Raw genomic sequence first — 1,099,348 nt, 5'->3', positions numbered from 1 at the left:
GGTTTGTTTCAATCTAGCCCCCCCCCTTTTTTGTCTTTTTTTGTCTTTAGGGCTGTACCAGCGGCATGTGGAGGTTCACAGGCTAGGAGTTGAATCAGAGCTGTAGCTGCCGGCCTACACCACAGCTACAGCAACGCCAGATCCTTAACCCACTGAGCGAGGCCAGGGATCGAACCCATGTCCTCATAGATGCTAGTCGGGTTCATTAACCACTGAGCCACGACGGGAACTCCCAATCTAGCCACTTTATTGAGCATCAGATATGAGTCAGGCGTCGGGCTAGGGTCAAAGACAGGCTGGATGTGTTTTCTGCTCTTCACAGCAAGTGAAGTGGAAATAAGCCCTATGCGTACACAGCTAACAATGCAATTGTGCTCTGTCCTCTTTTTGACAGATGTAGAAAAGTTTTTAACATGCACTCATGAAACACCTACTATGTGCCAGACAGTGTTTAAAAGTGCTTTGCAGGAGTTCTCCTGTGGCACAGCCATGTTAAGGCTCCCGAATTGTCGCTGCAGTGGCTTGGGTCCCTGCTGAGGAGTGGGTTGGATCCCTGGCTCAGGAACTTCCATATGCTGAGGGAGCAGCCAAAAAAAAAGAGTGCTTTACAAATGTTAACTCCTTTTTTTTTTTTTTTTTTTTTTTTTTTTTCCATTTCTTGGGCTGCTCCCTCGGCATATGAAGATTCCCAGGCTAGGGGTCTAATCGGAGCTGTAGCCGCCAGCCTACGTCAGAGCCACAGCAACTCGGGATCTGAGCCTCATCTGCAACCTACACCACAGCTCATGGCAATGCCGGATCCTTAACCCACTGAGCAAGGCCAGGGATCAAACCTGTATCCTCATGGTTCCTAGTCGGATTTGTTAGCCACTGAGCCACGACGGGAACTCCAAATGTTAACTCCTTAATCCTCATATCCTTGTAACAATCTTATGAGGCCAGTACTATTGCTTCCCTGTTTACTGAAGAGGAAACTGAGGGACGAGGCAATTTGCCCAAGGTTACAGGAACCAGGATTCAAACCTAGGGTGGCTGGCTCCCAAGTCCATGCACACCTGACCTACTACTCTTTGGTGGCCTCCACATACTTGGTGCATTTTAGGCATTTGTCAACTTTGAAGAGTGGGAAGGATTTGAGAGGCAGAGAAAAGGCACCTTGGGAATGACATGAACCGAAACATAGAGGACTGGTGTGTGGCTATATTATCTACCATATGTGAAAGTTTAGCGGGTCAAGTGTTTTAATGTACTAATTTCATGTGATGTAGGTACTATTCATAGCTCCATTCGACAGATGAAGAAACTGAGACCCAGAGAAATAATTTGTGCAAAGTCATAGCTTGGGCAGAAGTGGAGAAGAAAGCAGGACTTGAACCCAGGCAGTCCAGTGCCCTATCGTGTTCTCTAACCACAGTGCCCCACTGCCCCCCTCCACTGCAGCTGGGCAGAGATGGAATTTAGTGACCAGAGCAGTGACTAGGATGAGGTCCAGCATGAAAAAACTGCTGCACTTGGAGCTTACAAACTCCTGGGGCTGCAAAGCAAGAACTGCCCTGGAAAGCCTCCTTGTTCAAGCTCCCACATGGGGGGCCTTGGAAGACTCCCCCTTTGGAAGTTACCCCTCTGGTCATTCCTTCTGCTTGGTCATCCCAATACTGATGCCCAGGCCCTCCCAGGGAGAGAGAGCTTTTCCAGCCTTAACCTTGGCTTTTCTCACTCTTCTTTTTTGTCCCTCTACCTGGGTCTTAATCCATGCTCCCAGTTCTGGCTGGTGCTGTGTCCCTTTGGTCACCCCCACCCCCACCCCCAGCTCTCTGCTTCTATCCAAGATTTCTGTTCTCTTGGCCAATCTGCATCTCACATTTCTGTAGTGAGTAGGAAGCGTAAGTAGGAAGAAACCTGCCTTGAGTATGTCCGTTTCTAGTTACCCGTGGGACCTAAAATGGGTCACTCAGCATCTCATCCTCACTTTCCCCATCTGTAAACTGAAAGAAGAATCATATCATATCCGCTTAAAGCGCTGTTGTGAGGAATAAATGAGACGATGCGTGGGAAGCACTTAGTGCTGTGTCTAGCAAAGAGTCACAAATGATAATATTTAACATATTAATAATAAATATCCCAGAAATGCGATCAGGAAGACAAAAACGACTTAATGAGGCACCAGTTCAGAGGGTGCCAATCTAGAGGATCAATGGAGAGATCTCCCTTCAAGGAGGATACCCGCTAGGGGGTGGCTTACCCCCTGGGATTGGAACTGAGCAGATAACTAGGATTCTTCGGGCAGGAGGCCAAAGGCATCTGTTCCACCAGCCTTGGGACAGAGTCCAGGAATCCTACTTTACTGCCTTCACCAATCCCTTCTGCCTCTGGAAGGAATGTCTCATCTCCTTGGAATTCTGAGAAACTGTGATAACTCATTTACAGTATATTAACTTTGATCATCAGAGGTTTGTTACGTATACATCAGATCCACTCAACTAGAAACTGCTTGAGGATGGGCACCGCATCTCCATTTTATTTTATTTTATTTTATTTTTTATTTTTTTGTCTTTTTGCCTGTTCTAGGGCCACTCCCACGGCATATGGAGATTCCCAGGCTAGGAGTTGAATCGGAGGCGTAGCCACTGGCCTACGCCAGAGCCACAGCAACATGGGATCCGAGCCACATTGTGACCTACACCACAGCTCACAGCAACGCCGGATCCTTAACCCACTGAGCAAGGCCAGGTATCAAACCCACAACCTCATGGTTCCTAGTCGGATTCGTTAACCACTGAGCCACGACAGGAACTCCTCTCTTTTATTTTTTTACTTTTTTTGCTTTTTAGGCCTGCATCTGCCGCATATAGAGGTTCCCAGGCTAGGGGTCAATCAGAGCTACAGCCGCCAGCCTCCGCCACGGCCATGGCAACGCGGGATCCGAGCCACATCTGCGACCTACACCACAGCTTATGGCAATGCCAGATCCTTAACCCACTGAGCGAGGCCAGGGACCAATCCTGCATCCTCATGGATCCTAGTTGGGTTCTTTAACCACTGAGCCACTGCAGCATCTCCATTTTATACACCCACACACAAGCTTTAAGCATGATGCCTTTGCCCTTGGTCAATGCCCTGAGTGTCAGAGTGGGAAAGACCTTTCTAATCCTCCACTGCAAATCCCTACCTCCGGCCACCTTCAATTCACACATCATTGGGGAGGAAAGTGAGGTAACATCTTCAAAAGAGCCGAGGATGAGCAGGGAACCGGGTTCATCAGTGAGAAGTGAGAGGTGAGCCACGAGGAAGGGCCCCAAAGTTGGGCCTTGCTGTGTCAGGGAAAGGCAGGAGCCCAGAGAGATCTGGAAAAGGAGGGGAGAGAGAGGATTATGCAAGGACTGTGAAGCCTTTGCTGCCAGAAGCCAGAATTCCTGGACAGAGATGGGGATTCATTCAGCATCTATCACAGCATCACAAATCTGGGGCAACGCTTAGAGCCTATCAAACCAAGATTTCTTAAATGACAGCAAAGGGTAAGGATAAAACCAGTGTGTGTTGCCCTCTACTTTTTTTTTTTTTTTTTTTTTTTTAATCTTAACTGTTATCTCTGCTGAACACAAGACACACAGACATTTGTCAGGGCCGATTCCTGGGCTCTCAAAAGAAGTGGGCGGAGGCAGGAGTGGATTCACACATCCTGGGAACCAAGCAGCGTGAGGGCTCTGATCACAGCAGAGGGCCAGCTTGGGAGGGCAGCCTGAAGGACCCAGGGCACAGCTTCCAGCCAGGTCACCTCCCTGTGAGGGCAAATAAGTCCCCGCTTCCTGCATGAGGGTTGGGGGTCTGTGTTCCAGAGCCTCCTTGGCTGTCATGTCCCAGTTCCTAAACATTCATCAACGACCTCCCTCGTCTCTTCCAAAGGCTGCCCTCACCAGCCTCTAACCCCTGAACTCGGGGCAGACACCTCCCTTCTCGTGCAGTGCTTTAATTCCTGAGTCTCAGGAAAATTCCGTAATCAGCAATCCCAACCCTGTTACCCTCACCGTCCCTTAAAATAACAAAGGCTTCTCTCAGCCTTCCCTTCCCATTAATTTTTTTCTGCAGAAGGGTAATTCCCTTATCAAGTACCAAACATTCAGTGAAGGACCCAATTTAGAATCGCAGTGGGGCGAACCATATTTCCTGCTGGGTGGAAGGTGGGGCAGGGCAGCTGCCACTCAGCCCACAGGACTCCCTGGCAGCACACCACGTCTTTATTTATTAAAACATCTTGCAAACTCATCGCCTGATGTTCAGATCGCCCCCAGGGCAGCTGGTGCCTATGAGGAGGGGGTTTCTGCCTGGGAGAAAGGAGCCCAGATGATCCATCGTGGCTGGTGCCTCAAGACTCTGAGAGTCTAAGAAAGGAAGCAGCGCTTCAGGAGGAATAAAACGCATGCTTCACAGCCTTCTACGGTTGCATCTGAAGATAAGCGGCACTGGAACTGGCTTCCTATGGCTCCCTGACAAAACCCTTCCTTCTCTGACCTCAGAGTCCAGCTTCAAAGTGCGTCCAGCCCACTCATGGTACAAATTCTTTCTCCCTAGATTATGGAACTCACTCTGAAAGGAAACCGCCAGAGGTGCCCCAGGCCCTGTGCCTCCTGGCCCCACTTGTGTTAACTATGATGAGAATGCTCAAGGCAGGGCAATAAGCCAAATGTCTATTCTACTTCCCTTCGCATCAAATTTTTCTTAGTCTCTATTTCTTTTTTTTTTTAGGGCCCCAATGCCCCCGCTCCACCACCACAATCCCCCCACCAGCCCCAGCATATGGAAGTTCCCAGGCTAGATGTTGAATGGAACCTGCAGCTGGCAGCCTACACCACAGCCACAGCAATGCCAGATCTGAGCCTCATCGATGACCTACACTGCAGCTTGCAGCAACGCCAGATCCTTAACCCACTGAGGGAGGCCAGGGATTGAACCCACATCCTCATGGATACTAGTTGGGTTCATTACCCCTGAGTCACAATGGGAACTCCCATAGTCTACATTTCTTCGAATCAAATTTTAAGTACAAAATAGGCGGACACTTTGTTATTTGGGAATAATTTGCATTAAGTTTAGTCAGTGTTTGGGAGATTAATCGTGTGTTAGTCTAGGAGTTCCCATCGTGGTGCAGTGATTAATGAATACAACTAGGAACCACGAGGTTGTGGGTTCAATCCCTGGCCTTGCTCAGTGGGTTAAGGATCTGGCGTTGCTGCAAGCTGCAGTGTAGGTCATCGATGAGGCTCAGATCTGGCATTGCTGTGGCTGTGGTGTAGGCTGGCAGCTGTAGCTCTGATTAGACCGCTAGCCTGGGAACCTCCATATGCTGTGGGAGCGGCCCTAGAAAAGGCAAAGAGACAAAAAAAAAAAAAAATAGTATGTTAGTCCAGGATCTCTGAGAAGCATTTGCCAAGACAGGCATCAAAGGGAAATGTATTAGGGGGAGAGGGTATAAGAGAAGGCTGGTAGAGTAGGTGTGACCCAAGTGAAGGAAGGCAGTATCTATTGATGAAAAACACGCAACCTAAAAGTTTTGAGTCATGGAGTTCCTGTTGTGGCACAGTGGAAATGAATCTGACTAGGAAACATAAGGTTGCAGGTTTGATCCCTAGCATTGCTCAGTGGGTTAAGGAGCCAGCATTGCCATGAGCTGTGGAGTAGGTCGCAGACACGGCTCGGATCTAGCATTGCTGTGGCTCTGGTGTAGGCTGGCAACTGTAACTCTTATTATACTCCTAGCCTGGGAACCTCCACATGCCGCAGGTGCGGCCCTAAAAGGACAAAAAAAACAAAAAACAAAACAAAACAAAATTTTTATGTTTTTAATTTTTTATTGGAGTATAGTTTTTTGTTTTTTTGTTTTGTTGTTGTTGTTGTTTTGTCTTTTTGCCTTTTCTAGGGCCGCTCCCATGGCATGTGGAGGTTCCCAGGTTAGGGGTCTAATCGGAGCTATAGCTACAGGCCTACGCCACAGCCACAGCAACGTGGGATCTGAGCCTCATCTGCAACCTATACCACAGCTCATGGCAACACCAGATCCTTGACCCATCAAGTGAGGCTAGGGATCGAACCTGCAATCTCATGGTTCCTAGTCGGATTCGTTAACCACTGCGCCACAACAGGAACTCCCTGGAGTATAGTTGATTTACAATGTTATGCCAATTTTTGCTAAACAGCTTAGTGACCCAGTCATACGTACATATACGTTCTTTTCTCATATTATCTTCCATCATGTTCTATTCCAGAGACTAGATATAGTTCCCTGTGCTGAACAGTACCGGGTGGAAATCTGACCTTTAATCTCAGTGTTTACTATCTTAATGCAGGCATCCAGAACATGTGCCTGATGTTGCAGAAACTCAAGATATTTATCAGACCCTTACCCTAAAACACTTGTGACAGCCTATCCTTTAAGAACAAACATGTTAATAGCAACAACAACAACAACAAAAGACAAAAGACGAAAAAAAAAAAAAAGGAGTTCCCGTCGTGGCGCAGTGGTTAACGATCCGACTAGGAACCATGAGGTTGAGGGTTCGGTCCCTGCCCTTGCTCAGTGGGTTAAGGATCCGGCGTTGCCGTGAGCTGTGGTGTAGGTCGCAGATGCGGCTCGGATCCCGCGTTGCTGTGGCTCTGGCGTAGGCCTGTGGCTACAGCTCCGATTCAACCCCTAGCCTGGGAACCTCCATATGCCGCAGGAGTGGCCCAAGAAATAGCAACAACAACAACAACAAAAGACAAAAGACAAAAAAAAAAAAAAAAAAGAACAAACATGTCTTTCTTGGGTCAGAGTGCAGCCTCCTGGCTTTTGCTTTTATAAGCCCCAGACTCCTGTCCCCTGTGTCTCCAAAATTACAATTCTCAAAAACAGAATTAACTGGATTCCCTTTGTGGTGCAGCAGAAATGAATCTGACTAGGAAACGTGAAGTTGCGGGTTCGATCCCTGGCCTCACTCAGTGGGTTAAGGATCTGGCATTGCTGTGGTGTGGCGTAGGCAGGCAGCTATACCGCTGATGAGACCCCTAGCCTGGGAACCTCCATATGCCGAGGGTGTGGCCCTAAAAACACACACCAAAAAACCCCCCAAATTAACTCTTTTCTTAATTGTAGCCCTCTATGTGGGTTGTTGTTGTTTGGTTGACAATAGTAAAACCTACTGCACAGATGGTTGTGAGGACTCAGTGGGATCCTTCATGTAAGGTTCTTCCAAATTTGCTATTAAAATCCAGATACCTGAAGTTGCCACTGTGGCTCAGCAGGTTAAGAACCCAACATAGGAGTTTCCATCCTATGGCTCAACAGTAATGAACCTGACTAGTGCTAGGCCAGGGATGCAGGTTAAATCCTGCTCAGTGGGTTAAGGATCTGGCACTGCAGCAAGCTGTGGCGTAGGTTGCAGATGTGGCTCGGATTTGGCATTGCTTGGCTGTGGTGCAGGCTTGCAGCTGTAGTTTCCATTTGACCCCTAGCCTAGGAACTTCTATATGCTGCCACTGTGGCTGTAAAAAAAAAATGGGGGTGGGAGGAGCTGACTTGGCTAGGAGGTATGATTTGGCTCTTCCTCCCTTCCTTTTTACTGACTCTGGGTCTTGGTCTGGATTGTGATGTGATGGCTGGGGCTCCTGCAGCCTATATTTGGAGCATGAGGTGACACTGAGGATAGAAGTCACACACCATGGAGGGTGGAACAGAAAATGAGGGGGCCCAATCTGTGGAGCCACCATACCAGCCTGGACTACACACCTGCCTCTTGATTTTCTACATATGAATGAATTGACCCTATGTGTTTAAGCCACTGTAACCATGTTCTCTGTTATAGCAACAGAAAATGATTCCTTACTGATAAAGAGGCCTTGGCAAAAATCAGGGGTTCAAAGGAGTAAGTGAGGAAAGATTTAATTTTAGAGGAAGGTTGAGTTTTGGGTAATCAGGATGTCAGGTAACAAGGGCGATCATGCTGTCTGTCCTTACCCAGATTCCCTTAGTCCAGCCATGGACATCTACCATCAGGTGGAAGCAAGAGTGGTCTCCACCTTGGAGAGCGTCCCCAATGGGTTTTTTTGTTTGTTTTTTGGTTTGGTTTGGTTTTCTGGGCCTCACCTGACACATATGGAAGTTCCCAGGCTAGGGGTCAAATCAGAGACAAGCCAGAGCCACCAGCCTACGTCACAGCCAGCAATGACAGATCTGAGCTGCATCTGTGACCAATGGCACAGCTTGCAGCACCAGAGCCCAACCTACTGAGTGAGGCCAGGGATCGAACCACATCCTCATGGATACTAGTCAAGTTCTTTTTTTTTTTTTTTTTTTTTTGTCTTTTTAGGGCCATATCTGCGGCATATGGAGGTTCCCAGGCTAGGGGTCTAATTGGAGCTGTAGCTGCTGGCTTATACCACAGCCACAGCAATGCCAGATCCAAGCTGTGTCTGGGACCTACACCCCAGCTCATGGCAACACTGGATCCTTAACCCACTGAGTGAGGCCAGGGATTGAACCCGCAACATCATGGTTCCTAGTCAGATTCATTTCCACTGTGCCACGACAGGAACTCCAAGTCAAGTTCTCAACCCACTGAGCCACAACAGAACTCCTGAGACAGTCCCTGCTTTGAGCAAGAGCCCATCTGTCTTGCCCAAATACCAGCCCTCTTAGCACCGGAAGGGGAAACACACTTCCTCTTTTGTACATCAGGCCACGTGCTCATTCCCCCCCGACTTGCTCTAAGAAGCAAACTCTTCTTCCTAAAAGCTCTTCTTAGCCAAATGGAATGTTGCTGGCCCAGAAGCCATGGACACTCGGCCTTCTGCCTCAGTGTTGTGCCAGGCACGGTGCTAAGCATCTGGCACGTGTGTGATCTCATTTCAGCTTCCTAACAGCAGTCCCATTTTCAGATGAGGAAACTGTGGCTTAGAAAGTTCAGCCGCCTGCCCCTGGTCACACCTAGGACGTGGCTCCAAAGACAAGCTTGCGTAAGACCAAAGCCTGGGCGTTAACAGAGCTCCAGCAGTTAGGAAAATGCTCTGGAGCGGTTGTAACTCCATTGCATGGGTCAGGATGGGCTGCCCAGGGCAACAAAGCCCTTCTGCCCTCAGAACTTGATCGAAACCATTGCTTCCTCTTTGTGTGGGGCCAGAAGCTAAGCCTCAAGGTCTCTTTCCTCCTGCCTAGTGTCAAAAGAGATTACGGCCCCACTGACCTAAAAGAGGCCTTCCTGCTGGCCCTGGGGTTGATTATGGAGAGACAGCAGTGAGTGATGGCTTGGAGAAAGATCTTAAATTCTCTGTTCAGGAATCAAACCTGGGCAGACAAGCTAGAGGCTGAAAGCAGAATTGCCCTGATTCTTGCCCCCTGTTGAAAGTAAGACTGTTTTAAGGAGGCAAAGATGGTAAAAATCGGTATAAAGTTTGTTGTTAGAAACACAGTACATGGAGTTCCCGTCGTGGCTCAGTGGTTAACGAATCCGACTAGGAACCATGAGGTTGCGGGTTCGATCCCTGGCCTTGCTCAGTGGGTTAAGGATCCAGTGTTGCCGTGAGCTGGAGTGTAGGTCCCAGACACAGCTTAGATCTGGCATTGCTGTGGCTGTGGTGTAGGCCAGCAGCTACAGCTCCAATTAGACCCCTAGCCTGGGAACCTCCATATGCTTGCAGGAGCGGGCAAAGAAATGGCAAAAAAAAAAGAAATACAGAGAATTAATCCATTAGTCCAAGGCAGAAGTAAAGCAGTAATACACACCAAAGAAGTGAGTGGGCAGGTGACCCCTCCGAGTGAGGAGTGTGCCAGAGAGGCGACTTAATTTACTTCCATAGGGCAGTTCTTCTGGGTCTTTGTCTTCCCTGGGCCAATTATCTTGTTTTATTTTCCTGCACCTGACCCGACCTGGGGCCCTCCCCTGATCTGCATGTGCATCTTTTGGCCAAGATGGATTTCAAAGCAGGGCATGGCGGGAAGGTTATCCACACTCAGTATGGCCTGGCACCCCCTCCCTTTCAGACCCAGAGGGGTCTCTCTGCGCATGTGAAGTTGGGGTCTCCCTGATCCTGGGCTGGGGGGAGTACGTGACCTCTTTGTTCTTCTGTCCAAGATGGGTTCAACTCCTCTTTTGATCCTGTCATCACCATTGTTTATCAAGTTCACAGAAGACAAGTACCAGTTATTTGCCTTGTGTCTGTTGTTATTTCTATCTTAAAGTATAGATAGGTGGCTGGTTGTAAATGTTTATGATGGAGCTCACCTATCTCCTCCCTTAGGAAGTGTAAATAAGAGGCTAGCTGCAAAGGTCTATCCTGGAGCCCATCTACCTCCTCTTGCCTCAGGGTCAGCCCTTTTTTTTTTTTTTTGCCACAGTCACAGCCACAGGAACACCGGATCCAAGTGGCGTCTGCAACCTACACCACAGCTCACAGCAATGCCGGATCCTTAAGCCACTGAGCAAGGCCAGGGATCAAACCTGAATCCTCAAAGTTATGAGTTGGTTTTGTTACCGCTGACCCACAACAGGAACTCCTGGGCTCAGCACTATGGATGCAAAGTCCTGTTCCTTCCACATGAGCCCCAAAGAGGGTTTTAAGAGCAGTGGCTACAGGAGTTCTCATCGTGGCGCAGTGGTTAACGAATCTGACCAGGAACCATGAGGTTTCGGGTTCGATCCCTGGCCTTGCTCAGTGGGTTAAGGATCTGGTGTTGCCGTGAGCTGTGGTGCAGGTTGCAGATGCGGCTTGGATCCCGAGTTGCTGTGGCTGTGGTGTAGGCCTGCGGCTGCAGCTCTAATTGGACCCCTAGCCTAGGAACCTCCATATGCTGCAGGAGCGGGCCAAGAAAAGGCAAAAAGACAAAAAAAAAAAAAAAAAAAAAAAAAAAAGAGCAGTGGCTACAGAGGAGTCTCCTGAGCAGAGAGTTCACTCTCCTGGCTTTTCCCCTTTGACCTGCCATGTGACCTCGGGGGTATCACTGCACTCCTTGGAGCCATGTTTCCCTGTCTGTCTGTGAAATGAGGACACGTGTGTCCTCCTCACTTAGATAGTAGGTGAGAAGCTGCTTTGGAACTCAAGAAGAGCTTTTTGGATAATAATAGCAATGAGCTCACACTTTCACTTTCTAACTATGTGCCAGACAGTGTTAAGCACTTTTACATATGTTATTTAGCTCTCATAAATCCTACAGGTAGGTATTCTTTTTTTTTTTTTTTTTGTCTTTTTCCCTTTTCTAGGGCCGCTTCTTGTGGCATATGGAGGTTTCCAGGCTAGGGGTCGAATCGGAGCTGCAGCCGCTGGCCTACACCAGAGCCACAGCAACTTGGGATCCGAGCCGAGTCTGCGACCTACACCACAGCTCACGGCAACGCCAGATTGTTAACCCGCTGAGCAAGGCCAGGGATCGAACCCGCAACCTCATGGTTCCTAGTGGGATTCGTTAACCACTGCACTACGACGGGAGCTCCAGGTAGGCATTCTTATCTCCATTTTACAGATGAAGAAAGCTGAGGCTCAGAGAGTAAGGTGATTTGCTCAAGGTCAGAAATCAAAAAAAAAAAAAGCTACAAAAAACTCACAGGACTTCCCATGGTGGCACAGAGGAAACGAATCTGACTAGGAACCATAAGGTTGCTGGTTCGATCTCTGGCCCCCATCAGTGGGTTAAGGATCTGGCACTGCTATGAGCTGTGGTGTAGGCCAGCAGCTGTAGCTCCGACTGGACTCCTAGCTTGGGAATCTCAAAAAGCCGCCGGTGTGCCTCTAAAAAGCTAAAAAAAACCAAAAACAAAAAACCACAGGAATCAAGCGGTAGTACTTGGATTCTAACCCTGCGGCTCTGACTGCAGAACCCATCCCGCAAAACTGAGTGATCCTTATTAGCCATATATATGTGGCTAGTCCAGGAGATGGCTAATGCTTCTGGGTGCAGGATGTTGCTGGAATTCACGGTCAAGGAGGTTGGTCTTTTACCAAAAAGGTAAACCTGGGGGGACAGGGTGGGAGAGAGTGTGCTCAGGCCACCTAGATGTCTCTTGTCGCCTCTCCTAGCACCACATGCTTTCTGAGCAGATGGCTCAGGATGGAGGGCCAGCAGGTAGCCTATGGCCTCTCCAATGCCCGTTCCAGACTGGTGCTTCTTCCAGGATGGGTATCCAGTTATGACACAGACTCAATTTGCAGGTCCTCAGTGTCTGTTGCCTAGGAAAAGGGTGCGAAAGCTGCCACCACTGGGGGCCTCTTCATCTCCGGATCTGATTTGCAAAATCCTAGTCAGCTCAGCCATTGTTGCTGTTTGTTGGCCTCTCTGCAGGGTTTTCGCTTTAACTGATAGTTTGCAGGGCTCCCTCTGGTGGCAAAAGTGTACCATGGCACCTCTCACCAGGTACCACCAACATTTTCGGAGTTGTGCATATTTTGACACACACACACACACACACACACACACACACACACATATTTTGTATTGAATTCTCAGAGTAGCCCAGTGGGTTCGTTGTTATTATAACCACTTTACAGAACACAAAATGGAGACTCAGAGAGGTTAAATTCTTGCTGCTTATTAAGTACAGATTCGAACCTGTTGCTGAAACTTGGTCTCTGTCCACTGGTGCCAAATAGAGAAACACAGAGACAGAGTTTTGGGTGAAGGAGAAAAGGATAGCTTTTATGGCTTTGCCAGGCAAAAGAGGCCACAGCAGGCTAATGCCTTAAAGACTGTTCCCCACATGGTGGTTTGATAGTTTGGGGAGCGGAAGATAGGGTCACAGACAAGGATCAGAGTAGAAGCCAGATTGCACTGTTAGTGGCCCCAGGAATGCTTCTTGTGGTCCTCCTTCTTCCTGGAGTGAAGAATGTTCCTTCAAGTAGTTAACATCTTCCATTTGTTGGGGATTTAATTCTGCGGAAGGGCTCAAAGATATTGTTAGGTATATTCCTTGAGGAGGAACCAGGAACTTATCCCAAGCCTTCACTATTGTCTTCCTCTCTCTCTCTCTTTTCTTTTTTTTTTTTTTTGCTTTTTAGGGGTGCAGTTTCAGCATATGGGAGTTCCCAGGTTAGGGGTTGCATTGGAGCTACAGCCACTGGCCACAGCCACAGCAATGCAGGATCCAAGCCACACCTGTGAACTAGCTCATGGCAACGCCAGACCCTTAACCCACTGAGCAAGGCCAGGGATTGAAACCGTGTCCTCATGGATACCAGTCAGGTTTGTTACCACTGAGCCACAACGGGAACTTCCATTCAACAGTAATTTGACGAATACCTTCTAAGTACCATGCAGTATTCCAGGTGCTAGAAATGGAAGTGACAGTGCTCGCTTCAGCAGCACACATACTAAAATTGGAATGACACAGAGAGATTAGCATGGCCCTGTGCAAGGATGATACGCAAATTCATGAAGCGTTCCATATTTTTAGATGCAGACTATTGCCTTTGGAATGTATTAGCACTGAGATCCTGCTGTGTAGCACAGGGAACTACGTCTAGTCACTTATGATGGAACATGATAATGTGAGAAAAAAGAAGGTATACATGTATGTGTGACTGGGTCACCATGCTGTACAGTAGAAGAAAAAATAATGTATTGAGAAAATAAAAAATAAATTTAAAAAATAGGAGTTCCCGTTGTGGCGCAGTGGTTAATGAATCCGACTAGGAACCGTGAGGTTGCGGGTTTGGTCCCTGCCCTTGCTCAGTGGGTTAACGATCTGGCCTTGCCATGAGCTGTGGTGTAGTTTGCAGACGCGGCTCGGATCCTGCGTTGCTGTGGCTCTGGTGTAGGCCAGTGGCTACAGTTCCGATTCGACCCCTGCCTGGGAATCTCCATGTGCCGCGGGAGCAGCCCAAAGAAATAGCAAAAAAATAAAAAATAAAGAAATGGAAATGGCAGAATGAAAACCCTGTCCTTATGGCATTTTTATTGTGGAAAGGATGCTAGGTGTCTGTGTTCTCCACAAGGTCCCCAAAGATCAGCTGCAATCATTTGTGGAAAGCTCTGTTCCAGAAGGATATGTAAGAACAAGGGCCACTTAGTCTGCTCAGGCTGCTATAATAAAATGCCAAAGGTTGTATAGCTTATCAACAACGGAAATTAATTTCTCGCAGTTCTGGAGACTGGAAGTTCAAGATCAGAGAGCCAGTGTGATCGGTGAGGGTCCACTTTCTAGTTCATAGCCAGTGCCTTCCTACTTTGTCTTCACATGGAGGAAAGGGATGGGCATCTCTTCGTACTCTCTTTTGCAAGACACCAATTCCATCCATGAGGGTCCACCTTCATGACTTAAACACCTCCCTAAAGCTCCACCTCCTACTACCGTTATCTTTGGGAGTTAGAATTTCAACATTTGAATTTGGGGGGACAGGGTCATTTCATAACAAGGGGAGAAAGTCACATTGTATTCAGTGAAAGAAGCAGGATTCAAATTTTAATCAGCTTCTGTTTCATTTAGAAGATTGACTCATTGAAGTGTTTTACTTAGTGGGAGCTAAAAACAATGTGTGTAAAACGAATGCGTGACCTGGAGTTTGCACGTGCCAGCCACCTCTACATGAATTAAATCACGAGCCCCTGCAGCTACATACCCGCAGCACTGCCTGAGTGGAGCCCAGCAGGGTGGAGACCAGGAGTGAGGCACCTGTGCTCTGGGAAAACTGGAAGAGGTCTTCAGATAGTTAGATATTTTTAGGAGAAGATCTTATGAGCCCAATTCTTTCTTTCTTGCTTGCTTGCTTGCTTGCTTGCTTTTAGGGCCAAACCTGCAGCATAAGGAGGTTCCCAGGCTAAGGGTTCAATTAGAGTCACAGCTGCCAGCCTACACCATAGCCACAGAAACTCGGGATCCGAACTGGGTCTGCGACCGACACCACAGTTTACGGCAACGCCGGATCCTTAACCCACTGAGTGAGGCCAGGGATCGAACCCGAAACCTCATGATTACTAATCGGATTCGTTTCTGCTGTGCCACCTGGGAACTCCTATGAGCCCAATTCTTGCCTCTCCTCATATCTAGAAAAACACTAAGATCCTTCATGATGACGAGATCAGCAGCAAAATGTCTGTAAATGCATGCTTGGCTGTGTCCACTTCCCCTTCCCCTTTATCACTTATACCTTGATATTTCCCCTTTCCTCTTTGGAGCACCAGAGCTGTCTGAAATACTGCCTCCTGGGCTATAGTGAAGTGGACAAAACAAAAGATGTCAAGGTCACCTCTGAGTGCAGCCACTCCCAAGGGTGAGCTGGTGAGCCCTGAGAGCACTCAGGAAAGAAACAAAGAAGACTGGCCCATAGCGGAGGTGCCTATCAAAGGAGTGATTTCAGTAAGCCCAGACCTTTACATCTTCCCAGAGAAACTGATTTTCTGTAAATATTTTCTGTAAATCTTTTGTTCCTACTACCTTCCCTTTGTTGCAAAAACTTGTATATATATCCCAGGTCCCCTCTCACCTCCTGGGAGCAGTTTTCTCAAGGCTACCTGAGATGCTGTCTGCCAGGCTTAAGTCCTAATTTTGCCCCAAATAAAACTTCAGGTTGTGCAATTTTTTCATCTTTATTTTTATTTTTTATTTTTTTCATTGTCAGCTGCCCCATGGCATATGGAGCTCCCGAGCCAGGGATCAGATCCGAGCCACAGTCTTGACCTAAGCCAAAGCTATGGCAATGCTGGATCCTTAACCCACTATGCTGGGCTGGGTATGGAACACTGGACCCATTGCTCCCAAGATGTCACAATCCCATTGTGCCACAGCGGGGATCCTGTGCAATTTTTTAAAGTTGACAGATATTTAGAACCTAATCAGCCAAAAGCTCCAGGATCAAATGTCTGACAAAATTAGATTTATTGATTTGAAATGAGGGAGGGAATTCCAGAGGAATCTTGAAATTCTGCCCTGCAAGAGAAGGGAGGGAAGGTCTTTTGTAAAGTTTGGCTCTAGATAAAGGATTTGTGGGAGGGAATCAGGAGAGTGGGAATCAGTTCTGGATTGGTTTCTGGTTTTGAAGTGGAATTAGAAGAGATTAATTTAGGGGGATTTGAGTGCTATCATAAGGCCAGGGGTGGTTTAGCAAGTGGATATCTCCATTATTAAATGAAAATAGCTAAGCTATTTTTTTCTTTTCTTTTTGGCCCCAACTGTGGCATGCAGCCACAGCAGCGGCAACCCCAGTTCCTTAACCCGCTGAGCCGCGAGGGAACTCCAGTTTGGAGCATCACTGGTTGCTTTTTCTTTTTTTTGGCCACGTCTTCCAGGCCAGGGATTGAACCCAAGCCACAGCAGCGACCTGAGCCACAGCAGTGACAATTGCAGGATCCTTAACCGCGAGGCCAGCAGGGACCTCCGATGTTTCTTTAACCTGCAAAGGAATTCCAGTTTTAGGACACTCCTCTGTAGCCAAGAACCGAAGCCTTGGACTAAGAGCCCTAGAGACTCGGCAGCACCAAAACTTCCTCCCTAGAAGCAGATCTCTCAGGAGCCCCTCCCTATCAGAACCTGGACGCTAGGTGAAACCGGATGTTGATGCTCTTGCCATGGTGACGGACGCGAATGCGGAAGTTACGCCAGAGGAAGAGGAAGTGAAGTGGGCTGCGGACCCACGTGGGTCCTGCGCGTGTTTCTAGGTCCCTGGAACTTAGTCCTTTAAAGTCACTCTCGGCTTAGTCGACATGGGTCGCTCGGGGAAGTTGCGCTCCGGCGTCTCGGCCAAGTTGAAGCGCTGGAAGAAAGGCCATAGCAGCGAAAGCAACCCTGCCATCTGCCGTCACCGCCAGGCCGCCCGCAGCCGCTTCTTCAGTCCGCCCTCAGGTAGCAGGGTGACAACCCAAGGCATTGCGGGCGGAGGGGTTCTGGGCGGGGCTGGATCCTGATGGATCTGAGCCTTCTGGAGGCTTTGGGGAGCAACCATCGGCCTTTCCTCTCTTAAAATGTTCAATCTGGAGCCTGCTGTAAAGGTCCACCTTCCCCATTTAACAGATGCAGAAACTGAGTCCACAGGAGGGAAATGACTTGGCTAGGGTACCAGGAGTATCATAGTCAGTACTCTCGGCTGGAATTAACCTTAGTGACTCTTTGCGAGTCGCTTTCATCTTAATCTCTCAACCAAGCCCCTCGCCGCAGCCCCTAGCTGACTCCTACCGGCGAAACTTTTACCTGGAGGGTTCCCTTTCTGAGTTAAGTTCTAGGTGTACAATGGGATAATGAGGCAGACCGCGTTCGGAATTTAGCCTCTCGGGTTGGGGGCCTGGACTCCACAGGTTTGTTTCCTAGGGTTCTTGTTCTCTTGGCCAAAAGGCGGCTTGGGTTAAAATAAGGGCCTTACCCTATGCCCCCGGTTCTCAGGAAAGAGCAACCTGACAGTTGATGCAGTGAAGTTGCATAATGAGATGCAGTCAGGGTCTCTGCGCCTGGGCAAAAGTGAAGCCCCTGAGACAGTCATGGAAGAAGAAGAGGTGGCCCCGGCTCTCACAGAGAAATCTTCAGGCACCTTCCTGAGTGGCCTCTCCGACTGCACAAATGTCACCTTCAGCAAAGTGCAGCGCTTCTGGGAGTCTAACTCGGCTGCCCACAAGGAGGTAAGGGGGAGGGTCAGGGCAGCAGGAGGCTAGTGAGGGGGGCCAGTTGGACTGTTGATTGGTGACAGCAGCTGGAATCTATGGATATTGTGTCCTGCCCTTTTTGTCCTCTACTCATTTCTTCTTCTGGGGCAGTTTCCACTACTTTTTTTTTTTTTTTTTCCCACCCGTCTTTTATCTTTTTAGGGCCGCACCAGTGGCATATGGAGGTTCCCAGGCTAGGGGTCCAACCAGGGCTGTAGCCGCCGGCCTACGCCACAGCCACAGCCACAGCCACAGCAATGCCAGATCCAAGCTGCCTCTGTGATCTACACCACAGCTCACAGCAGTGCTGGATCCATAACCCACTGAGCAGGACCAGGGATCGAACCCGAGTCCTCATGGATGCTAGTCGGGTTTGTTAACCATTGAGCCATGACAGGAACTCCCAGTTTCCACTACTTCTTTTTTTTTTTGTCTTTTTGCCATTTCTTGGGCCGCTCCTGCGGCATATGGAGGTTCCCAGGCTAGGGGTGGAATCGGAGCTGTAGCCACCGGCCTACGCCAGAGCCATAGCAACTCGGGATCCAAGCCGCGTCTGCACCCTACACCACAGCTCACGGCAACGCCTGATCGTTAACCCACTGAGCAAGGGCAGGGACCGAACCCGCAACCTCATGGTTCCTAGTCAGATTCGTTAACCACTGCGCCATGACAGGAACTCCTCCACTACTTCTAACAGCATCTCCTCAGCTCATGAGTAAAGTCCCTCAGGGTATTTTCCAGATATTTTTCTTTTCTTTCCTTTTTATGGCCACACCCCTGGTGTATGGAAGTTCTCAGGCCAGGGACTGAATCTGAGCCACAGCTGTGACAACAACCTGAGCCGCAGCTGTGGCAATGCTGGATCCTTTAACCCCCTGCACCAGGCCAGGGATCAGACCTGCACCTCTGCTGCCACCCAGGGTGGTGCACTCAGATTCTTAACCCACTGACATTTTTCAGATGTCCCCAAATGGGCAATGTCCTCATGTCTAAGAAATATTTTGCAAACGTTTATCTCTTCAACTGTACCTAACACAGGCCTTTTGTATATAGAATGTTTTCAGGAAACATTTGTCAGGTAAGTTAATCCCGAATAATTATTGGTGGTTTGAAAATGTTTTATCTAAATGAACTACATGTTATTTATTTTTCAGTAGTTTATATTTTTATTTATTTATTTATTTATCTTATTTTACTATTGCTCCTGCAGCATATGGAAGTTCCCAGGCCAAGGGTTGAATTGGGGCTGGAGCTGCTGGCCTACACCTTCAGCCGCAGCAGCGGGGGAACTTCTGTATGCTGTAGGTGTGGTCCTAAAATGAAACACACAAACAACCAAAAAGAGTACATTATTAATTCTCTGTTGACAGCTGCTTGGTTGTTCCAGTTGGTTGTTGCCATAAAGACATTTGTGCATGAACGTTTGTACATTCGTGCAGGTGTTTCTGTAAGAGGTGGAGCCCTGGAGGGAGCTTTTGAGCGCACGTGTGGGTCTTCCCACTTGCCAGGCCCCGAGGTGTATTCATTCCCCTGGCTCTGGACACTGCTCATCTTGTGTGCCCTGGGCTTTGTCAGGTTAACTTGTGAAGGAGCAAGGAAAAGAGGCTGGGATGGTGTTTGATCAGAAATAGATGTCATTGGCGCCTCCTCCCCCATGTGCAGATCTGTGCTGTCCTGGCTGCTGTCACTGAGGTGATTCGCTCCCAGGGCGGGAAGGAGACGGAGACGGAATACTTTGCTGCCCTGGTGAGTGGCTGTGACTTGGGGGTGGGCGTTAAGAGGAGCGGGTTATTCAGGCTGCAGAGTGAAGGCAGAGGCCCCCGGCATGGCAGGAAGAGCAGGACAGCTTTGAACAGGTGAAAGTGTTTCAGTGGCTTGATGAGCCTGATGGGGTTTGTTACACTATTCTTATAAAATGAAATCCGCGACTCTATTTTATTTTATTCCCATAATTGATGAAACTGAGTTGCACCCAGGGGATTCTCTATTAAAACTATTTTCTTTTTTTTTCTTTGGTCTTTTTGCCTTTTCTAGGGCTGCTCCTGCGGCACATGGAGGTTCCCAGGCTAGGTTTTTTTGTTGTTGTTGTTTTTTGCCATTTCTTGGGCCGTTCCCCCGGCATATGGAGGTTCCCAGGCTAGGGGTGGAATCAGAGCTGTAGCCGCCAGCCTACGCCAGAGCCACAGCAACGCGGGATCCAAGCCACGTCTGCAACCTGCACCACAGCTCACGGCAACGCCGGATCCTTAACCCACTGAGCAAGGGCAGCGATCGAACCCGCAACCTCATGGTTCCTAGTCGGATTCGTTAACCACTGCGCCACAACCGGAACTCCCAAATGCCTATTCTTATGTTGTGTGAAATTCTCAGTTTTAAGTTGTAATGTGGTAAATATCAACAGTTATAACTTTTGGAAACAAAACCTCTTTGGGGAATCTTCAATAGTTTTTTTAAGGGTGTAAAAGTTTGAAAACCACTGCTGTAGAAAAGGGGCTGGCCAGCTATGGCTCAAGGGGATAATCTTGACTGTGGTGTGTTTTTTTTTGTTTTTTTTTTTTGTTTGTTTTTTTTTTGTACAGCCTGAGAGTTAATGATTTTTACATCTTTACAAGATAGTTAAAACCCACAAAGGAGAATATGCAGCAGAGACCATATGAGGCCTGCAAAGTGTGAAATATTTATTATTTGACGTTTTACAGAAAACGCTGTCTAACCTCTGCTCTAGAATAATAAGCTAAATTACATAGTGATATATGATTTTCATCAAGTGTCAGGCAGTATTTTTTTTTTTTTGCTTTTTAGTGCCACACCTGCGGCATATGGAGGTCCCCCAGGCTAGGGATCTAATCGGATCTACAGTGCCAGCCTACACCACAGCCACAGCAACACCAGATCCGAGCCGAATCTGCAACCTACACCACAGCTCATGGCAATGCCGGAACCTTAACCCACTGAGCGAGGCCTGGGATCGAACCTCATGGTTCCCAGTCGGATTCATTTCTGCTGTGCCACGACAGGAATTCCCAGGCAGTATTCTCAGTTAAACCTCATAGCAGCTTATTATCTCTGGTTTGCAAATGAGGAAACCAAGTCCCAGAAGACTTCAGTTGCTAGTCCCGAGCTGGGATTTGAACCTCTGACATCAGGGGTCTCAGTCGTAACCATCCCGCTGGACGCACAGTGCCCGGGTGTCCCATGTGACACATTTCCCACTCACACCCCCCTGGTCTGGCCTCAGATGACAACCATGGAAGCAGTGGAGTCCACGGAGTCTCTGGCCGCTGTTGCTTACCTGCTGAACCTGGTCCTGAAGCGGTGAGGCCTGGCTCTTTGTGGGGCCAAGAAGGGAGTGTGGGTGAAGGGAGGAAGAGGGTCAGGGAATTATTAAAAAGATACTAAGTATCAGGTGGCATTCTACCCCCCTCAGACCCCAGGGTGGCTTGGGATGTTACAGGACAGAGCGAGTGCTGGGGAGGCAGTTCTGGTACAGTGAGTGGAGCAGGAGGCATGGGGTGGGATGTTGCTCTGATATCGGGGGACCTGAAGCTGGGGAGTGGGGGAGTTGGGGAGGTGGGAAAGGAATGGGGAAGTTTATAAGGGTCCATCTGGTGGGTAGTGGAGACGGGGAGGGTGGTGTGACTTCAGGTGCCGCTTCGCCGGGTTTCAGGAAGGGTGGGCTTGCTGAGTGACTGGGCCAGTACTGCCCACTTCTGTCCAGCTTCTCCTCCAGACCAGGGCTGGGGCTTCACTGGCTGCTCTCGGAGGCTCCTTCTGGCTTCTGACCTCTGTTCTGTCTCCACAGCGTGCCCAGTCCTGTGCTCATCAGAAAGTTCTCCGATACCTCCAAAGCTTTCATGGATATCATGTCAGCCCAGGCCAGCAGCGGCTCCACCTCTGCCCTCCGATGGGTCAGTGTTTGGGTCTCCGTGTCCCCTCTGCTGTCTTCCAGAGCCCATCCGACTTGGCTAAAGCTGGGAGGCTCCCCGGGAGGGGTATAAGCACTCCTTGAACCCCTAGAAATCCCTTTGGGAGTTTCTGGAATGGGCTAAAGTGGGTGGAGCTGAGACACTGCCTCTTCTCTGAAGGTCCTCTCCTGCCTGGCCACTCTGCTGCGGAAGCAGGACCTGGAGGCCTGGGGCTACCCCGTCACCCTGCAGGTGTACCAAGGGCTGCTGAGCTTCACGGTACACATCAAGCCCAAGGTGAGGCTCCGGGGCCCCCGGGATGGGGGAGGGGGGCCTGCCGCTCCTGTCAGCAGGCTGGGGCTGGCCTGCTGAGTGGACCAGGGAGGTCGCCCTGAGTGCTGGTCTCTTGTCCTGAGAGTCTGCTCCTGCCTGTGGCCCGATTTGCTAGCTCCTCTGATGGGAGGGAAGGTCACAGTCAGGCCCTTCAGAATCTCTGCTGCCTCATTGGTCAGTGACATGTTTAGTTATAGTGGCCGGATTGGGGTTTCGGGGTCACGAAAACCTGAGTTGAATACTGCTTGTGCTGTGATTTTGTTTGTTTGTTTGTTTGTTTTTTGTCTTTTCGTCTTTTTGTCTTTTTGCCATTTCTAGGGCCTCACCCGCGGCATATGGAGGTTCCCAGGCTTGGGGTCGAATCCGAGCTGTAGCCACCAGCCTACGCCAGAGCCACAGCAACTCGGCATCTGAGCCTCGTCTGCAACCTACACCACAGCTCACGGCAACGCCAGATCCTTAACCCACTGAATGAGGCCAGGGATCAAACCCGCAACCTCATGGTTCCTAGTTGGATTCGTTAACCACTGAGCCATGACGGGAACTCCTGAGTCTTGGTTTTTAAGCTGTAAAGTAGGGATGATAATACCAACTCAGCTGCAAGGTCCCAGTGACACTCTGGTGTTCCCACAGGCCTGCTGCAGGTCCTGGCGTGTAGCAGGTGCCCCGTAAGTGACTCTTGCCCCCTCTGCTTCCTCCTGAAGTGCAGGGCAGGGAGTGGGCAATCGTCATGATGGTCATAACAGTTCTCAGGGTGCTGAGCACTCTGATCCCAGGCAGGCTCACGCCCCTTTCCCTGTGTATCCGTGTGGTGGTTCCCTCACTTGTTTCTGCTGAAACATCACAGCACAGAAGTGACACTTCTCTGACCACCTTATAAAAGGAACAGCCCCTGTTTTATGGTCTGCCGAGTACTTTTGCCTTCTGGCGTCTGTGTCTTTATTTCTTGCCTCCCAGTGAGCTGTTTGTTCACTGCCGAAGGGCCAGCACCAGAGTGGTGCGGGGCTTGGCTGGACTCTGTGTTGCTGGATGAGTGAATGAATGAAGGAGTCCGTGTTGTAAAGACGAGAACCCGAGGCTTGGAGACCTAAGTAGTTTGGTTTGCCCGAGCTCAGTTGGCGAGTGAGTCAGAGAGCAGGAGTTGAAACTGAGTTTGTCTTACTCATCAGCCTGGGCATCTCTACACACGAAGCCCCGGGCACGGCCCAATAGGAGATGCGATCAGTGCTCGATGCTAGCGGGCATGACGACCACCCACGCTGCTGGTTGAATGCTGACCTGGTCCTGTCCCCGCCCCCTGGCCCTCAGGTCCGGAAGGCTGCCCAGCATGGAGTGTGCTCCGTCCTCAAGGGCAGTGAGATCATGTTTGGCGAAAAGGCCCCTGCGCATCATCCTGCTGCCATTCCCACCGCCAAGTTCTGCATCCAGGAGATTGAGAAGTCTGGAGGTGGGGCGTGTGCCTGGGAGGTGGGCAGGGGCAGGAGGTCAGGGCCAACTGCGGAGAGCCGGCTGGAGTCCCAGCCCCGCTTTGTCTGCCAGGCTCCAAGGAGGCTACCACCCTGCTGCACATGCTGACCCTGCTGAAGGACCTGCTGCCCTGCTTCCCAGAAGGCCTGGTGAAGAGCTGCAGTGAGACGCTCCTCCGAGTCATGACCTTGAACCACGTGGTGAGCTCAGGCCCCAGAGCCAGCGTGGAGGAGGGAGGGTGTAGCCTCAGACCCCAGGCCCCTGGTGCAGGCACTCGGGGAACTCACTGTTAAGGCCAGCAGCAGGGGTCTCCAGGCCCTGCCCCTGCTTTTTGCTCCATCCAAGGACACCGTCTCATCCCCTGTGTCAACACACCAGCCACCTTCAGCTAAGACAGGTCAGGGAGTGGGCGGAACCATGGTGGGGCTGGTAAAGCTTCAGTCCTCTCCCTGCCTCAAGCTCCCCTTCAGCCACAGTCACAGTTATTTCTCTCTCTCCTTTTTTTTGTTTTTTTTTACTTACTAACATCAATATGACTGCTTTTTTTTTTTTTTTTTTGGCTTTGTGTCTTTTCTAGGGCTGCTTCAGCGGCATATGGAGGTTCCCAGGCTAGGGGTCCAATCGGAGCTGTAGCCACCAGCCTATGCCAGAGCCACAGCAACTCGGCATCCGATCCTCATCTGCAACCTACACCACAGCTCATGGCAACGCCGGATCCTCAACCCACTGAGCAAGGGCAGGGATTGAACCTGCAACCTCATGGTTCCTAGTTGGATTCATTAACCACTGAGCCATGACAGGAACTCCCCATGACTACTTTAAAGATTCTTAAAACTGATTCCCTGCATTTCTGCTATCCTAGCATAATTCTATTCATCTTTATATATTCTCTCATAGTGTTTCTTTGCATATATATTTTAAAGCATTCATTATATACATAATAGGATTATTATTTATTTTTATTTTTATTTTTTTTTTGCTTTTTAGGGCCACACCTGAGGCATAGGGAGGTTCCCAGGCTAGGGTCAAATTGGAGTTACAGCTGCTGGCCTACGCCACAGCACCACAGGATCCGAGCCGCATCTGCAACCTGCACCACAGCTCACGGCAATACTGGATCCTTGACCCACTGAGCAAGGCCAGGGATTGAACCCACATCCTCATGGATACTAGTTGGGTTCATTTCTACTGTGCCACGAGGGGAACTCCAATATTTTCGTTGTTTAAAAGGAAAAAATTTCAAACTATATAAAGTGAAAAATAGGAGTTCTCTTGTGGTGCAGCAGGTTAAGGATCTGGTGCTGTCACTGCAGTGGCCCAGGTCAGTACTGTGGCGTGGGTTCAGTCCCTGACATGGGAACTTTTACGTGCTGTGGGCATAGCCAAAAACAAACAAAAAGAAGTCTCTTTTTTCCGGATTTCCCATTGTGGCGCAGTGGTTAACGAATCTGACTAGGAACCATGAGGTCGCGGGTTCGATCGCTGGCCTTGCTCAGTGGGTTGAGGATCTGGCATTGCCATGAACTGTGGTGTATGTTGCAGAGGTGGCTCAGATCCAGCGTTGCTGTGGCTCTGGCATAGGCCAGTGGCTACGGTTCTAATTAGACCCCTAGCCTGGGAACTTCCATATGCTGTGGGAGCGGCCTTAGAAAAGACAAAAAAAAAAGTCTCTTTTTTCCTTCAAGTCTCATTTCTAAAATAAATAGTACAGACAACTTCTGTGTATCCTTTCAGACATTTTCTTTTTAGATAAACAAACATGTAAAAACATGAAAATACAGCTATAATAGTATGCGAACCATTTGTAGCCTCCTTTTCTAGCCCATTATGTTAAAAACATTTTGTTTGTATTTCTCCACTGTTGTTTAAATCATTTAACATTTTTCAGTGGCTGCCAAGACTTACAGCAACAGTCCTCTGAGTGTTTAGATGTTGGGGGCATGTTCGAGGTTCCAGGGGCCCAGATCACCCCGAAGCTCACCAGCCGGCGTGGGGGGGTCGGGGAGCCCCGGGCCATTGTGGACTTTGTAGTTCCCCACTAAGCTGCCGTGTCCTCTCCAGCTGGTGTCAGCCTGTGCCATGCAGGCCTTTCACAGCCTCTTCCACGCCAAGCCCAGCCCGGGTACCCTGCCGGCAGAGCTCAACGCCCAGATCATCAAGGTGAGGCCTGACGGGGGCTCGGCGTGTGGCTGTGCTGGGGCAGCCCTGCTGCCTGTCTGCAGAGTGACACTGGATGGGCTGGGCTGCCCCAGTGCATGGGCGGGTAGACAGGCAGCCAGGAGACTGGCTGCTGAAGCCACATCAGCGTCCCCGGGAGCTGGGCCCCCTGGCCCTTGACTTCGTGGTTGTTGATAAACTATTCAGCCTGGTCTCATGGTATTTATTAGCAGGTGCTTGAACAAGGGCTCTCAGCGTTTGGGATCTCTGGGTGGATTTGGGGAGGGAGCACCACCTCCCCTCCCCTACTGCTGCCCCAGAGTATTTGCAAAAAGGTATGCGTGTGCTCACATGCATTTTTCTAGAGAAGGGTTCTGGCTTATGTCAGGTTCACAAAGGCTTGTGTGACCCAAGTTATTCTCGACTGCTCCTGCACACTTTCATCCCATAGAAGCGGAAGCGGAAGGGCTTCATGCAACAGGGAAAGGCACGCCAGGGCTCTGTGTTCAGCGTCACATGGGCAGGCCCTGGGACAGGACAGTCCCTGGACTATGTTTTTGCTTAGGAGTGGGAAGGGGTCCTGACCTTGGCCTCTACAGAACTAGCTTGGTTACCTGCTTTTTCCCGTCCCACCCCTAGGCCTTGTACGACTACGTTCCCAGCGAGAATGACTTACAACCTCTGCTAGCCTGGCTGAAGGTCATGGAGAAAGCCCATATCAACCTGGTCAGGTAGGGATGTGGTGCGGGGAGCCTGCAGTCAGAGGCCCTGCCCTGCGGTGCGGATGGGAGGACATGAGCCAGAAGGTGTCAGTGGCCTGGGGGTGGTGTCAGCTTTCTGGGATGGCAGCAGTTCTGCAACAAGCTTGTGTAGACCGGGGCAGGGCGGCACAGCCTGTACCTGGCTCTATACCTTTCCTGCCAGAGCCCTTGCCAATCAGCTGTGAGAAGCAGCAAGGCCTGCTGAGGGCACCTCCCCTGGGATGGGGCCTGCATGCCATCCTGACAATTGTCCCCCAGCTGTCACCCTGTGCAGTTGATCTCTCTCTCTTTTTTGCCACACTAATGGTACATGGAAGTTCCTGGGCTGGGGATCAAATCCAAGATACAGCTGCAGCCTACGCCACAGCTGCAGCAACACCAGATCCTCAACCGGCTTTGCCACAGCAGGAACTCCCAATTGGTTTCTTTCCAAGAGGATTTCATCCCCTTCTGTGGTTCCACCCCACTTCCCACCTGAGTTAATGGTCCCCTCCTCTAGGATTCTCAGGCCTGCCAACCCAGTTTCTGTTTTGTGTCTCTGTCATAAAATTTGCTCTTATAGTAGATAAGAGCAAATAATTCCACTAAATAATTCCACTTTTCTCGGAGTTCCCGCTGTAGTGCAGCAGAAGGGAATCTGACTAGTAACCATGAGGTTGCGGGTTCAATCCCTAGCCTCGCTCAGTGGGCCAGGGATCTGGCATTGCTGTGAGCTATGGTGTAGGTCACATATGTGGTTTGGATCCCACATTGCTGTGGCTGTGGCGTAGGCTGGTGTCTATAGCTCCAATTAGATCCTTAGCCTGTGTGCCTCCATATGCCATGGGTGCGGCCCTAAAAAGCAAATAAATAAATAAATAAATCCACTTTTCTATAGTAAAGCTGAGAATAAGCCTGGAGCTGGGGTCTTTGACGCCCCCGCACGGGTAGTCCTCCCCTCTGCTGAAGGCTTCCCATCGGCCTGCTCTCCCTAAGGCACCGAGCTGGGTGCTTTGCACCCAGGTTTCATCTCACTGATCATATCACCCCATGAGGAAGGTCTCAGCCCATTTCATGAAGCAGAAACAGAAGCACTCTGAGTTCGCTAGTCATGCAGCTGCAGATGAGCAAAGCCAGGTCTCCAGCCCATGTCTGCCAGGCCCCCGTCCTTTTCTTGCCCAAACTGCCTTTTACCTGGAGTGTCAGAAAATGGCAAAACCACCTCATTTCTCCAGGTCTCCGAGTTTATCCTCCAGTCGTGCCAGGGTGTACATCCCAGGATGTCTGTTGTAGCACTGCAGGTGATGGCAGAAACAGGAGCAGCCTGGATGTGCCCCAGGAGGGGACTGGTTAAATACGAACAGTGGGTACTGGGCAGCTGGTGGAAGTAGTTGAGGTAGATGTGCTTGTGCTGATGTGGATAGACCTCCAAGATCTATTGAGAAAAAACGAGTCACAGAACCCAGTGGATGGTGGCATTATTTGCAAACTACCAGGGTGTGAATCCTGATTGGGCCTCAGTTTCCTTATCTATAAAATGGAATTGTAATAGGATACAATCATAAGGGTTTTTTTGTTTGTTTTTGTTTTTTGCAAGGTTTAAAAGAATTAATGTTTGTGGACATGACACATGCTACATGGTAGCAATTTTTTTTGTTTGTTTGTTTTTTTGTCTTTTTGTCTTCTTGTCTTTTCTAGGGCCGCTTCCCATAGCATATGGAGGTTCCCAGGCTAGGGGTCCAATCGGAGGTACAGCTGCTGGCCTGTGCCACAGCCACAGCCACAGCAACACAGGATCCGAGCTGCGTCTGCGACCTACACCACAGCTCACGGCAACACTGGATCCTTAACCCACTGAGCAAGGCCAGGGATCGAACCCGCAACCTCATGGTTCCTAGTTGGATTCATTAACCACTGCACCACGACAGGAACTCCAGCAATTGTTATTATTTCAGATGTTTGTATGTGCATTAAAACTTCCGGAAGAGTATTTGAGAAACTTAACCTTGCTTTTCCTCTGGGAGGTGCATCTGGGAGAAAGGAGGGGAGATGGCACGTTGTTTACTTTATACCCTGAAGGCCTGGGTGTTTTGAACTTTTTACTCCGTGTCGCCATTACCGAAGGAAGAGCCCTTTTTACAGTTGCCGACCAGAAGGGTCTATAGCGCCCCTCAGTTCAGTGACTGTCGTCAGACCTGTGCCATCTGGGTCCCCAGGGCCCGGACCAGGCCCCACAGAAAAAGAAGCCTTTTGTCTCTACAGGCTTCATCAGAACCTGGGGCTGGGCCACCTCCCTCGTTTTTTTGGAACTGCAATGACCTGCCTCCTCTCCCCACACTCGCAGGTGGTGACAGTGGCTGCCCAGTGCCTGCAGGTAACACAGCCCTCCTCCGGCCCCCGCCGGCCCCAGCTCTAACCAGGGTCTCCTGCCACTCTGCCTCACCCAGAGTTCGCCCCAGGCCTCCAGCCCTGTCCCAGGGAGGAGGTTCTTGGGATGGGGATGGGCTTCCTAGAAGTTTCAGAAAGCAGTCACTGGGAGGGTGGGGCTGGGTGGCACCGGGGGGCTGCCTCGGGCGCAGACAGCTTCGGCCTCTTTTTGTAGGAGATCCTGAGAGAGTGTGTCGCCCCCCACATGGCTGACATCGGCTCTGTCACCTCCTCGGCCTCAGGCCCTGCCCAGTACATCGCCAAGATGTTCAGGTGAGAACACAGCCCCTGCATTGGGAGGGAATAAATTGTGGAGTTCCTTTCATGGTGCATTGGAAACGAATCAGGACTCGGATCCATGAAGATGCAGTTTCAATCCCCGGCCTCACCCAGTGGGTTGGGGATCTGGTGTGGCTGTGAGCTGTGGTGTAGGTCGCAGGCACGGCTCGGATCCAACAGTTGCTGAGGCTGTGGTGCAGGCTGGCAGCTGCAGCTCTGATTCGACCCCTAGCCTGGGAACCTCCGTATGTCATGGGTGTGGCCCTGGGGAAAAAAAAAAAAATTGTACCTTAGAAAGTTCCTCAATGACAGGCCCTCCTCTTGTCGCTCTGTGGGCCTGGTGCACAGCACCGGAGTGGCTGCTGTCAGTTGAGCACCGGCCACATTGCAGGTCCCGTAGTGCCAGGCTCCTAAGTAGGGATTTGGGGTCCATCCCCTGAGGGAAATTCCTCCACCTCTCAGGGTCGTCATCAGTCTAATGAGGTGAGGCTTGAATCAGGTCATGGATGTGATGTTCTCAGAGCAGTAGCTGGCGTGTAGTTGCGCTTCCAATACACAGAAACTACTGATAGTCCTTATAGTTCTAATAGAGAGGTACTGACCCCATTCTACAGATGGGAAAGCTGAGGTCACTCAACCCGCAAGTGGTGGCTTGCCCACAGAGCCCACTCTTTCTCCCTCGCTGTGCTGCCCTCCACACCTGTGAGAGAAGCCGCTCACAGACACGGCCACCAAGCGCCCTCACCCTTGCCCACCAGTGAGGAGCCTCCGAGCACCAAGGAGCTGGGATCCTTGCCTCTGGTCTCTGCTCAGCTCCAAAGTGTGGTGCTTTGGGTACTGTTCCTCATGAGGCCACAGGCCTGCTTCCTGTGGATATACCTGGGATGCAGCTTCTGGAAAACTGAAGAATAGAGCTGACTTACCCCCAGCTCATCCCTTTCCCTGCATTGACCCCATTGGATATTCTTTTTTTTTTTTTGTCTTTTTGCCATTTCTTGTGTCACTCCCTCTGCATATGGAGGTTCCCAGGCTAGGGGTCAAATCAGAGCTGTAGCCGCCAGCCTATACCACAGCCACAGCAATGAGGGATCCGAGCCGCATCTGTGACCTACACCACCGCTCGTGGCAGTGCAGGATCCTTAACCCACTGAGCAAGGCCCGGGATCGAACCCACAACCTCATGGTTCCTAGTTGGATTCGCTAACCACTGCGCCATGATGGGAACTCCGACCCCATTGGATATTCTTTTTTTTTTTTTTTTTTTGTCTTTTTGTCTTTTTGCTATTTCTTTGGGCCGCTCCCGCTGCATATGGAGGTTCCCAGGCTAGGGGTTGAATCGGAGCTGTAGCCACCGGCCTACGCCAGAGCCACAGCAACTCGGGATCCAAGCCGCATCTGCAACCCACACCACAGCTCACGGCAACGCCGGATCGTTAACCCACTGAGCAAGGGCAGGGACCGAACCTGCAACCTCGTGGTTCCTAGTTGGATTCGTTAACCACTGCGCCATGACGGGAACTCCCCCATTGGATATTCTTGCCTAAAGCATTCAGGGCTGGACTTTGAGAGATGAGCTGACCGCAGTGTGCATAGGCCGGAAGGGGCTGGCGGCTGGCCCAGCCCACCTCTGCGCCTCCAACCGCCCCCCCCGCCCTGCCCCAACCACCTGTTCCTGTCCTGTCCTCCCGCCTCTGGTCAGACCAAGAAGGCATGGGACAGTGACAGCATGGCCTTTGGAGGCCCACTTTGGCCACTAGCAGAGTGACATTGGCAGGTTGTTTAATCTCTCTGAGCCTCAGTCCCCCCGCCTCGAAGGTGGAACAAATAGCCCACCTCACAGCTTTTTCTTGAAGTGTGGTGAGGATTATATAAATTAAACTCTCAGCATAGGGGGCACTGCATAAACGCTCCTTCTCCCCCTTGGCCTTTCCTGGGGCCCTACCCTTGCTGTGGTCTGTGATGCCCAGTGCCATCCATGGGCTTCCTGGTTGAGCATGACCATGGCCCTGACAGCCCGCTCCCCTGGCAGGGCGGTGGAGGAGGGCCTGACGTACAAATTCCACGCGGCCTGGAGCTCCGTGCTGCAGCTGCTGTGTGTCTTCTTCGAGGCGTGTGGGAGGCAGGCCCATCCCGTGATGAGGAAGGTGAGTGGGGGAGCTGCTGGGCTGGGGCAAGAGGTGGCAGTGGGGCTGTTAGACGTGGGTTCCTGGCAGGGCACGTGTCTCCTGTTACCTGTGCGCTTTATAGCCTCCCCCTGCATGCACACCAGTGCCCACAGTGGGTGCCCAGTACTGCATCCAAAAGGGCCCTGTGACCTCTGCCTAGAGTGGAACCTTCGCCCATGCTTCTGACCTCCTCCTCCTGGAGACTTTGGCCCAGACTCAGTCCCCGGTGCCTGCCGTGCAAGCCCTCTTAATGTCCCATCCCTCGTCTCTTTGCTCCAGTGCCTCCAGTCCCTGTGTGACCTGCGTCTCTCCCCCCACTTCCCCCACACGGCCGCTCTGGACCATGCGGTGGGCGCGGCAGTGGCCACCATGGGCCCCCAGGTCGTGTTAGAGGCCGTGCCTTTGGAAATCGATGGCTCTGAGTAAGTACAGCCCTGCTTGGCTTCTAAACCAGCCCCAGGAGAGTCACGTGGCTTATCCTTCCCTGGGAGAGTGTCCCTAACGGAGCGGGTCAGCAGAAGAGGCCAAAGCAGAGCCCGAGTTGCTCCTCGGCTCAGCAGGGGATGTCCTGTGGGACGTGCTGCCCTCTAGGCTGTAACCTCTTCCTCACTGGCCCTTCCCTGCCTCTTCCCAGAGAGACTCTGGATTTTCCTCGGAGCTGGCTGCTGCCCGTCATCCGAGACCACGTCCGGGAAACACGACTTGGTTTCTTCACCACCTACTTCCTGCCTCTGGCTACCACCCTGAAGAACAAAGGTCTGGGGAGTTCCCGTTGGTGGCGCAGTGGTTAACGAATCCGACTAGGAACCATGAGGTTGTGGGTTCGATCCCTGGTCTTGCCCAGTGAGTCAAGGATCCGGCGTTGCCGTGAGCTGAGGTATAGGTTGCAGACGCAGCTCGGATCCCTCATTGCTGTGGCTCTGGCGTAGGCTGGCAGCTGCAGCTCCGATTCAACCCCTAGCCTGGGAACCTCCCTATGCCGTGGGAAGCGTCCCTAGAAAAGGCGAAAAGATAAAAAAAAAAGAGAACAAAGGTCTGCCCTCTCAGCAGGAAGGATCAGGAAGGGTCCCTGGTCCAGCACCCCAGCCTTAGAACGTTTGGCAGTCCCCGGGCCAAGCAGGTGATCAGCCAGTGCTTGAGTGCCCTCTTCAGTGGGGTCCAAGACATGGCCAGGCACCCCCGTTCCAGGACCCTTCCCTGAGGCCGGCAGGCTTGGGGGCTCTTCTCCCATCAAGGCAACAGTTAGATAAGGACACATTGATTTACACACGCAAAGATGTTCCTCGTGGAGTTCCCTGGTAGTGCAGTGGGTTAAGGATCTGGAGTTGTCATTGCTGTGGCTGGGTCACTACTGTGGCTCAAGTTCCATCCCTGGCCTGGGAGCTTAGGAATGCCACAGTGACTTAGCCTACACTTCCCTCAGTGCGGCTCCGGTGAGGTTAGTCGTGCTAAGGCGCCACCGTGGGATACAGAATACTCATTGGAAAGAAAGAGCCTTACGTGGGAGGGGGCAGCTTTTGTCTGTGGCGAGCTAAGCCGATTAGATCAAATCTCAGCTCAGCCCCTCTGCAGTTTGGGGACCTCAGGCAAGTTTATTCAGCTCCCTTGGGTCTCCTCCTCGTCTCTACACTGAGGACGGTAACTGCAGTGGTGTGAGGGTTAAATGGTATAATCAGTGCACGTTACACAGCCTGCCATGTAGAAATTGCTCAATAAATGTTACCAACTTTAAGTAGGATTATGCATGTATAGGACAGTCCTCCTCATGTTGTTTTTTTTAATTTTTTTTTTTTTTTTTTTTTTTTTAATTTTTGCTTTTCAGAGCTGCACCTGCGGCATATGGAGGTTCCCAAGCTAGGGGTCGAATCAGAGCTACAGCTGCTGGCCTATACCACAGCCACAGCAACACCAGATCCGAGCCTCGTCTGTGACCTACACCACAGCTCACGGCAACGCCAGATCTTTAACCCACTGAGCGAGGCCAAGGATCAAACCCGCGTTCTCATGGATGCTAGTCAGATTTCGTTTCTGTTGAAACTCCACCATTTTTTTTTAATCTGTGGAGCAGGGCAATCACTCAGATCCCTGTCCTCACCATTGGGCTTTTGGTTTGGGTAAAAATGAGGCCTGTAGGCCAGGAGTGTGCCCAGGGTCACACCATGTCCTTGTGTCACTCTAGCACTGGACCTGGCTCAGGCAGGCAGCACAGTGGAGTCCAAGATCTATGACACGCTCCAGTGGCAGGTAAGGGGGCTACTGGGGGGACGTGGGTAGGACGGGGGGCACAGGTTGCTGGATGTCACCCTCTCCCACCATCCCCTCCCACCCCAGATCTGGACCCTCCTGCCCGGGTTCTGCACGAAGCCCACGGACGTAGCCACCTCCTTCAAAGGCCTGGCGCGGACACTGGGCACGGCCATCAGCGAGCGCCCAGACCTGAGGGTCACTGTGTGCCAGGCCCTGCGCACCCTCATCACCAAGGGCTGCGAGGCGGGTACGTGTGGGCTCTGCGGTGGAGGCGGCAGGGGGTGGTTGTGACGGCGTGGGTGTCCCCTGACCCTCTTCGGTCAGCTCATCGCCTGAGCCACCACTCGTTCTTTGCAAGGACCGGAGTGTCTGCCGGGCACCCCAGGAACCAGTAGGACGCTGAAGGCCTCCCCTTTTCTCTCTTTATGCTCATTGTGCCGCAGCTGCCGGGAGTTGTCCAGCCCATGTTGAAGCCTTGACGTGGCGCTGGCCCTTGGCTGGCCCCATAGTCTGGGGTGGCACCTAGTTCTCTGTGCTCTGGTCTCTGCCTCTCCTGACCCAGAGAAGCCCCAAACCCCTGGTCCTGTCAGGGGTCCCCCAGAAGGATGTCTCTGGGCTTTAGCCCCAGTGAGGTGGGGTCATCTCCTGTCCCTTTTGTGCAATCTTTTGGTCCTCTCGCTAGAGGCTGACCGTGCTGAAGTGAGCCGCTTCGCAAAGAACTTTCTGCCAATCCTGTTCAACCTGTACGGGCAGCCTGTTGCAGCCGGGGACACCCCAGCCCCTCGCCGGGCCGTACTGGAAACCATCAAAACTTACCTCACTATTACAGAGGCTCAGGTGAGCTGGCAGAGGAGAGGGAGGAAGGCCTGGGTGGTGGGGTGTCAGTGGGTGTGGGAAAGGTCAGGAGCCTCCCTCTGGGGCTGCCATCACTCGGACCTCTGCCCCTGGAAGAGCAGGCCTGGGCTTGAGGCTTCTAAAAAGGGTGGACAGGAGGGGAAGAAGAGGGGGTGCGGTTCTCTGATCTGCTGCCGCTCTGTGTTTCTCTCTTCACCAACTCCCTCCTTCTCATCCCTTCCGGCCACCAGCTGGTGAATGGCTTCCTGGAAAAAGCCAGTGAGAAGGTGCTGGACCCCGCCAGCTCTGACTTCACCAGGTAAAGTGCCCCTCTTGAGCTAGGGCAGCCCAGGGAGCCAGGGGGTGTGTCTGGTAGAAACCCCATGGATGCTTTCTGGAATTGCTTAAGAAAATTCTTTTTTTTTTTTTTTTTTTTTTTTGTCTTTTCGAGGGCCACTCCCACGGCATGTGGAGGTTCCCAGGCTAGGGGTCGAATTGGAGCTGTAGCCACAGGCCTACGCCAGAGCCACAGCAATGCAGGATCCGAGCCGCCTCTGCAACCTACAACACACGCTGGATCCTTAACCCACTGAGCAAGGCCAGGGATCGAACCCGCAACCTCATGGTTCCTAGTTGGATTCGTTTACCACTGTGCCACGTTGGGAACTCCAGGAATTGCTTTGGAAAAGTCTTGAGATCTTGATTATCCTAGCTCCACTATGATGCCTGACCAGCTCCCTTCCTGGAGAGGCCTTGTGGTCTGCTAAGGAATTGTGAGGATCTGGAGATGCTCTACCGCTTGGAAGCTGTGACCTTGACACGTCACTTAGCTCCTCTGGGCCCTGATGTATGAAATGAGCATGATGATAGTACCTGCAGCAGGGTTGCTATGAGGGCTAAAAGGGTTACCACAGGTTAAGCACCAGGGACAGTGCTGCTGCCCCTCGAATGCCAGGGTAGGTACAGGCAGTGACAGTCATTGGTGGGCTCCTTCCAGGCCCCTTGTCCTCCTCACCCTGACTTCTCCCAGTTCCCCTGTACCCAGGAGATATGAGCACACGGACAGTCCGTGGCCTTCCCCAGTCTCCCGCTAAGCCTTGGCCTTGATCTTCTGTCCCTGAGCAGATTGTCCGTCCTGGACTTGGTCGTGGCCTTGGCTCCCCACGCTGATGAAGCCGCCATCAGCAAGCTGTACTCCACGATCCGGCCCTACCTAGAGGTGAGCCCCAGAGGCCAGGAGCCCCACACGGCCCCACCTGGGGAAGAGGGGCCTCCTTGGAGAGGTGGGGCCTGTCTCCTTGTCCCCATGCCTTGTGGCTGCCCAAGATCAGGTCTTCATCTCCTTCCTTGTGGCATGCCTGCCTTTTGTAGTCTCACCTCGTCTGTCATGTAAGTGTCAGCGTGATAGAAATGCACGGCGAAGCTCAGGCCTCACCTGCTAAGATGCCTCTTTGCAAAGACAAGGCCTGACCCACTGGGCCACCTCCCTGCCTGGGCTGATCACCCATGTTACCCAGCCTTGTCCCCAGGCTGCCACTCTGGCCTCATTAGGCTGCTTTTAAAGGTTCCAGATATAAGGGCCGCTCTGTGCCTTTGCACTTGCTGGGTCCCCTGCCTGACATGCTAGTCCCTGCCCACTGTGGCCAACCAGGTGGAAGCCAGGCCAGTGATGACCTCCTGAAAGCTGTCACCACTGCAGCCGTGTGATGAACAGTCACCCTGCAGCATGAGACGTGCTCTGGTGGAGCACGCAGGCAGGCACAGAGGTGGGGGTGGGGCTTCACTCCCCACAGCGTCCCCTGCTGGGCACGGAGGTAGCTTCTCCCAGTTTGTTCTTCCTGCCCTCCCGTCGGTGTCCTGAGCTCCAGAAGTCGGGAACAGCTCCCCTGAGGCCCCTCTGGGGCCAGGCCCAGCTCATGGGGCTGCCCTGTGGATGTCATTGGACTGAGTGGGAGTGGATGGACAGGTGGGGGCCCTCTCTGACATCCCCTCTCCACCGTGCGCCCTTCCAGAGCAAGTCCCATGGGATCCAGAAGAAGGCCTACCGCGTGCTGGAGGAAGTATGCGCCAGCCCCCAGGGCCCCGGGGCCCGCTTCGTGCAAAACCACCTGGACGAGCTGAAGAAGACACTGCTGGACTCGCTGCGGAGCACCTCCTCGCCTGCCAAGAGGGTGCGGACGCCGGGGCGGCCCCGCCCAGCCTGAGGGGGGTCAGGAGACCCCAGGGCAGGACCAGCATGAGACACTTAGGGGACTTCAGGGGTGGAGCTGGCATCGAGGGTCCTGACTTTTGTCCCCCTGTCCCGCAGCCACGTTTGAAGTGCCTGATACATATCGTGAAGAAGCTCTCAGCCGAGCACGAGGAGTTCATCAGTGCCCTGGTCCCTGAGGTAAGGGGTGCACACAGGGGGTGTCTGGGTGATTTGGGGTTCCTCGGAATGTGGCTCTTGGAGGCCTGTCAGGATCAGAGGGGCGGTATCCCGGGTGGGAGTGGGCTTGATTTGCCATCAGGGAGCGTGGGTGCCCTATCCCGCCCGCTTCAGGATGCCAGCTCCGGGGTGGTCGGCTCGGGGAGCCCACGCTAATGGGCTATCCTTGCAGGTGATCCTCTGCACCAAGGAGGTGTCGGTGGGCGCTCGGAAGAACGCTTTTGTGCTGCTGGTGGAGATGGGCCACGCTTTCCTTCGGTTTGGCCCGAGCCAGGAAGGTGAGGCCCGGGTGACGTGGGGCTGACGTGGACCCTCTGCTTCCGGCCGGGGTGAGGAGGCACCCCTCAAACCACTCGTTAACGAGAAAAAGCAGGGAAGGCTGTCTGGCTCTGGCCCTGGGCAGGCAGCTCCTCTCTGGCCGGAATCACCCTCCCTGGTGGGCCCACGATGCAGCGTGCACGGGGGTCACTGCCCCGGTGACGCCTCCTGCTCGCTGTCCTCCCCCAGAGGCCCTGCAGCGCTACCTCGTCCTGATCTACCCCGGCCTCGTGGGCGCCGTGACCATGGTCAGCTGCAGCATCCTGGCCCTGACCCACCTCCTTTTCGAGTTTAAAGGTAAACGCTGTTTCCTTGAAGGCCTGGGAGGCCCTTGGGGTAGGAAGATGCCCAGAAGGTCAGGACAGGGTGGCTGCCCAAGTGGGAAAGGTCCCCTGGATGGAGGACGAAAAGCCCAACTGCCTGCCCTCTCCTCTGCCACCACCCAGCTCGGCCTTCCTGCGTCCCCCTGCCCTGCGTCCCCCCTCGAGTGGGTGGGTTGGAGGAGGTGAGGTCCCCTGCCCAGATTTTTAGTCCTGGTTTTACCAGCCACGTGAGACCTTGAGCAAACTTAATGAACTTCTTGGAACCTCACTCTTTTATCTCTAAAGAGGGGAAGAGAACCTGCACCTGCCGGCGGGGTGGGTGCAGGACTGAAGGGGGTCCCTGGGAAAGTGACTAGACCTGGGCCGGGCACACGGACACCCCCTGGTGTCAGCTCACATTCTTGTGATCCGGCAGGGGTCTTGGGTCTGGGCAGGGTTCCTCGTGTCTCTGACAGTGGCCCTCTGGCCACCACAGGTCTGATGGGGACCAGCACGGTAGAGCAGCTGCTGGAGAACGTGTGCCTGCTTCTGGCCTCCCGCACCCGTGACGTGGTCAAATCGGCGCTGGGCTTCATCAAGGTGGCAGTGGTTGTCATGGATGTGGTACACCTGGCCAAGCACGTGCAGCTGGTGGTGAGTGCCCCCCTTCACCTTGGCAGGTGGCCACATGTCCAGGAGCTGCCAATAGAGTCCCAGGGAGCCTTGAGGCCAGCTAGCGTCAAACACTTGAGCTGCGTGCTGTCTTGTGCAACAGATGGTGGTGCCTGAGGCCTGGAGGGGACCAGAAGGGGAAGCCCCGCCTGGCAGAGATAGGCACAGTGCCCGAGCCGCCTTGTCATTCCCCACGGCCCCTCCAGAGCAGCTGGGGCTGTGCAGGGCAGAGGCCAGTGGGCAGGGCAACGCCTCCTTTTATGGATGGGGAAACTGAGCCAGAGATTTTGCCAGGTTGCAGTACTGGTGAGAGTAGCTCTGGGAATAGAGCCCCAAGCTCAGGGCTGCGACTCCAGGCTCTCCTTCAGCAGAGAGCACCTTTTATTTTCCTTCTTGCATTTTTTTGTTTGTTTGTTTGTTGTCTTTTTGCCATTTCTAGGGCTGCTCCCGCAGCATATGTAAGTTCCCAGGCTAGGGGTCGAATCGGAGCTGTAGCCACCGGCCTATACCACAGCCACAGCAACACAGGATCCGAGCCACGTCTGCAACCTATACCACAGCTCACAGCAATGCTGGATCCTTCACCCACTGAGCGAGGCCAGGGATCAAGCCTGCAACCTCTTGGTTCCTAGTCGGATTCGTTAACCACTGTGCCACAATGGGAACTCCTTTTCCCTCTTGCATTTTGACCTTCCTGGTTTGAGCAGGCTCCTCAGGACGCCCCTACTGGGCTGCAGAAGGGCCTGAAGGGCCCTCTGGTATTGGTTCCCTGGCATCCTCCTACTGGGCATGAGGCATGCAGCAAGCTGGGACTGTCCTCCGAGCTCCCTGTCCACTGCGTAAGAGCTCGAGGTCCCTCTCACCTGTCGCCTGTGCATCTGGCCTTGGGTTTAGGCGAGAAGGGTTAGGTGAAAGTCAGGATACCCTGCCGCCCAACTGGGGCCCATGATGGAGAGAACAGCCTGAGCAGTGACCCGAGCTGGACTGAGTCCTGATGAGGGACACTGCGGATGATAGCCACCAGCCACACGTTTCTCAGACCAGGCCGCATGCAGGCTTTAGAGTGGTCCAGCCAGAGAGCATCGCAGGGCGGTAGAAGGGACGTGTGGAACCTGGAGAAACCTGTGGTGTTGGGACAGGTGGGTGGGGAGCGTGTCCTCCCCCCTGATGCCCCGGCGCTTTGCCCTACAGATGGGGGCCATCGGGAAGCTGTCCGACGACATGCGGCGGCACTTCCGCATGAAGCTTCGGAACCTGTTCACCAAGTTCATCCGCAAGTTCGGGTCGGTCCCCTGAATAGGAGGGAGCAGGGGAGGGGTTGAGGGGTTCCCTGTCCCACCAGGGGCACCGCAGAGGAGAGGCCGGGCCGGGGGACTGGAAGCGCTCTGGCTGGACTCCTGGCTCTGGCTGGCATGCTCTGGCCTGGGCACCTCACTGGCCCATCTCTGCCCCCTCAGGTTTGAGCTGGTGAAGAAGCTGCTGCCTGAAGAGTACCACAAGGTGCTGGTGAACATCCGCAAAGCCGAGGCCCGGGCCAAGAAACACCGGGCCCTGAACCAGGCCGCCGTGGAAGAGGAGGAGGAGGAAGAGGAGCCTGTGCAGGGCAAAGGCGACAGGTGAGCGGGGTCGTGGGCACCCGGTCTTCCCTAGCCCAAGGCCTGTCCAGGCCGTGCCCAGCTGCCCAGCCTCTTCTGGGGGCGCCCTGACGTGGGGCTTCTTTGTCCTTAGCATCGAGGAGATTTTGGCCGACTCAGAGGATGAGGACGATGAGGAAGAGAGGGCTCGGAGCAAGGAGCAGAGGAGGCTGGCCCGCCAGAGGAGCCAGGCGTGGCTGAAGGAGGGTGGAGGGGACGAGCCCCTCAACTTCCTGGACCCCAAGGTGGCCCAGCGAGTCCTAGGTGAGCAAGACGCCGCTGGCCCGTGGGCACAGAGGATAGATTTGCTTTGGGCCAGGTTTGGGGGTTAGGATGGGCGCCCGCCCCTCTCACACACGCACATCCTTGTGCTGCAGGCACCCGTCTGGGGCACAGACCGGGGCTTGTTAGTTGTGATGAGGGTGCGAGCGGGTTAGCCCTGGCCTTCGGCCTCCTCACCGCCCAACTCTACCCGACCAGCTACACAGCCTGGGCCTGGCCGGGGCCAGAAGAAGGACCATGGCTTCAAGGTGAGCGCCGATGGCCGGCTGATCATCCGGGAGGAGGAGGACGACGACACCGCCAAGGCGGAGGAAGAGGAAGGTGCCAAAGGTGGGTCTGCCCGTGCTGAGTATACAGCTGCCTCTGGTCTGGGCCAAGGCTGCACTCATTTGTTCATTCATTCATTCATTTACTCATTGGTTTGTTCCGTTACTCAGTGACCGTTTTGGGGGGGAGGCATAGGTTAAAAACAGAAGGAGCTTCTATCTAAGGAAACTCTCTCAAACTTGCTGAGTTTCTCAAACTTTTTTGACCACGTTAAGAAATCTCTTTATGTTGTAACCCAGCCATTTATACAGTACTTCCATAATTCAGACAAAACTTTCAAAAGGCAGTACTTCCCCTTAGCATGTGTGATACACACTGTGGATTTCCTGTTCTATTCTCTTCATTTCCTTCTCCTCCTCCTCCCCACCCCCGCTTTTTTTTTTTTTTTTTTTTTCTTTTTTTTTTAGTTCAAATTGTAAACTTGGCTGAGGCCTGGAAGCACATTTAGAGGTGAAAGGAGCCAGACCCTCCCAATTTCCTGATGCCTTGTCTCCTGTGGTCCAGGGGACAGTCGGGTGTAACACAACCTCTCCAAGTCCTGTTCCATCGTTTCTGTTCCCTCTCTGCACATCAGTCTATATGTGTCATGTAAAATCACAAAAGCCTGGGTCTTCTGAAATGTGTCTGTCTTCCTCTTTTATTTCGATTCTCACCTCCTGCTTCCTGCAGCGCCTTAAGCAGCACTATCCCCGCTGCCCCTGCTCTCGACTTACCGGTCGTGTGACTGTGGACCATTGTGTAGCCTCTGTGTGCTCAGTTTCCTCACTCCAGAGCGAGTATAAGACCTGTACCTACTGGAGTGGGTTCTTGTGAAGGTGCACCGCTGACCTGAACAGCACACATCTGTGTATGTGCTGGGTGTGAGTGTGACAACATGACCCTGATGTGGCCTCGTCACTGCCCCCCTCTCACCCTTGATGCATCCTCTCTCCTTGCTTCCTTCTTGCCCATGGATTCCTGATGCTGAAAACACTCCTGCCCCCTCCCTTCCCAAACCCTCTCCTCTCTTTAAGATCCAGCTCAAGTCCTTCTCTATAGCCTTTCCGCGGCCCCTTGGCCTCAGCCTTATTCCCTTTGAACCCCCGGCAAGCCCGGGGACTGCCCAGGCAGCCACAGTTCGTCACGTGCTTCTTATGCCATTGTTTGGTTGTTGGTGGACTTCACTTGGGTTTGTCTTTGTCTTCCTTCCAGCTGATCAGTTTCAAACTTCTTGGTTTTTGTTTTGTTTTGTTTTGTTCTTGTTTGAATGTATCTGTGACATGGGAAAGTTCCCAGGCCAGGGATCGAGTCCACACCACTGCAGTGACCCAAGCTGCTGTAGTGACAAGGCCAGATCCTTAACGCACTGTGCCACAGGAAAACTTAACTCCTTTTTTTCTGTTTGTTTGTTTTTTAATATACTGGTAGCTCTTTTATTTTTTATTAAAAAAAAATTTTTTTTTTGTCCTTGTCTTTTGTCTTTTGAGGGCTGCATTGCAGCATGTGGACTTTCCCAGGCTAGGGGTCTAATCAGAGCTTGTAGCCACCGGCCTCCACCACAGCCACAGTGACTGCCAGACCCGAGCCGCATCTGCGACCTACACCACAGCTCAACACCAGATCCTTAACCCACTGAGTGAGGCCAAGGATCAAACCCAAATCCTCACGGGTGGTAGTCGGGTTCATTAACTGCTGAGCCACAACAGGAACTCCCTCTATTGTATATCTAGACCACATTTTGTTTGTCCATCATCCATCAGTGGACTTTTGGGTTGCTTCTACTTTTTCACTTTCTAACTATTGTGAATAGTGCTGCTGTGAACATAAATGTGCAAATATCTCTTAAGATCCTACTTTCAGGAGTTCCCGTCGTGGCGCAGTGGTTAACGAACCCGACTAGGAACCATGAGGTTGTGGGTTCGGTCCCTGCCCTTGCTCAGTGGGTTAAGGATCTGGCATTGCCGTGAGCTGTGATGTAGGCTGCAGACGCGGCTCGGATCCTGCGTTGCTGTGGCTCTGGTGTAGGCTGGCGGCTACAGCTCTGATTTGACCCCTAGCCTGGGAACCTCCATATGCCGCAGGAGCGGCCCAAAGAAATAGCAAAAAGACAAAAAAAAAAAAAAAAAAAAAGATCCTACTTTCAGTTCTTTGAGGTATAAACCCAGAGGTAGAACTTCTGGATCATATGGTAATTCTGTGTTTAATTTTTTGAGGAACTGCCACAATGTTTTCCATAGCGGCTGCACCATTTTACATTCCCCACCCATAGGACAAAAGGGTTTCAGTTTCTCCACATCCTCACCAAAGTTGTTTTTCCTGGTTGCTTTTTTGTTTGTTTGTTTTTGTTTTGTTTTGTTTGTTTTTTTAGGGTCGCACCCATGGCACATGGAAGTTCCCAGGCTAGGGGTCAGATCGGAACTGTAGGTGCTGAACTGCACCATAGCCTCAGCAATGCCCACCAGATCATCCGAGCCGTGCCTTCGACCTACACCACAGCTCACGGCAATGCCAGGGATTGAACCTCATGGATACTAGTCGGTTCGTTACCACTGAGCCACAACAGGAACCGTAGGGTGAAATTCTAACGGGTACCAGGGTAAAGGCACCCATGTCCTCATGGATACTGGTCAGGTTCGTTCCCGCTGAGCCTCAATGAGAACTCCTGTTTTGTGTTTTTTGATAGTAGCCATCCTAATATGTGTACAGTGGTAGTTCATGGTAGTTTGGCTTTTTCAGGTTTTTTTTGTTTGTTTTTTTTTTTGTTTTTTTTTGGTCTTTTTTAGGGCCACACCCTCGGCATAAGGAGGTTCCCAGGCTAGGGGTCCAATCAGAGCTGTAGCTGCCGGCCTACACCACAGCCACAGCAACGCTGGATCCTTAACCCACTGATCGAGGCCAGGGATCGAACCCTCAACCTCATGGTTCCTAGTCGGATTCGTTTCCATTGCGCCACAACAGGAAGGCCCATTTAGCATCTTTTCATGTTTGTTGTCCGTTCATCTTTTTGGAGAGATGTCTGCTCAAGTCCTTTGCCCAATTTTGAGTTGGGTTGTTTGGGTTTTTTTTGTTTGTTGGAGGTTATTTAATGACCTAAATTTATATTCCCTTTTAATGTTTACATTGTTTGGGGTTTTTTTTTAAATGATTTTTATTTTTTCCGTTATAGCTGATTGAGTTGTTTGTTTTTGTTATTGAGCTATAGGAGTTTTTTATATATTCTGGATATTAACCCTTTATCAGGTGTATGATTTGCAAATACTTTCCTCCATCCTGTAAGCTGTCTTTCAGCCTGTTTTGTTTTTTGTTTCACAAGATCGAAATATTTCTTTGTTCCTTTGCTCATGACACTGTTAAAACATTCCTACTACACCAGTACTGCTCTCTAGGAGCTTGCAATCTAAAACAGTCAACATTAATTTCAACCTGTTGATGTGTCATTAGACACACACAAATTTAAAATTTTTAATGGGGCTAATTTACTTGTCTTTGCTTTTGTTGGTTCACACTTTATATCCCCACACCGTGCCCAGCAGCATAGGGCCGGGGGTTGGGGGGGTGGGAAGGTCCTCAAGTGGGGAACTAGAGCGGTCCCCCTGGCAAAGTAGAGTACATATGGAGCTGGGGGGTGCCTGGCTCCCCAGGAAAACTGGGGCTTTCTTAGATTCTCAAAAAATCTGTATTGGAGTTCCCGTTGTGGCGCAGTGGTTAACGAATCTGACTGGGAACCATGAGGTTGTGGGTTCGATCCCTGGCCTTGTGCAGTGGGTCAACGATCCGGCGTTGCCGTGAGCTGTGGTGTAGGTTGCAGACATGGCTCGGATCCCGCATTGCTGTGGCTCTGGTGTAGACTGGTGACTACAGCTCCGATTAGACCCCTAGCCTGGGATCTCCATATGCCACGCAAGCGGCCCTAGGAAAGGTAAAAAGACCAAAAAAAAAAAAAAAAAATCCGTATTTACTTTAGAAATCAGGTCACTGCTTCCTCGAGGGGCCTCGAGGGTCATCCATGGGGCCCAGGATGGGAACGAGGAAGGGGCGGGTTCAGAGGTCTCGTCTTCCACGGGACGGGTCTTCCGGGCTGGAGTTGGCAGCTCCTGCAGCCCGGCGAGCCAGAGGCAGGCTGAAATTTGGGCGGGCTTTGGGAAGACAAAGGCTCCCTCAGTGCTGACAGGCCTTTCTTCCTTTTGGCTCCAGGGGAGGATGAAGAGATGGCTGACCTGATGGAGGACATGGGTGTCAGGAGGGTGAGTAGTTCCAGCTGCCGGACGGCCGGGGCCCTCAGACCTAAGCCTTGGGCCTGACAACCCCTTGCTGTCCGCCTGCTGCACACACACTCACACTCATACTCACACACACCTGACTGCTCGGTGCAGCCTCGAGGATGCGCACGGCAGGCATTCCGGGGGGTGCGGGGTCATGGCTGACCGCTCTGTGGGTGCCTGGGGCTTCCTTTGGTCTTGGCTACATTGTCTACCTGAAGGAAGAAAGATTCAGGATCCCTGTCTCTCCACCGAGGGCAGGTGCTGTGCAGGCAGCAGGGGCAACAGCCACCCACGTGCTCCATGTAGAGCGGGGGCACCCACCACTGAGGAATGCAGAGGGACACCCCCGTGTGACACCTCGCTAATCCTCCCAGGAGGTGGGCACCCTTTCATTCCCGTTTCCAGAAGAGCTTACAGAAGGGAAGCAGCCTGCCCAAGGTCACAGGGGTTGTTAAAAGTGGCATATGGAGGTTCCCAGGCTAGGGGTCCAGTCGGAGCTGTAGCCACCAGCCTGCGCCACAGCCACAGCAATGCCAGATCCGAGCTGAGTCTGCGACCTACACCACAGCTCACAGCAACGCTGGATCCTTAACCCACTGAGCGAGGCCAGGGATCGAACCCACAACCTCTTGTTTCCTAGTCGGATTTGTGGAAGGATGCCCCCCCACCCCAGTCAGCAGAGACAGTGGGACCCCTGTTTCATGGCAGCGAGTGGGAACCAGGTTGGCCACACTCCATGGTTGGCTCATGTCAGCCATCATCTGCCATTGGGATCCTGGGGGCTTTTTCTTTTTTTTCTTTTTTTTCTTTTTTTTTTTTGTCTTTTTGCCTTTTCTAGGGCCGCTCCCTCGGCATATGGAGGTTCCCAGGCTAGGGGTCAAATCGGAGCTGTAGCTGCCGGTCTACACCAGAGCCACAGCAACACAGGATCCAAGCAGCGTCTGTGACCTACACCATAGCTCATGGCAATGCTGGATCCTTCACCCACTGAGCAAGGCCAGGGATTGAACCCGCAACCCCATGGTTCCCAGTCGGATTCGATAACCACTGAGCCATGACGGGAACTCCTTTGGGGGCTTTTTCATGGGGCAGTCGCTAAGCCCCACTCATCTGCCCTCGCGTGTGGGAGCAGCACAAAATGCTGGGTGGAGATGACAGCTGCAGTTGCCAGTGGACAGAATTGTTGCCAGGTATCAGCGGAACCAGGAACAAGCTGAGCCATCACCTCCATGGTGCAGCCAAAGCCACTTTTCCAGCTGGTTTGTTTTCCCACAGGAGCCCCCTCTGTTGGGCCTCAGCTGACAGAACTGGGGATCCTGGTTCCTCAGACACACCTGTGTGCTCCAGCCTTGTTCCCTATACCTGGCTCACCTGCCCCTTTACCTGGCCCCTAAGCCAGTGAATGCTCCTCAGAGTGGGCCCTGAAGCTCCTCTGTCTTGGGATCCCTGGGCAGGGCCTGGATCCCCAGGAATCTGCAGTTTGAAGGGGCATCCCAGGTAGTGTGGGAGGGATGCTGCATGGCAGCCAGCGCTGGGAGCTCAGACTCCCCCTCTCCCTTGTCTGGTTGTCAGTTTCCAGGCTCAAATCTCCTGGCAGGCTGGGCTGCTGCAGGCTCTCCTGTGTCCCTCAGAGCACTTGACATGGTGCCCGGCGGGTAGTAAGTGCTGAGTCGCTTCCCGTTGAGTATCATTGGATGAGTTGATCTGTCCCCGTGCCTTGTGCTCACAACTCCTGAGACGGTAGCCTTGTTGAGCGACCGTGATGACTGACTTGAGCAGGGGTCTCCCACCTGCCTGTGAGCCCTGGAGCATGGGAATTGGGTCCTGTCCCTTTTGTCCCCAGGGCCTGGCACTAAGTCAAGGATCTGCGAGTTTGACTAATGGAGAGGGTGGCGTGGAGCAGCAATAAAGCTGTTTTCTCCATAGAGGCACCTCTTTAGGAAAGCTGGGGTAAGCTCAAGGTACCCAGCAGGACGGTCGTAGCCCTCTGGGGGGAGTTCAGTGTAGAGAGGCAAGGAGGAGAGCAGCCGAGATGATCTCTGCAGTGAGGGCCCCGGGCTGGAACCCCGTGTCTGCACGGCCTTGCTGTGTGACCTTGCCTGATGAGTTACCCTCTCTGAGCTTTAATGTCCTCATCTGTAAGTGGGGGATGGAGTGCTTAGCAGAGGACCTTTTCTCTGATGCGAATTATGAATGCTTCTACTGCGACCTTTAGTAAGGATGATCACATCTCCTTGCTCATGAACTTGGCCTGCCTTTTTATAGAAAAAGCACCAGAAGCTCAAGCAGCAAGAGGCTGACGACGAGGAGCTGGAGATGCCCCCCCAGTACCAAGGTGAGGCTGCCATGCTTCTCTCTTGGAGCACTGGATCCTGTCACCTGCAGTAGGCAGGGTGTGTTGCAGGCAAAGCCATGAGGTCGCGTGGCCATCGGCATCAGCCAAGATTGGCTGATGTGTCACCTGAGACTGGGCTGAGGACCTAGTGGGCCTAGGGGTTAGGAGATCTGTGCACCGAAGTGCCAGCCCTTCTGGGAGCCCCTGAGCGCCCCCGCTCCCGCCCGTCCCCAGGCTTTCCTGAAGCTTACAGCCTGTCCTCCCGAGAAGTGGCTGCCTCTTTTTCCCGGCCTTCAGTCAGGCCAGATTGTGTCTATGTTGAGGGTGGCAACATATTTATTTATTTCTGGGCTCCCAAGCTGTTCCTCTCCCCAGACTACCTGCTCGCGGTACCCAGGTGGCTGCCCAAAGCCAGAGGAGGACTTGGTTTCCTCACCTCTGCCTCCTTCCCCCCAGGGCAGTCCCTGAAGGGCCCCCACCCCCAGGCACACAGAGCCTTTGCTCTGTGTCTGGAGGTTCAGGGGCTCCTGTGGGATGTCCCTGATCCCTGCAGCTGGTGTGCCCACATTGCCCCCACAGCATCCTGACCCAGCTGAAAAGCCTCATAGCTCTTTCTCCTGTGGCCCCACAGGCCAGGACTCAGCTCCCTTCCTCTGCTCTGAGATGGTGCAGTGTAGAAGCAGTGGTACCATGCAGTGCAGCAGGAGGCCCAGGGTCAGGACTGCTTGCCCCATTGCTCTTAGCTGTGTGACCTTGGCCTGGTCACGCTGCCTCTCTGAGCTTCTAGTTTCTTACCTGTAAAGTGCGACTTTCAGAGAGTCTTCCTTAGTTGGCATTGCAGGCTTCTATCCATGACTGTGGAAGCCCAGGTTCGAAATGATGCTGACCTTGAAAGCGCTTCAGTCTCTCAAAGCCACAGTTTTCATGTTTACATGAAAGAGCGGGTAAGAGCGGTCCTCTCTCTCAGCGTTGCTGTCAAGCCTGAAGGAAGAGATCAGGCTTTAGTGCCTCATTTTACAGATGAGGTTAAGAGGCTCCAGAAAGTTAAGAGACTTGACTGAGGTTCCAGCTGGGCGTTGAATCCCCACTTGGTCTGTCTTCAAAGCCTTTGTTCTTTCTCCCAGAACAAAGGGAACAGATTTAGCTTTGGAGAGTATGGGGTACCTTATGTTAGTCAAGACTCTGTGTTCTCAGAGGTCACTGGTGGGTCTCTGTGGATCTGGATCCATCTGAGGAGTCCGGTGGTCTAATAATGGTCAAGTCACTGGACAGTCCCACCTCGAGGAAAGTCTTTGTCCCTGGTTGATAGGGGCAGAGCCAGTCCTGGCCACGATTCTGCTCCCTGGCAACTCTCCGAGGAGGAGGTGCCCTGGCCCTGCCTGACTCATGGCCTCTGCGTTCCCCCTCTAGCCGGAGGCTCAGGCATCCATCGCCCTGTGGCCAAGAAGACCACCCCCGGGGCCGAATACAAGGCCAAGGTAAGAGCTGCGGATGAGGAAGGAGTCCCCTGGCAGAGTCTCTGGGCAAGGGTGGGGCATTGTGCCCATTACCTCCCTGGAAAAGCGCCTCTGTGGAGCCAGCCTGAAGCTCACGAAGGGCACTGCAAGGTCTTGTCAGCATCTGAAGTCCGGTCCTTTTTGGGGGACCTCAGGTGCTGCGGGAGCTCTTTGGTGCCACCTGAGGCAAAGAATGAGGGGAAGGGAGGATACAGACCGTCAAGTCTGGGCAAAGGTAGGCAAGGGAACCCCACACTCCAGGCTGACTTATTTCTCCTGATGAGCAGAAAGCAAAGGGTGACGTGAAGAAGAAAGGGCGGCTCGACCCTTATGCGTACATCCCCCTCAACAGAACCAAGCTCAACCGCAGGTACAGCCCGGTTGGGGTCGGGGTGGGGCTGGGTGGTCACACTCTCCATCAATGGCTCAAGTCTCTTCCAGGTTTTTTTTTTTCTTCTTCGTTTTCTTTTTCAGGCTGCACCTGCAGTATATGGTTCCCAGGCTAGGGGTCTAATCGGAGCTACAGCTGCCGGCCCACGCCACAGCCACAGCCATAGCAATGCCAGATCCGAGCCAGATCTGCGACCTACACCACAGCTCACGGCAATGCCAGATCCTTAACCCACTGAGCAAGACCAGGGATCGAACCCACAACCTCATGGTTCCTAGTCAGATTCGTTTCCACTGTGCCACGATGGGAACTCCTCAGGTTTTTGCTTTTATTTTTTGGCCTTTTTACTGCCGCACTCCCAGCATATGGAGATTCCCAGGCTAGGGGTCAAATCAGAGCTGTAGCAGCTAGCTTATAATACAGCCACAGCAACGCCAGATCTGAGCCGAGTCTGCGACCTGTGCCACAGCTCATGGCAATGCTGGATCCTCGACCCACTGATCGCGGCCAGGGATTGAACCCCTCTCCTCATGGTTGCTAGGCGGATTCATTTCTGCTGTGCCACAATGGGAACTCCTCTTCCAGGTTTTTATTTTTCTTTTTTCTCATGCACCTTCAAGTAGCATTGACTTGAAATGTTCTTTTAAAAACAATGGGCACTGTCTACCCTGCTCACAGCTGCCCACCGCCTGGGGCTGTCCCTTCTCCCCTATTCCTGCTGGCACTGGGGGAGCCACCTTTTGACATTATGGGAAAGAGGCCACCTGTTCTCAACAAGATGGGACCCTTCCGTTCCTTGTCCCCGCAGGAAGAAAGTGAAGCTGCAAGGTCAGTTCAAAGGCCTGGTGAGAGCTGCGCAGCGAGGCTCCCAGGTGGGACACAAGCTCCGCAGAAAGGATCGGCGGTCCTGAGCCGCAGGGCCTCCCGGGCTGCTCTGAGGGCCAGCTGGAGGCCCCCCTTTCGGCCTCCAAGCCACCTTGACACCAGCGCCAGAGGCTCCGGTCAGCGGTAAAGCCTATGCTCAGAAGGACTTTGGGAGCCAGGCTCAGCTCCCAGAGGTGCCCTGGACTTTGGAAGCTCCACATGGGAGTCACCCTTTAGAGATGTTCCTGGGGCCTTAGAGATGGGATTATGGCCTCCATGCTTCCTGAGTGCTGGTGAGGAGGCTCCGTTTCTCCAGAATGTTCGTGTGCAACAGCATCGACCTTTCCTCCGGCTGCCTGTAGCACATGTGGCGCTTTCAGCCTGGCTCTTGTCTGGCCGTGTGACATTTGCTGTGACCAGACATAGAATAAAGATGCACCAGCGCGTGTTGTTCCTAGAAACACTATGCTTTATCACCTGCCTCCCCACCCCCAGCCAGGTACAAGAACAGTGTCTGGTCACTGGCAGCAGGGGCTTGACCCCTTCCGTCCAGTCCCAGCCTCCAGCCTGATCGCTGACCTCCCAGATCCTCACATTCCCTTTTTGCTCAGACAACTGGATCAAGTTATGGTACAAAGAGCACTGTGATTCCTCCTGTCCTGCTTTTCTGGGTCTGGCAGACCTCCCTTATGATCTCAAAATCTCCCCATGGGAAACAAAACCACACATGCACTCCTTAATAGTTTACATTCCAGTTTTTGTTGTTTGTTTGTTTGTTTGTTTTGTCTTTTTAGGGCCACACCCAAAGCATATGGAGGTTCCCAGGCTAGGGGTTGAATCAGGGCTGTAGCTGCCGCTGACCTGTGCCACAGTCACAACAACTCCAGGTCCAAGCCGTGTCTGCGACCTACACCACAGCTCACAGTGACTCAGGATCCTTAACCCGCTGAGCAAGGCCAGGGATTGAACCCATGTCCTCATGGATGCTAGTCAGATTCATTTCCTCTGAGCCATGACAGGGACTCCAGTTTACATTCCAGTTTAATGCCCTTGCCTCTAATAATACTCCCTGGAGACACTGTGCCCTGTTTCACTCAACCTTTTAACTTGATCCACGGCCCCTGAATGAGGGCGTTTCCTCCTGCCAATTTGAGGCTGAGGAGCTGAGAGAACCACACTCCACCCAGAGGTGGCGCTGTTGACATGCCTTGTTCTCAGAGTGGAATTTTTTTTTTTTTTTTTTTTTTTTGTCTTTTTGCCATTTCTTGGGCCGCTTCCACGACATATGGAGGTTCCCAGGCTAGGAGCTGTAGCTGCCAGCCTACACCAGATCTGAGCCGCGCAGCAACGCAGGATCTGAGCCGCGTCTGCAACCTACACCACAGCTCACGGCAACGCCGGATCCTTAACCCACTAAGCAAGGGCAGGGATCGAACCTGCAACCTCATGTTTCCTAGTCGGATTCGTTAACCACTGCGCCACGATGGGAACTCCTTAGAGTGGAATTTTGAGAGCATGCAAGAAAGGTCCAAAGAGGTGGCTCTTAGAGATTTGCGAAGGTGGTCTACCCATGACCCCAGTCCTTACACTTCTGGACCCAAGGTGGGTCGAATGAAGCCAGCTCAGCCCTTTCCTATTTCCTTTCTCAGGAAATGTAAGCACGTGTGGTAGAAGCTTCATGTAGAATAGGTATGGGAAGGTGCCAACTGCCCAGGATTGATGGCTTAAAACTTTGACGGAGGGTTTTGTTTCTTTCAAAAGTGGGAGTGGTGGGTGACCTAGAAAGGTTGGAGTTAATGGTGTGTTGAACTCTATGTCCTTTTGGAAGTAGGTTTCAAGTGCAAATCATCTTGATGGAGCGGCAGAGATTAATCTGCCCCAGAAAATTCAGGTGCTTGAAATGTCTGTTTGGAAAATCAGTCAGTGCTGCTTTTGTTTCTGCAGCAGGGGTGACGTGGAATTGAGTGTTTTCATCCACACCAGGCTCATTTGATTTCGGGGTGCCTGGCATGGTGGAGGGCCTCCACCAAGATATGAATTTACTACTTTAATTTCATTATGCTTTTGGCAGTGTTAGAATCTAAAACTTCAGGCTTTCTTTTCTGGGGCCCACATACTACTCAGAAATGGAAACCAAGGGAGTTCCTGTTGTGGTGCCGCAGAAACAAATCCAACTCGTATCCATGAGGAGGTGGGTTTGATCCCTGGCCTTGCTCAGTGGGTTAAGGATCTGGAGTTGCTGTGAACTTTGGTGTAGATCACAGATGCGGTTCGGATCCCACCTTACTGATTGATATGGCTGGGGCGCAGGCTGGCAGCTGTAGCTCTGATTCGACCCCCAGCCTGGGAACATCCATATGCAGAGGGTGTGACCCTAAAAAGAAAAAAAAAAAGTAAAGAAAAGAAAAATGGAAGTAGAAATTTACCCCCCCTCCCTACTGTCTACACCAGAACAGCAGCCCTTGTGTTGGCCAAGGATTTGGTGTTATGATGGGATATTTGCGAAGGCGGTCTGCTCATGTCTCCCACCAGTGCTTCTAAACGCAGGTGGGCAGGTTAAGCCAACCCTCCCATTTTTGGGGAAATATCACTTCTCAAGATGGTGGCAGCAAGCCTGGTGGTGACTCTCCCCATGGGTCACTCCAGTTCACTCCAGTCGGCTGTCTTACAGGGTCTTTGACTCAGTCCACAAGCCTGTCTCAGTCCACATGCTAGATCCTATGTTTTCTCTTGTTATTTTCAACAAGTGAGAAAATTAATATTGTGTCTGCTTTCATTCTTGGTTGCATATGTTTCTTCGAAAGGTAACTTGAGAAAATTGAAATGTGGAGTTCCTGTCGTGGCTCAGTGGTTAACGAATCTGATTAGGAACCACGAGGTTTTGGGTTTGATCTCTGACCTTGCTCAGTGGGTTAAGGATCCGGTGTTGCCATGAGCTGTGGTGTAGGTCGCAGACACAGCTCGGATCTCGAGTTGCTGTGGCTGTGGTGTAGGCCGGCATCTGGGGCTCCAAAAAAAAAGTAATCAAGATTCACAGGATGTTTGGCAAAAAAAAAAAAAAAGAAAAGTGAAAGACAGGCTAGAATCTTTCCACCAAGTTCTCACTGTTAATTAACCCTCATATGTTTTATCCCTTTTAACTTTTTTTTTTTAATCGTAAAAATTAAAAAAAAAAAAAAATCTGTGACCTACACCACAGCTCACAGCAACGCCAGATTCTTACTCACAGAGCAAGGCCAGGGATCAAATCCGTATCCAAATGGATCCCAGTCAGGTTCATTAACTGCTGAGCCACAAAGGGAACTCTCTCACCCACTTTTTCTTTTTTTTTTGTCTTCTTGCCTTTTCTAGGTCCGCTTCCCACGGCATATGGAGGTTCCCAGGCTAAGGGTCTAATCAGAGCTGTAGCCACCGGCCTGCGCCACAGCCACAGCTCACGGCAACGCCAGATCCTTAACCCACTGAGCGAGGCCAGGGATCGAACCCTCAACCTCATGGTTCCTAGTCGGATTCGTTAACCACTGTGCCACGATGGGAACTCCTCACCCACTTTCTTTTTCTTTTTTTTTTTTTTTTGCTATTTCTTGGGCCACTCCCGCAGCATATGGAGGTTCCCAGGCTAGGGGTCGAATCGGAGCCGTGGCCACCGGCCTACACCAAAGCCACAGCAACGCAGGATCCGAGCCACGTCTGCAACCTACACCACAGCTCACGGCAACGCCGGATCGTTAACCCACTGAGCAAGGGCAGGGACCGAACCCGCAACCTCATGGTTCCTAGTCGGATTCGTTAACCACGGCGCCACGACGGGAACTCCTCACCCACTTTCTTAATCAAGATTTACTGACTATCAGCCACAGCCACAAATGGAAGAAAAACTTCCGACATTGCAGCCCTGGGACTGGATGACTGCCAGCCTCTAACAACTTGATACATATTCCTAACGGTGGTAGCAACACTAAATGAGATTTCAGGTGATAGGGAGCCAGCTTATGTTGCCCCAGATCAGCGTTATTTTCTGGAGTACAGAATTTAGAATATAAACTTGTCTTTCAAAACTCTTATTTTTGTATCCAAAAAAGTCCTATGTAAAGAAAAAGGAAAAAGGGGAATTCCTGCTGTGGCTCAGCAGTTAACAAACCCCACTAGTATCCATGAGGATGCGGGTTCAATCCCTGGCCTTGCTCAGCGGGTTAAGAATCTGGCGTTGCCGTGAGCCGTGGTGTAGGTCGCAGATGTGGCTCGGATCTCGCGTGGCTCTGGCAGAGGCCGGCAGCTGTAGCTCCGCTTCAACCCCTAGCCTAGAAACTTCCATATTCCGCAGGTGCAGCCCTAAAAAGCAAGAAGAAAAAAAGACCTAGTCAAAATTGCCATTTATTAATTCTCAATGAGAAATATAACTGCCACAGAGCCCAGGACTTGGTGTCACCGTGACTACTCATACATCCTCTCCCCTGCAACGGAAGTCAGAACTGGAGGCTTAGTGAGCACGAAGAGGGCCAAGGGAATGGGGTGGTGGTCTTTGCATAGGACAGCTTTCCCAATGGGTCCTCTCTGTTCTGGTTAGTGCTGCAGAACTGGCCCGGATCTCTGTACCTTCTGAGCTCTCTGGAGCCACCTACCTGCTGTCCAGAAGCTTTTCTGAGATTTAACCTGATTCCAGCTTTGTTCACATGCTGGCACGCCTGGATTGAATCTCAAGCCCAGCTTTCACCAGAGAACCATCCTGTTCCCTACGGGGCCTTGTGCAGATGATGTATCCATCCTGTGTGAACTTGAAAGGTTTAGCTTCCAGAGGACAGCTTGATTGCCAGGTTCCAGGCATGTTACCCTGAGACCCCTAGGTGCTGTTACCGAAATTCAGCCTCTGTCTGCTGGTGCTGAATTGAAATGCAGAGACACAGTTCTGGGAGAAACAAATGGAAGGGCCACCACAGGCTAATGTCTTCAAGACTGGCCTTAAAGACTGCCTGGCTGAGAAGGGGTTAGGAGGTGGTTTTATAGTTTGGAGAGTGGAATAAGGATCAGGGCGGTAGATAAGAATCAGAGCAGAGGCAAGCTTGCATTGTTTCTCAAAGCTGGTGTTTAGTGGCCCCAGGACTGGTTCTGGGGGGGGTCCTCCTTCCTGGAATGAAGAAGGCTTTATTAAGTAGTTCTTCCATTTGTTGGGGGTTTGAGTTCTACAGAAAGACTCATATTGTTATGTATAGTCCTTGAGGAACCAGGACCCAGCCCCGAGGCTGCTCTGCTCCTCCCTGCCTCTGCATCCCCTCCCTTCCCTGATTAGCAGCTGCCCTTTGGAACTCAGGGAAGGTCATGGAGGCTGAGGCTTATTCCCTAAAAACAAGAAATGGGGGACACAGAAAGGCTTGTGTGCCTGGGAGCCCACAGGGCACTAGCTCGGTTACAGTGCCAGTTACAGAGCTGGTACAGCTTTAGGTCAGAATTTCAGAGAGGGTCTGAGGCACCACTGATGGGCAAATGGATTTATGAACCATGCCAGAAAGAGTCTGCACCATTCTCATGGCTCCTCTGTGGGTCTTGCAAGCTCTTCTTTTTTTTTTTTTTTTTTTTGCCTTTTCTAGGGCCACTTCCCGCGGCATATGGAGGTTCCCAGGCTAGGGGTCTAATCGGAGCTGTAGCCGCTGGCCTACACCAGAGCCACAGCAACTCGGGATCTGAGCCGTGTCTGCAAACGACACCACAGCTCACGGCAATGTCGGATCCTTAACCCACTGAGCAAGGCCAGGGATCGAACCCGCAACCTCGTGATTCCTAGTCGGATTTGTTTCCGCTTCGCCACAACTCTCTTTTTTTTTTTTTTTTTTTTTTTTTTTTTTGCTTTTTAGGGCTGTACCTATGGTATATAGAGGTTCCCAAGCTAGGGGTTGAATCGGAGCTGCAGCTGTTGGCTTTCACCATAGCCACAGCAATGTGGCATCCCAACCTCGTCTGCGACCTATACCACAGCTCATGGCAATGCCGGACCCCTAAGCCTCTTGGATACTAGTCGGGTTCATTACCACTGAGACACAGTGGGAACTCTGAGGTCTTGCAAGCCCTTGAAAAGTCTTACTTTGAACCAGAATGGTTGCTTTGCCATAGATCTTGGCCTTGAGGCAACTGGGCTTGAAGTACATCCACAACTGATAACCTGGGACCAGCTCTGTTGTAAATATGCTCATAAAAATGACGAGGTGCAGGTTATGCGAACAGATTTCACAGGATCATGTTTCTGAGTGTACTGATCGGATCGTTTTGTGATAATGCTTATCTAAACATGCCTTCCTTAATCATCACGTTTGGCTCCTTCCAAGGTGGAGTACACCTTCAAACAAACAGTAATCACCAAGCAAAGCTGACATCTAGTGTTTATCCTGAAAAAAAAAACCCTTTTTTGGGGGTTCCTGTCTCATCAGTAACAAACCCGACTAGTGTCCATGAGGACAAGGGTTCGATTCCTGCCTCACTGAGTGTGTTAAAGGACCCAATATTGCCCTGAGCTGTGGTGTAGGTCACAGACACGGCTCGGATCTGGCATTGCTGTGGCTGTGGAATAGGCCGGCAGCTACAGCTCTGATTAGACCCCTAGCCTGGGAACTTCCACAGGCCCTGGGTGCAGGTGCGGCCCTAAAAAGACAAACAAACAAACAAACAAAAACCTTCCCCACCCGCAGAGAGCATCACAGGGGTCACATGACTCCCCTCCCTCAGGACTTCTCACAGAAGCACAGTCACACCTGATGCCTAACCTGCCAGATTCAAATCCCAGAGCAGGTCCAGAGGTGATTACAACCCAAGCTGTACAGAGCCTCATTGCACTCTGCTGAGGGCCGTCATGGTCCCCACTTTATAGCTGAGACCCCAAAGGCAGGTGGCGCCCAGGCTTCCAGAGTTCAAGTCCACACTGCCTGCAGAGGTCAAGTTGGAGCTGCAGCTGGTTGCCCTGCAGCCACGGCAATGCAGGATCTGAGCCAAATCTGTGACCCACACCGCAGCTCAAACTCAGGATCCTTAACCCACTGAGCAAGGCCAGGGATCAAACCCAAATCCTCATGGATACTAGTCAGGTTCTTAACCTGCTGAGCCACAATAGGAACTCCAATCCATTCTATTTAAAAAAAATTTTTTTTTAAATTTTTATTGTTTGGCCATGCCTGTGGCATGTGAAAGTTTCTGGACTAGGGATCGCATTTGTGCCACAGCAATGACCTAAACCACTGCAGTGATAAAGTGGGATCCTTAATCCACTGCACCACAAGGGAACTCCCGTCCGTTCTGTTCATGATAATTTGCCTCTGCTAACCCCAGCCTCCAATTCATCCTTCCTCTCCTCCCTCTCCCTCTTGGCAACCATAAATCTGTTCTCTGTTGGACACATTGAGTTTGAGGCAGGTATTACATGCAGCACAGGACGTGGAAGAGCTAGAGCAACTGGATATATGAGTCTGGAACTCAGAGCAGAGCCCCAGGATAGGTGCATTCATTTGAGAGCTTGGGTCTGTGTGTGTTTCAAGCAAATAAGACTGGGATATCAGCAGCCGGCTGAATGTAGAAAGAGAAAATACATCGAAGCCGAGCTTGTGACACTCGAACGTTGAGAGCAGATAAGGAAGACTAGCCAGTGAGGTAGAGAAAACAAAACACAAAACTGAGAACACAGTATCCTGGACAGTAAGTGAAGATAGCGTTTCAAGGAAAAAGAGCTTATAAGCTGCATCAAATCTGCTGAAAGTTGAGGATTATTGGATTTAGTAATAAGAAGGTCATGGTGGGGAGGTCTGAGGCAATCTGGTCCAAAATTCTCTGAAGTTCAATTTTAAAAAAGTAGAATGCTCCGTATAAAATAAATGAACCGCAAGGACATAGTGAACAGCACAGAGGATATAGTCAATATTTTATAACTTAATTTTAAAGATATTTTGTTTTTTTAAGCTATTTTATTTTTATTATTGTTTTCAGTTTTTTTAGAGCCAAGCTCACAGCATGTGGAGGTTCCCAGGCTAGGGGTCAAATTAGAGCTGTAGCTGTCCGCCTACGCCGCAGCCACAGCAAACTCAGGATCCAAGCCCCATCTGCGACCTACACCACAGCTCAGGGCAAACACCGGATCCTTAACCCACTGATTGAGGCCAGGGGTTGAAACTGCATCCTCATGGATACTAGTCAGTTGTTTCCTCAGGGCCATGACGGGAACTCCTACAATAACTTTAAATGGAGTATCATCTATAAAAATTGTAAATTGCAAAACAAATTCCAAATAGCCCTATACCTATTTAAAAAGTTGAATTCCACAAAGAAAATTCCTGGTCTAAATAACCTCACCAGCAAATAAAACTACATCAACCTTGCATAAATTCCTTCATTCAGTAGGTAAAAGGGAACTTGCCAACCCATTTTATGAGGCTAATGTGATTAAAATCTGTCAAGGACAGAAACACCTTGAAGACATTTCTGGTTTTGGTTCTAGACCATCACAATAAACAAACACTATCATAATAAGGTGAATAACATGAATTTTTTTAGTTTCCCAGTGCATATAAAAATAACACTCTTCAGAGTTCCCGTCGTGGCGCAGTGGTTAACGAATCCGACTAGGAACCATGAGGTTGCGGGTTCGATCCCTGCCCTTGCTCAGTGGGTTAACGATCCGGCGTTGCCGTGAGCTGTGGTGTAGGTTGCAGACGCGGCTCGGATCCCGAGTTGCAGTGGCTCTGGTGTAGGCCGGTGGCTACAGCTCCGATTCAACCCCTAGCCTGGGAACCTCCATATACTGCAGGAGTGGGCCAAGAAATGGCAAAAAGACAAAAAAAAAAAACAAAAACAAAAAAAACATTTTTCACTGCTGTGGCATGGGTTCCATCCCTAGCCTAGGAACTTCCTCATGCCCAGCTTTGGCCAAAAAAAAAATATATCATTGTGTCTGAAAAGACAACATATATACTATAATTTTAAAATACTTTATTGGCGTTCCTGTCATGGCTCAGTGGTTAACGAACCTGACTAGCATCCATGAGGACTCGAGTTTGATCCCTGGCCTCTCTCAGTAGGTTAAGGATCCGGTGTTGCTGAGAGCTGTGGTGTAGGTTGCAGAAGCGGCTCGGATCCCCCCTTGCTGTGGCTATGGTGTAGGCCAGTGGCTGTAGCTCTGATTCTACCCCTAGCCTGAGAACCTCTATATGCCACAGGTTCGGCCCTAAAAAGACCAAAAAAACAAACAAACAAAAAAAACTTTGTTGCTGGGAGTTCCCGTCGTGGCTCAGTGAACCCGACTATGATCCATGAGGATGTAGGTTCCATCCCTGGCCTTGCTCAGTGGGTTAAGGATCTGGCACTATTGTGAGCTGTGGCATAGGCTGACAGCTACAGATCCAATTTGACCCCTAGCATGGGAACTTCCATATGCCTCAGGTGCAGCCCTAAAAGAGAGAAATAGATAGATAAATAAATAATAAATAAAAAGACAAACAGGAACTTCCTGCTGAGGCATGATGGGTAAAGACTCTGACTGCAGGGAGTTCCCATTGTGGCTTATCGGGTTAAGAACCTGACGCTGTCTCGGTGAGGATGCGGGTTCAATCCCTGGCTTCATTCAGTGCATTAAGGATCCAGCATTGCCACAAGCTGTGGTGTGTAGCTCGCAGATTTAGTTTGGATCTGGTGTGGCTGTGGCTGTGGCTGGCAGCTGTGGTTCCAATTTGACCCCTAGCTGGGAGTGTGGCCCCATTTAAAAAAAAAAAAAAAAGAAGAAGAATCTGACTACAGCAGCTCAGGTCACTGTGGAGGTGCAGGTTCAATCCCTGGCCAGCTCAGTGCATTAAAGGACCAGCATTGCTAGAGTTCCCTGGTGGCCTAGCAGTTAAGGATGTGGTGTTGTCACTGCTGTGGCAGGGGTTCGATCCCTGGCCAAGGAACTTCCACATGCCATAGGCACAGCTAAAAAAGAAAAAAGTAAATGGTGAAATTAATTTTTTTTTTTTTTTTTTTTTTGCTTTTTAGGGCCACACTCAAGGTATATGGAGGTTCCCAGGCTAGGGCTTGAATCAGAAGTACAGCTGCCGGCCTACACCACAGCCACATCAATGCCAGATCCGAGTCGCTTATGCAACCTACACCACAGCTCACGGCAATGCTGGAGTCTTAACCCACCAAGTGAGGCCAGGGATCAAGCCTGCAACCTCATGGTTACTAGTCGGATTTGTTTCTGCTGCTCCATAACTGGAACTCCCGAAATTAATTTTAATAATATATTTTATTTAACCAACTGTATCTCAAATATTATCATTTTAACATATATACTGCAAAATATTATTAATGAACAGCTTACTTTCTGTTACTCATGATAAGTCTATGAGATCCAGTGTGTATCTTATACTAAACAGCACATCTCATTTCAGACTAGCTACATTTCAACTGGTTTCTTTTTGTGGGTTTTTTTTTTTTTTTGGTTTTTAGGTCCACACCAGCGGCATATGGAAATTCCCAGGCTAGGGGTTCAATCGGGAAATACAGCTACCAGCCTACACCAGAACCACAGCAACCATGTCTGTGACCTACACCACAGCTCACAGCAACGCCGGATCCTTAACCCACTGAGCAAGGCCAGGGATCGAACCTGCAACCTCCTGGATACTAGTCTGATTTGTTTCTGCTGCACCACAACTGGAACTCCCTCAAGTGTTGAATAGCCCTGTGTGGCTGGAGATCACCAAAATGACACCATAGCTCTAGAGTTTTCCTTTATTGAACTAATAAATTCCCTTAAATCAATTTTAACTGCTTTATTGAGGTATAATTTACATGCCATAAAATCACCCACTGTAAATGTACAGTTTTATGATTTCATTTTCTTTTTTTTTTTTTGTCTTTTGTCTTTTTAAGGCCGCATCCACAGCATATAGAGGTTCCCAGGCTAGGAGTCTCATTGGAGCTATAGCCGCTGGCCTAGGCCACAGCCACAGCAACGCAGGATCTGAACCGTGTCTGTGACCTACACCACAGCTCACGGCAAACACCGGGTCCTCAACCCACTGAGTGAGGCCAGGGGTCAAACCCACAACCTCATGGTTTCGAGTCAGATTCCTTAACCATTGAGCCACGACGGGAACTCCCTGGTTCTAGGATTTCTTTTTTTTTTTGTCTTTTTTTGCTACTTCTTGGGCTGCTCCCAAGGCATATGGAGGTTCCCAGGCTAGGGGTCGAATCAGAGCCATAGCCACCAGCCTATGCCAGAGCCACAGCAACTCGGGATCCGAACCGTGTCTGTGACCTACACCACAGCGACCTACACCACAGCTCCCGGCTACGCCAGATCCTTAACCGACTGAGCAAGGGCAGGGACCGAACCCGCAACCTCATGGTTCCTAGTCGGATTCGTCAACCACTGCGCCACGCCACGATGGAAACTCCGGTTCTAGGATTTCTAATAGGATTTACAAGTTGTGCCAACACCACGAACCTCAAGTTTTAGAACATTCCTTTGTGCCCCTTTGTTGTCACTCTGCTACCATCCATGGCCCCATGCAATTACTGATCTGCTTTCTGTATGTAAATTTGCCTTTTCTGGATATTTTATATAAATGGAATCAAATAATATGTAGTGTTTTGCCTTGGCTTCTTTGACTTAACATAGTGTTTCTGAGGTTCCTCCATGTTTTAGTGTGTGTCAGTATTTCATTTCTTCTTATTGCTGAATACTGTTCCAGTGAATGGATATTCACACCTCATGTTTATTCATGGTTGATAGACATTTGGATTCTTTCCAACTTTGGGTTATTATGACTAATGCTTCTAGGAACAGTCATGTCCAAGTCTTTATGGATGTGTTTCCATTTCCCTTGATAGAGTCCAGGAATGGAATTCCTGGGTCATATGCTACGTTGATGTTTAACCTTTATTATTATTTTTTTAACCTTTAAAGAAATTGACCGACTGTTTTCTCGAGTAGCTACTTTTTTTTTTTTTTTTTTTTGTCTTTTTGCCTTTTCTAGGGCCACTTCCTGCGGCATATGGAGGTTCCCAGGCTAGGGGTCCAATCGGAGTTGTAGCCCGCTGGCCTACGCCAGAGCCACAGCAACTCGGGATCTGAGCCGTGTCTGCGACCTCCACCACAGCTCACAGCAACACCAGATCCTTAACCCACTGAGCGAGGCCAGGGATCAAACCTGAAACCTCATAGTTCCTAGTCGGATTCATTAACCACTGCACCCCAATGGGAACTCCTACTTTTTTTTTTTTAAGGGTGCACCTGAAGCACATGGAAGTTCCCAGGTCAGGGGTTGAATCAGATCTGCAGTTGCCAGCCTGTGCCACAGCCACAGGAATGCAGGATCTGGATCTGATCCGTGTCTGTGACCTACACCACAATTCAATGCAACGCTGGATCCCTAACCCACTGAGCAAGGCCAGGGATCAAACCCTCAACCTCGTGGGTCCATTAACCCCTGAGCCATGAAGGGAATTCCAAGTAGCTGACTATTTTACATTTCCATCAGCAAGGTAGGAGGGTTCTCATCTTTCCACATCCTTGCCAGCAGTTGGTATTGTGCACTTAAAAAAAATTTTTTGGGGGGAGTTCCTGTCATGGCTCAGTGGTTAGCAAACCTGACTAGCATCCATGAGGATGCTTCTTCCCTCAGTGAGTTAAGGATCCAGTGTTGCTGTGAGCTGTGGTTTGGGTCATAGATTCAGCTCAGATCCTGTATTGCTGTGGCTTTGGCACAGGCAGCGGCAGCTCTGACTGGACCCCTATCCTGGGAACTTCCATATGCCGCGGGTACGGCCCTAAAAAGACAAAAAATAAAAAAATAAATAAAAATGTTTGGGGAGTCCCCATCGTGGCTCAGTGGTTAACGAATCTGACTAGCATCCGTGAGGATGCAGGTTCAATCCGTGGCCTTGCTCAGTGGGTTAAGGATCCGGTGTTGCGGTAAGCAGTGGTATAGTTTGCAGACCCACCTTAGATCCTGCACTGCTGTGGCTGTGGCGTAGGCCAGCAGCTACAGCTCCAATTTTACCCCTAGCCTAGGAACCTCTCCATACACCTTGAGTGTGGCCCTAAAAAGCAAGCTGTGGCTTGCTGTGTGATCTCAGTTCCCAGACCAGGGGTTGAATCTGAATCCTAACCAGACCACGAAGGAACTTCCTTGTCTATTTTAATAGCATTCTTGTGGGTGTGTACTGGAATCTCATAACAAAGCAAATTTGATCCCTGGCCTCACTCAGTTTGGAGGAAAGCACCGAACATAGCCAGAGCAGCAGCAGCTCCGGGGAGTTACTCATTGATGTATCTCCTGCCTTGGCTCTTCCTCCACAGCCAGCCTTCTCCAGGCTGAAGGTTGCATGGGCTTGGGCAGGCTCAGAGCTCTCATTTAAGCCCTGGCTGAGCCAGAAAAGTCGGTTCTGGTTAAAAGGGTTTTATGTTATTTTTGTTTGTTCTTCGTGTTTTTTTTTTTTTTAAGGGCCACACCCATGGCATACGGAAATTCCCAGGCTAGGGGTTGAATTGGAACTACAGCTGCCGGCCTATACCACAGCTACAGCAATGCAGGATCCGAGCTACGTCTGTGACCTATACCACAGCTCATGGCAACGCCAGATCCTTAACCCACTGAGCAAGGCCGGGGATTGAACCCGCATCCTCATGGTTCCTAGTCAGATTCGATTCTGCTGCACTACAACAGGAACGCCTCGTGTTGGATTTTTTAACCTTTTTACAGCCACACCTGCGATACCACCATAATTAATATATGGTGTGTGGGTTTAGTTTGTTTTATTGCTTTGATGTCCAGTGTTGAGTTTCAGACCTGTATAGATGTGTGCGACCATCACCACAGTCAGGATACTGAATAGTTCCATCGAGCCCCCAAGTTCCCCTGTGCTTCCCCTGGTAGTTACAGCCTCCCTTCCACCACCTGACCCTCTAGCAATCCTTGATCTGTTACCTGAATCTACAGTTTTGTCTCAGATAATTTCAAATCATGATTATCTAGGTAGTTAGTAATTTTATTAAAAATAACCCCTTTCCTGGAGTTCCCTGGTGACTCAGTGGCGTGGATTCCATCCCTGGCCAGGGAACTTTCACATGCCAGAAACAAAACAAAAAACATTGTCTCTGCAGCAGCGTGGATCGCTGCTGAGGGGAGGGTTCAATCCCTGCCCCAAGGACTTCCCTATGCAGGTGCAGCCAAAAAAAGAATTTGGGAAAACTTTATCATATGACCTTGGGGATGACACTGGATTTAAGCTCTAAGAAGTAGACATAGTCTTAGTGATGTTTCAGCCTTAAAAAAAGGCAAATTCTTATGTAATAAAACGATTTTGTAAAGAAGCGATCACCCTTCATTTTCCAGATTCGGGATCTGAGGCACAGAAGGATGAAGTCGATGGATGCAAGTGGGATTCCAAACCTAGAGTTCATCTCTCCTCACCCTTGCTGGTGTCTCTGAGTGCAGGTTACTGAAAGCAAAGTCTACGTGGAAAGCAAACTTCAAGGCAGTCTAAACGATTGCCGACAATCCTTGAATTCTGTGTCCCTCCACGGGGGATGCCGAATACCCTCCACGTCTCTTTCCAGGCGGGCAGCCAGCATGCCAGGCACACAGCTCTCATTGCTTCCCTTTCTGATACCCTCTCATTACTTTTAATTGCTTCTGAGCCTCTCTAGCATCTTGTACTTTGATTCCTAATCCAGGGCATTTCTCTGCCTCCCACTGGTCCAGCACAGCACTTCCCCCTCTCAGTGCCCTCCAGAGAAGTGTCCCCAGAAAATGGAGTTGGTCTTCTGTAATGAATTCATCTCTATAATGAACAGTATAATATCCAAGTCCCGGCATATTTACAGAGCAATCTCCACACAAAAGCAACATTACAAAGGGAAGATTTTTTTTTTTTTTTTTTTTTAAAGAATGCCATCTCAAAGCTCCGTTTCCTATAGTACTAAGAACACGATGGGAATTACTCTGACAAGAAGACAAAAAACGACTTCCAGGGATGCAGGGTTAGAGACAATAGCTACACCAGCCCCATTAATGTTTAAAGTCAATGGAGCATAAAACTGCTTTTCTCTACTTACAGGCAGGCATCATCTTACAGAGAGGAGGGGAAAAAAATTACCATTTAACTCTGCTGAAATCCATAAGCCCTCCCCTAATTTTCATTCCCCTTGAAATTCTCCAGTAAGTACCATCAGAATGAAAATGAGAATCACTCTCTCTGGGGGTAATGGCTTCCAGTCCTCGTCAGCAAAGTGTGTGAAGAGCCCTCTACAGAGATGGAGGAGGAAGGCGGCCTCTAGGGAAAGGATCTGTCACCCAAACCTGCAGAACTAGTTGTGGGGGGGGTGGTCACACCTTGGGATGTGGGAGCCTTTGGGTTGACTTCAAGAAGGCCTTAAACAATCCCAGGTCAGGGCAGAATTCAGGGACCAGGCAAGTTCAAGGAAGGAATGCCTCGGGGGTACGTTTTACTCAGTGGGCTGCAAAGGGGAAACTTCATCATTAATATATTAGCTGTTTCCCTGAGGGAATCGCTGGAATTGAGCCAGGCCTCTGTTCGTAAACCCCTGGACCTAATCCCACATTACATTTGTGTAATGCCTGACAAAGCCTGTTCCCATTATCTCATTTGATCCTGAAAACAATCCTCAGAGGGAGGCAGGGCAGGGATTATTTTTTCCATTTTACAAGTGTCTTCACTTGTAAACTGATTTGCTAGGAGCCACACACCCAGACAGGGCAGGCATGAGACTTGAATCTCTTTAGGTCTTTGTACAACCTGTTCAGGGTTCTTCTGACTACGAACAACAGGCTGATCAAAATATTCCCAGCCCCACCCAGTCCTTACAACCGCCGGCTTAACAGCAGCTGGGATTTCATCAGGACGGAGCTGGGGTTTATAGGTCCCACACAGCTCTGCCCTAATGAAGATATACAGCCCTGTCTGACAAGCCCCGGGGGGGGGGGGGGAAGAAATCATACTGTCTCCCTGCACCAATGACCAAAATTAATCCAGATAGGTTTGGGAAAAAAATCAAGGCACTAGAAAAATCTAAAAAACTAGTACTAAATAGGAGTTCCCCTCGTGTGGCGCAGTGGAAACGAATCCAACTAGTATCCATGAGGATGGGGGTTCAATCCCTATCCTTGCTGGGTAGTTTGGGTGTCTGGTGTTGCGCTGACCTGTGGTGTGGGTCACAGCAGGCTCAGATCCTGCTTTGCTGTGGCTGTGGTGTAGGCTGGCTGCTGCAGCTGATTCAACCCCTAGCTTGGGAAACTCCAACCTTCAAGTGCCGAGGGTTTGGCCCTAAAAAGCCAAAAAAAAAAAATACTGCACAGGGCCAAGAAAATAACCACATTAAAATATGAAAGAAAAAAGTTAACTTCTGTTATGTAGAAGAGTCATGAAAATACATAAAAACGCAATAGGAAAAACTCAGAACTACTCACAAAAAAAGGAAGTACAGTTGGTTAACAAATATTTAAAAACTGCTCTAAGTCAAAAAATTAATGCTGAAAGGAGTTATCCATTTCATCTATGAAATTAGCCAAAAAAATAACTATAATATTCAAGAACTAGTGAAGATGTAATGAATAATGTAAGCTCACACATTGATGATGGGAGAGTAAATTTACCCAACTGTTGGAAAGCATTTTGGTACTTTTGTCAGAAACCTTAAAATATCCATATTTTTGACCTGAATTTCCATTCTGGGAATATGTTCTTAGGAAAGAATCAACATGGAAAAAGTTTTACACACAAAAATATTAGTCACACAGTTATTTGCAACGGCGACATTAGGTAAATAGCAAATGTGAAAAGAGAATTGTTCAATAACTTATGGGACAGCCACTTGACGGAAACCTTGGTAATCATTTTATATTCTCGAAGATGCATGCAATAACACCGTGTATGGCATATTTTAAGCGGAAAAGTCTATAACCAACGCACGGCTGTTTGTAAAACAATTTTATAGAAAAGGCCTGGAGAAGAAAAAATTTGTATCTGTGAACCATGTTGGAGTCCTATATTAGAGAGATTTTTTTCATCGCCCTATGTTTCTATTTGAATCTTTTTTTTTTTTTTTTAATGAACAAAGTCAACTCTTCTTTAACCATGCGGCGGCGTGTCCTTCTCCGCGCCGGGCCAGAGGGCTTGAGGACAGAGCAGAGCCAAGGCTCAGAGACCCCGTCTCGGCTTGATTCCGCCTTTCTCGGCGATGTTCGCTTCCCCACCCTTAGTTCCCCCAGCCCCACCCTTCCCAAGCCGCCCCTGACCCGGGGCTCGCCCCTCCCCTCCTCCTCCTCTCCGGGTCCCGACGACTGCGGGTGCGCGGAGGAGGAGCAGGGCGGGTTCAAGCCGTGCTGACACGTGGGGAGGGAGGAAACGTCGGAGGAGGAGGGGTTGGGTGTGTGGGTGGGTGTGTCTGCGAGTGGGAGAGTCCAATCCAGGCCACCTTAGAGTCTCCATTTTCTTGTGCTGCTGACTGGGCCGGGGAAGTAGGAAGATCTCCCCACTCCCAGGATCTCCTCCTAGGCAGACACCAAGTGTAGAAAAAAGAAAGCTTTGGCCGCGGCCCTGGGCTGCGGGCGAGGACTCTCGCGGAGCCGCCTCCTCGCGGGTCCCCCAGCCCGGGCAAGGTGGTAGAGCCCGGCGGCTACGTCACCCATTGTTTACAAATCAACTCCAGCCGGTAGGATTCCGGCTCCCCTCTGCTGCAGGCGCGCGCGGCGCGAGTCTCTCGCGGGCTCCGGCTTCCGCGTCCTCCCCGGCCCCGGCTTGGGCGGCCTCAGCCCCGCACCCGGCTCCGCAGCGGCCTTCCGAGCCCCGCGGGCGGCCGAGCTGCCAGAGACTCCGGCAGAGCTCCGGGTGCCGGCGAGGGGGGCCATGCCGTGCTGGAGGGAGGAGGAAGTGGAAGCCGGCGAGGAAGAGGAGGAGGAAGACAGCTTCCTCCTGCTGGAACAGTCGGTGACGCTGGGCGGCTCCGGCGAGGTGGACCGGCTGGTAGCCCAGATCGGCGAGACGCTGCAGTTGGACGCGGCACAGGACCGCCCTGTGTCCCCGTGCGCGCTCCCGGGACCGCCGCTGCAGCCCCCGCGGCCGCCGGCAGCAGTGCTAGCGGAAAAGGCCCGGGCCCCAGCTCTGCCGCTGCTTCTGCCGCCCGGGTCTGCGGAGGCTAGGGGTCCCGGGCCCCTAGGGGCTCTGCGCTGCCCCTTCGGGGATCGCGGCCGCGTGCGGAACCGGACTGCGCCCTACTTTGTGGCCGAGCTTGCCGCAGGCCCCAACGCCCTGCCTGGGCCGTGCCGGCGTGGATGGCTTCGGAGCGCTGTCGCCTCCCGCCGCCTGCAACAGCGCCCATGGCCCCCAGCTGGGGCGCGCGCCAACGACGACGACCCGCACCGACTCCTGCAGCAGTTGGTGCTTTCGGGGAACCTCATCAAGGAGGCCGTGCGGAGGCTCCAGCGAGCGGTCGCAGCGGTTGCAGCCACAGGCCCCACGGGCGGCCCCGGAGCTGGGAGCAGCTGTAGCAGACCGGACCCTGTCGCTCTGCAGCCCTCCGGCGCCTTGCACTGACCCAGGGCCCTTGGAGGAGGAAGACGAAGCCGGTTCGCAGACCCAACAGCGTCCTCCCTTCTTCACCAGCCCTGAGTTGCAGCCGCGGTTGCCGTTCTGCGAGCGACCGCCTAGGCTGCAGGGAGGCGTGTGGGGAGACACTTCAAGCCTAGAAGTTACCCGCCCCGGCAAAGCGGTCGGAGAGAAACTGGAGCGAGGAGAAATGCACCGGCCAGGGCGCGGCCGTGTCCGGTGAGAATTTCCCCGGCCACTTCGGAGACAGGACTTGGGATGAACTAGGAGAACTGTGGCAGCTATTTGCATCAACTTGTACCTGACTTAACCCTTGGGGAAGTCGTGTGCTTGGATTGTTTAAAAATACGGCTCCGAGAATCGTGGGGTCTTTATAACAATACTTGAAAACTGATGACACGAATACATTTTATTTTCTGGTGGAGGAGCTTAGTGAAAATGGTGCTACAATTGCTGTGCAAAGAAATTCCGGAGGGAAGAAGAATGTAAAAGCTTGGTGGTGGGTGGGTTGGCATCACCCCCCTGTTCTCCCAACTCATCCGTGGCTGGTGGAAGTGGGAGATGTGAATTCCACTTGTCGGGGTGGGGAGGTGAAGAACTTTGAAGGTGGGTGGAGTTGGTTGTGGACTTTTAAATGACTTGACCTTGCCACCTGTAATTCAAGGTCATAGTGTGCTGTAGGTGGAAGGCTGTGGGGTTCCTGGGAGAACTAACTCACCCTTGTGTTTTTGCTTTTGCTCGGAGAAGAGCCCTGTCTGTGCTTTGCTACCTCTTGGAGTCTCCCAAGGACACACAAGTGGAGAGGGAAGTGTGAGGAGAATGGATTTGTTTTTTTTCTGAGCTGTCTTTCTAACGCCTCCTCGCCCCGTGAGGCTAGTCTTGGCCATGCCATGAGCTTTCTCAGAAACAGGCATAAACAATCTTTGAGCCTCTCCTATACTCCCAGCTGGCTTTCTTATTCCACCCTTTCTGATGTCTGCTTGGGGCGAATGAGACCCTGGATGTTTTTCTGCTCTATTCTGGCCCTTTGGAGCCGTGGACCTGAGCCTCCATGAGTCTTCACCCCTCAGTTTCCTCCTGCCACCACCTCTTTGTGAGTGACTGAATTTTTTTTTTTTTTTTTTTAAATGTGACTCTCCAAGAGGAGAAACCGCTGGCTTTACCCAATGTAAAACTTGATGGCGCTCTACGTAAGGTGCCACCCCCAAACTTTAAGGGAGCTAAACTAATTTTTTAACAAGATTCAATGGCTTGTTCATCCTCCAGATGTAGCTGTTGATGAACACTTCGCACCGGAGTGTCTGAAATTGTGGTGGTCCTGATTTATAGGATTTCTTAATTCAAATGTCTGCGGAATAAATTTGGTTTTTGTTTTGGATCATGGTTTGGCTTCTTAGTGGAAAGGTGGGGGAAAGTAAAGTCACGATGAAGAGGGTCCTGGGGGGTCGAGGTGGGAGTCGGATACTGGTGGGGCTGTCGCACATGCGTGCTTCCAAATTCATGTTCCACACGATCAGAAAATTCAGCTCCAGGTTTCTAAAAACTTGCCGGGGGACTTTCACTTCCTTTGTGGAATAAGAACATATTCCGGAAACAACTTCTAGGCTGGCAGGCAGAGGCCAAGCAATTTGCTATGTTTGGAGGAGAGGATGGGGGGAGGTTTGAGTTTTCATCTGATTTTTTTTTTTTTTTCTTTTTTTTGCTTTTTAGGGTCACACCAGCAGCATGTGGAGGTTCCCAGGCTAGGGGTCCATCCTGAGCCACAGCTGCCAGCTTACACCACAGCCACAGCAACACAGGATTCAAGCCGCATCAGCAACCCACACCACAGCTCACGGCAACACTGGATCGTTAACCCACTGAGTGAGGCCAGGGATCGAACCTTCAACCTCATGGTTCCTAGTCGGATTTGTTTCCGAAGCGCCACAACAGGAACTCATCTGGATTTTTTGTGTTTGGAGAACGGAGAGGGTCCAGGCAGAGCCTGCTGATTTTCTCCTTTGAGACAGACCCAGTCTTGAGCTGTGGCCTAGGGGAAGGAAGATAGAATTGTGTTTGGTAGTTTTTTTTTTTTTTTTCATATGGAGGTTCCCAGGCTAGGGGTCTTCGGAGCTGTAGCCACCAGCCTACTCCAGAGCCACAGCAACGCGGGATCCGAGCCGCGTCTGCAACCTACACCACAGCTCACAGCAACTCCGGATCGTTAACCCACTGAGCAAGGGCAGGGACCAAACCTGCAACCTCATGGTTCCTAGTCGGATTCGTTAACCACTGCGCCACGACGGGAACTCCGTGTTTGGTAGTTTTAAAAAGGCATGATTTGAGCAGGCAGGGGCTTGGTGAACTGAAGTGACCCTCCTGGTTGTCCTGCCCTCATCCCATGGTCCCCAGGCATGGGGCATCTTCCCACAAGGAAGCTTTTCTGGGTACAGCCCAGCTCTGCTAACCAGCCCCCCGGGGGACCTGTTCTATCCAGCATCTTCCCACCCTGGGGCTACAGGGGAGGCTAGTGCTCAGTGACTCAGTTTGACTCAGCCCTGTGGCTCACCAGCTGTGTCATCCCAGGCAAGTCGCTGCTCTGCACTTTCCTCCTATTTATAAAACAGTAATACTTAATAGGGTCGTTGGAAGGGTTAAAAAAAAAAACGAGGATCTGAGGTATCTGGGACACTCAAGGGCTCAAAAATGATTGCTGATTTTTGGTACCACCACTGCCCCTCCCTCCTTCCGGGGCCCCTATCTGTCTCTTCTGTGTGCACTAGCACTTCGGCCACCCCTTCTTTTCCACTGTGAGCACAAGTCATTGCTGCCTCTTTTGCTGCTGTGTCCTACAAGTCTCTTTTCCCAGGCTTCTTCCAGAAGGCCACCTCCACACACCTTCTAAGGGGTCTGCCTCTGTTCTCATCATTCTGGGGTGGGGGGGCGGTGGTGGTGGCATTTACTGAGCACACATGTTGGCTACTTTCTGGGTGTTTTAAATAATTATGTCATGGCTTTATTTGTCATGATGTAGGTGCTCTTTTCTCCATTTCATAGATGAGGACAGAGAGGCCCAGGTGATCAAATGATTTGCCTGAAGTCACCACCTTCTGTTAATTCATTTTTAGGGCCACACCTGTGGCATATGGAGGTTCCCAGGCTAGGGGTCAAATCGGAGCCGCAGCTGCCAGCCTGCACCACAGCCACAGCAATGCAGGATCCGAGCTGCATCTGCGACCTGCACCAGAGCTCGTGGCAATGCCAGATCCTTAACCCACTGATCGAGGCCAGGAATTGAACTCCATCTTCGTGGATACTAGTCAGGTTTGTTAAGGCTGAGCCACAGTGGGAACTCCCAAAGTCACCCCATTTAAGTTGAGGAGCTGGGATTTGAACCAGTCCACCTGGCTCTAGGTTCTCCCGCTTTCCTCAACCATGGCTTCCAGTCATACGGTACCACCTCCCTGAAACTTTCTTGACCCGTTTTCTCCCATGTTGGGTATATTCACGTTCTTAAGAGCATGTCACAAAACTTAACCCAGTAAATGCCTCAACGTAATAGCATCACCATTCTCAAACTGTTATTTATTTATTTATTTTTTTTTGCTATTTCTTTTTCTTTGGGCTGCTCCCGCGGCGTATGGAGGTTCCCAGGCTAGGGGTCGAATTGGAGCTGTAGCCACCGGCCTACGCCAGAGCCACAGCAATGCAGGATCCGAGCCACGTCTTCAACCTACACCACAGCTCACGGCAACGCCGGATGGTTAACCCACTTAGCAAGGGCAGGGACCGAACCCGCAACCTCATGGTTCCTAGTCGGATTCGTTAACCACTGCGCCACGATGGGAACTCCTCAAACTGTTCTTGTATGCCAGACACATATGTGCAAGATGCTGGGGATCTGGAATGCTACAGGGTTTCAGACAGCCTGGAAGAAAGAACGCACAAGCAGGTTTGGGGCTGAGACCTTCACATACAGTAAGAAGAATTGTATAAGAGAGGCACAGATAACAAATGGTAAATGGCTGCTTTTTTCAGAGCCTCAGGTCTTCTGTAAGATGAGGACATAGGGCCAGGATGGTGAAGTCTTACCCAGTGCAGCTGCCTTGTTGGTCTGCAGCATGGCCAGGATGGCACTCAGGAATGAAGTTAGAGTGGTGTCTGTGGACCACCAGGATCTGAGAAGCAAGGTGGAGAGAGGGAAAGGGCCTGAGCCCTGTTAGGGCAGGAACTTTGCTAGGCACCTTTTACAAGATACCCCTTCACTCTCTCTCTCTCTCTCTCTCCTTTTTTTTTAGGGCTGCAGCTGCAGCATGTGGAACTTCCCCCAGGCTGGGACTCCAAGCAACACAGGATCTGAGCCACATCTGTGACCTATACTACAGCTCATGGCAACGCCGGATGGCTGACCCATTGAGTGAGGCCAGGGATCGAACCCACATCCTCGTGGAGACCAGTCAGATTCATTTCCTCTGTGCCACGATGGGAACTCCACCCCTTCACTCTTTATAATGGCGAGAGGTAGGAATTGGTGGTGGTAGAACAGGATCTGAGCTCACGTCTCTTAAGTCGAACCTCTTACCTCTGGTCTGAGCCTACTGACATATTTCCTCATGAACCTCAGGCCTGGCTACTGATCAGCCATTTGCCAAGGCTGTAGAGAGCCTAGAACTGGCCCTGGCCCTGGGGAAGTGTCTGTGCCAAGGAGGCAATGACCATTTCCAAGATGTTGCAGTTTGGGATAGCCACTTGCAGTGCTTGGCCCAGGAATAGTTGTGGCCGGGATAGCCCTAGTCCTTTGGAGTGGATAGGCATGGAACTGAGGATGTGGGCATGGGCAGAGTTGAGACAACTCCATCTTCTGCAGGGGCAGAGCCCTGGTTCCTGGTAACATTCTGCGAGTCCAGAAAGACGAGAGCAATAGGAAGTTGCAAGAAACTCGTGTGGAGTTCTGTTGGAGCCCAGGGGAAACGAATCCGATTAGGAACCATGAGGTTGCGGGTTCGATCCCTGGCCTCGCTCAGTGGATTAAAGATCTGGCATTGCTGTGAGCTGTGGTGTATGTTGCAGACGTGGCTCAGATCCCACGTTGCTGTGGCTCTGGCGTAGACTGGCAGCTACAGCTCCGATTAGACCTCTAGCCTGGGAACCTCCATATGCCGCGGGAGTGGCCCTTAAAAGACAAAAAAAAAAAAAAAAAAAAGAAACTTGTTGTGTGAATGCGTGGGGTGGGGAGGTGGGGGTGGAAAGGTGTTTCATGTGAGAACTTAGCACCAGGACAGCAGCCTGGTGCCTCATAAATGATTAGGCGTTTGAAGAACGATCAGGGCTGAAGATAAAGATTTGGCAGTTAGAGCTAAGAGAGATGGATGGAGCTTGGGAAATGCTGTCAGTTGGGAAGGCAGAACACTAGCCAATGCACATAGTGCCATTGCCAGGCTCTGTTCTAAGCACTTTACAGAGACCTAGAGTAGAACTGAGAGAAACCAGGGGAGGCTGAAGTGTGAATCCTAAGGGATGGTGGGTGTATGTGTCTACATACTCGCACAGGTGCACACACACAAACACGAATGCAGAGATTTGTCTGTGTGATCTCTACGGATCCCCTCTGTGGTCAGGTCCAGGGTACATGGAATCGGATCTTGCTCAGAGACCTTCACTATGGCTCTTAAATCCTGAATTGTTTCAGCTTCTCTGTTTTTAAAATTCATTTTTTCGTATTCTTTTCTAACATTGCTTTCGGCCTTGTCCCTGGCATGCAGAAGTTCCAGGCTAGGGACTGAACCCACAACACAGCTGGAACCAGAGCCACAGTGGTGACAACACCAGATCCTTAACCCACTGAGCCACCAGGGAACTCCTTCAGTTTCTCTCTCTCTTTTTTTAGGGTTGCACCCACAGCGTATGGAAGTTCCTAGGCTAGGGGGTTGTATAAGAGCTGTAGCTGCTGGCCTACCACACAGCCACAACAACACAGGATCCTTAACCCACTGCGTGAGGCCAGGGATCAACCCGCATTCTCATGGATACGAGTCGGGTTCACCAGGGAACGCCTCCTTCAGCTTCTTTTTATCAGCACCATTAAGTAGTGTGTTTTGAACATCTGCTCTGAGTTCTTGCCCCGTTTAATCCAGATGGAAAATAAAGTGCTATTTATGGTGCATTTAGAGGAAGGTGATTATGACTCTGGTGTCTGGGGAGACCTAGGGAAGACCTAGGAAACCAGATCCAATGTAGACAGTAAAAAAGAAACAAGCAAAAGGCAGGGCAAAGGTAGCAAGATGATAACCAGCTTGTGATTCTTTTTAACTCACCCAAATCAATAAGTCAAACAAACTGCTTGAATAGCCTATCCATTGGGGGGGTGGTGAATTTTACTTCCTGTGAGTCACTTCATTGATAAAGGGGAGCCGTTAATAAACACTTGGGTATCAGATTCAGTTTTGATTCTATTGAGAAAGAAGAAAAGGGAAGAAAAAGATTTGTTCCCACAAAAACAGCAGAAACATACCCAGTCATCTCAGGCATGAAGGGTTATACAAGGTTATTTCAACAGCCAACTGGTCCCGGCTTCGCTGTGGTCAGACAGTTTCTGACTTAGGGTGCTGTCACAGGGGACATCCACTCCTATGGTCCCCCTGAGCCCTGCCCTTCAAACCTGCCCAGGGCAAGCACCCCATTCCTTCTGTCTCCTCAAGGAACCCCGTCCTTTCGATTCCTCCCTTTGCTGCATCCTTCACCCACAATCGCTGGAGCACAGGTCTCTCCTGCCTGAGCAAACCTTCCCTGGGTTCTGTTCTCCCTTTTTATTGATTGATTGATTGATTGATTGACTGACTGTCTTTTGTCCTTTTAGTGCCACACCCGTGGCATATGGAGGTCCCAGGCTAGGGGTCTAATCAGAGCTGTTGCTGCCAGCCTATGCCAGAGCCACAGTCACACCAGATCCCAGCCGAGTCGGCGACCTACACCATAGCTCACGGCAACGCCAGATCTTTAACCACTGAGCGAGGCCAGGGATCGAACCCACAACCTCATGGTTCCTCGTCGGATTCGTTTCCCCTGCGCCACGAAGGGAACTCCTGTTCTCCCTTTTTAGTTGCTGTCCCTCCTTCACATCCTCTCCGAACCTCTAGGCACCACAATTCATCATCTGTGCCCCAAGCACTCTCTTAGCCTCCACAAGTCTGTTGAAATTGCCAGTTTGTTTGCTCTACAAATATTTACTAAATGCCAATACCCAGGCGTTGTTACTAAATGCAGCTATGTTCCAGGCAGTGGCCTAAGCATCCTTACTAGCATTAGCTCAATGAAGCCTCACAACCCCATGAGGCAGGGACTTTATTATTATCAGACTTGGCAGATGAGGACCATGAAGTGAGAGAAGTGAGGTGACCGGCCAAGGTCACGGGAAAGAGCCTTAAAGCAAAGAGCAAAGATTGTGACCCTGGCAGTTTGGCTCTAGAGCCTGCATTTTCACAGCTACCTGGTACTGTACTGAGGACTATGGGTTTTCGTTTCTAAATGTGTCCCTTTTGTCTTTTCCTCTCTCTTCCCGCCTAACCCCTTATCACCTGGTGCCTGGATGCTGTAACAGCCACCCAACCGACCTAAGCGCTCCCCCCACACTCAGTCCACCTGCTATACTGCGTGGCCTGATAATCTGCCTAAAAACGTCTTCTTCAACTTGTCACGCCTCTGCCATCAAAGAATAAATAATCTCTTTGGGGAAAGAAGACATTCACACATGAACCCCTGAGATAACCCTATAGTGACAGCAAATGAAGAGTGAGGACAAAATGAATTTGAAGTTCACCTCCTGCGAAGAAATGGCATGGTTTTCTCAGTACAAAATTATAGATGGGACTGCACAGGGCAGGCACGCAGAACTTCAGCTGAGCACGGAATTTGAATTAGAGGGGATTTCTTTTTTTTTCTTTTTTTTGCCTTTTCTTGGGCCACTCCCGCAGCATATGGAGGTTCCCAGGCTAGGGGTCTAATCAGAGCTGTAGCCACCGGCCTACACCACAGCCACAGCAACTCGGGATCCAAGCCACGTCTGTAACCCACAGCACACCTCACGGCAACGCCAGATCCTTTAACCCATTGAGCAAGGCCAGGGACAGAACCTGCAACCTCGTGGTTCCTAGTCGGATTCGTTAACCACTGCACTACGACGGGAACTCCTCTTTCTTTCTCTCCTCTTTCTTTCTCTCTCCTTTCTTTCTTTCTTTCTTTCTTTCTTCTTTCTTTCTTTCTTTCTTTCTTTCTCTCTTTCTTTCTTTCTTTCTCTCTTTCTCTCTCTCTTTCTCTCTCTTTCTTTCTTTCTTTCTTTCTTTCTTCCTTTCTTTCTTTCTTTCTCTCTTTCTCCTTCCTTCCTTCCTTTTACTTTTTAGGGCTGTACCCATGGCATATGGAGGTTCCTAGGCTGAGGGTCCAATCGGAGCCACAGCTGCTGTCCTATGCCACAGCCACAGCAATGTGGGATCCGAGCCACATCTGTGACCTACACCACAGCTCATGGCAACTTTGGATCCTTAACCCACTGAGCAAGGCCAGGGATTGAACCCTCAACCTCATGGTTTCTAGTCGGATTCATTTCCACTTTGCCATGATGGGAACTCTGAGGGGATGGATTTCTGATAGGAATGGGGGAGTTAAAAGCTGTGGCCTCAGGATGCCCTCCCCACAAACCCTCCCCTTTGTAATATTCCTTGCCGCCCCTACTCTACCATTCCCAGTTCTGAGCTGTTTTCAAGGTTTGCTTGAAGGGACCTCTGCCCTTTTCGAATAAACCTCTTCTAGACTGATTATTCCCTTCCTGGCCTGCGCTTTCTTGAGCACTTTATACAACAGGGGTGCATGCCTAAGAAATGTCTTATCTTCAGAGCAAACAGTTTTGTGCCTTTTAAGAAGCAGATAGAAGAAGTCAATAAGAGGCAGGATTTTCTACAAAAAGTTTAAAGCAGTGGCCTGAAGGCAGCAGCTTCCAGGAAAGATGTTTTGTTTTATTTGAGTGTTTATTTGCTATTTTGCTTCTCATACATGATTCAATTTCACCTTCACCTAATTCTTATCCCCATTCTGCAGATGAGTTAATTGAGATTTTTCAGATTAAGGAACCCATCCCAAATCACACAGCTAAGCAATGCAGGGCTGCCTGCAGAACCCACGCTCTTATCTATTACACCTCCTGGGAGACATTGTTATGGGCAGGTCATTTGTTCTCTCTTGGGTTATGGATGGAAAACCAGGAGGAAGCCCTGCATGGGAGAGTTTGTGCTGCTTTGCCTGTGCCAGGCTTCATGGTGCTCAAATGGAGTGTACCTTTGAGTGGAAACCTCTCTGTGCTTTCATCTCTAAATGAGGTGGTAGCACTAGACCACTGAAGGCTCAGCTCTCCCGGGGCTGACATTCTGTGATTACTGAGCATCGGTGGAAGAGGGGGGAGCTAATTGAGTGAGTTAGTAATTTGGTTGCCCTGGTAACTCTTTCCTGATTGGAAGGAAAGGATCACAGGGTTTGACACAGACTTTGCTGGATAGGAAAGTGGTGTCTGATCTACGCTCCATGTTTCTGCTTCTGAGCTGGAACAGGAAAGAGCAAAGAAGGGTAAAATTGAATTCAAATATTGTAGCACTGATGCCTAATTTAGAATGAAATCTTGGGGTTGCAGACTCTGGAGCACTCTTGTGAGGTGTGGTATTATTCGTTTCTCCAGATTATTTATTTGACAATTTCTGTGTTTATTTATTTTACTTTTTTGTTGTTGTTGCTGTTGTTGCACTTAGCACTTTGGTCTTTTCCCTTACCCAGGCCATTTTCTGTGGCCAGCTGTCTTCATAGGATGCTGAGCAGAAGAAAATGGTTACAGTGTACCTGGCTTTTCCTAGCTCAGCTTAGGGATCTGGGGCACGGTTTTCCAGGGTTCCAACTGTAGGGTCATCATGTTGGACAATTGCAGGGGTGTCATTCACATTGTAGTATTCTGTGTGGACTTGTGCAGACAGTATTGGATTATATATGATGGAATCGGACTATTGGAAAGAGGCCTGAACTGGATGCCCAGAGACCTGGGTTCTAGTCTGTTAGGCCTTTGACTTTGTAAATGACTTTGGTACGTCCCTCTACCCTGCCATAAAATGGTCTAAGGAGTTCCCTGGTGGCTCAGTGGGTTAAGGATCTGGCATTGACACTGCTGTGGCTCGGGTTGCTGCTGTGATGCAGGTTTGATCCCTGGCTCAAAACTTCATCTTTAAAAATTTTTTTTAAAAGTTTTATTGAAGTATAGTTGATTTACAAGGTTGTGACTGGAACTTCCACATGCCTCAGGCATGGCCAAAAAATGGCTTAATAACTTTTAAAAATTATTAATGTAAATCTTTATTCCAAAACAAAATCTTGGAGGGTGATGAGTAAGACCCTGCTGGATTTTGAAAGATAGATGGTTATAGGGTTATAGTGCATTTAAAATACCTCATAGTTGGGAGTTCCCTTCATGTCTTAGAGGTTAATGAACCCAACTAGGAACCATGAAGTTGTGGGTTCGAACTCTGGCCTCGCTCAGTGGGTTAAGGATCCAGCGTTGCTGTGAGCTGTGGTGTAGGTCACAGATGTGGCTTGGCTCCAGCATGGCTGTGGTGTAGATCAGCAGCTATAGTTCTGATTTGACCCCTTGCCTGGAAACTTCCATATGCTCTAAAAAGCAAAACAAAACAAAACAACAATCCCCCCCACCAAAAAAAACCTTACGGTAAGCATTAGTTTTCTCTTCTGCCTTTTTGAAGGAGGGGGTGGTACTACATGAACCCTAAGGTTGAGTCTAGCCTTAACCAGTCATTCTAAGAAGCCAGCCCAGTTGGAGCAGTGGCATCAAATCATGGCCTTGGTTTGGCCTTGGGGTGTTTCTAACCTTTTAACTTCCAGGAACTCCCACCCCAACAAAGAAGTGGGGCTGAGGACCTCAGGGTTCCTCCAGTGCCAGGGGAAGTCAGCACCTGACAGCTTTCCTCTGCTCAGTGCCCACAGGTGTAGCCCCCCTGCATTGTTGGAGGCCACCCTTCCTCAGTGGTAGAGCCTCCACAGTCACCAGTCCCTTGCTGGCTGGCACTGAACGGAGTCCCCCACAACCCTTCCTGGGCAGGTTGTGGGAAATGGCTGGCGAGATGTGTTCCAGAGACCACGAAGGACTGTGTGTGTATTTGGAGAGGGAATGGGGAGGCATAAACCACAGGCATTGAGACCAAAAGGGAGTTAGGAGATCAGGACTAAACCGTACAGCAGTCCATCCAGAAAGCACTTTCAGAATCACGGCATGCCCTTGTTTCATGAGAAACCGAGGACAGTTCCTGGAAGGAAGAGGAGGAATTAGACTCTTCATCTCTAGTGCGTGCCAGTCACAAGGAGCCCTTTTTGCCATCATCACACGTCCCATCTGTTGTAAAGATAAGGAAGCCAAAGCCCGCAGAGGTTGAGCAACTTGTCCAAGGTCCCCATTCAACACGGAGACTCGGACCCTGGATACCCTGTTGCCCAGTGTGGCTCCTTCCTGTGGGGGAGGGGGAGATCAGACTGAAGTAACTGAAAACAGGAGGGGCAGGGAACACAACTGCTTGGGGAGAGAATGAACATGCCAAGGGCAAAAAGAGGAGTCCTTTTATACCTCCAGGCCCCTTTCCCACCAGGTTTGCATCCTGAGCAGCCCCTAACCAAGAGCTGCCCCAGCCCAAAGGGCCACCTTGTGGGACAAGTGCACTTAATGACCACAGTAGAAAGAAAAAAAAGTGATAAGCCTCCCAGTCTGCAGGGACTAATCTGATGTCCTTTGCTAATACAGAGGCCGCTTCATAAAACATCTCCAGCACTGACAAGTAGTCTAGAAGGCTCTAAGGTTTTAGTGAATGGGATTGGTCCAAAACCTGACCTCGCTTTCATTTAATTTCATGCTAGCACCAATACACACCCAGCTGCGCAGACCCTGTCTAACTAGTGAGCTGTTCAGACACAAAGGCGCTCTAATTACCATCCACAAGCCAGGCTGACAAGGATTTCAAGTGTTTTCATGTTTATGGAGATCAGAGAAATGTGTTCTGTACATCTTTCACACGGAGGACAAGTATGAAAGAAAGCCAAACAAAAATCCAACACATTTATTAAAAACAGATATTTCAGTTAACTTAACATCCTATAATCAGGATAGCCACGATTCCAGACACTCCGGTGCGAAGTGTAGGTAGGTCAATAGCCACATCTGGATGATGAACACGCCATTGAATCTTAAACTAAAACACCAACAATATGGTCTTGGACCCTTCAGACTGAGGGAACAGTTATGTCCCAAGCACTTCCCCAGGTTCACAATGGCAAAGCCCGCAGCTTCTCCATTTGGAGGGTCACATTTTCTACTCGGTTTCCTTCGCTTACAAAGGCGAGCTGGCATGGCTGGGGGAGGGGCAGAGGAGGAAATCAACTCCATCTACCCAGGGAATTGCAGCTGTTATTGCAAACGGCCCCGAGAGCCCATTATAAGCTGCTGCGCTAGGCTGTGTGTCCCTGGAGTGCCCCGTCACGTGGCGTCTCCCCAGCCTCCAGCCTGGGCCCCCAGGAGCGCCAGCGCCACCAGCTTGAGTAGTACAGCAAGGCCGAGGGGAAGAGGAGGTACCCGAGGCCCTGTCTCCGGGCAGTTTCCGTGATAACTCGGGGCGCGGCCGCCCGCCGGAGGCACCAGAGCCCAGCGCGTCGCCGACTCCCTACACACGCGGTGGCAGCGGGTACGCGTGTCCTCAGGAGACTTCAGCACTTGCAAAACACCGCGCTCTACCCCGAGTACAGGCGGAACCAGGCAACTCTCTGCCCTGCTGGAGCCCCGCAATCTCACGTGCGCCCAGGAAACAGTGACCTTGAACCCAAGGAGGGGCGGTCGGGCTGCGAAAATACACTTTTGAGAGGACTGAGGGTTCACTCCGCGCCTCGCCCTCCCTTTTCCCCAGCACCGCTCGCCCCCACTTCACCTCAGCATCCCGGACGCAACCCCCTTTCCCCACCGCTCTGAGAACCGCTGCCGCTGCTAAGTGGGGGCGGAGAAAAGGTTACTCCTATTCAATTTCCGAAAGGGTCCTTTTCCCGGTGCCGCGTGTTTTAGATTAGGAACCAGCACCCCAAAACACACGAGATGAGTTTTAAGTGTCGTAAATGTTCAAGTCTGGCAGTTTGAGGTACTCTGAAATTATCTACTCGTGTTCCCCTTCCCCAAAGTGGATCAGGAACCAGCCCTAGAAAGGTAAATCAAGGAACTGAGGTCATCCCCCTTCGTTCAGGTGCTCGGCGACCCTGAGAATCGTGGGCTGTGGCGACATGGTCGCTGGGCCAGAGGACCCCGAGAGGCTGCGTGGAACTGCACGCCGTGCCACCAGGACTGGTCACGCCATATAAGGAGTCCTATTGACTGTGAGCTTGGAGTGGGCTCTGTAAATTGCCTTAAGTTGGACCAACTAAATCCTACTTTTCAACCATATCTGGCCCTTCGACCTCAGTTCCCCGCGAAAATATTCGCTATTTTTCGATTCCTCGTCTTCACGAGTTATCTCCCCGCTTTCAAAAGCGCGAGTTCGCCAGTCAGAGTAGGGATGCAGCCCTCAGGGGAACCCCTTGCCCTCCAGGCAAAGGCTGGCGCTGAGGCCACACCCGGGCTGTTAGCTGCCGGGGACTAGAACGCCGTCGCCAGTTCTGAGCTGTGTCCTCCTCCCGGACGCGCCAGGGTCGCTGCAGGCCGCGCGAGGGCTGCGGGGCGAAGGGGGCTCATGCACCGGGGCCGACAGAGGGCCAAGGAGCGGGCGTTGGGGAAGCTTTGCGTGTAACTGCAGCCGTCGCGAATGAAGCCTCCGCACCGCCTCCTTGATGAGATTCCCCGAGAGTACGAGCTGCTGCAGAAGCCGGTGCGGGTCATCATCGCCGGTGCGAGCTTGAGGCTGGGGCCCACGTCGCTGCTGCAGGCGGCGGGAGGCGGCGGCACCCCGCAGCCATCCTCGCCGGCGTGGGCCCGACAGCGGCTGCGGGGCACCCCGCTTGACCGCTCCTGAGGGTCCATCAAGGCTAAGCTGAGTGGGCAATGGGGACAGAGCGCTGGGGCCTGTGGCAAGCTCGGCCACAAAGTAGGGAGCAGTCCGGCCCCGCACGCGGCCGCGATCCCCGAGGGGGCAGCGCAGGGCCCCCGGGGGCGCCGGGCCCCCAGCCTCCGCCGACCCGGGCGGCAGAAGCGGCGGCAGAGCTGTGGCCAGGGCCTTCTCCGCTCTCACGGCTGCCAGGGGCCGCGGGGGCTGCAGCGGCGGTCCCGGGGGAGCGCCCGGGGAGGCAGGGCGGTCCTGTGCGGCGTCCAGCTGCAGCGTCTCGCCGATCTGGGCCACCAGCCGGTCCACCTCGCCCGAGCCGCCCAGCGTCACCGACTGTTCCAGTAGGAGGACGCTGTCCTCCTCCTCCTCCTCCTCCTCCTCTTCCTCGCCGGCTTCCTCTTCCTCCTCTCTCCGGCACGGCATGGTCCCCCGCGCGGGCACCCGGAGCTCTGCCGGCGTCGCTGGGGATTCGACTGCCAGTAGGGTTCGGTGGGCCGCGGCAGCGAGGGGAGCAGTGCTGCGATCGGAGCCGGGGCTGGGGAAGACGCTGAAGCTGGAGCCCGCTGGGTACTCTCGCCGCGCGCCTGCAGCCGCGGGAGCCGGAATCCTACCGGCTCCGGTTGATTTGTAAACAATGGGTGACGTAGCCGCCGGGCTCTACCACCGAGCAGCTGCGGGGGTGCGCCGTGCCAGTTGGGGGCGGAGCGCCCACTGGGCAGGGGCACAGGGGAAGCCTTGGTACCCCTGAGCTCCACAGCCCTGAATTCTGCCTGCGGCGGGCACTGGGGAGCAGGTCTTCGCTCTCTTAACCGGACGTGATTGGCATTGCCAGAAGATGGACACCAGCGTGGACTCCGTTGGTTTCTTCCACACACACTAGCACTAGCACATACACTTACACCCACACACCTACACACTTCTCTAGGCTCGTCGACTCTTCCAGTTTTGGCATTTGCGCCTTTGAGGTCCGAGATGCCAGCGTTTGGGAAGTGATGGCGAGGCAAGTGAGGCGAGTGGTGGCCAGGAGAGGCGTCAGGTTAGAGATCTGTCTGGAGATGAGGGAAAAGAGGCTGACGGAGAGGTCGAAGGACCCTGTGATACGATGGCGGTGGCGGATTGGGAATTGGCAGAGAAAGCCCCGTGATTCATGCTTTTTCCATCGGGAGCATGGGTATGTGGGGACCTGAACTGGAGCTGTCATTACTGAAGAGGAGGTTGCTCGTCTTGGGAGAAGCTGTGGGCTAGAAAGTTCTTTTAAGAAGAATGCCTCAGCCCAGTAGGGGAGTCTCCTTTCTGAGGGGGAGTAGGAGAGGAAACGGTCAGTTCTTTGGATGGAAATAGAGGTTACGGCCACCGTAACCCTTCAAGGTACCGTGGTTGGCTTAATGAGTAACCAAGATTTCATTTTTTAAAAGAAAGAGGGGTGGAAAATGATCCTTTACCGTCGTATTGCCTGGAGGTTTATGCAAAATCCCAAGTCCCTCAAGCCTAACTTGCACATTACACTTACATGTAGACCATTGGTGGACCAGCCTTTTACAGGAGAGGGATAGTGTCAAGGTGATGGAAATATTCTAAAACTGTGATGGTTGCACAACTTGGTAAATTTATTAAAAATTAAAATGAGGGAATTTTATGATGTAAGTTATATGTTAATAAAGCTGTTTTAACAGTTAGCCACAGGAATTCCCTTGTAGTGCAGTGGGGTAAGGATCCAGCCTCGTCACTGAAGCCACTTGGGTCACTGCTGTGGAACCAGTTAGATCCCTGGCTCCTGGGAACTTAGCCAGGGAATTTACGCATGCCTATTGCCAATTGTGGCCAAAAAAACAACAGAGCAAAACTATTAGCCAGAAAACACTGCACACACAAACACAGAAACCAGGCAGTAGAGAGCTACTTTAAAATATGGAGCAGGAAGAGTTCTCCTTGTGGTTCAGCAGGTTAAGAACCTGACTAATATCCTTGAGGATGTGGGTTTGATCCCTGCCTCACTCAGTGGGTTAAGAATCCTGTCTTGCTGCAGGCTGCTTTGTAGGCAGTAGGTGCCACTGGGATCCAAGTTGCTGTGACTGTGGTGTAGGCCAGCAGCTGCAGCTCCTATTCAACCCCTAGGCCCCCTAGCTTGAGAACTTCCATAAGCCCAGGTGTGGCCTTAAAAATAAAAAAATAAAAAAAAATATGGAGCAGGAGAGTAACATGATTTAGTAAGAGACTGGAGCCTAGAGATCCAGATAAATAGAAATAAGGGTCTTGTTGATCAGTTCCAAGCTGATATATGAGCAAGCTTTTAGAGAAGGATGGGATAGCGGGAAATTGTTAAAATGGATGTCTTATTTTATTCTAATTGCTCTGGTTAAAGCCTCTAGAACAACACCGAATAGCAGTGGTGAGGGCAGACATTCTTGTCTTTTTCCTGATCTTTTTGTTTGTTTGTTTGTTTTGTTGTTGTTGTCTTTTTGCCTTTTCTAGGGCCGTACCCGCAGCATATGGAGCTTCCTAGGCTAAGGGTCTAATTGGAGCTGTAGCCGCCGGCCTACGCCAGAGCCACAGCAACACGGGATCCGAGCCACGCCTGTGACCTACACCACAGCTCATAGCAACACCTGGTCCTTAACCCACTGAGCAGGGCCAGGAATCAAACCTGCAACCTCATGGTTCCTAGTCAGATTCTTTAACCACTCTGCCACTATGGGAACTTCATCTTTTCCCTGATCTTGAATAAAAGCAATTAGTTTTTCATTATTAAATATGATGTTTGCTCTGGGTTTTCACAGATGACATTTCTCAGATTTGGGATATTCCCTTCTTTGCCTGGTTTGTTGAGGCTTTGTTATTTTATTTTATTTTATTTTATTTTATTTTATTTTATTTTATTTTATTTTATTTTATTTTATTTTATATTTTGCTGTTTAGGGCCAAACTTACAGCATATGGAGGTTCCCAGGCTAGGGGTCTAATTGGAGCAGCAGCCTGTGGCCTATGCCACAGCCACAGCAACGCTAGATCCCAACTGTGTCTGTGACCTTCACAGCAGCTCACAGCAGCACCGGATCCTTAACCAACTGAGTGAGGCCAGGGATCAAACCTGCAACCTCATGGTTCCTAGTTGGATTCCTTAACCACTGAGCCACAACGGGAACTCCAAGGGGCAATTACTTTTGTGACTTCTTTGAAAACCTCCCAGGACCTGGGGGGCTCTGGGCTGACTCTGGGGAAGGAAGGGAGGAAGTGTACATGCACCCTGCTGACCTCTTGCCTAATGCCTGACAGGGCAGTTGCGCAGATTCATACTCCCGTGAAAAGCTGTAGACAGTCTGCTGTGGGCTGACTGAATTCTTGCCCACTGTGGAGGATTTCAAACTTTATGGCAGGGATGAGGCCTGCCACTGTTTTAGAGGCAAGCGGCATCCCTGAGCATGGGCCTCGGAATCGCAAAACAGACACAGGCTTGGCCCTTTACCACTCCCTCCATTGTCTCCCAGCTCCCAGGCAGGGAGGCTCTAGGAACTGGGTGGGTTGGGAAGGATGGATTTGGACTGAGAGAATTTAAGAGATTAGGGGATTCACAGTGAGATGCAGAGATGCTAATGAGTTATTAAATACCTCTCAGTAGAGTAGTAGCTGAGGAAGCTGGAAATACCACCATACCGCCTGGAAGGCAGACATTGAAAATGTCTTAGAGGAGCTCCCCTTGTGACTCAGGGGAAACGAATGGGACTAGCATCCATGAGGACACGGGTTCGATCCCTGGCCTTGCTCAGTAGGTTAAGGATCCTGCATTGCTGTGGCTGTGGCTGTGAGGTAGGCCGGCAACTGTAGCTCTGATTCAACCCCTAGCCTGGGAACTTCCATATGCTGCGGGTGTGGCCCTAAAAAGAAAATTTGTCCAAGATCACACTAACAGTCAGTGTCAGAGCCAGGATTCAAACTCAGTTTTGGTTGATGCCACAACCTGTCCTTCTCAAACCACCACCCAGATGTTGTTATTCTGGTTTTGCTATCTGCTCTTTTCACTTTGCCTGGTTCTTATTCCCCAAGGCCTGTTTCTTTCCTTCAGTGCCTCTGCCAGTTGTCATGCACTATTTCTGGTCCCGTTGCCCGGGCCCTTCATGTTTCCTTGACAGGACTCTGCAGCTTGTGTCTGGGCCCTGCCCCTTTCGCTTTAATCCACTCTTCTGGCAGATCAGCTTCCTAATGCCCAACCCTGCTCAGATACCCACCACCCCCACTCTGAATAGGTGCACATTACCTCCTGAGTAAAACTCTCAGCTTCTTTTGCTTTTTCTTTTTCTTTTTGGTGCACCCTCTTCATGTGGAAGTTCCCCGGCCAGGGATGAACCTGGGCCGGAGCAGCGACCCAAGCTGCTGAGTAACAACACCAGATTCTTTTTTTTTGTTTGTTTTTTTTTGCCATTTCTTGGGCTGTTCCCGCAGCATATGGAGGTTCCCAGGCTACGGGTCGAATCAGAGCCGTAGTCACTGGCCTACGCCAGAGCCACAGCAACACGGGATCCGAGCTGTGTCTGCGGTCTACACCACAGCTCACGGCAACGCCGGATCCTTAACCGACTGAGTGAGGCCAGGGATCGAACCGGCAACCTCATGGTTCCTAGTAGGATTTGTTAACCACTGAGCCACGACGGGAACTCCACAACACCAAATTCTTAACCTGCTGAGCCACAAGAGATCTCATTGTTTTCGTTTGCTTGTTTTTTTTTTTTTTTTTGGCTGTACCTGTGGAATATGGAAGTTCCCGGTTCCCGGATCAGGGATTGAATCCGTGGCGCAGCTGTGACCTGCGTCGCTGTTGCAGCAATGCCAGATCCTTAACCTGCTGTGCTGCAAGGGGACTTCCAACCCCCAGCTTCTTAACATAGTATCCGGAACTCAGAGACCTGGCCTTGGTTCACTCTTACAACCTTATTTATTTATTTATTTATTTATTTTGCTTTTTAGAGCTGCAGCATATGGAGGTTCCCAGGCTAGGGGTTGAATTGGAGCTGTTGCTGCCGGCCTACGCCACAGCCACAGCAACAGTAGATCCGACCTACACCACAGCTCATGGCAACGCCAGATTCTTAAACCAGTGAACAAGGCCAGGGATCGAACCTGCAACATCTTGGTTCCTAGTAGGATTTGTTTCCTCTGTGCCACGACGGGAACGCCTTCCAACCTTATCTTGATCCCCACAGAAGCCCTTTACTCCTGTCAGCAGTCCCTTGCCAGCTTCCATGTGCATCTAACATGTTCTGGTCTCGCAGGTTTGGTCCTGTCTTTGTGCAGACAATGCCATCCCCCCAGTCTCTACCCATCTAAATCTTCCTTGTTCCAGCTACAAACCTTCTCCAAGAGGCAGTGCGTCCTTCTGCCCTCTGCCCTCCCACCCCATTCAGTTCCCTTAATGGGGCTCTTACTTCCTTTCTGAACTTACTTGGACTGGTCTAAACTCTAAGATCCTCATCCAGAGGGCCCTCTGAGTGGCCAGAGTTATTTGCCCATCTCTAGAGCCAGAGGAAGTGTCAGTGCCACCCAGATCATACTGAGGATGAGGGAGCAGAAGACCCCTTAAAAAGATGCTGGGTGCAGCAAAAAAAAAAAAAAAAAAAAAAAACCCAAAATGAAAAAAACACAAAAACCCCTTGTCCAGTAAGTGGGATGTAGTTTTCCATATGGCCCAAAGAACTCCACTGTTTCACTTACTACTTCTTTGATTTACTTGATTCATTTTGTCGCTTTATTCATTCACTAAATAATTGAATAAGCAAGACCAAATATAGTCCTTAACCCATAGAACTTGTAGTCCAGTGGGAGAAGCCAAAACTAATCAGTCATATAAACAAATCCAGGAATGCAGCAAATGTAAAACAGTAATCTGAGACAGACTTATTGAGTCCCCAGAAGGTTTTCATGCTTCCTAATCCACACGATTGTGTAAATTATTTTAACTAGGCAACAGGCCTTTTATTTCACTATTAAATTGGTCCTTTAAATTTACATGTTCCAGAAGAGGTAGCTCTGGATTTAATTCACACTGAAGTGTGAATGAATGAGCAAGGCGGCCCTCTCTCTGTGTCCATGAGAGAAGATGGATCCTGTGACTGAGGATGACTGCAGAGGCCCATGGCGGGGTGCAGGGGCTAAAGTAAATTTCCTTTCCTCTCTTTCTTTCTTTCTTCCTTCTTTCCTTCCTTTTTTTTTTTTTTTTTTTGTATTTTGAGGGCTGTACCCATGCCATATGGAAGTTCCCAGGCTAGGGGTTGAATCAGTGCTGTAGTCGCTGGCCTATGCCATAGCCTCAGCAACTCAGGATCTGAACCATATCTGCGACCTACACCACAGCTCATGTCAATGCCGGATCCTTAAACCACTTAGTGAGGCCAGGGATCGAACCTGTGTCCTCATGGTTACTACTCAGATTTGTTTCCACTAAGCCACGATGGGAACTCCTATTTTCTTTTTTTTTTTGGCTTTTGTCTTTTTAGGGGCATACTCATGGCATATGTTTACTTTCTGATTTTGATTGGGAGTCTCTTTGAAGCTGACTATGGAGGCTCCTGTCTAGAGAGGAGAGGTGGGGGGAGACTTGAGGCCTTTTTCTGACCTTCACCCTGTAGCTATAGAGATTTTTATGTGCAGAATTTCTCTCTATACCCAAACAACCTCCATTAGAATGGCTTATAGTGGCAGAAAAAAAGATCCCTCCAGGCTTCGACTCACATGATGGTGGAAATAACACTCAGCACAGTGAGTTCAGGATGTACCGGCCCATTCCTGAACATCACATATGTCTTGCTGCTTTGAAACTTACCATCAGCACCTGGGGCTTCCCAGCCTGAGGTCTGAGGTGGTTTTTTGTTTTTGTTTTTGTTTTTGTTTTTTGGTTTTCAGGGCTGCACCTGTGGCATATGGAGGTTCCCAGGCTCGGGGCCAAATCAGAGCTACAGCTGTAGGTAGGCCTATGCCACAGCCACAGCAATACAGGATCCAAGCCACGTCTGCTCATGGCAACACCAGATCCTTAACCCATTGATTGAGACCAGGATTGAATTCATTTCCACTGCACCACGACAGGAGCTCCTGAGGTGTTTTTGATTAGAGGTCCAGAGAGATTCCAGTTCAAAATGATCTGGTTGGGGAGTTCCCGTTGTGGCACAGCGGAAACGAATCTGACTAGGAACCACGAGGTTGCAGTTTCGATTCCTGACCTCACTCAGTGGGTTAAGGATTCGGTGTTGCCGTGAGCTGTGGTATAGGTTGCAGACATGGCTTGGATGCTATGTTGCTGTGGCTGTGGTAGAGATTGGCAGCTGTAGCTCCAATTCGATCCCTAACCTAGGAACCTTCATATGGTGTGAGTGCGGCCCTAAAAAGCAACAAAACAAAACAAAAAAACAAAAAAACCAAAAAAAAACATTGATTTGGTCACATTGCAGGCCTTTCAACTCACTCCTGCCAGACTCAGAACCACAGCTGCTTCCGTCAGACCTGGCCCCTTGCCAGGCCTTGTACCTTCAAGCTTTCAGAAAGTTTGGTCCTTGCCTCTGCTGTGACCTAGACTGACTGGCCCCCTTGCCCTCCAGCTACAGTCTGAGCTTCCCGAGGGAAAGATTCATGGCTCATTCAAGTGCCAGCACTGAGCCCAGAGCTTGACAAATGGTGACTGCCAAGCCCAAACGCTGCGGGACTGCGCATGCTCCTTGCCAGCCTCTGGCCACTGACCTGGCTGTTTCCCAGCTTGTTCTCCTGGCTGGGGAAAATGACCTCCAGAACTTTTACTTCGGGGTTCCAGCCCTGAACTTGGTCATTTTTAGCCACGCAGAACTGGTCCCTCTTTCCTTCACCTCACTGAGTCCCATGTCCCTCCACCAATCGTGAATCCCGCAACACAACTGGACAGTTTTCTTCCTCCCTCCCTTTTTCTGGCCTCCCTTGTGGCATGTGGTTGGGGTTAGGGATCAAACCCGAGCCACAGTAGCAACTCAGGCTGCTGAAGTGACAACGCCAGATCCTTAACCTGCTGCGCCACAAGAGAGCTCCTGGACAGTTTTCTTTTCTTTTTTTTCTATCTTTTTAGGGCCACACCCCCGTCATATGGAGGTTCCCAGGCTAGGGGTTGAATATAGCTGCCAGCCTACGCCATAGCCACAGCAACACTGGATCCGAGCCCTGTCTGTGACCTACACCACAGCTCACGGCAACACCAGATCTGAACATCGTCTGCAAACTACACCCTAGCTCATGCAGCGCTGGATCCTTACTCCACTGAGCGAGGCCAGGGATCGAACCTGCATCCTCATGGATACTAGTCGGGATCGTTAACCACTGAGCCACACTGGGAACTCCGACAGTTTTTTTTTTTTTTCAGGCGTGTGGAATCTTAAGTGTGAAGTGAAGGGTTAAGCTTTGCCCCAGCCCAGAATGACTAGGTGCCCCAGGAAGAAAAAAAAAAAATGAGAATGATTTGTAGCACACATTTGTCCTTCGATTTGTTTCCATTTTTGCAGGGCATTCTCCACTGGGAGAGCTTTGTTGGGAGACAGAGCTGTCCCCTAGGTAGAAAGGTAGAAGAAAGTGACATCGGCCCAGCCAATCAGATGTTCTTCCCAACAACTCTGCCTCTCCTGGGGGTGGCAAGGAGACCGTAGGGTAGGTGAGAAATCAGCAGAGGGGTGACTGTGCTGAGAGTCACATGGCCCATTACCCTGGCTGGGTTTCCAGCTCTCTAGCCCCCTTTCTTTCTGCCAGTCCTTGAGCCGGGCATCCTTCCCAGCAAATCCAGTTTCTGCTATGTTAGCCAAAGTCAGTTTCCAGGGCTTGTAACCCAGATTGACATAAACCTAAATGTGTACCTGGCGGGGATAACTTATATATTTTTTTACTTCAATTTTTTTAGATCCGCACCCACAGCATATGGAGGTTCCCAGGCTAGGGATTGAATCAGAGCTGCAGCTGCCAGCCTACACCATAGCCACAGCAACACAGTATCTGAGCCACGTCTGCGATTTATACCACAGCTCACGGCAACACCAGATCTTTACCCCAATGGGCGAGGCCAGGGATCAAACCTGCACCCTCATGGATGCTAGTCAGATTTGTTTCCACTGAGCCAAGAGGAACTCCTGGAGGGGATAGTTTAAAAAAACCAGGGAACATCTATAATGTAGAATACTAGACAGCAGTTCAGAAGAGGAATGGCAAATCTAGGTGTCCTGACATGGAAAGTTCTCCAGGATGCATGTATAAAGGCAATATGGGGAGTTCCCCTCGTGACTCGGTGGGTTCAGAACTCGACTAGTATCCATGAGGAAGTGGGTTCGATCCCTGGCCTTGCTCAGTGGGTTAAGAATTTGGCATTGCGGTGTAGGTGCAGATGCTGTTCATATCCTGTGGTGTAGGCCAGCAGCTACCGCTTGGATTTGACCCCCTAGCTTGGGAACTTCCATAAGCCCCGGGTGAGGCCCTAAAAGGGGGTTGGGGGGGGGACACTATGTATAGCATTTTACCATTTATCTAAAAATTAAAATGATGTATTTATGTATGTATGTGTTACCATTTGAAGGAGAGGCCACAAGAAGAGGAGGTTTTATTGTGCCTGTATCTCTGTATCTCTAGGCCTACAATAGCGCTTGGCATATGGTGGGTGTTCAATAATTTTTTTTTTTTGCTTTGCGTACATGACTTTTTTTTGCTTTTTTTTTTTTTAGGGCCGAACCCTCGGCATATGAAGGTTCCCAGGCTAGGGGTCGACTCAGAGCTGTAGTTACAGGCCTACGCCACAGCCACAGCAATGCCGGTTCCAAGCCGCCTCTTGGACCTATGCCACAGCTCACAGCAACGTCGGATCCTTAAGCCACTGAGAGGGGCCAGGGATTGAACCTGCATCCTCAGGGATCCTAGTCAGATTCATTTCGGCTGCACCATGATGGGAACTCTGATATTTTTATATTTTGTTCTTGGCATCAAAATGTTCTGCTTTAATTCAAGCAAAGGGAATGGCAGGAACAAAACTGAAAACAGAAGACGCATCTGGGAACCTGGAGTCTCTTGGAGGGTGAGGTTCGAGGTGGGGGTGGAGAGGGTGACCCCAAGGTGGGGTCATGGGCACATTCTCCTTTTCTTTTTTTTCTTTTTTTTTTTTTGGCTTTTTGGTGTTTCTAGGGCCGCTCTCATGGCATATGGAGGTTCCCTAGGGGTCTAATCGGAGCTGCAGCTGCCGGCCTACGCCACAGCCACAGCAACACCAGATCCGAGCCGTGTCTGCAACTTACACCACAGCTCACAGCAACGCCAGATACTTAACCCACTAAGCAAGGCCAGGGATCAAACCCGCAACCTCATGGTTTCTAGTCGGATTCGTTAACCCCTGCGCCACGACAGGAACTACACATTCTCCTTTTCTTTCTCTTCCATCTTTTTCCTTCTACTTCCCTCCTAAATTTCCTCCTTTTTTTCCTCCTTCTGTTGAGGCTAGTGCCTTGAAACATAAAGATGATTAAAATACCATATTTGCCTCCAAAGCTCCAAGTCTATTGTGGTAAGTAGAAGGATTTGCACTCACATTTGTGGCCAACTCAAGTCCATGCCTCTGCACCTTTTTTTTTTTTTCTTTTTAGGGCCACACCTGTAGTATATGGAGGTTCCCAGGCCAGGGGTCAAATTAGAGCTGTAGCTGCTGGCCTATACCACAGCCACGGCAACGAGGGATCCGACCTGCATCTTGGACCTACACCACAGCTCACAGCAATGCCTGATCCTTAACCCACTGAGTGAGGCTAGGGATCGAACCTGTGTCCTCAAGAATACTAGTCGGGTACATTACCGCTGAGCCATGACAGGAACTCCAATGCCTCTGCTCTGAAACCATCCTTTAGAGCCCTGGCCTTCTTCCCTTCTCTGCACTTGTGAATTCCTGCGAGTCTGGTCTCTGCTTCGTTATTTAGTCCTCCATGATTCTAAGCTGTCTTCTGTTGTATGTGACTTATGTGTGTTCATTTTGTCTCCCTGAGTCTACTGTAAACTTCTTGAGGGCTGGGGCCACTTTTCTGTGACCTTTTGTTCAGCCAGGCTGTTGGAAACAGGACAACTTTCTGAACTTGCATGAATGCACGCTGTACAACCGTGCTTATCATTGCGCTAACAATGAATAACTAGATGGGGTAAAGATGATTTCAGAGGAGTCGTGACATCTTTGCAGAAACAGAGTGTGCAGGCTTGTCAGCTGGGGGGTCCTTTTACAGGACTCAGCAATGATACTTGCTTTTAATCAGAAGTCACAGCGCAACAGTTGAGTTTGAGGAGAAACACTCCCCTCTCCAGGGTAACTGATTAAATTGTAACTATAAGCCTAATGTATGGTTCTTATCACGCAGCAATGGAGATAGAAGTGTTATCTGAGACAGGAATTTAGCATTCTTAATATTTATCATCTCATCTTGAACATTTATCTAGTCTTAGTGTGTGCCAGGCACTGTGCTATGAAGCAGCTCTTCAGAAATTATCTCATTCAATCTTCATAATACCCCTCTGAAAACTATTATGAACCTCCCTTTACAGAAAAGGAAATAGAATCAGAAAGTTAAGTAACTTGTCCGGGGTCACACAGCTAGAAGTGAAGCAGCTGGGATTTGAACCTAGACTCACTAACTCCAGAGCCCATACTCTTTAACTATGGTGCTATAGCTCCTCAAACATTAAGGATTTTGTGTAAAAAAAATCATCAAAACAGGTGACCCAGAAATATAGTTGTCTGGTGTGGTTTCAGGTTGTAGTGGTAGTACTTTAAAGTTTTGAATATTTTTTTCTGTGTGAAATCATCAATTTAATTCAGTCAGTCAGTCATTTGATGTCCCGGGTGTCCTGGGGCCAGGAAAAAAAACTTGCTCACACTTTAGGGAAAGGGCAGAATTTGAGCCTTGGCTTCCCTGCTTTGTATATATGGCAATTATGCAACTTGAATTTTCTAAGGCTGTCTGGGTTTCAATGAAAAATTTCACTGATAGTATGTTTATTGAATTTTGCATTTCTTTTCGTGTATTTGCACAATAAAAACAGTTTTTTAAACATAAAACTAGAAGTTCCTGTTGTTGCTCAGCAGTAACGAACCTGACTAGTATCCACAAAGATGTAGGTTTGATCCCAGGCCCCCCATTCAGTGGGTTAAGGATCTGGCATCGACATGAGCTGTGGTTTAGGTTGCAGTTGTGGCTCCCATCTGGTGTTGCTGTGGTGTGGTGTAAGCCAGCAGCTGCAGTCTGATTTGACCCCTAGCCTGGGAACTTCCATATGTTACAGGTGTGGCCCTAAAAAAAACCCCAAAGAAACCAAAACGACATAAAACTAAATGCAATTTTATGTAGACACTTTGATCAAACTTTTTAATGTGAATTGATCAACTGAAATAATGTATTAGAACATGTGATTCAACTTTTTTTTTTTTCTTTTTAGGGCTGCACTTGTGTATGCATATGGAGGTTCCCAGGCTAAAGGTTGAATTGGAGCTACAGCTGCCAGCCTACACCACAGCCACAGCAACGCCAGATCTGAGGTGTGCCTGCAACCTACACCACAGCTCATGTCAATGCCAGATCCTTAACCCACTGAGTGAGGCCAGGGATCGAACCCACAACCTCATAGTTCCTAGTCAGATTCGTTCCCGTTGCGCCGCAATGAGAATTCTGTGATTCGACTTTTGATTTGGATGATATAGTCTAAGGACTTACTTGTTCATTTGTTCAAAAAATATTTATTCAGAGTCCACTGTGTGCCAGATTTCATGGGAAGCAAAATAGATGTAGCCTCTACTCACATGTGATAGGAAGTCTAGCTGGGAACCCTCACATGAAATGAATGGTAACATGAACTATATAATTATAAGCTGTGCTAAGAGCTATGAAGGGGGGTCCCCTGGTGGCTCCGTGGGTGAGGGATCTGCTGTTGTCACTGCTGTGGTGAGGGGTTCCATTTCTGGCCCCGGGGAATTTCCACATACTGCAGGTGTAGCCTAAATAAATAAATAAAATATGTGAAAAATAATAAGATAATAAAAGGGGCCATCCAGAAAAAGCAACAGAGCAAAGGCCCTGAGCCAGGGATGAGTTTGAGAAACTGAAATACATGTGGGTAGAGCTTAGTGAAAGCGGAGAGATTTAGGAGATCCTTAGATGAAACGATGTCAGAAAGAACACCAGGAAAAATACCCGGATCTAGAATCAACCCGCAGGGAAATATAGTACAGAGAAAAAAAATAATGCTTTAAGTTTACATTATTCTCGCATCTGTTGCCTTTGTTAATCCTCACCTGAAGCCCCTGAGGTAGGGAGGGCAAGCATAATTACAGTTATTTCTCCCACTGAGGATTAAAGCTAAATCAGGGACAAATTTTTTTTTTAATTTTTTTAAAAAATTTATTTATTTTTTGTCGTTTTGCCTTTTCTTGGGCGCTCCCGCGGCATATGGGAGGTTCCTAGGCTAGGGGTCTAATCGGAGCTGTAGCTGCCAGCCTACACCAGAGCCACAGCAACGCGGGATCCGAGCCACATCTGCGACCTACACCACAGCTCATGGCAACACCGGATCCTTAACCCATTGAGCAAGGGCAGGGATCGAACCCACAACCTCATGGTTCCTAGTTGGATTCGTTAACCACTGCGCCACGACGGGAACTCCAGGGACAAAATTATGCAGGTTTTGGGTCCATGATTCAGATCAGAAAAGTAAATTCTCTGGTTTCTCTGGGAAGCCCGAAGGGAGCGGGTGGAATGAAGAAGTGGCCCACCCTTATGCTCTCTGAAAAAAGCACGTTGTAACTAAATTTAATAAGTACCTCTTGGCTGTCACTCTGTACTTGACTCTTGTAGATAATTCTTTCTGTTATTTGGAAAGAAGGATCTTGATTTTTTTATTTTTTTTTTTTAGCGCTGCACCGGATATGGAGTTCCAGGCTAGGGTCGATCAGCTGTAGCTGCCCTACTCCAGACACGCCAGATCTAGACTTCTCCTTACTACGCTCATGCTATGCCGTATCTTAACGCATTGAGCAAGGCCAAGGATCCTAGTCGGATTTGTTTCCTCTGCATTTTAGAGAGTGATCTTTTTATTTGGGGTGGGGGAGCACACGTGCAGCAAATGGAAGATGGAAGTTCCCAGGCTAGGGATTGAATCCTGCCTCGCTTACGCCACAGCCACGCCGGATCCTAGTCTTATCCAACTGAGCAGGGCCAGGGATCGAACCTCATACTCATGGATGCTTGCCGGGTTTCCATGAGGAAACCGTGGGAACTACCTAGAAAGTGATTCTTTTTTTTTTTTTTTTTTTTTTTTTTTTTGTCTTTTTGCTATTTCTTTGGGCCGCTCCCGCGGCATATGGAGGTTCCCAGGCTAGGGGTCCAATTGGAGCTGTAGCCCCCAGCCTACGCCAGAGCCACAGCAACGCAGGATCCGAGCCACGTCTGCAACCTACACCACAGCTCAGGCAACGCCGGATCGTCAACCCACTGAACAAGGGCAGGGATCGAACCCTCAACCTCATGGTTCCTAGTCGGATTCGCTAACCACTGTGCCACGACGGGAACTCCGAAAGTGATTTTTTTTTTTTAATTAATTAATTTATTTATTTTTTTTATTTTCCCACTCTACAGCAAGGGGGTCAGGTTATCCTTACATGTATACATTACAATTACAGTTTTTCCCCCACCCTTTCTTCTGTTGCAACATGAGTATCTAGACATAGTTCTCAATGCTATTCAGCAGGATCTCCTTGTAAATCTATTCTAAGCGAAAGTGATTCTTAAAGTCTGTCAAATTCGACAGTTCTGTAATTCTGAAATCTGTACACTGGGTCAAAATTCAGCGTAGGCCGGGAATTTCTGCCTTGAACATAAAAGTCTGTGGACTCTCACGGGTTCATCAAAATGAAGAACTACAACTCCCGGCAGACCTCGCGGCCTGGCTCTCTTCTCCACCCTTTTCCTTTCCGCCATGACTGGGGTCGACCAATGACGGTTAACTATTTGAATAGACCAATAATATGAAACTGTGCAGGTTGAGGAGGGGCGGATAAGCCATCCAATCGTACAAGAGAAGGGGAAACGCCTTAGCCAGTCCAAAGGCATGGGGGCGGGGAAAGAAGTTTGCTGACTAAGATGGCGACCGAGGCGCAGAGTGAAGGGGAGGTGCCAGCCCGGGAATGCAGCCGGAGGTGAGCCGAGTTCTTGGTCCAGCTGCCTAGGAAACGAGGCCATGGGCCGGACTTACTGACGCCTTTCCCTTGGGTCACGATGACCCAGCGGGGCTGGGCTTTTTTCCTTTCTCCCGTGAGTTTCTCACCCTCGCGCCTCCGGGGCTGAGGCGCGTTGGTCTGGCCGCAGCGCTGGGCTCCAGCCGGGCGGGACTTGGTCCTGCTGAGGCTCGTTGGAGGTCCATCCGCGGCGTTATGACCAGTTGGTGACGGCGGCGCTGCCTGCCTTTGCGCTGAGGCTCATCTTGATGGTGAGGAAACTCAAGCCCAGAGCTGTTAAGCAAATTCCTCAACCTTGCACAGCACTGGGAGAGAACGCTGTCAGTACTTTTTAATCATTTCCGAAGCAGTTTATATAGTTAAGTTGGAGCACGGATTTGAGTGTCAGAAATGGGTTTGAGTCCCTGGGGCTATTAAACATTCTTTTATTTTATTGTGGTAAAAACACTTAACACTTCACATCTACCCTGCTGGTAAATTTTTTAACGGTACAATAAGTACTGTTGTCTCTGTACAATGTTGTACAGCAGATCTCAAGAGCTTACTCATCTTGCTCAACTGAAACTTTATGCCTATTAAACTTTATGCCCCATTCCTCCTCTCCTAACCCCTTGCAACCCCCATTCCACTCTTTAATTCTGTCAATTGGACTGTTTTTAGATACTTCATCTAAGTAGATACCCCATGTAAGTGGAATCATTTGTCTCTCTGAACTGGCTTATTTCACTTAGCAAAATGCCCTCAAGGTTAATCCATGTTGTCGCATATTGCAGAATTTTCTTCTTATTTAAAGGCAAGTAATATTCCATTCTGTGTATATATCACATTTTGCTAATCTGTTCATATGTCCATGGACATTTAGGTTGTTTCTACATCTTGGCTATTGTTACTCATGCCTAAGTGAATATGAGAGAGCTAGTAATTCTTTGAGATCCTGATTTCAATACTTTTGGATAAATACACAGAAGTGGGATTGCTGGATCATATAGTAGTTCTATTTTCAGGTTTTTTTTTTTTTTTTGAGGAGCCTCCATATTATTTGCTGTAGCACTGTGCTGTTTTGCTTCCTCACCAATCAGTTAGTCTGAAAGCTGGAACAAAGGTTCTAGTTTCTCCCTATCCTCACCAACACTTGTCTTTTGTTTCTGTTTGTTTATTTATTTATTTGTTTTTTTTAATAGCCATCCCGATAGGGGTGATCAGGAAACAAGGATGCCCATTCTTGCCACCTCTATTCACCATAGTATTGGAAGTCCTAGCTGGAGCAATTAGGCAAGAAAAAAATAAAAAGGCATCCAAATTGAAAAGGAAGAAGTAAAATTATCCCTGTTTGCAGACAACATGATTTTATATATAGAAAACCCTTAAGACTCTAACGAAAACACTGTTAGAACTAATAAACAAATTTAGTACAGTTGCAGGATCCAAAGTCAACATACAAAAATCAGTTGTGTTTCTGTACATTAAAAATGAACTACAAGAAGGAGTTCCCATTGTGGCAAATCAGAAATGAATCCAACTAGTATCCATGAGGGTGGGAGTTCTATCCCTGGCCTTGCTCGGTGGGTCAGCAATCTGGCGTTGCTGTGCTATGTGGTGTAGGTTGTGGCTATGGCTCAGATCCTGCATTGCTGTGGCTGTGGTGAAGGCCGATAGCTGCAGCTCCAATTCAACCCCTAGCCTGAGAACTTCCATATGCCTCTGGTGCAATCCTAAAAAAAAAAAAAGAAAGAAAGAAAGTGAAAGTAAAAGAAAAAAAAGAATGAACTACAGGAGTTCTGTGGAGCAGCATGTTAAGAATCCAGTGTTGTCACTGCAGTGACTTGGGTCGCAGTGTGGGTTTGATCCCTGGTCCTGCAACTTTCACATGCCACGGGTGTGGCCAAAAGAAAAAAAAAAAAAGAATGAACTATATGAAAATAAAATTAGGAAAATAATCCTATTTACAATTGCACCAAAAAAAAAACTTGAGCCAATTTTAATTTTTTAATTTATTTAAATTTTTTTATTATTTAATTTTTTTTGTTGTTTTTTTTAGTCTTTTTGCCTTTTCTAGGGCCGCTTCCTGCGGCACATGGAGGTTCCTAGGCTAGGGGTCTAATCGGAGCTGCACTTGCTGGCCAACACCACAGCTACAGCAACACCAGATTTCAGCTGCATCTACACCTCAGCTTTTAGCAACACCAGATCCTTAACTCATCGATCGAGGCCAGGGATGGAACTCGTGTCTTCTTGGATACTAGTCGGATTTGTTACCGCTGAGCCACAATGGGAACTCCTGAATGAGTACTTTTTTTCTGAAGATACTCTCTGACTACTTTGAGTGAACCTTTTAAATTACACTTTTTTTTTTTTTTTTTTTGTCTTTTTGCCATTTCTTGGGCCGCTCCAGTGGCATATGGAGGTTCCCAGGCTAGGGGTTGAATCGGAGCTATAGCCGCCAGCCTATGCCAGAGCCACAGCAATGCGGGATCAGAGCCACATCTGCGACCTACACCACAGCTCATGGCCAAACCAGATCGTTAACCCACTGAACAAGGGCAGGGATCGAACCTGCAACATCATGGTTCCTAGTCGGATTCGTTAACCACTGTGCCACGACGGGAACTCCTAAATTACACTTTATTAACCATCTTTTAGGATGGGTTGTTTCTAGAAATGCCAGAGCCTGCTGTGGGTAGATGTTTTGCTAGTTTTACCTGATATATTCAGTCAGGGTTCAATTACACAGAATCTGTACAGTAATTGGATAAAGAAAGTTTAATATAAAGAGGTATTGGAGGAATTCCCATCGTGGTGCAGTGGTTAATGAATCCGACTAGGAACCATGAGGTTTTGGGATTGATCCCTGGCCTTGCTCAGTGGGTTAAGGATCTGGCGTTGCCGTGAGCTGTGGTGTAGTTTGCAGACATGGCTTGGATCCTATGTTGCTGTGGCTGTGGTGTAGGCCGATGGCTACAGCTCCGATTAGACCCCTAGCCTGAGAACTCCATATGCTGAGGGTACAGCCCTAGAAAAGGCAAAAAGACAAAAAAAAAAAAAAGTTATTGGAGTTCCCATTGTGGCTCAGCAGTAACAACCCAACTAGTATCCATGAGGATGCGGGTTCGAACCCTGGTTTCGCTCAGTGGGGTAAGGATCTGGGGTTGCAGTGAGCTGTGGTGTAGGTCACAGACATGGCTTGGATCTGGTATTGCTATAGCTGTGGTGTAGGCTGGTGGCTACAGCTTCAATTTGACCCGTAGCCTGGGAACTTCCATATGTTGCGGGTGTGCCCTCCCCCGCCAAAAAAAAAGACCAAAAAAAAGAGTTATTGTCTATAATTTGGGATTGGAATTAACAAGGGATTGGGTAATAAGTAAAGACTTTTCTAAAGAATATACCAATAGCAGAAATCAGAATCAGCTATATAGTGCATATGTATATCAGGTTGTCATGTCGTATGATTTAAATATCATATATATATATATATATATATATATATATGCAGCATATGGAGGTTCCCAGGCTAGGGGTCCAATTGGAGCTACAGCTGCCGGCCAACACCACAGCCACACCAATTCAGGATCCCAGCTGCATCTGTGACCTACACCTTAGCTCATGGCAAAACCAGATCCATAACCTATTGAATGAGGCCATGGATCGAACTGGCAACCTCATGGTTCCTAGTTGGATTCTTTTCTGCCCTGCCACAATGAGAACTCCTAAATATAATTTTTATCTGCCAATTATACCTTGATAAAGCTGAAAAAAATAAGTAAAGAATCCACTATAATCCTTAGGGTTGAGATAGAATATGCTAAGAAGAGGTACCCTAGGACAGAGATCCCACCTTGTTAGAGAAAGAATGGCCAGATAAGTTACTGTGGTGGAACTTGTTGGAAATTAACCTTACAGAACCTAGCAGAAATCCACCCTTTAGGATAGTGGGGAAGGCTGTTCATAGGGAGATGCTTTGGGGGGAAGCAACTGGCTTGTGGGTGCTGCTTGTAGAGTGCAGGATTCTATTAGTGGAGAAGCTGAGCACGCTGCAGGAGCTTGCCTAGAGGAGCAGCCTGGAACCAGAAAGGGAAAGGTCCTGCCACCTGCCCTGTCTCTCCAGTGATCTTTGTAAATGATGCTTAATACTGTACCAGCTGGAAAAGGAAATACACTTAAAGGCTTCGGCTCCATTTTTGCAGCATTAGGTAATAATGGGTGAGAGGCAATAAGTTGATAACTAGTACATGTGGAGAATCATCTTATCTAAATTTTAAGCTTTCCTAGATGCAGCATTACGTACGTTAAGTCTATTCCATAGATAAGTGTGAGGTGGTATGTAGGCTCCAAATGAATGAAGGGGGGCAGAAACAAGTTAGGGGACAAGAAGGTGATTAGTATTTAAATTTGCTCTGACACTTATTTGCGTGTCATTCCAAATGGGAATGACATTTTTTTTTTTTGGAAGTAAGAGCCTGAAGCAAGACTGTTAAATTATATTTAACATAATAACTATTGTTTATCTATTTTATTTTATTTTATTTTTTGTCTTTTGTACTTTTTAGGGCTGAAACCCTGGCACATGGAGTTTCCCAGGCCAGGGGTCCAATCAGAGGTACAGCTGCCGGCCTACACCACAGCCAGAACAGCTCCAGATCCGAGCCTCATCTGCAACCTACACCACAGCTCATGGCAATGCTGGATCCTTATCCCACTGAGTGAGGCCAGGGATTGAACCTGCAACCTCATGGTTCCTAGTCGGATTTGTTTCTGTTGCACCACACCGGGAACTCCTATGCTGTAGTATTTATTAATCCTTAAACTTTTGAAAAATTAACATGTAATTAAAATATTGTTTATATTCACAAATATGAAAATTAGATGTTTCCTTTAAAGGTATATGAATTGAGGGGAGTTCTTGCAGTGGCACATCGGAAATGAACCTGACTAGTATCCATGAGGATTTGGATTAGATCCCTGGGCTCTTTCAGTGGGTTGGGGATGTGGCTTTGCCGTGAACTGTGGTAGGCCACAGACTTGGCTCAGATCCCATGTTGCTGTGGCTGTGACATAGGCTGGCGACTACAGCTCCAATTCGACCCCTAGCCTGGGAACTTTCATATGCTGCACATAGGGCCCTAAAAAGCAAAAAAAAAAAAAGAAAAAAGGTAAATGGATTAGGCATATAAGTTTAAATAAAAAGACAAAAAAAAAAAAAGAAAAATGATTCAGTTAATATTTGTCCAAGTTTTTTTTTTTTTTTTTTGTCTTTTCTAGGGCCGCTCCCACAGCATATGGAGGTTCCCAGGCTAGGGGTCGAATCGGAGCTGTAGCCGCTGGCCTACACCACAGCCACAGCAACGAGGGATCCGAACCGCATCTGCAGCCTACACCACAGCTCCCGGCAGCGCTGGATCCTTAACCCACTGAGCAAGGCCAGGGATCGAACCCACAACCTCATGGTTCCTAGTCAGATTCGTTAACCACTGCGCCACAACGGGAACTCCTTGTCCAAGTTTCTGAAATGTATTATAATAAGCAAACCATTATTTGACATGCTTTAAAATAATGTCACCCAATTAGAGGAAAAGGTGTGTGTCCATTGGATTCTATCAGTGCCAATGAAAGGAGAAAAATAATTCATAAATGAAATATAGAAACCACATAGTTCTTAATATTAAATTGGTAATTTCATGCCACTATGACAGCTACAATTGCTATATGTGTTTTAATTATAAATTTGGGGGGAGAGGGGACCTAATTAATTTAGAAACTAGCTAAAGAATGACATTGGGATTATGTAACAAAGAAGTTCCTCATTTGTTTTATTTTTATGCTGAACACAATTACAGAGATAAAACCAGAGTGTAAAAACAGTGAAACTAAAGAAAAACTCACCAAATAACAGGAAACTAAGAATCAGGGGAATATCAGAAACCAAGAAACTCTAGATAAAGAATGACATTGGGATTATGTAATAAAGAAATTCCTTAGGCTAGGGGTTGAATCAGAGCTCCCCTAAGGCCTATGCTGTAGCCATAGCAATGTGGGATACCAGCCACATCTGCAGCCTATGCCACAGCTTGGCGCAATGCTGATCCTTAACCCACTGATCCAGGCCAGGGATTGAACTCACATCCTCATGGATGCTATGTCGGGTTCTTAACCCGCTGAGCCACTGCAGGAACTCTGAAAGTATGACTTTAATGAGAGACCATTATATGCACTACATTAAGCCCTTTGAAATATGGTTAGCTTTTGTATGCCTAAGTCTATTTATCATTTAAAAATTTTCTGGGGGATTCCCATTGTGGCTCCGTGGTAACGAGCCCAACTAAGCATCCATGAGGATGCAGGTTTGATCCCTGGCCTTGCTCCATGGGTTAAGGATCTGGCGTTGCTGTGGCTGTGGTGTAGGCCAGCAGCTGCAACTTCGATTTGGCCCCTAGCCTGGGAACTTCCATATGGTGCAGGTGAGGCCCTAAAAGCAAAAACAAAGTTTTCTGACTTTTAGGATCCCTATAATTCCTCCACTTGTTGTAGTAACAGTTTCTTCACTTAAGTAACAAGGTCTACTTTATTTTTTTTGGTCAGGTCATTTGTGGCAGCTGTCCTCATGGCCAAGCTCTCCTCAATTAAATCTCTGTTCACTTTGCTCCATTTGTTAGGAGGTCTCTAGCAAGAAATCAGTCATTTTTCGACCTGTTTTTTTTTTTTTCATCAAATAAGCATGGCTTTTAAATATTAAAAATAAGTCTACCAATGTGAAACACACTTAAATCCTTGTGTTACATTTTCATTGAAAATTTGAATCCAGGTTATGTGTATTGAGCTTGTACAGAGGATAAAGCCTAAATTTTATTAAAGCGTAAATATTTTAACCAAAAGACTTTTTTTGGTATTAAGAAATAAAAGTGTTGAAAAGAAATTGGAATATTTAAATTTTTAGGAGTTCCTGTCGTGGCGCAGTGGTTAACGAATCCGACTAGGAACCATGAGGTTGCGGGTTCTGTCCCTGCCCTTGCTCAGTGGGTTAACGATCCGGTGTTGCTGTGGGCTCGGATCCCGCGTTGCTGTGGCTCTGGCGTAGGCCGGTGGCTACAGCTCCGATTCGACCCTAGCCTGGGAACCTCCACATGCCGCGGGAGCGGCCCAAAGAAATAGCAAAAAAAAAAAAAAAAAGGAAAAATTATTTGCAACCTGTTTCCACAGTCATCTCATGGGGCCTTCTGGCTGCTCATTTGTTAATTGCACCTGTGATCGACCACTTGTGTTTTTGAAGATAGAGACAGTGGAAAAAAATAGCATAATTTAGTGTTTAGTGAATTTTATATTTCCAGAGGCCAGAGACGTAGTCCAGTTTCTCGTTTCTGTACCTTATAATTTCTTAAAATTATAAAGCCCTCAGTAGATCATAGTTTGAATAAATAAATGAGCGATTTCAATTTCTTGTTTGGCTACCGTGTGCCTCAGAAAAGCATTTCACCTTCTTATGCTAGTTGATGAAGAGACTTATGATTAGGTTCATAGAATATTGACTAAGGGATAACAGCTCTTTTTTTGGGGGGGGGGTGCGCCTGCAGCATGCAGAAATTCCTGAGCCAGGGATCAAATCTGCGTCTCATCAGTGACCTGAGTGACTGGATCCTTAACCTTTTGCACCACAAGGGAATGCTGAAAACTTTTTTCTTAAGAATTTTCAATATGTAAAGTTGTGTAGATAGGAATAAGTTATTTGCCAGACCAGAAGCATTAGCTGTCTCTTGGATAGTATTACTCTGGACTTTGGAACAAGTGGATTTAGAAGTAGTCTTTTGGAATCTCATCTGATCATAGGTAGAAATACTTCATGTTTTAATTACCTGAAGCTCATCGCATTTAAGTCTGTAGGAAAAGAGTCTCCTGAAGCTTTGACTATACTTTTTTGAGGGGTAAACATCTTTTAGGTTATGATAAGAGAGACATGTGTTGTCAGCGAAGCATCCTTTAGAACTTTCTCAAATGAATAGGGAATTTTGATATTACTTTTCTAATATAAGTAAACTTTCTTCCAATTGTACACCAGCCTGGGAGAGAAAAAGCAAGGGAAGTGGCAGCAACAGAATTAATGGCAATTCTTATGACACCCAAAAGGATGAAAGTCGACAAGTTAAATATATGTTAATAAACCTGAGTTATTTGTACTCTGGAAGAATAATTAGCGTTCTTGACTGAGAACTTTCCATTGTCATTCCATAGGGCAAAATCTTAGGTTTCCAGAATGTTTAGGTTAAAAGGGTAAGGAATCAGAAATTCCTTCATCTGCCAGTGTAACTCAGATCTAGTTGCTCTAGAAGTCTGAAATCACTTCAAGTTGGGATCAAATATAGGGGTCAAATATATTTTTGCAGACTATTGGAGTCTATAAATTAGTGATAAGAGGTCCCTATTATAAAATCTTAGACAGCTACTCTTTTTTAAAATTTTATAATGATTTTTATTTTTTTCCATTATAGCTGGTTTACAGTGTTCTATCAATTTTCTACTGTACAGCAAGGTGACCCAGTTACACATACATGTATTCATTCCTTTTTCTCAGATTATCATGCTCCATCATAAGTGGCTAGATATAGTTCCCAGTTCTGTACAGCAGAATCTCATTGCTTAACCATTCCAAAGGCAATAGTTTGCTTCTATTAACCCCAAATTCCAATCCATTCCACTCCCTCCCTCTCCCCCTTGGTAACCACAAGTCTGTTCTCCATGTCCATGATTTTCTTTTTTGTAGAAAGGTTCATCTGTGCCATATATTAGATTCCAGATATAAGTGATATAATATGGTATTTGTCTTTCTCTTTCTGACTTACTTCACTTAGTATGAGAGTCTCTAGTTCCATCCATGTTGCTGCAAAGGGCATTATTGTGTCCTTTTTATGGTTGAGTAGTATTTCACTGTGTATATATATCACATCTTCTTCTTTATTTTTTTTTGTCTTTTTGCCTTTTCTAGGGCTGCTTCCCCCTGCATATGGGGGTTTCCAGCCTAGGGGTCTAATCAGAGCTGCAGCCGCTGGCCCACGCCACAGTCACAGCAATGCAAGATCCAAGCCGTGTCTGCAACCTACTCCACAGCTCACAGCAATGCTGGATCCTTAACCCACTGAGCGAGGCCAGGGATCGAACGCACAACCTCATGGTTCCTAGTCAGATTCGTTAACCACTGCGCCATGATGGGAACTCCGATATCACATCTTCTTAATCCATTCATCTTTTGATGGACATTTAGGTTGTTTCCATGTCTTGGCTATTGTGAATAGTGCTGCGATGAACATACAGGTGCATGCGTCTTTTTCAAGGAAAGTTTTGTCTGGATATATGCCCAAGAGTGGCATATGGGTCATATGGTAGGTCATATGGTAGTTCTATGTATAGTTTTCTAAGGTACCTCCATACTGTTTTCCATAGTGGTTGTACCAATTTACATTCTCACCAACAGTGCAGGAGGGTTCCCTTTTCTCCACATCCTCTTCAGCATTTGTTATTTGTGGACTTATTAATGATGGCCATTCTGACTGGTGTGAGGTGGTACCTCATAGTAGTTTTGATTTGCATTTCTCTAATAATCAGTGATGTTGAGCATTTTGTCATGTGCTTGTTGGCCATCAGTATATCTTCTTTGGAGAAATGTCTCTTCAAGGTCTTTTGCTCATTTTTCAATTGGGTTGTTGGCTTTATTGCTGTTGAGTTGTATAAATTGTATATTTTAGAGATGAAGCCCTTGTCAGTTGCATCATTTGAAACTGTTTTCTCCCATTCTGTAAGTTGTTTTTTTTTTTTTTTTTTATGGTTTCTTTTTCTGTGCAAAATCTTGTCAATTTGAATAGGTCCCATTGGTTTATTTTTGCTTTTATTTCTGTTGGTTTGGGAGACTGACCTGAGAAAACATTTGTAAGGCTGGTGTCAGAGAATGTTTTGCCTGTGTTCCCTTCTAGGAGTTTTATGGTGTCTTGTCTTACATTTAAGTCTTTAAGCCATTTTGAGTTTATTTTTGTGCATGGTGTGAGGGCGTGTTACAGTTTCATTGATTTACATGTGGCTGTCCAGTTTTCCCAGCACTGCTTGCTGAAAAGATTGTCTTTTTTTCTGTTTTATATTCTTGCCTCCTTTGTTGAAGATTAATTGATCATAGGTTCCTGGGTTTATTTCTGCATTCTCTATTCTGTTCTGTTGGTCTGTATGTCTGTTTTGGTACCAGTACCACACTGTCTTGATGACTGTGGCTTTGTAATAGTGCCTGAAGTCTAGGAGAGTTATGCTTCCTGCTTGGTTTTTGTTCCTCAGCATTGTTTTGGAAATTCTGGGTCTTTTGTGGTTTCATATAAATTTTCGGATTGTTTGTTCTAGTTCTGTGAAAAATGTCATGGGTAATTTGATAGGGATTGCATTGAATTTGTGGATTGCTTTGGGTAGTATGGCCATTTTTACAATATTAATTTTTCCAACCCAGGAGCATGGAATATCTTTCCATTTCTTTGAATCCTTTTTAATTTCCTTGATTAATGTTTTATACTTCTCAGCATATGTCTTTCACCTCCTTGGTCAGGTGTATTCCCAGGTATTTGATTTTTTTAGGGTGCAATTTTAAAAGGCTTTATATTTTTGTATTCCTTTTCTAATATTTCATTGTTAGTATACAGAAATGCGACCAATTTCTGAATGTTAATTTTATATCCTGCTACTTTGCTGAATTCGTTGATCAGTTCAAGTAGTTTTTGGGTTGAGTCCTTAGGGTTTTCTATATATAGTATAATGTCATCTGCATATAGTGTCAGTTTTACCTGTTCTCTTCCAATTTGGATATGTTTTATTTCTTTTGTTTGTCTGATTGCTGTGGCTAGGGCTTCCAATACTATGTTGAATAACAGTGACGATAGTGGGCATCCTTGTCTTGTTCCAGATTTAGTGGGAAGCCTTTCAGATTTTCTCCATTGAGTATTGTAGTTGCTGTGGGTTTGTCATAAATGGCTTTATGTTAAGGTATGTTCCCTCTATACCCACTTTGGTAAGCATTTTTATCATGAGTGGATATTGGACTTTGTCAAATGCTTTTTCTGCATCTTTTGAGATGATCATGTGGGTTTTGACTTTTCTTTTATTCATTATGTATGACGTTGATTTATTTATTTATTTATTTATTTATTTATGTCTTTTTGCTATTTCTTGGGCCGCTCCCACGGCATATGGAGGTTCCCAGGCTAGGGGTCTAATTGGAGCTGCAGCCACTGGCCTACGCCAGAGCCACAGCAACGCGGGATCCGAGCCGCGTCTGCAACCTACACCACAGCTCAGGGCAACGCGGGATCGTTAACCCACTGAGCAAGGGCAGGGACTGAACCCGCAACCTCATGGTTCCTAGTCGGATTCGTCAGCCACTGCGCCACGACGGGAACTCCAGACGTTGATTTATTTGTGTATGTCGAACCGTACTTGTGAACCTAAGATGAATCCCACTTGGTTGTGGTGTATGATCTTTTTTATATGTTGTTGGATTCGCTTGGCTAAAATTTTTTTTTTTTTTTAATTTTTTTTTTCTTTTTTTTTTTTTTTTGTCTTTTTGCTATTTAACCCACTGAGCAAGGGCAGGGACCGAACCCTCGACCTCATGGTTCCTAGTCGGATTCGTTAACCACTGCGCCATGACGGGAACTCCTTGGCTAAAATTTTGTTGAGAATTTTTGCATCTATATTCATCAAAGATAATTGGCCTATAGTTTTCTTTTTTGGGTGTATCTTCATCTGGTTTTGGTATTAGGGTGATGTGGACAGCTACTCTTACGGACAGAGCATTTCAAAACTTTTGTTAGAAATTGAATATTATTTCCTGAAAAACTGTGGTACAACTTAACTTTAAAACTGTTTCATGTATAAAAAACCTGCCAGCTTGGGCACATGGAGCCTGCTTTATTTTTTCTTTCTATGTACAGAATTCATAATACCAGTGTAACTTTGACTTGGAGAAAAAGTGAAGAATAACAGCCTCTTATTTATTACTTGTATGTATTAATATGCAATAGCTCTCCAATAAAGTGAAACGTTTTAAAGCCATGTTTCAGAGCCAGAAGGTTGAAAAGGCAGTAAGAGAGTGCATACTTCTCTCAGGGTGGTAAGTCAGGTTTAGACAACTTTAAATATAGCTCATATTTTGATAGATGTTGCCAAGATTGTGGTTCTTGGAGAACAAATCAAGTTAAGCAATTCACTAGGGAGGAAACATTTAGTTTTGTGGGTATGCAATTTTGATAGTAGTCAGCCAAAAGATACATCTGCAGGATATAGTTATTTTTTTCCCTACTGCCTTGAATTTTGCAGATTCATGGGTTCAGCATGCCTTAAAAGCACTTGCATTTCATTTTTATGTAATTGATTTTTCAGCTGTGGATTTTGTTTCCAGTCCTTTCACTAAGCATATCACCTTACATGTAGAGTTCCATCTAGTGGTAAAAGTAATCATTGCAGACTATAGTAATAAAAAATAATCCTTTTTGAGGGATACATTTTGCCTCTTATTACTCTTTGGGGTATTTGCCTAGCATATGCATTTAAATACTGGAGTCCTTGCTATCGCTAAGTGCCCATGTACCTAACTACTAATTCTCCTGGTTCTGGCCATCTGTGCAGAAACCTTTTTTTTTTTTTTCTCTCCCCCTCTTTTTCCCTTTTCTAGGGCTGCACCCATGGTATATGGAGGTTTCCAGGCTAGGGGTCTAATAGGAGCTGTAGCCACTGGCCTATGCCACAGCCTCAGCAGTGCTGAATCCAAGCTGCGTCTGCGACCTACACAACCATTTGTTAATCACTGAGCTGTGACAGGAACTCCTATGGAGAAAGCTTTATGATGAGGAAATTAATCTTTTGTATATACTTTACTTTGATTTTCTTTTCTTTTCTTTGCTACACCTGTGGCATATGGAAGTTCTCAGGCTAGGGGTTGAATTGGAGCTGCAGCTGCTGGCCTACACCACAGCCATAGCAAAACAGATCCAAGCCACCCCGTGACCTGCACTGCAGCTTGCGGCGATGCGGAATCCTTAACCTACTGAACACGGCCAGGGATCGAATCCCCATCCTCACAGAGACAATCTTGGGTCCTTAACCTGCTGAGCCACAACAACAGAAACTCCTACTTTGATTTTCTATGATATTTACATCAATTTGTAGCAAGATTTAAGTCAAAACTACTTGGTTTCTTAAAAAAACTTGTCGTGATGGAGTTCCCGTTGTGGTGCAGTGGTTATTGAATCCGACTAGGAATCATGAGGTTGTGGGTTCGCTCAATGGGTTAAGGATCCGGCATTGCCATGAGCTGTGGTGTAGGTCGCAGACACAGCTCGGATCCCAAGTTGCTGTGGCTGTGGTGCAGGCCGGTGGCTACAGCTCCAATTAGACCCCTAGCCTGGGAACCTCCATATGCTATGGATGCGGCCCTAGAAAAACAAAAAGACAAAAAAAAAAAAAAATTGTCATGAGAGATGTTGGTTATACATATAAGTATGTAGAATAATATAATCCATACTCTTTCATGCACCTTCTGCAAATCTTAACGTTTTCCATTTTTACTTCTAACGAATCACTCCCTTTTCCTCATAGCTTAATAGTTTATCATAAAACATTGCTTGTACCCTAGAAACTCCCCTTATGCCCTCTTGCCTCTTCATAATCACTAATTCCCAAGGGTTACCATTATCCCTAATGGTAAATACATCTCTGATTCTCTACCATTTTGCCACTTAAGCAAGTACAGCTATTCCTCGATTTACAATGGAATTGAAAATGCATTTAATACACCTAACACTGAACACCATAGGTTAGCCTAACCTATTTTAAACATGCTCAGACCACTTCCATTAGCATATAAAAATCATTTAGTCAAAACTGTTTAACTCAAATCCTAGTTTGTAATAAAGTGGTGAATATCTCATGTACTTTGTTGAATATGGTACTGAAAGTAAAAAAAAGAATGGTTGTCTGGGTACAGGATGGTTGTAAGTATATCGGTTTACCCTCATGACCTTGTGGCTGCCTGGGAGCTATGGCTCGTTATTGTTGCCCAGCATCATGACTGCGTCTTGGACTATATGTCACTAGCCTGGGAAAAGATCAAAATTCAAAAAAAATTTTTTTTTTCCATTTCTAGGGCCGCTCTCGCGGCATGTGGAGGTTCCCAGGCTAGGGGTTGAATCGGAGCTGTAGCCACCGGCCTACGCCAGAGCCACAGCAATGCAGGATCCGAGCCGCGTCTGCAACCTACACCACAGCTCACGGCAACGCCGGATCGTTAACCCACTGAGCAAGGGCAGGGATCGAACCCGCAACCTCATGGTTCCTAGTTGGATTCATTAACCACTGCGCCACGACGGGAACTCCAACGTTGAAAAATTTTAAATTGAACCATTGTAAGTTGGAGACTGTATCTCTAAACTGTTTTTGAAATTTGGTATAAATGGCATTATATAGTAAGTAGTTGCGCGTGTTTGTGTGAGAAAGACTTTTTTGTTGAACATTTTCTGTAGGATTCATTCATGATGGTGTATGTAACTGGAATTTGCCCATTTTCATTGTTGTAAAATCTGCCATTATATATGCCATGTTTTAAAAAACCATTCTGCTGGACATTTTGCTTCCAGTTTGTCTGTTTAGAAATTAAGGTAGGAGTTCCCTGTGGCCTAGCGGTTGAAGATTCGGTGTTGTCACTGCTATAGCTCATTGTCACTGCTGTGACTTGTGTTCCGTCCCTGGCCCATGAACTTCTGCATGCCATGGGCAAGCCCCACCCCAAAAAGAAATTAATGTATTAATGAACGTTCTTGTTTGGGATTTTTGATGCAATACATGGCTGCACTTGTTAGGCATGCTTTAGAATTGTTGGGTCATGGGGTACAACTTGTTCTACTTTAGTAGATAAGACCAAATAGTTTTTTAAAATAGTCATATATATATATTATATATATATATATGTATTTTTTTTTTTGCTTTTTTAGGGCTGCACCTGTGGCATATGGAGGTTCCCAGGCTAGGGGATGAATCAGAGCTGTAGCTGCCCGCCTACGCCACAGCCACATCAACGCAGCCTCTGAGCCGCATCTGTAACCTACACCACAGCTCACAGCAAAGCCAGATCCTTAACCCACTGAGTGAGGTCAGGGATTGAACCCAAATCCTCACGGATACTAGTCAGATTCATTTCCACTGAGCCACGATGGGAACTCCAAAATAGTCATATACATTTATAGCCCCACTATCTGTATAAAAGAGTTAGCTATTATTTTTTCTAATCTTTGATATTGTCAGTCTCTTTAATTTAGCCATTCTGTTGGATAATAGTATGTAATGGTTTTTTATTTTTATTTATTTATTTATTTATTTTTAAAAAATTTTTAAATTTATTTTTGTCTTTTTGCCATTTTCTTGGGCCACTCTCGCAGCATATGGAGGTTCCCAGGCTAGGGGTCGAATCGGAGCTGTTGCTGCTGGCCTACGCCAGAGCCACAGCAATGTGGGATCCGAGCTGCGTCTGCGACCTGCACCACAGCTCATGGCAACACCGGATCCTTAACCCACTGAGCAAGGCCAGGGATCGAACCTGCAAACTCATGGTTCCTAGTCAGATTTGCTAACCACTGCGCCACAACGGGAACTCCTTATTTTTTCTTATTGATTAGTACAAAAGCTTCATTTATTCAGAATATTAGCCTTTTTTTTTTTTTTTTTTGCCATATTGGGAAGATGTATGTTCCCACTCCATGCCTGTCTTTTTACTTTCTTAGTGGTATCTTTTTTTTTTTTTTTTACTATAATGATTTTTATTTTTTTCCATTATAGCTGGTTTATGGTGTTCTGTCAATTTTCCACTGTACAGCATGGTAACCCAGTTACACATACATGTATCTTAATGGTATCTTTTGATAAACACAAGTTCTTATTTTAATGAAGTCAAATATATTTATCTTTTCTTTTCTTTCTTTTACGGCCACACCTGTGGCATATGGAAGTTCCCGGCCTAGAGGTAGCATTGGAGCTGCAGCTGAGGCTTACGCTAGAGCCATGGTAATACCAGATCTGAGCTGCAGCTTGTGGCAATGCTGGATCCTTTTTTTAAAAAATTACACAATAAATTTTATTGCATTTGTAGTTTTATAATGGTCATCATAACCCAATTTTACAGCATTTCCATCCCAAACCCCCAGCCCATCCCCCACCCCCAACCTGTCTCATTTGGAAACCATAAGTTTTTCAAAGTCTGTGAGTCAGTATCTGTTCTGGAAAGAAGTTCATTGTGTCCTTTTTTTTAGATTCCACATATAAGTGATATCATATGATGTTGTTGTCTCACTGTCTGACTAACTTAACTTGTGATAATTTCTGGGTCCATCCATGTTGCTGCAAATGCTGTTATTTCTTTCCTTTTAATGGCTGAGTAATATACCGTTGTGTATCTGCGCCACATCTTCTTTATCCACTCCTCTGTTGATGGACATTTAGGTTGTTTCCATGTCTTGGCTGTTGTATAGAGTGCTGCAATGAACACTGGAGTACATGTATCTTTTTGAGTCATGGTTTTCTCTGGATAGATGCCTAAGAGTGGGATCAAATGGTAATTCTATTTTTAGTTTTCTAAGGAATCTCCATACTGTTTTCCACAGTGGTTGCACCAATTTACATTCCCACCAACAGTGTAATAGGGTTCCCTTTTCTCCACATCTTCTCCAGCATTTATTATTTGTAGACTTTTTGATGATGGCCATTCTGGTCAGTGTAAGGTGGTACCTCATAGTTTTGATTTGCATTTCTCTAATAATTGGTGATGTTGAACATCTTTTCATGTGCTTTTTTTGCCATCTGTATGTCTTTTTTGGAGAATTATCTGTTTAGATCTTCTGCCCATTTTTTGATGGGGTTGGTTCTTTTTTTTTTTTTTTTTGGTATTGAGCTGCAGGAGGTGTTTATAAATCTTGGAGATTAATCTCTTGTCAGTCACTTCATTTGCAAATATCTTCTCCCATTCTGTGGGTTGTCTTTTCATTTTATTTGCTGTGCGTAACTTTTTTTTTTTTAAGCTTGATCATTTGTTTACTTAAATTTTTTTTTTTTGTCTTTTCTAGGGCTGCTCCTGTGGCATGTGGAGGTTACCAGGCTAGGGGTCCAATCGGAGCTGTAGCTGCCGGCCGACACCAGAGCCACAGCAACTTGGGATCTGAGCCGTGTCTGCAACCTACACCACAGCACATGGCGATACCGGATCCCCAACCCACTGAGCAAGGCCAGGAATCGAACTGGCAACCTCATGGTTCCTAGTCGGACTCGTTAACCACTGAGCCACAATGGGGACTCCAGACTTTTAAGTTTAAGTCCCATTTGTTTATTTTTGTTCTTATTGTCATTATTGTAGGAGGTGGATCTGAGAAATTGCTGTGGTTTATGTCAGAGAGTGTTTGGCCTATGTTTTCCTCTAAGAGTTTTATAGTCTCTGGTCTTATATTTAGGTATTTCATCCATTTTGAGTTTATTTTTGTGTATGGTGTTAGGAAATGTTCAAATTTCATTTTTTACATGTGGCTGTCCAGTTTTCCCAGCACCACTTATTGAACAGGCTGTCTTTTCTCCATTGTATATTCTTGCCTCCTTTGTCATAGATTAGTTGACTGTAGGTGCGTGGGTTTAATTCTGGGCTTTCTATCCTGTTCCACTGATCTACATTTCTGTCTTTGTGCTAGTACCATACAATTTTGATGACTATAGCTTTGTAGTATAGTCTTAAGTCAGGGAGCCTGATTCCTCCAGCTCCATTTTTCTTTTTCATGATGTCTTTGGCTATTCTGGGTCTTTTATGCTTCCAAACAAACTTTAAGATACTTTGTTCTAGTTCTGTGAAAAATATCCTTGGTACTTTGATAGGGATCAATGCTGGATCCTTAACCCACTGATCGAGGCCAGCAATTGAACCTGCATCCTTGCAGAGACAACGTTGAGTTCTTAACCTTCTGAGCCACAACAGGAACTCCAATCTTTTCTTTATGATTAATATTTTAATGTTTTTTTTTTTCTTTTCTTTTTTTTTGGTCTTAGGGCTACACCCACAGCATGTGGAGGTTCCCCAGCTAGTGGTTGAATCAGAGCTGTGGCTGCCAGTCTACACCACAGCCACAGCAGCACTGGATCTCAGCCAAATCTGCCACCTACACCACAGCTCACAGCAACTCTGGATCCTCAACCCACTGTGCAAGGCCAGGGATTGAATCTGCATCCTCATGGATACCAGTCAGGTTTGCTAACTGCTGAGCCATGATGGGAATTCCAATATTTTAATGTTTTATTTAAAAAATTATTTCTGTATCCTGAGTTTGATAGTACATTTCTTTATATTACCTTCTAGGAAGCTTATTGTCTTGTTGTTCATCTTTAGATCTATAATTCACCTGGAACTGACCTTATATATAGCGTGAGATAGGTGTCAATTTTCATTTTTCCCCCCACAGATGTCTACATGTCCCAGCACCATTAATGAAAAAGTCATTCATTCCCTACTGATTTGCAGTGCCATCTTTATCCCAAATCTAGTAAAGCAGAAGAAAGGAAATAATAAAGATAAGAGCAGAGGCGTTCCCTTCGTAGCTCAGTGGAAACGAATCTGACTAGTATCCATGAGGACGCAGGTTCAATCCCTGGCCTCGCTCAGTGGGTTAAGGATCCGGCATTGCTGTGGCTGTGGTGTAGGCCAGTAGCTACAGCTCCGGTTAGACCCCCTAGCCTGGAAATTTCCATATGACATCAGTGCGGCCCTAAAAAAAAAAAAAGTTCCTAAGAGGATATATTACAATAAGTTTATGCCAGTAATGTGAAAATGTATGTGAAATAGATAAATCCTTCTAAGTATACAAATTCCAAAATTAATACAAGAAGAAATGGAAAATTGAAGAGTTCTATAACACATAATAATTTGAAAGTATGTAATTAAAAACCTTACAAAGGAAACTGTAGGTCCAGATGGCTTCATCAGTCTATTCCATCAAACATTTAAAGAAGAAACAACACTAATATCGCATAAACTTTTTCAGAAAATAGAAAACTAGGACACACTCCTCAATTCACTTTATAAGGCCAGCACCACCTTGAAACAAAACCTAACGAAGACAATATAAGAAAGGATAATCCCATGATAATCTCACTTATGAACATATATGGAGAATCCTAAATAAACTGTTAGCAAACTAAATTCAGCAATATATAAAAATGATACTACCTCAATACAATTTAGGTTTATTCTAGAAACGTGAAGTTACTTTAACATAATCAGTATCATTCACTATATAAACAACATAAAGGAGAAAAATCATGTGATTATCAATAGTGCACAAAAAATTTTTCATAAAGTTAAGCACAGGCTTGTGATAAAAAATAAACAACCCTGCAGTTCCTGTTGTGGCTCAGTGGAAACGGATCTGATTAGCATCCATGAGGATGCAGGTTCAATCCCTAACCTTGCTCCATGGGTTAAGGATCTGGCGTTGCTGTAGCTGTGGTGTAGACCAGCAGCCACAGATAGCTCCGATTTGATTCGACCCCTAGCCTGGGAACTTCCATATGCTGTTGATAATAAGATGTCACCTTTATATGATGGTTTATGCCAAAATGATAGATGGGAAAAGATACCATTTTTTAAAATTTGTTTTACCCTGATAACTTTTATTTATTTATTTATTTGTTGTCTTTTCTAGGGCTGTACCCGCAGCACATGGAGTTTCCCAGGCCAGGGGTCCAATCGGAGCTGTAGCAGCCAGCCTACACCACAGCCACAGCAACACCAGATCCAAGTCGAGTCCTACACCACCTACACCACAGCTCACGGCAATGCTGGATCCTCAACCCACTGAGTGAGGCCAGGGATCAAACCTCATGATTCCTAGTCGGATTCGTTAACCACTGAGCCATGTTGGGAACTCCCACCCTGAAAACTTTTAAAGTTGAGATTCTTTTCATGTTTGTCATTTAGGCCTCTCTGTGAATTACTTGGTCATATCCTTTGAGTAATTATCTTTGAGTGTTTTTCTTACAAGTTTTAGGCATATTGATAAATTCTGAGTCCTAATCCTTGTATATGCATGACAGATGTTTTTTCCAGTTTATGGTTTGTCTTTTATTATAACTTTTAAAGTTTTAAATTTATGTATTTATTATGAATGGGTAATATGTTCACATGAATCAAAAATCCAGAAAGTACAAAAAGAGCCTACAGTGAAAATTTCTCTCCCACTCCTGTTCTTTCACCCAGTTCTGTTCTTCAGAGGCACCATGACTTACTTCATTTTTAAGAACTTAATTTATAATGTCATTTGTTGAACAGAACAGTTAAAAAAATTTAAGGTAGTTAAATATGTCCGTCTTTACTTTGTGGATTATACTTTTTATGTCTTGTTTCAGAAATCTTCCCTCTGCTTCATGTATTTATTCTTCTGTACTGTGTTCCACGCAAAGTTTCGCTTTTCAGATTTAGATCTTTATTCTGTCTGGAATTTATTTTTTGTGAACGACATGAGGTCAGGATCACCCTTCCCTTCATACTGTAAACCTACTAGTCTTTATGCTTTTATATTAGGTGACAGTTTCATCTAATACAACTTTCAGTGTGATAGGAGACTGCCATTGAGCTTCATCTACATGTTGGCAAATATAATTAACTGGCCCCCGTGTTTTATTTGTTTTGTTCCTACTGCAGACTAGTGCTTAGAGTCCTAATAAGTACTGCCTTTCAGGCCCCATAATGTGCCCTTGTGTCCTCTAACATGTCTGGAATTTGTGTAGGCTGGGACGGGGCAGGGAAAGGAGGGTTTCTTTGTCACAACAAACAAGGAGAAAGCTTTTTTCCTGTCTCTTCGATTTACCAATGCCTCATCAGAAGCTTTCAGCACTTATGTAAGAAATTTATTTTTTCCTCGAACTTGCGCAAACTTAGAGTTTGTTTTAAAATTAGATAGTGCAGAGTAGGAAGTTGTTGTTGTTTAAAAATAGTATTTTTTTTGTTTTTTATTGTAGTCCTTCTCTTAAGTTCTTGACCGTGTTCCTTGATAGTCTCAGCTTTATATTGTGGTCCTGTGTGTAGTCCATGGAAAGAGATTAGCAGACTTTGTGGTATGGGGATAATTTAAAAACATAACCTACTTTATCTGTCGTTTCTGTCTCTGATCTTCCATTTTACTTCTTTAACCATTTCTCTCTCTTGATCTTGTGTTACTACATGCTCCACTCAGAAAAAGTGAGGAAGAGCGGGGAAGAAAAGAACTAGGTTGAAGAAATTAAAGTGAGACAAAATAAGGGTGAAGGATTATGGGAAGGAAGAGGAGGAAAAACGGAAGGGGAAAATAAACTGGGAGATTGCTGATTTGTTACCTGTGTGTTAGGACCTAAGGTATTTTTTCATGTATTCCTTGTGAATAGGTAGGAGCAGCCTTGAACTTATTTATTCTTCTACCGTGTCTACATATCCAGCAGGGAGCAGACCACAGGGAGAAATGATTTTGTTGAGAAACAGTGTGGTAGGGTTTCGTGATTCTAGCTCCTTTGTACTTTTGTATTTGATCCGGTTTAGGCTTGAGAGTCAACTGCGATGTAGGTTTTAGAATCTTAACTGAGTCTTACTCTGGATATTACTAAAATGAAGATCTGGAAGTTATATGTAGGTATGTGTTTCTACTTTAGGACTATAATGGATGCTATTCATGAACATTTATATGTTAGAATTAATCTGATCTGAATTCTGTTTTTCAGAATTAAACGGATGTGAGTACCATAAAACTCTAGCTTATATCTGATAAATTCTAAGACTCTTGTCAGTGCTACCCTGTCTCGTGATTTTCTGGTTCTCTCAGTAGAGTAGTAATTTCTCATTAGCAGTGATAATAAATAATAGTTGTCTATAGACTCTGATTTCTTGAATGAAATATGTTGTTAAAAAAAGAGGATTTTGGAGTTCCTGTTGTGGCACAGTGGAAATGAATCTGACTAGGAACCATGAGGTTGCAGGTTCGATCCCTGGTTTTGCTCAGTGGGTTAAGGATCTGGTGTTGCTGTGAGCTGTGGTATAGGTTGCAGATGCGGCTTGAATCTGCGTGGCTGTGGCGTAAGCCGGCAGCTGTAGCTCCAATTAGACCCCTAGCCTGGGAACCTCCGTATGCTGAGGGTACGGAAAAAAAAAAGAATTAGAACAAGCTAGTAGAGATAATTGATAATGGATACGAACAAATGGTGATGTCTGCTATAAGAGATGGAATAATACCGTTCTTAAACGTAACACATTAGAAGTAAAAAGGAGTATAGTAATTAGACATTAGGGAACAACAGGGAAGAATGTATTTCTGAGAGTCAAGGAAGTTTGCCAGAAGTATAGCCAAAATAATGTAGGAGTTGAAAACCAGCTAAGATTAGGGGCCAAAAGAACATATCTGGTGAGTGTTACTCAGTGATAGAAGAGTGAAATTAGAAGCAAAATACAGAATTGTTTCAGGTGCCTTAGAAAGAACCTGTTTGAGGAGTTCCCGTCGTGGCGCAGTGGTTAACGAATCTGACTAGGAACCATGAGGCTGTGGGTTCGATCCCTGGCCTTGCTCAGTGGGTTAAGGATCCACCGTTGCTGTGAGCTGTGGTGTAGGTCGAAGATGCGGCTCGGATCCTGCGTTGCTGTGGCTCTCGTGTAGGCTGGCGGCTACAGCTCCGATTCGACCCCTAGCCTGGGAACCTCCATATGCCGTGGGAGTGGCCCAAGAAATGGCAAAAAGATTAAAAAAAAAAAAAAAAAGAACCTGTTTGAGCAAAGGTTGCACTTAGATGATGAGTCAGACACATCTAGAATGAAGGATTTTAAAGTAAAACCTATGTTTTGAGCCTAGGCAAGGCTGAGTTAATATCTGCTATATGTACCTGTAAGTGCCTTCTGTTCTAGTGAAGGATTTTTGGTTATGAGGAACAGAATCCAAGAGTGGCTGGCTCAGTTGAAGGGGACTGATTATAAGGAAACACCTGCCTGGGTAGGGACCCAGGAGCCAAAGAACCCCAAAAGTCTTCAAGATGTCCACTATACTATTTAGATAGAGTTTTAGCTCTTCAGTAGTCGCATGCTCACTGTCACATGGTTTCTGTGGCATTTGTGGCTAGCCTGAATGTGGTATTGTTGCAGTTGATCACTGGGTGGGAAATACCACATAGTACTGGCTTTTCTGCAAAGAAGGCCTTAATTTAATGATTACTCATTGCTGTGTTAGAGCGAACAGCTGCAGGTCTAATGTTTTACAAATATTTAATAGTTTAGATTTAACTTTTTTTTTTTTTTAGGGCCGCTTGTGCAGCATATGGAAGTTCCCAGGCTGGGGGTCTAATCAGAACTCTAGCTGCCGGCCTATGCCAGAGCCACAGCAACATAGGAGCCAAGCCGTGTATGCGACCTACACCACAGCTCACAGCAACACTGAATCCTTAACCCACTGAGCAAAGCCAGGGATCGAACCTGCATCCTCATGGATTCTGGTTGGGTTTATTACCATTGAGCCACAACGGGAACTCCTGGGTTTAACATTTTAAGTAAGGAAATGTGGTTCATGTGACTGCTAATTCTTATATACTCTTAGACTCTGGAGTCTGTAGGATCTTATCTTCCTTCAGTGAATACCTAAAATTAAGAGGCAAATTCAAGTCACATCATAGAGGCCATTTGGTGTCTTTTTGTTAAACTAAATTTCTGAGTATCTCGGTGGGTATAACCTAAACAGCAACAAGCCCAAATTGTCTTCTTTTGTGCAGTCAGCAGATTAAGCATTAGATTTTCAAAAGGCCGATATGAGCTTAACCCACAGAAAGAATGAATCATTGTACGGTTGAGAGAGAACGAGAAACACATACAAAAATGATCTTCCCAAAGAGTCTTTGGCTCCGTTTTTTTTCAGTGATGCCATCTGCAATTTTGTTATCTGCAATGACTCTTCCCTTCGAAGTCAGCCCGTTATCTTCAATCCTGACTTTTTTGTGGAGAAACTCCGGCATGAGAAACCAGAGGTGTTCACCGAGTTAGTGGTCAGCAATATCACAAGGCTCATCGATTTACCTGGAACTGAGTTGGCTCAGCTGATGGGAGAAGTGGACCTTAAGTTGCCTGGCGGGGCCGGCCCGGCATCAGGATTCTTCCGGTCTCTAATGTCTCTCAAGCGAAAGGGTAAGAGATGTGTCTGTGAGGGGAAGCAGGTCTCAGCACGTTCAGGAAGGAGTTCCTATTATCATAAAGCACTTTGTGTCGTTTTTTTATTTACATGAGTAGTAAAACCTTAAGTAAAAGCAATAAAAATTCTGAAAACAATCTGGATAAACTAAAGCATATGTGTCAATCCCCAAGAGATGATATGATTAATTTAGATACTTATCAGGGGACCTTGATTTTCATGCCCTAATAATACTATACTAAAATAATATTTAAAAAAACCCAAAGTTACACAGATAGTACAGTAAAGAAAGTTTGAACTTTTTTTTTTTTTTTTTTTTTTTTTTTTTGTCTTTTTAGGGCCACACCCACAGCATACAGAGCTTCCCAGGCTAGGGGTCAAATCGGAGCTGTAGCTCCTGGCCTATACCACAGCCACAGCAGTGCTAGATCCGAGCATCTGTGACCTACACCACAGCTCACGGCAACATAAGATCCTTAACCCATTGAGTGAGGCCAGGGATTGAACCTGTGTCCTCATGGATACTTGTCAGATTCGTTTCTGCTGAGCCACAACAGGAACTACTGAACGTTTTTTATTGTTGTAGTTCTCCAATGTTGTCATTCCATGGAACACTCATTTTTTTAAAAAAATGTTTTGATAGTTGATTTACAGTGTTCTGTCAGTTTCTGCTGCACAGCAAAGTGACCCAGCCATGCATCCATATACATTCTTTTTTTCACATTATCCTCCATCATGTTCTACCACAAGTGATCAGATATAGTTCCCTGTGCTCTACAGCAGAATCTCAGAATCTTATTGCTTATCCACTACAAATGCAATAGTTTGCCTCTACTAACCCCAAACTCCCAATCCTTCCCTCTTGGCAATCACAGGTCTGTTCTCCATATCCATAAATTTGCTTCTTTTCTGTAGTTAGGTTCATTTGTGCCATATATTAGATTCCAGAATAAGATATGGTATTTGTCTTTCTCCTTCTGACTTAATTCATTTAGTATGAGTCTCTAGTTCCATCCATGTTGCTGCAAATGGCTTTTTGTTCTCCTTTATGGCTGAGCAGTATTCCATTGTGCATATGTACCATGGAACACTTCATAAGGCAGATAAATGCCTATGAATCACCCCCAAAAGCCTTCCCAGAAATAAGTTATTATTTATATATATAGTAAGTTATGATTGTTAGCACTGCTTTTGGTAAGATATTAAAGAGATACTCTTTTGTTTTATTAAATTATAAGGAAATCTGAGGGCAGTAAGAAAGTTTAAACATTATAACAGATCAGACCCTGTACCAACCCTAGTGGATAATCTGTCATGCCCTGACACTCATGGGTCTAATTCTTTTTTTTTTTTTTTTTTTTTGTCTTTTGAGGCCATACCCGTGGCATATGGACGTTCCCAGGCTAGGGGTCTAATCAGAGCTGTAGCTGCTGGCCACAGCCACAGCCACACAGGATCCAAGCCACGTCTGCAACCTACCCCACAGCTCATGGCAATGCCAGATCCTTAACCCACTGAGAGAGGCCAGGGGTTGAACCTGCATCCTTCATGGATACTAGTCAGATTTGTTTCCGCTGTGCCACGACGGGAACTCCTCATGGGTCTAATTCTATTTTTTGTTTTAAAATTAAATATGAACATTCTAGGTATTATTACTTAAATAAGGTGGTCTTTGCCTTCAAGGAACCTACCATCTAAAATTAAACTTGCAGGGAATTCCCGTCGTGGCGCAGTGGTTAACGAATCCGACTAGGAACCATGAGGTTGCGGTTCGGTCCCTGCCCTTGCTCAGTGGGTTAATGATCCGGCGTTGCCGTGAGCTGTGGTGTAGGTCGCAGACGCGGCTCGGATCCCACGTTGCTGTGGCTCTGGCGTAGGCTGGCGGCTACAGCTCCGATTAGAGCCCTAGCCTGGGAACCTCCCATATGCCGCAGGAGCGGCCCAAGAAATGGCAAAAAGACAAAAAAAAAAAAAAAAAAAAAAAAAAAAAAATTAAACTTGCAGGGAGTTTCCGTCGTGGCTCAGTGGAAATAAACCCAACTAGGATCCATGAGGATGTGGGCTCAATTCTTGGCCTTGCTTAGTGGGTTAAGGATCCGGCATTGCCGTGAGCTGTGGTGTAGGTCACAGATGCAGCTCGGATCCTGCATTGCTGTGACTGGTAGCGTAGGCCTGCAGCTACAGCTCTGATTGGACCCCTAGCTTGGGAACTTCCCATATGCTGCAGGCGCCACCCTAAAAAGACAAAATGAAAAAAAAAACAAAAAAACAACTTGCAGAGAATTAAGTTGTTTTATTGCATTTTCTAATACACTTCTAATTCTAAGGTTTTTGTTTATTGACTCCATGAAAATATTTGTTTAACTGTCAACATAGGATGCTTGAGGGGGTATGCTGGTTTTAAGTATGTTGGTTTTGTCCTATTTATGGAAAATATAGCCTTGTCCTATTATATCTTTTTGTGTTCTTTTTTTAGAAAAAGAAGTAATATTTGGATCCCCACTGACAGAAGAAGGCATTGCCCAGATATACCAACTGATTGAATATCTACACAAAAGTAAGACTAGAAATTTTGCCATTTACTGTTTCTGTTTGTTTGTTTGCTTTTTGTTAGTTTTGCTTTTCACAGCCACACCTGTAGCATATGGAAGTTCCCAGGGTAGGGGTTGAATCAGAGCTGCAGCTGCTGGCCTATACCACAGTCACAGCATCATGGGATCCAAGCTGCTTCTGCAACCTACACCACAGCTCATGGCAACGCCGGATCCTCAACCCACTGAGTGGGGCCAGGGATCAAACCAGAATCCTCATAGATACTGTTCGGGTTTGTAACGCACTGAACCACAATGGAAACTCCATTGCCATTCTTTGTTAATGAAGAATTGTCAGTTTTCAATTGGGAGCTCACATCCTTGAGTTACTAGGTACTGATTAACCATCAACAAAAACGCTAAATCTGTGATAATTTCAGGTGGCATATTTATAAAAATATTTCCTTTAATTTTTAAATTTTTTGTCTTTTGTCTTTTTAGGGCCGCACCCACGGCATATGGAGATTCCCAGGCTAGGGGTCAAATTGGAGCTATAGCTGCCAGCCTGTGTCACAGCCACAGCAACGTGGCATCCGAGCCGCTTCTGCAACCTACATACACCACAGCTCATGGCAACATCAGATCCTTAACCCATTGAGTGAGGCCGAGGATCAAACCCGCGTCCTCATGGATACTAGTCGGGTTTGTTAACCACTGAGCCATGACGGGAACTCCTATATTTCCTTTTAAATTACACCTCATATATTAATTTGTTTTATACTCTCAAAGATATATATACACTAGATAGTGTCTGTGAAATCACATTTTCCCCTTGACTGAGAGAGAGACTTCTTCTGGAAAAATACGTTGCTCCTAAAGGATCATAGCATTTACTCCAGGAATCACAGTTTATCACCAGAAACACTTTTTGTCTCTAGAATTATCTGATTAAAATACGTTCTTCACTTAATTCCTATTCATTTTTTTCGTAGTCATGCTGGTTATGTCATTGCTCTAAGTGCTTGGCACAGCTGAATATATATGAAATGTGTAGCTTTATGTGATGCTTTGGTAAATTCAACAGTAACACTTATTTATGGCTTATTCTCCAATCCAAGTACGAACCAGGCCCCTGCTTAGTGCCTGAGATCAGATAAGAGGCGAGTTTAGGGTAGAATGGCTGTAGGCAGGTTTTTTTTTTTTTTTTTTTTTTTTTTTTTTTGCCTTTTGTCCTTTTAGGGCTGCTCACGCAGCACACGGAGGTTCCCAGGCAGGCTAGGGGTCTAATGGGAGCTGTTGCTGCCGGCCTGCGCCAGAGGCTGTAGGCAGTTTTTTATGGCTTGTTCTATGTGGGACACTGTGCTAGGAGCTAGAGCAGAGGTTGCAAACTGATGGCCTAAAGGCTTAAGACATTGTTATTCATATCTTATTTGTTTGGCAAAGGATTAAATTAAAAATAAAATTAGTTATTAGTCTTTGAAAATGGGAAAAGTCTGGGTTTTCAACTTCTTTGGATGTTAGGAAGGTCTAGCATCCTTGGGCCCTGTTGCCAGTTGGACAGTCAGCTGGAGCACAGGTGGCTGGCTGATCTTCAGTTGTTAGGTTTCCTGTTCATCCAATTACTATTACCAGCCTGGAGCTGTAGGAATTTGAACTTGGACTCCTGAATTAGGGAACTGTACAAAGAAATATGTACCTAAGCTGAAAAGATGAATTCTCATGCTTTTTCTTTCTTTTCTTTTCTTTTTTTTTTTTGCCACACCCACAGCATGCAGAAGTTCCCCATTCAGGGGTGGAACCTGAGCCACACCAGTGACCTGAGCCACAGCAATGACAATGCCAAATCCTTAACTGCTAAGCCACCAGGAAACTCCTCAAACCAAAACAGTATGTCTTTATGTTCCCTGGTGGCTCAGTTGGTTGAGGATCTGGTGTTGTCACTGCCATGACATGGTTAGATCCCTGGCCGGAACGTCTGTATGCTGTGGGCACAGCCAAAAAAACCTCCCAATATGTACCATCTTTTTTATCCCCTTAGATTAGCTTAGAATCTAGTTGAGAGGGAAGAATAGTTTAGTTGGGATGACCCTGAGCTTCTGGGAATCTCTTAGACTAAAAGGTGATCTGACAGGTTAGAGTTCTAGTTCCTGGGGCAGCACAGAGACTCTAGATTCATTTTATTTTATTTTTATTTTTATTTATTTTTTTGTCTTTCTGTCTTTTTAGGGCTGTACCTGAGGCATATGGAGGATCCCAGGTTAGAAGGTCAAATCAGAGCTGTAGCCTCCGGCCTACGCCACAGCCACAGCAACGCCAGATCTAAGCCGAGTCTGTGATCTACACCACAGTTCACTGCAATGCCAGATCCTTAACCCACTGAGCAAGGCCAGGAATCGAACCCGAAACCTCATGGTTCCTAGTCAGATTTGTTTCCGCTGAGCCACGATGGGAACTCCTAGATTCATTTTAGGCTGAGAAGTGTTTGCAGGAGCAGTGAACCTCCACAGATGAACCCAGCCCTTCTGAACAGAGTCTGGGATGACCCAAGGGAAGGGGTCTTCAGGGAGATTTGGCTTTTCTTCCAGTTTAGTTTTCAAGCTCATTCTGACCATTAAGGATAAATTCAGTCTCCAGATGTGCCTCAGGGGGTTGAGTGACTCCTGGGTGGACCATCTCTCAGGCTGGGAGATCTGGTGCTCAGGGACATTCAGATATGTCCCTCAGGGGCCAATAGGTTTTAAACTACCCTGGGAAGAAAGGCAAAAACCTCCTTCAAGCTCTTTGTAAAGGGTCTTTCAAGTATAAAGTCGTCTTTTAGATGACTTATTTTAATCATAATTCCTCTTTTTGTTTCCTTTTTCATGTCCTTTGTTTTTCTTCCATGCTGAACAGACTTGCGAGTAGAGGGTTTGTTTAGAGTACCAGGGAATAGTGTCCGACAGCAGATTTTAAGGGATGCTCTCAATAATGGAACTGATATCGACTTGGAATCAGGGGAGTTTCACTCAAACGATGTTGCCACCTTGCTGAAGATGTTTCTAGGGGAGTTACCTGAGCCCCTGCTGACACATAAGCATTTCCATGTACACCTCAAAATTGCTGGTGAGTATAGGGGGTGAGAAGGAGATATAAATGCATATCTTTCAATTTAGTAAAGTCATCCGAAATATTCTGTCGTTTGTAACACACAGCAATGTTTCTGCTAATTTTGGTAAAGACTGATATTTCTGGGCTTCCTGAGTACTCATAAGCATTGGCTAGTTAAGTGTGATTGAATCAGTTTTTTGGGTAAAATAAACTTATTTATTTATTTGTTTAGTCTTTTTGTCTTTTCTAGGGCCGCTCCTGTGGTATATGGAGGTTCCCAGGCTAGGGGTCTAATCAGAGCTGTAGCCGCCGGCCTACGCCAGAGCCACAGCAGTGTGGGATTGGAGCTGTGTCTGCAGCAACGCCAGATCCTTAACCCACTGAGCAAGGCCAGGGACTGAACCCGCAACCTTAAGGTTCCTAGTTGGATTCGTTAACCACTGCGCCACGACGGGAACTCCGAGAATATTCCATTTTCAGCTCATAAATAGTTTCCTTGTTCTCCTTTGTGCCTGTGTGGTAGGGAATTCATCCTGAAATTGCACAGCTGCTCTGCTGCAGTCGGCTCAAAGTGCACAGGACATCAGTATCCATACTGCCTTTACTTAGTTTTCTACCCTCGAGCCTTCTTCTCTTGCTTCTAATTTTGTAGAAAATTAATAGAAACATTTTTTCTTTTGAATAATTTTTACTACTTAAAAAAAACTTTTTTTTTTTTTTTGGTCACACCTACAGCACATGGAGGTTCCCAGGCCAGGGTTTAAACCCACATTGCAGCCTATACCAGAGGTGCTGCAATGCCAGATAACTTAACCCGCTGCACCACCAGGGAACTTTCCCAAAAAACTGGTTTTGATATCTAAAATGTATTAAGATTAATTTTTTTTTTAGCACTTTCGGGAATAATTTAGATGATACAAATAAGGAAATACTACCAGAATGTTATATAACTTTACGATGATTTGGGGGAGAAATAAAGTTGTTGGGTCTTTGAAAAAGATATGGAAAATACTATATTCTTTTTATAAGGGTTAACATGAAGGATGCTTGTTTTGTTTGCTTTCCTGTTGAATTAATTTAGTACAGTGTCTGAAACCTCCCCTCCACCACCCCATGATTCACTGTTCTTTGAGATCATATTAAGGTGTGGCATGGGTGTAGCATACGATATGCCTTGCTGATTACTGGAAGGGATTTCTGTTTTCAATTCCATATTAACAGGAAACAACTTCTAGAAATATTACCTGCCTTTCCTAAACCTGTGGCGTTATTATTGAAGTTAAATAGCTTCAGCAACACACTGGAATCATTTTCAGGTCTATATGAATTATATACTCAAATGGTTTTCAGGGTCTTTTGAAATTCGGATTATCCAAGGGACTGTTTCTCAATTAAGATAACCTGTGTAGCCTGTTGGAGAGAAACAGTGGTTGTGACACTATTAGAGGAGTCCCTTATTCTCCTATTCCCCCCCCCCCTTTTTTTTTGTCTTTTTGCCATTTCTTGGGCTGCTCCCGCAGCATATGGAGGTTCCCAGGCTAGGGGTCGAATCAGAGCTATAGCCACTAGCCTATGCCAGAGCCACAGCGACATGGGATCTGAGCCATAGCAATGCTAGATCCAAGCCATGTCTGCAACCTACACCACAGCTCACAGCAACGCCGGATCCTTAACCCACTGAGCAAGGGCAGGGATTGAACCTGCAACCTCATGGTTCCTAGTTGGATTCATTAACCACTGAGCCACAGCGGGAATCCTTTTTTTTTTTAAAGCAGTGAACTCTCTTGGTGAGGAAACATGAAGGGCGTGGCATTATTAAAGATACGTGTGGACATGTTTTCATTTCTCTTGGGTATATACCTAGGAATGGAATTGCTAATCATATGGTAACTCTGTTTAACTTGTTGAGGAATTGCCAAACTGTTTTTTTTTTTTTTAAGGGCCGCACCTGAGGCATATGGAGGTTCCCAGGTTAGGGGTAGAATCCGAGCTATAGCCATTGGCCTAACGCTACAGCCACAGCAACAGGTAGATCTGAGCCGCGTCCGCGACCTACACCACAGCTCACGGCAATGCCAGATCTTTAGCCCACTGAGCAAGGCCAGGGATTGAACCTGTGTCCTCATGGTTGCTAGTCAGATTTGAAACGCTGAGCCACAATGGAACTCCTGCCAAACTGTTTTACAAAGTGGTCACACCATTTTACATTTCCACCGGCAATTTAGGAGGGTTTAATTTTCCCAACATTCTTTCCAACACTTGTTATTGTCAGTTTTTTTTGAGTATAGTCAAACCGCTTGTTATGAAGTAGTATCTCATAGTGGTTTTGATTTACATTTCACTGATGGCTAATGATGCTGAATATACACATGCTTATTGACCATTCGTATGTCTTCTTTGGAGGAATGTCTATTTAAGTCTTTTGCCCTTTTTTTTTTTTTTTTTTTTTTGTCTTTTTAGGACCATAGGTGGAGCATATGGAGGTTCCCAGGCTAGAGGTCAAACTGGAGTTGTAGCTGCTAGCCTGCGCTGCAGCCACAGCAATGCAGGATCCAAGCTGCATCTGTGACCTACACCACAGCTCATGGCAATGCCATATCCCTAACCCATTGAGCAAGGCCAGGTTTGAACCTGCATCCTCACAGATACTAGTCAGGTTTGTTACCGATGAGCCACAGCCAAACTCCATTTCGCCCAATTTTGATTGGGTGTTTGTCTTTTTTGGGGGGTTTTTCAGGGCTGAACCTGTTACATATGAAAGTTCCCAGACTAGGGGTGGAATCAGAGCTGCAGCTGTCAGCCCATACCATAGCCACAGCAACTTGGGACCTGAGCTGCGTCTGTGATCTATGCTGCAGCTTGTGGCAACACTGGATCCTTAACCCACTGATTGAGTCTGGGGATCTAACCCGAATCCTCATGGATCCTAGTTGGATTCCCACTGAACCACAGTGGGAACTCCGGGTTTTTGTCTTTTTATTGTGCTGACATTGGTATAATCTCTGTTTACACCTGATTCTTTTTTCCCCCTTTCTTTGATCATAGGATTATAAATAGTAGGAACATTGATTTTTTTTTCTTACTTATATTTTCTTCCTTCTCTGCAATCATCTCTTTTGTCCTCAAGATTTGATGCAGTTTGATGATAAAGGAAACAAGACCAACGTACCAGATAAGGAGCGGCAAATTGAGGCTCTTCAGTTGCTCTTCCTCATTCTCCCTCCACCCAATCGTAACTTGCTGAAGCTCTTGCTTGATCTCCTGTACCAGACAGCAAAGAAACAAGACAAGAATAAGATGTCTGCCTATAACCTTGCCCTTATGTTTGCGCCCCATGTTTTGTGGCCAAAAAATGTAAGTATCGAGGGGAAAGGAAAGCCTGCTTGGTTTTCTTGGGCTGGGCCTCATCCTGTGGCTGTACTTTGGTGAGGCTATCAAGGGTCCAAGGTCTAGTCTTTAGCTTTGCAAGATTAGGAACTTTATTAGTTCATTTAAGAGTTATCAGACCTGAGGGAGCCAATTCCTGTTAATCTTGCTTATAAATCAGTCTCTGATAAACCCGAATGGCTATTCATGAGTGGAAACTCTGAGTGGAAAATTATGGCTGCTAAATAAACTAGAATACTCATTTTGGCTGGTCAGTGTGAATTGCTTAGCATAAAAGCCTTTTGGGGGGAGTTCCCTGGTGGCCTAGTGGTTAAGGAGTCTTCATTGTCGCTACTGTGGTACAGGTTTTTTTTTTTTTTTTAGAGCTGCCCCTGTGGCATATGGAGGTTCCCAGGCTAGGGGTCCATTTGGAACTGTATCCGCCAGCCTACACCACAGCCACAGCAACGTGGGATCAAGTCGCATTTGCAACCTACACCACAGCTCACGGCAACACCGGATCGTTAACCCACTGAGCAAGGGCAGGGACCGAACCCGCAACCTCATGGTTCCTAGTCAGATTCGTTAACCACTGCGCCACGACGGGAACTCCTGAACTAATTCTTGACTTTAAGCACATAGCTTCATATTTGTGTCCATTCATAACATAGGTTTTACTGTGTGACGGAATTGGGAGTCAGGATACCTGAGTTGGAAGCTGCAAACCAGCTGTTACCTGAGTCCTTTACTTTCTATACTTAGGCTCCTCCTCTGTAAACTGGGGATAATAGTACCTTTCCCACTTACCTGACAAGGTTGTTGGGAAGATAACAGAAATAGTTTATGGTGATATATAAAGGATTTGGGGGATTATAGGAAATAAGGAAAGAAAGGGAAAGAAGAGAGGCTGTGGGAAACATTTTGCCTAACAAGTAACCAGGGAAAAAAATAAAAGCACCAACATCTGTCCATGTTAAGGAGATAAAGCCTCATAAGGGAAGAATCTTAGAGCAAAGCTAAGCAAGACTGTGACAAAGGAGTGAGTGATCTCTGACTATAAAGAGAAGTATTTAAGAGGTCTTGGTGCAAGCAAACGCTAAGTAACAATGATACGTATTGAGGATGAGGGCTTTGGGACAGCAGAGATGCTGAAGTGCTTAAAGAGGCAAGGGAAACAAGAGAAGGGACTCAGTGACCATTTGACTATGTTTTAAAGAAACATGTCACCTTTGGTATCAGTTAGTAATGACAGTTCTCTTTTGTTTTTAGAGAAACTCTAGTTTCTCTGGAGAGCAGTGTCCTTGGTGGTCAATACAGGGTCTGTTCTTCTTGCCCCTTTTCCCAGGATAGGTCTTGTTTCGCAACTCTGCCCGCGTGTCTAATTCTAAGGCAGAATTAGGAAATGAAGATTGGTTCTCGAGGATCTCCTGGTCACTTCAGGGACCCATGGTTCTCCCTAGATCATATTTCCAGTGGAAATTGGTTGAACCAAAAAGCCTTTCCAGAATTAAACATTGCATTAGGGTCCGCTTTCTTAGTGATAGAAACTATCATATGTTTGAAAGAGTTGGTTTATTGGTAAGTAAATGGGAGTATCTGCCTTCTACATCCACAGCTCTTTTTGTTTAATTTTTTATTATATATATATATTTTTTTTTTTATGGGAGTTTTTTTGTTTTTTGTTTTGTCTTTTTGCTATTTATTGGGCCGCTCCCGCGGCATATGGAGGTTCCCAGGCTAGGGGTCGAGTCGGAGCTGTAGCCCCCGGCCTCCACCAGAGCCACAGCAACGCAGGATTCGAGCCGAGTCTGGAACCTACACCACAGCTCACGGCAACGCCGGATCGTTAACCCACTGAGCAAGGGCAGGGACCGAACCTGCAACCTCATGGTTCCTGGTCGGATTCGTTAACCACTGCGCCGCGATGGGAACTCCTAATTTTTTTTTTTTTTAATTAGAGTTGATTTACATTGTTTGTAAACTTCCCAGCTCTTAATCTCCCTTTTTTGGTTTCTTTTGCTCCAAATAGGTCACTGCAAATGACCTTCAAGAGAATATCACCAAGTTAAACAACGGGATGGCTTTTATGATTAAACATTCCCAGAAACTTTTTAAGGTGGGTAATGTATGGGATTTGGGCAGTAATAGGATGAGGAGGATGGAGCCAAGTGGGATTCTTTTTTTTTGTTGTTTTTTTGGTCATTTTAGGGCCACACCCACGGCCTATGGAGGTTCCCAGGCTAGAGGTCAAATCGGAGGTGTAGCTGCCAGCCTACGCCACAGCCATAGCAATGCCAGATCCGAGCCTCATCTGTGAGGTACACACAGCTCACAGCAATGCCGGATCCTTAACCCACTGAGTGAGGCCAGGGATTGAACCTGCAACCTCATGGTTCCTAGTCGGATTCGTTAACCGCTGAACCACGACAGGAACTCCCCAGGTGGGATTCTGAGAGGGCTCTAAAGATGACTGGATAAGAAAGGGCTTGACTGGGACAGGAAGCCAGATTGGACAACAGCAAAACTCAGGGGGGAACAACCAAGATGGGGAAGGAAATAGGAAGATACCTGGAAGGTGAGTACCCCCTCCCTTGGTAATTGAGAGTAGTTTGCTATGGTGTTTTGGCTGCTGAGTGGCATATGGAGTTCCCAGGCCAGGAAGCAGATCCAAGCTGCAGTTTAGTGACTTAAGCTGCAGCTGTGCAATGCCAGATGCCTGTGCTGGGCCCTTGATGGAACCTGCATCCCAGTGCTCCCAAGACGCCGTTGATCCCATTGCACCACAGTGGGAACTCGGGAAGCAGAGTAGTTTTATCCTGCCTGCTTCCTGCCAGTAAAATTTTGATAGCCTCCTTTCATTGTCCTTTTCAGTACAACGTCATTTTCTCAATAACTTTGTGGGTCTCTGTGGATTTTAGTGGGATTCATTTAATTAGAAGATAAAATTGAAGAGATATCCTTCTCTTCCTTGGACTCCTGCTGAGAAAACTGAACAGTACCTTTAAGCTTCCCTCTCTGGAAAGCTTCGGATTAAGAGAATCTGGAAGAGCTTTATTCTCTTGAAAGAACCCTTAGTATGACAATATTCTGACCTTTTGATGTTTCTAAGATTTTAGCAAAAATGTTGCAGTCACATCCTTGGCCATTTCTTTAGAGAGCACTTTCCTGATGGTGAATTTCTTTTTTTTTTTTGGTTGTGTCCTTGGCATGTGGAAGTTCCAGGGCAAGGGATTGAACCATGCCCACAGGAGTGACCCGAGCCACAGTGTAACCATGCCAGATCCTTAACCTGTTGAGCTACCTGGCAACTCTGCAAATTCCAAATTTTAATAGCATTTATATATTTTATTTGCTTTTTCCTACGATATACAAAAATCAGTTGCAAAAAAATACAACTGTTACTACTAACAATAAACTCATGTAAACTTGCTGATGGAAGTTTAAGATTTCCTTAGAAGTTCCTGTCATGGCTCAGTGGGTTAAGAACACCACTAATACTCATGAGGCTGCTCCCCGGCATCCCTGGCCTCGCTCAGTGGGTTAAGGATCCGGTGTTGCCGGGAGCTGTGGTGTAGGTTGCAAATGTGGCTCAGATCCTGCGTTGCTGTGGCTGTGGTTCAGGCTGCAGCTACAGCTGCAGCTCTTATTTGATTCCTAGCCCGGGAACTTGCATAGGCCTTGGGTGCGGCTCTAAAAGAAAAAAAAAGATTTCCTTACAGTTTGTTTTTCCTTGAATATATCTTACTAAGGATGTATAGTCAGATATAGAATACAGTTTTCAAAAGTTAGGTGGAATAATTCCTCTCTCTGCTTATGTTATCAATTTGATATACAGATATGTTCATTTTTTTTGTTTGTGTCAGTTTTAGGGTTTGCCTTTTTATCCTTTGGATTTAATTTTATTTTTTTGAACTGGTGGTGTATTTACATGGTTCAAAAGTCAAAAGTGCCTAAAAAGTTATATTTAGAGAAATTTCAGTCCTTTCCCTAGCCATTTTCATTATTTTCTGGTTTATTCTATTAATGTTTCTCTTTGTGAAAACAAATTAATGTGTATATGTGTATATATTCTTATTTCCTCTTCTTTCTTACACAAGTACTTTATATACCTTTCCATAACTTTTCTCACTCAACAGTAAATTCTGGAAATCACTCACATCAGTTCATAAAGTGTTTCTTCCCTCCCTTCTCGCTCTCTTTTTTTTTTTTTTTTTTTTTTTTTTTTGGTCTTTTTAGGGCCACACCTGCGGCATACGGAGGTTCTCAGGCTAGTGGCCGAATTGGAGTTGTAGCCACTCGCCTATGCCGCAGCCACTGCAATGCCGGATCCTTAACCCACTGAGCGAGGCCAAGGCTTGAACCCGTATCCTCACGGATACTAGTGAGGTTTGTTAACCTCTGAGCCATGACAGGAACCCCTCTCGTTTTTTAATGACTGCATAGTACTGTGTTGTATGGATGTATAAAAGCTTATTCATTTAGTATCTTACCTGACAAGGCAACTTCTTTATAAGGCAAAACTTATACAACTGAATTAGTTGTTTTCTCATTTTGCAATCTAAGAAAAATGGGAATAAAGAAGATAGTATAAAAGAGAGAAAAGTTTATTCAGCTATTCTCCTATTATGGACATTTGGGTTGTATCTAATATTTTGATTAATCTTATCCAAGTGGGTGGGTATTTCTTTTCTTTTTTTTTTTTTTTTTTTTGTATTATAGCTTCAGCATAGATTTCCAGAAGTGAAATCTCTGGTTTAAAGGGTAAATGAAAATATAATTTTTAGATGTTGCCAAATTCTCTTCCATAGTGGTTGTATGATTTACATACCTACTAGATCTGTATCAGGGTACTTATCACAGGATTCTGGGCAATATACCAGTAAGCTAAATTCTTCCTTGTTTTTTTGTTGCCCCACAGTAATTCTCAATGTATTTTCTTTCTTTATTTATTGTCTTTTTTTTTTTTTTTTTTCTCTTTTCTAGGGCTGCTCCTGCAGCATATGGAGGTTCCCAGGCTAGGGGTCTAATCGGACCTGTAGCCACTGGCCTACACCACAGCTCATGGCAACGCTGGATCCTTAACTCACTGAGTGAGGCCAGGGATTGAACCTGCATCCTCATGGTTCCTAATTGGATTCGTTAACCACTGTACCACGATGGGAACTCCATCAGTGTATTTTCTTTAAAGTGATTCTAGAATGTGATTCAGAGACCACTTGTAATTTTTATAAGGATTTTGGGGTAGCTTTGTCAAGTGTAAACATCACTACAGTTCTATATTTTTGTTTCTGGCTCACTTGAAAAAATAATATACACACATGTACATATATATATATATGCCATATCTGACTTTTAAAAGCTACAGTTTTATCTTCTCACAGTTTTCCCGTCAGATTTGTTGAGTTATCGTTTTGGTGGCAAGAGAAAGAAACTATGAAGTAGGATATTTTGAGGATCTTTTGCTTTTCCAGAGTAATCTGGCAGTCAGATTATTTTGAGAACCACTGTCTTGGTGACCTGAAAGAATTTTAGATACAGCTAACCATTTGCTCTTGGTTTTCTTTTATATCCTGCCCAGGCTCCTGCTTACATTCGGGAATGTGCTCGATTGCACTATTTGGGTTCCAGAACTCAAGCATCAAAGGTAAGAAAAGGAAATTGCTCTTAGCTCAAACAAGGAAAGAGCTAAATAAGATTAGTGGAGTTTTAAAACAGAGTATGGAATCAAAGAAAAGACATAGGGAAATACAACGTGTTATAGCTCAGAATTTTCTAGTCATTTTGAGATAAGGATAAAGACTGAGAGGCAACTTATATGTTAAAATAAAAATACCCCACGTAGGAGTTCCCGTCGTGGCGCAGTGGTTAACGAATCCGACTAGGAACCATGAGGTTTCGGGTTCGATCCCTGGCCTTGCTCAGTGGGTTAAGGATCTGGCGTTGCCCTGCGCTCTGGTATAGGTCACAGACGAGGCTCGGATCTGGCGTGGCTATGGCTGTGGCTGTGGCCATGGCCGGCGGCTACAGCTCCAATTCGACCCCAACCTGGGAATCTCCATATGCCGCGGGAGCTGCCCTAGAAAAGGCAAAAAGGCAAAAAAAAAAAAAAAAAAAGAAAAATACTGCACGTACAGTCTTGTCTCCTTTCAGAGGTGTTCCACTGCTGGGTGGAATCCTCCATACGTGAGTGATGGCATAGACTGTTTAGTGTTTCTCATAAAGCTCATATGCATCCTTATAGCATATTATACAGACAGTATGTAAATGTATTAAATGTTTTTTAGTTATAAAAGTACACTTTTATATAATGCATTCTTTCAGGTTCGGAGGTAAGGTAGCACTGAAATGTCTAAAAGGCTTAGGCCCATATGAGCTTAGAAAGCATACGTGTGATGCTTATTGACACCATTCCATACGGTTATTGAACTGTAACAGCGAGAAGTTTAAAAAACTTCACAGGCACTTTTCAATGATTTCTATTTAGTCTATCTTGGTTAGAAACTTAAGCCGTCATCTTACTGTTTTTTCTCCTTCTGTTGGTTTCTACCTCTCATTCAGCAAGTATTTGGTGTGGCCGGGAAAACTGTTTGATTTCAACTCGTTTACCTGGAGCTTGGTTTTTCTTAGAAAGTTATTTTTGTTCCTTTCTCCCTGCTGTGTAGTTATCATGTCATATTCTCACATGGGGAAAGAGCACCTCCTTCGTCTGCGGGATGGCTGTGTCATTTTAGTGTCTAGATGACTTAACTAGACACTGAAAAAATGGGAGCTTAGCTTCAATTTTTTTCTTCTATCAAATGGCAGTAATACTTTCCCTGCTTACCATAGGCTAGCAGTAAGAATTACATGAGATTAAAAGATGCTTTGAAAACTAGACTATTATATAAATATAATTTTTGGTGGCAATATTCTGAATGAATTTAGGTTTTCTGGGGAGGTCATGGGAGTGGGCTGATGACAGAGTCTATAATTGTGGGTTTCTCTTTATCTTATGATAGTGTTTAGCATTTTCTTGTTCCTTTTTCTTTCTATTTTTTTATTTTTAAAATTTTTTTTTTAGGGCCTCACTTGCAGCATATGGAAGTTCCCAGGCTAGGGGTCGAATTGGAGCTGCAGCTGCTGGCCTAAGCCACAGCCACTACAATGGGAGATCCGAGCTGTGTCTGTGACCTACACTGCAGCTTATGGCAATGCTGGATCTTTAACCCACTGAACGGGACCAGGGATTGAACCCGTTTCCTCATGGATACTAGTCAGGGTTGTATCTGCTGAGCCACGATGGGAACTCCAGAATTTTCTTGTTCCTACATGTAAAAGTATACCATGTTTCCTACTTCTTCCCCCTTTTTTTGTTCCAGGCTTGTGGGAACCTGGAAACAAAGCTGGCAGGATATGTATTAATTCACTTTTCTCTTCAATTGTCCATAGGATGATCTTGATCTGACAGCTTCGTGTCATACCAGGTCCTTCCAACTAGCAAGATCTCAGAAACGAAACCGGGTAGATTCCTGCTCTCAACAGGAGGAGACCCAGCAGCGTACGGAAGAGGCTCTAAGAGAGTTGTTCCAGCACGTTCACAATATGCCGGAGTCAGCAAAGAAGAAACAGCTTATCAAACAGGTGCTGAAGGCAGGGAAACAGCAACGAGGCTTCAGGAATGTGATTTTGGGTTGTAGAATCGGTAGGGAGTATTATTAAGAATTTCATTGAATTTTTTCCCTTAGTGGCCCCAGCTTTGGTTTAACCAAGGGAGCAGACTTGTTTGTGGAACCTCAGTGGTGATCTCTGTATTCCTGCCCCACAAGGGAAACGGGCGGAGGCTCTTGCATTTATTACTAGAGTAAACAGAAGGATCCAGTGTGGTTAGAGTTTCTCTAAGTTGGTCATGTACAACATTTAAACCCTCCGTATTTTCTTGGCAAATAACTTAACCTTTCTGAATTTCAGGTTTATTGTTTGGCAAATGGTAATTGTAGTCCCCATGTTTTATGGTCGTAAAGATTAGAGAGAATCTCTGTAAAGCAGCTGGCGTAGCAGAGCAGAAGTGGTGGATCTTACTAGGGACTTGTTTGCAGTTAGAAAACACTAAGTCAAGGGTCTAGTGTGATACTAGAAATAGGAATTCTAGTGGCTCAGTTTGTTTATTTTGGAGCTAAGGGAGCAAAATTGGGTCTCATTTGCTATTTTGAGACTCAAAGTGTGGCTCGAGTAAATACTGATGACTAGGTTAGTTTCTTTCTCAAGAAATTTATGTTGTCTTGGTCCCTCTTGAATTTTAGCTAAATAGACAAGGTCAGCCTCTTGACTTCTTATTCCCTTCTTGAAGGATGAGGCTGCATTTTTATTTATTTTTTGAACTTGATCTCAAGCATGGGGCCAGACAGAAACACATACTCAGAAAATGTTGAACTGAGCTGTTCTTAACAACTGACAAATTTTCTGTCACTCTCTTTGAAGTTACTTTGAGATCTAGCAAATTGTGCTATGACTAGAATTTGAGAGAGTGTTGGCTGAGGAGTATTACAGATTTGAAATGGTGTAGTGGTTTAATTCTTGGTAGAAACTAAGCCACTAATTCAGGTGGGACAGGTATAAATGACTCATCACGAACACTGAGGGGAAAAGAGAATACAAAGGAAAAAAACTGACTTTTTTTTTTTTTTTTTTTGCTCTTTTTTTAAAGAATAGGAAATTATAGGGAAGGATTAAAAGAAAATAAATCACTCATGCCACCAGTGTTTACATTTTGGGTATTACTTTCAGTCTTTTTCCTATGGGGATATTTTGATGTTGGTATGATCATACAATATACTTTCTTTTATCTCTTCCCTTTCCTTTTTTTTTTCTTTTTTTTTTAGGGCCGCACCTGTGGCATATGGAAGTTCCCAGGCTAGGGGTCAAATCAGAGCTGTAGCTGCCGGCCTATGCTGTAGCTCACGGCAACACCAGATCCTTAACTCACACATCAAGGCTAGGGATCGAACCCGAGTCCTCACGCATACCAGCCAGTTTCATTACTGCTGAGCCACTGATGGGAACTCCTATCTCTTCCCTTTTCATTAAACATTATAGTATTTTCTCATGTATCCTTGCAAACTCCTTGTATACATTTAAAATATTGCCATTTATTTTTGAAGAAACTAATTTTATTACTTCCTAATTTTTTCTCCATGATTATGAAAATAGGCAATACTCACTATAGAAATATTGAAACTTCCAAAAGAATGTCAAGAAGAAAATAAAAAATGACTTGTAATCATCTAGGGGTAATCACTGATAACATTTTGGAGTATTTCCTTCTTGTGTTTCTTTCCATGAATATGTATTTCACATTTTTTCTTTTGCTTCATTGAGATCATCATTTATATGCAGCTTTTAAAATATCCTACCCTTTTATCTTTCTTCTTCTTCTTCTTCTTTTTTTTTTTTTTAAAACAGCCATACCTGCAGCATATGGAAGTTCCCAGGCTAGGGATTGAATCCATGCTGCAGCTGCAACCTATGCCATAGGTGTGGCAGCACCAGATCCTTTAACCCATTGTGTTGGGCTGGGGATCGAACTCGAATCTGCAGTGACCTGAGCTGCTACAATTGAGTTCTTAACCCACTGTGCTGCAGCAGGAACTCCTAAATTAATTAATTGATTATGGCCACACCATGTCACATGGGAACTCCTGGGACAGAGATTGAATCTGAGCTGCAGTTGCAGCCAACACAACAGCTGTGGCAACACTGGATTCTTTAACCCAGTGCACTGGGGCGGGGTTGAACCCATGCCTCTTTCAGTGACCAGGGCTGTTGCAGTTGGGTTCTTAACCTACCATGCCACAGGGGGAACTCCTCCTACCCTTTTCATATAACATGATATCAGAATATTTTTCATGTCATTAAAAGGCTGTAAACATTTTTAATCATTGCATAATATTTTATTGTATGCTACCTGATATATAGTTTTGTCTTCTAGACATTTTGGGGTTAGGTTATCTTTTAGTTTATATATTTTGTTCATAAATATTCTCATTGTAGATTATTTCCTAGAAATGGCATGACCAGAGGGTATTTTTTTTGGAGGGGGTTGGTGCAGCTACTAGGTTTTTTTCTTTTTTTTTTTCAATGTCTTTTAAGGGCCACACCCATGGCGTATGGAAGTTTCCAGGCTAGGGGTCAAATCAGAGCTGTAGCTGCCGGCCTACGCCACAGCTGCAGCAATGCCAGATCTGAGCCATGTCTGTGACCTACACCACAGCTCATGGCAATGCTGGATCTCTTACCCACAGAGTAAGGCCAGGGATTGAACCTGCCAACCTCATGGATACTAGTTTTTTTTTTTCCCCCCTGTGATTTTTATTTTATTGGTTTTTTTCAGGAAAAGGAAAAAATTTGTTATTACTTGCAGCAAGTAAGAACATGAGGAATCTTTCCCAAAGCAGCAAAAGCGGGGAAGTTTCTTTTTTTGTTTTGTTTTGTTTTGTTTTTTTGTCTTTTTGTCTTTTTAGGGCTGAACCCTGGGCATACGGAGGTTCCTAGGCTAGGGGTTGAATCGGAGCTGAAGCTGCCGGCCTACACCACAGCCACAACAATGTGGAGATCCGAGCCGAGTCTGACCACAGCCCACAGCAACGCTGGATCCTTAACCCACTAAATGAGGCCAGGGATCGAACCAGTGCTCTCATGGATGCCACTTGGGTTTGTCAACCGCTGAGCTCCGAGGGGAGCTCCAAAAGTGGGGAAGTTTTAAGCTAAGGGTATATGCCTATCCATGACATCTGTGATTTTTGAAATACATTAAAGTGAACTAAAAACAAGATATGTGCAGAGTTCCTGCTGTGGCACAGTGGGTTCAGGATCCAGCACTGCCACAGCTATGGCTCGGATTTGATCCCTGGCCCAGAAACTTCCATATGCCATGGGTGCAGCTGATAACGAAAAACAACAACAACAAAAAAACAAGATGTGGAGTTCCGGTCGTGGCTCAGCAGTCAACAAACCCAACTAGTATCCATGAGGACATGGGCTCAATCCCTGGCCTTGCTCAGTGGGCCAAGGGTCCGGTGTTGCCGGGCATAGGTTGGCATAGGTTGCAGAATTGGCTTGGATCTGACGTTGCTGTGGCTGTGGCGAAGGCCAGCAGCTGCAGCTCCTATTCAACCCCTTGCCTGGGCTAGTCAAGTTTGTTACTGCTGAGCCACAACGGGAACTCCACTACTAGGTTTCTTTTATTTTTTATTTTTTGGCTGTGACATGCAGTGGCCTGATGTGGGATCTCTGCTCCCAGAGCAGGGATTGAACCCAGGCCACAGCTGCAACAGTGCCAAGTCCTAACCGCTAGACCACCAGGGAACTCCTTAGGTTTCTTTTCATGTATAGGTCTTTCCTTCTCTCCCCATCTTTTTTTCTTCCTCAAAAGTTGCTGAAGATTGTTTGTTTGAACAAACTTTTAAATTTGAAATAATTTAGATTTGGAGAAAAATTGCAAAGATGGTATAGAATTCCCATATACCCTTCTTCTAGTTCCTTCTAATGTTAACACTGTCAAAACTAAGAAATTAGTACATTACTATTAATATTACAGACTTTATTCAGATTTTACCAGTTTTAACACTAATCTTTTTCTGCTCTAGGGTCCAATCCAGAGACCACATTGCATTTAAAAACACATACACACATCCTCTCTCTCTCTGCACTTTATTTGTGAAAGAAACCAGATTGTTCATTTCCCACAGTCTGGATTTTGCTGACTGCATCCCTGTGGTGTTATTTAAGATGTTCATTAGCCCTCTATATTTGCTGTAAACTGGTAGTTAGATCTAATTCTAGAAGCTTGATCTGATTCCAGTTTGATTGTTTTGAGGTATGTACTATTTAATTTACCCTCAGGCTGACCTAATAAATTTTGACTTCTTGGCGACCTCATTTCTGCCTTTGTGATTTGCTTGTCAAGTAAGTAATCCGTATATATACAGGTTCACTTATTTCTGGGCTTTGCCGGGTATTTACATGTAGCTGTTGGTTGTCACAGAATGCTGCCTCTTGATGGGAGACTACTATCAAAATACTCTCTCTGTTTTCTTCTAGTTTAATAAGCATTCTGGGACCCAAACACCAGGACGAGAGCCAGCTACTCCGCGAGTACAGAAGCGGGTCCGTTCACGGTCCTTCAGTGGCCTTATCAAGGTAGGTGTGCTGTGCTGGTGTTTTTAGTGTAATCAGTGAGAAGATTTAAGTCTGATTTTTCTCATGCAGAAACAGTTTTATTTTGTTCTTAGATCCTTTGAAGGGTTCCTTTGTAAGGGGAAAAGGGTATAGTTTGGAAAAGCTTTTATTTTTCAAAGCATTTTACTGTGTTTCAATCAGAGAAGTGGCTCTATGATTGGAGAAGTAAGGGTCCTTTCCTCTCTTCTGGGGCTGAGGACAGAGTCCTCATTCCTGAGCAAATGTAGGGAGCTTCTTTTGCTTCATGATCTGCTCTGTGCTACACATTTTATTGTGCAATTTGCTAAGGTTGGGAAGAAGTGAGAAAGTTGACAGAGAGTAGATATGGATTTGCTAATAGGCTAGTGAGTTTTAGATAACTCGAATTTTTTGTGAGCTTAGTTTTGATCAGTTGTTTTATTCTCTTCCTTTGTCTCAAATTCATTAAAAATATTGTTTTTAAAACAAGTACAATATATACTTTGTGTTGTTGCTACAATCACTGCAGATTGAATTTACTTGACTCTTCATGGGTGATCTGAACTTTGTAGTTAAAGGATAATGCCAGCAGGTGGCAGTAGACAGCTAATTATGAGGTTCAAATTTCCAGGCATGAACTAATGACAAGGTTCTAGTTAATTTAGAGAAATGAGCACTATTTTGTGTTCAGTGTTTTTCTTTTTAAAATTGTCTTAACATTGTTAAAATTTATAAATTTTAATCCAGCAACATTAAAGATATCTTTGCTTAAAAGTTGTGTTCTAAAAAAAAATACCTTGGAGTTCCCTGGTGGCTCAGGTTAAGGAACCGGCATTGTCACTGCTGTGGCTCGGCTCTCTGCTGTGGTGCAGGTTCGATCTCTGGCCCTGGAACTTATGCATGCCATGCCCCCACCCCCAATATCTTATAACAGACATATGTTTCTTTAAACTGTAGTTAGCAGTTTCATCTGACTCTAATTTTGGTTCTAGTTATTATCATTAATAGAACTTTTGGGTTTGTTTGTTTTTTTTTTGTTTTTTTGTTTTTGGCTATTCCTATGGCACCTGGAAGTTCCCGGGCCAGGGATTGAACCCATGCCACAGCAGTGACCCAAACTGCTGCAGTAACAAAGCTGGATTCTTAACCTACTGTGCCTTAAGGGAACTCCTCTTTAGTAGAAGTTTAGAATTCACTCTCAGTCCTGATTCACTGGGACCCATAGCCTTGGACATTAAATTTGCTTGGCATCAGAATTTCCTTTGCTATCAATAGATTGAAAAGGAAAACCCACAGAAGGGGAGGAAATATTTGTAAAACATGTACCTGATAAGAGGTTAATAGCCAGAATATAAAAAAGTACTCTTACAACAGCAAAGAAAATCAACCCATATTAAAAATGGGCAAAGGATTTAAACAGACATTTTTTTCCAAAGAAGATAAACAAATGGCCAATAAACATGTGAAAAGATACTCAATATCCTTTATCCTTAATGCAATGCAAATCAAAATCACAAAGAGATACCGGCTCACACCCACTAGGATGGTGATTATCTGCAAAGCAGGAAACAGCAAGTGTTGATGAGGCTGTGGAGAAGTTGGAACCCTTGTGCACCATTGATGGGAATGTGAAATGGTGTAACCCCTATGGAAATTAGTATGGCAGTTACTCAAAAAATTAAAAATAGAACTACAATGTGATCCAGCAATTCCACTTCTGGGCCTGTGTCCCCCAAAATTGAAAGCAGGGACATGAATAGATATTTGTATACCCATGTTTGTAGTGGCATTATTTACAATAGCCAAAAGTGGAAGCCACCCAAGTGTTTGTTGACAGATGGAAGGATGAACCAAATGTGGTGTATACCTAGCATGGAACATTACTCAGCCTTAAAAAGGAAGCCAGTTTTGGGAGTTCCCGTTCTGGTGCAGTGGAAACAAATCTGACTAGGATCCGTGAGGACACAGGTTTGATCCCTGGCCTTGCTCAGTGGGTTAAGGATCCAGCGTTGCCACGAGCTGTGGTATAGGTCACTGACGCGGCTCGGATCTGGCGTTGCTGTGGTTGTGGCTGTGGCTGGCAGTTGTAGCTCCAATTCCACCTAGCCTGAGAATTCCAGATGCAGCAGGTGCAGCCCTAAAAAGCAAAAAAAAAAAAAAAAAAAAAAAGAAGTTTTGACACATGCTGCACCATAGAGGAAACTTGAAAACATTTTGCTGAGTGAAATAAGCCAGTCACAAAAGAACAGATATTGTATTATTCTAGTTATATAAGGTACCTGTAGTATAGTTAAATCCATAGAAACCAAGTAGAATGGTGGTTGTCAGGGATTGAGGGTCTGGGGGAAGCTGTTATTGTTTAATGGGTACAGAGTTTCTCTTTGGGAAGATGAAAAATTCCTGGAGATGGATGGTGGTGATGGTTGCACAGTGTGACTATACTTTACACCGCTGAGCTGTACGCCTAAAAACAGTTAAAATGATAAATTTTATGATGTGTATATTTTACCCCAATTTAAAAAATTCCCTTTGTTTAGAACCTTAAAAGTGCATTCACCTGCTTAGACATGACTTGTAAAATGAGCATCCTTGGTTCACTTTACTTGGAAGCCTGTCATTCCCTCTGACCTCCCTGTCGTAGAGGTGATTCATAACAAGAGAATTTGGAGTTCCCGTGTGGCCCTGTGGTAATGAACCCAACTGATATCCATGAGGACTCAGGTTTGATCCCTGGCCTCGCTCAGTGGATTAAGGATCTGGAATTGCTATGAGTTGTGGTGTAGGTTGCAGATGGGGCTTGGATCTGGCATTGATGTGGCTGTGGTGTAGGTCAGCAGCTGCAGCTCTGATTGGACCCCTAGCCTGGGAACTTCTATATGCCATGGGTGCAGCCCTAAAAAGACAAAAAAAAAAAAAAAAAAAAAAAAAAAGACAGCAACGACAAAAAAGTTATAGTCAAATAAATGTTTCTCTAGCTGTTAGTCAGATTTTCTTTAACTGAAATTAGATGGCTGCAGTTTTCTCTTCATAGGGAGCTCTTTTTACGTTAGTTCTAGAAGTATTGCTAATTGTTGCTTGAAATGTAAAAATGTAGTATCTTCTTGAGAGAGAATTTAGAACTTTAGAGTTATTAAACACAGTGTTTACAAGTTTTATAGAACAGCAGGGTAAAGTGTTTTTATTATAAATAAAGAGATTTTCAAGCTAATAGTAGATATAGGTTTCTGCTCCATAGCAAGGGAGTAACGAAATGTCTGTGAAAAAATTCATTGGAGGGAGTTTCCTGGTGGCCTAGTGGGTTAAGGATCTGGTGTTGTCGCTGCTGTGGCATGGGTTCAATCCCTGGAGCAGAAACTTAGGTATTCTGCAGGCGTGGCCAAAAACAAAAAGAAATTCATCAGAAGCTTTATAGCTATCCCTGTGCCTTCTGACATCCCCAGTTCAGCTCACTCTGAGGCGATGTATGATTTCTGAAAGGAAGATGTACTGACCTTATTATTTGTCTAGCATTTTTATGTTTTAGCTAATTGATTTCTATCCTGCTTTGATCCCCCCCCCCTTTTTTTTGGGCTGCATTTTTTTCCTTCAAAATTCCTCTCATGTAAATGATTTATGACATCAGGATATTCCTGCTAATATTTATATTGTAGAGTTTAATGTTTTAGTTTTGCTATGTTCTTTGTTTGGAATTCAAATTTATTCTCTAAGGAGAGGAAAGAAAGATTTCTTCAAAGATGGTAGAAATGTCGCTGTCAGCTGTTACAGTAGGTTACATCAGCTTCTAAGCTGTTTAGAGATGAAAGCGCTTTTAGTCTTGCTCTGAATGTCAGTATAGTTGTATGACCCTTTTAAGAAGACCTGTTGGAGTTCCTGCCATGCCTCAGCGGAAACAAACCTCACTGTATCCATGAGGACGCAGGTTTGATCCCTGGCCTCTCTCAATGGGTTAAGGATCCAGCATTGCCATGAGCTGTGGTGTAGGTCACAGACATGGCTTGGATCTGGTGTTGCTGTGGCTGTGGTGTAGGCCGGCGGCTACAGCTCCGATTGGACCCCTTGCCCGGGAACCTCCATATGCCGAGGGTATGGCCCTAAAAAGGCAATAAATAAATAAATAAATAAATAAGACCTGTAACCTCTTGTGGCTAGATTAGAAACTCTTACAGAATGTCTCCAAATTTTCCAGTCCTGTAAGGACATGACAGGGAAGCAAAATCTTAGAGTGGACCCAGTGTAAGTGTCTTTTAGTGAGAGGGGAGGAGGAGACTCTTTAGCTGCCAGAGACAACATATCTTTAGGGAAGAAATTATACTAGTAGGTAACTGGTGTTTCTTTTATGATCTCAGAGGCACTGTAATTGGCCCATAGTTGGTTTAAATCACCTGTAAAGTTGCTTCTAACATTTCAGCCCTTTTAATATAGAGGAAACGTGATCATCTAAAGAAAGGCAATGATTTCAGGTTTTTTTTTTTTTTTTTTGCCATTTCTTGGGCCGCTCCCGTAGCATATTGGAGGTTCCCAGGCTAGGGGTCCAATAGGAGCTGTAGCCACCGGCCTACACCAGAGCCACAGCAACACGGGATTCGAGCCGCGTCTGCAACCTACACCACAGCTCACAGCAACGCCGGATCGTTAACCCACTGAGCAAGGGCAGGGACTGAACCCGCAACCTCATGGTTCCTAGTCGGATTCGTTAACCACTGCGCCACGACGGGAACTCCTGATTTCAGGTTTTTTAGTAACCTGCTTTGACCTTTATGTAAGATGTCTGGGGGAATTTATCAGAAAGCTGAGTTTTTTTGAACCTAAGAAACAGTAGATTTGAAGGCCAGTATAGATGTGGTATAGATATATCAGATGCTTATGAATCAAATATTTTCTCTCCCTAAATCAGCGGAAGGTCCTGGGAAATCAGATGATGTCAGAAAAGAAAAACGAGTGCCCTACTCCGGAGTCGGTAGCCTTTGGTGAATTGAAGAGGGCTAGCAAAGAAAATATGAACTTAGTAAGATGATGTTCTTCGCACTTTCTCTTTGTATGTGTTCATCTCTGGAAAGGAAGAGAATTAATATACCGTCATCTGTCTTACTGTGTTTCTTTGGGCCATTCGCCTATGCCTTTTCCTCAATTAATTTTTTCATTTATGCTGACTGTTTTCTTTCCATAGGGTTTCATTGATTTATTCGACAAACACATTTTGAGTTCAAGGAGGACATGGCCAGTCATAAGCAGAAATAACAAATGCAGTGAAATAGCTTCACCCACAAAGTGCTGGAGGGAGCAGTTCTTACTGAGAGATTCCATGGGGGGCGGGGGGGGGGTAACATTTGGGCCAGTCCTGCTTGGTATTGCATTTCCCATGGAGGAGTCCTTCAGGGTATCCCAGGAACGGCCACTTCATTAAGCCAGCAAGGAATTCCCATCATGGCTCAGTGGAAACGAATCTGAGTAGCAACCATGAGGACGCAGGTTCGATCCCTGGCCTCTCTCAGTGGGTTAAGGATCCAGCGTTGTCATGAGCTATGGTGTAGGTCAAAGATGGTGCTCGGATCTGGTGTTGCTTGGCTGTGGTGTAGGCCATCGGCTACAGCTCCAATTCAACCCCTAGACTGGGAACCTCCATATGCCTTGGGTGTGGCCCTAAAAAGACCAGAAAGAAAAAAAAAGAAAAAAAAAGAGATAATAGTTGGTAAAACTCTTCATATTGAAATTGAACAAGTAAGTAACTTCTCTGTTAGTAAAGTCTGTCTATAGGAATGACATTAGGACATTTAAGCCACTCTAAAATCTTCTTGTTACAGTTATTTTCTGGCTCTCCAGCTGTCATGGTGACACCAACAAGACTGAAATTGCCTGAGGGGAAGAAAGAGGGGAAAAAAGGTATTAATTGTATGTATTCTCTGTTCTTACTGAATATAGTTCTTTTCTGCATCCACTAGTAGCATTTTGGAATTCCCAGTGTGGTATGGTTGTAATCAGAGTGAAGTGAAAATTACAAGGCTGGGTCCTTGTCCTTGAGTTCATTTAGCGGATGGTTGTTGAGCATCTGCTCAGCGCTGTCCCAGGGGCTGAGGGACAGAGCTGTGAACACAGATGCGCGTGGTCCCTGCATTCTTGGACAGATGGGACACATGTGAAAACTATCTTAAGTATACTTATTAAGCAAATTAAAACCAAGCGTAAACTAATTTGTGAAACCAGACACAGGAGTACTGAGCAGCTGCTCAGTAAACATGGAATAGTTAATGTTCCTTTTCTTTCTTCTTCTTTTTTTTTTTTTTTTTCTTTTTCAGCTGCACCCATGGCATATGGAAGTTCCCTGGCCAGGGATCAAATCTGAGCTGGCGCTATGACCTGCGCCACAGCTGCAGCAACACTGGATCCTTAATCCACTGTGCCGGGCTGGGGATTGAACCAACATTTCCACAGAAGCTGGATCATGAACCCACTGTGTCACAGCAGTTATTCCATCATGTTCCTTTTCTGCATAGATTTTAGCTTTGTTTATTCAGTAAAGCTTTCCAGATAAGCTCCTGCTAAAGGACCCTGAAAGTCAAATCATACAGCCTGTTTTTGAGGATATTTAGGGTAAAAAGTGTTATTTAGTGCTGGGACCGCCGATTGCCCGAGGCTCCATGGGTTAAGGGCAGCGGCTGCTGTGCTTTCCCCAAGGAAGCCACGTGGCTCTCTGGAAAGGCAGCAGGGGATTCGTAGCCAGGCCTAATTTGAGTCATTATTCCTCTGGCCTGGGAAAACCATTCATTCTCAGCCCACTTCCTCCTCTGAAAATGAGGATAATAGTTACAGCCACTTCCCAGATTTCTTCTGAGGCTCGATTGAAATAATATTTGGAAGCACATTGTGATCGTTACAGCATTAACAGGTAGTAGTGCTTGTCACTAAAGAAAGCTGGGTGAGGCTTGGTCTTGTTTTATAAGGCTTGTGTGGCAGATGAAGTGATCTCTGGTTTGACATGCTCCTTTTACCACTGAAGTACAAGCATAATTACTCTTTGAGACATCAGCAATAGAAGAACAAAAGCTCAGCCCTTAGAGATACATCTTTATTCTTCTCCGGAAAAATTAGATTTCAGTATGGCCTTCTTACTTCTCTTTGAATGAATTATCTGAACTCTTTTTTTCTTTCCTCCTTGCTTCTGACTTCTAGGCTGGGCTGTCTGATTGAGGCAAGTTTGGTGGTCTGTATCTTCATAAGTCAAAACCAAGCATAAGTTGGAGTTCCCTGGTGGCTCTGTGGGTTAAGGATCTGGCAATGTTCTTTTCCATCCCTGTAGTGCTTTACTGTTGTCTGCCAACTCCCCCACCTCTTCATGTTTTTCAGTGCTCTGTCTTAAGTTCTCTGCTCATCTCTGCTCTTGCTTTCACCCCCGCTTAGCAGCTTGGTCTACTTCTGCCCCTCAGTCCTGCCCTCTGTGTGGTAGCCGCTCCCAAGCCTGCATCTCCAGGTCTGAACCCTGTTCAGTCTCCAAGCTGGCAGATCTAAGTGCCTGCCGTCTATTTTTGTTATTTTTTTTTTAATACAATGAATACAATCTTAGATTTTTTTTTTTTTGTCTTTTGTCTTGTTGTTGCTATTTCTTGGGCCGCTCCTGCGGCATATGGAGGTTCCCAGGCTAGGGGTTGAATCGGAGCTGTAGCCACCGGCCTACGCCAGAGCCACAGCAACGCGGGATCCGAGCCGCATCTGCAACCTACACCACAGCTCACGGCAATGCCAGATCGTTAATCCACTGAGCAAGGGCAGGGATCGAACCCGCAACCTCATGGTTCCTAGTTGGATTCGTTAACCACTGCACCACGACGGGAACTCCCCAATCTTAGATTTTTTTGATGGTGATTTTATAAAAGGAACGTATTTTTTTTAGGATGCTTGTGCAATTTTATTATCATCCTCAAGATGTACTCCAAAAGACATTTATTTTGTGCAGGGTTTCTCAACCTAGAGCTGTTGACATTTTAGGTCAGGTAAATTCTTTGTTGTGGGGAGCTGTCCTGTGCATTGTATGATGTTTAATAACATCCCTGACCCACTAGATGCCAGTAGCACCCTTGCCCCAGCTGTGACAACCAAAAATGCCTCCAGACATTGCAAAATGTCCCATGTGAGTGAGGGGCAGAACCACCCCCAGGTGAGAACTGCTGATTCAGCACCTACCTACCTGCGGGCATTTTTTCCGCAGTCAGAATCTTACTGTTCAAAACCCAGCCTAAACCCTACCTTCTCCTTTAAACCTTCTTTGACTGACTCAGCCAGATATACTTTTTCCTTTGCATTCTTATTGACACTGTTAAAACCTTGATGTTTTATGTGATTTATGGAGTTCCTGTTGTGGCTCAGTGGTAGCAACTCCGACTAGCATCCATGAGGATGTGGGTTCAATCCCTGGCCTCACTCAGTGGGTTAAGGATCCGGCGCGTTGCCGTGAGCTACGGTGTACCTTGTAAACGATGCTCGGATCCCGCATGGCTGTGGCTGTGGTGCAGACCGGTAGCTGTAGCTCCCATTCAACCCCTAGAACTTCCATGTACTTGGGTTGCAGCCCTAAAAAGCAAAAAATAAAATAAAAAATACTGTGATTTTTGATAGCTGTTGACTTCACAGGTATTGTCTCACCTCTGTAGCTAGTTATTTTTCTGGAAGACAGAGACCAGATTCACTAATACATCTGTGGGTCTTGCCTGCTTTTCCTCCTGGTAATGACAGTGCCTTGCATCTGGGAGCCGTTGAATAAACATTCTCTGGTGAGAGGTATGCTGGTGGTGAGAACATGAGCTTACCTTCAGGTAGGCTTGGGTTCAGTTCTCAGCCTTAGTAGCTATGTGTCTGAGGGTAAGTTCATTTCTGTAGGATCAGATTCTTCACCTGTCAAATGGCAAGAGCATTACCTCCCTCACAGCTTGTTATGAGGGTAAATGAGACAGTGTCTGTAAAGAACCCAAATAGGCATTTAATAAAGGAGGGAGCCGTTTTGCCATTAAGATGGTTTAATGAACTGAGTTTCGAGCAAGGGGACAAAGTGCTGTTTACTTGGTAGAGAGAAAAATTCTCCAACTCTTTATCCCTCAGTTTGTAGAAAATACAAAGTATAGATTTCTCTAGCTTCTAGGTGTGGGATATTTGCAAAAAAGAAGTGTTTATAAATGTGTTTGATGTTCCTTTTTCTCTTTCAGCCTAAGATGCCCCTCAAAGGATCCAGAGTGTTCCTGTGGTCCACCCAGAATGTTCTCTTTTGTGGGCCGGGTGCCCACAGAACAACTTGGACTTGCAGCTTGCTTGCTGCATTTTGAATTGTGAAAGCCAACTAATCCTGTGACTTGACTGATACCTCTAACCCACTCAGTGGGTGATGTGTGCAGACTCTGCCCGCTGAACCAGTGCTACCGACGCTTCTCTTTTAAAAAGATGTTATGGGGAGACCACTAACCTGCCAGACCCGCTTGCACAGCCCAGTAAATAAGTAGAACCAGGCAGACTCCAGTGCTCATTCCCTGTGTTTGATTAGGCAGATTCTATTTTTAAAAAATTTGAAATTTGTGCTTAATTGCCAGTGATTTAAAAAAAAAAAATACTGTCAATCCTAGTGGATTGATGTTCTGTTTAACTGATTGATTGGGCTTTTCTCTGGTGTGAGAGCCTTGGGGGATATTTTGGTTACTGTGTCTTGTTTTCTTGTTGTTTGTTTATTTTTTTAAAGGCCATTTTTTTTGGGGGGGGGGGTAGGTAATCGAAATGGGCTCTAAGCCAGATGTGTCTTTCCTCTCTTTCACCTTATGCTTTAGGAAAGCTCCTTATCTTACAAGACTGTATTCCTCGATACCTCTTTGTGCCCAAAGACACGAGTATGGCTTTCTGGGACACTTTTAATTATTTCTTGGGCCTGAGATTGCAGGGTATTTGGCCTGCAGTATTGAAAAAAGGAGGATTCAGAATGATACAACATTTTAACCAATAGCATTAAGCCGTGTCCCGCCTTCCCTCCATCCTCTCTCCCTGCTCCTCGTCCCTTTTCCTTGGCGAGGTCAGAGTAGTTGTGTGATTGCTGAGCTTGTTTCCCTCATGCAGTCGCCTCTCACCTAAAACATCTCTAGTGCCAGTGTGGGTACCCGTACTTCTGGGCCAAATCACTGTGCCTCATGGAACGTCACCAACAGCGAAGCAGAGGTTTGCGCAAGTACCCGTATGTATGTGGTGGAAGCTCTGGAGTGGGACGAGGGTGAGGCTGGCTTATGTCCAGGACGACTCCTGATGGCTGGGACTCCAGTGCATCCTTCTAAGGGATCAGGGGTGCCGGCTGGACCGTCTCCCGAGTGCAGGCTGGAGGAGAGGCTGGTAGCGAGCCTCCGCCTGAGTGGGGCTGGGAGATGAAAGGAGACAGCGTTCTCCTTCGGAAGCAGTGTGGCTTATCACCAGCGCTCGAGGGCGGTTGCTGCACCATCCCCTCTTCTTGTCACCGTGGGCACGGGGAGTAGCTGGAGACGGCTGGAGCCTTGACTGGGTTGGGGATGTTCACATGTGTTCGAGGTGAGCGACGGCATGGCTTTGATCCGGTGTGAGGCCTCACTGCCGGGAGCAGCAGGGGCGCGTGGGCACGCTGGTTGTGCCTGCTCTGTTGTGGGTGTGACCGGCTCACCCGGCTTGCCGGAGCCGAGTCAGGCCTCAGTGGGGAGGCAGTTGCCCAGCAAACACCGACTGGAGGCCCTAGTTCTGAACTGTCGAAATGCTGTGTTATTGCCGAAGCAAAAAACGGCTTCTGGGCGAGTCCAGGGTGGTTTTCCATCTGAGTGTCGGTCTCTCTTCCGTACTTTCTGTTTCTTCTGCTGCTGTAACAGTGGTAGTGGAGGAAAAACGTAAAATTTGGCTGTCCAGCTTGATAGGGTATGAACAATGGAGGGTCAGGAGTATAAAACTGCTTAGAAGCCCCTTTCTCTGGAGTGGTTTTATATCCTTCTTAAAATTACTTTTAGCAAGTTCCTTTGTCTAGGTTTCTATTAGACTTTTTTCCCTTATAGAATTCCTTATATCAGCTGTCAGTGAGTTCAAACAGAAACTCTTTTGGGTATGACCAGGCTAAAGCAGTGTTCTCCCTTAACTTGATGCTCACTTACTTTATTTGTCTGTCTCATCCTGGAGTGCTGTGGTCTATTGAACTTGGTCTGGCCTATGTGGAGAGGGCAGAGCAGTGGCCTGATACCGCCTTGTCATTGAGTTGGTTCTGTCGTTCTAGTTGAGGGTGGTGGCTGAGATTTTTGGAGCCATTCTTTGTTTGAATGCAATTGGTAATCCAGGCTAGTGTTCTGGGACTGGGGTGGTGAGAGGTGTTTGTCACGTGCTTTTATATATAGCTCGACCCCTTGGGGAGTACGTGTGTATTTGGGTATGTGTGTTTCCTTAAAGTATTTATTAAATATGCTTTCCCTTGCTGTAAGGGTATGATGGGTTCTTTTTTAAACAGAAGCTGTGATTCAGTTGGAATCCACATTTGAGAAATAAACAGTTTAACCTTCTGCCTTATAATACGTAACTGTTCTAATCCTGTGGAATCTTATGGAGAATGCAAAAACAACAACCTTTTAGTATTTGCCACAGAAGGGTGGTGTTGCCCTTCTGACTTGATGGGCAGGTCTTTTCGAGCCAGTATTTAACAATGTTTTTAATCTATAAGGTTTTTTTTTTTAATGTTTTGTTATGTTTATTTTTCATGTTGGAACAATCTCTTTGGAAATGCCTCTTGTGGCTCTTAAAATTAAAGCCTTTCTTTCCAGGGTCCATTGCAGTGGGTTTTGATGTGATGTTAATATGGGCAGTGTATTTGTGTCAGAGGCGCAAGCGTAAAAACCCACAGACCGCCTCTTTGATTCAGGTCTGCACCAGGTGAGCCGTACTGGCTGAATCGGTGAAAACCGTGGGCCTTGGAGTTTCTAACCTTCCACAGTGAATCTGGTTTGAACGACTCCGCAGTGAAAGGGGATCAAGTGATGCTGATTGTACCTAAGCGCCCACGTATATTAAGGGAGGTGGGACCTCCTGAATCATAACTGTCGCTCTGCAAGTTCGTTACCCTGAATGTCCTTCCAGAGTCAGTCGGGAGTGACAAGGGGTACCTTTGGGAAATGGAGTAGTGCAGGGTTAGCTGTGGTGACCAAGGGGTATTCCAGAGGTGGCTGTTTTATTGGCCAGTAAGGAAGCCAGTTGGTCCCAGAGTGTCAGAGCCAGGCCATTCTCTCCTCCGAACAGCAGTGATTCTGTTCAGCTTTCCTCACAGGAGCCGATGTTAGTGTGGTTTAAAACGCTGCCTTCTAGGAGAACCTGTGGTCCTTGGGACTGCACCCCACCATGACTCGCTGTGTGGCCATGCGTAGCTGGGGAAGCCCGCTGTGGGAATGGCTTGCACAGATGTTGGAAACCGACAGCTCCCATTCTGGGGACAGGATTTCTCTTTTTCTTTTTAGGGCCACACCTCATTCTGAAGTCTTCTCTAAGTGAACTCCTTTCCCTAGGAGAGGGCCTCATTCCTGCCCTCCTCCATCTGGAAGCCTTGGTACGGAAGACAGGACCTTGATCCAAACTTTGATACCAGCAATTGGCAGGATTGGGGGAAGAACTGGGCTTGTAAGATGCATAAGCTTTTCAGACCAGCAGTAATTAATGCAGTCTTAAACTCACTATAGCAGAGCTGGCTTTCCTAGGCAGTTGCTGATGCGGTCTTTCCACAGGTGGAGAGTGGCTGGGAGGGCTAGTGAGGAGGTAGAGTGCTTAATAGCCCACGTGCTTGGGTTACCATGGAAACGGGAGTGTTCGAGGCCCCAGCAGATGCTGAAGAGCCATTGAGCACTCCCCCTGATGTGTTTGGGGACCAGCAGAACGGGTTGGGAAAAACACTCCTGTCCCAGGGTCCTTTCTTCATAGCAAGGGTCGCCTTTGCACTATCCCTGAGCTTGCTCGACAAAAGAAACAGGTTTCTTAACTGTTCTACCATTCGTTATTTTTCATTCTTATTTGGCTGTATCTTATCTATATATATGTAACTGTAAAGAAACATTATATGCATTGTTTTCCTTTTATATTCATGTAATATTCTGAAATTAAATTTCTTTTGTTTCATATCTATAGGCTTTGACTGGTCTCTTAATTCACATTTGATTGATGGATTATTTCATTTATTTTTAGTTTAATGACTGCAGCCATGGCATATGGAAGTTCTCGGAAGCTGAGAACCACGCTGGATCCCACTGTACTGGGTCAGGATCGAACCTGAGCCACTGTAGTCAGATTTTTTTTTTTTTTTTTTTGTCTTTTTAAGGTTGCAACCATGGCGTATGGAAGTTCCTGGGCTAGAAGTTGAATCAGAGCTGCAGCTGCCGTTATTCACCATCACCACAGCAATGCCAAATCCAAGCCACATCTGGGACCTATACCACAGTTCATGGCAATGCTGGATTTTTAACCCACTCAGCCAGGCCAGGGATCGAACCTGCATCCTCCTGGTTACTAGTTGGGTTCTTAACCCACTGAGCCACGATGGGAACTCCTATAATCAGATTATTATTATTTTTTTTTTCCCTCTTTTGTCCTTTTAGGGACGTACTCGTGGCATATGGAGGTTCCCAGGCTAGGGGTCTAATTGGAGCTGTTGCTGCTGGCCTACACCACAGCCACAGCAATGCCAGATCCAAGCTGCATCTGCGACCTACACCACAGCTCACGGCAATGCCGGATCCTTAACCTGCTGCTCAAGGCCAGGAATCGAACCCGAAACCTCAAAGTTCCTTGTCCAATTCGTTTCCGCTGTTCCACTACAGGAACTCCTCAGATTCTTAACCTACTGTGCCACAGCAGGAACTCCTGATGGGTTATTTAAAAATTTTTCCCCCAAGTTTTTTTTTTTAATATTTTATTTATTTACTTATTTTATTTTTGCTTTTTAGGGCCACACCTGTGGCATATGAAGTTTCCCAGGTTAGGATCTAATTGGAGCTACAGCTGCTGGCCTACACCACAGCCATAGCAACACCAGATCCGAGCCACATCTGCAACCTACACCACAGCTCACGGCAACGCCAGATCCTTAACCCACTGAGTGAGACCAGGGATCAAACCCACAACCTCATGGTTCCTAGTCAGATTTGTTTCCACTGCACCACAGCAGGAACTCCTTTTCCCCCAAGTTTTATTGAGATATTATGACAGAGGTTAACTCTTATTCTGAGGAATGTGAAACTTAAGAAAAATACATCTTTAATCCTTCTGTATAGCACAGGGAACTATATCCAGTCACTTGTGATGGAACATGATGGAGGATGATATAAGAAAAAGAATATATATATATAAAAGAATAAAAAATAAAGAATAAAAGTGACTGGATCACTTTGCAGTACAGTAGAAATCGACAGAACATTAAATTATAATGGGAAAAATAAAAATCAAAAAAATAATAAAAAGCATAAAACTAAGAAAAAGAAAAATACGTCTTTGGCGTGTTTTCTAGCTGGACAGGCAGGCTCAGGGGGATCAGGGATTTTGGCTGATAGGAAATGAGATTGGAACTTCTGGGAGTCTTGTGCTTCCTGATTTCCCTTGGCTGAGTCTAGGATGCTTTGCACAGATTTCATTTTTTCACATAATCTTTATTTCCTCGTTTAAAAATAAGGAGTGATAGTTATAGTAACAGTAAAAACCAAGTGACATTTTCATCTTGGCCAGCAAGTTGTGTTTAGACAACTCTGGTTGAAATGTTGTTTCTGCCACTTATGTATATGAGCTTGGACATGTTCCCTCCTCTAAAGTGGGGACAATGATCTCATGGCAACGATGCCATGCTCTCAGAGGTAAGAGTTTAGCCCAAAAGGTTTTTATCTGCAGTCTGTGATTGTGCTTCAGGAATCTTTCCCCTGTAATATTATGTAAAATTTTGCGTATATTTGAATTTTTCTAAGGGAGAGATTTCAGCTTCCACCAGAATCTTAGAGGCGTCCTTGACCACTAGATGCTGAGAACAACTAGCCTCACACAGTGCCTGGCAGATGGCAAGTATTCATTAAATGTTCATTCTCTCTCTCTTTCTGCCAAGGATACATTTTATAATCAGCAGCTTATTGATGCTGACATAGTTTTTTTTTGATAACAAATTGGAATAGAAGTAAAAACTCTGCTGCTGTCCTTGCTGTGTTACCTGCCCACGTGCTCCTCTTGTGCTGTGTCAGCTGCTTAGGTGCCGCTCAGATGAATGTCCCCCCTTACCCCCCAAGGACCAGCTCGTATTATTTCCTGTAAAAAAGTTCTGTTCCTTAAAAGCGAAGCAGATACATAGTACACAGGAAACTGAGAACTGCCAAAGGAAAAGGTGCGGAGGGGCAGGAGTTATTTTGAAAAATAGGAAGAGGATCAAAATGCCTAGTGTTTATCCATGTGTGATCCATCAAGATATTTTTTAAGTTAATGAATTCACAATAGATAGTGAGTGTATGTCCTGCATTTTCTTTCTTTTCTTTCCTTTTTCTTTTCTTTTTTTTTTTTTTAGGGCCACATCCATGGCAGATAGAAATTCCCAGGCTAGGGGTTGAATCGGAGCTGTAACTGCCACAGCAACACCAGATTTGAGCCATGTCTGTGACCTACATCACAGCTCATGGCAACGTCAAATCCTTCACCCACTGAGCAAGGCCAGGGATCGAACCTTCATCCTCATGGATACTAGTCAGGTTCGTAACCTGATGAGTCACGATGGGAATTTCCTGCATTTTACATACGGATAAAAATGTAGCTATGAAGTGTGGAAAGTGAAGCTTGTGGGTGTCGAGAAGGCTCTTCCTGTTCCCAAAGCAGGGAACTGCTAAAAGCAGAAAGGGAAGCTGTGCTGGTCAGACAGAAAAGGAGAGAAAACCTTACAGCTGTCACCTCCCTCCTCCATGACCCACTGTCCTGGGCAGAAGGACCTGTTAGTCATTCTGTTCAGCTTGGAGGCCCAGGGCCAGCGCCTTCTGCCTCTCCCTGATGAAAAGCCCCTGGGATTTAGCGGAAGCCTAACGCTGCAGTGAGTGATGCAGGCTTTCTTAAGTCCTTGAACGTGGGCTGAAACTAACCATTATGAGGGGTCTTGTCTTGAACCCTCGCTATGTGTGTTTGTTGGATTGAACCAGGATGAGGAGGAGAGTGGGGAGGAGAGGCATGGCCCTCTTCCTGCTCTCTGCTTCCCTCTCCCAAGCCGCCTCTTCCAGAGCAGTCTAGAAGCCATCTGGTTTGGAGGAGAAGGGGATATATTTAGTCTGAAGCAGAGACAGACATAGAATCAGAGCCAGTTAGAGCAGTTTGGGACTTAGTGGTGACGACACCCCTCGGGGTCCTTGTGAGGCGGGGCAGGGGTCTGAGGACCCTCAGTTCCCCAGCCCACTTTGGCCAGGCTGCTTGCTTGTCTCTGGCTTAGAGTGAGATCTTGTTTAAATAGGGCCTGAAAATCATTGGACTCGTTCCCAAACGCTGTTTTCCAGACAGAAATGGGGCTTTGGAAAGATGGTCACTTGGGGCTGAGATGATCCTCCCGTGAGTGGCGGTGAGAGGCAGCGAGGGGACACTTTCCTGGGGCACAGGACAGATCATGGTACGTGTGACATAACTGCTCTGAGGAGGATGGAATGTATGCGGCCCCTGAAGTTGCTGTCATCACATAAATTTCTGTACGTAATAGGCTTGTTAAATGGCCCTAAGGGCCCACAAGGATCCACGCACATTTGTGATTTGAATCACGAATCAGGAAATGGCCTGATTTTCTCCAGCAGTGTTTTACTTCCTGGGAACGAGTGGATGGTTGGAGTGAAACATTTTGGGTTCTCCTGCAGACCTGAAGAAAGGCAGAGGTTGCAAGGAAGCACTTGGGGTTTGAGAGAACCTGGAAAATACCAAGTGTTGCAACACAGAGTGCAAGTGGCAGTCATACGTGGCTAGTGGCAGTGCTATACTGGTTCAACCACTTTGGGAGAAGCTGGCAGTGGCTGCTAAAGCTGACCACCTAGCCTATACCCAGCCATCCCACGGATGTGTTTATACCCGATAGAGACAGGCTCACCAGCACACTTGTACTGGAACGACCCAAAAGCCCATCAACAGTGCAGTGGATACAGGCCTGGCGGGTGTGGTAGGAAGAAAAAGGCCACCACACAGATGCTCACGTCCTGTGAATATGTTATCTTACACAGCAAGGGTGGCAGATGGATTAAGGGTTTAATCAGCTCACCTTCACGAGCTTCTCCTGGATGATCAGGATGAGCTAAATGTATCCTTGAATGTGGGAGAAGGAGGCAGAAGAGTCCAAGCTGGAGTCATGTGACAGGAGAGAGTCAAGCAGCCATTGCTGGCTTTGAAGTTGCAAGGGGCCAGGAGCCAAGGGATTTCCAGAAGCTGGAAAAGGCAAGGAAATAGATTCTTCCCTCCAGCCTTCAGAAGGAATGTAGCCCTGCTGACACCTTGAGTGTGGAGTTAGAGGCAAAGGAGAAATTGCGGCTCCTGGGGATGGAGGGGGGGTGGGGTGGGGGTGGGGTGGGGGGGGGTGGAGTGTGTTCTGAGAGGGCCAGGCCACACTTAAGGCCTTGTTTCCCCAAAATGACTCTTAGGTGGTGCTCTGGATGAGCTCTCCGAGTTTTAGTAGTGTTTATTTTATTATTATTTTAAAAATTTACTTATTTATTATTTTTTAAGGCTGCACCTGCAGCATACGGAAGTTCCTAGGGATTGAATCGGAGCTGCAGCTGCCGGCCTACACCACAGCTACAGCAACGCCGAATCCTTAACCCACTGAGCGACGCCAGGGATTGAACCCACGTCCTCATGGATACTACTCAGGTTTGTTTCTGCTGTGCCACAACGGAAACCCCAGTAGAGTTTTTCTTCATGTGCCACAGAAAAATACCACCTGTATATTGGCCGAATTTATAGATTCTTTAGGGCTGTCTAAAGTGTACATTTGAATTAGTGTCAAACTGAAAACTCTTGAGTAAGAAATAGGAAAGTGGCCAGTGTGTGTGACAAAAATATGGGGGTTTGCTATGACTGGGGTTTGGTGGACAAGACGGTGAAGGGGAAGAGAAGTCTCAGCCACTGACAGAATTTCTCCATAATAGAATAGGGAGATGGAGGCAGGGGAGAAGGTGAGACCTGGCTGTAGGAGCTGAGAGAACAGGCCTGGTGGCTTTTCAGGGTGGTGGCTCTGCACTTCCCCATCAGAGTCACCTGGAGGACGTGTTGCAGCAGAGCTGGGCCTTTCCCCTGGAGTTCCTGATTCACTTGTTCTGAGAACCAGGAATCTGCATTTCTAACTTCCTGGGTGATACCAATAACTGCTGGACAGGACAACACCGAACTGCTGATGGAGAGGTGGCAGTGGGTCGCAGGTCTGTGCCCAGCTGTGGCTGTGGAATACAGGGGCAGGAAAGGAGGGGCTGCTTGCTGCAGGAAGAGGAGGAACAGGTGTAGGGGCTGGGAGACACCCAGGCGGAGAGGCAGACTCGGCCCTGCCTGGCAGGGCGCAGAGTGAGCTGGTGCCTGGTGCTGGGTGCACAGTTGGTGCCAAGGGTGGTGTGGGGTGCCCAGGAGGGCCACAGCTAGAGCTGGCCCCCCACAATTAGGGACCTTGTTTACTCAGCTAAGCACCTGCAGCTTAGCAATAATGTGGGAAAAGGGAAGCAAACAAGAGCCTCTGACGGTGCCCCAGGGAGGCCGACTCCGCTGGTTTTCCTGGCGCTTTGATCAGCTCCGAAAGGAAGGAAACTCACTTCTACTGAGCACCTCCTGTGCCTAAGAGTTTCATATGCCTTATCACATCTAATCATCAAAATCCTGTGATAGTGGTATCATTCATTCATTTTAAGGAGGAGAAAATTAAGGCCCTCTGAAGGGAAGGGATATGCTCATTGTTGTCTGGACAGACCTGCGGTTGGCTTGTCTCATTAAAACTCTGTCCTGCTCTCCCCAGCTCCAATACCATCATTTCAACGTGCAATCCATTTTAAAAAATATATTTAATTGTTATAAAGAATTGCAAGATATTTTACTTTTTTTGCATTGTTTTAAGATGCAGTATGTAATTTATGCCTATAGCACACCTCAATTTGGATAAACTACATCTCAAGTTCTCTGTAGCCTCCACGACCCTGTTCTACCTGCTGCCTTCCAGGATGAGAACATCCAGGTACATGTGCCTGTAATCGCCATTTCTGCCACTAGGTGGTGCAGGTGATCTTTCCCATGTTAATGCATTAGGCATTAGAGCTTGGGTGAGGAGCTCTGTTCAATCTGTCTTTTTATTTGTTTAAATTTTAGCCAGAAGTAAGCTTAAAAGATTCCATTATAAACTGACTCACATGTAAAGAAACACATGTAACTGGGTCCATGTGCATCTGAGGCCAATTGAATAACTGGGAATTCTCCACTTTAGTATCTGCGTAAAATAGGAATAAGTAGTAAAGATGTGTGAATTTAAAGCTGCTCAGTAGAACAGTAGTAATGGCAGCAATTGTTTAGAACTTGGGCAAACAAAAGGCTTTTTTGGTGGGGATTATTCTTTCAATGACATTGTTTAGAATTGCAAGTATATGGTTTTAATAACTAGACAAACTATTAGTTGATTATTTAAAAAATTCTCCTTACAGGAGTTCCTGTTGTGGCGCAATGGTTAACGAATCCGACTAGGAACCATGAGGTTGCGGGTTCGATCCCTGCCTTGCTCAGTGGGTTAAGGATCCGGCGTTGCCGTGAGCTGTGGTGTAGGTTGCAGACGCGGCTCAGATCCTGCGTTGCTGTGGCTCTGGTGTAGGCCGGCAGCTACAGCTCCGATTGGAGCCCTAGCCTGGGAACCTCCACATGCCTCGAGAGTGGCCCTAGAAACGGCAAAAAGACAAAAAAAAAAAAAAAAATCTCCTTACAACATTGTAAATCATCTATAGTCCAATTAAAAAAAAATCTTCCATGGCAGCTGACTCCCTTGTTGCCCGCATGCGAGGGGAACTGGTCTGACCATCCCACCCGTGGTTCACTGTGGTACCTGCAATCCTGGGGCTTCTGTTCTCTTTCAAGGATGGGGAAACTGAGCCTAGCGAGGCAACTTGCCTCCTTTCCCATCACATGGGGTCCGATAGCCAATCTAGAACTAGAACTCCCCGTCCAGTGTGACTTTCTCTGTGCCATTCTGTTTGAAATGTGGTGGCAGTTGTAGCCACATCATTTGTTTTTGGCCATGGCCACAGCACATGGAAGTTCCTGGGGCCAGGGATTGAACCCGAGCCCCAGTGGTAACCCAAGTCACAACAGTGACAACACCAAGTCCTTAACCCCTAGCCACCAGGGAACTCCTGTTTATTTTATTTTTTTGTGGGGGGGGAGCCTCATCATTTCTCATGTCCCTGTGTATGAAAATCCAAAAGCCCAGCCCCTGCTGGGCCCAGGAGGCCTCAGAAAATTGTTGAGTGAAAGAGGAAAAGAAGGAAAGCAATGCTCTTCAGACATTTTAGAATCTTAGTGTTCCTGGAGGTGGGGGGACCAGTCAGCCAGCCATCTGGTGGCAGACTGATCACACTGGACCTCTTCCATCATGGCGGAGTATGGGTTTGGGCCTCACTGGAATAGACACTTCTTCTGGATGTGATTTGCCACCCCTTCCTGAAATACTTCTGCCAGTCTAACCATCTGTGTGCTCCCAGCGTAGCTCTCTCACGGTCCTGGTATTCTTTCCACATAATACTGCTTCTGGCCAGGGAACTCATTTCAGTGCAATGTAAGGGCAGCAATGGATTAGCACTCCCACAAATTCATGTAGTTCCACTACATGTCATACAGCCTAGAAGCAGCTGGCCCGACAGAACGATGGGATGGCCTCCTGAAGACTTCGTTATGCTGCCAGTTGGCCTGAAAGGTTGGGGTTCTGTCTTTTAGGAGGTACTATGTGATTTGAAGTTGTGATTCTCTTGAAGTAATCCAGGAGTGGAAATGGAGGGGGCGGGGTTCTCCTTTCACTGTTTTTAAAAAAAAAAATTTTTTTTTTTTTTTGGTCTTTTTAGGGCTGCACCCTCAGGATATGGAGGTTCTTAGGCTAGAGGTCAAATTGGAGTTGTAGCTGCCAGCCTACACCACAGCCACAGCAGTACGGGATCTGAGCCACGTCTGCAACCTACACCACAGCTCATGGCAACACCAGATCCTTTTTTTTTTTTTTTTTTGTCTTTTTGCTATTTCTTTGGGCCGCTCCCGCAGCATATGGAGGTTCCTAGGCTAGGGGTCGAATCGGAGCTGTAGCCACCAGCCTACTCCAGAGCCACAGCAATTCGGGATCCGAGCTGCGTCTGCAACCTACACCACAGCTCACGGCAACGCCAGATCGTTAACCCACTGAGCAAGGGCAGGGACCGAACCCGCAACCTCATGGTTCCTAGTCGGATTTGCTAACCACTGCGCCACGACGGGAACTCCGCAGCACCAGATCCTTAACCCACTGAGCGAGGTCAGGGATCAAACCTGCATCCTCATGGATGCTAGTTGGGTTTGTTAACTACTGAGCCATGATGGGAACTCCAAAAATTTTTTTAGTCTTTAAAATTTTTATTTATTTATTTGTTTTGCCTTTTAGGGCTGCTCGCATAGCATATGGAAGTTCCTAGGCTAGGGATTGAATTGAAGCTACAGCTGCCAGGCTATGCCACAGCCACAGCCACGTAGGATCTGAGCTGCATCTGTGACCTATACCACAGCTCAGGGCAATGTCAGATCCCTGACCCACTGAGTGAGACCAGGGATCGAACCTGCATCCTCATGGCAACTAGTCAGATTCGTTTCTGCTGCGCTGCCCCAGGAACTCCTCCCTTTCACCCTTCCATCTAATAACTTGCCTGCAGAATTGTTTCCCTCTGCCTGTATAACTTTGGGCTCTGCTGGTTTGAAGGCCTTAGTTCTTTGTAAGCAGAATGCTTTTTTCAGGGGATACCAGAGTGTGTCCATTGAACTGCCCCTGCCACTTGGCCCAGTTGGGCTCCTTGAACCAAAGGAAAATTGGGGTGCTGGTACACAATGGGGCAAAAGAACTACTTCTGCAACTTTGGGGCACCTCTTAGTACTTCCATGTAAGTAGTAAAAGCTAGTGGAAAACTATAGCCACCAACAGAAGTCAGGGCTACTGAGGATTCAGATCTTTCAATAATGAAAGTTTGGGTCACCCACCAGTAAAGGACCCCGACCAGCTGAGGTATTGGTGGAAGGCAAAGGGAACATGGAAGGAATGAGTAAAGGGAGAAGGAACTTAGGCATATCAGCTGTGGATTTGTGACCAGTCATAGCCTGGGGACTCTGGGTAGCAGCCACGTACACTTTACCCCTTGCTTGCTCTGTGTGTTGGTGTATTAACTCATTTCTTTTTTCCTCTTATTTTCTATATGGATATTGTTGTAAGTTAATTTTATAAACATATTCAAGTGGGCCTGGCACTGAATTTGAGGAGTCACAACCTGTCAGGGATGGATGCTGTGACTGTTGGCCAGACATGGAGGCGGTGACTCTTGGGACTTTGTCCATCTCCCTTTTTGGGAGAGTCAAGACCAACTGGGTACCAGAAGACAACTAACGGCATCTTGTGTTGTACTGGGTTGAATGGAAGTTTGATGATGCCTATAAAAGTGTGTATGGATGCTGTTAAGTGCTTATACATCAGACTTTGGAGAGTTAGCACAAAAAATAATGTTAAATATTTTACTAATATTTTTATTTTGGGTCCATGTTGAAATGATATTTTTAAGCTAAATAAAGTATATCACCACAATTTCACCAATTAATTTTTTAAAAATTTGGAATTCCCGTCATGGCGCAGTGGTTAACGAATCCGACTAGGAACCATGAGGTTTCGGGTTCGATCCCTGGCCTTGCTCAGTGGGTTAAGGATCTGGCATTGCCCTGAGCTCTGGTGTAGGTCACAGATGTGGCTCGGATCCCGCGTTGCTGTGGCTGTGGCCATGGCCGGCGGCTACAGCTCCGATTCGACCCCCTAGCCTGAGAAACTCCATATGCCGCGAGAGCGGCCCAAGAAATGGCAAAAAGACAAAAAAAAAAAAAAAAAAAAACCCAAACAAACAAATAAACAAACAAAAAATTTATTTCATTAGGAGTTCCCATCATGGCTTAGTGGTTAATGAACCAACTAGTATCCACGTGGATGCGGGTTTGATCCCTGGCCTCACTCAGTGGATTAAGGATCCGGTGTTGCTGCGAGCTGTGGTGTAGGCTGGTGGCTACAACTCCGATTCGACCCCTAGCCTGGGAACCTCCATATGCCATGGGTGCAGCCGTCAAAAGACAAAAAAATTTGTTTTATTGAAATATAGTTGATTTGCAATTTTGTGTTAGTTTCTGGTGTACAGCAAAATGATTCAGTTTATGCATATGTATGTGTACTTTTTATGTTCCTTTCCATTATGATCTGTCACAGGATATTGAACATAGTTCCCTGTCCTAAACAGTAGGACCTTGTGGTTTATCCACCCTATATATACTAGCTTGCACCTGCTAATCCCAAACTCCCAGTCCATCCCTCTCCCCCGACACCCATGGCAACCACAAGCCTGTTCACCATGTCTGTAATTTCGTCTGTTTCCTGTTACCTTCTTATTGTAGCAATCAGAACATTTTAAATTACCTATGTGACTCGCAGTGGATTTCCGTTGGATGGTGCTGGTCTAGATGGTTTATTTGCTTAAGTTGGGGGGGAGCCAAGCCAGCTGGTCCTTGGCATCTGGAGTGGACTAATGCTCCGCTTTCTCCTGGGGGAGTTACCTCTGCCCTACCATGTCAGGTCTTGGCTATAAATCAGGGTACTCTGACTTCTTTCCAAGCGTCAAGGAGTGGGCGCCAAGCCCAGGTTTGACCAACTAGATCCTCTCCCCCCAGGACGTTGAGCTTTGAAAATATGGCCAAGATGGGAGGGGGAGCAGAATATTTTCATCCTAGCAGTGGGTCCTGACAAAAGAACAGAGGTTCCTGCTTCCTGGACATGCCCAGCGCTGCCCTGGTCCAGGCATGGTCCTCCAGGTTTTTCCTTGATTCTGTGAGCTACCTACTGTCCTTCATTCCTTTTCTTGCTTAAAAAAAATTGAGTAATTTAAATTTTGATATATGCACATGATACCAGATTCAAAAGGCATAAAAGGATATTCAGACCGACAGAATGGGAGAAATTATTTGCAAATCATGTATCTGGTAAGCCACTCATATCTAGAATATACTTCTTGCAACTCAACAACAACAAAATAATCCAATTTAAAAAATGGACAAGGGGAGTTCCAATTGTGGCTCAGCAGGTTAAGAACCAGACATAGTGTCCGTGAGGATGTGGGTTCAATCCCTGGCCTTGCTTAAAGATCCAGCATTGTCACAAGCTGTGGCATAGGTCACAGATGCAGCTTGGATCTGGTGTTGCTATGGCTGTAGTAAAGGCTGCAGGTGCAGCTCTGATTCGACTCTCAGTCTGGGAACTTCCATATGCCACAAGTGTAACCATAAAAAGAAAAAAAAAAATGCGCAAGGGATCTGAATAGACATTTCTTCAAAGAAGAAATATAAATGGTCAATAATCACATGAAAAAATGCTCAACACCATTAGCCATCAGCAAAATGCAAATCAAAACCACAAGGAAATGTCAGTTTACACCCCTGGGATTTGTAGACAAAAAAGATAACAACAAACATTGGCAAGATCGTGGAGAAACTGGAACTCTGCTGCATTACTGATAGGATTGTGAAATACTGCCGTCACTTTGGAAAGAGTCTGGTAGTTTGTAGTCTGGTAGTTTGTAGAGTCTGGCAGTCATCGAGCTGCCATGTGAGCCAGTAGTTCTAATCCCAGGTATATGCCAATGGAATAAAAAACATGGTCCACACCAAAGCTTGTACTCGGTGGCTAGTGACAGCATTATTCGTTACAGCCTAGGGGTACATCATCTGATAAGCAAAATGTGGTACAGCCATGCAGTGGAATGCTGTTCAACCCTAAGAAGCAGTGACATACTCACACCTGCCACGGCATGGATGGACCTGGAAAACATGGTGAGTGGAAGAAGTCAGACACAAAGTCCACATGTTGTATGAATCAATTTCTATGAAATGTCTAGAAAAGGCAAATTTATAATCTAGAGAATCTACAGAAAGTAGATTAGTAGTTTCCTGGGGCTGGGGGCAGGGGAATGGGGGGAAACAGGGGGGCTGAGTGCGGATGAGTCAGGGGTTTCTTTTGGGGTGATGAAAATATTCTAAAACATATTGTGATGATGGTTGCAAAATCTTGCAGGTATACGAAAAGCCATTGAATCTTTAAATGGGTGGATTGTATGGTATGTAAATTATCCCTCAATAAAGCTGCTTTAAAAAAAATGATATTCAGAGGAAAATCTTCTCCTGCCCTTACTCCCCACTTCCCCCTTCCCTTCCTCAGCAGGACCCATTATCGTCAGTTTACTGTGTGTGCTGGAGATCACACACACACACACACACACACACACACACACATCATTTTTAATAGGTTGCTAGCATGCCATACAAACCACCCTGTATTTTCTTTTCTTGATTCTATGAGCTACTCACAATCCTTTGAATTCTTTGCTTTTCTCACTTAACGTTAAAGTTATTTAGGTGTTCTCTTGTGATGCAGTGAGTTAAGAATCCGGTGTTGTCACTGCTGTGGCTCAGGTGGCTACTGTGGTGCAGGTTTGATCCTTGGCCAGGGAAATTTCACATGGCCCCTGGTGCAGCCAAAAAAATTAAGAAGTTATTTAAGTTTTATATGTTTAAATGATATACATTCTATAAATTTTAAGTTTTTGATATACTTTGGAGTCCATTTCATGTTAGTACAGAGAGGTAGCTCATTATTTATTTATTTATTTATTTATTTGTCTTTTTGCCTTTTCTAGGGCCACTCCCGCGCGGCATATAGGTTCCCAGGCTAGGGGTCTAATCAGAGCTGTAGCCACCGGCCTACGCCAGAGCCACAGCAATGCGGGATCCGAGCCGCATCTGCAACCTACACCACAGCTCACTGCAACACCGGATCCTTAACCCACTGAGCAAGGCCAGGGATCGAACCCGCAACCTCATGGTTCCTAGTCGGATTCGTTAACCACTGAGCCATGATGGGAACTCCACCTCATTTTTATTTTTATTTATTTTTTTGCTTTTTAGGGCTGTACCTACGGCATATGGAAGTTCCCAGGCTAGGGGATGAATCAGAGCTACCTCTGCTGGCCTACGACACAGCAATGACAGATCCAAGACGAGTCTGCAACCTACACCACAGCTCATGGCAATGCTGGATCCTTAACCCACTGAGCGAGGCCAGGGACAGAACCCACAACCTCATGGTTCTTAGTCGGATTCGTTTCCGCTGCACCACGATGGGAACTCCCAAGATACCCCATTTTTATAATGTCTACATGATGTGTGAAATGCATTGTGTGAAATGCATCTGTAGTTGGCTGGATAATGGCCCCCGGGAAGATATCCACATCCTAATCCCTGGAACTTGGGTGCTATCTCTATGGCAAACTAGGACTTTGCAGATATGATTAAGCTAAGGCTCTTGAGATGGGGAGATTGTCCTAGATTATCCATGGGGCCCTAAAGGCAATCTGCGTCCTCATTAAGAGGGAGATGGGGAGTTCCCTCTGTGGCACAGTGGGTTAAGAATCCAACTGCAGGGGCTCGGGTCCCTGTAGAGGGTAAATTTGATCCCTGGCCCAGCGCGGTGGGTTAAAGGATCTGATGTTGCTGCAGCTGCGTTGCAGGTCATACCTGCAGCTCAGATTCAGCCCCTGGCCTGGGAACTTCATATTGCTGTAGGTGCGGCCATTAAAAGAGGAAGAAGAAAAAAAGAGGGACACGGAAGATTTCGCAGAGAAGAGAAGGCAGTGTGACCCTAGAGGCAGAGATTGGGCTGGTGTGGCCACAAAGGAAGGCGTACCAGCAGCCACTGCACCAGAACTGGAAGAAGTGGTAAATGTGAGCCTCTGGAGGCATCACGAGCTGCTAATGCAGTGATTTCAGACCAGTGGCTATGGTCTCAGACTTCTGGCCTCCAGAACTGTGGGAGAATAAATTTCTGTTGAGTTAAGCCAATAGTTTTGTTACAGGAGTCACAGGAAAGCAATCTTCATACTGATGGATGTTTCAATTTTTTCTCATCTTTTGCTTTGCAGACAGTGCTGTAGTGTTTGCTTGAACATATGTCATTTCACATGTGAGTAAATCCATCAGATAAATTGTAGAAGTGGAAATGCAGGATCAAAGAAATACAATGTTCTAGGTTTGTCATTTAGCTCTGTTGCTGGTGCCCAGAGTGTTGATTCACTTTGGACCCATGGGGCAATTTCCCCAACCTCAACTTTCCCCCAGGGTCATACAAGACCCAACTTAAAAGATAACACCCCTCAGAGTTACTGTCATGGCGCAGTGAAAATGAATCCGACTAGTGACCATGAGGTTGTGGGTTCGATCCCTGGCCTCACTCAGTGGGTCAGGGATCCAGTGTTGCCGTGAGCTATGTGTAGGTGGCAGATGTGGCTCAGATCTGGCATTGCTGTGGCTCTGGCGTAGGCCGGCAGCTGCAGCTCTGATTGGACCCCTAGCCTGGGAACCTCCGTATGCAACAGGTATGCCCCTTAAAAGCAAGGGAAAAAAAAAAAAAAAAAAAGTATGTCTCCCAAGAAGGCTTCCTCTCACAGACGGAGTTTTTGCTCCACGGGCTGAGTTCCCACTGCACCTTGAATGCCTCTCTCCTTCTGATCAAACCACACCGAGTTTGCGTGACTGTCTCTTGGCGTTGGTGATCGCCTTTCAAGCAGGCCTGGGAAAAATCACCTTTGCGTGGCTCAAGCCTGGCACAACGCCTGGGACACAGCAGGGCTCAGTAAACGGGTGGAGGGTGTGGAGGGAGGAAAGCTGCTGCTGCCAGGGGCTGAGGGTGGAAGGCTCTGTGAGGAAGCCCAAGCTGACTGATAAAGGCCGGGGCTGAGGGTGTAAGGCTCTGTGAGGAAGCCCAAGCTGACTGATAAAGGCCAGGGCTTGGGTCACCCAGGGAACCAGGCAGAGACTTCTGGAAGTGTGGACACTGCCATCTTGCTTCAGAAGATGGAACCACTGTCTGAATCTGGAAACCAGTCTGTGCAGTTTGTATATTTTGTGTATTTGAGTGAATGTGAGGCCAGTGATTCACTGTGAGAAGGGAGAACAGACAGGATGGGCAAGACAAGGAATCCCCAGGTTTTGGCTCAGACGGGAAACCCTCATGGGCCTAAGGGTGGAGGTGTTGGCAGGCAGATCTGACCATGGAAGGGGGCTCCCTAGGGTCCTTCCCCCTTGGTTTTCACTGGCTTGTTTCTGCAACCTCTTGCTTCTGATGAAGCCCTTTCTCCATCTGCCCCATTGGCTCAGAGCCACATGGGCAAATATGGGAGAGGAAGGCTGTGCCCGGGGCCAGCCCTGGAGAGCTAGCAGGGGCCATTGGGGCTCATCACCTCCTTTCCCTGGAACCTCTGGGTGCTGGCCACACATGGATATCAGCCGGGTGTGTGCATGAGATTTCCGCAGACCTGTTAATGCGGTTGCCTCCTTTCTTTAAATGAACCTGGAATTTAAGTTTTAGCTCTCAGGTTTTAGGATGAGCCAGTTGGGCAAATCTATTTCTTTCTTTCTTTTTTTGGTCTTTTTAGGGTCACACCCCCAGCACATGGAGGTTCCAGGCTAGGGGGTCTAATGAGAGCTGTAGCCACCGGCCTAGGCCACAAAGCAATGCCAGATCCGAGCTGTGCCTGCAATCTACACCACGGCTCACAGCAGCACCAGACCCTTAACCCACTGAGTGAGCCCAGGGATCCAACCTGTGTCCTCACGGATGCTAGTCAGATTCGTTGCCACAATGGGAACTCCTGGGGACATCAATTTCTTCTAAAACCAAGTGCTGGCAAAGTGCAGGGACATGGGGAAGATGACTCTTCTGAATGGTTGTTTGCCAATAATTATCAAGTCTTAAAGATTTCCCTTTGGGAGTTCCCTGGTGACCTAGCAGTTAAGGACTTGGCATTGCCACTGCTGTGGCTCAGGTTACTGCTGTGGCTCAGGTTTAATCCCTGGCCCAGGAACTTCCACAGATGGATCTGGTCAAAAAAAATTTCCCTTTGTATTATTATGAATTGTTTCAGTTGTGATTAAAATGGGATCCTGGAGTTCCTTTTGTGGCTCAGTGGAAATGAACCTGATTAGCATCCATGAGGATGCAGGTTCAATCCCTGGGCTCCCTCAGTGGGTTAAAGATCTGGTGTTGCTGTGGCTGTGGTGTAGGCTGGCAGCTCTAGCTCCATTTGGACCCCTAGCCTGAGAACTTTCATATGCCCCGGATGTGGCCCTAAAAAGCAAAATAAAATAAGATGGGGTCCTTTTGTTGTAGAGATACATATTGAAATATTTATGGGTGGACTATAGGGCATCTGGGATTTGCTTTAATATATCCAGTGGGGGTAAGCGCTGTGGGTGGGGTTGTGGCTAAAGCAAACTTGGTTCTGAGTGGATTGTTGAAGCTGCCAGATGAAGGATTCAGGACAGTTCGTTGTATTGTTATCTCTATATTTGTATATTTAAAATTTCCCCCATAATACAAAGTTCCCTTTGACCCAGCATTTCTGCTGTAGTGATCAGTCTAGCCCACATCATGTTTTCATTCTTACCCCTCCTGGTCCAGGGGGGCTCATGCCTTGTTTGAGTTCCCCAAAGCCCTGAGGGCTCTCTCCGGGGCCATCTTGGGTCAAGGACAATCTCCTGAGGTCACCGGCTGCTGTAACCGCGTCCTTTTCCAGGCCATCTCCGCACTCTCTGCGCACCTGCCACCCCCGCTCTCAGATCTCAGAGCCTGCAGGTGTCCTCTGGCCTCAGGACTTTATCTGGCAGCTCTTGCTTCCCCTAAGCCCTCGCCCACATGGCACTTACTTTTTATCCAACGTCAGATTGAGCATCATCTCAGGGACACCTCCTCGGACTCCCAGCAGAGTCACACTTCCTGTTAATCCCATCGTCCTACATGGTTCCTTCACAGCTCTCACTACTCTGGGTGATTATTAGAAACTCTTGGTTTTTCATTCATGTCTGCCTCCCTCACTAGACCGTGAACTTCTAGAGAGAGTGGCTGTGTAACTCACCATCGCATCCCAGAGCCAAGCACAGCGTCTGACACATAGTAGGCATTCATTATTATTATTATTATTTTTGCTTTTTAGGGCTGCACCTGCTGCACATGGAAGTTCCCAGGCTAAGGCTAGAACTGGAGCTGTAGCTGCTGGCCTACGCCCAGCCACAGCAGCTGGGATCTGAGCAGCGTCTGCAACCTACACCACAGCTCATGGCAACGCTGGATCCTAACCCACTGAGCAAGGCCGGGGATCAAAACTGCATCCTCATGGATTCTAGTAGGATTTGTTTCCGTTGCACCGCGACAGGAACTCCCCCAACATTCATGATTTAATGAATAAATGAATACATGAGGAGGGTGCGTATTGGGAGAGTCTTGGATGATAAAGTATAAGACGTTCAGGGCAAAACGTGCATGATACACTTGGTTGCTGCGAAGGCTCAGTTGGAAAAGTAAGTCAAGGGGTGGTGGGAGGGAGCACAGGGGGCCTGTCAGGGGGGACTGGTTCAGATCGTTCAGATGCAGGTGCCATCGGAGGCGGCAAATCGAGGACTGACGTGTGCTCCAGGCAGCCCCTTTGGCTGTCCTTGTGGGGGGGCCCACACAGTGGATGGGCTGGCAATGGGGTCCTGATTAGGGTCCTAAGGGCTTGAGTTGAGATCAGGGCAGTGGAGATGGGGGTGCGGGATGGAGTCAGCGATTGCAGCAATTAATCCAACCCTGAGGCTCTTGGCTCTTCTTCCTTGAAGAAACAGCACGTCTGCACCAGAGAGATGGGAAGGGAGCCCCAGAGGGCCGGGTGGGGACACAGCGTGTTCCGCAGACACACCTCGGATCACAAAGAGTTTTGCAAATGGTGCCTCCAGAGGCGGTCACCAGGAGACGATGATACAGCCCCGCGGCTTGGGGACAGCAGGGCCCTCGTCCCCCTGGCCAGGAGCTGCGGTGACAGCAGAACCTGGCCCTGGTGAGTGGAAAGTTGGCTGGTGACGCAGGAAATCTCTCTTCATTTAGGGCTTGACTCAGGGCCAGGGGAAGGAGCTTGAGAGACCCTGGGGCCCGAGAAGCCACTTGGGCCTCTGCTGGCCTCCTGGTTGGGGCCTCATCTGGGGCCAGAAGGGGCTGCCCCTCCGGGCGAGCAGAGATGGTGAGAGCTGGCGTGTGCGGCCCACCAGGAAGAGGCTGCCCTGGGACCTGCCACGCTTCTGCTGGCCCAGCAAGTGCATCACACTTTGTCTCCATCTCCTAGGGGGCTTGTAATTGGTCGCAGAGATGGAGAGCGTGGCCACCAAGTCACCAGCTCTTTTCCTTGTGGGAAGTTGCTGTGGGGAGGCCAGATGGTTGAGAAGATGTGGCACAAAAGCCTATAGATTGATAGTAGCTGTAGATTGAATCCTTCCTCCGGGCCATGCCCTGAGCCAGGCTCTGCACAGGTTCCTTGTTTAATCTGGGTCCCCTTTCTTCTCTCCCCAGAGGTCCATTCTCATCCTGTACAAGACTTAGCATCTTAATAGAGATATTCATTCATGCATTTATTTGTTTCCTGTCTGTCTTTACCGCTAGACTATCCGCTCCATAAGGGCAGGGATGGGTGTCTTTGTCTCCTATGGCTCCAGCACCTAACACACCGCCTGGCCTGGAGCTGGCACGAGTTAAGTCGTTTTTGGACGAATGAGTGATCCTCACAGCAGCCCCGTGAAGCAAGTACTGTTACTTTCCTCATTTCAGGATGGGCAAACTGAGGCATAGAGACGCTGGACCATCCAAGCCACAGAACCAGGAGGTTGGCATCCAGGATTCAGACCTAGGGAGCAGCTCAAGGGTGGGCACTTGGCCAATAAAGCTCAGGCTGGGGGAGAGGAGATTCTTGTCCTTTTAGGCCCTGGCTGTTGGGATGTGGGACCGAGGCTGCTGGTGGCTGTGATTCTAGCCTAATGGGACAGCAGTCTGAGGGCATGGAATCAGAGAGAAGCAAAGATGAGGGGGAGGGGAGAGGGAGGGAAAGAGGGAGCTAATACGTGTCCTCTGAAGCTTAGGCTTGCACTTTTTTTTTTTTGTCTTTTTAGGACCACGCTAGCGGCATATGGATGTTCCCAGGCTAGGGGTTGAATCAGAGCTGTAGCTGCTGGCCTACACCACAGCCATACCAACATGGGATCCGAGCCACAACTGTGACCTATACCACAGATCACAGCAACGCCGGATCTTTAACCCACTGAGCAAGTCCAGGAATTGAACCCAAGTCCTCATGGATGCAAGTCGGGTTCGTTAACCACTGAGCCACGACGGGAACTCCTGTACTTTTTTTTTTTAATGCTTAAATTGGCAAATTTTATGTGCATACATTTTACCACAGTCTTTAAAGATTAATAATGGAATATATAGGAGTTTCTGTCATGGTGCAGTGGAAACAAATCCAACTAGGAACCATGAGGTTTTAGGTTCGATCCCTGGCCTTGCTCAGTGGGTTAAGGATCCGATGTGAGCTGTGGTGCAGGTCTTGGATTTGGCTTGGATCTGATGTGGCTGTGGCTGTGGCAAGGCTGGCAGCTGTAGCTCTGGACCCCTAGCCTGGGAACCTCCATGTGCTGCTGGTGTGGCCCTAAAAAAAAAAGCCAAAAAAAAAAAAAAGGGATATATAAAAAAGCATCATACTCTACGCTTTAAATGGGTGTATTGTATGATATGTGAGTTACATCTTAGGAAGGCAGTTAAAAACCCCTTTTGTTTGTGATGGAGTGTTCCTATGAGCTTGGGGATCAGATCCACCCCACTGTCGGTGTAGTAGAAAGAAAGCCGAAGACCTGGTTCCAATCCCACCAGGCCCTCTGTGTGTGTTTCAACACTGAGGTCTCAGCTTTCTCAGCTGTAAAATGGGCAGAATCATTTCCAACTCTTAGGGTGGGAGTGGGGGTTACTGAGAGAGATTTAAGTTTTGAGATTTCAGTGCCTGATATCCAGCAATTGCTTAGGAAGTGTTAAGTTGCCTGCTTCACCCTTGTAAGTGGCTTCTGGCTGCATGTAACAGAAAACTCACCCAGGATCAACTTAAACCAGGAGGGCTTATGGTGCAGCCATGATGGAAAAGTGTGGAGTTTTCTCGGAAAGAATTAAGATAGTAATTCTGCAGTTCCCTGTTTGGAATGCATGTATTTATCCCATGTTCCTGGAATAATATTTCAGTTTATTAAGGCCCCATAACAACCCTATGAAATACTTAAAAATCTCACTTTCCTTTTGGGGAGACCGAGGCCCCCCGAGAGCCTAAGAAACTGTCACTGCACGTCAGGGGGCAGAGCCCAGATCGGAAGCCAGGCGGCCTGGACCGGAGCTGTCCTCTTAACCTAGGCCCCCCAGCTGCCTCCCTGCACGCTGCAGGACGTGCTTGTGTCAGGGACTGCGTGCTGGGACGCTTATTGCCATAGACTGACAGAAAGCTGCTGCGATCCTGACCCTGTGACAGCACATTATGGTGGCACAAGGATTTTAGCAGAATTCACATTAGAGAGTTTAGGAACCAGGAAATGAAATTTGACAGCTGACAACAAAGGCATCCGAGTCTTATTTTCTGCACTCATGTGGGTGAGACGCTGGCTTGTCACATTGCCGGGTCCTGTTTCCCTCTGTGACCCCAGGCAGAGCTCAGCTGTTGTGGCTCTGAGAGAACGTCCCTGTGGGTGGAGGCGGGCTGTGTGCAGGACCTGGGCTTCAAAGGCAGGGAGGAGATGAGGGGTTGCAAAAGTTCTCAGGAAGGGAGAGGTGAGGTAGGCCCAGCTTCTCTCCCCCTCAATGCTGAATTCTCTGGCAATTCATGAAAGGGTTGTTTGACCAGAATATGCTGACAGTCAGGATGGCAGCAGTTTGCTTTTCAGGGTTTTTGTCTTGCTTTTTTCTTTTTTTGGCCATGCCTGCCACCTACAGAAGTTTCCGGGGCCAGGGATTGAACCTGAGCCACAGCAGTGAAGCAGTGACAACATCAGATCCTTAACTTCTAGGCCACCATGGAACTCCCTGTCTCCCCCCCCCCCCTTTTTTTTTTTTTTTGCTTTTTAGGACCGAACCTGCAGCATATGGAGATTCCCAGGCTAGGGGTGGAGTTGGAGCCACTGATGCTGGCCTTCGCCACAGCCATAGCAACACCAGATCTGTAACCCATTGATCGAGGCCAGGGATTGAACCCGCAACCTCATGGTTCCTAGTCAGATTTGTTTCCACTGCACCACGATGGGAACTCTGTGTCTTCTTTTTAAGTTGTATTTGAAACGGAATCAAAAAACTGCCAGAGACAAATGTATATATAGCATGATGAATTTTAAGGTGACTCTGGTCAATTAGCACTTGGGTCAAGAAAGGGTGTTCCAGGAGTTCCCATTGTGGAGCAGTGGAAATGAATCCGACTAGGAACCTTGAGGTCGAGGGTTCAATCCCTGGCCTCGCTCAGTGGGTTAAGGATCCAGCGTTGCCGTGAGCTGTGGTGTAGGCCGCAGATGCCGCTCATATCCAGCGTTGCTGTGGCTGGGGTGTAGGCCAGCAGCTGTAGCTCCAATTAGACCCCTCGCCTGGGAACCTCCATATGCCTTGGGTGTGGCCCTAAAAAGAAAAAAAAAAAAAAAAAAAAAAAGGAAAGGGAGTTCCAGAAGCCTCTTCACACCCTGACCTAATATGCAGCTCCTCTCTTCTCCCCTCCCAGGAGCTCCCATCCCAACTTTTATGGTAATCACTTCTTTGCATTTCCATACAATGTTATCAACCAAGAGGCCCCCCCCCACTTTTTTTGTCCCATGGCATACGGAAGTTTCCAGACCAGGGATCAAATTAGAGCTATAGCCAGGCAACACCGCCAGATCTTTTAACCCTTGGTGCCAGGCTGGGGATTGAACTGGCAATGCTGCAGAGACAGCCCAGATCATTGACCCACTGCACCACAGCAGGAACTCCAAAGGGCACCTTCTTTTTTTTTTTTTTTTTTTTGTCTTTTTGCTATTTCTTGGGCCGATCCCGCGGCATATGGAGGTTCCCAGGCTAGGGGTCCAATCGGAGCCGCAGCCACCAGCCTACGCCAGAGCCACAGCAACGAGGGATCTGAGCCGAGTCTGCAACCTACACCACAGCTCACGGCAACACCGGATCGTTAACCCACTGAGCAAGGGCAGGGATCAAACCCGCAACCTCATGGTTCCTAGTCGGATTCGTTAACCACTGCGCCACGACGGGAACTCCAAAGGGCACCTTCTTAAATCTAGCATATTTACTCTTACCTACTTTTGAAAATTAAATTAAAAAAATGCAATTATAGTAAAAAATATAAAATTCGCCCTCGTAACCTTCTTTAGGTGCACAGTTCAGTAGTGCTGAGTATATTCACATTGTGGTGCAGCAAATTTCTAGAACTTTTTCACCTTGCAAATCTGAAACCCTGTGCCCACTAGACAAGTTCCTATTTCCCCCACCCCTGGTAACATCCACTCTACCTCTGTCTCTGAATTTGACTGCTCTGGGTACCTCCTATAAGAGGAATCATACCGGGTGTTTGCCCTTTTGTGTCTGGTTCATTTCATTGAATATAATGTCCTCAAGTTTCATCTATGTGATAGTGTGTGTCAGAATTTCCTTCCTTTTTTTTTTTTTTTTTTGCTTTTTTAGGGCCACACCCACGGCATATGGAAGTTCCCAGGCTAGGGGTCGAATCAGAGCTACAGCTACCTGCCTACACCACAGCCGCAGCAAGGCCAGATCCAAGCCTCATCTGCGACCTCCACCACAGCTCACAGCAACGCCGGATCCTTAACCCACCGAATGAGGTCAGGGATCGAACCTACATCCTTATAGATTCCAGTGGGATTCGTTTCCACTGCACCCCAATGGAAATTCCTCCTTCCTTTTTAAGGCTGAATAAAATTCCATTGTATGTCTATACCACGTTTTGTCAATCCGTTCATCTGTCGATGGACATTTGAGTGATTTCTACCTCTTGGCCGAGGTGAATGAATAGTGCTGCTATGGACACGGGTGTGCACGTACCCGCTTTCTCATTTGACATATCTGTTAAATCTCTTTTAATCCACAGATTCAGTTTTTTCCCTCTTTAAATTTAGATGCTATGGGACCCGGGGCATTTGAACCGTGGACCTTGCCCAGTCTGGATTTCGCAGACCACACACCGATGATGCGGTTCAGTGAGTCCTTCTGTCATTTGCATTCACTGTAAAGTGGTAGCTGGATCCAGAGGCTTGATCAATTCGTGTTTTGACTTTTTGGCAACTACAGTTGGTGGCACGTTCTTTCATCAGAAGTTGCACACAGTGTCTCATTATCATTTTCTCTGTGTGTGCGTGTGTATGGGATGATGTTGACAGCAGCTAATACTCCATGCCTAGATCCATTAATTAATTTATGGGTACAAAATGGTGTTGCTCTAATTTGATCATTCCTTTTCCATTAATTAGCTGCAGCAATTTTCCTAACAGTTAGTGAATGGTGAGAAACCATGTCACAACCAATGCAACATGTACTGCTTTTGTGTGTTTTAGATATTTGCCTCTTGCCTAAGATTTTTTTTTTGACAAAAGTGTCCATTGCGGGAGTTCCTGTTGTGGCGAAGTGGTTAAGGAATCTGATTAGGAACAATGAGGTTTGCGGGTTCAATCCCTGGCCTTGCTCAGTGGGTTAAGGATCTGGTGTTGCGGGTAAGCTGTGGCGTAGGTCACAGACGCAGCTGGATCTGGCATTGCTGTGGCTGTGGTGTAGGCCGGCAGCAACACCTCCAATTAGACCCCTAGCCTGGGAACCTCCATATGCCACGAGTGAGGCCCTAAAAGGACAAAAGAGGAAAAAAAAAAATCTGATTTCAGGAGCTCCCATTGTGGCTCAGTGAGTTAAGAACCCAACTAGTGACCACGGGAAGCAGCCCTAGAAAAGGCAAAAAAAAAAAAAAAAAAAAAAAGCATTCATTGCTTGTAGAAATGAATAAAAGAGCAGACAACTTCTGGCTAATGATAAGTGATTGAATCAATCTGCTTTATCTCTCTCAAAATCTTAATTGCCAGAAAAAAGGTTTTTTTTTTGGTTTGTTTGTTTTTGTTTTTGCCATTTCTTGGGCCGTTCCGCCACATATGGAGGTTCCCAGGCTAGGGGTCTAATTGGAGCTGTAGCTGCTGACCTACGCCACAGCCACAGCAACGCGGGATCTGAGCCGCGTCTGCAACCTACACCACAGCTCACAGCAACGCCGGATCCTTAACCCACTGAGCAAGGGCAGGGACCGAACCTGCAACCTCATGGTTCCTAGTTGGATTCGTTAACCACTGTGCCACGACAGGAACTCCTTGTTTCTTGTTTAAAGGAGCAAGACCTGTGAGGATAAGGAAAACGGAAGAGGGCTAACAGTAACAAATTAATGTTGGGCGAGTGGTAAAGATTTGGCATCCTCTAAGAGCTTCTTGGGAAAAGGTATATGGGAAGTCAATATTTTGAGACCTTTTAATATTTGATAATGTCTTTATTTTACCCTCCCATTTGATTGATAGTTTGGACAAATATAGAATTCTTTTTTTTTTATTACTCAAATGAATTTATCACATCTGTAGTTGTATAATGATCATAACAATCTAATTTCACAGGATTTCCATCCCACAGCCCAGGCACATCCCCCCACCCCCCAAAATGTCTCCTCCGGAGACCATAAGTTTTTCAATGTCTGTGAGTCAGCATCTGTTCTGCAAAGAAGTTCTGTCTGTCCTTTTTCAGATTCCACATGTCAGTGAAAGCATTGGATGTTGGTGTCTCATTGTATGGCTGACTTCACTTAGCATGATAGTTTCTAGGTCCTTCCGCTGGTATTTCATTCTTTTTAATGGCTGAGTAATATTCCATTGCGTATATGTACCACATCTTCTGGATCTGCTCCTCTGTTGATGGACATTTAGGTTGTTTCCATGTCTTGGCTATTGCAAATAGTGCTGCAATGAACATTGGAGTACATGTGTCTTTGTGAGTCGTGGTTTTCCAATATAGAATTCTAAGTTGAGGATCTTTCTCACTGAGAATTTTGAAAGTATCGTTTCACTGCCTTCTGTGCTCCAATGTTGCTTTTTTTTTCTTATTTTTTGGTCTTTTTAGGGCTGCGCCCATGGCATATGGAGGGTCCCAGGCTAGGGGTCCAATCGGAGGTACAGCTGCTGGCCTACAGCACAACCATTGCAACACCAGATCTGAGCCGCATCTGCGACCTACACCACAGCTCACGGCAACACCCGATCCTTAATCCACTGAGCAAAGCCAGGGATCAAACCCGAAACCTCATGGTTCCTTGTCGGATTCGTTAACCACTGAGCCACGACAGGAACTCCACAAATCGAAGTTGATAGCATCACACTGTCTCTCTTAATTAAGATACTTGTGTATACATGAAGGAACACTACTAGTTTTGTCTCAAAGCAAACTGGCTGGAGGCTGGATTGAAAATGGTTCTGATGCTGAGCTCAATGAGAAGGCGTGTGGAGGTTAATTAATATTATTGATGGGAAATTAATGGGCAAGGGAGGATGACAGTGGGAGCAAGCCCACCAGGTCCGTGTCATCTCTGATAGAAATGATATTTTTCTTTCTTTATTAGGGTATAGAGTATAACCTTCATAAAGAGCACCATTTTTAAAAAATTTGTCTTTTTAGGGCTGCACCCTTGGCATATGGAGGTTCCCAGGCTAGGGGTCTAATCGGAGCTGTAGCCGTCGGCCTACACCAGAGCCACAGCAATGCAGGATCCGGGCCACATTTGTAACCTACACCACAGCTCAGGGCAACGCCGGATCCTTAACCCACTGAGTGAGGCCAGGGATTGAATCTGGGTCTTCATGGATACCAGTTGGGTTTGTTAGCTCAGAGCCACGACGGGAACTCCAAGAGCACAATTTTAAATGTACAACTTGATGTATTTTTTAAAAAGAAGCTTTTATTTATTATTATTATCTGCTTTTTAGGGCTGCACCTGCAGCGTATGGAGGTTCCCAGGCTAGGGGTCGAATCAGAGCTGTAGCTGCTGGCCTACATCACAGCTCACAGCAATGCCAGATCCGAGCCTCGTCTGTGACCTACACCCCAGCTCATGGCAACGCCAGATCCTTAACCCACTGAGCAGGGCCAGGGATCGAACCTATAACCTCATGGTGCCTAGTCAGATTTCTTTCCACTGCACCACAACGGGAACTCCCAACTTGATGTATTTTTAAACACACACACACACACACACACACACACACACACACACCCCCCACCTAGATCAAAAGAGAATATTTCTAGAAGCCCTGAGGTTCCATTAAATGTCCCTGTTCAGTTACTGCTCTCTAAAATAAAACCCTTATTTTGATTTCTATCACCATAGATTCGTTTTGCTTGTGTTTTACTTCCTGTAAGTTGAACTAAACGTTATGTATTCTTGTATCTAGCATCGTTCCCTCAGCATAATGCCTGTATGATTCATTCATGTTGCCGTGTGGTTTGTTCTTCCTCTTTATTCCCTGGTTTGGATCCACCACAACGTATTTGTGTATTCTCTTGTTGAACATTTGAGTCATTTCCAAGCTTGGATTACTGTGAATGAGCCTCCTATAAATATTCTTTTTTTGTCTTTTTTAGCTATTTCTAGGGCTGCTCCTGTGGCACACGGAGCTTCTCAGGCTAGGGGTCGAATCGGAGCTGTAGCCACCAGCCTACGCCACAACCACAGCAACGTGGGATCCGAGCCGCATCTGCAACCTACACCACAGCTCACGGCAACGCCGGATCGTTAATCCACTGAGCAAGGGCAGGGATCGAACCTGCAACCTCATGGTTCCTAGTCGGATTTGTTAACCACTGCGCCACGACAGGAACTCCCTATAAATATTCTTAAACATATCATTTGTTGGGCTAACCCCCTCCTTTCTGTTGGATATTATTATTATTATTATTATTTTTTGGTCTTTTTTTGCTATTTCTTGGGCCGCTCCCGCAGCATATGGAGGTTCCCAGGCTAGGGGTCCAATCGGAGCCGTAGCCACCAGCCTACGCCACAACCACAGCAACGTGGGATCCGAGCCGCATCTGCAACCTACACCACAGCTCACGGCAACGCCGGATCGTTAATCCACTGAGCAAGGGCAGGGATCGAACCTGCAACCTCATGGTTCCTAGTCGGATTCGTTAACCACTGCGCCATGACGGGAACTCCCCTGGATATTATTTTTGACTGGATGTTTGTGTTCCCCCCATATTCGTATGTTGAAGACTTGAACCCGAAGGTAATGGTGTTAGGTGGAGGCTTGGAAGGGATTGGGTTCAGATGAGGTCATGAGGGTGGAGCCCCACGACTGGATTAGTGTCCTTGCAGAGGAGTCCCCTGGTTGTGGCTTAGCAGGTTAAGAACCTGAGATAATGTCTGTGAGGATATGGGTTCGATCCCTGGCCCTGCTCAGTGGGTTAAGGATCCGGCGTTGCCGTGAGCTGTGGTGTAGGTCACAGACATGGCTCGGATCCCGCGTTGCTGTGGCTCTGGCGTAGGCTGCCGGCTACGGCTCCGATTCGACCCCTCGCCTGGGAAACTCCATATGCTACGGGTTCGGCCCTAAAAAGAAAAAGAAGAGGAATAGACACTAGACCTTCCGCTATTTGCCAAGTGAGGATCGTGCAGGAAGGCAGCTGTCTGCAAGCCAGGAAGAGGGACCTGCCCTTCTGCCACTTGGCACTTTGATCTCTCAGCCTCCAAAACTATGAGAAAAAAATGTCTTGTTCAAGCCACCCAGTCTATCCAGTCTATGGTATTTTGTTAGAGCTGCCAAAGCTCAGAGAGTAATCTCTGTCTCTGTCTCTGTCTCTGTCTCCAGGAGAGAACTTGCTGGCTTGTAGGGTAGATGAATGTTTAGCTGGATTTCTACTCACAAAGCACTGAACTGCATCTACTATGAACAGAGTCTCCCACAAGGAACTGTCAAATCACAATCTGAGATATGATATCAACTTACAGCAAGACTTGAAGAAAAGAAAACCCCTATATAACCAGTCAGCTCATTCTCTAACCTTTTGCTATTTTCATATTTTTGCAGTATTTCCTAGTTTCACTTACTTAATTGAACTCAGGTTTTCTGTAGGCTTGAATAATTTCTGAATTCGAATTCTTTCCTGACTTTTCAGGGGCTTGTCTAGGCTTGTTTTGCCACGTGTCAAGTCGTGAGCTCCCTTTAGTTGTCCTAGAGCTGATCTTGTTTGTATCTGCTGGAAAAAGGCTTGGAGACTGCCCTTGTCCACTGATCATTTCTCTATGCCCAGAAACTGTTGTTTGTTTGTTTGTTTTTTAGGGCTGCACCCACAGCACATGGAGGTTCCCAGGCTAGGGGTCAAATTGGAGCTACAGCTCCTGCCTACACCACAGCCACAGCAACACAGGATCTGAACCATGTCTTCAGCCTACACCACAGCTCACGGCAACGCCGGATCCTTAGCCCACTGAGCAAGGCCAAGGATCAAATCTGCATCCCACAGATGCTAGTCAGATTCATTAACCACTCAGCCACGACAGAGAACTCCTATAAATTGTGTTTTTTTTTTTTTCCCATTCAGAAGTGAATGATTTCTCCAAAAAAAAAAAAAAAAAAAAAATAGAAAAACAGAAAAAAAAAAAGAGTCACATTTAAACCATAGCTCTTTGCTTTTTTGAAATAATAGCTGCTGTATGTATAATTTGTATGGAAAGCTTGTGTTTGCTCACTAAAGGCTTGCGGCTGTCAAAAACTCTTGACTTATAAACTTGCTTCTAATTTTAACAAGGACCACACTTCTTGTTGCAGTAACACAGGGCCTTCTTCATGGTGGATGCATGATGAATATGTATTGAATGAACTTAATGAAAATCATTTAAGGAAACATTACACAGACTGAAATAGAGGCTGTGGAAGTTTCCCTCCAACGCTAAGGTTTTCAAGCAGAGCCCTCAGGCAATCTCCTTACCCTAAGCCCCAGGGAGTGGGCAGGTGGAGGAGGGGTAAACAGCAGACATATTCACTTTGCACAAAGGAGTGGAGCTGCTGGGTGACCCTCTCCAGACGCCTGGGTTGGGTCTACTTATCCAGACTCTAGCTGCTCTGGCTGGGAACAACTGTTGAGTCTTCCTGCATTTCTTTTTCTTCTTTTTTTCTTTTTTTTTGGTCTTTTTGCTATTTCTTGGGCCGATCCCGTGGCATATGGAGGTTCCCAGGCTAGGGGTCCAATCGGAGCTGTAGCCACCGGCCTACGCCAGAGCCACAGCAAGGTAGGATCCGAGCCGCGTCTGCAACCTACACCACAGCTCGTTAACCCACTGAGCAAGGGCAGGGACCGAACCTGCAACCTCATGGTTCCTAGTTGGATTCGTTAACCACTGCGCCACGACGGGAACTCCTTCCTGCATTTCTAAATTTTGTCTTTCCTCAAAGATTGAGGACCTGAGTTTCCTACCCAGTTCATTTCCACTTCCTAAGTACTTATTGAGCGTTTACAAAGTTCCAGGTACCGGGGTGGGTGCTAGACTGTAAACATGAAAGGCCCAGAAGCCAGTTAGATACGTGGGAAGAGAGACACACAATCTCAGTGTACGAATCACGTGCGGCGGTGAGGAGAGGGCACTCTGCTCTGTCCCCATCAGTGGTGACACTGGGTCACCTACTTCTCCTCTAGGGGCTCTGCTTCCTTTTCTGTGAAATGAGGGCACTGCAATGCTTATCTCTGGGGAAGAGTTCAGCTGTGCAGTGCTGGGGCGCTATGCATCTGTCCCCACCGAGGGAAACGGAGGACAAGAGGGGCTTGTCTGCTAGACTTATTCACAGAGCTGGACCAACTCCGCGCTTGCCTGGGTGCAATCTGCCCTCAGCCCCACCTCAGTGGGCACCTGAAACCTCCCGGAGTGGCTCTGCGCTGCCCCCGCATTTGTCCCGAGGTGCTCTTTGGATGGATCCAACAAAAGCCTGTGGTTTCTGTTTGCTCCAGATGGCCCCAATGTGCCCTCATGCATCCCTGCCACCCTTGCCCTGCTCCTTCTCCTGGGAACCCAAGGCGGTGCCCCATTTGTGTTGCGCCAGAGCCCGAAAGGGACAAGTGTCTGCGAACCCTTCCAGGCTGTTGCCTGGGGCCAGCTCGTCCCAGGCCAGTTGATGACTGTTCACTGAAGACACTGAGAGACCCTCCAAGGACCCAAACTTGCTTGGCCGAAGCCCAACGCTGCCTAACAATCACTTTCAAAAATTCTCCTTGCTGGAGTTCCTGTCATGGCACAGTGGAAAGAAATCCGACTAGGAACCATGAGGTTGTGGGTTCCATCCCCAGCCTCACTCTGTGGCTGGATCTGGTGTGGCCGTGAGCTGTGGTGTAGGTCACAGATGTGCCTCGGATCCCAAGTTGCTGTGGCTGTGGCTGTGGCTGTGGCCATGGCTGTGGCTGTGGCCAGCAGCTGTAGCTCTGATTCTACCCTTAGCCTGGGAGCCTCCATATGCCATGGGTGTGGCCCTAAAAAGCAAAAAAAAAACACCAACTTCCTGCCTTCCCTGAAAACTCCTCCAAGCCTTTCTTGTGCTGCTTCCCCTGGTTGTTTGACTCAATTTAAATACTGCTCATATTAAATACTGGTTGTTTCCAACAGCAGTCAGTCCTTACCTTATAGTCTGGTCTTCGCAGACACTGGCCCTCCTGCCTGTCTGGGTCTGGGAATGAAGCTGCCCCCCTCCACTCCCCTGCTTGGCGGGATAACCCAGGAAGCAGCTCACTCTAAGGCTCAGATTCTGCCTGCACACAGGGGTAACAGCACCTCCATTGCAGGGTTACCTGCTGAGGGTTGCTGTCACGGAGGGGTGCAGTGAAGTGGCTAAGGTGTGACACCTGAAGTCCGATCGCCTGCGCCAGAGTCCAAGTCCCCTGTCCCTGACGGTGGTCCATGGTGAGCAAGTTATTTACTCTCGGGGTGGCAGTTCTTCTTGCTAGTGCTCACTGTTGTTTTCATCATTTATTGGGCTCATCCTGGGCAGCAATAGACAAAGACCATGGGGAGGACAGGGCATCCTGGACCATATCTTCTCCCTTAACTGAGCCAACACTTATTACTTTCGAATGTGTAAAGTATACATAAAAATTAAAAAAAAAATTTATAGCTGCACCCACAGCATACAGAAGTTCCCAGGCCAGGGATTTCCTGTACTGCAGCTGTGGCAATGCCGGATCCTTTAACCCACTGCACTGGGCTGGGGATTGAACCCGTGCCTCTGCAGCAACTTAAGCTGCTACAGTTGGACTCTTAACCCACTGTGCCACAGCAGGAATTCCTAAAATGCCATTTTAAACATTTTCTTTTTCTCTCTCTCTCTCTTTTTTTTTTTTTTTTTGTCTTTTTAACTATTTTTTAGGCCGCTCCCGCGGCATATGGAGGTTCCCAGGCTAGGGGTCCAATCGGAGCTGTAGCCACCGGCCTACACCACAGCCACAGCAACTCGGGATCCAAGCTGCGTCTGCAGCCTACACCACAGCTCACGGCAACGCCGGATGGTTAACCCACTGAGCAAGGGCAGGGACCGAACCTGCAACCTCATGTTTCCTAGTCGGATTCGTTAACCACTGCGCCACAATGGGAACTCCTCTCTCTTTTTTTTTATAGGGCCGCACCCATGGCATATGGAGGTTCCCAGGCTAGGGGTCCAATTGGAGCTACAGCTGCCAGCCTATGCCACAGCCACAGTAACGCAGGATCTGAGCCGCGTCTGCCACCCACACCACAGTTCACAGCAACGCCAGATCCTTAGTCCACTGAGCAAGGCCAGGGATCGGACCTGCAGCATCATGGTTCCTAGTTGGATTCTTTTCCGCTGTGCCACAGTGGGAACTCCTTTTTTCTTTTTTCTTTTTTTCTCATTTTAAACATCTTCTAAGCATACAATTCAGAGGCATTAATTACATTCACAGTGTGCACAACTGTCACCACTGTTTCCAAAACTTGTCATTACTCCAAGCAGAAATTCTACCCAGTAACCAGTACCTTCCGATCCCCTCTCATTCTGGCCCCTGGCAACCTGGTCTGCTCTCTGTTTCTATGAATTTGCCTGTTCTAGGTATTTCATACAAACCATCACTTATTTTTTAAGCACCCTCTGCAGATCTATAGTGTTCTGTCAGTGCAGGAAGGTGAAATGTGTTACTTAGCCTTTATTTGCTCATAAACTCATTAGATTTGGTATCTTAAATTTAATGGTAATTTCATTCAGGCAATAATTATAGATTTAGCAATTACATTTTTATTTCTAAAATAATGTTTACATTTGGGGGTTATAGCCTAGTTATTGTAGAAAATATGGGAAATAGAGAAGAATATAAAAAAGGCAATATAAAAATTACCTGTAATTCCAATGACATTACCATTTTGGTTTGTTGTTGTTGTTGTTGTTTTGTCTTTTTTGTCTTTTTAGGGCTGAACCCACGGCATATGGAAGTTCCCCGGCTAGGAGTCGAATCCCCACGCTAGATCTGAGCCATATCTGAAACCTACACCACAGCTCACAGCAACGCTGGATCCTTAACCCACTGAGCGAGGCTAGGGATCGAACCCACGTCCTCATGGATACTAGTCGGGTTCGTTGACCCCTGAGCCATGACGGGAACTCCTTGGTGTTTTTTTAAAAGAAGAAATTACATTTAGGTGAAATGCATTTAGTGTTTGAAGGCTATGAACTGCTCAACTTAGGTTTTTGGTCAGTTTGAGGATTGCTACATTTGAGAGTAGAAGACTCCACTCACGATCTGTGAGGGCAAGGAACACTTGAAGGATAGCTGGACTTTGTGTCTGTCACATTGCCAGGCACACCCAGAAAGCATCACCTGCAGAAGGAGCTGAGGAAAAAAAGAGAAAGCAGTCCTGTAAAATTAATCACAGTTTGTCAGAAGGCATTTTCTCTAGACAGAACTTTAACCTAAAACTCTTACCAGTTGGGGTGTTTTTGGAATGAACACACTTTCCACGTGCCAGGACAGCATAAGACACTTTCATGTGTACTTTCCACTCAATCCCACACCCTTCCCGGGAGATAGATCTTATCCCCATTTTACGTTGCACCTCTGCCATCCCTGTGCTGTGTGACCTTGGGTAAATGACTAAACCTCTCTGTGCTTTCGCCATCCTCATTTGTAAACATAGTACCTACCTCATACGTTTGTTGGATTTAGTACGCAATGCTCTTGACCTAGTATAACAATGTATAGGCACAATGGAAGTGATAGCTGCTAGGATTATTCTTTACGGATGAAGCCCCCAAGCCATGGGGGAGGGGGGATTAATGAGCTCCTGGATGCCAATTTTTGTCATTTTCTTGGATTCTGGAGAGCTTCAGCCTGGCTCTGATAGAGAAGGCTGCCTCTTCCTTCTTATGTGTGGGCTTTGGGTATATGACGTGCTTTTAAACAGGCCCTCTGCCGTATGCTGCAGGAGGCAGCAGAAGCCGAGTCAGAGGACGTGCAGAGGAGAGAAAAGTGATCATATCTCATGCCTCTGCTTAACCCTCCACCTGCCAGGTGGCTTCCAAGTCCCTTCAGGATTTAGCCCAAATCCTTGACAGATTTACTCAGCCCTTCAGGATCTGCCCCTCCCAGACTCATCTCGCTCTTGAAAAATCTGCTTCTGGTCATGCCAAAAGGCCCTGTGCCTATTCTTGCCTCTGAGCCTTCTCCTACTCTGTTCCCTCGGCCTGGAACACTTTTTCCTCACTTCTGCTTGCCTGGCTAATTCCTAATCATCCTTTAGGTCTTAGCTTATACTCACTACTGGATGTCTTCCTTGGTCTCTTAAGTTAACTGTCCCTGCTGTGGGCTCCCCTGGCTCCCCCTACTGCCCCATAAATGCTATTTGTGCAGGTGATATGGTGGATGCGGTGATACAGTGTCTGCATCTGCCTCCAGGAATGAAGGACTTATCCCCCAGCTGCTGGAGGAGTTGCCCGAGGACGGCCATCAGCTGTCAGCCCTCCCGGGGGTTGCCCTTAGCTGAAGAATATTGCCCTACCTAAGGTTCCACCCCCTTCCAGGGTCAGTGCCCATCACTCTTGCTACAACTGGGAAAAGCTCCAAAGGGTCATCTCGTCTTCAGAACTTCCTCTAAAGCTGCCACTGAAACCGTATCCCAGCTCAGCATCGCCCTCTGCCCAACCACGACCTTTCCCTTCCCTCCCCCGGCAGTGATCCTGAGGTCATTCCCCAATACATACTCCGCAAGCTCCTTTCCCACCCAGAAGCTCTTTCCAGGAGCCCAGCCGGGGCCCCCTGTGCTGACCATCCGGTGGCTCATGATCATCCCCAGGAAAACATCCCAGGGCCTCCGCCTGGCCTCCAGTCCCTCAGCGTCCTGCTCTCTCCCCACCCCCCCATCTCACAGTTCCCCAAGAAAATACTTTTTTTTTTTTGGCTTTTTGCTATTTCTTGGGCCACTCCCACGGCATATGGAGGTTCCCAGGCTAGGGGTCTAATCAGAGCTGTAGCCACCGGCCTACGCCAGAGCCACAGCAACATGGGATCCGAGCCGCGTCTGCAACCTACACCACAGCTCACGGCAACGCCGGATGGTTAACCCACTGAGCAAGGGCAGGGACCGAACCCGCAACCTCATGGTTCCTAGTCGGATTCGTTAACCACTGCGCCACGACGGGAACTCCAGGAAATACTTTTCTCTCTAGCCCAATGTGCCTCTTCACTGCTCTGAGTGGGACTGGGGGGCTTGCCTTTTCTGCACCTTTATTCGCAAGATCCCCCCTCTCCAGAATGACCTCCCTACACTAAAGTAAAAAATATTTAGTTTCCACCTGCCCGGCCCCGAACATGCAGGCACCAGGGGATGAGATCAATGAACCTGTGCTTCAGCCCGGGAGGAGAGACAGATAAGTAATTACAAAAGGCAATTTCCTGCTCTGAGCGGAGGTGCCAGGGAGCCAGGAGATCCCATGACAGGGTAGGTGGGTGACCTAACCGCATGGGACGGCTTCCCCGAGGAGGTGCCGTTTAGGATGAGGAGAACGAAGCCAAGCTGAGAACGACTGGAAGGGCATCCAGCATGGGCACCTTCATGCAGAGAGAGCAGGAGGTGCTTCTTCAACCGAGTCAAGCCCCTCGTGGCTGAGGCCACTTCCTCTCTGGCCAGTTCAGGGCTCTTGTCAGAATTATGTAATTGTCTGCTTCTCTCTCCATAGCTCACGGGGAGTGTTTAGAGGGTACAGAGGATCGCGAAAAATCTCTCACAAACTTCTCTTTCTGGCCAAGAGGGAGCAAAGGGCCAAATTTATCATCCTGCCATTAGTAAAAAGCCAGGAAAAAAAAAAAAGAAATGAAACCACTGGTTTGGGATAGTGGACCATTGATCACGTGGGATGGTGATTCCTTTAAGAGGGACAGCAAGGGTGATGAGCCCTGTAATTGCCCCCATCCCAGCTCATAGCCTGGAAAGAGTTTCCAGGCCACAGAGCAAGAGGAGCCCCCAGGTGGAACAGGGCCTGAAGCTGAGCTGCAGAGCCGAAGGGGCGAGTTCGGGAGGCCAAGGGGGCTGGAGTTCTCAGGGGAGACGGGAGAAGAAACTGCTGTACATGCAGAGGGCGAGGGGCCAGGGATTTCCAGAGGGTTCCTCCTTGCAGTGTTACACTCCCTGTGCAGAACCATCCTTGGAGCTCCCTCAGACTGGAGGAGAGCTGGTGTCTACACCAGCCAGAGTAGAAAGCCTCCAAATTCACAGGGCCCTGGGGAGAGGATTCGGAGGGTGATGGCTCGGTAGTAGGGCAATCACGCCTAGACTAAAGAGTCCTCTGGTCTTACCTTCAGAAGTGGCCAAGTGAGCCTCAAACGACCGGACTGTTTCCAAGTAACTTGACTCTGTTCTGGGAAAAAGCCCAAGATTATTATTTTTTTTAAATGTAAGACCTGGAGTTCCTGTTGTGGCTCAGTGGAAACGAACCTGACTAGTATCCATGAGGATGCAGGTTCAATCCCTGGCCTTGCTCAGTGGGTTAAGGATCCAGCGTTGCTGTGGCTGTGATGTAGGCCGGTAGCTGCAGCTCCAATATGATCCCTAGTTGGGGAACTTCCATATGCTGAGGATGTGGCCCTAAAAGGCAAGAAAGCAAGCAAGCAAGCAAGCAAGCAAGCAAGCATGACTATCCAGCACCGAACAAAGTAGAATCCCCAATGTCTGGCAGCCAATCCACAATTCTTGGGATACCCAGTAGTAGGAAAATATGTCCCATAATGAAAAGAAAAAGCAATTAATCAAAACTGACTTAGAAATGATACAGATGATAGAATTTGAGGTGTCGCTCTTACCACTGTATTCTACGTTTGAGAAGGTAGAGGGAAATGTGAGCTTGTTAAGAAGACACATGGATGATAAAAGAAAAACCCAGATAGATCTTCTAGAGATGACCACAATGTCGCAGAGAAAAATCGCATGGGCTAGGATTAACAGCAGATTAGTCAGTGCCAAAGAAAAGATAACGAACATGAGAACACAACAACGGAGACTCACCAAGATGAAACACGGAGAGAAAGGAGACTAAAAAAAAAAAAGAACATTGCATCAGTGAGCTATGGGACAACTTCAAGTGGCCTAATATGGGTGTAAGTAGGGTCCCCAAAGGAAAGGAAAGAGAAGAGGGGAATGTAAAAACTTTTGAAGAAACAATGGCTAGGAAGTTTTCACATTTGATGAAAACTGAGATGAGATGATACAAGAAGCCCAATGAACCCCAAGCAAAAATTGCTTATATTCCTGATGCAGGGCTCATAAGTGGCATGAAGTCAGTGATGGATGAATGAGCAAATTGCTGCCTGCACAGGCTCTCACTCTGCTCTCTCGCTTACATCGCCTCTCCCTTCTTCCCTTCCCTGCCTTGCTTCTCTCTTGCTCCCTGTGTTTCTTATCTGCAAGAGTTGTCCTAGATGCATATGGTAGCTTCTATAAAAGCCACTGATCTTCAGTTTAAGTGTGTCCCAGCTTCAGGTTTTGTCACTGACAGCCTCAAGTGGTCTACCTCCTTCAACTCTGAGTATATCAAGGGGATTAGAGCTTCAAACTAAAATATCCTGAGTTCTGCTGGCATGACCTTCTAGAGACTCCTGCTTCCTCAGTCCCTGTGGGGGTGGCAGGGTCAGGAGGAGTGCCTGGGATGGAGGAAAGCCTGGGTTCTACCCAGGTGTGGGTCCAGCCTCATTCATGGCTCACCTCTACAACGCCTTTGCCAGGTTAGGCTGGTTGCTTCACTTCTCTGGGCCACTAACTGGTCAGTGGTGTTTGGATTTGATCATTTATCAATCGCTTTCCAGCTCCGGCATTTTGTGATTGAAGCTATTATGACCAGTGTCACATGGCTCCTGTCCCCTCCCCTCCAGCCACCCCCCTCCAGTCCCCTGTGGCTGTCTTTCTCTTTAATGTCCCTCATCCGCATTGACAACGTGTGGAGACTGGAGCGAGGGAGGCAGGCAGGCCTCAGACCCTTTGTCCCTGCCAGGCCCCTTCCTTCAATGACTCCCCAGAGTTTTCAGGTCCAAGTTCAAACTCATTAACTCAGCACACTAGTGCTTGCTTCTTGGAGCACGGTCTCTGGCCACCTGCATCAGAATTGCATTGCCTCACCCTCCAGCTTGCTCACAGTGAAGATTCCGATTAAGAAGGTCTCAGGTGGGTCTTAGGAATAAGCATTTCTAACAAGCATCCCTGGAGATTTAAAAAAAAAAATGTACTGGTGGTAATGGGGGGGGGGGTTAGATCATACGACACACATAAACAAATCAAAATAGTAGGAAAGGCATTTCCACTGTGGCACAGCAGTAACGAACCCGACTGGTATTCATGAGGATGCAAGTTCAATCCCTGGCCTCACTCAGTGGGTTAAGGATCTGGGATTGCCATGAGCTGTGGTGTAGGTCGCATACAGGGCTTGGATCCTGTGTTGCTGTGGCTGTGGTGCAGGCCGGCAGCCGCAGCTCCGATTCACTCCTAGCCTGGGAACTTCCATATGCCATGGTGAGGCCCTAAAAAGATAAAACAAAACCAAAAATCCAAACCCAAACAAACAAAAAAATGTAGTAGGAAAAGCAACAACATAGGTTGAAACTGTCCCCTTGCTCAGTCCCCCCCACCACCACCCAGGAAGCTACTGTCATTGGTTTGAAGGATAGTGTGTTCTAAGTACGCACATGTATAGGTTTGTTCTTGGGCACAGAGACAGGCCAGGGGATTCTGAAAGCCCAATAAAGCCAGAGAACGGCTGCACCAGGGTCTCCTGGCTGTGTCCCCCAGCACCTCTCTGACCTCTGCCGGCACTCCCCACCTGGCCACCCACCAGCCACTGGGGATGCTGCTGCTGTCTGTGTGCCTTACCTTACATGCAGTTCTCTTGGGCCAGAAAGCCTTCCTTCCTCTTTTGCTGCCTGTCAATGTCTATTTATCCTTCAAAATGCAGCTCAAGTGCCTCCTCATCCAGGAAGCCTTCCAGGCTTCCTCTGTACCCCACATTCTGGTTTCTCTGCAATTCCACACTCCCTGTTACCAAACTTGTCATGCTGAGTGGGTTTTTCTTTCTGTTCCTCTGCTGGACTGCCGTCTCCCTGGGGGTCAGGGCTGTTCACATTCCTTGTTGAATTGCTGCGGCCCAGCACTAGGTATATAGCACATAGATAGTTGATAAACGGTGTTTAACGAATACCGAAATGGCAGGCATCCTGCCTTGTTCTTGCCTTTTGCAGTTTGGAAATCCGAGTCACAGCGAACCTCACCCAGGCTCTCCGCTTTCTTGTGTCCCAGAGGGGCTGGTGGTGCTGGAAGGAGGGTATTTTCTTCCTGAGTCACAGGCAGGAGGAGGCCCTCAATTCCTGAGTGTATGTCGCTGCAGGGATGCGGGGGAGGCTCGCACTACAGGGCTGGGGAGACCCCGCCTCAAGTTTCCCCTGGGGGGTTGCCCTGTTGGTGGCTGGTGGGCAGAAAGGGGCTTGCAGGAGCTTCCTAGCAGAAGCAGTGTGACCGGACTGCCCCCTCCCCACCCGTTGCAGAGGGAGCAGGTGGCCCGGCTGGAGGGAGTAGAGTGGGTAGGGAGATGCAGCAGAGGGAGGGGCTTGGGAGGGGAAGTTGAAAAAGCGAGGGGGCTTGGGTGAGGGGGTGGGGTGCGGCTGGCCAGGCGGTGGTTTAACGAGTAAATGTGCTGGGAACGTTAATGAGCTGAGTTCATTCATGGTGAGCTGCTTCCCCGATTGGGGAGCCGGCCAGGTTCTGGGGTGGAGGAACTGGGGATGGGAGCCAAGTTGGGGAGCTGCCCGGCTGCTGGGGCAGGGCCTCCCATGATGGGCTGGCAGGGGGAGTCTTTGTCCTGGGTCTGAGGGGCCCTCCTTCCTTCTCCCCTTTAAAGGAAAGGCCAGGCCTTGCCAGGCGGTGACACTTTGGCTCAGAGCCTGCTTGGGATTCACTGCTCAGGCTCGTCTGGAAGCTTCTAGGGCAGCGGCTGGCTCTCGGGGGAGCCACAGGCAGGGCTCCTCATGCAGCCCCCTGCCTGCTCCCACCCCTCTTCCCACTCCTCCGCCCTGCCACTCGGAAGCCCCCAGGGCATGCTGCCCATTAATCAACACTCTCCCTCCTCCCCACATGGGTTCCTGGCTTCCAAGGAGCCCTCCGAGGTCATGGGGCTGGGGAGGCACCACCGGCGCAGAAGGTCAGAGACTCAGACATCTTGGGCAGTCTGAGCACCGTCTGTGACGGGCCTACTAAGTGCCAGGTGCTGGGTTAAGTGCCCAAGTGAGGACATGAGGAAGCCTTGGGGTGGGGGCGGGGAGGCTTTGCCGCTGGAGGAGCATCAGGGAAGGAGCCACATGTGTAAACAGAGCTCCAGCTAAGAGGGGATAAACAAAGCAGCAGGCTCAGAGGAAGGAGGATTTTAACTCTGCCTGAGGCAGCTGGGGAGGGCTGGGGAGGGGAAGGGGGCTGAGCGCCCTGTGGAAGAGAAGGAATTCATGAAAGAGAGGGGAGAGAAGGCCCTTGCAGACAGTGCTCTGGCTTGACTTGTGGGGAGGTTTCCTAAGCTCACACCACACAGGGACCCCCGAGAAAGCCCCTTCTCCCTGAACTGTCATCAAATTGATGCTTCAGGCCCTAGGGCCTGGGTTGGAGGTCGTGGATAGGATGAGTGAAATTTTTCAAAAGAACTGTCAGAAGCCCATAAAATCAGCCACAGTAGTTGTGATATACTGGCTGCAGTTCTGTCTATAACAGTAGAGATATTGCAAATGTTTCAGTAAGATGGAAATGAAAAACAAAGAAAAACCCTGAGACTTTTGGTACCTGGTGGGTGATAAGAATTTAATCTTGGAGTTCCCCAGTGGCTCCATGGGTTAAGGACCTGGCGGTGGTGCAGGTTTGATGCTTGACTCAGGAACGTCCACGCATCATGGGCGGGGCAAAAAAAGAAAGGAATTTAATTTTGTTGAGTCTATCAATACCACACTATCCCCTCTGGCACGCTGTACTGTGCCGTGTCTGCTCTGGCACCTCCTGGACCAGTCACTTTTCTTTCTGGTTTCTTCCAAGGAGAAACCCAAGTAGCCAGCTCCTGCAGAGGGGAAGGGAAGTGCTTCTTGGCCTGCTCACCTGCTTCTTGCTGAGCTGTAGGCAGCCTTGAAGCTAGGGCCCCAACTGATGGACAAAGGATGCGGGTCCTACAGGGTACCAACAAACCACAGCTCTCTTTGATTTGGGGGAGGTCCTTATCTTTCCTGGGTTGAAGCTGATTCTCTCTCCACCTGGATTTTCTGTTCCCATCTGCAGCAGCCTTACAGTGAGAGTCATGCCTGCCCAGAGGACTGAGAAGGCTCAGGGCCTGATGCAGGCTGCCCAGCCCTTTTCTGGCCCTCTCTGCTGTTGATGATAGGACAGGATATTCATTTTCAGGTTTTCAGCTGTTTTCACCTGTCAGAAAGGGAGGTTACCTTGGTGTGAGCACAGTACCGGTATCTGCTGGATTTCCAACCCCCACTGGTATTCTGGGATTCCAGAATAGCCCAATGGGCAGAATTAACACCTCCCAGCTGTGCAAATATCCAAATCAGGGCCCTCTCATCCTAAGGGGAGTTAGCTTCCAGGCTCCCCTTGGAGAAGTGGGGTCGCTGCTGTCTTGTCAGAGAAAGTGTTGAGGAAGAGGAGACTTGCTTGGCCGAGGGCTTTTGTGCACAACTTTCCCCAACCCCCACACCCCCGGTGTCAGGCTAAGTGAGGTAGGTGGCCTGGAGAGGTCACCTGGGGTTCAGGACTTCCTCTCACCAAGCACTGAAAAAGCAAGGCTGGTGGGGTCTGGAGAGCCATTTCTGCCCTCTGGGAAAGGGTGTCTGTGGCCTGGGGGAAGGGGTCCAGGTGGCAAAATAAGACCCCCCCTCTCCCCACCTCTGAATAAGTGTGTGCATCCGGTGTGTGTGTGTGTGTGTGTGTGTAGAGCTGGTGAGGGTCGGGACCTGACAGGTTGGACTGTGGGCTGCCCTCCCCAGAGCCCCTGCCCGCGCCTCGGAGGTTCCACCTTTGAAACTGTACGCTGCTTTGGCGAGGCCGCCGAGTGGTCGTTGGGAGGCGGAGGCGGGGAGGGGGTGCGGGGGGAGGGCGGGGAGGAGTCTGGCTCTGGATGTGTGCTTTTCGATTGATGGATGACTGCCTGGTGGGAGCGAGCGTGCGGGTGTGAGCGTGTGTATGTGAGCGTGTGTGTGTGTGTGTGTGTGTGTGTGCGCGGGGTGCGTGCGCGCGCGGGGCCTGCCCATTTTCCTCCTCGCAGCAGTCAGTTGGGAGCTGGAGGGAGGGAGGGAGACGCAGCCAGCGAGAAACCGGAGAGGAGCCGAGCGCCCTCCGCCCGAGGCGCCCTCCCTCCGTCCGCGCACAGGCGCCGTCGCTTGGAGGAGCAAGGTGCCACCCGGCCCTCAAGGGCGCAGCGTACAAGCCCGCGGTCTCTTCGGCGGCTCTGCCCCGGTGCTGCACCTGGAGGCCACCCCAGACGGGGATGGTAAGCGGCTGCCGCCGTCTGGCACGCAAGAGGGACTCGGTGAGGGCACCATGGCGCTGACGCCCCGGAGGGGGCCCTCGGCGGGGCTCGTCCGGCCCGAGCTGTGGCTGCTGCTGTGGGCAGCCGCGTGGCGCCTGGGTGCCACGGCGTGCCCCGCCCTCTGCACCTGCACTGGCACCACGGTGGATTGCCACGGCACGGGGCTGCAGGCCATCCCCAAGAACATCCCACGGAACACCGAGCGCCTGTGAGTATGGCCCCATCCCCCGGCCGCGGGGAGCCCCGAGGTGGCCCTCCCACCCCGGCGCAATTCAGGGCTAAAGGTGGGGCAGGACGTTGGGGCCTGGGCTCTGCAGCCAATAGACGAGTCAGTGCCCGTCAGAGTCCCTCCCAAGCCAGGAGCCAGGAGCCGGGAGCGCCCCCGGTTCCCTTTCTTGGGATTCAAAGGGCCCTCTGAGGGGGCTGTCAGCTCCGGTCCTCACACCTGCACCCTGCACTGGGCAAGGCAGGCCCTTCCCACTGCGCCAGCACTTTATTCCTCCAGGGTGCCTGTGAATCGGAGCCAGAAAGCCTTCCTGACACCCAGGAGGGAAGCTCCTCACACTCGCCAGGCACCATGTCTCCTTTTGGGCGCGTGGGGCTTGGGCTGGGTGCTGAGCAGGAGGTGTGGATTTGGGCTCTGAGGGCTTGCTGCTGGGGATGGGCCGCAGGATGGGATGGAGCTGAAGTTTCTAGTCTCCCCCTTTCTCCCCATTGTTTGCCTCAGAACCTTAAAAATTCTTCTCTTGCAGGTGTGAGGCACTGGTTTCCCACTTGCGCATCCAGCCATCCCCAAGCAGACAATGGAACCCAAGGGATTTAGGTTGGGGGCTTGGGTTGTGTTACATTCAGCACCCAGACAGGGGTAGGTGTGACCTGGACCAGGGGACTCGTGAATAATGCCAAGAGGTCAGGAGCCTGGAGTGGGAGATAAAAGGTTTAAAGACATTGACCATGACAAGTCATAAAAACATCATTTCTCTTACCCTGTTGTCACGCACTTCTAAATTCTTGAGAAAACTCGGTCCTTTCCAAGGACCAAGCTTTGTAGTGTGTGTGTGGTGTGTGGTTAGCACATGTGTGTGTGTTTACAGACCTATGTAATTTGTTTGCCCAGATTCTCTTGCAGCTTGTGTGTCTTTGTGAATTCCTGGTGTCTGTGGTGTCACCTCAGGGTACAAGGCTGGGAGAGTTTCTCTACATGGGCCGTGGGTAGATTTTTGATCTCATGCAGGGCCTTTGTGCAGCTTGCAGAGGTGGCTGCCTCCGGAGATTTTTGAACTGGACTTTGGAGGCGGCTGCCGGCCCCTTTGAAACCTGCCTTCTCCTTCTTCTCACACTCCCGAGCCCCTGCTGTGGCTCTCAGGAAAGGCGTACATATTTCAAGAACTTTTGAGCACATGTTCATGACTCCCAGCTGGTCAGAGACAGAAATCTGACCCCGGAGAGAACTGTCTCCTGGATCAAACTCCGTGCCAAGGTCAGCAATTAGCACATTTGCCCCAAGACTCTTCTTGGCTGAGACTGAAAAATTCCCGTGGAGGTTTCAGAGAATTTGCAATCTACATGCAATCTGGATGGGAAATGGTGTGTGTGTGTGTGTGTGCGTGTGTTTTGCGATGCTGGGGAGATACACTGCATGGGGAGGGGATGGAATGAGCTGAGATTCTTCGGGGGAAGCCTATGCATTATCTTATGTGGTCCTGGAGGGGGGCAGAGGGTCAGAAATCTGTCTAGAGCACCCCTGAGGCTGCAGGGCCACCCTCCACACCTGTTCCCTCTAGACCTCCTCTCTGTTCCTTTGCCTTGTCCTCAGGGCATTTCTCCTGCAGCTGTTGCCCTGGTAGCAGCCTAGGTCTGAGATGTTTTAGCCCCTCTCCTTTGCTTTTGGATCTGAATCTTGAAGTCGTCTCATTCCTTGCTCTCTCTTCACCTTCGGTTTTGAGGACAGAGTCAGTTTCGACTTGGATGAACTCTTGAGCTCTTTTGCAATCAGGATGAGATGGAAGTGACATTTGCTTGTGTAGAGCAAAGTCAGTCATTTGCTGTGTGACCTTGGGCAGGTGACTTCACTTCTCGGAGCCTTAGTTGCTTTCTTATCAGGTCAATGGGGCTGCTGATACAGAAGGTCTCTGGTGCTTGTGAGGATTGAAGATAATGTACAGGAAGTGCTTGGTACATTATGATGCTTGCTCAGTGAGAGTCATTATGATAGGATCAGGAGAAGAGTTTCGTTACTTAATTCAGTGAATGTGTGTGGTACCCGTACCCGACCTGGGTGGTAAGGTTCCAGCTGGGAATGGGCAAGTCCCTGCCCTCAAAGATGTAGTTGAGAGGACTGGGCAGCGAACACCTAACTGTAAACTCCAGCATCGTGATGGGGCTGTGGGGGGAAGCTTTGGCATTAGAAGCACTTTTGGCGGACGAAGGAGCTTCTCAGAGGATGGACCATTTTATGAGGGTACTTTGGGACCCAACAGTGGTTGGGTCAGCATTTGCCAAGCAGAGAGGGCGGGCAGCTCCCGGGGAATGCTGGAGCAAAAGCCCTGCCAATGTGAGCGTGCCTTGCCTGCCAGGCGAATGGACCAGCTTTGTCCTGGGCCTGAAACGTGCTGTGTCCAGTGGGATGTGATGGGACTTGGGAAGGGTCAGGAAGGCTTTTCTCTGTCTAGATTTTTCCTTTGGGGACTTCAGTGTTGGGATCCAGGGGGCAGTTATCAGACCTGATCTTTGCTGTGTGCAAAACGTCTCAGATGGGGGAGGGCTGTAGAAAGCAGAGGGAGCCTGCCTTTTCAACAGGCAGGCCGCGAAAGAGTCATTTGAAGAGGAAGAGAACATCCTGGAAGGAGGCCTTGGGCAGACTCAAAATAACTGTGGCAAATGCACTCTCTAATCAATATGGGTGTCGTGCAGTATCAGAGCCTGAAACGGCAGCTTTTTCCGAGGCTGTGAAATTTTTATAGACTGCAGCTGTGCATTCGTTCGCCTTTTGTCCTCTGGGCAGTTTCTATGGCAGCCTGTGAAGCTCAGCAACTTTATGATCATATATTCCATAACTCCTGGTCCAGTCTGTCTCCCCAAGTGGGAAAAAATTGTCATTGGTTTGCTTTGGGGACTTTGGGGAAGAGGCCATGCAGGCTCCAGAGCTGTTGAGGAAATTGATTCAGCCAGAGGGGCAGTGGGGCTGGAGGGATGCTGAATAGTTCTCTGCAGTGGAACTGCTGAAATCCAGGGCAAGAGTTGGGGGTGTTGTGGAGGGGGCCTGGGGGTCTCTTTGTAGGGCCCAGACTCAGAGGGGCGCAGCCACGGCCGCTATTGCTTTATCTTCCACTCAAGGACCTTGACTTTTAGTTGGATTTTTTTTTTTTAATTAAAAAAATGTTTGGAGTTCCCATTGTGGCTCAGCAGGTAATGGACCTAACTAGCATCCATAAGGACGCAGGTTCGATCCCTGGCCTTGCTCATTGGGGTAAGGATCCGGCATTGCTGTGAGATGTGGTGTAGGCTGAAGACGCGGCTCGGATCCTGTGTTGCTGGCTGTGGTGTAAGCTGGCGGCTACGGCTCCGATTTGACCCCTAGCCTGGGAACTACCATATGCCATGGGTGCAGCCCTAAAAAGATGAAAAAAAAAAAATTGAAGACTGGAGTGTTTAGGAGAGTGTGATGAGAGTGCAGTACGTATGGGTACTGATTTTCCCCTCTGCCCTGGGTGCTCGTATTCTAGTCTTGTCACAAATGCCCTTTGTGGGGGTGGGATGCAGAGAGGAGAGAGGCGCAAGGATGGAGAGAGGGCCTGGGCGGGCCTGCTGGCTTCTGTTTGCCCCCAGGTCCAGCACTTTCTGCTGCTCTTTGGGCCATGGGGGCCTTTGCTCCTGCCTTCCTTGATATGTCCCCCTGCCTCCTGGCCAGTTTGTCCGCCACTCTAGCTCCAGCCTGCTGCCGAGGCTGGGAGCCCCATGCCTCTTCCTGGCTTAGCCCCCAGAGTCTGGAGGCTCCATTCAATGGCGTGGGTGGTCATGACCAAGGAACACTGCCCAGGGCATCCCCAGGCTGGCTGGCTGGGAGCCTTTTGAAATTCCAAATAACGATTTGGGAGTTCACGTCGTGGCTTAGTGGTAATGAACATGACTAGTATCCATGAGGACATGGATTCATTCCCTGGTCTCACTCAGTGGGTTAAGGATCTGGCATTGCCGTGAGGTATGGTATAGGTTACAGAAACGGCTCGGATCCCGCATTGCTGTGGCTGTGGTGCAGGCTTTCAACTGGGGCGCCGATTCAACCCCTAGCCCGGGAACTTCTATATGCTGTGGGTATGGCCCTAAAAAGACAAAAAAACAAAACAAAACAACAACAACAACAAAAACAAATAATGATCAGATGGCAGCTGCAGTGAGAGGGGTCGGGGGGCCAGATAGAAGCCATATCTACCCCTGGGGCCTGGCCTGGCTGGCGGGGGCTCTCTGAACAGGGCTCTGTGGTCTCCTGCATGGAGACTCATGCTGTGCAGGGGCAGTTGCCTCCTGGTAGCAGGTTGCTAGGCTGAGTGACTGGTGGGTAAGGCCCGGTGTTGCCACTCCATCTGCTCTGAGATCCAGTTTCTCCATCAGTAAAAGAGGATGATGGCTGCTGGTTGATGGTAAGGATTCAGTGAGCATATGCACGTAGAGGGCCAGCAGGCATGCTTGGCTCATGGTGGGTCTTCTGCCATCCTTCAGCCTCAGGGGAGAGTGACACCTACTGCCTCCTAGGGTTTTTGCCAGAATTCACTCATTCTATGGGTGTGAAAATGCTTTGTGATTTAAACATTAGGTGATGTTGTTGTTGTTATTATTATTATTGTTATTATTTTGCTTTTTAGGGCCACGCCCCCGGCACATGGAGGTTCCCAGGCTAGGGGTCTAATCAGAGCTGTAGCTGCTGGCCTACACCACAGCCATAGCAATGTGGGATCCGAGCTGGGTCTGTGACCTACACCGCAGCTCATAGCAATGCTGGCTCCTTAACCCACTGAGCGATGCCAGGGATCGAACCTGCAACCTCATGGTTCCTAGTCGGGTTTGTTAACTGCTGAGCCACGACGGGAAGTCCTATTTTTATTATTTGAGAAGCTCAGGCTAAAGATGTGAGAGTTGAGGTGGGGCAGGAGAGAGAATGGTGGGGGGAAAACATTTGAGTGGCGCCTGGGCTGCAAGCTGGGGTCTGACTCTCAGAGTGCTCCCTCTGGACCTCCCCCTGTCCCTTGGGATTTGGAGATGGGACACAGGGCAGTGTCATGTAGGGACTCTGCAGGGTGGACTCTGCAGCTTTGGAGCCAGACTGCTTGGTCTTTTAGCAACCCCCCTGCCCCCAACCCACTACTCAGCAGCTGGGGGGACCTTGGGCAAGTTGTGGGGTTCCATTCACTCATCCAACAGATAGCTGTCTTTTGAATGTCTGCATCCTGCCAAATGAATAGTCCTGGACAGAAACTGAAACCACCCATCTCTCCCGTTTGAGTCCAGCAGGGGAGATGGCGATGAATGACACAGTATGAGAAGAAACTCACAATTGCAAACTGGGATAAGTGCTCTGGAGGAACGTGTGACTTCTCAGACTCCCATTTCATTGCCCATAAAATGAGGATGATGACAGGAGCTGCTCCAGAGGGTGGTCCTGAGGATTCAATGTAGTGATGCTGGGAGAAGCCCTTTGCATGGTAGTATTATTATTGTTATTAAGGTGACAGAGATTTGCAGGGACGTGAAAGGAACTTGGGCACCACTCAAGACCGGATCCCGGCACAGCCCTGCTCTCTTCCCGCACCAGTCAGCCCTGGCCGCTCTGGATCCCCGGGGAAGCCTGGAGCACAGGAGTCCTGGCTGCCCCTTCTTCAGCGCCCCTTCTCTGAGGCAGGGGGCTGGCTGTGGTGGCCCAGGCTGCCAGAGGCTGCCAGCAGGGGTGGCTGTACTCTTTGGGGGCTGGGTGTGGGGCGGTGGGGACAGGCAGCTCCCGCTTTATTGGGAGCAGACGGGAGCTTGGCGGCGCTGCCGCCTCCAGTTCTGTGCCGGCATTAGCAGCTCGGCAGGGCTCTTGCTTAATGGGATTTTCTTCCCAAATGCTGTAATTATCGCCATACAAATACTTATTACCCAGAGCAGATGACGGCCGGGCCTTGGGCAGTAGCCAGGGAGCGGGGCTGTGCTCGGGGTGGAGAATTGGCTTCTCTTTTTGAGCTCACGACCCCCTCCTCTTCTTTCTGGATCCCAGCCTGCGGCGGACAAACAGCTGTTGGGCACCTGCCGTGTGCAAAGTGTCTGGAGAGGCCCAGGGTAGGGATGGGCTGGCTCCTCTGGGAGTTTGCAGCCTGGTGGGGAGAAGCGTCTGTCAGCAAAAGGACAGACGTGTAGGGATGCCCGTAGGGCCGCAGAGCGCAGCGGCTACCAGTGCAGTCTTTGCATCCTGGCTCCCTCAGTTACCACCTGAGAGATCTCAATTTCCTTATCTGTAAAATGGGAGCAACAGTAGCACTTACCTTGTAAGACTGTGAGTTCAGGAGTTCCCGTCGTGGCGCTGCGGAAACGAACCTGACTAGGAACCACGAAGTTGCGGGTTCGATCCCTGGCCTTGCTCAGTGGGTTAAGGATCCAGCGTTGCTGTGAGCTGTGGTGTAGGTCACAGATGCGGCTCAGATCTGGCGTTGCTGTGGCTGTGGTGTAGGCCGGCAGCTATAGCTCCTATTAGATCTCCAGTCTGGGAACCTTCATATGCCACAGGTGCGGCCCTAAAAAGACAAAAAGACCAAAAAAGACCGAAAAAAAAAAAAAAAAAAAGACTATGAGTTCAAATGAAATAGTCATGCAAAGTGGTTAGAATAACGTTGGCATGTAGGGAGAACTCCACTGGTGTTAAAGATGAAGAGAGGGGAGTGAGAGATGGAGGAGTTGGATCCCTGCAATGATGGGAGGGGGATTTGAACTGGGCCTTAAAGGTTGGGCAAGAGTTAGGAGAGTGAGCAGTGAAGCCAGGGTGAGGGAATCTGGGAGCATCCAGAGGTTTGTGTCGTGGGTTTGGGAAGGTGAGTGAGGAGCAGACCCAGCTGATGGGCGAACGTTTGTGTCGGTGAGTCAGAAAGAGGAGGTTAGTAATGGGTGAGCACAGGCCATGGGGTTGGGAAATGGGGAGCCTGCCGTCAGAGGATGTGTGTATAAAATTTCCTTTGTAACATTAAAAAAAGTTTGTTCTTTTTTTATTAACGTATAGTTGCTTTACAATGTTGTGCTAAAAGTGTTTTTATTAAAACTTTTTTTTATACTATAAATGATGTTTAGTAAACCTACAGAGTTGTGCTAACATCACCACAATTCAGTTCCAGAGTACTTTTTTTCTTTTTTGTCTTTTTGCCATTTCTAGGGCTGCTCCTGTGGCATATGGAGGTTCCTAGGCTAGGGGTCGAATCGGAGCTGTAGCCTCCAGCCTATGCCAGAGCCACAGCAATGCAGCATCCAAGCCGCGTCTGCAACCTTCACCACAGCTCATGGCAACGCCTGATCCTTACACCCACTGAGCAAGGCCAGGGATTGAACCCGCAACCTCATGGTTCCTAGTCGGATTCGTTAACCACTGAGCCATGACGGGAACTCCTAACCTCTTTCTTAATCACACATAGTATGATGAGCAAAACCAAGAAATTAACATTGGTCCAGTACTATCAGCTAAGCCACTCACTTTATTCTCATTTCACCAATTTCCCCACCTATGTCTTTTTTTCTATTCTGAGATTCAATCCAGGATTCCACGTTGCTTTTAGTTATCGTTTTTCCTTAGTCTCCTTCAATCCTCCATTCCTCTGTCCTTTGCTCTTTGTGAATTTGACGCTTGTGAGAAGTCCTGGTTATTTTGTGGACTGCTCTTCAGTTTGAGTTTGAGGTCTTTTCATGATTGGAATGCGGTCATGCTTTTTTGGCAAGGATGCCACAGAGGTGATGCGCCCTTCCCAGGGCATCCTGTCAAAGGTAGGTGACATTGCTATGTCTCGTTGTTGGTGATGATAACCTTAATCTCTCAGTAAAGGTGGTGCCTTCCGGGTTTCTCTGCTATAACGTTCCCTTTCCACTTGCAATTAATAAATATTTGGGTGAGGGGGGATACTTGAGAGTGTGTGATATCCTTTTTGTCCTCAAATCCTCACCGACTAATTTTAGCATCCATTAATGGATCTTGCCCGCAACCATTATTATCCAATTTTGCTTTTCTATTTCCCTCATTCCTTCTACATTTATTAATTGGAATTCTTCTGTAGGGAAGACAATCTTATTTCTTTTTAAGAAGGTGGGATGTTTGATGAGTACCTTGGGTTTTGAGTTTCCTGAGGGCAGGAACTATGTCTCATGTATCTTTGTATTTCCATTGCCTGGTGTATGGTAGGTGCTCAGAAAATGTGTGTTTAATGAGTTCTTCTTTTTTGTCTTTTTAGGGCAGCACCTTCAGCATATGGAGGTTCCCAGGCTAGGGGTTGAATCAGAGGCAGCTGCCGGCCACAGCCACAGCCACAGCCACAGCCACAGCCACGCCACATCCAAGCCACGTCTGTGATCTACACCACAGCTCACAGCAATGCCAGATCCTTAACCCAATGAGCAAGGCCAGGGATTGAACTTGTGTTCTCACGGATGCTAGTTGGTTTCTTTAACTGCTGAGCCAGGATGGGACTCTGAGTTCTTCTTTTTTTTTGTCTTTTTACTGTGGCATGTCCCAGGCTAGGGGTCGAATCAGATCTGTAGCTGCTGGCCTACTCCAGAGCCACGGCAACTCCAGATCCTTAACCCACTGAGCAAGGCCAGGGATCAAACCTGTGTCCTCATCGATACTACGTGAGTTTGTTAACTGCTGAGCCAAGACGGGAACTCCCTGGGAACCCTGAGTTCTTAAAAAAAAATATTTGGTAGGACATTTCTTGATTCTGATCTTTGCTTTAGAAGACAGGATCACTGTGATAAGCTGAAGAATGGTCCCCAAAGATGTCCACATTCTAATCCCTGGAACCTGTGACCTTACTTGGCAAAAGCACTTTGCAGATATGTTTAAGTTAAAGATCTTGAGATGGGAGACGATTTTGAATTTTCTGGGTGGGCCTAACATAATCACAGGTGTCCCTAAAGCGGGAGGCAGGAGGGTCAGAGTCAGTAGTAGGAGAGATAGGATGACAGAAGCAAGAGACTGGAGGGATGCACAGAAGGGGCCATGAGCCAAAGAATGCAGGCGGCCTCTAGACGAAAAAGGCAAGGGGATGGATTCTCCCGAGAGCCTCCGGAAAGGATTGTAGCCCTGGAACATCTTGATTTTTAACTCAGCCACACTGATTTTGTACTTCTGATCTCCAGAACTGTAATATAATCAATTTCTGTTGTTTTAAGCCACTAAGTGTGTGGGGGTTTGTTATCGCAGCAGTGGGCAACTACTGCAGTCCTCGTAGGGTTAGGAGGGTACTGCAGAGGCCAAAGCATGGGAACCAGCAGGCCTGGACCAAGGCAGAGGATGCAGAGGGCAAATGGGGATGGCGTGGGGACCCTACCACCTGAGCCTGGGAGGATGACCTTGCAAACAGAGTGAAGGTGGGGAGGGTGGCCGACCCCAGAGGAGAAGCTTTGAATTGGTTTCTGCCTGTTTTGTTTGAATTGCCAATAATATGTGAAACAAAATGACCCTAGAGGTAGGAATGAGAAATGATACTCTGTCAAGTGTTTAGGCTTGAGAGACGGTTGGGAGGGTCTAGTGGGGAAGCAGTGGGATCCACAAGGGCCGCGGGACAGAGACTTCAGTGGGAATTAAGAATCTCCCGGGAAGCAGGTAGACAATGTAGATACCCAGCCGGCCCCCCCAAGATGCTGAGTCAGCAGGATTTTGTCAAAGGCCTTTCCAGTGATTCAGCTGTTGGGGGGCTGCCCAGGACACAATTTGAGAAACACTGCTTGGTGCCGGGGTTTCCTGGAAGCACGTGTGTCCTTTGATGACACAGGAGGACTGCCTTTGGCTTCCACCCACTGTAAGTGGGCAGGAAGAAGGGATGGCCACCAGGGAGGAGCCAAGGAGGAGGCAGGAGGAGCCCCCGCCTGTCCTTGTGTTTAACCCAGGGGAGCCCTGGCTGAATGTTTGTGGATGCCCAGCGGGGTGATGCCGTTGCTGCCAAAGCCGAAGAAAGGAAGAAGGCGCGTTTGGAGATGCGGGGGAGGGTTGACCCTGTGGAGAGCAGCCAGCCTGTCTGAGGATGAGGGCCGGGGAAAGCTTCGGGAACCGTGACTGGGGGTCACTGGCAAAGCCGGGCAGAACGGTTTCCTGAGAGAAGAGGAAGGTGGAAGCAGATGGTCGGAGCGAGAGTAGGCGGTGAGGAAGTTTGTGAGAGGAGAGAACATGCACAGGAGCTCCAAGGGGAGGGGTTCCGAGAGCGGATTGTTTCCAGCGTAGGGGCTGGTGGACCCGAGTCCCGCTGGCGACAGAGGGGTGCGGCGGGGGCGACGGTGGAAAGGAGGGGCCGGAGCCCTGGGATGGGGGCTGGACCTGTGGAGGGGAGGACCCGTGACTGGTCAGAGGCAGAGAGCACAGAGGCGGGAGGGGTGACCGTGTTGGTGGTCACCATTCAGAGCCCTTACCTTGTGCCCAGGCTCTGAGCCAGATGCTTTACCCATGTCCCCTCTTTTACTCTTCATAACAGTCCTGGGAGGAAGGCATTGCAGTCGGCCCTCAGTGTGCCTGAGGGACTGGTTCCAGGACAGCCACCCACCCGCCACCGAACAAGGTACCAAAATCCTCGAGGCTCAAGTCTCTCATTTAAAATGATGTACTGGAGTTCCCGTTGTGGCGCAGGGGTTAACGAATCCGACTAGGAACCATGAGGTTGAGGGTTTGATCCCTGGCCTTGCTCAGTGGGTTAAGGATCTGACGTTGCTGTGAGCTGTGGTGTAGGTCTCAGACGAGGCTCGGATTCCCCGTTGCTGTGGCTCTGGCGTAGGCCTGTGGCTATAGCTCTGATTAGACCCCTAGCCTGGAACCTTCCTATGCAGCAGGAGCGGCCCTAGAAAAGGCAAAAAGACCAAATAAGTAAATAAATAAAATGATATACTGTTTACATTTAACCTACGCACATCCTCTCCTATACTTTATTTTTATTTTTTATTTTTTGCTTTTTAGGGCTGCTCCCCCAGCATATGGAGGTTCCCAGGCTAGGGGTCCAACTGGAGATACAGCCGCTGGCCTACACCAGAGCCACAGCAACACCAGATTTGAGCCGCATCTTCGACCTACACCACAGTTCACGGCAACACAGAGCCTTAACCCACTGAGCAAGGCCAGGGATCGAACCCGCAACCTTATGGTTCCTAGTCAGATTCGTTTCTGCTGCACCACAAAGGGAACTCCCTTCTTCTATACTTTAAATCATCTCTAGATTATTTACAATACCTAATACTAGGTAAATATTATGCAAATAATTGTAAATACAATGTAAATGCTATGCAAATAGTTGCCAGTGCAGTGCAAATTCAAGTTTTGTTTTTTGAAATTTTCTGAAATTTGGGGGGAGGGTGATAGCTTCCATCTGTGGTTGGTTGAATCTGTGGAGTTGGATCCCACTGATAAGGGGCATTAAGAGCCCACTGTAGTTACCATTGCTTTGTAGATGAGAAGGTTCAGAGAGGTGATGCCATCTGCTCCAGGTCAAACAGCTAGTTGCTAAGTGATGCTTTGAGTCCCTGAGTCTCTAGCCTCTGAGATGTGTTTATTTTTCATTTTTAAATTTGACGACTGCTCTGCACATCTTAATAAGGCCTGATTTCATTCATTCATTCAGCCCCTACAAAACTTCTGTCAGGACATAAAAGGGAACTGACCCAGATTGATTCCTGCCTGCACGTGTTTACAAGGTGGACCCAAGTTGCAGGCTGGCACAGGGAGTGGTGTCCAGCCTAGCCGTGGGGGATGGTGAGCAGGTTGGGGGGTGCAGGGAGGTGGTGTTGCTGGTGGAGGTCAGTGTCAAGACTTAGCTGGTGGGTGGCCTCTCAGGGCCTGGAGTGGGTAGTGAGTGGACAATGGCCTGGCAGGCACTGGACATGGATACTGGTGGCAGGGGCCTGGCTGTAGGATATGGCTTTGGGCCAGGCCCCAGAGCTGGGGATGCCACTGACAAGAGCAAAGCCAGGCCTTAGTAGTGGAGGAATTGGGGTGCACTTTGGGTCATAGAATATAATACACTGTGGGGTTGGGGTTAAGAGCTGGGCCTTGACCACCTCCCATCATAAAAGAATGGCTAATATAAAAACAAAAAAAATCAAAAAACAGGAAATGACAAGTGGTGGCGAGGATGTGGAGAAACTGGAAAACTTGTGTGTTGTTTCTGGGACTGTAAAATATTGCAGCTGCTGTGGAAAACTGTATGATGATTCCTCAAAAAATTAAACATAGAATTACCATATGATTCAGAAAGTTCATTTCTTTCTTTCTTTTTTTTTTTTTTTTTTTTTTTTTTTCATTTTTGGCTGCCCCATGGCATGTGGAGTTCCTGGGCCAGGGATCTGCGCTGTAGTCTTGACCCAAGCCTCAGCTGCAGCAACACTGGATCTTTAACCCACTGTGCCGGCTGGGCATCAAACCTGAGTCCCACTGCTCCCAAGACACTGCCAATCCCATTGTGCCACAGCAGGAACTCCAGCAAGTTCCAAAAGAATTGAAAACAAGATCTCAAAGATATTTGTACACCCATGTTTATAGCAGGGTTATTTACAGTAGCTAAAGGGTAGGAGCAACCCAAGTGTCCATGATGAATGGATAAATGAAATGTGGTGTAGACATACAATGGAATATTATTCACCTTTGAAAAGGAAAGACTGGAGTTCCTGTTGTGGCGCAGTGGTTAATGAATCTGACTAGGAACCATGAGGTTGTGGGTTCCATCCCTGGACTCGCTCAGTGGGTTAAGGATCCGGCGTTGCCGTGAGCTGTGGTGTAGGTCGCAGACGCGGCTCGGATCCCACGTTGCTGTGGCTCTGGTGTAGGCCAGCGGCTACAGCTCCGATTCGACTCCTAGCCTGGGAACCTCCATATGCTGCGGGAGCGGCCCAAGAAATGGCAAAAAGACAAAAAAAAAAAAAAAAAAAAAAGAAAAAAGAAAAGGAAAGACTTCTGATACATGCTATATCACAAATGAACCTTGAGGACATTGTGAAATAAGCCAGTCACAAAAAGACAAATACTGTATAACTCCTCTTATCCGAGGCACCCAGAATAGGTGAATTCATAGAGACAGAATAGTGGTTACCAGGGCCAGGGGAGGGGGAATGGGGGGATATTATTTAACAAGTACAGGGTTTCAGTTTCATAGGATGAAAAAGTTCTGGAGATCTGTTGTACAGCAATGTGAATGTACTTAACGCTACTGAACTGTGCATGTAAAAACAGTTAAAATGGTAGATTTCATGTGTATTTTACAGCAGTTAAAAATTAAAAAAAAAAAAAAAAAAAAAAAAGACCTGAGTCCTAGAGTCAGTCGTGCTAGGATTCAAGTTGTGACCTGCTTATCAGCTGGCTGACCTTGAACAAATTACTTAAATTTTTTTTTTTTTAGGGCCACACTCGTGGAAGTTCCCAGACTAGGGGTTGAATCAGAGCTGTAGCCACCAGCCTACGCTACAGCCACAGCAACACCAGATCCAAGCTGCATCTGTGACCTACACCACAGCTCACGGCAATGCCAGATCCTTAACCCACTGAGCAAGGCCAGGGATTGAACCTGTGTCCTCATGGATGCTGGTCGGGTTCATTACTGCTGAGCCACGATGGGAACTCCCCTTAAATTCTTTATGCCTCTGTTTCCTCATCAGATGGCTGTTGGCAAACCTTTGAGCCAAGCCACAGTAGCACCAGATCCAGGCAGCGTCTGTGACCTACACTGTAGCTCACGGCAACATGGGATCCTTGACCCACTGAATGAGGCCAGAGCTGGGATGAGGCTTAAGTGAGCTGGCTTGGTTGTGATCATACAGATGTTGCTAGTACTCAAGCCAAGGAAACAAGGTGCATGCCCAGGAATTGGGGCAGAGTGGGATCTGGAGCAAATCTGCCCTGGCCTGGGGCCCCTGACTGCTTGTCCCGGGGGCTACTGGCTTCATCACGCAGTAGAGGGCTGCCCCAGCCTTGGGTGGGTGCCAGGCCTGTGGGCTCTGCTGAGGGGGTAGAGAGCCTCTGGATCATGACCCTTTGAAGCTTGAGGATTGAGGGGAAGGCTCGGGGCTGATGGCAGTGTGCTCCAGGCCTTGGCTGCCATGTATTGGGCAGGATTGCTTGCTTAGCTTATATTTAGTGAGCACCTACTGGGTGCCAGGTGCCCTCCTCGGTACTGGCTTACAGACGCAGCCTCTACCCCTCACAGCCTGGTGGGGAGATTGGCTTTTAACACAGGAGCTCCTGATGGAAATCCCAGCTCTGAAGGAGGAGCTAAAGGCACACCTACAAGGAGGCTGGTTTAGAGGAGGGGACATTTCAGTTGAGGCCTGAAGATGTTAGGAGGGAGCCAGCCTTGGGTGTTGGTGGCAGGGAGGAGGAGAGGGCTGTTCTGGCTCGGGGGAGCAGCATGAGCAAAGGCCCTGAGGCAGAAGCGCTGCTGTGTTGAAAGACGTGGGGGAGCAGGGTGGCTGAAGCCCTGGGGCTGGTATTTTCCTAATGAGATCTGAGGAAAAATCAGTCTTTTAACCCATGGGCTATGGAATGGTTGTTGGTAAAACAGGAGTAAAACAACAGTGTGCTCTGTGTGTAAAGCTTTCCTTGGCTAATGTCCATTGGGGAGAACATTTCTTTTTCTTCGTTTTTTTTTGTTTGTTTGTTTGTTTTTGCTTTTTAGGGCCACACCCACAGCATATGGAGGTTCCCACGCTAGGGCTCGAATTGGAGCTATGCTATAGCCACAGCCACAGTAACAGGCAGAGTCTGTGACCTACCTACACTGCAGCTCACAGCAACACTGGATCCTTAACCCAGTGAGTGAGGCCAGGGATCGAACCCACATCCTCATGGATATTGTAACCCGCTGAGCCACAATGGGAACGCCAGAGAATATTTCTTATTTAGTGTATTATTATGATTATTTTTTGAGTCAGGGAGCAGGGAAACATGGAAATGCTATTTGGAATATGTTAGTTTGTATGCAAATTTATTAATGCATTCAGGAAATACTTACTGAAACATCTATCAGGTATCAGGCGCCGTGTACTGTGCCAGGTCCTGGAGATACAATAATGAGAAAACACTGACATCGTCCGTGTCCTCAAGGAGCTTAAGCTCTCATGACGGGTAAGAGACACCAAGGCAAGGAAGCCTCCAAATCTATATAAAATTGCTGCAGAGGAGAGGGATGGCGTGCTCCGTGGGTCTGTGATAAGGAGGTCGAACCAATTGGAAGGAAAAGTTGGAGGGAGGCAGGCAGGCAAAGAGGAAAGGAGGGCGCCGTCCTGACTGAGGGCGTGGCAAGTTCAAGGCCCTGCCACCAGAGGGCGCAAATCAGAACAGGGAGTGTGGGGCAGGCCACGCGGGTTTGTAGTCCAAGTTAAGGAGATTTTTGTCTTGATTCCAAGAGCAGTGGGGATTCATTGAAGGGCTTAAGTGGGCAGTGACATGATCAGATTTGCATCTTGAAAAGATCACTCTGGCTGCAGCCTGGAGAACAGACTGGAGGGGAGCCAGCGGAGATGCGGGGCGCCTGGTTAGGCGGCTCTGGGCGCCCCATGCAGCCGGCCCGCCTGCACGTTGGGGCAACGGCCCTTCTGTCGCCATCGCCGTCGGGGAGGCAGCTGCGTAGGGAAATTCTTCCTTCTCTTGATTCTCGCGTCTGACTCTGCACATACTCAGTGCTGTGGATTTGGCCAGGGTAAGATTTCAAAGGACAGCGCCCCGAGGAATACAGTTCCCCAGGCCAGAGTCCTGTCTCGTTCACAGGCAGAGTGTGCAGGTTTGTTTTTTGGAGATCTGGCAGGAAGGAAATTTAGAGGGTGGCCGAAGCCTCTCCATCATCACTGCAGCTTTGGGCCCTTAGGGAGGAACCAGCCCCAGGTGGGGCTGCCTCCTCCCCCAACCGTCAGAAATGCTTGTGAAGTGCGTGGATCCCTCCCAGAAGACACCCCAAGAGGGTCCCAGGGTGTTTATTCCTGCAGCTCTAGGAAATCCGAGGGTTTCTTTCTTTTTATCACAAACACCCAGATGCTAGGGAGCAGATTCTTATTTCCTGAGAGGATTCAAGAAATCCTGGTGTGTTTTTGTTTTTGTTTTCCTCGGTAATTCTGCTTCAGAGGATTTTCTCCAAAATCTTTTGCTACCGAGGTGTTTCTTTCAGGTTAGGACCAGTCAGGAACGGATGAAAATCAGGGCTGTTTGCCACTGGAGTGTACTTCCTCCTGGGGTGAAGGATGGGTGCAGACTCATCACTTTGGAAGAGAGAGGGTATCTTCCTTGGGCCTCAGCATCCTGGGGCTGGCAGGGCAGGAGTAGCTGGTTCTGCCCTGCTCGGCGTGGTCCTGCCAGCCTGGTACCAGCCTGAGCTGAGCCTGGGACACCACCCTTCTGGTGGAGCTCTGGTCCTTGTGGGAGACAACACCACCAACAACAGTTGTAATAAAAATAATCACAGCAGCTAATACTGATACAGATCACATTTAGTTTTTTTTTTTTCAGGGCCTCACCTGTGGCCTATGGAAGTTCCCAGGCGAGGGGTCCAATCAGAGCTGTAGCTGTCAGCCTGCACCACAGCCACAGCAACACCAGATCTGAGCCACATCTGTGACCTACACCATCACGGCAATGCCGGATCCTTAACCCACTGAGCACCTCAGGTTCCTCAATAGCAAGATGGAGAGACTGTGACTCACCTCATAGGCTCCTGTGCGGGGGAAGTGAGATGAAGCCTGCTTGGAGTTGGGCTCAGAGCCTGTACGTGGTAAGTGCCCAGTAAGGAGAAATGGTAGATGTGACCTCTGGTGGCAGGAACCTCAGGGTGGCTCCGGATCCTGGCTTCTTCCTGAGAAGTGAGGCTAGGAATCGCTCCAGAGGGCCCACTGCTTGGCTGCTCTGGCTTCAAGGGTCTGAAGGGCACAGCAGCGTCTCCAGTTTTCCCAGGCGGCTTGTTGAGGAGGGGTCTCCATGGCAACGCTCAAGGACCACCTGTTGGAGGAATCAGGCGCTGGGGAAGCATGACCTCCTCGCCTCATTCCAACAGCCTGTGCCGAGGGTTTGAGGGGAAGTGGCCGGGCCGGGTTGGAAACTCGATCCTGGTGCGCTGTCCAGCTGAGGGCAGAGGCTGGGGACAGTTGAGGCCATTCTCTCAGCCTAAGTGGCGATAATGACTCCTTAAGCAGCAACCCAGACCCGGGAACCGGATGAGAGCTGCCTCTGCTTCACAGGCTGCCTTCCTGAGGGCTCTCCCCTGAGAAGAGGCACTCGGCTTAGCTCCGGGTTAGACAGCAAGACTGATGGGGGGAGGCTGGGGGCTGGGGCCTCCATGGACACTCTTGCCTGGAAGCCACCACAGGGTCTCTCGAGGGAGGGGCTGTGTTTGCTCTGCCGTCTACACCATTGTCCTCCTCTCCCTGCCCGTCCCGGGTCTTTTCTTGAGTGGAGGTGGATCGGGGTGCAGGCAGTGAGGAGGAGGGGTTGGAATCCACTGATGGGCAAAGGGATGCGTCCCAGGGTCTTCCCAGTGGAGCCTGGTGCCAAAGGTGGGAGAGAGGCGGATAAATGAGAGCAGCATCAGAAGTCCCCGCCTCCTGCCCCTGCCGCCTTATCGAAATTCCATCCTCAGGGATTCCTGAGTTCTCTTTGGTCCCTGCCGTGTTCAGAGACGTCTTGACGCCTTGTTCATCTTTGCCTCAGTTTTGCTGTCTGTGAATTGAATAATTATTGTATCCAATTGCCTGAGGAACCATGGTTGCTATGGGAAGAAATGAATGAATGACTGTGAAATTCAACCCATTTCTCGTGACCTTTGACTAATTTCTAGGAACGTATTCCTCCCAAATGCCCACCAAGCTCTATGCGGTAGTGTTGATAATTGAACGATATCAAAACAGCCCAGATGTGCCAGTAACAGGGAATCAGGCCACACCCAGGATACATCCACAGAAGGGATCCTGAGTGTCCGTCAGAGTCGTAAGTGGAGCATGAGCGGGGAATGGCAGTGGAGGAGGGGTGGAACCCCACTTACGTCTCATTCATCTTCGTAGCTTTAGAACCTTGCAAAATGCTTTGCAAATAGCAAGTCTTCAATAAATATTTGTCAGATCATCTCCACTATGTAAAACTTGTATCCAAATGTAATAGGCTTGAGAGAGAATATTACAGAATATTAACAGGGGGGTTACTTCTGTGTGATGAGTTTATGTGTGATTTGATTTTTTTCTTTATTCTTCAGGAAATTGGAAAAATCTGACAATATGCATATATTACTCTTAGTTTTCAGTGCAATAACTTACCTATTTTTCCTTCCTTCCTTCCTTTCTTTGGTTCGTTCATTCTTTGTTTTTTTTTGTCTTTTTAGGGCTGAACCCGAAGTATATGGAGGTTCCCAGGCTAGGGGTCAAATCGGAGCTGCAGCTGCTGGTCTACACCACAGTCACAGCAACACCAGATCCAAGCCGTGTCTTTGACCTACACTTCAGCTCATGGCAGCACTGGGTCCTTAACCCACTGAGTGAGGCCAGGGATCAAAACCACGTCCTCATGGATAATAGTCAGGTTTGTTACTGCTGCACCACGATAAGAACTCCAATAACTTGCCTATTTTGTTGGCTTTAAATATAGGTGTCTCTTAAAAAATTCAAACAATGCAGAAAAGTATAAAACAGAAACTAAAGTCCCCTCGAGTCCCATGGCTCAGCAGTTACAGTCATTTATGTGCGGGGAACAGCCCCCAGCAGACTGATTCTGTGTGTGTACCTCTACTGATGTGAGTTTTTGCATAAGAGGGCTCAGAGCACACAAGCTGTCTTGACACCTTTTTCCCACAGGCTGCATCATGGACATCTTTCCTTGTCAATACAAACAGACTTCTACCATTTTCAATGGCTGCATGACTCAGTGTCACAGATGCACTAAAATTTAATTAAGCATTTCTCTCTTGATGTTCATTTAACTTTAATATTTTTGCTCTTCTGAGCCATGCTGGCATACCTTTATAATCAAAACTATAAAACCATCCCAAATTCTTTGTTTTGGGTTTGGGGATGAAAGTTTCGGGTTCGGGGATGAAAGTTTCAGCAGGATGGTCCAGAGGAAACCTCCTGCTTGTGGAGGGACCTAGGTTTCAGGGCTTTGAGATGACACTCTCCTTGTTTGAAGCACAGTCATATTGCAGGAGGAGCAGATTGGGTGCAGCAGAGAGAGGCTCAGAGGTGGCTGCTTCAGGGAAGAATGTTTAGTTCAACCAAAAGAGACCTTTTGGAGTTCCCGTGTGGCTCAGTACTATCCATGAGGACGGTTTGATCCTTAGCCTTGCTCAGTGGGTTAAGGAACCAGCGTTGCCATGAGCTGTGGTATAGGTTGCAGATGTGGCTTGGATCCCACGTTGCTGTAACTGTGGTGCAGGCTAGCAGCTGCAGCTCCGATTTGACCCCTAGCCTGGGAACTTCCATATGCCACAGGTGTGGCCCTAAAAAAAACAGGAAAAAAAAAGAGCTTTACATTGAAAAGAGCCCATCTCACATGGAGAAGACATCCTCCCAGCGTTTAGGGCGGGAAAGGGGTTCCGTCTGGGGCTCCCACCTATGGTACCGGTACCCTGGAGATGCCTCAAGCCCCTCTGAGAGATCCTGTTAGAAAAGAGATGAGGAGGTGTGTTCCCTGGTGGTAGTAGTTAAGGACTTGGCATTAATTACTGCTGTGGCTTGAGTTCAGTCCCTGGCCTGGGAACTTCTGCATGGTACAGACATGACCAAAAAAAAAAAAAAAAAAAAAAAAAAAGGAAGAGGAGAGAAGATGAGGATTGGGGAATGAGTTTATCCAGCTACTCTGAAGGATCAGGAGCCAGGCCCAGGGCGAAGGGCAGAGAGAGTGATGAGTTGAATGAATTATTGGCGTGACAACTTGGGGAGACAGCCTGGTCTGATGGAAGAAGCCTGGGCCCTAGGACTACACGGCCATGGGTCCAATACCTGCTCTGCATTTAGCAAGTGGTGACCTCAGGAAGGTGCCTCATCTCTTTGAGCCGCTCTTTCCTCATCTGCAAGATGGGTGCAGTAACGACCTTGCAGTGTCGTGAGGCTGTGTGCAAAGCCCAGCTCCCGGAGCGTATGGAAACCAATGGCATGTCGTTCTTAGTGGAAGAAACTCTAGAACATCATACTTGGGAGACACTTTTAGGAAAGGGAATTGGCTGTTTTTCAATGTAGCTTGGACTTGGGTTGGGATGGTGGCTGCATGTGGAACTTTTGATTAAAATTGGTAAGCGAGGAGACTGGGCTGCAGGTACTCTGTGTGTGTGTGTGTGTTTGCACGCAGTTAGGTTGTTGCTAAGCAAGCAGAGGACCGGGACGGTGGTGAGAAAGAGGTGGAGGCTGTGTGGCTGTGAATGTGGGGCTGCACTGGGGGACAGGTTAGATGTGGAGGCGACAGTTGGGTTTGGAGATGGGCCCGGAGGGGATTCTGTTGTGTGAGGCTCAGTGGAAGAACTTTCTGGGGCGTGGACTGCCTGACCCCTGGAGTGGCCTGTCTTTCCGAGGCTGCGCCAGCTCCCTGTGAAGGGGAGTGGCTGGCAGAGGCTGCGTGAGCTTTCCTGGGAGGCTGGGTGGAAGCGGGTGGTAGGTGAGGCTAGGTGGCCTCTGAGGTCAGGTCCCTGTCCAAGGTGCCCAGGGCATGATTGCGGGGGGGCCGAGGGAGGAGCGCATGGCCTTGGGTGGGAGGAAGAACAGGAGGCCATGGTGGTGAGAGGGGAGGAGCCACTGCAGTTGTGGGACAAGGGCTCAGCCTCCCTTCCTGGGCCCTGTCCCCGGTCCCTGCTGGAGGTCTGGCATTATGGCAGCTCCCACCTGGGCTCCTTGTCATTCCTCTGCTTGCTTACGACCCTCTCTGATCTGGATCCAGCTTCCCTTGGCCTGTCTCCTCCCCTGCCCCCCAGATACTCAGATACTCCGCTTTTCTCCTTCTCTGGAATATCTGCTCCATCCCTCCTGCTGTGCAGATCTGTCTTTTGGGCCTCAGTTCCAGTCCTACTTCCCCAGTCCTCTCCAAAGGCATGCTGCTCCCTGCTCTCTCCTACTTGGAGTATGGACAGCTTGTAGGCGTCAGTGCCACCAGCTGATGGCATCCATGTCCCCAAAGGGGCCCTTTCCAAGTGCAGGCCATGCTCTTTAGGTGTTCATGCCTCATGCTAACCCTATGAGGTAGACAGTTATTGCCCCTATTTTATTATTATTATTATTATTATTTGCTTTGTAGGGCCACACTTGCAACATATGGAGGTTCTCAGGCTAGGGGTCTAATCAGAGCTGTAGCCGCTGGCCTACACCACAGCCACAGCAATGTCAGATCTGAGCCGCATCTGTGACCTGCACCACGGCTCACGGCAATGCCAGATCCTTAACCCACTGAGCGAGGCCAGGGATCAAATGCAAGTCCCTATGGATGCTAGCTGGGTTTGTTACCACTGAGCCACGATGGGAGCTCCCATCGTCCCCATTTTACGGATGAGGAAACTGAGGCTGAGCGAGGATTCCACCTGAGTAGTCTCTCTAATTGGCTAGCTTCCAAATTCTTTCCTGTGTGAATGTGTTTTCTCTCCAACTAGACTGAGCTCTTTCAGGGCAAAATCCACGTTTTGGGGTGCATAGCACTCCCAGCAGTGAGCCCATGCCCTGTGCGTTCCTCTTGTTTGTTGATGTCCCAGCTAAGTAGGACGATGCAGACTTGGGGGTCCGGGGGCTTGGCTGGGAAGCACCCAGCCCTGATGGTGAGATGTGACCTGAACCACGTGGAGAGGGAGCCTGGAGCTGAGCCCCGGCCTGGGGGCCCAGCGCGAGCAGCTCACTGTCTCCTTCTCTCCCTTCCTCCACCAGGGAACTCAACGGCAACAACATCACTCGGATCCATAAGAATGACTTCGCGGGACTCAAGCAGCTGCGGGTGCTGTGAGTATGGGATGCTTCTGCCGCGTGTAACCTTTGTCCTGCCCCCCGTGGTGGTCTCAGGACCCGAGCCCTGGCTGTGGGTCCTAGGGCTATAGGCCAGTGGGCCCCTCTCTGTGGAGTCAGTCATGGGATGCGTGAGCAGGTGGATGGAGGTGAAGGTGGGTCCTAACCTGGAGTGGCCGCTGCCTCCCACACGGCTGAGAAAATTGGGCAGAGTGGGCGCCCGTGGTCCTTGCCTGGCGGGACCTGGGCCAGGGGCGCTGCCTTGTCCATCAGCTGTCTCCTGCGGTGAGGGAAGACCAGGTCTGCTCAGGCTGCCCTCACCAAAGCCCACAGACTGGGTGGCTTAAAGCACAGAAAATGATTTTCTCACAGTTCTGGTGGCTGGAAGTCTCAAATCAAGGTGCCAGCAGGGCTGATGTGTGGGAGGCCTGTTCTTCCTGGCCACCTTCTTGCTATGTCCTCGGGGGACTTCTCCTGTGTGGGTGCACAGGGAGCAATCTCTGGTGACTCTGTCTCTCTTTTTTTTTTTTCCTGTCTTTTCTTTTAGGGCCACACCCACAGCATATGGAAGTTCCCAGGCTAGGGGTCGAATTGGAACTACAGCTGCCAGCCTACACCATACCACAGCAACACCAGATCTGAATGGAGTTCTTCGGCCTTTACCATGGCTCCTGGCAATGCCAGATCCTTAATCCACTGAGAGAGGCCAGGGATTGAACCTGCGTCCTCATGAATACTAGTCGGGTTCATAACCGCTGAGCCACAAAGGGAACTCCTGGTGTCTTGTCTTCGTCTTCTAAGGATACCAGTCCCATCAGATTAGGGCCCCAAGCTTATGGCCTCATTTAGCCTTAATTACTTACCTAAAAGCCTTATCTCCAAACACAGTCATTGGGGGTAAGGGCTTCAGTGTATGAATTTGGGGGCAGGGTATGACCCAATTCAGTCTATAAGTCTCACTTCCCGGCAAGGGCACAGACACCCTGATTTGAAGAGGAGGTGACTGGGGGTAATTGAGGACCAAGGGGCCTCCCACCAGCTGCCTAACAGTGGCAGATATTGGAGGTGGCAGGCCTGGCTCTGCTGGGCTTGGCCACCAGCCAGCAATGGAGTCATTCATGGCACCTGCCTTGTCAGGCTGGGCAGGGGTGAGGAGTCGGTGGGGAGTGGATCCCTTCGTCCACTCCTGCTCTGCCCATCTGGGGGTACAGAGGCAGTCCCACCTGCGTGCCTTCTGATGTGGGGCTGTCTCAGCCCAGAAGCTCAGGTGTGCAGGGAAGAACTGCATTTCTTTCTTTTCTCTGCATCAACCCAGTTTTGACTCTGAGCCCCCACCCCACGGGCTGGCAGGAAATTCAATATCAGATAATCATGGGATCCCTCATTCCTCCCTCCCAGGCTCCTGGGGCCTCAGTTCTTTCAGAACTACTGGCGTTGCAGTTCAGAAGGTCTTTGGAGGAGCTGGGGATGCTGTGGTTGATCCTCTCTGGGATCACAGCTGTCAATCACTGGACAAGGCTTCTCTGCTTCTCTGGAACCACTGACCTCTGACCCCTCCCCAGGCTCCAGGAGTCTCTTCTGAGTCCGGGGAAGCCCTCCCTCCCTCCTGGGTTCCCCCACCCACACCGCCCCCGCCCCAATGGCCTCCAGCATAAGCTCCTCAGAAGCAGATTTATGAAAACAAAGCAGAGGAAGAGAAGTGTCTGGTGGCAGCTTCTGCTCCCTGTCCTGCCCAGACCTTATATGAGGCCTTTGCAGGAGCACATGAACCACCCACTCGGGAGCAGGGAGGGGAACACACAGGGAGAGAGACATACTTGATGAGTTCAAAAATTACCACGCGGCAAGTGATCGGTCGGTGAAAAATACTGGGTTTCAGGGTGCGTTGGTGGGAAGGAGGTTCAGAGTCTCCCAGAGCCAGGTGGTTCACTGGCAGCAGATGGGGCCAAGTGGAGCGGGGTTGCAGTCAGAGGGGGTGTCGCCTGCCATCCGCAGAGCGGTGTGCTTGGTGCATGTGTGGGCTCTGCCCTATTGGCACAAGCTTCTGTGCTACTGGCTGATCCCCCTGCTCTGCCTCCTGGATGCTTGCCCTTTGGCTGGAGCCGGGGGGGCGGGCACGTGCGTGAGCAGCCCGGAGCCAGCCCCTGCAGCCTGGTGAGGGCTTCCCCGTGGATGCCGTTGGAATGATGATCTGGTGCCCTGGTGCCCCGTGGCCGTCTGCCATGCAGGTGGCTTCAGGGGGCTGAAGCACATCTTGTTCTCGGAGCCTGTGTCGGGGATTGGCAAAGCAGAGGGGAAGTTTTGTTGGCTCAGGCCAGGGCTTGATGGGGCATGGCCCCAGTTTCACTCCCTCGTGCCAGCTGTTTCTAGGAGTCCTTGTCCACCATCCCCGAGCTGTCCTTGTCTCTTTGCTTCCCCAGGCAGCTGATGGAGAACCAGATTGGAGTGGTGGAACGGGGGGCATTCGACGACATGAAGGAGCTGGAGCGGCTGTGAGTATGCAGGGGTGAAGGTTCAGGAGGGTGGTGGGGGGACGCTGAGGGGATGCGAGCAGGCTGAGCCTAATGGCAAGGAGCAGATACTCGGGGACAGGGCTTCACGCCCAGCCTGCCTCCTGCCTGCTGATGGGGGCAGGGGCAGCTGCAGCTGTGGAAGGGATTGCAGCATCATTGTGAGATGATGGCAAAGAGAAAACTGGAGAGGTCCTCACCCCATATTCTTCCTTTCTTTTCTTTAAGGGTCGCACCTGTGGCATATGGAGGTTCCCAGGCTAGGGGTCCAACCGGAGCTGTAGCCGCCGGCCTACGCCACAGCCACAGCTATGCGGGATCCCAGCCGTGTCTGCAACCTACACCACAGCTCATGGCAACGCCGGATCCTTAACCCACTGAGCGAGGCCAGTGACTGAACCTGTGTTTTCATGAATACTAGTCGGGTTCCTTACTGCTGAGCCACAACGATAACTCCTCACCCCATATTCTAAATCAGCTATCTTTATTGTTTTTCCCTGAAAATACATCACGGCAAAAGAGCCACGCAGTCCAAAGGAAGTGAAATTCCTTTCTATCATCCTATACCCCAGGCATAACCACCGATCATTGATGTGTGTGGCCTTAAAGGAAGCATTGGTGTGTCCGGGGACCCACCGCAGGGAAGCCCCGGGAGCAGGGTCTTGGGTGCCTGGGGCCACATCACTGAACTGAAGGTGGTGTTTTCTGATGTGCATGCCTTGTTCCACAGGGGGCTTTTGAGTCTGAAAAGGAGTGTTGATCAATTTCTGCCTTTTAGATTGGCAGTAATGAAAAAAAAAAAAAAAAGAGTGTGGCATAAGTGAGGTGGCTGATGGGCTCATACATTCGTGGTGCTCCCTAGCCTCATTTTTCTGCTTTGGTTTGGTTGTAGGTGTCAAGAGTTTTAAAGTTCATGCCTTTTGAACCAGAAAGTCCATTTTAAGGAAATAATCAGAGCCATGGCTAAAAATGTATATATCAGGATAGTCATTACACGTTACTTAAATACAATAAAAAATGGAAACAGCTCTTCTGGTGGAGATATAAGATGTATAGTCACATTTTTGAAACACCATTAAGGCTGTGGGAATGTGTCCATAACATTAAGTGGAAAAGGAATACAGGAGGAGGAAAGTGATTAAGATTATTAACTCTCATTATGTTGAGTGATGGGATCACAGCTAACTTTAATTTTATTCTTCATGCTTTTCTTTTTAATGGATTTTTTAAACAATGAGTTTATAATGATAATTATAGCTGCTATGAATTGCATTATTCTATGCCAGGCACGAAGATAAGCTCTTTGTCCTCCAATATTTCGTTCAAATCCTTAAAACAACAGTGTGGTCAGTGGTCTATCAGAGATGAGAAACAGAGGGGCACAGAAGTTAAGGCACTTGCTTTATAAGATGATTATTAAGTGATTAAGTGCTGAAGAAGAGATTAGAACCAGGATCATTTTGCCTCCGAAGCTTGAGATCTTTTTTTTTTTTTTTTAAATCTTTTGTGTGTGTGTGTGTGTGTGTGTGTGTGTGTGTGTGTGTCTTTTTGCCTTTTTTTTTTTTTTTTTTTTCCTAGGCCACACTTGGGGCATATGGAGGTTCCTAGGCTAGGGGTCGAATTGGAGCTGTAGCTGCCAGCCTACGCCACAGCCACAGCAATGCCAGATCCAAGCCGCATCTGCGACCTACACCGCAGCTCACGGCAACACCAGATCCTTAACCCACTGAGCAAGGCCAGGGATCAAACCCGTGTCCTCATGGATGCTAATCGAGTTCATTCACCACTGAGCCACGAGGGGAACTCCCAAAGCCTGAGCTCTTAATGGCTATAAACTCCTACCTCACTTTTCCCTTTTACTTCACAGAAAATAAGGTATTAAATAAAGAAATGGAAAGAATATAGTTGTTTCATTGCCCTCCTGTAGCCTGGAGAAAAACCAAGGTGAATTGTTCCTTATCCAGGCCAAAAATGGAGTCCACGAGCCCAAAGCTAGACCAGATAATTAGTCTAGTGTTTGTTTTCTTCACCAGGCTCAGAACAAAATACACATTCCTGACCCGACTAGGAGGGGCTGATGTGGTCCTGACCTATTCTGGCTCTGGCGCCAGGGCTCCATGCCCTGGGCAAGGAGAACATGTGGGCAGGGGGTCTAGACAGGACCGGGGTGGCCCATGTCATGCTTGTTGTTGCCCCCAAGGCTGGGCAGGGCCCTCTTTTTTGAGTCATGCCATGTCACCACAGACTTTGTCCCTTCTATCTTTTTCCAGCTCCTTTCTTCCAGGGTGGGTCACCAGCCACTGCATAGTGGGCAGATATGGAGTGTGTGACTGTTCTGTCTCTGGGGGTGTCCAGGGCTGGCTGTGGATGGCCAGCACCATCTCCTCTGACTTGTTGGAGACCAGTTAATCATAAAAGTTGGATAGGAGTTCCCGTTGTGGCTCAGTGGTTAACAAACCCAACTAGTATCCATAAGGATGTAGGTTTGATCTCTGGCCTTGCTCAGTGGGTTAAGGATCTGGTGTTGGCCTGAGCTGTGGTGTAAGTCACAGACGGGGCTCGAAATCTAGCGTTGCTGTGGCTGCGGCTGTGGCTGTGGATGGCAGCTGCAGCTCCGACTCAACCCCTCGTCTGGGAACCTCCATATGCCGTGGGTGGGGCCCTAAAACAACAAAAGACACACACACACACACACAAATGTTGGATAAAGTGGGGAGTCATAAAAACCATATATACTCTAAATATTTCACTTTATGCTTTTTTATAATGATTTTTATTTTTCCATTATAGTTGGTTTACAGTGTTCTGTCGATTTTCTACTGTATAGTAAAGTGACTCAGTCACACATACATATATCCATTCTTTTTCTCACATTACCCTCCATCATGCCCCATCATAAATGACTGGATATAGTTCCCTGTGCTATACAGCAGGATCTCATTGCTTATCCTCTTCAAATGCAATAGTTTGCATCTGTTAACCCCAGACTCCCAGTCTATCCCACTCCCTCCCCCTCCCCTCTTGGCAACCACAAGTCTATTCTCCAAGTCCATGAGTTTCTTTTCTGTGGAAAGGTTCATCTGTGCTGTATATTACATATAAGTGATATCATATGGTATTTGTCTTTCTCTTCCTGGGTGGAACTAGGATGAGAGTCTCTAGTTCCACCCATGTTGCTGCAAATTATTCTCTTCTCAAGGAAAAGAAAAGCCTTGTCCAGATATATGTGGCTTCCTGGGTCATACGGTAGTTCTATATTTAGTTTTCCATACTGTTTTCCATAGTGGTTGGACTCACTTTATGTTAAAACATACAAATGTGCATTTATTGACCCTTTCCCTCCCCGCCCCTTCCCCCCGAGGTCTTACCTTTTAGCATGAGATGCTGAATTGGACTTCCATATTATTTTCATTGACTAAACCACACGCATACACCTTGCTATGATTTTTGGTTTGGATTTCTTTAAGCGGGGGAGGGACATTTTTAGAAGGCCCTTGGAAGCAATCTGGCTGGAAAATTCTGAATTTCTTTTATGACCTCCCTGTCCTCCTCCTCCCCCAGGTCTTTTACTTAATTCAACGACTCTTTAATTAGCAGTTTTTCTTTTATTGAGTCTTTCCAAGGCATTCAACCGGTTTGGGTAGAGATGAATCTCGCTTTTCACGCTAGTAGTTCATTCATTTACATAATTGTTAGTTCAATTATACGATTATCATGATAAGTACCTCTGGCAAAAACAAGTTTGGGAACAGACACGAAATGTTCTTGTAAGTTACAAACTTGAGCGCAGAAGCAGCAGTGTGCGGTCCTGCTGGCTGAGGACCGGTGTGTCTCAGGCATCATCAGGCTGTCTGACGTCGGAGGGAGCGGGGCACTTGGTCACCTCCAGCTGGCTGAGTTGGGGGACCTGTGTAACGAGGAAGCAGCTGGGATCGGAGCCGAGGAAAGGCAGACTTCAGAACTTACCTCTCCCACTCAGTGGTGACTTGGATGAGTCATTCATCTGGGCATCCCATTTCCCTCGGTATCAAAGAGACAGCTCAATGAAGTCTACGAATATATTATGAGAGCCTGAGAGCCCTAGTGGTGAGATGGTGGTGGATAACCCCCCCCCCGGCCCCCGCCGCCCCACCCAGGGCTTGTTGCAGGGAGGAGACAGAGGGTATATGCACGACTGTGATGCTTCCTACACAAGAGAAAGAAACTCTCCTTTTTATTTTGCTTTTCATTCTGTCTGGTGAGGTAATGCCTGTAAAACCTTTATCCGGGCGCCTGGCACAGAGTAACGCTAGTCAGGGCTGGCGGTCACGACCGCTGCAGGTGTTCTTAGCTTCCTGCAGGTCCCTCACCACGCTGGGGACCTCCTTTGGTGTCCTTTGATTTCCACGTTAAACTAGCCATCGAATCTCTTTTTCTCTTCAGTGCTTTTCAGAAATCAAAGTCAGAAAAATGAGGCTGTCTCGGGAGGAAAACAAACCAAAAGCAAACCCAGTGATGACCAGGCAGTGCAAATATAGGGTGACCTTACTCCACGAGGTTAAGGAAATTGGAACCATCTGATGTCTACTCCTGTCGCTTTGACGATTATATCGGTGGCCCCCTTTTTTTTCCAAGGCAATGATGTGTTTCCCTAGGAGCCCACCCTTTAGAGTAAACTTCTGACTGGTCTGAAATTGCAGCTCTAAGCGTACCATGCTAGAAGACGGTACCTTTCTCATGGGTCAGATGAAAGGTGACCTCAGACCAGTTCCTGCTGGCCATGATGAATTAGAGTTCTTCCTCCCTCCCAGCAGAAGAGAGCTTATGCCCGGTTGGTTGATTGCTGTCTAGAATTGTCACAGAGAGTGGTTATGGGACGTTCGCAGACTGTGGGAGGACAGGGGCTGCATTTCACACCAGCGCTTCTCCAACCTGGAGGAGCACACAGACCACTTGGGCATCTGGTTGCTGCAGATCCTGGGTCCACAGGTCTTGGGGTAGCCTGGGCTCTTGCAGCTCTTACCTACTCCCAGGTGATGTCCCTGCAGGGGGTCGCGGACACAGCGTGAGCACCAAGGTTCCATTCTTTGTAGGTGTCACCCTCCCCCGTTGAGCTGGAGTCCCACACACCAGTGTCAGAATTGGTTGCCTAAGATGGCAAGATGAGTCGGGTTCAACTTTGATGCCTTCCTAGGACAAGTCTGAGTCCTTTCCACTTTGTCTGGTCAGGCCCTGTTCCAGAACCAGACTTCCCACACCTGCCTGTGCCTATACAACTAAATGGTTGTCGATTCTACCAGTAGAGGAACTAAAAATGATGGACATGCTAACAATAAAATTATTAAAAATAAAGGAACCCTCATTCTTGGGGTTCTTGCTGTGGTGCAGTGGGATTGGGGGCATCTCTGCAGCGCCAGGATGCAGGTTTGATCCCTGGTCCTGCACAGTGGGTTAAAAGATCTGGCGTTGCTGCAGTTGCAGTGTAAGTCACAAGTGTGGCTGGGATCTGATCCATAGGCCAAAAAAGAAAAAAGAAAAAAAAATATAAAGGTGAGAGTGTCTGTTGTTTGGCCATATGCCAAGAAAAGAAAAAAGAAACAAAAAAATAAAGGTGCGAGTGTCTATTGTTTGGCATGTAAAGACATCTACAAATTGTTGAGTAGGAAAAAGGCAGGTGGCCGAATGCTTTTTCTTCTATTATTTAAGGCTTTTAAAAATTGTTACGCATGCCTTGTCATAAATAATTTAAAAATCAATAAAGGAATTTTCATTTTGAAAGAACATCTAAAGCAAACAGTAAGAACATCGAGTCACCACTGTGCCAAGAGTGGATGAGAGCAACAAAGAATCAGAGCTGCATGTCCAGTCCAGCCCCATAGGGTGTCTCTCACCTTTCACGTCATCAGGTATTCAGCTCACAAACTGAGACGTAAATTATACAGGGTCTCGCAAATGTGGAGTGATGATGACAATGGGCATGGGAGGAAATAACAGAAGGAAAGATGCTGTAGATACTGACGGCCCAGGACACGGCAGGTCCTTGGTGGAAGGGCTTCCAGAGATACCCTGTGCTTATCTCGCCACGTGTTGGATGGCAGAACTCCCACGTGAATAAAGACACTGAGGCCCCAAAGAAGGTGATCCCCTGGGGTACACAGTGACCTGTTAGGGTTTGAACCCTGGGCCCTCTGACTCTGAATCCAGTGCTTTCTGAAAAGTCCTTTAGACTTCCTGGACGGTTTGGCCATTTCCGACAGCTTCTTCTCTTCTCTTTTTAGACGACTCAACCGGAACCAGCTGCACACGTTACCAGAACTACTGTTCCAGAATAACCAGGCTCTGTCGAGGCTGTGAGTGGAAGAAAGCTCTCTCTGTGGTCTTATCACCCTGTTGGGGGCGGGGCTCAGGGTTGGGGGGCCTGGCCTTTCCCATGACCGTGACCTCCCCACGCTCCTCATCTGGCAGGCATCATTCAGGGCATCAAAGGCCAAGTCCTTTCTGTAGGAAGGTGAGGTGCAGAGCATTTTTCCATGGCAAGTACTTGACAGAATTAGCAGTCCATCCAGTTCTGTGTGCTGTCCCTGACAGTGTGGTGTGGGGATGTGCTTAGCGTGGGCATGCTTGTCAGCCGTGATGCCAGACTTTAGAGGGAGAACCAGCTCCAGCCCTGTTCACATTTGGAAGGGCCAACATCTTTTGCCACAGCCTCCACCAGCTCTTGGGGCTGAAGGGGAGAGGACAGCTCTGCGAGGGTCTCGCTCTCCCTCTAGCACTTGAGTCTGCCTTTCACTGGGGCATCAGCGCCCTGCATGTCCCTGGACCCTCTCCTGAGGGTGGTAACACTGTGTGGCCAATGTGGTTGCATTCTTGGCCTGTGTCTGGGGAACTTGGATCCCCCGTGGAATGGGGGGTAGCCTGGGGGAGTAGAAAATCAAGGGGCAGATAGTCCTGGGTGGAGCTTTTCTTACCTGTGCACTGTTGGGCTCTCCGGGGGTTGAACTGACATTGAATACAGACAGCATGCAGCCTGAACCCCCTGCAGGAGATGTGCCCTGTGTCCCTGACACATGGGTGAGTGAAGCGCCCTGCAGTGGACCTGGTCCTTCCGTGCACATGTCTCCATCTTCTGTGACCCTGCAAGGCAGGCAGTGTCTCTGGTTTTACTGCCGACCAAAGGCAAGGTTGGAGAGGTGAAAGAAATGACCTCCATAGGGTCAATCCTGAATGTCCCTTTGGATTCCCCACCCAATGCTCTTTGTGGAGATATATATATTGCTTTTTAGGGCTGTATCCATGGCATATGGAAGTTCCCAGGCTAGGGGTCAAATCAGAGCTACAGCTGCAACCCACACCAGAGCTCACGGCAATGCCGGATCCTTAACCCACTGAACGAGGCCAGGGATTGAACCCGCATCCTCATGGATACTAGTCGGGTTCGTTGTCACTGAGCCACCACGGGAGCACCCTCCTTTAACAACTATTACATACCTGGATTCTATAGCAAAGGTTGGCACCAGGAGCTCTATTCAAGGAGTGGAGGAGGCACTGACGAAGACAGGAGTCTGCCTGACCGCTGCTCCCCGATGCGCTCTGGGGCTGGGATCCGGGGCAGGCAGTAGCCTCCAGAAACATTGCATGTTCTCACCCAGGCAGCCCAGGGCTGGCTGCCTTGGGGACAGGGCCAGTTGGCAGTCACCAGAGGGACTTCCAGAGGGAGGGCTCTCCCGATGGAAGGCTTGGATGCCCTTTGGGTGGTATTTCCAGGCTCTAGAGTCAGAATCTTTCCATTGCACTTAGTGCCTTTTCTCCCCAGACATCTGATCCCTAACTCTTGCAGGGGTCATTCCAGACGGACCTGGGAGGAGGGAGACAACTTTCTTTAGCTCTCCTCTTGATAGTCCTTAAGCCCGCCTGTAAGCACAGGTGGGCCTTTGGGGAGGCCACCTATGCAGCTCTCTCTGCTTAGGTCAGCCTAGGGCTTGCGTTCATGGCCAGGGCCAGTGATCCCTGATGTCGCATGTGCCAATTTCTGCTGTATAGCAAAGTGACCCAGTTATACATACATACATACACATATATAGACATATTCTTTTTTCTCATGTTATCTTCCATCTTGTTCTATCCCAAGAGACTGGATATTGTTCACTGTGCTGTGCCGTAGACCTCATTGCTTATCCATTCTCACTGTAATAGTTTGCATTTCTGAATCCCAAACCATTTTATTGATCGCATTGTTTGTCCCTGGTGTCTGAATTTTTCACCTTGGCGATGGTTACAGGGAAGGACACAGGAACAAGCACTTGAAGATTTACTTGCTAGTATTTTTTGCTTTTCCTCCAGCCCCAGTCCTGAGCATCATCAGATGTTTCACAACATCTTTCTTTACTCTCCCAGTGGTTGGGCCCAGGAGCACTCAGGCACAGCAGACCCTGCAGCCTGATGGGATGGGGGTATCGTAGAGGCACAAGCAGCAGACTCATGGGCTCCAGGGACAGGAAGTGAGGCACAGCTGGGACTCTGTGTGTGTGTGTGTGTGTGTGTGTGTGATGTTTCTAGCTCTTTTGGAATATCTATCGTATTGTTCCACTCCTCCCTGCAAACCAGCGTCCTGGGTTTCTGGGCAGCATTTCAGCTCCACCAGGACTGTGTGGGCTACCGTGCTCCCTCCTCTCCTCCTTCCCGTGACCTTGGAGCTCAGAGATCCCCACGTGTCTCTGGTCTCAGGCCAGATTTCTGGGGAAAGAATCCGATTGGCCCATCACTGGTCAGGCATTCACCCCTGGGCTGTGCTGGGGGCTGTGGGACCTCCTGGCACAGTCGTACTCTGGGGCCCACCCTGGAGGGGGTGCAGGCTTGGCGTTTCTGGTCTCTCATCTGTGGATCTTCCCTTTGCTTTGAGGGATCCGTTACTAATCCTTTCCACCTGGAGCAACTCATGGATTTTTACTGAGGCCGTCATGCTAAATCGGCATGAAAATGGGTTTGAGAGACCACATGTGCAGGGCAAGGTGTGGTCGCAAAGCATGTCAGGTGCTGGGGCCCACGTCTCAGTTGATTTTGTCTGTGTATCTTCCAGGAGTTAAAATCCTGTCGCTGCTTTTTCCTCACCGATGTTTCTCCAGGTGTTGGGTTTGTCAGCCCATTTCTTTCTGGCGTGGGGTCTGCGGCGCAGAGATCTGTGGTTTGGCTTGGACCACAGAGCAGTTTTGGTGATGGTGTTGGAATTAGATACCAGGCCTCCCAGGGGCCATAAAAAGCCTGACAATGGCCTGAAACCTTGACTTGGAAATCTCACGTTTGGGGATTGACATGAAGGTCGATAAAATATGACCACAGACGTGTTCATTGTAGTATTATTTAGAAGGCTGAAATATAGAATCGTGGAAATCTAACCTTGGGGGAATGGTTAAGTGAATTAGGGTGTATCTACTTGACAGAATAGTTATATCTTCATCAAAAATGGCTTTTATGAAAGAGGTAAAGTAACACAGATAAATGTTCGTGAGGTCAAAGACAGGATGCAAAATTGTTCTGACGGTACGATTACTAAATAAATCACTCTAAAACATGCATAGGAAAATGATTGCAAGATGCCAATGGGGGTTATCTCTGGGTGACTTTTTCTTTTTTATGTTTCTGTAAGAAGCATGTATTCCTTTCACGATAGGAGACGTCCTAGGTTTTATGCAGTGGAAGGCCTCTGCTGTCTGAGAGTGAACGCTAGATAAGCGATGTCGGGGTACTTCCTTGAACCCCGTTGAGCCCCATTTGCTGTTCCATCAGATAACGATAATCATGTCCACCTTGCAAGCTGTCATTGGGATTGAAGACAGGTGTAAATTCCTCTCATGTCAGGTGCAAATGGGTAGCACATAGTAGGTGCTCAGGAAATGTTAGGTGAGTTTTCCCTTTTACAGATGGAGAAAGGCAAGCTCAGAGGCTTTGTGACCTGCCCAAGGGGCTGCGCTGCAATTGAACCTCAATCTGTCTGATGCTAAAGCTCATCCTTCCAGGAGTTCCTGTCGTGGCGCAGTGGTTAACGAATCCAACTAGGAACCATGAGGTTGCGGGTTCGATCCCTGCCCTTGCTCAGTGGGTTAAGGATTCAGCGTTGCTGTGAGCTGTGGTGTAGGTCGCAGACGTGGCTTGGATCCCGTGTTGCTGTGGCTCTGGCATAGGCTGGTGGCTACAGCTCCGATTCAACCCCTAGCCTGGGAACCTCCATATGCTGCAGGAGTGGCCCTAAAAAAGGCAAAAAGACAGAATAATAATAATAATAATAATAATAATAATAATAATAATAATAATAAAGCTCATCCTTCCATGTCACCCACCCACCCCCACTTCACCCATCCACCCTCTACCTGTCTCCTACCACTCATCTACCTACTCAGCTACCCAGCCACCTACCAGGACCCACTCCCATCCCCCTACCATCTACCCACCACCCACCCAGCCCCCGACTCACCTGCCCACTACTCCCACGTACCCATCTACCAACCTTCCAACCAGTCCACCCATTTCTCCAATTCCTACCTCTCCTCGCATCTAGCACCCTCCTACCCACCCATCCTTCTGCCTCCCCATCCAGTCTCACAGTCATTTACCCACCAAGCCCGCCCATTCACCCTCCATTTATGCGTCTACCAACATACCCATAAACCTATCATACACCTGTCTATCCTCCCCCACCTGACCCTCTGTCCCTTCTCTTCTCCCCTCGCCACATCCAACTTCCCCCGCACCTTCCATCTGCCTGCGCATCCACCCACCCACCCACTCATCCAAATTTCCCAAGGGCCTCCTACAGGCCAGGCACTGTTGTAGGTGCCAAGAACACTTGTGGTGACAGCTGTGACACAGATAGGTGGGGTCTGTCTCTGTAGAAGGTGAGGATTTATCACTAGGTTTGCATCTTCTGACCTACCAGCGGTTTGGAGAAGGGGGGTGAGCAGGTGTTTGGCTGGCTGGACCTGTGTCTCCTGCTGGGGGTGGTTATACCCTGGTGGCAGGTTACCTGGATTTAAGATCAGCTTCATGACCTGACAGCCACCCACGGGAGGATGTGGAGTTATTGTTTCATGGCTACACACGGGGTGAAGGCTAGGGTCAGAGGGACAGATTTGAACCTGCCCCCTTCTCTCTCAGTAGCAAAACTGAGTCTTCACCCATGTTGCGGGGGGGGGGGCACCATGAGTATCAGCCACCTGTGCCTCTGTCCTCCCAGATTTGGCGATGAGTCGTTCCCGCTGCCTTGCAGTTTCTCGTCTTCCTGGTTGCATCCCCTGCCTCATTTGAAACCGCTTCTGGAAACCCAGTTCCTCTGGGCTTCTCGTTAGCCTTGAAACCAATATGCGTCCCGACAAGACTGACCTTTTGTGTCTCTGCTGGGTCTGGAAGGGTGGGGGTGGGTGATGAAGGGCAGCCCAGGGCGTTAATTCCCCTTTTATTTATATCCCGGCTCTAAGGACCAGGATAACTCATTACCAGGGCCGTGGCGGCTGGAGAGGCGCCGATGTGATATTCTGCAGGAGCCCTGTTGAAGAATGCCTGACCCCTGCGGCCTCCTCTCGAGCTGGGTTTAATTAAACCGTCAGCACGGGTCAGAAGAACAAAGCCTCCCTTCCCATCCTGGTCCCCACCCCCATCGGAGGCAGGGGGCATTCTCTGCTGAAATGAAGAGCTGTTAAAAATGGATCTGTCTTGCCTCTGAGGGAGATTACCCAAAGCAGGAAGGTGACCTTGCTATTGTGACATGTCCACTCCAGGCCGCAGATCTGCGGAACTGAACCAGCCGAGTTCCCTGTGGTCGAGGCCCCTGAGCGTGCGGAATGGGGCTCCTTCCTGCTAGAACCCTGCCTTAAGATGCCCTCTCTCGGAGTTCCCGTTGTGGCGCAGTGGTTAACGAATCTGACTAGGAACCATGAGGTTGCGGGTTCGATCCCTGCCCTTGCTCAGTGGGTTAAGGATTCAGCGTTGCCATGAGCTGTGGCGTAGGTTGCAGATGTGGCTCGGATCCCGTGTTGCTGTGGCTCTGGCGTAGGCTGGCGGCTGCAGCTCCAATTTGACCCCTAGCCTGGGAACTTCCAGATGCCACGGGAGTGGCCCCAGAAAAGGCAAAAAGACAAAAAAAAAAAAAAAAAAATGCCCTCTCTCACTCCCTTGACTCCCTTTTTCCCAGAAAGGAATTTCACTGCTTTGTCTGCGAGATATTAAGTCTATGAGGTGTCAGGGGCATGAATGATAGAAAGAAGCTTTCTTGGTTAGAAGGTTTGGGGAAGTTCAGGGTCAAACAAGGTTCTCTGTGGAGTTCCTCTTGTGGTTCAGCTGAAATGAATCTGACTAGTATCCATGAGGACGCAGGTTCGATCCCTGGCCTCACTCAGTGGTTCTTGGATCCGGTGTTGCCGTGAGTGGTTGTGTAGGTCACAGACGAAGCTCGAATCCCGCATTGCTGTGGCTCTGGCGTAGGCCGGCAGCTGCAGCTCGGATTTGACTCGTAGCCTGGGAACCTCCATAGACCACGAATGCGGCCCTGAAAAGAAAAAAAAAAAAAAAAAAAAAAAAGACAAACAAGGTTCTCTGTGGATTAGTGAATTTCAGCCCCTTTAAACTACTCATTCGCACTATAGAGCCCTCAGGGGATGTGTAGGGTGTTGCCAAATTCATTTGACTGTGAAACTCTTGAAAAAACTTTTTAGCAGAATGTCTAGGTCTTGTGGGTTTAGTGTCCGATAATTTGCTGGGGCCTCAGACGAAAAGGATTGTATTTGAAACCTGAGCCCAGGTTCCCCTGACCCCAGACCCATGCACCTACCTCTGGTAAATCAAGAGTACTTAAATTAGTGTGGGAGTCATCTAGGGGATTTTATTAAGATGCAGATCCCCAGGGCGCTATCATCAGAGACCCTGAGTTAATAGGGGTGGAAGGGCCCGAGGATCTGCATTAGTATCAGGCCCCATCTGGTTCCCGGTTTGAGAAGCTTGCTCCCCAGCAGGCTTGCTGAGTCTTAGGGGGGACCTCTCTTCGGGCAGCGCCCCCGTCTGCCTCTGCCTGCCTTGGATCTGGTGTGAGAGCCACACGAACAGAGCCCCTCCCCAGGGCCGCCGCGTCCCCTCTTGCTGCGCGCAGAGAGCGATTTGGGGATTATGCGTTGGCAATTATGGAGCACTCTGGGCTCTCAAAGTGCTTTCCAATCATTAAATCAGTGCCTGCTGTCAAGCAAGGCTCGAGTGCAAATGCCCGCATCCCACTGGGCCGGCCGGGGAGCCTCTTCGGAAGAGGGAGCAGCGCGAGACGGATGTCCCTCCCGCGTACCAAGCGGCAGACTTCGCTCAGCAGAGGTGGAGCTCCAGGGCTCAGCCCGGTCCTCAGCTCTGCCCCTGGTGCCTCGCAGCCCCGCATTTGTGGGCTGTCCTAAACAAGGACAGCCAGGGAACCCAGGGCCTCGGGGAGGGCTGGGGGCTAGAGCGGCGGATGCAGCAGCCCTTGGGGAGTACTTCCTGCTGCGGACCTTTTACAGGGGCTCAAAGGAATGAAAAGCTGCCAGTTCTTTACTACAGCTTGATGAAATCGGTTGGGAATAAACAATTCATAGGCATTAAGAAGATTCCGAATAGGGAGGCTTGCACGCAGAAGGGGGCTGTTGTGAATAACGTCTAGGGGAGTGGGGCTTTTTAGAAAACCATCTCAAACATTATGTAAATAATTTTGCTGTGATACTGAACATTTGGAAAACGGATAAAAGAAGGAGAAGCGGTTTCTTTTTTCTTTTGTTTTTCAGTTAAATAAAGCATTTAAAAATGCTTGAGCCATCATTCCTTTTTTTTTTTTTTTTGGCATGTGGAAATTCCTGGCCCGGGATCGAACCTGTGCCATAGCGGCCACTGAAGCCACTGCAGTGATAACGCCAAGTCCTTAACCACAGGATCTCCTGTGCCACAGGAGAACTCCTCCAATATGTTTAAAAAAGAAAGTTCAATATCATTTATTTAGGCACTTATGTGCCGAACAATTTCTGTGCATTTTCTCATTTTAATTGTCATAGTCTTCAGCAATTATCCCACTTCACAGTTGGGAAAAGTGAGGCTTGGAGGGGTTGAGTACACTGATCACATAGCTAGTTGTTGGCAGATTTAAGCTTTGAACTCAGGGTAGAGAAACAGGAAGAAGAAAGAGCTTGCTCTGGAGTCTTCCAGGGAGGTAGGTTTGAAATCAAGTGTTGACAGGGTGGGAGACCCAGGTGGATGAAGAGGGGAAGAGGGTGCGGTTGCGCTGTGAGCAGGGGCCCACAATAGTAGAGTGTTAGATCTTGGCCTGGGGGGAGGCATGTGTGTGGGGAGTCTCTCTTCTAGAATGGGTGACAGGCAGAGAAGGTCACAGAGGGTTCTTGAAGAGCAGAGTGACTGGCAGAGGAAGTGTGAGTCCTCCAACTTTGTTCTTCTTTTTCAAAATTGTTTTGGCTATTTGGGTCCAGCGATGGGTTTTTTTTTTTGAAATCACAAGGGACCTGTCACAGCAGAAAAGCGGGTACATGGGAGCTTAGATTTTTGGATTCAAATGGGGCAAAAGTCATCTACTCCAGCCTCCACTTAAACACATGGGTGATGGAGAGCTCACTACTTCACAGGAGTCTTGTTGGTGAGTAGCTCTAATCATTAGGAATCCTTGTATTGACCTTGACCTCTTTCCCCAGCGATCTTGGTTGTGCTCCCTAGAGTTATACTCTGAGCAAGGATGTGGGCCAAGGGTCAGTCCTTTCACTGGCCAATTTCTTTGGCAGACTCTTCAAGGGAGCATTCGTGTTTCTAGGACAGATCTTGAGAATTGTTTGTAAGAGGGCTGAAGCTATCTGTATGTGACTGTCCCTTGTACAGATTCTTTCCAAGATTCAGAGCTGTCCCCAGAATCTCTGGAGTCCCCCAGTGCTATCCCTTTTGTCCCAGACATCTTTGTGAAGGAGTACCTGGGACCTCCTTACCCTTCCAACTTTGCTTGGCCTGGTCGGTTGGCTGGGCTACTCCAGAAGGGCCCTGGAGAAGCAGAGAGCTTTAGCTGCAGGAAGCTGGTGTATTTAATAAGGTTGGATCCTTCAGCCAGGGGGCATTTTCCCCATCTTCCTCCTAGGAATCCAGCCCTTACCAGACTTTCCTGTCTATAATCAGGACCTCTCGGGAAGGACCAGTAAGGAGGCAGGTGTGGTAGACAGGTGGAGAGGGGGCTGTCTGAGGGGTGCTGGGGACTTTTTGGCAGAGTGTGATAGAAAAGAGCCCTGGCCTGGGAGGGGTTCTGTCCCTATCTGGCTGTGACACCTTAGACAGGTCACTGGTATCTCTAGATCCTGCTCTGCCATTTTTATTAGTGAATTGGATAAGCGTGCAGAAGGGGTGCTCGACAGATGTGCAAGTGGCACAAAACTGCAAAGGGATGGACATTATACCCAAGAGGACAGATGTAAGATTGAAAAAAATCTCCATGAGCTTGGTGGGACTCGTTGAGGTGAAATGAAATGCTGATAAACATGAAGATGACTGCGAATGCCTCGAATGGGATGGGACTTGGTTTGGCAGCCCTTGTTAGGAAAAGGCTCTGTGACTTCAAGCTGAGGATGAGTCAAGAGTGTGGTAAGGTGGCTGAAAGAGTGAATGCGGTCCTTGGCTGAATTAATAGAGGCAAGGTGTCCTCGCCGCGGGAGGGGATAGGCCTGTTTGAATCTGTGCTGATTTAAGCACATCCAGAAAACAATGTTCTGTGTATGAGGGTTTGGGTTTTATTGTGGGAGGCTGTGCAGGGAACATTTTAACACGTTTTGGAGGAGGGTAGTTCACCTCGGGAGCCATCTGGAAAACGTTTCACATGAGGTACAGTCAAGGGGCCTGGGACTGTCTGGTGTGATAAAAACAATATAGAGGGACCCTGAGAGAAACTTTAAAATCTGTGTGAAAGGCTGTCATGAGGACAAGGGACTGGTTCATTCCAAAAGCATAGCTTCTAGAAGAGGGCAGAAGGTGTGGGGGAGTGGATTTTGTTCTGTGTCGGGCAGACTTCCCGAAGGCCTGGCCGCCTGGGCTGCTCTGCCTTGATGCTTTGTCCCTGGAAGAGCTTGAGAAGGGGCTGACTCTATGTCTGCCTGGCCTGCATGCCTGAGATGCTGCGGGAGCCTGGGTTTGATGGCAGGAGATGCTGGGGGAGCCTGGGTTTGATGGCCCTGGCTTTTAGATGCAGAATGATCCAACCAAGGAAGCACGGAGGACTTGTGAGCAGGGGAGAGGCCTTGTCCAGTGGTGTTTGGGTTGGTCAATCTGCTCACAGGCACATGAACTGGCAGATGGTGGGAGCTTGGGAGGCCCCTTGCCTGAGCCTCAGTGTTGGAAGCCAAGCTTTATAGCCAAGTGGGTCTGGCAAATTGTGTAACAAAACCTTGACCAGACCCCAGATTCTGGCCCACATTTTGGAATCAAATTTGGAACAATAAAAATCAAGGATTAGCTCTGGAAATGGGATTGGGTCTGTAAAAAGACACAGAAGGTTTGTCCTCAGGAAGAGTCTGGTTCTGGAGGAGCTCAGAGGAGCCCCTCTCTCAGGGCCCCACCCCACTGAGCAACAACTCATTTCCCCTTTGGAGTCCACGCCGTGTCTTTGGAGTCCCGGTGTTTGCACCCCTCTGCTCCTCCAACAAAGGCCCTTCTGTCGGCAGAGCTTAGAGGCCATGCAGGGAAGGGTCAGGAAAGCAAGGTATTGACTGAATACCAATAAGGAGAGGAAGTGTGTTCGTGGAAGACGAGGGGCGCCGGGCAACTTGGGGCCCCACTCGTGCTGTGCAAACAGAGCAGAGAATGCCTTTTGGCGGGTTTGTTTTACTAAAGGCTCTGGGGCCCAGGGGAGGCCGGCGAGGGGGGACAGGAGAGGGAGGAAATATTTCACAATGTGGAGTTTAAACTCAGCCCCTTGCTTGGGAAGGGGCCGGCTCTAGAGCTGCGGGCTAACAAAGAGACAGTGTGGGCTGGTGACAGTTAGGGGAAAGCCCATGGCAACTAATGGGGTAGTAATGGGTGGGGAGGTAACCTGGGAAAAGCTGGTACAAGGAAAGCTGGCACATAAATTCTGGTGGCGTGACATTCCCCTTGGCAGGGAGACGGCCGTCCCTCCATCACCCTCCCAAAACCAACGCCAGAGATGTTCCAGCTCCCAAGGATGAGCCGGGGTGAGGGATGGCTGCAAGGGAAAAGCCACATTGGGGTTCCCGTGCCCTGCAGGACCCCGCAAAGGACGGAGAGGAAGAGGAGAGCTGTCCTCTGCAGAAGCCAGAGCCCCAGGAGCGAGTGCAGAGGTTTCCATCACGGCAGCCCGCTCCATGCGTGGCCGGAGGACGTTGTGCCCGGTGCCGAGACCCATGGTTGGTACCTCGTGCCCTCTCCTATGAGAGGCTCTGCACCCAGGCTGACCTTCAGGTGTCCCTGGCCAGCCCGTGGGAGCGAAGGGCCCGATGCCCCGGAGCACGTGGGCACCAGCCCTGGAAACTCTGCCCACCATTTCTCTGAGACTCCTTCGGGCGGGTCAGCTCTCCAAGGAGACGGTGTTTGTCACCGGGGGCCTTTTGGAGGAAGTCATTAGCCGTTTGTATTTGGACTTTTAAGGTGTCCACGAGGTTCCCCACACCACCAGGGGCATCCTAGATTTGAGAACAGTGACTTGGGGGTGGAGGTTTTAGTTTTCTGTCACAGACCAACCATTTTTGTCCCCATCAGTACTCTTCGTAGAAAACAGAACGAAACAGCAAAATGACTTTTTATCTGCTTTTGTGTGGCTGGCCAGCTCTCTTCATAATCTCTAGGAAACATTTAGGAAAGAAGAGAAAGGGGGCGCATCTGCCCCGGTGTGGTGGGGGGGGGTGCCTAATGTTGGTAGAAGGTGCCAGGTCAGGTAGGGACACACTGGGAGCCCTTCTTCCCAGGCCGAGGGCGGGAATCCTTACTGGGATTTCTGGTTGATGTTTGCAAAGCAGCAGCTGGTCTTGGGCTCCTGGGGACTTGCAGTTTCCACGGGACGTGTCCCTCCGGAAGGACGGGGGAATTGTGGAGATGGCCCGTCGCCGTGCCGCCTGCTTCCAAGCGCACGCTCCCCAGCATGGCGGGCCTGGTTTCCCCCGCTGGGTGGATGGAAGAATTCTTTCCCCCAACCAACTTATGACAAGCCTGCCGTGCTGCCTGCAATGATTTGTTGGGCGTGGGGAAATATCAGATGAATTAGATACGGTCTAGGGCTTGGCTGGAGTGTGGACTGGTGGTTCTGTGGTTGCTGATTTCACACGTGGGTGACAGGTGTGAGAATTGGATGGCTGGAGTGTAGCTTGGCTTTTTCCCTCCTGCTGCCTGTGCCTGTGAAATGAAAAAAAAAAAAAAAACTGATATGAAAGAAAACTAATATAAGTGAAAAATCATACTTCACAGGAACAAATGCACATAGATTAATTGCAGAGCCGTTCAAACAGAAACTTCCCCATGCTTTGTTTCAGACATGTTAAAATGTGGTCAGTACACCTGGGCATCTGAATATCTTATTCTTCTAGCGGCAACTGGAAAAAAACAAACAAACAAAAAAAAAGCGTTTCCTATAAATCATCAACTCCATTGGTAGGAAACAGGACAAGAAATCATTTTTGGCAGGTGCTTAGCAGTAAGCTGTGTAAGCAAGGGCTGGGACTCATTTATCAAGGATTTTTAATAGCATCTTTTGCAGCCAGCTGGAGATGGCATGAGACCTCAGTTTTCCCCAAGGGAAAGCTGGGGACAACTGGTCGTTGAACACTGACCACAGAGTGTAAATGGCTCTGTCCCCTGGGCTCCCTGCTGGAGTGTGTCCCTTGCTGATAAGTGCCATCTGTTGGTGGCGGAGGTGCATGCAGGTGCCAACTGTGTATTTCTGAAGGTGCAGGTGTCCCCGAGGCCTTGACTTGGGGAAGCCATGGTGCACTTTCCATTTGGACTTTCTACCTCTTCTTTGGTGCTGCCAAGATAACCAGAGTTTGAGATGAGGCCTAACATGTAAATTAAAAGTTTAGACTCTAGAACCTAATAGCTCTGCCGCTTGCTACCTAGGTGACCCAGGTGAGTTGCTTAATTTTGCTTCGACTCAGTTTTCCCATCTGGATAAAGGCCATAATAAAGACCTAGACCAGACTGTCAAGCAGGGATTGAATAAAGTGATGCCAGTGATGGGACCCAGGATTTTGGCCTGATTTTGCATGTGGTAAACCATCAAGAAATGTTAAGCCTGCCTTTTTCTTTCTTTCTTTCTTTCTTTCTTTCTTTCTTTCTTTCTTTCTTTCTTTCTTTCTTTCTTTCTTTCTTTCTTTCTTTCTTTCCTTCCTTCCTTCCTTCCTTCCTTCTTTCTTTTTTTTTTGTCTTTTTGCCTTCTCTAGGGCTGCTCTCGTGGCATATGGAGGTTCCCAGGCTGGGGCCGAATTGGAGCTGTAGCCACCGGCCTGTGCAACTAGGGATCCGAGCCATGTCTGCAACCTACACCACAGCTCATGGCAACGCCGGATCCTCAACCCACTGAGCAAGGCCAAGGATCGAACCCGCAACCTCATGGGAGGTTCCTAGTTGGATTCATTAACCCATGCGTGCCACGACGGGAACTCCTAGCCTGCCTTTTTCTTGATAGAAAAAAATCCTAGTAGTTCTAGGAACCTGGCCTTGCTCAGTGGGTTAAGGATCCAGTGTTGCTGTGGCTCTGGCATAGGCTGGCAGCTACAGCTCCAATTAGAACCCTAGCCTGGAACCTCTATATGCCGCGGAGAAAGGCAAAAACAAAAAAGAAAAAAGAAAAAAAGAAAAAAATCCTAGTCGTTCTAACAGTGGGACATTCAGGGAACAAAAGAAATCAGTTACATTTCCATTAGTCATCAACCAGCCTCTTATCTTCATTTTATACTTAGACCACATTAGAGCAAAATTTTCCAAAGGTGTTTTTTGATGATTTGTAGTTTGAGTCTTTGTTTGTTTCCAAACAAAGCTAATCGGGCGACTAAATGTGGTTGAGATTCTGTCTGAGGTTCTGGAAATTCTCTTTCCAGCCAGAAAGAAACGAGTCATGGAGACAATGCCTCTCTCTAGAGTGCATCCACTCACACCTACTGTTGCCTGACGGACAGGTTCTGTGAAAAATTTCCTTTATTATTCAGGAAGAGGAAAACTTACTTTGAAAACAATGAAAACACAGGGTTTTTGGTGCTGACCAAGGGACTGGAGCTTAATCAGCAAAAATCTTCCTTTTTCTCTTATTTGACTTCGCTGGGCATCTACTTGGTCCAGATTAGAAGGATGCTCTTTTAACTCCGAGAGCATCCGTCTTGGTTGGGGTGTAGGCATTGGTAGTCATCAGTTTTGTCTCTAACAGGGAGGACTTGGTACTTCCTGCTCAATCTGTTCTGATCCCCTATTGTGAATGTCAGCTCATGCCCGGAAGGGAGGGGGGAAGGGAGAGGGCGAGACGCCTCCCTGTGAGGCAGCCACTGTCCCTAGGCATGTCACATCACGCCCCGAGGATGCTGTGTTCCCTCTCATACACCAACAGCATGCCTCCAGATTTTTCAAGCTCTCAGATTAGAGTTTTAATATGGGAGCCTCCCTCCTTTTTGCTCTTTTCAAAGCTCTGCCCTTCAGGGTGAGCAAATCATGCCTGCCAGCATCCTGGCGGAAATGGTTCTCATTTTCATTTAAGGAGAAGGCTTCTTTATCCAGAATATAGTTTTACTGGTGCGTCTGTGTTCTTTACCACCAATGCCAAGTGCAGATGCTGACACAGTAAGCTAGCCAGCCCTAGAGTCCTGGCCACTATTAAGTTCTATGATCCCTCAGAGAACCCCAGATATTCTGAAGCCCACCCAGGGGTCTGGAGGGCCTCATCGCATCCTTGCTTCCTGTCTTCTTGCCTCTCCCCAGGGCATGGTATGTGTCCGCTCATGGTTGTTTTTCTTAAGGGCAGGCAAAACAGGATTAATTCTTATGCTTAAGGGAAACATTTTTAGCTGAAGACCCACCCCCTAACCTGGTCCCCATCATTGCCATTTTCTAAAACAGAGGCAGGAAGCATCAGTCTTCCTGCTCGGTCTTGGATGGGCAGCTGCTCTGGGGAGAGAACCTGTCAGGGTGAGGCTTGGAGCGCAGTGTCCAGCAAGAGCTGCCAAGAGGCCAGAGGCCCCCTTGAGCTAAGGTACTAATTGCAACCTGCCTGGACGGAACCTCTGCTCAGGGTTCAGGTTTTGGGCCTTTGCCTCCCAAGCTTCACTGCTGCCCAGCAAGAAGCCACTGCCACCTGGGCATCCTCACGGTGCTCCAGTTCCTGAGGTATTAAGCTTCACCTCCATCCCTGCTGATTCCAGTTGGTCACGGGCTCTCTGCTTCTGCCTCCTCTTCCTACAGGAATCTGAGTGCTCTGAGGTTGTGAGAGAGGGTTTTGGGGTCAGGTGCGGTGGCTGCCACTTTAGCTACATGACTGGGGACCCATGGGGGTACCCCCTGAGCCTGTTTCCTCATCTGTGAATGGGGACGATCCTGGACCTCCGTGGCGGGATTGAAGCGCAGGCAGCGCGAAGGCACACTTGGCCGTGTTTGCGCCTCTGCCAATGTCAGCTCTGTTTAGCGGGGGCTATTCTGGTGCTTCAGGTTCACTGCTCTTCTAGGGAGGAGGATGGACTTGCATGGTCCCCTCCCCTGTGCATCTCTCCCAGGGAGAGGCTGATGGGGTGACACAGTGCGTGGCCATGGACCTCAGTATTTCGGAACCACATATTAATTGACTGACGTGCTTCCATCAGATGAAGACATAGCCGCACGCTTGGCTATGAAGGATGAGGACGGGGACAAAAATCCCGAGCAAGTTACGTGGACAACATGCTTTCCGAGGTTGCTTTGCCCACCTGGGCAGGTGCCATTCCTGAAGTTCATGCCTGTGAGTCTGCGAGCACAGGATTTTGCCTCAGGCTGGCTGTTAGCCTCTGGCTTTTCTTGGCTGGGCTTTTTAATCTTTCATTTGTAACATGCTTGACAAATATTTCCGTGCCTTCCAATTTCTAGGGGGTGCAGTGGTGAGGAAAAAAAGGTTGTGATCTCTGCTTTCGAGAGCTGGTAGGTCCTGCTGGGGATGGAAGGCCACATGAGTTAGAGTTTTGTTCAAGAGTTCAGGTGGCCGATGGTGCAGGACTTAACTGCATTGTGCAGCCACCAGTCCAGCCCTCTAATCAGTGATGAAGCAGTGGCACTGGGACGGAAGGGACACGGTCTCTGGGAACTCTAACAGAGGCGCTGGTACCCAGTGGGGCAGGGCCCCAGGGAGGTTCCAGAGGGAGCCCAGCCCCCTGCCGTCCTGCTCAATGGAGTCTCTCTGTCGGACTCTGCCTGTCCAGCCTCAGGATGTTAGACCAGTGACTCCTGAGATCGTGCCCTGCTTTCACCAGCAATTAGGTGGCCCGAGGCCCTCCCGTTTCACTACATTCTTGGTCTTGGTGTCTTCTGACTATAGCACATTCGTTGCCCCTCTTCTCCCTGTGTCTGTGCTTTGGAGGGAGGCTTGTCTTCTGGACCAGGCCCCCTCTGCCTCCTCTAACCTGAGCTTTGGCCTCTTGTCTCTGCTCCTGGCACAGAACGGCCAGTGACATGGCCCAGCTCTGTGTGCCTGGTTGCCTCCCAGTCCCAGCTGTGACATGACCCCTCAGTACTGCTGTGGCCTTGCGTCTCCTGTACGCCAGTATCCCATCTTTAAAACAAGAGTTGCAGCCTTCCTTCCTGTCTTAGGGAGGGGAAACTACACGGAGCCCCAAGAGCTAAAAAAAAAAAAAAAAAAGCCTGGAGAAAAAGAACGATTTCTTCAAAATTCATTTACTCAATGTTGCAGAAGCTACCTGTGGTTTCAGTCAGAAGGGAGTTTTTAGATGAGCAGGACTTGAGTAAGTAAAAAAAAGGGTGATACCTTTCCCTGGCATGTAGGCAAGAGTTATCTAGAATTCATTAGAGAGCTCCTGCTTTCAAGAGGAGGTTTCTGATGTCCTCCTGGGAGCCCACTGTGTCTGTGGGGAACCTGGGGGCTGTGATTCTGCACCCCAGAAGTTCAGCCCTCTTGAATGTTTGTGGTTTCAGGGGGCTCATGGTGAAGGGCGCAGGTTGGTCCAGGGACCCGCTCAGTCTTTTTCTGGTCAATGTGCTTCTCTGCTTCCCTGGGGCAATAGATGATGCTCCAGAACCCAGAACGTGGTCTTGAGAACCGCTGCTGTATATTGAGCACCTGCTGTGTACATGAGCTCCTACGCATCATGCCTACATCCTTTGATGGTACGCAGAAGGGAAAGAGAATGTCACTTCTGCAGGCAAAGGTGACACTGAGGGCCACCAGAACAGAAGTCTGAATGCCCTGAGTCAGCTCCAGGAGCATGGCTGCCGAGGGGAGAGGGGGGCAGCGAGTCTGCTCACAGGGGCTTTTGTCCCATTAAGAGGCAGCTCATAAAGCCCCAGGTGAGGGAACTCTGGGCACTGGGAGACTTCCTGCAGCTTAGGGTTAGGCTAGGGAGCGGGGTTCGGGAGGCCCCAGTGGCCTCAAGGCTTGAATATCCCTCCAGACTCTGCCCACAGTGGAGGAGAGCTCCCTGGATGTACCCAGGGGCGCAGAGAAAAAAGGCTGCCCTTTCCCAAAGTGTGTGTGCTTTTCCCAGGGGCCATTGTTCCTGGTTGCCAGGAAACCGAGGCCTTCAGGTGTCACCCGGGAAACTGGGGCCTGGGTATTTGGGTTTAGGTCAGGCACAATGACGCTTGCAGAATGAAATGGCATCCCCAGGACCTCCTCAGTCATTTGTCACGCAACTGTGGTTCCCAATGACAGTGGAGACATGGGGGCCTGGGGAGGAGGTGGGTGGGTTGGAGGGGGCTAGGGGCATGAGATGGAGAAGGCTAATGGTCCCCCCACCAGAGCAGAGCCAACATGTCCCTTTGGAGAGAGGAAGTGAGGCCGCCCCAGCCTCTCAGGGACTCCAGAAAGCCTGTGAAGGGTCTGCCCAGGGTTCAGGACTGCCTGCTGGGAGCTGGGGGCCTGCCAGGCTTGATGCAACTAGGATGCTCCAGGAAATCTCCGCAAGTTGGTAGGATGTCTGCTCCCAAGTCAGAGAGCCCAAGGGCACAGTCGGCGTGAAGAGACCGTCCAAATGGAACACAGCAAGGACACCAGGCTGTCCAAAAATGATGGCATATCAGAGTGACTCAGAGGACCCAGCAGTGGGAGGGGGTTGGGGATGGTGGCAGGAAACCTGAGGGCAGAGAGGGGGTGTCACTTTATAGCAGGTCCATGACTATCCAGATTTTTCCCTCCCCAACCCCTGAAGCGTAGATTCTCAGAAGTACTATGTAGAGCGAACAGAGACGAGCTAGATTATGTGTAATCTCCTTGCAAAATTGTCGTCTTCCACCTGTAATGTACTTTTTAGATTTTTAATTGTGGTACAATACACATAAGATAAACGTTACCATCTCAACCATTTTTAAGCATACAGTTCAATAGTCTTAAGTGTAGTCATATTATTTTACACCCTATCTTGAACTTTTTAAAATATTTATTTATTTATTTATTTATTTATTTATTTATTTATTTTGTCTTTTTGCCATTTCTTGGGCCACTCCCACGGCATATGGAGGTTCCCAGGCGAGGGGTCCAATCGGAACTGTAGCTGCCGGCCTACATCGCAGCCACAGCAACACGGGATCCGAACCGCGTCTGCGACCTACACCTCAGCTCCTGGCAACACCGGATCCTTAACCTACTTGGTGAGGCCAGGGATTGAACCTGCATCCTCATGGATGCTAGTCGGGTTCCTTACCACTGAGCCATGATGGGAACTATTTTTCTTGCTCTTTATCCAAACACTCCAGGCCTCCTAGAAGTGGGATTGTCTGTGATTCCTTTCACATCCCCCAAAGATTCTCATCTCTGGCTCTTTTCTGCTGCATTACAATGTGGCCATTCTCTCTCATGAAGAAGGTCTTAACTCAGGCAGGGAAGGGACCCAGGAGCACTGGCCCAGGAGCAATGCTGGGGATGTAGGCAGGTTGACAAGGCACAGCATCTCAGAGGCACAGGGCCCTCTATGTTCTGGCAGGTTCTGGAGAGCCCAGGGGTAGCTGGGCCACCATTAGGTAGGGGAATGCACAGTGAAAACTTGGGGTGTGTAACCCTTGGAAATACAGTGAGGGGGCATTTGTCATTTTAGGTTCTGTCCAATCATAGTTTGGAGTTTAAAGATAGGACGTGGAATTCGGACAGGGGAGGAGGCAATAGCCTAGTTGTATAGCCTGGGGCAGAGCCAAGGTGGAGTTCAGAAGGATGGAATTCAGGTCCAAGGTCCGGCTGTGGACCTGTGGCCCTGGCATTTGTTATATGGGGGCAGCTCTGGAGGTGGCCTCAGTCTCAGGGCACCAAGGGGACTTTCAGGGGCCTGGGCTGGACTCGGCATCCTGGGAAATGTGGGGTCAGCTTTGACACTGCTAGGAGGGCAGCCACATAGGCAAGCTACAATTCTAAATTCTCTCACTAGGATGGGGAAGGGAGCCTGAGGGGCACCTGAGGGGGACCCTAGACTGGCTTAGTCTGGCAACTAGGATTCCCTGAGCCGGCAGAGCGCAGGGTCTAGGAAGCCAGAAGAGGTCCATGTGGTTGGCAGAGGGGTTCCAGTGCCTAGAACCTGAGCCTGGAAGAGTTTGGGTGCTCTTGGGGCCAGGTCTGTGAGCAGGTCTGGGCCTGCAGCCACAAGGCTAAATGGAGCAGTTGTCCTGAAGCTTCAGTTTTACTTGAAACTTTTAGGAGGTGAGCAGTTAAGCATTTAAAAACAGTTTTGTATCCTGCATTTTTTTTGTTTGTTTGTTTGGCCTCACCCTTGGTATATTGAAATTTCTGAGCCAGGGCTTGAATCCGCATTGCAGCTTCGACCTATACCACAGCTGCAGCAACACTGGATCCTTAACCCATTGCCCCACAGTGGGAACTCCGCATATTACATTTAGATAGCAGTTACTGGAGAGCATTTGGGGGCCCAGGCTGGGTTTCCCATCCCAGCTCCGCCATTTATGGGATGTGTAACCTCGGGGCATGTGCTTAAACTCTCCTTGCCTCAGTTTGGGTCCTAATAGGACCTGCCTCATAGGCTCGTTACAGCAAATGAAGAGAGAAATATCAAGAGCTCAGAACAGTGCCTGAAACAAGGCCATTCTGTCTGTCTCTCTCTCTCTCTCTTTTTTTTTTTTTCTTTGCCATTTCTAGGGCCCCTCCCGCGGCATATGGAGGTGCCCAGGCTAGGGGTTGAATCAGAGCTGTAGCTGCCAAGCCTATACCACAGTTCATGGCAACACCGAATCCTTAACCCACTGGCCAGGGACTGAACCTGAAACCTCATGGTTCCTAGTCAGATTCGTTAACCACTGCACCACGACGGGAACTCCAACAAGGCCATTGTGAACATGTATTAGAGGCTGTCATTACCATGACTGTTGGGAAAACGAAAAATGGGACCTTAAGGAGAATGCAACATAGAACAGAATGTTTCAGATGAAACAAGAGATCTCCAAGAAGGTCAGTGCTTGTGCGGGCTGTCCTCTGCCTTTAGGATAAACTTTGGTGGAGCCCTTTGGAAAATGGTATTGGTGGGGGTCTCCAGGGCCGGGCCCCTGACGGGGTCACCATCAGAGCAGTGACAGTGTCCTTGGGGCTGGTGGGTGCAGCCCAGAGAGAGGCCCTGTATGGGCTTTCTCATCCACCAGAGGCGGCCTGCGCCCAGGCGGAATTTGTTTGAATTAGCTGCTTGAATGGGCCTGTTTGTGATGAGAGGGTGTGTGGTGAGAAAGGTTGGCAGGATTTGAAAAAGCCATTAGGAGGCGCCTCATGGGCCCTGGATGGACAATTGCACAGAAAGTGAAAGGCTGTCTCTGGCTGGGCGGCTCTTGAGGCAGAAGGAAGTGTCCAGCTTCCGTGCTGACTGATGGGGAAAGTCACGGCTGTCCACCATGCCCTCGTTCAGCCTGCTCTGTGTTGTGTCCTCACCCCCCAGGGTCTGCCGGGCTCCACAGGCTCCCACTCAACCTCCTGGCCACCCACAATTTAAGGGGTTCCTCCACTCTTGGCCCAAGTCCCACCCACTCAGGGATCTTGGGCTCCCTGGGGGTCTAGACCACAGGCATGTCCGCTGAGCAAGCAAGAAGGAAGGCAGACAGACAGACATGTCCTTAGACATCCTGACTCTGGATCGAATGGGCACCACACCACCTCACCATCAATCACAACAGCAGTGCTGAGGTGCTGTTTCCACGTGTCATGTTCCGCATGCCGGACTTGTATCTTGTATCAGCTTTTTTTGGGGGGGGTGGCACCCACGGCATATGGAGGTTCCCAGGCTAGGGGTCAAATCGGAGCTGTAGCTGCCACCTACGCCACAGCCACAGCAGTGCAGGATCCGAGCTGCGTCTGCAGCCTACACCACAGCTTGGCTAAGTAATACTGGATCCTTAACCCACAGAGCAAGGCTAGGGATCGAACCCATGTTCTCATAGATGCTTGTTTGTGCGTGTGTGTGTGTGAAGTAAATACATAGAACATAAGACTATTTTAACCGTTACATGTACAAATCAGTACATTCATGTTGTTGTACAGTTGTCTCCACCTTCCATCCCTAGAACTTTCTCCATCTTAAGAACAGAAGCTCTGTACCCATTAAATAACAACCCCTCATTTCCCCCCTCTCCCCCTAGCTCCTGGCAACCACCATTCTCTTATCTGTCTCCATGAATTTGACTCCTTCACATAAAGGGAATGATCCAGTATTGATCTTTTTATATCTGATTCCTCTCACTTACATCATGTCCTTGAGGTTCATCATCCTGCAGCCTGTGACAGGATTGCCTTCCTTTTTAAGGCTGAATGACAGACATTCCATTGTATGGATATGGCACATTCGGTTTGTCCATCTGTTGATGGACGTTTGGGCCATTTCCACCTTTTGGTCATTGTGAAGGCTGCTAGAACAAGAGCACAAACGTCGACTTGAGTCCCTGCTTTCAGTTATTTTGTATATATATACCCACAAGTAGGGTTGTTGGATCAAATGGTAAGTCTGTATTTAATTTGGGGGGGGAACACCATATTTTTACACAAATAAATCCATGGGTCAGAGCACATGCCTAATCTTGGATTTAGAAGCTTTGCCCATCCGCCCACTGGGGGCGCTGTCCAAACACCTCTGTCTCCCCGTGGCCCCTTTTTCCTGGGCCTGATTCCTGCCCTACTGCGAGAGTATGTTTTCCCTCTTCTTTTGCCCTCACCCTTTTGGGGATCTCAGGGCCATGCCAAGGCCAGGCATGGCATGTGGATTGGCTACACGGCCCAGGTGAGGAGAAGAGGTTTTGGGGTTTTGAGGAGGGAGGGCGCCTTAGTCCTAGACAAGGGTCTGGTTGGGGGACTGGAAGGGGCTGAATCTGTGTCTGGTGGGGAGCAGGGCTGTGTGGTGTTGCTCTCACGCCTCGCCCAGGGCTTGACACGGTGTCAGGCAGTGGAGGTACCCAGGACCTGTGTGCTGGATGGTCAATGAGGAGTGGAGTGGGCTGCAGTGACAGTGGCTCAGGGCTACCTTCCTGGAAGGCTGGTGGCATGGCTGCTGCCTCTTCCTGGGGAGGGGAGAGAAGGGACAGTGGAAAGGCATGGAAATGACCTTGTCTTCCCTCACTGATTTGAGGCAGTCACAGGACTCCCGGTTTGGACCATTCTGCAGCTCAAATCCCTGTATTAGAAAGAGGAGCTGGAGTTCCTGTCGTGGCTCAGTGGTTAACGAATCCGACTAGGAACCATGAGGTTGCAGGTACGATCCCTGGCCTTGCTGAGTGGGTTAAGGATCCGGCGTTGCCGTGAGCTGTGGTGTAGGCTGGTGGCTACAGCTCCGATTAGACCCCTAGCCTGGGAACCTCCATATGCCATGGGTGAGGCCCTAGAAAAAGACAAAAAGACAATAAATAAAAAGAAAAAAAAAAGGAAGGGGAGCCATGGATGATCTAGCTGTGATAGTCCACAGTTAGTAAATTGTGAACCTCTTTGGGTCCTACTGAGAATCAAGAGCTGTGCTAAGTACTTGACATGGGTTATTGACTTAACCCTCACATACATTATGAGACTCTTACATTAGCTCCGTTTTACTTCTGTGCAAACTGAGGCACTGAAGGGTTAAGCGATTTGTCCAAAGACATACAGCAGGGAAGCTAGGATTGAATGGAGACTGGCAGAGTCCACAGATTGAACTTGAACTATTCCTTTACAGCACTGCACCTTGTAGAATAGAAAGACTCACTTTTATCCTCTCCTATTTGGCTTAGTTTTCCAGGGTATATATTTAAGAAATGGGTCTTATAGCTTTTTTTTTTTTTTTTTTTTTCTTCCAAAAGGCTAGAGAGAACATCATTGGGTATAATCCTAAGTGAGATCTTTTTTCCCTTTGGCAGAATCTGCCGGAGGCTGAAATTCATCACCCTAAACACATCCTCTCCTTCCCCCTTCATCTTGCTCCTGCACAAACAAGAAACCTCCGTCACGATTCCAGCTGGGCATCCTCTGTCTCTTAGCAACCGCCATCAGCCCCGGGCTTTGGGCTCCGGGCTCCAGGCGTGCCTTTCTTTGCTGCAGTCCTTTCTGTGGCTCCTACATACACAGCACAGGTTGTGGGCCTTGGGGAGGAGGGGGCGTGCTAACCTCGAACTCCCCGAGTCAGAGAGAGGTGGGGATGGCCCATTCTAGGAAATGTGTGTGTGTGTTTGTGTGTGTGTGTGTGTGTGTGTGGTCACAGCGGGCCTAGGCTGCTTGAGGCAGGCATTGTGCCAGGTGAGAGAGAACACTCCTGGGTATCCTGCTGGGCCCATCTTTATGATTACACATATTTGTTCAAAAGGCTTGTTTCTCAAACGCAGGGAAGAGCCCTCAGGGACTCTGGCTCAGGCTTTGCGTGGAAGGGATAGGACGGAGCCCCGAGGCCGTAGAGCTCTGCTGAGAGAGGCTAGCATGGCCTGAAGATGGAGAGAAAGGCCAGGGCTGAGGCTGGCATTAGGATTTGAGGTGGTGGGACTGAGGGACAGTGGGTCTGGGGCGCTTGGCTTTTCCTCACATGTGGCAGGTTCCGGGGCATCTTTGTTTGGCTCGTTCAGGAGCCTGGTGTGGGAACTGGTCTGTGTGGGGCTGTTGCTTGTCAGTCCATTGAAAATCTTTGTTGTTGGGGTCTTTATACCTCTTATCCCCGAGGAATCATTGCTTTCGTCGTGTGTGAGCTGGAGAGAGGCTGAGAGAGGTGCTAAAATACATCCCTTCTTTACAGATGAGGAAACTGAAGCCCAGAGAGGTGGCAGGAGCTCCCCGCCCAGCCAGGTGGGAGTGGAGCCAAGAGCCCTGTTTCCCCTTCAGATCTTTGGTGTGGTTTTTTGTTTGTTTGTTTGTTTGTTTTGTCTTTTTGTCTCTTCTAGGCCGCTCCCACGGCATATGGAGGTTCCCAGGCTAGAGGTCGAATCGGAGCTGTAGCCACTGGCGTACACCAGAGCCACAGCAATGCGGGATCCGAGCCACATCTGTGACCTGCACCACAGCTCACGGCAATGCCAGATCCTTAACCCACTGAGCAAGGCCAGGGATCCAACCCACAACCTCATGGTTCCTAGTTGGATTCGTTAACCACTGAGCCACGACGGGAACTCCACCCCTTCAGATCTTTGTTAAGCGGAGCTTGTGTCAGAGAAGGAGCCCATAGCCTGTTGGGCTCATCTTTGCATCCAGAGGATGTGGTTTCTGCTGAGGCCCTCGCAGTCTTGCTTCTGTACATCTGGACCCCCCTGAAGAGAGACTTGGAGTCCCTCTTCTCAGGGAACAGTGAGCGGCACCCTCTTGGCATCTTGTAGGCACAGCATAGATATTGGTCTGATGACCGCACACCACGTGGCAGGAACAGGCCTTTCTTTTCCCTTTTTTAAAATTACAAGCCAGGAGTTCCCCTCATGACACTGCAGAACTGAATCTGACTAGGAACCATGAGGTTGCAGATTCGATCCCTGGCCTCACTCAGTGGGTTAAGGATCCAGCATTGCCGTGAGCTGTGGTGTAGGTCACAGACGCAGCTCGGATCTGGCGTTGCTGTGGCTGTGGTGTAGGCCGGCAGCTATAGCTCTGATTCAACCCCTAGCCTGGAAACTTCCATATGCCACAGGTATGGCCCTAATAAGACAAGAAGACAAGAAAATATAAAATAAATAAATAAATAAAATAAAGTTACAAGCCTGGGTTGATGGCTCTGATGAGTCGGGATATGTTACAAAAATGTTAGACTGGAGACCAACTTAAAAAATCTTCAAAGTCTGAGAATGATGTGGATGGACAGAGTGTCTAGCAGTCCCTGGATCCCAGAGCAGTGGGGCTTTGGTGCATGCTCGGTGCGGGGCCGGGCAGGAAGTCCCAGGTCTTGAGTTTGGGTCTGCCTCTGTCCCTTTCTGCCATGGGCCTTGGGCAAGCGCCATCTATGTGGGGGAGGGGGTGGGGCATGGGCTCAAAGGTTTCCAGGAAGCCTGGAAATGCCTTCCAGATCCGACAGCCTGCGAGCTCCTAGCAGGTTGCCTGTTCACGGCCACACATTTGCCCACTCTGCAGATATTTCCTGAGTGGGTCCTGCAGGCCCAGCACTGAGCTGGCTGTTAGGGAGACTGGGGAACAAGGCCTCCTCCAGCTGTCAGGTGGCACTTGTGGACCGCATCACTAGCATGGGTATTTGTCAGATGGCGTAGACAGAGTCCTCAGGAATCCCCCTTGGGCCTGCTCTTGCCTCTGGCCTTGAAGTGGGTTCATCAGATGAAACAGATTCATGAGGAGGCGTTTGTCCCCACCCCCACCCCACCCTGAACCTTAAAGTAAAGGCCAGTTTGGACCCTGTTGCTTTCTTTTTCTTTTCAGGGCTGCACCTGCAGCATTTGGAAGTTCCCAGGCTAAGGGGTGAATGAGAGCCACAGCTGCCAGCCTACATCACAGCTACAGAAATGCAGGATCTGAACCGCATCTGAGACCCACAGAGCAGCTTGCAGCAATGCCGGATCCTTAACCCACTGAGCCAGGCCAGGATACTAGTGGGGTTCTTAATCTGCTGAGCCACAGGGGGAACTCCTGGGACTCTATTCTTTTCAGTGACTCGGGAAGCACCTCTGGAGATGGGTGTGGTGTGATTGCCGGAAACGGTGAGCCTCCATCCCTATTCATTTGCTCCCCGAGACCTGCAAGCGGTTTTCTTCTTCTCTAAGAAACACCCACGCTGCCAGTGTGAATGCGCACTCCTGTGCAAACTAATAGCGCTTTGCATATGTGTGGTCTGCTGCAGTTTACTAAACGCTCTCACGTCGACTGCATTTGATTTTCACACAGACAGGATGTTCCCCATCTGAGCCAAACAAAACCCTCGTGTCTTGAAGTTATTGAAAATTTAATACCTGGTTTGAAAAATGAGTTAGGACAAAAGCATATAAAATGAAATCACTGTCCCACTCTGGATCGCCGGGTCCCCTTCCCAGATGCAGCTCCTAAAGCAGCTTCGTGTGGTCCAGACGTCCAGAAATACTCTCTGTGTATAAATCACAGTTGCACACCTCTCTGCTTCTCCTTCCTCCTCTGTCTCTCTCTCTCTCCCTCCAAATGGGAGCCTGGCTTGTTCTTTTACCTCCCTATCAGCACATTTAGAGCTGCCCATTCCTTTTCTCAGCCACAGGCTCTCAGTGTATGTTTCACTGAAGATCATTTCATTGTTTTTAGCCTTTTTTGCTCTTAAAAATATTGCTGCAAAGAAATATTCTCGTGCATCTGACTTTGCACTTATTTACTTTTTTTTTTTTTTGGCCGCACCTGTGGCATGTGGAAGTTCCCGGGGCAGGGATAGAACCCTCGCTGTGGTTGCAGGCAGCACCACAGCTGCGGCAACACTGGATCCTTAACCTGCTTCGCCACAAGAGAACTTCCATAACTCTTGCACTTACATCAGTAGACCTCTAGGATAAAATTCTAGAAGTGGAAGTGCTGAGTCGAAGTGCATTTTATGATGCTTTTGCCAAACTGCTGTCCAGGAAGGCTGTACCCTCTCCACAAGATATGAAAACCTATTTTTCACACCTTTTTTCAGTGTAGCTCAATGTTAACATTTTTCCTTTTTGCCAATTTGATAGGCGAAAAAAAGTGTCTTGTGATTTAACTTGTATTTCTTTTGTTTGCTTTTGTTTTTTTGCTTTTTAGGGCCACATTAGCAGCATGTAGGGGTTCCCAGGCTAGGGGTTGAATCAGAGCTACAGCTGCCAGCCTACACCACAGCCACAACCATAGCAATGCCAGATCCGAGCTGAGTCTGTGACCTACACCACAGCTCATGGCCACGCCGGATCCTTAACCCGCTGAGTGAGGCCAGGAATCGAACCCACAATCTCGTGGTTCCTAGTTGGATTCGTTTCCGCTGTGCCACAATGGGAACTCCTGTATTTCTTTTTGTAAATACTTCTTTCAAGTGCCTCTTCTTTTCCCCTCTAGTTTTACTGAGATATAACTGACGTACAGCACTGCATAAATTTAAAGGGTACAGCATAACGATCTGATTTACATAATCATGAAGTGAGCATCACAATAAGTTTTGTGAACGTCCGTCATCTCATATGGATACAAAAGAAAGAGAAAACTTTTCTTGTAGTGAGAACTCTTAGAATTTACTTTCTTAACAACTTTCCTATGTAACACATGGCAGTATTGATTGTATTTATCATGTTGTGTATTACACCCTTAGTACTTATTTATCTTATAACTGAATTTGTATATCTTGTCTGCCTTCATCCACTTCCTCTCTACCACCCCCACTCCCACCTCTGGTACACAAATTGACCTTTTTTTCCCACTGAGTTTGTTTGTTTTCGAAGTATAAATGGACTACACTTATAATTCTTTAGTTATGAATGTGCTTGAGCACTCCTTTTTAAAGTTTGTAAGGATGTTCGTGTTCCTTTTTTGTTAAACTGCCTGTTAGAGTCCTTTGCCCACGTTTTTATTCCATTTCCGTTTTATATAGGAGTATATTGAAGCTCAGAGAGATTAAGCCACTTACCTTAGGTCACACAGCAGGCATATGGCAGAGCTGCGACTAGTATCTACCTTTCTTTTTTTTAATTTTCTTTTTTTTTCTTTTTTGCATTTTAGGGCCACATCTGTGGCATATGGAGGTTCCCAGGCTAGGGGTAGAATCAGAGCTACAGCTGCCAGCCTATGCCACAGCCACAGCAATGCAGGATCCGAGCTGTATCTGCAACCGACACCACAGCTCATGGCAACACCAGATCCTTAATCCACTGATGGAGGCCAGGGATCAAACCCACAACCTCATGGTTCCTAGTTGGATTCGTTTCCTCTGCGCCATGATGGGAACTCCATATCTACCCTTCTGATTCCTGATCTAGTGGTCCTTCTAGTGCCCATGTCGCCTCCCTGAGTAAGGGCTGGACTGGCCATGCCTAGTGCTCCTGGGGGGTAAGTGGACATCTTGCTGGCTATTCCTGGGAATCCGACTGGCCCAGAAAGGAATATTGGGGGTTGGTGGCTTCGAGAGTGTTTCCAAAGCTAAGGGCTTTCAGGCTGGCACTTGATTGGGTGAATGTTTGCTTCTAGAGGGTTAGAGCTTTATCCCGCCCGCCTCCTCTGAGGCCCCTCCCCCACCCACAGAGGCTACCCAGATGGCATTATTGTTTGTACCCATGAATTATTGATAAGGCATGAAATGGCCTCAGCCTTGGAATAGCAGGGCTCAGGGCAGGCAGCACCATGTGAGGGACTGCAGGGCTGAGAGGCCCCCATCCCTGGGGCCCAACTTTCCCAAGGCCGGGGGTCTCTTCCGAATGTCACATGATGTCATTGACCTCCCTCCGCTGCCCTGCCAGGTCATAATTGGGCTTCTGAACAGGTGTCATTTCGGAAAATATGCAGGGACAAAGCTACCATGACCGTAATTCCATTTTTAGTCAGATTATTTTAAATTTTCTAAAGGTTGTACATATTTGTTAGACAAATTCAAATGTCCTGGAACTGTGTTTCGCAGCAAGTGAAGTCCCGTGTGGCCTCTCCCTGAGGCTTCCATTGCAGTAATGCTTTTAGGTGAGTTTGTTTTTTCCTCGTTCCCCTGAGTCTGTAGACCTGTGAGAGGCGTGCTGTTTGTTCAGGCGACAGTGTTTGATGGAGGATTCTGAGGACTTTTGGAGTAACGCATCCTGCGCTGTTTGCAGGTTGGCAAACCTCTGGCTGAGAACCCAGTTTCGGGGCTTGGCTTTGGCACTTACGTATGTCTTGCGTTTCCATTGCTAGCTGTTAACTCCTTGTGAACAGGGACCCAGCGGTGGATTTCCCCTCTGTTGCCACACGTGTTTGGAACTGGCCTGGCACATAGTGGGGCTTTCTTGGGATCGTGCAGGGACAATCCAGATATTCTAGAGAAATCTAAATGTCCAGTCTCCCCCTGAAATAGTGTGGAACTCTTAGATTCTTTGCCACACGAAGGGCAGTCTTTCCCCTTCCCCTCTGCTGATGGCTCACGCTTTAATATTCCAGGAACTTTTTTTTTAGGGCCACACCCATGGCATATGGAGGTTCCCAGGCTAGGGGTCGAATTGGAGCTGTAGTCACTGGCCTACGCCTGAGCCACAGCAACGCGGGATTCGAGCCATGTCTGCGACCTACACCACAGCTCATGGCAACGCTGAATCCTTAACCCACTGAGCAAGGCCAGGGATGGAACCTGCGTCCTCATGGATGCTAGTCAGATTCATTTCCGATGAGCCATGACGGGAACGCCGTATTTTCCAGGAACTTTCGAAGGAATCTGTTTTGCTGAAATGTGCCAGGTTTTTAGGGAGAAGCTGCTGGACATTTAGGGAGTTTTTAGGGAGAGCTGGTGAGCAGGTAAGACCCAGACCAGGTGACTGTCCAAGAAATCCAGAAAACAAGGCAGCTCATTTTGCCAGGGCTGATTTCCCAAGCTGGACCACACTTGCTAGCCCAGCAAACAGCTGCCAGACAAGGAAACCCAGGGAGCATCACTGGCCGACAGTAAACATTTGTTGAATGAATGATGCACCTGCTGCTTTCCAGGTGGTACCAGCCTCTCTCTGTTCCTCACATGTGCTGGGCTCACACACGCTGTTCTCTTTACCTAGAACACACCCCTCCCTGGAGAGGTGTGCATGCATGTGGACACACATGTGCGTGCACACACACGCACACACACGCACACACTCACGTACACATCATTGGGACCATTTCTATCATCCTCTGGGTCTCAGTGGGGACATTGCTTCCTCAGCAAATCCTCCTTCTCTTATCACGTTGTGGGCCGGATGTGTGTTCTTTGTCACGTGCTCCCTCAGTGCCCTTGACTTCACCTCTTTGTGGTACGTGTTGGGTCCCTGGACATTTAATCATCTGTTTGGGGTCTGTGACCCCTGGAGGATGGGGTGACCATCTCTTGTGTTCTCAGCATCCCCAGTACCTGATGTGGTCCTTGCAATCTGTCAGGTGTTCAGTAAATGTTTGTTGAATGAATGTTCTAAGTGTCATTTGCCCTACTGATTAATGTTTACTTGAAAATGGGGTTTTACTTGCCTAAAATGGAGTTGTGCGTGTCTGTCTTAGGACATGCTAGACCTGGCTTCCTTCTGGTGGGTGTCCTTATAGGGGTAGCAGTCTCTCAGACACACAGGTGGCGCTTTCCTTGTGAGGGAGGATGGTGTGATAGATCCTGGAGCTGGGTTCAAATCTTGGTTCTACAAGGTACCGAAGGGCCATAGCTTCATCTCTCTATACCCCGGTCTCCCTTCTGTACAGCGAGTATGATAACTCCTGTGGTTGCCTGCCTATAAGATTCTCGAGTGAGGTAATCCAGGCATTTAGCATTATCCTGTCATCAGTGCTCAAGCAATAGAATCCATTCTTCATATTTTTTTCACATGCATCGCCCTGTCAAGAATCTGGCATCTGGAGTTTCCGTCGTGGCTCAGGGGTTAACAAATCTGACTAGCATCCCTGAGGTCACGAGTTCAATCCCTGGTCTTTCTCAGTAGTTTAAGGATCTGGCGTTGCCGTGAGCTGTGGTGTAGGTTGAAGACAAGGCTCAGATCCTGCGTTGCTGTGGCTGGGGCGTAGGTTGGTGGCTACAGCTCTGATACAACCTCTAGCCTGGGAACCTCCATATGCTGTGGGTACGGCCCTTAAAAAGACAGAGAGAGAATCTGGCATCTGTTGAGCAATGGAACTGAGCTGGACCATAGCTAATCAGGTGGGAATGGGTGGACGAAATGGAGTCAGGAAGGGCTGCATGTCTAACAGGTCCTGTCTGTAGAAAGCAGGAGCGACATTGGATTTAGCAAAAAGGCAGCAGGTGGATTTGCAGGGTCATGCTAGAGGCAGCCTGAGGTTTTTCTGGTATGGATTTAGGACTTGGGTTCAAATCTTGGTTTGACTACTTGAAAATGATGCCTTATTTGGGGCGCCAGCAATATGAGCCTCCATGACCTCATCTGCAAATGGGTGAATGACAGTAACCTCAGAGAATTACTATTGGGGTACATAAGAGTTGGCATAAATAGCACCTAGGCATGAGATGGCATAAATAGCTGGCACGTAGCGTGGGTTCAGTAAACATTTAAGCAGGGAGAGATGCCAGGGGTTCTGCACGTGTTTGCAGGGAAGGCTGTTCCCAGAGCAGGGCGGACAGATCTGATTGTCCTGCCTGGGGAGAGATTGTGTATGTCTGGAGAAAGGCGGGGTGCGCTGAGTGTGTTCCGCGTGGCTTCGCAGGGTGACACCGCTTATTGTGTAATTATGGAACAACTTGCATAAAAATGAAAATACGGGTCCAGATGGTGGGCCTTCCATGCTGTTGAGAGGCAGAGCTAATGAACTTAACAAATCACTGATAATTAATTTTCAAAAGCCAAAGGAAACTGGGGAGCGATGACTAGGTCTACAGAAGGAGAGAATGCAGAGTAGTGCCAACTGTCAGCCGGGAGAAAGGTGTGAGATGCTGGCACTTCCAGGCAAGGAGACGGGTCTTGATGTCCTGTCATCACGGAGGAAAGGAGAGGAGGGAGAAGACTTCCAGGTAATATAATAGTCAGCACAAGTTTGGCCAACCTCAATGGAGCCCTTCTACAAGCCAGGGACTGTGTGAAGCATTTTGCCTGGATCGGCTCTCATTTCAGATGGGCAGCTTCCTCCATTGGGCGGGGATGCGAGGTGGGGAGGGAGGACCAGCGTCCAGTGGCTGATGGGAGCCTTATCCTAGCCTCGTGGAGCAGTGAAGCGAGATGGTGATAACAGTTCATATATGTTTTTAAACAGTTCCTATTTATGGAGCACTTGCTGTGCGCCAAGCGCTCTGTATATGTTGGCCCCTTAGAATCCCACATACCTCAGGCAGGAGGCACCTGCCCTGTGCTCGTAGCCGGGTACAAAGCCGGAGAAAATTCACTGCTAGGGAAGGACTGCACCTCCGTTCAGAGCTGCCCACTGGACCCGGTGTAAAGCGTGAGGGGTTGGGGTCAGGAACCGTGGGTTTTGGCTCCAGTCTTCAGAGATGCATCACTGCACCTGCCTGGGGTTTTGTTTCTTTAACCATGAAATGTAGGTGGTGGCTTTGAATCAGCAGGCTACAGATTTTACAGACAGCAGCTTGTTTATTCAAAATAAATCTCACAGGAAACTCTATGATATAGAACAGATATTGTGGGGAGGGAAGAGGGGCCCTGACCACTTGCTTATAGCCCCTCGGACTCGGGCCTGCCTCCAAAGTCACCAGGGGCTCGCTTGACCACTGGTGATCTCTAGGGCTTCCTCAGCCTTAATCCTCAGAGATGTTGTCACTCCAATGTTCCCTCCCTGCAAAAAGTCACCCTCATGGCTGTAGGGAGGGGGAAGAAGAAGGGGAGGGGGCAGAGAGCTCTATGTGCTCACAGGGGGCCCAGCGTACTGTCCTCGCCTGCCCAACCCTGGGCTGGAGTCTGGTGTTATACATGCTAGCTGGGCAATCTTTGGCGACTAGCTTAACCTCTCCGGGCCTCACTTTGCTCAACTGTAAATGGAGGTAAAGCTTCACCAGGTGGGCTAGGGATTAAGTGTCATAATGCAAAGCTGTTACGCCACGCCTAGTGCCTAGTAAGGGATCAGCTGATAAGTGATTGTTAAATGGATATGTACTTTTGTATATATATATATATATATATATATATATATTTCCCTTTTTTAAAAACTTTTTTTTGGATGTTTGATGTATTTATTAATTTATTTTATTACTCAATGCATTTATCACACTTATAGTTGTACAATGATCGCCACAATCCAGTTTTATAGGATTTCCAACCCACAACCCCAGCTCATCCCCCCACCCCCCAACTTTTCTTTTAAACTTTTAAGACTGTGTGAGGAAGGTTTGGAGCAGAGAAGATGAGGCTCTGAGCCAGGTGGGAGCACGCAGCTGATCTGGCTGATGGGGCTGAAATGTTTGGGTCCCTTTGTCTTTCTGGCCGGCTGGCTGCGGGCACAGCGCCGGCGTCAGCCATGCCCCTCCCAGCTGCCTCTGGGCCACCTCCTGCCTGTCCTCTGGGGGTCGGATGACAAAGCCAGGAAGGAGGGGTGAACCCAAGGCGCCGTCTCTGAGTCCTCCCGGACACTCCCGGTGACCCTGGTGCCGCCCGCCACGCACCACCTTCTGTTCACGGCCCGTCAGCCAGCTTTCTCCCTGACTGAGCTCGGATTTGAGCCTTTGTCAATTCATGTTTCCAGATTAATTAGCGAGGCCCCATGTCAGATGCTAACTGAAACCCAGATGTCGGCTTGGTTCCTCTCATCAAATCATTTTGTACCAGTAATTGAAGAACACAGAGGCAGTAGTCAGGTTGGCCGGAACGGCGCACGTCCCCCCGCCTCCCCTTTCCATTAAAAGATAAATAGACCCCCCTCCTGGCCTCAGAGGAGCACAGAAAGGGGATTTGCCTGCCTCTCGTGTAATAATAAAGATGGTGATGAGTTGATGCCCTGACCTTCACGTTCAAGGTGGGGTTCCCCAGACAAGTTTCCCCGGGGGCTTACAAGAAGGTGGGAGGGGCGGTGGGGAAGGGGAACCGTTTTGAATTTTAACTTGAGCCAGAAACGTTTTCCTGGCCCAGGAAACTGGCCCCCTAGGAGAAGCAATGTGAGTCTAACACGGTGCCTGCCCAGTGGTCCTCAGCGCTCTGGGTGATCCTGTGCCCATCTGGGTGAAATGGGCAGGTCAGGGCAGACAGTTCTTCCCATGTCTCTCTAAGCCATATGTTGTCAGCGTGTGTGAATGTTTTTTAAAAGCTATCGTTTATTGAGCACCTGCTATATCCCAGTCTTCATGGTAACACCTTACATGGATTATTGTGTTTAACTCTCACAGTAACCCTATGAGGTGAGAATTTTTTTTTCTTTTTTTTAGGGCTGCACATGTGGCATATGGAAGTTCCCAGGCTAGGGGTTGAATTGGAGTTGTAGCTGCTGGCCTACACCACAGCCACAATGACAGATCTGAGCCGCGTCTGTGACCTACACCACAGCTCACGGCAATGCTGGATCCTTAACCCACTGAGTGGGGCCAGGGATTGAATCTGTGTCCTCATGGGTGCTAGTCAGGTTCATTACTGCTGAGCCACAAAAGGAACTCCCCTTTTTTCTTTTCTTTCTTTCTTTCTTTCTTTTTTTTTTTTTTTTTGTCTTTTTAGGGCTGCACCAGAGGCATATGGAGGTTCCCAGGCTAGGGGTCAAATCGGAGCTATAGCTGCCGGCCTACACCACAGCCACAGCAACTCGGGATCCAAGCCACATCTGAGACCTACACCACAACTCATGGCAACACTGGATCCTTAACCCACTGAGCGAAGCCAGGGATCCAACTCATGTCCTCGTGGATAATGGTTGTGTTCGTTAACCCCTAAGCCACAACAGGAACTCTCCCCTTTTTTCTTTTTAACACAAAGGTAAATAGCTTTATTAAACTAGCTAAATGCAAACAAACATCAATCAAAATTGAAGTGGAAAGTATGTTTGGAGCAGATTTTATAAGTGAATAAATTATTAGAGGCAAGAAGCTGTCTTCCCTTATGATTTTTTAGTAGATGTTATCCCCAATCCTTTTGCTCCCAGTGTTTGATTCCTTCTACTACCTCCTTTTTTTTTTTTTTTTTTTTTTTTTTTTTTTGTCTTTTTGCTATTTCTTTGGGATGCTCCCATGGCATATGGAGGTTCCCAGGCTAGGGGTCGAATTGGAGCTGTAGCCACTGGCCTACACCAGAGCCACAGCAACGCGGGATCTGAGCCGCATCTGCAACCTATACCACAGTTCAAGGCAACGCCGGATCATTAACCCACTGAGCAAGGGCAGGGACCGAACCCGCAACCTCATGGTTCCTAGTCGGATTTGTTAACCACTGCATCACAACGGGAACTCCTACCTCCTTATTTTTTTTGCACACCCCATTCATGTGCTTTATTCTCAGACCTTCCAGGGTGGGGTTCCTCCGTGTCAGAATCTCTTTAACTTGTCTTCACATCAGGCCTATTTCTTTCAAGTCTGTCTCTCAGAAGCCCAGAGCTCAAATTGCTTTTATGTGTGTGTTTCTGATTCTGTCTTCTTCTCTGTCTGCCAAGCAAGGTATTGGCATGTTTCTGTTACCCACTCCAAACAGGGATGGGAAGGGGAGAGAGAAAACCAGCACGTTATTCGGTACTGACTGTGGACCAAGTTCCAAGCCATGTGCTGTCATGCTACCTTGTGACAGTGTGGGGCAGAGTGTATTGTCATTTTACAGACAGGTGATAAGCTGGGGGCCAGCCGTGAGCCCCGGGTCTTCTGGTTCCCACCATCCACTTGGAGGTCACAGAGGGGCCGTGGGCTGCCAGATGCTCCCCGCATCCCTTCGCTACCGAGAAAGCCCAGATGCCCTGGGGCGGGGCTTGGCCCTGGTGGCAGGTCCTTGGCAGGCACCCCGCCTCCCCGGCTCTTTGTAGCTCCTGGGCCCTCCCCCTGCCTGCACCAGAGAGGAGGCAGGAACACCTGGGCCCCTCTCCCTGGGGAGCCCGGCTGCCGCAGCAGCTGCTCCACTGGCATTCTTGAGAGTGTTAATTGGGCAGGGTGCCCAGCCCCCTGGCCCCACTGTCTCCAGAAATAAGCTAGGCTGGGGGGGCGGGCGGCGGGAGGGGGGAGGAGCGGGAAGACCTCACTGCCTCCACGCATAAAGGAGCACAGACAGGCTTTTGGTCAGCAGCATGGGGAGAGGGTCCAGGAGGCCAGGTCAGGCCTGTGGGTCACAGGCGCCCTATTGTCCCTGGTCTTTACTCACTCAGGCTCTTTAAGGTGGAACAGGATGCTCACTCCAAGCCTCGGGACCCCTCATTGGAAGGAGGAAGCTGAAAGCTGGTAGGGCGCTTCCAACCGTTTAGGTAGGTGGTCCTCTCTGGTGGGGGAGCCACAGGGGCATTAGGGCCAAGGGGGTGATAGGGTGTCCACCTCAGAGGCATCAACTCTGGGGGGCATGTCCAAGGGGGGCTTCCCAGCCTAAAGGGGGCGCAAGAAACAGAGAGAGTCATTACTGCACACTCCCAAATCTTCCCAATAAGGACACTGAAGGCCATGGGTGCACCATCCCTGGACCCTCGCTGTCATGCCTGTGGCCAGGAAGAGTCCCAAGGAGACTCGTCTTCCCAGCCTCCTCTGAGTCCTCAGCAGTTGTCGGTCTTCCCTAAACCTTTGACCACTCTGAGCCTGTTTTCTCCTTTATAAAATGGAAATGATGATTCCAAGCTCCTAAGGCTGTTGAGAGGATTTAAATAAGACAAGACTTATAAGCCCCTTAGCCCAAGGGAGGCACCTGATAAATGGCATCTCCTCCTGTTCAGAAGTTCTGCTGTTACATGTGAGATTCTTAGCCACATATGACGTGGGAGCAGGGATCAAGTCTATCTTGTCACCGTCAGAGCCTCGTCACAGAGTAGGTGCTCAGCAAACAGCAGCTCCATCCAGACTTCAGGCACCATTCGAGCCAGGAGGAGAGGGATGGATCCCAGAGTGTGGGGGCTGGCCCAGCTTAGGAGCCCCTTCCTGGCTTCCGTGTGAGGTTGGTTTAGGGGCTGCTTGAACCCAGGCTCTGCTTGAACACACCCAGGGCCAGGGCACTCCCTATTGCTGGCAGCCCAGCATCCACTCGCAGGATGTTTCATCTGTTTTTTTTTTTTTTTTTTTAAGATTTTCATTTTTTCTGTTACAGTTGATTTACAATGTTCTGTCAATTTCTGTTGTACAGCAAAGTGACCCAATCACACAGAGTTCCCTGTGCTGTACCTCACGTAGGGTCCCATTGCCCATCCATTCCAAATATAAGAGTTTGCATCCAAAAACCCCAAATTGCCTGTCCATCCCTCTCCCTCTCCCTTCCTCCCCCCGGGAACCACAAGTCTGCTCTCCTTGGCCATGATCTGTTTCTGTTTTGCAGATAGAATCATCTTTGCCATATTTTAGATTCCATGGATAAGTGATATCATATGGTATTTGTCTTTCTCTTTCTGACCTACTTCACACAGTATGAGAATCTCTGGTTGCATCCATGTTGCTGCAAAGGGCATTATTTTGTTCTTTTTTATGGCTAAGTAGTATTCCATTGTGTATATATACCACATCTTCTTAATCCATTCATCTGTGATGGACATTTAAGTTGTTTCCATGTCTTGGCTATTGTGAATAGAGCTGCCATGAACATAGGGGTGGCATGTATCTTTTTCAGTGACAGTTTTGTCTGGATATATGCTGAGGAGTGGGATTGCTGGGTCATATGGTAGTTCTATATTTAGTTTTCTGAGGAGCCTTCATACTGTTTAGAAGTGACCTAAGGCTTTGCTAGGAAGGTCCTGCTGAGAGGTGAGGGTGGCCTCGGGCAGCCGAGGCCTCCATGCTGGTTGGGGTGGGAGCTCCCACTCCTCTGTCTTGCCTGAGGGGTTAGTGAGACTCTTCATGTACCTGTGGGCAGATCTTTATACCAGGTCAAGACACCATTAGGCCCACCATTAAAGTCCTCAAAGGAAAAATTTCAGAAAAGCTGACTGAGATGGAAAATCCTTTGAAATGGCAACATTTAGTACAAAATCTAAAGTGTTGTCACTAGTGCATCTTTGCAAATGACTTAAAAATAAAATCTCAAAGGGACATAGAAATGACCACTATATGTTCTTATTGTTTCCTAAGAGGCTTTTCGGGCCCACTGCCCTCTCATTTCCAGATTCTGAGGGCACCCATATGTTAATTCAAAAAATCAAACCACAGATCATGGGCTTTGGGATCTGCCAGGCCCAGGTAACCGGCCATGTGATTTTGTTCAGTTTCCTCATCTGTGAAATGGGGATGGGAGTGCCTCACTGTGGTGACGAGGATTAAGTTGGAGGAGCTCAGCGCAGGCTGGCGCATGCACATTAGCGTAGGTGTCTGCCTGTTCCCCCCCCGCCCCCCGCAACCCCGACCATCCCCACACACAATTTTGTGTTATGTGGGCCTGGGACAGGAGGTGCAGGTGACAACATGCATTTATGTAGAGTGAGCTCTGAATTCATGTCTCCCTCGCCTACCAGGCTGCAGGTGCAGAAGGTGGAGTTCTGGGTCCTGGAGAAGCCAGACTAGAAAAGTGAACGGAGGAGTTCCCGTTGTGGCTCAGTAGTTAACGAATCCGACTAGGAACCATGAGGTTGCGGGTTTGATCCCTGGCCTTGCTCAGTGGGTTAAGGATCCAGCGTTTCTGTGATCTGGGGTGTAGGTTGCAGACGTGGCTGTGGCTCTGGTGTAGGCTGGTGGCTACAGCTCTGGTTCGACCCCTAGCCTGGGAACCTCCATATGCCGTGGAAGCAGCCCTAGAAAAAGCAAAAAGCCAAAAAAAAAAAAAAAAGTGAACAGAGAACTGGTGGGAGATGGATGCAGTTGATGGGGGGTGGTTTGTGGGGAGTGGTAGGAGCTCAGCAGAGAGGCTTGGCCAAGTTCCCTGGAGGAGGAGGCAGCCCTGCTGGGCCCAGAGCATCCAGTGGGCATGAGCCAGGCCAGAAGGGAGGTGTCAAAGGGATGGGAGAGGGCACAGCCTGTGCTGTCTTGTGAGCCTGTGCAAGGGCAGCCAGTGTGGGGGGAGCACAAGGCCTTCAAGAACCTGCCCTGGAGCCCAGCCTGCAGGTCAGCGTGTGGGGTGAGCTGTGCGTGGGCAGACGTGAGCTTGCAGACATTGGCCAGGACGTGTCATTCTGCCGAGGGCTTTGGATTTCATCCTGAAAGCAGTGGGGAGCCTCTGGCAGATTTGGGGCAGCAGAGAGGCACAAATTCCCTCACAAACACAGCATCCCGAGGTCCCTGAGCTCTGAGTCTTATTTTCACAGTGTGTTAAATTGATGACAATGAGGAACGGGGCGGTGGGCCATCTGGGTGTGGATGTGAACGCAGATGTAAGTGTGCGTTCATGGAAATAGGCGAACATTCCCAGGTGAGCTGCAGCCTGCTCCCGCGGAAAAAGCCCTGTTTGTCTGACGCCAGGCACTTCAGAGAATAGGCCTTATCAAAGCAAAACATTTGGTTATAAATATTTATAAATATGTGTTGGATTGAATTGCGCTTTGGTTCATTCACCGTTTATGTCTATAAATATTTGAGAGGCTGCTTGGCATCGTGGAAAGGCACAGTCTCTGCAGGCGCGGACAGACGGAGCCGCCTTTGGTTTCTCGCTCAGTAGCAGGACTGGCGGGGTGACCCTGGCCTTGTCACTTTGCCACTCAGAGCCACACTTTCCATGGCAATTATGACACCCATCTTGCACGGATGAGAATTAGAATAATCTACGTCTAGAATTGCTCATGTGCCGATGGCATCATGGGCACTTAGTAAAAGTGGCTTTAATTATTCTTTATTTGTCTCTGTGATTTTTAATAACCTGAACTCTTAGCTGGAGGGCGTTAGTGTCGTCTGGTTCAGCCTCAGGGTTCTGCAGACGTTCAGCCACTTTTTGCCTTTAGATGTCCCTACCAATGCTACTGCCAGCCCGCTTTCCGAAAATATTTTAAAGTGAATTTTGGATAATACAAAAAAATGTTTATAATGTGTTATAAATAATGTATGTTAGTGGAAAAGCATAATAATAAAAGGAGTATCCATGGAGTCACTGTTTTAATTTAAGCCGAAAGCATTACAGTGCTGTTCGAAGGCCTCCTGCCTCCTGCCTGACCCCCATACTCCAGCAACGGAGGGAACCAGTGCACAGATTTTTGTCTGTAATTTCCTTGATTTTTCTTTGCAGTATGGCCACACATACACACATATATGTATATGTGTGTGTGTGTATGTGTGTATATGCATATATATATAAGCACTAAGAGTCTCATGCTCTACAGACTAAGCTAGTTGAGCAGCCTATCTATGTAAGCATTAAAAATTTGCTTATTCTTTAACTTTTTATAAAAGGAACCAAACACTGCATTTTTTTTTTTTTTTTTTTTTTTGTCTTTTTAGGGCTGCACTTGCGGCACATGGAGGTTCCCAGGCTAGGGGTCCAATCGGAGCTGTAGCCACCAGCCTATGCCAGAGCCACAGCAATGCAGGATCTGAGCCGTGTCTGCGACCTACACCACAGCTCATGGCAGTGCCGGATTCTTAACCCACTGAGTGAGGCCAGGGATCAAACCCGCGTCCTCATGGATACTAGACAGATTCGTTGCTGCTGAGCCATGGTGGGAAGTCCTGCAATATATATATATATATATTTTAACTTAGCATTCTGTTTCTGAAATTCGCCCGTGATGGTGTGGGTGGCTGTGGCTCACACACTTTCACCACTGCATGGAATTCCCACAATGCATCCATTTTCTTACCCAGGTGCATTTGGGTTTTTCCTAGGTTTTTAGCTGCCAGTAGTGCTGCTCCTTCTGCACGCAGGTTCTGCTTTTGTGAGCATTTCTTAGGTAACTACCTGGGCACAGGACTGCTAGGTCATGGGCATGCGTGTTGTCACCTTCACTGGGTCTTAGCAAATGGGTTTACAAAATGGTGGTACTGGTTTCCCTGGCATCGTTCTCAAGGCTCTTGGGAGAATCTCTGTCCTCGTGACTGTTTGGACTGTGAGCTGAGCAAGGGGCTGGCTGGGAACCTTTGTGTGGCTCTGGGCCGGGAGGTGACCTCCATCTTCCACCCCCGAACCCCCGCCCAGGCGCGATTCCCTGACAAGCAGAGAAGGAGCCAGTGCACACTTCACAAGTAAAATCTAATTTCAGTGGCTGTTGGAAGAATGGTGGATAAATGGCAAGCGATGGGTGCTTTTCTTTGAGTCATCGGGGCCCTTCTGGGAGGTCGGTAGCTGTTTGACCTAATTGCTGCTTAAATGAGTATCTGAGTAAACCCGGCTGAATCCAGGGTCCCTCCCCTCAGACTCCGGCCCCCGCCCAGTCTGATGGAGATTTGCCAGTGGAGGGGAGTAGAAGGCTTCCTAGGAAGAGCGCAGGGCTGTTTGAATGCTGGCTCAGCAGGGCTGGGCCAGGTTGGTCGGTGATGTTTCTTTTCAGTGTGCCGCAGAAGGAAAATTTGAGATGTGTGACCAGGCACAGAAGCTGTAGGGATTACAGGTGCCTGACCCACTCCCCGCCCACCTCAGGGCTGGGGCTCCCACACACACCTGCCCCTCAGGAAGCTCCCTGAGCGGGAAAAGCTTCCAGCATCGACTTTGAAATGTTAATTCCCAGACTCCATCCTTTCATGCCTTCCTCTCTGTGTGACAAGGCTAACAGTGTGTGAGGGGGACGGGCAGAGTTGGAGAGATAAGAGATGCCAAGAGAAGCAGGGGTCCCCTGCTTCTCACTGGGAAGCTTCCCTACTAGGAGTTTCCAGAACCTTCTTCTGATCAAGGCCTTGCAAAGGAAGGCACTTCTCCCCCAGTGTGTCAGGGGCAGTCTTCCTTCTGTTCTGCTTTCTTCCTTGGAGAACCTCTTGAGAGAGTAGTTGCGGCTGCAGACGGCCTCATGGTAGTCACTGTTCCTTATGGTTGGTAATGCCAGCCTGGTTACCGTGAAAAATGACAGAACCCATTACATTTACCCAGATGTCCTGTGTGCCAGGGACTGTGCTAAGCTCTTTCGAAACATCCTTTCACTGTCTCCTGACAATAACCCCATGAGGTGGTCATTTATTTATTTATTTATTTATTTTTTTGTCTTTTTGCCTTTTCTAGGGCCAAACCTGTGGCATCTGGTAGTTCCCAGGCTAGGCGTCAAATCACAGCTACAGCTGCCGGCCTACACCACAGCCACAGCAACTCGGGATCCGAGCTGAGTCTGCAGCCTACACCACAGCTCACGGCAACACTAGATCCTTAACCCACTGAGCGAGGCCAGGGATCGAACCCACAACCTCATGGTTCCTAGTCAGATTCGTTAACCACTGAGCCATGACAGGACCTCCCGGAGGTTGTCATTTTTATCTTGGGCTTACAGAGAGGAAACTGAGACTCAGAGAAGTCTGGGTCTGACCTTAGTCACTGCACCTTGACCCTGGCTCCTCACTTGAGTCCGGAGCATGGCTCTCAGCCTTCCTCTGCATCCCCCACTCCATTTCAAACCTCCCATGACGACCCCGGGGGGGTGGGAGGTGGCTATGCTGCCACTGGGGAGGTGAATTTGGGTGTGTACTGGGGACCTGGACAGGGGTGACACAGAGCCTGGGCCCCTGAGAAGTTCTCCATTCCACGGTGAAAAAAGACAAAGTAAGAAACATGAGAATGTAGATTTATTGCATGAACCAGGTGCTGGGTGGGCCAGATACTTTCCAAGAACGGTTTTATTTAACCCTCGACACTATTCTGTCCATTTTGCAGATGAGGAAACTGAGGCACAAGGCAGTTAAGTAACAAGTAAGTGGCAGAGGTAGGAGGTAAAGCCAGGCAGCCAAGGAGACCCACCCTGTTAACCCCATGTCCGGGATTCTTGTCTTTCAGAAAGTTCTTCGTGTAGGTACCTACAGGGTACTGATGTAGCCCCAGGGGAGGGCATGCCCAGCTCTGTCTGTGGAGGGGCAGGTCCCAAAGGAGGAGTTCCCCTGGGCAGATGGGGAGGAGGACAGTGCCAGGAAACCACAAGGAGCCTCCTGCAAGATGGGGCTGGAAAGACCCGGTATGTGTGTGCCTTGGTTAGGATTCCTGCTTTCGCTGGGACTACAGCCTTCCTGTTTGTCTCCCTTCCTATAGTGGCCTCTGGCCCTAGGCACCTGCAAGCGACTTTCCTCCTCCTGGGGGAAATGGGCAGGGAGCAGGGGAAGAGGCACAAGTCCCCCTCTGCAGGGAGCTGGCCCCTCTCTGCTCCCAGGGGGCTCCCTGTCCTCCCCCAGCTCATCCTAGTCTTAGCTGGGATGTCTGCCTAGGGAGCAGGGCCGGGTCTTCCAGCCTTGGGGGCCAGGGCGGGGTGGCACGAGCTTTCCCAGCCCGATCTTGCCGGAGGCTCCTTGTGGTTTCCTTTGTTTTCTTCTTTAGTAGGTCTTGCAGTCTTTAAATATGCCTCTTTGGGTGGGGAAGGGTGATGCCTCGGAGGGCAGGAACTGGTGCATGGCCGCAAAGCAGGAGAATCCGATCTTTGGGGGCTTGCATGGTACATTTAGGGTGTGAGGCGCCCGAGAGAAGTAAGACCCAGGGAGCAGAGGTGGCGTCCTTGGCAAGCTGCCCTGCTCTCCCTGGGGAAAGCCTGGGGTTTAACAAAGGAGACTGCGTTTTCACAAGTCGGCCGAGAGGTAACCTACTGCCATGGCTTCCCCCTCCCCTTTTAGACACATTAGTGACCCTGGCGAGGTCGCACGGTTCGCCATTCAGCCTCAGGGCAGCTGTGCAAGCCGCTGGCAGGTGTGTAGGGCAGGTATGCACGTCTTCTGGACCAGTGGGATACTTTGTCTCCAACATGCTTTGTCTTTTGTTTCTGACACCTTCCTGATGGTGTCACCGCTTGGTGCCTTTTCTGGCTTTGGGCCCGTCCTTGGTGATCACCCCAGAGAACTCTCAGGGCTCCCTCTTGCATGATAACTGATGGCTCCAGAGTCGCTGCTGTTTAAAAAGTTTAGATTCTTGCCCATTCTGCACGGTTTCCCCCAGGCTGGCTGTGTGCACTGACATTTATCAGCTGTTCTTCTGCAGTTTTCTGCAGCCCTGAGAGACCTTTCTGAGGCATATCCCAGCAGATGTGGCATTTCTCTCCCCCCAAACATTATGCCTGTTAGTCCCTGGAGCGGCTGTTTCACTAGCAGCCCACCTCTGGCTCAGTTAAAATGTGAGCTCCCTCGGGGCTGCAGCCTTCTCTGAGCTCTGGCCTATTTGCCAGGAGTGGAGCCCAGACCACAAAGCCTTGGAGGGGGAAGGTGTCCCCTGGTTGTGGTTTTACTTCTTGTGAACTGGCTGACCTCAGCCCATTGAAAAAGCTCTTTACGAGTTTACTTGTTTACAGATAAAGATAAGGGGGTGATCAGTCCTACCTCACAGAGTTATTGTGGGTATTAAATGCAATAACCTTTACACCGTGCCCAGCAATAAACTCTCAATGCCTTTTAACTTCCTTCCCGCCTTTGGAGTCAGGGAGACCTAAGTTAGAATCAGATGAGGCCTGATTAGGGACTCAAATAATGATCCCAGGGGCCAAGTTCATTCATTCCCTCATTCGCTCTTTCTCCCTCCCTCCCATAATCTCTTTCACCTTGGCCCTGCTCTCAGCAGTTCTCCATTCATGTTCCAAGGTGGCTGCAGAAGCTCCAGCCTTTAGCTCCAAGTCCACTAGGAAAGAATGATAGCCTCTGTCCCCAAAGTCTCATACAATCTATCATATTGGCTTTGATGGGTTCTGTGGCCATCTCGAACCAGCCACCCTGGCCAGGGAAGGGATGGGGTGGCCCTGGAGTTGGGAGTGGTGTCATCTCCAACAGACCATGAGAGCAGAATGGGGGAGGGATGGATTCCCCAGACCAGAAAATGGGCTCATCGCCAGGAAGGGGGGTGAACCAGTGCTGCAGCCAAAACCAGAACAGAACAAAAACCATTGGGGATGCCATTTATGGGACCTGGGGTCTAACTGACTGTGCTCTTGGCAAAGGTCTTTTGATCAGATTCTGGGTGCTGATCATCCCTGGCTGTTTGTTGGGTTCCTGGCTCTGAGCAGGGACTAACCCCATGAGGTGGCTTGAGAGACGGGAGTGGGAGCCTCCCAGAGAGGCCCACGTACCAGCAGTTCATGCCTCCTGGCCCCATTTTCACCTTGAGTTCCTTAATTCAGACCCTCTGGAGGCTGCTCTGTAGTCCTGTGATTTATCAGTCTCTGGTTAGGCAGTCATCTAGAAGATTCTGACCCCTGTTTGATCTGGCATCTCTCCTGCCTGCACCAGCAAACCCCGTGGGACTTCAGGGCTCTTTCTCCTGAGTCTTCTGTAAAGACAGGGTCTGGAGTTAAGAGCCCCGCCCTCACACGCCATGGTCCCTGGAGGCTTCTGCCACGTGGCCAAAGCGCTCTGTCCACTGGCCTTGCAAGGACAGGGCAGGTTTCGGCCACCTCTGTTACCCCCTGCATGTGAAGGATGCCCTTTCTTCAGGAGCTGGAGCTTGAACGTGGCTGTGTAGCGATGCTAGGCTTTTTTTCGGGGATGTGGTGTTCGCCAGGGTTCTCGACCTCCTCCTCTTTCTCCTGCCTCCTGAACCTTGTGAAATACCTCCACTGATGGTCACAGCAGGGCCAAAGCTTTCAGGCTTAATTGGTGGACAGAATCGAGAATTGTCCATGGAATGGTTATGTGATAAGGAAGAGGAATGCCACCCCTCTCCCCCTCCATTTGTCATTACCCGGGTCCTTGGACAGGCTGGGAGAGGCCAGCCCTGCCCCTTCCCAGTGCGACTGAGTGTTGGCCATGTCTCTGTCAAGAAGATGAGGACACCTAGGGGCTGTGCGTTTGCTGTGTTATTCCACTGACTTTGTTTGTTTGTTTCTAGAAATCTTTTATTTTTTTTTTCCCCTGCAGACTTGTAAAGGAGTATTCAGCGCTTTGGCTAAGCCCTGCGGGGAGCTTGGGTGGTGTAACAGGGGCTGGAGGCGGGGTTTGGTAGCAGGATGAGAACAGCACCGAGGATGAGAAGGTCCATGAGTGGCTCAGCGTGCTTGGCTGATGGTGGACATATGACATCCACCTGGGGGTTCATGTGGGAAGGCTTCGTGGAGGAGGTGGCCTTCGGGATGGATTTGGCACTGAGGAGGATGTTGGGACAGGCTCAGAGGAGAGGGCCTTTGGGAGGAAGGAAATGACACGGAAAGGCCGAGGGAGAGTGAGTCTGCCGCTGGGCACGTGTGCTGGGGTGGTGGCTGGAATGTGCATTGGGCCTTCTAGAGGGGCTTGAGTCCCAGACAGAAAGATCTGGGACACTTCGGGAGGCAGAGGGGCATAACTGAAGGGCTTTGAGTGATATGTGTGTGTTTGCAGATGTGGGGTGACCAGGTAGAAGTGGAGGGGGTGGTGTATAACAGGAGCTCCTGTTCATTGAACACTCACTCTGTACCAGGTACTGTTGTTAGTGCCTTAAGTGCACTTTCATTTTTTTTAGGGCTGTACCTGCACCTTATGGAGGTTCCCAGGCTAGGGGTCTAATCAGAGCTACAGATGCTGGCCTACACCACAGCCACAGCAACACCAGATCCGAGCCGCGTCTGCAACCTACACCATAGTTCATGGCAACGCCAGATCCTTAACCCACTGAGTGAGGCCAGGGATGGAACCCGAATCCTCATGGATCCTAGTCAGATTAGTTTCTGCTGCGCCACAATAGGAACTCCCATGAAGTGCACTTCTAAATCTAAGTTGCTCTTCTGTCCAGAACCTTCCGATGGTTTCCTGCTTCCTTTCGCCTGACAGGCAAAGTCTTTACCCTCCTACCCTTTCCCACATCAGCCACCCTGACCGGCTTGCTTTTCCTTGAACACGACACATGCTCCTGCCTCAGGACCCTTGCACTGGCCGTTCTTTCTGCCTAGAGTACTCTTTGTTCCAGACTCACACATGGCTTGTTCCTTCCTTCCTTCAGCAGCCAGGTGTGGCTGAAGCCTGCCTTCACCCGCACCGTGCACACCCCCTTGTTGGTTATGACTGGGTGCCAGACTCTTAGGGGCTGTGTGAGGGTTTTTGGGGCTTTATTTTTAATGGTGTCTTTGTTGCAAGGAGCATCCTTCCTGGAGGGTTCGGTGATAGAGGGTGTTGCACTTTGTGAAGAAATTGCTGTCTGACTTGGTTTGGAGAGCACACCGTTCTGGTTAGATGCACTACAATGAATGTTTAGAGGAGGAAATAAGAGTATGATTGTTGTGGGAGTTCCCTGGTGGTTCAGGGGGTTCAGGATCCAATGCTGTCACTGCTGAGGCATGGTGCGATCTTTAGCCTGGGAACTTAGGCACGCTGCAGGCGCGGCCAAAAAAAAAAAAAAAAAAAAAAAAGTATGATTGTTGTAAAAATTAAGCAGTTTGTGGGGAGAGCTAGAAGCTTGTTAAAAGTATTACCCAGGGACCTTGGAAGCAGTTACCAAGGAGACCAGTGGCTTTCCTTTTTGGTTACCTGGTGGGACTTGCTTAAATGCTGTTGGGAAAAAAAGAGTGTTTGGGGCTATTGGCAGGTCTGTGGCGTCTGTCCATGCCTGTGCAGCTTTGTGCTTGTCTGTCCTGCTGCAAGGAGAGAGGGAGGGGGAGATCCCACTTGGATCTTGGGGAGGCTGGTGCTCCATGTAGAGCAGCAGAAGTGGGGAGAGGAAAGGACTTCATTTGCTGCCTCCTGTCTGCTTCCACCAATGCTGCGCTCCCTCCTGTACGCCCCACAGGCTCTGGCCCTTCCTGAGCATTTGCTATTGGGAAACTCACTGCCCTCAAATCTTCTCTATACTAATCCCAACCTGCTCTCCTGGGACTTGCAACCACTGCTCACCAACCCAGGTCTGTCCCCTTTGGCTATTTGGAGAGGCAGCCAGGCTCCCCACTCCCCCCAAATCCCATGGCTGTCACTACTCAAGAGCCCCTCTAAGGGACAGGCCAGTGTCAGCTTTTTCTTTTTTTTTTGTCTTTTTAGGGCCGCACTCGCAGCATATGGAAGTTCCCAGGCTAGGGTCCAATCAGAGCTGTAGCCGCCGGCCTACACCAGAGCCACAGCAATGCGGGATCTGAGCCGCGTCTGTGACCTACACCACAGCTCACGGCAATGCCGGATCCTTAACCCCCTGAGCAAGGGCAGGGATTGAACCCGCAACTTTGTGGTTCCTAGTTGGATCCGTTAACCACTGAGCCACGACGGGAACTCCGAGTGTCATCATTTTACATCTAGGATCTCCTCGCATCTTTATGTCACAGTGGAGATGTGGAGCCATCTCCTGGAGACCCTGACGGGCTGGAGGCAGGTCCCAGAACTGGTGAATGAAGAGTGGGCGTGCAGTCTCAGGTCTCCCTGGACACTGTGCAAAGCCCACTTCCTTACCTGGCAGCTGGCCGCATCAAGAGGTCCCATCTCATGCTGTGTTTGCCGTCCTCTGAAACTCAGAACCTCCCCCTCCTCCTCTGGGTGAGAGCCCTCAATGGCTGCACAGTGTCACACAGGCCCGGTGTCTGCGATGGTCTGTGAGGGTGTGCAGAGTGTTGGCCTTTTCCAAGGTCATCACCATCAGGTGTCCCCACTGAGCCCTAGACCAGTGCCCCCAGAGCTTTAATGCGGTCCCGAGTCACTTGAGGGTCTTGCGTCAATGCAGGTCTTGATCCAGCAGCTCCAGGAGGAGCTTTAGAATCGTGTGTCCAATGAGCTCCGCAGCAACAAGGACCTTCCTGGCCTGCAGACCACACTTTGAGAAGCAACGGTTGAACCACAGTAAATGAACAGTTGAACCCAATAGAACAGAGCGCCCTCTGGGGACAGGATCACGGCTGTGTCAGGTGTAGCTAATGCTGTCCAAGACCCTTGACGTTCCTGAATTTGATGGTGGTCCAGGCCAGTCCCACCTGTCATCACACTGCCTGCATCCCAGAGACATACTGGGTGTGTCTCAAAGGGTATCTTGACTCAAGCATCCCAGAAATGCAGTCACATCCGCCCCAAAGCAGAACTGGCACTGCCTGGTGCTGGGGCGTTGCTTCAGTTACTTCAGCCCCCAGTCCAGGCTGCTGTCTGGGGCCCAGAAGCACGTGTAGTATGTCCCACACAGCCAGAAGGGAAGAGCACACGATCTAGAGCTACGACTCGCCTGCTGCAAAGCCCCTGTGATCCCATAATGCTTCCCAGCCACACGGTGGGTCCAGGGATAGGAAAAGCATCAGCTAGTCAGCTGGGTGACGCTGGAAAAATCTCTTGACCTCTCTGGGCTTTTTACATCTGTCAGAAGAGAGAGTTGAGCTAGGTCAAGTTTAAATTCCCTTCCAGGTCTTATTCCTTTGAAAATGCACTTTCTGTCTGGAAAGTTTCATTGGAAAGAGATTGGAGATTCATTGGAAAGGGAAGCTTCCAGAAGGAGGAGAGGAAAGCACAGACTTTTGCTCCCTGAGAGGCTGTTTTGGGGACAAGGGAGAAGCAGTGTGTTGGTTGTCCCGGGAGGACCTGGGAAGCCTCCCTCTCTGTTATTTTCTCCAGATGCTCCCTCTGTGACCTACGCAGGACTGTCCATGACTCCTCTCCACCCCCCCCAAATCTGGTCTCCTTGTGGAGGCTTCTGTGTGTCCCTTTGGGGTTTACCCTTAAGGCATAGCTCTGCATGGCCCCTGTAGGCCACATAGGGACCCTAGTGACATGACAGCTCCAGCTGCCAGTGGGATGGGAGGCACCTTTGTAGGACCACGCAGACATCACCTCCCTTATAGTTTCTCAATCCTGCAGGGTGGGCAGACCCACCCCTGCGGCCCAAACTGGCCTTCGTCCATCCCTTTAAACATGCTTCAGGGAGTTCCCTTCGTGGCTCAGTGGTTACCGAATCTGACTAGGAACCATGAGGTTGCGGGTTCGATCCCTGGCCTTGCTCAGTGGGTTAAGGATCCGGTGTTGCCGTGAGCTGTGATGTAGGTGGCAGATGTGGCTCGGATCCCGCGTTGCTGTGGCTCTGGCGTAGGACGGCGGCTCCGGCTCCGATTAGTCCCCTAGTCTGGGAATCTCCATATGCCGTGGCAGCGGTCCAAGAAATGGCAAAAAGACAAATAATAATAATAAATAAATAAATAAATTTTGTCACTAACATTCTTTAGAATTGCCTTTGCATGGCAGTAATGAAAAAGAGACCGACTTTCATTATTACTTTGATTATTATTATCATTTAAAATATGTTATTATTGGAGTTCCCAGAGTGGCATGGCAGAAACGAATCCGACTAGGAACCATGAGGTTGCAGGTTCAATCCCTGGCCTCACTCAGCGGGTTAAGGATCTGGCATTGCTGTGGCTGTGGTGTAGGCCGGCAGCTGTAGTTCCGATTAAACCCCCAGCCTGGGAACCTCCCTATGCCGTGTGTGCGGCCCTATAAAGACAAAAGACAAAAAAAACCAAACCAAAACAAAACAAAAAACACTCGTTATTATTGGAGCTCCTGTTGTGGTGCCCTGGAAATGAATCCAGGAGGACACGGGTTTGATCCCTGGTCTTGCTCAGTGGGTTAAGGATCCCTCGTTGCCATGAGCTGTGGTGTAGGTCGCAGACGGGGTTCAGATCCCTGCATTGCCATGGCCGTGGCATAGGCCGGCAGCTGTAGTTCCCACTTGACCCCTGGTCTGGGAACCTCCATATGCCTCGGGTATGGCCCTAAAAAGCAACAAACAAATAAAAAACAACGTTATTATTTAAAATTTTAAAGTCTTGCTCTACAGACCACATACCCTTTTTGATTATACTCAGGTGAGCTGATCCCATTGCCCCCCGAGACCCCACTCCGCTGAGGGTCTCCTCCCACCCCTGCCCACCCATCCCAGCTTGGTGACTTGTGAAGGGACATATTCTTGTCAAGCTTGTTTCTGTGTCAGAGTCTCTGTGCTGCATCAATTCAAGAGCCTGGAGGAAGAGTCCCCGTGATGTGGGAACACTCCCAATATAAATTGAGTGCCATTATGTCATGTATCATCAATGGGGGAGATGCCTGGATTCAAATATTGTGTCTTGTAAGGTGATGGAAGTGAGAAAATTGGTTCTTTGGCCACACTCTAAGTATATATTGTCAGAGGAATTTAAATACTGATAAGACATTTAATTATTAAATGGCTTTTCAAAGGGAGGTTCCAACAGAGCTTTCTAATTAGCTGTCAGGTCTGTCAGAGCCATGACTGGGGTGCCCTCGGGCCACTCTTCTCCTGATTTTCATGTATAAATTCCATTTTATGGCAACCAGACTCTGCAGGGCCGCTGTCCACAGCCTATTACTTCCTCTAGGCAAGAGGCTGCCACAGTTCTGACTTCTTCTGGGACCACCTTTTCTTTTGTTGCTGTTGTTGTTGTTGTTGTTGTTGTTGCCATCTCCTGGGCCGCTCCCGCGGCACATGGAGGTTCCCAGGCTAGGGGTCGAATCGGAGCTGTAGCCACTGGCCTACGCCAGAGCCACAGCAACGCGGGATCCGAGCCGCGTCTGCAACCTACACCACAGCTCACGGCAACGCCGGATCGCCAACCCACTGAGCAAGGGCAGGGACCGAACCCGCAACCTCATGGTTCCTAGTCAGATTCGCTAACCACTGCGCCACGACAGGAACTCCCTGGGACCACCTTTTCTGATCCTCGGTCAGGGCAGTGGCCCAAAGACTGTTTTTTTGTTTTTGTCTTTTTAGGGCTGCACCCGCAGCATATGGAGGTTCCCAGGCTAGGGGTCAAATAGGAGCTGTAGCCACCAGCCTACACCACAGCCACAGCAACTGTGGGATCCAAGCCGCGTCTGCGACCTACACCACAGTTCACGGCAACGCTAGATCCGTAACCCACTGAGCGAGGCCAGGGATTGAACCTGCATTCTCATGGATACTAGTCAGATCTGTTTCCACTGTGCCATGATGGAAATCCCCAAAGACTTTAAAATTTTCTTGAAAAGGAAACGGGAAGACAAGGCTGGGGCCTGGGCTCCCATGACTTTGGCCTTTCCTTTCCCCCATAACCCCCAAATCAAGACTACTTATCTTGGAGTTCCCGTTGTGGCTCAGCGGTAATGAACCCATGAGAACTTGAGTTTGACACCTGGCCTCGCTCAGTGGATTAAGGATCCAGCGTTGCCATGAGCTGTGGTGTAGGTTGTAGACGTGGCTTGGATCCTGCATTGCTGTGATTGTGGTGTAGGTCGCAGAGGCAGCTTGGATCTGGTGTTGCTGTGGCTGTGGTGTAGGCTCGCAGCTACAGCTCTGATTCAAACACTAGCCTGGGAACTTCCATATGCCATGGGTGGGGCCACCCCCCAAAAAAAAGACTGCTCACCCTGACTCCTCTCCTTAGCCCCATCCCACATGCCCTACTGCCTGGTGGAGGGGGAGTCGAGACACCACTTGGGATCTCCCACCAGCCTCTGTGTTTCTATTAACATCCATTCTAACAGCTGATGGGCCAGTGGTGCCACAGGCCAGGTGTGGGCCTTGGCACTGCACACACACGAGCTTGTTGGGTCCTTCAGCAGCCCCACGTGGGGATCTAGCGTTAGGTGTCCCATTAGGATTCAGGATCCAGCATCCCTTGCACTGCCAAGGAAACTGAGGATACGGGGGCCAAGTGTCTTGCCCAGGGCTGCCCAGTGAGACCAGCTCCAGAGCTCATGCTCATAGCCATGTCGATCCGCCTCCTCAGACAGTTTTCACAAGGTCCTCCAAGGTGGGCTCCCCAGAGCTCGTGCTTTAAGGACTGTCGTGGCTCCCCAAGTGGTCCCACCTCTCTCTGCCCTTCTCCACCCCCAGCCATCCTTTGAGAGCACGCGGCATCACTTTCCTAAGGCTTCCCTCTGACCCGGTGGCCCTTGTTTCCAGAAATCTTCACTGGTCCTCCTGGCTGTTGACTTTTCTGCCTTCTTCACGCCCATGTTCAAGGGGCCTTGGCACCAGGCTTGCTTCCCCCTCACACACCACTCAGCCGGCCAGGCTTTCAGCTGTGTCCCCCGCACATGCTCAGCCTTGGCCTGAGCCTCATCCTCCACTTTTCTGAATCCTTGCTGTGCCCCGGGGGCCCTCATGTCACTCCCTGATTCCATCCCCGCTGCTCCCACCCAGGGGTTCTCCTCTGTGACTCTCCTCCAGTACCAGTTCCTTTGTGTAGCCTGGGGTGGGGTGGTGGTGGGGCTCAGTAGCCCTTAACTGCTTGTCCTCTATAGTGGGGGTCCTGTCTCTCTCCCCCAGGATTTGAATCGAAGTCAGGTTGCTGCTTTGGTTCCAGAGTAGGAAGCCCAGCCTCTGCCTTCTGGCAGCGGGCTTCATTCAGGTTACTGCCTCCGTCAGCCTCTCTTTCCCCAGCTCTGAACCAGGGATAGTCACGGCTCTAAGTCATAGTGCTCTTGTGAGGATGTATGGCACACAGTGAGCGATCGGGCAACTCTAGGATGGTACACAGCGAGTGATCGGGCAACCCTAGGTATCAGATCACACTGTTTTCCCGGTGCGGGGTGTGAGCTCCTTGAGGACAAGGCCAGGCCCACATGCGAGTTTGTACTCCTTACACAGTCGGGCCGCTGCTTTTGATGTGGAGGGCGCTCTGGGAACAGTGGTTCCAGCTGTGACAGTTGAGGGCTCCTGGTTTTGCCAGAGACTTGAGAGCTGGCAGCGTGATGAGAATTTTGCCAGTGGGACTATAAACCGGCTTCCTGATTCACTTGAAATGGTGGTGATATCAAAATGACAATTTAACAAAATCGTTAGGCTGGTGAGCACAGCTGTGTGTGTGTGGAAGTGGTTGGAAGGCGGTGCTTGGAACAAGCCAGACACAGCCTGCCACCTCTCTTCACAGGGAATGGTTGGGAAGGTCAAAGCAAGTGGCTGCCCGTGGACAGTGCATGGCCGGGGAAGGCCCTTCTCGAATGCTAGAAACAGTGAGAAAGTTAATGTTTTGCTTGTGGTGCAGGGGCTTGCAGACCACGCTGTGCAGCCAAGTGCTGCAAGATTGCAAATGATCAGAGTTGAGCGAATGAGGGAAGACGTCCTGGAGGGGGGCTCCTTGAGGTGGACAGAGCTTTGTGTTTAAGATCGCCACTCTCAAAACCTTTAGGTTGTTTGCTTTTGCATTAGTATCCATCTGGAAAAGGCAAGACATCATGAACAAATAAACAAAAAAGAAATCCAAATGTCATGTGTCCTTGTGGTGCTTTCAGTGGCGAATTTCTCCTCCCAGGAGAAGCATTGCCACGGTGATCCTGCTTCTCACCTCCTAACCCCGCCCCACCCCCACCACCTTAACGAACTGACCTTTCAGTGCATTGAGCTGGAAATGCTTTCTCTGTAAAAATTATCGCCTCTCCGACCCAGGAGTAAATTATTTAGTGGTGAGTCAGACGCATTCCCGTGAACTCTGACCTTGCGAAGGAGACATAAAACACAACCATGAATTTCTTCTGCGACATCAAGGCACTCCTCGCTGTCATGTCTCTTCTTTCTGAGGCTCAACAGTTCAGTAGCTTGAAGGGTGTGATGTGATCGTAGCATTTGATGTCCCATGTGTAGGGCGAGGGGGGGGTCCCTGGGGGAGGGACTGCAGAAGGTGGGTGCCGCTGTGGTGGAGCCTGGCTGCGGGCGCCACCTGCCTTTTTTCATTTATTGTCCCAGGAACCCTAAGAGTGGGAATGCTTATCCCTTTAGAGATGAGAAAACAGAGCTTTGGGGAGTTCCCGTCATGGCTCAGTGGTTAACGAATCTGACTAGGAACCATGAGGTTGTGGGTTCCATCCCTGGCCTCGCTCAGTGGGTTAAGGATCCGGCATTGCCGTGAGCTGTGGGGTAGGTCACAGATGCGGCTCAGATCTGGCATTGCGGTGGCTGTGGTGTAGGACAGCAGCTACAGCTCTGATTAGACCCCTAGCCTGGGAACCTCCATATGCCGCAGGTGCGGCCCTAGAAAAGAAAAAAAGACAAAAAAAAAAAAAAAAAAAAAAAAAAAAAAGAGAGAGAGAGAGAGAAGAAAAGAAAACAGAGCTTTGGGATTCCGGGACTCGGGAGTGGAGCTGAGAGGCTGGAAGTTCAGCAGAGCGATGGCTGGACAGCTTACATTTGTCAGAATGAGGATAAAAACCAACCAGCTTGTTGGTGGTGCTCATTTAAATACACAACCAAATGGGATTTAATGTTTCTGCCTCTATGCGTCTTTTCACTTCCGTGCATTTCTAAGTCATACCACGTGTCTCGATTCCTGGGAGAGAAAATATGGCCACAGAACCAGAGATGGCTGGGCGCCGGGCTCTGGGCTGGCATGAGGTGGGGTTTCGCTGCCTCCCCCGCCTCCTGGTCAAGCTGGGGAGGCTGGGCTGTGCTGCGGGCAGGTGGGTGGGGGGCAGCTCCGCAAGAAGTCACGGTGCCCAGCCGCTGACATTTCGTTCCTGGGCCCCTCCTGCTCCAGGCTCTGTGCGAAGCCTTTTTAGCTTGGCGGCTGGAAGCTTCGAGCTGATAATGATGAGGGCGTGTAAGTGTCAGCAGGATTCCAGCTTCAATTGGAGCTGTTAAAAATCAGCCTGGCAAGCCCACTCTGCCAGAGGTGAGCTCAGAGAGCGGTGGGGATGGTAGGAGGAGTTGGGGGCACCCTGTCAGCCCCGGGTGACATGCGGGGGCTGGGGGAAGATGACAGGAAGACATCAAGGCTCGTTTCTGGCAAGGGGAGAGTGGGCGTGGGAAGCAGAAATGGATATAGAGGAAATACTGGCTTTCTTTCTCAGCTGTTTTGTGATTTTAAAGAAAAAGTGACATCTCAAATTTTGTTTGGAAAGAGAAAACTAGAAGGCAGCTGGCTAGGTCCCAGGACTGTGTCTGCAACTGCCTGTGTTGTGTGCTGGGCTGAAATTCTTTTTCTTTTTAAATTTAGTTTTATTTAGTCATTTGTTTTTTTGTCTTTTTAGGGCAGTACCTGCAGCATGTGGAAGTTCCTAGGCCAGGGGTCGAATCAGAGCCACAGCCACAGCAATGACAGATCCGAGCTGCATCTGTGACCTACCCCACAGCTCATGGCAATGCCAGATCCTTAACCCACTGAGCAAGGCCAGGGATCGAACCTCATGGATACTGGTCAGGTTCCTTACCATTGAGCCACAGCGGGAACTCCTGAGCTGAAATTTGAACGGGTACCAGGGTAAAGGCAGGAGAGGGGCCAGCTGCCAGCCTCATTCTGGATGAGGGGTTCTTTCTCAGCTTGGCTGTTGGGAATGAGGCAAAGCACCAGGCCAGGTCTAGGAGAGAACCTCTGAATTTCTAAGAAACACAGCTGCCTGAGACCCACTGAGTCAGAATCCGCGTGTGAACAAGACGCTAGAGGACTGTGTGCACAGTTCCGCTTGAGAAGCACTGTCTAGAGATGTCAGGCAGGGCCCTCATTTTGAGGTCCAGTGTGGCAGAGGGACTCCCCCCAGGTCACATAGCTGATGTAGGACTTTGCATTAACAAAGGCCTCTGAATCAGGGTCCACAGCATTCTTGCCCATCCGTTTCATGTCCAGTAGAGTGCCTGGAACAAATGCAAGTTTAGCAAGTATGGCTGTGACTTCCCTTCCTGCCATTGTACGATGGCTTGCCTCAGCCCTGGGTACCATCGTCGGGAACTGATGGGCTCTGCTTAGGTGAACTCCACTTCTCATTAAGAATCGCAATGACCCTTGATTCAGTCCCACCTCTTCTTTCATCTGGGACATGCTTACTTCTCCCCTCTGGTCCCAGAGTTGGCATCAGAAGGTGTGAGATGATGCAAGGGGCCTAGGGAGCCCGAGCAGAGGGACCATCCTTGGGAAGTAGTGGTTGGTCTGTGACAATAGCATTAAGGTGTGATGACGTCAGCAGCTGAACTCTGGCTGGAAAGCACAGTTACAGTTTAATTAGGATTTTTTTTTCCCCTTTTGTTAGCAATTGGGACAGGGAATTAAGGTTAGAACAATTAATTTATTGAGATATACTCATTTGCATTTATCTATTTAAAATCTTTAGGGAGTTCCTGTTGTGGCTCAGCAGGTTATGAACCTGACTAGTATCCTTGAGGATTCGGGTTCGATCCCTGGCCTTGCTCAATAGGTTAAGGATCTGGCATTGCCATGAGCTGTGGTGTAGGTCAGAGACGTGGCTTGGATCTGGCACTGCTGTGGCTGTGGCGTAGGCCAGCAGCTATAGCTCCGATTTGACCCCCAGCCTGGGAACTTCCATATGCTGAAGGCGTGGCCCTAAAAATTAAGATAAACAAATAAATTTAACAAAATAAAATATTTCCACAAATTGTAAAAGTTCTTTCTTCCCTCCAAAGGAAAAAATAAATCAATAAAATGACACAAAGTAGCTTTAATTAATTATAGTAAAATTCAAAGATATTCATGACCCCATTCGTTTTATCATCCACTGATGCAGCCCACAAATTCTTGTTACACTGTGACTTCTGCTTAGCCAATGTCCTTGGTCCTTATCATAATCACAGACAAGAAATATGGTAACTTCTGTTCTTGGTGTAGCTGTTACCTGCTCCACACAGTTGCATTTTCCTTATGAATGACGTTTAATGCAGGTGCCCCAAACTCAACATTACATCTTTTTTTCTGGGTGAAAAATCTCTCTTGCCTTCTTAACCAGAGTCCACATGGCCTCACGTAATAATCCCTTAATAAAGCTGAGACATTCTTAGGAGCATAACATTCAGCTGATCGATACGGTGTGGTGGGACCAGATAGATTTGTATGTACAGTCATTGTGTACAGTTGTGCAGGCTGTGCACTGTCCAAGGGCATCATCTCTAAGAGATATATTTACACCTCAGACACAGATTTGTATGTTTATTTGGACAATTTCCAAGTAAATGAAAGTGTCTTGGAGAAGGAGCACCTCTGTTTAGTTCCCACAAGGGTCCCCTGTGGCCTGACAGTCATTCTGGAGGCTCTGACTCCAGCCCTAGTCATGGAACTTGATGCCAAAAGTATTCCCACAGATCAACATGTTTTGGGACCTTGGCCTATCTTTTAGCTGGGATTAAAAGGACCTTCTGGAGCTCCTCTGGGGCACTGCACCCCAGCTGCCTTCTGCAAAGTGACTGACAATCTCAGTGCTGGAACAGTCTTCTCTAGGTGTTTTTGTCACCTTCTGAAAATCCTCATCTTTGCAGTTGTCAGCTTCTCCAGCATTCACTGCCATTCTGTTTGTGTCCTCGCACCCTCCCTTGTTACCTGCCCCGAGAGAGTCTGAGGTGGGAAGGAGGCACCTCCTGCTCATTGCAGGACTCTGCTTCTCTGCTGTGCTCAGCTCTGCAGATCCTCCATCTGATGGTCCTGCAGGTGTTGTGCTGGGTGCTGCACACCTCCTCTGGTCTTCTCCTCAAAATGGATTTCTGTGCCAGGTGGGAGAATTGGGTTTAGCTCATTAGAATAGAAACCCTTTTTTAAAAGAAAAGAAAAAATTGGAGTTCCCGTCATGGCTCAGTGGTTAACGAATCTGACTAGGAACCATGAGGTTGCTGGCTCGATCCCTGGCCTCAATCAGTGGGTTAAGGAACCGGCGTTGCCGTGAGCTGTGGCGTAGGTTGCAGATGTGGCTCAGATCCTGCATTGCCGTGGCTCTTGCTTAGGCTGGTGGCTACAGCTCCGATTGGACCCCTAGCCTGGGAATCTCCATATGCCGTGGGAGCGGCCCAAGAAATGGCAAAAAGACAAGAAAGAAAGAAAGAAAGAGAAAGAAAAGAAAAGAAAAAATGGATTAAACCAGATCTAAGGGTTTTTCACATAAAAGTATCCAGCTCTGGAATCAGCTAGGAATCAGGGTCCTAGAATCCTTCTAGCCTTTGCTCTGGCATTCATGGGCTTTGTCTTCATTCTTATGCCCACCTCATGGTGCAAGATGGCTGCTGAAGCACCAGTCATCTCATAGGGATTCAAGGCAGGAAAAAGGAGGAGAGATTCTAGGCAGGAAAGGAGGGAAGAAGGATAAAAGGGCACCTCTATTAACTGAGTCAGCCTTGGTTTTCTGGAGGAAACTTTTTCATTCATCAACTTGTTTACCTCTTCTTATCCACTCCTGCCTGCAAAGGAGGCAGGAAATGTATGTTTTATCTTGGCACATTGATGCCCCCCCAATCAGCTTTAATAGGAAGAAAAGGGGGAGAATGGATTTTGGCTGGGGACAGTGGCAGCCTCTGCCACATCCTGCTGCTTCTCCCCTTTCCCTTTACGCCACTACCCTTCCAGGGTCTTCTAAACATTGTCCCAGCACAGCTTTGCAATATAGGTCCTGTCTTCTGACCTCTGCATTGTCCTCTCCTCATGCTACTTAATGGTTTTCTTTCTCTCTGCTCTGATTCTTTCCTCTGTCGCATCTCCCATGAATCCAGGAAGGGCAGTGTTTGTGTGTCGGTTAAGATCTAGATTAAGGCAGACCTGGTCCACATTGTGGGTTGGGCTCCCCGATTATGTGACCTTGGGCAAATCACTGAATCTCTTTGAACCTCACTTTCCTCATATGTGAAATGGAGCTCCCAGCAGGACAGCGACCCTGGGGAGTCTCTGTGAGGAATGAACACGAGGGGGCAGGTAAAGCTTTTACATAGCTCAGAGCCTGGCACACAGCAAAGTTGCTCTTTTTTAAAAAAAAAAAAACAAAAAAAAACAAATTTCTTCTTTTACACTGTACCAGTGGCATATGGAAATTCCCCGGCTAGGAGTCAAATGGGAGCTGCAGCTGCCGGCCTACGCTATGCTCACAGCCATGCCAGGTCCAAGCCGAGTCTGCAACCTACACCACAGCTCATGGCAACACTGGATCTTTAGGCCACTAAGCAAGGCCAGGGATCAAACCCTCATCCTCACAGACACTATGTCAGGCTCTTAACCTGCTGAACCACAATGAGAACTCCAGTTGCTCTTAATCTTATTATTCTTTGGGGGTCTTACAGTTAGCCTGGCTTTTATAGGTGTCATTGTCGGTGCCATGTCTGTTCCTCCTGGGCAGTTCTCACTCAGTCAGCAAGTATATACTGAGCATCTACGGTATACCAGGCTCTCTTCTAGATCCTAAGATAATTGGCCAGTGAAACAGACCAGACTCCCTACCTCCAGGAGCTGATGTCCCATTGTGCAGAGTGAGACCTCGGGCCATTGGCGGCTCTTGTGCCACCAGAAGTGGCATCCCTGTCTCTCTAGGTCTGAGCCTCTCACGGGCAATCTTAGAGATTCTGAGCCTTTCAGGTGCTTGACTGATGAAATGGCCCAATTCGAAGATGCCTTTTGAAGTGTACTGTTTTCGCAGCCACCGGGCTCATTTCAGCAGCTACCTGTGCACGTGCTTGGACGCTAGTGTGTTTTCCTTCTCAGGTAGCTCATTGGCTTCCAACAGGGGCCATCTACAGACAGTCTCCAGGCGGGGTGTGTCATCGTTTTGGAGTCCTGTCCCTTTGAGAATCTGATGCTCTGTGCACATAGGCGAAACTTGCCCACAATTCCAGGGATGCACAGACTTTGGCAGCCGCTCTTTGGTCCTCAGGACCTCCATGGACTGGGGTCAGAGCCCTGCCTGACACTCCGAGGAGTAACGCTGTGCTGGAGAGACCTCACTGGTCCCACAGGCAGGTGAGATTCCATCACGTGGCTGGCACTTTCTTGCTCCTTGTGAGTGGCCAGGATCGAGCAAATGGAAGAAGACAAGGCAGGAGTTAAAGGAGAAACATCTTTTCAGCCGAAGGTGTCCTTTGTCCTCACCACGGTGTGATTGCGAACAAGCCTCCCCTCTCCTCTTGGTCTCGGAGTTGCCTGTAAAATACAGGAGTTTGATCGGATCATTCGAATGCCTCGGTCAACTCAGATGACCTGTGGGACCTGCAGGGGCAATGAGACCGTGGGTTTTGGCACCAGACCGAGCGGCATCCAAATCCTGCCTCCACACCTGCTGGCTCTGTGCATCCAGCTCATTCCCTGGCGTCTCTTAGCCCCAGTGGTCTCATCTGCAAGATGGAGATAAAACTCCTGCCAAAGCACGATTGTGAAAAAGTTACAGACCTGATTCTCATACAAATATAAAGTGATTGTGCCTATTTAACTCATTAATGAGAAAACCAGCGGGATGGTAAAGCTGTTTCAAGCAGAATTTGAGGCGCCGAAGGCTTAGACTCAATGAAAGACAGAGGACATTGAAATACAAGCACCATGTTAGATATAAAGCTGGTAAATGCCCTACAGGGTAATAACTAACCCTTAAGATTATCTTTTCTAGCAGATAGGACTAATTTGCCACTCTGCCACGCAAAAATCTACCAGTTCCCGGGTAACTTCACAGCGTCCAGGCCCTAATCAGTAGTAGTGACACAAACCGAGGTAAATTCCCTAGGGAACCTGGCTATTTTCATAGAAAGACATCAGGAAAAGCTCCTTTCCAGGGAGAAGGTGGTAGAAATAACGCATGAGCTGTGTCTGAGCAGCCCCACACCGATGGGTTTTTTGATGCAGGTGTAAGGTTAATGTTAAGTAGAAAAAAATCAAAAGAAATGGTGCTTTGAATCCAGAGTGCTTGCCTTCTGCAGAAGACAGATGCTGAGTTCTGGGGATAACTGATAGAATTATATCAAACCAAAGTGAACATCTGGTGGGAGGAAAATTTGGTAGGACAGGCAGGTATTTTCCTGACTTAGGTTCGGTGATCTCAGGTTATATAGGTTTTCTGCCTCCAGCCCCATCTCTGACACCGAAGGACCCTCCTCCCATCACAGTGGGGAGTTTCCATCTGTGAAGTAGGCAGGTGTCCCAGGGTTGGAGCAGGACAGAGCCCTGCAGACGTGTTCAGAATCGGGACCCCACCTCAGGGGGCTTCTCCCAGCTCCCAGCTCCCAGGGCGTCCTCCGTGGTCAAGGGCATGGAGTCAGCCTGACCTGTGTACCGTCTGGGTGGCCTTGGGTTCCTAATGTCACCTCTTCTGTAAATGGTTGCAGTGATAGCACGAAGGCGCGGAGCCTGGGAGATGTAAGCACACGATAAATGGTAGCTGCTCTGGCTGCTCTCTGTACCCCTGTCCTGCTGCAGCATCTGTTTGAGGCTCCGTTTCCTCAGTATAAAAAACCTACCTCTGGGAGTTCCCGCTGTGGTGCAGTGGGTTAAGAATCGTACTACAGAGGCTCGGGTCTATACACACCTCCTCCCCCCACACAACACACACACACCCAGACACAGGTTTGACTCTGCAGGGAAGGGGCTGCAGTGGCCAGAAATCCATTCCCACCTCTGCCTGGTGATTAGTCACACAGGATGTGTCCCCACGGGCAGGTCACCTGCAGGCTTCACACTCATCATCTGAGCCTGACACCTCCAGCCGTGGGCAAATTATTCCCCTAGCCGCCGGCCTGCCCGAGAGGCCAGGGTGGCAGAGCCCAGTGCCCGCGCAGAGCCCAGCAGGCTCTCATGCTGAGATCTTTTCATTTGCACCTTAGCTGGTTGTCAGGCATAACCCGGACTTGGTGCCACCTCTCGCTGCTGTGAGGAGCACCCTGTCTCTGCCTCAGAGCCTCATCCCCAGTCATGGGGGTCTGGGCGTCTCTCTTCTTTGTCTTTTTCTCTTACCTAGCTTCTCTTCTTCCTTCTCTTCTTGCCCATTTCTCTTTGTTGAGCTCTGGTCTCTATCTCTGTCTCTGGCTCCCTTGCTTTTCTGCAGACGGCTTTGCTTTGTGACCTAAGCCTGGGAAGGAAACAGCTCGTTTCCTCCTTCCTTTCTTTTCTTTTTTCTTTCTTTCTTTCTTTCTTTTTTTTTTTTTTTTTTGTCTTTTTGTCTTTTGTCCTTTTAGGGCCACACCCACGGCATATGGAGGTTCCCAGGCTAGGGGTCAGATCAGAGCTTTTGCTGCCAGCCTATGCCACAGCCACAGCAATGCCAGATCTGAGCCGCATCTGCAACCTACACCACAGCTCATGGCAATTCTGGATCTTTAACCCATTGAGCGAGGCCAGGGATCAAACCCGCAACCTCATGGTTCCTAGTCGGATTTGTTTCTGCTGCGCCATGATGGGAACTTTCTCTCTCTCTCTCTCTCTTTTTTTTTTTTTTTTGGTCTTTTTAGGGCCGCACCCACAGCATATGGAAGTTTCCAAACTAGGGGTTGAATTGGAGCTACAGCTGCCAGTCTACGCCACAGGCACAACAATGTCAGATCCGAGCCGCATCTGTGACCTGCACCACAGCTCACAACAACACCGGACACCCGACCCACTGAGTGAGGCCAGGGATCGAACCTACATCCTCTTGGTTCCTAGTCGAATTCCTTTCCACTGTGCCACTACGGGACCTCCCTGCAGCTCCTCCTCCCTGCAGGATGGAGCGTGTGCAAGTCCAGCTTCTGGTCCGGCCTCCACTGCTCCTCTGTTAGATCTGCTTGGTGCGGCCTTTCCCTCCCTTAGTCTCTGAACCCTTCCCGTGGCCACCCACGAGCATGAGGGGAGCGTATTTGTGCAGGGACATTGAACCAGTGCCACCATGAAGGTGTGAGATGTGGCACTTGGTTCCTTTCACGGAGGTGGTCACCTCGGATCCTGCCACCCCTGGCGTTGCCCCCAGCACCTGCTCCTGGCTTCTAAGGTGCTCTCCTCCTCTCTCCCTTTTCCCTCTTTCTCCTTCCTACTGAAAATGTCCTGGGACAGCCCAGCATCAGCAGGAAACAGGAAGTAGGACACAGACAGACAAATGCACAGGTGTCTTTGTTCACCCATCCGAATTTAGTAGCAGACTTTCACCCATGCTATACATAGCTTTTTTCCGGAATGGTAAATTTGCCTAAATAGAAAAGGCTGATTTTTAGGGTGACCTGGAAGACCCTCACTCTGTGCAAAATGTTTCCTTTACTTTCCTCAAACTGATGTCACCAGTGATGAAGGCTGAGTCGGGGATCCTCTTTTTAAAAATGCACATACTTTGTGGAAATTGTTAATCATTCGCTATCTAGTATGAACCACTCTTCTAGACCCACTTTCCTTGATTAGCACCAGTCCTCCAGGGGGGTTGGAAATACTGAGAGAGAGGGTTGGAGAAGGAAGTAGCCCTTGACAGGGGCGGGGGGGTGGATGTCCTTGGGGTGGGGGCAGGACAAGGTGAGGTAGAGATGACAGTGTTAAAGAAAGGAGTCTTGGAGTTCCTGTTGTGGCTCAGTGGTTAGGGAACCCGACTGGTATCCATGAGGACTGGGGTTGCCCTGGTCTTGCTCAGTGGGTTAAGGATCTGCCGTTGCCAGGAGCTGTGGTGTAGGTCACAGATGTGGCTCGGATCTGGCATGGCTATGGCTGTGGTGTGGGCCGGCAGCTGTAGCTCTGATTCAACTCCTAGCCTGGGAACCTCAATATGCTGCGGGTTCGGCCCTAAAAAGACCAAAAAAAAAAAAAAAAAGAAAGAAAAAAAGAAGGAGTCTTCATCCTGGCTGCACATAGGAATCTCCTGTGGAGCTTTGAAAAAAGTCTCAGCCCCCAGCCTTCACCCGCAACTAATGAAATCAGAATGTCTGAGGTGGAGCCCAGGCATCAGTATTCTTTAAACCTCCTCCAGGTGGTTCCAGGGAGCAGGCATCTTTGGGAACCGCTGCTCTCTCCAGTGCTTTGCAACTTGAATGTGCAAGCAAACTGCCTTGTTAAATGTAGCTTCTGACTCTGCAGGTCTGAGATGGGCCTGATTCTCGTTCTGCGAGTCACTGCCAGTACTGCACCTCTTCTGGTCATGCTTTGAAAGGCAAGGCTCTAGTGTCTACTGCTCATTCTCCAAACTGGCTTTGTCTGCAAGCAACGAAAGATGAAAAATGGGAAATATTGGCCAAGTTGATCAACACATCATCTCCCCAGTGCAGACTTCAGTTAATCCTGAGTTGAAACACAAGGCTCCCCAAGCTGGAATCAGACTCAGAAGGTTCCTGCCTTCTGGCTGGGTTCTTGGCGTGGGAGCTGAAAGCAGTGAACAGTGACCTCAGGCAGGCGTGTGGGGAGCGAGGATGGGGGTGCATCTGTGTGCCTGCTCTCTTGTGGTGTGTCTTTGCCTACTCATAGATGGGCCTAGGTTATAGCCGGCCCCTTGTGCTAGTGAGCCTTCCTCTAGGAAGCAGGGAGAGGGCAGATGTAGCCTTCTCGACATCTATGCTGTTGTGTTATTATTATTATTTTATTTTATTTTATTTTATTTTATTTTATTTTATTTTATTTTTTTGTCCTTTTGCCATTTTCTTGGGCTGCTCCAGTGGCATATGGAGGTTCCCAGGCTAGGGGTCTAATTGGAGCCGTAGCCTCCAGCCTACGCCACAGCCACAGCAACGAGGGATCCGAGCTACGTCTGCAACCTACACCGCAGCTCATGGCAACGCCGGATCCTTAACCCACTGAGCGAGGCCAGGGGTCGAACCCGCAGCCTCATGGTTCCTAGTCGAATTCGTTAACCACTGAGCCACGATGGGAACTCCTCTGCTGTTGTAATTATTATCAAGAGGCGAGAGACTCGTCGACATGCAATGTGATGGATACAGCGGAGGGTGTTGGGAGATGCGGAGGGATGGGTCGACAGTGGGGCCGGTGGAACAGTGAGGTGGACCCAGAGCCTGGCGAGAGTGGGGTCTGGAGAGGCTGTTTAGCTGTCTTCCCAGAGTCTGTGCCCCTTTGCCTTCTGACACTGTCACGAAGGCCATCTCGATCCAGTTCAGAGCCTTTGACCTTTGCTGGACAACAGTCCCCTCAGAGGAACAGCAGCTAAGGGTGGGATCACAGCAGGAGACCTCATACCCTTATCCTGTCAGTCCTAGAGGGGAACTATTTTTAGTGTCAAAACATCAGAGGCCCCCTCCAAAATGCTAATTCGACCTTTTGAGTAGCCAAAATCATTGTCAGGTATTTATTGAATCTCTTTGCTAGACCTGCAGTAAACAGACAGGGCCCTTGCCTTGTGGAATATATAATTTAATTGAGGAGGTAAACATTAACCAAATAATACCATGAATAGTCTATTGATTAAAACTATGTTAACTGCAGAGTTCCCACCATGGCTCAGTGGTTAACAAATCCGACTAGGAACCATGAGGTTGTGGGTTCGATCCCTGGCCTTGCTCAGTGGGTTAAGGATCCGGCCTTGCCGTGAGCTGTGGTGTGGGTCACAGAGGTGGCTCAGATCCCTCATTGCTGTGGCTGTGGTGTAGACCAGTAGCTATAGCTCCGATTTGACCCCTAGCCTGGGAACTTCCACATGCCGCGGGAGAGGCCCAAGAAATGGCAAAAAGGCACAAAAAAAAAAAAAAAAAAAACCAAAAAACAAACAAAAAAACCTATGTTAATTGCTAAGAAGAAAAAAGTGTGGGTACATTTTATATTTTTGAAGAGGACCTTATGACTCCAGCAGTGTTTTTAATTGAATCTATATCTTATTTATCACAGCTAATGTGGGAGGAATAAAAAGCAGGGCAATGACAGGACTCCCATTTTGGAGCCTTAAACACACCACCCACCTGCTGATCTTCATGGCACTTCTCTGAGATGACAACTCTTACTGTCCCCATTTTACAGATGTGGAAAATAAGGCTCAGAGAGGCAGACCCCAAGGTCCTACATAACTCTTATTCGGTCTGATGGTAGGGGTGCGTGAAGATGCCCAGATGTCGCAACCACTATATGGCCCGTGAGGCTCTGTAGTCCTACAGGTGGGGACCCCTGGTCTGGGGTGTAGAGTGGATGCGGAAGGACGGCAGGAACCCTGACTGCACAGCTATTCCCTGGGGGAAGGCAGGGCTGCTGGAGCTGGCTTCCTACAAGTTGGAGAGTTTGCACCCCTCCTAGAGAACCGGGGGTTGGGTGGATGGGGATGAAAGCTCCTGAGTCTCAACATCCGTTTCTGGTGTTCACTCGGGTGGTCAGAGCCTCCCCACCCTCTGTCCGTCTCTCCCAGAAGCTGGCCACAGCCACCACACCAGGGCTGGGTGCCCTCTGTGTTCCAGGTTTTTCAGAATTAGCTTCATTTCCACACCTAGATGAAGAGTGGGGGTGGGAGCCCTGGTGATCACTCATTCTGTTGGGGGCCAGGGGTGGTGCCAGAGACCCTGTGAGAAGCCAGTGGCTGGTGGCCTTGGATTCTCCCTCCAGACTCCCCTGCACCGGAACCCTTCATTCTCAGAGGCCCGGGGGGATGCTGCCTGTTAGTACTGACATGTGATTGAAGCCCCTCACTGCAGGATTCCAAAGCTCGCCTCTTTTGTCTTTCAAACCTATGGGGGTTTGGAAGAAGCGACAGTTCCTGGGATACTTGTAGGAGTCCAGGTGCGAGAAGTCCCTGGGAAATTCTTATCCCAGCAGGGGCTGGCATTCTGCTCTCCCCGCAGCCTGGTTGCTCAGGGAAAGCATGCTAACCTTACATCATTTTTGATGAGACATATCTGAAATGTATTAGATGATTATCTAAGTTCTGAAACAGAGGGTCCTGAACATAGTTGAACCTTTTCTTGATGCCTCATTGTCAACATTTTGAATGTTCATCATCGTACTTTGCTTTCTATGCTTTCACCTCTTCCCTCCAAGTTCATCTATCAAACGTCACCACTGACATACGTAGCTTTCTAGAAGCCTCCCCACTCACCTGTCCATCACTTTGATGATTCTAGTGTGCTGTGCCTGTGTGGCATAGGGGGTTAGCTTGTGGGCTCTGTAGTTAGACAGCCTGGGAAAGTTACTGCACCTCAGTTATGCTGTCTGGAAAAGAGGCAGGGTGAGAGGTTTGGGATTTTTTTGTTTGTTTGTTTCTAAGTAGACCTCATTTTTAGAGCAGTTTTACGTTCAGAGCAAAACTGAGTGGAAGGCATGGAGTAGTCCAGTGTACTCTTGACTACCCTCCCATGCCCAAACTTCCCTCACTGTCGACATCCACTCCAGAGTGGTGGGAGTATTTATCTCAGAAACCTGTTTTAAGGTTAAATGAGATAATGTATATAAAGCATATAAAATACCTATCACAGTGCCAGGCTCCTAACAAATACTCAATGTATGTAGCTATCATCCTTAATAATAGTAATTGTGTACTATATAAGAGTCAGTGATGATCATTAAGTTTCTAAGGATTAAAAAGGAGTGGCTTTTTGTGCAGGGTTCTGGGGAACATTATTTGCAGCATGGCCACACGATGTCTGTGCTTTTCTCTATGTCCAGGCAGTGGGAGGTCCGACTTCTTCTGGGGAAGTGGGACAGGTTCACGCCTCACCTCTATCTAGACTGTGGCTTAATGATGTGGATTGTACTCAGCACGTGCCTCTCCTAAGAGTCTAAGAACGGGTCCCTTGATGCTTATAAAGGTGCTTTCCTGACCTCTCTGCGTGTGATATGAGCCATACTCCCTGTGACTTAGGAAAAAAAGCTATATATATAAGGTTTGGTCTGTCCACCATTTGGGCAAGGTGGAAAGTGGCTAGAATCCAAGGTTTGTCTTTAGACTTGACCGCAAGGGCTGCTGAGAGAGTTCAGCACCACGGACAGCTCCTCCGCAGCTGCTTCTCTGGGCTTTCTTGCTGCTGTTACTACCTGCGGAACACCCTCCGCCAACTAGACACCTTCCTTGCCCCATAACATGGCAAACCTCTGTCTTTCTGCCTTCTGGGGAGATAGTTAAGGGTCTTATGCCCTTTTGCATCCCTGTGACTGTATGTGGAGGGTATGTGAAGGGCTGCAAATATTCTGGGGTGGCTGACCTTATGCCATTCCAGTCTCCCAAGCTCCCCCTTTCTTTTGAGAAACTCTTGAGGCCAAGACTCAGACAAGGCCTAGACCGCCCTGAAGGGGATGTGGAGAGAGCGGGCAAGGTCTTTGGTAAAAGAAATAGGTCCCATTTTCCCTTTGGGGGCCAGGGAAGGTAGGACTGGGAATACCCCAGGGGCTCTGTTGGCCTCCTTGGTGGACCACTCCTGCCATGGGCCTCAATTAGACCTCTCTCCTGGCATTAGCTGCCCTGCTGCATTGGCCATGGCCCCCAGGTTCTTCCTAAGAAAGCTCAGACAGCCAACTTGGTCAGTTGTCCTGAGCAGAGCCCCCACCTCCAGCACAGCTTGGATTCTACTTGCCCAGCTCTGTTGCCCCTGCCCTCTCTTTCCAAACCACGGTGAATCCTGCCCATCCCACTCCCAGCTCCTTATTAGGGCCAACCCAAAGAGTCTGCCCTCAGAGTCTAGGAAAAAAAAAAGAAAAAGATGGCCTCCATGTATGCATCCCTCCAAATATTCTAAAATCCATGCTGGTTCAAGGCAGGCCAGGGGAGAGCAGTGCATGCTGTGGGGTTGACCCATCTGCAGAATGTCTTCTGAGCTCTGGTCACAGGCCATGAGCCTGGACTCAGTAGTGTATACATAATTGCCCATGAAACGCGTTGCTATGTCAGAAGCAGAGCAATTTACCAAATGTCATTTTGCTAAAAGCCAATTTGCTTAAAGTCAATTCACTGAATGACCAATTTGTCAAATGACCACTTCATCAAATTGACTAAACTTTCTTCAACTACTTGGTGTGCGTTGACTGATGTGCATTTTGTCTTTATGATAGCATTTTAAGGACTGTTCCATTTGTCTCTGGCCCTGCTCTTAATGTCTGAACCACGGGGAACCCATCCCAGTCTCTTCCTGTGACTGCAGGGAGCTGGGGCAGGGAAAATCCAGCAACCCCTAAAAGGACTCTGTGAGGACAAATGGGAAGCAATCCAACTGAAACCAAATTGGTAAAAGAAACAAAGAAATTTAGCAAATTGGCCCTGTGGAGAACTGGCTGATCTTCCACTTGACTTCTGGAGAAGTGGCTCAGAAGCAGGCCACACATCCTTGTGTCTCCTTTGGTAAAACCTCACTTTTTTTTTTTTTTTTTTTTTTTTTGTCTTTTTGCCATTTCTTGGGCTGCTCCCGTGGCATAGGGAGGTTCCCAGGCTAGGGGTCTAATCGGAGCTGTAGCCACCGGCCTATGCCAGAGCCACAGCAACGCAGGATCTGAGCCGCGTCTGCAAACCTCACCACAGCTCACGGCAAGGCTGGATCCTTAACCCATTGAGCAAGGCCAGGGATCGAACCCGCAACCCCATGGTTCCCAGTCGGATTTGTTAACCACTGCGCCACAACGGGAACTCCAAAAGCTCACTTTTGATTCTATAGCTGCCTCTTTATGGGCCTGGGGGAGGCCTCCATGCTTAGTTTTAGAACCAGGAAAGGCCACGCCTCTCCCAAGCTCATTTTCATTTATGGACTTGCTGAATAGTATACACAGCTGACTCCACATCCTCCTAGGCTGGAAGAAGCCCAGGCTCACGTGTAGCAGATGTGAAGTCTTTTGCAGGGTGTGCTTCTTTCTCTTCTTTGATATTTATACTCATTTCTGCCTTTTTTTTTTTTTTTAACTTTTCCTCTGGTTTCCTGTTGTCTTACTCCATATTATAATGCATTCCTAAAACTGCCTTAATTCTTTCCTAAAACAAGGCAAAGAAGGAATCCAGATCTCTTCTGGGGCTCTTCTGTTGGCCAGTTCCCCCCGAGCCTTCCCTGGGCTCCCCCAGGTCCTCCTCCAGTGCCAGCATCTCAGCCCACCCCATGCACCCTGAGGTCTCATCCTGAGGCAGGGCACTGTCCCTGCTCTTGGGGGAGATGTGGAAGCAGACAAGTGCTGGAGACAGACGCTGTCCTGCCCTGGGAGACAGCGTGTCACCCGGCCCTGACAAAACGCCCACATGTCCCCAGTGCCTATTTTCCCGCCTCCTTGTCTGTTTGGTGTTGGTCCCCAGTCCCTCGCCACTCTGGCTGGGGATTGTTTCCAGCACTCTGTCCTCTGTGCAGTGTCCCCTCAGCTTGGGAATTTGCCCACTCTTTGGGCATCGGTCACCTCGAAGATTTTTCTCCCTGTTTGTCTCCTCCGGAGGAGGATCAGGGAGCAGGACGTTGGTGTTTGTTGATTGCATGCAAAGCACCACACGCTGGCATGAGTGCTTTCCGTGCTATTACCAAAACTTTTCATTGATGTATAATACGTATATAGACAAGTGCAAATTTCTGTACATGTGTTAGTTATTTTTAAGCAAATAACTTGCTGAATTTTCACAAAGTGAACACACCCACAAAACCAGCACAGATTGAGAAGGAAAACATCACGAGTACCCAGACCCCTCTTGTACCTCCCTCCACTCATTAACCTCCTGACACGGGTAACCACGATCCTGACTCCTAACAGCATAGACTCATTTTGCCTATTTTTGTGCCTTATATAAATGGCATAGGGGTTTTTTAATCCTCATTATAATCCAGCAAGAGGGAGCTGTGGTGAATTCTCCTTTACACATAAACAACAGATTCAGAGAGGTTGAGTAACTTCCCCAAAGTGACACAGGCATTAAACAGTGGTATTAATGGAATCAAACACAGGGTGGTCTGACTCCAAAGCTCATGTTCTTTCCTCTCTCTCTTGATTCTTTCTCCTGGTGAACTTCCACCCTGCTTCCACCACTGAGGACCTGGGCTTGGAATCTCTGAAGTTACTGGGGTCCTAACAACTCAGAAGTTTCTGGGAAAAGAGCCTTGTCTCCCCCAGTGCATCCCAGCTCAGGATGCTTGGGAGCTTCCTGGGAGCTCAGTGCGTGGTGGGTGAGGACGGGGGCAGCCTTGCCTGGCGCTCGAATTAAGAGGGACCTGCATTCCCATTGCCTTCTTCATTTGCCCAGTTGGCGTTACTGTGTTCTTGCCATAGTGGCTGCGACCTGTGCCTGCTGGTCCCGTTCCTGTTTGTCCCCAAGCCACTCACTCCTGAATGGGCCGCTAGCTTCTGAGCAGCTTTTCCTTGGCAGGGCTCTGTGGTTGCTTTGTCGGGTGTGCACATCTCCTCTGATATCTCTATTGTGGGAATTGATTGCAGCGATGCTCGGTAGCTGCATAACAAACAGCCCGGTTCGTGGACATGTTACTCAGGCTGGTTTTATGCCTCTGTGATCCAGGGCTGCTTAAAGTCTCTTCCTAATGAGGTTTCTGCAACATTAACTCCCAGGGGCTGGAGGGAGGGGGGCTGGCCAAGGAGGAGGTGTGGCTTCCGGGTGGTGTGGTGGCCAAGAGAGGGAGGGCGTCTCTCCTTCCAGCAGTGCAGGGCTGCGCTGGTAGCTCAGAGCAACCCATTTTTCGTACAGAGCTCCCATCCCACTATTCCTGGTGTCAGCCACCAAAACCGCCTCAGGAGTTCCCTGGGAAAGTGTTGGGTGTTCAACATTTTTAAAAATTGCAAGGCCTCACAAGCATGTGTTGGCTGTAATTCCATGAATGTTGTAACCACCTCAGGAGGAGGAAAGGTGGTGGAGGATTCTGTCTCCAGGCCTGGGCCTGGGGCGCGGAGCTGGAGCGGTAGCTCCTGACTCCTTAAACGGGCCGATCACCTCCTCCATGCTCTGCCCTCTGGGCCGTGTGCCCCTGCCCCAGCCCCTGCAGGAATTTGGGGAGGGCACGGTATTAATGGAGTGAACATCTCTCCCACTGCTGGTGAGCAGCTCCTCTGTTCCCTGTTCTGCTCCCGGTGAAGGGGGGCAGGGGCATGACACAGGTGACAGATCAGAGGCTGCTTTTCCTTCTCTCTGCCCGGCATTGCGGGTGTGTGTGTGTGTGTGTGTGTGTGTGTGTGTGTGTGTCTGTGCCTAGCTCTCCTCCCAACCCCCCAAAGAATAGAAGTTGTTGGCTCTGCCCATGACTCAAAATGCTGGCCGGTACAAGGGGCTACAACCCCTTTGCTTTAGTCCCAGCTGGGCATGGGAACAGATTTGGTTTTTTTGGTCTCTTTAGGGCTGCACCTGAGGTATATGGAAGTTCCCAGGCTAGGGGTCCAATCAGAGCTGTAGTCGCTGGCCATAGCCATAGCCATGGCCGCAGCAACTCAGGATCTGATCCTAGTCTGTGACCTACAGCTCATGACAATGCCAGATCCTTAACCCACTGAGCAAGGCCAGGGATCGAACCCGCAACCTCATGGATACTAGTCAGGTTCGTTAACCACTGAGCCACTATGAGAACTGCCATAGGGATAGTTTTAAACTTCCTCAGATGCAGCACTTTTCAGACTTTAAAATGCATATGAATTCCCCCCCCGGGGGGGGGTCTTACTAAAATGCAGATTCTGACTCAGTAGGTGGGGCTAGAAAGCCCACCTTTCTAACATTCTCAGGTGGCTCCGCTGTTGCTGGTCCAGGTGCCAGAGACATGGGTGCTGAGCCACCGCTAAGGGTTCCGGGGCCACACTCACCAGCAGCAGCAGCAGCAGCGTGAGGGAGGAGGCTGCCCTGAGTTGAGCCCCCCTGGGTGTGAGTGACTCCTCCCCACCTCGCCAGGAGGTATGTGCTGTTGAAGGCGGAGACCCAGATGCTGGGAACGAACTGCAGGTTCAGCCCGAGGTCATGTGGTGGCCTGGTGGCAGAGCCGGCGGTAGTGCCCGCCCCCCCATTTCCAGACCTGGAGTTTTCAATCCTCCCTCCAGCCCCAAAGCTCATAAAGACAATTAGCCCTGGCTGAGAGCACCACACACAGCCTCCGTTAAGCCCTACGATCCATGATTATTCCCACTTTACAGAGCAGGAGATGGGGCTCCAGAGGTTAGGAAACTGGCACAAGGTGCCTCAGCAGATAAATAAGAGGCTTCCTCTGCTCCAGAGCCCCAAGTCCTTACCCTGACAAGGAAGCCTTGGGTGAAGTAGCCCAGAACAGTTGGGCCACCCTGGCTCCCTCCTGGCCGTATTGGGCAAGTTCAGGGTACACAGTCAGGCAAGGGGACAGGCCAGGGTGCCCAGAGCCTCTGTGTGGCTTGAGAGGCAGACAGAGCAAGGCTTGAGTTGTGCAGTGGGGCCGGCAGGCAGGCGGCAGGAGTCTGGCTTTGGCTGGTGCCCAGCATCCCTGGCTGGGCCCCTGCTGATCCCCTTAGAGGCCTGTCTGCCAGCAGAACCCAATCTGGTTAGAGCGTGAAGGGGGATTAGCGGTGAAAACATGGGGTCCTGACCTCAGCATCCCAGCCCCTGCCTCCGCAGTCCTGGCAGAGGCTGGAGGGATTGGCAGCGTGTGCGGGAGGAGGGGCGGCAGGAGCGAGGAGGTGGGGGAGGGGGGCCGGGATGATGCCCAAGCCAGGGTGTGGGCATCCTGCCCCCTCCTCTTCAGGGAAAAGGACCCAGCTGGGGTCACTGCAGTGGCCCAGATCTGGGGGCCACTATTGCAGCAGCTTGCCTCTCACAGCTCATGATCTTGGGTTGTGGGGTCCAGGCAGAGGAGATCTTAACCTGCAAGACCCTTACGTGGAGCCTCCCCGCCACCCACCAGGGACTCCAGGGGCTCCAGCTCCCTCTCCTCCTGTGGGTCCCAGGATAGTCATTCACCTTCCTCAGAGGCTCCCCAACCTCTTTTTTTTTGTTTGTTTGTTTTTTGTTTTTTAGGGCCACACCCATGGCATATAGAGGTTCCCAGGCTATGGGTCCAATCAGAGCTACAGCTGTCGGCTTATGCCACAGCCAGAGCAATGCGGGGTCTGAGCTGTGTCTGAGACCCACACCACAGGTCATGGCTACACCGGATCCTTAACCCGCCGAGCAAGACCAGGGATTGAACCCGCAACCTCATGGTTCCTAGTCGGATTCGTTAACCACTGAGCCACGACGGGAACTCCATAACTCATTGTTTTAGTCAGCAAAAGGCAGACGGATTGGAGCCCAAGAATCATGGAAAGATCCATGATGGTTCAGCTAAAAATGACTTAGTCCCTGCAATGCACCAGGTCTAGGGATTTAAGGGTCTGGAGGCAGAGATGGATGTTAACCAAAAATCAGTATTTTATGACATTCGGTACACATATATTTCATTATAAACTTGGATTAGTGCTGAGAAGGAAAAGCACGGGGACCCTGGGAGCCTGAGGCAGAGGAAGGTTTCTGTAGCCTGAGAGCTTAAGGAGAATAGAAGTTACCGGGTGAAGAGTGGAGGGAGAACAGTCTAGGCAGAGGGAACAGAAGTGCAAAGGTCCTGTGGCAGGAGGGATTTGAGCAAATGAAGGAAAGGTAGCATATGTGCAGTCAGGCAGGGGTGACAGCACCAATTGCCTGTTACATCAGATCCTCCAAGGTAGGTGCCAGTTCTCACCCCCATTTTGCAGATGAAGAAAGGGCCACACCTAAGGCCACATAATTCAAGTGGGTGAGACAGGGCTCCTGGAACCCCTGTCTCCAGTGTGACACTCAGCTGTGGGCTTTCTCCTCTATGCTTCGGCCTCTCAGCGTGTGCTTCCTGGACCAGCAGCATCTATATCCCCTGGGAGCTTGACAGAAATCTTGGGCTTCATCTTTTCCCATAGAATCTGTCCCCAGGCCTGTTTATCTCCAACCTCCTGTCCCTTGTCTGGCTACTGCATCCTTGCTCTGGGTGTCCACCTGGGACTTCCTTCTGAGCCACTGTCCGCCCCACGGCTCTGGGCCCTGCGCTTCCCTCTGGCCAGGATCAGGCCATCATCTCCAGAGCCCTCTGCCTTCCAGGATGGCCTCTTGTCAGTATGTGCCATTCTGCCCTGACACATCTCACCGTGGAGCCCCTGACAAGGTCACCAAAAGAGGAGGATGGGGCAACAACGACCAAGTTTCGGGGAGAAAAAAAAAGGCTCAGGAAACTTGTAGGTGGTACTTTTGAGGTTTGCATACCAAGTGGTGATAATGGAGATGAGAGATTTTATTTCAAAGAGGTTTGGGAAAGACAATTGTTGACCAAGTAGAGGATCAACTAGGGCCAAAAAAAAAAAAAAAAAAAAAAAAAAGGAATAGAGCTTTGTTTGGGTTTTGATGTTTGGCTGAGCGAGCATCCAAGTCCAGGGAAGGCATCTGGCGCCCCCTAGTGGGAATACTGGAAAAAAACAGTCAGAACGTTAGTGAAGGGATAGGTTCATCATCTCCAAAGCCCTGTGTGGTAGATATTTTAATTCCCGTTTTACAAATAGGGAAACTGCAGCTCTCAGGTGTTAGGCTTAAAGCCAAACAAAAGCCAGCATTTCTTTTTCTTTCTTTCTTTCTTTCTTTCTTTCTTTCTTTCTTTCTTTCTTTCTTTCTTTCTTCCTTCCTTCCTTCCTTCCTTCCTTCCTTCCTTTCTTTCTGTCTCTTTTGCCTTTTCTAGGACCGTTTCCACGGCATATGGAGGTTCCCAGGCTAGGGGTCTAACTGGAGCTGTAGCCGCCAGCCTGCACCACAGCCACAGCAACTCGGGATCCAAGCTGCATCTGCTACCTACACCCCAGCTCACGGCAACGCTGGATCCCTAACCCACTGAGCAAGGCCAGGGATCAAACCCCCAACCTCATGGTTCCTAGTCAGATTCATTAACCACTATGCCGCAACAGGAACTCCCAAGCCAGCATTTCTTAAATATTGTCAAATGGAGGTACTAGAAACAGAAGTGTAAATACATAAACTCACTTCATCATCTCCAAAGCCCTGTGTGGTAGATATTTTAATTCCCGTTTTACAAATAGGGAAACTGCAGCTCTCAGGTGTATAATTTCCAGGGCCCATTGGTTGTAAGTGGCAGAAGGGGAATTGCTTCTAGATCCTTCCATTGTTGAGTTCACGCTCTCTCCACCACCCTCTCTGTGCCAGCATTCTGCACTCTCCTTGGTCTTCCAAGGCTCACCTGTTTCCCTCTGATCTAGAGGCTCGCCTCTTCTGGCGTCTCAAATTCAGGTTCCTTTACTCATTTTAACAGTGTGAACGGCTCCCTGCTGTGGGCCGGCCCTGGCTGGACCCACACCCACCCCTGGACCCTCACCTCATCAACTGACTCATGGTGTCTGTGGCCTGTCTGGGTGCAGCATCTTTCCTCTGTAAGCTTGGGTGCTCCCAGAGCCATGTCTAAAAGGCCATCAGATCACACCCCTCTCTGGTCTAACCTGTCACCTTCTCTGGTCTGCAAGGCTTTTTCCTGCCGACCCCCTCTTGCCAGCAGCTCCTGCTCCCACTATTCCCAGATCAGGCCAGGCTCGATGCCTCCCGCCCTTCCCTTCCCCACTTAGCTCCTGGTGAGCATCCTTATAGCATTGTTCTGCCCGAATCCTACATTGATGCGATGCTATTATAAGAACACTTGAAACCCATTTATTATAAGGATCTAGTGTTATTGATTAGGACACAGAGTCATTTTTTATGAAGACCCCTGGAGAGATTCTTGTCTCATCTTAGTGCCCAGAACAGCTATCCTCCTGAGACACTGGTTCTTTTGAGTTTATACATATACTGGGGATGCCATGAACAGACCAGTTTTCTCTTTTCACATCGGCTCCCAGAAAGCTTAGAGCCCACCCTCTGCCTGGACCTGGCAGGTGTGTGGGTCACATAGTGCTTCATGCTTGGTGTCCACCATTGATTGTCTTCTCTTTGCTCTATTTTTCGCTCGTGCTGTTTCGTTGTTTCATAAATCCCTATAAGCCACCTTAAAGCTTTTCTGGAACAAGGTTGGCCTAAATCAATAAACTAATCGATACAAATGAAAAACCTCCCTTGCAGGGTTGTAGCGAGGATTAAATGGAATAATGGATGGCAGTTATTGGCCCAGAGCTCCCCCCACCCCAGGCTTGGCTGAAGGGTGAACTTCTGGCTTGGGGCCGAGATGAGGGTGCTACAAGGGGTCCCCACCCCGTACATCCTCCATCCTCCTGAAATCTTGGAGGTGGGAAGGAGAAGCTGCTGACACACTAAAGAACAGAAACAGGCTGGCTGCGGTGAAGCCAGGCACAGCTGGAATGCAGTTTTGGAGGGGAGAGAGGAGTCTGTCATAGGCTTGAGATGCCTTCCTTCAAGGAGAAAGAGAGGGGGGAGCAGGGGGTGTGATGGTGGCACAGCCCCTTCAGACCACAGGTGCCCGGGGCTGGTTAGGTGGCTGCGGGACAGGAAGGGCTGGATTTTGGAGGGGAGGGAGCTCACAGATGTGGGCTCCCACTCTGCGCGGGGATCAGGGTTTGTCGGGGGGAACTGGGAGGCAGGCCTTGCAAGGCTTGTGTTCCCCCACTTTGCACACAAGGAGATGGGGGCTCAGGAGAGACAAGGGTTGACCCACAGATGCACAGCTGGGAGGTGGGGAGCCCGGATTCGAACTGGCTTTTCTTTTCTTTTTTTTTTTGTTTTTTTTTTTTGCTTGTTTTTTGTCTTTTTAGGGCCGCACTTAATGGCACATGGAGGTTCCCAAGCTAGGGGTCTAATTGGAGCTGTAGCCACCAGCCTATGCCACAGCTACAGCCACGGCAACGCCAGATCGTTAACCCACTGAGCAAGGCCAGGGATCTAACCCGCAACCTCATGTTTCCTAGTTAGATTCATTTCCACTGCGCCACGGCGGGAACTCCCAGAACTGGCCTTTCTGAGGTCAGGGCCCAGTGCATTCTGCTGTGATGCTTCTGCTTTGTTGTCTTAGCAGCAGAACCCAGGCAGAAGGGAGCTCAGGGGACGGTGTACTAGGAGGCCCTGTGGGCCATATTCTTGGGGCTTGAGGTGAACCCTGAGGCCCGGTGGGAGGAAAGACTGCCGGGAAGGAGATGATCAAAGCCCCATGGGCCTGCCCAGAGGAAGGGCTGGGGTCTACACAACTGCTCCGCATGGGGTCCCATACGAACAGGCAGCACAGGCAGCAAAGCCCGTTGGACATTACAGTTCCTGCCCCCAGGGCTGCTGTACCAGGGGAGGCTCTGGCACCTGACTGCTGGGTTCAAATTCTGGCACCTCCACCCACCAGTTGTGTTCCCTCAAAGAAGCTGCTTAAGTTCTCTGAGCCTCCCTTTCCTCCTTCGTGATGTGGGGACCGTGATAGCATTTGTCTCACAGCATGAGAGTCGGGTGCGTGAACACTTGTGAAGGGCTGCGTGGTGCGGCCAGGGTGGGGTGGAGCAGGGCAGTTGTCACCACCATTGTGGGACACTGGGGACATTTGTAAAAGTCCGTGCGAGGCCTGAGGGAGGGAGAGAGTGGCAGGTAGACAGTGACCGAGGCCCAATCTGCTGAGCAGAAGCTGTTTTGCTGGGTCCCTGCAGTGCCCGGCCCCCCTCACTCCAGGATGCTGGATGGGGGGATGCCCTCTAAGCCCCAGGGGAGGGAGGCAGCCGCAGCAGCCCCTAGGCCAGTGGGCTCCGTCCCAGTGTGGGCCCAGGCTCAGTGGTGGCCCTGCTCCCTGCAGTCCCTGACAGCCCAGGATCCAGAGTCGGACCCAGCCTGCAGTTCACAACCTGGGTTGGCCACCTCTGGGCTGTTACCTGGGGTCCACCTGTGCCTTCTTCCAGAGCCTCCGTTCCTGATCAGTAAAACACAGGGCTCTCCACAGGGCTACTGTGGGCTCCTTGAGAAGAAGCCCCTCCTTGGCAGCCCTGGACGATGCCTGGGGGCTGGGCTGACCCCTGTGGGTCTGGCGGGCAGGGCTGGGGGAGGGCAGGGGGAGGGCAGGGCTGATCATCCCTGCCCCAGGCTGCGCCCTCCAGCTGTAACCCCTCTGCCCAGAGAAGGGGAGGTGGCTGGGGACCAAGCTCCAGCTCATTCATTTATTCATTGGACAGATGTTTATCCAGGGACCTTTGTGCGTCAAGCACTGTCCCAGGTGCTGGGATGCAGCTGTGCCTGGTCTGGGCACTGTCTGGCCCGCTTGACCTCTCTGCCTCATCAGGGCATGCTGGAGAAATCTTTTCTGACAGTGTTTTTTCTCCCCTGGCTTTGTCCTCGCAGGGACCTGAGTGAGAACACCATCCAGGCCATCCCCAGAAAGGCTTTCCGTGGAGCTACAGACCTCAAAAATTTGTGAGTAGAGCCCTGGGAGGAAGAGGGACTTGGGGGATGCAGGGCCACCTGGCAGCATCCTTGTGGGTCCCCCTGAGTCCTGTGGTCCGGGCAGTCAAGGAGTTGGTCTGAGTTCTGAGATGGCTCGTGCCAGTATGGTCTTCTGAAAAAATCTGGAGTTGGAGGAAACAGGCAGCCTTTGAGGATCAAGCTGAAGGGAGTATGATGAATTGTGGGGTGCTTGGGCAATGTTCTTGTCCCATTTAAATGGACAGCTTCTTGCTCTTCCCCTCCAGTGGGTGGGGAGAGCTGGTTTTGAATGTTCTCTTGCAGGTCCATATTGTGCAAGCTGCTGCTGCAAGTCAGTTAATGTCACTGAGCCTCAGTATATTGGTCTGCAAAATGGGGACATCATATTTCCCTCACAAGCTTGCTCTGATGTTTAAATGAGATGGGGAGATAAATACACTTTGTGGAATGCTGTTTAAGTGTTAGGGTTTATTTTTATTATTCACATTTCTGCTGGTCCAGGCCTACACCCCAATTCTACCCCAGGTCTGACTGTCACAGTGATGGCAAATGCCTGGCAAGCTTATCCCTCCCCTCCTGACCCTTCCCACCCCCCCAGTGCCTGTAGCAGACATCGATAATCGATCACTGCATTCTTTCCCAAGGGTCCCAATCACAGTGTCAGTTTATTCTGAACACAACACCCCAGGTAGGCACCATGAGTCGGTCCCACTTGGCATTCAGGCTGAAATCTCTTTGCCAGCTTTGGCTGCCACAGATCCTGTGATAAACTCTCATTTAATAGCTGCCAGCACCCTCTAGGGGTATCCAAGGAGGGGGTGGGGCCTGCTCCCCAGGAGATATGCAAGGTTGGGCAGAGAAGTATAACTCTTATTTATGCTTACTGTTTTTGTTTTTGTTTTTGTTTTTGTCTTTTTGTCTTTTCAGGGCTGCACCCGTGCCATATGGAGGTTCCCAGGCTAGGGGTCGAATTGGAGCTGTAGCCACCAGCCTACACCACAGCCACAGCAACATGGGATCTGAGCCATGTCTGCGAACTACACCACAGCTCACAGCAACACCGGATCCTTAACCCACTGAGCAAGGCCAGGGATGGAACCTGCAACCTCATGGTTCCTATCAGATTCACTTCCCCTGCGCCATGACAGGAACTCCTATGCTTACTTTTTTAACTAAAAATAAGGAAGACCTGATGCTTTTATTAACATCTGCTATTTGGATCGACATATATGTACTGGACTAAGGATTGGGGTCAGGCCTCTTTTTTTTTTTTTTTTTTAAACTGATGGCGTGCTTGATGAAAATGTTTGGCCATCCCTGCTGTAGGCCACATGCCATCCTCTACACCACTTTCCTTTGCTTCACAGACAGCTGGACAAGAACCAGATCAGCTGTATTGAGGAAGGAGCTTTCCGGGCTCTGCGGGGGCTGGAGGTGCTGTAAGTACAACTCGGCAAGGGAAGCAGAGGCAGGAGAGCCCGGCTGCCTTGAGGGCCCAGGCCCAGGCAGCTGGCATCAGGGCCTGGGAGCCGCACAGGAGGCGGGAGTCCTGGGAGGCGGGTTCCAGGCCCAGGGCAGAGGCCGTGCTCTCGGCCCGCTTTAACTTGTCGCCAAGGACGGAGGGGCATGTGCTGTGGGGTCGCGCCGGCAGTGGGGGCACCCAGACTTGGCCTGCTCACGATGAAGTCCAGGGCGAGTGGCTGTGTCTCCAGGGAGTTTCAAACACACGAGGCTTCCTCCCTATGCCTAAACCCCACGCTTTCTTCCAAGCCAGCCGGAGCCTGCACCCAGCCTCACCTCTGGCTCCACCACCCCTGTCTTACCCGACTCGGAGTCGGTGGTGCAGCTGCCTCTGCATCGTTGTCCCGGCTCAGGGCTGGCTCTTTAGCGTAGCCCCCGTAGCCCCGTGGTCCGTGGGTGGACGTGGGTGGACCATCCACCCACGGTCCTTGAGGGTGGACCGTGAACAGCAGCGTCCGGGAGAACCCTCGCCCCACGCAGCTTCCTGCCAGGCAGACGCTGAACGACTCTGGTCTCCCCCGTGTAGGACCCTGAACAACAACAATATCAGCACCATCCCCGTGTCCAGCTTCAACCACATGCCCAAGCTCCGGACCTTGTGAGTTGGCCCAGGGGGGTCCCCGAGAGCACAGTGGCCAAGCAGGGGAGGGGCCAGGGCCGGGGGAAGGGGGGGGAGCTTGGCCTCCTTTGCACACCGCCCCCCCCCAGACTTGGGGGTCGGGGCTGAGCAGAGTTGGGGGTGGGGGGAGGTGATCGAAAAGGGAAGGATGCCGAGTGTCATTTATTTATTTATTTTTTCTGTCTTAAATGGGTCTTTTTATTTATTTATTTTTCATTATTCAATGAATTGATCACCTCTGTAGTTGTATAATGATCCTCACCATCCAGTGTCACAGGATTTCCATCCCACAACCCAAGCACATCCCCCCACCCCCCCAAACGGTCTCCTCTGGAGACCAAAAGTTTTTCAGTGTCTGTGAGTCAGCATCTGTTCTGCAAAGCAGTTCAGTCTGTCCTTTTTTCACATTCCTGTCGGGGAAAGCATTTGACGTTGGTGTCTCATTGTATGGGTGATTTCACTTAGCATGATAATTTCTAGGTCCATCCATGTTGCTAAAAATGCCAGTGTTTCGTTCCTTTTAATGGCTGAGTAATATTCCATTGTGTATATGTACCACATCTTCTTGATCCACTCTTCTGTCGATGAACATTTAGGTCGTTTCCATGTCTTGGCTATTGAACCAAGTGTCATTTAGCTTTGATGTTTTCCTGGGATGGTTTTGGGGCGGGTCTGTGTGAGCTCGGTGGGTGAATCCTCGCTGGGTACCCTCCAGCCAAGGGGTGCCCCCCAACCCTGAGGTGTGCTGGGAGGGAAGTTTCCTGCTGCCACAGGTAATCCCGGATTGGGGCTGAGCAGTGCAGCTGACTGGGCATAGACTGTGCCAGACCGAGGGGAGCACCAGGGGCCCGGGGCCCCCCACCTGGGGTGGAGGGGCTCCCACAGCTCAGCAGGGGCTGGAGGCCCAGATGGGTTGTGAGCCCCCCTGTCCCTCCACAGCCGCCTGCACTCCAACCACCTGTTCTGCGACTGCCACCTGGCCTGGCTCTCCCAGTGGCTGAGGCAGCGGCCAACCATTGGGCTCTTCACCCAGTGCTCGGGCCCTGCCAGCCTTCGGGGCCTCAATGTGGCCGAGGTCCAGAAGAGTGAGTTCAGCTGCTCAGGTGAGTACAGCCCCCAGCCCCACCCCCGGGGGCTCTCTGCTGCCCACCGCCTGCCTCTGTTCCACCTCCCGTCCCCTCCCATCCCCTCCTGTCACCCTGCATTAATGCCTGGCCCACCCATGACCGCCTGTCCTTATCCATGGACACCTCTTGGACCACCCACCCTCTCCTCTCCTCCCCCCGTTCTCTTCCATCCCTACTTATCACCTCCGGTCCCCGCCCATCTCCCCTCCCGCTCCATCCATCATCTCCTCTTCTCTACACAGTACCTCTGCCCTCCACTCTGTTCCCCCACCTGCCCCTACGCATCATTTCCATGTCCCCTACCCATTGTCCCCTTTGTCCCACCTCCTCCCTCTTTCTGCTTCTCCCGGATGCCTCCTTCCATTTCCTGCCATCTCATACCTCCTGCCACTCACTCACCCCACTCCGTGCCCCCTCCTCCTACCGCCTCTCCCCTCCCCCATTGCTACCATGAAAGATCATTGAATTGGACTTTCCAGCCTCAGTTCAAAGTAAGCTGGACCCCAGGGTCTGTGCCTCTGTCTTCCACCTTGGGTCCTGTGAGAGCCTCCTGCCCTGTCACCCACTTCCTTTCTGGCTCCTCCACTCTCCAGACTGCAGCCAGTAAGACCTAAAGGGACCCATGAGTCTGGGCTGGTCACTGCTGCTTCGTCCTCACCCAGCCGCCCAGCGCTCCTGGGAGACTCCATACTGCCCTCCAGCTCTGCCTCCCCTGCCTGGCGGCCTCCTCACTCATGTGTCCCACCGTGCTCACCTCTGCCCCTCCCGGGAGCAGGTGCCTGCCACCCCAGCATCTTTGCAGACTATCTCCCTGCTGAGCACACCCTCCCCGCCTTGCTGTCCCTGGCTCCTCCTCACCCTGCAGAGCCCAGGGAGCCTTCTCTGGCCCCAGCAGGGGTTCCCCATAGACTGCAGGCTCCGCAAGCGCATGGGTACCTGTGCCGTGTTCTCTGCCTGTATCTCAGCACTTTGCTCGTGCTCGATACAGAGACACAGATGCTCAAGCAATGTTCACTGGCTGAACGGCTGCTTCTCAGATTCCTGACAAATCAGGGGCTGCCCCTTTCTCCCAAGCCTGTGAACCAGAGCCCTCCAGCCACACGGAGCTCAGCCTCCTCTCCTCGGTGTGAGGCGCATGGCTGGGGTGGGGTGGCTGTCCCGACCTCCTCAGCCCCCGCAGTGCCCAAGAACACCGCTGTGCTTAGGGATGCTGTGTGTGTGAGCATGTGTGAGCTTGTGTGTGTGTGTGTGTGAGAGTGAGTGTGAGCTTGCGTGTGAGAGAGTGAGTGTGTATTAGGTGCATCTGTGCATGTGTGAGTCTGTGACAGTGTGTGTGTGTGTGTGAGACAGTGTGTGATAGAGTGTGGGCATGTGTGAGTATAACATGTGTGTGAGTGTGTGAGAGAGTGTGTGAGTGGGAGAGCAGAGTGCACGCATGGGTGTGTACTCGTTTGTACGGAGAGCCTGGGCCGAGGCAGCACCTCTGAGTAATTGCAGCTGCCTAGGGTTTTAGAAATAGATAAATTCATGTGGACAATTTAATTTGGGAATGAAACGTTTTCCTTTGCATTTGGAATACCTTGGTTTTTCTGTTCAGGCATTTTTTCTTTTCTCCTCTGGGGTCTCTTCACCCCGGTGACCCCTGTCCTGAGAAGGACACAATTTCACAATCTGCCAGGAGTTCTGGCTTTGTTCCCTCTGACCTTGGCACCCACCCTTCCTAGCCAAGGAAAGGATTGGAGGTTAAAATGCTGATGGGGGTGCAAATCGGCCTGGCCACTCTGCAGACTGTTTAGCAGAATCGACTAAATTTGCACATGTATCTACCCCCTGACTCTGCCGTGCCACTGCTAGGAAGGTGCATATTTTGCAAAACACATGGCCAAGAATATCCAAGCAATTGTGTTTTCTTTGCATAATATCCCAAAGCTAGAGGCAGCCCAAAAGGCCACCAATAAAAGAATGGATTAGCTCATGATGTCAGAGCCATACCATAGAGCACGACTCAGCAATGAAAAAGAAAAAAATACAAATTCACCCAACATGGGCAAATTGCAAAGATTTTATTTATTTATTTATTTATATTTTTTAATTTTTAAATTTTAAAATAGTGTAGTTATTGCTTTTTTTTTTTTTTTCAGGGCTGAACCCACGGCATATGGAGGTTCCCAGGCTAGGGGATGAATCGGAGCTATAGCTGCCGGCCTAGGCCACAGCCACAGCCACAGCAATGCCAGATCCGTAACCCACTGATCAAGGCCAGGGATCGAACCCTTAAGCTCATGGTTCCTAGTTGGATTCATTTCCACTGTGCCGTGATGGGAACTCCTTGAAGATTTTATATTGAATGGAAGAAGCCAGATGCAAGCGAGCTGGATGCAGTAGTCTGGTTTTGTTTATGTGAAGTCCACAAACAAGCAGCACAAATCTTTGGTGCTAGATCTCAGAATATCAGCTACCTTGGGGAAGGAGCATGAGGGCAGCTTCTTGGGTGACAGATATAGTCCATGTTGAGGGGGCAGTTCGGTGGCTGCATCCACATGCAGAAATTCAGCCAGCTGTACACTCAAGGTCACGCACCTGATTGAAGTGACACCTTGGTCTGAGAAAGGGTGGGCCCTTACCTCAGACACTGAGTTTCACCCTGATTCCATCACTTGTTAGCTGTGCGAATTTCCACAAATTAACACTGAGGACTTGGTTTTCTCACCTGTCACGTGGCCACAATGACATCATGTTCTTTACGGGACTGTGCATCAGGATTCAATGAGTTACTGCAGGTACAACCTTTCTCTTAGCATGTGGCACAAAGTAGGTGCTCGATAAACACGGTCCCTGTCATACTTGGGCTCAGACGGGTTGAATAACTTGGACTAGGACCCAGAGCTTCAGAACTGAGGCTGGGATTTCCTAGCATGTGAATCACACTCTCGTGCAGCACAGTGAAGCTCAGATGCAAGTTCAGCAAACATCTCACCAGTACCCTTTCTGCGCCAGGCACTCACAGAATTACATCACGGTCCTTGGGCATCTCCTCTGGCTCATCCCCATCCACAGACACACCCTGTCCCCACCCGTCCGCCCAAGTCTAGGGAGGGAGGACACCCTGAGGTCACAGGCCGCTGTTTCCGCAGGCCAGGGGGAGGCAGGGCGCGTGCCCTCCTGCACCCTCTCCTCCGGCTCCTGCCCTGCTATGTGCGCCTGTAGCAACGGCATCGTCGACTGTCGTGGCAAAGGCCTCACCGCCATCCCTGCCAATCTGCCCGAGACCATGACGGAGATGTGAGTACAGGCAGGGCAGGGGGCGGGATGCTCCCTGTGGGCTGGGCCAGGCTCTGGTGGTCCAGGGACAGGCCAGAACAGGTGCTGCCCCAAGGCTTGCCTGGAGGCCCCCTCTGTAGAAACAGGGAAGACACACTTTGCCACTTCTGGGCCAAGCTCTCTGCGCAAACTGGCGACTGTAGAGGGGTGGGGAGGCGAGTCCCTCTGTGATCCATCAGTCCAGCCCCGCTGGGTGAGTCTGCTGGAATTGGCCTCTTACTATTAGCATCATGTGTGAGCCTGCATTTCCGCCACCGCAGCCTGGGATAAGGTGGACGGGAGCTTGAAAGCTGTCCCTTTTCTCTGCCTGTGCCAGTCCCCCTACTCCAGACAGAACAGGGGCCAGCAGGCAAAGCGCCTTGTTCGGGCAGCAAGTGTGTGGGGTGACCTGACCTTGTCCTTCCTCTGTGTTCTCTCTCCGCAGCCGCCTGGAGCTCAATGGGATCAAGTCCATCCCCCCGGGAGCCTTCTCTCCCTACAGAAAGCTGCGGAGGATGTGAGTGCCTCCTGCTGTTCCCTGGGGGTCAGCAGGGGGTGGAGCTTGGGCCAGGCACACCACAGCTGGGGGGGTCCTGCCTCTGCCCCCTAGAGCCAAGCAACCTCGGGTGGGTGAAGCTATCATTTGGCCTTCTTGCCAGGCTCCTCTGTGATGTGGGGATGGCGGTGATGTGACCTCCTCGGAGGGTTGTCTGGAAGCCTAAAGAGGATGCTGAGTCTGAGGCTGGGACAGGACCAGAGCTGACTGTCATCCTCCCATTTCAGCCTGAGTCCCCCTGGGAGCAGTAGAGGCTGGGAGGGGGTGTAGGGATGCCTGGGGTGCCTGCCTGTGCATGATTGCTCAGGGATATAGTGGCCAGTTGTGGGCTTTTTGGATGGACAAGGGAACTGGCTCTTCTCTTTCCTAATATCAAAGAAAGCCCTGGCCTCCTATGGTATCTAGGAGGTAGAAGGGATAGGCAGGGCTTGGTGGCTGCTGAGGGATTCCACCACCCTCTCTCCTCTGCTCACTTTGCAGAGACTTGAGCAACAACCAGATCTCGGAGATTGCACCCGACGCTTTCCAGGGCCTCCGCTCCCTGAACTCACTGTGAGTAGCAGCACCAAAGCTCTGCAGTGGTCCAGGGCATCCCCCAAGAAGGCCAGCAGAGCCCAGAGCCCCTCCATTGGGTGCTAGAGGAGAGCACAGCCCCTCCCACCTAGCCTCAGTGGGTCTCCCTCTGGCTACAATGTCCAGGGCTGCTGTACCCAGCTTCCCCTTCCTCTTTGTGGACCCTCTGTAGCTGGGCGGGGGAGGAGGGAATCAAGGGCTGAGGGCGTGGAGAAGCGAGGCTGAGCTGTTGCCCGTGACAACTGTGATGCTCTCCTTTCCTCGGTGGGGATCTTCCCAGCATTCTTTGTGGCCGTCATCTGACTCAGCCCAGCCTTCACGTTGGTACCAGCTCTCCACAGATGCCCAGCCCTCCGTGCTCCTAAGCCTTCCCCAGGTCACCTATAAGGGCCATAACCACCAGCTCCAGTTGTGAAATCTGCCACACCTTGTATCTTTCATCGCAAACACACTCTGATCCCATGTCGTAGTGGCTGATGCAAAAACAGTGTTTCCTGCTTACCCCACTTCCCAGCCCTGTCCAGTCTTTCCCTTCACTCAGTGGTTTATTGGGGACCCATCAATCTACAAAACATCATGAAGCATGGAAAATTCATCTCAGAAATGTTACTTCATCTCTTTTCCAAGAACCGTTACTCACACCCCTGGGTTCCGCAAGCCTCTCACTCACTGAGGTCCCATAGTATTTTGTCTATACAGAGAGTGAACCCAGGGTGCCCTGTAGTCAGGCAAGTTTCTAGTTGATGGGGGCCATTCGTTACCATTAAGAATGAGTATTTTCACCTGTCCCTCGGCAGCACTGGGCACATGCTCGGCATAGATTAGGGGCCTGGGAGGCCGAACAGAATGGAACTCCCCCTGGGGCAGTGCAGGAGGCTGTGCACCCTCCTGTCTTAGAGTAGAGTTCAAGATAGCACGTGGCCCATTGTGGATGGCACCCCTAAAATTGTGCAGTGTGCAACCCACACAGCTGTACATAACAGCCTGGTGATAGGTCAGTATCTTCAACTGAGGAGATCAGATTGATTTGGTGGCTGCCAAAATGCAGGGTCTTCCTCTGAAAAGTGAATGCATCTCCTCTTCAACTGGAACTTGACCATAACCCATCTAAGTGGGTTCCTGTTGCTCATGACTCCCTGGTTACAGCCGCCTCCTCACGAGATAGGAACTTTCAAGCTGAGGTCATGCAAAAAGATCCTTAGACAGGGTCCACCTTGGGCAGACCCTGGCCTGGTCTTCCTGCCCTTGGGATTTTCTTCTCTTTGAACCATCTCCTTTTGGCTCCCAAACCAGGTTAATTTCCCATGAGGTTCCCGGAAGGCCCCCTTGCAGGCTTCTGTGGGAGCCGTGTGTGAGGGCAGGGATTAAGTGGGGTGTTCCTGCAGTTATGAGGGTGGCATCTGCCACTAGCGCATAGGGGACCTTCGTGCAGGTAGAAACCCCTTCCAGCACTCTTTACTGCCACCTGCTGGCCCCTCTTACAACAAGCCTACACCACTAGGACCTGCAGTGTGAAAGGCTGAGGTGAGGGGCACCATTGTGTGGCCAGGACTTGCAGAGCTGTGGCCGGCCTGCTGGCTGTCCGCTAATGCTCCCTTTCTGCTGCCTTTTCTCCAGGGTCCTCTATGGGAACAAGATCACAGACCTCCCCCGGGGAGTATTTGGAGGCCTGTTCACCCTCCAGCTCCTGTAAGGACCCCAATGTGTGTGATGTTGGGTGGGCCCAGGGAGGGCAGAGGTGTTCCTGCGGCCTCTCAGTCTGGGGTGTGGAATTCACGAAGGCAAGAAGCTTGGAGGCATGCAGACCTGGTGGGGCTGTGAGAGGCCAGGGGGCTCACGGGGCCAAAGAGGGAGAGAGAGGTGATTCACAGCTGATTGTGGATGCCTGAGCTGACAGGCTCCTGAGACGTGGCCTACGTTCCTGGGGACCTTGGCATCGCTGGGGACAGAGTTGTCCGCTGCAGTGGGACCCCCAGGCCCAGTTCAGCCTGCTTGAACCTTGAGCATTCAGGCAAGGATTTTCTCTCTGGACCTGAGATGCACAGAAGCCAGATGCTCCGTCTCAGCCGCCTGGGAAACCCAGCAGAACCCTGGGGACGAGGAGGACCCCCCACAAGGCCTTTGCGGGGGGCTTTGCCTCTGTGACCTCCACTGTCCCAGATCCCATGGGGGCACCTCCAGCTGTTCCTGGACAGAGAGGAGCTGGGTGATTAAACGGTCCCCATGCATGGAGATGGCAGCTGGAGTTCCCGGCTCCTCTGTTTGGAGTGGACGAGGGCCAGAGGCCTGCGCCTGGGGACTCCGCCCTGAGATAACACTTGATGGGGGCCTGGGAGGGTGCCCAGGATGTGCTGAGTCCACCTCTGTGCCTCTCCCCTCCCCACTGGCCCTGGCTCTGCCCACAGGCTCCTGAATGCCAACAAGATCAACTGTGTCCGGCCCGACGCCTTCCAGGACCTGCAGAATCTCTCCCTGCTCTCCCTGTACGACAACAAGATCCAGGGTCTCGCCAAGGGCACCTTCACCTCCCTGCGGGCCATCCAGACCCTGTGAGTGCCTCCCTGCCCTTGTTCCTCCCCCCGACCCCTGCCCCAGCAGGTGGACCTGGGGGAAGTAACAGCCTCCAGGTACAGGCAGCTGTCTTACCCTGTGCCTTTTACTCACTGGGAATGGCCTCTTGTAGAGGACAGATTCTGGGTTAAACAGTCCTGGGTTCGGATCCCAGCTATGCCTCTTATTGGCTGTGTGACCCTGGGCAGTTAATTAGCTTCTCTGGAGCTGAGTTTACTCATTCATAAAACGAGATCATCTTCTTCATAAGGTCGTTGTGAAATGAAAAGGGATGTTTATATAGAGCTTAGTTCATTGCAAATGATTCGTAACATGCTGGCTACAGTTAATATTCATATATTATTATTACCCATTGATTCTAGGACATGCATTGTTTCCACATTAACAGCTGTGAAATTGGGATGCCTATTACAATGGATGGCCTATCATTTAATTGGCAACATTTTGTTATTTCTTGTAATGCATAAAATAATAGTGCATCTTGTATATGATTATGCTTCAAACAATGAAATAGTGATAGCAATGATGATTATAAATTAAAAATTAGAGCACAACAATTCTAGGAGTTTGTTTTAATCTTTTATTATAGAAAATTACAAGCATATTAAAAGTAGCATTGCTAACCTCTCAGTGCTCATCACCCAGCTTTAACTGATGGCCAGTCTTTTTTCATCTATACTTCCTTCTTCCATGCCTCCCAAACTAATTTTTTTGTGTTTTGTGTTTCTAGGGTCACACCCAAGGCATATGGAGGTTCCCAGGCTAGGGGTCGAATGGGAATTGTAGCCGCTGGCCTATACCACAGCCACAGCAGCAGCAACTTGGGATCCTAGCTGCATCTGCGACCTACACCACAGCCCACAGCAATGCTGGATCCTTAACCCACTGAGCAAGGCCAGGGATCAAACTGCATCCTCATGGGTGCTAGTCCGTTTCCACTGAGCCATGACGGGAACTCTCAGACTACGTTGAAGTAAATCTCAGACATCATTTATCATCCACACAGACTTCATACCTATTCATGAAAGGCAAGGACTCTTTAAAAACATACAACACTAGGAGCTCCTGTCCAGTGCAGTGGTTAACGAATCTGACAAAGAACCTTGAGGTTGTGGGTTCGGTCCCTGGCCTTGCTCAGTGGGTTAAGGATGCAGCGTTGCCGTGAGCTGTGGTGTAGGTCGCAGACGCAGCTCTGATCCAGCTTTGCTGCGGCTCTGGTGTAGGCCAGTGCCTACAGCTCCGATTAGACCCCTAGCCTGGGAACCTCCATATGCCACGGAGTGGCTCAAGAAAAGGCAAAAAGACAAAATAAATAAATAAATAAAATACAACTCTATTATTATATCTAAAAATGTAATAAGAGTTCCTGTTGTGGCTCAACAGGTGAAGCACCACACCTTATCCATGAGAATGCGGGTTTGATCTCTGGCCTCACTCAGTGGGTTAAGGATCCAGCTTCAGCAGAGGTCATAGATGCAGCCTGGATCTGGTGTTGTGGCTGTTGTATAGGTTGGCAGCTGCAGCTCTGATTCGTCCCCTGGTCCCTGAACTTCCATATGCTACAGGTGTGGCTGAAAAAAAGAAAAAGAAAAAAGAAAAAAAGTAACAAATCTTTAATATCATCAAATATCTAACTAGTATTCAAATTTCCAAATGTCTCCTACATGTCATACAACTTAAAAAACAATTTGTAGGAGTACCCTGGTGGCTTCAGTGTTGTCACTGCTGTGGCTCAGGTTTGATCCCTGGCCTGGGGACTTTTTTGGTGAGCTCCCAAAAACAAAAAAGGAAAGTATTTGAATCAGGACTTAAATAAGGCCTTATGCATATACTGTTGGTAGGAATGTAAATTGGTGCAGCCATTGCAGAAAATGGTATGGAGTTTTCTCAAGAAACTAAAAATAGAACTACCATAGGACCCAGCAATTCCATTCCTGGGTATATATCTGGAAAAAAAAAATCCTAATTTGAAATGTCATCTACACTTCAAAGTTCATAGCAGCATTATTTATAATTGCTAAGATATGGAAGCAACCTAAGTGTCCATCAACAGATGAATGGATAAAGAAGATGTGGTATATCTATATATAATGGAATACTATTCAGCCGTAAAAAAGAATGAAATCTTGCCATTTGTAGCAACATGGATGGCCCTGGAGGGCTTTATAATAATTATATAAGTCAGAGAAATGTAAATATTGTATCATATCACTTATATGTGGAATCTAAAAAATACAACAAACTAGACTCACAGATATAGAGAACAAACTCATGGTTGCCAGTAAGAGGTAGGAGGGGGAATGGAGGAGTGGGAGGCACAAACTATTGGTAGTGAGATTGGCTCAAGGATGTATTGTACAACACAGGGAATATAGTCAATATTTTTTCATAACTGTAAATGGAAAGTAACCTTCAAAAATTAACTTTAGGAGTTCCAGTTCTGGCTCAGCAGGTTAAGAACAAGACATCGTATCTGTGAGGATATCAGTTCGATTCCTGGCCTCACGCAGTGGGTTAAGGATCCAGCATTGCTGCAAGCTGCAATATAGGTTGCAAATGCAGCTCAGATCTGGCATTGCTGTGGTTGTGGCTAGGCCAGCAGCCGCAGCTCCAATTCGACCCCTAGCCTGGCATCTTACACAGGTGTGGCCATAAAAAAATTAATTTAAGAAAATTTAAAGAGCATTTTAAAATTCCCTATCCCATAAATAAATAAGCCCTGTGTAATACAACTGGCTGACACTGGTTGATGTATCGCTGAAGTTGTTTTTATTCAATAGGAGTCCATCTCCCTTTTTTTTGCATCTTATTTGTTGAAGACACTGCTTCGCTCATCCGGAGAGGTCCCCATAGTTTTGATTTGCTGATTGCATCCCCCCTCTGGTATAGTTTCACGTGTTCCTCTGTTCTATGTACTGCAGAAAATTTCATCGGGGAGCTTGGGTCAGGTTCAGATGTTTTTTTTTCTCCTGGCAAGAGGACTTCGTAGTTGGCATTGTGCACTTTCATCAGGAAGCTCATGATATCTGGTTGCAAGGCCAGTGATTGCAAGGCCTCAACCCCCTCATTCATTAGGGAGCCTGAAATGGATCCTTCTTCATTTGCTCATGCGGTTGTAGTTACGTTTTGAAAAAGAGGTCTCGAATTTCAGCTGGAACGCTTCTGTATGGGGGGCAAAACTCTTCTACTGTTTGGTTAAACTCAGGCACCACATTCCATCTCTTTAATTCTGAGCCTGCACTTTGACTTGAGGTGCTGTCCTGCGGGGCCTGCCACGGGAGCTTGATAGGCATTTCTTAGTAACATTATCATGGCCATAGTTGTTGCTATCCCTGCCACTGTTTGCCTGCTGGGCAGCGCTCTCTGCCAGATAGGATCTGCACGGAGTACTGGGATGGGTGCAGATGGAGCGCTGGGATGGGTGCAGAACAGGTTGAGTAGAAGGTGCAGCTCCTGCTCCCTGGGGACCGGGCATGTCAGCAGGGATGTCAGCTATGAGGACAAACTCATTAAAGCCCACAAGCTCTTGGGCAGCCCACTCCTGCTAATTAATTTGCTTATGACCAGGGAGAGGGCGCTCCACGGGAAAGCCTCACCAAGGATGTGAAATTAGAGGTCGCAGGGAGACACTGGCAAGGTGGATTATTTTGTGCGTGGCAGAACATCCGAGAGAAGTGCACTAAGGAGATCTCAGGGCTGGGGACACACACAGGAAAGCCGGGGGTGGGGCATAGGGCTGAGGGTCTCATGTAAGGAGCTGTCTCCCATTCAAGGTGAAAAGAGAGTGAATACATGGAACGGATTGTGTGCACACAGGGTGGCCTCGGTCTGTATCAATTTCCCTGGCTGGATTTCAGGAGTGCTTCTATCCCCCTAGACACTGTACCTGAGACCTTGGCCACTGCCACCAAGGTCATAGTAGGGCACAAAGCTGGACAGAATGTTAGTCCAGGAAGGTTTCCCATGGGAGAGATGGCAATAGTAGCAATTCTGATGATAACAGTAGTAGTCACCGCTGTTTATTACCGGGGGCCAGGGCACTGTCCTTTGCATGTATTATCTTTTTTTTTTTTTCTTTTTACGGCTGCACCTGCAACATATGCAAGTTCCCAGGCTAGAGATCGAATTGGAGCTGCAAATGCCAGCCTATACCACAGCCATAGCAACACCAGATCTGAGCTGCATCTGCGACCTATGCCGAAGCTTGCAGCAACACCAGATCCTTCATCTACAGAGTGAGGCTAGGGATCGAACCTGCATCCTCATAGGCACCCTGTCAGGTCCTTAACCCACTAAGCTACAATGGGAACTCTGTGTGTTATTATCTTACTTAATACTTACAATGACCTAAGGAGGTAGATCTTCCAAATTACTTATGAGGAAACCGAGGCAAAGGGACATTATGTGATTTGACTCCCCCAAGGTCACCTAACAACCAGTGGAGCAAGGATTTGATTTCTGGCATCGCTTCCCTACCACTGAGAAATTAGTTAACTTGCCCCTCAATTGTTCTTTTTCCCTAAGAATAGACCTCGTTATTTAAGGCTATAAAACAAAACTGAACAACTATTATATATTATATTATATAATACATATTATATATACTATATATAATACATATCATATATTAACAACTAAAGTACAGTTTGGAAAAAGAATAAAATAACTGCAAACCAAGACAATCAGATATTCTTATTACAGGCTCGGATAGTTAAACCCCTCCCTGAGTCTTATGTTTGACCTGAGTGGATTTAAACTCAACCAATCTTGCTTGATTTGTTCATAGCTTCAAGATCTGGGGCTAAGTTCTGTCGTTTTACTTGCCCCAAGAGATTTTTTTTTTTTAACTTTTAAGCTTGAATGGGGTATAACTTATATACCATAAAATTCACCTGTTCTGAGTGTAAAATTCAATGATTTTTAGTAAATTTACAGTTGCTCAACTATCACCGCAATTCAGCTTTAGAACATTCATTACCCAAAAAAATCCTTGGATCCATTTGCAATTTCCTATTTCCAGCCCATTCCCAGGCAAGCACTCATCTAATTTCTGTCTCTATAGATTTGCCTTTTCTGGGTATTTCATAAAAATGAAATCGTATATCGTCTTTTGTGACTGGCTTCTTCCACTGAGAGTAACGTTTTTGAGGCTCCTTTGTACTACAGTATGTATCAGTACATTGTTCTTTTTTATTGTCAAATAATTTTCCATGACATGCACCTTTTGTTTATCCTTCCTAATTGATGGGCATTTGGGGTCATTCCTGCTTTGGGGTCATTATGAATATTGCTGCTGTGAATATTTGCTTATGCATCTTCATGTAATGTTTTCATCTCTCTCGGAATTTCTGGGTCACATGGGAAATATAACTTTTAAAGAAACTGCCACCTTTTCCAAGGTGGCTGTACATTTTTCAGCAACGTTATGAAGGTTCCAATTTCTCTAAATCCTTGTTCTCACTTGGTATTGATTTTTTTTTTTATCATAGCCATCCTAGTGGATATGACGTGGTAGCGTGGGTTTACTTTGACCAATGGTGTTGAGTGTCTTCCCCAAAAGATTTTGAGTTATGATTTCTTAATGCATATCATAAGAAAGAGACTAGGGAGTTCCCTGGTGGCTTAGTGGGTTAAGGATATGATGTTGTCACTGCTGTGGCTCTGGTTACTGCTGCAGCGAAGGTTCAGTCCCTGGCCTGGGAACTTCTACATGCCACGGGTGTGGCCACAAATTTTCTTTAAAAAAAAAAGAAAGAAAGGGACTGGGAATACGTTTTCCCTTCTACCTTCCGCTGTCAGAAGTGTCCATGGAGGGAGTTCCCACTGTGGCTCAGTGGTAACAAATCCGACTGGTATCCATGAGGACGTGGGTTTGATCTCTGGCCGGGTTAAGGATCCGGCATTGCTGTGGCTGTGGTGTAGGCTGGCAGCTGCAGCTCCGATTTGATCCCTAGCCTGGAAACTTCCATAGGCTGCTGGTGCAGTCCTGGAAAGACAAAGAAAGAAAGAAGGAAAGAAAGAAAGAAGGAAAGAAAGAAAGAAAGAAAGAAAGAAAGAAAGAAAGAAAGAAAGAAAGAAAGAAAGAGAGGAAGGAAGAAAGAAAGAAAGAAAGAAAGAAAGAAAGAAAGAAAGAAAGAAAGAAAGAAAGAAAGAAAGAAAGAAAGAAAGAAAAAGAAAAAGAAAGGGGAAGGAAGGAAGGAAGGAAGGAAGGAAGGAAGGAAGGAAGGAAGGAAAGAAAGGTCCATGAAGATAACTACCTGGCCGCAAGAGCAGCCTATTTTGGGGTGTGCCTTTAACATGATTCTCTTTTCCCCAATATATATATTTTTTCTTCCTGAGCATTTTCTCTCCCCAGTTCCCTACTCTTTACAACTACTAAAATGTCTACTTTAAGTCAAATACTTAAGTTTCTACAGAAGCCACTTGCCTCAGTGGGTGGTTCAAGTTTTATAGATTGCTTTTGACACAAATAGCCTTTTAGAGGAAGTATTCTACTCTGCACCCCTCGGGCATTTTAAGACATTCCTGAACAACATAATTGAGTTGATTTTAAACAGGGTTTTCTGCCAAGATTGTGATACAGGGAAGCAATTCATTCAGGAAGAGGCTGGGTACGAAGGCACAGACAGATGTGGATGAGCAGCTGGAAGGAGCCCCGAGCAATTCCTGAATCCTGGGGTATTTTACATTAGTTACACACTCTGCCCTGGGGAGTGAGCAAACACATCCCGTCTGTGCAAATTGGCACTTTAAGTCGGGAAACAAACATTGAACTGGATGCGGAAGGGGTGAGAGGGGCCTGGTCCACCTGATGGAGCTAAGAGGAGCCAGAACTCAGGCAGAGAAGTGGGGGGCCCTGCAAAGGGGTGTGGAGAGGACAGCCAGGCAGGGAAGGCAGTCACCAGACATCCCAACCAGCAGCCAGAGAGCGGCGCTTAGGAGGATGGAGAGAGAGTGGCCAAGGTCTGAGCTGAGCTGGGCACAGACTCTGGGCAGGGTAGATGATCGGAACTGATGGCATTTAGATGGAGAAGAAGTGCCCCTGACATGGCGAGTCCTCTGAGCCGGCCCCATGCAGAAGTGCTGTCCCTTGGGTACGGTAGGCAGGACAGGGCAGGGATTCTTTGTCCTGGCTGTCTCCATGTGGAAAGCAGGGCACAGGATGCTGCGGTGGGCACGCCAGCTGCTGGGTGGTTCAGATGTGGCTGGTCTGAGCCTGCAAGGCGGTCAGGGCCAATGGGAAAGGCACTCCTGTGGTTGCTTACAGTGACCCGGGTTCCCTTAGCTGATGTCACCTGTCAGCTGCCCCCTCACCACATTTATCCTACCCGTAAACAGGGAGCCAGCAAGAAAAGGTCAGTGGCTCCCAAGAAGTAGCTACCTAGTAATGCCTTCTGCTTGTCCCTGTGTCAAGAGACAGCCTGTAAAATGTTCAAGGAGAGGCAGCCCCTACGGCCTCGGGTGGGAGGCCATGTCAAGCTGAGGGGCCGCCCAGGCACTGAAACCTCCCACCCCAGTGGCAGGTCCAGCCTGCTACCTGAGCCTCATTCCCTGCCTGACAGAGGCTGTAGGAGGGGGGGCTGCAGCTGCCCGAGGTCACAGGGAGGGGATGTCCAAGACTCACTGGGCAGTCCAAAGGCCTCTGGGCACTGACAGTTTTCAGTTCTAATGCCCATTCTGTCACCTCGCGTTTGGAAGAATAGGGTTGCCCTGGCTGGTCTCTGGGATGTTCGTGCATCATTCATATTTGTCTCGTGGCAAGGGAGGGACGGGTGAGTAGAAGGAGAGGGGACAGAGGGACAGCTGGAAGCTCTGCGCTGTCGAGGTCCACCCCCCTACGAGGCTCTGGCAAGACTTCTCTGTAGGTGGTGGGCGCCCCCAGGTGGTGTCCTCGGGTGGTGCATTTCTCTCCAGGGCCCGGCCTGGCTCTGGGCCGTGAAATATCATGCAGGTGGCTGTCAGCACACGTGTGCAGCCTTGACTTTGATCCCTGACCTATCTCCTGTGGACAGGCATCTGGCCCAGAACCCTTTCATCTGTGACTGTAACCTCAAGTGGCTGGCGGACTTCCTGCGCACCAATCCCATTGAGACGAGCGGGGCCCGCTGCGCCAGCCCCCGGCGCCTCGCCAACAAGCGCATCGGGCAGATCAAGAGCAAGAAGTTCCGGTGCTCAGGTAGCTGCCCGCCCATCCGCAGGCCCGCCCGCCCTCCCGCCTTTGGTCTGTTCAGGGACCTCGTGAAGTTTCCTGGAGGCTTCCGATGAGGGTTCCCTGGTCCACTGGGACCCACGTTGGGGGTCCAGGTCCCCCATTGAAGTCTTGGATTACAATTTCCTGCCCCTCGTTTGACTGAGTTCCGGGTCGGAGGTAGAGCTTGTCGAAGGTCCCCAGGGAGCAACCAACAGGGACCCAGGTCCCTCTACTCCCATGATAGTTCTTTCAGGCTGCTGCCCTCAAGCCTTTTAAGATACTCAGGAGGCCTGGGAACCCTCCTCTGAGAGACGATGGCCTCCTTCAGGCTCTGGGGCGGCTGAAGCGGCAACTGGCAGGGGACAGTGTGGGTCAGCTTCTGAGTCCGGATCCTGATCCATCCTCACCTGGGCCATTGCACGTGAACGTTCCCGTGTTTTTTTGTTTTGTTTTGTTTTTTGTCTTTTTAGGGCCGCACTGGCGGCATACGGAGGTTCCCAGGCTGGGGGTCAAATCAGAGCTGTAGCTGCCGGCCTACACCACAGCCATAGCAATGTGGGATCTGAGCCGCACCTGCGACCTACACCACAGCTCACGGCAACACCGGATCCTTAACCCACTGAGAGAGGCCAGGGATCAAACCTGTGTCCTCATAGATGCTAGTTGGGTTCATTAACTGCTGAGCCACAACAGGAACTCCCCTTCCCATGGTTTGATGCTCCCTGGAAGAGGTTTACTTGGGTGTGGTGCTGCCCCCATGGGCCTGGGCTAGGAGCATCTGTGCTCCATAGCAAGACTTTCTCACTGGCTGGGTGGATGAGCTCTGGGGCCCTGGCCTCGCTCCTGGGGTGGCTTCTGCTGGCAGCAGGGCTGGGGCCTGGACTGTCCCTACATGTCCTGGAAGCCCCCAGCTATTGTGGTGTTTCTGCTTCTCTCCCCAGCCAAAGAACAGTACTTCATTCCAGGTAGGAGGGGGGACCAAGGCCAACCTGGGTAGGACAGTGGAAGTGGGTGGGCAGGGGGCTGGGGTGGCAGGTTGGGGGCTCCAGCAGAACCTGGCTGGGCAGTGCTGCTGGGAGCCCCTCAACCCCCGGCCCCAACCTCGCACCACAGGCACCGAGGATTACCAGCTGAACAGCGAGTGCAACAGCGACGTGGTCTGTCCCCACAAGTGCCGCTGTGAGGCCAGCGTGGTGGAATGCTCCAGCCTGAAGCTCTCCAAGATCCCTGAGCGCATCCCCCAGGCCACGGCCGAGCTGTGAGGGCCCCTGCCGCCAAACACCCAAACCTCCCCTCAGCTGCCTCTGACTCTCCTGGGCCTCCTCCCCCTTTTCCTCTATGCACCTCTATTTGGGGATCTCTGGAGACCCCACCCCAGGAGCGTGCCAGCTGCTGGCTCCTGCGCTAAACCTCCCCTCTGCTTCTCACTCCCAGCCCCACGCGTCACCCGCCCCCAAGCAGTCTCTGGCCCCGAGGGCCGGTCACCAGCCTCAACCAGGGTGACTTCTCTCAATCATGCTTTTGCTTTCTTTATGGGCACCTGCTTCCATGATCTCAAGTTGGAACCTAAGCCATTCTTTTAAAATTTTCTTTCTCTAAAACTATACATTTATGCATGTGTATATGCATCTGCTTAGATACCTACACACACCTGTCATTTATGTGTATGTAAATTTCATGGCAGTTTTCCTGTTAAAAACATCCCCATTAGCGACCACCGCCCCCCCACCCCCTGCCCCGGCCCAGCCTTCCTTAGAAATAGCATCAGTTCGCCTTGCCAGAGAAATTCTTCTGGGAGTTCCCTTTGTTTGTGTCTCTCATAGTCTCAGTTTGGAAGATACTTAAATGCCTGTCATTTATGGGCGTGTAAGTTCCCTTCTTTGCCTCTTACAGACGATTAAACAACAATGAGATTTCCATCCTGGAGGCCACTGGGATGTTTAAAAAACTCACCCATCTGAAGAAAATGTGAGTTACCCATTGGCGGGAAGCTGCAATCAGGACAATGCTGGTCAAAATGGGGAAGGGAAATGCTGGTAGCTCCCGTGGGGAGCAGGCGCCCAGACATGGGGTTGGGTACAGGAAGCGGGGATGGTTCCTGAGCTCTCTCATCCTCTCCCAGCAATCTGAGCAACAACAAGGTGTCAGAAATTGAAGACGGAGCCTTTGAGGGCGCAGCCTCAGTGAGCGAGCTGCACCTGACCGCCAACCAGCTGGAGTCCATCCGGAGCGGCATGTTCCGGGGCCTGGATGGCCTAAGGACGCTGTGAGTGCAGGGCGGGGAGCAGAGCAGATGGACTGCAGGGGGCTGGGGGTGGGGGTAGGAAGAAGCCAAGCCAGAGCATGGGGGCCTGCCTTAAAGAAAGGGAAGAAGGAGGTAGGAGACTCCTTCCCCAGCCCCAGCTTGTAGGAGTTGGGGAGGGGGTGGCCGAGGACCCTGGCTACAGGGTGCCAAGTAATCAGATGTGGGTAACTGTGGTGGGGCCTGCTTCCTTGTTCCCTGGGGTGTGGGGTCGATGGCGGGTGAAGACATGGGGGGAGATGGGCCCATCTGGAGGTGCCCTCTCGTCTTCCTGTGGTCAGGCTGCAAGAGCACAGCCCCTGTGTTCAGTTCAGGGGTGGCTGGTGCTGCAGTGGTGAGAAAATTGCAGAAGTGACTCAAGTGGGTGTCAATGGGGGAGCAGGGATGTCCCACTATCCCTGGGATTCTGGGACTCCTGATTCAGAATCCAAGAAGAGCTTTCTAGACATGGGGACTGAGTGGGTCCTGGGATCACCCCCCACTCCGTTGAATGCCTCAGGGAGCCCCTCTCTGTCCAGGCAGCACTAGCTCTTCAGCTGGTTGTGTAGACCTTTAGAGCATCGGGTAGCCAATGCTGTCCCATTGAGACTCGCCATAGTGACAGACGTCCCACCTCTGTACTTTCCAATCCAGTAGCCACATGTGTCACTGGAGCCCTTGAAATGTACTTTTGAATTTCATTTCATTTTATTAATTTAAATGTACATAGCCACACGTGGCCAACACTTCTAGAAGCCACCTGCCTGGATTTAAATCCCAGCTCTCAATAGGGCTATAGATTTGTTTTCCGAGCATCTGCCACAGAATTTGTGCAAGGCACATGGACGCATGAAGGGATTCTCTGTGGATTTTGTCAGCCTGTTTTACAAAAGGGGATTTATCATGCAGTGTATTTTTTAGCTTGCTTTTTTCACTTGTGAATATAGGGTGGCAGGTTCTTACAGATGGCTGCCTCACTCTTTGGTATACATGCCTAGTATTCCTAGAAAGAGGGCGTCATGGGCTCTTTGACCAGTCACTTGGATTCTTTCTGAGGAAGCCTGGGAGTGGACGGGGGAGAGAGGAAGGCCTGGTGCTGGGATAGATCCTACAAGAGCGCATGACGGATGGGTGCAGGCACAGGGAGGGGAACACCTGTAACCCCTCGGCTGTGCAGACCTGACCACGGTTCATTGTTGATACAGACAACTATCCTTCCAGTCACACACACACACACACACACACACACACACACACACACACACACGTGTATGCAAACTTAAATATATATTTTAATGAAACCCTAGAATACAGTCTAGTAATCTTTTTTTCCTTAAACATAATGTGAGCGTCTCTATATATCCTTAGAGTTTCTTTTACAACATCATTTTGAATCATCGCATATCACATAATGATTAGAGATTTAGGCTATTTCTAATTTTGTTACAAGCAATGCTATGATCAATATCTTTGTCATGAAATTCTGTGCCTACCCAGGGTTATTCTCTTTTATTTATTTTTATTTTTTTGTCTTTTTAGGGCCACACCCACAGCACATGGATGTTCCCAGGCTAGGGGTCAAATTGGAGCGACAGCTAGTGGCCTACACCACAGTCGCCGCAACATGGGATCCAAGCCGCATCTGTGACCTACACCACAGCTCACGGCAACGCCAGATCCTTACCCCACTGAGCAAGGACAGGGATCGAACCTGCCTCCTCATGGATGCTAGTCAGATTCGTTTCCCCTGAGCCATGACGGGAACTCCTGGGGTTACTCCCTTTTAGAGAAATCCCTAAAGGTAGGCCTGCTGGGTGAAGGTCGTTCTCCCACCAGCCATGCGTGCTTGAAAGGGCCCATCCTCCCACCCTCTTGCCAACCCTGGCCATTCCTATTACTGTGACATTTTAATTACGTTGCAATTTGGCAGCCAGAGATTCAGTTTCGATTAAATGTCCTCGATGACTAGTAAGTTTGAACATTTTCAGTGAATGTTCATAAACGATGTCTTTCTGTACATTTCATGCTCGTGACTCATTTATTTTGTAACTGGAGGTATGTACCTTTTAATCTCCCTTATCTAGCTCTCTCGTTTAAACTGTTTCAATTTCTTTTATGAATTGCCTCTTGGTTTTTGTTTTTTCTTGGGCAAGGGACTTGAGCCAGGTGTTTGGGGATGAACAGAGACTTTTGCAGCTGTCAGTGGGGAAGAAGGTCAGTGCAGGCCTGAAAGACGGCAGAGTCAAGGGTGTGTCCAGCCCCAGGGAAGTGGGCAGGTGCAGGTCCGGGGCTGGGTTGAAGAGGCTCTCACGGGTCACAGTGAAGCGTCTAAACATGATTCTGTGGACAGTTCAGAGGCCACTGTGGAGAGCAACTAGGCTGGGTTTAAGTTTTGGGAAGGTCCAGGTGCCGATGTGGAACGCAGCCTGGAGGACGGAGAAGCTCTGTGCATCAGGGAGTGAGGGGAGGGTTATCTGTATGGGGACCATGCGGGTAGGATGGAGAGGCAGGCATCTCAGAGGCAGGGTGGGGCCAGGAGGGAAGCACAGGCGGGCAGAGTCCTGGTGCTGGGGCTCCCCTCTGTGGCTCAGGGCCCTGGGAGGAGAACTTGTGAACTGGGCACTGGGGGCCAAAACATGGGGAGGGCGGATGGCCGCAGGCACAGCACGGCTCTCCCCCGCTCCCCCACTCCAGGATGCTTCGAAACAACCGTATCAGCTGCATCCACAACGACAGCTTCACGGGCCTGCGCAACGTCCGCCTCCTCTCGCTCTACGACAACCAGATCGCCACCATCTCCCCCGGAGCCTTCGACACCCTCCAGGCCCTCTCCACGCTGTAAGTGCAGCTTGGAGGGCAGGTGGGCGGGGCTCAGGCACCAGGAATCCGGAACCCGGGCCCTCCCACCTGCTGTTCCCAGGACACAGTCTCCTCCAGCGGTTACTTTAAAGGATGCTTGGGGAGTTCCCATTGTGGTTCAGCACCTTGAGAACCCAACACGGTCTCTCTGAGGATGTGCGTTTGATCCCTGGCCTCACTCAGTCGGTAAAGGATCTAGCATTGTCACCATTTGGGGCTTAGGTCACAGATGAGGCTCAGGTCTGGCATTCCTATGGCCATGGCCGTGGCCGGCAGCTGCAGCTGACTCGACTCCTAGCCTGGGAACTTCCATATGCCACCTGCGGCCCTAAAAAGAAAAAAAAAAAAAAAAAAAAAGGATGCTTGGTCTCATATGTTAGAATGCCACCTCTTGGCAGCTATGGGCTGCCTGGGAGAGTGTTGGGTGGCTGTGTGGCCAGCACGGGCGGGCCAGGAGATGGCTTTGCCAAGACAGTCAAGACGGGCGGCTGCCTTCGTGGTCACACAGCGTGCCTCTTGCAGAAACCTTCTGGCCAACCCTTTCAACTGCAACTGCCAGCTGGCTTGGCTGGGCGATTGGCTGCGTAAGAGGAAGATTGTGACCGGGAACCCGCGATGCCAGAACCCAGACTTCTTGCGGCAGATCCCCCTGCAGGACGTGGCCTTCCCCGACTTCAGGTGTGAGGAAGGTAACTCGTGGGCCCCTGGGTGGCAGGGGAGATTGGGAGTGGGCATGCCCCCAGGAGATGGGTCCCATGGGGAGGGGGGCTCTGGATGGGGAGGGGCGAGGAGCAGGGAGACCCACCCAGTCCTGTGCCTGCTTCTGCCTGGTGGGGTCTTCTGCCCGGTTGGAGATTATAAGAGACATCATGTCTTTATTGTTTAAAGATATAGGAAAATATGGATTTAAAAGGGGAGTACATGGATTGGCCCATCACTCAGAGACAATCAGAATTAGCATTTTAGTGTATTCTCTTTTTTTAAGTACCTTTAACCCAGAAACCTACCTCCTGGCTATTCCTGAGAGCACCGGATAATGGACTCAGCAAAGGGACACTCTGGGGCCCCGTCCTCCACATGGGTGTCACGTCTCATGCCAGAGTCCTCTTTTCCCTGCATCCTCAACCTCTCTCCTGTGGCCACTTCCTTCTTTCCTACACTTGCAGAATCTAGCCTTTCCCTCCATCTCCACCCTCCTCCAGGGCATCAGGCCCACAAGGCAGCTGTTGGAAACAGATTTTTACCAAAGGAGACTGACCAAGACTGCGTCTTGGCGCAGCCGTCCCTGTTTGAGCCCTGCCACAGGGAATTTCTTTGCCTGCCCTCAGCTTCAGCCCCCTGCCTGCGGCACCCACACCTCCTGTACCGCCCACCCCCGCCCCGCCTTCCTTTCTCAGCCCCTCTAGTCCTCTCGCCAGGCTGCTTGCAGGGGGGCAGTTCAGCTCTCAGGCCGGCCCATCCAGGCCAGGGAGGGAGATGCTGAGTGGGGAGCCTCAGCTTTCACCCCAAGAATGACAGGGTATTTTTCGAAAATAAAATAAATGGATTCTCTGAGAGCAGTTTGGCCTCCAGCTTAAAAAAAAAAGCCTCCATGCAACTCACATATATTTTCGATATCATTTTATAATGGCTTGCTAGTTTTTTTTGTTTTTTTTGTTTTTTGTTTTTTTAAACTGAATAATGTATTGGGGGCATTTTCTGATGCCATTAAGTAGTCTTTTGTTTTTATCTTTTTAGGGCCGCACTCGCAGCACATGGAGGTTCCCAGGCTAGGGGTTGAATCACAGCTACAGCTGCTGACCTACACCGCAGCTCACGGCCACGCCGGAGCCTTAACCCACTGAGCGAGGCTAGGGATCGAACCTTCATCCTCATGGATCCTAGTCGGGTTCGTTAACCCCTGAGCCATGACGGGAACTCCCGCCGTGAAGTAGTTTCCAAAGGCATTATTTTCCCAAGAAACGGGTTTTTTTTTCTTCTTATTGCAAAGCAAGTCACACTCATTTCCTTAGAAACAAGGAGACAATCCAGAAAAGGAAGAAAAAGAGCGTTGATGAGTCCCTCCTACGGGCACACGCAGGGTCTCAAGGTGCCGCCTGTGCATGTTCTCAACCCGAAGGTCCCTTGTCCAGAGGAGCCACAATCTGTTTAACTGCCCGCCCCCCCCCCGACCCTGCTGCTTGGCATCTCTGTGCTTCCACCGTTGTGCTATTCCGCCCTCGCACTACCAGGACCATCCTGGTAGATAGCTCTCCGTACGGTCGTTCCCCTGAGAATAACTTCCTAGACGTGCAAGGATGTGACTAAGTTGGGGACGTTGCTGCCAAGAGGCAGTAGGACATAATGGTCAGGAGGGCGGGTTCTGGAGGCAGCGGCTTGGATTCCAGTCCTGGGACCCCCCTCTTCCCGGCTGGGGGACCTTGGGCCAGGGACGTTGTCACTTGGTCCTTCGTTTCTTCATCTCTAAAATGGGCTGATAGTGGCACACTCATCAGAGAGATGCTTCGAGGATCCAGTGCATTCATCCCTCTCATGCGGTGCCTGCACACTCGCTGATACTGTCACCTGCTTCCTAGCACCCTTAGCACCTCTGAGCATGGGGTCCTTACTACACCCAATCAGAAGGAAGGAAGGCATCCAGAGGGCACTCACTAATATTTATGGAATAAACCAGTGAGTCTGTGGAGGGTGGCGGGAGGGAAGGCGCTCAGGTTCTGGGCCAGCCCGTCCCGGGTATAGACCCTGAGTTGCTGCTGACTGGCCTCCCGACATGAGCAAGCTCTTTAACTTCTCCAGAGCTCAGGAGGATAGAAATTCCTTCCTTCTTTCCTTCAATGGATCTATTTGGAGGGCTGCTGTGTGCCAGGCCCAGCTCTTGGCGCTGGACTCCTTTGGTGACAAAGAAGAAAAGGACACAAAAATCTCTGTCCCCAGAGTGCTCGAATCCTAGCCCCCCCCGCTTACTGCATGTTCAGATTATGTTCAATACAGTGTCCAGCCCGTAGCATGTGTTTAAGAAGTGGTGTGGCTGCCACTCTCCTTCTCTCCTGTGCCCAAGTCCACCTCAGATCTGAGGTGGAGAAATGGACCCAAGACCTATTCCGACCTCAAAAGAGGTCCAAGGGGCTTTGCCCATGATGGGAAGGGATGCAGCCAAGAGGTGACTTCCTGTGCATGAGGTGCTGGCAGTGAGGGGCTTCTGTTCAGGGTGATACCCTGGCTGCCAGAGGCCCTGAGGAAGCCCATTCCCTCATTGATGTGGCTCCGCGCCTTCCTCCGCAGGCCAGGAGGAGGGGGGCTGCCTGCCCCGGCCGCAGTGCCCCCAGGAGTGCGCCTGCCTGGACACCGTGGTTCGGTGCAGCAACAAGCACCTCCAGGCCCTGCCCAAGGGCATCCCCAAGAACGTCACAGAGCTGTGAGTAACACCCGTCTGGTGGCCAAGAGTAGAGAGTAGCCAACTGGGAGCTTGGAGTTGGGGTTTTGCAGGAGACACTGGTTCCAAGGAGCTTTGAGCTCCTGTGACCCTCCTGCCCCACCCCTACAGTCACCTGCAGGCAGGGGGCCCCCACGGCAAGTGCTTCATCCCTTTAAACTCGGCTCTGCCTTCAAAATAAGAAATTACATGACTTTTCCCACTTCACATTATCTCATGAGCATTCCCCTCATGAGAACTCTCAGAAAAGCCATTTTCTTGGCTGTATAATATTCCACCACAGGAATCTATTTTGATCTATATATCAAATACCCCTTTGTTGGATTTTTTTTCTTTTATCTTTTTATGGCCTCACCTGCAGTGGCCTATGGAAGTTTCTGGGCTAGGGGGTTGAAGCGGAGCCACAGCTGCCGCCTATGCCCCAGCCACAGCAACATTGGATCTGAGTTACATCTGTGACCAATGCTGCAGCTTGCGGCAATGCTGGATCCTTAACCCACTGAGCGAGGCCAGGGATTGAACCCCCTCCTCAGAGAGACAGCATCCGGTTCTTAACCAGCTGAAGCATTGCGGGAACTCCCCTTTGCTGGATATTTAAGCTTCCAATTTTTCACTCTCATAAATAGTGCTGAGGTGACATCTGCTATTCAGAGAACATTGCCTTGTTGGGACTCTTGCTGCTTTTTTGCCTGATGACCATCTGGAAAAGCTGTTTTCTCTGCACTCTTACCAGCCGTGTGCAGAAAGAGGCTTCATGCTCCTCTTCGCCTCCATCCCCTGTTGACACTGAGTGTGTAGTGCTAAATCTTTGTGGACTTGGATCTTTTGTCAAGGCCCTTGCAGGGGTGTGGATGTAAATGTGTGTGACAGACAGAGATGGAGAGCCAGGCTTCTCCAACAGCCCCTCCAAAGCAAAGGCCTTGGTCAGGTGCCCTACTCTTCCTACCCTGGGATTGGTCCCTTGAGGCCGCAGAGCCGAGCTTTCCTTTTCCCTGTGAGGTTTTCACTTGCATTTCTGTCATTACCTGCAAAGCTGGTATTTCTTTCTTTCTTTCTTTTTTCTTTTTCTTTTTCTTTTTCTTTTTTTTTTTTTTTTTTAGGTCTTCTTATCTTTCCTAGGGCTGTACTCACAGCATATGGAGTTTCCCAGGCCAGGCATCTAATCGGAGCTACAGCTGTCAGCCTACACCACAGCCACAGCAACTCGGGATCGGAGCTGTGTCTGCTCTGGCTCACAGCAACTCCAGATCCTTAACCCACTGAGTGAGACCAGGAATCAAACCCGCAACCCCGTGGTTCCTAGTCGGATTCATTAACCACTGAGCCATGACAGGACCTCCAAGGCTGGTATTTCTTTCACAGGCACACCAACCACTGCAGACCTTGTCCTGTGACTCGCCTGCTGTGTCTCCCACCCCGTTTTCTGTAAACCTCACATTTCCCATTCTCTCCTTAGTGAGAAAATTATTCTGGGAATGACGGGGCAGGCAGGACAGCCTGGCTCCCAGGACTGAGGATGCTGACGTTCAGAGACTTTAAGCCTCAGTTTCCCCCATGGAAAGTGGGGTGTGTTGACCAGGGTGGCTGAGAGGATCAGAGGAGATGGGTGGGGAGTCACTCTGTAGGATGCCGGTGATGGGTCGGGGCAGTGAGGTGCTGATTCACGCTCTCTGGACCTTTGGGGGGTGGGCGAGGCGTCCTTAGGGCTGCTGCTGGGGTGGAGGCGGTGCTGTGCAGGCAGCTCAGCTGCGGCTGTGGCTCCTGGTATTTGGGTCAGCTTAGCAAGGATGGCTGGTGATGGTGGGGGATTCACGGTGTCCTGAATTCCAAGCTCTACCCTATGGATGCAGGGCATCCTGAGAAGCTTGAGCAGGCGTTTTGGTGGGCTGGGCTTTCAGGACAGTGACTGGGCGGCCACGTGGGTGGTGAGGACCAGTGGGGAGGCCAAGGTGAGGAGAACGGAAGGAGTTGGCCACAGGAGCTCAGGCATGGGGGCTGGAGTGCAGCTGGGGCCGGGGTTGGGGGGGCGGGATGTGAGAAGGGAGCAGAAGCCAGTGATGAGAGACCACCAGGCAGAAAAAGCCAATGGGCAGTCTTGGGACTGACTACAGAGGGAGTTGGAGATTCATACCAGGGTCCCGAGCCTGGATGATCAGGAATGTGGAGTGTGGTGCTGATGGAGTCAGGGGAACCCCACCCCAAAACACCGAGCTCAGGTTTGGGAACGTTTGGGTCTAGGAACAGCCTCAGGCACCTTGCCAGCAGGTAGCGAGGGGGCCCTGGGTGCTGCTGGGGGCCTGGCAGGTGGGCGTTCATGTGCCGACCAGATCCGTTTGCCCAGGAAGATTGCAGAGCAGAGAGGGAAGGGCGGGGGGTCCAGGATTGAGCCCTGGGTGGTGCCCAGAGACAGGGAGGACTCTGAGAAGGGAGGGGGCCGGTGAGGTGAGGTGGGAAGGAAGCCTTGAGAGGCTTCTTGTCTCAGTAGCTCTTACTACCCAAATGGTCTGAGGAATTCCCATATTTTCCCTCCCATTAGCGGTGCAGGGCTGATGGGGTAGTACACGTAGGAGAAGAAATGAGTGAGAAGGCCCTGGCTGCCTGCACTGATTGCTGTATTCTCTTCTCCAGCTACTTGGATGGGAATCAGTTCATGTTGGTTCCGGGCCAGCTGTCCACCTTCAAGTACCTGCAGCTCGTGTGAGTATCCAGGCCACTTGAAGATCCGGGCCTATTTCAGAGGACAGAGTGGCCATTGGCTTCTAGCCATTGTGGCTCCAGCTTTCCTGAAATTCCTTGCAGACCGTTCTTCTGGCCCATCCAATTTTTGTTTGTTTTATTTTGATTTTATTGAAGTATAGTTGAGATATAATATTATGTAAGTTACAGGTGTACAATATTGTGATTCACAACGTTTGAAGGTTATCGTCCATGTACAGCTATTATAAAACAGTGGCTGTGTTCCCTGTGTGGTGCTGATCCTTTTGAAAATGTCACCCCAGCCCTTTGGGAACATCTGTGTATAGAACTGTTTTGCCACCTAGTGGCCATTCTTGGGAATTGGATGATTCCAGCCTTTCTAAGGTTGGACTCCATCGACTTTCTGCCCACACAATCTCTCCAAGCCTCCCTCTAGGCTGATGATTATTATTAGTGTGGGTTAGCCTTGCAAAGGAAGGAGCCAGAGCAGAAGTAGAGAGTGGTAGAAAACTTCTTGATTCAACCTTGACCTCCAAACAAAATATGAAATATGGCAGCCTCAAATGCATATCTATAACTTTTTCTCGATGGCTAACATCTGTTAGATGTGATATCTCCACGTCTGACCATTCTATTTCATGAAAATATACAAAGTAAGCCTCAGAATAAGTTCAGCTGCTCTTAGCCTTCCAGCTTAACACCTTACCTCAATTGTTTTTATTTACCCATTGTCTGGATTTCACCAAAAATAGTCTGAGAACATTTCATCTTAGACTGCCTTGAAGCATTGCTATTCAAAGTGTGGTCTATGAATCAATGGCAGTCTGAGAACTGATCATAATGAGTCTGCAATTAGATAAGGAACTCACACCAGAATTTTTTATCAACATATTATGTCTCCCTTCACTGGGAAAGTATTGCTCTGAAAAATGTTAGCTAAACTAAGTTGTGTGTTTAGTGTCATGGGTGATTGCATTTTGACACAAGTCCCTGGTTTGGGGACATTGAGTTTGAGGACTGGCTACTTTGAGTAGCACTGCTTACAGACTTTTGAAACTTCAGTTTCTCTGTCTTTGCTAATGACCAAGCCAATGTGTTTTGGCTGACTATTCCAATGATAAGTGTGAGGGGAGGTGGTAGAGTGACTTTTGGCTGGTGCCAAAGAGAGAGACACTCTTTTTCGGTTTCATTTAAGGCAGCTGCTCCAGTGGTGCATATATGTTTGAGGAGGAAGAGAGGGAAAGGGAACTAGTCAGGGCAGTTTGTACTATGAAGCTGCCTTTCAGGGCTGAAATACCAGCACCTCCTCATCATGGGAAAGGACTGCAAAGTATACTCAGTGTTCAGTGACATACTTAAATGTGTCTCTAGGAACAATGGAATGATTTTGGATGAGATTAATTAGAGGAACACTTGCTAAAAAGAAGTGAAGGCAGGGCATATGCTTTCATTTTATGAATATTTGCTGAGTTAAGAACTGCCTGAAGTGAGCAGATCTGAAGACCCCTAAGTCGTGGGCCCTCCCCTCAAAGGTCACAGTCTATGGGTCTTGCAAGAAAGAAAAAAGGGAGCACCTAAGTCATGTGGGGTGACAAGTGTTCCAACAGAGGTAAATGCACATTAGGGCTATGGCTCAAAAAAAGGAGTGATGGGCTCAGGGTGGGGGCTGGGAGAGGTCAGAGTTCACCAGGTACAGAGGGAACAGGATATCCAGGTGCAAGAGAATTTCCAGAAGAGTAGCAAATATATGCAAGGCATGCCTAAAGGGTGGGTGAAAAAGAAGCATTTGTCAGGAGATGGAGAAGGTGCAGCCAGAGAGGTGGTGGTGGGGGGTGAGGGACGGGAAGGCAGGGCCTGCGGAGAAAGTTTTGAGAAAAGGGCAGTCCTTTGGGCCAATGATGTAAGGTCCCTCTGAGGGCACATTGCAGTGACCTGGGACTTGGGGGCCCACAGGCTGGGGTTTGACTCTGGCTATACCTCCTCCCAGCTGTGGGACCCAGGGTGGGTCACTTTATCACTCTGAGAACCTGCACCTTCTTTTATAAAATGGCTTTACTATCTCCCTCATGGGATTATAGGGAGGGTGAGTAAATAAACCATGTAAAGTGCTAGCAAGAGAGAAAGGAGAGGTAGCCCCCTAGTTCTGGCAGTTGGGAGGCAGCCAATGCCCAGTGTGTCGATGGGGAATGGGGGCAGGAACCAGGATGTATTTGCATGGGGTCAGGCATGAGGAAATGGTGACGGGAAACCCTGAGGACATAGAGGGTGTTCAGGGAGCACAGCGGAGGGTTGGAGCTAATTGTGAACCCAGTACCCCTCTCCACCTCCTCCCCACATCCCCGACTCCCCCCTAGAGCGCCAATCAGAGCCACTTGCCTGCCTGGCTGGGGAATGGCCGTGGCTAGAGTGGCGGAGGGGAGGACTCCCTTTTCTTTCTAAACAGTGATGCTTTTGTCTTTTCCAGGGACCTGAGTAACAACAAGATCAGCTCCTTAAGCAATTCCTCCTTCACCAACATGAGCCAGCTGACCACTCTGTGAGTCCCATGGGGGGACGGGAGGGACGGGTGCCCTGGCCACTGAGACTTTCCTCAAGCCTCCCTCACCCACTGGGGAGGATGTCAGGGCCTGCCAGCCAAAAAAGGCTTTTAAGAAGTTCCTTTCATGGCTCGGCGGTTAACGAACCCGACTAGGATCCATGAGGATGCAGGTTCGATCCCTGGCCTCGCTCAGTGGGTTAAGGATTCGGTGTTGCCGTGAGCTGTGGTGTAGGTCGCAGATGAGGCTCAGATCTGGCGTTGCTGTGGCCGAGGTGTAGGCAGGCAGCCTCAGCTCTGATTCGACCCCTAGCCTGGGAATCTCCATATGCTGCAGGTGCAGGCCTTAAAAAAAAAAAAAAAAGGCTTTTAAGAAACATTTTTTACTGTGAAATGCAACATATATATGGAAAAGTGCAGAAAGCGTAAATGTCCAATTTAACAAATAATTGTAAAGCTAGCACATGAGTAAATACTTAAGGAAAAAGAACACAGCTAGCACCCCAAAAGTCCCCTCATCCCTTCCCGATGATTCTTCCTCTCTGCCCCCTCTCCTGCTCCCGAGGCCATCCCTGCCCTGACCCTGACAGTGATCACCTCTTTGGGCTTCGTGGTGCCATCTGCAAATGCATTTCTACACAATAAGTTTCATTTTGCCCATTTTTGACCCTTCTATAAATTGACTCATACGGGATATAGTCTTTTATGGCTAGCTGTTCTAAATTTACTATTATGTTTGTGGGAAGCAGTGAAGCTTCTTTTCACTGCTATTTAGTATTCCTTTGTAGGAATATGTGTACTTTTTTAATCTGTTCTACTATCGATGGATATTTGGGTTGTTTCCAGTTTGCACTATTGTGAACAGTGACTCTCTGAACACTTTTGTGCTCACACCCCAAGATATTTTAATGCTTGCTTTGATTATAGCCCAAACAAGTGATTAGAAAGTATTAACAAGCATTGCTTATATTTGCCTGGAGCTTAAGAATGTATTTTGTTCCGCTTCTCAATATCTCACTTTACAGATGATGTGCTAAGAACTTGAGAACTTTCCCCCAGGTTTCTCTGTGGGCAAATAGTAGAGCCAGAACTCCCCCTCCCCCCCTGCCCCCAAAGACAGGATTCTGATCCAGTCAGGTCCCCAGGAGCATAAAGTGGGCCTGAGGCCACTAAGTGCTGCCCTCATCCGCCCTGGGTCTACTAGTCAGCTGGCTTCCATGTCAAAGTCTTCTTGAACCTGTGACCTGAAAGAAAAATCTACAGCCTAAAAGTTGGGAATTAGGAGTCTCATGGCTCAGCAGGTTAAGGATGTGGCATTGTGACTGCTGTGGCTCTGGTAGTAGCTGTGGCTTGGGTTCCATCCCTGGCCCAGGATTTCCCATATGCTGCGGGTGTGGCCAAAAAAAAAGAGTTGTGAGTTGTTTTATTTGGGGAGCCGCCTGAGGACTGTAGCCTGGGAGACAGCATCCCAGACAGCTCTGAGGAACCCCTCCCAGGAGGTAAGGGAGAGCTGGGATATTAGGAGTTTGTTGGAAAAAAAAAAAACCTCAGAGTTCCTGTTGTGGTGTAGCAGAAATGAATCTGACTAGCATCCATGAGGACGCAGGTTCCATCCCTGGCCTTGCTCAGTGGGTTGAGGATCCAGTGTTGCTGTGAGCTGTGGTGTAGGTTGCAGACGTGGCTCAGATCCCACGTTGCTGTGGCTCTGACGTAGGCCGGCAGCTGTAGCTCTGGTTGGACCCCTAACCTGGGAACCTCCATATGACATGGGTGCGGCCCTGAAAAAAGACAAAAAAAAAAAAAAAACACGAAAAGAAAAAAAAAAGAACCCAAAAAGTCCCCATGTCAAACATCAAATGATTACTGGAATCACCAAAAACAGACCTCTCAAGATAATGATTTTAGTGCTTTCCTGTGTATGGAAAGATGCAAGAGTCTGGCGTCGTTTGAAATGGTTCCTTAGATGAACATCTTAAATATCTAAAGGCCGGTACCTTCAAAGCACAGAATGTTCCCTATCTTTTTCCATCCCGAATTCCCCTCAGGGCACATGGTCAGTAATGGCTTGATCCTTGCAGAACTGGAATAGCAGGCCAGACTTTTTCCTTTACAAGCCTCTGTGTGAGTGGCCACGGTCTAGGGCAGTGGTTCTCCAATGGGGGCCATCCTGCCCTCTGGGGAATATTTGGCAATGTTTGAAACTTTTTGGGGTGTTGGCAGCTGGAGGAGGTCAAGGGGGGCTACTGGAATCTCGTGGGCAGAGGCCAAGGATGAGGCTCAGCATCCCAAAACTCACAGGACTGCCTTCCCCCCAACAAGGAGTTGTCAAGGGGGCAGAGGCTAAGAAGTCCTGGGCCCAGTGAGCCTGTCAGCCCTAATGGGGAAACAGCCCTTTCTTGTGATTAAAAAAAAAAAAGTCTCATTTCTCTTGTTTTTATTGAAAACATAGGTTTACTGAGGTATAATTAATATATAATAAGCTGCATATACGTAAAATGTGTAATTTGCTACATTTCCATATATGTTCATGCCCACCCTTGAGATAGTCATTGCCTTGGAGTTCCCGGCATGGCGCTGGGGGTTAAGAATCCGACTGCAGCAGCTCAGGGCACTGTGGAGGCATGGGTTCAGTCCCCAGCCTGGCACAGTGGGTTAAAGGATCCGGTGGATTCAGTCTGTGGCCTGGGAACTTCCATATGCCACAGTGTGGCCATAAAAAAGACAAAATAAAGATGGTGACAGCCTCCATCGCACTAGATGTGGGGGACCCCTCCCTAATCCTCCCCGCTCCCTCTCTTCCTGCAGGATCCTCAGCTACAACGCCCTGCAATGCATTCCTCCTCTGGCCTTCCAGGGGCTCCGCTCCCTGCGCCTGCTGTGAGTCTTCCCACCTTCACCCCTCCAGGGAAATCTGCCCCACCAAGGGTCCTCCTCCCCAACCTGGGGGGCAGAAATGTCCCCATGTCTGGGACCCAGCAAGGTTAACTGTGTCCAAAGTGGGAGGCCAGGCTCTCTCAAGCTCCTAACCCAGGCCAAGAATGAATGGGGAACCATCCGAGAAACGGGGGCTACTGTCTGACCCACGTTGCTTGCAGTGTGTGTGGCGGGGCCGTTCTGGGGGCATCCAAGAAAGGGTAGCCCCTTATCTGCATGCGGGTCTCCTGTCAAATGGTGACCTGTTGACCCTTCTTGAAGAATTCCTGCTGTGAGGTTTGGCCTGTGCTCACAGCCCTCTGCTCTGCCTGTTGTATCACCTTGGGAATAACCCTGCACCGAGTCCTCTGGCAGCCCGCCTGGGGCAATTGGGTGTTCTTCACCCCCAGCCTAGGACTCACCTCGTAACTTCCTTACCAAGGAGAAGATGCCCCCTTAGGCTCCTAGCCAAGTTAGAGGGGGCACACGCTGCACACCTGCACTTATCTGTGTGTCCTGTGAACAGAAATGGTGTGTGAGTCCTTCCTGGCGGCACCAGAAGGGTCCTCCAGAAGGGCTGAGGGGCAGGGTGGTCTGTGATAATTAGGGACCCCCTCTCCATTGCCTGTGGTGAGCAGGGCAGGGTCTCTGGGATGGAGACCCTCTCCCTCGCACACGCCCCTCTTAGCAGAGGGCTGCTTCCATTGGTTTCTGAGTCTTTGTCTTAGCACGAGGCCCCGACAGCTTCTTCTCGCTTCAGGTCCCTGCACGGCAATGACATCTCCACCCTCCAAGAGGGCATCTTCGCTGACGTGACCTCCTTGTCTCACCTGTAAGTAACTCTGGCCCAATTCTCAGTGCCTCTGTGGGTTTAAACAGAACTTGGATTCCCAGAAAGACCTCCTCCTCCTGACACTGTTTGTTGCTTTTACCCTGAAACTAGCTTGTGAACTTCAAATGCTCCGCATCTCAGACCCTCACACATTGGGTGCATTGTTGCAGTGCATTAGTCGCAACAATGGAATTTGAGAACAATTCTTTACAAGCAGTAATACAAGTCATACTGACCATGTATTGACTGCCAAGCACTGCACCTGCATCTGCTAATTTCATCCCCACAGCACTCCTGCAGCATAGCTCCTGTGTTCCCATTTTACACAGGAGGAAACAGGCCCAGAAAATGTGACTGAAGTCTTTGGTCTCAAAAGCCTGTGCTCTGAAGCACGATGCCAGTGTCATGTCTCTGACTTCACACGGTGGGGGATAAAGCTCTGAAAATTTACTACCCGTGAGAAGTACAGTTGGTATAATTCGATGTAGAATTGCTTCCCAAACCATTTTGGTGGCAGCGCCAAGAGAATTCCTAAAAAGCAGTGCATTCTACCCCTCCAAAGACTAAATGTAGAATTCCCATATGACCCAGAAATTCTACTGCTAAGTATATCCTGCAGAAAGCAGGGACTCTAATAGATACTTGTACCCCCATGTTCATCACAGCATTATTGACACAATAGCTATAAAGCAGAAACAACCCAAGTGTCCATTGACAGATGAATGGATAAACAAAGTATGGTACAGCGAGATATTATTCAGCCGTAAAAAGGAAGGACGTTCGATGGATGCTACACCACAGATGAACCTTTAAAACACGCTACATGAAAAAACCCAGACCTAAAACGTACAAATGTCATGTGATTCCTCAGATATGAGGTACCCAGAATATTTAAATTTGTAGCTACAGAAAAAATGGTGGTTGCCAGGTGCTGGGAGCAGGAGGAAAGGGGGGTTTTTGTTTAATAAGTACGGAGCCTCTGTTTAGGGTGATAAAAAGAGTTTGGGGGAGTTCCCCTTGTGGTGCAGTGAAAATAAATCTGATTAGCAACCATGAGGTTACAGGTTAGATCCCTGGCCTCACTCAGTGGATTAAGGATCCGGTGTTGCCGTGAGCTGTGGTGTAGGTTGCAGACGCAGCTCGGATCTGGCATTGCTGTGGCTGTGGTGTAGGCCGGCAGTTGTAGCTCTGATTCGACCCCTAGCCTGGGAACCTCCATATGCTGTGGGAGCGGCCCTAGAAAAGGCAAAAAGACGAAAAAAAAAAGTTTCGGAATGGGTATTGGTGATGGTTGTATAACATTGTGAATGTAATTGATGCCGCTGAGTTGTACACTTAAAATGGTCAAAATGGAAAATTCTGTTGTATATATTTTATCACAATTTTTAAAAAATGAAGAAATATAAAAACAGTGCGCCGAGGCAGGGCCATCCAAATTCTGGAGGTAGGGCCAGGCACATTCTCTCGTAGCTACAGGCCAAGATCATGTTCAGGCCAGACAGACAGCAGCTGGGTCCCTGCATCTCACCATGTCCCTCTGTTCTCTGCCCCACAGCCAAGTGCCTGGGACCTGGGTGGGCAGGCGACGCCCAGATCACAGAGCCTTTTGGGGTCCCCAGCTTCTCTACTTGAAGTTTACTCACTCAACACCCTCACTGGATTTTCTCAGCTCCAAGACTCATGTTTTCCACATTTCAGTTTCCGTAATCAGAATATATCTTACAGATGATCTGTATGTACTTAATACAGCAATATTTCTCCATCCCTCCCACAGAATGCTAAATTTATAGTCTTATTAGCGTCTAATCTAATCTTAGATTTGAGGAAATAAAATAGTAATAAGTGCCACTCATTGAGAGTTTGCTCAGGACAAATACTTTACTGCCTGTGGTGTCTCATTCACTCCATGGTCAAAATGAGAAGTAACTTTTGTGCTATGCATCAGCTTCACAAATAAGACTCCCTTGAGCTCAAGGGACTGCCTTGAGCCCACCCTGAAGATTCCAGGTCTGTGCTGGACTCAGTGGTCAGAGTGCAGTGATTGATTAGTGATGTCTGCCACAGGAGTGGAAGGGGTAGGATCTCTGTCCTAGGTGGCAGGATTTATTATTTCCCTTTTACAGTTCCAGGTTCCGAAGTAAAGCAGATTCCCTAAGTCATAAAACTAGGAAATGACAGAGACAGGATTTGAACTTAGGTGTGTCTGATTCCAAAGCTCTTTACTGCCTCAATAAATGTGTCCTGCGTAACCGCAGTGAGTCAAGGCTGAAGAATTTACTAACGTAGCTCTTATGCCTTCTGTGACCCCTGGGATATTAGAAAACAAATTGAAAGACAGCAGTTTGGGGAACTGCTAACTCTGGGGAAGTCTGAGGACCCTGAGAGAGGAGGTGCCATTTATGTGGCCACAGGAAAGGCACTAGGAGTTTGCCATTTGCAGAAGACGGGGAAGGATGTTTCAGGAATAGGGAATAGCATGTGCAAAGGCGTGGAGGCAAGAAAGTGAATGCCATCTTCAGAGAAGCTCTGCTGTCCAACATAGGATAGAGGGGATGTGGTTAGGTGAGGGGTGTGGGTTGAGAAGAGAGGCATCTGGAAAGGGGCATTGGAATTCTGTTGTGAAGAGCCTTTTGTGCCACACTAAGGAGTTTGGGCTTTTTCCTGCAGATAAAAGGGCATCATGGAAGAATTAAGTTGTGAAAAGCCCTGGAAAGTAATGGTGACATGTGGAGGCTGGATGGGACAGAATGAGGCGGGGGCACCTGGCTGGAGATGGTGGCTGTGGTCGAAGGTCAGGCAGGGCCATTGTTGTTCGTTGTTCTTAATGACTCCCATTCACAGGGGCTTGTTTCTATCTGTGTTCAGTAATTTTTGGTGGTGAGCTCATTGTTTGCTGATGTCAGGAATTCTGGGGACCAAAATTGGAGGTGCTTCTCTCCAGAGAGCTTTTGTGCTTGTTTTTGCTGGGGCCAGGTCTGCTGCTGCTCTGGGCCAAACACTGTTCCTTTGCTTACCCCTGGGCTGTGCCAACTCTCCTCCTTGCCAGGCAAGGCCTTTTCAAGAGTCTGGTCCACCTTTCCCTCTTTGGCTCTGCCCTTTGTGTATCTCTTATGCTTTGGGCTTTTACCTTTTCTCCTTCCCCATGAAGCCTGAGTGATACCCAAGGATAGTCTGATCTTGTCCCTCGCTCCAAATCTAGAGGCTTTGCTTTTCAAACGGGAAGTGAACAAACAACATATATTTTGTATGAACAAGAACCCAAAGCTGCAAAAACAGATTTTGAGCCCATACGTATCTATACAATCAGACTTTCTTTAGGAAAACAGTACCATCAAGTCAGAAGCCAGATCCAATTTGTAAGGAAAAAAAAAAAAAAATGGGTGGAGCAGTTCCCGGCGTGGCTCAGCAGAAACCAATCTGACTAGAATCCATGAGGACGCAGGTTCGATCCCTGGCCTTGCTCAGCAGGTTAAGGATCTGGTGTTGCCGTGAGCTGTGGTGTAAGTCACACACGTGGCTCAGACCTGGCATTGCTGTGGCTGTGGTATAGGCCGGCAGCTACATCTGTGATTCGATCCAGAGCCTGGGAACCTCCATATGCCACAGGTGCAACCCTGAAAAGACCAAAAAAAAAAAAAAAAAAAGAGTCGAGATCAGATAAGCAGTAATTGCAAAACAGGGCATCAGCATTACTGATTAGATGTACTTGTTAATTACATCTAAACCCCATTTCTCTATAAAGCAGCAGCTATATGAAAGAAATCTTCCAATATTCTGAAGCAACCTCGTGAATAAATTCTGCTCTTTATACCAAGAGTTTCAAGTGGAACTAGGCAGCAGCCTGGGGAAACGTGTGTTTTTGTATTCAGCTGTGTGCCCAGGTAGTACTGATAGAATATATGTGTGTGTGCACACACGCAGCCACTTTTTCCTCTGCGTGAAGAGCTGCAACTATTCCATAAGGATTCCTTGAGTACTTACAGGGAATCGAGGCATGGGAAAAGGATATGACAGACTCATCGCATTCACTCTGGGCTTCACAAAGATCCACCTGCAGTCGAAGGGAAGGAGGCACCCATGGCTCTGTAACAAGTCAGGGTTGCCCAGAAGTTAGTGTGCAGTGTTCCTGGCTCCCAGAAGTGCCCTCTGTTCCTCCTGTGACCCTGGCCTGGGCCTCTCCTCTTCACTGGCCTCTCTTCTTCACTTTGCCTGTCATCTTCACAAGCAGGATGGGTGGGCGGGCTGAGGGTGTGTGTGTGGGTGTGAGGTCCACCGTACTGAAACCCCTTTAACTTTAGACTAGGAATCAGGACTAGACTAAGTCTTTGCTCTGCCATCAATTTGCAGTGGGATCTCAGGATGGTTCATTCATCTCTTTAGGTTCTTTCCTCGCCTGTACAAAGATTATTTTGAAGGTCCGCTGTAGTTCTAATACCGTAATGGCTATGAGCGCTCACCCACTGCCCTGGGCTTCAGTACCCTGCACACCTCTCTGCTGCTGTTTGCTTGATATTTACGTTATAGTTAGCTCATCTTTCATCCACTTGTCTATCTGTCCATCTGTCCATCCACCCATTCATCCATCCATCAGCAAATATTTCCTATGTTCCAGGTCCTGTGCCAGGGTTCCCCAGTGTCATTCTTTTTTATTTTTTTGGTCTCTTAGGGTCGCACCCATAGCATATGGAGGTTCCCAGGCCAGGGGTGGAATTGGAACTGTAGCCGCCAGTCTGTGCCACAGTCACAGCAACACCAGATCTGAGCCTCATCTGTGACCTACATCACAGCTCACGGCAATGCCGGATCCTAAATCCACTGAGTGAGGCCAGGGATCTAACCTGCCTCCCCACGGACACGTCAGATTCATTTCCACTGAGCCATGACGGGAACTTCCCCCAGTGTCATCCTTCATGTCTATAATCTGGCATTTTATTGCCTCTGATCTGCTGCCTGTTGGAAAATTGGATTTCTGAAGTCATTAAGAACTCAGTGAGGAGTTCCTGTTGTGGCTTAGTGGGTTAAGAAGATGACTAGTATCCATGAGGATGTAGGTTTGATCCCTGGCCTCCATCAGTGGGTTAAGGATCTTGCAGTCACAGGCTGGAGCATAGGTCTGCAGCTGCAGCTCTGATTCAACCTCTAGCCTGGGAACCTCCATATGCTGCAGGTGGGGCCCTAAAAACAAAAAGAAAGGAAAAGGAAAAAAAGGAAAGGAAAGAGAAGAAAAGAAAGAAAGAGAAGTAAAGAAAAGAAAAAAAGAACTTGGCGTGAAAAGTAAATATGGAGTGATTAGGTCAATCACGGTGTGCCTATATGACAGAACAGCAAGTAGTGAATTAGAATAGTTATGATACCATAATTTATTATTTGATGAAAATGGAGAATAAAGACGATGGTATACTCTGATTTCAGGGATATATAGATAGGAACACAGGAACCTGAAGGGAATAAATAAAAATTAAGTTAGTTACATTTATGGGATGATGGATGATTCTTTTCTTTTTGATGTTCTTTTGCCTTCGTCCTGAGGACTGTGCATTTCTCCTGCTTTCAGGCAGGGGCTCATTCATGCTGGTGTCGGGCGGTGGGGGATTTATGATTCCTGCTCTCAAGAAGCTTCAGTTCAGCAGGAGACAGTGATGTACCCAAATCAATTGCCTGAGGAGGATGGGCAGAGAAGGACTAGCTCAGGCCAAGGAGATTTTAATGTTTCAGTTTCTGCTAAACTCTATAGCTGGCACCTCTGAAACAGCCACTCAAGCTCTATTTCTGTCCTGGTTACATTAATAGGAGAAGCCCAGCCGGGCCTTGGCACGAACAGACCTAATATCTCCCGTTTCAGCTGTTTCCAAGTTATATCCAAAGATCCACAACACAGGCTTATTTATAGTTTTGTTGGGTATGACCTTGACTCCATCGTCCTTTTGGATCGACCAGCAGCCTGGCTGCTGTCCCCTCCACTGCGTCTTGGCAGGGCCCTCGGCTCTCCACTCCCCACTGAGTTCACAGCAGTACTTGTTGGAGCAAGTGGGCCCCAGCTGAAAATGAACCTCCTGTGCTAAAGAAGTAGTCACAGAAACCCAGCTTTGGATAAATTCAAGCTTGAAATATTGAATTCAGTTGTGGCTCACCACCTGCGCTGAATAGCAACAAGCATGTGCTGGTCGAGCCAGAACACGTAGTTCCGAATAGCTTTGTATGTTACTTTGGTAGCTTTTACTATTCTTTTTCCTTTTTTTTTTTTTTTTTTTTTTGCTTTATAGGGCCTCACCCGAAGGATGTTCCCAGACTAGGGGTCGAATCAGAGCTGCAGCTGCAGCCACAGCAACACCAGATTTGAGTCCTGTCTGCAACCTACACCACAGCTCACGGCAATGCCAGATCTTTAACCCACAGATCAAGGCCAGGGATCGAACCCACATCCTCATGATTACTGGTCGGGTTCATTACCGCCGAGCTATTATTCTTTACTATTATTTTTATATTAAGAGTCAGAAAGGGACACTTACATTTGTGGTGAACTGTGTTGCCATTTATGGGGGAAGTTTATGTAGGAATTTGGTATTGTGACATCGTAAGCTGTGTCCAGGGCCTCCACATTCACAAGGGCATCAGATTTAGACTTTTTGGCATTTTCTCCAAACGAGCTATAGGACTGAGAGAAGAAACCCTTCGCACGAAACTCTCCATTCATGGCTCATTAGCAGGCCACACTCGTGCAGTGTACAAAAAATACTTTAAAACTGGAGTTCCCTTGTGGCCCAGCGGGTTAAGGAACTGGTCGCTGCTGTGGCATGGGTTCAATCCCTGGTCTGGGAATTTCTACATGCTTGGGTGAGGCCCCCCCCAAAGTACTTTAAATTCTGTATTTATCTTTGGAATAACATAATTACATTACCTGGTACTTTTCACATTAAAAATATTAGCCTAATGAATGTAGATATTTTAAATGTAGCACCGTTTTTGTATCCCTATTTTTTTTTAAAGTCTGTGGGTTTTTTTGGTTTTTTTGTTGTTGTCTTTTTCCAGGGCCGCACTTGTGGCATGTGGAGGTTCCCAGGCTTGGGGTCAAATTGGAGCTGTAGCCGCCGGCCTACACCAGAGCCACAGCAACTTGGGATCAGAGCCGCATATGTGACCTACACCACAGTCACGGCAACACCTGATCCTTCACCCACTGAGCGAGGCCAGGGATCAAACCCGAAACCTCATGGTTCCTAGTCGGATTCGTTACCACTGAGCCACGACGGGAACTCCATGAACTGGCTTCCTTTCCCCAGTTGTATTATTCCCTTGGTACCCATTTCAGGTTATATGTGCTTGTCTTTCTCTCCCCTCCAGATTGCAGGCTCTTTCTCAGATCATAAAGTGAGCCACTCAAGGTCACCCGGGCAGTGAGCAGCTGCACGGGGCCGGAGTCCAAGATTGTTGGGCCTGCTTTAGAAGTTGTGCTATTGGGGGAATTCTGGCTCAGAGTCATTGCTGCTTTCATCAGACCGAACAATCTCAGGGGGAACCACTTTCTCTGTGCTGCCCAGACACAGGCAGAAAACAGCAGCGCGTCCATTTGGGACTTAATAAATGTGCCCCTGCTCGTGAATATTAGTACATCTTTTTGTTTTCACAATGATATTGGTATAAATGAACTTCCTGATTTTTCTTTTCTTTTTTTTAATTTTTTTAATTAAAAATTTTTTTTTGTCTTTTTGCCTTTTCTAGGGCCACTCCTGCAGCATTGGAGGTTCCCAGGCTAGGGGTCAAATCGGAGCTGTAGTCGCCGGCCTGCGCCACAGCCACAGCAACATGGGATCTGAGCCGCGTCTGTGACCTACCCCATAGCTCACAGCAACACCAGATCCTTAACCCACTGAGCAAGGCCAGGGACCGAACCCACAACCTCATGGTTCTGAGTCAGATTCGTTAACCACTGTGCCACGACGGGAACTCCGAGGCTCTGATTTTTCTATTTGTTGGCTTAAAGACCTCTGGCCCCTTCATTCGCCCCAATCCATGTCTCCTGTTCACCCTAAGTCTCTCGCTGTGGCTTAGTGAGAAGATTATGAGCTTGCCCACCTGATGGGTCAAAGTGGAAGAGGCTGGCCGCGCACAGTGTCGGGCTGGGGAGCAGGCTTGGCCTCGCACTGCGGGCGAGTGTAAGTGGAGGCAACCTTTTTTGGAGGGCGGCTGTTAGCATTTTACATGCACTTCCTCTGTGACTTGAATCTGCTAGAGAAATGCTCACTCCTCGCAAAGAGGCATGGACAGCAGTGTTCCCTGCCTTTGGAAATAACCAGAATGTCTGGCAGCAAAAGCTAGGAGGCATCCATTCCTTGGGATGCTATGAAGCAGTTTGATATCTGGGTGGATCCGTAGAGATGACCTGGAAAGGTCTCCAAGACATGCTAGTTAGTTACAAGAAGCCGACGGCTCAGTAACAATGTAGTGTGGACGGATATGATTTCTTCCTCACAAAGATCCATGTGTGTAAATATGGGAAAGGACTGGAGGGCTACTCGCCTGAGTGTGGTGACCATGTGCCCCTGGGTCCTGTGGTTGGCAGGGATCGAGGTGTATACTGGTAATGTGGATATAGGGTAGTTTACTTAACCACCCCCCATGGGTGAACACTGGAGGTCTCCAGTCTTTCTATCACAAACAAGGCTGCGGTCAATATCATTGCACAGATGCCTTTACACGCTTGTGCAGGCACATCTGTGAGATAAACACCCAGGAACAGAATTGCTGGGTCAAAAGGCAACTGCATTGCTGACCAGATACATATCACAACCCCAACCACCCCCCCTCCGCCCCCGGGACTGACACCATCTTGCATTCCCATCAGTAACATAGGAATCTGCCTTTAAAAAAAAAAAATCAAAGTGAAACTCACAGAATATAAAACTAACCTTTTTTTTTTTTTTTTTTTTTGGTCTTTTTGCCTTTTGCCTTTTCTAGGGCCGCTCCTGAGGCATATGGAGGTTCCCAGGTTAGGGGTCTAATTGGAGCCATAGCTGCGGGCCTAACACCACAGCCACAGCAACGTGGGATCCGAGCCGCATCTATGACCTACACCACAGCTCATGGCAACACCAGATCATTAACCCACTGAGCAAGGCCAGGGATCGAACCTGCAACCTTATGGTTCCTAGCTGGATTCATTAACCACTGCGCCACAAATGGAACTCCCCAAACTAACCATTTTTTAATGTGTACAATTCAGTGGCATTTAGACATTCACAATGTTGTGTGAGGTGGAGACTGTGCAGTGTGTGAAAGCAGTTTACAGTGAGAATGCATTCATGTGCTTCTTATTTAATTAAAAGTGAAAAGAGGAGTTTTCATTGTGGCTCAGCCATAACGAAGCCAACTAGTATCCATGAAGATGCAAGTTCGATCCCTGGCCTCGTTCGGTGGGTTAAGGATCCGGCGCTGCATGAGCTGTGGTGTAGGTCGCAGATGATGTTCCGATCTGGTGTTACTGTGGCTGTGGTGTAGGCCAGCGGCTGCAGCTCCATTTCAACCTGGGAACTTCCATATGCTGCGGGTGCTGCCCTAAAAAGACAAAAAAAAAAAAAAAAAAAAAAGAAAGAAAGAAAGATTAAAGAGTATCAGCTTCCGCCCCAGATAGCTCTAGGTCTGGATCTGGGGCTGCCTTTCTTTGATTGTGTGACCCCAGGAAAATTCCCGATTCCACGTGAGGCTCAGTTCCCATGTCTCTGAGTTGAAGAAGAGCAAACACAGGCTGTTTTCTCTGGGCTGATGCGGGGATTAGATGCTCTAACATGGGAGAAACAGCTCGTTCATCCCAGCCCTAAATGTTGATTCCTTTCTCCCCTATGCGCTCTGGAGGCCATGCATGCAGAGGCTCTGGCCTCACAGCACGGAGTTCAAATCTCACCTCCCCACTCTCTCTGTGTATCTTGGGCAAGCCTCCACCCTTTGAACCTCAGTTGCAACTCATAAAAGGGGGATGAGTAGGATGTGGCGAGGGCTAGGCGAGGTAACAGATGGGAAGGGCTTAAACAGTGCTGGCTACACAGTAAATGCTCACGTCATGAGGCATGTTAGGATTGTGCCAGCTTCTGGAGTAATGGCTGGCTCCCTGGGGGCCCAGTGGGTGAAGCACCCCATGAAGCTATGATGCCTACGTCTCTCTGCTCTCTGACCCAGGGCCATTGGTGCCAACCCCCTGTACTGTGACTGCCACCTCCGCTGGTTGTCAGGCTGGGTGAAGACAGGCTACAAGGAACCAGGTATTGCCCGCTGTGCTGGGCCCCCGGACATGGAGGGCAAGCTTCTTCTCACCACGCCTGCCAAGAAGTTCGAATGCCAAGGTGAGCCCAGGAGCATGAGATGGGATGTGGGTACCGGGTGGCTTCCCCCACCCCACCTTCTGCTTCCCCCACCAACCCTGGCAGGGCCTTCTAGACACTCCCGTGTCCCTGCAGTGACCACCTGCGTGGAGGACAGGTGACATTGCTGCTTGTTAGCATGACTCCCCTCTCCTCCTGACATACAATGAACAACAACAAAAAAGCCAGGCGGAAAATCTCAGGCTGTAAGAGCTCTATTCCCTCCCAGGGGTTATGTAAGGAAAATAAAAATAGCAGCAGTGTTTCTGGAAGCTCCAAGCCTCTCAGCAGTGCAAGCACTCAGGCCTCCCTTTGGTAGGAATTGTGCTCAGCAATTAGCTTAAATCCCTGAGCCACCAGACCCAGCTGCCACTCTCCTGACATTTGCAGAAATCCAGGGCCTGAGTGTGATTGGAGGCGCCTCACCCTGGGCATCTGTAAATACTCATTCAGGGATTGATTGACTGATTGACTGACGGCCCAAGCCCTGGGAGCCCTGCCGAGCAGAGGGAGACGGCCGAGTGGCTGCCCTGGCCCAGCTTTGTGTGCAGGGGGACAGCTATGGGAGGGCTCCAGAGGCTGTGGGTCATGGCTCCTGCCCTTTGCAAGCTCACAGGCCGTCAGCGGAAGTGAAATTGACAGCCATGGGTTAATGAGGAGGCCCCGGCCACCCTGTGTGCAGGATGCTGTCACAGAAGTAACAGTTCCAAGGGGCCCGATTTGTGGCTTGGCTGTTGGGAGCAGGCCAATTTATGTTGAAACTTTTGCTCAGTGTTTATTTAACCGGGTGGGATTGGTACTGGATTGTGTGTGTGTGTGTGTGTGTGTGTGTGTGTGTGTGTGTGTGTGTTTTAAAACACTTTGTTGGAATATGACATGCATAACAGAAAAGTACAGGGAATTCCCTGGTGGCTCAGAGAGTTCAGGATCCAGTGCTGTCACTTCAGTGGCTCGAGTTCAACCCCTGGCCTGGGAACTTCCTCCTGTTACAGGTGTGGCCAAAAAAAAAAAAAGAAAGAAAGAAAAAAGTACTCAGCTCGTTAGTGAATGGTGGAATGGCTCGCTGAATTTTCACAAATTGAACCCACCCAGATAACCAGCCCCAGATCAAGAAACAGAGCCCCCCACCTGTACCCCAAGAGTGCCTTCCTGCTCCCCTCCAGTTATTACTAGAAAGTCTTCTCTTTCTTGTCCTACTCATGCCTTTTTAGTGGAACTGATATTTCTCTACTTCTAGAAGGAGTGCTAAGTGGAACCCCAAGTGAACTGGCTGTCTTACTTTTTTACTCTTACAAGGTCCCAAGTCTCCTCATTGCGGCACCCCAGGCAGCCTCCACCTCCGGGTTCAGGGAAGGGCCACCTGTGAGTCCTGGAGGGGCTGGAGAAGGTCATGCCTGTAGCCATGCCTGTAGCCTTTCTCGTCCAGCCTTGGAGAGATACAAGGTCAAAACCATGGACCTTCTCCTCCTAAGTGTGACTCCTCTCAGAATCTCTTGGCTGGGTTGGCTGCCTTTGCTGTCCTGACCAGTGGGTGACAGGGCTGGGGGTGATTGCTTCTGAAGAGTGTGAGGGATAGAGAGAAGGTCAGCCAACTTTATTTTTATTTTATTTTATCTTTTTTTTTTTTTTTTTTTTTTTTTTTGGTCTTTTTGCCTTTTCTAGGGCCGCTCCTGCAGCATATGGAGGTTCCCAGGCTAGGGGTCTAATCAGAGCTGTTGCTGCTGGCCTATGCCAGAGCCACAGCAACACGGGATCCTAGCCACGTCTGTGACCCACACCCTAGCTCACGGCAACACCGGATCCTTAACCCACTGAGCAAGGCCAGGGATTGAACCGCAACCTTGTGGTTCTTAGTCGGATTCATTTCCACTGTGCCATGATGGGAACTCCTCAGCCAACTTTATTAATAGTGACCATGATGCTCTCACTCCGATGGCCCTGCCCTGACCATTGTGTGGTGACTCCTTAGTGTCCAGCACCCACGTGTAAAGCACTTTGGGGGATGATCTTGTTTAGTCCTTACAGCCCCCTGAGGCAGGGGCTGTTCTTAACCTCATTTTACAGCGGAGGGTCCAGAGGCTGCAGAGGTGGACTGTGAAAGGAGGGTGAGCACAACACAGAGGAAATACAGGGAGGGGTAACTGTCTCCTTGGGGAGAGGGCTTCCACCGCCCTCCCCTGCAGCGCAGGGAAGCCGGGGCTGGGGGCTCTGTGCCCAGCCCGATCCTCCTCCTGTTCCGGAACTAATGCCCTCCCCTTGCCTCAGGCCCCCCGACCCTGGCTGTCCAGGCCAAGTGTGATCCCTGCTTGTCCAGCCCGTGTCAGAACCAGGGTACCTGCCGTAACGACCCCCTTGAGGTGTACAGGTGTGCCTGCCCCAGCGGCTATAAGGTGAGTGGAGGCTGAGGTGGAGGTGGGGGGCTGCTCGAGGGCTCGGGAGGACAGGGATGAGCTGTCTTGTTGGCCACTCAGCCCACAGGGCCCAGGGCAGTGCCTGGCTCAGAGCAGGAGCCCAAGTGAATGCTCCATCAATGACCTAACATGTGGATGATGGACAGGCAGGCCGAGCTGCTGAGGGAGCTGGCTGTCCCCGTTGGCTCACTAACCCTCCGTCTCCCTGAGGTCCCTGTCACCGATTTTCTCCCCAGGGCCGAGACTGCGAGGTATCCCTGGACAGCTGTTCCAGTAGCCCCTGTGGAAACGGTGGGACCTGCCACTCACAGCAGGGCGAGGATGCTGGCTTCACGTGAGTTGTGGGGAGGGAGCAGGGAGAGGCTGAACCCTGGTGGGTGAGGTGCTGATGGGGTTGGGCACCCAAGCCTTGGAGCCCTCCTCCTCCAAATGGGGTGATCCAGGACTCTTGTGATCTGGGAGATGGGGGAGCGGCTCAAGGGGAGCAGGCACTCCCTCCAAATTATAGCCAGAGGCCTCTCCCTGTGGCACAGGGAGATTAGGGACTGTCCGGGTCACACAGCAGGCAGGGTGGGACCGGGGGGCTTGGAGCTCCTGCTCTTGCCGATGCCAGGAGGTTTTTTTGTTTTGTTTTGTTTTGTTTTATTTTAGGGCTGCACTCACAGCACATGAAAGTTCCCAGGCTAGGGGTCCAATCAGAGCTGTAGCCGCCGGCCTACACCACAGCCATGGCAATGGCTAGGTCCAAGCCTCTGCTGTGACCTGCACCACAGCTCACAGCAACTCAGGATCCTTAACCCACTGAGCGAACCCAGGGATCGAACCTGCATCCTCATGTTCATTACTGCTGAGCCAAGACAGGAACTCCCAGCAGGTCATTTGAGGGCACTAGGAATGCATAGCTTAGGGCATATGCAGTGGCAGTGCCAAGAGTAAGTTTGGGGCATCTTAAAACACCTACTTGTTGGGCCAGTGTTGCCTGAAGGCAGAGTCCTTAGCCAGCTCCTCGGGATCAAGCAGCCACCCCAAGCCCCTGGGGCAGGGGTGGGGAGGCCTGCCCAGAGGTAGGAGCAAGTCCATGTCACCCCTTGGGGGTCTCTCTCACCAGCTCATGGATCATTCTGGTCACACCATGGGCAGCCCGTTCCCTGCTGCTCAGTGAAGGGCTGGACCTCACAACTCATCTTGCAAGTCCTCCCAGTGCTGGGGTCGCCATGCAAGCCCCCTTGCTCCCCCAGAACCTCTCAGTGAGCCCCCTACCTTCCCAGGGCTCTCCCGGATCCAGAGCTTTTTCTGAGGAATACATAGCATTTAGTTCCTGAAAATAAATTGCCAGCTGAGCAAAGTGGCTCTTCAGAAAACCATGTTGAATCTACTGGCAGAAATGGCTGAACCTGTCTCTGCAAACCCAAATTACTGGATGTAAAAAAGAAAACCTTAAATGGCCTCTCCAGGGTGTTGCCTTGGAAACGGCGTCTTTACAGTAGGCTCATCCTCCTCTCAGCTTTGGCAGCAGCTCCATCAAAGCTCCCTCATTGGCCAGACTCTGTGGAGAGTGGGGGGCTTAGAGGACACCCCCAGAAACGGCCCCTGCTAGGCAGAGAGCAGGTGCAGGTAGAAGTAGCCCCCTCATATCTGGCACCCTTACAGATCGGGTGAGGGGGCTTTGGAAAGGGCCCTCTTGGTGGAAAGGGTGCCTCCCTGAGTTACCCCTCAACCCTGAGGTTCACAAGGGTCTCCTCAATTATCTGCCCCCAAGCCACCGGAGGGGACTTTCTGAAACACAAAGCTGGGATCCTCTCAGCTGGCTTGAAACCTGTCTGTTGTTTCCCCCAGCCTTGCAGGGAGAATTAAACTCCAGGATACACCACACCACAGTAGGCTTCCAACCTTTTTGTTCAAGTCCTACTCCCCAAGCACATTTTTGTTTTATTTTTTTTTTAATTTTTTTTTTTTTGTCTTTTTGCCTTTTCTAGGGCCGCTCCCGCAGCATATGGAGGTTCCCGGGCTAGGGGTCGAATCAGAGCTGTAGCCACCAACCTACGCCAGAGCCACAGCAAAGCGGGATCCAAGCCGCATCTGCAACCTACACCACAGCTCACGGCAACGCCGGATCCTTAACCCACTGAGTAGGCCAGAGATCGAACCCGCAAGGTTGTGCTTGGGGAGTAGGACTTGAACAAAAAGTTGGAAGCCTACTGTGGTGCGGTGTATCCTGGAGTTTAATTCTCCCTGCAAGTTTAATTCTCCCCCTTCCTAGTCGGATTTATTAACCACTGAGCCACGACGGGAACTCCCCCCAAGCACATTTTTAAAACCACAAACTACCTATACATTCTTAAGGCACAGATAAAATATTTCATGGTAAGTTTAATTTTGCGTTGGAAAAGAGGTAATTTCCAGAATACTGTACTGTCTGTATTTTTTAACCATTTAAAAATAAAAACAAAACCGATCCACTGGGAGTTCCCCTGGAGTGGCCCTCAGCGGGTTAAGGACCCTGCGTTGTCACTGCTGTGCTGCAGGTTTGGTCCCTGCCCTGTGGAATTCCCGCATGCCGTGGACCTGGCCAAAAATAAATAAACAAAATGATCACTCCTTAAACCATCCTTTTATCACTCTCCAAATGAAAAATCATTTTAAAATCACACGAAGGGGCTCTTGTTTAACAGCTTCAATGTTTTGCGTCACTCTCATTTCTCCTGAAGCTAGTATTTCTTTTTTTTTTGTTTTTGTTTTTGTCTTTTGTCTTTTTAGGCCCACACCCAAGGCATATGGAGGTTCCCAGGCCAGGGGTCCAATCAGAGCTACAGCTGCCAGCCTACACCACAGCCACAGCAAAGCCAGATCCGAGCCGTGTCTGCGACCTACACCACAGCTCACAGCAACGCTGGATTCTTAACCCACTGAGCAAGGCCAAGGCCGGGTATCGAACCTGCAACCTCATGGTTCCTAGTCAGATTCGTTTCTCTGCACCACCACGGGAACTCCATGAAACTAGTATTTCTATTTTACTCCCCTCACCACCCCCATTTTTCCTCTAATGTTATCTGTTTTTAGGCTAAGATGTTTTCCTTGAGCACCTTGCCGTATTTTTCTGCCACCAACATGGTGTATACATTTAAAGTTTTTTTTCTTACTTCTTGTCACCATAAACCTCTGATTGAAAGTTTCTTTTACATTGGGTTATCGTGACAGTTATCAATAATATACAGTTGATCACAACAACATAACTGTATTCCAAAATTTGATTGATGATTTTTACACATAAAAGTAAATTTTATTCGACTGTATCTCTTGAGATAGATGGAGCTTGTGTGTGTGTATCTTCTTCCAATTGGTTTGTGTGTCCAGAGGTGAATATTATACAATGTGAGAGGGCTTAGCAGTCAATTTATTCCTTTAAAAAAGTACATACATAGCTGTAAGTGCTGCGAAAGTTTGTTCACATAAATACAGCAATGGGATTAGCAGTTTTATTATAACCATATCACGTAGTTACTTGAAACCCTTTCAAGTTTATGTGCCAAAAACGCCAGAGTGATCTGTCATCAACAGTGATTCTTAGGAGTTCCCTGGTGGCCTAGCAGTTAAGGATCCAGGATTGTCACTGCTGTGGCTCGGTTGGATCCTTGGCCCAGGAACTTCCTCATGCCGAGAAGGTAGCCAAAAAAAAAAAAAAAAAAAAAAAAAGATTTTTAATGCTCTGTGAGTTGACAGCTCCATGAGGTCTTCCTTCAGTTCCTTTTAATGCACCAAGCCGGAAACCTCTTGACTTGCAAAAGCATCTGTTAGTTCACTTTGGAAACATCAATATTCCTAATTGTCCCTTTATATGGCACCCATGGAGCTTAGGTCCCAGGCACGGCCCACCCTGGCTTGGCTGGGAAAGGTGCCCACGCACCTTTCCAGAGCTCTGGGCAGGTCAGTTAAGGGAGGAGTTCCTGCAGAACTGGAAGATGTGGAAATGGATCTCTCAGACCTCTCTGACCCACGTGCCCCTTGGAAAACCACAGGTGCCCCAGGGGGACGTGTACCCCGGTCTGAAGATCACTGATCTCCAGGGCTCTCTATGACCTGACTCCTGTTTACCCCCAGCCCTGGTCTCACCCTCACCCCCACCCCTGAATTATATGCTCCCGAACTATTTATTTAGCACGTACCCTGCCTGCTGACTGGCTGAAGGCTCTCTCTCCTCCAGGCTTTTGCCCCCCGCACCCCCCAACCCGCCACCTTCCCTCCCCTTCCTGTTCTCCCCTGTCCTAGTCCCTTGGCCAACCTGTCACCTCCTCCAGAAAGCCCGCCCTGACCTCTCCCCCCAGAGAGGAGCTAGGTGTCCTCTGCCCTTTGTCCACCCTCCCCAGCCTCAGTTTCGCACCGTTCTATACTCACCAGCTCTCTTCTGGTCACCAGTCTCTTCGTCATCTCCCCCACTAGACTGTGAGTGATCTGAGCACAGGGCTGGTCTTGTTCACATCTAACCCCCAGCACCTAACGAGGGGCTGACCCAGACTAGGGATGATGAAACTGACCATTGGCTACAGGCTTCCAGCAGTGCCTCAGGAAGGCTGCCCCCAGCCATGGGCCTACCCACCTCTCTCCCTCTGTCTGCCCCCTGCAGGTGCTCCTGCCCCACCGGCTTTGAAGGACCGATCTGTGGGGAAAACACAGACGACTGTGTGGAGCACTCATGTGCCAACGGGGGCATCTGTGTGGACGGCGTGGGCAACTACACCTGCCAGTGCCCCCCGCAGTACTCCGGTAAGCACAGCGGGGTTTGAGCACCTGCTGGGAGGTGGGGGGTGCATGTGCCCGAAGCCCGGTTCCCATGCATGGAAGGGCTGGGGCCGTGCCTCAGTGTCTGCAGGACGTTCTGCTGGGCCGGCCACCAGGCGGGGCGCAGGGGGCAGCTTCCCTCCTGCCTCTTCCCCATTCTTCCCCCAGGAAGGGCCTGTGAGCAGCTGGTGGACTTCTGCTCCCCGGATTTGAACCCGTGTCAGAATGAGGCCCAGTGTGTGGGCACCCCGGATGGACCCAGGTCAGTGTTGCCCATTTCCAGGGTCAGGGAAGGGCCACTGCCTCACCTTTCCTCTCCCTCCCGACCTGTTTCCTCACCTGTCAGGTGCGTTTGGTCTCTGCTGTACAGGGTTCCTGCTGGTCAGTACCAGGAGCAGAGGGGTGGCGGTTCTGGTCAGGGTCATGAGGTGAACAGAGTGGGCCTCTGTTTTCTCATCTGCAAACTGGGTGCACCCGTAGCTTCCTCCTAGGGTGGTTGTAAGGATTTGATAAGCAAATCGTGGAAAGCACTTACCTCCATGTCTGACATTTGAAAAATACTCCATAAATAGCATTCCAGGTCCACAGTTTCTCATGGCCCATTACAAAATGCACAAAACCAAAAGCCCATTTGATAGTAAAATCTGATCTGATTAGTGCATTTGGTATTAAAAACTGATCTGCCCTGATAAGAGGTTACTTACAGTCAGTGTTCATCCCTGTGGTGTGAATATATGCAGAGTTTGCCCCAGAGTGTGAACATATTTAATCAAGAGGCTGCCCCAGATCCAAATGTCATGTTACATAATATGCAGTTTTAGGCATTGTGTTGCCTTTCTAAAATCCAAAACGTTCTGAATTTCCAAACTATCTGGTCTCAGGAGAGTTGGATAAAGGGCCGTTGACTGTTGTCGCCATTGTTGTGACTGGCAGATGCAGGAGTGCTTTGTCACCAGAAGATTGTGATGTGAAGGTCGTATTTTGTTTTTTGTTTTTTGTTTTTGTTTTTGTTTTGCCTTTTAGGGCTGCACTCATGGCATATGGAGGTCCCAGGCTAGGGGTCTAATTGGCGCTGCAGCTGCCAGCCTACACCACAGCCACAGCCACAGCCATGCAGGATCTCAGCCGCATCTTTGACCTACGCCACAGCTCATGGCAACACCAGATCCTTAACCCACTGAGTGAGGCCAGGGATCGAACCGGCAACCTCATGGTTCCTAGTCAGATTCATTTCTTCTGTGCCATGATGGGAACTCCAAGGTCATGGGTTTTTAGGTTGCTCCCATCTGCAGTTTTGCAAACACGGTCTCAAACCCTGTTCCATCAGTCAGAGCAGCCCAGCGGCAGGGCTTCTTCAGATCTGTAGCTGAGGGACCCAACCCCAGCCACTTGGGCCAGGACGGAGGGTAGAGTACCCCTCCGCACACACACACCCAGGGACTCAGTCCAGCAGGAGCTGCCAAAGCCCCCTGGGCAGGAAGCAAGAGCCGGGGGAACATTGAATCCCAGATCCTAGATTGGGGGCTGCTTGGGAGCGTCCCTCTGAATGGTGGACAGCGGGTGCATTCCTGGCTGAGCTGCCGGTGGGGTTGGCACGGCAGACCACAGAGCAGTGGCTAAGCAAGTGCATGCCCACTCCTCAGAGGGGCAGGACCTCGGAGAGTGGACTAAAACAGGACTGCACTTTGTCCAGTTGGATACCGCTGGGATAGGCCCTCCCACCACAGAGGAGTACTCAGTGGAGCAGGTTCACTCCACTTCCTGTCTTAGAGGAAGGACGGAACCAGCAGATGCTCAGCTGGAACCCAGCAAGTATTCAGCACACATTCAGGGAATGAATGGAAGTGAATGACTGGGTGGGTGCTTAGCCACTGTCACAATTTTCAGACTGCAACTCAAGACCCAGTAGTAGATGGGGGTCAGTTGGGTAGATTGATATTAACATTAAAATAAAAAAAAAAAGGAGTTCCCATCGTGGCTCAGCGCAAACAAATCCAATTAGTATCCAAGAGGATAAGGGTTCAATCCCTGGCCTCGCTCAGTGGGTTAAGGATCTGGCGTTGCCAGGAGCTGTGGTGTAAGTTGCAGACGTGGCTTGGAGCTGGCGTTGCTGTGGCTGTGGCCAGCAGCTACAGCTCTGATTCGAACCCCAGCCTGGGAACCTCCATATGCCACAGGTGTGGCCCTAAAAAGACCAAAATAAAATAAAATAAAATAAATAAAAATTAAAAAAATTAAAAACCCAGAAAATATCAGAGAGCGTCATGCCCTTTTATATAGTAAGAATAAGTATTTGTGGCATGAAACTGGTTTCAGAGGTATGTCTGAGTGTGTGCGTGTGTGTGTGCACTGGGTACATGCACTGGGTACAAAGCTATTTGTAGAGCTTGAAAAACACTGGGAATAGGTAGGAGCATCTACCTGCCAGGTTGTTTGGTTGAGCCATGGAGTTTATAGTTTGGAGTTTGGAAGGGTTTCAGGTAAGGGGTGTTCGCTGGAGGCTTCCTGGAGGATGTGAGGTACTGGCTTGGCTGGAGACTCTGGGAGAGAGAAGAGGGTATAGAATCAGTAGATGTGAAGACAGAGGCATCTGGGGGTTGGGGGTTGCTGCCCGTGGACACAGGTCTGCCCACCAGAGGGGAGAGCAGGACAGGGAGCATCTGGAGGGCACTGACTGAACAGGGCTGGAGGAGTGTGCTCCTTATGTGATGGGCAGAAATGGACTGACCCGGGTGAGTGGTGAGCCACAGTGGGAGCTGGCAAGCTGGGGCCTGGCCTGGAGTCAGGAGCTTGTGGAGAGGCAGGCTCTGACATCTGAGCCCCGGGAGGCTGGACCCGTGCAGCTGGGAGGCTGGGGAAGGCGGATGGATGAGCTCCCACAGGACTCAAGGCCATGCACTGGGGCTGCGGGGGCAGGTGGGTGGGCTGAAAAGGGGCTGAAGCTTGACCTTGGATGTGATGTTTATGTTGAGGGTGGGTCCTCCGCCGCAAGGGTCCATCTCCTCCAGCTGCTGGGTGTCCAGCCCTCCAGTCCCCCCTCCCCCCACCGCCGGCAGCCCACACAAGCTCTCTTCCTGGAGCAGAAAAGGGTCCCAGGACAGGTGAGGGCGTCTTGACAGCTAGGGCTCTGTGTGATCTCCTGGGGGACCCCACAGACCCATGGGGCCATGAGGTTCTCTGTCATACACACAGCCCCAGGGCCCCACAGACTCCTGGCTGAGCTCTGTGCTGCGTGTGGGGCTGATGGCCCACCACCCCTGCCCACCCCTAGGTGTGAGTGTGCACCAGGTTACACAGGTGACAACTGCAGTGAGAACCAGGATGACTGCAGGGACCACCGCTGCCAGAATGGGGCCCAGTGCGTGGACGAAGTCAACGGCTATACCTGTGTCTGTGCTGAGGGCTTCAGGTGAGCAGTCCCTGGATCCATCACGAGCCACTGACTCCTCTTAGCCATCAGCCTCTGGGGCTGGCAGGAGCCCCCGGGTGTGGCTAGCAAGAGGGAGTAAGGGTCAGAGCCTGGGCGCTGGGTCCCGGGGCTTTAAGCTTGGCTGGGGTAGTCACGATCTGTGTGGTCTGGGGAAAGTTTCTTAGCAGCTCAGAGCAAAGGCAAAGGGCCCCTGACCTGTTTGCTGGGCAGAGTGGGAGGTGAGTACAGATTACTGGGCAATGCCCCATCCTTTAGCTGCCCAGTGAACCCCTGAAGACATGTCCTGCATTAAAGGTCATTTACCTTTGCATCTTGGCCTCTCTGGTAGGCTGGGAGGGGAGGGCACCTGCCCACCTTCTGGCCACCCACCTCCCATGCTCTGCTTGTGTCTTTTTTTAAAAAGCAGTTTTATTGAGATATAATTCATATGCCATACAGTTTACCCAGTTACAGTGTACAATTCATTGGCTTTCGTAGTTTCCCAGAATTGTGCAGCCATTGCCACAATCAATTTTAAAATATTTTCATTACCCCAAAGAAACTCCACACTCTTATCTGTCATCACAGCCCCTCTCCATCCCAGCTCTAGAAACCACTAATCGGTAACATCTGTGTCTATAGATTTATTTATTCTGAACATTTTGTATAAATGGAATCATACAATCTGTGGTCCATTGTGGCTGGCTTTCACTTAGCATCATGTTTTAGAGGTTCATACACATGGTAGCATGTCACAGAACTTCATTCCTATTTATGGCTGAATAATATTCCGTCGTATGGGTCCATTCATCACTGATAGACATTTGGGTTGTTTCTTCTTTTTGGCTGTTGTGATTATTTGATGCTATAGAGTCCTCTCTCTTTCGCTTGTGTCTTAAGTCGCAGCTTTCTTTTCTATAAAATGGGTATAGTCAAACTTGCTAGCAGAGTTTGTTGACACGAGCAGTGAGTGCTTCTTAAACTAAGGTGCACACAGGTCACCTGGGATCTTATTAAAGGTCAGATTCAAGGAGTTCCCATCATGGCTCAGTGGTTAACAAATCCGACTAGGACCATGAGGTTGTGGGTTCGATCCCTGGCCTTGCTCAGTGGGTTAGGGATCCGGCGTTGCCGTGAGCTGTGGTGTAGGTTGCAGATGCAGCTTGGATATGGTGTTGCTGTGGCTGTGGCGTAGGCCGAGGCTACAGCTCTGATCCACCCCTAGCCTGGGAACCTCCATATGCCACGGGAGCGGCCCCAGAAAAGGCAAAAAGACCAAAAAAAAAAAAAAAAAAGCCAGATTCAAGAGCCCATTTCTGACAAGTGCCCAGGCAATGTTATTGCCACTGGTCCAGGGACCACACTTGTTTCTCAGCATCCTTCTGGCTCTTAGTTCTCTCTGGGAAAGTGTTTATTAGGAGCATCATCTGATGCTTTAAAGGCACAGTGTTCCAAGATGTTTAGTGAGTTTCTCTCCAGGACTGTGGGAGAGAGATGATGACTCCTTGCTCCCCGGCCCTGTCCCCTCTGACCTGTGTCCTTTCCCTCTCAGTGGGCAGCTCTGTGAGACCCCTCCCCACCGGCCTACCCCCAGGAGCCCCTGTGAGGGGACTGAGTGCCAGAATGGGGCCAACTGTGTGGACCAGGGCAACCGGCCCGTGTGCCAGTGCCTCCCGGGCTTTGGCGGCCCCGAGTGTGAGAAGTTGCTCAGTGTCAACTTCGTGGATCGCGACACGTACCTGCAGTTCACCGACCTGCAGAACTGGCCGCGGGCCAACATCACGCTGCAGGTGCGTGCCCAGGGCGCCCGGCCGCAGAAGGTGGTCAGGCAGCAGGGGCTCCTGGCCTCAGGTCAGAGCATCAAGATGCATCCCTCCCAGGATGGCTGGGAGGATCCTGAGCTGGTCCAGACTTCTTGGATGTGGGTATCAGGATCTCAGCTTGAACTTGTTTGAGCTCAGCTGGAAAGGTTATTGGGTCACAAAATCAGTCTCAGAGAAGGGCATGGGTGACTGGACCCAGAAAACCAAACTTCCGGGGTCCTCTCCCACCAAACTCTTGTCTCAACAACTCCTCAAAGCCTCAATTTGAGCCTCCCGAGCTGCAGACATGCTTCTCTATGTGGCAGGAACACAGCCACAGCTAGCCCTGGCTTCTATGTCTATGTACATGTCCCAAATGTCCCTGGGATCCCTTATTTTGCCATTCCATGTCCTGAATCCCATCTCAGAGCATCATTATGAGGGAAATAGAAGCAAGTCTCACTTCAACAGCAGTGTTATGTTAGCCAAGTATTTCTTGGCACAGGAGAGTAGTTTGCCCTGGACATGACACGATACAAAATTTTAAACTCCTCTTTAGTCATCTGTCTCTTTTCCCCAAATTCCATCCCAAATGCGCATCCTTCTTCTCTCCTTTCTTTTGTCCTCTTCTCCTTTTTTTCTCAGAACCCTTCCACCTCTCAGACATACTCACTCTGCTGTCCTACCCTTGATCCCCTCTCCAAAATCCTCTCCACTTATATGGTCTACACAGCGAGACCACCGCTAGCCTCACTGCTCCACAAAATAAAACTCACCAAGACCCTGCCCAGCCATTGCCTCAGGCACATCCTTGGAGATGCTCAGTTTATCCCACCCTCCCCATCACTGGGCTCTTCCCACCAGCTCTAGTTGGACAGCAGGCAACAACCGCAGGGAAGATCTCTGGTGGGCCTGCCTTAGGTCACATGCCCATCCCCGACCCACCACTGAGTCCAGGGAGATAGGATGCTATGATTGGTCCAGATGGGGCCATGTGCCAGCTCTACAGACCAGGGGGCCAGGGTCTTGACCCAAAAGGGACAAGGCAGAAAAAAAGACCATGGCTCCTACAGCATCGCAGAGGGTTCTCCCTCCTAAGGTACAGCTCCAGCTTTTGCTTGCATGGCTCAAGGGACAGGTGCTACCTCCTGAGTGGCCCCTTCCAGGTTTGGATGGCTCTGGCTGTTAGAGAGTCTTTCTGAATTTGTCCTCTCTGTAAGGTCCCATCCTGGCCCCAAGGCAGCTCCCTGAGGCCCACAGAATAGGATACCCCACGTCCAGTCCAACTGTCCTCTCTGGGCAGGTGGTCCCAAGCTATTTTATCTCTTGGCTCAGTTTCCAGGCCTCAGTTGGCCCATCTGCCTTTCCCTGCCTGGCCCTGGCCAGAGTGGCAGTGGGTGGAATTTGAACGGGGTTGCTGCCAGCCTCGGTCAGCGACCCCTGGAGGATGTGTCACTTGGGCAGGCAGGGGGGGACACTTTTGCACACATCTCTCTTTTCATCGAGGGTCCTCCATCTGCCGCACCCACCAGCCTGTGCCGCTGCTGCGTGGGGTGGGGTGGGAGAGAAAGTGCCATTGCCATAGGTCTCCACGGCAGAGGACAATGGGATCCTGCTATACAACGGGGACAACGACCACATTGCAGTGGAGCTGTACCAGGGCCATGTACGTGTCAGCTACGACCCAGGCAGCTACCCCAGCTCTGCCATCTACAGGTAGGGCTTCCTCATGCCCACCAGCTAACCTTAAGGGCTGGGACACTGCCAGGGAGGGGTCTCCTGGGCCAAGAGCAGGATCACCAGAGACTGGGGCTGCCCCAGTGTCAAGGGCACACACATCACCTCTGAGGCTCTCTGGGGCCTGAGCAGTGGTGCCATCCTGCCCCATCCCCCACCACCACCTCACGGGGGCTCCTTCTTGGGGAGGGGAAACTGCTTAATAAACTTCTCAGCTTCCCCGAGAGAGTCTTCAGAAGGGGAGCAGTGGGGACCAGGGGGCTACCAAGTCCCACAGTCCCCTTTCTTAGAGATTTGGTTTCCTGGGAAGCAGCTGCTGGACCCATGGCTTTTCCGGGGCAGTGCCCAGGTAGGGATGCGTCACACTGAAAGCCGTTCCCTGGGGTGGGGGCGTCTCATCTTCTTCCAGTGCCGAGACGATCAATGATGGACAGTTCCACACCGTTGAGCTGGTCACCTTTGATCAGATGGTGAATCTCTCCATCGATGGCGGCAGCCCCATGACCATGGACAACTTCGGCAAACACTACACGCTCAACAGTGAGGCTCCCCTCTATGTGGGAGGTGAGGACCTGGCCCTGGTGGAGCTGCAGCTGGCCCTCCCAGGCCCCTCCATCAGGTGATGGTGACAGCCATTCCGCGTGGGGCCTCTTGCTCTCTGGCCTGAGGCCTGTGGGGAGAACAGGGCACTGCACTGCCCTATGGGGGACATTCCAAGGAGGAGGTGGGAGAGGGTCCTAGTGACTGAACAAGCTGCCGGTGGATTGTCCTCCCTGCCTGGAGCCCATGCTGCTCCCTGCCTGGCCCAGGATGGGTGCATGGGTTGGGCCTGAGGCCTGGCCTGCGAGAGACATGGACTTTCCCAGCTGTCTTGCATGGTAGGCACCTTTCCTCTTGGTTTTGGGGCAGAGGGGGCTTGTCAGTTGTTCAGGGCCCATTCTCAGGGCCTTCAGAGGCCCGGGTAGGGACTCCCTGCATCAGCTGGGGACCCCGCAAACTGGGCTTACAGGCATTGTGGCTAAATGACCCCATCCAGCACTTGAGAACATTTCTAGGTCCAGACAAGGCAGGTTTCTGGATGCAGTGGGGCCGTCTCAGTGCTGCAGACGGCCTTGCTGAGACTTCCGGCCTGTGCGAGGGACAGAACCCTGGATTCTAATCCCAGCTCTGCTGTGTACTAGCTGTGCAACTTTGGACAAGTCACTGAGCACTGAAATCAAAGGGTTTTCAGCAACTCGGATGTGAAAGGGTTGCTGTGAAGTGATGACCACACAAGTGGGTAACAACAGGCCATACGTATAAGCTCTGGGCCCAATTCCTTAGCTGCTTTGGGGGCCTCTGGGAGGCAAAAGCTGGTGTTCTGAGCAGGAGCCTTGGATGCGGGCAGCCAGACTCAGGCACCCAGAGCATGATTTGTCAGCTGACTGCTGCCAGGCCTGCCCCACCCACCACGGGGCTTTGATCACACAGGAAGCAGCTTCACTATTTCTTCTGGGAAAGGAGTCTGGACCCTCCAATGTGGGCAAAAGACACTGGCCCAGGGTTGCAGAGACTGAAGGACAGAGTCCCAGGGCAAGAGGGACACTGTCGAGATGCTCAGTGGACCTCAGAGGCAAGTGCCAGGCATGGTCTGAGCTCAACTCAGCCCAGCTCTGCCCCCTCCCCTCTGCCCCAGGGATGCCCGTGGACGTGAATTCAGCCGCCTTCCGCCTGTGGCAGATCCTCAATGGCTCCAGCTTCCACGGTTGCATCCGAAACCTGTACATCAATAATGAGTTGCAGGACTTCACCAAGACTCGGATGAAGCCAGGCGTGGTGCCAGGCTGTGAGCCCTGCCGGAAGCTCTACTGCCTGCATGGCATCTGCCAGCCCAACGCCACCCCGGGGCCCGTGTGTCACTGTGAGGCCGGCTGGCGGGGCCTGAACTGCGACCAGCCAGCTGATGGCCCCTGCCATGGTCACAAGTGAGCCTGGGCTGCGCTCAGGGAGCCCTCCCCGCCACCCCGCCCATCTGCAGGTTCCCTTCCCTTCCCTCTGCAAGTTCCACTTCCCCATGGGGAGCAAAGACTATTTTTAAAACCCCAAATTAGAACATGTGGCCTAACATAGGGTTTTATTAATTTTTTCTGGTTTTCAGTTTTTATTAACAGGAAAAGGACCCTAGGGGAGTTCCCTTCGTGGCTCAGCGGTTAACAAACCTAACTAGGATCCATGAGGATGCGGGTTCGATCCCTGGCCTTTCTCAGTGGGTTAGGGATCCGGTGTTGCCATGAGCTGTGGTGTAGGTCGCAGACGCGGCTTGGATCCCACGTTGCTGTGGCTGTGGCGTAGGCCAGTGGCTACAGCTCCGATTAGACCCCTAGCCTGGGAACCTCCATATGCCGTGGGTGTGGCCCTAAAAAGCAAAAGGAAAAAGAAAAAAGAAAGGGACCCTAGGGACAAACACAGGATCACAATTTGCTCCCTTTGTTTCAGTTTTGGGAATAGCACAATAACATCCTGTGAAGCCAAGGCTGGGGATGTGAGGTCCCCTCGGGTGGGCTTGGATTGGCTCAGACCTGTCCTCACAGTGCCTTTTCTCTGTCCCCTCCAGGTGTGTCCACGGGAAATGTGTGCCTCTAGATGCTCTTTCCTACAGCTGCCAGTGCCAGGATGGGTACTCGGGGGCCCTGTGCAACCAGGCCGGGACACCTGCAGACCCCTGTGGGGGCCTGCGGTGTCTGCACGGCCACTGCCAGGCCTCAGCCACCAAAGGGGCACACTGCGTGTGTGACCCCGGCTTTTCGGGCGAGCTGTGTGAGCAAGGTCAGGGGCCCCCCTCCTGACACGCCCTCTCCAGGGTCCCTCCCCACAGCTTGCTTTAGTGACTTTTCTTTTTCCAACCTTGGCAACCCCTCTGTGCCCCCTCACCCCTCCTTACCTTGGGCTGCTATGGGGCTGTAGTGCCCCAACCCTCTGAGGCCACCCCCAGACAGATGCTTCATCTCTCCCTGTCCCAGCTTGCCCTGCAGCCCCTTTCCTGGGGTTAAGAGTCCCTTGTGGCTGGGGTCTCTCCTTGCAGAGAGACCACCAGGGTAACAGCTCCTGCCCAAACCTCTGCATTGTGGCGGCATCTCTTAGGACCAGGAGGGAGTCGGGGAAGTCTGAGGCCTGGGGATGCCTTCCCAGGCCCTCCCTGGTCCATGTGACCAAGATGGTCTAGGGACTCCTGCTGAAAGGGGCAGGGAGGAGCCAGAGAAATCCAGAACTCAGGCATCCTCAGGGTCCCCTAGGCCACACCTCCCGCTGGAATTCCTTCTCTGACGTCATTGTCTCCCAGGCGTCCAGCCACCTCTTGCACTCCTGCTGAACTCACCTTGCCCGGGCTGCCTAATCTGCCCCGGAGGGACTTGGCCGCTAGAAAGACCTCACTGTGGGCCCAGGATGAAGCGTGTGCATGTGCATGTTGGGCGGAGAGGGTGCAGGGATGAAAATGAGGTCTAAGAGCTGGAGGACGGGGTCCAAGGATGCTGCCCCACCCTCTGGTCCTCCTCCTCCGCTTGCCTCCCCCCCGGGGGCAGCGCTGGCCCATGGGTGTGCCCTGAGGCTTTCTCTTGGTGTCTGTCCCATCCAGAGTCCGAGTGCCGGGGGGACCCTGTCCGGGACTTTCACCAGGTCCAGAGGGGCTATGCCATCTGCCAGACCACGCGTCCCCTGTCGTGGGTGGAGTGCCGGGGTTCATGCCCAGGCCAGGGCTGCTGCCAGGGCCTGCGGCTGAAGCGGAGGAAGTTCACCTTTGAGTGCAGCGACGGGACCTCTTTTGCCGAGGAGGTGGAGAAGCCCACCAAGTGTGGCTGTGCCCTCTGCGCGTAGCGCCTGCCGTGGACGGGGAGGGGAGAGGGCGGGCGAGGGGGCGCGGCCTCGGCGGAGACCGAGCGGCCGGCAGCTGGGCTGGGGTGCGGGCCATCACCAGGGCGGCGCCTGGGCAAGCGGCCCTTCCGTGGAGGGTAGGTCCAGAACCACGTTTCTAAAGCCCGAGGCGCCGCAGCTGGGGGCGGGGCGGGTGGGCGTGGCCTGGGCTTAAGCCCGCCCTCTTCGGAAGTGCCTTGCACAAATAGGCGCTTAATAAATATTTGTTGAATGAATGTGTGCGTGAGGTCAGGCCAAGAAGTGCAGAATGGTGACGTCTCCTTGCCTGCTGCCTGGGTCTGAAGAAGGGACTGCCTCTTCCCAAACAGCCTCTCCCTCTCGCCTGTGGCCCGTGCAGGCCCCAGAAGCCCTTTGCCCTCTGCAGATAACCTTGAAGTACTCTCACCCTCCCCTGGGGCCGCTGCCCCGGCGGCTCTCACCTTTCGCTGCTGCAGCGTCTGTTGGCAAGTTGGCCCGGGTGCGGAGGGGAAGGGCCCCTCCTGCTGGCCAGGAAGGGACGGACCCCTGCCCCCTGGGCTGACTGGCAGTGTGGTGCAGCCACTGCTTGCTTGGGAACGGGCCTGGGGGTGGAGGTGGGTCTTAGGACCAGACATCTGAATCCTGCAGTTATGGGATGAGCATTATAACTTCAAGGAGGTTTCTCATGTGGAGGAAGTGATGGCTGGGACCTTCCCCGGGTGGGGTCCCTGCAAAGAGGGCAGGGGTTTTCCTAGTTTCAGCTGAATAAACATCACCACCTCCAGACGCTAGCCATCAAGGAGGCATTAGCCTTGGGCTTCCCCAGCCACTAACCAGCTGTGAGCTGCTGGCTAGCCACTGGCAGGGGGTTTGCGGGTGTAGGGCACTTGGGCTAGGCTGCTTGGCTAGGATGGGTTCAGATCGCCTCACACTGCAGACCAGTAGGGGGCAGTGGTCCAGGCATCAAGAAACCTCTGCTGGCTCTGCTACTCTGAGCAGACTTCTTCCAAATGGGCCCTGTCTCCTCAGCTATCAAATGGGGAGGGGGGAGGACTGAGAGAGCCATGTAGACCCTCCCACTGTGGCTCCAGGAGGGTAGCTGGAGGACTTAGACGATTTGTCTTCGTTAATCAAGTCAACAAGTATTTATGTGCCTAATCAGGGCTGGGGACTGTGGGTGTTTTGCCCTTGTGGACAGATGCGAACTGATCACAGAGCATCACAGGAGCAGCCAGGATACCTGGACAGAGAGCTGAGCCGAGTGAGGGCTCCAACCACAGACACCGGTTCAGGGCAGAGCTGCTCACTCGAGGTGTTGGAAGGAAGGACTTAGTGTCTGAAGAGTTATCTCGGATGCATGGCTGTGCAGCTACAAATGCTTCTCTTCCATGCAGAACAGAAACGCAGAAAGATGATCTTTGCGCCTGAATAGCGAGCTGGCTGTAAGGTCATGCTCTCCTGTCCTGGTGTCTCCCCAAAAACATGTGCACCTGGGGTTCCTGATGGGCAAAGAGGGTGACATGTGCCTCTCCTGGCTTTGTCCATCTGTAAACAAAGGCAGGGTCAGGGGAGTGTGTTGTGATGGAGTTGAGGTGGCATCGTGCCTGTGGGCAGTGGGCAGAGTCCTTGACACTGAATATCCCAGAGTCCTTGATAGGACTGAGATAGCCTGGCCTGTTCCACTACCCTGGGGCTCAGACCAGTGAGTTTGAATCTGGGACTCTGTAATGGGAAGAGGACCCTGCCCTGCCCATTAGGGAGGTGTCCTTATGGCTGGCTTTGCCCCTCACCAGGGGTCGTGCTCTATTTTCTCATAGCTCTGAGCAAGGCCGCAGTGCCCCTCACACCCATGAGCAGCATACTGAGCCTCCGGGGGCTTCTCCTAGGGCTGCACAGCATCCCTTTCTCCTTTAGACTTTCTAGGCCACTGCAGGACCCTGGAGAGCAGCCAGCACCAGCCTGGATAGGCAGGAAAGCTCCAGTGTAACCAGCTTTCCCCTTCCATGGAAAAGAGGGTTCTGGAACCCACCATCCCTCAGGCACATACCTTCCCCTGGCCACCACCGTTCCCCACTGCCCTTCAGCTGATCCCCAGGCTTGAGGGGCACTGACTGCCAGGGACGTCTCACTCTACGGAAAGTGGAAAGAGCATCTGCAAACAGGCAATGGCTGCCGGAGTCCTGCCCTGCCAGTGCCATGGGGTTGGGGGCAGAGGATGGAGTGTTTGCAGGGTGCACCCTCTGAGCTGATTGCTGTCCCTATCCAACCTCCACAATGTCCCACGTCTCAGCCCAGCTCCACACTCTCCCTCGGTTGAGCTGGAAGTTGGGATCTACCACAAGTGGCCGAGAGACCCAAGTGCCCAGGGATCAATGTCTCCTCAACCGAACCACCAACCTGAAAGTGACTAAGTGACTGGATCACTGCACACCTTGCCTGTTCATGTCTGGGCTCTCTGAGTCCCAGAAGAAGATGATCGCGAGATATCTGAGAAATTGTTTCCACGCCTTGCACCTCTTCGATAAAGACCTCCAGTTCACTTTGATGTTGCCATTGACTGTTGCCACGGAAGAGACACAAGCAGGGCAAGTGCCGAGGTTGCTGCTGCTTTGGCAGCCTGCGGGCGACAGTGGCCTGGGCTCCCTGTGCACGTGTCAGGAAATGGAAAAGGCTGGACTTTGTCTCCCCTTTGCCTGCTGTTAGCCTAACCATGAAAGTATCTCTTTATACAGAATACTTAACAGATTCTAATATATATTTGTATTTCATTTTGTTATAGTATTTTTATATGTTAAAGTCAACATCCAGTGTCTTGTTTTGATTTTCAGATGCTCTGTAGTTGTGACATTTTGTTTGGGGGGTTTCTGTAGTCTTGTTTGGATCACTCTTTTAAAAGACTGGTATAGAACAAGCCCTTGAAAAAGCCACACTTGCCCTTTCCCGAGAAGTGCTGTTTTAGAACATGTTGGATATTGTCTGTTGTCTTCATGCGAACATGACATTGATTCACTCTGGTTCTGCCTTGTTGTCTCTTTTTCTGCATCAAGGATGAACCCCGGGGTTGCTGACATGCACCCTTGCAAATGTGAGAGTTCCTGGGCTGCCCGTACATCAGCCACGTCTAGGGATGGAGCCCAAGTGCAGTGTATATGGGGTATCTGCCTTTGGGACTCTCTAGTCTTCCTGAAGTGGCAGAGGAGGTCTGTTCCTCCTGAAGAAGGAAGGGGAGGTCGGGGGGCAGGGGGCTTGGTCGTAGCTCCCTCCCTGGGGATGTCAGCGTGAGAACAGGGCAGAGCACAGTGTGAGAATAGAGCACAGATCTGGGGAGGCCGACCACCCTCACTTCCCTTCAAGTGTCTGCTGCCACACCCACACTTTGTAAGTTCGTAAGTGAGCAGAACCACCCCCATATTTAATGTGGCTCTGAAGTTTCAGAGCATCAGGGCAACAGATTAGAAAGCCGTGTGGCTTCTCAAACTGTCTGGTAAGATGGATGTGCCAGCAGCCAGAACAGTGGTTCTTAGAGATCCCTGGAGAAAGGAGGCTAACATACTTCTGCAGTGGTTCTACTACGGTTTCAGTCTGAAAAAGGCACTCAGGAGTTTTGTAGGATGGGTGATCTGAGTGTCTAGGTGAGGCCAGGCTCTGGCAATCAGGCTGAACAAGGCCCCTGACACCAAAGGGGACCCAGCTGCCCCTCCTTTGATGCAGGACTGTGAACCACAGATTTCCCATTTGTGGTGATGGTCACACAAACCACACCTTAATAGTGCATTGTCACCTTGAAAGGGGGCAGTGATGGTAACTGCGGCGTCTTCAAAGCAATTAGGGATTTGGGAGGAGATGTAATGAATGGGTATAGGGAGAAAATGGGTTCAATTAGGGAAGATGTAAGCTCAAGAGTCTGGAGCGGCCAGTAGTTTCCCACGTGAGTCCAGTGGGCTCACGCCCTCCAGCTGACCACTGGTACTGCCACTTCTGAAAAAGCCACAGGGACAGAGACCTAGTTCCCTAGATAAGGAACAAAGGACGAAGAGTAACTGAGGGAGACTGCGATGAGCTGAAGGCACACTTTCCAATCTCCTGAGCTTCAGCTGAGTCTTGCCACGCATTCATTTTGTCAGATCTTCATTATTCTTTTTTTTTTTTCTCAAAGAGAAACCAGAAATCAATTTTTATGTAAACCCTCAGTTTTTCAATATATTTTTTAAAAATACTGGGCTGAGTAAAATACAACCGTCAGCCACCAGTTTACAGCCTCTGAGTTAAAGTAAGTGGCAGATTTCACAGTTGCAAGGAATGGGCACAGCAGGGCTTGGGTGGAGGGTGGAAGCAAGAGAAAAAAGGCCCAGGCTTCTAACTCAAGTTGCCAAGCTTTTCGGCTACTGGTGATAATACATCTCTATCATGCCTATACCCCGAGCCCTCAGAGAGTTAATTTTAGAGCTGTCCCTTCGCCCCAAGCCAGTCTGCACCTGAGAGGTCAGAGTCTAGTTATTCTACCAGAGGATGAGTCCTGGAGGAAAAGAGGCCTATTTTGACAATGAAAAGTCATAATTTGGAACGAGATGATTCTCCAAATTGAAATTAAAAGGGCGGCCTGACTGGCAGTGGTGGGGTCATTTGCACTGGGTGTAGTTCTGCATACATCGCTTGTCCCTGCCAGATGGGCGTGCCAATGAAAATGTGGTTGGAGTTTCCATTGTGGTACAGTGGTTAATGAATCCGACCAGGAACCATGAGGTTGCGGGTTCAATCCCTGGCCTTGCTCAGTGGGTTAAGGATCTGGTGTTGCTGTGAGCTCTGGTGTAGACTGGTGGCTGCGGCTCTGATTCGACCCCTAGCCTGGGAACCTCCATATGCCGCAGGTTCAGCCTTAGAAAAGACAAAAAAAAAAAAAAAAAAAAAAAAAAGAAAGAAAATATGGTTGATTCCACAGGAATCTCTGGCCCACTGGACCCTCAAATAGACCCATCTCCGGGGGAGTTGAAAGACTGTAATGAAACGGGTCATGAGGCTAGCAAGTGGAAGGATTTCCTGTCAGCTTTCTGCCATCCCCCAACATGGGCTCAGAGAGCGGGGGCAGCCCTCCCGGTGGCTGTGCCCATGGCCCCTTCATTCAACAGTGGAGTCCCTGAGGTCAGGAGCAGGGATTCGACTGCTCCTTGCACCTCAGGACGAAGCACTGGCACCTTCCCAACTCTGACCTAGGAATTCCCAAGGGTCACCCATTGTGTTTCCTTTTCTTCAACGTTAGGCATAACTCACAAAAATGGCCTTGCATCTGGCAAACAGTGTTCCCTGAAGGCCTAACACTGGCGGCCGAGGCAGAAGCAGGAAGCGGTATTGCTTTTTGGTTCCTTCTGGCCACATACCCACTTTGCCGTGGGCTCCAAGCTGAAGGCATTCTGTACCCCCTCCAGTAACGACACAGACACAGTTTAATATCAAAGAAGTTTAATACGCTGCGATAAAATAAGCGCCTAGAAAAAGCTCATGGAATAGATGTCAATGTTAGAGAAATCCCTCCCGCACATCCTCTAGCTCCATACCCCATTCCTCAGAACCAAACAAGAAAATCTGAAACAACAAAGGAAATCCTTCCAAGCTTGGATTTCAGCGAGGGCCCCTTTACCAATAACAAGAACACAGTCTCCTACATGGCCTAACAGGAAAGTAAAACACAGAAGCACAAAAAGTCCACAAGATTTCAATATTTAAGAGACTTGGTACATATTCAAAGTTAAAATAACTCCAACTTTTATAGCTGTACATATGGTTTTAAAGCAACTTAATATATTTTAAATTTCATATATACACTCTCAAAGGTTCTTCAGGTGAGGTATGTAAACATTGTCTAATGAAAAATTTTCAATGTTTCAAACCAACAAATTCACAGCATACATTGAATTTTCATCCATAAAAGACACAGTATTTCCCTACACGCACTAACAGAGTGGAAATCCAGGCCCAAGGGATACGCGCAGATCGTCCGGATCACCATTTGCAGAACTTCTCGCTTTGCTGCTTTTGACAAGACCACGTTCACACAGGTCAGGAGCACACGCTCGGTACCGGGAAGGAGCGAGGCCCTCTGGAGACTCTCTCCTTGGGCACCTGGATCACTGGCTAAGACTCACAAGACAGCAAAAAGGAGCACATCTGAACAACTACGAGATTGACCTCAGCCATGACAACACGGGGAAGAACCAGAAAGACCTTTAAAGGAACGGTAGAGATTCATCTTAGAGCTCCCTGGATCCACAGCTGGATCAGCAGCCCTGCCCTAAACTCATTCTGAAGGTTGTGGCCTAAAAAGAAGAAACACCCAACACGGCACCTGAGCTTCAGTTAAATTGCATGGGCCTCCGCTGGCCCCTGGCTCTCAAAGGCATTAACTCTAGCCTAAAGTAGGACCCTGGGCTGTGCTTTTCATACAGGTTGGGGTTGAATTTCTTAATATCATAATGCATATGGGAAAATAATGCCATGAGTTCACAAAGATGACCAATGCCTGCACACGGGCACTGGCCAAAGACCTTGGAGGAGCTCAATTTTGAAAACTACTTGTTCCCTGAGGGTAAACAGCAGGCTTCTATTGAGATTGAGGCTAATAAAGGGGTTATTTATAACAAGGTAATAAGACTTGGGGAGCCTCAGGTCAGAATTCTATTTTACCCCCACATAATCTACAATGCCCCCTCCCCACCCTCCCACCACCACAAGAAGTAGTCACCTTCTCAATGACACAACATAGGTCAGTTTCTTTCCTCTTGCTTGCTGTCAGGCTCAGCAATGGAAAGTTTTAGCCTAATGCACCCACTTCAATCTAAAAAAACACTAGTGAAAAAATTCCAAACACCATCATAAATACAAAAGAGAAGACATATTCCAAAAGCCTAAAAAACTACATTATTCTATTAATGGTGATTTGGGTGGGGAGTATGTTTTCATAACGTTCGGGACGGTCACAAGGAGAGGCCGCTAAACAGCTTAGAAACCTGTCAGACTGGACACGCTGGGACACTTGGAGGAGCAACTGCCCTCTCTGCACAAACCTAAATGGTTTAACCCCAGACACAAAGGAGGATTCAGACATTTCTAACCCAGGCATAGAGGAGGGTTAGAGGAAGTGGGCCAGCTCTTAAAGCTAGGTCAGATAGTCAAAGGACTTTTTATGGACTGTTCAAAATTTTCATGTGAAAAGGTCTTACGTTGATGCTACAACTCAATGAGCTTTGCCTCGACTAGATTCTGTAAACCCTACAAATTCATGGAAGGTTGATCATTTTTCTGTCTGTGTGCCCAATTCTTGATGTGTCTGGTGCTGGCAGATTTCTCATCCATCTCGAGGGTTATATCATGTGAAGAAGCGTGCAGACAAACAGAAGCAAAAATTCAAGTACGGCAACCTCTCCAGCAAAGGCAAGAGGTCTTAGCAAGAGCTGTTCTACCCCCACCCTATCCTCTGAGACAAGGGCTACCTCGGAGCCCAGAATAAATGTTATTACCTAGAATCTTATTGCTTACGGGCAACACACCAGAAAGAACACCTGGAAATCTGCTCTGCAGATCTGGGGACTGACCACCGACCAGTTTACTATATATATATATATATAGTATATATATATATGGCATAACCAGATAAGAAGAGGGGGCAATTAAAGCTTGGACTTGATGTAACATTACAGATCAAATTCCCCAAACAGCTCTCAACCTGCTGGTTTTTGTTCTTTCTCCGTGTATGAACTGTTATGAAAGGAAGTCCACTGCTCAAAATATATTCTTCTACAATACTACAATGCAAACCAACGTCACTCAAAACATGAATCTGTATACAGCACATGTAATAAATATTTTTAAAAAACTATTTACAACATTATTTTTTGTGAACACTTAGATGAGAGCAAAGTTTATTTCTTCCTGCAAAGGTTAAAAAAGTTTTTTGACTGTCTAGTTCAGTGCTAAATTCCCTGGCACCTAGTTACCCATTCACATTTCACCTTAAAATCAGGTTTGCTTACAAATAGTATCTTAGAAAAAACATTCTCCAGCATTACTGTTCAAGTGTCCTCCTCATTTGTTTAGAAAAGACAAAGGGAGGCCATAAGTCAATATGCAAACTATGGTTCAACGGATGACACAAATCCCTGTGTGTCCAGTCCCAAGCTCTCCACAGTCCTGGAGCTGCAGTTCTCAGTCCAGCCAGCCGGGCAGGATGAGATCACGACTCTGACAGGGGTGCCCAGGAATGAGACACAGGGCAAGAACATGACGGGAAAGCATCAGTTACATTACATCTAGGGGTGCTCTGAATTGCAGACCAGGACTCCTGAGAAAGCAAGCTGCACATCTTAGAGCAGATGGCCTCACTCTGTACCATCGACTATAGGTGGGGCTGGTCCACATCTGCACAGATACCTGCCGGGACAGGGAGGGGGAGGGGGAGGGGGAGGGGGAGGAGGAGGAGGGGAGCTGAGGTGCTCGGGAGTAGTCAAGGTGCAGAGGAAACATGCGTATCTCCCACGGTTAATGAGAGTGCAAACAGGTGTCTTTCACAAAGGTGAGAAAGACTAAAATACATCTTAATGCTTTCTTTAGGCAACCAGTGGTTTCTCCATATCGCACAGGTATAGGTTAGGATTTCCTTGGGGTTACAGCTAAGGCTTATCTCCCTGCACAGGCTGTGGAAATATACAGCTGAATGTACCAACTGTGTAGGCAAAAAGTGGGCTGCTGGAGGCAAGCCTGGATGCCATGCCTGGCACAGCCATACCAATGTGGGAGGTCCATTTTGTTCTGGGATGGGTGACTGTGGGGGAATGTGCTCAGGTTCCTGATCAGTTGCATCTGGCCAAATACAGGGAGGGTGTCAAGGCCCCACCCTTCTGCCTCCACTACGTTGTTTGGGGGTTCAGTGGCTGAGCATCGTAGCTGGGGAGGATAGGTTCTCTAGAAAGAACACTTTTTTTGGAAAGCCCTTTTGACAGTTAATTTTTTCGTCTGTTTGTTAAAATAAATACTTTCTATAGGAGCATTTGAACAGAAAATACCACTATTTACACAGTGAAATAAACTTCACAGTGGTCTGTATAAATATGTATTATATATGTATTGAGATCATAGTCATACAGTCTCCTAGAGCTATCAAGAATGCACAAATCACTGGGGAAACTCATAACCTTAAGCTATAGTGGCTCTAAAACTAGTCCCTACCTGTGGTATAAATATACAAATTTATGCAAATCTTATTTGTACAGCATCTTTTCCCACAAACTGGCTCCCAAATACTATAGCTTTAGATACAAGACAAGATGAAGTGTAGAGTATAGAAAACAATTTGAGTGAGAAAGCTGGTAAGCTGAAACAGCATTTGGACCCCATGGCTAAATACTAGAAGAAAAACAGTTATAAAAAGAAAGGCTTCTAATATGACACACCCGTGTTCAGTGATGCGCTTGCAAGGTAGACATCCCGGAGAAGATGCCTCCTGGAAGGGGGCTGGGGGCATAAGCAGAAGGGGGAAGAGGCAAGGTGCCAACGGTGGGGTCTCACAATGAGGTGAGTTAGGCCTGACTGGGGGTGGGCTTCACCGGTCAGGCCAGAGAGCTCTGAACTTCAGTCTAGAGCTGCTGGTGTGCCGATAAGGTGCCACTGACCTGCTGGTATTGTTAAGGGAGCTGAGAATGGGTGATCTGGATTGGAGGTTCAAACAGGCAAAGACCAGCCATTGATGTTTATAAGTAGTAAGCAAAGCTTGAGGAGTGATAAACTTGCAAATATACTGTACACAGAAAGAAAAGGGGAATTCTGGGGTGCGGGGTGACACTAACACGCACTGTGCCTGCCTGAGAGAGGCACTGTTCTAGCTTTTAAGTTCATGAGTAAATCTGTTTGTGTTGAGCACTGCCATAGAGGAATGTCTCTCCATGAGAGTCAAGTTCACCCTGACTCATAAACACGAAGCCAACTGCAATGCTTTTAGTTTAAAAGACATTGTACTTTCAGTTTTAACTAGTTACCCTAGTAGATCAGATTGCATGTCCATGACTCAACAAATATTCAATCAACGAAGGGAGATACATATTTTTCTTTAATGCATGAGCATTACTCAGGAATAACGTGCGCTAAGATGAACAGGCAAGATATCCTAAAATCTAAAAGAAATGTTGCAATGCTGGACTACATGAAAAAAATAAGTTTGCATCTAACTGGCCACACAACTTGATCTTGAGTAACATATTGCAAGGGTTAGTAGACCTTTTCTATAAAGGGTCAGGTAGTAAATATTTTATAACTTAGGCTGTGTGGGCCATATGGGGTCTCTTCACCTTTTTTTTTTTTCCCCTTAACATAATCCTTAAAAAAAAACCAAGGTACAATGGATTTGTCTAATCTTTGGCAGCATTCCTCCAATAACACCATGGGCAACTGGTTCTTTTTCAATGAGCAGTCTACTTCCACGTGCCTTGTCTAATGAGTACCTTCCTTATGTTAGATGGAATGATCCCAGGAAGGTGAGAAAGCCTGTGTGTCACTGTGCCCGCAGGTGAGCATAACTGCACAACTGCCCCGTTGAGCGTAAATCACCAGGGCTCTGTGAAAAGGATCGGACAAAGGAGAGGTGATGGAAGGAACTTGCCAGCTCAGTTGATGTGGCTCAATTCCAAGGGAAAAGCATGAGCAAGGATTCTCACAAAGTGCCCCAGGTGGTTCCCTGGGTCCCCAGTACAGTGGGGCGAGGCCTGAGCCAGGAGCAGCATCTGAGAGCTCTGGGTTTCTGTCCGAGCATGACTTAATAACTTTAAAGGAAAGAGATCAGACAGACCTTCAAGTCTTCTAATCTGTCCATTGTTAGAATACAGCAGTTCGTTCTGGCGTTTCAAGGGATGAACTATATTGAAGGCTGTCTCAAAAGGCTTCCCATAATTCTGCTTGTTTTAAATGAAATAATCTTTTTCTTTTCTTTTCTCTTCTCTCCCCCCGCCTCCCCCAAAAAGGACTTGGGAACAAGCATAGGGGAGAGTACTTACTGCTGGGATGTGAGGACTGCCTTGCTGAACAGAGACATGATTTCATACTCAGAACGATTCCCAGTATTTCGGTGGATATTAAGCCATAAGAAAAGTCCATAGTTAAGAATTCAAAATGATAATTATCTGTTTCAAAACAAATGAAATAGTCACTGTTTTAGAGTCCTGCTAAAATTTTCTTTCGCGGCTCTTTCATTTGGAAAAACAGCATAGAGACTTATTCTTGAGTTTTAGGGGGAGAGGACGACAGCATCGCGGTGCTGACTGGATCTGATCTAAAGATTTCATCCATAACTTCTCAGTCATGCCCAGGTTATAATAAGCTCCATTTTTCTATTTTTCTTTCTAAAGCATTTCAAATCTCTATATTTCAGTTGTAGTTTACATTTAATAAAAGTATTTTGAAAGAAGGGTATGTGACAAAAAAAAATCAGTGCCAATACATACTAATTTTCCTAGGAGCTGGTCAAAAATATTATGTAATAAACAATGCTTTGGGTTTGTGATTGGACTTTGTTTCCCCTCTGTGAAAAGACTTTTTCCATATCTAAATGTAAGCTTCCAAAAGTAAACATCCAACTAAAGTCTCAACCAGTTTAGAAAGAAACAATCTTGGCTTACTTTAGTAATAAATGGGAAATGAAGCCAGAGTTGGGTCTATGGCAAAAGCTAAGTGAAAGAGAGGCCCAGGCCACGTAATTTTAGAACTTTGACTTTCCTATTTGCTCATGGATTCTGCCTCCAGGGGCTAAAGATGGCCTCATTTTGGCCACTGTGATGGGTGATTCTAACAGGACGTGAGGCTAAAGCAGCTTAGGTTTCAAGAGATGGTGTCCGATATGCTGTGGATGTGACATGTCTCTTTTGCAGCAAGAAAAAATAAAGACATAAAGAGAACAAAGTTCAGGTATGACAAGGAGGAAGGAGAAAAAGAGGAGGAAAAAGAGGAAAGGAGGCAGGAAAACGATAAACGAGAAAGGAAGGTTTTTTTTTTTTTTCCTGAAAAATTATTCTTTTCTCAAGCAGGAGTCAGCAAACTTTTTCTTAAAGGTCCAACAGTAAATATTTTAGGCTTTGTGGGCCATGTGGTCTCTGCTGCAGATACTCAACTCTGCTGGAAAGCAGCCACAGACAAGACAGAAATAAACGAGTGTGGCTGTGTTCCAATAAACTTTTACTTACAAAACGATGACCAGCCCACTGTTTGTAGACCCTTGAAAAATCATCTGTAGGCCAGATGAGAGCCTGAATAGGCTGACCTAAAACCAAAAGGAGCGGGTGTGGTGTCCTGGGCCAGCGCCTTGGGAAATTCCAGCCAGTCCCAGGGGCAGTGACAAGACACCAGACTTGCTCATGGTGACACTGTAGCATTTCCAGCTTGCCTCACATAATATGTTGCCCTTTCCTACTTGGCTCTTAGGCCCACTAGTCAATAGACATGCTGCCCATAAATGACAGTGACAGCTTCAGTCTTCACTACAGAATTCATCACAAAGGAGATAAGAGCCCAAACTTCAATTCAAATGGACCATCTTGAAGTGATGTGTTTTACTGACGACCTATCTGAACAGTGAGAAATTCACCTGCACAGCATGTGATGTGTAGAGGATCCCATCAGAAGCACCACATTTGTGGAGGGATGACTAACTACACCTCTTCTATCCACTCTGCTGTAGGAACAATGAGGCATGAAACCCAGTCTAGGGTTACTTTTTAAAAAAGGCTTGTGCAGAAGTCTTTAATGAGGTACAGACACAACAGAACTGGCCAAACTAAGAGATCCAAGGGACTAGCAATTTAGGTTAAAAGACATTAACAACATTCATATATAAGAAGCCTCAAGAACAGACCAAAAGTTCATGGCCTTCCTGCTATGCTGCAAGATGGCTACAGGTCTGAGGACGTGCCTGGGGGGAGGCTCTGGACCCTGATTGAAGGAGCAGTCTCCATGTTGTCCTCCCAAAGCCAGGGAGCCTCAGGGGATAGAAAATGGGTCTCTTGAAGAGGGCCCAGCTCTTGGGAGCTAAGGTAGAGCTTCAGTGATTGCTTCCCAGGCATCTTCCAGCTAGAAGCTCAGAGGAAATACCAATGTTCTCTGGTCACCACATCAGCTCTGACAAGTCACTCACCGAGCACAGGCCCAGGAGAAGAATTCCTTTCTAATTTGAATCTAGAATGTGGGACAGACTACCTTTGCATCCAGTGGCAAGCCATACTGTGACAATGGCTACAGGGAGGAGGTCTTGGCAATAGAGGGAAAACGAGGGGAGACTTGAGTCAAAACCAAGCCTAGGCTTGGAGGTATCTGGGAGACCGGTGTCTGCTGTTAAGTGTCAAAGGACCTTCCAGAGTCGGCCCTCAAGTTTGTTTTTTCCTTCAGCAAAGTTAACTGAGTCAGCAAAAATGAGATTCAACAAATATATCTTTTAAATGTCCTAATTATGTAGAATCCATCTATGTAAATGTAGTCACTACTGTAAAGTATAAGTTGATTTTAAAGGAGACCTAATGCATCGTTAGGTGTATAAAATAAATACACATTGATACCTTTTCTCAAATGCTGCCTAGAGTGAGAGAGAAGGCTATCATCTTGATGGAAGCTTTTAAAAATGAAAAGGAACTTAGAAAAGTAATGGAATGAATTATAAATCTGCAATTGGAAAAGCTCCACCCACTTAGAGCCTCACATCTCTCCCGAACCAAATCTAAGCACCCTTACAAGGTAGTCTATATGCAGCTAAGGGGGCACCTTGAATGTCCGTACAGGGATCAGCACATGTGACATGGGCAAACCGCCACCGTTTCAGTCACCACAAAAACAATATCCAGTGACGACTATATGAAAAGATTTTTTTTAAAAACTTTAAAACAACTTTTATAGATTAAATGAGCCTACTTAAAACATGTTAATGCTTCTGTGCAACTTAATGCTGAGAAAAGGTTGCCAACATACACACTCAGCAGTTTCATTAATATAGGTAGCTCTTGAATAGCCAAAGTCAAAGATATTAAAAAAAAAAAAAAAGACTCATGGGATAGAGGAGACATTAGAAAAAAACAACAACAAACCAAAGCTTCATTGAAGACAGTAAGCTTCACTATCTATAAAATTCAACACAATTCTCAATTTCCCATGAATCAAATGCTTTTCTCCAGTCCTATCCAATTATCAGAAGTTTTCATTATAAAACAGCAAAACTTTAACAGAATGGGTAGAAAACCTGTTTTATCATGGTTTGAATGAACTAATGCATGAAAAGAAGGTACATCTGGGTTTATCTAAAAAGACCTGAAGCAATATGAATGGAACGACTTTTTAACAAAAAGGACAGAGTAGCAGCTGTCCATCCCAGCCTATTTTGGTGACAGAGCATGTTAGTGAAGCTGGGTGAAGCTTTAACAACCAAGCCTTATTTATTGGTAGAGTGGCCCAATGGAGATGTCGAGTGCACACTATGTTATGATGGAGCAATGTTACAGGCACCAAGGTAAAGCCAATGCACCCATGCTAGGCCTCAAACAACATCAGTCACAAATACTGCAGCTCTCATTTCTGGACCATGGAACAAAGCCTGACTTGATACAGGCAGGTGGGGTAACTACCAGCATTAACTACTAGTACGGTGCTCACCAATCAGAAAAAGCACCTACTCTAAACATGTAGATTTCACATTGGGACGTTAGCTCCTCGTATAGGAGTGTGTTGGCCCACTGTGAGATCTTGGAGCCTCTTTCTCCACCTGCAAGGTTGTTCTGACCTCTATAGAATTCTGTGTTGTTTAGACCTTTCTGAGTCTGGTGCCAAGGTGATTGGGGGGATGCTCATAGAGACCCTGGGCTACATTTAAGCCATCTGGCCTATGCTAATTACCCAGCCCATGAACACCCTATCACACTGGAAAGAGAAGAAAGAATTTTACTGTAAAACTGGGATTGGGAGATATTTGTGGCTAATAAACACATGCAAATGCACCTAAATGCACATGCATACACACACATTCTTAAACTTTTCTATTGCTGAAATGACATTTTGGCTTTCTCTGAACATGGAAGTACTCAGGGCAAGAAAAAAAAATTAGAATTCCTCTTATCCTAATTGTCAAATTACAGCTACAAGATGGAAAAAAAGATTTCTTTTTTCCCCCTCAAAGTAGGATAAAAACATTGTTAGTGTGCTAGCAAGCTTGCAAGGCCAAAAATGAAAAGGATGGCAAGAATCAGTACTGCACATAATCTGGGGGATGTGAATAATTTTTAGAGGTCATAAATCACTATTAACACCTTGTGACACGCCTTCTGTTCCATGGGCACGTAATTGAGAATGCACTTCTTCAAATGACAGAAGATCAGAGATGAGTGACCAACAATGAATCTGAATTTTTAAAAAGGGATAACAGAAATATTAATCTTTTATAATAATTATAAATTCCCTCTGTATTCTCCACATACCATAAAAATGATTTGGTTTAGCTTTCAAATATCATTTAAACGAACAAACAAGACAGAGGGAAGTTCGCTGCTGGGGTTTGCAAAGAGGAGCATCTGCTCATGTACAGACACTGCAGGTGGCTGCTGAAAAGCTACTTTTATGTGCATGATGGTGATCTTCTCGGCTACAGTACAAGTGCTTGTGCATCAAGTATAAAATACAAGCCTTTAATCACATAGATCAGCTTTTTAGCTTTTGTAAATTTAAAAACAAAAAGGATAAATAAGGCACTGTACTTTTAAAAACTAAAACTGCTTGGTTCCAAGTTTAAAACCCAAGGAACAATCAGAATATAATATATAACTTCCCTTACTCAGCCTCAGAGAAAGACTCTGCAAGTTCCCTTCTCCATCTGAGACGCATTTTCTGACATCTTAAATTGTGGTGTTCTCTATTAACTGCAGGTTTGAAAGGCTTGATAAGCTTATAAAAGCAGATTTAGTTAATGCAAAATAAAGGGTTACTTCTATAGAACAGTTTTAACTCTGGGCTACCACCCTTCCAATCATTTTGCATCCAACCGCCTCCGTTTGCTGTGGGAAGAGTCCAGCTTTGCCTTCAGCTTTCGCTTTCTCTGGGCTGCACTGTTCTCTGGGGTTTTCGTCGAGGGTCTGGCCCGAGTCTTTCCACTGCTCTGCTTCCTGTTTGTGGCTTTCTGTGGCCTTGAAGAGGATTCACCTGCCCCTTTTTGCTTCGCCGGTTTTGTCACCACCTCCGAGGTGGAGGGCTGGGAAGGTCTTTTGTTGGTATTTTCTTTTTCCTTCCTGGAGGGAGGGCAGCTCTTCCCAGGGGACTTTTTAGGGATCTTCACTTTATTCTCTTTCTTCTTGGGCGGTTGGCTGATTCTGTCCCTTGCAGCTGGCTTCTTGGCAGCAGGGGTTTTGGTGGATCCATCAACATGCTTTTCTTTGCTGGCCTTCATCCCAGGTCCCTTGTCCTTCCTGTCCTGAGTGCTGCCGCCTTCTGTCCTCTTGCGTTTATTCTGAACTTCTGCTTTCGGCAAGACTTCAGACACCTGCTTCCCTTTCCTTCCCTTCGTTCCATCGGTACTCTTGGGCTTAACAGGAAACCCATCTGCACCTACTTGCAGGGCAAGCTTGGGAGACATCAGAGGGTTGATGCACACACTCTTACAACTCTGTTTGCTTTCCACAGCCGGACCAAATGGGCTTTCCATTTTCTCATTCTTGATCAAACGCTGCTGTGCTCTGAGCTTTCCTCGAATGTTGGAGTATTTTCTAAGGATCCGGGTACTGGCAGGGGTAGGCGAGTTTGTGGGAGGATGGCTATTTCTACCTTCCTTGACTTCCTCTGTGCGATCTTCAGGGCTGGGGCTGGGGCTAACGTCACTGCCATCCTCCAGCTCCACTTGGTCAGGATTCTCTCGAAACTTAGCCCAGAGCTTCTGTGTTTTCCAATTGTTCCTAGCAGGAGTCGCTCCGGGAAATTTCTTCAAGTGTTTTTTCAAGCGTTCGGCCTGCAGTGAACTGGGATACAGGCTGGAAGGAGAGTACTTCTGAAGAGGATGCTTGACAGGTGGGATGTCTCCTGGAAGACGAGTATTGAGCTTCTTCACGATTACCAGAGACCGGGTTTCCGTGGTCTCCAAGAACCATTTACAAACATTAGATAATTTAAAGTTTGTCATAAACAGCATCTGCACAGGAGAAAACTTTTGAACCTCCAGGGCACCCCGACATTTCCGCGACCTCTTCTTGCTTTTCCAAATCTCCTTCAGCTTATCCGATTTATTCCTGGCTCTTGGTGTTGGCTGGGCTTCTTTCTCCAGCTGGATCCAGCCCTTCTGCACTTTCATGTACTGGGCGTTGAAGTTGGCGATGAGCTCTTGGTTCTCCTCCTCAGCGCACCACTCCACAAACTTTGGCTGGTCATCTGCTACTGTGTCCACATCATCCTCATCTAAGGGATCCTCGCTCTCCGAAGCTTCATTTTCCTTGGGGGCTGGGTTTCCTGGTGCTGCTTCCTTTTCTGAAGTCACTTTTACAGTGTCCAAGGAGTCCAGAGAATGAGTGTGTCTTAGGTAGTAGGTTGAAGAGGTCAGTCTTGTAGGCCTCGGTACCCATTTGGGGGGCCCAGCAGCGTCATTACTTCCACCACTTGACAATCCAGGTGTGCTAGATGGCATGTCACCATCCTCACCTTTAGGCTGGCTGTCTGCACTATCTGCCTCATTTGCAACCTCCTCCATCTCTCGTGAGGGAATTGGTCCTGGCTTCTCTTTTGATTGTTCTGGGAAAGTACAAGGAATACTTCCAGAGGGGTCTTGAGGACTGTTCTCACCTAACTTAGACTGAACGTAGATTTCCAGTTTCTCTCCAGGCAGGGGCTGGCCAACTGTGGCTAAGGGATCACTGCTGGGGAAAATTCCACCTTCTTCCCCCTTGGCTTCTTTTGCCAGCATGTTTCTAAAAGTCTGCCTGGTGATGATCCCACCTCCTTTGCCCTCCTGCTCAGCATCTTTCTCAGAGGGATTTTCATGGGCCTTTGGGTGTTCGGTGTCCTCCAGGGCTTTAGCGTGGACACCTTCAATCAGGAAGCTCTCGGGTGTTGCCCTCCCTGGGTACCCTTCTTTTTTAGAACGTTTTACACCAGGGTTTTTAGAAACTTTGAGCTCAACACAAGCAGAGGAAGAATCTGAACTTTGATGTCTCAGGCATCTATCGGCAGAGGAAGAATCTGAGAGTTGACTTCTTAGGCACCTATCAGAGGCCTCAGGGAGTTTTTTACCTTTTTTCTTCTTGTCCACACTCTCTTCAGGTGAGTCAATGTTTTGATCGCTTATATCTTTTTCCGAAGGCTGCTGTCCATCACCGTTCTCTCCCTCGAATGTTGCTGCACCACTTGCTGCCTCACTTTCCTCAATTTCACTTGGGTTTTCATGAGTAAAAGTGCTGCTTTCCTTCAAGAGCGGGTCAGTATCTAGCTGCTGCGTGCCTTCAGTCTCAGCCTCAGTACCGATACTTTGGTCTTCCTCAGCCTTTCCCAGGCTCAGGGGAGGCTCTGAGCCCACTGGGGGACTTTGATTTTCTGGGCACAGAGGACTTTCCTCTCTACTTACTGTTTGAGGAGAAGAATGCGGTCTAGGAACAACCTCTTCGCTGCCTCCCTCAGAAATGCTCTCTGTGGAGGGAAGCAGGGGACAGTCTTGGGGTCCACCCATATCCTTTGTATCCAGGAGTTCGACTGGCTGTTGGTCGCATTCAGGGGAAGAGAGCCCACTTTCTGTGGGAGCTGAGACTACGGAGCTGCCTTCTGGCAGGTCCTCTTCAGGAGAGCGAGCAGGGAGGGGCCACACCAGGCTGGGGGCTGCTGTTTCCCTTGGGCTGGGGGGGCTGCTTGGGTTTACGTTATTCACCATCGGGCACACCTCGGGCTCTTGAGATTCCTTTTCAGAGGATGCATCTTTGTCTCCTTCCTTGAGACAGGCTACTTCATTACTAGGTTCCTCAGGGTTGTCTTCTCGGGGATGCTGCACATCGACTGCAGGCTGAGGTGCTGAAATGATAAGGGCCTGTTTGGGAGTGACTACTGCCTCTGATGCCAGGGTTGAGCAGCTCGCTTTTTCCTGGGAGTGTAAATTTCGGGCCAGTGTGCGGACGGTTGGCAGCTCGCAACAATCACCATTGAAAAAGTAACCTCGTGTACTCTTCCTGGCTGTTTTCCGAGAAGATAATATCGATCTCTGATTTTCAAAGTGGCATTCTGTTATTGGCTGGCTGATATAAACAACATCACACTGGTTATCATAATCATTGATCCTCAACCCTGATGCCCTCTTACTTTTCCGAGCTGTCTTAATAGAGGGGGATATCACCTTGGTTCGTGAATGTCCATTAGATGCTTTGTGTACAGGTGGCACGGGGCTGGGGGCTAACCAACCGTCTTTGGAATGATCAAACTGGCCCTTGTTACTGGGATGTAAATGGTAACCCACTTTCTCTCTTCCTAGTGGGTGAAGATGGTTCTCTTGCTTTGGCCTTGAATCTTGCTCGCTTGCCTCTAGGTCCTGGCGTAGAGGTGTTTTTGAGCTACACTGTAAAGCATTCTCTTTGTCAGCAGTTCTAGGTGAATTCCCCATAAATCCTGAGTCCCAAGCCTCTTCTGATAAAGCTTTGAACGAATTTTTTTGAGACACAATACAGCTGTTGCTCTCCTCACCACGCTCAGCCGCCGCTTTTACTGCAATTAGAGTTTCGACTAAAGCTGAACTCTGCACACGGTCTTTACCATCCTCGCCTGTTTTCACATTTGGGTCCTGCTCCTGTCCAGTGGTTTGCCCCTCCGAGCTCTTAGAGGTGTGGTGGATGGTTAATGAGGAAGAATTAGATGCAGTGAGGTATCCCAGAGTGGAACTATCCACTGAACTCTCAGAATTAGGTTTAGTGGTTGGAAGTTCAGAGGAATCTTTCTGGACAACAGTCAAAGGATTCTCTCTTCCATCTACAGAGTTTGTCTCGGGAGGAGGTTCCTTTAGGGCCTGTTCTGTCGCGTGCTGAGGGCTGTGAGAGCCTGATGAGTCAATGACCAAATCTACAGAAGGAGGAGACTTCATGTTGAGACACACAGTATCCTTTTCCTTATGTTTGGTGCTTAGCTGGGCACAGCCAGCATTGCAGGTGGAGGCATCCATTGCTCCAGGATCAGAAGGTCTCAGGTCCTCAGGGCCTGGCTGAGATTCAGTGTACAGATCGTTCAGAACACGAATGAACTGCTTCTGATGATGAGTGCACAGTTTGACCATAAACTTCTCCAGTGGGGACTTCGACTGATTGTTAGAATCTACTGCTACTGCCTCTGCTGCTTTCTCTCTAGACAGACAAAGAGAAAGAAGAAATTAGTATGGTCATTGCCCCAAAGAACCATTTTTACATTAAAAAATTCACCTGTGTTACTCATGTTGTAAAGAGAAAGGATACTGGCCAAAATTACTTCTAGGTGCCCATATACATTTTAGTCAATAAATGAGGAGCATTTACTTAATTCAAATATAAGGCCAGCTTTTTTTTTTGTCTCAACTTTTAGTGACAATACCCTTCATACTTTTTAAGTGATTATTCACAAATACTTTCTATCTTATAGAGAGGAAACATCATTGAAAAAAATTCTCCTTCAAAAAATAAAATTTTGGCCACATTATTAACTTCAGTTAGTCAACATACACCTTTTTTTAGGCCTGGGTATTCCTATTAAATAATCACTGGTTCATAAGTCCATAATGCTGACAAAAATTCAGACACACTGTTTTACAAGTCTTTAGAAATACTTAAGAGAAATTAGAGTTTTTTTTTTTTTTTTTCTTTAAGTTCCCAGGCTAGGGGTTGAATCAGAGCTGCAGCTGCTGGCCTACACCACAGCAATGCCAGATCCGAGCTGCATCTGTGACCTACACCTACACCACAGCTCACGGCAACGCCAGATCCTTAAACCACTGAGTGAGGCCAGGGATCAAACCCACATCCTCATGGACACTAGTTGGATTCATTTCTGCTGAGCCACAACAGGAACAAGAAATTACAGTGTTAACATGGTTTCTTAGCTTGGTCACCTGGCTGGACTTTATAATTCTGCAAACAGTGATGCAGGAATCCTTCTACCGCTTTGGGGTATAGAGGAATAGCGATCAATAGTTTCACATTTCAGATATGCTGAAAGATAGAATAACAAGCAATTCCTAATTCCTAGCCTCTAAATGAGGAGATGGAGATGAAATTACTCTATAAACCATAATGTCTGTCAGTGCAAGGTCGTGCTATTACGTATGTGAAGCCCCACCTGTTACATTCTCCTAGACCTTCAATAAATATTTTACAATAGTCCACAGGAAGCCAATTCTATGCTCAGGAACCCTTTTCAAGCATTTCCATAAATTATCTAGGACAGCTCTCAGAGTTTAACCTGGATAGTGGGAGTGGCAGGAAAGAATGATACTAGATTGAGGACAAGCTAAAGGCAATTTCTTCTTAGACAGCCAAGAGTTTTCACGAGCTGCTCTGTGTGTCTGGATGTCGGGATTTTTACTAAGTCTATTTGGTTGATGTATTCCAATTTTTTGGATCTTTATACAACTTTTCAATCTTTCTCTCTCTCTCCTGATTCCTTAGGAGACTATTATCTGACTCCTTATCTAGCACAGCAGAGCACTGAGGGCAGCTTAATAAATGTGTGTTGAACAGATATTGTTGGAACAGACATCAGCAAAGGGTCATTTCTATGTGTTTTTCCTGGTAAAAAGAATCAGGGACAATGTATTGGCGAACCACAGGTCACTAGAGCAAGCAGCGGGGTGCCCTCTATCAGTTACATCCTTGGCCACCTCGAAACTATCTCCACCTGGACTGCCTGTATCCTTTCCTGAAATCCTAAGTTAGACTGGTTTGTAAGGTTCTTAATTTTTATCTTTTACTGACTTAATTTGTTTTTGTCTTAGCTTTCCAAGTAGATGTAAGCTACCTGAGTACAGATAGGGACCACATTTCATGTCTTTCTGTTTCCTCTTAGTAAAAAAGACGGGAAGGAAAGGGAGCATCAAGGATGCTTTCTGGGTTTGCTTCCTGGGTAGCACTATTTACTGAGATAGGAACATAGGCAATGAAGCTGATGATTGTTGGTATATACGTGTCTGAAGCGTTCTGCTCTGTATACATTGAGTTATTTCTAAGATTCTGCATCTGAGACATCTAGTAGGAAGCTGGACACACAGGTATGAGCCCACCAGTAGCTTCACTTGAATCTGAGGACCTTCACATTAATACTAACCTTTGTCCAGATGTCATTAAATGGGCCCTGTTATAACAGCTAACTTTATAACTATAGTAATGACTGTGCTTCTAAATTATCCAGCTTCTGACCTTTCTTGATTTTCTCTGGAAATTATTCCAATAGGACCTAGGTTTAGATGCATTTTAATTTCATATCATTTAACAATTTAATTTTAAAAATTAACACCACTTTCTGAAGCTTAATTCTATTACTTTTCTCCATATTAAAAAAAAAAAAGGGTGCTAGCAAGTTTTGTCTGAATACTAAACAGCTGGTCTTTACCTTTGTTTCTAGTTGTTCAATTCTTCCCATAGTCTTAGGCCTTTAATAGACCCTACATACAGCATTTACCCTGATTTGCTCTCAGACAGTAAGTAGGGAAACCAGAGAGGGATGAGTTTCTGTCCTGCAGACCATGCACTCAACTTGGCCTAAGAAGCATTATGTTTTAGTTCAGGGATTATCGCTGGCATCATGGTATGTCCTTCACTTCTGACTATATAAGATTTTTACAAGAATGATAATTCATCACAGATTTTGAAATCACTTGATTTCATGTTTATTCTGCTCACGAGCAGGACACTAATAATTAAGTAAATTATTTATCAGTCATAAATACTTCACCACCACCACCACCTAAGAGCAGTAAGTCCTGGGGACTAGTAAATGAAGAAAACTTCTTTTGGGAAACTACCTGGATTAGTTTTGAGTTTCTCTGCTTGGCGAGACATGGCCTGCATGACCTTGACCACTCTGTCTTTCTCTTCCCAGTTCAGTGCCTAATTCTTAAGGGTGTGGTAAAAGGATAAGATAATATTCATAAAAAGTTTGAAAGGCACAGTTTAAGAATGATGTGTTGTTTCACAACCCTATCTTTAATGATTGACTCAATGATGTTTTTCCAGATCAGAGGTTAGACACAGCCGAACTCGCCTACTTTGTCAATACCGCAATACTTAAATTTCCAAAGGAAAGCATTCCTGTGGTTAATATAAATGGTGGATGGTCAGGGCGCATGTTATCTTGGGGTAAAAGATCAAATAGAGAAGAGATGTGGCAGAGAGCTGAAGTGAGAATTTTAAGAGTCTAGGACGTGGACTGATGGATTCAGGTGGTCTCTCAGTATCTGCTCTGTCGCTACCAATAAAACTGCTTGAAGGCAAATGCAACATCACTGATGACCTAAATATATGTTTTTGACAGAAAAAAGATGAAGAGAGAGAGTGAATGATGTTTGGATGAGCGCTGATCTTACATGTAGAAAAAGGTAATTCCAGGAAAACAGAAGGGGAGAGAAAGTTTGAAACAATACTTTAGATAGAGTGGACCAAATGGTTAAGGACTGTAAATTAAGTTGGCTTGATTCTTCTCTCTAAATACAAGAAAATGTAAAAATGCACTGTTAGCCCCGCTTAAAGGCAATAAGAGTTATAATTTGTAATTTTTGCCAGATAATAATCTGAAACTATGTTCCCTAATTCCTTACTTCTGGTCCTTTAAGCACAGAAAATGTAGTATGTTCAAGGGTCTGGATAAGTCTGCTGACAAGTCCTCACCTTCACTTGGAAATGAGTCTACTGTTGGCTACTTTACGTCTGCGTATCTTTCCTGCCCGGATACAGGAATACTTCAAAGGCTTTGTCAAAATTGTGTGTGTGTGTGTGTGTGTGTGTGTGTGTGTGTGGGGAGGGTGATCAGGTACTCGGTTGTTTGTGTGTGTGTGTGTGTGTGTGTGTGTGTAGTGGAGGACAGGGTGAGCGTGGGTTGTGGAGGTCTCTCTTCACTATTTAAAAGCCACGTATAGTTGCATGAGTAAACTACTAAGCAATCAGTGTTCTTTCCCTGGAACTGAACTAGGAGAAACAGTAAAAGGGTAGGCAAAGGTGACATAGAAAAGTGAGGAATTAAGTTCTTAAGATTATAGAAGAGAAAGTGGCCTCTTAAACTCAGGCAGCTTAATACCTGATTTCCAGATGGCTGAAATCCTAATTATCTAAATTTGGATTTAGACAGAATGTAGACAGATTTAAACCAAAAAAAGTAACTTTCAAAATTGGGATTAAGGAGAGATCAGAATCATGGGGGATGGTGAGTGCGTGGGGGGGTGTCCAATCCAAGAAGTATCTGTACCTCTTCGCCCTGTAAGAGTCTTCAGTAAGCCATTCCTCCTGATGGCAACAAGGCAATCTTGCTCAGGAGTGGAGTGGAAGAATAGCTAAGAACTACTGATCTGACACAAAAGACATGCAATTCTTTTGTCACAGCTTTCTAAGTTTGCTGTGTTCTTAATCAAGTTCACGAAAAATAGGGCAGAACAAGGTTCAAACAATTATGAATTAGGAATGTAAATTGGGGGAAAGGAGAGGTGTGTCAGAGGGTGCTTACTGGACATGAAGCCATAGTTTGCTATCTTTTCTTTATCTCAGGGTTTAATAATATCTCAGGGTCTACCAGAGTAGATCTAAGTATGACAGCAACAGTTTAAGGCTTGTATATTATATCTTCCGTTTCTCTTAAATTTAGAGAGTGTCAAATTTATTCTAAGAAAAAATATCAAGGAGATCCTCACGTTCACTATTTAACATATTTTCACCCTGTAAGCAAATGACCTAGGAAGCCAAAATAAAATCATAAAGTTACTTGGTGAATCAGAAGTCAGAGCAAGGGGTCATCATGCATCATGGTCTAATGGCTCCCTCTCCTCTCCAGGGACGTGGGCGGCTGACGAGACAGACATTTCTGTCAAACTATTTACTTCTGAAAAATCCACTCCCCCATCAGACTTTTGTTTCTATCATCCCAGGCAAATACATTATATTTGATAAAAAGGAGAGAGGGTTCAGAGACTATGAGAGACAGGGCATTTTGGATAGGGTGGCATAAATTTTAAAAATGATAGGTCCTGGGAGTAAGGGAAGAAATATCCCTAAAAGATATGAACTAAATACTTATCTGGCAAGAACACAAACCTAAATGATTAATCTAATGCGTATTATAACTAAGAATTCTTACAAAACACTTTAAAATGGACTTTAGAAAATAATACAGTAATTCCAGACAAAAAGGGCAGACCTCTGCCCAGGGCTGGTGTAAACTGACAAAGTGTCTGTCCCTAGACTTACTGAGTTACTGAAACCAACTGAAAGAGAGATGTGACGTTAAAGGCATAGCTGACATTTTAGATCAGGATTACACGAGAGCTAATGGTAAGTCAGCGAGTCTGGTCTGCTTTTTTGCTTTTGTACCTGGCAGGTTGGGGATACATATCTATGTTGTTCTTTGGGGAAAACTGCTCTTCAATTCCCTTTAAATGACCAGGGCAATGACAAGATTAAAAAAATACCACTGCTTAGGCAGAATACAGAGGCGTTCATTCCCCAAGTGAGAGGAAACATCATGCCACACCATGCCATATCTGTCAAGGCCCAATAGTGGTCAAGGTCTGTGCACAGGTTTCCTGGAGTGGAACTGAGAGGAGTCAGTCCAGACAAGATTTCTATTACAATTGGAATATATTTCTTTTGTAATAATAATGACAAGAACAATAAGGATAACCTCAAATAAAACCCCATACTACCACCTTACAGGGCAGTGTGTATGCAGAGGAGGACCTAAAGGAGGCATGGGGAGCTGACACCAACAAAGAGAACATTTAGTAGTTCACATGACAGATGGCTGCAACACAAATTTTTTTCCTCTCAAGAAACAAAGTGATGGTTTTTTTAAAACAAATATTCCTGGTTTCTTTTGGTACAAGAGGGAGACTAGCAGACTACGTATCTAAATAAGCAATTATCTGATAGTGTCCTGAGTTTTTTTGTGATTTTCATGGGACCTTCTATATCCTAAATTTTCCCATGTTCTTTTGAGGTTATTAATCTCTATTTCTGAAACCATACAAATCTATGGCATAATCCTTAAACATGGCAATTTCTACTTTTGTGCCATGTAATAAAATCACTTAAAATCGACACGATGGCAATCCCAAGTATTAACTCTAATTATTTAAAGGACCTAGGCCGCTTTGTAAAATGTAAATCACTGAAAAAGTTTCCTGAGGTACTCGATACAAGAGTTAATGTTACTTCTCACTTGCTCACTTTATGAATGTTAGAGGAAGTATATGTATTTTAAAATCTAAAGTATAGTTTAAAAAAAAAGTATTTTTATGTCTGCCATTCTGTCTGGGGTGCCTTTGGAATTAAAGAGTCCTTTATAACAATCTCCTACCCCGCCTCTCTCTAGAAACACTCAAGGCTACAGCTGGAGATGTATCTGGGTGATGAGTCCTAAGCGGAATCAACTGAATGTTCAAGTTTTTATTCAGGAATATCGGAAGACAAAATATTACTAAGTGTATAAGTACACGCATGCACACGTACTCAGCTCAGGTACCTTGCCTCTAGCCTTATCCCTAGTCCCATCACACTTCTTGCTTCCAATACACTATCCTGTTCACCTATACTGAATCGACTTTCCTTGGAGAACACGACATTCAAAGCTCCCTGCCACTAGTTTCTCATTTTAGAGTTTGTATCCAGAACTGCCATCTTCCTAAAGCCCAAATCTGATCTTGTCACTTTTTGGAAGACAATTTCAGTGATCTCCCCTCTGCTCACACTCCACCCTCCTTTAGCACCTTTTCCCCATGGGCCGTGTTACTTCTCACTCTACTCTTATGGTCTGTGTCTTTTATTAAAAAGCACTTAGGCTACCTGCTAACAGTGGACACGGCTACCTCCTACCTCCTGCATTGGATTGTCAACCTTTCTATAGGTCCAGGACTTCGGTCTTCTTAATGTGGTAGTTTCATTGCCTAAAACTTGGCACTTAGTTCACCTTAGGCATAAGTGATGTTTAAACTAACCAAATAAATTACTGTGTAGTGAAAATAATTTTCCTAAGACATTTTTCAAGGGGACTGAAAAGGGCAGAGGAAACATTCTGGCATATAATCAGAAGGGAAAAGAAAAAGCTTTCAGAGAAAATGAATTCAAATCAACAAGGCAAGGCAAGGAAGATGGGAATTCTGGAGATCAGTTAAGAGTGTAGGCTCCTAACTGTAAACCCACGGAAGGTTGCCAGTATCACAAAAACAGGGATGAAAAGGTATGGTTTACATAATGTCTTTCAGAACCCATCCCAGTCTGTATGTATATGACACATAAGTTTCCATAAACAGTATTTATCTGTATTATCTGCTATGTACTTTGATTCTCTGTGTTCTTTTTAAAATGTTGCTTAGGACCCACTGAACTGACCTTAGAATTAACTAGTAAGTTGTAACTGATCTACACAAACTAACAGATTTCTAGCACTTCCTAAGAGTCTGCTATCCTGGTTATTTTCTTCTTAGTCCATCTTCTACCTAGCTAAAATTACACTATTAAGTTTTCTGGGAAAAACATCTCAAGTCATTTTAATAGACAACTGAAGCGAATACCTCTGAACTGTGCTAGCTATGATTTATCTGTTTGAAATGCAGAGAACTCCCACGTGATAACAGTGTAGTGAGAATTTCATTTACTAGGCAGTAGAGTCCCCAAAATCTTTCACTGGAAAACTAACAGTTTGATGATTAAACACATATGCACATCCACATCCTCACAACCCCATCCAGCCCTTACATCTTGTTATTCAAACTGTACCACTACATAAAAAGAAAAATCTTCAAAGGATATAAAATTTCAACTGTGAAAATACCAAAACTATACACAATGGAAAGGATGATAAATTCTATGTAAATTTACACTTTTTAATCTGAAACATCTTCCACTTTCCAAACAACTTATTCCACTTAATCCTTGAAAAGAAAGATGAACAATTAGATAATATTCCTCTGAAATAGGACCAAGAAATCAGAAAAGCAGCATTCCAGGTTTCAATCATAGTTCCAACATTTCTACGTCTGACTTTAGAGTTAAAACAAAATTGATTGGCTGCCCAGTGTCCCAGTCTTAATATAAACCCACTGGCCTCACTTTCAAAGTTCTAATCAATATAAACAGCTTTCTCCACAACTTTCAACCTGATTTTCTCACTTTCTCCATCCCTCTCACATTAAATTGACTCCAGTCAGGTGCTTTCACTCCGGGCTTTCATTTACTGAGCACTAACAAAGAGCGTGTGGCATAGGGCTAATAAATATTTTATACAGTCTCACTGAAGCCTCACAGCAAATCCCCAAGGTAAGTTGTGTAAACTTCTTTTCCACATTAAAAAACTGAGGCTCAGAAAAGTTCAATAACTTGTTCAAGACTGTGTAGTAAGAAATTTCTAGAAGGGTTGGGATTTTAAACCAGGCCCATCAAATTGTCTCTCAAAAAACTTGGGATATTCTCTATTCTTCTTTCTATGCTCTACCTACTCTTTAAAATTCATCTCCCCCAGCACTGAGTCAACAATGCTGACTTCTATTTAACAATGAAGTTACACATGCCTCAAATGAAATTTCCTTACTGGCAATTTCATAATACGGATTTAACTCTTTTTCGAAAGAGCAATGCAAGTTTATTCACGAGTGAAATTAATAGTTGAGATTTAAGCAGTTAAAAGTGAGTTTAAAAGAAAATTAGATTAAACCCATCGCTCTAGTTCTAGGTTGAGTTTAAGAGTGCCACAGTGGTCTAGAGGTAAGTATAATGGCTTGGAATCTTGAGTATCAAGGGCAACTCATTATGTGAGGAGGGCAAGTGTCTTAAAGACCCCAAGTTCCATGTTTTTCATTTTAAAAATGAAAGATTAGAATAGGACCAACAGTGTTTAATCAGTAGGTTAATAAAACACCTATGGTCACAACAATGAATATATTTAACACTTAAACCGTGTACATACACTTAAAAATGGTTAAGAATATACATTTTGTGTCTTTGGACACAATTAGAAAAAAGAGCTTCTGAATAAATGAACTTTAAAAATCAAAGCCAAAAAAAAAGCTGTTACAATTTGAAAATAAATCATGTGTTCAAGCCTCACTCTTATAAATTGACTCAGACAACTGTATTGCTAAAAGGTTGATTTTGATTGAGACTGATTATATCCAATGATTCCCCAGAACCCTTTGTGCTCTAACATTCAAGCAGAGTTCGCTTGCACACAAAAGAAACAGAAACTATGAACACACTTTAATAATAATTAGAATAAAAAGCAACTGCTCAAACTAATTTTTGCAAAACCATCGTCACATTCATACAGTTCATAATGAAAACAAAATAGACTTGTTTTAAATAAAAGGCACCACAGAACTATTTTTTTTCCTTTATAAAATGCTGCAACGCAAAGACAAGACTTAAGGTTTACCAGGCCTTATTATTCAATAAAGGGTTGCTACAGTATTTCTCAATGCTTGAACATATACAATTGGTGTACTGGCCTCACATTTAATAGAAAATTGCATTTTTAAATAGATGCAGAGTCAAAACAAGGGCATTCAAGAGAACACTCTCCCTTCACAGATGAAAAAAACAAGTCATCTCTTTAGTATACCAAGTCGCAAGATATTTATATGGCCAAATAACCCCTTATCACTCCACATTGCTAATTATTTAAATTAAGTTGGCAAGAACAGTACAATTAACATTTTAAAACTACCAGTCAACAAACAAGAATATTCTTATATGCTTTAGGCTCAAGCTTTCAAACTTAAGAATTTTACCTATTTTGCTGACTCTCCAAGCTAAACTCTAATCAATTCATGACTTAAACTATTCATTATATACGCATCAATCTTTTAAAAGTGTTTTGAGAACATTTCTTTTCCACTAACCTCTGGAAACAAGCCTGTCTACTCCAGCTGCCAATGCAGTCTGATACCGACACCACCTCCCTCCAGAGAGCAAAAAAGTCCAACAGCTTGTTAGTTGAATAGGATGACTAAAATTATTAAAATGATTACCGTCTGGAGGCAAATGATAAAGTGGATACTCTGAGTACAAGAAGTTACCTCATGTTACTTAATAAATATTTTCTGTTAAAGAAAGGCTTTTCACTCAGCTACAAAATCTAACATCATATGACTTGGGTATATTTTTACATGTGAATACAAGTGTCTGGTGAGAGAAATTCACAGTCCTTAGGGAAAAAATAACTGCACAACTCAGGAAATGGCAGAAAGCAATACCGTTTTCCATTTTTCCCACCCCATTTCCCTTATGCAATTTCCCTGATTCCTATAAATTCCTGAATTAATTCCAAAGTATCAGTAGACTCAGGGAAGAAACTTTTGGATTAGAAGAAATAAGTCTTTAAAAAAAAAAAAAATCAGGTCATAATTAAAGTGCTAAGTATCAACCTGAAGCTAAAATCACTAAAATAAGCTCATTTATGAGATGCTAGATCATAATCCTACTACACTGACCTGGCCACCAGTTTAAAATGGATAATGACAAGAAACATAGTTATAGCTTTGAAATGTACAAAGAAATAATATTAGGTTTCTAGAAAAATGTTCTATAGACATTAGGCATAGCCAACTAAGAGGAACGAATGAAGAAAATGAACAAGCCTGTAGTACCAGCAAAAATTTCCAACTTTATAAACATAACGTCAAAAGATAGAAATAGCTAGCTAGACAGCTAAAGAAATAAGGCCAAAAAAAAAAAAATTAACTAAAACATAGTCTAGACCAAGTACCAATAATAGCATCACTTAAAAAAGTAAAATGTCAATAGAAATTCAGAAATTACTTTAGCCAGTCTATATTAGTTACATGAATAACATGAGCTTGAAAAAAGTAGCTACAACAACATTTTGCTTATTGTTTCTGACCTTTATAATTCAGCTGTTCCCCCCCACCCCCCACTTTACAATAGGAATCACTTTTTTTTTTTTGTCTTTTGAGGGCTGCACTTGCGGCACTCCCAGACTAGGGGTCCAACCGGAGCTGCAGCTGCCAGCCTACGCCATAGCCTCAGCAATGCCAGATCTAAGCCGTGTCATGACCTACACCACAGCTCACAGCAACACCAGATCCCCAACCCCCTGAGTGAAGCCAGGGATTGAACCCGAGACCTCATGGTTCCTAGTCGGATTTGTTTTTGCTGCACCACGACGGGAACTCCAGGAATCACTTTGTAATACAAAACTTTTTAAAACATCAGTTACCAAAAACCACAATATAAATGCTGAACAACATCTATGCTGTTATTTGTCTTGGTAAAAGGAAATACCAACAACTTGCCAAGAATCAAAGTTAGCATAAAACTTTGATTGACAGTGTTGCTTTCACACTTATGACTCAGGAAAAGAACAAACAAAAATGAGTAAATCATTATTCTTCTTAGTAAGTAATCCCAGAATAAAGTTTTCCTCTAAGAAAATTATGAAAAATCAGAAATCCAGCAAGTAGGTATTAGGTAAACTTCAATATATTCCTGTTTAGCTGAAATATTTAAAGTGAACTATCCAATGAAGAAAATTGAGGTAGAAGAGTATCAAGTTAGTAAAGGCAGTGTTACAAGGCAGTACCGAACCCAAATACTGAAGCACAATTTTGAAAGAGTAACTACTAGATCAAGAGAGTTCATCTGGAAATAATTTATCGTAAAAAAAAAAAATCACAAACTTTGAGTACCATGTGCGTTTATAGTACACCTCAAAATCTTAGCCCTTTTCTGGATTTTTAAAAAGGCATTATAACCTCAAGAAATAGAAACCAAACTTTTTAAACAGTTTTCACAACAAAATTTATTAGAAGAATAGTGGTTTTGAAAAGTCTAGCATCCAGTGAGAACTACCATACACAACATTACAGCTGGGAATGTTTCTCCAAAATGTCATGGTCAAATAATACAATGGAACCATTAAATCTTACACATGCACGAAAGAACTAGCGCATTTGACATACAATGCAAAAAAAAGGGGACCACATGGATTAAAATTTTAAGTACTCATCACATACATTAAGACACAGCTTATTTTAGTCCAGTCAAAAATCAGAACTGCATTAAAAAATTTCATGTAGTGCAATCAAACCAAAAAACTTAATCTGTGATCATAAGTGCTCTACTACATAAACATTGATCATAGCAAGGAACAAAAAAGTTCAAATCACACAGTACAAAAAAAAATCTGTAAATAAATATAAACTACAGTACAAGAGAAATATTAAATTATACAATTCCGTCAAACTGTAAACAGTATATTGAAATGAGGTCCATAAGAGTAAAGGGGGTTCCTGTTTTGTTGCATGACACTTGAACTTCTAGAAATCTGAAAGATGCCATTTTCCATATCTTCAAAGGCTATGGGTTTTTATATAGGGAGAATTCCTTTTAGATGTAAGATATCAAATATTAAAGCAGAGGAATCATCTATTTTGTTAACCACAGACAGTACTGCAGAAAACAAAAGATGTTTTAAAGAATGAAGACCTCTAGCAGACAAGTCTTAACATTAAAGATGCAAAGGGCTAAAACACTGGATTTAGAACTTCACATCAGAAGAACTTGTCACTGAGGACTTCCAGGCTATAAAACACACTGACAAAATTGTTTGCTGATACGTAATCCTAGGCCTCTGCTAACTTTTTGACATTTACATACTTATGTTACAACACCAACTTTGGCAGAATCACTACTAATAAACTCAGAGCACTCCTGGCCCAATGGTTCCATCACAGTGGCCAGTGCACAGAATTCTCTAAAGACATTGCATAAACTAGAATGTAGAGGTCAGACACCCAAGGACCAGTGCTTGAATTTAGTAGTAGTATGGTGAAGAAGCAAGAGCCACATTGAGGAAGAACTGCATCTGTTATAGTTAACAGAAACAGTAAGGAATGTTGTTTAATTGTGCTGGCTATTAGTGGCATAAAAATATATAGTTTACCTGTGTGTGTGTATATGTATGCACTGCATGTGCTGGCTATACATTTATGCACATTTTGTCCTTTTAAATACACTGTTAACAGGAACCCCCATATTATCTGCTCAGTAGTAATAACTGAATATATAGAATGCCACTATAAGAGTGTGAGGCACCGTGTGCTGGAGAGTTATATGCAGCTTTAAAATCGGTTTGGCTGAGTTATACCTGGATACCTGAACTGAGTTTTTAAGTTGACATTCATCAAGGATGTGCTACCAGCACGTCAAAATAAAAGCAAAACAGAAAAATACAAGTCACTGTTAGGTTTAAGAATAGCATCAAAGTACCTGAATTGAGTGAGAATAGTGTGTAAACTGTCCCTGAGGGTTTTTAAACAGTGTGTACAGGTTGGATTCCTAAGAACATTAGCTTTATTTAACAGTGTGGACTGATAAAATACCAATGTCTGACAGTTTAAAGTGGAGGTTATAAAGAATTATACGCAAACACTCCAAATGTATAGTTTATACATTTCTTCTCAAAGCAGCAATAAGCTGCTGTAAAGTATACATCCCATCAGAACAAGCAACATGTGGGAGTCAGATAAAGGTTTCTATCTTAGTCTGGTTTTCTGACAGCACAGCATATCAATATCCAATGACTATATTTTTCCTAGATCAGAATGTAACTAATTTTGACTATCAATATAGGATTAGACTTTTAATCAAACACTTTGCTATTACATACTAAAATTCCTTAAACTTACTAATGCTGGTATACTAACCTAATTATCCCCCCCCTCGTTTTAGAAATATACCCTTCCACAACTTAAAAACATTAAGATCCATTTTCAGTTCTCTGATGTAAAAAGCATGTCAGTGAATTAGTATTAAAAATTTACACAGTAAAAAGGCTTGAATTTCAGCCAAAGATTCTAAATACTGCTCATTCCCTGAAGACTTAAAGGGAGAGAGAATCCCTACCCATTTCCTAGTGATTTATTTTTCTAAAATGGTCTGACACAATTTTTTATTTTAGGAAATTTCCCCCTCACCTCATCTCAAATTCCAAATTCTTAGCCTGAAATGCTTAATGAAATGGGGAAAATGAGGCAATTACTTGGAATTGCTTGAAAGGTACAAAATGTTATTGTCTTTTTAAAAAATAAGACTAGAATTATTTATATAAATGTGGTCTGACCCTAATTATGTAGTATGTTTTATATTTTTAAATAATCACCCTAAAACTTACAGTACCTAAGACTCCAAAGATAAATTAAGACTTTAGTGTTGTAACAGAAAAAGTGCTGAATTATCCCTTTTCTAGTACTTTAAACATTTCAGACAAGTGCTTTCCTAGTGACGGTAAAGTTTACTATATACCCTTCCACCAAGTAGGAAAAAAAGTCACCTGGATGAAAGAAAAAACTTTTAGGAGTGTAGCACCTGGTATTTACCAAATAACAGATGTTGTTCAACTCATTCTGAGGGGGTAAAAATATTCTAGATTGAAATCTATTTGGCTATTGTATGTTAAAAATCCCTGCTCTACTGTGTCAGTGTCCTGTGTTTAATCCCCCCACCCCTCCCCCAGTCCCCTTACACACTATCCACTGAGAATCTAATCTCTAAAGAGATTATTTTAAAATTTATGTTTTCAGGACATACCTGAGAAAGGGTGCAATTATGCAGAACAAGGAACCCAAGACTGCACTAATACTGGTTATAGGTTCATAAATTCTTTCCCAAGACAAATCTAAAAAGTCTAAGAGGTATGGATCTTCAAATATGTCTTACTGCTTTAGATTTTTTTGGTATGTGTGTAGGGTCATTTCCAGTGTTGAAAAGATCATCTTGAGCCTGTTCAATGACAGTTCAAGATGGGGTCAAGAGTTTATTTCCATATTCAAACAATACAGATTAAATATTATGATTATAATATTTGCTACATCCAATAAATCTATGATTAACTAAAAGTGCTTGCTTTTCGGCTTTTATTGATACAGCTCTAAATGAACTGGAAACCTTAAAATTACCCCCTAAATAGTTGCAGAATTAACTCATATTTTATTGTCAAGCCAACATTAATTAGCCTTGATTCTCACTTTTCACACAATCTAAAAGATTTTTCTAACTAACAGATGAAGATGGCCCAATTTTACCATGTTATCTATCCTGCGACTCATTTTTAGTATTATAGGGCAGAATCTTTAGCCTTTTCTCAAGTTTACAAAACTTTCCCTGTCCTACTTCCCGCCCCCCTCCCCCAATCTCGTTTATAACACTTAGGGCACACAGCTACAGGGCTAATGTCTGCTTCTCTAAAAGGCAACTGCGAGTTTATTTGGGAATAAGAGACAGAGAATATGCAAAGAATTTCCTCTATTTTCCCTTCTTCAGTCACCATGTTCACAAATCCTACTCAAGTCTCAAGGACAGAACGTATCCAAAAAAAAAAAAAAAAAAAAAACAACCTAAGACTTTGGAGGTCTGCATTCCTTGTACCATGATTATACTTTTTTCCTTTTCAGTAGAGCTTGAAAGCAACTAGATTAAAAAAAAGAAAAAAAAAAATCCCTAGATAGCTTAATAAAGTCTCCAAATGGGCTGTTTGGTTAAAGTTGTCAATAACACTGGCCTGACCGTGGTGTTAAAGATCTAATTATAATGGAAAGGTAACAAGGAAAACAATCTTTGATATCTTAATAAAGGTAAAAATTTAACCTATAACTTTCAATGTCTAAGAAAGATTAAGTGAAGCAATTCAGTCTATTGCCATATTCCATCACCAATGACAGCAACCTGAACATATAGAAAAGGATGGTTCACATGGAAACCTCTGGCATTTAAAGAAAGAATAATTACAAAAGCAAAAATATTGAGTTTCAAAATTAAATCTACAGGGATAATAGCTGTTAAAGAAAATGACACCGAGGTGTCACATATCTGCTGTTAATGTCTCAAAGTAATTTCAGGTTCTGACATTAGGCTGACTCATTATTTGTTTTATAAAAATAACTGAATCCAAACTTCACCATTATGGGTCAATGAAATGTAAGAGAATCACAAAGGCTTAGAACCAAGCCTCGCACCATGTGCTTACATGAGGCTGGGGGAAAACACACAGCTTACTAGCAGCTCCAAGGTTGCTACATACTGCCTAATGACAGAAGGTAGTAATGGTATGGGCTTTTGCAGGTAGTCATTTTTAGACTAATTTAGAGTTCTCTCCAGAAAATTGGGAACTAAACTTCTCATTGTGCCTTACTGTTTTACTGTCTGATCCCATATAGCTCATCTTATATATATAGCTCGGGTAAAATGTTGGGGAATGGAAATGCCAATTAGTTGAGGTAATGGTTTATATAAGATAACCAGAGTTCTAAAAGCACTTCGATATTGTAAAGTAAAAGTGTACCAAATAAAGCTAATACACACTTCACACTTGAGCTTGCTCACCAGAACTGAACAGTAATTAACTTCACATAAGGACCCCTATTATCACACAAAGCCTTACTCATATCCATGATCTGCTGCAGCAAAGGTTTATCAAGCAACATCTAAACTTCAGAATAACAAACTTAATATTAAAAAGTATTATACATAAATATAAATTATTTTTCCTGAAAGAGAGACCTTGTCCTTCATGGTATTTGGGGAACAGAAAAAAGTGTACAGCTCATCACAAACAGTTCAGAGTCACTTGTAAGCCTACTAAACAAAGTAATGCAATACATTACTGTCAAGCCTGATGACTCTGGTTCAGAAGTGAGAAAGCTAATGATAAAAATACCAACTAGATATCCTTTCAGACAATTAGTGTTTTTGATTTTATAGTGACATAGCTTATCTATGGTATATCTATGTTCTCTCATTTTAAAAAAATGCAGGAAATGATTTTAAATACATTATCTCTTAACATTAATTTGGGTTATATCATATAGTTTGAGTAATATCACCATCCACCTACTGGAAAATGAAAGGAGAAAGGCTTTTGTGACAAAGATAGTTGTGAACTATACCTTCCCATACCATAAAAATGGTCAACTGTTGTCTGGGTCATGCAAAACTCTGATTAGCAGAAATTAAGCATGCGAATAGACCAATCTCTATTACTCATTTATGAGGACGTCCCCAAACTAGAATATCTACACTGAAAGTGCCAATACAGAATAGTGGCAAATCAAGAGAGAAATCAAATCACTGCGGCACCAAGACTGACAGCCAGTCATGTGATGAGCCACGTCCAAGAAACACATGGTATAATGGAACTCTGAACACAAAATTTAACATTAAAAGTGCACCTGAATATTACAAACTAACTTTACAAAACCTACAATAAGGTAAAATATATATCTTTTGAAATATTCAGCAGCTTTCTGTATTTTTTAAAGTTTTTTTTTTTGAGAGGCTCATGAAATTTAAAAGGGACCACTATCTAATTTCAACCATGCTTCACAAAACAATAATGGCTATTTTATATTGCAGTTACCAATGTAATGCAATTAGTGCTTTAAAATAATCTACACTCAAAAAAGAAAAAAAGAGAGAGACCGACCGACCTTTGGAGGAAGTATGCTTATTCAAAAGCTTCTTGGAAAAGAAAATTTACCTGAATATCAAGTCACGACTGATCTCAAGTGTAATGTTTAAAAGCTTCACAGACATGATTATTACAATCTTCAGGTCTCAGGACTTTTAATCTGAGAAAGTTTAGAGTTTGGTTTGTTTTTTAAATTCACTTTCTAACCAAAACAAATAATAGAAGTACTCAAATTTTCACTATTTACAACTCTCAGCCTACAATCTGAAATGACACAATACAAGTTCTCTTATTTAAACTGCAGCATTAAAGGGTAGGCACACCATTCTTCTGCTGCTCGATTGTCATCCACTGAAACACACATAGAAAATATTTATGTTAGTAAAACGATCACTCCATGTACACTACAGTGACAAAATTTACATAACTCAACTCATACATCACTTTATAGACTACCACATAGGATTAAAACCTCTCTGAACAGTAAAACTCTACAAAAATTGAACTTTTAGGGCCAGATTCTAAAATGGGCCTTTAATGATGCCTTTCTGAGGGGATAAAAACAAGCACAAATTAATTGCTCAAAGGACCTTTTTGCAGCAATCTTGGGCTATCAAATACCCCCAAACATCATGCAAAAAGGCACTATGGCTGCAATTAATTGTGTGTGACAAATTACCGAGTGTGGGACAAAGGAGGTGTTTCTTCATAAGCTTAGCCCTTTGCTTTCAGCAAAATTTCTACAACTTCCTTCAACTGCAGATGAAAACCATACATTTCATAAAGCATTTTTATTGCAACTTCCAGCTAGGCTAGAAAATACTGCAGAGTCATATACTGCTCTGAACTCAAACTGCCTTTCCTGTTGAGAAGACTAGAAACTAAGAGGAAACAGGCTCAGTCATCCACTGATTAAACTGCTACACAAAAAACCAAACCAAAAGAGGAACCCAAGCCCAGGCTATGTCAAGAATGTGTGTATCTGAATAACAGCAATGGTGTGCCTAACCTTTGAACACATAGGTTGCCGAGGGAAAACTATCCTTAACCTAATTAAGTGTTCCACAGTTTCCAGGCAAGAATTTATGACTTGGGAATACCTGGATCTATTTCTCTTCAAAATGTTAGTATCCATCAGAAATTATCAGCCTCAATTTAACCAATGCTCCAAGTTTGATTTTATCTTACACAAAAACTCCAATGATCTTTTGTTTGTTTTTGGTTAAGCATTTAGAAGGGCCTGACCACCTTTCTCAGTGGATCAGAATATAGGGTTTTGTGGGGTAGATTTTGTTTTGCACAAAAAGTAATTTTAATTTGGTCACAATGTAAAATTAAATTTCATGGGCTTTATCTGTTATTCTTAAAAAAAAAAAACTATGGAAAATAAACATTCCCAACCTTATCACTGTAATTTTAAAAGCCCATCTCAAAAGAAAAAAAAAAAAAAAAAAAGCTTAGATTTTTTTTAAGGAGTGCTTATACAAACATGATTTGAAAGGTCTTGAACTGTGTGCTAAACAACCATAAAAATCAGGTAAATATCAGAAAAAGTTACGAAGGGGATATTATGTAGGATGCCAAAAAAGGAAAAAAAAGTTCAAAGCGACAAATTAAATTAAAAGCTAAACAAACCGGCCCCCCTTTGTACTAGTATCTTGATTAGTCAATAAAAAAGAATCATAAGGAGCTTGATTTCTGACTGAATCATTGTTAGGACTGAAATGCAACCTAAATCATACTAGGTTACCTTGGGGTTGTGTTTCTTCTCTCACTACCAAACAGATTCTTAAGTGGATATTTGAGCAGACTACTGAGACTGTAAAATCTAGATATCACTTTTTCCATATTATGAGTACTTAAACACATTCCCCCCATCTCTCCCATCCCTCAATAAACAGATCTTGAATATTTTAAAACAGTTGCTGTCAATGACATTCAGTTGTTAGTTATTAGCACATGATCAAATCTGTAAAAGGATTTAAGAATAAAGAAACTTAGTTTGCTAAAATGAGGCATCCTCTACTGTTTTACTGTAATGTACCCTGACTGCTCCTGAGTAAGAACGGAGCTCGTCCTCCATGAGATAAGGCTATATCCTCACTTGTTGGTGAGACCAAATTCTACCCTTAAAAATCCCAAATGAAATTACAGCAAAGGTAGTGTTACAAATTAACTGAAGCATTTCTGAAGGTAGTGTGTGTACATTTTCACCTCCTTCCCCTCTGGGTGAGCACTAAACAGATTGCTAATTTGTTAAGTAAACTTAATAGAAGAAAATCATAAAATGTTAACTGACCCAAATAATTATCACTGAAAAGTCAAATTACTTAAATTCAAAGGTTCATTGTTCTTAGTTTTAGTTCAATCCTTCAATTAGTTGAATCTCAGAAGAAAAAAATGTGAGTAATTTTATAAGATGGCTTTCCAATTTGCAATGATAAAGCTCCCAATATGACAGAGGTGGAATGTAAAAGGGGCTTTTTTTCCTTTAAAAAAAAAAAAAAAAAGGCAAATATAACTTAAGGGTAAAAAAAGAAAGAAAGCAAGCATGTAGGCTCTACAGGCAAGGAGTCCACTTCCATGTATCTGTTCTCTGTGAGGTAACTCAATTCTCTTTTGTAGAGAAACATGCAAAAGGCCAAACAATATCCCGAGCCATACTGCACATGAAAATTTCAAAATATGCAACATTCAGAATGCACCTTTCACTTCTGTATACACAGGTCAATGCAAAATCTGCAAAGAAACAAGTGTCACAGTAAATGAAGTTAGGTGCAAGCAATGACAGCTGAACAACGCAGTAGTGCTCACCCAGTTTGTACAGTAATTGGCACTCTACAGTATCCTACTCATTTTTTGATTCATTTGCACTTTGTGCTGCCTCTCCCTGGGGATCTAATTCAATCTTTACAGAAACATCTGGCCCCTCCGACCTCATTAACTTCATCTTTTTCTTTGGAGGGTTTTTCAAAGTGCCCAGCCTCTCCTTTACTTTGTACTCCAGTGTACTGTGGGGAATCCCATAAATACTCTGAGCTTTGGAAACACTCATTTTTCCACTCATAACCACTGAGATTGCTTCCTCCAGTATCTCACTGTTGTACTGTCTGTAACGCCCTCTTTTCTTCCGAGGCTGCTTGGAGCCAGGATCTCCTTCTTGATCCGATGTGGGATATGGCTGTCCAGAGGTAGACTGCTCAGCATCTGAGCCCCAAGAATCGGGTCCAGCGTCTAACATGCTTTTTCTATTTTGTTTTGGAAGAATAGCCCTTAATTTTTTACTAAGCGCGCTCTCCGTTTGTGAACCCATTACCAAAGAGCTATAGCTGTACTGATCGCCAGTGCGAGATTCCCAAGAAAGATCCATTCCTCGAACTTGTGGTATCTTTAAATCTACAGGAGATGAATGGCTCGCATCCTTTTTCCCATCTTGTTTTGCTTGAAGTGCCATTTTTGGAAAGGCAGAGTTTTCTGCAAGAAAAGGAAGGTCACTGATGTTGTTGAGTGCACCATTTCCCCTGAACTTCATACGGCTGAGGTTGAACTCATAATGTGGTTTTGCCCAAGAGGCTTCCCTGGATAATATTAAGTGCTGTCCATGATTCTGTAATCCAGATGGCCCAAGGCTGGCAGCTGTAGACAATTGGTTTCTGCTCAGTAGTTCTTCACTAATCTGCAGGGATCGAGCCAGTGGAACTTTGAGTGATGTGGAGTGTCCAAAACCTTCCCTGGTTCCATCCTGTAAGCTTCTTGGAGGTACCCCATCACCACTCCGAAGTCCGTCTGGGCGGTACTGGCTGGGTCTCCCAGGTCGCCTAATTGGATGGAAGGAAACTGATGTGAGCAGGACTTGCACAGGTAGGGAGGGATGGGTGAGGGGACCACTCCTTTATTAGAAGGCCTTGCTTGGGTAACATCACTTTGTGTTATTTATTTATTTTTCTCTAAAATTTAAAAAAAAATGGTCTCAGCAGTTAGTTTTAAACTTGTTCACAAAAAAACAAAACAAAAAAAAACACCCCAAAAAACAAAAAAACAAAAAAACAAAAAGAAAAAAAAAAAAAGAAAAAGAAAAAAACCAGGAGCTTTTGGGCAAAGAAAAATTAAACCTGTCAGCTGGTCTCTGGTTGGGTTCACAAATTTTCGGAGAAAAAGTTTCGCGCAACTGTCTGAAAATAGCACCTTAATTATTAATTACAAAGTAATCATCAAGTCTCCGTAGATCTACAAAGAATTGTGTTACCAATGTGACGTTACCACTAAACAAGCACAGTAATAAAAGAGTAAGCCAAATTATTTATTCTAATGCAGCATATTCAACATTCATGACAACCAGCTATAAAACTGGAACAATTTACATTGGTGGAAACCATAGATAATTGTTCATTTATATCACAAACAAGTTGATGCTCATTATCAAAAATCAAACCACTCCAAATGACATTTCTTATTTTGCTTGGGGGAAAAAATATGGCTTCCAGCCCCAAAGGGGTAAAAAACTCCAAATCAAAATAAACCAAAATACCCAGTGAATTATAACTTACCACACTTCTTCATTTTAAAACACTATTAGTTGCAGATACATGAGTACCACTAATTCCCCATTTGAAACCATCCAAGCTTTAAAGAAACTGCTCTTTACTTTCCCCAAAACTTGTTCTATTCAAATTATTGTCAGAAGCATACAATTTTTAGCAGTTTTCTTTAGTTTAAAAAACGCTTCTTCTTAAAATATCAAACGTCAATTTTGAAATTTTAAGTGGATACCTTTCAAGTAGTGTTTAAAAAAAGTAAACTACTTACACAAAGGTAATTCATAAGGTTTTCATTTTTACAACAGAGAAAGATTATCAATGATAAAACTGGCAACTGGAAAAAGCATGCCCAAGGGGAATAGTTACATTAACTAGGCGCAAAAGTGGAACTTTGCAGAAATAAAAATAAACCATGTTCTCTAAAAGACTATAGGGACTCTGCTGTTATCAATAAACAACATAATATGGATAACAACTCAACTAAAAGATGGGCAGTACTGCTGGTGCTTTTGTCTACCAGAACACATTACTACAATGAAAATATTTACTTTCCATTCAGAGGGAAAAACAGAGCAATTTCAACCATAAATACATGGAACCTGATTGCCAAGTTTCAAGTGAATCTTAAGCAAGGGATGCATTTATGCAAAGAGCACTTAGGTCTTTTCTACATGTGTTCTTAATTACACAACTCAAGTTTTTTGATACAACCTGATTTGGGACCATAATGATTTAACATATCTAGTATAAACTACAGTGAAGGGAAAAAAAAAAAAAAGGGCTTGAGAAAAAAAGATCAGTAAACCATGCATACTGAATTAAATTAATAAGTTATTTTTACGCTGAATAAAGGAGGAGAGAAAAAGGAAGATGATGGAATTTTAGAGAAAATAAAGGGAGCATTTGAGAAGTGAGCAAAGGAATCCTTCAATTGGAAAGTAATTAAGAATAACTCGAAAAAGGTTAGTGTCTATTTACTCCTTTGATATCAACAACTCCCCATGATGATATTCTAAAAGTTAAATAAACCTAAATATTAACTAAAAGTTATTTTTCATATCTAGATGAAGCTGATTTTTGTTCATAACAGTTTTATGGAAATGCCTTCCAATATGGCATCTAAGCATCTTCATTAATACCTGACTTTTAAAAACAGTTACTATGTACACACAGAGGGAGAAATTAAGACAATTCTTACACTATAAAATTAGGTGGTCAGAAAAATTCACTTAGTCTGCTAAGATTTATCAAAACTGAGCACGTAATAAAGTGTTGGCAGCATAAGATGGTTTTCTATCAACATCTACAACCAGTCTTATTTAATTAAAAACAAAAATACACAGTTATTTTCTGAACTGCTATACAGAGTTAAAACTGCAGTTCAAATCAACAAACAAAGCCAAACCAACAAACGAGAAAAAAACAAACAGCCCCCATACTTCATTAGAAATAACAAGTTAAATACTGGAGCCCAATTTTCATTCAACAACCTCAGCACACATAATACTGCCTTTACATCTGAACTCTGGAATTATTTAGCTTGAGTTTCACCTTCCCAAACATTCAACAACAAAAAGTCCAAAGACATTCTTGTCAGTTTAGAATCATTAGTAAGGAATAATTACTAATAATCATTCCTGATTATTTACTATTTGTACTAAATTGGCAAAACTACTTATACTTGCCAATTCTAGATTTCACAGATTGTGCTTTCACTTGACTGACAGACTAAAAGTAATTTTACTAAAGGCCCACCTGTAAGAGTGTTACTCTGAAGGATTAAGTTTTAAAACATATGAGGGAGACTGACATTGATCTTTGATAAATTGTCCCCTATAAAACTGTGGAAGGCCACAAATATTTCCCCTTACCCGTTCCCTTGAGTACTGGAGCAGCCTGGAGAATGGCTCAGGGAAGTGCTGCCAGCACATGGACTTTTCTTAGTGGATAGATCAAGTACACCGTCTGTAGAGACACAAAGAAACACCTGAGGATATTAAAAACTTGGAGCAAATATGAACTGAATAGTTGAAAAATGTCAAAGCAGTAGGCTTAGTCATCTAAACAGATAAAATTAACCAAATATTTTGAGTTACAAAACCAATTCATTAATAGAACCAAGATGTTTTTCCTTCTAAAGTAACATAAATCTAACAAAGTCCATTATATCTAGTATCTCCAAGGGCAGAAGAAAATTATTATTAATAGGGCAAAAGAATAGGTAAAGCCTAACACTACAGACATTAAGCTATAGCGAGATATTAGAAATAGCAGTTTACACAATATGAAGTTCTACAATGGAACTACAAGATGAAAATCAGGGAAAACAGCAGAGATTCAAAATTTACTTGCTCATATTTATAAAGGCAAGGCTTTTTGATTAATAAGCTATTCTAAATTGATGGGCAAAGTTTAAGGAAAGAAAGAATGAAACCATCTTGATACTAATGGGAGCCTTGGGGGGAGGTGGGGTTGACCATTCTTTTTTTTTTGTACTGATACTAGACCAAATCACTAATTCATGTCACTAGAACATTAAATTAGAAGACTTTCTTCTCCTCAAAAGACTTTTTTTTTTCCCTTTAGACATATCTAGAAAAGAAAATTCAGAATCTGGGTAACTTTTAAGGCTGTCATTTGATCCAAAGAGAAGATAATATTCAATGCCTCTGATTTTCAGTTGGCCAGAAGAGAGCCTGCTATCTAGTTATACTAAAAACCACCCCAATACAGACCTTACTTGGGACTTCTATCTGAGAACACTCTAACTCCTCATTTCAGGCAGTTAGAAATAAATACAAAACTGAGTTTATGAACCAAAAAAAGTCTACAACTCATATATACAACAAGTGTTGTCCTTTGGAGCCACTAATAGTTCTAAAAAACATAATTGTAATCTTACAGAACTTAGACATCTAACCCAATTAGATATCTAACAAGCAAATGCACTGTTAAAGTATATCCAACCAAAGATAGTATTATTTTGGAAATCTGTCTAATCAAACAGGTGAGATGTTTTAAACCTACTACCAAAAACATTGTGATTTAAGCTGAAAACAGTAAAATTCATTAGGGAATAGAATTTTAAAAATATTGCTTCATTTGAAGTTTATACACTATAATCCTATCATCTAGTTCCAATTCTCTTGGTAAGAGCATACTGTCAATACAACGTACTTCTCAAGCACAACACTAGGTGTAAGAAGTTAAATTAGATGAACTTGTATCTTTGTATGTTAACCTCCATTATTAACACTTTAGATATAAACTCACTCTCCTTTTGTAAACCTGAAGCTTGTAATGTGATATTTAGGGCAAACAGATTTTTAATGAAAGCTACCAATCTATGTTAAAGAAAGCAATCCTCAATAAAGTAGAGAACAACTTTACAAACATGGTAACCAAAGATACACTAATCAATGTGAACACAGGACAACTAGAAGGTTTTCTCTTGCTAGGAAATCTCTCAGAACCGAGAGATTTTGACTGCTGTTCACTACATAGAAACAGGAAAAAGGCAAAGGGAAATTATTTTTTTTTAAATCCCTGAATAAGCAACTAAAGTCAGTCCATTAGGTGTCAGTCCTTCATAAACAACTTATAATAAACAAAATAAAGTTCTTACAAAGAGGTTCTTCTAAGAATTAAATTTACTTTGCAGAATGAACATGTATTTCTCACCAATTAAGTCCACATTCTTATGAGATCTCAATGGAAGTAAAAAATCTCATTAGTACCAATCTCGTATCACCAATTTACAATTTGTAGTGGTTCCAGTGGCAGAGTTGAAATGCTCACTTTATCTTTGTGAAATTAAAGGTAAAATGAGATCACAAAACAGCAGAAGTATTCCATCTACTTGAGAGTAACTTTACAAAGACTCAAGAAATCTGCTATGCAAAATTGATACCCTCTTAAGTTCTTCACTTAATTAGAATCCTCACCAACAGATTACCTGTTGAAAATACTTTATTATTTTGTCTCCATATGGCACTCACAGCATATGGAGGCTCCCAGGCTAGGGGTCTAATCTGAGCTGTAGCCGCTGGCCTACACCAGAGCCACAGCACCACCAGATCCGAGCCGTGTCTGCGACCTATACCACAGCTCACGGCAACACCGGATCCTTAACCCACTGAGCAAGGCTAGGGATCGAACCCGCAACCTCATGGTTCCTAGTCGGATTCGTTAACCACTGAGCCATGAAGGGAACTCCTGAAAATACTTTTAATTAGTTCATAATACAGTGCATGTAGGTGTGTGTTTGTGTATTTAGAAAATACCACTTATAGTTAACATGAGGTGTGTCTGTCTTATTTCTAACCCCATTAATTCCTTTTTTAAAGTGCAAATAATACATATTTTTGCCTTATGATCTCATTTGCAGAGTATAATTTCTTCTAATAAAGCATATTTATTTCTCAGGTGCTAATCCTAAACACTGATGGATAAGGGGGGGAAAGTTAATTTTTCAAAGGGGTTTTAAAAAACAAGTATGGCGATGCTTTGGAAAGTGAAAAATGCTTATATAAATATCAAGTAAGAACTATAACCATCTAACTTTCCTGAGTGGTACATCAATCATGACTATGAACTACTGCTAAGGTAGCCACCACTTTATACTTCTTCTCTATCACTGCACAGTCAGGAATAATTTAAGAATCACATTAGTTTTTATCCTATTATTGCTACTGGTGCCCTACTTGCCAATATTTTTTTTTCTCCCCAAATTAAAAGTATTCTAATTGGACAGAGGAGATCTTGACATCAAACCATACCTTGTTCGCTAGGTTCTGACTGAGACTTTCTGACAGTAAGGTCCAGAGGTGAGTCTTGGTCAGCCATGAGAAGTTTGCTGAGCACAGGGTTCTGAGTAGTTGCAGCCGTGGGAGAGGTGGTGACTGGAGATGCTTTCGGCAGGCTTTGGTTCTTTGTGCTATTGGGCTGGCTGGGGTCCTGAGTAGAGCTATTTTTTGAGGTATATTCAGCAGCAAATTGTTGGATCATTCGCTGCATGATCTCACGGGCCACTAGGGGAATATTGGGGTCGGAGACCCAGGGACTGTCTGTAAACAAAGATTTATTTACTTTTAAAGTGGGACAATGTACTAAAAAGAGACAGCTTTCAAGCAAACAAAATTTCATTTTAATTTTTCTCCTTAAAATGCAATATCCTAAAAATAGTATTCCCTCAGCGTTATATTTTTCATCTCTAGGCTTAAAAAGTTGCAGATTTTAAAAAAAAGAATTTTAATAAAATTATTTCTAAACAACAACCCCCGCCCCCGATTATTATGAAGTCAAATAAAGGGATAACAAATAGTATATCTTAATGGGCAAGAATCACTTACCTGATACAGAAATCCCAAAACCCATTTTCAATGAAATAATTACACCCTTGTTCACCACCTATAGATTACATTTAGTTTCCCACAGACTCCTCAGCCATCTTTTCCTTTATTACTGAAGAATGGAATGCTCAGTTCATGAGGCTTCATTTACTTTTTGTTAAAAGACTGAAGGCATACCAAGGTTCTAAAAGGAGACAGTATTAAGATCCATGATAGGCTAGGGCAATAGTTGTCACATTTTCCACTTTGAGGGCTTATAAAAACAGATTGTTGGGTTCTATCTCCAGAGCTCCTGATTCAGCAGTTGTAGGGTGAGCTCAAGAACTAGCATTTCTAACAAGTTTCTAGACGCTGCTAGACACGGGGAACCACACTTAGAACCTCTGGGCTAGGAGTTTAAATGTTAAATCTCAAAACCTTAAGACCACATATTTTCCACCAGTTCTTTACACTTGACCTACACTGAGCAGGATAGGGAAGAAAAAAAAAAATCCAAGTTATTAATTTCTAATCAGTGTTAATTTTAAAATACAGACTGTATGAAGTCATTAACTCAGAATTTTCAGCACTGGAAGGGCCCTTGAAAGTAAAATAAAAGGTAAAATGCTTCATTTAAGTATTTTACCATAACATCTTTGTCACTAATACTATCGGGGAAACCAAAAGCTTTTTGAGAGCAGAGATTGTTTGGTTTACCGCTGTATACTCAGCTCCTAATCTTGGTGTAAAGTATACCATCAGATAAGCTGAGTAATAAATGAATTAATCAATAAATAGTTCTTACAAAAAATAAGATGATCTAAAAAGTAAGTGGCCTCTTTAAATTTGTATAGATGGTTAATGGTAGATCTTGATTAAAACTTTCCCCAGATCTTAATGTTCCACCCATGACCTTTGTACTTCCCTCTCACGACTTCTGAGACTTTTAATTAAAGTTTCCTTGGTCTTTTAAAGATTAACCATAGAAGGGCAATTACTTTTCCCATAATATTTTGGAGCTATAAGGAACTCTGACTTATAAATTTAGAGAAAAACTAAATACTATAAATATCTAAAATTACCACAAAAAACAAACATTAAAATCACACAGGACTCCCAAGAATAATCTTTTTCCTTAAGGACAAATATTCAATACCAGAGATGATCATAACGTAAGAATATTTATTTAATTCTCTGGAGTTTAACGATGCTTGCTCTACCAATAACATTTCTGTTTTTGACTAAGAAGCATTTTTAATCTTAAAAAGTTTGCTCTCCATAAATAGAGATTATGAGCATGCTAGGTGGTTTAAAAATAAAGGTATTCAATTAGGTAAGGTTCAGAAGTCACCACAGTCACTAATAATGGTTCTTTAAATGTTTTAATAAATATTTTAGCCACATATTGTTTTTTTTTTCAATTTCTTTACCCACTGGGATTTTTTTTATTACTAGTCATTTAACTCTCTATTTATGATCCGTTTTTTCTTACATCGCATACAATCCCCCAAGTGAAAGACTGTATATAACTTCAAGTTTCAAGATACATTACTATATCTTTTTATCCCTTGAAAAGTGGGAGAATATGTAATATGTAAAGAAAGCTTCCAAACAGGAAGCAGAATGAAGTAATTTATGAGATGTCTCTGTGTTTAACAAGATTAATAAATATTAAAGAGACAAAAAAAGTCAAAAATTTTGGATAAAGACCACAAATTGCTCCCTTTGAGCTTTAAAGCCTGCAGCATATTTTGCCTCTTTGTTAAATAACTAATAAACAGGAAACAACTCCTGTTTCTGAATCGATGACATCTGCCATTTGAATTTTTACATCTTTTAAAAATTTCTTGAACACGTTTCATTCTTTCATTTACTTAGAACACAACATCTATAAACTTAGCCATAATTATGCACAACTGAGTCAAGTAAAAACAAATCAGGTCAAAATTAAAATTACAGAAAAACACATGAATGCTACATCACAGCCACCTGTATGTTTAAAAATGCAAACCTAATTTAAAAAGTATCAAATTTTCTGAGACAAGTCACAAAGCAAGCTGAAAAGAAATGACTAAAACAGGTGTAGAAAGTATACTGTTCAAATGGAAATTATGGGTCCATACTAAAAAGCCTACTTTTATTGGATCTATGTTTTTATTTAGCTACATGTAACCTGATCATTCTCAATTATTTAGAACATACAATACTTGGAAAACAAAGAACTAAATCCAAATATTTCCTTTATTAAATACAAAATATTCTCTTCAGATTAAATTGCCTGTCATATCTCTGGATACTGAACATTTGTGATATTACTTTGAAGACAACTAATGCCCATCTGAGACATTTCCAAGTGGATTAATAAAATAACTAAAAGTAACATAAATACATAAAGGGGGAACTTCCAACTACAAAGCAATAGTTCTTTTTCTGAGCATCATATACCAGAATACAAATACATAAACTTCACTTTACAATTTCAGGGGATTCTCATCTCTCAAAGTCTACCCTATGACTGACTGAAAGAATTCCTTTCCTAAAGGGTGTATGTCCCCAAATTTAATTTCTAAGTAAGAAAACTTATAAGAACTTTAAGTTATTCCTACATGACAAAGGGGTAGGACCAGTAGAGAAGGCTAGAATTCTCTTCAGAAATCTGTGATTAACCTAATTAACTCCCCTTAAGCAAAGAGTAGATGAAAAGTGGTTTTTCCATGTAAATTAGGAAGAGGATTTTGTCTTTTCAGAAAAGGCAAGTTTCCTGAAGCATTAGACCTATGACTCAGTACAAATCCTGAAGGAGAGCAGCAGCAGAGGAGTTGGAAAAATATTTCACTTAGTTAATAAACTGAAAGAACTGATCTACTGCTCATTTATACTTTAAATATTAGTTACTTTAATAAAACAATCAAATGTTGATAAAACTATGTGGAATGCAATTTTGGAATCAGGGTACTTTATGGAAATGATATGTATGTGAGCATGGAAGCCTCAGTTGGGAGCTTTAGGTCAGAGAGTACTAGAGGATATTAAGAGAGAAGTGAGGGTGTACTCAAAGATTTCCTTTTACCTGGGGATCTGATGGAAGAAAAAGTGCCTCTGGAAACAAAAACCTTACGCATTCCTTAATTTTATATAAAACTTCACCTCATATTCCTTTTTGAAAATACTGATCACATTAAGTAGAAGCTCAGCTGGTCTCCAAGTGTAACCAACCCAGCAGAATTTGTACTTATTAGGCCTTTAACTAGTGTACAAATCAGCCTTCAAACTCTGCAAAGAAGGGAATTTCCAAAGGAATGAGAGGCATAAACTAGAACATATGAAGAAATATTAAAGTGGAATCACTGATTCTGCTGAAGACTAAAATAAGGATATTCAGTATTATCAGAAGTTTGTAAACAAACAAACAAAACAAACTTTAGAGCCCATTATAGTAACCTCCACCTTGGAACTAGAAGAATGGCATAACTAAGGAATATGAATTCATTCAGAAAACATTTCTTGAAGACTCTTCTTCACTACAATGGATCATGAAGGGAAGCATCCTGAAGGTCTTGACTAATGGCAGTTACACTTTGTGGGTAGAGAAAGGAAATGTAAAACCTACAAAAATTATAAGGAGATAGGTAAGTTGAAAAATAAACAAGGTGAGCTATTAAATGAGCCACCTCACATTTATGAGGTAAAGTTTTATTATATGATAATGAATTGTTCTCTAATTTTAATTATTAAAAAATTTTACTAAAACAAGGCCATATCAAGGAGGAAAAATAAAGTATGCAAATCTACTTTTAAGGTGTAACTAAACTACATTTTTCCTCCAAATTAAATTTCAGTGAGGAATTACTAAAAATTCACACAGTTGGTTTTATGGTTATCAGTGATTAAAACAGTGACTACTTATGTGAGAAAATTTGTCTAACAAAATATAGAACTAATGAGACTTTACAATTTTCAGACTTTCATAATAATCTTAAAATTTATTTAACTAAATCTTACTTGGTAGTACCATCAATGCAGAGCAAAAAAGAGGGAGAGGGGTTACCTCACCCTACTCCAAATTTAACTTGACCAAAGAAATATAGAGAATTATAAAGTATACTATCAATAAAAAAAAAAAATTTAAAAAAGTATTTCTTTTTAAAAATGACATTGAGGAGTTCATGCTGTGGCAGAGAGGGTTAAGGATCCAGCGTTGTCTCTGAGGTGGCTTGGGTTTGATCCCCGGCCTGGTGCAGTGGGTTAAGGATCCAGCATTGCAGCAGCTGTGGCGTAGGTTGCAGCTGTGGTTCAGATTTGATCCTGGCCTGGGAACTTCCATATGCTGTGGGTGTGGCTGGAAAAAAAAAGAAAAAGAAAAATGACATTGAAATTAAAGAGACTACAATATAAGACAAGCAGATGCTAAATGTCATTCTTCACTGGAACCAACCTTTTCTATAAAAGACTGCATTGAGGAACTCTTCTGCTTGTCTCTCGAATCGAATGATTTTTGCTTGCTCTTGTTTAAGCAGAGCTTCTTGCCCAGCTCCCGAAGCTGGTTCATCCAGACCGACTAAGTGTCCCTGCAAAAATATTTGGTGAAATATTTGCACAAAAATGTTTCCCCATTAATTATCAAAAGCACAGATCCAAAATAAAAAAATAAGTGTTAATAACAGATAAGACACATCAATTTAATTCAATTAATATATCTTAAAACTTCAAGTCAGGATAATATTTATTTCCACAAAAGTGTAAAGGCAAAATGAATACAAAAATATGCTTTAGGTGTTTTTTTTAATGATGTTTTTTGATTATGAGTTTTGTTTATAGGTTAACTCCAATTAAACTATAATTACCACGGGAAAATTTCTTTGAGCATTCAAATATATCAGTTATTACACCATAACAACAGTTCACAGACAATTCAACTCAGACAAAAAGATACCTTAAACACAATCTCATCTGAGAATCATGTTTGCCCTCCAAGCATGAGATCTGTTATCTCCAGACACAAAACAAACATTTGTGTTCAGGGGCCCATTAGGAGGGAAACTCAAAAATAATGTATTAAAATTCCTAATTCTGTCCCTAGAGCACTATTTTACAAATGGTAGCTTTTAAATCTTTAGTGGGTTGTGAAATTATAAAGTCAATACTAGCACTAGAAGAAAAAATTGAAAAATAGAGTGCATTGCATGTTATGAGGATTAAACAATACAGTATCTTAAAGGGTAAACATTTCAGTATGGCATATTCATGTTTGCAATAATGAAAATGTGGGTCCCAATCAAAAAGTTTCAAACTGTTGTACTAGACTCATCCCAGAGACATCTAGATTACGCTCTCAGACTGCAGGAACACTGGACTAGGTTGACAATGCTTTGCACTTACTTCCATTTTTGCAGCTAATAATAAAATGGTAATAGAAAATAGAGTATAAAGAAAAACAAAGTACATCTTTTAAGAGTTCTTTAAGTTCAAGTGCATATAGTTTACTTCATATCTCCGTAATATATCAACACATGCATTTACTTATATCATGAAAAATCAAAAGTCCTCTAAATAAGAATAGGGGGCTACTTTGGCACAATGAAAAGGAAGTAAACAAGACACTGAAAGCATGTTACAATCCACAAATGAATGATTCCTCAAAAATTTTAAATAGGCAAATGTTATTTGCAATCACTTTTCTATGATTTCCCCATACCCAAATTGTGTCAATAGCACAACTAAAATATGTACTTTACAAAAACACATTTAGCATCAATTATATATTGTAAACTAATAGTTCAATATGAGGAACTCCCTTTCATACTTGAATTAAAACAATCCCTTAACATTTCCATGTAAGACATATTAAGTTTGCTTCATGAGTCTTGCAGCAAATGAATATGAGTCTTTTTAGAAAAACCTCTATTTTAGTTATATTTGCCATCATTCTCCTCCATGGATTAAAGAAATCAGTAAGAAAGTATCTCTAAGAAATGAATTACAAATAATTTTGATACAGGTTTAACATTTAAAATGTATCAGGAACAGGTATTAATTAAAGAGCTCAATAAAATCCTCATTTGAGTTATACTTTAATGCCATTTCATTGTTTACTGACTTTTAAAAATCACACATTACATGGCATAACTATACTTAAGTTCATAGTCCTACATTCAGTCAGTTCAGTCGGGCTTTGAACAGAATATTTACACTAAACTATGTTTAATGTAGCATCCAGGCTACTTTCTAATCTAAATCAACACTGAGCATTTAATCTGGCATCAGATGAGTCTGGGTGCATTTAGGGTGGTAGGGCTATAGACTAACCTAGCATTCAGTAATGCTAGGTTCTTTCTTGAATCAAACAATTACCATTTTTATCAACCTGTACTCTGATACACACAGCTTACTTTTAGTTGGTTCATATTAATTACAGTCACACCTCTTTGCTTTTAAGGTTTTACTGAGATATAATACACACCATACAATTTACCCATTTAAAATATAAAATGCAATGCTTTTTAGTATATTCACAGAGGTGTGGAACCATCACCATAGTCTAACTTTAGAACATTTTTGTACTCCAAAAGAAAACCCTGTATCCATTAACAGTCACTCCCCACTCTCCCAACTCTAGGCAACCACTATATTACTTTCCGTCTCTATAAGATTTATCTATTCTGGAAATTTCACATAAATGGAAACACACAATACTTGGTTTTTTAGTGACTGACTTCTTTCTCCCATAATAACGTTTTCAAGGTTTATACAAGTTGTAGCATGTATCAATACTTTCTTTGACTGCCAAATAATATTCCATTGTAATGATATACAACATTTTATCCATTCATCAGTTAATGAGCTTTTGGGTTGTTCCTTTTTTTGGTCTATGATATGAATAATGGTGCTTTTAATATTTGTGTACCAGTTTTTGTGTAGATGCATATTTCATTTCTCTTGGATATATACTTAGGAGTGGGATTTCTGGGTAATAGTTAACTATGTTCACCATTTTGAGGAAGTGCCAAATCATTTTTCAAAGTAGCCTGTATTTTCTATTCCCAACAGATTCCAGTTTCTCCACACATTCATGAACACTCATTATTTTTTTTTTTATACCTATCCTAATATACAAGAAGTGTTATCTCATGATTTAGGTTTGCATTTCCCTAATGACTCATGATTTCGAGTGTCTTTTTGTGTGCTTATTAGCCAAATATCTCTCACAGAGAAAAATGTATACTCATATGGTTTGCCCAGTTTTTAATTGGGCTACTTATATTCTTGAGCTGTAAAAATTCTCTATATATTCTGGACACACTTCCATTATCAGGTAATTCGCAAATACTTTTTCTCATCCACCTGTGAGCTTTCTTAACACTTCACTGATGCTCCTGTATATTAGCAGTACAAAAGTTTTTAATTTTAATGAATCCCAACTTGCTTGTCTTTCGTCATTTGCGCTTTTGGCGTTGTAAAAAAAAACTAATGTTTAACCCAATGTCATGAAGATTTACTCCTGTGTTTTCTTCTAAAAGTTTTACTGTTTTACAACTTACTTTTGGGTCTATGATGCATTTCAACTAAGTTTCTGTGTATGGTATGGAGAAGAGCCCAACTTTCTTTGGGGAGCGGGGGGACAAAAACACTGGCCATAATTTTACTTCAATTATATCCCACTGATCTATATTTATATATCCTCATGCTGGTAACACACTGTGTTGATCATTATAGTTTTATAGTAAGTTTTGAAATTATTTTATAAGACTGTTTTGGCTATTCACGTTCCCTTGAATTTTCATATTTTGGATCATCTTGTCAATTTCTGTAAAGAAATCAGCTACAGTCTTGACAGGGAACATGCAGATCTTTTGGGGGATTAATCCCATTTTCATAATACTGAGACTTCCAATCCATGAACATGGGATGTCTTTCATTTAGATCTTTAATTTCTTTCAATGATGTTTTGTAATTTACATTGCATAAGTCTTACACTTTTTGTTAAACTTATTCCTAATATTTTATTCTTTTTGATGCTATTATAAATGGAATTTTCTTAATTTCATGTTGGAGAGTTCATCGCTAGTTCTTATTATTTTCCATTTTTAAAAGTTTTAATTTTTAATTCTTTAAAGGTTTTATTAAATTGTAGTTGATTTACAATGTAGTAATTTCTGCTATAAAACAAAATCATTCTGTTATACATATATACACATCCACTCTTTGTCAGATTTTTCCCCCCCATTTAGATTATCATAGAACACTGGCAGAGTTTCCTGTGCTACACACACAGCAGGTCTCTGTTGGCCAGTCATTCTGTATACCACAATGTGCATATGCCCATCCCAAACCCCCAGTCTGTCCCTCCCCCTTTGGTAACAACTATTTTTTAACAAAATGCTATATTCTGCAACCCTGCTGAACTTGCTTATTAAATCTAACAGTGTTTTGTAGATTCCTTAGGATTTTCTATATACATCATCATGTCCTCTGCAAACAGATACTTTTACTTCTTTTACAATCTGGATAATTTTGGTTTCTTTTTATTGCCTAATTATCAAGGCTAGAATCTCTTGTACAACTCCAAATAGACATGGTGAGAGTAGACATTTTGTCCTGTTCCTGATTTTAGGGTGAAATTTTTCAATCTTTTACCATTTAGTATGATACTAGCTATGTATTTTTGTAGGTCAGGTTGAGGATGCTACCTGCTATTCCAGTTTGTTGGGTGTTTTTATGGTGAAAAGGTGTTGGATTTCACCAAATGCTTTTTTTGGGAGGCATCTATTGAGAAGATGATGTCGTTCCTGCCACTTATTCTTATCAATACATTGTATTCTGTTAACTTATTTTGGGGTATTAAACCAATCTTGCATTCCTGAGATAAATCTCACTTGGTAATGGCATATAACAGTTTTCATATACTGCTGGATTTGGCTTGGTAATATTTTGTTGAGAGTTTTTTTCGGTGATATTGGTGCATATGGTTGCAGAGTAGTGCTGGTCTGTGGTTTTCTCGTGATGTCTTTGGCTTTGATTTTTAAATAATACTCATCTCATAGAATGAGGAAATCTTTATATTTCAGACAAGTTTATGAAAAATTGGTATTAATTCTTTAAAAAATATCTGGTAGACATCACCAGTAAAGACATCTAGTCATAGGCTTTTCTTTGCTGAAAGTTTTCAAATTTCTAATGCACTCTCTACTTGTTCTAGGTCATATTAGGTTCCTAGGACTACCATAATTATCACCACAAACTGGGGGGTTTAAAACAGCAGAAATTTACTCTCTTGAAGCTCTGGAGTTTAAATTGTGACATCAAAGTGTCACCAGGGCTTGCTCCTTCTGAAAGTTCTAGGAAAGAGTCCTTCCTTGCCTCTTCCTAGCTTCTGCCAGTTTCCAGCAATTCTTGATTTTCTTGGTTTATGACAGCATAACATCAATTTCTTCCTTCATCTTTACATAGACTTCTTTCCCTGTGATGTATCTGTGTTCTCCAACTCTCCTTAAAAAGATAGCAATCATTGGAATTAGGGCCCACTTGAATCCATTATAACTTTATTTTGACTGGATTACATCTGCAAAGACTTCATTTCCAAATAAGGTCATATTCAAGATACCAGGAGTTAGAACTTCAATATTGTCTTTTTTGGGAGGTACACAATTCAGGTAGGTCTGTTTAGATTTTTTCTCTTTCCTGATGCCAGTTTTGGTAGTTTGCATCCTTTCAGGCATTTATCTATTTCATTTATCTTTTTGCATACATGCTATTAACAGTATTTTCCTTATAATCCTTTTTATTGCCATAAGGTCAATACTGATCTCCTCTACATTGCTTGTGATTTCATAATCTGAACTTTCTCTCTTTTTATCTTGACCAGCATTGGATAAAGGTTGATTAATCTTACTGATCTTTTTGTAGGCCAACTTTTGGTTTTCAAGATTTTCTCTATTTCTATATTTTACTACTTTACTTCTGCTCCAATCACTTCCTTATTTCTGTTTACCTATGGTTTAGTTTGTTCTTCTTTTTTTTTTTTTTCTTTCAGTCCCAATATAGACAGTAGGGTACTGAATTGAGATCTTTTTCATTTAATGTAGGCATTTGCAGTTACAAATTATCTTCTAGGCTGTAAGCTGTACTTTGTAAGTTTTGGTATGTTTTGGTTTTGTTTCAATTAATTCTCAAACTATTTTCTAATTTCCTTCAAGATCTCTTCTTTGATCCATTGATTTTTTTTTTTTTAGAAATGCTTTAATTTCCACATATTTGTGAATTCCTCACACTTCCATTGTAACTGATTTCTAATTTCATTCTACTGTGGTTGGAAAACATATTTTGTATAACTGTAATTCTTTAATGGCCTAGCATATGGTCTCTCCTGAAGAATGTTTCATGTGCACTTGAGAAAAATGAGTACTTTGCTCTTGTTGAGTGGAGTGTTCTCTATAAATGTCTGCTGGGTTTAGTTGATTCACAGTGTTGTTCAAGTTTTCCATCTCTGTTGAACTTCTGCCTAGATGCTCTATCCATTATTGAAAGTGGGCTACTGATAAGTCCAACCCAATTATTGCTGAATTGTTTCTTTCCCCCTTCAACTCTGTCACATTTTGCTTCATGCATTTGGGGGCTCTGTTGTTAGGACAGAATATGGTTACAGTTGCAGACTGACCCTTTTTACGATTGATGCCTGTTTATCTCTAGTTCCCCAGCAGTGTGCAGTGTCTGATAGCACTTCTCAGAGGATGTTGTCAGCTGGGCTCTCTAGAAGTTTTTCCCTCGGGTCTTCCCTTTATAAGCTTCCAGTGTATCTGCTGCAGTGGTATCATATAACCAGCTGTTAGTCTCTAAACTGTTCTACTGTTTTGCCATACCTTGGGGCGTAAATTGAACCTCAGTCTGATCCAATAAAAGTGGAGCCTTTCGTCAGGGTCAGGGTCTTCCAGGCTTGCTGCGACCCCAGGAAGGCATTTCCTTGCTATCCTTTCAGGTTTTTTAAACTTCTAACTTGTCTGTTACTTTTTGCTACTGGTGTCAAGGAGCTACCAGCCTCCTTATAGTTGTTTACCACAAAGATCTTGATGATCTTCAACACTGTTTCACAAGCTCTGTTCCAAATAAAGTCAGTCCTCTTGGGAGAGCTATCAAAATTCTCTGTTCCTTTAAGGCCTGCCTTAGGAAGAACCTTTGTGTACAGGAACTGGGGGCTGGGACAGCGACCCACTTCTCTCAGAGTAACCTCTGTGCTCTATGAGTGGGGGTGCCAGATGACTTGCCCTCTTGGCATAGAACTTCAGCCTTATGAATGAGGCCTAGCCCAGGGCAACTGAGGCCTAGTACGCACAGCCTGTTGTGCCTAGAGCAGACTTTAGTTCAGAGTAAAGGTTAGGTGAAGGAAGGGAGCCCTATGCCTTTAACCTCACCTGCCTGGATGAAAGCTTTTGCATTAAGAAGCTAGAAGGTATAAAAGATGCCCAGTCTGCCCCTCCTGCTGAGAGGAGAGTTTCCCTCAAACACGGCTCAGGGAAATGGATGAGAATGGATCATGGCTCAAATGCTACAGACTCTTGTTGCTCTTATTGAGATTTAGTAGATTTTTTTTTTTTTAAACAAATGATTCTCCATTTTCTGTATGCCCTTAAGATAATCATTTCCCAAGTTTAAATAAATGCTTTGAAATAATTTTTACCAGTTAAACAGTTGTTTTGATTGTTTTAATCCAGAATAATAACCAAATATGAAAAATACAGCACAAAATCATGTACTTTTTTCAGGTGCATCTGGTCACCAAGTTAAAAATTTATAGCAATGATATATAAACAAAATATCCTCTCTCACTGTACATAAGTATACCAAAATTAATGAACAAGAACAAAAAACAAAACCCTCCTACAACATAGGGCTAAAAAAGCTAATCAATAGTCAGGAGATAGGAAGTTAAATAAAACAATTCATGTTATTTCCTCTCCTCCATATATAAATTCTAAAAGGAATCATCATGCATGGTGTGGCAAAAAAATAACAAAATGATGTGACATACTCTTCTGTAAATAAAAAAAACACTGTTCTTTGCATTTATCATCCCTATTTATGAAAGAGCAAGTTTCTGGCCCAGAGCTAAAGAGGAAATAAAGCTGGAGATTAGAATTCTAATTTGTGTCACCTATAAGTTCCTTCCTTCAGCATTCAGGAACTAATCTACCTAGACTGGTTGGTTCATAGCCAGAGGTGATTCTGACATATTAGAATCTACTGTGAGCTTCTTAAAAGTATTCATGCCTAGAACATAACTCCCAGACCTTTTGATTCTGTAGCTCTCAGGTAGGGAGTTGTCATTATGTTTTTTAAAAGCTCTCTCTGTAATAAGGAGCTGAAAAAAACCCATCAGTATCATATTTTAAAAATTATTACATATTTGGGGAGTTCCTGGCATGGCACAGTGGAAACAAATCCAACTAGGAATCATGAGGTTGCGGATTCAGTCTTTGGCCTCGTTCAGTGGGTTAAGGATCTGGTGTTGCCGTGAGCTGTGGTTGTACGTCGCAGAAGCGGCTCAGATCTGGCGTTGCTGTGGCTGTGGTGTAGGCCAATGGCTACAGCTCCAATTAGACGCCTAGCCTGGGAACCTCCCATATGCCACAGGTGCAGCCCTAAAAAGACAAAAAAAAAAAAAAAAAAATTACATATTTATAAATCTTTGTACTTGAGACAGTCACCCCTCTTGTCATTTATATTTTCCCAAATGTTCTGGCAATTCTAGCTTTATTCTTTTAGATTGTATTTAAAATCCACTAGTCAATTCTGTTCCCACCAAAATCAGTCCTGCAAAGATGTGTATTTTGATCTGAATGGTGTTATACTTAGAAATTCAGGAAGAAGTAACATACTTTAAAATATTTAGTTTTCTCTTTTAAGGGACTGCTTTATACTTATCCAAATGGCTTAATGGATGGATCTCAATTACAATTCTGGTTTTTTTTTTTTTTTTTTGTCTTTTTGCCTTTTTCTAGGGCTGCTCCTGCAGCACATGGAGGGTTCCCAGGCCAGGGGTCCAATTGGAGCTGTAGCCACTGGCCTACGCCAGAGCCACAGCAACACTAGATCCGAGCCACATCTGTGACCTACACCACAGCTTATGGCAATGCCGGATCCTTAACCCACACTGAGCAAGGCCAGGGATCGAACCCGCAATCTCATGGTTCCTAGTCGGATTTGTTAACCACTGCGCCATGACAGGAACTCCTACAATTCTGTTGTTTATTCATATAGTTCCCACATATTTATTATTTTATATTTTTACTGTCATTATGAAAAGAATGTTTCCTTTATTTTTTAACTGCTAGCACTGGCAAAATAGTGAGGGAAGAAGGGAGGGAGGGAAAGGGAGAGAGGAGAAACTTAAAGCTTAATTCTATATACAGCTTTCAAGGGAAAATATAGGTCATCTATCTTCAGCCGCTGTGTTCTCTTGGTTGTCTCACTAGTTTGTGTCAATTTTCCAACATTCTTTTAAGGAAATTTCTTTTAAGGCAGCTGTGAGTGTGGTAGGGAGAGGTAGAGGAAAAGGGAGCTGCAGCAAGTCATCAACACTTTGTGGTCTAATGACCCATCACCCAAAATAGTAAAAAAGATATAATACTGAATGGGTCGCAATTAACAGAAAAGACCGCAAATTCTTTATTAAACTTTTGGTTATTTCAAACTACATAATCCATACAATATATTCATTTATCGTTTTTTACTATTTTTTTGAGAATGACAAAGTAACAGCCAAAAGATGTTCTCAGATAAATTTCTAAATTTTCTCTACAAGTATTGTTTCTCTGTACTGCTAGAAATGCTAAAATGAAATTCTTCAGGCTGAAGGGAAATGACACAACAAAACACTAAAAGAAATTAAAGATGATGTGAATAAAGATGAGATAAACCATGATCACAAACTGGAAAACTCCACATTGTTAATTTGGCAATTCTCTCCAAATTATCTACAGATGCAAAGTAATCCTAATCAAAATTATAAAGGGCTTTTTGAAGAACAAAAAAGTTAATTTTAGAATTTATATAGAAAAGTCAAGGACCTAGATTAATAAAGCAATTCTGAAAAAGAAAAAACAAAGAGTATTCATACTACTTGATTTCAAGACACAAAGATAAAACAATCAAGACACAGGTATTAGTGTAAGGACAGACATATAGTTCAATGTCACAGGACAGAGTTCAGAAATACACTTATATGTGTTTGGTGGAGGGAGTGTCTTTACATCAAATGGTGCTGGAACTTGATTATTTTACAGTATATAATAAACCTCAACACTTAACTCACATACCATATACAAAAATTAACTAGAAATAGACCATAAGCCAAAATGTTGAGTCAATATCACTAAACTTCTAGAAGAAAATAAATTTTTTTGTGTGTTTGACACTGGATTAGGACAAGATTTTTTGAATAGGACATAAAAACATGAATTTTAAGAGAAAAAACTGGTAAGAGATTTTATATAGAATATAGAAAGAAGTATTACAACTTAGTTTCTTTAAATGGCAAAAATTTGATACAGTGTTTCACATAGCTCTGTACAGAGAAAGTTGCTCAATATCACTAGTCATCAGGGAAAATGAAAATTAAAATCACAATGGGATATCACTACAGACCCACTAGAATGACTAAAATTAAAAAGACCAACAATATCCAATGTTGGCAAAATGTGGAACATTGGAACTCCCATATACTGCTAACGGAAATGCAAAATAGTTCAGTCACTTTGGTGAAACGTGACAGTATTTTATAAGGTTAAATATGCAATTAAAATACTACTGAGTAATTCCAATTCTAGGCATTTATCCCAGAGAAATGAAAATATATGCCCAAAGACTTAGATGTGAATAAGCCTAACAGCCAACATTTGGAAACAATTCAAAGTCTATAAAAAAAGAAAAATAAATGGATAAACAAATAGTGCAATATTCATGCTCTAGAGACCTATTCAGCAATAAAAGGAAAAGTCACATACAACATCAAGAATGAATATTAAAAATTATGCTAAGTGGGGAGTTCCCGCCATGGCTCAGAGGAAACAAATCTGACTAGTATCCATGAGGATGCAGGTTCGATCCCTGGCCTGGCTCAGCTGGGTTAAGGATCCGGCACTGCTGTGAGCTGTGGTACAGGTTGCAAACGCGGCTTGGATCTGGTGTTGCTGTTGCCATAGGCCAGTAGCTACAACTCCCATTCGACTCCTAGCCTGGGAACCCCATATGCCACGGCTGCAGCCCTAAAAAGTCAAAAAAAAAAAAGCTAGGTGAAAGCAGTCACAAACAGAAGACTATATACCTAATGAGTCCTATAACATAAAATTCTAGAAAAGATAAAACTACAGTGATTGCCTGGGTTTGTAGATACAATGCAGGGACTGACTAAAAAGGAGCACAAGAAAACTTTTACAGGTGAGGGAACTGTCCTATATCTTGACTGTGCTGGCTGTTATCAACTGCACACATTTTCCAAAATCTATTAATCTGTACTCTAAAATGGATGTATTTTATTGTGTAAGTATTACCTCAATAAAAATCATTACAAACAGATTCAGGGTTTTAAAGACGCTAGATACTGAATGTAGTAGCACTGAATTCTGACTCTTGAACTAGTCACTTGAAATCAAAGAAATGATCTCTTACATTTTCAGAGTCACAAAGAAATGTGACACATTTTCAAAAACTCATGTGACTTTCTTTCTCCTCAAGCAAGCAACTTTTAGGTTAAAAAACAGTATCATTTACTTGCCATCCACTTCTTTGCACAGTATACTGAACCGATGCCAGTGGCCATGAATTTTGATCTTTTTTTCATTGACATTTAATGAAGGTAAATAGGCTGATTATTGCCCAACATTTGGTCTTTGTTACTGAAGCTGTAAGTAGACTGGACCAAAAAAGGGGGTTTTTATATTAACAATTCCTCACCAAAGGAATCAGATTCCTCCTCGAAAAATGGAATCCAGTATTGGAACACAGAAAAGACAAAATAAACCTAGAATACTCTGTACCAGAAAGTAAGACAGGGCTCAAAAAATGATGAGGACATGTCAAAAGGACATAGGAGGGGTTCCCACTAGCTAAATATGGGGCACTATATGATAACCTATTGACTAGAATAAGAATCTCGATTCCCAATTGATAGAGAAAAAAGAAAGCTCTTTCTCAACAGGGTAAAGTCAACTAAAAAATACCGAAGAAATGATGGAGTTAGATCACTGTTTTCAAATCATGAGAGAAATGACTTATTCTAGCAATAAATTATCATCAATATTAAAACTGAAATGGTGAAAGTTTGATAAAGAAAATACATTTATCATGATCTCAAAGTATCTGTCTATAAATTACTTAATAATCACAAGGAGAAAAATAGTAATATTTCAGTGGAGAAACCTAGTGGGCATCAACCTTGCCAAAGTCAACATCACCTACTAAAGTGACACTGTGTGCATTTCATGATGTGATGCACTGGCAAGGACATATTGCTTATTTAATATTCCCATAAAAGATAATGACTTGAATTTAACCATGAAGAAACAATTAGAAAACCTAAATCGAGAGACATTCTACAAAATGAATGACCTGTACTCTTCAAAAAATATCAACATCATTAAAAATAAAAGGCTGGAACCATTCTAGATCAAAGGAGACTAAAGAGTAGTGAAAATTAAATTCAGTGAGTGATCTTAAATTGGATTTTGGATTAAATGAGGGGGTAAAAAACTATATTCACTGGAACAATTGGAAAATTTTAAATGAAATTCAAAGATTAGATAATATATCAAAATTAACTTTACTGATTTTTGGTAATGTACTGTGTAGTTAAGCAAGTGAATATACTTATTCTTAGGAAATAGGAAATAAACACAAAATACTTAGGAGTAAAGAGTTACGAGGGGTAGGATGTCTGTAACTTACCTCACACGGTTCAGAAAAACTGTATGTAGTGTTATATGTAATATCTATGAGAAATAATGAGAATGAATTAAGGCAAATGTGGCAAAATGTTAAATGATGAGTCTAGGTGAACTGCACATAGAAGTTTCTGTGCTATTTTTTAAACTTTTTTATAAAGATAAAATGATTTGAAAGTAAAAAGTTTAAAAAGGTAAGGGTGGACGAATGCTGAACCCTACTTTTCTTCCACAAGTCAAATATCCCTTTCCTCTTCCATATAATCCCAGCTGTCTTGCCATTAAATTATACTTGCTTGTGTTGCTGCTTTGGTGCACAGTTAGAGGAAGAAAAACAAATAATATTAAGAAGGATGTGGAACGTAACATCTTTCAGCATTCTCTTAGTCTCAACAATCTGATAAAGATACTCAAAACAGAATAAAACCTTTTCCTGTCAAGGTCCAGATAGCAACTATTTTAGGCTTTGCAGGCTACATACAGTCCTATAACATTTCTCCTTTTCCCCCCAATCACCTCTTTATGCTTGTAGGCATTACAAAAATAGACTGTGGGCTGGATTTGGAGACAGGTCATAGTTTGCTGACCCCTGACAGAATTATTAAATTTCTCTAAGAACTACAAGTATCTCTATTGGTCCCCGAAAATAGCAAGGACATTACTGAATAAATAAAGCAGCAAAAATTTTATCAGCGTGGTAGTCAGTTCTTAGGGCAGTAAACAGTTAATAAAGTTAAACTTTAAACAAACAAACAAAAGAAGAACATTTCTTAAAGTTTCTTCTGTAACTCTAAAGTTGTCACATTTGGGTTTGGGGTTTTTTTGAGGGGTAAGAATGGGGCAAGGGGGTCACTTACATAAAGTTGCTGATTTTCTTTTTGAGACAGAGCACCTCAGGAAAGAGAACGAAGAAAAAACAAGTTCCACTTGGGAAAAGTAAGACGGCCTAGATTTTAGAACTGCGATATAAAACTGAAGGGGTGACATTTTAGAGCCGTTCCTGTCTTAATTCATATCATTCCCACTCCGTACCCGGATTCTCCAAATTTAAATGGTATTTTTAAAAAATAGTATAGAAAATCTAGGAATTAGAAGTATATGCCTACACATAGGCTTTGTAATAATTATGTGAGCAAGGCCTACCCAAGTAGAACATGGGCCTTTGGTAACAGCCATGGGCCTTTAGCTATCGATGGCTTACTGACATTTCAAGCAATGAACTAAAAAGAGCTGACAAGACGCAATGCATTGATTTAAATGCCACTCTCCTAGGTCTTATTATTTTAAATGCCAGCAAGTCTTAGGGAAAATGGATCCACCATTTTAAATGTTTATACTCTCTAAGATCAGTCATCTAAAAAGAAACCTTCTTACTTCAGGTAAGTTACTGCTTTTTACATTAACCAAATACGCATTGTTGTGCTTACAATGCTTACTGTATGTCATTATGTTACCTTCAATTTTGTCAAGCAGGTTAAAGAATTGGAAAACAAAGTTTGAAACCTGAATACCTATCAAGGGTTAAAGTATTAGAGATATACAACAAACTTAACTATGAATGACTCCTGTCAGTGTATCTAATTGTTGTTACTGTACATGGAAATTAAGCTTAAAGTACAAGTGGCAAATGACTATTATTACCATATATGTAACTCACCAGTATTTATAATCAGAATTTCTTGCCATAATTTTTCTTCTATGACACTCGTATAGTTATTAAAACATTGAAAGACAAATGTAAGCCATCCCAGTCAATACCAAGGGTTTCTTATATCCTTCCACTAGTTGGAAAAGTTTATACTATCCCAATTCTCAGCCACAATCCAGGCTCAATTAAAAGACTTACTGAATTTTTCTTTTGTGTGCATATGCATGTCTTTTGTCTTTTTAGGGCCGCACCTGAGACATATGGAGGTTCCCAGGCTAGGGATCTAATTGGAGCTGTTGCTGCCGGCCTACATCAGAACCACAGCAACACCAGATTCAAGCCACGTTTGCGACCTACACCACAGCTTGGGGCAACGCCAGATCCTTAACCTACTGAGCAAGGCCAGGCATTGAATCCGCAACCTACATGGTTCCTAGTCAGATTCGTTTCCGCTGCGCCAAGACGGGAACTCCAAGACTTACTGAATTTCTAATCTGCTCTCAGTAATGACTATGGATTTCTCCAGATACTCAAGATCACTATAAACACTTGAAGAGCCAATTGCACACTGGAGGTAACAGTATTACAAAGTCAGCTGCTGAGGGTAATCTTGCCTTTTTCTAAACCCCTGTAGTGATTTACATATGCTGCTCTGACAGCACTACTTTTATAACCTGTACCATATTTATTTATGTATAAATATTTCTTACCTCTTCCACTAGACAACAAATTTCTTGAAAATAGCATCAGTAGCTAAAACTTTTTAAATATTTACAGTACCTTTATTTCAACTGCAGTGGCCGGTACTTTCTGACATAATAAGGGTGAAATAAATAGTTCATTTTAAATTTAGAAATGAGGAACTTGGAGTTCCTGTCATGGCTCAGCGGTTAATGAATCCGACTAGGAACCATGAGGTTATGGGTTCAATCCCTGGCCTTGCTCAGTGGGTTAAGGACCTGGCATTGTTGTGAGCTGTGGTGAAGGTCGCAGACGTGGCTTGGATCTGGCGGTGCTATGGCTCCGGTGGAGGCTGGCGGCTATAGCTCCAATTGGACCCCTAGCCTGGGAACCTCCATATGCAGTGGGAGCAGCCCTAGAAAAGGCAAAAAACACACACACACAAAAAGAAATGAGGAACTTAATAAAGCTTTTAAAAGAAAAACGTAAAAAATACAAGGGCTAAGATTTAACACTGTTAAGATGTCAATGCTACCACAAATCATCCACATAGTTAATGTAACCTCGATCAAAATCTTAAAGGTGTTTTTTTTTTTTTTTTTTTTAAGGGCCACACCCACAGCATATGGAGGATCCCAGGCTGGGGGTCGAATTGGAGCTGTAGCTATTGGTCCACAGCCACAGCAGCACTGGATCCAAGCCACGTCTGTGATCTACACTACAGTTCAGAGCAATGCCAGATCCTTAGCCCACTGAAGGAGGCCAGGGATCAAACCCACGTCCTCATGGATACTAATCGGGTTTGTTAACCTCTGAGCCATGATGGGAACTCCCCTAATGGAGTATTTTGCAGAAATACAAAAATTTATGCTAATATTCATATAGAATTGGAAGAGACTCCAAACAGCCAAAACAATCTTGGAAAAGAGAAAAAAATTTGGAGGTATCACACTTTCTTTTTTTTGTCCTTTTTAGGGCTGCACCCATGGCACGTGGAGTTTCCCAGGCTAGAGGTCTAATTGGAACTACAGCTGCTGGCCTACGCCATAGAAATAGCCATGCCAGATCCAAGCCACGTCTGCAACCTACACCATAGCTCACAGCAACACCGGATCCTTAATCCACTGAGCAAGGCCAGGGATTGAACCTGCAATCTCATGGTTCCTAGTTGGATTCATTTCCACTATGCCACAACGGGAACTCTGAGGTATCACACTTCCTAATTTCAAAACTTATTACAAAGCTACAGTAATCAAAACAATACAGTACTTAGGTTGTTATCATATCTGGATAATTGTAAATAATGCTGCCATGAACACAGAGGTGCATGTACCTTTTCCAATTAGTGTTTCTGAATTCTTTGGATAAACACCCAGAAGTGGTGTATCATATGGTATATCATTTTATTCTTAATTTTTTGAAGAATCTACACACTGTTTTCTATAGTGGCTGTACCAATTTACATTCCCATTGACTGTATGAGAGTTCCCTTTTCTCTACATCAATAAATGGATAGAGAAGATACAGTGTATATATACACACACAATTATATATATTACATATAATCGAATACTACTCAGACATAAAAAGGTGAAACCTTGCCATGTGCAACAACATGGATGAAAGTTGAGGGTCTTAATGCTAAGTAAAGTAAGTCAGATGGAGAAAGACAATTCCATGTGATTTCACTCATACATGGAATATAACAAACAAAACCAAAAAAAAAAACCAGAATAAATGAACAAATAAATCAAACATGTAGATACCAAGAACAAAGGGGGAAGGAGGAGGAGGAGCTAGATAAAGGTATCAACTGTATGGTGATAGACGAAAACTGAATTTTTGGTGATGAGCATGCTGTAGTGTATACATTAAGTAGAAATACAATCTGCACACATAAAACTTACATAATGTTACCTACCAGTTACTGCAATTTAAAAAAATATGGTACTGGCATAGAAAGACACATAGAATAATGGAATGGAATAGAGTCCAGAAATAAACCCTCACATGTATGGCCAAATAATTTTTGACAGGGGTGCCAAGACCATTCAATGACTCTTTAACAAATGGTGTTGGGAAAACTGGATATCCACATGTAAATAAAAAGCATCAAGTTGCATCCTTATATTATACACAAAAATAAACTCAAAATGGATCAAAGACTTAAAATTATAAAACCCTGTGAAGAAAACACAGGGTGGAAGGATTCAATAATAGTGGATTTGACAATGATTTTTTGGATATAACACCAAAAGAACAGGCAACAAAAGTATAAATAGATAAACATCAAAATTTTAAAAACTTCCATTTATCAAATGACATAATCAACTGAGTGAAAAGGTAACCTATAAACTGGGAGAAAATCTTTGCAAATAATAGATTTCGTAAGAGGTTAATATTCACAAAGAATTTGTACAACTAAACAACAACAACAAAACTTGATTTAAAAATGGGCAAGGTACTTGATAAAATAATAAACACATGAAAAGATGTTCAACACCAAAATTATTAGGGAATGACAATCAAAATGACAATAAAAACAAAAAATAAATGGAAGACAACAAATGCTGGGATGATGTGGATAAACTGAGGTTCTTATGCATTACTGCTGGGAATGTAATATCGTGCAACTCACGTGGAAAAAAGATTTGACCATCCCTCAAAAAAAACCAGAACTATCATATGATCCAGCAATTCCACTTCTGGATATTTATCCAAAGGAAACAAAAACAACTCAAAAAGATACAGGCATCCTCATGTTCACTGCAGCATTAATTATGACAGCCAAGATACAGAAGCAACCTAAGTGTGCACAGATGTATGAATGGATAAAGAAAATGTGGTTGGTCCAATTACCTACCTAAACATATACACACAATGGTATAATACTAAGCTTTTTACAGAAGCCTTGCCATTTGTGATAATATGGTTGCTACCTTGAGGACATTATGCTAAATAAAATAAGTCAGAGAAAGACAAATATCGTATGACCTCACTTATATGTGGGTTCTAAAAATGAAACACTCCACTCACAGATACAGAAAACAGGTGGCAGAAGGGTGTCAAATTGGTGAGGGTGGTAAAAGGTACAAACTTCTAGTTACAAAATCAATTAAGTTTTGGGGATGTAATGTATAGCATGGTGACTACAGTTAATAATACTGTATTATATGCTTGAAAATTGCCAAGTATGAATATTAAAAATTCTCATCACAAGAAAAAAATTGTATCTATGTGGTGATGAATATTAACTAAACTTATTGTGGTGATCATTTTGCAATATACACAGATATTAACCGTTACATGTTGTATACCTGATACTAAAAAGTTATATGTCAATTATATCTCAATTAGAGAAAACAAACAAACAAACAACAAAAAACAGAAAAAAATAACCAAAAAATGTTTTTAAAAAAGCATTGCTGGATGAAGCAATCTTTCTGATTTTCTTGAAACTATCTTTTTTGTTGCTGAAATAACTAGAAAACACCAAACAGCAATTCAAGTGAGAGGAGTAAAGTTACCATATTCCCCCTTGCTATTTTTCAAAACAGTGCCTTCACGGCTCAGAGTTCCTCACTGTTCTTTCTCAGCGTGAGCAAGTCAGTGTAACCAGGATTCTTATACTTAGGCATTCTTGCCTCCTTTTAATTCCAGCCGTTAAATCCTATAGTTACATGACTGTATTCTAATTTCAGTAAGAATCTCTCATAGCTGATTAGAAACCATTTCTTTTCTTTTCTTTTGTTTTTTTTTAAGGGCTGCACCCACGGCACATGGATGGATGCTCCCAGATTGGGGGCGAATCGGAGCTGCTGGCCTACACTTCATCCATAGCAATGCCATATCTGAGCCGTGTCTGCAAGGTACACCACAACTCACGGCAATGCTGGATCCTTAACCCAGTGAGCGAGGCCAGGAATCGAACCTGAAACCTCATGGTTACTAGTCGGATTTGTTCCCACTGCGCCACAATGGGAACTCCTGATCAGAAACTAATTTCTTGCTGGTTCTCGCCTTCTTCATCTGTTTCCCTACCCGCTTTTTCTTTTCAGGGCCACACCCACATCGAAGTTCCCAGGCTAGGGGTTCAATCAGAGCTGCAGCTGCTGGCCACAGCTGGCAGCCACAGCAACGCCAGATCTGAGCCTCTACAACCTATGTCACAAGTCATGGCAACAATGAATTCTTAACCCATTGAGCAAGGCCAGGAATGGAACCTGTGTTCTTATGAATACTAGCTAGGTTTGTTACCCCTGAGCCATGACAGGAACTCCTGTTCCCTCCTTTTAATAACTAATTTCCTCCTTTCCTCCGGTTTCTTTTCTTCCCTAAGTATAAATATTATGCTCCCCCCAAAATATCTTTACTTAAACCAACTGTCCATTATTTCTATGGTCCTGTTTTCTTCATCATTTCAGACACTAAGAATTTTTCAAACCAATAGATTACATCCATTTCTTAACTCTCACGATACCCACTTATTCATTAACCCTGACAGACTTATAGTCTACCTCCCACAATCAGTATTCTTGAGAAGCTCTTCTCTCAAAGCCCACCAGAGTTATATGTTGGGGGTACCTGCTCAACCCATTTAGGATCTATCTGGGGAAAAGGCAATGAAGACTGCATTAGAGCAATAAACATGACAATCCATCTGTCTACTAATCATACAGAATGGGGTCAGAAAAATGCCAGATTCAAGATGGACAACTCATTTATTCTATGATTCTATCTTCCTTCCAATCTGATTCTTCTTCCTACTTCCTAAAATGAAGGTCTTGTTCAGTTCTCAGTATTTTGTGCTTTACCCCTTATCAAAAATTCATCTGCTCAAATAAGCCAATCCCATATCTAGTTAGGAACACTCCAAAAATGTATTCAGCTCAGACCTCTTATTTCAACTCAATTTCCACAATCCTGTCTACTGGACTAAATGTTTACTTTCATCAAAAATTGCTTCCAGCTAATACCCTCATTATCCTTACCATAAAAATTGGCCACTATACCTTCCCCCTTTCTCCTCTGTCAACCTCTACTAACTTACCATGCTAAGTCATCTTGGCTTAGAAAGACTAACATCAGTATTACTTCACTCTCTCTTATTTATATATACATGTAATCCCTGAGGTTTAGACAATTTTTTTTTTTAACTTCTTGCTTTTTTTTTTAGGGCCACATCCATGGCATATGGAAGTTTCCAGGCTAGGGGTCAAACTGGAGCTGCAGCTGCTGGCCTACAACACAGACACAGCAACATGGGATCCAAGCCACGTCTGTGGTCTACACCACAACTCACACCAATGCTGGATCCTTGACTCCCTGTGCAAGTCCAGGGATCGAACTAGCATCCTCATGGATACTAGTTGGATTTGTTTCCGCTGTGCCACAAATGGGTACTCCTTGACAATTCTTTATCCCAGATTATTTACATACATTATTTCCTTATGCATCTGCACAGTCAAGACCCTAGTTCAGGCTCATTTTCTGGATAATTACAAGAACCTCCTCTAATTTTCTCTCCATTACATCCTAAACATAACTACCAAATTAAGTGCCTTAAAACACAGGTCCTTTTGAGGTTCAGGTTGAACTCCAGGTCCTTGATTAGGCAGTTCCAGTGCCATCTACTGCACCTCTCAACTGCTAGAGTACATATATTTTCTTGTATCATCTACTGCCTTTTAAAATACTATATATGAGAATCAAGGAGGGACATTTTACTTTCAGTATTTCCTACCTATGTCAGAGCTTTGGACCTGGGCATGCAGGATGAAGGATTTAACTCTCCCTCATTTAAACCTCCTTTAATTGCATTTGCCACAAAATTTCATGAGCAAGGAGGGATCCATTTCTAACTTCTTCAGTTTAACTTCTTCTCTGGTTCACCACAGAACCAGGCATTTAATAAATCTGTCATATGACTAATATACTGGTTACCTCTGACCATATAAAATTACACACAGTAGAGTTACTCTCCAATTAATGGTTTCTCCAAGTCTGTATGCTTTTTTTTTGGGGGGGGGACACATATATTGGGAATATATATTTAAAAACTATGACCCCCCAACACGAGTAAAAATCAAATCCCAAATCTCTTTGATACTTAATCTTGGTTAAGCACTGATTCACTGTGTCAAGTGGTTTTCCTTAATTTTTTGAAACAATCTATATGAAAGCCCCTGGAAAAATAACAAAGTCAAGTCTGGCAACTTAGATTTATACAATGAACTGATAAAGTAATCATGTGCTAATCTGTGGTATCCATTTAATTCTACCCTGTATCTATTTAAGTCTCATAAATAAATAACCCTTAAACTTCTCACATTTGTTTCTTCTTTCTCCTTCCTAATAGACACTATATTGATACATTTTTCTTCCACAGTTCCTTTTATATCATAGGTACTGTGAACACTTCACTGAGTTGTAGTACTCTAGGATAAGATAACAGACAAGTCACATTAAACAGTGATAAGATATACCCAAACTAATATATTTGACATAAATATATGTTGTAGAATACAATGAGAACTAGATTTAGCATCTGCTCTTACTATAGATTTTCAACATATTAGAACAGATAAAAATTAAAATGGAAAAGGATATATTTGAACTTCTAATTAAAGTATACTCATGAAACAGGAAATTATGAAATGTCTGGAGTAAATACAACACGATAGACTAGTGATAAATATAAAAAGGATATGGTTACTCGCTTCCTGAGAGTAGATGAGCAATGAAAGAGATCTATAATCTAATTCTGGTCTTATTGCTGGTTACTTACAAAAATAAATGCTCTGCTCCACCCAGGATGTGCCCCACTGGTCTCTGCCTATCCAGACCTATATATATATATATATCCTCCAAAAATAGAGGTTAAACCCTAACTTCTTAAAACACTCTTCTAACATGCCAGTCACTCTCTAACAATCTTACAATAAACCCAAGAGCATGGCTACTTTTATATTCTTTATATTCTGGTACAACATCCTATCTTGCACTATCTTTAGTTACTAAAACATCTATGCTATTTACAATGGCTATCTCTAACTCAGCCATACATAAGAATAGCCATCACCATAGATTGATTCATCACATAGAATTAGTCCATCTTTAGGAATATAAACTAGTAATTTTTATTATTATTATTATTTTTGTCTTTTTGCCATTTCTTGGGCCGCTCCCGCGGCATATGGAGGTTCCCAGGCTAGGGGTCTAATCCAAGCTGCAGCTGCCAGCCTACGCCAGAGCCACAGCAACGCGGGATCTGAGCTGCGTCTGTGACCTACACCACAGCTCACGGCAACGCGGGATCGTTAACCCACTGAGCAAGGCCAGGGATTGAACCCACAACCTCATGGTTCCTAGCTGGATTCGTTAACCACTACGCCATGACGGGAACTCCCACTAGTAATTTTTAAAAAAATTATGGTTGGTTTACAACGCTGTGCTAATTTCTGCTGTACAGCAAAATGACTCAGCCATATATATGGGTATGTGTGTGTGTGTGTGTGTGTATACACACACACATTCTTTTTTAAATATTATTTTCCATCATGGTCTTTCCCAGGAGACTGAATATAGTTCCCTGTACTATACAGTAAGCCTTTGTTTGAAAGTAATTTTTAATTCTTCCCACCTCTCCAATACTCTCACTACAACTGGATCAGCTCTTCATACTACCAACACAATCATACAGTTATAAAAGCCTCACAAGGATAACAGATACTGAAAAAAATACAGAATGTATTATGTATGTATATTTAAGTACACATATATTTCCTCAGCTCAGACAACTGAGGAGGCCTAAAAGCAATGACATTCTAGAAGCAATTACACCTAGCATCTTGCTTTCTTATACAATTTTGCAAGTAAAAGAGATTAGATTCCTTGGAGAAATCGGGTTGGAAAAGGAAAAACAAAGATAAGGACAGAACATTTTATGGTGCCAAAAAAGTAAAGAAGTGATAGGAACACGTAAAGAAAAAAACCCAAAAACCCAAATAGAAGGAGCCAATGGGGAGGGCTTTTTCCAATGGCCAAGTCTAGGACAATTTAAACTACAAAATAAACAGTGATTACAATACATTATAATCCACAGGAAAAAAAAACAATACATGAGTCCACAATGGTAAACAAACAGAAACAGAGAGAAGGTAAACTTCTTCCTTACAGTAGGATTCCACCTAATAGAGGTCAAAGAAATAACAGAAATAGAAAATCAACATCTGATAAACACCACAGTGGTAATTTTTTAAAGCAAGACACATCAATGAATGCTAAAATTAATGTATGAGAGACTTCAATGTATGAAGAAAAAGATATTTACAAAATCTCAAAGTATGTCTCTACAAGATACCTATCACATACAAAAGGGAAAAAAAGAAATCTTACAGCAGAGAAAACTTGCAGACATGATCTAACCAAGTGATCAACATCACCATGTGCTTCCCAAGATGGTGCAAGGATGACACAACATCGACTATGTGGAATTCTTGCCCTAAATGCATAACCTGAATTCAATCATGAGAAAGCATCACACAGACCTAAACTGCATTCTACAAATCAGTTTGCCAGTATTCTTCAAAAGTGTCAATGTTATGAAAGGCAAAGAAAAGCAGAACTATTCCAGACTAAAAGAAATTAAGGAGACATGACAACTATAATACAAAGTGTGATCCTAGATTGGTTCCTGGACCAGCAAAATGACATTACTGGGGTAACTGGTGAATTCTGAAAGGTTTGCTGACTACAGCATTGCATCAATGTTAATTTTCTGATTTTTATTAACTGTACTGTGGTTACATAAGATATTAAGATTTGGGGAACCAGGGTAAAGGGTATAGAAGAATTCTTTTTTATAATTTTTGCAACTGTTTCATAAGACTAAAATTATTTCAAAAAGAAGAAAAAGTATAAAATCCTCATGAATGAATAATACAGAGAATTTGTATATATGCTTCACACACATAAGCACTCAAAACAGTTAGCTATTAACATTATAATACTTCGACTTTATTAAGTATACTGACTTCTTCTTACTGATTTAAGTAATTATTTTAGAGTGCCTACCACATGCCCAACAATTAGAAAAGAAAGGAAAAAGCAAGCAAGGCAGGCAGGCAGGCAGGCACTCATTAACAGACTCCTAGCACAGCTGGGGATCAGCTTGAGGCATTGCAGGATCCTTAACCCCTGAGCAAGGCCAGGGATTGAACCTGAATCCTTGAGGATATGTTGGGTTCTTAACCAGCTGAGCCACAAAGGGAACCCAAGTGCTACTTAATTCTTGCTCTACCACTTTCCATGTTCATGTTTCTAGTTTTAGTATCAAAATGCATGGCTTCTAAAAACATGAATCAAATGCAAGGTATGTGGCTTTGCCCATAATTTAGTCTCTCTGACCCTTTCCATTTATTTGTAAAACTGGAATGTCTTTAACCAACTTTATACAGTTGTTGTGAAGATTAAATGGGAACAAATAAAAGTAACTGGCACATAGTAGATGCTCAAAAAAACATCAGTCTGGGAGTTTGTGCTGTGGCACAGCAGGTTAAAGACCTGGCATTGTCTCTGTGGCATCATGGATTTTTGACCTTGGCCTGGTGCAGTGTGTTAAAAGGATGTGGTGTAGGTCAAGGCTGCAGCTCAGATTCAATCTCTGGCCCAGGAATTTCCATATGCTGTGAGTGCAACCAAAACAAAAACAAACAAACTGAAAAACAGTTCTTTCCCTTACAAATTATTTTTTCTAACCACACAAGTGAAGATAAGCAATTGCTTTACTAATCTCTAGGTGAGAATTCCTGTTCTGTTTTCCAAAGAGGCTACTTATTTTTACCTAGATATTTTTAGAAGTAAATATAAAAAATGTATTTATACATTCTAACAGCCTGTATCCAATGAAAATCCAATTAACTAAAAAATGCACATAACCTCCATCTCCTTCATAAATATCAGTTGAATGTTTCTAACAACTTTTCCAAACATTATCTAGATACCTGCCTCACCATGCCGACCTCAAGATTCCAACACTGTGCTCTATGCTGCCACCTATTGGCTGTTACCATACTCCCCACATATTCTTTTTTTGGAATCTTAAATCAGCCTTAAACTGCAAGCTTTCAACCTAGTGGATGCATTTAATTTTCAGGTTCTAGTCCTTCTCAGATGAGATGTTCCAAGTGCCTGCAGAGTTGCAACACATTCATTTTAAATCTAACACAACTAATGCTACATACCTGATAAGTTATATTTTCTAGGCTTTCTTTTCCTATTTTCCATAGATATTACGGCTATCCCCAAAAGACATAAATTTCAAAAACATTTAGTGAAATGTCTAAAGGAGAAAAACAGCCTTCCCACATTTCTCTAGGTTTTCAAATGGAAATATTCTTCCTAATTAGAATACCACTAAAAATTATAGAACTACAAACAATAAAAAATAGCTACTCCAAGGTTTCATGCCTTGCTATTTCTGTATTTTCTTCTGAAAAATTCATGTAATATTTTATCCTCACATAGCAATAGAAAACTCAATCATATTAGAAGAATATATTATATGCAACTACTGAACACAGAAGGGCTTTCCTCCCAATCCTATTCTGAAAAAAAGGTAATTAATCATTGGCTTCTTCTCTGCTACCAAAACGCCTATTTAATAATTTGTTCAATAGTAACAACATGGGTGCGCACACACAGACTCAGTTTAAAATGATAAGCTTTAATTTCATTGGTCATTGCTTAATTTTCTGATTTTTTCAAACCACAATCAATCTCTAAACATTTTCTTTATTAAGTCAATGAAAACAGACCATCTTGGATAGTCACAGCAACAACTGTTTCATGTACCGAGCAAAAAAGATGCCATCAAAGAACATTAAGAAGCTCTTAAACTGGCTTTCAATTTTAAAGCAACTTGCCAACAACGGTAGAGTAGCTACATGCAGGGGTACAAAGAAGCATACATCATGGTTCAGTCTTCAGAGGCTGACAATGTAGTCAGGAACACAAGATTCAAACAGAAAAGGATGAACAAAATAAGGCAGAATATTAATAGATAAATAAGGATATAATTTTTACTACAATAGTGTGAAGGACTGAAACAGCAATAAGAGCAGAGGTATACCATTTATACGAAGGGGGGGTGCTTAAGCTAAGAATAAGAGCAAGGGAATTTCAAACTATAAAGAACAGTGGTTATGCAAATGTCATAGTCCAAATGGTAAAAGTATGTTGTTTAATACAAATGATGATGTGAGTTTAGCTGATAGAAAGGGTATAGAAAGAAGACTAGTGGGGTATCATTTGAAAGAGAAGTGTTCTGAACTGTGTGGAGGGTACTGAGGCACTGAGCAGTAGGCTAATGAATCCCAAAGATAATTGTAAAGTCACTGGAGACTAAGTTCAAGGTAACATTTCCACACTGTTTGAGGGGTGAGGATCAGGGGGAGGTAGGGAGGAGAGGAGTTTAACAGGATTTAACACACTGAGGGAAACTAAGAAAGACCATTCATGCTATTTCAGTAGTCCAAAAATGATGTTTATGGTCTGAACTATTGTGATGACTGTGGAAAGAAATAAATTCGAGGAGTTCCCTTTGTGGCTCAACGGTTAACGAACCCAACTAGGACACATGAGGATGCGGGTTTGACCCCTGCCTTTGCTCAGTGGGTTAAGGATCTGGCGTTGCGGTGAGCTGTGCTGTAGGTCGAAGATGTGGCTCAAATCTGGTGTTGCTGTACTTGTGGTATAGGCCAGTGGTTACAGCTCCACTTTGACCCCTAGCTTGGGCACCTCCATATGGCATGAATGTGGCCCTAAAACAGCAACAACAACAAAAAAGAAATTCAATGAGGAAGAACTGATAGAACCTGGTCAACGATCTGAAGTTATAAGTGTATAAGGGAGAGGAAGGAATTCAAAATGTTTCCAAAGCTTTAAAACAGAAATACCATGAAAAGAAACATAAGATACTAAACCCATTATTAATAAGTTTTCCAATAACTGAAATGTTTCTAAACCAAAATTCTATGTTCAAACACAAAGCAATAAAACAGAAGCCCAAAGGTACAGCCAATTTCTACAACTGAAATACAAACAGCATCTATGCTCAAATATTATGAAGAAACATCTTTTACCTAAAGCATAAACCAGAGTCCACCAAAAACTACATGAATTAATAACTACTTGATACAGATCCATGTTGCTGTTCTTCCTGTACAAATGAGTCCTGTTATGTGATTTACCATATATTTCATATTTAAAATAAACAGAGCAGTGTGAGACTTAGTTAATTATTCTGCCTAGTGAACTATGTAAACAGAGCAATGCATGTTGGGATATAGCTTGCTCAACAGGCTAATCAACAGATGAGAAACAATCTACATTACAACACTGAGTTACTATCAAATCCTTTCTAAGTAAATATGGACTCCACACCTTCCTTCTCCTACAAGTCCTCCAACAAAGTAACCAAAATTTTAGAAAAATAAAAACTGTAAAATACCATAGTAGACAAATTTCACAAGTTTCTTGGTTACCTTTACTTTATCTCTTCTCAAACAACAGAACAGACAATTTTCATCAAAAGTCCAATCAGAAATGCTTTCAGGTTCACAGTCTGCAAAAACAGTAGGAATAACAAGTTAATAGTCACAAAAGAGCATTTTCCAGGAAATAAATGAGAACTAACTTCTAAAATATTTATTTTAACAACAAAAACACCCCTCACTATGTAGTAGATAGGTTCCTTATTTGCAATAATTGCTAATTAGTTAAAACATCTTATTCATAAATATGTTTGCACTATTAACTACACAGAAAAGGATGCTTACATAGATACACATTCAACCCACACAAAACTGTGAATAAGAGGAAGGAGACTGGGGCTTAAGTCACCACGGCACCATTTATGTCACCAGGAAAAATTTGAAATATCAAAAAAAGCTTTTGAATACCTTTAAATAAACTGAGATCTTTTAATAATGCAGGTCCAAACAGCCCTTCAAGAATACTTTCAAACCCTGAAAGGATGAAAAAAATATCATTACAATAATATTCCCTATAGTAAATAACTATTAATCTTGTTGCATGAAAAAAATGATGGTGTTTTCTTCCAGTTTTCAAGGATCTTCAAATTGTTTTGAAGGGATGCTGAGGAAAGAGTGCTAATGACCAAAAAGGAGGCTTTGTATTTCTATCAATGACTAACATTAAATACAGACTCAGAGCACATTCACGGACAATAAAAGTAACAGCAGAAATAACCAATGAAGAAATGTAAACTAATGAGCTCTCTTATCATCTTACAAAATTCCAAATACCTCTTTACATTAACTTTCAAACTCCATTTTCAAACCTTCCCCAATGAAAGAGTCAAAATGTTTCAAAATTTCCAAAATATTCTGGTTAACCTAAATAGTATGTTTCTGAATATGAACCAAGATAATAGATTCTCCAATCTAACAGTTTTTGGAAGAAGGAAAATCCTCACTGAAAACAATATCTGTATTAGTTTTTTAAAGCTATTTTAATATTATAAAAAGACCTGTGTTAATTAGTTCATACTGCCACAGTAACTATTCATTGATTCCTTTATGAAGGTAGAATCCACTGATTACACATACAAAGAGATTCAAATATACCTGTACATAAATGTTTAAACTATTATCATTTTCTACCAGTATAAAGTAGAAAATGAAAACAAAAAACTTGAATGTATTACCTCGAATACTATTTAACTGAATGAAAAACAATTTAAAAACATCTTTGCCATCTTAGAATTTTCTATGGATTATTAAGAGCAAGGAGGAAAATGTGAAAGAGAATCAGATTGTACCTTTATATAACAGAAATAATGGATTAGTTCAAGCAGTTCCCAAACCATGTCATCATGGACCTCATTTAGTTACAAGAGGTCCATGCAACCATGTCCTTTAAGCATTTAGAAAGAATATGTCTTGTGCAGTGTATACACTGTTTTTCAAATGCAGAGAAATTTTACCATAATTAAGAAAATACAGAAACTGTTACTGAGTTCCTAGGAGTCTGGGACACTATGTATCTTGTCACATAATCTACTGTCACCTAAGAATTTATACTTTTTTTAATTGTTAAAAACTCTTATGTTCAAAAGTGAGAGAATTACTAATTTAAAATACTACAGCCAGGTGGATACATGAGGTCCACAAACACAAACATCTCCTAAGTACAACACAATCACCATAAAGAGTCTGGAAGATAAGGGAGTAGAACAGATGGTCCCTAGAAACAGAAGAATAACGTTGTAATGTATGGGATTTCTTTGTTTTTAGTATTAAACCATCATTTTCAATAGAGTACCTCTAGAGTTTGTAACATCTATATTGTACGCAGTTAATTTTTCTATAGTATTTTCTAGATTTCTAGATTTTTCGTTTATTATTAAGGATCAACTGTTTTTCTCAACTTCCTTTGCTCTTCCCATCAAAATTATTCCAAAAGCATGAGCAAAACCAAATTACCCATTCAAGCAAATGGTAGGTATCTATGCCTATTTATTATTTACCTACTATGATTAAAACACTGTCAACTAAATTACTATAGCCTCTTTTCCCTACACTAGGGAGGAGAAAGTGTTGGGCTGAGGGATGTTTTTAAGGCTGCACCTGTAGCATATGGAAGCTCTGGGGCTAGGGGTTGAATCAGAGCTGCAGCTGGGTCTACGCCACAGCCACACCACCACCAGACTCCAGCTGCACCTGAGACCTATGCTGTAACTTGCAGCAATGCTGGATCCTTAGCCCATTAAGTGAGGCCAGGGATTGAATTTGCATCCTCAGAGACAATATTGGGTCCTTAATTCATTGAACCACAGCAGGAACTTGAGGATAAGGGTTTTGAGGGCGGGGGGGGGGGGTAGAGGAGAGGAAATGAGAAGGAATCGCTAGATACTGTCTATCTTGGGCTTGCAAACTAGATATTTTCAACACTCGTTTTTCCTTTATCCCCCCCTTCCAATCTAACTAACACTAGCACTAGCTTTAAAAACAAACAAACCCATAGCCCACCTCAACTCTTTAAAGTCCTCTTACCCCCCAAATGGATTTTTGACTTCACAAATACTAATGAAAACATTTCAATATCTTGCAAATAACTAAAGGGGATTATAGGAGGCTCTTATCCTGAAGAACAAATTCAATATACTTTCACCTGAGTTTATACGAAATTATAACAAATTACAAATGCGCATGCTTGACATAAATTCCTGAAAGGGAAAGATCTAAGTACAGCAAAAAACACTCTAGAAAAGAAAAAAAGCAAATAAAAGCTTTGAGAGGGAAAATTTTTTTTAATTACAAAAGATAATAGAATCTCAAAGAATAAGAAAATCAATTAAGAACTTCACCAATAACATACAAAAAGTATCAAAAACTGAATCACTATCAAAAAGCAGTGAAACAGAAAGACCAAAAAGAATCAAACAAGAAAAAATCTGGTCATAAATGCAAAGATTTAACTATAATTTTCATCAGAACAGTAACTATAAACAAGTCACATCTCTTTTGCTCATATCTGTAATACATTAAAACAGTACAAATACTGATCAGACACTGTAAAATTATATTTTGCTAGCCTCTGTTAACTGAATTTAATGCCACTCAGTTTTATTAATATTAAATATTGAATCTAACAGTTGCATAGCAACAAGGAATGTCTCATGTGCTATGCCTGACATTAACAAAAGGCAAACAAGAACGAATGCATTCAAAATTTATACTATGATTTTACAGAAAAACCATGAAGATCAGTAACAAAATTCCATGGAAAATTCAATAAATTCTGCAAAAGACAACATCATTATGTTCAATCACCAGGGCTTAAAAAGCACATGTATATAATATATCACATATAAAGAAATATTAATAATTTTATTGGGCATGACTACTGGCCAAAGAATTCCTATCCAACACTGCAACTGGAATCAAAGCTGGTCTCCAGTCTCTTCCTCACTGAAACCTGAAGACAATCACAGTGTCTTTAGACTGTACTCCTAAAATACTACTTTGACAATGTGACCGTCTGTTCAGAAAAAAAACCCACCTTGTTTAAAAAGCAAATCCCAAATTCCTCAATCCAGCAATGGAAACTATTTATAATTTGACCACAACCTACCAATGACAGCCTTATTTCTCAGAACATTCCAGCTCATTCACACAGTTCCAGCCAGGTTGGTATTCTAATGTGTTCGGTAATCCATCATTTCTACTTCTTAATATTTTCTCAAGCCTTTTCGTTTCATTTCTGCCCAAGTAAATTATCTCCTTCAAGACACTCTTCAGTTTGTTCAAGAAATATATTCGCTTATCCAGCACACATTAACTGAAAGCCTACCACCTATCAGGGACAGTGGCAGGTACAAAGTAGGCAGGCAATAGTGAACAGACATGGTGCCTGCCCACATAGAGCTTGGGTTTCTAGTTTTCTTATACTTGAAATTCACATACCACTCCCCACTTTGAAATAAATGTCAACTGCCTTATGTTTTCTCCTTTTTGTTACATGCAAAGTACTGTCTATGTAAGTATTCTGTAATATAAAATTTGTCATAGGCTTTCTTGCTTTTGTTTTTCTTCTGTTCATCTCAAGGAGATTTAATGCTCCAAGAAGGTTAGGAAAGAAGGTCTTCCTGTTTCCCACAATGTTCTACATTAGGGGTCTATATGCCTGGTTTTTAGCTTCTGATCTTAATAATCTAGCTCTCAAATACAAAAGACATGATTAACATTCTCCCCACATTACCCTCATCAATCTTAATCATAACCTCTACTCTATTTCTAAATCAAAATGGGAGAAGCAGGTTATGAAAAGTAATAAGACAGGAATATATCAAATATATAGCCAACTAATGTGAGAGCCTGGACTTCTGAAATAAAGAAAATATTACGGATGGAATGAAAAAAATAGTTCGTTGGTTTTGGGAACCTATCCTCTGAAGTTACAATACAGAGATTTTCAGTCTGAGACACAAAGAGGTGCTGAGCATATCAGAAAATGAGCAATTTTCACATCAAGGTCCCTTGGGTATCCTGCAAAACTTGGTGCTAGTATAAAAGAGCTCAATCTTTAATAGAGTATTATTATTTTATGAAATTTCAGTTCAAAGGTGCTTGCTGGTAACAATCATCAACTAGTATCTTAAAAACAAAGAAGGGACTGATAGTATCTGGAGTTCTTTGCTTAAAACTCAGTTTTAACTAGCCAATGCCATACTTAACTTCATTACAAGAAAGCACTAAAATGAATAATTAAAATGCACCAGGTTACATAATCTTTTATATTCAATCCAAGGGAATATAAACGAATTAATCCCCTTTCATTGATGTTCCAACTATTTCAGTGTGTCATACAACCAAAGATGTCTGAATGACCTTCTATATGTAATGAGAAAAAACCAGGTTCCTCTTCTCATTACTCTAGGCAATCCACCTCTGCTGGACAAATACACTCATTAAGAGTTCTTCTCTCCCTAAGCATCTGTTCCCTGTCCATGCTCTGTGAGGAGCTAATCTGCTGGCTCCCTTATCATCCTGAGAATGTCCAGTACAAGATCTAATGAAAAAAATCTGACCAGACATACTGAAGACAAACAAAAATCTAGTCAAAATTACTAGCCCAAATGGAAAGAGAATTAATGAAGGAAAAACACTAGAAGGTGGAGACAAATTATTAATAGTATCTCTATTCAAACTAGGGTGAAACAGCATTTTTTAAAAAAGAGCAAGCTGCTCCGGAAAAAGAGTGGAGAATATGTGTTTGAGGAGAGAAGAAAAAGAAAAAGACTGCCAAAATAACCAAACAGAGGTATTAAGTAGAAAAATATACATCAAATTAGTGATTTAAAAATCCAACTTAAGAAATGCCCTCATAATGCACAGTAAATCTGAAGACACAGAAACCATGCCAAAAAAAAAATATATATCAGAGATGAGGAAGTGGCCAGGACATTCAATATCTGTGAAACAGGATGGCTAGAACAAGAAAGAGCAAAGAATATAACTTAAAAAATGGAGGTGGGGGGTGGGAGAGAAAGAGAAGAAAAAGAAAACTTCCTTATGTTGAATACTGTCTTGAATCTTACACATAGAACTCTCCTGGAAAAAAGATCTAATTTACAAGAATAAAAGTTTAAAATCTCCAAATAAGGAGAAAATTTTACTTAATTTTACATAAAAGAGGAAAGAGATTTTAGATTGCCAGTCATTTCATCAGTAAAAATAAATGCCAAAAGCTAATGGAGCAATGTTTACAAAATTCTGAGGGTTTAAACAAAACAAAACACCCAACAAAACCAAAACCCAAATCCCCTTTTCAGTCAATCTATTATTCACAGATATGAGTAAAATAAATTACTAGATATGCTCTGATTTGGAAAGTAAGACTGCCACTTGGAAACTTGGATACCAGTTACTTAAAAGTAATTTAGCCATGGAAAAGAATGAAATTAGAACACTCCCTAACACCATACACAAAAATAAACTCCAAATGGATTAAAGACCTAGATATAAGACCAGACACTATCAAGCTCCTAGAGAAAAACATAGGCCAAACACTCTCTGACATAAACGACAGCAACATCTTTTCAGATCCACCTATCAGAGTACTGACAACAAAAACAAACAAATGGGACCTACTCAAACTTCAAAGTTTCTGCACAGCAAAGGAAACCCTAAACACAAAAAAACAACCCTTAGAATGGGAGAAAATCTTTGCAAGTGAATCGACTGACAAGGGATTAACCTCCAAAATTTATAAACACCTTCTGCAGCTCCATACCAAAAAACAAACAAGCCTATCAAAAAATGGGCAGAAGATCTAAACAGACAGTTCTCCAAAGAAGACATACAGATGGCCGAGAAACACATGAAAGGATGTTCAACATCACTCATTGTTAGAGAGATGCAAATCAAAACCACTCTGAGGTACCACCTTACACCAGCCAGAATGGCCATCATCCAAAAGTCTACCAACAATAAGTGCTGGAGAGGGTGTGGAGAAAAAGGAACCCTCATACACTGTTGGTGGGATTGTAAATTGGTGCAACCACTGTGGAAAGCAGTATGGAGATTCCTCAGAAAACTAAACATAGAACTACCATTTGATCCAGCAATCCCACTCCTGGGCATCTATCCAGAGAAAACCACGACTTGCAAAGACACATGTACTCCAGTGTTCATTGCAGCACTATTTGCAATAGCCAAGACATGGAAACAACCTAAATGTCCATTGACAGAGGAGTGGATCAAGAAGACGTGGTACATATACACAATGGAATATTACTCAGCCATTAAAAGGAATGAAATACCAGCATTTTTTGCAACATGTATGGACCTAGAAACTATCATGCTAAGTCAAGTCAGCCGTACAATGAGACACCAACATCCAATGCTTTCACTGACATGTGGAATCTGAAAAAAGGACAGACTGAACTTCTTTGCAGAACAGATGCTGACTCACAGACATTGAAAAACTTATGGTCTCCGGAGGAGACATTTTGGGGGGTGGGGGAATGTGCTTGGGCTGTGGGATGGAAATCCTGTGAAATCAGATTATGATCATTATACAACTACAGATGTGATAAATTCATTTGAGTAATAAAAAAATTTAAAAAAATAAAAAATAAAAGACATTTATAAAGTAAAAAAAGGTAATTTAGCCAAAAAAAAAAAAAAAAAAAGAAGGAAAGAGAAAAAAAAAAGATATGGAACAAAAGACCTTCTAAAAATGGAAAATATTGTTTATATAAAAAATAATGGTGGAGTTACTGTTGTGGCTCAGCGGTGAGAACCCAAGCAGGACTTATGAGGACGAAGACGTGAGTTCGATCCCTGGCCTCATTCAGTGGGTTAAGGATCCAACATTGCCATAAGCTGAAGCTGTGGCTGGCAGCTACAGCTCTGATTTGCCCCTAGCCTGGAAACTTCCATATGTCGTGGATGTGGCCATAAAAAAAAGGCAAGTAGGGAGTTCCTGTCGTGGCGCAGTGGCTAATATATCCAACTAGGAACCATGAGGTGGTGGGTTCAATCCCTGCCCTTGCTCAGTGGGTTAAAGATCCAGCGTTGCCATGAGCTGTGGTGTAGGTTGTAGACACGGCTCGGATCCCGCGTTGCTGTGGCTCTGGCGTAGGCTGGCAGCTACAGCTCCGATTAGACCCTTAGCCTGGGAACCTCCGTATGCCATGGGAGCAGCCCAAGAAATGGCAAAACGACAAAAAGACAAAAAAAAAAAAAAAAAAAAAAAAAAAAAAAAAAAAAAAAAGGCAAGCAATATACCAGGAAAGCTAATAGTTAAGTATAAATAGTTGGGCATTCGAGTTAATATAACAGATAAGGATTTTTTTTTTTTTTTTTGGTCTTTTTGCCATTTCTAGGGCTGCTCCCGCTGCATATGGAGGTTCCCAGGCTAGGGGTCGAATCAGAGCTGCAGCCGCTGGCCTATGCCACAGCCACAGCAACGGGGGATCCAAGCCGCATCTGCAACCTACACCACAGCTCACTGCAAGGCAGGATCAAGAAGGATTTTTTAAAATAAATGAACACAAGATAATTTTTTTAAATTAATGATTTAGGAATAACATCCCAAACTATTAAAACAAAATCTTAGGTGAAGAAGTAAGAGTAAAACAGGAATTAAGTAAAATATGTAAAGTCAAGTGTGTCTGTAGAGTGAGGGAACAATCTGTTAACAGTCATTAATCTCTGATGTTGATAAGAAAATGTAGGTTTAAAATGAACATACTTATATGGACAAGTTGAAGAATCTCCAAATTACTAGAGGAAATACAGAACAAAAAAGATCAATTATAAAAGTAAATATAATTAAAACTAAACAAAAAGTGAGTGTGCTAAACAAGAAACACAAAAGATAATTTTGGGAATAATATCAAACATGTATATGTTGCAATGTTAATCAACTGAATTAACTAAGTAAAAGAAAAAAGTGTCAGGTAGGGCACAGCAATGTGTAGCTCATAACAGACTCTAAGTGACACAGGTATGTTGAAACTAAAGAGGCATACAGAGATATGAGAAAAATGTAAAAAAGACAAGAAACAAGAAAGCAATAAAGTAAGTGGCAATAACTATCAGAAAAGAATTATTCAATGATAAAAGTCTACAACAAAATTATGAAGAATCTTTCTATTACTGAAGGTCTAATCTATTTTATGAGTGAAACTCATCTATAAGTTTTTTTTCTTATAATTTATCTGTTTGGGTTTGGCAACTGGCCTCCTAAAAAGAACTGAGATATATTTCTTTTTTCCCTATTTTCTGGAAGAGGTGACCAAAAATTGGGAAGCCCTCTTCCTTAAAAGTTGGGATGAACCCGCATGTAAAGTATACTGGGGTTATTCTCTTTGATAGAAGAATTTCAACTACTTAATGTACTTAATAGTCATAGAGTCATTCAAGCTTTTTATTTCTTCTTGAGACAGTTTTTGGCAAGTTACATTTTTCTTTAATTTCAAAATTATTAGCATGGTTGATAGTATTTTCTTTTTTTAAAAACTGAGGTAAAATATACATAGTATGAAATCCACCATTTCAATCATTTTTAAGTTTACCACTAATTACATTTACATTGTTTGCACCATCATCCAGCTCCAGAACTTTTTTCATCTTGCAAAACTGAGGTTCCACACCCATTAAACAGTAATGTCCTATTTCCTCCTACTCCCAGTCCTGCGAACCACCGTATTTCTTTGTATGAATGTGACTACTCCAAGTACCTCTTAAAGAATAATGGAGTATGTATGTCATTTAGTGACTACCTTACTTCATTTAGCACAATATACACATGATTCATCCATTCTGCAGCATGTGACAGGATTTCATTCCCTTTTAAGGTTGAATAACATTCCACTGATGTGTAGGTCATATTTTGTTTACCCATTCACACACTGATGGACACTTAGGTTGCTTCTACATTTTGGCTATTATAAATACTGCTGCTATAAATCCCTTGTCTTTTAAATCTGTTTCATCTATAATCTTCATTTTCATAATATTATTTGTGTCTTTTATTCATTGATCAGTCTGATCAGGTTTGTTTTCTTAGCCTCCCCACCATTAACTTTTGACTCTTCTTGATATTCCTAACATATCTTTGCTTTCTGATTCATTAGTTTTTCACTCTTAAATTTCATTATCTTTCTATTTTCTATGGGTTTATTCTGCTGTTCTTTTTCTAACTTACAACAGATGCTTAATTCATTTATTTCCAAGTATTTCTTTTCTTTTATTTAGGGCCACATCCACAGCATATGGAGGTCCCTGGGCTAGCAGCTGAATTGGAGCTATAGCTGCTGGCCTATGCCACAGCCAAGCCAGATCTGAGCCGCATCTGCAACCTACACCACAGCTCAAGGCAATGCTGGATCCTTAACCCACTGAGTGAGGCCAGGGATTGAATGTGCATCCTCAGAGATACTAGTCAGATTTGTTTCCACTGAGCCACAACGGGAACTCCCCCCCACTTTTTTTTTTTTTTGACAAAGTATAGGAATGATTTTAGAGAACTAAATCTTAACTGCTTTGTAGAAGAATATAGAATAAAATGTATATCCATATAATGGAATATTATTACAATAAAGATGAATGAACTTCAAACATTATGCTAGTGAAAAAGGCCAGAAAATAAAAAGATCACACACTGTATGATTCCATTAACATGAAATGTCCAGAAAAGACAAATATTTGGAGACAGAAAGATTTCTTAGGAATGGGAGTGAAATGGGAATGGCTGAAATGGATACATTTCTTTTTGAGGTAAATATATTTATTCTAACATTAGATTTTGGTGATGGCTGCACAACTCTGTAAACACAGTAAAAATCACTGAATTGTATACTTAAAAATGAGTGAATTGTAAAGCATATAATTATATGTCAAAAAGTTGCTAACAAAATTATGCATATTTGTTAAATATTTGTAATGGTTTAAGAAAATCTGCTTTGTTCACCAGCCTTATAATTTTAATCTAAAATGCAGAACTGGGGAGTTTCTGTCATGGCTCAGCAGAAACAAATCCAACTAAGTATCCATGAGGATGCGGGTTCAATCCCTGACCTCGCTCAGTGGGTTAAGGACTGGGTGTTGCCGTGAGCTGTGGTGTAGGTCACAGATGCAGCCTGGATTTGGTGTTGCTGTGGCTGTGGCTGTGGCACAGGCCAGCAGCAACAGCTCCGATCTGACCCCTAGCCTAGGAACCTCCAATATGGTGTGGGTTCGGTCCTCAAAAGACAGAAGATATAAATTTTTAAATTTATAGTTATAGATTAAAATGTTTTTAAGTTAACTAAAATATTTATCACAAATTTGTTGACATTAGTTTGGAGTAAGATCTGCATTTTAGAAGGACTAGGTTTTAAATTTATAAATTTAAATAAAGAACATTTAAATAAAATCAAAATAACTATACAATATCTTTTTTACATACAAAGCCACCCTAAACCTCACATTTAATAACAACAAACAAGTATTTATACAGAACACAGCAGTGTGGAGATACAAGGGAAATGTTTAAAATAAATACTCTGCCATTAAGATTTACAAACATTTCTGCTACCATGCATATGCTAACAACTCTCCAAACTCTAATCTCTGGCTCTAGATCTTATTTCTAATTGCATGCTTCATTTCATCACCAACATATCCCAAATAACTCCAAAATTTCAAATTGAAATCACTCTACTCCTTTTCCCTCATCTCAACCAGTGATGACTCCTGTATTCCTCATCAGGAAAATGGTATTACTAATGCTTTCCACCCAAGTCATTCAGATTACAAATCTCTGCCGGTCGTGATTCCATTCCTTCCCTAAATCAGTCAGTCCTATCCATTCTAATTAGGAAAGATCCACCCAAATCTATTCTCTTTCTCCCATCCATAAATTCAGGCCTTCACCTTTTCTTACCTTAATAATTATAGCACATGTCACTCATGTTGATAGTAATTAGATAATAATTGAGCCCTTAGCTAATATCAGGCAAGCAATGTATCTAGTACTTCAAACCCAATGATAATAAAATCTCCAGGAGAACATCATAAAACAGGTATTATTACTACCTAATACATATAAGAAAACAAAAAAGTCTAAATACAACTACAAAGAGGCTGAGCCTAGGTTTAAAATCAGGGCAGTGATCCTAAAGCCTAGGCTCTCTTCTTCACATCAGCTACTAATAACAACTCTTAATGACTGTTTAAAACATCCTCTTATACCACCAAATACACCAGGATCCGTCCTTCACACCACTGCCAAAGTGCTTTCATTATTTCTTGGTTAAAAATCTATGACTGGAGGAGTTCCCTTTGTGGCTCAGTGGTGAACGAATCTGACTAGGAGCAATGAAGTTGCAGGTTTGATCCCTGGCCTTGCTCAGTGGGTTAAGGATCCGGCGTTGCCGTGAGCTGTGGTGTAGGTTGCAGACGCAGCTTGGATCTGCCATTGCTGTGGCTGTGGCGTAGGCCAGTGTCTACAGCTCTGATTAGACCCCTAGCCTGAGAACCTCCATATGCTAAAAGTGCGGCCCTAGAAAAGGCAAAAAGACAAAAATAAATAAATAAATAAAAAATCTCTGACTGGAATTCCTGTTGTGGCACAGCAGAAATGAATCCGATTAGTAACTATGAGGATGCAGGTTCGATCCCTGGCCTTGCTCAGTGGGTTAAAGGATCTGGCGTTGCCATGAGCTGTGGTGTAGGTCAAAGATGTGACTGGGATCTGGTGTTGCTGTGGCTGTGGCATAGGTCAGCAGCTGTAGCTCCAATCTGACCCTGAGCCTGGGAACCTCCATGTGCCATGGGTGTGTTGAAAAAAAAAAAAAATCTCTGACAGCTTTCCACTGACAATACTGAAGACCTCAAATTCCTGGCTGACATGCAGGATCACTGAGGGTCTGTCTAGTCCCAAACTACCTTTTCAGTTTTTCCCTGCCATTTTTAAATCTACATATGCTGTGTATGCTCTGGCCAGAATGATTTCAGTCATTACATACATGCCAATACTTCAATATCTTTTAAGCACAGTAAGTACTCTGCCCAGAATGTTCTACAACCCTTGATCTAGTTAATTCTAAGGCATCCCTTACCTCAGCCCATAAGACCCAGGCAGTTAGGAACATCTTCATCAATGCTTAAGTTGTACTACTTGTAAACTGTACTTTATTTGCCATTTTACCTACTAAATATTGACCAAAGAAATGGCGCCTATTCATCTTTTTCTTAACATCAGGCTGTTCCTTAAGTGTAGTCAGTATATATTTGTTGGATGAATACAAACAAACCCTTCCTAATTCCTACATCCTATTTACCTAGCCTTTTGAGGTTTTTAATGACTCTACTTTTTGTATCTGGCACGTCAAAGGCTCAAAGAAAAAGAAATAAATGAAACAGAGGGGCAACTGATATTTAATAGAAAAAGGTCCCTGTTCCTTTCTTTCTTATTGGCTGCATCCACACCATGTGGAAGATTCTGATGCAGTGACACCACTGGATCCTAAACCCGTTAAGCCACATGGGAACTCCAAAAGGTCCCTGTTTCTATGGACTAAAACCAGAACATAATTAATGGCTTGCTTTGCTGGCCCAAGAACAGAGATGACAGGATACTTTTTTTGTGCAAAGCTTTAGTAAACAGCAAAGACAGAAATAAATTGAGAAAGATGGAGTCCTAAAAAACTGGTAATAATACATTAAAGGAGGAAAAGGAATACACATTGAATAGCTGGAGCATTACCAAAATAATTTCATATAATTATATTTACATACATTATGCACAAATGTAAATTCCAAGATGTTAAGTAACCAAGATCACAAAGATAGTAAGTAGCTAGGTCAGATGAATTTAATTCTTCAGAAATCGAAACGCAGTTTTGGTTCATTTTTTCTGTTATATCAGTCTTCAGTAATTATGTTAAAAAGAAGCCATTTAAATGCAAATCTGAAGATGATTAGGAATGAGTCAATTACACCAGGAGTTCACAATTTGTGGGCCACAATTCCTTAGAGGAACTCAGTCATGACAAGGTCAGTACATCCACATGAGCACTGTTTGTAAATAAAATAAATATGAGCTTCCAAGTACAGCCACTACTTTTCCAAAAACTTTTTTTTTCTTTGCTGTGAACACTGTATTTCTTTAAGAAGCCTCAATGAATTCTTAACAGCCTTTTGTCATTGCATATTTTCTCAAAGATATGAAAATCTAAGAGATATCAGCAATTTGCTGTTTTAAAAAGTTCTACTCTTTCTAAGCCTCTTGTCCTTGGTGGATTACAGCTATTTACTTTATATTTATTGAGTGTCTACTATGAGTCAGTCACTAGAGATGAAACTGTGAACAACACAGACAAAAGCCACTCTCTTGAAAATTTAATTCTAGTAGGGAGACAGATGATATAAATATGGCAAGACTAAGTAAAAGAAGAATCAGTCCAAGAAAAAAATAGCAGTCTTGGAGGAGGGGGCCAGGGATGGAGTTCGTGTAGCAACAAATAAGCCCTGAAAAACCCTGATTGATAACAGTGAGGAATGCTGAGGACAGACTGAGTAAGGAGAGTTTTTAGAAAGATCAGGAAGACTCTAGGAGGCTAAATTCTTAAGCACTGAAAGGAGTGAGCAAGCCATGTAGGTATTCAAGACAAAGGAATGTTCCAGGTAGAGGCAACAGCACTGAAGCAGTAAATGGCATGAAGTACGGTATATCTGAGAAGCAGCAAGAAAGCTGGTATGGTCTAAGTAAAGTGAGTAAGGTAGAAAGTAGGAGATGAGGTCAGAGATTTAAAGGCAAGATCATAGAGGCCATCGTGAGAAGACTGGGGTTTGAATTTAATAGAAATCCACTAGTTTTACATTTGGGTAGTCATGGAGGTAACACAATCAGATTCATATTAAGTTTAAGATGTGGTTGTGCACATAACTGATTATGAGAAAAGCATTATTAAGAAACTATTATTACAATAGCCTTGGCAAGAGATAATGGTGACTTAATAAACTGGAGATAGAAAGTAGTGGACGGATATAGAACATATTTTGAAGATTAAACCAACTTGCATTGATGATGCACTAGATGTAAAATGACAGAATGGAGTTGAGAAAGACACTTAGGTTTTTTTGGTCGGAGAACTGGGTGACTGGTAATATAACTTTCTAAGACAGAGAAGAGTGAAGAAGAAACAGGTTGGACAGAAAGAAATCTAGTTCAGTTTTGCACATGTTAAATCTGACTAGTCTCTTGGAAATCAAAGTGGATATATACTGCGGACAATTGGATAGGTGAGTTTAAAGGAGGAGACAGTGGGATCAGGAACATAAAATTGGAAATCGTCAAAATACAGACAGAATGTAAAGCCCCAGAACTAGATGAGATATCTACTCAATGAGGACAGATAAAAAAGGAAAAGAAAGCCAACGAAAAAAATGGCAGAAGACCTAAATAGACATTTCTCTAAAGAAGACATACAGATGGCCAATAAGCACATATAAAGATGCTCAACACCACTAATTATTAGAGATATGGAAATCAAAACTATAATAACTTACCAGCTCCTATCAATCAGAATAGCCGTCATCAAAAAGTCTACAAATAATAAATGCTGGACTGGGTGTGGAGAAAAGGGAACCTCCTACATTGTTGGCACAATGTAAATGGATGCATCCACTATGGAAAATGGTAGTATGGAGGTTCCTCAAAAAACTGGAAATAGAGTTGCCATATGATCCAGCAATCCCACTCCTGGGCACATACACAGACAAAACTATAGTTCAAAAAGATAGCGGCACTATTTGCAATAGCCAAGACATGAAAACAACCTAAATGTCCAATGAGAGAGGGAATGGATAAAGATGCGGTATACACATATAATGAAATATCATTCAGCCATTAAAAAGAATGAAATAACGCCACTGACAACAACACAGATGGGTCTAGAGATGATCATACTAAACAAAGTCAGTCAGAAAGAGAAAGACAAATACCATATGGTACCACTTATATGTGGAATCTAAAACACAACACAAATATCAAACAAAACAGACTCACAGATAAAGACCAGAAACTTGGTTGCCAAGAGAGGCGTGGGGAGGGAAGGACTGAGAGTTTGGGATTAGCAGAAGCAAACTATTATACACAGGATAAACAACAAGATCTTACTGTATAGCACAGGGAACTACATTCACTATCCTATGATAAACCACAATGGAAAAGAATACATAGATGCAAAACTGAGCCACTTTGCTATACAGCAGAAATCAACACAAAACTGTGAATTAGCTAGATACTTCAATAAAATTAAAAATGAACTTAAAAAATAAATACAACTGAACTTATTTACAATACACCAGATGCACATGCATAGAAAACAAATTTATGATTATCAAAGGGGAAAAAGGGTGAGGAAGGGATGAATTAGGAGTTTTGGATTAGCAGAGACAAACTATTGCATACAAATCAGAAAAACAAGATATACTGTATAGCATAAAGGACTATAATTGATACCTATAATAAACTGTAATAGAAAAGGATATGAAAAAAAAGGAAGAGAAAGGACTACTATAGCATTCCAATGTTTATCAATTAGGGAGAAAAATAGACTGCAAATATGACCAGGTCTCATTTATGGTTATACTTCAGGCACCTTGGTTTTGTAAGGACTCAAAAAAAAATACTAGCCGATCTGAACTAATGTAAACGGCATGTAATTAACTACATATTATACCGCCCCACCTCTTATACAAGAGATGATTTTGAAAGGAAGCACAACCTTTTAGATACAATCAATCGAACACATTTCCATAAATAGATCTAATTTGCATTCTTTAAGTGCCACACCCATGGCATATGGAAGCTCCCAGGCTAGGGTCAAATAGGAGCTACATCTGCCAGCCTATGCCACAGCCACAGCAACGCCAGATCCAAGCCACATCTGTGACCTACACCACAACTCACAGCAACATCAGATCCTTAATCCACTGTGCAAGGCCAGGTTCGAAACTGGGTCCTCAGGGATGCTAGTCAGATTCATTTCCATTGAGCCATGATGGGAACTCCTAATTTGCATATTTTGAGTCATTACTTTAAAACACATTGCCAACATATCTTAATATCTTAATACATGGCAGTACAAAAGATCAAACTTCAATCTGGCCCCCACTGGCATAAGCTTCACCATGTTTTAGAAATTTTAAATTACAGTAAAGTTTGAGAGAGTCTTCAGATTTATATACGTATTTACACATAAAGTAAATGCTTAATAGTTTCTCTCTGCTCAAAAATGTTCAGCGATTACCTAATGTCTGTAAATTCCAAACTATGAAATCTAGTTTTTAAATCCTTCCTAAAGCCAACATTTTCAACACCCTGTCCCAATTTCCTTCAAGCACACTCAAGTCATTTCATCCCAAATGACTCTCAGTATTCTTCATTTTATCTATCCTAATTTTCAACATGAATGCATGTTTTATATACCCAACTGGATATACTAGTATCATTCAAAATAAATGTTAAGATAAAACTACTTTCAACAAAGAACAGTATATATGATAAAAGTCAATCTATCAAGATTTAACAATAACTATAAACTTTAAAAACTGTCTCACTATGTTGCACACCTTAAACTCATGTAATAGTGTACTTCAGCTACAGCATAATAAAAAGATTTAACAATTAAAAACACATATGCACCTTACCTAATGAGCCCCAAAATACATAAAACAAAATTGACAGAGTGGAGGGAGAAGGAACTCAATGATAATAGTTGTAGACATCAACACCCCACTTTCAATAATAGATGAAACAGGAGAGATGAGATGGCAGAGTATAAGGACTCAAGCTCACCTCACTGCACAAAAACACCAAAATCACAACTTATTGCTGAAGGACTATCAACAAAATAGACTTGAAACTACCAAAAAAGATACCCTATACAAAAAGAAAAAGAAGAAGCCATATCAAGATGGTAGGAGGGGTGCTTTTGCAATATAAGCAATCCCATACCCACCGGGAAGGCAACACACAAACTGGAAAAGAACTATACTGCAGGGGCTCTCCCACAGGAGTGGGAGTTCTGAACCCATGTCAAGTTCCAGACCTGGGGGCTTGTGCACAGAAGCACCACAGGACTGGGGGAAACAGAGACACCACTCTTGGAGGGTGCACACAGGATTTCATGTGCACTGAGTCCCAGGACAAAGCAGGGACTCCATAGGAATCTGGGTCAGATCTACCAGTGGGTCTGAGAGGGTCTCCTGGGAAAGCTTAGGAGGCGGCTGTGGCTCACTGTGGGGGCAGGATATTGGAGATGGAAGTCCCAGGGAATAATCACTGGTGTGAGCTCCCTTGGAAGTTACCATTTTGGAACAATCTGGGCGCACCCATCAGGGCTGAGAAGCCCCAGGCCAAACAACAAACAGGGTGGAAACACAGCCCCACCCATCAGCAAACAGGCTACCTAAAGTTCTCCTAGGCACACAGCTGCCTCAATTCACACCCAGAGACAGACAAAGCTCCACCCACCAGAATAATAATACTCAGCTCTACCTACCAATGGGCTGGCACTAGTCCCTCCCATCAGGAAGCCTGCCATAAGCCCCTCTATCAACACCCATAAGGGGCAGACACCAGAAGTGAGAGGCTACAACCCTGTAGCCTGCAAATAAGAGACCACGTACAAAAAAGCTATACAAGATGAAAAGGCAAAGAAATATAATCCAGATGAAGGAACAGGGCAAAACCCAAGAAAAACAGCTACCTGAAGTGGAGATAAGCAAGCTACATAAAAAAGCCTTTGAGTAATGATAGTAAAGATGATCCAAGATTTTGGGAAAAAACTGGAGGCAAAGATCAGTAAATTACAAGAAATGTTTAACAAAGAAAAAGAAGATTTAATAATTAAATAAGCAGAGATGAAAACAATAACCAAAGTAAAAAATTCCCTAGAAGGAAGTGATAACGGAATACAGGAGGTAGAAGAACGAATAAGCAAGGGAGAAAACAGAGTGCTGGGAATCACTGATGTGTAACAGAAAAAAGAAATGAAAAGAAATGAGGACAGTCTGAAAGAACTCTGGAACAACCTTAAACACACCGATATTCACATTACAGGGGTGCCAGAAGACGAAGAGGGAGAGAGAAAGGGCTGGAGAAAATATCTGAAGAGACAATAGCTTAAAACTTCCCTAACACAGGAAAGGAATCACTCACTCAAATCCAGTAAGCAAAACAAATACCATATAGAATAAACCCAAGGAGAAACACCGCAAAACACATACTAATCAAACTGACCAAAATTAAAGAGAGAAAATACTGAAAGCAGCTAGAGAAAAGCAACCAATAACATATAAGATACCCCCAATAAAGTTATCAGATGATTTTTCAACAGCAACTCTGTAGGCCAGAAGGGAGTGGCACTACACACTTAAAAGTGTAAGAGGAAAAAAACCTACAACCAAGAATTCTCTACCCAGTGAGGTTCTCATTCAGATTGAAGGAGAAATCAAAAGCTTTACGGATAAGCAAAAGCTAAGAGAATTCAGCACCACCAAACCAGCTTTAGAACAAATACTAAAGAAACTTCTCTAGTGGAAAAGAAAAAGCCACAACTAGAAACAAGAGTATTACAAATAAGAAGGCTCACTGGTAATGGCAAACAATCTTGCGTGTGTGTGTGTGTGTGTGTGTGTGTGTGCGCGCGCGCACGTATACACATATACAGACTCCTATATCAAAAACTTCATGGTAACTGCAAACCAAAAATCTACAATACATACATACAGAAATAAGAAAAAGCAACATAAACACAACACTAAAGATAGTCATCAAACCATGAGAAGATAAAAGAAGAAAAAAGACAAAAAAACCCCCAAATTCAAAAAAATTAACAATAAGAACATACATGATTACCTTAAATGTAAATGGACTAAATGCTCCAACCAAAAGACACAGATGGGATGAATGGATAAAAAAAAACAAGACCCATGTATATACTGTCTTCAAGAGACCCATTTCACTTCTAGGGACACATACAAACTGAAAGTGAGAGTATGGGAGAAAATACTCCATGCAAACAGAAATCAAAGGAAAGCTGGAATAGTGATACTCATATCAGACAAAATAAACTATAAAATAATGATGGTTACAAGAAACAAAAAAAGACATCACTAAAGATCAAAGGATCAATCCAAGAAGAAGATGCAACAATTTTAAATATATATGCACACAACATAGGAGCACCCCAAAACACAACGCAACTGTTAACAGCCTTAAATGGAGAAACAGACAATAACATAATAATGAGTTCTCATTGTGGTGCAGTGGAAACGAATCTGACTAGGAACCATGAGGTTGCGGGTTCGATCCCTGGCCTCGTTCAGTGGGTTGAAGATCTGGCATTGCTGTGAGCTGTGGTGTAGGTCTCAGATGTGGCTCGGATCTGGCACTGCTGTGGCTGTGGCATAGGCTAGCAGCTACAACTCCCGATTGTACCCCTAGCCTGGGAACTTCCATATGCCACAGGCATGGCCCTAAAAATACAAAAGACCAAAAAGCAAACAAACAAAAAAACACCACAATAATAGTGGGGGCCTTTACACCCCACTTACAGCAATGGACAGATCAGACAGAAAATCAACAAGGAAACACAGGTCTTGAAGGATGCATTAGACCAGATGGACTTACTAGATATTTATAGAATATTCCATCCAAAAGCAGCAGAAGACACATGCTTCTCAAGTGTACATGGAACATTCTCTAGGATAAATAATATTCTGGGCCACAAATCAAGTCTCAGTAAATTTAAGAAAGTTGAAATTGTATCAAGCATCTTTTACAACCACAATATTATAAAACCAGAAATCAACAAGGAAAAAACTACAAAAAACACAAACACGTGGAGACCAAACAACATGCTACCAAATGATCAATGGATTACTGAAGAAACCAATGAGGAAATCAAAAAATACCTAGAGACAAATGACAATGAAAACACAATATCCAAAACCTATGGGATGCAGCAAAAGCAGTTCAGTTCTAAGAGGGAAGTTTATAGCAATACAAGTCTATGTCAAGAAACAAGAAAAAGCTCAAATAAACAACCTAACCTTATACCTAAAGCAACCAGAGAAAGAACAACAACAAAACAACCCAAAGTTAGTAGAAGGAAAGCAATCATAAAGATCAGAGCAGAAATAAATGAAACAGAAATGAAGAAAACAACGGTAAAGATCAACAAAAGAAAAAGCTGGTTCTTTGAAAAGATCAACAAATGTAATAAACCCTTAGCCAGACTCAACAAGAAAAAAAGGGTGAGGACTCAAATCAATAAAATTAAAAATGAAAAAGAAGTTACAAAGGACCTCGCAGAAATACAAAGGATCATAGGAGACTACTACAAGCAACTATATGCCAATAAAATGGACAACCTAGAAGAAAGAAATGGACAAATTCTTGAAAGGTGCAGTCTTTCAAGGCTGAACCAGGGAGAAATAGAAAAGATTTAATGGACCAATCACAACCACCTGAAGTTGAAACTGTGGCTAAAAACCTTCCAATTAACGAAAGCCCAGTTTTGGATGGCTTCACAGGTGAATTCTATGAAACATTTAGAGAAGAGTTAACATCTATCCTTCTGAAACTACTTCAAAAAACTGAAAAGGAACACTCCCAAACTCATTCTATGAGGCCACCATCACCTCGGCCAACAAGTGTTGGCTAGGATGTGGAAGAAATAGGGACCTCATGTGTTGCTGATGAGAATGCAAAATGGTGCAGCATGGAGATGCTGTGGAAAACTGTGATGTTTCCTCAAAAGGCTAAATATAGAACTACCATGTGACACAGCAACTCTCATATACCTGAAAGAAATGAAAAAGGCGTTCAAACAAAAACTTGTACAGGAATGCTCACTGAAGAAACCAATGAGGAAATCAAAAAATACCTAAAGACAAATGACAAAACACAATGAAATATTCATAGTAGTCAAAAAGTAGAAACACCCAAATGTCCATCAACTGATGGATAAACAAAATGGGGCTCAAGCATACCAGTACTAACACTGAGCCATAAAAAGGAATTGTTATGGACTGAGTGAGTGTTTGTAGTCCCCTCACTCCTATGTTGAAGCCCTAACCTCCAATGTAACTTTATTTTAATTAAGGTTAAATAAGGTCAGAGGGGAATAGGAGCTGATCTGACAGAATTAGTAGTATCCTTATAAGAAGAGATACCAATTACCATACTAAGTGAAGTAAGTTAGACAAAGACAAATATATGATATCACTTACATGTGGAATCTAAAGAAATGATCTATTTACAAAACACAGACTGACATAGGAAAACAAAATTATGGTTACTAAAAGGGTAAGGGGAGTAGAGGGATCAATTTGGAATCTGAGATTAACAGATACACACTACTACATATAAAACAAATAAACAACGACCTATAAATAAACTGTATAGCACAGGGAACTATAGTCAATGTTTCATAATAACCTATAATCAAAAAGAATCTGAAAAAGAACACATATTTATATATATATAACTGAATCACTTTCCTATACATCTGAAACAATGTAAATCAATTATACTTCATTTAAAAAAAAGAACAGGTACCAGAGAGGGCACCCCCCACTTCAACTTAAGCACAGAGGAAAAGCCATGTGAGACAGTAAGAAGGTGGGCATCTATCTACAAACCAGGAAGAGTGCCCACAAGAAATCAACTATGCTGGACCTTGATCTCTAATGAGAAAAAATAAACATCTGCTATTTAAGCCTCCAACATTTTATTATAGCAGCCTGACTGTAAAACTGATATGTATTATTATACAGATTAACCATGAAAATAATATGCTAAATGAAAGAAGCCAGACACAAAAGGCCACATATTGTATGATTCTGTTCATACAGAATGTCCAGAATAGGCAAATTCATAGAAAGGATATTGGTGATTATCAGGAACTGAGAGAGGTGAAGTAGGGAGTAACTATAATGGGTATGGGATATCTTTTTGGGGTAATGAAATAGTATAAAATTTGATAGTGGTCATACTAGTACAACACTGTGAGTGTAGTAAATGCTACAGAATTATACACTTTATTAATGATTAAAATAGTGCACTTTAATTGCTTTAAAAAACAAATAGTGATGCAACACAGCTAACTTTCAAATGCACTATGTTAATTAAATGAAGCCAGTTTCAAATGGTTATATTCTATATAGATTCCATTTATAAGATATTCTCAAAAAGACAAAACTATAGTAATGAAGAACAGATGAGAGGTTGCCAGAGGTTTGGGAAGGGTAATTACAAAAGAAGAGCACAAAGGAGTTATCTGAGGTAAAAGAATTATTCTCTATCTTGACTGTGGTGGTGACCACACATATTTATACATACAGTAAAATTCCTAGAACTGTACACAATAATGGTCAAATTTTCTTTGTGTTAATTAGGAGGTCCCCTTGTGGTGCAGTGGGTTAAGGATCTGGCATTGCTGCAGTGGCACAGGTCAACTGCAGAGCGGGCTCCATCCCCAGCCTGGGGAACTTCCACATGTCACAGGTGTGGCAAAAAAAAAACAAGAAACAAACAAAAATTCACTGGCCTATTTTGCACGAGGAAAGGACACACAACCAATGCTTACTTTGTTACTTCTGGTACTAGCCATTTGGAAAGTAACAGTTCACTGAGTTGTGTGCTTTTCCAATGTTGACATTTTTCATTGTACCATATATCCTACCAAAAAGAAAAAAAAAATCACATTTGTTAATATCACCACTAATTTCATCAGAAGTTTTTTTTTTAGGGGGGTCACACCCGAAGCATATACACGGAGGTTCCCAGGCTAGGGGTTGAATCCCAGCTACAGCTGTTGGCCTACGCCACAGCCGTAGCAATGCTAGATCCAAACCTGTCTGCGACCTACATCACAGCTCACAGCAATGCTGGATCCTTAACCTACTAAGAAAGGCCAGGGATAGAACCTGCATCCTCATGGATCCCAGTCGGGTTCATTACCACTGAGCCACGATGGGAACTTCCGAAAAGTTTTTCAAGGGGAGTCATCACACTCACAGTAATGGGCAATACATTTTCCAGTCTTCTAATTTTTTCTTTTAGGTTGGAATTTTATCATTGGCAAACAAATACTATTATTTCCTCCCTCCCTACCCTGTTTGATAGGCTCACTTTATTCATTATTGAGAATATGTCTGTCAAATACTAAAGTCTGAACAATCACAGTTTGTCAGGCATTCTTCCAAGTAAATGGTGTTCCATGAAAAAGGATCTATAGGATGGAAATGCTATAAAATTTGGCTGCAATGACTGTTGTACAATTATAAATGTAATAAAATTGAGTAATTAAAAAAGGCATCTAGTTTAGCTCAACTAGAGCTAAATCATGTAAATACTTTATGCATACTTCCCATTTCATCACATATAATATTAAGATGTGTACTCAAGGGTCGAGATTTAGTAAAAGTAGTACTGTTTCATCAAGGGCTTCTTAAGTGAAACTGGCTTTTTTTTTTTTTTTTTTTTACTGTGAGTGTGTGGCAGTGAAAGACTACAACAGAATAGTTTGATGCTATTGCCCTGACTTATGAAACAGTAGTTTTAACCACTACATTCTTGAAAAATAAACACAAATGTCAACATAGGGCAAAGAAAAAAATGACACCTTAATATCATCGTGAAAATAGTTCTAACGCTGCAAATTCCCGAACCGGTCTTGGGAAGGAACCACGGGGGGCGGGGGGGGTGGGGGTGGTCTGTGTACCACACTGAGAACTGCAACAATCAAATCAATCAACCTTTGTTACAATTTTCTTACTATGTTTATTATTATAGATGGAATTACTGCATTTTTAGAATACTGTAGCATTTCTTTAGTTCTCAGTTTGCTGAGGAACAGAATATAAGGTTACATGGAGAGTACTGGTTTAAAGCTAGGGAGAAAGTAGGTACTTTTTGGCTACAAGTGTAAGCAGTAGGAGACTTCAGTGTTTAGTCTTAATTATTACAAGCACTCAGAAGAGATGCAGAAAAGAATAGCAGATAAACAGCCAAGTAAAATCTCTGAAGGTTGTGGAGAACAGAGACTAGTACATCTGTGTAAGTACAAGTACAGTTAAGAGAAAAAACTCAAATTATATTTATACAGTGACTGACCCTAAGTAATCAGTAAGTACTAGATGTTACTGTATCATTTCCTCTGAATCTATGATTACTAAAAAGTGTGTTATAACAGCAAAGAGAGAACACAGGAATTGCTGAGTATCTTTGGGAAGAGTACTATATACTAAATAATAACCCTACCATATAGTGATGAACTGATCTTTGAAATTCTGTGTGTAATTTAAGAACAAATATAAAGAACTTGAATATACATGACACAGTCATTTAATTAAGAGGACCATATCATGAAACACTACAGCAAGGCATTCCTTTTGACAAGAATGTAGAGCAAATTTTAAAATACCCCAAGTTACAAATTTAAGTAGAACCTAGCCAACTCAAATTCTCAAAATAAAAAAACCCTGAGAATACTAAATGTTGGTAAGGATGTGAAGGAACAGGAATTATCATTCACTGCTGAGAGGAATGCAAAACGGTACAGCCATCTTGGGAGACAATTTAGCAGTTTTTTTAATAAACTAAATGTACTCCTACCACATACTTCAAAAACTGCACTCCTTGGTATTTACTCAAATGATGTGAAAATTTATTAAAAACACAGATATTTATAGCACCCCATCCATAACTGCCAAAATCTGGAAGATACCAAGATGTCCTTCATGGGGTCAGTGGGTAAATTAACTGCAGTATTTCCAGACATGGAATATTATTCAGTGCTAAAAAGAAATGAGCTATCCAGGCATTAAAAGTCATGGAGGAAACGTAAGTGCATACTGCTAAGTGAAACAGGCCAATCTTAAAAGGCTATATACTATATTCTAAACATTCCGAAAAAGGCAAAACTATGGAAATGGTAAAAAGATCAGTGGTTGCCAGGACTGGGGAAAGTGAGGGATAACAGGCAGAGCACAGAGGATTTTTAGGGCAGTGAAACTATTTGTATGATACTACTATGGTGGGTACATGTGTCAAATCCTATAGAATGTGGTTCACTTACAACACCACGAGTGAACGCTAATATAAACTATGGACTTTGGGTAATTATGATGGATCAATGCAGGTTCATTATTTGTGACAAAAGTACTATTATGGTTCCAGACATGGACAGTGGGGAGTTTAATGTCTGTGGGAACTCTTAGTACTTTCTGCTCAATTTGCTGTGAACCTAAAACTGCTCTAAAATATATATATATATATACTGTTTATTAATTAAAAAAAGAAAAAGGAAAAGAAACACTGCTCATGAAGTTTTGGCATCCTATCTGAGAAAAACACCCATACTTATTTGAAAGTTTATTAAAGTATTTCTCCCTTTTCCAACATTTCTATATGAGACTAGATTTTCTTCTAATACTTCAACCAAATTAACACATGGAATAGCTGAATGAAAAAGTGGATGTAAGGATCCAGCTATCTTCTAAAATAGACTTTAAAGGCATTTGCAAAATGTAAAGACAATGCCCCCTTTCCCACTTAAGTTGTTCTGGAAAACAATGATTTTCATTAAAATGTTAACATGTAATGGGTTGATTACTGCTATTTTCAAATACACTATTAATAAAATAGCTTTTCAGAGAGCTCAATAATTTTTAAGGGTTTCAAGACCAAAAAGGTTGGAGAATTATTTCTCTACGTCATCAAAACTCAAGTGATAAGAGGACACTCTCATTTAAAAAAAAAAAAATTAGTACTATCTAAAGAAGAAATACTCGAGAAATACTGAATTTCAGAGACACCAAAACGTAATAATATTTAATGGGTAAGAGACTGAATTGTTTTTAAGAGGACATTCTCACTGTATGAGTCTATAAAATAATCACGGCACCAAAAATACTGGCTAATATTCTCAATTTACCATTGCTTTACATCACAACAGAGAAACAGACCTGATATTTGCTATGTACCATATTTATAAGCAACATATATAAACATCATTATCATTTTATATTACATATTACAAAATTATAACAGCTGACATTCCTTAAAGCTGTATTCTGAAACTTGACATTAATTTTTTTACATAAGCTTCCCAACAATTCTGAGACAGGTATTCCTCACTTAGAGAGTCAAATACTGGGTCAAACAGCTACAAAAAGAAGTTAGGATTCAAATTTGAGCTGGACAAATCTTTTCTGTAAAAGGCCTTATAGTAAATATTTTAGGTGTTGGAGGCCATATATAGTCTCTGTTCCTGCCTTTTTTTTTTTTTTTAAATAACCCTTTACAAAAAAACATTCTTAGCGCCTGAGCCTTACAAAGTCAGACCAGATCAGCCCTTCTCAACCAGGTTCTCTGAGAAAAATAAGCACCAAATGCCCTAAGGCATTCAGTATATAATGAAGTTACTTCTCTGCCTCTAGAATGGTGGTGTTTATCCATGATCTTTGGGAGAAGTGAGAGTCACTTAAATAATCATCTGTGTGCAGTGGTTTATAAACATTCATACAAAAAACATACCTAGTATTCCATCTAATCTGGATAAATAAGGATTGGTATGTTTTTTGTTTTGTTTCGTTTTCTCAGAAACTGTACTGATGGCTAATGCCAAAAAAGAGAAGCAGAATTAAATCATATACCGTTCTTTTACACTTATTATGTGGTCCTTAATAAGAATATTCACCTAAAAAGGCCAGCCACCACCATCATCACCTTGTAAATACTAACTATACACTCAAGGAAAAAAAATAATATAAAACACTTTGTGAAATTCTATCATTTAAAACTGACAGGTGTAAAGGTCATCAAGATTATTAAAGAGGAATACGAACTAAAAAGCTACGCTGCCTTTTTGGGGCAGTCAAAGTTTAAGCCTGATGGAGTAAAACCAATACCTGAATGCAAAGAAGCCAGTCAGCTCCCTAAGAGTTTTCAACATTATCAGTCAAGCAACTGAAACAATTTTAAATAGGTGAATATATGGAACAGTCGGAATAATATCAGTCCACAAATCCCAAGCCAATACTTCTTGCACCATGCCAGACATGTAAAGAGAATGATAAAGATACAGTATTCTTTTTCTTTCTTTTTAAAAATTAAGTATAGTTGGTGTATAACATTACATAAGTTCAGGTATACAAAAGAGTGATCCATAACTTTTTAAAGGTTATGTTTTACTTGTAGTTTTTATAAAATATTGGCTATATTCCTTGTGTTGTACTATACATCCTTGCAGCTTATTTTATACATAGGAATTTGTTCCTCTTGCCCCTATTCTGTCCCTCCCTTCCTCTCCCTACTGGTAACCAGTAGTTAGTTGTCTGTATCTGTTTCTTTTTTCTTATATTCATTAAAGTCCATATATAAGTGATATCATACAGTATTTGTCTTTCTCTGATTTTATTTATTAGGATAATACCTTTCAGGTCCATCTATGTTGCCACAAATGGCAAAATTTCAATGTTTTTTCTGGCTGAGTAGTCTTCCATTGTGTACATGTACACACAACCCTTCTTTATCCATTCATCTGTTGACAGACACTTAGCTTGCTTCCATACCTTGGCAACTGTAAATAATGCTGCTATTGAACATTGGGATGAGTGTATCTTTTTGAATTAGCATTTTCATTTTTTTTTTTCCAGATAAAATACCCAGGAATGGAATTGCTGGGTCATATGGTAGCTCTATTTTTTTTTTTTTTGGGAAATTTCCATACTGTTTTCCATAGTCACTGCAACAATTTTTCTTCCCACCAACAGTGTACAAGTGTTCCCTTTGTTCCACATCCTCACAAAATTTACTTGTAGTCTTTTTGATGACAGCCATCTGAGATGCATAAGGCAAGATATCTTCACAGTGGTTTTGATTTACATTCCTCTCATGATTAACAATGTTGAGCATCTTTTCATGTCCCTGTTAGCCATCTGTATGTCTTCTTTGGAAAAATGTCTATTCAGGTTTTCTGCTCATTTTTAAATTGAGGTTTTTTTGATGTTGAGTTGTATGAGTTACTTATAATTTTTGGATAGTAACCTTATCAGTTATATCCTTTGCAAATATTTTCTCCTATTCTATAAGTTATCTTTTTGTTTTGTTAATGGTTTCCTTTGAGTGTAGAAGCTTTAAAGTTTAATTAGGTCCCATTTATTTTTGCTTTTGCTTCCTTTGCTTTAGGAGAAAGGTCCAAAAAAATACTGCTAAGATCTATGTTAAAGAATGTTCTGCCTATGATTTCCTCTCAGAGTTACTTACATCTAGTCTTTAATCCATTTAGGGCTTATTTTTGTATATGGTGTTAGAGAATATTCTAATTTCACTCTTTCACATGTAGCTGTGCAGTTTCTCTAGCACCACTTACTGAAGACACTGTCCTTCCTCCACTGTATATATATTCTTGCCTCATTTGTCATAGATGAGTCGACCTTAAGTGCATGGGTTTATTTCTAGCCTATTCTGTTCTGTATTTCAACATGTCTGTTTTTAATGCTAGTGCCATACTGTTTTGATTACTGTAGCTTTGTAGTTTAGTCTGGAGTTAGGGAGTGTGAGTCCTCCAGTTCTGTTCTTCTTTCTAAAGACTGTTTCATCTATTTGAGTTTTTTTGTTTCCACACAAATTTTAAAATTATTTGCTCTAGTTCCATGAAAAATGCCTTTGGTATTTTGATAAAGATTGCACTGCATGTGTAGATTGCCTTGGGTACTATGATCATTTTAACAATATTAATTCTTCTAGTCTATTAACATGGTCTATCATTCTGTTTGTGTTGTCTTCAATTTCTTTATCAGTATCATAGTTTTTCAAGTACAGGTCTTTTTACCTCTTAAGGTAGGTTTATTCCTAGGTATTTCATTCTTTTTGATGTGATGGTAAATGGAATTGTTTCCTTAATTTCTCTTTCTGATAGTTCACTGTTACTGTATAGAAATGCAACAGATTTCTATGTATTAATTTTTATCCTACAACTTTATCAAATTCACAGATGACCCCTGGAGTTTTTTTGGTGGTGTCTTTAGGCTTTTCCATGTATAGTATCATGTCATCTGCAAACAGTGACAGTTTTACTTCTTTCTTTCCTATTTGGATTACTTTAATTTCTCCTTCTTATCTTATTGTTGTGGCTAGGACTTCCAACACTATGTTGAATAAAAGTGGCTGGAGTTGGGAACTATTGTCTTGTTCCTGATGTTAGAGGAAATGCTTTTGGCTTTTGACCAGATAGTACGATGTTAACTGTGGGGTTGTCATATATGGCTTTTATTATGTTGAGGGATGGGTAAAATGAAATACTGACGGATACTTTCTTTTTTTGAGAAAGTAGTAAAGATTTTTATTGTCAAAACAAGAGATACAAGCATAAAGAAGACACAAATAAATTAATTGTTCTGATCATTTCAGACTCCAGGTCTCTGTGGAAGGTCAGCTCAACTCCTAGTCTAGATACAACACTGTCCAAAGCAAAAGACCACTGGAATTTGAGACAGTTTTCAAGACAGTGCCTGAACAAGTACACACTGAGAAGTGAAAAGGTGGTTTCCCTAGTTCCTTTCTTCAGTAAGGTACATTTTTATAAAAGGTATGAGGTTGTTTGGGGGGGAGGGGGGGATTAGTTCTTCCACCTCCCAGGGAAAAAAAAAAAAAAAAATTCAGGCTCTGGCCTAAACAAGAAAATCAAAATAGGGCAACACAAGTTTCACATGAACCTCAAGACTATCCTCCAACTGCAGGTGCCACCTTCTTTAAGAAAGTTTAACACTCATTTATCTATTACCAAACCAGGAGACTCAAATTTTCTCCCTTAAGAAGTTTTCAACCAAATGGGAGTTAAATTAATCTCACTTTTTTCCTTTTTTTTTTTTTTTTGTCTTTTTGCTATTTCTTGGGCCGCTCCCGCGGCATATGGAGGTTCCCAGGCTAGGGGTCGAATCGGAGCTGTAGCCATCGGTCTACGCCAGAGCCACAGCAACGTGGGATCCGAGCCGCATCTGCAACCTACACCACAGCTCACAGCAACGCCTGATCGTTAACCCACTGAGCAAGGGCAGGGACCGAACCCGCAACCTCATGGTTCCTAGTCGGATTCGTTAACCACTGCTCCACGATGGGAACTCCTAATCTCACTTTAAAGTGCAAAAAAGGATACAGAACTAGTGTTTGCTCTGTGACACACAAAAGAGAAGCATCCCTCCAATGGCAATGGCCCAAGAGCTACTGCAGTAAATACTGGCCACAGAACCACATGATCCACGTCTTCCCAAAAGCACAGACTGTAATTTTAGCACAGAAAAGAGGATCCTGGTCAAGTCTGGCTCTTAAGTGTACCCAGACCTCAAGAGATCTTGGGTCCCCCTAATAAATGAGGCTGGAGCACAAAGCGCCAGGACAGCCAGGAAGACCAATGCCATCCACACTAGTCAGTGAAGGCCTCCATGTGTCCATGCTCACGTGGAGAGTGGCAAAGGAACCAAGAAGCCTTGGTTTTGGAATAACACAAACATCATTTGTTCCCATGTAGATAAATGACACCCAAATAGGGAATGAGCTTCCCATACATCCTTTTTTTTTTTTTTTTTTTTTTTGGTCTTTTTAGGGCTGCACCCATGGCATATGGAAGTTTCCAGGTTAAGGGTCAAATTGGAGCTGTAAGCTGCCATCCTATGCCATAGCCACAGCAACACCCAGATCTGAACTGCATCTGCAACTTATAGCACATCTCACGGCAATGTTGGATCCTTAACCCACTGAGTGACACCAGGGATCAAACCCACGTCCTCATGGATACCAGTTGGGTTCGTTACTGCTGAGCCATGACAGGAACTCCCCATACATGTGCTGACATTATTTAGTCCACACTAAAGCAAAAAAGATGGCTTCTTCCACACAAGGACAAGCTTTGCAAAATGTTTTTCAAAAACCAATTATTGTCCAGCTCCAGCCTCAGTTTGAAAGATTTTTTAGAAGTACAAAACAAAACCTTTCCTACATCAGAGTCAAGATAAAAGGGAGCTAGGCACAAGACATGTTCTATCCAGAGTCCCTGGAACAGACAGGGCTCTAGAAGCCAGTGGATGTAAGAACATTCAAGTCCTAGGGTTTGAGATTGTGGGTCTGCAGTAGCTGTTTTTTTCCCCTCTATCACTGAGATGTCCATCTTTGACGGCTTGAACGTTGCTGGGTCCTTGGCCATTTGGGTGGCCTGTATGTGAATCAGTTCCATTGGAGAAGGCTTCTGGGCTCCTCTGTACACCTGAGTGGCAAAACCTCCTGAATCAGACCTCTGGAGGAATCTTGGTGCAAAGAGACCACACTTATCTGCTGAGCTTGTCTTTATCCCTGCTTCCAGAATCCATGGCGCTAAGATTAGGACCAGGTAAAGCTATGGAAGAACCACAAGCAAACCAACCTCGGGGCTTCTGCTTAGGGGAAGAGTGCAGGCTGCTGCTCAGGGTGGACTGGGTAGAGACCGGCTGCTTCTCCTCTCTTGTTATGTCTATACTCTCTGCAGCTTGAGTTTGTGGAGTGCTTCTACCTCTCCAAGGTACTTGGTCTCCTTGACAGTAAGGCCCCTGTGGGTGTGTAGCCAGCATCTCTCAGCCCTGCCTGTTGCTCAAAATGCTGAATTCTCTCTTGGGTCTGTTTTGTGATCAGAGAACTCATGATGACATGGGCAGCTTTAGCTTCACCAGGGGACCCTGTATGCACTGTCAGTGGCTGGTGGCAGGGGTACAGCAGGGTGTTGGCAAGGTGTTGATTCTTGGGCTTTGGAATCACTGGCTTCCAGGAGATGCTGCCCATGTCCGAAGGAGGAGTAGTCATAGGTGCAGGGTCCTCGAGGGCACCAACGGTACATCCCAATGGGCAGGGACATCTTGCCTAGCTGCTGGCTTAAGAGCAGGCACTTTTGGTTGTCCTGAAGCCATCATAAGACTGGGATCCAAGAACTTTTCTATACAGAATTCAGAGATGTGAGTTCCTGCCACCAGAGCGAAATGATGTGATGGTTATGCTGACAGACAGATATTAAAGAGGAACACTGTCCAGTTGCTGCACATTAGCCAAGCTGCTCGGGAAGAGTCCATCCATTCCAGAGGTTCTGTTCTGCCACTGCGGCAGAGCTGCCTGCATCCTGAGCTCCAGTACTAAAGATGTTCCAAGGACCCACATCTCTTGAGAGGAAGTGGCACAGTCGAGACACAAACCATAGTGTGAGCAGCACTATGCCTGTGGCGACAGAGAAGGCCCCAGGCACCAAGCAGGTAGGGAACACAGGCTGTGGAACCAGCCTGCAGCCTGACGAAGCCTCCAGATATTTTCCTACTTAGATAACCATTATATTCAAGAAGGTCTCACACAAAAACCTACATAAGATCACCTTGAGATATTATTTCTAGGGCTTTTTAAAATCAGTACTCAGCCTCATAGGTTCAATGAATTTTACTCACTTTTATTCTGGAACCAAATTGTATGGGTATGAGTCCCAACTCCACCTTTTCTAGCTGTGTGACCTTTAGGCAAGTTCTTAAATTTTTCAGAGCCTCATATATAAAACAGGGAATATACTTACCTCACAAGGTATTTATGAGGATTAAATAAATTCCAATTTTAAAAATTAGAGAGAATGGTACCTGGCACAAAGTACTATATGCACAAATCTTAAATGGAAAAACAAAACAAAGCAATACACAACACAGAAACAACACTAAGCACATGAAGTGAGATTTCACAGTTAAGGAACAATGTGAAAACTGACAATGAAAGGGCTTTTCATGGCAGCTATCTCACATCCTTGGTTCTTAATGTTCAGCAGTATTACATTCACAATGAATACCTACTATGTGGGAGATACTCGAAACTGAATTCTTTATCTTCTGTTCCAAACCCGTTCCACCCCATGGTCTCTCCCAACTTGACTGAAGGCAAACCTGCACTTTGAACTGCCTAAACCAAAAACCTTTAAAAACTTCCCTATATCCTTTTTCTTACTCCCCCACATTAATCCAATCAGAAATGATTCTGCCTCTACCAATCCTAACCAATCTTTTGCCAATTTAATATATTTGCAGCCCTAATCACTTCTCCCTTCTTCTACCAATATCCAGTACACAAAACCTTCACCTATCACCCGGACTACTGTAAAATCTCCCAATTTGGTATCTGTGCTAATACTCCTGCTTTCCCTACTCCCAGCCTGTTCTCAACATAGTAGTTAGGCAGTTTGTTAAAACTCAGTTCATCATGTCACTCAAAAACCTAGAATGCTTCTGATTTTGCTCACAGTAAAAGCCAAAGTTCCATCTTACCCTCATTTTTGCTGTGAACCTTAAACTGCTTTTTTTTTTAAAAAAGTCTTATTTTAAAAAAGGAAGTAAAATAAGGTTTAACAGTCTAAAATGCAGCTGAGATTTACTCAAAGGATTAAGTATGAGGGAAATAGGACAATAGAGACATATCTGACAGTCAGACCATAGAGCCAAAGTCCTCACATCAACAGCCTAATTAATATATCTACATGACCTATCTGTCCTGTTACTTTTATGATTCTAAGTGATCAGTGAATTCAGGATAGTAACTTGATTCCATTACTATAAAGTTACCCACTACTATAAAGATCTATTATTGTATTATGGGCACAAAATGGTGACTTCCCTAATACTTTCATTCCTTCCTCATTTATTAACTGGAATTCTCTTTTCTTTTCTTCGTTTTTTAGGGCCACACTTGTAGCATAAGAAGTTTCCAGACTAGGGGTTGAATTGGAGCTGCAGCTGCCAGCCTATGCCACAGCCACAGCAACCAGGGATCCAAGCCACGAGACACGTTTGTGACCTACACCACAGCTCACAGCAACGCCTTAACCCACTGAGGGAGGCCAGGGATTGAACCCGTGTCCTCATGGATACTAGTCAGATTCATTTCTGCTGCCCTACAACAGGAACTCCTGGAATTCTTCAATACAGAAAAGCCTTCAGCTATCAACTATTTGGTTATTTTATATACATTTTGCAACAAAATACATTCTAAGCACTAAATTTCAGAATAATGAATTGACACCCCTGAAATCTCCAAAGGTGATCCAATAGTTATTTTTGTTTTGTATTTTTAAAATATCATTATGGACACCTAGATTTTTTACTTATTTGATATAGTTCAATCCACTGCAGTCTTTACTTTTTTTATATTCAATTTTTTCATGTTAGGCCAGCAGGAGTACCTTTGAGATGACTTCATGGACTTTCAATACTTCAATTTTAACTTGCAGTTTAAATCAGCAATTCCTCAACTGTAATTGTGAACATTTTTCATGTTTATTGAGCTCTCTGAATTCTTTGTGAATTGCCTATTCATTTTCTTTATACACTTTAAAAAATCATTCCAATGTATCATCTTTCTTTTTTCCACTATAGCTGGTTTACAGTGTTTTGTCTTACCCATTTTTCTAGTGGACTAATGTTAGTCCTTTCTGCTTTCTGAATTTTGAGTTAATTTTAATATATGCCAGAGACTGTGTATTAATAGAAGCTGCAATCTTATTCCTCTGTTATTTGATTTTATGGCTTTTTTGTCATATAAAAGAGTTAATTTTAAATAAAACAATCATTTCTTTTATAATTCCTGGTATAGATCTAAGAACTTTCTGAATTCAATACGATAGGAAAAAATTATGCTTCTTCTAATTATTTCATAGTTCTTTTTCTTCTTTTAATGTTTAAATCTCTGACCTAGCTAAATATAATTAGCTGTTTGTAAGTCTATTCTCACTAGAATTTAGGATCTTCAAAGGCAAGGACTATCTTACTTACTTTATTACCAGACTAAGAATTTTGCCTCTGGACCCAAGTGTTATCAAACAGAGGGTTTGGGAAGATGATAGTGATGATGAATAATCATAAATACTATTCTCTGTGGCTTTAAACGAGGGCAACTCAGTCCCACCAAACCGAGCTTGCTAAGAAGAACATGTAGCATAAGGATATTATACATGCATTGCCCTGACATTTCACAACAATTTTAAGAAGTGAGAGGTGGGGATAGGGGTGTGTGTGCAGAAAACGAGTCTGGGAATTTAGCTTCCAAGAAGTGATATCTGAATGGAATTTAAAAGAACAAGCAGGTATTATTAAAGAGATGAAGAGATGGATAAAGAGTACTCCAGAGTACAGACTAAGCAAAAAGCATGAAATGGGAGTATATAATCTATTTGCAGAATTGCAGGCAGTTTATTATGACTGCCCAGGCCAATGTTTGGCAAAGCTAAGTACTACAATAAATGTTAGCTATTATCATGCTGATTATTGGGACATGGAGATAAACTAGGTAAAATCATAACCAACAGTCTAAGATGCTTCTGGAAAGCCATGTTCAAGTCTGGATTTTATCCTGAAGATGATGGGAAGCTACTGAAGGATTTCTGGCAGGATAATGGCCTATTTTTGAAAAATTACACTAACAGTGTGAATCAAAGATTAGATGGAATTCAGAAGGCAAGAATAAAGAATCTTCAATGACGTACTATACAGAATTGATAAGAACTTTTATAAAGTAAGGAAAATGTGCAAGCCTCTTCTTCTAAGACCTAAAGATGTCTGCATACCAATCTCTACTAAAAGGCACCAGATGTTTACAATAGTTTTGTTGCATGTGAGGTATATATGCTTAAAAATAAATATTCCTAGAATACCTGTAACACTTTCCATTTTAATAAAGACTCACACCCTGTGAAGTAATTCACTTTTTTTTTTTTTTTTTTTTTTTTTTTTGTCTTTTTGCTATTTCTTTGGGCCGCTCCCGCGGCATATGGAGGTTCCCAAGCTAGGGGTCCAATCGGAGCTGTAGCCACCGGCCTGCGCCAAAGCCAGAGCAACGCGGGATCCGAGCTGCGTCTGCAACCTACACCACAGCTCACAGCAACGCTGGATCATTAACCCACTGAGCAAGGCCAGGGACTGAACCCACAACCTCATGGTTCCTAGTTGATTCGTTAACCACTGCGCCACAACGGGAACTCCGTAATTCACTTTTGACAAAATTCCTTCAGGGCAGTGAAATGCCCCATGCTCTCTTTTCCATAAGCAAGAGAGGTTGGTTAAAGCTCATGCATTTCTCCCAGTGGACCAAAAGGCTGTTTTTCTAAAGGCTTTATGATGTAACAGAAGCTAAATTATTTCTGCTGATGCTGATAGTACCCTGGCCCACCCTGAAATTTCTGCAGGCTTAATTTTTTTTTTTTTTTTTTTTAACTGACACTGAGGTTATGGTGTAAGCCACCTGTGCCCTAACAACAGAGTTCACACCTCATTCCAGCACTATGGACTATCAGACACAGAATGTGAATTAGCTATTATGGACTGTGAGACAACTTCTGGAGGGCAAAACTATTAAGCTAGTTTAGGGCAGTTTTCATTTCAGGTGTCTTACTAGTCAGAAGGACTTGATGCTACATGGCATATATTACTTGGGTCCATTTGGGACTCTACTAAAAGTGACAAGACTTCCTAAGGAGGAGATGAGTTGGTTATGATTCTATTTTGAACTCTAAGAAATGGCAAGTGCTCTGACTTTTGAAAGTTGCTTAATTTGTTTGTTGTTGCTCTTATTTTACAAGTTACACCTCCTAAAAGCAGTTGTTTCTTCCCCACCTGCAGGGAAGCATTTCATGGTTCAACAACGAACCAATTACTTCAGCAAACTCCTTACAAAAGGTCTAAATAAAGTGAACTTTTCCTAGTCTGATTCTTTTTAAAAGTATTTTGGAAACTGAAAAATGCCATGTAACAGTAGCTTCCCACAGGTATCTCTTTCTACCTGTACCCTTTTTCAAGAGCAAATGTCAATAATATAAATGAAACAATAAAACACCATTTCACAACAACTACAATGGTCAAAATAGTAAGGACTGACAAACACCATTTATTTGTGAGGATGTGGAGTAAATGATCTCTATATACATTGTTGGCAGAATGCAAAATGGAGATTTAACTTCTTTGGGGAGCTGTTCGGCAGTTTCTTATGAAGTTAAACATACATCTCTATCCCATTACCCAGCAATTCCATTCCTAGGTATTTACCCAAGAGAAACAAAAAAGGACTTGTACAAAAATGTGGAGCTCCTCCTGTGGGGCAAAGGGTCTCTGTAGCACCAGAATGCAGGTTTGATCCCCAGCTTGGCACAGTGGGTTAAAGGATATGGCAATGCTGCAGCTGTGGCATAGTTCACAACTGTAGCTCAGATCTGATCCCTGGCCTGGGAACTCCATATGGCCATGGAGCAGCCAAAAGAAATAAAGTTTGCAAGGTAGTATTATTTACAACAACCCCAAATTGGAAACAACCCAAACATCCATCAGCAATGAAACAGATTGTGATATGTGCATACAATGGACTACAGCTCAGCAATAAAAAAAGAATGAACTAATAATGCTTCGGACAGGCAAATCTATAGAGATAAGTAAGTGACTATGACTGGCGGTGGAGGGGGGGTGAATAGAAAGATAGGGGACAAGAGAAGGAGTGACTGCTAAATGGGTTGGGTTCGCATCTGTAAACTGAATATAACGATACTCACTGGGGTAATAAAAATATTCTAAAATCTGATTGCCGTAACGGTTGCCAACTCTATGAATATAAGTAAAAATCATTGACTTGTACTTATAAAATGGGTAAATTACTTGCTATATGAATTTTATCTCAAAAAATCCACTTCACAAAAACAAATGAACCACCACTCCTGGGCATCTACCCAGAGAAAACCATGACTCACAAAGACACATGTATTCCAATGTTCACTGCAGCACTATTTGTAATAGCCAAAACATGGAAACAACCTAAATGTCCATCGACAGAGGAGTGGATTAAGAAGATGTGGTACATGTACAGAATGGAATGTCACTCAGCCATTAAAAAAAACGAAATACTGGCATTTTTAGCAACATGGATGGACCTAGAAACTATCATGCTAAGTGAAGCCACCCATACAATGAGACACCAACATCAAATGCTTTCACTGACATGTGGAATCTGAAAAAAGGACAGACGGAACTTCTTTGCAGAACAGACGCAGCCTCACAGACACTGAAAAACTTATGGTCTCTGGAGGAGACAGTTTGGGGGGTGGGGGGATGTGCTTGGGCTGTGGGATGGAAATCCTGTGAAGTCAGATTGTTATGATCATTATATAACTACAGATGTGATAAATTCATTTGAGTAATAAAAATTAAAAAAATTAAAATAAATGAATGAACCACTAATATAACAACATACACAAACATCTGTTTAATAAGCAAAAGAAGCCTAATGCAAAAGAGTACATACTGTATGATTCTTTTATATGAAATCTAGGCTATAGGGAAAACTAATTTACAGTGACAGAAATCAATTATTGTGGTGGTGAGCAATTGGCTGGAAAAGGACAGGGTAACCTTTCTAGGAGGTTCTATATCTTGTTTTGGGCAGAGGTCACAGGGATATACAAAATTGTCAAAACTTAGGAGCTATGCATTTTAATTATATCTCAATAAAAAAGTGGTTTAAAAAATCACTCATATTTGAACTTGTAAAGAAAGAGTAAGAACTAAGAGTGCCTGTCAAAGAATGCCTTCATGCTTCCCCAATGGAAGTGACTGTACGGCTGTCCATTTACAGAAATATCCAGTGCCTGAGTACAATGTCTTTTCTTCCCACAATATTTTAATAAACTCATCCAGTGCTCCCCCCCATTTCACATATATCAGCTTCCCTAATTAACTGAGCCTAGGTAAAGCATATTTAAGTGCCACCAAGTGGTAAAAAGGGAATATATATATTTATATAAATCAGAATCCTAAGAGGAAACCACAGTCTAATTTTCCTTTTCTGTCTTCCGAAAATATCCTCTGATATCCTGTCTCAAAGAATCTTCTCCACCTACCAACTCATCTTCTTTTCCTTTCCCTGATTAGTAATTCCTATCCACTTTTCACCCTTAAAACAAAAATTTCTTAGAAATACTTTTGAATTTCTATTACCCCAATTTGTCCTCCTCCACAATGTAATGACACACACAGAACAATGTCCTCTTTCAGAGCTCTTATCTCATTGTGCAGTGAGCTACAGGTTCCTTGTGTGATTAATGGCCCTATTTCTCCCCTTAGATTCTAAGTGCCATGTGAACAGGAACAGTCTGCTAAGCACATCACTATATCCCTGCATCTAGCATAGTGCTTAATAGTTAGCACAAATGGTCACAGAACATTTGGCTCAATGACTACGTTAAAATGCAATTCAACCAAACTATCTAAACAAAGACTGTTCCCAAAGCAAAGAAATCATCCTTGCTTGAGACATACATTATATGTCAATATACCTTTATTTACAGAGAATATTTTGGATCAGTATGAGTCACTGAGTATTTACTTCCTTGTCAACTTGGTTCTCAGAATATGGGATTGTCTTCTGAGTCATTAGTTTCTACCCTTATTCTGCCTGTTGTTCCCTTCTTAACTGGGTATGTTTATTCTTATTATCTTTAATCTCTGTTGTATATTCTACTATAAGCTCCTCCTATAGTTTCAAAGATTGGATTTTAAGAAACTGAACAATAATGTTCATAAACTAATGCCAAGACAATATTTTATGGTATTAATAGCTGCAGAAACAGAACTGCTTAGGGAAGAGTTTCAGTTCAGAATGTAAACAAAGTGACATTACTACCGAAAAGTTCAAAACAGCTCTTACAATATTCAGGAAATAGAATGTTGACTAACAAAGAATAAAGTGCCAAAAAAGACCAGATAAAATAGGCAGGTTGGACACAAATGGCACCATGAAAGGAGGCATCTATCATTTTGCAGAACTCACTAAATGAAAGCAAAAACATTTATAAAAACCAACTTACACCAACTAGGTAAAGAGTCTACTTCAGCAAATACCTATGGTGAATACAAGACCAGGCCTTTGGGTAAAATTTGAACAATTTTCTACAATCCAGTTCAGTTTAAAAGAGCCTGCATGGGAAAAAAGGTGTGTGGGGGGAGATAAAAAGACTGCATAACAACAATCCACGCATTCTTGAAAGGGTACAAAAGGCATGCTCAGGCTGGATGGCTATGCTGTGCCAATCACACACTGCAGGCCTCCTAAAGCAGTAACAAAGCAACTGAACTTTTCTGAATTATGTGAAAATTCATGAGTTGAAGGGAGAGGATGTAGAAGTCTTTTTTTCCTAATAACAATCATCTACTCCCTTTCCTCCCCTATTTAATATTATTACTTTCACAACTGGCAACATATCACAATCATCATTGCAGGAAGTCAATTCAAGATTAAATGGAAATAGAAATGTCCTTAAAAATAACAGGCTTAACCTCACTGATAAAGGGAAGACTAATGAAAACCACACTGAGAATATTTTTTACCTATGAAATTTGCAAAAATCCACAAGTCAGACACAATACTACACTGGTGAGGCTGGGGGGATATAGTCTCCTGAAGGTACTCTCCTACAATGATGGAGAGAATACAAAATTATATTGACGTAGAGGGAAATTTGGCAATATCTAGCAAAATTACAAATACATTTACCCTTAACTCAGCAATACCATTGCATCCTACAGACACAACACATATAAAATAACTAATGTACACTATTCACTGCAGCAGAGTTAGTGTTAAGTAAAAAGAAAAAACAACTCAGATGTTCAACTTTCTCTTAGTTTAATATACTGCACTACACATCCACACAATGGAATATAAGGTAGCTATGAAGAAGAATGAGAATGCTCTTTAAATACAGATATGGAAAGATAGCTAAGATACATTACGTGAAAAAAAGAGAAGACGACATTTTGTATGTATCATTATATGTAAAACGAGGGAAAAGTGAGAAAAATACTAACATCTGCTTTCATTTTTACAAAGAAACACTGACAGAATACATACTAAAAATGGCTACAGGAAGAAAGTAAAACTAGAGTAGATAGGGAACAGGTGGAAGCAAAACTTCTCACTGCATACACTTAAAATAATATTTTAAGTTTTAAATTGAGAAAATACTACTTAACTTTAAAAGAAGTACCACTGTCAAAATACTTATAATGAAAATTGTACTGTGTTTACCATTATTAATGTAAGATGTGATGATTTCTTTACTTATTGTTTATATTTCATTTTAGTGAATATGAGGAGAGTATATATACTTAAAAGTGTTTGCATGGGTTCTTCAAACTATTTTTCCAATAAATTAAGTTCCTTAAAAATCTATTTTCATTCCATAAAGGTTCTGGGTAAGAATTACGGTACCTAGGGAGTTCCCACTGTGGCACAATGGAAACGAATCCTGCTAGTATCCATGAGGATTCAGATTCAATCCCTGACAATGCCCAGTGAGTTGGGGATCCAGCATTGCGGTGAGTGTGGTGTTGGTCACAGATGTGGCTCAGATCCTGTGTTGCTGTGGCATAGGTTGGCAGCTGCAACTCTGATTCAACCCCCAGCTTGAAAACTTACATATGCTAAGGGTGTAGCCCTAAAAAGCAAAAAAAAAAAAAAAAAAAAAAAGATTTACAGCACTTAAAGAAAATATCCACTTTCTTAAATTACAAGACTGAAAACCAAATCTTGACTGTATTATCCAACTTTCAATTTGCAGAAAATGAACAAGAGCCAAAAATACTGCTCAAGTACTTGCTTAAGGCTCTCACTTCGATAGTAAGCTGCCCAACATACACTCTTACTTATTTAGGCTACTGGAATATACATATATAAGAACATGGTTTCTCACTTTATTTCCGCTTCTGGTTCTCATCTGGCACTGTGCTATTTGGGAGTCAAGCATATTGACAGACAATACTTAGATGTTCATCAACAAGGACCATGGCTTCAACTAAAATGTAACTAGAGATTTGTAAAATGCAGAGTTCAATAAATACAATCAATCACAAACTATCATGTCACATTATTAACATATATTTTTAAATGACAAACCCATAAATTCCAAAGACATCCCCAATCACCATAAAGTTCATTTAAATGTAAAAGGCATTTATTGGGAAGACATTATAATCAGCATTTTATTTTAGGAATTCCCATTGTGGCTCAGTGGAAACGAATCTGACTGGTATCAATGAGTTCAAAGGTTCGATCCTTGGCCTCGCCCAGTAGGTTAAGGATCCAGAGTTGCTGTCAGCTGTGCTGCAAGCTGAAGACGCAGCTCGGATCCTGCACTGCTGTGGCGTAGGCTGGGGTCTACAGCTCCAATTCGACCCCTAGCCTTGGGAACCTCCATGTGCCATAAGTGTGGCCCTCAAAAAAAAAAGAAGTATTTTATTTTAAAGGCATGGACTAAACAGAAAAAGAAATTTTCAGAGTTCTCCTGTGATGCAGCAAGTTAAGGATCTGGCACTGTCACTACAGTGGCTTGGGTTGTTGCTGTGGCACAGGTTTGACCCTGACTGGGCAACTTCTGCATGCTACAAGTGCAGCCAAAAATAAATAAGCAAGCAAATTTTCTATGTAGCAAATATAGTCTATATTAGTTTCCTAGAGCTGCTATAACATACTACCACAAATAAGGTGACTGAAATAGCTGAAACATATTTTCTCATAGTTCTGGAGAGTAGAAGGTGTTGGCAGGTCTATGCTCCCTCTAAAGGCTGTAAGGAAGAAAACTTCCTTGCCTCTGTAGCATCTGGTGGTTGTCAGCAATCCCTTGGTATAGTATAACCCCAATCTCTGCTACTGTCTTCACATGGCCGACTTCCCTATCTGTATCCAAATTTCCCTTTTCCTACAAGAACACCAGATATTGGATTAGGGCCCAGCCTAATCTAATATGACTTCATCTTAACTTAGTTACAACTGCAAAGACCCTATTTCCAAATACACTCACATTCACAGATACTGGAAGAGTTAGGACTTCAATTTATCTTTCTGGGGGACACAATTCAACTCACAACATGGTCCAAATTAGTCAATTACTTCAAAAGTAGATCACCTAGATTCAAACATTAAAGACCTAACAGATTCTGCCTAACCAGCATCCACTTCCCTTTCTTAGGTAACAGCATCTAATTTTCTTTGGAAGAATTAAATCTGCTCCTCTTTCAAGCCATAAGGGAGCTAAACTTAAGCCTGTTTCCAAAGCTAGGTCCCTGTTACTGGTTGGGTCAGAGAATCATACTCCCACAGGTCTTAGTGACTGATTTGGGGACAGGCCACACGACCCATACATGCCTCATGAGTCCTTCCACCCTCCCAATTTGGCTGATACTATACAGAAAGAGGCACATGTGGACTTCAAAAAACTAAGTCTAGAGCTGCCATTGATCATCTGTTCCATCATACTTGCCCCAAAGGGAAACCAAAAGGAGGGAATGCTTAGAGAGGGACATAAGAAGACATTCCTAATGACGTAACTAAAACTTCTGGATCCAGTCATATCGGAATCTAGCTTCAGCTTTACTCTGTAAACTTTCCAGTTTATAAACCTACAAAACGACCTTTTTGACTTAATTTGAATTGAGTTTCTGAACTTGCAGTAGTTGAGTTCCGGTAGATACTGGCGGGATACTGCTGTATGACTGAAAATGGCCTCCCTTTTTTTCAGTCATTTTCTCAAACTCCTCAAAGAGACCAGAAGAGTCAGTAGCAAAAGAACAGTTTGTATCCATGTCCATCCTGTCTACCACACCATCTGCCATGAAGGGTTTTAGAATCTAAAAGCTACAAATTCACTAGGCTTGTTAAAGTATGGAATTGCGAGCTCCTGAGAGATAAAATATGAACAATATAAGGAACTCTCTCTCAGAGTTATAAAAACCTAAGTATCAATATCTCAAAATAAAGCATTCATAAAAGCTTTCCCATGCCATTCCACATTTTCACCATTCCTAAAGCATCAACATCACTACATGGTAGCTAGAGTGCTAAAAGTCATAGGAAATCTCTTATTGCCCTATCACCACTTTGAAAACATTCATGACAGTTTTGCCCTTTATTATAGCCATCACTATTCCTGGTTCATTTGTTTCTATCTCAAGCAAACTGTGTCACATACACAGTATGTCAATAAATGTCCCTAGACTTCTGATGTCCCTAGACATCAGTATTTTTTACTCTTACACAATCAAAACATTCTTCCTCTTCTACCTGCTATCCACCTCCAACTTTAACTAACTGGTCTCTGGAAAATGCCCAGCCCTTTCCTATTCCTTTTGCTGAAAACTCAAATACACACATTTGGAACTAAAAGGAAAAGATCACATTTTAAAGTGAAACAAGGCAGAATAAAGAAATATGTTTCACCTGTTAAAAGTCGGGTTTTACTTGTGTTGCCCCATAATGCACTCGCACAGAAAACCAGTTCTTAGAATCTAGCTCTCAAAGGGGAAATTCCACCTACCCAACCACCCTAAAAATTATGTTAAAGCCAATAAAGGTACAAAAGATTGTGTCCAAAATATCTGCACTCTTTTCCATGTTAATTTTGTTTTTCCTTAAATAACTTGAGTCACTATAAACAGAATACTATGTTCTACTCAATTTCAGTCATTTATGTAGTTTTTAATATTTCAAAGTACTGTTTTCTACCTTTCTACAAATATTTACTGAGAATCCACTGTGCTCCAGTTACTTTGCCAATTACTTAAAATACAAAGAAAAACATGATATGGTTGCTGACTTTAAGGATCCTGCAAATTTAAAAAGGTAGAACTGGAGAAAGAAAGGTTTTAAGAAATTAAATAAAGTAGTACAATAATGCTTGTACACTAAAAAAAAAAAAAAAAAGTGACCTGTACTTTGTGGTCTTGAGGAATTAAGAGTAGGGACTGGGCAACATATACAGAAGGAGTTTTAGTAGTCTGGCATATCTTGGAGGGTCTCACATGCTCCTTAAAGTAACTTTATTCTAAATGCCTGTGGTTCTCAAACTTCAGTGTAGATTCTGATGCCAAATCTAAGAAGATTTGAATTCAGCAAACCTGAGATAGGACCCCAAATCTTCAATTTTTCCAGATATCTCAGTGGTTCTATTCATGTGGCCAGTACATTGAAACAATGCTTTAAGTAGGTATTTTTCTCAAGCTTCCAAGTAATCCTAAGGGTGAGGAGAATGTTGGGGGAATATTTACTTTCATAGCCTCAATTTTCATTGTTCTGTAGGTGACAGAATTATTAGCTGAGTGAGAAGTAGGAATGCATAGGGGCTAAGGAGAGCCACGGTGGTTAAACTGCAGAAAGCGACCAAAAATACATTAAAGAATTCCCAGCTGAGTCTGGACACCATAAATCTGTAGTAGCATCAATCCACATAGTTGTTTTTCCATCTACAAAATTAAAATAATAGTCACCTAATACAGTTATTATGAAGATTAAATTACATGTGATAATAGATGAAAAACATGTAGGGATAGTGGTATATTGGAATTCAAGATTTCAACATTTCCAAATAAAAAGGTACAGGTGGTAGCACTGGAAACAGATGTCTATTCTTTTTATTTCAAGAATACGTAAGCCCTTCAGTTTACTTAAATCGTGTTCGTGGGCTGACCTGGTATCATAACCAACAATTATAACACTGTTTATGAGTGCAGAATGTCTCATAAAGTAAATAACCTAAAAAATAAAATACAACAACCTCTTTAACACCTCAGTGGGCACAATATATTAATACTGTACTTGGTACTCAAGAAGGTGACTAAGAACTCACTAAGAAAGAATGAAAGAGAATGCCTTGAAATTGTCTATTTTCTCAACTTACTAAATCCTCACCATGATGTACCCTGCTATGTTCCTTTCTGGTACAATATCATCCTAGTCAAATCATCCCTCCTCACTTCAGTAAGGCCAGAGAATTTGTTTTTTACACGTTAACCTATAGTGAGCTATTCATTTTCTGTTCCCATTAAGAAAAAATCGTCTTTCTAGAACTCAAAAAAGGTATTAGCAAAGGCTTTTGGTTACAAGTGATAAAAGCCCAGACTAAACAGGCCTGAGCAAAAAAAGATAGTCACTGGCTCAATTGGGCTTTTTAGAGGTCCCTTCATGAATGGTTGGATCCAACCACACAGTAATAGTTCTCTCCCATCCATCACTATATCTGTCTTACAGAGAGGCAGACAACTTCACTCAGGCAGGCTCTCCCACATGGTAGTTGCTTCCTGCTCACAGGCTTATTAGCTTAGCTACCTGAGAAAAAAAGATATCTCTCCCAAGAACTCCACACGCAGTCTTCAAGGCTGATCCCCAAAGCTGTGACCAGTGGCCAGGCATAAGTTGCAGGAGTGTGTCAGCCTTATCAAACTGAAGACTGTTAGGAAAAGTAGCTCCTTAAAGGAAAGCAAAGGTACTACTACTAAAAGAGAAGGGAAAAGATTCTGGGAGAGAAAAAACAACACAGGCAACATAGAATTCCTAATAAAAAACACACATCCTTATTCCTTAAAATAAGGGAGAAAAAACTCAGGAGGAAAACTAAAAACTTAATTTACATAATTATAATCAAGTAAAAATCTATAGGCTCTGAGGTCAGGAAGTCCTAATTCAAACCACTAGTTCCATCGCATTTATGATTTAATCATTCTAGTTTTTAAAAAAGTTATCATACTCTTTACAAATTGTATCAATTAGATGAGAAATGTTAGGCACATTCTGTGTGCCTGATGAATATCTGCTGTCTTGAGAACTTACACAAAGAAATGAAACTAACATTTTCTAAGGTAGATTGCAAATGGTCCCAATTCCTTATCCCTCCAACATACCCAGGCCCTCTGCCATGTAACTTTCTAACACCCTACCCTCCAAGACCCCAGACTCAATCATGTGATTTGCTTTACCCAATGAGATTCTAATAGACATCGCACAACCAGAGGCTTGAAAAAGTACTTCCTTATTTCTACTTGCTTTGTATATATACCTGCCATACCATAACAGACCCAAGGTATCCCACTAAAGGGTGAGAAAGGTGGAACAGAGGCTAGTTACTGCATTCATCCCAACTTATGTCAACCTATAATACTCTACCAGCAAAGCTATCATTCAGAAGTAAAGGAGAGATGAAGAGCTTTACAGACAAGGAAACGCTAAATTTTTCATCACCACTAAACTGGTCTTACAAGAAATGTTAAAGAGACTTCTTTAGAATGAAAACAAACAGCACTAATTAGTAACAAGAATGCACATGAAAGAACAAATCTCAGTGAAAAGATAAATATAGAGAAGTGGTAGTGGATTAATCACTTACATAACTATTATGAAGGTGAAGACCAAAATAGTAAACACTAAGATTACAATAATTAGCTGCAAAAGTAGTTCTAACAGGAAAGTTCATGGCAGTAAATACCTACCTCAACCGAAAGTCTCATGTCTTACCTGACATGCAAGGTACTAGAAAAAGAACAAAGCCCAAAGTTAGCAGAAAGAAGGAACAAAGATTATAGCAGAAATAAATGAAACATAGACTAAAAAGGCAATAGAGGAGTTCCCCAATGGTCAAGCAGTTAAGGACTCAGTGTTGTCACTGCTATGGCTTGAGTCACTGCTGTGACACAGGTTTGATCCCTGGCATAGGAATTTCCACATGCCATGGATGAGCACAGACAAAAAATAATAATGAAAATCTTAAAAATAAAAAGACAATAGAAAAAAAAAAATGAAACCAGTAGTTGGATCTTTGAAATGGTAAAATTGACAAACCTTTAGCTAGAAACACAAAGAGAAAAAAAGAGGATTCAACTAAAATCAGATATGAAAGAGGAGATATTACAACCAATTATCACAGAAATACAAAGGATCATAAGAGAAGAGACTAGTATGAACAGTTATAAGCCAATGAATTGGACAACCTATAAAAAATGCATAGCTCTTAAGAGATATGTAACCTAGCAAGATTGAAATCATGATGAAAAATAAAATCTGCAGACCCATTACTGTAAGGGAACCGAATAAACAAAAACAAAAACAAAAAAACCCTCCCAACATGAAGTCCTTAAAATTCACTAATGAATTCTATCAACCAATCAAGGAATAACAATCCTTCTCAAATTTTTCATTAAAACAGGAAGGAATTCTTTGAAACTCATTTTATAAGGCCAGCATTATTCTGATACCAAAACCAGACAAGGATGCCACAAGAAAAGAAATGACCCCTGATGAACAAAGATGCAAAAATTCTCAATAAAATAATAGCATGAATTCAACAATATGTTAAAAGATATAAAAATACTTATGCCATGATCAAGTGGGATTTATTCCAGAGATACAAAAATGGTTCATCATCTGCCAATCAATGTGATATACCACATTAACAAAATGAAGGATAAAATTCATATGATCATCTCAAAAAATGCAAAAAAAAAGCATTTATAATAAAAACCCAACAAAGCAGATATAGAGGGAATGTATCTCAACATAATAGGGCCATAGATGACAAACCCACAGGTAACATCATAACAGTGAAAAGGTTAAAGATTTTCCTCTAAGATCAGAACAAGACAAGGATGCCCACTCTCACCACTTTTATTCAACATAGTCTTGAAGTCCTGGTCAGAGCAATTAGGCAAGAAAAAGAACTGAAAAGGCATCCAAACTGGGAAGGAAGAAGTAAATCTGTCACTACTTGCAGATAACATATTACCCGCTGAAAAGCCTAAAGGAGTTCTCTTGTGGCACAGTGGGTTAAGGATCTGGCACTGTAGCTGCAGTGGCTTGGGCTGCTGCTATAAAATGGGTTCAATCCCTGGTCTGGGAATTTCCATATGCCACAGGTAAGGCCAAAAAAAAAAAAAAAAGAAAACTCTAAAGACTCCATCAAAAGACTGTTAGAACAAATAAATTCAGTAAGGTTGCAAAATACAAATCAATACACAAAATGTGTCATGGAATCCCCATGGTTAAAGATCAATGGCCAAAAAAAAAGTTGTGTCTCTGTACACTAATGATAAACTCTAAGGAAGAGAAATTAGGAGTTCCACTAATGGCTTAGCAGGTTATGAATCTTACTAGTATCCCTGAGGATGTGGGTTTGATCCCTGGCCTCACTCAGTGGGTTAAGGATCCAGTGTTACTGTGAGCTGTGGTATAGGTTGCAGACGTGGCTTGAATCCTGCATTACTGTGGCAGAGGCCAGCAGCTGCAGCTCCAAATGGACTTGGTCCTCTAGCCTGGGAACTTCCATATGCTGCAGGTGGGGCCACCCCCCCCCAAAAAAAAGAGAAATTAGCAATGTAAACATTCAATGTAATCCCTTAAAAATCCCAATAGCATTTTTCACAGAAATAGAATAGACAATCGTAAAATTTGTATGGAACCATAAAAGACCCCAAATAGCCAAAGCAACCTTGAGAAAAAACAAAGTTGGAGGTATCACATTTCCTGATTTCAAATTATATGACAAAGCTACAGCAATTAAAATAGTACGGTACTGGCATAAAAACAGACACACAGATCAATGGAAGAGAATATAGAGCCTAGAAATAAACAAACCCACACATATATGGTCAATTAACTTATGACAAAGGAGCCTAGAATATACAAATGCGGAAAGGATAGTCTCTTCAGTAAATGGCACTGGAAAAATTGGAGATCCACATTCAACAGAATAAAACTAGACCAGTACTTTATATCACTTAAAAAAATTGACTCAAAATAGATATAGGACCTGAAACCATAAAACTCCTAAAGAAAACACTGGTAGTAAATAAGCTCTATAACATAGTTCTTACTGAAAATTTTTTGAATCTGACAACCTAAAATAAAAGGCTCAAAAGCAAAAATAAACCAGTGGGACTACATCAAACTAAAAAGTTTCTTTACAACAAAGGAAACCTACCTCAACAAAACGGAAAAGGCAACACTGAATGGAAAAAAATATCTGCAAATCATATATTTGATAAGAGACTAATGGCCAACATATATAAGGGACTCATATAACTCCAGCAAAAAATAAACAAGAAAAAACCCAAATCAAATCTCAGCTTGATTAAAGGGTGGGCAGAAGATCTGAATAGACATTTTTCCAAACAAGATGCCAGCAGGACATGAAAAGATGTTCTACATCATTAATCATCACAGAAATGCAAATCCAAATCACAAAAAGATTATCACCTCACATCTGCTAGAGAGACTATTAGCAAGAAGACAAGAAATAACAAGTATCAGCAAGGATGTTAAAAAAAAAAAAAAAAAGGAACCCTTTTGCACTGTTTGTGAGAATGTAAATTGGTACAGCCACTTTGGAAAACAGTATGAAGATTCCTCAAAAAATTAAAAAAGAACAACCATATGATCCAGAAATCCCACTTCTGGGTATTTTCTTAAAAAAAAAAAAGGAAGAAAATACTAATCCAAAAAGATGTATGCACCCCCATTCACTGCAGCATTATTTACAATACCTAAGACACAGAAAGACTCTAAGTGTACAATGATGTTTGAATGGATTAAAAAATTTTATATGTATAGACACACACAGGAATATTATTTAACCACAAAAAAGAATGAAATCTTGCCATTTGTGAAAATGTGGATGGACTTTGATGATATTATGCTAAGTGAAACAAGACAAAGACTAATACCACATGATCTCAGCTACACGTGGAATAAATAAATAAACAGACCAACCAACCAACCAAGCTCATAGATATAGAAAACAGATTGGTGGCTACCCAAAGTGGGTAGGAGAAATGAGTCAATGTTTTAAAAAATAAATCAACAAAAAGAATATGCATTTACATCATTTTATATGAAATGCAGATATAACTATTATCAGCTAAATGAGGCTAAGTTTCTCTCACCTTGTGAATACACAGCTAACATTCTTAGCGAGAAAAGTTAGTTATGTATTTTCCATGAGTTTGAAGGGCTGTGGCCCATTCTTTGCACATCCTGTTTTGTTCTTAAAGATGAACAGTCTTTATTCTCATGAACATTTTATAAGACATTTTCGAGCACATTATTGAGTTTATCTCTCTTACCCTGTCATACACAATATGAATATTCTATTTCCCAATGGACTGCATGTCGACTGTCCCCAAACTATTCAACAGTGAAAATCAACACAATAATTTTTCTCAAAATACTGCAATTAGAAGGCTCTTTAAGATCTTTTCACTTTACAGATGAGGAAACCAAAATGCAGAGATATTAAGTGATGTCTTTGCTAAAAATCATACAGTTGTAGTCACAGTTAATACCAGAACCCAGTGCCACCTTGAAGTTTTCTTCACTCCACTGTCTAAGATGAAAATATTTTGTACCTAAAACAAAACAAAACAAAACAAAACAAAAACTACTTTTTTACTTAAGAAAGAACATGCAGAGAGTTTCTGTCGTGGCTCAGCAGAAACGAATCTGACTAGTATCTATGAGGATGCAGGTTTGATCCCCGGCCTTGCTCAGTGGGTCATGGATCTGGCAATGCTGTGAACTGTGGCATAGGCCAGTGGCTATAGCTCTGATTCGATCCCTAATCTGGGAACTTCCATGTGCCAAGGGTGCGGCCCTAAAAAAAAGCAAAAAAAGAAAAAGAAAAAAGAAAAAACATGCAGTAGTTCTCTTAGTTGGAAAACAAAAAACAAAAAAACTGAGCATTTTTTGCTACTCTATCCTGTAGAATATACCAATAAATACAATAAAATTAATAATTTATAAATGTCATCACCCAAACCATTCCAGAGAAGTTGCAAATACATAAAAAGTTTTGGACAGACCAAACACAGTGCAACTTAAATTCCAAAGAGAACTATCATTGTTCCATATTTCAAAAACATTTTAAAGAAACTAAATTGTATTATTTTAGGAATATATCCAAAGAGCAAATCCTATGGATCAGCTTCAACAGATTTTTTTAAGTGTTATTTTTTAAGTAGAAGTTATTTTATTTGCCATTGTCTCAATTCTCACAATCCTCCTACAGTATTTACTATAAGAATACACTGAAATTAGTTCTCTCTACATCCCATAGCTGGTAAAGTGTGAAGATAAAATTTATACACATGTCTGCCTGATTCAAAGCCACCTTTTACTATTGTTTAAATATGCAACAGTTGCCAAAATGGGCCTCTGAATGTGGTTAACAGTTGAAGAACTGATGAGAAGAATTAAACTTCTGAATGCAGAGTACTTCTAACCACCTCTTCCATCCTATTAAGATACAACCTTTAAAGGGTTAGCTAGGCATATGAATATCTGAAAAGCATTTAAATTCATGTCTAAAGTTATTTTTGTAAATTAATGTGTTTTCTCTATAAGTTCCAATATTCTTCATAAAATCTGGTGTAAATAATAAAAACGTCTACCAACAGATAAATGGATAAAGATGACGTGGTATATTTTATCTACAACAGAATACTACTACTCGGCCATAAAAAAGAATGAAATTTTGCCATCTGCAGCAGTATCGATGGACTTGGAGGGCATTATGTCAAGTGAAATAAGTCTGAGAAAGAAAATACCATTATAATATCACTTATATGTGGGATCTTAAAAATACAACAAAATAGTGAATAAAACAAAAAAGAAGCAGACTCATAAGTACAGAGAACAAACTAGGTGATTATCAGTGGTGAGAGGGAAGGGGCAATACAGGAGCAGGGAAAGAAAAAGGTTATTATGGGGTTATAAGAAAACATATGTGCAACTTGAAAATTCTAAAGCACTACAGAACTTGAAAGAATCTTTCATCCAATTCAAGTTCTCATTGTGGCACGGCAGAAATGAATCCAACCAGTATCTGGGAGGATGCAGCTTTGATCTCTGGCTTTGCTCAGTGAGTCAGGGATCTGGTGTTGCCATGAGCTGTGTGGTGTGGGTCCCAGATGAGGCTCAGATCCCACACTGCTGTGGCTGTGGTGCAGGTCTGCAGCTGTAGCTCCGATTCGACTCCTAGCCTGGGAATTTCCATATACAGCGGATGCAAACTTAAAGAGCAAAAAAATAAATAAAATAATAAATTATTTTTAAAAATGGAAGAACTAATGCTTAACTTCAAGTAAGGCTGCACCCCTTAAGTTTTCAAAAATTCACAAATAGACAAAAGCCAGAAGAGAGACAACTATTTGCATTGTATCAAAATGGTTTTATGGACTTAACAGTGATGCAGATAGAGCCAAAAATAGTCACTAAAAAAAAAAAGTTCACGGAATATGTTTCATCACTGATCTGTCTAGTCAATTTCATTCTCTTAACTACGAGTACCATTTTCCTACTTCTAAAGTCATTCTTATCTCCATGGGCTTCTGTTTCCCCAGACTAAAACACACACATTTATTTTTTAATTAATTCAGTTTACTTCTCATTTGACTTATGTTACATGCACAAAAAGAAAAAGAAATGTATATAAAGAAAAAAATGGAGATACACAGAATAGGGAGCAAAGATGAATGAAAAGCTGTATCACACAAAAGCAAGTTACTCATTCCTAAAAGAATATTCTTCGTAGAATCTCAGGCCACATTATTGTACCAATCATGTGACGATCCTGCATATTCTGTCATTTGGGAGCAAGCATCCTTTCAGCATCAAGTTTTAATGTGTGCTTCTTGTTTCATAACCCAGTTATATATAATGGCAACTATATCATTACTATCACTGCTTATACTTCTGTTCTTTATTCACAGAAACCAGACTTTAGCAGCAACATGATTTGGCAACAGACTGTGTTTTTTAACATAGCTTTTATTCTTTATCTTCTTTTCTACTTTTAACTGGATAACTCATGTTCCTCCAATCAGTTGATTTCTTTTGGATTACTTGCTAGAAAATATATGACAGAAACAGATAGGCTGGGAGTTCCCATTATGGCGCAGTGGAAACAAAATCCAACTAGTATCCATGAGGATGTGGGTTTAATCCCTGGCCTCACTGAGTGGGTTGGGATCCAGCATTGCAGTGAGCTGTGTAGGCTGCAGGTGCGGCTCAGGTCGGGCATTGTTGGGGCTCTGGTGTAGGCCAGCAGCTGTAGCTACAATTCGACCCCTAGCCTGGGAACCTCCATATACCAAGGGTGAGGCCATAAAGAGCAAAAAAAAAAAAGTCATGGACAGGCTGACTTAGGTACAGCAATTGCTAAAGGTATTTTACCTAAACATTGTCATAGATTTAAGAAACAGGAGTTCCCGTTGTGGCTCAGTGGGTTAAGAACCCAACTAATGTCCATGAGGATGTGGGTTCAATCCCTAGCCTTGCTCAGTGGGTTAAGGATCCAGTGCTGCCACAAGCTGCAGTATAGCTTGCAGGTGAGGCCTGAATCTGCTGTGGCTGTAGTGTAGGCTGGCAGCTGCAGCTCCGATTGGACCCCCAGCCTGGGGACTTCCATAATGCCACAGCTGCAGCCCTAAAAAGAAAAAAAAAAAGTTCCTATAAAGTAGTATCTGTGGGTAATACATAAGTATTTATTAATCACTTAACAAGAACAAAACTTCCATTTTTTCCAAAATAAACTTTTAAGTCCTCAGAAAAAGGAAAAAAAGGCAAAACTGTCTGGGTCCTCAATATCTCTGGTTCCTTATCTCTGCTACAATGTCAGCTTATTTTTTACGAAGTAATTATATTAGAATACTCTCATCCATGAATTTGTATTCTCTTGCTTTTAAAAGATTAACATCTGTGGATAATTCAATCTTCTTAATAGTTTAACAGTCTTGATCAAAACAACTCATTCGGGTTGAACTGTCACCTACTTATTTTTTAGAAAAATTAGTAAGTCCCACACAGCTTTATAGCTTCTGATAATTCCTGCCTAAAGTCTTCTTGCCCACTGTGGAAAATTAAAATCTCATTTCTGTTCTTTATTTTTACCCTATTTATGAATTTACCCTTGCTTTTCACCAACAAAATTTAACAATCTTGGATTTGGATATGTAATATAAAATTAAACAGAAGTTTTTGCCTAAGGAGAAAGGGACCCAAGGGAACATTATCTTTCAGATAAGACTGTACACTGATAGCCATAAGACATGGGTCCTAAGAAAGTTATCAAGAAACTTATGTGGATGTGACTCTTTGTAAATGTCTATATATTTCAACATTACACCATAGTATAAAATTTTCCTATGGTATAAATACACCATAGTAAAAACCAATACACAGAAAAGTATATGTATACACAAATAACTACTGGTTATATCAGTGTCATATGAAAAATAGCTTGATCACTTTAATCATACCTGTTTTTCTTTTAACAAGTCAATAATAGCAAAATTCCAGTACCTCTCAAAAAATTGTTGGAAATTAATCCATGTTATTTTATTATTTTTATCCTGATGCACTTTCTAGAACAAAAATCAGATCTATATAAGGTATCTAAAATATTAAGCATCATAAAAATACTGCTAAATACAATTGTTAGGTTTCATTAGGTAAACAATAAACACAATACTGATCACTGAATATAGGAGATATATTAAATCATTTAAATGATTTTATTTTAAAAATAATTTTAAAGCTGTATTAATTATATTAAACACAGAAAAACGACCAGCTTAAAGATTTTTTTTCAATGACTATTCCCGAAGATTCGGATTCTTAGCCCATTCGTGATTAAAGTATCATTTTATTGTTATCAGTTAAATCAATGCCCTTTTATACAAGATAAACATTGTTAGCTTCCTTACTAGCCGAATGAAAATTCATATAACCTAACACATATGACAAGATTAGTATTTATACCACTAATCATGCAATGAAAAAGCTGCATTTCCACAAAGACACATATTCACGATCATTTATGTTTCTCTCACTTTTTATTCTTAATGAAAGAAAGCAGCTTCCCATTTTACTTTGATGGGAATTTCTCCCAATGATCACATCTTCCTGTACCAAGTGATGAAGCATTAGTCTAAGACCAGTGATGCTTGAATTCCCAAAATAGTGTATCCTTTTCTAAATTTGACAAATTCATCCTTCCCCTTTTTAGCAATTATACACTATTCAGCAATTTCCCTTTCCATAACACATTTTGAAAGATTTACTGTCAAGCACCAAATCTAAGTCACAGAAACTTAGAACCAGGAGTTTCCATTATGGCTCAGCAGTAACAAACCTGACTAGCATCCATGAGGACGTGGGTTTGATCCCTGGCCCTGCTCAGTGGGTTAAGGATCCAGCATTGCCATGAGTTGTGGTGTAGGTTGCAGATGTGGCTCAGACCCTGTGTTGCTGTGGCTGTCGCAAAGGTCGGCCCCTAGCCTGGGAACTTCCATATGCCACAGGTGCAACCCTAAAAAGACAAGAAAGAGGAAGGAAGGAAGCAAAATCGCACTTGGCTAAAATCCAGAAATTCTGCATCTTGATCTTAATCTACTTTGCCCTATTTATCCCTCCATTCACACCTGAGATCTCTGGGAAGAATATGAATAAAAGAAAAGGCCAGGCACCTACACAATGTTACTATAAGGCATTTGTTAAAAACTTCAAAGTACCCATGAATCAGGCTGGTCCAAGTGGAAGGCTCACCAGGCTGAAGGTACAGAATTATTTGCCTATGCTCCACTATCTTTCCTCTTCTAGGCCTAGGCTCATCTCAGCCAATGGTAAAGCAAGGCCAGTCTAGCAATATATAAAGGAAAACTAAGCCAGTGGAAGCATTCAACTCAAACCTACTTAGCTCTCACAAAACTAAAAATTTGAGAAGAAAAAAGGAAAGACAAACTGGATCATAACCATGATGAGAAGGGGGCAAGGTATTCTAGGTGAGGGAATTCAAAGAATTGTATTACCATTTATGGTAAGACTATAAGTTAAAAAATCAGAATTCCTTAAATGTAATATAAACTGAGTAAGCCATCAGTGGTTAGAAACAAAGAAAAAGAGGGCAACTTGGTAGAAATAAATAGGAAAATCTAAAAGGAGGGAGAATGCTTTAAATGCTTTATAGCACAGGCTTCTGACCCCACCCTACACCTACCACTCTTTAGCTGAGGGACCATAAATGAAATCCCTAATCTTTCCAAATCTGTTTCTCCACCTGAAAAACAGATAGTAACATCAAAAGGCAGGGAGTTCCCCTGTGGCACACCAGATTAAGGATCTGGTGTTGTCACTGCAATGGCTCAGGTTGCTGCTGCAGTGCTGGGTTTGATCCCTGGCCCAGGAACTTCCATATGCTGTGGGTGCAGTCAAAAAAACAAACAAAAAAAATCAAAGGGCGCTTGTCTGGCACATAGTGAATTCTCAACATATGGTTGCTCTTAAGTAACATTAATAAAACAAAAACCTGTCTTCTCCATATTTAGATACTATCTTATTTCTTTAAATTTATGAACCACTCGATGAGATGCAAGGTGGGAAGAAGGAGATGATCTACAAGAAAGTTAAAGAAAGATTCAATACTAAATATGACGTCTGGGATTTGCTTCAAAATAAGCTAGTGGGAATGAACAATGGCCATTAATTGACATGGCTGGTGGTTTACTATGCTATTCTTTCCACTTCTATGTATACTTGAAGTTTTCCAAAATGAGAGATTTTTTAAAAAATCCCTTTTCCCTTTAATTAACATGGTTGGACAAGAAAACAAGCTCTAGCATCCCTTCTACCTTGGATAAATCATGTATCTAAAAGATGGAAAGGCAGGTAAAGGAGAACAGCAGAATATTCCTATGGGTAGGTATAGAGGAAATTACCTACAAATGACCTAGAAAATATGGCTATATTAATTGGAAGGGGAGCATTCAGGTAAAAGCCCACAAATAAAACCCATGCTATGGAATAATTAAAAGAATTACGTGAAAAACAAAAGAGCAAACTGAACATAACCGTGTCTCAATTTTACAAATTCAACGATTCCTTCCTCTACACACATGGTACATCTATTTCTGAAACCTGTCTAAACCAATAATAATAAATGTATCAATAGAGGAGTTCCTGTTGTGGCTCGGCGGGTTAAAAACCCAACTAGTATCCATGATGCAGGCTGGATCCCTGGCCTAACTCAGTGGGATAAAGGGATCTGGCATTCCCACGACCTGCAGTGCATGCAGAAGACTTGGCTCGGATCTGGCGGTGCTGTGGCTGTCATGTAGGCCTCAGGTCCATCTCAGATTCAACCTCTAGCCTGGGAACTTCCATATGCCACAGGTGTGGCCCTAAAAAGGAAAAAAATAATAAAGAAAAAAAATAAATGTACAAATGGAGCATGTTTCTTACATTAAATCAGAGATGTATTTTGTTTTAACATGAAATATCTTTTTTGTAGTAAATTCACCTTTTCACATATGGGATTTTCTTTTACCAAGCAAGATACTACCTGTAGATTCTTTAAAAATTAGTTTTTTCTTCCCTTTATATTGGGAGTTTAGGAGAGGGAAATATACATGGCTTTACCCTCTGGAAATCTCTAAGAAGTGAACTAATAAGAGAAAAATACACAATAATCATTTAATAATGATGCTAATATAGTTCAGATTTTATGAAAAATAACCTAATCATAAGAATGAATGACAATTACAGACTACCTAGTATTACCAATGAGGATGAAAATGCTCATCATACAACAGTTTTTACAATAATAATAATTCTCATGGAAAATAATACTGGTGTTCATAACTTCTAATCCCAAAAGTCAATCGTGATGTGTATATCATTAACAGAAGTAGAAAACTACTACGTAGTTTCATACAGCAATTGGAGCAAATTAAAAAGTCTGCTTCTGGAAAAGTTCAATTCTGTGTTTCGTTAAAATATAAAATTATTTCTGTGGATAAGAAGGACGCATTTAGGCTGAGGGAAATCCCCTTATTACTTTAAAAAAGTTTTATTACTTGGTGTTTCCAAACTGACCAACTGTTTTTAAATACCCATCTTTATCTTTCTACATTTCTAAAATAAAGACAATAAAATAATTTGCAAGTTTCCTAAAAAAAAAATAAAACGTGCTATGCAGATGCAAGATGATTAACACCAAGAACACTAGAAACAGAACAGACTCAGACCAACTGTCCATATAGAGAAAAGACACCTTCACCCAAACCTTTGTTACATACTATCCAAAACTCCAGGATAGAAGAGATTTGAATAAAATGTTTTACCACATTATGTGAACTTGAAATATGAACCCTCACCACAATAAAGAACTCAGATTTGGACAGTACATGCAAAGCATATCTGTGTTATTATAAAACTCTTCATCAAATAACAATTTTAATAATTCATAGAAAAGGATGTTTAAGGAAGACTTTACTGAGATAATTCTGGTTCATTCTGATCACTCCATTACTATATCCACTATTCCCTTCACAAGGTATGCTGCAGATATCTTCTGATCTGTAATTATTCTCAAATTGAGGGTATGATGAGGAAAAAAAACTTTGCCAATCACATATTGATATGGTCTAATATCCAGAATCTTAACAACTCAGTATTCTACAACTCAACAATAAAAAGACAAATAACTTAAAAATGGGCTAGGGATCTGAACAGACATTTCTCTGAAGATATACAAATGGCCAAAACAAGCACAGGAAAAGATGTGCAACACCAGTGGTCATTAGGGAAATGCAAATCGAAACCACAATGAGATACTACTTCATACCTACCCACTAGGATGCCAATAACCTGAAAGACAGACAGTAACAAGTGTTGACAAGGGTGTGGAGAAAATGAAATCCTCAGACACTGCTGGTAGGAATGTAAAATACTGCAGTCACTTTGGAAAACAGTTTGGCAGTTCCTCAAACTTAAAACAGTTACTATATGACCCAGCAAGTTCACTCTTAAGTAAATGCCCAAAAGAAGTGAAAATAAACGGCCACACAAATAATGCTACTAATGTTCACAGCAGCTTATCCATAATAGGAAAAAGTGTAAACTCAACCATCTCGACAACTGATAAATGAGTATGCAAAATGCAGCATGTCCATACAATGCAGTATTATTTAGCCATAAAAAGCAATAAAGTGCTGATACACGCTACTACATGGATGAAACCTGAAAACCACTACGAAGCCAGACACAAAAGACTACACAACATAATATTACATTTATATGAATTATCCAGCATAGGCAAAGCCACAGAAACAGAAAGTAGATTAGGGGTTGCCAAGGACTGGGTCATAAGAGGAATAAGAAATGAGGATAGGGTTTCTTTTATGAGCATAAAAGTGTTCAAGAATTAGTGATGTTTGCACAACCTTGTAAATAAACTAAAAACCACTGAATTGTATACAATCAAACAGTGAGTTTTATGGTATGTAAATTATATCTCAACTAAAAAAAGAAAAAAAACTCAGGGTATGGACCACTGGACTTGGGATACTCCTTGCATACAAGAAACTGTCAATAAAGTTAGCTAGTAGTTCACAATGGAATTATCCCAAAAGCCATGGGTAAGTGTAAGAAAGAGTAAAAAGACTGTTTTAAATATTTGCAAACAGAGTAAAGATCATTTGGAGGTTAGTGATGCAAAGTCTTGAACTTGAAACTACAAAAACTAACAGGCTTTGTTTATTCACATCTACCTAATATCCAGATGCCATTCAGCAGATGGGTAGACATAAATGAAACAAGAATCAAGAAGTTGTTCAGGGGCACATCAAAACAAATCAAGCCCCTTTGATGAGCTTTCAGAGCCAATTTTCAAAGCAAGAAAGAAAATAAATCTCATTATTTTATATATACCTTTATTTGCTGTAGAAAATACTTAACTGTTTCTAAATGCCAAGTCCAACCTCTAAGGATGAAAATGTGCCAACATTAAGGGTACTCAAAAAATGAATATGCCACTGATTTTAGGCAATTCCGAAAACAAGTTCTGAGCAATGAATAACCCACATCCTCCAAACGAGCTTACTTGGAAGAGACACTATTGTGGTAACAATACTGTCTCTGCCAAGGTGATTTAAAAAACAACCTACGTCGTTATTGTAGAGTTTTACAATGGGAAGCTTTAAGCGACATGAAGGAACCATTCCTCCCCTGAGCTAAGGAGAGATGTGTTTTGCAAAGCCCAAGTTGCTTAACAAAGAGCCTGTACTTTTTAACCTGCATTTAAAAATCCAACAATCTATCTCTGCAAACCTATCACATATACATCCTCTACACGAATCAGGGACTGCAGTTTAAATAGACAACTCGTTCTTGTCTTTTTGCACTTTTGCTTACTTGTTTCACATGACAGGAATGCCTTTTCTATTTATCAACATGAAGCAAAAATCCAGCACCCGTCTTCATGAAGCCTTCCTTCATCACCTCAACTTAGCTGATTTCTCTCACTTCTAAACACCCCCAGCATTTGCACCATCATATGGCACATTCTGCCTTGTACTGAATATACCATATTTTCTCTAAGGACGAAAAGTTCCTGAAGGGTAGGGGAGCTTCCCCAATACCTTTGTTTGCCCATAGTGCTGATACAAGGCAGATGCTTAATAAATATTTAAATAAAGTATATACTTAGACCTAACTGCCTTTTGCTCCTAAAACAGCACCTATACAAGTAACTAAGTGAGGAGGCAGGTATTCAGAAGCGGCCTAATTCTTACTTTGCAAGAAATTCCATGCCATCCTGCCTATATAACCCCATGAAGCTAAAAAAATTAAGGCATTATTGAAATGCTTCCTAGAACTGCTCCAACTATAAGCACATTTGAGGGAATTAGGGCAATTTTAAATAACTCTAAGCCAGAGACACAGCCTACTATTCTTTTTCAGCCAAGCTAGAGCTAAGGTGAAATCATCACAACTTTCCCTAGTTGGGAAGAGCTTTCTGAGAATATAGCAAAGATGAGGAGCAGTCAAGCAGTAAGTTACATCATATTAGGCAGCAGAGAACCTCGATCTTCCTGGAATGGAAGATGATCCTGGCCCCAGAGGACACCTCAATAATCACCTGGTTACCAAATATCCATCTTGATCATAATCATTGTCTGAACCTGCTAACTTCAATTCAATGAAAACCTAGTAATAGAAACACCAACACCTCCACAGTCCTGACTCTCACCCCACTCCAAAAAAACAAAAAAAAAAGGGAGAAAGAGAAGGGAGAATTAGATTTTGGAAATGAGTTAGATTCACTTTTAATCCAAAGCCTGCTATAAATTAAATACATTTAGAAACCAAATTACCCTAAAGTCAAGATAATCAGTCAAGAGAATCAAATAGAAGGTTAATTGTTCAGAACAAAACCCATTAAAATAAAAGAGGAATTATTACATCTGCTAGTGACAAACAGTTGCCTTTTGGAGTGTATATAAATGAGGATCTTCTATATAGAAAGTTAATGCTACAAATGATTTACTTAGAACTCTCAAAGAGCAAAATTACATACCATAAAAAAGAAAATACAAGACCCAACCTATTTTAGTCAGGAGACTATCAAGTGTATATTACCTCAGATTAAAATACTGATCTTCAGTCTGAACTGTAAATAATGTCTTTAACTTTACTACCTCGAAAGTGGAAATTTGCAGTTAAAAGCATGTTTTTAGAAAACTGATCACCAGATTAAAATCCTTCCTTTAAAAAAAAGAATCTAAAAATTGACACTCGACTCAGATATTTACAGAGGAATTTTATTAGTTTAAAAAAAAAAAAACCCCAAAACACCTTGTCAAGCAGCAGTAACTCACTACTAACACTAAACACTGACTGATTAAAAAGGAGGCCTGAGGAAAAAGGAAAGGATTCAAAGCAAACAAAATTAGAATATAACCATCTAAACTAAAGCAATAGTAACTTAGAAATTTATAGGGTTACAGCTGTCAATTTCAAAATCTTTTAAAAACTAAAAAGCCCCACTGGGGGAAAAAATCATTAAAAAAATGAAACAAATACAAGAACTAAAAATTCCTCAAAATAATTTTAGGATTTTATATTAATTCACAAATCTGAAAACTCATTATTAATCTCATGCCTCTCAAAACCTTCTACATGCCTTTATAAAGTCTCTTATATGATGGCTACAAATAGTACATAATTCAAAAAGTGCAAATGCTTATGTAACATTTCAGCAAACGTATGATGGGTTTCAAAGAATAAAACAAGCAAAGATAGAGCAAATGATAACTAATAACCAAAAGGCTGGTTCCTGGAGGGCAGAGCTAAGCTTGGATTGGCAGGAGGGTAATTTTAAAATATGTCCACAAGACAAATTATAGCAAAAAATGGACTCCAGCCTTTATTATTTACACAAGTGTATCTTTTAAAATGCACTTTTAACCTTTTTAACCTTTGGACAACCAAAATGATATCAGATACCTTAAAGCATTGTTGCCTATATTAATTTTGATAATTACAATCCAATTCTTAACAAAATTCAGACATTTTCATAATGAAGACCCCGCAGAAATGGAAAGGCTTACATTCTCAAACTAAAGGTTACCTTATTTTTCACTTGTTTAAAGTTTCAGTTTTGTTTTTTAACCTATTACAGAAAACATCCCTTGTGGGACACTGGAAAGGGCATACCCTCCTGTCAAGCCAGAAAGCTCAAACACAAAGACACTGAGCCAACCAAGTGCTGTAATTCTTCCAAAGTGAGCTTCTCCACACCCCCTCCACCCTTCCCCCCAACAGATATGTCTATTAAATCAGTGTCTGTTCTCCCCCTCGCACAACAAAGAGAACTTCTCACCGCATGAAATTGCCGCTGAATGGACACCAGAAAGCAGGATTTGCATAATTCCTTCCAACGAAACCCTGTCGGGAAGGAGGGGATGAGGGGCCCAAGCGAACGGATAGAATCTCCTAGATTCTGTTGGTAAGACCAAGATTATTCCCCACGGTGGGGTGGGGGGTGGGAATTCTGGACCTCCCCGAGGACTGGGCGTGGGAGACGGAGGACGACGAGCGAGCATTTCCCCACACATCAGCAGCACCGAAGCAAAGATGGGGAAATAACAATGCTGGAGAACAGGAGAGTCAGACACAGGACGGACTGGGGCTAGGGGGCGGCGGGCGGAGCGGAGACACCAAACGGGCCACTTACTTTTTGGAGGGGGGTTAAATATATGAGTTAAGCCCTTATGGTCCCGCCGGCCGCCGCACAGAGGGAAACGGGACCTTGGGAGAGAAAAACAGACAAAACACATAGTGTGAGAGGCGCTGCTCGGCCGCCCGGCCCCTCCCGGAGCGCCCCGGTCCACACTCCCTCCTGCCCGCGGGGGAAAAAGCCACTCGAGGCGCCCCGAGGTCCGGGAGGCGAGGGGGGGGGGCGGGGCGGACGAGGCTCTTCGTGCGGCGACGGCTCCGGAAAATCCCCCAGAAGAGCACAAGAGCGACCCCAGCTCCGGCTTCCCGGTCGGACCGGTCCCACCCCCCCCTTCCTCCCGCCGTGCACACACTGAACACAAATACACACACACCGACCCGAGCGTCGAGGATTAACTCCCCGGCCGCTGCCGCCGCCGCCGCCCGCAGAGGAAGTGCAGCCGCTGCCCCCCGCGGCCATGACACCCCACTTGGCTCGGTCAGGCGGACCCGGGGCCTGTGACAGCTCCGGCTCCCTCCGCCCCCATCTCCACCTCACGCCTCGCACACGCCCGAGCGCCCGCCGCCCGTGCACGCGAGGCGAGGGGCGCGCGCTGCCGCCGTGCGTGGGGGGAGGGGCAGCGCGGGACGCGGAAGGCGCCGGCCGCAGCGGAGGAGGGGACCAAGCTGCGGCCCAGCACGCGCCCCCGCCCCGGGCACCACGGGACTGGCAGCGGCGTCCCCCGTCAAGCGGCAACGCTGCGGGACGAGTCTCCACAAAAAGCCAGCGGCGGCGCCGGGCCGCCGGGCAGGGAGGGAGGGCAGAGAGAGGGAGGGGAGGGGAGGGGCACGCGCTCCCGCCCAAGAGCCCTCCCCGGGGAGGGCGCGCAAAGAGGAGGGGCCGGCGCGCGCGCTCGGGCCCGAGTGGGGAAAGCCCGCCCGGAGGTCGCGCGCGCCCGCGCTCCGGGGGGTGGGGGAGGGGGACGCCCAAGCCAAAGAGGGCGGGCGGGCCGGAGCGGCAATTGCTGTCCCGGCTCCCTCCCTCGTCCGGGGCGGCCGGCGGCGGGGCAGCCCGAGGTCCGGAAGCGGCTGGGGAAGAGTCTCACCTACACAGTGAATGAGCTTGTGGCGCCACGAGTCCAGTTCTTGCCGAAAGCCGCGTCTCTCAACGGAGCATTGCTGCCGCCTACACACCCTCGCCATCTTCTGCCGCCCGCCCGGCCCTGCCTCCGCCGCGGCCCCGCGCACGCCCAGCCGCGTCGCCCGGGGCCGCGCACGCACCCGCGGCCTGGGCGACGCGCCTCCCGCCGGGGGCGGTGCGGGGGCAGAGCCGGCCTCACCTCGCTTGGCCCCGGCGTGGCCCGGGGGGCATCCTGGGCGCGCGCCTGCCCCACACACGGCGCGGCGCTCCTCGCTTAGCTTGCGGTCCCCGCGGTGCTGAGCCGCGGCCGCCGCCTCTGGTCGCCCAGGAAGGAGCCTTCCCACGGCAGGAGCTTGGCCCCGCCGGCCCGGCGCCGCCGCCGCGCTGTCCCCCAAGGCCACGGCGGTCCCTTCTTTCCCTTCCCGGGGCTTTTTGTTTCTTAAACCAGCCTCATTTATCACTTCCAGCCTGCCTTTCGCCCGATACCAACTGTTGCAAGTTCTGTGGTAACTGCTTCTCTGAACTTCTGGGTCGAAACTGCTCCTCCCAGGAGCCTGTTTAAGAAGCAGAATAAGAATAAATGCCTGGATGCCAGTAGAAGCACTGAGCCCTAAAGTTTTTCAAGGTGAGAAAGATACATTTTATTAAGTCACTGAAAGGCAGTCGGCATTCGGGAACCCAGTTTAAAAAAAAAAAAAAAATCAAACGTTTTAAATGTGAAAAACTAGATTTCTACTAGCAAGGCAAAATTCTAAAGTCGGCATATTTAGAACCCCTCCTGTGTGTGTGGAAAGGGGTTTAAGAAAATTGTGCTAAAGTGCGAATGATATTTCAAAGAAGTACTTAATTAATGATAATTAAAGCAGAGTGTTGCAAAGTGGCTTAATATTTCAGGAAAGGACTCGAAGAGAAATATTTCCGATGACAAAGGGGATTTTTCAGTTGAAAACCTGGAATTATCAAATCACCCTGCGCAGGGCACTAACTGTTCCGTTTAAACATGATCCTGATCTTAATTATTTGACTTATTTGGGAGAAAAAGAGAAAAGAGAGGGAAAAGGTGAAACTAAAAGAGAGAGAAAATGCAGCGGGTTTGGTTGAGATGGGGTGGGAGCGGGGGCAGAATGCAAAACCAAAAGAAAAACCGGTATAGATCCCTCTTCACCAGTAGGCCCAGTACCCTAGGATTCTGATCTCTTCCCCACCTTTGGGGTTTAAAATTAAGGATGGTGTATTCCTGCTTTTAGATATTTAAATTTAAATTTGAAGGCTTAATTTTAATTACTATAGTAGGTAATACAAAGTCATTAGACATGGTTGACATCAAGGATCCCATTGGTGTATTGATTTTTGTCCTTTCAAAGGCTGTGGCCTTGGTTCTCTGAACCAGGTACTTGTGGAATCGCCTGTCCATCCATAAGGAGATGGATTGGGTGGGTCTCTTGGGTAGGAGGGATTTGAGAGGTATGGATAGAAAGGCACCTTTAGCCCCCTAAATCTTAAAAGCAGTCATGTTTCCATTCTCAGAAGTCCACAATATTTCATTGGTTAAGAGTATGTCAAATAAACATGAACAAGCTATTAAGTCAGGAAGTATTGAATTTCTTTGTACATGAAACTATCCTGAGTGGTGAGGGGATAGAACAAAAACAAGATAAAAGATTGCTGTGGACAGCCATCCTGCACGTAGGATGGCGAGATGTCGCCAACCTGAAACTTTCTTCACCGCTAGGTGGTGCGTTTGAGTCTTTTGTAGCTTTTAACCAAGTCTATGGTTTTTGGAAGTATGTTTCATAAAGTTTGAAATAAATGAACAACATACAGCTCTAAAATGAGTTAACAATGAGTGTATTTTCCAATTATCCCACCTAAGTTGTTTAAAAAAAATCATCAAACCGGAGTTCCCGATGTGGCGCAGCAGAAACAAATCCTACTAGGAACCACGAGGTAGCAGATTCGATCCCTGGCCTCACTCATTGGGTTAAGGATCCGGCATTGCTGTGGCTGTGGCGTAGGCCGGCAGCTATAGCTCCTATTTGACCCCTAGCCTGGGAATCTCCATATGCTGTGAAGGCAGCCTAAAAAGCAAATAATAATTATAATAATAAATAAAAATTTTAAAAATCATCAAAACCAAGGGTATTATTTCCTCAAAACAATCTCTTTAAGAGTCTCAGACATATAGATTAAGAGGATCCTAGTGACTTCAAAGATCAACTTTAACATGAGATATATATTCTCTAATTTTTTTTCTTTTTTAAAGATGTTGAATATAGTTCCCTGTGCCATTTGGTAGGTCTTTGTTGTTTATCTATTTTATATATAATGGTGTATGTATGTTAATCCCAAACTCCTAATTTATCCCTTCCACCTTTCTCCTTTGGTAACCACAAGTCTGTTCTCTATGACTGTGAGTCTGTTTCTGTTGTGTAGATAGGTTTACTTGTACCATATTTTATTTTATTTATTTATTTGGTCTTTTTAGGGCCACAACCATGGCATATGGAAGTTCTCAGGCTAGGGGTCGAATTGGAGCTACAGCCGCCAGCCTATATACCACAGCTACAGCAACACCAGATCCGAGCTGCATTTGTGAACTACACTGCAGCTCATGGCAACACTGGATCCTTTAACCCACTGAGCAAAGCCAGGGATCGAACCCACATCCTCATGGATACTAGTTGGATTCTCAACCTGCTGAGCCACAATGGGAACTCCTGTTCTCTAATTTAAGGTAGGGAATTGGAAGCCCTAACAGGTGACTTGAGCAAGGTTATGTAGGTGCTAGGTAGAAGGAGGGCAACAAAAGCCAGAAGATAGGTTTCCCAATTCCCAATTCAATCTGTATTCTACTTTGAATTTTAATTAGTGTTCACTGATTTTAAATTGGGAACCAACAGATAGCTGACCTCTTACAAGGTCTATTTGGAAAAAAGGATAAGGGGACGCGTAATAATATTTATTAAGTAACTACTGTATGTTTAGCATTGCAAGTTTATTCTGTGGGAATAAAAATGCCATAAAGTAGGTATTATTTTCTACCTACTTTTTACATTTTCCAGATTAGAGATTGGAGATTTAGAGGGGTTAAATGCCTTTGTACAAGGTCACAAAGCTACCAAATTGCAGAACCAGAATTCTAATTAAGAAGTCTCTGACTCCAAAATAATCTGAAGTGTACTGAAAGTAGAAACAGGACTCTGAATGCAGAGGATATATTCATTCTGTATTAAGAATTGATGTTCTGTTACACAGGTGATTAGTTTGACAAACATTTTGAGCTATTATATGTCAGGCAGTGTCCTAAGCAGGTGAGGACACATAAATATCTAAGGCATATTTTCTTAGACCTCTAATGCTTTGGCTACCCTGGAATAGGGCCTGAGCTGCAAGTTCTTTCCCACTCTGGGGAGAGTCAGGCAATATAACACAATGGTTAAAAGAATAGAATCTGAAGACAGCTTGTCTCTATTCTGATTCTATCCATGAGTAGCTATGCAGTTTTAACATACTTTTCTGGTTATCACGTTCCTCATGTGTAAAACAAGAATGGGGTTTGTGTGAAGATGAAATGAAATTTTAGTCATGTACAGCAGCTAACATATCAGTGGCATGAAATGAGTGTCAGTTCTTGTGATTAGACCTTCCTAAGCTCCTATCTGTTTGTCCAGACTGCAGGGTGACAGGAAACCAAGGTGCTTGTGCAGTTTGGAGTCAATCTGTGACAATATGACAGAAGACCAGCAATGACTGGCCTTTGAAAACAACATTCTTTGAGTCATATTCTACAGTTCTCACAATGGGTAGATGATAGGGAGGAACAGAATACAGAAAGGACCATGGAAGGTGGGGTGTAGACTTTATGAACCATAGGACTCGTTGGTCAGTATTACATCAAGCTTGTGTCTGATTAGTTGGAGGTAGCATGTAATAGGATGAAATGGATTGGGGCCGCTAAGAAAGAAAAGACAACCTCATGGGAAACTTTTAAAAAATATAGAGAGTCAATCATTGACAGATACTTTTTTGTTTCTTTTTCTTTTTTTGTTAACAGCCACACCTGTGGCATATGGAAGTTCCCTAGCTAGGGGTCAAATGGGAGCTGCACCTACAGGCCTACACTGAAACCACAGCAATGCCAGATCTGAGCCGCATCTGTGACCTATGCTGTAGCTTGTGGCAATGCCAGATCCATAACCCACTGAGTGAGGCCAGGGATCAAAGCCGCATCCTCACAGACAATATATTGGGTTCTTAACCCACCGAGCCACAATGAGAACTCTGACAGATACTTTTTAAAACACTTTTCATTGGATTAAGTCATTATTTCTCACAATAACCCAGTCAGTTATCCCCATTTTTGTAACAGAGCAGAGAGAGATTAATTTGTCCAAAAAGTCACACAGGTCATAATAGATTTGGATTCAAATTCAGGCAATCTGATTGCAGAATCAGCTCTTTAACCTTTACACTATTTTGCCTCCAATTCTATTCAGGGAAATGGGACTTAGAATGAGAGATAAGACCCAGACAGACAGAAGGGAAGCCCTGTCCCTTGGTGGAACTACTCATGTTGGGGCTCTTCTTGCTTAGTGAAAGATTTTCAGAGTTCCTCTCTTCTCTCTTTGTCTGCCTGTGGCCTAGAAAATCATATGACTTCATTGTGTATGTGTGAAATTTATTTTTCTTTTGAAGTTTTATTGAGATACATCTCATGTACTATTTACCCACTTAAAGTGTATACTTAGTGGTTTTTAGTATATTCCCAAAATTGTGCAACCATCACCACAGTCACTTTGAGAGCTTTTTAATCAACCCAAAAGAAACTTAGTAGAATATTTCATTGTATAGATATACAATGTTTTATCTATCCATTCCAGTTGGTGGATATTTTGATTATTTACACTTTGGGGGCTATTATAAATAATGCTGTTATGAATATGTGTGCATACATTTTAGTGTGGGCATATGTTTTATGTTTATTTTAAACATGAATATATATCTACTTTGAAATAATTTCAGATTACAGACAAGTTGCAAGAACTTCCGTATCTCCCCACTTACGTTCCCTAATTATTAATATCCTACCACATCTGCATTCACTCTCTGTATGTATCTACATATATGGTTTTGTTGGTTTCGTTTGTTTGTTTGTTTTTGTCTTTTTGCCATTTCCTGGGCTGTTCTCTCGACATATGAAGGTTCCCAGGCTAGGGGTCCAATAGGAGTTGTAGCCACCGGCCTACACCAGAGCCACAGCAATGTGGGATCCCAGCCGTGTCTGCGACCTACACCACAGCTCACAGCAACGCTGGGTCCTTAATCACTGAGCAAGGCCAGGGATCGAACCTGCAACCTCATGGTTCCTAGTCCGATTCGCTAACCACTGAGCCACAATGGGAACTCCCTGGTTTTGTTGTTTTGATTGAGTCTTTTTTTGAACAATCTTACAGAAATCTGTAGACTTGATACCCTATCAGTCCTACACATCCAGTGCATATATTCACAAAACAAACACTCTCCTTTGTAACCATTATATAACCTTCCAAGTCAGGGAATCAACATTGATATAACACAAACGCCATTAAAATTTCACTTTCTGTCTTAACAATGTCTCTTTTCCTTTTCTGATCCAAAATCCTATCTAGGAACTTAAACTGAATTTAATTGTCATGTATTTTCAGTCCCCTTGAATCTGGAACAATTCCTGCCTTTCCTCCTTTTTTATGACCTTGACAGTTTTAAAGAGAACAGGGCTTTCATTCCATTGGATGATCCCCAAGTGAGTCCATCTACTACTGTTCCTCATGACTAGACTTGGACGATACATTTCAAGAAAACCATAAAAATGAGGCTAGGCTCTTTGCATCTCCCTGGGTCTCATGGTGTTAACTCTTTACACCACTGTGATGAGAACTCTTCATCTGGTCTTCTCCACCATAAAATCACATCATTTCCTTTGTACTTGATAAATGCTTTTAGGGACATATTCTGAGATTGTGCCAACCTTCATGTCACTCACCAGCTCTAACATCCATTTATTCTTGCTTGAATTACTCATCACAATGGTAATGATCAAACAGTGATTTTCTTTATCATTTCTTCTCTATTTACCAGTTAACATTCTATTATAAACAAGAGTTTTCCCTTTTACTTCTTTGCTTGTTTATTTTCTTATTTCAATATGGACTCATGGACTCCTGTCTCATTCAGTGGGTTGTAGTTTTTTACTGTAGTTACTTATTTTCATGCTCAAATTGTCCCAGATTTGACCAGTGGGAGTCCCTTCAAGATGACTTCTGTTCTGTTGGCATATCCCTGTTATTCTGTAAACATTTCCTTACTTTCTGGGACAAATAGTTGTTCTGGGATAATTTCTCTGCCTCAGCTCTGAAATCAGAAACAAGATCTGGGAATTCCCTGATGGCTCAGCTGGTTAAGGATCCCATGTTGTTGCTGCTAAGGTGTGAGTTTGATCCCTGGCTTTGGAACTTACAAATGCCGTGGTTGAGGCCAAAAACAAAAATCAAGATCTGGACTTGCAGCGTGTTTACTGCTACTGAGGTATCATGGTGCCTCAGTTCTATCAGCTGTCAAAGTGAGGAAATATATATAATTATACATATATATATATATATATACACATACATGCATATATTTATATCTATTTCTAAATCTGTCACTAAATATTTTAAAAACCCTGAGTTTACATTGATGCAGTCAATTCCAGTCCAACACCTCTAAGTACTTGTGAGCCTTTCCTGCTCTGTATTTGTAAATCTCCCTTTGACAGTGAGAAACCAGGCTCCCATATTTTTTTCATATTGATACGCGCGCGCACACACACACACACACACACACACACACACACTTACTTGCTTGACGCCCTCTGTATTAACAATCTCCTGACCACACTGGGTGCCTCACTGGTCTGCTACCTCTGCAGCTCCTTTTCCAGAGCATCGTCTATTTGACCACCACCTAAATGTCATCTACTTGGCACACCACTACCCTGTGGATGTCAATTCTCCCCACATTGAGTGACATACATTCTGTGCCATTCCAACCAGTATTCCAAAAGGAACACCAAAAAAAACCTTCCAAAATTTATAAAGAAAAGTAAAGACCTAGGAATAATTATGACATCAATTTTAAAAAAAGAAGAGTATGTTAGACATGGAGATGTGCAGCCTAGATCCTCCTTTGTGCAAGAACATACTGCATAGCTGTGGGGAGGGCAGCCACTAAGCAGCTTCCAGCTCTCAGCAGCTTCCAGCTCTCAGCTGCTGGGAACTCTCTTGCCCAAGGTTACCTCCTTCCAGGGCTGCCAGGATATGGTGACTAAGAGCAGATGTGCTGTAAAATCTGGCCATTTCAGCTTGATGCAGCACACTCTGGTGATTAATGCTGCTTGTTCCAAAATGCTTCACTGGGTTGGCTGATCAACCTGCATCTTAGTTCAATTACTTTCTCTGCCCGGTTCTGCTTCCCTCCCTTCCCTGTCACAGGTGCTAATCTTTAATAAACCTTCTGCATCCCGAAGTCCACCTCTGCTTCTGTTTCCAGATAATCTAACATGTGGCAAGGAAGGATTCACTCTGCTAGAGTGGTACCATCATTACTGTAGTACTAGCGTAGGAAGAGGGTCATGGAGAATAATATCTTTGTGGCTTTGGTATGGGAATAAGTTGTAAACCAGACCCCCCCCCAAATATTTTACATATATATATATTTATAGAGAGAGAGAGTGAGTATTTATTTTTTTGGCTGTGACCATGGCATGTGGAAGTTCCCTGGGCCGGTGATCAAACCCATGCCACAGCAGCGGCCTGAGCCACAGCAGTAACAATGCCAGGTCCTTAACTCATGGAGCCACCAGGGAAGTTCTATAGTATATTTTAACATCAAAATCAATGGTCTGTAAAGGACACTATACACACAGATTTATATCAAGAATTTAACAGATACTTGATATACTGGAAGAAGATATCTGTAACATCTAAAACCAATAAGAAATTTAATATCTAAAATATACAGAGAAATATTTCAAATCAGGAAAAATATAAGTAGCCTAATGGAAAAATGGAAAAGACCCTAATTGGGAAATTTAAAGGTATAAACACCATATGGCCCATAGGTGTATGAAGAAATACTAGGTTTCACTAGTAATCACAGGAACACAAAATAAAACTATGAGATGAATCTAAAAGTTGTCAAGTTTATTGAGAAGTAGGAACCCTTACATGAGAGCATTAGTGGGTGCAGCTGCCCTGAGAGCAAACTGGCCAGACACAGCTGTGCAGATCCCGTGATCCAGGGTCTTGGGGCTGGAGTCAAGAATTTATTTTTTTATATTTTTTATTATTTTTTGGCTTTTTAGGTGCCAAGCCAGCGGCATATGGAGGTTCCCAGGCTAGGGGTCAAATTGGAGCTGTAGCTGCGGGCCTGCACCACAGACACAGCAATGTGGGATTTCAAGCTGTGTCTGCGACCTACACCACAGCTCACAGCAACGCCGGATCCTTAACCTACTGAGCAAGGCTAGGGATGTGAACCTGCATCCTCATGGATACTAGTTACCGCTGAGCCACAACAGGAACTCCTGAAGGCAAGAATTTAAATTTGAATAGTCTATTACAGAGATGATTCCAGGAAACATCAGTAAGGAGTGGGAAGTGAGACAGAAGAGAAGAAAACCAATTAAGGATGCATTCTTGAACAAATTACTGGTATGGGCAACTGGAGTTAATCTCTCTGGGGAAGTCTGAGACATAGTGCCTCAGATAAACCCACCTGAAGAATGAAGGGACTGGAGTATTTATACATGAATCCCTTTAATCATTGGTTAAGAGCTACTCTGAATGCAAGGGAAAGATTAATTTCCCAGACTTCTGCCTGCCTTGTTCATGGGCAGAGCAGGCTCCAGGAGCCAGAGAAAGCCCTCAGCTACAGAGATGCAGGTGCTGGTAAATGGTAGTCTTGAGCAGCTGTATAACAAAAACGGTAAGGTCCAAGGGCATAGGAGTAGGGTATTAAAACAGTATTTGCTGCACCCCGTAATCCTGCTCCATTCTGGCTATTAGAATGTGGGTATGAGTGGTGATGCATGTCACTAATATTAAGTGGAATTTTAAGATTATGGGGTATTTTCCAGATGACAATAGAATTAATCAACTAAGGTATAAGTGGTTTCAGGAGGATGTAGGGATAAACCTTAAATATCTTTAGCATTATTTTTTATTTCTTTTATGGAGTGAGTGAGCCTCTTTTCCATAAGCCCTCAGAATCTTGTCCTATGCTGATCAGTAGTTCCCTAAATATTTTGTTCATCTGCTTTTCAGGAAAAAACAAACAGTTCATTATTTTCTTTGTTAGGTGATTGTAAGAAAAAAAGAACCACCAGAAAGAAGTTGTTTATAACTTGGTGGCAAACAAAGGTTGTTTTCATGGAAAACTTGTTACAATTTTTAAAGCCTGAAAAGGTATAAAATGCAACTGAGTCAGGCAAAATGAAAGTACACAGAAGCAAATGAAGTTCTCAAAGTTTTAATTTAAATAAGAAATATGAAGTTTGGCGTTCCCATTGTGACTCAAGTAACAAACCCAACTAGTGTCCTTGAGGATGTGGGTTTGATCCATGGCCTCACTCAGTGGGTTAAAGGATCTGGCGTTGCTGTGAGCTCTGCTGTAGGTCACACGTGGCTCAGATCAGGCATTACTGTGGCTGTGGTGTAGTTTGATTAGACCCCCAGTCTGGGAACTTCCGTATGCCATGAGCGCAGCCCTAAAAAAAAAAAACAAAATAAATAAGTAAATAAGAAATATAAAGTTTGATAAAATCACTAAAAAGTACTTAAATATCCTTACTGAACTTTAGCAAAACGCTCATTTTAAAATTTATATTTAATAATTTTCCCATCTAATGAAACAGGTCCTCATTCCTGATAGACCTTCTAATTTGTTTATATTTAATCTTTTAAAAGATTGGTTGTTCAAAGCCAGTGTGCCAGCTACCCAAACAAATAGGTGACCTCTTCTAGTTAATGAACTAATTGTGAACAGAAATGCGTGGGGGGAGCGTCTTAAGATGCAGGTGCAGAGTCGTTAGAAGTTTAGACCAACTTCAAGGATGGATGCAGAATAGATAGAGCTGGGCATAGAATTCACACCTGTTTGCTCCTTTATACAGTGGTCTTTTAACGCAGGCCTATGGGAGTATGCTATGTTATGCTATGCTGTGAGATAATATAATAGGATACTAGGTTATCATAAAGAGTGGTTTGATCATTGTGGGTGAATCTTATGTTCCTTGCAAGGAATACAGTAATTATTACTGCAAAAAGACAATACAGACATCAGTTTAGGTTAAAAAAAAATCGGAGTAACTTATGTGAATTTCTGGAATAATAATAGGAGCTTTATTATCACTAATAATGATAGAAGGACTAATAGTCCTCACTACTTATTGGGTGAGGACTCTAACCTAAGTCCTGAGCTAAACACCTTTTTCATGTAATACTTAAAATAATTCTACAAGTTAGGTACTATTTTAAAATCTCATTTTAGAAGTAAGGGAAATAAAACATGGAATTGTATTCTCTACTCAAATTCACACAACAGGTAGATGAAGGAATTTGAATTCAAGAGGTTTCAACAATTTGGTTTTTATCTTTTTTACTGTAGTGCATCACATATCAAGGTAAATTCTAGCTTGGCTTTGTATGTGTTGAAATATAGCTGTCAAACTTCCCGTCAAACTTTCCTTTTATTTAATTAAACATTGTGCTATTGACATTTAACAAATACTTATCCACTAAGTCTTTGAAGTTTTACATCATTTTATTAGGATTTTTGTATTTTCAGAACGTGAAAGCTCTTGGGTTGACTAATAACTGATATTTTGAAAGATGATAAAAGCATTAGAATATATTTAATAATTCCATTAACCAATTCACACTCTTTTCCAAAAATAAATTCCTGTTACTATTCTTTTATTTGGGATTTCTCCCTGAAATGCGTTTTCAAAAGTTCGAGCACTGTCATTTGCCACTAAAACTGTACTATGCTCAATGACTTATGTGGTTACATATGCTATGACTCTTATTATTTTACCTAAAGCACTGTCTATAATTTCTTCTCAAGTATTGTCTTATTGATCCAATAACAGCTGTTCCCAAATCAACTGAAATGCAAAAGCAGCAAATTCTGAGGCACACACTGTGGAAGATTTGAAGTATATAGATACAGTACAACATAAAACAAAGGACAGTTCATCTATTCTTGGAATGGGTGACATTTCATATTCAGAAGAAAGAGAATAAGAACACTAAAGTGATGAATGACATCTTGATCTTTCTCTCACAGTCTCTTAAAAAAAAGAAAACAATTTCCAGAAGTTGCTTGCAATTGATGTCACCTCAGTATAAAAAAATTCCCTTTACACCTCTTCTCAAAAATTACTCTGTACATCTCTCTGAATGCTTTTATTCTCTCAATCAGATTCTTCTTGACAGATGCTCTCCTAGAAATAGTGTTAATGATGCCAGTACGCTTTAGGTGTTCCAAACAGATAGATATTGCTACACAAATGCTTTTTCATATTATCTGACACAATTGATTCTGGAAAACTCTATTGGTCAGTTCTTTGATCCCTTTCAGAAATTTGAGGATCATAGTCATCATTATATCTTTGAAATTTGATGGATATCTCTTTTGGGAGTCAATTTTCTTTATTACCTTCAACAAATCACTGAATTCTCTGGCCCTGGTTTTCTACTTCTATAAAAGGAGGTTGGATTGGCTAGTTTTTTTAAAGAGCTTGAGTTGCCTAAGTTATTAGGATTCATCAATGTCAAGTACCTGAAAATTTCAAATAAATATTTTGTATTTGCAGATTTTAACAAAATACCACAATATGTTACATAGAACTGCAAAATCATAGTAACACATACTATGGTAATATTAAAATAAGTAAACTGAGCTTTGTATGAATCCATTTCATTTTAATTTGCTGTAATATTATAGTAATTGATATTTGGTTTTCATTGGGTAGTATAACATATCTAGAGTTTAAAGCGTTAGAAGTTTTCTAGGAGGAAGATTGTATATGTAGGAAAATTACGCCTATCTCTTGGCCAAAGCCATCTAAATTTAGTAACACCAAGAGGGAAACCCAAAACAACTAATAGCAACAAAACCTAACAAAATAAGTTTCAAAACAAAAGGATTGTAAAATAAATTTTATGTATCCAGTTACCAGGTGTTGTACCAAAATAGAGAAATCCTTTTTTTTAACACACACAAACATACACGTACACACATACATTTATATAAAACATTTATATACATATTTTTAACATTTATATATATAAATGTATATTTTAATTTTCATTAAAATATAGTTGGTTTACAATGTTGTTAGTTTCAGGTGTATAGCAAAGTGATTTAGTTATACATATATAAAATATATATTCTCTTTTTACATTATCTTCCATTATAGGTTATTATGAGATATGAGATATTGAATGTAGTCCCCTATGCTGTAAAGTAGGTCCTTGTTGGTTGGAAAAACCTTTTGCAGGATCTTCACAAAGTGCTCAAAATGGCAGAAATTCAAGCCCATGTGAAGACTCTTAAGGCAGTGGACAATAAGAACAAAGTTTTAATAAACTGTTAATGGAAAAAGCAGAACCAAATTAATGTTCAACAAAGGGAATTGGGAGTTCCCATCGTGGCACAGTGGAAGCAAATCTGTCTAGGAACCATGAGGTTGTGGGTTCGATCCCTGGCCTCACTCAGTGAGTTAAGGATTTGGCATTGCCAAGAGCTGTGGTGTAGGTTGCAGATGCAGTTCGGATCTCTTGCTGTGTCTGTGTCTTAGGCTGACAGCTGTAGCTCCAATTAGACCCCTGCTGGAAATCTCCATATGCCACGGCCCTAAAAAGCAAACAAACAAACAAAAAAACAAAAAACAAAGGGAAGTGATTATGTATGTAGTGAGACTGCCTTTCCCAGATTACCATATATATAGCTACTAGAAAGTATGTTCTAGAAGAATATTGGTTGACAATATGGCACAGTATGTTCACCACATGTTTCTAGTTCTCTCCACTTCTGGACATGATGGCATTTAATGTCTGGTCCCTTGTGACTGAGTGGACCATGTGACCCATTCTAGTCAATGAACCAATTATGAGCAGAAGTGATATGTATGACTGCAGGTTGGGTTATCTGAGTGTTGATGTAACAGCCTCCTGACACTTTTTTCTCTGTGGAATGGCAACCAGAAACATTCTAGGTGGTAGCTACTCTGTCAGCTTGGGTCCAGAGTGATTCTGGTGAGCTAAACCATTCTGCTAACGTTCAGTGAATATATACTGTGAGCAGATGTCCTTAAAATACTGACATTCTGGGGAGTTCCCTGTTGGCTTAGCCAGTTAATGATCTGACATTGTCATAGCTGTGGTGTGGGTTTGATTCCTGGCCCAGGAACTTCCACATGCTGTGGGCACCGCAAAAAAAAAAGGAAAAGAGTTGAAATTCTGAGATTATTTCTCACCTTAGTAGAAGTGCATAGTGTGTTGATATCACAAACTGAACACAGCTGTTCACAAACTGAATATCTAGGTCAAGCTTGGGCCCAGTCCTTGCGTATCCCTTCCTGTAAGGGAAACTATTATCCTGACTTCTAACAGCATAGATTCGTTTTACTGAAATTCTACAGTATGTACTTTTGGAAGGGCTTCTTTTGCTGAATATTGCACCTATGAGATCCATCTATATTGCTTCCTTGGTTTGTGGTCCATTTTTTCTCATTGACCAATATTGCTCATGGTATGAATGTATTAAATTTTATGTTTTAATATTGTTACACATTTGCATAGTTTCTGTTATTTCACTATTACAGTGTTCCAGTGAATATTCTGGCACGTATATTTTCATGAATATCTGTTTGCATTTCTGGGCATATACCTATGAGTGGAATTGCCCAGAAATGCAATGCGCTTGTAAAGTTAGTAAGTATTGCCAACTAGTTTTCCAAAAATAGTTTCATCAGTTCATACTCTCGCCATCAGCAGAGAAGTGTTTTGGATGCTCCAATATCTGGCATTTTTTTACTTTTTTATTTTGGCCATTCTGGAGATAACTAATGACACTGAGTACCTTTTCACATATTTATTGGCTATTTCAGTACTTTTTTTTTTTTTTTTTTGCCACACCTGTAGCATATGAAAGTTCCCGGGCCAGGGATCAAATCCAAGTTGCAGCTGTGAACCACGCCACAGCTATGGCAAAGCTGGATCCTTAACCCACCGTGCTGGGTCAGGGATCGATCCCCCACCACCACAGAGACAGTGCCAGACATTAACCCACTGCACCACAGTGAGAACTCCAGCTATTTCAGTCTTTTTTTTTTTTTTTGGTAAGCTATCTAGTCATCTTCTGCCTGTTTTTCTATTAGGTTGTCTTTATATTTCTTTATATGTCCCTTATTTATTTGTTTAAATTGTTTATTTATTTTTAGGGCTGCACACGCAGCATATGAAAGTTCCCAGGCTAGGAATCGGAGTTGCAGCTGCCAGCCTCTGCCACAGCCGCAGCAAAGCTGGATTTGAAAAGTGTCTACAACTTACACCACAGCTCACAGAAATGCTGGATTCTTAACCTACTGAATGAAGCCAGGAATCGAACCCACATCCTTATGGATACTAGTTGGTTTCCTCCTACTGACCCACAATGGGAACTTGTTTATATCTCTTATTTATCAAGTTATTTTTACATATAAGTTCTTTGTATATTCTAGATATGAGTCTTTTGTAGAGTATATATATTGTGAATATCTCTTCCCATTCTTTGCATTGGTTTTTCATTCTCATAATAGCATTTTCTTTTTGAACAGAAGTTCTTAATTTTAATATAGTCCAATATATCAAAATTTTTTTTTGGTTAGTGCTTTTGTGTCTTTGTTTTTAAAAGTTTTGCCTACTCCATGGTGAAGATGTCCTAAAAATTTTATTGTTTTATTTTTCACATGTAGATCTGCAGTATATTTGGAATTAATTTTTGTGTGTAGAATGAAGTAATGATCAAGATATATGTTTTCTATGTTGTTAGCCAATTGCCTAAACACTATTTACTAAAATATTGTTTTTCCCATGGTAGTGTTATCTTTTATCATAAATCAGATGACCATATATGTTTGGGTGTGTTTCTGGCCTCTCAGTTACATTCCACTGATCAATTTGTCTTTCTTTGCACACTGTGTTAATTACTCTGCCTTTATAATAGGTCTTAAAGTCAGGTAGTATAAGTCATCTGGTGCTATTTTTGTTCTTCAAAATTGCCTTGGCTATTCTTGGCCCTTTGAAATCAATCCGAATTTTAGAATAAGCTTGTTGATTTACACACACACACACACACACACACACAAAGTCCCTGCTGGGGTTCTGATTAGGATTGCATTGAACTGTCAGATTAATTTGATATTTATTTGGTATTGATATTTTATTTATTTATGACAATATTGAGTCTTCCAATCCATGAACATGATCTATCCTTCTATTTATTTGAGTATTTAAAAATTGATCTCTGTAATATTGTGTAGTTTTCAAGGTAGAAGTTTCACATATCTTTCATTAAATTTATTCTTAAGTGTTTCTTTTTTTTATGATATTCCAAGTGGGGCCTTATTTGTTTAATGCTATTACATATATCTTATTTTTAAATAGACTTTTTGTTTTGGAATAATTTTAGATTTACATAAAAGTTGCAAAGATCATACTCTCCATCCAGTTTACCTTAATGTTAATATGACCATGGTACATTTGTCAAGGCTAAGAAATTAATATCAGTTAATAGTTAATAGTATTCTATTAACTAAAATACAGACTTTGTTTAGATTCAGTAGTTTTTCCATTAATGTCCTTTTTCTGTTCCAGGCTCCAGTTAAGAATGTCACAGTGCAATTTGTCATTATGTCTTCTCTAGTCTGTGACAGTTCATCAGTCTTTCCTTGCTCCTCCTGACCTTGACACTCTTGAAGAGTGCTGGTCAGGTATTTGTAGACAATCCCTTATTTCGTGTTTGCCCGATGTGTTCTCATTGTTAGATTGGGCTTATGGGACCTGGAGAGGAAATCCACAGAAATGAGGTGCTCTTTTTAGTGCATCATATCAAGTGTACATGATACCAATATGACTTATCATGGGAAGATGCTAGTCTTGATCACTTTAAGATGACATTTGTCAAATTTGTTTATTCATTTATGTATTGACAGATATGTAGGGACAGTCAGTTAATGGGGCTTGTGTTAGTTTGCTAGGGCTGCCATAACAAAATACCACAAGATTGAGTGGCTTAAACAACAGAAATTTATTATCTCACAGTTCCCACCAAGACTGGTACATTTATCTTCATTTTGATTAAGTTCAAAGTGACTTCTAATTTCTCTTTTGATTTCTTCATTGACCCGTGGGTTATTTTGAAACATGTTTTTTGTTTGTTTTATTTTTTATTTTGTTTGGCCAGGCCCATGGCATGTGGAAAGTCCCGGACCAGGCATCAAACCTGTGCCCCAGTAGTGACTCTAGCCATTGTAGTGACAACACTGGATCTTTAACCCACTCTGCCGCAAGAGAACTCCCAGAAGCCTGTTATTTTGTTTCTAAAAATTACAATTTTTCTATAGATCTTTCTGTTATTGATTTCTAATTTAATTCCATAGTAACCAGAGAACATATTGTGTGATTTGAATTGTTTAAATTTATTGAGACATTTTTTTACGGTCCAGAATATAGTCAGTCTTGGTAAATGTTCAATGGGCTCCTGAGAAAAATGTATATTCTGGTGTTGGGATGGGTGGAATCCAGTAGTATCAGAGTGCTGCTGAAGTCTGCTATATTTTTGCTCATTTTCTGTCTATTTAATTAGTCGATCTACTCAATTATTGAATTAAGAATGAGATACTCTAGATACCTTGGTGACTCAGCAAGTTAAGGATCTAGGGTTTTTGTTGCTGTGGGGCAGATTTGATACCTGCTGGCCTGGGAACTTCTGTATGATGCAGGCACAGCCAAAAAATAAATACATAAAAAGAATGAGATGCTCCAAAGAGTACTGAAGCCTTTAATTATTATCATGGATTTGTCTATTTGTATTATGGTTTTGGTCTTCTCATGACCAGAAATTGCTGCCAGATATTGTGTATAAAGAACCATGACCATATTATGCTCCAGTGATATTATCTTTTCATTTTTTGGGCTGAGGAAGAGGGCTTATCATCTCATTTCAGTCTGGGGGTGAGTGTTGAGCGTAGGGCGGATACAGTGAAAACGGGTTACAGTTTTGTTTAGACTCAGCCTATCTCTGATTTATTCTCTTTCCTAGGGAAAGAACTTCCAGAGCTTTTAATTGAGATACAGAGGTTTGTTTTCTCTGAGGTTTTCCACAGATTTTCTGTAGAGTCTGCCTTCAAACGTACTGTATGTGTATTTAGTCTCCCACTCCAAGCAGCTTCAAAATTTGGCATATATCTTAAAGGGATATGGAGACTGGATATCTCCATTTCCCCCTGAAATATCCAATTTGTCTTCTTCGGCCCCACATACATACCAAAATCTAATTTCCCTGTTCCTTGCCCCCAGGGCCAACCCTAGATTCTCAGCCTTCAACTATAATTAGTTAGGTGTCTCTAGGGCAAAAAATATAGATCCTCAGTGTCATTCGGCACCCCCTTTACCTTAACCTATTTTACCTATTTTACTTTTGGACCCTGTTACTGGTAGATACTGTGTTAATGCTTTCTGTTTTCAAATTTATATCTAAATCTTTACTCAGATGTACGCTTTACCTTGTTTACCGTGATTTCACTGTTTTTAGAATATAATATAAATCAGTTTTCAAATGCATATTTTACCTTCTGACCCTGAAATGCACATGAATCATTAAAAAAAGAAGAAAAAAAAAGGAAAAAAGAAGCAGTTTTCCAGGACTTTGAATTCTGTCAACATGGGAGATTTGATATTATTTTTATATTGTACCCTGCTACTCTGAAACAAGGGGATTTTGGAAGAGGTTAATTTTTTTTTTAATACATCACAGGATTTACAATAAAAAAAGAAAATCTTTAAGCAATCTCTAATAAAAAGTAAGGTGAAACCAGGATGGGAGTGTGTGAAACAAGGAGCCAGGAGGTTGAAGTTGCCTTGTGGCACAACAGGTTAAGGATCTGGTGTTGTCATCGCAGCAGCTTGAGTCCCTGTTGGGAACTTCCATATGCCAGGGGTGCAGCCAAAAAAAAAGGAGCCAGGAGGTTGATATTGCCCTAAGAGTAAATGTAGATATATCAGTATGTCAATTGATCGGTGACCAAGTCATGGACTAGTTCCAAATAGGTTTCTTGAAAATGACATTCCTAAATAAAGAAAGATATGTTTAAAAAAGTTAAAGTACCGTCCTAGGATAGTAGGAGCTATTAGATCCCGTTAGAAGCATCAAAAAAAAAAAAAAAAATCCCAGTTTAGGCCTGTGGGATCCCCAAAGATAAATAAATATGATCTGATAATCAGAGATTAGCAAACATGGGAGAAAATAAGTCACTATGACTATGAGTCAGAACAGCAAACAATAGATTTAGACCTCATGATATTCAGATATTGGAATTATTAAAAAATATATAAAATAACTTTTTATAAAACACTGGAAGAAATTTTAAAAATGGTATTACAAAACATCAAAAAACAAGAGACAATCACAGCGGTCTGGGAATTTATGAAACAGAGGTAAATAGTATGCTTGAAAATTAAAAACTTAATTGTTGACACTATAAAACTTCATAAAGCCATAGATTAAATAGCAGATTAGACATGGATGAAGAAAATATAATGGAAGCTGGATCTAAATAAATTTCCCAGAATGTAATATTGGAAAATAAGAAAATGGAAATTATGAAAGTGGGATTGAGAGACATGGAAAATAAAATAATAAATCTAATTTATAGATTTCTAGGGAATAAATTAATGAGACTAGAGAAGAAATAGTTGATGAGTTAATGGATGATAAATTTTTCAATTCTGATGAAAGCTATAAATCCATAAATAAACTGTGATTTATAGCAAGCTTGATAAGTAAAGATAAATCTAGACCTAGATACTTTTAGTAAAACTCCAGAACACAAAGGTTAAAATATTTTAAAAGCAGCTTAAGAGAAAAAATTTTCTATAAATGAATGACAGTTTGACTGACTGCAGATTTCACAGCTCAATTTAGAAAATATATTGATTGATACTATCTTCAAAGCGCTGAAAGAACATATCTGTCAACTTGAAATTAGAGAATACTTGTTCACCCCTCCTACATTGTTGGTGGGAATGAACACTGGTGCAGCCACTGTGGAACACAGTATGGAAGTTCCTTAAAAATGAACAAAATGGTTACAATCTCACTCCTGAGCATATAACCAGACAAAACTATAATTTGAGAAGCTACATGCACCTCCTATGTTCATAGAAGCACTATTTATAATAGCCAAGACATGGAAACAACCTAAATACCTATCAACAGATGAACAGATAAAGAAGAGCTGGTGTATATATATGTATATAACTATTATCACTGTTACTCATCCATAAAAAGAATGAAATATTGCTATTTGTGGCAAACATGGTAGAACCTAGAAATTATCACACTAAGTGAAATAAATCAGAAAGAAAGACAAATAGCATCTAAAATATGGCAAAAATGAACATATCTATGAAACAGACTCACAGATATAGAGAACAGACTTGTGGTTGCTAAAGGGGAGGGGAAGTGACAGAGGGAAGGATTGAGAGTTTGGGATTAGCAGAGGCAAACTATTTAGGATGGATAAACAACAAGGTCCTACTGTACAGCACAGGGAAATAACTGTATTCAGTGTTCTGTGATAAACTATAAGGGAAAATAATATGAAAAAGTATATATATAAAACTGAATCACTTTGCTGTATAGCAGAAATTAACACGCTGTAAATCAACTACAATAGAAATCTTAAAATTTTTTTAAAAAGAAAATAATCATTCACTTTAAGTTATATTCCACAAAACAAACTACAGGCCAGAATAGAGTCACTTGTGTTAAACCCCAAGACCTAGTATCTGACCCAAATGTAGTTTTAGCCTCACCCGGCCATAGAATTTTAAACCAAGAAGTATGGAATTCCCTGGTCAGCCCTAGTGAGGTAACTGCCTCCCGCTAAGGGAAGATAACATTGCCTGAAATAATCCACTCTTTCCTGGTCCCACCTCTTTCTGAATGTGAAAACTTTCCATTTTGTGTAACTCCTAGCAATGCCTTTCTATGTGCTATGGGATGCTGCCCAATTTATGAATCATATAATAAAACCAATTAGATCTTTAAATTTACTCAGTCAAATTTTTGTTTTTTTTAACAGTCCCTAGTGAAATTATCATTCTAGAATGAGGGCAGAATAAAACTATCCTAAGATTGATATCTAAGGGAATCTGCCACAGCAGACCTTCACCAAAAGAACTTCTAAAAAACTACTACAGGAATAAGAAAAATTATCTCAGTACAAAGACCTGAGATCCAAAGGGTAATAGTGAGCAAAGGTAAACCTGTAGTTAACATTAAATAAGCTTTATCAATAGGAAGTAAAATTGTCATAATGTATAATTTGTGTGTTTTTTAAAGGACTAAGTGAAAATAGTGGAAAGCAATTTATGAATTAGGAATGGAGGATTTAGAAGTTTTCTAAAGACCTTGTACTGTTCAGCAGAGGAGCAGTATGAACTATAGAATTGTTGATGTAAGTAGGTAGGCATGTTAAACTTTTTAAGAATAACTAGGAAAAGAATGGAATTAGAAGGTGGGCATTAAAATTTTGTAGAGCGGTAAAATGAAATAAGGAAACAAACAGGAGTTCCTGCTCTAGCGTAATGGCATCGGCAGTGTCTTGGGAGCGCTGGGACTATTTCAGTCCTTCGCCTGGCAGAATGGGTTAGGGATCCCATGTTGCCCCAGCTGCAGCTGTGGCTCATATCTGATCCCTGGCCCAGGCCAAACTCTGTATGCCACAAGGTGGCCAGAAAAAGGAAAAAAAAAAGAGCAAGCAAAAACTAATGACTTTCAAAGGAAAAATGAGGAAAGAAAATAATTGAAAAAGCAAAACATATGCAGCAAAAATTTAGACAGTAGAAACAAATTTAGATATATCAATAATCACAATAAATGGAATTAACTAAAATTCCAGTTAAAACTTGTGGTCAAATTATAAAAAAAAGAATGTCTAAGTTTTCCATGTCTGACTGTAATGGAGTGATGGGTGTTAGACTTACTCTCCCACCACATACAACTGTAAAATTGGCAAAATGCACGAAGCAACTGTTTTTAGGTACTGAACAACAAATAATACTTATCTGTGATTTTTGAGAAAATGGAAAGCAGGAAAGTGGAACACAAGCAGAGCACAGAGATCTTGCAAAGCTGAGGAGGCAGAAAACGGAGTTCTAGACTATTGTAGCAGCTGTAATTTGTGAGGCCAGGTAGAAGAGAGGAGGGATCTGCCTTAAGAAAGTAGCTCAAAAATAGGAGTTCCCGTTGTGGCGTAGTGGAAATGAATCCGACTAGGAACCATGAAGTTGTAGTTTCAATCCCTGGCCTCGATCAGTGGGTTAAGGATCCAGGGTTGTGGTGAGCTGTGGTGTAGGTCACAGCTGGGACATGGCGTTGCTGTGGCTCTGGTGTAGGCCAGCGGCTACAGCTCTGATTGGACCCCTGGACTGGGACCTCCATATGCCACAAGTGTGGCCCTAAAAGAGACAAAAAGACAAAAAGAAAAAAAAAAAGTAGCTCAAAAATATACAATGGGATTCCCCTTAATGGAAACCCAGTCTTCTGCTGAATGCTAAGTTGCATATACACAGAAAAATATCCACAAGGCCTGGGAGGACAGAGCTGCCAGTGGGTTGTAAGAACAGAGATCCTTGGAGTCACAGAGTGCTGGGAGACATTAGCATTCTGACCAAAGTAGAGAGACTTTGACTTGAACTCTGGGCCCTGAGTTTGGATCCCCAAACTTACATGCCTTAGGAAAAGGGTATGTTAGCTATAGAATAAAAGAACTGTGGACCAGACCTAAAAAAGTGAAAAAACAAAGCTGTGACTAAATCAAGCTAATCCAAAGCAAATTAACTTAGTTCCAGGAAAAGACAATGATCATCTTAACAGTTTTGAAAGGAAAACCCCAAAATCCAGCTGCACTACAATGTAGCATCCACAATGTACAACATTCAATAAACATCACGGAGGAGAATGTGATAAAATCCCCAAGGTGGGGAGAGACAAAAGGAAAAAAAAAAAATCCAGGGATAGCAGAGATTTTGTCAGGGACCCCAAAATAGCCATTGTAATTATATGAACTCCTTGAGGGTGAAACCATGCCTTCTCCCAAGGAGGTAGTAAAGGGTAAGGCTAAGAGTATAGGCTGCTGTTAAGTGTATGCCTGGGTTCAAGTCTCAGATCTGACATTTGTTAACTATATAAAATTTGTAAAGATATTTAAGTTGTCTAAATTCTAGTTTAATCTTTTTTTAAAAAAATTCAATGAATTTTACTTTATTTATGTACAGTGAGCATCACAACCTAATTTTAGAACATTTCCATCCCAAACCACCAGTCCATCCCTCCCCCACAACCTGCTGCCTTTGGTAACCATAAGTTTTTCAAAGTCTGTGAGTATGTTTCTGTTCTGCGCATAAGTTCATTTGTATCCTTTTTTTTAGATTCCACATATAAGTGATAGCATATGATGTTTGTGTCTCACTGTGTGATTTAACATCACTTAGCATGATAATTTCTAGGTCTATCTGTGTTGCTGCAAATGATATTATTTTATTCTTTTTTATAAAAGGCTGAATTGTATCCGTTGTATTCCGTTGTATATACATACCACATCTTTGTTATCCACTCCTCTGTCGATGGGCATTCCATGTCTTGGCTATTGTATATAGTGCAGTAGTGAACATTGGGGTCCATGTATCTTTTCAAGTCAGGATTTTCTCTGGATAGATGCCCAGGAGTGGGATTGCTGGATCATATAGTAACTCTATTTTTAGTTTTTTGAAGAATCTCCATACTCTTTTCCATAGTGGTTGCACCAATTTACATTCCCACCAAAAGTGTAAGAGGTTTCTCTTTCATTTTTTCCCCCCTCTTATTAGGGTCATACCCAAAATGTATGGAAGTTCCCAGGCTAGCGGTCAAATTGGAGCTGTAGCTCTCAGCTAAACTACAGCCACAGCAATGCAGGATCCTAGTTGCACCTGCAACCTATACCACAGCTCATGGCAGTACTGGATCCTTAACCCACTGAGTGAAGCCAGGGATCAAACCCACATCCTCATGCACACGAGTCGGATTTGTTACTGCTGAGTCATGACAGGAACTTAGGAGTGTTCCCTTTTCTTTAAACCCTCTCCAGCATTTATAATTTGTAGATTTTTTGAGGATAGCCCTTCTGGTAGTGTAAGGTGGTACCTCACAGTAGTTTTGATTTGCATTTCGCTAGTAATTAGTGATGTTGAACATCTTTTCATGTGTTTTTTTGGCCATTTGTATGTTTTCTTTTAAGGATTGTCTGTTTAGATCTTCTGCCCATTTTTAAAAAAATTTTTAAATTTTATTTTATTTTTTATGTGAGTTGCAATTTCAGATTCTCTTTCCCTCTTTTCTTGTTTGACATACCCAGAGCACATGGAAGTTCCTGGGCCAGGGATTGAACCTGTGCCACAGCAGTGACCAAAACCACAGTGGTGAAAACGCAGGAGCCTTAACCCACTAGGCCATCAGAGAACTCCCTATTCTGCCCATTTTTGATTGCATTGTTCATTTTCTTGACACTGAGCTGCAGGAGGTGTTTATATATTTTGGGGATTAATTACTTGTCAGTTGCTTTATTTGCAAATATTTTCTCCTCTTTCTGTGGGTTGTTGTTTTATTCTGTTTAAGGTTTCCTTTGCAGTGCAAAACTTAAGTTTAATTAGGTCCATTTGTTTGTTTTTATTGTCATTACTCTAGGAGGTGGATCTGAGAAGATATTGCTGCAGTTTATGTCAGAATGTTCCTATGTTTTCCTCTAAGAGTTTTATACTATCCAGTCTTGTATTTAGATCTTTAATACATTTTGAGTTAATTTTTATGTATGGTGTTAGAGAGTGTTCTAATTTCATTCTTTTACATGTAGCTGTCAGTTTTCTCAGCATCACTCATTGAAGGGACTGTCTTTTCTCCATTGTATATTCTTGCCTCTTTATCATAGATTTGTTGACCATAAGTGTGTAGGTTTATCTCTGGGCTTTCTGTCCTATTCCATCTATCTATGTTTCTGGCTTTGTGCCAGTATCATCCTGTTTTGATGACTGTAGCTTTGTAGTATAGTCTGAAGTCAGGGAGCCTGATTCCTCCAGTTCCATTTTTCTTACTCAAGATGGCTTTGGCAATTTGGGGTCTTTTGTATTTCCAAACAAATATAAAAATATTTTGTTTTAGTTCTGTGAAAAATGTTCCTTGGTAATTTGTTAGGGATTGCATTGAATCTGTGGACTGCCTTGGGTAGTATAGTCATTTTGACAATACTGATTCTTCCAATCCAAGATCATGGTATGTCTTTCCATCTGTTTGTATTATCTTCAATTTCTTTCATCAGTGTCTTATAGTTTTCAGAATACAAGCCTTTTGTCTATTTAGGTAGGTTTATTCCTAAGGATTTTATTCTTTTTGAAGCAATGGTAAATGGGATTTTTTCCTAATTTCTCTTTCTGATCTTTCATTGTTAGTATATAGAAATGCAGTTGATTTCTGTGTATTAATTTTGTATCCTGTGACATTGCCAAATTCATTGATGAACTCTTAACAGTTTTTTGGTAGTGTCTTGAGGATTTTCTAGGTACAGTATCTTGATATCTGCAAACAGTGATAGTTTTACTTCTTCCTTTCCAATTTGGATTCCTTTTATTTCTTTTTCTTCTCTGATTGCCATGGCTAGGACTTCCAAAGGTATGTTAAGTAGTAGTGGTGAGAGCAGATGTCCTTGTCTTATTCTTGATCTTAGTAGGAATTCTTTCATCTTTTCACCATTGAGAATGATGTTAGCTGTGGGTTGGTTTGCTGAGGTAGTTTCCTTTATTATGTTGCGGTAGTTTCTCTCTGTGCCCACTTTCTGGAGGGTTTTTATCAGAAGTGGGTGTTGGATTTTGTCAAAGGCTTTTCTGCATCTATTGAGAGGATCATATGGTTTTGACTCTTCAATTTGTTAATGTGGTGTATCACACTGATTGATTTGCAGGTATTGAAAAATCCTTGCACCTCTGGGATAAATCCCACTTGATCATGATGCACAGTCCTTTTAATGTATTGTTGCATTTGGTTTCCTAGTATTTTGTTGAGGATTTTTGCATCAATGTTCATCAGTGATACTGACCTTTAATTTTCTTTTTTGTGGTATCTATATCTGGTTTTAGTTATCAGGGTGATGGTGGTCTCATAGAATGAGTTTGGGAGTGTTCCTCCCTCTGCAATTTTTTGGAATATTTTCAGCAGTGTAGGTGTTAGCTCTTCTGTAAATGTTTGATAGATTTCTCCTGTGAAGCCGTCTGGTCTTGGGCTTTTGTTTGTTGGAAGTTTTAAAATCACAGTTTCAATTTCAGTGCTTGTGATTGGTGCGTTCATCTTCATCTTTTCTATTTCTTCTTGGCTTCATCTTGTAAGATTGTACCTTTCTAAGAATTTGTCCATTTCTTGTAGGTTGTCCATTTTTTTGGCAGATAGTTGCTTGTAGTAGTCTCATATGATCTTTTTTTTTTTTTTTTGTCTTTTTAGTTATTTCTTGGGCCGCTCCCACGGCATATGGAGGTTCCCAGGCTAGGGGTCAAATCGGAGCTGTAGCCACCGGCCTACACCAGAGCCACAGCAACTCGGGATCCGAGCCGCATCTGCAACCTACACCACAGCTCACGGCAACGCCAGATCGTTAACCCACTGAGCAAGGGCAGGGACCGAACCCACGACCTCATGGTTCCTAGTCAGATTTGTTAACCACTGCGCCACGACAGGAACTCCTCATATGATCCTTTGTATTTCTGTGATGTTGATTATAACTTCTCCCTTTTCATGTTTAATTTTATTGATTTGAGTCTTCACCCTTTTTTTCTTGATGAGTCTGGCTAAGGGTTTATCAATTTTGTTGATCTTCCCAAAGAATCAGCTTTTAGTTTCATTGATATTTTCTATGGTTTTCTTCATTTCTATTTAATCTATTTCTTCTCTGATCTTTATGATTTCTTTCCTTCTATTAACTTTTTTTGTTGTTGTTCTTCTCTCTCTAGTTGCTTCAGGTGTAAGGTTTAGTTGTTTATTTGAGCTTTTTCTTTTTTTTTTGTTTTCTGGCATAGGCTTGTGTTGCCGTCAACTTCCCTCTTAGAACTGCTTTTGCTGCATCCCGTAAGTTTTGGATCCTTCTATTTTCATTGTTATTTGTCTTTAGATATTTTTTTATTTCCTCTTTGGTCCCTTCAGTGATCCATTGGTTGTTTAGTAGCATGTTGTTTGGTCTCCACGTGTTTGTGTTTTTTGCAGTTTTTCCTTGTTGTTGACTTCTGGTCTTATAATATTGTGATTGGAAAAGATCCTTGATATGATTTCAACTTTCTTAAATTTACTGAGGCTTGATTTGTGGCCCAGAATGTGATCTATCCTAGAGAATGTTCCATGTAAGCTTGAGAAGCATGTTATTCTGCTGCTTTTCAATGGAATGTTCTATAAATGTCTATTAAGTCCATCTGGTCTAATGGATCACTTAGGGCCTGTGTTTCCTTGTTGATTTTGTGTGGATGATCTGTCCTTTGCTGTAAGTGAGGTGTTAAAGCCCCCTGCTATTATTGTGTTATCATTAACTTCTCCTTATGAGGTTGTTAGCAGTTGCCTTATGTATTGAAGTGATCCCATGTTGGGTGCATATATATTTACAATTATTATATCTTCTTCTTGGATTGATCCTTTGATCTTTAGTTAATGTCCTTTATTTTTTGTCTCTTGTAACCATCTTCATTTTACAGTCTATTTTGTCTGGTATGAGTATTGCGATTCTACCTTTCCTTTGATTTCTGTTTTCATGGAGTATTTTCTTCCTTCCTCTCATTTTCAGTTTTATGTGTCCCTAGAAGTGAAATGGGTCTCTTGAAGATAGCATATACATGGGTCTTGTTTTTGTATCCATTCAGCCAGTCTGTGTCTTTTGGTTAGAGCATTTAGTCCATTTACATTCAAGGTAATTATTGATATGTATGTTCTTATTGCCATTTTGTTGATTATTTTGAATTTGTTTTTGTTGGTCTTTTTTCTTCCCTTCTTTTCCTGTTTGCTTCTCTTGTGGTTTGATGGCTATCTTTAGTGTTGCATTTGTATTGCTTTTTCCTATTTCTGTGTGTATCTATTGTAGATTTTTGATTTGCAGTTACCATGAAGTTTTGATATAGGAGCATATATATATGATTGTTTTATACATACAAGATTGTTGTATTGTTGTTTTATATATACAGAAGATTGTTTTAAGTCGCTGGTCTCTTAATTGCAAATGCATTTCCAGTATCCTGCATTTGTACTCTCCTCTTCTCACAATTTCTGTTTTTTTTAGCATATTTGTGTGTGGATGATTTCCTACTTTTATCATATGTATGCTTTTACTAGTGAGACTTGTCATTTGTAATTTTCTTGTTTCTAGTTGTGGCCTTTTCTTTTCCACCTAGAGAAGTTCCTTTAGAATTTGTTGTAAAGCAGGATTAGTGGTGCTGAATTCTTTTAGCTTTTGCTTGTTATGTAAAGCTTTTGATTTCTCCCTCAATTATGAATGAGAGCCTTGCTAGGTAGAGTAATCTTGGTTAGAGGTTTTTTTCCTTTCATCATTTTAAGTATATCATGCCACTACCTTCTACCCTGCCAAGTTTCTGCTGCAAAATCAGTCAATAACCTTATTAAGGTTCCATTATATGTTATTTGTTTCTTTTCCCTAGCTGTTTTAAAATTTCTCTTTGTCTTTAATTTTGGTCAGTTTGATTAATATGTGTCTCTGGGTGTTCCTCCTTGAGTTTATTGTGTATGTATTTGTGCTTCCTGGATTTGAGTGAGTGATTCATTTGCCATGTTAGGGAAGTTTTTGGCTATTATCTCTTCAAATATTTTCTCTGGCGCTTTCTCTCTCTCTTCTCCTTCTGGCACCCCTACAATGCAGATGTTGGTGCATTTAAAGTTGTCCCAGAGTTCTCTTAGTCTGTGTCATTTCTTTTCAGTCTTTTTCTCTTTTCTGCTCACATTAGTGATTTCTACCACTCTGTCTCCCACTTAGTTTATTCATTCTTGCCTTCTATATTCTGCTGTGAATTCTTTATTTCAGTTATTGTATTTTGCATCTCTGCTTGCTTAATCTTTAAATCTTATATTTCTTTGTTCAGTGTTTCTTGTAGTTTATCAGTCTTTTCCTCAAGTTTATTTCCAAGATCTTGAATCATCTTTACTATCATTAGTCTAAAGTCTTTTTCATGCAGGTTGTTAATCTCCAAGTTGTTTTTTTGAGTTTTTTTTTTTTAACTTTTTCCTTTATCTGGGTCATACTTATCTGCCTTTTCATTTTGTATAGATTTTTTGCATTGTCCTCTTTTTGTGCGGTCAATAGGGAATAGGGTTGTAGCCTCTCTTGCTTATGATGAGTTCCCCCTAGAGGCTGAAGTTGGTACAAGGGCTTGCTGCAGGCCTCCTGATTGGAAGGAGTGGTGCCTGTCCACTGGTACATGGAGCTGATTCTCATCCCTCTGATGGGTGGGACTTTGTCTCTGGGTGTGATTAGAGATAGCTCTGTGCCTAGGAGGACTTTAGGCAGCCTGTTTGCTGATGGGTGGGGCTGTGTTTCCTCCCTGTTTGTTGTTTGGCTTGGAGTTTCTCAGAGCTGATGGGTGGGGCCAGATTTTTCCAAAATGGCCACCTCCAGGGCAGTTCATATGGATGACTATTCCTGAGACCTCTGCCTTCAGTGTCCCTCACCAACAATGAGCCACAGCCACCCCAGTTTCCCAGGAGATCCTCCAAGATCCTCAGAAGGGTCTTACCCAGATTTTTCTGGAGTCTCTGCTTTGACCTGGGACCCAGTGCACATGGAATCTTATGTGCACCCGCCCCTAGAGTTTAGTCTGTTTCCCCAAGTCCTGTGGAACTCCTACACATAAGCTCTGCTGGCCTTCAACTTCAAATGCTCCATGGCTGCTCCTCCCAATGCCTGACCTCCAGGCATGGGAACCTGACATGGGGCTCAGAACTCTCACTTCCGTGGGTGAGCCTCTGCCGTATAATTATTTTCCATTCTGTGGATTGCCTACCCAGTGGGTATGGGATTGCTTATATCATGCAAGTGCCCCTCCTACCATCTCGATGTGGTTTCTTCTTTGTCTCTTGGTGTAGGATATCTTTTTTTGGTAATTTCCAATCTATTCTGTTGATCATTATTCAGCAGTTTGTTGTAATTTTGTTGTTTTTGTGAGAGAAGGTGAGCACCATTCCCTCTACTCTGCCATCTTAATTCTGTCTGACTACTTAATCTTAAAATAGGAGAAAGGAGGGAGGGATCAAGATGCAGAAGAGTAAGATGTTGCACTTACCTTCTCCCACAAACACATCAAAAAAACACATCTACATGTAGGATGATTCACACAGAACATATACTTAATGCTGGCAGAAGAACTTAAACCTCCAAAAAGGGCAAGAAACCCTCCACATTACTTGGCAGAACAAAAGAGAAAAAGAGAGAGAGAAAAGGAATCAGGATGAGACTAGCATTCCTGAGATGGAGCTGTGAAAGAGAAAATGAACCCACACCTTTGGAAGCCATCTAACTGATGGGGAGACCAGCCAAGACGGAGGGACCTCAAAGTCACCAAGAAAAGCACAGCAGCTGGACTGAGGAGGGCAAAGCAGAGTGAGAGCCAGACAGATCATCTGCACCACCTCCCTGGACACCACAGCCTGAGACACTCAGGCAGGGGCTGAGCGCTGAGACTCAGGCTCTGGAGGTCAGCTCCAAGGTGAGGACTAGGGTTGGCTGTGTGGAGACAGCCTGAGGGGCTAGGGAGCAGTGTGCCATGGGCTGGGGAGTGGAACGCCACAGCTGAGGGAACCCGGGAGGAGGTCTGGGCCTGCAGGAGAAGCAAGGAGACATTGTTGGGGAGGAGGAGAGGTGGACCACTGTAGGAATCTCTTTCTCTGCACACCCACGAACTCTTGAAGGGCGGGGCAGCTCTGGTGTGGCTACAGGTGGCAAAAGGCCACTTGCTTGGGCTACAGGAGACCAGGTGCTACTTGTGTGGGCTACAGGCGGCCAGGCACCTCTTGTGTGGGCTAAGGGCAGCAGGGGGAGGGGGCGCTAAGTGTGATGAAGTGCCTCTTGTGTGATCTACAGGTGGCAGAGACAAGCCACCTGTAGTTTGCCATCTCAGAAACCAGAGGGAGGAATGGCCTGCCACCACTAGGGGTCTTTGAACAGGCTCCACCTGCAGCCCCAGTCACCGCAGAGGTCAGCAAAAAAGAGGGCACTGCAGCCGAGTACCACCTGCTATTGCTCTTTCTCCTCTGGGAACACACCTGCCCTGCTGCTGCTGCTGCCACTGCCAAACACTTCAGGCAGTGCCTCCATATGCTTGATCACTCTTACGTCCCAGGGCTCTGTAACTAGGAGCAGCCTGTGCAGCATCTCCTGTGTGGGCTAAGTGGGACGGGGTGCTTCTTTAGTGGTCTCTAGGTGGCAGGGGCAAACCACCACAGTTATCTCTGACTCCAGAGGTAGGCATGGCTTGCCACCACTAGGGGTCTGTGAACAGACACCACTTGCAGCCCCAATCACCTCAGCGGGCACCCCAGAGGAAGGCATTGTGACCAAACACCACCTGTTATTTCTCTCATTCCCCTGGGAACTTACACCCTTCCACTGCCACTGCCAAATGCTCCAGGCACCACATAAATCTACCTGATGCTCATTACTACTTCCCAGGGCCTTGCAACTAGGAGTAGCCTATGCCAACTTCCTGCAGGTCCTTGCTACTGTCAAGAGCCCAGCAACCAGGCACTGACTACTAGCCCTGCCCATTGCCTCCTTCTCCCTGGAAACACACTCAGCACCCTGGGGATAATAGCCTGCTCACAATGAAGAAAGAGACAGCAAATATCTAAACTCTCATGCCAAAAATAAATAGTAACCTCCCACAAAATACAAAGGGGTGCTCTTGCATATAAATAGCCCTACAAGACTGCAGTTTGGTTTCCCTAAATTCACAGAAAAATAAAAATATAAGCAAAATGAAGAAGCTTAGGAACCATTCCCAGTTAAAGAAACAGGAGAATTCACCTGAATCAGCAAACATGAAACAGCATGTTTGAAAGGGAGATAGTGAAAATACTGAAGGAATTAAGGGTGAAAATGAATTAAGAGTGGATATAAACAGTAATCCAGATTACTTTAGAAAGGAACTAGAAAATATAAGGAGGAACCAAGAAAAATTTGAAAATTCATTTGCAGAGACACAAACTGAGCTAAAGACACTAAGAGCAGAGTGAATAATGCAGAGGAGTGAATTAGTTTACTTGAAAGACAGAATAATGGACATTAGCCAATCAGGACAGCAGACAGAAAACTAAATGAAAAAACATGAAAGCAATATAAGAGATAATATGGGATAATATAGTGTGCCAATCTATGTATAATAGGAATCCCAGAAGAAGAAAAAGAAAAGGGGATGGAAAATATATTTGAAGAAATTATATCTGAAAACTTTCCAAATCTAAAGGAAACTGATATCAAGATACAGGAAGCACAGAGGGCCCCAAACAAGTTGAACCCAAACAGGCCCACACCAAGACATATTATAATAAAAATGGCAAAAGTTAAAGAGAGGATTCTAAAGGCAGCAAGAGATACACAAAGTGTTAGTTATAAGAAAACCCCCATAAGGCCATCAGCTGATTTCTCTACAGAAACACTGCAGGCCAGAAGAGAGTGGCAAGATATATTCAAAGTTCTAAAAGGGAAAAATTTGCAGCTTTGAATGTTCTACTCAGCAAGAATATCATTTAGAATAGATAGAGAAATAAAGAATTTCTCCAACGAACAAAAGCTAAAAGAGTGCAGCAATGCTAAACCTATCCTAAAAAAAATACTAAAAGGACTTCTCTAAATAAAAAAGTAAGAAGAAATAGGATGGAGGATATCACAGTTGGAAAGCAATCACTTAAATAAGCCTGCATACAGATCTAAAAGGAAAAAAAAAAAACCCTACTGTAAAAGGAACGATAAACACAAGGAACAGCAAAAGGACAAATATGAAGATATTTTAAAAGGAGCTCAAAATCATAGAATGTGGGGAAGGAAAGTAAGAAAACCTAGACTTTTTTTTAATAATGTATTTGAGCCTACATGACTTTCAGGCTAAAGGAAACAGATATAGGAAGGGGTTAACATACTTAAAAAACAGGGCAACCACAAATCAAAACCAAACATTACATTCACAAAAATTAAAAAGTACACAAGCATAAAATAAATGGAAATCACTCAACCAAAATAAGAAAGGAACAAAGGAGAAAAACTTTCCTTGAAAAAGACACATGCACCTGTATGTTCATTGCGGCACTGTTCACAATAGCCAAGATATGGAAACAACCTAAATATCCATTGACCGATGAATGGATTAAGAAGATGTATATATACACAATGGAATACTACTCAGCCATAAAATGAACAAAATGATGCCATTTGCAGCAACATGGATGGAACTAGAGTCTCACACTAAGTGAAGTCAGTCAAAAAGAGAAATGAATACCATATGATATCACGCACTTGGAATCTAATATACAGCACAAATGAACATTTTCAGAGAAAAGAAACTGCTGGACTTGTAAAACAGACTTGTGGTTGACAAGGGGGAGGGGGAGGGGAAGGGAGTGGGATGGACTGGGAATCCGTGGTTAATAGATGTAGACTATTGCCTTTGGAATGGATAAGCAATGAGATCCTGCTGTATAGCACAGGGAAATATATCTGTAGTCACTTGTGGTGGACTATGATGGAGGATAATGAGGGAAAAAGAATGTATATACATGTGTGCATGTGACTGGATCACTTATTTGTACAGTAGAAAATTGACAACACTGTAAACCAACTGTAATGGAAAAAATAAAAATCACTAAAAAAAAATAAAATAGGAGAAAGAATATCTTCCTCAAAAAAAAAAAAAAAAAAAAAGAATATCTTCCTCACAGGATTAATGGATAATGTACAAGGAATGACTAACACATAAATAAGAGCTCTGTAAATATTATTATTACTCATGACATAGCACAGACTGGCTTATTTTAGTTGTTTGTGCCACAGCAGCAACCTGATCTGCTGCTATGACAATGCTGGATCCTTAATCTGCTGTGCCACAGTGGGAACTCCCGGATGTCCAGTATTTTTTCTTTATTTTTTCTTTTGTCTTTTTAGGACCACATCCATGGCATATGGAGGTTTCCAGGCTAGGGGTCAAATCGGAGCTGCAGGCCCTGGCCTACACCACAGCCACAGCAATGCCAGATCCAAGCCACATCTGCGACCTACACCACAGCTCATGGCAATGCCGGATCCCTAACCCACTGAGTGAGGCCAGGGATAGAACCTGTATCCTCATGGATACTAGTCAGATTCATTTCTCCTGAGCCATGACGGGAACTCCTGTCCAGTATTTCGAGTGAGAAAAAAATGAATGAATCCAGGGGCTATTAGCAATCCCAGTGGCACTCACTCGGGTAGGATTAATGAGCATTAGTTGTCAAAGCCACTCACAGCATCACACAGTTGGCCGAGTGGAGGAGAGACAGACACCTGTAATCTAGCCACTTGGGATGATAAGACAGCCAAGAGCACAATAAGTTGAATCAAGTACTCTTATTTCACAGGCCACTTTAGGAAGAATTAAGTACCAAACTGTGCCAGGCCCAGCTGAAAGCACTTTGTTTATCTGCCACTCTGTTACTGATTAAACAGTAGGCACCCCTTTAGCCACACCCTTTTGCTCAAACACAATTAAATTTTAAAATAACATGGCTTTAGGAAGAACTGTACAAAGTGCAGGTAGTTGGTCTATGAGAGAGTTGGCTGGGTGTAGTCAGTAGCGATAGTCAGGAATCAGAAAACACTTTGTACCTGTTTGCTTTGACAAAGAATCAGATCCAAGATCTTTCTCTGGAGTGGAGGAAGACAGGGAGGCTTCAGAGCTGGGTTTTGAAATCTGTTTAAAACGTCAAATATAGGATCCCACATGAAATCTGAACATGTGTTGCAAATTTTGACCCTCATGGAACCTCTTTGGCCATGTCCAGGAAATGTCTGAAACTCAGGCTCAGAGGATTTTGAGAGGAGCACTAGAGGGATGTAGGGGCCTTTGGTTTTAATTTAGGCTGTTCATGTTTTCTGATCTTCTGGACCTCAGAGATATACCAACTGGATCATAATTTCCCAAAGTGTTTCCTCCCTAGGATGTTAACAAGTGATCAGGAGTTCCCATCGTGGCTCAGCAGATATGAATCTAACTAGTATCCAAGAGGACACAGGTTCAATCCCTGGCCTCGCTCAGTGGGCTAAGGATCTGGCGTTGCCTTGAGCTGTGGTGTAGGTTGCAGACATGGCTGGGATCTGGCGTTGCTGTGGCTGTGGTGTAGGCCAGTGGCTACAGCTCTAATTTGACCCATACCCTGGTTTGGCCCTAAAAAACTGCTGGTTTGGCCCTAAAAAAAGACCAAAAAAAAAAAACAAAACAAAACAAAAAACAAGTGATCAGGAAAAAAAGGCTTTCTACCATCTGAGGACACAGCAAGCCATCTATGAATCGGGAAGCAGACCCTCATCAGACACCAAATCAACAGCCCTTAAGAGCCTCCAGCCCACAGCTGCTGTCAGGTTTGCTGCAAACAGCACCTGGATTCTTAAACTTTCCTCCACCCTCCCCCAGGGCATCTCCTGAAACCTGGTCCCACTTTATCCTTTCTTGGATTCTTCCCTTCTTTTGTGGGGGGTGGGATACTTCCCCCCATAACTTCCTGAGAAAGGGCCATAGGAGATGTTGGAGTAGAAGGGCTGGAGCTCACCTCTCACAAAAAAAAAAAAAAAAAAAGGGTAGGCGGTTTCTATTAACCAGTATTTCCCACACTGTCTGATGTTTACTACTGGTTTTGAGTTGATTTTAGGAGGTTCTTGGTTGAAATGAACATTTTTTTCATTCTAATCAATTTTGGATAATGGTTATAATTTTTCATTTATAGTCATGATATTAAAAGTCTTTATAATATTCCTTTTAAAAGATGAGTGAATTTAAAGAAAAATATTAAGTCAGTAATAGTACAGACTGTCTGCAGATATGGAAAAAATCGTGAAGGTGGTACTCAAATGACTGAAATTTGAAAAAGTTCAGTTAAATCAAGTTAAACTGACTTATTTGTTGAAAGACTTCTCAGAGATTTTATCATATTGATAAATATTTTGCCTCTTCAAGAAAGGATTTGGGGAGTTCCCGTTGTGGCTCAGCGGAAACAAATCTGACTAGTATCTGTGAGGATGCAGGTTCGATCCCTGGCCTCACTCTGGCTTAAGGATCCGGCATTGCCATGAGCTGTGGTGTACGTCACAGACGCAGATCGGATCTGGTGTTTCTGGGGCTGTGGCACAGGCCTGCATCTACAGCTCTGATTTGACCCTAGACTGGAAACCTCCGTATGCTGTGGGTATGGCCCTAAAAAAGACCGGAAAAAAAAAAAAAAAAAAAAAAAAGGATTTGTGAATTCCTATCGTGACTCAGCAGTAATGAACCTGACTAGTATCCATGAGGACTCGGGTTCGATCCCTGGCTTTGCTCAGTGGGTTAAGGATTTGCCATGAGCTGTGGTATAGGTTGCAGATTTGGCTCGGATCCTGCATTGCTGTGGCTGTGGTGTAGGCTGGCAGCTTCAGCTCCAATTGGACCTCTAGCCTGGGAACTTCCATATGCTGCAAGTGCAGCCCTAAAAAAAAAAAAAGAAGAAAAAAGAAAGGATTTTGCATCTAGCACTTCTTTAACTCATTTAACTATAGAAACCCTCTTTTCTTTAAAATACAGATCCTCTTGTTACACTTTTCCTCAGGAAATTTCACTTCAGGAAATGCTGAGGAGAAATGCTAGATGGCTTTAGAGCTGTCTTAGGATTTTGGTTCCTTTTCCTCCCCTCTGTTTGATGGAAAGTCTTAGGAGAAAGTACAAGGGCGGAACTAGAAATGGTCATTTAAGAAGGTTTATACATAGTTAAAAGCATATTAGCCCCTAAATGCAATGTGGTATCCTGGATTAGATGCTGAAACAGAAAAAGGACATTAGAAAAGACTAGTGAAATTTAATTGGGAGTTCAGTTTATACTAGTTAAAACTAGTGACATAGTCTGAAGTTTAGTTAATAGTAATGTAACAAGGTTGGTGTCTTAATTTTGACAGTATACCATGCTAAAGTAAGATGTTAATAATAGGGGAAACTAGGTGCTGGGGTTAGGAGCTCTGTCAGCAAGCAGTGGATGGAGCTATGAGTTCCACTAGGCAAATCCACCAAGCCTGGTAATATTCCCTACTCACTCCGTTGCCTGGTCTCGCACTGCTCAGCATGAAAGTACAAGGGCTAAGCTGAGAGAGCAAGAGGCATCACATTCCCTCACTAAACTCTTGGTGAGGTCCCTCCATGTACCTTTGCTGGTATCGAATTTGACCCAGGAAGGGACACCAGGTCACAGTGAAGGGAGGGACATTTTTCACCTTCTTCTTCCACATTCTGATCTGGTTACTCACCTCTCCCAGTCTTAGCCCAGCCCCTACATTTTTCATCTTCAAATTAAATTCAGGTCCAAAGTCCCTATGGGGCCAGAGAGGATAAATTTCTCCAGACCAAGGACCTGAGTGTGCTTACCAGTGATGGCTGAGAGCTGCGGGCAGTCAGATGGTAGCCATAAAATCCTCAGCAGTTTTTGGTGGATAAGGCAGATAGATTGGGGGAGGATTGTTCTAACTGAGAGAGGCTATGGGTCTATAACTCTGCTAACCCTCTGAGGAGCCTTTGTCTAGGTGATAAATGGGTGGAGACTAGAGGAGTAACCACTCACTTCCATGTGCAGACAGACACTGCATTTATTGCAGTCTTATCATAGAAGTCTACAAGTTATTATATTTCATAACAAACAGTTATTGGAAGGATGGAAGGAAAGCAAGACCTAAGGGAAACTGAAAGAGAGAGAGATAAACCTTAACAAAAACATTGTATGAAGGGCCTCTCTTAAGCAGTCTTAGAGAATCCTGATCCACCTGCATTGTTAACCCAGAATTTTCAAGATAAAATTTATTCTCATTGATACTGATGAACACAAATATATGGAATGCATGAGATTGTCCTCAAGGTAGCATCAATATGGTAGGAAGGAAAGATAAGGACCATGGGGGGATCTGGTTTGGACAAGGCACTTGACTGGGAGGTAAAGGGTATTCAGCATCACATGTAGGCAAAATTTCACTATCTTTTCCAACTGGTTAGAGAAATGCTGTTGCTTCCTTATATATATTAATTTCTTTCTAGCTATTTAACCAGGTGCATTTATTAATTTCAATACTCTTAACCAGTTCTTTTTAGTTTTCTGGTACTGAAACTGCATCATCTACAAATAATGATTTTTGTTTCTTCCCTTTGATGTTTATGCCTCATTTCTATTTCATGTCTTACTGCATTAGGAAGAATTTTCAAAGCAGTGGATAATAATAATATTTATAGTGGGTATTATTATTTTGAAAATCAGAGTGCCTCTCATGTTTCTCTTTTAATTGTATTTGGTTTAGATTAATTACTCTTTATCATATACCTTTTTTTCCTCACATACTGACTTTTCTCTGCCAATTAACTCCTACCCATTCTACAAAGATCATATGAAATTCTATTACTCTCATAACGTGTATGCATACAAAATCATGTGTAAATAAACACGCTGCTAATCTTAACGGTAGTTTTTTACATTCACAAAGGACTTTCATATACAGATTCTCATTTGATGTTCTTTACAGACAATGGAGTAGGTATTGTTAGGACTTTTATTTTGGATATAAAAAAATTCAATCTTTTTGTGGCTGAGCAGCCAGCCCTAAGACAATAGTTAAATTGACTACAGTTTTGAGTTTCCCCTCTTCAGCACCACCATGCCCTATTGCTGAAGAACCTTCTCCAACATCCCCTTTAGTCTCTGTACATAATTGTGTCCCCTTTCCACCCCTCCCAACTGCCATGTAAGTTCTGTAACTGGATTTATTCTCTTTTCTGAGGGGGTTGCTCTAGACATGCATAAATGTGTATTCCTCTCCCACCTGTTAGTCCTAGTGGTCCCAAGCTGAAACAGCCAATAAAGACTGAATTAGGGGGAAAAATATGTTTTACATCTCAAAAAATTGTAAAAGTCAACTCAGTTCAAAATACCACAAACAATTTGAAAAATAAGGTATTGAAAAGCATCTTTCAGGTTCAGTAAAAGTCAACAGGCTCAGCCCAAATTTCTACAGACTCACCAAATAAGGAAGTTTGGGGTAAAATTAGCAGCAGAAAATAAACTTCTTAGGTATTGCTTCTCATAGTTTCATCCATTCATTCTTGGTCAGAAACATAAAGATCTGAAAAAAATTATTTCACCAACCATTTGTAAAGTAGTTCAAGTCACTTCATGAATATGCATATATCCTTAGCTTAAAACTTCCCCAATTTTGCTGTTTGGTGAAACATTGCTTTGAGAAAGATCTCCCTCGTTCTCCCTATTTGCTGCTAGTTATAAATCTTTCCTTCTCCAGAACTTGAGCTAAGGTTGTGTCTTTTGATAGTGAACCCAGTTTTCTGGCAATGCCACTGTAATTTTAAGAATAATTTCTTTCTTTCTCTTTCTTTCTTTCTTTCTTTTCTTGCTTTTTTAGGGCCACACCCTCGGCATATGGAGGTTCCCAGGCTATGGGTCAAATCAGAGCTACGGCTGCCAGCCACAGCCACAGCAACGCCAGATCCAAGCCGCATCTGTGGACCTACACCACAGCTCACGGCAACACCAGATCCTTAACCCACTGAGCGACACTAGGGATTGAACCTGCAACCTCATGGTTCCTAGTCGGATTCATTTCCACTGCACCATGACGGGAACTCTCTTAAGAATAATTTCTAATTGGCCCTGAGACTTTGCAAGCATTCTCTCAAAAGTCAATATTCCAGGCTGAACATAAAACTGGCTACACTAAGTCATACTACATACTCTTAACTGCTTGAGGTTAGGGAAAGGGGCCATTTAGCAAAGTTTAAAGGATGGCATGTGAAAATGCTTTTAAAAAGGGTAAAACACATGCATTGGGGGTTCTCCATTCTGGCCGTACAGTAAGATCAAACAGGGTTGGGAGATAGAAATCTTGATTTTGAATATAGCAGATCCTTAAAGTCATTGAAATCCAAGTATTATTGTGCTAGAGGAACACCTGGCACTTCTCTATATTCAAAAAGTTGGGGGAAGTTAGGGAAACTCTTTCCCTTTTATTGTTCCTGAGACAAGGTGAGAGTGTTTTGAAGAAGAATATACACTATGTAAGTAATGCAAACAACAACATAATCTCATAAATCCTAAGAAGGAAATTATCTTACAATGCCAATTTGTCTAATAGTAAATCAATTAAAGTCTAGTTATATGTAGATGAAAATGATCACCATGACTTAAGAACAGTACATCTGCCTAAGATTCCCTAATTTTTATCACTTATCTCTACTTTGTTTTCCTTTCCTGGTTATTTGCCCACCACATATCCTTGGAGTCTAATAGGAATTGCTGTCCCTTGAGGAAGACTTGTTCCTGATAGGAACACTGAGCCAAAGAGATGAGAAAGCAGTTCCCGTATAGGACCACCTATGCCCCCAGGTGCCCTCTGAACACTGGCCTCCCAGAATCTTACTGTTGTAGATGTTGCCAAGACTGATGGAACCTCTTTGTAAAGACACTGCAAGTTCAAGATGAGTTTCTAAGGTGGGCTCTACTGACCAATATACCTAGGGTCTATTTTTAGCATTTTTAATAGAACATTACAAGTGTATAAGACTTACTGTTCTAGTGGATATGAACATGAGACCAAATCATAAAGGTAAAAACAGAACGAGAACTGTCAAAAATTCAGAAGTAGTGAAATTAAAACCACCAGGTCTGTAAAATAGGATTTAATAAGAGTTCATGGCACATACTGCAACAAGGGTTTGCAAACCAAGAACTTTGAAATACAAAACTGATAGGAGGTTCAGAGGCATGACCTTACAGGATGGCTTATAAAGTGAAAATGAGGAAGTTGCTTAATCTTTACAGTGATTGGTTACTACACTGTTGGGGCCTTTCCAGATGGTAGGGGATTGGTTAAAAGTATCTTTTTTTTTTTTTTTTTTTTTTTTTTTACCATTTTTAGGAAGATGACTTAAGTTTCTATTATGATTATCAAAGACATTTACAAGAAATAACTAGATTTAGTTTTGCTTACATGGTTCAGGGAAATTTCAAGTTCGATCTCCATTTTGTATTGTTCTTTAACAGAACAAAAGGAGTAGGATGTTCTTTTAGAAGTATTTCTCTTAATCTTAGTATAGGAGACAGATAAACTGTCCATTCAACTCAAAAAAATTTTTTTTTTTACTGAAATGTTTAGGACCAACCATCTCAAATCAGTGTATTTTTTCCTCTTAGGATTACTGAGAAAACACTGGCAAATCACTTACGTCTAGATCTTTTCCTCACTATTTGTGCAGACCAAAATCTCCCTTTACCAAATCTCATCCCTACTATTAATTCATGTAACATTTAATTTTTTTTTAAAAATCAACTTATTTTCCTTTCAGACCTCGACTGTGATTTCTATAACGAATTTCAAAATGTTTTGATTCCTCAGAAATATTTACAGCTGGAAGTTCCCAGTGTGGTTGAGTGAGTTAGGAATCTGGCCCTTTGTGGCACAGCGGAAACGAATCCAACTAGAATCCATGAGGATTCGTGTTTGATTCCTGTCCTTGATCAGTGGTCGGGGATCTGGCGTTTCTGTGAGCTGTGGTGTAGGTTGCAGACATGGCTCGGATGTTGCAGTTGCTGTGGCTGTGGCATAGGCCTGCAGTTGCAGCTCCAGTTCAATCCCTAGCCTGGGAAATTCCATACGCCATAGGTGCGGCCCTAAAAAGGAAAAGAAAAAAAAAAAAAAAAGAAAAAAAGAAAATCTGATGGCAGCATAGGTTGAAGCTGCAGCTGGGGCTCAATCCCTGGTCTGGGAACTTCCATATATCTGGGGCATAGCCATAAAATTTAAAAAAAAAAATTAAATTTTTTTAATTTAATTTTTTTTTTTTTTTTTTTTGTCTTTTTGCCATTTCTTGGGCCGCTCCCGCAGCATATGGAGGTTCCCAGGCTAGGGGTCTAATCGGAGCTGTAGCCGCCAGCCTACGCCAGAGCCACAGCAACTCGGGATCCGAGCCGCGTCTGCGACCTACACCACAGCTTACAGCAATGCCAGATCCTTAACCCACTGAGCAAGGCCAGGGACTGAACCCGCAACCTCATGGTTCCTAGTCGGATTCGCTAACCACTGCACCACAACGGGAACTCCTAAATTTGTTTAGAGGAAGATTGCTTTGGGAGAGTATTTCCACAGGTAGCTAATCCCAGACATTAACTATGTTCTTGCAGTTATGTAAAAAATTTGGAAAAGATGGAAAAGATTAAGAAAGAAACTAAACCACTAAATGTACCATTAAGAAAAAACCCACACTTAAATTTAATATTATTTGGGGTATATTTTCTCTGTTTTCCCCCCTTAATTGAGACAATGCTATATGTTCAATTTTATATTCTGATCATTTCAACTGTCAGTAAAAGTTGTAAAAGACTTTGACATGGTGGGGGTGATAACAAAAGAAAAAGTTACTTTTCATCACTTTGTGTCCTGTTTATAAGTCTCTGTTGACTCGTAGCAATCCAAATGACTCTGAGCCATAGATATGCAAATGATTTCTGTTGGGTAAGAGGGACAAATGACTTCAAAATTCTCAAGTAGATACAGTCAGTATTGTATCTATTTGTAAATTCATTAAAGTATTCCTGATTGACCTGTTCCTGTGGGATTCTTTGAATACTCTTGAACTGGTTATGATACCCAACTGGTCCCCCTCCCCTTTTTTTTTTCTCTTTAGGACCACACCTGCCGTATATGGAAGTTCCCTAGCGAGGGGTCCAATTGGAGCTATAGCTGCCAGCCTACACCACAGCCACAGCAACATCAGCTCCAAGCTGCTTCTGTGACCTATGCCAGGTCCTTAACCCACTGATCCAGGCCAGAGATGGAACCCACAACCTCGTGTTTCCTAGTCGGATTCGTTTCCATTTGGCCACATCGGGAACGACTGGTTCCCTCCTTAATTAATGCATTAATTAATGTGTTAAATCTTTGATGGATGTTCACTTTATTTAGTTATAGAGGTAGAGTTGCTGCATTTTATATTTGTGTGAGGATCATGATTTTCTTTTTAAAAAATTATACTTTAGCACAATTAACATTATATCATAAACATTTCTCCTTTAAAAATTTAATTCATGAATTAACAGCTCTATGATATACCATCATGATGTTTTATTCACTCATTTTCTAATGTTCTAATGTTCTTATATGTACCATTCTCCATGTGTTCAATATTTACATTGTTTGCAATTTTTACTTTAAAAAAAATGTGAGGGAGTTCCCGTCGTGGTGCAGTGGTTGACGAATCTGACTAGGAACCATGAGGTTGCGGGTTCGGTCCCTGGCCTTGCTCAGTGGGTTAAGGATCTGGCGTTGCTGTGAGCTGTGGTGTAGGTGGCAGATGCGGCTCGGATCCCGAGTTGCTGTGGCTCTGGTGTAGGCCGGAGACTACAGCTCCGATTAGACGCCTAGCCTGGGAACCTCCATATGTCGCGGGAGCGGCCCAAGAAATGGCAAAAAGACAAAAAAGAAAAAAAAAAAGAAAAAAAAAAATGTGAGAACATCTTTGTGCCTAAATCCTTGTCCACATTTAAAATTTTTTCCTTGGGATAGATTTCTATGAATAGAACTACTGAATTGCAGGGTATTAATATTTAAAATCTCTCGAAAGATGCTGCCAAACTGCTTTCTGTTAAGAGATGATTCTACTGGCAATAGTGAGACTACTCTTCTCATTAAACTCTCACCAACATTTAGCATTATCATTTAAAAGCTTTGGGAGTTTAATGACAAAATGGTATATTGCTTTGGTTTAAAACAAAACCATTTCTATATTTATTTTTAATTGTGGGAAAAAACACATAACATAAAAAGTACTTTCTTAATCGTTTTTATGTGCGGTTCAGTAGTGTTAAGTATATTCACATTGTTGTGCAACAGAGCTCCTGAACTTTTTCATCTTGCAAAACTGACACTCTGTACCTACCTACCGGAACAGCAACTCTTTATCTCCCCCTCCTCCTCAGCCCCTGGCAAGCACCATTCTACTTTCTGTTTCTATGAGTTTGACTGTTTATTTATGCTTTTTAGGGCTGCACCCATGAAATATGGAAGTTCCAAGGCTAGGGGTTAAATTAGAGCTTCAGCTGCTGGCCTATGCCACAGCAAAATGGGATCTGAGCTGCATCTGCCACCTACACCACAGCTCATGGCAACGCCAGATCCCTGACCCAGACCCACTGAGTGAAGCCAGGGATGGAACCCACGTCCTCATGGATATTAGTCAAGATTCATTTCCACTGCACCATGATGGCAACTCTGATTTGACTACTTTAGATATCTCGTAAAAGTGGAATCGTAGTTATTTGTCCTTTTGTGACTGACTTATTTCTCTTAGCATAATGTCCTAAAGGGTCTTCCATGTTGTAGCATGTGCCAAGACTTCCTTCCTTTTTAAGCCTGAACAGTGTTCTATTGCATATATATACCACAGTTTGTTTATCCATTCATCTATCAGTGAGTATTTAGGTTGCTTCTACCGCTTGACTATTGTGAATAATTCTGCTGTGAACGAGTGTACTTTCAGTTCTTTTGGGTATACACCCAGAAGAGGGATTGCTGGATCAAATGGTAGCTCTTTTTAAAAATTTTTTGAGAAACCACTACATTGTTTTCCATAGTGGCTGTACAATTTTATAATCCCATCAACAGTGCACGAAAAATTCAGTTTCTTCACATCCCTGACAGCACTTGTTAATTTGGTTTTGGATTTTTTTTGTTTGGTTGTTTATTTGTTTGTTTTAATAGTAGCCATCCTAATGGGTGTGATTTTGATTTGCACTTCTCTAATGATTAGTGATGTTGAGCATTTTTCATATACTTGTTAACCATTTATATCCCATCTTTGGAAAAATGTCTTTTCAAGTCTTTTGCCTTGTAAAAACTGGGGTTTTTTTTGATGTTGCTCTTGTTGAGTTATAAGAGTTCTATTCAAATTCTGAATACTAACACCTTATCAGATATATGATTTGCAGATATTTTTTCCCCAATCTGTAGGTTGCCTTTTTACTCCGTTGACTGTATCAGTTGAGGCACAGAAATTTTAAGTTTGATCTAGTTCCATTTAGACAAATGGCATCTTGCTTTATCCCTACTTATTTCTCCAGTGAGGTTGAATTATTTAAAGTTTACACTGGAGTCACATTTCTCCCAAATGTTGTGTTCCAAAAGTTAACTGCTAGGAGTTCCCCTTGAGGCTTAGCTGTAACGCACCCGACTAGTATCCATGAGGACACAAGTTTGATCCGTGGCCTCACTCAATGGGTTAAGGATCCGGCATTGCCATGAGCAGTGGTGTAGATCGCAAGCATGGCTTGGATCTCACGTTGCTGTGGCTGTGGGCTAGGCCGGCAGCTGTAGATTTGATTCCTAGCCTGGTATCTTCCATATGCTGCAGATGCGGCCCTAAAAAGCAAAATAAATAAATAAAAAATAAAAGTTAACTGTTAAGGCAAAAAGACAGTATTCTGTTCTATTCTATACCATTCAGTTTTTTAAAATGCTGATTACCCTGTAAATTGATCTCACAATCAACTAATATATTATAACCCATAATTTGAAAACACTATCATAACTCATCCATAAAATATTAATAATATCTTCCATAGCTGATATTATCAGTTCCTCTAAATCTTTATCAGTGTTTCTCTCTGGGTCATAATTAATTCTGCAATTTGTTTCTTGAAGACAAAGCAATTCTAACCCACTTTATAAGACCATCTGAATAATGGTGTGTTTTGCCTGTGAAATACACTCATTGTGGGAAATTACAGAATTGAATCACATTCCTTTCTTTTTTCTTGAGCCCTTGCAATCAGATTTGCACAAATCAAATTTACCTATGATTTGAATCTACTGAATCAGTTACTTCTAATTCCAAAACTGGAAATTGTATGTTTATATATTTTGACCACTTAATCTGTTGAGGACTTCTACATTTTTCTTATCCCTTTTGTATCAGCTTCACATTTTATACACCTTAGCTACTGAGAGACCGAATATAAAAACAGACAATAGCTAGATCATGTATGACAACAGAATTATATCCAGCAACCTCTGCTGCAGCCAGTCCAGGCCACCAAAACAGAACCTCTGTAGAAATTGGCCTAGAATCCTTAGGACTTGGTCAGTGATGGTCAGTTTTCCTTGTTTTTGTTTTTGTTCTCTCTTCCCAATTTCCAACTCAGGACCAAGCAGAGAAAGCCAAATATGCTCCTCAAACTAATGTCATAAGATGCCCTGCTTCTATTTAGTCTGCCTCTAGCTTCTCTGCCAAACAACTCCAATCAAAGCACACCTTAGGCCTTCTAGTTTTTTCACCATTAAGGCTTTCCCATTCCTCCTACAGGCTTTGAAAAGCATGTACTGATGACTCTCTTTTTCAGTAAACTCTGAATCCTCGTTTGTGTAGGTCTTAATTTCCATACTACATTTGTTGCAAATTCTCTTCCCATTTGGTTGTTTAAATTTTTTAATGATGTTATGATTTTGTTTATGATCCTTTTAACGTATATGATTAAAATTTTTATGTAATCAAATCTATTCAACTCTTCGGTGGTGAGACTTTTCCGTCACTTTTGCTTGGCAAATCCTTCCCAAGGACATATAATATCCAGGCAGGGGAGGGACCCTCTGGTTCCCTGGCTTCTTGTGTAACCTGCAGTCTACTAGCAGTGGGGGTGAAGGCAATCAGGGTCCCAGGATTCTTAGCTTGGTCCCCTGAGGTAGAGCTTCTGCCCTGTGAGTAGGCGCTGGGTCTAAGAAGAGAATCCTCAACCCCTTGTCCAACCCCTGGCCATCTGCCCAGAGTTTGTCCTTTGTAGCACATTGCTGGGAAGGATAAGAAATGCTAATGACCTGCCCTTCTTGGGGAAATGCTCTAGTTGTTGCCTGGGAGCTGGAGGGGAGAGGAGCTTCCATCCCACTGAGCTCATTGGGAGGAGTAAGTTGTGGCTCAAGTGCCACACTCACCTATTGATCTTAGCAACATTTAGTAGATGTTCTTGGATAAATGTATCTTCATTTGCTGTATGCTCTTAGGGCTATTTTCAGAGTATTTAAATGTGCTTGTTTTTGTTAATTTTCTCCAGTTAGAATTATTTTGCCAGGTGGTTGGTCCTTAGAGCTCCTCATGCCACCATTTTAACAGTGTTTCTCAATAAACGTTTCTTTGCATTTTGCTTGTTTCATTTAATGATATATCCTGGAAATCACTTCCTATCAGTTCTTCCTCTTTCATTTTACAATGGCAAAATCATCACCATGTGGATGTATCATAGTTTATTCAAACATTCTCTTATGAAGGGAAATTTAGGTTGTTTCCAATCTCTTGCAATTACAAACAATACTGCAGTGAACAACCATATCCACGTGTGTTTTCATATTGGTGGAGGCATGCATTCAGAGTAGATTCCTAGAGTAGTATTGTTGGGACAAAATGTTTAAGTACATATATACTTTATCAGATATCAGCAAATTCCCCTCCAAAAGAGTTATACCAATTTCCCAGTTTTTACCAGCAAAATATGAGAGTACCAGTTTCCCCACAGCCTTACCAACAGAATGTGCTGCCATTTCCCCCGCCACCGCCAATTTTTCCAAGTCTAGTAGGTAAAAAATGGCTTATCAGTTTAGCTTCAATGTGTATTTCTCTAATTATAAGTGAGTTGAACATTTTTATGTACTTTAAAGACCATTTTTATATCTTTTTGTGAACTCCTTGTTCCTATCTTTTTCCCTTCATTTTTTTCTATTGAGTTTTTGGTCCTTTATTCCTCAAATAAATTTTAGAGTTTTAAAAAATATTGGTGATATCAGTCCTTTATGTGTAATGTATGTTGCAAACATTTTCTCCCAGTTCATCAGTTATCTTTTTACTTTGTTTATGATACATATTTTTGCCATTCAAAAGTTTATTTTCAGGAGTTCGAGTTGTGGCTCAAACATTAGCAAACCCGACTAGCATTGATGAGGATGCGGGTTTAATCCCTGGCCTCGCTCAGTGGGTTCAGGATCTGGCATTGCTGTGAGCTGTGGTGTAGGTCGCAGATGCGGCTCGGATCCCGTGTTGCTGTGGCTCTGGTGTAGGCCAGCGGCTACAGCTCTGAATGGACCACTGGCCTGGGAACCTCCATATGCCCCTGGTGCTGCCCTAAAAGACAAAAAGCCAAAAAAAAAAAAAAAAAAAAAAAAAGTTTATTTTTGGAAGTTCCTGTTGTAGCTCAGCAGAAATAAGCCTGACTAGTTAGTATTCATGAGGATGTGGTTCGATCCCTGGCCTCTCTCAGTGGCTTAAGGATCCGGGGTTGCCATGAGCTGTGCTGTGGGTCACATAGGTGGCTCGGATCCCGCGTTGCTGTGGCTGTGGTGTAGGCTGGCAGCTGAAGCTCTGATTTGACCCCTAGCTTGGGAACTTCCATATGCTGCAGGGTGTGGCTCCAAAAAGTTAAAAAAAAAAAAAAGTTATTTTTATGTCGTCAAATTTATCAATCTTTCCTTTTATTACTCTTGGATCAAGTCACAGTTTGAAAGCTTTTCCCTGTATTCAGGTTAAAAAGGAATTTAAACATCTTTTTTTGGTTTCTTTTTCTTTTCTTTTTTTTCATTTAGATCTCTGATCAGGTTTGAGTTTCTTCCTGTGCATGAAATGAGGTATGAATGTAATTGTATCTTTTTCCAAAAGGGTCCTGGTTTGCCTCAGTGTCATTTATGTATTCCAGTGATTTCCGATGCCACTTTTGTTGTATACAAGTTTCCATGTCTACTAGGGTCTCTTTCTGGAATTTCTTTTGAATTCTGCTGGCCAGTCTATTTAAGCATCAGTACCAATTGCTTTAATTTTAGAGGCGCTATTGCATGTTTTAATGTCTAGTAGTTTGTCTTTCTTTTTTAGTTTTTTTTGGGGGGTGCTTTTTTGCATTTTGTTTTTCTGTAAGAGTTTTAGTATCAACTGCTGGTATTTTTATTAGGATTATCTTAACTTTACAAGTTAACTTAAGCAGAACTGATATCTTTATGATGAATTGTCTTATCCAAAAATGAATGTCTTCATTTGATTGAGTCTATTTTGTGTCTTTTACAAATATTTTGCTGTTTTACTCACGTGTTTTTTTTACATTTTTTGTTAAATTTACCTCTACTTACTTAATTTTATTTTTTTGCTATTGTCAGTGGGATTTTCTTTATCATTATATCCTCTAACTGGTTATTAATGCATATGAAGGCTATTGATTTCTGAGTATTAACTTTATATCTTGCTATCTTTTAGAATTCTTCTATTGTTTGCAGTAGTTTTATAATTGATTCTGAAAGGCTTACCCATAAACTGTTGTATCATCCATATATACATACATGTACCTCTTCTTTACCAATTCTCAGTTTATGTCTCTAAAATCAATTTTGTATTTCCCTAGAAATATGTACATTTAAATCTTTATTTCCCTAGGAAAATATACATCTAATCTATGTTTTTAAACATTTGCATAATGTGCAATTTAATCTCATGATTTTTAAAATTTATTCTGTTTCCATGGTTGTGTTTCTCTTCTCATTTTTTATTTTGTATATTTGTGCTTTCTCCTTTCTTTTATGATCAAGTTATTGAGTGCTTTGTCTATTTTGTTAATCCTTATTAATTAGATTTTCTGCTTTTGTATTCCTTTCTCCATTATTGTTCTACATATCTTTAATAGTTCCCACCTTGGGCTTTTTTTTGGCTTGCTTTGTTGTTCTTTTCCTATTTTTTCCCCTAGTTTTTTGGGTTAGGAATTTATTTTCATTCTTTTGTTTTTAATTGATAAAAGTGTTTAGTATTATGAATTTTTCTTTGATTTTTGTTTTAATATATTCCATTGATTCTGACATGTAGTGTTTTCATTAATCATAGTTTTAGAAATTCTGTGATTTAAGTTTGCATTGTATTAGTTTTAAGTATGTAGCATAATGATTTGATACATGTTTGTGAAATGATCAGTGTAACAAGTGCAGTTAACATCCATCACCACCTAAAGATAAAAAAAAAAATTTTTTTCTTGTTGCATTTCTTAAGAAACTGAAAATTGTTTAATATAAAATTTTAAAATTTCGGGATATAAGGATCTGTTATTTATTTATTTATTTATTTTTGCTTTTTAGGGCCACACCCATGGGATATGGAAGTTCCCAGGCCAGGGGTCCAATTGGAGCTGTAGCTGCAGCCACGCGGGATCTGAGCTGAGTCTGTGACCTACACCACAGCTCACAGCAATGCCAGATCCCTGACCCACTGAGCAAGGCCAGGGATCAAACCTGTGTCCTCGTGGATACTAGTCAGATTTGTTTCCACTGAGCCACGACGAGAACTCTAAAATCATTCTTTTACTAACATTTTCCACGTCATCTCTTGGTTGGATAAAACTTTATATCTAAGAGATTCCTTTAGAAAGGTGCTAAATTCATATAAGCTGAAAAATGTTTTTCCTGATACTTGAAAAATAATTCGGCTGTTTTGGATCACAGGTTTTTTTCATTCATTTTCTAGAAAATGCTGCTCCATTTTTGTTTTGCTTGGTATGTTGCTTTTGAGAAGCCTGATGCTAATCTCATTCTTATGCTCTTGTAAATTATAATCCTTTTTTGCCTGGAGGGTTTGAGGACTTTTTTTTTTTTCTTTTTTTTCTTTTTAGGGCTGCATCCACAGCATGTGGAAGTTCCCAAGCTAGGGCCCAGTTCCCAGCCTACATCAAAGCCACAGCAACTCAGGATCCAAGCCACATCTGTAGCCTACACCACAACTCGAAGCAGTGCTGCACTCTTAACCCACTGTGAAAGGCCAGAGATTGAACCCACATCCTCATGGATACTACGCTGAGCCACAGCAGGAACTCCAGGACTTTTTTTCTTACTTTTTAAAATCTAATAGTTTTGCCAAGATGTGTCTCAGAGTTAGGGTTAATTTTCTCAGGTACTTGGTACTTTTCAACATGTAGATTGAGTTCTTTGTTTCTGAAGATTTTTCTTGGATTATGGTTTTAAATGTTAGTTCTGTTTCATTGCTTTGTTTTCTTTTCTGGGTCTACAATTAAATAAATGACTGTCTTTTGCATTTCTTCTATTTCTACTCCTTCCCCCTTTTCTTCTTTATCTTATTTTCATTTTCACAGTTGTTTTCTTTCCTTTTTTTTTTTTTTTGTCTTTTTAGGGCTGCACCCTTGGCATATGGAAGTTCACAGGCTATGGGTCAAGTCAGAGCTGTAGCTGCTGGCCTACACCACAGCCACAGCAACATGGTATCCAAACCACATCTGTGATTTACACCACAGCTCGTGGCAACACCAGATCCTTAACCCACTGAGCAAGGCCAGGGATTGAATCTCATCCTCATGGATACTAATCAGGTTCGTTACCTCTGAGCCACCACGGGAACTCCTTCATAGTTGTTTTCTTGCCTTCCTTTCCAGCAGGGCTCTCATCTCAGGTGTTTACTTTTCTTTCCTTCTTTTCTGAAGTGTAGTACTTGACGACCTTTATACACATGCACCCATGTAACCATCACCGAGGTCATGTTCCAGCAGCCCAGACAGTCTATTAGCACTCTCCCTTCAAACAGAACCACTTTTCTGACCTCTATCCTTATTAATTTTTCCCTTTCTTAGTATTCATTTGTATGATATCATAGAGTATGTGATCTTTTATATCTGGCCTCTTTCACTCAATATCAGGTATATGAAATTCAATTTATATAGACCATATATAAAAAATGTTTTATTGTTGACTGCAAACATTCCCAGAGTACCTACTGTGTGCTGGGCTTTACAACAATAATAATAATCTTGAACAATGATGGCTCTGGCTAATTTTGTGTTCTTTCTGATGCCCAGCGTCAGTGGCATGCTACACACACACACAAAACAGACAATGAATATGCTTTTAAACATCATTCCCACAGGCTAGACAGCCTCTAGAATGGTATCTGAGATGGGGGTGAGACTGCCTTTAATTATACATCATGTTAGGCAGTGTTTCAAAACTTTTGTATCAGAATCACCTGAAAGGCTTATTAAAACAGATTTTGGGGGGCCCCAATTCCAGGAGTTTCTCATTCAGCCGGCTTTGAGTAGGGCCTGACAATCTGCATTTCTAACAACTTCCTAGGGGATGCTAATGTTGAAGGTCTAGGGATTACATTTTGGAAAACCTTGCTTCAAGGTTCCAGGTTTACAGAACTTGATGTGGTTCTCTCACTAGACCCCTCACACCACCATCTCCATCTGTGGCAGCCACTGACTCCCGCATCTCCTCTGAGAACCTGAGGCCAGCTCAGCTAACTTCTGCCTGATCCCCATACCTATGCCCAAGATCTCTCATCAGATGTCTCTGGGTGCTAAACTGGTACAGAAGAAGTGAGGCTCAGGAGTACAATGTAGTTGTCCATGCTGCTTTTTCATATTCTCAACCACACTGTCATCTTCGAAGTTGTTAAGGTTGGACATTTGGCCCAGGTCAAGGTTTAGCTTCCATAAGCCCTTGGTGACTACAAGTAGATGGAGGTCTGCAATGACCTGGGGTGAGGCTGTGGTGGTCTCTGCTGTTAGGTGGCGAACAGCAGAACTTTCCAGTGGCTTTACATTCTGGAATTTTTCAGACAGGTTGGGCAATAGGCTGCTAAAGGACGTGCCAGAGAATCGGTGACTTCAGAGACACAGGAGTGTGTGCCAAGGGATAGGATACTCTCTGGGGTATCCAGTGAAGCTTGCCTTCTCCACCAGGTCCTGGATCCTGCTCCTACCCAAAGAACCTCCTTTCTAAGAGGTAATTCTCCCAGCAAATAGCTTCCTCAGGGTGGTTTCCAGGTCATGGGACCCAAGTGTATCAGTGGTTCTTGTCTTATAATTCTGGTCTTCCTCTCCCAGATGGGAAGACTTGTTTTCAGGATGCTACCATTGTCAGTGACAATGTTGCTGTGGCCACTCCATGGACGCTGGGTGGGAGGTGATGGTGCTGATGATTAGTTAGACATGACAATTCCCAGCTGAGGGCTACTTGGAATCTGGGAGGTTCAGGATGAAGGGGTCAGGGCCTGCTGCTTGATGATTTAGTTGATGTTTCTTACAGTCTCAAAGACATAACTCTGGGAGTTCCCGTTGTGGCGCAGCGGGAATGAATCTGACTAGAAACCATGAGGTTGCGGGTTTGATCCCGGGCCTCACTCAGTGGGTTAAGGATCTGGCGTTGCTGTGAGCTGTGGGATAGGTCACAGACACAGCTCGGATTTGGGATTGCTTTGGCTCTGGCGTAGGCCGGTGGCTACAGCTTCAATTGGACCCCTAGCCTGGGAACCTCCATATGCTGTGTGTGCGGCCCTAAAAAAAATGGACAAAAGACAAACAAAACAAAACAAAACAAAACAACTTACCTCTGGAGGTTCTGCTTCTTTCTACTTGCTTCACTGCCAAGTTGGTCCTGAGAAACAAGTTCAACAAAGGCTGAGGTGTTGGCTGTGGTTTGTTCCAGAGGCTTTCATTTTGTCTTGGGTCTCTTGAAGCACTTCCATGCACTATACACTGTCCATACTTGTTCTGCAGCTGCAGTTCATAGCTTACCTGTCACGGGCACCTTGAAAATCCCTAGAGGCTGGCCTAGCTTTACAAATTAGCAAAGGACTATTTCCAAAAAATATCCACATTACAAATGGAAATTATTTCTTTTCTGATAAAAATGAGATAGTTCTTAAAATTGGCTGAGTTTATAGATTTTGAAGAAAAATTATGATGTAGCCGGCCTGAGAAAGACCTGTCCACAGAAGCCATCTGGAGCTGGCCTGAGGATATTTTACTGGGAAAACTAGCCCAGCGTGCACAGTGCCACCTAGTGGTCAGTCTCCACCAGAAGGGTCTTCTGCAGGATGTGTAACCACAGGGAAGGGGTGGATCACAAGAGAGTAGAAACCCCTTTGGAATGATCCACAACAAAGTTCAGCCGCAACTGCTACACATCTACATCTTCTGTGTTTTTTGAGGTCTCGCCTCCTTTAGCTTACACTGTCCTCTTCTGTACAATAAGGGCAACCAGGTGAACGTGACCATGTTCTTTATGTGGCTCAAAATCCTCTCCCAAAGCTTCCCCTCCTACCTCCTCTTTCTCTACTTTCAAGTAAAGAGGAAAATAAAATAGAAGCTTTTATTTTGAAATGAGAATTTAATTCTTAATTCACGCTATTGGAGAATGCTTGGATATAAGATGCATTTGGCAAAAGTGAGATGCGTACAGACTGCATAATGAGGTTACACAAAAGCATATTTGGGAAAAAATGCGAGAACATTAATTTTTTCTTGCTAATTTTTTTCCTTGAATTGTGAAATCCACATTAGAAATGTGCAAAGTGGAAGAAGAAGCTTCACTTCTATCACTCAGTGCTGTGAACAGGCTTCCACGTGCTACAGCTTTTGATTCATGTTGTTTCACACTTCATTCAGTTGTTACCTTTGGCAGCTGGTGATACAATACCATTTGCTTGGAAATACAATCAATCAAGCAAGAAAAAAAAAAAGAAAAAAAGGAAGGTGTGAAAGTGCAATTGCTTAATTGATTACTTAAAATGGTTTCTTTGTCAGAGTGACCAAGAGTGCCTATTACTCAACAGCATTAGATATTAGCAATATTTTTCCATTTTGCCTATCTTATAGGCAATAATGACAACTAGTGTTTGAGCGTGCATTTCTTTTTTAAAAAAATCTTATTGAGGTATAGTTGATTGATAATGTGTTAATTTATGCTGTACAACAAAGTGATTAAGTCATACATATATATGCATTTTTCATATTTTTTCTTATTTTTTCCATTATGTTTTATCACAGAATATTGCTCTATAGTAAGACCTTGTAGTTTTTCTGAGTGTGCATTTCTTTTTCTTTTCTTTTTTTTTTTTTGTCTCTTTTTTTGTCTTTTTGCCTTTTCTAGGGCTGCTCCCGCGGCATATGGAGGCCAGGGGTCCAATTGGAGCTGTAGCTGCCAGCCTACGCCAGAGCCACAGCAATGCGGAATCCAAGCCGAGTCTGCAAGCTACACCACAGCTCATGGCAACGCTGGATCCCCAACCCACTGAGCAAGGCCAGGGATTGAATCCTGTAACCTCATGGTTCTCAGTTGGATTCCTTAACCACTGAGCCACAATGGGAACTCCAGAGTGTGCATTTCTTGTACTGTCTCTAAGGATGAACATTTTATAAGCTAACAATTAATGGTTCTCTGTAAATTTTTGTTCCTATTCTTTGCCCATTTTTCAATTACCTTGTTTGCATATTTTGTTATTTGTTTGAAGGAGTTACTTATGTTGCTGTATAACGAAGTGACCCAGTTATACATACTATTTTTCTCATCATTTTCTGTCACAGGTGATTGGATATAGTTCTCTATGCTATAGAACAGGACCTCATTGCTCATCCATTTTAAATGTAATAATTTGCATCTACTAATCCCAAACTCCCAGTTCATCCCATTCCTTCCCCACTCCCCCTTGGCAACCACAAATCTGCTCTCCATGTCTGTGAGTCCATTTCTGTTTTGTAGGTAGGTTCATCTGTGTCATATTTTAGATTCCACGTGAGTGATATTATATAGTATTTGTCTTTCTCTTTCTGACTTACATCACTTAGTATGAGACTCTCTAGTTGAATCCATGTTGCTGCAAACAGCATTATTTTGGGTTTTTTTATGGCTGAGTAGTATTCCGTTGTGTATATGTACCATACCTTCTTAATCCAGTCATCTGTCGATGGATATTCAGATTGTTCCCATGTCTTGGCTACTGTGAATAGTGCTGGAGTGAACATGAGGGTGCATGTATCTTTTTGAATGCAAGTTTTATCTGGGTATATGCCCAGGAGTGGGATTGCTGGTCAAATAGTACTTCTATATTTAGTTTTCTGAAGTACCTCCATACTGTTTTCCACAGTGGTTTTAACAACTTGCATTCGCACCAACAGTGTAGGAAGGTTCCCCTTTTTCCACACCTACTCCAGCATTTTAATTTGCTGTTGAATTGTATGAGTTGTTTGTATATTTTTGAGATTAAGCCCTTGTCAGTTGCATAATTTGCAACTATTTTCTTCCATTCTGTAGGTTTTTTTTTTAATGGTTTCCTTTGCTGTGCAAAAGCTTGTAAATTTGATTAGGTCTCATTGGTTTATTTTTGTTTTTATTTCTATTGCCTTGAGAGACTGACCTAAGAAAACATTTGTACAGTTGATGTCAGAGGATGTTTTGCCTATGTTCTCTTCTAGGAGTTTTATGGTGTCATGTCTTATGTTTAAGCCTTTAAGCCATTTGAGTTTATTTTTGTGCATGGTGTGAGGGTATGTTCTAGTTTCATTGATTTACATATGGCTGTCCAGTTTTCCTAGCACCAGTTGCTGAAAAGACTCTCTTTTTCCCCATTTTATATTCTTGCCTCCTTTGTTGAAGATTAATTGACCATAGATGTTGGGTTTATTTCTGGGCTCTCTATTCTATTCCATTGGGCTGTATGTCTGTTTTAGTACCAGTACCACACTGTCTTGATTACTGTAGCTCTGTAATATTGGGCCTGAAGTCTGGGGGAGTTATGCCTCCTGCTTGGTTTTTGTTTTTTTCCCTTTCAGGATTGCTTTGGCTATTCTGAGTCTTTTATGGTTCCATATAAATTTTTGGATTTGTTTGTTGTATTTCTGTGTAAAATATCATGGGTAATTTGATAGGGATTGCATTAAATCTGTAGATTGCTTTGGGTAATATGGCCATTTTAATGATATTAATTCTTCCAATCAGAAGCATGGGATATCTTTCCATTTCTTTGAATCCTCTTTAATTTCCTTGATTAATATTTTATAATTCTCAGCATATAAATCTTTCACTTCCTTGGTCAGATTTAATCCTAGGTATTTAATTTTGGGTGGAGCAATTTTAAAAGGTATTGTTTTTTATATTCCTTTTCTAATATTTTGTTGTTAGTACACAGAAATGTAACTATTTCTGAGTGTTAATCTTGTGTCCTGCTTCATTGCTGAATTAGTTGAACAGTTTGAGTAGCTTTTGTGTGGAGTCTTTGGGGTTTTCTATGGATGGTATCGTGTCATCTGCACAAAGTGACAATTTTACCTCTTCTCTTCCAATTTGGATACCTTTTATTTCCTTTGTTTATCTGATTGCTATGGCTAGGACTTCCAATCCTATGTTGAATAAAAGTGGTGAGAGTGGGCATCCTTGTCTTGTTTCAGATTCTAGCGGGAATGCTTTCAGCTTTTTGCTGTTGAGTATTACATCGGCTGTGGGTTTGTCATAAATGGCTTTTGTTATGTTGAGATGTGTTCCTCTATACCCACTTTATCATGAATGAATGTTAGATTTTGTCAAATGATTTTCCTGCATCTATTGAGATGATCATGTGGTTTTGACTTTTCTTTTGTTAATGTGGTATAGGATGTTGATTGATTTGTGTATGTTGAACCATCCTTGTGAACTTAGGATGAATCCCAATTGGTCGTGGTGTATGATTTTTTTTTTTTATGTGTTGTTGGATTGGGTTGACTAAATTTTTTTTTAGAATTTTTTGCATCTACATTCATCAAAGATATTGGCCTATAATTTTCTTTTTCAGTATCTTTGTCTGGTTTTGGTATTGGGGTGATAGGACTTCATAGAATGGAATTGTTCCTTCTTCAATCTTTTGGAAAAGTTTGAAAAGGATGGGTGTAAGTTCTTTGTATGTTTAGCAGAATTCACCTGTGAAGCCATCTGTTCCTGGCCCTTTGTTTGTGGGAGGTTTTTTAAAAAAATTACATATTTAATTTCATTTCTAGTGATCAGTCTGTTCTAATTATTTATTCTTGATTTATGGAAAGAGTTCTTAAAAATCAATAATTTAAAGAGTGACTTAAAGAGTTCTTAAAAATAAATAATTTAAATGAATAACTCAATTGCAAAATGAGCAAAACCCATGAACAGGTAAATCACATTAATAAATATTAATTTTAACTGATATAAGAAGATGGTCAGCCTTATTCATAATGAAAGGAATGCATTCATAATGGCATACCACTTTTCACTCAATAAGATTAACAACAAAAAGTTTTATTAATACCAAGTGGTTTTTTTTTTTTTCTTTTTAGGGCCACACCCAAGGCACATGGAAGTTCCCAGGCTAGGGGTCGAATTGGAGCTGTAGCTGCCATCCTAGGCCAGAGGCATAGCACTGCCAAATCCAAGCTGCCTCTGCGACCTACACCACAGCTCATGGCAACACCAGATCCTTAACCCACTGAGCGAGGTCATGGATCGAACCTGTGTTCTCATGGATCCTAGTTGGGTTCATTACCACTGAGCCATGATGGGAACTCCCACTAAGTGGTTTTTGTTCTGTTTTGTTTTTGGTTGTGATGTGCAGAAGTTTGATGTGGAATCTCAGTTCCCAGACCAGGTATTGAACCTGGGCCACAGTGGTGAAAGTGCTGAGTCCTAACCACTAGACCGCTGGAGACCTCCCTATTAATACCAAGTATGTATTGTCAAAGCCATAGACAAATAAACAATCTCACACAATATAGGTGGAAGTGTAAATTAGTTCAATGTTTTGGAGGATTATTTTATAGTATTGTAACTTTTAAATGCACATGCCCTTTCATCCAATATTTAAAATTCAAGGAATTGATCATATAACTTTATACATTTATGAGGGTATTTACATGTGTAAAGATATGTGATAGTCATAATAGCTTCTATTTATTAGTTCCTTACTATGAGCCAGGTACTGTGCCAAGCAATTTGTTTTGATCATATTACTTAAATTTCTCAGTAGCCCTAGAGGCTGGTACTATTAACATCTCCATTTTATAGAAGAGAAAACCAAGGCGCAAACAAGTAATTAGCCTAAAATTACACAGGAGAGACCCAGGATTTGAACCCAAAGGGTTTATCTTCAGAACTTTCGCTTCTAATAATTCACTATTCAATTACAAATGATTAAAATAAAGCTGAAATAAATATATTTATAAATATGTATGCACATATGTAAATTTGTTCACATACGTTTGCATATATTCATATAGACAAGTGAATTATATGTACATATTCACATGCACCATTCATACATATACACAAGATGTGTACTGCACCTTGTTGGTAATGGGAAAATCCTGAAGAACCTAAATGTTACAAATAGAGGAACAGCGAAATAAATTATGGTGCCTCCATATAATGGCATTTCAGGTAACTATTAAATGAGATCACCTTATGGAAGCCATGATACAGAAGATATTCAAGACACTCTAAATTTTATTTAATTAATTAATTAATTTATTTTTTTGGTCTTTTTTCCAGACACACCTGCATCATATGAAAGTTCCTGGGCTAGGGGTCCAAACGGAGCTGCAGCTGCTGGTCTAGCCACAGCCACAGCAATGCCAGATCCAAGTCACATCTGTGACCTATGCCACAGCCCCTGGTGACACCAAATCCTTAATCCACTGGATGAGGCCATGGATCAAACCTGCATCCTCATGGGCACTATGTTGGGTTCTTAACCTGCTGAACCACAACGGAAAGTCCCACACTAAATTTTAAAAGGGAGATTGTGGAGTTCCTTCATGGCTCAGGGGTAACGAACCCAACTAGTATCCATGGGGATGCAGGTTCGATCCCCAGCCCTACTCAGGTGGGTTAAGGATCCATCATTGCCTGAGCTGTGGTGTAGGTCAGATCCCAAGTTGCTGTGCTGCAGATATGGCCCTAAAAAGCAAATGAAATGAAATGGAATGAAATAAAGTGAAAAGAAATAAAATAGTTGAAAAAGTGTGTGTTTTCTATGATGCCATTTTGGGATGTGTGTGTGTATGATTGTTTATTTTCTGGAATGATACAAAAGAAACTGCTAATAATGGTTATCTCTGAGAATAAGTTTTTGGTTTGAAGAAGCAGTGACTTTCTGCTTCTGTACTGTTTAATTTTCTATCATTAACATGTTTTAATTTTGTAATAAAAACTCAGTAAAAATACAAATTTGTATCATTTTCTTTTCAAAAAATTAAGTATAGTTGATATACAGTATTATATTAGCTTCAGGTGTACAGCAAAGTGATTCAGTTATATATACATATATTTTCAGATTATTTTCCATTATAAGTTATTACAAGGTATTGAATATCATTCCCTGTGTTACAGAGTAAATCCTTGTTGCTTATATGTACAGTAGTTTGTGTCTGTTAATCCCATATTCCTAATTTATCCTTCTCCTACTCCCTTTCCCTTTTGGTAACTATAAGTTTATGTTCCTGTTTTGGACATATATTCATATGTATTATTTTTTGGATTCTCCATATAAGTGGGATCATATAATATTTGTCACTACTATAGTATTCTCTAGGTCAATCCATAATGCTGCAAATGGAAAAGTTTCATTCTTTTTTATGGCTGTAGGATTTTGTTGTGTATATATACCACATCTTCTTAAGCCAGTCATCTGTTGATGGACACTTGGGTTGTGTTCATGTCTTGGCTGTTTTAAATAGCGCTGCTGTGAACATTGGGGTGCGTATTTCTTTTCAAATTAGAGTTTTCATTTTTTTCCGGATATATGCCCAGGAGCGAGATTGTCAGATTATGTGGTAATTCTATTTTTCAGTTTTTCAAAGAACCTCCATATTATTTTCCATAGTGGCTGCACTAATTTGCATTACCACCACCAATATAGGAGGGTTCCCTTTTCTCCACACCCTCTCCATCATTTAATATTTGTAGGGATCAAACTTTTTGACTTTTTGTAGACTTTTTTTAAAAAACTCAATTAATTTTATTACATTTATAGTTGTACAATGATCACCACAACCCAATTTTGTAGAATTTCCATCCCAAGCCCCAGCTCATCCTCCCAGCCCACAACATGCCTCCTTTGGAAACCATACATTTTTCAAAGTTTGTTAGTCAGTATTTGTTGTGCAAAGAAGTTCATTGTGTCCTTTTTTTTTAGATTCCACATGTAAGTGATGGCGTATGACATTGGTGTCTCACTATTTGACTAACTTCACTTAGCATGACAATTTCTAGTATATCCATGATGCTGCAAATGCCATTATTTCTTTCCTTTTAATGGCTGAGTAATATTCCATTGTGTATATGTACCACATCTTCTTTATCCACTCCTTTGTCAATGGATATTTAGGTTGTTTCCATGTCTTGGCTATTGTATATAGTGCTGGAATGAACATTGGAGTACACGTATTTTTTGAGTCATTGCTTTCTTTGGAAAGATGCCCAAGAGTGGGATTGCTGGATCATATAGTTTTTTGAGGAATCTCCATACTGTTTTCCACAGTGATTGCACCAATTTACATTCCCCAACAGTGTAATAGGGTTCCTTTTTCTCCACACCCTCTCCAGCATTTATTGTTGGTAGACATTTTGATGATAGCCATTCTGGCTAGTGTAAAGTGGTACCTCACAGTAGTTTGATTTGCATTTCTCTAATAATGAGTGATGTTGAACATTTTTTCATGTGTCTTTTGGACATCTGTATGTTTTCTTTCAAGAATTGTGTTTAGATCTTCTAACCGTTTTTTGATGGGGTTGATTTTTTCATATTGAGCTGCAGGAGGTGTTTATAAATTTTGTAAATTAATCCCTTGTCAGTTGCTTCATTTGCAGATATTTTCTCCCATTCTGTGGGTTGTCTTTTGTTTTGTTTAGGGTTTCCCTTACTGTGCAGAAACATTTTAGGCCCCATTTGTTTATTTTTGTTTTTATCATCATTACTCTAGGAGGTGGATTTGAGAAGATGTTGCTGTGGTTTATGTCAGAGAGTGTTCCTATGTTTTCCTTTAAGAGTTTTATAGTGTCCAGTTTTATATTTAGGTCTTTAATCAATTTTGAGTTTATTTTTATGTGTGGTATTAGGAAGTGTTCTAATTTCATTCTTTTACATGTAGCTGTCAGTTTTCCCAGCACCACTTATTGAAGGGACTCTCTTTTCTACATTGTATATTCTTGCCTCCTTTGTCATAGATTAATTTACTGTAGGTGTGTGGGTTTAATTCTGGGCTTTCTATACTGTTCTACTGATCTATATTTCTGTGTTTGTGCCAGTAACATATGGTTTTGATGACTGTAGCTGTGTAGTATAGTCTGAAGTCAGGGAGCCTGATTCCTCCAGTTCCATTTTTCTTACTCAGGATGGCTTCTGGGTCTTTTGTGCTTCCAAACAAACTTTAAAACATTCTGTTCATGTTCTGTGAAAAATGTTCTTGGTAATTTGATAGGGATTGCATTGAATCTGTAGGTTGCCTTGGGTAGTATAATCATTTTGATAATATTGATTCTTCCAATCCAAGAGTGTGGTATGTCTTTCCATCTGTTTATGTCATCTTTGATTTCTTTCATCAGTGTCTTATAGTTTTCAGAATATGGGTCTTTTGTCTATTTAGGTAGGTTTATTCCTAAGGATTTTATTCTTTTTGATGCAATGGTAAATGGGATTTTCCCCTAATTTCTCTTTCTGATCTTTCATTGTTAGTATATAGAAATGCAGTTAATTTCTGTGTATTAATTTTGTATCCTGTGACATTGCCAAATTCATTGATGAACTCTTAACAGTTTTTTGGTAGTGTCTTGAGGATTTTCTAGGTACAGTATCTTGATATCTGCCAACAGTGATAGTTTTACTTCTTCCTTTCCAATTTGGATTCCTTTTATTTCTTTTTCTTCTCTGATTGCCATGGCTAGGACTTCCAAAGGTATGTTGAGTAGTAGTAGCAAGAGCAGATGTCCTTGTCTTATTCCTGCTCTTAGTGGGAATTCTTTTATCTTTTCACCATTGAGAATGATGTCAGCTGTGTGTTTGTCATATAGGGCCTTTATTATGTTGCGGTAGTTTCTCTCTATGCCCACTTTCTGGAGGGTTTTTATCAGAAGTGGGTGTTGGATTTTGTCAAAGGCTTTTCTGCATCTATTGAGAGGATCATATGGTTTTGACTCTTCAATTTGTTAATGTGGTGTATCACACTGATTGATTTGCAGGTTTGAAAAATCCTTGCACCTCTGGGATAAATCCCACTTGATCATGATGTACAGTCCTTTTAATGTATTGTTGCATTTGGTTTCCTAGTATTTTGTTGAGGATTTTTGCATCAATGTTCATCAGTGATACTGACCTTTAATTTTCTTTTTTTGTGGTATCTATATCTGGTTTTAGTTATCAGGGTGATGGTGGTCTCATAGAATGAATTTGGGAGTGTTCCTCCCTCTGCAATTTTTTGGAATATTTTCAGCAGTGTAGGTGTTAGCTCTTCTGTAAATGTTTGATAGATTTCTCCTGTGAAGCCGTCTGGTCTTGGACTTTTGTTTGTTGGAAGTTTTAAAATCACAGTTTCAATTTCAGTGCTTGTGATTGGTGCGTTCATCTTCATCTTTTCTATTTCTTCTTGGCTTCATCTTGTAAGATTGTACCTTTCTAAGAATTTGTCCATTTCTTGTAGGTTGTCCATTTTTTTGGCAGATAGTTGCTTGTAGTAGTCTCATATGATCCTTTGTATTTCTGTGATGTTGATTGTAACTTCTCCCTTTTCATGTTTAATTTTATTGATTTGAGTCTTCACCCTTTTTTTCTTGATGAGTCTGGCTAAGGGTTTATCAATTTTGTTGATCTTCCCAAAGAATCAGCTTTTAGTTTCATTGATATTTTCTATGGTTTTCTTCATTTTTATTTCATTTATTCTTGCTCTGTTCTTTACGATTTTTTCCCCTCTGCTAACTTTAGGTCTTGTCTGTTTTCTCTCTAGTTGCTTCAGGTGTAAGGTTTAGTTGTTTATTTGAGCTTTTTCTTGTTTTCCGGGATAGGCTTGTATTGCTATAAACTTCTCTCTTAGAACTGCTTTTGCTGCATCCCATAGGTTTTGGATTGTTGTATCTTTGTTGTTGTTTGCTTCTAGACATTTTTAAATTTCCTCAGTGATCCATTGGTTGTTTAGTAGCATGTTGTTTGGTCTCTACATGTTTGTGTTTTTTGAAGTTTTTCCTTGTTGTTGACTTCTGGTCTTATAATGTTGTGGTTGGAAAAGATCCTTGATATGATTTCAACTTTCTTAAATTTATTGAGACTTGATTTGTGGCCCAGAATGTGATCTATCCTAGAGAATGTTCCATGTAAGCTTGAGAAGCATGTTATTCTACTGCTTTTCAATGGAATGTTCTATAAATGTCTGTTAAGTCCATCTGGTCTAATGCATCATTTAGGGCCTGTATTTCCTTGTTGATTTTCTGTCTGGATGATCTGTCCTTTGCTGTAAGTGAGGTGTTAAAGCCCCCTGCTATTATTGTGTTATCATTAACTTCTCCTTATGAGGTTGTTAGCAGTTGCCTTATGTATTGAGGTGATCCTATGTTGAGTGCATGTATATTTACAGTTGTTATATATTTTTCTTGGATTGATCCTTTGATCATTATGTAATGTCCTTCTTTGTTTCTTATAATCTTTATTTTAAGGTCTATTTTATCTGACATGAGACAGCTCCACACTACTCCAGCTTTCTTTTGATTCCCATTTGCATGGAATATTTTCTTCCCTCCTCTCACTTTCATTTTGTATGTGTTCCTAGAACTGAAGTGTGTCTCTTGAAGACAGCATATATACGGGTCTTGCTTTTGTATTCATTCAGCCAGTCTATGTCTTTTGGTTGGAGCATTTAGTCCATTTACATTTAAGGTAATTATTGATATGTGTGTTTTCATTGCCATTTTATTAAATGTTTTGGATTTGTTTTTTTGGTCTTTGTTCTTCCCTTCTTCTCTTATTCTCTTCTCTGTGGTTTGATGACTATCTTTAATGTTGTATTTGAGTTACTTTTTTTATTTGTATCTATTGTAGATTTTTGGTTTGCAGTTACCATGAAGTTTTGATATAGGAGTCTCTATATATACAAGATTGTTTTAAATTGTTGATCTCTTAATTGTAAGAGCATCTCCAATGTCCTGCATTTGTATACTCCTCTTTTCATGATTTCTGGTTTTGTGTGGATAGCATATTTGTGTGTGGATGATTTCCTACCTTTGCTATATGTATGCCTTTACTGGTGAGCCATGTCATTTGTAATATTTTTGTTTCTGATTGTGGCCTTTTCTTTTTCACCTAGAGAAGTTCCTTTATTATTTTGTTGTAAAGATGGTTTAGTGGTACTGAATTCTCATAGCTTTTGCTTGTATGTAAAGTTGGTGATTTCTCCTTGAAATCTGAATGAGAGGCTTGCAGGATAGGATAATCTTGGTTAGAGGTTTTTTCCTTTCATCACTTGAAGTATATTGTGCCATTACCTTCTGGCCTACAGAGTTTCTGCTGAAAAATCTGCTGATAACCTTATTGTGGTTCCTGTGTATGTTATTTGTTTCTTTTCCCTAGTTTCTTTTAATGTTTTCTCTTTGTGTTTAATTTTCATCAGTTTGCTTAATATGTGTCTCCAAGTATTCTTCCTTGAGTTTATTGTATATGGTATTAATTGTGCTTCCTTTTATGGTATTAATTATATGGTATTAATTATGGTATTAATTGAGTGAGTGATTCCTTTGCCATGTTAGGGAAGTTTTTGGCTATTATCTCTTCAAATATTTTTTCTGGACCCTTCTCTCTCTCTTCTCCTTCCAGCACCCCTATAATACAGATGTTGGTGTGTTTAATGTTTCCCAGAATTCTCTCAGACTGTCTTCATTTCTTTTCCATCTTTTTTCTTTTTTCTATTCCACATCAGTGATATCCACTTGTGTACCTCCACCCTGCTTATTCATCTTCTGCCTCCTATGTTCTGTGTTGGTTACTTCTAATGAATTTTTTTTATCATTTATTTATGTGTATATTTTTTTCTACTGTGCAGCATGCATATATACATTCCCAGTTACACATGCATATATACATTCTTTTTTCTCACATTACATGTTCCATCATAAGTGACTAGACAGAGTTCCCAGTGCTACACAGCAGGATCCTATTGCTTATACATCCTGAGGACAACATTCTGCATCTGTTTGCTGCAAGCTCCCAGTCCCTCCCACTCCCTCCTTTCCCCCTTGGCAACCACAGTATATTCTCCAATTCCATGATTTTCTTTTCTGTGGAAAGTGTCTTTTGTGCCATGTGTTATATTCCAGATATAAGTGATATCATATGGTATTTGTCTTTCTCATTCTGACTTACTTCACTCAAGATGAGAGTCTTCAGTTTCATCCATGTTGCTGCAAATGGCATTATGTTGTTCTTTTTATGGCTGAGTAGTATTCCATTGTGTATGTATACCACATCTTCCTGATCCAATCATCTATCAGTGGACATTTGTGTTGATTCCATGTCTTGGCTATTGTGAATAGTGCTGCAATGAACATGTGGGTGCATGTGTCTTTTTTAAGTAGAGTTTTGTCTGGATATATGCCCAAGAGTGGGATTGCTGGATCATATGGCAGTTCTATGTTTAGTTTTCTAAGATACCTCCATACTGTTCTCCATAGTGGTTGTACCAGCTTACATTTCCACCAACAGTGTAGGAGGGTTCCCTTTTCTCCACACCCCCTCCAGCATTTGTTATTTGTGGACTTATTAATGATGGCCATTCTGACTGGTGTGAGGTGGTATATCATGGTAGTTTTGATTTGCATTTCTCTAATAATCAGTGATGTTGAGCATTGTTTCGAGTGCTTGTTGGCCATCTGTATATCTTTTTTGGAGAAATGTCTATTCAGGTCCTTTGCCCATTTTTCAGGTGGGTTGTTGGCTTTTTTGCTGTTGAGTTGTATAAGTTGTTTGTGTATTTCAGAGATTAGGCCCTTGTCAGTTGCATCATTTGAAACTATTTTCAACACTCTGTAAGTTGTCTTTTTGTTTTCTTTTTGGTTTCCTTTGCTGTTCAAAAGCTTGTCAGTTTGATTAGATCCCATTGGTTTATTTTTGCTTCTATTTCTGTTGCTTTGGGAGACTGACCTGAAAAAACATTTGTAATGTTGATGTCAGAGAATGTTTTGCCTGTGTTATGTTCTAGGAGTTTGATGGTGTCCTGTTGTATATTTAAGTCTTTCAGCCATTTTGAGTTTATTTTTGTGCATGATGTGAGGGTGTGTTCTAGTTTCATTGCTTTGCATGCAGCTGTCCAGGTTTCCCAGTGATGCTTGCTGAAAATACTGTCTTTTTCCCATTTTATATTCTTGCCTTCTTTGTCAAAGATTAATTGACCAAGGTGTCTGGGTTTATTTCTGTGTTCTCTATTCTGTTCCATTGGTCTGTCTGTCTGTTTTGGTACCAGTACCACACTGTTTTGATGACTGTGGCTTTGTAATATTGCCTGGAGGCTGGGAGAGAGATGCCTCTTGCTTGATTTTTGTTCTTCAGAATTGTTTTGGCAATTCTGGATCTTTTGTGGTTCCATATAAAGTTTTGGATTGTTTGTTCTAGTTCTGTGAAAAATGTCATGGGTAATTTGATAGGGATTGCATTGAATCTGTAGATTGCTTTGGGTAGTATGGCCATTTTTACAATATCAACTTTTCCAACCCAGGAGCATGGAATATCTTTCCATTTCTTTACATCTTCTTTAATTTCCTTGATTAATGTTTTATAGTTCTTAGCATATAAGTCCTTTACCTCCTTGGTCAGGTGTATTCCCAGGTATTTGAGTTTTTGGGGTCAAGTTTAAAGGTATTGTATTTCTGTATTCCTTTTCTAATATTTCATTGTGAGTATACAGAATTGCGACTGATTTCTGAATGTTAATCTTATATCCTGCTACTTTGCTGAATTTGTTGATCAGTTCAAGTAGTCTTTGGGTTGAGTCCTTATGGTTTTCTATATATAGTATCCTGTCATCAGCATACAGTGACAGTTTTACCTCATCTCTTCCTATTTGGAAGCCTTTAATTTCTTTTGTTTGTCTAATTGCTGTGGCTAGGACTTCCAATCCTATGTTGAATAACAGTGGTGAGAGTGGGCATCCTTGTCTTGTTCCAGATTTTAGTGGGAAGGCTTTCAGCTTTTCTCCATTGAGTATTGTATTTGCTATGGGTTTGTCATAAATGGCTTTGATTATGTTAAGGAATGTTCTCTCTCTACTCACTTTGGTAAGAGTTTTTATCATGAAGGGATGTTGGACTTTGTCAAATGCTTTTTCTGCATCTATTGAGATGATCATGTGGTTTTTGACTTTTCTTTTGTTAATGTGGTGTATGATGTTGATTGATTTACGTGTTTTGAACCATCCTTGTGACCTAGGATGAATCCCACCTGGTCATGGTATATGATCTTTTTGATATGTTGTTGGATTCCGGTGGCTAAAATTTTGTTGAGAATTTTGCGTCTAAATTCATCAAAATTATTGGTCAGTAGTTTTCTTTTTTGGTGGTATCTTTGTCTGGTTTTGGAATTAGGGTGATGGTGGTGTCATAGAATGTCTTTGGGAGTGTTTCTTCTTCTTCAACCTTTTGAAAAAGTTTAAGGAGGATGGGTATAAGTTCCTCTTTGTTTGTTTGGTAGAATTCTCCTGTGAAGCCATCTGGTCCTGAACTTTTATTTGTAGGGAGTGTTTTCATGATGTATTCAATTTCATTTCTAGTGATCGGTCTGTTCAGTTGATCTATTTCTTCTTGATTCAGTTTTGGCAGGCTGTAGGTCTCTAGAAAGATGTCCATTTCTTCTAGGTTGTTGAATTTGTTGGCATATAATTGTTGATAGTATTCTCTTATGTTTTTTGTATTTCTGTAGTATCCGTTGTGATTTCTCCTTTGTCATTTTTTATTTTGTTTATTTGGGGTTTTTTCTCTCCTCTTCTTGGTGAGTCTAGCCAGAGGTTTATCTATTTTGTTTACCTTTTCAAAGAACCAGCTCTTGGTTTGATTGATTTTGTCTATTGTTTTTTTGAATCTCTGTTTTACTGATTTCCTCTTTGATCTTTAAGTTTTCCTTCCTTCTGTTGACTTTAGGTTTTGCTTGTTCTTCTTTTTCTAATTCATTTAGGTGGTGGGTTAAGTTATCGATTTGAGATTTTTCTTCTTTTGTGAGGAAGGCCTGTATTGCTATGAACTTTCCTCTGAGCACTGCTTTTGCAGCATCCCATAGATTTTGTGTGGTTGTGTCTTCATTATCATTTGTCTTGAGGTATTTTTTAATTTCCTTCTTGATTTCCTCATTGATTTTTTTATTTCAGTTATTGTATTTTGCATCTCTGCTTGCTTAATTCTTAAATCTTGAATTTCTTTGTTCAGTGTTTCTTGTAATTTATCAATCTTTGCCTCCAGTTCATTTCCAGTGTCTTAAATCATCTTCACTCTCATCAGTCTAAAGTCTTTTTCATGGAAGTTGATAATCTCTGGATCACTTAGCCGTTTTTCTGTTTTTTTGTGTGTGTGTTTTTGTTTTTTCCTTGCTCCCTTATCTGAGTCATAGAGTTGTAGCCTCTGTTGCTTCTGATGTCCACCCCCCTTGTGGCCGAAGTTGGTAGTGGGCTTGCTGTAGGCTTCCTCATGGAAGGGACTGATGTCTGCCCACTGGTAGGTGGAGTTGATTCTTATCCCTCTGGTTGGTAGGACTTGGTCTCTGGGTGAGATTAGAGGTGGCTGTGTGCCTCAGGGTGGGGGTGTCTTTAGGCAGCCTGTTTGCTGATGAGTGAGCCTGTGATTCCACTTGGGTTATAGTTTGGCCTAGGGCTTCTCAGCACTACTGGGTGGGGCCAGATTTTTCCACAATGGAAGAGTAACACACACTGATGATTATTCCAGAGACATTTGCCTCCAGTGTCCTTTCCCCACTATAAGCCACAGTCGCCCCGTTTTCCCAGGATATCCTCCAAGAACTGCAGTTAGGTCTGACCCAGATTCCCATGGAGTCTCAGCTTTGCCCTGGGACCCATTGCACATGAAAGCCTATGTGCCCCTTTCAGGAATGGGGTCTCCATTTCCCCCAGTCCTGTGGAGCTCCTGTGCACAAGCCCCACTGGTCTTCATTGCTAAATGCTCTGGGGGCTCCTACCAATGCCAATCCCCAGGCATGGGGACCTGAGGTGGGGCTCAGAACTCTTAACTCCCGTAGGTGAGTCTCTGTGATAGTTATTTTCCAGTCTGTAGGCCGCCTACCTGGCATGTATGGGGTTGCTTATATCATGTAATCACCCCTCCTACTGTCTTGATGTGGCCTCCTCTTTGTCTTCTGGAGTAGGATATCTTTTTTGATAGTTTGCAGTCTATTTGGTTAAAGTTTGTTCAGCAGTTGGTTGTAATTTTGTTGCTTTTGTGAGAGAAGGTGAGCTCCAGTCCTTCTACTCTGCCATCTTAATTCTGTCTCTAGACTTTTTGATGATAGCCCCTCTGACTACTGTGAGGTGATACCTCACTGCAGATTTGATTTGCACTTCTCTAATAATTAGTGAAGTTTAACATCTTTTCATGTGCCTGTTGGCCATCGTATCATCATTTCCTCCTCCTCTTTTCTTTTTAATGGCTGCACCCTCAGCATATGGAAGTTCCCATGCCAGGGATTGAATCCAATGCCAGATCCTTTAATGCACTGTGCGGCAGGGAATCAAACCCACCATCTCCGCAGTGACCTAAGTTACTCAAGTTGAATTTTTAACCCACCGCACTACAGTGGGAATGCCATCATTTCCTCCTTTTTAACCTCAGCAAATTTCCTATAAATAATGCTCTCTGTAACTTTATAACACTGTGGAGAGCACTGAATTCAGAACATAAGGCCTTTCTCTGATGGCCATGTTTTACCTTTCTTTTTTTAATGTTACAAATTACTTCCATACCACCCAAATTCAAGTCTCTTTAAATTGCAGCAATATCAGTAAATTTTAAAGCAAAAATTTAAAACATTCAAAGATAGAAAAATTAATAAATATGTGAATACTTTTGCTCTATGTGTATGATAATTTTGTTGCCTGAGTAACACATAGATCCACCTGATTTTAGACTATCAAGTCCTTTCTTAGGATAGTGCAACTTTCATGTGTTCGTTACTTTGGGCTTGGCCCTGTGCCAGGACATTTACAAGTAGTATCTAATTTTCATTCCTATTGAAAAAACTAAAGTTTATGGACATCAAAAAATGTCACCAGACTCCCAAAGATAAGTAGAAGAACATGCGGTTTGAATTATACCTGATGTCAAAATCCTGTTCTAGGACTTCTGCTTCTGCCCAGGTTAAAGTAACAGGGACCAGATTTGCCATCTTTTCTGAAACATACAAAAAACAGAAAGATAGGAAAAAACAGTTTTCAAGACATCAGGCAATGAAGGACAGTGATTCCTGAAAAACAGGAAACAAGTGAGTTGAGCCCCAGAAGTGTTCCAGGTTATAGCTTTGAGAAAGTTTCCATATTGAGCATGGTAAAGGCAAACTATCTGAGCTGAGGAGATGAGATTGAGAGTCTGGGGAGATCAAGGCAACTAGAGTCCTCTGAACAGAATACTGGGCAGAAAGAGCTGGAAGCAGAGAGGGCTCTGAGCACATGCAGACTCTGGGCCCTTTTAATATTAGTTTATACTGATTAGCGCATACAGCCAAGGAAACTACCTCCCTATCTGAGGCAGGAAAAGAATCGCCTGAAAGGACTAGAGGTGTGAGTGCCTGGTGATCACACAGGCCAGGAATAGTGCTTGTTCCTATCAGCCAGGCTAGAAAATGTTAAGATTTACAGGGCCTTGGGTAGTGTACATAGAAGTCTTGTTTCAGTAGTTAGGACACTACAGTGTTCTAGACTGAGCACTGTTCCAGACATGCCTTAAAAATCTTAAAAGCAAAATCTGAAAGGACTGAAGTATTTCTAGGTCACTCAGGTTTGCCTCAAAACAAAACTCAAGATAGCTTATAGGAATACAAAAAATATTCAGCCCTCAGCAAAGTAAAATATACAATGTATAGCATCCAGAAATGTTGCCACACATGCAAAAAACATGGAAACTACAATTTAGAATGAGGAGATAAACTGACTCAAATTGGAACAGATGTTAGAATTAATAGAAAGGACAGTAGGGTTGTTATAACTATATTATATTATATTATATGGCGTCTGCATGGCCAGGGATCGAACCTGCAACCTCGTGGTTCCTAGTCGGATTTGTTTCCACTGTGCCAAGATGGGAACTCCACAGATGTTTCAGTTTCGACTATGTTCAGTTTATATTTTTTCCTTTGGTTATTTATGCTTTTTGTATCATGTCTAAGAAATCATCAACTGGATTTCCCATTGTGACTCAGCCAAAATGAATCTGACTAGTATCCATGAGGACATGGGTTTGATCCCTGGCCTCATTCAGTGGGTTAAGGATCCAGCGTTGCCATGAGCTGTGATGTAGGTCCCAGACACAGCTCAGATCTGGCATTGCTGTGGCTGTGGCATAGGCTGGCAGCTGCAGCTCCGATTCTACCCCTAGCCTGGGAACTTCCATATGCCATAGGTGTGGCCCTAAAAAGCAAAAAATTTAAAAAAAATTAGAAAGAAATTATCACTTAATCCAAAGTCATGAAAATTTACACATATATTTTCTTCTAAGAGTTTTATAACTTTACATTTACACCTTTGATCCACTTGAGTCATTTTTTAAATATAAGGCTATGAGGTAGGAATTAAACTGCATTATTTTGCAGATGGATGTCCAGTTGTCTCAGCACTATTTGTCAGTATTCTTTCCTCAGTTAATGGTTTTGGCACCCTTGTTGAAAATCAGTTGTTCATAGGTTTGAAGGTTCTTCTTCTGGATGCCCAACTTTATTCCGTTTATTTTCCTCATGCCTGTACCACACTGTCTTGATTTTTGTAGCTTTGTAGTAAGTTTGAAATCAGAAAGTATAAATCCTCCCAAGTTGTTTTTATCTTTTCCTTTCCCCCCAGGATTGAAAAAACAATGGGGGGACTCTTGAAATTTCATATGGATTTTAGGATTAATTTTGTTAATTTCTGGAAAGAAGCCAGGGAATTGGACAAGGATATCATTACATCTACAGATCAATTTGGAGATTTTTTTCTTTTTTTTTTTGGTCTTTTTAGGGCTGCACCTGTGGCATATGGAGGTTCCTAGGCTAGAGGTTAAATCAGAGCTGCAGCTGCCAGCCTACACCACAGCCACAGCAACATCAGATCTGAGCAGCATCTGCAACCTACACCACAGCTCATGGCAATGCCGGACCCTTAACCCACTGAGCAAGGCCATAGATCGAACTTGCGTCCTCATGGATGCTAGTTAGATTTGTTTCCATTGAGCCACAATGGGAACTCCCAATTTGGAGATTTTTATTGACATCTTCACAATATTAAGTATTCTAAATAATCTGTGAACATGAGATCCCTTTCTGTTTATTTAGGTCTTTAACTTCTTTCAGCAATGTTTTGTAGTTTTCAAACTAAGTTTTATATGTCTTTTGTTAAAAATTTCACAAAGTATTATTTTTCTACAGTTTATTTTTCCATTCAAATTTTTAATTTAAATAGTCATAAGTATTTTTGTGGACTTTGAATTTCCTGCCTTATTTAAGTCAATTTCACCCTACTCCAAGGATATACAAATGGTCTCCTAAATTTTCTTAAAATATATTTTTTATAACTTTTACTTTTTTGATACATTAGGAATTTTTGTACAAAGCATGAAGTAAGGAGTCCAGCTTTGTTTTCATCCAGATGAAGAGCCAATTATGCCAGCCATGTAAACCATACTTTCTCTACTGAATAAAATACCAGTTTTTCATTCAGTTTAGAATATATACGTGTATATACATGTTTCTCATGTTGCTGTATCATTCATTCCTTTCTTTGGGGGAATATACTAGAGGGAACAAGATTAAATCATTTCAAAGTCTGTGTGTAAGAAACAAAGTCTGAGAAATCAGAAAATTGCCAAGAAATTCATGGGGGAAAAAAAAAGAATTTCAAGTAGAGATATACTAGATGCTAAAAATTTCAATGATATTGTCCTAGGAATGGATGACTAAATAGATACATCTTGAATTTGAAAGTTGTCTTTAGTCATGTTCCACTCTCTATTGTAGCTATTTTCATTTCGTTATCTTCCAGTCTTTACCTGTTTAACACAAAAATCAGCCTTCTGAAAGTTCCAAATTTACCAGTTTTCTGGACACACTTTTTTCCCTTTCCTGTCTTTCCCTGGCTCCCTCCTGCACTTTTGCCTCATGGTTGTTCCTAGAACATTTTAATGGGTCCTGAAATCTCTACTCTCCCTTCCATTTGTCCATCTTTCTATCTCTGATCTCAGTCTTCATCTGCCAACTTTTCTCCACTCCTTTCCTTCCCCTTTCACTTGTCCTAGGGAATTAAAAATTCATCTTTCTTTGTTTTGAAGAGATATACTGTGTTATTTATCTCTGCAACCTACACCACAGCTCACAGCAGTGCTGGCTCCTTAACCCACTGAGAAAGGCCAGGGATTGAACCTGCAACCTCGTGGTTCCTAGTCAGATTTGTTTCTGCTGTGCCACGACAGGAACTCCTCAATCACTTCTTGATATTACTCTTCTTTTTTTTTTTTTTTTTTGGTTGGGTAAAAACTAAATAAAACTATTTTTCTTTCCAATTTTTTAAAAATTTTTTTTAAAAAATTATTTTTTTCCATTATAGTTGGTTTACCAGTGTTCTGTCAACTTTATACTGTACAGCAAAGTGACCCAGTCACGCACACACACACACACATATATATATATATATATATATATATACATTCTTTTTCTCACATTATCCTCCATCATGCTCCATCATAAGTGACTAGATATAGTTCCCTGTGCTATACAGCAGGTTCTCACTGCTTATCCATTCCAAAGGCAATAGTTCACATCTGTTAACCCCAGATTCCCAGTCCATCCCACTCCCTCCCCTCCCCCTTGGCAACCACAAGTCTATTCTCCAAGTCCGTGAGTTTCTTTTCTGTGGAAAGGTCTGTTTGTGTTGTATGTTAGATTTCAGATATAAGTGCTATCATATGGTATTTGTTTTTCTCTTTCTGACTTACTTTACTTAGTATGAAAGTCTCTAGTTCCATCCATGTTGTGGCAAATGGCATTATTTCTTTCTTTTTATGGCTGAGTAGTATTCCATTGTGTATGTATACCACATCTTAATCCATTCATCTATTGATGGACATTTGGGTTGTTTCCATGTCTTGGCTATTGTGAATAGTGCCGCAATGAACATACAGATGCATGTGCCTTTTTCAAGGAAAATTTTGTCTGTTTATATGCCCAAGAGTGGGATTGCTTGGTCATATGGTAGTTCTATATTTAGTTTCCTGAGGTACCTCCATACTGTTTTCCATAGTGGTTGTACCAGTGTACATTTCCACCAACAGTGTAGGAGGGTTCCCTTTTCACCACACCCTCTCCAGTATTTGTTATTTGTGGACTTATTAATGATGGCCATTCTGACAGGTGTGAGGTGGTATCTCATAGTAGTTTTGATTTGCATTTCTCTAATAATCATTGACATTAAATATTTTTTTCACATGCTTGTTGGTGGTCTGTATATCTTTGGAGAAATGTCTATACAGGTTTTTGCCCATTTTTCAATTGTGTTGTTGGCTTTTTTGCTGTTGTATAAGTTGTTTGTATATTTTAGAGATTGAGCCCTAATCAGTGGCATCATTTGAAACTATTTTCTCCCATTCTGTAAGTTGCGGTTTTTTTTGTGTGTGTGTGGTTTCCTTTTCTGTGCAAAATCTTGTCAGTTTGATTAGGTCCCATTGGTTTATTTTTGCTTTAATTTCTGTTGCCTTGAGGGTCTGACCTAAGAAAACATTTGTTAGGTTGATGTCAGAGGAAGTTTTGTCTATGTTCTCTTCTAGGAGTTTGATGGTGTCTTGTCTTATTACATTTAAGTCTCTAAGCCATTTTGAGTTTATTTTTGTGCATGGTGTGAGGGTGTGTTCCAGTTTCATTGGTTTACATGCAGATGTCCAGTTTTCCCAGCACCACTTGCTGAAGAGATGTCATTTTCATATTTTATATTCTTGCCTCCTTTGTTGATGATTAATTGAAAAAAATATGGAACACTGGCCCACTTAGTGCAGTAAGGATTTGGCGTTGTTGTGAGCTGTGGTGTAGGTTGCAGATGTGGCTTGGATCTGGCATTGCTGTGGCTGTGGCATAGGCCAGTGGCTACAGCTCTGATTCGACCCCTAGCCTGGGAACCTCCATATGCCACAAATGTGGCCCTAAAAAGAAAAAAAAAAAAAAAGTAAATATATAAACAAACTATGACATATTTATCCGATGGAATACTTCTTAGTAATAAAAAAGAATGGACATACATTTTGGAGATGGGATTAAGATGGCAGAATAGAAGGACTGGAGCTCAACTTCTCTCCTAAAAACAACAAAATTCACAACTAAAGGCTGAGCAATCTCCACTCAAATGGACTGGAAACCTTAAAAAAGATACCCTACTCCAGAAGAAAAAGAGGAGGCCACATCAAGAGGTAGGAGGGGCGATTTCACGATAAAAACAACCCCATACCTCCCGCGTGGGAAGCTCCACAGATTAAAAACTAACTGGTTCACAGAGACTCACCTACAGGAGTGAGAGTTCTGAGCCACACATCAAACTCTCATGTGTGGGGATCTGGCACTGGGAGAAAGAGCCCCTAGAGCATCTGGCATTGAAGGCCAGTGGGGCTTGTGTGCAAGAGCTCCATGGGACTGTGGGAAAGGAGACCCCATACTTAAAAGGCACACATGGACTTTCACGTGCACTGGATCCCAGGGCAGAGCGAGGTCTCCATAGGAATCTGGGTCAAACTTGACCGCAGTTCTTGGAGGACATCCTGGGAAAACAGGGGTGAATGTGGCTTGCTGTGAGGGAAGGACATTGAAAGCAAAGCTCTCAGGAATATTCAGCAGTTTGCCTGTCTCTAGGAGGTGGCCATTTTGGGAAAATCTGGCCCCACCCATCAGTCAGTGCTGAGAAGCCCCAGGGCAAACAACAACCCAGGTGGAATCACAGCCCCACCCCTCAGTAAACAGGCTCCCTAAAGACCCCTGAGGCACACAGCTGCCCCTAACCCCATCCAGAGACTAAGCCCCACCCACCAGAGGGATTAGAATCAGCTCCACCTACCAGTGGGCAGGCATCACCCCCTCTCATCAGGAAGCCTATAGCAAGCCCCCATACCAACTTCAGCCACAAGGGGGGCAGACACCAGAAGTACAAGAGGCTACAACTCTATTATCTGTCAAAAGGTCACCACACCAAAAACCTATAAAAATGAAAGGACAGAGAACTATAACTCAGAAGAGGGAGAAAGGAAAAACCCCAGAAAAACAGCTACGCCATGAGGAGATTCTCAGCCTCCAGGAAAAAGACTTTAGACTGTTAATGCTGAAGATGATGCAAGGCATTGGAAATAAACTGGAGGCAAAGATGGATAACTTACAGGAAACACTGACCAAAGAGATACAAGATATCAAACTTAAACAAGAAGAGATGCAAAATACAGTAACTGAAATAAAAAATTCACTAGAAGCAGCTAACAGCAGAATACAGGAGGCAGAAGAACGAATAAGCGAGGTGGAGGACAGATTAGTGGAAATGACGGATGCAGAACAGAAGAGAGAAAAAAGATTGAAAACAAATGCAGAGAGTCTCAGAGAACTCTGGGACAGCGTGAAACGCACCAACATCCGTATTATAGGGGTGCCAGAAGGAGAAGAGAGAGAGAAGGGGACAGAAAAAATATTCTAAGAGAAAATAGCCGAAAACTTCCCTCACATGGGAAAGGAACCACTCACTCAAATCCAGGAAGCACAATGAGTACCATATAAAATAAACCCAAGGAGGAACACACTGAGACACATATTAATGAAACTGACCAAAATTAAAGAGAAAGTCTTGAAAGCAGCTAGGGAAAAGAAACAAGTAACATACAAGGGAACCAGATAAGGTTATCAGCAGATTTTTTTCAACAGAAACTCTGCAGGCCAGAGGGAGTGGCATGATATACTCAACGTGATGAAAGGAAAAATCCTCCAACCAAGATTACTTTATCCAGCAAGGCTCTCATTCAGATTTGAAGGAGAAAGCAAAACCTTCACAGATAAGCAAAAGTTGAGAGAATTCAGCAACACTAAACCAGCCTTACAACAAATACTAAAGGAACTTCTATGTGCAGAAAAGAACAAGAGAAGAAGGAAAGGGAAAAGAGCACAAAAACAAATCCAAAGAAATTAATAAAATTGCAATAAGAACATACATATCAATAGTTACCTTAATTGTGAATGGACTAAATGCCTCAGCCAAAAGACGTAGACTGGCTGAATGGATACAAAAACAAGACCCATATATATGCTGTCTTCAAGAGACCCACTTCACTTCTAGGGACACATACAAATTGAAAGTGAGAGGATGGAAGAAAATATTTCATCCAAATGGGGATAAAAGAAAGCTTGAGTAGCAATACTCATATCAGACAAAATAGACTTTAAAATGAAGAATATTTTAAGGGACAAAGAAGGACATTACATAATAATCAAAGGATCAATCCAAGAAGATGATATAACAATTTTAAATATCTACACACCCAACAAAGGTTCACCACCATATATAAGGCAACTTCTAACAATCTTAAAAGGAGAAATCGACAATAACACAATCATAGTGGGGGATTTTAACACCCCACTTACAGCAATGGACAGATCAACCAGACAGAAAATCAATAAGGAAACACAGGCCCTGAATGAAGCATTAAACCAGATGTACTTAATTGATATTTATAGGACATTTCATCCAAAAGCAACAAAGCACACATTCTTCTCAAGTGCACATGGAACATTCTCTAGGATTGATCATATCCTGGGCTACAAATCCAACCTCAGTAACTTTAAGAAAATTGATATCATATCAAGCATCTTTCTAACCACAACGTTATACGACTGGAAATCAACAACAAGAAAAAACTGCAAAAAACACTAACACGTGGAGACTCAACAACATGCTACTAAACAACCAATGGATCACTGAAGAAATCAAAGAGGAAAGTAAAAAATACCTAGCAGCAAATGACAATGAAGATGCGACACTCCAAAACCTATGGGATGCAGCAAAAGCCGTTCTAAGAGGAAAGTTTATAGCAATACAAGCCCACCTCAGGAAACAAGAAAAAGCCCAAATAAACAAGATAACTTTACATCTAAAGCAGCTTGAGAGAGAAGAACAGACAAGACCTAAAGTTAGTAGAAGGAAAGAAATCATAAAGATCAGAGCAGAAATCAATGAAATAGAAACAAAGAAAACCATAGAAAAGATCAATGAAACGAAAAGCTGGTTCTTTGAAAATATCAACAAAGTTGATAAAGTCTTAGCCAGACTCATCAAGAAAAAAAGAGAGAGGACTCAAATCAATACAATTAGAAATGAAAAAGGAGAAGTAACAACGGACATCACAGAAATACAAAGGATCATAAGAGACTACTATATGCAACTATATGCCAATAAAATGGAAAACCTAGAAGAAATGGAAAAATTCTTAGAAAAGTACAATCTTCCAAGACTAAACCAAGATGAAATAGAAAAGATGAATGGACCCATCACAAGAATTGAAATTGAAACTGTGATTAAAAAACTTCCAACAAACAAAAGTCCAGGACCAGATGGCTTCACAGGCGAATTCTATAAAACATTTAGAGAAGAGCTAACACCTCTCCTTCTGAAACTATTTCAAAAAATTGCAGAGGAAGGGATACTCCCAAACTCATTCTATGAGGCCACCATCACCCTGGTACCAAAACCAGACAAAGATTCCACAAAAAAAAAGAAAACTATAGGCCAATTTCACTGATGAACATCGATGCAAAAATCATCAACAAAATACTAGCAAACTGCATCCAACAAATACATTAAAAGGATTGTACATCATGATCAAGTGGGATTTATCCCAGGGATGCAAGGGTTCTTCAATATCTGCAAATCCATCAGTGTGATACACCACATTAACAAACTGAAAAATAAAAACCACATGATCCTCTCAATAGATGCAGAAAAAGCCTTTGACAAAAATCCAACACCCATTTCTGATAAAAACCCTTCAGAAAGTGGGCATAATGGGAACCTACCTCAACATGATAAAGGCCATATACGACAAACCCACAGCAAACATCATTCTCAATGGTGAAAAGCTGAAAGAATTCCTGCTGAGATCAGGAACAAGAGAAGGATGTCTGCTATCACCACTACTCTTCAACATAGTTCTGGAAGTCCTAGCCACAGCAATCAGAGAAGTAAAAGAAGTAAAAGGAATCCAAATTGGAAAGGAAGAAGTAAAACTATCACTATTTGCAGATGACATGATACTAGACCTAGAGAATCCTAAAGACTCTACCAGAGAATTGTTAGAGCTAATCCACAAATTTGGCAAAGTCACAGGATATAAAATCAATACACAGAAATTGACACCATTTCTATATTCTAACAATGAAAAAGCAGAAAAGGAAATTAGGGAAGCAATCTCATTTACCATCGCATCCAAAAGAATAAAATACCTAGGAGTGAACCTACCTAAAGAAACAAAAGACCTGTACTCTGAAAACTACAAGCCACTGATGAAAGAAATCAAATATGACACAAATAGATGGGAAGATATACCATGCTCGTGGATTGGAAGAGTTAATACTATCAAAATGACTATACTACCTAAGGTAATCTACAGATTCAATGCAATCCCTATCAAATTACCAAGGACATTTTTCACAGAACTCGAACAAAATATTTTAAAGTTTGTTTGGGAGCACAAAAGACCCAGAATAGCCAAAGACATCCTGAAAAAGAAAAATGGAGCTGGAGGAATCAGGCTCCCGGACTTCAGACTATACTACAAAGCAACAGTCGTCAAAACCACATGGTACTGGCACAAAGACAGAAATATAGATCAGTGGAACAGGATAGAAAGCCCAAAATTAAACCCTTGCACCTACAGCCAACTAATCTATGACAAAGGAGGCAAGAATATACAATGGAGAAAAGACAGCCTGTTCACTAAGTGGTGCTGGGAAAACTGGACAGCCGCATGGAAAAGAACGAAATTAGAATACTCCCTAACACCATACACAAAAATAAACTCCAAATGGATTAAAGACCTAGATATAAGACCAGACACTATCAAGCTCCTAGAGAAAAACATAGGCCAAACACTCTCTGACATAAACGACAGCAGCATCTTTTCAGATCCACCTATCAGAGTATTGACAACAAAAACAAAAATAAACAAATGGGACCTACTCAAACTTCAAAGTTTCTGCACAGCAAAGGAAACCCTAAACACAAAAAGACAACCCAGAGAATGGGAGAAAATCTTTGCAAGTGAATCAACTGACAAGGGATTAATTTATAAACACCAAAATTTATAAACACCATCTGCAACTCCATACCAAAAAACAAACAAGCCTATCAAAAAATGGGCAGAATGGAGTTCCCGTCGTGGCGCAGTGGTTAACGAATCCGACTAGGAACCATGAGGTTGCGGGTTCGGTCCCTGCCCTTGCTCAGTGGGTTAACGATCCGGCGTTGCCGTGAGCTGTGGTGTAGGTTGCAGACGTGGCTCGGATCCCGCGTTGCTGTGGCTCTGGCGTAGGCCGGTGGCTACAGCTCCGATTCAACCCCTAGCCTGGGAACCTCCATATGCCGCAGGAGCGGCCCAAGAAATAGCAACAACAACAACAACAACAAAAAGACAAAAGACAAAAAAAATGCGCAGAAGATCTAAACAGACAGTTCTCCAAAGAAGACATACAGATGGCCAATAAACACATGGAAAGATGTTCAACATCACTCATTATTAGAGAGATGCAAATCAAAACCACTCTGAGGTACCACCTTACACCAGCCAGAATGGCCATCATCCAAAAGTCTACAAACAATAAGTGCTGGAGAGGGTGTGGAGAAAAAGGAGCACTAGTACACTGTTGGTGGGATTGTAAATTGGTGCAACCACTGTGGAAAGCAGTATGGAGATTCCTCAGAAAACTAAACATAGAACTACCATTTGATCCAGCAATCCCACTCCTGGGCATCTATCCAGAGAAAACCATGACTTGCAAAGACACATGTACTCCAGTGTTCATTGCAGCACTATTTGCAATAGCCAAGACATGGAAACAACCTAAATGTCCATTGACAGAGGAGTGGATCAAGAAGACGTGGTACATATACACAATGGAATATTACTCAGCCATTAAAAGGAATGAAATACCAGCATTTTTTGCAACATGTATGGACCTAGAAACTATCATGCTAGGTCAATTCAGCCATACAATGAGACGCCAACATCAAATGCTTTCACTGACATGTGGAATCTGAAAAAAGGACAGACTGAACTTCTTTGCAGAACAGATGCTGACTCACAGACATTGAAAAACTTATGGTCTCCGGAGGAGACAGTTTGGGGGTTGGGGGGATGTGCCTGGGCTGTGGGATGGAAATCCTGTGAAATCAGATTGTTATGATCATTATACAACTACAGATGTGATAAATTTATTTGAGTAATAAAAAAAATGGAAGAAAAAATAAAAAAGGATGAATGATTAAGATATGCTATAACTGGTAGGTTCCCAGGAGGATGGAGACAGACCTTCCCACCCCCCAAATGTGGTTGTCCACTTTGGAGACCTGCTGTGGACACCATCTTTAGGAATGTGGATGCTCAAGCAGGACAGCAAGAAACAATGGCCTGTGGAAAACAACTGCCTGCTTAAATTAACTTCCTAGGGGGATCAACTGCCCTCTGCCATGGGACTTGACCCCATACGCTCTCTTGACCTTCCGCTCCTCCTTCATTGTTCCTGCCATGAACTTCAGCCAAAGATTCCTGCCTCAGATCCTTTAGAAGTCTAGCACCTCCTCACAGTCAGGGCTGGTGCCATCTTGAGCTCAGTCCATCCCTGTCTGATGCCGTAATAAATTTCTCTTGCTTTACCCATTTGGCCTTGCATGTTCCTCCCTTGGCAAACCTAAAAATAACATGATGAATCTCCAAAATAATTATGCCGACTGAGAGAATGTAGACACACAAAAAAAGAGTACGTAATTTAATTTATATAAAGTTGTAGGAAATGCATACTAATTGTAACAGAAAGCTAGCCAGTGGTTGCATGGGGATTGGAATGGGTTCATAACTGGAGGGACAGGATGGAAGAGTACACAGGGAACAAAGAAATTCTTAGGGGTGATAATTATGTTCTTATCTTGATTGTGGTGATGATTTCATGGGTGTATCAGTATGTCAAAATTTATCAAACCTTGTAGTTAATTGGTTTGTTTTCCAGTCTAGAACTAAATTTGAGCCACTTTTGTTCCTAGATAAAATAGAGTTAACCTTTATTTTATAGTTAGCCTAATATCCAGTATTTTCACATCTCTGCAATACAGTCAGAGTGTGGTGCCCCAAAGTGTGCCCTGCATTCCAGGTGAGAAATGAATGTTCCCATATCCCATCCTAGACCAACTGAATCTGAAACTCTGAGGATAGGGCCCATCACTGTGGTTTCATGACTCTTTCAGGTGATTCTGAGGAAGGCTAAAGTTTAAGAACCACCGTTATCATATGAACTGTTAAGTACGGCACAGCAAATGTCAACTTACTAGTTAGCGGCAAATTAAATAGCTTTTAACTGATGACCCTTTCCAGAAACATGTCCAAAAATATTTTCTAGAATGCAAGAAGGTTGAGTTGTATGTAAATTCTACCTCCGAAGTGGGTTATGGAACATATGTGACATCTAATTTTGCCATTGGATCATGCAAGCTCTTGGGGAGTTACTTTGACTTTTACTATAGTGGACTGCCCTGTGGACAATCTAAGCAGTAATTTAGAAAATAGAATCCTATTCTTAGGAATCTGAAAAATTCAAAAAAGCCTGCAGAGTCAACTTCCTTATTACTAGGAGACTGGAATTGCAGATTTTTTAAAAATGCAAATTTGCACAATACAGTACAAAGGGGCTGTGGTATGAAAACAAATAAGACAGGTATCATGCTAATTAAAGCTAAGCACCAGTTTCCAAGTTCAGTGGTGCTTCTTTCAACTGGTTTTTTTTTTAATTTATTTTTTAAATTTACCTAGGGCACCATTTGTTAATTTACCAAATAGAGTAGGCCAGACGTAAGAATGTAACTTCCATTTGGAATCATCTGCTTGACTTTGATAGAAGGAGCCAAGTTTTTCAGGGTCTGCCCAAATGTCTGAACAGAAGTGGCTCCTCTGTTCTGAGGGCTGAATCCACAAACAGGGATGGACTTTTCACAGCTTAAATCCTCAATTGTGCTTCAGGATTCGGTAAAACTCTCTGTGGAGTAAACACTAGCTTTATGTGTCTCCCTCCTTGTCACATTGAAGATGAGTGCTAAGAGCACGGACCTGATTTTGTCTTTGAGTTAGTTCTCTGCGTTCCTTGTATCCTAAAATCCAGGTCATTTATTCTCAGACTTCGGGATTTCGCAGAACAATCAATTAAAAGAAACACATATTTTTAAAAATAAGAAACTGTCATAAATGTAGTCATTTCACATCTGCCAGGAAGGGTCAATAAGAAATCAACCTTTACTATCACGATCACTTTATTTTAAAAGGACTTTTTAACAACAACTGGAAAAAGTATAAAGGATATAGCTTAGAATAATGGGCTGTCCTTTCAAAGAAAGACCCTGGAGTAGCCTAACACCAACAAAATCTCTTTGAGAGGCAGCTGGGACACAATAGATAAAGAAGCAGCTTCTCGGTTCACTGCTGCCTGGGTTGGAATTCTTCTTCGACTACCTATCAGCTGTGCTGTGCTATCCTGGGCAAATCACTTTCTCTCTCTGAACCTTAGTTTCCTCAACTGTAAAACAGATTTAACAATAGTTCATAGTGGGTTTTTCAAAATTGTTATTGCTGTTAATCCAATGTGTATTATCATTCTCAGTGTGACATTTGGTCTAATACAAGCTGATATATGGCTAGAAGCAGAAGTTCCTTCTTTTTTCCAAGCTTTATAACTGACATAAACATTGTGTAAGTTTAAGGTGTACGACGCAGTGATTTTATAGTTGTATATGTCGCAAAATGATTACCATAACAAGGTTAATTAACACATCTATCACCTCACATAGTTACTTTTTTTTAAGTTCGTAGTTTTGTGTAAGGATTCTATTAGTGATGTGCAAAGATCTCTTGGTGAGGTATCTGGTACTCAGTTTTAAAATGTTAGTTATCACTATAAATGTTGCCAAAACTTGGTCTCTGTCGGCTGTTGCAGAATAGAAACTAGGAGACAGAGTTTTCGGTGAAGGAGAAAGAGATAGCTTTATTGCTTTGCCAGGCAAAGGGGCCACAGCAAGCTAATGGCTTAAAGACTCTGCCCGCCTTGAAAGAGTTTAGGATGTGGTTTTATAGTTTGGGGAGTAGAAAATAGGGCCGTAGATAAGGATCAGAGTAGTAGCAAGCTTGCATTGTTTCTCGAAGCTGGTGTTTAGTGGCCACAGGACCGGTTCTGGTGGTCCTCCTTCTTCTGGAATGAATGCTTCATCAAGTAGTTCCTCTATTTGGGGGGGGGGGTTAGTTCTGCGGAAAGGCTCAAAGATATTGTTATGTATATTCCACAAAGAGAAACCAGGACTCTGCCCCAGAGCTGCACTGTTGTCTCTTGACTGCTCCTCCCTGGTCTCTGCATTCCCTCCCTCATTAGCAGCTGCCCTTTGGAACTCAGGGAAGGTCATGGAGGCTGAAGCTTATTCCCTGAAAATAAGAAATGGAACAGAAAAGCAGGAGTCGCAACACTCATATCAGACAAAATAGACTTTAAAACAAAAGACATAAAGAAAGACAAAGAAGGACACTACTTAATGATTAAGGGATCCATCTAAGGAGAGGATGTTACTATCATCAACATATATGCCCCAAATATAGGAGCACCCAGATACACACAACAAATATTAACAGACATAAAGGGAGATATTGATGAGAATACAATCATAGTAGGAGACCTTAATACGCCCCTCACATCAATGGACAGATCCTCTAGACAGAAAACCAATAAAGCAACAGAGATCCTAAAGGAAACAATAGAAAAGTTAGACTTAATTGATATCTTCAGGACACTACATCCAAAAAAATCAGAATACACATTCTTCTCAAATGCTCATGGAACATTCTCAAAAATCGACCACATATTGGGACACAAAGCTAACCTCAATAAATTTAGGAGCATAGAAATTATCTCAAGTATCTTCTCTGACCACAATGCCATGAAATTAGAAATCAACCATGGGAAAAGGAAAGAGAAAAAACCTACTCCATGGAGACTAAACAACATGCTACTAAAAAACCAATGGGTCAATGAGGAAATCAAGAAGGAAATTAAAAACTACCTTGAAACAAATGATAATGAAGACACAACCTCTCAAAATCTATGGGATGCTGCCAAAGCAGTGCTCAGAGGGAAATTTATAGCAATACAGGCCTTTCTCAAAAAAGAAGAAAGATCCCAAATTGACAACTTAACCCTCCACCTAAATGAATTAGAAAAAGAAGAACAAAAAAGACCTAAAGTCAGCAGAAGGAAGGAAATTATAAAGATCAAATAAGAAATCAATAAAATAGAGACTCAAAAAGCAATAGAGAAAATTAATAAAACCAAGAGCTGGTTCTTTGAAAAGGTGAACAAAATTGACAAACCCCTAGCAGACTCACTAAAAAGAGGAGAGAAAGAACTCAAATAACCAAAAGTATAAATGAAAAAGGAGAAATCACAACAGATACAGCAGAAATACAAAAAACCGTAAGAGAATACTATGAACAACTATATGGCAACAAGTTTGACAATCTGGAAGAAATGGACAATTTTCTAGAATCTTACAGCCTACCAAAACTGAATCAAGTAGAAACAGACCAACTGAACAGACTGATCACTAGAAATGAAATTGAAGAGGTCATAAAATCACTCCCTACAAATAAAAGTCCAGGACCAGATGGCTTCACAGGTGAATCCTATCAAACATATAAAGAGGAATTGGTGCCCATCCTCCTTAAACTCTTTCAAAAGGTTGAAGAAGAAGGAATACTCCCAAAGACATTCTATGAGGCCACCATCACCCTCATTCCAAAACCAGACAGAGATACCACCAAAAAAGAAAACTATCGCCCAATATCATTGATGAATATAGATGCAAAAATTCTCAACAAAATCTTAGCCAACCGAATCCAACAACATATCAAAAAAATTATACACCATGACCAGGTTGGGTTCATCCCAGGTTCACAAGGATGGTTCAACATATGCAAATCAATCAGCATCATACACCACAATAACAAAAAAAAGTCAAAAATCATATATGATCATCTCAATAGACGCAGAGAAAGCATTTGACAAAGTCCAACATCCATTCATGATCAAGACCCTCGCCAAAGTGGGTATAGAGGGAACATTCCTGAATATAATCAAAGCCATTTATGATAAACCCACAGCAAATATAATACTCAATGGGGAAAAACTGAAAGCCTTCTCACTCAAATCTGGAACAAGACAGGGATGCCCACTCTCACCACTGCTCTTCAACATAGTTTTGGAAGTCCTAGCCACAGCAATTAGACAAACAAAAGAAATAAAAGGCATCCATATAGGAAGAGAAGAGATAAAACTGTCACTGTATGCAGATGACATGATACTATACCTAGAAAACCCTAAGGACTCAACCCCAAAACTCCTTGAACTGATTAATAAATTCAGCAAAGTAGCAGGATATAAGATTAACATTCAGAAGTCAGTTGCATTTCTGTATACCAGCAATGAAATATTAGAAAAGGAATACAAAAATATGATACCTTTTAAAATTGCACCTCACAAAATCAAATACCTTGGAATACACCTGACCAAGGAGGTAAAGGACCTATAAAACATTAATCAAAGAACTATAAAACATTAATCAAAGAAATCAAAGAAGATGTAAAGAAATGGAAAGATATTCCATGTTCCTGGATTGGGAAAATCAATATTGTAAAAATGGCCATACCACCCAAAGCAATCTACAGATTCAATGCAATCCCTATCAAATAACCCATGACATTGTTCACAGAACTAGAACAAACAATCCAAACATTTATATGGAACCACAAGACCCAGAATTGCCAAAGCAATCCTGAGGAACAAAAACCAAGCAGGAGGCATAACTCTCCCAGACTTCAAGAAATACTACAAAGCCACAGTCATCAAAACAGTGTGGTACTGGTATCAAAACAGACAGACAGACCAATGGAACAGAATAGAGAATCCGGAAATAAACCCTGACACCTATGGTCAATTAATCTTTGACAAGGGAGGCAAGAACATAAAATGAGAAAAAGAAAATCTATTCAGCAAGCATTGCTGGGAAACCTGGACAGCTGCATGCAAAGCAATGAAACTAGAACACACCCTCACACCATGCAGAAAAATAAACTCCAAATGGCTGAAAGACTTAAATATACGACAGGACACCATCAAACTCCTAGAAGAAAACATAGGCAAAACACTCTCTGACATCCACATCATGAATATTTTCTCAGGTCAGTCTCCCAAAGCAATAGAAATTAGAGCAAAAATAAACCCATGGGACCTCATCAAACTGAAAAGCTTTTGCACAGCAAAGGAAACCAAAAAGAAAACAAAAAGACAACTTACAGAATGGGAGAAAATAGTTTCAGATGATGCAACCAACAAGGGCTTAATCTCTAGAATATATAAGCAACTTATACAACCCAACAGCAAAAAAGCCAATCAACCAATAGAAAAATGGGCAAAAGATCTGAATAGACATTTCTCCAAAAAAGATATACAGATGGCCAACAAACACATGAAAAAATGCTCAACATCGCTGATTATAAGAGAAATGCAAATCAAAACTACCATGAGATACCACCTCACACCAGTCAGAATGGCCATCATTAATAAATTCACAAATAACAAGTGGTGGAGGGGGTGTGGAGAAAAGGGAACCCTCCTGCACTGTTGGTGGGAATGTAAACTGGTACAGCCACTATGGAGAACAGTTTGGAGATACCTTAGAAATCTATACATAGAACTTCCATATGACCCTGCAATCCCACTCTTGGGCATCTATCCAGACAAAACTCTACTTAAAAGAGACACATACACCCGCATGTTCATTGCAGCACTATTCACAATAGCCGGGACATGGAAACAACCCAAATGTCCATCAACAGATGATCGGATTCGGAAGATGTGGTATATATACACAATGGAATACTACTCAGCCATAAAAAAGAATGACATAAAGCCATTTGCAGCAACATGGATGGAACTAGAGAATCTCATCCTGAGTGAAATGAGCCAGAAAGACAAAGACAAATACCATATGATATCACTTATAACTGGAATCTAATATCCAGCACAAATGAACATCTCCTCAGAAAAGAAAATCATGGACTTGGAGAAAAGACTTGTGGCTGCCTGATGGAAGGGGGAGGGAGTGGGAGAGATCGGGAGCTTGGGCTTATCAGACACAACTTAGAATAGATTTACAAGGAGATCCTGCTGAATAGCATTGAGAACTTCTTCTAGATACTCATGTTGCAACAGAACAAAGGGTGGGGGAAAAAATGTAATTGTAATGTATACATGTAAGGATAACTTGATCCCCTTGCTGTACAGTGGGAAAATAAAAAAAAAAAAGAAAAGAAAAGAAAAGTAAAGAAAATGAAGAAATTCCAGGTTGTAAATCCAAAGAAAAAAAAAAGAAAGAAATGGAGGACACAGAAACGCTTGTGTGCCTAGGGGCCCCAAAGGGCACTTAGTTACATAAATATTAGTTAAAAATAATTTCTGCCACATCTCTTTTTTTTTCCCCTGCTAATAAAGCTAGGCAAACAGATATTTTGCACTTAATTTCACTGGTTCAAATGTCTTAATTCAGGGGTGAATCCATTTGCATCTCTTTAGTGTTCTTCCTCTGAAGCTTGTTAACCTGATCAAAACTGGCAATATTCAGCTGCTGATTCTGAGTCCTCCAAGTTCTAGAATGCTTCCCTCCAGGCAGTGCCCAGAACCGTAGTACACTCAGAAGGTCACAGGTTTAGCTTCTGTGGCATCAGACCTTGTTTGGACTGATTCCTGAATTATTGCTCCTTTCCCTTAGATAAGTGAGGGTGTTGTTTTCTGATAAGTAACTACACAGGTGTTGTCTACTGGCTGACAGTCACATGACCAAATTCAGAAATGGTAAACTGCCTATGGTTGCTCTAGAAGTTTCCTCTGGGTAGCATGTGAGAATGGCTCCCTGCTTTTTTTTTTTTTTTTCCCCACACACATTTGAGCCTTAAAGCAAGAACTCATTTTGAAGTCCAGATTCTTATTGCATTTTGGCTGGATGAACAATTTGTCTTGCATATTTTCTTTGCATCTCTCTGCAATAGTTGCTTGACCCAACATCTTTCTTTCTGTACTACACAATGAAAACATAAAATAAGTAAAAATGGAAAAAATAAAGCATTCAATTGTACAAATTACAAGTCTGTTCTAAAATATGCTTACTTTAAATAAAATATGCATTTTACTAAGAGATATACAATAAATGATTCTATGCATTTTGGGAAACCACAAGAGCTAGGCAGGGCCAATGTTTGAGGAAGTTTCCTTAGTTTTTAGTGGGTTTCTTATGGTTGATCTGTGAGTTGCATTGAACAGCATTAACATCACTTGTGTAAGGAACTGATTTTGTTTGGGGAAAAAATAAGGAAGCTCTAGCTTTAGTTTTGAGTTCAATAAAACTTTTCAAGAATTTTGGGAGTTCCTGTCATGGCTCAGCAGGTTAAGAACCGTATTAGTATCCATGAGGATGTGGGTTTGATCTCTGGCCTCTTTCAGTGGGTTAAAGGATCCAGCGTTGCCATGAGCTATGGTGTAGGTTACAGACATGGCTCAGATCTGGTCTTGCTGTGGCTGCGGTGTAGGCCAGCAGCTACGGCTCCGATTTGACCCCTAGCCTGGGAACTTCCATATGCCACGGGTGTGGCCCTAAAAAGAAAAAAAAAAAAAAAAGAAAGAAAGAAAGAAAGAAAAGCTTTTAAAGAATTTCATCTATAGCCTATACAGTATAGTTTCAAAAAAGTAAATATGACAAGGTGAGTAGACAATTCTTGAGAACCCCAAACACATTTCTTGCTGTATTGTGTTGAATTCACCATCTACAATGGGCTTTCATGAGTGTGTCCTTCGTCAGGACAACATGATCCCAGGACTCATACATTCCAGTGGGACTGAGAAGGAGCATGAGGACTGGGGTGAGGAGAGGCTCCCTCTTGATGTTTCATGTTAGAGAGACATTAATAACACACAGTCCATGATCCTACAATCTTCTCTTTCTGTTACCTGTCATAATGCTTAATGCAGGCTTCAGCTTTATTCTGGAAGCCCTTACTGTCCTGTGAATATGTTCTATAGCATTAATATTCAGTAAACCATCACAGTTCAATAGATCAGTAAAGAAAGAGTTTAACCCTCCCCAAACAATATCCTTGAGTGTTCTGGTGGGAGTCCAGCCAGTACCATCAGTCAAAAGTTTTCTTTGTAAACTTGGTAAACTTAGACATACTCACCTGTCTTGAATATGTTGGAGTGCCAGATCCTGGTCAGGCACTCATGTTGGGTGGGAGGTACCATGTTGTACACACTGGGAACTGAAGTTTCAAACTGAAAATTTCTACCCTAGCAGCAACCCTCATCTGGGGATACAGTTATCTAAAAGCAATGAAGCATGTTTGGATCAGGAAAATGTCCTCTACATGTACAAGGTAAATTATCTGCAAGTTCTGCAACTTCTTCAACAAGCAGCTTGTCTCTCATGGAAATCCTGAGTGGAATCAAGCTGTCGTCTGGGACCCTTGGAGACCATCATTCCACTTCATGTTGGTTACCAGTATTAGCCTTCTTGCTACCTTTATCCCAGAGAAAGGCGAGGTGGGCCCAGTGACCAAAACCATGCCAGTCCTGGCAAGAGATCTGGTACCTCATATTGGCATCAAAATCTCATAAGCTCTTTTTATCAGCCTTTCCCTCCTTCCCTCTGCCTTGCCCGAAGAGAGGCTGGAGACTTTCCCATCTTATATTACTGAATATAATACAGTACCTGTTTCAAGGTTGGAGAAGAATTCAAGAGGGTGTGTGTGTGTGTGTGTGTGTGTGCATGCGTGTGTGTGTGTGCATGCGTGTGTGTGTGTGTGTTTTAGAGGCAGGACCTTCACCTCACCTATGTCTTTGGCAGGGCTTGGCAAGTTCCCAGAATTAAGCTGGATCATCCCAGAGTGGGGAGGAGGTAAAGCCCCTCTTTATGTGGATTCTCAGACACTGGTAGGTCAGAGGGGAGTGTCTGAATCTTGGGAGGGGGCTGTGGTAAAACGTTAAAGTGGTTCCCAGTGGATCACACTCTGTATGGCCACAACTTTTGGCAGTTAACTTTGCTGCTCCTCCCTTCAAAAAGTTGAGTCTATTTTTCTGAGCCATGAAATCTAGACTGGGCTGATGACTTACTTTGACAATAGAATATAGCAGAAATGTTCCAGAACTTCTGGGCACAGGCCTTAAGAGGCGTCATAGCTTTTGGTTTTTCTCAGAGACCTCAGCCACCTTGTAAAGAGGTCTAGGCCGGAGTTCTCATTGTGGTACGGTGGTAACAAATCCGACTAGTATCCATGAGGATGCAGGTTTGATCCTTGGCCTTGCTCAGTGGGTTAAGGATCCAACATTGCCACGAGCTGTGGTGTAGGTCACAGACGTGGGTTGGATCTGGTGTTGCTGTGGCTTTGGCATAGGCCAGCACCTGCAGCTCCAATTCTACCCCTAGCCTGGGAACTTCCATATGCCTCGGGTGTGGCCCTGAAAAAAAAAAAAAAAAAAAAAGAGGTCTAGGCCATCCTACTAGGGAAGAGAGAGACCTTGTGGAAAGAAAGAATCAAGATATCTTAACTGACATGGGTGAGAGACCTTGGAACTTCAAGCTTGGCTCAACCACAAGCTGACTGTAGCCATAGGAGTGAGCCCAGAGTTTACCATAGGGGATAGAGATGATCTGGACTCACTTAACTCTGCCCCAGTTCCTGGCCCACAAGAATGTGAGCAATACAATGGTTGCCCTAAGCCATTACTTCTGGGGGTAGTTTGTTATACAACAATAGATAGTTGACATAGTAGCCATGTGGTTGCCTGGGCACCCCAGCTTTGGGGACTACAGTTAGTTTATCTGGGAGGAAGTGGACATCGCTTGTGGAAGAGGCTAATTATTGAATAGAACACAGTTGTCTGGACTGGGATTCATGATACAGACAGGGAAGTATCTTGGGTGGTGCCCATAAGCCTGCTGGGTGAGGCCTCCAAAAATGATGGAGGGTGAGTTTCAGTCAACTACAGGAAGGCTGGAAGGATTGAGTTAGGTTTAATTTGATTTAAAAAAAATAAAGGTATATGATATTTTTGCACCTAAGTATTGTGGAGAAAGCCCAACAGACTTGCATAAACCTGTTTGTATATGCAAGGTTTACTATATTAAACATTCTGTTTAATTTTTTCTTTTTGCTACAAAACTTGGAAAAGAGTATATTTTTTAAGCAGTACTAGCTCACAAAATAAACCTATTCAGTCTTCACTTTTGTGGCAGAAATGTCACAGTTTCTTCATCTCTTTCTTTGCTATATAAAGGGTATTTTTATTGATTGGTTGCATCCAGTAATATATATATATATATGTATATATATATATATATATTCCATATATATATGGAAATGGAAACATGAATAGCAAAACAGGTCAGGAAGGAAGAGGAGGAGATATTGGAGGGAAATGTGTTGCTTTCCTTTCCTATCCCCTATTCATTGTGCTGCTGAACTCTGAACTCTGACTCCTGGAGAGTAGGCTGGTCATTCAGCAGGAGCTCATGATGAATTTGCCAATCTTTTAGATTCACTCAATATTCTAACAATGTATCCAGTGTTTGTAATGCCTACTTGCCTTGAAAATTTTCACAGTAAATCAAACCATATACTGCTCTGCTCAGAACCCTCCAATAACTTCCTACTCAGAGTAAAAGTCAAAGTCCTTTTTATGGTGTGGTCATCAGAATAAGAGCCTCCCAAAAATGTCCACATCTGCAGAACCTGTGAGTATGTTACTTTACATGGCATGGGACTTTTCAGATGTGATAAAGTGAGGGATCTTGAGATGGGAAGATGATCCTAGATTATCAGGTGGGGCCAGTGTAATCACAAGGGTCCTTAGAAGAGGAAGAAAGAGGCAGGAGAGTCAGAAAAGGAAATGTTATTAGAAGCAGAGATGCAGGGGAGGTTGGGGGCGAGGTGGAGATCAAAGATTAAGAAAGATTTAAGGATGCTATGATGCTGGCTTTATTTTATTTTATTTGCTTTTGGGGGCTGCACCTGGGGCATATGGAAGTTCCTAGGCTAGGGGTCAAATCGGAGCTGCAGCTGCCAGCCTATATTACAGGCACAGTGATGTGGAGCTGCAGCTGCCAGCCTACATCACAGGCACAGTGATGTGGGATCCGAGCTGTGTCTGTGACCTACACCACAGCTCACGGCAATACCAGATCCTTAACCCACCGAGCAAAGCCAGGGATTGAACCCACATCCTCTTGGATACTAGGCAGGTTTGTAACCCACTGAGCCACAACGGGAGCTCTCCTGGCGCTGGCTTTACAGATAGAGGAAGAGATGGTGAGTTAAGGAATGTAGGCAACCTTTAGAAATGGAAAAGGAAATAGATTCTCCCCCAGAGCCTCCAGAAGGAATGCAGCCCTGCCAACACCGTGGTCTTAGCCTAGTAAAACCTATTTCAGATTTCTCAACTCCAGAACTGTAAGATGACAAATTTGTGTTGTTTTGAGCCACTAAGTCTGTGGTTGTTTGTTACAGCATCAACAAGAAACTAATACATATGGTCTATAAGACTGTATGCAATCCGTTTCCCTGGCCTGTCCACCACATCTCTGACTTTATTTCCATCAGTTTCTACTTCCTCTCCTAACTGTACCCCTACTCCCTCTGCACCCTGATTTCTCAAACATCTCAAGCACATGACCTCCTCAGAGTCTTTGCATTTACTCTTTCTCTGCTTCCAAAAGCTTTTCCCTAAGCTATCCATGAGGTTCATACCTTCATTTCCTTCAGATTTGCTATTCACGAGTCACTTTATCAGGGAGAGATTTCCTGAACTCTCCAGATGAAATAGCACACACACACACCCCCATCAGTCTCTCTCCACTTAACATTTTGCTTGTTCATTTTTCCCCCACTGAAGGCAGATACTGTGTCTTCTTTGTTCACCACTGTACCAATAACTTCTAGAACAGTCTTGACTTATACTAGGTACATGAGGATTACTTACTGAGTGAATAAACATTTCAGGAGTAGTCTGGAATAGTAGGAAGAACACACACTTGGAGCTGATTGGCCTGTGTTGAATCTTGGCTTTTGGGTGTGTGGTCATGGGCAAGTTACTTGATTTGAATATCCATCCTGTAAGTGGGAGTTACAGCTCCTACCTCTTAGATTTGGCAGTGGGGTGGGTGGGAGGTAGATTAAGTGAAACAATGTCTACAGGTGCCTCTCTCAAAGCTGGCATCCCTTTTCCTTTGAGTGAGCACTTAACTCCAGCTCATATTGTCTTCATAAAAGGGGAAATACCAGAAGAGGCCCTGTAAAAGCAGTGCTAAAGACTACAGCATAATTCAGTATCACTCGATGCGATAATTTCTGTTTCTTTATGCTTTATTCTGGGAAATTTCTTCTGACTCACCCTCCATTCACAGTTTGATATAGCTCCATCTCATAAACTGTTAAACTCATCCAGTGAATTTTAAATTTTTGTTATTATACTTTTTTATTGTGGTAAAATATCTGTAACATGGAATTTGCCATTTTAACCATTTTTAAGTGTACGGTTCAGTGACATTAAGTACATTCACATTGTTGTGCAGACATCACCACCAGCCATCTCCAGAACACTTCATCTTCTCATATGGAGATTTTTGTACCCATTAAACACTAATTCCCCATTCCCTGCTCCCCCCAGCCCCTGCCAGCCACCATTCTACTTTCTGTCTCTATGGGTGTGACCACTCTAGGTCCTTCATATAAGTGAAATCATCATACAATGTTTGTCTCTTTGTATCTGGCTTCCTTCATTTAGCATAATAGCTTCAGGTTTCATCCATGTTGCATCATGTGTCAGAATTTACTTCTTTTTTATTTTAATAATTATTATTTTTTTCATTTTGCGGCAGCACCTGCAGCATATGGAAGTTCCCAGGCCAGGGGCTGAATTGGAGCTGCAGCTGGGGTCTACACCACAGCCATGGCAACACCAGATCTAAGTGGCATCTGCAACCTATGCCACAGCTTAGCACCAATGCCAGAGCCTTAACACACTAAGCAAGACCAGGGATTGAATCTGTATCCTCACGGACACAACATCGTGTCCTTAATCTGATGAGCCACAATGGGAACTCCTACTTCCTTTAAAAAGCTGAATAATATATCATTGTATGTACATATAGCACTTTGTTATCTATTCATCTGTCAGTGGACACCTGAGTTGTTTCTACCTTTTGGCTGTTGTAATTAATTCTTCTATGAACACTGGTATACAAGCATCTTTTTGGATCTCTGTGTTCAGTTGTAATGTATATACCCAGAAGTGGAATTGCTAGATTAAATGGAAATTCTGCTTAGTTTTTTTGAGCAATCTCTGTAGTATTTTCCACAGTGGCTACACCATTTTATATGCCCACCGGCGATGGAAAAAGGGTCAAATTGCTTTATATCCTTGCCAAAACTTATTTTTTTAAATGTTTTTGATCATGGCCATCCTAGTGGATGTGAAATAGTATCTCGTTTTAGCTGTTTTTATACTTTTGTGATACAGATTTTCCATTAGTTCTTTCTTTGTAGTTTATAGTGTTCGGCCAAAATTATGAGTATGTTTACTTATCTCTTTAACTATATTTGGCATATTAACCATGTTAAACATATTTAACCACATTAACCACATTCATAAATAGCTGAATCTGTTGACACCATTATCTGGATCCTCTGCGGATCCATTTCTTTCTTTATTATTTTTTTCTTTCCTTTTTAGGGCTGCACCCGCGGCATATGGAGGTTCCCAGGCTAGAGGTCTGTAGCTGCTGGCCTACACCACAACCACAGCAATGCCAGATCCAAGCTGCATCTGTGACCTACACCACAGCTCATGGCAACGCTGGTTCCTTAACCCTCTGAGCAAGGCCAGGGATCAAACCTGCATCCTCAAGGATGCTAGTCAGGTTCATTAACCGCTGAGCCACAATGGGAACTCCATGTAGGTCCATTTCTATGTATGATTTTTATTTTGGAGTTTATGTTGTCTTGTCAGCTCAATGTTTGGTTATTTTATATTGAATATTGGGCCTTATACTTGAAATAATATGGAAACATTTCGAAGCTTGAGATAATGTTGTTTCGGAAGGGCATGACCAATCCAAAATTGCCCTAATCCAATTTCAGTAACTGAAATGATTCAAAGCCGGGCTTCTTTTCCTTCAAGGACTGTTCTATTTTTAACTAGTTCTTATTCCTAGGTAACATTTTGGGGCCCCAACCCCAACCCAAGGGAGGAAGTTACCAGGGTGCCCTGATCTGTGCAGGCCTTTGAGTCCAATTTTCATCACCCAAATTCCAATTACTATCCAAAAGTAAAGCTTCATGTTTCAGTCTCTTAAGACACATTTATTCTGTTTGTTCTTTTAAGACTTCTTTTTTAAAAAGTGAAGTATAATTGACATATAGCATTATATTAGTTTCAGGTGTACAGCATAATGATTCAGTATTTGTATATATTTCAAAATGATCACCACAGTAACATAGTTAACATCTGTCACTACACATAGTTACAATTTCTTTCCTGTGATGAGACCTCTTAAGGAGTTCCCTTTGTGGCTCAGCTGTAACAAACCCAACTTGGATCCATGAGGATGCGGATTCGATCCCTGGCCTTGCTCAGTGGATTAAGGATCTGGCATTGCCTTGAGCTGTGGTGTAGGTCACAGACCTAGCTTGGATCCCACATTGCTGTGACTGTGGTGTAGGCCGGCAGCTGCAGTTCTGATTTGACCTCTAGCCTGGGAACTTCCATAGCTGCAGGTGCGGCCCTAAAAAGACAAAACAAAAACAAAAACAAAACCCTCTAAGATTTACTCTCTTAACAACTTTTAAATATACAGTAGAATGTTACTAACTATAGTTGCCATGCTGTACATTACATCACTATGACTTGTTTATTTTAAAACTGTTGTCGTAAGTTTTAATCCCCTTCACCCATTTCAGCTTCCCCTCACCCTCTGGCAACCACCAGTCTCTTCCTTGTATCTATGACCTTGGCTTTTTGCTTTTTTGTTTTAGATTCCACATGTAAGTGAGATCACATGGTATTTGTCTTTCTATAAGACACTACCTTCCTCTTTTTTCCATTGTGGTTCATTACAAGATATTGAATACAGTTTCTTGTGCTGTACAGTAGGACTTTGTTGTTTATTTTACATGTAGTAGTTTGTATCTACTAATCCCAAACTCCTAATTTATTCCTCCCTACCCCCTTTTCCACTTTGGTAACCTAAGTTTGTTTTCTATGTCTGTGAGTCTATTTCTGTTTTGTAAATAAGCTCATTTGTATCATAGTTTAGATTACACATGTAAGTAATATCATATGGTGTTTGTCTTTCTCTGTCTGACTTCACTTAGTGTGATAATCTCTAGGTCCATCCATGTTGCTTCAAATGGCATTATTTCATTCTTTTTTTATAGCTAATAGTACACTATATATTTGTACTACATCTTCTTTATCCAGTATCTGTCTACAGACATTTAGCTTACTTCCATGTCTTGGTCATTGCACATAGCGCTGCTGTGAACACTGGGGTGCATGTATTTTTTTGAATTAGAGTTTTCATCTTTTCCAGATATATGCCCAGGAATGGGATTGCTGGATCATATGGAAATGCTATTTTTAGTTTTTTAGAGAATCTTCATTCTGTTCTCCATAGTGGCTGCACCAATTTACATTCCCACCAACAGTGTAGGAGTTTTTCTTTTTCTCTACACCCTCTCCAGCATTTATTATTTGTAGACTTCTGCCTGCTTTTTGATTGGGTTTTTGTTATTGTGCTGTATGAGCTGTTTGTACATTTCAGAAGTTAATCCCTTGCCAGTTGCATTGTTTCCAAATATTTTCGCCCAGTCTGTAGGTTGTCTTTTCGTTTTGTTTATAGTTTCCTTTGCTGTGCAAAAGCTGATATGTTTGATTAGGTCTCATTTGTTTACTTTTGCTTTTATTTCTATTGCCTTGGGAGACTGACGTAGGAAAACACTGCTATGGTTTATGATGGAGAATGTTTTGCCTATGTTTTTTCTAGTTTTATGATGTCATGTCTTATATTTAAGCCTTTATTTTTTTATTTTTTTATTTAAACCTTTAAACCATTTTGAATTTATTTTTGAGTATGGTGTGAGGGAATGTTCTAACTTCATTGATTTATATGTGTCTGTATAGCTTTCCCAATACCACATGCTGAAGAGACTGTCTTTTCTCCTTTGTGTATTTTTGCCTCCTTTGTCAAAGATTAATTTACTCTAGGTGTGTGGGTTTATTTCCATTGATCCATATGTCTGCTTTTGTGCCAATACCACACTGTCTTTGTCACTATAGCTTTGTAGCATAAGACATTACCTTCTTAATTGATAGTTTCCTCCTGGGGAAAAATTATTCTTTTTTTTTCTCTGGATTTCTCTGTTCTCTCAGATGTTGGCTTCATAATTTTTAATTTCCTTGATACATTTCTTATTACTTTTATTTTTTGATTATTTTTTTTTTTTTACAGAATAAAACACATATATTTAAACACAGTAACATTCACACAGATTATTATATCATGGATCTTAAGAAACATATTAAGTGACTCCCTCCGGAGCAGTGGAATAGAAAATATGCTGAGACAAATAGGAAATTTATTCTATACTTTATCCCATTTTGTATGGCTTCCATCTTAACTATTTAGTATTATCTATTACATTTCAATTTTTCTTTAAATATATTAAAATTGTATATATTGTGCAACTAAAATTTATAAAGAAGAAAGCCTTATATACCATTAAATATTTTATATAGCATAATAAAAAGAATAACTTAACTGGTAAGAATAACAAACATAACACACCCTCTGAAAATAAGTAAAATATAAAATGCATAAATTGGTTAAAAAACAGTGTAACTATATAAATATGTCCTCACAATTTGTTACATCTTGTTGATTCTTCAATATGGGCATTACGCCATTCTAGGTTATGTGATAAACAAGACATTATAGACCTTACATTGAACCATGGAGTGAAATGGTTATTAATAATACAATTGTAGGACTGTATTATTTAATGTACAGTTGTGTTATTTAATTATAATTATCATAAATTCTTTGACGGAGAAGAAATCAGGATCAGATCTAAGAAGATTTCAGCATTCCAAGAATGATGTCAAATGACCCCCTTCATGGTGGATTATGCACTTATTTACTAAGAGATACATTTCTTCTCCAGAGATTCCTTGTTTGTGTATCAATTGTAGATTTTTGGCCTGCAGTTATTCTGAAGTTTTGATATAAGAGTCTGTATGCATATGAGATTGTTTTAAGTTGTTGTTCTCTTAATTGCAAGTTCATCTCCAGTGTCCTGCATTTGTACCCACCTCTTCTCATGATTTCTGATTTTGGTGGTATAATCCTACGTGGATGATTTCGTATCTTTACTGCATATATATCTTTACTGGTGAGCCTTGTCATTTGTCGAATTTTTGTTTCCTGCTGCTGTGTTTTCTTTTATGCCTAGAGAGTTCCTTTAGTATTTGTTGTAAGGCTGGTTTAGTGTTGCTGAATTCTCTCAACTTTTGCTTATCTGTGAAGGTTTTGCTTTCTCCTTCAAATCTGAATGAGAGCCTTGCTGGATAAAGTAATCTTGGTTGGAGGATTTTTCCTTTCATCACGTTGAGTATATCATGCCACTCCCTCTGGCCTGCAGAGTTTCTGTTGAAAAAAATCTGCTGATAACCTTATCTGGTTCCCTTGTATGTTACTTGTTTCTTTTCCCTAGCTGCTTTCAAGACTTTCTCTTTAATTTTGGTCAGTTTCATTAATATGTGTCTCAGTGTGTTCCTCCTTGGGTTTATTTTATATGGTACTCATTGTGCTTCCTGGATTTGAGTGAGTGGTTCCTTTCCCATGTGAGGGAAGTTTTCGGCTATTTTCTCTTAGAATATTTTTTCTGTCCCCTTCTCTCTCTCTTCTCCTTCTGGCACCCCTATAATACGGATGTTGGTGCGTTTCACGCTGTCCCAGAGTTCTCTGAGACTCTCTGCATTTGTTTTCAATCTTTTTTCTCTCTTCTGTTCTGCATCCGTCATTTCCACTAATCTGTCCTCCACCTCGCTTATTCGTTCTTCTGCCTCCTGTATTCTGCTGTTAGCTGCTTCTAGTGAATTTTTTATTTCAGTTACTGTATTTTGCATCTCTTCTTGTTTAAGTTTGATATCTTGTATCTCTTTGGTCAGTGTTTCCTGTAAGTTATCCATCTTTGCCTCCAGTTTATTTCCAATGCCTTGCATCATCTTCAGCATTAACAGTCTAAAGTCTTTTTCCTGGAGGCTGAGAATCTCCTCATGGCGTAGCTGTTTTTCTGGGGTTTTTCCTTTCTCCCTCTTCTGAGTTATAGTTCTCTGTCCTTTCATTTTTATAGGTTTTTGGTGTGGTGACCTTTTGACAGATAATAGAGTTGTAGCCTCTTGTACTTCTGGTGTCTGCCCCCTTGTGGCTGAAGTTGGTATGGGGGCTTGCTATAGGCTTCCTGATGAGAGGGGGTGATGCCTGCCCACTGGTAGGTGGAGCTGATTCTAATCCCTCTGGTGGGTGGGGCTTAGTCTCTGGATGGGGTTAGGGGCAGCTGTGTGCCTCAGGGGTCTTTAGGGAGCCTGTTTACTGAGGGGTGGGGCTGTGATTCCACCTGGGTTGTTGTTTGCCCTGGGGCTTCTCAGCACTGACTGATGGGTGGGGCCAGATTTTCCCAAAATGGCCACCTCCTAGAGACAGGCAAACTGCTGAATATTCCTGAGAGCTTTGCTTTCAATGTCCTTCCCTCACAACAAGCCACATTCACCCCTGTTTTCCCAGGATGTCCTCCAAGAACTGTGGTCAAGTTTGACCCAGATTCCTATGGAGACCTCGCTCTGCCCTGGGATCCAGTGCACGTGAAAGTCCATGTGTGCCTTTTAAGTATGGGGTCTCCTTTCCCACAGTCCCATGGAGCTCTTGCACACAAGCCCCACTGGCCTTCAATGCCAGATGCTCTAGGGGCTCTTTCTCCCAGTGCCAGATCCCCACACATGAGAGTTTGATGTGTGGCTCAGAACTCTCACTCCTGTAGGTGAGTCTCTGTGAACCAGTTAGTTTTTAATCTGTGGAGCTTCCCACGCGGGAGGTATGGGGTTGTTTTTATCGTGAAATCGCCCCTCCTACCTCTTGATGTGGCCTCCTCTTTTTCTTCTGGAGTAGGGTATCTTTTTTAAGGTTTCCAGTCCATTTGAGTGGAGATTGCTCAGCCTTTAGTTGTGAATTTTGTTGTTTTTAGGAGAGAAGTTGAGCTCCAGTCCTTCTATTCTGCCATCTTAATCCACTCTTGTCACTTCTTATTACTTTTAATATTTTATGCAACTTTTTCTGGTTATCTTTAGTTGATATCTAGTCCAAATTACCTAGTGCTCTACCTTTGCCTTTAGAAATATTCCCCAGTTCATTGGAGTGATGCATATAAGCCAGAGTTAAAAAGAACATAGGGACTTTTTTTGCGGGGGGTGGGGAGGGGAGCACACAAGGCATATGGGAGTTCCCAGGCTAGGGGTCAAATTGGAGCGGCTCCCAGCCTATACCACAGCCACAGCAATGCCAGATCCGAGCCACGTCTGATACTTACACCATAACTCACAGCAATGCTGGATCCTTAACCCACTGAGCAGGACCAGGGATGACACCCACATCCTCATGGGTACTAGTTGTTTGTTACCAGTGAGCCACAATGGGAACTCCAGAAATAGGGATTTCTGGAGCATTGGGATGGAACATTGGGTTTCCATTGCACTAGGCTTCTGAGGAGCCCTACAGAATATGCCTCAAACTGACTAGTCAAGGGATAAAAGGGAGAACTGTTTATAAGTCTTCATCCATCAGCTTCCACCCAGCATTGGCAGAGGGTTGCCACAAAGTTTTGTATTGCCCTTGCCCCCTGGGTTGCACATGAGTGAGTGCCAAGTGTACTTGTACAAGCATCCCACAGCACTGCATCAGAGGGCCCTGTGGTGGTCATGGGGAGATAAGCAGTGCATGCTTAGGCTGAGGCAGGGCCATAAGAGGCAGCTGAAGCCCATGTGGAATTGTGTTCATGAACAATGGCCAGTGTTGAAGGTACAACCAAGAAGATGTGAGGCTGTGCACACTGGGGCCCACCACCTTGCATTCCTGAAAAACCTTGTGTTCTGCAAAATTGAGCAGTACAAATAATAGGGCTTATAGGTAAAAATAGGGTTAGAGGCCAATCACTCCAAATCTTTAACTAGAAGGCCAATAAAAATAGTAGTCTGCACATAGGAGATAACTTGGTTGCCTAGACAGGCATCTCGATGAGGCCAGAGGCTGTTTCAATGGCTGTTTCAAATGCACAATATGATAGATTGAAAAAATGCTGGCAGTACTTTAACTAGAGCTGGCCAGGCAGCTGCCGATACAGTACAGATGGCAGTGGGCTCTGAATGCTGTTCAGGTGGGTCCAGGAAGCAGTGCAACCTGGCCTGGAGCTGGGGAAAAGGGCTCTGAGTGTGAGTACTCATTTCTAATTGTCCTAAAATATTAGCTGAAAGTAGTGTAGCAGCTGACCTATTCCTGATGATGGTTGTGATTTTCTTCCTGCAATAAGCTGATTCCCTTACAGAAATGTGCATTCTAGCAGAACGGATGTGTTTTAGTGTGTCACTGTGTGGCCACTGTGGTGCATGCTGGCTAACTACTGGCCCATTTCACTGTGCCTGTGGGTTTCAGCTCACTCTGTGTTGATGCTGCACTTCCTCATTTTGTCCTTCAGATGCTGAGCTACTGTCCATTTAGGTTTACAGATGCATTACCATTTGTGGCTCCTCACCTGCCGATTTGGCTCCTATTTATTAGCAGATGCTAATTTGGACAACCTATTTATTAACTAACCTCTCTGGCAGCTTAAGGGATGAGCCCTCTACTCCCCTGGGAATGTTTCCCATGCCCCCATGATTGCCCCCATTAGAATCCCTGATGGATGTGTCCTGGGGCTTGGATTCCATCTCACTCTGTTGCTTCAGACTCACCCATTATACATACATTAAGTAGGCTACATATTATTGAGATAAAAACGAAACTAATAAAAAATGAGTAGATCATTTATCACAACTATGATAAAGCAACAATGTTTCTAATTATTGAAGGAATAAAAGAATGATAATAACAGTGATAAACTACTTTTATCAATTGCTTTGCACCAGATACTTTTTTTTGCCTTATCTCAATTATCTCATTTAATCCTCAGACTCTGTGAACTCCATGCCTTTGCCAGCGATAATAGGTCCTTAGCAATAGGAAGAGGACTTTGAAGGGATAAATAATCTGTTCAGTTACTCAGAGTGGCAGAGCAAGAATAGGAATGGTGGAATTTTTTTTCTTTGTCTTTTTTGTCCTTTTCTAGGGCCATACCAAGGGCATATGGAGGTTCCCAGGATAGGGGTCCAATCGGAGCTATAGCTGCTGGCCTATGCCACAGCCACCGCAACACGAGATCCGAGCCACGTCAGCGAACTACACCACAGCTCATGGCAACACCGGATCCTTAACCCACTGAGTGAGGCCAGGGATCAAACCCCCAACCTCATGATTCCTAGTTGGATTCGTTTCTGCTTCGTCATGACGGGAACTCCAGGAATGGTAGAATTTGAATTCATACATTAACTATCTTTTTCTACCTTCTAATATAAATCGATAGATAATAAGGAAAAGGAAACTACTAGTAAACAGTAAAGCTTAAGAATACATACACACAAAATCTATAAGGAAGGAAAAAAAGAGATTGGAGGAAGTAGTTACAACAGATATAAAGTATTAACATCTGTCCTCTATGAAGGGTGTGAATAAGAGCATCAAGGAATCAATTACAATGAGACAAGGACACAGACAATATACAAAGAGAAAATACATACTTTAAATAAGGAGTAAACTTTTCAACAGTGCTGGTAATCATGGACATGAAAATAGAAATAATAATTAAGTGTAATTTACATCTATAAACTTGAAACACTTTTTTTTTTTTTTTTTTTTTTGGCTGCACCCATGGCATGTGGAAGTTCCCGAGCAAGGGAGCAAATCAGAGCCATAGCTATGGCAATGCCAGATCCTTAACCCACTGTGCTGGTCTGGGAATCAAAACCTTGCCTCAGCAGTGACCCGAGCTATTGCAGATACAATGCTGGATCCTTAACCTGCTGTGCCACAGTGGGAACTCCTTGGAACACTTTTCTGAAAACACAAAATCCAACATAAATGAGGCTATAGAGAAATTTTTACTACTGTTATTGTAGATTGGTAGAATTGTATTGTGTAAACTTTAACAATTATATATTGAGGGTAATAAAAATGTAAACTCCTCTTTCCATATTCCACATATTCCTATGGGTTTATTTTCAGAAAATAATAGAGAGCTTTAATTGTTTTAAAATATTTTATGACCAATTTTCCCCCAGCAAAAAAGTGGAAATGTATACAGAAATAGAGAAATGAGTGTCAATTATGTCTTCTCTACATGATGGAATTATACTGTTTTTAAAGATAAGTCTCATAATGAGAAAACTACATATGAAACAACCTCAATGAAAAGTAATATCAAATGTATATACATATATACAAATTTATATGTATATGTATTTGATAAAATAACATCAAACAAAAATAGAACACAAAGTTGTATGGACATAAACTGTGATTATGACTCCATGCATATGGAACAGGAAGAAAAAGTTGTTTTTTAAAAAGCTGGAGAGAAGGAAGTTCCCGTCATGGCTCAGTGGCTAATGAACCCAGCTAGTATCCATGAGGACATGGGTTCCATTCCTGGCCTTGCTAAGTGGGCTAAAGATCCGGTGTTGCCATGAGCTGTGGTATAGGTCACAGACCCGGCTCGGATTATGCGTTGCTGTGGCTGTGGCGTAAGCTGGCCACTACAGCTCCAATTTGACCCCTAGCCTGGGAACCTCCATATGCCAAGGGTGCAGCCCTAAAAAAAATGCTAGAGACAGGGAGTTCCCTTTGTGGCTCAGCAGTTAATGAACCCATGAGGATCCATGAGGATGTGGATTCAATCCCTGGCCTCACTTAGTGGGTTGATCTGGTGCTGCTGTGAGATTGTGGTGTAGGTAGACTCAGCTCGGGTCTGGCTTTGCTGTGGCTGTGGTGTAAGCTGGCAGCTGTAGCTGATTCGACTCCTAGCCTGGGAACTTCCATATGCTGTGGGTGAGGCCCTAAAACGCCAAAAAAAAAAAAAAAAAAAAAAAGCTAGAGACAGAGATCCTCAGAATGTGCGCTATCTTTGCTTTACCAAATACTCATGGTTGTAGCCATCTAGAACTTAGGGGTGGCCTGAGTTAAAGTGAGATAAGTAATATGACATTGCTGTTCAAGATAAAGAAAGATGAATTTTCAATTTCCTGGAGCAAGTGAAGGGGAAAGGGGAAGAATAGGGAGAAGCTGGTGGAGATGAAGACTGAGATCAGAGAAAGAAGGATGAACAAAAGGACGGGAGGATGGAGATTTCAGGAGAAGAAATGGGCCATGAAAATGTTCTAGGAAAAACCACGATGCAGGAGTGCAAGAGGGAGCTAGGAAGAGGCAAAAACCAAACCAAACAAACAAGAATACTGTCCCCAGAAAGCAGATTAATTTGAGATAGTCAGGAGGCTAATCTTTGGGTTACACAGATGAAGGGTGAAAGATAATATAAAGAACTAAAACTGGCTACTATATTAGAGTAGTAGACTGTAACTGTAAGTCTTCAAACTGTTGAATCGGAGTTTATTTAGAGATACACATTCCATAGGCAGAAGCGATCTTTCTCAGAAGGTGAGAGTGGCCAATACCATACTCTTTTGAAAAGAACAGTGTTATAGAAATTTTCAGCATCTAGTATGTCAAATCTACTCAAAAAATTTATTTCACGATTTCTTAGCTATCCTCTCACTTCATAGACCTTGATTCTTCCGTATATGTTTTTAAATGCTTTTATCCCTCACTCTCCAGCAAACTACCCACTCAAACCAGTGAAGGAGTGTACAGCAAGCTCAGAAATGAATTTAAAGTACATATTTGAAGCTTATATGACAAAGTTGTTATTTTATATCAGTGGAGAAAATATGATTATTGCTAACATAACTGGCTCTTCATCTAAAAAAAAGCAAAGCTAGACTCTCCACTTCGTGCTCTATACAAAAATAAATTCAAAGGAACCAAAGATGCAAAAGTGAAAAAAAGAAAACTTTTGAAGAGAATGTAGGAAACGATTTATCAAATCTTAGAGGTGAAGGTGGAGATTGTCTTAACGCAAAGTAGAATCCAAAACCATAAAAATTATTTATACAAAAAAATAAACTGTAGACAAGAGTCAATAGATGGTGATGGACTGGGGAAATCATTTACACACGTGCTATATAAAGGGATCTCTGTCCCTAGTGTTTGACAAATTATCAATTGATAGAGGAAAAGACACACTCAGTAGAAAAGAGGGTAAAGGACACTGTGCTGGTTTTTCTGTTTGGTCCTCACTTCTGCTCTCCACCCTCTGCTTTCCTCTGTGCCGTGGGAATCTTGCTGGCTGGCTTGACCATTAGGTTCAGCCAATGGGCAGAACCAGCAGGAGATTTAAGGGCCGAAGGAGAGAGAAGATGGGATGTTTCTCTTTTCTGGTGATATGTTTCTGGCAGAAGCTAAGGGCTTCCACCTCCGCTCCCACAGGACAGCTTTTTCTCCATGGTTCAGTGCTTACTGGGCTGACTAGGTACCACTAGTTCCCTGTCTTGTCTTTTCAGCTTTGGGAGGCATCAGTAGCATCCCACTGTTTTGTTTCTGGGTGCCTCACCAGCGCTTTGTCTTTTATCTACTCACTTAGTCCTGCCCCCAGCTCTGTAACTAGTGCCTTTATTGCAGCCCCTTCATTTGAACCATCTGGGGTGAATTCTTTTTCCTGCTGGGAGCCTAACAGACACAGATATAAACCAGCAATACACAGAGTAGGAAATGAAAATCGTCAATAAAGATATGACAATGCCCTCAGCCTCACTTGCTACTCAGAGAAATTCAAATTTAAGTAACATGGGCAAAAAATAAGATCACTGATGATAACATGAGGGAATGAGGACTCTCATTGCCAATAAATGTGTAACCTTTGTGGGGAGTAATTTGGCAATATATATATATATATATAAATCTCACATATCCTTTGGCTCATTTGAGGCAATATATCCAAGAGAAACAAAAGCTGTAGGAAGCAAGAATCTATGGGCAAGTATGTTTATTGAAGATACTTTATGGGTACAAAAAATGGACTTAAGTTGAAGGCCCATCAATATAGGAGTAGTTGAAGATGGTACTATACAATGAGATATTAAATTGGGAGCAGTTAGAGCAAATTGGCTCCATATTTATTGACTCAAAGGGACATTATGAAATAAGTTGTAGACCACTGTCTATAGCTTATGTGGCAGAGATTGCCAAATGTTCCCCAAAATCCCTTTCCCACTTCCTTTTCCTTTGGTAACAGAATCTCTAAATTTTAACCAGGCACGTGTCTGACAAGCTAAAAACTCTATTTCTGAGCCTCCTTTGCAGTTAGTTGTGTGCATGGTTTTAAATTATGGCCAAGGGGAAATGATTAGAGGCGATTACTGCACCTTCGAGAATCTGTTCTTAAAGGAAAGGAACACCCTCTCTGACCCCACTCTTGCCCCTTCCTTTTGCCTAGAATATAAACATGGTGTGAATCACCATGGAAAATGTGGTTGAGGCACCCCCTAAGGATGGTGAAGCTGCAAGACAGTAGAAGCTTGGATTTCAATATGACTCCAGAGAATAGAACCACCTGGCCAGTTTTAGATCTCCCACCGGACTGTTATTCGACAGAGAAGTAAATTTCCATCTTGTTTAAGCCACAGAAATGTTGGTCTATTATAGGAGCAGAATCTGAATCCTAACTCAGAACTATTTAATTTTTGTAAAAGAAGTAATAAAACCCTTACATATATGTATATATGGAGCTTAGAGAACAATGTGGAAAGATGCATAACAACTCGTTACCTTAGTAACCCAGGGATTAGGTTGGAATGGAGTTGGGGATAATGAGCTTTGTGTCTGTAGGAGGACATGATATTCTTTCAGCTGTGTTCTAGGGGAGCTTCTTACTTTGCAAGGAGACTCATGCAAGTCAAATGAAGGGGGTTTTAAAGTAAAGATGACAGAGAGGTCCAATAGAATCTAAAATCAGGAACTTAAGTACAGCTGGGTTCATGGGAACTGGAAGGTAGTCAGGAACCACGGCTCGTCTCTGCTTCCCTTTGTGGTCTTCTCCATCCTTCTCCCTTTTGCACATCTGTCTGTTCAGAAATAGCTCCACCTTGGCGATGTGCAGCCAAGAACCATCAGTAGTTCTCAAAAGTGTGGTCCTGGGACCAGCAGCATCAGAATCACCTGGAGCTTGTTAGAAATGAAAAGTCAGAGTTCCCATCGTGGCTCAGTGGTTAACGAATCCAACTAGGAACCATGAGGTTTTTGGTTCGATACCTGGCCTCACTTAGTGAGTTAAGGATCCAGCGTTGCAATGAGCTGTGGTGTAGGTGGCAGATGTGGCTCAGATCCCCCGTTGCTGTGGCTGTGGCATAGGCCAGTGGTCATAGCTCCAATTAGACCCCTAGCCTGGGAACCTCCATATGCCACAGGTGCGGCCCTAGAAAAGACAAAAAAAAAAAAAAAGGAAATGAAAAGTCTGGGGCCCCTCTCCAGACCTACCCAATCAGAAGCTCTGCAGTCTGTATTTTAACAAACACTTTGGGTGATTCTCTTGCACATTAAAGTTAGAGACCACTGGTCTAGATGATATTTCAGCTCTAATAGCTACATTCAATGGGCAATAGGCGAAAGACTAATAGGCTTAGTTTATCTCTCTCTTTTTTTTTTTTTTTTTTTTTTTTTGCTTTTTAGTCCCACACCTGAGGCATGTGGAAGTCCCAAGCTAGGGGTTGATTCTGAGCTATAGCTGCCACCACGACTCAGCCACAGCAACGAGGGATCTGAGTCAAGTCAGCGACCTACGCCACAGCTCATGGTAGCACCAGAGCCTTAACTCACTGAGCGAGGCCAGGGATTGAACCTGCATCTTCATGGATACTTTTTTTTTTTTTTAACCACAACACACAAATGATAGGTCACTGGCTGATGGATTGTGTCAGGTGTCTGTCCTTATTCCAGTCTTTGAAAGGAGGCAGGCTCATAATTTAACTCTTATCCTGTTGCTGCACATTGTAAGCAGCTTTTGTTTTTTTGCTGCTGTAAATATTACTATAGTGAATGTCTTCACACACACACATTCACAGAATCAAAAGCGTGCATTTATGGCTTTGTATCACTCTCTACTTCCATTAGTGGCATGAGATTGTAACAGAGCACTAGCATCAAATATTATAATTAAATTATTTTTTCTTTTTGGTTAATTTAACAGCATCATTAGAAAACAAAACAGTGAATACCTTTTTAATATATATATTAATATATATGTGTATATGTGTGTGTGTATGTATATATGAGGGGGTATGTGCAGTGGATCAAATGAAAGCTTGAGAGGTCCATTTCAGAGAGGTACCACTCACGTTTTGAGAGGGAAATTTGTGGGAAGCACACAACTGAAAGAGAAAAGGATGTTGAGCAGGGGCAGGGGTTTTGGAAAGAATGCAAGGCAAGTGTTGGGAGCTACCCAAGAGAACTGCTAAAACAGGTCTGAAGGGATCACAAGACATCTAGTAGCTCATAGGTTAACAATTTCATTATATGCTTTATAGATTTATAACTTGCTGACTTAAAAGGAAGGAGAAGAATAAGGAGAAGAGGAAGAAAGGGAAGCGGGGAGGCGAAGGAAAAGGAGAGGAGACAGAGGAGGAGGAGAATTGGAGGCAGAGTGTTTTTGTACATGTTCAATAATGTTGTTTTCCAGAAAAAATATGGGGCACAAAGATAGGGGAAAAAAAGAAAAAATTAGAAATAAATTTAACCTGTATAGACAATGAGGTTTTGTATTTGAGCACCAATTTAGCTTTGTGAAAATGAGAGAAGGAGAAAACAGGTCTAGCAAGTAAGGGTCCAGAATCCAAGGCAACCGCTGGGTTGGTACAATAGTGCCAGCATTCAGAATGCAGTTGTTTTAATTTGCATTTCTTTGATGGCTAGCAATTATGAGCCTTGTTTTATATATCTGTTTACTATTAATTCCCCTAGTGCAAATCATCTCATTTCCTTTGTCTATTTACCAACTGAGTTCTTTTTTCTTTTCTTTAAATAGCTAGAGTGAGACCTTTCTATTAATTCCTTATCATATTTGTAACAAACATTTTTAAATTTATATAAATGTATAAATAAATCTAATGGCTTTTTAATCTTAATCTTGTTTTACTGTCAAAGTTTAAAAATGAAAAAAATTGTATTTGGCTATCTGGCTTTAGTGATACTTTTCTATTGTGTTTAAAGTTGAGAAAGTTTACAATCCTCTACAGATCTAATGAATACTCCATTCTAGTTTCTCTTTTTATTCAATATGATTTTTATATTTGACACTTCAATTGATATGGAGTATCTTTTTGGAATATGTTGTAAGATATGGATCTAATTTAATTTACTCTTCAAATTGCTAATTACTCCAACATCATTCATTAAAGAAAGGCTCCTCACTCCAGACTAAAAAGCTTACAGTATCATATAATGGTTTCATATTTAGCTGAGTTTATTTCGGATTCTCCATTTTGTTCACTACTATATGTTGATTTTCTTTCTTTTTGCCAGTACTGCATTGTATTCCATCTCACTTTTGTTAGATAACCTACCCATTTTATAAAAGCAATTATCCAGGAGTTCCCATTGTGGATCATCGGATTAAGAACTTGACTAGTATCCATGAGGATGCAGTTCTATCCCTGGCCTCACTCAGTGGGTTAAGGATCCGGCGTTGCTGCAAGCTGCGGTGAAGGTCACAGATGCAGCTTGGATCTGGCATCTGTGTTGTAGGCTGGCGACTGCTGCAACTCGGATTTGATCCCTGGCTCTGGGAACTTCTATATGCTCTGGGTGCAGCCCTGGAAAAAAAAAAAAAAAGGCAAAAAAAATCCATTATCCAGGGAACTCAAGGCAGAGTCCTATTATAATATTTTGGATGTTTTGGGCATGAATCTTTGATATATAACACACCTATATGATAATAGTACATAACAGAAAAAAATCCCTAATGTTTTATTAGCATAAAATAGTCCATCTTCTTTGTAAAGTTTTTATTAAAAGTTTGTTCAGATGTAGTTCATATAGCATACATTAATTAATTTACTTACTTAAGTATATTCACAGATGTGTGCGTCCATCACCACAATCAGTTCTAGAACATTTTCATTATCCCCAAGAAACACCTCATGTCCCTAAGCTGTCATTTCTCACCCACCCTCATTTCACCCAGCCTGGGCAGCCACTAGCCTACTTTCTGTCATTTTCTGAACTTTTCATGTAAATGGAATCTTGTGTGACTGGTCTCTCTCATTTAGCATAATGTTTTCAAAGATCATCTGTGTTGAAACACATATCAATATTTCATTTATTTATTTATTTAATTGTATTGTTTTTGTCTTTGTGGGGCCTCACCCGTGGCGAATGGATGTTCCTAGGCTAGGGGTCTAATGGGAGCTGCAGCTGGTGGCCTGTGCCACAGCCACAGCAGTGTCAGATCTGAGCCACGTCTGTAACCTACACCACAGCTCACAGGAACACGGGATCCTTAACCCACTCAGCAAGGCCAGGGATCAAATCTGTGTCCTCATGGATGCTAGTCAAAATTCGTTTTCGTTGAGCCATGACGGGAACTCCTAATTCATTTATTTTTCTTGACTAATAGTATTCCATCGTATGGGGTATAACACATTTTATTTATTCACTCATCAGTTGATGTACATTTGGTTTACTTCTACTTTTTGGTGATTATAAATAATGCTACTACAATAATGCTACGGAGTTCCTCCTATGGTGCCACGGGATCATCAGCACCTTGGGAGCACTGGGATGCAGGTTTGGTCCCTGGCCCAGCACAGTGCATTAAGGCTCTGGCATTGCCACAGCTGCAGCTTAGGTCACAACTGTGGCTAGGAGCTGATCCCTGGCTTGGGAATTCCATATCACAGGATGGCCAAAAATAAGTACGTAAATTAATTAATTAAAATAATACTACTATGAACATTTGTAGATTTGAGAGTGTGTGTGTGTGTGTGTGTGTGGACATACGTTTTCATTTGTCTTGGGAAGATACCTTAGAGTTGCTGGATCATATTGTACAGTTTTTGTAATAAAGAATTGTATAAAGTGAAAGCCATCTGTAGTGTCCCCCAGCCTCCTCTGCCCATCAAGTGAACCAAGTAATTTAAATTTGGTACCTATCCTTCTTTTTTCTAAGCATATATACCCCTTTTTCTTCTTTCTGTTAAAATTCTTCTTTTACTTTATTTTCCTTCTTTCTTTAAAATTTTCTTTCTTCTTTCCTTTCCCTCCCCTTCCTTTTATTTGACAGGAAAGGGAAAGGACTCAACAAAGGAATACCACTTTGGGCCAAGGGTAAGACTCTCCCTGCAGGCCATCGGTTATTGTGGGCTAATCCCCTTCTACTGAGAGCAGGGAACAGAGGGGAGCGGGGGAGAGGGAGAATGTGACCCTCGCTCTCCCCCACTCACTGGTTCTTTGTACCTCCAGAGGAATTAACCACCACTTGGGTCGAAATCATTATATGTAGTAGAAGAGAGACATTCATGGGCAATGCTTAGTTAGCCCCACCTTCCACCCAATTCCTGCTAGTAGAGGGTAGGGTGGGGAGTGACGCTTGCAAAGCAAAGTTGATAATTATCAAGAAAAACCAAAAACCATTGCCTGTTTCTATATCACTGTAATCAGACCCATTACAGTTATCTGATAATAGCTACCAAGGTAATCTCTCTGAGCAGTGCTAATGGTTTTAGTTGACTCTTCTGAGTTTTCTAAGAATACAATTATATCTCTGACAAACAGCCTCTATTTTTCTTTTCCTATATTTCTGCCCAGTTACTTTGCTTGTTGCATTAGAACAATGATATGCAATTCCATCATAACTTATAACAAAAATTATGTAACAGTATCTTTACTAATCTGAAATGAAATTCTAGGTAATGTAAAGTATTTAATCTCATGATTTCTAAGTATCAGTATCATGCTGTAGTGTAAGGAGACATAAAGGAAAAGCATTTTATAATGAAGCAGTATTATTTCAATATGTAAATGTTTGGCAACAAGCACATCAACAGTCATAATGAAATTGCAGATGCTTCTATCTATGAACATTATCAGTGGGAATAAATTTAGACTAATACAGGTGTGTTGTATTCAAATACCTACAGTGGTGCTACATATGACAAGATTTTTCTAAATGATCAACAACTCTTGGTAAAATTTGGAAAAAGCTTAGTAAAATACACCATCAAATCATGTCATGGTTTCATTCCTAGAAAATTTTCATTGTATATTAAATTCTTGCAAAAAAATGCCTTGAAGTAACATCTATTTAAAACAAAGCAGGATATTACAAAGTTGTGTGGAACTAGAATTCTTTAATCTATAGAATTGTCCCTTACATTGTAAATATCTGGTATCTTTGGCCACTACCTAATGTTTGCCATTGTTGTATACCCCTGATCATTACATTAACCAAATAGCTTTCACATCCTTCCAGTACATTTCCTAGGATGTATGTCTATATGGATCTCCTGAGATGCATGTACCTTTTTGGTTGAGTCCCAGTGATGACTTTAGAGTGAGCCTCAATACAATACAACTTGTATTGAAATACTTGCTTCACCATTACATCTTAGTTCCGGATGAATGATCTTTGTCAAGTCAAGGATGTTTTTTATTACTAGTTTTTACTCTTTTTTTTTTTTGGTTCTGGAATGTAAGTCTAAATTTTTATTGAATACTTTCTGATCACCTACTGAAAAGATCTCAGGGGTGTAATCCTTTATGAATAGAACGATTTATATTAACAACTTTTAAGATATTTATCACATGGTTTTAATGTAAATTACAATATGTTTAGGGAGTTCCCATCATGGCTCAGTGGAATGAACTTGACTAGGATCCATGAGGATGGAGGTTTGATCCCTGGCCCCACTCAGTGGGTTAGGGATCCAGTAGGTCACAGAGTGGCTTGGTTCCAGCATTGCTGTGGCTATGGTGTAGGCCGGGAGCTGTAGCTCCAATTTGACTCCTAGTCTGGGAACCTCCATATGCTGCAGTTGCGGCCCTAAAAAGACAAAAAAAAAAAAAAAATTACAATATGTTTAAATAGTTGGAAAGTCTAAACTCCCTGGTTTCTTTACTTTTTATATTTTTTGTTAAAATACTTGTGTACCTATTTTGGTTTTTAATCAACTTTTTGAAGAATAATTTGCACATAATGAAATCCATTTATTTAAAGTATACATTTCAGGAGTTCCCCTGTGGTGTGGTGGGTTAAGACTCAGCTTGGCACAGTGGGCTAAAGGATCTGGCAATCCTGCAGCTGTGGCATAGGTCACAGCTGTGGCTGGGATTCAATCCCTGGGCTGGGAACTTCCACATGCTGTGGGTGCAGTCATAAAAAAAAATAAAAAATAAAGTATACATTTCACTGAGTTTTGACAAACATATACCCACATAATCACTACCATAGTTTAGATATAGAATTTTCCATCATTCCCCTTATGTCCTTTTATAGGCAATTTCCCTCTACCTTTAGCCCCAGGCTGCTAGGGATCTACTTTCTGTCAGTATAGGTTAAATTGATTTCTTAGGGTTTCATATAAATGGAATCATACAATATGTTACCCCTATGTCTGACTTCTTTCATTCAGCATGTTATTGAAGTTTGTCCATGTTTTGTGTACATCAATAGTTTATTCCTTTTTACTGATAACTAGTATTCCACTGTAAGAGTTTATCAATTTTTTTATCTGATGGACATTTGGGTTGTCTCCAGCTCAAGCTATTATGAATAAAGCTGCCATAAACATTTGTGTACAAATCACAGCATGAATATGGGTTTTCATTTATCTAGGACTGAAATGGCTGGCTCCTGTGGTGTTTAACTTTTTTGTGGGTTTTTTTTTTTTTTCTCAGGGTCACACCTGGGGCATATGGAAGTCCCTGGCTAGGGTTGAATCAGAGCTAGAGCTGCCAGCCTATGCCAAGCCATAGCAATGAGGGATCTGAGCTGGGTCTGCGACCACAAGTCACAGCAACACCAGATCCTCAAGCCACTGATCGAGGCCAGGGGTCAAACATGCATCCTCGTGGTTACTATTTGGGCTCATTACCACTGAGCCACAGTGGGAACCTCCTGTGGTGTTAAACTTTATAAGAAACTGCCAAACTGTTTTTCAAAATGATTTGAAGTGGTACATTCCCACCAGTAACATTAATTAAAGCCTAATTCTTGCTTTCAAGCAGGTTTCCATACCCAGGATGGAGCCGAGTCTAGCCTCTCCCAATCTTTGCCTTTCTGTGAATAGTGGATGCTTAAATATGCAACAGGAAGGAGGAGGGACGGGAAGTCATGGGGCCACCACTTGGATATGCCAGTTTACACAACAGCCCCCTTTGTAGACATAGCCTGGGCATCTATCTCCTCAAACCATGGGACAATGGCCCCAAATTCTCACCTTGGGACTTGATTCAGCAAGTGATGAACAAAGGTAAATACTAAAAGGACACAGAAAGGGGAAATCAATAGAAAGGGCTGACTGTCATGTATGTGAATGACCTCTGTGCTTGTCTTTTATAGAATGGAAATCCTCAGCCACTTTCTTTTTCATTATTTGTCAGAAAAATGTGCCTTGAGACTTAATTGCATCCCCTCCCCCAGCCATTCACCATACATCCCAGCCAAAGAGGAACCAGAAGTTCTGCTGTCAAAAGGGGAAGACACGGTGAGGTGACTATCCTCAGACAGTAAAAACTCACATAAAACTAATTTCAGGTTATCATAGCCCCATGCAGCTGCAGTCACTGGGTCTACAGGATATGGGTCTTCAGCTGTTAGACAAGCAGGCCAGAGCAGTTGGATACCATTATTTCATCAGAGTTTTCCTCTGGCGTTGTGGGCAGTTGTGGCTCTGTCTTGCTAAGTCATCTCAGTGGTACAGAAGTGGACACCAGGAAGTAGTGGCAGAGCACCCTTCGGAAGGCTTTGTCCAGCTGCAGGGAGTGCTGTCAGCTCCCTTCAGCTATCATTCCCTTCGCAGGGGGCCTCAGTTGTAGAGAGCTGCCTTGTCCAAGGGCATGTCCTTTCCAGGCTGGCCCACTGATAGTGACGGGGGGATGGAGGCTGAAGCCCTGGCCTTTGGGACCAACAATTCTGATGGTCTAGTTAATTCTGGAGCTCCAGTGGGGTTGACTGAGGGTGTCCAAGATTTTGACTTCTCCTTCTGTCCACTCTTGCTCCTGCCCTCCCTTTCACAGATGTTACTTCCAAGAGCACTTCCTCGTTTGCATTCTGCACACTCAAGTCTGTCCCAAAGTCTGCTTCCTGGAGAACACATGGGTGACAATGATTTAGAAAAAGTAAGCCATGAACTTGTATAAATTTGTGTAATGGGTGTTCCCATCACTGCTCAGTGGAACCGAATCTGACTAGTACCCATGAGGACTCAGGTTCGATCCCTGGCCTCGCTCAGTGGGTTAACAATCCCGTGTTGCCATGAGTTGTGGTGTAGGTCACAGACGCAGCTCGGATCCCGAGTTGCTGCGGCTGGGGCGTAGGTCAGTGGCTACAGCTCCGATTCAAGCCCTAGTCTGGGTACCTCCATATGCAGCAGGTGGAACCCTAAAAAGACAAAAAAAAAAATTCTGTAATGAATGAATATGTACTTCCAAATGTATAGAAAATTTGTGGAACTATACTAAAGACACTGTTAACAATAGCTACCACTAGGGACCAGGACTGGGGTCTTTGGGGAGTAGGATGTGTTACTTTATGCTCTCCACTATGAGCATGAATTTCCTTTCTTTTCTTTCTTTTTTTTTTTTTTTTTTTGGTCGCACCCATGGCATGTGGAAGTTCCCAGGCCAGAGATCAAACCCGTGCTGCAGTTGCTGCCTGTGCCACAGCAGCAGCAATGCTGAATCCTTAACCTACTGCGTCACAAGGGAATTTCTTGCTTTTTCTTTATTAATAAAAAGACCTCTAATTTTAAAGAGATGTTGGATTGCAATAAACAGAATTGTCATAACTACCATTTGGGGAACACCTTCATACCTTTAGTATGTACTTTAGCATACATTCTCTAATCCTCACAACAATGCAGAGAGGTGGGTGTCATTATACAGATGAGGAAGCTGAGCTTCAAAGATGCCAAATGACTGGTCCAGGAGCATCTGTCACAAAGCAGTGGAAACAGAATAGACTTGGGCTCCACCCCCAAAGTTCATGCTCTTTCTGAGCTCAGTCAGGGTGTGTGTGTTTCTGTCAGTTCAAATGAAGCTTGGTCAATTGAGACCAAGTTTCTGGTCTTACTGCTATCATTAGTGACCTCTGAGTCATTTGTTGTCTCTGTGCTGCACTTATCTATAAAAATCTGAAAGGCAGTTTGATATAGAGACAAGATCTAAGGGATGTTGAGTTTGACTGAGCTGAGTTACTATGTGATTTTTAACAAGTTACTTAACCTCTCTGAGCCTCGGTTTTCTATTCTGTATAGCAGAGAAAATGGACTTTAGGACTCAAGGTTGTTATGAAAATTAAATGAGGTAATACAAAAGCACTTAATATACTGTAGACACTCAGAAAGTAACTTCCTCCTCCTTGGGATGTAACCTTTGGTCCTTGGGGTTTTAGCATAAGTAACAACACTTAATTTGCTAAAGAAAATATATTTAATGTATGTGAAAGGACTGGTTTGGGATTCTTTCGTGAATCAGAAGAAGAAAGGAACAATTTTCCTTATGACCATGGTTTAACCCACATTAGGTCTACATGAATGGAAGATCTCCGAGGGGGCTGGGCTACCTTGGATAGGAACTGTCAGAGCAAGAGATCCCACCTAGAAAGTGTGAAGGGGGAAAAAAATCAATCCCTAGGTTTGGGAAGAGTGGTGCTATAGTGGATTCAGCAGTGGCCCTCAAAAAGTTATGTCTGTCTTGGCTCCTAGAACCTGTGGATGTGACATAATATAGAAAAAGGGTCTTTGCAGCTGTAACATCAAGATGATTATCATCCTGGATTATTCTATGGATCCTATATCCAATCTCAAGTGTCCTCACAAGAGACATGGAAGGGAGACATAGGGACAAAAAGCCCATATGAAGAAGGAGAAGAAGCTCTGGGTTATGCAGCCAACATGCAACTCCTGGAACGGCCAGGAGAGGGAAGAAGTAAGGATTCTCCCCCAGCCCTTCAGGGGGGAACAGCTCTGCAGAAACCTAGATTTCAGACACTGCCCACACTTTGATTTGGGACTTTTGGCCTTCCAAACTATAAGAATAAATTTCTGTTATTTTAAGCCTCCCAGTTTGAGGTGATTTATCACATCAGCCACAGGAAACAAATTCAAATGCATGAGACAGCTTTAGTGCCAACTCTGGGAAAAAAATAAAGATTAAATGATATATAGAAAGGACCCACTTGACTAAATTTTAGCATTAGGCAATAGTAATACAGATCTCATGTAGATGACATGCTGACCTTCTAAAACAAAGTCACAAGAAAGGGAAGTAGGTTGGCAGAACTGCCAGGAGTTAAGGGCAGGAAACAGAAGAGGCCTTGTTTTGTGAAATGAGAGATGCACCATTTCAGATCCTGTCCCCATATTGGCAGAATGGATTTCCCTAACACCAGGAAACTGGACAGTGCATACAGAGATGGATCATGGTTCTGTTAGAATAACAAAATGGGAGTTCCCATCGTGGTGCAGCGGAAACAAATCTGACTAGGAACTATGAGGTTGCGGGTTCAATCCCTGGCCTTGCTCAGGAGGGTTAAAGATCCGACGTTGCCATGAGCTGTGGTGTAGGTTGCAGACATGGCTCGGATCTGATATGGCTGTGGCTGTGGCCAGCAGCTACAATTCTGATTCGACCCCTAGACTGGGAACCTCCATCTGCCGAGGATGTGGCCCTGAAAAACAAAACAAAACAGAATAACAAAACATAAAAAACAAAATAGGAGATAGTCTAGATGCAGGAAGGGCTTCCTTTCAAGGAGCCACTGGGTACTGGCAAGTGCCTTCCTCAAAGTCAGAGGTTTGAGAAGAACAACTGAATGGTTTCTAGTGAAGAATCTCATGGAGAAATGACAGCAGTCATGCAACAGGATATAATGCACTCACTAAAGATAAGGCTATAGATTAATATTCACTGAAATGAAAGATGTTCAGTACATATTAAGTGCAAGCAATAAAACAGTAGGTACAATATAATCCCTTTTTTCATGTGTAACATGGAGATGAAGATAATAGTACCCACCTTGTGGGGGTGTTATAAGAATTTAATTAATTAATATTGCAAAGTGTTCAGCAGCACCTGGAGCTTGTGGATGATAGACAGCATGATGGTTATTGTTATCCTCACTTTTAAGTATTCAGGTTCATAATTCTGACCCCTGGAGTGTTTTGGAATTCAGATTTTTTTCAGATTTTAAAAAGGTGCCCAATTAAGGAACATGCTCAGTGTGTCTGAACCAGCAACTTAAAACCAAACCCACTAAAATTTCTGCAGTGAAACATGACTATTCACACTAAGTGGGATAATTGAAGACTATAAATAGCATCACATCAGCTTGGATCAGCTTGTGCAGCTAAATAACTTTGCTGCAAACTTAGAAAACAAAAGCAAAATTAAAACAGGCTTGTGTTTCCTGAGGTTCTTACTTTCTGGAATTGTGGATGCGGTCTATGGGTCTATGTTCTATGTAGGCATCAGGAAAGCCTGAAAGCACTGCATTGTGATAGTACTATTGCTGGCTTAGGGGTTTGCAGCCTACTTTTATTTTTCCCTTTTGACTTTATGTTTTACTTTTTCTGCAAAGAGTGTTTATGATGATGATGATTACTATTATTATTATTATTTTGCCTATAGTTTCTTGAGTTTTGACCTATTCAGATAAATTTAACACAGGAAGAATAATGCGTTGCTCCGTGGACCTCCAAAGGATCCTAAGCACTGATTCACAACTCTCACTTTTGTCCTTAAGAAAATGTTTTTCTTGTGAAAGTGAAACAATTAAGGAGATGGAGTGAACTTTCCAAATCCTTTTCTTGGGTCTTTAAGCCAGTACCAGGCAACAGTCAATGGCCAGAAATTTCATCTCCCTCCCCACCCTCACCCCCCACAAGAACCTTAACTTAACTAGGGTTTACCTCTTATCTCCTGATAACTGTGTACTTGTTTTATATTAAAAAGTAAAACAACATTAACAGCCACAGTAAAAACAGACTGGAAAAGAAACGGTGAGAATATGAAAGGAAGCAGGGAAAGTGTCCGTGGTCAGTGTTGAGGGAGCAAAGGAAAAAGGAACCGGTCAGGCAGAGTTCCTGTCCCTGACTGGTGAGGAGGGGAGTGGGAGGAGATTTAGGGGAGCAAAGAAAGCGGTAGAGGGACAGCAAGTGAGAAGCAGAGAAAAGTGAACTGTGTCAAGAGCCAGGAAGGAGATGTCCGTCATTGAGCAAAGCTGTGGTCAAGCCAAGTGAGGCGAGGCAGCTGCTGGAGGTTGAGTTTGCAGCTCAGGAGAGGGCAGGGCCCCAAGGGGAAGTGTCCATGTCAAAAGGTCCGTGGAGGCCCTGCCGAGTCCTACAGGCAGCAGAACCAGGGAGGGCCCTTTTCTGCTCAGCTCCTTGGGCACTTGAACAATTTGAGGAGGGAAGTTGCAAATTCAGGAGGAAATTTCAATGGATGTATGTAGAGTTTTCTAATGGTGGACAACTTCTTACAATGAAAAACTAGGGAGATGAAAAAAGATATATGTAGGAGTTCCCGTCATGGCTCAGCAGAATGGAATCTGACTAGGATCCTGGAGCTTTCTCCGGAGGAAGGGTCTTCTTCCTCTGAGATGGATACTCCTCCAGCTCCCTCACCAGCAGTTGGACTTGGGTCTGGAGAGCATAGCTTGGGGCCGTTAGTTTTGTGGATACATGATGTCCTCTTCAGCTGGCACTTTCTACCTTTCAAAGGTTTGGAAGTCCACACATGACTTGCCTGATCAAGAACTCCATTTCTGGAGTACCAGGTGTGGCTCAGCGGAAACAAATCCAGCTATTATACATGAGGATAAGGGTTTAATCCCTGGTCTCGTTCAGTGGGCTAAGGATCTGGCATTGCCGTGAGCTGTGGTGTAGGTCACAGAATCGGCTTGACTGTGGCCTGCAGCTGTAGCTCCAATTAGACCCCTATCCTGGGAAACTCCATATGCCACGAGTGCAGCTCTAAAAAGAAAAAAAAAAATCCATTTCTATTTAGATTTTCTGCAAGTCTTTCCCATTCCTCTTCTTTTGTAATTTCCATTGACATAGGACCACGTTCTTCTACAAGTCTGGCCAAATTTGCTCGACAACCATCAATCCAATATTACCATACAATATTATGTATTATATATTTTATAGAAGTAATATGTATTATTTAAAATCATATACATATATATTTTTCTTTTTTTTTTTTTTTTTTGGTTTTTAGTCTTTTTTTTTTAGGGCTGCACCCATAGCATATGAAGGTTCCCAGGATAGGGGTCTAATTGGAGCTACAGCTGCAGGCCACAGTCAAGCCGATTCTGTGACCTACACCACAGCTCATGGCAATGCCAGATCCTTAGCCCACTGAACGAGACCAGGGATTAAACCCTTATCCTCATGTATAATAGCTGGATTTGTTTCCGCTGAGCCACACCAGGTACTCCAGAAATGGAGTTCTTGATCAGGCAAGTCATGTGTGGACTTCCAAACCTTTGAAAGGTAGAAAGTGCCAGCTGAAGAGGACATCATGTATCCACAAAACTAACGGCCCCAAGCTATGCTCTCCAGACCCAAGTCCAACTGCTGGTGAGGGAGCTGGAGGAGTATCCATCTCAGAGGAAGAAGACCCTTCCTCCGGAGAAAGCTCCAGGAGGCCACAGCCCCTTCACAACTCACAGAGGACCTCCACCCCAACTCTACCAGCAAAGTCTGCAGGCTTCCCAGGATGCAGGATGGCCAGCGCCTTGAGGCTTTGCAGTGCCTGAGCAGCAAGGCTGAGTAAGGAAGGTGGGAGCAGAAGTGGTTCTTCTTCTTCTCTTTTTTTTTTTGTCTTTTTTTAGGGCCACACCCATAGCATATAGAAGTTCCCAGGCTAGGGGTTGAATGGGACATGCAGCCACTGGCCTACAATACAGACACTGCAACACGGGATCCAAGCTGCATTTGCGACCTATACCACAGCTCACAGCAATGCCGGATCCTTAACACACTGAGCAAGGTCAGGGATCGAACCTGTGTCCTCATGGATACTAGTTGGGTTTGTTACCGTTGAGCCACAATGGGAACTCCAGAAGTGGTTTTAAACTAGGCCATGAGGAACCCTGGGCCAAAGTGGTCTACAGCTCAAACAGAAGTCTTCCGCATTTTTGGATTGAATGAGTTCTCTTTTTAAAAAATACTATTTATTTCTCATGAAAAAATTAATATTTTTTGTCAGAAAAATTAAAATAAGAAAAGTAATTCATAATCTCATCTCTACATATTTAGGTATACTTCCTTCCAGGCTCTTTTTCTGTGGATAGATCAATAATATATTTATAATAATAACAGTTATCATTCATAATAATTTAATTATACAATAAATATAATATTCTATTAATAATAGTTGACAATAGTTAATTATTATTATTGTTTAATTAGTATTTATTGAATGCTTACCAGAGCCTACCACAGTTCTAAACACTTTATAGCTATTAAAGCGTACAATTTTCATAATGACATTTTGAGACAGAAATTTTACTAACCCTATTTAACAGTTGAAGAAACTGAGGAACAGAGAGGTAAGGAAATTTGCCTAAGGCCATATAGTAATAAGTAAGGATCTGGGATTCAAACAAACCCATATCGGAGAGTGGAGCCTATATTTTCAGCTAAGGTGTACACTATATCGTATACAGTTTTGGGTCAAGGTTTTTCATTAACTGTCTTATTGCATGTTTCCCACATCATAAAAAGTATTTACCTAATGTTAAGTTTTTCCTTATAGTTTTTTTGTTTGTTTTTTGCCTCCGTGGCATATGGAGGTTCCCAGGCTAGGGGTCCAATCGGAGCTACAGCTGCCGGCCTACACCACAGCCACAGCAATATGGGATCTGAGCCTTGTCTGCGACTTACACCAACTCACAGCAGGGCTGGATCCTTAACCCACTGAGTGATGCCAGGGATCAAACCCACAACCTCATGGTTACTAGTTGGATTCGTTTCCGCTGCACCACAAGGGAACTCCTGGGTTTTTTTTGTTTGTTTGTTTTTTTGTTTTAATAATTTCTTGGTCCTTACCATCATTTGTTTATCCAGAATCAAGTAGAAGGAAATACCTGATTTAGTTTAAACCTACATGTTTATTTAATATGGCTGTATATAAACTATGTATTTATTTAATATATCAATATTTCAGAGTGTTAAAAAAGAGTTTGTGCTGCCCAGGAGCTTTACCCCATGACTAAAAGCTAACAAAACTCCTGTCATTTTCTCAAATTCTGCCTCTTCTGTTCCTCTGTTCCCGACCTCAGGCATCTCTTCACTTATTTGGTTAACGTTTTCTGAGTACCTATTATGTACCCGGTAGTGAGGGTCCAGTGGTCCATAAGGCATAGTCTGTGCCCCCAGGAGCTCTTTGTTGCATGGAAGAGACAGTGATAGAATCCACCAAGCTGGAGTAGCAAGGGGTGGAGGAGGGGAAATGGGAGGGAGCTAAGCTGGGAAAGCAACCCAGAGAGAGGCACTCTAACTGAGTCTCCAGGAAGGGCAGGAGGGAGGGCAGTCCCAGCATAGGGAGCAAAAGGTGCAGAAGCCAGCAAGCTCAGTGAAAAAGCAAGGCCCATTCATGTGACTATAAATATGTTTCCAGCAGAGGGTGCTTGTTTGGGGGGTGGGGAGGAGCAGAGAAGGTGGTGAGGAAGGGCAGGAAAATAGCACAAGATAGTTAGGGATTAAAACCTACTATGAAGATTCGTGGAGGGGGTTCAACAGGCAAAGGACATGCTGATTTGGGTTTGGAAAGACCATTCTGTGGAGAGTAGATTGGAGGGACAAATACTCCAAACAGGAAAACCAGTTAGGCAGTAGATCCAGGGATCCAGAGGAGAGATGATGGGGGTTTGACTTAGGACACAGGGCAATGGGGATGGAGAGAAGCAGCAAAGAAAGTCATACCTATTGGACATGGGAACTGGATCTGGTTGGTGAAGGAGAGGGAGGAAGAGGGGATGACCTAGGCTTTTGGCTTAGGCCATTGGGTGGATGGTGGGTAGGTGGTAGTGACCTACACCAAGATGGGGACTATCAGAGCCACTTTTGAGTTTTGGTTTTGGGAACTTTGAGTTTTAAGTATTTAGCCAGCAGTTGGAGATATGTCTCTGGACCATGTGAGAGAAAACTAGACTAGGATGATAGATTTTGGAGCCACTAGGATTTGGGTGGTAGATTGAGAAAGAAGCAGGCCTGAGACCCTGGGAAACACCCATGTATACATGGAGCAAGTGGAGGAAAATTGTCTACAGAGGAGACAGAATGAGAGATCAGAGAGATTGAAGGAGAACCAAGGGAGATGGGACCCAGAAGCCAGAGGGGAGAGAGACACAAGAAGCAAATCCATCAATAGAGTCAATGTGACTGAGCTGTGAAGTGAAAGAGAGAGATGGGTGGATACTTGAGCATGTTCAAATAATAATGAGACAGAGTGTCCAGAGAGGAAGAATTTGAAGATGGAGGAGACACAAAGACCCACAACTGTCTTCTTTGATGATGATAGTGATGATGGTGATGGCTCACTGAAATGGCTTATCCCTTATTATGTCAGAAACTTTGTCATCATTTTTAAATATTTTTTAAAACCTTTTTATTATGGAAATTTTCACATATGCACAGACCTAACAAATATCAACATCATGCCAGTCTTGTTTCATCTTAAAATGATTAAAAATAAACTGGACAAAGGGATTAGAGAATTTATATAAAAAGTCTCTGCCATAAATACATTAAAAAATAAATTAATTAATTGTCTTTTTAGGGCTGCATCTGCAGCATACATAAATTCCCAGGATAGGGGTCAAATCGGACTTGTAGCCCCTGGCCTACACCACAGTAACAGTAATGCCTGATCCAAGCTGCGTCTGTGACCTATACCACAGCTCATGGCAACACTGGATCCTTAACCCACTGAGTGAGGCCAGGGAATGAACCCATGTCCTCATGAATACTAGTTGGGTTCATTACCTCTAAGCCATAAGGAAACTCCAATACCATGACATCTTGATTCCTATAGATTTACAGTAAGTTTTGTCAATCCTCCAACTTTATTCTTTTTCAGCAGTGAGTTGGCTATTCTCAGCCTTTTGCCTTTCTCTATAAACTTTAAAATAAGTTTGTTGACACACACACACACACACACACACACACACACACACACACTCACACGTACACAAAACTTGTTGATTGGGATTGAATAGAATCCACAGATCAAGTTGGGAAGAATTGATATCTTAATAATTCTGAGTCTTCAGGAGTTCCCATTATGGCTCAGTGGTAAGGAACCCGACTCATATCCAAGAAGATGCGAGTTTGATCCCTGGCCTTGCTCAGTGGGTTAAGGATCCGGTGTTGCTGTCAGCTGTGCTGTAGATCGAAGGCAGGGATCAGATCCTGTGTTGCTGTGGCTGTGGTGTAGGCCGGCAGCTGTAGTTCTGATTCGACCCCTAGGCTGGGACCTTCTATGTGCCGTGGGTGTGACCCTCCCCCCAAAAATGTATATATATAAAACACAAAAAGTCTCTTAAAACTCAACAGTAAGAAAACAGACAACCTGATTGAAAAAAATGGGAAGATCTGAACAGACACTTCACCAAAGAAGATATACAGATGGCAAATAAGCATATGAAGATATACTCAACATCATGTGTCATTAGGGAACTGCAGGTTAAAACAACAATGAAATACCATCACAAAATTACGAGAATGGCTAGAATCCAAAACAATGACAGTACCAAATGCCAGAGCAGATGCAGGGCAACAAGTACTCTCATTCTTAGCTGGTAGGAAGGCAAAATGATACAGCCATGTTGGAAGATAGTTTGTCAGTTTCTCACAAAGCTAAGCATAATCTTGCCATATAATCCAGCAGTAATTGTGTTCCTAGGTATTTATTCAATTGAGTTGAGATTATGCCCACATAAAAACCTGCACACAAACCTTTATAGCAGCTTTAATCATAACTACTCAAGATGGGAAGCAACCAAGATGTCCTTCAATAAGTGAATGGAAAAACAAACGTGGTATATTCAAATAATATAATATAGTATTTTTGGTGATAAAAAGAAATGAGCTCTCAACCACAAAAAGACATGATGGAAAAAGTTAAATGCATATTGCTAATTTAAAAAGCCAGTCTAAAGAGGTTACATATGACATTTGGGAAAAGGCAAACTATAGAGGCTATAAAAAGATAAGTGATTGCCAGGAGTTCAGGGATGTTGGGAGAGGGATAAATACGTGGGGCACAGTGGATTTTTAGTGTGGTGAAATGATTCGGTGCGATAGTGTAAAGGTGGATGCATGGCATTATGTATTTGCCAAAACTCATAGAAATGTACAATTTTCTTTTTTTAAAAGATTATGGGAACAAGGAGGGCTGAGACTAACTAGATTCACACTCTATGTCCAGCTACTAAAAGACTTCATTTCTATGCTCCCCTTTCAGATAGGGATGTAGATAAATTTGTTAGGTGGGACTTCCAGAAAATATCCTAAAAAGGAGTTTGAACAGCTGGCATGTGCTCTTTTTGGCCCTTCCCCACTCAGCTTGCTTCCTAATTGGAATAAGGGATTTATGGTTGGGGCTGCAGCAGCCATATTGGAGTATGAGGAAATCCTGAGGTAAAAGCCATTGCTAATGATGGCTGAGCAGAATTATAAAAGAAGCCTGGATTCGTGATGAACATAGTGCTATCACGCCAAACATAGCCTAATATACCAGGCTTCTTTTACATGAAAGAGAGACCCTTATTTCTTGTTTAAGCTTTTGTTATTTGTATCTACATTACTAGCTAAACACAATTCCTACCTTAAATACAAAATAATAAAACTATTGTAATGCTATTATAATAAAACTGTGTGTGTGTGTGTGTGTGTGTGTGTGTGTATAGTAAAGGAATAAATAATACAAATGGAACCTCATACAGAGTCCAGAAACAAATTCGAATGGGGACTTAATATAAATAAAGATGATATTTCATTTAGAGAGGGAAATATGGTTTACTTAATACGTGGTGCTGGCAGAACTGACTTTCCATCTGGAAGAAAACATGGTTACACTTCTAACCCACATCATATGCAGAAATAAACTCCAGATGGATTAAAATTCTAAATGTGAAAAATAAAAATATTAGATACAAATGTAAGGAATTATTTATAAGGTCATAAAGTAAAGAAGAGCCTCTGAAGAAAAAGGTGAAATCCAGAAACCCTAAGGGTCACCACCTGAAAATAACACTCATACACCACCTCTTAAAAATGAACATATTTTTGTATAGCAAAAAAAACTATAAACAAAATCAAAAGACAAATAATAGACAAAATACTTAAAATATAGATGACAAAGGACACATGTTGCAAAGGTACCTTAGCTCTTACAAAACAGTTGAAAGAAGACAATTCAATTAAAATTTGACAAAGCACTCAACAGGAAATCCCAGGAAAAAAAGTGTAAATCATCAGCGATATGAAAAGATTCTCAACCTTGATGGTGTTCTAGGAAACTCCAATTAGTACATAAAGAATACAGTGTTTTGATCCATTAGATTGGCAAAAATAAAAAAGATTGGAGAAACCGTCAATATGTATGTGGAATACTAATTTCAACCTCTCTAGAAAGTATTGTAACAATATATATTTTAAAATGCATATATCTCTTAACCTAGCAATCCTATTTTTTGCAATCTATGTTACAAAAAGAGTGACACCCGTACATAAAGAAATGTGTTCAAGGAAATTAATTCATGTAAAAACATGAAATGTTTCATGAATTTCTATGTTATTCATGTGCAGGGGTCCTGCTAATCTTCTCTGTATTGGCCCAATTTTAGTATATGTGCTGCCAGAGCTAGCACTCGAAGAAATTTTTTGTAGGTCTGGCTTTGCAGAGTCAAAAAGATGCACCTTGCAGAAAGAAAAATAAGAACTTAACATGAACTTCATCAGTAGAGGAGGGTTGATACGTTATGGTACTATGGATTATTATGCAATTTTTTTTGTCTTTTTAGGGCCACACCTGTGGCATATGGAGGTTCCCAGGCTAGGGGTCGAATTGGAGCTGTAGTCACTGGTCTATGCCACAGCCACAGCTATGCCAGATTGTAGCCATGTCTGTGACCTACACCACAGCTCATGGCAATGCCAGATCTTTAACCCACTGAGTGAGGCCAGGGATCAAGCCCACAATCTCATGGTTCCTAGTCAGATTCATTAACCACTGAGCCATGACAGGAACTCCCTAAAGTTTATTATAGTTGATTTACAATGTTCTGTCAATTTCTGCTGCACAGCAAAGTGGCTCAGATATATATATATATATATTTTTTTTCTTTTTCTTATGTTATTTTCTGTCATATTCCACTACAAGTGATTGGGTATAGTTCCTTGTGCTATACAGCAGGACCTCATTGCCTATCCTCTCCAAATGCAATAGTTTGCATCTACTAACCCCAAACTCCCAGTCCATCCCACTTCCTTCCCCTCCCCCTTGGAAACCACAAGTCTACAAGTCTGTTTCTTTTCTATAGACAGGTTCATCTGTACCATATTTTAGATTCCACATATAAGTGATATCATATGGTATTTGTCTTTCTCTTTCTGACTTACTTTACTTAGTATGAAAATCTCTAGTTCCAGCCATGCTGCTGCAAATGGCATTGTTTTGTTCTTTTTTACGGCTGAGTAGCATTCCATTGTGTATATATACCCCATATTCTTAATCCATTCATCTGTCAATGGACATTTAGGTTGTTTCCATGTTTTGGCAATTGTGAATAGTGCTGCAGTGAACATAAGGGTCCATGTATCTTTCTGAATGAATGTTTTGTCCAAATATATGCCCAGGAGTGGGATTGCTGGTCAAATGGTAGTTCTATATTTAGTTTCCTGAGGTACCTCCATACTGTTTTCCATAGTGGCTGTACCAATTCACATTCCCACCAGCAGTGTAAGAGGGTTCACTTTTCTCCACACCCTTTCTAGTATTTGTTATTTGTAGACTTATTAATGATGGCCATTTTGACCTGCGTGAAATTATACCTCATTGTAGTTTTGATTTGCATTTCTCTAATAATTAGTGATGTTGAGCATTTTTTCATGTGCTTCTTCGCCATTGGTGTGTCTTCTTTGGAGAAATGTCTATTCAGGTCTTCTATCAATTTTTCAGCTGGGTTATTATTATTATTTTTGCTGTTGAGTTATATGAGTTGTTTATCTATTTTGGAGATTAAACCCTTGTCAGTTGCATCATTTGCAACTCTTTTCTCCCATTCCATAGGTTGTCTTTTTTTTTTTTATGGTTTCCTTTGCTGTGCAAAAGTTTGTCAGTTTGATTAGGTCCCATTGGTTTATTTTTGCTTTAATTTCTTTTTTTTTTAATTTCCCCAATACATTATTATTTTTTTCTACCATACAGCATGGTGACCCAGTTACACATACATGTATAGATTCTTTTTTCTGACATTATCATGCTCCATCATAAGTGACTAGACATAGTTCCTAGTGCTACATAGCAGAATCCCATTGCTAATCCATTCCAAAGGCAATAGGCTGCACCTCTTAACCCCAAGCTCCCACTCTATCCCACTCCCTCCCCCTCCCCCTTGGCAACCACAAGTCTGTTCTCCAAGTCTATGATTTTCTTTTCTGTGGAAAGTTTCATTTGTGCCATATTTGTTTTTATTTCTATTGCCTTGGGAGACTGACCTAAGAAAACATTTGTACAGTTGATGTCAGAGGATGTTTTGCCTATGTTCTCTTCTGGGAGTTTTATGGTGTAATGTCTTAGGTTTAAGTCATTAAGCCATTTTGAGTTTATTTTTGTGCATGGTGTGAGGGTGTGTTCCAGTTTCATTGATTTACATGAGACTGTCCAGTTTTCCCAGCACCACTTGCTGAAGACACTCTCTTTTTCCCATTTTTTATTCTTGCACCTTTTGTTGAAAATTAATTGATCATAGGTGTTGGGTTTATTTCTGGGTTCTCTCTTCTGTTCTATTGGTCTGTATGTCTGTTTTGGTACCAGTACCACACTGTCTTGATTACTGTAGCTTTGTAATATTGTCTGAAGTCTGGAAAAGTTATACGTCCTGCTTGTTTTTTTTCTCCCCCTCAGGATTGCTTTGGCAATTCTGGGTCTTTTATGGCACCATATACATTTTTGGATTGTTTGTTGTAGTTCTGTGTAAAATGTCATGGGTAATTTGATAGGGATTGCATTAAACCTGTAGATTGCTTTGGGTAGTACGGCCGATGATATTAATTCTTGCAATCCAGGATCATGGGATATCTTTCCATTTCTTTGAATCCTCTTTAATTCCTTGATTAATGTTTTCTAGTTCTCAGCATATAAGTCTTTCACCTCCTTGGTCAGGTTTATTCCTAGATATTTAATTTTCTGTGGTGTGATTTTTTAAAAGGTATTGTATTTTTATATTCCTTTTCTAATATTTCATTATGAGTATACAGAAATGCAACTGATTTCTGAATGTTAATTTTGTATCCTGCTACTTTGCTGAATTAATTGATCAGTTCGAGTAGTTTTTGTGTGGAGTCTTTAGGGCTTTCTCTACATAGTATCATGTCATCTGCATAAAGCGACAATTTTACCTCTTCTCTTCCAATTTGGATACCTTTTATTTCTTTTGTTTGTCTGATTACTGTGACTAGGACTTCCAGTCCTATGTTAAATAAAAGTGGTAAGAGTGGGCATCCTTTTCTTGTTCCAGATTTTAGTGGGACGGATTTCAACTTATTTCTTTTTTCTTTCCTTTTTCAATTTTTTAAAACTGAAGTATAGTTAACTTACAATGTTGTGTTAGTTTTGGAGTTCCTGCTGTGATGCAGGGGAAACGAATCAGACTAAGGGCCATGAGATTGCCAGTTTGATCCCTGGCCTCAGTGGGTTAAAGATCCGCTGTTGCCCTGACCTGTGGTGTAGGTCACAGACACGGCTCGGATGCTGCATTGCTGTGGCTGTGGCTGTGTTGTAGGCTGGAGCCTGGAAACCTCCATGTGCCTGGGTGCGGCCCTAAAGAGCAAAATAAATAAATAAGACAAAACAAAAACAAAATTAAAAAAATAAAAAAAACAATGTTGTGTTAAGTTTCAGGTGTACAGCAAAGCATTTCAGATATATGGTTGTATGAATTACGGATTCTTTTCCAGTATATGTTATTACAAGATACTGAGTTAAGTTCCCTGTGCTGTACAGTAGGTCCTTGCTGTTTACCTATTTTATATAATTTGTATATGTTAAGCCCAAACTCCTAGTTTCTCTCCCCCCTCCACCCCCCCATCCCCTTTAGTAACCATAGGTTTGTTTTCTATGTCCGTGAGTCTGTTTCTATTTTGTGAATAAGTTCATTTATGTAATTTTTTAAGATTCCACATATAAAGGATATCGTATGATATTTATCTTTCTCTTACTTACCTCACTTAATGTGATAATCTCTATCATCCATGTTGCTGCAAATGGCATTTTTTCATTCTTTTACCATATTTATGATTTATTCCTGTGATGTTTGATCATTCCTTACAGAGTAACACCTCAGACAACTGTCCAGCTGATCTGTTTCTTTATTAGGCCAAGATGCTAGTGATTTTAGATTCCAACAATAGAGGAGGAGCCCTATTGGACCAGTCCTCCCACATGTAGCACAATAAATTCTGGACAAAACAAATAGAAACAAGTACCTAGATGCTCTAGGGAGTAACAGGAAGCAGGCAGATATTGAGAAGACTCAACATTTAGAAGGCAACAGCACTGGGTTTCTCAGTTTTGTGGTTTTTTGCCAGAGGGCCAGCCACAGTTTGTGCCCAATGAGGCAGGTAAAATTCATGTAGATCATAAACAGTTGAATTATTTTTTCAAATGAAATACATAAACTTTATTTTATTTATTTATTTATTTATATATTTGTCTTTTTGCTATTTCTTGGGCCGCTCCCGCGGCATATGGAGGTTCCCAGGCTAGGGGTCTAATCGGAGCTGTAGCCACCGGCCTACACCAGAGCCACAGCAACGCGGGATCCGAGCAGCTTCTGCAACCTACACCACAGCTAATGGCAACACCGGATCGTTAACCCACTGAGCAAGGGCAGGGACCGAACCCGCAACCTCAGGGTTCCTAGTCGGATTCGTTAACCACTGCGCCACGACGGGAACTCCTGAAATACATAAACTTTAAAAAAAATTATAATAGATATGGTTACAAGAAAGCTTAGATAAGTTTATTTTTTTAGCTATGTTTAATTTAATTGGCATATGATTGTTTAATTTTAATTTTCCCCCACATCAATAAGCTCAGCTAGTATGTTTGCAGCATTTCACTCCTGCTCTGTATCCACAAGTTTGTTTCATCTATTAGCTTCTTTTTGGTGGATGCAAGCATACATTGATTTATCTGTTATGCAGCAGTTGTTTATGAGAAGCCCTTGTAGGAGCCATGAGTAGTTATGGACTTTATTATTAGAAGCATCAAATAAATAGCAAATATTTTCTATCTGCCACTGATCAAGAATAAAAAAATCAGGAGTTCTCGTTGAGGCTCAGTGGGTTATGAACCCAATTAGTATCCAAAGGATGCAGGTTTGATCCCTGGCCTTACTCAGTGGGTTGAGGATCGGACATTGCCGTGAGCTGTGGTGTAGGTCGCAGACATGGCTCAGATCCCACGTTGCTGTGGCAGTGGAGTAGGCCTGTGGCTGTAGCTCCAATTCCATCCCTAGCCTGGGAACTTCTATATGCCTTGGGTGTGGCCCTAAAAAAGGAAAAAATTTAAAATAAATAAGTAAATAAAGAATCAGGGTGCAGAAGTGTCATGACATAATTTCAGATGGAATATTAAATATGAAACTTTGGAAAATGGTATCAAAAATAGAGCTTTAATATTCAAGGAGAGAGTCACAAATTATTCATTATGTGAAATGGATCAAACTACTGGCAGGTTGCTATTAAAAAAGAGCTCAAATTCTTACATTAATAAGTACAGTATATACCAATGGTTTAAATTGTCTATTAATAAACGATATTCACATAATAGAGCTCATTGATATTTGGTAGTAGAGGTACAGTCAAACTATTTTGAAGACTCAAAGGATACAGCAGCTAGAAAGGGAGTGGGGTTATCTCAGAAAGGAGAAGGGAAGAGAGGGCAGCTCCATACTTGCCCAAACCTCTGCTGACTCTTTTTTTTTAAAATATAGCTAATGTTCTTAATTACTAGTGATAACACCTCTGATTCTATGGCCTATCTACCAAGACAGTATTAGCCGTCTTGAGATGATTATGGGTGGTACATGGACATGGCATTACATGACGCTTAATTACATAATGAGAATGTCCTTGAAGTTAAATCAAATAGAAAGACTTGTTCTGGTGCTGGTGTGACTTGAACACCAGAATCTGCTAATTTCTCTTTTCAAGAGAATGTTGGCTGCAGGCTAAGGGCCTTCCGGCATTTGTGTTCTCTTAATTTTTTGGCAAAGGATGCTGTTTTTATACTTATGGTTATTCATATAAGGCTTTCATTTTAAAATAAACAGGAGTTCCTGTTGTGGCTCAGTGGTTGACGAATCCGACTAGGAACCATGAGGTTGCGGGTTCGATCCCTGGCCTCGCTCAGTGGGTTAAGAATCTGGTGTTGCCGTGAGCTGTGGTGTAGGTTGCCGACGCGGCTCGGATCCTGCGTTGCTGTGGCTGTGGCGTAGGCCTACGGCTACAGCTCCAATTAGACTCCTAGCTTGGGAACCTCCATGTGCCACGGGTGTGTCTCTAGAAAAAACAACAACAAAAAATTTTTTAAATAAAAAATAAATAAAATAAACTTAAACAAATGACTCAAAGCATTAAAAAGAAATAACACAGGTAAAGTGCAGCCATGACAATATTTGTGATGGTGTTTTCACATGATTGAAGTTTGGGAAACACTGTGCTGACTCTTATATCTTGAAACTTACTTTAAGGCCATGGTTTTGGCAAACATTGAGATCCTTTGTGCTCTTATCACAAAAATTCTCAACTTCCTTCCTTGTTTGGGGACTCATCTGGAATGGAGTTTTCACAAAGTCATATAGAAGGGAGAAAAATAATATAATGTGCTGAATTTTTAATACCATATATATTCAGTTTAAAATATTTCTCTTTTTCTGAAATCATATTACTTCTACTTTTTTGGTGTTAAACTCTCTTTCCTTTCTTGTGAAACAATAGTAATAACATTAATAGATTTTGGGTTGTTTTTTAAATGTCCTTACTTGGCAAATTAAAACATTGGAAATAAAACAATTGTACTGATCCAGAAAACACAAAATGTGGGTTCATTTCTCAGTCACTTTCTATTCATGGTATGATTCTTCTCAGTCACCCAGCCGTCATGAGTACTTCAGGAAGGGCGATATGGTCTGCTAACTCTTGAGCTATACCTATAAATGGCACACTCTGGGTAGCCCAGCTAAGGCTAAAAGAATTGGACAGAAAGTTCTGCTGCTGCCCGCCACAGTGAAGAAGACAGAGTTGGCAGTTTGAGTCCAGCCAAAATAACTACCTGCTTTAGAGAAACACTTTTCAGAGGCAGAGTAGAACTCAGAGTCTCTACAAGTATCATTTACAATGTCTAGGGTACACACCAGTGTTACTATACTAGGTGCATGAAATCTGAAAACGAGACCCACGTGAAGAGAAAAGGCAATCAGTGAAGACCGATCCCAAATGTACCACATGTTGGACCTAACAAACAAGAGTTTAAAAACAGCTGTTATAATTATGTTCAAGGATGTAAAGAAAGGTACACTCAAAGTGAATGAACAAATAGAAACTATCAGCAGAGAAATGGAAATTTTCATAAAAAACCAAATGGAAATTCTAGAACTGAAAAATTCATTGGTTGGGCTTAAAAGCATTTTAGAGATGACAGCAGAAAGAGTCAGTGAACTGATTATAGATCAATAGGAATTATTCAGTCTGAAGAACAGAGAGAAAAAAAGAGTTTAAAAATTCTAGATCAATAGGAATTATTCAATCTGAAGAACAGAGAGAAAAAAAGTTAAAAAATGAATAGAGGCTTAAGTATCTGTGGGATAATATCAACAGATCTACAACATGTTAATGGGATTATAGAAGAGAAGAAAAAGAGAAAAATGCAGAAAAAATATTTAAAGAAATAATGGCTGAAATTCCCCCCAATTTGGTGAGGGACATAAAATTACAGACTCAGAAAGCTTAGTTGACCTCAAGCAGAATAAATACAAAGAAAACTACATCTGAGGTTATTATAATCAAGCTGCTGAAAACCAAAGATAAAGAGAAAATACTGCAAGCAGTCAGAGAAAAGTGATACGTTACATACAAGAGAACAATGATTTCAATGTCCACTGACCATCAAAAAAATGGAGGCCAGAGTTAGTGGAATAATATCATTAAATTTCTGTGAAAAAAAAATCAACCTAACCTAGATTTCTATATTCACTAGAAACACTCTTTAAGAATGAAAGTTAAATAAAAGATATTTTCAGTTAAACGAACCCTTAGAGGATTCATTGCCAGCCAAACACACTATAAGAGATACTAAAGGAAGGTCATTGAATTGAAAAGAAATAATATCATATTAGAACTGTCTGCAGAAAGGAAAAACAGCACCAGAAATGAAAATATATCTAAGTATAGAAAACTTTTTCCCTTTTTAATTTCTTTAAAATAATATGTAGTAAGGTAATGTTCAATGAAAAATTAGAACAGTATCTTGTGTACATTCATAGTATAAAATGTAGATGTTACCTATATGACAACTATAGCATAAAGCAAGGGGCTGAAGGCAGAGTAAATGGTTCTAAATAATGAACCATCTTCTTAAATTTTATGAAAAGCAGTAAGACATTAGCTCTGAGTGGCCTATAAAAAATTGAAGATGCACAGTATCTTTTCACCCCTAGATCAGCCACTGATACATACATACATAACTCAAAAATGTATGTGTAATACACAGTAAATAAAGTGGAATTCTTAAGTATAGTCACTAAATGCAAGTAATCAGGAAAGGAAGAAGAGAAGAGCAAAATACAGAGGAGACAAATAGCAAATAAATAGTAAAATGGTAGCCCTAAATCTGTCCATATTAATAATTACATTAAATGTATATAGACTAAATACTCCAATCAAAAAGCAGAAGTTGTTGTAATTGATAAAAAGAAAGATCTAACTATGTGCTATCAACTTTGGTGGATAAGTGAAGTATCAAGATGCAGCTAGGATCAAAGTAAATGGATGGAAAATTATGCTATGAAACAGTAAGCATAAGAATGAGAAAATGGGAGTTCCCGTCATGGCTCAGTGGTTAACAAATCCGACTAGGAACCATGAGGTTGCAGGTTCGATCCCTGGCCTTGCTCAGTGGGTTGAGGATCCGGCGTTGCTGTGAGCTGTGGTGTAGGTTGCAGACGCGGCTCAGCTCGGGTCCCCACGTTGCTGTGGCTCTGGTGTAGGCCGGCGGCTGCAGCTTTGATTCGACCTCTAGCCTGGGAACCTCCACATGCTGTAGGAGCGGCCTAAGAAATGGCAAAAAGACAAAAAAAAAAAAAAAAAAAAAAAAAAAAAAGAATGAGAAAATGGCTGTGTTAGCATCAGATAAAGTAGATGCCAAGACAATGATAACTGTCATAAATAAAAAGATGAAAGTATTTGCAGAGTCTTTATCAGATGAGAGACTCAATTCATCAGAAAAACATAACATTCCAACTGTGTATATGCCTAATAAGATTCTAAAACATGAAAGAAAATTTAACAGAATTAAAGAGAAAATTAGAAAATTCCACAATCACAGTTGGAGATTTGAACATGCATCTCTCTGCAATTGACAGGACTAGACAAAATTTAAAAATCAGAATAATACTATTACTCATCTTGAGCTATTTGACAATATACCAAACAACTGCAGAGTACATATTGTTTTCAAATTACCCATTCATCAAGATAGATGATAAACTTGGGCCATAAGACAGATTTCAATAAATTTAAATAATGAGGACATACAGAGTCTTCTTTATGACCACAAGGGAAGAACAACAATAAGATACTTATTAAAAACTCAAATATTTGGAGAACTCACTTTTAAATTATCCATGACTCAAAGAAAAAATTACAAGGGACATTAGAACTAAATTTTAATGAAAATGGAACATCTGAAAATTTGAGAGATGCAGCTAAAGCACTGAATTGGAGGCGATTTATAGCTTTAAATATCTATATTATAAAAGATGAATGGAATAAAAATGGCCAAACGTTCAGCCTTAGGAAGCCAGATAAGAGCAAGATGAACCCAAAGTAAACAGGAAGGAGAAAATAATAAAGAGTCCAAACTAATTAAGTAGAAAACAAACAATAAATAAATTAACAAAACCAAAAGCTGTTTCTTTGGAAACATCAATAAAATTGATAAACATCTACCTAGACTGATAGAGACTGAGAGAGCAAAATTGAAGGATTGAGAGAGATAAAGAGAGATGACACAAATTACCAATTTCAGAAATAAAAGGGGGAGTTCTCATCCTGGCGGAGAGCAAATGAATCCTACTAGGAACCATGAGGTTGCAGGTTCAATCCCTGGCCTCATCTACTTAAGGATTAAGAATCCAGCATTGCCATGAGCTGTGGTAGGTCGCAGACTCGGCTCAGATCTGGTGTTGCTGTGGCTGTGGTGTAGGCCAGTGGCTGTAGCTATGATTTGACCCCTAGCCTGGGAACCTCCATATGCCATGCACATGTGGCCCTAAAAAAAAAAAAAAAAAAAAAAGAAGAAAAAAGAAAGAAGAGGGGCTATCATTACATATTCTACAGATATTAAAAGGATAATAATGAAGTATTATGACTGACTTCATATCAATAAATTTTTATTTTTATATTATTTTATTTTATTTTTTGTCTTTTTAGGGCTGTACACATGGAATATGGAAGTTCCCAGGCTAAAGGTTGAATTGGAGCTGTATCTGCCAGCCTACTCTGCAGCCACGGCAACGTGGATCAGAGCCACATCTGTGACCTACTGAAGCTCATGGCAACCCCGGATTCTTAACCCACTGATCTAGGCTAGGGATCAAACCTGTGTCCTCATGGATGCTAGTCGGTTTCCTTACCACTGAGGCACAATGGGAACTCCCTCAATAAAAATTTTAAAATGTAGATTAAATGGGTAAATTCCTTGAAAAATACAACTTACCAATACTGGCGCAAGACGAAATATAAAACTTACATAGCCCTATGTCTACTGAGGAAATTGAACTGGCTAGCAAAATTTCACAGAAAAAAAATTAGGCTTGAATAATTTTAGTGGTTAACTCTATTAAACATTTAAGGAAGAAATAATTGCCAGTTGTTCTGAAAATACAAGAGAAAGGAATTCTTTCAAACTTGTTTTATGAGGCCAGATTAACCCTGATGCCGAAAACTAATAAAAAAAATTACAAAAAAAAGGAAATTATAGTCCAACTTCCCCCTTGAACACAGATGTAAAAATCCTTAACAAAATATTAATAAATTGGCAACATATAAAAAGGACAATATGTCATGACCAAGTGAGTCTTATTCAGGGTTGGTTTAATCCTCCAGGAGCTTGTGGTAGATTTATGGGAAAGAACTACAAAGTTTAAGCATCAGATTAAGGAAGGAATTTTCTACAGTTGCTCTCTAATAGGGGAAAAAAATAAATGGTCAGATATAGCTGAAAAACACCAGTCAAGAACTCAAGAATAAGATTATAGTCCTGATTCTGCCTCCAACTTAATGTATGATATTAGAAAGGTTTCCTGCTGTATAGCATTGGGAACTATATCTGATCATTTGTGATGGAGCATGATGGAGGATAATGTGAGAAAAAGAATGTGTGTGTATATATTTATATATGTATAGCCATACATGTATATATGGCTGGGTCACTTTGCTGTACAGTAGAAAATTGACAGAGCACAGTAAACCAGCTATAATGGAAAAAATAAAAATCATTAATAAAATTTTTTTAAAAAGAAAGGTTACTTAGACTCTCTTGGCCTTAATTTCTACATGTGTCCAATAATGCCCTCTTAAAATAATTTCTAGCTTAAATATTCTCAGAGTATATAAGGCCCATCTTAAACATTTTATCACAGCTGCCTAAAATTTCTGCTTCAGCACCTCAGAAGGAAGAAGTAGAAAACGTGCAAGATATGCTTTCATGCACAAGTGAAGGCACCATCTGCATGAGACTTGAAATTGCCAAGGATTCAAGAGGGACCCTACACTTGAGAGCACCCATGTGTCCTCAGGAAGTAGTTTTAATTTACCCTCTGAAGTCATCCAGTATGTCATTGTGCTATGGAAAGACCATGGACTTTGAGTTGAGACTGAATTGCGTTTGAATCTCATTCTACTACCTACTGAATGACCCTGGAACAATTATCTAACATCCCTGAATTTTAGTTTCTTCACCTTCACAGTGGCGATAATACCTATAATTCAGTATTATTGGGAGGATTAACTGAAATAGTATAAGAAAGTTCATGAATTATATAGAAAAATAAAACCAATTATAAATCAATTATAATAATTTTTTTAAAAAAATAAAAATTAACAAAACCAAAAGCTCTTTCTTTTTTCTTTCTTTCTTTCTTTCTTTTTTTTTTTTTTTTTTTTTTGTCTTTTTGCCATTTCTTGGGCCACTCCCGTGGCATATGGAGGTTCCCAGGCTAGGAGTCTAACTGGAGCTGTAGCCACCAGCCTACACCAGAGCCACAGCAATGCCAGATCTGAGCCGCGTCTGTGACCTATACTACAGCTCACGGCAGTGCTGGATCCTTAACCCACTGAGCAAGGCCAAGGATCGAACCTGCAACCTAATGGTTCCTAGTCAGATTCATTAACACTGAGCCATGACGGGAACTCCCCAAAAGCTGTTTCTTTGGAAAGATCAAGAAAATTGATGAACATCTACCTAGACTGATAGAGATTGAGAGGGCAAGACTGAGAGCTTGAAAGAACCCATCCATAGCTGTCCAGGGCTAGAAGGACTGACTGCAAATTCTGCCCCAGGAGACAGTGCATAGGGGCTGAGCAGGGACCTTAGTAGGGGCAGCCGTCCTTCCCTGCAAGTTTTGCAAAAACCGTCAAATGGAGATGTGGAAACAGACACCACTTTGCCCAACTCTGCCCTAACTGTTCTACAAAGAAAGCAGGTGGAATTGCCAGCCTTAGGGACTAGTACTCTTGTCTCACCAAGGGAACGTTGGCCTCTGAGTGACCAAACTGGCCAGATTCCAGAGGTCAGTGATGCACAGCAGTGGGGACGTTCACAGTTTGGATAACTGACCCAGCAGCCAAAATCTGACCCACAACTGGCAGATGTTCTCTGGCAGTTACAAGAAATATAGAAGTGTCCTTTTGTTTCAAAGTTGTCCAGATTCTCTTGGTTCGGAAGCAGGAAAAGGCCTCCACTCCCTAAAATCTGAAACTGGAAAGAAGACCATACATTTGGATAGTAAGGGAGCAGGGATCAGGGGACCTGACTTCAAATGAATGACTATCCCTTCAACAGAAATTTCTTCAGGTGTTCTCATCATGGCTCAGCAGGTCAAGGACCTCACGCAGTCTCCATGAGGATGCAGGTTCAATCCCTGGCCTAACTCAGTGGGTTAAGGATGTTGCTGCAAGATATCGTGTAGGTTGCAGATGCCACTTGGATCTGGTGTTGTCATGGCTGTGGCAGAGGCCTCAGCTATAGCTCCAATTTGACCCTTAGCCCAGGAACTTCCATATGCCTCATGTGCAGCTGTAAAACACCAAACGCCAAACCAAAACAAACAAACAACAGAAAAGAAATAACGCCAACAAGGAATATAGACCAGCCAGGTCCACAGGCATGTGAGGAGTGAGGGAGGGTGCAGGAGAAGTAGAGTCTCAAAGACCAGCGTTCAAACAAATTTCTCCAGAGTATTCCACAGAGCCCTAGCATTTTCTGAACTGGAATGCCCTCATTACACATGAGGAAACAGAGGACTTTGGGAGTCTAGGCCCTGCGGTGGGTTTGGAGAGAATGTGGAGAGCTGAGACAAGAATCCAGGGCTCTGTTTTTCAGCTCAGATACCTCTTCCCTCTTACAAGTTGCCTTTCTCACCACCCACTCCCTTTCCTGGTCTTCCAGCAGTCCAGAATCCAATGTTCCAGGCTGGACTCTTGGAAGTTACTGGGGATCTCACTGCCCAGTTGTTTTTATATCAGCTCTCATTCTCCCAGACCCCTCACAGTGATCCACTCTACTGACAACCTTCTCCTCAAAAGCCTCTTTTCTTGTCCTCCAGATTATTTTATCTTCCCTCTTACTTTGACTCTCTGATTGACCCAGTCTCCTTTGTAGACCTTCCTTCTCCCTAAGCATGATCCTTCCCTGTGGCTCTGCCCTTGAGGCCAGGCGCTTGCTCTCTTGTCCCTCTCCCCCATCCACTCACATAGCTTCAACTCAAGGGTGACATCCCAGCCAGGTCCTAAGCTCCTGTCTCTCTCTCCTGCCACAATAGAGCCCCTAGGACATCCCATGGACACCTCAAGTTCAACACTTCCAAACTTCAGCTCACCATTTTCCTTATTTTTATGCTTTTATTATGTACAATCTATTTTGACATCTTATATTCACCTCTTTCAAACCTGGAGTTCAAAGATTTTCAGTGCCTGAAAAGTCCCTTCTGTTCTTCTGTCCCAAATGTAAGGACTTCTGGGTCATATTCATTCACTTATTCATGCAAACACTTTCTGAGCCCATTCTCTATACCAGAATTGGTAGCAAGTGCTGGAGATTCCATGGTGAAAAAGACAAACATGGATTCTGCCTTGAAGGAACTTATAGTTGACTGGAGGAGACAAAAATTAAAATAAGTCATTGCAGAAATCTATCTATATAATTTCTACTGAAGAACAATACTGGACTCTGACAGCGCATGATGAGGGGCCAGGGCTGGGGGGACATATGGCTAACCTGGTGTGGGAGGCCAGAGAACTCCTGAGCATGGGGAATAGGTATAAGGTACAGCAGGTAGTAAGCTCATCTCCCCTTTCAGAATTTCAGGTCTGTAGTAAGCAGAGCAATGTCCCCGCCCCCAATTTGTCCCCATCTCAACCCCTAGAGCTTGTGAACATGTTACATGGCAAAGAAGAATTCGGGTTGTAGATGATATTAAGGGTGCTGGTTAGTTGACCTTAAAATAGGGAGGTTTTCCTGGATTATCTGTGTGGGATCAAAGTAATCACTAAACTCTTCAGTGGAAGACAGGGGAGACAGACAGAGATGTGATGATGGAAGCAGGATCAGAGAGATGCTATGTCGCTGGCTTTGAAGATGGAGGTGGGGGGGGCATAAGTCAAGAAATGTGTGTAGTTTTCTCTAGCAGCTGAAAAAAGGCAAGGAACTGGATTCTTTACTAGAGCTTCCAGAAAGAGGCCCAATCCTGCCGACACCTGGATTTTAGCCCTGTGTGTCTCATGTTGGACTTCTGAAATAAGGAACTGTAAGATAATAAATTTGTGTTATTTTAGGTCACTGGATGTGTAGTAATTTGTTTTGGCAGCAGTAGAAAATTAATTCTTGGTCTGAACCCTGATATTTCCATTTTGTAAATCCATTTCATTTCTTTCCACCTGCACTGGAACCCTATCTTTCTGTCATCTCTGCTCTCTGGCCCATCCCTGGGACCCTGCATCTTTGAGGACTCCAAGAGCACAGTGTTATTCAGACCCATCACTGGGGCCGCGAAGGGAGGAGCACTAGAAGCAGGGAGGCGAGAGCGAGGGTTAATGGAGAGCTCTAGCCCTGGACTCAGGCAGACCCAGTATGGAACGTCAGGTAGCATTTACTTCCTGTGGGAGTCTGAGCCCAGGGATTCGGCGTGTTTCTTCAGCGCTAACTTGAAGACAGTGAGAGCCACTACCTCAAAGGCATGAAAGACAATGATAACTATATCATGTATTTATCATATGTGATTATCATTAGTGTTCATGTGCCATCAGGAGACCAGGTCCAAGGAATTACAGGAAGGTCACTGGAGGGTAATCAAGGGCAACACCAAGCACTCAGGGCCAGGTGCCAGGGAAGGTGCCCCTCTTCCCCTTCCTAGTCCCCTCCCCTTCCTGCCAGGGCAGCGGCTCAGGGAGAAAGCCCCAGGGACTGGGGAGAGGGCTGGCCCAGGTGTGTTCATATACAGCCCCTGCCCCAAGTCACAGAGGCCGGGCAGCTCACCCTTCTCCCTCGTTATTCTCTCCACGCCCCTTTCAAGTCTGGGTGCCCTTGGGTAGCCGATCCGGCGGGTTTCACGGGAGTGGAGGGCGCATGAAGCCCCCTACCTCCTGCCCTACCCTGAGGGAGCTATGGTGGGGAGCGAGGGGGCGCGCGGGGAGCTGGCCGCCGGCCGGCCAAGGGGGGGTTCTCACTTCCCCTCCCCAACGGCCGCGGGTGCAGGTGCCGCGGGCAGAGCCCCACCGGCGGGGCGGGCCCTGTGGACACGCCCTCGCGGCGAGTCCTCGCTGTCCGTCCGGAGGAAGCGCCAGAACTGCGGCCGGTGCTGCGCTGAGCCGGGCGCCCTCCCGTCCCGCGCCAGGGACCCAGCCGGGCCCGCTCCGGCCCCGGGCCCAGCGCGCAGGGAGCGGGCACGGAGGACAGCAGCCGGCGGCATGGCAGCCTCAGGTGGGTAGGCCAGGCGCCGGTCCCTCTCCCCGCCTCCCATCCGCGCGCCCTCTCGCCCGCCGCCGCCCGCCGGGCGCTGTCCCCTTCTCGATTCCGGCTGCGTCCTTGGCGCGGGTTCTCTGTTCTTTCTGTTCTTTTCTCTGTTCCTTGTCGCAAACTTCTCACTCCAACTTTCCCAGGTTTCCGGTCCCAGCCCGTTGCGCGATTCTCTTCAGCCCCTGCCCAACCCCTCTCCTGTCCCCCTTCTCAGCCTCCTTTTCTCCCTCCAGCACTGGCCCTTGAGCTTCTGAGGATCATTCTCCCTGTTCTACTATGTCTGTGAGCCGAGAGTCTAGTTTAAAGAAGGTGGAGAGCCCACTTGTCTCTGCCGGCGAAACGCTTCTCTTGGTGCCCCATCGGGCCAATAGGGGGCGCCCAGACAGTCCAAGGTTGGAGACGGGCCCTGGGGCCACCTTCCTAAACCAGCTTCCTCTACCCTCATAGGCTTTGTTTTTCCTCTAGAATTTCTGTAGGAGTCTAGGAACATCATTCCTTTACTTTACTTTTCCTATGTCCTTTGCAGAACTTTGGGGACCTTGGGGAGAGGTGGAAGAAACCAGGTAATCATCAAAAGGTGTCAGGAGTCAGTTGTGATCAGCCTTGGGTTCTTTTCTTGTTCACGGGCACATACTCTTGGCAAGGCACTTGCTGAAATCTAAGACAAACATAGTGACGATGATGTAAATAGAGACAACTAATGAGCAGTGACTCCACAGTTTAATGGATATTGTGCACCTAAATGTGTCCTCAGTTGTGACTAGGTAACCCTAATCTCTGCTTCAAGTTTACAGTCTGTGAAGGCATGCAATAAGTAAACAGAGAATTACTAGATGAGTAGTTTAGAGGTACCATGTTTGTAAAGGGGCTTACTTGTATTTTCCCAGCCCATCTTAGGATGTTTTATTAGAGAAAACATGTGGAAACAGAATGTTAAAATCTTCTTGAAAAATAAAATCTAGTTGGGCTGGGAGAAGGAGCTGTTCTTGGAGAGAATGTGGGCTGATGCTAGAATGAAGGGCCAGCTCTTTCCAGACCTCCTGAGGTGTAGCCTTCTAATAGTACTTTGGAAGAAAAGGCCAATGGTGACAGTTCTGTTAGATTTGGTGATACAGGCTCATTTTTTAAGGAGAGTGGGAAGATAGCTAACCTTAGCCTCTTGGCTCTTTAGCTCAGCTCTGGAGGTTAGAAGAAGCTGTACTGTGAATAAGGTAATAGTAGGTTCATAGTCCCCACATTCCATTCTAAAGCCAGTGTGATGTTATCTAGAGGGAATCAGTTCATTCAACAAATATTTACTGTAGGCAGTGTTCTAGGTGTCAGGTGTATATTCAGTAAATAAAACAGACATAAGCTATGACTCCATGGAGTTTATGGAGCAGTGGAGGAAGGCAGGCAGTACACTTAATGAGGAAAGTACATGGTATGATAGGTGCAGTGGAAAAAACAGTAGAGGGGTAAAGGCAGTTGGTGTTTAAAGGAGGCAGCCAGGTTAGGCCTCATGGAGCAAAGACTTGGAGGAAGGTGGGGGAGGAGGCGTGTAGGAGAAGAGTGCTTTAGGCAAAGGAACAATCAAGGTGTATGTAATGTATTTACCGAACAGGGCCAGAGTGGGTAGGTGATTTAGGAGAAGTAGGAGATAAAATCAGTGAAGCTCCCTGCTCCTTACATTGCTGGGAGTAGGCGGTTGGCCATTAAGTCCAAGAAACAGCAAACTTTGGGCAGAGGAGGCAGAGAAAACCACTCTCACCCAGTGTCCTGTGTGCATTGCTTCAGTGTCCTGTGTGCATTCCTAGCCCCTCTGGCATGGCCAGGAGGGTATGCTCCTCTTCAGAGGGGGACTCAAGCCTGGTAGCCAAACCTGGGGCTATTTATGGGCTCTGTAGTGGCTTCCACAGACATCTGTAATGGGTACAGCTATCAAACCTTCTTGCCATCAGCATCCTCTATGGTGAGATACCACTCCAGGTGCTGCAAGTGCAAATTGGGCCTCTGGGGTCCCCAGGACTCCCCGAGGTCTGGAAGTACCAGGACCCATGATGGCAGGTCCCAGTGGTGAGAGTGGTGAAAGCATCTCTTGGCAAAATGCTGTAGGCGCTGGAGTCATGTGGGCCACTCTTCCATGTGGTCTTCCTTTTTTTCTCCTCTTCCTTTGCCTCTTCTTCTACCTCCTCCCCCTTCTTCTCTTCCTCCATCTTCTTTTAAATAGTTTTATTGAGATATATTTAATGTAACATACAATTCACTCATTCAAGTGTACAATTCAATAGTTTTCAGTATCTTCATAGATATGTGCAACCATCACCTCCACAGTCAATTTTAGAGCATTTTCATCACCTTGGTAGACACTCCATACACTTTAGCCATTGTTCCTTGTTTCTACCTCCTCTCTACCCCTAAGTTCTGCTTTGCCTCCTATAGATTTCACTACTCTGGACTTTCATATAAATGGGGTCAGTATGAGGTCTTTTGTGACTGATTTCTTTCATGTAGCATAACGTTTTCAAGGCTCATCCAAGTTGTAGCTTGCATCAGTACTTCATTCTGTCTTATGGCCAAATTGTTTGGTCTTCAGTTTTCTTCCACTGAAGGGTAAGCATTAGTCTTTTATTTTTTTTAAAGGCACATGTGCTTGTTGAAATCAAGGAGAATCTTGACTCCCGGTCTTTGGAAGAACTTGGGAAGCAAGGGAAAACAAAAGGGAATCAGCCTGTTCTGGAATATTCTCTGGGCCCCTGAAGGCATCGCTTGTACCTACAAAAGAGAGAGAGGAGAGAGAAGCCATAACTAACTTTCCCAAGTGGCCAAATCCGGTTGAGTGAAAACTAGAATCCTTTCCTCCAAGTGATAGCCTCTAGGTATTTGTAGAAAGCACTCTTACCTCTTCCTGCCCCCTTTCTCCAGGGCTTCTCTTATCTCCAAATCCTTTGACCATCCCTGGACTTACAGAACAAAAGGGCTTGAAGGGACCTTTAATTTTTTTGTCGTCTTAACTTCCATCTAATCCTTGAGGTCCCTCAATACCCCTGCCAAGTCTCTAAATTTGAAACCTTCGGGTCTGGAATCTCCTCATGTGAAACATTTCTAGACCTCTCCCTATCCTGGTCACTTTCCCTGTCTCAGAGTTCTCTTCAATATGGTGCTCAGATTCAAACACAGGGCTCCAGCACAGACGAACGGGGTGCCAGAGGCACCTACAGATTAAAGAAATGATCTGGGCTAGGTAGCTTGAGAAGCTCTCAAGCACTTCTCTGTTCTCTTCTTGGGTGGATTCTGAATCTCTCAAAGGAACCCCTCTTTCAGTCACTGTGTTTCTTACCACCACCATCACTCCTATTGCCAGCTGCCTCTATTGACTGCCATTCCTTTCTCCTTCTATAGCCAAACCTTGTCTTTAAGCTCCACAAGAATGAAGACCTTCCTTATTTCTGTCTAGGATTTATGGACTCCTCGTTGGTTCATGTATTTCATTTCTCTAAATAAACAAGCAAGCAAAAATTGGAGAGTTGGAGGATTGATTTGGCACATGTGACGAAATGATTTATTGTTAAGTGAAAGGAAGTATCGTTGCAGAAAGGGGTGTCCCCGCATATAAAAGAGTCCCCAACAAAGTGTTTAGTCCTATGTTGTTACCCAGCAGGTTGTGGAGAGACTTTAACTTCCACCTTGGACGTTTCCACAACTTCCCCAGCTTGCAGTTTCAGCAGCAGAGCAAAGTTTAGGAAGGTGATAGATTTCGTTGTCCTCATTTACACTGAGGCAAAATTTGCTTAGATATAGTATATTGGTCTGAAGTCACACCACGAGTTGGTGACCAAGTAGGTTGTGATATTAACTAGTCTGAGGTACTAACCACTTCCTTCTCCAGCAGAGGCATACCTCATTTTATTGCACTTTGGTGAAGATACTGTGTTTCTTTTTTTTTTTTTTCTTTTTTTTTTTTTTTACAAATTGAAGGTTTGTGGCAACCCTTCTTTGAGCAAGCCTATTGACGCCATTTTCTGAACAGCATTTGCTCACTTCCTGTCTGTGTCACATTTTGGTAATTCTCGAAATTTTTTTAATTTTTGTTATCAGTGATCTTTGATGTTACTATAGCAAAAGGGTTACAAATTGTTGCAGCTCAGATGGTGGTTAGTGTTTTTTTAGACATAAAGTGTTTTTTAATTAAGGTATATAAATTGTTTTTTAGATGTAATGCCCACACAGTTACTGGACTACAGTATAGTGTAAATATAACTTTTATTTATTTATTTATTTAGCTTTTTAGGGCCGTACCCGCGGCATCTGGAGGTTCCCAGGCTAGGGGTCTAATAGGAGCTACAGCTGCTGCAACCTACACCAGAGCTCAATGGCAACAATGGATCCTTAACCCACTGATCGAGGCCAGGGCTAGAACCCACAACCTCATGGTTCCTAGTCAGATTCATTTCCTCTGCGCCATGACGGGAACTCCTAAGTATAACTTTTACATGCACTGGGAAACTCAGACATTTGTGCGACTTGCTTTACGGCAATATTTGCTTTATTTTGATAGTCTGGAACCTAACCTGCAATATCTCTGAGGTATGCCTGTAATTTTGCAGTGTAATTTTCCAGTGTAATTTAACACTGGAACCTCAGGAGTGAGACTTTTTAAATAGGTTTTCCATTTAGAAGAGGCTAACCCCTTAAGCGCTTTTTATTTAAATTATATTTTTAAATTTTTATTTTAGAAGTTATATATTTAAAGAAAACTTGGGAAGATAGTACAGAGAATTCCCATATATGGCAGCTGGTTTCTGCTATTATTAACATTTAAACTTTCCTTGATGACTAGAGGTCTTTTTTTTTTTTTTTTTTTTTGTCTTTTCTAGGGCCGCTCCCGCAGCATATGGAGGTTCACGGGCTAGGGGTCAAATCAGAGCTGTGGCCGCCGGCCAATGCCAGAGCCACAGCAACTCAGGATCTGAGCTGCATCTGCAACCTACACCACAGCTCATGGCAACGCCGGATCCTTAACCCACTGAGCAAGGCTGGGGATCGAACCCACAACCTCATGGTTCCTAGTCAGATTCGTTAAGCACTGAGCCACAACGGGAACTCCTGACTAGAGGTCTTTAATGAGCAGCAGGTACTGTGACATGCTGTTAACAGAGGAACAGGAAGTGGTGAGGCAGGATCCAGGGTGAACCCAGTACTCCTTCCTTCAGTGGACCCAGAACTTGTCTTCTTAAAACTGTTGTTTTGCTTTTGGGGCACTGTCCTCACAAAAGTGGCATAATTCGCTCGTGGCTACACAGTCAAGCAGCGCAGCATGGCTGCTTGCTTCCCTGCTAGGTCACTCAGTGCTCTGAGACCCAGGTTGCCTTCTTAAGGGTATGTCTTACATACCTTTGAGGGTGCTCTAAGACGTTCTCTTCCATTTTCCTCACTTCTTTGCTATCACTTGTCAACCCTATTGAAGACATTACCAGTGGCTTCGCCATCATGAATGTACGGGACCACAGCCAGCCTTTTCTGAGATCTTATTCTGCTTCTAATTCATGTACACAAACTGTTGACATGCTGTTTCCTAGTATACTTGCCTCTGTGTGTGTGTGTTGGGGGCCGGGGGCGGGGAATGTGGCTACAGCTTCTCACTTTTGCACTTTTAACTAATCCTGGGCACAGCATCAGGAACTTTGCTTTCTTAATATTGTAATGAAATGTCAAGTCTTGTACATCACCTCCCTGATGGATGATACTTATGCATATTCATATGCAATAATCTTTACATTTAGAAGAACATTTGCCTTTGAGTATAAACCTGCCACCTAGGAAAGAAGGAAGGTAAATATGTTCTGATGCCTCAACTCTGCTTTTATCAGTGTGAACTCCACAGTTATGGAGCTTTGCCAATTTTATTTCTTCTTGAGTCCTGAAATTATTTTTTTCGTAGAGGTACAAAGAAACATTCTACACAGACAAAAAAAAAAAAAAAAAATCCAGTCAGCAAAGATTTGTTTTATGGAAGGCTGTAGTGGTGGTGCATTTAAATTTTGTCCTTGATCTGCTTAAACTTTGGGGCCAGAGTAAGCATTCCTAAAAAAGGATCGTTTTATTCACCACTGAGAAAAGAGACCGTGCTCAGGACTGAGTTCTCTACAGAGCTACAAATGTTCATAGTTTTCCAGAATTGCTGACTTTTTTCTCAGTCACAAATCGCCTTCTTTGGAAATTTGCCCACCTTCCCTTCACAGGCTGATCCACTGGCTCCTACTGGAAGCCTATTGGTTTTGTTTTGTTTTGTTTTTTTAATTTGTACTTAACTAGGGGTTCCAAAAAGAGAGAAATGCCAATTTTTTGTTCCATTTACTGTTTTAAAAGTTTTAGCACTATCATCCCAGGTGGCTAACAGAACTGTGTTGGGTTTATATTTTATGTGTCATTGTTTTTACTTTGAATATGGTGGTGGGTGGGGGCAGGAAAGGGAATTCCTTCCATGATGTTTTCAGAGCTTAGAGCCTCAAATCTTTCCCTAGTCCTGCCTCTGACCTTTTTGCCAGGAACCATTCAGTTGAATGTGGTCCAGGGTTGGCATTTAATTGTGCCAGTCCATAGCTTAGATGATTCCCAAGTTTCACAAAATTCTCCCCTTCCTGCTCTAAGTGGGAGGATGGAAACCTATTACATTGTAGATGTATGGGTCCTTCTCTGTGCTCATTCTTTCCAAATCCCTTAGAATAGTTCACTGAATTAGTGGGAGATGAGGACCCACAATACTGGTAACAGGTTAAGAACCAAGCTTCTTTGAACTTTGATAATGGGAAGAGAAGATTTATTGCTTGTAAGATTCTTGACAGAATTCCTGTTGGGAAGCAGCAGGTGGATTGGCAAGAGGACTGGGTAGGGTACAAGGGACAACTTGAGTTTCCCTCTTGGCTCTGAAACTAATTTGCTGAGTGTGAGTTTAAGCAAGTTCCTTTATCTTCACAGATGAAGTATTTCTTTTTACTGTAAATGAGGAGTTTGGGCCAACTTGATCTGCCAAAGACCTTTTTAACACAACGCTTCTCTGAGGCTTTGGACTCTGTTTCTGGCATTTGGGCTTTTTTAGAGGAAGAAGAAAACCTATGTCGCAGATCATGTGTGGTGAGGGACACCTCATAAATGGTATTGTGCAGGTCAATGTGTTAATTCAATCATGGTAACTTTTACATTAATGCATTATTTATGTTAATGTAAAAAATATCAATCAGCTATGAGCTACCAGTCATTGAGGATTTACTACATGCCATGCCCTATGTTTAGCACTGTACATGAAATATTTAATTCTCACAAAACACTGATAAATATTGCCATTACATTTCTATTTACAGATATGTAAATGAGGTTTAGAAACTTTAATAAGCAACATGCCCAAATTTGCACAGCTAATACTTCGGAGAGCCAAGATGCTAAATCTGGCTGCTCAATTCCAGACCTGTTCTTGTAACCACTATTTTTGGTAAAGAGCTAGCTTCTGGGATCAAACTGCCTGAACTCAAATTCTGACTCTGCTAGTATGGCTCTTGGGTAAACTACTTAACCTGCCATACCTCACTTTTCTTATCTTTAAAATCAGGCTAATAGTAATTGCTGATTACTTAAAAGGTTGCTGTGATGATAAAATGAGTTTATGAGGCAGTAAGCTTAGATGAGCGTCTGGAACATTGTAAGCTCTATATAAGTGCTTGCCGTTGCTATCGTCATCATCATTATCATCATCATTATCGTCTACTGCATCAGCTCTGGGGGGAAGAGTATGCCAGTAGAAGCAATAGCTTATGCAAAGATCTGAAATGGCAGGGTAGGTTTGGGCAAAAGCAGGGAGTCTGGAGTGGTTGGAGCACAGACCATAGGTGAGAAAGGAGTCAGACAGGTACACTGGAGGCCGACCGTGAAAGATTGTGGGTACCACGCTCCTCGTCTGGATCTTGCAGATCATGGGAAGCCCTAGTAGGAGCAGGCGTGTTAACATGCTTCCATCCCTCCTTCTTTGCTCAGGGCTTGGAGGATGCGACATCCTCATCATTTACAGTTTGGACGCCGAGGAATGGTGCCAGTACCTCCAGAACCTTTTCCTGTCCAGTCGGCAGGTCCGTAACCAGAAGACGCTGACATACAGGCTGGGCCCCAAGACCTGCTTCTCGGCCGAGGACCTGAGCTTCTTTCTCCACACACGTTGCATCATAGTGCTGCTGTCTGCGGAGCTGGTGCAGTGCTTCTGCCAGCCGACCCTGCTGCCCTTGCTGCAGAGAGCCTTCTACCCTCCACACCGTGTGGTGAGGCTGCTCTGCGGGGTGCAGGACAGCGAGGAGTTCCTGGACTTCTTTCCGGATTGGGCGCACTGGAAGGAGCTCACCTGTGATGATGAGCCTGAGACTTACGTGGCAGCTGTGAAGAAGGCCATTTCTGAAGGTAAGGGTCTCTTCTGAAGTACAGCTATGCAGTCTCTGGAAAAATGACCAACGCAGGCCCCAGCGTTTCAGGTGAGATATTGTCACCTTTAGACTAGTCATTCCTATCACAAACTGAACCTGAACCTCACTGTGCCAAGAGTCCCAGTCATATTTACTGGTTTAAAGCAGCCTATTTCTGGGATGAGAAAAGGATAGGGTAGGTCTCCTGAATCGCAGCAAAGGAAGATGACACTTTCTCTTGTGTTCTGTGCTAGGACAAAAGCCGTCCTTCTAGAATCTTCTACACCGTGGACGACATAGGACTCAGGTTCCAACCTAGAGGGCAGTGCGGTTGGGAGGCTGAGACTTAGCTTGGTGAGGGGGAGAGGAACGCGACTGCTAGCCTTTCTGCTTGCATGCTGCTTCCATTTTATCATTAGGTGACCTTAAGATTTTGATTGAAAAGGTGTCACTTTTGGACAACATGTTTATTGAGAAACACTTCCCTTCTCTATTTCCTGCCAGCCTAGTTTCTGTCTTTTGCCCTGTTTCTCCTTTTAAAGTGGGAAAATTCCGATCCTCTCTGCCAGGGCTAATGAGTTCAGTGGCCCCAGGAAGTGTGACATATGCTCTGATTAACAGTAACGGAAGATGTGCTCTGGGATGGATGCATGTCACGCTTTTCTTCCTCTTTTTGTTTTCTATTTTTGCCTCCCTGTGGGCTGCAAGCAGGCTATGTGTTTATCTTCTGTTCTCTTGCCATTTGAGCTCTTCTATACCTGATGCCAGCAAAGAAGCCTGGAAAATTATGGAGCGATGTAACTATGTTCACTTACCCCCGGTGTGACTTGGGCATTAATTCGGCTCCTCTACCCTTGTCTCATTTAATGACTTGAATTAAGAATTCACAGATTCTTCATGACCTTAAAAAAACTAATCAAGCTTCCTAGATGCTCTTATCCTAGGACTGGGCTACTCTAAACCAATAAATGTGACCAGGTCACCTAACATAGTAGGATCCCAGATCATTTTGTAATAGAAATGACTAGTGGGAACATAGATGATGTCTCACTTGAAACGCCTGGGACCTGGATTGGTCATTTTTCCAGGGTTTGCTTATTTTTACTTCAGAAGGACAAAGGGCAGAAAAAGCACATAATTTATGCTTGCATGATTGCACTTCATTGCTTTGAGTGATCTGCTGAAACTTTAAGAGAAATGAGATGCAACTGGTTGTTTCTGAGGATGAGTTTCTCTCACTACTTAGGATGAGTTTATGATCTGGTGGGCAGGCTGCTGTGACTCACCAACCAATCATTCAGAACACCATGGAAGTATTGTCACTGTACTGGCATCTCATGCTGTATGCTCTCACAGATTGTTCTATTACTAATACTATTTAAGGGATTTTCCATTGTGGCCAGCTGGTTAAGAACTTGACACAGTGTCCATGAGGATGTGGGTTAGATCCCTAGCCTGGCTCAGTGGGTTATGGATCCGGCCTTGTAGTAAGCTGCAGCATAAGTCACAGATGCCACTCAGATCCGGTGTTGCTGTGGCTGTGGCGTAGGCCGGCAGTCGCTCCATTTTGAGCCCTAGCCTGGGAACTTCCTTATGCTGCAGGTGCAACTGTAAAAAAACAAAAAAACAAAACAAAACAAACAATTTCAAAATAGATGAGAAAAGGGATTCTTGGAATATCTTTTGGTTGCATCTAATTTCAGATGCCTAGATAAACTGATCACTTATGATATTTTACTTTTCACTAATGACTCTGGCACAGGTTGCTATGAGCCTATACTTCAAGTGTTTCAGAAAGAATGAAGTGTTTCACAGTGGTGTTTCTGTTCTGAGAGCAAATAACCTCTCATCAGAAAGAGATTATTTTCATGGGAGATTAAAATAAGCTTCTCAGTGGAACATGTCTGTAATTTAGAATCAATGGATATTTAGGGAAAATATCATTGTAGGAAAGAGTAGGAGGAAGGATGGCTTATGCCTCCAAGATAACTTTCTTACCTGGTATTAGACTTGTGAATTTGGGGATTTGAGGTGCTGTGTGTGCCAGGATGGTTTGGGTTTGCTTTGAGGTATTCATAGCTATTGCCCATGGTCAGCCCAGTGAGGTAGTGCTCTATCTCTGATTTTTGTACTGGACAAGCTTACTTAACAAACCCAAGACTCAAAGTCTGGCATTGTAGCAAAAACGAGAAGTGACACTATTACTTGGCTTGCAGCTAACTGGACGCCCAGTACCGGGCAGATTACATAGCGTCTTGGGTTTCCATTTCCTTCTCTGTAAGAGGCAGGATTCAACTTGATCTATGATACTTCCCAGGACTGATATCCAAGACTCCTGTAGGCTAGAGACTCTCAAAAATTTTTGAAGCACCACCTTATCTTCTGCTTTGACTCCCAGGAAATTTAGGGCTAAAACAGTGTTTAAAGACAGTATTATCCCTACATTAAGTTTCTGATGTGGTTATGTTCTTCATTACAGTCTCTAAAACTTGTGATAATTTATTTTAATATCCCTCTGTACACATGAGGTTTTCTTAAGGCACTTCAAAGTAAAAGCAAAAAATAAAATTTTCATACACCCCACTACTATAAGCTGTCCCCACCCCATGAAAAATAAATACATGAAATTTGTTTCTTTGACTTTCTCTATTTAAAAAAAAAATCCCAGCAGGAAATGTAATAGACAGTTGATAATGGAGATGAGCTAGTGGTAGAGATAATAATTGTGGGATTACTCATTGTAGGGCAATTGAAAGGTATAGGGAGACAAATTTCAGGACATCTTTCTAACAATTAGAGCATGCAAAGATGGGATGGGTAGCCTTCCAGGGTGGTGAGTTCCACATCACTGAGAGTGTACGACAGAGAGCGCATGTGTGATGTAAAAGGAATTCGGCTTTGGAGTCATGGTTGAAGCATGGACCCTTCAAAACCTTTTGATCATAAAATTCTTGTACATGAAATTTCTCTCTCTCTTTTCTTCTTCTTTCTTTCTTTATAGGGCCATACCTCAGCATATGGAAGTTCCCAGGCTAGGGGTTGAATCGGAGCTACACCTGCCAGCCTATACCACAGCCACAGCAGTGCTGAGCTGCATCTGCCGCCTACACCACAGCTCACGGCAACACCAGATCCTTAACCCACTGAGTGAGGCCAGGGATTGAAACTGCATCCTCATGAATGCTAGTCAGCTTCTTAACTCACTGAGCCACAATTGGAACTCCCAAGTTTCTCTTTTTTCATTAGGAACATATTTTCTTTTTCTTTTCTTTTCTTTTTCTTTCTTCCTTTTTTTTTTTTTTTTTTTTTTTTTTTTTTTGGCCACACACGTGGCATGCGAAAGTTCCTCAGCCAGGGATCAAACCGGAACCTCATCAGTGGCCCAAGCCACTGCAGTGACAATGCTGGATCCTTAACCTGCTGAGCCATAAGGGAACTCTTAGGGACATGTTTCTGTGCTGAATTCAATCTTCCCTGGGGTTTCTAATATTGGTCTTCTTCCTGCTATGACCCCAGCTGAAAATAGCAGGGAAAAAGGCCTCAATTCATAATCTTCATAACTCTTGAAAATAGTAAAGCTCATATATATATATTTTTTCCTTGTCTTTAATATAGTTCATGAGAAAAAATTTTATATAAATATATACATATTTTTTCCTTATCTTTAATATACTTTGTGATATGATGAAATACAACTTATATTTAAAGGCGGGACAGGAAACAATTAGACGTAAAATTCTCCTGTATTTTTCTGGGCCTCCTTCCCTCAGAGCAGTGTGCATCTGCATTACACTTTAACCAGAGCTCCTCAAAAATGGGAGTGCCTGCTCAACCATAAAGATCCGTGTTTGTTTTTTTTTTTCTTTCTTCTGATGCTAGCGGTGTAACTTCTTTTAAAAAAAAAGCCTTCTTCATCCAGCATAGCAAGAAAGCCCACTGAGATCCACCTCTTCCCCTCTAGCCCATTCTCAGAACCCTGGATGGGGATGGACTCTATACCCTTCCCAATAAACCTTACAAAGTCCAAAAAAAAGAAAAGCCTTCTTTCCCAGTGCTGTAGGGGGTCCTGGTGACTTGATGCTGGCTTTGTACAAGCCTACCCGAACCGTGTATCCTTGGTGAATTTTACGTAAAATATCAGTATGTCATTTTTATGTACAATCCTTTGTCTCAGAAATGTATTCAACTGTGCCTTTGTCTTCCAACATGTGGAACAGTTCTCAGAGCCTTCTGAGAATTTGCTTCCCTGATTATAATCCTCAGTTTGGCTGGAATAAAATTCTCTTTTTTTCCTTCTTGATAGTTGACTGAATTTTCATGAACAAACATCACCATTTAATAATATATTCATTGAGACTATTTAAAATTTAGTCTAAATTTTTTTTTTTGATGTGGGTTTGGGGGATGGAGGTAGGTCCATAGCATGCAGAAGTTCCTGGGGCAGAGCTCAAACCCACACAGCAGCGACCCGAGCTACTGCAGTGACAATGCTGGATCCTTAACCCACTGAGCCACAAGATAATTCCCTAGGCTAAATTTTTTTAAATGATGTTTATTTTTTCCATTATAGTTGATTTACAGTGCTCTGTCAATTTCTACTGTACAGCACAGTGACCCAGTCATATATATATATATTCATACATATATATATATATTCTTTTTCTCACATTATCCTCCATCATGGTCCATCACAAGTGACTGGATATAGTTCCCTGTGTTATACAGCAGGATCTCATTGCTTATCCTCTCCAAATGCGATAGTTTGCATCTGTTAACCCCAGACTCCCAGTCTATCCCACGCCCTCCCCCTCCCCCCTTGGCAACCACAAGTCTATTCTCCAAGTCCATGAGTTTCTTTTCTGTGGAAAGGTTCATTTCTGCCATATATTAGATTCCAGACATAAGTGATTTCATATGATATTTGCCTTTCTCCTTCTGACTTACTTCACTTAGTATGAGAGTCTCTAGTTCCATCCATGTTGCTGCAAATGGCATCATTTTGTTCTTTTTATGGCTGAGTAGTATTCCATTGTGTATATATACCACTTGTTCTTAATCTATTCATTTGTCAATGGACATTTAGGTTGTTTCCATGTCTTGCCTATTGTGAATAGTGCTGCAATGAATATATGGGTGCATGTATCTTTTTCAGTGAAAGTTTTATACAGATGTATGCCCAGGAGTGGGGTTGCTGGGTCATGTGGTAGTTCTATATTTAGTTTTCTAAGGTACCTTCATACTGTTTTCCATAGTGGTTGTACCAATGTATATTCCCACCAACAGTATAGGAGGATACCCTTTTCTCCACACCCTCTCCAGCACTTGTTGTTTGTTGACTTGTTAATGATGTCCATTCTATCAGGTGTGAGGTACCTCATAGTAGTTTTGATTTGCATTTCTCTAATAATCAGTGAGGTTGAGCATTTCTTCATGTGTTTCTTGGCCATCTGTATATCTTCTTGAAGAAATGTCCATTCAGGTCTTTTGCCCATTTTTCAGTTGGGTTGTTGGTTGGTTTATTTTTTTGCTGTTGGGTTGTATAAGTTGTTTGTATATTTTAGAAATTAAACCCTTGTCAATTGCATCATTTGCAACTATTTTCTCCCATTCCATAGCGTTGTCTTTTTTTTTATGGTTTCCTTTGTTGTGCAAAACTTGTCAGTTTGATTAGGTCCCATTGGTTTATTTTTATTTCTGTTGCCTTGGGAAACTGACCTAAGAAAACATTTGTATGGCTGATGTCAGAGAATGTTTTGCCAAATTCTCTTCTAGGAGTTTTATGGTGTCTTGTCTTACATTTAAGTCATTAAGCCATTTTGAGTTTATTTTTGTGCATGGCGTGAGGGTGTGTTCCAGTTTCATTGATTTATATGTGGCTGTCTAGTTTTCCCAGCACTACTTGCTGAAGAGACTGTCTTTTTTCCATTTTATATTCTTGCATCCTTTGTCGAAGATTAATTAACCATATGTGTCTAGGTTTATTTCTGGGTTCTCTCTTCTGTTCCATTGGTCTGTATGTTTGTTTGACACTGTCTTGATTACTGTAGCTTTGTAATATTGTCTGAAGTCTGGGAAAGTTATGCCTCCTGCCTGGATTTTTTTTCCCCCTCAGGATGGCTTTGGCAATTCTGGGTCTTTTATGGCACCATATACTTTTTTTTTTTTTTTTTTTTTTTTTTGCTATTTCTTGGGCCGCTCCCGTGGCATATGGAGGTTCCCAGGCTAGGGGTTGAATCAGAGCTGCAGCCACCAGCCTACACCAGAGCCACAGCAACGCTGGATCCGAGCCGCGTCTGCAACCTACACCACAGCTCATGCAACGCCGGATCGCCGGATCGTTAACCCACTGAACAAGGGCAGGGACCGAACCCGCAACCTCATGGTTCCTAGTCGGATTCGTTAACCACTGAGCCATGATGGGAACTCCAACATTTTTGGATTGTTTGTTCTAGTTCTGTGAAAAATGTCATGGGTAATTTGATAGGGATTGCATTAAACCTGTAGATTGCTTTGGGTAGTACAGCCGACGATATTAATTCTTGCAATCCAGGATCATGGGATGTCTTTCCATTTCTTTGAATCCTCTTTAATCTCCTTGATTAATGTTTTCTAGCTCTCAGCATATAAGTCTTTCACCTCCTTGGTCAGGTTTATTCCTAGATATTTAAATTTTTGTGGTGTGATTTTTAAAAGGTATTGTATTTTTATATTCCTTTCCTAATATTTCATTATGAGTATGCAGAAATGCAACTGATTTCTGAATGTTAATTTTGTATCCTGCTACTTTGCTGAACTCATTGATGAGTTAGAGTAGTTTTTGTGTGGACCTAGGCTAAATTTTAGACTATTTAAAATTTAAAATAGGAATTCTCATTGTGGTTCAGGGGTTAATGAACCCAACTAGTATCCATGAGGATGCGGGTTTGATCCCTGACCTCGATCAGTGGGTTAAAGATCCAGCCTTGCTCTGAGCTGTGGTGTAGGTCACAGATGTGGCTCGTATCCCACATTGCTGTGGCTGTGGTGTAGGCCGGCTGCTAAGGCTCCAATTAGACCCCTAGCCTGGGAACCTCCATGGGTGCAGCCCTAAAAAACAAATTAAAAAATAAAAAATAAAAAAAAATAAAAAAATTTAAAATAAGGCTTAAAGAGGAAAAGCTTTAGCGAGTAGAGCTGGTAATGGAGGTAATTATTCCAGAAACTTGGATTGAATGTGGTTACAGGTAGTTAGTTACACTTTCTCTTGCTGCTATGACATCTAAATAAGTACTTCTCAAACTTTAATGTTGCTAGAGGCCCTGGGGTTCTTGTTAATATGCAGATGCTGACTCCTTTGGTCTGGATGGGACCGAAGATTCTGCATTCTAACAAGCAACCAGTGATGCTGCTGCTGCTGGTCAGGGTCCACTGAGTAGTGAGCTAAGGTTTAAGCCATCCTTCCTTTGTCAGGTCAGTGGTCATGTACCTCTGCTATGCATGGACCATTTTCTCAAATCTTTACTTTTCTGGAGAGGAAGGCACCATCACATAAGAGTGACTCCTGGACATCCATCAGTTTAGGTATAAAATTGGACCAGTGTTTCACCAGTAGACTTCAGGGTAGGGCTCCTAGTTCTCTTCCTCATCCCCAACCCACAGATCTAATGTGTTAGCTCCTTTAGCTTTCAAGCTCTCGGTTTTCCAGATGTAAGAGGTCCTGATATTGGAGTGGGGTATGTGTCTATCACAATCCTTGCTTCTTATTTATTGAATAGGCCCGTTGATCATAATTACTATTCCACGAAAAACTGTTTTGGAGGTTTTTTACTTTATTCTTCACCCCCCTCTGTCCAAATTTGTCAGACACCTTAAAATTGAGCAGATGTTTTAATTTGAGTCTTCAGTGTGTTCCAGCAGCCAATTTGTTCCCCAAGATCTTCATCTGTAAAATGATGGGGTTGGGGCAGATGCTTCAGAAGGTTTCTTCCAGCCTCCCAGCACTGTAATATATCATTATAAGTTTTTAAGTAGATGACAAATTACCCAGAAGATGTCAACTCATTCAGTTTAGTTCCAAAATGTCTATAAGGATATGTACCCAGTTGTAGAACACTGTGCTATTGTTCTGAATTTTTTTGGACTTGTTAGGTGATTATTTTAAAATAAGGAAGTGAGAAAAACCCAGGTACAGCACAGAAATTATTTCCTCATTTTACTGGTGCTCTATTCTTTGCTGCAAATCTCACTGGGATATAAAAATAGATTCTGTTAGTCTGTGTGGGAGAAGACTTGGCGGGTAATATTGAGTTTTATTTCAAAAGTTTTCATCATAATTTTGTGTGTCCACACATGTGTGTACATTTCTGCATGTTAAGGGGGATGAGAAGCACTAAACCCAGTTCTTCAAGTATTATTCAGTATTATACTGGAGCTCTTGTCTGCTTCTTTATATGCATTTTCTCTTTGCTTCCCCCATCCTTCCTCATGCCCTTTGTGTTGATGGTACCCACAGTTATAATGTATTTTGCCTCTTGTTCACATGGGGAAAATTTAAAGGACTCTGTCCACGTCTGGTCTTCCTTTGTTGAAATTAATGTTGATCTGAACATTCTAATCTGAATGTTCAGCTTGAGTTTAAAAGGAAAACAATTGGGATCTTTAAAAATGCTTTTAGCTAATCAAATGGATTCCAAATCTTTTCCCAGATTTAAAAAGGAACTTTATTTCTGAAGCGAAATACAGTTGACCCTTGAACAACGTATGGGTTAGGGGCACTGACTTTCCCACCCCTACTGGCACAGGAATGATCTTCCATTTGTCCCCTGGAATTGGCAGGGGATTGGTGCTAGGACCCACAGAGGATACCCAAATCCTCCAGTGCTCAAGTCCCACACGGGCCCTCGGTATTAGCGGTTCTGCGTTTGCCGATCCAACCAACCGCGGATCATGTAGCTGAACATTTTTAATGAAAAAAAAATCCGTGTATAACTTGTCTGCACAGTGAAACCTGTGTTGTTCAAAGGTCAGCTGTAATATGTGTTCATCATAATGTAAAAAAGAAAACAAAAAAATACCAATAGTTCATTTCCAATTTTAAAAAATTTGCAACAACTCTTCAGGCAGCTTTGTGCCTAAATCTTTTTGACTCTGTGTTGATTTCTTCCCAGCTAAGTCTCTGTAGAGCCTTATGTCTGCTCTGGGCATTTCCCTCCCCTCCCCATGTAACCTGAATCCATAGCCCCTTAAGGTGTTTTTTTGTTGGTGCAGTTTATTTTTCTTTCCCTTCCTGCCTAAGTCAATTATTTACATTTGCAGTTTCTCTTGCAAAGATAGTCACATGGAGAACTACCCTGTACCCCTTCTTCCCCTCATGGAAAGAGCTAATACTAAGGTGAATATTTATGACAGTCACTATGTTAAACGCACCGGGCACTTTGGGGGTTTTTTCCTACCCTGAGTGGGTAGATGGTTTTACCTCTAGTCCACAGATGCGAAATCTAAGGTTCGGAGAGGTTAAATGACTTGCATAAGGACTGGGAGCCACTCTCATTGGAACGTAGGGCCTTCAGACTCATTCTCTGCTTTGCCTTGCTTACCACTAAGCCTCCTGCTTCCACTCTTCTCTTCCATGTGGGAACAAGAAGCCTGAAGAAAGCCTGTGAAAGAGAAAGGGTTAAGAACAATGAAGCTTTCCTGAGTTTTCTAGACCACAGGTTCCCAAGCCAGGTCGGCCATTGGCATTGCCTCTGCACTTGGTGTAAAATGAAGGTGCCTTGGCCCCACCCCAGACCTACTGAACCAGAGTCTAGGGGGTTGGTCTCAGGAATATGAATTTCAAAAACCTCCACAGTGGCTTCTGCTGTGCAGCCATGTTCTAGAGGCTGCAATGCCTGCTGCCTTTTCCCTTGGTTTTCTGGTTGGAGCTGCTGGCAGCAGCTCAGGCCCTGTGGGCTGTCACAGGGCAGGTCACGGGACAGTATTCCCAGAGGCTCAGAGCTTGGCCATGTCATGGCTCACTTCCACGTCACAAGCAGCAGCTCTTAGAGAGGGGAAGAGAGTCAGACCTTCCCAGCAAAGGGGAAGTCGCTGTGCCTGCCTCGCTCTCCTTGGTGTAGTGGCTTCGCTCACGGTAAGTCATTGATGGCTTCTGGGGCTTCTGTGGTGCCTTGCAGAACCTGAGGGGAGAATCTGACCTTGGGCGTCTTAAAATTGACTCTTTATTCGGCTGTCCTCCTGCCTGACGGCTGTGAGGTTGCTGGGTCTGTTCTTTCTCTTCTGTGGGTCTGTCCACACGTAAGGCTCCCTCCTTAAATGCCCTCTGCAAAAATACTTTCTTCCCTTTTGAAATAATCTTGATTTGGGGAAGAAGATGCCTAGCTGGGATGGTGAAATCTTGCTGGTGTCACCAAAAATCTACAGCATGTCCAGGGGTCCTTTGGATTTCCCTTGCCAGGCACCTTGACTTGTAGAATAAGGTACTTTCTCCTGGCTGCACCTGGAACAATTAATGAGGGCGAATGCCCATGGAAGATTTTTGTGCCCATGGAACTTTCCCCCTGAGACCTCGGGGTCCCCTGGGATTATGAGTTTTCTACAAAGCTGTGAGCCCAAGCGGTGTATTGGAATTAGCCACCCTGCTGCTTTGTTAGCCACCCAGAAATAGTCCTTTGCATTGTTAGACTTTCTGTGGTTCCTCAAGGAAAATATCTGCAAATCATTTGTCAACTGTGGTTGAGAGATGCAGTGAAAAGAGAGTGATGAATGCTGAAGTTTCCACTAGTGTGAGAATCTCAAGTTTGCACCTGTCTTTGTCTAAATTCTCTAACTCGGGCCGAATGGAAATATCAGATACAGGAATTTTATCGGTTAGTTTCTTACCCTGTTGTTTCCGTAGTCTTTGCATCTCACTTCTCCTGGGACTATTGCTAGAGGAGACTACTAGAACTTAGGAGGGACCTGACATCTGTTTTAGTCCTTCAAAGCCCTTTTATAAACATTATCTCGTTTGCTCCATGCAGTTTTCCTATAAGGCAGACATTATTATTACCATCACCATTTTAAAGATGAGGAAAACAAGGCCTGGGCAGGTTCAAAGAATTGAAGGTCAGGTTCAAAACTTGAAGTCACAAGCTGCTTTTCCATTAGAGCCAGGACCAGGGCAAGAGCCTCTTCCTTGTAGCCAAGGTCTGCTTATTGCCTTGTCTTGATATCACAGCGAGCCTTCCATCTGGTGCATATTTACTGAGTATTTATTATTCTCAAGGCCTTGTGCTTGATGCCGGAATAGAGCAAGGAAGACAGATCTAGTCGCTGCTATAATGGTATCTACCTTCTAGACCAGCGCTATCCAAAAAATATATAATGTGAGCCACATGTGACATTCAAAGTTTTCTGGTAGCTGCAGTAAAAATAAATAAGTGAAAAGATACAAGTGAATTTATTTTAACAATTCAGTTTACTTAACCCAGTAGATCTAAAATAGTCTCATTTTGGAGTTCCCATTGTGGCGCAGTGGAAACGAATCTGACTAGGAACCATGTGGTTGCGTGTTCGATCCCTATGGGTCAAGGATCTGGCGTTGCCATGAGCTGTGGTGTAGGTTGCAGAATCAGCTTGGATGTGGCATTGCTGTGGCTGTGGCATAGGCCGGAGGCTACAGCTCCAATTCGACCCCTAGCCTGGGAACTCCATGTACTTCGGGTGAGGCCCTAAAGAAAGACAAAAATAAATAAATAAATAAAATAAAATAGTCTTATTTCAACATATAATCAATGTAAAATTAGTAATGAAATATTTTTAAAATCCTTTTTCTCATACTAAGTCTTTGAAATCTGGCATGTATTTTACACTTAGAGCACACATTTTAAATATTCAATCACCACATATGGCCAGTGGCTACCGTATTGTACAGTGTAGACTAAGAAGGATGCTTACTTCTCAGAAAATTGGGGCCATATCTGCTAATATTTTAATACATTAAATGTCATGTGTGTTTTTAAAAAGATGCCTGGGAGAATACCCATTGTGGCTCAGTGGTAATGAACCCAACTAGTATCCATAAGGATGCAGGTTTGATCCCTGCCCTTGCTCAGTCTCTTAAAGATCCTGCATTGCAGTGAGCTGCGGTGTAAGTCATAAACTCGGCTTGGATCCTGCGTTGCTGTGGCTGTGGCGTAGGCCAGCAGCTGTAACTCCAGTAACTCCAGTTCAGCCCCTAGCCTGGGAACTTCCATATGCCACCGGTGAGGCCCTAAAAAGCAAAAAAAAAAGATACCTGTCCTGTTTTCTTTATTCCTTCATTCGTTTATTCAACTAGTCGTTCAGAAAGTACTGAATCAGTTTCTGGTGCTGGTTGGTAGGAAACACCTCTTCATTTATCTCTTTTTTGCGTTTCTTCCTCATTCCACCCCTTTCTTTGTCTCTTTCTATATTTTATCAGCTGTTTAGCTATGTTCCCAGGCTCCAGAGATACAGTGTTAGTTAAGACAAAATTAGTTTTGATTAACAACAGGGTTTCTTTCCTTGGAATGACCAGTTTATCTTCTGAACTGTGACACTGAGCTCCTGGCAACCTTTGTGAGGGCAAAATCAAACCAGGGAACTTCTATCCTATCTATCTATCTATCTATCTATCTATCTATCTATCATCTATCATATATAAAAGTATGTATATAGCAGCATTTATATGTATTTATTTACATTTATGTTTATACTGTATATATGCATATATATTTAAAAAATTTTTTTTACTAGTTTACGAATTTTTTTTCCTAGAGGGCTACATAAGAAATTATTGATAGTGGTTGCCTTTAGGTGGATGGAAGACATTTTGAACCTTTGTTTTAGACATTTTCCCAGTGTTTTAATTTTTCTACGTTGTTAATTTTTACTCAGGAATTTTGAAAAAGAAAACTTACGGGGTTGCCAGGATTTTATGGATCTAGAGGAAGGAGTTGGGCTTACACCCAGCTAATCCAAGTAGGTTGCACTTCAGGTTAAATTCCTTTGTGCAAATTCCTTGGCCTTTTTCTTAGCTTCATTAGACTGATCTTCTGGATGAAGGAAAGTGGCATGGTATTGGTTTGAGTTGTTACTGTAATGTCTGTATTATCACTCACTCAGTGTGGGCTATGCCTGAAAAGAGGGAATGGTTACTTATCATTGAGTCCTATTTTTAATCTTGCCAAATGGAATTAGACACTTGTAAAATGTAGATTGATGTCTTCTTAGATTATTACAAACTTTATGATAAGTAAGAGAATGTGGGTGTATATTTCACAGACTCTGATACTAACTGGTTGTGCCACTTTGGGCAAGTCAGCTGGCCACCCTGAACCTATTCTTATCTTCATTAAAATGCCGGGAGGAGCACAAGTTGACATCTCAGAACTTTATGGCCATGAAATCCCATGATTCCAACCATGTGTGGTTTTAAAGGTCTTGCATTTCATTGCTGGTTCTCAATCTGATATTTTTCAAAATCCCATCCAAATATAGTGTATTATTTCAGCTAACAGAATTTTAAACAAAACCTTAAGTGACAAAATAATAGCTTTCTGTTTATGGACATTATCCCACGTTCAGATGAGAACCTAATAATATGTCAATATCTGTGTGGGAATGAAAGAAGGCATGTATTTAACATTGTATATATACTGTTTATTATGGTCTAGATGTAGATTTATGAATATGGATTCATAGGAAGATAATAGGGCAGAGGAAATGAGGGCAGATACGCATGACAGAATGAGTCTGTTAATTTCCCTATTTTTGCAGGATGTTTTGACAGCTTTTCTATTTAGTTTCCACCACCATTCACATGACTGAGAATGTGTCTGAGGTGGCTGAGGATGATTTATGCTGCAAATGACTCTTTATCTGCCCATTGGAGAAATTACTGAAACCATGGTAGGTGTGTAACATGGGTAGAAAACATCCTAATTTAGCCAGTTTGACCAAATTTAAACAGTGGTTAGTTGGTTTTCCAAGACAGAAAAATGAAAAAAATATGGAATTGATAAAATTCCCCTTTTTTGTAGGGGAAAAAGCATTTGGAGATGATTTTCACTGTGTTTATGTTTTTAAAGAAAATACTGGGACTTCCCCTCTTGGCCCAGCGGTATTGAACCCGACTAGTATTCATGAGGATGCAGGTTTGATCCCTGGCCTCGGTCAGTGGGTTGGGGATCTGGCATTGCTGTGAGCTGTGGTGTAGGCTGGCAGCTGTAGCTCCAACCCCTAGCCTGGGAACTTCCATATGTTGCGGGTGCAGTCCTAAAAAGCAAAAAAAAAAAAAAAAAAGAAGAAGAAGAAGAAGAAAGAAAGAAAAGAAAATACTGGCCTCCAGTGACAAGTGTTTTATGTGTAATATATGCCCAGTAAATGGTGGACGAATGGATGACTGGACGGGTAGGTGGCTCCATGGATTGTTATTCATTTTCCTTACTCTTGAATGTCCTAGTTGGAGAAAAAAATACCCTTCCATGATCATCCTTCTTAGGGAGCTTGTGCTGCTGGTGCCATTTGGATCATCAGCTGTTTCCATGGGACGGGTTTGTCTGTGGTCATAGTCAGGATGTGTCTAAAAAGAAACTCTTCTCACTGATTTACAGCAAGACAGTCAATCGGGTGCATCTGTTTTTCTATGTCCACACTTAAAAATGTACCAGATACAACAGTCCATCTCCCAAAAGAACCAGGTTTGCCATCATAGAGGCTAGTAAACAATTTAAAAGGTTCTCTCCACGGGACGGGGTTGTATGTGGGTCATCAGTAGCAGAGATTAAATTGGGTGTGTCCTTTTGAAGAAGAGCATTAAAGTAAAGAAATCTGAAGAGTTCAGTAGAGACCCCCTAGAACTGGCTTACTGGTTTTGGGAATTCCTTGTACATTTTTTTTTCCCCTTGGGTTTGTGCCTTCTGCATATGTGTATCTTCCTTACCACTCTAACAAAGTTAGACCCACACTAGCCTTTTATTTAAAGGAATGCTGGTTGAATGTGCATATTTTGTCTGCTAACTTGCCAGTTTCACAGATTACTGGCTCTCTCTCTAACATCTGATAACACAGGAAATAGAGGGGAGGCTGATAATGAAATGAAAATGTTCTACTTTTAAACTGGACTAAAATAAGATTTTTTGTTGTTGTTGTTCTGTTTATGTTTTACACACACAGCTAATGTTTGAGGCTGTAGCTATGGGATGGTTAAAACTTGGTGGGTGTCAAGCCAAAAGACACAACCTAGCCAAAGATCAGGAGAATGATTTATTTTACTTGCAGCAAGTAAAGAGAACACGGGAACTTTCCCAAAGCAGTGTCTCCTTCAACTACAAAATTAGGGAAGTTTTAAGCTAAGGATATATGCATATTCATGAGGGGGCTGGAGCATAGAACTGGCACAAAGTTTGACAAGGTCCAAGCTTTAGCTGATTGAAGTCAGGAGGGTCTGGAGGGTTGACATCATCATTCCATCCTCCATCTGGATGGGGACCTTAGTTCCTGTGGAACTCAAAGAGATATTACTATGTATATCCCTTGAGGAAGAACTAGGACTCTGCTTTATCACTATTGTTTGACTGCCTTTTTTCTGTTCCTGTATTCCTTTGTTCCCTTAAGATCATAGATTACTGAGACCTGTTCAAGGGCAAGCACTGCAGCTGGCTTGCATCACAAAATGGGCTTAGGCCAAAAATGGCTTCTCTTAAGAAAGCCATTCCTGGAGTTTCCGTCGTGGCGCAGTGGTTAACGAATCCGACTAGGAACCATGAGGTTGCGGCTTTGATCCCTGGCCTTTGCTCAGTGGGTTAAGGATCCGGCATTGCCGTGAGCTGTGGTGTAGGTCGCAGACGCGGCTCAGATCCCGTGTTGCTGTGGCTCTGGCGTAGGCTGGCAGCTACAGCTCCGATTATACCCCTAGCCTGGGAACCTCCATATGCCACAGGAGCGGCCCAAGAAATGGCAAAAAGACAAAAAAAAAAAAAAAAAAAAAAGGAAAGAAAGAAAGAAAGCCATTCCTAGTTCTCTTTCTGATTAGGGACCTCCTATTTTATCTGCTTGCAGAATCAACTTGTTAATTATTTTGAAACAGATTCCCCCCCCCTTTCATTTTCCAAAACCTCTTTATTTTTTTTTTTTTTTTTTTTGCTTTTTAAGGCTATACAGGCAGCACATGGAGGCTCTCAGGCTAGGGGTCGAATTGGAGCTGCAGCTGCCAGCTATGCCACAGCCACAGCAATGTAGGATCTGAGCTGTGTCTGCAACCTACACCACAGCTCACAGATCACTGAGGGAGGCCAGGGATCAAACCCACATCCTCATGGATACTAGTTGGGTTTGTTATTGCTCAGTCACAGTGGGAACGCCCCCAAAACTTTCTGAATATCATCTCTCAAAGCCTTGCTTTATTGCTAGAGAAGATCTCTGACCGTGATTATAAAGCATTTCCATATTAGAAGTTTTTCAGGAAAAATGTAATGCTGAAATAATCACACAGTAATTGGGCAGCCTAAATGTTTGTTTTTATTTTGTAGTCACTTTGAATTCAGAGTCCCATAGGTTATAGAAATCTTTTGGCACTGTTTCAGTCCAATCCCTTCCATGACCCATAGTGTTCCTGTAATTAAAACTTGCCCATACTCTGGAAAGAATCTAGCTTTAGAGTCTCTAATGGGAAAACAGAGACAAGGAGCCACTGAGTCAACAAGATGAAAATATAGAATGTTAACATTAGAAAAGGAAACTTTGGGATCATCCAGCCCAATCTCTCTAGCTTAAGATGAACAAAGTAGGACTCAGAGGGGTAGAAGAATTGCCCAGTGTTACACATTTAGTGGCAGAGATGAGATTGTTGATCTATGTTTATATTCAACAAATATTTATTGAGCTTATGGTGCCTGCCATGGGGGTGACACTCTGCAAGGCCCTGGGAAGACCTGATGGAAAAGTCATACTCAGTTTCTGCTTTTGTAGAATTTGTGCGTCCTGAAGGTAGAGGGCCGCTAAACAGCCAGTTATCCTGTTAATTCCTTAATGCCAGGAGTGTCCACCATTATGCAGCAGAAGTCAGGGAGCTCCCTGTGAATAATAAAGGGGACCTGAGGTATCCTGAGAGCCCCTTTGGTAGTTCCTTACTATCATCCAATAAGGAAAGAATGACATGCTTGAGCATCCATCTTGGAAGAAAGAAGAAAAGGCTGGTAGTTAGGGCAAATGTTATGCTCCTTTTTGTCTCATGGTACTGTAGAGCCCAAGTTCCCATGGCTTTCAGGCAGGGCTGTCATTTTCTCAGAGAAATGATTAGGACTGTCTAAAATTTTACAGTAGCTTTATTCAAGCACTCAGTTTAAAAAAGAGCATTTTGATTGTTTCCTTAAGTTTGTAGATAGCAGTGATGCTGAGGTGTATTTATTACTCTCCACAGTTTGAACGTTTCACCCTCTAGTTCACATAAGTGTGAGTTGGTTAGAAGGATGGGCTAAAGATAAGTTGAAAATTAATAAAAATCAATATAAAATCCTGTCTGACGTTCAAGAAAATAATTGAATGGTGTTCCTGTTGTGGCTCAGTGGTAAGGAACCCAGCTAGAATCCATGATGATGCAGGTTTGATCCCTGGGCTTGATCAGTGCGTCAAGGATCTGCTGTAGGCTGTGGTGTACATCAAGAGGAGGCTTGGATCTGGAGTTGCTGTGGCTGTGACAGAGGCTGTCAGCTATGGCTCCAATTAGACCCCTAGCCTGTGAACCTCCATATGCTGCAAGTTCGGCCCTAAAAAGCAAAAAAGAAAAAAGAAAAACAAAAACAAAAACAAAAAAAAAACAGAGAGAGAAGGAAAATAATTGAACAGTTTTCTTAGAGCAGGATAAAGGGATATATATTTTAAGAGTAGCAAGTAGTAAGATCTGGTAGTTTTAGTTGAAGGCAAGCTAAGCATTGTCAGCAAAGCATTGTCACCTCCAAAAAAGTGAATGCACATGAAGGTTTATGAACAGAAGTATTGGTGTCAGAGAAGAGGCTCCTCCACCTGCACTGGTCAGCTTACCTAGAGAAGTGTTCACTATTTCAATGGGAGGTCCATCCAGCCGGCCATTTGTCCACTCATCCATCCATTCAATCATTTCCTCTTTTGTATTCTCAATAGAATATAAGCCTTGGGAAAGTGGGGATTTTGTTTATTATTATATCTCTAGTGCCTAGGACAGTGCTTCACAGATAGTAGGCCATCCATAAATTGCTGAATGACTGAATAGAGTGAATGGGGTAATTTCAAATTCTGTCAAATGATAAATAGTTGAAGGAAATAAGCCTGTCGTAAAGAAAAGAAGTTTCACTGGAACCACTGAAAATGTCTTCAGAGTTTTGAAGGCCTCCTCTCAAGCATTCTGTAGTCCTATCATTTGCTTTTGATGACTGGGCAGCATTTCTGTGGACTTTCTCCTGTCCAGTTGGCAACGTTTTCAATGGACAGTGACTTTACTTGTGATTCAGACAGTTTTCCAATATCACTTTCATCAACTTTATAAAATGATGCATCTTTTGAAAAATCTAGATTTACCCTGTGTAACCAAATTACATTGCATTTATAATTTATTGTGAAGAAATTCTAAATCTAGGAGAGAACAAGCAATAAAAATATGACTTGATGGATGACACTATAGACCAAGATTAAGCAAGCAAAGATATTTAAGTGAGGACCAAGTTTTGTAAATGACCATTTTGTTAGTAAGTGCTTTTTTGTTATGAGAAATTTAACTTTCCTGTGTTACCGTAACTATGGAGAGTTGAAATAGTATTACTCAGAAAATGACAAGGCTGCCAGTGTTAGAACCACCAACGTGGGTTCACTGCCCCAAGCTTTGTTCCGCCAGGCAGACAACTGAGGGAATGAATATCCTGAAACATCTGTAACCCATCCTATTTCGCAGACCATTTGGGAAGCTTTGCTATGAATGTTGGAATCTTGAGTGAAAACTATCTTGACAGGCAGGAACACCGGCCCCAGTCCAATATATACCTTTTAACAAGGCTAAGTGTTTATTTGCAGTTAAGTCTCAAACTTCATTCCCTTCTTCCCATTCCCCACCCAAACACAACAAACTGAACTATAGATTTGTAGCATGGCAGAGGGAAAGTCCTGGCTTTCATGGTTTACATGAAAAAGAGGTAGGGGTTTGGAGTGTCCACATGCTCGATAGGAATCAGCAAGGTGTCACCACTACTCTAAGATGCAGTTTTGAGCTGCCTTTCTGAATAATAACCAGCCTGGAAGAAGCAGTGGCCCCTCTTGTGGTATAAACAGACTGTAGCTGCCCATCTGGAGTAGCTGTTGGCAGAAGGTGGGGGAGGGGAAAGTTAGGTTAGGGGGATGGGGAGACGGATAAGCCAGAGCTGTCTCTTTTTGAGTCCTGCTTATAAAGATGAGTGCATTACTCTGGACTTGTTTGCTCTTAAGGAGAAAACCCCAACCTGGGACAAAGAGGAATTAATCAAACTATGGGAGGGGCTAGAGTGTGCAGTTGGTTCTGAGAAATAATGTGGATCCAAGGACTTGAACTCCACAGGGTTACCTCTCCACCTTTCCTTCTGTGCCTCTCAGCAAATTGGCATCATTCTCTGGCGAGTCATCTCCAGAAAGGAGAATTACAGCCTCTAGGAGCTGCCACACCTCACTCCTTCCAGTTCTAAATCTAGAGAGGAATTGATATTTGTTCTCTCTGTTTCAACATTTAAAAATCCCAGGGTAGGTCTAACTAGTTGAACTTGGGTCAGTTGCCTGATTCTGGGCCAAGGGAACTGGAGGACTGTGAATGGCCCATATTGACAACCTGGGGTGTGGGATTCTAAAAACTTCACCACTTCCACTCAAACCTCTTGGTGGGAGTGGAGGGATTAAGAATTTTCCCAGAGGGTCTGATATTCTGTTCTCCTCAAGCAGTGCAAAAGACAACTGCCACAATGAGAGATCTGCAAATGTGCCTGTGCCTAAGGAATAGAGGAAGTAACCAAGGCGTGTTTATTCAAAGTGTTATCGAATTTGGAGCTAGAGTGAAACCGAGGCTCAGCATTGTCAGAGGACTTGCCTGAGGATACCCAGCTGGGTAGTGTCAAAAGCCTAGGCCTCTAACTCTGAGCTCAGCATCTCATCCACTACACTTTATTGTCTTCCTAAAGAAGAACATATCAAGGAGAGTCAAGAAATTTACCTTCAACCATTTGAAGGGCTGTTATGTGAAAATAAGAATGGTGTGGTTTGATGAGGCTTTAAAGGGACGATTAGGATTGATGGGCAGTGGTAATGGACAAGCACACTTCTACTAGACTTAAGCAAGAATGTCAACACCTGGAATGGCTTAGCAATGGAGCAGGCTGCCTCAGGAGGTGGTGGCCAAAAGCCCCACCATCAGGAGCCTTCAGGCTAAAGACTGCATCTTAGCATAGTCATGCTATCTTGGGCTGACTATCTTGAGCGCATGGTCTCAAGTCCCCAGGGTAAAGATGTTTATTCACACATCTGCGAATAATACTGAAGGAGGAATCCCTCAAGTCCCTCCAATCTAGAGATACTGTAGATTAGAAACTTAGATTATGTTCCTTTTCACTCTTTTCCTATAGCTTCCACCAGTTTTACAGTATTTACAGTGCTAAGTGCTTTGCTGACCGTTTTACAATGATGATCTTACTGAATCTTAACCTGTAAGCTAGACATCCATTTCCCAGATGAGGCACAGAAACATGAAGCTACTTTCCCAATGGCACATGGGATCTTCAGATTTGTTCCCAAGCCTCTAGACTTAACTTCCACACTCAGTGGCCTCTCAAAAACTATTTGTTTCCAGTTCCATTTTTACAGTGTCTCTATCAAGTATTCTGAAAGTGTGATCCTCAGAATACCTGCATCAGAACCATACATTTTTGGTTTTGATACAGAACCAAATATTTTGAACCTCATATTTTTGTAAACATTCATGTTCTCCATATGTTTGAACCCCAAGTTTTTGGTGAATCTTTATGTTCCTGGGCCCTGTCTGTTACCTATGGAAGCAGAATGTCTGTGTGGAATGAACTTGGAATATGTAATTTTTTTTTTACAAGTACCTAGTGTGATTCTGATGGGCACTAAAGTTTGAGAACCACGGTCTACAGCTTTCTAAGGAAGGCTGGAAGGGATACTAAATCCTGAAAAGCCACGTATTTCTCTAAACAGCTTCGACTTTGCTCTGAAAGCCATGGGCAAACATTTTCTCCCCATGAGATGATTGAGAAACAGGTCTGACATGATCAGGATTGATTTTCAGTAAGTTCATTCCGGTGGCCACGTGGGCAGGCTGGAGGCATGAGAGGTTCTTGTTTCCTTCGGGGGAGAGATGATATGGACTGAGCTGAAAAGCAGCAGTGGGACCCCGATAGGTTTTTTTTGTTGTTGTTGTTCGTTTGTTTTTGTTTTGGCCACACACACAGCAAATGGGAATTCCTGGGCCGGGGATTGAACCCTTGCCACAGCAACGACCCCAACCACTGCAGTGATGATATCGGATCCTTAACCCACTGTGCCTCAGGGGAGCTCCCCATGGGCCCTATTTTTTAAGACAGCCCTTTCTCTAGTGTCAGTTGGGTGTAGAGCTAAACCTATATAGATCCTACTTAAAAGAAAAATGGAACCCATGTTACACCCAGATTTTCTGGTGAGATATTATAGTCAATTTCCATTGCTCATGTAAGTATTTTATTGAGATAACATCAAGTGCTAAGTTCCTCTGACATCTTCGTCTTGCCCTTTGATTCTTATCACCAGCCCCCCTTTACTATCAGTGATATGCACCCTGGAGATCTCAGGCAGTATGTTTGTGCAAGGCCTCATCTTCGGTGTGGGTGGGGAGTGATGGGTGGCTGGAAGGACCACCAGTGTTGCTTATTGAACAACTAGGGGAAGTACCATGGTGTCTAGGGTGGGATGGGGTTGTTGGTTCCTAAATCTGCACGTAAACATGAAAGAGGGTGGTCAGGGCATTACATAGTGATGGCCAGGCAGCCACACAGTGCTGGAGGATGCAGAATGTGAGCGCTATGGTTGCTTTTACAGATACTATGAAATGCCATTATGCTCCTAAGAGTCTGGGGCAGATGTCCTATCTTTAGTCTCTCTCCTTTACCCCATGGCCCACGTACGTCCCTCTTCTTTAGATTCTGATATCCACAGTCTCTCCTCTCTCTGGACTCCCATGGAACTCATTTGCAGGACATCCACAGGTAACGCTTTTTTATCTAATCATTTTCTGAATTTCAGTTGTGTTCCTTAGCTAGAGTTTAAATTCTTTAGGAGTAGAGCCCATGTCTTATTCCATGAGATTCCCCACCATGCCCAGCACGGGACGGGCACACAGAGATCTCAGTGAATGCTATTGGGTTGGTTAGCTGTTGGGTAGAAGTCTTGGATTACAGATATTATAGTTTGCAGCTGAAGCAGCTTTATGACAGAGTGATTAAATTACTCTCTCAGTAGGGTTATACTTATTATCTGTCACAAATGTACATTGACTGCCTACATCCTGAATTGTTGAGTGAATGATCTAAATAAGGAATCACATGTAGTTTCATATTTGCTTCAGGTGATCCTGCCACCCTCCCATTAATATGTATTTATTAAACACCCACTCAGTGAATTTAGTGAGGACTTGGTCCTATATTAGCTGCTGCACAGGCAGTGCAGATTCTGTAGCAAACATAGTCCCTTGGCTCAAGAATCCTCAGGAGCTAAGCTGGCGTGTGAGCATTTGCCTGTTAATGGCCAGTGTCAGTGTCCAGGACTTGCTACCCAACAGGGGGGATGGGAGCACGTTTCAGCCTTTCCAGTCTCCCCAGGTCAGAACTAGCTCCCTACTTCCCTACTGTTGCACCAGATCAGAACCTGAGCATGTAAAGAGAGCCATGGATAGGAGGGAAATTGGTTGGCTGAGGCAGTTAAGTCTCAGATTTGGAGTCAGGGTCCTGGCTGTGGTAACCAGTTCTGGGACTGGGGGCAGAATTCTGCAAGACTCCGTTTTGTTATCTGTAAAATGAGGTGAGATACTTGCCTTACAGGGCTATCAGGAAAAGTAACTGTGAAGATGAATGGAAACTCATCACCCCCCTGCTCCCCACAGCTACCTGCTTCCCCCAGGCCCATGTCTGCTTTTTTTTTGTCTTTTGCCATTTCTTGAGCCGCTCCTGTGGCATATGGAGGTTCCCAGGCTAGGGGTCTAATCGGAGCTAGAGCCACAGCAATGCAGGATCCGAGCCATGTCTGCAACCTACACCACAGCTCACAGCAACGCTGGATCATTAACCCACTGAGCAAGGGCAGGGACCGAACCCGCAACCTCATGGTTCCTAGTCGGATTCGTTAACCACTGCGCCACGACGGGAACTCCCCCATGTCTGCTCTTTGATCAGCATCTGTCTGGTAGGTTTGTTCCCCACTTTCTGTCCTCATGACTACTGGTTTGGTTTAAATCCTGGTCATTTCTTGTCACAGAAACTGTATCTTTTATTTTATGGTAGTCTTTTATTTTTCTAATTTTAGAAATCTCTTTAAAATCATAAAGATAATATATGCTTATTATAAAATTTTTTCTAACCATCAGAAGTCTGTAGAGGAAAAACTGAAAATATTTATTTCCCCAATCCTCATTCTCTTCTGTAGAAGTAACTCCTATAAACGGTTTAGTATGTCTTTCCAGACTATCTCTATAAATTTATAAAATATACATGGACATCTTTTTCTCTAAAATAGAATCATTGTATACATATTATTCTGCAACTTGATTTTTTTTGCAATTGATTGATCCATTTGTGAATTTATAGCATATACCCACGGACTTTTTTTTTTTTTTTGTAAAGTAGAATATTAAATACATTTCATTTTGCAGCTTGTTTTTTATCTGAGCTTATAGACAACTACCTTTTCTTTCTTTTTTTTTTTAGGGCCACCCCCATGGCATATGGAGATTCCCAGGCTAGGAGTCCAATCGGAACTGTAGCCACTGGCCTACCTGGCCTATACCATAGCAATGACAGATCCAAGCCACATCTGTGACCTATACCACATCTCACGGCAACACGAGATCCTTAACCCACTGAGCAAGGCCAGGGAGTGAAATTGCGTCCTCATGGATGCTAGTCAGATTCATTTCTGCTGAGCCATGACGGGAACTCCTAGACCACTACTTTTTATTGGTCTTCTTGTTTTAATCTCATAACTCTCCAGCCCATCCTCCACCAAACTGCTAGAACAATTTTCCTAAAATCCAAATCGTGAACCATTGACCATAAGATAAAGTCCAGACTTCTTAATATGACAATTCAAAACTCTCTACTGTCTGGCCCCTGCTGACTTCTGCAGTTTTTAAATATTTTTTTTCTCAAATGATTTTTATTTTTTCCATTATAGCTGGTTTACAGTGTTCTGTCAATTTTCTACTGTACAGTAAAGTGACCCAATCACACGTACACATATACATTCTTTTTCTCACATTATCCTCCATCATGCTCTATCATCAGTGACTAGATATAGCTCCCAGTGCTATACAGCAGATCTCATTGCTTATCCACTCCAAATGCCATAGTTGGCATCTATTTGCAATTTTTTTTTTTTTTTTTTTTTTGGCCGCCCAGCATCTTGTGGATTTCCCAGGATCAGATATGAGCCACAGTTGTGGCTGGGAATTGAATCTGCATCCTGGCATTGCAGAAATTCCGGCGATCCCATTGTGCCACAGCAGGAACTCTGACTTCTGCAATTTTATTGGAGTATTTCTTAGTTTTTGTTGTTGTTGTTGTTAGCAGCAGAAACCTTTTGTCCTCTGTACAAAATCTATATATACTCCAAGTGTATTAAACAGGTACAACATAGAGCTCTTGGGGTTAATGTGTACATAGGTGGGGCCTCTAGACCCACGTGTGCTCAGGCACCCTTCCCTGTACCCTAAGCCCCGTTCCCTATCCTGCTCCATGTTTTATTTTAGGGAAGGTTGGTCCTTTTTGAGATCAGCCTCAAAAGATCAGAGTTTTATACACACTTTCCCAGTTTCGCTTTAATCATTGTGAGCCTGCAGCCCAATACTTAAAAAATAAACAAACACACACAAGAAACAAACCCTTGGAAGCTTTTTGTTAACCTTCTTTCCTGGAGGAAATGAATTTTGTGTTTATGGACTTTTTGATGACGTGTCCTGAATGACTCCTCTCAGATTCTAGGATGCCCTCCCTTAGGGAGATTTAGAGGGCCAGTTTGGGAGACTCTTGTTGCTTTTCTACCTTTTTCATGGTGAGCCTATTATGTGTTTGCCTATTGTTGACTTTTCTCTTTGCTCTGGAGTTACTATTATGTTTAGATCTCTATGACCCAAAGACTGTGAGGTCCTTTAGAACTGAAGCAAGGGGGAGTTCCTGTCGTGGCGCAGTGGTTAATGAACCTGACTAGGAACCATGAGGTTGCGGGTTCGATCCCTGGCCTTGCTCAGTAGGTTAAGGATCTGGCGTTGCCGTGAGCTGTGGTGTAGGTTGCAGACGTGGCTCAGATCTTGAGTTGCTGTGGCTCTGGCATAGGCCGGCGGCTACAGCTCCGGTTGGACCCCCTAGCCTGGGAACCTCCATATGCCGCAGGAAGCAGCCCTAGGAAAGGCAAAAAGACAAAAAAAAAAAAAAAAAAAAAAAGAACTGAAGCAAGGGGACTAATTAGGGGACAGCCATCCATGAGCTAAGATAGTAAAGCAAGGTGCTGCATGGTCCCAATATCTGGCTTAGTACCTGGCATGCAGTAAATGCTCAGTAAACTTTTCATCCTCTGGAATTCATGTCAGGTATGATAGTTCCCTCTGTGACAAGGGTGAGGAGAAGATGCAGTTATTCCCATGGTGAGGATGTAAGGCCCATCCTTTGCTGTCCACATAGCTTTGAACATAGCCCCCGCGGCTATTGGCAGGTGAGCATGGTCAGCATCCCTTCTTGCTGAACCACAACCTGGCTGCCTCTGCTTCTCCTTGCTGCACAGACCTGATCAGAATGGGGGAGGTTTGGGAGTTCCTCTCTTTGCTTAATTCACACCAGTGATAGGTTTGTGCCTTTCGAGTTCGCTGACCAAAGAATGACCACTCAAAAACCGTGCTGGGACTGTTTTAGAATCAACACTGGTCATAAGAAACTCTGAAAAAAAAATCAAGCCATAAATAACTCACAAGCTGAATTTTGTGGCTTTTGTGGATCTATTTATTTGTATTTTTCAAAAGCAGCAAGTCTACAGCCTTAAGATACTCAAAATGACATTCTTTGCTTCCTTTGACCACAAAAGCCACACATCTACTTCATTACCAGGAGGCTGTGTTGGGGGAGATTGCAACCTTCCTACTGATCTTTTAAAAAAGCAAAAAGTAAACGAGAAGCCAAGAACTGTGTTGGTTGCAATGCATGTATTGGTTAGACTCAACTTTTTGCCAAGGATTGAAACTTTATCTTCAGCTTGACTTGTTAATTGGCAACTTGGCATATCTATCAGAGGCTGTCACCTCAGATGTTCTGGTCTGTGATTTCTGTGATCATAGTTGGTTTTCCATTTTTTTACCCTTTTTGGTGCATATTTTTTTTCTAATATGGACTGTGTCTGATTGACAATTTGGAAGGTACCCATTTTGTCTTAAATTCTCCCAGTCGTGCCTCAAAGATTTTCTTAAGATTGCTGACCCAGGAGTTCCCGTCGTGGCGCAGTGGTTAACGAATCCGACTAGGAACCATGAGGTTGCGGGTTCGGTCCCTGCCCTTGCTCAGTGGGTTAACGATCCGGCATTGCCGTGAGCTGTGGTGTAGGTTGCAGACGCGGCTCGGATCCCGCGTTGCTGTGGCTCTGGCGTAGGCCAGTGGCTACAGCTCCGATTCGACCCCTAGCCTGGGAACCTCCATATGCCGCGGGAGCGGCCCAAAGAAATAGCAAAAAGACAAAAAAAAAAAAAAAAAAAAAAAAAAAGATTGCTGACCCAGGTTCCTTGATCTTTGAATGCACTAGGGTCTTCTTTTTGATTGTTTCTGTAAACTCTCCCAGGTAACTCAGTGGCATGTATCGCCCCACTCCTCCTTCCCCACAGCCCAGGCTCCCCCTGCTGTGGTCTTGTGTAGTGGGACGTATTTTACAGTGCCGTCTGTCTGCTCCCAGTTCAAACTTCATTAATGGATCAAGCCATCTTTTGTCTCTGATCTGGGATTGGCCTCAGCATTGGTCTCTCTCAGGTCTCTCTCTCTCTGCTGGAGCTGGCACTTGAGATAAAACCAGTATCCCATTTCTGGTCTTGGATTTTTCTCCGCATATATTATCTAACTTATTATGTAAGATTTGTCAATTCTGAACATATATTTCAGCAACTATTTGGAAATACCTCCCATCTCCTGCTCATGATACCGAACTAGCTATGCCAGTGTTCTTAAATGGAAAAGAATGGCTGAGAACTTTGAAGACTGCCTTGCTTTTCAGAACACCTGCTTGTTAGGAGCATTTGGGGGAGTCCTCTTATCATTTGGAGTAGAACTCAGCCCTGTTTCCTGAATGGCAGAGTTGCATTGGGAGCAAGTCAGGACATTTTCAGAAATCTCAAAATGAATGTCCTTCAGTGAGCTCTACTAGGTCTTAGTAATAAAAGTGAGCCATTGGCTTAGTTTCTAGTGTCCAGACTGAGGCCATGGGCACAGCCATGGGAACATCTCCTATATACAGATCCAGTGTTTATTCCGATTGTTTGTTCAGAGAAAATGCATTACTATTTCTCTGACATTTTGGTATAGAACATCTGCCATATGATGAAATTAGAAAAGGAAAGCTCTTGAGGTCTTGGATGAAGTCTCATGCATCTTTATAAGATGGAGCTCTCGGCATATGGTAGCATGTAGTGCTCAAAAAATATTTGATAAGTGAATAAATGAATGATTGGAGTATCACCACATTATAATTTGGCTTTAATTAAACAATTTAAAACAAGATCAAATTACTTGGCTTATGAAAAATGACAATCTCATTGTCTCAATTTTTAGTATAACCGAGTTGCCAGTTTCTGGGACTATAGGTAGCAAGGAAATAAGTTGCATAGGAATAATGAGATAGGTGCACATTAATTTGTTAGTGGGGTTAGGGTCATAAGTAGATTTTTTTTTTTTGGTTTTAGTAAAATTTAGAAAGGTATCTTTTCTTATCTTTTTTTCTAAATCTAAAATATAGTTCCCACATCTGCAAATATTCAGGGCTCTTGTGGCTTTGTATTATAGAATAAGAAGAAAATTAGACCTCTTGGGTGGGGATATGCTATCCTTTTATCTCTGTCTTACTCTCCATTACCTTTGCACATTCCCAGATGATCTTGAGCCACTCTCGAAAGTGAATGTCTTCTCTTCAGTCAACAGTCAAATCCTGAACATTTCAGTTTTGCCAATTGCACACTGCATGATCAAACTGAACCTTATTTTATTTTTTAAAACATAGTACAGATCCTTTTTGGAATTAGTACAATTTTCTGCCCTTGCTCAGGGTCATTGTCTTGGGGCTCCTTTCAACGGATGGTTGTCACAGTTATGAGTGAAGCCATGTTTTGCTTTTAATAATTTCCAGTGCAGAGCTGAATTTTCGAGACTTCAGGAACGTATGGCCACGAGTTGAGGGAAATGGTGTATGGTGCTAACTGTGTAGAAACCACTTCAAATGCCTGTTTTTAGAACGTTGTTAGAGTCTGTTTAAATGTAGGTTTTCAAAATAGATTTTTAATGGTTATCTTATGAATAGCTTGGATTTGCAACTGAAAAGAAAAGCAGCTCTTAAAAAAAAGAAGTAGATGATATCAGAGGGGGGAAAGTTGTATTTAATTCTGTGTGATGGTTGCTATGGTGATGGTTGAATGTAAATTTCACTTTATGTGAAAGCCTGCTATGGGTTTGATTAGAGACCAGAGGCAAGGCTTGGTGTCAGTTGGTGAAGTGGCTAAAAAGCACGTGCTAATGGGGCAAAAGAAAAGAAAGAATGGAGTCTCCCCACCCAGGTATCATGTCAGTGCATACATACTAGTCTTGTAATGGTGACCAAGGAAGTACAAATTAGAGCAGGGAACCAAAAATGGTGCTTCTCTTCTCCCTTGACAGTTTCTTCCTTGAGTAAACTAAAGGCCAAGAGAGCTTCCTTAGAGAGGAGGCAGCTCTTGCAAAGATGAACTCCCCTGTGCCAGTTTTATTGGTTTGAGGTAGGCATTTGGTTGTGGGACAGGAGATTCAAGCATCAGATGTAGGAGCTGGGCTGAGTGTCGTTTGCAGATCTTCTAGCTGCTATTCCCCATCTTTTCAGTCCTTGCTCAAATGAACAAGAACAAACAAACAAAAACCTGGCCAGAGGGGTTAATAACATCCTGTTGCCCTAAAACTTCAGGCACTAGAATTGTAAATCCACCTGGAGTGCAGGCTTTTGTCTCTTAAATTTGGCAATTTAATCTAAGAAAGAACAGCTAAGGATCAGTGAGTAATTTAGCTAATTACAAACAGGTGTTTGTTTATCTAACGCTTCCTCTTCAGTGCTACCTGCTTAATTCTTTAGTGTTTATGTGTAGATGCTCCCAAATACTTAAGTATTATTTATGTTTGTATGTATCTGTTTTTTAAAGAGGATAAGAGTGAGAAAGCATAGCGATTGCTCTCCATTCATCACTTTCGGTCAAGCCCCCGGGGAAAGTGCCAAGACCTCACTGCCCACCTGGCTAATTGCAATGCTGAGCAATGAAGACAAGTGCGGTCAGTCTGCTCTGGGCACTCAGGGTAGTTGTCATTGTTTCAATTTCAGTTGCCGCTACCCATGTCCTAGGTAAAATTGGAAAGTGATTGAATTTGCCTTTTGCTAACCTTCCAGCTCTTTCCCTTCTCCATTACGACTCGGCACCCTCTGCTTCCACACCTTCATGTCCAGTCTCTCACTCTGATTGTGGAAACTCCCCAGTAGAGCCTTTTTTTTTACTCAACTAGAAATGCCCCAGTTTCTAGAATGATCTTTCTCTTTAGCACTCTCCCAAACTTAGTCAGAATCCCCTCTCAAAAGTGGCTAACCTCAGCAAAACATGAGAAGGTAATTGGATTAATGGTTATTCTTTAATGGTCATCCTTGAAGGATTACCTAGTGGAGTGCAAGAGTCTGGTCTTAGATTTCCTTTCTAATTTCTTTCTGACTTTGAGGCATACACACAAGTCAGATATCAAATTTGTTAGGGGCTGAATTGTGCTTCCCTCCTCCAAATTTTTATGTTGAAATCATAACCCCTAGTACCTCAAAATATGAATGTATTTGGAGGCAAGATATTATGAGGTAATTAAGATTCAAGTGACATTATTAGAATGGGTCCTAACCCAATATGACTGGTGTCCAGTTAAGAGGAAATCAGGACCAATATGACTGGTGTCCCGTTAAAATGAGATTAGGACACCTAGAGGTGTGAGTACACAGAGGAAAAATCATTTGAGAGCTCAGGGAGAAGGTGGCTGTCTGCAAGCTAAGGAGAGAGGCCTCAGAAGAAACCAAACCTGCTGGTATCTTGATCTTGAATTTAGTCTCCAGAACTGTGAGAAAAATAGATGTCTGTCGTTTAGGCCACCCAGTTCTGTGTTATTTTGTTATAGCAGCCCTAGCAAACTAATACAGATTTATATATATATATTTTTTTTTTTTCTTGTCTTTTTGTCTTTTCTAGGGCTGCTGCCATGGCATATGGAGGTTCCCAGGCTAGGGGTCGAATCGGAGCTGTAGCTGCAGGCCTATACCAGAGCCACAGCAACTCAGGATCTGAGCCACATCTGCAACCTCCACCACAGCTCATGGGAACACAGGATCCTTAGCCCACTAAGCAAGGCCAGGGATCGAACCCGCAATCTCATGGTTCCTAGTCGGATTCATTGACCACTGAGCCACGGGAACTCCTAATACAGATTTATAGATGGATAACATTTATAAGTGGCTGAGTAGTTATTACATTGAGTGGCAGAAGCATTATTTAAAATTATCTTGATCTTGTTCAATAGGGATAAACCTTAGTTCTGCTCTGAGGTTCATAAAAGCAACTCAATTAGTGCAGCAAGGTGGAAATCCAGCATGGCACTAACTTGTGAAGATGAGCTGCAGGTTCAGGTTGACCATTTGATTGGTAAGGAATCACCAGTATGATGTTGCCACTGCAACCTATTATAAAATTAAGCTATGTGAATAAAAATATAGCCCACCACTCATGGACTATTACAGTTTCGCTATATTCTGCCAAGAACAATGTTTCATTTTTAGGAGGAAACTGACAAACTAGATTATGTCCAGAGAAGGACAACCAGGGAGTTTGGAAACATGTTATATGAGCCATCATTTGGTGGAAAGAGTTGTGGCTGTGTTCTGAGTGGTGGGGGAAGGGAGAACTCTATTTGAGGTAGACATTTCTGCAAGGCTGGAGTGGTGGACATTACGGTGGAAGTTCCAACATTCTTCCACCATGGATGATTAGGGGACTCAGTGAGTGCTTGGCACTCCCCTGGTGACAGTTATCGTGCATGTGACATAAGTTGAAACAGAGTGAAGGGACGTGTTTATATTCCATGCTCGGGGGAACATTTTTCTCTTTTTTCTTATGGTCCTTGTTGCTCGGATGTGAACCTGCACCTGCCACAGCCATCTTGCTACCAACCTGAGAATGACATTCACACTGAAGATGATAGAGAAATGAAAGGACCTGGGGCCTTGATGGTGTTACTGAAGCCCTATGCCAGCCACCCCCAAACCCCCCAACTCCTGGACTTTCTATTCTGAGAGATAAAATGCCTTTATTTTTTAAGGCATCTTGAGATGGAATTTCCTTTACGTGCACAGAACTATGTTAGATTCTAGAGGGCGGAGCTGAAGATAAGGATGAACTTTCACAGATAATTCCAAATCCTCATCAGTGGAATAGACACTTTCAAGAATGGAGATTTTGTTACTGTGAAGTATTCAAATAGGGATTGACTCTGATTTAAAAAAAATCCTTATTGAGTGAAATTTTATGCTAAATGATTCTTGTGTCTTTTAAACCCTGATGATCTAAGATTCAAAAAATAATTCTTACTATGATGTGAGTGACCATGAAGCTGAACTTTTCCCCAGGGCATTTGCATTATCTCCAGCATAACTCAGATGAAGCTTTTATTAGTAGCATGTGGAGGTGGGGGAGGTTTTCTGTGCATGAGAGCCTTCCAGGTGTCCCTTGCCCACTTCATATGAGTCACTCTCCTCTTTGGCTACAGGGGTCTGTGTCTAGGGTCCCCACTTTTGGAAGGTTGCTGAACCCTAACCAAAAGGGAAATAAACCATATTGTGACTGTTGGATTTGCAAAACACAACATACAAAGGGCCTGCCATACCACGTAGAGGAAAAGGAGCAAGAGGAAGTTTTGTGGACTGTGGGCTCTCAGTGGGAGGGGCTCAAAGGCTGAGGGGAGGGGCAGACAGGTAGACAAAAGGATACAGGATTACAGGGAAGCACTTTCCATCTGTGTTAACCCATGCTCCCTTTTGACAAACGTCCCCCTTCCGAGGTTCGTATTATAAAAATTATAGTTGAAAAAATGTAAAAACGTAATAGAACATTGACTATCCTTTAAAAGCTACACTGTTTCTCCATTTTTATTCATCGCTGGCAGGACATTTGCAAGCATGCCTGCCTTGGCTCTGGGGAGATGTGAATCACTGGGATAGATTTTTCTTGATACTGGTTCCAATGTTGATCAGGTTCCTTGTGGTTCCTATAATTAAATATAAAAAATGGTGAAAACTATATTTTGTCCTCATGCTCTTGAATTTGAATCAAAAAGTGTGATCCGACACTGCATCTTGTGTGACATAACCAGGCTGGGCTTGCCGTTGGGGAGAAACGTTCACAGAAGGTGAGAATGTAGTTGGCAGGGCTGGTGCGGTGGCACTCACAGGGTGTCAGGGCTGGACAGCATATGCTTGTGTTGTCCACTCTATTGTAACACAGAGGATGACATCTGTGAGCAGGGAAATGACTCACCAGGGGGCCCAGTGGTTAATGAATCACTGACCTGAGAGTAGGAATGTGAGAATGCCCAGGTTTCACTCCAGAGCATCATTTTTTAAGAATTTGGATTTGCAAGGAAATCAAAACTGATTGATTTTTCAGTCAGTGAGAGGGATCAGTGCAAACAAGGGGCCAAGGTGGTATGAAGAGGCTTGTAAATATTTTCATATTATAATGGCCCAGCTAGTGTTTCTCCCCAGTGATGGGAATTCTCTGTCCTGGGTCCTGGGCACGTCTCATGTCAAGGTGGACCTGCACTTTCTTACCTCTGGCTGGGGAACCAGAGGAGAAAAAGAAGCCAAGTTTGGAGATGCGCTCATTGCTCATGAAGGAAGAAGCCAAACAAACCAGCAGCCAGCCTGTTCACTGCTTTGAGGCTTTACCTCCTTTTCAGAGAGTGACCTTATCTTCTCTCAGACGGGAATGCCTAGTCAGCTTGGTTAAGGGGCATTCAACCAGTTTCTTTACTTCCTGCCCTTGGCTTTCCAACCTCAGGCTGAAACAAGGCAGGTCATGTGTTAGATTCCAGCTCCCACACAGGAACTTAAAATTCCCTGGAAAAGTCCCTGTAAAATGGACAGTATCATTCTGGAAGTTTCAGTTTGATCAGCTTGGCTAAGACATTAATTATTAAACAAAATCAATATTGTTAGCTTGATTTTGACCTTTTTCAGTTAAAAAAAAAAACAAAACCCTGAAGGACATTCCTTCAAAGATTAAAAAAAAAAAATAATACCCACCACCTCACCCCCAAGGCAGAAATCCCAGCATGTGTTTTTGGTGAGCCTCTGGGAACTGCAGGTGGGGGAAAATGCCTCTGAGGTGGTGGTGAAAGAAGTGTGGGTATGGTTTCCAGTCTGTGGGCTCCTTTTTTTTTTTTTTTTTTTTTTTTGAGTTCTTAGTTGTGACTGCCACCAAGGGACAAGTGTCAGCAAGGTTGGGAGAGGCCCAAGCTGGCTCAACTGGGGCCATGGAAACTGTCATTGCCTCGGGACCTAGCCAGCCCAATGAGGGGATGCTGTGGCTCCAGTCAGATGGAGTGGCCAGAAGCTAGCAGCAGTCAGCAATGATCACCACCAGAAAGTTGGCCAAGGTTTTAAAGAAACAATTAAGATCGCAAAGACAACCAAGGAGTCCCAAACCGGTGCTCAGCACACATACGCCACAGAAGAATCATGTCTCTGGGAGCCTCTTTTTGGGGGAAGATGTGCTGACTATGCTTCCCTTCAAAGGCAGACAGCTGGCAGGGGACAGGCTAAGGACACTGCAGGTGAAGTACAGCAAGTGCGAGAGAGCACAGGGGGTTGTGGCCATAGATGGATTCTGGCACCGTACAGCCCACCTTAGCCTCCCCTCCAGGAAACAGGAAAACTAAGAAAGTCCCCATGACCTTTTATTTGTAGACAAACTGGTTTGGTTGTTTGAATTGTAATACTGCCAAACCTTGGTTCTAAGCCTTTATGCCAGGTCCCTATGGTAGATTCATACAACTCAAATCTAACTGTTGCAACAATGGGGGCTGTTCTCCTGTCCTAACTGCTAATGGAATACCGTATTATTAATAATAATGGTCAGGAAATGGCAGCTGCCTTTTTAATTGAGTACTTAACTATGTGTCAGGCACAGTGTTCAACAGTAACAATCCTGAGAGGTTGATATTATAATTTCCATCTTACAAGTAAGGAAAATGAGGCATTGTGAGGTTAAGAAAATCACCTAAGGTTACCAGCTAGTAAGAGCCAGGATTCACCTTAGATTGTCTGGACCCCAAATCCCATCTCTTAAGGACTTCCACAAATGTGGCAGCCATTAGCATGCACTGGCAGACCTCCAGCTGCCAGGAGTACAACAGGCCAAGGGCCCCAGGCCTGCCCTCTGAATCCATCACAGCATTTGACCAAGCTCTGCTTCCCATGGGCTGCTCCCAGATAAAGACAGTGTGGCGGGGCAGCTACAATAGGCTGGTGCCTGGAAGACACAGGACTCCTCCAATGGCCAACTTCAGCTTTTGGAACTTTCCTTAGATCACTCCATGGTCTAGGATGCTTCTACTCATCCTTCTTTCTTGCTGTTCTTCACTTGGACTCAGGTCCTCTGATGGTTTTCCTAGGTCATCCCCCCATTTTCTGTTGGAGGCACTTTCCCTCATAGAATCCCTGCATGTTTAATCCCATTTTAGTATTACTCCTCAGAAGACCTGGACTAGCACAGTGTACCACACCACATTTCAGGGCAGTCTGATTCAGCCTGCTAGCATAAATCGGGGATTGGCTATCTCTTTATTTTTTTTAACTGTTTCTCTGTAGATTACACACTGAAAGGTTCAAAGCACAAGACCTTGCAGTGGTCCTCCCTGTGTTGTATTTTGCCCCCCTGCTGGTAACCTAGGTGGTTGGTCTTATCTCATTCATTGATTTATCCATTCACACAAGAAACATTTATTGATTTCTCACTGTGATTTCTAGGCCCTGGGGATCCAAAGATGAATGTCAGGGAATCTGCCCTCAAAGAAATCACAGTCTAGTGGAAGAACAATTTGGTTGACAGATAAACAACTATAATTGCTAATGACTCTTCAGTGCTTACTCTTTGTCAGGTACCTCTTTTAAGCATTTTATATGAATCAGCTCATTCTATACTTACACCTACTGAATGGAATAGGTGGTATTATTATCTCCTTTTGCACACAGGGAAACTGAGACACAAAGAGAAGTGGCAGATAGGAAGTGGCAGCGTTAGGATTTGGATGCTCACAGAATGCTCTCATGGTCTGCTGTGCTGCACTGCCCCTTGCCCCATGCTGCCTCTTCTAAGGGAGCGTGACTATGCCTGGGGAATGCAGGCTTCCACTGCAACAGAAACCCTGAGGCCAGAGCAACTTGGTTCCCACTTTAGAAATTCCTAGCTGCTGTAGTGATCTGTTGGGCTCTCTGAAGGGTGCAGATGCTTGCTTGTTATGGATAATCAAGGCTTTCTGCTCCTGCCTGCTTGGAGGGAGCAGGATCTTTGCTGGTGTCTGTCTCCATGGCTACACGGAGCACCCTTGGGTTGCCTGACACGCACCTCCTGGATCCCATTTGACTGGCTAGCTCTAGACTACTCTATGCAAAGGTATGCTCCTGCCCATTTCCACATGGAGAATCATTTCATAGGAACTCTCATTCACTAAATGAATAATAACAAAAAAAGCACAACTTTGTCTAGCACTTTTCAGTGGGAATAAGCCTGTGTGGCAGGCCAGGCAGGTGTGAATATTCTTATTAAAATATATATATATATATTTTAATTAAAGTATAGTTGATTTGCAATGTTGTGTCAATTTCTGCTTACAGCAAAGTGACTCAGTCATTCATATATATGTATAGATATATATATATATATATATATACACACACACACATACATATATATATATATAAAATCTTTTCTATGTTTTTTCAATCATGGTCTATCCAAGAAGATTGGATACAGCTCCCTGTGCTATACAGTAGGACCTTGTTTTTCATCTAGTGAATATTCTCATTTTATTTTTTTTGTTTTTTGTTTTCGGTTTTGGTTTTTTTGTTTGTTTGTTTTTATTTTTTGTCTTTTCTGGGGCTGCACCCTCAGCATATGGAGGTTCCTAGGCTAGGGGTCCATTCGGAGCTGTAGCCGCCAACCTACACCACAGCCACAGCAACACCAGATCCTTAACCCACTGAGTGAGGCCAGGGATCGAACCTGCAACCTCATGGTTCCTAGTTGGATTCGTTAACCACTGAGCCACAATGGGAACTCCAATATTCTCATTTTAAAGGAGAGGAAATTGATTGAAAAGACATGATGCCCAGTGACTTGGGACATGGGACTTGAATCCAGGCCTTCTGTGGCCTCATAGACTGTCTTCTTCCAGAACCCCTGATAGCTGCATTTATGTTGTTAGGAAAGATTATAGCCTTGGCCTTGGTAGCCAAGATTTTACTTATTGGGAACAATCAGCAGCTCCTGGGTTAAAGGAATTTTTATTTTGACTCACAATTGTTTAAGTGGAATTTGTATGCCGTCTTACTATTCTGTATGTTTTTGAAGCCCGTCACTGAGGAGTATCACACCCCCATCCCAACTTGACCATTCTTGGAAGCCAAATACAGCATTTCAGGGTGAGGAGTGAGAGAAAGTTACCCATCCGAAAAAAGGAAAGTGAAACTGACCAGTCCAGTTTCATAGTTTCAGCTGCTTAGAGTGCTAAAGGTCAGCAGAAGTGGGGGCACACAAACACCCTCATGGCCTTTACTGGAAGTGTGATAACTGAGTAGTAGAGAGACAGAAGGGAGGTAGTTTTCTTTATAATTTCTTAAGCTTGGTCCTACCAAGAGTTGCCTTCAGCCTCTCTGTTCTTGGCAGGGTGAAAAGAAACTGCATTTTTGTGGCCTGTCCCTAACAAAAGCCCATTTGTCTGGCCTCACACCAGTAAATCCAGATATCAGTGTCTGCTTAGATTAGAATTGATTCCTGAACCAGGAAACCAAGGAGAAGCTGTTTAAAGACTAGTTATTAATGACCTCATTACAAGCCTGTGTCATGCCATTTGAACGAAATTTACATAGAGAGAGGAAGCACATTTATAAGTGTCGGAAAGAGATGAAAAAAAAAAAAAGAGGAAGCCTTCGTGGGGGGCTGCGGTAGCCCCTGCTTTGTTAGCAACACTGGAATTTCCAGAAGGATGCAACTGGGGCTTGTGGACCTTCAATCCTGAGAGCCCTGATGGGGAACTTTCTCCCCAGTGGTGGCCTTTGGAATGTAGGTACGGACAGTGCATCTTAAGGCTCTTGGTAAACTTGGCGGGTGAGGCTGTGCTTGGTTGGAGCAGCCCCAGAGATGATGGGGCCAGGAAGAAATGGGTTTCTGTAAACCTGGCTCCCATGGTGGGGTAGCAGGTTTTCCCCCGACTCTTCCCAGATTTATCCCAGAGGCTGGTTGAGGAAACTTCAGTCCCATGGCCAGGAAGCAGCTCACACATGGGAATTATTTGCCCACCGGGGTCATGTTTCTCAAGAGCAGCTGTTACCTTTGGTCAGGGAACTGGATGGGAGGTGGAAAACTTAAGTTCTTAACGTGGTTCTACCATTAAACCAACAGCTAATAGCCTAGGGCCAGCCAGTTCACATCCCTGTGTCCCCAGTTCTCCATCTGCAAAATGGAGATAGTCACATCTGTCACGTGTGTCTGGGGACACTGAAAGGAACAATGAGAACACATTAAACATTTCTGAGGCACAGCATGGTGCAAGAGCTCCAAATATTCCTTGGCTTCTCTGATGCAGATGGAGCAATGAGGCTCTAGTACCCATGAAAGTTTCCTGAAGGTTGAACTTGGGAGAGGGCTGGAGGGCCCCATCCCCATCTGGGCAAGTGGCAGCGCTGCAGGCAGATTTTGTCGTTGGTGGACCAGGGTGAGCCCACACTCTCATTGGTTGTCATGGCAGCCTCAGCTGTGGGGCTATTTTTATTTCAAGCTGAAGAACAAGTAGGGTGAGTTGGGGAGGGGACGGGAAGAACCATCATCCTTTGCTTTAAAACAAAACAAAACTAAACTGACACTTTGAATAGCTCATTTAGAGCAACTAGGTGGGGGCTGGATAAAGGTCTTAGAGGTCTGAGCTCCTCTCCTCCTGTCCCATCCCCTTATCCTGAACTTTGAGTTCCTTGAGGAGGGCAAGGGAAATTACCTGGTGAATGAAGGAAAAACGACTCTTTGTCTACGTGAGCTGGAAAAGACTGGGGTTGATGTACAGTAGATTCGTGATCCAGAGTCTCTACCAGTGCTGCACATCCACCCATGTGTAGTGAAACCAGGCAGCCCCAGAAATCTGCAGCTGGCACAGCACATCTGGATGACAGAGCAGGTCGGATGTGACAGGTGAGCCAGTCTGTGTCGGGAAAGTCAACGGCACTGACTGCCTCAGGAAGTCAGTGTGGACTTGTGGGAGGAGCGGATCCATCCTTCCTCCTCCTTTCTATTCCTTTCTCCGTATTTCCTCCATGGGTTTATTTAAAGTCTGAATTGGGGATGTGTCCACAGGGCTCTGCCTTACCTTTTTGAGGATGGTGCTGATGAAGGCGACAAAGACAATGATTGCTGTCACTGTGATGAACTCACACTAACACCACTAGATAATCATCACCGCCTCCCTCCCCTGACTTTAGTGCCTGTAAGACATGTGGTGGGTAAGAGCCTGGCATTCCTCTGACCCTCTTAACGTCGTTCCGATTGATGACCATATATGATATGACTTCGGAAGTTAGCTGGTGACTTGCAGGTTGGGTGCACTTGTCACTGTTTTGGGAGCTTTTGAAATGAAATGGGTTTGCTAGACGGGAAATTCAATACCCATTAACCAAGGTGGGTGAAAAGGGGGGAAGAAAGACCCAGGCGTGATGACTAAAATGAAAAAGCAGCCTTGATGTTTGCCAGGAAGCTGGGGGGAGGTGGGGCTGTTGCAACTCAAGGTCTGAGTCCCATCATTGCCAGTCTCTCACCTCCCCCTTCGAACCCACATGCTTTCACAGTGAAGCAGAAGCTCCTTCTTTGGGATCCACACACTTGGAATCTGGGGATAAGGCCAGGACAGAGGTCTCCCTTTGTGCTTTCTAAGGATATAACAATAGTCATGTCACTGATTTTCTAAGCTTATAGCTAGTGTAAATAAGATATACAGTAGGAGAAATGTTTTGTCTATTTCAGAACCATTTTTCTAAACATTTTGTGAACCATGCTTGTGGTATGCTTTCAGACATGGGGTTAATTATAGCATCTTATTTGCTCACGAAAGCAGATAGAGCAGGATGTTGGCTTGGTAACACCTTGTTAGCACCAGTTCATGTCATTTTACGGATTTGTGGGCACTGCTTGCTCAGAGTGTAATGGGTGGTCAGCCTTTCCCCTTCTCAATTCTGACCAAAGAACTCGCTCATTCAGCTTGTGTATCTGGAATCACTTCAAAAACAAGCAAAGAAAAAATTTCAACTTTCAGAAAAGTAAAACTACGGGTTTAATCCGTATCTTACAGAATTTCCTTTATCCTGAAGAGTGTTTGCTGCCAGGTCTTCAGTGTACAGGCCAAACTCCTAGAATGGCTTTTGGGGTTCTCTCTGGCACCCAGCCTCCCTTTCCCCTCTCCCCTCACCCTCCCTCCCCACTTCATGTAGAAGGTGCCCCCCTTGCTTCCTGCAGCCCACGCACATCACTGGCTCTCATGCCTTGTATCCCTAACCGTGCCACGTCCTTAACCATACCTCGACCTTGCAAGTCCTTCCAACTCGGTGCCCACATTCTCTGTGCCTTTCAAGGCCTTACTTGTCACATCTTTGGGAATGTCCTTCCTTCTTTGATGCTCTAGTGGCCATAAACTACAATAGTGTTTAATAAGTCCCTGCTTATTTATCGAAATGTTTTGTTTTGAAGCTATTCCTATTCTCATTTGTCCTGGAAGTTTCTCTCCCATGTGGTCCCCCAACTCTCATTGAGGACAAACATGTTCTCACCCTAGCACTTCTTGGGGGGAACTCAGATAGGCATTGAATATTTGTTATTCATTGATAGGCAGTGGATGTTTGTTGAAGGACTAAAGGAATGAATTACTAATTACTAATTCAGACATTCACAGAAGGGTAATCTCAGCACCTAGATATGATTTGCCTTAATGGAAGTAAATTAGCTTGTCTTCTTCATCCTTCAGGAAGCTTTTCTCAACTTCTCTAAACTTCTGTTATATTTTTCATGTGCCAGCACTTTTATAGATACTTAGAAACATAACTCTATTTAGTTATAGTTATGGTCTCATATTGCTTGCTGATAAGGTCTCACATAGTCCTCTCAGTTGTTTCACATGGAGCCTCATCTCCTGTTCGGTTAGAAGCTCCTTAAGGCCAGTGCCATAGAGGACACACTCTTGGGAACCCCCGTGGTGTTCTCATCGTGTGTGTTCAGTAGATACCTGCTAGGTGATCTGGAAACTCCGGTTTCAGAACATTTTATATTGGGTTTTGAGAAATAGTTGTTTGATGATTTTACTGCTGTGGCTTAGATAGGATGGATGAGCATCAATAATAGCTAAGAAATTTCATCCTGAGTGGAAAAGCCTCCAGATGTTTCTCCAGACCTCAAGCAGCTCTCTGTATTTCTGCTCCATCTGTGTGATGGTTAAATTTCTGTCCAGACTGAGATGCAAATGCAGAAGGAACTTAGCCCCTTTCTTTTGTGGACCACACTGAATAGGTTGTTTGGCTATTCGTTTCTGCATTCTTCTAAAAAATCTTGGAATCTCCTTCACTCTTGGCTTTTGTCTTTTTGTCATTTGTTGTTGTTGTTGCTATTTCTTGGGCCGCTCCCACGGCATATGGAGGTTCCCAGGCTAGGGGTTGAATCGGAGCTGTAGCCACCGGCCTACGCCAGAGGCACAGCAACGCAGGATCCGAGCCGCGTCTGCAACCTACACCACAGCTCACGGCAACGCCGGATCGTTAACCCACTGAGCAAGGGCAGGGACCAAACCCGCAACCTCATGGTTCCTAGTCGGATTTGTTAACCACTGCGCCACGACGGGAACTCCTCCTTCACTCTTTCTTTTATCAGCCACACTGGAAGTCTTAGATGCAAATCGATAATGTCTTCCAACTTCATATCAACTCAGAGACACATGGACCCCAGACAGCCCCAGTGACCATTTCTATTTCATCCCGTTTTTGACTAGATTGGTGGAAAACTCTTAATGCTCAGTTGAAATTCATCTCCTTAATTTCCTTCTGTGTTCACTTTCTCTTTCTCTGTCATCCAAAATTCAAAGAAAATAATTCATTTTTTCTGCTGCAGGCCTTCTTCCTGCCGTTCCACCTTTGCTTTACCTTATTTTAAAAATCATGAATAAATTTACCTTGACAAAACCAAAGCAGCAGAGCATAATTCAGCTTTTGCCAAACTTCAGTTGTTTGAGGATCATCAACATGGCTTTTGGTTTATCTTTTTTAACAGCTTTATTGAGATATAACTTATATGCCTTACAGTTTGCCCATTTAGAGTTGCCCAATGGTTTGGGAGATAAATTAAATTATCAATTTTTTAAAATTACGCAAGATACATATAATATTTGGGCATTTTAACCAACTCAAAGTATACAGTTTAGTGGCATTAATTATATTCCCAATGTTGTGCAATCTTCGCCACTATTTCCAAAACTTTCCATTGTACTCTTAATATTTTCTTCAGGGTAGTTCCCCCCCCCTTTTTTTTTTTCATTTCTAAAAGGAAACTTTGCCACTACAATTGAAAAACCAGTATTTCCTGACATATACAGGTACCTATAAAAATAAAGACAATAAAAACCAAACAGCGGTAATAAATTCTGCAGGACCGTCATGGCTACAGAAGCCTGTGAGCTTAGGGCCTTGTACCCTCTGTGATACAGAGGGAGATGAGCATGTTAAGGAGAGATTAAAGACGTCGTCTTACCTAACGGAGCCTTTCTTCTTGATATAAGTGGACTGAAAGAATTGGAAGGGGGCTGCTTTCTTACGATGTAGCTCGGTGTCACTGCCTGTTTGCTGTACCCTTTGGGATCGTCTCCAGTATACCAGGTACATGGTTCCCAGCGTGGGAGATGCTATCAGAGTGCATGACAGCATGCATGTGAGGGTCAGTTTTCTATACAGTGTGCACTGTGTGATTCGAACAATTTATTTAAATTTCAGTACCCTAGTTTTCTCATCTGGGAACTGGGCAGAATCATTCCAATTTCTTAGTTGTGATAAAATAGAATCATTTTATATTAAGGGTTTTGCTTATTTCTCGGCCTAGAGTAAATGCTCAACAATAGCAATTACGGTCATTTTGAAAAAAACGATATCTGTTTATAGTACTTTCCCCAAAGCTTAGTATTACTTTACAAGAGAAGTTAGCTGGTGTACCCTGGATAAAAACACTTCAAGATCATTCTCTGGCCCTCCTTACAGTACCCCTTCCTCAGACTATCAGAAAACAGTCCCAGCTGAGTGCCAGGCAAGGCACAGGAAAGAGGCTGTAAGCACTGTGATCTGAACACTTAATTGGAAAGTGAGACAGTGCAGCTTTGGGGCAGAGGCCCTTGAAGCACAGGGGCACTGGCTGTTTTGGTTGGAGTGCAGTGTCTTTTGAGTTAAGCCCCATCCTTGGAATATACCTGTTGGCCATGGTGGCAGGTCATGGCTTCTCTAACTAGGGCAGCATCACTCAGAACAAGGCAGGACCACCAGGTGGTGGTGAGTAGAAGCCCATGTCATGCCTCACGAGCTGCACTCACAACCCCAGACTAGGAATAGCAAGTGACTACTTCCTGCCCCGGTCCACTTCTACAAAGGAGGCAGGGCATAGACACCTGGAGGTGAATTCCCACTCTGCCCCTGGCTTACCTGCTGTATGACGTGGCCTGGGCCACTTTAATCCTTCAGGCTTGGTGTTTCCATCTCTAAAGTGGGAATAGGATCTTGATTTCTATCTCACAGGTTGATGAGAATTAAATGAGATTAAGACTATTAAAGTAGTCACTATAATAGTCAATAAATTGTAACTTTTATTGTTATCATTGTTAGTAAGATGAGTCTGTCACCAACCCTCTTACCACAATATTTAATAAATGGCCACTTTTATCATTATCATTATTAGTAATAGTAAGGAGTCTGTCACCAGCCCTCTTACCTACTATGACCTGGTCCTTGTGGTTTGGTGTGGGTCCAAGTGCATGTGTATACTCAGTTCACTTAAAATTCAGTTTCTTTGCATCCAAATAATGTTAAGCATTTTTTTAGATTCCCTTGTGAAGGAAAAAAATTATGAAGCTTTAGTGTTGACAGATTATTATGCTGTTGTTGAAATATGTATAAATATGTTCAACTCCTGATGCCTATCATTCTTTCCTAACTCCAAAAGCAAAACAAATGAACCAGATCCAAATACAGGCATAAAATAAATAAAAGGCAAACTGACTACATTTGTTTTGTCATAAATGATGGTGGTCTGCTGAAGTAGCATCATGAACATGGCACGAGGCTCTGGTGCCCGCTGAGTCTGTCAAAGGGGCTTGCCACAACCCCCCTGTGGGAGAGCCAAGAAAGTGCCCGCCTTTCTCTATGTGAAGCTGTGTGTGGGGAAACCTTCATGTGTTCACTGGGCACAAATGCCTCATGTGCATGTCATCCTGCTCCCCTGTCTTCTTTCCTCATTAGCCCTTGACATTCAGCTTCGCATGGCCTAGGTGCAAAACAATTACACACACACACACATGCACACGCACACACGCGCACACACACAGAGGCACCACAGCCCTGTGGCTGGAGCCACTTATGATGGGGTCATCCCAATAACCTGGAATGTCTTTGTATCCCATGTTAAAGGCATTGTCATCTTAATGAAAAGCCCAAGCACTGACTCCCATAAAGACTGTATCTGAGGATTTGGGGCAGATACCATTTTTGAGAACATGGATTCACATCCTGCCCAGACCCCCAAGGGTTTGAAGCAGCCTCCAAAATTAAACACAGCATACAAAAAGAAATAGGCAAGACCAAGACCTGGATGAAAGTGTTAACATCGGATAAGAACTAAAGTTGAAACCGAGCTACCTGGCAGCAAGGGCAGAAGGGGAAACACCTTGTTGGCTTGTTCTTATTGTCTAATAAGAGAAAGCAGGCAAGTTCTCTGGAGAGACAAATTTTCCTGCCACTGAATTCAAGGAGCTTTTGCCGCATGGGTCCTTTATAGATGAGCAGGTTGCACAAAGAAAGTCTTTTCCTATATTAGTCTCCCCAGAGTTTCTCCAGGCCTCATAAGAGCTGAGAGGATATTGTTAAATTTTAAAGCAGTAAGGATACTGTTGGTGTCTTAATAATACTTTAACTGGGGGAGGATCCTGGGGGTTGGCAGAGTGTCTTCGCTCCAACATTTATTTTAGTCTTGGGGCAGCACAGATGGTGTTATTTTCAAGGTGGGGAGGGGGTGAGAGGAATCCCATATTCAAGTGGGAAACTTTGGGGCCATCTCACTCTGGCAGGTGGGTTTCAGTGGTGCTTGTATCTAGGCTATTTCCTTCAAAAGAAACTGAATCTGCTGAAGTGGTTGGACCCTGGTCCAGTCCATGGTGTGCTGTGGAAGAGGCTGATGTGGCTGAAGGAACGTTAAGCAATGGTGCGATCCATCAGCGCCACCAGAATCGCCCTGCAGAGTGAACGCATCCTGCCTGACTTCTTGAAATGAATTCGTTGCCAGTAGGTAATTCATTTCAGGTGACTAAATGAATAGACCTCTGGGAAGAAACTGTCTATAGCGCCCATCTGAACACTGAAGGGCTGTTCCATGAGGACCAATCTCATCATAAATGATGCCAAACTGGGGACATGATGAGTCAAAAGATTCAGCTGCTATTTTTCTCTTCACTCCGCCCCCATTATCAAAGTACTTTCTCATTGTGGAAAATATAAAAACACATGAAAGATTGAAAGATAGGAAGGAAGAAAAGAGGGAGGGAAAGAAGTATCAGGCACAATCTAACCATACATTTTCTTTTGACCTTTTAAAATGCATTATCCTTTATATAATTGGTGTCTTATACTGTAAGATATATGATTTTACATTCTGCTTCCTTGATTAACACAATGTCATAAGCTTTTACTTAAAACTCTTTGAAAATAATATTTTTAATATCCTCTTGTCAGACAGGTTGCTTTTCATTTTTTTCCAATGCAAGCAGTGACTTAGCAGATATCTGGTCTACATTTTGAACATTTATTTTCCTCCTTAAGAGAGATTTCTATGGAGTTCCCACTGTGGCACACTGGGATCAGCGGCATCTTGGGAGCACTGGGACGCAGGTTCAATCCCTGGCCTGGCACAGTGGGTTAAGGATCCGGCGTTGCCGCAGCTGCGGCTTAGTCTGCAGCTGCAGCTTGGATTTGATCACTGGCCCGGGAACTCCATATGCTGAGGGCAGCCTAAAAAGGAAGAAAAAAAAAAGAGAGAGAGAGAGAGATTTCTAGAAGTAGAATTATGTGTCCAAAGGTATAAACATTTTAAAGACTTGCTCTTTCTCTGTCTATGGACACATGGCTTTCCAGAAAGGTTGCACCATTTTATTTTTAATTCAGCTACAAACGAAAGTAACTACCTCACCTTCAAATATTACTAATTTCAAAAGGTGAAATACCAGCATGTTATTTTTATTTGCATTTCCATGATAGTGATAATGAATGATATTTAATTTTTTAGAGGGGAAAGTAGATTTTATTTTCTTCCTTTGTGAGTTATCAGGCTTCAGACATTTTTAAAGAGATTTCAGTGAACTCTTCACATGTTAAGGAGATTAGCCCTTTGGCATATTTATTTCAAATTTTTAACTATTGCCGTTGAATTTTTCGGTAACAATTTAATGAGATATAATTCAGGTAACATACAGTTTATCCATTTAAGGTATACAATTCAGTGATTTTTTTTTTTTTGTATATTCACAGACTTGTGCAACTATCTCTGCAGTCAATTCTAGAATATTTTCATCACCTCAAAAAAAACTTAACACCCTTATCTATCATCTCCCAGCCTTGCCCCCTCAAGACCTCCAGCACTAAGCAACTACTAATCTACTTTAATTTTTTTTGTCTTTTGTTATTTAGGGCCACACCCGCAGCATATGGAGGTTCCCAGGCTAGGGGTCCAATCAGAACTACAACTGCCAGCCTACACCACAGCCACAGCAACTAGGGATCAGAGCTGCGTCTGTGACCTACACCACAGCTCACAGCAACGCCGGATCCTTAACCCACTGAGCAAGACCGGGGATCGAACCCCAGTCCTCATGGATGCTAGTCAGGTTCGTTAATCACTGAATCACAATGGGAACTCCACTAATCTACTTTCTATTTCTATAGATTTACCTATTCTAGACATATGGTGTATTTGGAATCATGTTATATGTGGTCCTTTGTGGCTGGCTACCTTCACTCAGCATAATGTTTTCAATGTTCATCTATGTTGTGGTATATATTGGTATTTTATTCCTTTTTACAACGAAAAAAATTGTTTATCCATTCATCAAAGAATAGACAATTGGGTTGTTTCCACCTTTGGCTATTATGACTAATGGTGCCAAAGCATTACAATTTAGTTTTTAGGTTTTTATAAATTTGTTTACTAAAGTTTTAAATTCATGTCATCAACTCTATTGCTTGTTTGGATTGTATTTCTTCAATTATTTAAGGTAAACAGATATTTTCCCAAAACAATGAGATTTTCACCCATATTTTTATCTTTTTAATTTTTAAAATTTGTTTTATTGTTCATTTTTATCTTCAACCCACCTAAGTTTTACTTTGGTGTGTATAAGAATTAGGAAGACTCTAAGTAGTCTGTCTGTCCCTCCATCCCCCACCCCAAATAACTAAATTTTTCAGCATCATCTGCTGAGTCATCCTTCTTACCAACCATTTCTTTATTTTGTACTGATTTTTAATGCCTTCTTTATCATGTGTTAAGTTTTTATGAGAATGAAGCTTGTGTTTGGGGTTATCTACTGTATTTAATTGCTGTTTAATTTTTAAAATAAATTTAATGTAAAATAAAACTATCCTTTATCATTTTTTAAACTTTAGTAGAAGACAGAAGACCTACATAAATGGAATTTTCCTAGATAGGAAAATTGGATGTTATAAAGAAGAACATCATGGAAACTACAATTTAAAATTCAGGAGTTCCTGTTATGGCTCAGTAGTTAACGAATCCAATTACAAACCATGAGGTTGCGGGTTCGATCCCTGACCTCGCTCAGTGGGTTAAGGATCTGGCGTTGCCAATGGCTGTGTTGTAGGTCGCAGACATGGCTCGGATCTGGCTTTGCTGTGGCTGTGGTGAAGGCCGGCAGCTGTAGCTCAGATTAGACCCCTAGCCTGGGAACCTCCATATGCCACAGGTACAGCCCTAGAAAATACAAAAAAATTTAAAAAAATTAAAAAAATAAAATTCAATGCAAGGAGGGGTGTGTGACTTGTACTATACGTTTTATTTGAAAAGTGAGAAAGTTTTTCGCTTCGATTATTGTTTTATTTAGATTTTCTACTTATTTTGAGATAATGTTGGTAATTTATATTTTTCTATAAACATGGTATTGAAATTTTAAAAACCCTCTCAGCATACAGTTTTCACATCAGTATGTTTCTAAAATTAGGAGTTCCCGTCGTGGCTCAGTGGTTAACGAATCCGACTAGGAACCATGAGGTTGCGGGTTCGGTCCCTGCCCTTGCTCAGTGGGTTAACGATCCGGCATTGCCGTGAGCTGTGGTGTAGGTTGCAGACGCGGCTGGGATCCCACGTTGCTGTGGCTCTGGCATAGGCCGGTGGCTATGGCTCCGATTCGACCCCTAGCCTGGGAATCTCCATATGCCACGGGAGCAGCTTAAGAAATAGCAAAAAGACAAAATAAATAAATTAATTAATTAAAAAAAAAACTAAAATTATTCTCCATGTCTGCTGTGATCATCTCTTTCTTATTTGGTTTATTTCGATTTCCATATTCTTTCCTTGATTATATTTACTAGGGTTTTAACTCTTTGGTCAGCTGACTAATGGGTCAGTAATTTGAGAGAGAAGAAGAGATTTCTTTTTTGAAGCAATAGACTGTACTCCGAGTCTATCCCAAGGAGATTCTACCTGTACAATAAATTAAGATAGGTAATTGGCAATAGTTGGTACCCACCACTCCAGCCACTCAAAATAGTGTCAAAACAACTCTAGAGTAATACGTGGTTCCAGGAAGCTTCTAGTGGTTTTAAGTAACTGACTGAATGTTTTAAGTCAATGGGGTTATTTTCTCATTCAGGAAAAACCTGAGAAATGGCATGGTCTAGGCATCTAATAATGCAAAATTAAAGCTTCATATGGTGTTATGTAATTATCAAGACAAATAATATTAATTATCCCTGATTTTTTGGCTCTTTCTTTCCCAGGTTCCCATGGTGGGTGGGAGTTGCTTGGGTGGCATGTACAGCTCTGTCCATGGGTAGGACCTGGTCATTTTCTTTTTTTTTTTTTTTTTTTTTTTGACTTTTCTAGGGCCGCACCCATGACATATGGAGGTTCCCAGGCTAGGGGTCTAATTGGAGCTGTAGCCACCAGCCTACACCACAGCCACAGCAATATGGGATCCTTAACCTACTGAGCAAGGCCAGGGATTGAACCCACAACCTCATGGTCCCTAGTCGAATTTGTTAACCACTGAGCCATGAAGGGAACTCCAGTCCTGGTCGTTTTAGAAGTAACTGGTAAAGGAGGAACGGGTGTCGGGAAGGGCAGATTCAGTGGAGAAAAAGGTAGCCTTCAGTTAATTTGGTTTGGACAGCCGAGAAGCGGGGAAGACTACTGCAGTTAGCCTTTGCAGGAGGGTAATTAACACTGAGTGAGAGGGGAGGTCAGTGGGACTGAAGAGAAAGGAGGGGTAGAGGAGCCTGATGCTCCAACGCCAAGCGATAAACAGCATCACCTTCCTCGGACCCTTCAAGGACCTTTGCTCCCTCTCAGCACTAAGTTCTGCCTGGATTCCTGTTGTGCAAACAAGGTCAGAGACCAGGCTGCACTCAGCCTGACCTTCTGGAGGAGTGTGTCTTGGGAGAAATCACAGAGGGGAAGAGGAGCAGGAGTACATTCCTCGCTGTCCATCACACTCTGGGGCTGTGTGTAGACATCTGTCGGCACACATGTCAGACTCGAAGACAAGACTCCTGTTGTAGCTGGGAAGCCTCAGCCCCTCTCCTGGCCTGAGCAGGTCCCAGAGGCCCTTGCTTCACTGTTATAGCTGTAGGACACGGTGGTCCTTGGTTCCCCAGCTCTGCTCTGCCTCCTCAGCCTTTGTGGTCCTAGGAGCACAGCCTCTCCCTGGCATGACCTGGGATCTAAGGTGCAAGCCTGTGTTACAGCTTTCTGTGGGGCCATAAGAGTGGCTCGATCTGCTGTCCCAGCTTTCTCCTAGGACGGATTACACTCCTTCATGGGAGGGCAGCCTGCAGGAATCAGCCAAGTTAACCCATTTAGACTGGGGGCTTTCTGAAGGCAGCATGGATGTCTGATCCACCCTCATGTCCTCTCAGTGCCTAACACGTCTGGCTGGCTGTGTAAGTGGCTTAGAAATGGAGAAGAGTAAGCCCAAGGAAGGGACTAGATGAGCCTTCCCCCTCTCCTTGTAACCATTCTTAACCATTTTGCTCCTTTTTGTTTCTCTTGAGGATCTGGTCAAGCTTAAGATTATCTCCAGAGAAATTTAGGCAAACACACAGATGCATGAGCACTTCCTCATGCGTGCGTGCATGCACACACACACACGATCTTGCACACAGATACAAGTACCCTATCAATTGATCAACTCTAGTTAAGAGCCCCTGCATTAGAGCTCTGGTAGGTTCCACTGACCCCATCTCAGCACCAACTCATTCTGTGCCACCCCCCATGCATCTGCACACCCCTGCTTGCCTGCTGTGAATCTGTGCACACTCTGATCTTTCCACAGCAGAGATGTTGGCTGTGGCTATGATTTGGAACCCAGGTTACACTCTAGGATTTGTTGAAAGCCATTGCTTTTTCTGTTGCTCCAGAGGGAGTATATAGGCTAGTTGTGACCTTGAGGAATAATGGCCTCCTGGAAAGCACAGGTTTTACTGGATGGTCAAAAGATGACCTTCAAGTGGACAGCCCATTCTTGACCCCATCTTTCCCCACAGTCACCATAGCCAGCCCTGCAAGAAGTGCAGAGGTAAAGCTTCCAGAAGTCTGTTGTTTGAGACTAGACCTGCCAGCCTCAGACAGCAGCCTGTGTCAGATTTTTTGGCTTTTCCCTCCATCATCATCCTCTTGCTGTCACCCCAGCCTTGTGGCCTCATGGTGGTTGACTTTTTCCTATGAGGTCCTCTTTCATGATTCCTGAGTCACTCTCTTCAGCTTGTATTTGTTTGGAGCCATTTCCTGTTTGGTAACATTTGGGGTTTAAATGGGGTGAAACATGCCCAGCACTTCTTCCTTCTCTCCATTCAGCGGTGTTCTCTGTGCCGTAGATTCTGGCTGTGACTCAGTCACTGACACTGAGACCGAGGACGAGAAGGTCCTTCCCTACTCAAAGCAGCAGTGCCTGCCACTGGAGACGTCGCCTGGGAACCTGATGGTGGTGCAGCCGGACCGCATTCGCTGTGGGGTAGGCACTCCTGGGCCTGGGGAGGTGGATGTCTCTCGGAGCATGGACTTTGGGGCTTTCCAGTGGATGTGTTCATTGTGGGAAAGGGAGCAGGGCTCTCCTGTTGCAGCTCAGAGTAATCCCAGCCTTCCTGTGGGGTTTCCTGTTGATCAGCTACCCTGGGAACCCCAGTGCCTGGGCCCTGAGCACACCTTACACCTTTAAATCAAAGGGAGAGGAGCCCAGGAATGCATGAATGTGTTATCAATCCAAGACATTAAGTTCATGGATCAAAAACTTAGAAGATGTTGGAGACCAGCAGATGTGAACATTACAAGACACTGACATGCCGGCCCTGGAGTTAGAGGCCTGGGTCTGTTCCTGCCAGCCTAGCGCAGGGAGGAAGGAGAGGTAGGGAATTTGAGAGCTTGCTTCTCAGTCAACTGGCCCCTTTCATGGCCCAAATGAGTGCCTCGGAGCTTGACAGCTGAAACTTCCTGGTCAGCATTGCTTGTAAAGGGTTAAGATTGATGCTGGAGTGTAATGTGATTAACATTTTCAGGGGTGGTGCCTTGAAGGTGATGGTCGACTGATAGGCCACTATCATTTGAATCCTAGAATAGTATTGATAGCTTTTCATTAGCTTTCCTTTCCTGATGAGAAATGTGTGATATTGCTTCAGAGCAGTGAAACACTTTCTTGTGGGTTGGAGCCCCGTGCTGTTTGCCACTGTGGGTTCCTGGAGATGAGCGGCTGTGAGAGCCATGGCAACGGGAAGTCCTAGCCTCCCTGCGCTTGGGAGTGGTTTTCCGCGCAGCCTGAGGCCTTGAGGTGTTGGGCAAGGGCTCTCTCCATGGGGGTTGTGAACTGCTGCTTTGGGCTGGATTGAACTCAGGCATGCTTGGTTTAGGCTGCACAGTGTGTTAAAAATTGGACATGAAATTCTATATCCAGCTTCCTTTGAATCAGATTCTGGTGACACCAGGTCTGAGATGAGCAGCTGGACTGAGCAACCTTTTAGATGGGACTGTGGCCAGGCTTTTGCAGGCATTTCAGTGTTCAGTCCCCTCATACTCCTTCCTGCCTCCCCCACACCCTTCCCATTCTGAGATCGGGCTGGTGGATGCCTTTAGGGGAGGAAACCAAAAGATGAAGCCCCTCCCCTCACATACCTCCCTGGTTTTCCAGGCTCTGGCTCCTTTTCCCCCGCTGGCTCCCGCTGACCCAGGATTCTCACTCTGCCTGCTCCAGGTCTCTGGGTCCTGGGGCACCTGGGCTGGAGTTGGGTCATGACTGTCAATAGGGAAGACTCACTCTTTCTCTCTGGCTCCTTGGGAGAAGGAGCAGGTGCAACAGGGCTGAGCCTGTAGGGAGAGTCAGGCCAACCGCAAACACACATCCACCTTCAGCAGAGGCTCTGTGAGCCGGGACCACATGCCCTCCACCTACTCTGGAATTATGACCCTTGTCATGAAGGCCTACTATAAGGGCTTGATAGCAGAACTTTGCAGTGAACATTTGTGGATAACCTATGGCCAGAAATGTCTCCTTTCCCCCTGATTTTTGGAGGCCCTGTCCTTCAAAGTCTCAAGAGCTTAACCAGCGTAACCAGCACAGTAAAACAAATAATTCCGTTTGGCAGGTTCAGGTGAAAGATCTCAAAGCAAGGTGAAATAGCTATTTGGGTGGCTCAATGCCTTGGGAAAATCAATCCTCCAATAAGTTATTTTTGTCCATCTAAGAACAGCATAATTACAGAACCCAAGAGGGCTTCCCAGGCTGATGCCTCTCACTTTGTAAGGTGCATGAATCACCCAGGAGTCTTGGTCAAATGCAGACTCTGGGTTGGTGGGTCCAGGAGGAGACTGAGATTTTGCACCTCCTTAGCCTCACTTTGAGTAGCCAAGCTGGTCTAGAGTAGTGCTTCTCAAACTGTCTGTGGCAAAGAACTGTTTCCTAATTTTTTTTTTTAATTTCCAATTCTGCCCTGGACTAATACTTTTATAATATACAACAAAAAAGAAATGCTATAAAAATTAAATACTAAGACATATAAAATGCAAGCCTCAAGTTTAAAATTATTAGATTCAACAGACATAAAATTACTCCATTAAATTGCTATAAAGGTTTATAAATATTCACCCTTGGTTTTTGTCATTTGTCTTGTTGAGACTCATGCCATGCAGTCAATGCCTGGCACTGGACTGCAGACCCCACCCCCACTCTGGAACAACCTCGTTAGGTAGAGCTAGGGCTTTGGGAGCTGGGGAGACCCTCTGGCTCAGCACCCAATATAGGACCCAGGAGGGAGAGGGGACAATGACTGGTCTCCCATTCCAGGCAGAAACTACTGTCTACGTCATTGTGAGATGTAAGTTGGATGAGAGAGTGACAACGGAAGCTGAATTTACTCCTGAGGATTCTCCCTCAATAAGGGTGGAAGCCAAGCTGGAGAATGAATACACTGTTTCCGTGAAAGCTCCCAGTAAGTATCCCCATTTACTTCCAGAAATTAGACATCATGTTAAGGAAGAGGCCCCACTTGCTTTCTTTTACTAATCCTGTCTCTATTCAGCCTCTAAGAAAAGTGAGCCAAGATTTGGATTCGGTTGCCATGTTCTAAAGGAAGAGGAAGTTGAAGAAATGTACATGTATGATGGGGGGGTGGAATGGATATATGAAAATGTTTATAAAGGTAATTATTAGCATTCTTTGAAATTAGAGAAAAGTAGGAAAAAATTTATCTGACACACTACCACCCAGTCTTTTCTGCTTTTGTTCATAATTTTTAGAAACATAAGAGTTCCAGCAGTATCTATTACTCTATGTTCTGGTTTTCCTTACATAATCTTAATTTATTCATCCTTTTACTCCTGTGCTATTACATGGACTTTGTACCTTTCCATTTTATAACAATTTTTTTCTGTTACAAAAGTAATGTCAGTTCAATGCAGAAAACTCGAAGAATGCAATAACCATAAAAGAAAGTAGATAGAAAATTACTCACATGTCCCCCCAAAGGAAATCACTGGTTTCTGTATTTTCCCACATCTGCACACATAGCTTCATACTGTCTTATAACTGACTTTCGATACCTAGAAATACACAATGAGTATTTTTCCATGTTAATAAATATTCTTTTATAACATGATACTTAAATAGTTACAAGGTAATCCATTGTATAGATGTACCATAATTTATATAACCAGTCCCTTGTGTTGGACCTCTATCTTAAAACCATAATATTTAAAACTGTATAATAATTGAATAGAAGTGTCATCTTTTAATTTTTCATTTCCTCGTTGTTGCATATTTAACTTCTGATTTCTTATTGTCTTATTTTAAATGATGATGTAATGAGCATCTTTATGCTTGAAGGGTTTTTTTCCTTTCGTATTTAGGATTATTTCCTCAAGATTATTAATTCCTGAAACCATGGGAATTTTGAAAGGGCCTGAAAGATGGTGCTTAATCGCCTTCTTAAATATTACCACTCTCAAGTTTATTTGTTATATCATCACCAACATTAGGCATTGTCACTTTGGATACTTTTAATAATTTTGTATGTTTTTTAAAAGTAGTCCATTCTTTCAGTTTGCGTCTCTTTGATTATTAGGTTAAATATTTTTCCATGTTCTTTGCTTGTTGCATTTCCTCTTTTGTGAATCGAATCTTTGTGGTTGGTATATTTTTAATTTTTTCTTTCCCCCTCAAAACCCCTTCCTGTGGTGTAGAAGAGAGAGAGTACCCAGGGAGGCACATAGTAATGACGGCAGCAGAGCTAGTGAATCAATTCTACTGGTCCAGGGAAGTTGGGGGTGGGGGATGGGGGGCAGAAGTACAGGATCCCCCCCACCCCGCTGCTCCCCGCCCAACCCCAGGATCCCTCCCACCTTCTGGCGACCACTGGCTGTTGTATAGAATTCTTGAAATCCAACTCTTCTTCTGTCTATTGCACCGCTGCGCCTATAGTAATGAGCAAAACAGATGAAAATCTTCCGAAAGTTAAATCGAAGACCCAGTGAGGCTAATTCCTCTGACTCAGAGCCCTCCAGTGTGTTAATCTGTTCACTGCTACTTCTACTCTTTCCCTTACTTTGCTATCCTGCAGTTTACCTCCAAGATCTTTCTTCCGGCCCCCAATTGGTTCACGGTTAGAGTAAACCCAAGATCACTTTTCCCTATACCCTTGTTCTATCTTTTAAAAAAGGGAACAATTTTATAGTATCTTTTTTTCTGTTCAGATCTTTCATCTGGGAATGTTTCTCTGAAGATATATTCCGGGGACTTAGTGGCATGCGAAACTGTTATCAGCTATTATACTGACATGGAGGAAATTGGGAATTTATTGTCCAATGCTGCGAATCCCGTGGAGTTCATGTGTCAGGTAAGGGTGGTGAAAGGAAACCAGAGTTTTCTGGAGGTGGCGTTTCTGCTCATGGTTCATCAGCTTCATATCTGCTAGATGAGAGATAGCTGGATTTAAAATTTGACTGTCTTCACTTTTGTATTTAGGCCTTTAAAATTGTGCCCTACAACACAGAGACCCTTGATAAACTACTCACGGAGTCCCTGAAGAACAACATCCCTGCGAGTGGGCTGCACCTCTTTGGAATCAACCAGCTGGAAGAAGAAGATATGATGACAAGTAAGTCAGCAGTCAAACATCAGGACACCAGCCATGTGTGGATTCCTGTCTGTTGATTTTGGTGTGCAGTCAGCCTGCGCTTAGGCTTTCTGCTGGTTCCTGCTCTGTAGTTCATCCTTTGAGAAGCAGTCATTCTTCACTGGCTAGCCAGAGATTCTTCCAAATCGTAAATCCGAATATCTTACCCCCTTGCTAAAAAAACCCTTTGTGGTTCCCTTGCCTTCTAGATAAAGTCCAAGCTCCTTAACCTGTTACAAGCCCTTAGCAACAGGCTCCTGCTGTGTGCCTCTGCTCTCATCTCTCTCCGTTCTCTCCCTTGGCTTCTGTGCCCTACTCTAGGGAAGGTATGAACTGCTTTTCCCTAATGAAAATCCCACCCTGCCTCTTGCCACCTGCACCCACGGGAGTACAGTTTCCTCCTCTGCTCTTCCTGTGCAGCTGAGGAAGCCCTTCCTCAGGTAGGTTCCATCTACATGCCGCAGGCTCCCCGAGCATGTTGGGAACTAGTGCTCTTCAGCTGTGTCTGTCTTCTTTGCTAGGCTGTCAGCTGGGCGAGGACAGGGACTGTGCTGTGTGGCTCATTGTAGGCTCAAAAGAAATACTTGCTTGATGGGGGAGGAGCAGTCTCATGGGCATGTGTGACATGCTGGGAGCTGGGAGAACCGCTTGCATGGGGACTGTGCCCTGTGTGCTGGACGAGAGCCTGTTATGGTGCTTCTATGGACACTATTTTTCCTTTATGCCACGACTGCACTGCACATTGGGATCCCAGTCCCTGCTACCCATGCCTGCATTCTGTCCTTCCTCAGAACCATCAAGTCCTTCTCCCATTGCCTCTCCCCATTTTCCTACTGCGGAATGTTGTCACATCACTTCCAGCAGGCACTGACATTCTCTGTTCTTAAACAGGAGCGAGTATTTCATAGCCTGACAATCACGGGGAATCCTAGGGACATTTTTGGACCCTTTATTCTAAGGATCATATCCTGGTTAATAGAAGCTGAGTTTGTCTTATTTAAAAAGCATATAGGGAGTTCCTGTTGTGGCTCAGTGGTAACAACCCTGACTAGTATCCATGAGGATCTGGGTTCGATCCCTGGCCTCACTCAGTGGGTTAAGGATCCAGCATTGGCATGAGCTGTGGTGCAGGATTCGGCTTGGATCTCACGTTGATGTGGCTGTGGCATAGACTAGCAGCTTTATCTCCAGTTTGACTCCTAGCCTGGGAACTTTCTTATGCAACAGGTACAGCCCTAAGAAAAAAAAAAAAAAAGGCCAAAAAAATTTATATATATATGTGTGTGTGTGTATGTATATGTACATAAAAATATATGTATGTATATATATCTATGTGTTTACCTACTTATCACTATTGGGCTTAGAAATTAACTTTTATGAAGAGAAAAGATTTGTCCCTCAATTGCACAACACAAACCTGTCTGCTTCCTTGGTTGAGTTTATCCCACAGTGTCCAGATATTAGTAGGTGGAGAGGTCATGGGAATCCAAGAACTCTCAGGATTACTTTGCTTCCCACCAATGAGAGGGTTAAATGACATCCTGCATTAATGCTTCGTCCAAAACCTGCCCTGGAGTTCCCGTCATGGCTCAGCGGTAACGAATCTGACTAGTATTCATGAGGACGCGGGTTTGATCCCTGGCCCCGATCATTGAATTAAGCATCCAGCATTGCCATGAGCTGTGGTGTAGGTCGAAGATGTGGCTCAGATACTGCATTGCTGTGGCTGTGGTGTAGGCCAGTGGCTACAGCTCTGATTCGACCCCTAGCCTGGGGACTTCCATATGCTGCAGGTGTAACCCTAAAAAGCCAAAAAACAAAACAAAACAAAACAAAAAACTGTGCTAAACAAAGAGCTCCCTGAAAACCATCGTATTAATCCTCCCATGTCTCTTTGAGATAGTCCATAAATATTTTCTAGTTCAAAACTAAGGGCCGTGGAATGCTGAATAACATGCCCAGGATTACTTGGCACACTTTATGAACTTGGAAATAAGAGCTAGGAAGATGGACTTCCTTCTTTTAATCAGCATAAAGCAATTGTTTTAAAGTGCTCTGAAATTTGCAGAGAAGGTTAAAACATGGCCCCCGTTGTACTTTGTGGCTTCTATTTAAGCCTTTAGAACATCAGCAGATTTTTGAACTGGTATTATTTCTCAGGATTCTCTGATCCTTTTAGAGAAAGAAGGTAGGATGTTGATTTTTAGATTTGCTAATTAATTGACATATCATTTCTTCTGTTATCTGAGGACATAATCTTCGGTGGTGCTGCAGAGGAAGCTGTGAGATGTTGGGCAATCAACCAAGAAGTAGGGATTGAATGCCTGCTGGGTGCCACACTAGGCTTGTCAGCTTCATCTCTATGAACAAGGTGCCCTGTGCCTTCCTTTTTATCTGTTCATTGTTTTCCTTGATAACTTTTCAGATCAGAGAGAGGAAGAGCTGCCTACTTTGTTGCACTTTGCTGCCAAGTATGGGCTGAAGAACCTCACTGCCTTGTTGCTCACCTGCCCGGGAGCCCTGCAGGCCTACAGTGTGGCCAACAAGCACGGCCACTACCCCAACACCATCGCCGAGAAGCATGGCTTCCGGGACCTGCGGCAGTTCATTGACGAGTATGTGGTAAGTTCAAGGCGGGAGAGGCCTCAGCACTGGAAGTACACCCTGTGGTCCCAGGGATGCTTTCTCACCAAAGACCTGGGTGGACTTCATCTCTCGCATGTCCTCATGTGCCTCTTCTGGCAGAGCCAGTACAAGTGAGCTTAAGGGATGAGCCCTGGAGTCACATGGATCTGGGGCCAAATTCCTGTACCAACACTTGTCAGCCGACTTTGGGCAAATCTTCTCTCTGTCCTCTCTCAGTTTCCTAACATGCAGGAGGAGGATAATGATAGGTCTACTCCTAGGGGTGTTTTGAGAGTGAAAGGAAGTAATGTGTATAAAGCACTGAGACCCACCCTTAAAGAATTTACAGACATTTATGGGGTAAATCTGCTAAAGGCTGATGCTCATCCCTTTTTCCCAGTCACCTCCCCACCTACCTCCAAGGTACCTTGGCAGGATGCTTCCAGCTGCCATGCCCACCATCAAGCCCAGGTGAACTGTGTTAGGCTTGGTTCCTTCCTTAGGATAGACCATAGTAGGAAATCCCATTGTTGCTCAGGGGTAATGAACCCCTCTAGTATCCATGTGGGCCTGAGTTTGACCCCTGGCCTTGCTCAGTGGGTTAAGGATCCGGCGTTGGCAGATCTCATCCAATGCCCAGGCCTTGTTCCATGCCCTAATATTGCTTCCATTGTTTTGGGGGCAGCTGCCCTTCGAGGCTCCTTTTCTGGTTTTCTTCATTTTCACTCTTCATGGCAGTGATGCGGGAAGAGCTCAGCCTCTCACATGGGTCTGTGGCCTCAACAGGAACAGTAAACACAATCCAGTCTTGCTCTTTAGGAGCAAGACTGACACCTCAGGAGCAAGACTCACCACAGGAGTGAGCCTGACACCTCCCCCAGACACTTACCTCTCTGCTCCATACTTGACAATTGCAAGGCAGTGACTCACTGAGATGTACAGAGAGGGCTCCCCCACATTTGAGGGGGTGATAAAGCGTATTAAATGAATAGAACAGCATGAGTGCCTGTTTTGGTATCATTGATATAAATGAAGCTAAAAGGTACTCACAGTCCAGGAGTATTTACTTGGCCTTACTTTGAAGCCACACAGGTATAAAATGTGGTGTTTCATTTCCCTGAAAATAGATGTTTTTAAGGACATAATGTGATTATAGTCATGACTGCTATTTATTGAATTTATTTGATAGGCAAACGCTTTATTTCCTTTAATCTCACCATAGTCTTTCAAAGTTGACAGTATTGTTATCTCTCTTCAACAAAGGAGAAAAAGGGCTTAGAAAGGCAGAGGGCCCCACACTAGTAAGAGTGGAGATGGGATTTGAACCTAGTTGATGCTGAAGCTGGGGCTTGTTTTCCTACTCTATGTCACAGGGATCTGGAAAGATTCACTGACAGTTTGCATTGAAGTTAATCTGGGTCACATTTCTCACATCATCTTTGTTCTCTGACTAGAATCACTTCAACCAGTGCATCCTCAGCATTGCCCCCAAAGGGTTGCTCTCCCATGTTGCTGATGACCTCGAAGCACTGCCCATTTCCCCTTTCCACTACATCAAAACCAAATGCCAGACATCGAGCCTCCAACCCTCCACAACTCTCACCTGGTTCACTCCTTGGGGCTCCTCCGGAAATCAGCACAGAGTGTCAATAGCATATTAGCTCTCTTGGGGTGGCGATGATGAAAATGAGGATTTTTGTGGGTTGTTGCTGAAATAAGGATTGTGAAACACCAAGGTTTCTTATCGGGAAAAGTTGTGCAGGGCTTCAGAGAAGCCAGCTCTTTGGCCTCACAACTACCTGGAGACAGAATAGCAGAGGGGGGCCTCTCTGATTTAAGGGCATTTCATCTAAGACTATCTCTGCTCTTGGGCACAGGATATAAAACTGAGTGGAGTAGGGGGAGACTTTGGAACAGCCTGCTGGGAGCAACGGGGACTAGTGAACTCAGTTCTTGAGGGACTTCTGACCACACACAACTGTATGAACACCTTAGCTGCAGCCCTGTTTCTCCCATTTGAATTTCCATCTGGCTAATCAGCAAGGGTTACACCTTGGTCTGCCATGTGCTCCCTTTTGAGGAACCAGTAGGGTGTAGCAGAAAAGTCAGAACCCAGGATTGCAGACCCTGAGGAAGGCGCTAGATTTTCTGAGCTTTGGCTTTCTCTTCTGTGAACCAGGGAACAGGATACTTCTGTAAGTAGCAGTGGAAAGGATGTCATGAGATGATGTATAGGCACATCCTCTGCATTGTCCCTGGCGCATAGTAGGTGCTCATGAGAGAGTTTTTATTTTGTATCCTCTGGGAATCGCATGTTTAACATGTATCTCCTATAAATGCATGACTCCGTGCTTAGTGTCAGAAGACAATACGAAGATTAAAACATAAAACAAAGGAAAAAACTGGAAGCCTGGCCTCAAGGAGCTTTCAGTCTAGTGGGAAACACAGACTTGCACATAGTTGTAATTCTGACGCATGGGAGCCTTTCCTTTGCTGTCACAAGCCTGACTCTACCCAGAAAGCCCGGCTGTGTCAGCGAGCCGTGGGTCCCACGTTCTCTTTCAGGAAACCGTGGACATGCTGAAGAGTCACATTAAAGAGGAACTGATGCAAGGGGAGGAATCTGACTCTGTGTATGAGTCCATGGCCCACCTTTCCACAGACCTGCTCATGAAGTGCTCCCTCAACCCCGGCTGCGACGAGGAGCTGTACGAGTCCATGGCAGCCTTCGTCCCAGCGGCCACCGAGGACCTCTGTAAGTAGCCCGGCTTAGTTCTGCTTCCATCTTTCTGCTGACCAGTGGTTTCTTCCTTCTGGTGGGGGGTGGGGGGGGAAGTCCCTGCTTAACCCCACCCCACCCTGGAGAGGTGAAGATCCTATTTACACAGAGTTAGACTGGTTGTCATGTGCTGTGGCAAGCAGAATCCTCCTTCAGACTTCCCCTGCTGTGACTGCTGTGTTACCGGAAAGTTTAAGTAAGGGCCCGGGACTCGGAGCTGATGAAGGCTGCCTTGTGAGCTAACATCAGTAATTTCGAACTCTGGCAGTTCCAGTGGGCCCTTTTCCAAGCAAACATTTTGTAATGCCCCCTTACTCCCTTGACCTGAGATTCATATAATACTACCTGCCTCCATATGAAATTCTAGAAATCAAGCATATGTCCTAAGTGAAACATAAAAGCACAGTAAAAGGAGAGGAAATCCTCATATGTAACTACACATGAGGACATAATGAAATAAGGGTTGCGAAACACCAAGGTTTCTTGGATGCAGTCACCCACACTCAGAATCACTGCCAATGTCATGGCCTCCAACACGAGCCGACACGTTTATTGTGTCGGTGACTTGGATACTGCTGGCAGTGTTGGCATCAGCGCCTGGATCTTCCTAAATGGCCAGCGATTCCTCACACTCCTTTCCATTTTCATAGCAGTTGAATTCCTGAAAAATTCAGTGTAAATCAAAACCATGCAAAAATGTAAGTTGTATGTGTAAACGAAGCAGCTTAGTGTCTAGACTAAGAAAATTATAAACAAGGCTTTTTAATAAGCTAATTTTATTGGATTAATATATAATAAAATTATTGCCAAAATACCATATCTCCAGGACATGATTTTTTTAGTAAATTGCTTACCAAATTTTTCCCATTTTTGGTGATCTTAATCATTTTTTTTCAATAGCAAAAGTAATACATTCTTACAAAAATTTGAAACAAAATAAAACTGTATAACCGAGTTATTAAAAGTCCACTCAACCAACCAGTATAACATACATAATAGTTTGGTGGGTATTTTTGCCCATATTTTTCCTGATACTTGCTGATTTAAATTTTAAAAATTTATATACACATGCATATGCATATAAACAGATAAGTACAAATATATATGTACAAATACATATAATAAGCAGTTTTTTAATCTATATGTGTGTCTAGTGAAATATTTAAAAGTCAAGAGGGACATAAAACGGGGCTATCCCCCACAAAGAAGGATGTCTAACATCTTTCTCCCTTCTGCTCATTGCAAGTAGCCTCCCTACATCAAGGTGACAGCCCAAAATACCCTACTAGGTTTTTCCCAAATGCCCTCTAGAGGGCAGTGCCGCTCCCCCTGAGAACCACTGGTTTAAACATTGGATTACAATGCACGGGTCAGAACTGAAGTAGGAGGACTACGCGACGGGCCCTCTAAGAGCCTTCTTTATATGTTACCACCATTTACCGTCAGATGCTAAGAGCTCTGAAACATTGCCTACAGCTTTGCTCTCCTTCCTTCTGGTCTAATTAATCAAGTCAAGAAAGACAAGACAAATAACCATCAACGCATCCATCACCTTTATTGATGGAGGACTTTCTGGAATGGGCTAGATTGGGTATTGCCAACTTTCAGCCTGAGAAGAAGACTGTGGGGAGGTGGGCCTGATTTTCCCATCCATGAATAGAAAAGCGGGCGTCAAGAGAATGCTTTGGAGCAAGAGATGCAGGCAGGTCGGGGGACCAGAGGTGAACCCTGACACCAGCAGGGCCTTTGATACTGCCACCCCAGCACTTAGAAGCTATGGTCCAGTGTTTGCGAGGTGCTTGCCAGTCAGATTGGCTGCTTCTCTTGGGGAGGGAGGGAAAGGGGGAAAGAGCAGTGGAAGCTCTTGCCCAGCACCTAACTGGGAGGACTGGAAGTGCTGGTGGGAGCTCCTCCTCAGTGAGCAGTGACCCGGCAGGGAGGTGAGGAAAGAAGGCATCACCCCTACCATCCACATCCTCCATGTCACTGAATCCTCAGAGGGACCGTACAAGGATGCTTTTCTTAGCCTGCACTTTACAAATGAGGAAAGTGAGGCACAGAGAGGTTAAGCAACTTTCCCAAAGTCTCACGGTTAATAAGGGATAGAGCCCAGTTTTGAACCCGGGTCTCTCTGTCTCTAGGACCATAGTCTTCATTCTGGGCCTGAAATTTCCCTCTAACACTACAAATTTTAGTCCTGGTTTCTTTCAGAAAAACCATCTAGCAGCTACAGCCATGCTTCCTCTTTCTGTGGCCCAGATGTTAGCTCACAAAGCAGCCTCTGGCGCCCCCTGCCCTTACGCATCCATCCATCTCTCCGTGTACCCAATAAGCGTTCTGGAACAGCTGTGTTTCAGCTACTTGCCTCTCCCGGGAGTTGGTGAGACAGGGGGAGGAGAGGGGAAGAAATGGTCCTTTTCAGTGTGGAACAGAGAGGCATTCACAAAAGAACATTTGGAGAACAACTGGTACCCATTTGGGAAGTCAGGGACCAAGCTTTATCATTTCTGCCCTTTGGCCCTATTATGGGCAGTTGGACAATGAAAGAATCTCTCACTTTACTGGCAGTTTAGTGTTGACAGAGAGCCTTAACACTTGTTATTCCCCAGGATGCTCCCGCTCATGAAATGCCACCCCCTCCCCAGTGCACAGCGGTGGGGAATGCTAACAGCTGCCAGTCCCATCACTCCTGTCTGCCGAGCCCCTCACAGCGGGAGCAGTGAACCTCTCCAGCCCTTCCCAAGTCAGGGGAGGGCTACGGAGCTTGCCTGCTTTGTGACCAGTTGGCATGCAGTTGGGGGGATTCTGGTGGCTGTGGAGCTAGAAGGAGGCCACTGACAGGCAGGCTGGAGAACTGGGCTGTTTAGGGGATGGGGAAAGGAAACCCACTGCATTTTTCATTTGCCAGGTCATATAAACTCTGAATTCCCTCATCCTGACTATTATTTGACTTGTGTTTCTCTCTCTGGGGCTTAATCTTGAGAATGACCATTTGCATACTGTCCCAGAAGAAGCAGCAACTTGTACTTGGGGAGGAACCGTTTATTATACTACCAGTGACTCTCTGGGGGAGAAGGCAGTTTAGGTCATAAATAAGTAGGGCAAACTGGTATACCTAAGATACATATTTGTAGCACCGTCCAGCAGAGTAATTGCTGGGAACATCTGCCGCCCCTTCCTGGTCAGCAGACTGCTTTCATCTCTGTGATCTCATCCGATCATCCTGAGGCTTGGTGCCTAGAGTTATCTTCATTTTAGAAAGGAGATCGCTAAGGTTCCAAGATTTAGTAACTTATTTGAGTCCTGTCAAGAGAGAACTGGATCAGGAATCCGAGTTGGAAGATTCCCAGGGGTCAAATCTGTCCACTGCCCACAGAGATAGAGGATCTTCCTGGACAGCCCTGGGATGGATACTTACAGGGGGGCTATTTCTATATCTGAATATCCGAGGTTATCAGTGCCCCACTTTTGTGGTACCATTCAACCCTAGAGGCTGAAAGTAAACATATTAAGGAAACTAAGCTATGTTTGTTCACTCACCAACTTCCTCGCTCGCTCATTCCTTCGTTTGCTCACCGGACAAACATTACACAGTACAAACTCTAGGCCAGCCCCTCAGCATTGCTTTGGAGGTCATCTAACTGTGTTGGGGCAAATCTGCCTCCTTCTGACTTGAGTTTTTAAAAAGGGACAATACTGAGATTCCCTTCTCCAAAGGGAACCCAAACAATCAGTTAGTAGGAGGTTGTCAGGGGAACTCTCTGGATTGAATGAAGGGGGCTGGGGGCAGCATTGGGTTCTGACCCTGAGAATTTATGGTCCTTCCCTTGAACTTCACACACACACACACACACACACACACACACATGCACTTCTCACACTCACAATCTTTGGTTTAGATATGCTGCCACCAGGTGGTAAGTACATGTCTTTGTAATCAGACTTTCAACTTTGCTCCCAATTCTCTTGAGAATTTTTTGTTCCAGACCCCTACAGATTTAAACCATCATTTTCTGCTATATAGGAAATAAATGTTATTAAGGATAAGCTTATACAAACACTAAATGAAAATCATGGCACACTTTTCTTTGGGTGTTTTCACTCTCCTGGTCTTTTTATCATTTCCTTCTTTTGCTTCAATCCTGGCCTTCGGAGAATGATACGGTGGGCCTGGTGGGCCTTTGATTTAGGTAATACATTTTGTGTGTAGAACCTCACCAGTGATTGGTCACTTCCTGAGGCTCTGAGTACTCAGGTCTTGGGAGTCATTTCTGGGTGTCCCTGGTCCAGCTGTTTCCAAGGTGATCCTCTTGTGGATTTAGCGCTGCTTCAGTATCTCAGCGGCTCGTCTTTCTCTATCAGGAGAGAGGAGTACAAGGAGAAAGGTATGAGGACTCACTACTAGAAACTAAACTCACACCTATCGCTCTAATCCATCCCACCTCCTCAAGCTGAACGTGCCCCTGCTCCTTCCACCCAGTTCCGCGGCTCAAGTTTGTGTACAGTGGAGAGCCCACTTAGCCCCAGCTAACTCGATGGCTTCCCTTAGCAACCTCCTTGGTAACTGGCATCTTTGTAACAGATCACCTCCCGCAGTGCTTTCTTTACCTGAGCTCTCTGGTTACAGCCCCTCTCTGCAAGCTCGTTCACCCCTGAGCTGGGAGCATAGCTGGGCACACACGGGAAAGGGCCTCACAGCCCAGCCACGTAAGGTCTGAGTTCACCTGAGGGACCATTTGTAAGCAAAATTGTCATGTTACTGATTTGCTTCTGGAACATGCTGCCTTCCCCATCTGCAAGCTCTTCTCTCATGAGTCTTTCTTCCTGCACAGCCTCTGAGGCTGTGCCATCCTCCTGCTGTCCATCTTGGGGGCCAAAAAGTGCCTTATGGGCTGGGTGCAAGGCACAAGGTCTTATAGCAAGGAACTCACTCTGAGGCAGGGCTGTTCCTCTCTTGTCTTGGGCTGAAACTGACCCAGTGAAGCAAAAGGAGTCTCAAGGCACTTCTTGATTTTTGTAGCTTTTCCCTCCTCCAGATGCAAAGAACTGTGTTATGGACATTGGCACTTAGTGAAAGCATGCTGGATTGAATATTCTCAAGTTAGTAAGATCAAATCCTCACCACCAGCAAAGACCTTGCTCCCTTCTGCACCTGCGTAGCTGCAGGTCATGCCTTTCTCAGGGCTCTGCACGCACATCATCACTTTGCACTCCGGCTGTGCACCTGCTTCTCTGGTTACCTGCTCCTACTTCAGTTAGGAAGTATGTATCATCCACAGGCTGGACAGCAGGTGCTCCATTATTTCTTGAACTTGAGTGTTACCAGAAGATAAGAAGTCATCCCAGGAGTCCCCGTCGTGGTGCAGCGGAAACGAATCCGACTAGGAACCATGAAGTTGGGGGTTCGATCCCTGGCCTCACTCAGTGGGTTAAGGATCGTGGTTGCCATGAGCTGTGGTGTAGGTCGCAGACGCAGCTCGGATCTGGCATTGCTGTGGCTTTGCTGTAGGCCAGCAGCAACAGCTCTGATTAGACCCCTAGCCTGGGAACCTCCATATGCCACGGGTGCAGCCCTAAAAAGACAGAAAAGACAAAAAAAAAAAAAAGTCATCCTAGATGTGTGGTATGGAATCATTTGTTGACATTCCAAGGCAAAGACTTTACTTCCCCGATAGGTGATAGACCTGTTAGATGTCCCTGAGGGTGGGACATCATTGGCCCCTTCTCACTGCCTTGTCTTTGTGTCCACACTTTCGCTCATGCTGTTCCTGCCTCCTGAATTGCTCTTCTCTTTTCTCAGCTGGGGAAATGCCCAGATTCTTTAACAAAGCCCAAAGACCTCCATATCCATGTGATCATTTACTTATTCCTCATTGGTTTGTTCATTCACACACTCACTCATTCATTCAGCAACATTTATTGACTCCCTCGAGCGTTTAAGTCACTGTGTCAGGTGACAAGGAGTCAGTACGTAAGCTGGCATGATCTCTGCCTTCCAGAGCTTCCCTTCTAGTGGGACAGCTGGAGAGTAAACAAAGATACTGCAAAACTGAGTATATAACCACAAACTGTGACAGTGCAGTGGAGGAAAAGGATGTAGTGCTCTCAAGAGGGCAGCTAGTGGAGAATGGTTTGGGGGTGTGTGTGACTTAACAAGTCCTGGTACCCACTGCACCCTACCAGGAACTCATCCCATGGACTGATTCCTGCAAGGCAGACGGTCTGTGTGCTTACCAGGAGCACCGCATTGAGGCAATGCTAAGAAATTCACAAACCTTAACATGCTGCTTCTCCTAACCCTTCCATGCTTAGACTCTCTTTTCCAATGCCAGTCCCTCCTTGGCCCCTCTAATTTCAGATGCCACTCTCCTCTCTCTATTTCCATGGCTCTGTCTCTCCCCTCTTCCAACTCCCTCTGTCTTTCTCTCTCATTCTCTCTCTCCTTCTTCCCCCTTCTCCCTCCCCCCACAACCTCTGTATGTGTGTGACTTTCTCTATGTCTCTGTCTCTGCCTCTCTGTCTCTATGTGTCTCTCTCCTTCTCATCACCTCTCCATGAGGATATGCGAAGGGTGGACTTTCTTATTGACATGCTCAATCAAAGCACTCCATTCCACCTGCATGCAAATGGAACCAATCAGGTTTCAGCTTTTCTTCAAATGTTTTACCCTCCTGCTCCTTGCTCTAAGGCTCTTTTTTTTGGCCACAAAAGCACTTGCTGAAAAAAATTCTTTTGGGTTGCTTTCAAGCTTTGAGAGCCTTTCCAGAATAGTCTTTCAGTATCTGACATTTTACTGTATTATGTACTCAGATTAGGTTTTCTATTAAATTAACAACACATAATCTGGATGGAGATTCCCCTGTGATCTCAATTCATGTCCCATAGGGAGTATCATATGAGCTTCTTTGAAAATTCATTATAGCTCTTGACTCCTTCCTTTAATTAAGTGCCTGCCTGCCTTCTCTCATCTGTTCAGGCTTCTTTCTTCCCAGGAATGGTTTCATTTGGATTGACTCCATTAAAAAGCACCATGTAACTCTGCAGCTGGCTTTTCCCAGAAGGAGACTTTGGCCTCAGAGTCTCCTTGTTATTATTTTGTTCTGTTTTTTTTTTTTTCCAATGAAATGAAAGAACTTTTCAGTATTTCCTTAGACCAACAGGTTTCAGCACATTTCAATTTATTTTTAACTGACGAGGTGAAGGTTAAGTGCTTAGAATCTGAGGTACAAACCCTGAGCATCCAGGGATACAGGGACCTGTTGTTCTGCTTTCCTTTACAAAATATTCTTTGTCCGAAACTGATTCTACCTCCCGAATTTTCTATGTATTTCAGTCACTCATAGGTTACTCCCACTATGCCTGGATTTTGTGTACACATGGGTTATCAAATGTAGTTTGATGGTTTTATCTCTCATTAACTCCAAACAACCTAGGTACACCTTCTTTTCTCTTCTTTATTATTACAATAGTAATATCTGCTACTATTAGGACTTAATAATATACCAATGGCACCCAGTGTTTTAAAAATAATTTCACGTGCCAGTGTCAGTCAGCTGGTAATTGTGTGCCTGGAGAGCTGTGTTGAGAAGGATTCTGAGGCCACAAAGAATGCCATGATTGACTGGTGATGTTTGCCTTGAATATGAATAGGGACATAGAGGCCAATGTATGTATCTACTGCTCCTGGTCTAATTCAAAGATATTTATGTTCAATTCAGTATAAAAATAATCATTTTATTTAAAATATAAATGGAAAGAAAAAATTTTTTTCATTTAAGGCCGTGCACATCTAGAGACTCAATAGAGGCCTGAGCCTACATCAGGCCAGGGCTGCTGAATCCATGTGTGGAATGATATGATGGATTCACTTGAGTGCACCCTGACCCTTGTGCCCTACTCCCCTTGCCAGACCCATATGGGAAGGAAATTCATGGCAGTCTGACTGTGCTGACCTTTAGTTTTATCTGCTTTAGGCAGACCAATGCTCCTGAGCCTGTGAATATCCTAGATTACATGGCAAAGGGGAAATAAATTTGCCAGTGTAATTAAGGTTGCTAATCAGTTGGCCTTAAAGTCATGGGAATATCCTGGCTTATCGGGGTGGGTCCAATACAATCACAAAGGTCTTAAAAGTAGAAGAAGGAGTCAGAAGATAGACCAGAGATGGCATCATGAGAAGGACTCCGTTCAGCTAAGCTTTCTGCCTTACGTTGCTGGCTTTGAAGATGGAAGAAGAGGGCCTCATGCCAAGGAGTGCAGGTGGTCCCTAGAAGCTAGAAAGGGAGAGGAGACAGAACCTCCCTCCATTAGAGCTCCTGGAAAGGAGTTCAGTCCTGCTGTAACCTTGATTTTAGCCTAGTGGGACCCAAATCAGACTTCTGAACTATAGAACCGTAAAATAATAAGTTTATGTTGCTTTAAGTCACTAAGTTTGTGGTAATTTGTTACAACAGCAGTAGAAAACTAATATTCTATCTAAGTTGCCCCAATATAATGATAATGATCATCACTGATATTTAGTACCTGGCACTGTTACTAGACATTTTTTTCTTGTTTTTAAAATTTTTTTGAAATGTAGTTGATTTACAATGTTGTGTTTGTTTCAGGTGTACAGCAAAGTGGTTCAGTTATGTGTGTGTATGAATATATGTTCTTTTTAATATTCTTTTCCATTGTAGGTTATTGAAAGATATTGAAATAGTTCCTTGTTGCCAAACATTTATAAGCATTAATTATCTCAGTTGGTTTATATAGTCTTCCTCTAAGGTAGGTACTGTTATCTAGACCCATTTTACAGATGGAGGTATGGAAGCTTAGTGATAGCAAGTAACTTGCCCAAGGACACAGAACCACTAAGAATCAGAGCCACGGCTTGAACCCAGGTCTCTATACTAAAGTACGTGTTAGTAACCATCATGCTCAGCAGCCGGTACCCTAGCTGTTATCCTAGATCTGTATTGCTTACCTAGTCTCAGTTGACATGTTTCTCTGACTTAAGTTTGTCACTTGAATGCATACCATTCACTTGGCTCCAGCCCTTGTCAGGGCCTTTACCACTGACTTCCAGGCTTTCTCCTGTGTCTACAGGCCCCCCTTCCCTTCCCAGTCCCCCTGCCCCCATCATGCTCTTCCAGCCAAGCCTCAGCTCCGCTGGCTTTAGGCTGTGTCCCTGCAGTCAGCCTCTACCTATGATCCCGATGGTACCAGGTGGGGGAAGAAGGGATTGAGGGCTTCTAGAATTTCCCCTTGGTGCTCATTGCTGAGCCCTCTAATAAAGAATGTGATGGGCCTCAGGTAAGCACAAAGTAACAGGCATGAGACCTCCAGGTCAGGTCTGGACTGCATCAGCAGACCTTGTCCGAGGAAGAAAGAAGCCTGCAGCTCTGTCCAGCTAGCACTTGGTGTTCAGGAGCCATGACCAAGAAATTGTCTGGCAAACCTTGTTTGTAAGTCAGATTTCCACACATAATTCTATGGTAAAGAATTAGTATTTATATCTTAAGATCCCCCGGCCCTGTGCTTTAAGTATATTCAAATATAAGAATATTGATTTGGTGTAATTCTTTATTAGGAAATGTAATACATATGTTATTTGAAAATATGTGTAGGTATCCAGCTATTAGAATTAACCCATAGGCATTTATTACTCTGAAGAGGAGATTTGAATTCAAACAAATAAAGTTACTGCTAAAAAAGTATACTTGGGGTCCTCTTTGTAAAGATGTTCTTGGAGTTCCTGTCGTGGCTCAGTTGTTAGCGAATGCAACTAGGAACCATGAGGTTGTGGGTTTGATCCCTGGCCTTGCTCAGTGGGTTAAGGATCTGGTGTTGCCGTGAACTGTGGTGTAGGTCGCAGACGTGGCTTGGATCTGGCATTGCTGTGGCTGTGGTGCAGGCTGGTGGCTACAGCTCTGATTGGACCCCTAGCCTGGGAACCTCCATATGCCATGGGTGCAGCCCTAGGAAAAACTAAAGGACAAAAGTAATAATAATAATAAATAAAATTGTTCTTAGAGTTCCCATCATGGCTCAGTGGAAACAAATCTGACTAGTATCTAAGAGGATGTAGGTTCAATCGCGGGCCTCACTCAGTGAGCTATGGTGTAGGTTGCAGACATGGCTTGGATCCCATGTTGCTGTTGTGGCGTAGGTCGGCAGCTGTAGCTCCAATTCACTTCCAAAACTACCTGGCAATTTCCACATGCCCCAAGTGTGGCCCTAAAAAAAAAAAAAAAAAAAAAAAAAAAAAAAAAAAAAAAAATTTCCTCTGATTTAGACATTAGGCTGGGTATATAATTTAATAATAAAGTTAATAGGGATAACAATAATAGTAATAGTAGCAGCTAACATTCATTAGCACTTCCTATGTGCTAGCTGCTGTGCTTCTCATTCAATACTCAGGAGAAACCCATGCAATACATACTGTTATTATCACCATTTTACAGACAGGAAAACAGAAGCTGAGTGGATGTAAACAACTTGGCCCAAGATAAACTATGGGCAAAGAGTTAATATAACAGCCATCATTTCCCCTTTCTGCAGGAGAATTTGACCTTTGTTGACTTCCTCTCTGTTACCCTGGTTACCTGATAAGAGCCATAGTCAACTATGTCTCTAGGCAACATTGCCTATGATAAAAATGGCTCTTAATTGGTTGCTAAATTGCATCTGAAACTGGGAGGAGCTGTATATAAACTACAAATACCTGAAAGGGACACCATACTGTGGCTTCCCTGAGGGCAATAACTCTGGATGCCTCTTACGGGGACCCTGGAATCTATGCCTCAGGAGTTGCAAATAGAACTCTAGAGTTGAGAAGTGCTGCTCCTGTGAGGCACCAAGGCAGCGCCTCCACCTGCATGATATGGAGCTGATCTCCTTGCATGAGAGCTGCAGGACTGCATGCAGACTGCCCTAGGTGAGGAAGGCCGCTTGGCACTGTCCTTTTGGCCTGTATTCTCCATCCTTCTGAGTAGACCATCATGGCCCATAGTCATCTTGCAAGGCTGAATGATCAATTGGATCTAAAAAACTGGATCTGAAAATCAGTTGGGGCATTCCTGCTGTGGCACAGCAGGTTAAGGATCTGAAAAAAAAAAAAAAAAAAAAAAAAAAAAAGCTGGTTGGACAGGTGAGTGTGGCAGTCCTACAGTCAGAAGGAGAAGAATCATAATTGGAACCTATGCATTTTGACCCTAGTGCCCAAGCCTCCCACTATCCTTCTAGGGTGCCTCAAGGAGGAAAAGAAATTCTACAAAGGTCACAGGACTGACATTTAGCAGATCCTAGTTTGTTCATTTCCAAAATCATGCATTTCGACACCAGTTAAGGTGTGACTATAGAGTCAAAGGAGCTGTTTGTCGCAGGTGTCTCAGTTGCCCTGTCTTCATCATCATACATGGCGCATGGCTCACTAGTGTCACTTGAAGGTGACTCGATAGCGTAGGTGGACAGGAAAGGCTCAGCATTAAGTCATTCCCAGGGTTATGCTTCTTTCGTTTTGCTGTTGCTGTTCTTCCTCTCCTTTTCTTATCTCCTTCCCTTCCTTCCCCTTCTTCATCTTAAACAAGAAAAATGAAACAAAAGAAAAAAAAAAAAAAAACCACCACCATCACCACCAAAACCTTTTGAACTATTTTTAGACTTAGAGAAAAGTTGCAAAAATGCTAACCTTTCTGTATACCTTTCACCCAGGTTCCAGTTATCTTACATAACCATGATACAAATACTAAAGCCGAGAAATAAACATTGGTGCAGTCCCACTAACTGACCTCCAGACTTTGTTCAGATTCACTAGTTTCCCCCCTAAGGTTCTTTTTCTGTTTGTAGATAGGAGACTAGATACTGATCCCAGACGGGATGAGGAGGGTCCTGCTCCCAGCAGGGCACCCCTGTAGCATACATCTTTCTCCTCAGTTTTCTAGCTCCAGGGGCAAAATGTTCCATAAAACCACAATTAAGCAATCTAAATAGAAAATTTCAAATAAGTGGAATTTTTCTGGTCTAGAATTCTTAAGGAATGAATTAAGTGTGAATTCTTACCAGAAATTTATTTTTAAAAGTGAAACACCTCTAGGTATGTTTCAAGGTCAGTAAATCACGCAAATCTCCGAAGTTTACAGACTTCAGTGTTGATAAGAGAGGTTCACTGAATCAATAGTTTCATCATTTGAAATCAGAGGGCTTTGGACCAGGGGGGATCAGGGTATGTTATATTCAATGCAAAGTCTCCACTATTTCAAGAAACATTAAACTGAACAGGTAGAAAAAAGAAATTGTTTTTTCTTTCTTTTTTTGGGGGGGTGGATAATAGTTAAGGTGACACAAACATGATCATAGCCCTGGATTTCTTTCCATTATTTTTTCAATAGGCTAAAAAATTGAAATATAAAGAGACAAACAGTGAAAAAAACCTTTCTCCAGTCCTTGTCCAGCATCTTTCTAGCTCCTTGGAAACCACTGATCTTAATTTCGTATATCTCCTTCGAGTTTCTTTTTACACGGTATAAGAATACAAAAAATATAATCTTATTTTTCTCTCTTCGAGGACAAAGATAGCACATTAATTTTTGAAAGTATATTTCTTGTAGATTATGATTCAAAAAGAATGTTTCCTTTTTATTTTGCTTCATATCTTTTTTTTTTTAATAACATGTCATAGCCTCCTGTGAATCCCCTCTGGAATCTAATTATCCTCCCTCCCTCCCCAGAGCTAACCACAACCATGAATTCAACATTTACTCTTCCCAGTATATTAGCATGTTTTCATATGTTTACTATGTATTTATGAATTTATAAACAAAATGTAGTATGATTTTCTAGGCCTTAAAACTCATATAAACTATTTCATACTGCAAACACCAGTGGGCAACTTTCATAAACAACATTATGTATTTTTTTAATGGTCACGAAATTTATATTTTGATTATCAAAGGATTATCAAAGTTTGAAACAAAGTCCAGTAAGAGCTAGCCTGTGTAATAAGTAATATCTGGTCACTGGAAAGTTTAAAAATCAGAATTTTTTATAATTAAAAAACTCAATCAATCTGGTCATGACAGGTGAGCATAAACATAAACCCATGGAGACCAAAACTCTGTGTGAAAACCATTTAATAACCACAGCAGTAACAATCACTTTGTAGTAACCTGAAATTATTTTTGCTTTTGGAGTCTAATTGTACATATTCTTGATCATAATTACTTAGGCCTTAAAAAAATGTCAGTAGGGTTTTTTTCATATATGAATGCAACACAAGCCACTGTAGATGATTTGGAAGACAAAAGTAGAAAATAGAAAATAAAATGTCTATGATGATCTGAAATGTCTACAATCTATCTGTATGGCTTCAGAAATAGTGACTATATGCATTTTGTTGTATTTCTTTCCAGATCTTTTTTTCTATGTACACACAAATAGTTTGTTTCAAAATTAGGATTATATCATGTGAACTTCATTAACATAACTTTATGACCATGACCTCTTTTCAACCGATATTCTTGAGAAGTGAGGTATAAACATTAACTCTGCAGACGAATTCACCAGATTCTATTTAACTGGTCCCCAAAGATCAAAGTAGTAAGGAAATAGTATATCTGTGTATACTGATTAAATGCAAATGATTTTTCCCCCAAAGTATACTATTTGACTTCAAACTACATATTTGGCCGAAGCAAACAAGTCCCCAGTAATTACATGATATGACTCACTGAATGCTACCTCTTGATAATATTGAAGCTGTTCTTTTAACACAAGACTGAAATTTTGCTCCCAAAGTGCTTCAGAGCCATAAAGTAATAGTCACTGTTGGTTACTCAGGTTTGAATAGAATCTGCTGTGGTGATTAAATGGTTTTCACACAGTTTTGGTCTCCATGGGTTTATGCTTATTAGTGAAAACCAGGTCTGTGTGCTTCTTCCTTGTAAATGACCAATTACATGGATGACCTAAAAATGGAGTTCTAGTTGTTATGTTTTTTGAGATGGTGCTATGTTGATAGAGTAGCTTCAATGCATTCTTTTTATCTGTTGCAAAATTGCTCATGGTTTAAATAAATTACAGCTTATTCTTTTTTGTTCCTGTTTCCAATTATTTTTTTTCTTTTTGCTGATATGAAGAAGGCTGGGAGTTCCCGTCGTGGCGCAGTGGTTGATGAATCCGACTAGGAACCATGAGGTTTCGGGTTCGATCCCTGCCCTTGCTCAGTGGGTTAACAATCCGGTGTTGCCATGAGCTGTGGTGTAGGTCGCAGACGCGGCTCGGATCCTGCGTTGCTGTGGCTCTGGTGTAGGCCGGTGGCTACAACTCCGATTCAACCTCTAGCCTGGGAACCTCCATATGCTGTGGGAGTGGCCCAGGAAACGGCAAAAAAAAAAAAAAAGACCAAAAAAAAAATTAAGCCCTATCTTTCAAACGCAGATAAGCACATCTGTACCTTTCGAGTCTTGTGGTCCAGGAAAGAGACCGAAGGTTGTGAATGTTGCTCTCCTTTATACCACACGCTTACTGAGTGTCCTTATTGAGCAGATAGCTAATTGGATGGGTGGACACGTGGATCTATGGATGCATGGATAGTTAGATGTGTGGATGAGTAGATGGATGGTTTTGATGAATTTTTGAATCTCTTGATTCAAGATCTCTTGATTTGTCAAACCTTGTATCTCCATCTGTAAAATATCCTTGCCTGTGTACAAGAACGACACACACACTCTTAGTCTCCTTTTCCTTCTAGATGTTGAAATGCTTCAGGCCAGTACATCTAATCCAATGGCTGGAGACAGTTACTCTCGGACCACTAAGGACTCTATGATCCGCAAGTTTTTAGAAGGTAAGTTGTAGCAGTGGGCAGAGAAACAGAGAAGAGGGGAAACAAATGTAAGACATTGCCTGGTTCCTTATAAGGGTTGCTCCCTCTGCATACATGGCAAATGGCGTGATTGAAGGTATTCTATTCCCATGAGCCCCTCCATCAGACTATTACAAGTGGGCCAGAAGTTCCCACCCTTGGAGCCACTCCTTTGGGTAAACAAGTTGCCTTCAGCAAGATCCCGTTTTAAATACACCTGTTTATTTTTATTTGATCAAATTTTAATGAGTACCTCCTATGAGCCAAGCACTATTTTGGATGTCGGGCTGGGGGACACAAAGGAAAATAAGATATAATCAGTACCCTAAAGCGACTTTCCTTTCTGGCAAAGGAAGATAAAATGTGGGAGCAGGCGGCATACACAGGTATTATTAAGTTGAGGCTGTATTACATAGTGATTAAGAACGCAGACTCTGGTAAGTACCCAGTTCCCACTTCAGTTCCCTGGAAGACCTCGGACAAGTCACTCAAGTCATTCCTCTGGGTCTTAGTTGCCTCAGTTGTAAGATGAGATGAATATTGTGAGAATCATGTGATTTCTTGTACATTAGGCATCAGAACAGGACCAGGTATGTAACAAGATATAAACGTTCCTTACTGTTATTGTTATTATCAATGAAGCTTTCACAGGTAGAGAGTGTTAAATTGTATGGGTAATTCCTTAACTCTGTCCAGTCATTTACACTTTATGGGCGGGGCCTGTTGGTAAAGCAGGGTGACAAGAGGATGGGAAAAGTAGTTTTGACGGTAAAGAGGAAAGTTCTCAGCAGTGATAGGTAACAACAGCCTGGCCAGCTGACTGTTTTTGTAGATAAACTTTTATTGCAACACATTGTGCCTGTTCCTTTCACATTGCCTATGGCTGCTTTCATACTTGAAGGGCAGAATTCAGTACTTTTGTGCATGTGAGACAGGAGGTGCCGGGATCCCCGTCATCCTGTAGGGTAGCCAGCATTCCCAGGACACTTCGTTTTGTTAATGTCAGAAATGCCTTGCCAGAATTTCTTCATGCCCTGTACAGGATGTTCAAAGATGGACATAGTGGGGCTTTCCTACAAAATGGAAACTTCTTTGGGGGCAGAGCCTTGGAACTCAGAGCCCTTTGATGAGTTGGGACCCCCTTGGTCAGTCATCTCAACCCAGGACACAGGGAAGCCAAGAGCATTCTTTTTACAGCTCAGAAAAGATGCAATGAAAAAACTCCCAATAAACTATTGGTTTGGAAATCTCATAGAAAGAAGGCCCAAGCTTTCTTCATTCCTGTGTCTTAAATAGTCGTTTAATAAAGATTCGTTGACTGCCTGGTGCTAAAGAGAAGAAGGGGGCAGAGGAAAGCACCTACTATTTGCAGGCACTGAACTATTCCTCTATTATTTCATTTTGTCCTCACAGTACTCCTGTGAGTAGCTCTCAGAAGGAAATCAGATTCAGAGAGGTTATATAACATACCCAAGGTCACACAGCTTTTGTGTATGTGTGTGTGCACGCGTGTGTGTATGCATGTGTGTGTTTGTGTGTATGTGTGTGTACAACGGCAGGTCTTGAAGCCACAGGGATAGTGTGGTCAGGTCCCAGGACAGAGCATTGCAGCCTGTAACCAGGAAGGAGGCAGTGCAGATCTGAGGGCTGTGGGACTCTAGGGATAGAGGGTGGGAGACAAGCTTCTGTCCTAAATCTTTTTGGTCAGCAGGGAGCAGAATGGGTCAAAAGTTGCAAAAGAAGCAGTAGAGCATGGAAGCAAAGAGCACAGGCGCTGGAGCCAGCTTCCCCCGTCTGGCTCTAAGTGACTTTGGGCAAGTTACTTAAATGTGCAAGCCCCTGGTTTCTTCATCTGCAAAATGAGATTAATGATTGTAGTTACTCCACTGCGTTATACGATCAAAGGAAATGATGCGGATAATACACTTGGAAGAGCACTTGGCAAATCCCTCAGGGAGGATTTGCTATAGTCATTTTGATGCTGAGGATGAGGGTGAGGAGTCGTTGCGGGTGAGGGTTCCAGTCCACTCTCACCCTGTAGCCCAGGCACCAGAGGGTGGCGCCAAGCATCCTTTGGCTTTGGGGACTGAGCTGTCTTTTCCCTACTTCTAGTGGGAAGAACAACTGAATCCCAACTGTAAAACTGAGATGATAGAGCCTAGTGCTCACTTTCTTTTCCTGCACCAATGGGTGGCAAATGAAGGTGACATCAATGTTTTCTCAGTTGCTTTGCATGGAGTTCTCAGGAGATGGTACAGAAGAAAAGGGAAAAGCCCTTTGCCAAAAGGCAGGACTATGCAAATAAGGTGTGGTCACCCTCTCTGCTTGATGATTGGCAATAACCCAGTTCATTTGACCACTGCTTTCTTTAAAAAAAAAAAAAAAAAAAAAAAAACAAAAAAAAACTTTTGTCAGTTTTATTGAGGTAAACTTAACAAAAATTGTATATATTTAAGGAATACAATGTGATGGCTTCATATGACTATACATTGTAAAAGGATCACCACAGTCAAGCTAATTAGCATTTATTACCTCACATAGTTACCTTTATTCCTCTTTTTATCCCCTACCCATCTCCCCTCTGACAACCACCCGTTTGTTCTCTGTATCTATGAGTGTGTTTCTGTTTTGTTATGTTTGTTCATTTGTTTTGTTTTTTAGATTCCACATGTAAGTGAAATCATACAGTATTTGTCTTTATCTGACTTATTTCACTTAGCATAATACTTTCTAGGTGCATCCATGTTATCACAAAGAGTAAGATTTCATTCTTTTTTATGACTTGGTAATATTCCATTGTATGTATATGCCACATCTTCTTTATCTTTTCACCCACTGATGGACATTTAAGTTGCTTCCATATCTTGGCTATTGTTTATAGTACTGCAGTGAATATTGGAGTGCATGTATGTTTCTGAATTAGTATTTTGGGTTTTTTTTTCTGATAAATACCCAAAAGTGAAACTGCTGGATCATATGGTAGTTCTATTTTTAATTTTTTAAGGCGCCTCCATACTCTTTTCCAAAGTAACTGCACTCATTTCATTCCCACTAACAGTGCTAAAGTTTTCATTTTCTCCACATCCTTGACAACACTTGTTTTTTATTGCCTTTTTGATGACTAGTTGCTTTTCCCTTGCTACTTTTAATATTCTCTCTATATCTTTAATTTTTACCCTTTTAACTACAATGCGTCTTGGTGTGGACCTCTTTGTGTTGGTCTTGTTTGGGATTCTATGCTTCCTAGGCCTGGATATTTGCTTCCTTTCCCAGGTGAAGGAACTTTTCAACTATTAATTCTTCAAATATGTTCTCTGTCCCTTTGTTCCTTTTTCACCTTCTTGGACCCCAATAATGTGAACATTAGTCTGCTCGTTGTTGTCTCAGAGATCTCCTAAACTGTCCTTACTTTTTTTTTTTTTTTTTTTTTTTTTGGTCTTTTTGCCATTTCTTGGGCCGCTTCCGCAGCATATGGAAGTTCCCAGGCTAGGGGTCTAATTGGAGCTGAAGCCGCTGGCCTACACCAGGGCCACAGCAACGCTGGATCCAAGCCACATCTGCAACCTACACCACAGCTCATGGCAACGCCGGATCATTAACCCACTGAGCAAGGGCAGGGATCAAACCTGCAACCTCATGGTCCCTAGTCGGATTCGTTAACCACTGCGCCACGACAGGAACTCCCAACTGTCCTTAGTTTTTAAAATTCTTTTTTTTTTTTCTTTGTCTTCTGGTTCATTGATCTGTTTATCTGTTATCATCTCGTCTACTGTTGATTCCTTCGAGTGGGCGTTAACCTTTCAGTTATTATATTCTTCGAATCTACTTCTTTCTTCTTTCTATTTTTTAACTCATTGTTAAACCTCTTGCCGTGTCCATCTGTTCTCCTGAGTTCCCTGAGCATCTTCATGATCATTACCTTGAACTCTATCAGGTAGATTGCGTATGTCCACTTTACTCAGTTCTTCTGGAGTTTTTCTTGTTCCTTTGTTTGAAATAGATTTCTCTCTCTCTTTCATTTTGCCTAATTCTCTGTTTCACTTTCTGTGTGTTTGGTAGCTTTGTTATATCTCCCAGTCTTGGAGAAGTGGCCTTATGTAGGAGATGTCCTGTGGGCCCAGTAGCATATTCCCCTCTGGCTACCGGAGCTAGAGTGGTGCCCCCTACATGGGGGTACATGGGCCTTTCTGTTGTGCAGGGCTGATGACCGTGAGTGTGGTAGTAGGTGGGGCTGACCCCTAGCTGGTTGACTGACGGGCCCTGTCGGATGTGGAGTCTGCCAGCTTGCTGATGGATAGGACTGGATCCCAGGGAGGTGGGCCATAGGGCTCAGGTGTCCCAGGGTTTGACACTTGCTTTCAATTGCCCTTCTCTGTGTTTCTAGGCAACAGCATGGGAATGGCCAGTATGGAGAGGGATGCGCACCATCTTGGCCAGGAAGAAGATGTTTATCACACAGTGGATGATGATGAGGCCTTTTCTGTGGACCTAGCCAGCAGGCCCCCTGTCCCAGTGCCAAGGCCAGAGGCCAGTGCTTCCAGCACTCACCAGGTTTCTGACAATGAACCATACATTTCTAAAGGCAAGTGTGGCAGGGAATGATGCCCAGGGGGGTCTTCAGAGCCTCTCAGCAGGAATTCCCTGGATCCTTTAGCTTCTGAACCATTGCTTGGATGCTATCCCCTTCAGAAAGGTCTCCAGCCAGCCCCAGGAGATGGAGTCAGAGCTTGGGGCAGATCCTGGAGCTAGACTGTAGAGTATAAGAATTACCAGATTTGTGCACCTGACCTCCATTCCAATTTTAATAGCATAAGCAGGTTGTAGAAAGTATGGCAAAAAGTTGTAATCTGAGGAACATAGCCCTCAACCAGAGCCGCAGGCAATTGGGCTGGGGTTGTCAAATAAAGTAGTGCACGCCTAGTTAAGTATGAATTTCAGATAAATAGTGAATAATTTTTTAGCGTAAATTGTCCCCACATGTTGTACTCTCTTTTCAGTTTTGGTTTTGGCTTGTTACATCTGAAAACCCTAAAGTTGGGTAGAAATACAGTGGAGGGATATTACATATCGCCAAATGCCCTCAGTGCTCAGGGGTTTGCCATCCCTTTGGCATGTGTAGCAGACACTATTGGTGCCGTGTTCACATCCCCCAGCTCTTTATATTTCTGTGCCCACTGGACAAACCCTGTGTTTCTTAGCCTGGTAGCTTTCCCTGGCATGTCAGGCTGGAAGAGTTGGAAGATCATATCACCCCTGGATGCAGCCCTCAGCCACTGACTGAGTCGGGTTGGTGACTAAGAACCTAAATTGCTTGCGTCTCTACCGGGAGAACTCTGAGGTGCATGTTCTATGTTGCTTTCCAGAGCTCCCTGGCTTGCTCATCGTGGTGGCTTACTGGATAACCCACCGCTTATTGCTTTATCCACTTCCCTGTCTTGCCTCCATCACCTCTCACGGAGACCACTTGTCTTTCCATCCTTGTCCCAAGGTCTGCTTCTAAGGGGACCCAAATGTAGAAGCATGCAAATGTCTATTAATAATGCCTAACTGGCAGGGGCAGGGAGAGGGTGTTGTTGGCCTGGCTCATTATGGGGGTGGCAGTTGGGACAGGGACACAGGTGATTCCTAAAGAGCCCTGATGGACTTGTTAGGAAACTCTAGGGAAGCAAATAAAAGGAGAGAGTCAGGAGATGACAAAAGGGGCAGTGGTTTGGAGACCAAAACACTCTGGGTTCAATTCCCAGCTCTTGCATTCTTCACCCGTATAGTATGGTACATTGGGTAAATCATTTGCCCCTCTGTAGCTTTGGTTACCTCATCTGTAAAACGGGTATCATAATAATAAATGTATACATTGATGCATAATAATACTCTGGGAGATCCTTATTGTGAGGGTCAGATGAAATAATACATGGGGAACTACTTTATAAACTATAAAGTAGTGCATACACATTCCTTGTATTAACTATCTTGCCAAGGTATTGCTGTCCTATTGGCATCAGTCTCAAGGTGTAGATTGAATAATGACAATAAAAGCTAACATGAGGGCTTACATGTGCTAGGCTCCGTTCTAAGCACTTCCCATGTACTAACTAACGTAATCACCACAACAACCCAACGAGGAGAAGGTACAGTTATCATCCTCATTCTACAGATCAGAAAACTGAGGCAAGAAGTCAAGTCTCTCATCCTAGATCATGTGGCTTATAAATAGCAGAGCCAGGACTTGAACCCAGGGAGTCTGTGCAGAGCCCAGAGAACTGTAACCACTATACCGTCCTACCACTGAGAGAACATGTGTCACTTCCCACTTTTCTCTGTGAGCCTTTATGGGTTTGATGCACATCTAAGTCCCTTTGAAGGCTTGCACGCATTTTAACCTTTCCACTGCCCTATCTGTCTTATGGCACTTGTTGAAACGGTAAGTGACACTTCTTTTACTCTGAAACATCAAAATGTTCAATGGCTCGCTTCAGATGTTCAAGGATCCAGCACACGGATCTTTGTGCACATTACCCTTTTTTTTTTTTTTTTTTTTTTTTTTTTTTTTTTTTGTCTTTGTCTTTTTAGGGCTGCACCAATGGCATATGGAGGTTCCCAGGCTAGGGGTCTAATCAGAGCTGTAGCCGCCGGCCTATACCAGAGCCACTGCAACACAGGATCCGAACTGTGTCTGTGACCTACACTACAGCTCATGGCAAGGCTGGATCCTTAACCCACTGAGCAAGGGCAGGGACCGAACCCGCAACCTCATGTTTACTAGTCGGGTTTGTTAACCACTGAGCCATGACGGGAACTCCGTTTTTTTGTTTGTTTGTTTTTTACATTACCCTTCTCTTTAATGATCTCATAAATGCCAAGCACATCCTCTGGCTGGCTTTGTCTTTCCAGTTTGAGACTTTGTCTGTTTGGTCTCTCTTCATGTCATAATCTCTACAGCTTCTGCTTATTAGTCAATTCCTAACTAGAGTTTTGATTTATAGAACTGTATACGGTGGCCCAAGATGTGATCCATTTTTTTTGTACATTTTTTTTTTTGGTAAATGTGTCAAATATTACAAAGCCTTTTAAAATGAGATCTGATTTGGCTTTACTTAGAATAATTTTTATCTCACAGTTTTTGCAGAAAAAAGTCAAGAGCGGCCTGGGAATCTCTATGTTTCCTCAGAGAGCATCAGGAAAGGTAAGCCAAATGTCCTCAGCTTCCTTTTGTATGACCTGAACTTCCAGGTAGTAGAAGTGTTGGTATTTCAGTGATTTCCAGGTGTATCAGCTCCTTAGCATTGAAAAACATAGGTCCAAGGGATGCCCCGGAGCTGTACTGTTAGTAAGGGAGACTGGAGGTTGGAGTGCCTTCAAACATTGTACAAATTGATCACACCAACAGCATTAATACACCAAAAGGTGTCTGCAACAGCACACAAAAGCCCAATTTAAACATTGAGACTGATGCCAACAGGATGAAAGTAGGCAGCCCAGCACCCCGTCTTTACCTAATGATATAACCCCACTGTGCTATTTACCTACCCTATCTGTATTAACTAAAGTATGCTTTAATTCACCTTGTATTTGAGTGACAGTTTGCTAGCCAATAGGTAACACTTTTCTTCCTTTTTTTTTTTTTTTTGAAAGACCATTTAAGGAAGTTTGAGGAAATAAGTGCCCTTTTGTTCTTGATTAATTTCCTTGTGCTAAACAGAGGCATTCAGTATTATTCCACTGATGATTCGTTTGAAAAGGAGCCATGACACCATCTAAACATTCAAAAGCAGCCCTAAGGACTTTGGTAGTAGGAGATTGAAACTGGTTGGCTTGTGCATTTGCCCCGCATACCCTATCTCCCAGTACAAGTAAAGACAGCCTTGAAGAGGGCAAACCTGGGAGAAAAGTATGTGAGTGTATGTAGTCCAATGGTTGATAAGAATGATAGGTAAGCTTCTCTGAAGCTTTTTCATTACCCACTGGTGAAATTGTCTCTTTTTTTCCTTCATGCCATCTCCCTGAATGGGAGATGCCCAAGTGGAGTCCTGCTGGAAGAATTTTGAATCAAAGATAGCCCTACAGGAAATGATCAGTAAAATGTCAGGTCATTTTCACATGCTCCAGTGGCCCCATCACCTCTGCAAGTAGCTCGTTCCCCACAGAACTTAGTGGAGTCACAGCCTGGAGAGAGAGACGGGTTGGCTTCATATTTCCCTAGAATCTCCAAAGCAGAGAGCTATAAATTTTTAATGTGGAGGAGGGTCTGGCACAGGAACAACCCAAGGAGAGCCAGTTGGGACCCAGCACCTAATTTATGCCTGGTGACACTGGGTCTAGGTCACGATTCCATTAGCATGTCAACCTTCTTGGGGATTTCATGCCCTTGGGTCCATAGCCATTGTCCCCTATGCTGCCTGGAGGCAGGAGGATGGCAAGGGCTAGAAGTGGTGCTGGGAGAAGCATCCTGGTTAGACTTCCCTGTGTGTTCTCTTTTGGGAGTGGATTTTAGTCTGAATCGGTAGTTCTCAGTTGGAGGTGATTTCTCCTCCCCGCCTCCATTCCTACCAGAGGACACTTGGCAATGTCTGGGGCACTTTTTGTTGTCACAGCTGAGGAAGGAGGTATTATTAGCATCAAATGGGTAGAGGCCAAGGATAAGGCCTCATCTTACAGCGCACAAGACAGCCCCTCCCCCAAGCACAAAGAATCCTGCAGTCCAAGATGTCAATAGTGCCACGGATGAGAAAGGCCGGTCTGAAGACTTCTCAGTAATTGAGGCTTAGAGGATTCTATGGGCCCACCCAGGGGATGCCATATCTTTCTAAAATGTTGTGGCCTTGTCTACTTTAGTGTAACAGGCATTGAAATTATTAACTGCAGCTCTCTTTCTGATTCCATGTCACACCTCCCCTTTCTTGGTTCCACACACCCTCTTGAGCCCACCACCAACCTCCTTAACCCTACTCATCCAGTCAGCAATCCTCCCGGTGTGAGGGGCTGTCAAGCTAAGTCACCGTCCTTTCCAGAGCCACCTGTCAGACCGTGGAGGGACAGGCCTCAGTCGAGCATATACGACCCTTTTGCTGGGATGAAGACGCCAGGCCAGCGGCAGCTTATTACCCTCCAGGAGCAGGTGAAGCTGGGCATCGTCAACGTGGATGAGGCCGTGCTCCACTTCAAAGAGTGGCAGCTCAACCAGAAGAAGCGGTCTGAATCTTTTCGCTTCCAGCAGGTAACAGACTCTGGATGGAATTTGTCTCCTGTCTGTTTCTCTGCCAGACAGTAGAGAGAGCTGGGTCCACAGCTGGCTTACATGTCGTTGTAACCACACACCTGTGGCTGGGCCTGAGCACATTTGTTTGCGTGTCATGGTGAGTCAGCGCACATGTGTACCTGTCACCTGTAGTTTGTAACCACATGGCTCCCCGGCTGAGAGCTGGATGGCTTTTCTTGTTGTCATGAAGCTAGAGATCAAGGACTGAGACTCAACAGTAAACCCTAATAATGCGTCTGCCACTTCTCTCTGCATGCGGCCCTATATACATCTGCTTTCCAGCGTTTTCCTCTATCTACACTTCATGTCAAGACTCCCACAGAACTATCACACTTTAGAACTAAAGAGAACTTGGACAGTTCCCAAGAATGATGATTAAATTAACCAAACCAGTCACAGACATAAAACTACTCAAGTTAAAACACATGAATGGAGTTCCCACTGTGGCTCAGCTTGTTACAGATGACTAGTAACCCTGAGTATGCAGGTTCAGTTCCTGTCCTCACTCACTGGGTTAAGGATCCGGTATTGCCATGAGCTGTGGTGTAGGTCACAGATCTGGCTCAGATATCGTGTTGCTATGGCTGTGGTGTAGGCCGGCAGCTGAAGCTCCACTTTGACCCCTGGCCTGCAAACTTCCATATGCCGCAAGTATGGCCCCAAAAAGCAAAAAAACAGAAACAAAAACCAAAAAAGACCCCACACTCACATACATACACACCCACTCACACTCCACACACACACACACACACACACACACACACACACACACACACACACACACACACACACACAGTCTCCATAGGTCTGCATGCAAATACAAAGACAAAGACCTGCAAAGACACCTACCCCAGCAGTTACCACTCAGAAGGAGACTGACTGGAGGGCTGGGCTGTTAGAGGAGACTTGCTATTTACCTGACGATGTAGAACTCCACACAGTGAGAAGTGGGGACACAAAAGCAGCACTTGTCCAGCTCTGACAACAGTCTGGGGCACTGTGCTATGTTGAATGGGCCTGATGTCTTCCACCCCTCGCGGCGTACATGTGAAATCAGTGTCATTGCTCTCATTTTATAGACCAGGAAGGCAAAGAGGTGAGGAGGCAGAAACCGGATTCAAACGAGCCCTTTCTTACTCTGGAGCTTGTGCTTCCTTCATTCTTACCTTCTGCCTGCTGAGTCCCTAAAGCAGGGTCACCCGCTATGCCAGCCTGCCTCCCTCTCTCTGGGGGTCCAAATGCAGAAAGCCAGGGCCTTCCTCCCTCAGGAGACCCAGAGAGGCTGAAGTGCTGCTGGGAACAGGCTGATCCTGGCCAAACACTGATTTTCTTTCCCTGTGCCAAGTTGGCGCCATGTAGCAGAATAGTTAGGAGAAGCCAGGGCTCCAGAGCCAGGCAGCCTGAGTTCAGCCTTATCCTGCCTCTTCAGGCTAAATGACCTTGGCCTCTTTGTAACTCTGCTTTCCCATCTCTGAAATGTGACAGCAGAGGGTTAGACGATGTAAACCTTATAAAGCCTTAGCATGCCTGGCACATAGTAAATGTATAACAAACATCAGCTCTCTTTGTAGATCTACCTTTCCCTTGAACTTGCCCAAAGTCTTGGGTGGAGCAGACAACGGGGATTCATGTTCAACATGCCAGAGAATCCCAGTCCAGGGGAGTTGAGACTGCTCTGTCTTCTGACAGCCTCCTGGTACTCCAGAGCACCCCCATCCAAGGACTGCAGGCTGTGAGGACATTCCTAGGCTGCCCTTTCATCTTTTCCCTCCACCCCTCTGTCCACTCCACAGTCTCTTTCACTTCCCCTCCCATGAGGAGGAACTTCCCAAGTTCCCTTCAGCTCCTTCTCTGTGCAGGTGACTCTTGAATCTATGTCTCCAGGAACACCTTTCCAGCCACTGTCTGGCCATGTCTCCCAAGCTGCCCAAGACCTGTAGCACATCCAACAACAAACCATCCTCCAGTCTGCTCCCCTTGCCTGACTCTCTGTGTCTGTTCTCTGCAGTGTTATCTTCCAGACACTGAGCTTCAGGCTTGAGAGTCTCTTGGGCTCTCCTTCCACTCTCCCCCACATCCAGCCAGCTGCGTATCTATCTTGCTTGGCCTTGCTCCATCACGTTCTTCCTCTTGCCTCTGCTCCTTTCTTTGCATTCCCCCAGCCACCTCCCAGTGCTGGGTTCTATCACCTACATCTGTCCTATCACATCATCTCCAGTGGGTCTCCCTGCCTCCAACTCCTTCGCCTCCTCTCTGCCAGACCTTAAAGCCCACAACTTTCAGTGTTTTCCTGATGCTTCCTAGACCAAGCTCAGTCTCCCAGCTGCTGTTGCAACCCAACCAACCTTTTAGTCCCGCCTCCACGGCTCCCTCACAGGAACCTTCTGCTCCAGCCAGGGTCTGGATGTTAGTCCCTGGGGCATTTCCCTAGAATGCTCAGACACTCAATTTGGAGATGGTTGTTGTTTATAGGCCTAAAATAGCAATAAACTTTGACCCTCACATGTCTGTTTAACATTTATTGAATGACGTGATAGACCTGACTGCAGGATTACAGGAAAGTACAAGACCTGGTTTCTTGCTCTTTGAGAGCTTACAGTACCTCTGAGGTGACAACACCACACACACACACACACACACACACACACACACACACACACACACACACACAGTACAAGACAGCGTAGCCCAGTGCCAGATGGCATGGCCAGCACTAAAGACTGAAGCAGCTAGGGTGGGGAGCAGCTTAGAAGGTGGGCCTTGACCCAGGCGTGGAACTTTATCATGGAATCAGTGTCCCTCAAGGTCAAGGGAATGGTGTGAGAACACAGTCTCAGAGGTAGGAATGTGGGTGGAAAGTTTGAGCACATAGGAGACTGGCTTGGCTAAGAGGCATCAGGGAGGGTTGTGGGTTATAAGGCTGGGAACCAGAGAGAAGGGGAGACATTTTCTTGTGGACCAGATGTCTTCTCTTCAGGCACAATTTCTAAAAGATCTTGGATTTCTCTGGGGGCCGATGGCAAATGCACTCAGCCTCATTTGCATGTTAGACATGTTATTGCAATGTGATATATATTTTACAATAGCTTAAAATCAGAAAGAAACTCTAATGCCCAGAGGATGTAATTCTGATATATACTTTAAAAATAAAATAAATTTTTTCCAGGAAAATCTTAAACGGCTAAGAGAAAGCATCACCCGCAGACAGAGAGAGAAGCAAAAATCAGGAAAGCAGACAGGTATGTGGCTTCCTGGGAGTGCCGCATGGTGGGGGACTTTGCTGTGGTCTCTTGTCCTTGACTCTCCTTTCTGCTAGGGACTGAGTGGGTAGACTGCGTGCTCAACACCTGTCACCCTGTTTACAGATGTGGGTCTCCCACTAGGCTATAAGGCGGGTAAAACGGCTCCTTTTGGGCATCAGCTTTGTCGTGTCAATTTTGTATATCTAGCACCTGGAACATAGGGCATGTCATCCAACGAATGAATGAATGGCTTGAACTCTGCATCCTTCCATCCTCCACCAAAGAGGATGACAATGCTTTCACCTGACTCTCTCCTTGGCATTTAGGAAGACACATGGTTTTTGTTTTTTTTTTTTTCTTTTGAGCAGAGAGAGGAGACTCTCCCCTTCTCATAGTGTGTGTTTCTGATTCAAGCAGGGAACTGTGTCACTGGTGTCCACACCACACCCTGCTTTGGGAGCCCAGGTCTCAGGTGCAGCAGGGCTCCTGCCATGTGCAGCAGCAGTCCAATAGCAGGGCCATGGATTCCAGTTGTGCACACTGAGGACCAGGCCCCTCTACTCCCCTTGACTGTCCTCCCCAGCTGCTTCCCATGTGGCACTGCCATCCCTGAGCGAGGAGTGGGCATTTGCCTACACTGCACATCCCTGCTGAGAGCCTCTGGCATGGTGGGTCTCTAGGATTTACACTGGCCAGCCTTATACCAAGAACTGCTGGCAAGAAAAGGGTTTCAGAGACACTCAGATCTTGAATGGAGCTCCATTACATAAAGAACTAAGTTAGTACATAACTTCTGTGGTCTGTCTCCAGTTGCCCTCAACAGCCCGAACTTCCCATGAGCTTGGTCAGGCTAGTAATACCGTAGTCTTCAAACTGGACATTTTTCTGCCACAGGCCCCTTGCTCATGCCTCTTCCTCCTCATTTATGTGAGACTATCAGACTGCAGGACCCAGTCCTGGCAGCCCCTTCTCAGTGAAGCCTTCCTAGACCCCTCCTGGCCATTGTACTTCTTCCCCATTGGAGCATCTGTAGAACCTACTATCCTGTCCATTCATCTGGCACTTCTCTTTTGCTGCCTCTGATTGTTATTACTTCATTCCTTTAAACCATCAGCAATTCCCAGAAGTTCTGTCTCCAAAGTGCGTGTTATCATTTCTGACCACCTTCCACGGGACAACTGCATCCAAGCCACCATCATCTCTTCCTGGATTAATGCAGGAGCCACTTCAATTGTCTCCCTATATCCATTCTTATTCTCCTACAGTTAATCCTACAATCTAGAACCAACAGTCTTTCAAAAATAAAAATCAGATGATGCTATTCCCTTGCTCAAAACTCTCAGGGGCTCTTGTCCCACCCAGAGTAAAAATCACACTCCTCACTGTGGCCTTACGAAGCTCTCCATGATCTGACCCCTGAGCTCATTCTCCACTTTCCCCCACACCTTGTGTCCTGGTTGCAACGGACTACTTGTTGCTCTGTCAAGCCAAGAGCATTTTCCCCAGGGCCTTTGCACTTGCTGTCCCCCTTCCACTTCTCTCCCCACATCTTTCCCTGTTGGCTCTTTTTCATCCTTCAGAGATAGGCTGTAAGCTTTTCTGCTCAGAAAGATCTTCTCTGCCATTCTTTCAGAGTAGCCCTCCACAACTCACTCCCTGTGCCATTGCTCACCCTCCTCACAAATCACAGCTGGCCTTACTCTTTGTTTCTATTCTCATGGTTATTTTCCACTCCCTTTCTACTTTCATCCCTGTCACCACCATCTATGTAAGCTCCGTGAGGGCAAGAACTTGTCTGTCTTGTGTTCTGCTGAATCCCCAGTGTGTAGCACAGTGCATTGGTGGAGCTCGAGAAATCTCTGTTGGCATGGTTGATTTGAGTAAAATATTTGGTGACACCATTTATTCATTCCACAAATACTTACTGAGCCACCAAGCACCCAGCTGACAACAGAGACCTACAGGACATGATCTTCACCATCTGGTAGCTTACGAGCTAGTCTTTTATTTATGTAGGTCTGGTTCTCCCAGCTAGAGCCTGTCCCACAATGCATAGCACTGTATTTTGCATACAATTATGAGCCTAATGAATAGTAACGATTTTGACTACTTGGAAGAAGAGGGGTAAAGAGGCTGTCATCACGGCAGAAGGTCTGAGAAGTCTTCCTCAGACAAATGCTTAAGGACTAAGTTCTAAATGTATGCTGCCACTAGCCACACTCTTACTTGTCTGCCTTCTGGCTGAGAGGAGGAGAAAGGTGAGAAGGCAGAAAATCTTTTTCAAGAACTGCAGGCATCCTAGAGTCAGACAATAGGGCTCTAGGTGGTAAAAGGGCTGAGGTGCTTTTTAAAGCTAGAGCACATAAACCCAAAGATAGAAGCCTTGTTTAAATGAAGCATTTCAAGCTTTTAAATATAGGCAGAATGGGTTCCCATCGTGGCTCAATGGAAGCGAATCTAACTAGCATCCAGGAGGATGTGGGTTTAATCCCTGGCCTCTCGTTGCTGTGAGCTGTGGTGTAGGTCACAGACACAGCTTGGATCCTATGTTGCTGTGGCTGTGGTGTTGGCTGGCGGCTACAGTTCCAAATCAACCCCTAGCCTGGGAAATTCCATGTGCTGTGGGTATGGCCCTAAAAAGACTAAATAAATAAATAAAGGCAGAATGAGGAAAGCTGTGATTTGATGCTACATGCGGTGTCTGAAGGCTGGTGAGTCATAGTTGGAGTCACATGTGCTCGGCAGCCTGGCTCCAGAACCAAGCTACCTGTGCCATCACACCTGTACCACACACCACAGCTCCCCCCCTGGAGCCCCTGGAGATATTGAAGCAAGACAGACACACTTGCCAAGGAGTAGAGGGGTACAGGCCTGGGCCCTGGGGCCAGCAAGGTTGAGGTCATTTCTGCTCACTGTTCACCCCTCACTAGCTGGGAGCCATGGCCAAGACACTTCACCTGCCTGAGCCTCAGTCCTTGTCTGCAAAATGGCACAAATAAAAGTGCCCACCCAGGAAATTTGCCGCAAGGATTCAGTGAAATAGGGTGTAACTGGGGTCTAGACCAGTGTGCGGCCCGTGGCAGCAGGGAGGCACTCTCAAAACCACCTGCACGCCAGCTGGTGGCATCTCAGCCAGGGATTCCCAGGAAGAGTGCCTTGGGCTGGGACTCACCATCCAGGGGCCAGGCCAGTTTCATGGCTTTTGACACAGTATACAAGTTCCCCCATGGCTAATCAGGCTCCAAATAAATGATACCCACCAGTGGCTCTAGTCTAAATTAAAATGTCAATGTCTAAATTTTTTCCAAAGAAACATGGTTTAGATGCTCTTCTGTCTCCACCCCCATACTCCTTGTGAGGCAGACCCCCTGATTAGGATTTTTTTTTTTTTTTGAGAAGTGGAAGGGTTAAGTACTTTTACTTTTTACATCAAGGGCCTTAATTGATGCCCTAACTATAAAAAGATTAAACTATGTATAATCTGACTCTGAGCAAGAGTGGCTGGGGACCACAAACAGTTCTCATGGGGAGAATGTTCTACCATCAGCACCAAGAGTCTCCGTTTTTGTTTTTTCCTGTGGTAAAATACACATAACATAAAATATATTATTTGGAGTTAAATGTACAATTCAGTGGCATTAAGTACATTCAAAGCATTGAGCAGCCATGAACACTATCCATCTCTCGAGCCTTTTCTTCCCTGACAATGATTTGAGTGCAAGTGGCTGATGTGGGAGGTGATCCGGGCAGCATAGGGCTGGAGGAAGTGAGAGGAAGGAAAGGCATGGCTGCATGCAGCTCGCATCGTGGAGACTGGAGCTTCATCTTCCTGGAGCTGCTGGGAGTCAGTGGGGAGCACTCTGGAAAAGTTATCCCTCTCGAGGGGCATTTAAACACCAGCTCCTGGAGTTCCCGTCATGGCGCAGTGGTTAACAAATCCGACTAGGAACCATGAGGTTGCGGGTTCAATCCCTGGCCTCGCTCAGTGGGTTAAGGATCCGGTGTTGCCGTGAACTGTAGTGTAGGTCGAAGATGCGGCTTGGATCCCATGTTGCTGTGGCTGTGGTGTAAGCCAGAGGCTACAGCTCCGATTAGACCCTAGCCTGGGAACTTCCATATGCCACAGGAGCGGCCCTAGAAAAGGCAAAAAGACAAAAAAAAAAAAAAAAAGAATCTGTTCATGATAACTCGCCAGTCTCCCTTCAGCCCCAGGGAGCTGTTTTTCTCTCACCGGGAGAGTGCAGAGCGCGGATGGTGTGGGAAATCAGAGGAGGGCTGGCCTGACCTGTGCTTTGCTGATCACCCCAGCTGCACGGAGAAGAGTATCAATGTTTATATTCTGGGTGTGTCTGTGGCCAGTGCAGGGCAGGACCAGGAGGAGCAGACTGGGTCCCGGGAAACCTGGGCTCTGATTCCTGCTTTGTCACTGAGTCACTTCATGGTCCAGGACTTTTCCTTTTAACCACTTTGTGTCTCAGATTCCTCATCTGTGGCTACACCTGGCTTATCTACTTAATGGAGTAGCGAAGTTCAAAGGAGGAATAATAACATATGTGAACACACTTTGTGAAAAGTAGTACGCAGTATAATGATGATAATTATTTTTCCTGGCAGTGTTCCTCTATTCAAAGAATATCGGGATTTTTTAGACATTTAGACTGGCTCTACTTGACGTTTTGAACTTTTGACTCTCAACTTTTTTCCCTGTATATTTTACTTTCCTTCCTCCTAGAACTGGTCGAGAGTTGAAAATTGTCTCATTGAAGTGAATTAAGCAGATAGGAACCTCCCTTTAAAAGACTGTTGTTAAAAAGCTTGGTCAGGAGTTCCCGTCGTGGCGCAGTGGTTAACGAACCCGACCATGAGGTTGCGGGTTCGATCCCTGCCCTTGCTCAGCAGGTTAAGGATCCGGCGTTGCTGTGAGTTGTGGTGTAGGTTGCAGATGTGGCTCGGATCCCGCGTTGGTATGGCTCTGGCGTAGGCTGGTGGCTACAGCTCCGATTAGACCCCTAGCCTGGGAACCTCCATATGCCGTGGGAGCGGCCCAAGAAATGGCAAAAAAGACAAAAAAAAAAAAAAAAAAAGCTCGGTCAAAGCCGAGGGGGTGGGTAGGTGTCACCTGTTTGGGCTCTGAGACACCAAAGGCTCACACCCACATGAGATATACCCACTGGACTCTGCCCACGTGCTTCCAAGCTTGGGCAGATGCTTCCACCACTCTGTTGTAACCAAGAGAGCCCTAGGACCTGAGAAAGATCTGTGTTACACAGAGACCTGGAAAGCTGGGTTACTACTAGGACCAGGCACTACACTTGGCACCAGAGTCTCTAGAAAGAGGAAAACGTGAGCCCATGCAAACCAGCAGTTCCCCCCACCTTTTTAATATTCTCTCTGCAGAATGTTTCCCACACACTTGGTCTACCCTGCCCTGGCACCGGCTCTTTCACGCTCTGCAAGTTTACCCGTTTACCCATCTTGGCGGACCTCAGGCTTTGGTAAACAGAGCCACCTCTGCCACTGCACTCCCTCCACTTCCTGCCACACCTGTCCCCTGAAAGAGGACAGGCAGAGGAGGAAGTGGTTCCTTGAAAATAAGAGCACACATCCCCAAAAGTCCAGCCTTCCCAAGCTTACACCACTTCCCAGAGGCCTTGCCCTGGGGCTGTGGGGTGTCCAGGGCCTCAAGGGGTCACTTTCATGCTTCCCTGGGGAGTAAGCTGGTCGGACACCCACAGATATTTTGTCCCATTTGTCAGCTGGAGTTGTTTTCTGCTCAGAGCACCCAAGGCGTGAAATCTAGGAAGGAAGAAAGACTAACAACTGGGCAGGTCTAAGCCAGTAAAGAGATCAGGTTAAAGCCTTGCTGGGCAAAGGAATAATCTGTCTTTCTGATTCTGTAGGGTATAAACCACTGATCAGCTTTGCAAGTTACGAAATCTTTCACAAGCCTGGTGGACATCATTTCATGAACTCTCTGGACTGTTATTGTCAGTCATGGACCACCCGCCCATCCTCTATCATTTATTAAGGGATTTAGGGGCAGTCTGCATAGCGATTAAGAAGCTAAATTTTGGAATCTGGGTTCAAATTCCAGCTGTCCCTGCTTACCAGCTGTGTAACTGGGAAATGGGACATGCTACTTCATTTCTCCGTACCTTAGTTTCTGTTGGGAACAATGACAATACTATTTATTTCCTGGGTGTTGGGAGGATTCAAGGAGCTAAAAATATGGAAGCTCTTAGAACTCTGCATGATGCACAGAATAACCTATTATTACAATCAGTGGTGTCTGTAACCCCTCTTCAGAAAGGGAAGTAATTCAGAGGGCTCCACAGCTGTGACTGGCAGATCTGGGGCCCCAAACCTCTCCCTAATCACATGTTCTTTCTACTACCTGATGTGAAAAAGGGCATTTCTCTGCATCTCTCACATTTCTCCATCTCAATCTTCTGTCAGCGATTGCCACACAGGATTCTGTGGTGTTTCAGTGGCAGGATTGGCAAGATGCTCACCTCCTCCCCCTTGCACCGCCCCTTCTGCTTCTCCCCCCCACCCCCACCCCCACAAGTGAAGGATGCAGGTGGAGAGGGAGCAGCCCAGCAGTTTGGTAAATGGCATGCTGGAGCCTTAAAACTTATCCCTCTTTCCTCTAATTCCAGACTTGGAGATCACGGTCCCAATTCGGCACTCACAGCACCTGCCCGGGAAAGTGGAGATTGGAGTCTATGAGAGTGGCCCCAGGAAAAGCGTCTTCCCCCCCAGGACAGAGCTTAGACGAGGAGACTGGAAAACAGACAGTACCTCCAGCACAGCAAGTAAGCAGATGACCCCAGTGCCTTCACAGCCTGACTCCAGCAGGAGCATTTGGGCTTTGGGAACTTGCTCTATTGTGAACCTAGAAGACTTTTTTTTTTTTTTTTTTTTTTTTGGCAGGGGGGCTGTGCCCATGGCTTGCAGATAAAACCTGAGCTACAGCACAGCCGTGACACTGCCAAATCCCTAACCACTAGGCCACTAGGGAACTCCATTTTTTTCCATTCTTTTTTTTTTTTTCCCCAGAAGATCTTAACTAGAGCCTGATTTAGGCTTAGAAAATATAAGAAGTGGAAGACATTTAGCCTGTGAGGGTGCCTTTTTCAGGGGGGCCAAGATCCTGTCCTCAAGCATCCCCAGAGGTCAGATTGCATGACAATTATTACTCTATCACTTTTATAAATGAAAAAAAATCTAATCATAGTATAAGTTAACATTTATTGAGCATTTACTGTGTGCTCAGCTTCTTCCACAGATTCTCTGATTTAATTCTCATAATCACTCTGCAGGATAGGTCCTATCACCTCTATTTACCCTTCCTCTAGGTTAAATAGCTAATAAGTGGTGGTGCTCGGATCTGAATTCAGGCAGACTGGATCCAGGGCCAAAACTCTGCTTCAGCTGTGGTCAGGGGAAGGGAAGGGCACAAAGTCGGAAACATTAGGCAACAGAGGACTCAGATTTGCGAATTCCAACTGTACAGGCAAGTTGAGGTTCTAATTTGCAAATGTCTTCCTTTTGGCTTGAAAGCTTGAATAGGGATCTGATTGCAACAGACAATACACACTGATGTGCAGGCAGGAGCTGGGGCTTTGTTTTCCGATCCAAGGCGGTGTTAGCTGACTTCAGACACACCAGCTTCACCAGCCAAATAAATCGAGTGTCCCTTCTTTCATACATTTTAGTCTTATCAAAACAGCTAGGCGAGAAATAAAGGAGCAAGAGACAAGCTGAATTTTAGGGCTCACATCTCCTTAAATGTCAGATGGAGCACCCCCAAATGGTTGTAGGAACAGAAAGGTCAAACTTTTCTGTATCACAAATCCATTTGAAAATCTGATATGCTCTGGATGTGCTTCCTATAAAAATGCATGTGTGTATGAATGCACACACACACACACACACACACACACACACACACACACACACACACACAATTTTGCCCAACCATGGACTCAGCTCAAGAACCTCCTTACTTTGTTTTGTTTTTATTTTTCTTTTTAGGGTCATACCTGCAGCATATGGAGGTTCCCAGGCTAGGGGTCAAATGGGAGCCACAGCAACTCTGCATCCAAGCCGAGTCTGCACCCTGCACCACAGCTCACAGAAATGCCAGATCCTTAACCCATCGAGTGGAGCCAGGGATCAAACCTGTATCGTTGTGGGTTCTAGTCAGGTTCAAAACCGCTGAGCCACAATGGGAACTCCAAGAACCTCCTTACTTTATTAATGGAGTGTTTGTAACCCAGAAAGGGAAAGTGTTTTCCCCAAAGTGCAGTAGCCTGTCAGTAGCAAAGTGGGAGTAGAACCCAACCCCTCTCTCTGCCACTCTCACCTGTTGAAACAGATCTAAAGCGTATCACATAACCACTTGGGAAGTCTGGACTAGACAGAGAAGAAAACCTCCCTTACACATTGGGGGATCATGTATATCCAACTCCCCCATCCTGAGACAATTTAGGGACTTTTGACAAGTTCAGAAACAGGAGAGGTTCTCCCAGTGATCACAGGTGGCAGAGGAAGCCGGGGCAGGTGGCCCATCTCTCAGATGTGTCGTGGAGGAGAGAAGCGGTATAGACACTCTTGGGGTGAGGGCAGGGCTTTCTGGGAGGAGGGGGAATTTAGCAAAATAAATGCAGAGTACTCATTTCGGGTTCAGATTAATTTAAACCATCTTATGCATAGGTTTTACTTTGAGTTAGCTTGGAATGAGAATAGAATGAGAATGACTTTAAGAAGCTTAAAGTCAGCTTCTTGGAGTTCCCTGTGGCATAGTATGTTAAAGATCCACCACTGTTACTGCAGGTTCGATCCCTGGCCCGGGAATTTCCACATGCCATGGGTGTGGCAAAAAACAAAAACAAAAACAAAGCATGCTTTCTTACCTTGTATGGTGGTTTACTGCCCAGGTATGGCTGGCTCATTGGGTTAGAAAATGTTATTAAATGCTTTACTCCAGTCTCTGTTATACAGTCATCTATTGCTATGTCACAAACTACCCCACAATGCAGTGGCTTGAAATAGAGTCATTTATTTATGCCTGATTCTGGACTTGTCCAGGACTCAGGATGGTTCACCTCCACCCCCTGTGGTCAAGCGGGGTCACTCATACAACGGTATTCAGTTGCGAGAGGCCCCAAAGAGCCTCTCGCTCTTCAGGGCCTCTCTACTTGTGGCCTCTAATTCAATAGCCTGAACTTCTTGTGATGACAACCAGATCCATAAAGAGGACATTGCAGGATGAGCTCCAGTGTGCAAAGTACTTATCAAGCCTTGACTTGCATCAACTCACTAAGGTCATATTGGCCATGGTAAGTCACATGGCTGAACCAAGAGGGAGGTGAGGAGGAGGCTGTACAAAGGTGTGTACACTGGAGGTGAGGGTCCTTGAGCCACTGATGAGTAATCTACCATCTTGAAACTTAGGAGAAGGAGGATGATGATAGCTGCTATAATTAATTAAATGCTTACTCTTGCAAGCCCTGTGCCAAGCATATCACCATATGATCTCATTCTATACAACAGTGCCATGAGATAAGGAAAAGGAGACTGAGGGACATTAAGCATCTTGCTCTGGGTCACTTGGCAATTAGGCAGAAGTTCTGGCATTCACATCCAGATCGTTCTGCGTGCTCAACCATGGGAACATACTGCAGTCCAAAAAGAAACAGTTCCCAGGGCAAGGAGAGACAGAGAGGATGACCCAGGCTCTGATCCACCAACAGCCCCTCAACTCCTACAGTCAAACCCTAAAAACAGCATTATTTTATTATTATGGCACAGCTGTCATCTCCTGGGAACTACAGGAAAACTGTTGCCAGTTACATCTGATTGTGAGTAAAATTATAAGCACAAAATATCAGTGTTATGTTTAAGAGAACAAAAGTTTCATTACAGAAGACCATCGACCTTCTTGGTTGTTTGGTTCAGGTTTCTTAAGGGTGATATATTTGGTCATTTTTTTTTTCTCATTGCTCCTTAAACTATTAAGGACAACATTGTGAACTAGACTGAATACTAGAGACAAAAAGGTGACAGAGAAACAGAGCCTGTCCTCAGGAAGCTTGTAATGGAGGAAAGAAGACATAAAAATAGTACATGTTAGATGCTTATCTGAGCCTTCTTCCCTGGTGACAGAAGCTTGGCAAGGAATGGGCACTGCCCTCTTCCCCCAGCAGCAGTGATGGGGGGCTAGGGCCAGAGCAGAGGAGTTGTAGCCAAGCAGGTCATCAGCCTGAAAAGTGGAAAGGGCCAGGGCAGATCAACCAGGGGCAAAAGTTCAAAGTCAAAAGCTGGGGGGTAAAAAATCAAGAGCATGAAGGGTTGGGAAAATGGTAGCTGGTGGGTGTGAATTTCTAGAATCCTGGAGCCAGTGCCTGGACAACTTTTTGCTCCCTCCTAACAGATAACCTTCAGAAGGAGTCTAGTTTGTCAAAGGAATGGGATGAACAGTGAATGATGTGGGAAGCTTGGCCCCACAGGGATGAGAGCCCATGGATGGGAGAGGTTACTTCCATTGGGGGAACCTGAAGAGGTTTTCATAGCATTTGTCCTAAGCATTGGAAACTGAGGAGGAGGTTTTAGACTTGTAGACAGAAGTGGGCTGCGGGAAATCGGGAGAAAAATGATATTCTAGCTGAGCAAACAGTGTTATCTGTGGGTAACTGAATAGAAAGGGACAGCATCACATTCTCCTTAATAAACAAACTCTGAATCCCCTGGTTTCTGGAAATATTTTGACACATTATTTTAAGTTTAAAACTCTGCCCCAGAGAAGTGATCCAAAATTATATTCTTAATCTGCCCTCTTCAAACTAACATCTAATTAGGTCCAATCTGACCTAATTAACTGGTCAAAGTTGATACCATAATGAAGTCAAAACTAAGACAATTTACCCATAAACCAATATGATGAAGAGCTATTTTAAGTGAAAATTTGGCAAACCTAAGATCTGGCAACACTGTTGATGGCACTATTGGTAAATCAAACTCAAGAGTGTTAGTTGACTGACTGCTATTCTTCCTTCTTCTTCTTCTCCCCCCCCAATCCCCCGCCTTCTTCTTTCAGCATGTTCTAGAGCTTGTTCTAATGTCACACTGTCCAATATGGTAGCCCCTCGCCCACACATGGCTATTTAATTTTAAGTTCATCACAACTAAATAAAATTTAACATTTAGTTCCTCAGTTGCACTAACCATGCGTCACACTAGCTACCAAATTGGATAGCGTATAACAGAACATTTCTAGAAAGTTCTATTGGATAATGCCATTTTGATGATACAGGTGATAAATCCCCAGCTACATCCTTGAGCACCTAAACCCACATAGTCATGCCTACCATGCCTGTAAATCATACTTTTGAATCTGTGTTCAGTGTTTTGTTTTGTGTCACACGGCCCCTTTTTAGAAGTTATGTATACATGTGTGATATTTGCACTGCTTGCTGTAATCCCTAAATAAGTTAAAAGCTTCAGCAACAAAATTTGTTTGCAGGTTTTAGAAATCCCACTGAACATGTGAGAAAGAGAATCTCTGCTTCCTTGTCTGTCAAATTGGAGCACTGACATCGGATGGGATTTTTATAGGGATTAAAAATATAGGGCCGTCAGGTTCTTAAAGCACATGGCAGGGGAGAAGCCTTCAGTAAGGGGTAGCTATAAAGCAAAACATGGTAATAAAAAGATGAGCCATTTCATTTTATGCTGAAAGAAAAATTGAACTCTAATGACATGTTAGGAGATGGCAGCGTTTTGAAGAATTCCGCATTCACTGTTTACATATTGCTTCTATTAGTAAAAGTGAGTTAAGAGGGAATCCACAGTCCGGCTGATTTTGTTTGCACCCTTCAGGCAGCACGAGTAACCGATCCAGCACCCGGAGCCTCCTCAGCGTGAGCAGCGGGATGGAGGGAGATAATGAGGTGAGAGCCAGGGCCCCCACGCCCATATCTCATCCTGGGGGTCACTTCACTGCAGGAAGTAGAAATCCAGGTGAAAGAAGCCAGACACAAAAGGTCACCTGTTGTAGGTGTATCCCACATATATGAAACATCCAGAATAGGTTGATCCATGCAGACAGAACGCAGGTCAGTAGTTGCCAGGGTTGGGGATGGGGAGCAATGAGAAACTGCTTAGTGGGTACAGTGCTTCCTTTGTGGGGGGGTCACGAAAATGTTTGGTGACTAGATAGAGATGGCAGTTGCACAATATTGCAAATGTACTAAATGCCACTGAATTTAAAATGGTTAAATTTATGTGATGGGAATTTCATGTCAATATAAAGAGAGGGAGGAGGAAAAGAAAGAGGGCAGGAAGGGAGGAAGAGAGGGAGAGAGGAAGGGTTGAGCTAAAAGGGGAATCTGTGAGCAGACCTGGCTGAGTGTCGGGGCCGGGGTCACCTTCGGGACCTCTGGGTTGGGAGCAGCGAGGCCTGTGGAGCCAAGTGTTTGTTTATCCCTTGAGGCCACACACTCTTTTGTCTCTTCTTCCCTATCCGCATCTGCCTTGTTCTCTCCCTGTGCTCTGGCCTCTTCTGCTTCTCCACATGCATAGTGGCAAAGAGTCCCTGAGAAGCACAAGGCCTCGGAGCACAAAGTTGCTGCCTTAGGCTGAGGCCCGATTTAGGTCGGGATGTGTATCCTGACCATTGACCAGTGGCTGGGACGGGTGGGAGAGGTCACACGGGTAGTGACCAACTCACAGGCCTCCTTGAGGTAGGGTCCTGGGGTGGGCCACCCTTCCAGCCCACAGCTTGTATTACTCTGTAACTCACTCTTCCATGGTCCCCCAAAAGGACTTGTGTTCAAAAGTAAAATTTCTTCAGCTCTTTCTGGTTATACAGAGCAATGCTTCTCAAACTTTATTTATTTTTTTTTTTAGGGCTGCACCCACTGCATATGGAGGTTCCTATGCTAGGGGTCTAATCAGAGCTACAGCTGCAGGCCTACATCACAGCCACAGCAACGCCAGATCCAAGCTGCGTCTACGACCTACACCACAGCTCAGTGCAATGCCGGATCCTTAACCCACTGAGCAAGGCCAGGGATCAAATCCTTATCCTCATGGATCCTAGTTGGGTTCATTAACCACTGAGCCACGAAGGGAACTCCAGCTTCTCAAACTTTAAGAGACATAAGGGTTGCCCTGGGTAATATGCAGGTCTGATGGGGCAGGTGTGAGGAGGTGCCTGGGACCCTGAAGTTCTCACAAACCCCCAGGGATGCTGATCCTGATCTTGACGGCCCACATCCCAGTTTGAGTAGCAAGGAACCAGCATTCAGATCATTCATGATAATTTGGGTCTAGCTGTCTCCTCTGGGACTCTGGGAATCAAAGTCAGAGGAAAACTACCTTGGCGTTGCTGGGTTGACTATCAGCGACCAGCCTTCAGCCGAAGCCTGAGGAGGGTAAGGAGCTTGTGGGCTGCCGTGTCCAACTGTGCTGTGCCTTAATGTAATTTTCATCCTTCTGTCTCACCTTTTTTGCTGTAGGATAATGAAGTGCCCGAGGTTACCAGAAGTCGGAGTCCAGGCCCCCTGCAAGTGGACAGCATGCCCACCATGCCCCTTGAGAGGCCCCCCAGGGTGCCTCCCCGAGCAGCCTCACAGAGGTAACATGGAAGCTGACAGGAAATTTCTTCCTCAGTCTCTGAGTCCCAGGGCAGAGTGGGATCTGGGGAATCTAAGATGACCTAAGAATGAGCACAGGGCTAAACTCACTGAAATGCAAACTTTGGACACATTTCAATATGGGCTCTTTCTTAATGGAAGTGATGCTTTATTCAGTTGCACGTACTCTAATGAACAAATGCAGTATTTTGTCCATGAAATACATTAGTAAATGTCAACATTTTGCATACTTTTTATCTGTTTGGTTAGTGTTCCGCCAGTAACTAATTCCATTGGCTGTCCTGTGGGGACAGTGCCTTTTTTTTGGCACCGGGAGATAAGAAGGAATTGGGAATGAAAACAAAGATGATCAGAGGCAAGCATGACGTGCTGGTGGGGAGCTATCTGGGGACACATTACCTGGGGTCACGTTTCCGGCAGCCACTGTGAACTTGGATGAATTATTTGGCTTTCGTGTCCGTAAAATGGGGATAATAATGGAACTTCCTCACAGAGTTGTAAGGATTGTGTTTCTGGCCATAGTAAGAGCTCAACAGTCCGAGTGATTTTTTTTTTTTTTATGCAGAAGAATGAACCTATGGAACTTTGGAGATGGGCATTAGACAAAAGCGTGCGACTGATTTACAGGGCTGATGTATGTCTTTGTCTGTAACAGGGCTTGGGCCTCTGGCAGGAAGCTTTTTAAGGTCCTGGGGAGCCACAGTAAAAGTGGTCAGAACTAGCCTGTGTGTCTGCCAATGCAGAAAAGTCTTTGGGAATAAAAGCCTAGGCTTGTCTTAGGAGTCTAAATCTTTGATGTCTTTAAAATACAGTGTCAGGAGTGGAGGGTGGGGAGTGACTCAGAGGACAAAGATTTTTTTTTCCCCAACCGGGATTTTTTTTTTTTTTTTTCCATCTTGAAACTTTTAACTCACATGAACCTCATCAGTAGAATTTGTTGAGAAAATGCAACAAGGAGACTTTTCTTCTGCTTTTCGGGAAAGAGCAGCTGCCTCTGCACTAAGGATCTTTCTCTTTCTCCCTTTGCTATTTACCACTTTTCCTTGTGCTCCCAGCAATGTTCACGTGCTGACACTCGCTTATACACAAACTTCCCATGGGCCCGAGCTGTATCACATTCACCAGGCATGTTTCCCTGGTGGAGACCAGAGGTCACACAGTAGAACATTAGCCCTGGAAAGAGCCTTAGTGATAATCTAGCCCAGTATCCTGAAGTTGCATAATGTTCTATTGCTTGAAAATGATATGTAGTTAGTGATTGGAGGGGTATTTATGAAGAGCAATCATGATAACGAATGCTAATATTTATCGGGCACATACTATATGCCAGATATTCTGTTAAACACACTAAATGCATTAACTCATTTAATTCTCTTCACAACTCTAAGTGGCAGAAATAGAGTGTTATCTCATTTTGCAGATGTAGAAACTGAGGCTTGAGACTGGATGGAGATTTGCTGTGTGGCAAATCTAGGTGTGCCTGACTCCAGGGTGCAGTCTTTTCATCATTTTGTGACGCCTGTCCGAGGAGGTCTAGGTGTCATGGGAGGAGATCCAAGATCTCAGACCTTTTATTCCTGAAGGTAAAGGCTTTGGAGGCAGTTACCTAATCATCTCAAGATTTAAAAGAATGCCAGTCTAGAGCTACAAAGACTCTGGAATTTTGTCAACAGGAAAGAGAACAACCAGGAAAACAGGTTCCAGAAATTAAAGACTAGAACCTGGGATTCATGTAATGTGTAAAGGGAGATGGCAGATGAATTGTTTGGAGGAGACTGGAAGCATGTTGTGATAAAGGTGGGGAGAGAGGAGTTACCTGGTGGCTCAGCAGGTTAAAGATCTGGCATTGTCCCTGCTGTGGCTCTGGTTGCTGCTCTTGTGCAGGTTCAACCCCTGGCCCAGGGAACTTCTACATGCCATGGGTGCAGCCAAAAAAACAGATGGCCAGAGAAGAGGAGGAAAACATATTTTGCTAAAGAAGAGGTGTTTGCAAAGAGGTCTGTAATGGATAGAATCTGGGGTTTGGGTGCATTTTTGGTGTGATGATTGGCAAATATGCAACTGTTTTGTAAGTGTGCATGTAATTTTCATAATAAAATGCAGAGATGATTGAGCGAAGAATAAAATGGGCCTCTTTCCTGAATGCTTGACCCACTGACAGAGAGAAGGGGAGGCTGACCTGGGTGATCTCCATTCCACCTCCAAGTCTGGGTATCAGCAGCTCTTCCCCAGTCGTGTTCTCCTGAACAGCGTGTCCCCGCCCCAATCAGCAATAGTGGGCGCAGTCTCCATCCGCTCATCACTCTCTCCAGTTCTGGTCCCTTCCTCTCCTCACTCTGTGTGCTGTCCCCAGGGCTTGAATTGCCAGAAAGACTCCAGATCTCCAGCTCCATCTCTCCCCTGGCTTTCCATTTCCTACTGTTCACGGGGGACTTACCAGATGTCCCTGGGAGATCTCAAGACACAGCCTGTGCAACACTGAACTCATCTTCCCACCTGCCATCCTCTGCCCCACGCTTCCTTCTCATGATTTCCCAGCCTGAGACCTGGCACCTGTTCTCTGTCTTCCCCAAGCCCCTCACCCAGAAGTCACCCTCCATCCCTGCCTCCCTTGTGGCTCCGCAGGCTCTGTTCATTCTGTTGCCCTTTCAGCTCTCAGAGCCTCCCCCTCCTCTCCATCTGCCAGTGCCTAAGTTCATCACGTAGGCCCCGTTTACCTCCCTGCCTCCACTCAGTCCCTCCTCCACACTGAAACCAGAGTGACTTTCTAGAACAGAAATAGCTGATGATGTCACTTCTGGCATAAAAGTCTTAAGTATAGTTTTGTATTTTTTAGCGTGCTGTGGCCCCTGGGCCCCACCCCGCTCCTGAGTGTGCTGATGTCTCCCCCCTTGGCATTTCCAGTGAGCCATGCCATTGCGTGCCCTCTTTACTCAGTCTGCTCCTTTGGCCTGGAGCTCCTTGGCTCCTTTGGCTGACTTCCTCCTCCCTTGCAAATTCCTAGGCATCCTTTAGGACTCAGTCCAAACACCACCTCTTCTGTGAAGCCTTCCCTGATATTCCTTCTTGTGGTTCCCCACATACCTCTCTTATAACTCACTGCACATTATGGCTCTTTGCATATATATCTGTCTCCTCAAGTAGATGGTGAACCTCATAAGAATAGAGATTTTTTTATGGCCGCACCCATACCATGTGGAAGTTCCCAGGTCAAGGATCGAACCTGCGCCACAGGAGTGACAACACCAGATCCTTAACCACTGGACCACCAGGGAACTCTCAGAATAGAGATTGTTTTTGATTTAAAATTTTTTTTCTCTACTCTCTGCGGCACAGTGTGGAGTTAACTTAGTAATTGGCTCATACTAGGAACTTGGCAAATATTTATCATTCAAGTGAATGAGTGGGTGGATAGATAGATTGGGTTGACAGCTAACCATCAGGTCACATACCACAGGGCAGGTAGGTTACAGATTAGTGGAAAGAAGCTTCACAATCGTAGCTGTTGTAAGTTCCCAATATTCTTCAAAGTTAGGGAAGGCAGATGGTAACAAGAACCGGAGATGCTTTACATTTTTCTACGGCCTTTCCCTTGCAGGGCATCAGTCCCTATAGAGTGAGCAGCTGACCATGTCATACTCTTCACAAGTAAAGTCCTGCCAGTAGAGAAAAAAAGCCAAAATCTCGCTGAGACATCGCCCCGGTGTTTTTTGTATATATTTTGCCATTTACTGGTGATTTGCCAATCATAAACAATCTATGCACTCCCTTTAAGGCATAGCCTAGGGACTGCCAAATCAGAACACACTTCTGAAGGCCTCCTGGAGGACCAAGGGTCAATCCCTTAGATGCTGACTTGTAGAGAGATTTATGGAGTCCCTAGGAGGGGCCAGAGCCATCAGAGAGCAAGGGAACTTGGGCCTGAGGCTATTTACTAATAGGGAAACTCAAAAATATTCTGACCATACAATAGCATACCATCTAAATAAATAACAGACCTGTTTTAAGAGAATGTTAACCAACCTTAGGATTGCTGGGTTCTTGAACGCAGCTTATCATCAGTAAGACCTCATCCTCAACAGGAGGGGAAAGTGGCCAAAGGCCAGTTGTCTCTGAACTGGACAATCCTGCCTCCACCTCCAGGTTCCCAGTGTCCTAGAGAGACTGTGTCTCCACCAATCACCCTTGATTCTGATTTAATACCTTTATTTCCATGGTTCTGATATGTCTATAATCACAAATCCATTTTCCTGAGGTGAGGCTTTCAATCCTTAGCTGGGTTGTTCATCAGAATGAAATGTGGGGATAGTTTGCCTGTAGACCCACCCCATCTGCAGAGGAGGGCAGCAGAGGAAGAGGGGCCAGGAGGGAGCCATGACTCTCTTTGTGATGGAAGAGGCTCATAGCACATGCAGGGGAAAGGATCTGAGAATAGATCTTTGCCCATATTAATAAAATGATTAGCTTTTCCTCCTGAGTGCCTACTCCCAGCCAGGAACCCTGCTCTTCACTTTCCAACTCTCATCTCCAAGCCTTGCACAACAGTCCAGTGTAGGTGTCTTTTCCTGGGCTTGGCAGATGAGAACCAGGTTCTGAACTTGTCTTTGTGGTGTGCCTTGGCTGCGTGTTCTCATAGGCTCTGAATGTCCCCTGCAGTGCAGGGTCCTGATTTTCCCTATCGTCTGTCTCATCCATCACATTCTCACCACCTGAGGGTGGGATCCACACCCATTTTACTTGCTGTTATACCCCACACCCAGGAGTAGATGCATAGTAGATAAACGTTTGTTGAGAGGAAGGAAGGAAGCCTAAGCTTAATCAGGTGGTAAGCGGTAACACCCGACTTTCTCCTTTAAGCCCAAGGTTCATGGCAGGTCGGGGAGACGAAAGGAGACTGTCCATTAGTTTTCTCTGGATAAAGAGACAACTGCACAACCATCTACTCCCAGGGACCACAGCAGGACCTCCTGAGGATGTCTCTTGTTATTTTTCTCGACTTCCGTCTCCCTCTCCGGTTCCTAGGATAGCCTGTCTTTTCCTAGCTCTTTTGTCATTTCCTTGATCTACACAAAACTTGCATTCAAGAGATACTTAGTAAATATTTACTCATTGATTCATTCAATCCTCAAGCATGCAATTCCAGGGTAGCACAGTTCAATTACAGCATCTGACAAAGCTCTCTTTCTTGACTTATTGACTTGCTTCCAAGGGAATTAAATATTGGTTTTACAGCACACACGTGGAAATACCATCTGCAATCATTGGACCTTTCTGTAAATACATTCACCCAAGTCTACCTGGAGTGTCATTTAGGACTGTTCAAAAACCGTCAAAACTAGGGAACTTCTAGGAAAGCAGACGTGGAGTTGGGACAAGGCACTTAGTGATCCCAGGTGGAAGTAGCTGTAAGAAGCAAACTGCAGAAATTCTTAAGTCCTCTTTCAAGGGATCTCTCTACAACACTGTTTCTCCTGCCTGGCTGCATATTTAAAACACGAGAGTTTTAAAATACGGGTTTTATTATTATTTAGGTATGGCAAGGTCAACACATCAGGAGATGGCTGCCATTGCACAGAGAGTTTGTTATACTCATAGATCCCAAGTTGAGGGTGGCCCATTTATGCTGGGATGGGGCACACAGAGAAGCACCAGGTTGAGTCAGGAGAAAGGGCAGGGAGGGAAGAAACACAGGCAAGAGCCTTTGGTGTTGTTCCTGCAGGAAGGGACAAGTGAGGCAGGCCAGGCAGATTTAGGATTGGCTCGTTTGAATAATTTCAGCAGGCTCTGGGGAAGGGGGCTGTCTTTAGTTGTCTGGCACCTGGTCCTGGGGTGATGAGGGCAGGTGGATAGTGGCCCCTGGATGTGAAAACCCTAAGGGAGGTGGTTGGAGAATGGCCTCTGGATTGGCTAGTTTGTATATGAAAGGTGTGCTCACCACAGGGTGTTTGACATCTCTAGGAATTCGCTTACCTCCTGGGATCAGCGAGGACCCAGATATCAAAGCCTCAGAAAATAAAAGACATGATTAATACAGCCGGTTGAAGGGGGGACATTCTTTAAAAGTTGTGATGTTTGAGCCCCTTCCTCCAGAGATTATGATGGAATAGGTCTGGGATGGAGCCTGGAAATTGGTATTTTTCAGAGCTCCACTGGTGATTTTCATGTGCAGCTAGGATTGCAAGCCACAGCCTAGCACATATGCTGCTGAGGGGACTGAAGCACATGTCCTTCGCATAGTATACCAGGTGTGCAACAAATCATGGATGCCTTATAACTAGTTACTCAAATTTGCCTTAAAATAATTGCTTTATCTTTCATTTCAGGCCTCCAGTCAGGGAAACCTTCCATCCTCCTCCACCTGTTCCACCCAGAGGTCGCTGATTCCACCTCTGAAAACCTGCCTACTTCAGGACTTGGAGACGTGCGGTTTTTAGCCTGTTCATGATGTCTTGGTGTTGAGCGTTATGGCATGACTGCTGACCTTAAGACCCACTCTGACTGCTGATGTTGTTGTGGCCCTGCTGGTTTGGGCTTTCCTTGAAGAAGATATTATTAAGGCACAAAGAAGTGAAAACCTAGAGACTTCATTCACCATCATCAAGTAAACTGCCCTATTCTTGTTTGCCAAGAGGATGAAGACTTACTTGGAATACCTAACTCTAATTTGGCATGTCAGAAACCTGAAAAGATTGGTCAGAAATGTACTTTCCAAGTGATTTTACTGAAATGCACTTGTATTAGGCCATACTTATATGCTAGTCTAGAAGTGGTTGTGACTTAAGACTTAACAGTATTCAAGTAAGATATGTCCTAATTTTTAAATGATTCTTCAGCTTTTCTGTAGATTCAGGAGGGTGTTTAAAAATGCCTGGGCTGGTCACATACAGCAAACTCAAAAAGACTTTAGAGAGGGACTAGTCCTAACTCCTCTTATATAGAAGGCAAATCCAAGGCTTCACAAGTCTGGTACCGAGCACTCAGTTTGTTACAGGAAGAGGTGTGTCTAGAATTAGGACCTGTCAAGTCACCACACTTTCTGTCTCCAAATAGCCAAGCTCTCTCCCTCAAGAAATGCCCAGATGTAGAAGTTTGGTCAGTGACTGAGTCCTGGCCTTCCAAAAGTTTCCTTCTTCCATGGCTCCCAGGTATGAGACTGTCAAGTATATGGGGCATGGATAATTCAGTGTGCCTTCAAAACAGTGGTGCTGCCAAGGAACATCTGAAAAATGGTTGAGAACCAGAAGCTTGGGGTACCAAGGAGCCCACTTACTGCTCTCCAGATGTTATAGATCTTCATTCTGGCCACAGGAGAGAGGAGAACCCTTGGCTTTTCCTCTGCTGAATGGTCAGAAGAAGGAAGAACCTGAAATAGAAGTAGTTATCTATTGCCTTGTACACCTGATATTACTCCTGACTTGGGAAATCCGTGCAGAGAATGGGAAGATTAAATATATCATTCATTTTGAGTCCCTAGCACATAAATCTACTTTCAAAGCACAGGTCCTTAATTTGATGCTTAAACATACAATAAAATTAGTATCAGACCTATTTTTAAAAAATGATTAGAAATCTGGTGATTCTCCATGCAATTATTCTCCATCCCACACAAATATAGAAAAGCCATACTATCGAAGATCCATTTAAGTACAGTTTTATTAGGTCCTTTTCTAATGATTAATGGTTCTTTTTCCACTTGCATCTCTCAGCCCAGCAAATAGGGACTTAGTGAAGTTAATAGCTTCTGGGGTCTTGGGGGTTTGTTTTTCTGTGTTTTTGTTCGTTTGTTTGTTGTTGTTTGTTTGACATAAAATACACTATTGGCCATGGCCATTAAGAGAGTATTTATGCAAATTATGTGGCACATCATAGCCATTTTGCTCTGGTTCCTTTACTCTTCCTGTCACCTATTTGGGAGAAATAGGTTAATGTGAGAGAAAAGGAGAAATATGCGATTTGTATGATTATCTTTCCTGTTACTTATAGACAGTCTCTATGTTAAGCACATGTGATTTTGATAAGAAGCTATACTTAAAAAATATTCAATACCTCTAAACCTCTTTTTGGATGCCAAATTTAGATCCTTTTTAAAACATTCTTTGATTAACAAGCATTTATCAATAACATGACAAAATCTACTACTAGTCAATGGTGTTACCTCTTTGTATACATGTCACCATTTGTGCAATATTGGAATATTTTATTGCATTTTTATTCTTATATGAAAATAAGTGGAAAATATCAAATTGAAAGTACTCATGAGATACTTGGGTTTCATAAATATGACACATTTGAGACACGGATGGAAATGATCAGGAGGGCCAAGTCAAAAATGGCAAGTCTTGGAGTTCCTGTCATTGTGGCTCAGTGGAAATGAATCTGACTAGCATCCATGAGGACACAGGTTCGATCCCTGGCCTTGCTCAGTGGGTTGTATCCAGTGTTGCCATGAGCTGTGGTGTAGGTTGCAGACTCGGCTCAGATCTGGCATTGCTGTGGCTGTGGTGTAGGCTGGCGGCTACAGCTCCAATTTGCCCCCGAGCCTGGGAACCTCCATATGCCGCAGGTGTGGCCCTAAAAGACCAAAAAAAAAAAAAAAAAAAAATAGCGAGTCTTAAATCCTCACCCAATATTCATTGAACATCCAAAATGACTGGTTGCGTATAAAAGTAAAGGAAAAAGATGAAAAATGTGGATGAAACACTGTGATCATGTTATCAAAGAATATCTCTAATGATGGGCGGAAATTTTTCATTCTCTAGAAATAGAACCACCCATTATAATGTAAATTTATTCAACTTTTATATACATTTTAAGGAATACATTATGTAACAAAACCACAGATTTCAATACAATGAGAATCAGAAACTAAATTGTGGCTAGGCGTCCAAAGAGACTGTTAAAAAGTTCTTTATATGATGCCTCAGGAGACAGCTCTGCCTCCATCAACCTTCCCTGAGGTTTTACAAACTGGCTCAATAGACAATGAAGTTATTGGTCATATTAATTGCCATTGTCTTTGCCTCTAACTCTACAAGCTCCACTGTCTTCCAGCTCCTAGGCCAGCACTCTTCCTTCATCTTATATTAACACCTATGAGCAGATAACTCAACTATATGAGCAAGAAAGTACAAATGCTGAGAGACTATAAGCAGGTTTGTGTTGCAATCAAATAATTTAACTTGACATATTTAATGATGTGACTAATCCCTAATGCTTTGCCATAATTAGGCAAAGTAATAGTATGTAAATGACTTCAATGAATATTTTTACAAGTCAAGCTAAGTTACCCTCTCCCCCCCACCTTTGTCTTGCTTTGTTATTGAAAAAAGAGAGATCCTTGTCCATCCAATAGCACCTCAATGGCAGGGATTTTTAGATCCCTCTCCCACGTGCCCCAGGAAGTAAGTTGGTTTTCTGTGCTTGTCTTTCAAAGAATAGTGCGTGGTTTTGCTGCTGGTTGGCTGAGAAAGCATTAGTAACAGATTTATTTCTAACAAAGACACGTAGCTAATTTGGGCAACCAGAAGATTTGTCCTAAAAATCAATCCTCAGTTTTGAGGAATCTGCCTGTATAAATATTCGCTTTGGTTTAATAAATAAATGGTGTTCTATTAATTTCCAAGTGAGTTATTAAGAATATAAAATGCCCTTCCTCATTCATTCCTGATGGCCGGCCCGATATTATGTCCCCAGAACAGTGAGAGGGTGAGTAGGAGGTTGAAAGATGTGTTCTGAATTCTGAGGCACAACTTAGAATTCATTTTCTCATAGAAACTGTAATAAATAGTAGGTTCCCAGGCTAGCCCACCAAAACCCATTTAACCCACAACATAAGAGAAAACATCTTACTAGCTATGCAGTAAGAGTTAGCACAATGTAGGAAGAGAACATTGGCTTAGAAGTCAGGAAACCCGATTTTATTTTGGTCTGCTACTGACTTGCTGAGTTCACCTAACTTGACTGTTCATCATCTGTGAAGTGAAGTGTTTTGTGTTTAGTAATAACCCAGACCCTTTCAACTCTAAGTTTGGGGCTAAGGCAAGGGGTGGGGAATCCCTCAATCTGAAGAAGGAGGGAGACAACCTTACTGGAGTTCCTAATTGGCAAGGGATCTTATTATGTTCCTTGCTCTGTATCATTGTTAGATCAGTTTAAAAAAAAAAAAAAAGTGTGAGAATGAGAACTGTACAAAAAAATTAATAGCTTTAGTTGCTCTTCAGTCTAAGAAGCAGAAGTTTTAAGTGACTGGTTCCTAAAGAAAGAATGCAGAACAATTATAAAATTCTTCACTATCTAGAACACTTCAGCTAGACAGAGAAGCAGGAGGTAGGTGGTAAATAGCAATAGAAGGGCTGCCCATTCCAGCAAGACACACATAACAAAGTAGAAAGAATAGAATTTCAAAGAAAAGGTAGCAGAGGATGGAAATCAGAAGATATGTTGTCATCTATAGATGAAGACTTTTGATGATCATGTTTATCAAGAATAAGAATAAAAGATTTAAGAGTTCCCGTTGTGGTGCAGCAGAAATGAACCTTACTAGGAACCATGAGGTTGTGGGTTTGATCCCTAGCCTTGCTCAGTGGCCTAAGGACCTCGCGTGGCTGTGAGCTGTGGTGTAGGTCGAAGATTCTGCTTGGGTCTGGCGTTGCTGTGGCTGAGGTGTAGGCCGACAGCTGTAGTTCTGACTAGACCCCTAGCCTGGGAACCTCCATATGCCGTGGCTGCGGCCCTAAAAAGACAAAAGACACACACACAAAAAACAGAGTAAGAATAAAAGATTTAAATTTATTTTTCTGGATCAGTTACTGGTTATAAACTCTTTAACCAATTGAGTTTTTTATTGGAACTACTATGAAAAAGAAGATATAACAGCCATTTGGGAGGGTTTTCCTTTCACTGGCATTTTCCCCCTCAACCTTGTTGGTGTCAGGAAATAAGGTCATTAACCTACACGAAGAAATGGATGAAATAAGATATATCAATGTTTTTCGCTCCACAGTCTGGCAGAACAACCCTGATTTTGATGGTACCCCCGAGTCCTGTTCTTCAGCCTGGGGTCATCAGGCTCTAAGAATATTTGAAACCACATTCCTTTTCCTCTAATCAGTTACTTTATCTCCTATTCTAACCCTACTGTTATCGGACTTTTATCATCTAAAGCCCTTTAACATCATTTCTTAGTAACTACTGGATTCCCTGGCACATAGTAGATGCTCATTAGGCCCTACATGCTCTTCCCTCCATTAAACTTTCCCAAATACTCCATCAAAAGAGGGTCTGCTCTTCTCTTCTTGCGCATGGCTCTTATTGCTGTCAAACATTTTGCACAGTTGGTAGCTCCTTTTTTGTACAGTTATGCCTGTTCTCTGTCTTGTGTATAAAGTTTTCTTGTTTTAAGTCTACACTCCTCAAACGAATACTTTACACTTTTTCTTATGTCCTCCCCACCTCCAAGCAATCGCCAACCTAGTGCTCCTGATATCACCTAGCAAATGCTTACTGCCTCAAATCTGTGGAGGCTGGTGTTGGATGTCTAAGCAAAAAACTACTCCATCCATCTTAATTCAGCACTTACACTGCTTGTTCTTCAATTGCCCATCATCACTTGATTCAAAAACTGTGATTGTTCATTCACAGAGCATTTACTGAGCTTCCACTATGAGCAAGTCAGTTTGCTAGGGCTCTGGGGAATATACAAAGATGTATGAGATGCGCCTCCTCTGATTTCTCTTGCACTTACTGGTGTATGATTCATTCAGCAATTAATTATGGACTGCCTCATGATGTCTTTGAGACTATCCAGAAAGTGTTCTTTAAATCCTTCTATGCTATTTGACTTTTCACTTATGAATGTCTTAATTCAGCAAATAGTTATCGAACGTCTATGATGTGACAAGCAATATCCCAGCATCTGGGACACATATACACAAATGATAGGGCTTGCCATCAAAAAAGTTCAGAATGTAGTACAGAAGAGGAAATGGGACTACGGTAATTACGGCATAAATGCAACTGGAATCCTGAAGAAGGGATGTTCAGCTTCCTAAGGGTGTCATGAAAGGTTTCACTGAAGAAATTGCAATTCATTTAGGCCTGGAAAACAAGTAAATAAAGATTGTCCATTCATTTCCATTCCGGACAAAGAGAACATCAAGAACAGGCACATGGGAGTTCCCATCGTGGCTCATTGGAAACGAATCTGACTAGTATCCATGAAGCCACAGGTTCCATCCCTGGCCTTGCTCAGTGGGTTAAGGATCCAGCGTTGCCATTAGCTGTGGTGGAGGTCGCAGACGCGGCTCAGATCTGGCATTGCTGGGCTGTCATAGACCAGCGGCTACAGCTCTGATTCAACCGCCAGCCTGGGAACCTCTATATGCTGAGAGTGCAGCCCTAAAAGACAAAAAAAAAAAAAAAAAAAAAAAAAAGGCACAGAGGCATAAAAGAACCCAGTGGAGACATAGGGATGTAGCCTGAGCATAGAGGTGAGAAGTGAAGTTGAGGAGATAAACTGGGATCTGATTTTGCAGCTGCATGCTAACTGCAAAGTAGCAAGGAACTTTTTTTTTTCTGATTACACATGTAGCACATTTTCATTGTTAAAAAAAAAAAAGTCCAAATATTTGCTATTAATGATTTGAATCCTAATCTTTTGGCTTGTTTTCTATGGGAAACTAATGTCACTGAAAATGGAATTATACTCTATATTTTCCAGTTTTTTTTTTTCACTTAAAATTGTATCTTGGCTACCATTCCATACCAGTAGGTACAAGTCTATTTTATTTCTTAAAATGACTGAATGGATGGTAGCCCGTTAGTAGAAAGAAAGACTGATTCTGGAACCAGATGCTTGGACCAGATCCTTCAGTAACCCCTTAATCCCTCTGTGCTTCAGTTATCATATCTGTGAAATGAACATACTCATGGTGCCTGTTGTATTAAGGATTGAGTCAATACATATAAAGTGCTCAGTTCCTGGGCCAGGATTCCCTTTGTGGTTCAAACCTGACTAGTATCCATGAGGATGGGGGTTCCATCCCTGGCCTCGCTCACCGGGTTAAGGATCCTGCATTGCCTTGAGCTACGGTGTAGGTCGAAGCCGTGTGAGGATCTGGTGTGGCTGTGGTGTATGCCAGTGGTGGATTTGATCCCTAGCTTCTTGATGCTGGTGCAGCCCTTAAAAAAAAAAAAAAAAAAAAGAATAGTGCCCGGCGAAGGAAAATCTTAGATGTGAATGTGATTCCTTGGGTGTCTTTAAACAATATTCAAGGAGTGTTTTAAATAAGAGAGTGATATAATCAGGTTTCTTTTTAGAAAGATCACTCTGGCACCTGTGAGGAGGATAAACAGGGAAGGAAGTTTGGTGGCAGGGATTCTGTTAGGCGTCTGCTCCAACACATAAGTGAGGAGTAGAAGATCGGCTGTTATTGGCAGAGGAGTGAGAGGAAAAATACATTCTTGAGACATTTCTAACATAACAAATGCTAGAACTTGTTGACTGCTGATGGCTGAGAGATAGAGACAATCTGACTACAAGTTTCAGATTTTTGGCTTACAGAACTGTGTATATGGTGGTGCCATATTCAAGTATTTATTTGACAGATAGCTTTTGAGTTCCCACTATGGGCTTGGCACTGTTCTAGGCACAGTGAACAGGATCTCTTCTTAGGAGAGATGCTTAGTTCTAGGAGGTATTTCTATTTATGGAGGGGAAACCCAAAAACAATAAACAAATAAATCAACAAGAATTTCAAAACCTAATAGTAGGGGTTCAATAAATATTCGATGACTTTAAGACACTCTCCAACCTGATACCAGTTTAAAAATCTCCCTTCTTGGAGTTCCCGTCGTGGCGCAGTGGTTAACGAATCCAACTAGGAACCATGAGGTTGAGGGTTCGATCCCTGGTCTTGCTCCGGCCTTGGATCCGGCTGTGAGCTGTGGGGTAGGTTGCAGACACGGCTCGGATCCCGCGTTGCTGTGGCTCTGGCGTAGGCCGGCGGCCACAGCTCTGATTAGACCCCTAGCCTGGGAACCTCCATATGCCGCGGGAGCGGCCCTGGAAAAAGCAGAAAGACAAAACAACTCCCTTCCTGATGATTACAGAGCTGGTGATCCATTCTCAGCGGGAGCCGAGCGCCTGTAAGGGTTATGTGATCTGACGCCGAAGCGAGAGGCAGTAGATCGGCCCATTACCCCACTTCGCGGCCGAGGAAAAACGAGGACAGGAAGAGTTAAGCGTTTTGACCGAGGTCGCCCAACTCCGAAGGAAGCGGCTTCGGCTCTACGAGACGGGCCAGGCCCCCGCTAACGGGGCCAGGCCAGGGCGAGAGTGCGCGTCGCGGCTACCGAGCCGGAGGATGGGGGGGAACGGGCGGGCGAGCCACTCGGACCTTCACTCGGACCCTCACGCGGCCCTCGGCGACCGAAGGCTCACGCCTCCCGGGCGGGGCGGCCGGCGGCGGTTGCAGCCCGGCGTCGCGAGGCACTTCCGGCGTGTGCCGGGGTGGCGGGATGACGTGGCTGAGTCAGAGGAAGAGGCAGGGAGGCGCCAGGGGGCGGGGGAGGCTCCGGAGCGGGCGGTGACGGCGGCGGCGCGGAGGAGCCAGCGGCTGGGCCCGGGCCCCGTGTGTCTGTCCGCGCCCCGTGGATGCGAATCGGCCGCGGCGGAGGCGGCGGCGGCGGCGGCGGCGGAGGAGGAGTCGGTGGGCCGGCGCCGGGCCGGTGGGAGTGCGGAGGATGAGGCCGCTGCCGGGCGCTCCCGGCGTGGCGGCGGCCGCCGCGCTGTTGCTGCTGCTGCTGCCCAGGGCCCGGGCGGACGAGCACGAGCACACGGTGAGAAGCGCCCCCGGCCGGCGCGGCAGCCTCCGCCTGCACCGCCGCCCCGGCAGGCTCGGCGCGGCCTGGAGTCCCCGGCGGCCGGGCCGAGCCCCGAGGCCTCCCGGGGGCGCCTTCCGGTTGGGCCTGGCGGAGCAGGAACCCCGGGAGCTGGGAGGAGGCATTTCCGTGAGCTCCCGGGACGGGACTCTGCTCCCTGAGCGCCTGGGCCTCCTTCCCCGACCCGGACCTAAATGGCGCCGCACCCCTGTGTCTGAGGTTCCTGGGAGCCGGGAAAGATGCGGGGTCTGAGGGTCGGTGCTCACCGGGCCGCAGGCAGCCAGGCTCGGGGCTGGTGGAGCTGCGCTCGGGCTGCTGGGGGCTACGACGCGGCGGAAGATGGATGCACCACGTATTACCCGTCATACACTAACCAGGAAATATCCACTTTATGGTCCTCACCGCCTTTATTTTCCCTTCCTCCCCAAGCCGGATTAAAACCTTGGCGTGGGATCAGCCTTGATAAACTTGGGGTGAAGAACACTACACGCGTACAGGCACTCAACCACACGTACCCGCCTGCGAGGCCTTTTCTTGTGACTTTTTCTTCACCCTCTTCTGGCCCCTAGGCCAGGCTCCCATCCCAGTGGTCTCTAATCAGGCGGCTTCTGAGTGACGGGGTCTTGAGTTTCCCGGTGTTCTGGTCTGGCTAGGAGCAGCCCGTTTTGCATTTGGCCTAAAATTGCTTGGCTGTTTATTTAATTGGCATTTTCCACGTCAACGCTTAGATGTTAATGACTCTTCTAGTGCCTTTCACTTAGGGATGTAACTCAGTGGTTATCTGAATGGTAGCGCCGAGCAGGGCAGTAAAATCGTGTAACTTAGAGATTGCTTGTGAGTAGTTGTGTGTTTTAGACCTTAACTCATTAATGATATTATTTTGCATAAGAGGTTGTGTAGTACTAAATCTGAAAGTCTTCTGTCATTCCTGACAAGTGAGGAAATGAAACAATCAGACTTCTCTAGTTCCTAGGTTAGCGAAGCTCATATTTTAGCTAATAAAAGTTCTAAACGTTTGGCTGTTGTGACCTTCAATCACAGCCAGAAACTTCGCACCTGTACGTTTTTTAAAGGAGCACAATCCCGAGTCGGTGACATGTTTTCGTGCTGTATTTGTGACTTTTCACCTGAAGATAATTTTGTTCACAGGTTAAACAGTTTAAAAATACTTTCCTATTGTTTCTTCCTTCGGGTAACTTGTCTCAGATTTTAAGAAGTGTTCATTTCCGATGAGCATCCTTTTAATCAGTGATTCCTAATATTTTTCCAAATTTTTGAACACTCAGGGAAAGTTACCCGGTAAAACTCAGTACTGTCTTGAGAGACAGTATGGTTCCACCATACAGTCATATAAGCTGAAGAGTTGTGTTTTACTTTTTTATCATGTGTTTTATATAAACGGTTATAAATAGGGAAAAGTACACAATTAAAATTTCACAAATTGGAGGTGAATAAAAAGGTCTTAGATTAATTTACAGATTTAAATTATAAACACCAATTTCATTGAAATTTTGTTGCCAGGAACATTTAAATGTCTAAAGCCAGAAATTGAATATAAACGATTTGATAAAAGGTTTTTGAGGCATATGGTCTATAGGATGAAACTGCTGGACAAAAAAAAATTTAGAATCCGTTTTATTTTGTTCATGTTTACATTTGAATTGCTCTCACTTGGTTACTGTTATTAACACCTATTTTAAAAAATAGGAAGAATAGCGTTAAGATATAACTAAAAAATTTTAAATGGCATGCATATATTTTTTGGCTATTAGCCAAAATATTTTACTTAAGCTTCTTGAAAACGAGGATTCACCTCAAGCAGATGATAATAGTGCAATGGCTATAGTCAAGTGAGTTTTTTTTCCACCAAGAAGAAACAGTGATACTGAAGGCAGGGAAAAATTGCTGAGGGAAGGTTGCTGAGTGTTTGATAAATACTCATGGAACTGGATTATTAATTAGAGAACCATCTTCAGAAGTTAAAGTTGCTCTTTAGTTTACTTTCTGTGGGGACAGTTTTCAGATAGACATAATAATTAATAGGGCTTTTATAGCGATATGTGGTAGGCACTCTTCTAAGTACTTTATGTGTATTTTATTTTAAACATATATTGATAATCTTGTGATGTGGGTGATATTAGGTCCTTTTAATAGTTGAGGAAACGGATGCCAAAGAAGTTACTTGCCTGAGGCCACACAACCGGTACAGGTAGAGGTAGGATTTGAACTCAGGCCAACTGAATTAATACCCTTCTGTACTCATAGAATATGCCTTTTCTCCCAAAATGGCCAGTAAAACATTTGGTATTTAATTAATTCTCTGTATTGATAGTATTTTTAAGTGCTTAAAAGAAATGTTTTAGTAAGTCTAGCTCCATAGTGGGTTGTTGCTGAGAATGTGTTTGCGTTGGTATTAAAGAGGGACAAGGCTGACTTAAGGGGCCTGTGACCCATGCAGTCACTTAATGGGTGCAGGCACGTAGAGACTGTGCATGGTTTAATCCTCTGCTGTCACCGTCCTGAAATTCTTAATACTTTTTGAACAAGGAGTCCTACTTTTTTTTTATTTTGTGCTGGGCCCCGCAAATTATGTAGCTGGTCCTAAGAAAGGGCAATTAACTACTTTATGCAGTTCCACAAAGCCCTGATTTCTCTTACTTTACCTACTGAATTAGGGTTCAGCTGACCATTTGACTCATGCAGCATTTTTTTATATGCTTATTTATCCAAAGCAGAAGAATAATAAGGAAATGTGTTGCTGACTTCGAGAGTAGATGCACTCGTAGAATATATACAGATGAGTTCCTTGTAGTTTTTAAAAGTTGATTCATGTATGAATTATAGAACATACTCTTTTAAAGAAAACTTAAAGAATACTTTCTTGAGGAGTGCCCACTGTGGCGCAGTGGAAACGAATCCCCCTAGCAACTGTGAGGATGCAGGTTCGATCCCTGGCCTCAATCAGTGGGTTAAAGATCCAGCATTGCCCTGAGCTATTGTAGGTCACAGATGAGGCTTGGATCCCGAGTTGCTGTGACTGTGGCTGTGGCTGAGGCTGGTAGCTGTAGCTCCGATTTGACCCCTAGCCTGGGAACTTCCATAAGCTATGTGTTTGGCCCTAAAAAGCAAAACAAAACAAAACTCACTTTCATGAAAGACAGTTTCTTAATAAGTGATTTGAGAGTGAGTGATATTTATAGGGTATGGCTTATGCTTATTTTGTTTTCTGAAACTCAGAGCTCTTGGAAATATCTAGAGTTAGATTATCATGTCTTCTGAAATTCCAAAGGGCTCCATTAAAAAGATTGCAAATTGAGAATCATAGAATTTTAAAATGGAAACGCTTGAGACCTTTGAGTTCAACACATTCATTTTCCGAAACGCCTGAAAGGCCCAGCGACTGGTCTAGGGCCACAAAAGGAATCTGAGCTACTTGATTTCCAGTCCTTGTTTTTCTGCCTGTCTTGTATATATAATTTCCACAGTAATACTATGTAAAAATGTCAGCACCAAAAAAAAATGAGTAATCAAGAGCACAGAAATCTTAATAGCATTTTATGGTTTGCACCAGAGCCTTGAATTCTTCTGCGTTGTGTCTTCAAGATCACAAAGTCAATTTTTTTTTTCTGGGTCTGTTCCATGCTAGGCTCTGTGCTTGGCACACGTGTTATTTTATCAGTACTTGAGTGACTTGAGTAATTAGGAAGCTACCAGGAATAAGACTGTGCAGTGTTGGAAGCATGAAACTCTATTGCTTAAAGCAGTGAACACACCCAGACCATGTTCATTTAAGATGCAGTCTTGGGGGTGCCTGTTGTGACTTAGGGACCTCCTAGGTTAAAATCCCATTTCTTTGTGGCCCATTGTACCTCTGGTAGGTAATGTTGGAATGACCCTATCTGTGCCTAGGAGAGCCTGCTCTCAGCCTCTCCCGTAAGCATTATCACACTACTGGGTGATTGCAGAAATGTTTTAGGCAAATGCTTTGTCTCTGTTGGAAGTTATAGGAACTCTTAAAAACATATTTGAAGATTTATGAAGAGAATAAACTGTTTACTCCAAGTGAATCTGTGAGTGCTTTAATATAGATCTAGTTTTAGGAAGTGCCATAATTCATTGTCCTATTTTCAGCTGTACTCTATCCGTGGTAGACTAAAAGTTTATTTAGGTACAATGCTATTTTGAGAGAGGAGTTATCTCAGGAGACTATCCAGAAAATACACTTCCAATTCATTTGTATTAGAGTTTTGATGTGTATGTTTTAAATAATTAAAAGGCATTGAAATGATGATTTCTGAAACATTTTCAGAACTGGATTTTGCTTTCTCAGATTTGCATTTTAAAGTAAATACATATCTTTTCCCTCATCCCATAAAAATGATGGCATTTGGGTGCTTATTCTGAGCTTCAGTCCCTTGCCTGTCTATATAAATTCTGATTTCTTTATTCAGATTGTACATGACTACATCAGTGACATTATAGCTTGCAGTGTCCCTCCTGAGAAAAAATAGCTTATGGTCTCTATCAAGGAGGGAAACTTCTGTACCTATACTTTCCCAGCATGTAAACAGTATTTAAATGAGAGACTCGGAGTTCCCGTCGTGGTGCAGTGGTTAACGAATCCGACTAGGAACCATGAGGTTGCTAGGAACCATGAGGTTGCGGGTTTGATCCCTGGCCTTGCTCAGTGGGTTAAGGATCCGGCGTTGCCGTGAGCTGTGGTGTAGGTTGCAGACGCGGCTCGGATCCCGTGTTACTGTGGCTCTGGTGTAGGCCGGCAGCTACAGCTCAAATTAGACCCCCTAGCCTGGGAACCTCCATATGCCGTGAGTGCGGCCCTAGAAAAAGACAAAAAATAAAAAATAAAAATAAATGAGAGACTCAACATTGGTGACTTGAGAATAAAGTTCATTCCTTTTGAGATTAAACACAGGTGGCTTCTTAGGAAGGGTTTTTTCATAGGACAGATTAAAGGCTCAAATGGAAAAGTCGTTCAGTATTCAGCACTTGCTTAGGTGCCTTGTGCAACTGTACTTTTCCTGTATTTTCTTCGCTTAGCTTTTGCTCTTCGGTTAATGAAGCTGACTAGGGATTAGCAAAAGCGTAGTCCTAAACTTGTAAACATGATAGTAATTAGCTAGAAAAATCTTGGGCAGATTAACATCTCTTTTTAGTTTGTTTGAATCTGTAAAATGGGGAAAATAATAGGATTTAGAAAGTTTTGAGAGATTAAATGTTTATGTGGAGACCTTAAGGGCTATGCTCGGCACATGGTATGTGCTTATGTTAAGTGCTAGCTGATAATACGATCACAAAAGATGGGCAGCATGTGCCTTTTAGGGGTTGGGTTGGTCAGTTAAAGCTTTACCTGAGGATTGGGGGGTTCGAGAGAAGAGGATTCGGGCAGGTCTGAAGATAAGTAGAAATTGACTAGGTGGGTACAGGGAGGGCATTATAGACCTGGGGGTGTGATGAAAGGAACAAGGCGAAGCAGGAGAGGAAAGGAGGACAACATTCGCGGCCATTTTGGCTATAGGGTGGCCAGCACAGAAGTTGAATATAACAGTAAAACTTCTGAGAGCGGGACAATGAAAGGAACGGTGAGGTGAAGACTGCAGGTGATCTGAATTGGCCTCCTATCCTTTCGTTGCTGCCCAGGGAGGCCTCATGGAAGGTGTGGCCCCCGTGCCTAGGGGTCCCTTGAGCCACTGCTGTTCTTGACTCTCTCCCCTTCTGATTACTCTCTGCAGTGAGTTAATGAAAACTCCATCTTTTGTCATTGGCAACTTAAGAGTTTTTCCGAGGAAAGTATTTAAAAAGAGCTTGCTAGGCCGTCCTGGAATGTTTTTGAAAGCAAATTAGATTAGCCTTTTGGCCAAGGGTGGAGGAAAGAGCCTAACCTGTTGCTGTTTTCACATAGAGTTGAAAGCCCAGGGCCTCTCCCCGCAGCTAAAGGAAAGAGCCTAACCTGTTGCTGTTTTCACATAGAGTTGAAAGCCCAGGGCCTCTCCCCGCAGCTAAAGGAAAGGAAAGATTTTCCTCTTTAAAAAGTTGTGCAAGGTCTTCCTTTTAGTGTTTTCTAATTTCGGGATATTTTAAGACACATTTTCTTTCTTGAAAAAAAAAAAAAAACCTCTTGACTTTGTCTTGGGAACACTTATTCTCAGGGATAGTCAAGAACAATAATGATTAAAAAAAAAGGGACAATAATGAAAAGTAAACATTTTAAGTTCATGAAATCTGACTGTGGTCTGCATAAGGAGCAACGTTAAAAAAAAGAAACATTTTCACCTTAATAGTCACCCTAACCACTGTCTGTGTGTGTGTGTTTGTGCGCATGTGAATGTTTGTGTATATATTGCATATCTATATATATATTTTTTTTCCTAGTTACTATTTCAGTCCTCTTTCCAGGAGGAATCCTAGGATTCTTACCATTCCTACAGAATGGTACACGTTTTGTTGTAGTACAGTTTGCATCATGTCATCACAACTCTACCACCTCATTTAGGTTTCATGAATGAATAAAATGAGAGACTTCAGAATGTGTCCCTTAAATTATTTTAGTCCTGTGTTTCAGTTTACATAAAATAAACAAATGCTCTGTTTTAACAAGTATTTATGTTCAAGTTTTTGGTCTAATTTTTTTTTGTTTTTGTTTTTTTATGGCCACACCTGCAGCATAGGGAGGTTTCCTGGTTAGGGTTCGAATCTGTGACCTACGCTGCAGCTTGCGGCAACACTGGATCCTTAACCCACTGAGCGAGGCCAGGGATACAGCCTGAATCCTCAGACCCTATACCGGTTCTTAACCCAGTGAGGCACAATGGGAGCTCCTGGTCTGTATTTTTAAAGGATTATGAATATTAGGGTTTACAGAGAAAGTATTTATTTTCATTTATAAGTTACATTTATAAAATTTCTGTAGACTCTCATCAAGATTAATGACAAGAATAGGTCTTCTCTCTCCTGTTCTAATCCTAAATGAATACATTTGGTTACCTCCTCTTATTTCTCTAAAAGAATGTTATTGTAGTCAATGCATGAATTTCAAAATTCTTTTACTAAATTGCTAATGAGTCTTACATTTCAGCATTTCTTCAGTGTTTTTTCATCATATTTATTAAGTACTTTTTGTGTACAGGATCCTATGCAGAGAGCTTTCTACTCTGTGAACAGATGTCAGTTCTAATACCAGCTCTGTTCAGTGGATAGTGATTGGTTTAGAGAACTGTTTTGAGAACTCTTACGCTATATCTCTATCTATATCTATACTGATGCAGAAAGAGATTCCTTGATTGATTAGTGTGGTGTGATCTTGAGCATTGGCTAGAAGCATGGTGGCCTACATATATTTGTTAACCCCCTAAAATGACAAGAGCAGTTATGAATGGGGAATCTATGGACACATTCAGACCTTTTATTGGCTTTTTCATATATGAAGATTATCTATGCTTTCCCTGGATTCACTTTAAACAGCTGATGATTTTCTGTATCGTTATTCTTCCTGACCCTTCTCTACCAAACCAGAATTAATCATTATTTTATTCTTGCTGCAATAGCCCTTTATTACCTTAAATGTAACACTTATTTCTTCATTTTTAATCATTTACTTGTCTGGTTCCACCATGAGTTGTGAACTACTTACAAGAAAGGACCGTATTTTATGTATTTGTATAGCCTTGACACCTAATATCCTTGGTTACATGTCTCACGTATTCAAAACATCAGGCAGTTTCTTCTTTCCTTGGTGAGGTACTTGGATGATGTCTTATGAAGAGTGAAACGTTTATTATGTTTGAAGGTGAGGTGAAATCTAAGTCCTAGGATGGAGGTGGCATGAATCAAAGGAGGCAGATGCTTTGGGTAAGAGACAAGTCATGGTTTTTTGGAATGCAGAGGGACTTGGGGTTTGAATCTCCATGTCTGAGAGTTTAGTGCCATTAGAAAAACAAAGTTTGGGGGGTGGGTTGGGTGGGGTGAGTTTGGATTTGGAAATGTTGGATTTTGTTTTTGTTTTTGTTTTTGTTTTTGTTTTTGTTTTTGTTTGCAGCACCCATGGCATATGGAAGTTCTGGGGCTTGTGCTTTGGTAGCAACCCAAGCTGCAATTCCCATTGCATCATAAGGGAATTCCTGGAGATGTTGGATTTTGGTTGAAAATGTTTATTAGTTTTAGATGGAGGGTTGGAGGTCATGTTTGGAGTTGGGCCAGGTGGATAGCTTCCTTTGTTATATGCTCCATAGCACCCTGCTTTATTGTAATTGCTTGTTCAGTGTCCATCTTTCCCTTTAGACTCTGAGCTCTGTAGGCAGGGAATGTGTCTTGTTCAAAGGTGCATCCTCAGTTACAAACGTAATTATTGGCACAGGGTAGGCACTCCATAAATAATCGTTTAGTGATTTGCCTTCTCTTATCAGTTGACTTAAGCTGCATCCTACATTGTCTTCAGTTTATGTTGCTAATTAAGATTGCTATTTTTTAAAATTACTCAGGTAGTTGCTTTTCATAGAATCATTGGAATTTTAAACTTGAGATCTTAGAAATTATAGGACTTTAGCAGGTCCTATAATTGGACCCTGGAAAGATGCAGTCACCTACCCAAAGTCATTGGACCACTCTCCAGATTTAGCTACATATAGTATTCACTGATGGGTAAAGCCCAAACTTTTTATTCAAAGAAATTTGTATACAGTACCTGTCTTTCAGGCTGATAGAGGGAAAGATCGAATGATGACTTGAATAGCCTGTAGAGATTTCATAGTATGACTTTCTCTTCCTCTTATTTAGTCATTTATCTCTTCTCTAGTGCTTCCATCAATGGCTGTGGAAAAGAGGAGAGATGAAATTTTGTTTGTGCTTGCTGGCAACATTAGATTTTTGGACTTTTTCGTGATTAACATCAGGTTCTGGATGAGCTGTTGACTCTGATTCCTCCTGCCCTGTCCATGTTAGTATGGTGAATCATGTTGGTTCTAGGTTTACCATTTGATAGTGTAAATATTAATTATAAACATACTCTTATGGATTATTGGATTTTGTTTAAACAGTATCTTTTGTAAAACATAGTTTGGAACAGGTGAATCTACTACCTGAGACTATAATCAGAAGACATAATTTTAAAATCCACTGAATTTCATTTTTGATGTGTGGACATCAATCATCTTTTTTTTTTTTTTTTTTTTTTTAAGGGCCGAACCTACGGCGTATGGAAGTTCCCAGGCTGGGGGTCGAATTAGAGCTGCAACTGCTGGTCTCTGCCACAACCACAGCAACGCCAGATCTGAGCTAAGTCTGCAACCTACACCATAGCTCATGGCAGCACCGGGTCCTTAACCCACTGAGCGAGGCCAGGGATCCAACCCGCATCCTCATGGATACTAGTCAGGTTCTTAACCCACTGAGCCATGGCAGAACTCCTGACCATCATTTTGGAACACGTTTTCAGTATTTTCTTTTAAAGCTTCCCAAACTGAGACAGTACATTTTTGTTTAGAATAAATAACAAATATTCCCTTAATTTGGATTAGATTTCTTTTAAAAAGACATATTCTTACTTGCTTTTCTGTTTGTTTGTTTCAGTATCAAGATAAAGAGGAAGTTGTCTTATGGATGAATACTGTTGGTCCCTACCATAATCGCCAAGAGACATATAAGTACTTTTCACTTCCATTCTGTGTAGGGTCAAAAAAAAGTATCAGTCATTACCATGAAACTCTGGGAGAAGCGCTTCAAGGAGTTGAATTGGAATTTAGTGGTCTGGATATTAAATTCAAAGGTATGTAAACCTTAATATTCTTTATGATAAAAGTTAGATACAGGCTAGGGTTTTTCAGCTTTCATACTGTTGACATTGGGGCCACATAATTCTTTTCGGGGAGGGGGGCGTCCTTTCCATGGTGGGATGTTCAGCAGAGTCTCTGACCTCTATCCACTAGATGCCAGTAGCATTCTCTAGTTTCACAACCAAAGAATTCTTCAAACATTGCTGATCATCCTTGGTTGAGGACTGCTGCTCTAGACTCCAAGCTAGACTCTAATCTCTAAGCCACATGTATTACATTTAGAAAAGTATATTAGAAACTGACAAAGATTTATTTTGCATATTTATAAAATAATAAAATAATTGTAAATTAAATTATATTTCCTTAACAAATTTATTTCTGAAAAGTGTTTTCTAGTAAACCCTTTGGACATAATGTGGTCAGGGAAAGCCTTGATAGATTTCTAATGAAGTAATTTCTGGAGGTGCGGAGATGTAATATGGTATATAGATACATTTTAAAATTTTGTGTAAAGTCTCAAATTCAAGCTTGTACCATTGGCTCAGTGTATTTATCATTGTTGTGTGGATTTATCGTCTCAATACTTGTAGGATGGTGTGGTTTAAAATTTTAAGTCAGAGACTTGTTAAAACTGGGGGGAGGGGAATCCTCTTATCTGTTTATTATGCAGGTATTGTTTTATCAGTTTCTATGAATATGTTTATACTTTTTATTTTTCTCTGTAAAATTTGTAAGAGAGTGTATCTCCTGCTTAGACATTTTTAACCTGGAGAGCAACAGCTTGACTAACTGAATTTTTGCAGGATGTTTTTTTAGGTGTCTTGATTTTTTTTAATAGAGGAAGGATCTTGTAATCGGAAGCTTTAAATTTTAATCTTATTTCTTTTACTGTATTGATTTTAGTAGTTTTTACTCCAATTTTGACTTCATTGTCTACATGTATAAAATAAACAATAACTGACTTCTGATACTTTTAGCCTTTTGGGAGGCGAGTATGAAATGAAATATTTCAAAGATAATATTTTGTTGAAGATAATGTTTAATTTTAATTTGCTAAATTTTATTCTTGTTTTAGGATTTTTTTTCTTACTGTTGTTGAAAGTAGCTATACATTTTTATATTCTTTTTTCCCCCTATATTATTCCTTGGGGCTTAATTTTAAAATTAAGTTCTAGGAGTTCCCATTGTGGCTCAGTGGTTAACAAATCCGACTAGGAACCATGAGGTTGCAGGTTTGATCCCTGGCCTGGCTCAGTGGGTTAAGGATCCGGCGTTGCCGTGAGCTGTGGTGTAGGTTGCAGATGTGGCTCGAATCCCGAGTTGCTGTGGCTCTGGTGTAGGCTGGCGGCTACAGCTCAAATTAGACCCCTAGCCTGGGAACCTCCATATGCCACAGGAAGCGGCCCTAGAAAAGGCAAAAAGCCAAAAAAAAAAAAAAAATTAAGTTCTAAATTTAAACCACAGTGGCATGGTCTATAACTTTATGAATTATTATAAAACATGCCCTGAGGCTTGTTTTACTTTAATGAGGTAATTTAAATATTTAATCACAAATAAGGAGAAAACCGACTAGAACATGTGATCTTTGAGAACCTCAGAACTACAGTTTATTCACACTCTCCTTCTCTGTATTTAGTACACATGGCTGGTTTATTAAAAAGGAACCAGAGGGAGAGAATCGACAAAAGTCCTACCTTGCTTCTGTGGACCGATTTCATCACTTTTTGAACTCCTCACTCTTATTTGCTAGAGAAGAGTACTCATTCAGCTGCCTTAACCTCTCTTCTTTTATAAGTTTCTTGAGACTCAGATGGAAAGATAATTTAGATAGGAAGGAATGGTTTTCATGGGCCATAAAAGTGGGATTTATTTTCCTTTCAGATTAAACACCTTTAGTTGAAAAGAATCAGAACTGGCCAGGTGTTACTCCTAAGAATTAGTGGTTCCTTGGAGTCTTGTTAGCTCTGCGCTCCAGCATGGCTATGCTGCTAAAGGAGCTGCCACATTAAGCGGTCCAGATGAAACAGTAAATGCTGAGTAGCTTTTGCTTTCTGTCATAGCCCCTTGCTTGCCTTGTTCAGAGATAGTTGATCATGGTTTGAAAAAGTGTTTTATGAGGTCTCCTGGTTATCATATCATAGAATTTTAAAGGTAGGATTTTGTCAGATGACCTCAGAGATTGTGTCATCTGATTTCCTCTTAGGGAGGCTCAAAGGTGTATCACAGATATTAATACTGTCATGGAAACTTGAACCTTCTGCCCCTACATAAACTGTAGAGATACTTACATTTATATCTTTTATCCTGTAAGTATTTGACTTTTAAAGCTTCTTCTGAAGGCATCTTCAAATAAAAAAAGTAAAATTTCGGAAATATTGCGAAACTAGAAAAAAAAACTGTGTATATACACATACACATTTATATGTGCATACACAGAAATGCACAATTTTTTTTTTTTTTTTTTACCCTAGTTTATTCTCTCAGGCTAAAGTGAAGTTCATGAAATAAACTAGGGAACTAATGATAGTTTTTAAGGCTAATGTAAGTTGCTCTCTTTTCAGATTTTATGCATAACTTTTTTCCCCCTTCATAATAGCCTTTATACTACTACTAGACCAAATCCTATATTGAGAACATTTAGAGAAAGTTAAAAGGAGGGCAGACTTAGGTATCTTTGAACCAGACCTGAATTCATTACCCTGTAACTTTTCGGAGTCTTGCCATTATAGAGTAGAAAGAACATGTGATTAAGAGTCAGAGAGACTTGATACCTCTCAGCTCTGCCTCTGCCTCCCTGTGTAGTCAGGGACAAATTATTCATCGTCTTTGATCTCATTTTCCATTTCCATCTATGAAATCGGGAAATAATATCCACTAGACAAAATCGCTGTCAGATTTAAATGAGATAACGCATGTAGATCACTTACATTCAAGAGATAGTCATTATTATGATTACAGACAACACATAGTGTATGTCTGTACTTCCAACTTGATTTTGTATTAGCAATTATGAACCATTAAATTAGTTTATTGACTATAGGATTTGATTTATCTTCAAGCTGCTGTACTAGCTGGGTAGTTTAGTTAATTCCACTGAGGCAAAGACAGTTGCATTCTTGTTCCCTGTTGCATCTTTAGCTATTAAGGCATATTGAGCTCTTAATAAATTGTCTAGCACCTGGTTTGTGCCTCCTTGTTCTTTATGACAGTTGTTTCATTATGATCATTAGATGATCTGTAATAGTAATTCCTAAGCAGGAGGGGTCACTACCCACTCTCTTCCCTCTCATTTGAGAATTCTTACAATATAATGAAGGAGATTAATTGTTGACAAGTTGACGACTTCTAGAGGATTCCTTCCTCTCATTTATTTTATTGAATTCCCTTGAATTTTCTCTTCCTCGAATATTGCAACTTAACAGAGGGATGCAATTATTTTATCAGTATTTCTTCTACTTCTCTAGAGTCAAGTGGCAAGTTGAGAGTACTGCAGATATGGGGAGATGCCAAGGGCTGCTGAGAGCCTTACATGTTTCTGGCTCAATGCTTTTCAATCTTGCCTGTTTTATTTTCTGAATAAGTTTATGAAGTATATTATACCTGTCTTTCAAATGAGGAAGTTAGGGCCCAGAGGCTAATTAATTATTCAGGATTCACAGATGGAAAGTGGCGGAGTGAGGATTTTTGAATCCAGGCGGCCCAGTGCTAGAGTTGAGCTTTTAACCACCATGTAGTACTTCCCTCTAGGTGGTAAAGCCTGATTGCCAGTGGGTGGGGAAAGGGCTTGGGGAGTGGCAGTTCCTTTCATTCAGCCTGAAGATTTTTGCTTAAGGTAACCCTGACCCTGTTTCCAGTCCCTGGATTCTACTGTTTTGCTCTTCCTGATTCTGGAGGCTCTCTGCTGAAGTTCTCTAAGGGAAAGTGCGTCTGGTCTGCTGCAGGAGGGAAGGTGAGGGTATCTGTCTCGCCGCGTGATGGGCGCAGGAGGGGGCTGGGCCTCCAGCCCCTCTATAAACATATTTGTATGCAGTTTCCCTATGTGTTCAGCCTCACATCTACCTGTCCTCTACCTTTCGACGTCTGTGGTGCCTCCAAGTCCCAAGTGTCTCCTGTGTTTTGTGACAACAGTCCTGTCTTTTCTGTTAGGGCTTTCTCCCTCTTATTAGTCATTTCCCATCTTCCATTTGTTTTCCATTTCCCCAAAATTTGTTGAAATGTTTTTCTTACTGTCTTCTCCTCTTTTGTCCTTGTGCGCCTTCATCCTTTTTATTCCTTTATTGACATCTTAATGGAGTTTCAGGAAGTAAAACACACTTGTGGTTAGTCTGCCTCGTTTAATTGGATAGTCTGGGAACTTGATGCAATATTTTGTCCTATTGGTTTCTACCAAAGCATTTTAGCCAGGCCAAGTAATTTAAATCATGTGCTGAATTTCAACTCTAGATACTTTGAGTTCTTGGTATTAGCAATTCCTTAAACTTTGTGCTAACAGCAACTTTGATAAGCATGGTCTTTCTGTAAATTCTTATTCAAACCATTGATAACATTGTTCTCCTCAGATTAACATCTGTCTTATTTTGTTTTCAAAGGAATTTGAAACACAGAAACCACAGAGAAATGTAAAGAATATAAAAATCACCTGCATAGGAGTTCCCGTCAGTGGCGCAGCGGAAATGAATCCATCTAGGAACCGTGAGGTTGCGGGTTCGATCCCTGGCCTCGCTCAGTGGGTTAAGGATCCAGCGTTGCCGTGAGCTGTGGTGTAGGTTGCAGACGCGGCTTGGATCCCGTGTGGCTGTGGCTGTGGCTGTGGCGTAGGCCGGCAGCTGTAGCTCCGATTGGACCCCTAGCCTGGGAACCTCCATATGCCACGAGTGCAGCCCTATAAAGACAAAAAAAAAAAAAAAAAATCACCTGCATATAAATACCCGTAACATTGCCTCCATCTTTTCTTTCTGACCATCTTTACATTCATCCCTATAATTTAAAAATTTTTTAAATTGGGTTCATGTTATATATACGACTTTTTGAATGTATTTAGTGAACAATTATATAGTGTTTATTATGTTCCAGATACTGTTCTAAGCACTTGCTAGTTCATTTAATAAGTTATGTGTAAATTAGTTTTTGCTCTTCTTTTTTCTTAACATCCTTTAGACTTGAGCTCATATTGTTACTCTGTTTAAAATGTGTTTATATAGTATTCTATTACTTGATATTATAATTTCCACCCATTTCTCAATTACAAGATACTCATTTTCTTTCCTTCTTTCCTCCCTTACTTCCTTGCTTTTGCTTTTTTTTTTTTCTGTTAGAAATAGTACTGCATTTGACTGCCCTAGTACCTAAATATTTTAATGCATCTCTGAATCTTTCATTAGCTTAAATTCGTAGAGGTGGAATTACTGAATCAAGGGGCATAAATATTTTTAAGGCAATTCTTGATACATGTTGCCAAATAGCCATCTAAAAAAATTGTATAGTTTATACTGCCAGTCAGGTTAGTCAGTAATCAATACTGTGTATATAAAAGGGTGATTAATTAACAGTGAATATACCGGTTTTTCTCCTTTTTTAAAAAGTTCAGTTTCTGGGCCCTTACTGTATTCCAGAGCCCTGTGGTAGGCTCTAGGTACGCAGAGTTGAGCCAGAAGCTCTGGCTTCAGGGGTCTGTGAACCCTCTGGAATTGTATATTTAATTTTGAGTGAATGTGCATTTTGAGGGGGCAAGGGAGAAAGTGGGAATCCTCTTTCATTGGATTCTTGAAGGGATGTGTGGTCCAAGAAAACTTAACACTGTCTGAGAATATATACTTTTCGTCCTTAAAACAATTCTGAGAGGGAGATAGCATGGATGTTTTCTGTTTTACAGGTAAGGGATCTGAGGTTCACAGAGGTTAAGTGACTTGCTTTTATTCACAAAGCTAGTAAGTAGTGGAACCCAGACTAAAACCCAAATTTGTGCCCATTTTTCTATCAGTTTGTCTATAGTGACTTCATGAGAAACTTTGCTAAGTGCTGCTGAATTTGAAGTAGAGTACTTCTGATTTTCCAGTTTAGCAATGCTATCCGAAGAGAAGGTAAACAAAGTAGGAGTTCCCGTCGTGGCTCAGTGGTTAACGAATCCGACTAGGAACCATGGGGTTGCGGGTTCCATCCCTGGCCTTGCTCAGCGGGTTAAGGATCTGGTGTTGCCGTGAGCTGTGGTGTAGGTCACAGACGTGTCTGGGATCCTGCGTTGCTGTGGCTCTGGTGCAGGCTGGCAGCTACATCTCTGATTAGACCCCTAGCCTGGGAATCTCCATATGCCATGGGAAGCGGCCCTAGAAAAGGCAAAAAGACCAAAAAAAAAAGTAAGGCATGAGATGTTTGTAGAGAGCTCATGAATAATTGTCACGTTCTTTTTTCATTGTTTTCACTGTCTATTCATTTATTGGTCTGGAGTGTTGTTGAGAATTGATGATAGACTTATTAGTATGTAGTTTCGAGAATCTCTTTGCTTTCTGTTTGAAAAATCAGTATTGACATTTGCCACTTGGGTTTCTTCTTTTTCCACCATAAAAAGTATTTGCATTGGTAAGATCTTAATTGCCTCCTCTTCCAGGATTCATAGGTGTGTATTTCATATGAAAAGTATACTCTGTTTATTTTAAAGGAGTGATTTGTGGTGATAAGATTTTTCAGATTGTTTTCCAGCCGCGTAGAGTGCTGAATAGTGATCTGGCGTATTCAGGCACATTACATTTGTTATCTTCAAAACGGCTCCCTCCTGAGAGAAGTGCTGTTTGAATGGAGCAACCAGGCTCTTCAGTAATTTGTGATGTTTGTATTTGCTTACATGCCTGCAAGAGGAATTTCATTAAAATATGACCACCCTGGGCCCTTAATATAGCCTGCCATAAGGATGTTTTCTCTCTTACCACAATATGTCTTTCCTAGATTTTATATCAGTGAAAGATACTCTTCAAGATTTTTTTTTTGTCAGTCCTTCTGAGATACTCTGCTCAAATATTTCATTTGTTTCTATTTGGCATTTTCTCCTCACACTTATACACACACATCCTTTTCACTCACAGATGCAAGTACACGTGTATACTCTAATATACTTTGCCAAATATCATGCCCTTAAAATTTGTTAGGAGTTCCCGTTGTGGCTCAGTAGTAATGAACCCGACTAGTATCCATGAGGACTCAGGTTTGATCCCTGGCCTCCTTCAGTGGGTTAAGGATCTGGCATTGGTGTGAGCTGTGGTGTACATTGCAGACGAGGCTCGGATCTGGCGTTGCTGTGAGCTGTGATGTAGGCCAGCAGCTACAGCTCCGATTCATCCCCTAGCTTGGGAACTTCCATATGCTTTGGGTGCGGCCCTAAAAAGACCAAAAAAAATTGTTAGGATTTTTTGTTTGTTTAGTGCCTGCTCTGTGCAGGGTACTGAAACAGGTCCAGCTGGAGCTAAAAAGGTTATAATCAGTTACAGACATAGCTCTCCAGACCTGATGGTCTTTTCAAGGCATTAAGATACTGGTATGAGGTATTATAAGAGGTGTAGGCCTAGGTGCCATAGGAAGGATGGAGGGAAAGCCATGGTTCTTCAGGCTGTGGGATTTGAGAAGTGCGATAGTTGGGGAATCAGGGATTCCTCTGTGGGGAACAGGGTAGAGGAATGAGATTTTTTTAGGTTGGACGTGTAAGATGGAGTTTACCACACAAACAAAAAGAATCCAGAGGCCAAGACAGCACATGGTGTGTGAGAACTGTGGGCGGTTGAGTTCAGCTAGAGTATAGGGAGAGAGAATGGCAGATAGTTGTAAAGAGAGAGTTCAGACTGTGGGGAGTCTTATTGGGTATCTCAGAACCTTATACGGGAACAGATGTCTGATTATAACAGCAAGGGACTCGGTGGCTTTGCAGCAGTGGAGCCACAGGGCCGCTGCAGCTGTTTGTTGCTTCTCATCCTGGACCTTGCTTTGGTTCTCGATCTCCCCTCTGTGGTTGCAGTTGCCTGCTGCCCTTGGCGCATTCGCACAATCCATGGATATCCCACTTGGGGACCTCTGCCAGTTCCCCTAGCTCCTGCTCTGGGAACCCTTTGTGGTAATCCCGTCCTAACTCTCCCTTCCTTCTCTCCTCAGCCTCAGTTTCGCCATTGTGAAGATCCTAAATTACTTTCTGCCTAAAAAGGGCCTGAGTAGAAGGAATATCTGTGTGGGAGCAATTGTTGTTGGATGCAAAGCAGTTTTCTTCTCCCACTTTGGGAACAAGAGTATTTCCCTGCCCCTCTTTCATGGGACTTCAGTGGTTACTGCCAAATTTGGTATTCCAGTTTGGGGGTACCTACTCCATGAGCTATAATAAGGGGAAGCTAATTCTCACTGTTGAGGATTGGGGAGGCTCGTCTCTGGTATCTGGAGTTACAACTCAGATTGTTATTTCTTATAGAAATATATATAAACTTATACATATTATAAACTTAAATAACATAGAAATATATTATAAACTTATATAAATAACATAGGTTATTAATTATGGTTTGGCTGCAATTTAGGTCTAATTTACATTTAAGAAATTTAATGTCGTTTCTTGCGGGAAGTTGTATTTCATGTTTTAAAAAACCAGTGTTATAGTACAGGAGAACTTAAAATCAAACAGCTCTGCTTTTTGTTTTGTTAAGATTGATTTCTCTTTTCTCTGATTGCTTAAGTAATATGTAAAAACATTGCATCCTTTTGACAGACATCTGGGGCATTTACAGGTTTTTGGGGTTTGGTTTGGTTTTGTTTAGAAACTAATGATCCTTAAGCACATTTCTGCAAGATTTATAAGTTAGAGTCCATCTGAACAGTATTTTCAGGTAGCAGTATATTTAAAAGCAGTCAAGAGTGGAAATGATTCATCTCCAGGGAACTTTTGGGTAATTTATAAACAGTGGCGCCTGCTAAATAGAGGCTTGCTTTTAATCTTACAAAGTATGAAGAGTCACTGGGATTCCTCATAGAATCTGTGCCTCTAGTGACTTGCATTTCCAAGAATGTTCAAAATGAATATTTATCACAGAGATCTTGTAGCTAGAAATTGTTAGTTCTACCTAGTATCATATTATTGCGTTTTTTTATAAAGTGGACACTTTCCTATGTGTTTTAAGCTTTTCCATTTTTGTTTTTAAATCACTTTATTCATTTTAAAGTCATTTTGTAAATGTTCTTGTATAATTTTCTTTATATAAGGGATGTGTTCTTCACTTAGTAAGAAATCTTTGAAAATAAAGATATTAAAATTCTTTTATTGTGAAAAATCTTAAACATACACAAAAAAAGAAAGACTTGTATATTGAATCCCCATGTATTTATCACCCAGATTCAGCGATTACAAGTGGAAATTTTAACTTCAGGAAATGTTGCCTTTTTTTGTATGTTATTTTTTCTGTAACTGTTTTGCAAACCAGTGTACTAATTTGCAATTTTTATTTTATGCAGATGACGTGATGCCAGCAACTTACTGTGAAATTGACTTAGATAAAGAAAAGAGAGATGCTTTTGTGTATGCTATCAAAAATCACTACTGGTACCAGATGTACATAGATGACTTACCAATATGGGGTAAGCATTGTATGTTATATTTAAAGTTTGGGGAATGTTTTTGCATAATAAGCAAGATTTATGTAATGACTCTGTTAGGGTGACTGTGCATTGAGTCAATAAATGTGCGTACCCTATTTTCCACAGAGTGATTTCAACACAGATTTTATTGTTGCCTATTACTTGAAGGATTTTGATGTTGTCAATCCTTACATGAAAATCCCTCAAAATATAACTTTTTAGATTTAAAAGATTAAAAGGTGCTTTGAGCAATCTGAAATATCCCCCTCCACCCATTTTGCTCATATCTTTTTTGACTTATTTTGTAAATACAATCAAAGGGACTGAATAGGATTTTTAAATTTTATTTTGGCTATCTCTCATGTGGAACTGTGGTAGTATGGTTTTTAGATATAACAGTCTCCTGAATGACTTGTTTTGCTAGTGCCTATGTTATTTTCCCAAACTCTATTATATTTAAGATTTTTTTTAAAAAATTATGTTTTATTTTTTATGCTCTTGTTCATTTGTATTAATGGAGAAGAACTGTGAAATAGTTAATACCAACTTATGCATAATCCAAACATTGTTTGTGCTGGACTTGATTAAATTATTTAATGTGTAGTGCATGGCCAGCTTTCATAGCCAGCATATTTGATCACGTTTTTCTCTTGGTGGCTTTTTGTTGTTGTTTGGGTTTTTTTTTTTGGTCTTGGATGTTTGTTCTTATATATAATTAATATTCTAATCTTTGAAATTATTAGCAGACTACTCTATTCATGAGCAGCAAACTGAAAGACTGGCCATATCAGCTCAGAGTTTAATGTGGTCTTCAGGTGGAATTTATAAGAAAGTTAATCTCAAGATATAATTGTATGCATCATCATTACTCTGTTGCATGTTAAGTATAAATAGTAAGCATTTCATATGAATTACTGTAATTAGTATAATAGACATTTCTGTGATCAGTTCTGAGGGTAGCAGGAAGATATGCTGAATATTTCTAAGCCTGTAGTTCAGGAGAACTCATTACTCTGGGTTTCCTCTTTTTTTTGGTGAGAGAGCAGGTTCCTCTCCTGTTCTTTTGTATTTGCTTATGGGTTTCTTGTCTGACCTAGCAGCATGGCAGCTGTGCTTTCCTGTCTTAACGTGAATCGTTTTTAGCTCTGGGTTTCTGCCATGTTTAGGGCAGATGCTTTTGGGTATCCTAGAATGTCTGAACCATGGGAAATCTTGTCAGAAAAAAATCCTTATCTGGCTTTTCTTGGGTTAAAGCTTTCAGAGTCTTTTAAAATTCCCTTAGAGAATACCATCCTATTTGGTTCAATTGTGTTTCCACGCTCAGAGATTTAGAGTAGATAGGTAAAAAAACTTCAGCGAAATTATTTATTAGAAGGAGTTTATTATCCCTCTACAACCTCAAACAAAATGAAACTGTGTTCCTTGCGCTTGTACCAATTTGAACAGCTTTGGTTAATAAGCAAATAATTCTTAATAAGAAATGATCATTTCCCCCCCTAATGCTTTAATCAGTTGCATTGACTGTAGAAGGAAGGCCCAAGGGGGAACTTGTAGCATCTAAGGCTCTAGAGAACATAGAGGCTTGGGTAGGGAACATTGGATAAATAGCTGACAGAATGAGGGCACAAGGGACAGATCCTCTACTACTACTATTCCCCTGTTTGGGTCTTCTGCCAGTATCCCAAATTATGATCAAAATGATCATTTAAACTGTTGCCTCATCACCATTTATCTTCAACATTCTTTTGTTTTGTTGACTTCCTAGGGGTAAGTCCAATAAAGGTATAAAGAAGAAGCATTTTAAATTTTGATACCCCCTACACACATATGTGCAGCTTATTAGGAATGGATTGATCATAGATTATTGGAGAAAGTACTGCACTGGGCTTCTGGAGAACTTGCTTTTAATTTTAGTTTGACCACTAAGCTGAGGACCTTGCCAGATAGTGATATAGCACTTCCCTGAGATTTTAAGATATTAGGGAACATAAACCTATATGGCCGTGATTATTATAGTGAAGGTTATAATAAATACAAAGCATGAACTTTGAGGATCAAATTAGTGATAGGTTATGCTAAACTGTTCATCACTTGTTTTTATCATGGTATGAAAATGGTTTGTGTTTGCCAAGTAGTTAACAAAGCATAGAAGTCCAGCCTGCACCTTTTCCTTGTTCTAACCATGAAGAATATTGGTAATACTGCTTTTTTTTAAAAACATTTTATTTTATTTTTTAGGGCTGCACCCACGACACATGGAGATTCCCAGGCTAGGGGTCAAATCAGAGCTACAGCTGGCGGCCTACACCACAGTCATAGCAACATAGGATCTGAGCCACGTCTGCGACCTACACCACAGCTCACGGCAACACTGGATCCTTAACCCACTGAGCAAGGCCGGGGATCGAACCCGCAACCTCATGGTTCCTAGTCAGATTAGTTTCTGCTGTGCCACAATGGGAACTCTGTAAAAACATTTTAAATGAGCTTTTAGCTTCTAATTATTTTAAATATTAAGTGATATTACATACATTGTCTGAAGTGTTATTTGTTTTGTAGGTATTGTTGGTGAAGCAGATGAAAATGGAGAAGATTACTATCTTTGGACCTATAAAAAACTTGAAATAGGTTTTAATGGAAATCGAATTGTTGATGTTAATCTAACTAGTGAAGGAAAGGTGAAACTAGTTCCCAATACTAAAATCCAGATGTCATATTCAGTAAGTATTAAAGTAATTGTATACAGGAAGACGTGTTTGTGGCCTGATATCAACAATTAAATATGTTTTACAACTTTAGTAAATGAAAATGTATCTTGAGATGGGATGCAACAGAATATTATTAGAATGTATTTCCTCAGTGTATGTTAGTAAGCCTCCTGAAAGCAGGGGATGTACTTCAGGTCTATAATATTAGATACCTGTTATGCATTTGCAGGGCCTACCATTTGCTTCAGCAAAGTTTACCATTATAACTGGGCAGTTAGTTAGTTAACCCAGCCATGTGTTTTCATGGTTACTTTTTATTTATTTTTTTATGATTGTTATTTTTTCTATTATAGTTGATTTATAGTGTTCTGTCAATTTCTACTGTACAGCAAGGTTGGCCCATACATTTAAGTATATTCTTTTTCTCACATTATCCTCCATCTTGTTCCATCAGAAGTGACTAAATATAGTTTCCTGTGCTCTACAGCAGGATCTCATTGCTTACCCACTCCAGATGCAATAGTTTACATCTATTAGCCCCAAACTTCCAGTCCATCCCACTCCCTCCCCTCCCCCTTGGCAACCACAGTCTGTTCTCCAAGTCCAATTTCATGGTTACTTTTTAGATTGTAGTACTTCTTCTTTCTCTTTCCTCATTACTATTGCAGATTAAGAATTGGTGCTACATTGAAAATTGCGGAAAGAGTGTAGTTTACCGTATTTTGCTTTATCAGTTGGAATAAGATACTGCCGAGCAAGAGCTTGTCAAAGCCCCTTGCAACTATCAAGTTAATTCTGTTCTGTTAGGATTAAAAATAGAGGAAAGAAGAGAAATCCAATGTAGGTAGCCTCTCTCTTTGCCAGTTTTTTTCCTGGTAACTGGAATGAGTCCATTGCTGGTAGCCAGTTGTGTAAGTTTTTCAAGATTTGTGCATATGTACCCAGTGCAAATAATATTGCATAAAGTAAAGAACATGATCATTGTAATAAAACTAATGCAATCCAAAGACAAAAATATACAGACTCTTATTTTAATTAGTTTAATTCATTGAGTTCTTATCCCATTTATCAGGTCAGAGTATATATAAGTCAGTAACAGTTAATAGTCCTTGAAAACTGAAATGATCCCGTTAAGTTTTGTTAACACACTGAGAGGAAAGTTGGTTAGTTTTTTATCATGTATTTCAGCTTTTCAAATTGGTCGTAACTTTCTACCATTTCTCTAGTTTCTTATTCTAAGTGGGTAAATCTTTTCAAATTTCGCTCAGAGTTTTCATATCAGATTATTTACTGTCCTTGGTTTTCAAATGAAAAAATTTTTTTCAGGTAAAATGGAAAAAGTCAGATGTAAAATTTGAAGATCGATTCGACAAATATCTTGATCCATCCTTTTTTCAACACAGGGTAGGTAAATGGTGTATTTTAAGAATTCAGTATGTGCTCCAGTTAGTTAAACAATGACTGTATGCCATGTGTGAGGCACTGTGCTAGAGCGATGGCATTCAAAGATTTAACCATCTAATGGTGGTTTCAGAGTGAGCTCAGGGTCATAAGAGTGACAGAATTTTAGAGGAGCATCAAAAGCTCCCCTCATCGTACCTGATTTAAACCAGTGAAGTGATACACAAGGAAGAACACAACATATGGAAGCCAGGATACCATCTTCATTACTGATAAGGATTTTTTCTATGGGCAAGCAAGCTTCTTAATACCGAAACTCAGAATTGGACAAACTGAACACACTCAGACAGTGCTGGGCTATTTCGCTATTTCAAGTTTTCTTACTGAGGCGCCTGTGCTTGTAAACATTTTTGGTGTGGAGAAACAGAGCAGAATGTATGCATTCTCCAGGAAGGAATGAATATAAGAGTGGAGTAAGACCAGGAGTTTGTTTGTTTGTTTTGGCTACACCCATGGCATATAGAAGTTCCCCAGCAGGGATCAAACCTGCACCATAGCAGTGACCCGAGCCACAGCAGTGACAGTGCTGGGCTGTTAACTGCCAGGCCACTAGGAAACTCTGAGCCCAGGAGTTTTTGCTAGGGGAAACCCTTCCACCTACAAGGAAACACCAAAAATGGGAAAAATGCATCCCACCCACTTCCAAGAGATACACATTGATCTCACATCCTAAGTCCAGTGTCTTTGCTGCTGGGTTTTTTTATTTTCCTTTCTTGTTTTTCTGGCCACACCTGTGGCATATGGAAGTTCCCAGGCTAGGGGTCGAATTGGAGCTGCAACTACTGGCCTATGCCACAGCCACAGCCACACCGAATCTGAGCTGGATCTGCTCGACCTATACCACAGCTTGTGGCATCGCCAGATCCTCAACCCCCTGAGTGAGGCCGGAGATTGAACCTGCATCATGATGGAGACTGTTTTGAGTTCTTAACCCACTGTGCCTCAACGGGAACTCCAGTTACTACTTCTAATCTTTCACTGGATCCTAGGAGAAAAAAAATCTTTGCGGAGGGGTCTTTGAGGTTTAGTCCTTACTGAAGGATTTAGTGTGCTACTTGTCTCCTGGAGCTGAAATTTCCTCCCCTACGTCTACTCCCCCACCCTCAGCGTGTTTTCCTTGGATTTAGTGCTCAGACAGTCCCAAACATGGTACTCTAGCTAGAGGTATAGGCACAGATATCTTCAACTTTAAATAATATTTAAGAATATGAGGGCTCTCAACTGACATTCCCTACCAGGAGACCTAGGTCTGCTTTGTTTCTAGTCTCATGGGGTATTGACAGCTTGGAGGAAAGGCTACGTTTTGACATTTTTATTAGTAGAACAGTATACCATCTATATATTTTTTGATGCGGTTTTTATTTTTTCTGTTATAGTTGATATAATGTCCTGTCAATTTCTGCTGTACAGCAAAGTGACCCAGTCATACATATGTATATACATTCTTTTTCTCACATTATCCTCCATCATGTTCCATCACAAGTGTATATTTTTTAAACAAATACTAACTAAGCACCTGCTATGTGTCAAGCACTGTAGTCAGTAAGTGGAATGCATTAGAGAATGAAAGGCAGAGATCCATGTCCTCTTGCAGCTTACATTCTAGTGGGGAGACATGCAATAAACATAATCACTAAAATGTATAGTATGTTCAAAAATACATCAAAAAAGAAAAGAGCAGTGGGGCAAGAGTGTCACGGATGGGGCAAGTTGTAGTTCTGAACACAGAGGTCCTGGCAAGCCTCTGAGGTGGACTTTTGAGCAAAAGCCTGAAGGAATTGAAGGAACTAAGGAATGCAGGTATCTGGGGGCAAAGAGTTTTCCAGGCAGAAGCAAGACTGTGGAAAGGCCTATTAGGTGGGAACGTGCTCGGAGTTAATAGCAAGGAGGCAGGGTGGCTGGAGCAGAGCAAGGGGATGCGTGGTAGGAGATGGAGTCCAAGAGGTAGCAGGGTTCGGGTCATCGATGGCTGCTGAGGACTTTGAATGCATAGAGGGGCATGAGAGGGTAGTGACAATCTGGTTTCTGTTTAAAAGGGATCTTTCAGGTTATTATGTCGAAAATAGGTTGTGCAGGACAAGGGGAAAAGCAGGGATACCATTAGAGAGGCTACAGCAGCAGTCCGGAGAATAAAGGTGGCTCAAACCAAGGCATAGCAGTGAAGGTGGTGAGAAGATGCCAGATTTTGTGAATATATTTTGAAGGTGGAGCCATCAAGATTTCCTGATAGAAGGATAAAGAAGGTTTGAGAAACACTCCCAGAGTTTTTGCCCTGAGCACCTGTTAGAATGGGGCAGTAGGGTGGGAAAGCGGTATTAGAGATTTGGAGGGGAGATCAGAGTACAGTGTGGGACCTCTTAGTTTTAAAGTGTCTGTGGGACATCCAAACAGAGATCCTGATCAGCTGGTTGGATATATCAGTCTGGAGTGCAGGAGAGAGGCCTGGGCTAGAGGTATAAATTTTGTTGCCGTTGGCATATAGATAGTATTTAAAGCTATGAGACTGGATACAGTTACCAAGGAAGAATATGTAGAAATAGAAGAGGACTAAGGACTGAGTTCTGGGAGCAGTAGTGTAAGTTTAGGGAGAAAAGGAGAAACTAGCTAAGGGCTCTCAGGCAATACTGGTAAGGAATGGGGGGGGGGGGGGAAAGAATGGTATTCTGGAAGCCAGGAGAAGAATGTCTGTTGTGGAGGATGGAAAGATTAGTTCTGAATTGTTGGTGATGGGACAGGTAAGATCAGTACTCAAAGAGACTGTTGATTCATCTGGAATCATCTTGATGACTTGACAAAGAGCAGGTGTGGTGTGTGGGGCAAAATCTCAGCAGAGCTGCTGTAAGGGAGACTGGAAGGAGAGGAATTGGAGGCAGCAAGCTTGGCTACTAAAGGGAGCACAGAAATCGTGTAGTAGCTGGTAGGAAAGACGGAATTAGGAAGAGGTTGGGGTTTTTTGTTCTTGGGGTTTTTTTTTGAGATATAAGTAAAACATGTTTATATGTTAATGGGGTTCAGTAGAGAGCACAAAACTGACAATGCAGGGGATGGAGGTAGACGTACTGAAGCATTTTTTTTTTTTAAGTAGGCAGGAGGGGGCAAGATCTACTGTAAAAGTGTTGGGATTATTTCTAATACAGTGACAATAAGCACAGACCTTGGAGCTCCAGCCAGATACAGACTCTGTCTCTGCCACTTACAGTAACCTTGGTCAGATGACTAGTTCTTTAGCTTCTTTTCAGTAGTGAAACAAGGTTTATATTCCCTCTCAGAGTTGCTGTGGAATAACATTTGACAGTGTATGTAAAGCGCCTGGTCCAGTGATTCCATAGCAGGTGCTCAGGAAAAGGCGGCACTGGTGGTATAGTTGGTTATCTCCAATGTTCTAAAATTGCTAAGAAACCTGGGGTGCTACTTTAGGATTAGAAACACTAGGGGGTGCTGGAGTCAGCAGTTCGTAGGGTTAGTAACCTCTCTGTGACATCTCATGTCTTTATTGTTTTAAAGAAATATGTCCCTGGTTAATAATTTCAGAATCATAGCATTTTTAATTTTGGGGATAAAGGGATGTTATGTCAGATTATTATTATTACAGGTATTAGTTTAAAGTTTATCTTAGGCTAGAAAAATAGAGAGCTTGGCTAAAAATTTTAGCACTTTGGGTTCATCTTTCTTATTACTAAGTAGTAACTATAAAACTTTTTCTCTTCGTGGCGTTCCCATTGTGCCACAGCAGAAGCGAATCCAGCTAGGAACCATGAGGTTGTGGGTTCGATCCCTGGCCTTGCTCAGTGGGTTAAAGATCCGGTGTTGCCGAGAGCTGTGGTGTAGGTCATAGTTGCTGTGGCTGTGGTGTAGGCTGGTGGCTGTAGCTCTGATTAGACCCCTAGCCTGGGAACCTCCATATGCCGTGGGTGCTGCCCTAAAAAGCAAAATAAACAAAATAAAACTTTTTCTCAAAAAAAAAAAAAGAAAAAAAAATTTGATAAATGGACTGAAAAAAAGATAGCGATATATGTGCATGTATAATTTCTTCTCTCTTGTCCTTTTTGGTCATTGATTTGCCAGAGTGGAAACAAAATCAAATCTTTGTAAAAGCCTATTATTATAGGCTGCTTTTATAAATCTTAAATGATACTTTTGTGATAAATTTACATAATGTACAACCTTTTTGGTAAATATTTCAAAATATAATGCTTTCATTATTTCCTTTATAATTTCAGTAGGTATTCAGCAAATAAATTGTTGAGTGAAGGAAGAAATGATCTTATGAAGAGGCAGAGGCAATCGACTGCCGTCTGTTTTTCAGAGAAAGCTGTAGTTGTATTGCTTTCCTGTAGGCTCAAAGTGGGGAACAGAGCCAGGACTGCTTTTTACTCTAGTTCACCTCAACAAGTTAGCCTGAGTTAGAATCTGTCTTAATTGTATAAGACAGCACATCCTGCGTGTTATAAATATTCTGGGTATGTATCTGTGGAAGTTTAGAGCAGGAGTGTACCTGTGAACAACCAGAATATGTGTATGAGAGGTCTGTGGAACCACGAGAGGGGTTTTAAATCATAGAATTTACAAAGGTGGATAGAAGTGATTCCATGTGAGAAGAAATTACGAGAAGGATATGGAGGTGGAAGTAAGCTGTACTTTTGGGTCACTGAGGAAGGATAGGCCTGCTTGTATATAATATACAGTGGAAAGAGGTTGGCTAGATAAGGTGAGGTGGCCATCTTCAGGAGGTACAGAATATTAGGGAAAATCGTTTCTTTTTGATATGTGAGAAAATAGAGACTGTCACTATTTCAGAAGAGAGAAGTGATATATGAACATGATGTTTAAAAAGTTTTGCTGGATTGGAGTTCCCTTGGTGGTGCGGTGGTTAACAAATCCGACTAGCAACCATGAGGTGGTGAGTTCGATCCCTGGCCTCCATCAGTGGGTTAAGGATCCGGTGTCGCCATGAGCTGTGGTTTAGGTCGCAGATGCGGCTCGGATCCCGTGTTGCTGTGGCTCTGGCGTAGACCGGCGGCCACAGCTCCGATTTGACCCCTAACCTGGGAACCTCCATATGCCGCGGAAGCGGTCCCAGAAAAGGCAAAAAGACCAAAAAAAAAAAGTTTTGGTGGATCAGGTTTTATAGGGTAGGCTGAAAGGAAGAGGAGGGACCAAACATAAAGCTTGTCAACTAGGAGATCAGGTATGAGATGATGGCATAGGAATAGAGAGGAAGCGATAAATACAAGAGACAGTTGGAAGGAAAATAAAAGCTTAATAATTACTACCTAGGAAGGATTAAGGAGATGGAAGAGCCAGAGATGATTCTAAATTTTCAAAGCTAAATATTTGTACCATTAACAGGGAGTTCCCATTGTGGTGCAGTGGAAACGAATTGACCAGGAACCATGAGGTTGCGGGTTCGATCCCTGGCCTCGCTCAGTGGGTTAAGGATCCAGCGTTGCCGTGAGCTGTGGTGTAGGTCGCAGATGCAGGCTCGGATCTGGTGTTGCTGTGGCTCTGGCATAGGCCAGCAGCTACAGCTCCAATTTGACCCCCTAGCCTGGGAACTTCCATATGCTGCGGGTACAGCCCTAAAAAGACAAAAAGACCAAAAAAAATATTTGTACCATTAACAGAAGTTAGAAATCAGAAGCATCATATGTGAGGCAGAAGATTATTAGTTTATTTTAGGGCAGCCTAGGTCTGGAATTCCAGAAAGATACTCACGTGGAAATGACCATTCTTAGCAAAAGTCTGAAACATGAATGAGAGAGCGGCCTAGGGACTTGGGGTGGGGTTGGGAGGCAGGCACAAGGTGTTACCATCAGCATTGGTGCTAGGTAAACGTTCTGAGAACCTGAAGATGTCACAGCGAGTACGGTATTGGAGCTTCTGGAGAAATTCACAGAGTTTGGGGAAGAGCAGGTATCAAAGATGAAAGAGGGAAACAGCAGCAGTGAAGTTGGATGGTGTCGTGTCAGCAGAGGTCAGACGTGGGATAGCGAAGAGAGGGTCACAGAATTGACTCCTGAGTTAGTTAAGTTCATCGCAGGTCTTGGAGAGAAATTTTGTGGGGCAAACAGATTGTATTGTTTAGGGATAAGTAGGGAAGAAGTAGAACGTGAAGTCTCCTTGTTTGAAAAGTATCAGCATTGAGAGGAGAGAGGTAAAGAAAAAAAAGGATAGTGAGGGAACAAAAGTTCAGGCAAACACTTCAAAAGTCAATGATGATGACAACTTTAAAAATTTTTTAGTGTTTTATTATGTGCCAGACATTATGCAGTATGCTTTATATTTATTATCTTGTTTAAAATCACATAAACCTGGGGAGTAGATAACCATTTTATTTATTTATTTATTTATTTATTTTTTTTTAAGTTTTTTTTGTTTTTTTTTTTGGTCTTTTTGCTATTTCTTTGGGCTACTCCGCAGCATATGGAGGTTCCCAGGCTAGGGGTCCAATCAGAGCTGTAGCCACCGGCCTACGCCAGAGCCACAGCAACTCGGGATCCGAACCGTGTCTGCAACCTACACCACAGCTCACGGCAACGCTGGATCGTTAACCCACTGAGCAAGGGCAGGGACCGAACCCGCAACCTCATGGTTCCTAGTCAGATTCGTTAACCACTGTGCCACGACGGGAACTCCCCCCAGTGCATCTTAATTATGGATTTTCATGTAAAAGTTTTAGAAGACTTGGGTTTTTTTGTTTTGTTTTTTTGCCTTAGCACCCCATTGTCATCATGACATCTGTGAATTTTGTGGGACTTTTTTCATGTAGGTAATATTTTATTTTCTGCTATTTTAGATTCACTGGTTTTCAATTTTCAACTCCTTCATGATGGTTATCTTCTTGGTGGGCTTAGTTTCAATGATTTTAATGAGGACTTTAAGAAAAGATTATGCCCGGTACAGTAAAGAAGAAGAAATGGATGACATGGTAAGCAAACATTTTTACATTGTATTTAATAAAACAATTTAACTCACTGTTATTTTGAATGTTGGAAGTGGATCCATAATCTTGAGGTCAGATGAGTTTTAGAATTCAGAATTTCCAGGTTTTAGAAAGGTATAAGTCTCCCTAAGGGTCTCTAATCAAATATTTTAATGTTTTTACATGCCCTGATTACATATTCTGTAATCAAATATATTAATTTTTTTTAGCAAAACATGTGAATGTTCACCCTAAGTGGGGTAAATAAACGGTATAAATAACCTCTTGTTAGTTCACTCTAAGATTTGCCACCAAATAAAGATATGTCAAACTTGTGAAAGAGACTCACTTTTCAGAGCTTTTGATTTCAGAATTGCAGCTAGTAGGTTGTAGCCCTGTACTGGTATTTTTCTAATGCTGTTAAATATTGCATAAAATTAAGAGTGTGTGAAAGGACTGATTTCATTTAGTTAGGGGAGGTTTGTTTTCTAACTTCTTTTACTAAATTATAGAATAATGTTGTAAATGAGCAAAAGTGTTTTGTAGCATGTTAATGGCTATTCTTTGTTGTTTCCTTTTTTAAAAAATTAAAGTAATTAATTTACAGTGTTGTGTTAGTTCCAATTGTACCGCAAAGTAATTCAGTTGTTAATGGCTATTCTATGTTGATCTATTCCATCATTAAATAAGTTTGGAAACAGTTAAATTAAAATTGTAATATGTTCATGTGTATTGTGAAATATCAGGGGACAGATGAACTATCTGGTGCCTCTTAAACGTGGCTGACCAGAACTGCACCACCCTGCCCCCCAAAAAAGATTATCTTGAGGGACTGATAGTTCTTAAGAAACATATTTTAGATACTTGCTTACTCAGATTGAAAAGGCAAAATTGAATCCTTTTTTTAAAAATGCTGTGGCAGTTAAATAATATTTAACTGTTTGCTATATTTCTCATATATTTTCTTAGGTTCCAAGCCGTTAGGGACATTTCTATTCATAGGGCATCTAGTACTGGTTTTAATCTTTTTTGCTCTCCATTTTGCCTCTGGTCATATATGAGCCATAGTCATGATGTAAATGGCTAGAGTCGTGTCTGAAAGTAGCGTCCGGAGAGCCAGCGTGCTCTTCTCCCAATCTGACCATTTCTTTGGGTGCCTAGACCTTTTCTTTTTCCATTCTTTGAGATTCTCTGAGTACAACCAGGAGCCACCTTCTTGAGCCTTAGTAAAATCACAATATTTTAACATTATACATTATTATGGCAGAGGTTATTTTAAATTTGAAATTTCTTTTCTTGATATTTTGAAACCCTTGAAATAGTTATAAGTCTGAAGGGAGGGAATGTGTAACTGTGGTTGTAATGTTTTACCTATTTTATGTATTTTAATTTCATTCTGAATTCTTTTCTCTCTACATATGTATGTATATAGGATAGAGACCTAGGAGATGAGTATGGATGGAAGCAGGTGCATGGAGATGTATTTAGACCATCAAGTCACCCACTGATATTTTCCTCCCTCATTGGTTCTGGTTGTCAGATATTCGCTGTGTCTCTCATTGTTATTATTGTTGCAATGATAGAAGATTTGTATACGGAGTAAGTTTGTGTGCTTAACTTTATTATTACTTTTTTGTTATTCTTGAGTAGTTTTAATCATCGGAACCTTTTAAGTCAATCATAATTAAACGTTTGCTGATTTCAATTGTCGTAGAATTTAAATAGCATAAATGTCTTTATTGCAAACACATGAATGAACAGTATTCTTTAGCTATAAGTAGATTTTTCTGTTATATCTTAAAATTGCTAGCCTTGGTGAACATTTTGGTTTGTTAAAAAGATTATATTCCATTAGAGGTATGAGCAGAGTTACTTACAGTTTAGAGCTGTTTGACAGAGTGAATAGGCACTTTTTTGAAAGCTGAAGATCCAATTAGATCTGCATAAGAAGCACAAGGAGAACACATTTACTGAATTAGTATTTCACATTTGCCTCCAGAAGAAAGCATTGTAAATAACAGGGAAAAGAGTGGTGGAAAAGGCATGTAAGTTTAGAAAAATAATTGGATGACTTATTATCCTATCTTTACAAGGCTTCTGGTATGTTTTTTCTTTGAAGACCGAAACCAGTTACAAGAAATTCTTTTTTTTTTTTTTTTTTTTTTTTTTTTGTCTTTTTGTCTTTTTTGTTGTTGCTATTTCTTGGGCCGCTCCCTCGGCCAATCGGAGCTGTAGCCACCGGCCTACGCCAGAGCCACAGCAACTCGGGATCCGAGCCGCGTCTGCAACCTACACCACAGCTCACGGCAATGCCGGATCGTTAACCCACTGAGCAAGGGCAGGGACCGAACCCGAAACCTCATGGTTCCTAGTCGGATTCGTTAACCACTGCGCCACGACGGGAACTCCCACAAGAAATTCTTGATGTGAGGCCACTGAATTATAAGAAAAAGTTGTACATTCACCAAGATCTCAAGTCCCTGTTGAGTAGCCCTAAAACCTGGTGCTCACAGAATTATGACCTCAACAAAGCCAACACTCTCTGAGCTGAGGTGTAGATGCCACCCCATAAAGTCCTCAGTTAGAATGACACTTGTCTTGGGTTACATTTCATACCTGTATTTCAGTTTATGATGCATTCTTGCTTAGGTATGCCTGGCATTTGGTAGTCAAGCAGTAAATTGTTGCTGAAAGAACAGCTCTTTAAGTTGTATATTAAATATTTAACTGTATTAAGTTGCTGTTTCTTCCACTGGTCAGTAAGCTTGAGAGCAAGGACTGGGTCTTAATCCGTGAATTCTCAAAGTACCTAAAGAACTTTGTGTGTGGAAGGTACTCAGTCAGTGCTTGTTGCACTGACGTGATCAACAAAGTTATTTCTCTGTAGTTGCTGTTGTTTTTCTTTAATATAACCTTTGTAATTTACTTACCATATAAGCTATAAAATACTTGACCAAAACCCAGACTTCAGTGTTCCGTTGGGGAGTTCTTATTTTGGGATATATTTCAGATGAGCTAAATAACAAATTCAAGAAAAGCATTTCAAACCTTCCAAGAAGTCATGCTTTACGTTAAACACGGGATTAAATTCATCACTATGGAATTTTCAGACTGTATAGACACAGTCTTTTGAGTTCATAGTGGGTAACCTCCCCCGGAATCCAAGTTTTTGCTTTGTTCCTTCTCAGATGTTAGTGATTCATTTTTTAATGCCAACCTTGTCTGCCTATAGACTGTCAGCTTTTAGAAATAAGAAGCCTCATCTAATAGATGGTATTAGCAGGCAAGTCATGCATTGTTATTTCAGTCTGTCGTTATTATCGATGATTGTTCTATGTTGTGCTTGTTTGAAGTAAACATACTTAATCACTTACATGATAAGTACTACAGCTATGAGTATTATTAGGATATCAAAGTGACTAACATTATTGCGTTTCCATGTTAGGAGCTTTATGCTCATTAGCTCATTTAATCCTCGCATCAGCCCTGTGAAGGGACTATTATTATCTCCACCCCACAGATGAGAAAGTAAAGCTCAAGAAGGTTAAATAATTTGAGTAAGATCACACAGCTTATAGTAAGAAGTATTAGTAAGCTGGGATTTGAACCTAGGCACTCTTACCCCAGAACTTGTGTCTTAATTTTCTAGGCTATGGAAATGAATATAGAGATAATAAAAATGCAAAGTGTTGAAACAGTGAAGGCCTTACACATAAAATCCATTAAGACTCACTCTAGGGAGTTCCCGTCGTGGCGCAGTGGTTAACGAATCCGACTAGGAACCATGAGGTTGCGGGTTTGGTCCCTGCCCCTTGCTCAGTGGGTTAACGATCCGGCGTTGCCGTGAGCTGTGGTGTAGGTTGCAGACGCGGCTTGGATCTCGCGTTGCTGTGGCTCTGGCGTAGGCCGGTGGCTACAGCTCCGATTCAACCCCTAGCCTGGGAACCTCCATATGCTGCGGGAGCGGCCTAAGAAATAGCAACAACAACAACAACAACAACAACAAAAGACAAAAGACAAAAAAAAAAAAAAAAAAAAAAAAAAAGACTCACTCTAGAGTAGGGATCTAAAGGATTCTAGAAGAGAAAAGGCACATAATGTAATATGTGAAAATTACTTTGCCTCAATGATGATCATAGCAATCAGGGAAGAAAAAATATTTAGGTAGGTAGAGGATCAGCATCAGTGTGGATTGCCAGTTACTGTGTTTAACCCTTGAGAAGCCATGATTCTCCCTGCCTCCCGCCCTTTTTGCTTTTATTTGGAGAAGGCGTGGTGTTTGAGAAGGGATGGGTAAATCTGGTAAAATAACAGCTGCTGCACTGATGCTTGCGAGGGTCAAATGGCAAGTGTAGGTGATGCAGCTGCTTAGATAACCACCCCACCCCACAGTCTTGGAGAGCTGAACAAAGGAGGACAGTCGCTACTCCGCAGATTTTTCAATGTAGATGAAAATGATTTATTTGGGGTGGAAAATGTCCATAAAGTGTTCGTGAACAGAGATGCAAGGGTATGTCTGATTTTTAGAACTGTAACTTAAGCTCATACTTGCGTCTGGTCGAATCAGAGCTACAGCTACCAGCCTACACTACAGCCACAGCGATTCAGATCTGATGCCTCATCTTTGACCTATACTGCAGCTTGTGGCAATGCCGGATCCTTAACCCACTGAGCAGAGCCAGGGATCAAACCTGCGTCCTCACAGATACTAGTCGGGTTCATTACCACTGAGCCACAGTGGGAACTCCCCGTGGCAGTTCTTGTCAGTACTATTTGGCAAGGCCAAGGATTGAATCCACATCCTTATGAATACGAGTCCGGTTCATTTCCACTGAGCCACAGCAGAAACTCCAATCTGAGTTAATGTTGGTTTGTGGACCTATAGCTTTTTAAAAACATTTTTAACAGCATAAGGAACTAACTAGGAAAAGTCTCAGTATTATACCATTTAAAGTAATAGCACTAATACGGGTTATAGTACCTACATTTTATTTGTATCAGCAGGCAAGAATTTTAAGCAGCTAAATTGAATTATGAAGGGGAATATTCTAATTTTCTTAACAGATGAATGTCTTTTTCCATATGATGTGATTGGTTCACAGGGTTGCAAAACAATTTCAGTGCCAGCTTCTAATATGTTTGCCAAGGAAATGTGAAATATTCGTTTAGAGCATATTATGAAATTTAACTTCATATTTAAAAAAAATTAGGATCAGCCTGTTACTTAAGTGCGGTTTTAACTAGAAATTCATTCGCTAGGCAGCCTTTTGAGGTCCTTTGCAGTACAGGAAGATATTTTTGTGTTTCTGTTAAATTTATCTTTGAAATTAAACTAATGTCAATGTGATATACTGTATGATATTTTCTTTAAATTGTTGGTTTTAGTTTATCATGTGTGTTGTTTTGCCTTTTTAGGAGGGGGTCAATGCTCAGTACAGCCATATTTGTCTATGCTGCTACATCTCCAGTGAATGGTTATTTTGGAGGAAGTCTGTATGCTAGACAAGGAGGTAACTTCTGAGTTATTACTTTGCCTTTTTAATTGTAGATGTTAATACTTCACTGTGAGGTACATGGGATTTAAAACGGGCAGTACAGCCATTGTACAATCCTTTGTGGTCCCTCTTAACATGATCTCTACCAAACCTGTTATGTTTTCTAACTTGTTTTTATGGGATTCTTGCATTGTATGTATTTCCTGAAATTACGAATCATTAATAGATTATCTCCATTGTCCACTGTGAAGTTAGCCCTGAGGAACATACGGGAGAAAATATATTTAAGTTAATGATTTGTTTTGCTTTGAGGTGCCTAGTTCCCTAGTAATGCTCCACGGAGGCTTCCACGTGGAGTGCCTAGCTTATAGCTGAGTATGAAGGCGTGTTTCATGGTTTATGGATAAATGTCTGGGCAGTGGAAGGAGAATAGGAAAGAAAGCTGTTTATTTCTGTTGGCTCTTAAATACTTGTCAGAGGACCCTGTGCAAAGATTATCTCTCAATCTTTTGCTGATAAGAGAGCTTCATCTTAAATACCCGCTTTCTTCTTTACTGTTGTGAGCTGGAAATGATGGCGTATACGTGGATAGTACTGCTCCTTGGTGATTCTGTGATGGCATTCAGAGTCTTTAAGTTCCTTTGTTTTTCCTGTAATTGTTTGGGGTCAGAAAAGTGCTAAAAGTAATAGATTTGCAGGTTTGCACATTTCAGTTTATACGTGAAGGTTTGTTGAAAGACCTTAAAATTATATGCCCAGGGATAGAGATTTCCTAATGTCAGCATTAGGGGATCCTGCCTTCTTTTAGTAGACCAGACATGTAGGCTGTAGGAGCTCAGAGCATAGGATCATTTAAAATTCCCCCAGGGAGTTCCCACTGTGGCACAGTGGAAACGAATATAACTAGGAACCATGAGGTTGCAGGTTTGATCCCTGGCCTCCATCAGTGGGTTAAGGATCCAGCGTTGCTGTGAGCTGTGGTGTAGGTCACAGACGCGGCTCAGATCCCGTGTTGCTGTGGCTCTGGTGTAGGCCGGCTGCTACAGCTTTGATTCCACCCCTAGCTTGGGAACCTCCATATACTGCGGGTGCGGCCCTGAAAAGCAAAAAAATAAAAAATAAAAATAAATGAAAAATAAATAAATAAAATTCCCCCAGGATATCCTGGTTTACCATGGCTTTTTTTTATTGGTCCTACCAGACTTAATGTGCTCTGTACCTTCAGCAGCGGTCATTCTTTACATTGCCTGAGGGAGTATCATTGTGATTTCCTGACTATTTTTATTTTTATTTTTATTTATTTATTTATTTTGTCTTTTTAGGGCAGCGCATGGAAGTTCCCAGGCTAAGGGTTCAATCAGAGCTGCACCTGCCATCCTACACAGCAACGCCAGATCCTTAACCCACTGAGAGGCCAGGGATTGAACCTGCGTCCTCATGGATGCTAGTCAGATTCATTTACGCTGAGCCATGACGGGAACTCAGGATTTCTGACTATTTTAGTTAGCTCTTCAGTGTCTCTATTCTACCCCTAGATGAGGGAAATGAGTCTTAGCATGCAGGTCTTCCATCCTGAGGAAATAAGGATGCCTAAGGCGACTCCTACATTGAATTTGACCTGAAAACTAGTTAGGCTAAGAATTGTACAGTTTATGGTCTCCAGAAAAGTCTCCACAGCAGAAAAAGAATATTCAAAACAGATTTATTCATACTTGGACATAAATTTGCTTTTAGTCTGATTACATGTTAAGAACCCCCAAACAAACTTAACTTTACTTATCCTTGAGAGTAGACAGAGTTTAGATGTAAGCCTAAGAGTATCAGAATTTACCAAATATAATCTAAGGATTATTTTCTGATTTGATAGTTCACTGAGTAGGTCAGTCATATCCTAGTGTTTTGTCTGAGTGATCCCTAAAAACAAGGTGAATATAGGTCAACCCAGAGAATCAAGAATTTTTCACAGTTATCTCAGGATTTGAACCATGGTGAAACCCAGGGACTTCACTCTGTCCTCAGGGCACCGCGAATGCTCTAGACCCAATTAAAGACCAGAGTCTCCAGGGTGTGGAGGAACAGTAGGAAGCCTACAATGCACATGCCTGGGCTACTAATAGTATCCAGTGGAGTGTGCGTGGGATTCTTTTTTACTGTTGGATGGAAAGGGAAAAAGAGAAAATTGAATTGAATACACGATTTATTAACATGTGTCTGAATCTGAGAGGACAGTGCAAAGTGCAAGAAAAGAGAATGGAGTCGAAATTTAATAGCAGAAATAATAACTTTAATAATAAGTTCTTCTTGTGGTTTTGTTCACCTGCTGAGTATTAGTTTAGAAAGGAGGTGTTCTTGAAACTTACCTGAGAGAGAAATTAAATCGAAGAAAAGTTCAGAACCAAGTTGTTTTTCTGGAGGAATATCAAGACATGGGGTAGTAATTCTGAGTCAAATGTTTAAAAAGAGCTTTATATAAAAGAAAACAAAAGTTAGGTTATTGCATATTTTTCTTATAGCACTTTCTATTTGGGTCCCTACCATTTATGGTTGTGAGGCTGAATTTTGACAGTGATCCCATGTTAAGTCTGTGCCTTCTGTTCCTAAGCAGTGTGGAGGTGCTTCTTTGGAGGCATGCTGGCTTGTGTCCTCTGCTGTGTTAGAAAAGATAGCTCCGTGCTCGCTTCGGCAGCACATATACTAAAATTGGAACGATACAGAAAAGATAGCTCCTTGTTGTGCTCCCGGTCCTTAGGAACATGATTTAAAATTTTGATTACGTAATTTAAAATTTTCTTCCTTGGATTAGATAAATAATAGCTCCTCACTGTATAGAATTTTGGCAATACAAAGAGGATCTAAGAGGGAATTCCCGTTGTGGCTCAGTGATAACAAACCTGATTAACAAACCCATGAGGATGTGGGTTCAATCCCTGGCCCTGCTCAGTGGGTTAAGGATCTGGCGTTGCCATGAGCCGCAGTGTAGGTCATAGACGCTGCTTGGATCTGGTGTTGCTGTGATGTAGGCCAACAGCTGCAGCTCTGATTGTACTCCTAGCCTGGGAACTTACATATGCCGCAGGTGTGGCCCTAAAAAGAAGCCGCAAAAAAAATTTTCAAAAAAGGGGGTTCAAAGAAGTAGTAAAACTTAATCTTTAGTTCTACTTGCTGAGAGAAAACTTATGAAACAAATTTTGTCTTTCTTTTTGAAACAGAAATGAGTTTAAATGTATGTTTATAATTATGTTTTAGAGAGCTAAGAGTAAATTTAGGGAATGTTAAACCCAAAGTTTTTGTTTGTTTTTGTTTTTTTACTTTTTTTGTTCTTTCGTTTAAAGCAGTGTAACCCTCTTTCCAAATGAGCACACATGTAATGACAGTGTGTAAAACTGTTGAAAATGGACTTGTTGTAGTTGAATAGGGCCAGGGGACCAGGGCCCTTCCTTCACCAGTGACTTCATGGGCATCTTCTAGAAGCTCCAGAACTCCAAGTAATAGTTTGAAAACACCTCTCTGGGTCAGCTTGTAGCCCAGAAAGATTGAGGGGGTTACCAATGTTTAGTGGTTCAGTGGCCAATAAGGACAAAACACCAGCGTATTTTACCACAGTTCATCGTTCTTTTTCAGTGCAGACACTTCAAAAGCTGTTTCCATTTATATGGAGTAGCTAGACTGGTCTCCATTAACCTGTTGTTTAAGGCAGTTATTAGGATGTTAAGATTTAAGATCTTAACATTAAATTTTTAAACAATTTGGTACAAATAACCTCCTTGAAACATTGATATATGTCTTCCTGTCTACCTGTCTCTGACTGTCGCAGTTTCCCTTTCCTTTTAGGAAGGAGATGGATAAAGCAGATGTTCATTGGCGCGTTCCTCATCCCAGCTATGGTGTGTGGCACTGCCTTCTTCATCAATTTTATAGCCATTTATTACCATGCTTCAAGAGCCATTCCCTTTGGAACAATGGTAAGTTGCTTGAATCTTACTTTTAAACTGCAAGAGTATAGGCGTTCTAATAAGAGGCCTGCTCTCTCTCTCTCAAGTACCTCTCAACTAGGAGTTTTGGTATTTGCAGCCCGTCCCCCTCAGTCCTGGCAAGTTAGGCAAAGCAATTTTTTTCTTGATTCTGTCAACCAGTAAAGTGAAAACCAACTTTTAAAGTCAGCAAAAGAGAATATTGTGCTTTTTTATTAAGGATGGGAGAAACTGGTAAGTATATTTGAAAGGAAGAATGATGACATACAAGACACATGGGTGTTTTAAGGTGATGGGTGAGTGCAGTGATGGGAAGCAGAGATTCTCTGTAACTTTTTTTGGGCAACAGTGTACTATTTTTAGAACCTTATTAAAACATATTAATATCAATAATACGTGTTGCTATAGATATTAAAATTCTATCTCACATCTTACCTGTTACCACTGACTTTGAAATGTTTTATATTATTTAAATATATTAAAACTAAAACCCAGAAATACTGCTGCTTTACAGAGTTAACCCACAGTCTCTAAATTCTTCCTGTTGTTACCTTTTTACTAGAAATAGAAGTTTAGGCCTGGAGTAGACTTCAGTCATAATGTACACTTCTGCAAACGTGCACACACATGTACACACATATTCAAGTTGCAAGGTGGTTACTGCTTTTCAGAAAGACGATACACCTTGGTTAAGGTCACATGGATAGTTAATGGCAGAACTATAGCTTAAACTCATATATCTCCACCTGGATTTTTTTTTTTTTTTTTTTTGTCTTTTGTTGTTGTTGTTGCTATTTCTTGGGCCGCTCCTGCGGCATATGGAGGTTCCCAGGCTAGGGGTTGAATCGGAGCTGTAGCCACCGGCCTACGCCAGAGCCACAGCAACGCGGGATCCGAGCCGCGTCTGCAACCTACACCACAGCTCACGGCAACGCCAGATCGTTAACCCACTGAGCAAGGGCAGGGACCAAACCCGCAACCTCATGGTTCCTAGTCGGATTCGTTAACCACTGCGCCACGCCAATATCTATAGCACTCCTCCATCTGGATTTTAATCTTTTTGTTTGTTTGTTTTTTGTCTGTTTGCCCTTTTAGGGCCGAATTCACGGCATATGGAGGTTCCCAGGCTAGGGGTCCAGTCGGAGCTGTAGCTGCCGGCCTACGCCACAGCCACAGCAACTCGGGACCCGGGCCACATCTGTGACCTACACCACAGCTCACGGCCACCCCGGATCCTTAAGCCACTGAGCGAGGCCAGCGATCAAACCCACAACCTCATGGTTCCTAGTCGGATTCGTTTCCGCTGCACCATGACGGGAACCCCTGAATTTTAATCTTATTTTAGCTTTCTTCTCTCGCATGGGAGTAATTGAATGGTTTCACAGAAATTCCACATGATTGGTTGTTTTTCAGTCCAGGTTTTTCAAAGACATCTTGCATATACATTTTTACTAAGTCTTTAATGCTTTTTCTTCAGGAATATTTTGAAAATTGCTTCAAATTGAAAGTTGGTTTTTTGCCTTTTTTTTTTCCTACAAGCCAAAGTAACTGAAATGGTTAGGAAAGGGTAAAGTAATTAATTACATTCAGGACTGGATAAGAAATTGCCTCATAGTAGTTCCCGGCCATCAGAAAATATATAGAGGGAGTTAAATTACTTCTTAAAGAGGATCTGCTGAATTAATTATTTTCATAGTGCTTTAAAAATTAAAATTCTGATTCTGTTATAATTTTCATTATAAAGTTTTGAATTTGATGTGGTGAAAATTATATTACAGGGTTGTTTTATTTCACTAAAATTTTAAATTTTACCGCTTTGTAAATGCAGTGTTTTTTTTGTTTTTTGGGTTTTTTTGTCTTTTTACCATTTCTAGGGCCACTCCCGAGGTATATGGAGGTTCCCAGGCTAGGGGTCCAGTTGGAGTTGTAGCTGCCAGCCGACGCCACAGCCACAGCAACTTGGGATCCGAGCCACGTCTGCGACCTCCGCCACAGCTCACGGCAACACCGGATTCTTAACCCACTGAGTGAGGCCAGGGATCGATGGTTCCTTGTTGGATTCGTTAACCGCTGAGCCACGACGGAACTCCTGTAAATGCAGTTTTAAATGTTAAATATTCACTGTGCTTTGCCTTTAGATAATTTAATAATTACTAATTATTTGAATATAGTATCAAACTCTGTGCTGAGCCAGAGATGGTTTATAATATTGATTTTTGGTGTATAAAAGACTGGCTCTTGGTGCTTAGCAGCCTCCTACAATATCATGGTCTTAATTTGCATTCTAACTTGTATACTGAGTGAAGGGCATTTCACTGCCCTCAAGCTTTAATCAGGTGTGTGGTCTGACATTTTTTTGTTTCTTGTTTCAATAATATCAGAACTTCTTTAGAACATGAAATGTGAGAACTTGAAATAAATATTTGACCTGGTTCTCTGTTAAGTGTTTTAACTACCTAAATTTGTATTTAAAATTATTTGACTTGTTGATATTATGAAATGGTTATATAGTCTCAAACTCCATGGTTCTCAGCCTTGGATGCACATTAGAATCACTTGGGAATTTTAAAAATTGCAATGCTCAGAGCTTCATCCTGTGCCTATTTATCTGTCTTGTTTTAAGAAAGGAAAGGGAAAAAACAAACAAACAAAAAAAAACTGAAACAAATCACCACTATCAGCAACAAAGAAAATGTGACTTTTTTAAGCGAAATCCTATGAGTCCTAGTTTTTTGCTTGGTAAAATGAGGATACTGCATACCACGGTCTCTATCTTTTTGGGTTCTTCTGAAAACCAGATGAGATAGAGGTATGAAAGTGCTTTATAAACTTCAGAATGGTATGCAAAGGTACCTGTCCTTATTGTAATTCATCATTTTAGACTGGCACATCATTTCAGTCAGTTGAGATCGTTTTAGATGCTGTCTTAATCATTCCACATTACCAGTCTCTGCTCTGGTTTCATGCACTTATTCAATTTAATCATCAGATCACTATGTCTTTATATAAGTCATTCATGGTTTTAGCTCTTAAATATAGGTCTATGATCCATTTTTAGTTAATTTTATATGTCATGTGACTTAAGGGTCGAGGAGTTTTGTTTTGTTTTGCTTGTGGCTGCTTATTCTAGCACTGTCTGTTGAAAATACTACCCATTCTCCACTAAATTGCCTTATAACTTTTATTAATAATCAGTTGACTATATATATATATATGGACTTTTTCTGTGGCATCGATTGATTTGTGTGGTTATTTTATGCCAGTATCACACTGTTTTGATTACTGTAGCTTTATAATAAGTCTGGAAATCAGTTATTTGTTAAAGTTGTTTTGGATTTTTTAGGTGTTTTTGCATTTCCATGTGAAATTTAGAATTGGCTTGTCAGTTTCTACAAAAAAAAAAAAAATCCCTGGGATTTTGATTAGAATTGCATTAAATCTATGGATCAATTTGGGAAGAATTCACATCTTAACAATATTGAGTCTTTTAGTAATAAGCACAGTATATCTCTTGCCTTATGTAGGTATCTTTACCTTTGTAATGTTTTATAGATTTTAGTGTTTAGGTTTTGTATAGTTTTTATTGGAATTACCCCTAAGTATTTCATAAAGTTCATGCTATTTATAAATGGTATTCTTAGATTAATAAGTTTGATTTTTTTGGTCGCTAGTGTATGGAAGAACTATTTTTGCATGTTGGCTTTGCATCCTGCAACTTTTACTCACTTATTGTAATTTCTTATTTTGAAGATTCCTGAAGATTTTTTACGTAGATTATCATATTGTCTGAGAATAAAGATGGTTTTACTTCTACCTTTCTGATCTATATGCTTTTATTTCTTTTTCTTGCCTTATTGCACTGGCTAGAACCTCCATACAGTGTTGAATAGAAGAGGTGAGAGCAGACTTCTTGTCTTGTTTCCAGTCTTAGGGGGAAAGTATTCAGTCTTGTGCCATCAAGAAATGTTACCTATAGTTTTTTGTAGATGCCCTTCATCATGTTAATGACATTTCCCTCTGTTCCAGTTTGTTGAATTGTTTTTTTGTTTGTTTTTTGTGAAGGGAAGTTGAATCTTGCAATAACTTTTTCTGCATCTTTCGAGATCTATGATTTTTCTTTTTTTAGTCTGATAATATCATGAATTGCACTGATTGATTTTTGAGTCTTAAACCAGTCTTACATTTCTTTGATAAACCTCAATTTCCTATGATGTATTATTTTATATGTTGCTAGATTCCATTTGCTGAAATTTGTTGTTGTGTGTCTATATTTATAAGAAATATTGGTTTGTAATTTTCTTATGTCTTTTTTCTGGTTTTGATACCAGGATAATGCTAGCTTTATAGCATAAGTTTTTAACTTCAAATTTAGTGTTGCTTCTGTTATCAGTGTTGCTTCTGTTACAGTATTGAAATTGCCCAAGAAACAGAATGAGGAGTTATTTATTAGCATGTTGAAAATATTTGTAAAATAAATAGGCTTCTTTTAAGCGTTTGTGTTTGAGTTGGCAGTGTCCTGATTTTTGGATTGATTATTGTCAAAATGCTTAAATTGAAACTAAATAATTTTTATATAGACATAAAGGCACAATCTATGAGGTAGAAAAGGAATGATAAAAATTGTCTACTCTGAGCAAGTGTCAAGAAAATGCCTAAACATAATGGCTGACAAGATGATATATTTTCTGAGATTCACCTTACCTGTAAGCAATTATACTATCACCTTCAGTAAAATGTATATCCTTTAGCATTCCAAAAATAGCTCATCCTAAGCTACCTTTTCCCTTTTGATTCTGCTTTACCACAAATTTCCTTAAAAGGCTAGCCTGGAAACAAAGATAGCATAATAGTCGCATTCTTGGTTGTGACTGAGATTGAGACTAGTTGACCAATCGGTACATCTTTAGGGTATTAAGCAGTGAGCACTTGTGTCTAATTTGTTCTTTTGGTACCTAGGGGAGACCCTCAACCTGGAGTGAGATATTCCTTCTCCTGTCTATGTTTTCACTCTATATTGGTTCATGAACTACAGCTAGGAGACTCCTGGGGGAGGGCCCTTGATTATTTTGAGTTCTGGGGTTTTCTTCAGTGTATTAGACTAATGGGTTTTTAACACTTAGTTGCTAAATTTCATTTTGAATGAAAGCTTAATGCAGAAGCCCAAGAAAGAAAACAGATATAAGCATGACTGTTAGTATAAATAAATTTTGCAAATTCAGTATTTCAGCATTCTAAATTTAATGAGACCAATAAAGTTGAGGTGAATGCAGATCTAATATCAAGGGGTATGGATAACATTCTTCAGAAACCAGTTTATTTGGTAGAAGATCAGTATTGAGAAAAATCCTAACCTCACGGATGATTTAGTTCCATGTGACTTTTTGTTTTGTTTTGTTTTGTTTTGTTTTGTTTTGAACAGCTTACCTTGCAGTCTCAGAGTATTCTTCAAGTAAACTCATCCAGAACTTGGACATAAAAGGAGTAGGAAATTGGTTTCACAGTTCCGTCACTAACAGTTGCTAACAAACAGCACACATTTTTTATCATGTATAAAAAAAAAAGAAAAGGGGAAAAAAATTAAACACATGCTAAACAGTTGATAAGGTCTTGATGAGACTGCTTATAACTTCCTTTATTATTTTTTATGCTCTGAATGAGCACATAAGACAAGGTATTCCCTCCCTTCACCTGCCACTTAATTGTTTGGGACACGCATGTGCTGTAGTGCATTTGCGCGTAAAGCTTTTAGTGAGCAAGCATGTGCAGGCTAAGACTGGGTCGGTGTGGGTGTGGGGCGGAGGACAAAAAACAGTGTGGCATTACCAGCCTTCCTAATCAGTGATGCATTTACAAGAGTCCAAATGTATATACAGAGATAGTAGGAGAAACTTTATTCTGAGGTTTGTATGAAAGTGAGTTAACCTGATTATGGTATCTCCAGTTATTAATATTTGGCATTGAACTAACTTGAGTCTGTATATTTGTAAAAGGATAATTCATATCAAAAACTTGTGAAATTCCTGAAACTCTTCAGCAAATATGAGGGGTCTTTGGAACAGTTTGAAAACCACCTTGCTAGACCGTGTTATTCCACTTCTCTTCAATTCTTATTTGAAATCAGAGTTTCGGTAAATTAAGGAGAAAATACATATGTCTCTATTATAGTATGTTGATATTTATGAGTTTTATATGCTTAGTGATAGCAAAATAATAATTAAGAAAGCAATCAGTAATAACAAAAATTGAGAGAATTCAACCCCCCCCAGATATGAGGCATGTATAAATCACAGTATATTCTAGTATTTAAAATATCTTTTTTTCCCTACAGTTTTTTTTTTTTTTTTTTTTTTTTCCTTTTTACGGCCGTACCTGCAGCATGGGGGTCAAATCAGAGCTGCAGCTGCTGGCCTACACCACAGCCATAGCAACACAAGATCCTTAACCCATTTGAGTGAGGCCAGGGATCCACCCTCATCCTCATGGATACTAGTCTAGTTCTTAACCTGCTGAGCCACACGGGAACTCCTAAAATACCTTTAAAACATTTTTTTATGTTTCACATATTCTTGTTAAATATTTCTCACATAAAATGAGCAAAAAGTCATATTACTAACAGGTCTGAAGTGAGACAGCAATGACTTGTGTTCCTAAGTCCGAGCTTTAAAATGGAATTCCCGAACTCTCTTAACTCTAATACATTTGTATAAGTTTTATCTGAAAGGAAGATGATAATACTCTTTGGCTTGTTTAAACACACACAAGCACACATAAAGATATAACGAAGATGAAGAGTTTTCACTAATGTTGCTTCAAAATAGATTCTTTCTTTTTCATGTAATTACTGTGGATTTTCTACCCAACACCTCTTCATTTCTCTGTTTCTTCACAATTTTCATTCCGCTTTTCTCTCACTTTTACTTTTGATTTAGTAGAACCCCAAAATGTATAATTGAAACAGATCATAGAGGTGATTCAATCCTATTCTAGTTTTAGAAGTTCAGAGTGAAATAATCCTAGCCAGATGCTGGCTGGAAAAGAGCTTGAGTGTGTCATTTTGAATATGCAGATTTCCATAAAGAAAAAAAAAATCACAAAAATAAATACTTTCTTATAACCACTTTGTTTCTAGAATCTCTGTATGGTCTTCCCTGTGACTTTAGACTTTGAATTTTTTTTTTTTGCTTTTTTAGGGCTGCACTCACAGCATATGGACGTTGCCAGGCTGGGGTCCAATCAGAGCTACAGCTGCCAGCCTACACCACAGCACAGCAACACCAGATCCGAGCTGCATCTGCGACCTATACCATAGCTCACAGCAGTGTTGGATTCTTAACCCACTGAGCAAGGCCAGGGATCGAACCCACAACCTCATGGTTCCTAGTCGGAGTAGTTTCTGCTATGCCACCATGGGAACTCCTAGACTTTGAATTATTAATTGATGGGAAAGTACCCATATTATTTTAGTAATAACGCATGTATACATATATGGTGATATTCTATTTTTAAGATCCTAGGGCAGGAGTTCCCGTCGTGGCGCAGTGGTTAACAAATCCGACTAGGAACCATGACGTTGCGGGTTCGGTCCCTGCCCTTGCTCAGTGGGTTAACGATCCGGCGTTGCCGTGAGCTGTGGTGTAGGTTGCAGACACAGCTCGGATCCCGCGTTGCTGTGGCTCTGGCGTAGGCCGGTGGCTACAGCTCCGATTCAACCCCTAGCCTGGGAACCTCCATATGCTGCAGGAGCGGCCCAAGAAATAGCAACAACAACAACAAAAAGACAAAAAACAAACAAACAAAAAAAAAAATATCCTAGGGCAGTGTAGACTAGAAATGAGCAGACAGATCTGAGACAGGCAAATCTGAATTAAAATCTTAGTTTGGCAACCTACTAACCGTGTGATCATAGAAGTTTACTTAACCTAAGTCTCATTTTCTTCATCTGTAAAGTAGAGAAATAACATATGTAAAGGTCCTTGTGCCTATTAGGAGCTCAGTGAAGGGTAGTCAAGTAAAGGAGGTAGTTATAATGATAAAAGATAAAGGATGTGTTAAAAGCATGACAGCTGAAAGTGAAAGGAGAGGAAAAAGAATTATACCAAGGACGGTGTGAAAAACTAGGAAAAATTGGGAGCTACAACAAATAAGAAACAGTTCAACTGGTATTTAGTTCAATTCTAATATTTTAAAGCCCATTCGTTTCCTATTTCCATTAGTATATATTCTGCACAATTTTAACCCATATTGAACTTAAACATTTTCTTCTGTGGTCCAACTGTGTTTAAATTTTTAAGTGTCCTTTTTAAATGGTATTGTTCTTTGAGTAATTACAAACATTTTAATTTAAATTACAGGTGGCCGTTTGTTGCATCTGTTTTTTTGTTATCCTTCCTCTAAATCTTGTTGGTACAATACTCGGCCGAAATCTGTCAGGTCAACCCAACTTTCCTTGTCGTGTCAATGCTGTGCCTCGTCCCATCCCGGAGAAAAAATGGTAAAGAGAATGCTAAATTTTATGTGATTGCTTCTCACAGTATGTAAGTTCTTCAGGCTACTATGTGTACCTAACTTCTAGAATCAGCATGTATTTGTTGTAAAGAGTGACTCTCTTAAGTTTCAACTTAAGAATTTGTCTTTTTTACTTTTTCCTTCAACTTACTTTGTTAGGAGTAGTAAAAGTGATGTTCTCATTTCACCTTTTGAATATTGTGCCATTTTACAAAGAATTCAGTGCTCTGGTAAATATACTAGTGCAGAGAGGTAGGTGGGAGCTGAGACTGCAGCCGTTGTGTTTCTGCAGCCTACAAGCCAGGTTTGACCTGCTGCTTGTTTTTATAAAGTTTTGTTGGAACATAGCCATGCCTGTTCACGTATCTTCTGTGACTGTTATACTACGGCATCAGAGTTGAGTAGTTAGGACAGAGACCGTATAACCTACAAAACTGAAGTATTTACTGTCTGAACCTTTACAGAAAAAGGTTGCCAACCCCTGGCTCATAATTTCACTCTCCTTTCCAGATAGTCTGTTATTTGAAACAGTAATGACACACACTTATAGCCATGTATTTCATACCAATTGAGAGATGAATTAGAATTGAGACCAATTATAATTTACTGACTGTGTTCTTTAGCTTCACATCTGGGATAGTATAGAATCTCTCAAATACATTTTGTCACACTTCATGCACAGAAGATCTCCCACAATGCGGGATTAATCCGGACAAAGGATGGCAGGTATTTCTGTTTAACAACCAAAGCAATTCATCTGTTGCAATGGTGTAAACATGGTTTGCATTTCATTTGACCAATCAACTTTGAAACAGTGATCCTTGATGGATTTTTAACTTGAGGTGATTCGTATTTTTTCAAATTTTGGACATAAAATCAGATGTCACTGATGTGTTTCTGATTTATTCTAATTTGACCAAAATGTGAAATTGTATATATGGTTTGCCTTTTAAAATTAGTAAATTGACTATTTTAGTGCTGATTTATGCTATTCTGCATTCTGTATTTTCCTAATTCTTAGTAGCAGACAAAAATAGAGCAGTCTTACTGTACATTTATTATATTCCCCATTTCATAAAAAGAGCTGTATGATAGACTACATATTCATAATAAGGGATATATATCGAAAAGCCTCTGTTCCTGGATATTTTGCCATATTGTAAATATAACTTATCTTCAGATACTTATGCTGGCTTTTGTAGACATGGAGGTATGTAGATATTTGCAGAAATGGAGGCTGAATAAAATAGCCCCATGGTTTAAAGGAGAGTGATCTGTTTCTGCTCTTAGGAGTTGTCCATGTTCTTTTTTTCTTAGATTGATGCTTATGAGAACTTCTATAGTCTGTTTTTTAAATCAACTATCTTTTTCAAGTCAAGACTAGGCTGTTAAGGCCCAGTGATATCCTGACGTTCTTTCAGCCATTATTGGAGAGGATAAGGTTAAAGAAAAAGCATAGTCAGAAATCACAAAAGGGAACCCTCTGAGTCGCTAGGGCTGGTGAAGGGAGAGGAAGAAGCAACATGTGACCTTGCTGACATTTAGGTACAGGAAGGCTCGTGTGTCTCTCCATTTTCTTTATATAGTTACTTGGAAACCAAAATCTGCATACTAGATCTGGCTCTCATTGATTGTCTCTCTTTTGGGCAGATCCTTTTTAACCTCTGTGGATCTTTTCTTTTTTAGCTCTCAAACTCTTTCTTCTCAGTTTTTTTTTTTTTTTTTTTTTTTTTTTTGTCTTTTGTCTCTTGTTGTTGTTGCTATTTCTTGGGCCGCTCCCGCGGCATATGGAGGTTCCCAGGCTAGGGGTTGAATCGGAGCTGTAGCCACCGGCCTACGCCAGAGCCACAGCAACGCGGGATCCAAGCCGCGTCTACAACCTACACCACAGCTCACGGCAACGCCGGATCGTTAACCCACTGAGCAAGGGGCAGGGACCGAACCCGCAACATCATGGTTCTAGTCGGATTCGTTAACCACTGCGCCACGACGGGAACTCCTCTTCTCAGTTTTATAGTTTGTTAATTCCAGAAACAGCAGTTTGCTATCTTTCATGTGCCATATACTGTGCTGGGCACAAGGAATACCTAGATGAAAAGCTTCTGCCTGCCAGGGTCTATAAATCTGGTGAGGTAGGATATGTATGTCATTAGACAGTACAGTATAGTGTGGTAAGTGCTGCCACACAGTTACGTCCTGCAAGTGGCAGAACTCCCTTCTTCGGGGGAGACACAGGGAAGGCTTTACTGGGAGAACCCTTGAGCCACTGCTTTCGGGAGAGAACTGTGAGGTGAGGAAAGGCATTACCAGTCGCAGTCAGTAAATGTTTGTTGAGTGAATGAATGAGGTTTGAATTTTATTTTTTATTCATTTTTTTCACTCCATTATTACTCAGAACTTGTACTACCTTAATTGTATAATTCATAGGTAAAAGGAATGACTGAACCAAGGGAAGCATGAGCAAAGAGATGGCAAGGCCACACATTATTTCGGAGAGGGAAGTCTCAATAGTTTTACTTTCTTATTCTATGGCTTTCTGTAAGTAAAGGATGATAAGATTTTTAGAAGTTGTTGAGTAGTGTAGAACAGGAGCAGACACTCAGAATCTTTCTTGAGTTCGATCAGTAGCAAGAATTTGTGTTCCCCAAATTCTTATCTCAGCCTTTAAGGCCAAAAAGAATTTTGAGTATAACTGGTATTCTATGGCTTTCTGTAAGTAAAGGATGATAAGATTTTTAGAAGTTGTTGAGTAGTGTAGAACAGGAGCAGACACTCAGAATCTTTCTTGAGTTCGATCAGTAGCAAGAATTTGTGTTCCCCAAATTCTTATCTCAGCCTTTAAGGCCAAAAAGAATTTTGAGTATAACTGGTGGCTAATTTGGAGTCCTTAATGTTGTGCCTCTTTGAATTTTTGTTTTTCTTCTCACTGGTTTGTTTCTGTCCTTTACATTATTTTTAAGTACAAAAGCATCTGATTTCTGTTATCAAGATTTATGTAATACAATGTGAAAATCATACTAAAAGTTTACTGTTAATTTTAATGTTTTCCAGGTTCATGGAGCCTGCAGTCATTGTTTGCCTGGGAGGAATTTTGCCTTTTGGCTCAATCTTTATTGAAATGTAAGTTTTAACAGTGTATTTGAGAGATTTAATAAAGTGTAGGAGTTAGGAGAGGTATAGAATCCCAGATGAAAGGCATCTAGGAGTGAGTCAATTAAGTCTGTGCTTCTGGAAGGGAGTCTATATAGTCAATCTAATGGTAGTTTTCAGTTTTGTTCTCAGATATTCAGGTGACGTTCATACTGCTTTTGGATTATGTTTTAGACTTGTCTCACCAAATAGGAGTGCTTAGAAATCAAAGCATGCATGCTAGAGAATGCCAGATCAGCCTTTAATCACCTGCATGATGCAAGCTATTACTGATTTTTATTTTTAATATAATTTCTAAGGGTCCAGGGAACTCAGTAAACCATTACCTACCAGTCAGTCTAGACTCTGACATCTTTGGATGCACAGTCATTCCTAGTCTTCTTCCATAGAGGCAGGAGTGCTGGGGGTGTGTATGAGTTTGGCGATGGGAGGTATGCCACCTTGTTCCCAGCTACCATGCTTCATATCAGCATCATTGGTCCCCACCTTTCTTTTCTCAGCCTCTGTTCCAGTGTTCTTTGAAGGGAATGCTCTGACATTTTAGGCAAGACAGTTCTTTGTATGGGACTTTCTCCTTTTTCTTTTTCTTTTTTTTAGGACTGTACCTGTGGCCTATGGAAGTTCCCAGGCTAGGGGTCAAATTGGAGCTGCAACTGCTGGCCTGCGCCACAGCCACAGCAACAAGGGATCTGAGCCGCATCTGCAGCCTATATTGCAGCTCATGGCAACACCAGATACTTCAACCCATTGAGCGAGGCCAGAGATCGAACCCGCATCCTCATGGATACTAATCACTTTCATTACCACTGAGCTGAACGGAACTTTTTCAAGAACTGCAATCATATACCTCTGGCTCCTGCTCATGAAATGCCAGTCATTGTGATTACTCAAAATTCCTTTACACATTTCCAGATGCCTCACTGCTGATTCTCTCCTGTACAGTGGATGCCTCTGTAACAGATGTGATTGAATCTGATAATAGGTTAATTGAAAAAGTTGGCTCTTGTAAGGGAATTATTTTTAAAAGACATATACCTAACATTTTATTTTAACTTAAAACAACTAAAGACACATCATTCAAAGATTTTTTTAAAATATAGAGCCAAGATCTTTTCTTCTTACCTAGTTGACATTTACATCATTTTTCTCTTGACATTTATAACCTTTTCTATTTTCTAACCTTTCTAAGTGGAGCAAGAATATAAAGTCCTGTCTAAAGTATTCTAAGTACAGAATCCTTTTAGATTTGTATATTTGTCCCCCAGCCTTTTATAGTTGTCTCACTTACACCTAATTTTATAACTTTTTTTAGTGGCTCACCTTATTGAATTTTTCCAAAGCAGTCAACATAGTTTTCATAGATATCATACATTTGGAGTTCCTGTCTTGGCTCAGTGGAAACGAACTGACTGGCATCCACGAGGACACAGGTTCGATCCCTGGCCTTGCTCAGTGGCTTAAGGACCTGGTGTTGCCATGAGCTGTGGTATAGGTCACAGACACAGCTTGGATCCCCTGTTGCTGTGGCTTTGGTTGTGGCATAGGCCAGCAGCTGCAGCTCTGATTCAACCCCTAGCCTGGGAACCTCCATATGCCTCTGGTGCAGCCCTAAAAAGACAAAGGAAAAAAAAAAAAAAAGAAATCATACATTCTTTTAGTTCTCATGTCTCTTGGTTTATGTAACAATTAAATTGTCTGATTCCACTAACGGGACAGCTAACATACATCTAGGCCTCTCCTGGTGGTCACCTGCCAGCTGTGGATATTAGTGGGCACCTAAGAGGGACTGGAGAACATGTCACTCTAGTTCATGGTTTAGTAAAGCCAGTTCAGGAAATTCTTTTGTACTGACGTGTGTCTTCACTCTGACTTGACGTGCAGCTATTTTTTCCTTCATACCCCATCCATACTACCTTCTGGATCACATCTCTTCCTGCTTTCTTGAGTGCTCTGTTCCATTAGATAGCCTCTCCATTGTATCTTTAGCTTCTCTGTTTTGATCACTCTCACACCCATTCTTCTCTTGGTAACCACAGTGATCTTTCTAAGGTATCAGTCTAAGCATGTTACTTATTTGCCAAAGACTTCTCATTTTCATTGACATAATAAGGTCCAGACACAGTCAGTAAAGACCATAACATAGAATCTGGCTCTCTTCTCTTCTCTAACCTCATCACTTATCTCTCACTCTTCATTTGAAGTTCTAGCCATACTGAATTACTTCGAGTTTTTCTGAATACAGTAAACTCCCTTATTTGTGAGACTTTGCCTCTTCTGTTCTTTTTTCTTTTTGTCTTTTTTTGCCTTTTCTAGGGCCGCTCCCATGGCATATGGAGGTTCCCAGGCTAGGAGTCTAACTGGAGCTGTAGCCGCCGGCCTATGCCAGAGCCACAGCAACGCAGGATCTGAGCCGAGTCTGTGACCTCCACCACAGCTCACGGCAACGCCGGATCCTTAACCCGCTGAGCAAGGCCAGGGATCCAACCCGCAACTTCATGGTTCCTAGTTGGATTTGTTAACCACTGAGCCACAACGGGAACTTCTGCCTCTGCTGTTCTGCTGCCTGGAGCATTCTTCTAGTTCCCTACTCACCATGCCTTACCTGCTTCTTCTCACTGCCCCTCCCTGCCCCCAGGGCCCCACCCAGCCAAACCAGTAAGATGCCCCTCTTAGGCACACTGGCGAAGCACCTGTCACATTGTGGCATGAATTGCCCCTTTACTGCTGTTTCCCACTGAACTAATCTCCTTGAGAGCAGAGACTTTGTCTTCAGTTCTGTTCACACAGTGCTTCTCCAGTATATGCAGGGCCTCTCTGTAAATACCTGTTGAAAAAGGGGTGATGAATAAGGTAACTAACAAGCAGAAGGGAAAAAGAAAAAGAGGTTAAAAAACCCTATTCCGGAGTTCCCAGTGTGGTGCCTTGGGTTAATGATCTGTCTTGTTTCTGGAGGCGCTGGTTCAATCCCCGTCCTGCTGCCGTAGATTAAGGGTCTAGTCTTGCTGCAACTGTGGCGTAGGTTGCAGCTCCTGCTTGGATTCGATCCCTGGCTCAGGAACTTCCATATGCTACAGGTGTGGCCAAAAAGAAAAAAAAAAAAAAAAAAAACCCTTTTGTGTTTTAATGATGGCTTGAGTAATGGAACTAGAGTAAAGGGTCTTTTTTTGGGGGAGAGGGTAGAATCTTAATGCCTTTTCTCTCTTGGTCCTATGAAAGTGGCATGAAGCTTCCTTAGGTTTTCTTTTCCTGATTATTTTTATTTTCCTAATTTTATACATTATTACTATATCAAACCTGTTTTTTATTTAATAGGGTGTTTTATAAAATATAAAATACGTTGCCTTGTATAGTGTTATATCTAGAAAAAAAATGAAAGAATAAGGGAATTGACTGTTTTAAAAATGTGAATATTTAGCTATTTTCATTTTTCTTTTCTAGAGTTTACTCCTTAGGCTTCTAGTGTATTCAGGTTCGCTTAGAGATGAATACCCTACCCCGCTAATGGATCTGTTCTTGAAAGATTGCTAAGAAACTATTTTTGAAAGAATTTTCAAGGATTTAATGATAGATGAAAGGGTTGGTAAGGGAAACTTTTGTAAGTTACTTGAAAGAAAAATACCGAGATTTAAATGAGAAAAAAGTAAGAACCAAGATGTAAGGGAGATTTAGCAACAACAGGAGGAGCTATAAGAATAAAGACCCGAAAACCATGTCTTCGTTGCACTTTATTTAGGTATTTCATCTTCACATCTTTCTGGGCGTATAAGATCTATTATGTCTATGGCTTCATGATGCTGGTGCTGGTCATCCTGTGCATTGTGACCGTCTGTGTGACCATCGTGTGCACATACTTTCTACTAAATGCAGAGGATTATAGGTGGTGAGTACTTATTTCTGGGAGGAACCTCTGAGGACCATAGTATATTAAAATAAATTTCCCTTTGAAGTGTGTCAAATGGAGTAAAAGGTCTGTATAGAAATTTTCTTCCTTCAGATAGGGTGGGAATTTTTTTTCAATTATAAAAATACTAAAGATTTTAGAGGAGAAACAATATCAGTCAAAAAAAATTTTTGTGTTAATGAGGGTCACTGTTTTTTAAACACAGCGAGACACCTGAGAAAGGAAGTGGTTTATTTAGGATCACTTAGAATAGGAAATCCACAAAATTTAGGATCTCTCCTTCCAGTTCTTAGGCTTTCTCCTTATTGATATATTTAAATGCCATTGTGATGCATTTATTTTTAAATATAGAGAATTTTAAAGGGCGTTTTCATAAAATTCTTGGCTTAAAATCTTTCAGTGCCATTCATTCAAAAGCGTTACTTTTTTTTCTTCAGGCAATGGACAAGTTTTCTCTCTGCTGCATCAACTGCAATTTATGTTTACATGTATTCCTTTTACTACTATTTTTTCAAAACAAAGTAAGTGGAGACATTTTCTCATTTTGTATTTTAGGAACTAAGTTTGTCATTTAAATTCTAGAATTTAGGCCTTATGTTGAAAGTAAAAATGGATAAACTATATAATTTTTAAATTTTATTTCAGGATGTATGGCTTATTTCAAACATCATTTTACTTTGGATATATGGCGGTATTTAGCACAGCCTTGGGGATAATGTGTGGTAAGTTCTGAACTTCTTGGAATATCATAAGTAAGTCTTTGAGTGTTTCTGAATCAGAAAATACAGTAATTGGAAATTAAGAAATTACATTCTGTTTGATCAGGAACATCAAAATAAACTCAAGTGTTTGATTTCAGTCCTTTTGACTATTCCTCAAAACCTAGTTTATTGCTTCATTGATTTCTTTTTTTTTTTTTTTTTTTTTTTTTTTTGTCTTTTTGCCATTTCTTGGGCCACTCCCGTGGCATATGGACGTTCCCAGGCTAGGGGTCGAATCGGAGCTGGAGCTGCTGGCCTACGCCAGAGCCACAGCAACGCGGGATCCGAGCCGCGTCTGCAATCTACACCACAGCTCACGGCAACGCCGGATCGTTAACCCACTGAGCAAGGGCAGGGATCGAACCCGCAACGTCATGGTTCCTAGTCGGATTCGTTAACCACTGCACCACGACGGAACTCCCTGCTTCATTGATTTCTTTTTTAATTTCCTGTTTCTAATAATTCTATATAGCACTCTTTCCCGCACCACAATTAGTCTTCTCATTCATGTTGAGAATTGACTTTTTTTTTTAATAGCTTAAATTAGTTGGAAAACATTATTATGTGAACAGGTTAAGGTTTTGGCTGAATAAGTTTTGCTTGGAAGTTTCAGTTCCACTGTTCATGTAGGTAGCAGTGTCAGGAGGCAGCACAATGGACTAGTTGCATTGGGCGTCTGCACACTGGGCTTGAGTTCTGGCTGTGCTGCCTGTGCTTCTATATCTTGATCTAGTTCCTCAAGCCCTCCAAGCCTCTGTAAAATGGGGATGATACCAATGTTTCCTGGGTTTATCACAGTTTTCCATTAAATGAACGAGGTAATAGTTATCAGCATATAGCAGAGTCTCTAGTATGTGTGAAATTGCTAGAAAATAAAGAAAGAACTTCTGGAAGCAGCACAATAGGTGGAAAAGACGTGGACTCAAGAGCCCAAGAGACCTAGATTAAATCTCCATGCTGCTACTCACCTTTTTTGTTGGCATGGGAGGGCATATTAACCTTTCTAAATTCTCATTTTCTAATCTGTAAAAGGGGCGTATCTTTCAGAGTAGTTACTTGTCATAGATCCGTGTGTAAAGCACCAAGTTAATGCAGGTCTGTGAGTAGTGGTAAGAGGTAGCCAGTTACATGGGAGATTGGTGGGGAATTTCTGGGATGAGCTGGACTTTGAGGGCCAGTCAGTCCTGATGGTGAATCACGGTGCCCCTGCTTAATAGCCACCTTACTCCCATCAAATTATTTTGCCTTTCTTCCTCAGCATTCTCATTACAGAAGTAATACCTGCCTCGCAGGGTTGTGATGAGGGGTCATTGATTCATTGTGGGTTAACATCAGGTGGACGACAGTTGCTCAGTGAGTGCTGGCTGCTGCTGTTACTGGGCTGACGAGGGCCAAGAGTCTTGGGCTGTCCTACTCTTCTGGGGTTGTGTCTTTGTTTCTGTAATTTCTTTGGGTGTCTACACGTTGTGTTTTCACCTCAGAGCAATTTCATGACAGAGTCCCAGCCAGAGGTACCTTAAGGAAAACATGTACAGTAATTTACTTCTTTTCTGGTTCAGGTTTTTAACCAGTAAATGAGGCTAATTCCCTAGTTACCTAATAGAAATGAAGTCAAATTTAAGGACTAATCACTATGGAAACATTTCCAGATGGTGTATAATTCAGACCCTCTCTTCTCTGCCTGCCATTCTTTTTTTTTTTTTTTTTCTTTTTAGGGCCACACCTGAGGCATATGGAGATTCCCAGGCTAGGGGTGGAATCAGAGCTGTAGCCACTTGCATGCGCCACAGTCACAGCAACATGGGATCTGAGCTGCAACTGCAACCTACTGCACAGCTCACAGCAATGCTGGGTCCTTAACCCGCCTATCAAGGCCAGGGATCGAACCTGTAACCTCGTGGTTACCAGTTGGATCAGTTTCTGCTGCACCACAATGGGAAGTCCAACTTTTTTTTTTTCTTTTTTTTAAATATATTTTTGCCTTTAGCTACAGGGTGGGCAATAGAATAAGGAAGACAGAATAATCTTGTTAAAAGCTAGGTCCTGGTGTGACATTTGTGGACCTCCTTAGGGTACCAACACTGTTTTTTCCCCCATCAAAAGAATCTGTTCCACAGATTGGTGGTTGCCAGAGGTCGAGTTGGTCAAAAGGTACAAACTCCCAATTATAAGATGAGTAAGTTCTGGAGATGTGATGTACAGTATGGTGATTAGGTTAAATAAGACCATATTGCATATTTGAAAGTTGTTGAGTGATTAGATGTTAAAAGTTCTTATCACAAGAAAAAAAAAAAAGCCTGGTAACTATGTGAGGTGATAGTTGTTATTAACAAAATTTATTGTTGTGATTATTTCACAATCTATACATATATCAAGTCATTATGGTATACACCTTAAACTAACAGTGTTATCTGTCAGGTTAAAAAAAGAGTCTGTTGTATTCATGTCTACCATGTGTACCACCATCGTGCACACACACATACAAATGACACTGACAGGAGTTCCCATCGTGGCGCAGTGGAAATGAATCCTACTAGGAACCATGAGGTTGCAGGTTCGATCCCTGGCCTTGCTCAGTGCGTTAAGGATCCAGCCTTGCCATGAGCTGTGGTGTAGGTCGCAGATGCGGCTCGGACCTGGTGTTGCTGTGGCTCTGGTGTAGGCTGGTGGCTACAGCTCCGATTAGACCTCTAGCTTGGGAACCTCCATGTGCCACTGGTGTGGCCCTAAAAAAGACAAAAGACCCCCCCCCACTGATGGTAAAATAGTAAAACTAATTCCACCAGCTCTAAGGGAAGACAGTTTTCTGTATTATAGTTACATGTTTTATTTATAGCTGCTGTGATAACTGTTACCTCAGATAATTAATTAATTGAGGGAAAGATGGATAGGAGCTGAAGGTTAAAACTAGGTATGTGTTATGTAGGAATAACCTATCCCTGGGCAGTGAGAATTTTCTCTTAGTATTATAGTATTATTGGCCAGCTTTCCTTCAGAATATTGCTGCTCAGATTCCTCTTTGTTGAATCTGAGATCTTTCTTGATTATCATCAGCAATCAATGAGACACGGAGTCCTGGGATTGTGCAGAAGGTTACTTTTTTTTTCTTCTTGAATGTCTCTATAATGTGATCTTAGCAAGACCAGAAGAGGTAATATCTTGACATTTACAAAGAAAATGGAGAGTATTTAGCTGAATTTTTTGAGTGCTTTTCCTGTTGAAATTTCATCTTGCTGCCTGACAGTCTTGGCACATTTATAGTTCCCTGCTGTTCTGGCAGCGTCCCAACATTTAGTCTCTAATAGGTTTATATGCCTTCAGTGCTAATCTATTTTTAGGGGGAAGGGGAAACAGTCACACTGGAAATGATTAAAATGTCATCATAATACAAAAATATACATACTCACTAGGATATGTTGCTAAAATCCTTTTTCAGGCAGTAATTGAAAGAAAAATATTTGTTTTTTTTTATGCAGAAAAAAGATAATTATGTTAAGGTGGGAAACGATTTTTATAGTTTTTAGATTTTAAACATAGCATTTTAGTTTTAAGGAAATTAAGTTTAAAAAAAAATTATTTCCAGAGTTCTCATTGTGGCCCAGTTGGTTAAGGACCTGACATGGTCTCTGTGAGGTTGTGAGTTCTATCCCTGGCCTCACTCAGCGGGTTAAGGATCTGGCATTGCCACAAGCTGCAGCATAGGTCACAGATGTGGCTCAGATCTGGTTTTCCCTGGTTGTGGCATAGGCCCCACCTGCAGCTCCAATTCAACCCCTAGACTGGAACCTCCACATGCTGCAGGTGCAGCCATAAAAAGAAAAAAAAGTATATCATTTCCAAGACATTTACTTTTCCTAGAGAGCGTGTTTGGTGTCTTCCTTTTATAAAGTTGTATTTTTATAAGCTTATTATTGAGATACTCATATAAGATTAGGAATAGTGATTCTCTCAGTTTACATTGTTTTGCTTTTAAGCATATTTCTGCTCAAAAGGGAACAATGTTTTATAAGTCTGAAAAATTGGATTTGGTTATTGGACTAGTGTTATATTAGACCAGTTAAATTTTTGACTCTAGTTAATATAGATATTTTTATGTTATAAGAATTCAGGTTTATTTTTATAAAATTGAATGTTGTTTTCTCTTACCTTGTAAGGCTTGCATGTAACTATTTCAAAATGAATTGTCACTATTTTCAAGTGTAATGTAAATACTTCGTATTATAAAATATCTAGTATTGCAGAAATAATTAAAAATAGGTTTGCTTTGAGTGGGCTTTTGAAATATTTTCAATATTTAGTTACAGGTGTTTTCCTGTGGTGCAGCTGGTAAAGGATCTGGCCTTGTCACTGTAGCGGCTTGGGTTGCTCTGTCATGCATGTTCAATCCCTGGCCCAGGGAACTTTCACATGATGTGGCATGCCCCCCACCAAAAAATAACCCAAATATTTAATTCTAGGAAATTTTCAAATATATACAAAAAGAGAAACAATACTACCTATATAGGTAGTGAGTCCCCATGTACCTAACACACCTTAACATAAGTTTTTCAACTTGTAGCCAATTTTGTCTTAATTGTATACCCGCCTCACCTCCCTTTTTTCTGACATGACTGACCTCATGTCATTTTAACCATAAATATTTCAGGGTGTGTGTATGTGTGTGTACAACGTGCAATGCTTATATGCTATAAGTATACAACTGTAATATATAACTATATTATATACTGTATATTTTTGTATATACATATATAATTTCTGGGGTTTTTTTGGTGTGTGTGTCTTTTTGTCTTTTTAGGGCCACACCCGCAGCATATGGAGGTTCCTTAGGCTAGGGGTCCAGTCAGAGCTGTAGCTGCCAGCCTACGCCACAGCCACAGCAATGCCAGATCCGAGCCACATCTGCAACCTACACCACAGCTTATGGCAACGCCAGGTCCTTAACCCACTGAGCAAGGCCAGGAATTGAACCCACATCCTCATGGATACTAGTCAGGTTTGTTTCCGCTAAGGGGGCCACAGTGGGAACTCCAATGCCAGATCCTTTAATCCACTGTGCTGGGCCAGAGATCAGACCCACGCCTCTGCAGTGACTCAAACCACCACAGTCAGGTTCTTAATCTAGTGCACCACAGCAGGAAATCCATTATACTTTCTTAATATACTCAAATACTCAGTATTCAAATTTAACCTGCATATCCTTATTTCTCTTTAATACTGTTTGTTCACATCAGGATTCGGTTAAGGTCCATGATTGCTTGCTTAAGCTGTCTTTTAAGGATCTTTTAATCTATTGATGTTTGCTGTCTTTTCCTTTGCATTTATTTAGGAACCTTGGGTTTTGGTTGGTTTGTTCATTTTAATTCCTGTAGGGTTTTTCACACTCTGGATTTTCCTGATTATAACCCTGAGATGTTGTTTAATGTTTCTCCAGGTGCTTCCCTCCATATTTCCTATAAAGTAGTATTTAGATATATAGGCTTGATCATACACCAGTATACTTGTCCAGTAATACTTAACAGGTGGCTTGTAAATTTTCATCAGGCAGCATTTATTTATTATTTATGTATGTATGTATGTATGTATTTATTTATTTTTGTCTTTTTGCCATTTCTTGAGCTGCTCCCACGGCATATGGAAGCTACAGCTCCGATTGGACCCTTAGCCACCGGCCTATGCCAGAGCCACAGCAACGCGGGATCCGAGCCGTGTCTGCCACCTACACCACAGCTCACAGCAACGCCGGATCCTTACCCCACTGAGCATGCCAGGGATCGAACCCTCAACCTCATGGTTCCTAGTCGGATTCGTTAACCACTGAGCCTCGACAGGAACTCCCAGGCAGCGTTTAATATCTGGTTGTCTCTGTGAGGTTAACAGCCATTGATAATTATTGCCTAGCTCAAATAACTCATTACTGATTCTAATGTTCTAATTCTGTTGTTCCTTTTGTATTTATTAGCTAAGCAGCTAATAAATATAGTTTCTAAGGAGAAATTTCATCTCATCAACTATTTGGTTACCTTGAAGTACAGTTCATATACCTATAGGAAAGGAAAAAGAAACTTGCTTTTTGTCTTGCATACTCCAGTTGGGTGAAGATGGCCAATTAGGGTTGTGTGTGTGTATCATTAATACTTTTAGACTTTGAATAATGGGTTTAGATGGTACATTCCTAAATCCAATGGAGAATCTTTTCTATGACATGAATGACCAGCTATCTTGTTCTAAAGGTCCCTTAGTATTTGCACTAAAGAACTATCAGTTCATTCATTCATTCAACAAACATTAAGTAGTCAATACTCAAACACTCTTTTATGCATAGGAGACAATTTTTTTTTTTTTTTCTTTTTGTCTTTTTGCCATTTTCTTGGGCCACTCCCACGGCATATGGAGTTCCCAGGCTAGGGGTCGAATCAGAGCTGTAGCCACCAGCCTACGCCAGAGCCACAGCAACTCGGTATCCGAGCCACATCTGCGACCTACACCACAGCTCACAGCAACGCCAGATCCTTAACCCACTGAGCAAGGCCAGGGGTCGAACCCTCAACCTCATGGTTCCTGGTCAGATTCATTAACCACTGAGCCGCTAGGGAACTCCAGGAGACACTTAATTTAACAAAACAGGCAAAAATACTCTTGACCTACTTACCTGTCTCAACCATTCCCTTAAATACCTCCCTTTCTACCAACCATAGAACTTCTACAATTTAAATATGAAAAAAAAGTAGCCGTCAGAAATGCCTCCTCTTTAGAGCTTCCAGTGACATTTGGTTCTCAGTCCTTCCCTAAAAGAATCCCCAGTTCCTTCTTACTTACTTATCCATAAGGTATAATGTATTCAGGGAACATGTTAATACTGTTTTAATGACCTAGAATAATCTGTGCTCAAATTTTAAAAAGACATTTTTTCATTTAACTAACTTTTGTCATTCTCAAATTATTCTTTATAAGAGATTATTTTAATTCATGTAGTTCATAATTCATGTAACGATTGATACTTAATTCTAAAAATATTACATCAGGTCAAACTTGGTGTATAATAGTAGGTGATTTGCAAAACAGATGACTTAGTTTTAATAAGTTCGGAGAGGATACTAACGTAAAGATGTTATCTTGGAAAAATAACAACTTTCCAGAGCAGAGATCATTTATTGTTCGTAAATGATGGATACTGCTCTTTATGTGTATGTTTCAAAACTTCTTATTTTATCTTTACAGGAGCAATTGGTTACATGGGAACAAGTGCCTTTGTCCGAAAAATCTATACTAATGTGAAAATTGACTAAAGACCCACGAAAACCTGGAACTTCGGATCAATTTCTCTTTCACAGGGATGGAACTTGCACAGCAAAAAGAGCGCAAGAAGAGATTTGGGCTTTAACACTGGGTACTTTGTGGGTCTCTCTTTCATGGATGGCTTAAAGTAACATCTATTTCCATTGATCCTAGGTTCTTACTGACTGCTTTCTCCAACTGTTCACAGCAAATGCTTGGATTTTATGCAGTAGGCATTGCTACAGTACATGGCTAATCTTCCCAAAAACTAGCTCATTAAAGATGAAATAGACCAGCTCTCTTCAGTGAAGAGGACAAATAGTTTATTTAAAGCATTTGTTCCAATAAAATAAATAGAGGGAAACTTGGATGCTAAAATTACACGAGTAGAAATCTTCCTGGCGCTAGTGTTTCTATGTTATTGAAAAATGATGTTCCAGAAAGATTACTTTTTTCTCTTATTTTTACTGCCATCATCAACCTTTTGTGGGACATTTTTATATACTGAACCTGGGTTCTTTTTTGACCTACCTTTTTTTTTTTTTTTTTTTCCCCAATTCAGTTGCATCCTTTTTTTTTTAAAGAGAGAATTTAAAAATATTAAATCCTGCATGTAATATATCTGCTGTCATCTTAGTTGGACCAACTTCCCATTTATTTATCGTAAAACTATCCAGTTACATCTTAATTCCATCCAAAGAAGATACAGTCTGAAGATAGAGGTGTACTCTCTACAATGCAGTTTACTGTACAGTTAGAAAGCAAAGTGTTAAATGGAGAAGATATTTGTTTTTATTAAACATTTTGAGATTTAGATAAACTACATTTTAACTGAATGTCTAAAGTGATTATCTACCCCCTCCCCCCAAGTTAGTCTTACATCTTTTTTTGGGGTTTGAATGAAGGTTTTACATAAGAAATTATTAAAAACAGGGGGTGGGTGATAAATGTATATAACATTAAATAATGTAACGTAGGTGTAGATTCCCAAATGCATTTGGATGTACAGATTGATTACGGAATACTTTTTTCTGATGATGATGGGTGTAGAAACGTGTGAATTTGGGTGGCTTTTTACATCTTGCCTACCACTGCATGAAACATTGGGGTTTCTTCAAAATGTGTGTGTCATGCTTCTTTTGGGAGGGGGGATTGTTTTCTTCTGTTTTTTTTTTTGTTGTTGTTTGTTTTTTTGTTTTTGGTTTTTTTCCTGAGACTCCTGCAGGAGCTAAATTTGTAATTTAGAAACATTTAATTTTGTTAATCCTGTCTGGGGCACTTAAGTAACATCTAAAGCATTACTGCTTTAGAATGTTAAAATAAAATTTCCTGACCAAGTCGTTTTGTGAAAATACATGTGTTTGCAATTTGAAGATATCTTTTCAAAAGGCAATATTACTGAATGCAATTTTTAAGACTATACCGTAAACCATGCTTTTCTAATACAGGGGACCTGCACTTTAAAATCCCCGAACTTGCTTACATCAAGATTATCCAGTATAGTCACAAAGTGAGTGACAAGTCCTTTGAATGAAATTGTGGCACAAAATCTATATAGGTTGGTGTACCATGGAAAGTGGGGCTGGGTAGAAGTAGTTAGCTTAGTATGGGATGAGCAAATAAAGGTTACAGTTTTCTAAGAGAAGTAATTTTAATTTTTAATACATTTTTCTGGAACTGCCCATAATGTGAAATTTTCCTAGAACCATTGAGTTTCTAGTTTAATAGTTTGCTATGCAAATGACCACCTAAAACAATACTGTATATTGGTATTTTTAGAAAGACTCAAAACAGCTGTAGTTAAACCTTAATGTGAAACTCATACCATTCATAATTACATAAGGTATTTTCATTACAAAATAGGTTTCTATAAATTAATAGGCTCTGTATCCTATCTTGTAGCATGCAAGGAATGTGTAGGGTGAAAAGTTGAATTTCTTATTACTTATGTATGACTGATATGAACAAACAGGAGTTTGATCAGAAGCTGTAGGTAAATCCTCTTCTTCAAGCCAAAATGTCATATGAAGTGTAATCTACTGGATCTCCCATTTTCTCTTCCTTCTCACGCCTGCTTTTAAGATCTTATAAGAAAAGGAAAAGTCAGTACTTAATGACTTATGGGACTTTTAAACTACATGAAAGTACTTATAAGAACATAAAGTCTCTCTGATAGAGTGTAAATTGCATGGCAGGCTTCTAAATAAAATGAAATTTGGTTTTCATGAATCTTACAGGTAAGATGTAGGGCTTTAAAAGAATGAATAGTTTAGCTGCTTTCAGGTACACCAATTCTTTTACTAAATTGATCTCTTATTTGATGTCTTTTGGAATCTTCAGTGAAAAACAATTTTCTAATTTCTAAATACATTAAGAGCTCCATTAAAATGAGTATAAATCACCCTGAAAAGTCCTTTAGAAAATATGTATTGTTTTATGGCTTCATAGAGGGGCTGAGAGAGAGAGAGCGAGAGAGAGAGTGTGTGTGTGTGTCTGAAGAAGATGTAATCCGCAAGTAGTTTAGCTCCCTAGCTCTCAGTCATAGAAGAGTAAAATATAATGTTATTTAAGTTAATTAGAGGGTAGGGTTTTCCCATATAAATGCCTTTTGTCTTTCATTTGTTAATATTTGCTCAACTTATCAGCGGATGCTTTGAACACTATCAAAACCTGAGGATAAACGTTCCCCTTGTATCTATAAGCACGCTTCTCCTGAAGTGTAGCTACATTAGTAATTGACACCGTTAATGCATATACCCTGGTACGAGAGTAGGATAAGGATAATGTAATGTCTGGAAGGATGGTAATGCATTCTTTAGTATATCATGTTGGACTCCCAGATTGTACTGCATTTGCACATAAATCAAGCCCCATACCCTTAGAATTTGTTATACTGTGGTGATATCGGAACCTAGTGAGTGGTACACTTGGGTGTTTTCCATGGAGAGTGGATGGACCTCTTTATAAAGGTGGTTGCTGCAAATTCCAGTTCTTCCAGAAGCCACTTTATTTAGGGTTTATCCACAAATTGTATTAATTTTAATAAAGCTTTTGTTTCCTAAATGTTTACTGACCACCTTATGCCAAATATCTTGCAAATAAATATTTTAAGATTTCCTGAATTTTTACAAATGTAAAAAAGAAAAATGTATTAATGTAATTTGTTCAGGAAAAGCTACATTCTGAAGGGCTTCTATATATGAATTCTGGGAAAGAAAAGCCTTTTTGTAATCTATACTCTGTAGTTCCATCTGGATTTTAAGTTTAGATTTCATCATGTCTTGGTGCCTCACTCTGTTGATTTATTGGCACTCATAATAAATAGGAGTAGTGACGTATGAAAACACAAGTATTCATTAATGTTTCATATCTTCATAAAATTGCATAGTTGTGAAGCTATATTTTATCTAAGACGTCAAAGAGATCAGAGAAGTGAAAATTTATAAAGACTGTTTGGAAGTGTGTACAGAAATAGAGTAGACTAGATGTAGAGGTAGGGTAGATCAGAAAGTTGATATTTTATAAGATTTAAATTCAGTATGCGGAAAACCTTTTTCTCCTATGAGCATTTTCTAAAAGCCATCTGATTTGACATTCTTATTAGAGCTGTAGGCAGAATTGTGCAAAGACAAACGTAAAAATTAAGTTTTTATTTCCCTGTATTAGGAAGTTGAAATAAACTGTTATGAAAAGTGTTTACTTTGAAGTATTGGTGACCAAGGCTTGCCAATAACTGACGGATAAAGCAGCATTCTGTGTGTTTACCCTAAGTCATCAGTTTAGGTCATTTGAAAGTTATCAACGTTATAAGTAAGAACTTGAGGAAGTAGCAGGACAAGCTGTTTGAAGGACAACAGAGTATCCTTGGAAAAGCAGCCCCACTTGGGCTTTTCAGCTGTGTCAAACATGAATCTAAATCCCCACAGAGTACGGACAATTGGTGACAGAGTTGGAAGGAAACAGTTACTGCTCAATGATTTCTTCCATTTTTGTACTCACCCTTGATTTGTGTAGGCCGTATTCCAGCTGGCTTTTTAGTGCTAGAAATTGAATACAGTAAATAATGTATCACATTTGAGGTTCTAACCTAGTCTGTTAATCTAACCGAAGTTGGATTTTTAAAAAGTAATAAAAAGTCAAATGTACTTCCCTTGGATGCTTTATTTCTTTACTTTTTGAAACAGGTAAACCAAGCATAAGGGATAACCTATTATTATTGGCACACATATGAAGAGATTACTAATAGCTTTCCACAATTAAATAAAGCAGGGGTCAGCAAACTTTCTGTAAAGAGCCCGATAGGAAATATTTGAGGCTCTGAGAGCGGTCCAGTCTCTGTCACAAATGCTCTCTCCTTGTAGCCCAACAGCCACAGGAGGCAGTACATCAACTAATGAGCAGGGCCGTGTTCCAATAAAACAACAAAAACAACCAGTGGGCGGGAGCCTGCTGACCCCTGAAACAAAGGCTTTAAAGTTGGAGATTTGGTTTTCCCAACTTTATAGTTTGAGAAAAAAATTAAATGTACAGAAAGTCAAAAGAGTGGTAAATGAAGATGGTTTGTCTTTTTAAGAAGTGATTTTTGATTATCACTCATTTGACTTTTTTTAATATACACGCTCTGACTCCCTGCATTCACACCCCACTAGCCTTGTGCCTGTCATTCTCCTAATTGATCCTACATCACATTTATCTAGTGCTTAACCACTGTTTCACAGCATTTTCGAGTATGGTTTCTCAAAAGTATCCTGTGAAGCTCGTAAGAAACATTTTATAGTTAAGAAAATAGAGCACCTACAGAGTCTCTTTATTTCTAGCCAGAAGTTATCAAAATCAGTTGACTGCTCTAACTGTAAAATGGGAATATCGCCTCTCCAGCCAATGGAGCAGATAATAAACACAGCAATCACACTGGAAATGAGTGTTCCATACCAACGGAAGGAATTATTTTTATTGTACTATGTGAAAATTAATGGTTAATTTCTCCAGGTCGTCTTTTCTTTTTTAAAATCTCCAGTTTTAACTAGTTAATTAAATTCTTGGTCAGCCTCCTTGGTTCTTCCTCGGATTTTATTACCAGCCTCAGTTGTCACCTATACTTGGCAGTTCTTGTTAGCCAAATAGTTTCAGTTGGTGTGAATTTGTGTTCCTTTTGATCGCTTTAGTGAACACTTGTTTGGTTGGAAAGCTAGGAGTGTTAGGGAACCTGTTACATAACCAGATTCAGGATTTCAAAGTGAGAACTATTTTATTAAGGAGCTGATTGACAGCTGAACATTAGAAAAAGGGGAGGGAATAAGTTTGCGTTGGGACGCGTGGAGTTGATAGTAATATGCTCTACAAATGTATTTCAAGGTATTTTCAAAGTCTGGCATGCTTAGGATGACAGAGTTTCACATTTTAAAAATGTGTGCTTGTTGGGAGAATTGGGTATAAGTCATTTGAACTGGCCACTGTCGCCGTTATTTTTAGTGGCTCAGTCTAAACCACTAAGATTATGGACTTAACCTTGGAGGTCCCTGAAGGGAAGAGAGAGTCTAGGGAGTAAGACATGGAAGGTGGTTTCCAAGTTGGAATGGGGTCTGACAGGTCTGCTGCAGGTTAGAGACCCAGAAGTGTAGGATAGATGTAGATAGGTAAGCGTCATAGGTGTGGTAGCTGCCGTAACGTTGGCATGAACATGCAGCCTGTGTGATTATGAAGTTGTCCCCGGCACGGACATGGAGGTGTGAGGCAGCAAGGCCCTGCTGGGATGGCTGCAAGGTGTTTAATGCAGCAAGAATGGAGAGATGGGGGTGGCAAGAGCTGGACTCCATGTGAAAGGATAGCCTGAGGGTGGATGGAGGGCCTGGTGTGCTACCCTCAGGGGCGCTGTGCAGAGGTTTCAGAGAGCCTTAGAAGGTTTTAAACAGCTTCTGAAAATTGTAACAGTATTAGGTATCTTAAAAACACAAAGGACCTTAGTGGTCAGTTAATATAAACAAAGAAATGAACCAGCAGATGAGAGTGCCCGGTTCATCCTGCGTTGGAGATGGTGGATAGTGGCACCAGGAGCAGAAAGCGGCCTCTCTGGAGTAGTTACCAAAGATAAGACATGGTGGACGCAGAGGCGCTTGTGAGCTACTGCAAGCGAGCTGCGTGAGTCTGGGCACAAGGCTATAGCTGGAATGAGTTGGATGGAGGACAGATATCGGACTAAAAAAAGGGGAAAGCTTGTACCCACTTGGAGGTTTTCCGCAAGACCGAGCTATGGGAAAGAAACCCAGGAATGTGATGATCAAACAAAGCTGAACAACTTGAGATTACTTTTATTCTAAGTCCATCTCTAGTTTTTTCATGAGATCCAAAGAAAAATGCCTTTTAGAAGTTCTTTGAACCCTGGTTAGCATTTAATATCTATATAAGTGGTAGGTGAATCAGAAACCATAGAACCGAGAAAAAATTTTAATCATCCCTTTTGATTATTCCGATATAAATTTTCTGTACTGTGACCCAAATATTTTGTTGATATTTGTTGTTTGATAGCCTTTTAAATACTGTTTAAACAGGGATTCTGACATAAAACTGTGCAGTTTGCTCATCCCGGAGCATGGCTACCTTCAAAATATTTGGGCAAAGATTGTTGGTGAGAAGCCTGGCAGCTACTCACCAGGTGGGGATTAGAGGCAATAAAAGCTTGTGCTTGCACAAGAGGTAGCCTGTAATGTCTGTTTTCCTGAGGAATTATCTGCTAATGAGGAGGCCAGTTGGCTGTTTGCCTAGTGCCATCTGGAGACCTGGAAGTGTCACAGAAGTTTGTTAGGCCTTTGAGATGATGACTCTGTGGACTTGTCCACCCACAGGTGATGCCCTTCACTGGGTTGAATGCAGAGACCTGTGGTGTTGGGTTTGGCTCCTTCTTCGTTCAGGCAGAAATGACATTCAACCCCTTCCCACACCTATTGCCTGTTTGATGGCCACTCCATCTTCCTTGCCATTTGGTGGCATCCGTTCCCCCAAGTTCCCTCCTCCCATCTGATAGTTCCTAACCAGATATTTTTGCCCAATTTGGCTCTATCCTGTATGTGCCCATTTGATGAAAACTCAGCCTGAAGCAAGGCCAACTTGTATCTCTAAGGGCCAAGACAAAATATCCAGTAGCACACTTCCAGTGTTTAACTTTTAAACCTTTACAGGTTTGAAGGACTTGCTACCTTACTTACTAGATGAGGAGACAGGATCTTAATGCAAGAATTTGGAATCCTGGGTAAAGCCCAGCCCTGGACTCTCTGTAGGTTATTGGTGGCTTCGAAACTATGTGAAAATCCAAAAGGGAAGCTAGGTCCATTTCTCTGCTTGCAGTTTAAATGAAAAAAAAAAAAAAAAAAAAAAGATTCGATTGGGTGTGATGCCGAAAATCTGTACACATTGGTGTATTTTATTTCTTGATTGGGGCAATTTTGCTTGCATAGAAAAGTCTTTGAAAAGCCTCTTGGTAATGGTACTTTTTTTTTGGTCTATAAATCAAAATGGCTCAGTTTAACAATTTTTACGTTTAAGGTACAGCATAGGAGGGAGTTTCAAATATCTCTTGATTATCTTCTTAATTTATTTGGGCATATGTTTTTAATTGGCAAAAAAATAACCAAGCTTCAGAAATTGGTCATTTTTATTTCAAGTTAATGGCAAGTGGCTTATTTATAAAAAACATTTGTCTGTAATTTAACACAAATGGCACGTACAGCCATTTGTTCACTTGTCAATCTTTTTGTCTATATGGAAGCATTTTAGATTTACTAAAGGATGGGGCCATGTAAGGGGAAATTCGTCATTTAAAATCATTCTGCCCTAAGCCACTCATGTCATCAGCCACACGTTAGGTTAGGTGGGTGCTGCAGCAAGTGCCCTTCACGGCTGGACAAGGGAATCTTGAGAAAGTGGAATCATAGTCCTCGATTTTTTTTTTTTTTTTCCCTGCGCCGAAAGCAACCAGAGAGAAGATTGACTACATCCCTAAGAAATTATTGTCCGGAAAGCACATATTGGGTTGGTAATGGAATCATTCGCATGGGTTCCTGGTCCTGCGCTCGGAGCTCCAGCCGCTGCTGCCTGCCTTCACCCACGTGTGCACTGGGGAGTTGTAAAGTGAGTTTTGAGAATATAACAAGGCAGGAATTCCAGCCTTGATCTTCAGGAGCAGCGTTCTGGGTGGCCGGAGGCACGTTGGCTCCCGGAGAAGGGCGCCGTCGGCTCGGTGGGAGCCCGGCGGACCTCGGGTCCTTGCTCACAGCATCTTCACCTCGCTCCCCTTCCTCCGAAGTTGCGGAGGTGCCGGGAAGAGGAGGGGCCTTGCCTCGGGCGCCCGAGTGATTGGCTGCCCAGGGTCCCTGGCGAGGGCTGTGTGGTCCAGCCCGGGTGGAGAGGGGCGGAGCGGCCACTGCTCCAACCACAGCCACCACGGCCACAGTCGCAGCCGCCGCAGCCTCGGCCGCCGGCAAGTAGCTCCGAGTCGCTGCTTCCTGGGCGCGCCGACGCGGACCCGGGCGTCGCGCTCTGCCCGTTCCGCGCCCGAGCCATGCCCCGCAGCCACGCTTAATCGCCTCGCCAGGGCCAAAGCCGACCCGACCCTGTGCACCGTTCCTCGCCCGAACCCAGCTTTCAGTGCACTTAACTCCCTCGGTCTTCGCCTGCCCCTCTCGACCATGACCCGGGTGAGTGCGCTCGGGGCCCTTGTGCCACTGCTGCTGCCTCTCCTGCTACTGTTGCTGCCGCTGCCCCGCGACGCCGGGGGGCTCGGGGAGCGCTCGGAAGCCGCCTGGGACTACTCGGCGCTGGAAGGCGAGGAGGGCGCAGAGCAGCAGCTGGAGCATTACCATGACCCGTGCAAAGCCGGTAGGTGCCGCGGGGGAAGTCCGGCAGAAGTTTGCCTTTGAAATGCAAATGAGATGGTGGGCAAGCCCGCGCCGCAGTCTGTGGGGCGGGTCCCCCCTCCCCTCCCCGAGATCCCCCGGGCTCCCTGGGAAAACAATGCTCCAGAGGGACTGCTTAAATACCTCTCGGGCTGGGACGTCCCAGCCCCAGCTTTGCGGCGCGCACAGGGTGGCGGCCGCGGGAGCATTCCCAAAGCGAACGACGGCGGGTGACCGGGGCGGAGAGGGCGCCCAGTGGCTGGGGCGGGCGTCGGGGTTGCCTGACAGCCAGGTGGTCAGCACGGGCCACCGCCGGACGCGCTGGGCTGGAGCAGACGAGTAGGAGCTGGGCTGAGCGCGGCGTTTCCAGACTTAGATGGAGTTGCTGGCTCCGATTTCACGGCATTTGTAAGTTTCACGCAAAGTTTCCCCACATCTCGTGGTTACTCTTGGGAAGAGAATTTAAAAACCGAAAAGCTTCACTGCAGGCAAAAGGAAAGCGGTAGCCGAGGGGAAAATATACATGACTCGAGTAGTCGCAAACTTCCTTGTAGCCCCCGCAGCGTAGTCGCGGCCTGGGGGTCGTTGTGGGCCAGAGGAGATGGAAGCCGTCAGGTGCTCTAATCCCGCCAGGAAGCCGCGCCCCAGGACGCGCGGATCTTTCTGGTGCAAATCGCTGCCGAACACTGCAGCTCCAGCTTCCCTCGGGCCACCAACCGGAACAGTTGAGGCGTCAGCCCCAGAAGGGCCCAGGCGCATGTTCCAAAGAGTGCCCATGGGTCTGGGGGTAGTTCCCAGCTGGGAGAGCGGATGGTCTCAAAAGCCCGCTGAGCCGCTTCTGGCTGCTGGCCAGGGGCGCGGGTAATGGTGTTTATCTCCAGGCAGGATCTGGCTGTTTCACTGGGCGCCCTCAGAGATGAGGGGACGGAGGAGGGCAGGGTGCTTTTCTTCCAGTAGATGAGAGAAGTGCCATGGGCCATCGTGGCCCGTTTCTTCATTCCCTGGAGACTTCTAGTAGCTTCAATTTCCTCCTCTGAACTGGGGACCAGACCTGTAGGTGGACTCAGATAATTTCTGGGAAAACTCTCTGAATGATGGTGATGACACTGATTTGTGTTGTTACTGCAGTGACTGAGGGCTAGGCTGGGGGTTGGGCAGGTCAGAACTGGGTGAAGTCCAGGGGCAGGTTCCTGGAGGTCAGAGGACTTAGGAGGGTGTGAAAGCTTGAGAATCTTGTGAAGGTTGAAGTTCACACCAGGCTTGAGGGGCCTGGTTTTACCAGGCCCCAAGATTCCTCCAGAACAGCCACCTATTACTGTACCTTCTGAGTTAGGAAGGTGGGCAGGGGGGGTGATTCCTGGGTAATTTGAGAGACCATCAGCAGGTAGCCTATCTCATTTCCTCACTGGACCTAGGTTCTGACCAGATTGAAAAGTCTCTGGAGCACTGAAAGGTAGCGTTGCCCTGAAAAGAGGGGGCATGGAGGCTGCAAAAATGGGATGGGGGCTGAGTGGGGTAGATCAGCCATCACCTGCACTTACTGGGTCCTGGACTCAACTGGATGCAAACTGAGGCCTCTGGGATGCAGTGTGAGCAGCTGGGACCTGGACTGGGGCAGCCGTCTGTGTGTTCAGGAATGTACTAAGCATCTCTGGGATGCTGGGTGCTGATCGGGACCCTGCGAATCTGGGTGAAAGAGGTATAGGTCCCCAGCTCCCGGTCTCAGCCCTGTGGAATAACCCTGAAGCAGGTTTGCCTGTTGGGACCTCATTTTTTCTCCAGAAATTCTGGAGAACATGCTGGATAGCCAGGACCTGCCTGTTCAGTGACTCTTGACAGACAGGATGGGATGGGCAGGCAGGGCGGGGAAATAGGTATATGGTTTCCGCCAGCTCCTTGCATCCTCTGCAGCCGCCCTTCTTACTCCCAAACCTCTCCATCTGGCCCTCCTTCATGCTGATGCTAAGAGTGGCCAGAAGAGGGCGATGGCAAGGAGGACCTGGGGGAAAGGTTACATCAGGAGGCTCATGCTTCTGGAAATTCCCTGAGCAAGGCAACAGGCTTCTGGAAGGGCAATAAGCAGTTCACCAAAGAACAGGCGTCTCAGTGAAAGGATATGCCCCTCACCTCATGGGGAACACGGCTTTTCCCGATTCTGTATTCAAACCAAACCTTAAGGGGCAGCCTTTCCTCTGATCCCAGTCGCAGGCTAACTCCCTGACTCCTCAGTCAGAAGCCCCTCTACCCAGGAGGTCCCTCAGGGCTTCGAAACCTAAACCCCCTCCCACCTGGCCCTTCTGGGGTAGGGGGGGCGCTGGGGGGAGGGGGGGCGGTGTTTCCATTCTGCTGTGGATGCAGAGTGCAGACAGAGTCTGGGATCTATTCCTGGTCTCGAAGGAGCTGTGTTCCCTGGCAGGTCCCCTCCTCTCTGGGCCTCAGTTCCTCATCCATAGCCTGAAGCTTTTGGACTAGTTAGGGTGGCAAACTGACAGGTCCAGGGAGCTGGCTCCCTTAGTCCGTATCAGCCATCTCGCCCTCTGCCCTCTTTATATCTTGTCTGCACTTGAGGTTGGACCCCTGGCCCCTCCTTCTATGACCTTGGCTTCCAGCCCACAAACTGGTAAGTGTCCTGTCATTTGCAGTTTTACCATTTACACGTTTTACTGTTGACTCTGCCATTTACAAACTGTGTGACCTTGGGCAAGTCACTTCATTTCTCTGTGCCTCAGTTTCTTCATGTATAAATGAAGATGATTCCTAATAGATGAATGTGCCTAGGACAGGACCCGACATACCGTTAGGTATTTTGTAAACAAATTTCCTAGAAACTTGTCACAAGAACATCTTCCCACTGACCTTCGAAGCAAGTTTTAAACGGTAAAATTGAAATGTACTGATGAACAACCTATTTGATGCTGTAAAAAGGGATACTTTTAAAATCAGATGATTTTAAAAAAGGGGATACTTTTAAAATCAGATGATCACAGAATAGGAGAGGGTCTGGAGTTCCTGTCGGTAAAATTGAAATGTACTGATGAACAACCTATTTGATGCTGTAAAAAGGGATACTTTTAAAATCAGATGATTTTAAAAAAGGGATACTTTTAAAATCAGATGATCACAGAATAGGAGAGGGTCTGGAGTTCCTGTCGTGGCTCAGGGGTTATTCCTGACTAGAAACCCCTGACTAGGGGTTCCTAGTCAGGAATCTGACTAGGAACCATGAGGTTGCAGGTTCGATCCCTAGCCTTGCTCAGTGGGTTAAGGATCCGGCATTGCCATGAGCTGTGGTGTGGGTCGCAGACGCAGCTCGGATCCCGCGTTGCTGTGGCTCTGGCGTAGGCTTGGCAGCTACAGCTCTGATTAGACCCCTAGCCTGGGAACCTCCATATGCTGCGGGTGCGGCCCTAGAAAGGGCAAAAAGACAAAAGAAAAAAAAAGAATGGGAGAGGCCTGGAAAGCTCCCCTGGCCTGGGGCTGGGAAGAGGCGAGGGGCTTCCAGGGCGTGGTCTCCTGCGGGTGGTCTAGGCTCTGCAGTTTGTTTTTCATCTGATACTGTAAGTGAGGTCAATAGTTCAATTGACTGTCAATTACAAGGCATTCTTCCAACCACTGAGAGAAACTTTTACAAAGCATCTGAGGGCTTCTCCTGCTTGCTTGCCCTCACCCATAATTCCTTAGCTGTATTCAGAGCCAGAGGACTGGGTCCTTATCCTGACTTTTCTTCTTACCCTTGAGCAAGGGTATGGCCTTGAGCAGGTCCTTCACCTCTCCGTGCCTCAGTCGTCTTATCTGCAAAATGGGATTGAGATCAGAACTGTGTGCCTTGGAGGGCAGACATAAGGCTAGTTGTAGCTGTATTCCTAAGTCGTAGAGTCTTAGACAGGCCTTCTGTGTCGATAGATGGGGAGGTGAGCCTGAGAAGCACGGTGAGCATGTCAGGGAAAGAACTCCAGTAAAAGGAGTGGAACCCAGGTAGCTCATCAGCAGATGGGGCCATGTCCCCACATGGTTCTTCCATAAGGCCTCCCAGAATTATCCACCCTGGGAATAGGAGGCTGATGTATTTATCCAAAGGCTGCTGTCCTTCAGTGTAAGCTCCTTTTTCCAGTTTCTATTCCTGTGTAAAAACCTACCCAAACTCCGTGGTGTAGAACAACCACATTTTATTTTGTTGCTGATTTTGGTGGTGAGTTTATTTGTTGGTTGTCAGGCGTTTGGAAAGTGCGTGGCAGTCTTCCTCTGCTCTGCAGTATCTGAGCCTCTGCTGGGAGGGCTTGCAGGCGGGGGTGACGTGACACCTGTGGCTGGAATCTTCTGGTGGCTTGCTTGTTCTCTCCCTTCTGGCAGTTGAGGCTGGCTGTGGCCTGAGCTCTCAGTTGGACTGTTGGCCAGAACAACTTCAAGTAGCCTCTGTGTGGTCTCTCCATGTGGGCTGGTTAGGCTTCCTCACGGCATGGCAGCTGGATGCTAAGTGCACGCATCCCAAGGGAACCAGCTGGCAGCTGGATTGCCTTTTCTGACCTTGCCTGGGAGTTCCCGTTGTGGCACAGTGTTTAATGAATCCAACTAGGAACCATGAGGTTGCGGGTTCGATCCCTGGCCTCACTCAGTGGGTTAAGGATCCAGCGTTGCCATGAGCTGTGGTGTAGGTGACAGACACAGCTTGGATCCTACATTGCTGTGGCTGTGGCGTAGGCTGGCAGCTGTAGCTCTGGCTAGACCCCTAGCCTTGGGAACCTCCATATGCTGCAGGTGCGGCCCTAAAACGCAAAAAAAAAGAAAGAAAGAAAAAAAAGAAGCTGCAAGGGCAACAGATGATGGGACTGCCTGGAGCTGAGCTGAGGATGTGGGATTCAGGTCCCAGCATTGCCTACCTGAGGCTCAAAGGATATGCCAGGGCTTGGTCAACTGTCGAGTGCTGTGTAGCCTTTTGGGTTTATTATTAAGCCCAAGGGAACTGGCTGACAGCCGGCTTTACTTCTCAGTTGGTGGTGGCTTAATATATGCCAGGGCCTTCCCATGATTAAACACATATATTCTTTCATTAATAAATACCGACAGCAGTCCCGGACCGCTTATGGCTCAGGAGCCAGGAGTGAGGCTGCTGGCCTGGGCACAGCCCTTTCCTTGTGAGGAAGTTTGTGGTCCTTTCTCACACTCTTAGACTTTACTTCTGCCTGGAATTTGGGGCCTTCCTCCATCCTGTCCTTCTCTCCCAGATACAGTGACCTTATCAATCAAGTCCTTATCTGGAGTCACCCAGAGCCCTCTAGGACAGCACTCTCTGGGGCAGGTCCTGCCAGCAGCCCTCATGTTACTGATGCGAGGCTGGAATGTTAAACCGGGTGAGGTCAGGGGTTTTTGTCCACGCTGGTCACTGCTATAAGCCTAGTGCCCAGTGGCACATTGTGGGTACTTGTCGATATTTGCTGAGTGAGGGGAAAAGGATTGGGTCCATGGCTGAAGGATGCTCCCAGCTCACTGTCAGCCTGGAAAGGGAAGCAGAGCCCGCCTGGTGGGTTGTAGCCCTGCTGAGAGTGCTCCAGTTGGGGCGGAGGAGGTGGGGTCCTGGGCAGCCCTTCCACAATTTCCACCCTTCGTGGCAGGGGCAGGCGCCCTGGTTTTTAAAGCACAGATGTGAGGCTCCCATGGTGCCTCCTGGAAGCCTGTCTCTGTGGCACAGCCTGTCCCCAGAGTGGGAACTGCCATGTCCCCAGAGTGGGAACTGCTATCTCTCCCTGTGGGCCACACCCAGGTGAGGGCGGCTGGCAGGGTTACAACTTTATTTTTATCCCTACTTGTCACCGTATCTTTGCTGATTCGGGCAGGTGCTGATTTGATGGAGTCAAAATATTTCAGGGCTGTATGGCAATGAAGTGTTGATCTTTCTCACATCTCCAGGCAGGAGCAGCATCTAAGCCACCTCTGTCTCCAATTTTTCACCCCAAAGTGCACTGGGCCAGGGCATGAGGGGGTTAAGAGCATGGGCTTTGGCTTTTGACAGACCTGGGTCCAGAATCTGCTGCCCATGCCAGGCTTGGTGGCCTTGAGAAAGTTACTTCACCTCTCTGAGCCTCAGTTGCCTCCAGAAGAACTATTAATATTCACTTCTCAGGGTTTCTGCAAGGATTCAATGATACCATGTCAGTCACATGCTCAGCACAATTTCTGGCACGAGGCAAGAGATCAGCAATGGATATGTACACTTATTCATGGGTATGTGCATTATTCATGAATATGTACAATATTTGAGCACAAAGCAGGTGCTCACAAGTGCTCAGCACAGTTTCTGGCACAAGGCAGGAGATCAGCGATGGCTCTGTACCCTTATTCATGGATCTGCACAGTATTCATGCATCTGCACATTATTCGAGCACAAAGTAGGTGCTCACCCGTACTTCCTGACCTCTCCCTGAAATGTCATACAGGTTGGTAAACAGGGTCTCAGAAGAAGTGAAGGGTGAGGATGGGCCAGGGCAGACAGAGCTGGGGGAGGAAACATACCGTCTTGGCTCCTGAGAAACTGTCTTGGCTGCTGAGTGACGGAGCGGTTCAAGCTGAGAATTCCAGCTCAACCAAATAGGCAGAGAACATGTGGCCATCAAATGCCACACGGAGCTCAGAGGTCCCAGCTGGGGCCAGGACTCACACTGGGGTGAGCAGCATCTGGGGTGGGGAGGCCGGAAGGGAACACATCAGCCCCTTTTTGGGCAAGAACACTCCCAGAGCTGAATGATACCAAACACACCACTCTGTTGACCTTCCACCGTCCTCTCCAAAAGCTTGCCCAGTCCTCCATGCTCTGCAGATGTAAAACCACTGGGGAGACTCACTAAAAGCAGTTTGACTAGTACAGAAGAGGCTTTTCCTGAGCATGTACAACTAGATCTGCAGACCGCCTTCAAGCGCAAAACCACACTGCATGACACTAATACAGCGACAATGCATTCATATTGTTTTCATTAGTCGTCAACTTGCACAAAACACCAGAAAAAAGGACCGTCCCCCAGAGGAGACATGCAGCTGGGGTGGCCCACTTCTGCATCTGGAGACAGCCTCAGACTTCAGCCCCCTGCCTCACCCACATGCTCCTTTGACTTCTTTTTTTTTTTTTTTTTTTTTGTCTTTTTGCCCATTTTTCTTGGGCCACTCCCGCGGCATATGGAGGTTCCCAGGCTAGGGGTCCAATCGGAGCTGTAGCCACTGGCCTACGCGAGAGCCACAGCAACACGGGATCCGAGCTGCGTCTGCAACCTACACCACAGCTCACGGCAACGCTGGATCATTAACCCACTGAGCAAGGCCAGGGACTGAACCCGCAACCTCATGGTTCCTAGTCGGATTCGTTAACCACTGCGCCACGACGGGAACTCCCTCCTTTGACTTCTGATGCAGTCCGTGTGGGGACAGCGTTCAGCTTCTGCAAACAGAAAAGTCCACAAGTGGGTGCCCAAGTCTGATGTTAGTGGAACCTGATTTTCCATCTTTCTCCAGCCCAGCTGTGCAGCCGTCAGCATCTTGCACCCCTTTCTGGGGGCGGTGTGTGTGTGCACATGCGCGCATGTGTGCGTGCGTGCGTGCGTGTGTGTGTGCGCGTGCCGAGTAGTGTCCTTTAATCTTTTGTCCACTCTGGTGAGAGGAGGGGTGGGGCTGTCACAACAGCCCCAGATCTGCAGGGTGCCTGGCACATGCAGGGCCACACCCTGGGTGCTGAGCTGCTAAGTGTCAATCAGACCTCAGCCCTGTCCTCAGGAGCTCAGGGGCATGGCCCTCTCAGCAGGAAGAAGCTCCTGAGGGAATTGGGATGCAGACAGGGCAGCCAGCCCCCTCATCCCTGGACCTTCCCCTCACCACTGTTTCTCCGGCCACTTGCAGGGCCCTCCCCGGCTTGTTTGAGCACCAGGCTCCTCCTCAGCCCATTGGTTTAGTACCCAAGCTTTGGAGTCAGGCTGACGTGGATTTTCCTTCTGAGCTCTGTCATTTAATTAGCCATGAAACCTTGAGCAAATCCTGCAGCATTTAAAGCCTCAGTTTCCTCATCGACAAAAAGCAGTGAATAGAAACTTCTATTTTACCATCTGTTGTATGAAAGACACTTGATCCTGTGCTCAGCCAGTAGCAAATAGAAGCACTCATAAATGTGAAATGTTGCTAGCATTTCATGGCCTCTGAAGAACCTGTCGTGCACGTTAAATTGAATTTCATGAACAGCATCACTTTCTATTCCCACAAGAGCACCAAGAAGCTAAGTGAGCCAACTCTAGGGGCAAATTGCCGAGTTCCGATCCTGGCTTTCCCACTGAATGGCCGTGGGGCCCTGAGCCAGCTGCTTAGGCTTTCTGCATCTCAGCCTCCTCCTCTGTGCAGCATGGATGCTAACATTTACCACAGAGGGTTATTATAGGGTTAGGTGAGCTAATATAGACACTTAGAATAGTGCCTGGAAGACGATAAACATTGAGTCAATATTATTGTTTTTTTATTATCATCCCACGGAAATCCCACAATGTTTCCAAGGGCAGGAAACCAAGTGTCTGAGCAACTGGGGCAGGTAATTTCAGAGTTTTATGTTTCCTAGTAATGCTGCTGCTGATGGCTCCTCTACATCCAGAGACCTTGCTCTAAAAACAAATCCACTGGATGGAGTTCCCATTGTGGCTCAGCAGTAACGAGCCTGACTAGTATCTCTGAAGATGTGGGTTCGATCCCTGGCCCCGCTCCATGGGTTAAGGATCCAGCATTACTGTGGCTACGGTGTAGGCCAGCAGCTACATCTCCGATTCGACTCCTAGCCTGGGAGCTTCTTTGTGCCATCGGTGCAGCCCTAAAAAATAACACAAAATAATATAAACAAATCTGCTGGAATTCCCTGGTGGTGCAGTGGATTAAGAATCTGGCATCGGGAGTTCCCGTCGTGGCGCAGTGGTTAACGAATCCGACTAGGAACCATGAGGTTGCAGGTTTGATCCCTGGCCTTGCTCAGTGGGTTAACGATCCGGCGTTGCCGTGAGCTGTGGTGTAGATTGCAGACGCGGCTCGGATCCTGCGTTGCTGTGGCTCTGGCGTAGGCTGGCGGCCACAGCTCCGATTAGACCCCTAGCCTGGGAACCTCCATATGCCGCAGGAGCGGCCCAAGAAATAGCAAAAAGACCAAAAAAAAAAAAAAAAGAATCTGGCATCGTCACTGCTGTGGCTCAGGTTGCTGCTGTGGCACAGGTTCGATCCCTGGCCCGGGAACTTCCACGTGCCATGGGTGCCACACACACCCATGAATCTCACTGGCTTCCTTGATGCTATAGGCAGGGGTGTTCCATGTGCTGCAACCAACCAGATGTCCACGCTCCACCCAAGAAGCCAGCCCCTAACCAGAGATATGTGAATGAGCTTCCGTTCAGCCAACAGTTCCTTCCAGCTACCCCTCTTTCCAAAAGCATTCCTGAGGGTCCAGATAGCTGAGGTGCAAGCAGGATTTGGGACGATATCACATTCGATGGCAGTGCACATCCTTCTGTCATAGATAGTCAAGCAGTCTGGAACAGAGGCTGTAACTTCATTGGCTTCCAAACCTTTGCCTTTTTACCCATCATCATGTTTTTTAAGAGGATGAATAATGGTATTAACCCTTCACATTGCTTACAGCACTGCCTTAGAGCCTCGGGCCACACCTATCTTTTACAAAGCTCTTTTCCTTCTGTTCTCTCCACTGGTCTCTCAATGAGCCAGGAGATGGCCCAGGCACTCGCGGGAAATGGTCCGGGCACTCGCGGGAGATGTTCTGGGATCTGATGATCTTGTCGACATTGCAGGATGAGGGTAGAGGCTTGGCTGGCATCTGCGCAGGACAATGAACTTATAAGCGATTGGGACAAACCTCAAACCTGATCCCCCCTCAAAGCACATGGCCTCTCCAACCCTGGAATGGCTTCCCTTCTCCTGGCTCCCACCTCCTCCCCACCCCCAAGTCAACCAGCATCTCCCTCCTGTTCAGTCTGAAGGTCATGTTTGTACACTTGTTCCCCAGGGCACCGTAGCCAACCACCTTCTCCCTACCTTTTTCTCTATCCTTAGCTAGGAATCCAACAAGGATAAGACAGTCTGGCCTTCAGAGCACTCTTAGTCCCAAAGCATAGGGAAGAATCAATGAATAATACAGGTGTTGAAATGCATCTGCCCCTGCCCTTCCCCCATCCCCTTCTTAGGAGGCCATGGGCAGTGCCTGGGTGTCAGGTCAATCAAGGTGGATGGGTCCAGCCCCTCTCCCCACGCAGAGGGAGAGGATGTAGATATCCCCTGTTTCCTAAGAAGGCTCTGAGTCAGTGGCAGCCTTGGTGACAGAGCAGAGCAGTGAGACATACTGTTTCAGAGACCACTTTTGGCATCAGGCAGCCCTCAGCTTGAAGCCTGCCTCTGTCCTCACTGCCTGTGTGATTTTGACTTGGTTTCTTAACCTCTCTGAGCCTCCCGTTTTCTCATTTGGAAAATGGGAATGATATAAAAACCCATCAACCCGGTTTGTTTGCGGATTGAATGGGGCCGTGAACGTGAAGCATTTAGAGAGCGGTCATTAATTGTTCGCTCTTCTCCTTGCTGTTATGATTACTCTTGTAATTGTTCCCCTTTTAAGAATTTCCCTGTAAGTGACAATCTCTCAGCAGCCCATGTAGGCTTCTCTCTCCCTCTGCAGAGAGTTCTCTTGGGATCCAGAGCGTGCGGCAAGTGATAATTTATTGCTCCACAGCACGCTCGCTCTCATCCATGAAGCAGGGAGCGAATGACAGATAAACCAAATGCATAGAAGCCGGTTTCTCACGGTATCCTCTCAGCCCGCTCCTGATCCAGTTCTGCCTGGATGCAAACCTAGCAACAGGAAGCAAGCTTTCCTGCTGATTGGTTACAGACCTATCCGTGATCATGCCACCCTCTAACCACTTCTGTCAATTACCAATAAATATTCTCAAGCTCGCCCGCACGAGCACTTGAGTGTTGATGTTCAGCCCGGAGTCTTTGCCCGCTCCGCCAGCTGGGCCACTTATCTCCCAGCTCATCCTGCAATTTGCACCCAGCCTCCCCCTTCCTCCCACCTGGGTTACTGGCCTTGAGTTGATATGAGTCCTGCGTGAGCCAGTTCCCCACAGGAGAGGCTACCTTCTGCCCTCACTCTTTTTCCTGGGTCAGTGTCTCCTCCCCACAGAGCTGGCACTGGCTCCGCATCCTCTCCCCTGGGCTCAGGGTCTGCTGTGGCTCGCTGAGGCCTGAGCCCCAGGGTGGCAGGTACCAGGTGGCACCCAGTGGTGGTGCCAGGGGCTTCAACCAGAAACCAAGCGCCGTCCTGGATACGGGTCTCTCCCTCCCCGTCTCACACAGTCCAACCTGAGTCCTGCCAATTCTGTTTCCGAACTTCAGCCCATCCACTTCTCTCCATCTTCACTGGCACTGCTTGGTCTAAACCCCACTGGCTCCCACGTGGGCTACTTGGATGGTACCTGAGGCCATCTCCCTGATGCCCCCTTGTCCCCCTTAATCTGTTTTCCAAGTTGCAGGCAGAATGATCTTTTGGAAATGCGTGTTTGATCATATTTCAAAATCAACCCATGTAGGACCCTCAGTTTGCATGCCGCCCTTCCGGCCCCTGCCGCAACAAAGCCTTCCCAGGCCTGATCTCAGTCGGGTCCCTTCTCTTAAATCTCTCATCACCTTTGTTTCCCTGCGCGGCACTTTTTCCTGTCAGTAACTGGGTAGAGTCATTGTTGCAACTATTGATTTGTTCGTCTGACTGTCTCCATATCAGACAATGAACTCCAAAGGGTAGAAACTAGATTCATTCATTTGGTTTCCCAGTCACCAGCACGGTGCCTGGCACATGGTGGGTTTTCAACCAATATTTGCCAAATGAAAAACTGAGCAGATGAGATACCATAGAGATTTGGGAAAGGTGGCAATTCCTGTAAGACAATCAAGGAAGGCTTCCTGGTAAGCCCTGATTTTGGCCTGGAAGGATGGATAGGATCTGAAGAAACTAGGAGCCAGGGGAAGGCATTTCAGGCAGAATAACTGGCTGAGCCAAGGCAAGGCCGCAGGAAGGCTGTGGATGTGTTGGAGCGGTGGGATTACCTGGTTCACTTTGCAGAATAGTAGTGACAAGACAGAAAGAGGCTCGGTACAGAGAACATCAAGCTGAGACTTGCCTCGCCACCCTGCTTCACCTGGGATCAAACCCCAGGCACAGCAGGGACAAAGCCACATCCTTAACCACTGGGCTCCCAGGGAACTCTGAGACATTTAAAATACCCTGCTTAAGAAAAAGGGAGCTACTGACAATTTTTGAGCAGAGGACCATTGTAATGAAGATCTATGGTGTTTAGGATCCGTAGAACCAGGAAAGAGAGGGACCACCTATCTCTAGGCCTGGGAGCATGACTCCCAGACTTGGGCTTAGGAAGGGAAGCGAAAGGAAAGTGGGGGAGAGATCGTGGCTCTGTGTGTGTGGAGAGGTCCCAGGCTGAGCTCCACCTGCAGGTCATAGTGACACAAATGAGTTCATCCAGAGATGCTCAGCAAGCGTTGGGGTGCCCTTGACATGGGCAGGAAAGGAGATTCTTTTTAAACATAAAACGGCTTTCTTAATTACACAGCTAATACACATCCACTGGAGAACATTTTGAAAATATAGAAAGCAAGCAGGAGTAAAAATTTCCAGTAATTCCATGACCTAGGAATAACTGTTGTTAACACTTTGTTGTGTATTCTTCCAAAATTTTTCTATGCGTGGTTGTACTTTTTTAATGCTGTGATATTGTTTTGAACTTGCTTATATTTCACTTTCACTTAGTACCATGAACCTCCTTCCATGACAATAAAAATGCTTATATAGTAAATATACTTGTATAGCATCGATTTAAGTTGTTCTGTATAGATGCATTATAATTTAATCGATCCCTTGTTGGGCATACAGATTTTTTTTTTTTCCAGTCTCTTCTTTTGCTTTTTTTTTTTTTGTCGTTTTGCCATTTCTTGGGCCGCTCCCACGGCATATGGAGGTTCCCAGGCCAGGGGCTGAATCGGAGCTGTAGCCACTGGCCCAGGCCAAAGCCACAGCAATGTGGGATCCAAGCTGTGTCTGCAACCTACACCCCAGCTCACGGCAACACCGGATCCTTAACCCACTGAGCAAGGCCAGGGACTGAACCCGCAACCTTATGGTTCCTAGTCAGATTCGTTAACCACTGCGCCACGACAGGAACTCCTCTTCTTTTTTTGTAGGGCCACACCCATGGCATATGGAGGTTCCCAGGTATAGGGTCGAATCGGAGCTGTGGCCACTGGCCTACACCACAGCTACAGCCACATTAGATCTGAGCCACTTCTGCCACCTACACCACAGCCCATGGCAATGCCAGATCCTTAACCCACTGAGCAAGGCCAAGGATAGAACCTGCATCCTCATGGATGCTAGTCAGATTCGTTTCTGCTGAGCCATGACGGGAATTCCTGGAGTCATCCTTGTTGCTAGATTTGTAAGTACATTTTAAATTATCTTTTTAGAAAAAAATTCTACCCATAAAATTGCTGGGTCAAGAGTATAAATGCTTTTAGAGGTTTTGATTTTTCTTTTCAAATTGCCCTTCAATTTTTTTTTACTCCTTTGTACTCTTATTAAAATGAACATTTTGTATTCTAGTTTTTAAAATCTTTGTTGGTTTGATAAGAGAAAATAATTTATAGTTTCTTCAATTTCCATTTGTATTATAATTGTATTTCTTTTTCAAATGATTTTGAAACTTTTAAAAATATATTTTGGAGTTCCTGTTGTGACACAGCAGAAATGAATCCGACTAGTAACCATGAGGTTTGGGGTTCAATCCCTGACCTCGCTCAGTGGATTAAGGATCTGGCATTACCGTGAGCTGTGGTGTAGGTCAAAGATTCGGTTTGGAGCCTTTGTTGCAGTGGCTGTGGTGTAGGCTGGCAACTGCAGTTCCAATTCAACCCCTATCCTGGGAACTTCCAGATGCTGCAGGTGTGGCCCTAAAAAACAAACAAAAAAGGGATTTTGATGATTTCTAGTTCTTCTGCTATGCATGTGCAGTTCCTATTTATGGACCTTTTTTCTTCCTGTTTATGGACTTTTTTCTTCCTATTTATGGACTTTTTTCCTTTCTGTTTATGCTTATTTTTCTAATTATATGGTTATTTTAAAAACATTTTGTAGAACTGTTAAAGGTTAGAACTTCAACCTTTATCTGTTGTGTTTGTCACAAATAATTTTTGGAGAAAAGATTTTTAAAAAGCAGAAAGCTTATCCTGTACTGTATCCTTTTTTTTTTTTTCTTCTTTCCCATGGAGATGATTGCATGGCTCTATCAGTTAAGATTAGGGTAAATTGCTAGTAATGAGCCCATGTTAATTGGCTGTGGCCTTCAGGGTCCAGCTGGGAGACAGAAACCACATCAGTAATTTCAGAAGTAATTCAAAAATTTAATATAAAGGATTATTAGCTAGAAAAAGGGGATTGGCTACTAAAGGAAGTAGAGCACACTTTAAAAAAAAAAAAACAGGAAAAGCAGATACAGGGAGCAGCTGTTAGGGAAGGAATATATTTGGAAGGGGTCACCTCCCTCCACCCCAACCCCTCCAGGCTGCAACTTCATAGGAGAAGATGTGGATGTGGCCCACTGACAGTTGGAGAGGTTTGTTGAGATGCAGCAGAAGAGGCTGACAAGTGGGCAACTGCCCATTGGAGTCTGGGCAAAACTCTGAAGGTTAGGAGTTCCCATTGTGGCGTACCAGAAACAAATCCAACTAGTACCCAATGAGGATGTGGGTTCGACCCCTGGCCTTGTTTAGTGGGTTAAGGATCCAGCGTTGCCTTGAGCCATGGTGTAGGTCACAGACCCTTGCTGTGACTGTGGCATGGGCGGGGAGCTGTAGCTCCAGTTCGAGCCTGGGAACTTCCATATGCCTCAGGTGCGGCCCTAAAAAGCAAAGAAAACGAAACAAAACAAAAAAAACCTCTAGAGTCTGGGCACCAATGGGTCTCCCAAACACTGCTGGTGGACACTCCACAGGAGCAAGAAAGATGAGGGCACCGGAACCAGGAAGAGAAGTCCCTTCCTCCTGCCATGTCCCTCTAGTGCCCTCTACTGACAAAGCCTAACATTGTGCCAGCTGATGAAAGAGAAAGGTTTCCGGGGTCCCGCTCCAATAGCACAAAGCACGACAAAGAAGGATGGGTTGATGGAGTTCCTGTCGTGGAGCAGCAGAAATAAATCTGACTAGGAATTATGAGGTTGTGGGTTCGATCCCTGGCCTCGCTCAGTGGGTTAAGGATCCAGTGTTGCCATGAGCTGTGGTGTAGGTTGCAGACATGGCTTGGATCCCGAGTGGCTATGGCTGTGGTGAAGGCCGGCAGCTGTAGCTCTGATTGGACCCCTAGCCTGGGAACTCCCATATGCTGCAGGTGTGGCCCTCAAAAGACAAAAAACAACAAAAAAAAGAAGGGTGGGTTGAGAGCTGAGAGGCAATATATTGATAGCTGGAACATTGGTCTAAACAAGCTAGAAACTTCTTTCTTTCTCACATCAAAGTCTAGAAGTCTGCAGTCCATGGCCTTACAGCAGTTCAGCTCCAAGAATTTGTCCAGGGTCCCACCTCCTTCTAGCCTAGGCTGAGGCCCTGGTCTTCCTGGTCAAAGATGGTAGCCGGGGCTTGAACCGTCACAAACACAGTCTGGAGATGGAAGGCAAGCGAGGGGAGGACAAGGACAAAGCGTTTGAGAGAAGGTTCACAGGAGATGCCGGTTGCCAGTTCTGCTTTTCTCTCATTGGCTGGAAGTTAGTCACATGACCACGGATGCTCTGTGGGATTCTGGAAAATATTTCTTCTAGAAGACCTGGAACTAAACTTCAGAAGTTCTGTTATTAGGGAAGAAGGGAGGAAAGGTATTGGCAGACAATAAGCCACCTCTGCGACAAGGAACTACATTTGGCTGAACTTTTATGAAGAAAATTTAGTCCACGTGATGATAGGACCATAACTGTTACGGAGCATGAACCAGATACACAGATAAGACCTTGGAGTAAAATCTTTTCAAATGTCAGAGCTGTAAATTACTCTTGGGATTATTTATTCTGTTTTTCATGTTTCCTCTGAGAACCCTGAGGACCTGGAGGGGCAGTAACACATCCGAGGTCTCCTTTACTCTCCATCTAGTATGTCTTTCACTCTCTGCACTCCTTGGGGTCTCCAGTGGGCCTTTGTCTTCAGAATGAGTCTTGCATAATTACACTGGTGACTTAATGTTCTACAAGCGATCATTCCACGGTGGAGATATTTGGGATTATGAGATAAGCTTGGCCCTGGAGTCCGGCATGTACGATGCAAAAATTAGAGCCCAGGAAACTTCTGCCCTGTAGGACCTAAACTGCACCCTTCTCTTCCTTGCTGAGTGGAGGCCATGTGAGCTTAGGCTATGGGAACACAGCAGGTGTGAGATAGCAAGAGTCAGATGCTGCTGGAATTAAGCCGTAAAAAGTGTTCTCTTAGGCCAGAGTAGCCTTTCACTTTACCCGTCCCAACGCCAGCTTCCTATCTAGCTACAGAAATAACGGAAGGATTTTCTTAGAATAGCAATATAAACCAGGGTGCCAGCAGGAAACAGACTTTACCCAGGTTTTTCAAAGGAAAGAGAGCTTCATGTAGCGACCCCTTACAGAGGCAGGGTTAAGGGGACAAAGAAGAGCAGGAGGCACTCAGAGATTGTGGCTTGAAGGCACCGTGGAGGGAGCAGGGCTGCAGGAGCTGGAAGTGTGGGCGAGAGGGAGGCTGAGGGATACAGCACCAAAGCAGGGACAAAGCAGGGAAGAAATGCTTGCTGCTCTCTCCCCTCTTCCTTCTCATCTGCCAGGGTCTCCTCCTGGTTGAATGCAACCAGGAGCCAGAGAGCAAGAGCCACTCACAGGGCAGGGCGGAGAGGGTGGAAAGTAAAGATTAAAAAGAATAACTTGAATCATAGCTCAGGGAGTTCCTGTCATGGCACATCAGAAACGAATCTGTCTAGGAATCATGAGGATGCAGGTTCAATCCCTGGCCTCGCTCATTGGGTTAAAGATCCAGCATTGCTGTGAGCTGTGGTGTAGGTCGAAGACTCGGCTTGGATGTGGTGTTGCTTCGGCTGTGGTGTAGGTCAGCAGCTGTAGCTCCGATTCCACCCCTGGCCTGGGAACCTCCATACACCGTGGGTGTGGCCCTGAAAAGCAAAACAAACAAACAAAAGACCAAACCAAAACAAACAAAAAAAACATAAAAAGTCATAGCTCAGGCCTTACTGCAGATATCCCTTTACCCTTCCCCCAGGTGGGTGGCAGACACGGCTAAGTGATCGTGGCTCCTTTTCCCACGGGTCCAAGAAGTCACCTCACAGCACTCAAAGAAAGCACCACCAATTGAGTGCGGTTGGCATCTGAGAGGGAATGTATTTGGAGCTATAAAACGTAACTAGTTCTGCACATGTGACCTACCTGCTCATGCCAATCTGGTAGAGAATTTTTTTTTTTTTCCTGAGAAATTAGCTGAGCAGGTATTTCATAAGCCAAGTAAAGCCTGCATGGAAAGCCAAGCTATAGCATGGCTCTGAAAAGCACTGATGTAACCCTATGGTAATATAGCGAAAAAGGCAAAGCCGGAGGCCAAATCTGCTTTGAGTAAGGTGGCCACCAGTCCAGGCACCACCTGATGCTCTTGGCTCCTCTGTAAAGTAGGATGATGCCAGCCGAGGCAGAAGGCAAAACTGGGCATTCTCGTGAGATGGAATCAGCTTTCAGAGCCAAGTTACTCTGTAATGTCCAACTGTGTGTGGTGCTCTCCTAGGTCCTGATGGACCTTTAAAAAAAATTCTTTTTAGTTAAAGTGTAGTTGATTTAGGTTATTGTCTTAGTTTCAGTTTACAGCATAGTGATTCAGGGGTATTTTTTTGCAGATTATATTGCATTATAATCTGGAATATAATCCATTCCATTATGGGTTATTACAAGATAATGGGTATAATTCCCTGTGTTGTGCAGTATATCCTTGTTTCCTATTTTACATATAGGAGTTTGTAGCTGTTAATCCTATATCCCTAATTTGTCCCTCCTCTCTTCCATCTCCCTTTTGATAACCACAAACTTATTTTCTGTATCTGTGAGTCTGTTTCTTTTTTACACATACATTCATTTGTACTATTTTTTAGATTCTACATATAAGTAATATCATATGTGTCTTTCTCTGTCTGACTTATTTCACCAAGCATAATATTATTTACTTGGTTTTTTTTTGTGTGTGTGTGTGTGTTTTTTGTTTTGTCTTTTTGTCTTTTTGCCTTTACTTGAGCCGCTCCCACGGCAAGTGGAGGTTCCCAGGCTAGGGGTCGAATCGGAGCTGTAGTCGCCGGCCTACACCACAGTCACAGCGACGAGGGATCTGAGCCAAGTCTGACCTACACCACAGCTCATAGCAACACCGAATCCTTAACCCACTGAGCAAGGCCAGGGATCCAACCCGCAACCTCCTGGTTCCTAGTCAGATTCGTTAACCACTGAGCCACGACGGAACTCCCAGGTGTGGCTTCTAAATGTGATATTTTGAGCAAGTCATTTAACCTTCCTGGCCCTCAGTTTCCTGATATGGAAAACCAGGATGTTGCTTAGGTGATTTTTAAACTCTCTCCATCTTAGAAATTCCATGATTCAAACTAGCTTTTTTTTTTTTTTTTTGAAGTCTTCAGTGTATAACTTGCAGCAAATCTGTTTGATCCAATTAAACTAGCTCCAGCTCCCCCACCTCTCTGCCATATGCCTGAATAACTAAGCCCTCCATGCCTCGTGAAGGCCATTTCCCCAGGCTGGAGCAGCTGGAGACCTTGGAAACGGAGCCTCCCACACTAAACAAATCCTCCTCTTTAATCTCAACCAAAGGGTCCAGGAGGCGTGAGTGAGTCACATCTCGCCCTGGTTCCTCTCCTCCGTCCTCCGAGAGCCTAAACCTCTCCCCTCCTGCTCTGCAAACGCGCCTGAATGCACAGTCCTGAAATTGAGGTTCATGGTTTCAAAGTTCATGGTCCTGAGAATAAACAAAAAAACTATTGTGGTTGCATAGAGCCGTGGACCCCATTAACACCGCCCCATGAATATTTATAGCGTGGAACTACAAAAGAACATAGAGGCCATATTGTGTTTCCTAGAACTTTCTTTCCATGGGGTCCTTTCTCCGTGGGCCGCTTTAATGTAAGCTTTGCTTATTTAGTTGCACACTTTAAGCCGATTAACTTTTTACTGAAAAAAAAAAAAAAAACCCTCCCTGTTTGTTTGTACATACACTCCCTTGACAAAGATGCACAGAAAACTGCTTGAAACCTGTTCAAATCCCTCTGCTGGAAACGCGAAATGAACTAAATGTGGCTCTGGGTAGGATTTCCCTGTTACTCTCCCCGCCTCTGGGCCTCCACCCCACCCGCAGCCTGTTTCCTGAGAGGAATTCCAATGGTTCCAAGGCTCCCGACTGAGTTCCTCCCGTTATCTCAGCTTCTCGCTAGGTGACTGTCTTGGGGGACATTAGCAAGGTCCTTCCTGAGTGGCTTGTCATGGGGATGGACCAACAGCAGGCCCCGGGGGATGCCCTGTGCTCCTCTAATAGAAATTGTAGTGAAATCAAATATTAGAGCTAACGGGACCTTGAGACCTCAACTCTACTGGTCTCCAAACTTTAGTGACCATGAGGCACCTGTCGGGGTGGGGGTGGGGAACGAACTTAACATGCATATTCCTGGGCCCTGTCCCCAGAGATTCTAATTCCACAGATGTGGGTGGGGCCTGGGGATCTGCCTAGCAACACTGTCCTTAGACAGTTCTAACAAAGTGGGCTGTGGCCCTGCCTTGAGAGTCTCTGAGCCGGTTCAGCCATCTCATTGTATGGGTGAAGAAAATGCCACCAGAGGGAAGAGCGGCCTGCCTAATGTCACACACAGCATCCAAGCTTCCTCTTCCCAGTGTAGACTATGCCAGTGGTTCCATACTGCTTTACCTTGGGCCTTTCAAGTCCCGAGACACAGCTCTACTGCAGAGCATTTGTGATTAGGGCCGTAAGTGGGAAGCTGATTGAAACCTATGCAGCTGAAACAAATCTGACTAGGAAGCATGAGGTTGCAGGTTCCATCCCTGGCCTCGCTCAGTGGGTAAAGGATCCAGCCTTGCTGTGAGCTATGGTGTAGGTTGCAGATGCAGCTCGGATCTGGTGTTGCTGTAGCTGTGATGTAGGCTGGCAGCTGTAGCTCTGTTTGGACCCCTAGCCTGGGAACCTCCATATGCAGAGGGTGCGCCCCTAAAAAAAAAAAAAAAAAAAAAAGCAAACCAAAGAATGGCCTGGTTGGCGCAGGTGACGTAACCTGAGGTCAGGTGAGAATCTGCTGGAAGTCACTCCTGCGGGATAAGAGTGAGCCCTGGGGCGGGGCAGGGCCTGTGGCCAGGATGGACGGGAGGGTTGCTGGGGGAGCTTTCCTCCAGCTGTGCCAGCCCTCCCTGGGCCTTCCACTCTCAAGGAACAGTCTTGGCAAGGATGTAGTTGGTGACAGAAGGTGACAGCAGTTGAAGGGGCCTCCCTCTGACTGGCTGGGCTGCTGCCTGGCTCACAGACTCCCCAGCTCTGCAGGCCCCAAGCCAGGGGCCATTGGATGTCCTCAGGAGCACCCCAAGAGACACTTATGATCTCAGGTGGGAAGGGTTGTAAAGGACCTCTCGTCAGCCCCTCCTGCTCTTTGTCCCCTCCACTAGGCTGGCTGTCTTGGCCAGGCCAGTGGCTTATCTGGGGATAGGGCTCTTTCCATGACCTTGAGCTCAAGCCCCACCTTGAATCCCAATTCTAGAAGCTGGGTCCTGTGTGAGGCAGTGAACCAGACTCCAAAAAAGCTCAAGCCCCACCTCCTCCTCATGGGCTGTAAATTTGGGATAGCTGTGAACTTCCCTAAGCCTGGCTTTCCCCCATGAAGTGGGGCTGGTGGCTTTTGCCCTGCCTTCCCTTAGAGCTTCAGCGAGAAGCATTCGTTCGCTCACCAATGAGCATTCGTTCATTTCCCAAAACAGAAGGTCCCAGAACTGCAGGTCCTTGCCAGATCCTAAGGAGGGTGCTGGGGGGTGTGGATAAAGGAGAGTGTGTGTGTGCAAGAGACGCAGACTGTGAAGCGCTGCACCAGAGTGAGGGACCCCTTGTGACTAGCTCCACCTTGGGTGCTCTCTTAGCCCTAGGGCCTGTTCCCCATGTCTCAGCCTGCCCCTCCCAACCTCTTGGTTCTGGCAGCCTTGCATCCTGCTTCACTATCGTCCGCGGTCCCCCAGTCCACATGACTGAGTCCCCACTTCAGCCAGGCCCCCTCCACCAGGTCCCTTCTGCTCCTGCCCTACAGTGCCTTGCTGCTTCTCCCCTCAGGGCCTTTGCACGTGCTGTTTCTTTGGCCAGGATGCCCTTTTCTTGTTAACTACTAGCCAAACTTCTGCTCACACATCACCATCCTATTTAAATGTCACCCCTCTGCGAGGCCTTTCCTGATCCCACACCCAAGGCTGAGTTAGTCCCTCCGCTCCATGCTTCCATCCCTGTCTGAGCAGCGGGGGTCACTTCGAGGTAAAGCTGCATGGCCTTTGGGAGTTAGAATTGAGAGGTGGCCTAGAGCGAGTTGCCTAATCTCTTTACTTTCCTCATCCAAAAAACAAAACAAAACAAAACACGTAATGATGCTTCTTGCACAGAGTTGCAATCATGAGGGTTAGAAGAGTGTGGAGAGCCTGGCATGTGGCTGATGCTCAAGAATTACCAGCCCCTTCCTTTTCAGTGCCTTGATCCCGAGAGAAGAATTAAAACCCCAGATTTGCAAGAAACAGAGAGAGCTGCTCCAAGATCAAGGGAGATGCATTGGAAGGGTGTGAGAAGAGGCCACTCAGCCACGGTGGGTTGGACCCAGAGACCAGGAGGGCCCCTTCTAGTCCTAGGTGTCTGTAATTCCTGGAGGACTGCTGAAGACTGCAGTGATCTCCAAAAGGTTGTTCCTGAGGATAGAAGATTCAGTGAAAAGAAATTCCAGGGCAATCTCATTGGGAAAGGCTGCATTGTCTTTCTTTTGGAGAGTTGTGACACTTGTTAGGATTGTAAAGGCACTGAGAAGTCCTGCAGGAAAGAAAGCGATTCATTTTATGTTATATATTGAGATATAGCTGACTTACAATATTATGTTTCAGATGTACAGCACAGTGATTCACAATTTGTAAAGCTCATACTCCATTTACAGTTGCTATAAACTATTGGCTGTATTCCCTGTGCTGGAAAGTAGGTCTTTGTAGTTTATTTACTTATTTATTTATTTACTTATTTATTTATTTACTTACTTGCTTGCTTGCTTATTTTGGCCATGCCCACAGCATGAGGAAGTTCTTGGGCCAGGGATTGAACCCGTGCCACAGCAGCGACCCAAGCCACAGCAGTCACAATGTCAGATCCTTACCCTGTTGAGCCACCAGAGAACTCTCCTGCAGTTTATTTTGTACTTAGTAGTTTGTACCTTTTCGTCCCCTACCCCTAACTTGCCCCTGCCCCATTCCCTCGCCCCACTGGTAACCACTAGTTTGTTTTCTGTATCTATGAGTCTGTTTCTGTTTTGTTGTATTAACTAGTAAAGAAAGCAGTTGAAATAGCATTTCTTAACTCCTTAGAATGTGAGACTTTGGGCTTGGTTGAGGAGGGCTGTGATTTGGCAATCAAGGAAGCCTCTTTTGACCAAAAACACCCATGAAGCATCATCCTATGTACATGACCTTGACCAGTTCCTACCTCTTCTCTGGGCCTCCCTTTGAAGTTAATGTATAGGAGACATTTAGCCTGGTCCCTGGGATAGAGGGCTGTTTTTCTTCACCTGTAGATAAAGGGTAAAAAGGGCAAAATGCTGTGCCGTGGGGACTCAGATAAGAGCTGCAGGGATGGGGCCTTTCCCTGCAAGGATTAGGTCATGGTCGTCTCTCACAGCCTTTAGGGTCAGGCTTATGGAATCATACGGGGAACATGACATAACTTTAGAAACCGAGAGACTTTGCATTTACTGTTATTACAGGTGTGTTCTGGAGCTGGCTCTTACTGCTCTTACTGCTTGGGAGAGCCAATTGTGCACACATCCTCCATCCCCATGTTCTGTGACCTTGAAGTCAGCCACGGTGGGAGTATTTACACCAGGGAAATGAGCAAACGCTACAAATTAAGGCTCTCCCCTCCCTCAGCCAGTTGTTAAATATCAGCACGCCTTTGGTTATATATCGTTAGAAACTATTTTGTTAAAAATAGTCTTTTATGTTTTCAAATTTATTATATACTAGCTTTAAAATTTTGACTATAAAGGTTTCTATTTTTTATTTCTTCCTTTTTTTTTTTTTTTTTGCTTTTTTTTCAGGGCCGCACCCATGGCATATGGAAGTTCTCAGGCTAGGGGGCAAATCAGATCTACAGCTGCCAACCTACGCCACAACCACAGCAATGCCAGATCCTTAACCCAATGAGCGAGGCCAGGGATTGAACCTTCATTCTCATGGATACTAGTCGAATTTGTTTCCACTGAGCCACGGTGGGAACTCCCATTCTATTTTTGATTTCTGAAAAGCAGTTTTCCTGACAGTTAACTATCCAGAGCTTTATAACAAAACACTACCACCTGGTGACAGCTCCCTAAATTGCAGGTTAAAGGTCCAGTGGGGTCAGCCAAGACTGGAGCAGATGACATTTTCATTGATGGGTATTTTAGGTGCTTCCTATGGCCTATCCATTCAAATTCTACATTTCTGTGAAGAATTAACCTGCCTGACCTTTTTGTGACAGCCATGTCAGGCATAGAGAGGTGCAAGGAAGCTCATGTGACCTCCTGGCAGCCAGGAGAGGCAGCCTCGGATCTGTACACCGTCCTTGTCACCTCCATCTGCCCTGGTTCATATTGGGAGGTGGAGGGTCTGTCGGCCCCTGGGTACCAGGGCCCTGGTGGTACTTACTGTGGGGTGTCTGCTCATCTCTAGCATTTCAGCATGAGGTGCTTGTCCCTGCAGATGAAGCCTGTGCTCCTGACCCTATGGCTCTGGCTAGAATTCCTCCTCGGTGACCTTTTGCCCTGACCGCAGGTCTCAGCTGGCCCACTGGCCCCCTCTACACCTCTGCATCTTCCTTAGGCATGTGGAAGCATCTGGAGCCCCAGACACCAGGAGCGGAGGGCCAGGTCTGGGAGCACCCTCCAGACCAGGTCTCTGTACACCCCTCCACTCACCCATCCCATCGCCCCTATGTGTGGCGGGTGGGCAGCTTCTCCTAGACTTGCAACCTCACTGGGCTGTGCCCCAAGAAGTCAGCTAAGAGCCTTATGTGCCCAGGCTCCCTCCCACCACATGTCCCACTCCTGCCCCCTGACCAGAGGGCTTCCTCCTACTTCCCCTTCTGCTGATGGTGACTCTCCCAGATCATATCTGACTCCTTCCTTGAAGTGGCTTTCACTCTTCTTCCCTCACTGGGGCCATCATGGCAGAATGGATGCAGGAAGCAAGACTCGCTTATGTATTGAAAATTCACTAGTCTTTTTATGCCCAGATATTCCCATCATTTCAAAAAGAAGGAGAGGAGTTCTCTTCCCCGCTCAGCAGTTAACGAACCCAACTAGAATCCATGAGGACGCAGGTTTGATCCCTGGCCTTGTTCAGTGGGTTAAGGATCCAGCATTGCCATGAGCTGTGCTATAGGTCGTAGACACAGCTCTGATCTGTCGTTGTGCTGTGGCTGTGGTGTAGGCCAGCAGCTGTAGCTCCGATTCAACTCCTAGCCTGGGAACCTCCATATACTGCAGGTGCGGCCCTGAAATAGCACGCGCGCGCGCGCACACACACACACACACACACACACACACACACACACACACACACACACACACAAAAGGCTGGAAAAGGAAGGAGATATGGTTATTTCCCAGACAGGTGGCTGGGAAGTAATTTGACCTTGCTTTGGGCGTTGAATTTACATAAACAGAAGTTGAAACACGTTCTTTTTATTAATTTATCAGTAAGTATTTTCTGAGTATATTCTGGATACCAGACATCGTTCTGGGCATTCTTGAAACTGTAGCGAAAAAACAAAATAGAGGCAAAAATCTTTGCCCACTTTAACAGACCTTCTAGTGGTATCTTGGGTCCTGGTTTTGTAGTGGCTTCCCAGCCCGGGCAGTCATTCAACCTGATTTTTGTGGGTAATTTGTTTTTGCTTTTGTCCTGAGAGTGGCTTGGTGACTCTCTCCTGTGGGATTTAGAGCTGATGGCCTGTCCTCATTTCCTGACATGACCTTGGCCTGTTGGACTGAGACACAGTGACCATCCCTACAGGAGAATATGCACTTCCTTCTATTTCAGGTGAAAACAACCCTTAATGAAGAGCCGAGAAGCTCTGCTGGGTCTCGGATCCCATCTTAGGTGGGGAGACTCAGGGCAGAGACAGTCCTCTGAAGTATCCGCAAGGCATTCGTTCAACAAGTATTTCCTGCCCCCCGACTGTGTACCATGTGCTGCGCTGTAGGGCAGGCAGACACGGTCCTTGCCTTTGCGAAACTGCAAAGACAGAAGTTAATTAACTTCTTTCCGTTGGGATGAGGTCACAGAGGAGAAATTGGAGTAGAATGGCTGTTTTTTTAAGAGTGTAGCCTCATGACTCAGGATGGCTCTATTCAGGTGTGGCAGAGCTTCCAGTGACTCTTCTGGAACAACAGGAGCCTTCAGGTCATTTGGGAGAGGCCAGCAAGAACTATCTTGGAGAAAGCAGGAGACCTATGGGAATTCCCGTCGTGGCTCAGCAGAAACGAATCTGACTAGCATCCCTGAGGACGCAGGTTCCAACCCTGACTTCCCCTCGCTCAGTGGATTAAGGATCCGGTGAGCTGTGGTGTAGGTTGCAGATGCAGCTCGGATCTCGTGGCTGTGGCTGTGGTGCTGGCAGCTGTAGCTCTGATTCAACCCCTAGCCTTGGAACCTCCATATGCCTTGGGTATGGCCCTAAAAAGAAAGGAAAAAAAAAAGCAGGAGACCTAGGCTTTCTGTGGTTGAGAGGGTAGACTGGTGCAGAAATGGGCTCCCCCAGAGCAACACAATGCAGGCTTCAAAGTCCCTGCCATGAAGATGGAGCCCACCCTCCCAGGGTGTGAGCCTGGCTGGAAGCTCTGGGGGCATCTGTGCCATCTCTTAGGCTGTGTGCTTAGCTCAGTACATCCTTCCTTCCTGCCTCCCTTCCTTGGTCTGCTATTGACCTTGACTCTTTCCAGGAGGAAGAGCCATGAAGCCACAACTTCATGTTAACTTCATGTGTTAACATGAAGTTGTGAATTCCCCAGAGTGACACCACTTGCCTCCAAGCGGGCTCCTGAGCTTCCTCGTGTTCTCCTGCAATCCACTGGTTGAGATATTTGAGGAACTGTGGTAGGAACAGCATGTTAGGTAGGAGTTTGGGGTGCTGGTTCCCCACTGTTGCCTCAGGCTAATTTACAATGTCCAAAGCCAATTTCTTCCTCCTGTGGGTGGGGGTTTCCACCCTGGCTGCCAGATGCATGTGGACAGATTCTACTCTGCAAGTTCAGAGCATAATAAGAAGTATCCTGGAGAGTTCCTGTCGTGGCGCAGTGGTTAATGAATCCGACTAGGAACTGTAGGGTTGTGGGTTCGATCCCTGGCCTTGCTCAGTGGGTTAAGGATCTGGTGTTGCCGTGAGCTGTGGTGGAGGTTGCAGATGTGGCTCAGATCCCGAGTTGCTGTGGCTCTGGCCTAGGCTGGTGGCTACAGCTCCGATTTGATCCCTAGCCTGGGAACTTCCATATGCCACAGGAATGGCTCAAGAAAAGGCAAAAAGACCCCCCCCCCCCAAAAAAAAAAAGTTTCCTGGACCTGAGTCTTGGCTCTGCCACATTACATGTTAAGTGACCTTGAAGCAATCACTCAGCCTCCCTGCACAACGAGGTCCTGTCAATGGAATAGGGTCCGGGTGGGACTGATTCTGGTCCTCTGGTCCAGGGTACCCGTCACTCTGGTTTGAAGCCTGTCCCTCTAGCCTGATGCTGGGGAGCTTCCAGAGCCCAGAGCAGCACTGGCAAATCGTTCTAGGGATGCATCCTTTCCAGGTGATGGGCAGGTAGCCTTTCATGCTGTGTCTAGAGGGATACCCACAGGAACTGCCTTTTGGATCCTGAGACAGGATCTGTGGCACAGAGGGGCAGTGTGTGGGATCTAGACACGGTGTCGGGGAGCCTCCAGGACCCCAGGAGAGGAGACCAGGCTGGGTGTGGGAGGGGGCTCTCTGGGTCCTGAGATGGATGGCGTCCCGTGGCAGACCATGTGGTCTTCCCAGTGTGTGCTCCAGAGGCGGGCTGGGCCAGGCTCCTCTGTGGATGCTTTGGGCCAGGGCTACCTTGGGCTGTGTGCTAGCAGTAAGTCAGTGACCCCCAGGGGGTCATACCTGCTAGAAATCTCTTGGCCTCGTTGTACCTCACCATTAATGTGAGCCGTCGCTGCGGATCCTGATGTCTGGAGGGTGCACATCAGCCAACCAGCTCATATTTATCCAATGGTGGCAGGTGCCAGCCTTCCTCATAGGATCTCACGTGATGCTTGTAACAACCCCGTAAGGAAGATATTTTTATTGTTAATTCCCATTTGAAAGGCGAGGGAACTGAGACTCAGAGAGGTTACTTGCTCAAGGTTACACAGGCACACCTTAGACAGTTTATCAGATCCACTACCTTCACTCTTAGCCACAGCATCTCAGATGATGACTTTTCTGTGTGTGTGTAAAGGGGGGTTTGCTATGGGAACTATGTGTGAGCACCACTAGAGCCTGTCCTTAAGGCGTTTAGAAACTGGCAGAACTTGGGAAGCTGAGCAGAGGCGAGGAGCCGAGGAGGGCAGGTTGGGGACTGGGAAGAGCCCAAGTCTGGGGTTCTGGCTCTGCCACTTCCTGGCTGCGGAACCCTGAGCAAGTCATTTTCTTCTCTGAGCCCTATTTTCTTCCTCTATAAAATGGGAACAAGAATGATAAAGAAGGGATGCGTGTGGGAAATCCAAGATTAATTGTAAAGCACTATAGGAATATTATTTCCTCCCCATACCCCAGCTTCACCTCCTCCACCTCCCCCCCACCTTGCATGCATGGGCTCCGTAAATATTTCTTAGGCAGCTAGATGGGCAAAATTTAGCCCCCATAGTCTGGTTGATATGGTCTGGTTGACACTGTTTGTCCTCAAGGAATGCAGAGAGGGGAGGACATGCTTCAGGGGTGGGAGGGAGACTGTCATACAGGAGACGTGATGATGGGAGCTGAGTTGAGCATCAATAGTGACACCACTCTTCCCCGAATGCTTACTGAGGGCTAGGCCCTGTACTGAGTGCTTCAATTAAAATACTTCTTTCATTTGATTCTTGCCAACTCTAGTTTTCTATGTCTTTCTTCATCTCTCTCTCTTTCTTTTTTTTTTTTTTTTTTGCTTTTTAGGGCTGCACTTGGGGCATATAGAGGTTCCCCAGGCTAGGGGTCAAATTGGAGCTATAGCTGCCTGCCTATGCCACAGCGACAGCAACTGCCAGATCCAAGCAGCATCTTCAACCTACACCGCAGCTCATGGCAACAGCAGATCCTTAACCCACTGAGCAAGGCCAGGGATTGAACCTGGGTCCTCATGGATCCTTGTAGGGTTTGTTACCCCTGAGCTACAACAGGAACTCCCTAGGTCATTCTATTTTAAGATAGAGGAAACTGAGGCTCAGAGCAGTCAAGTGATTTGCCCAAGGTCACACAGCTATTATATGGCAGTAATGAACTTTGAACCTAGGATCCCTTTGGCTTAAAAGCACATAATTTGGAGTTCCCGTTGTGGCACAGTGGTTAACGAATCTGACTAGGAACCATGAGGTTGCAGTTCGATCCCTGGCCTTGCTCAGTGGGTTAAGGATACGGCGTTGCTGTGACCTGTGGTATAGGTTGCAGACGCGGCTTGGATCCCGCGTTGCTGTGGCTCTGGCGCAGGCCGGTGGCTATAGCTCCGATTCAACCCCTAGCCTGGGAACCTCCATATGCCTCAGGAGCAGCCCAAGAAATAGCAAAAAAAAGACAAAAGAAAAAAAATTTTTTTAAAAAGCACATAATTTTATTTATTTATTTAACTTTATTGGAGTATAGTTGACTTACAATGTTGTTAGTTTTGGGTGTACAACAAAGAGAATAAATTATACAGATATATACATAGACTTTTATTTATTTATTATCTTTTTAAGGCCACACCCGAGGCATATGGAAGTTCCTAGGCTAGGGGTCAAATCGGAGCTCTAGCTGCCAGTCTTCACCACAGGCACAGCAGTGCGGTATCTGAGCTGTGTCTGTGACCTACACCACAGCTCACAGCTCACAGCGATGCCGGATCTTTAAGCCACTGAGTGAGGCCAGGGATCGAACCTGTATCCTCATGGATAGATACTAGTTGGGTTCCTTACTGCTGAGCCACAACGGAAAGTCCACACACAGACTCTTCATCAGCGTGCCTCCCCAGGTGAACAGTACAAAGCTTGCAGGCGCAAGTGCCTTCATGGAGAACTCCCTGTGGGGGAATCAGCCTGGGGCTCCTGCCCTTTGAGGTCCGAGGGATCCTGAATGCTGGGCGTTGAAGGGCTCGAGAGCAGGGGGAGACCAAGGTGAGCTAAGCAAGCACTGGGGACAGTGCAGAGGCATTTCTCAGCAGCCCTTTGACTTGGGAAGTGGTTGCCAAAGAGCATCCCTGTGCAGCCTTGCCCTGACCTCTGTCACTCTCTGGTTTGCAAACTGGTATGTTCAGGGGCACTGGCAATTTAGCAAGTGATGCACTAGACAGAGAGTTTAAGGGAATGAATATCCAGATTTTAAAGCTGCCATATAAGATTCTGTATTCAAACTATTGGAGGAGGCCCTGGTCATGGTGATCCTTTCCCTACTTTACAGAAGAGAGGCTCACCTGAATCCCACTGCGAGCATCAGCTGGGTACCAAAACCTCCCCTCCCTAAAGGGAAAATGAGAAACAACTAATTATAGAACAGCCTTCTTTGATGATGAGTCCATGCATTGTACACCTGGTATTCTCCTGCCTTTTTCTTACCCATATGAATTTCTGTTAAGGGGGATACTTGGTGCTCAGTGGAATGTTTTGAATTCAGAACAACTGAAGGAGAGTAAGTTAATGACAGTGATGCTTTTGAGTATAACTGAAATGTGTTCTGGACTTCTAATATTTCAAAATATATGGATAAAACCCAAGGTGAATATTTCTTTGTCTTCTTTCGGATGCAGCGTATTATTCAAGAAGGTAGCTAAATCTATTTTACCAAATCACATCATGAAACATTTATTTCAGTTATAGGCCATCCTCATCTTATAAAATGTTTACTAACTTTTTTACTTCTGATGAACAAAATGAAAAATGGACTTCAACTCATGGTGAAAAATCATAAATGTCAGGCTGACGAGATACATAAGGATATGTGGTTTTTCACCATCAACAATCTAAAGTCTTTTTCCTGGAAGCTGAGAATCTCCTCATCACTTAGCTGATTTTCTGGGGTTTTTCCTTTCTCCCTCATCCGAGTTATAGTTCTCTGTCTTTTTCTTTTTTGTCATTTTACTTTCTCTAGGGCCACTCCCACAGCATATGAAGGTTCCCAGGCTAGGGGTCGAATCAGAGCTGTAGCCTCTGGTCTACACCAGAGCCACAGCAACGCAGGATCTGAGCCGCGTCTGCAACCTACCTACACCACAGCTCACGGCAACGCTGGAACCCTTACCCACTGAGCAAGGCCAGGGATCGAACCTGCAACCTCATGGTTCCTAGTCGGATTCGTTAACCACTGCGCCACTACGGGAACTCCTGTCTTTTCATTTTTATAGGTTTTTGGTGTGGTGACCATTTTACAGATGGTAGCGTTGTAGCCTCTTACTTCTGGTGTCTGCCCCCCCTTGTGGCTGAAGTTGGTACAGGGGGCTTGCTGTAGGCTTCCTGATGGGAGGGGCTGATGCCTGCCCGCTGGTAGGTGGGGCTGATTCTAATCCCTCTGGTGGGTGGGGCTTAGTCTCTGGATGGGATTAGAGGCAGCTGTGTGCCTCAGGGGTCTTTAGGCAGCCTGTTTACTGAGAGGTGGGCCTGTGATCCCACCTGGGTTGTTGTTTGCCCTGGGGCTTCTCGGCTGCAGACTGATGGGTGGGGCCAGATTTTCCCAAAATGGCCACCTCCGGAGAAAGGCATGGGCTGCTGAATATCCCCGAGAGCTTGGCTTTCAATGTCCTTCCCTCACCGCAAGCCACATTCACCCCTGTTTTCCGAGGAGGTCCTCCAAGAACTGCAGTCAGGTTTGACCCAGATTCCTATGGAGACTTTGCTTGGCCCTGGGACCCAGTGCACGTGAAAGGCTGTGTGCACCTTTTAAGAATGCATCTCCCCCAGGCCCGTGGAGCTCCTGCACACAAGCCCTGGGCTTCAATGCCAGATGCTTTAGGGGCTCTTTCTCCCAGTGCCAGATCCGCACATGTGAGGGTTTGATGTGGGGCTCAGAACTCTCACTCCTGTAGGTGTGTCTCTGTGAACCAGTTAATTTCCAGTCTGTGGGGCTTCCCACCCGGGAGGTATGGGGTTGTTTATATCACATAATCACCCCTCCTACCTCTTGATGTCTTCTGGAGTAAGGTATCTTTTTTAAGGTTTCCGTTCCATTTGGGTGAAGATTGCTCAGGCTTTAGTTGTGAATTTTGTTGTTTTTAGGAGAGAAGCTGGCCTCCAGTCCTTCTATTCTGCCATCTTAATCCCATCTCAAGGATATGTGCTTTTTAAACATTATTGCAGGAATACACGAGCACAAAAGTTTGAGGACGGTTGTGCTACTTCCTTGGCTTCTTGGCGGCTTCCCAGGTGCTGTTCCTCTACTTCCTTCTCCTTCCGTCCTCTCGCTACTCTTTCTGCTCTCAGATTTCGAGAAGTGCTCTTGATTGCACGCCTCTGTGAATACCATCATTGACACAGGACATTTTTTCTTTGAGGAAAAGATGACACTGCATTGTGGACTCACTTGTGCTAAGTCTTCAGGAAAGTGGGAAGGGCTCAGGATGGGCACTTGGAAACCATCTTTGGCCAAGGCTACTTTATCACACATTTCAACAAAGGAAAACAAGTGTACATTTCAGTGATTTAAGCAAGTTCATAGTTGTGCAACCATCACCACCATCCAGTTTTAGAACATTTCTACCACCTGGAAAAATATAAAGACCACGTTTATAGTCAAGTCTCATTCCCACCCCTAGCTGTAGGTAATCACTAATTTTCGTAGTGCTCTAAAGTTGCCTTTCTAGACATTCCATATAAACAGAATCATATAATAACGCAGTCTTCTGCATCTAGCTTTTCTCACTTAGCATGACGTTTCTGAGATTCATACGGGTTGTAGCATATATCAATAGTTTCTTTTAAATTTCGTGATGGTTTTCCATCCTATAGAGAGATCACATTTTGTTTATCCATTCAGCAGTTGACAAACATTTAGATGATGTTCAGATTTGGGGCAATTATTAATACGGCTGCCATAAACATTTGATTACATGTCTTTGTGTAGAACGATGTTTTCATTTCTTTTGGGGAGATCTCTAGAAGGGGAATTGCTGGATCTTATGAGAAGTTTAACTTTTTAGGAAAATGCCCCAAAGTTTTCCATAAGGGGTTACCACTTTACATCCCCGCCAGCAGTCGATGAGTGTTCCCAATTCACCACACCATAAAGCTGAGTTTTAATCAGTCTTTATTACTCAAAGCCCTCCCCAGTTTTCTTTTACTGTTAAGTGATGAGAATAGCTTGGCTCTTCCAGCTCTCCAGACCCCTGAATTTCTGGATTCTCTCGGTTCCTTTTCATTCCCACTATAAACTGCCCACTTCTTCTTCTTCTTCTTCTTTTTTTAAAAATTTGATTCTTTAAACAACAAAACCAAGAGGGTTCACCAATTTCTCCCACCCGTCTCACTCCCTGCCTCTGGCAATGACTAATCTCTCTTCTCTGTGTGTATGAGCATATATATGTATGTATGTGTGTAAGTGTGTGTGTGTGTGTGTGTGTGAGATCACGTGATATTTATCTTTCTCTGTCTAACATATTCACTTAATGCCCCCAAATTCCATTCCTATAGTCACAAATGGCAAGATTTTGTTCTTTTTTAATGGCTGAATAATATGAACACTTAGGCTGTTTACATATCTTGGCAATTGTAAATAAAGCTGCAATGAACAAGGGGATACAGATATTGTTTCAAACTTGTGTTTTCATTTTCTTTCACTAAATACCCAGATGTGGAACTGCTGGATCATATGGTAGTCCTATTTTTAATTTTTTGAGAAACCTCCATACCACTCTCTGTAGTAGCTACACCAATTCACATTCTCACCAACAGTGCATGAGGGCTTCTTTTTCTCAACATAATTGCCAGCACTTGCTTTTCTAATCTTTTTGATAATAGCCATTTTAATAGATGGGAGGCAATATTTCATTGTGTTTTTGATTTTTACTTTTGTTGCTTTTGCTTTTCTGCTTTTCATATTAAAAAAAAAATCATGGTCAAGACCTATGTCAAGGAGCTTATTGGCAATGTTTTCTTCTAGGCGTTTTATGGTTTCACGTCTTATGTCCAAGTGTTTAATTGATTTGGGATTAATTTTTGTGTATGGTGTAACATAATGTTCCAGTTTTATTCTTCGGTATGTGGCTATCTAGTTTTCTCAACACAATTTATTGAAGAGACTGTCTTTTCTCCATTGTGCATTCTTGGCTTCTCTGTCATAAATTAATTGACCGTATATGCATGGGTCATATATGCATGAAATCAGGGAGCATGATGCCTCCATGCCCAGTTCTTTTTATATTCCTTGTAGTATCTTGGCAAACACAGCTAATGGCAACTAAGGCATGCTATTAACATTCTGATTCCCAGTCTCTTAAAGCCATAAGCTCATTCAGTTCATCATCTGCTTTCCAAGTTAATGCAGGCAGTCATTTTACCAAATACTTCATCACTGTGTAACATAGATCACCTCCTTCCAGGCTTCAGTAATAATTTCCAGTGCCTGGCCCAAAGACAGTATTACAGTAGATCACTACTTCTAGAGTTCCTTTCATGGTGCAGAGGAAAGAAATATGACTAGGAATCATGAAGTTGCAGGTTTGATCCCTGGCCTCACTCGGTGGGTTGGGGATCCAGCCCAGTGAGCTATGGTGTAGGTTGCAGATGCGGCTCAGATCCCAAGTTGCTGTGGCTGTGGTGTAGGACAGTGGCTATAGCTTTGATGGGACCTCTAGCCTGGGAACCTCCATGTGCCACGGATGTGGCCCCCCCCCAAAAAAAAGAATACTACTTCTAATAGCAGTTTCTATAGTAGTCAGGATAAAGAGGTTGTGCTCCAGTAACAAATAGCCCCAAATTTCCAAGACATAAAGTAATGGTTTTCATTTTCCTTGTTCGTGTTGCATAGCCATCCTGATCAGCCATCCCTCTGCTCCACATCGTTTTTACCTTAGAACTTAAGGTGACAGAGTCACTCACCCCTATCTGGGACTTGCTTGTCCTCTGAGAAAGAAGGGGACATGGTGAATCGTGCACTAAGTTCTTGATGCTTCTTTTGCTTTTTTTTTTTTTTTTGGCTCTACCCACAGCACTTGGAAGTTCCCAGGCTAGGGATCAAACCCATGCCACAGCAATGACAATGAGCCACAGCAGTGACAACGCTGAATCCTTAACTGCCAGGCCACTAGGGAACGCTCCTTCTCACATTTAATTAGTTAGAACAAGTTAAGTGACCAATGCTGACATCAGTGGGGCAGAGAAATAGAATCTTTTCCCAGGGAAGGGTGGCAAAGATTGTGAACAATAGTATCATTTATTATATTATGCGTTTTCTTTCATATCCTAAGAACTCTGAAGAGGAGAGAAACAGCTGTCTTCATGTGATCATTTTGCCCAGAGCTGCCTACAGCCACAGTTGGGCAGGGTGACCTTTCAAAATGCCTTACAGACCTAGGTCTTTGGTCTTCATTTCCGTTGCCTTCCTAGCCTTCACCTTGGGGTGAATCATAACTGGACTGGTCGCCTGCGTTCTCCTCACCTCCCTTCCCCTGTGGCTTTGGTGCACACAGTTTTTATCTGTCATTCTTTTTTCTCTACCAGCCTTTTCTCTTAGGTTCAGGGAGAAATTTGATTGGATGGATTGTCATTTCTAGAGTTTACAATTCAGTTTCCAATACCCTCTGGTGCAGCAGTAAATTCATTTCTTGATCTCCAGCTTAAATGGATCCGTTTATGTTTTTTCTTCACAGCTGTCTTTTGGGGAGACATTGCCTTAGATGAAGAGGACCTGAAGTTATTTCACGTCGATAAGGCCCATGACTGGATCAGGCAGTCAGGCGAGGAAGTGGGACATGGCACAGGTAAGAGCTGCGCCCCCTCCAGCCCTGCCCTGGAGGGAAGGGTCAGGGATTCCAGCAGGGGTAGATGTGGACCACAGGTCATCGGTATTGGATCTGTAGTCCCATGTCCATCGCCAGTGGAACTCCGGAGGGGTCACTCCTCCTTCTCCATTTCAGGCTGTAGAGCTGGAGCCTCCAGGTTTGCTTACGCTTCTAAGAAAATCTTCGTGTGCCTCTTTATCCTAAGGTTCAACCTTGAGTTGAGACTTGAACTTCACAAAGGTTCTCACGACTCTGGCTTCAGGGTCTAGCATTTCCCAACTGGAGAGAATTTCTGGATGGGCTCCATTTAGGGCATGTCTTATGGTGATGCTGGTAGCGATTAGCAGAGGCTTGCCCAGGGGATATCGTGCACTCGCTTGGCCAATATCCCAGGCTAAAATCCCCTGAGGCCGGGAAACACTGATGGGGCTTCAGACCTCGATTACTCTTCTCCCGCCCTCCTTCCTAGCCTTCACCTTGGGGTGATTCATAATTGGACTGGTCTCCTGTGTTCTCCTCACCTCCCTTCCCACTGGGCTCAGACCCCTCCCCTCTGTGGAATATCCATTTGGAGAAGCAGCCTGGGAGGCTGAGCTGTAGGGGCTGATGGGCTATGTGGCTGATGGTGGCTTATTATTTGGTGACCAAGGCTCATGTGTACCTGATGCTACACTGTCTCTGCTCCTGTCACCCAGCCTCCCTTCCTTTCTCTTGAGGCTTTAAAAAATGTGTTAAGAACACTTAACATGAGATGAACCATCTTAATGAAATTTAAGCGTATAATACAGTATTATAAACTATAAAGCACGAGGTGGTCCAGTAGGTCCCTAGAACATTTGTCTTGCATAACTGAAGTTTATACCCCTTTTTAAAACAACTACCATGGGTCTAATGCGCTAGTGCTGATGAGAGAAAGAGGAATAAGTTGTGACCTCTGTCTTCCAGGAGCCCTTTCCTGCCAGGCAGATGGGTTTAGACCTGGACATGCTCGTTAGCATCTCCAAAGTTCAGCTTTCCTATCTGTAAAATAAGGATGAAACCAGCACTCACTCCACAGGGGGTTGGGAGGATGGACTCTGAAAGTATGGGGCTAACCTGATGCCTGGCACATGGCATGTTCTCAGGCAATGGCAGATCCTATCACTGAGGTGCCCCCAGTCCAGGGGAGTGAGGCAGAAATGTCAATAGATAAACTGTAATTCTTCATGGCAAGTACGACAATGCATCAAGAGCAGTGGGAAGAGGGAAGAGAGAGTAGAGAAGCCAACCCAAGTGGGACCAGAAGGGCATCATCGGAAGGGGCATTCTTGCCTTGTGTCTTGAAGGATGAGTAGGAGTTCTTTGGTGAAGAATCAAGAAAAGACATTTCCTATGTGAGAATTCAGTCTGGGACATGCCCAACAATTTGGAAGTGCTGTGTTCTTGGCCATGTATTCCTTTTTGTGAATGCCCAACCTTAGGCTGTGACCTTACATGGCCTTAATATACACTCAGAGAGTAACAGGTATCTGTCTCAGCACACTGATCAACATCAAATCTAAATAATTCAGTATCCCGTGAAAAACCATCATGGAAAAGAATATGAAAAAGAATGTTTTCATATTAATAATATGTGTAACTGAATCACTTTGCTGTACAGCAGAAATTAACACAACATCGTAAATCAACTGTACTTCAAAAAATAAATTTAAAAAGAGACATTTTAGGCAGAGGAGAAGTTATGTGCAAAGGCAAGGCATAGGAGAGGGGCTGTCTTGATTTGAGGAACAGAGGAAAGGTGTGGTCACTGCAGGGTGGCTCTTTGCAGGGCTGTAGGAGAGCAATGTCCCAGGAGAAGCGGCCTGGGGTGGATGATGGAGGTGCTCTTGGCGGGGTGGGTAGGAATCTGCCTGCGATGGGAGGCCACTCCCGCAAAGCACTGTTGCCTGTTGCGCTAGGGGGCTGGGGCTCTCCCCCTGTGGGCCCTAGGGGTCCTGCCCAAGGTTTCTGAACAGGCATGTGACTTGCTCTTCGTTGACTTGGGGGAGCCTTGGTGGAGGGTAGAGTCCTCTCCCACTGTTCTCTGCAGCCCGTCAGCTGCTCTGAGGTCTCTGGCTTCCTGGATGGATGCGTGGGCAGCATCACTGTGCTGCTTGCTGGTGGTAATGGTGGGAGAGAGTTGTCAGGCAGCCCCTTCCCCTCTGCTGATGGACTCGGCGGCATCCAAGAACACCCCCGAAGCCCCCCACCCACAAGGTGTCTCACAAGGCTCCAAGATTCCACTAGAATGAATTCACCAATTCTTCATTTTAGCATTGCCTGGCATGAAAGACCCTGGGGTGGTCTGTATCCACTTGGGAAGGAAGGAGAAAAATATATTGTATTCCTGCTTCTGGGTGTGGTCCCAATTCATTCATTCATTCACTCATTTAGTCGTTGAAGACTCCACTGAGTGTTCCCTATGTGCCAGGTCTCGTGCCAAATTCCGAGTAGCTATAAACTGAGTCTTTTTCTTCTTAAGGACCCACCAGCTAGTGGAGGAGTTAGATGCAGACACCAAAGAGTGAAGAATTAGAGGTGGGGTCCCAGGAAGGACAGTGGGAGTGGGGGTAGGGCACCAAGAAGAACTGGGGCCATTGTTAGGGGATAGACAGGAAGGCTTCCAAGAGGAGGGGTCCTGGGGAGGTGGAGGGGTTTGCCAGGTTAGGGAAGAAGGAGTCAGAGGCTAAGAGGAGGGCGTTCCAGACAGATGGAGGGGTCCTTCTTGGGGTGAGAGAGGGACCCGAGAAAGGGGATGGCAGCTGAGGAAGTTACACGCTTTCTTCCTGTCCAATGGTTGGCTCCCTCTTTCTCTGCGGGGGCTGTGGGACTGTGCCCACAGTGGCTCATGGGGAGCATGAATAGCTGCAAGAACCAGACCAAGTCCTGGGCTCCAAGCTCCACACAGGATATAAGGATGAGGGGAAGGCCAGAGGGCAAAGGTTGTCAGGAGGTCAGGGGTCCCCATTGCCAGTGGCTGGGAGGAAGGAGGGGCAATCAGGCACTTTAGAGCTTCTTTTTGGTGTCTGGCTCCATGACTACTGCTTCTTCAGATTTGGAGGAGCCTCTCGAGTATGACAGGAAAAGCCTATTTGAATTTTATTTATTTTTTAATTTTTAGTTTGAGTTTTTAGGTCCACACCCGCTGCATATGGGGGTTCCCAGGCTAGGGGTCAAATTGGAGCTGTAGCTGCTGGCCTATGCCAGAGCCACAGTGATGCCAGATCCGAGCCGCGTCTGTGACCTACACCACAGCTCACAGCAACGCCAGATCCTTAACCCACTGACCAAGGCCAGGGATCAAGCCTGCGTCCTCATGGATACTAGTCAGATTTGTTTCCACTGAGCCACGATGGGAACGCCCCTATTTGAATTTTTAAATGGAATTTTAGAATCCAAATTATTTTTCACACCATTAATTGAACTCTTAGCAAAAGCAAGTACCTCGGAGTTCTCTTCATGGCTCAGCAGTAATGAACCCGACTAGTATCCATGAGGACATGGGTGCAATCCCTGCCCTCGCTCAGTGGGTTAAGGATCTGGTGTTGCCGAGAGCTGTGGTGTGGATCGCAGATGCAGCTTGGATCTGGCATTGGTATGGCTGTGGTGTAGACCAGCAGTTGCAGCTCTGATTTCAGCCCTAGCCTGGGAACATCCACATGCAGTGGCCTTAAAAAACAAACAAACAAAAAAAGACACACACACACAAAACCAAAAAACCCCCCAAAAAAGAAACCCCTCTTCATAATTCCATCACTCCAACTAGCCATCCCTTTCCTCAGCCAAATTCTTACCTGAAGGCCTAGAGAAGTTGACCTGATTGTAATCTCGGTGTGATTAAATTTTTTAACTTTCTTTTTCGCAATATTACTTCACTACTTAAAACTAGCGAGCCTCGCATATCTCAGACGTAGAGTATTGTGCTTTTACATGTGTCCGCATCACCCTAGGCACCACCCAGCCCAAGGTGTGAACATTTCCAGAACCCCGGAGACTCCCTGAGGCCCCCTCCCAGCCAGCGCCTGCCCCGAAGCAGCCACAAGTCTGACCTCTCTCTGCACAATTCATTTTACCTGCGTGAGTGCAGTTGTCCGGTGTGTGGTGTCTGTGTCTCTCCCTTCACTCAGCTTTGTCACTGTGAAACTCCCCCACGTTGCTGTGTGAAGCGCCGGTTTGTTCTGTTTTCTTGTTGCGCTGAGTTCTCCTATGTGCTTGGATTCTAGTTTATGCGTTCTTCTGTTGACTGACATTTGGGTGGTTTCTAGTTTTTGACCATGAAACTAAAGCTGCTGTTGACATTCTGGTTTGTATCCTTCGGGGGATGCGAACACTCATCTCCTTAGGGCATGGATGTGCCCAGGAGTGGAATGGCAGGGTCTTAGGGAAAGCAGAAGTTGTTAGAAGATGCAGGAGTCCTCGTCGTGGCTCAGTGGTTAACCAATCCTACTAGGAATCGTGAGGTTGCAGGTTCGATCCTTGGCCTTGCTCAGTGGGTTAAGGATCCAGCGTTGCCATGAGCTGGGTGTAGGTCTCAGATGCTGCTCGGATCCCATGTTGCTATGGCTGTGGTGTAGGTCGGTGACTACAGCTCCGATTAGACCCCTAGCCTGGGAACCTCCATGTGCCGTGCGCGTGGCCCTAAAAAAGACAAAAAAAAAAAAAAAAAGATGCAGTCAAGTTTTCCCAGGTGGTCATAAAAGTTTCACTCTGCACAGGTACAAATTGCTCTGGAAAGCAAGAGGGATGACCCTGCAGGATCCAAGGAGTCCTTTGGATCTTGGTCTCTCCAGTTGGGGCGCTCACACCCTCTAGACCTGCACAGCAGTCTCTTGATGCCCAGACACCCCGACATATGCTCAGGTTGTTCCTACCAGCCATCCTCCTGCTACCCTTGGGGACCTGCCATGGCCCAGCATGGGGACCCAGTCTTGGCAAATGTGAGTGAGAGACCCCAGAGAGAGGCTGGGCCTTGGGCCGCCACCATACTAGCTGTATGCCCAGCTGCTGGGGAGGGGCCTGCCCAGAAGGTTGCCTTGAGGATGCTGCAGCGGAGGGAAGCCTAGCAGCGCTGCCTTCACCTCCCTCATGGCGCTCCCCAAGGCCGCCACGGTCATCCTCATAGCCCAAGGACCCTAGTACCTGTTTTCGCTGTCCTTCTCCCCTGTGAGCTGAGAAAGGGCAGAGAATATATTTGACTTTGGATCCCCCCAGAGGTGGCCTGGCACTTTGTATCTTGAAGGCACTGGCCAACATGGTTACAGAGGCGAGAAGGAAGAGGGGGCCTGGGCATGAGGCCTCTGAAACCTGTACCTTCCTGGTATTTCCATCTTCCCAAGCTTGAGATATTTTTTTCCAGTGTATTTTTATGGCAGGGTGATTTTTATCCTGATTACTCTTCTCTGAGGGCCAATAGTACTTTGCATCTATCTAAAATAGATATTTTATTTTCAGAATGGGAATATTTTAAATTGTTTTTGCTGATTAAACTAATAGTGCTGGTTGTTTAAAAAAAAAAAAGAAAGAGTCCAATAGCTTACAATCGTGGAAAGCAGAGAGTGAAAATCCCCTTTTATCCGCCCCAGTGGTCCCCTGTCAAGATCTGTTTGCTGAATCCCTTCCAGCCTTACTGTGCTCAGGCCATATGCATACAGATATTTTTTTAATGTAAAAAGAATTTTTGTTAATACCCTCTTGTATCACCTGCGTCTTTAGCACCACATCATGGGTATCTTTTCATGCAGTACTTTGTGGTCTATCACATTTAATGTACAGCTCTGCCACCGTTTATCGAACCGATCTGTACAGATGGGCGTAAAGGTGGTTCCCTTCCCCTTTCTTTTCCCCCTGAAATGTTTTTTTCTGTTAGAAAGATTGCTGCTGTGAACAACATCTTGCATAGGTCTTTAAACAGTTGCTTTGATTGAAAAAAATAAAAAGGAACCACACCTTTATCCGCTTTTTGTGCTTCCAAATGTGTGAAAAGATGTATTCTTAGATATTGGTTGTCTCATTTCCAAGCTTTTGTAATTGCCACTGCTTTTTTTTTTTTTTTTTTTTTTTTTTGGTGGGGGGTGCGGTGGGAAGAGGGCTAAATGCCTGGAGGGGGATGGGCTGTCATGCAGCCCCAGAAACCTCCTTTCCCTGGTGTATCCTGTGAACTTGGAGCTGCTTTCCTGGTTGCTGAATGAAACGATGTCCCTGCCCTGGAAGGAACTTCATTGGCCTCATTTCCTAGATGTGCCCAATGTCCCCAATTCAGGCAGCAGCAGAACCAGGACTAGAACTTGGGTTTCCCATCTCCCAGGCTGTGTCCTGCATTGTCCCGTCCCCCGCCCCCGGCCCCTGCCCCGCTTCCACCGTGTTGCCACTTGAATGGAGAACAGCAGAGGTGCATTAGTCATTCCTTTGCTGGAAATGGGAACGTAGGCTGGAGTCTTTCTGGATGAGAAAGTGAACAAAGATCTGGTGCTGAGGTTGGTTTGAGAGCCCACTCAGGGTGCTATGCTGGCTGAAAGATAGCCACTGAGGGCTCTGGGACCCCCAGTCAGGAGCACCCTGGCTGCTCACTTAGGGCCCCAGGCTTGTGATGATTCGTTCCAGTCGGCCTCCCTACCCCTAGTCTCTGCTTCCCCATCCTGCTCCGGGGTCTGACCTTGCAAGCATTGTGCTGGGTTGAATAGGGTGCCCCCTACCCCCAAAAATTTATGTCTACCTGGAACCTCAGAATAGGACCTCATTTGGAAATAGAGTCTTTGCAGATCTAATTGTTAAGGCTCTTGAGATCATCTTGGACCCCAGATCCAATGACTGGAATCCTTATAAGAAGAGGAGAGGACATAGAGAGACACAGAGAAGGCACCTGAAGAGGGAGGCAGAGACTGGAGAGATGCAGCTACAAGCCAAGGAATGCCAGGGATTGCTTGGAGCTGCCACGAGCTCAGAAGAGGCGAGGAAGGATTCTTCCCTGGAGCCTGCAGAGGGAGCACGGCCCTGCCAACACCTGGACTTCAGACTTCGGGACTTCAGAACTGGGAGAATAGGTTTCTGCCGTTTGTGGAAACTTGTTATGGCAGGCCTGGGAAACTAATACAGCTCTGCTCCCTAAAGCCTTTCCATCGCTCCCTACCAGCTATCAGGAACTTTTCTTTCTGCCCCCCAAGGCCTGCCACACTTTCCCCCCAACCTACATACCCGGCTTCCTTCCCTCTCCCCATCCTGCAGCCAAACACAATGCCGTTGTGTCATTGTGTCCGTACAGACCCCGAGTGCCCTTCCTTCCGGCCTTCTGTTCCAGTTCTGCCCTCCGCTCCAAGACCCCAATCTATAGAAAAAGAGGTCAGGGTCCAGGGACACCCAGAGACTCGCCCAGGGCCCTATGGCTGGTGGGCTTCATGGCACCTCTTTACTCAGCACAGCTGCCAGCTTGGGAGGCCACCTGGGTTGGACTAACCTTATTTCGTACTTGGGACCGGGAGAGCGCTATGCCCCCCATTCCCCAGCCGTGAGAGCTGCCAGAGGAAGTGGCAGCAGCCTTTGAGATGTGTGTAGGGGCTAGGAGGCAAGAGCCCATTCTTCAGGGAGAGACAGTCCTTCTGTGTGCATTTTATTTGCAGTGAGAAGAATGGGAGTCGTGGGCAGGCATGGGCCAAGCTGTTCTGTGAATGGGGCCCTTGAATTAACATTGCAGAGTTTCCTAAAGCTGCTAATCGGATTAGCTGTGTAGTGAAGGAAGTACTTAGCGGGACACACACACTCTCGATCCTCCTGCATCCTCTCCAATGTGAAGGTGCCGAACCTGACAGCCCCATTTCCAAGTTCAGGGAAACCCCATCTCCTAACCACACAAGATGTGGAGGAAAGGCCTATAGAGTTTGATGTTTGGGATTTTTTTTTTCTCTGTGCTGTGTTGTATCACAGTTCCCAGACCAGGGATGAACCCAGACTGCAGAGGTAAAAATGCTCAGTCCTGACTACTAGATCACTAGGAAACTCCCTGTTTGGACTTTTTGTTTGTTTGTTTTCTTCCCTAAAGGGTCTAGCAAGCCATGTTGAACATTCATTCTTATCTTTGCAAACGTCTGGAAACATGGATAGGAAATCTCATCTTGCAGTTATCTCCATCCGGGTAATGGATCCGATTTCTTGCTCTCTGTAATGAAGACTCTGAAAGGGGAAATGGTTTTAATTACTTACTGGCTCTGATGGAAGCTGGTGTTTCCCGCCTTGTCTATTCTGAGCCACTGGGCTATTTAAGAAACCAAAAACAAAAAAAAAAAAAACAGAGCACAGCAGAAACAAATCAGACTAGCAACCATGAGGTTGTGGGTTTGATCCCTGACCTCGCTCAGTGGGTTAAGGATCCCGAGTTGCTGTGGCTGTGGCATAGGCCGGCGGTTACAGCTCTGATTAGACCCCTAGCCTGGGAACCTCCACATGCTGCGGGTGTGGCCCTATAAAGACAAAGGACAAAAAAATAAATAAAAACAAAAATAAAAAATAAGAAAATAAAAATCAAAAATCAAATAAACCATACTTGCCCTAAATTCTCAGCTCCTGAACTCCTGCTGTCTGTGTAGAGGGTAAGCCTAACAGTTTGGGCATTTGAGTTCAAAATAATAAAATGAGTGAGAGAGATCCAAAGACATAAGATTGGATCTCTTGCCTCCTCTCCCTGGGCCTCACCACTCAGAGGTGGATCCCACAGAGCCTTCAACCCCTTACTTCCTTTCCTATTCTCTCTGAGACTTGGAGGGGCATGTGCCAAGGGGCTAATTTTAGGCGTAAAAGGTTAATGCATACCCATGAGAGATGCACATGTACTGCATGGGTTCCTGGGTTCCACCTTCCAAAGCTGGAGGGTCTAAAAGAGACCCAGCATATCTCTGTCCCCATTATTCTCAGCTTTGAAGCCTTCGAGAGAACTTATGGGTGGGGCTGTTCGTCGACAGGCAATGGTTTTTCTGGCTCTGCTCCCGTGGAGACATTCCCCAAGCTTTGTAGACATGGCTTCCCCTTTTCATTAATTGTCTTTATTGGCGATGGGAGTCCTGCTGACTGACCACTGTCTGGGAATGACGTGGGGCTAGTGAGGGCTCCCTGTGACATCTTGTAGAAGAGACTGTGTCCTGATCTTACGGAGGAGCACCGGCTTAGACTTGCTGGGGAAGCTCATTGGGCTCAAGGCTGTCCTCTCTCACATCGTGCAATGCTGAGTACCACCTCGGTGAGATGTGGTGGCCTCTGCTGCTGGGGCCACTGGCTCAGAGAGCAAGAGAGGGACCAGGAGCTGTCAGGGAGCATCCTCACTCATCCTTTCCACTGTCTCCTCAAGAGCTTTGGAATAAGGTCCCGGGAACTTCTCTTCTCTATGTATATTGTACTTGACATTTTGTGGTTCCCAGAGAGACCCCACTGAGAGTCTGAGGAATCTTTTTAGCACTTCTCTGAGGAAAAGGTACCTTCACAATTTTGCTTGCAATTTCAAGAAGTTTACTCCAGGGATCCCAAGTTATGAAACTCTGGTCCGTGGTCCCCCTTTTCTGTCTCTTTCTTCCCTGTTGGAAGTGTTCTTCTCATCCTGGTCCTGTAGAGCTGCAGGGCAGAAAGGCACGGATGTTGGGGTCAGGCGGGCCTCTCTGGCTCTTTATGGATTAACTTCGAGAGTTCGGATGAATCCTTCCTTATTTGTGAAGTGGGATATTAACATCTCTCTTGCAGGGGGCATTGGGAAGTGTGATAGGTACAGCACTTATCCCAGAGTCTGACACGTGCTAGGTGCTCAGCAAAGAGTAGCCACATGGCTGCTGGCCACTGCCTTCTTGTCTTGACGCCCCATCTCTATGCCCCTGACTTCACACTCAGTCCTCTGCCTACACCCTCTGGGGTCTCTGGCACTGGGCCTGCACCAGTGCGATCTGATTGGATCCTTGGATTTAGGTCCCAACAGCACAGGGAGAATCTCTATCCAACCCCAACAGAAAGCTTTCCCTAGTCTTCCTGAGTCCCATCCCTGGGTCATGAAGTTGGCCAGAGATCTGAGAATCGATTAGGTGCTGGTTCTTCATCGATGTAACAACAAAAAGAATAATAACAACTACCATTTGTTGTGTGTTAATTATGTCCTTTCTTTTTTCCTTTTCGGCTGCCCCACGGCATATGGAGTTCCTGGGCCAGGGATCAGATCCGAGCAACACTAGATCCTTAACCCACTGTGCCGGGCCAGGGATCAAACCTGCACCCTAGTGCTCCAGAGACTCCAGAGATCCCATTGCACCACAGCAGGAACTCCTAATTCTGTCCTAAGTGATCTCATTTAATTTTCACACAATAGCTCTATGTCGCAAGTCCTGTTAATATCTATAGATGTGAAAGCTAATGTTCAGAAATTTGTGTGATCTGTCTTTGATCACATAACTAATTATTGGAAGAACTAAAATAGGGCTTAACTCTGAATAATATCAAAGGCTGTTTTAGCCTCCATACTCCATTGCTGCTAGAAAGAGCTGTGGGCATCACCACGTACCCCTTCTCCCTGAGCTGTGAAGACTTGGTCTCCCTACCACTGCCTTTGAGAGAGGATCAAAAAAGATGAGAACTCATTCCTCAGGCTTATGGGGCCACACCGCAACCTCCTCTCTGTTATCTCTGGTTGCCATTCAGGGTGCGCCTTGCTGCATCCACCAGACTGACAATAGCTGTGGCTTGTCTGGTCTCAGCCCTCTCTCTTTAGTTCCAGCATCAGTCTGGGCACTAGGATGGTGCCAGACAAACCAACCCCCTGTGAGTTACGGATGGGGCCACGAACCTCAAGAGGCATGATGGTCTCCTTGCTTCTCTGCTTCCCCAGGCCCATTTGCATCAGGACTGTTTGAATGCGTGATGCCCAGAGTGGGAGCCAGCGATGAAAGAAGGGCTCATGCTCAGAGGTGGTGCCCTCGGGGGCTGGGTCAGCCCAGATCACCTTGCAGGAAGTGTCTGAAAAGGGCATCCTTTGGCCACATGGTCAATGGTTTCTTTACTGAGCCCTTCGTACCTATCCCCAGCTGTGGCCCTTAGGTCTTTTCCAAGCCAGAGAGGGGATCACCAGCCTCCCTGCTCACTCCTCCAGGCCCCTCTCAGCCCTTTTCTTTGAAGACCTGTGTCCACCCCCTCCCCCAGCTAATGGCTCTGTCTCACCCCTGCCCCTCCCTTGAGAATTCGCCTGGGCTCCCATGGTCTAGAACTTGGTCTTTATGACTGCGCTTCCACTTTGGCATGCCCTACACTTCCCTTATGTCTGCCTCGCAGCTCTGCTGACCCTCTCACACCATCTGCTGGATCAGAACCCCTTTCCCCCTCTCGTCCTCCTCTCTCTCTTTCCTCCCTTCAAGGAACAGATGCTATTTGGGGACCTCTTCTGTGCTGATCACCAAGGATGCAGCAGTACCCACTCTCTCCTCTGCCCTCAAGGAGGTGGAGTTTTTTTTTTTTAATTTAATTTTTTTTTTCCTGCTGTACAGCATGGGGATCAAGTTACTCTCACATGTATACATTTTTTTCCCCACCCTTTGTTCCATTGCAACATGAGTATCTAGAAGAAGTTCTCAATGCTACTCAGCAGGATCTCCTTGTAAATCTATTCTAAGTTGTAACTGATAACCCCAAGCTCCCGATCCCTCCCACTCCCTCCCTCTCCCATCAGGCAGCCACAAGTCTATTCTCCAAGTTCATGACTTTCTTTTCTGTGGAGATGTTCATTTGTGCTGTATATTAGATTCCTGTTATAAGTGATATCATATGGTATTTGTCTTTCTCTTTCTGACTCATTTCACTCAGTATGAGAGTCTCTAGTTCCATCCATGTTGCTGCAAATGGCATTATTTCGTTTCTTTTTATGGCTGAGTAGTATTCCATTGTGTATATATACCGCATCTTCCTAATCCAGTCATCTGTCGATGGACATTTGGGTTGTTTCTATGTCTTGGCTATTGTGAATAGTGCTGCAATGAACATGCGGGTACATGTGTCTCTTTTAAGTAGAGTTTTGTCCGGATAGATGCCCAAGAGTGGGATTGCGGGGTCATATGGAAGTTCTATGTATCGATTTCTAAGGTATCTCCAAACTGTTCTCCAGGAGGTGGAGTTTTAATGATGGAGTGATTATGGTCAGACTTGGAGGAATGAGACAAGCTGTGGTGGGGGAGGACCTGGGGCCAAAAGACCCCCGCGGGGCACCACCAACCTCCCAGAGGAAGTGTGGTCCCTTGGATGGCACTCATGCCTGGAGCTAAGACCCCAGGGGACCCCAGGCAGGCCTTAGGGTTGGCATCCAGCCTGGGGCATAGGACCTGATGGGAAGCAAAGCAGGGCCACGGAAGCAGGAATGTTCATGTGAGGGCAGAGACCCAGGCAAGCAGCATCTGAGAGGCCTTAATAGAACCCACAGAAAGTTCCAGTGCTATGCTGGGGGCTCAGAAGATCAAGGCAAGGAGCCCTTGAGAACAACAAGGTAGAAACTTGGCCTGAGAGAATAAAACGGGGACAAGGGGCAGAAGTTAAGCAGAATCCCACAGATCAAAATCGGGGCCAAAGGTAATGTGCTGCTGAGACCTTCGAGTACTGAGTCCAAACTCTTTAAATCCCCCCCAGCCACAACCAGCACAGGCTTGGTGCACAGACAGCAGTCAGCAGCTGGGAGAAGAGGGCTGGGGTGCAGGAACCAGGCAAGGCCTGGCAGTTATTCCACCCGTAAAGTTTTCAGTTTAGTAAGATAAGTTGAGATGATAAAGAGGCATCTGATAAAGGCACATCTGCTCTTTGGGAAGAAAAAAAGAATGCAACATAAGGATTCTATCATCTCCTTCCCCGGGGCCTCATTCAGAGACTGACTTATACCTTGGATTGAAGCCAGAGTTCACTGCGGACTTGAAGTGTTGGGAAAAGTTAATTCACCTTTAGGTTGATTTTTATGATGACTGCGTTTGTCAGAATTTGGAGAAACTGGGCTGGGAGTCCACTTGGAATCACAACGAACAAAATGCAGAGCCAGGTGGGGGAGGGGGCACCCTTGGGCACCCATCCAGGGAGCCGTCCTCCCAGGACCCCTCATGGCCCGGAATCTGGGAGCCTGAGTCAAAATTGGGAGATTAGCTAGAAAAACCAGGATGAATGAGAATTTGGCCTCTGACATTCTAGGCAAGGTTCTTTCAGGTTCTTTCAGTCTTTTTGTGTATGTGTGTCTTTTTAAGGCCACACCTGTGGCATATGGAGGTTCCCAGGCTAGAGGTACAATCAGAGCTGTAGCCACAGGCCTACGCCACAGCCACAGCAATGCCAGATCTGAGCCTCATCTGCAACCTACACCACAGCTCACAGCAACACTGGATTCTTAACCCACTGAGCGAGGCCATGGATCGAACCCGAGTCCTCAGGGGTACCAGTCAGATTCATTTGCATTGAGCCACAACAGGAACTCCAAGGTTCTTTCAGTTTTGAGATATAGACTCCCACTCAAGATAGCTCAATACAAGAATTTATTTAAGAATATATTCTCAGAGCTCCTGTTGTGGCTCAGTGGTAACGAACCTAACTAACATCCGTGAGGACACAGGTTCGATCCCTGGCCCCGCTCAGTGGGTTAAGGATCCGGTGTTGCCATGAGCTGGTAGGTCACAGACACAGCTAGGATCTGGCATTGCTGTGGCTTGCAATTAGACCCCTAGCCTAAGAACTTCCGTATGCCGCAAATGTGGTCCAAAAAAAAAAAAAAAGACAGAAGCAGAAGAGCTGACCTTTGGGGGACTTGACTAGAAATTGGAGAGAAAAGAACAGGCTGGCTTCTAGTTTCAGGGGCCACAGAGTGTCTTATTTGTGCTTTTTCCCCTCATGCACCTGACCCATCATGGCCACCGTGCCAGAGTCTGCATCGTGATGATCCCTCTGGATGCTTATGGTTCCCACCTCTGTAGGAGTACTGGGGACGCTCTAAGAGTGGAAGACATCTCCAGGGGAAGGAGTATAAAGCGAGCTGCTCAGTGCCCCGGGAAGGTGGGAGGAAGAAACAAAGTAGTGAAGGAAGTGGGTGGCACGTCTGTGTCTGTGGCTCAAGAGAGGAATGAAGGATGGACTTTGCGGGGATGATGGAGGAGCAAAACGACCCCCAGGTGTGGAGATGTGGAGGCAGCTCCCTTTGGAGTTAACGTGGTCTCGGGGCCAAGCCTGGTGACCTCACACTGACGTTGGCCATTTATGTTATTTTCATGGGAAAATATTTTAGGAGTTCCCATCTGCCATCTTAATATGTGGAATTTGGGGACACGGCCTCCTGGGGGCTATGGATGGCTTGTCTCAGGTGAGAACCAAACCCTTGCCTCTCAGTGCTGGCCGACAGAATGATCCCTCACCTCCCCCACCTCACGCTTTGGTTCTTCTTAATCTGAGTCTGTTTTCATGGTCTGCTAATTGTGTATGTTTTTGTATTTATCGAATGGAATTCTCTGTTTTCTGTTCTTAATTTAAAGAGGGGTTGATCTCCAAGGCAGAAGGAAATGAAATAAGTCAGGGTGTGGAAGATTGTTTACATCGAAGCCACTGACACTAGATCCATCAACTGGAGGGCAGCACAAAAAAAAGGGCTTTAGGTATGGTTTAAGAGCACCCTGTGGCTGAATCCTTTTTTGAGAAAATAAAGGATGTTTTTATCCAGTAAGTTATTACCCCCTAAACTTTTTTAACAAAGCATTTTTGGTTTCCTTACACCTTTGCTCTTGTTTTTCTTGGCCTCTTTTGGATGTGTGCATTTTGGATGTCTGACCTTTGCTTCCAATGCATTACTACTCAAGCATTTTTTTTTTTTTTTTTTACTGGGCACGATAATGAAATAAATTGTTTTCAAACAAAACCTGTGCCCCAACCTTTCAGTTACCCACTGCAGGTGTGTCAGTTCACCTCGGGGGACCTCCTTACCTATAGAACAGAGAGGGTTGGACTTTAAGCTTCCTAAGGGCCGGGAATGAGGTTTCAGTTATTTTGCCAAAGATAATCAATGTGTAGAGTCTGCCCTCTGCGTGGCTGATTAGACAGTCTTGTCTTCAGCTCCCCCTTCATGGGATGCCTCGTGGACCTTTTGAACAGTCTGCTTAAATTGCATCTAAACTGAGACCCGCCAGTCAGCTCCCACAGGTGTTGGCAGCAATGTGGCTGTAGCCTCCCTTTGTCCCATCTTTGAAAACAACAATGGGCTGGAGAGAAAAGGTTGAGAAAGGTCAGATTGCCTCCCACCACCAGAGCCACATGAAGGATGGAGACACTGGGTACCGGTAACAAGGGGGCTAGACTGGGAGAGCCGGAGATGCAGCTTGAGGGATGGCAGGTGGCACTGCGGTGCAAGTTTGGGATGAAGGTTGTCCCCATCACGCTAACCTGTGGCTGAAATACAGAATGGCCCAGACAAAGTCACATTACTTCTGGGACTCTGTACACTGAGGTCTGCAGGTCATTATTTCTGTGGTTTTCAAGGAAGCCCAGAGAGAGGAGGTGATGATGGTGGTGGAGTGGCCAGTGGAATCTCATCCTGCGTTCTGGTCATCTTCTTTCTCTTTGGGGTCTTTTAATGAGACTGTTTGCCCACAAACAGAGTGAGAAAAGCCCCAGCTGGCCTTGCCGCTGAGCCTTTGAACTTTATCCAGCCCATATCTTGCTCCTGCTGCTCCTTGCTTCTGCTTCCCAGGCTCTCCATGAGCCTGCATCCCTGGATCTGGCTGCCTTCACCCGAGGAACTCCTGTCTTCCCTGACCTGGGCACCCCCTAGAGGCACGGCTTTCCCATTGACTCTGCAGCCCAGAGGTCCTAAGTGGCCAGCCCACTAGCCAAATCTGGTCTGCAGATGTGTTTTGTTTGTTTTGTAGTGCTTAAAACATTTTTTTTCATTTACTGCCAAAATTTAAAAATCAGATTTCTCATAAAAACTCAGAACTCTGGCTTCTCCGGAAAAGTTGGAAGATCTGTCTACGCTGGTCCAGCAATCCCACATGGCAGCAATCAACAGAGTTGTGCAATGACGGGTTGGACTCTGGAGGAGCAGGTGCTCTGCGGTTTACCACAGACCCCACTACTCCCTATGCGTCTTTCACACTGACCTCTTTCACACAGATTATTGCCTGCCTGGGGCCCCAATGCTAGGCATTGGTGGGTGCATATTGCACCAGTGGGTAAGGGACAACATCCTTGGGCCCTAATGCAGGCCCCACGACCTTGCCCAGAACTGCTTCTCTCTTCTCCATCAAGGGAGGAAGGTCCTAAGCTTCAACGACTGCCTGGTAGTCTGGAAGATCCTTCTCTTGGATCCTCTTTAATTCTTTTCTTTGTGCTTTCCATCTCTGCCCCTTTTGCAACACAGCATGGCCTATCCCAGACTCTGGGTGACACTGAGCAGGAAATGCAAAACAGGCCAACAAGACAGTGTCTGGCAGCAGGCGGATTAATGGCCCAGCACATGCGTTGGCTGTAGAACAGGTTCTTTCTGCTCCAGTGACTCAGTGGGATGGGACCATGAATAGGTATTAACCTCTCTGAAACAAAGAGGTCATTCCACTCACTGATACATAACGCCATCACCCAGAGAAATGCTAGTCACCTTGACCTCTGTTTGCCTATTTCTTCTCTTAAAGGTGATGTCACTGCTCTGCACTCCTCTTTAAACTGAGCTGAATTCTGTCCCAAAAGTTCAAAGACAGAACGCGGAACTCTGTAGTTCTCTTCTTGCTTCTCTCCTCCAGTTCCCTGCAGTGGGCTTGGGCTGGTCTTCCTTTCTTTGGTTCCTAAGTTCCTTGCTACTCTTTCTGTGACCTGATGAATGGGATTTGCCCTTTGAGACACCTGTAAATCTTTATGGGTCATTTGATCATCTGTGAAAAGTCCTTGTGATAAAATCCTTCTAAGATATTCTATGAGCACAAATATGTATCTCTTCTGAAGAATATTTTACCAGGCAGTGAGAAAGTCTCAGCCCCCTTGGGTGTAAGTAACCCTTCATTGTCTGGGGTTTTACCTTCCTTCTCTGCTCCTGTCAAACGCCAAGGGACAGAGCAATGAGGCAAGGAGCAAGGGCAGGGGATTAGACCCTCCCAGTTCTGTGACATACCAGCTGGTGACCACAGATCAAGTGCTTTAATCTCCTTGAGCCTCAGTTTCCTCATCTGTAAAATGGGGGCAACTAATAATACCTTCCGTCACACGGGGCAGTGAGAATACATGCAACTGAGATCATATATGCGAGCAGTAGTCACATCTATTCAGTCCAATTCAAATGGACATATTTGTTAAGCATCTGCCATGAAACCACACATTGGAAATAGACAGGATGTTGTCTCTGTCCTCAAGGAGTTAAGTCTCTTGTAGGGACAACAGACTTGGTCCACAAATAATTGCACTCCGGGCATGGAATGATCAGAGCCAGGAGCTCCTTGAGCAGAGGGACTATGTCTGATCTGTTTTTCTATCGCTGGCACCTGGCGCAGTGCCTGGCACAGAGAGGTGCCCTATAGAAGGGTGCTGAATGAGGGAATGAATGAGCGGATGAATGAGTAAAGGGCCATAGGGGCTGTAAGTGAAGCACAGAGGCAGGGGGATGGCTTCAGGGAAGAGGCTGAGCTGGTCCTGGAAGGATTTTGTGTGTGTGTGTGTGTGTGTGTGTGAAATCATATATCTGGGGGGCTTTTTAATTTTATTGGAGTGAAGTTGACTTACAATATTGTATTAGTTTCAGGTGTACAGCAAAATGAATCAGTGATATACATATATATATATATCCATCCTTTTTTCCCCCATATAGGTTATTACAAGCTATTAAGTAGATTTTCCTGGGCTATACAGTCGGTTCTGTTAATCCTCTATTTTATACATTAGTGTGTATGTGTTATTCCCACCCTCCCAATTCTCCCCCCGCCCCAAGGGTTTCACCTATGGTAACTGTAAGATTGGTTTTGAAATCTGCCAGCTTGTTTCTATTTTATAAATAAGTTCTTTTGTCTCATGTTTTATTAGATTCCATGTATAAGTGATATCATAGCAATTTGTCTTTCTTTGTCTGACTTACTTCACTCAGTATGATAATCTCTAGGTCCATCCATGTTGCTGCATATGGCATTATTTCATTATAAATTTGTGTTTTTTAAGCCGGTAAGTTTGAGATCATTTGTTACAGCAGCAACAGGAAACTAATACGTGCCTTCCCATCACCAGGAAGTAAGTGCTTCTGGTAGCTCCGCAAATCATTGCTGCCCTCAGGGGAACTTGCCCAGCTTTTTAAAAATGTTTAAGTTATTTTTATTGTAGTTGATTTGCAATGTTTTGCCAATTTCTGCTATACAGCAGCATGACCCGGTTATACGTGTATATACGTTTCCTGGAAGGATTTTGATTTGGGCTGCTGTGAGGAGGGCATTGCAGGAGGAAGGCAGAGCCTGAACAGAGTCATGGAGGTGTGAGCTTGGCAGTGAGAACTGAGCCATTCAGACTGGTTGGCAGGCCCGTGAGAGGGTGAGATGGGAGGGAGAGAAGAGAAGCTGGAAAGGTGTGTTGGGATCAGACTCCAGAGGACTTGGGCTGAGGACTTGGACTCCCCTCCATGGGCCCTCCTCCCCCGCCTCAGTGACCCCAAGGCCCTTGCCCACCCCTTCTTCCCTTCCCTCAAACTCAGCCAAGCCCCTTCCTGGAAGGGCCCTGAAAGCCCAGATGGCTTCCTCTTTCTCTCGGACTGGACTGCAGGTTGCATGAATGATCATGTATCTGTGCCCTCCCAGGGCCCAGTCCTGGGAGAGGCACATTTTAGATACTGACCAGATTTGCTGAATAAATGACTCTTCACAAAATGAAAATTCCACATCCACCCAACTCAGCATCATTGCTACCATTAATCTCTTTATTTTACCACTTTGACTGTTGGGAAAAGGTACCTTAATTTTGCTTCTATTTTCATTTCTCAGGGGGAAACTTCTTTATATAATTACGTACTAATTAGACTTTCATTCTACAACATGTTCACCGATTTCCTTTATCCAGTGTCTGTCAGATACAAAGTTTCTCTCATTGATTTGCATTAGCTGCTGAATGTAATATGGACAGTAACCATTTGTTCTCTTCAAGGCAGGTATTTTCCCTTATATGGGTGATTTGTTTTCATTTTAGGGGGGTTTGTTTTTCCGACATACAAATGCTTTAAAGTTTTTGAAGTTAAATATATCAAGTCAAATTTTCTTTTCCTCATACTTCTAAATGTGTCAAATTATTCCTACAACAGCTTTGGGAAGTAACATATTTAAAAAACTTTTTTTTGTGGTTTGTTTGTTTATATGTATACTTTCAGTCCACTTGGATTTTCGGGGCATATCCCTCCCCTAACTTCTGAATAATAATCTCAACCCCATCTAATTCATGTTCTTTCCGCATCTCTCCTTTATCACATAGTGAGTGTTTTTATATGTAGTATTAGCATTTATGGTCCATTCATCTGTGTCTTTTCATGTTAATTTCTTTTTATGTTTTACTATTTGGTGATAATCCCTCCTCATGGCCCTTGCTTTTCATTTTAGATTTTTTTTTTTTTTTTTTTTTTTGACCCCACCTGTGGCATGTGGAAGTTCCTGGGCCAGGGTTTGAACCTGAGCCACAGCAGTGACAACTCTGGATCCTTAACCACTAGGCCACTGGGAGATGCTAGAAAATTCTCAAAGAGTCTCACTTGTTTATTCTCCTACGTGAATTTGTGGATCACTTCTCCATGAAAATCTATGGGGATCCCAACAAAATCCTCCTGAATTTGGATCACGAATTGCATTAAACTCACAACTTCATTTGGAGAAATTGACACATTTGTAGTATTTGCTCAGTTCATCCAGGAACACAGAATGTCTTGTCTTTAGTTACTACTGTTTTTATAAACTGCAATAAAAATGTATAATTCTCCTCTTGCAGTTATCTACACTTCCCGTTAGAAGTATTTTTTTTTTTTTCCTTTTTAGGGCATATGCAGGTTCCCAGGCTAGGGGTCTAACCGGAGCTACAGCTGCCTGCCTCCACCACAGCTACAGCCACGTGGGATCCAAGCCGTGTCTGTGACCTACACCACAGCTCATGGCAACGCCCGATCCTTAACCCACTGAGCGAGGCCAGGGATCGAACCTGCAACCTCATGGTTCCTAGTTGGATCTGTTTCCACTGCGCCACGACGGGAACTCCATTCCCATTAAAAATTATCCCGAGTCTCTTATGTTGGCTCTTCTGAATGGGCCCTCTGAAATTTTCTCTTTTTTGGCATATGTCAGCTTGAAGGATGGACCAGAGGGTCCCTTTACCACGTCTCAGAGCTAAGTAAGGCGGCCCCTCCATTTCCCTTCTCATATCTAGCTGGGTACCGAGTTACATTCATCCCATCACCTAAGTAGCTCTCTTCAGCACCCTTCTCTCCATCCCCACAGGATGTCATTCTCTGGGATGCCATCGCTTCTTGCCTGGGGACAAGCATTGATGCCTGTTGTAGCCTCCCATCCTGCAGCCTCCCTTTCCCAGGCCCCTCCCACCAGTGACTGCCTCCTGTATGTTGGAGTACTGTCCCGGCCCTGGGGACACATCCATGAAGAAGATGGAGCTGGCTTTTCAGAGAGTGTCAGGGAGGCAGGCAATAAACATGTAAGCAAATAAATGAGATCATTGCTGGTAATGCTCGGTGATGCCCAAAGGAAATAAATGTGCTAATAGTAATAATAGCTAACTCAACCAGTGCTGATGAGGGCCAGGCATTTGTCTCTGGCTTGAATGTATCATCTCTCTTAATCTTCCTAACAACCCTGAGGTGAATACACTCATCCTCATTTTATGGATGAGGAAAATGAAACATAAAGAGGTTAAGTGACTTAAGATCACACAGCTAGTAAGTGTCCAAGAAAAAGGTTAACCTTGGACGGCCTGACTCCAGAGCTGACACTCTAGGTCCATCCTGAAAACCACTTGACTTGCTAGAATGTTAGGTATCTGGAGATCAGGCAGGGGGTAGGCTGGTCCATTCATGGTCCCTGCCAAAGGTCACCTGGTATAGTCATTCCTTGTGACTCTGGGCTTGGTTGTGTGACTTGCTTTGGCCAGTAGGATGTTAGAAAGTGTGACAGAAGCAGAAGCTAAAAAGCACGTGCATCGTAGGGCGCATCCTTTTGGATGCTGCCTCCACAAAAGCATCTCAGCCATCCCCCAGCCATTTCAATTCATCTCTGCTCAGGCCCCAGAGCAGAGACAAACCAGCCCTGTTTGTTCCTTGCTCCAACTGCTGGCCCTCAGAATGAGAAGCAAGCGTAAAATGGTGGTGATTTTAAGCCACTCTGTTTAGAGAGAGAGATAGTTTCTTTTTTCCTTTTTTTTTTTTTTTTTTTTTGGTATTTTTAGGGCCGCACCCACAGCATATGGAGGGTCAGGCTAGGGGTTGAATCTGAGCTGTAGCCGCTGGCCTATGCCACAGCCACAACAACATCAGACCCGAGCCACATCTGCACCCTACACCACAGCTCCTGGCACTGCCGGATCCTTAACCCACTTGAGCAAGGCCATGTCCTCATGGATGCTAGTCGGGTTCGTTAACCACTGAGCCATGATGGGAACTCCTAGAGGAATAGTTTCTTATGCAGCAGTAAATGATGGAAACAGCCAAGGTGCCAAGGCCAGGCTGGGTATGAAAGATGAGGGCCAGGTGTTCGAGAATACCTAGGGTCTGGGGCTCAGGAGCACTGGCGATGTGAAGCCAGGTGAGCAACAAGAACTCCAAGAGATCTCAGCAGAAGGTGCCGTGTAGCTCCACCAACAATCAGGGACTAGGGAAAAATGCAGATCAGACCCTTGGGGTGGGTGGAAGGTCCAAAACCAAGCAGGACAGACATCTGGCTGGAAGCTTTGGGAAGAGAGAGCTCAAATTTGCATGATTAAGAAGCCTCCCTTGAGCTTCTGCCTGGGGTAGAAGCAAATTCCTAGGCCTCATCAGCCAGGGCTAGGACACAGGTGGGAGCCCATTAACTGACTGGGGATGGGGTCTCCCAAGAGCCCACCCAACAGTGTCTGAGAGAAGGCTCCGACAGGCCCTTTCACGTGCTCACCAGTGAGCTGTCCTCTCTTCCTGTCTTGCCAAGGTGTGGCCTCATTATTTTTTCTTTCCATGGTCAGAGCAGGAAAAAAAAAAAAAAAAAGGTTGGACCACAACCTTTCCATCTGCATAAACAACGAATGTTTCTTTCCCATCGGAAGAGGGTTTCCCCAGCAACTGCGTGTGTGTGTGTGTGTGTGTGTGTGTGTGTGTGTGTGTGTGTACACGTGTGTGCAGACATGCACTACCAAGTGCAGAGCCCATGTTCTTAGGCAAAGTGTACGCTGGAATCTAGTTCTTCTTTCTGAAAATCCTTTTACTTCCTAATTACAAAAAGTAACATGTTGAAGAAGATTTAGAAATTACAAAAAGCACATGAAAAAATTCCCCCAAAAATCACCAATGGGAGATCATCTGCATGGATATTGCGGGTATTTCCTTCCAGTATTTTTTCCATGTTTTTTTGTTTATGCCTTTTAAAAAGTAAAAGATGAAATCACGCTGGATCCTATTAGAATCATATTGGGTACCACTTCCTAACCTGTTTTTTGATTTATAATATGGACATTTTTCCCATCTCGCAAAGTTTTTTCTAAAACAGTTTCAAAGGTTATATAAAGTTCCATTATATCATAATTCATTTTACCACCCCCCCTGTTGGGGGTATGGCTGTTGCACTCTGTCTTTATGAAAAAAGTGTTGGGATGAACATCCTTTGTTTTTATTGTCAGTCAGTTCCTTCGTACTGGTATCTGGAAGTCCTATTATTGGGTCAAAGTCATATTATTGCTTGTTTTAAAAGACTTGGTACCTCCTACTAAATTCCCTCATAAAATGTTACCAATTTACATTCCTCCTACAACAGCAGTCTGCAAGAATTCCTGTTTTATTATACACTTGCCAATATTAAATCACTTCATTAACAAAACCTGGCAATGATCTTTTATCTCATTTTCCCTTTCCCTTCTGTAGCCTTTGCAATTTGGCATAGATAGAAAAGGCACTTGGCACTGAATTGCTTAGCATGGCACATTGATTACCGTAGTGGTGGCCTGGTTCATTCCTGTATCAACCTGTTCAAGGGGCTTTGCTTTTTTTTTTTCCCTAATGAATAATTAAAAGCTCTACTGAGCAGGTGTGCCTTGCCAGTAGTTTTCTGACAGAGGCGTGCAGATGTTTTATACGTTGGCCTTGCCTGGGATGCTTGCTCAGACCACACCTGTGCAGGTAGAGGGTAAAGGACAGGGGTTTCAAGCACAGATTCTGGAGTCAGAAGGGCCGGCCTTGAAAGGCAGAATCAGTCACTTACACCTGGGTGACCTTGGACATCTTATCTATGAACCTCGGTTGTCTGCAAAAGAGGAACGATATTACTGACCCACAGGACTGCTGTGCTTATTATGCATGACCAAAGAGCATGGTAAATTGACTGCTTAAGACACAGTTGTGAGGGTTAGGCTCAAAGTTCCTGCTGGAACCGGCCCCGCATCCCTCAGGCGTCAGCCTTAATTCCAGCTCCATCAGAGTCTTATTTTCCTCCCTCTGGACTCTTTTACTTGCTGGTGTTTTTTTTTTTTCTTCCTGCTAGAATATTCTCCCCAGATAGATGTCCCCCTCTCATCACTCAGGTCTCAGCTCAAAGATCATCGACTCAGACCTTCCCTGGGCTCCCAACCCCCATTGCTCTTTCATAAAACCCTATTTTAATTTCGCCAAGGTACTTAATCCCTCCCTGGAATGATCACATTGATGATTTTCTTCCCTCTGCTAGAACCAGGAAGGTACCTTGAAGATCGGCCCTTGCTTGTCTCTGCCTTAGAGAACCCAGCACAGCATTGCTCAAAGCAAATACTCAGCCGGTATTTATTGAATGAATGGACTGCCAGTGAAGTGATGTTTAGGACCTTGTGCTAGAGATTATTTTTAAATTTTCCTTAGAGTAAAACAAAGCACTTTTATGCTAGATTTACCTCTGATGAGTCAAAGCTATAAATACAGGTATTAAAAAGTCAGTAAAGGTGAGAGCTAAGGTTGTCCTGGCAGAGTTACTTCAGCATGTGATGCATCTTAGAGGCTTTTTCTTTTTTTTCTTTGTCTATTTGTCTTTTCTAGGGCCGCACCCGGGGCACATGGAGGTTCCCAGGTTAGGGGTCTACCCCCAGCGGTAGCTGCCGGCCTACACCACAGCCACAGCAATGCTGGATCCGAGCCACGTCTGCAACCTACACCAGAGCTCACGGCAATGCCAGATCCTGAGCAAGGCCAGGGATCAAACCCGCAACCTCGTGGTTCCTAGTCGGATTCGTTAACCACTGAACCATGACAGGAACTCCATCTTAGAGGCTTTGACACTAGATTTAGAAAATTTCAACCTCTCCACCCAAATGGCTCCGTGTCCCCAGTGATATCTTAGCTACTCTAAGCCTCAGTTACCGTGCGTGTAAAATAGGAATAATACCCATCTTAGAGGGTTGGTCTGAGGGGTGATTATGAGATGGCATATATAAGTACCTGCAGATAATCAGCATTTTAAAAATGGTGGTTATTTTTGCGTTTAAGAAAACCAAAAACCAAGTAATGTTAGGCTCTAAGAATGAGACAGAAGGAAAAACTAATCTAAGGTTTTTGTTTATTAATTACCATATTCATGAGTATTAATTCATAGTCACTATGAATGAACATATATTCAAATGGACAATATTGCTCTATGGCTTCCTCCTCGCAGTCTTTGGAAAAGCCCATCCCTTTCTGCCGGGATGTCTTTGGATGGATATAGTTAATATTTCATTCATTATGGTGGAGGGGCGTTGTGTGTACATCAGTGCCTCATATGATGCATACAATTAAGCCACTTTTTGTTGGGAGCGGAAGAAAATTGGGCTTTCCCAAAGAAAAGCAGCTTGCTCCCAAAGTTGCTAACAGATTGCTTCTTAATTGAACTTGGGAGGTGAATTATATGGTGAATTAGAAAAAAGAACAACTCTGAATTTAGTGAATTGTTCCATAAAGGAAACTGCGGGATTGAATTGCAAATGCTGGACAGAAACCTTTCAGCCTGGCCCCAGGCATCACGGGCTGCTGACCTCTGCTGTGTTTCAGTGAGAGCGTGAACAGGCCGGGAGCTCTCTTTTCAAGGCCTGGAGGGCATTCTTTCCCAGAGACCAGCTGTAAGCCTGGGTTTCTTATGCAAAGGAGACATTTGAATAAACCCCTGTGACTAATGAAATCTACAAGGTCTTTGCATATCCTCTCACTGAAGAGGTAATTAACCAAAGATCAAATATGGGCATTTATATGTATTTCTGTTCAAATATTTTTTTTGTCTTGCAATCACACCCAAGGAAAAATTTATCCCTACTCCCTAAATACCCCCTCCCCCCATAGCCCCTAATCTTTGCATCAGGCTTCCTTGCTCGGTGTGCTTATGGCTGCAGTTTTAGCCACAGTCACACTGTCTTACTCATTTACTTGCTTTTACTGAAACAGAGCAACACTTTCCATCAACTTGGATCTGAGAAATGACTTTTCTTGCTGTCTCTCTGTCTCCAGCTCCACCTCTCCCATTCCCTAGTGAGCTTAGGAGGAGAGAGGTTGGTTGTAAGAAAATATCATCAGGGGAGACCACCTTACAGGATTCTTTGAGCAGAGAATCTCGATTTTGGTTGCACCTTAGAATCACCCGTGGAGCTTTTTAAAATCCCAAGGTTCAGGCCATACCCCAGACCAATTAAATAAGAGCCTCTGGGGGTGGGATACAGGTGTCAATATTTTTCCAAAAAGCTTCCGAGGATGATTCCCAAAGTGTAGCCAAGGTTGAAAGCCATTGTTCCAAGAATATCTGCTTCCCTCCTTCCATAAGCTGGTAAAGACCAAACTTTCATCAGTTACACTGAGTTAGAAATGATTGGGTTTTCTATTTAAGCACTGTCTACCTGACTCTTCCATCTTCCCAACCATCTATTCCTCCATCAGTCCATCTATTTATCCATCCTTCCACCCACCACATATTTTATTGAGTGTCTGCTATGTGCCAGGCACAGTGCTGAGTGTTTATTATTGGACAAGACAAGATCCCTTTCTTCAAGATGCTGAAAAGTAAAAACCAGACTAGGGAATGAGCTGAGTAGTGAATACCTTGTAGTGAAGGCTGTCCAGGGAGCTGGTGACACAGAGGAGGGGGTTTCTAACCCAAGAGAAGGAATGGGGCTTCCCAGAGGAAGTGATGTCCAAGCTGAGCCTTGATGGTCCGGTAGGATTTGGCCGGGTGAAGAGGTGGGTGTGGCTGAGGAAGGTGCCTCAATAGAAGGAAAGGGGGAATCCAAGGTGCAGTAAGTAGCTGAGGTGGCTGAGCATCGAGTGGGAGTGGGGATGTAGCAGGAAGCCCTGAGGTGCCAGGTGGAGGAGGCGAGCAGGGCCGTATCGCAGGGGGTCCCTTAGTCCCGTTAGGAGTTGGAACTCATCCCAAGGGAGGGGGGAGCTTTGGGAGGGTTTTCATCAGGGGACTAGCCAACCCACATTCACTCCAGGCAGATCCAGGCTCAGCCGTCCTGGAAGCAGGAGATTTGCTGCCCTTCTGAGAAAAAAGACAGAGCCTCCAGGCTCTCGCTGGTAAGAGGCAAAGAGAATGTGTGTTAACTGCTGGAACCCCAGTCTCATCACTGACTTTGTTTTTTTTTTTTTTGTCTTTTTGCCATTTCTTGGGCCGCTCCCGCGGCATATGGAGGTTCCCAGGCTGGGAGTTGAATCAGAGCTGTAGCCGCCAGCCTAAGCCAGAGCCACAGCAACGAGGGATCCGAGCCACGTCTGCGACCTACACCACAGCTCACGGCAACACCGGATCGTTAACCCACAGAGCAAGGGCAGGGACCGAACCCGCAACCTCATGGTTCCTAGTCGGATTCGTTAACCACTGCGCCATGACGGGAACTCCTCATCACTGACTTTGGATGTCCCTTCATAGACCTCCTGGAAAATGCCCTGGGTGCCTCAGGAATAAGCAGCCGCTCCCAGACACCCCACTTGTTCTCCTTGTTCCTTCTGGATCTGAGGCTGAGGGGAAGGACTGGTGGATAAGTCAGGACCCACCTTCAGGCGTCTCCATTACTATCCATCTCTGTACCTTCAGAACAGACAAGTCACGTCGCCTCCCGGAGCCTTGTTGCCTCATCTGTGAGATGGGGATGTTTATGGCTCTTTTGTCACTGAATCTTCATGGGCTAGATTTACAAAATTCAAGGCAAGGAGAGCCCTGTTCTTAGCACATGTCAACACTGTATTTGGCATATAGCAAACACTGACTTTTTTCCCCATCTCCATCTCCTCGGGGGCATCTGGTCTCCCCTCAACTTCAGAACTTTGCTCTTATAACCCCAGGGGCCAGGGGGCCAAGGCAATCAGAAGCCCTCACCCCTCCCCTCCTCTGCCTGCTGCAGACCTGAATATCAGCCTCTCCTAGCCATTGCTCCCTCAGCCACAGCCTCCAGCTAACCTTGAACCAGGCTAGGTATCCTTGTAAGCTGATTTCTGTGCACCCTCTACTCCTATCCCTTTTGCAGTAGAGACCCTACAAGCCAGGTAAACCCTATCCCAAGCAGGTCTAAACCTTCCAACCCTCCATGCCGGGCTGGTGCTTTGTGGAATCTCCTTTCAAAGCCCAGCTCCTGTGTCCCCATCCTGTCACATTCAAAGCGAGTGCAATTACAAAACCCTTTCCTGCCCTCTGGCTCCCATCTAGATCTCTCAGAATGAAAACCAAAATCCTGAAAACGGCCCACAAGGTCTGCCATGAACTGACCCTCCGAACCCTCCACCACTCACAGACCTTGTTGCCTACTGTTCTTTCCCTCGCTCATTCCATTCCTGCTGCCAGGCACGCTCCTGCCCCAGGGCCTTTGTACCTGCTGTTCCTTCCGTTGCAATGCCCTCCCCCAGATATCTACAGACTCTCTCCCTCCCTTTCTTCAGGCTTCTGCTTTTCTACCTTTCATGAAACAGCAACCCTCAGCCCTAGCACTCCCTGTTCCCCAAACCCCTATTTATTTTCCTCGTAGTGCTTATCAACAACCAACTTCTATATTTAGCTGCCTATTTGTTTATCATTTTCTCCTCTATCCTCCACCGGAATGTAATTTCCATGAGGTCAGGGCAGAGTGTGTTCACTGTCATATCCTGAGCAGCAGAAACAGCATCTGGCATGTAGCAGGTGTCGGATAAATATTTGTTGAATGAGCCAGCGCCTAAACAACCCATTACCTCATTCGGAACTCACAACAGCCCATTTGACAGATGAAAAGTACTAACACCCAAGGTCTCATCCTCGGTTACACAGGGAATAGGGACTAAGTTGGTCCCAGAGCCTGGGACCCAGGCTTTTTTCCTTCAGTCTGCACAGGGCACATTCCTCTGTTGGCCAGCGATTTTCAAACCATCAGGATTTCCCCTGACCTTTAGCCCAAGAGGAAATGATAGCACAAACTGGAAGAATACTCAGAGGGCTGGGAGCTGGCTGTGAACGCCCCGGCAGCTGCAGGGAGTGTGTGAGTGGATTCTGACTTGGCCTGAAAGACAGCGGACGAGCAGGATGAAGGCATGCAAACATATCAGCGTGCGCCTGGTCTGCCTCCAGGGTCAGTCACCAGAGGGAAAGAGGTGGTCTGCGTGTCAGGAGTCGGGATGCGGGGCCGCAGGGCTGTCTCCCGTGATTGTCTGGGACCTGAGCCTTAGGTTCCGTGTTTGGGACCCTTCCCTGAACAGGCTGGAAGCTGGGGCTCAGGAAAGATCCTCAGGCTGCTGCTGATGGTGTCCTGAGCCCTCAGCCTCCCTTGTGGGCTGGCAACTCTGGGCTGATTCTTTCGTGTCTTAGTTTTCCCCTCCGTAAAATGAGTTTACACTTCTTCTGCCACAGATTGTTTTAATTAAGGTCAAAGGGGAGATGGGGAAACTGCTTTGTAAGTTGCAAATTTCTAAAGAAATGTCAAGAAATAATTTTGCCCAAGTAGATCATCCTGTAGATGCCTTGATGTGGTTTCCTGTGTGTGACAGTCTCTCCTCAACACAGGCTTTGTCCTCAACTCTGCTCCCAGGTATCCGGACCCATCCAGCTGCTCAACCCCCAAATGTAGGAGTCCCTGGGGGACTCTCTTGGCCTCATATCTAATCCATCAGCCTCTTCTGTTGCTCTGCCTCCAACTATATTCCTGATGCCCCTGCAGATCCAGCCTCCCTCTCTGCCAGCCGTGGTCAGCCCCTGCACATGGCAAGCTCATTCCCTGTCCAGGTTCTTTCCACATCCTGCTTCTGCTGGGATGCGCTGGCCCAGATCTCTGTGTGGCTGGCTCCTTCTTGTCTTCCATGTCTCAACTCCAATGCCACCTTCCTAGAGGTCCTTCTCCAACCACTTTCTAAGCAGCCGCTCCAGTCTGCTCTACCACGTACTGCATTTGATTTTCCAAGCGTTTTCTGAACCTGCAATCAGTTTATTCCTTTGTTTTCTTACCTTCTCTTTACTGTCCAGCCACCCATTTGGAACGTATGCACCATCTGTCTTATTCACGGCTGGATCCCCACTGCCTGGGATTGGACCTGGCTCACAGTAGGTCTAAAGATAGATAGTGACTAAGCATTTTCCTGATGGGGACAGCAGTGTGCCTGATTTCTAGATGATGATACTAGCAAACAAGTACGTGCATCACTGTCCTTGAATGAGACAGTGTCAGCAGAGTCTGATTTATAAACAGGGCAATTTCTAAAAGGAGACTCACCCCAGAGAGGAAAGCAGGCTGGCTGATTAAGCCAAGGCAGCAGCAACTGTCACATCACGAGCCGGGAGCAGCACTGGTGGCATCTCCCTGCATCCTAAGCCAGTGACTCCAGAATCAGAAGCAGAATCAGAAGTAGCAGAATATCCTGTTTGCTCTGGGCTTTCTCAGGGAGGTGGGGGTGAGGAAGCTGACTTTGGAATTTGCCTGTTAGCTTTGTATATTTCACCCCAAGTGCCTCTGAACTGATGGAGGAGAGGATACTTTTCTAATTTGTGAACTATGTGTGTGGTTATAAGAAAGCGGGTCTTTCTGTTTCAATCTACAGAACAGAAACAGACTCATGGGCAGAGAGAACAGATTTGTGCTTGCCAAGGGCGAAGGGGAGGGAGTGGGATGGATTGGGAATTTGGGGTTAGTAGATGCAAACTTGTTACATTTAGAATGGATAAGCAATGAGGTCCTGCTGTATAGCACAGGGAAGTATATATAGCCAGTCACTTGTGATGGAAAATGATAGACGAGAACATGAGAAAAAAAGGTATATATATATATGTGTATATATATATGTGTGTGTATATATATATATATATATATATATATATATATATGTATAACTGGGTCACTTTGCTGTATAGCAGAAGTTGGCAGAACATTATAAATCAAGTATAATAAAAAAAATTTTTTTTAAAGAAAGCAGGTGTTTTTGGCCTGAGCATTAAGAACAGTGCCCAGCATGTGCTAAAGGCCCAGTCATCAAATCTTTACAGATCCACTGGTGATTCCTCTTTTTTTTTTTTTTTTTTTTTTTGCTTTTAAGGCCGTACCTGCTGCGTGTGGAGGTTCCCATGCTAGGGGTCAAATCGTAGCTACAGCTGCCGGTCTACACCACAGCCACAGCAATGCCAGATCCAAGCTGCATCTGTGACCTACACCACAGCTCACGGCAACGCCGGATCCTTAACCCACTGCACGAGGCCAGGGATCAAACCAGCAACCTCATGGTTCCCAGTTGGATTCATTTCTGCTGCCCCACAACGGGAACTCCTCACTGGTGATTCTGATCATTCTCCAGGGAACCAGGTTCGTTCCCTCAATTTGCAGGGCTGGTGCAAAGAAAGCTGTTCTGTCCTCATGTTTCTTTTCTTCTCTGTTCCTTTAGGTGGGCTTGGAGAGCAGCCTTCTGAGAGCTGGCCAAACACTACAGCCATGAATACCAGCAGCCAGGAAGCTAGAGAGGGTAATGTAAGGCCCACCAGGCCTTGGGGGACTTCTTGGTTTTCAGTTGTAAATGTCGCATACCATAAAATTTAACATTTTAACTATTTTAATGTGTACCATTTAGTGGCATTAAGTACATATAAAACATTGTGCCACCATCACCACTAACTAGCTCCCGTCATTCACCATGTCCCTCCCCTCCCCCGACCTTGGCTTTGGGACGCTCTTACAGTGCTTTTTATTCTTTATCTTAGTGGACTAGAAACACTAAATTCTGTGGAATAAGAGACTGAGTCCTTTTGTTGAGTGGGGTGGGCTGGTTGCCAGGGAAAGGTGTAAGGTGGCATTTGGTTGATCCAGGGCTGGATGGCCTTCAGTTAAACTCAGCAATCTGGCCATGACTTTTCTCTCTTTTCTCACTTGGCCAGTGAGCTGAAGACCCTGAGGGCTGAGAGGAGTGACGATGAAGGTTTAGAAACCAGGGGTCTGACAGAATGAGTGGGTGTGGGTGGCAAAGAAAGTAAATAGAGCTGAGGTGGGAACTGGGGAGACCCCATGGGCTGCTGGGAGTGACTGCTATTGGGATGGCTGTCTGTGGGCAGGGCTGCCTGGAAGCACCACCTTGGCCTGTCTGCATGTTGGTGCTCAGACCCACCTGCGCACTGAGATGCTAGCTGGAGATCATGGGAGGCACCTAGCTGGGAGCACCTCAGTTTTAGAGAAACTCCCTGTTCAGAAGCTGTGCTGGAGGAGAAAGGCTTCTGTCCAGCCTGCATCCTGCAGGGATCAGGGCTCACTGCTGACAGTGGCCTTTCTTTATCACAGACCCAAAGGAGTCTTTGAATATTTTTTTTGCTTTTGCTTTTTAGGGCTGCCTCTGTGGCATACGGAGGTTCCCAGGCTAGGGGTCGAATCCCAGCTCTAGCTGCTGGCCTCCACCTCAGCCACAGCAATGGCAGATCCGAGCCGCGTCTTTGACCTACACCATAGCTCATGGCACCGCTGGAACCTTAACCCACTGAGCGAGACCAGGAATCGAACCCCCGTCCTCATGGATACTAGTCCGGTTTGTTTCTGCTGAGCCACGATGGGAACCCAGGAATCATTTTTTAAATGCCAGAATCCCATGTTTCAGGGATACCTATGTAGAGTTGAAATACAAACCCATTATTTGCTTTATTTTATGTCTTTGCTTTATTGTTATTTTATATTTTACACATATGCATACATATATATAATTTCACATGAATGCATGAATGTGATGATATCATGATATACTTTTTTGCATTTTTTTTCTTTTCCCTGTTTTTTTTTTTTTTTTTGTCTTTTGTCTTTTTGTTGTTGTTGTTGTTATTGTTGCTATTTCTTGGGCCGCTCCCACGGCATATGGAGGTTCCCAGGCTAGGGGTTGAATCGGAGCTGTAGCCACCGGCCTACGCCAGAGCCACAGCAACGTGGGATCCGAGCCGCGTCTGTAACCTACACCACAGCTCACGGCAACGCCAGATCGTTAACCCACTGAGCAAGGGCAGGGATCGAACCCTCAACCTCATGGTTCCTAGTCGGATTCGTTAACCACTGCGCCACGACGGGAACTCCCTTCCCTGTTTTTTTGACTACTTCTTTCACTCCTTTTTTCCACACATTGTCCCTCTACTCTTCCCCCAGGTAATGCCCACTAATAACTTTATATGCACCCTTCCATATTTTTCCCCATACATATGTATTCACATATATAACAATGTAGACACATGCACATATACATAAATATACCTATAAACACATATAAACATATATCTACAGATATAAGATTTGTCATTTTTTTTAAAAAATGAGATTATATTTGATACTCTTTTTTTTTTTTTTTTTTTGGTTTGTTTTTCTATGGCTGCACCCATGGCATATAGAGATTCCCAGGCTAGGGGTCCAATCGGAGCTGTAGCTGCCAGCTTACGCCACAGCCACAGCAATGCGGGATCCAAGCTGCGTTTGTGACCTACACCACAGCTCACAGCAACGCCAGATCCTCAACCCACCGAACGAGGCCAGGGATTGAACAAGCAACCTCATGGTTCCTAGTCGGATTTGTTAACCACTGAGCCACGATGGGAACTCCTGATACATATTTTTTATGCATATGTTTTTCTCATTCATCAATACCTCAGGGCCAACCTCTCCAAGACACTTGTTATAACTTCAATTTATTTTTTTGACTAGTTGCAAAATATTCCTGGTATGAATGGACTTAATTTATTCAATCCTTCCTGTATTAATGAATACTTCAAGTTTTTTTTGCCATTGAAAACAAAGCTGCAGTGAAATTCCTGAATGTAAATCCTTACACACTTATTCTGTTTTTAACAGATGTTGCTAGAATAAGTTTCAAAAGGTGTAACCATTTACATTTCTATAACAATTTATAAATGTGCTACTTTTGCCATATGCTCCCTGGCACTTGGTGCTTTCAGTGTTTTCAATGATATGAATAATAGCTCATTATTACTTAATTTGTATTTCTCTGACTCCTGGTGACTTTTTGCATCTTTTCCTATCTTTCCCGGTGATTTGGGGTGCACTTCTGTGACTCACCTCTTCTCTTTTGGTCCTTGGCCCATTTAAAAAAAGTTGGTTTTGAATTCCTCATTGTGGCTCAGTGGAAACAAATCTGACTAGCACCCAGAGGACACAGGTTCAGTCCCTGGCCTTGCTCCTAGTGGGTTAAGGAGCCAGCGTTGCCATGAGCTGTGGTGTAGGTCGCAGACTGGGCTTGGATCTGGTGTTGCTGTGGCTGTGGTATAGGCTGGCAGCTGCAACTCTGGTTCGACTCCTGGCCTGGGAACCTCCATATGCCGTAAGTACGGCCCTAAACAGATAGATAAATAAATAAATATTGGTTGAAGTATAGTTGACTTACAATGTTGTGTTTAATACCTGCTGCACAGCAAAGTGATTCAGTTATATACATATACATGTTCATTTCCATTATGGTTTATCACAGGATGTTGAAAATAGTTCCTTGTGCTATATGGTAGGACCTTGTTGTTCACCCATCCTGTATATAATAATTTTTATCTACTAATCCCAAACTACCAAGCCTCCCCCCCCCCACTCCATTCCCTCCTCTTTAGCAACCACAAATCTGTTCTCTATGTCTATGAGTGTGTTTCTGTTGCATAGATATGTTCATTTGTGTCACATATGATGTTGTTTGTCTTTCTCTTTCTGACTGACTTCACTTAGTATGATAATCTCTCTAGCTCTATCCATATTGCCGCAAATGGCATTATTTCATTCTTTCTCATGACTGGGTAATATTCCATTGTAGTATATACCACATCTTAATCCATTCATCTGTTGTTGGGCATTTAGGTTGTTTCCGTGTCTTGGCTGTTTTTGAATAGTGCTGCTATGAACATAGGGCTGCATGTATTTTTCCAAAGTATAGTTTTGTCTGGATATATGCCCAGGAGTGGGATTGCTGGGTCATATGGCAACTCTATTTTTAGCTTCTTGAGGAACCTCCACACTGTTTTCCATAGTGGCCACACCAGCTTACATCCCACCAAGAGTGTAGAGGGTTTCCTTTTCTCTACACCCTCTCCAGCATTTGTTATTTGTAGACTTTTAAACGATGGCCATTCTGACATTTGTGAGATGGTACCTCATTACAGTTTTGATTTGTATTTCTCTAATAATTAGCGATGTGGAGCATCTTTGCATGTGCCTATTTGGCCGATTTGTCTATTGGCTTGTCAGGCTCTTCTTGTCCATCTGACCTCGGTTAGGGAAAGGCAGAGTCTTCTGCTCCCACCCACCCACCCCCGCCGCCCTTTGACAAACATGCAGCTAATTCTCAGTCACACCGCATATTGCTGGAACTGAGCACAAGATCCCTTTAAAATCTGTATTTTTCTGCTTTGCTTTCTTGAAGGTATTTTGACTTAGGCATGTCCAGGCTCCTAGATGGCTGATAAATTCAGCGTCACTTCATTTGGGCCACAAATGACTACTAACAAGCACTTTGTGGTAAAAATGGAGCACAGGGGATGAAACCAGAGGGCTGTGATATAGAGGCCACACCTAATTTTTCCCTCACCATTTAATGATTTATTATTGCATAAAAACCAGCCCCAAACTCAGTGACTTCAAACTGTGATTGTTTATCTTTCATGATTCTGTGCGTTGACTGGGCTCAGTGGGGTGGTTTTTCAACAGATGTCAGCCGGGGTCATTCACTTGACTGCATTCACCTGGCAGCTGGGCTGAGGGGTCCAAAAAGCTTTAGTTACATAGCTGGTACTTTGGTGTGCCCCCACGTGGCTCCTCTCTCCACGTGGACGTTCACCATTTAGTTGTACGCCCTGAGGTGTTTTTAACAGCATAGCAGCTGGCTTCCTAAAAGAGAGAGGAGACAGAACCCACCAGTCCATTTAAGGCTTTGACTAAGAACTCTTAGAATGCTACTTCTGCCACATTCCATTGGTCAAAATAAGCCAAAAGGCCAGCTCAGTTTCAAGGAGGAGAAAACAGATTCCACCCCTGACTGTAAGAAGTGGCAAGAGCTTACAGAGATGAGAGCCATGGCCGTGTTTGGAGACCCTCGAATATGCCTTCCCTCGCTGCATCTTACCTGCTCACCTGCAGCACTGTCATCAGGATTTTTTAAGTATGAAAAATCACCAGTTTGTCGGGTGTACAATGATCCAACCAAAAGAACTTGAACAGTTAGACACGCTTGGGTTTGCATCCCAGCTCAGCCGCTTAGTAGCTATGACCTTGGTTAAGTTATCCAGCTCCTCATCTAAGGTTTGGAGAGAATTAGAAATAATATTTATGTAGAGCGCATAGCCAGGTGTCTGAAACATGAGGTACTCAATGAATGTATCTCCTCCACGTCTCTCTCTTTGCCTCCAAGAATTATATTATCCAGGCCCGAAAGTGCATCGTCCACCTCTAGCCTGGGATTCCACAGCTGTTCAACAGCTGTGCAGAAACACCATCAAGGACGACAGGAAGGAGCAAGGCTCCAGCAGCCCATTAAAATTTTGCCTCTGGTTGGGTTGGGTTGTACACAGTACTCACTCTGCGACCTTCTTGGGCGTTTTAAAGAGGATGATGGCAGCACCATCACACCCACGCCCCGCACCCCTGCAGCTGATGACATCCACAGTCTGCAAGCCCTCAAATGACCCTGGTTTGTTTGAAGAGGATAATGTCAAGGTTACGCCAGTCCATCCACTCTGTATTACAACAGCAGACGAGCAGGTCTTTAAGCATCTAGGGTGAACCTAAAGAGGAAGGAGACCCCAAAGGCGAGGTGAAGGCAGGCCCTTCTGGCTTGTCCCTCTAGCCCCCTACCCCCACCCCCAACCCCGACTCTGTCCAGCCAGGACATTGCCAGATACCAGCCTGGGTGCCTCTTGGTTGTGTTTGAATTAAAGAGAAGACAAGTTGTGTCCATCTCAGATTCCTCTTTGAATCACAACCCACCCCTATTCTACCACCCCCCGAAAAAGAGACCGCCCAAGCAGGAGAAAGGATCTAAGGGAAGCCCCGGCCTGCTGGCTGCAGCAGTGGATTTGTTTCCTGGCATTATGTGGCTCCCCTCAGCCCTGACGGTGGGGATTTGTGCTTCCGGCTTTTCGGAGGGCTGGGGGGCTTGGAGAATTGCTCATTCAGCATCCCCCCAGCAGACCTTTTGGTCTGAGGAGTCTTCCTCCCCTGGAGATGAGAGCTCAGCGTGCATCTGGGGGCTGATAATGGAATGAATGAGATGGAGTGTGTAACTGTTCCTCAAATGAAGCTGTGACTGTTTTGGTAGAGCCCGATTTCCAGAACCATATTTAGGAAAGAGAATGGACCTTTCACTTTCTATACAGTCCCTAAGGGCTTTATGCTGAAGCAAATAACACAGGAATGGGGTTGTGCCAGAGAACAGGGACACGATGAACTTGGGTACAGAGTACCACATAGCACACAAACCCAAGTGTCACTTCTGCCAGTGTGTCTGGGTGTAAACTGTGAAACTTGAGGCATTCTTTCTAGCCTGTCCACAAATGAAGCGTTGAGAGCGATTACAGCAGCTCACATGGAGCTGTTACCACGGCAGGCATTGGATCTTCATTGCCTGGATCGATGCCCATGAACCAGCAGCAGGAAGGAAGGCTCAGGGGACCATGGCTTGTCTAAAGCCACACAGGGGGTGAATGGCAGCATTTATCTTGCACCTAAATCCCCCTGACCCCAGGGCTCTTGCTTTTATTTTTATTTTTATTTTTTCCTTTTTTTTTTTTCTATAGGGCCGCACCCTCGGCATATGGAGGTTCCCAGGCTAGGGCTCTAATCGGAGCTGTAGCCACCCACCTACGCCAGAGCCACAGCAACTCCGGATCCGAGTCACATCTGTGACCTACACCACAGCTCACAGCAACGCCAGATCCTTAACCCACTGACCAAGGCCAGGGATCCAACCCGCAACCTCATGGTTCCTAGTCAGATTCGTTAACCACTGCGCCACGATGGGAACTCTGTTTCTTGCTTTTAATCTTTGGGTTATACCAGCAATTGTCAAACTTCCCTGCACTTCCAAATCACCTGGGGGGCTTAAAAAAGCACAGATGCCTGGACAGTCCTCCAGGCCACTTGAATCCTATTCTAAGGCCTGGGTGGGGTGGGGGTGGGGACTGAAATTTTTTTTAAAGTGCCTGGATTGAATCCAAGGTGCAGCCAGCTTTGGGAACCCCTTGTGCACAATAACCCACAGTCTCCCCTTTCACTCAGCCTTTCAGAATCACCAGAGGCAAGGTGCGAGTTTGCCCATCACCCATGGGGTGCGGGGTTCTGCGGAAGGCTGGTCTGTCAGGGTGTTTACTTCCAGTGTGGGAGGGGCAGGTTGACGAATCGAAAATCCGCAGTTCCTTGCTGGAGAAGGCTGGGTCAGGCCTGGTTCTGTTTATGACACGGCTGTGCCTTCAGCTGGAAACGGAACATTGAGTAGCGATGGCCACTTTGCTTTTTCAGAGAGGACTGGGTCCACTCCTAGAGCCAGAACATTTAAATGGACTTTATCCTCCAGCCCACCCCACCCCCAGCGTGTTAAATCCTTTCAGACGGCCCTGTGTTCCTCTTCAAATGCAGGACTCTTGGACCATAATAAATAATTACATCCTTCTATTTGGACTCTGATTCCAGATAGTAGTAATCCAAGAAAATCCAATAATGACAGTTGCATTAAGATCCTTCTTCCAGGCTAAGCAGAACATCTGTTTAGACATATTTTTAATCGGCAAATGCTTCCTGTGTTGAGTCCTCGGCAAATTAAATTTCTCACTGGACCGAGAGGGAAGCTGTCATTCAATAACCCATCTCTGGAAATTACACCCCAGTCTCTTTCCAGGTGCACTTAAGATTTTCCCATGCTGCACACAGGCCCAAACAATACTGGGTCACGTGTTTATGTAGCACAGCTTGTCTGAGAAACATGGGATGTCCCTCAAATAGAGAAGTATTTTTGCCCATTCTCCAATGGAGAGCTGGCGGCAGAGGAAAATTAAGAGACTTGTTGAAAACCATATGGGAAATGAATAACAAACTTCCACTTGCTACATCGCTGCCTGTGATTACTTAAGACATGATGATTCTCAGGATTTAAACATTAAGGGCTTCAGGGCTGCCAACATTTTTAGAGAGGTTTCCGCCGCAGAATTGTTTGGCCTGTTGGGCTGTTTATTTTTAGAATAACTCATCCATTCTTTAATCAATTTTAATTCAGAATCCAAAAGCACCGCATGCTCACCACCAACCAGACACTGTGCTGGATGTGAGTGGAGTGGTGAACGAGCCAGCCACAGTCCCTGCCCCTGTGGAGCATCCAGTCTACTGGGGCAACTTACATTTGAAATTTGGATGCAATCTGTAGTCCTGGGCTGCAAGAGCAAGTTAGAATATCTATAGAAGCCAAGCAGGTAATGTCAGTGGGTGAACGGCTGGATGGGACCCTGTGAAGTGGGAAATAGATTCTAACAACCAGGAAAACATGTGCCCTGACTGTGGTGAGCAGGTGCTACTTAACTGCTATGGGTTGAACATGATGGAAGATGGGATCACTATTGCCAAATATTTCCATTTTTAAAGAAAAGCTAGAAAATCTGGATTTTATGCGAAATTCCTTGATTTTTAAAAGTTGGCTTCTAAAGTGAGATTAAAAAAAAAAAATGAAAACAAAACACTGTGTGAGCCAAAAGCACCCAGGCCAAACAAAACACATCTGTGGGTTGGGTTTATCCCAAGAGCTGCAAGTGTGTGACTTCTAATGTAGAAATTCTAGCAGGAAGACAATTATATTCAGGTTTAAAAATGTATTATGTGCCAACTTTCTGGTCCTGGCAACTGAACTGGCAGGAACCCCTTTTATAAACATAGAACTACTAGGGAAAAAAAAATAACCTTCCCCTTACTTCAAATTAAAAATGCAAAATACAGAGTTAAGCTCAAAGAAGAGAAAGGGAAATTGTCATGATTAGAAAAGGATAGGGAATATGAGCCCATAGAACTATGCTTCAGATTACAACAAAACTCTGCAGAGGGCATTGAAAGTGGGCCAGGATTTGGGGTACTCAGGGCTGGTGTTTTAATGCCCACGTAACAGCTGTATAGGTTTAGGATATTTGGCCTTCATCTCACGTGAGGTAGGAAGAGGAGACTGAGACTTTGCATCAAATGAACTCCTCCAAACGGCTTCCTATTTATTAAAACAAAACAAAAAAACCAAACCAAACCAAACAAAGAGGCTAGGAAAAACTCTGCTTAGTGGTTGAGAGAAGTGACAGTAAATCTTACTATCTTTCCTAGGTTCTAAGTAGGGGCAAAAAATTATCTTCTGTGGGAAATTGAACCCCAAACCTTGTTCCTCATACAGGTATAAGTTCTCAAATTACATTTCCTATGTATGGAAACCCTAAACTTAGAAATTAATATAAAAATTGATCTAGGGCCCAGAGAACCCCCAAGAGCCCTGAAAAAAGTGGAAGAAATAGGGTCACTCTCATTATTGAGGGCATATAGGACTCATTCAGAAAGGAGTACCCTCCCCTAAAAATGAACTTTAAATACAAATATTAAAAATACAAAAAGTTAATTCATGAGGGAGAATCAGCAGAGACAATAAATTGGAGAATTAGTAGCCCAAGATGTAAAAATGATAAAACAATCTGAGGGAGATTCAATAGGTGTACATAGAATGACAGCAAAGCCAATGGAAGAATTTGAAACTAGAGTTGCAGCAGGGGGAGAACTGATCAATTTAGAAGCCACTAAATAGGGCTTCTAGAAATAACTATATTTATTGAAGCTGGAGTGGAATAAATAAAATATTGAACACAACAGAAGAGAGAATTAGTGAAGTAGAAAATAGATCTGAGGAAACCATATTAATCTTGCCACTGAGAGAGAAAGAGACGTGGAGGATAAAATGAGACTATTCAATAGGAAATCTAGAAGATGAGAGAATGCTCGTAGAGACTGGGAAAGAGGAGGCAATGGTTAAACAGATAAGGATTTAGGATCTTCCAGGATTGAAGGAAGATGTCAAATTTTTAAAATTGTACTGTGTCTCAGAGAATTAAAACAAACCCACATCCAGACAATTACAATGTTGCTGAGGAACACCAAAGACAAAGAACAAAAGAAGGAAAAAAAAGAATGAATGTTAAAAATTGAAGGCAACACTAAAGAACAGAAAAGAGATAATGGAAATAGAAAGTAAATATGAAAAAATCTTGGAGTTCCCGTCGTGGCGCAGTGGTTAACGAATCCGACTAGGAACCATGAGGTTTTGGGTTCAGTCCCTGCCCTTGCTCAGGGGGTTAATGATCCAGCGTTGCCGTGAGCTGTGGTGTAGGTTGCAGACGTGGCTCGGATCCCTCATTGCTATGGCTCTGGCGTAGGCCAGTGGCTACAGCTCCGATTCGACCCCTGGCCTGGGAACTTCCATATGCCGCGGGAGGGGCCCAAAAAAATAGCAAAAAGACCAAAAAAAAAAAAACAAAAAACAGAAAACTTAATCCAACAGCGTAAAGAAAAAAAAAAAAAAAAGAAAATAGAAAGCACAAAAATAAAAAAGGAAGGAAATAAGCCCAGGTAAATCAGTTACAAAATAAGAGTAATTCGGAGTTCCCGTTGTGGCTCAGTGGTTAACGAATACGACTAGGAACCATGAGGTTGCGGGTTCAATCCCTGGCCTTGCTCAGTGGGTTAAGGATCCAGCATTGCTGTGAGCTGTGGTATAGGTTGCAGACATGGCATGGATCCCTCGTTGCTGTGGCTGTGGAGTAGGCTGGCAGCTATAGCTCGGATTCGACCCCTAACCTGGGAAGCTCCATATGCCGTGGGAGCGGCCCCAGATAAGGCAAAAGGACAAAAAAAAAAAAAACCAAAAACAAAATAAGAGTAATTCACTTATTAAAAGAGAAATTAATAGATTGAACAACAGCAAGAAAAAAAAAATCTTGCTATTTGTTGTTTGTGACAGACACAACTAAAACTTACCCAAACTTATATGCAAAAATCCTGAAAAATATATTAGCAAATCAAAATCAAAATTGTATGAAAAGTAATTATACTCTATAGTAAGTGTAATATATTTTAGGCATGCAGGATTTGTTCAGCTTTTGAAAATAAATTAATGTAAATTCACCATATCAATAAGATAAAAGAAAAATATATGATCATATCAGTTGATGCAGAAAGAGCATTTTAAAAAATCTAACATGTTTATGATTAAAAACTTGGCAAATTAGGGCGTTCCCGTCGTGGCACATAGGTTAACGAATCCGACTACGAACCATGAGGTTGCGGGTTCGGTCCCTGCCCTTGCTCAGTGGGTTAAGGATCCGGCGTTGCCATGAGCTGTGGTGTAGGTTGCAGATATGGCTTGGATCTAGCGTTGCTGTGGCTCTGGCGTAGGCTGGTGGCTGCAGCTCCGATTCGACCCCTAGCCTGGGAACCTCCATATGCCGCAGGAGCAGCCCAAGAAATAGCAAAATAAAAATAAAAATAAAAACAAACAAACAAAAAACTTGGCAAATTAGGAATAGGGAGAAATTATCTTAACCTGATAAAGAGCATCTACCAAAAACATCATACTCTAAGATCAGGAACAAGGCAAGGATGTATGTGTATGTAGAATATCTCAAGGAATCTACAACAATCTAACAAAAAATAAATTTTTAGAACTAATAAATGAGTTTAGCATGATGGCAGAATACAAGACCCAAATATGAAAAAAGCTTGCATTTCTAGGATACCCTCCTACACTGTTGGTGGGAATGTAAATTGGTACAACCACTATGGAAAACAGCATGGAGATATCTCAGAAAACTAAATATAGAACTACCATATGATCCATGAATCTGTGATGTGAAACTCATGGATACAGAGGGCTGGCTGTACAAAATTACAGTAATCAGGCCAGTGTTATATTAGCAGAGGGATAAACAAATCAATCAATGGAACAGAACAGAGAATCCAGAAATAAGCCCAATTACGATATGACCTAGCAGTTCTACTCTTGGGTATTTATCTCAGAGAAATACAAATTTATCTTCACACAAACACCTGTACATGAATGTTCATAACAGCTTTGTTTGTAAGAGCTCGGAACAACCCAGATGTCCTTCAACAGGTGAGTAGTTAAACAAATTTTAGGGCACAAATTTTAGGGCACACATACCATGGAGTACTACTCAGCAATAAAAAGAAATTGATACATGCAATGACTTGGATTAATCTCCAAGTAATTGCACTGAGTGAGAAAAGCCAATTCCCAAAAGTTATATACTGTAGGATTTCATTTAAATAATATTCTTCAAATGAAAAAAATTTGAAATGGAGAACAGATTAGTGGTTGAAAGTGTAGGGATGGGCTGGGGAGAGAAGGGAAGGGAGGTGGATGTGGTTTTACTTTTTTTTTTTTTAGAGCTGAACCTGTGGCATATGGAGGTTTCCAGGCTAGGGGTCGAATGGGAGCTGTAGCTGCTGGCCTACACCACAACCACAGCAACACAGGATCCTTAACCCACTGAGCATGGCCAGGGATCAAACCTGCGTCCTCATGGATGCTAGTCAGATTCATTAACTGCTGAGCCATGACAGGAACTCCAGATGTGATTTGAAAATGTTGACATGAGGGATCCTTTCTTATGGCAATGGAATCATTCAGTATCTTGATGTGGTGGTGGTTATGCTAATCTCCTCATGTGGTAAAATTGTGTGGAACTAGACACATGCACATACACACACACATAGGCTGGGGAAATCTGAATGAGATCAGTGGTTGTCCATACGCCAGTTATGATGTTATACTATAGTTTCATAAAATGATACCATTAGGGAAACAGAGTAAAACAACAGAGTGAAACAAAAATCTCTCTGTATTATTTCTACAATTACGTGTGAATGTAAAATTATCTCAATTAAATTTTCAATTTATGGAAACTCTTTCCTTTATAGTAAAAAAATAATAATGAACCTTAACATTATGACTGTTGCAAAGCTTGTCATATGTTATGGGAAATGTAATTTGCTCACAGAATAATACCTGTTGAATGATTCATTTAAAACAAAAAACATAATTTCACAAAAAGGTTGAAAATAAGTGGATGGAGAAAAGCTATATGAGGCAAACCCTAATCAAAACAAAACTGATATAGTGATATTAATATCCATCAAAATAATCTTTATTATGGATGAGTATTATTACAGATGAACAGGGTGTTTAATGATAAACAATTTAGCTGGAACATTTAATAATTCTTAACTTGTATTACTTAACCCAGATAGCCTTGAAAAATATAAAGGGGAAGATGACAATTTACAATCTTAGTTCTCAAGGTTGTTTAAAATACTTTTCTCAGTAGCAGATACACAAAGGAGCCAGAAATATTTGTAAGTAGAATATTAGAACAACATATGTAGCACCCTTCAACTATCAATTTTGGAAGCTGATGCACATTACTTCAAGGATATATGGAACATTTACAAAAACAATCACGAATCAGGCTACAAAACAAGGCTCAAAACACCAAAGAATTGATACCTTGGAGCATGGACCGGCATTCACTGCCAAAAGGCCAAATCCAGCCTGCCATCTGTTTTTGCAAATAAATGTTATTGGAACACAGCCATACCCATTCATTTACATAGTGTCTGTGGCTGCTTTCATACCACAATAGCAGAGTTGGGTAATTGCAACGGAGACTATGTTAACCACAAAACTTAAAATATTTGCTGTCTAACTTTTTACAGAAAAGGCTTTGGAGAATACATCCTTGAAACAGAGACATGTTAGAGATCAATGAAACACACAGAGGGGGAAATGTTTAGGGAAAAAAAACCATACCTCTAAACAATTCAAAGACCAAAAAAGAAAGTCCAAATGGAACTTACAGAATATATCAAGGTCTAACTTTGAATTGTACATGTCAAAAGATGAGATGCAGGTGAAGAGGAAGTCAGAGAAATTTTAGTGCTAAAATAGAATATAAGAAAGATTGAAAATTAATGTGCCAAACATTCAACACAAGAAGCTGGAAAAGGATGGCTAACTGATTTGTAACAAGGGTGTTGAGACAATTCTATGGAGGAAAACCTAGTCTTTTCATCAAATGGTACTGCTACAACTGGATATTGCACACAGAAAATGAAATTAGACCCCTACCTCACGCCATATACAAAAATTAACTCAAAATGATCAAAGGTCTAAATATAAGAGCTAAAATTATAGAACTCTGAAAGAAAACATAGATATAAATCAGTATGAGGCTGGATTAAACTGTAAAGTCATGCCTCAGAAATACCCTGGGTTCAGTTCCAGACTACTGAGATAAAGTGAGTCACACAATTTTTTTTGGTTTCCCACTGCATGTGAAAGTATTGTTTATATTATACTGTAGTCTATTGAGTATGCAAAAACATTATGTCTGAAAAAACAATGGACATATCTTAATTAAAAAACACCTTACTACTGAAAAATGCCAACCATCATTTGACAGCTCAGGGTTGCCACAAACCTACATTCTGTAAAAAAAATAAAAATAAAAAAATTTAAAAAATTACAACAAAGAAAGTGCAATTAAATGAGGTACCCCTGTAATTTATTATATTTGACACAAAAAGCATCAAAAGAAAAAAATGGACAAATTTGACTTCATCAAAATTAAAATCTTTTGTGCTTCAAGGGACACTATCATAAAAATAAAAGGACAACCTACAGAGTTGGAGAAAATATTTGCAGACTGCATATCTGACATGGTATGGTCTCCAGAGTATATAAATAAAGTATAACCTAACAATAAAAAGACAATCCAATTAAGACATGGGCAAAGGAGTTGAATAGACATTTCTCCAAAGAAGACATACAAATGACTAATAAGCACACAAAGATATACTCAACATCTTTAGCCATTAGGGAAATGTAAATCAGAACCACAATGAGACACTACTTCACACCTATTCGAATGGCTGTAATCAAAAAGATTGATGATAGGAGTTCCTGCTGTGGTTCAGCGGTTAACAAATCTGACTAGCATCCTGAGGACACAGGTTCGATCCCTGGCCTTGCTCAGTGGGTTAAGGATCCAGCATTGCCATGAGCTGTGGTGTAGGCTGCAGACATGTTTCAGATCCTGCGTTGCTGTGGCTGTGGCGTAGGCCAGCAGCTACAGCTCTGATTCAACCCCTAGCCTGGGAACCTCCATATGCTGTGGGTGCAGCCCTAAAAAGCAAAAAATAAAGGATTGATGGTAACAAGTGTTGGCAAGAATGTAGAAACACTGGAACCCCGATGCTTCATTATTGGGAATGTAAAATGGTACAGTTGGTAGTTCTCCAAAACATTAAACAAAGAATAGGTGTGTGCCTCAACAATTCCACACTTTGACACATATACAAGAGAACTGAAAAGATATGTCCCCACTGAAATAGGTACATTATTGTTCAAAACTGCATTATTTGCAATAGCCAAAAAGTGGCAACAACCCCAATGTCCACCAAACTGAAGGATGCATAAACTAAGGTGGTATACCCACACGGCATATTATTATTCCGCCGCAAAAGCAGCAAAGTACTGACATGCTGTAACATGGATGAACCTTAAAAACATGCTAAGTGAAAGAGGCCAGGGACAAAAGGCCACCATGTTGCATGATTCTGTTTACATGAAGTGTCCAGAAGAGGCAAATTCATAGAAACGGAAAGTGGATTCCTGGTTGCCAAGGGCTGCAGGGAGTGACTGAGAACGGATGATAAGGTTTATTTTGGTGGTAATGAAAATGTGGAATTCTATAGCAGTGACAGTTGCACAACTTTGTGAATATACTAAAAACCACTAAATGGTACACTTTAAAAGAGCTGTTATAGGATGGGGTATTATAGCAGCTATGATAGTGTGTGGATTATGTCTCAATTTAAAAAAAAAAAAAGCTAGAAAGGAAATATCTGTATAAAATACATGAAAATAGAATAAAATTAATGAAATAATGAAAATGAAAAGAATCAACAAAACTAAAGCTGATTTTTTGGGGGGAAGAATATAAAAACAAAAGAGGAAATGCTCCAAGTGAGACTAGTAAGGGTTAGCAAGTAAACTTAAAACTTTAAACTATCCAGATGATGAAACAAATGTGGATTCAAGTCGCCACAGGTTTAAATGGTTCTACACACTTATCTATTCTCTTCTGTTTCTAGGGCCCTACCTTGAACTCAGAACCTTAAATAGACCCTCCATTTCTTTTCCGCATTCCTCCCTGAAAGGTCCAGATCTGCCAAGAGATTCAGAAGAGCCGGGGAGTTTTATGAGGCTCTGCATTTTCCAGAGGTTTATCTTACAAAAAATTTGTTTCCCCAGCATCGCAGACTAGTTCACTTTATTTGTCATACTGGCCAAATTATTTCCAAAATTTGCAACATGGACAGTATTTGGTCAAGGCAAGTGACCGACTCAGCTTATGGCTGGCTGGTCTTCTCCGCCAGTGACCTTGACTCTGAGAAGAAAGTACACCCCTAACTTGGCTCCATCCGAGTTGTCCTGGCCACTTAATTTGTGGCTCACAGGCTGCCCTGACCCCCATTGGGGTTTATTCAAGGCCTCCAACAAGCCAGATCCTCTTCTCTCATAGGCCTGGGACACTTGCTCTTGTCTTGTCCAGAAAACTACCACCTAGATTCAAACAACAGACCAAATATCCCCTATAGCAGACATGCTTTGAATATTCCCTTTCGTGGATTCATGGATAATATCCTCTTAACCATGCGCCCAGGAGGAATTAAAGCAAAGTAAATGGCAGCATGACTCTCTTGCAGATGGCAAGGAGAATGCCATGCTTCCACAGAGCCCTGGGAACTTGCATGCTGGAGCAGAGACCTTCTCTCCCCGGGTCCGAAGAGCCACAACCTCAAGGACAGAGAGGATTTGGCCGGGAGGGGTCATCCCCTACGTCATCGGAGGGAACTTCACTGGTCAGTAGCTCCAGAGGAGGCCTGCTTTGGGGCTGGGTGCTTTGTCTCCCTAGGTTGGCAGAGTCCTCCCTGGAAGGACTCAGGGGGGATGGAGATGCTGGGGCCATCGCCCCAATTTGTAAGTCATTGCACCCGTGGGGTCTGGGGCACTCGGCCTGGGGACACTGCAATCTCTGTTGGGGCTTTGACCTCAAAGTTGGTCACCTGGTCCTGAGGCTTCATAGGGAGGTGACATGTGACCCTGGTCTTGAAGGATAGACAGGATTTGCTTAGTGCATATGTGAACTGCTACACATGCTGGCTTACCTGTCCTCTTCCTGGATAAGCACCCTGAACCCCCCAACCCTACCCCCATCAGTACCCCACAGGGTAACCGGAGGGGCCTGTGAACGTACATGTCAGACCACCTGGGCCCAATCCTGGCTGTGACACTTACCAGGAGTACGCCCTGGGGTGAGTTATGTAACCTCTCCATGCCTCAGTGCCTTCTTCTCTAAATGGGCATGATAATATTTTCTACCTTACAGGGCTGGTTTGAGAATTAAATGAGTGAATTTAGAAAAAGCACTTAGAATAGTGCCTGGTAGATAGTAACTAGTAATTACTATCTTTAAAATACCTACCTAAGTCATCCAGTGGCATCCTATCACTATTAATGACACTGCAACTTTGACCATGGGCTCGAAGCCTCCTCCAGGCAGCCCTTGCACTGTCTCCCACCCAGTCCTTTATCCCTCTCTCCCCCTGGCTCCTCCTTGGCCCCTGAGCTCTAGCCTCACCAGCCTAGAGCCCCCATCATTACCTCCTCAGCACACTTGAACTTGCCCTTCTGTCAACCTGGAATGTTCTTTCCCCAGATCTTCTCTTGGCTGCCTTCTTTTTAGCATTAAGGTCTTAGGTTGAATGACATGACCACAGAAAGGCCTTCTTTGACTCCTTGGAGCTCCTCTCTCTGCCAGCTCCTCTCTCTCCCAGCACCCTGCTTTAATCTTTCCAGTACTCCCATTACTTGAAATTATTTCATTTTTTAAGTGGTCTCTGCCCAAACACTGTGGGATCTTTTTTCTGGCTGGTTTTCATTCTTTATCTCCAACACCTGGAACAAGGACTCGCAACAGACCATCACAATTGCGCCCACCGCAGGCCTGTGGCCAGTGTTAGTTGAATGCACGAGTGAAAGGCCACAGGGAGCAGCTGCATTTTCCAGACTTTTGATGTGGATGGCATGTACAAGCTCGTCTCCTCTCTGTGGTTCTGTGACTTCTACTGTGAGAGGCGTTTGCTGAAGCAGATATTCTAATCACTTGCCAAGCCACCAAAAACCACTGATGAGCAAAAGACTGTGAAGACTCTAACCACAGGGACTTGGAGCCTGGAGAGGATGGAGCAACTCCCCTTCCAGGGAGCCACCTCTCCCTCCCTCTCTTCTTGGTGGCATCCATGCCCTTGGTTGCCTTCCACTCTTGCAGCGTTAACCCAGAGCCTCCAGTGCCAAGTCCTTAACTAGGTGCTGGTGATGAGACAATGACTAAGATATCACCCTGCCCTCAAGGCCCCCAGTCCTAAAGAGAGAGAAAGAGGCATTCTTAAAGCATTGAAAGGTAGGGATTGTCATCAGCTACTAATTTTGTTCTTTGATAGCTTAACCGTGTTCTTTCAGACCTGTTGTGCTTTTCTGGCCAAAGATTTATATGACTTTCATCAAAATTAGCTAATTTTATATAGCAAACTTTCTTTACACAAGATTTTTACTATTCTATAATTGGTAGGATTGCTATTTTGGTGAGAACTCTATAACCAGTTTGAACTAAATAGGTCAAGATTTTCCCCCATCATGGGCAGCTAAGTTACTCTTTATGCTTCTGTGTATGTTTTGGAAAGACAACAATATGACCCCACACCATCTTCTAGGCTACAATGGGAGCCTCTCAATGATTGGTTGGTTGGTTGGTTTTTGCAGCAAGGTTATCCTAGAATTCAGACCTGACTCCCAACCATCTTAGGTACTTCCTAAACAACTGTTTTTCTTGATCCTTTTCATTGCTTTTAGCAAAATTAAAACGTAGTAGTCTTCTTTACTTCAGGTTGATAGATTTTGATACGAATACCTCTTAGCTACTTATTGGCAACTATCAGTGTAGAGTTTACAACTACTTTGTTCTTGCTCCTAGACAGTTTACTTATTGCTAACTTTTTAACACATTTTTCATCAGGGAAATATGAAGGAAGGCTCAGAGAAAGTATGAAATTCATCTGTTTTCAAAGGCCTTGTGGAAAATTAGGCTTAAGGATCCCCCAAAAAACACTGAGCCCCAGTGCAAAAGTAGCATGAATGTACATGCAAACAGAATTTCTAGAGCATCTGGAAATACCCTCCTAGGTATAAAATAAAATGAAGGGGTGGAACATATTGCTGGTGAGTTATTTCGAGATCCTAAAATTTCCAAATTGAATAACTTGGGTTACATCTTTTAAAGTTTAGAAAAGTATTTGCAATACAAAGAAAAAGGTGGGAAGCTGGGGACATTTTGAAAATCTATTTTTACCCTTTCTTCCAATTCACAAATCCCTACTCTTTAAATTTTGGTAATTCAGGAAAGTCGCATTGTATTCGTAGCCAGGGAAATCCTTTGTCCTAGTGCCGTTTTATTCTGGGTCACTGAAACAAGCTTTGATCACTGGAACAAGCTCTGTCGTAAGCCACCATACCTGCGAGCACCTAAGGACGGCAGGGTTCCATGAGTGAGGTGACGAGCACCTGCCCTGTCATTTCAGGAAGCCAGAGGGCCATTTTTAAGCAGGCCATGAGACACTGGGAGAAGCATACCTGTGTGACCTTCGTGGAGAGGACGGATGAAGAAAGCTTCATTGTGTTCAGTTACAGAACCTGTGGGTAAGTAAGTAAAAGCAAGTGCACCTCAGCAGAATCAGAGGCAGACAAGTCAGACAGCTCATGAGCCTCAAATTTCTCTCTAAAACAATTTCCGATATGTTGTAACATAGAGGAGCCCAACATTTGTCAGAAATTCTTCTTGCCCTTAATGAACTCACAACCCAGGGACAAAGTGGGCAGGTCAAGAAGAAGACTCTAGGATGACAGGGGTCTGGATCTCCTATCAGGAGAGCAGTTGAACGACCTAGGGATGTTTCATATGGAGAAGTGGTCCTGAACCAGTCTGGGTCCAGGGATCCCACTGAGAATCAGACGAAGCTATAGGCTCCCTCATGATGGATGTACATATATGCAAAATTCTGCATGAAATTTTACGGGCTCCATGGGCTAAGAGACTTCCTCCAGAAAACATAACAAATAATGAGATGACTGAATTATGACTAAATTTATCTGTTATGCCCATAAATGTAAGTGTCATATACTCTCCTACTAAAAGAAAAAGTTTCCCATGTTATAGTTCAAAAACATAAACCCAGCTACATGCTGTATACATGAGATGACTGTTGAAGAAAATGATCCAAAAAACTACAAAAGGAAAAGGTAAGAAGGCATACAGGCAAATAATAACAAAAGAAAGCTGGTGTCACAATTCTAGCTGTAGACAAGGCTTTTTGTCATTTTTTACTCTGTTTTTAAGCTCAGAAAGTGTTAAAAAAAAAAAAAGTGGGACACTTTATAATGAGAAAGAGTACAGGCTACAATGAGAATATAACAGTCATAAATCTTTACGCACCAAATAGCATAGCATTAAGAGTCATAAAATAAACCCCAGGGATTTCAAGGGGAAATCAACAGAAACACCACAGCAGAAGACTTTATTTCATTTCTGGCAACCCAAGTACATCAATGTCAAGTCTACCAAAAAAAAAAAAAAAAAAAAAAAAAAAAAAAAAAGGTAGAGATTTGTAGAAGACTGGAAAAATATAATTAGTAGAGTTGATCCTGTGGGTCTATCACATTCTGTAACCCGATAACACATTTTTAAAGTGCCTATTGAACGTTTATAAACATTGCCCATCTATTAAATATTAAGAACACCTAAATGAATTCTAAAAGCAGAAGTAATATTAAAATATTCTCTGATTTCAAAGCAGTGAAACTGGACATGATGACATAACAATAACAGCAAAAATAGAATAAAGACTCCTGCATTACTTGATAAGTTAAAAGCTTCCTTTTTTTTTTTTTAACACTTAGGTCATAAAGAAGTCAGGATTAAAATTACAAGCTGTCTAGAATAATGAAAGCCCTACAATTCAAAATGGAAGAGATATGGGTAAAGCTATATCCAGAGGGAAACCTACAGCCTCAAATATCCACGTCATTAACTAAGAATGACAATGAAATATTCAATTCAAAGAAATCAGCAAAATAGATAAATACATGAACCCCACCACCACAACAAAATAAACCTAATGAGAGCACAAGAAAATGGACAGGGTAACACATTATAGGACTAATAAAGTATGAATTCTTTGAATTAAAAAAAAAGCTATAGACAAACTACTTATTAATCTAAGACAAAAAAGTGACAGTTCAGAAAAATACAGAATCAGAAATAAAAATGGGGAAAATAATGACAGATTCAACAGAATCATAAAAGAGTACTTTACAAAACTCTAGGGCAAGAAATGTAGAAATCTGAATAATGTGTATGACTTCAGGGTAAATATAAACTGCTTGCACAGACCAGTAACTTTGAAAGAAACTGAAAAATTGAAGGAAAAACTTTCTCCCCCACAGCACCAAATCTGGAGTTTCACAGGTGAATTCTTTCAAAACTTCAAAAAACAGATTATTCTGGGACTTTTTTTATGTGGGTTTTTTTTTTTTTTCCTATTTACTTTTTAGGAACTATCACAGCATTGCCACCCCAGAGTGAAAAAGATGGCACCAGAAAAAGAAAATTATAGACTCATCTAACTTATGAATAGCCATGCCAAATCCTTACTAAAATGTTGGCACAAAGAACCCAGCGGTATAAGAACAGGATAGGCTGCCAAGAAGGTTTATCTAAAGAATGTAAGACTGGTTCGATGATAGGAAAGCTATTTGCATGATTCCACAGACAGAGATCAAAGGAGAGAAACCACATTCGTGTCGCAGGAGGTGCTAAAAAGTCATCTGCACATTTCAACATGCCTTTGTTGTTTTAAAAAAGTAATCAAAGTAATACAGGGGTAGATGTCACGGATAAATCCCTAACTCCCCCCGCCACCACACACACAGAGAAATCCATATATTCCAAAAGCCCACATCATGCTTATCGATGATGATTCTAGAAGCATTTCTGTTAGAATCAGGAACAAGTTGAAGATGGTCGTGTTCACCACAATTCTTGAATTTTTTTTTTTCTAGAAATTCTAGCTGTCGTAATTAGACAAGAGAAAGAGATAAAATGAATATTCGCAGGAATAAGGTTTGGCTTGTATTGTTTAAAGCTCATGTGACATGTACCTTAAAAAAAAAAAAAAAAAAAACAAACAGAAAAATGGAGTTCCCATCATGGCTCAGTGGCTAATGAATCCGACTAGGAACCATGAGGTTGCGGGTTCAATCCATGGGGTTGCTCAGTGGGTTAAGGATCCAGCGTTGCCGTGAGCTGTGGTGTAGGCTGCAGATGTGGCTCGGATCCCACGTTGCTGTGGCTCTGGCGTAGGCTGGCGGCTGCAGCTCCTATTCGACCCCTAGCCTGGGAACCTCTATGTGCTGCGGGTACGGCCCTATAAAAGCCAAAAAAACCCAAAAAAACCAGAGACATTTGAAAAACTATCAGAAACAAAAGAAGACTCTGTTAAGGTGACTAATTACAAAATTAATAAACAAAAATTACTTTTCCTTTAATGAAGTACTTTGATGTATTCTTGTAATGGGGGAAAAATCATAGCTTTAATAGAATATAGGAGATAACATATCTAAGAATAAACTTAACAAAAAGGCAAAAATATGCCAGACCTGCCTGGTCTTTCTTCCAGACCAGAAGAAAATGCCAAAACTCTAAGGAAACTGTAAAAAAAGATGAAAACGCGTAACATTTCTTGGTATGGAAATACCCAACATAGCAAAGATGTCAGAACTTCCTAAAGCAATGTATAAAGTCATGCCATTCTGATTTAAATGACATCTTCATACGTGGATATGTATGTATATATTTTTTAGAGCTCAAACAAATGAAATGAGAGTTTTTCTGGAGGAATGACTGTGTAGAAATAACAGAGAGAGAGGGAGGGAGGAAGGGAAAGGACAAACAGGAGTGACAGGGACAGAGGCGGGGGAGGGCAAGAGGTCTGATGTTCTATCCCGACATATAGGATATTAACATGCAAATGAATATACTAACAATCAAAATCATCTGGAACACAATAAAAATAGACATAGGGAACAAAATTTCAAATAAATAGCTTATGCAAGAATTTAGGTAGTATTTTAAATGAGTAAAAGATGGATTAGTCAGTTGGCATATTTGAATCTTGCGATAATTAAATAGCTCATTGTGAAGAAAGTAAAGCTAAAATTAGCTTTACTTACTTAAAATTTATTTAATCAGTCTCTTATTAATGTACATTTAGGCCGACTCCAGTTTCTGCTATTTAAGCAAAGCCTCAGGGGAGAGAAAGGCAGAACAAACAAAAATACAGAAATCTGAAAAGTAGCACAAGGAAGTGACAGTGGATTTTACTTACAATCTTGGAATATAAATGGCCTTTCTAAGCAGGACATAAGAAAATAAAGACATTACGTTAAAATTTTAAAATGCTATATGGCCAAAACACCACATAAAAAACAAAATCGACTGAGAAATAACAAGGGGAGAAAAATATTCCTAACACGTTTGATAGTCAAAGACTTGTTCCCTCATTTACAAAGGGTTCTTGTGAATTAGTAAATAAAAAGGTGGACACCACAAAAGAAAATTGGGGAAAAATGCGATCTCATAGGTCACAAGGAAAAAATATAAATGTCACATAAAACATGAAAAACTGTCCAACCTCAGTCCAGTGAAATACCGCTTTTCACCTATCAAATTGGCAAAAATCGTTTGGCAAAACCAGTGCTGGCCCAGTTGTGGGGAAATAGGACTTTTTAATATACCATTAGTGGACATATAAAAAGACACAACATTGGGGATTGCACTGTAGTAGTATCTGTCATTTAGTAGTCTCTATCACAGTGTCACATTCAGTAGCATCAAATACATATATGCTTTTATCCACTAATCCCATTGCTAGGATACCGAGAATAAGTGAGACCCCAATGGTTCTTTATTTTGCATTTTGTTGTTTGTTCGTTTGTTCTGTCTTTCTCTCCCCTGAGGCTTTGCTTAAATAGCAAAAACTGGAGTCAGCCTAAATGTACATTAATAGGAGACTGAAAAAAAAGGAGTTCCTGTCGTGGCGCAGTGGTTAACGAATCCGACTAGGAACCATGAGGTTGCGGGTTTGGTCCCTGCACTTGCTCTGTGGGGTAACGACCCAGTGTTGCCGGGAGCTGTGGTGTAGGTCGCAGACGCGGCACGGATCCCGCGTTGCTGTGGCTCTGGCGTACGCCAGTGGCTATAGTTCCAATTAGACCCCTAGCCTGGGAACTCCATATGCCGCAGGAGCAGCCCTAGAAAAGGCAAAAAAAAAAAAAATAGGGGACTGATTAAATAGATTTTAATACTATGTTGCTTTGACAGAAAAATTAGAGAGATCTACATATGCTATTATAAAGAGATCTCTAAATTAAGGAGGAAAAAAGGCAAGATGGACAAAGTACATGGTGTATTTTGTAATTAAAATTCATATATAGGTATATAGATGTATTACATTTTCTTGAAGAACTGTTAACTATAGTTATCTTTGGAGCCTTAATACTTAAAACTCTTGCAATACGGGCACGTATTTTTTAAATGTTTTATACAAATTAAATGCGTGGTGGGATTATGGGCCATTTAAATTTTTTTATACCTTGCTACATTAGGAATAATGAATGTATATTTTAAAAGTAATTATGTCCAGAAGGGGAGTCATCACTGAAGCTCCTCTGATAATAGCATAAAGGCTCATGTCTGGGAGTTCCCTTGTGGCACAGCATCGTCATTGCCGTGGCTTGGGTTGTGTGATGTGGCGCAAGGGTTCAATCCACGTCCCAGGAACTTCCACATGCCACGAGTGCAGCCACCCTCCAAAAAAAAAAAAGATTCCTGTCAGCTGGCTCTTTCCATTGTCTCCTCCTTGTCATCAGAGATGTGTGGCCCAGACTTGAGGGTAGAAGGGTGGGGGAGGATATTGCATGGGGGAGGGTATTTGCATTTTTCCTGGAAGAAAGGCCCTATCTTTCTTCAGATTTTCCGGTGGACCCATGACCACCAAAAAGGTCAGGAACCATTTTTCAAGGGAAGTCCTGTTTTGGAAGGGAAGTTGGATAATGAGATTGTTTTCAGCTCTCAAAGTCTGTGTTTCTTTTAGACACACACACACAAATGCACACACACAGAGGGAGGGGCGTTAGACTCTTGCCATTCCTTGATCTGCTGACCTGGGTATTTCTGTGATTGTCCAGCTGTTGTTCCTATGTTGGGCGCCGCGGAGGAGGCCCGCAAGCCATATCTATTGGGAAAAACTGTGACAAATTTGGCATTGTAGCACACGAGCTGGGCCATGTGGTTGGGTTCTGGCATGAACACACCCGGCCAGACAGAGACCAGCATGTTACCATCATCAGAGAAAACATCCAGCCAGGTAAGGAGTTTGTATGGAGCCTGGAAGCCACCGGTCAGGCAGGTGGCATCCATGGGGTCAGAGGAGAGTGGAGAGGGGGTTGCTGGGAGCTGACCACCACTCATCCGTAAGTACGGAGGCCTTTGTCACCAGCACTGTCTGTCTGTGGCCCTTTCAGAGCTGGTAGGTTGAGCAGAAGTGAAATGACTTTCCGTGTTGTAAAGGACAGTGAAACCCTAACAGGAACAGAATCGATCAGAACAATGTTGCAGCATCAAAGCTGATAAGCCAATAAAAAGAGTTCTCCCGGTTGCTTTCCAAAGACTCATTTTGGCTGACCTAGGCAACACATATTTTTGACACTGAAACATAATTTGAACACAAGTACAAGGGAAAAAAACACTATGTCTGCCTATCCCAAGACAGAGAAAGTGTCTAGATTTTTTTAAAATATCTCCTCCTGTTAAACAGTTTTATACAGCACTTCATACTGAACGTGAACGTGGCTGGTTGAACAATATGGTTGCCTTAAAAGTGCTTTTGAAAGTCTGAATTGTGAATTTGGGATTGACCTTAACTCTTGGATTTGCTTTCTTGTGTCCCTTTAATAGCAAGATTAGAGATTTTTAACAAAATATTTTTTGCACAATCAGGTTGATCACTAACCTGTATATAAACTTAGTTTAAGAGTTTTGCGTGGATTTTGAGAGGGGTCTTGGCTGGTGGGGCTGGGACAACATAGGGCTGTTCTAAATTTTAAGCTTCCAATCTATTAAAAAAAAACAACCAGAACCACCACCAAGCCTGTCACTTGAGTGACTGGGCTAACAGAGCTCTCGGAAGTTGCTATGGGCCCTCCTTCTCCCCTCTCTGCCTCCTTTCAGGTGCCTGCCTTGGTTTTCAAAGGCCTTAACAGAGTGTTGTGTCACAGGTCAGGAGTATAATTTCTTAAAAATGGAAGCTGGGGAAGTGAGCTCTCTGGGAGAGACGTACGACTTTGACAGCATCATGCACTACGCCCGGAACACCTTCTCAAGGTCGGAATCTATGCTTATGCCTCGTGTGTGTTATACTATGCCTGCCGCAGGCTTGGGTCGGATTCCTGGAGGTCTGCGGAGCGCGGGTCTCTGCATGTTCCTAGCACAGTTGGCATGTCTGTCCTTGAAATACAGTGGCCTCTGGGCTGCAGTGAAATATAATCTAATCAGGTTCCCGCTAATAAGATTGAATCCCATTGTGAAGCTGGTGTTCCATCATGCCCTAGTGTCACAAGCAGCAAACTGGAAAGGGGAAATTATGGAGAGGTTGGCCAGGATAATAACTTAGAGGCTCTGTGTAAAATCTCCAGTGGGTAGGGGTATCTTCTAAAGCGCGTCCTTGGTGTAAGCATGGTGGCACTTACCAGTTCTCCTAGACTGTGCCAGAGCTGGGGAGGTGGTAAATTGTGGATTTATTTTATTTTGTTTTATTTTATTTTATTTTTTTAGTTCTGCACCTATGGCATATGAAGGTTCCAAGGCTAGGGGTCCAATCAGAGCCACAGCTACCGGCCTACGCCACAGCCACAGCCACAGCAACGCAGGATCCAAGCCACAGTAATGCGGGATCTGAGCCACGTCTGCGACCTACACCCCAGCTCACGGCAACGCTGGATCCTTAACCCACTGAGTGAGGCCAGGGATTAACCTGCAACCTCAAGGTTACTGGTCAGATTCATTTCTGCTGCGCCACAAGGGGAACTCCATGTGGGTTCATTTTAGAGGTGAAGAAAATGAGACTCCAGCCAGCTCGAGGGTGCACAGGTAGCTGGGGTCAGAATAAGAACAAAGATTCAGGTCTCCTGCCTGCTAGTCAGGCATGATGGTGACTGGTGCCCCCAAGTGTGTCCAGAGCAGATATTTACAGCTGGCATCAGCAGGATCTGTTTTGATGAGTTAGTACTGTGCTGGACATGGTGCTAAGTATTTTCCACATTGCCCTTGCTTCTAGATCATCTAAATCTTTTCTATATAGAAGTTTTCCCCCGCTAGTCCCAGTTTTGTAAGTCTTTCCACTCTTGCATTAAAGGAGATACAGGGCAAATGTTTTCTCTCTTGGAATTTTTTCCCCAGTCTCTTCTTAAAACCAGCTTGTTTGCTTTTTGTTTGTGCATGCGTGTATTTATTGAACCATCAGAAAAAGATGTGAGGTGATCCCCAATATATATGAGAAACAAAATAGGTGAGGAATCTTGGGAATGGGGGAGGGAGAAATTAAGGCCAAGTAGCTGAGTTGAAGCTTGGAATCAATTTGGGATTCAGAATATAGGCCATAAAGTCATGTCCCTTTTGTTGGGGTTGGCAGCAAATCCTGCTCTATGTTTCCTAGCAAGTCACAGGAAAGAAGGAGACAGTCCATTTCATGAGTCTCTATGTCCATAAAGAGCAAAAGAAACTTCAGGAGCCACACAGCTCTTGCGAGTAGAATGGAAACTATTTACCCAGGCTGCTTGGCTCTTGGGTAAGGCTGCTGAAAGCATCCTGTTGATGCAGTCACAGAACCCTGGGACAGATGCTCCAACCCTCAGCCTCCCAAGTTCCTCTGGCCACACAGCTGGGTTAATTATGATCATCCTTTACCCAGGCGGGAGCTCTCTGGAGCTCTAACGGGTGGAATTTGGTTGAAGTCAGCATCTCTGAACAGCTGGCACAGGAGCGACCTGCCCTGTTCTCTTTACTCTTCTGCTGGCTCTCAGAAGATATAGAGGGCGATGCGACATCACGAAGAGACCACTGAACTGAGAGTCAAAGGCTGGATTCCAGTCCCAGTTCTCCTACACACATTGCAGTTAAGGGAGCTCTAGACAGTAATTAGGGGCAGCGGCAAGCAGGGTCAAGTCCCCACCTCCCTGGACCTCTCTTCCCTCAAGAAAGAGTTGGACTAGATGTTCTCTGAGCCCTTCCAGTTCAAACATTTCATGGGGTGGGGGGGGGCCCTCACCCTTGGCATATGGAGGTTCCCAGGCTAGGAGTCAAATTGGAGCTGCAGCTGCTAGTCTACGCCACAGCCACAGCAACACTGGATCTGAGTTGCTTCTGCAACTTACCCCACAGCTCATGGCAATGCCGGATCCTTACCCCATTGAGGGAGGCCAGGGATCCTCATGGATCCTAGTTGGATTCGTTTTCACTGCGCCCCAACAGGAACTCCTGGCTCAACATTTCATACTGTAATTTCTTAATTGGAATGGGTGAAGGATTGACGGATAAGGTCACGCTCATGGCCATGTGGAAATCTAAGCCTTTTTCATCCACGCTGGGAAACTAAGACATTGAGGGACCTACTGTGGGGGCTCTGGGAGGGGGGGTGAGCACCCCACTCTGCACGTGTCGGAGGTGGGATGCTTGTGTGTGGAGCTGGGCTGACTCAGGTGTGGGAAACAGTGCGGGGAATAGCCAGCCTGCATCACGTCAGCCCCAGGGGTAGCAGGCTACTAAGTAGAGCCAAAGTATTGATCTTTTTAGGGAATCAGGGTCAAATTGATCCAAGGGAGAAGTTTGTACCTGGAGTCTTGTTTTTATAACTGTCAAAAGTCTTTGAATTGCTTTATAACTCATCTATTAATTATTCTTACACATTTATTAATATTTATTTGTTGTACTTCCCTCTCCCTCGCTAGACTGAATCCCTTTTTTTTTTTTTTTTGCTTTTTTTAGGGCCCACACCAGCGGCATATGGAGGTTCCCAGGCAGGGGTCGAATCGGAGCTACGACTGCCGGCCTACATCACAGCCACAACAACGCCAGATCCGAGCCACGTCTTCAACCTACACTGCAGCTCATGGCAACACCAGATCCCCAACCCACTGAGCAAGGCCAGGGATAGAACCTGCGTCCTCATGGATACTAGTTGGGTTCATTAACCGCTGAGCCATGATAGGAACCCCCGAGACTGAATCTTAGAGGATAGAGACTATGACATTCTCTTCTAGTCCCCAGCACCCACCACAATCCCTGGCACAGAGTAGTTGTTCAATAAGTATTTGTCAAATGAATAAGTTAATGAATGAGTCAGAGGAGGCAGGGAGATCCTCAGGGCTGGGGACCAGGTGAGGGAAGAGATGTCCATCATCCCCAAGGCATGGCTCCCCCTGTACAAATACAATGTCATTCATTAAGGAGAATCTGCACGTATCTACTAGGCAGGACATTCTGGATGAATTGCTATTAATGGGTGGTTGAAACTGTATTGCCTTCTGTGTCTCTGATGTGCCTGATACCGTGCAAAGCTCTGAAGCCAGGGGCCAGGGTAAGAATGCAGATGGACTGTTTTCTGGTGCCAGCATTTCTTTTCTTGTCTTTCCAGGAAAACGTTCTTTATCTTTTCTCTGTGATTTCTAACCCATAATGCCATCCCTTTTGCCCCTCAGGAGATAACCATTTTAATATTGTAGTCAATGGGAAGCATTTTATTAGCACAGACCCATGGAAACCCGTGGACCAAGCCCATGAAATAATAGTTCCCCATCAAAAGTGTCCCTAGAAGGGAGGTTGGCCGGGGGGCAGCACGCGGGTGCCATGGGTGGCTGGGTGAGCGCAGAGCAGAGGAGGCTTGGGAGGGAGGCAGACTTTCCCTTCTGCTACCAGGAGGTTATCTATTGTTGCGGAACAATCCACCCCCTTAACTGTTTATATAACAACTTATTTTTGGTGACATTGTGGGTCCTTCTGAGGTGTTCTTCTCTGGTCTTGCCTGTGATCACTCCTTTGGCGGTGCCATTCAGTTGGATGATGACCAGTGCCAGGTCGGGCCATTGTGCCACCTGTCCACTGGGGCCCCTCGGTTCTCCTCCATGCGGCCTCCCATCCTCTAATGGGCTAGTCTGGGCTTTTCACCATGTGGGAACTCAGAGTTCCTAGAGGGTAAGCTGGGAAACTGCAAGAAGACCCAGTCTCCAGAACTGCATGACCTCACCTCTGTCACAACCTATTGGCCAGAGCAAGGCACAAGGCCAGTCCAGATTCAAGTGATGAAGAAACAGATTCTACCTCTTAATGGGAGGAGTAGCAACTTCACGTTGCTAAGGGATGTGGCTACGAGGAGGCACGGGTTCGTTATTTTAACCATCTACCCCAGCTACCCTCACACCCTCAGCCCCAGAGTTGAGCATAGTTTTGGCAAACCTGTTTTGTACCATTGCCCTCTGCCAATTTTCTGCACGGATTTTCAGAAAATGAGTTTGTTCAGTGGGGGTGTTTAGCAATGGTGTCTTTCTCAGGGCGTCTTCCTCCCTGACTCTGCTTCAGTCCTCTTGATCACACATCCCCTGGAGCTGGTCTTCACCGCATCTCTGTTTCTTTAAAAGAGCAGAAAATGGCCTCTAGAACATTTGTTCATCTCGGGGGCAAATGCTGCTCCTGCTGATGGGAAACCCAGGCTTCGTGTGTCTTTACGATTGAGCTGTTTTCTTCCAAGTTTATTCCCCCTAGTTTATTGTGGTTCCTCCCTCCTCCCCTGAGTTGGACCCAGGCTGTGGGGAATGGTGTCTTTGGAGGCTTTGTTGGGCAAGAGTCCAGGAGATGAGGCGATAGTTCTCTGGTCCAGGGGCTTCTTTGTTTGGAGAACTCAGGGCTGACAGTTTTATTCCTTAAGGGCATCTGCCAAACCTTTTCTTAGTTTAGCAGAATGTCAATGCTAAGAGTTGCCCTACATAAAAGGGGGGTTGTAATTGCAGCAGTTTACACAGGGACGTCTCTCACAGTAAACATCTTCCAGAGCCCACCGCTGTGCTGACGGCTTGGGGACGTGTCAGGGAGGGGGTCTCAGCCCATAGAGCCAGCTGAGTGTGAGCCAAGGTTGTTCCTGCCGCTTTGGTTTTTAAAGTCTCCAATCTTCCAAACTCTAGTGTGTATCTAACGTGCATTAAGACCCATTTCTTGGGTGGTGGGAAACACTGGCTGGAGGGAGCAAGATGCCAGGAGGCAGGCTCCAGGCCTGCTTGCGTTCAGTCCCAATGCCAGCTCCCCATCCCTAGCTTTGTACTCGGGGTGAGTCCTTTAGCCCTGCAGGCTTGGTTTTCTCACCTATAGCAAGGAACCCTCGTAACAATGGCACCTGCTTCCTAGGGTGTTCTGAGGATTAAATGAAATGATGCATTTAAAGGGTCCAGCCAGGGTCCTGTGAACACCAGCAAGTGTGCGTACACGCTCTCTGCACAGCAGGCTGCTGGCCCTGTCACCGACACTGCATAGTCTTCTGCAGGGTCAGTTCGCCTGAGTTGCCAAGAGCTTGCACGGAGCCTCACATTTTGTGCAGCACAGGGTCTTTCTCCAGGGGAATAAAAAAAAAAAACAATTACAAGCAAACACATTTTATGTTAGGGCAGAAATACCCATTTTTGAGTTCATAGGTGATTGGATTTAGAGCTGCTTGTAGAGTTTCTCACTAGTAGTTTCAAACTGGGTGAGGTCAGTGAGGGAGAACAAAGACTCCACCTTTAGTTTCTCTAAAGGACCCAGAGATGAGGCAGCAGGAACTAGTGAGGCACAGGCAGGGATGAGCAGCGATGAAAAGGCTGGGGAGAGCAGTGATGAAGAGGTCATTGGCACATGATCCAGGTTCCCATGTGCCAATGTTGGAAAGAAAGTGAGCCTGAAATCTGACTTAGCAAAAGAGTATATACAAACACAAAAATGGAGAAATGAGGATAATGTCTATTTTCCAAGGTAGTGCAGAACTTAGGGAGAAGGAAATGTTGGAAAGAGAGACAGAAAAGAGAAAGTGGAGACCAGCTAATAGCTAGATACCAAGCATTTTTGCACTTCCTTTTTAGTATAAATAGCTATTTTGCGGAGTTCCCGTAGTGGCTCAGTGGTTAACGAATCTGACTAGCATCTGTGAGGATGCAGGTTCCATCCCTGGTCTTGCTCAGTGGGTTAAGGATCCGGAGTTGTTGTGAGCCGGGGTGTAGGTCGCAGATGCAGCTCGGAGCCTGTGTTGCTGTGGCTCTGGCGTAGGCTGGCAGCAACAGCTCCGATTCAACCCCAGCCTGGGAACCTCCATATGCTGCAGGTGCGGCCCTAAAAAAAGAAAAGAAAAGAAAAGAAAAGAAAAGAAAGCAAAAAAATAAAATAAAATAAAAATAACAACAGCTATTTTGCAAAATCTTTTGATGCCTGTGTCCCATCTTGACTGTGTAAGTTAATTCAAGAAGCATTTCTTGAGGTCTGCTATGTTCCAGTCCCTAAGGGCAGAAATGAAGGACCCAGACTTTCTGCTGGATGAACTTAGTGTTTAGCAGAGAAGACAATTACCATAACACCAAAAAGAAAGAAAGGAAAAAAAAAAAAAAACAAAAAAAAACAGTACAATAAGTAGAAGCTAGACAAATAAGACCCAGAAGAGGGAATAGAAAGGACTCAGGGAAGGGAGATCCCCTAGCGGCTCAGCGGTAATGAACCCAACTAGTATCCATGAGGACGTGGGTTGGATCCCTGGCCTCGCTCAGTGGGTTAAGGATCTGGCCTTGCCGTGAGATGTGTAGGTCACAGACGTGGCTCCGATCCTATGTTGCTGCAGCCACAGCTCCGAGTTGATCCCCAGCTTGGGAACCTCTATATGCCGTGGGTGCGGCCCTGAAAAGACAAAAAATGAATAAATAAATAAAAATTTAAAAAACAAAGTCTCTTTTAAAAAAAAAAAGCCACAAGGAAAAGAAAGAGAAAGGGCTCAGTGAAGACTTTAAAGAGGGAAAACCATCTGATGGGGTTTTAGAGAATGAACAGGAGTTTGCTGCTTGTCAAGAAGATGGGAGGAGGGCAGCCCTGGCAGAGGACCCTTATTGAAGGGCATGTTGGGTGCTGACAGGAGTATGAGGTTGCTTCTGATAATGAGTGTGGTGGAGGCATCAGTAGAGGAAGGCAGAAGCCTCAAGCCACAGGCCTGGAGATCGAGGTGCTGATGAAAAGCCAGTGAAGGCTTCTAAGAGGAGTGGGCACATGCCTCTTGCATTTCAGGATGATCGCATTGCAGCATAACACGAGGAGCAGAGGCAGCTGCATCTACAGCAGGGAGGCCAGTGGAGAAGCTACTGGAAAGAGTTCAGGACCGGGACACAGATGGCTAAGGCAATGGTCTGGAATGAGGAGGGCATGGATTCAAAGGCTGTATGGATGGTGCTGTGGACCTGATCTCCTGCTTTGGCAAAGGAGCGGGAGAGACGGAGTTCTGCTGTGGTGCAGTGGGTTAAGAATCTGCCTGCCTCAGCTTGGGTCGCTGCAGAGGTGCGGGTTTGATCCCAAGCCCAACTCAGTGGGTTGAGGGATCAAACATAGGTCACAGCTGCGGCTCGGATTCAGTCCCTGGCCCAGGAACTTCCATATGCTGTGCGTGCAGACGTTGAAAAAGAAAAGAAAAAAGGACCGGAAGGGAATGGACAGAGCCAAGGGCACCTTCGGATTCAGTCTCAGGAGGCAGGTTCATGGAAGGAGCAGGAGAATGGAACGTGTTAGGTTTTGGATGAGTTGGTTTTAAGAGCTCTGCAGGATAGCACAGTAGAGGAGTCACTAGACATCTGTCTTAGCAGAAGGTTCTAGGGCCAGAATCAGAATTAGCTGTCAGCCTCTAGGTGTTGGTTAAAACCCAAAGGAGCAGGTGGAGCAGGAGAGAAGAGGGAGAGGGCACAGACCCAAGGGACGGCACTCCCGGAAAGCAGAAGAAGCGGATCCCAACTTACTGCCCAGAGAGAGCAGTGCCTTGGGAACCAGGGAGAAGGGAGGCCAAGTGGCCGGGGGGGTGGGGGGTGGGCAGAGGTGGCAGTGCCGCAGAGAGGGCAGGTGAGGTTGACAAGGGCACGTGCCGCCTGCCAGTTGGCGGGGACTGGTGACCACTGCTGATGTGATCGGGTTGCAGCTGGATCGAAGAGTGAAGGAGAGGTAGGCAGCAGACAGGGAATGGAGACAGTCTTTCCAGAAACGTGGTTAAGAAGGGACAGAAAGGAATAGAGTGGTAACCAGAGAAGATATCCCTTCAAGGGAAGGCCCTCCCCTCCAGGGGAGGTCCCAGCCCTGGGAATCTGGGAGCAGAGTGGGAGGCTCGGGCAGGGGGGCAGGGGGTACCCCACACCTACAACATTAAGGTGTGAATAGGGCCGGTCCTCAGCCAGGCATCCTGGTGAACATTTGTCTGCTTTGCTCATTTTAGAGTTCACACTCACATCGATACAGAATAAGATGTGAAGTTAGAAGGGGCTCCCACGACCATCTAGGCCAAGGTCTTTTCGTTCCGAGGGGTGAACTGAGGCTCAGAGAGGAAAGGGACTGGTCCAAGCTCAGCCAGGTGGCAGAGTGAGGCTTTACATAGAAACCTCTGGGGCCAGAGCTTTCCTGGCTACCTCCTGTTCTTTGCATTCATCTCATTTTCCATCTGATTTTCTCTCTTGCCAGCAAGCGCCTCCCCCCCACACTCTGAACTCCTTTATTCACCAGCTCATCAACCAGCACTTGCTGACCAGCCCCTGAGAATCTCACACTGTACTGGTTCCCAAGCTCTCTCTGGAGCCTCTCCAAGACTTTGCCATGTTCCATGCTGCCTGCTGCACACCTCCAGAGGGCACCACTCGCTTGGTCGCCTCTCTGAACACTGCTCCCTGCATTTGGGCAGTGGACCTGTCAGGGGCTTTGTGGAAATGCTCGGTACTCAGGGCCATGGGGCTAGGGCATATTTTTAAACTTGGCAGAGTCGTTTTCCCACTGGAAATTGAGCAGGCAGCCAATGCGATGGAACGCTAACATGCCAGCCCGAGGGAAGGCAGCCTCTTCAGTCATGCCAGCCTGGGTCAAGCAGGCCAGGGGGTAGGAATGTTGACGGGAAATGAAGAAATGAAGACTCAGTCCCCGCCCGGGTGGCCTGACAGCCTTGACTTTTCGTTCTCCTTTCTCTCTCTCTTCTTCCTGTAGAGGGGTTTTCTTAGACACCATCCTCCCCCGTCGAGATGACAATGGCGTCAGGCCAACCATTGGCCAGCGCGTGCGGCTCAGCCAGGGAGACATAGCCCAAGCCAGGAAGCTGTACAAATGCCCAGGTAACTGTGAATGGAACACAGGGCTTCCAAGGCCTCCCTAGTGCCCATCGCGACAACTCGACTGCCACTTGCAAACAGCTCCGGTGCTGGGAAGACAACTTGGGGGACGTGAAGAGTCCTTGGCAGCTATAATTCCCAGTGTGCTCCTTTTAGGAGGCGCTAGACAAGGCAGAAAGTCCAAATAGTGGAGGGATTGCAAGTAGTGAAGCAAGTAATAGGTCTTTGAGGCCACAGCATAACTTGTGGGAAGCTTGGGGATATTCTGGCAAAGCCCTGATGTTCAGAGGAGGAAGAAGGCACAGCAGAGCAGCAGTGGACAGCAGGGCACTGTGGTCTGCCTCCCATCATGGTAAAAGTGCTCTCCTTTCAACCGGAGTAGGGCATGTGGGTTTGGCAAAAACAAGAACCAAGCATTTTGCAGACAAGCAAAGGGTGAAGGAGAAGGTTTGGAGGAAGGTAGAAGCCAGCTTCCCAAACACCGGAAGGCCGGGGGCATCTCGGTGCTGTAAATGAGGTCATGGCTATGGTCTTGGGCTTTCTTGGCCGTCCAGGGTGCTGGTCAGTGGCCAATATTCTGCCATTGGAGACCAGACAGTACACTGGATCCGAGCAGATGTCTGCCTCTCTGACAGTTGAGAAGCCCCTTCCCCTTGAGTTTGCCTTCTCTGCTCCCGTCTCCTTGGCTTCAGCATCATCACAACCCCTGCCGCCCTGGAGGGAGCACACGTTGGCCCCTTTAAGCTCCTGAGCCTCGGTGCAAAGCACTCATGTACAGCAGCCAAGCTTTTACCAATGGTGGGAGAGAAGGCAATCCAGTGGTTGGGGAAGGAAGAAGGAAATTCCATTACCAACGGGTCCAGTAATCTAATAGTCTTTGCCAAACTCCCCGACCAGACGCATGGTTTGATCATGCAACAGACTATTTGAAATAAAGGGCCATCTTAGAAAATTGAACTTTCACTTTTTTTTTTTTAACCACGCTGCGGACAGGACACACTCCCTCTCAATGCCATGGCCATGTTCCGCCCCCTAAGGGATGGCAGGGCTGGTGCTGCTTCCCTCCCAGGCTGCTGTTCTGGGAAGACTGCCAACCTCCCCTCACCCGCCCCACACCCCAGACCCTCTGTGTCCTGAACCTGAGCAGAAAAGGCCTGTGGCTGCCCCAGCTCGTATGCAAAGGACCGTGTGGGACTGCTCCATCATGAAACTCTAAGAAATATGTCCACCCAGCTCTTAGTCATCTGGGGGCATGCTAGAGCTGAAATACAGGCCACACATATCATATAACCTTGCTGAATTGAGAGAAACCCTAGAGCAGTCCCTGGGAAATGCTATAGTATTTATTTAGTTATAATGTATATGCCTCTTTCTTCCCAAAAGAATTGGAGGCAGCTGGTAAATACCGTGGAGCCCTGCAGTAATGTATCGGTTCTTGCAGAATGTTGATGATTATTCTAAAATAATTTCCATGAACCCTCGGGGGGTGTCGACTGCTGGGCATAATCCTCGTGATGCCTGGCAGTTGTTGGGTAACATGATCTCAAAGCCCTGATATGCAGGATTTCCTGAGGCTGATGATGGGCCGTCCTCCAGCTCTCCCTTCCTGCAGCTCCCAAAACGGCATCTTCAAGTAGTTTCAAGTGGTGACTGCAGATCGAGCGTGGTTGAAAGAAGGTTCAGCGCAGAGGCTGAATCGCATGTAGGAACCGAGGTGCAAGGATGCGTGAGAGGAAGGCCCCTCTGCAAATGAATGTCCCTGTCTTTGGGGTCTGATCCCTCGAGGTGAGGGGATGCGAAACCAGAAGCTTCCAAGCTAAGTCATACAGTTTCCTCTTTTTTGGGAGGACAAATCAGGGGGAATATTTTTCACAGAGAGAAGGACTAGGTTCTAGACTCCAGGCAGCCCACACACATTCAAGCCTGCCGTAGAATTTTCCAGCTTCCCGTGCCTCTGGGCAGTTCCCTCTGTTTTCTTGACTGTTCCGTAGCTCTTTCAGAGGTGGGGAGCAGAAAAAGAAGAGACAAGATTCAGACTAACCGCTGACATATGTCTCAAAGTGTTTTTCTTTTGGCTTCACCTGCTTGCACTTTTGCATTCTCTCTGCCACAGATGTCTGCTTGTAGGAGCCAAGCTGCCCTGATCCAATCTTTTTAACAGCAGACGATTTCATTAACCCTCTAGGTCAGTCCTACCCATTTCACAGATAAGAAAATCAAGGCCCAGCAAAACTGGGACCTTGCCCACCACCACACAGCCAGCTGGAAAGCTGAAATTCAAACCCAGCTCTAGGCTGGGTGCAATCCTGAGTGCCTCAGAAGAAACCCCCGAGGTATCCCTTTTTGGTCCCCAGACCTGATTTTTGCTTTTATGAGCCAGAAAAATGGCAGTCTTCTTGACATGCTATTTGCCAAGGTGTTCTGAGGGCTTTGGCTGGTGAGGGAGCAAACGGCTCATCAATGCTGCCCAGGGAGCCGCTTGGGTGGCAGGTGTGTGCAAGTGCCTGAATCACACTTGTCGTTTTGCTTGTGCAGCGTGTGGGGAGACCCTGCAGGACACAACGGGAAACTTCTCTGCGCCTGGTTTTCCAAATGGCTACCCCTCTTATTCCCACTGCGTCTGGAGGATATCGGTCACTCCAGGGGAAAAGGTAGGTGTGAAACCCCCTCAGGAAATGACAACGTGTTCTTTGAGTTGAGTGAGGTGTGAGGAATTAGTATTATTACTAACAGCAGGATAACAGCTGCTGTGAGCACCCACTATGTGCTAGTCACACTGTGCAAACTTGCTTAACATTCATTATTTCGGGACTTTTCCACCAGTCTCCCCCACACGGATGGAGGCCCCTGTACTAAATGTCTTCAGGAGTTTTCAGTCAAGTTCACGGTTTGTAAAACAAAGTAGGCTCTACCCTCCTTCCTTGATAAATACACCATCAGGATGCAAGGAAGGCAAGGATCCATTTTAGAATTTCTTGACACCTCAGAGTGCTGGGGAGAACTCGCCCCAACTGGTGCTCACCCTCCTTCCCATCTCAGCCCCAGTTCCATCTAGAAGCACCCAGGGTGACACCCCAGCCCATGGTCCCAAGCACCCTCCACTCCTACCTGTTCCCCTGTTCCCTGAACTCCAGCAGCTGTTCCCCAGCTCCCGCTCTAGTGAAGGTCCACTGGCCAGATGTGCCATCCCTCATCTCAGGAGGATGGACCCAGGATAGAGGTCCTGGCACCCTCTGGAAGTGGCTTCAGGGAATTCCAGAGTTCCGGGCTAGAGGTGCAGTCTAGGAGCTGGGAAAACTCTGGGTGGGCACCTTCCTTTGGTTCTGAAGATTCCATGACCCTCTAATGCTGAGCCCCCAGGGCTGGGGGCTCTCTTTCCTGGTCCAAGGATAGTATATTCTTGACCCTTCTGCAGGGTGCATCCCCTTATATCCATTATATGAACAGGGAATCTGAGGCTCAGACATCTTTAAAAATTGCCTGCATTCGCAGGAAGACATAGAACTGGGAACTGGGACTTCCGAGCCTCGAAGCTTGATTTTTGTCTCTACACCTTTTTGCAAACTCCAACAGCGTTCTTCAAGTTGTCTCAAGCTAGATACGATTTTTTTTTTTCTTTTTGCCTTTTCTAGGGATGCTCCCACGGCATATGGAGGTTCCCAGGCTAGGGGTCAAATCGGAGCTGTAGCCGCCAGCCTACACCTCAGCCACAGCAACGCGGGATCCGAGCCGCATCTGCGACCTACACCCCAGCTTATGGCAACACTGGATCCTTAACCCACTGAGCAAGGCCAGGGATCGAACCAGCAACCTCATGCTTCCTAGTGGGATTCGTTAACCACTGAGCCACGACGGGAGCTCCAATGCTGCTACCTTTGAAATGTCCTCTCTGCCCTGTGGGTCTAGCTCCCTATAGTCATCCCTCTCATGGCTCGTCTCACAGTATCATGACTGCTGGCTTATTTGGCTGCCCCCCCCACCCCCAAACCCTAAACGCATTGAGTGCAGATGTGGTTCACCCCCCAGCACCCAACGCAGCCCCTGACACAGAGTCACACAATAAGTATTTGTTGAATGGATGTGTGGATGGATGAGCAGCTGAATGAAAAACTTCTAGGTGGGGGTGCTATGGGGGAAGTTAGATTTTCAGGTACCTGTAGCCAATCTTCAAATACTCCTAATTTATCACATTTAAAAAATGTCCACTTAGATGTTAACTAAAACATATTATGATAACTAGAAACAAGTAATGGCTAGGAACCCTCGTGAACATTTTCTACAGGCTGGGCACTATTCTCAGCATGTTGTGTGGAGTCTCTCATTTAATCCTCACAACGACCTCATGTGACAGGTCCATTACCGAAGTCCATTATCACTTTATAGGTAGGGAAATGGACTTGCTAAGGCTGCTCAGTTTGTTGCAGAGTTGGGACTTGACTCCAGGCAATTTGACTCTTCGGCAGGGTGCATCCTTGACCCCAGGCTTAGCCATCATCCTGTATTATTCTACAAAGGGGACAGGCCAGTAGACACTTGAACATGCATTCATACACACGGGCACACTCACATGCACACATACACCCATGCACACACACAATGCCCACACGCACACGTCCTTTCTCTGGCTCTAAGCATTTATGACAGTGTGGTTGTCATCTTGAGCCTGAGAGATTCCAGACCTGTCTGCCTGGGGCAGATGCGCCGTCCCTATGCTGGCAGGAGACATCATGGGAGGGAGGCAGGAAGGCAAAGGAAGAGGCAGGGATCTGGTAATCCCCAGATGGTTGAATTGCCCTGAATAGCAGAGGCTGTGTTTGAACTGCATTAGATTCACCAGGCCTTAAACATTATTGCTGATGGGGGGCAGGGAGAATATATCATTGAAATTCCAGCACCAGTTATTTCAACTTCGGCTTCACCTGGCTTTCCCCAGAGTTGTTAGTAATCAGCAAACTTGATTGATGTGCATCCCGCCTCTTGTTCATCACCTCTTCCCCCCGTGGTCTTTATGGTTCACTAACATACTTAAATAATTAGCCTGAATAATTACCCGTTCATTCGGATCGTGAATGTGTTACCAAGGAAGTTATAATAACATTTCCTTTTGGAAATTTTAAAAAGCAAAGGCTAAAGAATTATATTGCAACCAGCCAGCAAGGATTACTAAGCCCTTCCTCCTGAATTCCAGCGCAGTGGGAGAGCCAAAGGCATCTAAGGTTCAAGCCCTGTCTTCAGGAGACTTAGAATTTAGTTGGGGTCCTCCCTTCACCTCTAGGGTGGCGGATTTAATTGGAGGAGGGGCGTTTGCTTGGCATCCGTTTTTTGTTTGTTTTCTTTGTTTTGTAGAGCTGCGCCCTCGGCATATGGAAATTCCCAGGCTCGGGATTGAATCAGAGCTGCAGCTGCCAGCCTACACCACAGCCACCGCAACGCAGGATCTGAGCTGCTTCCGCAACCTACACCACAGCTCACAGCAACACCGGACCCTTAACCCGCTGAGCGAGGCTAGGGATCGAACCTGCATCCTTATGGATACTAGTTGGATTCATTTCCACTGAGCCAGAGTGGGAACTCCTGGCATCAGTATTTTTTAACTTCTGAAGTAACTCTAATCCACAAGCAGATTCAAAAGCAAGTGACAGCACACATACACGTGCGCGCGCGCGCGCACACACACACACACACAGAGGAGGTGAGCTGGCTTGTTATTTTCTGGCACTGACTTCATTTCTTAGGAGATTACAGGGCTCTGTGGACCATGATCCTTGTCCTGAGACCCGAACAAGGGAGCTGGTGGGCACCGTCCAGACAGACAGGCTGTGCAAAGAGCACTCGGTGTGTTCCATTTGTGGTGCATTGAGTATACACTCAGTGTGGCTTGATTCTTAAATCTCTGTTTATAGAGCATCTGTCATATGCCAAGGGTATACACAGGCTAAATACAGTTTCCCCTGCTGTCCCCTCAACAACCCAGTGGTGTGCGTGTTGATTTACCGATGAGGAGGCTAAAAGCCCAGGATGACAAGTATTTTCCCCAAGATTCCAGAGCGGGTAAGGGTAGAGCTGAGAAGAAATCCAGATCTGCCTGCCTCTAAAACACCTGCTCTGAAATCACTCTAAGAGGAGGGGTGGGAGGGAGTTCCAAAGAGGGAAAGACCACATCCATCTGGGAAATCAGGGAAGGACTCGGGAGGAAGGAGGCACCCCGGATCTGAGCCGGAGGGTACCATGATATATTGGGGTGCACCTTGATATAAGGTCCCATTGGCTGGGTGCTGGAGGCTCTGGAAAGTAAGCAGAGTTTCATTTATGCAATGGAGGTGTAGGGAGCCACTGAAGTTTTCTGAGTGTAGGAGGCATCTGGTAAACCTGAGCTGTAAGTGCAGGATTGGTCCAGAAGACCTGGTACGAAGGATGGACAGGGCACGGCAGGGAGGAGTTTCAGAATCATCTCAGCAGGAACAATGCAAGCAGGGCTGATGAAGGGGCAGCGAGACTGGCTTGGAGTGGGGACACAGACATCTTAACGGAAGAAAGTCTGTCAGCATGGGGATGAACAATAGAGACGAGGCGGAGCTAACCCCAAGGTGTGGCACCTCCGGGACTGGGGCAAGGGTGTCACCTACATAGAGGGAAGCTGGTAGGATGAGGCTTTCTGCTGGGTGTCCTCACAGTTAATGGAGAGCAGGGAGGAAAGGAGGCAGCCCAGGAGAGAGCAATGAACAGAGGACAGACCAGAGTGGCGAAAACCAGACAGGAGAGGTTCAAAGCAAAGGAGCCATAGAGAATGAGGACAAAGAAAGAAGTCCTTTCAATATGGCTAAGAGGGCACTGTGAACTTTGACCCACAGCCTCCAGCCTAAGGGTTTACTTAGAGATGGTGGGACTTGGGGCTGTAAGACTATGAAGTAGCCAGTGGTTGGAGGAGAGTGGAGATGCTAGAAAAAGATGAACTGACTGAGGCAAGATCCTCCTGAATGGACAAAGGCATAGAGTTGGGGTGCAGGGGCTGGGGCTGGACGCTTCTGCAGGACCACGGCTGAGAGCTGATGGGCGAGGACTCCTGAGCATGGGCAGGGAGCACCCTGGGAGCTGGAGCCTACCAAGACCTCGGGCACCATGCATAGTGGGGCTTTAATGTGCATGGTGGGGCTTGGGAGGTAAAGGGAGAGGGTAAACCTGACTTTGGGTAAACCTGACTTTGGTCTGGGCCCAGGGTGCGGCGCTTGTGTGCTGAGTCCACAGGCCACCCAGCCCCCTCCACTGCTTGTGGGCAGGGCGCCCACGGAATGGTCTCAAGGGTGTCCAGAAGACCCGAAACCCTCTTTCCCAGTCCCTCTGAACCCCATCTCCCCAGCCTTTGTGCCTCTTCCTCCCTCCTTCTGCCCCCTCGTTCTGGACACGCACACAGCGACCTCTGCTGGATGCACAGTACAGTTCCCCAGCATCTCCTTGCCCTGCTCAGGTCAGTACCTCTCACCAAAATTCTGTCCGTGCCTCCTTCTCTGCCCCTTGGGCCCCTATTGCCCTTGAGTTAAATGCCACCTCCTCCAAGAAGCCTTCTCCAATATCCCTGGGCAGAATCTAGTTGTCCTTCCTTGGGACGCCAGAAGGCCCTTTCTGTCCATCCTTCTCTTTTTAGCATTTATACTAGAGTGTTACTGGCTTGGCACATCTGCCCTTCCTTCATTCTCTGTGCTCCCTAAAGGCGAAAACTCTGTCTTGCTTACTCATCTTTCTATCTTTTTTTTTTTTTTTTGTCTTTTGTTGTTGTTGTTGCTGTTGTTGCTATTTCTTGGGCCGCTCCCGCGGCATATGGAGGTTCCCAGGCTAGGGGTCGAATCGGAGCTGTAGTCACCGGCCTACGCCAGAGCCACAGCAACGCGGGATCCGAGCCGCGTCTGCGACCTACACCACAGCTCACGGCAACGCCGGATCGTTAACCCACTGAGCAAGGGCAGGGACCGAACCCGCAACCTCATGGTTCCTAGTCGGATTCGTTAACCACTGCGCCACGATGGGAACTCCTCATCTTTCTATCTTGATTGGCCAACACAGATGGGCCCACAGTAGGTGTTCAGCTAACAGTAGTGGAGTGAATGAATGAATGTGTGAATGGACTAACTGTGGGAAGGCTGTTAGACACACCACACCAAGGGAAGAGTGAGGTCATGGCCAAGGGAACATTGGTCACAGAGGTGCCTGGATGCACTCGGGCTCACCCCAGACCCTTAGGAATGATTGATGATGTTTTAAGATCTTTGTGTATCTCTAAACTTCATTGACCCCTTACCTCCTTTCAAATCCCCCATCTAAAGGCATCCTGGCCGGTCTTTTTAATGCATCTTGCCTTTTGTAAACCACCAAGTGACTTCAAAAGCTCTAGCTATTCCCCAGACAGAACCAAAGGACCCATCTCCTCTGTTTACTCCCCATCCTGTTTGAGGTTTATTATTTAATGTCATGAGGTTTCCTGTGAATTGTGTTTTCGAGAGGACACTCCTACTGTGGTCTGAGAGCTCTGTATGCTAAAGGGTAACGTGAGACCCCCTGGTATGCAAGACGCAGCTTCAAAACTCCTACGGCTTTGCTGCCAAAACTCACTTTACGGTCCCTCTTTACAGATCGTCTTAAACTTCACATCCATGGATTTGTTTAAAAGCCGTCTGTGCTGGTACGACTATGTGGAGGTCCGGGACGGTTATTGGAGGAAAGCCCCCCTGTTGGGTGAGTTGACTTCAGAAAGCCTTAAGAGAGGGTTGATCAGATGTTCTCTGCGATGCTGTTAATGTTTGGAGGGTCCATCCCGCCAGTCACAGGAAGCTCTCAAGGATCGGTGTCATTGTAAAACTCCAAACACTCCATTTGGCCACACATGTTAAAAGCTTTTAAAACTGTGACTACTCTTTGACCCAGCCGTTCCACTTCTCGGAATTTGTCCTAGGGAACTAATTAAGGAAGTGTACAAAGCTCTCGCTACAGGGATGTTCACTGAAGCAGGAAACATTGAAAACAATTTAAATATTCAACAGTAGGGGGTTGGATGAATAAATTATAATACATCTTTTCGATGGAAAAGTATCCAGCCATTATAAAGTTGCGGGGGCGTGGGGGGCAACTGTATATTGTTACAGAAGGATGCTCATGGTACATTGTGACACAAGAAGGTGTTGCAAAATAGGATATGTGGTAGGATACCATTTTAACAAACATACACTTGTGTATATATTACCCAGGTATTCCAAAACCAGATGCCTTTAGGGACAAGGTGTAAATGAATGAGACCGTGTTGGTACCATAAAGTAAGGAGTAGTAGGGAGCGTGGAAAACCGAACAGTAAATATCTTGACTCAAATTACACCCCCCGATGTACTTAAAACATTGTGCAGGCTGGATTTGACTGGGCAAAACCATTTTGAAATCTACACTGTAAATAGTAAGTAAAACTAGAAGTATAATTACATAACACAGAGTGGTTGTTTCAGGATGATGGAATATTTTTTGAAAAATTATTCTGTTCTGCCATGAGATTGCAGGTTCGATCCCTGGCCTTGCTCAGTGGGTTAAGGATCCGGCATTACCGTGAGCTTGTGGTGTAGGTCACAGACGTGACTCGGATCCCGCGTTGCTGTGGCTCTGGCGTAGGCCAGCAGCAAAAAAGCTCCGATTAGACCTCTAGCCTGGGAACCTCCATATGCTGTGAGAGTGGCCCTAGAAAAGACAAAAAAAAAAAATAAAAAAAAAAATAAAAAAAAAATTATTCTGTTATGGGTTTAGCTCTATTTTGTAATTTTTCTATGATGAGCCTGTATTCTTTTGGGGAGATGAACAGTGCACAAGTTCTTCCATGAAAAGGCAGGTGGACTTTTGAGTGAGAGGCCGCGGGCAGAGAGCATGAAGAGAAAGGTCAGTTTGCTCAGGATGGGTCACCAGAAGAGAGCTCTCTCAGGGTGACGGGGGAGATCAACGCCATACAGAGAACCGACATCAGTGTCAGGACACTGGACCTGGGGATTCCTTTGGCCCAGGAATGTCAACCACGGTGGAGCTGGAGAGAGAAGCAGAGTCACAAGGAGCCAGATGGGAGAGTGTCCGCTGAGACTGGGTTGTCCTCGATTTTATTTTGAGTCTTTTTGTCTTTTTAGGGCTGCACCTGCGGCATATGGAGGTTCCCAGGCTAGGGGTCCAATCGGAGCTGTAGTCACAGGCCTATGCCAGAGCCACCACAATGCAGGATCCAAGCTGCATCTGTGACCTACACAACAGCTCAGGGCAACACCAGATCCTTAACCCACTGAGTGAGGCCAGGGATCGAACCTGCGTCCTTGTGGATGCTAGTCCAGTGTGTTAACCACTGAGCCACAACGAGAACTCCTGTCCTCATTTTTAGAGTGCTCTTCAGGGTGGGCTTCTGGGTGGGACCAGTCTGAGTTCTCAGTGAGAACTTTGTCCCTGGCATATCTTCACGTGGGCAGAAAAACCACACTTGTTATGCTTCCGATGACGGGCCTGAGTGTGAGCTGCTGTTAGGACAGCTGCCTAAAGATGGAGGCAGAAAAGAAGAGAGAGCTATACTGGGGAGTTTCACTGCCAGAGCAAGCCTGACTTGATGTCAGGTTCTGGAGTAGGTCTGAAGAAAATGGGACAGAGGGTCTGGCTTGGACCCAAGGGGGCCTGGCAGATATTAAGCTTCTGTATGGCCACAGGGTCTCAGCCAGGTCACCTACCATTGGGAATGGCACATGGAGAGCCAGAAGCTTAACTTCCTAGAGATACAGCTAGAGAGGAATTTGTGTCCCCGGGGGCTCGAAAGCCGCCAGGGCAGGCTTTGAGTGGTAACAGGTTACCGCTGTTAGGAGGGCCGATCAGGTAGTGAGCAGTCCAGGAAAGAAAGCCAAGACAAAGCACAGACAGGAGTATGCGCGCCGCAGAACGAATGGGTTATGCCACCCAGTGGCGGGGTGGAAGCTGTCTGATTTGGATTTCTGCATCCAGTGTGAGCAGATGCAGTGTGGGCTGGGGCCAGCGGGAGGCATGGCTTTCGCAGTAGTTCTGATCAGGGTGCAGCAAAAAAGACAGAAGGCTGCTTTCCTGATAGCAGAGGTTCCCAAACCTGGCTGATTTCGATGGGAAGATGTCTATGAGTACAAATTCCTGGGAGACCTCTGAATTGGAATCCCCACAAGGGAGGTGGGTTAGGGAATGAGCCTGCTTACATAGAAGAGGAACTGCAAGGGTGCTTATCAAACCAAAGAAGGCAGTCACCTCTGAGAAAGGAGGCTCGGAGGTGGGGGGCAGCCTCAAGGTTTGGTTCGTATACTTCTGGATTATTTGGCTTTTTTACAAGAATGCATTCAGATATTATTTGGTCATTAACAAAAGAAGTTGTGTGGGGAGGAGTTTCCCATGGACTCGCAGACCCCTCAACCTGGCGGGGACCTTAGAGCCATTTCATTCCACATCTTCATGAGAAAACCACACTCCCCAAGTGCAGACGAGCTCACTGAGGCCTCACAGCCTGCTGGTGGCTGAGATCAGGGCAGAACTTAGATGTCCTGCTGATGGGGGCGAGGGGACGGCTGAATCTAGAAGGAAGTCCCCATAAGACCGCCAGATAAAATGCATGATTCACTGTTTATCTGAAATTAAAATTCACCTGGGCTTCCTGTATTTTCGTTTGCTAAATCTGCCAACCCCATACCCCCCAGGGAATGTGATAGGCTTGAAAGGCTCAGGAGGAGGAAGCGCTCTGTTCCTAAAGTTCCCTGGAGAGGGCCAAGGCACGCTCCTGAAAATGGGCGCAGGCAGTGGGATTTCCAGCCATTCCTTTTCCTTGAACTTGAAACAAGAATTTTCTCACTACAGATCCTGGAAACGCTGACCACCCCTTCCTTGATTAGCTGGGGCTTTTGCTGTTCATCGTTGTCCGTGATGGTTTTTTGTTGGGGGTGGTTTGGGTTTTTGCTATTTTACATGGTTTTATGGTGAGTGAGTGAGTGTGTGTGTGTGCATGCATGTGTGCGTGCGTGCGTGCGTGCGTGTGTGTGTGTGTGTGTGTGTGTGTGTGTGTGTGTGTGCCGAGTGTGCTGCAGCCAAGGCATGGCCCAGTGCCTGTAACCGTCATTCTTCATTTGCAGGAGTTCTCCTTTGCCAACTATTTGGCCTGCTCTGATGTTTCCAAATGCAGTTGTTAGTGAACTTTTGTGTTTGGAGCAAGTGCATTGTGTGGGCCGAGCTGGTCCCTGGGAGGGGTCAGTGCCATGAAATCTGCCGGGAGGAGGCAGGTCAATGCCCCTTTGGCAGGAGGGAGAGCGGATTAGAGCGGATTGTGAAAGTATGCATCTTGCTCTGAAAAACTGTGCATTGCATATTTTCCCAGGGCAGTGTGTGAAAATCCAGGCATAATGGACACATAACTTTTTATGAATGAACCCTTTATGACTCCCCACGGAGCCCACTTGTAGTGTCCTCATCTGCATTTCCTCTCCTTGATATCCTTATTAAACTCCTCCTCCAAAGGCGAAAACCAGATTTCAGTTTAGGAATTTGACACCTTTTCTCTAGTCCAATTTCTCTCCAGCCTCGGGAGAAGGCGTTTGGGGCCCGGGCTTTTCACATCGTGATTAAGGGGAAATGTAAGTAGATTGAGAACGTTTCACGGCTGCTTAGAGATAGCAGATTGGTTTTTCAGCTTCAGGGGTCACCTAAAGAGATTGCACCTAAAGAGGGGAGGAAGGTGGCTGCATCCAGAACTCATGCAGTAAGCTGCAATACTGTCCCGTTAATTGGATTCCCCTCCCTTATTTCTGCTAGAGGAATTACGCTAACAATGCACTTTTGTATGCACAACCGTCTTTGGGGCATTCTGTGCCACCACAATGCACACAAAAGCCTTTTTTCCGCCCTTTCCCTGAAGTGGGGAGGGAAGCTAGGAAAAGCCAGGCTGGCCAATCAGTGTCGCGTGGCCCTGCGACTGGGGGCCCCCTGGGCAGGGGCTGCCTCCCAAGTGAGCAGAAATGATAGCATGAGTCCAACCACCAAGCCTGGCATTGCCACTGGCTTGCTTCATGCTTTGCGTCTTTGATCTTCACTCCTGTGTCTGTTTTCAAATTGGAAAGTGGGAATGGTGAGGACATTCCCAGAGAGCAGACTGGATGCCTCTTAATCCAAAAATGTGCAGTGTTCAGAACTGCACCGTAAAAGGAGAATTTCCCTTGGATGGCAGTGGCGGTGAGGGTGATAGTGATGAAGAGGGTGAGGCTGATGTCGAAGGTCAAGATCTCAGGCTGCCAATGTCCAAATTTCACTTTCATCTACAATCTTGAGCGAAACTCAAATCCAATTCTCCAAGCCTCAGTTTTCTCCGAAGCGAGATTGAGAATAGCACCTAATTCAGAGGGTCATGGGGAGGCAAATAGATAATCCATGTAAAGCGCTTAGGACAGTGCCTGGTGTAGATGCCCCCAATTCCAAGGGGGGCTTTTATTAGAACCATTATGGTGAAGGTGGGAATGTGAAGACATCAGTCAAGAAATTGGGCGGGGGAGGGGGGCAGGGCAGGGCAGAGAGTTCTAGTTAAGAATTACAAGGCGATATTTTGGGAGATGTTGCTTGGAATTTGTTAGTTGATTCTAGCAAGTCTAGCCCCCCCGCTCCCCAAGTCAGTAAAACATGCCTGCACCTGTAATGCCTTCTCCCTCTGGAGTACAGAGCAGAGGTGGTAGGCTGACCTGTGGCTCCGGGGTGAGTGGTTCATTTCGGAGGCAGCAAGGCAGTGGAAGTCCCTCTCTCTTTTGGAAATCTCCCCAGCGGCTGTGACAGCTGGGGTTTTAAAAGAAGTTTGGACTTGAAACTTGGTTTGGCCCAGAAAGTGCTCCTTTTGTGAACCGGCATTGTCTCAGTGCTGCGCGGCGGCTCCAGCTCCTCGCTGGTGAGCGTCCTTCCCCAGGCTGACACAGTGTTTTCCAAGAACTAATTGATACTAATTGGCCATGCCCGAGGAACCATTTCTGGGATTGTATAGGCTTCTGCTGGACGTTTCCTTACCAAATTCTTCGCAGCCGTTTTAGCACATCTCCCTTAATATTAAGCTCCCCCACTCCAAAAGGCTTCAGGTGGCCAGAATTGGAAGGAAGCAGAAGGAGATTAGCAGCCTCGATCCCCAAATCTCTCCAAAGTACGTCTGCCTGCCACAGTTGGCCACTAGGAAACGTCTGTCCTGGCATTCATTCCTCCCCCAATCCCTCTCCCTCATTCCTCAGAAAGACAAAGCCGAGTTCTCGCTTCAAGCGTTGTTCTAGTGGCTGACACAGTGCCGGCCGCAGTAGAGTACCCACCGCATATCTGTCAAGTGGACTTTAACAAGTGTTCTGGAGATGAAATTCACATACCATACAACTCATCATTTCAAGTCTGTAAGTCAGTGGTTTTTAGTATAGTCACAGAATTGTATTGCTTTTTTTTTTTTTTTTTTTTTTTTTTTTTTTTTTTTTTTTTGCCATTTCTTGGCCTGCTCCCTCGGTATATGGAGGTTCCCAGGCTAGGAGTCTAATCAGAGCTGTAGCTGCCGGCCTACGCCAGAGCCACAGCAACGCGGGATCCATGCCGCCTCTGCACCCTACACCACAGCTCACGGCAACACTGGGTCCTTAACCCACTGAGCAAGGGCAGGGACCGAACCCGCAACCTCATGGTTCCTAGTCGGATTCGTTAACTGAGTCACGACAGGAACTCCAGTCACAGAGTTGTATAACCATCCCCCCAGGAAATCCAAACCCATAAACAGTCACTCCCCACGTCCCCCCAGTGTTAAATGGATTTTTGAGTGACTCACACAGTCAGTGCTTGGCAGAACCCTGGATTTCCTGTCCAGATAGACCTTGGCTGGTCTGAGTTGTGAACTGATCAGTATGATTCAGCCCAACTCCCACCCCACCCCCGTCCCTGTTCTTGCCCGGCTACCATCCTTCTGTGACATTGGAAATGATATGACTAAGGATGACGCTGCTCTGGGAAGACCTGGCCTCCCCACTTGTCCTTTGTAAAGGGTCCAAATATCATACAATGTACTCATGTGTCTAAGAAATACACACTTATTTGTATTTTCAATAACGCAAGTTCAATGGCAATTATGAGCTCCTCTCCATCAGGTAGTGGGAACGTAACTGCAGTCAATTTGTGTTTTGTCCCCCCAGGGTGCCAGTGGGGGGCACACTTTGTGCCAGGGCGTGGTGGCTGGGGAGGCATCCATTTTTGCCATTCCAACTGGCTTTGCTGGGACACCCTCACCTCCCTCTGGGCTGCAGTCCTCTGTCCATCTAAGTGGCTGCCATGGCTCCCCCTTGTCTCCACCCTCAGCCAGTTCAGATGGATAACAAGTCCCCATCTCCCTAGAGCACACAATGGGAGACAAGCTATGGCTCCCCAGCACTAGGAAAGTCACTTCCATCCCCTCCCAGGAGTGCTGTATCATGTCCTCCTTCGCCCAAAGAACTCTGCATGCCTGTCTCCTGGCCCGATGTCTTAAGAAATATAGGAGTTCCCATCCTGGCTCAGAGGTTATGAATCTGACTAGTATCCATGAGAAAGGGGGTTCAATCCTTGGCCTTGCTCAGTGAGGTAAGGACCCCATGTTGCCATGAGCTGTGGTGTAGGTCACAGACGTAGCTCAGATCCCACATTGCTGTGGCTCTGATTGGACCCCTAGCCTGGAAACCTCCATATGCTGTAGGTACGGCCCTAAAAGGAAAGAAAGAAAGAAAGAAAGAAAGAAAGAAAGAAAGAAAGAAAGAAAGAAAGAAAGAAAGAAAGAAAGAAAGAAAGAGGGAGGGAGGGAGGGAGGGAGGGAGGGAGGGAGGGAGGAAGGAAGGAAGGAAGGAAGGAAGGAAGGAAAGAAAGAAAGAAAGAAAGAAAGAAAGAAAGAAAGAAAGAAAGAAAGAAAGAAAGAAAGAAAGGAAGGAAGGAAGGAAGAAAGAAAGAAAGAAAGGAAGAAAGAAAGAAAGAAAGAAACCATTTAGACACTCTTGTTCTGCCCCCAAATGGGACAGAGGGAATCCAGGGTCTTGTTGCCCCTCCAGGCCCTGCCAGGGACTGCCCAGGGCAGGCACAGCTCTCTGCTTCTCCCAGCTCCTTACACCTCCTGGGGGTCTCTAGGATCCTTCTCCACCCAGGGCACAGGGTCCTTGCAGAGGTTCCATGGTGCCGTTTCCAGTCCTCTCTCCTGCTAGTCCCCTCACTCCTCCATCCTAGGAGTCTTTCTAAGACTACAGGGATGTATTTTCCCAGGCTTGTAGAATTCAAAAGCCAAGAAGACCCGATTTTGTCATCACGTGTCCTCTGGCTGCCCTCCCCTGAAGTGAGGAAGGCATGAGACATGGCCCCCAAATAGAGGGGTGGATATGTCATAGAAATGCCACAAGGACTCATCACTCTCAGGCCACTGTCCCGCCACACCCTCAGCTTCTTGACAAGCTGTATTGGCAGGAGCGAGGGTGCCTGGGCTATGCCCTGGGTCCTTCGATGATTGGCGTCTGGAACTCTCCTGAAGGAGGCACACAGGTGGGTGACTGCTTCCAACCCAGCTTTCGATCCCATATGTGCTACAGGATGAGTTGCCGCTGCAAGGACAGCTCACCTTGAACCCTCTCTCTCCACCTGCACAGAGTCCCTCTTTGCCATCTGCTGGCAGCCTGACCATTCTTTCTGCTTCCCAGGTAGGTTTTGTGGTGACAAAATCCCGGAGCCCCTCATCTCCACAGACAGCCGGCTCTGGGTGGAATTCCGAAGCAGCAGCAACATCCTGGGCAAGGGTTTCTTCGCGGTGTATGAAGGTTTGTTCATGATGACAGAAGCTGCCCGCAGGGCTCCCCGAGATGCCTCAGTCCTTCTCCTGCAGCCCGTGTCCTTTCCCACCCCAGCATGTGTGGCAGCTGCTGGACCCATGAGGGTGGGGAAGCCCCTTCCCCGTGTTCTGGAAGCTGAGAGGCCAGCTAGACTCCCTTCCGGGCAGGTGTCATTTGCCTGTCACCACCCTTATTCTCGTTTTCGTCCAGCAGCGGTGGTATTGGGGGGGGCGGTGTTGGTGGGGGTGGTATGGAACCCTGTGGAAATGAAAACACTCTCTGAATAGTGGCTCAAGCCTGAGCAAAGAATCCAGAGCCTCTGAGTTTCATTTGTGAAAAAGAGGACATTGGACGATGTCAAGGAATTTCCATCTATATTTCTTGGAAGGGCCTCTGAGGCCACCACGGTGGTTGAGTTGAGGGAACCAATAGATCTGGGCTCTGGGCAGTGGCCACCAGGGCAATTCCGCTTCGTTTTGTTCCATATGTTGTGTTTCTCTGACGAGTTACCTCTATGCTCACCCTCCCCTGAAGGAAAACTATGTAGTTATTAAAGCCCCATAGGGGCTTAAATTGTAATTTTGGAGAGGCCATAAAAGAAATAGCCTGGGTGTGTGTGTGTGTGTGTGTGTGTGTGTGTGTGTGTGCATGTGTCACTGTGTACCAGAGGCCCTCCACCCTCTGTGTCAGAATCACCGTGGGGTCTCAAAGGTCACTGCTGCTTGGAGCTCCCGCAGTTGTACCTGATCAGAACTTCTGGGGACGTGGCCCCAGCGCCCATAGCTCCCAGGTTGATTTTGATGCACAGCAAAGGTAGAGAACCGCTGCTCTACACGGTTGTTTTATTTATATGAGAAAAATTTGGAGGTGCAAATGAATGAAATGATGCCTTTCTGGCGGCACAGTCTTAGTTGGATGGAAGTGAAAAAAATGTTGGCAAGTGGAGCCACCTAGTGGTGGCAAGTGGCCGGCCCAACTTCCTTAGTAAGCTCTGATCAGGGGCCCCCTTCCTCCTGGCTCTTTTTCTAAAGCTACCTGTGGGGGAGACATTAACAAAGACGCCGGTCAGATTCAATCTCCTAACTACCCGGATGACTACAGACCTTCCAAGGAATGTGTTTGGAAGATTACGGTTTCGGAGGGGTTTCACGTGGGGCTTAGCTTCCAAGCTTTTGAGGTGAGTGCTGCTCAGACTGTCTTTCCAAGGAGAAAGCAAACATCAGCTTTCACTAGACACGCTGCTCTATAAAGATGCACTTAGGTTTTTTTGGTTGAAAACAGGAACCTAAGAGACCATGTCAAGCCCATGGTGCATTTTGCCAGGACATCTGGTGTCAAAACTTCTGCAGGCTTTGAAATGGCATCTGTCTCCTTTCTGAAGGCTGCTGGAGAAGGTCGGGGAATGATCCAAGTGATAGTCTAGGCTGGGATCCCAGAGCGTTGTCTTGCACCTTTCTTCCCCTCTCATCCTCCCTTAGTCACCTTGCAGCTTGGTTCACCCTTGACTTTGCCCAAGTAGGAAACAGCTTGGAAAATCCCAGGACATACTTGGGGCCTTTTGCCTCTTGGTTAGATTTTGGAGTGTGATGTTTTGGTCCCTTTTTAAAATCAAAAACCTTACGGCCAAAGCTCTGGCTTCCATGTTTCCCCTGTTTCTCCGTTTAGATTGAAAGGCATGACAGCTGTGCATACGACTACCTGGAAATCCGCGACGGCCCCACGGAAGAAAGTGCTCTGATTGGCCACTTTTGTGGCTACGAGAAACCAGAGGATGTGAAGTCCAGCTCCAACAGAATGTGGATGAAGTTTGTGTCCGATGGCTCTATCAATAAAGCGGGCTTTGCAGCCAATTTTTTCAAGGGTATGAATTAGCAATTGTTTCCATTTTAGTCACAGGAAGAGGTATTGCCCCACTGGTCCAAGAATGGAACCTTAGCACCCAACAGGGCTCCCTACAGTGGGGAGGCAGCGAGCCGAGCCCTGTCAGAGCTACGCTTCAATTCCCCTGCAGAATTCACGACTGACTCAGGAACCAGACCAGCCTTGGCTTCTTTCTATGCGGCAGAACGCTGCACTTGGAAATTAGGTTTAGAAGTTTACAATGTCAGTTTAATGAACCTTAGTGAAACATTGATAATGATCCATATTTGTATAGTCATTATCATTGAGCACCTACTGTGTGCCAGGAGCCATGCGAGGTACTTGGTTTACATGATGTCATTTAATTCCCCAAATAATCCTTTGAGTTGGGCTTGGATCACGCTTGATCAAGGTTGAGAAGGCTGCTAAGAGTCACTCAGACACTTAAGTGGCAGATCAAGGGTCTAAACACAGGAGTTCCCATCGTGACTCAGTGGAAACGAATCTGACTAGCATCCATGAGGATGCAAGTTCGATCCCTGGCCTTGCTCAGTGGGTTAAGGATCCAGCATTGCTGTGAGCTGTGATATAGGTTGCAGACACAGATCAGATCTGGCGTTGCTGTGACTGTGGAGGAGGCCAGCAGCTGCAGCTCTGATTCAACCCCTAGCCTAGGAACCTCCGTGTGCTGCAGATGTGGCCCTAAAAAGACGAAAAAAAAAAAAAAAAAAAAGAATCCAAACACAGTCTGATTCCTAAGTTCAAACTCTTTCTGGAACATTGCCTGGTCTTCCCTGATGTGGGCCAGAGAGACGGCCCAGGTTTTCAGCTCTTAAAGTATCAGATCCCAGCCTGCAAGCCTGCTCTCAAGTGGGCAGGGCTGGGGAGGAGCCCGAGAGGGTGTGTTGCTCAGGGATAGATCTCCTGGCTGCCTTAGGGACCTTCTGCTCTGCAGGGTCTGGGTGAAACCGGACCCAGAAGGCAGGAAGCCCAAGGGAAGACCCGCATTCCTGGCCCCAGCAGAGCAGGCTTCCTATGACTTCTGAATGTGTGGGGCTTCCTTCTCTGCTCTCAGGCTCTGGAATCCCTCAGATTGTGTTTAGCCCAGTGCACTGTGACAGGGCACCCACTAGCGCACCAGGGGTCCCCCAATCAGTGGCTGCTTTTCCTCCCTCCCTCCTGTCTCTCCCAAGGCTCCTGGCTGTGCTAACCCAGAAATTCTGGTCCCGTCCTTATACCCAGTCTCCCCATCTGTCTCCTCTGTAACCCCTTCTCCCAGGTTCCAGGTGAGCAGATAGTGTCAGAAGAACCCGCTTCAAGCTGTGTGACCCTGAGCTGGCAGCCCTTTATCCTTTCTGAAGCCTCAGTTTTCCTCTCTGTAAAACAGGAAAAAGGAAATTTGCCCGTTTTACCCAACCAGCTGTGAAGCCCCGATGAAACGATAGCTATGGAGATACTTCCTAAGCTGAAAAGGGCCACGCAGGTGTGAGGGATTCTTATTCTTTTTCTGCTTCGAGGCATCTAGAGACAGCAAACCCAAACAGAATCAGAGCAAGAATCATAACGAAGAGCTGGAGACAAATTAACTCTTTACCAAGCCACTCCCCTCCCCCATCCCACTCTCCCACCCCCCACCTCCCCATCCACCCAAAAAACGAAAACCAGCCACAGCAAGTGTATTTCGAAGGCAGGTCAGCTAGTGGTTGTAGCAGGAAGGACATGGCCATCTTAGTTGAGATGCCTGGACCGTCACAGCCTCCCCCCTCCCACCCTAGCCCAGGCTACACCTGCTCTGTGTCTCCCAGCCTGGGGACACCACCATCTGACTTAGCCGCCACATTGGCTGTTTGGGTTTCAGCAAGTTATAAAACCTCTCTGAGCCCCAATCTCTCTACTTGTAGAAATGATACGACCAGGTTATCACAGAGCTATGGTAGGAGAAAATGAAATAGCATGGAGTGAATACGCATGGTATCATGTTTGCTCCCATTAATTGTCTTTGCTAAGGAGGGAGTCTCTGAAGTGGTTATATTTCAATCTGGAAAAAATGATGTGAGAATTTCTTCTTGCTGTTTCCATGTATCAGTTTCTTATCGCTGCTGTAACAAAGGACCACAAATGTGGTGCCTTAAAACAACACCAACTCACCATCTTGTAGTTCTTAGGCTCAGATTTCCTTGGCTTTTTCAGCTTCTGGGGGCGGTGCCTGCAGTCCTTGGCTGATGGTGCCTTTCAGTCTGCCAGCCAGCAAGGGCAGCCGAGACCTCAGGCTTCATGGCAGACCTCTGCCTCCCTCATCTCCTTTTCTGCCCCTGACTCTGCTCCTCCCACTTTCAGTGGTGAGGAGCCTTAGGGCTACACTGGGCCCATCCAGACAATCCAGGATAATCTCCCATCTCAAGAACCTGATCTAATCACATCTGCGAAGTCCTTTTAGCCACAGAAGGGTAAAGTGACAGATTCCCAGGTGCCAGGACTTAAGATGTGGGTGACTTTTGGAAACTTCATTTTACTTAACATGTCACAAATAATCATGAGGTTTTAGTCTTACTGTTCATTTGAATTCTCCTATCCTTCACCTCCCTGACTTCCAGCCCCAGGTCTGTAAATTATGTGTTGAGGCTTTCAGGTAAGATCACTGATAACCAGTTGGGAGTGGCCCTCTCACACCTCATTCCTGGTGCTGCTGATCCGCACTGCAGTTTTGGAAAGGACCAGCTTAAACTGGAAATTCGGGCTTCTGACTGAACAAATTAAAAACAAATGTGGGGAGGTCCCCTTGTGGTGCAGCGGAAACAAATCTGACTAGTGTCCATGAGGTTCGATCTCTAACCTCTCTCAGTGGGTAGGGGATCCGGCGCGGCCATGAGCTCTGGCGTAGGTCACAGATGCAGCTCGGATCCTGCATTGCTATTGTTGTGGCTGTGGCTGTGGCTGCGGCCGGCAGCTGTAGCTCCAATTTGACCCCTAGCCTGGGAACTTCCATATGTCTCAGGTGCAGCCCTAAAGAGCAAAAAAAAAAAAGCAATTGTGCCCAGTTAAATTCCAAGTTCAGTAAAGAATGATCTTTTAGTATAAGTATGTCCCAAATAGGGCATACCGTACTGAGAAGTAACTGGTCGTTCATCTGAAAAAATTCAATTTTTTTTTTTTTTGTCTTTGCTATTTCTTTGGGCCGCTCCCGCGGCATATGGAGGTTCCCAGGCTAGGGGTTGAATCGGAGCTGTAGCCACTGGCCTATGCCAGAGCCACAGCAACGCGGGATCCGAGCCGCGTCTGAACCTACACTACAGCTCACGGCAACGCCAGATCGTTAACCCACTGAGCAAGGGCAGGGACTGAACCCGCAACCTCACGGTTCCTAGTCGGATTCGTTAACCACTGCGCCACGACAGGAACTCCTGAAAAAATTCAATTTTAATTCAGCGCCTTCTTCTTTGTGTGTGTGTGCATGTGTGTGGCAGCCCTACTGGAGATGCCAGTCAGTGCAAGGGAGAAGGGTGTTTCTTTGTGATCCTAAGCTGTCTATAAAAGACTGAACCCAGAGGCTTGGCTTGCTGTGAGCAACCATGATAACCAGCTCTGTTTAGTAGGTGCCATCCTCTCCCTACTCCGTATTTAACATGTATTCAGCAGTCATCAAGCTCTATGCCAGGGGCTGGGCTAGGGGCTAGGGACAGAGGAAAACACGGTCACTGTCCTCAAGAGCTCAAGGAGACCTGTGAGTCACTGGGCAGTGACGGTGTGTGACGGTGTGTGACGCGTGGACCTCGGAGGAGAGTCAGCACCCAGCCTAGGGCCTAGGGCCTTCAAGGTCGTTTCAGCTGGCAAACGTCTGATGAGACACCAATAAAGGTGGTAACTGAAGCTCATCCACACGAACTTGGCACACAGGCCCAGCTTGACATTTCTTTTATGTCAAGAAGGACTGCAGAGAACCCCATAAAGAAAAAAAATAACTAGACGGCATTGACCTGGACCCTGAATCATCAAAGAGGAAGCAGGTCTGGTGGAGGCCTCTTTGGGACCTATTAAAGGAGAAAGAAAAGGCAGCTGTGGAATGTGCCAGAAGCTGCATTAGGTGCCTCTCTGTCTTCAGAACAACCAACCCTCGCTTGGCATTATTATCCCCGCTTTAAAATCGAGGAAACTGGAGCTCTAAGGTGGCAGAGCCAGAACTAGAGCAGAAGCGGAGGACCTCACAGCTCACTCTCCTTCCTCTCCAGAGACCTGAAAGGCCCAGGAAAGTCACGTGAAGGGACTTGAAGTTTTCCTCAGTGTCGTGATTTGATTCTGACACTCGCCGCCTTTCTGCCTTCTCCATGCCAGGGGAGTACAGGAAAAAATGGCCCTAGATTTAGCCTCTGCAGTTCAGGGTCTAGTCCTGCCCACATGTCTTTCTCACCAGCTGCAGGCTCTCAGGCAGGTCCATCCTGTCTGCTTTGTTCTCTACTGTGTTCCCAGTGCCAGATCCGCAGTGGACTCAATTACAGGGCAATGGATGAATGAATAAGGCTCAGATCCCCCATTCGAGGATTGGGCTTGTTGCTCCCTGCTCTGCCTACCTTTCAGGTTCCCATGACGATGAGCAAAGCCAGAGGCCAGTGCAGAATGGTGCTGTCCAGCCGAAATAGGAGGTGTCACAATGCAAGCCGTGTATGGAACTTTAAACTTTCTTGTAGCCACCTTACCATAAGAAAAAAAAAAAAGAAGAAGGGGCAAAATTAATTTTATTTTTTTGCTTTTCAGGGTCACACCTAATGGCAGATGGAAATTCCTAGGCTAGGGGTTGAATCGGAGCTACAGTTGCTGGCCTATAGCGTAGCCACAGCCACACCCGATCTGAGCCATGTCTGCGACCTACACAACTTATGGCAACACAGGATCCTTAACCCACTGAGAGAGGCCAGAGATCAAACCCTCAACTTCATGGATACTAGTTGGGTATGTAACCCACTGAGCCATAATGGGAACACCCCAAAATTAATTGTAATACTATGATTTATTTAACCAAATATATCAAAAATACTGTCATTTTAATATGTAATAGATGTACACAATATTAATGAGAGATTTTATGGCTTTTTTCCCCCACTGTCTTGGAAATGCAGCGTCTCTTACGCTCAGGGCACCTCTGAATTCAGACTGGCTGCATTTCAAGTGCCCAGTTCCCGCATGGGGTCTAGCACAGGTTAGCACAGATTTAGAGGCCAGATCCAACCAGCTTCTTTGTAGCTTTTTCCCAGCGAGGCCGTCAGTTGGTGTCCTGTGAGCATGCAGTGACCAGTGCATGTGTCAGGACTTCTCCGTTGAAAGAAACTGGAAGAGTAACTAACTACAGAGGCCACGCAAAAGAGCTGGACCAGCCAAAGAAGTGCTTGCCTTGGTGCCAGCTGGCAGGAGTCTCTGCCCAGGGCTCAGCTGGCACATGGCCCTGACCAGGGTGCCAGTTGGCCTCTACATCCCTCTGTTGGTGCCAGATGGCAGTCTCTCTCCGGGCCTGCTGGCTGGGCAGCAGGCAGAGCACCTCACATCTCTGCTTACTTCGGGAGGTGGCAAGTGCATCTGAGGGTTGGCAGGGCCATTTTGGTCCCACACTCTTCATACAAAGAATGGGAGGATTTCCTTCCTCCAGCCTCACATTCTACTGTCCCCACGGCAGGGGGCAGGGTGATGTGGGGAACTGGCTTCCTTCAATATACTTCAAAAACCTTTAGGAATATGCCCTGCCTTCCCTTTCTTTAACTCCCTCAAAACAATTTTTTGAGAGCCTACCTGCATCCTCTCATTAGCTAACCTCAGAATGGTTCCATCTTTCACTAGTTGAGAGAAGGCAAAAAAAGCCAGAGTTCCGCTATGCAAGGCTGATCCCCAGTTCAGCTTCTTTTTCCACCCACACGCTCTCCCAGATTTTTCTGAGCTGCTTGGCCTTGGCCACGGTGGCCCAGAGCAGCATGAGCCCAGGGGCTTGAAGCAGATGCTGCTTCGCTGCAGCCTGGAGGTGAAGCAGAGAACAGCTAGGCTCCCCCCAAGAGCAGAGGCCCTGGCACACTTCCATGCCATCCCCCTGCATTGGAACGGGATTGGAAATGGCCAAACAGCCCACTGCTCTTTCTGGAGAGAGCTCAGGTGTAAATGTATACATTTCACCCACCTTCCTGGGCCATGTACCCTACCCTTCTCGTCTCTAGAGTAATGATCCCCCCTTTGCTATAGGTGCACATCCAACCCACCAGCCTCTCTGCCTCCACCTGGCTAAGATGGTGCCAGGAGGCTTAGCAGTGGTCCTGCCATGGTTGCCCATGACATAGCCATGTCCTGCCCACATACCTACGTCTTCTGGCGCAGTCCTCCCCACCCCCACCACCCATCCCGGCCCTTTGTTTAGAATTGGTCTATTTGATGGGCTCCTTCTGTGGTTCCCTTCTGTCCTCCCCCTCTGCCCACCCACCAGTGTCCTGACTCTGCTATGTCGCTTTCCTGCCCATCGGGTCTCTCTTCATCGGCCTGCCCTTGCCGCCATTCCTTCTCTCCCTTCCTGCTTGGTCTCTCGGGGCTGCACCTGTCTACTCTCACCTGACGCAGGGATGCCAGATAACCGTATCTTTTTCACCACCCCCACCATCATGTCTTCCCACCCCCTGGATTTCAAAAGTGGCCCTGCGCTTGTCTAGAGTGATAGCTACTGTGTATTGAATGTTTATGTGCTGGGTGCTTCACAGACAGCGTTTTCAATCACCACGACCCTAAAAACTGGTATTATTCTCACTTTAAAGCAGGAGAAAGGCTCAGAAAGGTCAATTATAAAATTGCCCAGTTTATTGAGGAAGGACCCCCTCATGGACCCAACCCAAGTCCATCTGGTTCACTCTAAAGACTGGACTCTTTTTCTTTTTTTTTCCTTTTTAGGGCTGCACCCACTGCATGTGAAAGTTCCCAGGCTAGGGGTTGGAATCAGAATCAGAACTGAAGCTGCCAGCCTACACCACCGCTCACAGCAACACTGGACCCTTAACCCACTGAGCAGGGCCAGGGATCGAACCCACATCCTCATGGATACTAGTCGGGTTTGTTTCCACTGAGCCACAATGGGAACTCCTGAAGACTGGACGCTTTCTATTTCTTCTTATTGTCAATTCGCCTCCTTTTATACTTTCTAGCAACTGTCAGAGAAAGTGCTTTGCCTATGTAAAGCAGTATATAATTTCAGGATTGTTATTACTTTAGCAAATGTAATGCTTATCTTATTTGAGGCTATGGGCAGCTTCACTCCCTTGCCTGGAGCATGTCTCCTAAACCAAGTCTCCCTACTGACCCACTCATTTAAGCTTGAGCCCAAAAAGACATCATTCTTAGAGTCACAAAGTTTACTCTCCCCCATGTGAAATGATGGGATATTTACAAACTGTCCTTTACCCAGTGTCGAGCCAGCAGGTTGATGAGTATTTTGTGCTCATAGGTCAGGGAGATTGGAAGGAATGGGTTTATCTGAGATGGAGTTTATTTGAGATAGAGTTTATTTGAATTGGAAAAAGGAGACACAGTGGTTTGCATTTTCTGCAGGACCAGAGGGTTGGAAGCTGCAAGGAGTCCGAGTTGTTAACAACTCAGATTTCAAAGGACAAGAAGTACCTTTGAAAGCAGTGAGAGTCCTATCTCTAGGTGTTTTCAAGCAAGATCTCTGAAGCCATCTACCAGAAATGGTATTTAAAGGATCCTGGCTGAGGTGGCAGGACTGGGGATCTTTTCAAGTCTCAACCAACTTGAAAATGTCCTGATTTCTTTTATGTATGAGTGATGCGCTGTCTTTTGAGATTTTGTGAATGCTACATTTGTTCTATTCCTTCCTTCCCTGGTGTTAGGAACCAACACTTTCACCTACTCCCCACCCTTGAGGTTTTTTTTTTTTTTTTTTTTTTTTTTTTAAGATGTCTCCATGTTAAGTTGTCTCTCCACTAGATGCTGCGGCTGTTAGGCTACAACCTGCGTGCTCCTTTCCTAAAAGGAAATTACCACACCCTGGCAATAGAAAATAATGATTTTTTCCCCCTTTTACTTCTGATACTCTTCCTGGAGATGCCCTGTGCCTGGGTTGTTCTTTTCTTCTGCAGTACCTGGGCCGACATGTCCGGAGAGATTCTCCCATGATTCCTGTGTTCTTCCTCTGGACAGCACTCCTGCCCGATGCTACTTAATTGCCCCAGACCCATCGCTGGACCCTTGTCAGGGCTGAATCCTATCCAGCTCCTCCGCTAACTCACTCTCACTATGGCCTCTTTCTGCAGTTTCTCCCAGAAACGTTGGCTCATCTAAGAGCCCAGTGTTTCTGGAAACTTGACCATCTCCCAGGACATCCCTTCTGCTTAGTGATAAAAATGCTAAGGGCAGGTTCCGGTTCTCTCCCTAGAAAATAAGCATATGTCTTCATCTAGGACTGTGTCCCTTTGTCCTCACCCTTTGCCTAATGTCCTGAGAAATTCCACATATATGGTGGGGATCCCCAATTTTATGGCATTAGAATAGATGGTCTTTGGTACGGAAACTTTGAGATTTTTCAAGGTCGCAAAGGAATACGGCTGACTGAACCTTTTAAAGGATGGAGTTATCCAGGTGGGACCCCCCCTCTTGGAAGAGACCTGCTTCTGGCTAACAAGTTAGTCTTGTGCGTTGGCAAGATCCCACTTGTTGCTGTGGTTGCAGCTGGTTTCTGAGACATGGACAGAAGGCTCCTTGGAAGGTGGTCACCAGGAGTCATCCTTGTTCTTAGAGGACATTGGCCGGGAATCCTGGGGTGTGGAGCGCGATGGGGGAACAGACCCGGCAGCTTTGTGATGACTTCATAAGGATAACCTTCCTCCCCAACAGAGGTGGATGAATGCTCCTGGCCAGATCACGGCGGGTGTGAACAGCGCTGTGTGAATACCCTGGGCAGCTACAAGTGCGTGTGTGATCCTGGCTACGAGCTGGCCGCTGATAAGAAGGCGTGTGAAGGTTGGTGCCAGACCTGCCCAGCTGGAATAAGAGGGGATGGGGGCCAAGTCTTAGGAGAAGTGGGGTGGACAGAGATGGGGCAGCTCATTGGCTATGAAGTAACAATGGGCTGTGGTGGGGGATGGTCCCCCCTACTTCCTGGAGGGAAAAGCAACTTACAAACACCGGTGACTTTCAAACTCCACCCCAGCAATTGTGCAAGTGGAGCCATGGTTCATTTTCTTCTGTGCCCATGTGAAATTATTAAGGTGGAAAATAAAACAAATAACTACGAGCACTTCCCTGTGACTCAATGAGTAGTGCATTTCATTCACTCCATTTCTACCTGGATGGTGGTATTTTTCTTGTCCACCTGCATGACTCTGCTTGCTCATGGAAACCAGGGACATTGCATAGCTTGGTGCAAGCATTTCTGATTTTCCTATGCACAAGTTACGTGAGGCCCCCAACTGTGCCACGGGGTCAGAGGTATGTACAAATGCATTGGGTTTTTTTGTTGTTGTAATTTTATTTTTTTGCTTTTTAGGGCTGCCCTCACTGCATATGCAAGTTCCCAAGCTAGGGTCAAATCAGAGCTACGGCCACAGCAACACGGGATCTTCGCTGCCTCTGCGACCTACACCACAGCTCATGGCAATGCTGGATCCTTAACCCTCTGAGCAAGGCCAGGGATTGAACCTGTGTTCTCATGGATACTGGTTAGTTTGTTTCTCCTGAGCCACAATGGGAACTCCCTGGTTTGTTTTGGTTTTTGTTTTGGTTTTTAAATCAGCAAAGACTTGTCCTCAACCCCATCCGTCCAAATCCTCAGTTAAAACAGACTAGAAGGACGCTGAATTAATCAGTGCAGACTGTTTAACTATTTTTTATTATTATTAAAGAACAGCAGGGCTTATTGCTGTTTGGGAGGAAATCGCAGTCACTTGGAACTAAAACCAAATGAATCTTGCTTCTTTCCCCCCTGTGCAGTAGCCTGTGGCGGTTTCATTACCAAGCTGAATGGAACCATCACCAGTCCTGGGTGGCCGAAGGAGTACCCCACAAACAAAAATTGCGTCTGGCAGGTGGTGGCCCCCGCACAGTACCGGATCTCCCTGCAGTTTGAAGTCTTTGAACTGGAAGGCAACGATGTAGGTTTCTGTGCTCTAATCAATTGGTGATCGTGTTGGGATGTGGCTCAGGGCTGGAACCCAGCAAGGCGCTCGGCAGGCAGGGAGGTGGCCTCCTAGGGTCAAGGAGTCAGCTGGGGAGTGTTTGGTGCGGCAGTTCCAGCTGCATGCCCTCTGCAGGTGGAGTGCTTTGTCCTCTTATCGCTGATAGATCTAAAGAGAATCAGGACAGGAAGTGGGTCTTGGGGTGGGAGGTGGTCGAGACAGGCGTGTCTGCTGAGGTAGAGATCTAGGGCTTAGTGTCCAGCTGGGAGAAATGGAGGGAGTGAGATGCCGCTGGGGACTAGGGTGACATCAAGAGCCCGTTCCCACCCTTGGGCAATGGTCACAGGATGACAAGTCAGCCTCCTGAGGCCCAAATAGAGCCCCACAGCTGGAGCTGGTCAGGTGTGCCCCCTTCTGTACCTGGGGCTGGAGGGATCCCAGTAAGCGTCGAGAGGACCCTCCCGCTGGACCTGGCTGAGCCCATCTGCCCATCTAGCTGGGGGATGCTCTCAGGAAGGGGGTCCTGCAGTGCACTGGGGTCTGGGGTGGGGGTGCTGGGCGGCTCCCCACGGTGCTCCCTCGCAGGTGTGTAAGTATGACTTCGTGGAGGTGCGCAGTGGCCTGTCCCCTGACGCCAGGCTGCATGGCAAGTTCTGCGGCTCCGAGATGCCCGAGGTCATCACATCGCAGAGCAACAACATGCGCCTGGAGTTCAAGTCCGACAACACCGTCTCCAAGCGTGGCTTCAGGGCCCACTTCTTCTCAGGTGTGCGGGTTGGTGGCGAGGCCGCAGGCCGAGGGTGACCCAGCTTTGAGGGCTCCCAGCCTCAGGGCGCCTGTCTTCCCTTCTCTGCCCACTGCCCCTGCCCTCATGGCATCCCTGCCTTGGACCCAGGTTTTATAGAGTGGTGGCTATATTATTATAGGGCTGCCAAACAGAGGACCACAAACCAGGTGGCTTAAAGCAACAGACATATTTTCTTCTACAGCTCTGGAGGCCAGAAGCCTGAAATCAAGGTGTGTAAGGGCTGTCCTCCCCCTGAAAGCTTGGGGGAGATCTTTTCTTGCCTCTCTCTAGCCCATGGCTCCAGTGCTGAAGTGCTGTCCAGGCTTCATCTCTATATTTTTTAAGTCTTAGTTGTCCTCATGAAGTAAAAGGGCAAAACTGAAATACCAAGGGTTGCGTGCCATGTAACCCACAGTGGGCAGAGGGCACAGAAGAGAGTGATGCCACTGACCCCTGAAGTTATCCTAGGGGGAGGCCCGGGGTGGAGGCTGGTCCTTGATTATTACGGGAAGGAGCTGGCTTGGGAGCGGGCTGCACACTGCACCAGCTTGCGCTCCAAGAACCGTAATGACAACAACAGCTAACACTTAGTCCAGCCCTAGTAATAAATAAAAACTGACACTCAGGGCTGGATGCAGTTCTAAGCACTTTCCCTGTACTCATTTGCTTCCGCCTCTCAACAGCCCTATGAGGTAAGGATACCATTACTGACTCCACTTGACAGGTGAGGTCAAGGACTACCCAAGGTCACAACAGCTGGAAGAGGAAGCGCAGGGCTGACACTGCAACATCTGGCCCATAGCCCGCACACTTATCTGCTCCACTGGCAGGAGGAGGTGTGAGGCATGGAGTAGGAGCCCAGGCCTCCGGTCACATGGGCTGCTTGCGCACCAAGTGACCTTGGGCATGTTAGCATTCTCAGCCTCAGTTTCCCTACCTGTAAAATGGGGGCATAGGCACCTCCCTCTGAGGTTGTGTGAGAATTAACTTAGATAATACAGAGAGTGCTTAGGGCACTGCCCATTGCAAAGTAAATACTCAATACATAGCAATTGTTTTTATTAGTTAATATTATTGTTATCATTAATATTAGCTTATCGTTTAAGGAGTTCCTGGGGTTTGGTGGGGAGCAGGGGTGGAGAACATATAAACACGTTAAAGTGCTTTAGAAGCGGGAGGAATTCAATTTCTACCAGGGCCAGGCCATATCAGAAATGCTGCCCCCACCCCACCCCCGCTGCCACCAGGTAAAAGGATAATCAGAGTTGGACAATCAGGAAGGCTCCCTGGTGGAGATTCCTTTCGGATGGGGCTCTGAGCTGTGAGGGACGGTCCCAAGCTGGTGGTTCCCCTTAGGAGAGTCCGTTGATCTCTGCAGACAAAGACGAGTGCGCCAAGGACAACGGCGGGTGCCAGCACGAGTGTGTCAACACCGTCGGGAGCTACCTGTGCAGGTGCAGGAACGGCTACCGTCTGCATGAGAACCAGCAGGATTGCAAAGAGGGTGAGGCTGGACAGTGGCTGGGGGCGGGGCCAACCTCTGCTACCTAAGTTTGCGCATGTGTGTGAGAGCCAGGGCGGGGCTTCCTCTTGATCGCATGTGTGTGAGAGCCAGGGCGGGGCTTCCTCTTGATCCGCTAAACCCTGAACTGAGGCAGAGCTTCAGCCTTCCCTCCTCCCACCTTCCTCCTCAAGAGTTATTTTCCCCTTCAGGAGGCTTGCAGGCGGCCTCACGAGTCTCCCGGAGTCATTACTGAAAAGTGGTTAAATCCCCAGGCTCCAGAATCATACCACCTAGGGCTCTCTGTGTGACTTTGAGCGAGTTACCTCACCTCTCTGAGCCTCAGTTTCCTCTTCTAAGAGAGACTACACATATCTCCTTCTTAAAGTTTTTGTGGAGGTTAAATGAGAGAATGCTGAGAAAATATTTCAGACAGGCTGACACATAGCAGGCACTTGAAATGTCTGTAAGTAGCCATCTGCCATAATTTTTTTTTTTTTTTTTTTTTTTTTTTTTAGCCACGGTGCAGGTCTAATAGTAAAATAGAAATAGGGGAAGACTTTGTTTCCTGTTCCATTCACTGTCCGGGGTCCTCCAGGGCCAGATGGTTTTTCACGTCCAGTCGTGAGAAAGGCCTTCCCCTGTTCGTACCGGCCCTGCAAAGGGAGTTGGAGCATCTCGATGACGGCACAGGCCTCCAGGCCTTGCCCGTCTCCCCCGCCTCCTCCTCCGGAGCCCTGCGTGGAGTCCGAGTGAGGAAAGAGGTGAAGACCTGAGGCCCCTTCTCTGGGATAAGCATTCTGGACACAGGAGATGCTGGCCGGGTCGCCACGGAGACTGGTCAGGGCCTCCCGGGGATGCTATAGAATGAGCTTAGACATCCTCAGAAGCAAAGTGCAACCCCCGCTCCAGCCCAGCGCTGAGACCCCGACACGGAGGTCACAGGTTGGGTTGAGAGGTGTGTTGGAAGAATTTGGAAGCAGCTTGTCTTTCTGGGACTTAGAAAGAAATCGCTGTCAAGTGCCTGTGGTGCGAGAGAGGCCAGGGGGGATGTTCTAGGCCCAGGTCCCGTCAGGTGAACGTATGGGTTCCCCTGAGCAGGAGGGGGCGTGAGGGCGAGCATCCTGCCTCTGAGCAGCTGCGGCTGTTGGCGCCCGTCCTCCGTGTGGCTCCGGAGCAGAGGCGGCAAATCAGCTGAACCTGCTCGCAGCCGCGCTTGCCTCCAACTCGCCCCCAACCGCCCCCTCCAGCGGCCTCAGCCTGAAGCGGCAGGGCAGCCTGGGAGATGGCAGGGGTACCTTCTCAGCGCCCTGTATTTCCTACCCAGTAAGCAAGGGCAGGCCTAGGTTCAAGTCCCGGCTCCACTCCTGGCCAACAGGTCGCTTGCATTCTCTCGACTTATTTTCTCAACTGGAAGGTAGTAAGGATTAAATGAAAGGATGCATTCAAAATGCTTAGTGCAGTGCTCACCACAGAGGGAGACCAGTTCTAGCTATTGGCCAAATTACTACTTACTGAGCAATTTGCTGGACCACTCTGCTGTAACCAGGGCCATCTCTGTAGCCTCCAATTGAACTGCTTTGGAAAACTGAAAGACAGAAGACACTGTGATGGATATCTTTGTTAGCACTTGCCAAACTTTTCACATGCATTTTTTTTTTTTTTTTTTTTTTTTTTTTTTGCTTTTTAGGGCTGCACTCGTGACATATGGAGATTCCCAGGCTAGGCGTTGAATCCGAGCTACAGCTGCCAGCCTACACCACAGCCACAGCAATGCCAGATCCGAGCTGAAGCTGCAACCTACACCACAGCTCATGGCAACCCCAGATCCTTAACCCACTGAGTGAGGCCAGGGATCCAACCCACAACCTCATGGTTCCTAGTCAGATTCATTTCCTCTGCACCACGACAGGAACTCCAGTATCTCATTTTACGGATGCATTCTTCCCCTATGAGTTTGGCACCGCTTTTACAAATAAAGATACCAAAGCTGACATAAGTGCCTAAAATCCCACAGCTTTGTAGGTGGTGGAACCAGGACCTGAGCGGAGGCCCATCTGACCCCAGGGCCTGTGATCTAAACCACTACCTCCCCCATATTTCCAATGACAAGCACGATGCGCATAGCAATAGTAAGAAACATGACCTGGCTCCAGAAAGGCAGCGACGCCAAATAAATCAGCAAATCTCTGATGCAGGGGACTCTTGATTCAGGCCAGCCTCTGCCTTGGCATTTGCTGACCATGTGACAAGAGACGCTAGGAGACCATGTGACAAGACTCTTCCAGAATGCCTCTTCTGCTGCCCACAGGTGAATGTCCTCTCTTTCTGCATGTGTTCCCCCAGCTGGCTGTGCACACAAGATCAGCAGTGCAGAGGGGACCCTGGTGAGCCCCAACTGGCCTGACAAATACCCAAGCCGGAGGGAGTGTACCTGGAACATCTCTTCAACCGCGGGCCACAGGGTGAAACTTGTGAGTCATTTTCATAGTTTATGGACAACATAGACTCCCGTTAGCAGGTCCACCTGAGCGTGACTCCCTGCTCTGCCTCTTCCCAGCTCTGAAACTTGGGCAAGTTACTCAGTATTTCCAGGACTCAGTTATACTATCTGGAAAATGGGGCTGCTAATGAAACCTACCTCATGGGGCTGTTGTGCAGATTAAAAGTGCATCTAAAGCCCTCGGTCCAGAGTGGTGGGTGAGAAAACTCCATAAACAGCACCTGTTCACAGTGGTGTCAATATGAGCTGGTACCCACCACACAGATCTGAGGTGCTGTTTGAGATTTAGTTGTTTGGGGGCATAATATTAAAAAAAAAAATACATTCTCCAAGGTAAAAAACCAAAATGTAGTCAGTACAGAATATAGGAAAGTGGAAATCAAAAGTTTCCAGATTTCCATGCCCACTCTAGAAATGACCTTTCGGAACATCCTCTTGTGACTCCTTCCAGAAATTTCTGTGTGTGTATGTACATGCAGAGGAAAACAATACATATCCTTTTTCTTGCTCACATTTCTCAATGGACTCACTATATATAGTCTTCTATGTCTTAACTTTTTTTTCAATTAACAATAGGAGATTAAGTTATGTATGCTGATTCTCTCTTGAATTAACAAATACGTATCTTTCAAGCCTATTTTTTTTTTTTTTGGCCGTCTCATGGCATTTGGAAGTTCCAATGCCAGGGATGGAACCCAGGCCTCAGCGGTGAACAACTCTGGATCCTTAACCTGCTGGGCCACGGGAGGAACGCCTTTCAAGCCTTTTTTATAACTCCCATCCAGGAGTTCCTTCATGGTGCAGTGGTGAACGAATCCGACTAGGAACCGTGAGGTTGCGGGTTCGATCCCTGGCCTTGCTCAGCGGGTTAAGGATCCAGCGTTGCCGTGAGCTGTGGTGTAGGGTGCAGACGCAGCTCAGATTTGGTGTTACTGTCTCTGGATCTGGCGTTGCTGTGGCTCTGGTGTAGGCCAGTGGCTACAGCTCCGATTGGACCCCTAGCTTGGGAACCTCCATATGCCGTGGGAGCAGCCCTAGAAAAGGCAAAAAAAAAAAAAAAGATAAAAGTCCTATCCATGCATATGATTGTGGTCTGCACACCATGCTGAGTTATTTCAAAGGAGAAATGAGTTTTTTCCTACAAGTCTTGTTTCTCAGCTGCCAGGGACTCCCCGATCCGGGAGTGTAGAACAGACCCTCTTGCCCAGGGGAGAAGTTGTGTTCCAGCAGACAATTTTTAAATGGCTCTGGAGGTAGCTAAGGTCTTTAGAAGGAATATGGATGCCCCCCTGAATTATGGACCAATCATTCAAGGTGAACGGGAGAGAACAAAGAAAAAAGTGTTGATAAATAGATGATCACGCTGGAACTTGCATGGCTTTTTCTTGGCAAGAGCAGTGAGGAGGAGGGGTAGGTAAATGGGCGCCCGGGCTGAGCGTGAGTGCTGGTGTCTCTCTGTGCCAGGCCTGGGGCTTCGAGGGGTCCGTGACCACAGGTGTTCAGGTGGGGACCTGTCCATGTAGGAAATGCTTTCAGCAGCTCTACCGGGTATTTACAGCTTTGAATCTGGGTAGAGGGCCTTAGAGAAAGGCTGCCATCTGCTGGAAGATGCTCGCATGGCAACACAAATCTCTGAAGACGGTGGGGGAATGGCGCCCCCTAAGGTTGGGAAGGTGCAATTTGCACACCTGGAAGCAGCGCTTGGGTGGAAGGGCCACAAGATTTTAGGAACTGCCGCAAACATCTTTTCCTGGTCTCTTAGCACTGCGGATCTAAAGCAACTGATCACAGTGGTCAGAGTGAGCCCAGACGTCCAATTTATCTAAGGCTCCGCAATGCACTAGTTCTTAAATACACCCCTGGGAAGTGGATGTTGGGTATATTGATCACACCCTCCTTTTTGCTACCACAGTGTGAGCTGAATACTTACCAGGAAGCTAGTGTTTGTCTGCATGGACAGCCACAGGGCGTCCAGTGGGGAGCTCCCCACCTCCCTGGTCCATCATCACTGCCCCCCCCCATTGCATTGCCTCCACTGGTGTCACTGGCCTCCTGTTCCTATTCCTGCCCACCATCCCTAACCCCACTCTCTGGCTCCCACCTCTCTTTCTGTAAGTGTGAAGGGCTTTGCCTGTTTCAAGTACGTTTGTCCTTTTTCCAGAAGCCAGTGGCGCCTCTGTTTCTCCCTCTCCACCTCCCTCCCTGCTCTGCCGCCCCAGCCCACTTCTTGTGGCTTGAGACCCCTTCCCACCCCACCCCCAGTTAATGTTCTTTTTTCTCTGTCATTTGGTCCAAGTCTTCGTTTAAATTGTCCCCTCTCACCTTGTCCCATCCCCCTCGTAGCCATGGGCAAGCCATTGGCCAATCGTCTGCTCAGTGCCTGAGAAGCCCTACATTTGGGGCTACATGGCCTGGAATAGGAGGCTGCCCTGGCCTGCTTCAGGGGGCAGTATTTAGGGGGAACAAGGAGGAGGAAGGCAATATAGCCTGATGATAGTCAGGAGTAGGGGTGGAGTCAGGCTGGCTGGGGGGTGTGAGCTTGGAAAAGCCACTTAACTTCCCCAAGACTCAGTTTCCCCTTCTGCACACTGGGGATAATAATAGCTCTTCCCTCACAGCCTCATCAGAATTAAGTGAGAAAATGCAGGGCTCTGCGTGCAAAAAAAAACACTCAACGCAGGCTGGCCGTCCTGAGGACAATGACGTGGAGCAGCACACACATCAGAAAGCCTCATTCACATTGTCTATGCTGAGGGATGGGCACAGCACAGTGCAGAGGTTAAGGGCAGGGGCCCCCTGACCTCCTGGTCATGGCCCAGCTCTGCCAGCATGTGACCTTGGGCAAGTGATCTGGCAGCTCTGGGCCTCCGCTTCCTCATCTGTAAAGTGGGGGTTGTGGCAGGCACCTCACAGGGTTGTGAGAATTACTACTTGCAAAGCACTTAGACCTGCTCCCAGCCAAGGGTGAGCACCGGGGCACTGCTGCTCTCATCATTAAGTGACGGAGAAGCTGCGGGATGTGACAGCCACTAACAAGCGTTGAAACTGTCTGACCCCAGCCATCTTATCCGTAACGTGGTCGTGGTAGCCACAGCTCGTAGGATTGCTCTGGAAACCAAAAGAAGGGTCAGGTGGAGACCCTCTCTGCAGAGGTGGCCATCACCCCATGGGCTCCACGCCCCCACACAGCTGGCTGAGCAGGCGCGTGTCCCACGGCGCCCCGTTTTCTCCCATCCCTGGAGAGGTCCCTCCCCCACCCCAGCTGAAGTGACCCTGCCTCGCTTTCTGCCCTTCCGTTCCCAGACATTTAATGAGTTCGAGATCGAGCAGCACCAGGAATGTGCCTACGACCACCTGGAACTGTACGACGGGCCCGACAGCCTGGCCCCGGTCCTCGGCCGTTTCTGTGGCAGCAAGAAGCCAGACCCCGTGGTGGCTTCGGGCAACAGCCTGTTTCTCCGGTTTTATTCGGACGCCTCCGTGCAGAGGAGAGGATTCCAGGCCATGCACAGCACGGGTGCGTGGGCTGATCCCCAAGTGGACTGGAGATAGACGGGTGATGAAGGCAGGGAGAGGACCACCTTTAATCCTGACCCTGGGGGGGGGGGCAGGAGGTGTGCGATAACACACGTCCCCTTTAGAATGAAACATGGGGGTTCCCGTTGTGGCTCTGGCTAGCAGTTAACAAATCTGACTAGCATCCGTGAGGATGCGGGTTCTATTCCTTCCCTTGCTCAGTGCGTCAAGGATCCGACATTGCCATGGGCTGTGGCATGGGTGGCCAATGTGGCTCGGATCTGGCGTTGCCATGAGCTGTGGTGTAGTTCGCAGATGCGGCTCGGATCCAGCATTGCTGTGGCTGTGGTGTAGGCCAGTGGCTACAGCTCCGATTGGACCTCTAGCCTGGGAACCTCCATATGCCCCAGATGTGGCCCTAAAAAGCAAGAAAAAAAAAAAGATGAAATGAAACATGGACAAACAGAGGGGAGAGGGTTGTTTAATTTTAATGTCTTTAATTGACAACACTTAAGGTGCATGGGCAGCCATTTGTCGGTGCCATGCTTCTTTCCTCCCTTCTTTTTTCCTCCCTCTAAAATTTTATTTGTAATTTTGCTGGTCTGTGAAATCCACAAGTCTGGGTGCAGAGGGGTGGAAAGCAGCCCTCTGTACCCTCCAGGGACCAGGTGGAAAAAATGAAAAGTGTTTCTATGCCCCATTATTTTTCCTCCTTTAAAATCTAAACACCTTTTTTCGGTCGTTTGGAGGAAAATGTTTATCACTTACATTATTTACTGTGTTAAATGGAAAAAAGTCAGTTAGGACACTGGCTCTGTTCTTTAGCCATTTAAATGATACAACCTGGGACTAGAAGCCCGGAAGTGACTTTGACTCTGGCAAAGCGGCGGCTGCCTGCAGCCCCCTCAGAGTCTGAGATCGCGATGATGATCCCTGTGAGGTGTTCTGATCCCTTTACAGCCCCTCCTCCTGGTTTTTTCCCAGAGTCAGAAAACATGAATCAGGTGAGACAAAATGACAGCCAGGACCTTCGCAGCCTGGCTTGCCCTTGCCCGGGAGGAAACTCTGCACAGTTCACGGCTTCCTCGTAACTTTTCCTGGGAAGCTTTTTTTTTTTTTTTTTCAAATTAATTAATTAATTTTTGCCTTTTTGCCTTTTATAGGGCTGCACATGGAGGTTCCCAGGCTAGGGGTCGAATCGGAGCTATAGCCGCTGGCCTACACCAGAGCCACAGCAACGAGGGATCTGAGCTGCATCTGCAACCCACAGCACAGCTCACAGCCATGCCGGATCGTTAACCCACTGAGCAAGGCCAGGGATCGAACCCCCAACCTCATGGTTCCTAGTCGAATTCGTTAACCACTGAGCCACGACGGGAACTCCCTGGGGAAGTTTAAAAGCCATTGACTAGTGACTCACCTTCTTGTCCCTGTAGACTGATCGTAGGTGCCGAGGGTAGGTCAGGGTCCCTGCACGAAGTGGGGACACACTCAGGTAGATTTAAGGAGATTTTGTTTTATATATATATATATATATATTTTTTGGCTGTGCCCACAGCACGTGGAAGTTCCCAGGCCAGGGATCAAACCCGAGCGACAGCAGAGGCGGCTGTAATAAGGGACTGTTTGTAGAGGGGTGGGCAGGGTGTGGGGACACCACAGGGACAGCACTCAGGGCTAGGAACTGCAAAGTTGTTACTACCCCCGGCCCAGATGCCAGAGGAGGGAGTGGTTCCTTGAGCCTGGAGACAGAGGGAGGCAAGCAGAGGGCCCAACAGGAGCTGTGACTTGCAGTCAAAAGACATAGCCTGGGGTGACCAGACAAGGAGGGGCCTGGAACCAATGCCCAGATCTCCCTCCTCCCTTCTCTGATCTGCTGGTGCTCCCTGTGGCTGGACCAGGAGGGCAAAGGGCCCAACCATGCAGACCCAGGAGTCTGTCCCCCTGGGCCCAGAGCAAGTGGGGAAGCATGGAGAGGGGAGCTGGCAGGATGGACACAAGGCACCCTGCCCTGCTCACTGCCCCTTTCATTGCCAGCCACGTCCCAGGAATTTGAAATTTCCCAAAGACAGATGAGACCTGGAAGAAATTCTAAGCCAGAGCACACATGGGGCAAAGAGTTGGCAGTCAGACTGGACTGGGACCAGGCTGGAGATGGAGCTCTGGCTGAGCAGAGAAATGCTACCGGACAGTGCAGAAGCCACAGAGTGGGGAGGAGGCCAAGAGAATGTTCAGGTCCAGCAGTGGAGGGTTTTGTCTTCAGAATTCCTGTTGCTTTCTAATTTCCCATCAGTCTCATTTTTTATTGTGTGGTTTCTTAGCGGACTGGAATGGGATGGGACCCGAGCCAACCAGAGTTACTATTCTAGTAAAAAGCGCAGAAGCCAGGGCTATGGAATACAGGTCCAAAGTACCAGACTAAGCGGCCCTCGCCTTAACATCCGCAGGGAACTAAAGTGGATTTAGAGCCAGGCTCTCAGGTTTGAGAGCTCACCAGCAGTTTCGATGTGCTTTGGTGCCCTCTGCCGGCAAAAATAACAAATTACAGTAAGTCGGTGGGGCTGGTGTGAGCTCTTCTCAGAGGTCCTAGCGCTTCCAGGAAGTGAAGTGGTAAAGCTCCAACCACATCCCAGCGATCAGTCGGGCAAACCATCCATTGGCCGCATGTTTCCATAACTAGAGAGAGGACAAGGTTCTTTTCAGTAGCAAGCTCAGGGATTCCCCGAGGCCTCCCTGTGGCCCAATGGGGATATAGGATCTTGGCTTGTACCTGAGGGCCAATGTGGACTCCCCTTTGAACTCTGAAACTCCTGGATCTCTTTTACTCCTCGGTAAAATGGGATGACGAAACTAGACAGGCCTCCCCCACGGGGTGTACAGCGGGCTTTATAGGTCTGTACCGGGGGTGTGGAGAGAAGCCCCAGGATGGGGGGATGGAGGATGGAGGGATGGGGCGATGGGGCGATGGGGGGTAGGTGCGGGGAAAGACGCGGGGCCCGGGCTCTCCGTGCAGAGGGGGCATCGCGCTTCTATCTCCGCTCCAGAGTGCGGGGGCAGGCTGAAGGCCGAGGTGCAGACCAAAGAGCTCTATTCCCATGCCCAGTTTGGGGACAACAACTACCCGAGCCAAGCCCGCTGCGACTGGGTGATCGTGGCGGAGGACGGCTACGGCGTGGAGCTGATATTCCGGACCTTTGAGGTCGAGGAGGAAGCCGACTGTGGCTACGACTATATGGAGGCTTACGACGGCTATGACAGCACGGCGCCCAGGCTCGGCCGCTTCTGCGGCTCCGGGGTGAGTCCTATCCTGTCCGGGTGCGGCCGGGGAGGGAGCACAACGACCCTGAGCAGGAGCTGAGCTGTCCTGGGCACCCCTTCCGCTGACAGCACCCTCCAAGAGGCCGGTCTGCTGGAGCAAAGAGGGAAACGTAGCCAGAGTTGACTGGGGGTTGGGAGGCAGAGAAGCCAGAGGGAAGGTTGGGCGGTAACACTAAAGCCGGGTACTAAGGTTAGCTAGGTAAGCGCATTTTCTTTTTAGGACTCTCTTCCTACTTTTGCAAAGAGTTCATGCCCTCAATCCCTATTTTTATTTAGCCTTCAGGTTGTTTTTAATTATGCATTTGTATTTTCCATATACTCACAGTTCTCTCTTCAAGCAAAACCGAATGCCTGTGAAAATTACTAATCACTTGTGTGTGTGTGTGTGTGTGTGTGTGTGTGTGTGTGTGTGTGTGTCTTTTTAGGGCTGCACCCATGGCATATGGAGCTTCCCAGGCTAGGGGTCAAATTAGAGCTATAGCGGCTGACCTACACCACAGCCACAGCAATGTGGGATCGGAGCCACATCTGCAACCTACACCACAGCTCACGGATCCTTAACTCACTGAGCGAGGCCAGGGATTGAACCCGTGTCCTCATGGATACTAGTCAGATTCGTTTCCACTGAGCCATTACGGGAACTCCGAATCACTCATTTTTGATAAGCAGAATAATTATGCTCAAGGTCATTATCACCTCTTTCCTGGGCCACCTTCTCTGGACAGGGCAGGCCTGTTTTGATCACCATGTCCCCACCGCCTGGCATAGGGCCTGGCAAATACTTGGCTCTCAGTGAGAGTGTGTGGATCAGCCAGTTCAGCATCCAGGCCCCTCTCTGGCTGCACCACCCAGCACTGGCCACACAGGGTTCCCAGCTCTGTCTTTTCCTCCACCACTGGGGCTGATCACTCAAGCATCTTTGCAATTGGTTGGATTTCTATCAAATAATTTTGGAGTCATTAGTATTTGTGCTAGACAGAACCTCAGACTGGCATTTGCATGAGTCCTTGAATAATTTCTCTTCCTCTTCTCTCATCCTTTAAAGAAGAAAAGATGACAGAGTGTGGCTTAACTGATGTGGTTGAGAGATAAAGTCTTTTGAGCCGCAGGGTCCACGTGGGGAAGAAAACCTTGGAGGGTCCTAAGCAGTGAAATGTATGGGAAGCCCAGCTAGGTTCTGTTAGAATTTGGCAGGTAGCAGCCTCAGAACCTGGCTCCCATTTACCCACCACCTGGCAAAACCTTTCTGACAGAGGTAGTGACCCCATCCCATGTTTTGTTCTTGGACAGGACATTGGTCTCAATGGTGATCTTTGTTTTAGCACAGTGGTGGCCCTAGAGCTGGATGATTCATGGTACACACTTGACAGTCATGGAGGCCTGAGCTTGGGCCCCTCTGGTTGTATGAACTTGAGCTTCGGTTTCCTCAAGTGGAAAATGGCAGGATGAATCACCTGCCTTGTAAAGTTCTTGTAAAGTTCACATGAGATGAGATCTGAAAGTGCTTAGAGCAATGCCCTTAATTAATCTATGCACTTAATAAACAATAGATTCCATATGAGCTATGCATTTAGGATTGTCTTTAGAAAAGCAGGGCGGGGGTATATGTGTCTCTGAAATAGAATTTGCAAAGCTTTCCTTTGAGAAAGCACTTGTTGTGATGCCCTTCAGAGTCTCTGGGGGCCAGGATGCCTCATCAGCCACCCTGTCTTTGTGTAAGGTTCTTATTTATTTTCATCAGCCTTATTTTCGCCTCCAACCACAGCCAATGGGCTTAAAGCCCCCCTGGGTTTCCTTTCTCCTTCCCTCAGCCATTGGAAGAAATCTACTCTGCAGGGGATTCTCTGATGATTCGATTCCATACGGATGACACCATCAACAAGAAAGGCTTTCACGCCCGGTACACCAGCACCAAGTTCCAAGATGCCCTGCACATGAAGAAATAATATGGCTGTTCTTGAAAGATGGGGACGGAGACTTTAAAAAATAATAATAATAGCACCTTGTGAATCTGCTGTAAAGCAGTGTACAGTATTTTTCTCAAACAAAAAAAACTCAAAATCTGGTCTTGGAGGTATATGTATCTGATGAAGTTCGGCCAAAACAAGGAGGAGAGACGTTCCTTTGATTCTGGCTGCAGTGTTATCAATCATGGAATTTTAATGATTAAGATCTGACGTCACTGACTACTCAAGCCATGCCGCTCATTCTCATTGTCCTTTGCTCCTTTGGGGTGAACCCCCACTCTTGGGTGGGTCATTCCTTTATTTCTGGACATGCTTCCATGGGTATCAGGCAGTGTGACCGTGTTCTAGAGACTCGGGCTGTCTTCTGTCTACACCAGGTAATGAGGATAAAAGCTCATGTGCTCCCCACAGCTTTGGCTGGAGACTTGGGCTAGCTCTCTTCTGGGGACATGTCACCCAGGAAACCCAAGATTATGGGTGTCAGGACTAAAAAAGGCATCGCAGTAAGTAGCACCTAGAGGGGCTGGTGTATGAGGATCTCCGTCCCGGAGCTGGGAGACCTCCAGCCTTTCCTGTCCTTGGGCTTCCCATGCTGGGCCTCCCCCATCTCTAATTACATTAGGGGACTAAGGAAGCCACTAAGATTTCCAGCATAACATCTACTGGTGAGAGTCCCCCGTCTTCTGGGGTGTGGGGGGACCATCCCAGCTCATCCTGATACTCCTGCACTTGCCAACTTGGAAAAGATGCCACCTGGCCTTGGGATTCCATGGGCTGAGAACACCTGGTCCTCCAGCTTTGGAGGCACTTACTTGCTGTGGTTGACCTTGACTCTTGACGACCAATTCAAACTGCACTTGCAAGGCGTGCAAAGACATCTTATGAAGGAGACCATTCAGGTCCCATATGGGGTGAACTTCATCGAAAACTTGGTTAATGTTATGGAAGAAGCAACCCCTGGGGGAACAAGTCCACCTGCAACAAACTTCCTGAAACCAGTCAGGTTGAAGAGCGCGTTGGTGACTTTGCTGAGACTGACTAGCATCCCATCACCAGCTTGCAATCAGAGTACACCACCCTTGGCACTTGTTCTACAGAAGGGTAGAGGATGTTGTTTACATAATTTTAGAACCTCCAGGTATACTTTAAACAGCGAGGTAGTTTTGAATGGCATTTCATTAAGGCATCTATGGGCATTATGAGCTAAAAGCTGTGGTATGTTAGCTTTAAAAGAGTATTTATGTTGGAATAATTTTTAAATAATGTTTACATAACCATTAAGTCCTGTGTGGTTGGTATTGAACACAGGACAGCGCATGAGATTGTTTTCTCTGAGAGCCAAGATAGCTCCCGAGCACCTGAATTCCTTTGGGATAAATCTACATCATTTTAAACAATGTATTTGCAAAAGATTAAAGGTTATATTTTTTAAAGATCAGGATATGCCCCCAGAGGACTATGTCTCATTAAAATGACTGCTGGGAGTTTAAAAAAAAAAAAAGATGAAAAGGGTGAAAAATACAAAGAAAGATAGGAGGAATGCATGGGAATATTTTTTTCCTTAAAACAGAAAAAAAAATCAAAGTATTATTAATAATAATATATGTCTGTATATATGTATGTATGTGAAGGATCAGCTGACCGAGCCTTAATCAGTACAGTGTGATAAATACCGACCCACTGACTGTAGCTTTACTGAGTAGGGCCCTTCATCTTCTGGGTCTTCTCTCACCAAGCCCTGTCTTGGCCCTGGATGGAGGATCAGCCTACATTCCTTTTTATTTTTACTTTTTTTTTTTTTTTTTTTTTGGCTTTTTTAGGGCCCCACCTGCGGCATATGAAGGTTCCCAGGCTAGGGGTCCAATCGGAGCTGTAGCTGGCAACCTACACCAGAGCCACAGCAACACCAGATCCGAGCCGCGTCTGAGACCTATAGCACAGCTCATGGTAACGCTGGATCCTTAACCCACTGAACGAGGTCAGGGATCGAACCCACAACCTCATGGTTCCTAGTCGGATTCCTTTCCACTGCGCCACGATGGGAACTCCTCAGCTTACGTTCTTATATCGTGATTTATCACAGCCCCGGTCCCAGAGGGTCCTTGATTCAGCAGACGGAGCAGCTTGTCACGTGGTCTGGGTCTTACCCGCCTCCTTGGGTAGATTCCGTTTCTCTGATTTCTGTGTTTGGGGGGGGTGCTTTAATTTTGTCTCCTCTTCTCTGTCAAAGTTGAAACTGAAATGGGGATGCCTAAGGTAGCTGTTAAAGGTCGCTCTCCAAGGACATGAAAACTCTGTAGTTTCAGCCTTTAGAAGTTTAAATAAGATTAATGGTTTCCCTGGAAAACTGGAGGGGGCAGATGTCAGAAACAGAGTCAGCTCTGCGTCAGGATTTGCCCCCTTGTGAAACAATGGTCCTTATTTGTCTCTCTTTAGTATGGCTATTTTTAAAAATGCACAACTTCAACAATTATCAGCCTATGACCAATTGGAAACAATGGGACGCTTGTGAAAACCTTTATTCAGGCCTTCTGTGCGTGATGTATTCCCAGAAAGGACAGGCTCGGATTCGGCTGGGGCTGGCCAGGCTGCCGCCCTGGAAGCTCACAGAACCTGCGTACAACGCAGGTTCTGTGAGGAGCTGCATGGCCAGCTTCCCAAGGGCAAGTCCCTCAGCAGAAAGAGCCAGGCCCCAGCCTTGGCACTTCCAAATGCTCAGTGACCTTCCTGCACACCTGCCAGGGGACATTACCCCTGCCTGCTTTGTCCTTTAACTGGAGATCGGGCCCTGGGGCTGTCCAGCACTCTAAGACTGGCTTCAGACCAGAGAATTATCTTGACCTGATGGAAAATTCGGGGGCTAGGTCTTTGGTCCGGTCCAGTTCTCGTGTAATCGGGTCTAGCTGATGTTAGAACCTGGACCTGGATCCAGGGCCCGGTGGGTGTCTGGAGTTAACTTCAGCCTGTGGAATGTCTCCATACAGAAAACGAGGCTGTGCGTTGATTTGCTCGAAGACTCTTTCCCTCCAAAGTTAAGTTTCAGATGATTCATGAAACGTTCGGCCTGGCGAAATCATTTGTAAAATCTCGTTCACTGGTGAATCACACTGGGGTTTGCCATTGATCTGGTCCGCTTGGTATGTCGCAGAGAATTTCATAGTATTGTTATTTTTCAAGGTCTGAATGAATGTTCCCTTGGCTTCAGCTGATGTTTTTCAAGTTTCCTTTGTAGACCGACCTTCTGAAAAAGAATCCCAAATGCCTGAAAGTTTTCTTTAAAAAAGAAAAAAGAAAAACTGTTTAGACCGTTATCTATAAATATACCGTATTTTTAATTTTGTGTAATTGTACATTTCATGAAAGGCTGTCAGCTTCAAAGAGGAAGCGAAGAGGAGCTAACACATGTCTAGAAAGAATTGTCTCATTAAAGAATGTGGATCTATTGATGAGTCCTGGGTCTGTCCTCTTGGTGATCATTTTCTCCAATTCCACAAGATCCTGGGGAGCAGGGGAAAGGGTGCCTTTTCTAGGGCCTTCTGCTCTCTGGTGAGTACCTGGCTCCAGGACAGAGCTCCCTCCAACCCAGAAAGTCATGAGCAGATCTAAAGAGGGCTTCAGAGTTGCCCCCTTTCTTGGACCCAAACAGGTTGAAAATCTGAGAACATAATTGTGGAGCTGCTGGAGCCGAGCTCAGCGTGATAAACACACCCCCACCCCGCGTGCCCCCCTCTGCCTCTCAGCAGCTCTCCCCATCAGGTTTTGAGATGGAGTCTGAGGACCACATGTGCCATCCAAAACTGAAGGTCCCGGCTCCTCAAAGGGGCTCCCTGTGTTCTGGGAACCACTCCTTGCACTCTCCCCTCCAAGCCTAGGGGGCTGTGATGCTCTGCCCATCTTACTGCGTGGTCCCCTGGGGGAAATTTTTTTTTTTTTCTTTTTGCTATTTCTTGGGCCGCTCCCGCGGCATATGGAGGTTCCCAGGCTAGGGGTCGAATAGGAGCTGTAGCTGCCGGCCTACACCACAGCCACAGCAACGTGGGATCCGAGCCCCGTCTGCAACCTACACCACAGCTCACGGCAACGCCAGATCGTTAACCCACTGAGCAAGGGCAGGGACCGAACCCGCAACCTCGTGGTTCCTAGTCGGATTCATTAACCACTGCGCCACGACGGGAACTCCCCCTGGGGGAAATTTTTATACATAGTCCTTTTCGTAAGCCCTCCTTAACTATAACTAATTGAATACATCCCTCATTTCCTGTGCGGCCCCTGGCTGATACAGGTTCATTTCTAACACAAGGACAGAGACGCCCGCTAATCAAAGACTGTCTTATGAGTTTGACCAGATAGAGATTTTAGGATGTGTTTGGAGTTTTGTGTGTCATATCAGGGAAGGGTGTGGGACCATGTTTTTTGTTTTGTTTTGTTTTGTTTTTTTGCCTTGCCCAAGGCATGTGGAAATTCCCTGCCCAGGGATCGAACTTGCACCACCACAGTACCTGGAGCCACAACAGTGACAATGCCGGATCCTTAAGCTGCTGAGCCACAAGGGAACTCCTGGGACCACGTTTTTAAAAACACTCAGCTGTAACGCAAAATGATTTAACACATGCAGCTATTTTGTGTTATATGTACAGGGTCAAGGTTTCATGACGTTTTTGCCCTTTGCTGTCACTGGTACCTAAAGGATGAGCTCCAGTGGTGCAAGGGTGTGGATGCTTGATGTGTCAGTTTGTCAAGATGGGGTCGCTTATGCCAAAACAACAAAAAAACCACTCTGACGTGTCAGGGTTCTTACAGGAGAAAGACCTATTTCTTGTCCACACTACATGTTCGTCTCTTTTATCTGGAAGCCCCTCCATCCCACTCTCAGTCAGGAGTGGCCTGATGGCGCAGCGGCTGTGGGGAACTTGCTGATTTCTGTGGCAGAGGGAAACAGTGTGACAAATCACATGCCAGCTCTTAGAACCACCCAGCAGTGACACATCACTTCCACTCACATGTCACTGGCCAGAGCAACTCACGGAGCTGCCCCTAACTTCACAGTAAGGACGAAATGACCTAAAGATGTCTGGTGGGTCCCACCAATGACTCTCACATGTGACATTCATAGATGGGGAAGTGACCAGAACCCTTCTGTCTGTTTTCACACTGTCCTTCATCACTGCTTCCTTACTGATTTTTTACTTTTTCTTTGTAGGTATCACCTGCAGCATATGGAAGTCGAATAGGGGTCGAATCGGAGCTACAGCTGCCGGCTGTTGCCATAACTACAGCAACGCAGGATCCGCGCTGTATCTGCCACCTACACCACAGTTTATGGCAGCGCCGGATCTTTGACCCACTTAGTGAGGCCAGGGATCAAACCCGCATCTCTGACCCTATTTCAGGTCCTTAACCTACTAAACCACAACGGGAACTCTTCATATGCATCTTAAATGCCATCTCCCAGACAGTCTGAAGCAGCTGCCTCCTGGTCACTCCAGTCCCTCTTCCCTTCCTCCCCACTTGCTCTTCTACAGTCATTTTCCCTTGTTCTTTTTTTAAAATTTTTTTTTATTTTTTTGTCTTTTCTAGGGCCACTCCCGCAGCATATGGAGGTTCCCAGGCTAGGGGTCCAATCGGAGCTGTAGCCGATGGCCTACGCCAGAGCCACAGCAACTCGGGAATCGAGCCGCGTCTGCGACCTACACCACAGCTCATGGCAACGCCAGATCCTTAACCCACTGAGCGAGGCCCGGGATTGAACCCGAAACCTCATGGTTCCTAGTCAGATTGGTTAACCACTGCACCACGATGGGGACTCCGATTTTCACTTGTTCTGATGGCTGTTGGTCTGCACTCCCTGAATACCTTCCCTAAGAGTTGGGGCCTCATTTGTCTTCATCACCAAGCCCAGGACAGTGCCCAGGATAATGCTTGGCCTGTAGACCAAGGGTTAAAAAGGGTTGTTGAGTAAATGAACAAATACACTCAATGAAACCACCAAATTATTGGTTTAATCTTGTTGTTTTGTTAACGTGAGACTGCAATTCCTCCCTTGTTTTATTTTTATTTGTTTAATTATTTACTTTATAGGGCTGCACCTGCAGCATATGGAGGTTCCCAGGCTAGGGGTCCATTTGGAACTGTAGCCACCGGCCTACGCCACAGCCACAGCAACACGGGATCCAAGCCTCGTCTGCAACCTACACCACAGCTCACAGCAACGCTGGATCCTTAACCCACTGAGCAAGGCCAGGAATTGAACCTGCAACCTCATGGTTCCTAGTCGGATTCGTTTCTGCTGTGTCACGATGGGAACTCCTCCTCCCTTGTTTTAAAGATGCAACTCCCGGAGTTCCCACTGTGACTCAGTGGTTAACAGAACCCGACTAGGAACCATGAGGTTGTCAGTTCGATCCCTGGCCTCGCTTTCCTGTGGCTGTGGTGTAGGCCAGGGGCTACAGCTCCAATTGGACCCCTAGCCTGGGAACCTCCATACGCTGCAGGTGCGGCCCTAGAAAATGCAAAAAGTGAATAAATAAGGAAGCAACTTCCTAAAAGAGAGCTCTTAAGAAGTATAAGGCCCCCCTTGTCAATGCTTCCTCCACCAAAAATGTGCAAACAGAAGGAGGGTGAGGCTGCATTCAAGGGCGTGCACTCTCCGTGGCAGCTATAGCCGTGCCTCCAACACAGAGCAGGCTGCACCCCCCACCTCCAAGGCTTCCCTACATCGACACAGGTAATGTGTTGACTCCATCACTGCGGGGATGGTGGGCAGTGCCACTGCCTGGCAGCTGGGGATGGAGTGGCCAACTAAGCCTCACTTCGCCTGTGTAACCCATTGTCTCTAAAGAGCAGCTGGCTGCAGAAGCCACCAAGGTCTCGGGCCAGCTGTGGGCTCTTTGCTGAGATGAAGGGGTAACCATGGAAGAGGCTTGAAAAGTCAATAAGGACCAAAAATGACTGCGAAGTGGTTAGATGACCCGGGGCCTTCCATGGTGGCCATGACACAGGAGACCTTCTTCCCCGGGGGCTGGGCCAAAGACTCAGCTACTCCCCTGACCATAAATGGCTTGGCCAGCATTCTCTTGGAGCCACCTCTTGCTCTGTCACCCTTGCTCTCCCAGCTGGATGGTCCTACAAATGCAAGACACACGCCAACAACACCAGCAAGAAAGGAACTTGCCAAGGGCAGTGTTTGGAGAAGGCTCCTGGGAGGCTGTCGGAAATGGTGAGTGAGAGCTTGCATCTTTCCTCTGCCTAACCTTCATTTCTCACCATAAAAAACAATCCCCAGGCTTTTAAAGCTCACATCTCCCAATTCAAATATAAATGTACCCTTGATGCAAGGAAGTTAAGGAGCTTGGTTTTTTAAATTATTTTCCCATATGCAAAATACTAATTCTCATCTAATATTTGCTGACCCCATCTCATATTTTAATATTAAGCTTTTGTTTTTAGCCCCCCACGTACAAAGGTGAAAAGTGAATATTTCAGCTAAATTCCTTTCCCAGTCAAAGCAATGGGTCAGATCAATGCCTTTCTTCTTATTTGTTCAGTGTGCCTTTGGCTACATGATCAGCCACAGAGATATTGAGAAGTTGCATCAGAAACTACTCACCTTTCTAACTGACTAGTGATACGTGTTTGGTTGTGACTCAATTGCATGAAATTTGCTAAGTTTAGAAAGGCTGCTGGGATTCCTTTATTAAAGAGATTATGAAAAGTGCAGGTGTTGGAGTTGAGTGATCAAATCCAACCCAGCCTCTCCCACTTCCCATCTGGGGACCTTGAGAGACCTGTCCTGGTCACAGTCCCTTCACCTGTGAGGTAGAGATGAGAGTGTTTCCCTTACAGGGACTTTGTGAGTGCAGAGTGTGACACACAGCATGCCTTCAATTACAGTGAGTAGTTATCCGTCCCCCTTCCCATCACAAACAGCAAACTCATAATGAGTGATCCCCAGCCACTGAGATCCTCATGTGCCTTCAGAAGCGTTATATAGGTGTTCCCCTTGTGGCCCAGTGGTGAACGAATCCAACTAGGAACATGAGGTTGCAGGTTCAATCCCTGGCCTTGCTCAGTGGGTTAAAGATCTGGTGTTGCCGTGAGCTGTGGTGAAAGTTGCAGACATGGCTCGGATCCCACCTTGCTGTGGCTGTGGTGTAGGCCAGTGGCTACAGCTCTGATTAGACCCCTAGCCTGGGAACCTCCATATGCCATGGGTGAGACCCTAGAAAAGGCAAAAAAAAACAAAAACAAAAACAAAAAAACAAACCAAACAACAACAACAAAAAAAACCATTATGTAGACCTCACATAGTGCCTGTACCAAATTCTAGTACTTTGAATATTGCTAATCCACGTCAGCATCTCCATCTAACAAGATCTTCTCAGGGGCTTCCCTGGGCCTTGCTCTGTGCTGGCCAGGCCATGAAGAAGATAGCACCTCGCATGCATATTTTATAATTTGGGAAGAGCTGCCACAGATACTTTTTGGGGGAGGTGCTTATCTTATGAGATGGGCAGGGCAAGTTAATAGTATCCCCATTTTGAGGATGAAAAAACTGCCCCTGGGAGAGAGAATAGATTGGTTGTAAGGAAATGGAGACCAGAGAGCTGGAGTCACTTTTCCCAGGCCGCACAGCTGAAGTGGCTGAGTCTGGACTTGAACTGAGATCAGGAGACTCCAAGCCCAGGGATGCCTTGCCCCTCCTGCTGCCTTTCTAAAGAACACTGCCTCAGATTCTTCTCCACCCATATTTTCATGATTTTTTTTTTTTCCTCTGTAAGAGCACCGTAGTGTGTTTCTGCAAGATATGAATGCCTTTCTGAAACTGGCCAAAATCTTTGTCATCCAAATGTTGATAAACAGCACCTGCAATGGCCCACTTGTTGCTGCTCTTTGCTTCTGCTGTCCCCCCAAAGGAGCCTTTGTCCTGGGCCTGCTGACATCAGTACCCAGGCTCACTGATGAGATAAGGCTTTGGGCAGCTGTGTTTGATGCAGTGACCACACAGGGTCCTCTGGGAGCTTGGTTGGCATTAGCATGAGGAGCAGTGGTTAGGTCTCTGGAACAAGATGACCCTGATCTGAGGTGGCCCAGCTGTCCCTCTTGCCCTAATACTATCCTGGAAGAGGAGGTGGAAAGTGCTGTGAGCCTGGGGGCTCTGGTTATTCAGCAGAAACTAGAGGAGATGCGAGGAAGCCTGTAATGTGGTAGAAAAAAGCTGTCACCAAAAGACCCAGGGTCTGGTGACAGCTAGTGAGCTTGGGAAACCCATTCAAATTCTCGCGTTGATTTTCTTCCCAGTAAAGTGATGGCCCCTTGTTGCTAAGAGACAGAGAAGATAACAGTTGCCATGGAAGCATGCTGGCTGGCTGGGGCCATCCTAATTGGAAGACATAGTCTCTGGGGCAGGGGGTACAGGATGGTAGGTGCTTAAAACATTTCTGTCCCCAAAAGAGTTTCTCACGTATTAACCTGTCTGAATTCCCACCTCCCAGTAAGCCAGCTAAAGTATGTGTTTCATCAGTTTTGCGTATATCGGGACTGTCTCCTCTAGAACCATCTTTCAGGTTGGTTTGGAGTCACATGGACCAGCCTATTTTAAGAGATGAGCTCTAACGGTTCTCATTTGTCCATGAGGCAATTTCTCAGAGGTCCCTGGGCCTCTGTTTCTTCTTTTTGTTTTTTTTGTTTGTTTGTTTGTTTGTTTGTTTTGCTTTTTTAGGACCGCACTGGCAGCATATGGAATTTTCCAGGCTAGGGATCAAATCGGGGCTGCAACCGCTTGTCTACGCCACAGTCACAGCAACGCTGGATCTGAGCCATGTCTGCAACCTACACCACAGGGCATGGCGATGCCAGATCCCTGACCCACTGATCCAGGCCAGGGATCAAACCTGCGTCCTCATGGATATTAGTCGGATTCGTTTCCACTGAGCCGCAGCAGGAACTCCCAAGTTTCCTTTTCTTTACATGGCAGTTTTGAGATAGATGATGTTGGAGACACTTCAGGCCTGAAATGTTAGGATTCTTTTGGATTCTCAAACCCTTCCCAATCTTCCCATTGTTGGGTAACATTTAATTTTAAAACTTAGCAAACACCTGGCTTCTAGAGCGACACAACAGGGTCGTGGGAGGCTTCAGGAACATCAGGAGCTGGAGTTTAAGTCAAGCTGTGGGGGACCAGGGGGCTGGGTCTCCTCCCAGGAGTGAGTTGCCGGAGCAGGTGTTTTTTTGGAACCCCTGGGGATCTTATCTCCCACCCTAAGCAGAAAATGCCATCCTATCACACGATTCCCTCCCTGAAAGGAATTCCAGGGAAAAAAAAAAGCAATTTTTAGCACTCTGCTGCCCTTCTAGTAATAATTTTGCTGCCATGTTTTGTCAGGACCCTTCAGGCAATAGCTTCACTGGCTGGTCCTTTAATCCAGCCCTGCCTGTTGAGGACCTGGGAGGACAGCGAGGGCGAGACCACCTTGATGCCGAGGGAGGAACTCCTGACCTCGGGACCCGCCGCTCCCCTGCCTTCTCTGGAGCCAAGACTGGGTGGGGAGGCGGGGACCGATGGAGCCTGTGGGGTCGGTAAATTCTCTTGGAATCCACGGGGGTCAGTGATGTGTGCTGGATTGGTTAGGGGCCTGGCTGACCATCCCCAGCACTGTAATGTTTCCTTCTCTCTTCTAGAGTTTTTCACTGAACTTCACGCTCCCCGCCAACACAGTGAGTACCGTGGTCCCCATTCACCAGGCAGCTCAGCCAAGAGCAGTGCAGAGTTTACCCCAGGCCTCCAGAACACCGTGGCTTAAAGCTCATGTAGAGAGAGACTTAACACAGGTTTCAAAGGCACCCTGAAGGAGTTCCCATCGTGGCTCAGCAGAAACGAATCCGACTAGCAACCATGAGGTTGTGGGTTCGATCCCTGGCCTCGCTCAGTGGGTTAAGGATCCGGCATTGCCGTAAGCTGTGATGTAGGTCGCAGACGCAGCTTGGATCTGGCATTGCTGTGGCTCTGCCATAGGCCAGCGGTTACAGCTCCAATTGGACCCCTACCCTGGGAACCTCCATATACCTCCCACAACGAAGGCACCATGAAGAGTTGGGAGAGTGCCAAAAGAAATATTTTCACTTCTAAAGATTATCAATATACCTTTTGAAAAGGAAAGTAGCAAAAAACCAAAACATTGAATTGTTATCCGCAGAAAACACTGGGGCCACTCCTTCTAGTCCTGTTTCAGTGAACATCAGTGTTGGCTTTTGTTGTCTTTGTACCATAGTTTTCTTCCTCTACCTATAATTTGGTATGATAAAGGTTTCCCATCAGCCTTTATAACCATAGCTGAGAATAGTCACATGATATTTCTTCAAGTGAATTATTTCTTTCAATGATTAATCAATTAGGAACAGACACAGGTAGAGATAAATCTTTGTCGGCACTTGAGATGATTTCCTTGGAATGTAGTCTAGAAGCAGAATTATTAGGTCAATAAGAAGGAATATTTTATGACTCTGGATTATGATACTTAGTTGTGAGTCCAAATGGAGATTTTCTTTTCTTTTTTTGGGGGGAGGAGGCTTAGGGCCACACCTGTGGCATATGGAGGTGCCACAGGCTAGGGATCTAATCGGAGCTACAGCTGCCAACCTATGCCACAGCCACAGCCACATGGGATCCGAGCTGCATCTGTGACCTATACCATGTCTCATGGCAACGCCAGATCCTTAACCCACTGAATGAGGCCAGGGATCGAACCTGCGTCCTCATGGATGCTAGTCAGATTCACTCCCGCTGAGCCACGATGGGAACTCCCCAAGTAGAGATTTTCAGCTGCTGATGGTGGACAGTTTTAATCCAGAATTGATCCTCTATCTTCTATCATCATGTTGTGTAAAGACAACACTTACGCCAGGATTGTTTTCTGACCAGAAGGGCTGCCATGATGGAGCTAGGCATTTTCCTGGCCCAGTTTTGGTTGGTTTTGGTTGTGCCAAATTTTCCTAATAAATTGTGTAGCCATTCAAAAAGAATAAACTGAACCTGCCAAGAAAGAGGACGCCTAAGCCAGTGCTCATGGTTGCTGTAACTTGGGGACATCTTTCTGGAGCACAGCACAGAAAGGTAGGAGCTTCTGGTGCCCACACTGGCTGCCCTCAGGTCTGTCCCCTGACTCTGCAGCCCCTGCTCCGCCCTCCTGGTGCTTCCCTGTCTTCTGAACCTCCCCGACTCGCTCTGCTCCCTGCTTCAGCCTCTGCCTGTTTCTGCAGACAACTCCCCCGTCTCTCTCCTTACCTGTCAAATCTTTTTACATTGGTCACTTCTTCTTCTTTTTTTTTTTTTTTTTTTTTTTTAGGGCCGCACCCACGGCATACGGAGGTTCCCAGGCTAGGGGTCTAATCAGAGCTGTAGCCACTGGCCTACACCAGAGCCACAGCAATGCGGGATCTGAGCTGCATCTGCAACCTACACCACAGCTCACAGCAATGCTGGATCCTTAACCCACTGAGCAAGGCCAGGGATCGAACCCGCAACCTCATGGTTCCTAGTCAGATTCGTTAACCACTGGGCCACGATGGGAACTCCTAAATTGGTCACTTCTGGAACTTTCTCCCGGCTGCTCAAAGCTAACAGGTCTATAGAGACCTCAGGTTCTGTCGTATCCTGGCTTGGCCCATCCTATGAGGGTAACTCAGGGAAGCAAGAAGCCTTGCATGGGGCAGTGGGGGGCAGTGGGGTGAGACGGAGGCCCTTATGCGCTGGTCATCACTTGAGGAGCCTTTCCTTGGTTAAGAGCCGATTTCTCTGAGAACGGCCCCTTCTCCCTTTGAGCCTCTGCAGGGCCACAATCATCCTAGTCTGCCTGGGACTATCTGGCTTTAGCCCTGAGTGCCTCACGACCTCAGCAACTGCTCTGGAAAACCGGGGCTGTTGGCCACCCAATATGGCAGCTCCGTTTCTGTCACGTAACCCTTCCCTTGTGGTGCAGCTGGATGACTGGACATGCCCCCGCCCTGGGAAGCAGGACAACATGGACATAGGGCTCATCAGAGCTTCTCTGCAGGGAGGTTGGAACAGGACTGCCTAGGCAAGTCAGTCCCTGCTGGGCCATACCGAATAGTCAAATAGAAAAACTGGGTTTAAAAAAAAAAAAAGAAGGGTGTTTCCGTCCTGGCTCAGTGGTTAATGAACCTGACGAGTATCCATGAGGACATGGGTTTGATCCCTGGCCTCTCTCAGTGGGTTAAGTAAGGATCTGGTGTTGCCTTGAGCTGTGGTGTAGGTTGCAGATGAGGCTCAGATCCCGAGTTGCTTTGGCTGTGGTGTAGGCCAGCAGCTCCAACTCCAATTCGACCCCTAGTCTGGGAACCACCATAGGCCATGGGTGCAGCCCTAACAAGACAAAAGACAGAAGAAGAAGAGAAGATGACAACTATCTATAGCAAACACTGTCAAAAACAAACAATACAAAACAAAACAAAAACCTGGGTTGGGATAATGAATTTGGTCATGGAAGGCAGTGTAGCACAATGGTTAAGAGCTTGGACCCTGGAGCCCGACCCCTCGACATCTGACCTGAGTGCTGTGTGACCTCGCACAGGTTACTTCACGTCTCTGTGCTTCACTCTTCTCATCTGTGAAGTGGATCCCTGTCCTCCTGCTCATTGGCTGTTGTGAAGAGTAAATGAATCGATATAGGACAAGTATGTGAACAGCCTGGCACGTGCTAAGGGCTCCCTAAGCATTAGCTGGCACCATCAGCAGTATTCTCGACGGCAGAAAAATCCATCTAGAGAGAGAAGGAAGCAATTAGGCAGAGAAGAGCATGAATAAAAAGCTGTCCTGCCCAGGAGATGGAGAGATGGCAGGAGGGATGGCTTCAGTCCTGACAAGCTGGTCCCCAGCTCCGGGCACTGGAGAAGCCAGATTCTCATGGCCCATGGACTCCACGAAGCAACCCTGAATTCTTAGAGTTAACTCAAAACCAGCCCAAGTGAATGTTTGTAACCTCAAGATGAAACATCTCACCTGAAACAACATCCACCTCTTCCCATCACCCTGAGAAATAGAAGGTTTTAGGCAGAAGCAGCATGAAGGTAATAAGGGTGGTTGGGTGAGACTGTGTTGCTGTAAAGCAGTTACCATTTAAGTACCAAGTGTCAGTGCCTGGTTAGCCAATCATTCCTTTGACGGGAGCTCCCTGGGAAGAGGCCTAGGCTTGGAACGCAAACATCCAAATTCAGGTTAGATTTATGGCTCTGTGTGAAAGCTTGGAGAAGACCCGTAACTTTCCTGAAATCTGGATCACTTTATTTTTTTTGCAAAACAGAGACAGTACATGCCCAAAGCCCAAGCCCCAGGCCTCCTCTGTCCTCACTAAGATCGAGGAGAATATTCAATAAATAACAGGTCTGGCCAGAGCTTTGCCCAGTTTAAAGGAATGACAAAAGCTTGTGCTCCTGATGCTCATTTTATCCATATGACAACCCTAGAGGTGGGTACTAACAGCCCCATTTTATAGAAGAAGAAATGAGTCCCCTTGGCCTGTGAGTAGAGAAATCACCATTTCACCCTGGGATGTATGACCCCAGGACACATACTCTCTTTCTTTCTTTCCTTTTTTTTTTTTTTGGCTGCACCCAGGGCACATGGAAGTCCCCAGGCCAGGAATAAAACCCACCAGGAACCAGCCTCTTAACCCTGCACTGCACCCCTTGCATGGCTTACAAGTGTTGTTTGCTAAGGCAGAACTTTGTGCGCTGAGATTTATTGATCCTGAAAAGACTGTCATCTGAAATATCTCACAAATGAGTAAAATCCAGTGCCCTTCCCTGAGTGGAGGTGTGAACTGGAAACTGTCATGTATTCATTCAGTGTGGAATTATCCCGGGAATGTGAATACTTCATGACTTCAGACACCTGCCAAAGCTATTTGCATGTTTAGAACCAAGTAAGGATTCCTTAAAGAGACTGATCTCCACTAATATTTATATATCTTTATTTTTTTTTCTTTTTAGGGCTGCAACTGCAATATATGAAAGTACTAAAAACTAGAAATAACATGCTTGACCCAGAAAAGACAATCAAAAAGGATAAATATCACTTACCAGCTGTGTGACCTTCAAGATGTCTTAACCTCTCTGTTCTTCAGCTTCTTTTTTTTTCTTTTTTTTTTGTCTTTTTAGGGCCACATCTGCGGCATATGGAACTTCCCAGGCTAGGGGTTGAATTGGAGCTGCAGATGCCGGCCTACGCCACAGCCACAGCCACAGCAGTGGTGGTTCCAAGCCACATCCTTGACCTCTGCTGCACCTTGCAGCAACACCAGATCCTTAACCCACTGAGTGAGGCTGGGGATCGAACCCACATCCTCATGGGCACTGTGTCAGGTTCTTAACCTGCTGAGCCGCAACAGGGACTCCTAATATTTATATTATTTTCCCTTCTAGCACTGAGGAGTAGGCCCAAAGTAGACTGGGAAGGATGTGGGGACTTGGGACAAGAGAAAGACTTTTGAGCTGTCACATGCGTTAGGACAAATCCACAGGGAGAATTACGATGACCTCACCTGCATTTCTGATGCCTCTCTCCTTGTAACCAAATTTTATCCTTCTTACCTGAGAAGCCATCAGGGAAGGTTCTATTCAGCAGTCATTGTCATCTGTTGTTTTTTTATTTATTTTATTTTATTTTTGCCTTTTTGCCTTTTTCTAGGGCTGCTCCTGAGGCACACAGAGCTTCCCAGGCTAGGGGTCTAATCAGAGATGTAGACACCGGCCTACGCCAGAGCCACAGCAATGCGGGATCCGAGCTGCATCTGCGACCTACACCACAGCTCACGGCAACGCTGGATCCTTAACCCACTGAGTGAGGCCAGGGATCGAACCTGCCACCACATGGTTCCTAGTCGGATTCGTTAACTACTGAGCCACGACGGGAACTCCATCTGTTGTTTTTTTAATAGAAAGTTTGGCAAAGGGATACACTTTAGGCACCATACCCTAACCTTGCACAGACTGTCTCATAGGATGCGCATTCTACAGATTTTGGTTTTTTAAAGATGTGTATTCTTTTTCCACACAGACGTCCTCCCCAGTTGTTACCAGTGGAAAAGGAGCGGTAAGTCTAACGCTTAAATGATGGCACCTTGGTCTGGTCATTTAAAAAGTGGGGATAATGCTGGACCCATTTCGGGCATTTGTTTTGAGGATTAAAGTTGTCACCAAGCAGTTTTATTTGCCTCAACCAGTGTGACCAATTCAGGTTAAAGGGGAAGGAGGACACGCAGCATCACGGGTGATTTCACAAAGTGTAGAACAAAAGACCTAGACACAAGCGTACGACCTTCTGTGTGCATCTAGATGGTGTTGAAAAGCAGACCCGACTCATCTATGGTGATGAATGGCAGATTAGAGGTCACACACAGTGACAGGAAGGAAGCCTGAGAGGGACTGGGGGGTGGGGTGGGGGGGCTGGTTAGGTTCTGTTTCTTCATCTGGGTGCTGATTACATGGGTGCATTCATCATGTGAAAATCATCACATATAAAAATCATATATATATTTATTTCTTGGTCTTTTTGTGTTTTTAGGGCCACACCAGCGGCATAGGGAGGTTCCCAGGCCAGGGGTCCAATTGGAACTGTAGCCACCGGCCTACGCCACAGCCACAGCCACATCAGATCCAAGCCACATCTGTGACCTACACCACAGCTCACGGCAACACCGGATCCTTCACCCACGGAGTGAGGCCAGGGATCAAACTCGCATCCTCACGGATGTAGTCGGGTTCGCTAACCACTGAGGCACGACAGGAACTCCCAAGCTATATATTCATAATTTATATACTTTTATGCACGTATACTATTTTTTAATAAAATCACCCCCTTTCCCCCAAATGAAGAATTCAGTATTATATGACAGTTACACATTTATAGGGATTCTGAACACTGTCTTTGGTTTTTCCAAGTAATCTGCAAATCTGAAAATGTATAGGGCTACAGGCGTGGCTGTTCCCACTCAGATCAAAGCAAAATGGGAATCGGGAAATTAGTTGGCTCATGCGTTTGGTGTAAATTTTAAAAATTCATATCAAAATGATGGGGGATACACTGAAACCGTTTACTTTTTACAGCAGTTTGGTAATAGATGGGAACAGTATCTAATTGTTGCTTTGAACTGTATCTCAGCTTTTCCGTGTTGATGGGACATTTGTTTTTCTATTCCCAGGAATGGCCTGTTGGTCTTTGTCCAATTTTCTCCTGCGTTATGGCCTTTCCCCAGTTGATTTAAACTATGAACATTGAGTCCTATGAAAATGAGCCCTTTGTCACGTACATTGTACATGAGTATCCCATTACTCTTTTGATTTAGGGCCTGTGCAGGGTTCTGTCTTTTATTTATTTATTTATTGTCTTTTGTCTTTTTTTAGGGCCACACTTGCAGCATATGGAGGTTCCCAGGCTAGGGGTGGAATCGGAGCTACAGGTGCCGGCCTAAACCACAGCCACAGCAACGCAGGATCCGAGCTGCGTCTTTGACCTACACCACAGCTCACAGCAATGCCAGATCCTTAACCCACTGAGCGAGGCCAGGGATCGAACCCCCAACCTCATGGTTCCTAGTCGGATTCATTTCTGCTGCGCCACGATGGGAACTCCTTATTTTATTTTTAAGCAATTGAACCCTTCCTTTTCCTGGGAGAACCTGACTGTTCTCTCTGTGCAGGACTGTGGGCCCTCTCTGGGATTAGCAGCAGGCATCCCATCCCTGGTGGCCACAGCCCTGCTGGTGGCCTTACTGTTGATTCTGATTCACCGCAGAAGAAGAAGCAGCGAATCCACCGAGGTGATCAGCAGCTTCTTTGGGTCTGGACGTGTTGGCGGGGAATCGTCTTCAAGGAACTGGCTTTGGGCCCAGGGTGTCAGGACCCGAGTCTGTTTTCTGAGGGCAAGAAGGCCGACGTTCCTGGGCCTCGATCTCTGTATTGGATTCATGGCATTACCTCCAAACAGGGCTGATTCGTCACACAACCTTCAAGTCACTTGAGGATGGTATTTGGGGGCGGGGGGACAAAAAGTAGCGGCAGAGTGGGATGTTTGTTGCCATGGTGAACACATCCGTAAAGTGAGTGTATTTTCTTTCTTTCTTTCTTTTCAGGGCCACACCCACAGCATATGGACTTTCCCAGACTAGGGGTCTAATCGGAGCTGTAGCTGCCAGCCTACACCCCAGCTACACGGGATCCAAGCTGCGTCTTTGATCTACATCTCACGGCAACGCTGGATCCTTAACCCACTGATTGAGGCCAGGGATCGAACCTGCGTCCTCATGGATGCTAGTCAGGTTTGTTTCCGCTGAGCCACGATGGGAACTCTGTGAGTGTGTTTTCTAACCTTGAGGAAAAAGGGGCACAAGCTGCACAAAGAGGGTGGAAGTGATCTTAGGAAGATAGAAGACGGACACGGAGGTGTCTGTCGTAGGGACGTGTCCAGCAGTCTGTGACTCCATTTGTCACATCTGAACACATACCAGTCACAAGAGAGTCTACTCACCTCCCCCCTTCCAAACACCAGTCTGCTCTGAAGACCATGCTCAGAATTCAAAGGCCACCCTGACCCATAACCAAACAGGCTCCATGGCTGTGAAAACACCATGTAGTGTGGACTCTGGGTTCTAATTCCATCCTTATTTATGTACAGTCCTGGTTGTTCTCACACTGGTAAGCATTCACGGAGAGTAGAAAACCTAAGTTCTTTTTTTTTTCTTTTTTTTTTTGCATTTTTAGGGCTACACCCAAGGCATATGGAGGTTCCCAGGCCAGGGGTCAAAACAGAGCTGTAGCCACCGGCCTACACCACAGCCACAGCAACGCTGGATCCAAGCCACGTCTGCAACATACTCCACAGCTCATGGCAACGCTGGATCCTTAACCCACTGAGCAAGGCCAGGGATCAAACCCACATTCTTATGGATGCTAGTCGGGTTCGTTAACTGCTGAGCCATGACAGGAACTCCTAGAAAACCTAAGTTCTAACCCTTGCTCTGCCACTTTATGATTTATATGATCCTGGACAAGTGATGACATTTTCTACACCCGGGTTAGTTCAACTCAAAAATAAGAGTCATAAGAACTACCCTCTAGGGCTCCCTGGTGGCTCAGCAGGTGAAGAATCTGTTGTTGTCACTGCAGTGGCTCCGGTCACTGCTGTGGCTCAGGTTTGATCCCTGGCCCAGGAACTTCCACATGTCACAGGTGTCGCCGAAAACACAAACAAAAAACCCAACCCACCTTATTTTAAGAGGTAAGCAGAGGAGTTCCCATCATGGCTCAGTGGTAACAAATCCCAATAGGATCCATGAAGACACGGGTTCAATCCCCCACCTTGCTCAGTGGGTTAAGGATCCAGCATTGCCACAAGCTGTGGTGTAGGTCACAGACACAGCTTGGATCCCGTGTTGCTGTGGCTGTGGTGTAGGTTGGCAGCTACAGCTCCGATTCCACCCCTAGCCTGGAATTTCTATATGCCTCAGGTGCAGTCCTAAAAAGACAAAAAACAAACAAACCAAACAAACAAACAAAAAAAGGTAAGCAGAGTTGTAAGGATTGAATGAGATCCTGGGTACAAAGTGTGCTGACAAGCTGTAAACTTTAAACATGTTAAGAAGTATTATGGTTGTCGGTATTGTTTATTTAAGCAATAGAACCTCAACATTCAGGGCACTTTAAAACCACCTTGGAGGTTACAGAAGTACCAACCACCAAAACCAATTAATTCTGGGTGAAGGAGCTGTGGCATTAGTACTAAAAAGAAAGCCCAACAGCAAAAAATCCACCATTCAACATTTACTACAGATAATTTCAACCAGATGCTAAAGTAGAAAGCATAGTATGATGAATCTAGTTATCAAACCCAATCTTGTTTCGTCTCCACTCCCCACTTCTCCACACTCTCAACCTGTACTATTTTTGAAATAACTCACAGTTGTATCTCTTGTTTATGGGTTTTTTTTGGGGGGGGCAGTTATTATCTGTTTATTTGGTTTTGTTTTGAAAGCTCTCTGGGGAGTTTAATGGTTTTAATCATGATCATGGGCAAATGATGTAACCTTTCATTTCTCCTTCTTTTTAATTTTATTTTTTAAACCAATTTAGGAAATCGAGAGGCCTTGTGAAATTTCAGAAATCTATGACAATCCCAGGGTAGCTGAGGTAAGAAGTCTTGGTATAGAATCGCTATACATCATTCAGTCAGTGAACAAACCAGGGTCTTAAAGCCTCTCATGGACAGAAAGTACGGTGCGTGCACTGGTGGTGAAACTCAAGCACAGAGGAGCTTCCCATTACATTTGTATTGGAAGACAGAAAAAAAAATTGTAATACCAACAAACAGATAGAATAGAAAACAAATAGTGGGAGTTCCCATCATGGCTTAGTGGTTAACCAATCCGACTAGGAACCATGAGGTTGCAGGTTCGATCCCTGGCCTTGCTCAGTGGGTTAAGGATCCTGCCTTGCTGTGAGCTGTGGTGTAGGTTGCAGACGCGGCTCGGATCCCGAGTTGCTGTGGCTCTGGTGTAGGCCGGTGGTTACAGCTCTGATTAAACCCTCAGCCTGGGAACCTCCAGATGCCAAGAGAGTGGCCCTAGAAAACGCAAAAAAAAAAAAAAAAAAAAAAAAGGAAAAGAAAAGAAAACAAATAGGAAGAGGAAGATGGTAGATTAAAACCCAACCATATCAATGATCACATTGAAGATGTCCAATGTCTTGAAAACTCTTTGTTTCAAATGTCTTGTCTGATGTTTGGTTGTTTCAGGTGGGAGGGTAAATCTGGTTGCTGTTACTCCAACTTGACCGGAAGGAGAAGTCTTTGCTGCATTTTTTTAAAACCTATTTGTTTTTTCAAGAATCCTAGGAGGTCACCCACACATGAGAAGAACATAATGGGAGCAGAAGAAGCCCACATATACGTGAAGACGGTATCAGGCAGCCAGGAGCCCATGCGTGACACGTACCGTCCTGCCGTGGAAATGGAGAGAAGGAGGGGACTGTGGTGGCTTATTCCCAGACTGAGCCTGGAGTGATGCAGCCCAGCCAAGGAGCAGATCCGGGGCTGGAACAGAGCTAAACACACAGGCCTTTGCACTTGGAGTGAGGAGAGACGCCAAGCTGCTTCTTAACCAGTCCAAATTTCATTTGCAGATCTGGAAAAGTTTCAAGTTGATTTTTCTCTTTAGGGGACTGATCTGATAAAGTGCATTCCGACTCTCAGATCTTGGGGTTTAGTGCAATGAACTCATTGTGCTTCCAAAGAGAGCCCTCGGATCCTGTCCTTGAGCCCAGTGGGAACTTGCTTTTCTTGGTGACTGGGCGAAAGGGGTTTGATTTCTCGGTGACTGGCCTCCTGATCTTTTTTCACACCCATTTTCTCAAAAGAGCCATCAGACCTGGCTGCCATGGGAGGGTGGCCAAGGCTAGCATGGTGCAAGCTGGGCTGGGCTATACAGGGCATGTGTGAGGAGAAGAAGTTCCTTATCTTTGAACCACTCGGGGCAGAAATCACAAGGAGCCACATGTTCCCCAATCACAGGGGCAGCACGTGGCTGCGCATTCACCACGCCCACTTGTGATCGGGGGCATCCAAGGAAGGCAGTTCTGCAGTGGGCTCTGTGTGTGTGTGCTGAAGATAAACAGTGTGGAGGGAAGGCAGAGGTTGTTTCAAAAGGTCATTAGCAATGAGGACTATACCCGTTTTTGTGGGAGTGGAGAGAAAGGCTCAAGTCCTGGAACGGTCATGGGGAGAAATTCACTAAGAGGAAGCGAGATCAAGAGGCTCTGAGTGGCTGAGAGCCAAAGGGATGGGCCCTGTGACTGTCCTTGTGTCACATTGTGACTGTCAGTAGCATTGAAGCATTGTGATTGTCATCTGAGGGGAGCTGGTGCACAGAGGCAGCTGGTCCGGGGATGCCTTTGCCATCACTTCTGTGAGGAGGCTAAGGGGAGTCCCCCTGTGCAGGCCCATCGTCCTCCTGATGAGAGAGCCCGGGTCCAGGGCATCCTGGGGTTCACCCACCAGCTCCCTGGGCCACCTTGATAAGCTGTGGAAACAGTCCTCACAAAGGGCCCCTGATTGCTCAGAAACACACCTCCTCTTCTTCAAATAGCCAAGGACAGGTTCTACAAACCCACTCACTGCCACGTACCAGCACGCTCCCTTCAAAGCTCCTTGTGACATTCAGTTTTGTGCTAAGTCCACTAGATCCCGTCACCTAACAAGCAGATTTTAAGCAGACGTGCCCAGTGACCCGGATACTTGTGCTTATCTTACATATTGGGGAGGACTTTGGATTTGCTGAGAACATGACGGTGGCCTTGGCTTTGAGGCTCAGGTGTGAGTTCTGGGGCAGATCAAGGGTCTGAGCTCTGTATGTGTAGAATGGAGAGTGCTGTTTTCGTCCTCCTACCCTTAGGGCTGTTGTGAGTCCCAACAGAAATACGCGCAGGTGATGATAAGTCTTGTGGTCTATAGAGTAAGGTGTGACTTGTATTTTTGGACCATTCATTTTAATTCTACTTACAGGCCGTTGCTTAGTATCTTTATTTGAAATGGTTTCTACTAAACTAGCAAGATTCAGTATTTCTGTCACTTTTTTTTCCTGCTCTGATGCACAAAAACTTATTTTGGAATAAAGTGGAAAGTAAAATGGCCATTCTTGTGGACCTACAACATGTCTGTGGTTTTTCTTTGCCTATATTAAAGTAAATGACATTGACCCCTAAGGCTGGAGTCAAGATCATCCCAGGCATAGTCCCAGGGCTGGCACGGTCTCGGCTGCCCTGGTGATGGAACTGTTTGTTCCTTCCCGGAAGGCAGACTCTGTGGTAAGGAAAATGATGAGACCAGAAGTCAGATGTTCCGCCTTCCCAACTGGGGCCAGTGCTGGCATTGGGATGACCTTGGGCCAGTTGCACTCTAGAAAATGCAAACTAATCAAAGGTGACGGAAAGCACATCAGTGGTTGCCTGGGGATGGTGGGGCAGGCACAGGTGGGAGGGGGAGAGATTGCAGAGGGGCACAGAGAAACTTTGGGAGGTAATAGATATGTTCTCTATCTTGATGGTGGTGCTAGCATCATGGATGTGTTACACACCCACACTTCTTAAATTGTACACTTTAAATGTACAATTTATTGAATGTTAATTTAACCTCTGTTAAGCTGGGGGGGTTGTTTGTTTTTGTTTTTGTTTTTGTTTTTGTTTTTAAAGCATCCTAGCTACACAGAGCCATATTCTCTTGTTCATTATTCAGGATTTTTCCAGGAGAACTAGAGGATTTGAGAATGTAGTGGGTGTCCTGGAAGGACCAATACAGCCTTTCTCTGCAGAAGCTGGAACTAGACAAGAATAGATTCATGTATTCGGTGCCTAAAAGGTGGAATGAAATCCACTTTCAAGGGTTTTCCATGTCAACCTGACCTAGACATCTGCAAAGCTTCCAACCAACATCATTGCAGAAGTATTTTACCCCAAAGACAGAGAGGATGAGTTATCCAAACTGGAGGCAAATTGGGATAATTTTTATTTTATTTTATTTCTTTTCTCTTTTTGCCTTTTCTAGAGCCACTTCCCATGGCATATGGAGGTTCCCAGGCTAGGGGTCCAATTGGAGCTGTAGACACCAGCCTACGCCAGAGCCACAGCAATGCGGGATCTGAACAGCAGCTCACGGCAACGCCGGATCGTTAACCCACTGAGCAAGGGCAGGGATTGAACCAGCAACCTCATGGTTCCTAGTTGGATTCGTTAACCACTGAGCCACGATGGTAACTCCAAAATTGGGATAATTTTTAAACCTAGATTTAGGAAGATGTGAGTTCCCTGAAGTTGTAGGCAAACGCTATTTCGGTATAATCATTACTCAGGGCTGAGGTTCCCTACTTCCCTTCAGAGTCTCAAAGGGACCTGCAACACACCTCCCAACAATTCAATGTAAACAGGAATAATCACAGTTGAAAGTTCGTGACAAAGATTTCTTTGTCTTTCTGACAACTTTTCTTAGGCAACTTGTTCCCACGCTTTTAATACAAACTGCTTTAAAATGAATAATCCCAGTTGTGCCTTGTTAGTTTAATAATTATATGTCTATTGAAAAAGGAAAACGGAATGAAAAAATTCATCTTTCCTATGTTTTCACAAAAGCTGCGGAGATTATTTGCTAAGAATACTTAATAGAAATTATCGGTAAGGAGGCTGGGTGTAAGTTTTGCCGTACTTAACACTAGATGCATTGGGTTGGAAAATCATTCAACCACCAAAGGAGCTCCTGCCCTTAGCAGTATCGTTATTATTTTTACTATTATTAATAATAATCTTGCAGCAAGAAGGTAGAGATGTCTCTCTTTTTTTTTTTTTTTTCCATTTCTTGGGCTGCTCCCGCGGCATGTGGAGGTTCCCAGGCTAGGGGTCCATTTGGAACTGTAGCCACCGGCCTACACCAGAGCCACAGCAACGAGGGATCCAAGCCACGTCTGCCACCTACACCACAGCTCACGGCAACGCTGGATCCTTAACCCACTGAGCAAGGCCAGGCATTGAACCTGCAACCTCATGGTTCCTAGTCAGATTCATTAACCACTGAGCCATGATGGGAACTCCGAGAAGGTAGAGATGGTGAAAGTACTCTCTTTCTGCCTCCTGCATCCAGGTGAGGAAAGGCTAAAACATTGGACACATTTTTGGACTTGTTTCTTGTGAAAATATTATCCCTACACACCAGGGGCATAGGATGTAAAATGCATTGCAAGCCGCTGAGGTGCACTTGCACTTGGTGTTATGAAGAGTCTCCCTTGTGTCCAGCTTCAGTAATCAAGCTGCATTTCTTGAAAGAGCAATATTTTCTCTCCCTTGGATTTATACCAACCTGCATGAGAGGACTGATTTCTCAAGTCACACGCCTGCCTTTCTGGAAAGCAGTTCTCAGGAGCCTAAACCATGCCTAGATGATATGAAAAAGATGAATCTTTCTTTTCCTATGACATTGTAGCACTTTTTAGTTTTCAAAGTGCATTTCATTCATTATTTTGTTTAATTTTTACACAAAACCCAGGAGGTGATGTGGTGTAGATGTTACTTATGCCAGTTTTACAGATGAGAAAACTGGGGCTCTACAAAAGACAATTTTATTGGTCCTGGAGATTATAAACAAATTGCTTTGAGGGATGATTTAAGTTTGCAGGAAGAGTTTAGGATAATGAGTTGAATTGATTGTGCTGTTCACGGTCCTTTGATATACATGCTGCAGGGAAATGTTTGAAATACAGTAGTGTAAATCAGCTGACAAAAAATGCATTAAAAACAGATAAAATTGACTCCCACTTGGCTCCCATCTGTTCCTAAGAGATTCAAGTCAGTGAGTACCCGGAGTTCCCATTGTGGGCTCAGTGGTAAGGAACCCAACTTGTATCCACGAGGATGTAGGTTTGACCCCGGCCTCGCTCAGTGGGTTAAGGATCCGGCATTGCCGTGAGCTGTGGTGTACCTTGTAGACGATGCTTGGATCCTGCTTTTGCTGTGGCTGTGGCTGTGGCTGGCAGCTGCAGCTCTGATTCAACCTCTAGTCTGGGAACTTCCCTATGCCGTGGGTGTGGCCCTAAAAAGCAAAAACAAAACAAAACAAGTTGGTGAATACTCTCAAGTCCCCATAAAGTAGCCCTTGGCTTCCAAGGGTCATGGGATAGGGTCTTTGCCTCCTGTCACTGTCAGCCTTGTGCCCAGAGAGTTGCAGCTGGCGCAGCTGGTGCTGGCCAAGTCCAGACAGGCTCAGGTCTGGGAACCCAAGAGCCAGGACACTGGTCCTAATTTTCATCACTTCCTCTTCTGGCTTCAGGGGCTTGGTGCTTACTAGGGTAAAGCACAGCAAGAGTAGTATTGACAGTATAGTCAAATGTCATTTCCCCCAAGGTAATTATTAACCTGTTCCTTGATCCTTTCCAATCCAAAAAATCCCAGTTTAAACACTTTACAGCATTAACTCATTTAATCTTCCAGCAGATGCAAAGGAAGGGACCCTTATCATCTTGATTTCACAAGAGGAAATTGCTCAGAATAAATGAATGAATGAATGAATGAGCTTTCCAACAACAACAACAACAAAAATTGAGGTTCAGAGAAGTTAAGTAACTTGTCCAAAGTCACGCAGCTAGTAATTAGGGGAGCCCAGCCAAATGTGCATATTTTCTGTCAAATCAAGAAAAGCTCTCTGGAGTTCCCGTCGTGGCACAGTGGTTAACGGATCCAACTAGGAACCATGAGGTTGCGGGTTCGATCCCTGGCCTTGCTTAGTGGGTTAATGATCCGGCATTGTCGTGAGCTGTGGTGTAGGTTGCAGATGCGGCTCGGATCCCGCGTTGCTGTGGCTCTGGCGTAGGCCCGTGGCTACGGCTCCGATTCAACAGCTAGCCTGGGAACCTCCATATGCCGCGGGAGCGGCCCAAGAAATAGCAAAAAGACAAAAAAAGAAAAGCTCTGGTGTTAACTGTGCGACTTTGGACAGGCCAGTGCCTCTGACTAGACCTTGGTTTGTCACCTACAGAACAAGAAGAGTAGACTAGAGGGTCTTCAAGGCCCTGCTCAATATTCTTGGACTTCTTACCCTGTGATGTTGTACTTGCTGCCGAAGGTTCTTCTTTCTGCCACCAGAGGGCGCTCTACTCCCAAAGCAGGAGGCCCTGGGGCAGGCCGCGTTTCCATTGAGTCGCCACGCTAACTAATAAAATTCTGGCTAAGAGCAAAAATTTGTGTGCAGTTTCAGAGGAAATTTGTGGAATTCCTAATAGACCTTTCCAAATAAGACAGTTATCTCAAGAAGCCCCATTAGGAGTTCCCATTGTGGCTCAGTGGTTAACGAATCCGACTAGGAGCCACGAGGTTGCAGGTTCGATCCCTGGCCTTGCTCAGTGGTTAGGGAGCCGGCGTTGCCATGACCTGTGGTGTAGGTTGCAGACTCGGCTTGGATCCTGCATTGCTGTGGCTGTGGCGTAGGCCTGCGAAGGCAAGTAGGCCCCAAACATCAGCCCCCAGCGCTTCTCTCCCCTCTCTCCCAGTTCTTGCCACATCCCCGTCCCAATGGTAATATTTACTACATTTTCCCTACATTGATTCACTTTTCTCATTTAATCAGTCTAAAGACATACACTAACGGAATAATCTGGAATATCATACTTGGGAAACCCTGGGGCATTGGAAGGGACTAGGAGAAAACTTAGTGGATTTGGGGATTTGAGGCTTGTGACCATGACCTGCCCGTGATGTGAGACCATGAGGCCTTTCTCAGCATGGGTGGCTGCTGTCCTCTTCCCGTTCCTCCAGCTCACCTTAGCCAGCAGCTCCAAATGTGACGGGTGTGCGGATACCTGAAGCCCCCTGCAGTGTATGGCTGTCTTCAGCCCGAACTGTCTTTTTTTTTTTTGTCTTTTGTCTTTTTTGTTGTTGTTTTGTTGTTGTTGTTGTTGTTGCTATTTCTTGGGCCGCTCCCGCGGCATATGGAGGTTCCCAGGCTAGGGGTTGAATCGGAGTTGCAGCCACCGGCCTACACCAGAGCCACAGCAACGCGGGATCCAAGCCGTGTCTGCAACCTACACCACAGCTCACGGCAACGCCGGATCGTTAACCCACTGAGCAAGCGCAGGGACCGAACCCGCAACCTCATGGTTCCTAGTCGGATTCGTTAACCACTGCGCCACGACGGGAACTCCCCGAACTGTCTTTTTGTTCCAAGATGGGCAGAAAATCTCCAACCATCTGCCACTTTCGGTCCAATAGAATGGCTTTTTTTTTTTTTTTTTTTTTTTTGGGTGCACTGGGGGCATGTGGAATTTCCCAGGCCAGGGATGACCAGTGCCACAGCAGCCACCCGAGCCCCAGCAAGGACAACACAAAGTCCTTAACCACTAGGCCACGAGGGAACACCTACAATGGCTCTTACTGAAAACAAAATCAAGGCGTTCCCATCATGGCTCAGTGGTAACAAACCCAACCAGTATCTGATCCTTGGCCTCGCTCAGTGGGGTAAGAATCCGGCATTGCCAGAGCTGTGGTGGAGGTCAAAGACACAGCTCGGATCCTGCGTTGCTGTGGCTGTGATATAGGCTGGCAGTTGTAGCTCTGATTCAACCCCTAGCCTGGGAACTTCCATATACCATGGGTGCGGCCCTAAAAAGCAAAAAAAGAAAATAAAAATAAAAAATTTCCTAAAACACAGTTAAGGCCAAATGAAATGCATCTCTGGGCTCTATGTGGCCCAGAGGCTGCCAATTTTTGATCTCTGTCATACATCGCAAAAACTTATTCCTCCTTTGACATTTTCAGCATGTATGAAAAAACCTGGGAAGTTCATTTCTAGAAGTTCTTTCTGAAAATGATAGATAGCTCTGGCTCAGCGATCCTCCTGGCATCCTGGAAAACACGACGTACCTTCACAGCTTCTGTGCCAGAACTAGTGTGGCTCCAAGTCCTCCCATTCTTTAAAACAATGGAATCCACTCTGCCACACGACGGAATGAAATCTCGCCATTTGCAACAACGAGGATGGACCTGAAGGGTGTTACACTTAGCGAAATAAGTCAAACAGAGAAAGACAACTGCAACAAGCTAGTGAATATAAAAAAACATGAACAGGAGTTCCCGTCGTGGCGCAGTGGTTAACGAATCCGACTAGGAACCATGAGGTTGCGGGTTCAGTCCCTGCCCTTGCTCAGTGGGTTAACGACCCGGCGTTGCCGTGAGCTGTGGTGTAGGTTGCAGACGCGGCTTGGATCCCGCGTTGCTGTGGCTCTGGCGTAGGCCGGTGGCTACAGCTCCGATTCAACCCCTGGCCTGGGAACCTCCATATGCCGTGGGAGCGGCCCAAGAAATAGCAACAACAACAACAACAAGACAAAAGACAAAAATAAATAAATAAATAAATAAATAAATAAATAAATAAACAGGAACAGACACACACATAACAGAGAACTAGTGCTTCCCAGAGGGGAGAAGGGTGGGAAGGGGCAAGACAGGGGAAAGGGATTAAGAGGTGTAAACTATTAGGTATAAAATAAAAAAGATACAAGGATGTAACATAAATCACAGGGAATATAGCCAATATTTTATAATAACTTTATTTTTTTGGTCTTTTTGCCTTTTCTAGGGCTGCTCCTGTGGCATATGGAGGTTCCTAGGCTAGGGGTACAGTCAGAGCTGTAGCTGCCAGCCTACACCACAGCCACAGCAACATCAGATCTTAACCCACTGAGCAAGATCTTAACCCACTGAGCAAGGTCAGGGATCGAACCCACAACCTCATGGTTCCAAGTTGGATTCGTTAACCACTGAACCATGATGGGAACTCCTATAATAAATTTAAATAGGGTATAATATATAAAGATATCAAATCACTATATTGTATACCTGAACTAATGTAATATTGAAACTAATGTAATAATGTATATTTCTTTTCTTTTTTTGCTTTTTAAGGCCGCAACTGCGACATATGGAGGTTCCCAGGCTAGGGCTTGAATCAGAGTCACAGCTGCCGGCCTACACCACAGCCACAACAACACTGGCACCGAGCCGCGTCTGCGACCTACACCACAGCTCACGGCAATGCCGGATCCTTAACCCACTGAGTGAGGCCAGAGATCGAATCTATAACCTCATGGATCCTAGTTGGGTTCGTTAACCACTGAGCCACAAAGGGAACTCCATCAACTATATTTCAATAAAAGGAAAGAAATCTGCTGGTTTCCTTCCTCCTCTGGGTCAGCAGTCAGGTATACAGACCAGCCTGTCTTTGCTCCTGTGGATTGAGTGCAGTGTGGACCCCAGCCCCTGGGGAAAGGGTGCTGTGTGTCAGGACCCAGCCCGGCTGACACCCGGCACCTTCGGTCTCAGGGACAGTCTGGTGGGGTCCCCTCTCAGCAGGATCTGCATGACTCCCCTGGGTGGCCTCTGATTTCCAAGAGGTAACAAGCAGCGAAGCCACATAACTGCCTCTGAGCAAGGGCTGCGTTTTGTTCATCTCGGAGTCCTCAGGATCAAGTCCATCCCTTGGCACAGACCAGGTAGGGGGCTCCTAAATAGAATCACCATACAATTTATCCTCCAGACCAGAAGCTTTGAAGAGGGAAGGACTTGCTATCACAATTATGCAGGGACAACAGGCATAAGCTGGCACTGTCCCAGGCAAATCAGGATGAACAGTCACCCTCACAATGTGTCTGTTAAATGACTGAGTAAACTCAGCTAAGAGCCCATCCCGAACATTCTGGTTTGGGACACAAGAGCACGGCCATTAGAGTCCGACAGACCCTGACTCAGTTTGTCTGCATATTAACTTGAATTTGAGCAAGGAGCATAATTTCTGGGCCCCAGAGATTTCTCTCGTTTGCAAATCAGACGTCCTACCCTCCTCGGGGGATATTGGGCCCATTAAAAGGAATAATGCCCCTGAAACACTCCACAGAATACCGGGATAGCCAATGCAGTTGTGATGTGATGCTGATGGCACTGGTGGCCCCCTATCTGTCCTGATGGGTAGACTGGGCAATAGAAGGAAACCTCAAGGTCTTTCATCGTCCTAAAACCCAGAGACTGGGGTGAGTTTCCTCTGGAATAAGCCCCGCCTCCCCTCCTTTGCATCTTCTACAAGCTTAGCCTTCAAACCTCAATGCCTCAGCTGTGCAAATGTATCCTCTCCCCCGCTTCCAATGGCACCCCAGATTAATCAGGATTAGAGAGAGTTTCGAGGAAGAAAAAAGAATGGAAGGGAAGAAGCTGGTGTTCATAGGTCAAATTCCTCACCGTGCCTGCATCCAGGCCCTTTGCAACACGTCCCACTGTGACACATCCTTGGAGCCTTAGCGTTGTGACCGGCTGTGGCCATTGAATATTAACAGACATGGAGAGAGTCTTGAAAAGCAGCTGCACACGGGGGTTTTCTTGCCCTCATGCCTCTGCTGTTATGGTGAGCAGGAGAGGCCACGTTAGCCCCCCAGTCCCAGGAGGAAGGGATGGTGGACCTGAGCAGCAAAGCTCAGCCTTGTTCAGCCAAACACCAAACGGATTCAAGACCCTGAGTTGGGGATGGTCTTTTAAGCTGCATTTTTGGCCCTACTCACTGGTACATGCCCCACCTCCAGGTCCAACCCCAGGCCCCCTCCCTGGGCCCCGGGCAGAGTATCAAGCCTCTCCAGGGGGTCCTGGATCTGGGCTTGTCCTCTTCTCTGAGGGGCTGGAAGGGAAGGGCGAGGCCTCCCAGCTCTCCCGCAGGCTGAGGACACAGAAGCAGCTGGGACAGATGGGCTTTCGGGTCCCTTCGAGGCAGAGACTCAACGCCTTCCTAGAGGAAGCAGGAGGTCCAAGTAGAGGGACTGTGTTCCTGAGATACTGGGCCACTGAGATCCAGAGATAGACTCAGAGACGGTGGTTGAGCAAACCGTGCTTCCTGCCAAGTGAGAGCAGTGAGCGTACATCCCAAACGCGGCCTCCTGCTGGGACACAGCTCCAGGTCATGGGGGAGGAGCAGGCTTTGACCTCAGCTGAGGGTCAGGAGTCACCTCCCCCCAGTCCAGAAGCTCCAGGAAGGATGCTCACACTCCCCCCACCTTTGGACTCTCTGATCATCTAATTAAGCCTCTTTCTCCCCTCCAGGCAAACCTCAAACTCGTTATTCTCTCATTTTGTTACATTTCTGTTTAAGAATAGTTTAAAATATTTGAGTGAGAAAAAAAAGACTCTGGCATCTTGTTTTCTCCTGTTTTTATTGGAAATATATGGTATTTCAGCTACACTGTGGGGAAAGTGGGCTTTGATGAGCTTCCCTGGAAACGAGCCACCAATTATAACACCGTTTCTATGGGAAATGCATTGTGACTTCTAAGCAACAGTCCTACAAAAGGCCTATTAGAACACAACCCATTACCAGGTGGTGCCTGCTTATGTTTCCCAAACTATTTATTTCTAGAAGCAATCTGCATATCAGTAAGTCTTAAAGAATCCTAAGCTTTCCCTAGGGCATCTTTCACTATAATATGAAGCATAATTTAACCTGGTTGGAAAAAAAAAAAAACAAAACAGAAAAAAGTCAACAAGTGTCTCTAGGCATTTCTTTCCCACGGCTCGAGGTAATCCAATCCCAGGTGTGCAAAAATTTCTTCTTCACTTTCTGCTTTGAGAAATATCCTCTGAAAGCATAACAAGACATGTACAGTCAGGTATTTTCATCAAACATTTGGGTGCTGACATTACTTATAAAACCGTCTTGTCAGAATGCATTATCGCCAAAACATAATGCTCTGCTTTTGAGGATAAAAAGTCATCTTAATTGACTTCTGTAATTTATATTTTCCCACTTCAAAATACTTAATAAATAATGGGAAAATTATGACAGCCTTAGGTATTCAGCTAAAGTCATTTGGTATTTTTCCTCTGGGCCTACAGTTCTTAACTTCAATTGTTCATTAGAACTACCTGAAAGAGGTTTTTAAAAAAACATTGAAAACCGAGCTATTCCTCAGTCCAAAGAAATCAGATCAGGAAAGGTCTTATCACCCATTTAAAGGATCTGGGAAATTGTCCTGTGCAGCCAGAATTACGTATTACCGCCATGAGGAATGAGGAGCGGGGATCACAGGAAACTGGCATATACAGGGTTCTCCTCCTGGCCTCCCACCCCTGCCCACACCCCCACCAGGCTCCCACTATGTGATCTCTTTTAGACCGAGCGCCTCTTCTGGTCCAGCCCTTCTGGTCTATGACAGTGTGCTGGGCATGTAGGAGGCACTCACTTAGGTTGAACTGTTTATTGTGTGTCAGTGAGTAAGTCTTCCTAGATTGTGGACTGTGAGGCTACCTCTACTCACACACTAGACGACTGAGGGTATCCTGCCAACATTTACGGCCCTCTCTTCTAACAGAAGCTTCTTGATTTTTCCTTGGGAAACCACCCCTCCCGACTCTCAGTCTCTGAGGGTCAGAGAGACTAATCCCACCTCCACAGAGGGGCACACGATCCAGGCTGAGACACGGAAAAGGGTTCGGGAATGAGCATATAACCCAGGCCTGGCCCGTAAGCATCAGCCAGGGATCTTGCCAGAAGTGTTAGGAAAGAGGTTCTTCTCTGTTGGGGTAGCTAAGCTGGAAGGATTGGATTCATGGGAAAGCTTGAGAACTAAAACCAACACTGAGAGATACCTTCATGAGCACCTGGATACAGCCATACCTGAAGTCAATGTTACCCCCGATGCTCCAGTATATAAGCCATATTCTTTTTCTGCCAGTGCCATTTTGTCTTGGGTTGTTGACACTCATCAGACAGCTCTAACTAAATATACCTCATTTAGCCTCATTAAGCTCCTACAGGGTAAAAACCGTTACTTTTGGTTATTTTGTCTCTTCTTTCTTCTCAGAGCTTAGATTAGTGTCCTTGATCACCAAAAGAAGAAGGAATCTTGGCACTGGTGGATTTAGCAGTTGAATATTTGACTCTTCCTAATTCATACAGTAATTTATCATTTTGCTGAGGCAGCATTTGGATCGGGACCACTGCAAGGCTAGCCTGCCAAGTGAGTCTCAGCCAGTGTGTGAGCCAAGCTGACCACTCATCTACATCTCGGGGTAGCTCCGTTACTCTCCTTCTTGCAGCTGATGCTCATTAATGACTACTCAATGCTACTTCCTACTGCATTTGAGAGATACTTGAGTGATATTTGTAACTTGAGGGGATCCTTGGTTTTCTTTGGAATTACTCACTGCAAACACCAAGGATATACCAAACTTAATGAATGTTCACTGCTGGACTAGTTCTGGGGGACCAACTAGCTCATCATGTTTGATCCCAAAGCATCTGAGGTACATTCTAGGCCAGGTGGGGGCTGTGCACCTTTCAGGAACTTTCCAGCTGCCCTCAACTGTGATCTTTGGGAACAGGGCACTCAGGGCCAAGGAAATTGGATCTGGACCCTAACATCAGTTCAGGAAAAGTGCTCTAGGAGCCATCTTTGGGGATGAGGATCAAAGCGGTCCATCTCAGGGAGACAGCTCACCTTGGTCTTGTCATACAAAGCATGGTTATCCAGTATCATTTTCCGCTCATGGGTGGCATAGCGTCGGAGATCTCTCTCAAACTGCTGGATGAGAGATAATGAAAATAAATTACTCACAAGTCTAGAATATCTTCAGTACTATGTGTCTAGAGTTATTTAAATCCCTATAATGAAATATCTATCTCCACTAAACATTCTCCAAGAAATTTTCCCTCCCAGGGCAACAGTTTGCAAAGCTCCAGGCTCACATGCATGCATTAGACTGTAAGCTCCGTGAAAACAGGAATCTGATTTGTTCTGTTCATATGCCTTCCTCCATTGGTGCCTGGCACATAGAGGATGTACAGTAAGTGTTTGTTGAATGAATAAATGAATGTTATGTGGATTGTGTCCGGAATAATATGTGGCCCAGTGTAAATGCTGGATAAATAACAGCTGGTGCTGTTTTTTTGTTTTTTTTTTTTTAATTTTATTTTTATTTTATTTTTTTGTCTTTTGTCTTTTGTTGTTGTTGTTGCTATTTCTTGGGCCGCTCCCGCGGCATATGGAGGTTCCCAGGCTAGGGGTTGAATCGGAGCTGCAGCCACCGGCCTACGCCAGAGCCACAGCAACGCGGGATCCGAGCCGCGTCTGCAACCTACACCGCAGCTCACGGCAACGCCGGGTCGTTAACCCGCTGAGCAAGGGCAGGGACCGAACCCGCAACCTCATGGTTCCTAGTCGGATTCGTTAACCACTGCGCCACGACGGGAACTCCTGGTGCTGTTTTTTATTTAGAAAATCACTATTGTAAAAGAGGAAGAAGAGACTGGAGACCCAGATTCCAGTCTGGATTTTGTCCCTATCTGGCTGTGCATCTCTTGGCAAGTCGCCCTGCCTCCCTGAATCTTGGTTAGCCAAACAGGAGGGTGCAGGAAGTGTGTGAGAAAGATCCCCTCTGGCTGTAACATTCTCTCATAGGTGATTCTATAAAACTGATGCTCTGAGCTACCTGCCTCAGAGTAGCATCAGCCATGATTGGTGTGAGCTCTGAGGCCCCAGGGAGCAAAACTTGAAGTCTTACAAGAAAATCTTGGGAAAGGAGGACAATGAATGAAGTTGTCCTTGGGGAGAGAAGCACAGATCTAGAAATGTCCTTTTCACATGGGATTAGGGAGCAAGCATGGAATCATTGCACCCTCTAGTGGTGAGTCTAGGGAAGCTGGGGGACACTGGGAATTGTCCTTCCTGACCTGGGTGCCTAAGACAGACTTTCCAACCAGAAGCCTTTTATAAGGTGGTGGAGGGGCAGATAAGGCTGCAGAAGAATCAGAGTGAGCAGATTTTGGGTGCAGCAGCTGCTGGTCCATAAAAGAATGGGAGTGTGGCTTAGCATACAGCCTCCTCCAGAGCCCTGGGCCATTTGCCTCCTGCCAAGCCCCACCCCACCCCCACCCCCAGCACCTAGAGCAATGACTGCTCACTCTGGGTGTGGGGAAGGCTGCAGAGGGTGAGGTAATGGGCACAGTGAGAGCCTGCCCTTGGCTCTCCAGTTTCGTGTGGTGAGAGATCTACTCCTGAATTATAATGTCTTCCATTTGAAGGGTAATAATAATAATAACCAGTTTTTATTGAGCACCTACTATGTGCCAGGTACATTCTGGGTGTTTGGTATAGAACAGTGACCAAAACAATGATGTCTGCCCTGGTGGGGCTTGGAGTCAAGCAGGAGACACAGGTAAGACAGAGTAACAGAATAAGTAAATTTTTTTTTTTTTTTTTTTTGCCTTTTCTAGGGCTGCTCCCATGGCATATGGAGGTTCCCAGGCTAGGGATCTAATCGGAGCTGTAGCCACCAGCCTACACCAGAGCCACAGCAACATGGGATCCGAGCCACATCTGCAACCTATACCACTGCTCACAGCAACGCCAAATCATTAACCCACTGAGCAAGGCCAGGGATCGAACCCGCAACCTCATGGTTCCTAGTAGAATTCGTTAACCACTGCGCCATGACAGGAACTCCAGAATAAGTAAGTTTTATGATGTGTTCAAAGATAATGCTGTGTACAGAGCAAGTCTTGCGAGGAAAGTAAGATTTGAGCAAGGAATTGCTGGAGATGATGGGGGTGACCTTGGCCCCTTTAGGGAGAGAGCAGTAGGAGAGGAGTTCACAGAGATGAGGGGGTGGGAAGGTCATGCGGGGCCCCGTGGTCACTGGAAACCTTTACTCTGACTTGACTGGGGAGCCCCTGCCTGGTTTGGAGCAGGGGAGTGGGCTGATCTGACTTATGACAGGATCACTCAGCTGTAGAGAGCAAGGACAGAAGCAGAGCGACCAGAGAGAATGGCCAAGGCCATAATCTAGGCAACCACATTCTAGTTAACATGTGCGGGGAGCTTACCCTATGCCAGGCACCGGGCTGGTTTCTTGCCGTATATTAAGTTCTGATTTGCTCTATTACCACTAGTATGCTAGTACGTAACAGCTTCTCAAAGAATCTACCATCACCTCTAAAAGAATAGCATGAAGTACACAATTAGCCTCAAAATTGTGTGAAGATGAAAGCATTGTCTCATTTAATCCTCATTATAATCCTATGAGGTTAGCCCCATTTTTCAGAGGAGAGAAAGAAGCCCAGAGAGCTTAAGTAATTTACCCAAGGCCACACAGCCAAGGATAGAGCAAGAGCCCAGACTGCTGAATCCCAAAGCTCAGGATCTTCACCCTGAACAGTTCTGCCTTCTGCTTTACAACCACTTTAGTTTCTCTCAATAACCCAGTGAGATAGGCAGGGCAAGGATGTTGTCTTGTTTCGGATGTAGAAAGCTGAATATTGAGCAGGGGCAGTGGTACCACAGTCTGGCTGTATCATCGATTATAAAAGATTTCAGGAGTTCCCATCGTGGCACAGTGGAAGCGAATCTGACTAGGAACCATGAGGTTGTGGCTTTGATCCCTGGCCTCGCTCAGTGGGTTAAGGATCTGGCGTTGCCTTGAGCTGTGGTGTAGGTTGCAGATGTGGCTTGGATCCCCTGCTGCTGTGGCTCTGGCATAGGCCAGCAGCTACAGCTCTGATTGGACCCCTAGCCTGGGAATCTCCATATGCCACGGGTGTGGCCCTAAAAAGACAAAAAGACAAAAAAAAAAAAAAAAAAAAAAAGATTTCAGAGGTGGGCCGAAGCTGCTGCATACCGTTGTGCAAGCTGTGCACTGCAAAACTCTAGAGGGCGCCATTCATGTGTATAGTCTTTGTAGTTACTCATGTGTTTATTACGACACTTTTCTGGAAAGCGGCAATAAGGTACCTTAAAAAAAAAGATGCTTTTTAAAGCTGGTGAAAATCAGCCATTTGGGCTAGGAAAGATGCTGGGTCAGCCTAGGCACTGGCCACCCTCATCCATGTGTTTCCAGGGGAGAGAGGGTGTCTGCTCTCATCATCTGACACCAACATGGGCAAAAGTCTTGAAGAAATCTCAGCCAATAAAGCATGCTGACAAACAGCATATCTATTTTGAAGAGACATGACTCAGAAGAAAACAGAAGCTTCTTCTTCTTCTTCTTTTTTTTAACTAATGAACTAACTCCATATCCAGTCCAGAAATTTCACCATACCTGGCTCTCAATTTAATGTGTCCCTGTGAATGCATCCTGCTCAGGAAATCTTTAGGGCACAAAAAAGTCCTACGGAAACTTTGTCAGCTTAGTAGATGAGACAACCTGGGAAGTTAACAACCCCAAGCTGAGGTGAGATTAATAGATAACTTGAATTGTCTTGAGAACATTTCCCACATCCTGAAATCTTTGGGTAAAAAGGTGAAGTTGAATTTCTCATCAACAAAATTGTAGACCAGACCTAATCCTCACCACCACTAACACGTATCCACCTGGAAACAAAACACATCACATTCGGTGGTCGCATAAGAGGAGGCGTAAAGATATTAACACAAGAAGCTACCGACTGCTGAGCCCTGACCACATTTAAACACAGGCATCTCGTTTAACCAGATGCAACCTTAGGCGGTAGGTGTCACTATTGTCCACGATACAGATGGGGCAACTAGGGCTTGAAGAGGTTATAATTTGTGTAAAGTCCCCCAGCTAAAAAGTGGCAGAACTTAGTGCTCTGTTGGTGCCCTGCAGAACGAGTGGAAGTAATTTCTGAGAAATCTGAGAAAAGAGGATGAAATGTGCTAAAAAGATGCTCGTCTTAAAAGCAAAGTGGACAAAGAGAAGCCCTTTCTGGCAGTGATTCCTGCCTGGCACGACCTTGTATAACCCTGGACTTCTTTTTGGAACTCTCCATTTCTCAAGAGACTCTGTTCCCGAAGGTGTATGTCTGTCAAACAAACTGCATTTGTGATGTATTGTTTCATCAGCTTTTCCAAGTTCTATGAATGAAAGATGCCAACCAGCATTTCTGATTAAGGGAAGAAAGCCTAGTGGTGATGCCCGGTGCTGACGTATTCCAGCCCAAAGCAAACACATCTGACATTTAACTCAAGGGTGGGGACAATTCATTTCTGTTTTGTCATTTATTCTATAAAACCCTCTAAGGACTCATGTTACTCAGCAACAGCCAGCTACTTGGGAGAACAGTGTGGGGTGGTAGCTGGGAGGGTGGCACACAAGCTAACGGGACAAATCATGGTGCCACATCTGTGAATATCCCACGATGGGAGCTGGAAGCTGCCACTCGGCCACCACTAGCCCTGGGCCTGGCAGGGTGCTGGGGGGGCTTTGCCAACTTTGTCTCGGTGGATTCCTGCAGCCCAGGGAAGTAGTGAAGTCTTCGCCCCGGCTGTCATGGTGGGAAAACTACGTCTTAAAAAACATAAGGAATTTGACCAAGATCACCCAGCTGGTTAGGAGGCAGAGCAGGGTCTTGTGAGCTGGTCGGGGGTGAGTCAAGTCTGTCCTCTTACATACCAGTCTGTTTTCTCTGCTTTGGTGGTTTTTGCACTCATCCTGCATCCAAATCACCTACGGGGCCCTTTCAAAGGGCACAAGTTGAGGGGTTCCACCCCCAGAGTTTCTGATTCAGTAGGTCTGGGGTGGGGTGGAGAGTTTCTATGTCTAGCCTGTGCCCAGGTAAGGCTGATGCTGCTGGTTATGAGAATAACTGTTCAAAATGCATCTGTCTCACTTGACCACGTGCAGGTGAAATGCACCTGCACACTTCCTCCTCTTCTGTCCACCCCTCCCCTCTCCCCTACCTGGCCCTCCCCCTTCCCCATTCACCCCTCCCCTTCCCTATCCTCTCCTCCCTTCTGCTGTGATTGTCTCTCCCCTGGGCCCAGGTAGACCCAGCCTACTTCTTCGGGAAAGCTAAGGCCACCCTATGGATCCAGGTGGCACTTACCCGGGAACCGGTCCAGCCTAGCAGGGCAAAGGCACGGAGCTCATAAGGGCACATGACCAGGTCTACACGGATGGCTTTCCAGGTCTTCCCCTCCTGTTGGCTGGACATCCCACTGTCCACTCTCTGATGGTGCAATTTTAAAATCAGAAAGCATTTTTGAAAATGATCGAGAGCATCCACATTCCTGCTTGGCAACTTGGACTTTTCAAGTGTTGACTCCACCAGGTCACAGTATAACAGTAATCCCTGAAAATAAGCAGAAAGATGTTGGGAAGCGTCCCCCATGGACAGGGTGGGAGATTTTATACTGGGCTCTTTGTGAATGCTCTTATAGGAAGCTTTGCAGATTTGAGCAGAACATAGATGCTTTGGCCTTGTTTTGTGAGCCCCCTTAGCAACACTAGAAGAGGACGCCAAGGAGGGGGTGTGTTAATTCCTCGCTCTCTGCAGCAGAGGAATTTAGCGATTAGAGAGGCAGAGCCAGGGCTACTTCCTGCCAAAGCGGCCAGAGAATTCACTCCTCCAAGTGTCTGATCGCAGACCAGTGCTCAGAAACTTGCTTCACCTCCTTGAGTACAAACCAACCTTGAACAAAAAGCCATACTGTTTCTAGGCAGTTGCTCTGACTTAGCGTCCCTCTGTGCTACGGTGATGACCAGGTTTCCTTGGCCCAAAGGGTTGTGGCTGGAGGCTCAGCCCCACTTTTGGGCAGGGTGACTCACTCTTTCTAGGGAGCACTTTGAGGCTGGTACCCTGCCTGCCTTGGAGACTGGGACAAAGTCAGTGGCACATCACTTAACATTGCCTCATTAGGAAGTTACACCCAGTGATCTGCAAGCCTCCCACTTATCCGCTAGGGGGGCTTCCTTGCAGTACAGGGCAGACGTGGGGTAGGGAGATGCTTTCAGGCAGAGTTCAACACACAATTGTGCAGGAGAGATCATGACAGGAGTTCCTGTCGTGGCTCAGTGGTTAACGAATCCCACTAGGAACCATGAGGTTGCAGGTTCGAACCCTGGCCTTGCTCAGTGGGTTAAGGATCTGGTGTTGCCATGAGCTGTGGTGTAGGTCACAGACGGGGCTCAGATCTGGCATTGCTGTGGCTGTGGTGTACGCCGGAAGCTGCAGCTCCGATTGGACACCTAGCCTGGGAACCTCCATATGCTGTGGGTGAGGCCCTAGGAAAAGATAAAAGACCAAAAAAAAAAAAAAAAAAAAAAAAGAGAGAGATCATGACAGCAGCCTCTGCTTAACAGGCATTTATCAGGTGCTGCACCATGTACTTTATCTAATTCTCTCGGTTAATTCCCCCATTAACAACACGAGAGAGGCTTGCTATCCCTGTTTTACAGATGTGGAAAGAGAAGCTTGGAAAGATCAAGGAAAGAGTTCCAGGTCATACAGCTAGCACATGGCAGGGTTGTGCTTTTAAAATTCCAAATCTAAGGAGTTCCCGTTGTGGCTCAGTGGATTAAGAACCTGACTAGTATCCATGAGGATGCGGGTTCCATCCCTGGCCTCACTTAGTGGGTGGGGAATCCGGCATTGCCATGAGCTGTGGTGTAGGTTGAAGACTGCTCAGATCCCGAGTGGCTGTGGTTGTGGTGTAAGCTGGCAGCTGTAGCTCCGATTCGACTCCTAGCCTGGGAACTTCCATATGCCACAGGAACGGCCCTAAAAAAAAAGACAAAAAATTTTTTAAAAGTTCCAAATCTAAAACCCATGTGCTTAAGGTCCATCTCCACCTGTGCCTGCCTGTCTCTGCTTGGGGACCAGAAGTATGGCCATCTTGCAACTGAACAAAGACCAGTGCAAAGGAGGGCCCTTGGCCCCATCTCCCAACCCCATCCCATCTTGGGCAGGGACAATCTCAGAGCATGGGAAGGGTGATGCCTATAAACCACCCTTGCCAGAGCCCCTGGGTTGGGGGCCAGGCAGTCCCTTCTCCCCCAGGCTGTGGCTGGCAGGGTCCATCAGTGAGCTGTCTGTCCAAGAGGATCCTTTGGCTTTCCTGCTTGAGTAGAGCAGTGGGGCCAGCCGAGGTACAACTGACTCTTCCTTGTCTGGCCTTCCCTTGGCTCAGCCTATGATGTTCACTGTCAGAGCTCCTGGCCAGCTCCTAAGAGAGACAGAGAGGGCCTCCTAGGTGAATTTGGATCTGGTTTCAGAGTTGGGTCTTCATTTCCAGTGCCTCTGGCACCAGGGGATGTGTGTTTCTTATTCTCACTGTGTCTGAGGTCTTCTCTCTCTGGTATATTAGGGAGTTTTGTCCACACCTAGAAGATGCTAGATCATGCAGGAAAAATGGAGCCGTGCCAGAAAAACACAGACTCCTCAACGCACTCAGACCTACTGGTCCCCAGGGAAGGGCCCTCTGGTCTCCTTGGGAAGTGGAGCTCTCACTGGAGCTGGGCAGGAGTCAGGGCCCTGCCGGTGGCTCTGGCCATAAGGTCATCCTTGAGCTTCCTCCCCTGGGCATAGGCAGCCTGTGGCAAGCTTGATCTCAGTGGGTGGGGGCCCTGGGTCAGGACCTCTGCTGGGCCCAGCTTGCCCTCATTCATTTTCTTCTTCCCATTTCAGGCGTTTATTGACCAGCACAGAGTTCAAGGCAGCGGTGACCTCTCTTAGACTGATTTTATCCCAGTCTAAGCCCCTCCCCTAAGCTTGCAGTGCCCCAGCTCACACCTCCCAGGTCTTCTCAGCTCACGCTCTTCATTTTGTTTAGGGCTCTGATGCCTCTACGTGTCCAACACAGAGACATAGCTGCCCTCGGCCCCTTCAGTAACAGGACGAATGTACACACACAAGCTCATAGCAGGTACTCTAGGCCCAAGGCTGTAAGTGTCACTGCAGGCCACTGGCATTGTGTAAGCTGTTGCCAATAGTTGAGAATCAATTAGACAGTCATTACACAATTACAAGGTAGAGTGTGCCAAATTCAACTTCATTTAATGTAATGTTTAATACAATATATTAATTAATATAATTCTCGAGCATCCAAACGTCTACTTAGGGTTTTTCTTCTTACCTCTCTTTCCCACAAGTTTACCACCTTAGGCAAAAGCTGCTGCTCTTCATCATCTGTTGATCCTGGGCTGGTAATTAAAAAATCTACGTCATGCCCCATCTTCTTACCCCTGATTTAAAAAAAAAAAGCATAAAATGGAGAGACATTAGATTTATAGCTCTTAATTTTAGTTGAAAAGCCACCTGCTTCTCTATGGCCCATGCTTAAGGTTTGTAACACAAAGTGCTCATGACATATTTTTAAAATAAAATTAATTAATTAGCACTGTTTCCATACTCTGCTCCTTAAAAAATAAATTTATGACACAGAAGAAAATTTGTAATCATATACAGTATGCATATTTTCATGTATACGTGGGTAAAAACGGCATATTATTTCTTCTCCACACCCACACATGCACACACGCCCACACACAGAGACAAGCATGGCCACAAGAAAACCAAGAAATCTATATATGTAATGCAGAGAGGGCTCTTGGAATTATGACATAGATTAAGGGCCTTTTCTTAGATTCAATCTTCCCTTCCACTTTCTCCATCACCTCCCCAAACCAGCAGGCACCACATAAGAGGGCCACAGGGAGAGTTGGAAGAGAGGCTGTGGGAGGAGAGGAGTCGCTTTCTGAAATGGAGGCTTCGCTATCCATTTGCAGGCATCTCTGTGATCATTCATTCATTCATTTGTGGACTCAGCCAGTCTCTCAGAAGTGCCTACTTTGTGCCAGGCACCACACACTGGCTCTCCCTGAGCATTAAGCCTAAGAACTCAGTGGGGAAAACATGCAAACACACAATACACATGACTTGGCAGTTTCCAGTGGGCACTGAGGAGGGGTGCCTCACCCAGCATGGGGAGGAGGGCATCAAGGAAGGCTTTCTGGAAGAGGTGGCATCTGAATGGAACCTTAAAGGATAAGGAGAAATGAGCCAGGTGACAAGTTGAGGAAAGCCAGTCCAAGCAGAAAGGCTGGACTGAGCAGTCACAGAGGCAAGAAAGAGCTCATGTGTGTGCAGGGAGTAACAAGCCACTTGGGGCTGCTGGAGTGACCCACAAGGTACAGGAGATGAGGCTGCAGTGGGAGGCTGGTGCCAGACCACCAAAGGTCCTTTGGGCCAAAACCTCTGAACATGGGCGGGGGGCACTGCAGGTGTCAGAGCAGCGGAGGCTGAAGCAGCCTTCCTCACTATTTACCTCCGAAATCCTCCCGTCATGGTGACGAAAGCATCGGGCAGAAATGCCTGGACCGCCTCTTTAACCAGCACGCCAACTGCCTCTGCTTCGGCCCTGGTCACACAGCTGACAAGGTCTTCGTAATAGAGGAATCCTGAGAGGCCATCGGACAGGTCAGTGGAGAAAGGGACACGCCTTGTGTGAAATAACCAGCCCTCAGTGGGAGGGGATCAGCCCTCACATGGAGCTAACATAAGCACAGATGTCCACACCAAACTGTTCCAGAGACTCAGTAATCTGAGTCCTCTTGGTGGTGAGGTTTTTTTTTTGTTTTTTTTTTTTCTTTTTAGGGTCGCACCTGAGGTATATAGAAATTCCCAGGCTAGGGGTCGAATCAGAGCTGTAGCCACTGGCCTACGCCACAGCCACAGCAATGCCAGATCCGAGCCGGGTCTGCAACGTCCAGCACAGCTCATGGCAATGCTGGATCCTTTAACCCACTGAGCAAGGCCAGGGATGGAACCCTCATCCTCATGGATGCTAGTCGGGTTCATTACTGCTGAGCCACGAGGGGAACTCCCACTGGTGGTGGATTTTTCATGTTAACGATGGCACTTTGCTTTCTGACTGAGAGGCTTACCATTTCCTGATGAAATTTGATTTCCTAGAACCAGGCTCTTCACCTCTGCCTTCCTACTGAAGAATCAGCCCTCTTGATTAATAAGCTGAGCTCTATTATTTTAAAAAGACCAGTGCATAAAGATTTGGGATGGGACGGGTTTCGGGTTGGAGAGAGATGAATTAAAGAGTTAAAGTCAAGAATAGGAAGAGGGTAGACTTGCCCTTGAGGCGAGTTAGAAAATGTCTCTGGTGGTCCAGCTTATTGCTTCTTTGTCTGATCAATAGGAATTAAACAAAAGGTCAGAGCTGTGCTGATGATGCAGAGTGGTTCTAACGACTTGGTTAGTCCCACAGCCCCATAGAGGGAGGTGCAGAGTAGAGGTATAAAGAGGATGGGAGTTTTATCTCCAAGAATTGGGGTGAAGCACGGGAGGGGAGGGGCACAAGGTACAAGAGAGATTCATAGAGCCCAAAGGGCAGCTAGTTATCCTTCAATACAGGGCACTGCCCTCTTTCCTTGGATACCCAAGAGCCAGTCCTTCACACTCTGCCTGAATCTGGGCAGAGTAATGGGAGGCTCTGAAACCTCCAGAGGATGCCCATTTCCTAATTGTCAGGTCTTTGGGGGCAGTCCTTTCTCTCTTTTTTTCCCCAGCTTTATTGAGGTATAACTGACAAAAATCGTGCAAATTTAAGGTGTACAACATGAGGTTGTTGCATTTTTTTTTTTTTTTTTGGCTTTTTGCCTTTTCTAGGGCCATTCCTGCGACATATGGAGGTTCCCTGGCTAGGGGTCTAATCAGAGCTGTAGCCGCCGGCCTACGCCAGAGCCACAGCAACGCTGGATCTGAACCACCTCTGTGACCTACACAGTCATGGCAATGCCAGATCCTTAGCCCACTGAGTGAGGCCAGGGATCAAACCTGAAACCTCATGGTTCCTAGTCAAGTTCATTAACCACTGAGCCACGACTCCACAAGACGTGAGGTTTTGACACATGTATACATTGTGAAGTGTTACCACAATCGGGCTAATTAGCATACAATGGAATGAAGGTAATCTTGTCATTTGCAACAACATGAATGAACTAGAGGGCTTGAGGCTAAGTGAAATATATCAGACACCGAATGACAAGCATTGCTTGATGTCACTTACGTGTGGAATCTAAAAAACCAACTCTTAGATGCAGAAAGTAGAATAGATTTTAACTGACTTGTTCAAGATCACACAGCTGGAGAGTGTCAGAACCAGGATTTGGATCCAGGTCTGCCCAATTCCAAAAGCTTGGGCTTTTAGCTATATCATGAATAGAGGCCAAACAAGTGTCCAGTTAACCAAGACTGGAGTTGAAGTGTGAAGAACGGCTGCCAGATCCCTACCACAGCCTGACTAGCCCCCGGCCACAACGTGAGATTTTTAAGGAGAGACAAGTCACCTGCTTTCTGCATTCTTGTGAATTTCAGGGTTTTGTCCGACCTTATTTTACTCAGACTTCTGAACCCCATCCTGAACCATCTCTCAGATGTCTTCAATCCCACTCCAAATACAGAAGTAAAGAGCTGAAACAAAGGCAAAGGCAGGCCTTTAGTTTCTAAAACAATCACTATGACAATGAAGTGATACTTTTCAAGGTTAAGTGATTTTTTAAAGTGTGAACAAACCTCTGACCTAGTTTTTTCTGAAAACGACAAGCAGGTGGGTAATGGTAATTCTTCAGAGGTGCTTCTATTTCAGGAGGGTCTTTCCTGATATATGTATTACTAAACAAAGCAGAAACAAGGAGGCAGCTCTGGTACTGCCAAGGTTTTGGTATAACCACTAGGATTGCCTACACTGTCAGTGTGTGACAAGAATCTGAATCCAACATTCCCCTTCGCCAAGAGTTGCTCACACACACTCATGCATATTCATCCTCACAATTTAAAGAAGGATGCACAAATTTAGGTTGCATACATTTTCCATCATCACACAACTGGTACGTGGTAGAGCCCAGCCTCATCCCAGCCTGTCCGTACTCTGAGCCTGGGCTCCCGCCCTCCACCAGTGTTTAGGCCTGACCATCACTTTAATTAATTAATTAATTTGTTTTTGCTTTTCAGGGCTGACCCTCGGCATATGGAAGTTCTTCTCAGGCTAGGGGTTCAATTGGAGCTTTGGATGCTGGCCACAGCCACAGCCACAGCCACAGCAATGTGGGAATCCAAGCCACGTCTGTGACCTACATCACAGCTCATGGCAATGCTGGATCCTTAACCCACTGAGCCAGGCCAGGGATGGAACCCGCATCCTCATGGATACTAGTCGGATTCTGTTTCCGCTGTGTGCCACAACAGGAACTCCCCTGAGCATCCCTTCTGAACTGGAGGGACTGGTGAAAGTTTCTGCTGCCTGCAACTCGGAGGTAGGTAGGAAACACTGGAAGGTAACAAGTGCTGCTTCAAAGTAGATAAGGATGCAGTGAGGAGCTCTCCAGCACAGGTTTATTCTTTAAGGGCAGATTTGTTTTGTCTCACAGTGCTAGTGTTTCTAATAGGGATGGAGTAGACACAGGTAGTTGTAGAAGTCCCAATAAAGGATCATAGAGAGGGAAACCTAGGGGGCTTTGGGAGATCACTGTAAGCTAATAAATTGCTCAAAAAAGCCGTCAGCACAAGGCAGGCTTGCTTGATTAGTGGAGGAGTGAAAATTGCCTCAGGTCAGATTCAGACCCAGGGCAAGAGTTTGAGGACCACCCTTCTGCTGATGTGAATACACACCTTACAGGATACTAAGGAGGAGCCACTACTCCCAGAAAGGGAGAGGTGGGCTTTTCCAACCCCCACTCTCCTTGGAGGATAAAACTGTAGCCCACGGGGACCTCAGGGCAGAGCTTCCTTGCCTGCCCGCTTGCATCTTTCACAAGCGTCCTATCCCAAGAAATCTATTTCTTGCCTATCACTTCATCTCTCGCTGAATTCCTTCTGCACAGAGGTATAAAGAACCTGAACCTCAGTAAGTCCAGACATCAGGCGAGTGCTAATTTTACAACGTGCGCTCAAGTCCCAAACTGGGTTTAGCCCAGGTTTGAGTCCCGGCACCTGGGTTCAAGTCCCAGTCTGTGTTCTGGCTAGGTTCAGGCCATTAATACTCTCATTTCATTTCCATGATCTTTGTACCCAGGAGTGACAGACTCCTGGGAGGTAAGGTCACTTGCATCTCACCGTAGCCTGGCAGTAAGCTCAAGCACCCACATTTATTTAGGCATCTGCTCCCTAGACCACCCCTATGGACTGCATTGTGTCCCCCGCCCCTGGGTCCCAAATTTATATGTTGAAATACTGACCTCCAATATGATGGTATCTGGAGGCGGAGCTTTGGGGAGATAATTAGGTTTAGGTGAGGTCATGAGGGTGGGGTCCTCATGATGGGATTAGGGCCTTTATAAGAAGAGACACCAGAGAGTTTGTCGCTCTTTCTCTGTCACGTGAGGGCACACTGTCTCTGCAAACCAGGAAGAGAGCCCTAACCAGAGCCCAACCATGCTGGCACCCTGATCTCAGACATCCAGCCTCATAATGGTGAGAAAATAAATATCTGTTAAGTCACTCAGTCTGTGGCGTTTTGTTATGGCATCCCACACAGAAGAATACAAGTACTTAGAATAAGTAATAGGATTATCTGAAAAACCCGTTCTTGATAAATACACATAAAATCACTTACTTTGAAGGACTGATAACGTTCATCATTTAACACAGCTTTAACTTCAGAACTTTCTCCATCTTCAATAATTTCCTGCATGTACAGTTGAGAAAGATTTTAAATTAGTGATGTGACATAATCATAGTCTGAGATGTTCAGTCCCCAGATCTATCAGCTTGAGTTGTTATTAAATACACCAGGTATTTCCTTGGCTGATCCAGAGAAAAGAAGACATTTCCTGCTTGAAAATCCCAGGTCATTATATTTCCAAGCACCCCTTTACAATCCTCAGGGAGGAAGGTACAGAACGATTAGGGTCAAAATCTACAGAACACCAAACTAAAATATTCCCTGACAAAAGTATGTCTCTAAGCATTCGTGATAATTTTCTTTTCAATGGATATAAACTAGCTCAAGCAAGAGGACCATTCATCCGAGCAGATTCATTCTGGACCCACTAAACATCTATTCCAAGTTCAAGCCCTATGATGTCTAGCTTAGAGCCACCTAACCTCCTCTAAATAAGGGTTGGAATTATTTCCCTTGAATCATTTACCTTGCACTGGCTATACGGAAACCTCTTGGATGACCACCTTGCCTTGCTGGGGAATCATTAAATAAATGAATACCCATTCCTGGCTCTCTTCTCAGAACACACAGGTAGAGATGCAGAATCAGCCCCACTGCCCATCAAACCCACCACCATTCTGGAGGTAAGGTCCCCTGAGTGGAAGTGAGGTTCTTCACACAGCCTGTGTTCAAAGTCATAGCACCCCTTCCTGTTGAGCTTTTAGGTCACTAGAGTCTTTTATGATTAATAACACTGGAAATTTCTTTTTTGCCTGGCTGGCCCCAGGTGGCTCCCTGTGTGGTAATACTGGGGTATGAATTACACATAGATACGTCTGTATGTCTGTCTATCATCTATCTATCTATCTATCTATCTATCGATCTATGTTATATATATATATATATGCATATTAGAAAGGAAAATAAGTCATGAATACTGCATCTACATAGGTAAAGGAAAATCTATTTACTGCATCTCTCTCTCCCTCCCTCCATGCCTATGAGGAGGTGGGACAAATCACATTTCACCCTTACCTCTATGACACACTTCACTTTGTCCCCCAGGCAGGGAATTCCTTCTGTGTCCTTCATACTGATGATTGTGAATGGCAGAGATTTAAGTACAGAAGCCGCTCTCATAAATGCGAGACAGAAGGTTTCATTTTCTCTAAACTCATAATTTTCAGCCAGTACCTCAAAGGCATCCTGAAGAATAAAACCAGGTGAGCAAAACACAGTCTGTTTCCCAGCCCCCAAGTCAGTGGTCACTTGCAAATGCCTCTTGCTCTCCATTAAGTATTAGAAAACCTCCTATTCTCTCGAAGATCGGGCAGGCTTGGGTCTCCTGTACCTTTGCCCCCATCCCCTGTTGGATGAGCAGAGTTGAACTGAAAAGAAAGGCCACAGAGTGCTTTGTAAGGAAACTCTGCGTTCACCGGCATTCTATTCAGGAGAGATTTAACTAAAAACTGATTTCACCCTCGCCGCACCTTCCTAGTTGTTATTTGGCACTATCTTTGGTGACTTTTCCATTAGCCTGTGTACGGGATTCTGCCTTGATCACTGAGAAGCCCAATCTCTGGGCTTGGATGTGAACACAGCACTTAGTACAAGCTTGTAGAATGAGTGGGTTTAATCACAAGTGGCACAAAGCCACAGCCAGGGTTATTTAAGGTAGGGATCGTTTTCATTTCTGGCGGAGGAGGAAGTAGCTGCAGCTGTGCGGAATCGTGCTAAATGTGTCCAGTAGCTGCAATTTCCTGGTCTTCCTTGCACACGTGGGGCTTGAAGTCTCAAAAGGAGAAGTTTTGTATTTGATATACTAATGCATATTGTATCCATCTGACTATTGACTCTAGGCTGGAGGACAAGCTGTTGGGGCTTGTTAGAGTCATTTGAAACATAATTGTTGAACTTCAGGGCGGAATGGGGCTTTAGAGTTGACCTAGTTAATTTCTTACTGAGCCGATAAGGAATGGGCTCAGAGAGAGGCATTAACTTGCTCAAGCTAATGAATATCAGAGAGGCTGAATCTAGGGCTGCTGATTTTCAATCTTCTGGTTTTCCAGCAAAAGCTATTTATTCACAATTGCTATTTCTGTAATTTGCTTTTACTATGTAGTGGACTAATTACAATCCATATCCGGTTTTTCAGAATATTTGCCTGTGTTGCATGTTGTGTCCATTAATGACAGCTCCCAATAAATAGTGACCTATCATATCTAAAGAACGTGCTCGAAATATATTTGTCTACTTCCATGACAGAAAGAGGAACCAGAGGTCAGCTTAGAGGAGTGGGGAAGAGTGGGGAAAACTTTCCTAGATTTTCAGGAAACTTCATAGTCTAATTTGGAGATCCATGGAAACAAGCTCTCCATTTGCTCTACCTGTTGTTGTAAAGCCCCATTACCGTGAATATGTGGTTACAGTTGTTTAAAGTGGTTCGTCTCTGACACGCGTACTGAGAGATCTTTTTTACAGCAGGCGGTAGAGTGTTCTGAGAGCCTGGGCTGGGGCTGGCTGAACAGTCTGTTCTCACCTAAACAAATGCATAAGCATCCATTTTTAATAACAAGTGATAGTAATAATAATAGATACGTATGAAGAAAACATTGGAGGCAGTTTGATGCTAGTTATCTCCAGAAAGAGAATAAAATTATACGTCTCTAATATTTGAATTTGCTATAATTAACATGCATTACTTTTTGCAATCAGAGAAAACAACATGAAAAAGAACCACCAATTCAATATCATTTTCCTTTTCTGTGAACTTATGTAGTCCATTGGTGAAGGATTTGGAATTAAGAGCTTAATTTTCTTTCTTTTTTTTTTTTTGGCCTTTTGCCTTTTCTAGGGCCACTCCCGTGGCATATGGAGATTCCCAGGCTAGGGGTCTAATCGGAGCTGTAGCTGCCAGCCTACGCCAGAGCTGCAGCAACCCGAGATCCAAGCCACGTCTGCGACCTACACCACAGCTCATGGCAACGCCGGATCCTTAACCCACTGAGCAAGCCCAGGGATCGAACCCACAACCTCATGGTTCCTAGTCGGATTCATTAACCACTGAGCCACAACGGGAACTCCTCTGTACTTTTAAATTGAGGTATAGTTAATTGACAATGTGGTGTTAGTTTCAAATGTACAGAAAAGCGATTCAATTATACACACCCATATTTATATATGTATTAGTTTTCAGATTCTTTTCCATTATGGGTCATTACAAGATATTGATAGAGTTCCCTGTGCTATATAGTAGGTCCTTGTTGATTATTCATTTTATATATAGTAGTGTGTATATGTTAATCCCAAACTCCTAATTTCTCTCTCCCATCCCTATTTTTTTTCTGTATAAACAATCACAGTAAGAAAAAAATAGGAACCACCTATTTTCTGGCTGATAGAACATCAGGACTTCAATATATTGAAATATTTGTGTACAGACTTATTCATAAAGAAAGTTACCATTTATGAAGTACATATTTAGATCAGGCTCTGAATTAAGCACTTTCTGTGTATGTGCTTCTAATCCTCATAACCATCTTACAAGATAGGCAGGTGCTATTGTTCTCATAGTATAGAGGAAGAAACCAAAGCTCAGAGAAGCTGAGTGACTTACTCAAGGTCACACAGGGAGTAAGTAGAGAACCTGGGGTTTAACCCAGGATGGTTGATTCTACAGCCCATGTTCTTAATCATCAAGCAAAGGGCAATGAAAATCACAACCATGACACTTACAACGAGCTGGTGTTTTCCTGTCATCTCCACGGGCTTTCCTGCTCCCATACTTTCTATCAGCCAGGAGACGTCAAGGAGTGTTAGCTGTGAGCTGGCTCTTATTTTCTGTGCCTGAAGCCACTCCAGAACCTCTGAACCAGAGTTGTTTTCTGCCACAATGTGGGTGACAGAATCACTGCAGAATGCAAGACAAAGTTACCAGGGGAAGGCACTTTGAAAATGAGAAGATCTTGAGTTCCTGCTGTGGCTCCGTGGAAACGAAACTGATGAGTATCCAAGAGGATGCAGGTTCCATCCCCAAACTCGCTCAATGGGTTAAGGATATGGCATTGCTGTGAGCTGTGGCGTAGGTTGCAGATGCAACTCAGATCTGGCATTGCTGTGGCTGGCAGCTACAGCTCCGATTTGACTTCTAGCCTGGGAACTTCCATATGCCATGGGTGCTGCCCTAAAAAAGAAAGAAAGAAAAAGAAAAAAGAAAGCTCTCCTCTTTCCCTGAGGAGTTCAGAGCATTCCATCCAATGGAGAAAGATGCACAGTAGATCTGACCACAGGCACAGAGAACTTAGGACTCCACGCAAGGGGGTTCTATTTCAATTAGTGTGGCAACAGCAGTCTACGTTATGTATCAGATACAAGAAAACACTCGGAAGGTTGTGGTGTCACTGGAAAACCAAGGTCTAGAGAGGAGGGAAGATGAAATCATTCTTAAATTAGCACCTTGCACACTGCCTGAGACTTTGAGGTGCCACTTCATTTTTATTTGCAGAGGGCTTTAGCTCAGTGTCTTTCAAACTTGCTTATGACCCAGAGTTAAAAACACACGTTTCACCGTGACCCCAAATAGAGATAGATGTAGATGCAGATATGCTTATAACATCCCACTAAATTAACCTCACAGCCCATTAATAGGTAGTGACCAGCCTTGGAGAAATACTGCTTTATGTGTACATCAAAGCATGTGATGGAAGATCCTGTTATCTTTTCTCTAATGAGTACTGAGCACTCACCCTGTTTGAGCATCATCTGAGCACTCTTATATACATCATCTCATGTAATACATAGCTTCCGAAGTAAATGTTATACCAGTCACACTTCAAAAATGAGGAAACTGGGAGTTCCTGTGTGGCTCAGCAGATTAAGAAGCCGACGAGTATCCATGAGGATGTGGATTCCATCCTTGGCCTCGCTCAGTGGGTTAAGGATCTGGTGCGGCCACAAGTTGCAGCATAGGTCACAGATGCAGCTCAGGTCTGGCATTGCTGCGGCTGTGGTGTAGGCCAGCAGTTGCAGCTCCGACTTAAGCCCTAGCCTGGGAACTTGCATGTGCCCCAAGTGCGGCCCTAAAAAGAATAAAAGAGGAAATTGAAGAACAGAGAGGTTAAGACATCCTGAAGGTCACACAGCTGGTAAATGATATTTATCCTTTTGATTGTCTTTTCTGGGTCAAGCATGTTATTTCTGGTTTTTAACAAGGTTTCACAGTCAGCGTCATCTTTGGAACCAGTCATTTTTAAGGCTCCTTCAGTTCAAATAGTCTATGGATCTGGGAAATAGCAACAGCAAATAGTGTATATAGGCATCTAAGAGAAAAATGGAATTAGTTTCTCTTTCCCACTTCTTGTGCTTGACTTCTTTTTTTCTTCTTCTCCTTTTCTTGATTGACTCTTGGATTATTTTTTGTCTCATTGTTATATCCACAGCCCTAGGTTCCTTGTGGTGGTGATGGGAAGCAGTTAGTTACCAAAGAAGAAAAGGGAAGTTTCTGGGCATCAGCATCATATGTGAAACAGACAGCTAACATTTTGTTATGATAGGACGTGAGCCAGGGACAAGATCTGCAAGTAGAGTATGAAGAAGGAAAAGAATTTGGTGTGGGTTGCGAGAGGTGGATGGCTTTGTAGAAAAGCGGGCTCTGGCCCCAGTCTTGATGGAAAGGAGAGACAGGTGTCTGGAAGGCAGGACTTTGGGTCCTCCTGGAAGAAAAGTTTCAGAGGACAGAGGAAAGGAAGGACGTTGGCCTGAACTGGAGTGAAGAATTCATGTTGGGAAGTGGTTGTAGATGCAGCTGAGTCAGTGGGGGCAACCGCACTATAGACAGTCTTTGAAGCCTGGTTGAGGAAGTTGGATCTGGGGTTTTGGAGCCACTGGCAGCTTTTACGAGCAGGACATTGATGGCATTGCTATACACACACACACACACACACACACACACACACATATATATACACATACATATATATATATACACATACATATATATATATATATTTTTTTTTTTTTGGTCTTTTTGCCATTTTCTTGGGCCGCTCCTGTGGCATATGGAGGTTCCCAGGCTAGGGGATCTTATCGGAGCTGTAGCCACTGGCCTACATCAAGAGCCACAGCAACACGGGATCCAAGCCGAGTCTGCGACCCACACCACAGCTCAGGGCAATGCTGGATCCTTAACCCACTGAGCCAGGCCAGGGATCGAACCGCAACCTTATGGTTCTTCATTGGATTCGTTAACCACTGAGCCATGACGGGAACTCCGGCATTGCTATATGTTATTTAAAGAGACTAATCTGGTACATATAATGATTTGGAGAGGGGAGTTATGGAATGAGGAGGGTTGAGGAGGGTTGGGAGCTCCTTTAGCGGATAAATCATTGAACCAGATATAAGATGATTTTTAACCTCAGCCTGGTTCCTGCAGTGCTAGAAAGGAAGGCAAAGGAGACTTTATGATGGACAGCTGGCATTAGCTCACCTATAACAGGTGAAGTGGAGAATAGAGTCAAATATTACTCCTGCCTATCTATCACAGTCAAGCGTCATCATTTGTGGTAGAAATAGGGATGCAGGAAGGTGCAACTCTTTGGGGCAAGGGGGTGGGGAGCGGAGGAATTGAAGTTTATTTCAGGCATGCTGCATTGGAAGGATGGCTAGAGATCCAGATGAAAATATCTGGCTGATAGTTGGGATCGGAGGCTGGCACTGGGAGAGAGGTGAGGGCTGGAGATCAGAGCTGAGACCATCTGGAAGGCAGGATGGGCAGCACGCCCAGGCAGAAGTAAGTCAGGGTAAGACAGCCTTTGGCAAGGGCTGAGAGGAGACGGCTAGCTGGGTCTTCCCTGTTGTATGCCCACATAATTCCAAAGATTATTTATGGTAAACTTATTGGAAGCTTGTTGTGTTTTCTTTGTTGAAGACACAACAAAAGAATTAGCAGTGTTACATAGTCATTACTATCCCTTCTGTATTTCTGCCCTTTGAAAGGAAACTTTATTACTATATTACTATCGTTATATAACATTTATTGTTATTATTATTATAAACAGGGTTTTGTCTAAACCTCAGAGGGAGGAGGGTGTGCTGAGCAGGAGCTCTGGGACTCGGCTTCCAAATTAAAGCCCCTCGCCATCCACTCTTGCGCCCCACTGCATCCCCCCGCCCCAGTACCTCTTCACTTGGGATTTCCTGGGACAGTGTGGGGATGTCTGAGCTCACCTGTTGGGTGAGGACCACATGCATCTCTTACAGAAGTCACAGAAGCCTGTTCGTGCACATAGGCTATACATCCTATGAAAGGAAAATCCTGACTGAAACTTCCAATCCCTGCTCATTAAGCAACTGGCAAACCAAAGAAAACAACAGCAACGATAATAAAGCCATACAAAAAGAAAAAAAAAATCAAACAAAACCTCTCCTGCCATTCACCCGGTGCTACTTAAGAGTTCAGTATGACGTGTACTTACAAGGTAAGAGATTGAAAGTCAGCATTAGAAACTTCAGCATCAGCACAGTACAACCATATCTTGGAGATACCGTGGGTTTGGTTCCCAATCACAATAAAGCCTTTGCTCGCCTTCAGTTCTGAGCCCTTAGCAGACAGTATTCCCCAAGGAGGGTCACCACCTCTAGCCTGTTTTGCTGCCGATATTGTATTGCTGTGTCATGGCAGCTGTGTGCTGGTATAGCGGTTCTCTCTGCCCTGTTGATACTCCAATATAAACACTGATAATATTAGAATATTAGTATGTGCCAGAACCACGGTGGGCACATTTCATACAATACCTCATTTAAGTGTCAGTAACACAATGACAGGTATGATTATCCCCGTTTAAAAGTAAGAGAGCTTAGGTAGAGACATTAAAAATCACCCAGCTACTAATCAGTGGAGCAGGGATTTAATCTGATGTCTGTTGTAACCCCAAACCTGTGTGCTGGACCCCAGTGACCAACCCCTCTGTGATGTTGGCTTATCCCATGGCTGCGGCGAGAGTGTCCCTTTCCTCAGAAAGAATAACATCTGAATGGGTATGACTGCTGTCATTACCATCACCCTGAAGATTCTCTCCAAAGAGCACAAAGAGAGATGGAATGACACTTCCTGTACAACACTATTAGACACACTCTCCCTGCTGAGCCATGTAGAATTCACGTTGTGATGTTTTAGGTCCAATGTACATGGGCTACCATAAGGACTGTCCCAGAAAGTCTGAAAGAAGAGTTGCCATAGCTACACACCAAGATGGAGAGTTCACAGGAGGCTGTCAGGCTCCCTAAGTTCTGTGTTTTGCCTAAAGTATAGAGGAATATAGGATGAGCCCCAGGGCTCCTCTTCCAAATTCAGCTCCCTCACCATCCACAGTTATCGTCCCTGTTCCTCTACCACCATCTCTTCACCTAGAGTATGACAGAGACATCCAGAGTGCCTGGGGAGGAGTTCCCATTATGGTGCAGTGGAAACAAATCTGACTAGGAACTATGCGGTTGCAAGTTTGATTCCTGGCTTAGCTCAGTGGGTGAAGGATCCAGTCTTGTCATGAGCTGTGGTATAGGTTCCAGACATGGCTCGGATCCAACATTGCTATGGTTGTGGTGTAGGCAAGCAGCTGTAGCTCTGATTCGACCCCTAGCCTGGAAACCTCCATATGCTATGGGTTCAGCTCTAAAAAAAAAAAAAACAAAAACAAAACCAACAAAGCAGAATGCCTAGGGAGGTGCCATAAAACAATTAAGAAACAATTAAATATTGGTATATATAAAAGAAAAAGAAATACTTCAGACTACTAGCAAGAATAACTATGTGTATGCATGGGCCCACACGCGTGTGTGTACACGCGCACATGCACACATGTATATTCTTATTCAATTCCTGCAAGAGACTTATGAGGTGGGCAATAAAGTTAGTATAATTTCAGATGAGAAAGCCAAGGCCTTTAGAGGTTACATGAAGCCAAGATTCAAACCCAGGTGTGCATGACTCAAGCAATCTCTTAACGTCTACTAGACTGTGGTTAGACCCCTGCATGAGGTTTTGTTTTAAGCATTTTTCTATATTTCCCCACTTTCAGTCTTGAACCATCTATCATCACTTTTTTACTTCAGGGAAAAAATACACACGGATGTCATTTTCAAGGGAAAATAAACCTGGGGCTGGGGTTGAGGTAGTCTCTGTCCTGCCCTGGACTTTCTTCTTATGATAAAAGGTGGCAGCAAGCCTCAGGCAGCTGCCCTTAACCTCTTCTAAAGACCCTAAGGCACTCTGGCTGCTCCTGAAATATTGGTGGATTCGGTTCTTTAAGTGCACTCAGTTTCTTAGTCAAGATCAATTAACAGTGCCTTGAGAGTTCCTGTTGTGGCTCAGCGGAAAAAATCCAACTAGGAACCATGAGGTTTCGGGTTCAATCCCTGGCCTTGCTCAGTGGGGTAAAGATCCGGTGTTGCCATGAGCTGTGGTGCAGGTCGCAGACTCAGCTTGGATCTGTCATTGCTGTGGCTGTGGCATAGGCTGGCAGCTATAGCTCCGATTAGACCCCTAGCCTGGGAACCTCCGTATGCTGTGGGTGTGGCCCTAAAAAGACAAAAACAAAACAAAACAAAAGCCTTGGACTAGGTTTGGGAGGGTGTGAATCCATTATAGGGATTCTGAACTAGGATTTGTCCCTCAGTTTCCTACAGGGAAAAACATGCAGGGTCTTCTTCAATCAGTGCTGAACTGAAACATAGTTGACTTGGTCCTTGATGTCCCTGAGGGAAGGGGCAAACGTCATGATCTGCATGATTATAGTCATGCCCAGTGCCCAACTCACAGCCAGATTCACAGTAATGGTCAATAGGGAGACCCCGGCAGAATGAAGAAACCCAACAGATTAATCCATAGCTCTAAAGGCATGTTTCTAAAAGTCTAGCATCTACCAGGGATACTCAGTCCCTGGCTGAAGCAGTTACCAGCCCTGTCAATAAAAGGGAAGGGGGGAGTTCCCGTTGTGGCACAGTGGAAATGAATCCGACTAGTAACCATGAGGTTTCGGGTTCACTTCCTGGACTCAGTCAGTGGGTTAAAGATCTGGCACTGCTGTGAGTTGTAGTGTAGGTTGAAGATGAAACTCAGATCTGACGTTGCTGTGGCTGTGGTGTAAGCCGGCAGCTGTAGCTCCGATTTGACCCCTAGCCTGGGAACATCCATATGCCGCAGGTGTGGCCCTAAAAAGCAAAAAAAAAAAAAAGAGAAAACAGTCTCTAATTCTCCCTGGAGATTCCTCATATTTCAAAGCCACCCCAGAGCCCAAGAACTACACTTTGTGAAGCAGCGCTGCTGAGAAAGATCACTCTTTCCCTGCCCCAGCTTGGATTCGATCCCCACACTGGACTTGAGGCTCAGTTACAGCAATGTTTCTCCACATGGTACTACTTACTGAGCTACAGGTATATGAGGTAATTTTAGGGAGAACACAATCAAACACTTTAAAAGTTTATGTTTATTTATATTTATATTTTAAAATTATGCATCTCGAACCCATTGTTTTGACAGATGTTATTCCTTAGGACAAAGCTAATTTTACAATGATTACAATGATTACAACGATTCAGCTTTGGGGCAATTCAAATAAACGCATTAAGTATGTAATAACACACGTGGTAAAAAGAAATGATAAGAATTATGAATGTGGCCTGCAGAGGTCCAGAAAGCTCCAAATTGAGAAATAAACTCATATATCTTTCTTCTTCTTCTTCTTCTTCTTTTTTTTTTTTTTTTTTAACCTTTCCACATTCACCTTCAGCATATGGAAGTTCCTGGGCTAGGGGTTGAATGCTGCGTCTTGTCTGCAACCCACACCACAGCCATCCTTCTTTGCAGGGAGCCAAACTAACACCCCAGTCTGACCTCCCTAATCCTGCTTTTTTCTTTGTCTTTAAACCTGTTTTGTCTTTTTTCTTTGTCTTTAAATCTGTTTTCTTTCCCTGGAGAGGGCATTCATGATTCTTCCCACCTGACAGAGGACTTATTTTGTAAACAATGATTTTAAATAGCTATTTACAGTTAGACCGAGATGTTTACGGTTTAAAAATCTTCCTGCCAATTTCCCTAGCAACCAATCTGTTTCAGAATCCCTGACACAGAAAAATCAAAGTTGTTTTATTTGATTTTATCCCACACTTTTACGAGCACCAGTAAAGACAGTTTTCTATTTCCAGTTCTTGATATACTTAATATCAAGAGAGTCTTGCCTTGATTTTTTTTGTACCTCATTAAATGAGACTATGAGCATTTTCATTAATTTAAAATTGATACATTTTGAAAATAATCTGAACCAGAGCAGGACTAGAGTTTACACTGCATGCTCTTGAACTTATAAAAATAGTATTCATTACTTTGCTGATCACAGTGGTAACACTGATGCATTGTAGAAAAAAATGCAGAGACAAAAACTGCTCTTGGTAATCATAAGTTCCTTTTGTTCGTTTCATATTCACCAGATAAATCACTGTTTGAGAAAATATTTCCTGAGGCCTACTCCATGTAAGAAGACAGTCAAAGGTCGAAAGATGAGGTCTACGTAATGGCCCCAGTGATGCCCTTGCCCTCATGGGGCATAACTGGATGAGATGAGCAGCAAAGCCAGCCAAGTGGACGAGCTGGGGGCCAACTCCAGGCCATGGATCACACCTGTGACCAGGGACAAAGTTCCCTCCTCTAGGTAGGCTCAGGGGTCTTAGCCGTTAGATGCAGAGAGATGTAGGGAGAAGGCACTCAAGGTTGGGAGAAAAAGAGTGAGGAGAAAACATGAGAAACCAATGAACATGTGTTTGGACACTGGATCTGGAAGGGGTACCAGGTGGGCCAGTTCAGCATCGTATTTTCTAGAGCAGGTAACGCATCTCTTTCATCTGGTGTTCAGTTTTTTTTTTGCAAACAAAGACTTTTAATATTTTTATCTCAGATGCCACAAATTTGAAGTGATAAGACATTGTCAAAGATAAACAAACCTGGACACTAGCCAAAGCAAGAAGAATAGATTTGATTTGGTAATAACTATTGCAATAGGGAAGCCGGTCCAGCATGAATAGAACTCAGCTTTGAGGGAACAGAAGGCAGGGGACCTTTTAAAGGCTGGAGTGTGCTAAGGCAAAGGCACATAGGGGCATTAAGAAGGTTGGAGTGGGTGACTTGGCCATCTGGATCTGCCCATTGCTGCGTATTCAGAAGAGAAACACTTCTAGAAACTTAGTGACAAGGAGGCGGTGGTGAAAGAGCAAAGGGCCCCACTGAAGTTAGGCCCTTCCCTAACGTCCCCACAGACACCAGAAGTGAGAGTGATGTCCCTGGATGTTTGTTCTCAGGTCCTTGAGAACACAGTTCTGGGTGGTTGGAAGATTTACCACCCAGAGAAAGGATTTATAATGGAAGGTTTCCAAAGCAACTGTCTGGCCCAGGGATCTATTTGCCTATTGCCAGGTTTTGGCTGGAAGAAATAGTAAGTTCTCCTGGCAGCCTAGAGCTTTCTCAGGCAGGCATTTTAAGGGGATGAGGGAGTTATAGGGGCATGGCCTTAAGTTGCTAGAAGCCATGATAGAGTTTGGTCAAGGAGGGTCTTTATCAACATTCAGGTGGGAGTTCCCACTGCAGCCCACCAGAAATGAATCTGACTCGTATCCATGAGGATGGATCCCTGGCCTCGCTTAGTGGGTCAGGGATCCAGTGCTGCCATGAGCCGTGGTATAGGTTGCAGATGCAGCTGAGATCCCAAGTTGCTCTGGCTTCAGTGTAGACTGGCGACTACAGCTCTGATTCGACCCCTAGCCTGGGAACTTCCATATACCAAGGGCGCAGCCCTCAAAAGCAAAAAAAGAAAAGAAAATTCAGGTAAAAAAACATGCTTCTTTGGGACTTTGAGGAAAATAGTTTTAGGATAATGAATGAGGTAGAAGACACAATTCAAAAGTCACATAATGAATGGATGGAAACTACAGGCAGATAGGTTAGATATAGCTAAACCAAAACGACACAGAAAGCTGGAAGTAAAGGTTGGGTAGGAAAATGCTAATTTAATTTTTTTAAAAAAAGGAAGACTAGTACATACTTGGAAAATACATTATGCTTTGTTTTCATACTAGGAGACAATAAGGGCACTCTTCCTGACTCCCTTGTCTGATTGTAAACTCTTTGCTTGCAGGGTTCTAGTTTTCTTCTATTTTGTGTCTCCAGAACCTGACAACTCTTGTGCAGAGTGGGTAATAACAGGATCCTTTATTTGTGATGCCAGGATGGTCTACCTTGCTTTCATCAAAAACAAGGCCTTCCAAGGGCACACCTGGAGACAAATGACGGAAGTCCAGGCAGGGCAAAATTATCACGTGACGCGCTTTTACTGCTTGAACAGGGGAACTCAGCAAGTATTAAACTGCTGGGTGATGTAGCCCATCAATGATTTAAGTCAAGACAGATGATAGGCTTAGCTAATGTATTCATAGAGGAGGGTTGATGTAGATAAAAATTTTTAAATAGCTTAAATTAAAAATAAAAGAAGAGGAGTTCCTGTCATGGTGCAGTGGAAATGAATCTGACTAGGAACCATGAGGTTGCGGGTTCGACCCCTGGCCTCGCTCAGTGGGTTAAGGATCCAGCATTGCCGTGAGCTGTGGTATAGGTCACAGACGCGGCTTGGATCTGGCATTGCTGGGGCTGTGGTGTAGGCTGGCAGGTGTAGCTCCGATTAGACCCTTAGCCTGGGAACCTCCATATGCTGTGGGTGTGGCCCTAAAAAGACAAAAAAATAAAAATGAAAAAAAAAATAAAAGATGAAAGTGACAAACACTAGATTCAGATCCTTCTCTAGCTTGTCCCAGAGAGGGTGAAGATTATGAGATTGCTCTAAAATGTGGAATATTGGCCATGGAATAAAGTTCAGTAAACTTTTCTTTTCTTTTTTTTTTTTTTTTTTTTGCCTTTTAGGGCCACACCCATGGCATATGGAGGTTCCTAGGCTAGGAGTCAAATCAGAGCTACAGCTGCTGGCCTACACCACAGCCACAGACAGCAACATCAGATCCAAGCCGAGTCCACCACCTACACCATAGCTCAAGGCAATGCCAGATCCTTAACCCACTGATTGAGGCCAGGGATCGAACCCGCAACTTCATGGTTCCTAGTCAGATTCATTTCTGCTGTGCCACAATAGGAACCTTTCAGTAACCTTTTCAAGGAGCGCAAAAATGCCTCAAAGAACTTGACACCTCCTCTGATTTATCGTTTAAGAACCAGCTTCCTACAGTACATGCAATAGCATGTCTTTTGCAATATAACATAAATATTAAGGAAGTCCAACTCAAATATATAGTGCACATGTGCTGGGAAATGAAATAGTTCCAGACAGTTCAATACTTCAGGTACACCATTTCTGAGCTGTATGTTCAGGTCCAGGTAATGTAGGAATCAGATTTTTCCTTAAATCTAATCTTCCTGGCAGCCAAAGAATGTGCTAGAAGCTATGGAGATTACTGTCTATTTTCAGCACATATTTTTTTTTTTAGCTCCTCTTTCTTTGAATCTTTTATACCAAAGGAGAAGTCTAGCCGTTCCTATTGAGAAGGAGCTTTTCTTTTAAAAAACAACTTCCAGGAGTTCTGTTGTGGTGCAGTGGAAGCAAATCTGACTAGAAACCATGAGGACGCAGGTTCGAACCCTGGCCTCCATCAGTGGGTTAAGGATCTGGCATTGCCATGAGCTGTGGTGTAGGGTGCAGATGCAGCTTGGACCTGGCATTGCTTTGGCTGTGTTGTAGGTCAGCAGCTACAGCTCTGATTCGACCCCTAGCCTGGGAACGGAGCCTAAAAGGCAAAAAATCAACCCCCCCCCAAAAAAAACCCCAAAAAAACAACTTCCATTATTTTCATTTTTAAAATATATTCTCATTATAAAAAATCTGGAAAACACAGAACACAAAAGCAACCATAATCTCTCCCTACTACCCCCTTCTCCACACAATAACCACTTTCAACAGGTCAATGGGTTTCCTTCTTATCTTTGTTCTATTTGTTGATATCACTTGACCTAATTCACTTTGTGGGGAGAGAGCCCTTTCCTTTGGGTTTTACCGTAAAGGTCAATAGATCCAGCTAAATTACAAGAAAAGAGCCCCACTTTACATTTGTGTGACTCTTTCGATTTATCCAAGTACATTGGCATCCATCATCACATTTGGGATCACATCAGATAGACTAGATCCTTTATCAGGAAACTAAGGTGGGGGGGGGCGGGTCTTGCCTCATATCACATGGCTGGGAAGGGTCAGAGCCAGAATTCGAGGTCTCTAGATTTCTTATCTAGATATGTTTCCCCTACAATAACTTCCATTGTCCTTTCCAATTAAAGTCTATGTGACTATGTATGGAAATTCCGTTGGAGAGTTAGGACTTCTACTTTCTGTGGTTTATTTTTGTGCCATAAAACACATTTGTACTTAATGTGTCTTCTGAGCAGTCGGCCTGGGAACGTAGCCACTGTCACATCACAGCAGCAGTTGGTTCACTCTGCACCAGCTTCCTCTGTTGCCTGAGCAGCTGTGCTTGGTCCCTGGCAGCAGGCATCTGGGGCACAAACCTGCCTCTTTGGGTCTTTTGTCAAAAGAAGAAACTTGCCTCCTGTCGTCTCTCCAAGTACCTGCCTCAGCCACAATGTGCACATTCGTAGCTGTGCCTGTAACTAAAGTGTCAGCCTTTGCTGAAGTGTGGAGTTTCAACAGAGAGCTGTCTGTGTAAGTGGTACCTTCACCATCTGGCTCTCACCTTCCTATCTGGCTCTTACCAAATTTCTTTACCACAAAAAGCAGTTCCATATTTGCAAAATCTTTTAGTTTCTTCTTTTTCAATTTCCTTTTTTTTCATTTCAGTTTTTAGCCAATTTACCTGTGCCATTTCTCCCCCCCTCAGTTCTAATACCTTATGTGAGTCTGTAAAATTAGGCAGACCCAACAATTAGGTGACATCTATGATTTCATGAAAGGGACATTAACCTCAAAATCTCATCAAGGTTTTTAAGTTTAATATCCTTGAAGAAATAGGGGTTAAAAAGAAAAAAAGAGATGGGAGGTCGGGGGGGTTGGAAGGAGACCATATAAAGAGAAACCAGATGGAAGAAAGACCATGGGAGACACTGGAATTTCTAAATGGAGCATTTCAGTTAAAAAAAAAAAAAAGAAAGAAAGAAAAGAGAGAGAGAGAGATTTCTGTCAGATTGACCTTCATATGAATTATAGGTATTATGAGAATTATCATATCTGATTATTGATTTTTGACATGTTTCTCCAGCAATTTGAAAGTGACACTTCATCAGGAAATGCTTGTCAGTTTTATTTTTAAATGTCAAAGACTATTTTCAAAATAAAAATTTATTGTCACATAAAATTCTTTTAGATTTTCCTGGGGGGAAAAATGTGGTTAGCATATTCCTTGGACAATCAAAACCAACCAGTTGCATTAATCGTCATTCTCTACTCATTACGAGCTCTCTGGCAGTTCTGTTTGAAACTATTTATGCAAAGGTTTGAATACCATTTGTGTGTAGAGTTTGTTTCGTTTTCTCTCCCATCTATTTGAGACCGGTGAAGAGCTTACATAATCGAAAGAGAGCAAGGCTAATGCTAGGATGTGAGTGGGTTTGTAAGGGAACCAGCTTGCTTCAACTGCCTCCTTGTCTGGGCTCTGAGCTCATCACTCTCAGTGTGATGTCCATCCCCCATAGACAGAGCTGGCCCGAATCATTAACCTGCACCCCTCTCTACAAACCCCACTCAGAAAAGCATGATCAAAGCCACATTCAGGTGCCTATGGTGAGCCAGCTACAGTCACTCATCCTAGCCTGTCACAGACACTGCCCACTTTAGCAATGCCAGATGTGCAGCTTAAGGGCCACGAAACCACACCATTCTTTCTGCCTCAAGCAGCAAACAGTTTCTGATTGAACTCAGTGATGCCTTTGTTTAACTTGGTCCAGAACAAACCTGAGTGGTTTCAGCATCAAACTTTCCTACTAGATTACTGTGTATCAACCCTACATACCTCATCTTGTAATAACGAATGGCGAAAAGAAAAAATCACCTTATTTTTTGGTGCCAACTGGTTCCAATATAACTGTATCAGAACCCCACTCATCTTATTTTTCTGAATTGCTTCCAGTTCGTTCTTTGATTTAATTCCTGTTGTCCTAGTGGGAATATCACCTCTTCTGTATGTGGAAGAAAACATGGATCCCTCGGTTCCAAAGAAGCTGTTCATGAAAGCCCTGCTTATTTGCAAACTGAAATCTGTAATGCCTTACCTGAGCTCATTTTCCACCCTGAATCCTTTCCTTCGGGCCAGCTCCATGAGGAAGGTTCTGCGGGTGGTTCCCATTTTCTTTTCCAAGATGAAGAGGACCAGCTCTCGAAACTTGATGTTATGAGCAGGGGAGGCCATTGAGGCACCCACCTGCCTGGGTCTCTTCTTCCGAGGGCTTGAAGGAACAGTTTGCGGTGGATCCATGGGAAGAGGCTGCTGCTGCCTCTGGTTGTGCCATCAAGGGTTGTCTCCAGAAGTGAGGGAGAGCCTGCCCCTCCTTCATGAAGGGCCCTGATGTCACCTCACCATCTCATCAGGCCCTGCCCTGCTCATGGGTTCCTGCTGAAGATCCATGGGGATTTTCTATTTGTTCAGTTCATTTGTCCAATATGGAGATTATAATGGAAACAGTAAATTAACTGGTGTTTCTTATGCATAATCTCATCAGATCCCCAGAATAAGATGAGGAAGGTAGGGAAGCATCGTTGTTCCCTTATTATTAATTAATCCATTTATTTACTTATTATTACAAATTTGTTTGGACCCCACTTGTCTTTTTGATGTTTTTTGAACCTCCTAGGTCACATGCATTCTTTTTCTCTTAAAGAGAAGCACTGCAATACATTGGATTTCTATAGGTTGCATGGGTGTTATATGTTTTGGGTGGTTGTTGTTTTGATTTTACATAAATGTTATTGTTATATTTCTTATTCTGTTGATCATCTTTTTTTTTTTCACTCAGAACTATGTTTTCAGATCCATTCACACTGCTCCATGATCTAATCTCATGCCCCTAATTGCTCCATCGTATTTCATGGAGGGCATTTTTTGTTATGAGGGTGCATTTTATAAGTGTGGAAACAAAGTCTCAATGAACTCAAGATCACAGAATAAGGGGTAGAACCAGATCTTGATTTAAGTCTTGCTTCCAAATGCTATATCTATCTCAGCTTTTTCAGCAGACTAAGGTTATCTGTGCGGTAGACTAAATAGTCTGTTACATAAGCCTAAAAGCAATCTTTTGGGATGAGATGGGATGATCTTTAGGTGAAATTACTCCCATAAAGAGACACTTTCATACCTTTATGTGCAAAATAAAATTAGTGTCTTTCATCAATACATTTTATTGATCTCTTTTCCTGGGCATCTCCTCTGTGGCCATGGCAAGCACCTACAAGCCTTAGCTGACTGAATCCTCACAACACTAGTACCTGTCTGGTAGGTACTAGCATCCCCCCACCTCCGGGGGGGTAACAACTTATGCAAGGTCACAGAGCTAGTCAATGGTCACAAGCAGGAAATGATGGAGCTGGGACTTGAATTTAATCTAATTTAAAACCTGTGCTCTTAACTACCAAGAACTTTTCCTCTCCATGTGTCTTCTCCAACAACAAATCAGAGCTCTGCTCATCCACTTTCCATGTTTGAGACTGTTGCTACCTTCAAAAGTACATGAGCTCCTCTCTACAATACCAGGGAAAAGTGATGTGACAGTTGCCTTCAAGCATCCACGAAGTTGTCAGTGTTGCCCAAGAGAGAAAGATCAAAAATCTTCAGATGGAACTTATAGAGTAATAGATTTTAATGCTGCAGTATCAGCAAGCTAATCAAAAGGGTCAAGTTCTCCTCTCTCCAATCTTGCAGTCTCTCTCTAGTGCCCCCTACTGGGAGGGCCTAACATGGAGCCAGCTGACAGGAGGGATGGGGTTTGCACAGCGCCAGCCCCAACCTCAAAGAACAGATCAATTTAGTGGTTGAGAGACAATAGCCTAATAACCAGACATATATCATTGCATTAAAAAAATTTTTTTCTTTTTTTTAGGGTTGCATCTGCAACATATGGAAGTTCCTGCGCTAGGGATTGAATTGGAGCTGCAGCTGCTGGCCTATGCCAGAGCCGTAGCAAGGCCAGATCTGAGCTACATGTGACCCATGCTGCAGCTTACAACAACCTGGATCCTTAACCCACTGAGCAAGGCCAGGGATTGAACCCGCATCCTCAAGGACGCTATGTCAGGCTCCTTAACCTGCTGAGCCACAATGGGAACTCCACACATTTTTAATTTTTGATAGCAGTCTTTTCAATACTGATGATTCAAAGCAAATTAAATAAGACATTGTTTTATAAAATATTTTTATGATTTAATCACTCTATAAAACATATAGATCTGATTTCAGATCAAACTGGGCTGCTTTTTTTTTTAAACCTTTTTTCCCCCTTTTTTTGCACAACCAGACATAGCTTCATCACACCCTTCAGACATACAACATTAGCCAAGAAAATCTTCTTAGAGGTCTGAGTCTCAAGTCTGCAGGGCTTTTCCTAGAACTCCTAAGGCACCAGAGTAGCAGGCAGCACCCTTTCCTCGGAGATCTGTGTTCCAGCTTCATGGGGACTGCCTGACCCAGACTTCGAGGTTTCAACAATGTCCCCTCTTTGCCTTTGTTCCTATAGCCTTAGGGGTGGGACTGCTTCCTCAGTTGATCTCTCAGAGTTATCTCAGTGTGCTCTTTTTGCTTTGTACCCCTCTGATCCGTTAAATCAATCCCCTGTATTGAATTCTCTTTGTTGAAATACCTAGTGTGCTTTCCTTTCTCCTAACTGGACCCTGACTGACTGATAGATACATTGTCCAGTGAAAGTAAGGGTGTCGGAGTTCCCGTCACGGCTCAGTGGTTAACGAACCCAACTAGGGACCACGAGGTTGCAGGTTCGATCCCTGGTCTTGCTCAGTGGGTTAAGGGTCCGGTGTTGCCGTGAGCTGTGGTGTAGGTCACAGACATGGCTTGGATCCCGTGTTGCTGTGGCTCTGGCGTAGGCCGGTGGCTACAGCTCCACTTAGACCCCTAGCCTGGGAACCTCCATGGGAGTGGCCCTAGAAAAGGCAAAAAGAAAAAAAAAAAAAAAAAGAAAGTGAGAGTGTAGAAGATGGGGACTCACTTGCACGGCTAGAGGCATACTCATTCGAAGGGGAAATTTGTCTCTGAAATGATATTACTGCTGGTCACAGCCCACTGGCCAGAATCAGCCACATAGTTCCACCTAACTGCAGCAGGGCTTGGGAATGCAGGGGAACACATGAGATTAGGGAAAGTGTTCCTGTTCCTGCCATGCCTAGGATCAAACTAAATGCTGGCTGATGGCTGTGGAGACCCACAGTCAAGTAAGTACTGTGGCATCTGCACTAAGCCTGGGGCAGATATCAGGGAGGACCAGAGCCCTGCACTTCCTAGAGGGGAAACTTCAAGAGGAGGACCACACGGGACAGTGGCCAGGCCATCCTGGACCCTTGCTAGGATTCCAAGCTGTGGGTATGGTCCTAGGGACAGGAAGATCTGAGCCCCATGAAACAACTTCATATCAACTGTTCCTTCTTTCAAGCATCATATAGAGGTGAAGCTCCTTTATAAAGTGTCTAAGGGGCTATCCTCAGTTTGGGTCAGATACCCACTCTGCTTCCAGTCTTCTATGCCTCCTTGCCCATAAGAGCACAGGTTATTCTGAGTTGTGATACCCTGATCTCTAGGTGTACATTTTTTTTTTCTTTTTAGGGCCACACCTCCAGCATATGGAAATTCCGGGGTTGGGGTTGAATCAGAGCTGCAGCTGCTGGCCTACACCCCAGCCACAGCAACACAGGTCCTAAGCCTCGTCTGCGACCTACACCACAGCTCACAGCAATGCTGGATCCTTAACCCACTGGGCGAGGCCAGGGATCAAACCCACAACCTCATGGATACTAGTCGGGTTCGTTTCCCCTGCTCTACAAGAGGAACTCCTCTATGTATATTTTCTATTGGACTGTAAGACCTATTGGGGCAGGGAGCAGGGAGGTCATATTAACATCTGCATCCCCAGCACCTAACATAGCTCCTTGTACAGTAGGCATCAGTAAACAGAATAAACTAAACCAAATCTAACCTGTTTTTACTATTAAGCTTTTATGCTGTTTGGATAACTATGATATGAATCTTCTGCCATGTCTGCCCTTCTCCAGGCTACGAGTTTCCACCTAAATAGCTCCTCAATGTGAGCAAGTACAACACAGCTGAAAAGGAGCCAGACTATCTGAACTCAACACCCAGACACGTATGAGCTGTGTGACCTTGGGTAAGTTATCAAACCTTTCTGTGCCCAATTCCCTATATGTGCAATGGAGGTTATAACGATTTCTATCGTATAGGTATTTATGAGGATTAAATCAGCACCTCAAAGATTCTTGGCAGGCAGCAAGCACTAAAACTGTTCACTGTCATTATAAGCTCAGCCATGGAGTTCCTGTCATGGTTCAGTAGTTAATGAACCCAACTAGTATCAATCCCTAGCCTCAATCAGTGAGTTAAGGATCCGGAATTGCTGTGAACTGTGGTGTAGGTCACAGGTGCGGCTCGGATCCCACGTTGCTGTTGCGTGGCTGTGGTGTAGGCCGGCGGCTACAGCTCTGATTAGACCCCTAGCCTGGGAACCGCCATATGCCGCTGGTGTGGCCCTAGAAAAGACAAAAGATAGCTCAGCCTTCTTGCCCCCGTCCCTCCTCTGTCCCCCCTGGTATTCCCACACACATGACAGGTATTTCCGTTAGAGTACTTCTTACTGGTCTTTTGATCTCCCTGGACTCTCCCCAAAGCAGTGCCAGGCCCACTCAAGAACAGACCCAGGATCTCAGCGAGACAGGAAGGGTGTCCTGCAGTGGTCCCAAAATGGGCGCTGAGTGACACTGCAAAACAAAAAGTTCTCTAATGAACGGAGGGAAACTAGACAAACTTTACATGTGCTGCAACTGTCAACTGAAAAAAAAAAAAAAAAAGAACAACCTAAAAGTTGAGAATTATGTTTTTATTTGGCAGATAAAACTGAGGACTTAAGCCCAGAGCACAGATAGCACAGATAGGGACTGCTCTGAAGAGGCAAGGCGGGGAGCTAGGAAATATAGGAGTTTTTGCAACAAAGCCCAGGTAGTCAGAACATCAAGATTACTGTTAATTAAAGAATGCTAGATATCCCAAGTTAAGGAATTTAGTGCTTTTTTACGTATGGGAAGATGCAAAATCTGGGCTCATTGAAATCATTCCTTTGATAGGCACCCTAGCTCTCTGGGGCCAGTATCCTGTGCTTTCTCCTCCTGGGTCTCCTTAGGGTGTGTCGCTGGGGGTGGCTGCAGTGTGATGGCTTGGTGGCAGCAAGAGCCTTTGCTTACTGCTGTGGCAGGCAGCATTTTTCATTGACAGAACATGAAAGACTACAAGAAGCCTTGCAGTAAAGAAACCTGTTTATTTTTGCTTGGTCCAGGGAGTACCCACTGCAGCTCAGCAGGTTACAAGCCTAACTAGGATCCACAAGGTTGTGAGTTAATCTCTAGCCTCACTCAGTGGGTTAAGAATCTGGCGTTGCCATGAGCTGTGGTGTAGGGCACAGACACAGCTCAGATCCTGTGTTGCTGCAGCTGTAGCTTCTGTTCAACCCCTAGCCTGGGAACTTCCACATGTTGCAGGTGCAGCCCTACAAAGAAAAAAATTTTTTTGCTTAGTCCAGTGTATTCCTAACTTTCTGGTATGTATGTACTGTTTGCTTGTTTTCTAGAACACATAGACCCATCTTGTTGAACACTTACTTGATGGCTATATACATACTTGGAGTTCGACAGGCCCGGTAACCACCTGCCACTCATGCAGTGTGTGATCTTGGGGAAGTCACTTCATCTGTGGGATTCTCAGCTTCAAATCTGTAAAATAGCAATCAGTGTGCTGACTTCATCGTATTGTAAGTGATAAATAAAACAACATGAACATAGCCACCTGGCCCACTCTCGGTGCTTGGTCCTCATCCTACCCTCCCCTTCATCCTGCCACTCCCCTGTGCTGGAGACAAGACCAGTGGTCCTGGCTTGGGTAGGCGATGACAGCTGTGAAGAAACAGAGAGCACACCTGGCCACTGGCTGCCACTCGCCCACTTCGATGCAACTGCTGCTCTTCTTCATTTAACATTGATTTATTTTTCCACTTGGGGGAATGCTTGGTATCCACATGATCGAGACCTTTACTGAATCTGAGTGTCTGGGCAGGAAAGAAGGGAGAAGTTTGCAGGTTCTCCTTGGTTGGGTGGAGAAGGAGGCTGCTTCGCATCAACAGACATTATTTTTATCCCTAGAAGTCCTGGTGTTCTTCCGTTTCTGGGCATTAGAATAAGTCGGTTTCGGAGAGATCACTTCTGCTTCCGGCAGTTTTATTTTCTTTTATATTGAATATCTTATATCATCTACTCCCTTCAAGCTGTAGATCTGGGAACTCTGCCATCCTCAAATGTGTGGGCTGGGTTTTGTTTTGGTTTGGTTTCTTACCAAACACCAGCTTCCTCTGCTGCCTGAACAGCTGTGTTTGGTTCTTGGCAGCGTGTGTTTTCTGGAGCTTAGAAATGCCTCCTTGGGAAAATTTGTAGAGTTTCTTGAATGACAAAAATCTTGGAAAATTTGTTTCCTGCCACCGAGAAATGTAGTTTTGTATCCTTGACGCCATTAAACACAAGGAAATTCTAGATGTTCGTTATACCTTGGGGTTTCACCTTTGTCCACAAGGTGAGAAATGATGGCAAGGACCAGATAATTGGCCACAGCAGCTTATTTGTGACTCCAGCCTTCATTCAAAAATACTTATTAAATTCCCGCTGTGCACAAAATGGTGGGTGAAAGCCTGAGTGTCAAACATTGAGGGAAGAAAGGACAGGTACTTGAAGAAAAAAGGTTTGAAAACGACAACTGGGATTTTTATCTGCAAAGAATTGAAAGCTACTGAAGGCGTTTGAGCAAAGGCAGGAGGTAATACAATGGAATCTCAGGAAAATCAGCCAGGTGATAATGAATGGGATGAATCATAGAAAGGGAAGAAACTAGGAGACACTTGGAATAATCAAGGCATGAGGTAATCAAAGGCTGAGCTGGGATAGCTGGAGGGAATCTAACCGAGCCTGAAGCAACAGTGGCAGGTCCTGGTGTCTGTGCTGTTGGCCATGGGTTGGGCAGACCAAGGTCAGCAGTGGTTGCTGAATACTTGCGGGTAAGTCCTCCAGGGCTGCCAGAACCTGGGGCTTTCCAACTCTTTATCTCCAGCCCACACCTCGCTCTTGAATGCCTGGCCCATTTAGGCTCCTCTTATGGGTTTTACTCAAAATGCCTAAAACAGAACAGCTCGTCCTCACTCCCCAAAAGGCTCTTTCATCTCCTTCCATCAAATGCTTTTTTTTTTTTTTTTTTTTTTTTTTGCCATTCCTTGGGCTGCTCCCACAGCATATGGAGGTTCCCAGGCTAGGGGTCCAATCAGAGTTGTAGCCGCCAGCCTACACCAGAGCCACAGCAACTCAGGATCCAAGCTGCGTCCTGCGACCTACACCATAGCTCACGGCAACACTGGATCCTTAACCCACTGAGCAAGGCCAGGGATCGAACCCGCAACCTCATGGTCCTTAGTCGGGTTCATTAACCACTGAGCCACGACGGGAACTCACCATCAGGTGCTTTTTAATTCTCTCCTTTTCACATGAGATGGTGTTTCTGAGGTAATCAGTAACATCTCTATGACCTCTGGATTGCAAACCAGAAATAATACAGGAATCAGATAGGCAGCCAGCAGCACAGGAATGGTTAACAATCAGTTCTCAGAGTTCCAGAAGATTTCACCTTTGAATGGCGTTAGCTGGCTCCAGTACACCACTGTGATCTGAGTCACTGGATCAGCTTCATTTCTAGTAAACTGAAGGTTCTGACTTGATTTTTTTTTTTTTTTTTTTTTTAGCTCCCACCTTCAAGACACCTATATTTTATTTATTTATTTTTGTCTTTTCAGGGCCACACCCGTGGCATATGGAGGTTCCCAGGCTAGGGGTTGAATAGGAACTACAGCTGTTGACCTATGCCAGAGGCACAGCAAGCAGGGATCCAAGCCATGTCTTCAACCTACACAGCTCATGGCAATGCTGGATCCTTAACCCACTGAGTGAGGCCAGGGATCGAACCTATGTCCTCATGGATGCTAGTCAGATTTGTTTCATCTGAGCCACGAAGACACACACACACACACACACACACATATATATATATATATATATATATATATTTTTTTTTTTTTGTCTTTTTGCCTTTTCTAGGGCAGCTCCCGTGACACATGGAGGTTCCGGGCTAGGGGTGGAATCAGAGCTGTAGCTGCCAGCCTACACCAGAGACACAGCAACATGGGACCCGAGCCACGTCTTCAACCTACACCACAGCTCATGGCAATGCCAGATCCTTAACCCACTGAGGAAGGCCAGGGATAGAACCTGCAACCTCATGGTTCCTAGTTGGATTCGTTAACCACTGAGCCACGACGGGAACTCTGAAGATACCTATATTTTAATGGAGAAGTTGATGACAGAATCATACTGTGATAATGGCACAGCAATTGTGGTCATCTGTTAGGCTCTATGAAGTGCATTAACATTTAGCCTCACACACACTCTTCAAAGCACCCTGGAGGATATTTCATTTGTCCCTCTTACAGCCTCCTCCGGGAGGAATTCAGAGGAGTGAGGGAGGGGAGAGCCAGGAATGACGACGCAGAGGAGGGAGACTGTCCAGGGCCAGAAGGACTGGGCCAGCTCCCAGAGAGCCCTGAAAGCCTGAGCTGGCAGAGGGAAGCCTCAGAGAGTTTCTGAGCAGAAGAGAGGCAGGAGCAAGTTGGCCTAGCAATGATATGAACGATAGTCTAGGAAAAGGACACCTCAGAGATGTGGAGACCCAGGGGAGAATGCTGATGGAAGCCCAAATGGAGGTTATCCATTCATTCATTTGTTCATTCATAAATATTTATTGTGTGGCTCCTATGTTACAGGCATCATTCTATACAATAGGAATACAGAGTGACTAAGACAGGCTGTCCCAGCCCACACTGTATTTACATTCCATTAGAGGGAGAAAAATACCAATAAATACAATTAATAAATGAACGAGAGTATGCCAGATGATGATAAGTGCTATGGAAAGAATAAAGAGGTTAGGGTGGGGTCAGAGTAGCAATTTCAATTAAGATGATCAGAAGGCCTCACTGAGGATGTGACATTTGAACAAAGACCTGAAAGAGGCTAAAGGCAGGGGAATGAAGACTAGAGATAAATGCAGCAGATCAAGGGAAGCAAACCCAAAAGAAACAACCTCATTTATTTTTATTTTTTGGTCTTGTTGCTTTTTCTAGGGCCGCTCCCGTGGCACATGGAGGTTCCCAGGCTAGGGGTCTAATAGGAGCTATAGCTGCCAGCCTACACCAGAGCCACAGCCACTCCGGATCTGAGCCGAATCTGCGACCTACACCAGAGCTCACGGCAACGCTGGATCCTTAACCCACTGAGCAAGGCCAGGGATGGAAGCCGATACCTCAGGGTTCCTAGTCGGATTCTTTAACCACTAAGCCACAACAGGAACTCCGAAAAGAAACAACTTTAAAAAGACAGAATGCCATAATCATTTAGACAATGATTTGGAAAACAAAGGGATCATAACAAAAAAGTGTAAAATATATAGAATTAAACCAAATTTGGAAAGTGTTTGACCTTCATGGTTTGAAAAGAGTCAGTTGAATTTTTGGTTACTCTTTACTAGATTTTATGGGGTAAATATTAAGCTATAGTAGTATTTGTACTTCCCAGGGGTCTGAGATGGCCTCAGGTCATAGCAAAATGAATAGCAAACCAAGCCTGATGATAATACTATGCTTCAAATTCCCTGATTACTTCTAGTCCCTTAGGAATGGGCCTTTCCCCTCTCCTGCTATAAACATTTATCACCAAGGTTGCTGGTACCCCCTGCAGGGGATGATGTGGTGTACTGCCTACAGCCCCCCTTCAGGACCCAGGCACCCACTTCCTCTGCCACCGGGAGTGTTGACAGCTGATGGCTCACTGCCAAAGGGAGCCACCTGGCCTGAGGTCAGGACCCTCTCTGGGGACAGCTGCATCCAACTCCTGGTGGGGGAGGGTTATGAAGGCTAGGCCATCTTGTTTCAAGGGATGAAAATGCTGAAGGATCCCCATCCCCTGAGCATCCCGCAGGATTGGCTGAGGCCTGTGTTGTGACCACATTGTGGATCAACTCTTCCCTCTACCTAGTCCACTTCCTTCACCACCCCACAGATGTTGATCCCAAGAGCATCTTCAATAGACTTCCTGCACACAAATCCCCATTTCCCAGCCAGCTTCTTGGGAACTCACTCTAAGAACATTCCTTTGATACTTATCCTATTTTGATTGCCTTCTGATCCTAACCACCTTTCTTTATGTAGACAAGCACTGCTGGCCTTCCTATCGAGGTCACAACCTCCTTGAAGGTAAGGAGATTGTCCTTGACCTCTTTGTGTACCCTCCAGGGTCCTTGTACACAAATGACAGTCCATAATTACAGGCTTAAGGAGCCATTTCTGCTTTCATCCAGGAGACCAAAGAGAATTTCAGTGGATGACACACCCCTGGTGCACAGAAGGAGAGAGCTCAAACCCACAGATGTTTGTGCCAAACCATTTTTCTAAAGCTGGTTTTGCTGGGGATGCAGCCAAAACCCTCTTATTCCCTGCCAGGAAGTGAAAGTCTTTTATCACCACCTGGGAGGAAAAAGGGGTTCAACCGCTCAGGCCCAGTAGAAACAATCTCACATTGGTTAATATGGTATGAAACTCAACTCTTGATAAAACAACTTTGAGAAATTTATTTTGAATGTGTGCTTCTCAAAGAGAGTAAGTTAGGAGGTGAGGAGCAGGGGCTCACTTTCAACATCATAACCTTTTTTTTCATAAAGTTTTGTGAGCAATTGTTTACTTTCTAAAAATAACAAAGAAATTCATATGTAATGTTTTAAAACTATGGAGACAAGAGTCTAGCTTATAGTTCTGTGCTAAATGGTGTGATAAAATTTAACCAAAATGTTTGAACTTGTATAAACTATATGCTACTCTGATATAAAAGAGCCTGGCTCCTTTCAGAAGTTTTTAGAGGTAACAGGTTACTTTGTCCTAGAGAAAATATGCCTATTTTCAACTAGGAAGTCTGAGCTTTATTAGAAAAGGCAGACGAGGGTGCAGAAGAAAGAATTTGACTGAAGGAAGTGGTTTGCTTCAAGAAAGCTTGAGAGGAGGACGGGGTGGGGGGGCAGTTTCAGAAAAATCCAAGACGAGGCTGGTAGCTCTGAGAGGAAAACTCAGTAAATTCCAGATAATAGGGTCTCCTGGGATGTGGTGGATGTCAGTCAGCTCAGGCAGCTATGGAAAAAATACTATAGACTGAGTGGTTTAAACAACAGAAATTTCTCAGGGTTTTGGAGGTTGCCAAGTCCAAGATCAAGGAACTGACCTACATGGTTCCTGGTGAAGACCCTCTTCCTGGTTTGCCAATGGCCACTTCTTGCTGAGCCTCATGTGGCAGAGAGAGATTACGTCTTTTGTGTCTCTTATAAGGGCACTAATTCTATTTATGAGGGCTCCACCTTCATGACATAATGGACTCCCAAAGGTCTCACCTCCAAATACCATCACATTGATGATTCAATAGGTGAAATTTGAGGAAACACAAACATTCAGTCCATCACAATGGGTAAAAAACAAGAGCAAAACCAAAAAACACTGTTTGCCTGATACACACATACATTGTTACATACGTATTTTTTTTTCTCTACTTAGAACTTTGGTTATGACCCTGGTTATAAAATAGAACTATCTGAGCTTTTAAAATATCAGGGATCAGCAACAAACTCAGCAAAGTAATAGGATACAAGATTAACATTCCAAAATCATTTATTTTTCTGTATATGAACAATGAAATATTAGAAAAGGAATAAAAAAATACTTTTTAAAATTGCACCCCCCAAAATTACATACCTAAGATTAAACTTGACCAAGGAGGTGAAAGACTTATATGTGGGGAACTATAAAACATTAATCTAGGAAATCAAAGAAGATTCAAAGAAATATAAAGCTAGCCCATGCTCCTGCACTGGAGGAATTAATATTGTTAAAATGGCCACACAACCCAAAGCAATCTACAGATTTAATGTGATCGCTATCAAACCACCAATGACATTTTTCACAGAACTAGAACAAATAATCCAAAAACTTATATGGAACCATAAAAGACCCAGAATTGCCAAAGTAATCCTAAGGAAAAAAACCAAGGCAGGAGGCATAACTCTTCCAGACTTCAGACAATATTAAAAAGCTACAGTAATCAAGAGAGTGTGGTACTGGCACAACAACAGACACACCAATCAATCGAACAGAATAGAGAACCCAGAAATAAACTCAGACACTTATGGTCAATTAATCCTCAACAAAGGAGGCAAGAACATAAAATGGGGAAAAGACAGTCTCTTCAGAAAGTGGTGCTGGCGAAACTGGACAGCTGCATGTAAATCAATGAAACTAGAACACACCCTCACACCATGCACAAAAATAAACTCAAAATGGCTTAAAGACTTAAACATAAGGCAAGACACCATAAAACTCCTAGAAGAGAACATAGACAAAACATTCTCTGACATAAATGGTACAATGTTTTCTTAGATCAGTTTGCCAAGGCAATGGAAATAAAAACAAAAATAAACAGATGGGACCTAATCAGACTTACAAGTTTTTACACAGCAAAGGAAACCACAAAGAAAAAAAAAGCAAGAAACAAAAACAAAAAGACAACCTACAGAATGGGAGAAAATTATTGCAAATGATGTAACTGATAAGGGCTTATCTCTAAAATATATAAACAACTCATTAAACTCAACAACCACAACAAAATACAACCCAATCAAAAATGGGGAGTTCCCATCGTGGTTCAGCAGAAACAAGTCTGACCAGTATCTATGAGGAGGCAGGTTCAATTTCAGGCCTTGCTCAGTGGGTTAAGGATCCAGTATTGCCATGAGCTGTGGTGTAGGCTGCAGACTCAGCTTGGAGCCTGCATTGCTGTGGGCACAGCTGCAGCTCCAATTCAACCCCTAGCCTGGGACCTCCATATGCCACCATGGGTGCAGCCCTAAAAAGACAAAAAAAGAAAAATGGGCAGAAAACCTAAATAGACATTTTTCCAAAGAAGACTTACAGATGACCAGTAGGCACATGAAAAAATGCTCAATATCACTATTAGAGAAATGCAAATCAAAACTACAGTGAGGTACCACCTCACACCAGTCAGAATGGCCACAAATAACAAATGCTGGAGAGGGTGTGGAGAAAAGGGAACCCTCCTTCACTGTTCATGGGAATGTACATTGGTACAACTATCATGGAGAACAGTATGGAGGTTCCTCAGAAAACTGAATATAGAACTACCATATGATCCAGCAGTCCTACTCCTGGGAATATACCCAGACAAAACTATAAGTCAAAAAGATACATGCGGAATTCCCGTTGTAGCTCAGTGGTTAGCGAATCCAACTAGGAACCATGAGGTTGTGGGTTTGATTCCTGGCCTTGTTCAGTGGGTTAAGGATCCCCTGGCCTTGCTCAGTGGGTTAAGGATCCGGCCTTGCCATGAGCTGTGGTGTAGGTCGCAGGCGTGGCTCGGATCCCGCATTGCTGTGGCTGTGGTGTAGGCCAGTGGCTACAGCTCCAATTAGACTCCTGGCCTGGAACCTCCATATGCCACGAGTGCGGCCCTAGAAAAGACGAAAAAAAAAAAAAAGATACATGCACCCCTATGTTCATAGTAGTACTATCACAATAGCTAAGACATGGAAACAACCTAAATGTCCATCGATACCATCCAGAGATGGATGGATTAAGAAGATACAGTACATACACACAATGGAATACTACTCGGCCATAAAAAGAACAAAATAATGTCATTTGAGGCAACATGGATGCAACTAGAGATTCTCATACTAAGTGAAGTAAGTCAGAAGAAGAGACAAATACCATATGATTATCACGTATATGTGGCATCTAAATTATGGCACAAATAAACCTATCTAAAAAACAGAAACAGACTCATAGACATAAAGAACTGACTTGTGGTTGCCAAGGGGGAGGAGGATGGGATGGACTGGGAATGTGGAGTTAGTAGATGCAAATTATTACCTTTAGAACGGAGGTACTACTTTATAGCACAGGGAACTATATCCTGTCTCTTGGGATAGACCATGATGGAAGATAATATAAGAAAGGGAAAGTATATATTTGTATGACTGGGTCACTTTGCTATACAGCAGAAACTGGCACAACATTGTAAATCAACTATACTTTAATAAATAGAAATAAATAAAATATCAGGGATCAGGCTCCATCCTAGACGAACGGAATCTGAATCTCAGAGGGTGGGAGTGGAACTTTAAGCATCTGTGTTTTTTACAAGTTCCATAGTTATTCTCTTGTGCTGCCAAGGCTGAAAAACTGCTGGTTTAAAATTGCATGTGTCTTGCTGCCATTGCTAGCTCTATTTTGTTCTCCTTTATAAATAGCTATAAATATATACAGACATGGACTCCTTCTCTATTCTCTTTTCATATTTAGATTTGCTAAATGTAATCACTACTTTTCATTGGTGGAACACTTTCCTCAATATTCTGAACAACTCAAATTTGTACCAACCAGCACCTGCCAGATAGCATCATGAAGGGCACTGGGAGAAGGCACTGCCCTCCTTTGAGTACTAGCTTCCCTTCATCACCACCCCATGAGATGGTGTCCCAGATGCCACAAGGCTTCTCCTATATATCTGGGCACCATCCTGAGGGTGTTACATTTCTTGGAGTTTTCCAAGTAGAAACGGAGTTACCTAATGGAACAGTTTAAATGCTTGGATTGGACCAAATGGCCAGATGGGACTAAACTTTAGTACTTTCCCCACAGTCCAGCAAAAAGAAAACCAGCTCTTCCATAGACAAAATAACAAAGCTCGTACTTTTCTCCGTACACATGAGGTAAGGCACGTGATCTTACACCCTGACACATGAGCTTATAAATCCATCTGCATATATCTATCTATCTATCTATCTATCTATCTATCTATCTATCTATCTAGACACATCCACACACTGTAGACCGAGAACTTTAGACATACAGGCCAGCAGTGGGCAGCACCTGGCATGGTCTGGGATTCTGGTGGCAGAGAAGGAATACCAGTTTCTTGGAGGCAAAACCTAACATACACACGTGGAAAATGCTGCAAAATGGAACCCATTAATGGTGCCAATGACAAGTCAGTTTGCCTGGGATCGGTTGCCATCACTCAGAGAGCTGGCCAGATACAGCATGGCTTCATTCCCAATGATTCTGCTGTCCCATGCACAGAAGTTCTAGCTGTCACCATTTGGTGTCACTATTTTCTATCTTAAAATGTCTCGAAGTTGTAAAGCAAAGTTCCTGTTGAAGAAAGTCTGGAGCATCTGATTGTGAATAAATTACTTTACTTAAAATTTAAAAAATATTCTTCCAGCAGTTTCTCAATCTTGGCAGCCCAGGAGGGCATCTGTGGAGCTTGTGAAAAAACACACTGATGCCCAGCCCCGTCCCCACCTCTGAGATTTGGATTTCATTCCTCTGAGATGGAGTCTGGTCCCTGATATTTTAAAAGTTTGGGTAGCTCTATTGTGTAGCCAGGATTGGGAACCAAAGTCCTAAGTAGAGAAACAATATTTACATAAAAATGTATGCATGTAACATGCAAAGAGTAGTTCTGGGTTTTGCTTTCATTTTTTTTTTTACCCATTCTTATGGGCTCAATGTTTGTCTCCCTAAAATCCATTCTTTCATTTTCTGATGTGTAATTTTTTTTCAGTTATGTGGAAAAAGGGCAGCATCCTCTTCATCTACAAATGGCAACAGAGGATTACATCATTCATTTATTTGACCAATAGATGTCGAAGATCAGCATGATGTAACACAGGTCCCTACTCTTACAGAGATTTGGGGGTTCCAGTTGTCAGCATAAACTGGACCGAGGCAGCCACTGGAGGCAGCAGTGCTATAAGGAAAGAGGCTGGCCCTGGCTTTTAGCCTGGCTTTGCCATTATCAGCTGTGTGGCCTCGGGCAAGAAAATTAACCTCTCTGAGCCAATCTCCTCATACCTAAAACACACACAATAAACATCTAGTTTATCATGAAAATTACAAGTGTTACTTGCACTCACAGTACTCATGGAATGTCTGTTTAACATGTAGGTAGAGGCTGCTCTGGCCTCGTGGTCCTCCAGCTCTGAGGCTGTGCAATAGCACGTTTGGAGCCCATTGTAAATTTTACCAATTTACACTTGATGACAGGTAAATGGCTGAAGTCCTCCATGTGTACACTTAAATTATTATAGATATTGCCCTTCTGCAAATTGCTCTTCATTGAGGATGCACTAAGTTACACTCAGATTATACACCACTTTCTCACATTCTTAACACAGTGCAGTCCCAAATATTCTTTGGGATCTTTGCCAATCTGACATGTGGGAAAATGGACCTCAGTGTAGCTTACATTTGCATATCCTTTCATATAGTGACTTTATGCATATTTTTCATCTATGTAAGGACTATGTCTATTTCTTTAAACCATCCATCCATATCTTTTGTCTATTTTCCTATCGTGTTGGCGGTTTCTTACTGATTTGCGAGATTTGTTTTCATATTACAAAATGAGCCCTTTTCCTGCATATAGACTGTAAATACCTGCCCCAATTTGTCTTCTAACTTGATTTCGTTAATGGCGGTATTTTTCAAACACACAGATTTCTAATTTTTATTATTTTAATTTAATTTAATTTAATTTTATTTTATTTTTTTGTCTTTTGCTTTTTCTAGGGCCGCTCCCGCGGCATATGGAGGTTCCCAGGCTAGGGGTCCAATTGGAGCTGCAGCCACTGGCCTACGTCAGAGCCACAGCAACGCGGGATCCAAGCTGCGTCTGTGACCTACACCACAGCTCACGGCAATGCCGGATCCTTAACCCACTGAGCAAGGCCAGGGATCAAATCCGAAACTCATGGTTCCTAATGAGATTCGTTAACCACCGAGCCACGACAGGAACTCCTCACACATACAGAATTTTTAAAATGTAGTCAATATCTCGATCTTTCGTGATTTTTACGTTTTGTGTCATATTTAGACAGCCTCTTCTGAGATTCTAAATCAGGCAAAAAAGTTCCATGTTTTCATTTAAATTTTTTAATGATTTTATCTTCATGTTTAAATCTTTAATCTGCTTTGAATTTATTTTTGAGTACAAAGTGAGGTATTGGATCCAAGTTTTTTTTCCTCCAAGGAGCTTTTGAGTTGTCCTAGATCTTTTTATTAAATAATCCATATTTTCTCCACTGATTTGAAACCTACTTAGGTTTTGAAAGAGGGTCAGCGATTTCTAAATTTGGCAGCAGGAGGATGTCCAAGCTGCAGAACTATAGATTAAGCTCTTAGCTCTTTCTGAATGTGTCTCTTGTCATTTGGAAAAAGAAGAAATAAATACACACGGATCTGATAATTTAGCTCAACACATAGCTGTGTGGGAGAGTGGAAAGAATATAGGCTCAGAAGACCTCACTTCACTTCTCTTGTTGAGTAACTGTGGGCAAGTCACATAATAACTGCTCTGTGCCTCACTTTTCTCCTCTGTAAAATGGACCTAATAATAGCACCCATGTCATAGTATATTGTGAAGTTCAAGTGCATTAATATATGTGGAAGAACTTTATAAATTATAAAGGGAAATAATCATGTTAGTTGTTTTTGAATTTTTACAAGCTGGTACAGTATTACCAGTTGACTTAGGCAACAAAATCCTAGACTCTTTTTTTTTTTTTTTTTTGTCTTTTTGCTATTTCTTGGGCCGCTCCTGCGGCACATGGAGATTCCCAGGCTAGGGGTCCAATCGGAGCTGTAGCCACCGGCCTACACCAGAGCCACAGCAACGCGGGATCCGAGCCGCGTCTGCAACCTACACCACAGCTCACGGCAACGCTGGATCGTCAACCCACTGAGCAAGGGCAGGGACCGAACCCGCAACCTCATGGTTCCTAGTCGGATTCGCCAACTACTGGCCACAACGGGAACTCCTAGACTTTTTAAAATTATCAGTTTTCTTGATATCCTTCCCATTTCTTTGGAGATGATTAACTTCTCTCTCCTTGCGGGTGAGCGTTTTGGATTTGCTGATTTTTGTTTATTTGAGTGTTTTCTGACAGCATCTGAGTCAGGGAAGGTAGTAAGAGGAAGAGAAGGGAAGAGTAGGAAGTTAGAATCACCCATTTGGTTTGGAGAGAGAAGGAGGTGAATCTGCAGAGGGGAAGGAGAGAGAGAAGGTGAAGGGATGGAAAACAGCGAGAATCACAGGGAGTGTAGACGGGCTTATCTGCAATCTTATAAACACAATTATTTCCTAGAAAATGCTAAAATTCTGTTTCATAATTTAACTGACAGGAGGAAAGTACAGCAGAGAGACTAAGAGTCAGATAGTGCAGCAGTTGAATCAAAGTCCCTCCTTTTAGCAGGCCCAGTTTTCTTATTTTCGAAGCAGCAATACTCACCTACACATTCCTCATGCTTGTGTGAAACCAGATCAGGGGCTGGAGTGAGCAGCTGAAGAAGAAGCATAAATCTCACAATGGAGGCCCTTGCAAAATGCAGCAGGATCTGTCCACAACCAATCCTGCTGGAGGAGGTACAACTGGAGTCCAGGCAATCACCTTTGCCCATCCTGCAAATCCCTCTCCCCACTTTGAAGCCCGCAGAAGGCTGCTCAGAGGAATGTACCACCGATACCCCACCAAGTTTTCCAGAAAGGACATGGGATGATGACTCCATCATCACAAGGGGAAGGAAGAGAATTCAGGACAAGGGGGCCACTGGGTGGGGACACTTAAGGGGGGGTGTCCATGAGACCAGCAGAAGGACCAGGAGAGAATGAAACCACCATTCAGGCTGCAGCCATGGGACAATTAATGAAGAAAAATGTGACTGTGATTTAATTTGCTGGAACCAGAGAAATTTGGTCTTAGAATTCTCTCAGCTGTAAACTTGGCTTCATCAACCTGTCCTATGATGGCTAAGGTTGATCATGGTTCCCATATCTACACAGATTACTACAAATGCTTCTAGCTCCAGGGGAAAGGTGACTTCGAAATTCCTTTTCCACATTTAGCACATTCTGAGAGTATTTTATGAAGTTCTAAACATCTGAATAAAGGTCACCCAAAACACCCCATTAATCAGCTGGCTCAGATATTACAACGAATTACAATATTTTCTCTGAGTCGGTTATTATAAATAATATTGGAAGTATATTGGAAACCACCAAAGGATGTTTGCACTCTTTTGTAAGGTCACATGATTACATTTTCAATGTAAATTTTCTGGTTAATTCTACACCAGCCTTGAGAAACATGCATGTGTCTAGGTATGCCTGTTAATTCATAAAAACCCATCAGCAGGGCCAACTCCATGGGCATGAGCCCTTCACAGTCACATAGGTTCCCAACTGTCAGAAGAGCCCCACAATGGACTCAGTGCTCAGCGGTCACCATCTTGAAATTCTTAATTTTTTAACAAGGGGGGTCTCACATTTCCATTTTGCACTGGATCCTAGAAAATATGTTGCCAGTCCTGCTCACTCTGAACTATTGGACTTTGTCCAAAAGAGCAAACAATCTTTTTAAAAATGTTTAATTTGCTAGTTATTTTTTTTAAATGTCTACTGTTCAGGTATATATAAAATTACATGTGAATTCTCCTAGGGAAAAATGCATCATCATTGCCAATGCATATACAAATGGTATGAATTTTTTTTTTTTTTGTCTTTTCTAGGGCTGCACCCTCGGCATGTGGAGGTTCCCAGGCTAGGGGTCGAATCGGACTTGTAGCCTCCAGCCTACACCACAGCCACAGCAACTTGGGATCTGAGTTGTGTCTGAGACTTACACCACAGCTCATGGCAACGCCAGATCCTTAACTCACTGAGCAAGGCCAGGGATCGAACCTGCAATCTCATCGCTCCTAGTTGGATTCGTTAACCACTGAGCCATGATGGGAACTCCTACAAATGGTATGAATCTTGAATAAATGGCAATAAATAAAAGGTTTTTAAAGGAAAAAAATAGTTGACTTAATTTCTTTGGTTCAGGAGGATTAATTCTAACCTCGCCATCTCCTATAGTTAGAGGAAGTGGGAGAGAAATAGAGACTGAACAGAAAAGACCAGTCAAGGGTGTAGAAAAAAAAAAACAGAGAGGAATTGAGGGTGGGAGAACAAAACGAATCAAGTGTTAAGGCCCATGGTCTTCTTTCCGTGGAAAAAAGCGATTTGCATGTTGCCCCTTCTGATAGGTGAATTTTCTGATGATATTTTGACTTACCAGGACGACAGACTGTGTGCTCCCTTCACTGTGTGGTTTTTAAATTCTTCTGGGTCTGGCTTGCTTCAAAGCAGCCTAGAAACCTCATCTTGGTGATCTCTTTAGGTGACTGGACTCCAAGTAAAACCAAGCTGTCCAGGTGGCTTTGCTCTCTTAACTCTCCCTATGCTTGGAGGCACTTTACTGTTTTGCCTGAACCTAAAAAATAATAAAGTTTATAAATAAGTTAACCTCTTTTCTTATACTGTGCAAATATATACCTTTACCCCCTGAATTCTCAGCATTGCTATTTTAGTTTTTCTGTCCTAGCCATTTCTTTCACTGCATTTTAAAAACCTGGACATGTGTTCCCCAAAGAAATGATTCTGTTGCTTTAAGAGGGAAAAAAGTTACACTTGGTCAGTCTGAAAATGTAACACCTGGTACCCATATTTAGAAAGTTTTAAACACACACACACACACACACCAGCACCACCACCAGCACCACCACCAGTAGCCTTTAGCACTGAAGTGTGCAAAACATTACAGGAAGCTCCTTGCTTAAAAGCAGTTTGAGTTCAATAATTTATTTGTAAGTTCATTGTTTGGAACTTGAAAGCACTTTTCCCATAGAAGCAAAGCTATAAATGGTGCTTTGGTCCCCAGGCTCAGAAGACTGTTGGAGAAATGTCTGCCTTGGTGATGAAAATAGAAAACGACTCTCTGGCAATACAGTAACCGAGCCAAAGAAAAAAGCTAAAAAGTAAGAATTCGATTGCTTTGAATGCTTACTGCTTGTGAAGAATGGATTTCATCTGAGGAGGTAGTGGAGGTGGCTGGAGATTTCAAGGTGCCTGTGGGTCATTTCCATGGCCCAGGCTGTTTGCATGTTTGGTTAAAAGACCTCAGTGTTCTTTGTCCCCCGTGCAAGGGTGCACCCCACAGGGTTTTGCTGCGACTCCCAGAGTTGGGTTCTATTTTTATCTCAGAAGAGAAAGGAGAGCAAGACAGGAAGGGAAATTTTCCCGAGGTGTCTAGAGTATTGGAAAAAAGAGAAAAGGGATAAATGAAGCTGGTTGACCCAGTGACACTGCAGCTCATGTTGTTCCTTTGGAATAGAAAGTCCCCTCTGTGTGTCTCCTACCACACTTACATGTAAAGCTCCAGCTTACAAGTCTTCTTCTCTGGGGAGCTGTCCCCATTTTCCTAACTTCCCCACTAGCTCTCAGCGCAGCTTACAAATACCTCTCTGAAAGCACACTTCGCATTGCTTTGTAATTATTTCTGTCTCCTCCTCTTGAGTAGGACCCATCACAGGAAGAGATAATTTAAAGTAATTATTTATTTATTTTTGTCTTTTTAGGTCCGCCCTCGCCGCATACGGAAGTTTCCAGGCTAGGGGTTGAATTAGAGCTGTAGCGGCTGGCCTAGGCCACAGCCACAGCAACTCAGAATCCGAGCCACATCTGTGACCTACACCACAGCTCATGGCAATGCCGGATCCTTAACCCACTGAGCAAGGCCAGGGACTGAACCTGCATCCTCATGAATGCTAGTCAGATTCATTAACTGCTGAGCTGCAACAGGAACTCCTGAAGGAACTTTATACAATATCGCAGGAACCTACAATACACAAGAATGTATGTTTGATTTGCCTAAATTGGAAGCAAGCTGTGAGCAGGAAAAAAATAGGACCGGGGTGTGGGTGGGGGTAGGGGGCGAAGATAGTGGGGACATCACTCCACCAAAAGGGAGATTGTAGGGGAAGAAGTCTCAGAGCAGAGCCTCCCAGCTCTCTCCACTTACCAGGAGCTTCACTAGTCCAGAACCACTTGCCTCTTGCCCAAGATCAATGGGATGAGGAGACCTTGAGGTGGATTAGGGGAGATGGAGATTGTATGGAAGCCAGGGCTTTATGAACTATGATAGTTACATTTTTAAGTTTCTCTAGAAGCCAATCTCCCTTCTTCCAGTGAAAGCCCCTGATTTTCATGTGGGGCTCACACCACGTACCTGGGCCTGGGATGACCTCTGACTCAGCTCCAGGATGGAGGATGAAAGGATGAAAATGCAACCTAACCCTCCCAGAACCCAGGAAGTTAATAAAAAGCTCTAAATGCCCCCGAATTCCAGACCCTGCTTGCTGCCAGTAAATAGGTAGAAGGTCACACTTCCTATTGTTCCAGGGCCTGCTATCCTGGCCTAAGTAAGATAACAGGAAATGAGTTGACTAATCGCTTATCTGGATTCTATAAAACTGACTGGCACCATAGAAGAATTGATTACACATTGAAAGCCCTAGTGACCTATCTCATTTGCAATCTGTCACTCTGCCCAGGAGCCCACGCAAATGCGGACCTCCGGAGCTATTTTAAAATGATTGGTCCACGGAGCGCGGGCTCTCGATATTTTAAAATGACTGGTTTGCGACGCACAGGCTTTGTTGTGAACCCCATAAAAGCTGTCCCGATTCCGCACTCAGGGCCGCAGTCCTCTACCCCTGCGTGGCGTACGACTGTGGGCCCCATAGCGCTTGGAATAAAAATCCTCTTGCTGTTTGCATCAAGACCGCTTCTCGTGAGTGATTTGGGGTGTCGCCTCTTCCGAGCCTGGACGAGGGGGATTGTTCTTTTACTGGCCTTTCAAGGACAGGGCCTCCCTTCCCCCTGGCCTTGGTGTTGGGTTCAGGGATGGAAATATGACCAAAACATCCAATCAGGGTAGATCTTTTGAGGGTGCTGTCACCATTCCTTTGTTCTTGAACCTGAGAGGCTGTGAGGCTGCAACAAAGTAGTGGTGTATTGATGAATGTTTAATAAGCGGCTCTCCAAAAAAAAACCCAACCCTGATTTGAGGTATTTGCCAAAGCCTGTGCTATAAACGTTTCCATTGTGGCTGATTTCAAGCTCCAACCTAATGTTCCTGAACACGGAATTGGGAAAAAATATGCAACGTGTGGCGGAGGTCTTTCCTGGGTGGTTTTTCCACCACAAGGAGAGAGACAATAGATGTAAATAACCTCAAGAGCACACATAAGCGCGAAATGTAATAATGTAACTAGGAAAGATGAGTTTTGAGTATCTATGACCTTCCTTTAATTGTAACTTATTTAAATATAGCTTAAATAATTTGTCTCTTTCAAACCTCTTTCAAATAATGGCTATGTTAACAGCAGGCTCACAAAATTCCTAAAAATTGAGCAATTGTCCCTCAAGAGCTAGTATGAACCAGATCCCGCAACCCACTGATCCAGAGCTATCCAGCCACGGAGAAATTAACCAAGAGGCCCAGAGAGTGTGCAAAACAGTCCTAACCATAGTGTTTACTATGTAACCCTGTAGCCTGTCCAGCCCAGGAAGGTTCTGCCTTTCCTGGTTTTCACTGAGTACTTAATATGATTCCATTTTCTCTCCTTTCTTAGCATATGGGTTAAACTTCCATTTTTCACTTTTCTTAGTGATTGCCCTGGAGTGTATAATATACCATACATTTACAGCAAATCTAAGTCCACTTGCTTTTTTTTTTTTTTTTTTTTTTTTTGTCTTTTCTAGGGCCACACCCGCTGCATAGGGAGGTTCCCAGGCTAGGGGTCTAAACAGAGCTGTTGCCGCCGGCCTACACCACAGCCACTGCAACACAGGATCTGAGCCACATCTGCGACCTACACCACAGCTCATGGCAACGTGGTATCCTTGACCCACTGAGCAAGGCCAGGGATTGAACCCGTATCCTCATGGTTCCTAGTCGGATTCGTTAACCACTGAGCCACGATGGGAACTCCATAAGTCCGCTTTCAAATAACACTACACCACTTCACAGGTAGTGTCGTAATAAAATAATTCTCATTTCTTTCCTCTCACCCCTTGTCTGATTGCTCTCATTCATTTCATGTATGTATATATAAGCATACATAAGCATATACAGCTACACATAATTTTGTAAGTTTTTCTTTTTTTCTTGTGATGGCCAGACTTGATGTACGAGGTAAAAGAACGGCTGTAAATAGGCCTTTGGTACTGTGCTGGTGAGGTGTGGGGGAGGGGAGCATTCTGTAGTCCTATGATCCTGGGTGTCTCTTAGTGAGCCTCTTCCTCTGGACCATGAATTTCACAAATGTCTCTCTTTTTTATTCTCCCCCTTAGGTGGGATGGTGTGGCTGGCGTGGGCTGGAGGTGGGTATTTCCCTTTCCAAGGTCAGTTAGGCTCTGATCATACCCTGGCAGGTTAGGCTGTGGTTAACTAGTTTCCCCTGGGGGGCAGAGCTTGATAATAAAGGAGTGCTCTGATTTATTTCAAAATGCTTCCTTTCCTTCTCCCCTACCGGAAAGCTCAAGGGGATTTTTCTCTGATATTTACCGTGGGAACCTGGCCAACCTCCAAGAGGAAAATCTCACACTATTGTTGGGGTCCCCTTATGACTGGGTCCTCCTGGAGTTTTTGCGGTGTTGTTGTCCCCATGGAGCTTCCAGCAATTCATCAATCACAGATTAGGTTTTTCTACAACCTCACTCATTCCTGCAGTGGTTTTGCTAGCGAGTCTCTGCTCCAGTAAGCCGTGATGACCTGTATTCACCTGTCTGTCTCTCTAATCTTGGAGGAAGCGGTTTGCACTGTATCCTTCCTCTCTCACAGAGCAAAGAAGAATTGTTGATTTTTCAGTCTGTTTGGTTTTTCATTGGCTGTTAGGATGGAGAAACAGCTACCAAGCTCCTTACGTATGAAACCAGCAACGTCAATGACTTGTAACATCGATTCAGCTCCTGAGTTTGAATGGTAGTTGCATCTCACAATGAATTTTGACTTTATGCGTATATTTCTTTTAATAGTTGTCAGGTTTAATTCAGAAAGTACTTATTGTACACAAATAATATTCTAGCTTTGTGCTTTCTATAGAGGAAAACCAAAGAAATACAGTCCTTTCCCCAGCATGTTTATAATTTCATCAAGGTAATAGGATATACACTTAGGAAAAATATTAGCGCGTTGGCACATGGCTAAAAGTAAAACCTGTAGTCCGAGTAAGGAGAGCTGGAGGAAGTCAGAGTGGTTACCAGGTGGACCAGAAGAAAAGACAAGCTTCGAGGAGGAAGCTTTGAAGGTAAGCGGGATTTGGACAGCCCACAAGAAATAAAGAAAATGGTCAAACCTGGGTAAAACAGGAGTTCCCATTGTGGCTCAGTGGCAACAAACTCAACAGGGGATCTGGCATTGCCATGAGCTGCCGTGTAGGTCGCAGACATGGCTCGGATCCCACATTGCTGTGGCTGTGGCTGTGGCCAGCAGCTGCAGCTCTGATTCCACCCCTAGCCTGGGAACTTCCATAGGCTGCAAGTATGGCCCTAAACAAACAAACAACCAACCACTAGGGGCAATAAATGCAAGATGGAAAGACTGTGCCTGTGCCAGGGGACTTCTAAGCAGGATTCTCCCTTAATGGAGAGGGCATGGATGAGGAGGCCTGGGGTACCAGGCAGTTCCAATACTCTGATAGCTCTCTATCAAGGGGATTGTGGGTGAGAAATATTTGGAGACTTGCCACTTTTAAACTCTTACATGAAAATTTCAAATGTATAAAAAAGTTGAAAGAATAGTAAACACCATCACCCAGCTTAAGTCACTGCTAATAATTTTTCTGAGTCTTCTGAAAGGAAATTGTAGACACTGTCATATTTAAACCTTAAATCCAAAAGCATTCACTTCCCAAAAACATCCTAATAAGGATCTTTCTTTCTTTTTTTCTTTTGTCTTTTTGCTATTTCTTGGGCTGCTCCCGCGGCATAGAGGTTCCACAATCCCATGACCATTCTTAAGAATGTTAATAATTCCCTAATATCATCTAATCTCCAGACCATGTTAAAATTAACCTACTGGCCCACACATGTCTTCTGGAGTTGGTTTCTTTCAACCAGTATCCTAGTTGGGTTCATGCAATGCATTTGATTATTATGACTCTTGGGTCTGATTTAATTTTGAACATCTCCATTTTTTTTCTTTTTTTCTTTTTCTTTTTTTGACGGCCATGTGGTTGTCTTATAGAATTCCCCATATCTGGATTTTTAAAAATTGTATTCTTTCCTCTTCATGCTGTCCAACTTGTTTCCCTGCCACCTTTATTTCCTACAAGCTTAGCCAGACCTCATATTCCAGCTTATCTATTTATACCTGTAGTCCTGGCATAATTGTTAAATGAGTCCCCTTTCACTCTCAAAAGTGCCCTAATTTGGATGCCCTAGAAAGTGATTCGATTGAGATTAAACATTTACGGCAAGAATATGTCTTGGTGAGATGTATTTAGTTTTGCATTACATCAGGAAGAAATGTGGATCAGGCTGAATTTGATGACATAAGGTAATGACAGCCAGATTTCATCTCTGCAAAGCTTGGTTTCTCCCTGTGCAATTAGCGAGCTGCCCGTGGGATGAGCCTTTCATATCTTGAGACCAGCCTGTTCCTCAACATTTCCCCTACTAGTTTTACCATTAATTGATGATCCTCACCTTAATCAATTATTTATTTGCGTTTGCAAAATGATGATTTTCTTATTCTGTCATTCTTTATTTATTAGCTAGCATTCTTAGAAAATCAAGGGGATTTTCAATTCCTCTTAAAAAAAAAGTCAGGGTAAATGCTTCATTCATTTTTAATTTATTAATTACCAGGAGTAAGGAATTGATGGAATAGTTGTCTCCAATTGTGGCAAATGGCTTTGGGGTTTTTTTGTTCTGTTTTGTTTTGTTTTTTAAGGGCCACACCCACAGCATATGGAGGTTCCCAGACTAGGGGTCTAATCGGAACTACAGCTGCTGGTCTACACCTCAGCCATAGCAACACAGGATCCGAGCCATGTCTGTGATCTACACCACAGCTCAGGGCAACACCAGATCCTTAACCCACTGAGCAAGGCCAGGGATTGAACCCACAACTTCATGGTTCCTACTTGTATTCGTTTCCAGTGCACCACAACAGGAACTCCAGGTTTTGGTTTTATTATTATAGACTAGCAGATTTTTATTTGTTCAACATTTTAAAATAAACTACAGTCATTATTCTTTTTTGTTGCTCAAATGGCCCCCTTCAAAGGTCTGCTCCTGCGTCTTTGATGTCCTTCCCATCCACCCACTATTCTTTGAGAGCCTCCTTGTTTTCTGTCACAAGATGTTACAGGTTCATCTTCTATAGTCTATTTTTTTTCTTTTATAATCATTTTTATTTTTTCCATTATAGCTGGTTTACAGTGTTCTGCCAATTTTCTACTGTTGGTGGGAGTGTAAATTGGTACAACCACTATGGAGGTACCTTAGAAAACTATACATAGATCTACCATATGACCCAGCAATCCCACTCTTGGGCATATATCCCAACAAAACTTTCCTTGAAAAAGACACATGCACCTGCATGTTCACTGCAGCTCTATTCACAATAGCCAAGATATGGAAACAACCTAAATGTCCAGCGACAGATGAATGGATTAAGAAGATGTGATACATATACACAATGGAATACTACTCAACCATCTTCTATTGTCTATGCCTCAAACCTGAAATCAACTCTTCCTAGGTGGAGCCTCTAGCTCCTGCTAGTGGGGGATCTTTCTTCTTCTTAATATACCTATGACTGAGCATCTTTTCATGTGTTTAAGATCTAGAATGTCACTGCTTCAAAGTCCTTTCAATATTTAGTGCTAGGAAGTCATGAGTTCAGATTGATATTGCCAGCTAAATTTAACGTTATCAAGTTTTTTCTTTGATTTTATATTTGTATTTTTTCTCTCATACTAAAAACCTTAGTTCTACTAATATTTGCTAGTCTCATCTACATTATAAAAAACCACTTTAGAAATTTTGATATACATTTTATTATTAAAAGCAAAATAAAAAATAAAAAAGGGTTTGAGGTTTCTTTGCCACATTTTCATTCTTAGAATATAGTTCACTGAGGATACACAGAGGACTGTGTTCAAAAGTCAATAATAATGCTCTTTTCTAGGACATGCTACCATTTATATTCACTTCTTTCTGTTTGCATTCTAAAGTTTGCCTTTTAAAATTTTTTGCATTAATTTTGTTTTTATTATAGTC

General features: G+C 44.6%; 10 protein-coding genes, 5 long non-coding RNA genes and 2 pseudogenes across 54 annotated transcripts; 11 read left to right on the top strand and 6 right to left on the bottom strand.

Annotated features, from left to right (window-relative positions):
• RRP12 (ribosomal RNA processing 12 homolog) lies at positions 16,548-49,889 on the top strand. Its single transcript, XM_021072760.1, has 34 exons — positions 16,548-16,793; positions 17,328-17,560; positions 19,247-19,330; positions 20,823-20,899; positions 21,387-21,492; positions 21,670-21,786; positions 23,131-23,269; positions 23,362-23,489; positions 25,351-25,449; positions 26,086-26,177; positions 28,449-28,560; positions 28,789-28,886; positions 30,922-31,036; positions 31,337-31,479; positions 31,692-31,813; positions 33,237-33,301; positions 33,389-33,551; positions 33,987-34,141; positions 34,390-34,457; positions 35,264-35,357; positions 36,151-36,309; positions 36,447-36,527; positions 36,739-36,844; positions 37,074-37,181; positions 37,683-37,840; positions 39,050-39,141; positions 39,316-39,474; positions 39,587-39,756; positions 39,973-40,104; positions 44,275-44,324; positions 46,608-46,677; positions 48,088-48,155; positions 48,461-48,543; positions 49,373-49,889. The coding sequence occupies exons 1-34, from the start codon at positions 16,655-16,657 to the stop codon at positions 49,473-49,475; spliced, it is 3,888 nt and encodes a 1,295-aa protein (XP_020928419.1). The 5' UTR covers positions 16,548-16,654; the 3' UTR covers positions 49,476-49,889.
• FRAT2 (FRAT2, WNT signaling pathway regulator) lies at positions 66,907-69,388 on the top strand. Its single transcript, XM_021072329.1, has one exon. It carries the CDS (start codon positions 67,312-67,314, stop codon positions 67,996-67,998), a length of 687 nt encoding a protein of 228 aa, XP_020927988.1. The 5' UTR covers positions 66,907-67,311; the 3' UTR covers positions 67,999-69,388.
• Positions 80,108-82,822, bottom strand: FRAT1 (FRAT1, WNT signaling pathway regulator). The gene has a single exon (XM_021072328.1). The coding sequence runs from the start codon at positions 82,518-82,520 to the stop codon at positions 81,681-81,683; it is 840 nt and encodes a 279-aa protein (XP_020927987.1). The 5' UTR covers positions 82,521-82,822; the 3' UTR covers positions 80,108-81,680.
• On the top strand, positions 82,963-155,833 carry ARHGAP19. 11 transcript variants are annotated; one of them, XR_002338333.1, is made up of 12 exons: positions 82,963-83,268; positions 121,281-121,546; positions 124,027-124,107; positions 126,974-127,183; positions 130,296-130,522; positions 132,564-132,650; positions 136,113-136,178; positions 137,963-138,154; positions 142,610-142,708; positions 147,600-147,710; positions 148,507-148,585; positions 151,897-155,833. It is a non-coding gene; the product is annotated as a Rho GTPase activating protein 19 (long non-coding RNA). The 11 variants fall into 11 exon arrangements; XR_002338332.1 differs by having other exon boundaries at positions 148,507-148,594; XR_002338336.1 differs by lacking the exon at positions 82,963-83,268 and adding an exon at positions 96,826-97,296 and having other exon boundaries at positions 148,507-148,594.
• On the top strand, positions 160,853-162,420 carry LOC110256853. Its single transcript, XR_002338905.1, has 3 exons — positions 160,853-161,106; positions 161,813-161,903; positions 162,364-162,420. It is a non-coding gene; the product is annotated as an uncharacterized LOC110256853 (long non-coding RNA).
• On the top strand, positions 197,553-376,058 carry SLIT1 (slit guidance ligand 1). The gene is made up of 37 exons (XM_021072814.1): positions 197,553-198,200; positions 220,052-220,123; positions 222,547-222,618; positions 228,894-228,965; positions 308,601-308,672; positions 310,049-310,120; positions 310,729-310,800; positions 311,761-311,924; positions 315,083-315,230; positions 315,694-315,765; positions 316,285-316,356; positions 317,995-318,066; positions 318,783-318,926; positions 326,961-327,124; positions 328,081-328,104; positions 328,253-328,397; positions 329,033-329,107; positions 329,262-329,405; positions 332,115-332,258; positions 332,802-332,968; positions 335,562-335,694; positions 338,341-338,409; positions 340,874-340,945; positions 343,751-343,822; positions 344,619-344,690; positions 354,861-355,024; positions 357,308-357,432; positions 357,690-357,787; positions 362,075-362,214; positions 362,398-362,491; positions 365,501-365,638; positions 367,191-367,428; positions 369,026-369,156; positions 369,587-369,741; positions 370,853-371,141; positions 371,771-371,982; positions 372,791-376,058. Exons 1-37 carry the CDS (start codon positions 198,004-198,006, stop codon positions 373,027-373,029), a joined length of 4,605 nt encoding a protein of 1,534 aa, XP_020928473.1. The 5' UTR covers positions 197,553-198,003; the 3' UTR covers positions 373,030-376,058.
• LOC100627422 (ligand-dependent corepressor) lies at positions 378,485-518,051 on the bottom strand. Of its 16 annotated transcripts, none has more exons than XM_021074301.1 (9): positions 517,916-518,051; positions 516,825-516,898; positions 516,471-516,535; positions 452,785-452,850; positions 452,368-452,447; positions 424,998-425,130; positions 420,011-420,298; positions 417,104-417,197; positions 378,485-393,395 (listed from the first exon to the last, which is right to left on the bottom strand). In XM_021074301.1, exons 3-9 carry the CDS (start codon positions 516,514-516,516, stop codon positions 389,072-389,074), a joined length of 5,031 nt encoding a protein of 1,676 aa, XP_020929960.1. In that variant the 5' UTR covers positions 516,517-516,535; positions 516,825-516,898; positions 517,916-518,051; the 3' UTR covers positions 378,485-389,071. The 16 variants fall into 16 exon arrangements, with proteins under 16 accessions (XP_020929960.1, XP_020929958.1, XP_020929964.1 ...); XM_021074299.1 differs by having other exon boundaries at positions 517,912-518,048; XM_021074305.1 differs by lacking the exon at positions 516,471-516,535 and adding an exon at positions 437,498-437,541 and having other exon boundaries at positions 517,912-518,048.
• LOC110256882 lies at positions 439,269-440,451 on the top strand. The gene is made up of 2 exons (XR_002338954.1): positions 439,269-439,407; positions 440,233-440,451. It is a non-coding gene; the product is annotated as an uncharacterized LOC110256882 (long non-coding RNA).
• LOC100156006 (uncharacterized) lies at positions 484,547-485,289 on the bottom strand (annotated as a pseudogene). Its single transcript, NR_045552.1, is given in 1 exon segment — positions 484,547-485,289. The product of NR_045552.1 is annotated as an uncharacterized LOC100156006 (transcript).
• Positions 518,119-783,665, top strand: PIK3AP1 (phosphoinositide-3-kinase adaptor protein 1). 3 transcript variants are annotated; one of them, XM_013983580.2, is made up of 17 exons: positions 518,119-518,571; positions 671,286-671,699; positions 722,861-722,997; positions 725,317-725,461; positions 727,221-727,363; positions 727,492-727,624; positions 730,068-730,264; positions 732,833-733,022; positions 747,778-747,873; positions 752,276-752,473; positions 755,009-755,074; positions 756,900-757,105; positions 760,314-760,386; positions 767,049-767,204; positions 772,273-772,343; positions 773,913-774,031; positions 780,374-783,665. In XM_013983580.2, the coding sequence occupies exons 1-17, from the start codon at positions 518,535-518,537 to the stop codon at positions 780,429-780,431; spliced, it is 2,439 nt and encodes an 812-aa protein (XP_013839034.1). In that variant the 5' UTR covers positions 518,119-518,534; the 3' UTR covers positions 780,432-783,665.
• On the top strand, positions 566,036-576,991 carry LOC110256881. Its single transcript, XR_002338953.1, has 3 exons — positions 566,036-566,268; positions 570,239-570,405; positions 576,014-576,991. It is a non-coding gene; the product is annotated as an uncharacterized LOC110256881 (long non-coding RNA).
• On the bottom strand, positions 608,601-610,345 carry LOC110256880 (annotated as a pseudogene).
• Positions 784,819-788,535, bottom strand: LOC102162978. The gene is made up of 3 exons (XR_307750.3): positions 788,250-788,535; positions 787,107-787,229; positions 784,819-786,146 (listed from the first exon to the last, which is right to left on the bottom strand). It is a non-coding gene; the product is annotated as an uncharacterized LOC102162978 (long non-coding RNA).
• TM9SF3 (transmembrane 9 superfamily member 3) lies at positions 788,612-856,606 on the top strand. The gene is made up of 15 exons (XM_005671366.2): positions 788,612-788,888; positions 798,513-798,708; positions 808,190-808,312; positions 810,872-811,032; positions 812,347-812,424; positions 819,278-819,409; positions 820,836-821,002; positions 824,819-824,913; positions 828,730-828,860; positions 837,221-837,360; positions 840,426-840,494; positions 844,258-844,404; positions 844,863-844,946; positions 845,071-845,147; positions 852,405-856,606. The coding sequence occupies exons 1-15, from the start codon at positions 788,793-788,795 to the stop codon at positions 852,470-852,472; spliced, it is 1,764 nt and encodes a 587-aa protein (XP_005671423.1). The 5' UTR covers positions 788,612-788,792; the 3' UTR covers positions 852,473-856,606.
• On the top strand, positions 860,869-1,009,123 carry TLL2 (tolloid like 2). Of its 2 annotated transcripts, none has more exons than XM_001928475.4 (21): positions 860,869-861,332; positions 896,784-896,894; positions 927,952-928,029; positions 944,367-944,522; positions 947,298-947,415; positions 953,020-953,198; positions 954,109-954,214; positions 963,113-963,237; positions 965,770-965,885; positions 971,859-971,961; positions 979,947-980,063; positions 981,107-981,252; positions 981,741-981,936; positions 990,801-990,926; positions 991,896-992,056; positions 992,666-992,846; positions 994,246-994,371; positions 996,715-996,842; positions 1,000,175-1,000,388; positions 1,003,432-1,003,682; positions 1,005,517-1,009,123. In XM_001928475.4, the coding sequence occupies exons 1-21, from the start codon at positions 861,143-861,145 to the stop codon at positions 1,005,649-1,005,651; spliced, it is 3,063 nt and encodes a 1,020-aa protein (XP_001928510.1). In that variant the 5' UTR covers positions 860,869-861,142; the 3' UTR covers positions 1,005,652-1,009,123. The 2 variants fall into 2 exon arrangements, with proteins under 2 accessions (XP_001928510.1, XP_020929956.1); XM_021074297.1 differs by lacking the exon at positions 860,869-861,332 and adding an exon at positions 861,419-861,757.
• Positions 1,012,247-1,028,383, top strand: OPALIN (oligodendrocytic myelin paranodal and inner loop protein). 10 transcript variants are annotated; one of them, XM_013983587.2, is made up of 7 exons: positions 1,012,271-1,012,888; positions 1,016,350-1,016,385; positions 1,017,677-1,017,781; positions 1,021,742-1,021,777; positions 1,023,384-1,023,503; positions 1,025,812-1,025,868; positions 1,026,564-1,028,383. In XM_013983587.2, exons 1-7 carry the CDS (start codon positions 1,012,886-1,012,888, stop codon positions 1,026,738-1,026,740), a joined length of 534 nt encoding a protein of 177 aa, XP_013839041.1. In that variant the 5' UTR covers positions 1,012,271-1,012,885; the 3' UTR covers positions 1,026,741-1,028,383.
• Positions 1,037,435-1,071,265, bottom strand: DNTT (DNA nucleotidylexotransferase). 2 transcript variants are annotated; one of them, XM_005671364.3, is made up of 11 exons: positions 1,070,968-1,071,216; positions 1,057,380-1,057,554; positions 1,056,055-1,056,183; positions 1,054,680-1,054,850; positions 1,053,597-1,053,668; positions 1,051,333-1,051,456; positions 1,049,298-1,049,430; positions 1,048,107-1,048,215; positions 1,045,079-1,045,324; positions 1,039,737-1,039,817; positions 1,037,435-1,037,876 (listed from the first exon to the last, which is right to left on the bottom strand). In XM_005671364.3, exons 1-11 carry the CDS (start codon positions 1,071,168-1,071,170, stop codon positions 1,037,790-1,037,792), a joined length of 1,530 nt encoding a protein of 509 aa, XP_005671421.1. In that variant the 5' UTR covers positions 1,071,171-1,071,216; the 3' UTR covers positions 1,037,435-1,037,789. The 2 variants fall into 2 exon arrangements, with proteins under 2 accessions (XP_005671421.1, XP_003133204.1); XM_003133156.3 differs by having other exon boundaries at positions 1,037,444-1,037,876; positions 1,039,737-1,039,820; positions 1,070,968-1,071,265.

Source organism: Sus scrofa, chromosome 14 (assembly GCF_000003025.6).
Source record: "Sus scrofa isolate TJ Tabasco breed Duroc chromosome 14, Sscrofa11.1, whole genome shotgun sequence".
Taxonomy (NCBI): domain Eukaryota; kingdom Metazoa; phylum Chordata; class Mammalia; order Artiodactyla; family Suidae; genus Sus; species Sus scrofa.
The sequence above is the reverse complement of the archived record's forward strand: the minus strand, read 5'-3'. Positions and strand labels throughout refer to the sequence as shown.

Coding starts and splice junctions, on each gene's coding strand:
- LOC100627422 (XM_021074298.1), bottom strand. CDS start 516,705: ATGTGTGGGGAAATGCTCGCTCGTCGTCCTCCGTCTCCCACGCCCAGT. Junction 452,851..516,470: donor TTCAGCGGCAATTTCATGCG/GTGAGAAGTTCT, acceptor TCATCCTTTCAG/GGTTTGAAAGTATTCTTGAA. Junction 425,131..452,367: donor TGAGAAGAGATAAAGTAAAG/GTAACCAAGAAA, acceptor ATATTTTTGCAG/GGACACTTAGTCGGTCTGGA.
- DNTT (XM_003133156.3), bottom strand. CDS start 1,071,170: ATGGATCCACCGCAAACTGTTCCTTCAAGCCCTCGGAAGAAGAGACCC. Junction 1,051,457..1,053,596: donor AACGTTATCAGTCCTTCAAA/GTAAGTGATTTT, acceptor CCTTTGTTTCAG/CTCTTTACTTCTGTATTTGG. Junction 1,049,431..1,051,332: donor CACAAGAATGCAGAAAGCAG/GTGACTTGTCTC, acceptor ATGGCCTCTCAG/GATTCCTCTATTACGAAGAC.
- OPALIN (XM_013983587.2), top strand. Junction 1,017,782..1,021,741: donor CTGGAGCACAGCACAGAAAG/GTAGGAGCTTCT, acceptor TTTTCCACACAG/ACGTCCTCCCCAGTTGTTAC. Junction 1,023,504..1,025,811: donor GAAGCAGCGAATCCACCGAG/GTGATCAGCAGC, acceptor AAACCAATTTAG/GAAATCGAGAGGCCTTGTGA.
- SLIT1 (XM_021072814.1), top strand. CDS start 198,004: ATGGCGCTGACGCCCCGGAGGGGGCCCTCGGCGGGGCTCGTCCGGCCC. Junction 338,410..340,873: donor TTCAAGTACCTGCAGCTCGT/GTGAGTATCCAG, acceptor TGTCTTTTCCAG/GGACCTGAGTAACAACAAGA. Junction 371,142..371,770: donor GGCCCCTGCCATGGTCACAA/GTGAGCCTGGGC, acceptor TGTCCCCTCCAG/GTGTGTCCACGGGAAATGTG.
- FRAT1 (XM_021072328.1), bottom strand. CDS start 82,520: ATGCCGTGCCGGAGAGAGGAGGAAGAGGAAGCCGGCGAGGAAGAGGAG.
- FRAT2 (XM_021072329.1), top strand. CDS start 67,312: ATGCCGTGCTGGAGGGAGGAGGAAGTGGAAGCCGGCGAGGAAGAGGAG.
- RRP12 (XM_021072760.1), top strand. CDS start 16,655: ATGGGTCGCTCGGGGAAGTTGCGCTCCGGCGTCTCGGCCAAGTTGAAG. Junction 21,787..23,130: donor CGGTACACATCAAGCCCAAG/GTGAGGCTCCGG, acceptor CCTGGCCCTCAG/GTCCGGAAGGCTGCCCAGCA. Junction 34,458..35,263: donor GCCAGCTCTGACTTCACCAG/GTAAAGTGCCCC, acceptor GTCCCTGAGCAG/ATTGTCCGTCCTGGACTTGG.
- PIK3AP1 (XM_013983580.2), top strand. CDS start 518,535: ATGCCAGTAGAAGCACTGAGCCCTAAAGTTTTTCAAG. Junction 730,265..732,832: donor AGTTCATTGACGAGTATGTG/GTAAGTTCAAGG, acceptor GTTCTCTTTCAG/GAAACCGTGGACATGCTGAA. Junction 772,344..773,912: donor GGATGGAGGGAGATAATGAG/GTGAGAGCCAGG, acceptor TTTTTGCTGTAG/GATAATGAAGTGCCCGAGGT.
- TM9SF3 (XM_005671366.2), top strand. CDS start 788,793: ATGAGGCCGCTGCCGGGCGCTCCCGGCGTGGCGGCGGCCGCCGCGCTG. Junction 819,410..820,835: donor AAGAAGAAATGGATGACATG/GTAAGCAAACAT, acceptor GTATGTATATAG/GATAGAGACCTAGGAGATGA. Junction 844,405..844,862: donor AATGCAGAGGATTATAGGTG/GTGAGTACTTAT, acceptor TTTTTTCTTCAG/GCAATGGACAAGTTTTCTCT.
- TLL2 (XM_001928475.4), top strand. CDS start 861,143: ATGACCCGGGTGAGTGCGCTCGGGGCCCTTGTGCCACTGCTGCTGCCT. Junction 981,253..981,740: donor TTAGCTTCCAAGCTTTTGAG/GTGAGTGCTGCT, acceptor TTCTCCGTTTAG/ATTGAAAGGCATGACAGCTG. Junction 981,937..990,800: donor TGCAGCCAATTTTTTCAAGG/GTATGAATTAGC, acceptor CCTCCCCAACAG/AGGTGGATGAATGCTCCTGG.